At 39.9% G+C, this 1,153,433-nt stretch overlaps 4 protein-coding genes, 1 non-coding gene and 2 pseudogenes across 5 annotated transcripts; 4 read left to right on the forward strand and 3 right to left on the reverse strand.

The window, feature by feature from the left end:
* Nucleotides 1-127,172: 127,172 nt before the first annotated feature.
* On the forward strand, nt 127,173-131,676 carry LOC123457169 (annotated as a pseudogene).
* A 10,661-nt stretch (nt 131,677-142,337) lies between these two features.
* LOC123457170 lies at nt 142,338-171,521 on the forward strand (annotated as a pseudogene).
* Nucleotides 171,522-292,741: 121,220 nt separating this feature from the next.
* Nucleotides 292,742-858,573, reverse strand: LOC101611007 (spartin). The gene is given in 14 exon segments (XM_045141190.1): nt 292,742-292,824; nt 292,827-292,919; nt 292,922-293,001; nt 300,634-300,724; nt 300,858-300,950; nt 300,953-301,026; nt 302,823-302,881; nt 302,883-303,010; nt 308,199-308,315; nt 312,370-312,538; nt 315,051-315,248; nt 857,775-857,857; nt 857,860-858,207; nt 858,210-858,573. Coding segments are annotated over 14 exon segments (1,980 nt in total).
* On the forward strand, nt 532,648-532,753 carry LOC123457204. Its single transcript, XR_006634940.1, has one exon. It is a non-coding gene; the product is annotated as a U6 spliceosomal RNA (small nuclear RNA).
* On the forward strand, nt 569,245-582,394 carry LOC123457188 (gametocyte-specific factor 1-like). Its single transcript, XM_045141192.1, has 8 exons — nt 569,245-569,274; nt 572,148-572,248; nt 574,572-574,698; nt 575,388-575,471; nt 575,931-575,997; nt 579,246-579,328; nt 580,409-580,442; nt 582,347-582,394. Coding segments are annotated over exons 1-7 (480 nt in total). The 5' UTR covers nt 569,245-569,273; the 3' UTR covers nt 580,426-580,442; nt 582,347-582,394.
* LOC123457187 (gametocyte-specific factor 1-like) lies at nt 646,155-664,198 on the reverse strand. The gene is made up of 9 exons (XM_045141191.1): nt 664,124-664,198; nt 659,298-659,341; nt 656,326-656,426; nt 653,871-653,997; nt 653,098-653,181; nt 652,572-652,638; nt 649,221-649,303; nt 648,107-648,140; nt 646,155-646,202 (listed from the first exon to the last, which is right to left on the reverse strand). Coding segments are annotated over exons 2-8 (480 nt in total). The 5' UTR covers nt 659,299-659,341; nt 664,124-664,198; the 3' UTR covers nt 646,155-646,202; nt 648,107-648,123.
* Nucleotides 713,167-737,571, reverse strand: LOC123457189 (gametocyte-specific factor 1-like). Its single transcript, XM_045141193.1, has 9 exons — nt 737,523-737,571; nt 735,748-735,791; nt 731,767-731,867; nt 722,139-722,265; nt 721,440-721,523; nt 720,925-720,991; nt 716,838-716,920; nt 715,148-715,181; nt 713,167-713,203 (listed from the first exon to the last, which is right to left on the reverse strand). Coding segments are annotated over exons 2-8 (480 nt in total). The 5' UTR covers nt 735,749-735,791; nt 737,523-737,571; the 3' UTR covers nt 713,167-713,203; nt 715,148-715,164.
* Nucleotides 858,574-1,153,433: the final 294,860 nt, after the last annotated feature.

Here is a 1,153,433-nt window from a genome sequence, read left to right on the forward strand (position 1 = left end):
TATAGCATATGTATTTGTACATGTATGTGTATAGTATTTGTATATAAATTACAATATGTTACTGCATAAGGAAAACAAAATATTTTACTTATGATAGTTTTTGAGGTATATACTATCTTTAGAGTAAATGTCTTTCAATATGACTAAGTTGCAGTTTATATAGTGACAACCAGTAAATAATTTCTGTCAAAATATATATTTTAAAGGTAGAAAAGTTAAGATTTTATAGGAAAAATTGTACAGACTTGATGAATGCTCATCATTTAGAATTTTTTTTTAAGGAAAAAAGACATAAAAAGAGGGCCTTTATTTTACAGTATAGTAAGAGAATTTTTTTTTTTTTTAAGATAGGTAACTTGAAGTTCTAGGCATTTCTTTGTGTATAAGCTAGTAGAGGCAGAGAGATTAAATATATTAAAATTTTTATTTGTTAACATAGTCTTGGTGGGTTTTGTTCTGTTTTCTTTTGCTTTTAGTTTTTCAAGGTAGGGTCTCTCTCTATCCCAGGCTGACCTGAAATTCACTGTATAGTCTCAAGATTGCCTGGAATTCACAAAGATTCTTCTACCTCTGTCTCCCAAGTGCTGGGGTTAAAGAAATGCCACCATCACACCTGGCAATAAAGTCTTGTGTATCATGACATCTAAGTTTGCTCTGTGTTATCCTTTTATTATTTCAAAGAAATTTTCAAACAGATATATTGAATAATCCTAAAGTACTATAACTGAAGTTATAAATTTTAAAAGAAAATGTATAATTTTTTGTTGTAAAATGTCTTCTTGTTGTTTCTCAAGGTAGGATCCTACTCTAGCCTAGGCTGACCTGGAATTCACTCTGTATTCTCAGGCCAGCCTCAAACTCACTACGATTCTCGTACCTCTTCCTCCTAAGTGCTGAGAATAAAGGCATGTACTACCATGCCTGCCTGTAAAATGTTTTGATTGCATAAATGCAACATTCTAGATATAATTAAACACTTTGATTTTCTAGAAATAATTTACAAACTGGAAACAAAAATGTACTCATGGCTAGGTAATTTCCAAGTTTTGAAATTCACTAACAGTAGTGACCAGATATTTTGGAAGGGTTTAGTGAGTAACTTAACAGTGTACTAAATGCTTTATTTGTTTTTTTTTTTAATGCTAATATTCTTATAATCCTATTGAAAGGTAATCCTTTTTTCCAAGAAAAAGTGAAAATTGGCTGGAAAGATTGCTTAGCAGTTAAGGTACTTGCCTCAAAATCAAAAGACCCAGGTTTGATTCCCTATGACCAATGTAAGCCAGATGAAGAAGTTGGCGCATGTGTCTGGAGTTCACTGGCTGGATGCCTTTTTTCTCTCTCTCTCTTTCATTCCCTTTTTCTTTCCTTTCTCTCTCTCCCTCTGCCTCAGCCTCTCTCTGTCTCTTTCTTTAAATATAAATAAAATATTTTTAAAAGATAATATTTTTCTTTGTTTGTTATTTTTATTTATTTATTTGAAAGTGACAAACAGAGGCAGAGAGAGAGAAAGAGTGGGTGTGCCAGGGTCTCCAGTCACTGCAGATGAACTCCAGACATGTGCACCCCCTTGTGCATCTGGCTAGTGTGGGTCCTGGGGAATTCATCCTTGAACCAGGGTCCTTAGGCTTCACAGGCAAGCGCTTAACTGCTAAGCCATCTCTCCAGCCCCCCAGAAGATATGTTTAAGAAATGATTATAGAATACTACACATACATTTTTGTTAACCATTCTGTGTTGCTTTATATGTCAGCTGAATTCTTTAAGCTATGTTTACTGTCAGACCAATACAAATTGAATTTACTGGAGTTATTATTGACTATAAAAATGCCTTTGTTGAGTACATTTTTTTAATATTTGTACCACAACCCATCTTAAATCATTTTAACTATAACAGAGTAGGCCTGGAAAGATGGCTTAGCAGTTAAGCTGTTTGCCTGCAAAGCCAAAGGATCCTGGTTCAACTTTCCAGGACCCACGTAAGCCAGATACACAACTGGGCACATGTATCTGGCGTTCCTTTTCAGTGGCTGGAGGACCTGATGTACCCATTCTTTCTCCCTCTTTTCTCCCTCTCATTCTCTCTCTCCCTCACTCTCTTTCTCTCTATATAATAAATAAATAAATAAATTTATTGTTAAAGGGATTGGTAAACAACAGCAATATATTCAGATAATGGTGGTCCTCTTCTCATACTTCTTACCAATTTTTAATGTTTTATAATGCTTTTTTGCTTCAAAAGATAAATGTTCTTTACTGTTGGAGGCTTAAAGCTGTTATGGAAACTGTTATTCTAATTTCTTTAAAATGATATTAGGCACATTCAGTATGATGTGGCCCAGGAGATTTCATACATAGAGAATACGCATTACCTAATAAGTGTCTTGGAGGAAGATCTTATTCTGGCTTTAGATGAAACTGTAGCAAGAAAAATTTAATAAGTGCATATGAAAATAAATACCTTTGTTGATTAAATGTTTTGTTTATTTGTTTCTAGTGTTGTTTTTTTTTTCATTTATTAAGTATATACTTTGTATGGACACATCATTTCTCTCCTCTCTGCAGCAATTCCACTGAGGGTCCTCTTCGATGTGATTTCTGGTATTCAGCATGGGGCTGTAGGTTATGAGTTATGAGAGCAGCAGTCAGTTATTGTAGAAAGTTGAGGATACATCTCTGGATATTCCCTCCCTTCCTATGGTTCTTAGGATCTTTCTATCTCCTCTTTCACATAATTCCCTGACCATGACTTTTACATTAGTGGTGACCTCTCAGCAGCTTCTGGATTCCTGCTTTGTTATATGTTGAGTTTCTTCAATGTCTGTCTCCTTCACCCTGGCACAGACTGTCAGGCTCACCTTGGAAACAACACTCTTGTTCATCTAGCTACATAAACCAGGCATGGTGATGCACACCTGAAATTTCAGCACTCAGGTGATAAAAAAGAAAGGATGAGTTCAAAGTCATTTTCAGCTACATAGGGTTATTGAGGCCAGCCTGTGCTTCATGAGACCTGGTAAGAAAAAGAGGTGGGGCAAGAGACTTGTATTGTTATACAACTTCTTACTAAGGAGGCATATGAGTCACATTTTCATTATTATGACAGAATATCCTAAAATACGAGTTAAGGAAGGATGAGTTCATATGGGGCCATGGTCTGAAAGGACACACTTTATCACAGTACGGAAAGCACATCAGGAACAATCTGAGACACCTGGTCACATTGCATCCATAGACAGGAAGCAAAGAAAGATGAATGATATTGCTCAACTCACTTTCTCTCCACCACCACACACTAGTTTTTTAAGTCAAGTTACAACCCTAGCTCATGGTATTGTGACAATCATACTCATTTTGTGTCTTTTCTAATTAGTTAAACTTCTCTACAAATCCCTTCAGAGATATGTCCAGAAATATTTCTCTGAGGTGATTGTGTCTCCAGTCTGTTGACAATGGAGATTTACAAAATCATTATAGAGTGCCAGGAACTAGTATTCATATCATTTGAGGTGGTTATCCATAGAATCCAAGCACATGCAATTAGGGAGATAGCCTTGAGAAGTCCAGGAAACAAGGCACTAGAAAGAAAACTTTAAGAGGAAGGCACCTGGACAGAGTTATTACTTCCAGCCATGAAGTTTTAGGAGAATAAGATAATATCTCAGCAAAAGAATCTTCTTGAGCCGGGTGTGGTGGCACATGCCTTTAATCCCAGCACTCGGGAGGCAGAGGTAGGAGGATTGCCATGAGTTCAAGGCCACCCTGAGATGACAGAGTTAATTCCAGGTCAGCCTGGACCAGAGTGAGACCCTACCTCGAAAAACCAAAAAAAATAAATAAATCTTCTCAGCTTGGAGTTAATTTCTTGATATATTAATCTACAGATGTTATTTTATTTTTTATAAATCTACAAATTTTAAATCAAGAGTGTTAGGTCAGTGGAATTGCCAAGGACAGCAGGAGGCCAAAAGGGACATAAGGACATGGGTCATCCACATTCTTAAAGGAACCACCCAGCCATTATCCCTTTGTTGCCTAACAATGCCCCAGGACTAGGTTTCTGCCCCTTAACTCTCATCTGGTCACTTCTGGTATTACACCCTATGGCTAATATAAAGAACAAAGGAGTTCCTTCCCTTCCTCACCTTCCCCCAATTGAAGAACTCTATAGCATACTATCTGTAATCTCAAAGTTGACTGCTGTGCTCTTGAGAGTCAGTACTGGCTCCCCCTGTTTTTCCCAAATAAAAGCTTTCATCTTTGACTCAAAGTGGTCTCCATGGTCTTGGTCAGTTGTGAACCTTTCATCTGATGCCATGTTGGTTGCCCTCTTGGGTGGCTAGACCACCTTTCCCCTGACCAGACCACTGAGCTGCCATTTGACCCTCTGAAGGCTGTAGACCATCTCTGATACAGGAACTCACACCCACTGCAATTCAGCCTCACTGTCCCTGTCTCTCAGGTTGGTCTGCGCTTGGGGTGCAGCCCTCCTAGTGGAAGCCATATTAATGTGCCAGGCTACCTCCCTCAGCCTCTAGGTCCAAATCCCAGCTCTTGAGAAAGATACACTCTCAAAACCTCAGGGCTATTGCTGTCTGGTCTAAGGGGTGCCTTCTGGTTCAGCTACATCATCTCAGGACACCCCCTCTCCCTTCCTCCTCTTGCTCCTGAGCTTTTATCTTCTACAGCCAGCCACTTTTTCCAATTGCAAGCACAGTCTCTCAACTCACCCACTAACAGGCTAAGAAGCCAACAGATGTGACCTGTACAACCTCTCCCCATGTGAGAGGTGCAGGCTCCACTCACCCTAACAGCTTGTTTACAAAAATAGATGCTAAGTGTTTATATTGTCTTTTTCCTGGCATACAATTTCTCGATTGAATCAATTGCCTTAATCTTACTGGTAAAATGATTGATTAAAATACTGTTTTCAGGTCTACTGAAATATTCTGTCTACACTTATAACTGACAAGTACCTGAAAGATAGAATGTGTATGCTTTCTATGTTAAACTATTATGCTATTCTCTTACCATCTCTGCTTTGCTAACCAATTATTTTCTGCACCCGTTTTAACTAATCTGTTTTGCTAATCAGATATGTACAATCTCTCTGTGTGATTAATAACATATGTAGAAGCCAAAATCAATTGGAAACAATGGAGTTAAAAAGGATAACCAATACTTTGGTTCCTGCTCCAGGGTCAAAAGGCCAAAGGAGATGATGGGATACTTGAACTTCTAGTCACTGGTAAGTTACTGATCAGAGAGGATGTAGAGATCCAGAAACAAGTTCCAAGTCAGCATATATGCAAGAGGAGAGTCACACTGGAGGAAATTCTCTCTTACAGTGCCATTATTGACCTCCAAAGTATGCAGCTAATTCTGGCAGCCTATATGGGCTTAATCATCCAGTAAGAAAAATATAACTACAATATAAACAGTATGATGCTGATTTACAATGTTAGACGCTAATCTTAACTCAAGTCTTCTGCTTCTGCCTGTCCCTGATTAACTTCAGTCCTGACCGCAGCTCCTCCCACTTATCCAGAATCAGAGCTATTCCTTGGGCCCCTCCTTCCTTACCCCTTACCCTATCTCATCCAGGGATAAATACACCACCACCGCAATGGACATTCTCAAACTTAAACTCTCTTTTATTCCTACTCTTCCCCTGATCCCCAAATGCCCGCCTGCCTCTTGTCCCAAACCATCTATCTCTTGCCTCTGAATGCTCATCCTCCCTTTACACCTGCCATTTTGACAAGAGTAACAAGCTTCTTTATTCTCCCTTCTGTCTAATCATGGAGTGCACAGAGCCCATCTCCCTCACCTCCTCTATAGCAGGTGTCTGCCAGCAACCCCCTGAAGCCAGCCCAATACAGCAATGGTACAAGACAAGTCTCTGTTTCATTCAGGACCAAGTCATAACAACATGCTACATTGGAACTGTCTATCTCATCATTATGCCACTTCTAGCCACCATGAAACTGCCTCCTCATCACCTGCCCTGAACAGATACCCATTGACCACATTATAGAACCCTCCCCCCCATAAGAACTCATCGCCCTTATGATGGATGGTCAGCATGAAAAAAAATAACCTTCATCTCTTATAATTAACCAAAGGCTGGAATGTTAGGTCAGGACAAAATGGAGTCACCAAGGACAGCAGGAGGGCAAAAAGAGACATAAGGAAGTGGGTCATCCACATTCTTCAAGGAATGGCCCAGCCATTATCCCTTCCATTCCTAACAATGTCCCAGGTCTAGGTTCCCTATCCCTTATTCCCCACCTGGTCACCTATGGCTAATGTAAAGACCAAAGATGTTCCTTCTCTTCCTCACCTTCTGTAATCTCAACGTTGAGTGCTCTGGTCTTGAGAGTCCGTCCTGGCACCTCATGCTTTTCCCAAATAAAAGCTTCCTTCTTTGTCTCAGAGTGGTCCCCATAGTCATGGTTACTCCTGAACCTTACAAAAAGTACTTAATCCAAGTGATTAGACTTTTAGTTTCACAATTAGACTTGGAAAATCAATTGGTAAGCAGCAGTTTTTCTGTGTCTAGTAGTCATATAATATTTACCAAGAAGTTCATTGTTGGGTATATAACAAGTAAAACCAACTTGTTAAACTACAGGATAGTTTTCATGCACTAAATCAGAAATTGCCTGTAACTGGATCAGATTCAGTGGAATCATCTGCAATTTTACACTGCATGAATGTGGTGGGCCTATAAAGGAACACATGCAACCAGTCAGCAAAGGGAGTATGATGGAAATAAGTGCAAAGCTCTCAGAATCATTAAGTGACATGATGTTTGTTTCTTTGTTAATGATTTACTTATTTGGAACAAGAAAGAAAAAATGGAAACAAAGTATGCTAGGGGTTCTTGCCACAGCAAATGAACTCTAGGCACATGTGCCACTTTGTAGATGGCTTTATTTGAGTACTGGGAAATTGAATCCAGGCCATCATGCTTTGAAGAAAGCATCTTTAACCACTAAGCCATTCTGTATAGCTCTAGATCTTGAATTCTAAGAAGGAAACTGTATGACTCTTAAAGCATTTTTAACTTTCTATTTTACTTATACATTACCTTAAGTGTTGAGAACATACTTACTAGGAAGTTTTGGTGGTTTTGAATGTCCCCCAATATATTCAGTAGTTTAATAAAAGCTTTTTACATTGAAACAGTGGGCAGAATGCCTGAGGTGATCAATCCCACCCCAGAAAGACTAGAGGTAGGAATGCAAACTTTTGACAGGAGATCTGAAAAAGAAGGAATATGCTCTTCAAGGTCACAATTATTTTGTCCTTGAATTAAGGATGTGGCTGTATTCTGTAGAGAGTAAAATGTCCTATTTCTCTACATTTTTAGCCTAGAGAAATACAAAATGTCAGGAGGCTCTGTTGATAGCAGACAAACAGGAGGCTCTGCTAATAGCAGGTAAACTAGAGGCTCACTGGGATGAGTAGCATTTCTTGGGGCCTGCATTGTTGAACAAATTCCATAAGATAACCAGGACCCCTGGTCACAGGCCTACCTCACATCCCCAGGTGGGACCAACAGACCTTTTTATACTTTTATAACTATAACTGTCAAATGTAAATTGTGATTTATGGCTTAATTCCAACCCTGTTTCTTTTTTGATAAAAACACACTCAAAACAGCTCAGGGCTTCACTCAAAATCTGAAATGGAGCCCTGGTATACCAGACTATCCTTTTTTTGTTTTTTGTTTTTCTTTACTTTTCTATCTTTTTTTTTACCCAATAAAATTTTGCCTCACATTCCATGAGTCAACGGTCTTATTTGTGTGACACCGGCCCCCATAACATCTTGGGAGCTCACCCTGGATCCACATTTTAAGACCTCCCTCCATGATTCTGGGGTGATTGTCCTTTGGAGGGACCCATAGTCTTGGATGGAGAGCCATATCTCCACCCATCTGCATGTTTCTGGTTTTGAAGTTGATAGCAAGCCATTGATTGGGAACTTTTGCCTGGGACGTCTGGCCTTCTGCTTTATTGGGTAAGAAACCTCTGGAGGTGCTTTCCCCACTCTTTTAGTTTTCCTCTTTTTTCTTTTTCTGGTTTTCTTGTTCCAAGAGGCATGCTGGGCACAGCATTAATTCCCCTGGATCAAAGGGCTTCCTTTTAGGACCCCCCCAACCAACCCCTATCCCATCCTCTGGCTCCATTCAGAGATTTTGAATAGAGGTCTGTTTCTGATTCGGTTTTGGATTGGCAGCCATGTGTCAATGTCAGGAGAGCCATTATTGCTAGTGTATTTATATTTAGTGTTGTGGTTTGTCTTTTCCTTGTTTTAAAGATATGGGTCAAAATCATTCTGTTGAAAAATCTCATTTAAAACTGGCTTTAAAGAACTTCTTAAGGGGGAAAAAAAAGAGAGATAAACAATAACATGAAGTAGGCCTATTATTCTAGCTGCTTAGGAAGCTGAGAGAAGAGGTTGCAATGTGATAGCCTGACTCCACATTTTAAACCATGTGACTTTTAAATTGTTTGATATAAATAAGTACAGAATTTTAATTTGAACTGTGCCTGATATTTTCTCTGCTGTTTGGGCTTTAAACATATAAGATGTTATTTATAGATACCTTTAGGTTTCTTAATTAATCCAAATAATCCAAGAGGTCTCTCTTAAAGATTTTATTGGCATTTAATTTACTTCAAGGTGTTTTTGGTTTTTGTCTCTAAAAGTCAGATTTAACTAACGCAATTGGTAAGATGAAATTTTATATAAACAATGCCATACTTTGTCACATGATTCATAAATATAATTACTGAGTTTATTTTCTAGGTCAACTTCAACTTACATAGAGGATTATTAAAAAACAACAAAGTTCTCTCTGACATGGTGACTAGTAATATTCCAGGTATTTTAAAAGATAATAATGTCCTGTTACTTAAAAGGAGGAGTCAACTGACCTGAGTTTTAGGCCAGCCTGTCTGAAAATAGAAACAAAAAATTTGCCTTAGTTACTCTTAAAAGTATTTCCAAATGTGTTAGAGGTATTGATAATTCTTATCTCCCAAGTGGTTGTCATGTTTTGCCTGTATTCATAGGGTTATAACTTAAAAGTGTAGTTCATGGGATCTGGGAAACAAGTCAGAACGCATTATGTTCTTTCTAAAAAATAATGGTTATCATGTTTATTTGGTGCTAACTTTACTCACTGTTGGAGAATCTGCTTCTCTTTTTCAGATAGATGCAGATCCTAAGGAGAGAACCACCCCATCATACCTCAGATACCTCCCAGCTGAAACTAAGAATAATTGGGGAAACATGCAAGGATGCTGTTTACTTGGTGAACTGGGAACCAGCACAACGGTGAAGGATATACAAACAGAGAACAATCAACCCCCACTAAACCAGATATACAGAGACACAGAGGCTTCCAAGATCTCAACACTGAAGCAGACCTAAAATGAACCCAACATGGCTCAGGGAAATTTGCGGAAGAGGGGGCGGAAAGAATGTTAGAGCCACACATTGGGTCATGACACACAGAGATATTTCCTCCTACCTAAAACTAAAGGCTAACCCCACAACTCACAACCCATATACCCCAACAAGAAGGGTCCCTGTGGAGAGTGAAGGATAAGGAGGAGGCTAACAATGGTACCAACCTGACTGTATTCACTGACTGCAAAATAAATAAATAAGTAAATAAATAAATAAATAAATAAATAAATAAATAAATAAATGCTGTATTTCATGGAGTTTATTAATAGAAGATATCTCAAATCAATGGGCTGTGTAACATCTGTAGATATAAAACAAGTCTGGCTGTCAGGTAGAGATTTTTGGTGGCCAAAAAACTAAGGAAGGCTTTTTCTCTACAAATTTCCAATAGCAAAACTGTTAACTCTTTGAGTTCAGACTACTTGCTTCTTTGTCAGTGGGTAATAAGATTAATCAATTTGATAGAGTTTTTCTTCACAGTCTTATAAGAAAGATGGTTAGTTCTGGGATGAGATGAGTTGATTGAAAGAACCAGGAAGGTATTTTTCAATGTTGGACATAGAATGCTTTTTAAAATTGAGGGCTGGAGGGATGGCTTAGTGGTTATGGCATTTGCATGCAAAGCCAAAGGACCCAGGTTCAATTCCCCAGGACCCATGTTAGCCAGATGTACAAGCGGGCACATGCATCTGGAATTCATCAGCAGTGGCTGAAGGCTCTGGTGCACCCATTCTCTCTCTCTCTCCCCCCCTTTGTCAGATAAATAAATAAAAATTTTAAATGCTTTTTGAATGGAATTTAGACTAAAGTGTGTGTTAAAGATGTATGTATGTGTGTGTAGTTTTCTTTTTAAAAGGAACAGAAAGCTAGTTCTTAAGCTAAAATATGTTGGGATAGCTTGCTTAAGCTTTATTAAATTTAAGTAACATGTAATACATAAAATTTCTATGATAGTTAAATCAATAGTTATCTAGATTAAACTAAAATTAGTGGTTGTCAATTTTGTGAGTTTTTTTTCAAACAGATTTTGGGTTGTTTTAGAATTTAGCTAGCTGTTTTGACTCAAAAAAAAGGACCATATTCTGCTTTATTACATGTAAATAATTCTCTTATTTCTAGCATCTTAAGTCCAGTGTTTATAACAACATGAACTCTTTTTTTTTTTTTTTTTGTTTTGGTTTTTCGAGGTAGGGTCTCACTCTGGTCCAGGCTGACCTGGAATTAACTCTGTAGTCTCAGGGTGGCCTTGAACTCATGGCGATCCTCCTACCTCTGCCTCCCGAGTGCTGGGATTAAAGGCGTGCACCACCACGCCCGGCCAACATGAACTCTTAACACATAATCCTTGCTTTAGGGTACAGCCTCATGCTCAGTGATCCTCATCTGAAAAAAAATAATTCCAAGTTCCATTTCCAATGTTCTCTGGGTAATTCGTACCCACAAAGGTATCTAAATTAATAAAGATGTTTTCAAACATGGGTGCTAAGATTTCCTACCGTTTTACTTGCCCTTTCCTGACAATTTTTAGGTTAAATTAATTGGTTCATTTGTTTGTAAATTGATTGCTATTGTTTTCAAGACTGTTAGCAGGTTCTGCCTGTATTTATAGGTAATAGGTATAATAGTTAAAATGTAAGATGTGCCTACCTTCTATGCTTCAGATATGGCTTATACTGCTATAAGACAACAAAATTTTAAATGGTTGGATAAAATGATTTTAAAAGCTCTTGTGCCATTCTTTAACTAAATCTATTTCAATAATCAAATGTGCTCTTTATGCACATACATCCAGGCTTATTTAACTTCCTTTCTAAGTGTGTTGATCACCTATGTAGAAGCCAAAATCTTGGAATCATCAGAGCAAAAAGCCTCAATATTTTGGCTTGTGCTTCCAGTTCATCAGACCACTGGAGATGATGGGACATTTCTACACTGGCACCCTGGTAAGTCACTTGTCTTCCTGAGCAGGGAGGATACAGAGGTCCAAAAAAGTTGGTGTACAATCTGAAACAGGAGAGACACAATCGAGGAGTAATCAATCCTCCTGACTTCCCAAAGAAAGGAAAATTACTTGGCCAGTATGGCCCTTACTCATCCCAATAGACAGGAAACACCAATAAACTATAGAGCTACTTCTGGGTCCCTAAAGTCTGTAATGACACCCAATGGCTCACTATTATCAATAATAAATATTGTGTATATGTTTCTGAAAACTGCTTATATCTCATGTGTTTTACAAGGCATATCAAAGCAGATTCATGTGGAATACTACTGTGCATTTGATAAACAGTTCTAGAAGAAAGTCTTATCCAGCTCATACTCAGGTGGTCCTGAGAAAATCCAAGCCTGTCTACTTGGATTCCCTTGACAATAAGAAGGACCAGTTTGCTGTGTGCTTATTTCTCATTAACTCCTTACTTTTATTCTTTCTCCCCAGTGTTCTCTTCCAAGACTATCTTTCTGCACTCCACTAAAATATTTCCCCTTTCTGGGAGAGACTCTCTAATTGCCACAATTCTCAACTTTGTGTCCTATTCAGCAGGAAATAAGTGGTCTGTTGTCTTTGTTCTTTGTGTTTTAACAGCAATTAGAGTGTCTTCTCATGACAGGGAGAAATAAAGGGGGGTGGTAAAATTAGGTTTACTGGACCCCGGAAAGTTTTATTTTGTCACCAGTTCCAAAGAACTTTTTCTATGTGTGTGCTGCTTTGCTGGTTCTGCAAAGGACAGGCCTCACCCTCATTGATGTGGGTCAAGTTATGTCTCTTTGCCTGTCCAGATCTAATCTAACCAGAGCTGAATGCCTGCTCAATATTTCCATAATTAGGGCCAGTTATGTCAAAATACTGACTCTCCTTTGGTGCAAAAGGAATAACCACCTCATGCATAACTATTTCCTGTCCCACCTTTTGTTCCCTAGTGTTGATCATTTCACAGGTGTATCTCTATAAGAAAAAAGCAGCATACAAATTCCACCTATACCAACTGCCTATGCCAATTGGAATCACTTTACATATTAAAATTAACCATGAAGGATATAATCATAACGGAAAATTATGTGCATATGCACATATCTATCATTTCTCTATATATAATTATCCAAATGTTCTAAACAGACAATACTCTTACATTACACAAAGAAGCAATAATACAATAGTATTTAGGGAAAGGAAAATTGTCAGAATGTTTCTAGTAATTTGTAAGTTCTACTGTAGTTACTACAAAAATCTATTGTACACCTTATGTTGGCCAGATGGTGATTTCCACCCTCTGCTCATTTCCCCCTGCCATCATGGAATTTCCTCTTGAGCTTGTATGCCAAAATAAACCTTTTTTTCCTACAAGCTGTGCTTGATTGTGTGACTTCTACCAGCAATGTGAACCTGACTGCAACATTGAAGTGGTAACAAGGAGTGAGATTGCTGCTAGAATCCTGACTATATTGCTTTGGCCTTTTGGAGCTAATTTTCAAGTGGAATGTAGAAGGATTTGAAACTTTGGCCTAAGAGACATCTTGCAGTGCTTTAAGCACAGCTTCATGGTCAGAGTTGAAAGATCTGAATGCAGGAAGAACTATGGACTATGAGGTTTGGCTTATGAGGATGAGAAAGAGCTTTGCTTGGACTGGCCTACAAGAAAGTTGTGTGAAATGCTTCCTGTTATACCCATGTCCTGAGAAGTTGTGTAGGGTTTCTTTGCATAGAAATGCACTGGTGTGAGCAGAGGGCTGTAGCACAGAAAGAAAAATCTTTGGGTGAACAGCTGCCCTTTCAGCTGCAATTGAGAGATTAGAGATTATAGTCTTTGAGATTGGGCTAGCTAACCTGCACTAAGGCAACAGGAAGAATGTAGACGTTTTTTGGAGGGGCCTGAGTGCTCAAGGAGTGTCCTGTTCTTCAAAGTCTGCTTTATCCCCCCCTGGATCAACAAATTGACACTCTACGTGGTATTGTGGAGTATGAGAAATATAGGAAAGGGAGAGTCATTGGGTTTGCTACATGGTCTTGTGTTTTGGAAATGGTGAAGGGCAGTGTGAAGCAGGATTGCCTGCATGGAAGCCTGATAGAGCCAAGAAGCTGATCCCTGGATTGCAGTGGAGAACCAGTGAAGATGCCAGGACCATGAGATGGCTGCTAAGGGAAGCTGCTGGCCCTGATAAAGCTTTCCAGGACTGTGAGTAGACTAGCTGGAGGGGTGGAAATGGAAGTCCAAAGACTTGTTGTTGGCTAGAATTAGAGACTTGTCACTGGCTAGGGTTGTTGCACTTGGAGCTACAGAATTTGATGTTTGCCCTGGTTGTTTTAAATCTTGTATTGACTGAATATTCGTTGCTATACCCAATGTCATCTTTTGCAGTGTGAATGTTTATTCTGGGCCATTATGGCTATTTGAGGTTATTTTTTGGTGTTAGGTTCAGTTAAAAGATCTTGGACTATGAGGATGTATGCACATCATTCCGATCGATAAAAACTATGGGAACTCTTAAAGTTGGACTGAATGCATTATATTTACCCCATGGATGGTTATCAGTTTATGGGGGCCAGGGGCAGAATGTGGTGGTTTGATATAGGTGTGCCCCATAAGCTTAGGTGTTCTGTATGTTAGGTTCCCTAGCTGATGGCAATTGGAAATTAAAGCCTCCTGGAGGTGGTGTATTGGGGGTGGCCTACAGGTGTTATAGCCAGTTTCCCCATGCCGGTGTTTGACACACTCTTCCTGTTGCTATTGTCCACCTTATGTTGGCCAGGGTGTGATGTCCACCTTCTGCTCATGTCATCATTTTCCTCTGCCATCATGGAGAGTCCCCTCAAGCCTGTAAGCCAAAATAAACCTCTTTTTACCACAAGCTGTTCTTTGTTGGGTAATTTCTACCAGCAATGTGTACCTGCCTGTAACAGTAAAGTGGTACCAGAAGTAACCCAGTTCAGCAGCTTATGATGGGCTCACTGGTTACCCTTGGCAAGTGGTTGCCAGATACTCCTGTGCTCCACTTCTGGGCCTAAGGCAATTCCCCCATGAAGTCCCTAGTGATGTGCAAGGTGGAAGGAAGTGGTAAAGGGTCACTGAGCTTCACAGACCAGGCCAGACCAAAGAGTTGGCTGGTTTGGGTTTTGGTGTGCAGTGGTAGCCAGCAATCAGGAAGTGGGAGAGGGAGAATGTGCAGGCTGCTAAAGGAAACCCAGGGGCAACGGGTGTGGCACTGACTGTGGGGGACTCACAGGAGCTTTAGAGGAACCTATGTGGAATATATGCAACCCAAGGTCCCACTCCAATGGTGGGGTGTGTGGGAGCAGTGCACAAGGTTGGTGTCGTGTGTGTTGAGGTTTCAGGAGGTGTACAGATGGGGGTTGCACTGGGTGTGCATAACCAAAATCATGCATGGGCAAACATGGATTATAGCAGATTCCATAGGCATGCACAAAAGCTGTTGGGAGTCAGGCAGGCAGAGCAGAATGTGGGGAACCTGAGTTGTGGACTTTCAGGGTTATGTGCTACCCAAGTGCAGGAGCCAGGGGTTCAAGATGTGTGGACCATAGACTCCATGTATGCAGACTTGCAGGAACTTATTGATTGCAGGCAACACTGGGGGTGTGACACAAGGATACCTGTAGGAAATTCTGGGTGTGGGGGACTGGCCCACAGGGTGCAAGACAGGTGCAGGGGTTGCTTGGGTGGTGTAGGGTGGGGGTCATCCAAGTGGTCCACACAAGGACAGTACTTGACTCAGAATAGACTCAAAGCTTGGGCTCTGGCTCCCATGCCATCAGTACCCACTCACTGGGCTAGTACCCTAAATGTACTCAGCATGGGAAAAGGTAGATCACTGCATTGCCCTGCCTGCCTGACCTCAGATTGCTTGAGTCAGATTGCCTGCTCCTTGTCCTCTGAGAAGGGCTAGAAGGCTACTTGAGAGCTTAGAAATCAGCTGAATGTGCATGCTTGTGCTGCCTAGTGGATATCTGCTTAGACCTACTTGTATTGGAACCCCACAATTCTTGCCTGATATCAAACCCAGTAACTCTAGTATGGTTACAAATCCATCATCTTGACAGGAAAATGCCTTTGAGTTCTTGAATGATACATATAAACCACAAAGATTGAAGGCAATGTTTATTTTAGGTCTTAGCAGCTACTCTTATCTTATTTTCTGTCTGTGTATTTTTGACATTTGCTAATTTTTCCTCCTTTTTTCACAGGTTTCTTTCATGTACATGTGTTTGAATCATAATCCCCTACCATTAGTTTTTTTTCCCTCGTTCTTATTTTCCTCTCTGCAGAACACTCTCTTCTTTCCATATAATCTCTCTTCTACTTTAATATATCTTCTCCTCTTCCATCGCACGACAGAATGTTAATGGGCCCAATATTGTATTTAATATTTTGTAGGTTAACAACCACTTCCATGAAGCATGAATGTTCACATCTAGAATAGTGTTCTAAAGCATTCCTCCCAATTTTCTGGCCGTGTGTATGTGTGTGTGTGTGCATTTTTATACTTTTATTCACCATTTTTATATGTGTGCATAATGTATTTCAATCATAGTTCACTACCTTTAAGTACTTTTGTATTTTATTTGGATTAATTTGTTTGCGAGAGAGAGAATGAGAATGGGCATGCCCAGGCCTTTAGTCACTGCAAACAAACCCCATATGCATGTGCGTCCTTGTGCATCTGGGTCAAGGGCAATCAAACTTGGGTCCTTCAGCTTTTCAGGCAAGTGTCTTAACCACTAAGCAATCTCTCCAGCCCTCACTACCCCCCTCTTTTTTTTTTCAGCTTACCCTTGTCAGCCTTACACTGTGCTCCTTCTTTTCAACTAGTCACCTTTGTAATCTTCCATTCTAATGACAAAATGATAATGGGCTCAGTGACTTAATATCTGAAAGACACTGTCCCAAAGTAGTCCTCCCTCTTACTATGTTCTGTGAGCCTTGGAAGAAGTGTTAACAGCTGTTAGCACTGAGCACTCCACAGTCACCCTCAGGACTTTGATGAGTTTTGAGTATCCTAGTAGTCACCAACATCTGGAAAAAGAAGCTTCTCTGACTCAAGACAAGAGCTGCTCTAATATGTATGAGTAACCATAAATATGTAGAGGACAATTTTATGGGCATAACATATCCATTTAGCAAACAATAGTAGTAGTGATCCTTTAGGACCTATGAGCTTCCTATACCATAGGATTTTGTCTAGGTCTTCAAAACCATGTATGAATTCCTCCAGACTTCAGAATGAGTCACAGAACAAAAGCATTATTCCACTATTCCTTAACTGAGCACATCTTACCTGGATGATCATTTTGATAGCTTACAAAGTCCTGCTTTGCTTGTTAAGACTTTGGGTGGCTTGTTTCCCAGCAGCCTTGCATAGAAGTTTACAGCACTGACAGCTAACCAGCAGGAAGGATTTTAGATCAATTCCTTCTTGATTTCTCAGGGACCCACAACAGATGCTTAATGTATCTTCAGCAATTGGGTCTTGAACTGGTTATAGTAGGCAACCAAGAGAATTGTCAATAGCCTATTTTATAATTCACTGGAACATGTCCCACAATTGGGATTTTCCTATAACAATATATAGCTTCTAGAAAAACATCATTATCTATCTTTGAAGGATACCCTTGCCCAAATTCTCTTTTGTTTTTTTTTTTTTAGATTATATTTTTAATGAGCTAACAACAACAAAAAGTTAACGTGTGCATGTGTGTGTGTGTTTTTCACAAAGCTGGACTTTTCTTGCAAGATGGGAGCCCTCACAGAGTCTGTGATTGGTCAGGTTAAACAAAGACTAAAGCCATTATTGGCCCATGATGCCTTTAGCACTGCATAGGTCTCAAAAAGCTTGCCAGGCAAGGCCATTTGTGGAAAACTGTCTCTGTGTCCTTTGTTCTTATAGAAGACCAGAAAGTGTGCTATCCTTTCTGTGTGACACTTCAGAATATAGTCACCTACCCAACAGACCTTGTCTATGTCTGTGTAGCCGGTCAAAGGAACTTTATAACTCATACTCTTTCAGTTGCACTAACAAGCCAGCAGGCCACTTTTCCTGACATGTTGGTAATATAGCATGCAGAGTCCATAGCCTAGCAGGGCTGTTGGTGACAATACACCCCTAGTAGCCTGAATAGCACTCTCAAGCACTGTGAAACCTAGCTAGTAGTGGAAGAGTTTGTGGCTCACTTTTAACCACATTATTTCATGTCTTGCAGTCAAAGCATGTATGTGTCTCTAGCAATGGAATATTACAATCTATTTCTGGCATACAACCAACAATAGCAATAGTCTTTGAAATTTGAACATACTCTAGAGTCTGCCTAGCAAACAACTCATAATAGGGAAGCAAACCACCTCTGGGATGGGATTTTCACTTAAAAGCCATATGGCTTCTAGGAGTACTCTTTACTATTCACATAGGATAATTTCCTTCAAAATTTTTATTAACTTATTTATTCATATTTATATACTTTTTTAAAAGTATATAAATATATATATAAATATGTTTATATATAAATATATAAACATAGCCCCTTTCCCCATTCCACTGATGCCCCTCCACAATGGGTTATTGGTATTCATTGTGAGGGCCTGAAGTCCTGTGTATTTCTCTCTGGGTAGGGGGTATGATGCTTGAGAATAATCCCATACACCATGAGACTCTTTATTTTAATTAGATATGAACATATTTGTTTGTAAACATAATATATTGGTAACATCCTTTCCCTCCTTTTGTAAAAAAGCCTTCCTCATTGGGGAAGTAGGTCAACCCCATGGGGGTTGTGGGTCATGTATTATGGAGGCAGCAGTCAGTTATGGGGACGAGGCAACATCTATGTGCAAAAAATTGGAACTTGTGGCTCTAATCTTTCTGCCTCCATTTCTGCAAAATTCCCTGAGCCATACTTGGAGCATTTAAGTCTACTTTAGTGATAGGCATTTAGGAGCATCTAGATTTCTGATTTGGTAGGTTTTGAGTGTCTTCAGTATCTTTCTCCATCACCCTGGTGCTGATATCAGCTTAACTAAGAAAGCAGCATTCTTGTTCATTTCCCTAATTCCTCTGTGGGTTCAGCTGGGGCTGGGATGGACTGTGCTGTGTCATTTATCTCCTCAAGTCCAGTTCCCATCTGAAAAAGAGAAGCAGATTCTCTAATGGACAGTGAAATGAGCACCGGTTTAATGGAATAGCCATTATTTATTTAGAGAGAATTAAAAGGGGTTTAGACAGTTTTATAGTATAAGGTTAGTGTGAGCTTGACAATGGAAAGCAGAACCATTATCTGGATATGTTTCCTACTCTCAGATATGGTTTCCTTTCCACTGCCTCGATTGTACTTGTGTGACCATCACATCAGGTTATTTGCTTCTGAGTTGCTTATACTTTGAGTTGCTTGGACAGATGTTGGCTACTTTTCCCTGGTTGCTCATGTAGTGTCTTCCAGCACTAGATGAGCTAATTATCTGAGGATTGGCTCCTCTCCAGATTCTAACTAGGTGTGTCCATGGTCCATGCCAACAGTGTTTGGTGTCTTAAGCAGTAGGGTCTTACCACTAACCTCCAGTGAGTAACCAAGTGTTCTGACAGAAGTCTGTCTTGTTTCTTTCAAGAGATCTAGTAAGTCTCTCTGATTAACAGCTCATTGTAGATATAGACCACATCTTGGTATAGGGAACTACAGGCCAGCACCAAGAAAAAGAAAAAAAGAGACACAGAAGAAATTTGAGGTTTGGTTTAATCCTACTTATCTCCAAGGACCTTTGATTAAGGTGCTCCCCCTAAGGTCTGCTTAAAGGTTCCACCTTTTAGTCTGATTTCCAGGATATAGTATTCTATGGTACCAGTTCAATTTGGATTCAGATTTTGTATCCCTTCAACATATTTTCCCTTTCCCCAAGCCCTACCCTCTCTATTGTCCAAGCCTCAATATGCTGATCCAGGTTAGGAATTACAGATTAGTGAGATAATGCAGCAATTGTCTTTTTGTGATTGTGTCAGTTCATTTAAATGATCTGTTCCACATTTGACCATTTTTTCTACAAATTTCAATGTGTCATTTTTCTCTTGCTGCTGAGTAAAATTCCATTGTGTAGATATAGCACATCTTGATTATCCATTCATCCAATGATGGACACCTGGGTTGGTTCCAGTTATTACTTATTATGAATTGAACAGCTATAGACATGGTTGAGCAAGTATCTCTGAACTGAGATGTACATTTTGTATGGTAAATGCCCAGTAAGGGAATAACATGGTCTGCTGGTAACTGTATACTCATTCATTTCAGGAATTTCCTAATTGATTTCCACAGTGGTTGTACCAGCTTACATTCCCACCAACAGTGAATGAGGGTTCCTATTTCTCCACAGCCTTGCCAACATTTGTTTTCATTTGATTTTTTTAATATTTGCTGTACTTACTGGAGTAAGGTGGAATCTTATAGTTGCTTCAATTTGCATTTCCTTATTGGTTAGGGATGTTGAACATTTCTTAACTTCTAATTAGGTTTTCAATACCAGGCATGTATTCCTTCCCATAGAGTGGGCCTCAATTCCAATTAGGGAACAGTTAGATTCCCCCAGTGCAGAACTGCCACTATTGCACCTGTTCGGTCATTTGACCTGTCTGGGACAAACTTGATATTTCCAGTGTCCATTGTTTTTACCCTTGATGACTTCTGACTCCCATAGGGCTACATGCAGTAGAGCTTTTCCAGCTTTCACTTGGCTGATCTACAGGGAGAAAGGTTTTCATCTCAGCACCAGCTTGGTTTTCCAGTGATCTTGGCACCCAGGCTTATGAAGTCTTCAGCAATAGGGGGTTACCATCTGTTACTTGTGGTAAAGCAAAGGCATTGGCAATAGCCTGTAATGTTTTGGAGGCAACAGACACCTCCATGGCAACAAACTCTGTGGAAGGTAATGAGGGATACTTTTGTTGGGTACAGTAGCGTGGTTTAGGTGGCACAGTATTTTAGAATTTGAAATGTTACACCCCAGTCCCTTCTGGTTTTCAGGGTCTCCATTGAGAAATATGAGGTAATTCTGATGGAATTTTTTTTTCATAAAAAAACAGTTTCCCCCATGTTACTTATAGCACTCTCTGTTTTCATTGTCAGGAGCGTTTTTTTTTTTTTTTTTTTCTTTTTAATTTTAAAGACAGAGAGAGATAGAGAGAGAGTAAAGATTGGTGTTCCAGGGCCTCAGCCATTGTAATGGAACTTCTGATGCTTGCACCACCTAGTGGGCATGTGCAACCTTGCACTTGCCTTTCCTTTGTGCATCTGGCTTATGTGGTCTCTGGAGAGTCAAACATGGGTCTTTAGGCTTTGTAGGCCAGCACCTTATCCATTAAGCCATCTCTTCAGCCCAGGAGTTTTAAGTATGGTGTGTCTTGGAGAGTTTCTTCTTTGGTCCTCTCTGTTTGGGGTTCTGTGGGCTTCTGGTGTCTGGATAGGCCTCTGTTTTGAGATACTGGGAAAATTTTATTCAAAAACTTTGTTGAATATGTTCTCTAGGCCTCTGGTTTTGATTTTCTCTCCCTCTGATGCATCCATTATCCAAATGTTTGGTCAGTTTAGGGTACCCTACAATTCCTTCATAACCTCTTCATATGATTTTTAAACTTAGCAAAGTTTTGCTCTTTGTGATCTATTTCTTCTGTCTTGTCTTCCAGCTCAGGAGTTCTGTCTTGCACATGAGAAACTGTTAATGTGAGTAGTTTTAGAGAGATATTTATAAGCTCTGTTTAATTTTTGTTTTCCATTGTATTATTTTGCATCATGTGCATCTCCTTTTTGAAGTATAATTTCAGTTCAAGTTCTGATTTTCTTGTTGCTTCCTGGAATTTGTTCCTGCATTTAATCAAGTCTTCATTAGGCTTAATCAATTGGTTACTGAGATCTTCCATTTGTTGACTCAACTCAATTCATTTATATCTCTTTTGAGGCTTCTAATGTTTTCTTTGATTAAGTGAAGCTTACTGTTAAAAGCTGAGTTCCATAATAAATTATTCTGTAAAATTTTATTGATACTATTGTTGGTTTTTTGATGGTTTGCTTCCAGTTTAGCAATTATTTTGATCAGTGTCATCACATTGTCTGTTGTGTTTTCATTTTGCGATTGAATTTCTGTTGACTACCATGATTTCATTGCAGGCTTCCATTGTGGGATAGGCATCTTTGATATAGATATAGAGACATAGTTTTCTAACTTTTCATGAGTTGTGAGGGGGGTGTTGTGCTCTACCCATCTTGGGGAAATGTTTTATTATACTGAGGGGAAGCAAGTATTTGTCCTTGTAGGATCTTCAATGAGTGTTCTTTATTTAAATGTGAAGTACACTGGTATTTCATGGGGTTATAACCACACATATGCAGATTGTAGAGATTGCAAGAATATCAAAGGTACCTGGGAAAGTGGAAGGTGTGAAACTTGGAGTCGTGGTCTACCCACTTGACTTGCATGTACTCTTCAACATGTGGGGAACAGGGGTTGAGAACCAGGAGCCAGAAAGCTGGAGAGCTAGGGTCAAGAGACAAGCTTCTACAGTGGCTCATGCCCCCTTTGGCTCAAGGAAATTAGGATTTGGGTTCCTTGGGGTCAGTAAGGACACCAGAGCAACTCTATGCAGGGACCATAGTACCTCTTAATAGCAGCAGGGATACTGGGGCCAGGGAACTGATAGATAGGGAACAAACCAGGAACTCTTGCCCACTCACTGTGTGCATGCACCCTCTGGAGTTGGGACCCTGGTAGTCAGGGGCCCAGGGACAATTCAGTCAGGAAGGTGAAGCAACCCAGTGCTTCCCAGCTTGTAGTGTCAAGGCACCCTAAAACCAGCTGCAGAGGAGCCAACCATGATCAGGCAATTGGTGTGCACACCTTCTAGAGCAGGGGATCAGGTATTGGGGGCCCAAGGACACTTCAGTTAGGAAGGTGAAGCAAGAAACCTGTTTCAGCAATAAGTTTTCAGGGTCCATGAAGCCCCTAGCCAGCAGCAGGTGAACTGATAGGGACCAGGAAATAGAAGGAAGAATGGAGATCTGGCCTACTCACCATACACATTCACCCTTTAGAGTAGGGGAAATTTCTTGTCTTAATGTTATAATATATCCCTAGAAGTCTTTTAAAAAATGTATTTATTATAGCTGAGAAGATAGTTCAACACTGTAGTGCTTCCCTAGCATGTATGAGACACTGATTTCAATCCCCAGTACAGACAAAAAGATAAAAGTAGTAGTTATTACATCCAAATATTCCTCCAAATCATGAATTATTTTATCTATTAGATGCTTACTTTAAAATTTTCTAGGGATCCTGTGGGTAGGCTGATAGGCAGACCTGGTCTTCTGCCTTCTACGTGAACCTGCCTATCGGTCTCTAAATACCAAATCAGATCCCCAACTCTGGGGAGTATGCACATGCACATGCACAGTAAGTAGGCCAGTGCTCCCAGTTTCTTTCCTACCTCCAAGTTCCTTGATTCTGGTATGCTTGTTATTGTCTTGGGGTTGCTTGGACTCAGCAAGTTTGCTGCTGAAGAATGCCTGTTGCTGTTTTCCTGGCTGATCTGTTCGTGGTCCCAAACTCTCAGCATCCCTGCTTCAGAAGGTGGACAAGTGAAGTGAGTAGACCAATCTCCAAGTTCCTCCCCCACTTCCCAGTTCCTGGTCTCAGTAACCCTGCTGCTGACATAGGGCCCACTAGGTCCTTGCATGTGTACTGTGGAAGCAAGCCTTTTGGTCTGGTTTCCTTATTGACCACAAATTCCCATTCCCCTGAGTCAGAGGGTGCACAGGCCACTCTGGGAGTGAGCCTCTTCTCCCTGGCTTCCCAGCTTCCTAGGTCCTGAATCCCAAACTCTAGTTCCCATGTGCTGATGAGTGTGTGTGCCTGGAGTGGGTATGCTAGAGCTTCCAGTTACCCACTTCCCAGTTCCTCAGATAACTTTGATGTACTTTCTTTCTCCACAAAGTATGCATCTGAGCTTATAGCCCAATCCTACACCAATCCAGTACACATTTAAAACAGAACACTCACTGAAGATTCTACATGGGCAAATACTGCTTCCTCCTCAATAAAATAAGATTTTTACCCAAGATGAGTAGGCCACAACACACACACACACACACACAGAGTCAGAAAATTAAGAGATCTCAGCCAAGGATACCTACTCTTACAATGGAAGCAACCAATTAAATCATACAGAAAACAATAGAAATGAAATTCCAAAATGAAAACACAACAAGCTATGTGACCCTGATCAAAATAATTGCTTATCTGGAAGAAAAGGATTAAAAGACCAACAGTCACATGAATGAAATTAAGCAGAATTGTCTCTTAGAGCACTCAGCTTTTGTCTCTAGGCTTTACTTAATTGAAGAAAACCAGAGAAACATCAGAGGTATAAGTGAACATGAGTCAACAAATAAAGGCTATCAGTAGTCAGCTGATTACATTTAATGAAGAATGATTAAATGCAATAATGAATTCCAGGAAGTATAAACAAAATCTGACCTAACATCTGGTCAAGATGGTGTCCTGTTAGTCATGCTTCAGTGCCTGAGGTGATACCAAGCAAGATATATGAGGCTCTAGTGTGAGTAGGTATGAGCAGACTTTCAGCGGGTAGACATGGAGGGGTATAATAGAGAATCTGATGATTTCCATACTGTCTCTCTTGGATAACCAAATAGACTCTTGGACCCCAACCATATGCCCCACCCACTACCCCTTGACCAAGTTCTCTGCTCTGCTACCTGCATGTTCAGACAAGGACTCTCACAACATCCCTGTGTCTTAAGCCTCCACTAACTTGCCTGCACTGACACCTCTCTCCCAAACCAACTGGGTCATGGTGTCACCTCTTTCAATAGCAGACAAGGTGATATCATCTTCTGCCTCCTGAGGCACCTGGCCTAGGCCATCTCCTCCTTCCATAGCCAACTGGCCCATAATGTCCTCTTTGCCCCAAGCCAACTGGCAAAGCTGTCCTCCCCTGGACAAACAAGCCTGTACCACCATCTTTCTCCCAGAACACGCCCACATGCATCTGTCAGAATCCCTTGCACATTGCATGTGTATGCAGCCTGCTCACTTTCCTGGCTCCCTGAGCTCCCTACTGCCTCTGTGATGATCTGCTTGTACTTAATCTGTTTCCAGAGCCCCTTCCTTCACACATACTGCACCCAGCCCATGCCTGGCTCTTTCAGGCTCCACAGACTGAGCACACAGCCCTCTTGTGCTCCAGTCTCCTGTCATGCTCCATGTCTTGCATCCTTGGTGGGCTGGCCTAGGCTGACACTCCTTGCCTGCAGACCCTTAACACCATGTGCTGCCTACAGACACCTTTGAGTGTGCCATTAGCTACTGCCCCTATCTCCCTCACACCAGCCAACTCCCTGATACTACATGTACTATGGAAGCCAGTGACCTCCACAATCTCTCCAATGCACCACCACAACCCCAGTGACTAATTTGGACATCATTTCAGCCCCAGGAAAAGCAGGCAATCACTAGCCTGGAGGAACCAATTACTCCCCCATAAACTGTCAATCTAAGTTCAATAGGAGATAAAGGGCAAGTACTAGGGTTCTGGAGCCACAGGCAAGATAAGCTAAGATCATAAGCTGGGGTCAAAGGGATCCCACACCTCCAATTTCACTTTTGATAGTAAGCACTAGCCCAGAGTGACTGGTGCACTGAAGTCCTTCACAACCTGCACATCCCAAAATCCAAAGCCTATTCTAGTAAAACAGAAAAGGGAACCCTCACTGAAGACACTACATGAAAAACACTTGCTCCATCCTTAATTAAATAAGATTCCCACAACCTGATGAGCAGACCACACTGAAATAGAAGTAACATGAAACATCAAGTTGAAGAAACCCCAACAATGTTGCCTAGTCCCAGAATGGAAGCCTCCAATAAGCCATAAAAGAGAAAATAGTAAAATAACCCCAAAGTCAAGACAAAAACATGCTACCTTGACCATGCCAATAACAACTGGGAGCAAACCAACAAAAACCCAGCAATCACATATATGAAATCCACATAGCTGTCTTCAATAGGCTAGACCTAATAGACTACACCCAGAAAGACCTCAAAAGTAAGTTCAGGGAGCTGAATATAAGCTTCCTCCCCCCAAAAAAACACAGGATCTCAGTAACCAGTTGGTTAAGTTTAATGAAGACATTAGTAAATGAAAGAATGAATTATAAGAAGCATTTAAAAAATCATAATTGGGGCTGGAGAAATCATTAAGCACTTGCCTATGAAGCCTAAGAACCCCATTTCAAGGCTCCATTCCCCACATTATCCAGATGTACAAGGGGGCACATGTGCCTGGAGTTCATTTGCAGTGGCTGGAGGCCCTGGAACACCCATTCTTTCTCTCTTTTCTTTTCTTTCTTCTTTCTTCCTTCCTTCCTTCCTTCCTTCCTTCCTTCCTTCCTTCCTTCCTTCCTTCCTTCCTTTCTTTCTTTCTTTCCTTATTTTGAGAGTGACAGACACAGAGAGAAAGACAGATAGAGGGAGAGAGAGAGAATGGGCGCACCAGGGCTTCCAGCCACTGCAAACGAACTCCAGATGCGTGCACCCCCTTGTGCATCTGGCTAACATGGGACCTGGGGAACCGAGCCTCGAACCGGGGTCCTTAGTCTTCACAGGCAAGCGCTTAACCACTAAGCCATCTCTCCAGCCCTCTCTCTCCTTTTCTATCTGCCTCTTTCTCTCTTAGCCTGTCACCCTCAAATAAATAAATAAAATTGATAAACAAAATAATTTTTGAAATCATAATGACCTGAAATTGGAATTTGACAAATGGATGGATACTATACTGAAAAAGGCAATAAAAAATACAAACCAAATTAAACTAGTGCAAAAATCTGGAAACCCTGAAGTACAGAGTTAATCATGTGTAGTACAGACCTCAGATCTGGAAGACAAAACAGAAGAAATGGTTCAGGTGTCCAAAAGCTTTAATAAGTTCAAAAATTCGTGTGACCAGAACATGAGGAAAATGACCAATATCCTAAAATGTCTTACCATCAGAAAGGGAACAAATTCAGACCAAAAGCATAGAGAACTTATTCAACAAAATTATTGAAGAAAACTTTCATATCTTCTCAAAAAAGAGACCATCAAGATACAAGACACTAACAGAACTCCAAACAGACTGGACCAAAGAAGAAACTCTCTAAGACACATCATTGTTCAAACTCTAAACAACAAAAACAGAGAATGCTAAAAGCAGCAAGAAAGAAAATTCAGATTACTTACAAAGGCAACACCATCAGAATTACCTCAGACTTCATAATGGAAACCCTGAAAAGCAAAAGGGCCTGGAATGGAGCATTTCAAAATCTAAATTACTATGGTTTCCAACCCAAACTACCACACACAGTCAAAGTATCCTTTATAACAGATGGCAAAAGAAAAAAGCCAGCTTTACAATTATATGAACACAAAGCCAAACTTAATGAGAATACTTCAGGGAATTTTCCACACAGAAGAGTTAAACAGCCACCGTCAAGAGAATACAAGAAGCAGACCAAAATAACCAAAACAAGGGAAGGCTCAAACAAGTACAAAGTCCAAGAAACCCCAATTCCCATAAGGCACCCAACATGTCTGAGATTAAGCCAAACCTCAGTTATTACTTTAAACATTAATGGTCTTAATTCACCTATCAAATTAACAGTGTGGATCAAAGAAATGGACACTTCAATCTTTGTCTTCAAGAAACCCACCTCCACACTAAAGAAAGAAACATCCTCAGGGTAAATGGATGGAAAAGGATATTCCAAGCAAATGGGAATAAGAAATCAGCAAGTGTTGTTATATTAAGATCTGATAAAATAGACTTCAAACCAATTGTAATAAAAAAAGACAAAGAAAGTTACTTCTTACTCACCAAGGGAATGATCCAACAACAGGACATGGACATCATAAATCTATATGAACCAAACACAGGTCTACCACAGTTTATAAAACAACACCTACCTAAACTGAACTCATAGCACATTAATCTCTTAAACAAACCTATCATATTTATTGAGATTGCAAAGGTAAGCAAAAACCTCCCCAACAAGAAAAGTCCAGGATTGAATAATTTCTCAGCCAAATTCTACTAAACCTTCAGGGAAGAACTGAAACCAATTTTCCTCAAGCTGTCCCACATGATCAGAGAACAGGTAAGGACCCCCAACTCCTTTTGTAAACCTAGCATCACCCTAATACTAAAACTAGACAGAGATACAAGGAAAGAAAACTATAGGCCAGTATTCCTGATGAGCTTAGATGAAATGATTCTGAACAAAATCCTCACAAACTGAATTCAATAACACGTCAAAAGCATTTTCCACCCTGATCAATTAAGCATCATCCCAGGAATGTGGGGATGCTTCTTGGGGAGGAGGAGGAAGAAAGTTTTGTCTTTGCAGGATCTTCAGAGGGTGTTCTGTTTTTAACATGAACAGGATTGGTGACCTAGTGTACAATAGGGTTACCACAGATGCACAAGTTGTGGAGATAGCAGGTATGTCTAAAGTACCTGGGAACTGTGAGCTCGGGTTGACTCATTCCACTTGCACATACTCTTAAGCACACAGGAACCATATGTTGGGGGAACCAGGAGCAAAGAAGCTGGAGAGCTGGAGGCAAAAGTCCAATTCCTACATTAGCCCTTGCACCCTCTGACTCTGGTGAATAGAGATGTTGATAGTCAGGGGCCAATCAGGATACCAGATCTAAATGCCTGCTTCCATGGCCCCTGCACAGGGACCAGACCTCCCCAAACCAGGCTCAGGAGCACATACAGGGAACTGCAAGGGGACTGGAAGGAGCCAGAGAGCAGGTAATCTGACCTACATACTCTGTAGCACTTGGACCTTCCAGTGCAGGGAATGCAGAAGTTGGGGATGCAGCAGCACTTTGTTCACGAAGGCAGAGCAAAGGCCCTGTTGACATACAGGGGCCTGCTTCTGCAGCAAGCTCTCAGGATCCATGCAGCCCCAAACCAGCTGCAGTGGGACCTACCAGGATCAGTGAACTGGAAGGAGCTGGGGAACAGGGATCTGGCCTACTCACTCTGCTTCCTGTTCAGAGTATCCAGAAATTGGCATTTTCTTTATCTTTGATAATTGACATGCCTCCCAAGTTCAAGTGCCATTAGTAGTTCTATACAAAATGAAAGGAGAGGGCTGGCGAGATAGCTTAGTGGGTAAGGTACTTGCCTCCAAAGCCTAAGAACTCATGTTCAGTGAGCAATGGAGGAGCAGACCACGAGGTAGGAGAACACGTGGAACAGCGAGAGAACCAGAGCAGCTGCAGCTCCCTCCCCTCCCCCACTGCCAGAGCCCAGCTCCAGTGAACAGAGCAGCAGTCCTGGGACCGGCTACACCAACTTGGGCCAACAGCGGGACACAAGCAAAAGCACAGTCCAGCAGCAACATCAGTGGCTCTGGCACCAGTAGCAGCGGCCCCAGCAGCAGCAGAACCACTAGTGGCAGCAGCGGCAGACCCAGCAGTAGCAGACCCAGGAGTGGTAGCAGCAGCAGCTTCAGTGGCAGCAGCAGCAGTGGACCCAGCAGCAGCAGGTTTGCCAGCAACAGTGGCTCCAGAAGTGGCAGCTATAGCACTAGCAGCAGCAGAGGCAGCAGCAGTGGTAGGCCCAGCAGCAGCAGCTTCAGTTGCTGACAGACCCAGCAGAGGCAGCTTTAGCAGCAGCAGTTCCAGCAGCAGTGGCACTGATCTGCAGGGCCACAGTTGCCAGGCTCGGTTTGCCCCACAGGAAAAGCCAGTGACCAGTTCCAGAAATCAGAACAGCAGCCCAGGGACCAGGCAGCAACTTGACTGAGACAAACTCATCCAAGGTAAGTGGGATTGCACCAGGGAAGGATCTCACTTGGTCGCAAGCTGACTTGGATCCCTCAACACACCAGAAACCTTAACCACTATGTTGATAGAGGATCTGGTTGCTATAACAACTACTCTGGCATACATACTTGGGGCTGTTTTTGATTGAATGGGTACAGTGTTTAGTTAACTTTTAGAATTTACCTGTATTTTATTCCACTCAGCCTACTTGAATACTCCCATAGCAGTGAAATTCAATCCCTAGGAGCACCTTTGTAGATACTCTCAGAGTCGTAAGAGCCACACCTAACACCTTAAGCTCCTACTCTGAAAATATATAACATCAAATCAATTGATACAGCTAAGAATACCCAGCTAGCTAGAAAATCCAAGCATTAACGTAATCCAAGATGCAAAAATATATACATTATAACACAAGAAACACTAAAAAGCTAGACGATATAAATCCACCTAAAAGTATTAATGCATCAGAAATGACCTCCAATGAGAATGAGTTAGACGAAAAGCCTGAAAAGATTTAAAAGAATGATTGTAAATATGTTCAAAGAAGTCAGGGAACAAATCAAAGGAGTTAAAGAGGAACTTAAAAAGGAAATCAAAGGAAACAAAGAAGATGCAATTTTAAGAAATAAAGAAGGCAATACAAGACATAAATAAGGAAATAGAAATAATAAAGAAAAACCAGTCAGAATTACTCGCAATGAAGAACACAGTTAATGAAACAAAAAGCTCTGTAGAAAATCTCACCAGTAGAATGGATGAAGGAGAGGACAGAATATCTAAGCTAAAAGACCAGGTGGCAGATCTAATACAGTCCAACAAAGAGAAAGACAAACTTATAGCAAAGTATGAGTGGGAATTTCAAGATATTAGGGACACTATGAAAAGATCAAATATTAGAATTCAGGGCATAGTAGAAAGAGAAGAATTCCACTCCAAAGGCATAGTAGGCATCTTCAACAAAACCATAGAAGAAAATTTTCCCCAAATTGGGAAAGAGGTGCCAATGCAGATACAAGAAGCCTTTAGAACCCCAGCCAGACAATACCTGGAAAGACCCTCTCGTCACCATATTATAATCAAACTTCCAAACACACACCAAAGAAAAAATATTGAAAGCAGTTAGAGAGAAATATCAAGTTACCTACAAAAGTAAGCCCATCAGGATTACAGCAGATTATTCAACACAAATTTTTAAAGCCAGAAGGGCTTGGAGTGATATATTCCAAGTTCTGAAAGATAACAACTGTCAACCAAGGTTACTTTATCCTGCAAAGTTATCCATTCAAATAGACAGAGAAATAAGGACATTCCATGACAAAAGTAGGTTAAAGGAGGATTTGAAGACAAAACCAGCTCTACAGAAAATACTTGATAGAATCCTCCATGCTGAAGAAAAGGAAAAGCACACATTTAAGGAACCTAGAAAAAACAAGCAATACTCAAATACTAGTTAAGAGAGTACAGATAGAACTGGAACCACAAAAAAAAAAAAAAAAAAAGGCAAACATACATACACACCTTGCAATAATATCTCTTAGTATCAATGGCCTCGATGCTCCAACGAAAAGACATAGGTTTGCAGACTGGGTTAAAAATCAGGATCCTACATTTTGTTGTCTCCAAGGAACTCACCTTTCTACAAAGGATAGACATTATCTTAGGGTGAAAGGTTGGAAAATGGTGTTTCAAGAAAATGGGCCTAGAAAACAAGCAGGGGTTGCTATCCTAATATCTGACAAGGTAGACTTCAGTCCAACGTTAATCAAGAAAGATAAGGAAGGTCACTTTATATTGATTAAGGGCACACTCCAAGAGGAGGACATTACAATCCTAAACATATATGCACCTAACTTGGGGGCTCCCAAATTCATCAAACAAACACTATTAGAACTAAGGTCAGAGATAACACCAAACACAGTGGTAGTGGGTGACTTTAACACCCCACTCTCATCAATTGACAGGTCATCCCAGGAAAAGCTAAACAGAGAGGCATCTGGAGTAAATGAGGTCATAGAGGGAATGGACCTAACATATATATACAGGACATTTCATCCAAAGGCAGCAGAATAAACATTCTTTTCAGCAGCACATGGAACATTCTCTAAAATAGACCATAAATTAGGACACAAAGCAAATCTTAACAAGTTCAGGAAAATTGAAATAATTCCTTGCCTTCTATCTAACCACAATGGAATTAAGCTACAAATCAGTAGCAAGAAATGCTATAGAGCATACACAAAATCATGGAAACTAAACAATACACTACTACATGATGAATGGGTCAATGAAGAAATCAAGAAGGAAATAAAAAAATTTATAGAGTCAAATGATAATGACAACACAACATACCAAAATCTCTGGGACACAATGAAGGCAGTTCTAAGAGGTAAATTTATAGCCTTAAGTGCCTATATTAAGAAATTAGAAAGGTCACAAGTAAACGACCTAATGCTTCACGTTAAAGCCTTGGAAAAAGACAAACAAGGCAAACCAAAAATCAGTAGACAGGAAGAAATAATAAAGATTAGGGCAGAAATTAATGAAATAGAAACAAAAAGAACAATCCAAAGAATTAATGAAACAAAGAGTTGGTTCATTGAAAGGATAAACAAGATTGATAAACCCTTAGCAAATCTGACCAAAAGAAAGAGAGAAGAGACACAAATTAATAAAATCAGAGATGAATAAGGTAACATCACAACAGATTCCAGAGACATTCAAAAAATCATAGGCACATACTATAAAAGCATACACTCCACAAAGTATGAAAATCTGAAAGAAATGGATGCTTTCCTTGATTTATATGACCTCCCTAAATTAAATCAAAATGAGATTAATCACTTAAATAGACCTATAACCATCATGGAGATCGGAACAGTTATCAATAGAATATCAATATCAATATCAATAAAAAAAGCCTGGGCCCAGAAGGATTCACTGCTGAATTTTACCAGACCTTTAAGGAAGAGCTAACACCATTGCTTCTTAAGCTATTTCAGGAAATAGAAAAAGAAGGAATTCTACCAAACTCCTTCTATGAGTCCAGCATCACCCTGATACCAAAACCAGGCAAAGAGAGAACAAAAAAAGAAAAATTACAGACCAATCTCCCTCATGAACATAGATGCAAAAATTCTCAACAAAATATTGGCAAACACAATACAAGAGTATATCAAAAAGATCATTCACCCTGACCAAGTAGGCTTTATCCCAGAGATGCAGGGATGGTTCAATATATGCAAATCAATAAATGTAATACATTACATAAATGGACTGAAGGACAAAAATCACATGATCATCTCATTAGAAGCAGAGAAAACATTTGGTAAAATCCAACATCGCTTCATGATAAAAGTCCTACAGAGACTGGGAATAGAAGGAACATATCTCAATAAAACAAAGGCTTTTTATAACAAGCCTATAGCCAACATATTACTAAATGGGGAAAAACTGGAAGCTTTTCCACTAAAATCAGGAACAAGACAAGGGTGTCCACTGTCCCCACTTTTATTTAATATTGTTTTGGAAGTCTTAGCCATAGCAATAAGGCAAGAGACACAAATAAAAGGGATACAAATTGGAAAGGAAGGCATCAAGTTATCATTATTTGCAGATGACATCATTCTATACATAAAGGACCCTAAAAACTCTACTAGCAAACTATTAGAGCTGATCAAAACCAACAGCCATGTATCAGGATACAAAATAAATACACAGAAATCAGTAGCCTTCATATATGCTAACAACAAACACACAGAGGATGAAATCAGAGAATCACTGCAATTAACAAATGCATCAAAAAAAAAATAATAAAGTACCTTGGAATAAACCTAACCAAGGAAGTAAAGAATCTCTACAATGAGAACTTTAAAACACTCAAGCAAGAAATTGCAGAAGACACTAGAAAGTGGAGAAACATCCTCTGTTCCTGGATTGGAAGAATCAATATTGTGAAAATGGCAATCTTACCAAAAGCAATCTACACATTTGTCCCGTCAGCCTCGACCAGCAAGGAAGACACAACCACCAGTTCTTCTTACAGCAGTTTATTCAGGCAACTTCAAGCTTCATCTACCCCGAGCCTTGGGTGAGGCTTCCTTATAAGCGCTCTCACTCCGCCCAATCACCCCAGGCAACGCAACCTGTCCAGTAAACAAGCATCAGAAGCCAATGAGCAGCGGTGAGGGCGAGCTCCTCCAAATATGGAAGCATCAGAAGCCAGTGAGCAGCAGTGAGGGCTAGCTCCTCCAAATATGGACTTGTTTGTCCCAAGCATAGAACTTTCGGTCAGGCACCATCTTTAGGGCTTGGCCCGAGGGGCTCTCCACACACATTTAATGCAATCCCTATCAAAATTCCAAAAGCATTCTTCATGGAAATAGAAAAAGCAGTCCAAAAATTCATTGGAATCACAACAATCCTCGAATATCTAAAATAATACTGAGCAACAAAAATAAGGCTGGTGGCATCATCATGCCTGATTTTAACCTGTAGTACAGAGCCATAGTAACCAAAACAGTGTGGTACTGGCACAAAAACAGACATGTAGATCAGTGGAACAGAATAGAGGACCCAGATGTAAGTCCAAGTAGCTATAGCCACCTGATAGTCAGTCGATAAAAATGCCAAAAATACTCACTGGAGAAAAGACAGCCTCTTCAGCAAATGGTGTTGGGAAAACTGGATATATATGTGCAGTAGGAAGAATATAGATTCTTCCCTCTTGCCATGCATAAGAATTAAGTCCAAATGGATTAAAGACCTAACATCAGACCTGAAACTCTGAAACTGCTAGAAGAAAAAGTAGGGGAAACCCTTTAATATATTGGTCTTGGCAAAGACTTCCTGAATACAACTCCAATTGCTCAGGCAGTAAAACCACAGATTAATCACTGGGACCTCATGAAATTAAAAAGATTTTGCACTGCAAAGGACACAGTGAAAAAAGATTTTGCCATTTCAAGACAGCCATTTCAGATTCAGAAAGTTTATTACTTACATCCTTAAGTAAAAAGGTTACCAACTCCCAGAACCACTGTCTAATATACCAAAATATGATATTAAAAGGGGACGGGCAGGAAATGTAATAAAAGTTATGTAATACTTTGTTACATGGAGCTATTTTAGACTGCAACCAAGTGTTCTTAATTGCCTGAAAAATAACTTGCAGAAACTTACACCTCAGCAGTACCTTGGAGCTTATCACCTGTTTAATGACAATTCTCCTACAAGGCACATGGGTTTGAATGAAGCTGTCATGCCACTCATTCTCTTAAGGATCTAGGGGGATTCAGGAGGCATTCTATGAAGTTGCAGTTCAAGCCTTAAAATTTGACAATGGGTAACAGCTTGGCCCTCACATTGACTTTTGTCTCTATCCACATAGCTTTTTTTTTCTCTTATGAGTAAACTTATCATTGGAATACTAATAACTAACTAATTAGTAATAACATACTTATTTCTTTCCTACCAGTATGCTTTGCTTTAGATCTGAGGTCCTACAATGAACTTGGTTGAGAAGTATGGTTCTTGAGTTTACTGTGTATAATTTTCCAGATGAACCACAGTTAATTGTATACTCATTCCACACTATGTATCTATGTTATTGTCAGTCACACAAACATATGTACATATTTACTGCAAACACCTTTAACTACTTCAGAACATTACAATAAAGGTACTATTGAGTTCTTTCTCTTTAGCCAGAAGCTGTAAGGTATACTTAGAAAAACATTATCAATAGTACAAATTTATAGAGATTTATAGCCCAACTTCACAAAGGCTAATATCCAATCAATATAACTCATTGAGATGTACAAGATGACAGTACAGTTTCCCATAGCACTTGAGGAAAACCCTCTGGAATTATTAGTTTAGTATTCAAATTCTTTTTAGTTCTCTTTATGTAAATACAAACAAATAATAAATTCTCTCTTAGATGTATTATAATCACCTAATTAGTCACATTTTAGTACTATTTGCTTTTATACTAAAAATATTACTGCTTTTATTTAATTTGGCCATTGGTTATGGAAACTTATAAACATTAATACTACAAAAAAATCCCTGTACATGCTTTTTAGAAGTTACTTAAATTTTTTAAATATTTATTTATTTGAGAGAGTGAGAAGGAGAAAGAGGCAGAGAAAAAGAGGGAGAGAGATAGAGGGAGAGAGAGAAGAAAGATAAAGGGCACACTAGGTCCTCTAGCCACTGCAAATGAACTCCAGATGCATGTGTCTCCTGGTGCTCCTAGGTTTACATGGGTATTGAGGAATTGAACCTGGATCTTTGGTTTTGCAGGCAAGTGCTAAATGATCTTCGTAGCCCATTAGTAGACATTTTTTGAGGGGTACCTTTTAACTATTCTAAGTAAAGTGTTGTGGAGAGCCCCCTCAGGGCCAAGCCCTAAAGATGGCGCCTGATGGAAATTCTATGCTTGGGACAAACAAGTCCATATTTGGAGGAGATCGCCCTCATCGCTGCTCATTGGCTTCTGATGCTTCCATATTTGGAGGAGCTCGCCTTCACCGCTGCTCATTGGCTTCTGATGCTTGCCTGGAGAGGTTGCATAGCCTGGGGTGATTGGGCGGAGTGAGTGCGCTTATAAGGAAGCCCCGCCAGAGGCTCGGGGGAGATGAAGCTTGAAGTTGCCTGAATAAACTGCCTTAAGAAGAACTGGTGGTTGTGTCTTCCTTGTTGGTCCAGGGACAAAGTGTGACTTCAATGAAATGCTTCCTTTGGTTTTAAGGTACATGGTATTATGTTAAATGTCACTTTGGTAACTTGAATTCTGTCCTGTGTAGTGGGTTGTCTTTTGAGTTGATCCAATTAGTTTAACATTTATAAGACTTTCCCCCCTCCCCAACTCAGGAATTTTCCATCATGTGGCAGCAACATTTGTTTAGCTACAATATAACTTATTTGGTTAACTGTTCTTTAAAAAGCCATGAAATGAGGCTGAAGAGTTGGCTTCCTTGGTAACAGCACTTGCTTATAAACTCTATTGGACAGGTTTAATTCTCTGGTACTCACATAAAACAAGTTGCACAAAGTGGCACATATATCTGGAGTTCATTTGCAGTGGCAGGAGATGGTAGTGTCCCACATACATATATATTCTCTCTGTCTGTCTCTCAAATAAATAAATAAATAATATTTTAAGAGCCATATAATGAGATGTTCACCATCAAAATAAATTTTTTTTTCTTTATAAAACATAGAATTAAATGCTAGAAGAATGAGGAATGTCATTTACCTGAGCCATGTCAGACAAGACCAAGATAAATATATGGAAATCCAGCATACTCAAGCCTATGGTCCTTACAAAGGTGATTACTACCTAAGATTTGCATTATGATCAGTCAGTAACTTAACAGTATGGTAATTAAAGGCAGTAGCTTTTGAAATGTGGGCCACGTTTCCCAATATCAGCAGAAACTGGAAACTTGCTAGGAATATTTAAGTCTATTAAATAAGACATGCACAATATGGCCTGCCCAGAAATCTGGTTGTTTGCATTATCATATGGTGATAAAAGAAAAAAAGAAACATAATGTAATTTAGGGGCTGGACAGATGGCTTAGCAGTTAAGGTACTTCCCTGCATAGGCTAACAACCCAAGTTGGATTCCCCAGTACCAATGTAAAATCAGATGCATAAAGTGACACATACTTGTGGTGTTTGTGTAGAAGCTGGAGGCTGTAGTACAAATATTTTCCCTGTCTCTTTTATCTCTTTGTCTCTCTCTGCTTGCAAATAAATAAATAAAATGTATTTTAAATGTAATTTAGGGGCCTCGAGAAATGAAGTAATGGTTAAGGTGCTTGCCTGCCTAGCCTAAGGACCAAGGTTCCCATATCTACATATGCCAGATGCACAAGGTGACACATGCTTCTAGAGTTTGTTTTCAGTTGTTAGTGGCCTTGGAACACCTGTACTTTCTCTCTCTGTGTGTATCTGCCTCTTTTTGTCTCAGTCTTTCTCTCAAATAAATAAAATATTTAAAGTTACTTTTAAATGTGATAAACTCATGTTAATTGTATTCACATTTTAAAATCCTTGGGGTGTTTCTCTTTTTCTTACACCCTGAGACAGAGTCTCTTATGTTTGCTGCTTCAGAGCTTTTGTATTATCCTGGCTCCTGTGGGCCACTTGGCATCTGGCTTTCCATGGATATGGAGGAAAACAAAACTGGTATTGACAGGTTTGCAAGCAAGGCCCTGCAGTTGTTGAGCCACCTACACCCTCTAATTCACATATTTTGTAAAAAAGTCACCTAGCAAATCAATCTTCCCTCAATTCTTAACAACCATTCTTGTTCTGCTGCTACAGTATGACCACTTCACATAAATGTCTCTTTTTTTATCATTTGTATATGTCACCTACCATCTTTGAGTTGTGCCTAATCTTACTGGGAAGCTTCCAGCCTGTCAAAATTGAATACAATGTTTTGTTTGGAGTTTATTTTTTTTAAAAAAAGAACATAAACCTTGTTATCTTTAAAAAATTTTATTATTTATTTATTTGAGAGACAGAGAAAGAGAGAAAGACAGATAGAATGGGTGCTCAGGGTCTCCAGGCAGTGCAAACAAAATCCACACATGTGCCACGTTGTACATCCAGTTTACTTGGGTCCTGGGGAAGCAAACAGTACTCCTTAGGCTTCATAGGCATATTCCTTAACCACTAAGCTATTTTCCCATCCCAACCTTGTTATCTTGTTTTTTTTTTTTTTTTTCTTTTTTTTTTTTGAGGTAGGGTCTCCCTCTAGCCCAGGCTGACCTGGAATTCACTATGGTGTCTCAGGGTGGCCTTGAACTCACGGCGATCCTCCTACCTCAGCCTCCCAAGTGCTGGGATTAAAGGCGTGCGCCACCACACCCGGCTCTTGTTATATTGTCCTTTTTATTCTATTTTCTCAAGAAAAGTTGCTGAATTTTGTTGTTTTCTCTGCATGAACTAAAATGATCATACCTTCAATTATTAATTACTTATTTTCTTTTGTTTTTTGAGGTAGGGTCCTTCTCTAATAATTCACTATGTATTCACAGGCTGGCCTTGAATTCATGGTGATTCTCCCATCTCTGCCTCCCAAGTGCTGAGAGTAAAGGTATGCATCACCACACCCAGCTTGATTGATTATTTTTTTTTTAACATAAGGGTGTTTCTACTCTCCTCCATGGTTCTGACAGTATACCTGCTCCCTCTTCCACAGTCTTGGTGGGTGTTTCATCAGTTAATGTTGACTTCTCTGTAGTTTCTCTATGTCTGTTAAGGTTAGTTTCAGTTCTCAACAGTGAATGTTGCTATTTTTCTGGATGTGGATATGGGCTAGCTCTGGTAGCCCATATCTTACTACTGTTTCCTCGGCAATTTCTTCTGGTCCCTGGGAAATTTACTAGAGATGGCAGATCTCTTTGCCAGTGGTCATGTCTTTTCTTGTTTTGATGGATTTTGGATCTCTCCCATTTATCCATGGTCTGTAAAATAAAGCAGATTCTCTGACCAAGGTTGAGAGCAGTTTTGATTAAAGGGGATATGCCTTGGAGCTTATGAGACATTTTTATGTGGTTACCCATAGTAATTATACAGGTACCACTGAGGGCTTCTTTCTGGATAATGTGATATTCCTAACCAGAACATGCTGCCTTGGTTCCTAGCACCAGTTATGAGTACTTATCCACAGAGCTGGCTTCATGTCCATTGAGAGGGCAGTTGGTTGCCTGCATATGCTGTGTGCACAAGTGTGTATTGTCTGCTTGGTGCATTGCATGGATTGTACATTCTTCTGCTTATTCATGCTGTCAGTGACCACTGTCATCCAGTAGCTCTCAAAGCTCTTTTCAATGCCATGAGAGTTTTTCTCTCATTGCCCAAGTTGCGTCCCAGTATTCTGGAATCATCAACTGAGGTGTCTTCAGCAATAGGGTCTTAACTTTTAGCTTTGTCAGATAATCAAGTTCTTGGCAAAGTCCTGCATTCTTTTTCCAAAAACATGGATCATCCTGCCCATCTGCTTGCTTTTGGTTTTAACCTAGATCTAGACAAGGAATACACAAAGCAAAACCCATAGATTAAGGATTAAGGTTTCTACACATACTACTGACCATTTCAGTTTGGATTATTCACCACTGTTATTTGTGGTGCAGGGTCTATCTTGTATAGTAATTTCCAGGAGGAAGTTTCCTACTGTACACATTGATTTAGAGGTTGCTTTTGTGTAGTTGCCTCTGCACCCTTCCTTTCCCTGAACCCTCCCCTTACCATTCCACCCAATATTTTTTTTCCTCTATTGATTTGTCTGCTATCCACTACTCTCCTCCATCCTGGTTCCTCTTTGTCTAGGTTTCATTTTAATTACACACTGATAGTTCTAATGCTCATTCATCTTTTTACTCTTCTTCCACTGGTCCAGTTTAAGATCACATATGAAAGAAGGCATCTGACATTTATCATACTTATTCTGTGTGAGCTCAATAATCTTAAATGAAAGCAAAATAAGCTAATTTTTTCTGGCCAATAAAATTGCCTAACCGGAGGCAAATCATCAAAAACCCATCAATCACAAAATAAAATTAAGCCCTGGCACTTACATTTTCTCAATCTGCCCTTTTCTTCTCTTTCCCATTCTCTCTCTCTCTTGTACTCTCTCTTTCCCTCTCTAGTAAATAAATTAATAATAAATAAATTATATCAATATTGAGCAGAATTTTCACTTAACCACATGCGGCTTTCATCACTAGGCTTAACTTAATGGAGAAAATCCAGACAGACCTCAAAAGAGAGACAAATGAATGGAAGGTGAGTCAGCAAATAGAGGATCTTAATAACCAGCAGATTAAGCTTAATGAAGACAGGATTAAATGCAAGAATTGATTCCAAGAAGCATCAAGAAAATCAAGCCATGACCTGAAATTGGATCCCAAGAAAAGGATGTATATGATACAGAAAAATATAGAAGAAAACAAAAATCAAATAGAGCTTGAAAAAAACCTCTCTAGAAAAACCTCACTAACAAAGTTAATCATGTGGAGGCAAGAGCAGAGGGTGGAAATTACCTCCTGGCCAATGTCAGATGGACAAAAGCAACAGGAGAGTGTAACAAACAGTGGCAAGAAGAAGCTGGCTATAATACCCATAAGCTACTCTCAACAATACACTGCCTCTAGTAGCCTTTAATTCCCAAATTTCCATCAGCTGGAGACCTAGCACTCAAGTACATAAGTTTATGGAGGACACCTGAATCAAGCCACCACATTTCACCCCAGCCTCCATTAATTGATTCTATACATGATATAAAGTACAATGCTTTCAGGTGAACTGTAAAATTCCCCATTTTAATCAATACCAAAGATGTTTGAACATACCCATAATCCAAGATCTGTTAATGAGCCACAAGTAATAGTAATAATAATGGCACAGAATAAACATTCACAGTACAAAAGATAACATTGAGCATAGCAAAGAAATATTCAAGGGCTGGAGAGAAGAGTTAAGGTGCTTGTCTGTAAAGCAAAGGACCCAGGTTTGATTCCCTAGGATCCATGTAAGCCAGATGCACAATGTGGCGCATGTGTCTAGAGTTCATTTGCAGTGGGTGGAGGTCCTGGTATACCCATTCTCTCTTGTATCTTATCTTTCTCCTTCTCTCTATGCTTCTTTCTCTCTTAAATAAATAAATGAAGTATTTAGGGCTGGAGAGATGGTTTAGTGGTAAGGGGTTTGCCTGTGAAGCCAAAGAACCCAGGTTTGATTCCCCAGGACCCATGTAAGCCAGATACACAAGGGACACATGCATCTGGAGTTTGTTTGCAGTGTCTACAAGCCCTAGCATGCCAATTCTGTCTCCATCTGTCTCTCTGTATCACTTGCTTTTTGTTTGCAAATAAATAAATAGATAGAATATTAATAAAAACAGAAATATTCAACCATTGCAAGATTTAAACAGAGCAAACATCAAACTCTGTAGCTCTAGTGAGTGACAACTCTAGTGAGTGACAAGACATAAAGTTTGATAATTCTAACCAGTGACAAGTCTCTGGAGTTCCAATTTCACCCCTCCATCTAGGCTACTCAAGGTCTGAGAAAACTTCATCTGGTAAGCAGCTCTTCTTAACAGCCATCCCATAGTCATGGCATCTCCACTTGGTCTCCATTGTAACCCATAGATCATCCTCATGGCTCCACTCAGGTAATTCAAAATCTTGCTGCACACTGCCCATAGCCATTTCAAAAATACAAATACAGTGTTTCAAACTCAATGATCTTTTCCTTCCTGCATTTGTTATACTTCATAATATAAGGTGGGATATCATCTTATTAATACAGGAGGAATAAAGCTGACTTCATTGAAGAACAGGACATTCCTTCAGCCTTCAAGCCCTTCAAAAGAATCTACATTATTCCTGTTGTCCCAGTGCAGGTTAGCTGGCCTAATCTCAAAGGTTGTGATCTCTCTAATAATTGTAGCTGAACGGACAGAATGGACCAAAGATTTCATCCCTGTGCCCTGTCCCTCTGCTCACAATAGCCCATTTCTATGCAATGTAGTCCTGCACAAGTTCTCAGGCCATGGGTGTAACAGCAAGCCTCTCACACAAACTATTCCAGAAAAACTGTTTCTCACCATCATAAACTAATCCTCATAGACCATAGTTCTTACTGTGCTCAGGTATTTCAACTCTGACCAGGATGGTCCATCAAGCTGTACTTACAGCACTGCAAAGTATATCTTAGGCCAAGATTTCAAATTCATCCATGTCCTCCTGCAAAGCTATTTCAAAAGGCTAAAGCCACAGAATAAGATTTCTACTTCTCAGTACCAATTTTACTGTTTCAGTCAGATTCACTTTGCTGGAAGAAAACACAAAACCAGGAGCAGCTTGTGGGAAAAATAGGTTTATTTTGGCTTACAGACTTAAGCAGAAGCTCCTTGGTGGCAGAGAAAGCAATGATAATAACAGAGGATGGACATTACCTCTTGGCCAACATCAGATGAACAACAGCAACAGGAGAGTGTGACTGTGAATCTTTTTTTCTTTTTTAGAAAGCAGCAAAAACCAAGTACAATCAAAATATACCAACAAGACAAGGGTAGGTAGCTGTCTCCCTGACAGGTGGTGAAACACACCTAACAGCAGCTAAGGCCCAGGTGAAACCACAGATAAACTGACTAAATGAGCAAGAGTGCTACTTCCACAATAAGCCTGACAATCTGGGCTTTGCTGATGGAGACAGACACTCAAGATATGCCAAACCTTAGAGCTCAATGCTAAAATAGATCTAAAGTAATTCTACCAAGTCTCAGGGAATTTTGTGGAACAGGGGATAGAATGAATGTAAGAGTTACAGGTGGGAGCAAATGTTCAGAGGCATTCTTCTCCCCCCAGCAACTCACTGCTGCTTTCACAACTCATATCCCATAACCCATGGTGAATACCAGCAATCCCACTAAGGAGGGCCCTCAGTGGAATGGGGGCAGGATGGAAGAAAATGATGGTACCAACATATGATGTATCCATACAAAGTTTTTTTTAATAATAAAAATTTTAAAACCAAGCTAAATGTCCTTGGACTTCTCAGCCCCTAGAAAAACACATTTATTAAATAGTTACATTTCTTTGAGAAGCTTTTCCAATCACTCATGCTAGTTAAGTGATTGCATTGTTCATTTTCTTGACAGTTGTTTAAGCTCTCTCTCTTTCTGCATATATATGTACAATTAAATATATAATATGTAATATTAAAGTAATTTTATATATAATATACATATATTATATATGTGTACAAATATACATGTATAATCTCTTATTTATTTATTTGAGAGGGATAAGGAGAGAAAAAGGTACACAGAAAGAGTGGGTACGGGCACACCAGGACCTGTTGTCACTACAAATGAATTACAGACACATGTATTACTTAGTGCATCTAGCTCCAGGTGGGTACAGGGGAATGGAAACTGGGCCATCAGGCTTTGGAAAGAAACACTAATAACTGTTGAGCTATTTCTCTAACCTTCATTGGATATTCTTGATATTAATCCTCTGTCAAGTATTTCTCTCCCATTCTTACGCTGCTTCTTTACCTAAAAGACAGTTTCTTTTGCTGTAGGGAACCTTTTAGTTTTACTATTCCCCATTTGCTGATTTTTGACCTTATTTCCTGAGTGACCAAAGTACTATTTGGAAGATCCTTATGTATATCTTGAAGTATACTCTGTAGATTTACCACTAGTTACTAGAATTTCAAGTCTTATGTTGATGTCCTTGATCTATTTGAAGTTAAATGTGCATTGTAAGAGGTGAAGCTCTTCTTTAATTCTTTTATATATAGATTCCCAGTTTCCCCACAAATATTTGTTGAAGATTCTGTTTTTTTTTTTCTCCAAAGTTTATTTCTGGCAGCTTTGTGAAAAACAAACTGCTATAGTTGCAAGGGTTCTCTTTTCTATTCCACTGTTGTACTTTTCTGGTTGTGTACCAATAACATTTTTCTGTATTTTGTTAGTTTTTAATTTTATTTCTGACTGAGTATAGGTGCCCATGTCACAGCATATGTGCAGGCATCAAAGGAAAATTTTGAGTTGTTGGTGCTATACTTTATTTGAGACAGGGTCTCTTGCTGCTGCAAATTGCCAGATTGCAAAAAGATTTCAGACCAGCTGGTCCATTTGTTTTTGGATTCTTCTGGCTCTGCCTTCCATTGTTGTAGGTCAATTGGGATCACTGTGTTACTTTGCATCTGGCTTTAGGTTGGTGCTGGGGAATTGAACCCATCTGGAAAGGCTTTGTAAGTATACAACTGTTGAGCCATTTTATCAGCCCCCTGTATTTTATCACTATGTTTCTGCAGTATTACTGGAAGTGGTAATACTTCCAGCATTCATTCACTGAGGATTGCTGTAATTGGGAAACTTTATATTTTCTTATGAATGTTATTTCTTTTTCCCTATTTCTGTGAGGAATGCGCTCCTGTGAATTTTGGTTAGGATCGCACTGATTCTTGTGTAGCAAGCACTTCTGAATTGAAACACATCCTCTTCTAAAGGGCGCAGGGTGGTTCATGAAACTCAGGAAGCTTAAAAACTTAGGAGCATCAGAAAACTTCACAAACTTACAAAGTATATAAGATCCCTTCCCAGGATTATACAAGTAAACCATTGCTGAAGAGAATCTCTAAACAGCAAAACTTCATAAAAGGCATTCAGTAATTCAGCTTTTATGAGTGTCCCTCCAAGATGAAATTGTCTTCCTGGTGATGCCACTGCCTTGAGTTATGTATCTATTTCTGTAAATTATCCCCAATAAACTTACTCATTTAGCAAGTTGGACTTTGGTGACCTTATTTAAGTGACCTTCTGTGTGTTGTTCTGTATTTGTGGTAAATAGATACAAGTTAAAGAAACAAATCTGTAGATTGCTTTTGGTAGGATGGCCATTTTCACAATATTTACTCCTCTAAGTCATAGCATGGCAGGATCTTGTACCTTCTAGTGATGTCCTCAATTTATTTCTTCTTTGTTAGGCTTTTTCAATGTTTTAGGATATTGTGAAAGATTCTCATTTCTTTTTACTTATGCTTGTCATTGGCATATGATTTTGTATCCTTCCACACTGTATAAATGGTTTATTAACTGTCTTCAAGTGAAATCTTTAATACTTTGTACGGGCATATCATATGTTGGTACCATCATTTCCCTCTTCCCTTCCACCACTCCACTGAGGGCCCTCTTCAGTGGGATTTCTGGTATTCATCATGGGGTTGTGGGGTATGAGCTGTGAGAGCAGCAGTCAGTCATTGCAGAGGTTAAGACAATGCCTCTGGATATTACCTCCCAAAATTTGGCTCTTACAATCTACTACCCCATCTTCCTGAAAATTCCCTGAGCCTTGGCAGGTGTGTTTTAAGTCTGCTTTAGTATTGAGGTCTCAAGAGCTTCTGGATATCTGCATTGGTACATGATATGTATTCTCATGTTTGACATCATTTTTTAATGCTCACAGTGTGCTGGCCACTGTGGTGAACATTCAAGATTTTATTCTCTCAGTCAACTTTGAGAGAGTCTGTAAGATTTAAAGAGTGGAGCCAGTTATCTAGGTTATGTGACTAATATGTGGTAGGACTGAAATTCAACTTAGTCCAGTTTCAAGCTCTTAATGCTTTTAGAGTGGACTCATGGGAAGTTGTAGAGAGTGATCTACCAAATGATTAGCACTCTACTCAGTGGTCATATTTGGGGAGTGGAGTGCAAGCAAATGCCACTTTCACATTTAACATTCAGCTAATAGCAAGAAGTGAAACAGAAAACCAGTGGAAGGTGCTTAATTTAATTTATTTTGTAATTTGTTTACTAATTATATATTTGTTATTGGCAACTTCTAAACTTAGAGAAACCAGACCATACTATTTCCTTCCCTCTCCGATTTCCCCTTCATAACTCTTCTGTCCATCATATACCCTCCTTCTCTCCATTAGTCTCTCTTTTAATTGGATGTCATTATCTTTCTCTCCTATTATGAGGGTCTTATTTGTAGTTATTTCTAGGTATTGCGAGGTCCTGGATATTGAGGCCAATTTCTGTCCAGACAGTTGTATATAAGGAGTGGTACCCTTCCTTTGGCTTTTACATTCTTCTTCTACCTCTTCCACAATAGACCCTGAGCCTGGAGGGTGTGAGATGTTTCAGTCCTGGACACTCCTCTATGGATACTCCTCCATCCCTTATCAGCACTGTGTTGCCTTTTGTGTCATCCCAGTCTTTTGTCATCATCATCTGAAAAGAAAAGCTTCTCTAACTAGAAGTGAGATTAGCATTATGGCCTGTTTATAGTCCTAAGACACTCCAGAAGGCTTTGTTAAAGACAGACTACATATAAGAGATAAAATTGGTTTTCCAGCCACTTAACTCCACAATTGTTATGGCTTCCTGGACTCAGATTCCTGTCACAATTATTGCAGCAGGTGGGATTGAAACAGCACCGGTGATGCCTGTGTTCCTCTGGGGACTTTCAGAATAAAAATAAAATAAAAATAAAAATTTTATTTAGCAGGGTTTTCAGTGGTCAGTCATATTTGGAGAGTGGAGCAAAAGTAATAATAACATTGCAATAAATAAATAAATTATTATTTAATAAATAAAATAAATAAAAACTGCAAAATAAAAGCAAATATTTTCCTTAATTCCTCAAGGTAAAGTATTAATCATATACAGCCTATCCCCACCCACAGAACTTGATGAATTTCCTGTCAGATCTGATCATTATTCTTAAATTATAGTTCTTGAAAAAAGTCCTCCATAAATAGTGAAACATGATAAGGATTTGAGTTTTAAATCAGCTGTACTTCAGATAAAAATTCAGGGCTGGAGAGATGTCTTAGCATTTAAGGTGCTTCCCTGTAAAGCCGAAGGATCTATGTTTGATTATCGAGATTACATGTAAGTCAGATGTACAAAGGTGAGGCAAGCACATGCCCACTAGGTGGTGGAAGAGTCCGGAGTTTAACTGCAGTGGCTGAGGCCCTAATGATCCAATTCTCTTTCTTTCTCTTTCACACTCCCCTCTTAAAAAAAAAAGAGAAAACAACAATGGCAGTAAAAAGGGCATTCAAAGAAGAGCTTTGAAATACTGCTTGACAATGCATCGGTAAATGGGACAGGCTTGAGAATATCCATTCTTCTCGTTTATCATAGCATATTAGCTTGACACTCTCCAGAGTGGCACTGACTGTTTCCTGTTACTGTTCTATGGTGTCATTTAAATAGCCCAGCTTTGCCTTTCAACCACTTGTTCAGAGCATAAGAAGGGTTGGAGAGATGGCTTAGTGACTAAGGCACTTGCCTGTGAAGCCTAAGAACCCACGTTTTTCTCTCTAGGTCCCATATAAGCCAGATACACAAGGTGGTGAAAGCACACAAGGTCACACATGCACACAAGATGGTGCACACGTCTGCAACTTTATTGCAGTTACTTCCTGTAGGCCCTGGCACACCAATTCTTTCCCTCTCTCTCTTTCTCTCTGTCTTGCTTTGTCTCTCATAAAACAATGAAAAACACAAAGAGATTGCAGAAATTATGTGGCATCTTTAGGACACCGATCTCCAGTTATACTACCTGCTGACACCCATAGCAAGGATTTTGATAGTACACAAAACCACAAAAAAGAATGCGGTCTTTTTAACTGAACTTAAGTGCAACCCTCACTGCTACTGATCTATTTTTGTATTTTTAACTTTCAGCAATTAAAAAGTGTATCTATTCAGAGAAAAACTCACTAAGTAGTGTTTATTTATTAATGTATAATGTTTTATTGACAACTTCTATAATTACAGACAATAACCCATGATAATTTCTTCTCCTTCCCCACTTTCCCCTTCACAATTCCACTCCCCAGCAAACCCCCTTTCTCTGTCCATTAGTATCTCTTTTTCTTCTATTATGAGGGTCTTATAAAGGTATTACTAGACACTTCAAGGTTGTGGATACCAAGGCTAATTTCTGTGTGGACAGTTGCATTGTCAAAAGTTGTACCCTTCCTTTGGCTCTTAAATTCTTTCTGCCACCTCTTCTGCAATGGACCCTGAGCCTTGCAGGGTGTGATAGAAATGTTTCAGTGCTGGGCACTCCTCTGACCCTTCTTCTTAGCACCATGCTGCTGTTTTGGACATCCCAGTGGTCATCACCATCTGAAGAGAGAAACTTTTCTAGCCAAAAGTGAGAGCAGCATTAATATATATGATTAATATATGCTTATTAACATTAAGTGTAGTGCTTTCAGGGTGGTTTGGTGACAATAGTATATGCACTTAGCCAGATAAGAGCAGACTTTATACTCCTCATGTTCATGGCTTCCCCTGACATAGGCTTTTGTTTAGGTTTGCAGTACCAGACATGTATTCCCATAAGGCCAACTAAAGAGCAGTTGGTTTCCCTTAGAGAAGACATGCCACTATTGCACCCATTCAGTCAGCCTGTCTGGCCAAACTTGAGGCTTCGAGTTTCCACCACTGATGACTTCTGTCTCCTATAAGACTGCATAGAGTGCAGCTTTTCCCAGCTTTCAGATGGATGGTCTACAGGGAAGTTTTCAGCTCAGCCTCAGTTTGATTTCTCAGTGACCTTGCCACCCAGTCATATGAAGTCTTCATCTGTTACTCACGGGAAACCAAGGGCCTATATTGTTTTGAAGGCAAATGTTGAGGGGTTTCCCAAATTTTCCTTCTAGCAGTTTCAGAGTTTTAGGTCTGATATTAAGGTCCCTGATCCATTTGGACTTAATTCTTTTGCATGAAGAAAGACAAGGAGCTATTTTTATCCTTCTACATATAGATATCCAATTTTCCCAGTACAACTTGTTGAAGAGACTATTTTCTCCAATTAATATTTTGGCTTTTTCATCAAAAATCAGATAGCTATAATATCTAGGTCCTCAATTCTGTTTCATTGATCTACATATCTGTCTTTGTGACAGAATAATAGTGTTTTTATTACTATGACTTTGTGGTGATTCCACTAGTCTTGCTTTTGTTGCTCAAAATTATTTGGGCTATGCTAGGTTTTTAATGCTTCAAAATGAATTTTAGGATTTTTTTCTTTCCGTGAAGAATGACATTAAATTTTTTTTTAAATTTCTCGTTCAGTTTATTTTATTTATTTATATTATTATTATTCTATTACTCAATGAATACAGTCAAATTGATACCATTGTTAGCTTCCTCCCTATCCTCACCCTCCACCTGGCCCCTCTTAGTTGGGGTATATGGGTCATGCATTGTGGGGTTAGCCATCACCTATGGGTAGGAGAAAATGTCTCTGTATATCATGACCCAATATGTGGCTCTGACATTCTTTCCACCCCCTCTTGCACAAATTTCCCTGACCCATGTTGGGTTCATTTTAGGCCTGCTTCAATGATGAGGTCTTGGGAGCCTCTGTGTCTCTGGATAACTAATTTGGCAGGAGTTGATTGTTCTCTGTGTCAATTGCCTTCACCCTTGTGCTGGTACCAGGTTCACCAAGAAAACAGCACCCTTGCTTGTTTTGCCAACTATTCTTAATTTCAGCTGGGGCCCCTTTGAGGTATTATGGGGTGGTTCTGTCCTTGTGATCTGCATCTATCTGAAAAAGAGAAGCAGATTCTCCAATGGGGAGTAAAATTAGCAAAAATAAATGGGATAGCCATTATTGTTTAAAGAGAATTTAATAGGTGTAGGCCCTCTTGTAGCCCATGATTAGTAGTAGCTTGATAATAGAGAGTGGGCTTATTTTTTTGGACATGGTTCTGACTTGTTTTCCAGATACAACTATGGGTTCTGTTCCACTGAGTGGATCAGTTAGCCAAATCATGAGCAGCTGGTTTCTCTCCATGTCTGTGTGCCACAATTGACTTGTGTGAGCATCATGACAGGTTATTTGCTACTAAGTAGGTTAGACCATGAGTTTCTTGACAGATATTGGTCATTTTCTTCCATTCACCCATGTAGCACCTTCTGGCACTTGTGATGACTGTGGGGACTGACTCTCTTTCAGCTTCCAGCCATGTACTGAATACACAGCATATGGTGTATTCAGTAGTAAGGTCTTACCACTAACCTTTAGTGGGTCATCAGGTACTCTTGACAGAAATCTGTCATTTCTTTAGGAAACGTTATAGGTGTCTCTGATCAAAAGCTCATTGTGCTGGTACTGGCAGCTGCAGGACAGTGCCCATGAAGAGATGAAAGAAAAAGATAACAAATATAAAGAAGTTAGAGAGAAGAAGGAGAGAAAGAGAGTGGGGGAGAGAGGAAAAGAGAGAAGCAGTAGAAGATTAAGGTCAGTCTTCATTGTACCCTCTCCAGGACCTTGTGACTGAAGTGTTCTCTCTAAGGACCTAGCAAAGGTTCAATCATTTAGTCTGTCTTTTATGATGTAGAATTTTATGACAGCATTGCTGTTTGAGTCCAGATTTGTGTCCGCCCTCCCTCCTTTGCCTTACCTTCCCTCCCTCCCACCCTATTGTCCAGTCCTTGAGATGCTTCCTAGGTATGTGGGCATCTTGGGGTAGATACAGGTTAGGTGCTGTAAAAGAGTGAGACTATGTAGCAATTGTCTTTCTGTGATTGGATGAGTTCACTGAGAATGATCTGTTTCAGTTTCAACTATTTTTTTTTCAAATTTCATTGTGTTGTTTTTTTTCTTACTGCTGTATAGAATTCCATCATGTAGATATACCACATCTTAGTTATCCATTCATCTAGTGAGGAACATCTGGGTTGATTCCAGCTCTTAGCTATTATGAATTGAGCAGCTATAAATATGTTTGAGAAAATCTCTCTGGATGCTTGGAGGTTTTAGAGTACATGCACAGAAAGGGAATAAAAGGGTTTGTTGGTAACTCTATAGTCAGCTTTCTTGGGAGTCTCCATATTGCTTTCCAAAGTGCTTGTACCATCTTACATCCCCCCCAACAGTGGATGAGGGTTCCTATTTCTCCACATCCTTGACAGTATATATTTTCATTTGATTTTTTAAATGTTTGCTATCCTTACTGGGGAAGGTGGAATCTCATGGTAGTTTTAATTTGCATTTCCGTGATGCTTAGGGATGATGAACATTTTCTTAAGTATGTATTTGCCATTTGTATTTCTTCCTATGTGAACTGCCTGTCCAGTTCTTTGCCCCATTTTGTGAGTGGGTTGGTTTTTATTGTTTAGGTTTTTGTGGATTCCAGAGATTAGGCCTCTGTTAGTTGGGTTTCAGCAAATATTTTCTCCCATTCTGTGGGTAATCTATTGGATTTGCTTATTGTATGTTTGTCTGTGAAGAAACTCTTCAGCTTCATGTGATCCCATTGGTGGAGTGATTGTTTAAGATCCTGTGCTACTGGGTTTTTTTTTCAAGAAGTCCTTCTCCATTTCTATATCATGGAAAGTTCTTCTTATATTTTCTTCTAGTTGTAGCTGAGTTTCTGGTCCATTGAGGTAGTTCATTCATGTGGACTTGAGTGTTGTGCATGGCCAGATATGTGGATCAAGTTTCAATTTCCTGCATAAGATTATCCAGTTTGATGAGCACCATTTGTTAATTATGCTGTCTTTTTTCCAGCCTGTATTGTTAGGACCTTTGCCAAATGTCAAGTAGCTGTAGTTGACTGACCTAAAGTCCAGGTACTTGATTCTATTCCATTCATCTATACCCCTGTTTTTATGCCAGTACCATGCTGTTTTTATTACTAGGACTTTATAATACAGCTTTAGATCAGGTATGGTGATGCCTCCAGAGGTATTTGTTTTTCTCAAGATATGCTTGGATATCCAAAGCCGCCTGCCTTTCCATATTAATTTTGAGATAATTTTTTCTACCTCTGTGAAGAACAGTGTTGGGATTTTAATGGAATTGCATTGTCTGTATATTGCCTTTGGTAGGATTGCCATTTTCACAATGTTAATTCTGCCTGGAGCATGCGGGGGGTGAAGGAATGGGGGAGGGTCTTTCCATTTTCTCAAGTCTTTCTCAATTTATTTTTTCAGTGTTTTCATGGTATAGATCTTTCACTTCCTTGGTTAACATTATTCCAAGGTATTTTATTTTTTGTTGCTATTGAAAATGGGACAATATCCCTCATTACTTTCTCTGTATCTTTGTCATTTGCATATAGAAAGCTGATGATCTTTGTGCATTGATTTTGCATCCTGCTACTTTGCTAAAGAATTTAATCACCTTCAGGAGTTTTAGGATGCAGTCTCTTGGGTCTCTTATGTACACAATCATGTTGTCGGTGAATAGAGCTAAGATAACTTGTTCCTTTCAAATTGTATCCCTTTTATTTCTTTCTCCTATCTTAATGCTTGACTTAATGCTATGACTTCCAGTACTATACTGAAGAGCAGATGTGAATGTCTTGTTCCTGGTATCAGTGGGAATTCCCTCAGTCTCTCTTCATTAAGTATTATTTGGGCTTTAGGAGCTTTATGTATAGCCTTTATTAAGATATGAACTGACCATGTCAACTCTCTCCATTGTGTTGATCATGAAGTGATGTTGTCTTTTTTGAAAGGCCCTTTTTGCATCTATCCAAATGATTGTGTGATTTTTGTATTTAACTTTGTTTATATGGTATATTACATTGACAGATTTCCATATGTTAAACCATCCTTGCATGGCCTTCTTTCCTTTTTGGAAAAATTTTGGTTTGAAGTGTGTTTTATCCAATAATAGTATAGCTATGCATGCTTGTTTCTAACTCCCATTTGCTTGGTATTGTTTTCCATCATCCTGAAGAGGTGTCTGTCTTTGAGGGTGAGGTGTGTTTCTTGAAGACAACAGATTGAGGGGTCTAATTTTCTGATCCACCCTGTTAGCTTGTGTCTCTTGATAGATGAATTAAGGCCATTAATAATTTAGGGTAATTACTGTGTGGTGTGGTTTGATCCTTGCCATATTGTGTTGGTTTATGTGGTTTGATGTTTTCATGGACTTTGCAGTTTTTTGTGCTTCTCTGAGTTTGGTTATTGTAATTTGTTTCTTGTAGGCATTTGACATTGATTATTTGATTCTTTTGTGTGGGGAATTTGCTGAAATATTCTCTGTAGGTTTGGTTTTGTGTTCATGTAATTATAAAGCTGAAGTTTGTCATAGAAAGTTTTTCTTTCACCATCTATTATGAGAGATACTTTTTCTGGGTAATGTAGTTTGGGTTGGAATCTATAGGTTCTTAAACTTTGCAGTGTTCCATTCCAGGTCCTTTCAGCTTTCAGGGTTTCCATTGAAAAATCTGGAGTAATTCTGATGGGGTTGCTTTAAATGTGATGTGCTATTTTTCCCTAGCTGCTTTTAGGATTTTCTCTTTGGTGTCAATGTTTAGTGTCTCAATATGTACTGGAGAATTTCTCTTTGGGCCCAATCTATTTGGATTACTGTTAGGTTCTTGCATCTTGATGGGCATTTCTTTTGAAATAGTGGGAACGCTTTCTTCAATTATTTTGTTAAATAAGTTCTCCTTGCCTTTGGTCTGAATTTTCTTCCTGTTCTGGTATTACCATGATCTAGATGTTAGAACATTTAAGGGTATCCCACAATTCCCTCATGTTCTGTTCACAGAAAATTTTGAACTTATTGAAACTTTTTAACTCTCAAACTGTTTTTTCTCTCTTATCTTCCAGATCAGAGTTTCTATTCTCCACATGGACGACTCTATTCTTGAGTGCTTCTAAAGAGTTTTGGGCTTGTTCAGTTAGGTTTGCAATTTCTATATATAGTTTCCTACTACTTTTCTATGTACAGTTTCCTCTGTAGTTCTCTTTTCACATCATTTTCTGATTTTCTTAATGCTTCTTGGAATTCATCCTTGCCTTTTTTATGTCTTTATTTAGTGTCACCAGTTGATTTTTTAAGTCCTCTTTTTGTCACTCTCCTTCATTTCTCTTAACTGTCATTGAACTCCTTCCCTGTTCTTTTGTTAGGTCTAGTCTAGTGGTGGCAGTATCCACACGATTACTGGTCCTTGTGGCTTTTCTGCAAGTTCTACCAGTAGCTTGGTCAGTGTTGCATTGCTCATAGCTTCATTTTGGTGTTCTGATGCTAATGTTCCTTCTATATTTTGATTACAGCATTCATTGTAGGACTGAGTTATCTTACTGGATTTACTTGCTTTGGATTTTTCATGTTATTTCTTTTGCACTGTGGTGGTGTGGCCATCACAGTGTATGGGCAGGGAGAGTAGAACCTTGGTCTTGATGGGTGGGGAAAGTGGTGGCTCCTGGTGAAGTCTACTTGAGATCACATGCAGATATACAGATGGGCAGAATGGTCATGAGCTCACTTGTGGATGGGCAGATCAGCCTGAGCTCACATTCACAGTGGGCAGACAGAGGGATTGGGCCTGAGCTCACACAGGCAGACAGGCGATGCTAGTAATGGGTTGACAGAGTGGGCCTGAACTTGTCTGTGGGCAGGTGGAACACGCTTGAGCTCATGTGTGGGTGGGCACCTGGAGTGGCCTGATCTCTCGTACAGTGAGCCAAATGGCAGGTGGCTGGCAAGGCCTGAGCTTGCCCACATGGCATGCAGATGGGATTGGTATTGATCTGGCATGGGCAGATAGGCAGAGTGAGCCTGAGCTTGTGTGTGGGCAGTTGGAATGGGCCTGTGCTAGTGTGGGGATGAGTGCCCAGCGTGGCAAGTGGGCAGATTGGTGGAGAGCAGTCTGAGCTTGGACAGTTCAATGGGCAACACGTGCCTAAGCTCTCGCACATGTGGTGAGCAGATGGACACATTGAGCCTGAGCTCATGCTGGCCAGTGGGCAGAGCTAGCCTGAGATCACATGTGGGTGGGGGTAGCAGGTCAATCTCCCCTGCACAATGAGGCAAGTGAAACTATGCTGGCCTGGTTTCCCTTTCCTGCAGTAAAGTGTATGGAGTGTGGGAGTATCCTAAGGCTGGGATTATAGCTAAGGCAGCTGCGTGGAGGGTCTGGGGGACTAGTGGGCTACCCGACTGTGAGGGATTCAGCCAATTTCCTGTGTTTTCCACTCTGTGTCCTCCCACTGGTGATCTATTAGAGTTTTCTCTCCTCTAAAAGCTGCAGTGAACCCTTAATGCCTTTCCTTTCCTTTGCAGGGAGGTGTGACACAGTTAAGCAGATGCAAACTTGACCAGAAGTCGCCCCATTTTCTTATCTATTAGGTCTAGTCTAGTGATAACATCATCCACAATTATTGGTCCTTTGTTTCTTTTCTGCAAGTTCTGCTGTTAGGTTTGCATTGCTTATAACTTTATTTGGGGGTTCTTATCATAATGTCTCTTCTGTTTTTATTAGAGACATCCACTGTAGGACTGGGCAATATTACTGGATTTACTTGCATTTACTTTTTGTTGTAGTTGTTCATTTTTATTTACTTATTTGAGAGTGACAGACAGAGAGAGAAAGAGGCAGAGAGAGAATGGGCATGCCAGAGCATCCAGCCACCACAAATGAACTCCAGATGCATGTCCCCCCTGTGCATCTGACTAATATGGGTTTGGAGAATTGAGCCTTGAACTGGGGTCCTTAGGCTTCATAGGCAAACAAACGTTAGCCACTAAGCCATCTCTCCAGCCCTTGCATTTACTTTATTTTGTTATTCCTTTTGTGCTGGGGTCTACCCATCACAGTGTAGGGGCAGGGAGAGTGGGTTGTGAAGGGCACGGGAGTGGGATCGAGGTCACGAGGGATTGAGGGAACTGTGGTGGTAGAGGAGCAGCATGGCTGGGGGAGTTGGGTGCCTTTCTTGAGGGGCAGGGGAAGTGGGGCAGCTTTCACAATGGGTGGGGTGAATGGGGCAGCTTTTGTGTGGTGGTGGTGGGAGTGGGGTTATCACCCTTGCCCAGTGGTGCAGGTGGAATTATGCTGGCCTGTGTCCCCTTGCCTGAGGTTAGTGCAGGAGTAACCTGTGGCTGGGACTATGAATAAGATGGCTACTTGAGAGGATTGGGGGACTGGTGCACTACCTTAGAGCATGGGAATCAGCTGATTTCCTTTTTGCCCCTCCACATCTGTGCACTGGTGGCCAGTTAGAGTATGCTATCCTCTAATTCACCCAATGAACCCTTAATGTCTTGCCTTTCCTTCCCCAGGAGGAGTAGTGTGGTTAGGTAGCCACCATCTTGACAGGCAGTCCCTGCATGGGTGTTCTTAAAAGTTCCTGGAGTTCCTTATTCCTTCAATTAAAGGAAAGAAAGAAAATTTAGCTTGTAAACAATACAATATGTGAGTACCCAACACAAAGAAATCTTACTATGTACAAGTATGCTCTTTAGAGTGCATCCTTGTCCTCTGAAATGAGCATAAATCTATTTGTTTCCAAAATCAAAAGCCATGCTATTATTAAGGCACAGTATTCTCCAAAGAATTACAGTTCTAGTTTGTCTACAGACCTCACTTTAAAAAATATGTTATTTATTTGCAAAGAAGAGAAAGAAATGGCATGCTAGGGCCTTTAGCCAATGGAAACAAACACCAGATGCATGCACCACTCTGTGCATCTGGCTTTATATGGTTACTGGAGAATCAAACTTGAGTCATTAGGCTTTGCAGACAAGCACTTTAGCAGCTGAGCCATCTCTCCAGACTCACAGACATCACTTTAATCTGTTAGCAATATACAAAGCTAACTGTATTTTTTCAATTCCATTTGTTGAGTGTGGTAGAGAAAGTAAGCCAAATGTTTCCTCAGTTCTGTGTCCTCAAGTCTGCATCATGTGTGAAGCTTCCATGCTGTAGGACTCAGCCAACCTTTAAAAAATGCTTATCCCATGTGCCTAATCTCATCATATCAGCCCTAAAGGGTTGAGACATTTATCTTGCTGGTGTAAAAAATGTGACAGATCCTATGAATATGAGCTGGGTACATGGCTCAGTGATAGAGCACTGACAACACTCTAGGTTTGATCCATAGCAAAATACACACACACACACACACACACACACACACACACACACACACACACATGTTCCTGTTGTTGTTGGCTTGAACATGGAGGCGGCCACACAATGGGGAATAAGTGTTGTTCCATGAAACTGAGAGTGAGTGCTGTTTGGCTGAAAGCCATCAAGGAAATGGAGACTTCAATCCCTCAGTTTAAAAAGCTGGGTTCTGCCCACCCTCTATTGACTGTCTAGAGGTGAACTCTCAGCCCAGATGACCTTGGACTTTGAATGTATAGAACTCTACATGGAGAACACAGCCAAGATCCCAGCCTTCTGATTCACAGAGCTAACAAGGTTTGGGAGGAGAGAGGAATGATCTAGAATATTCTGCTGGATTAATATAACAAGTGTTGCAATACTGCAGAGATAAACCAAGACACATGCTGAGTCCTGAAGAAAATGGGGAGCACTGAAGTAGTTAGGCCACTCTGTGCTTATTGGTATCTTTGCCTGGGTTGGCTCATTGTATCTTCTTGTTTTTGCAGCACCTGAGTTAAAAGAGATCTGGGTCCTTATCATGTAATATCTTGGGAAACTTTTTCCCCAGGGAGACACAAATACACATCACCCCAGATAGAGCTCATATGGCAGGCTAAAATATTATTATACCAATCTCAGGCTAGTGAACCTATTAATTTACTGGGGTTATTTCCAGAGCAAGGTGAGGAATTGCTAACAAGAATGTGGAGTTCCCAAAGCAATCCTGCCATTAAAGTCTCATCCCAGTATGGATGACAACTATCCCACAGCTGCTTAAAACCTCCCTATGTTGGAATTATCCAAGTACATGCCCTTTCCTCAGCCTCATGATGAGTGCTTTCTTAGCATACAGCCCCCAAATCAGTCACACCACCAAGAGCCTCATCCCATCCTAGATGACAATCTCATTATGGCTGCTTAGGTGGAACTTACCAAGACAGTATTACCCCTGCAAATGCTCTTCTTTCAGCCATGTAGTGAGAGATTACACCTGGAGACCCCAAAGCATCATTTAAGTAGGGCTTACTGTCCTATGATCCTTTTTCCTTTGTAAAATTTTTATGATGGGTGAGGGGGAAAGGACAGGAGAGAGAGAATATGTGAGAGGGAAATAGAGAAAATTGGTGTTCCAGGGCCTCCAGCCATAGCAACCAAACTCCAGACATGTGTACCACCTTGTGCACATTTTTGACCTTGTGCACTTGCATCACCTTGTGTGTCTGGCTTATGGTGGATCTGGAAAGTCAATTATGAGTCATTAGGTTCACAGAAAAGCATCTTACCTGATAAGCCATTACTCCAATTCTGTCCCATGATCTTTTATCCTCAATATATTCTATCTCCCCCTGAGACCATGAGACCTCATTTATTACTGCATACAATAATGGACAGCAGAGATCTTGGGTGAGGGTCTCATGACCCTCCCCATGTCCAACCTTCTATGAGGGAATGTCAACAGTGATCTTGGGAGTCTTTCATGAGCTCTCCCAGTTGCTTTGAGTAAAGCTGGCCATAGTCATTTACTGCTTTTAATGTGGAAGAATTTGACATTTAACTCACATAACTATGAGGAAAAAAAGGACCTATTATGATCTGGGGACTGGATGGGGCTGTGAGCATCTTGACTAATGCCCAACTGCCTTTTAGTTCATTTGTTCCCTCTGCCTACATTTAAACAGATGGAATTATGTTAACAAAATCACATACTGGGCTGGAGGCTTAGTGGTTAAGGTGCTTGCCTGTGAAGTCAAAGGACCCAGCTTCAATTACACAGGGCCCACATCAGCCAGATGCACAAGGAGCACATGTGTGTGGAGTTCATTTACAGGGCTAGAGGCTCTGACATTCTCTTTCTATCTGTCTCTCTTCTATCTCTTTTTACTTTCAAATAAAATAAAAGGAAGATATATAAAATGTCAGAAGCCTTCTGGCATGGCATGGTGACCCTACATTGAACAACCAAAATATAAATAAATAAATAAATAAACAATTAAAAATAAAATAAATTGAAAAGCAAATAAGACATAAAATCACATCTTAGCAAAAGAGGAGACAAAGATGAATACTTACATTCAGCTGTCTTTCTTCATATTTTTTCTTTTCATTCAGCCTGGAAACCAGGCCTTGGGGTGGTGAGGCCACATTTAGGACAAGTCTTTCTTTCAGTTCTACTTCTTGGAACATGTGCTAGCACACATGCCCAAAGGTGCTTTACTGATATTCTAGTGCTGCCTGTTGTTTTTCTCTCTTTCTTAAGTGAAGTGCTACTTCCTAAAGGTTCCAAAACCTCAAATAGCATTAGCAGCAGGAAACCAAGTATTCAAACTCATGAGCCCATGGTATATTCAACCACGAATGTGTTCAAGTCCTAGCGCCAGCTCATTAACTGACCTAGAAACCAATTTTTTTCCTATTAACCACCGCCCCCTCCTTATATTAGAAAATTCTATAGCTTATAATAATACTTATGAGAATAAAAGCTCTATAGACAGCTTCAAATGCGATCGTGTCTATTGTACTACAATTGAAAACAGAGTTCAGTCCCTTCTAGAATAAACAAATTTCCAACCTCATTTAAAGATAACACAAACATCTGTCCTGTTCTTCTATTGGTTTTTGAAGGAAGAGGTTTCCTCTGTTAATTTCAGGCAAATTCAAACTACACCAGGGACCTCATTTGACAGAATGACCTCAGGAAAGAGAGAGAGAGAAGAGAGAGAGGCTACCTCTCGCAAAACCACCAGCATATTATGATGGGTCCTATGGAGTTTTTGCCACCTCTTTAGCTTGTCCAGCAGGTGGGGTACAAACAGTGATTGGCACCCTGTGTTTTAGTCACTGTGACAGCTGAGCATCATCTGAAGTCAGGTCATACTCCAGTAAGGATACGTTCTCATCTCCTTTTTCTGTCACTCACACCTTCTAAGAAACCCAGGCTTTGAGAGAGTGAGTTCCTTATACCATCCCGCTCCTGAGTGGCAAACAACATGCCCCTCACTGGCTCTCATGCCATGACTGGGTGCTTCCTGGGGAGAAAGCAATTTTGATGAACTTTCGGGTTATAAGCTTTTCTCGATTTTATTTTATTTGACAGGAAGAAGGAAAGAGAGGGAATGAGCACCCCAGAGCCTCTAGCTACTACAAATAAATTTTAGACTCATGCACCACCTTGTGATTCTGATTACATGTTTAAGGGGGAATTGAACCTGGGTCCTTACGCTTCACAGACAAGCACCTTAATGCTAAGCCATCTCTCCAGTCCCTGTGTATATATTTTATAGTCATTCCACACCCCTCTGCCAATCAACAATGCTATTGAAGTATTCTATATAAAGAAGTAACACTATTTAAAGGCATTTGGAAATGCCTGAAGAAACTAGGCTTGCCAATACATCTGCTTTAAAAAAAATTATCTCATTGTCCAGCCACCTCCTCCAGAATTTAAATATGACTATCTAAAGTTTTCTTTTCCCCTCATTCAGAATGTGAAACTCAAACAACAACCTGGGAATTCTTTTTATTGAGGATAAGTATAGAATACTATTTCATTCATATATATATATACACACATATATATACACATACACACACATATACATATATATATGAATGAATATATATTCATATATATATGAATGTATGTGTGTGTATATATATATGTATGTATTTTTTATTGATAATTTCTATACTTACAGACAACAAACCATGGTTTTTCCCTCCCCTCTTCTTCCCCACTTTCCCCTTCATAATTCTGCTATCCATCATATTCCCTTCTTCCCTCCATTAGTCTCTCTTTTAATTTGATGTCATCATCCTTTTCTCCTATTATGAGGGTCTTGTGTGGGTATTGCTAGGCACTATGAAGTCTTGGATATTGAGGCCAAATTCTGCCAGGCAGTTATATGTAAGGAGTGGTACCCTCCCTTTGGCTCTTACATTCTTTCCACCACCTCTTCCACAATGGACCCTGAGCCTTGGAGGGTGTGAGATGTTTCAGTGCTTGGAAATTCCTCTGTCTTTTCTTCTCAGCACTATGTTGTCTTTTGGGTTGTCCCAGTGGTCACTGCCATCTGAAAAGAGAAGCTTCTCTAACCAGAAGTGAGAGTAGCATTAATAGATGAGTATGAATGTTAAGTATAGTGCGTTTAGGGCGATTTCAGTGAGCCAATATATGCATTTGTCCAAACAAGAGCAAGCTTTATTGCCCTAAGGCTCATGACCTCCCCTGCCATAGGCTTTGAATAGGCATGTATTTCCTCCCATAGAGTGGGCCTTCAGTCCAATTAGAGAGCAGTTGGTTTCCCCCAGAGCAGACATGCCACTATTGCACTCGTTCAGTCATTTGGCCTATTGGCCAAACTTGAAGTTTCCAGTGTCCACTGTTTTCATGCCTGATGACTTCTGTCTCTGATAAGACTGCATACAGTGTAGCTTTTTCCAGCTTTCAGTTGGCTGAACTACTGGGAGAAGGTTTTCTGCTTAGCAGAAACTTAGCTTACTTGATTTCTCAATGACTTTGCTGCTCAGGCATGTGAAGTCTTCAGTGAAAGGGTCTTACCATCTCTTTCTCAGGGGGAACCAAGGGCCTTGGCAATAGACTATAATGTTTTGGAGGCATCAGGGATCTTCCTGGCCACCAACTCAGTGGAAGGTAACCCATCCCAGGCACTGAAAAATTTCTAGTAACAATGTATGGCTTCTGGATGTGCCATGATTTAAGAAAGAAGATTTTGTCTTATTAAGAATATCTTGAATTTTGATTGACCCTCCCTCCCACATTTCTTTTATACAATATCTTCCCCTAACTTTGGTTAGGTCTTAACCCTCCCTGAAGTCTGTTCTTCTACACACACACACACACACACACACACACGTGCGTGTATGTATATATGTTTGTGTGTGTGTGTGTATATGTGCATATATATGTGTATGTATATATATGCACACACAAATACATATATACAATACCATCCTCTTAAGACCTTCCCTCTCCTCCCTTTGCTACTATTGTGAATAGAGTAGCAATAAACATGGTTATGCAAGTATCTCTAAGGTAGTGAGAAGAGTCATTAGGATATATGCCTAGGAGTGTTATAGCTGGATCATATGGCAAATCTATTTTTAGCTCTGTAAAGAACATGAACACTGATTTCCACAATGGCTGTACCAGATTACATTGCTACCAACAGTGCAGTAGTGTTCCCCTTTTAACACATCTTCACCGATATTTATTGTCATTTTTTTTTCTTGATGACAGCCATTCTGACAGGAGTTTTAAGGCAGTTTTAATTTGCATTTCCCTGATGGCTAACTATGTAGAACACTTTTTTAGATATTTACATGCTATTTGTATTTCTTCCAGTGAGAACTATTTAGTTCCATAGCCCATTTTTTGATTGGGTTGTTTGATTTCTTATTGTTCTATTTTATGAGTCCTATGCATATTCTGAATATGAATTTTCTGTCAGATGTGTAGCTGGCAAAGACTTTCTCCCATTCTGTAGGTTGTCTCTTTGTTCTGTTCACAGTGTCACTGGATATACAAAAGCTTTGTAATTTCATGAAATCCCAGTAGTTGATTAGTAGTTTTACTTTTTGAGCAATGGGGTTATATTCAGCAAGTCATTACCTATGCCAATATGTTTAAGGATTTCCCTTATCTTTTCTTCTAGCAATTTCAGAGTTTCAAGTCTGATATTAAGGTCCCTGATCCACTTGGATTTCATTCTTCTGCACAGATAAAGACAAGGATCTATTTTCATCTTTCTACATATAGACTAGTTTTTCCACACTACTTGTTGAAGAGGCTGTCTTTTCTGCAATGAATATTTTTGGCATTATTGTCAGAAGTTCAGATAGCTGTAGCTGCCTGGATTAACATCTAGGTCTGGTATTCTGTTATTTTGATCTTCATGTCTGTTTTTGTGCTAATACCAGGCTGGTTTTGTTACTATACCTTTGTAATATAGCTTAAAATTGTTTATGGTGATTCATACCAGTCTTATTTTTGTTGCTCAAAATTGTTTTGGCTATTTGAGGTTTTATTCTGTTTCCAAATACAATTTAGAATTTTTTTTTCTACTCCTGTGAAGAATGCCATTGGAATTTTTATGGGGATTGCATTAAATCTGTAGTTTACTTTTGGTAATACTGACATCTTCACAATATTGATTCTTCCAATCCAAGAACATGGAAGGTCTTTCCATTTCTCTTTGCTGTAACAAAATACATGACAGGGGCAAATTAAGGAAGGAAGGATTTATTGTGACTCACAAATTTTATTTTTGTTTTCAGAAAAGAAAATATCTCTTTATTTATTTGTACACATCCTCATGATATAAGTCTAGTTTGACCTCAAAACTCACACTTTAAGAGACATAGCCTATTATGGTTGGAAAGGGATGTGTTGCAGTAACTTCTATGTTGCTGGGACAAACACCCAATTGGAAGAAGTGAGTGGGATTGAGTGGGACTCAAGTAGCTTTGTTAGGCAGTTAGGCTGGGTCCCTGACAGTGAAAGGGCAGAAATGTCTGCACTTGCTAGAGATCAAAAGATAGCCTGATTTCCTACCCCTTGCCTAGTTCCTGATGCCTGTTTTTCCATACCTGAATCCCTTCCTTGGAGGGAAGTCTTTTATTAGCATCCTGACATTGTGGTTGGCAAAAGTTAGACCCCAGAACTTAAGAGTCATGGCTCTCTCTAGACAGCCTCTAGTGCAGAGCAATCAATGGTCTCTGTCTCTCTGATTCTCAAGAGCCAGAAGGTGAAACCCACCACTACAAGGTTATAAATACATTTGTGGGGAGAGGACAAGCTCTCTCTGTGCTGCCTGACCACTGGTGAACTTCCAGCTTCTAATAAGTTTTTGCTTGTTTTGACCTGTCTGGACCTAGGTTAGGGAAGAATCCCCTACTTTCTTCATGGCCTTTAACCCTGTCTTGCTATGCACATGGCATATGTTCTTTGTACTTTCTTTTCTGTCCCTCCTATAGTTTTTCCAGGCCCACAATGTGGGCTCTAATATCATGTGGGTATATTCATTTTCATTTCCTTGGTTGTGTACATCCTTCAATAAATACGATAATTTAATAACTATTTTTCTCAGTCTTATTTTGTTCAATGCTTTGATTAAAATTAGATAATAGCTGAAGGTTTGGAGTTCAAAGATTTTCCTGAACCACTGTCACCCTGTTTCAGGAGAAAAGGGTCTATTTTAGCTTATTGTTTCATAGCAAATATAGATGCTCATTTTACACACATCTTCAGCAGCAACAAGCACCAACTGGCTCTGAACACAGTAGACTAGATTCATTATCCACCCCCATTTACATACTTCTTCCAGCCAGGCTTTATGTGATGAGGACCAATGGTATGCTTCAATTAAATGCAGTTGTGCTGGGGCTGGAGAGATGATTCAGTGGCTAAAGGTACTTGCTTGAAAAACTTGACATCCTGGGTTTGATTCCTCAGTGCCCACATAAAGCCAGATGTGCAAAATGGTACATATATCTGGAGTTCTTTTGCAGTGGCAGAAGGTTCTGGCACATTCTTTCTCTGTCTTTCTCTCTCTCTTTTTCCTGCTTGCAATTACATAAAAGAGTAAATATAACTGAGGCTATGGGGACCTTTAAAACCCCCAGTATATGGCTTTAGGAACACAAGATGTTCCATGTATGAGGTGTTGTGGAGGGACCACAGGATAATTACTTACATCACTATGACATTCAGGAAGCAGAGAACTTGATAGGAACTGGGTCTCAGATATAATAACTCTTAAAGGCTGTCCCTATGACCTTATGTCTGGCAGATAGGCCCCATGTGCAGAAGGTTCCAAAACCTCCCAAAATAGTGTCAGTAGCAGGAAAGAAAGTGTTCAAAAACATGAGCCTGTGATGAATATTTGAGATTCCAACCAACACAGTTACTAAATGAGTTAATACGTAGAATTAGGTTTGACACAAGTATTAACCATACTTGCAAGAAAGAATGAAACATGAGCAATATTTCCTGAACTCTTAACTTTTTGTCCAAAAGGTGTTTGTTGTTGTTTTTTCATTTTGTTTGTTTTTCAAGGTAGGGTCTTGCTCTAGCTGAGATTGATCTAGAGTTCACTATGTAGTCTTAGGCTGGACTTGAACTTACAGTGATCCTCCTACCTCTGCCTCCCAAGTACTGGATTAAAGGCATGCACCACCACACCAGGCAGGGAGAGACAATGAGCACTGCAGATGAACTCCAGACATATGCACCTCTTTGTGCATTGTCTTTAGGTTGGTACTGGAGAAGGGAACTTGGGTCATTAGGCTTTGTAGGCAAGCACCTTAGCTGCTGAGCCACCTCCAGAGCATTCCTCATTTTTAAAAAGCTGCTGTTTACATGCCCTTTCTTCTCTTGCTTTCATAAACACAAACAGAGATAACTACTTTTTGTATTGTGAATGACTTAGTAATTCTGATGTTTGAATGTATGGTATTTTAGACCATCTTCCTATAAATTGGCAGAAGTTTTTTTTTTAAATCAGTGAGAATTTGGAAATCAAAAGTACCATGTTAAGGCCATTTGGGATCACTGTCCAGCTTTTATTGTGGCCAGGCAGAAGTTTCAGGGAAATATTAGATATTGTCCAAAAATCATGGAGGCTTTAAGTTCTTAAGGAGACAGGGTTGGGTTTACACAGAACACCAGTATGACTGCCTGGCCCATTAGGGTGAATATGGACTGTGCCTCCCACATTGGCAGAAGCTGTACAGGTCACTACTGATAGCTTTTTAGCCTGTTAGTGGGCTGGGTGAGCAACTGTGCTTCAGATGGTGAAAGAAGCTGGCATGGAAAGATGAGACCTCAGAAGGGAGAGGGAGAAGGGAGAAGAGGAAAGTGTCCCAAGGTAGTGAAAATGAACCAAAAGTTACCCCTGGGGTACAGTAGACCACAGAGTGAGAGACCCAAGGTCTTAAGAATGCATCTTTCATAAGACCTGGGGTTGGAGCCCAGAATCGGGCAAGGGTTTAGCCTAGCATGCCAGCATGGCTTCCATGAGAGGGATTAAACCAGAGACCAGGCCAAATTGACAGGGACACTTACCAAGAAGGAGGGAGGAGAACAAGGGAAGAATAGTGAGGCCGAATTGGGGTGGGTGTGAAAGCTGGTATCAGGCAGAGATGATGTGAAACCTTCAGAGGGTCAATGGAAGCTCAGTGATTTGAATAAGAAAGCTTCCCACAAGCTCATGGGTTTAAACAGATGGCCTCCTGCTAATGGCACTGTTTAGAATAATATGGAACCTTCTGGATATAGGGCCTTTCTGGCATAAGGGATATGGGTTACAATCTGCCCCTAGTTCCAACAACAGCCATGTGGTGCTTGGTCAGGATGGGCTTCCCAAATGGAGTTACCAGAGACAGAAGGATGGTCACACACACAAGGAAATGGGTTATCCACTTACCTGAAAAAACTGCCCAGCCATTATGCCTTCCTTGTCTAACAATGTCTCCCCACTCCCACAGGACATGATTGCCTGCCCCCTTTTCTTGTAAGTCACCTGGTCACTGTTCTGTTGTCACACCTAGCTGTCTTAGATCTCTCCTAAAGAAAACCTTTTGTTCAACTTTGCCCTTCCTCACCTTCCCCCAGTTGAGGAGACCTATAAAGCCCACTATTTGGAATCTCAGGTGGCTGTGCTCCACTCTTTAGAGTCAGCACTGGAAGCGTATGCTTTTCCCAAATAAAAGCTTTCATCTTCTGGTCATTCCCAAACTGTACAGTCTGCCAATATGTGAGAAGCCCTAGTCACACACTCCCTTAGCCATGGACTTCGCTATGCCTCACAACCCATGCCTAAGTGCCCTGACCAGCGGGACCTAGTTATTCGTGAGGGCACCAGGAGGACCTTAGCCTGCAAAGAAAATGGGTGAGAGAGGGGAATGGACTCAGGCAAACCAACGCTTGTCGAGAGTCGTTTATTCAGCCAGAAGGCTCATCTTTTAAAGTCAGTTTTAGGTAGGGGAGGGGTAAGGGGAGTAGAGGGTGAGACAGTACAGAGTCTTCTTGCACAAGGCATGGATCATATGGGAGGGGGTCAGGGCGACCTAGGTGGTGGAAGGTTACAAACTCTTCTTGGCCTCAGGCCAGAGACATTGTGGTTGTTCTGAGTAGTCAAAACTCAGGGGCCTTGATACTGCAGGCACAGAGCAGAATGTTTATTCTTTAGCCAGAATGCAGCAGGGGTGGAGGAGGGGGTAAGGGAAAGATGAAGGATTTCTTTAAGGGTGGTCCCCAACATCTCCCCCTCTCTTATGTAAAAAATGAGGTAAGTGAGGCAGTCATTGTGATGCCCTTGGTCACATGTTAACAACATTTAGGTTTCAGTGCCAATTGTTTGTCACGTTCAGTGGGTCCCAGGGTAGCCCTGAGGATGTTAAACAGGGAGGCAAGTGTCCCCCAGGGATCAGGCAAAGCCCTTATATCATTTTGGCAGGATGTTTCTGTGGCCAGAGTGTCTAGAGTGATCCCAACAGTAGGGGCACAAACGGGACCTGAGCCTGTTAGAAAGGCAATGTTAGGCCCTTACCCGTCATTGGGTCGGCCTCCTCTCAGCGAGGTCGCCCTGTCTTAGGTGGGCCAAGACTTAGTCACCTGTTCCGTCACTGACTTACCAGGTCACTCACTTTGTGGCAGCGCAACGCACCTCTCCCTCAGAATAAGCTGATAGGGTCCTCCCGGGATCTCAAAGGACGGACCTTGTATGTTAAAAAGATGACCTTAAGCATTTGAAGTTCTTTTTGTAGCCAATAGTAGGAGGGGGATCGCAGAGACTTGAACCATCATATAGAGGGATGGGACCAGAATTTCCACTGAAAGGAGGGTTTTTGTAGGGTGGTAAAGTCTAAAGGTTGAGGGGGAGGGCCAGCAGGTTCTTTGGCTGCATATGTGGCAGAGACTTCTTCAGTTACCAGGCGATGGTAGTGGACTTCCACCGGCTTGATGGCAGCGTCCACCTGATTCTTAATGAAACTGGTTAGTCGTCTGAAGGCCCAGGGGCCAAAGGAGATAAGCAAAAGGAATCCAAAAAAGGGGCCTAAAAGACTAGGAAGCAAAGTAGTTAGCCAGGGAGAAGTAGAGAACCAACTTTTGTACCATGACTCTTGTTGTTCTCGGGCTCTCTTTCTGTCTTCTAGATTTCGTTTTATTTTGTTAAGACTGTTTTGTACCAAGCCAGTCTTATCAGAGTAGAAACAACATTCCTCCTTTAGAGCCACACAAAGTCCACCCTCCTTTAGGAATACCAAATCTAGCCCCCTCCGGTTTTGGAGTACAACCTCAGAGAGCGAGGCCAAAGAGTCTTTGAGATCTTGTATCCCCTCATGTATGAGGTTAAGATCTCTGTCCACTAAGGCACTGAGTTGTGTAAAGTGCTGTTGGGAGGTTACCAGCGAGGCAATGCCTGTTCCCGCTCCTGCAACACCAAGTCCCAGGAGCACAGTCAGGGTGAGGGCAGTTAAAGGCTCTCTTTTTGGTCTAATGGCAATGCCTTGATCTATAGTAGTTGTAAAACTTTCAGAATCATGAATGAAAAATCGTGGCAAAACTATAACTACAACACAATAGTCCTTAGTCTGTAAAAAGTCCTTGTTGACAATAAAGGGAGTCAGCCCTGTGGAACAAGCAAGATAGGAGTTACTAGGGGCTTTAGTATATATAAAGGAGTCATTGATAATAGCAGTTTGGTTGCATACTGGTTCAAGAGTCAGAGGAGGGAGCATATCAGGGCCTAATAGACACAGTCCGAGGCTGGAAATGGGTGCAAGAGTAATACCCCCCTCTGGGGCAGAGTGCCAGAATAATCCCTCTGTACTGTTAGTATACACAGGAGATGTAAGGATGGCAATTCCCTCATAAAAGGGAGGTATTGGAGAGAAACAAATCCAACATTCCTGGTAGGCAGGATTACTAGTATTATGGATAGCCTCTAAGGAGGCATTGACCAAGGAAACAATAAGATCAGCAGAGCTTGGGGGTCCTTCAGGAATGGTGGGACGAAATAAGGTATGTCCTGAAGGGAATGAGGTCGGAAGTATGGGAGGTGGTATTATGGCAGAAGGTTTGGGTTTAGCTGGTGGGAGTAATTCATGGTTAGGGCCTATAGCTGCAGAATTTTTATTGGGGATAGACTTAAGTAATTTAATTGTAAAAGTAAGGCCAGGGTCTTGGCATCCAGAAGTTATGGCATCACATTTATATCGTCTTAATCCCCATTCAAAACCTCGAATTGTCCAATCTTCTTGTTTTGCATGGCTAGTAAATGAAATAACAAGAGAGACACACCAATTATGTTGGCATGAGGTTTTTGCGGGGAAGGGAGTTGTGATTCCCAATTTTTTTTGTAAATATTCAGGAAGGTTTTTTCTCCTGAGGGTAATAAGATCCCAAGAGGAAGAAGGCTTCCAAAAACCATCTCCTGTGGTTTCACAACCCCATTTGGCACAGTAATAGTCACTTTGATATCCACATTTGTAATTGAGGGATTTATCTCGATGACTGCCAGGGCATACGTATAGCCCATTAGGGTCATCTGCCAAGGAAGCCTGCTTAATATAAGAGTTACAACCAGCAAGGTCTCCCTTATAATTAGGATCATTCGTGTCCACTGGTCTTGATTGTGGGAAATAATGAAAGGGCGTGCCCCAGGCTGTGCTTGCGCCAAGGGCCAGGACACAGAGGTCAACTTCTAAGTCAGGCCAATGGGGCTGAGGCCCGACCGAAGAACTGGAATTAACAGTATCTCCGGCCTGATTGACAATGATCCATGTATAATTATAAACTTGATAAGGGGAAGGAGCACTTACCACCAGCCGGGCCATAAGTAGACATGAGAGAATGGCAGGACTGAGCAGCATCTTTCTGCAATTAAGCACAATTGAAATTCTTCTCAGGGGTTTCCCTGGGGGGCTCAAAATTAATTAATTTTATCAGTCTCTCCGGGAGCCATCTGGCATTTTGCTCTTTAGAATCATATATGCAAGCATGTCCCTTTCCCCAGATTAACACAGGATCTGGGCCAGACCACTTGTGAGTTATTGGATCCTTCCACAGAGCTTGAGCATAATTATTTGATGTGGAGGGGTGCCAGAACCTATCTGCTGCAGCTTTGCCTTCTTTATCTAAGGTTGAGAAATTTAAGACAAACAGGGCATGGTTTAATAATGTTTTTGGGTTTCTTGCCGGGCAGTACAATATTCCCCCAGAATGTTGTAACTTAGAGAGCATGTTTTTAAGAGTTTGATGTGCTCTTTCAACTATGCCCTGTCCCTGAGGATTATAAGGAATACCAGTAAGATGTTTAATTTTTAACTGAGCACAGAATTGTTTAAAGCTGACACTGGTGTAACCAGGGCCATTGTCTGTCTTGATGACTTTTGGCAACGGCATAAAGGCAGAACAGGCAAATATGTGATTAATAACATTCTTAGTAGCTTCTCCCATCTGAAGGGAAGCACAAATAAATCCACTAAAGGTGTCTATAGACACATGAATATATTTTAATTTGCCAAAAGGTGAATAATGGGTGACATCCATCTGCCATAACTCTCCAGGTGTAAGACTGCGAGGATTAACTCCCAAGTGTGGCTCAGGCAAAAGTGTTAAACAGCCCTGACATTGACGGACTATCTGTTGAGCCTGTTCTCGGGTGATAGAGAACATCTGTCGGAGAGTTTGGGCATTAAGATGGTGTAGTCGATGTGTCTCTTGTGCCTGGACCACGGGGTCAGGTGGAGCAGCCAGCCCAATCGGGGCAACAAAACTATTTTGAGTCGCCTGATCCACAAGGTTGTTGCCTTCACTTAAAGGCCCAGGAAGGCCAGAATGTGCTCGAATGTGCCCTATAAAGAAGGGGTGGACCCTAGACAGGATTAGTTGTTGGAGTTTAGCAAAAAGAGGGGAAGCATTGGTAGAGGGACGGATGTAAGGGACCGTCTCAAGCAAAGGGACTGAGCTGGCTACATAAGCACTGTCAGTATAAAGGTTAAATGGGTGATTGGAAAGTATCTCAAAAACCTGTATAACCGCAACCAATTCCACAAGCTGTGCTGAAGAAAGCTTAGTTTGAACTTTGGAGATTTTTCCATCAATATTAAAAGCTGCAATTCCAGATGAAGAACCATCAGTAAAGACTAATACAGCTCCAAGAATGGGAGAACTTTTAGTCTGTTTTGGGAAAACAATAGACTGTCTATAAAGGAACTGGATTAGTTTGTCAGATGGATAGTGGTTATCTATTTTGCCTTGGAAGGAAACACAATCAACAGCCCATTCATCAGAAGACTGTACTAGCCATTGAACCTGGGATGCACTATAAGGCACACTAATGGTGTCTGGGTCTTTTCCAAAGAGTTTAAGGGAGCTTTCTCTCCCAAGCTTTAGAACCTGGGCAACCAGGGAGGGGTAGGTAGGCAGGACTTTAGGGGTGGTAGCAGGTAAATGGATCCAATATAAAGGCTTAGTCTGCTATAAAAGACCAGTGGGTGTAAAAGTTGTAGGGAGAATAAGTAACCATAATGGGGAGGTGGGGGAGAAGTATCCGATCTTTTGTGCCTGAATGGCCTTTTCAACAATTTGTAGAGAGTTTTTAGCCTCGGTAGTAAGTTCTCGGGCGGAGGAAGGGTTAGGATCTCCTCGCAAAATGTCAAACAAGGGTTTAAGTTCCCCAGTAGTAAGTTTTAAATAAGGTCTCAACCAACTAATATCCCCCAATAGGCGCTGATAATCATTAAGCGTCCTTAGAGAATCAGTTCTTAATTGAATTTTTTGAGAGAGAACATTATTGGGATGTAACTCGAACCCAAGAAATAGGTGGGGGGGGGGTGTATTTGGACCTTTTCAGGGGCAATTTGTAGCCCATGCTGTTGTAACTTGTGAATTAGGTTTTGGGATATTTGTAATAATTCATTAGGATCTTGTCCTGCCAATAGGATATCATCCATGTAATGGATAATATATAGATTGGGATACTTAAGACGGAAAGGATCTATTAATTGTGCTACATATTTTTGACAGAGAGTAGGACTGTTTGCCATTCCTTGAGGTAAGACCTTCCACTGAAAACGTGGCGAGGGTCCAACACAGTTAACTATTGGCAGACTGAATGCAAAGCGTTTGCAGTCCTCAGGGTGTAAGGGGATGCAGAAAAAACAATCCTTAAGGTCAATGACTATTTTATTAAATCCTTTAGGTATAGCTACTGATGAGGGGAGGCCAGGCTGAAGGGCTCCCATCGGGACCATGGTCTCATTAATTTCTCTTAAGTCTTGGAATAATCTCCATTTTCCCCCTTTTTTCTGTATAACAAATATAGGTGTATTCCAGGGAGAAGTGGAGGGTTCAATATGACCAGCCACTAATTGTTCCTGCACCAACTGGATGGCTGCTGTTAGTTTATGTTGAGGGAGGGGCCATTGATCTACCCAGACAGGGGAGTCATTTTTCCAGGTTATTTTATCTGCCTGGTGTGCAGGAGGAGCAATGGCCCTTAGGAAAAATGTGAATCATAACCAAGACCTGTTCTGGTGGTTTTGGGAGTGACTGAGAGAGGCTCAGGTATCCCTTGGTTATTTTATCCTAGGCCTTTGCCTGGAATAAAGCCTTGGTTAAGCATTTGTTGGGTGACCGTTTCTGAGGGACTAAACATAAAGACTCCCATCTGGGATAAGATATCTCTCCCCCATAAGTTGACCAGGAGACCAGGAACAATAAACGGTCGAACATGTCCAGTATTTCCCTCTGGGTCCTCCCAAGTTAGCAGCTGGGAGCTTTGGAGGGTGTTGGTAGATTGACCAATGCCTTTAAGGTGGGTCAAAGAGGGCTGAAGGACCCAAGAAGAGGGCCAGGCATTTTGTGAAATTACAGTAGATTCTGCCCCCGAATCTAAAATGCCCTCAAACATTTTACCATTGATTTTAAGTTTAAGACTAGGGCGTTCCTGGGTCATTTTTTGAATCCAATAAATATCTGAAGACCCAGGCCTGGAGGCTCCTCTATGGGGACCTATCGAAGGAGCCATTGAATCCGAAGGCAGAGGGAGGGCTTGTGCTAGGCGTTGTCCTGATATAATAGGAAGAGGCCCTCGTGTGCTGGTGGCCAGAATTTTTATTTCTCCTGTATAGTCATTATCAACTATTGATGGAAAAATAGTAATGCCCTTTAAAGTACTAGATGCCCTTCCCAGAATTAGATAATAAGTTTGTGGCAGGGGTGGGCCAAAAACTCCTGTAGGAATTATTTGGACTCCTTCCTCAGGCGTTAGTATTGAGTTGGTGGAGGCACACAAGTCCAGTCCTGCACTCCCAGGGGTGGCCCTGTGGAGGCAGGTGGTTGGCTGGGAATTTGGCAATTGCCCTGCTGACTGTTCCCCGAGGCCGGCTGGAAAGGTATTGGTTGGGGGGCCCGGGGCTGGCCCCTCATCCCGTTTCCCGACAGGGGAGGAACCGTCGACAACAGGGACAGACAGTTGTAGGCAGGGGGCGGATCCCTCCAGATTGACCAGGAGGTACAGGAAACCCAGTGTTTTGTCCCATAGCTCCCTGAGGACACTGCCGTGCAAAGTGTCCCGTCTGTCCACATTTGAAGCAAGACTGGCGGGAATTACTGGGCTGAACGACCGCTCCAACGGCCAGATTAATCGCTTGAGAAACCTTATGGGTAAATAAGTCCACATCTTGGCACATGCGGATCATATCATGAAGATCCTTATCTCTATATTTGCCGCGCAAGGCGGCCCTACAGGCCGAATTAGCATTTTCATAAGCAAGCTGTTTGAGAAGTTTATTTTCATTTTGGCCAGGACCCAGAGCCCTCTCGGCAGCCTCTAGGAGGCGACTGACAAATTCACTATATTCTTCATGATTCCCTTGGATAGTTTTGGTCAGGGGTGAAAGAACAGACCCCTTAGTGGGAATTGCAGGCCAGGCTGCCATAGTGGCATTGGCGGTTTGAGCCAGAAGACCCAAGGGAAGCTTTTGTTGTTTTTGATCAGAAGATTATTTTCCTTGGCCAGTGAGTTTTTCAAGGGTCCAGCCAGCAGAGGGCACCCCAGGTCTTTTAGCATTAACATTAGCCATGGAGCGGCAGCGATCGATCCAGTCAGCCTGCCATGAGAGGAATTGTCCCCTAGTTAAAACCGATTGAACAACCGTATTCCATTCATTTGGGGTAAGGTGTCCACCTCCATTAAGGGACTCCAGAAAGGAGAGTGTAAAGGGAGCATTAGGACCATAATTTTTAACCGCTGAATTTAACTTTTCTAGGTTTTTAAAACGGAGCCGCTTGTATACGGTTTCATGGGAAACGGCTTCACCAGCAGAATCAGAGTCCCTCTCTATTTCATCTTTACTTTCATTTTCACTAGTTGAAGGGTCTCCCTCAAGGGGAGGCATGTGAATAGAAGCAGAAGGAACAGTGTGAGAGGCCGAGCGGGAGCCAGCTGCAGGGGTAGAGGAAGTGGGAGCATGGGCAGAAGCAGATGAAGGTGCCGGAGGGTCTTCACGCTGTGCACGGGACCGAGTAAGGACGGGACAAGTGAGACCAGAGGAAGGATGAGTTGGGGAGTTAGCAGAGTAGCGAGCAGTGAGACGAGAAAGTTGATGTTGAAGTTGGAGGATTTCAGTCAAATCACAAACTTGTGAAGATAACCGAAGCTTAGTCTCTGAAAGGGAGTCAGGCGTGAGGGCTGGAAAGGAAGGCAGGACGACTGGGGGCCCGGTAGGACAAGTCGGGGAAGGGGGGGCTGGGAAATCAGGGGCGGGAGGCAGCCAATCAGGATCATGGTAGTGGGCAGCCTCATCCTCAAGGGTGGCTACGTCATTGGGGTCGAGAGGGTCCCCAGAGGGAGGGGAAGAAGGAGGAAGGTGGTTGTGTTTTTTAGAGGAAGGCTGTTTCTTCAGGACAGGGTTAATTAAGGCTGATGAAGACTTATATAGGCGAGGCTTAGAAGGATCGAGGGGGGGCAAAGGAGGATATAATTGAGGGAGGTTTGAAGAATCAGGGACATGGGAGTCAGAAACTTCCACAAGGGAAAAGGAGTTGGAAACCCGAGAAGAAGGGCGGGAGTGCTCACGGGAGCCAGGTTGTGAGGAAAGGCAATCTTCAGCCACAGAGAGGAGACGACGTTTATCTGGACCTCCCTCAGCTTCCTCGACAATATCTCTAATAATTCCCCAAAAGGAAAAGACAGTGGGAGATAAAGCATCATTACCCTCAGTAATAAGTTTTTGATTTAATTCTTTACCAACTCTTTGCCATTTCTTAGGATGAATGTTAGGTCCATCAATCATAAACCAAGGGCAAGCTTTATCAATAAAAAGAAAGAAATTAAGAAGGTCCTTTTCCTTTACCTTAATTCCCCTTTCTCTGAGAGAAAACTTTAAGTCCTTAATAAAGGATGCTTCTTTAGACAAAGAATGGCCCATTTTATGGGATGGAATGAGTGAGCTTACCAGATCTAGCCGTCTCCTCAGGCAAAGAAGCGGTGATCACAAGAGAACTCCTCCAGAGGATCTTCAATAAGTGGTCTCCGTCCCACTAGGTCCTGCCTGAGCCCCACATTTGGGCGCCACTTGCCCCGACCAGCGGGACCTAGTTATTCGTGAAGGCACCAGGAGGACCTTAGCCTGCAAAGAAAATGGGTGAGAGAGGGGAATGGACTCAGGCAAACCAACGCTTGTCGAGAGTCGTTTATTCAGCCAGAAGGCTCATCTTTTAAAGTCAGTTTTAGGTAGGGGAGGGATAAGGGGAACAGAGGGTGAGACAGTACAGAATCTTCTTGCACAAGGCATGGATCATATGGGAGGGGGTCAGGGCGACCTAGGTGGTGGAAGGTTACAAACTCTTCTTGGCCTCAGGCCAGAGACATTGTGGTTGTTCTGAGTAGTCAAAACTCAGGGGCCTTGATACTGCAGGCACAGAGCAGAATGTTTATTCTTTAGCCAGAATGCAGCAGGGGTGGAGGAGGGGGTAAGGGAAAGATGAAGGATTTCTTTAAGGGTGGTCCCCAACACCTAAGTGCCAAAATAAACCCTTCCTCCCTTAAGTTGTTGCTAGTGTTTGCCATAGTGAAGAGAAATATAACTAAAATGTATTTATCATTAATATCTTACCATCCCGTGTACTTTTACTTATTTATTTTGGCGTGTGGATACAAATGCATGTGGAAGTTAGAGACAACCTTGGATGCCCCTTTCCTTTCACCTTGTTAGAGGCAGGGTCTCTCATTGCTTATGGTGCCTTTTAGTGGTTCTGGTGTTGCACAAGCAAGACCACTGACTCATAAAGTGCTGAGAGTGAACCAACATGCTGGGGCTGCACATCAGAGCATGGAATCTCTGAGAGCAACCCCGAAACTGGAGTATCAGCTTTTATTGAGGAAAAAACTACAAAACATTTGTCCCAGTAACAGGATGGGAGTGAAATCACAATCCATATGTGACAGTTACAGCCATAAAAGTAATTTTAAACACAGTGAGGAATTAGGTGCACCTTAAAAGAAGACAGGGAAGAAAGAAAAAGAAGGGTCTTGTGAAAGGCAATGTTTGTCAATATCAGAAGGTGCTTGTGAGGTAAAATTATGTTGCAGACTTAAATAAAGCACATATAAAATATTTGATATTTATCATTCTTACATGTCATTATTTTGTACTTTCTAATTAGGTGTTTTTGTATTTTCTCACAAAATCAATATAAGCAAAAATTATATTAAAGTATTTAGACATTTAACAGCTCTTTCACTCTCAAGGTTATTTTTATATTTTATGTAAGTTAATAAGTGGGAATTTTTTTTTTTGAGGTACTGTCACTCTAGACAAGGCTGGCCTGTAATTGACTATGTTTTCTCAGGGTGACCTTGAACTCTAGACACTCTGATTCCCTATGCCTCCCAAGTGCTGATATTAAAGGTATGTGTCAATACACCTGGCTTTCTGGCATTAAATTTCTTAATATGACCTACATTTTCTTTAGCTTTATTTGATGCTCTTGCCAGACTAATGTGTTACTGTTCACTCAACTAGTGAAAGATAATTTGGTTTGACAAGGGCAGCCAGTGATATTTTCAATGACTTCATTAATAGATGATAGTTATTAATATGAAATATAGAGAACACTAGTGAGTAAAGGTATGTCAACTTAAAATTTACATAAAATCAAACTTGCATATATTCAAAAACTGTTGATTTTAATGAGAAATGCTTTCTCAATAGAGCACAAAGGAAAGCACAGAAAATATCACAGCATCTTTTCAATGCAGAAAAAGGAAACATTTAACATAGACATCATTAACATAAACTTTATTGATGAGGGAGTGAAAAAGATACTGTCTCATAACAAAGCCAGTTGCAAATCTGTTGCTGGCTAACCTGGCATGAACATAATGTAATAGGAAGTTCTTCTGGAGGAAGGGAAATGACATCTGAGACAATCTGGGAATTTCAGAAAGGAATAAAAAGGACTCAAAGAAATGATAAAAATATTTTTGTATTATTTCTTTAAAAGACACAATCCTTCAAAATTAAGAGAACTATATGAAGAAAAATAGGTGGAAAATTCTACAAACTGTATGAGCAAGGTGTGTGTAAATTCATTTGCCAAAATTTAAAAGCATAAATTATAATTGATAATTCGGTTTTATTATCACTTATGAAATATACATATATATTATAAAGGAAGGAGGTAAATGTAATTTAACTGGTGGAATTTTACTTCTCATAACATCCTAAGTAGAAGATTCAAATGACAGTGCATAGACAAACATGCAAAGCCATGTACGTATTATTCTGAGTAGTAATGCTACTTAACGAATTATAGAAAACCAGAACAAAGGGAAGAGAATACAGCCAGGGCTTTGCCTGCAAGCACTTCACTGTTCCATCTGTCACAATGCCGTACAGCAGGGTAGACTTCTGCTCAAGCTCTGTCTTTTGGGTACAATTCCATGAAGCCACACATGCTGGCACAAATAAAGCTGCTTACTGGCAGGAAATCCCAGTGACCTTTTTTCTCTATGCAACCATCCTACATTCAGAGACAGTGATTTCACTTACATTTCCTTGGGTGTGATTTCTGGGGTATCTTGAGCAGTAACCTCACCTTGCACACAGGAGTTGATTGAGCCATAGGACACTAAACCTCTTGGTGTGCCAGGACAAGGATGCTGGGAATACATCAGAAGCTGGTAATGTCCAGGGGCAAGCTGTGGAGTGCTGAATATCATTGTGGTAAGAACCCAGATTCATATTGGCAAGTCTGCCTCTTGTAGAAGGGGTAACTAACTGATCAGTTTCCAGAGTTAAACAAAGAATATCACAGTTTAGGAGATAAAACTAACTCCAAGGAATAGGAGGAGAGTTGTACAGTATTATGTGGATGTAAGTAAAAGTATATATAAGCTGAGTTTGGAGATCCCAAACCACAGATCCTTGGTGATCCTTGAAAGGTTTAGGGTAGCCCTCAACATAGTATGTAGATGTTCACATTTATGGCAACCACCAAGACTAAAAGGCACTGGTTATGGGCACATGCACAACAGAAGACTTTCTAAAATATTAAGCAAGGCCTTGCCAACATACCAGGCTTGGGACTCCCAGGTTGAACATACATTTCTTTGTATATACACAAGAAAATACTTTACACAAACACACACACACAAAGCATATAGATATTGTGGTGGGAACTCTCACCCAAATGTTAGGGTCATGACATGTACTAGTGACATTTATCTCCAAATAAATTGAGTCAGTAGTAGTCCAGGGTGGACTGCCTTGTCAGCAGGCATGCACAGCTATGGCCTTTCTAATACTGAAGGCTGATAGATGACTAAGAAGAAAGAGTGGGCAATCCAAGTTTCACATGTAGTCATGACTTTAATGGCATATAAGGGACAATATTTGCTGAATAACCAGAATGAACAAATATCAAGGAATGCTATGTGAGAATCTATGAGTTTACACTGAAGTAGTACAGACTCTATACACTGTGACCCTGTTGCCTGTTAAGCCACATCAGCCAGATCATGGCTGCACTGAAGATCATGGATATGATATTTTCCAATCGGTTAGCCATAAAGACCAGCCTCTCAAGGTCCCTGATTCTGAGTAGCTGATGGTCATAATATACATATGTATACTTGTAAATATGCTAAGGAATCTACTCACTATCTTAGAGATACTCATTCATCCATGTTTATTGTGGCTCAATTCACAATAGCTAGGAATTGGAACCAGCCTAGAAGACCCTGAAATAATGTGTGGATAATGAACATGTGGTACATTTATACAGGAGTTCTGTTCCATATTAAAAAAATAAAGAAATTATAAAATTTGCAGTGAAATAGACAGATCTGGAAAGAATTATACTAAATGAGATAACCCAGGCCAAGAAAGCTAAATGCCCCATGTATCTATCTCATGTGGATCCTAAGTACAAATGTTTTGACTTGTATTGAGTTGGAGTAAAATATCAGAGGCCAGCAAGATAGAAAGAGGCTATAAGACAGGGAGGGAGAGGGGGGATTTAAGAGAGGGTATTGTATTTACATACATACATGTACAGATTACTGGGGGAGCGGTAGCCTAGATGGGGTCAAGAGAACTAATATGATTAATGAGTCAGCCATATGGAAAGCTACTTCTGTAGATAATGGCACACCCAGAAGACATAGATTTTTACTAGAAAAATTTCAGCTCAAGGGATGAAATACCTTTCAGTCAGTTATTGGCCAGGGAGGTAACTGATGACCTTAAAACATTAAAAAGTTATTGCTAAGGCTAGGTTTCACATTTCAACTAGATGGTAAGACCCTTTTGCTGAAGATTCCACATATTTGGGCTTGGGATACAGGTCACTGAGAAATCAAGCTGGAGCTGAGCTGGAACCTTCCCACTATGGCCCAGCTGAAAGAAAGCTAGAAAAACCTATCCAGCCCTGTGTGAGGGAGAGTGAAGTCATCAATGGTGGTAAAGAGTAGTGGACATTGCAAGCATTAAGACTGGCCAGCCAGGCCAAATGTGTGAACTGTTGTAATAGTGTCATGTTGGTTATAGGAAAAACCAGCCACCCTCTAGTTAGACATGAGGCCTGCTCCACTGGAAAGAATTCATGCCTGATACTTAAAGCCTAGTCAAAGGTCTATGGTGGGGAAGTTAATGAACCCTATGAGAGTAAGGACTGCTATTATCTGGCTAGATGAATATATTATGCCCACTAAAATGCCTTGTAATACATGTTCTTACTGTTTATACTCATATATTAGTGCTTATCTAACTTTTGGTTAAAGAAGCTTCTCATTTCAGATGGCAGTAACAGCTAGGAAGACTCAAAAGTTATAGTGCTGAAAAGTGACAGTGGAGTGGTCAGCACTAAGACAGTTCTATCACACCTTCCCAGGCTCAGGGTCAATTGCAAAAGATAAGGTGGTGGAAACAATCTAAGAGCCAAAGAAAGGGTAGGACTGCTTACAATGCAATCTTCCAGACACAAAATGGACTGGATGTCACATTCACAGTGACTGACACTATCTGTACAAGATCTTTATAGTGAAGGGAAATTTAATGACATCAAAAGAAAAGACAGAGAGGTACAGAGGGGTAGGAGCTACGATGGATGGTGGATTTGTAAGGGGGAAAACAGGCTGGGAAGAGAACTATCATGATTTCTTATCTATAATGATAGAAGCTGTTAATTAAAAAAAAAAAAAAGGTTGGAAAGATGGTTAGTGGTTAAGAGACTTACCTATGAAGCCTGAGGACCCATGTTCAACTCTGCAGATTCCACTGAAGCCAGACACAAAAGGTGATGTAAGTGTTCATGGTCACACATGCACACAAGGTGGCACATGCATCTGAGTTCAATTGCAGAGGCTGTATGCCCTGGTATGCCAGTTCTCTCTCTTCTAAAATAAATTACAAAAAAAGTTTTTAAAAATGTTCCTTAAAAAAGTCAAAAAAGTCATGTGTTTAAAATCAACCAAAAGTTTGTTTCTGAGCGTTTAATAGCTATGTATTTTATGACCTGAAAGAAACTCATAGAAATATTCTTTCTCATCTTTTTCATGTTCTGAAAGATATGACAAAATACTGGCATATGCAAGATTAGTGATGTTTAAATACTATTAGTATGGTACCTTGCATTAGAGAATTCAATAACACAAATAAGCCTATTTTTCAGATGTGTAGAAGTTGTAAATTGTAAGAAAATTTTATACCATTGAACAGAGCCCTTAGAATCAACCTCTTTTTCCCCCAATATAGTTAAAGATCTGGTAATCTTCCAGGTTGTTAGTGCATGGATTTTTATCCTAGCACCCAGGAGGCAAAACTGGGAGATCTATGCGATTTAAAGGCCACCCTGAAAAAATCATAGTGAATTCTAAATTCAGCCTGGGCTAGATGGAGATCCTACCACAAAACAATTAAACAAAAATGTTGGGCATTATGGTGCATGGTTTTAAACCCAGCACTAAGATAGGTAGAGGCAAGAGGATTACCATGAGTTTGAGGCCACCCTGAGATTACACAGTGATTTTCAGGTCAGTCTGTGCTAGAGTGAGACTCTGCCTTGATTAGAGGAAGAAGAAGGAGATGGAGGAGAAGGAGAATTGCCCATAGAATAGAAAAAGAAGGAATATAACCAAACTCTTTCTATAAAGCTAGAGTCACCCTGATACCAACACCAGACAAAGATAAAAAAAAAAAAAAAAGAAAATTACAGGTCAATCTACCTCATGAACATAGATGCAAAAATTCCCAAGAAAATATTGGCAAACAGAATACAAGAATATATCAGAAAGATCATTCACCCTGACCAAGTAGGCTTTATCCCACAGATTCAGGGATGGTTCAATTTATGCAAATCGATAAGTGTAACACATTGTATAAATGGACTGAAGGACAAAAATCACATGATCATCTCATTAGATGCAGAGAAAGCATTTGAATCCAACATCCCTTCATGATAAAAGTCCTACAGAGACTAGGAATAGAAGAAACATGTCTCAATATAATAAAGGCTATTTATGACAAGCCTATGCTCAACATCTTACTAAATGGGGAAAAACTGGAAGCTTATCCACTAAAATCAGGAACAAGACAAGTGTGTTCACTGTCCACACTGTAAGTCTTAGCCATAGAAATAAGGCAAGAGACACACATAAAAGGGATACAAATTGTAAAGTAAGAGATCAAGTTATCACTTGCAACTGACATGATTCTATAATAAAGGACCCTAAAAACTCTACCAGCAAGCTGTTAGAGCTGATAAACACCTATAGCCATGTATCATGATACAAAACAAACACTCAGAAATCAGTAGCCTTTCTATATGCTAACAACAAACAAACAGAGAATGATATTACAGACTCACTTCCATTCACAATTGTATTTAAAAAGAATATCTTGAAATAAACCTAACCAAGGAAATGAAGGATCTCCACAATGAAAACTTAAAAACACTCAAGTGAGAAACTGGAGAAGTCACTAGGAAATGGAAAGACATCTCTTGTTCTTGTATTGGAAGAATCAATATTGTGAAAATGGAAGTCTTACTGAAAGCAATCTATACATTTAATGCAATCCCTATCAAAAGTCCAATGGCATTCTTCATGGAAATAAAAAAAAAATCCAAAAATTCATTTGGAATCACACAATACCTCAAATATCTAAAACAATTTTGAACAACAAAAATAAGGTTGGTGATATCACCAAACCTGATTTTAACATATATTACAGAGCCATAGTAACAAAAATAGCATAGAACTACCACAAAAATAGACATGTAGATCAATGGAAAAGAATAGAGGACCCAGATATAAGTCCATGTAGCTATAGCCACCTGATATTTGGCAAAAATACTCATTGGAGAAAAGATAGCCTCTTCAGAAAATTGTGCTGGAAAAACTGGATACATATCTGTAGAAGGATGAAAATGGATCTTTATCTCTCTCCCTGAACAAGAATTAAGTGCAAATGGATTAAAGACATTAATACTAGATCTTAAACTCTGAAACTGCTAGAGGAAAAAGTAGGAGAAACCCTTCATCATATTAGTATTGGCAATGACTTTCTGAATATAACCCCAATTACTCAGGAAATAAAACCACAGATCAATCACTGGGACTTCAAAAAATTACAAAGCTTTTGTATGGTAAAGGACACTGTGAATAGAGTAAAGAGGAAACCTACAGAATGGGGGAAAATCTTTGCCAGCTATACATCTAAGATGGGATTAATATGTAGGATATATAAAGAACTCAAAATTTAAATAATAAGAAATCAAACACTCCAATTAAAAATGGGCTACAGAAGTCAATAGAGAGTTCTTTAAAAAAGAAATACAGATGGCATATAAACATTTAAAAACATGTTCTATATCCCAAGTCATCAAGGAAATGCAGATTAAACCTATGTTGAGATTTCATCTCACTCCTGTCAGATTGGCTATCATCATAAAAACAAAGGGCCATAAATGCTGGCAAGGATGTGAAAAAAGAGGAACACTTTTACACTGTTGGTGGGAATGAAATCTGGTCCAGCCCTTATGTAATCAGTGTGGGGGTTCCTGAGACAACTAAAAATAGCCCTACAATATGACCCACCTATACCACTCCTAGGCATATATCCTAAGGACTCCTCTAATGACCTTAGAGATACTTGCCCAACCATGCTTATTGCTGTTCTATTCATAATATCTAGGAAATGGAACCAACCTAGATGTCCCTCAACTGATGAGTGGATAATGAAGATGTGGAACATTTACACAAAAAGTTCTACTCAGTGGTATAGAAAAATGAAGTTATGAAATTTGCAGGAAAATGGCTGAATTTGGAAAGCATTGCACTTAGGTAACCCAGGCCCAGAAAGCCAAATGTCACATGTTCTGTCTCATATGTGGATCCTAGTTAAAATTGGTTGCACTTCTTTGTGAATATGCAAACAAAATTCAGTAGCAGAGTCCAGTAACCTTAGAAAGGAGATATGAAGGGGATAGAAAGGGGTGGCTTAATAGGATGGTATTGTGTGTATGTTCGTGTGTGTGTGTGTGTGTGTGTGTGTGTGTAGAACAACAGATTAATGCAGGTGAACAGGCCTAAGTGAGGTCAGGGGAAGAGATTGAGTAAAGGAAAGGTGGAATGAGGATTATCAAAACCTAAGAGAATATAAATAAACCATATGAAAACCTACTCTTTTGGACAATGGAATGCTCAGGAGCCATGGTTTATTACTAGAAAATTTTCTGTGCCAGGGATGAGATACCTTCAAGTGAGTTGTTGGCCAGGGCAGTCCCTGATGCCACCAAAACATTACAGACCATTGCCTAGGCCCTTGGTTTCCCACCAGGAATAGATGGTGTTGACCCTCCACACACTGGGGCTACAAGGTCACTGAGAAATGCTGCTGGAGCTGAGCTAATAGCATCCTCCTTGTACTCCAGTTGACAGAAAGCCTGAAAATGACATACTGCATGCAGTTCAGTGGGAGAGAGAGAAATCATCAGTGAAGATACTCAACAGTAGACACTGCAAGCCTTATATTTTACTAGCCAGTCCAAATGAGTCAACAGCTGCAATAGTGGCACATCTATAGTAACAGACAGCTTCAGGTTCACTGAGATGAACTTTGAGACCAGGCACAGTTATGGAGGAAGGGATTTATTGAAGCTTACAGATCCAGGGGAAGTTCCATAATGGCAGAAGAAGCTGGCCTGCCTTCACAGGCCCAAGCAGACAGAGAGAAGCACAAATCTAAAGGCCAAAAGCCAAAAGCCACACAGCACATTTCAGGAACTCCAGCTAGGCACACTTTGCATATCTTTAGATTGAAACTGGAAACCCACCACCACACCTTAAGATCACCCAGTGACATTGCCTCCAGCCAGGTAGCCAGCACATGCAAACTACAAACAACTGAATATATTGGGGGCCATCTATTCTATTCAAAGTACCACATCTATTATGGGGGAAACCAACCACTCTCTAATTTGACTGGAGGCCCACTCCATAGGAGAGAACATATCCCTGATACTGAAAACCTACAACAGGTGTAGGCATGAGCCCTAGGGATGTAACGTCTGCTGGTGTTTGACTAAATGTATATACTATGCCCAGTAAGCACTTCTCTTAATGTTTATTCCCATATATTAGTGCTGCTCTCACTTTTGGTTACAGAAGCTTCTCTTTTCAGATGACAGTGACCTTGGGATAACTAAGAAGGCACTATGGTGCTGAGAAGTGACAGAGAACCTTTGTCAAATATACCCCAATGAGGAGGGTCCCTGCTGAGAGGGAAGTCAGGGAGGAGGCTAATGATGGTATCAATATGACTTTATACACACTGTGTACATAACTAATAAAAAAAGTGACAGAAGAGTACTCATTACTGAAAGATCTCTATCACACGTTCCAAGGCTCAAGGTCAGTTGAGGAAGAAGTGGCAGAAACAATGTAAGAACAAAAGGAAGGGTAGGATTCCTGACAATGTGCTCCTCCAGACACAAAAGGGCCTGGATATCCATGACCTCACAGTGCCTCACACTAGCTACAGAAGACCATCAAAATAGGAGGAAAAGATCATGATATCAAAATAAAAGAGAGACTGATTGAGATGGGGAGGGGATATGATGGAGAATGGAATTTCAAAGGGGAAAGTGGAGGGGGAGAGGAGGGAGGGTATTACCATGAGATATTTTTTATAATCATGGAAAATGTTAATAAAAGTTGATATCAAAGTAAAAGAGAGACTGGTTGAGAGGGGGAGGGGTATGATGAAGAATGGAGTTTCAAAGGGAAAGTGAGGACAGAGAGGGAATTACTATGGTATATTGTTAAAAATCATGAAAATTGTCAAGAAACGTGTTAAAAACTGGAAAAAATAACAAAATGGATAACATGGAAATACTGTATATATCAAAATTTATATCAGAGCACATATACAAACAAGTGAAACATGAATAGTGGTAGTTACACTATTAGTTGTACCCTGACTCATAAATATGTATTTTGTTTATTATTTACAGTACTGGGATTTAAAACCTTCAGGAAAATACTAGCTTGGTATTGTATAATCTTCAGCCTTTATTTTATTTTATTTTATTTATTTACTTATTTGTTTATTTATTATTAATTAGTTTTGTACACAGTAAATACCATCAAGATGATACCATTAGTAGGCTCATCCATATCCTATGCCCTCCCCCAACCCTCTCCTTGTTTAGGTATATGGGTCATGCATTGTGGAGTTGGCCTACAGTTATGGGTAGGACAAATGTCTCTGCATATCATGAGTTAATTATGTGGCTCTGACATTCTTTCTGCCTCCTCTTCTGCAAAATTTCCCTGAGCCATGTTGGGTTCATTTTTAGTCTGCTTCAGTGATGAGGTGTTGGGAGGCAGCGGGGCTCTGGGTCTCTGAATATCTGATTTGGTAGGAGTTGATTGTTCTCTTTGTTGATCTCTTTCACCCTTGTGCTGGTACCTGGTTCACCAAGAAAAAAGCATCCTTGCTTGTTTCACCAATTATTCTTAGTTTCAGCTGGGGCCCTTTTGAGGTATGATGGGGTGGTTCTCTGCTTAGTATCTGCATCTATCTGAAAAAGAGAAGCAGATTCCCCACCAGAGAGTAAAGTTAGCACCAGACAAATGGGATAACACTTATTTTCTTTTTTATAGAGAATTTAATAGGTGTAGGCCATCTTGTAGCCCACGATTGGTGGTACCTTGATAATGAGAGATGGCTCATGTTTGGATATGCTTCTGACTTGTTTCCCAGCTCCAGCTATGGGTCCCATTCCACTGAGGGGATCAGTTAGTCAAATCAAAAGCAGTAGGTTTTCCACCATGGCTGTGCACCACTATTGCACTTGTGTGAGCATCACAACAGGTTATTTGCTGCTAAGTAGGTTAGATCATGAGTTGCTGGGACAGATACTGGTCATTTTTCCCCAGTCATCCATGTAGCACCTTCCAGCACTAGATGTGCTGAGTGTCTGGGGACTGACTCTCCTTCAACTTCCAGCCATGCCATTCCATTTTACGTGTCAAACACATGGTGTCTTCAGCAGTAGAATCTTACCACTAACCTTTGGTGGGTCATCAAGTACTCTGACAAATCTGTCTTTCTTTTAGGAAACCTTGTAGGTCTCTCTGATCAAAAGCTCATTGTAGATGATAGACACATGCTGGTACTGGGAGTTACATGTCAGTGCCCACTAAGAGAAGGAAGAAAAAGATAACTAATATAAAAGAGTTAGAATAAAAGAGAAGAGAAGGGAAGAGAGCGAGAGAGAGAGAGAGAGAGAGAGAGAGAGAGAGAGAGAGAGAGAGAAGCTATAGAAGATTAAGGTCAGTTTTCATCATACCCTCTTCAGTGTCTTGTGGCTCAGGTGTTCCCCTCTAAGAGTCTGGTGAAGGTTCAACCATTTGGTCTGCCTTTTAGTATGTAGAATTAAATGGAAAAATTGCTGTTTGGGGCTAGATTTATGTCTCCCACCCCTTTCCTTACCCTCCCCATCAACCCTATTGCCTAGTTATTGAGATGCTTGCTCGGTATGTTGGCATCTTAGGTAGATTCAGGTTAGGTGCTGTAGATGAGTAAGAGTATGTGGCAATGTTCTTTCTGTGATTGGGTAAGTTCGCTGAGAATGATCTGTTCCAGGTCCAACCATTTTTCCCTCAAATTTCATTGTGTCATTTTTTCTTACTGCTGTGTAGAATTTCATTGTGTAGATATACCACATGTTAGTCATCCATTCTTCTAGTAATGGACAACTGGGTTGATCCCAGCTCTTAGCTATTATGAATTAAGCCACAACATCATTGAGCAAATATGTCTGGACTGTGGTTTAAAGGTTTTAGAGTATATCCCTAGTAAGGGAATAACTGGGTCTATAGTCAACTTTTTCAGGAGTCTTCACATTGCTTTCCAAAGTGGTTGTACCATCTTACATTCCCACCATCAGTGGATGAATGTTCCTAATTCTGCACATCCTTGCCAGCATTTATTTTCATTTAATTTTTTGATGTTTGCTATCCTTACTGGGGCAAGGTGGAATCTCATAGTTGTTTTAATTTTAATTTTCCTGATGATTAGTGATGATGAACATTTTCTTCAGTGTGTGATTGCTGTTAGTATTTCTTCCTATGTGAACTGGCTGTTCAGCTCTCTGCCCCATTTTGTGTGTGGGTTGTTTGACTTTTTATTGTTTAGGTTTTTCAGTTCTTTGGAGATTCTAGAGATTAGGCCTCTGTCAGTTGGATAATCAGCAAGTATTTTCTCCCATTCTACGTGCAATATATTGGCTTTGCTTGTTGTATGCTTGTCTGTAAAGAAAGTCTTCAGCTCTATGTGATCCCATTAGCTGAGTGACTGTTTAAGATTTTGAGATACTGGGGTTGGTATATGGTTTGGTGTTTTTATGGACTTTGAAGTTTTCTGTGCCTTCTCTGAATGTGGTTATTGTGATTTGCTTCTTATAGGCATTTGAGTTTGATTATTTGATTCTTCTCTATGGAAAATTTCCTGAAATACTCTCTGTAGGTTTGCGTTTGTGTTCATATAATTGTAAAGCTGAGTTTTTGTCGTGGAAAGTTTATCTTTCACCATGTATTATAAGGGAAACTTTTGCTGGGTAGAAAGCCATAAGTTCTTAGACATTGCACTGTCTCATTCCAGGCCCTTCTGGCTTTCAGAGTTTGCATTGAGAAGTCTGAAGTAATTTTGATGGTGTTGCCTTTAAAAAGGATGTGCTATTTTTCCCTAGCTGCTTTTAGGATTTTCTCTTTTGTGTCTATGTTTAGCATCTTAATGACAATATGTCTTGGAGAGCTTTTCTTTGGTTCAATCTGTTTGGAGTTCCGTTAGCTTCTTGTACTTGATGGGCCTTTCTTTTCAGAGAGTGGGGAAGTTTTCTTCAATTATTTTGTTAAATAATTTCTGCATGCCTTTGGTCTGAATTTCTTCTCCTTCTGGTATGCCAATGATCTGGATATTAGGAATTTTAAGGGTATCCCACAATTCTCTCATGTTCTGTTCAAAGAAACTTTTGAACTTATTTAAACTTTTGAACTCTTGAACTGTTTCTTCCATCTTGTCTTCCAGATCAGAGTTTCTATCCTCCATACAGCTGACTGTATTCTTGAGAGCTTCTAGAGAGTTTTGGACTTGTTCAATTAAGTTTGCATTTTCTACTACTTTTCTATGTATAGTTTCCATCCCTCTGTCAAGCTCCCTTTTCACATCATTTTCTGACTTTCTTGATGGCTCTTGGAATTCATCCTTGCATTTATTTATGTTTTCATTTAGCATCGCTAGCTGGTTTTTGAGGTCTTGTTTTTTTTTTTTTTTTCCAGTCTCCTTCATATCTCTTAACTGTCCTTAAATGCCTTCCATTTTCTTATGTATTAGGTCTAGTCTACTGATGGGAGTATCCACATGATTATCTGTCCTTTGTTGCTTTACTGTATGTTCTACCAGTAGCTTGCTCAGGGTTGCATTGCTCATAGCTTAATTTTGGTGTTCTGATCCTAACGACTCTTCTATGTTTTCATTAGAGATGTTCATTTAGGTCTAGGTAATCTAACTGGATTTTCTTGCATTTGATTTTTCATGGTATTTCTTTTGCACTGTGGTTTTCCCATCACAGTGTATGGTCAGGGAGAGTACGACTGTGGTCTTGATTGGCGGCGGAAGTGGTGCTTCCTGGGGGAGCTGGCCTGGGCTAGCCATCAGGTAAGCAGATGTGTTTATTGGTCTTGAGCTAACATGTAGGTGGGTGGGTCAGCCTGAGCTGAAGGAAAGTGGGAAGCTGAAGAAGCCTGAGGCAGATACTAAGCAGTTTGAACTTTGACTCTCACTTGCCAAAACTGCCTGAGGTCCTGCCTGGCAGGGGTGCCAAAGTTGCTTAAGCTCTCATGTGGTGATAGGCCAAAGCTGCTTGCACTTGCACTCAGAGGGAAGCTGAAACCCCAAGCCCTGAAGCAGCCTAAACTTGGGTGTTGTGGAACACTTTTGACCTGGAAGGAGTCCTACCTTGCCCAGAACAGGACAATGGTGGTCAGCTGGTGTGGCAGACAAGGAGGGGCTGGCACCTGTACTGACACAGGCGAACAGTCAGAGAGAGCCTGAGCTAACTTGGGCAGGTGGAATGGACTTGGGCTTGCACATGGATGGGTGTTAGCTGGAGAGTAAGTGAGCAAATAGGCAGAGCAGGCTAAGCTTGCACAAGCAGTGATGAGAGGTAGCGCTCATGTGGCAGGCAAATGGACCAAAGGAGCCTGAGCTCCAATGGGCCAGGGGGTGGAGCCTACTCAAGGTCACTTGTGGGCAGCAGTAGCAGGGTGATTACCCCTGTGCAGTGAGATAAGTGGAACTATGTTGACTGGGACCCCTGTTCTACAGTAAGTGCAGGGTATCCTGAAGCTGGGACTATGGGTATGGCGGCTGCTTGCAGGGGTTGGGGAACTGGTAGGCTACTTGCTAGTGAGAGAATCGGTGATTCCCTGTTTTTCTCCTCTGAGCCCTCCCACTGGAAATCTATTGGAGATTGCTTTCCCCTAAAAGACCCAGTGAACCCTTAATGCCTTGCCTTTTTTTCCAGGGAATGTGCGGCACAGTTAGGCAGTCGCCATCTTGGTTGGAAGTCTGCTTTATTTTATTTTATTTTTAATTTGAGGCTGGGATAGACCAGTGGTCTGGACTGTCCATGATCTTTGCACCTCAGGCAGGCCTTTTACTTAAGGTCTTTCTGTTTACCCACCCAAGAAGCTGGGATTTTAAGCCTATCCAACCTAATATACTACTGACGTATATGAATATATATTAATAACATCACTCATAGACTGACATAAAATAAAAATAATAGTCTAACATTTTAAGAAATTCTATATGTTTTTTTGTCACTCTAGTACCATACCAGTATGACTTGGAATTCACTCAGTATGTAGCTCAGAAATCAAGACAATCTTCTTCAAAATGCTAGGATTATATACATGAGACACCATATTTGGCACAAACCTATGTGTTTTACTGAATACTGTATAATGGAATTTATCAATATTTCCAACAATATTTATTTAATTTTGCAATTAATAATATGATTCTTATATTCAATATTGAGGTTTTAATTTCTTGCTATAAGTAAATTTAGATATATTTAAAAGGTATCTAAATTTTTTTCTATATAAACATACACATGCGCACATGAATATGTGCACACATGCACACACACACACACACACACACATTCCTAAAATTTAAATCTAATACTAACATTATGATTGGTGAAGTCCAGTCCACACTTCAATGTCATGACTGTCTTCCTTATGATCCAGCCCCTATCCCAGACCAATCAACCCTTCCCCAGGTTCACTTGAACCACAAGATAAAGCCCACTAAGCTAAGATTAAAAATATGTCTACAAGGGGAACTCTCTTAACTGCTGGTTCATCACTCCTGAACTTCCAGGTTCTATTGAGGCTCCCTCTTAATTACACTGAGATAAGGGCAGAAACTCCCTGACCCCTCTCTACACCTGGCTGTCCTCCATATGCCAGGAAGTCTCTGTACTTTCTCTTTTAATCTCTCAATTTTTTTTTTCATCTTTCTTCAAGCCCACATGAACTCTCAGACCACATGGATGTATTCATTTTCCTTCCCTTTGTTTCATACTTTTCTAAATAAATATAACAATTTAATAATTATCCTTCTCAGTTTGGTTTGCCCAACTCTTTGGTCAAACACCATCACAAATCTAGCATTTGGGACTTGGGACCTATTCCAGAATCCCCAACACCCCATTTCAATATGATTTTATATTTAGGAAACTTGAAAGACTCCACCAGGAAATTACTAGAGCTACTAAAAAACTCTTTTACCAAAGTGGCAAAATATAAAATAAAGACACACACACACACACACACGGGGAGAGAGAGAGAGAGGAGAGGGGGAGAGAGAGACTGAAAAAGGAATTAGGGAACCAGTTCAATTTTCAATAGGTAATAAAAAGACCAAAAAAAAAAAATCTTTGAATTCTTTAACCAAGGTAATATAATAACTCTACAACATTAAAACTCTCAAGAAGTTGAGGAAGATAGAAAGATCTTCCATGCTCATGAACTGGAAATTCTGTAAAAACTAAAATCCCAGAAAAGCTAAGAGCTGAATATATAAGTCAAATAGACCTAACAGACATACACAAAATATTGCATTCAAATATTACAGAATAAACATTCTTCTCGGTTATTCAGAGAACTTTCTCTAAAACAGATCACATATTATGACACAAAACAAAGGTTGACAGATTTAAGGAAATTGATAAAAGTCTGTATATCTGATCTCATTGCAAAAAAGTTAGAAATAAACAAGTAATATCAGAAAAATATACAAAGTCTGAAAGATTAGACAACACATAATTGAACAAATGAAACAGCTTCTCTTTGCCACTAGGATAGAAGAGAGAGGCTAATAGAATATATCTGAAAACAGGAGCCATCCTTGATTGAAGAAATCTAGAAGGAAATATAAAATTCTACAACTGAATGAAAACCAAACACTAAGTAAACCCAAACTAAGGAAACCTAAACTATGAACTAAGGAAGAAAGTACTGAGAGAAATATATGACTACAAATGCCTACATCATAAAAGTAGATAGATGTAAAATAAATAACTTCACATTGCATGAAAAAGGCTAGAGAAAAGAAGAATAAACCAAACCCAAAAATGCCAGCTAGAAAGAAATCATAATATTGTATATTTGTAATTACAATGATTATAATGGGGAGGTAATATGATGGAGAATGGAATTTCAAATGGGAAAGTGTGGGGGTGGGGAGGGAGGGAATTACCATGGGATATATTTTATTATCATGGAAAATGTTAATAAAAAAAAAGAAAGAAATCATCAAGATCAGGGTAGAAATTCAAGAAATCGAAACAAACAAACAAAAAAAGAATCAATAAAACAAACAATTGGTTGTCAGAAGAAAATGTACAATGTTGACAATTCCTTCACCAAATTAACCAACAGAAAAACAAAGAAGACCCTACTCAGAGTACACATGAAAAATGAGACATTGATACAAAAAAATTTAGGGATTAACAGGGACTTTCTAATTATATTCCACCAAATTGGAAAATGTTAAAGAAATGGATGAATGTCTCAACATGTGTGACCTACAAAAGTTAAGCTGAGAGGCAGTAAGTAATTTGAACAAGCAGTAGTATTGAAGCAATGATTTAAAATCTTATAACCAAAAGAAAAAACAAACCTGAATAGTTTAAACTTTTTCACTGTAGAATTCTATCAGACTTACAGAAGAACTGAATGCTTCTCAATTTGATTCATAAAATTGAAAAGGAGAGAATGGTCCCTAATAACTATGAATCCAGCAATACAATATTAGCAAAACCAAACACAGACATACACTCAAAAAGAAAACCACAGAACAATATTCTCAATAAGCATAGAGCAAAAATATACAACAAAATTCTTACAAATCAAATTTAAGAACAAATTAAAAATATAATTCAAAGGCCAGGAATTGCAGAACATGCATTATAGTAGCACTTGAGAGACTAAGGGAGGAGGATTACTGTGAATTTGTGGCCAGCCTGAGACTACATTGTGAATTTCATGTCAGTCTGGTTTAGAGAGAGACCCTATCCTGAAAAACCAAACAATATATGTATATTTGTGGATATATATAAATACGCACATGTTGTGTGTGTATGTATATCATCCACCTCTGTCAATTAGGATACACAGAGAGTTCAATATGTGGAAATCAATGAAAATGATATATCACATATATAAGCTCTAAGACAGAAATCACATGATCATCTCAATAGAGATAGAAAAGGCCTTTCACAAAATCCACATTACTTCATGATAAAGATTTTAGAGAGAGTAGGGATGAAAGAAATATCAACATAAAGAAGATACATATAACAAACCTAATTCCAATATCATACTAAATGGAAAAAAGCATGGAGGAGTTCCACTAAGGTCTGTAACAAGGAAAGAGAGCCCAATCTCTCCAGTGCTAGTTAATATGCTGCTTACATTGTTAGCTAGAGATATAAGAAAAAATAAATTAAAAGGATACAAATAGGAAAAGAAAAGGTCAAAGTTGTCTTACTTGCATATGGTATGGTTCTATATGCAAAGAGTCTAAATTTTCCACCAGAAACTAGAGTTAACTCTCAAAAATTGACAGCTCTTTTTAAAAATAAAAAAAGTTTGTTTTTTTTTTGGTTTTTCGAGGTAGGGTCTCACTCTGGTCCAGGCTGACCTGGAATTAACTCTGTAGTCTCAGGGTGGCCTTGAACTCACAGTGATCCTCCTACCTCTGCCTCCCGAGTGCTGGGATTAAAGGCGTGCGCCACCACGCCCGGCTTAAAAATAAAAAAGTTTTGAGAAATAAATGAGTGAAATAATCCCATCCACATCCACTAAACAAAAAAAAAGTAATACTGTGTCAAAATATTCCCAAAATTTACCAAAAAATTGAAAGATCTCTAGAACAAAACTCTAAACACTGAAGGAAGAAATGGAGAATGGCACCTAAACAAAAGATTTCCCATGCTCATGAAATGGTAGAATGATAGTGAAAATGGTCATTGGATCAAAGGAATATAGAGACTCCATGCAATTCCAACAATTCAAGTTGCATTCTTCACAGAAATAGAAAACATAATCTTAAAATGGTTATAGAAGCATAAAAGACCTCAGCCAGAAATTTCCTCAAGAACCAACAGTGCTGAAGCTATCACCATATCTTATTGCCACCTATACTTACAGAGTCATGGTAAAAGCAAGAGCACAGCTGGCCTACAACCATTCATATAGGTCAGTAGAAAACCTAGGTATAAGTTCCTATAACTTTAGCTAACTAATTTTTTTTTTTTAATGAGGCCAAAGTCACACATTGAAGGAAAAGACTATATTTTCTGCAAACAGTGCTGGGAAACCTAGGTACTTAATTGTAGAAGAATAAATCTAGAAATTATCACTTACAACACAGCAAAATAAACTCAAAATGGATCATGACTTCAATACAAGGCCTTAACCTCTTAAACAGCAAGAGGAAAAATTAGGCTGATAGAATTATAATAGATCCCTGGTTGCACAGAAAAGAAATAAAGAATGAATGGGACTGTTGCAGTCAGGTTCTCATGGCTAGTAGAAATCACCCAATTAGAGCAGCTTATAGGGAAAAAAGAGGTTTAATTTGGCTGACAGGTTTGAGGGGGAAGCTCCCTTATCGGCCAGGAAATGAGGACATAGCAGAGGGTGGACATCACCCTCTAGCTAACTTGAGGTGGACCATAACAACAGTAGAGTGTGCCAAACACTGGCATGGGGAAACTGGCTATAATACCCATAAGCCTGCTCCAATAATACACTGCCCCCAGGAGGCATTAATTCCCAATCTCCATCAGCTGGGAATTTAGCACTTAGAACATGTAAGTTAATGGAGATGCCTGACTCAAACCACAAGGACCTTATGAAATAAGACCCATCAAATTGTGAAATAATCTGTAAGCTTCATCACCAGAATGTAAGAAAATCTCCCAGCTAGGTAACTGACAGAGGATTGGCTTAGTAGTTAGTGCAATTCTTGTGTAAGCAAGAGGCCCTCAGGAGGCCTACAACTACCCAAATATAAACCTCCAGGCTGTGGGTACTACAGCAGGACATAATTACATGCACCTGTAATCCCAGACCCTCAAGGGAAGAAAGCCCCAAGAATAATTTAGGCTGGCATTGTTCAGGAGCAGTAAACTGAGACTCTAGTAGAAAATAAGACCAGGCAGAAGAAACAATGCATTAGGTTACCCATCATTTGACTACAGGTTTTGTCACTACTGACTCTCCCACCAAATAAGTGTATGAGGTGCCAAAAAGGCTCTTACATATGCATACACCAAGGGACACACACAACATAATGTACACTCATATACATAAAGCCCCTGCCAAGAAAGTGATAATAATAATAATAATAATAATAATAATAATAATAATAATAGTAAATGTTAAGTAGGTCATAGTACAAAACACAACTAGAAAACAAGAAACAGAAATGACCAATAAATACCTTTTTAAATGTTCAAAATCTTTTTTCCTTTCTTATTTTTTTAAATATATTTTTATTGACAACTTCTATACTTACAGAAAACAAACTATGGTATTTCCCTCTCCTCCCCCACTTTCTCCTTCGCAACTCAGCTATCCGTTATATCCCCTCCCTCTGCCCATTAGTCTCTTTTAAATTCACGCCATCATCTTTTTCTCCTATTATGAGGGTCTTGTGTGGGTATTGCTAGGCACTGAGAGGTCTTGGATATTGAAGTCAAATTCTGTGTGGACAGATGTATGTAAGGAGTGGCACTCTTCCTTCTTTCACCACCTCTTCCATAATGGACCCTGAGCCTTGGAAGGTGTGAGATATTTCAGTGCTGGACACTCCTCTGTCCCTTCTTCAGCATTATGTTGCCTTTTGGGCCATCCCAGTGGTCATTGCCATCTGCAAAGAAGATCTTCTCTGACTAGAAGTGAGAGAAACAATAATAGATGAGTATGAACATTCAGTGTACTGATTTCAGGGCAATTTGGTGAGAGTCATGTATGCATATATCCAGACAAGAGCAGGCTTTATACCCCTAAGGCTCAGGACCTCTCCTGCCATAGGCTTTTGATTAGGTTTTCAGTACTAGGCATATTTCCTCCCATTGAGTGGGCCTTCAGTCCAATTAGAGAGCATTTGGTTTCCCCTGGAGCAGACATGCCACTATTGCACTCATTCAAAAATTTGGCCTGTCTGGTGAAACTTAAGAAGTTCAGTGTCCACTGTTTTCACACCTGATGACTTCTGTCTCCCATAAGACTGCATACATTGCTAGAGCTTTTGTCAGCTTTCAGTTGGCTGGGCTATAAGGAGAAGGTTTTTTGCTCAGCACCACCTTGATTTCTCAGGGATGTTGCTGCTCAAGCATGTGAAGTCCCCATCAATAGTGTCTTACCATTTCCTTCTCATGGGGAACCAAGGGCCTTGGCATTAGCTTGTAATATTTTGGAGGCAACATGGACCACCCTGGCCAATGACTCACTGAAATGTATCGCAACCAGGCACTGAAAATTTTCTAGTAACAATCTATGGCTTCTGGAAGTGTCATTACTTAAAAAGACAGATTTTCATGTTTATTTAAAATATTTTGAATTTTTATTGACCCTCCTCCACACCTTTCTTTTATACAATTTCTTCCTCTGACCTCACTTAAGCCTTTTCCCTTCCTGTAATCTGTTCTTCTACTTACATATATACAATACCATCCTCTTGAGACCTTCCTTCTCCTCCCTCCCTTATAGCCCTTTTCTAGATTATGGGCCTCTGATACTGATTATTGGTTCCAGATTTGTAGCTAGACTCCACATATAAGAGAGAACATATGATGTTTGGCTTTCTGGGCCTGGGTTACCTCACTTAGTATAGACCTTTTCAGATCCATACATTTACCTGCAAATTTCACAATTTCATTTTTCTTTACTGCTGAATGAACTCCATTGTATAAATGTACCACATCTTTCTTATCCAATCAATTGTGAATGGATATCTATGCTGGTTCCATTTCCTAGCTATTGTGAATCAATAAACATGGTTGAGCAAGTATCTCTAAGGTAGTGAGAAGAGTCATTAGGATATATGCCTAGGAGTGCTATAGCTGGATCATATGTCAGATCTATTTTTAGCTGGCTCAAGAAGCTCCACACAGATTTCCACAATGGCTGTACCAGACTATATTCCCACCAACAGTGCAAAAGGGTTCCCCTTTTACTGCAACCTCACCAACATGTATTGTCATTTGTTTTCTTGATGGTAGCCATTCTGATGGGAGAGAGATGGACTATCAAAGGTAGATTTAATTTGAATTTCCCAGATGGCTAAGGATGTAGAACACTTTTTTAGATAGTTATACACCATCTGCATTACTTCTGGTGAGAACTCTCTATTTAGTTCCATAACCCATTTTTAATTGGGTTGTTTGATTTCTTATTCTGGTTTTCTTTTTGTTTTGTTTTGTTTCTTTTTGCTTTTCAAGGTAGGGTCTCACTCTGGTCCAAGCTGATCTGGAATTAACTATGTAGTCTCAGGGTGGCCTTGAACTCTCAGTGATCCTCCTACCTCTGCCTCCCGAGTGCTGGGATTAAAGGCATGTGCCACCACACCCAGCTATTTTGCTTTCTGAGTTCTTTGTCAATATTCTGGACATTAATTCCCTGTCAGATGTGTAACTGGCAAAGATTTTCTCCCATTCTTTAGGTTGTCTCTTTGCTCCTTTGCTATACAAAAGCTTTGTAATTTCATGAATCCCAGTAGTTGATTAGTGGTTTTATTTTCTGAGCAATTGGGGTTATATTCAGCAAGTTATTACCTGTGTCAATATGATGAAGTGTTTCCCTTACCTTATCCTCAAGCAATTTCAGAGTTTCAGGTCTGATATTAAGGTCCTTGATCCACTTGGATTTGATTCTTCTGCATGGAGAAAGACAAGAATCTACACACCACTTGTTGAAGAGGCTGTCTTTTCTGCAATAAATATTTTTGTCAAAAATCAGATGGCTGTAGCTGCCTGAATTAACATCTGGGTCTTCTATTCTGTTCCATTGATTTATGTGTCTGTCTTTGTGCCAATACCATGTTGATTTTGTTACTATGGCTTTGTAATATAGCTTAAAATTGGGTATGGTGATACCACCCACCTTACCTTTGCTACTCAGAAGTGTTTTGTCTATTCAAGGTTTTTAAGCTTTCAAATGAAATTTCAGATTGTTTTTTCTCTTTCTGTGAAGAATGCCATTAGAATTTAATGGGGATTGGATTAAATGTGTAGATTGCTTTTGATAAGATTGACATTTTCACAATATTGATTCTTCCAGTTAAAGAAAATAGGATATCTTTTCATTTTCTCTGTCTTCTGCAATTTCTTGCTTGAGTGTTTAAAAGTTCTGGTTGTAGAGCTCCTTCACTTACTTAGTTAAATTTATTCCAAGGTACTTTATTTATTTACTTATTTTTGAGGCATTGTGAATGGTAGAGATTCCCTGATTTTATTCTCTGCATATTTGTTGTTAGTATATAGGAAAGCTACTGATTTCTGTGTATTTATTTTATATCCTGCTATGTTACTAAAAGTGTTTGTCAGCTCTAACAGTTTGCTGGTAGAGTTTTTAGGGTATTTTATGTATAGAATCATATCATCTTCAAATAGTGATAAATTGATCTCTTCCTTCACAATCTGTATCCCTTTTGTGAGTGTTTCTTGCCTAACTGCTATAGTTAAGACTTCCAGTACTATATTGAATGAAAGTGGGGACAGTGGAAACCCTTGTTTTGTTCCTGAATTTAGTGCAAAAACTTCAGGTTTTTTACCATTTAGCATTATATTGGCTGTAGGTTTGTCATAAGTAGCTTTTATTATGTTGAGATATGTTACTTCTAGTCTCAGTTTCTGTAATAGTTTTAGTATGAAAGGAGGTTGGATTTTGTAAAATGCATTTTCTGCAACTATTGAGATTATTATGTGATTTTTGTCCTTCAGACCACTTATAGGATGTATTACATTTATTGATTTACATATGTTGAACCATCCCTGTATCACTGGAAAAATGCCAACTTGGTCAGGGTGATTAATCTTTTTGATGTATTCTGTTTGCCAATATTTTGTTCAGAATTTTTAAAGTTATGTTCATGAGGGAGATTGACCTGTAACTTTCCTTTCTTGTTCTGTCTTTCTTGTGGTAAAAATTTGTGTAGGGTTTATTAATCTTGTTTATCCTTTCAAAGAACCAACTCTGTTGCATTGATTTTTTGTTTTTTGGTTTCTATTTTATGAATTTCTGTTTATGATTTCTTCTCATCTACTTATTTTTGGATTATTTGTTCTTCTTTTTTCCAAGGCCTTAAGGTGGAGCATTAAATTGTTTGTTTGTGAGCCCTATAATTTCTTAATATAGGCACCTAGAGGTATAAATTTCCCTCTTAGTATTGCATTCATTGTGTCCCAAGGGTTTTGGCATGTTGTATTATCATCATCCTTTAATTCTATGAATTTATTGATTTCCTTTTTGATTTCTTCAATGATGCACTGATCATTCAATAGTGTACTGTTTAGTGTCCATGAATTTCTGTATGCTCTGTAGCTTTTCTTGTTGCTGATTTGAAGATTAATCCCATTGTGGTCAGATAGAGTACAAGGGATTATTTTAATTTTCCTGTAATTGTGGAGATTTGCCTTGTGTCCTAATATATGTTCTATTTTAGAGAATATTCCATGTGTTGCTGAGAAAAATGTATATTCTGGAGCATTTGGATAGAATGTCTGTAGATATCTGTTAGGTCCATTTGTTCCATGACATCATTTAATTTAGATGTCTCTGTTTACTTTTTGCTGGCATGACCTGTGAGTTGATGAGGGTGAGATATTGAGGTCTCCCTCTATAACTGCATTTGATGTTTTCTGTGATGTTAAGTCTGGTAGTGTTTGTTTGATGAAACTGGGAGCCCCCATATTAGGTGCATATATGTTTAGGATTATTATGTCCTTCTGCAGTAGTGTTCCTTTACTCAGTATAAAATGACCTTCTTTATCTTTCCTCATTAATATTGGTTTGAAGTCTATTTTGTCAGGAATTAAGATAGTAACTCTTGCTTGTTTGCTAGGCCCATTTGCTTGAATTACCATTTTTGATCCTTTCACTCTAAGGCACTGTCTATTTTTTATCAAAAGATGAGTTTCCTGGAGGCAACAAATGTCAAGATCCTGCCTTTTAATCCAGTGTGCAAGCCTGTGTCTTTGGATGGTGCATTGAGGTCATTGATATTAGAAGTTTTGCCAGTCAAGATGGCAGTGTAGGTACCATGCCAAAGCAGCCTGCGGGGGAAAAAGCCAAAAACTCAGCAAAATACACACTTTTACTAAAAAAAGAGGTGTATAGGAAATTGAAGTGGCAGCAGAGAAGTAGAAGAGATCCAGAGCATCCAGAGCCCACACAGGCCAGCAAAAGTGGCCCCAGCAGGTCCGCTGACCCTGGCGGCGGCAGTGCATCAGACAGCCGCCAGGCTTGGCATGAGCAGCAGGAAAAGCCAGGTGAGGGGATCTTCCACTCACACCAGAGCTCTCTACAAATTCTAGAAATGTGAAGGGAGAGTGGCAGTGAACATGGAGGAGCAGATCACAAGGTAGAAGAACATGTGGAACAGCGAGAGAACTAGAGCAACTGTGGCTCCCTTCCTTCTCCCACCACCTGTGCCCAGCTCCAGTGAAAAGAGCAGCAGTCCCAGGGCCCAGCCACACCAACTTGAGCCGACAGTGGGACCCAAGCAGGGGCAGAGTACAGCAGCAACATCAGCGGTTCTGGCACCAGTAACAGCTGCCCCAGCAGCGCTGGATCCAGTAGCAGCAGCCTCAGCAGCAGCAGCAGCAGCAGCAGCAGACCCAGCAGCAGCAGCTTCGGAGGCAGCAGCAGTGGCTCTAGCAGTGGCAGCAGCTTCAGAGGCAGCAGTGGTGGCTCCCGAAGTGGCAGGTACAGCAGCAGCAGAAATGGCAGCAGCAGCAGTGGACCCAAGAGCAGCAGCTTCAGCAGCCGCATTGACAGACCCAGCAGTGGCAGCTTTAACAACAGTGGCAACAGATCCAGCAGTGGAGGCTTCAACAGCAGCAGCAGTGGTTCCAGCAGCAGGGGTGCTGATCTGCAGGGCCACAGTTCCAGGCTCAGGTTGCCGCACAGGAAAAGCCAGGGCCCAGCTCCAGAAATCAGAACTGCAGCCCAATGACCCAGCCAGCAACTTGACTGAGACCAAAATTATCCAAGGTAACTGAGATTGCACCAGGGAAGGGTCTCACTTGGTGACAAGCTGACTTGGATCCCTCAACAGACCAGAAATCTTAACCTATTTGTTGATATAGGATCTGGTTGTTATAATAACTACTCTTGCATAAATATTCAGGGCTGTTTTTGACTGAATGTGTACAGTGTTTAGTTAAATTCTAGAATCTATCTGTATTTTATTCTACTCAGCCTACTTGAATACTCCCATAGCAGGGGAACTCAACACCTAGGAACACCTTTGTAGATACCCTGAGAGTCTTAAGAGCCACACCTAACTGCTTAAGCTCCTACCCTGAAGATATATAACATCAAACCAACTGATACAGCTAAGAATACCCAGCTAGCTAGAAAATGCAAGCATTAACTTAATTAAAGATGCAAAAAAATATACATTATAACACAAGAAACACTAAAAAGCAAGACAATATAAATCCACCTAAAAGTATTAATCTAGTGAGAATGAGTAATAGGAAATTCCTGAGAAAGATTTCAAACGAATGATTGTAAATATGTTCAAAGAGGTCAAAGAACAAGTTGAGAAGATCAAAGAACACATAGGACACCAATTTAATGAAATAAAGAAGGCAATACAAGACATAAATAAGAAAATAGAAATAATAAAGAAAAACCAGTTATAATTACAAGCAATGAAGAACACAGTTAATGATATAAAAAACTCTGTAGAAAATCTCACCAGTAGGATGGATGAGGGAGAGGACAGAATATCTAAGCTAGAAGACCAGATGGCAGACCTAATGCAGTCCAACAAAGAGAAAGACAAACTTATAGCAAAGTATGAATGGGAATTTCAATATTTGAAAAGATCAGACATATGCCACCATGTGCATTTGGCTTATGTGGGACCTGGAGAATTGAATCTGGCTCCTTAGGCTTTGCAGGCACATGCCTTAATCGCTAAGCCACCTCTGCAGCCCTTCCCTGTCTCTTCTACTCCTACCTTCCCTTCCCTCCCTCTCAAACAATAAATTCAAAACTGATTTTAAAATATTTTTTTTATTTGAGAGAGAGAGAGAGAAAGAATGGGTACACCAGGATTTCCAGCTGCTGCAAACAAACTTCAGACACATGAGCCACCTTGTGCATCGGGCTTATGTGGGTCCTGGAGAATCAAACCTGGGTCCCTTGGCTTTCCAGGCAAGGACCACAACTACTGAGCCATTTCTCCAGCCCTCAAAAATACTTTTTAGACTTCTGGTTAAGATGGCGGTGTAGGTACCATGCCAAAGCATCCTGGAGGGAAAAAAGAACAAAGAAACTCAGCAAAATACACATTTTTACTAAAAAGTGAGGTGTATAGGAAATTGAAGCAACAGCAGAGAAGTAGAAGAGATCTAGAGTATCCAGAGCTCACACAGGCCAGCAAAAGCAGCCCCGGCAGTTCTGCCAACCGTGGCAGCAGCAGCACACCAGAAAGCCACCAGACTCGGCTCCAGCCAAAGGAAAAGCCAGGTGTGGGGAGCTTCCACTCACACCGGTGCTATCTGCAACTCAGGAAACCTGAACGGAGAGTGGCAGTGAGCTATGGAGGAGCAGACTATGAGGTAGAAGAACATGTAGAACAGTGAGAGAACCAGAGCAGCTGTGGGTCCCTCCCATCCACAATGGCCTGAGCCCAACTCCAGCAAACAAAGCAGTGGTCCCGGGACCTGGCCATGCCAACTCGGGCCAACAGCGGGACCCAAGCAGGAGCAGAGTCTGGCGGCAACATCAGTGCCTCTGGCACTGGTAACAGCGGCCCAAGAAACAGCAGACCCAGGAGTGGCAGCAGTGGCAGACCCAACAGCAACAGCTTCAGTGGCAGCAGTGGCAGTGGACCCAGTAGCAGCAGCTTTAGCAGCAGCAGTGGCTTCAAAAGTGGCAGTACAGCAGCAGTGGCAGCAGCAGTGGCCCAGCAACAGCAGCTTCAGCTGCTGACAGACCCAGCAGAGGCAGCATTAGCAGCAGCAGTTCCAGCAGCGGGGGTGCTTATCTGCAGGGCCACAGTTGCCAGGCTCAGTTTGCCCTGCAGGAAAATCCAGTGCCCAGCTCCAGAAATCAGAACAGCAGCCCAACAACTAGGCAGCAACTTGACTAAGAACAAACGCATCCAAGGTAACTGGGATTGCACCAGGGAAGGGTCTCACTTGGTCACAGGCTGACTTGGATCCCTCAACACACCAGAAATCTTAACCTCTATGTTGATAGAGGATCTGGTTGCTATAATAACTACTCTAGCATACATATTTGGGGCTGTTTTTGATTGAATGGGAACAGTGTTTACTTAACTTTTAGAATCTATCAGTATTTTATTCCACTCAGTCTACTTGAGTACTCCCATAGCAGGGTAACTCAACCCCTAGGAGCACTTTTGTAGATACTCTGAGAGTCTTAAGAGCCACACCTAACACCTTAAGCTCCTACCCTGAAAATATATAACATCAAATCAATTGATACAGCTAAGAATACCCAGCTAGGTAGAAAATCCAAGCATTAACGTAATCCAAGATGCAAAAATATGTACATTATAACACAAGAAACACTAAAAAGCAAGACGATATAAATCCACCTAAAAGTATTAATGCATCAGAAATGACCTCCACTGAGAACAAGTTAGAGGAAATGCCTGAAAAGATTTCAAAAGAATGATTGTAAATATGTTCAAAGAAGTCAGAGGACAAATCAAAGGAGTCAAAGAGGAAGTTAAAGAGGAAATCAAAGGAATCAAGAAGATGCAAAACACCAATTTAATGAAATAAAGAAGGCAATACAAGACATAAATAAGGAAATAGAAATAATAAAGAAAAACCAGTCAGAATTACTAGCAATGAAGAACACAGTTAATGAAACAAAAGCTCTGTATAAAATCTCACCAGTAGAATGGATGAAGGAGAGGACAGAATATCTAAGCTAGAAGACCAGGTGGCAGATATAATACAGTGCAAAAAAGAGAAAGACAAACTTATAGCAAAGTATGAGTGGGAATTTCAAGATATTTGGGACACTATGAAAAGATCAAACATAAAAATTCAGGGCATAGTAGAAGGAGAAGAATTCCACTCCAAAGGCATAGTAGGCATCTTCAACAAAATCATAGAAGAAAATTTTCCCCAAGTTGGGAAAGAGGTGCCAATGCAGATACGGGAAGCCTTTAAACCCCAGCCAGACAAAACCTGGAAAGAACATCTCCTCACCATATTATAATCAAACTTCCAAAAACACACACCAAAGAAAAAATATTGAAAGCAGGTAGAAAAATTAAGTGACCTACAAAAGCAAAACAATCAGGATTATGGCAGATTATTCAACACAAATTTTAAAGGCAGAAGGGGTTGGAGTGATATATTCCAAGTTCTGAAAGATAACAACTGTCAACCATGGTTACTTTACCCTGCAAGTTATCTATTCAAATAGACAGAGAAATAAGGACATTCCATGACAAATGCAGGTTAAAGGAGTACTTGAAGACAAAACCAGCTCTACAGAAAATACTTGATAGAATCCTCCATGCTGAAGAAAAGGAAAAGCACACATATAAGGAACCTAGAAAAAACAAGCAATATTCAAATACTAGTTAACACAAGAGAGCACAGGTAGAACCAGAACCACAAAAAAAAAAAAAAAAAGGCAAAGATACATACACACCTTTCAATAATATCTGTTAATATCAACGGCCTCAATGCCCCAACAAAAAGATATAGGTTTGCAGAATGGGTTAAAAAGCAGGATCCTACAATTTGTTGTCTCCAAGAAACTCACCTTTCTACAAATGATAGACATTGTCTTCGGGTGAAATGTTGGAAGATGGTGTTTCAAGCAAATGGGCCAAGAAAACAAGCAGGGGTTGCTATCCTAATATCTGACAAGGTGGACTTTAGTCAAATGTTAGTCAAAAATGATAAGGAAGGTCACTTTATATTGATTAAGTGCACAATCCAACAGGAGGACATTACAATCCTAAGCACATATGCAACTAACATGGGGGCTCCCAATTTCATCAAACAAACAGTATTGAACTAAGGTCACAGATAACACCAAACACAGTGGTGGTGGGTGACTTTAACAACACACTCATCAATTGGCAGGTCATCACAGGAAAAAATAAACAGAGAGGCATCTGGACTAAATGAGGTCATAGAAGGAATGGACCTAACAGATATATACAGGACATTTCATCCCAAGGTTGCAGAATATACATTCTTTTCAGCAGCACATTGAACATTCTCTAAAATAGACCATATATTAAGACATAAAGCAAATCTTAAAAAATTCAGGAAAATTAAATAATTCCTTGCCTTCTAACTGACCACAATGGAATTAAACTACAAATCAGTAGCAAGAAAGGCTATAGAGCATACACAAAATGATGGAAACTGAACAATATACTACTACATGATGAATGGGTCAATGAAGAAACCAAGAAGGAAATAAAAAACGTTATAGAGTCAAATGATAATGAGAATACAACATAACAAAATCTCTGGGGCACAATGAAGGAAGTTCTAAGAGGTAAATTTATACCATTAAGTGTCTATATTAAGAAATTAGAAAGGTCACAAGTAAACAACCTAATGCTTTAAGTTAAAGCCTTGGAAAAAGAACAAGGCAAACCAAAAATCAGTAGGCAGGAAGAAATAATAAAGATTAGGGCAGAAATTAATGAAATAGAAACAAAAAAACAATACAAAGAATTATTGAAACAAAGAGTTGGTTCTTTGAAAGTATAAACAAGATTGATAAACCCATAGCAAATCTGACCAAAAGAAAGAGAGAAGAGACACAGATTATTAAATCAGAGATGAACAAGGTAACATCACAACAGATTCCAGAAAATTCAAGAAATCATAGGGACTTACTATAAAAGCATATACTCCACAAAGTATGAAAATCTGAAAGGAATGGATGCTTTCCTTGATTTATATGACCTCCCTAAATTAAATCAAAATGAGATTAATCACATAAATAGAACTATAACAAACACGGAGATCTGAACAGTTATCAATAATCTCCCAACTAAAAAAAGCCCAGGCCCAGATGGATTCACTACTGAATTTTACCAGACCTTCAAGGAAGAGCTAACACCATTGCTTCTTAAGCTTTTTCCAGGAAATAGGAAAAGAAGGAATTCTACCAAACTCCTTCTATGAAGCCAGCATCACCCTGATACCAAAACCAGGCAAAGATAGAACAAAAAATGAAAATTACAAACCAATCTCCCTCATGAACATAGATGCAAAAATACTCAACAAAATATTGGCAAAGAGAATACAAGAGTATATCAAAAAGATCATTCACCCTGACCAAGTAGGCTCTATCCCAGAGATGCAGGGATGGGTCTATATATGCAAATCTATAAATGTAATACATTATATAAAGGGGTTGAAGGACAAAAATCACATGATCATCTTATTGGATGCAGAGAAAGCATCTGACAAAATCCAACATCCCTTCAGGATAAAAGTCCTACAGAGATTGGGATTAGAAGGAACATGTCTCAATATAATAAAGGCTATTTATGACAAGCCTACAGCCAAAATATTACTAAATGGGGAAAAACTGGAAGCTTTTCCACTTAAATCAGGAACAGTACAAGGGTGTCCACTGTCCCCACTTTTATTTAATATAGTTCTGGAAGTCTTAGCCATAGCAATAAGCCAAGAGACACACATAAAAGGGATACAAATTGGAAAGGAAGAGATCAAGTTATCATTATTTGCAGATGACATCTTTCTATACATAAAGGACCCTAAAAACTGTACTAGCAAACTGTTAGAGCTGATCAAAACCTACTTCCATGTATCAGGATACAAAATAAATATACAGAAATCAGTAGCCTTATATATGCCTACAACAAACACACAGAGGATGAAATCAAAGAATCACTGCCATTCACAGTTGCATCAAAAAAAAAAAAAAGTACCTTGGAATAAACCTAACCAAGGAAGTAAAGAATCTCTACAATGAGAACTTTAAAACACTCAAGCAAGAAATTGCAGAAGACACTAGAAAGTGGAGAAACATCCCCTGTTCCTGGATTGAAAGAATCAATATTGTGAAAATGGCAATCTTACTAAAAGCAATCTACACATTTAATGCAATACCTATCAAAATTCCAAAAGCATTCTTCATGGAAATAGAAGAAGCAATCCAAAAATTCATTTGGAATCACAAAAAACCTTGAATATCTAAAATAATACTGAGCAACAAAAATAAGGCTGGTGGTATCACCATACCTGACTTTAACCTATGCTACCGAGCCATAGTAACAAAAACAGCATGGTACTGGCACAAAAACAGTCATGTAGAACAATGGAACAGAATAAAGGACCCAGATGTAAGCCTAAGTAGGTATACCACCTGATATTTGATAAAAGTGCCAGAAATACTCACTGGAGAAAAGACAGCCTGTACAGCAAATGGTGTTGGGAAAACTGGATATATATCTGCAGAAGGATGAAAATAGATTCTTCTCTCCATGCACAAGAATAAGTCCAAATGGATTAAAGACCTTAACATCAGACCTGAATCTCTGAAACTGCTAGAGGAAAAAGTAGGGGAAACTTTTCAACACATTGGTCTTGGCAAAGACTTTCTAAATTCAACCCCAATTGCTCAGGCAATAAAACCACAGATTAATCAATGGGACCTCATGAAATTAAAAAGATTTTGCACTGCAAAGGACACAGTGAAAAAAGCAAAGAGGCAACCTACAAATTGGGCAAAAATCTTTGCCAGCTATATATATCTGATAGAGGATTAATATCTAGGATATACAAAGAACTCAAAAAGTTAAATAAGAAGGAATCAAATAAGCCAATTAAAAAATGGGCTATTGAGCTAAGTAGAGCATTCTCAAAGGAAGAAATATGAATGGCATATAAGCATCTAAAAAAATGTTCTATGTCACTAACCATCAGTGAAATGCAGATTAAAACTATATTGAGATTCCATCTCACTCCTGTCAGATTGGCCACTATGATGAAAAAAAAAATGATCATAAATGTTGGCCGGGATGTGGAAATAGAGGATCCCTTCTACACTGCTGGTGGGAATGCAATCTGGTCCAGCCATTGTGGAAATCAGTGTGGGGGTTCCTAAAACAGTTAAAGATTGATCTACCATATGACCCAGCCATAGCACTCCTAGGCATATATCCTAATGACACAATCTCATTTCCTTAGAAGTTTGTGCTCAACTATGTTTATTGCTGCTCAATTTATAATAGCTGGGAAATGGAACCAGCCTAGATGTCCTTCAACTGATGAGTGGATAATGAAGATGTGGCACATTTATACAATGGATTTCTACTCAGTGGTAGAGAAAAATGAAGTTATGAAATTTGCAGAAAAATGGATGGACCTGGAAAGGATTATACTAATTGAGGTAACCCAGGCCCAGAAAGCCAAGTGGCACATGTTCTCTCTCATATGTGGATCCTAGCTACAGATGATTGGGCTTCTGCATGAGAACGATAATACTTAGTAGCAGAGGCCAGTAAGTTAAAAAAGAGACATAAAGGGAAGAGAAAGGAAGGGAGGAGGATACTTTAGGTTGATATTTGTGTATATATATATATATGTACAATGATTGTGATGGGGAGGTAATATGATGGGAATGGAATTTCAAAGTGTGGGGTGGGGAGGGAAATGGAAAATGCTAATAAAAATTAAAAAATAAAAATCCAGAGGGGAAAAAAAAGATCAAATATAAGAATTCAGGGCATAGTAGGAGAAGAAGAATTCCACTCCAAAGGCACAGTAGGCATCTTCAACAAAATCATAGAAGAAAATTTCCCCCAAATTGGGAAAGAGGTGCCAATGCAGATATAGGAAGTCTTTAGGACCCCAGCCAGACAAAACCTGGAAAGAACCTCTCCTTGCCATATTATAATGACACTTCCAAACACACAAACCAAAGAAAAAATATTGAAAGCAGTTAGAGAGAAAAATCAAGTTACCTACAAAGGCAAACCCATCAGGATTACAGGAGATTATTCAACACCAACTTTAAAAGCCAGAAGGGCTTGGAGCTATATTTTCCAAGTTCTGAAAGATAACAACTGTAAAACAAGGTTACTTTATCCTGCAAAGATATCCATTCAATTAGGTGGAGAAATAAGGGCATTCCATGACAAAAGCAGGTTAAAGGAGTATTTGAAAACCAGCTCTACAGAAAATACTTGATAGAATCCTCCATGCTGAAGAAAAGGAAAAGCACACATATAAGGAACCTGGAAAAAACAAGCAAAACTCAAATACTAGTTAACACAAGACAGCAAAGGTAGAAACGGAACCATCCCCCACCAAAAAAAAAATGCAATATATAAATACACACCTTTCAAAAATATCTCTTAATATCAATGGCCTCAATGCCCCAACAAAAAGACATAGGTTTGCAGACTGGGTTAAAAAGCAGGATCCTACAATTTGTTGTCTCCAAGAAACTCACCTTTCTACAAAGGATAGACATTATCTTAGGGTGAAAGGTTGGAAAATGGTGTTTCAAGCAAATATGCCTAGAAGACAAGCAGGGATTGCTATCCTAATATCTGACAATGTAGAATTCAGTCCAACATTGGTCATGAAAGATAAGGAAGGTCACTTTATATTGATTAAGGGCACACTCCAACAGGAGGACATTACAATCCTAAACATATATGCACCTAACATGGGGGCTCCTAAATTCATCAAACAAACACTACTAGAACTAAGGTCACAAATAACACCAAACACAGTGGTGGTGGGTGACTTTAACAACACACCCTCATCAATTGACAGGTCATCCCAGGAAAAAAAATAAACAGAGAGGCACCTGGACTAAATGAGGTCATAGAAGGAATGGACCTAACAGATATATACAAGACATTTCATCCAAAGGCTGCAGAATATACATTCTTTTTAGCAGCACATGGAACATTTGGTAAAAATAGACCATATATTAGTACACAAAGCAAATCTTAACAAATTCAAGAAAATTAAATAATTCCTTGCATTCCATCTGATTACAATGGAATTAAACTACAAATCAGTACCAAGAAAGGCTACAGAGCATACACAAAATCATAGAAACTAAACAATATACTACTACATGATGAATGGGTCAATGACGAAATCAAAAAGCAAATCAAAAAATTTATAGAGTCAAACAATAATGAGAACACAACATAACAAAATCTCTGGGACAAAATGAAGGCAATTCTAAGAGGTAAATTTATAGCTTTAAATGCCTATGTGAAGAAATTAGAAGCAAGTAAACGACATAATGCTTCACCTTAAAGCCTTGGAAAAAGAAGAACGAGGCATACCAAAAATTAGTAGATGGGAAGAAACAATAAAGATTAGGGAAGAAATTAATGAAATAGAAACAAACAAACAAAAATAATCCAAAGAATTAATGAAACAAAGATTTGGCTCTTTAAATGATTCAACAAGATTGATAAACCCTTAGCAAATCTCACCAAAAGAAAGAGAGAGGAGACACAAAATAATAAAATTTTAAAAATTAAAAAAAATTAGAGACAAAAAAGGTCACATCACAACAGATTCCAGAGAAATTCAAAAATCACAGGAACATACTATAAAAGCATATGCTCGACAAAGTATGAAAATCTGAAAGAAATGGATGATTTCCTTGATTTATATGACCTCCCTAAATTAAATCAAGATGAGATTAATCACAAATAGACCTCTAGCAAGCAAGGAGATCTGAACAGTTATCAATAATCTCCCAACTAAAAAAAGCCCAGGCCCAGATGGATTCACTGCTGAATTTTACCAGACCTTCAAGGAAGAGCTAACACCATTGCTTCTTAAGCTTTTCCAGGAAATAGGAAAAGAAGGAATTCTACCAAACTCCTTCTATGAGGACAGCATCACCCTGATACCAAAACCAGGCAAAGATAGAACAAAAAAGAAAATTACAAACCAGTCTCCCTCATAAACATACATGCAAAAATTCTCAACAAAATATTGGCAAACATAATACAAGAGTATTATCATTCACCCAGACCACGTAGGCTTTTTCCAGAGATGCAGGGATGGTAAAATATATGCAAATCTATAAATGTAATACTTTATATAAATGGGTTGAAGGATAAAAATCGCATGATCATCTTATTGGATGCAGAGAAAGCATTTGACAAAATCCAACATCCCTTCATGATAAAAGTCCTACAGAGACTGGGAATAGAAGGAACATATCTCAATATAATAAAGGCCATTTACGACAAGCCTACAGCCAACATATTACTAAATGGGGAAAAACTGGAAGCTTTTCCACTTAAATCAGGAACAAGACAAGGGTCTCCACTGTCCCCAATTTTATATAGTTTTAATATAGTTTTGAAAGTCTTAGCCATAGCAATAAGGCAAGAAACACACATAAAAGGGATACAAATTGGAAAGGAAGAGATCAAGTTATCATTATTTGCAGATGACATCATTCTAAATATAAAGGACCCTAAAAACTCTACTAGTAAACTGTTAGAGCTGATCAAAACCTACAGCAATGTAGCAGGATACAAAATAAATACACAGAAATCAGTAGCCTTAATATATGCTAACAACAAACACACAGAGGATGAAATCAGAGAATCACTTCTATTCACAATTGCATCAAAATAAATAAATAAATAAAAAATAAAGTACTTTGGAATAAACCTAACCAAGGAAGTAAAGAATTTATAAAATGAGAACTTTATAACACTCAAGCAAGAAGTTGCAGAAGACACTAGAAAGTGGAGAAACATCCCCTGTTCCTGGATTGGAAGAATCAATATTGTGAAAATGGCAATCATACCAAAAGCAATCTACACATTTAATGCAATACCTATCAAAAATCCAAAGGCATTCTTCATGGAAATAGAAAAAACAATCCAAAAGTTCATTTGGAATCACAAAAAAACCTTGAATATCTAAAATATTACTGAGCAACAAAAATAAGGCTGGTGGTATCACCATACCTGATTTTAACCTATGCTACAGAGCCATAGTAACCAAAACAGCCTGGTACTGGCACAAAAACAGACATAGATCAGTGGAGTGGAATAGAGGACCCAGATGTAAGCCCAAGTAGCTATACCACCTGATGTTTGATAAAACTGTCAAAAATACTCATTGGAGAAAAGACAGCTTCTACAGCAAATGGTGTGGGAAAACTGGATATTTATCTGTAGAAGAATGAAAATAGATTCTTCTCTCCATGCACAAGAATTAAGTCCAAGTGGATTAAAGACCTTAACATCAGACCTGAAACTCTGAAAATGCTAGAGGAAAAAGTAGGGGAAACTCTTCAACATATTGGCCTGAGTAAAGACTTTCTGAATTCAACCCCAATTTTTCAGGCAATAAAACCACAGATTAATCAATGGGACCTCATGAAATTAAAAAGATTTTGCACTGCAAAGGACACAGTAAAAAAAGCAAAGTGGCCACCTACAGAATGGGAAAAAAATCTTCGCTAGCTATATATATGATAGAGAATTAATAGCTTGGAAATACAAAGAACTCAAAAAGTTAAATAATAAGGAATCAAACAAGCCAACCAAAAAATGGGCTATGGAGTTAAATAGAGCATTCTCAAAGGATAAATACGATTGGCATATAAACATCTAAATAGTGTTCTACAGCATTAGTCATCAGGGAAATGCAGATTAAAACTACATTGGGATTCCATCTCACTCATGTCAGATTGGCTACCATCATGAAAACAAATGATCATAAATGTTGGCGGGGATGTGGAAAACGAGGATCCCTTCTACACTGCTGGTGGGAATGCAATCTGGTCCAGCCATTGTGGAAATCAGTGTGGAGGTTCCTAAAACAGTTAAAGATTGATCTACCATATGACCCAGCTATAGCACTTCTAGGTATATATTCTAACGACTCTTTTTATTTCCTTAGCAGAACGTGCTCAACTATGTTTATTGCTGCTCAATTTATAATAGCTGGGAAATGGAACCAGCCTAGATGTCCCTCAATTGATGAGTGGATAATGAAGATGTGGCACATTTATACAGTGGAATTCTACTCAGCAGTAAGGACAAATGAAGTTATGAAATTTGCAGAAAAATGGATGGATCTGGAAAGGATTATACTAATTGAGGTAACCCAGGCCCAGAAAGTCAAGTGCCACATGTTTTCCCTCAGATGTGGATCCTAGCCACAGATGACTGGGCTTCTGTGTGAGAAGGAAAATACTTAGTAGCAGAGGCCAGTAAGTTAAAATGGAGATATAAAGGCAAGAGAAAGGAAGCGAGGAGGGTACTTAATAGGTTGGTATTGCATATATGTAATAGAATGATTGAGATGGGGAGGTAATATTATGGAGAATGAAATTTGAAAGGGTAAAGTGTTGGGGGTGGGTATTACTATGGGATATTTTTTATAATCATGGAAAATGTTAATAAAAATTGTGAAAAGAAAAAAAATAACTGTAATTTTTAGATGATTCTTTTCTTGTTCATGCTGGTTTTGCTGGATGATTATCACTGATCTTATAATCTAAGTCTGATAAAAAATGACTTATTGTGAAAATATACTGTATGCAAATATATATTAATATAGTTTTAAAAAAAGTACATTCCTGAGACCCTGGATAGAAGGACCTGGTGAGTAGAGCACATAGAGCAGAGAGAAGGCCATGCACACAGGGTGAAAATATTTGAATATATGGTATTTTACACCACCTGCCTGTATATTGGCAGAAGTTTTTCAAATCAGTAAGAATTTGGAAATCAAAAGTACCATGCTCAGGCCATTGGACCCATTGTCTAGCTTATATTCTGGCCACAATTGTAGAGAAATATTAGATTTCTCCAAGAATCGTGGAGGCTTTAAGTTCTTTAAGTTCTAAGGAGACAGAGAAAGAGTAAAACAAGGGTGAGAGTAAAGGAGCTAGGGCTTAAGCTGGGTTTACACAGAACACCAATATGACCCCTTGGCCCATTAGGGTGAATGTAGACTGTGCCTCCCATGTTGGCAGCACAGAGAGAGCTTGTCCTCTTCCCACAAACCTTGTAGTGGTGGGTTTCACCTTCTGGCTCTTGAGAATGAGAGAGACAGAGATCATTGATTGGTCTGTACTAGAGGCCGTCTGAGGAACAGGCCAGCCATGACTCCAAGTTCTGGGGTCTAGTCTTTACCAACCACAATGTCAGGATGCTAGGAAAAGACCTCCCTCCAAGAAATTGATTCAGGTATGGTAAAACAGGCATCAGGAACTAGGCAAGAGATAAGAAGTCAGGTAATCTTTTGATCTCTGGCAAGTGCAGACCTTCCTACCCTTTTACTCTCAGGGTCCCAGCCTAACTGCCTAACAAAGCTACTTGAGTCCCACTCAATCCTACTTACTGCTTCCAGTTAGGTGTTTGTCCCAGCAACACAAAAGTTACTGCAACACATGCCTTTCCAGCCCTGATTGGCTGTGTCTCTTAAAGTGTGAGTTTTGAGGTCAAACTAGGATTATATCAAGAGGACTATGCAAATGAATAAATACTTTTCTGAAATTTGTGACTCAGAATAACTCTTTGCTCCCTTAATTTGCTTCTGTCAGGTATTTTGTCATGGCAAAGAGAAAAGTAACCTCAGAAATAACATGAGTACTACTATGGTCTCCATGTTTCAGAGGTCTGGTAAGAGGGAGAAAGCCACTGAGAAAGATGATGGGGTTGTAATACATGATAGATCTTTGTTATAACTTAGGCAGTCTCACAGGAAACATAAAATAAAAGTTCTATGCTTAAATCTGTGTGGGAATGAAGGAAATTGGGGTGAGAAGTGTGGGGTGCATACCTGGAACTCTTAATTTGGTTGTATAGGAGGGATGCCATTGTCTTTAAAAGTTCCTGGGGGTGTGGAGGGTTATAGAGATTGCTTGGTGGTTAAAGCCCTTGCCTGCAATGCAAAAAAAAAAAAAAAAAAAAAAAAACAATAAACAAAAAACAAAGCCTAGATTCTATTCTTTTTTTTTTTTAACTTTTATTTAATTTTTTTTGTTGTTCATTTTTTATTTATTTATTTGAGAGCGACAGACATAGAGAGAAAGACAGAGAGGGAGGGAGAGAGAATGGGTGCACCAGGGCTTCCAGCCACTGCAAACTAACTCCAGACGCGTGTGCCCCCTTGTGCATCTGGCTAACGTGGGACCTGGGGAACCGAGCCTCGGACCGGGATTCTTAGGCTTCACAGGCATGCACTTAACCACTAAGGCTTCTCTCCAGCCCCAGATTCTATCCTTAGGACCCACATAAGGCAGATGAATAAGGAGGCACATGTGTCTGTATTTTTGCAGTGGCTAGAGGTTCTGCTGCACCCATTCTCTCTCTCTTTCTGCTCTCTCTCTCTCTCTCTGTGTATCTGAATCTCTCTCTTTCTGTATCTCTCAAATAAAATTTTTAAAAGTTTTAAAACCAGATAAACCACACATTCCATAAAATCCAATAGCCAAAACAATCCAAGGAAATTTAGGAGCATCTCATCCCTACATTGTAGTTAGTCTATGTGAGAAAGAAACATTTTAGATTGCAAGTTTTGTGAAATTCATTGTTTTGACATTCATAGACCCTTAATACTAGGCCAGAATTCATGAAGAAAAGATTGCAGCTCTTGTTAATCTGTTAGAGAAAAAAAATTATATTGAGAAACTGAGAGGCTATTTTTAGAGTTCCTCTGTTATTTTTATCACTCCTGTGCTAAGAAACACATTCCTTGCTACTAAATTAATGAGCTACCCACATATATTCATGCTGGGCTCCTTCCCGGAGAGGTAGTGCCGAGGGAAGAACCAGGTCTGCTGGTTCCTCCTTAGGGGTTGAGGGGATGATGAATGTCGGACGACTCAGAAACTTCTCCTGGCCACCGGAGAAAAACCACACTGAGTCAGGAGTCTTTTCAATGCAGGAACTTGCAGAAACAACTCACTTTATTACTCTGAGCAGTTGCCTATATCATGTTGGGGATGAAGGCAGGGATTTTAGGATGGGGGAAGAGGTAAAGGCCAATAGTAAACTTTTAACTATTGAAATGGTAATTACATTAGGCGTCTTGCTGAGTCCTAGCTGGCCAGAGACAGGTCGCCAAACTTTAGCTAGGTTCAGGAAGTTCCACTAGGTCTCACAATTGGGCCTTTCAGGGGCCAACATCTCCCCCTTTTGTTTTTGTAAGAGCATTAGTTACCATGGCCCCCATCTTAGGTTGTCCCCCTCTAGGGATCTTACCTGTCATTGAGTACAAAGTGTTTAGCTCGCTGAGTACCCACTCCATGGCCTGTCTTAGGTTGTCCCCTCTGGGGGTCTTACCCATCATTGGTCACATGGAGGGCAGGGGAGGTGGCAGTGAGTCATCTGAGGAACGTAATTTCTGAGTTGCCAGCCTGTGATATCTCGACCTGATGAAGCTTTATTGCCTCTAGCCGCTGGTGAATAAATTGTATAATTTTGTTAATTACACAAGGCCTGACAGAGAGGAGAAAGAGAAGGGGAAGGAGGGGGAGAGGTCCAGGTAGAGGGAGGAGGTAGGGTAAGAAGTCATGTAGTCCCGTCCGCAGCAGGTTGTCCTGGGGGTCCCATCACCTCCTCTCCAAGTCCTTCTGGAGCCTCTTAATCTTGTCCTGGATGATTCCTGATTTATTGGCATAAAAGCAGCATTTTTCCTTTAGAAACAAACATATGCCTCCCTTTTTGGATGTTAGTAGGTCTATTTCTCTCCTGTTTTGTAGGACTACTTTAGCCAGGGAATGTAGCTTCCAGAAATGATATCTACATCTGGGATTAAGGTGGCTGGGGCACAAGGCCTGTCCAATTGGTGGGCAGAAAGCCATAGGCCATCCTGCCTCCACAAATATAAGCCATTCCAGAAGGTGGGCAGCATTGAGAACTGGGCTCAGTTGTGTTAAAAGTACAGAAGGAAGGATGAATATATCTCACATCTATACTGGAATTATTAGGGGAAGGTGGGGCCTAAATGCCCAGAGGAAATATTGGGAAAAGCTGGGCAGTGATGGGGAAGGTGGCTGAGCAGATTTTTTAAGGACGTATGGATAACTATACTGTAATTAGCCAAAGAGGCCCAGGTCAGAGGCAAAGCCAGCAGTCCTCCACAAGGTAGGGAGTTATTTAGTTTAGCAGAGTGAAGGACCATTTTAGGAACAGTCCTCAGGGGCAGGACACTCCCTAGAGAAGTGATTGTCAGTGTCTCCTTGTTGGGACAAATATTTTAGGTCTCTTGCAGGTACCCAAATGGGTCTTTTTCTTTTTACAAAGTTTTCCCATGGACCAAAATTTTATGAGCTTTACACAAGTTTCTATTAAAAAACTCCTTTGTGTTACAGAGTTTTTGTATTTTAATTACTTCTCAGTACAAAAGACTATTAAGGCCAGCCAAATGGCTTCCAACATTGAATATACATAATCTTGCTTACATGTAGGTGCTATAGTTTTGCTAAAACCTTGCTATAGTTTTGCTATAAAAAAGCCGGAACGACTTTCTGACAGTGAATATACATAATCTTTCTTACTGTAGGTGCTATAGTTTTGCTAAAGCCTTGATATAGTTTTGCTAAAGTGTTGCTGCTAAAAGCCCAGAGCTATGGATACAAGTCCAGCCAAAATGGCTCCCAATAATTCCCCCTTATTTATTTATTACTTTTTATGAGCCGGGCCTCTCCAGGCCTCAGTGTAGAAAGACTGTGTCTGTCTTAGGTTGTTCTCTACTATATTTATGCCTTACCTGTTATTGGTACATGAATTACATCATTCATGCCCTGTCTTAGGTTGACCTAACTTGAGAGTATGTTACCTGTCTTTGACTACCAGCCTCTGCAGGGGCTTTAAGATAATGTCTCAGCAAGCCGGGTTCAGGTCCGTAGCTGTATCCCATGTATTTCTGTATGGATATCCATAAAGGATCTTAAAAGGCATTTAACGAGTATGGGCAGCAGACACAGTATGAGTAAAAGACAAACACCTGTAGCAGTAAAGCTTCCTATCCAAGAAGTGAGAGGATTCCATCTAGGCAAGGCAGACTTAAAAGCAGATATTAAGTCATCAGCAGCTTTAGCTGTATCAAAAATAAGCTGATTATTTTGTAAAGACAAAATCTCTGAATGTAACTGAATTAGATCTAAGGAAATATTATCGTTGTGCCAAATATCTCTTAAATGTATTTCCCCAATGCTGTTAACTGTTATTATATTTTTTAGAAGTAACACAAATCCAATGAAAATCTACATGACACTCCAAATGAGTTTTAACTTTTAGCTCTAGTATATAGAGTATCCTAACAGGTATCTATGTATGTATCTATGGTAAGGATCAAGCCCAAGATCTTAAAGGGAGGTACAGTTTCAACTTTCTCAGGAACTACTTTAAAGCTGTGAGTATGAAGGATAGTTAGACATTAAAAGTATAAGCCTAAAGCCAAAAGCCACAGCATACTTTAGGAACTCCTGTTAGGCACACTTTGTATATCTTTAGATTAAAATCTGAAACCCACCATCACACTTTAAGAGAAACAATTGAATATATTCGGGGCCATTTGTTTAAATTATCACATTCCTCCCCTGGAGCCCAATAGATTTATAACCATCACACATTATAAATTGTTAGAAAAAATTAAACTATTTAGGGTAAATAAGGCCCTTTTTAGTTGGTCATGTGGGGGTAAGTATTCCCCCTTTTGCTTTTGTAATTGAGACTTGAGAGTTTGATTATATCTTTTTTAAAAAATATTTTTATTTATTTATTTGAGAGCTACAGACAGAGAAAGAGGCAGATAGAGAGAGGGAGAGAGAATGGGCGTGTCAGGGCCTTTAGCCACCGCAAACGAATTCCAGATGCATGCACTCCTTGTGCATCTGGCTAACGTGGGTCCTGGGAAGTTGAGCCTTGAACCTGGGTCCTTAGGCTTCACAGGCAAGCACTTAACCACTAAGCCATCTCTCCAGCCCATGATTATATCTTTTAATAGTAGCCTGGCCCCGGGGGGTTGTATGGGATGTCTGTGGAATGTGAGATTTTCCAGGTCTGGAGAAAATCTACAAAGGCCTTGCTTATGAAGTAGGGACCGTGATTTGTTTTAATTTGATCAGGCAGCCCAAGAGTGGCAAAACATTTAAGTATATAACTAATGGCATGTTTAGATTTTTTTTTTCTGGCATGTGCCAATGCCCAGTAGGTGTGGGAAAAGTTCAGTGAGGCCAGTCACCACGAGATGGCAGACGTCTTCCCTGTCTCCACCTGGGTCAGTCCAAGGGGGCCACGTAGCAGTCTCTCAGAAGGTGGATTGCCTGCCATTTCCCAGTAGGGGAGGGTCGGGCACAAGCTGCCAGAAGGGGGCCCATCTATTTAAATTACTAAATTCTGTCCCTGGCTCCCAATAGATTTATAACTATTATATATTATAAATTGTACTCAGTTTAATTTTAAAGGTCTCCATAGTCTTGACCAATTTAAGATATTAAGATCTATAAAATTAAACAAGTTAAACACTTTTAACATATAAAGGCACAGAGTAAACATTTTTAACTGGTATAAGGTATAGTAAGGAGAGACTAAAACAATGTATATTGAACCATCATAACTTAAAAGGTGTCTCAGTGCCTGTAATTTTAACTTGCTTGTGGTTTTTTAGCTTAAAATCTTTTTTTTTTTTTTTTTTGGTTTTTCGAGGTAGGGTCTCACTCTGGTCCAGGCTGACCTGGAATTAACTCTGTCATCTCAGGGTGGTAGCTTAAAATCTTAAATCTCATCCTTTAATCCCAGCACTTGGGAGGCAGAGGTGGGAGGATTATCATGAGTTTTAGGCCAACCTGAGGATCCATAGGGAATTTCAGGTCAGCCTGGGCTAGAGTGAAAGCCTACCTCAAAAAACCAAAACAAAGAAAAAAGAAATCTTAAATTTTTAAATCCAATATCTCTAGCTAAGCATATCAATCTGTTACAAATTTAACCTTGATTAAACTCTTTTTGGGCCCAGGCAGCAGGATGTAGCCAGCCCTTATGCCAGTAGCCCAGTTCCAATGAAGTTCCCTGTAGTCTTTCTTTCCTCTTAGAAAGCTTATAAGCTAAACCTTGAAAGTTTAATGCTGTCTGTACTTAGAATTTTTAAACTTTCATCTGAATAGTCCATAAAACTTGGCTTACCACTCCAGAAGATACCTTCAGTTATAGGCATCAAGTCCATGTCTATTTCTTTAAAGCAAAGTTTCCAAAAGATTAACATCCACATGGTCAGGTTCATCTCAGCTCATTAGACAGCTTTAAGTTTGCTGAGATAAACTTCCAGACCAGGTACAGTTATGGAGGAAGGAATATTTACTGAAGTTTACAGATCCAGGGGAAGTTCCATAATGGCAGAAAAAGCTGGCCTGCCTTCATAGGCCCAAGCAGAGAGAGAGAGAAGCACCAGCCTTTAGAAATACAAAAGCTGGTGAACCAAAGGTGAAGGGAAAGAGAAAGGGAATGAAGAGATGTCAACAAGTAAGTACAGGTTATAAAAGCAAAATTTGGTGCACTAAATATGAAGACTGCCTCATAGCTCATGAGGGTACGCTCACCCGCACACACTGATTACCTCCTCAATGACTGCCTCTCACGGGGTGCACTAGTCTGTAAGGGTCCCAGAGCTGCACATTAGGCACCAGATGCCGGGCTCCTTTCCAGTCAGGTAGTGCCGAGGGAAGAACCAGGCCTGCTGGTTCCTTCCTAGAGGTTGAAGGGATGATGAAGGAAGGTGCTGGGGACTGATGTTGTTCCTTTCACAGTGTATGTTAAGATCCCTGTGGGATATGGTGGTCATTCCTGTCATCTTGAGAGGGGCACGCCACTGATGAGTGATCACTGGCTCATGCTATTGTCCATCACAGATCACAGAGCTCACTATAAACCATGTGGCAGTTGAAATGACAGAGGTGTGCTACAGCCTGTACCCTGGGCTTGGTGTCTGTAAGGAAAGTGTAAGAGAATAGTAAAAGAGAAAACTGGACTTGGTCTCTACAGACAGACTATTTATTTACAGAAACAACAAGGGGCAGCAGCCTTCCTGTGAGGTGAAGGCTGAAGAATTAGGCCAGGCTGGGGTGCAAGCTTATAAGAAGAAAACTAAGAAAAACAGACTGTACCAGCTGCAGGTCCAAAAGAAGTATATAAGGAACTGTAGTTATTTCTGTCCTTGCTCAGAATAAGCTTTTTTTTCACCAAATTGTCTAAGCCTAATCCACCAGTTGGTTTCTGTTCCCTTAAGTTTTCTGAGCTAAGGAAAGTCCAGTTTAACATTCGGGAGTACACAGGCCTGTCAAGGCCATGCTTCTGAAACATTATTTGTTGGTATTAGGGATAGTTATTAACTCTTTAGTTCATCTAGTTTTCAGGAAAGGCTATTAACTCCTCCGTGTAGAAGATGCAAAAGATTGGGAAAAGTTGGGGAAGTGGGTGCTTCTATGGGAGGACTGTGTAGGTTATATCTCATCTCCAACTATTTCAAGCTGAAGGGGGCAGTAGATCTGTTGGGGTGTCCCATGCAGCCCTATGGAGGTTGGATAATCTAGGGCAGATACTTAGTGTCCATGAGGAATTCAGTGACTCTTCATGAAGTGAAGGTGAGGATTCTGTCTTTGAGAAACTCAGTGAGGCATCTGAATATGCAAAAACCAAAGGAGAGGGTGAACATTATCAAATCAATGGGATAAAGTACATGTCACAGACAGGATTGGTTTAACTTTAATGGAGTAGAGCTGTGAGGTTTCTTAGCTTTTAGAATATATATCTTGGTTCATCTCAGAGAGATGTCAGGTCACATGTAGAGAAATAATATTGTTGGCCACTAAAAAAGCTAAAACAGCCCGAAATATTACCCAAGATGTTATTGGCTCTAGATTGGTAACATTTACTTTCCACAATCATTGTAGTTCATCATTGAAGTATTAGCAGTTTTCCATTGCCAAACTTCATTATGAAGTTTGTGTACATCATAGGCTATTATTCCATGCTGATCTTATGAACAGGCAAGGAGAGTGGTAGTTATTACAGTCATTAGGAAAGAAACACCTAGATCATGTCAGATCAGCTAGCCATTATGATCTGATTATTATCCATGTATGAGTTTTCTTGCATGTGACAAGATATATACAGGTGATATGAACATTATATTTAAGGAAAAAATAATATAGGACATTCCTAATGAGGAAGACCTCTTCAGAAAAGGAGCAGGGAGGAGGGAAAGATGGTACCAACATGTATTGTTTACATACAAAATATGTACATATTTAATAACAAAAAAATGAAAAAAAATCCCAGCAGAGAGTTTTGTGGTTATTAACAAATTGATAATAAAGTCAATGCAATATGAAAAAATAATAATATAATCAATAGATAAGGAAGGATTTGTTAACTTGGATGGGAGTTAAATGGAATTAGTGGACATATAAAAGTTTCGTTTAGGCAAGGTAGGAAGTATAAGAGATTAGTATTGAAGTAATATTTTTAATATCTTAAATTATTTTAAATCTAAATATAGTAGAGATTAAGAAGTTAACTAATTATGAAGTTTAGTTTACAGGGTTTTTTTTGTGTGAGGAATTAATATAGAAGGTTCATGGTCTTTGCTTACTTGGTTCAAAGATCAAAAAGTCTTATCTTTAGAGAACTAATGAAAGTGTGTTAGGCTGAAATGTTATAAGTTTGATTAGTCTTGATAATTTTTTTAAACTTCTGCTTTTACAGCTTTTCTGTTGTGTTTCTATAGTTAATCATAAGTAGACTGTCTGCATTCAGATTGTCTGTCTTCCCATTTCTATGGGTCAGCAGTCCCCCTGTTTTACCCTTTTTTAATATTTAGAAGGTCGGTTATATTCATTTCATATTATCTTTTATATAACATGTAGATAAGGTGTAAATAAACAAAACTCATTAAAAAAGAATTTCGATTTTGTTAAACATTTAATTTTTTTCAGTAGTCAGAATTTAACAGTAGGAAATATAGGTGTAGAACAATTTAACTTTGACTTGAGATATGACAATATAAATAACTTTATCAACTTATTACAAAGAATAATGTCTGAACTATATCAACAATTAAGGTGAGAAAAATATGAAGAATGAAAACTTTTATGTTAACCCTTTTGATCACAGACAACTCAAACCTTCTTCAGTTTAAGTCCCATAACCCTTCCATATCATTTTCATATCCTTTTTATAAATACCTTACAATAATCTTTTACCGTATAAAGTCTTTTCTGATTCAAAAACACATCTCTTTTTGTAGTAGTAGGATTAGAATTTGGTATACAAATGTCTATTGTAGTATGAACAAGAACATTGTCGAAAAGATAGAGGCTAACTATTTTAAATATATTATAAACCAGGTTTTTATAATTTAATGTCATTTTAAAATATGTGACATCAGAACATTTAATAACCATAAGCATTGGAACAATTAATAATCATAAATTTAGTCATACATAAGGACAGATGACATGAAACATAGAATACATGACATGACATGGTTGGCACACATTAGGCATGACAATATGAAACATGGAGGACATCCTTTTAAGGTTTTACTTATGTAAATTGGTGAGGACTTAATTTTAACAAGGCAACAGCTAGTGATTTTTAAAGTTGTCATTCTGTCTTGTAAAGAAAAGAAGAGGGAAATGGAAAACAAAAGGGGAAAAATAAAAAACCCTAGAAGTTGTATAGTGATTTTAACTTTTAACAAGGAGAGAAAAATTAGATATGCATATGTAGAGTAAGTTAAAGAGGTCCAGTAAAGACAGGAGTTTCCTTAAGAGGGCAGAGTTTGTATTTGATTAAGTGAGATGGCTTAAAATTGGTGTGAGAGGGAGCTACCTTGGCAGGTCATAGCCAGATGGCAAAATTGAGTGTATGAGAGAGGGCTTTAGAAGAGGCAGGATTTTAGAGGGATTTTGGTGACAGATGATAGTTTGGTATATAGAATAAGAAGTACAAAGGGAAGGGTAGGAAAGAAGGGCAAAGAAGCCCTGAAAGTAAGGAATCTCAGACCACTTGCCATGTTTTCTGAGGAAGTTATCAAGATCAATAAGAATATGAAAATCAAAAGTACCAAATTCAGGCCAGTGGAGGCCAAATTTGAACTATCTAAGGAATATTGTGGCCAAATTTGAACAGAGAGCCACAGTAATTTGGCAGGCAGGAGCTCAGGAAGTTGGAGCTCTTTTAAATTAGCCTTGAGGGCTGGAGAGATGGCTTAGCAGTTAAGTGCTTGCCCATGAAGCCTAAGGACCCCAGTTCAAGGCTCAATTCTCCAGGACCCACGTTAGCCAGATGCACAAGGGGGCACACGCGTCTGGAGTTCGTTTGCAATGGCTAGTGCGCCCACTCCCCTCTCTCTCTCTCTCTGCCTCTTTCTCTTTCTGTTGCTGTCAAATAAATAAATAAAAAGTAAACAAAAATTTTAAAAAATTAGCCTTGAGACATGCCAATGGAGTATTTTTTGGAACAGATATTTTAGAGCCCATTTTGGAGGACAAAGACTACAGTGGCCAATCCCACCACCAGGGACATCTCCTATGCTTAGGGAGTGTAAACAAAACCCAAGGTTTAGGAGGGAGAATCCTCACACTCATAATGTTTGGAGTGTCCAGTGGAACAATGTGTGGGAGGCTCCTGGAGTCTCTGATCATCTACGGTCTGAAGAGTGAAAATCTCCTGGAGTTTCTAAGGTTGGGATGGAAGGAGTCTGCCAAAGACTGAGAATGAATGCCTTGTCCTGAAGTTGTAATTAAATGAGGTTGTGGATGCAGTGGATCACTTGGTGAGAAGCCTCTATTATGGAGTTCAAAAGTTTGACAAAAGAAGGTGGAAAGATAAGGAAGAAGCCCCTAGGTATCAAGCTGGAAATAGTGGAGGTTTCAGGTCACAGGTGGCTGTTTAGATCAGAGTAGTAAGCACAGTGAGTTTTTGTGCCCCTGAGGGAGGGAGGCAGCGAGGAAAGAGAAAAGGAGGCCATGCCTCATGTTCCGAAAGCCCTGAAGCCTCTGATCTGAGTCACAACAGCAAATATAAGGAAAGAGTAAGAGAAAAGAGAAAGAGAACACCAGACTTGATCTCTAAAGACAGACTATTGAGAGAAAGAACAAGGGGCAGCAACCTTCCCATGGGATGAAGTCTGAAACACTGGGTCAGGCTGGGGTGCAAGCTTCTAAGGAGGATCCTAAGGAAAACAGACTGGACCAGCTGTAGGTCCAAGGAAGTAGATAAGGAAATATAGTTATTTGTGTCTTTACTCAGAATAAGCATTTTCAATGAAAATTGTCTAGGGAGTTTATCCCACAAGATAGTTTATGTTCCCTCAAGGTTTTCTAAGTTTAGGGAAGTTTAGTGTATTATTTGGGAGTAGACAAGCCTGTCAAGGCCATGCTTCTGAAGTTGTTATTTGCTGGTCTCATGGATAGTTATTAACTCTTTAGTTCCCTCTACTTTTCAGGGAAGGCTATTAGCCCTTCAGTGTCCTGTTGAAAGGGGCTGCAGATGCCACAGTCAAAGATGGTCAGTGGGCTCCAAGATGCAGAGGAAGGGTGAGAGACTGGCCAGGGCCTTGGCAGTGCATTGCAGGCTCTGAGCTCATCTGGAAACTTATCTATCCTCCCTTCCCTGGGGCAACACAGGGCATCTGGAAGTTGGGGACTTGGGGCATCATGCTGCCTGACTCCAGCCTGAAGAGAGTACTTTCCTTCCCCTACTCCCACCTATGCCCAAGAATGCACCTGAGGAAATGAGGTAGGCATTGGGTCCTTGGCGGACCACAGAGATACCACATGGAAATTCACAGCAAGTCTAAGGAGAAAAAAAGCTCCTTAACAAGAGGGACTAATTAGAAGATGAGGAACTCAACCCATCAGTAGTATAAAGGAAGGGAAGTGGGAGACACTATGATATCTCATCTGGAGCCCCTTAGTTGGTATCCCAGCTCTGGGACCTCTTCTCATCCCTAGGGGAGCTCCTCTTCTGGAAATTGTTCTTGGGTGGGGTTAGGGTTGCCTTCCAATTTTTGTTGTTCTTATATAACAAACCTACCCTGCCCTCCAGATAGCAAAGCAACACCTGACACTTCCGTCCATCAGTTACAGTTCCCCTGAAACTAAGGTGGGAGGACTGCAATTTAGGTCAGCATGGGCTTCATAGCTAAACAGCTTCATATCTTCCTCCCCCTAAAATGGAAGAATCTAATGATTGCTGGTGGCAAAGCTTCCAAAATGCGTTTTAGGTCTTAGGGCTAGATGCTTCCTCCCGTCCATGGTGACAGGGAAACCACTTTTCTCAAAAGATGCACTGCACTCATGCACCCGGAAGGAAGACAGAGGAGGGAAAAGCTTGGATTTGGGTGGATGGTGAAAAGAATTGTGTAAGGGCAGCCTGCAAAAGGTGGGCCTCGTCATGTGGTCATCCATGCAGTGCCCAGAGGCACAAGCCAGGGTATGCTTTGTTCCTGACAAGATGTTGAAGCCTCATAGACTGAAGAGCTCAGGCAAGGGCCTCCAGCCTTCCCCTCAAATCCACATCCAATCACAAAATGCCACCAAGCAAAAGCCAATCATGCATGCAGTTCAGATCGTCCAAATGAACGCCCTGGTGAGTGAGGGATAAAACTCATGCAGCAGCTAGAGGCAATTGAGTGCTTCCAAGAAGTTGATGAGTTGCAGTGACTTAGTGGACCACATCAGAATGGTGAGCATGGACCACTGGGCCTTCCAGATGTGGTTGCTGGTGGCTGCAAGTGTAGAGAAGATATGGAGGTACTGCAAGGACCCTTGGATGGTGCCGGCATGTGACTGACTGGTGTGGGTTATGCAAGCCTTCGGCTGGCGTGGGTGTGGTGTGGGTTTCCTGGTGATGCCATGGGTTGCTGATGTGGGTTGGTGTCTCATGCAGTTGTGACTGGTGCGGTAGAGCTCCTGCACAGGTTGACTGGCTTGGGTGGACTGGTTATATGGGTGGCTAGTTTGGGTGTGGGGTAGGCAACTTGCTCAGGTGGGGCTGGTTTTGATGTGGGCTTTCGAGCAAGGTGACTGGTTCCCATGGGGCCTGCTATGTGGAGTGCCTGGTGCAGGGTGCCTAGTGCAGGTGGGGGCTGGTGTTCAGGGTAACTGATGCTCAGGTGACTGGAGTCCACACTGCTGGGAATCAGTTTTTAATAGAGATGAAGGGATTACCTAAGTATAGCTGGAAATAGTTTGAAACACTGTACTAATACAAATGGTTTTGCGTGCTATATGGTTTGTTGCCATGAGGGTGGGTGGGTTCACAACTATCATCTGGTTTCTAGCATGAATGTATCTCTGTCCACCTGAAAAAGGCAGGCACCCAGATCAGTAATGCCAATTGGGAACTGGGCTGTGTTTAACATGGAATTCTGCCTGATGGTCAAATGCCCAGTGACAAAGTCATCTGTGGCAGAGAAGACTGGTTCAACATGGTTTTCAGCGGCACTGGGGCTGGCAAGCATGTGCTCAGAGTTGTGTTAGTGGACCTGGAGCCTTGTGTTCATAGGTGCTGGGGCCCTAATTAAAGGCTTTGGGAAGGGTGGGAGTACTTCAGGAAAGCCCAGGTTGGCTCCTGGAATCCAGGACAGGCTGTATATGTTTGGTTACATTGTGGAGTAAGAAACTGAAAGCCTTGTGAAGGATTTAGGGAATCCTAGACATACGTGGTTTATAGATCACAAGGACATTTTTTAGGAGCCATTGCTGACCTATAGGGGTATGGCATGTGCTTTGTAGAGTTGGCTAGCCAGTTGGTCTGAAAGACATTCATAGTGTCTCTAGATGAAATGAGCCCTGGGAGTTATAGGTAGCTCTTCCACCCAGAGCAACAGATAACAGGGAAGGAACATGCTGTCACTAATTATGCCTCAGGCCATTACACCAGGGGCAAGGAGGTTTGAGACCTGGTCCTGGATGGGATATACAAACAGGTAAGAGGATTGCAGAAGGAATTTAATGGGCCTTGTTTTCCTGGTGGGAAGGGCAGCCTTGGGTTGTGAAGGAGGAGGTAATTTGGGGAAATCTTTGAGTTTATCATACTGTGTCATGAGCAGTGTGTGTATTACCAACATCTGAGTATGTCAGTTTCTGGAGGCAGAGACAAGTCTGGGCTTTGGAGGTTGGTGGTGTAGTCTTGCAGGCATGAGTTCACATGCTCTTCTTTCTCACAGGTACACATGCACATAGGACTGCAAGGTTTCCTTATCTTCCACAACTTTGGAGGCAGCACATGTCTGGTTTCATGTCTCTGCTCATGAATGCCTCTCTGTTGACAATGCAAAAAGTCCAAACTGGAATTCACCATCTACCCTGCTCTTCAGGTGTCCATAGTCATGGACAAGCCTAACAACTCCATCCTGACCATGTATGTGGACCTGGATCACTTGGACTACACCTTCATGGTGGACAATGAGGCCATCTACATCTATCCACACAACCTGGGCATCAAATGTCCCATGTACATCAACCTCAACCACCTGATCAGGCAGATTGTGCCCTCCATTACAGCCTATTGAGGTTTGACAGGGCCCTGAATGTTGAACTAACATAACTGCAGATCAGCCTGATGCCCTACCCATGCATCTTCTTCCTGCTGGTTACCTACACCCTGGTCACCTATGCTGAAAAGGCCTACTTTTGAAAGCAACTCTTTGTGGGCTGAGATCATCAATACCTGCTTGGAGATGGACAATCAGATGGTCAACTGTGACCTTCACCATGGCAAGTACATGGCCTGTTGTATGTTGTACCAGGGTGATGTCCCACAACAGATCAACATGACCATTACCACATCAAGACCAAGGATTCCATGTAGCTTGTGGACTGGTGCCTGACTGCATTTAAGGTACAATTGGGTGCTAGGACACCAATGTACCTGTCAGCCTGCCCTGCACTGCAGCATCCTGCAGTCCCAGGGCCACAGCCTTGGGATAAATCCCCTTTTCATTTTAGGCTGCAAAAAAAGAAGTGTAAAGAATAATTTGCTAAATGTGGGCTGGAGAGATGGCTTAGCAGTTAAGCACTTGCCTGGGAAGCCTAAGGACCCTGTTTTGAGGCTTGGTTTCCCAGGACCAACATTAGCCAGATGCACAAGGGGCGCATGCATCTGGAGTTCCTTTGCAGTGGCTAGAATCCCTGGCATACCCATTCCCCATCTATCTATCTATCTGTCTGTCTGTCTATCTATCTATCTATCTATCTATCTATCTATCTATCTATCTATCATCTATCTATCTATCTATCTATCTATCTATCAATCATCTATATATCTAATCTATCATCTATCATCTGCCTCTTTCTCTCTCTGTATGTCGCTCTCAAATTAAAAAAAAGAAAAATTTGCTAAATGTTTTACACTTTTCCAGATACACTGTATGACCTTTCTCTAACAACAACACTTAGATTTGTTAGGGTTGTATTAACAGTGTCTGATACCTTAGAAAACTGCCACTGAGATGCCTATTTCCAAAAGCTTTGTAGAAGCAAGCCATGAGGAAAGTTCAGAAGTCATCTAACTATAGTCCTGGTCTTGGCTCCTCTTCACACCACTGCTTGCTTCTGAGATTCATTAGATTCTAGAGTACCATTTTGAGTGGTTTCTAGATTCTTTGATTACCTCTTATTACTGAATTTTAGGTTATACTAGAGTTTTTACAGATAGAGTTTTTTTTCGACAGAACTCATGTTATGCAGGTTGGCCTCAAACTCACTATGTCAGAGGCTGATGCTGAACTTGTGATCCTCCTGCTTTCCTCTTCTGAGTGTCTAAATTCCCACACTTGGTTTATGCTGTGTTGGTGATGGAACCCAGAACTGTGTTTGTGCTGTGCCAGCACTCTACTTACTCAGTTACTTGCCCAGCCCTGTAAGTAGTCCTAAGCATGTTTCACAGCCTATAATGTGGGCCTGAGGGAAGGCCTATCATTTCTCCAAACCAGGCTGGGGACCTCCGACTGAGACACAAAAGTAGTCTGTTAATTTGGGGTGTTTAGTATCATAATGAAAGAGGGAAATGCACTGTGTATTTGGGAGCTAAATCAAAGAACTTCAGACTTGTAAGACCATTTGTGATTTCCAAGGTAAATGCATCATCATAACTATGTTCCTCAACTTTATGGCAACTGGTTTATTAACCTCACCCACAATGGATTATCATTTACACTAAGTTATATGACCTTGAATTAATAAGCTGTGACTACTTCCTAGCTGTGCTAGGGGGATTTTAAGTTACAGGATTACTCCTGATTGAAAGTGACATGAGAAAGTCATAGAGAGGTGTCTGCATTTATTTCCCATGTGGAATGATCAATTTGCCTCTTCACCATACACACCTTGAACTCTGTCATCAATACTTTAGAAAGATAACTTCAACAGTCCTACTTTTCCCATGGTGTAGTGGGAGGCAGACTGTTGAATTCCAGTTTTGCCATTAATGACACAACTAAATTCATAAGAAGTTAATATTCATGTTGCACTGTCCTCCTGTGTGGCTGAATTAAAAAACTGAAAATGGGGATGAGGGGAAGGGGAAACTACTGAATGTTTGTAATTACCAAAAGTATAGCAGTGGTTTTTACAGTTTAAAGTAGATCCACTGCTCCCAATTTTTGATCACTCATTCCTTAGGCCAGTGTAAGGTTGACTATATATTGCCCTTCTCTTTCAGGTGGGCATTAACTACCAGTCCCTCATCGTGGTCCCTGGAGGAGACTTAGCTAAGGTACAGAATGTTGAGTGCATGCTTAGTCATACCACTGCCATCTGAGGTCTGGGTCCACCTAGACTACAAGTTCAACCTCATATCTGCAAAGGGAGACTTTGTTCACTGGTACGTGGGGGAAGGCATGGCGGAAGGGGAGTTCTTGGAGGTCCAGGAAGATCTGGCAGCACTGGTAAAGGATTTTGAAGAGGTGAACCTGGATTACTTGGAAGATGCATCTGAAAAGGAGCAATTCTGAGAACCACAGTGTGGCTGGTGGCTGGTGGCTGGTGGTTGGCGGCTGGCGCTACAACACTTCCTCTTTGCTGGTTAATGTTGCAGTGTATATTTACATATTAAAATGTCTGCAGTAGCTGGGTGTGGTGACACATGCCTTTAATCCCAGCACTTGGGAGGCAGAGGTAGGAGGATCACCACCCTGAAAGTACATAATAGATTCCAGGTTAGTCTGGCCATTCACAGCCACAGACAAGACCCAGCCTCAAACAAGGCAGAAGGTAAGGACTGACACTTGAAGTTGTCCTCTGACTTCCACACGTCTGGTGGCACACATACACACACACACACTCATGAATGTATATTTCATATGCATGCATACTCACAAAGCTAAATACATGGACCCTTTGGAAAAACCATAACAAGCCACATGACATTGTTTTTTTCTGAGAGGGCTTGCTGGTTTGGGATCATTCTTGTGTTTTTCATATGCATAATAAATTTAGCTTCACAATTAATTTTATACTAACCAATTCTTTTAGGAGATAGACAGTAAAAGCTTGATTATATGGAAAGAGAGGTAACCTAATTTCTTTTAAAATCACTCATTTGGACTGGAGAAATGGCTTAGTGATTAATGTGCTTCCCTGCAAAGCTAAAGGACCCATGTTTGACTCCCCAGATCCCATGTAAACCAGATGCACATGGTGATGCAAGCATGCAAGGTGGCAAACACACACAAGGTGGTGCACATGTCTGGCATTCGTTTGCAGTGCACCAAATATCTCCCTTCCTCCCTAGTCCCCCCCCCCACTCCCTCTACCTCACTGTCACTCTCCCTCCCTCTCTCATAAAAAAAAGGAATAAAAAATTTTAAATCACTCATTCCAAATACAATTACACTGGAAATCAATACTTGGGCCTATCTTGTTTTAAGGGCGTCTCTTTTTCAGGAGAGTTTTTGTTTCTAAAACCATTCATATATATAATGTATATACACTTTAATAGAGTCAACAGACACTTGTTTTCTTGTGATTTGTTTTGCCTGCTGAGCATCTTGTAAAAAATTACTCTTGAGGGGCTGGAAAGTAAGCTTAATAGATAAAGGCACTTGCTTACAATGTCTTGTGGACAGGATTCAATTCCCCAGTGCTAACATAAAAACAGATGTAAAGGGCTGGAGAGATGGCTTAGTGGTTAAGCGCTTGCCTGTGAAGCCTAAGGACCCCAGTTCGAGGCTCGGTTCCCCTGGTCCCACGTTAGCCAGATGCACAAGGGGGCGCACGCATCTGGAGTTCGTTTGCAGAGGCTGGAAGCCCTGGCGCGCCCATTCTCTCTCTCTCCCTCTATCTGTCTTTCTCTCTGGGTCTGTCGCTCTCAAATAAATAAATAAATAAATAAATAAATAAATAAATAAATAAATAAATAAATAAATAAAATTAGAAAAAAATTAGAAGAAAAAACAGATATAAAGTTGTGCAGGAATATGGAGTTTATAGATAGCAGCAGGGGGCTCTGGTGAGTCCCCAAGCCTCTCTTTCTCTTTGCCACTCTCCATCTCTTCCTTTACCTCTCTTTCTCTCTCTTTCCCTCTCTCTGCTTTCCTGTTTCTAAAAATACAGAAAAATATTTTTAAAATTACTTTTGAGAGGATCATGGATATTCATCTTAAAGTTGATTCATCCTCAGGGCTAAAGAGTTTTAGCAATTTCTTCAATACAGGAATCCTGGCTCAGATTTCACAGATCTTTTCAGACACTGAAACACAGAGAGACCTGAATCCACATGTTTTTCTTCCTTTGATAAGGAGGAACATGTATTGGAGGAGGAACAGGAACTGTCACAAGGAAACCATAGCTCATGTATCCATTTTATCCTTTCATCCTGACTAACCTCACTCCTCACCTGAACAACCTCCAGCTCCCCCCCCCAAAAATTCCAGCACTTGTGTTCTGTCTGGGTAAATGACTGCTTGTTGGTAGGTAACCAACAGGTCAGTTTACTTAACTGCCAAAAATTGATCTGCCTTCCTAACAACCAAATGAACAATCAATTTAGAAGAGGATGAACAAAATAAGCATTAACTTGAAACAGATCTGACATCATAAAGACATCTGGAAAATTTTGTGATGGTGAGCCATTTCAACAAATATTTCAGATTCAATTAACTTTTGGAAGAATTGGACCATTGGGGGACAGTTATGAAAGAAGACAATACAAATATTTCCAAGCGGGCTGGAGAGATGGCTTAGCGGTTAAGCACTTGCCTGTGAAGCCTAAGGACCCCGGTTCGAGGCTCGGTTCCCCAGGTCCCACGTTAGCCAGATGCACAAGGGGGCGCACGCGTCTGGAGTTCATTTGCAGAGGCTGGAAGCCCTGGCGCGCCCATTCTCTCTCTCTCCCTCTATCGGTCTTTCTCTCTGTGTCTGTCGCTCTCAAATAAATAAATAAATAAAATTTTAAAAAAAGATATTTCCAAGCACTTGTCTATTATGGTTGTACCAATAACACTCAATAGGAATGTCTGAATGTCCCCATTGCTCCATGTCCTCACTAAGTTCTGGGTGTCACTGATATTTGTAATTATAGCTGTAATGTAGACACCTCATTCTATTTTGTTTATTTTTATTTATTTATTTGAGAGCGACAGAGAGAGAGAAGGAGAGAAGGAGGGAGAGAGAGAGAGAGGGAATAGGCATGCCAGAGCTTCCAGCCACTGCAAATGAACTCCAGATGTGTGAGCCCCCTTGTGCATTTGGCTAACGTGGGACCTGGGGAACCGAGCCTCGAACCGGGGTCCTTAGGCTTCATAGGCAAGCACTTAACTGCTAAGCCATCTCTCCAGCCCACCTCATTCTATTTTAGTATGTATTTTTCTTGTTATGGAGAAAGAGGGCTGAATGCCTCTATCTGTGATTTTGGGCAATTAGGAGCCCCTGTTTTACAAAGTACCTCTTCAAATCTCAAAAAAATCCAAAACAACAATAACAACAAAAGTGTTTTGGAGTATCGTAAGCAGGTAATATAAAAATTCTTTATTAGAACTAATAGAAAAGTATGAATGGCAATTTCAAGATATTCGGGACACTATGAAAACATCAAACATAAGAATTCAGGGCATAGTAGAAGGACTTCACTCCAAAGGCATACTAGGCATCGTCAACAAAATCATAGAAGAAAACTTCCCCCAAATTGGGAAGGAGGTGCCAATGCAGATACGGGAAGCCTTTAGAACCCCAGCCAGACAAAACCTGGAAAGAACCTCTCCTCACCATATTGTAATCAAACTACCAAACACACAAACCAAAGAAAAGATATTGAAAGCAGTGAGAGAGAACAATCAAGTTACCTACAAAGGCAAGCCCATCAGGATTACAGATTATTCAATACAAACTTTAAAAGCCAGAAGGGCTTGGAGTGATGTATTCCAAGTTTTGAAAGATAACAACTGTCATCCAAGGTTACATTATCCTGCAAAGCTATCCATTCAAATTGATGGAGAATTAAGGACATTACATGACATAAGCAGGTTAAAGGAGTATTTGAAGACAAAACCAGCTCTACAGAAAATATTTGAAAGAATCCTCCAAGCTGAAGAAAAGGAAAAGCACACATATAAGAAACCTGGAAAAAACAAGCAATATTCAAATACTAGTTAACACAAGAGAGCAAAGGTAGAACCAGAATCCCCCCCCCCAAAAAAAGGCAAACATAAATACACACCTTTCAATAATATCTCTTAATGTCAATGGACTCAATGCCCCAACAAAAAGACATAGATTTGCAGTCTGGGTTAAAAAGCAGGATCCTAAAAAAAAAAGCAGGATCCTACAATTTATTCTCTCCAAGAAACACACCTTTCTACAAAGGATAGACATTATCTTAGGGTGAAAGGTTGGAAAACAGTGTTTCAAGCAAATGGGCCTAGGAAACAAGCAGGGGTTGCTATCCTAAGATCTGACAAGGTAGAATTCAGTCCAATAGTCAAAAAGATAAGGAAGGTCACTTTATATTGAGTAAAGGCACAATCCAATAGGAGGACATTACAATCCTAAACATATATGCACCTAACTTGGGGGCACCCAAATTCATCAAACAAACACTATTAGAACTGAGGTCACAAATAACACCCAACACAGTGGTGGTGGGTGGCTTTAATACCACACTGTCATCAATTGACAGGTCATCCCAGGCAAAAAATAAACAGAGAGGCATCTGGATTAAACAAGGTCATAGAAGGAATGGACCTAACAGATATATACAGGACATTTCATCCAAAGGCTGCAGAATATACATTCCTTCAGCAGCACATGGAACATTCTGTAAAAATAGACCATATACTAGGATACAAAGCAAATCTTAAAAAATTCAGGAAAATTGAAATAATTCCTTGCCTTCTATCTGACCACAATGGAATTAAACTACAAATCAGTAGCAACAAAGGCTATAGAGCATACACAAAATCATGGAAACTAAACAATACACTACTAAGTGATGAATGGGTCAGTGAAGAAATCAAGAAGCAAATCAAAAAATTTATAGAGTCAAACAATAATGAGAACACAACATACCAAAATCTCTGGGACACAATGAAGGCAATTTTAAGAGGTAAATTTATAGCTTCAAGTGCCTATAGAAGAAATTAGAAAGGTAGCAAGTAAACGACCTAATGCTTCACCTTAAAGCCTTGGAAAAAGAAGAATGAGGCAAACCAAAAATTAGTAGATGGGAAGAAATAATAAAGATTAGGGAAGAAATTAATGAAATAGTAACAAAAAAATAAAAAAAAACAATCCAAAGAATTAATGAAACAAAGAGTTGGCTCGTTGAAAGGCTAAACAAGATTTATAAACCTTTAGCAAATCTGACCAAAAGAAAGAGAGAGGAGACACAAAATAATAAAATTAGAGATGTTAAAGGTAACATCACAACAGATTCCAGAGACATTCAAAAATCACAGGGACATACAATAAAAGCATATACTCCACAAAGTATGAATATCTGAAAGAAATTCCTTGACTTATATGACCTAACTAAATCATATCAACATGAGATTAATCACTTAAATAAGCCTATAGCAAACATGGAGATCTGAACAGTTATCAATAATCTTCCAACTAAAAAAGCCCAGGCCCAGATGGATTCACTGCTAAATCTTATCAGACCTTCAAGGAAGAGCTAACACCATTGCTTCTTAAGCTTTTCCAGGAAATAGGAAAAGAAGGAATTCTACCAAACTCCTTCTATGAGGACAGCATCACCCTGATACCAAAACCAGGCAAAGAGAGAACAAAAAAAGAAAATTACAGACTAATCTCCATTATGAACATAGATGCAAAAATTCTCAACAAAATATTGGCAAACAGAATACAAGAATATATCAGAAATATCATTCACCTGGACCAAGTAGGCTTTATACCAGAGATGCAGGGATGGTACAAATCTATAAATATAATACATTATATAATACATTATATAAATGGGTTGAAGGACAAAAATCACATGATCATCTTGTTAGACGCAGAGAAAGTGATTGACAAAATCCAACATCCCTTCATGATAAAAGTCCAACAAACACTGGGAATAGAAGGAACATATCTCAACATAATAAAGGCTATTTTGACAAGCCTACAGCCAACATATTACTAAATGAAAGCTTTTCCACTAAAATCAGGAACAAGACAAGGGTGTCCACTGTCCCCACTTTTATTTAATATAGTTTTGGAAGTCTTAGCCATAGCCATAAGGTAAGAGACACACATAAAAGGGAAACAAATTGGAAAGGAAGTGATCAAGTTATCATTATTTGCAGATGACATCATTCTATATATAAAGGACCTTAAAGACTCTACTAGCAAACTGTTAGAACTGATAAAAACCTGCATCCATGTAGCAGGATAAAAAATAAATACGCAGAAATCAGTAGCCTTCCTATATACTAACAACAAACACACAAAGAATGAAATCAGAGAATCACTCCCATTCACAATTACATCAAAAAATAAATAAATAAATAAAGTACCTTGGAATAAACCTAGCCAAGGAAATGAAACACTACAATGAAAACTTTAAAACACTCAATTGAGAAATTGCAGAAGACACTACAAAGTGAAAAAACATCCCTTGTTCCTGGATGGGAAGAATCAATATTGTGAAAATGGCAATCTTACCTAAAGCAACCTACACATTTAATGCAATACCTATCAAAATTCCAAAAGCATTTTCATGGAAATAGAAAAAGCAATCCAAAAATTCATTTGGAATCACAAAGAAACCCGAATATCTAAAATAATACTGAGCAACAAAAATAAGGCTGGTGGTATCACCATACCTAACCTATACTACAGAGCCATAGTAACAAAAAACAGCATGGTACTCGCACAAAAACAATCATGTAGAACAATGGAACAGAATACAGGACCTGGATGTAAGCCTGGTAGCTATAGCCACCTGATAGTCAATAAAAATGCCAAAAATACTCATTGGAGAAAAGACAGCCTCTTCAGTAAATGGTGTTGGGAAAACTGGATATATATCTGTAGAAGGATGAAAATAGATTCTTCTCTCTCGCCATGCACAAGAATTAAGTCCAAATGGATTAAAGACCTTAACATCAGACCTGAATCTCTGAAACTGCTAGAGGAAAAAGTAGGGGAAACCCTTCAATATATTGGTCTTGGCAAAGACTTTCTGAATACAACCCCAATTGCTCAGGCAATAAAATTACAGATTAAGCACTTGGACCTCATGAAATTAGAAAGATTTTGAACTGCAAAGGACACTGTGAATAACCAAAGGTAACCTACAGAATGGGAAAAAAATATTCACCAGCTATCAATCTGATAGAGGATTAATAGCTAGGAAATACAAAGAACTCAAAAAGTTAAATAAGAAGGAATCAAACAAGCCAATCAAAAAATGGGCTATGGAGTTAAATAGAGCATTCTCAAAGGAAGTAATATGAATGGCATATAAGTGTCTAAAAAAGTGTTCTATGTCACTAGTCATCAGGGAAATGCAGATTAAAACTACATTGAGATTCCATCTCACTCCTGTCAGATTGGCTACCATCATGAAAACAAATGATCATAAATGTTGGCGGGGATATGGAAAAAGAGGAACTCTTCTACACTGCTGGTAGGAATGCAATCTGGTCCAGCCATTGTGGAAATCAGTGTGGAGGTACCTAAAACAGTTAAATATTGATCTACCATATGACCCAACCATAGCACTCCTAGGCATATATCCGAAGGACTCATCTCATTTCCTTAGATGTACATGCTCAACTATGTTTATTGCTGCTCAATTTATAATAGCTGAGAAATGGAACCAGCCTAGATGTCCCTCAATGGATAAGTGGATAATGAAGATATGACACATTTATACAATGGAGTTCTACTCAGTGGTAAAGAAAAATGAAGTTATGAAATTTGCAGAAAAATGGATGGATCTGGAAAGGATTATACTAAGTGAGGTAACCCAGGCCCAGAAAGTCAAGTGCCATATGTTCTCCCTCATATGTGGTCCTAGCTACAGATGATTGGTCTTCTGCTTGAGAAGGAAAATACTTAGTAGCAGAGGCTAGTAAGTTAGAAAGGAGATATAAAGGCAAGAGAAAAGAAGGGAGGAAGGTACTTAATAGGTTGGTATTGTATATATGTAAGTAGGATGATTGAGATGGGGAGGTAATTTGATGGAGAATGGAATTTCAAAGGGGAAAGTGCAGTGGGAGGGGAGGGAGAGTATTAACATGGGACATTTTTTATGTGCAAAATGTTAATAAAAATTTTGAAAAGGTAAAAAAAAATCTTTGTTAATGCTACAATCCCATGTTTTAACCTTAGCTTTCATAGTCAGTATACAATAGCTTTCATTTGTGGAAAGACAGTGAATCTTTTCCATTATACCTGAACATGTTACTTATCATGTTGCCTCACACAGAGATCCAAATGATAGATTTCTCCAGAATAAATTGTCATTCCAAAATAACTTGTAGTCTCCCTAATTGCAATTCAATAAATATCATCTAATCTCTTCCCGCTAAAGAAAAGAATACTGGCTGTTAACTCTCCACACTCTTGGACAAGGATCATCTCTTCACTTTTCATCTCTTCACTCTGCACCTTGCTCTGCAGGGATTGTTTTTTTCCTAGCTATCTTCTGTTCTCCAAACTGAAAGTGAGAATGACTCTGCCATTCACCAGTTATGCCTAATATTTAAGGTCTCAAATTTGCCTATGTGTTCCAAATGGAGAGAGAGAGAGGCAGGAACTCCAGTGTAGCTTTTAGAGAGTTCTATGTGAGGGTAGGTTTCTTCCCTGGTTACATGATTTTGTTATCTCTTGCAATGGCATAGCTGGCTTGAACTGGAAGTGTATGGGGGAATATTGCAAATGAGAAATGTGGCCACAGCATGTCCCCTTGCTACTTCTGTGGGGACTGGCCCTGTTGAGATAGGAGCAGCTCATTTTCTGCTGCTCCTGGATCTGGGCTGGGACCAGAGTAAGTTTTATCATCCCCTACTTCAATAAAATGAAATTGTCTACATAGTATGATTCTTGGCACAGTCATCTACCTTATGATATTTATTTTTTTACTTACTTATTTATTATTTATTGTGTGTGAGAGAGAGAGAGAGAGAGAGAAAGAGAGAAAGATATAAAGGCAGGCAGAGAGAGAATGAGAGAATGGCCACTGCAGATGAACTCTAGATTCATGCACCATCTTATGTATCTGCCTTATGTGACTAGCTTACATGAGTACTGGGAATCAAACCTGGGTCCTTTGAGTTTGTAGGCAAGTGTCTTAACTGCTAAAACATCTCCCCAGCCACTTGGCAATTTTTAAAAACTTTTATTTATTTATTTTCAAGAAGAGAAAAATAGAAGAGAAGAGAGAGACACTGAAAAATTGGGCAAAGTAGGGCCTCCAGCCGCTGTAAATAAACCCCAGATACATGCACCACTTTGTGCATCTGGCTTTCGGTGAGTACTGGGGAATTGAACCCTGGTCATTATGCTTTGCAAGCAAACACCCTAACCACTGAGGAATATCTCCAGCCCCCCTTTGTGATTTTTAAAAGTATTTTATATTAAAAAAATATTTATTTAAAGAAATGGCTTTGTGGTTATGGGTGGGTGATAGAGTTAAGTGACTAGACCCCTAAACTGAAAAGTGCAGGCTGACTTATCATTTGCCTAGTTTTCTGGAAACAGGAACAATAAGGAGGGAGATATTTCATAGGATTTAAACATGGTGGTTAGTTAAGTGCAGCCAGAGCTAATCTCTTCCTGAGACAGCACCTAGCACTAACCAACCAGCTGGCCCTCTGGTTCACCTGGGACAAAAGATCACACACCACCCTCAGGATAGCCTTTGCAAGGGGAGTACAGTCTCTCTAGTTCTTTCATCACTTAGAACTTTCAGCTGTGGGATTTGCCCCCAGCTGGGCCTGGTCTGGCTCTGCCCAGGCTCAGACCCAGACCCCCATGTGTAACTCAGGCCCAGTTGAGAGGACCTCCTAGCTCTCACTCTCTGCATGGGTTATTTATCCACTCCAACTCCCCACATGGCAGAAGCTTCTGAACTTTTTTTTTTCTTTCCCCACTTACCCCCCCAGATCTTTATCTGGTCACATGGACTTCTGGGCTACACATGATGTACTTCTTTTCTTCCTCTTTATCTCCCCTTACTTCCCAGCCTTCCCCTTTCCACACTTCTTTGTAAAGTCTATTTGAAAAAATCATTCTCTTCAATCTGGAATTGCCAATTCTTTGTTTAGTTTGCAAATATTAACTCAGGTCTTGGGGTTCCAGAAAGCACCCCAGAAACTCAATTTCCCTTTTACAGTTAACTTACTGTGAAGCCTAAGAACTTATGTTTGAATCTCCAGGTTGCATGTAAGCCAGATGCACAGTGATACAAGTGTGCAATGTCACCCATGTGCTCAAGGAGACACACACGCCTGGATTTTGTTTATAGCAGGTGAAGGCCCCTGGCATGTCCAATCTCTCTCCCTCCATTCCTCTCTAAAAAATAATTAATTAATTAATTAATTTGAGTGGGAGAATTAGACAGGCAGAGAGAGAAAATGTGTGCCATTGCAAATGAACTCCAGATCCATGCTCCACCTTGTGCACATCTGGCTTTATGTGGGTAGTAGCAAAGTGAACCTGGGTCCTTCGGCTTTGCAGGAAAGTGCCTTCCTTAACTGCTAAACCATCTCACCAGCTCTCCTCTGTGATTATAAGTACTAATATTTGCTGTTTGATGAGCATGTATTAAGTGGTGAATGTTCCAAATTAATTATCCAAATTGAATGTTGTTATTAATCCCAGCATAAAGATAGGAAAGCTGCACTTAGGAACTTTACAAAGCTTCATCCAACTGGATAATAGAGAAGGAAGGAGGTATCTGGTACTGAACCTGTCTATATATTTGGCAATTGCAAGTCAGGAATCCTAGATGCCTACACAGGCATCTCTGTTGGTCAGGTTGTAGGTCTGCAGGACAGGAGCACCATGGCAGTGGCCTGTTGCAGAATCAACTAACCTACTTTGAACCCTGACTGAGATACAGCTCATTCATGCCGTTATCAGCAGAACCATAAGCTCTGTCCTTCAACATTAAAGACCTCACAGATTTACATGACAGCAAGAGAGATCCCAGACTCATGACCTCACCATGACGGAAATTGTGAAATGCAAAAAGAGCATTAAATCTCGACGGTGTGTGCGGGGAAAAATGATATCTGTCACTCATGTAAAGCTTCTGCAAATTAGTTAGAAAAAAGAAAGTCAACAAAAGGCTGGTCAGGCTCTTCAAAGGAGGAAGGACACAAAAGGCCAATATAAAGGAATGGATACACAGCCTCATTGGAAACCAGAGAGGTGATAATTGAAATCACAATGAACAGTAATGTTATATAAACCAGACTGGCAAAACACGATAAGCCTTGTGAGAATGTGGGCATTCCCAGTTCTTAACACAGGCTGCTCAGAGGGCATGGAAGCAAAGTTTGGGGAGCAAAGTGGCAATCTAGTATACTCTTGGAACATCAGTTTACTTCTGCATGTGCCTCTCAGGAACTGCTGTGTCCATGTGGATGAGGATACAAGTCATTCATAACTGCTATGCCCAGTTCTCAGTGCCCCCCAGTGCCCACCAAGGAGAACCAAGCATGCATGCAAAGGCAAGGAGCTTTATTTTGGGCTTAAGCTTGGACTCTTGACTTCACCAGTGCAGTGGATCCATACAAGAGCCCTGAACATCATGGGGGCAGGGTTTTTATAGATATTTGAACAAAGAAGTAGGGAGACGTAGGAGAATGGTTACATGATTGGTTGGTTTAAGCAGTAACTGCACTTGTATTTTTTCTGGTAGGGCTAGTATGCTGGTGGGCAAAACTGATGGGATTCCAAGCAGATTAGGCAACCTTTATAGTGATTGGCTATGTGTATCTGAGGACCTTTAAGCAAACTTATCTATCACCACAGGAATGCATGGTGCAGAAAGTCTATCAGGAAACTGACCTTGCTGGAAAACAAAAACTTAGGCCTATTGACGATTCTGAGGCCTATCATGACTTCCTGAGGCCTTCAATAACAACACAATTAAAATGGCAAAAATACAAAAGGAATACACATGGATATGTGTGTGTGTATATATAATAAATATATTACTATATTAATATACATATATATATATATATATATATATATATATATATATTACTGTTATGAGGGTCTTGTGTAGGTATTGCTAGGCACAGTGAGGTCATGGATTTTGAAGCCAATTTCTGTCTGGACAATTACATTGTAAGGAATGGTGTCCTTCATTTGACTCTTGGAATTCTTTCTTCTACATCTTCTGCAATAAACCCTGAGGCTTGGAAGATGTGATAGAGAGGTTTCAGAGCTGGACACTCCTCTGTCACTTCTTTTCAGCACTATGTTGCTTTTTAGGTCATCCCAGTGGTCACCACCATCTGAAAAGAGAAGCTTTTCTGATCAACAGTGAGTGTAGCATTATTATATGAATATGAACGTTAAGTGTGGACCTTTCAGGGCATTTTGGTGGGAATAATAAGTGAATTTATCCAGACAAGAGCAGGCTTTATACACCTAAGGCTCATGACCTCCCTGCCATAGGCTTTTTATTAGGTTTTCTGTACCAGGCATTTATTCCCTCCCATAGAGTGGGCCTTCACACCAATTAGAGGGCAGTTTGTTTCCCACAGAGCAAGCATGCCACTGTTGTACCCATTCAGTCATTTGGCCTGTCTGGCCCAACTTGAGGCTTCCAGTGTCCACTGTTTTCACCAGTGATGACTTCTATCTCCCATAGGGCTTTAAGCAGTGCAACTTTACACAGCTTTCAGTCAGCTGGTCCATACGGAGAAGGTTTTCAGCTCAGCATCAGTTTGATTTCTCAGTGACCTTACTGCCCAGGCATGAGAAGCCTTTAGCAATAGGGTCTTACCATCTGTTAACCAGGTCCTTGTTCTGGAGGCAAGAGGGACTTCCCTGGCCAACAACGCACTGGAAGGTATCCCATCCCTGGCACTGAAAATTTTCTATTAGAAATCTATGGTTTCTGGATGTGCCATTACCCCAAAACAGTAGGTTTTCATATACGTTATTCAGAATATCTTGATTTTTAATTGACTTTCCACACACCCTTCTCTTACTCAATTGCTTCTCATGGCTGCAATTAGGCCTCTCCACATAATCAGTTCTTCTGTTTACATATATACAATACCATCCCCTTAAGTCCTCCCCTCTTCTTCCTTCCTTATAGTCTTTCTCTAACTTACTGGCTTCTGCTACCAATATTTGATTCCTGCTCACACACACATGTATGCATTTGTAGCTAGATTCCACATGTGAAAGAACATGCAGCATTTGGCTTTCTGGTCCTGTGCACCTCATTTCCAGATCCATCTGTTTCCCTGCAAATTTCATTTTTCTTTACCACTGAATAGAACGTCATTGTGTAAAGGTACCACATTTTTATTATCCGTTCACCTGCTGAGGGACACCTAGGCTGGTTCCTATTTCCTAACTACTATGAACAGAACAGAAATAAACATGGTTGTGCACATATCTCTAAGCTACTGAGAACAGTCATTAGGATATATTCCCACAAGTGCTATAGCTGGATCATAAGGTAAGTGTATTTTTAGCTGTTTCAGGAACATCCACACTGATTTCCACAATGGTTATAAGAGATTACATTTCCACTAATAGGGTTAATGGGTTCACCTTTTTTATTGCCTATGCCAAAATGTTGAAGGGTTTCCCCTACTTTTTACACTAGCACTTTCAGAATTTCAGGGCTGATAATATGGCCTTTGATCCAGTTGGAGTTGATTTTTGTGCATGGAGAAAGACAAGGATCTATTTTCATCCTTCTACATATAGATATCTAGTTTTCCCAGCACAACTTGTTGAAGAGGCTATTTTTTTCTCCAGTGAATATTTTTGTCAAAAATAGTATCTGTAGCTGCCTGAATTTACATCTCTGTCCTCTACTGTGTTCCATTGATCTATTTATCTGTCTTTGTGCCAGTACCATGCTACTTTTGTTACTATGGATTTGTAATATAGCTTAAAATCAGGTAGGGTAATACCACCAGCCTTATTTCTGTTGCTCAAAATTTTTTTGGCTATTTGAGTTTTTTTTGGTGCTTCCAGATGAATTTTAGGATTATTGTTTCTATTCTGTGAAGAATGTCATTGACATATAAATGGGGATTGCATTAAATGTATAGATTGCTTTAGGTAAGACTGAGATTTTCACAATATTGATTCTTCCAAATGAAGAACATGGGATGTCTTTCCATTTCCATGTGTCTTCTGCAATTTCTTGCTTGAGCATTTTAAAGTTCTCAATGTAGAGATCCTTCACTTGCTTGATTAGGGTTCTTCCAAGTTACTTTTTCTTTTTATTTATTTTTTAATGGAACTGTGAATGGGAGAGATTCCCTGATTTCATCCTCTGTGTGTTTGTTGGTAGTTTGTAGGAAAGCCACTAATTTTTGTGCATTTATTTTGTATCCTACTATGTTGCTAAAAGTGTTTATCAGCTCTAACAGTTTTCTGCTAGAGTCCATAGGGTCCTTTATGTACAGAATCATATAATGTGCAAATGGTAATAATTTTATCTCTTCCTTTTTAATTTGTATGCCTTTTATGAGTGTTTTTTACCTTATTGCTATAGCTAGGACTTCCAATAGTATATTAATTAAAAGTGGGGACAGTGAACAGCCTTGCCTTCATCCTGAATTTATCAGAACACCTTCAAGTATTTCCCCATTTAGTATTATGTTGGCTGCAGATTTGTCATAAATAGCTTTAATTAGGTTGAGATATGTTTCATCTATTTCTAGTCTTTATAGGACTTTTATCATGAAGGGATACTGAGTGTTGTTGAATGCCCTTTCTGCATGTATTGATATGATCATGTGGCTTTTGTCCTCCAGTCCATTTATATTTAATATATTTAATTTATATGTTTATATATTTATATATTTAATTTGCATATGTTGGACCATCCTTGCCTGTCTGAGATAAAGACTACTTGATTGGGATGAGTAATATTTCTGATTTATTCTTTTTTTAAATTTTTATTAGTTTTCTATTCAGCAAATAAGGCAGTTTGGTACCATTATTAGGCTCATCTGAGACCTACCCCCTCTCCATTGGTTCCTCCTTGTTGAGGTATATGGGTCGGCATTGTGGAGTAAGCCCACAGTTATTGGTACAATAAATGTCTCTGCATATCATGACCCAACATGTGGCTCTGACATTTTTTCTGCCCCCTCTCCCACAAAACTTCCCTGAGCTATGTTGGGTTCATTTTTGGTCTGCTTCAATGATGAGGTGTTGGGGACCTCTGAGACTCTGGCTCTCTGATTGGTAGGAGTTGACTTTTCTCTGTGTTGGTCTCCTTTCCCCTTCTTGTGCTGGTGTCCAGTTCATCAGGAAAACAGCACCCTTGCTTGTTTTTCCAATTTTCCTTAGTTTCAGCCATGGCCTTTTTGAGGTATGATGGGGTGGCTCTCTACTTAGGATCTGCACTTATCTGAATAAGAGAAGCAGATTTTCCAGTGGAGAGTAAGTTAGCACCAGTACAAATGAGATAACACTTTTTTTTTAAAGAGAGTTTAATAGGTGTAGGCCCTCTTGTAGCCCATGATTGATGGTAGCTTGATATTGGAGTGGGCTTATGTTTGGATATGGTTCTGGCTTGTTTCCCAGCTCCAGCTATGGGTCCTGTACCACTGAGGGGATCAGTTAGCCAAATCAAGAGCAATTGGTTACCCACCATGGCTGTGTTCCACTATTGCACTTGTGTGGGCATCACAATAGTTTATTTGTTGCTAAGTAGGTTAGACAATGAGTTGCTTGGGCAGATATTGGTCATTTCCCCCAGTCATCCATGTAGCACCTTCTGGCACTAGATGCACTGACTTTCTGGGGACTGGCTCTCTCCTGGCTTCCAGCCATGCCATTCCATTTTACATGTCAGCTGCATATGGTGTCTTCAGCAGTAGGCTCTTTCCACTAAACTTTGGTGGGTCATCAAGTACTCTGACAGAAATCTGTCATTGTTTTAGGAAACCTTGTAGGTTTCTCTGATGAAAAGCTCATTGTGGATGATAGCCCCATGCTGGTACTGGGAGTTACAGGTCAGTGCGCACTAAGAAAATGAGGAAAAGATAACTAATATACAAGAGTTAGAGAGGAGAGAGAGAGAAAGAAACAGAGAGACAGAGAGAGGGAGAGGGAGAGGGAGGGAAGGAAGATGTAGAAGATTTAGGTTAGACTTGATCCTACCTTCTCCAGTGTCTTGTAGTTCAGGTGTTTCCTGTAAGGGCCTGATTAAGATTCAGCATTTGGACTGCCTTTTAGGAAGTAGAATTTTATGGTACCATTGCTGTATGGGTCTAAATTAGTGTTTTCCACCCCTCAATGCCCTCCCCTCCCTTCTCATCCATCCTAGTGTTTTGTCCATGAGATGCTTGCTGGGTATGTCAGGTATCTTGTGTAGATTCAGGTTAGGTGCTGTAGATGAGTAAGACTATGTGGCAATTTGTTTTCCTGTGATTGGCTAAGTTCACAGACAATGATCTGCTCCAGGTCCAAGCATTTTTTTGTCACATTTATGTGTGTCATTTTTTCTTACTGCTTTATAGATTTCCTTTGTTTAGATATACCACATCTTACTTATCCATTCTTCTAGTGTTGGACATCTGGATTGTTTCCAGCTCTTAGCTATTACGAACAGAGCTGCTACAAACACGGTTGAGCAAATCTCTCTGGCCTGTGGTATGAAAGTTTTAGGGTAGATGCCCAGTAAGGGAATAACTGGGTCTGTTGGTATATGTATAGTCAGCTTTTTCAGGAGTCTCCACATTGCTTTCCAAAGTGGTTGTACCATCCTACATTCCCACCAACAGTGGATGAGTGTTCCTACTTCTCCACATCTTCACCAGCATTTATTTTCACTTGATATTTTAATGTTTGCTATCCTTATTGGGGTAACGTTGAATCTGATAGTTGTTTTAATTTCCATTTGGGTGATGATTAGGGATGATGAACAGTTTATTAAGTGTGTGTTTGCCATTTGTGTTTAGTCCTCTGTGACCCGCCAGTTCATCTCTTTGCCCCATTTTGTGAGTGGGGTGTTGACTTCTTACTGTTTGGATTTTTGAGTTCTTTGTAGATTCTAGAGGTTAGTCCTCTGTTAGTTGGATAACCTGAAAATATTTTCTCCCATTCTGTAGGTAATCTATTGGCTTTGCTCATTATATGCTTGTCTGTAAAGAAACTCTTCACCTTCATATGATCCCATTGGTTGTGTGACTGTGTAAGATCATGATTTACCGGGGTTTTGTTCAGGAAGTCTTTTTTCATTCCTATATCATGGAAAGTATATCCTAAATTTTCATCCAGTAGTATGCAAGTTTCTGGTCTCATATTGAGGTCTTTGATTCTTTGGATTTGAGTGTAGTGCATAGTGAAATGTGTGGATCAAATTTCAGTTTCCTGTATGTGGTTATCCAGTTTGTCCAGCACCATTTGTTGAAGATGCTGTTTTTTTTTTTTTTTTCAACCTATATTGTTTGGGCCTTTCTCAAATATCAAGTAGGTATAGTTGCTTGACCCAAAGTCTGGGTCCTCAAGTCTACTCCATTGGTCTATACTCCTGTTTTTTTTTTTAATTATTATTATTATATTACTTTTCTATTCTGCAAGTACTGCAGTTTGGTACCATCCATGACCTACCCCATCCCCATTGACCCTTCTTGTTGAGGTATATGGCTTGTGCATTGTGGAGTTAGCCCACATTTAATAACAAGAGGTTATTTGCTGCTGAGTAGGTTGTACCATGAGTTGCTTGGACAGATTTTGGTTGTTTCCCCCAGTCGCCCATGTAGCACCTTCTTGCACTAGACACGCTGACTTTCTGGGGACTGACTCTTTCCTGGATTCCAGCCATGCTGTTACATTTTACGTGTCAGCTGCATATGGTGTCGTCATCAATAGGGTCTTACCACTAATCTTTGGTGGGTCATCAAATACTCTGACAGAAATCTGTCATTCTTTTAGAAAACCTTGTAGGTTTCTCTGATCATAGCCCCAAATAGCCCCATGCTGGTACTGGAAGTTACAGGTCAGTGCCCACTAAGAAAATGAGGAGAAAATGTAACTAATATATAGGAGACAGAGTGGGGAGAGAGAGACAGGAAGAGGGAGAGAAAGGGAGGGAAGATGTAGAGGATTTAGGTTAGACTTGATTCTGTGCTCTCCAGTGTCTTGTGGTTCAGGTGTTTCCTGTAAGGGCCTGGTGTAGGTTCAGCATTTGGTCTGCCTTTTAGGAAGTAGAATTTTATGGTACCATTGCTGTTTGGGTCTAGATTAGTGTTTCCCACCCCTTTGATGCCCTTCCCTCCCTCCCCATCCCTTCTAGTGTCTAGTCCATGAGATTCTTGCTGGCTATGTCAGGTATCTTGGGTAGATTCAGGTTAGGTGTTGTAGATGAGTAAGACTGTGTGGCAATTTTTTTCCTGTGATTGGGTAAGTTCACTGAGAATGATCTGTTCCAGGTTCAACCATTTTTCCTCAAATTTCTTTGTGTCACTTATTCTTAAAGCTGTATACAATTCCATTGTATAGATATACCACATCTTAATTATCCATTCTTCTAGTGATGGACATCGGGGTTGATTCCAGCTCTTAGCTATTACGAATTGAGCTGCTACAAACATGGTTGAGCAAATCTCTCTGGCCTGTAGTTTGAAAGTTTTAGGGTAGATGCCCAGTAAGGGAATAATTGGGTCTGTTGGTATGTCTATCATCAGCTTTTTCAGGAGTCTCCATATTGCTTTCCAAAGTGGTTGTACCATCCTACATTCCCAATAACACTGGTTGATGTTCCTGCTTCTCCATATCCTTGCCAGCATTATTTTCATTTGATTTTTTGATTTGTGCTATTCTTAATGGGGTAAGGTGGAATCTCATAATTGTTTAAACTTGCATTTCTCTTATGACTAGGGATGATGAGCATTTTCTTAAGTGTGTGTTTGCCATTTGTATTTCTTCCTCTGTGAACTGCCTGTTCAGCTCTTTGCCCCATTTGGTGAGTGGGGTGTTTGACTTCTTACTGTTTAGATTTTTGAGTTCTTTGTAGATTCTAGAGATTAGGCCTCTTTCATTCTGAGGTAATTTATTGGCTTTGCTTATTGTATGCTTGCCTGTAAAGAAATTCTTCAGCTTCATATGATCCCATTGGTTGAGTGACTGTTTAAGATCATGAACTAATGGGGTTTTGTACAGGAAGTCTTTTCCATTCCTATATCATGGAAAGTACTTCCTAAGTTTTCTTCTAGTAGTATTCGAGTTTCTGGTCTTATATTGAGGATTTTGATCCATTTGGATTTGAGCGTAGTGCATGGTGAAATGTGTGGATCAAGTTTCAGTTTCCTGCATGTGGTTATCCAGTTTGTCCAGCACCATTTGTTGAAGATTCTTTTTTCCTATATTGTTCAGTCCTTTGTCGAATATCAAGTAGCTATAGTTGCTTGACCCAAAGTCTGCTTCCTCATATCTATTCCATTGGTCTATACTCCTGTTTTTATGCTGGTACCATGCTCCTTTATTTATTTATTTATTTCTATTCCACAAGTACAGGCAGTTTGGCACCATGATTTGGCTCATCCATGACCTACACACTCCCCTTTTGCCCCTCCTTGTTTTGGTTTATGGGTCGTGCATTGTGGAGTTAGCCCACAATTATTGGTATGATAAATGTCTCTGTATAGCATGACCCAACATGTGGCTCTGACATTCTTTCCACACCCTCTTCTGCAAAATTTCCCTGATCCATGTTAGGTGCATTTTTGGTCTGCTTCAGTGATGAGGTGTTGGGGGCCTCTGGGGCTCTGGCTCTCTGAATTGGTAGGATTTGATTTTTCTCTGTGTTGAGCTCCTTCATCCTTGTGCTGGTACCCAGTACACCAGGAAAACAGCATCCTTGCTTGTTTCGACAATTTTTCTTAGTTTCAGCTGGGGCCCGTACCACTGAGGGGATCAGTTAGCCAAATCAACAGCAGTTGGTTCCTCACCATGTTTGTGTTCCACTATTGCACTTGTGTGCGCATCACAACAGGTTATTTGCTGCTAAGTAGGTTGGTGTCTAGTGCACCTTCTGGCACTAGATGTGCTGACTTTCTGGGGACTGACTCTCCCCTGGCTTCCAGCGATTCTGTTCCATTTTACTTGTCACCTGTATATGGTGTTGTCAGCAAGAGGGTCTTACCAGTGACATTTGGTGGGCCATCAAGTACTCTGACAGAAATAGTTATTCTTTTAGAAAATCCTGTAGGTTTCTCTGATCAAAAGCTCATTGTGGGTGATATCTCCATGCTGGTACTTGGAGTTACAGGTCCGTGTCCCCTAGATAATGAGGAAAAAAGGTAACTAATATAAAGGAGTCAGAGAAGAGAAAGAGAGACAGGAAGAGGGAGAGAATGGGAGGGAAGATATAGAGGATTTAGGTTAGACTTGATCCTACACTCCACAGTGTCTTGTGGTTCATGTGTTTCCTGTAAGGGCCTGGTGTAGGTTCAGCCACATGGTCTGCCTTTTAGGAAGTAGAATTTTATGGTACCATTGCCGTTTGGGTCCAGATTACTGTTTTCCACCCCTTCAATGTCCCCCTTCACTCCACATCCCTCCTAGTGTCTAGTCAATGAAAAGCTTGCTGGGTGTGTAAGTTATCTTGGGTAGATTCAGGTTAGGTGCTATAGATGAGTGAGACTGTGTGGTATTTTTTTTTTTCTGTGATTGGGTACGTTCACTGAGAATGATCTGTTCCAGGTTCAACCATTTTTCCTCAAATTTCTTTGTGTCATTTTGTGTTACTGCTGTATAGAATTCCATTGTGCAGATATACCACATCGTAATTATCCATTCTTCTAGTGATGGACATCTGGGTTGATTCCAGCACTTAGCTATTACGAATTGAGTGGCTACAAACACGGTTGAACAAATTTCTCTGGCCTGTGGTTTGAAGGTTTTAGGGTAGATGCCCAGTAAGGAAATAATGGGTCTGTTGGTATGTCTATAGTCAGCTTTTTCACATGTCTCCATATTGCTTTCCAAAGTGGTTGTACCATCCTACATTCCCACCAGCAGTTGCTGAGTGTTCCTGCTTCTCCACTGCCTCACCAGCATTTATTTTCATTTGATTATTTGATTTGTGCTATTCTTATTGGGGTAAGGTGGAATCTCATAGTTGTTTTAATTTGCATTTCTCTAATGATTAGGTATCATGAACATTTTCTTAAATATGTGTTTTGCAGTTTTATTTCTTCCTCTGTGCACTGCCTGTTCATCTCTTTGCCCCATTTGGTGAGTGGTGTTTTTGACTTCTTACTGTTTAGATTTTTGAGTTCTTTGTAGATTCTAGAGATTAGGTCTCTATCAGTTGGGTAACCCACAAATATTTTCTCCCATTCTGTGGGTAATTTATTGGCTTTGCTTAGTATATGTTTGTCTGTAAAGAAATTCTTCAGCTTAATATGATTCCATTGGTTGAGTGACTGTTTGAGATCTATGGGGTTTTATTCAGGAAGTTTTTTTCCATTCGTATATCATGGAAAGTACCTACTAAACTTTCTTCCAGTAGTATTCGAGTTTCTGGTCTTATATTTAGTTCTTTGATCCATTTGGATTTGAGAGTAGTGCATGGTGGAATGTGTGGATCAAGTTTCAGTTTCCTGCATGTGGTTATCCAGTTTGTCCAGCACCATTTGTTGAAGATGCTATCTTTTTTCCAGCCTATATTGTTTGGGCCTTTGTTGAATATCAAGTAGCTATAGTTGCTTGACCCAAAGTCTGGTTCCTCAAGTCTATTCCATTGGCCTATACTCCTGTTTTTATGCCAGTACCATGCTGTTTTTATTACTATGGTTTTGTAATATAGCTTTAGGTCAGGTATGGTGATGCCACCAGAGGCATTTCTTTTGCTGAGGATATGTTTGGATATGCGAGGGCTTCTGCCTTTCCATGGGAAATTTGAGATCATTTTTTCTATCTCTGTGAAGAACACTCTAGGGATTTCAATTGGAATTGCATTAAATCTATTTATGCCTTTCTTAGGATTGTCATCTTCACAATGTTAATTCTGCCTATCCAGTAGCATGGGAGGTCGTTCCATTTTCTCAATTCCTACTCAATTTCTTTTTTGAGTGTATTAGTATTTTCTTTGTATAGATCTTTCACTTCCTTTGTTAACGTTATTCGAAGGTATTTTTTGTTGTTGTTGTTGTTGTTATTGAATACGACTATGTCCCTTATTTATTTCTGTCTATCTTTGTCATTTGCATGTAAAAATGCTACTGATTTTTGTGCATTGATTTTGTATTTTGCTACTTTGCTATAAGAATTAATCACCTTCATAGTTTTGTGATGGAGTCTCTCGGATATCTTACGTATAAATCATGTCATCAGCGAGTAGAGCTAACTTAACTTCTTCCATTCCTAATTGTATCCCTTTTATGTCCTTCTCCTGTGTTACTGCTTGAGCTGGGACTTCCAGTACTATATTGAAAATCAGAGGTGAGAGAGGACAATCCTGTCTTGTTCCTGATCTTAATGGGAACTCCAGTCTCTCCGTTAAGTATTACTTGGGCCTTCGGAGCTTTGTATATTGCCTTTATTATGTTAAGATATATACCATCTATGCCAATTCTCCAATGTTTTGATTATGAAGTGATGTTGTATCTTGCCAAAGGCTTTTTCTGCATCTGTTGAAATGATCATGTGGTTTTTATGTTTAACCTTGTTTTTGTGGTGTATTACATTGACAGAATTCTGTATGTATGTATGTATGTATGATCATGTGGTTTTTATGTTTAACCTTGTTTTTGTGGTGTATTACATTGACAGAATTCTGTATGTTGAACAATCCTTGGATGAATCCCACTTTGTCAGGTGGATAATGCTTTTGATGTGTTGTTGGATTCAGTTTGTGAGGATTTTGTTCAGGATCTTTGCATCTAAGTTCATTAGGGAAATAGGCCAGTAGTTTTCTTTTCTTGTGGCATCTCTGCCTGGTTTTAGAATTAGGGTGATACTAGCTTCATAAAAGGAGTTGAGTAGCTTTCTTTGTTCTTAAATTGTGTGGCACAGTTTAAGGAAGATCGGCTGGAGTTCTTCCATGAAGGTGATAGAATTCAGCTGACAAGCCATCTGGTCCTGGACTCTTCTTTTTGGGGATTTTTAAAATCACTTTTTCAATCTCCAGGAGTGTGATGTGTTCATTGAGGTGTTTAATCTGCTTTGACTTTAGCTTTGATACATGGTATGTGTCAAGGAATTTATCCATCTCTTCCACATTATCCAGTTTTGTTGAGTAGAGGTTTTTGAAATAAGTCCTGATGATTCTTCCAATTTCACTTATGTCTGTTGTGATACCTCCTTTTTCATTTTGAATTTTGTTAATTTGAAGTCTCTCCTTTTTTTTTGGCTTGATCAAATTGGCCAGGGGTTTGTCAATCTTGCTTATTTTTTCAAAGAACTAGCTCTTTGTTTTGTCAGTTTTCTTAATTGCTTCCTTGGTTTCCAATTCATTAATTTCTGCTCTGATTTTAATTATTTCCTTCCTTTTGGAGCTCTTTGGGTTGGATTTTTTTTTTGTTTTTCCAGTGCCTTTTGGTGGATGGTTAGGTTGTTGATTTGGGATCTTTCTGTCTTTTTTATGAAGGCATTGAGTGCTCTGAATTTTCCCCTGAGTACTGCCTTCATTGTGTCCCATAAGTTTTGGTATTATGTTCTCATTGTCACTCAATTCCAAGAATTTTGCAATTTCCTTTTTTATTTCATCCACTATCCACTTATTGTTTACAAGTGTACTGTTTAGTTTCCAGGTGTTGTTGGGGTTCTTGGTGGGTCTTTTGTTGTTGATTTCTAGCAGTATTGCATTGTGATCTGATATTATGCAGGGAATTATGTCAATTTTCCTAAGTATGTGGAGGCAGTCTTTGTGGTCCAGTATATGGTCTACTTCAGAGAATGTTCCATGGGCTGCTGAGAAGAATATGTAGTCTGTGCATTTGGGATAGAAAGTTCTGTAGATGTCTGTTAGGTATAAGTGTTCTAAGGTTTTGTTGAACTCTCTTACTTCCATGTTGAGTTTCTGTTTGGATGATCTGTCTATTACTGATAATGGTATATTGAAGTCCCCAGCTATGATGGTGTTGCTGGTTATTTCTGTTTTATTGTCAAGTAGGTTTTGTTTTATGAACTGTGGTGCCCCTGTTTTGGTGCATAAAAATTAATGATTGTAATATACTTCTGATGGATCGTTCCCTTGATGAGTAGGAAATAGCCTTCTTTGTCTGTTTTGATTTTATTTGGTTTGAAGTGTATTTTATCTGATATTAATATAGCTACACCTGCTTGTTTCTTATTCCCATTTGCTTGGAATATTCTTCCACTCCTTTACCCTGAGGAGGTGTCTGTCTTTAGTGATGAGGTGGGTTTCTTAAAGGCAACAGATGGAGGGGTATAATTTTTTGATCCATCCTGTTAGCTTGTGCCTCTTGATGGGTGAATTAAGGCCATTAATATTTAGGGTAATGACTATGAGACTTGATTTGATCCCTGCCATACTGTGGTGGTAGATGTGTGTTGATGTTTTCATGGGTTTTGAAGTTTTTTGTGCCTACTCTGGATTTGGTTGTTGTGATCTGCTTCTTTTAGGCATTTGAGTTTTTTTATTTGTTTCTTCTCTGTGGAGTATTTCCTGAAATACTCTCTGAAGGTTTGGTTTTGTATTCATATATATGTAAAGCTGAGTTTTTTCATGGAAAGGTTTTCTTTCACCATCTATTATGAGGGATACTTTGCTGGGTAGAATAGTTTGGGTTGGAAGACATAGGTTCTTAGACTTTGGAGAGTTTCATCCAGGCCCTTCTAGCTTTCAGGGTTTCCATTGAGAAGTCTGAAGCAATTCTGATGGGGTTACCTTTGAAAGTGGTGTGCTGTTTTTCCTAGCTGCTTTTAGGATTTTCTCTTTGGTGTCAATTTGCTTTTAGGATGTGTCTTTGGTGTTTAGAGTCTTAATGATAATATGTCTTGGAGAGTTTCTCCTTTTGTCCAGTCTGTTTGGAGTTCTGTTGGCTTCTTGAATCTTGATGGGTCTTTCTTTTAAGAGACTTGGGAAGTTTTCTTCAATTATTTTGTTAAATAAGTTCTCCATGCCTTTGGTCTGAAATTCTTCTCCTTCTGGTATTCCAGTGTTCTGATATTAGGACGTTTAAGTGTGTCCCACAATTCCCTCATGTTCTGTTCACAGGAACTTTTGAACCTACTGAAGTTTTTGAACTCTTGAACTGTTTCTTCCATCTTGTCTTCCAGATCAGAGTTTCTATCCTCCACTTTTCTGACTCTGTTCTTGAGGGCCTCTAGAGAGTTTTGGGCTTGTTCAATTAAGTTTGCATTTTCTACTACTTTTCTATGTATCATTTCCATCACTCTGTCAAGCTCCCTTTTCACATCATTTTCTGATTTTCCTGATGATTCTTGGAATTCATCCCTGCATTTTTTTTATGTCTTCATTTAGTATGGCCAGCTGATTTTTAAGGTCCTCTTTTTTTTTTTTTCCAATCTCCCTCAAACCCATTGCCTCTCTTTGAACTCCTTCCAATCTTTTATCAATATGTTCTAGCTTAGTGATGGTAGCATCCACATGATTATTGGTCCTTCGTTGCTTTCCTGCAAGTTCTATCAGTAGGATGGTCAGGTTTGCATTGCTCAGAACTTCAATTTGATGTTCGGATCCTAATAACTCTTCTATGTTTTGGTTAGATGCATTCATTGTATGACTGGGTGGTCTAGCTGGGTTTTATTTCATGTGATTTTTCATGTTATTTTTTTGCTCTGTGGTCTGGCCATGACAGTATATGGGCAGGTAGTTGGGTGTATAAGTCTAGGCTCTAACGCAATGGGAATCAGGTAGCCTGGGGCAGTTGTCAGGCATCCTGAGCTTTGGCTCCCTCTTGCTGAAGCCGCCTATCTACTGCCTAACAGGGCACCAAATTTGCCTGAATTCTGGAGCGGTAATGTGCCAAAGCTACCTGCCTTCAAGCTTGGAGGGGGACTGAATTACAAAGTCCTGAAGCAGCCCAAACTCTGGCTGGGAACCCTGGGTCCCAGAAACAATCTGCACTTCCCAGCCACAGGAGAATGTAGGATGGCAGGCGTGGCAGACAGGTCGGAGAGGGCACCTGAGCTGGTGCAAGTAAGAGACACTCTGGGCTTGTGTGGCAATTGCTGTTGGACTGGGCTCACTGAACAGTAGTGTGGGCAAGTGTGCAGAACGGTTTAAGCTTCTGCACACAGGGATCGATCTGTGCATGTGATCTGGGTGCAGCTGTGGTGGTGGGCAGCAGCGTGTGCAGGGCCACGGAGGGGCATCTGGGGCCACAGTGGCAGGTTGCGGGGTGCGGTGGAGGGGCTTGAAGGCTATCTGGTGTTAGGGGTGGTCTACCCACCCACAAGGGGATCCACTATTCACTGTCCCCCCCCCCCGCCCTGCTAAGTGAAAGGCCAAATATAACCATTTTAAGTAGAAAGGCCCAGGCCTGATTTATATAGAGAACTAGCCAGCTAATGTGCTGAACTTTTGCTTCTGTAAACTTTGCTTGCTTAATTGCCGCCTTTCCCCCTAAAGTTTCTGAGGAATCTCCATTTCAAGGGCATTCCAGGAACACTCCACTGTGGGTGCCTGACCACCTGCTTAGATAAACCAATTTAAAAGTTGTAAAGTACCACTGTTTGCTTAGCCCATCACAATGGAGATTACCTCATCTGCCTAGAGTGCCCTAGCTCCTGCCCCCAACTTTGCCCACCGAAAACCCGAACCAATCAGATCTGTTTAAATCAACCAATCACGTATGTATCCCCTAATTCTTTGTTCAAATTCCTATATGAACCCATTCCCCCCCAAAAAAGGGGCCTTCTCCCACTCCCGCTGTGTAGGCCTGTGTGGATTGAGTCCCTGCCAAGGCTTGACAATAAAGAATCCTGTTGTTATTGCATTCAAGTGTCTCAACTTTCTAGGTTCACTGGGTAATTCCCGAACCCCAACTTCATTTAGGGGTCTTGATATTTCACTAAGAAGAAAACTCTTAATGTCTTGACTTTCTTATCCCTGGATTTGCAGGACAGCTAGGCAGTTGCCATCTTGGCTCGTATTCCCCATCCCCCATGCTGTTTTTATTACTATGGCTTTGTAATATAGCTTTAGATCAGGTATGGTGATGCCACCAGAGGTATTTCTTTTACTGAGGATATGTTTGGATATGTGAGGACTTCTGCCTTTCCATATGAAACTTGAGATCATTTTTTCTATCTCTGTGAAGAACATTGTAGGGATTTTAATTGGAATTGCATTAAATGTATAAATTGCCTTTGGTAGGATTGTCATCTTCACAATGTTAATTCTGCCTATCTAGGAGCATGGGAGGTCTTTCCATTTTCTCAAGTCCTCCTCAATTTCTTTTTTGATAGTTTTTTTGTTGTTGTTGGTGTTATATGGATCATTCACTTCCTTGGTTAATGTTATTCCAAGGTGTTTTTTTTTTTTCTTTCTTGCTATTGAAAATGGGACTATCTCAACTACCACACAACACTTCAAGTGTGCTCATTGTCACTTTAAATTTTAACTACACTCTATTTTTGTCTTTCTAAATATCAGGTGTACTATTGGTATAATTGCACACCAAATATAAGCCAAACTGTGCATTACACTAACTGGATCCCTGCTTTCATGTGAGCCAAGGAAAGACAAGCCAACCCCAGTGACAGCCTGTCTTTCACTCAGGTCTAGCCTGTTTCTACACCTAGCAACCCAGGATTTAAGCATTTAGTATCAAGTAAATTGTACCTCAGATGGACTCCAGGTAGCTAGACATCCTTCCCCAGTGATCCTGTGCACCGCTCTTTCTGCACTTCCTGGACCGCCACAGCGTTTCCCAAGTCTCATAAAGCACAATTGCAGGACATTACAGTCCAGAAGGAAGGTCAGTGGAGTCTATGCATGTTGTAAGATGATGAGTGTTTACAGCCACCTTCTCCTAACAGGAAAACTTATCCAGGTGTGGATAGTGTCCATTGTGTAGACTTCAGACGTTGCTAAGTGCTTTTAGATTGCTTACAATGTTTTAAAGATTTTAAAAGATGTGTAAGGTTAAGTTTGCAGATATAATGGAGATGCTGTGTATCTTTTGAAGTGACAAAACCCACGCTGAAATTTCAAAAGAAATACATTGTAATAATGCTGTTGTAAGTAACATTTTCATGACTGCCTGTTTTCTACTTCAACACAGTCATTGTGGGGAATGTCCATAGCATTATAATTGCTTAGCCATTGAATTAGAACATTGTTAGTGGAAATTGGAAAATTTATTTCTGACCTTCTGCAGAATTCATTTTTCTATTTCCTACATTTGCTGAAGCTAATAAAAGTTTTCAAACAAACAAACAAAAAAAAAAAAAAGAAAGAAAAAAGAAAAAGAAAACGGGACTATGTCCCTTATTTCTTTCTCTGTATCTTTGTCATTTGCATATAGAAAGGCTAGTGATTTTTGTGCATTGATTTTGTATCCTGCTACTTTGCTATAGGAGTTAATCACCTTCAGGAGTTTTGGGATGGAGTCTCTCGGGTCTCTTACATATACAATCATGTCATCAGCGAGTAGAGCTAACTGAACTTTTTCCATTCCAAATTGTATACCTTTTATTTCCTTCTCCTGTCTTATTGCTTGAGCTAGGACTTCCAGTACTGTATTGAAAATCAGAGGTGAGAGAGGACAATCCTGTCTTGTTGCTGATCTTAATGGGAATTCCTCCCGTCTCTCTCCATTAAGTATAATTTGGGCCTTCAGAGCTTTGTATATTGCCTTTATTATGTTAAGATATGAACCAACCATGACAATTCTCTCCAATGTTTTGATCATGAAGTGATGTTGTATTTTGTCAAAGGCCTTTTCTTCATCCATCAAAATGATCATGTGGTTTTTATGTTTAACCTTGTTTATGTGGTGTATTACATTGAAAGATTTCCATATGTTGAACCAACCTTGTGTTCCTGGGATTAATTCCACTTGGTCAAGGTGGATAATGCTTTTGATGTGTTGTTGGATTCAGTTTGCAAGGATTTTCCCTAGGATCTTTGCATCTAAGTTTATTAGGGAAATAGGCCAGTAGTTTCTTTTTTTGTGGCAACTCTGTGTGGTTTTGGAATTAGGGTGATAATAGTTTCATAAAAGGAGTTGGGTAGCATTCCCTGTTCTTGAATTGTGTGGCACATTTTTGGAAGAATGGTTTGAGTTCTTCCATGAAGGTTTGATAGAATTTAGCTGAGAAGCCATCTGGGCCTGGACTCTTCTTTTGGGGCATTTTTTTTTTTTATTACCTTTTCAATCTCTATGAGTGTGATGGGTTCATTGAGGTGATTAGCCTGCTCTGAGTTTTGCTTTGATAAATGGTATGTGTTGAGAAATTTATCCATCTCCTCCACATTTTCCAGTTTTGTGGAGTAGAGATTTTTGAAATAAATCCTGATGATTCTCCCGATTTCACTTATATCTGTTGTGATCTCTCCTTTTTCATTTTGAATTTTGCTGATTTGAAGCTTCTTCTTTTTTTGCTTGATCAAATTGGCCAGTGATTTGTAAATCTTGTTTATTTTTTCAAAGAACCAGCTCTTTGTTTTGTCAATTGTCTTAATTGTTTCCTTGGTTTCCAAATCATTAATTTCTGCACTGGTTTTAATTATTTCTTTCCTTCTTGAGCTCTTTGGGTTGGATTTTTCTTGTTTTTTTCAGTGCCTTTAGGTGGATGATTAGGTTGTTGATTGGGATCTTTCTGTCTTTTTTATGAAGGCATTGAGTGCTCTGAATTTTCCCCTGAGAATCACCTTCATTGTGTCCCATGAGTTTTGGTATGCTGTGTTCTCATTGTCATTCAATTCCAGGGATTTTGCAATTTCCTTTTTTATTTCATCCACTATCCATTTATTGTTTAAAAGTGTGATGTTCAGTTTCAGGTGCCATTGGGATTTGTGGTGGGTCTTTTGTTGTTGATTTTTCGCAATATAGCATTGTGATCCGATATCATACAAGGAATTATTTCAAATTTCCTAAATATGTGGAGGCATTCTTTGTGACCCAGTATATGGTCTATTTTAGAGAATGTTCCATGGGCTGCTGAGAAGAATGTATAGTCTTGGATTTGGAATGGAAAGTTCTGTAGATGCCTGTTAGGTCTAAGTGATCTATGGTTTTGTTGAGCTCTCTTCCCTCTTGAGTTTCTGTTTGGATTATCTGTCTACTACTGATAATGGTGTATTGAAGTCCCCAGCTATGATGGTGTTGGTGGTTATTTCTGTTTTATTATCAAGTAGGTTTATTTTTCTTTTATGAACTGTGGTGCCCCTGTGTTAGGTGCATCCAGATTTATGATTATAATATCCTATTGTTGGATCATTCCCTTGATAAGTAGGAAGTAGCCTTCTTTTCCTTTTTTGATTATTTTTGGTTTGATGTGTATTTTATCCAATATTAATATAGCTATACCTGCTTGTTTCTTATTCCCATTTTCTTGGAATATTATTTTCCACCCTTTCACCCTGAGGAGTTGTCTGTCTTTAGCAGTGAGGTGGGTTTCTTGAAGGCAACAGATTGTGGGGTCTAATTTTTTTTTTTAATTTTTATTAACATTTTCCATGATTATAAAATATATCCCATGGTAATTCCCTCCCTCCCCACCCCCACACTTTCCCGTTTGAAATTCCATTCTCAATCATATTACCTCCCCATTACAATCATTGTAATTACATATATACAATATCAACCTATTAAGTATCCTCCTCCCTTCCTTTCTCCACCCTTTATGTCTCCTTTTCAACTTACTGGCCTCTGCTACTAAGTATTTTCATTCTCACGCAGAAGCCTAGTCATCTGTAGCTAGGATCCCCATATGAGAGAGAACATGTGGCGCTTGGCTTTCTGGGCCTGGGTTACCTGACTTAGTATAATACTTTCCAGGTCCATCCATTTTTCTGCAAATTTCATAACTTCATTTTTCTTTACCGCTGAGTAGAACTCCATTGTATAAATGTACCACATCTTCATTATCCACTCATCTGTTGAGGGACATCTAGGCTGGTTCCATTTCCCAGCTATTATAAATTGAGCAGCAATAAACATGGTTGAGCATGTGCTTCTAAGGAAATGAGATGAGTCCTTTGGATATATACCTAGGAGTGCTATAGCTGGGTCATATGGTAGATCAATCTCTAGCTGCTTTAGGAACCTCCACACTGTTTTCCACAATGGCTGGACCAGATTGCATTCCCACCAGCAGTGCAGAAGGGTTCCTTTTTTTCCACATCCCCGCCAACATTTATGATCATTTGTTTTCATGATGGTGGCCAATCTGACAGGAGTGAGATGGAATCTCAATGTAGTTTTAATCTGCATTTCCCTGATGACTAGTGACGTAGAACATTTTTTTAGGTGCTTATATGCCATTCGTATTTCTTCCTTTGAGAACTCTCTATTTAGCTCCTTAGCCCATTTTTGATTGGCTTGTTTGATTCCTTATTAGTTAACTTTTTGAGTTCTTTGTATATCCTAGATATTAATCCTCTATTAGATATATAGCTGGTGAAGATTTTTTCCCATTCTGTAGGTTGCCTCTTTGCTTTTTTCACTGTGTCCTTTGCGGTGCAAAATCTTTGTAATTTCATTAGGTCCCAGTGGTTAATCTGTGGTTTTATTGCCTGAGCAATTGGGGTTGTATTCAGAAAGTCTTTGCCAAGACCAATATGTTGAAGGGTTTCCCCTACTTTTTCCTCTAGCAGTTTCAAAGTTTCCGGTCTGATGTTAAGGTCTTTAATCCATTTGGACTTAATTCTTGTGCATGGCGAGAGAGAAGAATCTATTTTCATCCTTCTGCAGATATTTATCCAGTTTTCAAAACACCATTTGCTGAAGAGGCTGTCTCTTCTCCAATGAGTATTTTTGGCATTTTTATCGAATATCAGGTGGCTATAGCTACTTGGGCTTACATCTGGGTCCTCTATTCTGTTCCACTGATCTACATGTCTGTTTTTGTGCCAGTACCATGCTGTTTTTGTTACTATGGCTCTGTAGTATAGGTTAAAATCAGGTATGGTGATACCACCAGCCTCTTTTTTGTTGCTCAGTATTATTTTAGATATTCGAGGTTTTTTGTGATTCCAAATGAATTTTTGGATTGTTTTTTCTATTTCCATGAAGAAAGCCTTTGGAATTTTGATAGGGATTGCATTAAATGTGTAGATTGCTTTTGGTAAGATTGCCATTTTCACGATATTGATTCTTCCAAGCCAGGAACAAGGGATGTTTCTCCACTTTCTAGTGTCTTCTGCAATTTCTCGCTTGAGTGTTTTAAAGTTCTCATTGTATAGATTCTTTACTTCCTTGGTTAGGTTTATTCCAAGGTATTTTATTTTTTTTGATGCAATTGTGAATGGGAGTGATTCTCTGATTTCATCCTCTGTGTGTTTGTTGTTAGCATATACGAAGGCTACTGATTTCTGTGTATTTATTTTGTATCCTGCTACATTGCTGTAGGTTTTGATCAGCTCTAACAGCTTGCTAGTAGACTCTTTAGGGTCCTTTATGTATAGAATCATGTCATCTGCAAATAATGATAACTTGATTTCTTCCTTTCCAATTTGTATCCCTTTTATGCGTGTCTCTTGCCTTATTGCTATGGCTAAGACTTCCAAAACTATATTAAATAGAAGTGGAGACAGTGGACACCCTTGTCTTGTTCCTGATTTTAGTGGAAAAGCTTCCAGTTTTTCCCCATTTAGTAATATGTTGGCTGTAGGCTTGTCATAAATAGCCTTTATTATATTGAGATATGTTCCTTCTATTCCCAGTCTCTGTAGGACTTTTATCATGAAGGGATGTTGGATTTTGTCAAATGCTTTCTCTGCATCTAATGAGATGATCATGTGATTTTTGTCCTTCAATCCATTTATGTAATGTATTACATTTATAGATTTGCGTATGTTGAACCATCCCTGCATCTCTGGGATAAAGCCTACTTGGTCCGGGTGAATGATCTTTTTGATATACTCTTGTATTCTGTTTGCCAATATTTTGTTGAGAATTTTTGCATCTATGTTCATGAGGGAGATTGGTCTGTAATTTTCTTTTTTTTTTCTATCTTTGCCTGGTTTTGGTATCAGGGTGATGCTGGCCTCATAGAAGGAGTTTGGTAGAATTCCTTCTTTTTCTATTTCCTGGAAAAGCTTGAGAAGCAATGGTGTTAGCTCTTCCTTAAAAGTCTGGTAAAATTCAGCAGTGAATCCATCTGGGCCTGGGCTTTTTTTAGTTGGGAGATTATTGATAACTGCTCGGATCTCCATGTTTGTTATAGGTCTATTTAAGTGATTAATCTCATTTTGATTTAATTTAGGTAGGTCATATAGATCAAGGAAATCATCCATTTCTTTCAGATTTTCATACTTTGTGGAGTATATGCTTTTATAGTATGTCCCTATAATTTTTTGAATTTCTCTGGAATCTGTTGTGATGTTACCTTGTTCATCTCTGATTTTATTAATTTGTGTCTCTTCTCTCTTTCTTTTGGTCAGATTTGCTAAGGGTTTATCAATCTTGTTTATCCTTTCAAAGAACCAACTCTTTGTTTCATTAATTCTTTGGATTGTTCTTTTTGTTTCTATTTCATTAATTTCTGCCCTAATCTTTATTATTTCTTCCCGTCTACTACTTTTTGGTTTGCCTTGTTCTTCTTTTTCCAAGGCTTTAAGGCGAAGCATTAGGTTGTTTACTTGCGACCTTTCTAATTTCTTCATATAGGCACTTAAGGCTATAAATTTACCTCTTAGAACTGCCTTCATTGTGTCCCAGAGATTTTGGTATGTTGTGTTCTCATTATCATTTGACTCTATAAATTTTTTGATTTTCTTTTTGATTTCTTCATTGACCCACTCATCATTTAGTAGTGTATTGTTTAGTTTCCATGATTTTGTGTATGCTCTATAGCCTTTCTTGCTACTGATTTGTAGTTTAATTCCATTGTGGTCAGATAGAATGCAAGGAATTATTTCAATTTTCTTGAATTTGTTAAGATTTGCTTTGTGTCCTAATATATGGTCTATTTTAGAGAATGTTCCATGTGCTGCTGAAAAGAATGTATATTCTGCAGCATTTGGATGAAATGTCCTGTATATATCTGTTAGGTCCATTCCTTCTATGACCTCATTTAGTCCAGATGCCTCTCTGTTTATTCTTTCCCTGGATGACCTGTCAATTGATGAGAGTGGGGTGTTAAAGTCACCCACCACCACTGTGTTTGGTGTTATCTGTGACCTTAGTTCTAATAGTGTTTGTTTGACGAATTTGGGAGCCCCCATGTTAGGTGCATATATGTTTAGGATTGTAATGTCCTCCTGTTGGATTGTGCCCTTAATCAATATAAAGTGACCTTCCTTATCTTTCTTGACTAACGTTGGACTAAAGTCTACCCTGTCTGATATTAGGATAGCAACCCCTGCTTGTTTTCTAGGCCCATTTGCTTGAAACACCGTCTTCCAACCTTTCACCCTAAGATAATGTCTATCCTTTGTAGAAAGGTGAGTTTCTTGGAGACAACAAATTGTAGGATCCTGCTTTTTAACCCAGTCTGCAAATCTATGTCTTTTCGTTGGGGCATTGAGACCGTTGATATTAAGAGATATTATTGAAAGGTGTGTATTTATGTTTGCCATTTGTGTGTGTGTGTGTGTGTGTTACTTGTTCTACCTGTGCTCTCTTCTGTTAACTGCTATTTGAGTATAGCTTGTTTTTTCTAGGTTCCTTATATGTGTGCTTTTCCTTTTGTTCAGCATGGAGGATTCTATCAAGTATTTTCTGTAGAGCTGGTTTTGTCTTCAAATACTCCTTTAACCTGCTTTTGTCATGGAATGTCTTTATTTCTCCATCTATTTGAATGGATAACTTTGCAGGATAAAGTAACCTTGGTTGACAGTTGTTATCTTTCAGAACTTGGAATATATCACTCCAAGCCTTTCTGGCTTTAAAAGTTTGTGTTGAATAATCTGCTGTAATCCTGATGGGCTTGCTTTTGTAGGTAATTTGATTTTTCTCTCTAACTGCTTTCAATATTTTTTCTTTGGTTTGTGTGTTTGGAAGTTTGAGTATAATGTGGCGAGGAGAGGTTCTTTTTGGGTTTTGTCTGGCTGGGGTTCTAAAGGCTTCCTGTATCTGTATTGGCACCTCTTTCCCAATTTGGGGGAAATTTTCCTCTATGATTTTGTTGAAGATGCCTACTATGCCTCTGGAGTGGAGTTCTTCTCCTTCTACTATGTCCTGAATTCTTATATTGGATCTTTTCATAGTGTCCCGAATATCTTGAAATTCCCACTCATACTTTTCTATAAGTTTGTCTTTCTCTTTGTTGGACTGCATTAGGTCTGCCACCTGATCTTCTAGCTTAGATATTCTGTCCTCTCCCTCATCCATCCTACTGGTGAGATTTTCTACAGAGTTTTTTATTTCATTAACTGTGTTCTTCATTTCTAGTAATTCTGACTGGTTTTTCTTTATTATTTCTATTTCCCTATTTATGTCTTGTATTGCCTTCTTTATTTCATTAAATTGGTGTCCTGCCTCTTCTTTGATTCCTTTGATTTCCTCTTTGATTTCTTCTTTGATTGTTTTCATGTGTTCTTTGACCTCTTTGAACATATTTATAATTATTCTTTTGAACTCTTTCTCAGGCATTTCCTCTAACTCTTTCTCACTGGAGGACATTTCTGATGCATTAATACTTTTAGGTATTTTTTAGGATTTATATTGTCTTGCTTTTTAGTGTTTCTTGTGTTATAATGTATATATTTTTGCATCTTGGATTAAGTTAATGCTTGGATTTTCTAGCTAGCTGTGTATTCTTAGCTGTATCAATTGATTTGATGTAATATATTTTCAGGGTAGGACCTTAAGGTATTAGGTGTGGCTCTTAAGACTCTCAGAGTATCTACAAAGATGTTCTTAGGGGTTGAGTTTCCCTGCTATAGGAGTATTCAAGCAGGCTGAGTGGAATAAAATACAGGTAGATTCTAAAATTTAACTAAACACTGTACACATTCAATCAAAAACAGCCCCGAGTATGTATGCAAGAGTAGTTATTATAATGACCAGATCCTCTATCAACAAAGAGGTTTAGATTTCTGGTCTGTTGAGGTATCCAAGTCAGCTTGTGACCAAGTGAGACCCTTCCCTGGTGCAATCCCAGTTACCTTGGGTGATTGTGGTCTCAGTCAAGTTGCTGCCTGGGTCGTCGGGCTGCTGTTCTGATTTCTGGAGCTGGGCACTTGCTTTTCCTACGGGGCAAACTGAGCTGCTGCTGCTGCCTCTGCTGCTGTTGTAGCTGCCACCACCGGAGCCACCACCGCTGCTGAAGCTGCCGCTGCCGTGTCCACCGCTGCTGCTCACCCCGAAGCCGCTGCTGCGGGATCTGCCGCGCTGCCCCTCCTGGGTCCACTGCTGCTGGGGCCGCTGGTACCGGTGCTGGAGCCGCTGAAGTTGCTGCCGAACTCTGCTCCTGCTTGGGTCCCGCTGTCAGCCCAAGTTGGCGTGGCCAGTCCCGGGCCGCTGCTGTGTTCGCTTGAGCTGGGTTCAGGCGGTGGGGGAGGGGAGGGAGCCGCGGCTGCTCTGGTTGTATCGCTGTTCCACGTGTGCTTCTACCTCGCGGTCTGCTCCTCCCCTGCTCGCTGCCGCTCTCCCCTCACATTTCCCGAGTTGCGGAGAGCGCGGTGTGAGGGGAAAATCCTGCACCTGGCTTGTCCTGCGGCTCGAGCCGAGAGTCTGGCGGCTTTCTGCCGCGCCGCGGCTGTGGCGGTTGGCCGAGCTGCCCCGGAGCCGCTGTTCCCGCCTGTGCAGGCTCTGGATGCTCTATAACTCTTCTACTTCTCCACTGCCGCCTCAATTTCCTATACACCTCACTTTTTAGTAAAAGTGTGTATTTTGCTGAGTTTTTTTGGTCTTTTTCCCCCCAAGCTGCTTTGGCGTGGTACCTACGCCGCCATCTTAACCCGGGGTCTAATTTTTTGATCCATCCTTTTAGCTTGTGTTCTTAGTGGGTGAATTAAGGCCATTAATATTTAGGGTAATGACTGTGAGATTTGATTTGATCCCTGCCTTATTGCGATGGTAGATGTGTGTTGGTGTTTTCATGGGCTTTGAAGTTTTTGTGCCTACTCTGAGTTTGGTTATTGTGATCTGCTTCCTGTAGGCATTTGAGTTTGGTTATTTGTTTCTTTTCTGTGGAGCAGTTCCTGAAATACTCTGTAGGTTTGGTTTTGTGTTCATATAATTGTAAAGCTGAGTTTTGTCATGGAAAGTTTTTCTTTCACCATCTATTATGAGGAATACTTTTGCCGGGTAGAGTAGTTTGGGTTGGAAGCCATAGGTTCTTAGGCTTTGGAGAGTTTCATCCAGGTCTTTCTAGCTTTCAAGGTTTCCATTGAGAAGTCTGAGGTACTTCTGATGGGGTTACGTTTGAAAGTGGTGTGCTGTTTTTCCTTTGCTGCTTTTGGGATTTTCTCTTTGTTGTCAATGTTTATAGTCTTAATGATAATATGTCTTGGAGAGTTTCTCCTTTTGTCCAGTCTGTTTGGAGTTCTGTTGTCTTCTTGTATCTTGATTGGCCTTTCTTTTAAGAGACTTGGGAAGTTTCTTCAATTATTTTGTTAAATAGGTTCTCCAGTCCTTTGGTCTGAAATCCTCTTTCTGGTATTCCAGTGATTCTGATATTTTGATGTTTAAGTGTATCCCATAATTCTCTGTTCAGAAACTTTTGAACTTACTGAAATTTTTGAACTCTTGAACTATTTATTCCATCTTGTCCTCCAGATCAGACTTTCTATCCTCCACTTCGCTGACTCTATTCTTGAGAGTCTGTAGAGAGGTTTGGACTTGTTCAATTAAGTTTGCATTTTCTACTACTTTTCTATGTGTCATTTCCATTGCTCTGCCAAGCTCCTCTTTCACATCATTTTCTGATTTTCTTGATGATTCTTGGAATTCATCCTTGCATTTCTTCATGTCTTCATTTAGTATGGCCAGCTGATTTTTAAGGTCCTCTTTTTTTTCACTCTCCCTCAAAACTCTTAACTTTCTGTGAACTCCTTCCAATCTCTTATCAATTTATTCTAACATAGTGATGGTAGCATCCACCTGATTATCAGTCCTTTGTTGCTTTCCTACAAGTTCTACAAGTAGGTTGGTCAGGGTTTCATTGCTCATAGCTTCAATTTGATGTTCTGATCCTAGTGACTCTTCTTTGTTTTGGTTGGATGTATTCATTGTAGGACTGGGTGATTTAGCTGGATTTTCTTGCATTTGATTTTTCATGTTATTTCTTTTGAGCTGTGTTCTGCCCATGACAGTGTATAGGCTGGTAGGTGGGTGGATTAGCCTGGGCTCTAGTGCAATGGGAATCCGAGGCAGCCTGGGGCAGTTGCCAAGCAGTCTGATACTGCCTGAGAGGGGAGCCAAAGTTGCCTGAACTCTCAAGTGGTAATGTGCCAAAGCTGCCTGCATCCAAGCTTGGAGGGGGGCCTGAGGTACCAAGTCCTGAAGCTGCCCAAACTTTGGCTGGGAACACTGGGACCCTGAAACAGTCTGTGCTCCACTGCCACAGGAGAATGTAGGATGGCTGGCGTGGCAGTCAGGTAGGGGATGGCACCTGAGCTGGCACAAGTGATAGAAACAGTCTGGGCTTGTGTGGCAGTTGCTGTGGGACTGGGCTCACTGAAAGTGCAGGAGCAGGAGCAGTTTGTGGGCAGCTGTGCAGAGTAGCTTAAGCTTCCACACACAAGGATAGATCAGCACTCGATCTGTGCATGCAATTGGCATGCAATTGGAGCACAGGGCTGTGGTGGCAGGGCACTGCAAGGCATGGAGGCAGTGGCGCTGGACATGGTGGCTACTTGGTATTTGGTGGGAAGGGTAGTCTACCTGCCTGTGAGGGGATCCGTGATTCCCTGTTTCCCCCTCTCTGTGCCCTCCCACTGACAAGGAGAACTGACCAGAGAACCCTTAATGTCTTGCTTTTCTTTCCCAGGGATTTGCAGCACAACTAGGTGGTCACCATCTTGGCCAGAAGTCCTGATATATTCTTTTATTCTGTTTGCCAATATTTTGTTGAGAATTTTTGCATCTATGGTTATGAGGGAGATTGGTGTGTAATTTTCTTTGCTTGTTATGTCTTTGTCTGGTTTTAGTATCAGGGTGATCTTGGTCTCTCAGAAGGAATTTGGTTGAATTTATTTCTTTTCTATATTATGGAAAAGTTTTAGAAGCAGCGGTGTTTACAAGATACCAGATCTATAAAACCACATTTATCTCAGGGCAAATCAAGCCCTCACTTATACCCTCTGAGAAAAAGTCTAGCCATGGAGCAAGCAATGTAGATGGCCTCTGCCTACTTACCTGCTCCAGCACCTGTTGTGAGAAGGAGCCCTGTATCCACCAGGCCTTTGCCATTTACCAGCCAGAGAGCAATAAAGAACCAAGAGCACAGGTAAGCTGAAGTACACAAAGTCTCAAAGTCAGAAAACATGAATGATCATCTTAGAAATGATAACAAGAAACAAATAGATCCAGGTGCTCCTTCAGCTCCAACAAGAAGGTGTGGGACTCATCCAGGAGGCAGGGGAAAATTGATATCTGCTGAGATGGTCCAATGAAATTTGAGAAAGACTTGGACTGTGAAAGTGCAAACGCACAATTTCACAAGGAAGAGATTGACAGAGAATTTCATAATCAAATTTAAAGAGCACAAACTTGACAAACAAGAGGAGCCAGCAAATGGAGAAGATAAAGTGGGTACACAAAACAGTGAAGGAAATGCTGATGACGAAGGTCTACTTGTTGATCTAATTGTTATTATGACAAGACTAAATCCTTCTTTGAAAATATTTCTTGTGATGATAACAGATAAAGGATGCCAACCAAGACTGAAGAAAGGTTAAACACTGAAATGTTTGGAATGCTACATTGTCCAAACTGTGGCCATGACAGTTACAGAGGCAGAGGAGGTCTTGGTTCCATGGTGGCAGAAAGCTTGTGGTGGCTGAGGTGGGATCTTCACTGCACCTTGAGAATTTCATGGTGGATTCAGAGGAGGCCATGGGGACAGGGAGTGTGCAGATTTTGAATATAGGAAAACAACAAAATTACTGCATAGTCTACAAAGAAGGCTTTGACAAGAGATCTTCATGGACCTGGAAATTGATCTCAGTCTTTGTGAAGAATGAAAAAATGACTTTGCTGTATATTTTTCTCCAGCACTGGGTTTTGTCTGTTTGTTTTCTGCTTAATATCAAAGATACAATGCAGTTACTTTTGGAGTGAGTGAGGAACTCGCCCGAAAGAAAAATGAGCTCTGACTATATTTACAATAGCAAAATATTAATTTCTTATGTATAGTTATACTTGAGTCGTACTTCAGTGGAACTTGGAAGGATTTTTTTTCATCACTAAATTGTACTTGCTAATTACTGGAGGTTGCCTGCAGATTGGGCAGTGATACTGTGTGAGCCGGAGAAGGCTGTGTGTGTGCATCTGTATCTTTCTCTTTCTATCTGGAAATCCTATAATATGAGGTAGCTGCTTTTGTCAATTAACTAGAGTGCTGGGTGGTAGATAATTTTGTCAATCAACTATGTACACAGGTAAATACTGTTTCTTAGGCAAAGCTAATTTTTTATGTACTTGTAAAATTCTACTATATTCCCCTGCCAAAGAATCATTAAGAACTTTGTATCATTGTATAAAAAGCAATTAAGTTTTTAAAGAAGAAGCATTTTACAGTCAGCAAACATACTGGGTTCTTGCAGAAATTGATGTGCTGAGAAGCAGAGTTATGGGTGTGTCTTTTTCATTTTTTCTTAGCTTTCCAGGCTTAAGAAACTTTTATTTCTTTTTATAATGTTTGGAACAAAAATAAAGATTTGATATATTCTTCCATTATATAAAAAGATAAATTATTCATGCTCAATATGTGAACTTACTTTGTAGCAAATGGTGTATAATAGGATTTGTCCAAATAACAGATTAAAAAAATTATTTTATTTATTTGTTTATTTGAGAGAAAGAGGGAGAGAGAGAGAGAGAGAGGGGGGGGGGGGAATGAGAGAGGGAGGTAGGAGGGAGGAAGGGAGGGAATGGGCATGCCAGGGCCTCCAGCCACTGCATATGGACTCTAGATGCATGCACCCTCTTGTGCATCTGGCTTATGTAGGTCCTGGAGAATCGAACCTGGATTCTTTGGCTTTGCAGGCAAATGCCTTAGGTGCTAAGCCATCTCTCCAGCCCCAAGTAATAGATATTTTAAATATATGAATATACCTAATCATAAATAAGAAATGTACTTTGCTGTATTTTCCAATAAATAACCTTCACCTTTTTTAAAAAAAAATGTTAGTATTTATTTATCTTTTTGAGAGTCACAGATGGAGACAGAAAGAGGCAGAGAGAGAGAGAGACAGAGAGAGAGAGAGAGAGAGAGAGAGAATGAGCATGCCAGGGCCTCCAGCCACTACAAACGAATGCCAGGCATGTTTGCCCCCTTATACATCAGACTAACGTGGGTCCTGGGGAATTGAGCCTCAAACCAGGGTCATTAGGCTTCACAGGGAAGTGCTTAACCACTAAGAAATCTCTCCAGCACCCCTGCCCTTTTAAAAAAAACAACAATAAACTAGGCATCATTTAACCTTGTCTTTTTGATATACCTGAAACTTTGTTGTAATCAACAATGACTCTTTCCATTGTGTTTCAAGAAGATGGAGAGCTAGCACTCATTCAGAACTGTGAACACCACTAATACAGTCTTTGGGCTTGTGACCCACAAGTGACTTTGTATATAGTTCATTGCTAATTATAAAATTATAAACAAATACTTTTGACATTTAAGCTATAGTAGAAAAAAATTGGCCACATTTTGTTTTTATGAAGGACATGGAATGAAGGAATCCAAAGATTTAAATATTTTTATCTATTTTAAATTTTGTTAATTTTCTCCTTAAAACATTCAGTAATAATAAAGATATGGAAAACCACACTGCAGGAGAACTGGACTATTTAAAGATGGTTGCTATTTTTAATTTTATATCTTTTGTATAGATCTACAAGGAAATGTTTTGTAATTTGTTTTTGTTATTAAGGTCCAGTCCTAGGCAGCCATAGTTTAGATAATATTGTTTAGTACTATTTGCTTGCATGTTAATAACAAACCTTTTGGAGTCCCACAAATCATGATATTGAACATATTGCTGAGGCACTCTGAGCATAAAGGCAAGTGCTATGACAATACTTCTGCAGTTGGCGATGTCCCAGGCTGGTTTCAAGAACTACTGTAAATACCAGTTGTCCATTCTCTGACAATATGAGCTCACTTGTTTTCCCAGCCCTCTGGGCTCACTTATGAGGGCATTTGTTCTCCCAATAATAACTGGCAGCATTGCATACCTTCAGTGCACATTACAATATTAAAGCAAGTCTTTTATTCTAAAACAGTATAAAACTGTTCAACTAAAAAAAAATTGATGGTGTTTGTTCTTCCATGAATGTCTGGTAAAATTCACCAGTGAATCCACCTGGGCCTGGACATTTTTTAATTGAGAGATTTGTGATAACTGCTTGCATTTCCATAGTTGTTATAGGTCTATTTAAATGGTTAATCTCATATTGATTTAAATTTAGGTAGGTCACATATATCAAGGATATCATCCATTTCTTTCAGATTTTCAAACTTAGTGGAATATATGTATGTCCTTATGGTTATATGAATTTCTTTGGTATCTATTGTAATGGTGTCTTTGTCATCTCTAATTTTAACAATTTTTGTCTCTTCTCTCTTCTGGTCAGATTTGCTAAAGATTTAACAATCTTATTTATTCTTTCAAAGAACCGACTCCTTGCTTCATCAATTCTTTGGATTGTTTTTCTGGTATTTATTTCATTAATTTTGCTCTAATCTTTAGTATTTATTCCCATCTACTAATTTTTGGTTTGTTTTGTTTATCAAAGGCCTTATGGTGAAACATTAAATTGTTTATTTATGATCGCTCTAATTTCTTAATGTAGGCACTTAGAGCTGTATCTGTGATCTTAAGTCTAATAGTGTTGTCAAAAATCAGATGGCTGTAGCTGCCTGGATTAACATCTGGGCCCTCTGTTCTATTCCCTTGGTGTACATGTCAGTCTTTTTGCCAATACCATGCTGTTTTGTTATTATGGCTTTGTAATATAGCTAAAAATCAGGAATGGTGATACCACCATCCTTATTTTTGTCACTCAAAATCATTTTGACTATTCAAGGTTGTTTTGTGCTTCCAAATAAATTTTAGAATTATTTTCTATTTCTATGAATAATGCCATTAGAATTTTAGTGGAGATTGCATTAAATGTGTACATTGCTTTTGATAAGATTGACATTTTTCCCAATTTTGATTCTTCCAATCCAAGAAAATGGGATGTCTTTCCATTTTCTTGTGTGTTCTGCAGTTTCTCACTTGAGTGTTTTACAGTTCTTATAGTAGAGTTTCTTTACTTACTTGGATAGGTTTATTTCAATGTACTTTATTTTTTTGGGAGGCAATTTAAAGTGGAAGAAATTCCCCGATTTCATCCTCCACATGTTTGTTGTTAGTATATAGGAAAGCTACTGATTTTTGGCTATTTATTTTGTATCTTGCCACATTACTAGTTTATCAGTTGTAACAGTTTGCTGGTAGAGTTTTTAGGGTCTTTATATATAAAATTATATCATCTGCAATTAGTGATAGTTTGATCTCTTCCTTTCTTTGTATCCATTTATGAGTGTCTCTTGTCTTATTGCTATAACTAAGATATTCATTACTATATTAAATAAAAGTGGGACAAATGTGCACTCTTGCTCCTGAATTTTGTGGTAAAATTCCACCAGTGAGTCCTTCTGGGCCTGGGCTTTTTTCAGTTGGGCGACTTTTTTATAACTACTTGGATCTCTATACTTGTTACATGTCTCATTCTCATCTTGATTTAATTTTAGTAGGTCATATGAATCAAAGAAATCATCGCTTTCTTTCATATTTTCAAACTTAGAGGCATATGTATATAGAACTCCCTACTTCCAAAAAAGATCACATTTACAGGTTCTGGGTGGACATACAATTTTGGGATGGCACCATTCAACCCAGTACAGGCACTGTGTGTGTGTGGGGGGGGGATGGGGGACAGATAGATCGGTGCCCACTGTAGGGACTACATTAAAGAAACACACATCCCCCCGCCCTCCCCCGCCCTCCAATTTTATGGCATGTCAAGCCCGGTGGGGGACAGCCGCCCACCCTGGAATATTTCCCGCAGCTGAACGGAACAGGAAGGGTGATGCTCATCTTGAGAGATGAGGAGACACAGGGTCAGAAGGGTGAAGTCCAGGTCTTGCTGATGGCAAGGAAGCTAGAAATCCGAAACATAAAAAAGAGAGAGGCTCCAGCCACACCCAGGTAAACACTGCCTCATGTTTCACTGGCCATTTCCTTTTTGTTACATGAATTAACCCATTTATTGCCAGCTGGGCATGTCTTGAAAGACAGGGCTTCTGCCGCTCTTGCTCCTTGGGTTTCTTTAGTCTTCCCATGGTAGACTTGACTGTGAAGTCACGTTGTAGGCCCAGACCCCGCCAGCCATCGTTTTTAGGCAGGAACTGCAGTGCCAGATGCCCACAGCCGGTCACTTTCATCTTGGTTTTGCCACAGACGGAGCAGTGTACTTGGAGCGCCGGCTAATGCTGATTTTCTTCACCATTTTCTGGAGTGAGGCTGGTTTGTGCTTACCGGCTGTGCTGACCTTCTTGGGGTGCGTTGGCACATACATTCTTAAAGTATGTCCTTATAATTGTCTAAATTTCTTTGCCTTTTTCATCTCTAATTTTATTCATCTTTGTCTTTTATTTCTTTCTTTTGGTCAAATTTGCTAAGGGATTATCTGTCTTGTTTATCCTTTCAAAGAACCAACTCTTGGCTAACTGATTCTCTCAGTGGTAGGGGACCCATAGTGGAGCTGGGAAACAAGTCAGAACCATACCCAAATATAAGCCCACTCTCCATTATCAAGCTACCATCAATCGTGGGCTGCAAAAGGGCCTACACCTATTAAATTCTCTATAAAAAAGTAAAGGTTATCTCATTAGTCCTGGTGCTAACTTACTCTCCATTGGAGAATCTGCTTCTCTTTTTCAGATAGATGTAGATTCTAAGGAGAGAGCCACCCCATCATACCTCAAAATGGCCCCAGCTGAAACTAAGAAAAATTGTCAAAACAAGCAAGGATGGCGTTTTCCTGGTGAATTGGGTGAAGGATGAAGGAACTCAACACAGAGAAAAATCAACTCCTACCAAATCAGAGAGCCAGAGCCCCAGAGGCCCCCAACACCTCATCACTGAAGCAGACAAAAATGAACCCAATATGGCTCAGGGAAATTTTGTGGAAGAGGGGCAGAAAGAGTGTGAGAGCCACATGTTGGGTCATGATTTGCAGAGACATTTATCCTACCCATAACTGAGGGATAACTCCACAATGCATGACCCATATACCTCAAAAAGGAGGGGCCAAGGGGAGGGGGTAGGTCATGGATGAGCCTAATAATGGTACCAAACTGACTGTATTTGCTGAATACAAAACTAATTAATAAAAAATTATGAATTAAAAAAAGAACCAACTCTACTTCATTTATTCTTTGGATTTTTTTTGCTTCTATTTCATTAATTTCTGCCCTAATATTTATTTCTTCCTATCTACTAAATTTTTGGTTTCCTGTTCTTCTTTTTCCAAGACCTTAAGGTGAAGCATTAAATTATTTGTGAACTAATTTCTTAATATAGGCACTTAGAGCTATAAGTTTCCCTCTTAGGAATGCCTTCATTGTGTTCCAAACGTTTTGGTATGTTATATATTTTTTTTTTTGATTGATTCAATGACCCATTGATCATTCAATAGTGTACTATTTCATCTCCATGAATTTCTGTTTTGTCTATAGGTTTTCTTGTTGATTTTAATCCCATTTTGGTTAGATAGAGTTCAAGGGATTATTTCAATTTTTCTGCATTTGTGGAGATTCACATTGTGTCCTAATACATTATCTATTTTAGAGAATGTTCTATGTGCTGCTGAGAAAAATGTATATTCAGCAACACTTGGATAGAATATTCTGTAGCTATCTATTAGGTCCATTCATTCCATGACATCATCTAATTCAGATGTCTCTCTGTTTTTTTTTTTTTTTTCTGCCTGGATGACCTATCAATTGGTGAGAGTAGGGGTACTGAAGTCTTCCACTACAATTGTGTTTGATGTTTTCTGTGACCTTATGTCTAATAGTGTTTATTTGATGAAACTGGTAGTCCCCATTTTACATGCATATATGTTTAAGATTGTAATTTCCTCCTGTTGGAGTGTTCCTTTAATCAGTATAAAATGACCTTTATCTTTCCTCTCTAATGTTGGTTTGAAGTCTATTCTGTAAAATATTAGGATGGCTACCCCAGCTTGTTTCCTAGGCCCGTTTGCTTGAAAAACTGTTTTCCATCCTTCCACTCTAAGGCACTGTCTTTTTTTTTTTTTTTTTTTTTTTTTTTTTTTTTTTTTGAGAGATGAGTTTCCTGTAGTCAATAATGGCAGGATCCTGTCTTTTAATCCATCCTGCAAACCTGTGGTTTTAGATGGTGCAATGAGGCCATTGATATTAAGATTTATTATTAAAAGGTATACATTCATTTTCATCATTCTTCTTATTTTGTAGTCTTTTCTCTTTTCCTTTTACTCATTTGTTTTAACTGTTATTTGAGTGTGGTTTATTTTTTCCTATTTCCTCTTGTGTGTGTTGCTTTCTCTTTTGAACTGAGAATTCCTTCAAGTATTTTCTATAGACTGGGTTTAGTTGTCATAAAATCCTTTAGCCTGTTTTTGTTGTGGGATGCTCTTATTCTCCATCAATTTTGATAGATTACTTTGCAGGATAAAGTAATCTTGGTTGACAGTTGTTATCTTTCAGAACTTGGAATACATCATTCCAAGCCCTTCTGGCTTTTGTTTGTATTGAGTAATCTGCAGCTATTCTGATGGGTTTACCTTTGTAGGTGACTTTCTTTTTCTCTATAACTGCTTCCAATATATTTTCATTGGTTTGTGTGTTTAGTAGTTTAATTATATCATGGCAAGGAGAGGTTCTTTCCAGCTTTTGTCTGTTTGGTGTTCTAAAAGTGTCTTGTATCTGCATTGGCATTTCTTTCCCAATTTGGGGAAATTTTTCTTTTATGATTTTTTTGAGAACACCTGCTAATCCTTTGGGTTGGAATTCTTCTCCTCTTATTATGCTCTGAATTCTTATGTTTGATCTTTTCATAGTGTCCAGGATATCTTGAAATTCAAATTACTACCTTGCTATTAGCTTGTCTTTCTCTTTGTTTGACTGTATTAGGTCTGCCACTTGGTCTTCTAGTTTAGATCTTCTGCTCTCTCCTTCATCCATTCTACTGGTGAGACTTTCCACAGAGGTTTTTTTTTTTCTTTTTCTGATGTAGGGTCTCACTCTGTCCCAGGCTGACCTGGAATTCACTATGTAATCTCAGAGTGGCCTTGAACTCATGGTGATCAACTTACCTCTGTCTCCCAGTGCTAGAATTAAAGTCATGTGCCATCATGCCATGCTCCACAGAGTTTTTTTTATTTCACTGACTGTATTCTTTAGAGCTAGGATTTCAGCCTGATGTTTCTTCAGTATTTCTATTTCCTTACTCATGTCTTGTAATGACCTACTTATTTCATCAAGCCAGTTTCTTATGTTCTTTTTCAGAAGTTTGTTTTCTTCTTCTCTGATTCTCCTCATTGCTTCTCTGATTTCTTTGAGCACAGATACCATCATTTTCTTGAAATCTTTTTCTGGCATTTCATCTAAAACAATCTCATTGGCAACCATTTCTGATGGATTTACAGTTTTTGGTGGGACTGTATTGTCTTGATTCTTTGAATTTCTTTTATTGTATTGTAGCAACTTTTGCATCCTGAATAGATTTGATGCTTGGGCTTCCTACTTATCTGCAGTGTTCCCAGACATGACCATCGACCTCTATATTCCAACAGGATATGAGTTCAAGGTGCCAGTGTAGCTCTTGTCCTCCAATCAAGCCACAAAAGTAATCCTAGGTGTCAACTTTGCTTGCTAAGCAAGTATTGTAGTGGACTGGGTGGAATAATTTACAGGTAAATTCTAAACTTCAACTGAACAACATACACAATCATTAGAAACCTGTAAAAATTTTGCAATTGTGGGGATTAAAACAAACAGATAGTCTTTATAAAGCCAAAATACATAAGGGTGTGTGTTGTTCTACACCCTTCATCTTGTCATCTGGGAGGTAGAGATTTCTGTTCTGACTTGGGTTCCAGGTCAGACTACAGCTGGATCAGACCCTGCCTCCCGTAATGACAGAAGTAAAAGACAAAGGTCCTATAAGCATGAAAGCATCAAAGGCAAAAAAATTAAACCCCCAAATGCAGGTTATTTGTAAAATGCAAATCCAAGAATATATAATCCATCACCTACCCTGACAAGGAAAGACAGATTAGATCTTCCAATACAGGCCTGTTGTAGTACCTGTCTTTTTTTTTTTTTTTTTTGTCAGTCAGCCTAGTTACCTTTTGGAGTGGCTTCCAATTTCACTTATGCTAAGTTCCCACCTCAATCCCTTGGTGTTGTGATATGGAACTCCATTTCTGATCAGTTTTGCTGGATGTACTGCCAACTGGGGCTGAATGTCAGAGGTTCATGGTTCTCATGGTAGGGGAATGGAGAGTTCAGACATCTGGAGTTGCTGGCACATTCAGTAACTCTTTAGTTGATCTCAACTGTCTTTTCTTTGAAGAAGACTGGTGAAGTTGAAAAATCTGTTCTTAAGTCTCTGCTGTAGCCACCTTACATGCCTGGTGGGTGGCACTGGGTTGGTACACAGAGTGTGGATTGTGGCAGAGAACCACCTCAGTGAGACTCTGAGCATTTCCCTCCTTTTTGTGGATCTTGGTTTCTGTGGCTTCTCCATAGTGGCTAGAATAACCCATACTCTTTCACTTTTTAGAATAAGAGTGTATTTTGATGGGGTTTTGCTTAAATTCCTCCCTAGGCTGGTTTGGCATGGCACTTATGCTGCCATCTGGCCCAGAAGTCCAACTTTTTGTTGTTATTTTGTTTTACATGTGTTTTTTATCATTTTACTAACCTTACATTATTTTTTTTCCAAGGTAGGGTCTCACTGTAGCCAAAGCTGGCCTGGAACTCTCTAAGGAGTCTTAGGGTGGCCTCAAACTCATGGCAATCCTCCTACCTCTGCCTCCTGAGTGCTGGGATTAAAGGCATGCATCACCATGCCTGGCACACTATTTCTTTTTTTATTAATTGGTTTTGTACTCAGTAAACACAGTCAAGTTGGTACCATTGTTAGCCTCCTCCATGTCCTATCCCCTCCCCCTGGTCCCCTTGTTGAGGTACATGGATCATGCATTGTGGAGTCAGCCCACCGTTATGGGTAGGAGGAAATGTCTGCATATCATGACCCAACATGTGGCTCTGACATTTTTTCCGCCCACTCATCTGCAAAATTTTCCTGACCCATGATCAGTTCATTTTGGGTCTGCTTCAGTGATGAGGTGTTGGGACTCTCTGTCTCTCCAGATATCTGATTTGGTAGGAGTTGATTGTTCTCTGTGTCCATCTCATTCACCCTTATGCTGGGTCCAGATTCACCACGAGAACAGCACCCTTGCTTGTTTCGCCAATTATCTTTAGTTTCACCTGGGTCCTTTTGAGGTCTGGTGGGGAAGTTCTCTCCTTAGGACCTGTGTCTATCTGAAAAAGAGAAGAAGATTATCCAATGGAGAGTAAAGTTAGCACAGAGTAAAGTTAGCAGATAAAGGAAATAACCCTCACCCCTTTTAAATAGAGAATTTAGTAGGTGTAGGCCATCTAGTAGCCCACGATTGGTGGTAACTTGATAATAGAAAATAGGCTCATATTGGCTAAAGTTCTGACTTATTTCTCAGTCCAGCTATGGGTCCCTTTCCACTGGGTGGATAGTTAGCCAAATCAAGAGCAGTTGGTTTCCCACCATGGCTGTGCACCACTATTGCTCTTGTATGAGCATCACAACAGGTTATTTGCTGTTAAGTAGGTTAGATTATGAGTTGCTTGGACAGATATTGGTCATTTTTCCCCAGTCACCCATGTAGGACCTTCTGGCACTGAACTGTCTGGGGCCTGATTCTCTTCCATCTTCCAGCCATTCCATTCCATTTTATGTGTCAACTGCATATGGTGTCTTCAGCAGTAGGGTCTTACTACTAACCTTTGGTGGGTCATCAAATACCCTAACAGAAATCTATCTTTCTTTTAGGAAACCTACTATGTCTCTCTGATCAAAAGCTCATTGTGGATAATAGCCACCTGCTGGTACTGGGACTTACAGGTCAGTGCTCACTAAGAGAAGGAAGAAAAAGATAACTAATATAAAAGAGTTAGAGAGAAGAGACAGATAGAGAGGGAGAGAGAGGAGCTATAGAAGATTAAGGTCAGTCTTATCATACACTCTCAAGTGCCCTGTGACTTAGGTATTCCCTCTAAGACCATTTGGCCTGCCTTTTAGTATGTAGACTTTCATGGTATAATTGTCATTTGGGTCTAGTTTTGTGTCCCCCTTCCCTCTCTTCATTTACCCTACCTCCCCACCCACCCTATTGTGTAGTCCTTGAGATACTTGCTGGGTATTTGGGCATCTTGGGTAAATTCAGGTTAGGTGCTGTAGATGGATGAGACTATGTGGCAACTATCATTCTGTGATTGGGTAAGTTCACTGAAAATGATCTGTTCCAGGTGTAACCATTTTTCCTTCAAATTTCATTGTATCATTTTTTTTCTTGCTGCTGTGTAGAATTCCACATTTTAGTTTTCCATTCTTCTACTGATGGACATCTGGGTTGATTCCAGCTCTTAGCTATTAGGAATTGAGCTCCTATAAACATGGTTGAGCAAATCTCTCTGGACTGTGGTTTAAATGTTTTAGGGTACATGTCCAGTAAGGGAATAACTGGATCTATTGGTAACTCTATAGTCAGTATTTTCAGCATCTCCATATTGCTTTCTAAAGTGGTTGTACCATCTTATATTCCCACCAATAGTGGATGAGGGTTTGTATTTCTCCACAACCTCACCAGCATTTATTTTCTTTTGATTTTTTGAAGTTTGCTACCCTTACTTGGGTAAGGTGGATTCTCATAGTAGTTTTAATTTGCATTTCCCTGATGATTACGGATGATGAATATTTTCTTAAATGTGTGTTTGCCATTTGTAACACTTCCTCTGTGAACTGCCTGCTCAATTTTTGTCCCATTTTGTGAGTTTGTTGTTTGACTTTTTATTACATAGGCTTTTGAGTTCTTTGTAGATTCTAGAGATTAGGTTCCTGTCAGATGGATATTCAGCAAATATTTTCTCCCATTCTCTGTGTAATATATTGGCTTTGCTCATTGTATGTTTGTCGGTAGCTGTAGTCCAGGTCCTCAGTTGTATTCCATTGGTCTATACTCCTGTTTTATGCCAGTAGCATGCTGTTTTTACTACTATGGCTTTTTAATATAGATTTAGATCAAGTCCAGTGCGGTGACACATGCCTTTAATCCTAAATACTCAAAAGGCAAAGGTGGGAGGATTGCTGTGAGTTGGAGGCCAGTCTGTGACTACATAGTGAATTCCAGGTCAGTTTGGGCTAAGGCCTAATTACTTGGGTTTTGTTTCCCATACCCATGTAAATTCAGATACACAAAGTGGGATGTGGATCTGAAGTTTATTTGCAGGTCAAGAGGTCCTGTTATGCCCCTTTCTTATTCTTTATTCCTTAAAATAAAATTTATTCCTTAAAACTTTTCATGGCTAAATGGGATGATTCATCCTGAAATGCAACAAAGATGGAAAATATCACTACTGCTTCTCAACATTATGCCAAAGGTGTGTGATAAGGCCAGAAATCAAAATAAACTAAATAGGTTCATAAGTTCTGATAGAAAAAAATAGCTCTTATTATTTTGTTTCTTACCCTAACCTATAAATATTTAGAGAATCAATGGCATAACTAATTCAAAGAAACACAACAGCTGGTGAACAGCATACAGGAGTCATTAATATGCATGCATACTATTAGAAAGTATCCAATGTTAGAGAAAACTGTATAATGACACATCCCTGTTAACAAACTAACAAAGCAATGTGCAAAAGCTATAAGGTATACCACTCAGATTACCTTGAAAGAGAGAAAAAGGCAGATTGAAGAAATGAAACACACCTTTGAATAAAATGACTTCAGCAAGGGAAAGTGCCATTACTCAGTAAGGGAATTCATAAAATTAATATAAGTTTCTGGTCAAGATGGCATCCAGGCAATTCCTACCCCCTGAGAATTCAGAACTGCTGTGCTCCTGGCAAGTCTTGAACCTCTCCCCTCTGTCCTGATGTGCCATATCCCTGCACTCCACTCTGCCTGCCTAGTCAGTTTGCGCCACCCTGCTTTGTCACCCCCATAGACTTCCACCCACCTGCTGTGCTCTGCATCTTCCTTACACTTGCTCTACTTGGCCCCACCCCAACCCCCATGAGTCAGATCCTACCACTTTAGCCTTCCTCCAAGCAAACTCTGACCTCCTTCACTCTGCTCTACCCCCAATCTGCTGGACTTCATCACTCAAGAGGCAGAAGTAGGAGGATCGCCACGAGTTCAAGGCCACCCTGAGACTACAGAGTTAATTCCAGGTCAGCCTGGACCAGAGTGAGATCCTACCTCAAAACACCAAAAAAAAAAAAAAAAAAAAAAAAAAAAAAAAAGCTGGGCCCAAAAGGCAATGGTATCATAAAACTAAATCCTAAAAGACAGACCACATGGATGAACCTCCACCAGGCCCTTAAAGGGAAGACCAGATTCACAAGGCCCTGGAAAGGGTATGACAAAAACTGTTCATTATCTCATCCTATTTCTGCATCTCCCCCTCTGTCTCCATCTTCCTCTCCCTCTCCCTATCTCTCCCCACCCCCCATTCCCTGTCATCTGTCTATTTCTTTTATATCACTTATCTGGTTCTTCCTTCTCTTCTTGGCACAATGAGCTTTTGATCACAGAGACCTACAAGGTTTCCCAAAAGAAGACAGATTTATGTCAGAGCGCTTGAGGACCCACCATAGGTTAGTGGTAAGACCCTGCTGCCGAAGACACAATATGGTGTGTAGCATGGAGCAACATGGCTGCAAGATGGAAGAGAGTCAGTCCCCAGACAGTGGTGAGTGTTACAGCTACTGGGCTTGGCAGCTGTGAAAGTTTCACAGTTCTTTGGGAATTTTCCCAGTGAGGAGAGCCTGAAGGGCCCCTTTTCTGGCTCTGCACAGCCTTTTATCCTTCTTTAACCTCTATTCTCAGTCCTCTGTACTTCCACCATCCTCTTCTCCATTCCTCTTCTTACTGCCCTCTTGAAGTGTTCAGATGGTCTTCCCTCAGTTCTCATCTTGCTGCCATCACTGACACTCCATTGTTGAGTTCAGCACACACACACACACACAACCAGCACTTGACAGGGAAAATATATCTCAGTGGTGGAGGTCTGGCCTGGCATGTGTGAACCCATGGTTCAAATCCCAGATTCACCCTACACAAAAAGGAGCTTAAAATAAAAGTAAAAGTAGGAAAGAAACGAGCAAACAAGAGAGAGAGAGGGAACAAGGTAGAAGTGCATCTTCCAGCTCGCTTACTTGGTAAACCTGAGCAGGGAAGGAGGCTTTGGACCAATCACAGCACTTGGTTCCTTAGCACCAACCACGGCATTACCTCATTTATGCCACCAGGGGGCGTAAGCGCTCTCCCTGGCCTAGGTGATGATGGCTCACAGCGTCATCTGGCCTCTACGAAGGCACATTCAGACTGCTTAAAACAGTCCTGGCTAGAGTTCCAAGTGTGGGAACCCAAAGCAATCAGCTGCAGTCACCAAGTCGTGCTCCCAAGGCAACCGTGGAACTTTCGAGTGCTGCTGTCGTCATGAGGGTGGACCTAATGGCTGTTATACTGACAGGCCTGCCACTCAAGGTGGCCGGGCAGTTAAGTTTGATTTCAACCGCTGTCACGTGGGGAACCTCATTGCCCCATCCCATGAGGTCTTTGCTTACTTACAGAAAAAAGAACACTAGAGTGGAAAGAAATGGCTTAGCATTTAAAGGGCTTGCCTGAAGAGCCAAAGGACCCAGGTTTGATTCCCCAGGACCACATATGCCAGATGCACAAGGTAGCCCATGCATATGGGCTTTGTTTTTAGTTACTGGAGGCTCTTGTGTGCCTGTTCACTCTCCCTCTCTTTATCACCTATCTGTCTGTCAGTCTGTCTATGTGTCTATCATCCATATATCATCTCTCTCTATCATCTATCTACCTAGGTATCTATCTATCATCTCTCTATCAATCATCTATCATCCATCTCATCTATCATCTCCCTCCTTCTCTGTCAAAATAAATAAAAATAAAATATTAAAAAAATTAACACCAGAAAGGTACTTACAATTAGAAATTGAAGAACACATCATTGACATTAATTGTGTTTTGTAATGCTTCATTTATTTATTTAAGGAGAGAAAGAGGCAGATCCAGAGAAAGGGGGGGGGGAGGGAAAGAGAGAAAGGGAGGGAGAAAATGAATGAATGGGCATGCCAGGACCTGTTAATCACATTTATTCCCATCCCCTTCTCTTGTTTCCTTTATGTGAACCTAATACTATGTCTCAGTTGTTTTTTAAATAGTAAAAAATATTTTAAATATTAAAAAATATTTTATCTTTGTTTTTTGAGAGAGAGAGAGAGAGGGAGGGAGGGAGAGGAAAGAGTGTACATGCCAGCTTCAGCTTTCTTCTTTTAAAATATTTTTTATTTAATTGGGGAGAAAGAGAGAGGGAGGGAGAGCATGCCAGGATCTCTAGTCACTGCAAAGGAACTCCAGATGCATGCACCACTTTGTGCATCTGGATTCATGTGGATACTGACTGGGGGAATTGCCTCCCAATGGTTAGGATTTACAGGCAAGTGCCTTGATAACTGAGTCATTTCTCCAGCCACTGCAAGCAAACCCCAGAATCATGCACCACCTTATGTATCTGGCTTATGTGGGTACTGGAGAATAGATCCTGGGTCTTCAAGCATCACAGGCAAATACCTTAACTGCTAAGCCATCTCTCCAGCCCCAGCTGACATTAATTATAGAATTATAGTTGCTTGCATGAGGAAGACGGGAACTGAACTTATTCAGGGGAATATGGAAAATTTACCAGTGGTTACAGAACTGAAGATTTAAAATGTCTCCCTTTTCTGCAGGAATTCTCAACTGCCAATAATTCTTCAGGGAGGGATGAGGTGTCATGAGTCCCTCCTAATCATCATTGAATATTAATAGGCCAAATCTTGTGTTGGTAAGGACATCCACGTTGAGTTCATGACCCCAGATCCCACCTCATGACCAGAAGACAGTGTTCCACAGCACTCTTCCCCCACCCTCCACTTCTTACTTCTTTCCACTCGTTCTTCCATAATTTCCCCTGAGCCTTGGTGGTGGTGACACTACCATTCCTTAACAGTCCTCCTTCTCAGTGCCTTGACATGTTTTGAGTCTCCCCAGTAGTAATGGCCCACTGTGAAATGAAGCTTCTCTGAACAAAGTGACAAAGGGAGAGCAGCATTAATCTATAGGCAGAAACACAAATATCCCGAAGGAAATTTGAGCACAACCTATCCATTTAGCCAAACAATAGTCAATAGCTTCCCCAAGAACTGAAAAGGAACTCTAGATGCATACACCACTTTGTGCATCTGGATTCATGTGGGTACTGACTGGGGAATTGTCTCCCAGTGGTTAGGATTTACAGGCAAGTGCCTTGATCACTGAATCATTTCTCCAGTCTTAACCTTTCTGACAAAAATCTTAATCCAGAGACCTGGGCTCTGTTTATGGACCCTGTGTAAATACAATTGAATCCAGAGGGCTCTTTCACAACCATCATTATACCTGTCATACATTATGTTGTATTTTTTTAAATCTTATTTCCCCATCCTTTTGTTCATATTCCATTTTCTTTCTAGTGAATCTGTTGTCTGATAATTATATGTGGTTTTTAGCTTTTTTCTGTACTATATATACAATAGAATTTTTGTCTCCTGCTGCATTATTATTCTTTGACCTGATTCACAAATATTTTAACTAGTGTACATCATGCATTAATTTTTTTTTTGTCTACCATTTTTTGCAATGAGTAAAAACAAAAATTAAAAGGACATGTGGCTCAGACTTTTTCAGAAAGCTCTGGAAAATAGAAAGGGATGTTTCTGGAGGTTTTTGTTTGTTTGTTGGGTGACATTGAAGTATTGTTACTCAATTTTTAAAGTTATTATTATTGCTGTTGTTGTTTTGAAAGGAGGCAGAGAAAGAGAAAAATAAAAATGGACACACCAGGGCTATTCAGCTACTGTGAATGAACTTCAGATGTGTGCACCCCTTGTGTAGATGTGTGACATTATGTGCATGCAGAACTGTGCATCTGGCCATGTGGGACCTGGAGATTCAAACATGCATTCTTAGGCTTCTTGGGTAATAACAACAGAATAATTTATTTTAAAGCTCAGACATAGGGCAGGAGAGATGGCTTAGCAGTTAAGGTGCTTACCTGCAGAGCCTAATGACTGGGGTTCTATTCCCCAGTACCCACGTAAATCCATATGCATAAACTGGTACATGTATTTAGAGTTCCTTTGCAGTGCTGAAGGCCCTGGCATGCCCATGCCCATTCTCATTCTCATTCTCATTCTCATTCTCATTCTCATTCTCATTCTCATTCTCATTCTCATTCTCTCTCCCTCTTCCTCCCTCCCTCCCTCTCTCTCTCTCTCTCTGTGTGTGTGTGTGTGTCTGTGTGTGTGTCTGTGTGTTTCTCTCTTTGCCTCTCTCTCTCTGCTTATAAATAGATAATACTTTATAAAAAGAAAAGAAAGTTATATCTGGTTTGCTCACTGAGTTCAACTATTACTTCAATGGTACAGTGTACATAATATGTTAGATTTATTTAAAGCAGGATTGCTTTGCAAAGAAATTAACTTGTGTGAATAGAGGGATAGGGCACAGAATAAATGAAATTGTTGGGCCTAAACTGCTGCCCATTCACCTGCAAATTGTTTGAGAGATTACAACCTTTGAGATTGGTTCAGCTGACCTGCACTGGGGCAACAAGAAGAATGTAGACTCTTCTCAAGGAGTGTCCTGTTCTTCAAAGTCTGCTTTAGTCCCCCCTGGATTAATAAACTGGCATCCTACCTAGTATTATGGAGTATAAGAAATGCAGGAAAGAGAGGGCCATTGAGGTTTGCAACACAGTCTTGTGTTTTGGAAATGGCCATGGGTGGTGTGAAGCAAGTTTGCTGGTTGCCTGCTTGGAGACCCCATGGGGCCATGAGGATAAACTGTGGATTGCAGTGGGGACTCGTGGAAATGCTGAGACCATGAGATGGATGCCAATGGGAGCTACCAACCCTGATGAAGTTTTCCAGGACTGTAAGTAGCCTCATTCAAGGGGTGGAATTGGAATGCCAAAGACTTGTTGCTGGTTATTGGACTTGGAGATTTGTCACTGGCCAAGTTACTGAACTTGAAGCTACAGAGTTTGATGTTTGCCCTGTTGTTTTAAATCCTGTATTGGTTATTATTATTATTATTATTTTGCTATGCCCAGTGCCATCTTTTGCAGTGTGAGTGTTTATTCTGTGCCATTATAGTTTTTTTTTGAGATTATTTTTTGGTATTATGGTTCAGTTAAGAGATCTGGGATTATGAAGGTGTATGAATATGACTGGAATTGATAAAACTATGGGGATTATTAAAGTTGGATGAATGTATGACATTTTACATCATGTATGATTATCAGTTTATGGGGGCCAGGGGCTGAATGTGGCAGTTTGACTCAGGTGTCCCCCATAAACTTAGGTGTTCTGAATGCTAGGTTCCCAGTTGATGGAGATTTGGAAATTAATGCCTCCTGGAGGGAGTAGGGAGTGTATTGTTGGGGGTGAGCTTATGGGTATTGTAGCCAGTTTCCCCTTGCCAGTATTTGGCACACTCTCCTGTTGCAATTGTCCACCTTATGTGGCCCAGGGAGTGATGTCCACCCTCTGCTCATGCCACCATTTTTCTCTGTCTCGTGGATCTTCCCCTCAAGGCTGTAAACTAAAATAAACCTTTTTTACCCACAAGCTGCTCTTGGTTGGGTGATTTCTACCAGCAATGAGAGCCTGACTGTAACACTGTGGAACCATCTGTTCATACTGTTGATATTATTTTTTGCAGCTTTCCCACACAACTTTTGAGCATCTGTGTGTCCAATGTGTGCATGTGTGTGTGTGTATGTGTACATGTGGTTAAAGGTATTTTTCTATGCAGATATGCCCAAGTCCCATGTGCAGAGGACAGAGGAGGATGTCATATGTCATTGTTGTTCTGCTTTATTTCCCTGAGCTAGAGTCCCTCAGTGAACCTGGAGCTCCCTGGCTTTTGGGTTAGACTGGCTGACCAGCAAGCCCCAGAGATTCTCTCATCTCTATTCTGCTCACCAGTGGGTTTACATGTACAGTCCCTCTCAACTTACTACATGGGTGCTGGTATCAAACTCAGCTCCTTATGCTTGGGTAGCAAGCACTGTTACCCCTGACTCATCTCCACAGGCTTCCACTATGCAATCTTTTTGTTTTGTTTTGTATAAATGAACTTAGCCTGCTTCATATTTCCTGCTGTCTAGAATATCTTACCCTGGGGGCTTCTTGAATTTTGGCTTGCACAAGATCACCTGGGGTGATCTTGTATACCCCACCACCACAAGTCTAAAGTTCTAACATTATGGGCTGTAAGAATTTTCATTCACATACAGTCAGTGATGTTACTGGTGGTGAATTAGTTGTTCATACCATTTTGAGAAACAATGGTATTAATCTCATTGGAATTATTAAACTATTAAGAGTATACTAAATCAGCCATAGACCATCAGCTACCAGTTTTAAAAGTGGTCTGTACAGGTTTATTGAAGTTTGAGCTTGGAGATGACTCAATGCATAAAGACCTTACCATGTGTTACAATTCGAATATGATGTCCCTCATAGGTCCATGTGTTCCATCACTTTGTCCCCAGCTAGTGGCACCAATGGGGAGTATCATGGAACCTTTAAAAGCTGAAGCCTTGCTGAATGAAGTGGGTCAGCGAGGGAGGGCCTTGAGGTTTGAAGACACACCTCCACTTCTCCCTCTGCTTCCTGGCTGTGGATGCCAAATGATTGCATCCATGACTTCCCCACCCATCATGATGGACCTTATGCCCTGGAACTGAAGCAGAGTAAATGTTGTCATTCCCTAAGTTGCTTCTGATAAGGTTTTTGTTCAGGAATAAGTAACTTATATACAACACCAGCATGAGTACATGAGTTCAGATTCCCAGCAGCCTCCTATAACTCAGATACTATGCAGTGTATCTGTAATCCCAATGTACCTATAATAAGAATGAATGTGGATACAGGAAATTTTTCCAAAACCTTTTGGTCCAGTTAGAATGATAAATACTGTGCTGGTGAACAATGAGAAGTTCTGCCTTAACAAGGTGTGAAGTTATCATCTGACCTACACACACACACACACACACACACACACCACACAAAGAAAAATAAAATAAAAGTTGGCTATGGTTTTCAATATCATGAAAGGAAAGGAAGTTGACTTTTTTTCTTAGAAAGTCAGCTTTTTATCAAGAAAGCTGCATGTCTTGCACCTCATATCTCTTAGAATTTTTTTTTTTTTTTTTTTTTTTACCTTTTAAATATCTAGAATCTCTGCTTTTAGCGGCAGTGGCAAAGCTTAACAAACATTTTAAAGAGTCTGTAATAGCTTAGACAGGTTATGTTGCATTTTAGTTAGGGTCCTACTGTTTCTCTTCATCAACAAATAATGAATTCATTTGTTGTTAAGCATGATCCTATTTTATAAAGCCATTTTTTCTGTCCCAAGGATGCTAACATACAATGAATAGATGAATGTAGCATAGCACACACTAAACAAAGTTCTGAATCCCAATCCTAAATATTACCCCAAAACAGCAAGAAATTCTTCAGACCCTATTCTATCCATGTCATCAATGAGTCCCCACTATTATGGGAACTGAAACACTTTTATTTTGAAACTGGCTTGCTAAGTAATAATGATGGTGGGGAAGTTGATCTCAGTGAACCTGGAGCTGTCTGCTACAGAAGTTGGTGCTAAAATGTGGAGTGAGAGGAACATGACCATATGGACGTTGATCTTTTGGCACACTTGTATTGGAGGCATGGGGATGGACTTGGTGTTTGCAACTGAAGATGCCTTCTGGAGTGATAAGCCAAGTTTTATGGACTATCCTGATGAGACTTTGAGAATGCTAAGTGCAGACAGTATTGAACTTTGAGACTTGGCTTATGAATTTTCTAAGGGTAAGGAAAGACTGCAGAGGACTTCGTTGGAACTGGTATACTTGCATAAGGGCTAGCTGCATCCTGCTGCTCAGGCCCAGAGAGTTTGATCAATTTGTAATGGACTGATGAGTTTGGCTAAAGATAATTGTACTGAGATGTTTAAGACTTTTAAGCTGGAAAACCTCAAGCAAGTTAAAACTGAGGGACTGAGACTGGTTTTTGGTCAGTGAGGCTGCTATTGCCAAACACATTAGCAATCTTAAGGAAGATGGCCCAATTGATTTACATTACATTACATTGTTTTAATGTAAATCATGGAAAGACTATCATAGAAATGCAAACTCTTTTGGAAGAGTTGACTGGAGAAGGAAACTGCTTTCCAAGGTTATGATTTATTTTGTCCTCAAATGAAGAATATGGCTGTGTCCTGCACACCTGGTATTGGTTTCAGAAGCATGAAAAATGCAAGAAGTGATTGTGACTTGCACACATTTCCAGGAGCTGCTGCTGAGATGCAGCATGAGGCAGGGCCTGATGCCCTGATAAGTTGAAAAAGCCTTTGGAAGACGCAACATGGCTTGCATGAATACCTAAAGGTATTTTGAATATACTGGGACTGTGACCATAGAGTGCACTGGTGGCTTGGGATGGAAGTGTTTCCTGTTTACTCTGTCCAGCTGGAATTGGAAAATATGGAGATTGTCCATCTCTGGTTATATTGAACTTGAACTGCAGAAGTTTGATGTTTGTTTGATGGTGGTTAAGTTTGCATTGTTTTAGTCTCTCCCTGCTATGCATTTATGCCACTTGAAAATGTTTATCCTGTGCCTTTATATGTTGGGTATTTTAAGTTGTTTGATTTTACCAGGACTTGCTATCTTAAATTGGTCAAGACTATGGGGACCTTTGAAATTTAACTGAGTACAGTTTACAATGTGTGATGGTTATAAATCTATTGGGGGACAGGGCAGAATGTGGTAGATTGAATAGATGCCTCCCACCCAGTATATTCACTGTTTGATTAGTTTGTATTTTGCATGTTCAGCCTCCTAGCTGGAGGGGGTATCATTGGGCAGATCTTAAAATGTGGTGGTTGGTTAAGATTTCAATCTAAAGATATGCTAAGTGTGCCTAGCTGGAATTCCTGAAGTGTGTGGTACTGTGTGGCTTTTGGTTTTTAGGCTGTGCTTTTCTCTGTTTGTTTGGTCCTGTGAAAGCAGGCCAGCTTCTTCTGCCATTATGGAACTTCCCCTGGATCTGTAAGGTTTAATGAATTCCTCCCTCTATAACTGTGCCTAGTCTGGAAGTTCATCTTAGTGAACCTGAAGCTGTCTGCAACACATGTTGGTATCATCTTTCCTTTATATCTGTTACTTTTCCAAAGAGGACTGTTATATTGGGGATGCAGGTCAACCCAATCAGTATTGTCATGCATTGTAGGAGCAGCAGTCAGTTATAGGGGTGAGGCAATGTCTCTATGATAATGTCCCAACTTGAAGCTCTAGCAGTTGTTCCGCCCCCACTTCTGCAAAATTCCCTGAGCCATGTTGGGTGCACTTAAGTCTACATAAGTGATGAACCCTTAGGTGCCTCTGTAGCTCTGTTATGATTGGTGTTGAGTGTCCTCAGTGTCTATATCCTTTACCCTTGTGCCAATAAGTCAGCAATGTTGCTCCTTTCCCCAGTTTCTCTGTGGCTTCAGCTGGGGCCAGTGTGAGGTGTGCTGGGCCATTTATTTCCTCCAGTCCCACTCCATCTGAAAAAAAGAATCAGAATCTGCAAAGGAAAATGAAGTCAACACCATTTAAATGAGATAACCATTATTAATTTAGAGATAGTTTAAAGGGTGTAGACCCTCCTATAGCCCAAGATTAGTGGGAGCTTTTCACTGGAAAGCAAAATCTTTATCTGAATATGATTCTGACTTGTTTCCCACTTCCAGATATGGTTTCCCTTCCATTGAGTGGATCAATAAGCCAATCCAGGGGTAGTTTGTTACCCACCTTGGCCACTATATTGCACTTGTGTGAGCATCATGTCAGGATATTTGCTTCTGAGTAGTGTAGACTTCAATTTCCTTGGACAGATGTTGACCACTTTCTCCTTTTTGCTAATGTGGTGCCTTCCAGCAGTATATGGGCTAACTGTCTGGAGACGGACTCTCTTCCAGATTCCAACCAGGCATCTCCATGTATAGTGTATAGTGCATAGTGTTTTTAGCAGCAGGGTCTTACCATTAATCTCAGGTGTATAATCAAGTGCTTTTACAGAAGTTTGTTGTGGGAGAACATTTAGGTCTCTCTGATTAATATCTCATTAGACTTATTAACAATAACCTGGTATAGGGAATTACAGTCTAGCACCAAGGGAATAGAAAAAAGAAAAAGAAGATGTTTTGTTTTGTTTTTTTTTTTTAATTATAATTAGAGGTTGGAGAGTTGACTTAGTGGCTAAGGCACAAAGCCTAAGAACTCATGTTTGAATATTTGGGTCCCAATTAGCCAGAGGCACAGAGATGCAAACATGTCATGTTGTGCAGGTGCAACAATAGGGGTGGACATATCTGGAGCTCATTTGCAGTGGCTGAAGGCCCTAGCATGCCATTCTCTCTCCCTCTCTCTTTCTCTCACTTATTCATTCTCTCCCCACTCTCTCCTTTAGCTTTCAGTGCTGAGAATGGAAATCAGAGTTCTATAAATTCTCAACAAGCATTCAAGAATGAACTATGACTCAGCACCCCCTCCCATTGAGTCATCAATGCATTTTTGTTAAATATACATATGTCTTTTCTTTAAGACCCTTATTATAGAGACTTCCAGGTAATATGATAGCAAAGGAGTCATGCCAAAGCAATCTATGGAGGAATTTAAGCAAAACAACAGCAAAATACATGCATCTTATGAAAAGTGTATGTGTATAGGTTTTTATCTGCCACAAATGGAAGAAGGAAAGACCAAGATCCATCATAAAGGAGGAAACCAGCCAGAATCCCACTGAGGCACCATGTGTCCATGCAGCCAGCACTCAGTTGCAGGATCAGGGATAAAATGAGTGGATTTTCCAACCTCATAATCTTCTTTTCAAAGTGCAGAAATCTAAATGGGAGACAGCAGAGACCAGTGCCAGTGTCCAGCCCTGGCTTGAAGGAAGTCCCCTAAAGAGAGGTGGAGGTGTGAAAGGGAATGGCACAATAATGACTCAAAGTAAAGTTCTGATACAAGCTGACAGGTCAATGCTGAAGGCAGCTGAGTTTTTCCATCTATTTCTCTCTCTCTGCTTTTCTGTTTCTATTTTTTTTCTTTTTCTCTTTTTTTTTTGTCTTTTTCTCTGTTCTCTGTTTTTTCTTGCTTCTATACTTCTATGCTTCTTTGCTGCCATAGCTCTTAGCCTCAGTCTTTTGTTTTCTGATCACCTCATGCAAGAACAAACTTCAAGAAAGGTACTGTTTCACAGAATTTATAGAAACATTTTGTTATTCCTTTTCATCAAGCAATCCCATAATTATTCACCTCAAGTAAAGTTGTCAGACCCCTATAATGATTAACAGTTTTCACATTTTCTTCACATATGTGTGGTCAAGCACTTGTGATTTCCTGAACTTCTACTTTCAATTACCACATTAAAGGTGAGAAACAAAATAACTACAAATGGGGATTCCCATAATTAATAATTGATCCAATAGATATATTTATTCCTCAATCATTTACTTTGAATTTTCCTTTTCATGTCTCTTCAATACTTATACTTTGGTTCCCCCCATTTGAACTCTTTCTGACTTCAGTTGTTTTTCTTTAAGGATTCTTGGTAAAGAGTCACAGTTTGCTGCAATTGCCACCATTTAGAAAAATTAGTCATAGAACAATTTTTTCATTGTTCCAGGAGGTTCATTGTTGCCTCCTCAGCATACTGTATTCCATGCCTGACTTTCTTTAAGGCCTTTAAGGAAAACAATTATCTCTGATCCATTTTCTTATTTTTGCAATTCTATGCCAGAGCTTCTTTCAGATATGTTGACCAACACTTCATTAACACCAATTTTTACCAGAAAAGTAGACTTAGAGATTAGAACACCAAGTGAAAGACAGAGAAAGACAAACATTGTAAAGAAAACCACAGATATCTGTAGCATAGAGAGCCAAAGATTTTTCTATAAAGAGGCCACATTGGACTTTGAGGAAGAGACAGCTGGGCTGGAACTGTGTCATGCAGCTCTTCAGCACTTGATTCCTCATGACCCTGAAATGGCATGCTTGCTGTCTCTGGCAGACCAGCTGAAGAGCTGCTATATGGGATATAGGTGGGAACTGTTCAGCAATCTCAGTACAACTACAGGCTTCCTGCACTTTCTTATCCCACAGCCATCAAAACTGTAAACCTCCAGAGAAGTCATTCAGCTCCCAGTGGCAGGGCATCCAGCAGATGTGATCAGAATATCAGGTCCACAGCACAACACAGAGGGATCAAGATGGACACTCAGCATTAGTCAGGTTGGAAACCAGCCCAAAATGTAATGAGGCAAACTGACAAAAACACAGGTACATAGGCCTGCACTGGAAGTGCTAATCTCTCTTTCCATGTCAAGGAATGCTATAGGTTACGTATTCTTGGTTGGCTTTACCATTCTCAATGAAACTGTATTTGGGTGATGACTATTGTTGCCTTTGATTCTATTAGATTCAAAGGACCTTTGTATTTTTCTTCTCTCATTATTGGGAACAGAAGTTTATTCAAACCCAGGCTGATGTGGAAACCATTTCAGAAAGAAATCTCAACCACCCAGCTGATAGAATCAAGGGTGTAGAGCAACATACATCTTTAGGATTTTGGCTTTATAAGATCATCTTTTAAATCCCCATGCTTTCATACTCTCTGCTGGTTTTTATTGAATATGTTTATTGCTCAGTTGAGTTTAAGAATTTCCAGGAAATTGTACCACCCAGCCCACTAGGATACTTGAATAGCAGGAAAACTCAATACCTAGGATGACTTCTGTAGTTGCATTGGAGTACAAGAGCTACACCTGACACCTTATACATCTACACTAAGGGTATATAAAGTTGGATTTACATATCTAAGAGCACTGAAGATAATTAGAAAACCCAAGCATCAATTCAAGTCAGGATGCCAAAATCTCTACACTATAATACAAACACAAAGAAACACATAAAAACATAAAGAAACACAAAGATTCAAGACAATGCAATCCCATCAAAAATTATAAATATAGGGACTTCCAGTCAAAGGACTGGCCTGTGACAAAATGTAATAGACTAGAGACTGTCCTGATAATTTTTATCACTGCATTGTACCTATCTCAAAAATAAAAGTAGCTGGGCTTTTGCCACCCTGTTCTTTATACTTGGCTAAGTTTCCCTCATTAAACTGGCTTTAAGCTACCTTGATGACATTATGTGACAATGTAGATGGAGACTTCACCAGATGACTGTCCCCCTACTGGGTCTCAGGAATTTTATGGACACACTTATTGGAACTAAAGGCACATTGGATATGGCAGGGCAGGATTAGTGACCATTAGTCCAAGTGTTGCTGATTTAGTGTAGGAAAATTCCAAGAACTTCCAAACTGGAGAAGAAATCCAATATGCAAAAGTCAATAGTAGGGACTGGAGAGATGTTTCATGGTAAAGGTACTTGCCTGTGAAGACTAATGATTCTCCAGTGCCCATATGAGCAGATGCACAAGGTGGTGCATGAGTGGAGATAATGAAGAAGCAGAGCATGTCTCAGAGTGGTGAGGTGGGAGTTGAGAATGAGATTTATATTGGCCAATACAAGTCTTATAATGTGAACAATGACATAGGAAGTTCATTCACCCTACTGCTCTTGCTCTGGTAAGTACACTAAGATGCATGCTGTTCATGGCTACACAACCTCATTAGAGGCCAAAGTGAGTGTTAGAGACTTGAGAGTTGTCACCAGATACAGAAGTGAGAGTATATGACTGTTGCATTAGTAGGCAGGCCTCACTGGCTCAACACTCACCTGTATCCTCATGGTCCTGGCACCTAGGTTAATCTGGTCTCTCCTGCACATTAAACTTCATAGCTCATAGTACTTGCCTGCTTGTCTCTCAGCTCTGCAGTGTTATTTCAATAACCCCACACATATCCACCATGACCACATGACATGTGATTCCATCCTGGGTACTCACAATCCCACTTTACACCTGCAACTGGCTCCCAGCTTCACTTCAGAAACCTCAACATAATTTTGTGACCCCAACATCCCTACACACAATTACATCCCAATTCACAGCTCTAGTTCACTTTCCAAAGTCCTGTGGTCATACCTCATAGCAATGCCCCAATACTGCTCTGGCCCTATCTACCTAGGTAAAGATTCACAATCCAGTCTTAATTTCTACCTTATACTCACAGCCCTATCCTGTTCCTCTTGTAGCCTGATCCCAGCTTGACCTCAACAATCTCAGTTCTGCTCTTGGGTTCCAAGGTCATACCCAGCACATGCCAAGGCAGCCCCACAACCCCACAACCAACTCCTACCTCATAATTTTCAGTCCTACTTTTCTCCTCCCACTACTTCATCCCTGTTCCAAAATCTAACAAGGAATGTTGTTCCTCCAACAAATGGCTGTGCCCCAAGTCCTCCCACAGATCTACCTCAACAAACTCCCATCTCAGAATTCAAAACCCTCTGCCCTGCTCTTTGAGCTACTCTATCTGGAGTCTAAAACCTCAAGGAGGCCAGACATAACCCTGTCTTCATGTGCCTGTTCATCATCTTTTCTGTGTGTGAGGACTATCCATACTGTCTCTGGTAGCCTGGTCAGGATGCAGGTTCATGGAGGGCTGTGTTACCCTGTGGCTACAGGCTGAGTTTTCCTAGTGCTCCTGTGTCTTAAGTTCATGAGATAGACTGTGGTCAAAGGAGCTGAGAACCTTTGAGGCATAGCCTGTGATCTTGGGCCTCCACACACCATAAACCTCACTGTAGTTTCTCTGACTGTAGATGCATTTTTTTCTAAGAGATACTCAAAGATACAAAGACCAGGTAAGGAGATATGTGAAATCAGGCTGTTCCCATCCCTGATAGGGTGTTGATTCCTCATACATTATTGCATTCTCTTCATCCCTTGAGAAGGCCTAACAGTGGTACGGACCATGATAGGTCATTTAAGAACTATGCTAACCTATAAAAAGATCCAGGCCACCCAAGAATAGCTCCCAAGAAGGCAAACTTATTATAATAATTCCTTAGTATTGAAAGCAGGTATGTTAAGGGACTTGAATGGCAGTTGCACCCAAATGTGTCTGAATTATAGAACAGCCACTGAATGCCAGCCAAGAGGGCTTCTGCCAAGTCTTATAGCTGTGAAAGCTTGGCAGGCCTGAGGCACCATTCAAAAAGAATCCCATTCAGTGTTACACATAAGAGCACATGGCAGGTTTCAATTGGTCATCCAAGAAAAGGCTTGTACAGTGCTCCAGCTCTGTGCCCTTTTCAGGCCTCAGTAGGTGGTCCAAAATGAGTCTTATTCTGTGTTACAACTCTAAACACTTGATGGACTTCATGATGCCAACCAAAACATTTCCACTCACTTCTATATAGCTTTGTGTGCTTGGTTAGCCTCAGAGTGAAGGCCATGAGGAGTTCTGTCCAGTGTTATAGCTCTTGATGGGATATGGAGTGTCACAAAGGGGGATCCTGTCAGAGAAGGAACTAAGTGGTACATCTTTGAGCAGAAGCAGAGGATCTGCCTCAGAAGTAGGAGCAGTTCTTCCAGTCTAACGCTATCTGTGAGTGGGCTTGTGGAATTTTAGGAGGTGCAAGATCTGGTGCACTGTGGGTCTGATGTGTTTAAGAGAGAGATGTGAAATCACTAGATGCTAGAGTCTATGCAGATCCAATAGCTGGCAGCCATGATTGCATCCCTGGCAAGTAGAGGTGGGTGTCATTCAAAACACATGAAATCAAATCTCACAGTTATTACTCTAATTTTTTTTTTTACAGTCAGCTGAGATATTTATTGTCTTATTAGGAAAGTTTCCATTTGTTCAGGGGTTGAAGCCACCAAAGAATAAATATGACATGTAATGTAAACCCTCATTAATTCTGGAAAGAAGTTATTTTAGCATGCCTTTACCTGACAATCTGATTTGAATTTTCCACAAATGAACCAAGACTTTAAAAAACTTTTTAAAAATTTATTTATTTGAGAATGACAGAGAGAGAAAGAGGGAGGGAGGGAGGGGGAGAGAGAGAGAGAGAGAGAGAGATAATATGGGTGCTCCAGGGCCTCCAGCTGCTGCAAATGAACTCCAGACACATGTACCCCCTTGTGCATCTGGCTAACATGGGTCTTGGGGAATCGGACCTTGAACCGGGGTCCTTATGCTTCATAGGCAAGTGCTTAACTGCTAAGCCATCTCACCAGCCCTTTAAAAAATTTTTTTTGTTTATTTTTATTTATTTATTTGAGAGTGACTGAGAGAAAGAGGCGGGGGGGGGGAGATATGGTGGGTAACGGGGGGGGGGGGGAGAGAATGGGTGCGCCAGGAACCAAGACTTTTGTAAGGAACCATTGTCTGAAATAATGTTGATGAAGTGACTGTCTAATGTGCATGTACAACCCATCTATTAATTTTCACTGGTGAAACTAGTTCTTGTCCTAAATTCCTAGACTTTCAAAAGTTGGCGAAAATGACCACATTATTAATTATCCCAAATTCACCACAGTGTAGTTTTGACTTACACAGTGGTAAAACCAAAGTAATCTATTTATTTTTAAATATTTTATTTATTTATTTAAGAGAGAATAAGAGGCAAGGGTATGTGGGGAGAGAATGGGTATACCACGGCCTCTAGCCACTGCAAACAAACTTCAGGCACATGTGTGCCCTTGTGCATCTGGCTTATGTGGGTCCTGGGGAATCGAACCTGGGTCCTTTAGTTTTGTAGGCACACACCTTAATTTCTAAGCCATCTATCCAGCCTAAAGCAGTCTATTTAAATCAATGTATGGCCTATGCCTGTGTATGTTTGCTATGACTTACTCCTAGCTTCAAATTTGATGGAACTGTGTATTTGTCTCTAGATAAGAAGTAAATATTTCTGTTCTACTTTAATTCCCCCCTCCTTTTTTTTTTGTGTTTGCCCTGTTTATTTTATTTTATTTTTTTATTAATTAGTTTTGTATTCATCAAATACAGTCATTTTGGTGCCATTATTAGGCTCATCATGACCTGCCCCCTCCCCACCGCCCCTTCTTGTTGAGGTATATGGGTCATGCATTGTGGAATTAGCTCACAGTTATGGGTAAGATAAATGTCTCTGCATATCATAACCCAACATGTGGCTCTGACACTCTTTCTGTACCCTCTTCCACAAAATTTACCTGAGCCATGTTGGGTTCATTTGTGGTCTGCTTCAGTGATGAGGTGTTGGGGACCTCTGGGACTCTGGTTTCTGATTTGGTAGGAGTTGATTTTTCTCTGTGTTGATCTCTTTCCCCCTTGTGCTGATATGTGGTTCATCAGGAAAACGGCACCCTTGCTTGTTTTGCCAGTTTTCTTAGTTTCAGCTGAGGCCCTTTTGAGGTATGATGGGGTGGCTGTCTCCTTAGGTTCTACATCTATCTGAAAAAGAGGAGCAGATTCTCCAATGGAGAGTAAGTTAGCACCAGAACAAATCAGATAACCTTTACTTTTTTAATAGAGAGTTTAATAGGTGTAGTGCCTCTTGTAGCCCATGATTGATGGTAGCTTGATAATAGAGAGTGGGCTTATGTTTGGATATGGTTCTGACTTGTTTTCCAGCTCCAGCTATGGGTCCTGTACCACTGAGGAGATCAGTTAGCCAAATCAAGAGCAGTTGGCTTCCCACCATGACTGTGTGACACTATTGTACTTGTGTGTTACCCTAAATATTAATGGCCTTAATTCACCCATCAAGATACATAAGATAACATGGTAGATCAGAAAATTAGACCCTGGGGGTTGGGTACCACTTTTTAAACCACTGTGTAGATGTTTTTATAGCCTGAATGTCTTACTATGATTGATTAAATTTCTTAAATGAGTCATATGACTAACAACAACAAAAAGAAAATTAGACCCCTCAATATGCCATCTTTAATAAACCCACCTCACCACTAAAGACAGACACCTCTTCAGTGGGAAGGGTGGAAAATAATATTCCAAACAAACAGAAATAAGAAGCAAGCAGGTGTACCTGTACTTATATCAGATAAAATATATTTTTATTGTTTTGGGTCATCAAGTACTCTAACAGAAGTACTTGATGACCCACCAAAGGCCAATGGTAAGACACTATTGCTGACGACTCCATATGCAGCTGACATGTAAAATGGAATGGCATGGCTGGAAGCCAGGAGTCAGTCCCCAGACAGTCAGCGTGTCTAATGCCAGAAGGTGTTACATGGGCGACTGGGGGAAATGACCAGTATCTGTCCAAGCAACTCATTGTCTAGCCTAATTAGCAACAAATAACCTGATGTGATGCCCACACAAGTGCAATAGTGGCACATAGCCATGGTGGGGGACCAGCTGCTCTTGATTTGGCTAACTGATCCCCTTAGTGGTATTAGACCCATAGCTGGAGCTGGGAAACAAGTCAGAACCATACCCAAACATAAGCCCACTCTCCAATATCAAGCTACCATCAATCATGGGCTACAAGAGGGCCTACACCTATCAAACTCTCTATCAAAAAAGTAATTGTTATCTTAATTTTCTGGGTGCTAACTTACTCTCTGTTGGAGAATCTGCTTCTCTTTTTCAGATAGCTGCAGATCCTAAAGAGAGAGCTGCCCCAACATACCTCAAAAGGGGCCCGACTGAAACTAAGGACAATTGGTGAAACAAGCAAGGGTGATGTTTTCCTGATGAACTGGATACCAGCACAAAGGGGAAGGAGACCAACACAGAGAAAAATCAACTCTTACCAAATCAGAGAGCCAGAGCCTCAGAGGCCCCCAACACCACAGCATTGAAGCAGACCAAAAAGGAACCCAACATCGCTTAGGGAAATTTTGCGGAAGAGGGGGCAGAAAGAATGTCAGAGTCACATGTTGGGTCATGATATGCAGAGACATTTATCATACCAATAACTGGGCTAACTCCACAATGCACAACCCATTTACATCAACAAGGAGAGTCCAATGGGAGGGGTAGATCATGGATGAGCCTAAACAATGGTACCAAACTGCCTGTATTTGCTGAAAAGAATACTAATAAATTAAATTTTAAAAATATATTTTTAAACCAAAAGTAATAAAAAAAGACAAAAAGTCCACTTTTTACTTATCAATGGAATGATCCAATAAGAGGACACCACAATCATTAATCTTGATGCACCAAATACAGGTACACAACAATTCATAAAATGAAACCTACTGGACAATATAACATAAATAACCACCAACATAATCATAGTTGGGGACTCCAATCCTCTACTATCAGCAATAGGTAGATTGCCCAAACAGAAAATCAACAGGAAAGTAAGAGGTCAACAATACCTAATGGACATCTACAGAACATTGTACCCAAATTCCACAGATTACACATTCTTCTCACAATCCCATTGAGCCTTCTCTAAAATAGATCATATTTTGGGCCATAAAGCATGCCTTCATATATTTAGGAGCATTGACTTAATTTCCTGCTTGATATCAGATCACAATGTTGTAATGTTACAAATTAACAGCAAAGGATGCATCAGGAACCCAACCAACTCCTGGAAACTGAACAACACACTCTTAAACAATAAGTGGATAGTAGGTGGAATAAGAAATGAAACTGCAAAACTTCTAGACATGAATGACAATAAGAACACAATGTACCAAATCTTATGGGACACAATGGAGGTGATCCTTGGGGGAAAATTAGGAGTGCCTCCCTGTTTTCACAGAGAGGTTTTCATTCAGCCTCCATATGTTCCAGTTTGGTCTGGTCTCTGGAGCTGTCTCTTTGGCCTAGTTCTCTGTGTCTAAGATGCCAGTTGGAGCATGTTCCTGTGGCTACTTTTGGGTCTCTTATGATTTGGTCACTCTCTTTTGTACTGAAGAGGGTTGGAAGGATTTGGCAGCAGTCATCCCATGTTGGTTGGTGAGTATGTAGGATTGATGCTGCTTCTCAGAATAACTTCGAGTGTGTTATTTCCAGTTCAAGAGATCAGTGGTGCTGAAGGGATGGTAGGACAAGATCAATTTTACAAGCTGAACTGTGCCATCTGGGCCTTCCTGCAGAGATCCCCTGGGGCCTGCAAAAGGGCACCTGAAAGGCAGGCAGACTAGGAAGCAGGGTGTTGGGTTAACAGCAGCTGCCATCCATTTGCTCTGCACTTGGTCCTCTAGTAAGAGAAACTGATGGTAGAGTGAGAGATGCAGCCTTGTGGGGGGGGGGTGCTGAACTGAAAACAGTGAGGCAATGAGTACATATGATGGAGACAGTATGTGTGTGTGTGTGGGGGTTACTTTCTGGATCTACCCAGTGGATGGGCTTTATAATGTGGGCATTGTGGGGGGTTTTGCCCCATAAAGTTCTGGTAGTAAAAGTTTATATTGTCCCTGCCTGTTTGCTCAGAATGAAACCTGGGCATGGGGGGCAGTCTGTAGGCTATCTGTAACCAAGAATCAGTATATAAGAATTGTTCTGGATGCCCTAGGATTCTTGTTACTTCTCAGTAGGAAGCCCTATCTATACCAATCTATGATGTTCCTTCTGAGGGCCATTTGACACAAAAGATGGCCATTTCTGCTTGCACAAGGTGTGGAACCTTTTGTGTAACATCCTTATTTTATAGTCATCTGAAAATCCCTTTTAGTATTCATAGCAGCAGTTTTCTTACTATCCTTACTTTATAGCAGCCAGTGGTGAAGAAAAGTATCAACAAGGCCACAGTCAGGTTTCTAACTTAAAATGTACACTTAAATTTTGATTTTTCCATCAAGAGTCTAGTAAGGATCAGCAGTGAAAGGGTACTCTGCACCCTGAACATGTGCAAACTGTCCATCCTAAAACATGAGACACCCTACTGCAATGCTTGATGCCATATACCCTACTGGCAGCCTGACATCCTTATAATCCTTGACCCATCTTCACCCTGAGACTTATCATTTCTTTCAGTATCTCAAGAGACAGTCCATCCAGGAAGATAGAGTCCAGTGTGGCCTTTATAGCACCACCCAAATCAAAACCTGGGAAAGGCTTTACTCAGTGAGGTGAAAGGGGCAGCCCTTAGCAGTGTACTCCCATTTTCCTCTTCTTTACTCAGATCTCTGAGTCTGCATCACCATGCTTCTTCCTGCCTGGAGCCCCAGAACAAAGTCAATATATCTCTACCTAGCAATCATACATTCCTTAAGGCCAAGGAAGACCTTCACTCTCAAAGTAACAGAGAACCTAGTGTGTATTCAGGAGTCTATGGAGGAGGAGGATTCCTTATTTTCTTTGACCTGCTCCTTCTCTTCATCTTTCTCTTTAAAAACTCTTATTTCAGCATTGCAGAAGGGGAATGTACTGCTAGGACATCAAGCCCTTCTCAGAGTCCTCACAAGTGTTTGCTCCTCCTCCACTTCCATGGGTGCCCCTTCATGCAGCCAATCAGGGCTCCCACACACAAACTAAGAAGGGACCATTTCCCTCACACGACATTCAGTGTGTTGTCCCACAGGCTTACATGTATTGAGCTGAGAGTTGAAGCTGAGTGGAGACTGACATGGGTAGACAAGACCACTGGTCTGGGTTATGATTGGAGATGCATGTTGTTGAGGGTAAGCTTAGATTCCTGGCATGATGTGGAGTAGAGTTACTAGAGGGATAGTAGGTGCAGTTGTTATGGCTTAGTTCAGAGGGAAAATTCATCCCTGATAAGGTGGAATGAGGCTGTAGAAGAAGCAGTGGTTTGGTAATGGCTGGGGGCAAGCCCCATATGACTTCAATGCTTACTAAACGATGAATAATTTCTCTTCTCTACCATTTCCAATACTTTAAATTGCACCAGTAAGTGGCTACATCAGTTGGACAAATCTTTCATCCTGTTACTACTCTATGCCAAACATGGGTATTCCTATTTTGGTACCTGAACACTGAAATCCCCTGATAGTTTGGATATGTTTATTGAGGTTGCCTCCAGGGCTGCATGGTAGGTACTTTCTATGGTAGGCAATGGTTTATTCCCATAACTGTTCAAAATATCCAGAAGAAATAATCTGAGGGTATAGTACAAGTTATATTTGTTAGGGCCATTATCCTCATGTTTATAAAAACTAGAAGCAACCCAAAGAAACCTTGTCTAAAAGGAATAAGTACTATTCCATTTCTATCCAGAAAACTGTCCTGACAAAGAGAAAGGCTATGAATCAAAAGTTTTTCCCCATGAAGCCATCACAGTTACAGGGCAGGCAGTGCTGGAGAGATGGCCTAGCGGTTAATGTGACTGCTGAATGTGCATGCGTAAGGACCCATGTCTGGCTCTCCAGATCCCACTGAAATCAGACACAGAAAAGTGAGACATGTGGAAGTTCACACATGCCCATTAGGTGGTGCAAACATCTAGAGTTTGACTGTAGTGGGTGAGGACCTGGCATGCCAATTCTTACTCTTTCTCTCACTAAAAACAAAATAAATACAGGAATTACAGAGCAAGCACTAACCATCCAAGGACATTTTATTTTTCCAACCTCTCAACCTAATTTCAACCAAAACAACATTTGTAGTGTGGAGCTGAGCGGTGATGAGTAGATCTGTGAGTTGGGTATAAGGTGTCTAGGGGAATTTCAAAGGCAAGCCACTAAAGAAATATATACAGTGAAGAGGATATTGTTCAAGTAGTGATAAGAGTAGAAGACATGCTGAATTGGGTATACTCCATACAGATATCCACAACCTCAGACCTACCATAACCTATCAGTAGTTGTGTTTCCAACCATAAAGATTCCACAGACTTGAGCAATGCCTATCTTCAGGCACAGCACAATCATCCCTGCTTGCTTGACATAAACCTTTTTTCCCCTACAGAGCCCTTTCTGCTCTCAAAAAAGTACCAGGCCAAGGGGTACAAGCTGGTAAAGATGTTGCCGGTCCTCAACCAGAAAATGTCTAGCAGAGCATGATGCAGGCAGACTGTTCTGGATTGGATTCAAGAGAAATGTGGTAATGTTTATAGAAGCTAGAAGAGTATGCCCCTAGTTCTGCAAGGGACAGTGGTTCCTGGAAGATGGAACTTGAGGATTCTCACTCATGTGTTCTCCCAGTTAAGGTGATAAAAAGTGTGCTTAATGGGAAACAGAATTTCATGCTCTGGTAAGGTTTTTGCGGGGTGGTACAAATTTGCTGTGAGGTGAGGTCCTCAAAGCCTGAGCACAGGAATGGTCTATGCTGCATGCCTGGAAAGGTCTTCTTGGCCACAGCTGACAGGAACGAGAGGGTTAAAACTGAAGGACATGGACTACTGGGAGCAGGTAGATAAGGTGATGCCAAAAGACCACAGGAATAAGATTACCCAGAGACTCATAGTGCACATGCTGCACCAAGAGCATCAGGAGTAGGCAGAAGAGGAGACACTTCTTTCAGAATTTGATCATGGCTACCGTGTAGGACAGCTGATGCCAGGACTGGACTCTCACAGGCTGTGAGAGAACCTGTTTAATGTGAATGCTGTCACATTTCAATGCTGTGTCCACTTTGCGCCCCGCCCCCCCCCCTTGTTTTTGCTATTACTCTCTTTTCCATGCTTCTCCTCCCCCTCATGCTCACCTGTCAATTCAGCAGGAACACCAGGAGAAAGAGTTAAGCCAGCATGGAGCTCCAGTAAAAAGCCAACAGCCTGGAGTATTTCCAGGTGCCACGGAGAGGTGATACCACACTACCTCCTCATTTATACAAGGACTCTGTGACATACAGGTCTATCTCATGGGAGTACAGGCACTCAGTGACAGCTAGGACTCAGTATGGAAGCTGAGTGCTACGTCCACGGCGACCTCGCCTGTGTAGCAAGCAGAAATGCTTCTGCACTGGAAGAGAGCTGAGGACAGAGGGCCAGCACTCCTCAGAGGGATGCCCCCGGTGACCCCTTGGCAGTCAGTTACTGTAAAGGTTCCTGCTGCCCATGAAGTCATGACGACCTAATTGCTGGCGCCAATGCTGTTTCTTTCCTGCTTTCTTCTAGCTGTTTGTCTAAGAACAGCTAATTCAACACTTATTAGTAATCATGCACGCAATCAGAGTACAAGAAACAATCTAAGCATTGAATGTGCCCCTCCTATGATTAGGGCAATGGAGAGAATGTATAACTCTACTAGGAATAAAAAATTAACTCTAGAACAGTTTTTAGATGGTGTAAAGTAAAAACAGCTTATGATGTTTAAGAACGATACTGAGCCTGAGAATATGAAAGTAGAAATGTTGATCGGTAGTGTTCATAAGAAACATGACAGTTCTGCAGAAAAGGAGTTATAAAACTTAGGCATTCCCACCAGGAAACTTCCTGGGGGATATGTTCAGTACTTGATCAAGGGCAGATGGTGGACTCCTAGAGCTGGAATCTACTTAGTTCCATTCCCCTATGAGGGAGGATAGGATGAATTCGGTAATAGATGGGTGAATTATGAAGAAAAAAGGAGGCTATGGCATTCTCTTCCATTTATGGAAACGCTTAGCAAGAAAGCGTAAGCCTTGGTGTTTATACAGTCCTTGGGGTATAGGAAATAAGTAACCTGTTATTCACCTTACACCTAGTTTCTGTTTGTATAATGTTGTGGTCAATGATACAAGGCATCCTTCTTAAAAAATGGGTACAGTTCCTGCCTGATCAACATTACATGTATGCTTACAATAGAACAATACTTAAGATTGTTTAGATTAATGATTTCTGAAATCACTTGTTGGCTTGCTAAGTTTCCCTGTGTAATCTGTATAAAATCTTCATGAAACCTTCAGTAAATTGCAGCAGCATATTCAACTTGAGTGTGTCTGTCTGTCATTTCCTCGCCGAATCCCGAGTTCTCCTTGAGCCTTCGCCCTTGTTCTCCCTCGGTCCTGATCTCCCCGAGAGTCAGTCCGCAGCAGCTGAGGTCTACTACAACAGTGAACCAGTTTTATACAAGTTCATCCCTCTCCCATTGTTACTACTCTATAGCCAGAGATTTTGTTATTCAACACACAAATGCTCAGGAAATAGAGAAGCATACCTGCACTATCATTTCAGGCACAGGCCTACTCTGAAGACAACATGACCAATACTCAATAAAATGACTCATTATTTTATCCCTTTGATGGAGAAATAGGAGCAAAGCTGTTCTTTATTTAAGTAGTCAGCTATAGGAGTGCCCAAAGAGAGCTAACCAGGAGATGTCACACTGCCTCCTACAACAGAAGTGGAATGCAGCATGTGATCCAGTCTCTTTCCCTGGTGACAACACCCCTACTAATTCCACAAATCTAATACACTACCTAGGAAGCCTAGCATCCAGGTCAGCCTCTTTGAGTCTAAACCAATAAGCTTCCTCCCAGGCTCACCTGAGCCTGATGGTAAAGCCCATACCAATAAGCTATAAGAAGGACTTGCCAGGTGGGCAAGACTACTTCTTCTTGGCTCTTCTTCTCTCCTAAGGGATGAACCTCCAGGTTGTTGTTCTGATAAACCCTACCCCATCCCAGCCTGTGTAGGCTGGGATGTGAGGACTTCCCTCTAAGAAGGGGGATACTAACCTGTAAGTTGTTTATCTTTCTGTGTTTGGGTGAGTTTGATTTGAGAATGATTTGTTCCATGTGTGAACATTTTTCTTCAAATTTCATCAAGTCATTTTTCCTCACTGCTGTGAAGAATTCCATCATGTAGATATACCACATCTTGGTTATCCATTCATCTATCAAAGATATTTGGGTTGATTCCAGCTCTTAGCTATTATGAATTGAGCAGCTATAAATATGACTGAGCAAATCTCTCTGAACTGAGCCATGGAGCTTTTAGGGTAAATGCCCCTATACTCAAACTTTTTAGAGGTGTCTGTATTGGTTTCCATAGTGGTCATACCATCTTACATTCCCACCAATAGAGAATGAGGGTTCCTATTTCTCACATCCTTGCCAGCATTTGTTTTTATTTGATTTTTTTTAATCTTTGCTACTGTTATTTAGGTAAGATGGAATCTTATAGTTGTTTTAATTTCCATTTCCATGTTGAACAGGGATGAGGAACATTTCTTTCTTTCTTTTTTATTAATTAGTCTTGTATCCAGTGAATACAGTTAAGTTGGTGCCATTGTTAGCCTCCTCCATTTCCTCCCTGGCCCCTCCTTGTTGAGGTTTATGGCTCATGAATTGTGGAGTTAGCCCTCAGTTTTGGGTAGAAAAAAATGTCTCTGACCCAGTGTGTGGCTCTCAAATTCTTTCCACCCACTATCCCACAAAATTTCTGAGCTATGTTGAGGTCATTTTAGGTCTGAGGTGTTGGGAGCCACTGTGTCTCTGGATATCTGATTTGGTAGGAGTTGACTGTTCTCTGTGTTGATCTCCTTCACCCTTGTGCTGGTACCAGTTTCACCAAGAAAACAGCACCCTTGCTTGTTTTGCCAATTCTGAGTTTTCCCTTTTGAGGAATGATGGGGTAATTTTTTCCTTATAATGTGCATCTATCTGAAAAAGAGAAGCAGATTCTCCAACAGAGAGTAAAGTTAGCACCAGAAAAATGGGATAATCCTTAGGGAGAATTTAATAGGTGTAGGTCCTCTTGTATCCCACAATTGGTGGTAGCTTGATCATGGAGAGCAGACTCATTTTTGGATATGGTTCTGACTTGTTTCCCAGCTCCAGCTATGGGTCCCATACCACTGAGGAGATCAGTTAGCCAAATCAAGAGCAGTTGGTTTCCCACCATGGCTGTGCACCACTATTGCACTTGTGTGAGCATCACGACAGGTCATTTGCTGTTAAGTAGGTTAGACCATAAGTTGCTTGGACAGATATTGGTCACTTACCCCAGTCACCCATGTAGCACCTTCTGGCTTGATGTGCTGACTGTCTGGGGACTGACTTTCTTTCAGCTTCCAGCCATGTCACTCCATGTTACGTGTCAACCACATATGGAGTCTTCAGCAATAGGGTCTTACCACTAACCTTTGGTGGGTCATCAAGTACTCTGACAGAAATCTGTCATTCTTTTAGGAAACCTTGTAGGTCTCTCTGATCAAAACCTCATTGTGGATGACAGCCACCTGCTGGTACTGGGAGTTACAGGTCAGTGTCCACGAAAAGAAGGAAGAAAAAGATAACTGATACAAAAGAGTTAGGGAGAAGAGAGAGAAAGAGAGACGGGGGGGAGGGAGGGAGGGACGGAGGGACGGAAGGAGGGAGGGAGGGAGGGAGAGAGAGAGAGAGAGAGAGAGAGAGAGAGAGAGGCTGTAGAAGATTAAGATTCAGTCTTCAGGGCTGGAGAGATGGCTTAGCGGTTAAGCACTTGCCTGTGAAGCCTAAGGACCCCGGTTCGAGGCTCAGTTCCCCAGGTCCCACGTTAGCCAGATGCACAAGGGGGCGCACGCGTCTGGAGTTCGTTTGCAGTGGCTGGAAGCCCTGGCGCGCCCATTCTCTCTCTCCCCCTCTATCTGTCTTTCTCCCTGTGTCTGTCACTCTCAAATAAATAAATAAAATGAACAAAAAAAAAAAAAAAGATTCAGTCTTCAACGTATGCTTTCCAGTGTCTTGTGACTCAGGTGTTCCTTCAAAGGGCCTGGTTCAGGTTCCACCATTTGGTCTGCCTTTTAGGATATAGAATTTTATGATATCATTGGGGTTTGAGTCAAGATTTGTGTCCCCCAACCTCTTTCTTGCACTCCCATCCCTCTGCAGCCATCCTGTTGTCCGGTCCTCAAGATGCTTGCTGGGTGTGTAGGCATCTTGGGAAGATTCAGGTTAGCTGTTGTAGATGAGAGAGACTATGTGGTGATCATCTTTCTGTGATTGGGTAAGTTCTCTGAGAATGACCTGTTCCAGGTTCAACCATTTTTCTTCAAATTTCATTGTGTCATTTTTTTTCTTATTGATGTGTAGAATTCCATTCTGTAGATAATACCACATCTTGGTTACCCATTCTTCTAGTGATGGACATCTGGGTTGGTTTTAGCTCTGAGCTATTATGAATTGAGCCGCTATGAACATTGTTGAGCAAATCTCTCTAGACTGAGGCTTGAAGGTTTTAGGGTACATGCCCAGTAAGAGAATAACTGGGTCTGTTGGTATCTCTATATTTAGCAATTTTAGGAGTCTCCATATTTCTTTCCAGAGTGGTAGTACCATCTTACATTCCCACCAACATGAATGAAAATTCCTTTTTCTCCCCATCCTCACCAGCATTTATTTTCTTTTGTTTTTTTTTTTTAAATTTAATTTATTAGTTTTCATTTCAGTGAATACAGGCAGTTTGGTACCATTATTTAGGCTCATCTGTGATCTACCCCCTCCCATTAGACACTCCTTGTTAATGAAAATGGGTCGTGCATTGTGGAGTTAGCCCCCAGTTATTAGTATGATAAATGTCTCTGCAAATCATGACCCAACATGTAACTCTGACATTCTTTCCGCCCCCTCTTCCGCAAAATTTCCCTGAGCCATGTTGGGTTCATTTTTGGTCTGCTTCAGTGCTGAGGTGTTGGGGGCCTCAGATTTGGTAGGAGTTGATTTTTCTCTGTGTTGATCTCCTTCCCCTTTGTGCTGGTATCTGGTTCACAGGAAAACATCACCCTTGCTTATTTCACCAGTTGTCCTTAGTTTCAGTTGGGCCCCTTTTGAGGTATGTTGGGGCAGCTCTCTTCTTAGGATCTGCATCTATCTGGAAAAGAGAAGCAGATTCTCCAACAGAGAGTAAGTTAGCACCCGGAAAATTGAGATAACACTTACTTTTTTGATAGACAGTTTGATAGGTGTAGGCCCTCTTATACCCCGTGATTGATGGTAGCTTGATATTGTAGAGTGGGCTTGTGTTTGGGTATGGTTCTGACTTATTTCCCAGCTCCAGCTAAGGGTCTAGTACCACTGAGTGGATCAGTTAGCCAAATCAAGAGCAATTGATTCCTCACCATGGCTGTGTACCACTATTGCACTTGTGTGGGCATCACATCCGGTTATTTGTTGCTAATTAGGTTAAACAATGTGTTGCTTGGACAGATCTTGGTCATTTCCCCCAGTCGCCTATGTAGCGCCTTCTGGCACTAGACACGCTGACTGTCTGGGGACTGACTCTACCCTGGCTTCCAGCCATGTCATTCCATTTTACGCGTCAGCTGTGTATGGAGTCTTCAGCAATAGGGTCTTATCACTGGCCTTTGGTGGGTCATCAAGTACTCTGACAGAAGTCTGTCATTGTTTTGGGAAACCTTGTAGATTTCTCCGATCAAAAGCTCATTGTGGATGGTAGGCCCAAGCTGGAAGTGGGGGTTACAGGTCAGTGTCCACTGAGAAATTGAGGAAAAAGATAACTAATATACAAGAGTTAGAGAGGAGAGAGATAGAGGGGAGAGGGGGAGGGGGGGGAGGGAAGATGTAGGAGATTTAGGTCAGTCTTGATCCTACCCTCTCCAGTGTCTTGTGGTTCAGGTGTTTCCTGTAAGGGTCTAGTGAAGGTTCAGCCATTTGGTCTGTCTTTTAGGAAGTAGAATTTTATGGTACCATTGCCGTTTGGATCCAGATTACTGTTTTCCACCCTTCGATGCCCTCCCCGCCCTCCCATACATCTTATTGTCTAGTCCATGAGGTGCTTGGTGGGTATGTAAGGCATCTTGGCAGATTCAGGTTAGGTGTTGCAGATGAGTGAGACTATGTGTCGATCTTTTTTCTGTGATTGGTTAAGTTCTCTGAGAATGATCTGTTCCAGGTTCAACCATTTTTCCTCAAATTTCTTTGTGTCATTTTTTCTTACTGCTGTATAGAATTCCATTGTGTAGATATACCACATCTTTATTATCCATTCTTCTAATGATGGACATCTGTGTTGATTCCAGCTTTTAGCTATTACGAATTGAGCCATTACAAACATGGTTGAGCAAAATCTCTGGCTTTTGGTTTGAAGGTTTTAGGGTACATGCCCAGCAATGGTATAACTGGGTCTGTTGGTATTTCTATAGTCAGCTTTTTCAGGAGTCTCCATATTGCTTCCAAAGTGGTTGTACCATCCTGCATTCCCACCAACAGTGAATGAGTGTCCCTGCTTCTCCACAGATTCGCCAGCATTTATTTTCATTTAACCTTTTGATGTTGGCCATCCTTATTGGGGTAAGGTGGAATCTCATAGTTGTTTTAATTTGCATTTCTCTGATGATTAGCGATGATGAACATTTTCTTAGGTGTGTGTTTGCCATTTGTATCTCTTCCTCTGTGAATTACCTGTTTAACTCTGTGCCCCATTTTGTGAGTGGGGTATTTGTCTTCTTATTGTTTAGACTTTTGAGTTCTTTGTAAATTCTAGAAATAAGGCCTCTATCAGTTGGATAACCGGCAAATATTTTCTCCCATTCTGTGGGTATTCTGTTGGCTTTGCTTATTATATGCTTGTCTGTAAAGAAACTCTTCAGCTTTATGATCCCAATGGTTGAGTGACTGTTTAAGAACTTGAGCCACTGGGGTTTTATTCAGGAAGTCTTTTTCCATTCCTATGTCATGGAAGGTACTTCCTAAATTTTCTTCCAGTAGTTTTCGAGTTTCTGGTCTTATGTTGAGGTCTTTGATCCATTTGGATCTGAGTGTTGTGAATGGTGAAATGTGTGGATCAAGTTTTAGTTTCCTGCATGTGGTTATCCAGTTTGTCCAGCACCATTTGTTGAAGATGCTATCTTTTTTCCAGTCTATATTGTTTGGGCCTTTGTTGAATATCAAGTAGCTATAGTTGTTGGACCCAAAATCCGGGTCCTCAAGTCTATTCCATTGGTCTATACTCCTGTTTTTATGCCAGTACCATGCTGTTTTTATTACTATGGCTTTGTAGTATAACTTTATATCGGGTATGGTGATGCCACCAGAGGTATTTCTTTTGCTGAGGATATGTTTGGATATGCAAGGCCTTCTCCTTTCCATATGAAATTTGAGATCATTTTTTCTATGTCTGTGAAGAACACTGTAGGGATTTTAATTGGAATTGCGTTAAATCTATATATTGCCTTTGGTAGGATTGTTATCTTCACAATGTTAATTCTGCCTATCCAGAAGCATGGGAGCTCTTTCCATCGTTTCAAGTCCTCCTCAATTTCTTTTTTGAGAGTTTTTATATTTTCGTTGTATAGATCTTTTACTTCCTTGGTTAACATTATTCCAAGGTATTTATTTTTTTTGTTGCTATTGAAAATGGGACTATGTCCTTTATTTCTTTGTGTCTTTGTCATTTGCATACAGAAATGCTTCCGATTTTTGTGCATTGATTTTGTATCCTGCTACTTTGCTATAGGAGTTAATCACCTTCAGGAGTTTTGGGATGGAGTCTCTCGGATCTCTTACATATACAATCATGTCATCAGCGAATAGAGCTAACTTAACTTCTTCCTTTCCAAATTGTATCCCTTTTATTTCCTTCTCCTGCCTTATTGCTTGTGCTAGGACTTCCAGAACTATATTGAAAAGCAGAGGTGAGAGAGGACATCCCTGTCTTGTTCCTGATCTCAATGAGAATTCCTCAAGTCTCTCTCCATTATGTATTATTTGGGCCTTTGGAGCTTTGTATATTGCCTTTATTATGTTAAGATGTGAACCGGCCATGCCAATTCTCTCCAATGTTTTGATCATGAAGTGATGTTGTATCTTGTTGAAGGCCTTTCTGCATCTATCGAAATGATCATGTGATTTTTATGTTTAAGCTTATTTTTGTGGTGTATTACATTAACAGATTTTCGTATGTTGAACCACCCTTGTGTTCCTGGGATAAATCCCACTTGGTGAAGGTGGATAATGATTTTGATGTGTTGTTGGGTTCGGTTTGTGAGAATTTTGTTGAGGATCTTTGCGTCTATGTTCATTAGGAAAATAGGCCGATAGTTTTCTTTTCTTGTGGCATCTCTGCCTGGTTTTGGGATTAGGGTGATACTAGCTTCATAGAAGGAGTTGGGTAGTTTTCCCTGTTCTTCAATTGTGTGGCACAGTTTTAGGAAGATTGGTTTGAGTTCTTCCATGAAGGTTTGATAATATTTGGCTGGGAATCCATCTGGACCTGGACTCTTCTTTTTTGGGAGGTTTTTTATTACTTTTTCAGTCTTCATGAGCGTGATGGGTTCATTGAGGTGGTTGATCTGCTCTGAGTTTAGCTTTGGTAGATGATATGCATCCAGGAATTTATCCATCTCCTCCACATTTTCCAGTTTTGTGGAGTAGAGGTTTTTGAAATAAGTCCTGATGATTCTGCTGATTTCACTGATGTCTGGTGTGATCTCTCCTTTTTCATTTTGAATTTTGTTAATTTGGAGTCTCTCTTTTTTTTGCTTGATCAAATTGGCCAGAGGTTTGTCAATCTTGTTTATTTTTTCAAAGAACCAGCTCATTGTTTTGTCAATTGCCTTGTTTCCTTGGTTTCCAATTCATTAATTTCTGCTCTGATTGTAATTATTTCTTTCCTTCTGGAGCTCTTTGGGTTGGATTTTTCTTGTTTTTCCAATGCCTTTAGGTGGATGGTTAGGCTATTGATTTGGGATCTTTCTGTATTTTTTATGAAGGCATTAGGTGCTATGAATTTTCCCCTGAGGACTGCCTTCATTGTGTCCCAATAGGTTCAGTATGATGTGTTCTCATTGTCATTCAATTCCAGGAATTTTGCAATTTCATTTTTTATTTCATCCACTATCCATTTATTGTTTAAGAGTGTGCTATTCAGTTTCCAGTTGCCATTGGGGCTCTTGTTTGTTTTTTTGTTGTTGATTTCTAGGACTATAGCATTATGATCTGATATCATGCAGGGAATTATGTCGATTTTCCTAAATATGTGGAGGCTATCTTTGTGACTCAGTATATGGTCTATTTTAGAGAATGTTCCATGGGCTGCTGAGAAGAATGTGTAGTCTGTGGATTTGGGATGGAAAGTTCTGTAGATGTCTGTTAGGTCTAAGTGCTCTATGGTTTTGTTGAGCTCTCTTACTTCCCTGTTGAGCTTCTGTTTGGATGATCTGTCTATTACTGATAATGGTATGTTAAAGTCCCCAGCTATGATGGTGTTGGTGGTGATTTCTGTTTTATTGTCAAGTAGGTTTTGTTTTATGAACTGTGGTGCCCCTGTGTTTGGTGCATACAGATTTATGATTGTAATATCCTCTTGATGGATTGTTCCCTTTACAAGTAGGAAGTAGCCTTCTTTGTCTTTTTTGATTGTTTTTGGTTTGAAGTCAACTTTATCTGATATTAATATAGCTACACCTGCTTCTTTCTTATTCCCATTTGCTTGGCATATTGTTTTCCACCCTTTCACCCTGAGGAGGTTTCTGTCTTTAGTGGTAAGGTGGGTTTCTTGAAGGCAGGAGATTGAGAGGTCTAATTTTTTGATCCACCCTGTTAGCCTGTGTCTCTTGATGGGTGAATTAAGGCCATTGATGTTTAGGGTGATGACTGTGAGATTTGATTTGATCCCTGTCATGTTGTGGTGGTAGAGGTGTGTTGGCATTTTCATGGAATTTAATTTTTTTTTTTTCTATCTACTCTGGGTTTGGTTGCTGTGATCTTCTTCTTGTAGGCATTTGTATTTGGTTATTTGTTTCTTCTCTGTGGAGAATTTCCTGGGGTACTTTCTGTAGGTTTGGTTTTGTGTTCATATAATTGTAAAGCTGAGTTTTGTCATGGAAAGTTTTCCTTTCACCATCTATTATAAGGGAGACTTTTGCCGGGTAGAGTAGTTTGGGTTGAAAGCCATAGTTTCTTAGAGTTTGAAGAGTTTCATTCCAGGCCCTTCTAGCTGCCAGGTTTTCCATTGAGAAGTCTGAAGTAATTCTGATGGGGTTTCCTTTGAAAGTGGTGTGCTGTTTTTCCCTAGCTGCTTTTAGGATTTTTTTCCTTGGTGTCAATGTTTAGAGTCTTAATGATAATATGCCTTGGGGAGTTTCTCCTTTGGTCTAGTCGGTTAGGAGTTCTGTTTGCTTCTTGAATCTTGATGGGCCTTTCTTTTAAGAGACGGGGGAAGTTTTCTTCAATTATTGTGTTAAATAAGTTCTCCATGCCTTTGGTCTGAAATTCTTCTCTTTCTGGTATTCCAATGATTCTGATATTAGGACGTTTAAGTGTATCCCACAATTCTCTCATGTTCTCTTCACAGGAACTTTTGAACTTACTGAAATTTTTGGACTCTCGAACTGTTTCTTCTATCCTGTCTTCCATATCAGAATTTCTATCTTCCACTTCGCTGACTCTATTCTTGAGAGCCTCTAGTGAGTTTTGGACTTGTTCAAGTAAGTTTGCATTTTCTACTACTTTCTTATGTTATCACTTCCATCACTTTGTCCAGCTCCCTTTTTGTCTCATTTTCTGATTTTCTTGCTGATTCTTGGAAATCATCCTTGCATTTCTTTATGTTTTCATTTAGTGTGGCCAGCTGATTTTTAAGGTCCTCTTTTTTTTCACTCTCCCTCAACTCTCTTAGCTCTCTTTGAATTCCTTCCAGTGTCTTATCATATTGCTCTAGCTTAGTGATGGTAGCATCCATACGATTATCTATCCTTTGTAGCTTTCCTCTCAGTTCTAGCAGTATTTTGGTCAGGGTTGCATTATTCATTGCTTCCATTTGATGTTCCGATCCTAAACATTCTTCTATGTTTTGGTTAGTTGTGATCCTTGTTGGACTGGGTGATCTGTCTGGATTTTTTTCCATTTTACTTTTTGTGTTATTTCTTTTGCGCTGTGGTCTACCCATGTCAGTGTATGGGCAGGTAGGTGGGTGGAGCAGCCTGGGATCTAGCTTAATGCGAATCCAAGGCAGCCTGGGGCAGTTGTAAGCAGCCTGGGTTTTTGCTCAGTCTTGCTAAAGCCGCCTACCTATAGCCTGACAGGGGCACCAATGTTGCCTGAAATCTCACCCAGTAATGCACCTAAGCTGCCTGCCTTTGAGCTTGAAAGGGGACTGAGGTAACAAGCCCTGAACATGCCTAGATTCTGGCTGGGTACACCGGGGTCTGTAAACAGTCTGTGCTCTTCCGCCTCAGGGGAGTGGGGGATGGGTGGTGATGTACAGGTAGGGGATGGCAGCTGCGCTGGCACTAGTGACTCAGTGTGGACTTATATGGCTCTTGCTGTGGGGTGGGCCCACTGCACGTGCAATTGTAGTGCAGAGGCAGATGATGTGGGTATGGAATCAGGACACAGCAGAAGCTGACCAGCGGCAAGTGATGTGAGCACAGCAGCAGGGGATCTGGTAGCCACCTATTCACAGCAGGGGTGGCCCCCACAGGCCTGTGAACCAAGCACCACGTGGCTGGTCTACTCGCAGGATCAGAGAACAAGGGTGAGGTAGGAGGTCTCAGCTTTAGTGCAGCCGGCTGGCAGGCGTGACTGGTGGCTGCCCGATCAGAGCACAGCCATGAGGTATGTGCAGAGGGTGCGTGGGCAGGTGGGTGGAAGGGGGCGCGGGGTGTGATGGTGTGCATGGAGAGAGTGGGGCACGCAGCGGGCGGGGGGTCGGGGTGCACCGGGGTACTGGGCAATCAGGGTGGGGTGTGCCGGTTGTGGCAGGGCTCAGGGGGCACGGGGTGTGGTGCCCTGGAGGGGCGGGGGTCGTGGAGCGCTCTGATCAGTTAGGGGGCGAGGGGCGCGCTGTTGGTGCGGGGGGGGTGCACATGCAGGGGGGATGTGCGGGGCGCAGTGGGGTGCGGGGCACCTGGGGGGCATGGGGGGAGCGCAGGGAGCGCGGGGGGTCACGGGTGTGCAGGGGGGAGTGGAGGAGCTTGCGGGAGGCGCAGGGGGCTAGGGGCACAGGGCACGTGGGGGGTGCACAGGGTGCGCGGGGTGGAGCGCAGGTTGCGTGTGGGGGGAGGGGGCGTGGGACACACCAGGATGCGGGATGCCAAGGGACACCATAGGGTGCTCTGGATGTTTGGGGGGGGTTGGGGCTTGCGGGGGGGGGGATTGAGGGGGTCGCGTATGGGGCGCAGGTGTGGAGGGGCTCGGGGTACACTGAGGCACTCCGGGGCGCAGGACACGTGGGGATGGGGCACAGGGGGCATGGGGCATGCCTGGCCATGCAGGGGCACGCTCGGGATGTGCGGGTCGCCCGGGCCGCGTGCGACGGGGAAAGAGGGGTGTGCAGGGTGTGGGGAGGGAGGCACCGGGGCGGGGCGTGGGGGGGCAGGGAGTGCTTCAGGGCACACGGGGCTCAGGGTGCAGATGCTCCGGGTTATGTGGGTGTGGGGGCGCAGAACGCGTGGGGAGGGTGGACAGCTAGGAGCGCAGGGCGCTTGGGTGGGCGGGGGGGGGGAGGCGCAGGACGCTGCGGGAAGCCGCGGGGTGCTCTGGACTCGTGGGGGGGGGGGCGGGTTGCACGGGGGAGGGGGTCAAGGGGGTCGCAGGTCTTGCAGGTGGTGTGGAGCACACTGAGGTAAGATGGAGCGCGGGACACTGCGGGATGCTGCAGGACACCGCGGGGCACTCTGGACGCACGGTGGGGGTGGGGTGCATGGGGTGTGGGGGGCTCGAGGAACACAGGGGTGGGGCGCAGGGCACACCTGGGCGCTCGGGCGTGGGACGGTCTGGGGGGAGGGTGCCTGCTGCGTGTGGGTAGGGAGCGTTGGGCGTGTGGGGGGAGGCAGGGGCGGGGGCGGGGCGCGCGGGGGGGGCACAAGGCGTGTGGGGGTGGGGCGCGGGGGTCTCGGGGCGCACGGGGGCACAGAGGTGCGGGGCACGCCTGGGTGCCTGGGGCGTGGGGTGCTTGGGGCGTGCCTGCCGAGTGTGGATAGGGAGCGTGGGGCGCGCGGGTATTGGGGTGGGTGGGGGGTCTCGAGGCGCGCGGGGGTGGGGTGCGGGGGTCTGGGGCGCGCGGGGGGCGTGGGGGCACGGGGCAGGCCTGGGCGCCCGGGGCGCGGGAAGCTTCAGTTTGCTGGGGCTGCGCCTGTGTGTGTGGATAGGGAGCGTGGGGCGCACTGGGGGGGAGGGGTGCGCTGGGGGGCCAGGGGGTGCGTGGGGGTGGGGCGCAGGGGTTGTGGGGCGCGCGCGGGCCACCGGGGCGCGTGGGGCCTGGTGCGCACGGGGCGCCGGGCTGCGCCCAATGCGGCGATTCGGGGTGGGCGGGGTGGCGGGGCGTGGTTCGTTGGGGTGTGTGCTTCCCTCTTTTACCCTGATCTGTGCTCTCCCTCTTCAGAAAGTTCCAAATTTCCCTTGAATACTTATCTTTTTTTCCCCTTGTTGTTTGTAGTGCAGCTAGGCGGTCGCCATCTTGACTGGAAGTCTCTTTTGATTTTTTTGATGTTTTCTATCCTTACTGGTGTATGGTAGTATCTCATACTTGTTTTAATTTGCATTTTCCTGGTGATTAAGGATGACAAACATTTTTTTAAGTGTGTGTTTGTCATTTGTATTTCTTCTTCTGTGAAATGCCTTTTCAGCTCTTTGTCCCATTCTGTGAGTGGGTTGTTTGACATTTTATTAAGTTTTTGAGTTTATTGTAGATTCTAGATATCAGGCCTCTGTACTTGGAATGTAGCAAATATTTTCTCCCTTTCTGTGGGGAATCTATTAGCTTTGCTTATTGTATGTTTTTCTGTGAAGAAACTCTTCAGCTTCATGGGATCCCATTGCTTGAGTGACTGTCTGGGGTTTTGTTCAGGAAGTCTTTTTCCATTCCTGTATCATGGAAAGTTCATCCTGTATTTTCTTCCAGTAGTGGCTGAGTTCCCAGTCTCATATTGAGGTCTTTGATGCATTTTTTTCCTCCTGTTTTATTGCTTAAGCTAGGACTTCCAGTGATATATTGAGGAGCCTAGGTGAGAGTGGACACCCCTGTCTTTTTCCTGATTTCAGTGGGAATTATTCCAGTCTCTCTAGTAAGTAATATTTGGGTCATGGGAGCTTTGTTATAGCCTTTATAATGTTAAGATATGAACCAACAACAGCCAATTCTCTCCAATATTTTGATCAAGAAATGATGTTGTGTTTTGTTAAAGGCATTTTTCTGCATCTGTTGAAATGATCATGTTGTTTGGTGTTTAACTTTGTTTATATGGTGTATTACATTGACAGATTTCCATATGTTGAACCACACCTGTGTTCCTGGGATGAATTCAACTTGGTCAAGGTGGATAATGCTTTTGATGCATTGTTGGATTTGGTTTGTGAGGATTTTGTTCAGGATTGGTGTCTATGTTCACCAGGGAAATAGGCCAGTAGTTTTATTTCCTATGGCATCTCTGTCTGGTTTTGGAATTAGGTTGATACCTGCTTCATAGAAAGAGTTGGGGAGCTTTCCCTGTTCTCAAATTGTGTGGCAAAGTAGAGAAAGATTGGTTTGAATTTTTCCATAAAGGTTTGATAGAATTCAGCTGAGAAGCCATCTGGGCTTCCGTTGGGGGAGGTGTTTTGTTTTTTATTACCTTTTCAATCTTGATGTATGTGACATGTTTGTCTAGGAGATTAATCTGCTCTGAGTTTAGCTTTGGTGGTAGCATGGGTCCAGGAATTTATCCATTTCCACTATATTATCCAGTTTTGTGGAGGAGAGGTTTTGAAAATAAGTCCTGATGATTCTCCCAATTTCACTTATATCTGTTGTGATCTTTTCTTTTTCCTTTCTAATTTTGTTAATTTGAAACATCTGTTGTTTTTTTTCTTTATCAAATTGGCCAGGGGTGTGTCAATCTTGTTTATTTATTCAAAGAACCAGCTTTGTCTTATCAATTTTCTTGTTTTCTTAGTTTCCAATTCATTAATTTCTGCTTTGATCTTAATTATTTCTTTCTGTCTGGAGCTTTCTGGGTTGAATTCTTCTCACTTTTCCAGTTCCTTTAAGTTAATAGTTAGGTTATTGAATTGGGATCTCTCAGTCTTTGTTATGAAGGCATTTAGTGCTATGAATTTTCCCCTAAGGACTGCCTTCATGGTGTCCCATAAGTTTTTGTATGATGTGTTCTCATTAGCATTTATTTCTAGATATTTTGAAATTTCATTTTTTATTTCATCTGCCATCCATTTGTTGTTTAAAAGTGTGATGTTTAGTTTCCAGGAGCTGATGAGATTTTTAGTGGGCCTTTCATTGTTAATTTCTAGCAATATAGCACTGTGATCTCATATAATGCAGGGAATTATGTCAATCTTCCTAAATATATGGAGGCAAGATTTGTGATGCAGTCTATAATCTATTTTTGAAAATGTTCCATGGGCTATTGAGAAGAATGTGTAGTCTGTGGATTTGGGGTGGAAAATTCTTTAGATGTCCATTAGGTCTAAGTCATCTATGGTTTGGTTGGGCTCTCTTACTTCCCTGTTTAGTTTCTGTTTGGATGATCTGTCTATTATTGAAACTGGTGTGTTAAAGTCTCCATCTATGATGGTATTGGTGGTTATTTCTGTTTTATTGTCAAGTAGGTTTTGTTTTATGAACTGTGGTGCCCCTGTGTTTGGTGCATAAAGATGTATGATTATAATACCCTCTTGATGGGTCATTCCCTTGATAAGTAGTAAGTGGCCTTTTTTGATTGCTTTTGGTTTGAAGTCTGTTTTATCTGATATTAATACAACTACACCTGCTTATTTCTTATTCCCATTTGCTTGGAATATTGTTTTCCACTCTTTTACCCTGAGGAGGTGTCTGTCTTTACTGGTGAGGTGGGTTTCTTTCTTTCTTTCTTTTAGTGTTGTATTCAGCAAATACAGGCAGTTTGTACCATTATTAGGCTCATTCGTGTCCTACCCTCTCCCCATTGGCCCCTCCTTGTTGAGGTATATGGATCGTGCATTTTGGGGTTAGCCCACAGCTATTGGTACAATAAATGTCTCTGCATATCATGACCCAACATGTGGCTCTGACATTCTCCCGCCCCCCACCCCCATTCTACAAAATTTCCCTGAGCCATGTTGGGTTCATTTTTGGTCTGCTTCAGTGATGAGGTGTTGGGGGCCTCTGGGTCTCTGGTTCTCTGATTTGGTAGGAGTTGATTTTTCTCTGTGTTGGTCTCCTTCCCCCTTGTGCTGGTATCTGGTTCTTCAGGTAAACAGCACTCTTGCTTGTTTCACCAGTTTTCCTTAGTTTCAGCCAGGACCCTTCTGAGGTATGAAGGGGTGGCCCTCTCCTTAGGATCTGCATCTATCTGAATAAGAGAAGCAGATTCTCCTGTGTACAGTAAGTTAGCACCAGGACAAATGAAATAACCCTTACTTTTTTAATACAGAGTTTAATAGGTGTAGGCCCTCTTGTAGCCCATGATTGACGGTAGCTTGATATTAGGGAGTGGGCTTATGTTTGGATATGCTTCTGACTTGTTTCTCAGCTCCAGTTATGGGTCCCATACCACTGAGGGGATCAGTTAGCCATATCAAGAGCACCAGGGCTGTGTGCCACTATTGCACTTGTGTGGGCATCACAACAGGTTAATTGCTGCTAAGTAGGTTCAACCATGAGTTGCTTGAACAGATATTGGTCAGTTCCCCCAGTCATCCATGTAGCACCTTCTGGCACTAGACACTCTAACTGTCTGGGGACTGACTCTCTCCTGGATTCCAGCCATGCTGTTCCATTTTACATGTCAGCTGCATATGGTGTCTTCAGCAATAGAGTCTTGAAGACAACAGAATTTTCTGTTCCATCCTGTAAGCTTATGTCACTTGACAGGTGAGTTAAAGCCACTGATATTTAGGGTAATAATTATGAGGTTTGATTGGATCCCAGCCATACTGTGTTGGCATATGTGGTTTGGTGTTTTCATGGACTTTGAAGGTTTTTGTGCCTTCTCTGAATTTGGTTATTGTGATCTGCTTCTTGTAGGCATTTGATGTCGATTATTTGATTATTCTATGTTGATAATTTCCTCAAATACTCTACATTTTGCTTTGTGTACATGTAATTGTAATGCTGAGTTTTGTCATGGAAAGTTTTCTTTTCACCATTATAAGGGATGCTTTTGTTGGGTAAAGTAGTTTGGGTTGGAAGCCATAGGTTCTTAGACTTTGTGGTGTTACATTCCAGGCCCTTCTGGATTTCAGGGTTTTTGTTGTGAAGACTGATGTAATTCTGATGGGGTTACCTTTAAGAGTGATGTGTATTTTTCCCTAACTGCTTTTAGGATTTTCTCTTTGGTGTCAATGTTGAGATTCCTAATGACAATAGATCTTGGAGAGTTTCTCCTTTGTTCCACCCTGTTTGGAGTTCTGTTAGCTTCTTATATCTTGATGGACATTTCTTTTGAGAGAGTGGGAAAGTTTTCTTTGATTATTTTGTTAAATAAGTTCTCCATGCCTTTTGTCTGAACTTCTTCCCCTTCTTGTATTCCCATGATCCAGATGTTAGGATGTTTAAGGGTATCCCACAATTCTCTCATGTTCTGTTCACAGAAATTTTTGAACTTATTCAAACTTTTGAACTCTCAAACTGTTTCTTCCATCTTGTTTCCAGATCAGAGTTTCTCTTCTCCACATGGCTGACTATTCTTGAGTGCTTCTAAAGAGTTTGGGGCTTGTTCAATTAAGTTTGTACTTTCTACTACTTTTCTATGTATAGTTTTCATCCCTCTGTGAAGCTCTCTTTTCACATCATTCTCTTGATGCTTCTTAGAATTCATCCATGTATTTTTTTATGTCTTCATTTAGCATCAACAGCTGGTTTTTGAGTTCCCCTTCTTTTTCACTTTCCTTCGTATCTCTTAAATGTCTTTGAACTCCTTCCATTTTCTTATCTATTAGGTCTAGCCTAGTGATGGCAGTATCCACAGTTATTGGTCTTTTGTTACTTTTCTGCAAGTTCTACCAGTAGCTTGGTTAGGGTTGCATTGCTCATAGCTTCATTTTGGTATTCTCCTTCTAATGCTTTATTACAGATGTTCATTGTAGGACTGGGTGATCTTACTGGATTTACTTGCATTTGATTTTTAAGGTTTTTTTTTTTTTTCATTGTGGTCTGTCCATCACAGTGTATGGGCAGGGAGAGTAGGTCTGTGGTCATGATGGGTAGGGGAGGTGTCTCTTCATGGAGCTGGCAAGCAGATGGGCAGAGTTGTTCTGAGATAATACATAGGTGGGTGGATCATCCAGAACTCACGTGAGTTGGGAAGCTGAGGCAGCTTGAGGCAGGATGCCAAACCAGCCTGAACTCTCACTTGGAGGGGCAGCAGAACAGCCTGAGCTCATGCATAGCAGGAATGTCAAAGCAGCCTGAGTTCACATATGATGGGACATCAAAGCAGCCTGAGCTCACCTGCAGTGGGATGCTGGCAGAGGGCAGATGGGCTGGTGGCTGCTGCAGCAGATGAGGGATTGGACCAGAGTTCATGTGGGCTGACAGTGTGAGACTGAGGTTTTGTGGGCAGGTCGAATGGGCCTGAGCTCATGTGTGGAAAGGCAGTTGGCTGGAGCAGTAAATCGTCAAATGGTCAGAGCAGCCTAAGCATGCATGGATGGAAGGATAGTGCATGTGTGGCAGGCAGATGGTTGCATCAAGCCTGAGCATGAGCGGGCCAGTGGGTGGGCCTGGGCTGAGCATGCTAAGCTTGAACAAGCAGGGATCAGTGGTGGAGCACATGTTGTGGGCAAATGGAACCAAGGAGCCTGAGCCCCAGTGGGCTAGTGGGCAGAGCCAGCCCAAGGTCACTTGTAGGCTGGGGTAGCAGGAAGCTTGCCTCTGTGCAGTGAGGCAAGTGGAACTATGTTGGCCTGGGACTCTTCCTACAGTCTTCTTTTGGGAGACCTTATAGGTTTCCATGTTCAAAAAAGCTTATTGTGGATGATAACCACCGGCTGGTAGCAGGAGTTACAGGTCAGTGTCCCAGAATAGAAGGAAGAACAGGATAAGTTATATAAAAGAGATAGAGAGATAAAAGAAAACAGGGATAGGGAGGGAAAGAGAGAGAAATAGAGAGAGAGGAGAGAGAGAGAGAGAGAGAGAGAGAGAGAGAGAGAGAGAAAGAGAAAAGCAGAAATAGGAGGAGATAAGGGAGAGTTTTCATCACACCCTCTCCAGGGCCTTATGAATCCAGTGTTCCCTCCTAGAGCCTGGTAGAGGTTCAACCATTTAGTCTGTCTTTTAGGATGAAGAGATTTATGGTACCATTGCCTTTTGGGTCCAGTTTTGTGGCCCCCTACCTCTTTTAACCTTCTCTTCCTTCCCACCCTCCCTATTGTCTGGTCCTCAAGATGTTTGGGAGGTATGTCTGCAACTTGGGTAGATTCATGTTTGGAGATGTAGATGAGTGAAATTATGCAACAATTATCTTTTGTTGATTTGGTGAGGTCACTGAGCATAAGCTCTTCCAGGTTTGACCATTTCTCTTTACATTTCATTGTGTCATTTTTCCTTACTGCTGCATAGCATTCCAATGTGTACATATGCCACAGCTTAGTTACCCATTCCTCTAATGATGGACATCCAGGTTGATTTCAGCCCCTGGCTATTATGAGTTGAGCAGCTATAAACATTGTTGAGAAAAATCTCTCTGAGCTGAGGCATGGAGCTTTGAGGGTACATGCTCAGTAAGGGAATAATTGCTTCTGTTGGTAACTCTATAGTCAATTTTTTTTAGATCCTTCATATTGCTTTCCAAAGTGGTTGTACCTTCTTACATTCCTGCCAACAATGGATGGGGGTTCCTATTTCTCCATAGCCTTGCCAGCACTTGTTTTCATTTGATTTTTGATATTTGCTATATTTACTAGGGTAAAATGGAATCTCATCATAGTTTAAATTTGCATTTCCTTGATGGTTAGGGATGATGAACATGTCCTTAGGTATGTGTTTGCCATTTGTAATTCTTCCCCTATGAATTGCCTGTCCAGTTCTTTGCCCCATTTTGTGAGTGGGTTGTTTGACTTTTTATTGTTTGGTGTTTTGAGCACTTTGTAGATTCCAGAAATTAAGCCTCTGTCAGTTGGATAACAAGCAAATATTTTCTCCCATTCTGTGGGTAATCTATTGGCTCTGCTTATTGTATGTTTGTCTGTGAAGAAACTTTTTAGCTTCATGTGGTCCCATTGGTTGAGTGACAGGGGTTTTGTTCAGGAAGTCTTTTCTTGTTCCTAAATCATGGAATGTTATCCCTAACTTTTGTTCCAGTAGTAGCCAAATTTTTTGGTGTTATATTGAGGTCTTTGATCCATTTGGACTTGATTGTTGTGCATGGGGAGATGTGTGGATCAAGTTTCAATTTCTTGCATATGGTTATCCAGTTTGTCAAGCACCATTTGTTGAAGATGCTGTCTTTCTTCCAGCATACACCATTAGAGCCTTTGTCAAATATCAAGTAGTTGTAGTTTAGTTACTTAACCCAAAGTCCTGGCCTTTGAGTCAATTCCATTGGACTATATTCCTGTTTTTATTGGAGTACCATGTTGTTTTTATAACTAAGGCTTTGTAATATAGCTTTAGTTCAGGTATGTTGATGCCTCCAGAGGTGTTTCTTTTGCTGAGGACATGCTTGGATATCAGAGGCCTTCTGCCTTTCCATATGAAGTTTGAGATCAAATTTTCTATCTCTGTGAAGAATGATGTTTGAATTTTGATGGAATTCCATAAGATATGTATATTGCCTTTGGAAGTTTTACCAATTTCATGTTAATTCTGAATATCCAGGAGCATGGCAAGTCTTTTTATTTTCTTAAATCCTTCTCAATTACTTTTTTGAGTGTTGTTAGGTTTTCATTGTATAGATCTTTTACTTCCTTGGCTAATGTTATTCCAACATATTTTATTTTGCTTTATTTTTTTGCAATTGAAAATGGGATAATGTCACTTATTTCTTTCTCTGTATCTTTGTCATTTGCATATAGAAAGGTTACTGAGTTTTGTGCATTAATTTTGTATCCTGCTCCTTTACTGAAGGAGTTTATCACCTCTAAGGTTTTGGAATGGAGGCTCTTGGGTCTCTTCCATATAGAATATTGTCATCTGTGCATAGTGCTGACTCTATTTCTTCATTTTGTAAATGTATCCTCTTTATTTCTTTCTCCTGTTTTATTGCTTAAGCTAGAACTTCCAGTACTATATTAAAGACAGAGTGCGAGTGGGTACCCCTGTCTTTTCCTGATCTCAATGGGGATACTTTAAGTCTCTCTCCATTAAGTATTATTTGGGCTTTAGGAGCTTTGTATATAGCCTTTATTGTTAAGATAGAAAAGACCATGTCAATTCTCTTCAATGTTTTGGTCATTAAGTGATGTTGTATTTTGTCAAAGGTCTTTTCTGAGTTTTGGTATTTAGTTATGTGGGAATACCAGAAGGGGAAGAAATGCAGACCAAAGGCATGGAGAAAATATTCAACAAAATAACTGAAGAAAACTTTCCCATTCTTACAAAAGAAAAGCCCATGAAGATAAACAAAGATAATAGAACTCCAAACATATTGGACCAAAGAGAAACTCTTCAAGACATAGTGTTATTAAGACTCTAAACATTGACATCAAAGAGATTAAAGGTAAATCCATCAGAATCACTTCAACTTCTCAATGGAAATCCTGAAAGCCAGAAGGACTTGGAATGGAACATTGCAAATTCTAAGAACCTATGGCTTCCTTCCCAAACAACTGTACCCAGCAAAAGTATCCCTCATATTGGATGTGAAAGAAAAACCTTCCATGACAAAACTCAATTTTGCAAATATATGAATACAAAACAAAACAGATAGTATTTCATAAAATTCTCCACACAGAAGAATCAAATAATCAAGCTCAACTACCTATAAGCAGATCATAATAAACAAACTCAGAGAAGGCACAAAAAAACTTCAAAGTCCATGAAAACATCAAACCACATAAACCAACACAATATGATAGGAATCAAATCAAACTTCACAGTCATTACCCTAAATATTAATGGCCTTAATTCACCCATCAAGAGACACAAGCTAACAGGATGGATCAGAAAGTTAGACCCCTCAATCTGTTGTCTTCAAGAAACCCACTTTACCACTAAAGACAGGCACCTGCTGAGGGTGAAAGGGTGGAAAACAATATTCGAAGCAAATGGGAATAAGAAGCAAGCAGGCATACCCATATTAATATTGGATAAAATAGATTTTAAATAAAAGATATTCAAAAAATACAAAGAAGGCCACTTCCTAGTAATTAAGGGAAGAATCCAGCAAGAGGATATTACCATCATCAATCTTTATGCACCAAACAGAGGTGCACCACAATTCATAAAACAAAACCTTTTTGACAATAAAACAGAAATAACCACCAAGACCATCATAGTTGGGGACTTCAATACACCATTATCAGCAATTCATAGATCATCCAAACAGAAACACAATAGGGAAAGGAGAGAGCTCAACAAAACCACAGAAGATTTAGACCTAAAGGACATCTATAGAACATTCCATCCCAAATCCTCAGACCTCACATTCTTCTCAGCAGCACATGGATACTTCTCTAAAATAGATCACAAAGCCTGCCTTCATATATTTCAAAGACTTACATAATCTACTGCATGACATTAGATCACAATGCTATATTGGTAGGAATTAACAAAAAACACACACCAAAAATCCCATCAACCCCTGGAAACTGAAGAGCACACTTTTAAACAATAAATGGGTAGTGGATGAAATAAAAAATAAAATAGAGTGTTGTGCCCCTCCCGCCAGCAGGAAGAACGACAACAACAGGATTCTTCTCAAGCACACTTTATTGGGAGCTCCAAGCTGAAAGAGAGAAGGACCCCGACCCTACGGAGCGCCAAGCTTATATACTTATGGTCATGTGATTGTATAGCGTCGTCTGATTGGCTTAAGTCTCATCAGATGATTTTGTATCACCCAATCGGGATGGGTGAGCAACCACATAAGAATAACATCATGTGCTCGTGTGCAGACAATTAGGATACAAAAGCAGTAAACAAGCTGACATGGCAAAGCCTGATGAAGCCAGCATGGCTTCCCACAGTTCCCCCTTTAAAAAATTGTTTTGATCCTCAGGATACCCGATCAAGGACCAACCCTCATGATGGCCAGTCTGATCGAGGGTAGAGCCTAAGACCAAAAACTTGCTTAAGCACCTTCCCGAGTGCAATGAGAAAAATCCCTTCGGGGTGCAAAGGCTGCTTATGCAGGGATGTAAGCCTTCCAAGGTGCAATGACAACAAGGTCACTTGGTGTGCAAAGGCCTTACAGTAGACAGGGTGGAACTACCCATCTCGCAGGCTTGCCAGCCACACCTGTGGAGACGCTCCTTGATCCAAAGCCATGAATGCCTGAACAATCTTTATGTTATCCTGCAGACGTTGTCGTCTGATTCGACAGATAAGCCAGAGACAGAACACCATACCACACAAAAGGGCTGCTCCAAACATAGCCACCTTCACCCATTCCTTAAAGAAAGAAAATGCAGAAGATAGCCAAGAAGTAAAATCTCCCAAGGAGATTGGCTCCAGATGAGTTCCATTCAGCTGTACAATCTGGAACAATAACTTCCGAGATAGTTGTTTTCCTTCAAGTGTCCAGTTTCCTGCCAAAAATTCAGCTAGCTTGCGACTCTGATTAAACGAAGCAGTAAAGTTAAATTGCAAAGGAGTAATACACAAATGTTGATACTGGGAAACACATCCAAGTTGTATTATTTTATATAATTCCTCTACTTGATTCTGTATCAGATCTACTCTTTGATTAACTAGATGAATACCAGCAAGAAGGTGTGTATTAATTGCTTCTTGTGTTACTAATGCTGTAGAAGTCTTTTCTACTATATTGTTAACAACTTCCACAGTTTGAGCCTGAGATGTCATGGCAATAGCAGCAGTAGTTGCTGCTGCAGCTGAAATGACGATGGCGGAAATGATTGCTGCAGTAATACCAAAATCTCTTTTATGACGAATAAGTCCCACTAAAGGAAAGGTAGTTGGATCCGCCTCTACTGGAATGGGGACAAAAGTAGGTAATTTTACTATTAAAGCCAGATTGATGTTAGCATTCCAGCATTCTGCAAGCCAACATGTGATATTTCTACAATCTATCAAAGAGATATTCGTGCTAACATTTGCTGTCAGAAAAAAGAATGGAGCTTGTACACAAATTGAGGCTGGATTAAAGCTACTATTAATCCATTGATGATTTTTAGTTATATCTTTAATATAAATTTTATCATTCATATTAACTCGAACTGCTGAAACATTCCATAATGCATGTTTAGTTCCCAATAATCCTGCTAAAGCTGACACATCTGCCATAGCATCTGCCTCATTGGACAGAAGCCATTTATACCAAGGCCAACCAGCACTATTACTAAGAGTATCATCTCCTTTACTTTTAAATTGGTAACGCCTTAATGGAGGGGTCATTTGAAATCCCTGTAAGATCTGTTTCTGGATTTTATCTGCACTCTGACAAGGAGTAAAAATCGGAGGAAATGTATAATTAGGTTCACACCAGGGAGCACCTTTTACATTACTAGCATTTATCTTAAGATTTGGCTGTCTAGAAGGGACGGTCACTTCACTCTGCATCAATAAAGTGGTAATATTAACATTTGTAACATTACCTCCCTCTCCTGACCCATTTTGTTTTCCCTTCGTAATCTGAGTTAAAGCTGCAATTATTATACTCATATCAACTTTAGACTTTTCTAATGGGTCTTGCCAAGCACTAAGATTTTGTTTTTGTAATACAATACATGGGGGAGTTAGGTTCTTATTACCTTGGAAAAAACACCAAGTGCCGTTCAGGTGAAAAGAAGTTTGATTATAAATTGTTGGTGTTTGCATAGGATCCCTGATGCAAGGCATTTCCCCTTGGCAGGATGTAGAAAATAGAGTAGGTAAGACACTAGAATATGAATGAACTGGCATAGGGACAGGCCATGTTCTGGCCACAGCCCAAAACTGCATCTTAATTCCCTTTATCATCATCGGCAGAAACAGGCTCAGGATCATCAATAGTAATACGAAGGTTATCATTCCTTGTTGTCTCATGACGCACGATTCGAGTCAACCGCTCTGGCACCCAGATAGGATCAGCTTGGCCCTGTGGAAAAACACAAACAGCTCCCCTGGATCTGGCTATAACTGGATCCGGGCCTTTCCAGACATTTTCAAGTACATCCTTCCATTTTGCATCTTCATAACAAGGAGGGGATTGGGTCATATGACGATCAGCTGCCGTCAGACCCGCAGCATCAATCGTCAAAAAATTCAAAGTAAAAAGTGCTAGAGATAATTTATTCTTTGGGGTGTGGCCTTGGCTTATTCCCCCTTTTTGTTTTTGTAAGCATTCTTTAATAGACCGATGGGCTCGTTCAACAATGCCTTGCCCTTGTGGATTATAAGGAAGGCCAGTAGTATGAACTACTCCCATAGCATCACAAAAGTGGCGAAAACTTTTAGCAGTATAAGCAGGGCCATTATCCGTCTTCAATGCCCGGGGCTTACCCCAAGCTGCCCAGGCCTCCAGACAATGAGTAATAACATGATGAGTACGTTCACCAGCAAGGGGAGAAGCATGAATAATTCCTGAACACGTATCAATAGACACATGTACATATTGCAATTTGCCAAAAGAGGAGATATGAGTAACATCCATTTGCCAAATTTCTCCCGAACGTAGTCCTCGGGGATTAATACCAACATGAGGAGAATGTAAGAAAGGGACGCAAGCAGGACAGTTAACTACAATGTCACGTGCCATGGCCCGAGAGATATGAAATTTTTTGCGTAACACTGCAGAGGAGACATGATACAAATTATGAAAATCACAAGCCTTAGACAATGTATCAGAAGAGAATAGAAAAAAGGCTCTGGTGGCTTTGTCAGCAAGATCATTGCCAACAGCCATGGGACCAGAAAGCATAGAATGAGCTCTAATATGTTGAATAAAAAATGGGTTAGTTCGAGACCAAATTAAACGTTGCAACTTGGATAAATGTACAGCAACAGGACTAGTATCCTTAATAAGACCTGCTACTTTTAGATTTTTAACAGCATTAACTACATATTGAGAATCAGAAATTATATTAAAGGATTCACTGAAAAGTGCAAATACATGACACACAATTTGACATTCTACTAGTTGAGGTGTATTTGGTTCAAATTGTACAGTAACTGGTTGGTTTCCCTGAATGACATAAGCGCCAAGACCTGTCTTAGAACCATCAGTATAGATATCTAAAGCACCAGCAATAGGTGATTGTGAGGTAATCTTTGGGAATATAATAGGATGTAGCGAAACAAAATGCAATAACGGATCTCTGGGCAAATGATTATCTAATTTGCCAGAGAAAGCACACATAAGTATAGCCCAATTATCAGTAGTAGCAGCTAAAATACGTACCTGTTCAGAGTTATAAGGGGTAATTAGAGTATCAGGTGACACACCAAAATGCATTAAAGATGACTTTATACCTTGAAGAGCAAGAGTGGCTACCATAGTAGGATAATGCTCTATGCATTTTTTAGGAGAAGAATGCGAATGTATCCAAAGTAAAGGACCATGTTGTCATAAAACTCCTGTAGGAGTTTCTGGTGTAGCAAGAATGCACAATAGAATAGGTTGTCCAGGGACTATTCTGCATAACTGCGCAGACTGTAAAGCTTGCTCTACTTTAAAAATAGCTACTCGTGCAGCTGGAGTTAAAGCTCTAAATGAAGAAATATGTGAATCACCTTCCAATATTTGAAATAAGGGTCTCAGTTCATGAGTAGGAATCTTCAGATATGGCCTAATCCAATTTATATCTCCTAATAACTTTTGAAAATCATTTAATGTCTGCAATGTATCTGTTCTAATTTGTAATTTTTGAGGTCTAATAATATGAGTGGTAATTGTTGCTCCAAGGAACTTACCTACCTCTCCTTCCTGTACTTTTTTATTAGCTATATGTAAACCATAGGCTTCAAGATCCGTTTTGAGAGATAGATATGCTTTTGACAGAATGTCCTTCACGGGAGCTACCAAGAGAATATCGTCCATATAGTGGCAAATCCTCAATTTTGGGAATCTCTTTCTAGTAGGTGCTATTGCTAGGCTGACATAATGTTGGCAGATAGTAGGACTGTTGGCCATCCCTTGTGGGAGAACTCTCCATTGAAATCGTTGATCAGGTTCCTCATGATTGATAGTTGGTAGAGTAAAGGCAAATCTTTTACAATCTTCCAAAGCCAAAGGAATAGAGAAGAAACAGTCTTTTATGTCAATAATAATAAGAGGCCAGCCATCTGGTAAACTAGATAGCAAAGGAAGACCTCGCTGAATCGGTCCCATGAGGTGCATTTGTGCATTCACAGCTCGGAGATCATGAAGTAGACGCCACTTTCCAGACTTCTTTTTAATAACAAAAATAGGAGTATTCCAAGGAGATTGAGAGGTTTCTAAGTGACCTAATGATAATTGCTCTTGTATTAATTCTTTTGTTGCTAGGAGTTTTTCTAAGGAAAGGGGCCACTGAGGTACCCAAACTGGTTCAGCCGTTTTCCATGGAATGGGAATCGCATCCTCAGTGGCCCCTAGGAAAAACCCAACCCTCGTGTGCCTGGATTACTAGAAGCCACAAGAGGATCCATTTGCCCCTGTAATTTTTTACTTAGTCCTCTACCTGGTATATGACCCATCATTTTTATAATAGATTGACTCTGAGGAGAATACTCATTAGTTAATTTTAGATTCATTTGTGCCAAAACATCTCTGCCCCATAAAGTAATAGGAATATCTACTATATAAGGACTAACTTTACCTTTCTGTCCCTCAGAGGTAGACCATGTAAGTTCCCGAGAACTAATAGCTGGAGTATGAGCATACCCCAAACCTTGTAAAGTTTGTGAAGATGATTGTTTAGGCCAGTTTTTGGGCCAGTACTTACTTGCAATAATACTTCGGTCAGCTCCTGTATCCAGCAATCCCTGAAAATTTATTCCCTCAATAGTAAGCTGTAGAATTGGTCTCTCATCTAATTCCATGGATAAATATGTCAAATCAACTCCTGTAGAGCCAAGTCCTTTGTTCCCTCTAATTCTCTCACCAGAAGGGAATTGTTTATGGAGGCTAGGAATAACCAATAACTGAGCTATCCTATCCCCAGGTGAAATAGCAATAATTCCCTTCTGAGATGAACAAAGCACTTTTACGGTGCCTGTATAATCAGAATCAATGACTCCTGGAGTAATAGTCAATCCTCTCAATGCTGAAGATCTACCAAGCAGTAAACCTACAGTATTAGAGGGTAATGGACCTTGAAAATCTGACTCCACAGGTTGCACTCCCATTTGTGGTGTTAATATGAGTCTGGTGGTGGCACAGACGTCCAATCCTGCGGAACCTGGAGTTGCTCGTCTGATTGTGCTGGAGGGCGGAGAGATGGATTCTGAAGTGCCCCATATATTTGTGGGCCCTGAGGTCGGGGGCCCCTGACCCCGTTTTTTGTATTAGCTGTTGACTGGTTAATTGGTTGTTTATGATTAATTGGTTGTCCATTAATATCTTTAATAGAGCAACACTCATTCGCCCAATGCTTTCCCTTTTTACATTTAGGGCATACGCCAGGCAAACGCACCTGACCCTGTATTCTAGAATTATTTTGAGGACATTGTTTTCTAAAATGTCCAGTCTTTCCACATTTAAAGCATGAAGAAGTTCCTCTGTGCCCCCTAGTGGCAGCCAAGACTGCTGCAGCAAGCCCTGCATTAGAATCCAAGCCTGAAGTCCTTTCCCTTTCCAGGGCGTAATTGCCTGTCTACAATCTTTAGTGCATTGCTCATAAATTAGTTGTTCCACAAGTGGCATGGCTTGATCAGCATCACCAAAAATATGACCAGCGGCTTCCATCATGCAAGCTACAAAATCTGAAAATGGTTCAGTAGCTCCCTGAATAATTTTAGTAAGGTTGCCTGAGACTTCCCCTCTATTTGGCAATGCCCTCCAGGCTCTGAGAGCAATGGCATTTATTTGCTGATAAACTTGAAGAGGATAGGCAATCTGATTATTAGCCCATTGTCCTTGTCCCATGAGCATATCATAATTCCATATTGGCTGATTATTTGCTGCATTTATTCTGGCTTGACTTTGAGCAGCATCAGTATATAAAGATTTCCAGTCTAAATATTGTCCTAAACTTAAACAAGCCTTTGATACGCCAAACCAATCTGCCGGAGTCATACAATTGTTAGCAAGACGTTCCAACAAAGCCATCGTAAAAGAAGCATTTATTCCATAAGTTCTAGTAGCTTCTGCAAGATCCTTGAGCTCCTTATATCCTATAGCGGCATGATATCTATTATTGGTATTAGGGTCCTCAAAGACTGGATAAGCACTAGCCAACTTTCTTCAAGTCTCTGATTTTATCAAACTACATCCGGACGAAGGACACGCCCCGAACGGAAGTCGGCCATCTTGTTGTTTACATTTTTTACTCATAGAAGCATAAGCTGGAGGAGAAGTAAAAACGCCATCTTGTCTGGGTCTAGAACATTCCCGACCACATTCAGTCTCTACTTCCTCAAAATCCTGTTCTTCCTCTGGAATTAATTCTTCACCCTCAGATTCACTAGAACTTTCTATATATAAATTTGCAAGTTCCGTTAAATCTGGATATAGCTTAGGACCTGAATTCGGCCCTTCCTTTTGTGATTCACTTTTATTTTGTGCACTTTTATTCTGTTCTATCTGAAACCTAGGTTCTCTTTTTATTTTAACCTTTTTTTTGTTTTCCCCTTTTACTTTCTTCAGACTCTGACATACTATCTTGATGATGTGCTAATATGCGTTGACCTTCCCTGATCACTTCTTCACAACGTTTGTCCTCCAAGCATGATCGTACCAAGCGCCATAAGGGCTGTGTACCTGCACGCAACTTTCGCGTTTCTGACTCACGGTCGATGTCTCTGCCTAACTTATCCCAGCAGGTCAAATTTAAACCTCCAGTCAGCTCAAACCAAGGCGCTATCATATCCACTTCTTCCAAAAACCCTTTAAGAGTTTTATCTGAAATCTTAAGTTTACGTTGTTTTAATACTTCCTGAAGTGGCTCCAAAAAGGTGGAGTGGTTGTGTCCCATTTTGCAACCTTATGCACGTTACTTAAAAATCAGTTACAGGCCAAAACTTATCATATAGCACCAGGGGAACTTACGGGTACCACCACTCCGTGTGCTGAGTTCTGAATCCTCCCTCAGACGTAGCCTCAGGGGTCCTCTCCACTGGCCGTTTGTTGACAAGTTTCCCGGGTTTCGGCACCACTTGTTGCGCCCCTCCCGCCAGCAGGAAGAACGACAACAACAGGATTCTTCTCAAGCACACTTTATTGGGAGCTCCAAGCTGAAAGAGAGAAGGACCCCGACCCTACGGAGCGCCAAGCTTATATACTTATGGTCATGTGATTGTATAGCGTCGTCTGATTGGCTTAAGTCTCATCAGATGATTTTGTATCACCCAATCGGGATGGGTGAGCAACCACATAAGAATAACATCATGTGCTCATGCGCAGACAATTAGGATACAAAAGCAGTAAACAAGCTGACATGGCAAAGCCTGATGAAGCCAGCATGGCTTCCCACAATAGAGAAATTTCTAAAATTGAATGATAATGAGAACACACTGTACCAAAACTTATGGTACACAAAGAAAGTGGTCATCAGGGGAAAAATAGAAATCCCAAATCAGTAACCTAAACATCCACCTGAAGGCACTAGAAAAGCAAGAAAAATCCAATCCAAAAGGCTCCAGACAGAAATTAATAATTAAGATCAGAGCATAAATGAATTGGAAATTAAGAAAACAAGAAAATTCATGAGGCCACTGAGAAATCTTGCTTGAACTGAGCTGGTAACCTCCTCCATGTAGACCAGCTGACAAAAAGCTGGAAGAAGCCATTCTGCATGCAGTTCAATGGTAGAAAGAGAAATCACCAGTGAAGATACTCATCAGTTGACACTGCAAGCCTTATAATTGGCCAGCTAGGCCAAATGAGCAAATGTGTGCAATAGTGGTGCATCTGTCATGGAGGAAACCAACTGCCCTGTATTTGGACTGGAGGCCCACTCCACGGGAAGGGAATACATCCCTGATACTGAAAACTTAAAACAGGGGTAGTCATAAGCCCTAGGGGTGTAACGTCTGCTGTTGTCTGGCCAAATTATATACTATGCTTATCAAACTGGCCAGTAAGCACTTCTGTTAATGTTCATATCCTTATACTAATGCTACTCACACTTGTGGTTGAGAATCTTTTCTTTTCAGATAGCAGTGACCTTAGGACAACTCAGAAGGTATCATGGTGATGGAAAGAAATGACCACGGTGCTCATTACTATAATATCTGTATTACACCTTCCAAGGCTCAGGGTCTAATATGGAGGAGGTGGCAGAAAGAATGTAAGAGGCAAAGGAAAGGCAGGACTTCATACAACATGCTCCCCCCAGCACAAAATGGCCTGGATATCCATGGCCTCACAGTGTCTGATACTACCTGCTATCATAAGAGGAAGAAAAGATCAAGACATCAAAAGTAAAAGACAGACTGATTGAGATGGGGAGGAGGTATGATGGAGAGTGGAGTTTCAAAGGGGTAAGTGTATTTTTATGGTAATACAAAAATTAAAAATTTAAAGAAAAGAAAATTCATGAAACCAAAAGTTGGTTCTTTCAAAAAAATAAAAAAGATTGACAAATCCCTGGCCAATTTTATCAAGCAGAAAAAAGAGGTGCTTCAAATTAACAATCTTAGAAAGGAAAAAGGAAACATCCCAACAGACATAAGTGAAATTGGGAGAAACATCAGGTCTTACTTCAATAACCTCTAATCTACAAAATTGGAATGTAAAGAGGAGATGGATAAATTCCTAAACACATCCCATCTACTGAAGCTAAACTCAGAGCACCTTAATCTCCTAAACAATCCTGTCACAGCCATTGAAATGGAAAAGGTGATTAAAAAAAAAACTTCCCAAAAAGAAGACTCCAGGAGCCAATGGCTTCTCAGCTGAATTCTATCAAGCCTTCATGGAAGAACTCAAATAAACCTTTCTCAAACTGTGCCACACAATTGGAGATCAGGGAAAGCTCCCCAACTTTTTCTATGAAGCTACTATCACCCTAATACCAAAACCAGTTAGAGATGCCACAAGAAAAGAAAATAACAGGCCTATTTCCTTTATGAACTTAGAGGCAAAGACTCTGAATAAAGCCCTTGAAAACTGAATTCAATAACACATCAAATCCATTATTCACTTTAATCAAGTGGGCTTCATCCCAGGAACCCAGTGGTGGTTCAACATATAGGAATTTGTCAAGGTAATTCACCACATAAACATGGCTAAACACAAAAACCACAAGATTATTTCAATAGATTCAGAAAAGGCCTTTGACAAAATACAACATCATTTCATGGTCAAAACATTAGAGAGAATTGGCATAGTCAGTTTATATCTGAACATAATTTCCTTTTTGACAACAAACACAGGTTTTTTCATAATGCATCTAACCATTGATTAAAAATTTTAAATGTTACTCAAATGCCTAATAATCTTAATATGAGAAGGCTGGAGAAATGGCTCAGCAGTTAAGGTGCTGGCTGAGAAGCCTAAGGTCCCATGTTCAACTCCTCAGAACCCATTTATGCCAGTCTCACAAGGTTACACATCCACTATCAACTTATGATATTTCCAAAGTCCCAAGTCTTATCTGAGATTTAAAACTGTCACTTACCTGTGAGTCCTGTAAATATCAAATGAGTTCTGTACTTGCAACTTAAAAAGATACAGAGCAAACATTCTCAACAGCTACAATGCATATCAAAGAGATACTGTGCCAAGGAAACTCACTAACCATCAAACAAACACTGAACAATTTTCCTTCAACTCTGATATTCATTTTAATTTTCATTTACTTATTTGAGAGAAAGAGGGAGAGAGAATGGGGACATTAGGGCCTCCGGCCACTGAAAACCAACTCTAAACCCATGCACCACCCCTCTAGCCCATGGGTCCTGGAGAATTAGACCTGAGTCTTTTGGCTTTGCAGGCATGATCTTTAATGCTTAGCCATCTTTCTAGCCCTCAAGTCTTCATAACTAGTGAGTGGCAATCTCCAGAACTCCTAATTCTACCCCTCCAGCTGGACTGAATGGGGGGCATATGGCAATCCACATCACTATACTTAAGGTCACTGTGGTCCACAAGGCACTGGGCAAAAGGTACCATGTGCATACTATGTGCCTGGGATGAAGAAGATGCAGTTATCCCATGCTTGTGACTCATCCACACAGTTCTACTTTATTTCATCAGTGTGGTACCTCTGCCTCTCATAAACACTTTCTCTCCTCCAGAGCTCTCTTATGGAGTATGAAAGTAAATACCAGGCAGGATGTGGTAGATATACCTTTGAACCCAGCACTTGAGAGACAGAATTAGGAGGATCATGGCCTTGAGCTCAAGGTCAGCCTGACATGACAGTGAATTCCAGGACAATCATGGCTAGAATGAGACCCTACCTTGAGCCCCCTCTCAAAAAAATATATAATTTGTGTAAGTATATAAAATAAATATAATGAGACCTGGTATGGTAGCCCAAGCCTTTAATCCAAGCAATCAGAAGGCAGAGGTAGGAGAATTGTTGCTGTGAGTTAGAAGGTAGTCTGAGATGGCATAGTAAATTCCAGGTCAGCCTGAGCTAGAGCAAAAACCTACCTTGAAAAACCAAAAAAAGAATAAAAGGTCAATTCACCTAATAAATATCCTTCATATTATTTTCCTCTTTTCCACAACCTATACTTTGTACACTTTGAACATTTTGTAGTCTACATAGACTCTCATTTTTGCTATTCCAACATACAATTGGAAGAACCTACAGACTTGCCTTCCAAGGCTATGTAAAAACCCTTACTAAGTCATGGCTCTGGATACCATCCTTGATTCAGTGTGCACTGTCTATTGAGCTGGGAAGGTCTCCTCAGTGTTTGCAGGTTATGTCATTTTTCATTGACTCTGCAAATACCTTCACCTGTGTGCTCATCTCACCCCATTGCCCTTCTATCCTTTGATGGCTAATTAATTGCAAGGCTGAGCTTCTCCAAGGATACCAGCATGGGCTCCACACTGCAAAGGCCATCTGACAGTCTGTAATACAGAGAATCATATGTGCATGCATGTGTGTTTGTGTCCAGTTGTTTGTGTGGGTGCACATGTGTGTATGGTGAGTATGTGTGTGCATACCTATGGGGACTGGTAGAACTTCAGGTTTTGTCCTCAGGAGTCCTGTACACCTCCTTTAAGAGAGAATCTCTGGGGCTGGAGAGATTGCTTAGTGGTTAAGGTGCTTGCCTGCAAAGCCTAAGGACCCATGTTTGACCCCCTCAGATTCCACATAAGCCAGATGCACAAAGGCAAGTCCAGGACAAGCATCTGGAATTCAATTGCAGTGGCTGAGGCCCTGATATTGCATTTGTCTCTATCTCTCTCTCTCAGTGTCTCTAAAAATAAAATAAATTTCATAATAGAAAGAATCTCTCAGTGGGCTAGAGCTCAGCAGTTGAGCTAGACTGTCTGTCCATTAGCCCTGGAGATCCAAATGTCTCCACTTCCCCTGTTGTGGGGATGATAGATGCATACTCTTTTGCATGGTTCTTACATGTTCTCATAGTGCTTATCTCACTGAGCCATCTTCCCAGTAAAGGTATAGAGGAAATGAAATGTTTTCTTATCACAACAGATTCTGTACCCTTGTCAGAAGGATCCTTCTAGAAACTCCCCAGGTACACTGGCCTACCCAAACATTTACAGTTGAAATATTTTGTTTGTTTGTTTGTTTTTTAGGTAGGTTCTTGCTCTATCACAGGCTGACCTGGAATTCATTATGTTGTCTCAGGCTGGCCTCTAACTCACAATGATCCTCCTGCTACTGCCTCTCAAGTGCTGGGATTAATGTGTACCATCACACCCACCAACTGTTGTAATTTCAAAGAAATTTGGTGTTCGAGTCCATGCCTGTAATCCCAGCACTCAGGAGGCAAGAGAAATAGGAGTTTAAGGTTATCCTTGGCTACCTACTGAGCTTGAAGCTAACCTCAGCAACATGAGACCCTATCAAAAAAAGGGGGGGGGCTGGAGATAAGGGCTCAGTGTTTAGGGTGTCAACACAAAGCCTGATGGACAGAGTTCTATTCCCAGTACCCACGTAAATTGGTACATGCTTATGGAAGTCATTTGCAGCAGCTGGAGGCCGTGGTGTTCCCATTCTTTCTCTGATTGTCTGTCTCTCTTTATGCAAATCAACAAATAAAATAATGAAACAAAGCAGTACAGTAAGTTCTGAATAAAAGTCTTCAGGAATAGTTTTAAACATATTTTATTTTTATTTATTTAACAGAGAAAGAAGGGGAGTGGGGGAGAGAGAGAGACATGGAGGGAAGAAGGAAGAAAGAGGGAGAGTGGGAGGGAGAGACAATGGGTGTGTCATGGCCTCCAGCCACTGACGACAAACCCCAGACGTGTGTGCCCCCTTGTGCATCTGGCTAATATGGGTCCTGGGGAATTGAACCTGGGTCCTTTGACTTTGCAGGTAAACACCTTACCCACTAAGCCATTCCTCTAGCCCTTCAGAAATTTTTTTTAAAAATTTTTATTAACATTTTCCATGACAGAAATATTTTTAACCAGAGATTATATAAGGCTGCTACTCCACTTAGGAAAAGCTACTAAAATGTAAGCATGCATTAGGAATAGAAAGGATTAGTTATATAAAAATAATATTTTAGGCTGAGAAATACAATGTCCACTGACAGTTTTTCTGTAAAATCTTTCTCTATCCATATACATACATACATACAAACAAATTGAATATTCCATCAATTGTACGTACTTATAAAAGGAAGCAAAATGGGTCTGGGGGTGGGGAGGCTGGGAAGATTGCTCAGTGGTTAAGGCCTGTGCCTCCAAAGCCTAAGAACTTGACTTTGATTTCCCCAAGATCCACATAAAGCCAGATTTACTAGGTGGTACAAGTGTCTGGAGTATATTTGCAAGGGAAGGAAAACCTGTTGTGTTCATGTTTTCTCTCTTTATCTTTCTGTTTCTGCCTACCTCCTCTCTTTCTCTCTCTCCCTCTCTCTTTCAAATAAATAAAATTTTAAAAGGGGCTGGAAAGTTTCTGGTGACTGAAAAAAAATGGGCAGATATTAAAAGTAGCTTATGTTGGCCAACAGAATCTCTTTGCAAAAGTCAGTTGTTGGAATTGGATTTCAGTAAAATGTACACACTTGATATTAATAAATTTTTATATTTATAAAGTACATAGATGTCATCTCTGTTCTTTCCAGACATAGATATGGGTTATAAAATAATGAGTGAGCCCTGGGGATAAAAGGTAGCAAATTAAAAAGTTAAAATTGACTGTTCTTGCCAGGCTTGGTGGAGCACACCTTTAATCCCAGCACTTGGAAAGGAGAGGTAAGGAGGATCATGGCTTAATGGAGAGAGACTGGAGGAATTCCCATTGAGATCAGGAACAAGACAGGGATGTGCTCTCAAACCTCTGCTTTTCAATATAGTTCTGGAAGTCCTAGCACAAGCAATAAGAAAGGAGAAGGAAATAGAAGGGATACAATTTGGAAAGGAAGAAGTTAAGTTAGCTCTATTCGCTGATGACATGATTGTATATGTAAGAGACCCAAGAGACTCCATCCCAAAACTCCTGAAGGTGATTAACTCCTACAGCAAAGTAGCAAGATACAAAATCAATGCACAAAAATCGGAAGCATTTCTGTATGCAAATGACAAAGACATAAAAAAAGAAATAAAGGACATAGTCCCATTTTCAATAGCAACAAAAAAAATAAAATACCTTGGAATAATATTAACCAAGGAAGTAAAAGATTTATACAATGAAAATATAAAAACTCTCAAGAAAGAAATTGAGGAGGACTTGAGAAGATGGAAAGACCTCCCATGCTCCTGTATAGGCAGAATTAACATTGTGAAGATGGCAATCCTACCAAAGGCAATATATAGATTTAACGCAATTCCAATTAAAATCCCTATAGTGTTCCTCACAGAGACAGAAAAAATGATCTCAAATTTCATATGGAAAGGCAGAAGGCTTCGCATATCCAAACATATCCTCAGCAAAGAAATACCTCTGGTGGCTTCACCATACCTGACCTAAAGCTATACTACAAAGCCATAGTAATAAAAACAGCATGGTACTGGCATAAAAACAGGAGTATAGACCAATGGAATAGACTTGAGGACCTGGATTTTGGGTCCAACAACTATAGCTACTTGGTATTCGACATAGGCCCAAACAATACAGACTGGAAAAAGATAGCATCTTCACCAAATGGTGCTGGACAAAAACTGGATAACCACATGCAGGAAACTAAAACTTGATCCACACATTTCACCATGCACTACACTCAAATCCAAATGGATCAAAGACCTCGACATAAAACCAGAAACAAGAATACTACTGGAAGAACACTTAGGAGGTACTTTCCATGATATAGGAATGGAAAAAGACTTCCTGAACAGAACCCCAGTGGCTCAAGTACTTAAACAGTCACTCAACCAATGGGATCATATGAAACTGAAGAGTTTCTTTACAGACAAGCATATAATAAGCAAAGCCATAAGAATACCCACAGAATGGAAGAACATATTTGCAGGTTATCCAACTGATAGAGGCCTTATTTCTAGAATTTACAAAGAACTCAAAAGTCTAAACAATAAGAAGACAAATACCCCACTCACAAAATGGGGGGCAGAGTTGAACAGGCAATTCACAGAGGAAGAAATACAAATGGCAAACACACATGTAAGAAAATGTTCATCATCCCTAATCATCAGAGAAATGCAAATTAAAACAACTATGAGATTCCACCTTTCCCCAATAAGGATAGCCAACATCAAAAAGTCAAATGAAAATAAATGCTGGTGAGGATGTGCAGAAGCAGACACACTCATTCACTGTTGGTTGGAATGCAGGATGGTACAACCACTCTGGAAAGCAATATGGAGACTCCTAAAAAAGCTGACTATAGAAATACCAATAGACCCAGTTATACCATTACTGGGCATCTACCCTAAAACCTTCAAACCAAAGGCCAGAGAGATTTGCTCAACCATGTTTGTAGCGGCTCAATTCGTAATAGCTAAAAGCTGGAATCAACCCAGATGTCCATCATTAGAAGAATGGATAACAAAGATCTGGTATATCTACACAATGGAATTCTATACAGCAGTAAGAAAAAACAACACAAAGAAATTTGAGGAAAAATGGTTGAACCTGGAACAGATCATTCTCAGTGAACTTACCCAATCACAGTAAAAAAATCGACACATAGTCTCACTCATCTACAACACCTAACCTGAATCTACCCAAGATACCTTACATACTCAGCAAGCACCTCATGGACTAGACAATAGGATCGATGGGAGGGCGGGGAGGACATCGAAGGGTGGAAAACAGTAATCTGGACCCAAACGGCATTGGTACCATAAAATTCCACTTCCTAAAAGACAGACCAAATGGCTGAACCTTCACTAGACCTTTATAGGAAAAACTTGAACCACAAGACACTGGAGAGGGTAGGATCAAGACTAACCTAAGTCTTCTACATCTTTCCTCCTTCCCTCTCCCTCTCTCCCCTCTATCTCTCTCCTCTCTAACTCTTGTATATTAGTTATGTTTTTCATCAATTTATTAGTGGGCACTGGCCTGTAACCCCCACTTCCCGCTTGGGCCTACCATCCACAATGAGCTTTTGATCAGAGAAACCTACAAGGTTTCCCAAAACAATGACAGACTTCTGTGAGAGTACTTGATGACCCACCAAAGGCCAGTGGTAAGACCCTATTGCTGAAGACTCCATATGCAGCTGATACGCAAAATCGAACAGCATGGCTGGAAGCCAGGAGAGAGTCAGTCCCCAGACAGTCAGCATGTCTAGTGCCAGAAGGCGCTACATGGGCGACTGGGGGAAACGACCAATATCTGTCCAAGCAACTCATTGTCTAATCTAATTAGCAACAAATAACCTGATGTGATGCCCACACAAGTGCAATAGTGGCACACAGCCATGGTGAGGAACCAACTACTCTTGATTTGGCTAACTGATCCCCTCAGTGGTACTAGACCCATAGCTGGAGCTGGGAAACAAGTCAGAATCATACCCAAACACAAGCCCACTCTACAATATCAAGCTATCATCAATCATGGGGAACAAGAGGGCCTACACCTATCAATCTGTCTATCAAAAAAGTAAGTGTTATTTCAATTTTCTGGGTGCTAACTTACTCTCCGTTGGAGAATCTGCTTCTCTTTTTCAGATACATGCATATCCTATGGAGGGAGCTGCCCCAACATACCTCAAAAGGGGCCCAACTGACACTAAGGACAATTGGTGAAACAAGCAAGGGCGATGCTTTCCTGTGAACCAGATACCAGTACAAAGGGGAAGGAGACCAAAGCAGAGAAAAATCAACTCCTACTAAATCAGAGAGCCAGAGCCTCAGATGCCCCCAACACCTCAGCACTGAAGTAGACCAAAAGTGAACCCAACATGGCTCAGGGAAATTTTGCGGAAGAGGGGGCAGAAAGAATGTCAGAGGCACATGTTGGGTCATGATTTGCAGAGACATTTAGCATACCAATAACTGGGGACTAACTCCACAATGCACGACCCATTTACATCAACAAGGAGGGTCTAATTTGAGGGGGTGGATCATAGATGAGCCTAAACAATGGTACCAAACTGCCTGTATTTGATGAAAAGAAAACTAATAAATGAAATTTTTTTAAAAAAAAAAAGAAAGGAACTTGGCAATATCCAAACTTTGAAATAAGAAAGCACTTTAACTTGTCAAATCCATTTATACATATTTGCCTTCAAATAGACTCCACCATAGGCAATACAACATGTATGCCTGAGTAGTTATGACGGCAATGTTTGTAACAGCCACATCTGGAAACAATCTCAAAGAGTATTACTTGGAAGTCCAAAATAAGCCACATCTGTCCATCTAATCTTTGCAGTTGAGAAAGGAAATAAGTGCTGGTATAAAATCAGTTCTGAAGCAAAAAAGAAAAACATAGAATAAAGTGCACAACAAGATAATTTCATTTGTATAAGAAAAATAAGGGCATGTCTACATTGATGTTTGCCTGTCCTATTTCTGCAAGGAAACATAAGAGATTGATAATAGTCATTATTGCCAAGGAGCAAAATTACAGTGGGAGCCTTATATTTTCAGATCATACACATTTGTATATTTTTGTTCATATAGTTTCTCTTAATCAAAAATATGCTAATAAACCAGGCATGGTGGCTCACACCTTCAAAATCCTAGCACTTGGGAGGCTGATCACCATGAGGTCAAGGGCAGCCTGGGCTACAGAATGAGTTTCAAGCTAGCCTGGGCTAGAGTGATAGCCTGAATCAAAAACATTAATAAAATATATCATGTAAATGCTAAATGTTGCAGGAACAAGAAGCTCGCAAAGCGATCTTGGCTGCCCCTTTCTTTCTTTTACATTTAACCAGGATAGTAGATTGTTATCACTAGTGGAGGAAATCTATTTGCTGCTACTTCCCTAAGGAAGTTATTCAATTTTACTGTCACCTGCATGCTCATTCTTGCAAAAGTAATCTTTAACATTTTGAAAAGTGACTTTACCACCTACATGTCCCTTGAGGCCAAACTTCAAAGATAAACAAGAAAAGAGCTTGTTCCTGCTATCTCACCCCTGTTTCCTTTGGGGCTGGGCCCTGGGCTTGTACAAGTGTGCATCACAACTTCTGGATGACACAAGAGGGCTGTACTAGGTGCTTTTCCATCCCTGTGACTTACTTGATATATCTTGGCTCACATTTCATAGGGTTTAACATATGCCCAGCCCCATGTGTTTGGGAAGAATATGACGGCAGTAAGAATATATTATCTAGACTGTTAATCCCACAGTGACAGAAGGAATGAGGCAGTGGCAAGATTTCCCCCAAATCCCACCCCTTCAGCTAGGCTCCACTTCTTCAAGTTCCCAGTACCTTCCAAAATAGTGCTTCCAGCTGGAGACTGAAGCTTTACCACATGTGCTGGTGGGAGAAATTTCCTGTTAAGCCATAACATACGCCCACTGTGGTGACTGTCAGCTCGGCCCAAGGAAGACAAGCCTCTGTACTGAGGCTTGGGCAGCTGTGATGTTTATCCAGCTAAGGGTGGTCTAGACTATGGTGTTTGTCCTTTGCCCTGACAAGGGTGTTCTGTCACATAGCTTGGCTGACCACTTCCCTCTCTGATCTTTATTTAAACTCCTTGAAATTTAGCTTCCCTTAGAGGGTGCTATTTTAATGGATTTCTTGATATATAGGATTGCATATGAAGTGTAGGAGGCAGACTACCAGCTCTCAAGATAATACTGTTATCTTTCTTAAATATGCTGTTGTCTTTATGGTAGAATGAGCTATTCAGCTAGAGTCAGGAACTTGAAATGGGAATGTATTCTTGATATGGGAATGGTATCCTGGGGGCAGGCACAACAAGCACATTAACATTTATCGAGAGAGAATCTTATGCCTAGCTGTGGTCAGTCAGAGGGAGCTGAAAGAATGGAAGGGTAGCCATAGGGAAATGCTTGAGGGGGGAGTGCCACAGCTTAGGAAAATGGGCTGCTGTTACAGCTACCATCTTGTCACTGGCACAAAGCACCAACCAAAATCAGTTGATTGGAAGAAAGTTGTTTATTTTATTTTATAGTCTTGGGGGGATGTTCCATGATGGCAGGGGAAGGTGTGGCATGAGCAGAGGCTGGACAACACCACAACCACAGCAAGTGGACAACAGCAGCAAGTGTGTGAGCCAAACACTAGTGAGGGGAAGCTGGCTACAACGCCCATAAGCCTGCCCTCAACAACACACCTCCTCCAGCAAGGCTCTAATTCCTAAATTGTCACCAGATGAGGACCTCACATTCAGAACACATGAGTTTATGGGGGACACACCCAACTCAAACCACCACAGCTACCTGCCTCTAAAATTTGGAAAGCACAAGGAGAGAGTCTGTCCTATAGCTTCTAGCAGCACTGCTGACCCTTTCATGTTGCTCCCCTAGGAACTGTTCACTCTCTATCCTCCAGATACTAGCTGTTCCAGTTCCTCTCATTCATATCTTGGTTCTTTGTTTATTTAAATCACATTCTTATCAAAGATGTCTTGATTATGTCTTCTTCCTATATACCAATTTTAGCCTCAAGACTACACAAGGAAAGAGCTCCTCCCAAGGCAAGAGAACACTATGATTGTATTTCCCCTGGAAAATACCCATTTCTGTGAAACAACAAGGCAGTCTGGAAGAGGTCCTGGAAACACTGCTAGAAAGGAAAGGATGGGACAGGCCTCTTTTCCCACCACTCCATGACCTGTTGTTACCTTGAGGTGGATCTTTCCCAGTCAGGGACTTTAATGTCTTCAACATATTAGATAAGGCCTACCATATTTGGTGCAAGGGTTATATGCTTTTTTAAGAATGTACTGACTTAAATATTAATTTTATCTAAAACTCCTGTTGCAGAAACATCTCAAATGGAGTTTGGACAAATATCTATATACCATGAGCAAGCCAAGTTGACATCTAAAATTAACCACATGCCACATATACTAGATTTTAAAAAAAATTTTATTTACTTATTTATTTGAGAGAGAGAGAGAGAGAGAGAGAGAGAGAACAAATGGGTGTGCCAGGTCCTCCGGCCACTACAAACAAACTCCAGACATATGCACCACCCTGTGCATCTGGTTTACTGGGGAATTGATCCTGGGTCTTTAGGCTTCACAGGCAATTGCCTTAACCGCTAAGTCATCTCTCCAGCCCTAGATTGTTTTTAAAATATATTTATTTATTTGAGAGAAATGGAGAGTGGGGAGAGAATGGATGTGCTGGGTGCTTTAACCACTGTAAACAAACTTCAGACACATGTGCTACCTTGTGCATTTGGCTTATGTGGCTACTGGGGAATTGAACCTCAGTCCTTAGGCTTCACAGGCAAATGCCTTAGCCACTAAGCCATCTCTCCAAACCCCCTAGACTGATTTTTAAACAATACTGAAATGTAAACCTGATATTACGTCATTTTCCTCAACCTCAAATATTACCGTTTCTTCCTTTTCAATCATCACTTAGTACTATTTTTCTTTAACTTGACTCATGTTTTAATTTAGCTTTTTTTTTTTTTAAATGACATGTTTCCCCACCAAAGACAGACTGAAACCTTATTTACCCACCAGTGAATGCTAATAATCCTGCTGAGGAGAGACCTCATGGAAGTGAAAACAGGGGGAGGAGGTATGAGACTATACCCTTTGTAACAAAAATGAAAATAAATAAATTTAAAATTAAAAAAGAAAAAAAAAAGCTTATGGTGATCTTCAAGAAACTTCTCTTAGAACTTAAAATGGTGGCATTAATGTGGAAATTTATTAAAATTGTCAAAGAGGTGACGTGATGAGCTTCTTTTACTTTGAAAAAGAAAAAGAGGGTCTGTGCAGATCACTCATTAGTTATATGTGCTTGCTTGCAAAGTCTGCTGGCCTGTGTTCAATTCCCATTCTACCTACAAGTGTCTGGTATTTTACTTGCAGTACCTGTAAGATGTGCTGGTGTACACACACACACACACACGCACACACACACACACACACAGATAATTGTATTGAAGAAAAAAATAAAAGGTAGGGCTGAATAGATTTAGCAGTTAAGGTGCTTATCTACAATGCCTAAGGACCCAGGTTTAACTCCCAAGTACCCACATAAGCCAGATACACAGGACTGTGCATACATCTTGAGTTCCTTTGCAGTGGCTGGAGGTCCTGATATGCCTATACTATCTGCCTAATCTCTCTCTCTCTCTCTCAACCTCTCTCTCTCTCTGGCCTCTCTCAATATCTTTCTCTCTGTGTCCTATCTCTCTCTCTCTCTCTGTCTCCTCTTTCTCAATAAGACTGATCATTTTTAAACATTTAAAATTTTCTGCCAATATTGAGAGCAAAAATTAGCCCTCAAACTTGTCTTTTTGAGTGATATTTTTTAAGTAATTTAGCTACCTCTTCATTTTAGAGTAATTTGTATTTCTCTTTATTGCACAATAAATTTAGTATGCATGTCCCTTGTATTATGTACCTTTCTATTTGAGGTTTCTCCTTTTCTTTTTGCACTGCTAGAGGTTGCATAATCTCTTAATGAACTACTCTTTTTCAAGTCTGTCCTTAAGTCTAAGATCTCTTGTCACTCAAAGGTGTTTACTACTTAGTACTAAGTCTATTGTTACTCACAGGGGTTTACCCTTTAAAACTAAGACCTCTTGTCACTCAGGTGTTTACTGTTTAGTACTGAATCTACTGACACTCATAGGTGTTTACTCCTTAGTACAAAGACCTCTTGTTACTCATAGGTGTTTACTAGTTAGTACTAAGTCTATTGTTACTCACAGGGGTTTACCCTTTAAAACTAAGACCTCTTGTCACTCAGGTGTTTGCTATTTAGTACTAAGATTTCTTGTCACTCATAGGTGTTTACTGTTTAGTACTGAATCTACTGACACTCATAGGTGTTTACCCCTTAGTGCAAAGACCTCTTGTTACTCATAGGTGTTTACTACTTAGTACTAAGTCTATTGTTACTCACAGTGGTTTACCCTTTAAAACTAAGACCTCTTGTCACTCAGGTGTTTGCTATTTAGTACTAAGACCTCTTGTTACTCACAGGTGTTTACTATTTAGTAGTAAGCCTATTGCTTTCTTGATGACAGGGGGATTTCATTTTACTTTCAAATCTATCTCTGTTCATACTAAAATATGCTTTGCTAGATTATTCTAGTATTTTTCATGGTTTTCCTTTTTGCAATTATCTTCTCATCCCTTCTAAAATTTGCTGGTGATTAACATGAAGTAGAGGTGTGACTTTGTCATGTGCGTGTGAGTGTGTGTATGTATGTGCATGAAGTGTATGTGTGAGGTGTGGCCTATGTGCTTTGTGTGTGTGATGTATGTACATACATGTGCATATGCACACCTCCATCCATGCACAGCCCAGAAGGGAATGTCAAGGTACTCTTATTGCTCAGCCTCAAAATGACATGGAGTCTCTCCCTCAACTGGGAGAGACCATCCATGGGCCACAGGGATTCTCTGTCCCTTCTCCACACTAACAGCCATTGGACTGGGATTAATGGCCAGACTTAGCTTTTCTATGTGGGCTGGAGACCTGAGTCAACCTGGAGGTCTCCAGCCTCATGTCCCCTAATCTGTAATGGTGTCTGAGTTTTCCCTGACCTTTGAGGAGTGCTGGCCAGGTGTTCTATACAATGTTCCACAAGTTGGGTTTGTATGACATTTCCCTCTGATTAGTCTGGAACTGTGAACTTTTAGGAAGAAAGTCATAGATATAAAGTTTGTAGTTTTCTTCCTTCAGCATTACATATCAGGTGAGATATCACCAGGAATATTCACCTGGGTGCCTTGTGGTATCTTAAAATCATTATTTGTCAATGCTGTTTTTTCAATTATGTTTTCAGAGTCACTAACTCTAGTCACACTCACTGTAAGTGGCCTCAAGCTTCAACTCTTAGAGAGAGGACTACAATGGCTGGTTCTAACAACAGTTGACTGAGGATAAAACCACCACAGTTATTAATAAATACACAGAGGATGAAACTTCAAGGATATGCAAATAATCATTTTATCCTCAAAGTCATTACTACAGATTCACAATTCATTACCTCACAATCAAAATGGACATCTTGGTGGTGACTTTCTATTTTTTCTTTTCTCTTGATGTCATTTTTCCAGACTACTATGTGGGTCTTGTGTAGGTAATGTCAGCCACTGTGAAGTCAAAAATACCAAGACCACTTTGTGTCTGAAAGACAGCATTGTAGGTAGTCCACATTGCTTTGGCTCTTACATTGCTTCCTGAACCTCTTCTGCAGTAGTCCCTGAGCCCGAGAGGGTATGACACAGGTGTTTCACTTAGTGCTTCACACCCCACTGTCAAATCTCAGCATTATGGTGAGTTTTGAGTCACCCTATGTATCAGAATCCCTTTAAAAATATTTTATTTGGGAAAAAAAAGAGAAAGAGGAAGTTTTGCCTCTGCAAATGAGCTCCAGATGCAAGTGCCACATTGTCCATGTGGTTGGCAGGGGTATAGTGGATCAAACTTAGGCCACAAGGCTTTGTAAGCAAAAGTCATTGCCTGCTGAGCCACCTCCCTGGCCCTTGACTCCCCTTTATAAACTATTCAGAGTCATGATGACAGATGAACATTCATTGCTTAATCACCTCTAAATAGTTTTGCATCCTACTATCATGACCTTGTGGATAGGATTTCAACATATTAAATTGAAGGGGACATGGACATTCACGGCATGGTACCTTGAGAATTTGTTTCTGGCATACAAAATTGTAGTCTGTGAATCTGCATCTAGTTCTGCTGACATTTGGAAGTCCTTGGTTACAAATATACATATAGTAGTCAAGAACTGAGTAGCTGTGAGCCATCACGCACCAGCTTCCTATTGGACTCTCACCTGGATTTCAAACAGTTCTGGGCTCTGTTTTGAACTTTGTCAAGGGATGCCAGAGATGGCAAGCATGCCACTTCAGGATCATGAGAAATCGAGCACTGAAGAGCTGCTTGACATAGGTCCAGCCCAGCTGTCTCTTCCTTGAAGTCCTATGTGGGCCCTCTACAGAAAAATCTTTGGCTCTCTATGCTACAGAAATATGTGGTTTTCTATATAATGTTTGTCTTTCTCTGTTTTTCACTTGGTGTCCCAATCTCTAAGTTTACTTTTCTAGTAAAAATTGGTTTTGGTGAAGTGTTGGTCAATGTATCTGAAAGAGGCTCTGGCATAGAATTGGGAAAACAAGAAAATGGGTCAGAGATAATTGACTTCCTTAAAGCCCTTAAAAAAAGTCAGGCATGCAGTAAAGTACACTTACAAGGAAAAAAATGAACCTCCTGGAACAATGTAAAAATTGTTCTATGACTAATTTTTCTAAATGGTGGCAATTGCAATTGACTCTTTACCAAGAATCCTTACAGAAAAACAACCAAAGTCAGAAAGAGTTCAATTGGGGGGACCAAAGTCTAAGTATTGGAGGAACGTGAAAAGGAAAATTCAAATGAACGACTGGAGAATAAATGGATCTACTGGATCAGTGATTAATGATGGGAAGCCCCATTTGTGGTTATTTTGCATCTCAACTTTAACAGAGTAATTGAAAGTAGAAATCCAGGAACTCACAAGTGCTTGACTGCACATACATGGGGAAAATGTGAAAACAGTTAATCATTATAGGGGCCTGACAACTTTACTTGAGGTGAGTAATTATGCGATTATTTGATGAAAAGGAATAACAAAATGTTTCTATGAATTCCCTGAAACTGTACCTTTCTTGGAGTTTGTTCTTGCATGATGTGATCAGAAAATAAAAGACTGAGGCTAAGAGCTGTGGCAGCAGAGAAGCATAGAAGTATAGCAGCATAGAAGCAGGGAAAAACAAAGAACAGAATAAAAGACAAAAAAATAGAAAGAGAAAAATAAAAATAAAATAGAAACAGAGAAGGAGTCAGAGAGAGAAAGATGGAAAAACTCAGCTGCCTTCAGCATTAGCCCGTCAGCTTGCACCAGAACTTGACTTTGAGTTGTTATTTCGCTGCTCCCTTTCACACCTCTCTTTGGGGACCTCCAAGCCAGGGCTGGACCCCAGCAAAGGGGGTTGGTCAACTGGCATTTTTTTTTTTTTTGTATGTTTGTTTGTTACTTTCTGTTTTGGTTTTTCGAGTTAAAGCATCACTCTGTCCTAGGCTGACCCTGAACTCACTATGTAGCCTCAACTTACCTGGAATCCTCCTACCTTGGCACAGCACGCCTTTCCTCTCATTTCAGCTTCGTTCTGAGATAGGGTCTCACCCTGCCACCCACCCAGACCTTGAACTTCAGGCAGCAATGCCCCCACAGCATCCTCCCATGAGCTGGGATTACAAGCTCTAAATCCGTCCTCACGCACCAGCTTTCCCCTTAGATCATGAGGAAGCCCAGTTCCCGCAGTCACATGAGCTCATCAAGGCAAAGATCATCTGGGAGCTTCAGAAGCCTGTCCCTGTCCGCTGTCCCTCCAGGGCCACGGACTGCCCCCACCTGTCGCTGGGTTCCCCACGCAGCCTCGCGGCTTTTGGCCAGCCCAAGGTCACCTTGGGGCTCCATGCCACTTCGTAAAAGGCGAGGGCAGAGACGGGGAAGGGGTGCAGAAAATAAGTGCCTCCAGGACCCTAAAACTTCCAACATACCTCCGGAAAGCAGCGTTGGCACTGCGCAGCCTCAGGCCCATGGGCCCTTCACAGCCTCCCACCTTGGGCCAGTCCTCTTCATTCAAAGACTGTGGGAGCATGGCATCAAGGACCAGATCCCCAAGGGCCTGTCCTCATGGTTAACCCCGCCACAGCCTCGGTGGGTTTCACTTAGATCCCAGGAATCCAAGGCTCTGGTGCACGCCCTCCCTAGTGCCACGTGGAAGAGAGGCTCCAAGAGCGCCAACTGGGCCATGTGATCTCCGACCGCCGCTGGGCAACAGACGCAGCTGTCTCCCCTTCTTTCACCTCCTACCTGTTGAGAGATCTGGCAGAGCTCCAGCCTGCTGATAGAAGCCTCCAGAACACCAACAAAAACTGCAGTCTCCCTGGCGCCAGGCAGGACTACGTGGTGTCCTGTGGCTTTGCACACTGCTCGCAGGGCTAGCTGGGTAAACGAGCTGTTGGGTGCCCTGGTGGCTGTGCCCTACCAACAGGTGCTGTGGACTCCAAGGACAATGCCATTGACAACGGAGCATGCCAGCTGTGCCCTACCTTGGAAATCTCATGGCATTAGCCATTATAGAAAACAGCCCCCTACACTGCTCTGAATCATGCTGCTCTAAAAGGCTTAATTAGAAAATGGGAAACAAACAAAAATAAACAAAAAGGAAATTGGCAAACAGGTTTCTTGTTATGCAAATGCATGTATGATTGTCTAATAAAGCATATTTGCCTAATTTGTATATGCTGGCTCTAATCTCGTGCTTGGTCCTTAGTTGGTGGCAATTTTTTAAAAGAAAATTTTACATACTATTTTAAATTTATTTGAGGGAAACTGATAGAACTACGCAGAAAGAGAGAGAGAGGGAGGGAGGGAGGGAGGAAGGGGAAGAGAGGAGAGAGAGAGAGAGGGAAGGAGGAAGGACAGAGGGAGGGGGAAGGGAGGGAGAGAGGGAGGATGGTACTTCTGCAAAGTGAATCCTTGCTGGAGGATATATGTTGTTAGGAGTGGGCTTATGGGTGTTACAGCCAGCTCCCCCTTGCCAGAGTTTGCTCATATTTCTGCTGCTGTTTTCTATCTGCTGTGTCAGAGGTGATATCCCTACTCTGCCCATGCAGTGCTTTTCCCTGTCATCATCAACTTCCCCTAGAGACTGGAAGCCAGAATGAAGACTTTCCTCTCAACAGCTGCTATAAGTCAGATGCTGTGCCACAGCAACAGGAAGGCCTTACAATAATGTTTCATTTACATGTACATGCATACATACACACACACACACACACACACACACACACACACACACACAAAAGTATGTGTGTCTCTGTGTGTACATATGTTACCAGAAGTATGGTGCTTTCTTTTTGAACTGGAGAAATTCAGAATTTTTTAGAAGCACTTTGCTTTATCCTGCAAGTTATTAAATACTGCTCCCATTTTCTCCTCTAAGGCAATAAATAAGTTATCTGGTAGCACTATTGTGGAAGAACTGGATTTAGCGTTCACTAAACATTCTCTTCAGCTCCTCTGAGTCTAAACTTGCAATTGACTCTTCTCTTGAGTGTTACTACTGAGTGGGATCTTCTTGCTACTAGCAGGCTGGTGCCTAGTTGGATCTTGTGTGACAATAGATTTCACCTGAAGTTTTGACAGAAAAACACTCTAGATGAACTATTACAAGCATTCTGCCTCCCAGCAAACCTGATTTCTGAGCAACTGCACTTGTGTTCTGCTCTTGGGGGTTTATTTCAGTTGCTGGAGTGTGCAAAAGTTTTGTGGCTCTCTGCTGTTTTGATAGAAAAGGTGCAGATAAAATTGGTTTTGGAAGTACAGGCCTACCTACAACTACAAGTCAACCACCTACAACTCAACCGACTTTGGATTGAAAATGCCACACAAAAAGAGGTAAAATTGTACCTGTAAATAATAGTTCCTGTCTTTCCTCAATTATCTTTTTTTAAAAAATTTTTGTGTTTAACATTTATTTATTTGTAAGCAAAGAGAAAGAGAGGGAATATGGGCATTCCTGGGTCTCTTGCCACTCACTCCAGACCTATGCACCATTTTGTGCATCTGGCTCACATGGATATTGGGGAATCAAACTCAGGCCACTTGGCTTTGCATACAAACACGTTTAACCATTGAGCAATCCCTCCAGCCCCTTACTATTTCTTAAACAATATAGGATAACAACTAGTTACAGCTGTATATTAGTTATACAGGTTGAGCATCCCCTAACTAAATGTTTTAGACCTGAAGTATTTCAGATTTCAGACTTTTTAAATTTTGAATTAATTCCCTATACATAATAATACACCATAGGGATGAGGCCCAAATCTAAACATGAAATCCATTCTAAGCAACACATGGCAGAGATGATTCAAACCATGGGATTTGTCCATGCTAGGCAACTACTCTCAAAAAAATTGTAATTTTTATGCCATTGGGGCAGAATTTCCTATTTGTAGCATAATGTCAGAATATAAGAAGTTTCAAGCATTTCATAATTTCAGATCAAGCATGTTCTACCTATGACAATTAACTTGGGGGTGCTGTAAGGGGATCTATGTGGTTTATATGTAAATACATTGCATTTTTAATTTTTTATTAATTAGTGTGGTATTCAGCAAATACAGTCAGTTTGGTACCATTATAAGGCTCATCCATGACCTACCCCCTCCTCATTGGCCCCTCCTTGTTGAGGTCTATGGGTCATTGTGGAATTAGCCCATGGTTATGGGTAAGATAAATGTCTCTGCATATCATGACCCAACATGTGGCTCTGACATTCCTTCCGTCCCCCTTTTCCGCCAAATTTCCCTGAGCCATGTTGGGTTCATTTTTGGCCTTCTTCAGTGATGAGGTGTTGAGGGTCTCTGAGGCTCTGGGTCTCTGATTTGGTAGGAGTTGATTTTTCTCTGTGTTAGTCTTCTTGCCCCTTGTGCTGGCATCCGGTTCTTCAGGAAAACAGCACCCTTGCTTGTTTCACCAATATTTCTTAGTTTCAGCCGGGGCCCTTTTGAGGTATGATGGGGTGGCTCTCTCCTTGGGATCTACATCTACCTGAAAAACAGAAGCAGATTGTCCAATGGAGAGTAAGTTAGCACCAGGACAAATGAGATTACCCTTAATTTTTTTAATAGAGAATTTAATAGGTGTAGGCCCTCTTGTACCCCATGATTGATGATAGCTTGATATTGGAGAGTGGGCTTATGTTTGGATATTGTTCTCACTTGTTTCCCAGCTCCAGCTGTGTGTCCCATACCACTGAGGGGATCAGTTAGCCAAATCAAGAGCAGTTGGTTCCCCACCATGGCTGTGTGCCACTATTGCACTTGTGTGGGCATCAAAACAGGTTATTTGCTGCTAAGTAGGTTAGACCATGAGTTGTTTCAAAACAGGTTATTTGCTGCTAAGTAGGTTAGACCATGAGTTGTTTGGACAGATATTGGTCATTTTCCCCCAGTCGCCCATGTAGCACCTTCTGGCACTAGATGCACTGATTGTCTGGGGAATGACTCTCTTCTAGCTTCCAGCCATTCCATTCCATTTTATGTGTCAACTGCATATGGTGTTTTCAGCAGTAGGGTCTTACCACTAGCCTTTGGTGGGCTATCAAGTACTCTGACAGAAATCTGTCTGTCTTTTAGGAAACCTTGTAGGTCTCTTTGATCAAAACCTCATTATGGATGATAGCCTCCTGCTGGTACTGGGAGTTACAGATAAGTACCCACTATGAAAATGAGGAAACAGATAAGTAATATACGAGAATTAGAGAGAAGAGGGGGGCGAGGGAGGGAGGGAGGGAAGATGTTGAAGATTAAGATTAGCCTTGATACTACCCTCCTATTGTCTTGTGGTTCAGGTGTTCCCTATAAGGGCCTGGTGAAGGTTCAGCCATATGGTCTGCCTTTTAGGATATAGAATTTATGGTACCAATGTTCTTTGGGTCTAGATTTGTGTTTCCTACCCCTTCTATGCCCTTCCCACCCTCCCCATCTATCCTAGTGTCTAGTCCACAAGACACTTGCTGGATATGTAAGGTATCTTGGGTAGATTCAGGTAAGGTGCTATAGATGAGTGAGACTATGTGGCAATATTTATTCTGTGATTGGATAAGTTCACAGAGAATGATCTGTTTCTAGGTTCAACCAGTTTTCCTCAAATTTCATTGTGTCATTTATTCTTACTGCTGTATAGAATTTCATTGTGTAGGTATACCACATCTTAGTTATCCATTCTTCTAGTGATGGACATCTGGGTTGATTCCAGCTCTTAGCTATTATGAATTAAGCCACTACAAACATGGTTGAGCAAATCTCTCTGGCCTGTGATTGGAAGGTTTTAGGGTGGATGCCCACTAAGGGAATAACTGGGTCTGTTGGTATCTCTATAGTCAGCTTTTTCAGGAGTCTCCATATTGCTTTCCAAAGTGGTTGTACCATCTTACATTCCCACCAAAAGTGATGTGCGTTCCTAGTTCTCCACATCCTCACCAGCAGTTATTTTCATTTTTATTTTTTGATGTTTTCTATCCTTATTGGGGTAAGGTGGAATCTCATAGTTGTTATAATTTGCACTTCTCAGATGATTAGGGATGATGAACATTTTCTTAAGTGTGTGTTTGCCATTTGTATTTCTTCCTCTATGAACTGCCTGTTCAGCTCTTTGCCCCATGTTGTGAGTGTTGTGTTTGAGTACTTACTGTTTAGATTTTTGCGGTCTTTGTAGGTTCTAGAGATTAGGCCCCTGTCAGTTGAATAACCTACAAATATTTTCTCCCACTATGTTGGTAATCTATTGGCTTTGCTTATTGTATGCTTGTCTGTAAAGAAACTCTTCAGCTTCATGTGATCCCATTGGTTGAGTGACTATTTAAGATCGTGAACTACTGGGATTTTGTTCAGGAAGACTTTTTCCATTCATATATCATGGAAAGTACTTCCTAAATTTTCTTCCACTAGTATTCAAGTTTCTGGTCTTAACACATCACATTTTTAAAGAAAAGATGAGAGCATGAGCAAACTTGGGCATCCGCATTGGTTACAGAACTAATTCCTGATTATACACAGGATGATTGCACAGGTATACTTTTTAATAAGCCTAAATTTAACACATTTCTGCTTTTCCAACAGATCAAGAGCAGAGAGTATCTAGATGAATGTGAGGAAAGTTATTTGTTTTCCAGTACAGACTAAAGGTGAAGTCTTGCCCAGACATTGCACTGTGGCATGATTTGCAGCTGCTCTGAACATTCTCCTCTTGAACGGTAACCAGGTTTCCATTACTACAGAGGTGGAGAACAGCAGGTGTGACTCTAAGGGTGCCAACAGTATTGCTTAATTTAATACTGACATACTGCTTTTATTTTGTAAAAGCAGTTAATGCCCCTGCAATTATTTGAAAGAAATTCATCACAAGTGTGATTGAAGATGAAAGAAAATAAATTTCTCCAGTGTCTACAATGTAAGATTCATAAGAATCAACTTTAATTTTTAGGCACATTCTTTTTCAAACTCAAACATGAAAAATGAAAGAAAAGTGCTAGAGAGATGGCTTTGTGTTTAAGGCACTTAACCTTGAAGTCTAAGGACCAAGATTTGATCCCCAAGTGCCCACATAAGACAGAAGCACATGTGTCTCGAGTTGGTTTGCAGTAGGTAGAGACCCTGGCATGCCCATCCACCCTCTCTTTTTATGTCTCTCTCTCTCTTTCTCTCCCTCTCCCCCTCCTTCTTTCCCTCTCTTTCTCTCTCTCCTCTCCCTCAAATAAATAAATATAAACCATTATTTTTTAAATTTTATTTCCAAATGACAGACAGAGAGTGAAGAGGTATATAATTAGAGAGAGAGAATTGGTGTGCCAGGGCCTCCAGTCACTGCAAAGGAACTCCAGACGTGTGCTACCCCTTGTTCATCTGGCTAATGTGATTCCTGGGGAATTGAGCCTTGAATGGTGGTCCTTAGACTTCACAGGCAAACACTTAACAACTAAGCTATCTCTCCAGCCCTAAAACACATTTTAAAAAATGGAAAAGCTTAGTTAACAATGGCTTTTCCTGAAGCGAATTTTCTCTCCCTCCCCTGAGATGTGTGGTAATGTTCAGAGACAGAGACAAATATTTTCACCACAACTGAGTTGGGCTGAACTGGTTCCATGTGGGCAGAGTTGAGCAATGCTGCTGAGTATCATCAATGCTTATGAATCCCTCTTCCTAAGAAAATTGGAGAAACCATAAATCCTAGAAATTATAACATAGAATGTAAGTCATTGGCAGTCTTTATCATTTTTAACTATCTTGCATTATTGTCATGTATATTACTGTAAAGAGAATGATGCTCTGTGGGCTTCCCAAGAGCATCAACATATTTCCATGTTTATTTGAATCAAAATTGAATGTGCATTTGAGTTGCAGTTATGGTTGAACTTTGAGTTTAAAACCTGAGTGGAGCAACAAAACCTAAAATTGTGAAAATATTTCTTTTGTAAAACTTTAGCTAACAGTCAAATGGAAACCAAATATAGGAATGCCATCACTATCAGAGCAGATCACAGGTACACTACTGAGTGTAAGTGCAATGAGATCAAAACTCAGGGACTCCATCATAGTTCAAAAAACACAAGCACTTCTACTAGATAGTGTCACTGCAAAACATGACATGCATACAAACGAGTCAACTTCTGTAAGAAGATGTTTGGCAACTCTTTATCTACTTTCCTGTAAAATGTGCTGAATGTTAACTTCATTTGCTGAAGAATATAGATAAGAAAAAAGATGTCAGAATAAACAGAAACCCACCCAGTCCTGGAATTGAGTTTTGGAAAATGGTGTGATCTAGTAACTTTTTGGATGGCTCCTTTTTTGGCATTCACTCTCTTCTGATTACCAGGATTGTATCTTCCACCAAAATAAAATGAGCAATGATCATAACTTTTCTGGAATTCTGTACAACAAAACATCATATTCACATGTGGGGAGCTGTATATTGTACCAGTTCATCTAAACTATAATTATTCACACAGAAATCCTCTGCATATTTTCTGCATATTGCACAATTTCAAGTTAAACCACATCATGTCACTGAAGCTCAAGGGTAGAAAGATACTCTAAAGGGTGGGGAGCAGCCCAAAAGGTGCCCTAATGTCAAAAGCTCTTTGTAAGGCTAGAGAGATGGTGCTCACCTGCAAAGCCTGAAGACCCACTATCCACTTAAAGACAGTTCACAAATGGGGCACATGTATCTGGAGTTTGCATTCAGCAGCTGGAGGCCCTGGTACTCCCATCCCCTGTGCCTGTTTGTCTCTCTTATCTTTCACCTCTCTCTTTGTATCAGCCCCTTTCTCTCTCAAATAAGCATTTTTAAAATAAATCCCTGTTTATAATGAGGTGGAACACATCATTTGATATGTAATCTTAGCCTGAATTAGAATAGGAGGACATTAAGAATAAAAATCCATAATTTTTTTTAATGTACTTTTAAAATTTTTTAAAAAATCTATTTATTTGAGAGCGACAGACACAGAGAGGAAGACAGATAGAGGGCCAGGGCTTCCAGCCACTGCAAACGAACTCCAGAGGCGTGCGCCTCCTCGTGCATCTGGCTAACGTGGGACCTGGGGAACCGAGCCTTGAACCGGGGTCCTTAGGCTTCACAGGCAAGTGCTTAACCGCTAAGCCATCTCTCCAGTCCAAAAATCCTAATTTTTTTCTTAGATTTTCACTGAATCCTTTTGCTCATTGACTTATGTATTTTTTTTAATTTTTATTTATTTATTTATTTGAGAGTGACAGACACAGAGAGAAAGACAGATAGAGGGAGAGAGAGAGAATGGGCGTGCCAGGGCTTCCAGCCTCTGCAAACGAACTCCAGACGCCTGCGCCCCCTTGTGCATCTGGCTAACGTGAGACCTGGGGAACCGAGCCTCGAACCGGGGTCCTCTGGCTTCACAGGCAAGCGCTAAACCACTAAGCCATCTCTCCAGCCCAGACTTATGTATTTTTATGAAGGCAATCATCTTTATTTTCATAATTGAAGTAGAAAGAAGCCACTTCAGTGCCTTGTAATATGCTTTTAAAGAATACTTCAAGGGCCTGGAGAGATGGCATAGTGGTTAAGCACTTGCTTGTGAAGCCTAAGGACCCTGGTTCACGGCTTGATTCCCCAGTACCAATATAAGCCAGAAGCACAAGGTGGCACATGCCTCTGGAGTTTGTTTGCAGTGGTCTGTTTCTCTTAACTAGGTAAAAATTAAAAAAATAATAAAAAAGAATACTTTGAGAGTTATCTAAGGAAAAATGACCAAGTAAATACCTGCTACCTTTTTTCTCCGTAGTGAAGCAGCAAATTCTCTCTGCCATAAAAGCAAAAAGACATTGGGAAATAGTCTAAAGGTGAGTTTTTAGAATTCTAGAAATTAAAATTTTACAGCAATTTTTAAAAATTTATAAAATATACACACAAAGAAAACACTGGTAACTTGCTAGGAAAACTGATTTATTAGAATTTAATTTCCCCAATTCTTACCCACTGTCTTCCTTCCCTTCTTCCACAGCTCTATGGTCACCATGGAAACCAATATAAGCCCATAACTTCAAGGAAAACCAGTAGCCTAGTAGACACTACAGGAGAAGATGGTACTGAAATTCCTTTGAAGCTTCATTCATTCCCAAGGAATTTTCACTACTTAAGCAGTTTGATGATCAGCTGTGAAACTCACTTACAAAAGACTCTTGTATGACCTTCCTTGGAAATGATCCAGTTGAAAGTTTTCCTTGGGACCTTTAATAAAACAATTAGAAGCCAACATTTCACTTCGTAGCTGCCTGAGATCATGAATAACATTTGAGGGAAAAAATATAGATTAAACAGAAAAAGTAAAAGAAAACTACTGAGCTAGAGAGAAGGCTTAGTGGATAGGGCACTTGCCTGCAAATGGCTGTCCTCACTGGAAAACTTCCAAATGCAAGAAAATCTCCTAGAAAGTCTATTGCTTTACCTGGAAGTGGCCATCTAAAATTTATCACTTAGATGTGACTTTGCACTGTGCATGTGGGCACATGCCTATAATCCTAGCATTCAGCAGATGGAGACTGGAGGATGTTGAGTTTGTGGCCAGCCAGAACTACTTAATGAGATATCTCATGAGAAATATTAGGTGACTAAGTGAGACATCTTTATTACACCCTCCAAGGCTCAAAGACCATTGCAGAAGAGGTGGCAAAAAGAATGTAAGAACCAAAGGAAGAGGAGTTCTTAAAATACTGTATTTTAGACACAAAGTGGCTTTGATATTCATGACTCACAGTGGCTTTCCTTATGTACGCAAGACCTGCAAAATAGGAGGGGAAAAAATGATGACATGAAAATAGAAGAGAGACTTGCTGGAAAAAAGAAGGGATTCAGTGGAGTAGGGGTTGGGAGAGGAAAAGGAAAGGGTGGCGTAAGGTGATTATGATCATAGTATTTTGTCTACATTTACAGAAGTTGTCAGTAAATAGCAAAAAAAAAAAAAAAAAAAGAAAGAAAGAAAGAAAGGGTGCTGGAGAGATGGTGCAACAATTAAGATACTTGCCTCCAAATCCTAGCAATTCCTTGTTCAATCCCCAGTACCCACATAAAACCAGATGTACAACGTGGCATATGCATCTGGAGTTTGTTTGCAGTGGCTGGAGGCCCTGGTGCACACATTCTTTTTGTCTCACTTCTGTCCTTGCACATAAAAATACTTAAAGAATTTAAAAAGATCAACAATACGAAAAGATACTAAATGTATTTTTACCATGAAAAAAGTGACTTTAATGACATTTGAGGCTTCTCTGTGGCCTCTGTCCATAGTCATTTGTTATAACAAAATATCTGAGAGTAAGCTGGGTATGGGAACACATACCTTTAATCCCAGTACTCAGCACTTGGGAGAAAATGGTAGGAGGATTGCCATGAGTTTGAGGCCACTCTGAGACTACATAGTAAATTTCAGGTCAGCTTTGGCTACAGTGAGACCCAACCTCAAAAAAGAAAACAAACAAACAAACAACAACAATAACAATGACAAAAACCTGAGACTATATAATTTATAGAATAGTTTTTATTTGGCTCATGTTTCTGGAGGCTGGCAGCTCAAGATTGAGCTGCATCACTACATGATAAAAATACAGAGCTGCAAGTGGGCACTTACTGAAGAGTAAAAGTAAAAGATCTAGTCAAGTTCTCTCAATCATCCTTGTTGATGATCTGGGTCACTAAGCCTATTAAGGAAACATTCAAAGAAAAATGGAAGCAGCTAGGTAAAAATCTACATAAAGCAAAACTATAAAATATATTTAGACCTCATACCTTTCTGAAAAACAGAAAATTCACCAAATGACTTATTCTCTCTCAGATTACTGATGGTAATTGTTTTATAAAAAATAATTGTTAAAATTTTAGTCATATTAAGAATTTATTGGGTCAGCTGAAACATGGCAAATTCTAGTCTCTCAAAATAACAATAGTGATAAATCTCATAGATGTAATAATTCGCTCTATGAATATCTGATTGACATCCTTGTTGTGACAGTTTTCAGGTAGGCATGATTCCCCTTTGAAAGCACTTATGCACTAGCATCTTGCATGTCTTCTAGCTGAACATATGTAACATGAAATTGTATTGTAGAAAATTAAACTCCTGGGCTGGAGGGATGGCTTAGCGATCAAAGGTGTTTGCCTGTAAAGCCAAAGGATCCCAGTTCGACTCTCCAGGACCCATGTAAGCCAAATGCTCAAGGGAACACACACATCTGGAGTTCACTAGCAGTGGCTAGAGACCCTGGCACACCCATTCTCTCCCTCCCTCCCCCCCCCCTCTCTCTCTCCCTCCCTCCCTCCCTCCCTCCCTCTTCCTCTTCCGCTCTCTCAAATAAATAGAGTATGTTAGGAAAATAAAATGAAATCCCTATGAAATAAAATGCCTATGGTGGTTTGATTCCGGTGTCCCCCATAAGCTTAGGTGTTCTGAATGCTAGGTTCCCAGCTGATGGAGATTTGGGAATTAATGTTTCCTGAAGGGAGTGTAGTTTTGGGATTGATCTTATGGGTGTTATAGCTAGTTTTCCCATGCCAGTGTCTGGCATACTCTCCTGTTTCTATTGTCCACCTTATGATGGCCAGGGGGTGATATCCAGACTCTTCACATGCCATCGTTTTCCCCTGCCATCGTGGAGCTTCCCCTCGAGTCTTTAAGCCAAAATAAACCTCTTTCCAACAAGCTTCTCTTGGTTGGGTGATTTCTATCACCCATGTGAACCTGAGTGCAACACTTCCTGATATGAGGAAATGTTGAAAGAATAAATAGGGAGAGATGGAAGTGGTTCAAATATGGCTGAATAAACTCTTGCTCAGCTACATGATCTCTTCAGGACATTTGCAGAAATAAATCTACCCGTTATTTCAACAGAAAAAAATGCATTCTAAGTTCTGAGAGTCCAGTTAAAGATAACCTGATAAAATTGGTGAGAACTCATAGTAAATAAATACAAGCAAAATAACAGTTAAATGTATGGTAAGATACAATTAAATGCCAAATGTTAAGCATAGGTCATAAATGCACCACAAGTTTTGGAAAGAGCCCAATTAATGTGCATGAAGTTTCCTCAAAATATTTGGATGGAAAACAAGAGGGTGAAGAAGGGAGCTCTTTGTTGACTATAAACTTAAATCAGAACTCATTTAAAAATAGAGCTGTTTATACTTCCCAGCAGCTTCTGTCCATGTATATATCTCTCAGTGGTGAATGGATGCTTCTGTTTATCTAGATTTAAGATAGAAGTTTGTAGTTCTCTAATTGGCCCAAGAAAAGCCATTAATTTCTGTCTGTTTACTTTTTCCTGTTGTGCTCTCACATGTTAGGACTTCCAAACTCCTATGTACTTGAACTTAAAATGAAAGTCACAAGCTGGTTTATTATTGTATTGTTTTTATGACACTGGGGATTGAACTCAGGGCTTTAGGCCAACTAGGCAAATACGGTACAGCTGAGATACATTATCCATGGTTTTAATTAATGATTTTTATTTTGAGATAGTCTCACTAATTTCTCAGGTTAGTCTTGAATTCATTGTGTAACACAGGCAGGCAGGCCTTCAACTTGTGGTACCCCTTCCTCAGTCTCCCAAGTGGCGGAGATTATAGGCCTCCATCACCGGGAGTGATTCACAAACTATTTTTATCCTATTTTTTTTTTTAACTGGGATTGATCAAATCAGTTAACTGAGATTCTGTACCTGAAATCTTGATAATCAGCTCCTGCAGTGAGCCCACATCTGGCTGGGCAGCTGACACTTACTGGTTAAGTCTATGGGAATCTAATGCTTTCTCCAAGATGCCTCCTTCTGCGTGGAGCTACAACAGGCACCAGTGTCCTTGAGACTTTTTAATTCCTGTGGCTTTCACCAGGGTAAGAAAGTGTTTCTGACTTCTATTTTGATCTTGGTGGGGGGTGACAGAGACCAGTTTCAGACATTTCCACTTGGTCTTCTCAACCAAGATAGCTTTCAGTTAAGAGCAGAATGGCCTGATCTGTGGGGTTTACTTCACCTTCCAAATATATATGTTTCCATGATGTGCTGGAATTGGGAAGATCATTGTGGTGGTGGTAGGGAGTTTGTAGAACCACTGTGGTTTGGACTTTAGCCATAGATTATCACTCTGGGGATCAATGTCAATGCAGATGTGTGTTTTTACAAGAGCTACTGGATTTGGTAGCTGGGGGTAGTGAAGGAATTTTTACATAGGAAAAGCAGTAGGGGGTTTGTGAGGTAGAAGGGGGGTAAATATGATATAACAAATGAACTCTAGTCATCCATTGAAAATAAACAAAGCATCCTAACAGAGTTCAAGCCTGCGGCACACACTGTGGCCCTTTAGTAAGTCTTGATTAAAATAAGTAAGTCTTGACTAGAATAGGAACTGGTCCTTTTAAGCATAGCATTACATTTCAATGAGATTCTAACCATTTGTACTCAAAGAGTATGAATCTAAAAATAGATCATATGTGAGATTTACAATTGTATGATTTTAGAAGCTATTTCAAATTTTAGAAATTCTCTAGTTGTGTTCTACTTTCACAAGCGTTTGAGATACCAAGTGACCAACCATGTGCTGAACAGCAGCTTCAAATCAGTTCTGGATCCCTCACCTTATCAAGATTTCCTCATAACCACCTCTAGCCACTGCACCTTGATTTTTTTCTTATCTGGCATCTAGTACACTATTTCCAGTGACTCCACCTCCACCCCATACACATATGTAAGTTCTTTGCATCTTGTTGGTTTGTTTGAGGTTCAGAAGAGAGAAACAAAGATTTTTGTGTGTTTTTTTTCTTCTGTCTAGCCACAACACTATACCTACATTATTTTAGCTAGCACACTATGTGGTCTATAACTCTGGGATTCACCGTATTCTCTGTCCTTGTACCTGCTTTCTATAAATTGCATCTGATATGCTATGCTTTGAAATCATGCAATAGGGCTTGAGATCAGCCTAATCAGTAATGTGCCTGCCTTGTAAGCATAAAGATCTGAGTTTGATCCCCAGAGCCCATGGAAAAAATTTAGGTGCATTTGTCACTGGCCAGCCAAGGTAGCCTAACTAATGAGCTCCAGAACAATGAGAACTTTTCCCAAGAAAGGTAGACAGTGTTTGTGAGGAATGACACCCAAGATTGTCCTCTGAACACAGCCTGTGAAAGTTATTCTCTGGCCACTATGACAAGATTTAGAACCATTGTAGAAACAAATCTGTGGTCATATGTATAGGGGATTTTCTAGATTAGATTGACATGGGAGGACCCATCTTAACTGTGGGCAGTACCATCCCATGGGCTGGCTTCCTGGACTGTATTAAAAGGAAGCTGGCTGAGCAGAAACATTCATCTCTCTGCTTCCTCGCTATGCTGAATGTGACCAGCTCCTGCCACCATGCCTTCCCAGTCAGTAAGCTGAGAAACCCTTCTTCCCTTACAGTGATTTTTGTCAGCTATTTTGTTTCAGCAATGAGAAGTTGACTAATACATGCCACCTGACCAACATATGTACCTGTACACACAAGTGAACCCACTCAGACATGAACACACACATACATCTTATTGGACAAAGTATGAACATTATCTGGATTTCCCAAGAAGGCCAACAGTCATCATACTGGCAAGAGGATACTTATGATTATGCACTTGTAAAATTACTGCAAACAGCAAAATCCCTTAAAATAATAAATTATACAGTATTAACTTTAACATTCATTCTAGATTTTGATTCCTTAATTTTACTGAATACAAAGTAGATGATATCTGAAAATGATGTTTATCAGAAGGAACAGATTCTGTTATTATATCCCAACTTACAGGCAGACCAGTGACATAAATTTTCTTATCCTTCCTAAGAGGTGCTTATCTGCACACATAATCAATGGTCACATACTATAAAACTGTTCTGTAAAGATAAAATAAAGGTAAACTAGAGGTTCTACTAGAAATTAAATGTGAAAAAAATCAAATGCAAAAATGAATTCTATGGCAGTAAAAAGGTTGTTTTGACACTGATTATTTCTGTATCATTTTTACCCATGTTCTTGTTTTAATTTACCTCTAGAAAGGTGAATTTTTTGTTTATTTTTATTTATTTATTTGAGAGCAACAGACACAGACAGAAAGAGGCAGAGAGAGAGAGAGAATGGGCATGCCAGGGCCTCCAGCCACTACAAACGAACTCCAGATGTGTGCGCCCTCTTGTGCATCTGGCTAACGTGGGTCCTGGGGAACCAAGCCTTGAACCAGAGTTCTTAGGCTTCACAGGCAAGTGCTTAACCTCTAAGCCATCTCTCCAGCCCTAGAAAGGTGAATTTTTAAGAATTGATTAAAACATGAGATTAGAGTAAGAAGTTGCAGGATAGTATTATTTACATGCCCAAATTAGGATTTAAATAAGAAAATATCACTTTATCTCAAGGAGAAAGTTCTACCTTTTAAAAAGTGCTACACTAAGGAAAGCAACAAAAAAACAAGAAAGGGAGAGTTCCAAGTAAAAAACAATCATTCCACTGAAGGCTTACAGGAGAAAAATGATAATATAATTTAGGTAATCACAGTTCCTGGACAGCACTTTTCAATAAAGGTAAGTCTAATAATGAAAGGCGCATTCTGAGTCCCAAGTGTCCCCTTGTGGATAGCATTGCTCGCTAACCATGTATATCAACTTTTTATTTCTGCAATTTGAAGCCCTGTATCTGCCTTCAAACCAATTGGTTTGACATCTGGGGAACATGGAAACTGTGGGAAAAGTGTGGCAGGATCCCTTTTAGGGGTGATCTTAGATTGCTGTACAGAGGAAACTGAGCTGATGGACAGTAGAAATTCCACTTGCTATGTTCATGTCATCCTTTAGACAGAACCACAATCTCTTCACTAACCCTTTCATGAAAAGGTTGCTATGGCATTCTCATATATTTTACAGAAAATACAAGCTCATGGCAAGGGTGATGTAGGATCACTAATTTTCATTACTGGTTATCCAACTTCTCAAATATTTACATGACTTTAACATCTTTTTCCTAATAATGTTCTGCAGGTGGAATTGACCAAAGTGAGTCCAATGGTACCATGTCCACCTGGATCTGGAGTGAAGTAATGGGAGATAGAATGAATAAAAGAGATAAACATCTCCACAGCAATCCAGTAACAAGGTGAAGAAAAGAAGAATGTGTTGGTGAGTTATAACACATCTTTGAGCCTTGGCCCTTATAGTAATCCCTTCTTAATATGTTACAGTAAATTTCAAGGCTTTTTTTTTTTTTTAATTTCAAAGGCTGTTCCTACATACATTTGATTTTCTCTCCACTTTCTCATACTTTTCCCCTCCACATTTCCTCTTGGAACCTTGCACTCTCATTGGTCAGCCATTTTTCTCATTTTTGCATGAGTTGCCTGAACTCTATGTGCTTTCTCCTCTGTGTTCAAGAACATTCTTTCTTAAAAAATATTTTATTCATTTATTTGAGAGAGAGGCAGATAGTAGATGATAGATAGATAGATAGATAGATAGATAGATAGATAGATAGATAGGTAGGTAGATGATAGATACATGACAGACAGATAGATAATGATGATGATGATAGATAGATAGATAGATAGATAGATAGATAGATAGATAGATAGATAGATAGATACATACATACATACATACATACATACATACATACATACATACATATATGGAGATAAGAGAGAGAGAGAATGGGTGAGCCAGGACCTATAGTGACTGCAAAGGTACTCTACATGTGCCACTTTGTGCATCTGGCTTTATGTGGGTAATGGTGAATTGAACCTGGGTCCTTTTGCTTGGCTGGCAAGTGCTGTAACTGCTAAGTCATCTCTCCAGGCCTGGAGAACATTCTTTTTCTAAATATTCATAAAACTTTTGCAATGCCAGTCTTCCAAATGTCCTTCTCATCCTTTCTCAATACTTTTCCTTTTCACATATTGTAACCACCTTAGCTAATATCTTATCTTAACATCTTAATTGTTATTCCCCAGTATTCCATGCTGTATGCTATTTTTCACACATTTTTTTTACTTGAGTAATATCTTGGGCTTTATGGCTTTACCTGACACCCATGACTCAACATCTATTATCAGAGACATTTTCCATAGTCTAAAACCACTTCCAGTCATTCACTGACCCATGTCATTTATGTAATACAGTGACACAACTACACTTCTTGTTTCCTGATGTGCCTTCTAGCTCTGATCCCAAATTATCCTGTTTAATGTAATCCATGAGGTTATTTAAGCCAGAACTCCAAATTCTTAAGTCCTGATCCTGTTCTGTCAGTGCTCACAAGTTCATGAAATCATCCCTATTTATGTTAATGGTTCCTCTGACACATCCAAATATGATATGGCACAAGCCAAAAATCAATAACAAAGTCTCACCTTCCCTTGTCTAGTCTATGATAAAATAGTGCTAATTGGTTTTTCACTTTCATTTGGGGATTTCTCTTTGGAGTGAAGCTGAGAGGCTTTAAAACTATATAAGGTCTTTTAACAGCTTCCTCTCACAAAGCTCACAAGCGTAGTTTGAGTGCAGACACTTTTCTGTCTAATCCCTGTTGGCATTGTCAACCTCCTCTCTCTCGATTACTCCAGACACACTGAAATATCTATGCAGCTGGGGTATATTTAGGTAAATAAATACAGGAGGATTTTATCAGTACAAGTTGCTATTCCAACTAGCTTAAATGTCCACAAAGAGATGAGTGGAAACTGAAGGTGTGGCACAAATACACAAGAGAATTTACCCATCAATAAAGAAAGTTGAAATTATGAAATACGGAAAAAATGGATGGATAAAAAAGAAATTATGTTACATGATATGACCCAAATTTTAAAAAGCCCCAAATTTGAGGTTCTATCTCATATATGGGTCATAGCTGTAATATTTCTATGTATGCATATGAATGGTAGCAAACTTGTGCATATCTGGAAAGATGACCAAAAAGTGGTAGAGGGAGGTGATAAGGAAGTGGTGGAGGGAGGGCAAAAGGGCACATCTGACATGAAAGCAAAAGGAAAAGGTGGAAGGGTACTAGCTTGGGAACAGAAGGATGGAGAAAATAAGAGGAAGGAAAATCAACTAAAATAAATTATGTTTGAAAATTTCATAATAATACTTAAAAATTTGTATGCTAAACAATTATAGGGCTGAAGAGATGGCTTAATAGTTATAGTACTTGCCTGAGAAGCCTAAGAACAAATGTTCAACTGTCCAGGTCCCACATAAGAAGATACAAAGTGACATAATCATGCAATGTCACACATGCACACAAGAGAACACATGCATCTGGAATTCTGTCACAGCAGTAGAAAGGACCTGGTGTGCTCATTCTCCCCTGCTCCTCTTTCTCCTTCTCCTTTTCTTCTTCTTCTTTGCTCTCTCTGTCTGTCTCTCTCTCTTCACCTCATTCTTTCCTTCTCTATTTCTAGCTCTCAAAAGGAAAATAATAAGAAAATAATTTCAGCCTGGCATGGTAATTTTAATTTTAATTTTAATTCCAAGACTCAGAACGCAGAGGTAGGAGGATCACCATGAGTTAAAGGCCAGCTTGAGATCACATGTTGAATTCTAGGTCAGTCTGGGTTACAGCAACACCCTGCCTCAAAAAAAAAAAAAAAATTTAAAAAGATAAGGCTGACAACTATAAACTTATCTGTATCTAATCAAGATTAAATTTTCATTCTCATTTAAAAGAATAATCTCTCTAAATAGATATTATATACATCTGTGTATGTATGTATGTACATGTGTACACAGATGTGAATGTATGCTTTACTCTGTGTGTACATGCATGTCACAGTGGAATGAGAAGAGACATGTCTATACATGTACAAGATATGTGCTGCTAAACATGCATCACTGTTGCATGTGGCTAAACATGGATCTGGAGGATCAGGACAGGAATTCTTAGGCTTCTCAGGCAAGCACTTTAACCACTAAGCCATATATTCAGCCCTCTTCATGCATCTTTATAATTAATGCTATTAGAGGGAATCAGGAAATGTTTCTTCCCTTGGAATTTAAAGTACTCACATATAGAATTCTAAATAGTACAAATCTCCCATCCAATGTCATGATCATCATTTCTCCTTGAAAGTATTTCTAAGGCAGGTTTGGTAACCTCCACTGTGTGTTTTCCATGTGTGCTTATATATGTTACTAAGTTATCTCTCATATTTGAAAAGTTAGCTACTTACTTTACAAATAATGAAACCATGGCTCAGAGAGGTCAAACTGCATCGTTCAGGTGACAAAGCTAATATTAGGCATGGTGGAGCACACCCACAAACTGAAGTTTAATTCATGGTCAGTCTTATTAATTATGTTGGAAAGGAATATTCAAAATGAGGACTACTCAGTGGTAAGGAGAAGTGAAATAATGACATTTGCAGGAAAATGGATGGATTTGGAAAAAAATCATACTAAGTGAGGTCACACAAAACCAGCAAGACAAATGCTACATGTTCTCTCTCATATGTGGCTCCAAGTCTGGACCAGGTGGAGTTTCCTGTAAGTGACAATAAGCATCGGTGTATGGACATGAAACTAGAATGAAGCTAGGAGAAAGGGGACAAGTGCTATTTGACATGCAAGTTGAGGAACAGAAAAAAAAAAAAAGCAAGTTAAGGGACAGAAAAAGATAAAAGGCCCTAGGTTGAATCACCAATAATATCCATGCTGTGATAATATTAATAATATTCAATAATATTCAATGCTGTGATATATACCCCAGGAGTAGTGTAGTGGAAAAGAAGCTGAAAGCTGGACTGATGTACTAATTCACTGTAAGAATTAACTGCTGAGGAGCTGAACTTACTTATGTCAGTAGCTGAAGGAATTCCAAAGAGAGAGCTGTCTGAGGCAAGCCAGACAGGAAGAAAAAGAAGAAAAAGAAAAGAGGAAAGAACAGTTTAGTCTAAAGTAGAGCTCATGGTTAGGGTGACCAGACTACATGATTCATATGAATGTTAATTTATATGTATGTTTCAAAATTTGTTTTGAGTCATATAATCTGCACAATCTGTCCTGTCTGCTTCTGTAAACCAACTAGCTGCCTGCTTGCTTGCCCTCCCCTTCCCTGGGCTATGAACACTATAAAATGAAAGCCAAAGCTCACCCTAACCTTTGGGGAGTGATCCCAAGATCAATCTCCAGGAAAATCCCCTCTACTTTCACTTGTGCTGACATTGGAGATCTTTCCAGGGAAGGTCCAAAATAGCAGAGCACTTGCCTAGAATGTGTGAGGCCCTAGGTTCAATCAATAGCACCATAAAAATGTCAAAGAACTGCTGAAAGACTTTCAACCAAGAATTTTATATTTAGCAAAAGTATATCTCAGAAATGAGAAATTCAGAGAGTCCCATGTTTAAAAATATAACCTTGGTGTTGGACTTCTAGCCAAGATGGTGATTGCCTAACAGTGCCACACATCCCTGGGAAAGAAAGGCAAGACATTAAGGGTTCACTGGGTCTTTTAGGGGAAAGCAATCTCCAATAGATTGCTGGTGGGAAGGGACAGAGGGGAAAAAAAATAGGGAATCTCTGATCCCCCCACTTGTGGGTAGTCCACCCCTCCCATCAAGCAGCGCCATACCCACAGTCCCAGCTTCAGGAAACTCCTGCACTTACTGTAGGAAAAGAGTCCCAGGCCAATATAGTTCCACTTGACTCACTGCACAGGGGTGATCACCCTGCTACCCATTCCCATGAATGACCTAGTGCAGGCTACGCCTGTTGGCACATTGGAGCTCAGGTTCCTTTGATCAATTTGACCACCAAACAAAATCCTGCTAGTGCTCCACCAATTTGCTCACTTACTGCTCCAGTCACTGAACATTCATGCAGGAGGCAAGGCCTGCTGCAACTCCCAACAAGAGCTCAAACTGTCTCTGTCTTCTGTGCTAGCTCAGGTGCCAGGCCCTCCCTGTCTGCCATGCTGGCTGACCATTATTGTCCTGTTGCTGGTGATCTCAGACTGCTTCCAGGTCCCAGTGTTCTGCCATGCCAGACTTTGGGCTGCTTCAATGCTTGGTGCCTCAGTGCCCATCTTAGCCTGAGCACTGACAGCTTTGGTGCATTATTCCCCCCCCCCCCCCCCCCGAGAGCTCAGGCAACTTTGATGCCCCTGCCAGGCAGGGGCTCAGGCAGCTTTGGCAAGTGAGAGCCAAAACCCAGGCTGCTTGGCAACTGCCTCAGGCTGCTACAGCTTCCCATTGTGCTTGAGCCCAGGCTGATCAACCAACCTAAGTGCCCATACACTGCAATAGGCAAACCACAGTGCAAAAGAAATAACATGAAAAATCAAAGGCAAGAAAACCCAGTTATATCACCCAGACCTCTATGGCTTCCAATCAAAACTACTCTACCTAGAAAAAGCATCCCCCATAATAGATGGTGAAACAAAAACTTTCCATAACAAAACTCAGCTTCACAATTATATGAACACAAAACAAAACCTACATAGAATATTTCAGGAAATTCTCCATAGAGAAGAAACAAATAATCACACTCACATGCCTACAAGAAGCAGATCACACTAACCAAACTCAGAGTAGGTACAAAAAACTTCAAAGTCTGTGAAAATACCAACCAAAATATACCATCACAATATGGCAGGGATCAAATCAAACCTCACAATCATTACCCTAAATATTAATGGCCTTAATTCACCCACCAAGAGACACAAGGTATCAGGATGGATCAAAAGACTAGATCCCTCAATCTGTTATCTTCAAGAAACCCACATAATTACTAAAGACAGACACCTCCTCAGTGTGAAAGGGTGGAAAAAAATATTCCAAGCAAATGGGAATAAGAAACAAGCAGGTGTACCCATATTAATATCAGATAAAATAGACTTCAAACCAAAAATAATCAAAAATACAAAGAAGGCACTTCCTACTTATCAAGGGAAAGATCCTTAAAGAGGATATTACAATCAAAACCTTTATGCACCAAATACAGGGGCACCACAGTTCATAACAGTTCAAAAACCAAAACCTACTTGACAATAAAACAGAAATAAGTACCACCACCATCATAGTTGGGGACTTCAATACACTATTATCTATCATCACTGGATGACAGATCATCCAAAAAGAAACTCAACAGGCAAGTAAGAGAGCTCAACAAATCCAGAGATCACTTAGACCTAATGGACATCTACAGAACTTTCCATCCCAAATCCACAGACTACACATTCTTCTCAGCAACCCATGGAACATTCTCTAAAGTAGACCATATAATGGGTCACAAAGTCTGCCTCCACATATTTAGGAAGATTGACCTAATTCCCTGCATGATATTAGATCACAATGCTATATTGCTAGAAATTAACAAAAGAACCACCAAGAATTCCAATGGCACCTGGAAAATGAACAGCACACTTTTAAACAACAAATGCATAGAGAATGAAATAAAAAGTGAAATTAAAACATTTCTAGAAATGAATGACGATGAGAACACATCGTACCAAAACTTATGGGACACAGTGAAGGCCTCAGGGGAAAATTCATAGCACTCAATGCCTTCATAAAAAAGACAGAGAGATCCAAAATCAGTAACCTAACCATCCACCCAAAGACACCAGGAAATCATGAAAAAATCCAACCCAAAGAGCCCCAAGAAGGAAATATATAATTAAAATGAGAGCTGAAATTAATGAATTGGAAATTAAGAAAACAATTAAGATAATTGACAAAACAAGAGCTGGTTCTTTGAAAAAATAAACAAGACTGACAATTTGATCAAGCAAAAAAAAAAAAAATAGATGCCTCAAATTAACAAAATTCAAATTGAAAAAGGGGAGATCACAACAGACATAAGTAAAATTGGGAGAATCACCAGGACTTATTTCAAAAATCTTTACTCCACAAAAGTAGATAATGTGGAGAAGATGGATAACTTCCTAGATGCACACCATCTATCAAAGCTAAATTAAGAGCAGATTAATCTCCTAAGTGACCCTATCACACTCACTGAGATAGAAAAAGTAATAAAAACTCCTCCCCCAAAATAAGAGCCCAAGATCAGGTGGCTGCACAGCTGAATTTTATCAAACCTTCATGGAAGAACTTAAACCGATCTTCCTCAAACTGTGCGACCCAATTGGAGAACAGGGTAAGCTACCCAACTCCTTTTATGAAGCTAGTATCACCCTGATTTCAAAACCAGGCAGAGATGCCACAAGAAAAGAAAACTACTGGCCTATTTCCCTGATGAATTTAGATCCAAAGATCCTGAATAAAATCCTCACAAACCAAATCCAACAACACATCAAAAGCATTATCCACCTTGACCAAGTGGTATTCACCCCAGGTATACAGGAGTTGTTCAACATATGGAAATCTGTCAATGTAATACACCACATAAATAAGGATAAACACAAAAACCACATGATCATTTCAATAGATACAGAAAAGGCTTTTGACAAGATACATCACTTCATGATCAAAACATTGGAGAGAACAGGCATGGTTGGGTCATATCTTAACATAATAAAGGCAATCTACAAAGTTCCTAAGGCCCAAAAAGTACTTCCTGGAAAGAGAATGGAGGAATTCCTATAAAGATCAGCAACAAGAAAGGGTTGTCCACTCTCACCTCTGCTCTTCATTATAGTACTATAAGTCATAGCTCAAGCAATAAGACAGGAGAAGGAAGTAAAAGGGATACAATTTTGAAAGGAGGAAGTTAAGTTAGCTCTCCTCACTGATGACATGATTGTATATGTAAAATATCAGAAAGACTCATCCCAAAACTCCTGAGGGTGATTAACTCCTATAGCAAAGTCGCAGGATAAAAAAATCAATGCACGAAAATCTGTAGCCTTTCTATATGCAACAGACAAAGATACAGAGAAAAATAAGGGACATGGTCCCATTTTCAATACAACAAAAAAATAAAATACCTTAGAATAACATTAACCAAGGAAGTGAGAGATCTATACAATGAAAACATAAAAACACTCAAAAAAGAAATTGAGGAGGACTTGAGAAAATGGAAGAACTCCCATGCCTCTGAATAGGCAGAATTAACATTGTGAAGATGCCAATCCTACCAAAGGCAATATACAGATTTAATGCAATTCCAAATAGATTGGCAGAATTAATATTGCAAAATAGCTCTATCACCAAAAGCAAACTCTGGTGATACACGCTTTTAATATAAATATCCAGGAACACAGGCCAGAGGATCGCCATGAGTTCAAGGCCAGCCTAAAACTACATAATGAATTCAAGGTAATCCTTGGCTAGAGTGAGATTCTACCTCAAAATTAAAAAAAAAAAAAAAACAACTATGTAGCCCTCATAATCCCCTTTAAAATTCCAATAGCATTCTTCAAGAACAAGAAATAATAGCCTTAGCTGGGCATGGTGGCACATGCCTTTAATCCCAGTACTCAGGAGGCAGAGGTAAGAGGACTGCCAAGAGTTCGAGGCCATCCTGAATTCCAGGTCTGCCTGGGCTAGATTGAGACCCTACAGCAAAAACTTAAAAAAAAAAAAAAAAAGAATAGCCATAAAATTCACATAGAGGGCTGGTGAGAAGGGTTAGTGGTTAAGACACATACCTGTGAAGCCTAAGGACCCAGATTCAATGCCCAAGTACCGACAGGCCAAATGCACAATGTGGTGTATGCATTTGGAGTTCATTTGATAGTGGCTGGAGGCCACTATCTCTTTATCTCACTATTCTCTCTATCTTCCACTTCCTCTCTCCTTCCTTCTCTTCTCTCTTCTCTCAAATAAATGAATAAAATATTTTTTAAAAATTCACATGGGAGGCTCAAAAGTCCCTGAAAAACTAAAGCAGCCCAAAGTAGAAAGAGCAAGTTTTGATGTATCATAATATCTTGCCTTAAATTACATTAAAGAGCCAGGTGTGGTGGTGCACACTTTTGATCCTAGCACTTGGGAGGCAGAGGCAGGAGGATCACTATGAGGCTGAGGCTGCCCTGAGACTACATAGTGAATTCCAGGTCAGCCTGGGCCACAGCAAGACCCTACCTCAAAAAACCAAAAACAAAACAAAAGAAAAAAATTGAGCTATAATAATAAAAACTATATGTACTGGCACAAAAACTGATATCTAGACCAATAGAATAGAGAACCCATAAATAAGTTTATACAAAAATAAATTCAGGGCTGGAGAGATGGCTTAGTGGTTAAGTGCTTGCCTTTGAAGCCTAAGGACCCCAGTTGGAAACTTAACTCCCGAGGACCCATGTTAGCCAGATGCACAAAGGGTGCACATATCAGGAGTTCATTTGTAGTGGCTGGAGGCCCTGGTGCCTGCCCCCACTCTCTCTGCCTCTTTCTCTCTCTGTCTGTCACTGCCAAATAAATAAATTTAAAAAATATTAAAGAAATAAATTCAAAAGGGACCAAATATCTTAATGTATATCTGAAACTTTGAAACTGCTAGAGAAAAAATAAAACCTTTGATAATGTTGTTGTGACCAGGGACTTTGTGAAAAGCCTTCCAATATCACAGGAAATAATCATAAGAATTGAAGTGATCACATGAAATTTAAAAGCTCTTGCACAGCAAAGCAAACAGTGAGCAACATGAAAAAGTAGACTATAGCGAGGTCAGGAGGGATTCGCATGTAGAATCTACAGAGAAATGCAAAAATAGAACACTAGTTTCCCATCCAATTAACAAATAGTGGCTAATGAAATGAATAGACAATTCTCAAAAGGAGAAATACAAATGGCCAATATATATTTGAAAAAAGTGTCCAACATCTGTATTCAGCAGGAAATGTCATTAAAATTACTTTGAGCTCAGTGTGGTGGCACACACCTTTAATCCCAACACTTGGGAGGAAAAGATAGGAAAAGCACCATAAGTTCAAGGCTACACTGAGACTACCAAGTGAACCCCAGGTCAGCCTGGGCTAGAATGAGACCTTACCTCCAAAGAAAACAAAGCAAAACAAAAACTATTTGGAGAATCCATCTCGCCCAGTCAGAAGGGCTGTCATCACAAAAACAAATGGAAAGAGAAACAATAGCTAAGAAATGGGGAAAGGTTATATATCCACCAGCATATAAATGGATAAAGAAAAATCTGTTGCATATGCATAACAAAAGTTTATGAGAGCATTCTATTCATAGGGAAATGGGTAGAACTGGAGATCATTATCCTTACTAAGCAAAATAATTCAGATTTAGACAAACACAACATTTTCCTTCTGCTGTGGATTATAGACTTAAATTTGTGTGTGTGTTTGTGTGTGTGTGTGTGTTTGAGAGTAAAAATAGGACCATGTAGTGTATCGCTTGAGAGTAGAAACAGGGCCATGTGAGTGGAGGAAGAAATCTTCAACAAGAGAGGAGGAAAGGAAAAAGACAGCAAAGGAAAACATGTGACATGAAAGTGTAAGGGAGTGAGGAAGAGTACCAGCAACAGGGATAAAGGCCAGTAGGGACCAGAACAAATAAGAGCAAAGTATACTGGCATGAATGAATGAAAATGCCACAGTGACATGCCTTACTTTGTATGCTAACTTAAAAACAAGCCAGATGTGGTGATGCACACCTTTAATCCCAGCACTCAGGAAGTAGAGGTAGGAGGATCACCATTAGTTGAGGCCACCCTGAGACTACACAGTAAATTCCAGGTCAGCCTGGGCTACAGCAAAACCTACCTCAAAAAACCAAAAATATGAAAAAAAATAACACTGCAATAATTAAAATTTTAAAGTCACCCAAATCAAGGCCATGTTACTTAAGGCATGACAGAGATTTTTAACAACACAGACTTTGTTTCTATCTGTCCTTGGTTAAATCATTCTTCAACACTCCCTTCACTCCCCTATTGTCAAGACCTCCATCCATCAGTCACATGCCCCATCAAATTCATGTATTGAAGTCCTAACTCCCAGAATTCAATCTCAGAACACGGCTGAATTTAGGCACAATGCTTTTAAGGAAGTGATTAAGGTAAGATGAGGAAATACTCTGGATCCCTGATTCAATACAGCCATGTAATTATGAAGCTCATACAGATGCAAAGGTAGAATCTCCACCCTGTACTAGCTGAGGAGGTGGTCTCTGGAGAAATCAGTGGCATCAAAATGCCATCTCAGACTCCTAACCTCCACCACTGTGTGGGATAGAGTTCTTGGTTCAGTCTACCCTATCTGGGGCACTTTGTCATGTGAGCATGGACAGATAAACATTCTGTTTGTTGCATTAATTCACTTTCTGTTTTAATGGTTTTAGCTCCACTTTATCTTGTAGGAATCCCTCTCCTTTGGTTGATTTTCAGTTATCCCTTCTTGCTTCTACCCATCCAGCTAATTTTTTTGTATAAATTATCCAAGCAGAGGTAGAAATTCTAAGTACTGTAATCCCTCATCACTAAGTATAAGGCCAGCCTGAGACTACAGACTAAATTCCAGGTCAACCTTAGATAGAATGACACCATCCCTCAAAAAAAAAAAAAAAAAAAAGCCTTGTTAAAAAATAGACATTTCAGTCTGGATATGGGGCTTAGCAGTTAAGATGCCTGCCTATGAAGGCTAAGGACTCAGTTTCTATTCCCCAGTTCCCACATAAGCTGCATGCACAAGGTGACACATGCATCTGGATTTTGTTTGCAGTAGATAGTAGCCCTGGCATGCCAATTAATTCTCTCTCTTTCTCTCTCTGCCTCTTATTTCTCCCTCTCAAATAAATAAACAAAATATAAACGTTTCTTCCATTATTTTAGATAATCATAATCTTTACTAATAAATTAGTTATACATTGATCCATTGGAAAGTACTGGATATTGAATTATACAAAAATGAAAATTATAATAATTCTCTCTACTTAATTATAACAGTTCTTTCTTTCTCACAGTTTATTATTTTGACTAGAGCTTTCAAAAAATTTTAATGATGGTAGCAGACATACTAGTTTCCTCCCACACTGGAAATGCTTCAGTATATCACCATAATTATGCCAGTATGAGATAAATAGAAGTATTCTTTTTCAAGTTTTGAAGTAAGACAAAATGAATTTATGTTTAAAAAAAAAAAAGCAAATTGTAAAGTAATTTAAAACCTGTTTGCGAGCTGAAAAGATAGCTGAACAGATAAGGTGTTTGCCTACAAAGCCAAAAATCCCAGGTCAAAATTCCCCAGGAGCCATGTAAGCCATGTAAGTACAAGGTGCTGCATGCATCTGGAGTTGTTTACAGTGGCTGGAGACCCTAGTGTGCCCATTCTTTCTCTCTCTCTCTCGCTTTCTTTCTCCCTCCACCTCTCTTTCTCCCTCATTCTCTCTCTCAAATAAATAAATAAACATAAAATACTTTAAGAAATTTTAATACTTGTTTGAGGGGCCTGGAGAGAGCGCACAGTGGTTAAGGTGCTTGCCTGTGAAACCTAAGTACCAGAGACAACTCCCCAGAACCCACATGAGCCAGATGCAGAAAGTAAGTGGCATATATGCAAAATGTGGCACACACATATGGATGTTCATTTGCGGTGGCTAAGGCCTTGAAAGCCAATTTTCTCTCTCATAAAAAAACCTCAGGGTTAGAGGGATTTCACAGTGGTTAAAATGCTTGCCTGGAATGCCTAAGGACCCATGTTTTACTCTCCATATCCCACCTAAGCCAGACACACAAAGATGAGGCAGCATAAGGTTTCACATGCTCACTAGGTGGAGATGGCATCTGGAGTTTGATTGCAGTGGCTGAGACTCTTTCATGCCAATTCTGCTTCTCTATTTCTTTCTCTCTTTCCTTCTCTCTATCTCTATCTCTCTGTGTGTGTGTTGCTTATTTGTGCTCTCTTAAGAAAAATTTAAAAACTCATCCTTTTCACCTAGTAAATGGGATAATACTGTTCATGGAAAGGTAGTTAAAGTTTGTTAAAGCATTGTACAAATATTAGCTGTTCTGATTAAAGTCACCTGAATGTATCTTTTCCTATTGCCTTGTTGGTAACTTGAAGAAGAAATTCAGATTTCATTAAAACATAAAATATTTTCTACAGGTAGCATCCTATGAATCTCAGCGCTTCAAGAGGCCTCCCTGAAAATTGTTCTTTCATCTGAAAATTAATCCAATTGTTAGATTCAGTAAGAGGAAATGGAAAAGAGCAGAAATAGAAAAAGATATTTTCAACAGTTTTGCTATGGGGGTAAGTAGGATGTGAGGAACAGGAAAGATGAACCAAAAGAGGTTTGCGTTTTACATAAAATCAACTCAGCACACTCTAGGAAAGAGGCAGAAAGCAGGAAGAGATGAAAAAGAAGGGGACTATTGGTGTGAACTCCTCAAGTAGTGTCATGGAGGGATGGGACCTGGAAATGGAGAGGCTGAGAACTGGGCCAGGCCATCCACAGGAACAGGTAGAAGAGGAGGTACAAAGATGCAGGTAGGTGCATAGCTCTGCTGATGGAAACGCAAAGCAGACTTCTGATATTTCACTTTGACTTTTAAGGTACAGAGTTGAAAATAAGTATGGGAAGATAGGTAGTGGAGGTTTGCAGAAGGAAAGTGAAAAGGAATTACTTAAATGTGAGTGTACCCATAATTTTTACTAGTTTATATAGCTTTCATAAGACTAGTACAATAGTACTGATTTTAAAATTTAAAGCTATCCTGTTGCCTTTTAGGATTAAATACAAATTATTAGCATCATATTAAATAAGTCTTTATATTAAATAACTCATCACATTAAATAACTACTTAATACACCATAACTTCATCTGCCAGTACAATATATTCATCATTCTTACTTGCTTAGCTTGACCTTAATTGGCTTTGTATTTAAGGAACCTGTAGGAAATTGTATTTTGCAAATACAGCTGAAATAACATATTCTCTCCTTATGTTTTTCTGAAGTGGGACATTGTTTCAGAATTTAAGATCATACCTAGGACCTTGTGAATGTGAGGCAAGTGCTCTTTCACTGAGCTCACCCCAGCCCTGCAACATGGCCTTGACAAGTAGCATCTACTACTATATCCCCTTCTATCTACCTATGATTGTTTCACCAACAGAACACAGTGGTTTAACCATGTACCATTCTGGGAGTAACCTTTTTCTGATCAGGTAATTTTACTTACATCTTTTGAAATATTTGCTTGAATTAACCTCTTAGATCCCAGTACCATGTTGTGAGGAAATAAAATGTACAAGAACATTTTGATAAGACAGCCCTAGAGGGCTGCCAGTATCAACATTTACAGGAGTCATCTTGAAATAAACAGCCCAGAAGAACCTGCAGATGAGTGAATCCTCTGCAGCACTGGACCACAACCACACAGTAGCCCAATCCACAGCCATCCAGGTGAATACAGCCAATCCATAAAACTATAATTTGTTGTTTTAAGCTGCTAAATTATATCTATTTTGCTATGGAGGAAGACATTTACAGCACTGTCTTGAACAGTGATGCAGTAACTATAATATTAGGAATTGTAGTAGTGGGCTGGAGAGATGTCTCAGCTCTTAAGGCACTTGCCTACAAAGCCTAATGACCTGTGTTCTAGTCCTCAGTACCCAAGTAAAGCCAAATACACAAAGTGGATCTGGAGTTGATTTGCATTAGCTAGATGCCCTGGCGTGCCATTCTCTCTCTCTCTCTCTCTCTCTCTCTCTCTCTCTCTCTCTCTCTCTCTCTCTCTCAACCCCCTGGCCCACAACACCCCTTACCCTCTCTATGTCTGTATCTCTGCTGGCAAATAAATAAATGACATGAAATAAAAAGAAATTCTATAATTATTTATTAGTGGTGGAGGGTGTTGCAGTCCGGTTTGCATTGCTGGTAGAAATCACCTAACCAAGAGCAGCTTCTGGGAAAAAGAGTTTTATTTTGGCTTACAGGCTTGAGGGGAAGCTTCACGATGGCAGGGGAAAACGATGGCATGAGCAGAAGGTGGACATCACCCCCTGGCCAACATAAGATGGACCACAGCAACAGGAGGGTGTGCCAAACACTGGCATGGGGAAACTGGCTATAAAGCCCATAAGCCTGCCCCCAACAATACACTCCCTCCAGGAGGCATTAATTCCTAAATATCCATCAGCTGGGAACCTAGCATTCAGAACACCTAAGTTTATGGGGGACACCTGAATCAAACCACCACAGAGGGGTTTTGTTATTCCCTAGCTATATTAACTTAGATGTTATTTAAATTCATAAATTCCACTTTTGCATAAGTGGGAATAATAAAAATCACCTCCCCTGACAGTTCCCATAATGATTGACACCAAAGAAGGTTGAAAAATTCTACTGTCCACCTTAGGCTTCACCACTTAGGAAAGAACTTCCTCTCCAGCCATCCTGAGTTTTGCACTGTATGCTCAAATCCTAAACCCTTCCCAGAAAAACTGTTGATAAAAGGACTTATTGAGCAATACTTTCTAGTGGACATAAATAATTCAATGTCATTCTATATTAAAGTGTTTTCTTTTAAAAATATTTTAATGTTCACTGAATAACATTTTGAACTTATCAGGTAGAAAAATAATTGTATACTTAGTAGCAGAAGCCAATAAGTTAAAACGGAGACATAAAGGGAAGAGAAAGGAAGGGAGGAGGGTACATAATTGGTTGGTATTGTATATATGTAAGTACAATGATTGAGATGGGGAGGTAATATGATGGAGAATGGAATTTCAAAGGGAAAAGTGCAGGGGGTAGGGAGGGTATTACCATGGGATATTTTTTATAATCATGGAAAATGTTAATAAAAATTGTGAAAAGAAAAAAAAATAAGAAAAGGAGCCAATGACATGCTGGTCGTGCATGTGCTAAATCTGAAATAACTTTAAAAAAAGAAAAATAATTGTGTAGTAAGAGGATTGACACCCTTAAATATGGATTATTATTATTAAATTATTATTAATTATTATTATTAATACTACCAAAAGCAAGATGGAAATCTTCATACTGTTATTCAATGCGTGTAATTTAACACAGCCTAGCCATCTTGGTAACACAAACCATAATTTTACAGGATTTGCATGTCTAAATAGGTAGTTTTATACTGTCATGGTCACTGTTGAGGCTGACTTCCAGTTCTGCTATCTCATGTTTTATTTCAAGTATTTAAAGATGCACTACATTCCTGTTATTAAAAATATCTTGTGAATAATAGTTTAATTAAAGATTATATAAGAAAACTAATACAAAGAAACCCACTAATACTTTAGGATCAATTTATCATGAACTATATTTATTGAAAGCATGACAAAAAAAAACAGTTATCAGAAAAATAAAAGCTGCTGTTTGGTTAAGACCTAAAAAGATTAGCTGCATACCAACCTGAAAGTCTCTATGTAACCTGTAGGTGTTGTATATCATTGAGTTAAATGTGGCCCTAGAGAAATTGGCTGTCTGGCTCTCAGAGATCCACAAATTAAGAGCTGCTCATTTCTGATCACTAGAATAAGGAAGAAATTTGTTATCTTAGTTAGGGAAGGGACCTTGACAACTAGCAGTTTTATCTCTTGTCCTTGACAAAAGTAATGGTTAAAGTGAATGTTAGCATTAAAACAATGCACTGGGAAAGAAGAACCAGAGGGCTTAGAGCTGGGTCAGAGACAGCCAAGCTGACCAGGTACCAAGAAGGCACGGTTCTGGGACAAGCAGCCAGCCAGTCTCGGCAGACTACCTGTGGCCCTCATGAAGTCCCCTTGGTTTCTGTCCTTGATTCAGTCATGCTTCTCTCTTGCAAAGCTTGCAGGTGGGCTCTCAACTCTCTCCCGAGCCCAGTCAGGGAGACGGAGCAGAACATGACCAGTTCACTGATTGGAAAGGAGAATAAGGCCCCCCAGGAAGACTGGTGGCTCCTCCATATCTCAGTGTAGTTATTTTATTATTTTAATATTTTATTTATTTATTTGAGTGAGAGAGGGTGGGATAGAGGCAGATAGAATGGGCACACCAGGCTCTCCAGCCATTGCAAACAAACTCCAGAGGCATGGGCCTCCTTGTGTATCTGGCTTATGTGGGTCCTGGGTAATTGAACCAGGGTCCTTAAGGTTCACAGGCAACCGCCTTAATGCCTAAAGCATTTCCCCAGCCCATCCCAGCCCAGTGATTTTAAAAATCAACTTATCTCTCCAGCCAGAAAGCTTTATAAACCCCCAAAGAAATTCATTAAATTTGTTGGTAACTTGCTTTTTGGAACTCCTCTCTGTTGCAGAGAATTTTTGTTTTTGGTCCTTACAATTTAGTTAGCAACTTGGTTTTGGGACCCTTCTGTCATGGAATTTCCCCTACAAAAACATTTTTTTAAACTTCTATTTTTTCCATAAAACAATTATTTGCTTCCTGTCTACACTATACTTTTTTCCTTTCTAGACTTGCTTTCTCTCTGTAGTAGAATTTCTCCTTTGAAACCTATCATTCCTGTCCATGAAGTTCATTCTTTTCTTTTTAAATAAGTTAACCTGTTTTTTTGTTGTTCTTATTTATTTATTTGAGAGCAACAGACAGGGAAAGAGGCAGATAGAAAGAGAGAATGGGTGTGCTAGGGCCTCCAGCCACTGCAAACAAACTCCAGACGCATGCACCCCCTTGCTCATCTGGCTCCCCTTGTGCATCTGGCTAACGTGGGTCCTGGGGAATCAAACCTTGAACTTGTCCTTAGGCTTCACAGGCAAGTGCTTAACCACTGAGCCATCTCTCCAGCCCTATACCTATTAGATTCTCACCTCAAAGGGGCTAAGAGCCTTGTCCTGATGTGTTAACAGTTTCCTGAAGTTTTCATAGTTACAGAACAAAATAAAGTCCTGTGCGGCCATACCACCCTCAATGGACACATCTAGACTGATCTTGGAAGCAAGGTACTGCCTGGTTAGTACTTGGATAGGAGAACAAAAGAAAGTCATAAATCAAGGCCTTTTTTGAACATGTTGACTGACCTTACGTAGGGCAGGTTACAGTAAAGCAGAGAAAACCCCCATAGCTCTCGGATGCTATGTGATGAGGTTCTTAGCCCTTGGGTTGGTGGAAGGTGGTGGTCTGTTCTTACATTCCAACTGATAATCACCAGGATCTTAGGTTTGACACAGAGGTGGGCAAAAGTGGCCACTAGGGGCCTAAAGGTAGCTCAAGGTAATTTGGCTGTGATTTGCACCATTCAATCTCTTTGTGGTCCCAGGACTTCTATCAACAGTGCATTCAGCCTTGCTGGAAGTAAGTGCAGCAGCTGCAGTGCTTTTCTGGGAACTTTAGTTCACACTTACTTGATTGCTGCTTATGAACTTTTTTTTTTTTTTTTGTTCTAGAAAACAATCTCTGGGGAATATATTGACACTGACAAGAAAAATAGGGCACATTGGATCTGTACTTGGGGTTTGCATAACACAAACAATGACTGGTAAGATGACATATACTGGAGCTAGTAGAGTTTCCATTAGAAGCTGGATTTTGATAGAAGGGAAATTTGCAAAGTGGAAAAATTTTCTGCATTGGGGTAGGTTTTAAACAGTGGAACTGAGTTCTATAGGAAAATAAATACCACAAATGTAGTAGCACATTAAACTGATACTGTGTTTAATAGGCAAAAGAACAACTCAGATGTATAGGCAAAAGATAGTGTTCTGAAAAAAACGTTAAACTGATAACATCGAGAGTTGTAAACAAAGTAATGTATAATATGCTAAATGTTCACATTCGTGTAGAAGAAAAGTATGAGAAATGGCATATCAGCTTCCTTTCAAAGATATAGCATCTTTTCTCTGCCTTGGTAACTTCCTTCCCAGTCCTGAGTTTTTCATTTTTCTCTCCTTTCAACTGAGGGGTGGAGGTGAGTTTGGCCTGGGACAAGAAGAGAGCTAGTCAAATGTTGTTTCCTGGTGGGAATGACAGCCACAAGGGCAGGACCAAAGTAATTACTAGACCAGGACAGAGCAGATATAAAGACTAAAGGGAGCACACTGCAGGGTGGACAGAAATTCAACCAAGCAAATTCAGAGAATTGCTCTTCTGAGAGGGAATGGCAGGTCACACACACACACACACACACACACACACACACACACACACACAATCACTTGGAGGGCATTCACTTGGTTTTATGGCCCATGCCATTTGTTTCTGGTTCATGACTGGATGAACAAGCAGGCATCTCAATGTGTTGGTATGCAACACTAGCTATCCAGCTACCTTCCCTGACATTTGTTCTTTGGTCATTAGGAACAATAACTCTAGAGTTCTGTATAAGACATAACAAATCCCTGAGTCAGTCTCCAAATACTCAGGGTCTGATTGTGTGGGGAATGCCTGCTTGTATTTCTTGAACTTTAGTCTCTACATTGTGTATTCTTTCAAATCTTCCTGATGCATGAGAAACCCAAAGATGTTAAAATGTTAAACTAAGAATTGGTGTTTCTACTCTGTTCCTGCTGTAGCACCCCTTTCTTCTGGGCCAAGGTCAGGAATCCTATCTCTAATGTGACCTCTAAGTCGGTGCTCTTCCACACACCATGTAACACTCTGCTCTCTTGGTCCACTGCGCACACTGCTCTTCCTTTATTTCACCCAGCTGAGTATACAGTCACCTCTTGTCTATTTGATTCTTATCACTGAGTCTTACTATGATTCTGAATGGACTTCCAAGTGACTACCCTCGCATTGACAACTCTGCACTTCTCCATAGCCACTCTCAATTCTGCTATCACTCACAGGATCTTTACCTCAGACATCCTAAATTTGAAAACAATTCTCTTCTTTCAGCTTCCAGCAAAGTAACTGCCTTCACAAGTGTTATTTTTAAAATATATTTTATTTATTTATTTGAAAGGAAGGCAGAGAGAAAGAAAGAGAGGGAAAGAATGGGCACACCAGGGCCTCCAGCAACTGCAAATGAACTCCAGATGCATGCACCCCTTGTGCATCTGGCTTATGTGGGACCTGGAGAATAAAACTGGGATCCTTTGGCTTTGCAGTCTAATGCCTTAACAGCTAAGCCATCTCTCCAGCCTCACAACTTTGTTTTTATTCAGTGAAAATGCAGTCTGGAGACACTTAAAAGTACAAACTATAAGACATGTTTCTGTATCTCAGAGACCTTGATTCATCAATAGCACACATTCTTGCAGTTTGGTTTCCAAATATGCCTTCTAGATTTCATCTGCATGTGGTAGGGAAGGGGGAGAGAGAACAGCAGAGAACTTTGTCCTACTAATAATTGTTTTTCATAGTGTCTAAGCTGTCTTTACATAAGACAGCTCAAACTTAGAATATACTTTAGGTATTTCAGCCTATTTTTAATGTCTTATGTTCCTTCCTAGAACACACTGTGAATAGAGTTTTTTTTCATTATTTATTTTTGTGGGTAACATTAGAAATATTTTGGTTTTAATCTTTGGTTTCTTATATAAAGCTCCTAAGATCACTGGAATTTTGAGAAAGGAATACCTATTATTCTTAATTCCTTTTAACGCATGCCTGAGTGAAGAGGTGACTACTGGAAAGTGGGGTCCCTTGTCAGAAGAACTAACCATGAAGTTAAAAAGTTAGAACTTTTGTCTCTCTGATTGAAACCTCTTACCTCCATGGGAATAGAAGCCAAGATTCTTCCTCAATGGCCAGTGGCTGTAGTATGCCATGTGCACTGCACTCCAACTCTATGGAGACAGAGCTCCATTGTCTTTAGCATAAGATTTTCCTGTAAAGGGTCAGATGGTACATATTTTAGGCTTGTTTGGCCCTGTGGTCTCTTACACCTGTAACTGCATGTTTGTAAAAGCCAGTTGCAAGAATACTGATTCTTGTAAGTGGAATACATGACTCCATTTTATAACAGTCAGTTTGTCAGAATGAACTCACTAAAAACAATACTGGAGGTGTCTACATTTGCCTATCTGACACAATTATTCCCTCTGGAAGGTAAGGCTTTGATATCAATATTTACTATATACTCCTATTTATCTTTCTTCTTTGCTCCTTTCTTCTCTTCTTTCTCTGCCTGCTGATCCCTCTCTGTGCTCATACTCACAGCTGAGGGTCCTGACTTTCTCTGTGAGAGTCATCAATGATCTGAGAGTCCTCAAGGATCCTGTGTCCTGCTTGCTTTGCTGTTTTCTTCATCATGACTTTATGCCAATGTTGTAGGTGGTTATGCCCACATTGATGGCAGAGTATATGGCATGGTGGGTTGCTTCTCCCACATTGTGCCCATACCTTACAAAAGAAGAGGTGAGGTATATATGGTTACTGTGTCATGCTTGAAAGTAACACCTAGTTAATGAAAGTTAGTTGAGAAAAAAGTCAGTTACAAAACAGTATTTTGGGCTGAGATGGCTTACTGATTAAGGCACTTGTCTGCAAAGCCCAAGTACCCAGGTTCAATTCCACAGGACCCATGTAAGCCAGATGCATAAGAGGGCACGTGTGTCTGTAGTTCATGACAGGGCTATAGGCCCTGATGTGCTCATCCTCCCCTTGACTTCTTCCTTTCAAGTAAATAAATATATATATATATTTAATAAAACTAAGCTGGGAGTGGTGGCACATGCCACTAATCCCAGCACTTGGGTGGCAGAGCTAAGAGAAACACTGTGAGTTTGAGGCTTCCCTGAGACTATGTGGTGAATTTCAAGTCAACGTGGACTGGAGCAAGACCCAACCTCAAAAACAACAATAACAAAAACACCAATAAAAACTGTATTTTTAAGACTGGCTAAGAATAGTATATTATAATAAAGACTGCTAAGTACAAATGAAATGCTATAATAAAGATTATCCAACTTTGCAGTGTTTTTGTAATCCTCCACTTCTGGAAATGAAAAGAAAGGTTATTTTAGTGAAGCAAGTGTAGGACCCAGATCCACAGTTGTCACAACTTATCTTTTAAACGTGAGAATGATTTGTCTGTAAGCAGAGATTCTGTGATAGTCTCTTAGGCACCCCACACTAGTGCAGGCTCACTGGACTTCTTGCTGTTTTTATAACCCACCAAGCACACAAAGGCCTTAAAATATCTGTCCTGTGTGACCTCTGTCAACACTTAATGATGGCTCTTATCTCACCCTGCTTGAATAGGTCAACTGTTATTGTAAGCTTCACTTGATGCCAACCAATATGCCTTGACTATTCTTCCTTAATCCATAGCTTATACCTTCTACATACTGTAGAGCTTATGAATGATCACTGTTTATATATTGCTTGTTCATCTCTGTAATATGTACTCCCCAGCAAGAGGAATCCTTACTTTATTGTTTAATGTAATATGCACATTTGGAAGCCAGCCTGGCATCTAGTAAATACTTCATGAATGAGTGAACAATTCCTGCTCTAATCACCTGTGTTTTCCCTCCTTCCCCTCTTCTCTCTTTTGGGACAGTCTCCCTATGGACTCCAAACTGGCTCTAAAACTCAACCCTTGGAAACTCCTACTTTTGTGAAGATAAGGAGGTGCCACCTTGACTTTCCCATCTGAGTTTCTTGATCATCAATAGCAGAGCAATCTGGGGCTTTATTCCACTCTGCCTTCTCATGGGCAGGGGCTCTCTGTATCTCTTCTCTTTCGTGCTCTTCAGTTTTACCTACAACTTAATAATTAACACTCTTTAAATAAAACCAGTTACTACTAACTGGTCATGGTGGTGCACACTTTTAAGCACAGCACTTGGGAGGCAGAGGTAGGAGGATTGCTGTGAGTTCAAGGTCACCCTGAGACTCCATAGTGAATTCCAGGTCAGCCTGGGCTAGAGTGAGACTCCACCTTGAAAAACCATAAAAAAAGTAGTTATTACTGGCAAAGATAGCATGTCTATAAAATAAAAACTGGGGGCTGGAGAGATTGCTTGGTGGTTAAGTCACCTAGCTGAAAAGCCTGACAGTGAGGGTTTGATTCCTCAGTACTCACCCACACAAAGCCAGATGTACAAAGTGGCGCATGCATGGGGAGTCTGTTTGTAGTGGCTGGACAATTCCATTCTGCTCTAGACCAGTGGCAGAACTGACAGCCATTTAAGTCTTAGTTTTGTATGACTCTGGACCAGGGACTCTCTTACCAGACACACAGCAGAGAAGTCTCCTAGTCTACTTTCTGCCCTCCTCAGCCCTTGGGATTTGCTTGACATGCAGAAGGCAGGGGCATGACAGTCAAGGAAACTATGAAGATCTGAGTAAATGGCACTGGCTATGACTAAGTGAGAAGAATGGGGCAATGACAGATTTAGCACTAAAAAATAAACTATCACTTTATGGAACAGGACACCTCTGCAAAAGTGACACAATAGCAACATAAATTGGTATCATAGTTTTCAAGAACAGGAAATCCTCCAGGCATATAAACTTCCATTTCTGAATATTTGGAGTGCTCCCATTTTAATGATGTTTTTCAAATATTCATGATTCTCATACGGCTCTAAAAGCTACACTGTCTTTTTAAGGTACTTAAAGTGCATATTTTGGTACCCTGTTGATTTATCTTGTTCTTCTAGGCTATGGCAAAAATTCTTGAATATATAAAAAACAAACACCAAACTAGAAGTCAGAAAATGAGATCATTTTACCAGCTCTGCAAATATCCAGTCATATGACCTTCCCACCTCCCCCCTTAGCATGGCCACTTTTTATCTCATAAAGTATGTGTACCTGAGAGTTCTTTGTGCATCTGGCTGATGTGTATTCTGAGGAATGAAACCTGGATTCTTAGGCTTCACAGATAAGCTCCTTAACTGCTAAGCCATCTCTCTAGCCCTTGTACTTTGAAAAGTCTAAAGTACTAAAACTAAATGTTAGGGCTGGAGAAATGGCTTAGCAGTTAAGGAGCTTATCTGTGAAGCCTAAGAACTCATGTTCAACTCTCCAGGTCCCACCTAAGCCAGACAAAGTAATGTAAACATGCAATGTTGCACATACACATAAGAGGGTGCATGTGTCTGGAGTTTGAAAATAGTAGCTGGAGACCCTGGCATGCCAATTTTCTTTCTTTCTCTCTCACTTAAAAAAAATGGCAAGTCTGTTGGGCTTGCCTCAAATTTATAACATGTATGTATGTATGTATGTATGTATACATATATATATACATATATATGTATGTGTATGTGTATGTATATGTATATGAGTATGTGTATATAGATATATGGTTGCTTTTTATTAGTTTTGTTTAAATATGTCCTCACCTATCAACTTTGCTTCAATATGATCCTTAGAATTAGTTTTCCTAGTAGACATTTATTCTTCTCTTTTCAGCTAATTGCTCTGTTTTTGTTCTTTTGGACATAAGATATTGTTAGGAGCTCCTAGAAAACAAGTATCTAGGCAAGAATATTTAAGTTATTCTTTACTTTTTATTTATTAATCAATTAGAGCTTAAGTTAAATTTTTACATAAAACACTGCAAGTTTAGGTACAATGAAAACAAGTGTATGTCCTAAAATTAATGGACTCTAATTCATTGATTAACTCAGGATTTTCAGACATGCCCATTATATTCACATATGTACACAGGCAGAATATTCCAAGTGATTCTAGATCTTACAATTATATTTTGGCATAACATTTTTCTGTAAATTACCTATAAACCAACTTGCATATGGCCTTTTTAACTATTCTTTGAGATATTATCCTGAAATACCTAAAGTAGAATAGATATTCATTCATCTAATCATCAAAGGTAAACTGGCTGTGAGTAGTTTACAAAGGACTGTGTAGGTGAGTCCAAGGAGATTAATTTTATTTTGAATACAGTGAGAAATTTAAAAAAATAAGCAAATGAATGGCTCAATCAAATTTATGTTTCAGCAAATTCCCTGTAACTCTGTTAGCATCATGATCTGAACAGCATGAGAACAGAGGCACAGGGCACAAATAGGAAACAAGCTTTGAAGAGGAAGAGAAGTGTGGGTCTATGGTACAGTGAGGTTTGACAGCAAGAGATTAATATAAAGTCAAATGGACATGGTTGAAAGTTTATAGTGGTATGTGACTGAGATGTCTGAATCTGAAGAACAAGATGAAAGTTAACAAAAAAATTGACAGTTGTTGGCACAGGTCAAAATTATCTGTGGGATATACATGAGTCTCTGGCAAATTAAAATGGGCCCAGAACATAACTATAGAAGAAAGCAGCCTGTAAGAGCAGGTGTGAAAGAGATCAGTCCTGATATCCAGGTGTACAGACTGAAACACTTAGGTGATTTATAGATGACTAGCCAAGTAATCTTAATAAGTATCCAATACTGAAACTAAGTCAAGAGCAGTGGTAGGCAAGCATGTGATCAGAACTTACATTTCTGGGAAAAAAATTCTTTAAATAAAAAAAGCCATGTTTTCAATTCTAGCGATAACTCAAACTAGATAGGATACTGGCTAATACACAATACACAGCAAAAAACAAAATTAATAAAAGAGAGACTAGTGGAGAGAGGGAGAGGATACCATGGAGAGCACAATTGTGAAGAGGAAAATGGGGGAGGGGAGGGAAATATCACGGTTTTACTGTCGGAAAGTATAGTAGTCAATAAAAAAATTAATAAATAAATCAACAAAATGACCAAAAACCAAGATGAAATGAATGCAGCATAAGGGAACAGTCATAACTGCAATTAAAACTAGCAATTATTCAGTCAAGCTATAACTCAGTGGAAGAACACTGCCTACTATGAAAAGGCCCTCAGTTCTATCCACAACACTGAAAAAAGAAAGAAAAATGTTAAAGATATTAAAAGTATATTTATTTAAGTATTAAATTTGTTTGAGTAAAAAATAATGGCTACCAAAAATATATGCCTTTGGCCCTCTTTGACATATTTGTCAAGTACAATATATAATCAAAACAATAGAGATAGAGCTTAGTCTTTCACTGAAGATCTGGAATATCAACATCAGTACTGAAAAACTTGTCACTAGCACAATAAAAATGAAATATAATGGCAGAGAAGAACTTGGAAGTCAAACTTCAGAAGGAAAAGCAGTGGGAACAGTAATGGCCTTTATGTCTTTCTATCGTTACTGTATGGGAAAGAGAAGACTGATTCTAGCTATTTCCTGAGTAGATGTTACACCGATCTGGTTTCAGAGACAAGGGCAATAACCATTGGACATACTTCCTAGCTTCTAATTTAAAGGCCATTTTAATTAAAATTTATTCTAAACAAACCAATAAAATACTGTGCCATGTATTAATAAATTTCTTACAAGTATTATTAAGACTTATGTTACATAAATATATGTTCAAAGATAAAGTATTACTAGGGGAAAAATAAGTTGCTATAATTTAACTTACTAGAATTATATTATTCTCCTTTAAAATTTAAAGTGGAACAAAAGAACTTAATGGTAAAATCTAGAAGCCAAGTTGAAGAGTGATGAATTATTTAATAAATATCATATTGCAATTAAGTATAGCAAGTTCAATGTTACTCTTGCTTTTCATTGGTTCTATAGATTTTCTGTAATATATGCTTTTTCCAAGATGTAATGTATAGAATTTAGGTAGATTTAAAACAGCTACTTAAGATGGCTGGGGAGATGGCTAAGGCACTTGCCTGTGAAGCCTGAATGACCCTGGTTCAACATTTTAGTATCCACATAGTTTTTCTGCAGTAGCTAGGGGCCCTGCCATGCCCATTCTCTCTCAAATAAAAAAATTAATTAATTAACTAAAAATAAAACCTGCCAGGCATGGTGGTGCACGCACAGGTAGAAGGATCATTGTGAGTTCAAGGCCACCCTGAAAATACATAGTAAATTCCAGGACAGCCTGAGCTAGAGTGAGACCCTATCTCAAAAAACAAGCACAGAAAAAAAAAAAAAACTACTTGAGAGTAGTATTTCATAAGCAATGAAAGTACAAAATTTCCTTATAATTCTAGTATCAACTGGATTAGAGGAAAACATATGTCACTACTTTCATAGTACAATAAATGTAAGTAAAGATGTAAAATTGTAAATTTCATTAATGAAAGTAGATTAAATGAAATAATGAATACCTTTTCCCATTTCTTTAGTTTTGTCACTGAACTGTTACTGACTCAATATTTTTAAAAGCTATATTTATAATTTTATGTAATAATTTTTATATAATAATTTTTTTAACTTGAAAGCAGCAGACAGAGAGGCAGTGAGAGAGAGGGGGAAGAGGGAAGGAGGGAGGGAGAGAATAAGAATGGGTGCACCAGGGCTTCCAACCACTGCAAATGAACTCCAGATGCATGCGACCCCTTGGGAATCTGGCTAATGTGGGTCTTGGGGAATCCAGCCTCACACCAGTGTCCTTAAGCTTCATAGGCAAATGCTTAACTGCTAATCCATCTCTCCAGCCCCTTGTCATTTTTAAGCAAGTAGAAAGAATAAAAATAGGATATAATGTAAATTCTATAAATATACAAAAAACTTACATTGAAACTTTTTTATTTATAGTTAATACACACTAATCAAATTATAATAAGATGAAAAAGAGAAGAAAATAAAAGATAGAACTTAAAATTTTTTTTGATATAACTTGTCATGCCATGGTGTCCATGTCTTAAAAGACCTGGCATAAATGTTTGAAAATCAATGATATCAAACAAGGAGTACATAATACTCCCCCTCCTTGTATAGTTGTGGGATAGCCCACTTGTTCCTCTTTGCATTTTCCCAAAAATCAAACATTCCACAGTACTAACTATAATACAACCTGATGGCCAAGCCCAGTCATGTGAATAAGCTCTCCTTTCCCATTTTTCCCTTAAACAGTTAATCCACAACCACCACTCACTCCCCAAACCCAAAGCAAAGGGAGAACACTCATGAACTGTAGGGAATGCCACAGCTCCTCCTCTTCCCCTCTTTGCTTGTTCTTTTTGCATGCATGCCTATTATGTCTGTCTCTATCCTGTTTCAGTACTGACTGTACTACAGACTTTCTGCCAACCCTGTGGATGGAGTACTTTTCTAATGGAGCTAGGATAAAATCTCATTACTATCTCCTATCATTTGCTGTACTGCCTTTGTTGTGTCTGTCAGCCATCAAAGCTATCTTTCCATGTAGTCAGCATGCATTTAGAGTGACTATCTTAGTAGGAACAGTGGTCTATTAAGGAACTGGATACAGAGCCAGTATAAACAAGTTTCCTTTGACAGGGACACATGCTCATGAGACAGAAACCTTGGCATTACATCATCTGAAGGGATAAAGAACTATATAAGCTGAATTGTCCACACCCAAGACCACCTTCTCTGGAGCTCTGACAGGGCTGGAATATAATTTTTAACTATTCTCCAGAGACCTCAAAGCAAAATGAGAAACAAATCATTCCATCCATTATCAGATTAGCTTGTTCAAATCATTCATTTCTGTTTTGCCCACTAAAAGAAAAACAACCATCTTTCTATTCAGATAGATAGATAGATAGATAGATAGATAGATAGATAGAGGTAGAGGTACAGATAGATACAGATATAGATATAAGTATACATCCAGTGGTAATTAGCATCAAAGTGTGTCCTAATTTTAGTTGTCAAGGTACACAGAATGGGAGGTTAGTAAAGGGAATTATAATTCAAATTGTTTTTTCAGGCAAGCATCATTATCAAAGTCACATTATTAATAATGACTACATTAGTCTAGGTTTCTAAAAATTAATTAAACCTATTATTTTTGTACAAATGAATATTTATAGGTATTAGTATCACAAAGTAAAGACACAGGAATTCTACTGCCACTCTAATAATTCTTCCTATTCAGAAAACTTGAGTGAAAGAGGTATTTTTGGTAGATTCTTGGATTAAAAAAAGAACCTACATAATCACCTTAACCATCACAGATTTTAATAAATGATTCAAGAGATTCAGACTTTAAAATAGAATTTAACTTACTTATATCTGACAGTCTGTACAGTTTCTGCTGATACATTGTTAACAATGCATCTAGCTGCACATTCCAATCCCTGCCAGACAGTTGAAAATCCTGTAGATATAACTTAAAGTAAGTAAATCCAACTCAAAGCAAACAGCTACCTAGCATGCACAAACCCCAGGTTGTATCTCTAACACCAACAGCAACAAAATAAAAACAAAGAAAATCCAGTTCTTTTAATTACCCTGAACAGTACTCACTGCAACAACTGTAGCACCATCCTTGTCTCTCTTCAGAGTGTCTGGAACAAATTTGCTTCTGTGCTTCCTAACATGGGAGCTAATTCTTTGCCAACACAATTTGCTGCACAACAAACTCCATTGACTAATACAATCATAAGGAACACTTAGAATCTATTTGTCTCTTGGTCTTCCCACTAATATTTATCAATGTTCTCAAATCTAAAGTTGCTTCAGCCGGGCATAGTGGTGCACACCTTTCACCCCAGCACTCAGGAGGCAGAGGTAGGAGGATCGCTGTGAGTTCACTCAGGAGGCAGAGGTATAAGGATCACTGTAAATTCAAGGCTGCCCTAAGGCTACATGGTGAATTCCAGGTCAGCCTGAGCCAGAGTGAAATCCTACCTTGAAAAACCTAAAAAACAAAACAAAACAAGAAAAACCCAAACAAACAAACAAAAAACTTTTAAAAGTGTTTTGCTACAAAATGTACCATCTTCACTTAAGAATGGCAGCCTCAGAACTGGAGAGATGGCTTAGAAGGTCTAAGAACCAAGGTTCAATTTTCCCATACACCTGTAAGCCAAATGCACAAGGTGGTGCATGTGTCTGGAGTTCCTTTGCAGTGACCAAAGGCCCTGGTGTGGCCATTCTCTATCTGCCCCCACATCCCCACCCCCGCCTCTCAAATAAGTAAGAAAAAAAAAAATGAACAATGACAGCCTTTGAACAAAGGCTGTAAGTTGTTTTGCAGACTCTACTGACAACCCTGCTCCTTAAATATGCACATGATTCTTGAGACTTCTATTTAAAGAGAAACCATCCTTCTTCATTTCTTCTGATTCAAAGAAGACTAAGTGCCCATACATACGATACATACATACATACATACATACATACGATACATACCATACACACCATCTCACTAAGTTTAAAAGAATTCCAATAAGGACCTACCTGTGCATATTAAAAAATCAGTATTTTAAAGTTCTATTAGAGAGAGAGAATGAATGGGAACACAAGGGCCTTCAGCCACTGCAAATAAACACCAGATGCATGTGCCAGATGCATGTTCCACCTTGTACACATAGCTTACATGGGTGCTGAGAAAATGAACCTGGGTCTTTTGGCTTTGCAAGCAAGCATCTTACCCACTAAGCCACCTTTCTAGCCCATAATAATCAAAAAGAGATGCAGCTTAGGAAGGCTGGCACCAGAACCACTGAGTCAGCTTTAATGCAGGCTTCTTTCTCAACCCTGTAACAACTATAAAAGAGCTGGGGTCCTCTGAAGAATGTACCTCACTTTTAAATGGACTCAACTCTCAACCTTTCCAACACATCATACAACCCTGTAACCATGTTCTCAAACTTGAGTGTACAACAAGGCACTGTGGAGGGTTCTTATAAATTGATCAGATATGCCAGGAACCTGAAATTCTATATTTCTAAGACTCCCAGATAAGCTGATGACACTGGCTCAGAGGTTCCCCCTGGGGAAAGCAAGGTAAAACTGCTTTATCCTGCTTCTTTGTTTGTGATAATAAACCATTTAAATGAATATTAACCACAGATTATTAAATTCCTTTTTAATGTTTGTACATGGTATGTGCATGTTCATATGAGCACACATGTGTGTGTGCAGGTGTATGTGCACGTGTGTGTATGTAGGACATAGGTCAATGTCATGTGTTTTCCTCATTCACTCACCACTTTATGGTATGGCGTATTTTGAGACAGGGTTTCTTGAACCTAGAGCTCACTGATTCAGCTAGACTAGCTAGCCAGTAAACCCTAGGTATCTGGCTGTTTCTGCCTCCTTAGCACTGGAATTACAGGTGCATTCTGCCACATGCAGCATTTGTATATGGTGTAGGGGATCTGAACTCAGCTCCTCATGCTTGCCCACTAACCTAGTCCCCAGTCCTAGTAAACTATATCTGAAAAGAAACAGGTATCTTAGCCAAGAACTGACCAACTTTCACTGTTCATCCTGTAGCCTGCTTTGCAATATAAAGTCCCCTGGTGATAAACTGGGCTGACTTCCACTGGTTTTTCTTCTGGTTGAATCCATTTTTGGAATTTAGAAGTCCCTTTCTGGATAGCTTTGCCAGTGAATTGAACTCCTTTTACTAAACCCCAACCCATCCAGAAAGAACCTTTTTAAAGAAAAATTTAAATTAGAGCCAATTATATCTTTGAATAAAAGCTCAAAAAGATCCCAAGTATGCCATACCATAAGCGTTCAAGCCAACTAATCTTAGTGTCCAATACTTAGATCCTACATCTCTGTGACAAATCTGTGCTGGTTTGTGTGGTCACTACTGCCTGTGGACTCTGTGTATGTTACTGACCATGGGTGCTACAGACAAAGCATGAGTTCTGGTGCCATTTAAAGTCAACACTTGACAGGATGTCTGGACATTTTTTTCCGTTTGTCTTAGTCCAGACACCATTCTTCCATGATATCCTGAAAAAGACACAAACAATACAAACTTGAAACCTGAATATGTGTATTTCAGAGATCATGAGTGAACTTTTTGCTTTAGACTGAAGAATGTATGTAGAGAATCCTAAACCCAAATCCCTAGAACACTGCACCCTTTAGTTTACTCAGCCTGAGGAAGGAAAATATGACAACACTGAGAGGAAGAGATAGGTCTGGACGGCTCAGCCATGTCACCAGCCAAGGTGTGTTGCCTTTGTTTTCTCCTGCTGTGTGCCGCTCAAATGCCAGAAGTCGTTGTCAGAGAGACCAGATGGCAGGGCCTTCTCCAATAGAGACAAGAGGTCCAAAACCAGTAGAAATGAAGACAAAGAAGTTGAAGAAAGAGAGCAAAAAGAGGATACAGAAACACAGTTTCTCCAAAGATGGGAATAAGGGCATTGCCTTCCTCTCTAGAGCCCAGGACTTAAAATGTTTTTCTCTTTGGATAAGCTTGAAACAATAAGTTTTATAAAGTGTTCATATAAAACATTTAAGGATGTTCTCCCAAGACCTGTGGCATTGTTATGTGATTTCTCCAGTCCATAGTTATGAAGTGACCAAATGAAAAGCATACCAATTTATGTAAAAATGTTAACAATGAAAAATAGCATATATGTGGAAAATTTGGTTTATCCCCTTCTTTCAGTCAATAACCCATGAAAATCTCTACTCTTACTTACAGTACTATACAGAAAACAGCAGTGAGAAAATCAGGAGCAAAACATAGGCAAGAGGATTCCCATAAGTACAAAAATCTGCAAAATGCATGAAGATACCCCATCACAAAACTTTCTGAGTTCCTAGCTTATAGGTCAAGAAGCTTTAAAAAAGGAAGTAAAGTTGAGGAAACAAGATTAAGAAATCACAAAGTAAGTGACAATGAAACAGAGAGTACAACTAGGATTATATGATACAGAAAAGAAGGATTCTTTTGATGACTAGAAAAATGTATGGAAATGAAATATAAACAGCTACAGAACTACTAAAGAGAAATATCAGAAGTGGATAATTACTACCATGCCACAGAATAAGAATGTAATACAGGCAAATATAATAAAAACTACAGACACTGGTTAGAGAACAGTATCTCACTGGTTGCTATGTGTGTTATATGATGCATGTTACCAAATATAGGCTGGCTTTATTCATAGTTTCATGTTGTATATGTGTTGACATACGCAGACACGCAGCAAACCAGAAGGTTTGCTGTGTAAATATGTAGTAGATCAGTAACTTAGGTATCTAAGCCAAACCTAGCTACTACAGTTTCTGGAACACTGATTACTTTCAATAAATTAAAGAAACCTTCTATCTGTATTTGTTATTAAAAACAAAAAAATCCAAACCACAGCTTTTTACACTGGGCACAGCTGAATCAAAGATGACACAGACTTTAATGATAAATTTAAATAGTTTTATAATGATAAAGTTAGTTTTAGAATACTGATTGCTCCATATTTGGTTTCTGATATTCTTTATCTGGATAACAGAGTAGGAAATTGGTATACTGGCTATTGCAACATGAGGACTACAGAATTCCCACCTATATGACAGAGATCTTTCCTTATGTTTTACTTAGCTCTGAAAAACCTGTAAGTGACTTGTTTTAGCCTTCAGTTATGTCACCAGATCTACAGTTGTTTGAATATAGCATTGTTGTTTGGGGATGCTCTGTTTATTCTCTATGCTCTATAGTAGAATGGTGACCTCTGTGGGAATGACAGCCTCAAGACTGCACTAGGTAAGTGGTCCTAGAGAGAACTAAATCAAGAATACAAGGGCTTTGTTATGGGTGCTTTTTAAAAATAGATTAGCCCAAGTGGAAAGTTTCTTGCTGTAATCAAATGGCACACAATGATTGCCTAAAATATGTGATTTTGTAGAGATTGGTTGGCCCTTGCTTGCTGTATCAACTCAAGGTGAAATATTGCAGTGTGTGGACAGAAAGTCACCTTGTACTGTATCATTCTTTGTTAGTGTTTTTGCTGCTTAATAAAAACCTTGAGACAAACAACTTTAAGGAAGAGAGCTTATTTTGGTTCAATTTCAGAATAAGTATAAGTCTGTGGTTAGCTGTCACCATGGCTTTGGTGTAAGGTAGGGCAAATATCGTGGTGGAAGGGCATGTTAGAGGGAAGCTGCTCACCTCATGGCATTAACGGAGGCACAGCAAGACAGGAAGAAGCTGGGGCAGGCATACTTCCCAAGCTAACTGTGAGAGACTACACTTAGGCATGGCATGCAATTTAGCACTTCTAGATTTAAGCTCTCCCAACCTAGAAGTCAGAGGGGAGACACAGGATAATGAGCCCCAACTGTCAAGTCACTAGTGAGCCTCTGAGTGTTCCTAACAGGGTCTTAGACATTACAAAGCAGACATAAGCCATCCCTCCTGTCACCATTCTCCACAGAATTCCTAAACAAAACAAACATACTTCTGCTTTTTTGTTTTGTTTTGTCTTGTTTTTTAAGCCTTTGAGTTTGGGTTGGTTGCCCAGCAGTAGTAAATGAACAACTCATGACAGTATAAGCTCAAAAAATCTGGAGAAATAATTTTTGGATCAATTCATTTACATGTGAATGATAGGCTAATTTTCTGAACTTTGACCTAGTAATGCTTGGCCATCTGTAAGGGAAAGGAGAAGAAAACAAGAATAAAAAATTTTGAGTTGGGGATTTAGCTCAGTGGATTAACACTTGCCTAGAAAGCACAAGTCCTGGGTTAAATTCTCAGTCCTAGAGGAAAAACGAAGCCACGAAAACATCAAGAAAAAAAAAATGGTATGTGGGGGAAACAAGAATAGAAAAAAATTCTTTACTTTTTTTCTTTGAAAATCTCTCTAAGGGGCACGTATTGCAAGCATATTAGAAATTTTGTCTTGATCTCTTCCCCCATCTCAAAAGACAATCTCTGTCAGTGAGAAAAATATTTCATTAGCTCTTAGATAATTAACCAACTTTAAATATACTTCTGTGTTTAGGTTTGTGTGAATGTATATACAAAGTTATTTTAAATACATATATATATGTATTTATATATATTTATATATATATATTTTAAGTACATATATATATATATATATGTACTTAAAATACTTTAAAAAATATGTATGTCTATGGGTGGTGTGTGTCTGTATGTAGGCACATGTTTGTGTGGATGTGCATGCACATGTGTGTGCATGTGAAGGCCAGAGAACAACTTTGGGTTGTTGTTCCTCAGGCTCTAACCACTTCTTTTGAGGCAGGGTCTCTCACTGGCTTAGGTCACATCTACCAGGCTACATTGGCTGACAAGGGAACCTCCTATCTTCACCTTCCCAGCACTGTGATTACAGGCATGCATTAGCACTTTTGGCATTTTATGTAGGTACTGTGGATAGAACTCAGGTCCTCATGCTTATGAGGCAAACACTTCATTGACTCTTATCATGTCAGCTCCTAATCAACTATTTTATCTTTAATAAATACTTTAATTAATAGATGGAACTGTAGGTTGAGAGTTTTTTAAATAATAAAGACTTTTTCATTGTGTCATGAGCTTGATTTATTGAAATATTACTGGCACATTTTAAAAATAAAATAAAAGGAATACATCAGCAAGCCTCTATGGACTGTGAGGTTAAATGTTGGATGTTGGTGAGGACAAGCATTCTGGCTTTGTCTAAAGCTGCTAATAGCCAAACTTTTGAGTAGTCTCTTACTGCCCAGACATCTTTTATGGACCCCCACAGCCTCTCATTTTCACAGTGCACTTGTATGTGCTTAAAGGGTGGTTTGCTTCCTGGTGTGCTCTGAATGCAGATTCCCCAAAGATCCCTGTGGAAAAGGCTGAGCATCTTCAGTTGGTCCTTCTGGGAGATGCTAAGGACCTTTAGGAGAGAAGTCCCAACAAGGGGGATATGGAACCCAAGTCGTCTCTTTTCCACTTCCTGGTCATGGTGTAAGCAACCTTCTACCATGTCATGCCTATGCTCCATGTAATTGTTGTAAAAAGTCCAAACCAATGAAGACACTCAATTTCGCTCTGGAACCTCCAAAACTATGAAACAAAGTTTTCAACTTTATAAAGGTAAGTCCCTCCAGTGTTTTGCTGCAGTAACAGCTGACTAATAGAATTTCAAAGACACATAAGCATTTCCTTTTTTTTTTTTTTTTTTTTACGGGGGTAGCCATCTTAAACTGTTTGTATTGCATAACAATGTACTATAAATTTGTGACTTAGAAACAATATAAATTTACTTCTTTGGACTCTGGAGCCTGGGTGGTCCAAGATCAGGGTACTGGCATATGTGGTACTCATGGGGGTCTGCTTCCTAGCTTCCTGCACAGCACCTCTGTTTTTCCCATGGACAGCAGCAGGTGCAGAACAGTGCTCTTGGGTCTCTTTAAAAGCAATCAGTCTTATTCAGGAAGGCTCCTCCCTCATGACCCAAGTGCCAAAGTTCCCATCTTCTAACACTAGCACTTTAGGGAGGGGATAGTGTTTCAAAATTAAGATTTTTGAGAGGACACAAACCTCAGAACACAGCAGCTAGGGAAAGGGGATATGGCAAAAACTTTAAGAGACAGAAAAATCATTTTATATTCTTAGCTACTTGAGAGTTTAAGGATTCCTGAAGATTTTCATTGGTATTTCTAAGAGCAAAATATATGAGACTATGCCAGGAAAAATGTGTACTTATATGCAATAGATGATACCCTAACAACTAGTTCTTTCTATTTCTGAGTATTTATTTCTACATTAATAATTAAAAATGAAAATACAAAATATTTATTTTTCTAGTACTCTCTTGTAAACAATGCTTTTCTTAGGTTCTGAAGCTTAAAGCTGTAGGGGAAATTCAGTATTACTCTAATACCTGACAAAATGGTGTGAGCCACTTTTGCTCTCCATTCAGGTAATTTTTTAGTTTTTTCTTCTGAAATTGGCTTACAGCATACCATATGACTCAGATTAACTTCTTCATCTGAAGCACCTTTTGTCTAAATAGTAAAAATATTTCAAATGTACAAAAGTCAGTATGAAAGAGGAAGTTATAAACATCTTATAAAATATCAAGCCAATAAATACTATTTATAATCCATGAAAACATCAACTTAAGTTAATATATGTCATAAAATGTAATACCACAATTGCCATAATGGTCAGAATTATTCAGGTCTCATATAAGCTTTCAGTGGCAACACTTAAGTACCAATATGAGTCCAAAACAGCACTTGCTAAATAATATCCAAATTGGCTAACTTTCCTCTTTCTTTGACAAGCCTATGAGTTGTATCATATGTAGATCTCTTCCCTACAAGTTTGTATGTATACGTATAGCAATCATGTTCAAGGACTAAATAAAGGAGGATAAATCTTAAAAGACTGGCTCTGTGCAGGATAGATGGCTAAGGCACTTGCCTGTGAAGCCCAAAGACTCAGGTTTGATTTCTTAATACCCACATAAGCTTGATGCATAGGGTGGCTCATGCATCTGGAGTTTGTTTTAGTAGCTGGATGCTCCGGTGTACCCATCTTCTCTCTATATGTGCCTCTTTCTCTCTCTCTCAAATAAATTACACACACACACACACACACACACACACACACTCACACACACACACATATATATTATAAAATACTGGCTCTATTATAAGCCAAGTAAAAGTGCAAATACAAACATGTTCACTGACATTCAAATGCTATTTAAATATCAGCACTGGACATGACATGCCTATTGCACTTATGAATTCACAGCAGCTGTGGTGACTGTACAAGATATAAGACAGGGCCAGTCATTCCCTCATGGGTTCTGAGTTCTTGACACTCCCTGATGTGCTACTGATAATTAATGGTTGCTGAAAGAAGAGTGTCATTCTCTTCAATGATTAATCTACTAGTATGAGGGGAGAAAAATAGGTTCAGCAGCAGTGGGAAGGGTTACTGGAGTGTAATGTGGTTTATATATCAAATTACAATGTTCATGAAACCATCAGAGAATTGTGAATATTTGTTTGACTATGCATGAAATATAGTTGGAAAAATACTATGTTAATAATTACTTAGAAAGAGGATGTAAGCGACTGGCAGGACACAAACATTTTACTACATATCCTTTTGTATTTGGTTTCTTGTAATTAACTTTTAAAAACATCTTCAACAATAAACTTTTTCTTTGAACCAGTTTTGACTGTTAAGTTTTCATAAAACTGTTCTAAGATATTTAACAATATAAATTACATTAAACTTTTCAAATAAATGTAAAATAGTCGTTCATATTCTTTAATTCCAAAGAAAACTAATATAGACTACAGCAATGAATAATGCCAAAATGCCTGTAGCACAATGACTTTGAAATGCTGGCTATGTGACTGCTTCCTTTGCTGTTTGTATGACCAACTCTCACAGATGTTTCAATACCCATCTTGTCATAATGTCCCGAATGTCTCCATACCATTGTGCTAAGCTTACCTATTAGGCCAGACTATATCTCTGGCCCAATCATCAAGAGACAGAAAGTATCTCTGCTAATCTCCTATCTGTTAGGCAGTAAATCTCTTGAGATTAGGAATTTTAAGTTTCCTCAACATGAATACCCATCATTCTGGCCCTCAGTATTTACTGAACTCTCAATCAAATAAGCCATTTAAAGTAGGTGTCTTATTCAGAATTTAAGGAATGAAAGAAAATATAAAATATATTAGAAAACAGATGTTCTGCTACTTATTCATGAAAAGAATAAGGGTTTAAATAAAAATGGCAGTGTAAGAAAACAAGACAGAAGCGTATCTAGATCAAAGAGAATAAAAAACAAGTGAAAAGTATACATTGTTATTATTGTGAAAAAGAAATTCAAGCCAGACTCATGCTTTTAATCCCAGCTATCAGGAGACTTAAGATAGAGAGGACTACCAAGAGATCAAGGCCAGTCTAGACCACAAAGTGAGTTCAAATTCAGCCTGGGCTAGAGTGAGAAACCCACTCCTTAAAAACAGGCTGAACAAAATAAATACACAGAAATCAGTAGCCTTCATATATGCTAACAACAAACACACAGAGGATGAAATCAGAGAATCACTCCCATTCACAATTGCATCAAAAAAAATAAAATACCTTGGAATAAACCTAACCAAGGAAGTAAAGAATCTATACAATGAGAACTTTAAAACACTCAAGCGAGAAATTGCAGAAGACACTAGAAAGTGGAGAACCATCCCTTGTTCCTGGCTTGGAAGAATCAATATCGTGAAAATGGCAATCTTACCTAAAGCAATCTACACATTTAATGCAATCCCTATCAAAATTCCAAAGGCTTTCTTCATGGAAATAGAAAAAACAATCCAAAAATTCATTTGGAATCACAAAAAACCTCGAATATCTAAAATAATACTGAGCAACAAAAAAGAGGCTGGTGGTATCACCATACCTGATTTTAACCTATACTACAGAGCCATAGTAACAAAAACAGCATGGTACTGGCACAAAAACAGACATGTAGATCAGTGGAACAGAATAGAGGACCCAGATGTAAACCCAAGTAGCGATAGCCACCTGATATTAGATAAAAATGCCAAAAATACTCATTGGAGAAGAGACAGCCTCTTCAGCAAATGGTGTTTTGAAAACTGGATAAATATCTGCAGAAGGATGAAAATAGATTCTTCTCTCTCGCCATGCACAAGAATTAAGTCCAAATGGATTAAAGACCTTAACATCAGACCGGAAACTTTGAAACTGCTAGAGGAAAAAGTAGGGGAAACCCTTCAACATATTGGTCTTGGCAAAGACTTTCTGAATACAACCCCAATTGCTCAGGCAATAAAACCACAGATTAACCACTGGGACCTAATGAAATTACAAAGATTTTGCACCGCAAAGGACACAGTGAAAAAAGCAAAGAGGCAACCTACAGAATGGGAAAAAATCTTCGCCAGCTATATATCTGATAGAGGATTAATATCTAGGATATACAAAGAACTCAAAAAGTTAACCAATAAGGAATCAAACAAGCCAATCAAAAAATGGGCTAAGGAGCTAAATAGAGAGTTCTCAAAGGAAGAAATACGAATGGCATATAAGCACCTAAAAAAATGTTCTACGTCACTAGTCATCAGGGAAATGCAGATTAAAACTACATTGAGATTCCATCTCACTCCTGTCAGATTGGCCACCATCATGAAAACAAATGATCATAAATGTTGGCGGGGATGTGGAAAAAAAGGAACCCTTCTGCACTGCTGGTGGGAATGCAATCTGGTCCAGCCATTGTGGAAAACAGTGTGGAGGTTCCTAAAGCAGCTAGAGATTGATCTACCATATGACCCAGCTATAGCACTCCTAGGCATATATCCAAAGGACTCATCTCATTTCCTTAGAAGCACATGCTCAACCATGTTTATTGCTGCTCAATTTATAATAGCTGGGAAATGGAACCAGCCTAGATGTCCCTCAACAGATGAGTGGATAATGAAGATGTGGTACATTTATACAATGGAGTTCTACTCAGCGGTAAAGAAAAATGAAGTTATGAAATTTGCAGAAAAATGGATGGACCTGGAAAGTATTATACTAAGTCAGGTAACCCAGGCCCAGAAAGCCAAGTGCCACATGTTCTCTCTCATATGGGGATCCTAGCTACAGATGACTGGGCTTCTGTGTGAGAATGAAAATACTTAGTAGCAGAGGCCAGTAAGTTGAAAAGGAGACATAAAGGGTGGAGAAAGGAAGGGAGGAGGATACTTAATAAGTTGATATTGTATATATGTAATTACAATGATTGTAATGGGGAGGTAATATGATTGAGAATGGAATTTCAAACGGGAAAGTGTGGGGGTGGGGAGGGAGGGAATTACCATGGGATATATTTTATAATCATGGAAAATGTTAATAAAAATTAAAAAAAAACAGGCTGAATACAAATACATGGAAAGGGAATGTTATAGAGGGCCATGTTACTGCCAGTGACCAATCTGTGACTACACAAGCTGATGTCCTTTGGAGAATATAATCATATACACACCTTAGCCAGATTACACACTCTTATTTACCTTTTCCCCCACATTTTCCTTTATGATGTGCATCCTTGTGCCCTTGGTCTAAAGAAGGACCCAACTGCCTCACATCAGTTCCAGAAGCTTTCTTCAGGGAGCCAGAGGGGTGTTTTGTGCCTCCAGGGATTTGGAACTCATCTTTACCTTCTGTCCTGTTCCAAATGGCCTAAGGAATAAAATTCTAAGCGTAGCTTGAAGTGGACATTTCAGACAACTTTCCTCCAGGGACATCATACCGTGCTCTCATGATATACTTGCTGAAATATCAGTGTCTGACAGTCCACAAACAACTCATTTCTTTTCTCTAAACTTTGTGTATGTGTGCAAGCATATGCATGTGTTAATGTGGGCAAGAAGCATATGCATGTGTTAATGTGGGCATGTGCCTATGTGCCACTGTGAGCATGTGAAATTCAGAGAACAGGCTTGGGGTGTCAGTCCTCGCCTTCCACATGGTTAGAGACAGGGTTTCTCACTGGCCACTGTGAACACACAAACTAGCTGGCCTGCACGCTTTAGGATTCACCTGACTTCTCCTTGCAATGCATGTCTGGCTTTAAGAGGGTGCTGAGATCTGAACTCCAGTCGTCAGTGCAGCACAAGCATTAAACAACTATCCTTTTCCCAGGTCTCTTCTTTAAATGTCTATTTCACATTTTACCAAACCTCAAACCCACTGAGAGATTGTTACACAGCATTCAGCTTCAGATAAATTACAAAAGGGGAAGAATAAAACATAACTAACAGCAGTTGTTGGAATCAGTTATCCTCATACTGTTACTTTGAATTTAATGAATAATAAAATTTAGGAAATATTTAGAACACTAAAATTACTTTAACAGCAAATTTATAACCCTCATGGTAACTACCCTATGTTGGAAGACTTCATTTTGTGCAGTTTTCATTTAATACTATAGGTGTTTATTAGCAAACACTTAGCTGAATGAATGCTTAGAAATAAAAATTATTGCAAATGTAATTTACAGTTGAAGTTCTGAACAACACAGAAAATGAGCATATTGTAACCTCAAAGAAGGTCAGTCTCTTACCTGTAGGCCAGCACTATAAGTCCATTGACTATAGGGGTAAAGGAAACAGCAGTACCGTATAAGGTCTGTGAATACCGACATATTACTTCAGGGAGAAACCATGCCCCAAATTCTTCCCTCTGAACATGTGACCCCACATTATTCTGTGTGGAAATTGTTTTGTTAACATTGCTTAAATAATTGCTGGCTATTCTAATGTGTCATCATATTAATAGTGACTGTTTCACTTATACAGATGTTTATGTATATGTGTATTTATGTACATGTGGGTGTAAATAGATAGATAGATCTCATATATATAACTTTGTATTCTCCTATTCTCACTTGCTACTCTATTGCATAACATAATAATTGGTTAATAACAGTCCAAATACCTGCTGATTATATTGTCATGTTTCTAGCCTCATTAAGTCCCATACTAATTGTCATTATTCATAAAAAAATATCCTTTGCCAAACAAGATGAGCAAGAGCACCTAAGGAAACCTCTGTTTGCTAATCAATCTCAGCTTCCTGGCAGACAAGTGTGTGCACAGAGAAGACAGGCTATTAAATAAGGAATGATCATGGGATGATTACTATGGCTTAGGTATGAAATGTCCCCCAAGGCTCAAGTGCTGAAGGCTGGGTCTCCTGCCAGTTGATCTAGTAACTGACAGCTGACTGGATTATGAGGGCATGAACCTGATGGAATAATGTGGTGATAAGGATTATCAGTGTAGGAACTGCAAGGGGGACCTAATTGGAGAAAGGGGATCTTTATAGGGTGTATACTTGAAGAGTATATCTTGTCCTGAGCTCCTACCCCAACCCTGAATTCTGACTGCCATGATGAGAGCAGCTATCCTCTGCCAGGCTCTCTGCCATGTTTCTACTTGTGGCATGTTAAACTCACAGTCAGCAGACCATGAGGCAAAGTACTTTCTTCTTTTCTCTACAACTAAAAAATAACACACACTACATTTTTGTCTATCCCAGAATGCCAATAGGACACCTAATATTTTCAAACTAATCCATTTGCTAAAGCTAAAATTACCTTCAGTATTTGCAATTTGGTTCAACCAAACAGTAAGCTAGCTGTGGAAATACCTACCACTCACAAAAGCATTACCATGTCCCAGTACAGAATCTCTACCACAGCTCAGTGAGGTGGATACTAGTACTCTTTACCTCATTTTATGATAATGAAAGTAAAGGACAGAGAAGCTCAATAATGGATGCATTAAACATCAACTAACTAGAAGAATCTGAATCCAAACCCAGGAACAATGATTCTGGAGCCAACAATCTTAATACTTGAATCAAATTACTGTCAAGGAGTTATAAAGAAGAAAATTATATACTACCAGTCTCCTAACCTTGATCACATTGAAGGTTACTAAAAGTTTTCTAATAAACATTTATTATTTTTTTTAATTTAAGAAAGGGAAAGGAAAAAATAGGCACATCAGGACCTCCTGCCACTGCAGACTCCAGATGCATGTGCCACTTGTGTATCTGGCTTTAGGTGGGAACTGAGGATCCGAAACCAGGCCATCAGAGCCTTTAACCACCAAGCAACCTCTCCAGCCCTGTTATAGTGTTTTCAAAAGCAGCAGTGCTCACTTTATACCAAAATAACATGAGTTACCTAGAGCTGAAAGTCAGACATTTGTCCTAAAAGATCATCAAAGTGTTCTCTATCATCTTCTGGTAGCTCAGAGAATAAAACCACTCCCACAAAGCAGCCTGCTACTAGTAACATAGTGCCAGGAAACATATAGGTTCCCACAGTGAACTTCAGAACTGGAGATCTGTCTGGAACTAGAGGATACAACCAGTTACACACCTGAAAAAAATTTTTAAATAATATGAATGGAGCACATTTTCCTAAAACGTTTATACTAGAAAGGTCTTATAAAACTACCATCAAATGAATATTAATATTTTGCTGGTCTTATCATCCTGTAATAAAACTATTAAAAATACTGTCCTTCTACGAATGATGGTCTTCATATCACATCAGCATAGATTGTCACTCTTGTGAGCTCTTCTTAGCCCTAATCAATAAGTTACTCTTTTTAATCAAGTTTCTTTCACAAAATAATCTAGGCATTATTCTTGTTCAGTAATAATTCTTTCAACAATGTCCCAAAGTGTCTCTTATACACAGCTCTAATAAGCCTCCAACTATCTTTAAACAAGTTTCAAGTTGACTTCCATGTAAAAGCTGCATAAATATTTACAGCACACCATCCCATAAGGAAGAGTGAGTACAGATAAGCATAGCCATGACTGAACCACCTATCTTAACTTTATTCTTCTGCACAGCTGATGGATTTATCTCTCTCCTTGAGGGATTTCTGTTCCTTGCCTTGTGTGATCTGGAACTGGTCCCACTTCCCTGCACTCTGGTTTGCTTGAATGACGTTTTTGTTCCTGTTTGATATCTAAATATGGATGCTCCTGGGTTCTTCCATTCTCTTCTATAGCAGCCGTCTGCCTTAAGTAACCCCACTTAGATCTATGGCTATAAATATCACTTGGGCAAGCAAACATGAAAAATTATACCTCCATAGGTCCCTACACTCTTGTATTGCACCACCTAGTTGAGGTATCAACATGGATATCCAGTAGACATCACCATCATATGTCATTATGAGGGTCTAGATAGCAACTCCCAAACACATTTGGCCTCCACCTATTCTCATCCAGCTGCTCAAGTCAAAACCTAGGCCCATCTGCAATATAATAGCTTTCCTGTGGATCCCATGGATTCTGTTGCTTCTACTACAAACTATCAGACCTCTCTTCCCACTGTAATTCTCACCCCATGCTAGACCAAGGTGTCATCATTTATTTCCCAGATGTTCTTCACACTGGCATTACTGCACCGGCTCTTGTCTCTTCCGTTACCAAAGTGCCTCCACTGAGGTCTATCACATCAAGTCTCTGTCTCTTTCCTTGCTACAAGCCACCAACTAGCTTTCCATCACATTAAGAGTAACATCAAAACCCTTGCCCTGAGTTCACAGAGCCTTCATGATGTGGCTCCTGGTTGGCACTGACTTCCCAGTAAACCAGTTTCCAGGGGGTCAGAATGGCAGACAATCAACAGCTACTTTACATTTCCATCTATTTCTTGAACTTGACACATTATTTAGTCTTTTCACTAGCCAGGACTCAGAGGAAGTATTAGATTCTTCTAAGGAACTAGGCCCTGAACACCAAGTCCAAATAGTAACTTCAAGCTCTTGTCACACTGCTTTGTATTTCTTTATATAAATTTATAAATTTATACCTTGTAAAAACTTTCTATTTTCCCACTGAAGTATTCACTTCATGAAAGAAGAAACCTTGCCTATCTTATCCACTGCTGTATTCTTTGTACCTCAGATAGGTCTTGTATCAGGTAGACAGATAAGTATATAGGTAGAGATAGAGAGAGAATTATTTCGAGGATGAACTGAATAATGCCTAGAAGATACAGTGAACCTCCAACAAAAGCTACCTCTGAAAAAGTATCAATCTACATATCCACTTGGATAACTATTGGGTTTTTTTTTTTTTTTTTTGAAAAAAAAAGTAACATGAAAGGTTAGAGGGGATGTGAAAGAATTGGAATACCTGTACACTGGTGTTGAGGGATGTAAAATGCTGTGGAAAACACACAAATTTGTGTAAGAGATGGCTCCTCAAAAGTTAAAAACACAGTTACTGTATGATCTACTTCAGAGAATGAAAAGCAAGCATTTATGTACTTGCATAATAATTTCAGAGCAGCATCATTTGCTATGGCCAAAATGTATAAACAACCTAAGTTTATCATGAAAGGCATAAACAAAATGAAGTCTCTACATAAAGTAGATATTAGTCAGCCAAAGTCAGGAATTAAATCATAAAATACATGCCACCACACCACCCCCAAATGTTTATAATGTTGGGCTGGGGAGATGACTCACTAGTCAAAGGTTCTTGTTTACAAATCCTGCCAGCCTGGGTTCACTTACATATCCATTCACATAAAGCTGGAAAGACAGTTGTTTGCAATGACAAGAGACCCTGGAATGCTAACACACACACACACACACACACACACACACGCACTGAGAACAGGGCTTAGCAGTTAAGGTATTAGCCTGTGAAGCCAAAGGACCCAGGTGCAACTCTTCAGGACCCATGTTAGCCAGATGCACAAGGGCACATGCATCTGCACTTCGTTTGCAATGGTTAGAGGTCCTGGCATGCCCATTCTCTCTCTCTCTCTCTCTCTTTCTGTCTGTCTGTCTCTCTTCTTGCTAATAAATAAATTTTAAAAAAAGATAGAGAAGCAGACCCTTTCCTTTCCATGTACCCGTGGGTTCTACAAGACTGTATTAGGTATTGCCCCAGGTACTATGGTGGGTCCTAGTGAAAAATAAATGAGAGTAGATCTTAGGTTCATTATCTTCATCTATTCTTGGAGTTTATATTTGGTTTACATTTTAATATTATTTAATCTCTGGTTTTCCAAAAATTGAATAAAATTCTGAAGTTGTTCAAAAGTAGCCAGCAAGGCCAGACATGTTGAAAATCTATCTCTCATCTTCAGGACCCACAGTTCTGACTTTCCTTCCTCAGTAATTTCTCTCTCTGATTCAATGTCTCACATATACTCCAAGAAAATTTGCATAGGCCAAAGGAAAAACTATCTACCTTCCTCCTTAGAGTACAATAAATTTTTTCTTTCTAAAACAGAATTGACCTCTGTTTTTCTCTTTTTGAAATTATGTCAGGAAACATATAATCATTGGAATTATGATATTTGAGCACACAGTAATAGGACAACATTGGCTTACATGAATCACATGGCATTAGGCAAATTAGTTTAATAATTTTTATTACAGAAAAAATTTCAATTTTATTTGTGTAAACTGTATGGGTTGTAAATTAGCTTTGGGAATTTTGGTAAAGGACAAATATATGAATATCACTTTTGAATATATTGAGGAATGGGTTCAGGTGTGAAAAACACAATGTAGGTCATATAGTCATGGTGAATACTTCAGTTCAGTTGTACAAAATCCTCACATAAAAGATTTTAGAATCAGCATAATTTCAGGACCTATTGAATTTATTACACTTTAAGTCTCTTGCAGATTTTTTTTTTTTTTTTTTTTGAGATAGGTTCTTGCTCTAGCCAAGGCTGACCAGGATTTCACTATGTAGTCTCAGGCTGGTATTGAACTAACTGTGATTATCCTACCTCTGTCTCGAAAGTTCTGGAATTAAATGTGAGTGCCACCATGCCCAGCTTGTACAAATAATTTTAATGAAATTATTGTTTTCCTTCAGAAATAATGTTAATTAATCAGCAAGTAAGGAACAATTTTCTAAGTCCAAGGTAGTTGCAATTTTGGACAGCTAAAAAAATAAGTGGAAATTTTATTTTGTAGCTATGAATTTGGAAAACAATAGTGAAATAATACACTTTTTGAACTGTTTTTGCCTCCTCTAGGAAAAAAAAAAACTAAAACTTGTGGTAAGATCACCTATATGATGGGAACATTTTTTTTTTTTAGCAAAAAAATGACAACTAAGACACTAAATGCTAAGTCCTCTTGCCAATTCAAGATCTTTAACTGAGTTCCATGTCCAAAGTATACAGTTGCTACAGGTTCCAGGAATGGGAGGAATAGGTGTGGGTACCATTACTCAGTTACCATACTTGGCAGACTCTGGCAAATCATTGTCTTCAAACTGCTCCAATGATGAAAACTAAGAAACAGAAAGAAAATATGTAAATGCTATCAGGACTAGACAAACATGAGACCTCATGACCTCAATTTCTTCATTTGTTTTTTATTTTTATTTATTTATTTAGTTGATAGAGAGGGAGAGACAGAAAGAGAGAGAGAGGGAGGAAGAAAGGAAGGGAGGGAATAGGTGTTCCAGGGCTTCCAGCCACTGAAAATGAACTCCAGACTCATGGGCCCCCTTGTGAATCTGGCTAATGTGTGTCCTGGGAATTCAAACCTGGGTCCTTTGGCTTTTCAGACAAACGCCTTAACCACTAAGCCATCCTTGCAACCCTTGACCTCTTCATTATTTAAAGAAAATATCACCAAACAGAAGAGTCTACATCATTCACTATACCAGTCTGGTCCCTCATGCATGTAATGCTATGACAGCATCCACCCTGGGCACATGATGCACAATGGTGATTATTTGTCAAGTGAGTATTATCAGAAAAGGGAATTCTGGTAAATATTGCTGCATACCTGTCTCATTTCATTAATTTCATTGTCAGTAATCTATTTCTGCTCTATTCTTTGGCAAAATGTTCCATCCTAGTTTCCATCATATATAGAGCCATCATATATTTTTTCATCAATGTCCTGGTATCTACCTTTATTCCAAAACCCAGAAACTTTCAGAGATGTTTGCATAGCCTGCTATTGCCATTGAAGCCTTGCTACATGGTTTAGTTCCTGTGGTGGTTTGAGTAGAATAGATGGCCCCCAATATATTCAGTTGTTTGTTTATAGTTTGCATCTGTAGCCACCTGGCTGGAGGCAGTATCACTGGGTGGATCTTAAAGTGTGTTGGTGGGTTTCAGATTTCAATCTAAAGATATGCAAAGTGTGCCTAGCTGGAGTTCCTGAAGTGTGCCATGGCTTTTGGCTTTAGGCTTGTATTTTTCTCTCTCTGCCTGATCCTGTGAAGGCAGGCTAGCTTCTTCTGCCATTTATGGAACTTCCCCTGGATCTGTAGGCTTCACTAAATATCCCTTCCTCCATAACTGTGTCTGGTCTGAAAGTTGATCTCACCAAACCTGAATCTGTCTGCTATAGTTGATGACAACTATTTGAATACCCAGTTGACTCCACAGATAGATGAGACTCTCAGGCTGTCCATCTACCACAAACCTACCTTTGTCCTTGTGTTTTTCAAAATATTTTTATTTATTTTCAAGAAGAAAAATAGAAAAAAAAAAAGAGTGAGAGAAAAAGAGATACAGAGTGAGAATTAATGCACCAGGGCCTCTAGCCATTGCCAATGAACTCCAGATGTATATGTCACTTTGTGCATATGGCTTTACATGGGTACTGGGTAATGGAACATAAATATAACAATTTGTGTTTGACTCTGAATTCTGCATTTGTTGTTTATTCTTCACTGATCTCAACTGGTCTACGGCTGTTTTAAAATTTAAAACAAGCCCTTTATTATGTTGTTTACTCTGCTTGTTTGGGCTTTGGTATGCTTGTCTTTTTCTAGTTTCTTGAAGTAGAAACAAAAGCTATTGATATGAAATCTGCTTTTGTAACCTAAATGCTTAAAGTTATACATACACTTTTGTACATAATCCTAACCACAAAATATTTTTATATTTTTGTTCTAATTCAGTGAAAATAATTTCTAACGCTCTTTGTGAATTCTTTGACTCAAGGATTATTTTAAAACTATGTTGTTGGTTTTTTTGAATAGGGACAAGGTTTATTTATGAAAGAAATCATCTGTAAGTCACCCTGGTTAAATTAGCACACTTGACTTAAAAAGAAAAACTATGATTTTTATTAGAGCATTGATGTGGTCACTATTTAAGAGGACCCTGCTACCAAAAACCAATGCCAAGAAAAAAAAATGGTCCTCTCCCTGTTACCAGGGAAATCTTTAGCCACCTAGGCATGGCGTTGGGTTCTAAAAGCTGGTCTGCAATAGAACAGCTGCACTTCCTTAGACAACTGAATGATTAAAGACCTTCTTTAGATCTGTCTTTCACTGATGCTGTGACCTCTAGGTCTTGACTTAACATGTGTGTGTGTGTTACATCTGTGCAAGGTCTCGTGTGTTAACACCTAGACCTCTCTGAGCTATTCTGAGCATATCTGAAGCCTCATATATTTGTAGGCCCTATAAGATAACCAGGAATATATGAGAAATTCTCAGTCCCTGCTGTGGTCTCTTTCCCTGGATTTCTGCATTACATTTCTCATAAATCCACTGTTTGTCCAACCAGAATGGCAACCTTAGGCCAGGTGTGATTTAGCCCTTCTAAACTTTTCTGGAAAGCTTCCAGCAGTTCCCAGGGACATGATATTCTCTTTGCTTTGCTTCAGATGGAGTCAGCCACCTCTGACAAAGCTTGTCTTCACAGCTCTGTCCACCCTACTGAGGGCATATGGAGCTTCGGGACAGGACAGAGGGACTGGGGACAGTACTACACAGAAATGCTCTACACTCTTACTGGTCAGAAGAATTTATAGAATAAACAATTCTCAAAGTTTATGTAGTTTTAGTTACTTCTAAGTGTTTTGAAATGGCCATCTGAAACTGTTGTCTAGTTTTGCTGATCTTTGGAGAAAAGATTCACTAAAGTCTTTTGGTCAATCTATAATTAGACACCTTCATTATACCTAGTTTGGACTGATAATTCAACCTTAAACATTGACATAGTGATGTGTAATAAATAAGACATTTCTTTCAAAGGTGAAATTAAACTGTTGCCCTCTTTCCCTCAAGCATTACATGTTATTAACTCTGATTTCTTAATTTCTTATCCTACCAGGTGCAAGCAATATTGCTCAGTGGTAGAGTGATTCACTGGCATGTTTGAGCCATGGCATTGCATAAATAAAGGATATTTTACATGGAAATCTCAATCATAATATGTATTTCATTGGAGAAAATCAGCTGACTTAAGCACTGACTTTTCCAGAATATTATTAGCAACTTAATAAAATGGCAAGCTATACATACTCTCAGAGGCTGATAATTAATGGATCCATATAGAACATGTAATATAGCTGAAAATAGTGTGAATTTCCATATGCAATTATATCTGAAGATTGCAGCTTCTTTAGGTTATAAGTAAGGCTGGAGCTGTAGTTTAGTGTAAGAATGCATGAGGTCCACTGAAGCATGCTGGAGAAGCCAGAGAACAAATTTTAAATACTTAGACATATCTTCAATGTTTAATGAATTAAAAAAAATATTTTTATTTGCTTATTTGAGAAAGTAAAGCAAAGGGTGGAGGGGAGGACAGAGGGAGGGAGGGAGGGAGAGAGAGAAAGAGAGGGAGAGAGAGAGAGAGAGAGAGAGAGAGAGAGAGAGAGAGAGAGAGAGAGAGAGAAAGAGAATGGGTGCACCAGGATCTCTAGCCACTGCAGACAAACTCCAGATGCATGCACCACCTTGTGTATCTGGTTTATGTAGGTACTAGGGAATCAAACCTGGATCCCCAAGCTTCACAGGCAACTGACTTAACTGATAAGCCACACTCTAGGCCTCATTTTAAAAATGTTTCATTTATATATTTATTGGAAGACAAAGAGGCAGAAAGAGAGAGAGAGACAAAGACAGAGAGAAAAAAATGTGTGCCCCATGGCCTCCAGCTACTGTAAACAAACTCCAGACACATACATAATCTTGTATATGGCTTATGCGGGTACTGGGGAATTGAACATAGTCCAGTAAGCCAAGTGCTATGTGTCTTTGTGTCTTTGGCCTTGTCTGATGTCACCTTCAGCAGCTGCCCTTCTTCCTCACCATTCTCTGCACACATATACATCTTTCTGCTATGAGTACTCTTAACTAGCCTAGTTGGGTTGGAAATAACTTTCTTTTTCTAGCCCCTGATATCTTTAAGCATTATGTGTTCTGTTTTGTTCTCCAAAGTGTTTGGAATACGTTTACCACAGCAACTCTTGTGCAGTGGTTTTCTGCTGTTTTTATATATGTCTAAGATTATGAGATAGTTTTTATTTTGTACTGAGCTTAGTAGCAGGCACACAGCAAGTCTTCAATGAATGTTTACTGAAATAATAAGAGTCTAAAACATTAAGTCTGCATGTTGTTGCTGAGATGAGAAAAGGGGAGAAAAGAGTGTTTCATATTGGAACAATACTGTGTTCAATAAGGAACATGATTAACAACACTCTTCAAACATATATAGGTGATTTTTGTTTTCATTTTGGTAAATCTGTTCAATTTTTATAAAAGACCATGTGCTATATAAATAAGAATGGTAGTATCATAGGAAGATGCCAATTCATATTTTCTTTTCTGTTGTTCTTTTAAATTTAATTTATTAGTTTTCTTTTCAGCAAATACAGGCAGTTTGGTACCATTGTTTAGGCTCATCTATGATCTACCCCTCCCATTGGACCATCCTTGTTTATATAAATGGGTCATGCATTGTGGAGTTAGCCAGTTATTGGTACGATAAATGTCTCTACAAATCATGACCCAACATGTGACTCTGACATTCTTTCCGCCCCCTCTTCCACAAAATTTCCCTGAGCCATGTTGGGTTCATTGTTGGTCTGCTTCAGTGCTGAGGTGTTGGGGGCCTCTGAGGCTCTGGCTCTCTGATTTGGTAGGAGATGATTTTTCTCTGTGTTGGTCACCTTCTCCTTTGTGCTGGTACCCGGTTCACAAGAAAACATCACCCTTGCTTGTTTCGCCAATTGCCCTGAATTTCAGTTGGGCCCCTTTTGAGGTATGTTAGGGCAGCTCTCTCCTTAGGATGTGCATCTATCTGAAAAAGAGAAGCAGATTCTCCAATGGAGAGTAAGTTAGCACCCAGAAAATTGAGATAACATTTACTTTATTGATAGACAGTTTGATAGGTGTAGGCCCTCTTGTACCCCATGATTGATGGTAGCTTGATATTATAGAGTGGGCTTGTGTTTGGGTATGGTTCTGACTTGATTCCCAGCTCCAGCTATGGGTCTAGTACCACTGAGGGGATCATTTAGCCAAATCAAGAGCAGTTGTTTCCTCACCATGGCTGTGTGCCACTATTGCACTTGTGTGGGCATCACGTCAGGTTATTTGTTGCTAATTATGTTAGAAAATGAGTTGCTTGGACAGATATTGGTCATTTCCCCCAGTCGCCCATGTAGCACCTTCTGGCACTAGACACGTTGACTGTCTGGGGACTGACTCTCTCCTGGTTTCCGGACATGCCATTGCATTTTATGTGTCAGCTGCATATGGAGTCTTCAGCAATAGGGTCTTACCACTGGCCTTTGGTGGGTCATCAAGTACTCTCACAGAAGTCTGTCATTGTTTTGGGAAACCTTGTAGGTTTCTCTGATCAAAAGCTCATTGTGGATTGTAGGCCCAAGCGGGAAGTGGGGGTTACAGGTCTGTGTCCACTAAGAAATTGAGGAAAAAGATAACTAATATACAAGAGTTAGAGAGGAGAGAGATAGAGGGAAGAGGGGGAGAGAGAGGGAGGGAAAATGTAGAAGATTTAGGTTAGTCTTGATCCTACCCTCTCCAGTGTCTTGTGGTTCACGTGTTTCCTGTAAGGGTCTAGTGAAGGTTCAGCCATTTGGTCTGTCTTTTAGGAAGTAGAATAATATGGTACCATTGCCGTTTGGGTCCAGATTACTGTTTTCCACCCTTCAATGCCCTCCCTGCCCTCCCATCCATCCTATTGTCTAGTCCATGAGGTGCTTGCTGGCTATGTAAGGTATATTGGGTAGATTCAGGTTAGGTGTTGTAGATGAGTGAGACTATGTGTCGATTTTTTTTCTGTGATTGGGTAAGTTCGCTGAGAATGATCTGTTCCAGGTTCGACCATGTTTCCTCAAATTTCTTTTTGTCATTTTTTCTTACTGCTGTGTAGAATTTCATTGTGTAGATATACCAGATCTTTGTTATCCATTCTTCTAATGATGGACATCTGGGTTGATTCCAGCTTTTAGCTATTACAAATTGAGCCGCTACAAACATGGTTGAGCAAATCTCTCTGGCCTTTGGTTTGAAGGTTTTAGGGTAGATGCCCAGTAATGGTATAACTGGGTCTGTTGGTATTTCAATAGTCAGCTTTTCCAGGAGTCTCCATATTGCTTTCCAAAGTGGTTGTACCATACTACATTCCCACCAACAGTGAATGAGTGTCCCTGCTTCTGCACATCCTGGCCTGCATTTATTTTCATTTGACTTTTTGATGCTGGCTATCCTTATTGGGGTAAGGTGGAATCTCATAGTTGTTTTAATTTGTATTTCTCTGATGATTAGGAATGATGAACATTTTCTTAAGTGTGTGTTTGCCATTTGTATATCTTCCCCTGTGAATTGCCTATTCAACTCTGTGCCCCATTTTGTGAGTGAGGTTTTGTCTTCTTATTGTTTACACTTTTGAGTTCTTTGTAAATTCTAGAGATTAGGCCTCTATCAGTTGGATAACCTGCAAATATTTTCTCCCATTAGTGGGTATTCTATTGGCTTTGCTTATCTGTAAAGAAACTCTTCAGCTTCATATGATCCCATTGGTTGAGTGACTGTTTAAGAACTTGAGACACTGGGATTTTGTTCATGAAGTCTTTTTCCATTCCTATATCATGGAAAGTACTTCCTACATATTCTTCCAGTAGTATTCGAGTTTCTGGTCCTATGTTGAGGTCTTTGATCCATTTGGATTTGAGTGTAGTGCATGGTGAAATGTGTGGATCAAGTTTTAGTTTCCTGCATGTGGTTATCCAGTTTGTCCAGCACCATTTCTTTCCACCCAGCAGTGTGCTCCCTTTAGTCTTTATATCTGCTCTGTCCTGGTCTAGTAATTACTTTGGTCCTGCCCTTGTGGCTGTCATTCCCACCAGGAAACAACATTTGACTAGCTCTCTTCTTGTCCCAGGCCAAACTCACCTCCACCCCTCAGTTGAAAGGAGAGAAAAATGAAAAACTCAGGACTGGGAAGGAAGTTACCAAGGCAGAGAAAAGATGCTATATCTTTGAAAGGAAGCTGATATGCCATTTCTCATACTTTTCTTCTACACGAATGTGAACATTTAGCATATTATACATTACTTTGTTTACAACTCTCGATGTTATCAGTTTAACGTTTTTTTCAGAACACTATCTTTTGCCTATACATCTGAGTTGTTCTTTTGCCTATTAAACACAGTATCAGTTTAATGTGCTACTACATTTGTGGTATTTATTTTCCTATAGAACTCAGTTCCACTGTTTAAAACCTACCCCAATGCAGAAAATTTTTCCACTTTGCAAATTTCCCTTCTATCAAAATCCAGCTTCTAATGGAAACTCTACTAGCTCCAGTATATGTCATCTTACCAGTCATTGTTTGTGTTATGCAAACCCCAAGTACAGATCCAATGTGCCCTATTTTTCTTGTCAGTGTCAATATATTCCCCAGAGATTGTTTTCTAGAACAAAAAAAAAAAAAAAAGTTCATAAGCAGCAATCAAGTAAGTGTGAACTAAAGTTCCCAGAAAAGCACTGCAGCTGCTGCACTTACTTCCAGCAAGGCTGAATGCACTGTTGATAGAAGTCCTGGGACCACAAAGAGATTGAATGGTGCAAATCACAGCCAAATTACCTTGAGCTACCTTTAGGCCCCTAGTGGCCACTTTTGCCCACCTCTGTGTCAAACCTAAGATCCTGGTGATTATCAGTTGGAATGTAAGAACAGACCACCACCTTCCACCAACCCAAGGGCTAAGAACCTCATCACATAGCATCCGAGAGCTATGGGGGTTTTCTCTGCTTTACTGTAACCTGCCCTACGTAAGGTCAGTCAACATGTTCAAAAAAGGCCTTGATTTATGACTTTCTTTTGTTCTCCTATCCAAGTACTAACCAGGCAGTACCTTGCTTCCAAGATCAGTCTAGATGTGTCCATTGAGGGTGGTATGGCCGCACAGGACTTTATTTTGTTCTGTAACTATGAAAACTTCAGGAAACTGTTAACACATCAGGACAAGGCTCTTAGCCCCTTTGAGGTGAGAATCTAATAGGTATAGGGCTGGAGAGATGGCTCAGTGGTTAAGCACTTGCCTGTGAAGCCTAAGGACAAGTTCAAGGTTTGATTCCCCAGGACCCACGTTAGCCAGATGCACAAGGGGAGCCAGATGAGCAAGGGGGTGCATGCGTCTGGAGTTTGTTTGCAGTGGCTGGAGGCCCTAGCACACCCATTCTCTCTTTCTATCTGCCTCTTTCCCTGTCTGTTGCTCTCAAATAAATAAATAAGAACAACAAAAAAACAGGTTAACTTATTTAAAAAGAAAAGAATGAACTTCATGGACAGGAATGATAGGTTTCAAAGGAGAAATTCTACTACAGAGAGAAAGCAAGTCTAGAAAGGAAAAAAGTATAGTGTAGACAGGAAGCAAATAATTGTTTTATGGAAAAAATAGAAGTTTAAAAAAATGTTTTTGTAGGGGAAATTCCATGACAGAAGGGTCCCAAAACCAAGTTGCTAACTAAATTGTAAGGACCAAAAACAAAAATTCTCTGCAACAGAGAGGAGTTCCAAAAAGCAAGTTACCAACAAATTTAATGAATTTCTTTGGGGGTTTATAAAGCTTTCTGGCTGGAGAGATAAGTTGATTTTTAAAATCACTGGGCTGGGATGGGCTGGGGAAATGCTTTAGGCATTAAGGCGGTTGCCTGTGAACCTTAAGGACCCTGGTTCAATTACCCAGGACCCACATAAGCCAGATACACAAGGAGGCCCATGCCTCTGGAGTTTGTTTGCAATGGCTGGAGAGCCTGGTGTGCCCATTCTATCTGCCTCTATCCCACCCTCTCTCACTCAAATAAATAAATAAAATATTAAAATAATAAAATAACTACACTGAGATATGGAGGAGCCACCAGTCTTCCTGGGGGGCCTTATTCTCCTTTCCAATCAGTGAACTGGTCATGTTCTGCTCCGTCTCCCTGACTGGGCTCGGGAGAGAGTTGAGAGCCCACCTGCAAGCTTTGCAAGAGAGAAGCATGACTGAATCAAGGACAGAAACCAAGGGGACTTCATGAGGGCCACAGGTAGTCTGCCGAGACTGGCTGGCTGCTTGTCCCAGAACCGTGCCTTCTTGGTACCTGGTCAGCTTGGCTGTCTCTGACCCAGCTCTAAGCCCTCTGGTTCTTCTTTCCCAGTGCATTGTTTTAATGCTAACATTCACTTTAACCATTACTTTTGTCAAGGACAAGAGATAAAACTGCTAGTTGTCAAGGTCCCTTCCCTAACTAAGATAACAAATTTCTTCCTTATTCTAGTGATCAGAAATGAGCAGCTCTTAATTTGTGGATCTCTGAGAGCCAGACAGCCAATTTCTCTAGGGCCACATTTAACTCAATGATATACAACACCTACAGGTTACATAGAGACTTTCAGGTTGGTATGCAGCTAATCTTTTTAGGTCTTAACCAAACAGCAGCTTTTATTTTTCTGATAACTGTTTTTTTTTGTCATGCTTTCAATAAATATAGTTCATGATAAATTGATCCTAAAGTATTAGTGGGTTTCTTTGTATTAGTTTTCTTATATAATCTTTAATTAAACTATTATTCACAAGATATTTTTAATAACAGGAATGTAGTGCATCTTTAAATACTTGAAATAAAACATGAGATAGCAGAACTGGAAGTCAGCCTCAACAGTGACCATGACAGTATAAAACTACCTATTTAGACATGCAAATCCTGTAAAATTATGGTTTGTGTTACCAAGATGGCTAGGCTGTGTTAAATTACACGCATTGAATAACAGTATGAAGATTTCCATCTTGCTTTTGGTAGTATTAATAATAATAATTAATAATAATTTAATAATAATAATCCATATTTAAGGGTGTCAATCCTCTTACTACACAATTATTTTTCTTTTTTTAAAGTTATTTCAGATTTAGCACATGCACGACCAGCATGTCATTGGCTCCTTTTCTTATTTTTTTTTCTTTTCACAATTTTTATTAACATTTTCCATGATTATAAAAAATATCCCATGGTAATACCCTCCCTACTCCCTGCACTTTTCCCTTTGAAATTCCATTCTCCATCATATTACCTCCCCATCTCAATCATTGTACTTACATATATACAATACCAACCAATTATGTACCCTCCTCCCTTCCTTTCTCTTCCCTTTATGTCTCCGTTTTAACTTATTGGCTTCTGCTACTAAGTATACAATTATTTTTCTACCTGATAAGTTCAAAATGTTATTCAGTGAACATTAAAATATTTTTAAAAGAAAACACTTTAATATAGAATGACATTGAATTATTTATGTCCACTAGAAAGTATTGCTCAATAAGTCCTTTTATCAACAGTTTTTCTGGGAAGGGTTTAGGATTTGAGCATACAGTGCAAAACTCAGGATGGCTGGAGAGGAAGTTCTTTCCTAAGTGGTGAAGCCTAAGGTGGACAGTAGAATTTTTCAACCTTCTTTGGTGTCAATCATTATGGGAACTGTCAGGGGAGGTGATTTTTATTATTCCCACTTATGCAAAAGTGGAATTTATGAATTTAAATAACATCTAAGTTAATATAGCTAGGGAATAACAAAACCCCTCTGTGGTGGTTTGATTCAGGTGTCCCCCATAAACTTAGGTGTTCTGAATGCTAGGTTCCCAGCTGATGGATATTTAGGAATTAATGCCTCCTGGAGGGAGTGTATTGTTGGGGGCAGGCTTATGGGCTTTATAGCCAGTTTCCCCATGCCAGTGTTTGGCACACCCTCCTGTTGCTGTGGTCCATCTTATGTTGGCCAGGGGGTGATGTCCACCTTCTGCTCATGCCATCGTTTTCCCCTGCCATCGTGAAGCTTCCCCTCAAGCCTGTAAGCCAAAATAAAACTCTTTTTCCCAGAAGCTGCTCTTGGTTAGGTGATTTCTACCAGCAATGCAAACCGGACTGCAACACCCTCCACCACTAATAAATAATTATAGAATTTCTTTTTATTTCATGTCATTTATTTATTTGCCAGCAGAGATACAGACATAGAGAGGGTAAGGGGTGTTGTGGGCCAGGGGGAAGAGAGAGAGAGAGAGAGAGAGAGAGAGAGAGAGAGAGAGAGAGAGAGAGAGAGAATGGCACGCCAGGGCATCTAGCTAATGCAAATCAACTCCAGATCCACTTTGTGTATTTGGCTTTACTTGGGTACTGAGGACTAGAACACAGGTCATTAGGCTTTGTAGGCAAGTGCCTTAAGAGCTGAGACATCTCTCCAGCCCACTACTACAATTCCTAATATTATAGTTACTGCATCACTGTTCAAGACAGTGCTGTAAATGTCTTCCTCCATAGCAAAATAGATATAATTTAGCAGCTTAAAACAACAAATTATAGTTTTATGGATTGGCTGTATTCACCTGGATGGCTGTGGATTGGGCTACTGTGTGGTTGTGGTCCAGTGCTGCAGAGGATTCACTCATCTGCAGGTTCTTCTGGGCTGTTTATTTCAAGATGACTCCTGTAAATGTTGATACTGGCAGCCCTCTAGGGCTGTCTTATCAAAATGTTCTTGTACATTTTATTTCCTCACAACATGGTACTGGGATCTAAGAGGTTAATTCAAGCAAATATTTCAAAAGATGTAAGTAAAATTACCTGATCAGAAAAAGGTTACTCCCAGAATGGTACATGGTTAAACCACTGTGTTCTGTTGGTGAAACAATCATAGGTAGATAGAAGGGGATATAGTAGTAGATGCTACTTGTCAAGGCCATGTTGCAGGGCTGGGGTGAGCTCAGTGAAAGAGCACTTGCCTCACATTCACAAGGTCCTAGGTATGATCTTAAATTCTGAAACAATGTCCCACTTCAGAAAAACATAAGGAGAGAATATGTTATTTCAGCTGTATTTGCAAAATACAATTTCCTACAGGTTCCTTAAATACAAAGCCAATTAAGGTCAAGCTAAGCAAGTAAGAATGATGAATATATTGTACTGGCAGATGAAGTTATGGTGTATTAAGTAGTTATTTAATGTGATGAGTTATTTAATATAAAGACTTATTTAATATGATGCTAATAATTTGTATTTAATCCTAAAAGGCAACAGGATAGCTTTAAATTTTAAAATCAGTACTATTGTACTAGTCTTATGAAAGCTATATAAACTAGTAAAAATTATGGGTACACTCACATTTAAGTAATTCCTTTTCACTTTCCTTCTGCAAACCTCCACTACCTATCTTCCCATACTTATTTTCAACTCTGTACCTTAAAAGTCAAAGTGAAATATCAGAAGTCTGCTTTGCGTTTCCATCAGCAGAGCTATGCACCTACCTGCATCTTTGTACCTCCTCTTCTACCTGTTCCTGTGGATGGCCTGGCCCAGTTCTCAACCTCTCCATTTCCAGGTCCCATCCCTCCATGACACTACTTGAGGAGTTCACACCAATAGTCCCCTTCTTTTTCATCTCTTCCTGCTTTCTGCCTCTTTCCTAGAGTGTGCTGAGTTGATTTTATGTAAAACGCAAACCTCTTTTGGTTCATCTTTCCTGTTCCTCACATCCTACTTACCCCCATAGCAAAACTGTTGAAAATATCTTTTTCTATTTCTGCTCTTTTCCATTTCCTCTTACTGAATCTAACAATTGGATTAATTTTCAGATGAAAGAACAATTTTCAGGGAGGCCTCTTGAAGCGCTGAGATTCATAGGATGCTACCTGTAGAAAATATTTTATGTTTTAATGAAATCTGAATTTCTTCTTCAAGTTACCAACAAGGCAATAGGAAAAGATACATTCAGGTGACTTTAATCAGAACAGCTAATATTTGTACAATGCTTTAACAAACTTTAACTACCTTTCCATGAACAGTATTATCCCATTTACTAGGTGAAAAGGATGAGTTTTTAAATTTTTCTTAAGAGAGCACAAATAAGCAACACACACACAGAGAGATAGAGATAGAGAGAAGGAAAGAGAGAAAGAAATAGAGAAGCAGAATTGGCATGAAAGAGTCTCAGCCACTGCAATCAAACTCCAGATGCCATCTCCACCTAGTGAGCATGTGAAACCTTATGCTGCCTCATCTTTGTGTGTCTGGCTTAGGTGGGATATGGAGAGTAAAACATGGGTCCTTAGGCATTCCAGGCAAGCATTTTAACCACTGTGAAATCCCTCTAACCCTGAGGTTTTTTTATGAGAGAGAAAATTGGCTTTCAAGGCCTTAGCCACCGCAAATGAACATCCATATGTGTGTGCCACATTTTGCATATATGCCACTTACTTTCTGCATCTGGCTCATGTGGGTTCTGGGGAGTTGTCTCTGGTACTTAGGTTTCACAGGCAAGCACCTTAACCACTGTGCGCTCTCTCCAGGCCCCTCAAACAAGTATTAAAATTTCTTAAAGTATTTTATGTTTATTTATTTATTTGAGAGAGAGAATGAGGGAGAAAGAGAGGTGGAGGGAGAAAGAAAGCGAGAGAGAGAGAGAAAGAATGGGCACACTAGGGTCTCCAGCCACTGTAAACAACTCCAGATGCATGCAGCACCTTGTACTTACATGGCTTACATGGCTCCTGGGGAATTTTGACCTGGGATTTTTGGCTTTGTAGGCAAACACCTTATCTGTTCAGCTATCTTTTCAGCTCGCAAACAGGTTTTAAATTACTTTACAATTTGCTTTTTTTTTTTTTAAACATAAATTCATTTTGTCTTACTTCAAAACTTGAAAAAGAATACTTCTATTTATCTCATACTGGCATAATTATGGTGATATACTGAAGCATTTCCAGTGTGGGAGGAAACTAGTATGTCTGCTACCATCATTAAAATTTTTTGAAAGCTCTAGTCAAAATAATAAACTGTGAGAAAGAAAGAACTGTTATAATTAAGTAGAGAGAATTATTATAATTTTCATTTTTGTATAATTCAATATCCAGTACTTTCCAATGGATCAATGTATAACTAATTTATTAGTAAAGATTATGATTATCTAAAATAATGGAAGAAACGTTTATATTTTGTTTATTTATTTGAGAGGGAGAAATAAGAGGCAGAGAGAGAAAGAGAGAGAATTAATTGGCATGCCAGGGCTACTATCTACTGCAAACAAAATCCAGATGCATGTGTCACCTTGTGCATGCAGCTTATGTGGGAACTGGGGAATAGAAACTGAGTCCTTAGCCTTCATAGGCAGGCATCTTAACTGCTAAGCCCCATATCCAGACTGAAATGTCTATTTTTTAACAAGGCTTTTTTTTTTTTTTTTTGAGGGATGGTGTCATTCTATCTAAGGTTGACCTGGAATTTAGTCTGTAGTCTCAGGCTGGCCTTATACTTAGTGATGAGGGATTACAGTACTTAGAATTTCTACCTCTGCTTGGATAATTTATACAAAAAAATTAGCTGGATGGGTAGAAGCAAGAAGGGATAACTGAAAATCAACCAAAGGAGAGGGATTCCTACAAGATAAAGTGGAGCTAAAACCATTAAAACAGAAAGTGAATTAATGCAACAAACAGAATGTTTATCTGTCCATGCTCACATGACAAAGTGCCCCAGATAGGGTAGACTGAACCAAGAACTCTATCCCACACAGTGGTGGAGGTTAGGAGTCTGAGATGGCATTTTGATGCCACTGATTTCTCCAGAGACCACCTCCTCAGCTAGTACAGGGTGGAGATTCTACCTTTGCATCTGTATGAGCTTCATAATTACATGGCTGTATTGAATCAGGGATCCAGAGTATTTCCTCATCTTACCTTAATCACTTCCTTAAAAGCATTGTGCCTAAATTCAGCCGTGTTCTGAGATTGAATTCTGGGAGTTAGGACTTCAATACATGAATTTGATGGGGCATGTGACTGATGGATGGAGGTCTTGACAATAGGGGAGTGAAGGGAGTGTTGAAGAATGATTTAACCAAGGACAGATAGAAACAAAGTCTGTGTTGTTAAAAATCTCTGTCATGCCTTAAGTAACATGGCCTTGATTTGGGTGACTTTAAAATTTTAATTATTGCAGTGTTATTTTTTTTCATATTTTTGGTTTTTTGAGGTAGGTTTTGCTGTAGCCCAGGCTGACCTGGAATTTACTGTGTAGTCTCAGGGTGGCCTCAACTAATGGTGATCCTCCTACCTCTACTTCCTGAGTGCTGGGATTAAAGGTGTGCATCACCACATCTGGCTTGTTTTTAAGTTAGCATACAAAGTAAGGCATGTCACTGTGGCATTTTCATTCATTCATGCCAGTATACTTTGCTCTTATTTGTTCTGGTCCCTACTGGCCTTTATCCCTGTTGCTGGTACTCTTCCTCACTCCCTTACACTTTCATGTCACATGTTTTCCTTTGCTGTCTTTTTCCTTTCCTCCTCTCTTGTTGAAGATTTCTTCCTCCACTCACATGGCCCTGTTTCTACTCTCAAGCGATACACTACATGGTCCTATTTTTACTCTCAAACACACACACACACACAAACACACACACAAATTTAAGTCTATAATCCACAGCAGAAGGAAAATGTTGTGTTTGTCTAAATCTGAATTATTTTGCTTAGTAAGGATAATGATCTCCAGTTCTACCCATTTCCCTATGAATAGAATGCTCTCATAAACTTTTGTTATGCATATGCAACAGATTTTTCTTTATCCATTTATATGCTGGTGGATATATAACCTTTCCCCATTTCTTAGCTATTGTTTCTCTTTCCATTTGTTTTTGTGATGACAGCCCTTCTGACTGGGCGAGATGGATTCTCCAAATAGTTTTTGTTTTGCTTTGTTTTCTTTGGAGGTAAGGTCTCATTCTAGCCCAGGCTGACCTGGGGTTCACTTGGTAGTCTCAGTGTAGCCTTGAACTTATGGTGCTTTTCCTATCTTTTCCTCCCAAGTGTTGGGATTAAAGGTGTGTGCCACCACACTGAGCTCAAAGTAATTTTAATGACATTTCCTGCTGAATACAGATGTTGGACACTTTTTTCAAATATATATTGGCCATTTGTATTTCTCCTTTTGAGAATTGTCTATTCATTTCATTAGCCACTATTTGTTAATTGGATGGGAAACTAGTGTTCTATTTTTGCATTTCTCTGTAGATTCTACATGCGAATCCCTCCTGACCTCGCTATAGTCTACTTTTTCATGTTGCTCACTGTTTGCTTTGCTGTGCAAGAGCTTTTAAATTTCATGTGATCACTTCAATTCTTATGATTATTTCCTGTGATATTGGAAGGCTTTTCACAAAGTCCCTGGTCACAACAACATTATCAAAGGTTTTATTTTTTCTCTAGCAGTTTCAAAGTTTCAGATATACATTAAGATATTTGGTCCCTTTTGAATTTATTTCTTTAATATTTTTTAAATTTATTTATTTGGCAGTGACAGACAGAGAGAGAAAGAGGCAGAGAGAGTGGGGGCAGGCACCAGGGCCTCCAGCCACTACAAATGAACTCCTGATATGTGCACCCTTTGTGCATCTGGCTAACATGGGTCCTCGGGAGTTAAGTTTCCAACTGGGGTCCTTAGGCTTCAAAGGCAAGCACTTAACCACTAAGCCATCTCTCCAGCCCTGAATTTATTTTTGTATAAACTTATTTATGGGTTCTCTATTCTATTGGTCTAGATATCAGTTTTTGTGCCAGTACATATAGTTTTTATTATTATAGCTCAATTTTTTTCTTTTGTTTTGTTTTTGGTTTTTTGAGGTAGGGTCTTGCTGTGGCCCAGGCTGACCTGGAATTCACTATGTAGTCTCAGGGCAGCCTCAGCCTCATAGTGATCCTCCTGCCTCTGCCTCCCAAGTGCTAGGATCAAAAGTGTGCACCACCACACCTGGCTCTTTAATGTAATTTAAGGCAAGATATTATGATACATCAAAACTTGCTCTTTCTACTTTGGGCTGCTTTAGTTTTTCAGGGACTTTTGAGCCTCCCATGTGAATTTTTAAAAAATATTTTATTCATTTATTTGAGAGAAGAGAGAAGAGAAGGAAGGAGAGAGGAAGTGGAAGATAGAGAGAATAGTGAGATAAAGAGATAGTGGCCTCCAGCCACTATCAAATGAACTCCAAATGCATACACCACATTGTGCATTTGGCCTGTCGGTACTTGGGCATTGAATCTGGGTCCTTAGGCTTCACAGGTATGTGTCTTAACCACTAACCCTTCTCACCAGCCCTCTATGTGAATTTTATGGCTATTCTTTTTTTTTTTTTTTTTAAGTTTTTGCTGTAGGGTCTCAATCTAGCCCAGGCAGACCTGGAATTCAGGATGGCCTCGAACTCTTGGCAGTCCTCTTACCTCTGCCTCCTGAGTACTGGGATTAAAGGCATGTGCCACCATGCCCAGCTAAGGCTATTATTTCTTGTTCTTGAAGAATGCTATTGGAATTTTAAAGGGGATTATGAGGGCTACATAGTTGTTTTTTTTTTTTTTTTAATTTTGAGGTAGAATCTCACTCTAGCCAAGGATTACCTTGAATTCATTATGTAGTTTTAGGCTGGCCTTGAACTCATGGCGATCCTCTGGCCTGTGTTCCTGGATATTTATATTAAAAGCGTGTATCACCAGAGTTTGCTTTTGGTGATAGAGCTATTTTGCAATATTAATTCTGCCAATCTATTTGGAATTGCATTAAATCTGTATATTGCCTTTGGTAGGATTGGCATCTTCACAATGTTAATTCTGCCTATTCAGAGGCATGGGAGTTCTTCCATTTTCTCAAGTCCTCCTCAATTTCTTTTTTGAGTGTTTTTATGTTTTCATTGTATAGATCTCTCACTTCCTTGGTTAATGTTATTCTAAGGTATTTTATTTTTTTGTTGTATTGAAAATGGGACCATGTCCCTTATTTTTCTCTGTATCTTTGTCTGTTGCATATAGAAAGGCTACAGATTTTCGTGCATTGATTTTTTTATCCTGCGACTTTGCTATAGGAGTTAATCACCCTCAGGAGTTTTGGGATGAGTCTTTCTGATATTTTACATATACAATCATGTCATCAGTGAGGAGAGCTAACTTAACTTCCTCCTTTCAAAATTGTATCCCTTTTACTTCCTTCTCCTGTCTTATTGCTTGAGCTATGACTTATAGTACTATAATGAAGAGCAGAGGTGAGAGTGGACAACCCTTTCTTGTTGCTGATCTTTATAGGAATTCCTCCATTCTCTTTCCAGGAAGTACTTTTTGGGCCTTAGGAACTTTGTAGATTGCCTTTATTATGTTAAGATATGACCCAACCATGCCTGTTCTCTCCAATGTTTTGATCATGAAGTGATGTATCTTGTCAAAAGCCTTTTCTGTATCTATTGAAATGATCATGTGGTTTTTGTGTTTATCCTTATTTATGTGGTGTATTACATTGACAGATTTCCATATGTTGAACAACTCCTGTATACCTGGGGTGAATACCACTTGGTCAAGGTGGATAATGCTTTTGATGTGTTGTTGGATTTGGTTTGTGAGGATTTTATTCAGGATCTTTGGATCTAAATTCATCAGGGAAATAGGCCAGTAGTTTTCTTTTCTTGTGGCATCTCTGCCTGGTTTTGAAATCAGGGTGATACTAGCTTCATAAAAGGAGTTGGGTAGCTTACCCTGTTCTCCAATTGGGTCGCACAGTTTGAGGAAGATCGGTTTAAGTTCTTCCATGAAGGTTTGATAAAATTCAGCTGTGCAGCCACCTGATCTTGGGCTCTTATTTTGGGGGAGGAGTTTTTATTACTTTTTCTATCTCAGTGAGTGTGATAGGGTCACTTAGGAGATTAATCTGCTCTTAATTTAGCTTTGATAGATGGTGTGCATCTAGGAAGTTATCCATCTTCTCCACATTATCTACTTTTGTGGAGTAAAGATTTTTGAAATAAGTCCTGGTGATTCTCCCAATTTTACTTATGTCTGTTGTGATCTCCCCTTTTTCAATTTGAATTTTGTTAATTTGAGGCATCTATTTTTTTTTTTTTTTGCTTGATCAAATTGTCAGTCTTGTTTATTTTTTCAAAGAACCAGCTCTTGTTTTGTCAATTATCTTAATTGTTTTCTTAATTTCCAATTCATTAATTTCAGCTCTCATTTTAATTATATATTTCCTTCTTGGGGCTCTTTGGGTTGGATTTTTTCATGATTTCCTGGTGTCTTTGGGTGGATGGTTAGGTTACTGATTTTGGATCTCTCTGTCTTTTTTATGAAGGCATTGAGTGCTATGAATTTTCCCCTGAGGCCTTCACTGTGTCCCATAAGTTTTGGTACGATGTGTTCTCATCGTCATTCATTTCTAGAAATGTTTTAATTTCACTTTTTATTTCATTCTCTATGCATTTGTTGTTTAAAAGTGTGCTGTTCATTTTCCAGGTGCCATTGGAATTCTTGGTGGTTCTTTTGTTAATTTCTAGCAATATAGCATTGTGATCTAATATCATGCAGGGAATTAGGTCAATCTTCCTAAATATGTGGAGGCAGACTTTGTGACCCATTATATGGTCTACTTTAGAGAATGTTCCATGGGTTGCTGAGAAGAATGTGTAGTCTGTGGATTTGGGATGGAAAGTTCTGTAGATGTCCATTAGGTCTAAGTGATCTCTGGATTTGTTGAGCTCTCTTACTTGCCTGTTGAGTTTCTTTTTGGATGATCTGTCATCCAGTGATGATAGATAATAGTGTATTGAAGTCCCCAACTATGATGGTGGTGGTACTTATTTCTGTTTTATTGTCAAGTAGGTTTTGGTTTTTGAACTGTTATGAACTGTGGTGCCCCTGTATTTGGTGCATAAAGGTTTTGATTGTAATATCCTCTTTAAGGATCTTTCCCTTGATAAGTAGGAAGTGCCTTCTTTGTATTTTTGATTATTTTTGGTTTGAAGTCTATTTTATCTGATATTAATATGGGTACACCTGCTTGTTTCTTATTCCCATTTGCTTGGAATATTTTTTTCCACCATTTCACACTGAGGAGGTGTCTGTCTTTAGTAATTATGTGGGTTTCTTGAAGATAACAGATTGAGGGATCTAGTCTTTTGATCCATCCTGATACCTTGTGTCTCTTGGTGGGTGAATTAAGGCCATTAATATTTAGGGTAATGATTGTGAGGTTTGATTTGATCCCTGCCATATTGTGATGGTATATTTTGGTTGGTATTTTCACAGACTTTGAAGTTTTTTGTACCTACTCTGAGTTTGGTTAGTGTGATCTGCTTCTTGTAGGCATGTGAGTGTGATTATTTGTTTCTTCTCTATGGAGAATTTCCTGAAATATTCTATGTAGGTTTTGTTTTGTGTTCATATAATTGTGAAGCTGAGTTTTGTTATGGAAAGTTTTTGTTTCACCATCTATTATGGGGGATGCTTTTTCTAGGTAGAGTAGTTTTGATTGGAAGCCATAGAGGTCTGGGTGATATAACTGGGTTTTCTTGCCTTTGATTTTTCATGTTATTTCTTTTGCACTGTGGTTTGCTTATTGCAGTGTATGGGCACTTAGGTTGGTTGATCAGCCTGGGCTCAAGCACAATGGGAAGCTGTAGCAGCCTGAGGCAGTTGCCAAGCAGCCTGGGTTTTGGCTCTCACTTGCCAAAGCTGCCTGAGCCCCTGCCTGGCAGGGGCATCAAAGTTGCCTGAGCTCTCGGGGGGGGGGGGGGGGGGGGAATAATGCACCAAAGCTGTCAGTGCTCAGGCTAAGATGGGCACTGAGGCACCAAGCATTGAAGCAGCCCAAAGTCTGGCATGGCAGAACACTGGGACCTGGAAGCAGTCTGAGATCACCAGCAACAGGACAATAATGGTCAGCCAGCATGGCAGACAGGGAGGGCCTGGCACCTGAGCTAGCACAGAAGACAGAGACAGTTTGAGCTCTTGTTGGGAGTTGCAGCAGGCCTTGCCTCCTGCATGAATGTTCAGTGACTGGAGCAGTAAGTGAGCAAATTGGTGGAGCACTAGCAGGATTTTGTTTGGTGGTCAAATTGATCAAAGGAACCTGAGCTCCAATGTGCCAACAGGCGTAGCCTGCACTAGGTCATTCATGGGAATGGGTAGCAGGGTGATCACCCCTGTGCAGTGAGTCAAGTGGAACTATATTGGCCTGGGACTCTTTTCCTACAGTAAGTGCAGGAGTTTCCTGAAGCTGGGACTGTGGGTATGGCGCTGCTTGATGGGAGGGGTGGACTACCCACAAGTGGGGGGATCAGAGATTCCCTATTTTTTTCCCCTCTGTCCCTTCCCACCAGCAATCTACTGGAGATTGCTTTCCCCTAAAAGACCCAGTGAACCCTTAATGTCTTGCCTTTCTTTCCCAGGGATGTGTGGCACTGTTAGGCAATCACCATCTTGGCTAGAAGTCCAACACCAAGGTTATATTTTTAAACATGGGACTCTCTGAATTTCTCATTTCTGAGATATACTTTTGCTAAATATAAAATTCTTGGTTGAAAGTCTTTCAGCAGTTCTTTGACATTTTTATGGTGCTATTGATTGAACCTAGGGCCTCACACATTCTAGGCAAGTGCTCTGCTATTTTGGACCTTCCCTGGAAAGATCTCCAATGTCAGCACAAGTGAAAGTAGAGGGGATTTTCCTGGAGATTGATCTTGGGATCACTCCCCAAAGGTTAGGGTGAGCTTTGGCTTTCATTTTATAGTGTTCATAGCCCAGGGAAGGGGAGGGCAAGCAAGCAGGCAGCTAGTTGGTTTACAGAAGCAGACAGGACAGATTGTGCAGATTATATGACTCAAAACAAATTTTGAAACATACATATAAATTAACATTCATATGAATCATGTAGTCTGGTCACCCTAACCATGAGCTCTACTTTAGACTAAACTGTTCTTTCCTCTTTTCTTTTTCTTCTTTTTCTTCCTGTCTGGCTTGCCTCAGACAGCTCTCTCTTTGGAATTCCTTCAGCTACTGACATAAGTAAGTTCAGCTCCTCAGCAGTTAATTCTTACAGTGAATTAGTACATCAGTCCAGCTTTCAGCTTCTTTTCCACTACACTACTCCTGGGGTATATATCACAGCATTGAATATTATTGAATATTATTAATATTATCACAGCATGGATATTATTGGTGATTCAACCTAGGGCCTTTTATCTTTTTCTGTCCCTTAACTTGCTTTTTTTTTTTTCTGTTCCTCAACTTGCATGTCAAATAGCACTTGTCCCCTTTCTCCTAGCTTCATTCTAGTTTCATGTCCATACACCGATGCTTATTGTCACTTACAGGAAACTCCACCTGGTCCAGACTTGGAGCCACATATGAGAGAGAACATGTAGCATTTGTCTTGCTGGTTTTGTGTGACCTCACTTAGTATGATTTTTTTCCAAATCCATCCATTTTCCTGCAAATGTCATTATTTCACTTCTCCTTACCACTGAGTAGTCCTCATTTTGAATATTCCTTTCCAACATAATTAATAAGACTGACCATGAATTAAACTTCAGTTTGTGGGTGTGCTCCACCATGCCTAATATTAGCTTTGTCACCTGAACGATGCAGTTTGACCTCTCTGAGCCATGGTTTCATTATTTGTAAAGTAAGTAGCTAACTTTTCAAATATGAGAGATAACTTAGTAACATATATAAGCACACATGGAAAACACACAGTGGAGGTTACCAAACCTGCCTTAGAAATACTTTCAAGGAGAAATGATGATCATGACATTGGATGGGAGATTTGTACTATTTAGAATTCTATATGTGAGTACTTTAAATTCCAAGGGAAGAAACATTTCCTGATTCCCTCTAATAGCATTAATTATAAAGATGCATGAAGAGGGCTGAATATATGGCTTAGTGGTTAAAGTGCTTGCCTGAGAAGCCTAAGAATTCCTGTCCTGATCCTCCAGATCCATGTTTAGCCACATGCAACAGTGATGCATGTTTAGCAGCACATATCTTGTACATGTATAGACATGTCTCTTCTCATTCCACTGTGACATGCATGTACACACAGAGTAAAGCATACATTCACATCTGTGTACACATGTACATACATACATACACAGATGTATATAATATCTATTTAGAGAGATTATTCTTTTAAATGAGAATGAAAATTTAATCTTGATTAGATACAGATAAGTTTATAGTTGTCAGCCTTATCTTTTTAAATTTTTTTTTTTTTTTGAGGCAGGGTGTTGCTGTAACCCAGACTGACCTAGAATTCAACATGTGATCTCAAGCTGGCCTTTAACTCATGGTGATCCTCCTACCTCTGCGTTCTGAGTCTTGGAATTAAAATTAAAATTAAAATTACCATGCCAGGCTGAAATTATTTTCTTATTATTTTCCTTTTGAGAGCTAGAAATAGAGAAGGAAAGAATGAGGTGAAGAGAGAGAGACAGACAGAGAGAGCAAAGAAGAAGAAGAAAAGGAGAAGGAGAAAGAGGAGCAGGGGAGAATGAGCACACCAGGTCCTTTCTACTGCTGTGACAGAATTCCAGATGCATGTGTTCTCTTGTGTGCATGTGTGACATTGCATGATTATGTCACTTTGTATCTTCTTATGTGGGACCTGGACAGTTGAACATTTGTTCTTAGGCTTCTCAGGCAAGTACTATAACTATTAAGCCATCTCTTCAGCCCTATAATTGTTTAGCATACAAATTTTTAAGTATTATTATGAAATTTTCAAACATAATTTATTTTAGTTGATTTTCCTTCCTCTTATTTTCTCCATCCTTCTGTTCCCAAGCTAGTACCCTTCCACCTTTTCCTTTTGCTTTCATGTCAGATGTGCCCTTTTGCCCTCCCTCCACCACTTCCTTATCACCTCCCTCTACCACTTTTTGGTCATCTTTCCAGATATGCACAAGTTTGCTACCATTCATATGCATACATAGAAATATTACAGCTATGACCCATATATGAGATAGAACCTCAAATTTGGGGCTTTTTAAAATTTGGGTCATATCATGTAACATAATTTCTTTTTTATCCATCCATTTTTTCCGTATTTCATAATTTCAACTTTCTTTATTGATGGGTAAATTCTCTTGTGTATTTGTGCCACACCTTCAGTTTCCACTCATCTCTTTGTGGACATTTAAGCTAGTTGGAATAGCAACTTGTACTGATAAAATCCTCCTGTATTTATTTACCTAAATATACCCCAGCTGCATAGATATTTCAGTGTGTCTGGAGTAATCGAGAGAGAGGAGGTTGACAATGCCAACAGGGATTAGACAGAAAAGTGTCTGCACTCAAACTACGCTTGTGAGCTTTGTGAGAGGAAGCTGTTAAAAGACCTTATATAGTTTTAAAGCCTCTCAGCTTCACTCCAAAGAGAAATCCCCAAATGAAAGTGAAAAACCAATTAGCACTATTTTATCATAGACTAGACAAGGGAAGGTGAGACTTTGTTATTGATTTTTGGCTTGTGCCATATCATATTTGGATGTGTCAGAGGAACCATTAACATAAATAGGGATGATTTCATGAACTTGTGAGCACTGACAGAACAGGATCAGGACTTAAGAATTTGGAGTTCTGGCTTAAATAACCTCATGGATTACATTAAACAGGATAATTTGGGATCAGAGCTAGAAGGCACATCAGGAAACAAGAAGTGTAGTTGTGTCACTGTATTACATAAATGACATGGGTCAGTGAATGACTGGAAGTGGTTTTAGACTATGGAAAATGTCTCTGATAATAGATGTTGAGTCATGGGTGTCAGGTAAAGCCATAAAGCCCAAGATATTACTCAAGTAAAAAAAATGTGTGAAAAATAGCATACAGCATGGAATACTGGGGAATAACAATTAAGATGTTAAGATAAGATATTAGCTAAGGTGGTTACAATATGTGAAAAGGAAAAGTATTGAGAAAGGATGAGAAGGACATTTGGAAGACTGGCATTGCAAAAGTTTTATGAATATTTAGAAAAAGAATGTTCTCCAGGCCTGGAGAGATGACTTAGCAGTTACAGCACTTGCCAGCCAAGCAAAAGGACCCAGGTTCAATTCACCATTACCCACATAAAGCCAGATGCACAAAGTGGCACATGTAGAGTACCTTTGCAGTCACTATAGGTCCTGGCTCACCCATTCTCTCTCTCTCTTATCTCCATATATGTATGTATGTATGTATGTATGTATGTATGTATGTATGTATGTATCTATCTATCTATCTATCTATCTATCTATCTATCTATCTATCTATCTATCTATCATCATCATCATTATCTATCTGTCTGTCATGTATCTATCATCTACCTACCTATCTATCTATCTATCTATCTATCTATCTATCTATCTATCTATCATCTACTATCTGCCTCTCTCTCAAATAAATGAATAAAATATTTTTTAAGAAAGAATGTTCTTGAACACAGAGGAGAAAGCACATAGAGTTCAGGCAACTCATGCAAAAATGAGAAAAATGGCTGACCAATGAGAGTGCAAGGTTCCAAGAGGAAATGTGGAGGGGAAAAGTATGAGAAAGTGGAGAGAAAATCAAATGTATGTAGGAACAGCCTTTGAAATTAAAAAAAAAAAAGCCTTGAAATTTACTGTAACATATTAAGAAGGGATTACTATAAGGGCCAAGGCTCAAAGATGTGTTATAACTCACCAACACATTCTTCTTTTCTTCACCTTGTTACTGGATTGCTGTGGAGATGTTTATCTCTTTTATTCATTATATCTCCCATTACTTCACTCCAGATCCAGGTGGACATGGTACCATTGGACTCACTTTGGTCAATTCCACCTGCAGAACATTATTAGGAAAAAGATGTTAAAGTCATGTAAATATTTGAGAAGTTGGATAACCAGTAATGAAAATTAGTGATCCTACATCACCCTTGCCATGAGCTTGTATTTTCTGTAAAATATATGAGAATGCCATAGCAACCTTTTCATGAAAGGGTTAGTGAAGAGATTGTGGTTCTGTCTAAAGGATGACATGAACATAGCAAGTGGAATTTCTACTGTCCATCAGCTCAGTTTCCTCTGTACAGCAATCTAAGATCACCCCTAAAAGGGATCCTGCCACACTTTTCCCACAGTTTCCATGTTCCCCAGATGTCAAACCAATTGGTTTGAAGGCAGATACAGGGCTTCAAATTGCAGAAATAAAAAGTTGATATACATGGTTAGCGAGCAATGCTATCCACAAGGGGACACTTGGGACTCAGAATGCACCTTTCATTATTAGACTTACCTTTATTGAAAAGTGCTGTCCAGGAACTGTGATTACCTAAATTATATTATCATTTTTCTCCTGTAAGCCTTCAGTGGAATGATTGTTTTTTACTTGGAACTCTCCCTTTCTTGTTTTTTTGTTGCTTTCCTTAGTGTAGCACTTTTTAAAAGGTAGAACTTTCTCCTTGAGATAAAGTGATATTTTCTTATTTAAATCCTAATTTGGGCATGTAAATAATACTATCCTGCAACTTCTTACTCTAATCTCATGTTTTAATCAATTCTTAAAAATTCACCTTTCTAGGGCTGGAGAGATGGCTTAGAGGTTAAGCACTTGCCTGTGAAGCCTAAGAACTCTGGTTCAAGGCTTGGTTCCCCAGGACCCACGTTAGCCAGATGCACAAGAGGGCGCACACATCTGGAGTTCGTTTGTAGTGGCTGGAGGCCCTGGCATGCCCATTCTCTCTCTCTCTCTGCCTCTTTCTGTCTGTGTCTGTTGCTCTCAAATAAATAAATAAAAATAAACAAAAAATTCACCTTTCTAGAGGTAAATTAAAACAAGAACATGGGTAAAAATGATACAGAAATAATCAGTGTCAAAACAACCTTTTTACTGCCATAGAATTCATTTTTGCATTTGATTTTTTTTCACATTTAATTTCTAGTAGAACCTCTAGTTTACCTTTATTTTATCTTTACAGAACAGTTTTATAGTATGTGACCATTGATTATGTGTGCAGATAAGCACCTCTTAGGAAGGATAAGAAAATTTATGTCACTGGTCTGCCTGTAAGTTGGGATATAATAACAGAATCTGTTCCTTCTGATAAACATCATTTTCAGATATCATCTACTTTGTATTCAGTAAAATTAAGGAATCAAAATCTAGAATGAATGTTAAAGTTAATACTGTATAATTTATTATTTTAAGGGATTTTGCTGTTTGCAGTAATTTTACAAGTGCATAATCATAAGTATCCTCTTGCCAGTATGATGACTGTTGGCCTTCTTGGGAAATCCAGATAATGTTCATACTTTGTCCAATAAGATGTATGTGTGTGTTCATGTCTGAGTGGGTTCACTTGTGTGTACAGGTACATATGTTGGTCAGGTGGCATGTATTAGTCAACTTCTCATTGCTGAAACAAAATAGCTGACAAAAATCACTGTAAGGGAAGAAGGGTTTCTCAGCTTACTGACTGGGAAGGCATGGTGGCAGGAGCTGGTCACATTCAGCATAGCGAGGAAGCAGAGAGATGAATGTTTCTGCTCAGCCAGCTTCCTTTTAATACAGTCCAGGAAGCCAGCCCATGGGATGGTACTGCCCACAGTTAAGATGGGTCCTCCCATGTCAATCTAATCTAGAAAATCCCCTATACATATGACCACAGATTTGTTTCTACAATGGTTCTAAATCTTGTCATAGTGGCCAGAGAATAACTTTCACAGGCTGTGTTCAGAGGACAATCTTGGGTGTCATTCCTCACAAACACTGTCTACCTTTCTTGGGAAAAGTTCTCATTGTTCTGGAGCTCATTAGTTAGGCTACCTTGGCTGGCCAGTGACAAATGCACCTAAATTTTTTCCATGGGCTCTGGGGATCAAACTCAGATCTTTATGCTTACAAGGCAGGCACATTACTGATTAGGCTGATCTCAAGCCCTATTGCATGATTTCAAAGCATAGCATATCAGATGCAATTTATAGAAAGCAGGTACAAGGACAGAGAATACGGTGAATCCCAGAGTTATAGACCACATAGTGTGCTAGCTAAAATAATGTAGGTATAGTGTTGTGGCTAGACAGAAGAAAAAAAACACACAAAAATCTTTGTTTCTCTCTTCTGAACCTCAAACAAACCAACAAGATGCAAAGAACTTACATATGTGTATGGGGTGGAGGTGGAGTCACTGGAAATAGTGTACTAGATGCCAGATAAGAAAAAAATCAAGGTGCAGTGGCTAGAGGTGGTTATGAGGAAATCTTGATAAGGTGAGGGATCCAGAACTGATTTGAAGCTGCTGTTCAGCACATGGTTGGTCACTTGGTATCTCAAACGCTTGTGAAAGTAGAACACAACTAGAGAATTTCTAAAATTTGAAATAGCTTCTAAAATCATACAATTGTAAATCTCACATATGATCTATTTTTAGATTCATACTCTTTGAGTACAAATGGTTAGAATCTCATTGAAATGTAATGCTATGCTTAAAAGGACCAGTTCCTATTCTAGTCAAGACTTACTTATTTTAATCAAGACTTACTAAAGGGCCACAGTGTGTGCCGCAGGCTTGAACTCTGTTAGGATGCTTTGTTTATTTTCAATGGATGACTAGAGTTCATTTGTTATATCATATTTACCCCCCTTCTACCTCACAAACCCCCTACTGCTTTTCCTATGTAAAAATTCCTTCACTACCCCCAGCTACCAAATCCAGTAGCTCTTGTAAAAACACACATCTGCATTGACATTGATCCCCAGAGTGATAATCTATGGCTAAAGTCCAAACCACAGTGGTTCTACAAACTCCCTACCACCACCACAATGATCTTCCCAATTCCAGCACATCATGGAAACATATATATTTGGAAGGTGAAGTAAACCCCACAGATCAGGCCATTCTGCTCTTAACTGAAAGCTATCTTGGTTGAGAAGACCAAGTGGAAATGTCTGAAACTGGTCTCTGTCACCCCCCACCAAGATCAAAATAGAAGTCAGAAACACTTTCTTACCCTGGTGAAAGCCACAGGAATTAAAAAGTCTCAAGGACACTGGTGCCTGTTGTAGCTCCACGCAGAAGGAGGCATCTTGGAGAAAGCATTAGATTCCCATAGACTTAACCAGTAAGTGTCAGCTGCCCAGCCAGATGTGGGCTCACTGCAGGAGCTGATTATCAAGATTTCAGGTACAGAATCTCAGTTAACTGATTTGATCAATCCCAGTTAAAAAAAAAAATAGGATAAAAATAGTTTGTGAATCACTCCCGGTGATGGAGGCCTATAATCTCCGCCACTTGGGAGACTGAGGAAGGGGTACCACAAGTTGAAGGCCTGCCTGCCTGTGTTACACAATGAATTCAAGACTAACCTGAGAAATTAGTGAGACTATCTCAAAATAAAAATCATTAATTAAAACCATGGATAATGTATCTCAGCTGTACCGTATTTGCCTAGTTGGCCTAAAGCCCTGAGTTCAATCCCCAGTGTCATAAAAACAATACAATAATAAACCAGCTTGTGACTTTCATTTTAAGTTCAAGTACATAGGAGTTTGGAAGTCCTAACATGTGAGAGCACAACAGGAAAAAGTAAACAGACAGAAATTAATGGCTTTTCTTGGGCCAATTAGAGAACTACAAACTTCTATCTTAAATCTAGATAAACAGAAGCATCCATTCACCACTGAGAGATATATACATGGACAGAAGCTGCTGGGAAGTATAAACAGCTCTATTTTTAAATGAGTTCTGATTTAAGTTTATAGTCAACAAAGAGCTCCCTTCTTCACCCTCTTGTTTTCCATCCAAATATTTTGAGGAAACTTCATGCACATTAATTGGGCTCTTTCCAAAACTTGTGGTGCATTTATGACCTATGCTTAACATTTGGCATTTAATTGTATCTTACCATACATTTAACTGTTATTTTGCTTGTATTTATTTACTATGAGTTCTCACCAATTTTATCAGGTTATCTTTAACTGGACTCTCAGAACTTAGAATGCATTTTTTTCTGTTGAAATAACGGGTAGATTTATTTCTGCAAATGTCCTGAAGAGATCATGTAGCTGAGCAAGAGTTTATTCAGCCATATTTGAACCACTTCCATCTCTCCCTATTTATTCTTTCAACATTTCCTCATATCAGGAAGTGTTGCACTCAGGTTCACATGGGTGATAGAAATCACCCAACCAAGAGAAGCTTGTTGGAAAGAGGTTTATTTTGGCTTAAAGACTCGAGGGGAAGCTCCACGATGGCAGGGGAAAACGATGGCATGTGAAGAGTCTGGATATCACCCCCTGGCCATCATAAGGTGGACAATAGAAACAGGAGAGTATGCCAGACACTGGCATGGGAAAACTAGCTATAACACCCATAAGATCAATCCCAAAACTACACTCCCTTCAGGAAACATTAATTCCCAAATCTCCATCAGCTGGGAACCTAGCATTCAGAACACCTAAGCTTATGGGGGACACCGGAATCAAACCACCATAGGCATTTTATTTCATAGGGATTTCATTTTATTTTCCTAACATACTCTATTTATTTGAGAGAGCGGAAGAGGAAGAGGGAGGGAGGGAGGGAGGGAGGGAGAGAGAGAGGGGGGGGGAGGGAGGGAGAGAATGGGTGTGCCAGGGTCTCTAGCCACTGCTAGTGAACTCCAGATGTGTGTGTTCCCTTGAGCATTTGGCTTACATGGGTCCTGGAGAGTCGAACTGGGATCCTTTGGCTTTACAGGCAAACACCTTTGATCGCTAAGCCATCCCTCCAGCCCAGGAGTTTAATTTTCTACAATACAATTTCATGTTACATATGTTCAGCTAGAAGACATGCAAGATGCTAGTGCATAAGTGCTTTCAAAGGGGAATCATGCCTACCTGAAAACTGTCACAACAAGGATGTCAATCAGATATTCATAGAGCGAATTATTACATCTATGAGATTTATCACTATTGTTATTTTGAGAGACTAGAATTTGCCATGTTTCAGCTGACCCAATAAATTCTTAATATGACTAAAATTTTAACAATTATTTTTTATAAAACAATTACCATCAGTAATCTGAGAGAGAATAAGTCATTTGGTGAATTTTCTGTTTTTCAGAAAGGTATGAGGTCTAAATATATTTTATAGTTTTGCTTTATGTAGATTTTTACCTAGCTGCTTCCATTTTTCTTTGAATGTTTCCTTAATAGGCTTAGTGACCCAGATCATCAACAAGGATGATTGAGAGAACTTGACTAGATCTTTTACTTTTACTCTTCAGTAAGTGCCCACTTGCAGCTCTGTATTTTTATCATGTAGTGATGCAGCTCAATCTTGAGCTGCCAGCCTCCAGAAACATGAGCCAAATAAAAACTATTCTATAAATTATATAGTCTCAGGTTTTTGTCATTGTTATTGTTGTTGTTTGTTTGTTTGTTTTCTTTTTTGAGGTTGGGTCTCACTGTAGCCAAAGCTGACCTGAAATTTACTATGTAGTCTCAGAGTGGCCTCAAACTCATGGCAATCCTCCTACCATTTTCTCCCAAGTGCTGAGTACTGGGATTAAAGGTATGTGTTCCCATACCCAGCTTACTCTCAGATATTTTGTTATAACAAATGACTATGGACAGAGGCCACAGAGAAGCCTCAAATGTCATTAAAGTCACTTTTTTCATGGTAAAAATACATTTAGTATCTTTTCGTATTGTTGATCTTTTTAAATTCTTTAAGTATTTTTATGTGCAAGGACAGAAGTGAGACAAAAAGAATGTGTGCACCAGGGCCTCCAGCCACTGCAAACAAACTCCAGATGCATATGCCACGTTGTACATCTGGTTTTATGTGGGTACTGGGGATTGAACAAGGAATTGCTAGGATTTGGAGGCAAGTATCTTAATTGTTGCACCATCTCTCCAGCACCCTTTCTTTCTTTCTTTCTTTTTTTTTTTTTTTTTTTTGCTATTTACTGACAACTTCTGTAAATGTAGACAAAATACTATGATCATAATCACCTTACGCCACCCTTTCCTTTTCCTCTCCCAACCCCTACTCCACTGAATCCCTTCTTTTTTCCAGCAAGTCTCTCTTCTATTTTCATGTCATCATTTTTTCCCCTCCTATTTTGCAGGTCTTGCGTACATAAGGAAAGCCACTGTGAGTCATGAATATCAAAGCCACTTTGTGTCTAAAATACAGTATTTTAAGAACTCCTCTTCCTTTGGTTCTTACATTCTTTTTGCCACCTCTTCTGCAATGGTCTTTGAGCCTTGGAGGGTGTAATAAAGATGTCTCACTTAGTCACCTAATATTTCTCATGAGATATCTCATTAAGTAGTTCTGGCTGGCCACAAACTCAACATCCTCCAGTCTCCATCTGCTGAATGCTAGGATTATAGGCATGTGCCCACATGCACAGTGCAAAGTCACATCTAAGTGATAAATTTTAGATGGCCACTTCCAGGTAAAGCAATAGACTTTCTAGGAGATTTTCTTGCATTTGGAAGTTTTCCAGTGAGGACAGCCATTTGCAGGCAAGTGCCCTATCCACTAAGCCTTCTCTCTAGCTCAGTAGTTTTCTTTTACTTTTTCTGTTTAATCTATATTTTTTCCCTCAAATGTTATTCATGATCTCAGGCAGCTACGAAGTGAAATGTTGGCTTCTAATTGTTTTATTAAAGGTCCCAAGGAAAACTTTCAACTGGATCATTTCCAAGGAAGGTCATACAAGAGTCTTTTGTAAGTGAGTTTCACAGCTGATCATCAAACTGCTTAAGTAGTGAAAATTCCTTGGGAATGAATGAAGCTTCAAAGGAATTTCAGTACCATCTTCTCCTGTAGTGTCTACTAGGCTACTGGTTTTCCTTGAAGTTATGGGCTTATATTGGTTTCCATGGTGACCATAGAGCTGTGGAAGAAGGGAAGGAAGACAGTGGGTAAGAATTGGGGAAATTAAATTCTAATAAATCAGTTTTCCTAGCAAGTTACCAGTGTTTTCTTTGTGTGTATATTTTATAAATTTTTAAAAATTGCTGTAAAATTTTAATTTCTAGAATTCTAAAAACTCACCTTTAGACTATTTCCCAATGTCTTTTTGCTTTTATGGCAGAGAGAATTTGCTGCTTCACTACGGAGAAAAAAGGTAGCAGGTATTTACTTGGTCATTTTTCCTTAGATAACTCTCAAAGTATTCTTTTTTATTATTTTTTTAATTTTTACCTAGTTAAGAGAAACAGACCACTGCAAACAAACTCCAGAGGCATGTGCCACCTTGTGCTTCTGGCTTATATTGGTACTGGGGAATCAAGCCGTGAACCAGGGTCCTTAGGCTTCACAAGCAAGTGCTTAACCACTATGCCATCTCTCCAGGCCCTTGAAGTATTCTTTAAAAGCATATTACAAGGCACTGAAGTGGCTTCTTTCTACTTCAATTATGAAAATAAAGATGATTGCCTTCATAAAAATACATAAGTCTGGGCTGGAGAGATGGCTTAGTGGTTTAGCGCTTGCCTGTGAAGCCAGAGGACCCCGGTTCGAGGCTCGGTTCCCCAGGTCTCACGTTAGCCAGATGCACAAGGGGGCGCAGGCGTCTGGAGTTCGTTTGCAGAGGCTGGAAGCCCTGGCACGCCCATTCTCTCTCTCTCCCTCTATCTGTCTTTCTCTCTGTGTCTGTCACTCTCAAATAAATAAATAAATAAAAATTAAAAAAAATACATAAGTCAATGAGCAAAAGGATTCAGTGAAAATCTAAGAAAAAAATTAGGATTTTTGGACTGGAGAGATGGCTTAGCGGTTAAGCACTTGCCTGTGAAGCCTAAGGACCCCGGTTCAAGGCTCGGTTCCCCAGGTCCCACGTTAGCCAGATGCACGAGGAGGCGCACGCCTCTGGAGTTCGTTTGCAGTGGCTGGAAGCCCTGGCCCTCTATCTGTCTTCCTCTCTGTGTCTGTCGCTCTCAAATAAATAGATTTTTTAAAAAATTTTAAAAGTACATTAAAAAAAATTATGGATTTTTATTCTTAATGTCCTCCTATTCTAATTCAGGCTAAGATTACATATCAAATGATGTGTTCCACCTCATTATAAACAGGGATTTATTTTAAAAATGCTTATTTGAGAGAGAAAGGGGCTGATACAAAGAGAGAGGTGAAAGATAAGAGAGACAAACAGGCACAGGGGATGGGAGTACCAGGGCCTCCAGCTGCTGAATGCAAACTCCAGATACATGTGCCCCATTTGTGAACTGTCTTTAAGTGGATAGTGGGTCTTCAGGCTTTGCAGGTGAGCACCATCTCTCTAGCCTTACAAAGAGCTTTTGACATTAGGGCACCTTTTGGGCTGCTCCCCACCCTTTAGAGTATCTTTCTACCCTTGAGCTTCAGTGACATGATGTGGTTTAACTTGAAATTGTGCAATATGCAGAAAATATGCAGAGGATTTCTGTGTGAATAATTATAGTTTAGATGAACTGGTACAATATACAGCTCCCCACATGTGAATATGATGTTTTGTTGTACAGAATTCCAGAAAAGTTATGATCATTGCTCATTTTATTTTGGTGGAAGATACAATCCTGGTAATCAGAAGAGAGTGAATGCCAAAAAAGGAGCCATCCAAAAAGTTACTAGATCACACCATTTTCCAAAACTCAATTCCAGGACTGGGTGGGTTTCTGTTTATTCTGACATCTTTTTTCTTATCTATATTCTTCAGCAAATGAAGTTAACATTCAGCACATTTTACAGGAAAGTAGATAAAGAGTTGCCAAACATCTTCTTACAGAAGTTGACTCGTTTGTATGCATGTCATGTTTTGCAGTGACACTATCTAGTAGAAGTGCTTGTGTTTTTTGAACTATGATGGAGTCCCTGAGTTTTGATCTCATTGCACTTACACTCAGTAGTGTACCTGTGATCTGCTCTGATAGTGATGGCATTCCTATATTTGGTTTCCATTTGACTGTTAGCTAAAGTTTTACAAAAGAAATATTTTCACAATTTTAGGTTTTGTTGCTCCACTCAGGTTTTAAACTCAAAGTTCAACCATAACTGCAACTCAAATGCACATTCAATTTTGATTCAAATAAACATGGAAATATGTTGATGCTCTTGGGAAGCCCACAGAGCATCATTCTCTTTACAGTAATATACATGACAATAATGCAAGATAGTTAAAAATGATAAAGACTGCCAATGACTTACATTCTATGTTATAATTTCTAGGATTTATGGTTTCTCCAATTTTCTTAGGAAGAGGGATTCATAAGCATTGATGATACTCAGCAGCATTGCTCAACTCTGCCCACATGGAACCAGTTCAGCCCAACTCAGTTGTGGTGAAAATATTTGTCTCTGTCTCTGAACATTACCACACATCTCAGGGGAGGGAGAGAAAATTCGCTTCAGGAAAAGCCATTGTTAACTAAGCTTTTCCATTTTTTAAAATGTGTTTTAGGGCTGGAGAGATAGCTTAGTTGTTAAGTGTTTGCCTGTGAAGTCTAAGGACCACCATTCAAGGCTCAATTCCCCAGGAATCACATTAGCCAGATGAACAAGGGGTAGCACACGTCTGGAGTTCCTTTGCAGTGACTGGAGGCCCTGGCACACCAATTCTCTCTCTCTAATTATATACCTCTTCACTCTCTGTCTGTCATTTGGAAATAAAATTTAAAAAATAATGGTTTATATTTATTTATTTGAGGGAGAGGAGAGAGAGAAAGAGAGGGAAAGAAGGAGGGGGAGAGGGAGAGAAAGAGAGAGAGAGACATAAAAAGAGAGGGTGGATGGGCATGCCAGGGTCTCTACCTACTGCAAACCAACTCGAGACACATGTGCTTCTGTCTTATGTGGGCACTTGGGGATCAAATCTTGGTCCTTAGACTTCAAGGTTAAGTGCCTTAAACACAAAGCCATCTCTCTAGCACTTTTCTTTCATTTTTCATGTTTGAGTTTGAAAAAGAATGTGCCTAAAAATTAAAGTTGATTCTTATGAATCTTACATTGTAGACACTGGAGAAATTTATTTTCTTTCATCTTCAATCACACTTGTGATGAATTTCTTTCAAATAATTGCAGGGGCATTAACTGCTTTTACAAAATAAAAGCAGTATGTCAGTATTAAATTAAGCAATACTGTTGGCACCCTTAGAGTCACACCTGCTGTTCTCCACCTCTGTAGTAATGGAAACCTGGTTACCGTTCAAGAGGAGAATGTTCAGAGCAGCTGCAAATCATGCCACAGTGCAATGTCTGGGCAAGACTTCACCTTTAGTCTGTACTGGAAAACAAATAACTTTCCTCACATTCATCTAGATACTCTCTGCTCTTGATCTGTTGGAAAAGCAGAAATGTGTTAAATTTAGGCTTATTAAAAAGTATACCTGTGCAATCATCCTGTGTATAATCAGGAATTAGTTCTGTAACCAATGCGGATGCCCAAGTTTGCTCATGCTCTCATCTTTTCTTTAAAAATGTGATGTGTTAAGACCAGAAACTTGAATACTAGTGGAAGAAAATTTAGGAAGTACTTTCCATGATATATGAATGGAAAAAGTCTTCCTGAACAAAATCCCAGTAGTTCACGATCTTAAATAGTCACTCAACCAATGGGATCACATGAAGCTGAAGAGTTTCTTTACAGACAAGCATACAATAAGCAAAGCCAATAGATTACCAACATAGTGGGAGAAAATATTTGTAGGTTATTCAACTGACAGGGGCCTAATCTCTAGAACCTACAAAGACCGCAAAAATCTAAACAGTAAGTACTCAAACACAACACTCACAACATGGGGCAAAGAGCTGAACAGGCAGTTCATAGAGGAAGAAATACAAATGGCAAACACACACTTAAGAAAATGTTCATCATCCCTAATCATCTGAGAAGTGCAAATTATAACAACTATGAGATTCCACCTTACCCCAATAAGGATAGAAAACATCAAAAAATAAAAATGAAAATAACTGCTGGTGAGGATGTGGAGAACTAGGAACGCACATCACTTTTGGTGGGAATGTAAGATGGTACAACCACTTTGGAAAGCAATATGGAGACTCCTGAAAAAGCTGACTATAGAGATACCAACAGACCCAGTTATTCCCTTAGTGGGCATCCACCCTAAAACCTTCCAATCACAGGCCAGAGAGATTTGCTCAACCATGTTTGTAGTGGCTTAATTCATAATAGCTAAGAGCTGGAATCAACCCAGATGTCCATCACTAGAAGAATGGATAACTAAGATGTGGTATACCTACACAATGAAATTCTATACAGCAGTAAGAATAAATGACACAATGAAATTTGAGGAAAACTGGTTGAACCTAGAAACAGATCATTCTCTGTGAACTTATCCAATCACAGAATAAATATTGCCACATAGTCTCACTCATCTATAGCACCTTACCTGAATCTACCCAAGATACCTTACATATCCAGCAAGTGTCTTGTGGACTAGACACTAGGATAGATGGGGAGGGTGGGAAGGGCATAGAAGGGGTAGGAAACACAAATCTAGACCCAAAGAACATTGGTACCATAAATTCTATATCCTAAAAGGCAGACCATATGGCTGAACCTTCACCAGGCCCTTATAGGGAACACCTGAACCACAAGACAATAGGAGGGTAGTATCAAGGCTAATCTTAATCTTCAACATCTTCCCTCCCTCCCTCCCTCGCCCCCCTCTTCTCTCTAATTCTCGTATATTACTTATCTGTTTCCTCATTTTCATAGTGGGTACTTATCTGTAACTCCCAGTACCAGCAGGAGGCTATCATCCATAATGAGGTTTTGATCAAAGAGACCTACAAGGTTTCCTAAAAGACAGACAGATTTCTGTCAGAGTACTTGATAGCCCACCAAAGGCTAGTGGTAAGACCCTACTGCTGAAAACACCATATGCAGTTGACACATAAAATGGAATGGAATGGCTGGAAGCTAGAAGAGAGTCATTCCCCAGACAATCAGTGCATCTAGTGCCAGAAGGTGCTACATGGGCGACTGGGGGAAAATGACCAATATCTGTCCAAACAACTCATGGTCTAACCTACTTAGCAGCAAATAACCTGTTTTGAAACAACTCATGGTCTAACCTACTTAGCAGCAAATAACCTGTTTTGATGCCCACACAAGTGCAATAGTGGCACACAGCCATGGTGGGGAACCAACTGCTCTTGATTTGGCTAACTGATCCCCTCAGTGGTATGGGACACACAGCTGGAGCTGGGAAACAAGTGAGAACAATATCCAAACATAAGCCCACTCTCCAATATCAAGCTATCATCAATCATGGGGTACAAGAGGGCCTACACCTATTAAATTCTCTATTAAAAAAATTAAGGGTAATCTCATTTGTCCTGGTGCTAACTTACTCTCCATTGGACAATCTGCTTCTGTTTTTCAGGTAGATGTAGATCCCAAGGAGAGAGCCACCCCATCATACCTCAAAAGGGCCCCGGCTGAAACTAAGAAATATTGGTGAAACAAGCAAGGGTGCTGTTTTCCTGAAGAACCGGATGCCAGCACAAGGGGCAAGAAGACTAACACAGAGAAAAATCAACTCCTACCAAATCAGAGACCCAGAGCCTCAGAGGCCCTCAACACCTCATCACTGAAGAAGGCCAAAAATGAACCCAACATGGCTCAGGGAAATTTGGCGGAAAAGGGGGACGGAAGGAATGTCAGAGCCACATGTTGGGTCATGATATGCAGAGACATTTATCTTACCCATAACCATGGGCTAATTCCACAATGACCCATAGACCTCAACAAGGAGGGGCCAATGAGGAGGGGGTAGGTCATGGATGAGCCTTATAATGGTACCAAACTGACTGTATTTGCTGAATACCACACTAATTAATAAAAAATTAAAAATGCAATGTATTTACATATAAACCACATAGATCCCCTTACAGCACCCCCAAGTTAATTGTCATAGGTAGAACATGCTTGATCTGAAATTATGAAATGCTTGAAACTTCTTATATTCTGACATTATGCTACAAATAGGAAATTCTGCCCCAATGGCATAAAAATTACAATTTTTTTGAGAGTAGTTGCCTAGCATGGACAAATCCCATGGTTTGAATCATCTCTGCCATGTGTTGCTTAGAATGGATTTCATGTTTAGATTTGGGCCTCATCCCTATGGTGTATTATTATGTATAGGGAATTAATTCAAAATTTAAAAAGTCTGAAATCTGAAATACTTCAGGTCTAAAACATTTAGTTAGGGGATGCTCAACCTGTATAACTAATATACAGCTGTAACTAGTTGTTATCCTATATTGTTTAAGAAATAGTAAGGGGCTGGAGGGATTGCTCAATGGTTAAACGTGTTTGTATGCAAAGCCAAGTGGCCTGAGTTTGATTCCCCAATATCCATGTGAGCCAGATGCACAAAATGGTGCATAGGTCTGGAGTGAGTGGCAAGAGACCCAGGAATGCCCATATTCCCTCTCTTTCTCTTTGCTTACAAATAAATAAATGTTAAACACAAAAATTTTTTAAAAAAAGATAATTGAGGAAAGACAGGAACTATTATTTACAGGTACAATTTTACCTCTTTTTGTGTGGCATTTTCAATCCAAAGTCGGTTGAGTTGTAGGTGGTTGACTTGTAGTTGTAGGTAGGCCTGTACTTCCAAAACCAATTTTATCTGCACCTTTTCTATCAAAACAGCAGAGAGCCACAAAACTTTTGCACACTCCAGCAACTGAAATAAACCCCCAAGAGCAGAACACAAGTGCAGTTGCTCAGAAATCAGGTTTGCTGGGAGGCAGAATGCTTGTAATAGTTCATCTAGAGTGTTTTTCTGTCAAAACTTCAGGTGAAATCTATTGTCACACAAGATCCAACTAGGCACCAGCCTGCTAGTAGCAAGAAGATCCCACTCAGTAGTAACACTCAAGAGAAGAGTCAATTGCAAGTTTAGACTCAGAGGAGCTGAAGAGAATGTTTAGTGAACGCTAAATCCAGTTCTTCCACAATAGTGCTACCAGATAACTTATTTATTGCCTTAGAGGAGAAAATGGGAGCAGTATTTAATAACTTGCAGGATAAAGCAAAGTGCTTCTAAAAAATTCTGAATTTCTCCAGTTCAAAAAGAAAGCACCATACTTCTGGTAACATATGTACACACAGAGACACACATACTTGTGTGTGTGTGTGTGTGTGTGTGTGTGTGTGTGTGTATGTATGCATGTACATGTAAATGAAACATTATTGTAAGGCCTTCCTGTTGCTGTGGCACAGCATCTGACTTATAGCAGCTGTTGAGAGGAAAGTCTTCATTCTGGCTTCCAGTCTCTAGGGGAAGTTGATGATGACAGGGAAAAGCACTGCATGGGCAGAGTAGGGATATCACCTCTGACACAGCAGATAGAAAACAGCAGCAGAAATATGAGCAAACTCTGGCAAGGGGGAGCTGGCTGTAACACCCATAAGCCCACTCCTAACAACATATATCCTCCAGCAAGGATTCACTTTGCAGAAGTACCATCCTCCCTCTCTCCCTCCCTTCCCCCTCCCTCTGTCCTTCCTCCTTCCCTCTCTCTCTCTCTCCTCTCTTCCCCTTCCTCCCTCCCTCCCTCCCTCTCTCTCTCTTTCTGCGTAGTTCTATCAGTTTCCCTCAAATAAATTTAAAATAGTATGTAAAATTTTCTTTTAAAAAATTGCCACCAACTAAGGACCAAGCACGAGATTAGAGCCAGCATATACAAATTAGGCAAATATGCTTTATTAGACAATCATACATGCATTTGCATAACAAGAAACCTGTTTGCCAATTTCCTTTTTGTTTATTTTTGTTTGTTTCCCATTTTCTAATTAAGCCTTTTAGAGCAGCATGATTCAGAGCAGTGTAGGGGGCTGTTTTCTATAATGGCTAATGCCATGAGATTTCCAAGGTAGGGCACAGCTGGCATGCTCCGTTGTCAATGGCATTGTCCTTGGAGTCCACAGCACCTGTTGGTAGGGCACAGCCACCAGGGCACCCAACAGCTCGTTTACCCAGCTAGCCCTGCGAGCAGTGTGCAAAGCCACAGGACACCACGTAGTCCTGCCTGGCGCCAGGGAGACTGCAGTTTTTGTTGGTGTTCTGGAGGCTTCTATCAGCAGGCTGGAGCTCTGCCAGATCTCTCAACAGGTAGGAGGTGAAAGAAGGGGAGACAGCTGCGTCTGTTGCCCAGCGGCGGTCGGAGATCACATGGCCCAGTTGGCGCTCTTGGAGCCTCTCTTCCACGTGGCACTAGGGAGGGCGTGCACCAGAGCCTTGGATTCCTGGGATCTAAGTGAAACCCACCGAGGCTGTGGCGGGGTTAACCATGAGGACAGGCCCTTGGGGATCTGGTCCTTGATGCCATGCTCCCACAGTCTTTGAATGAAGAGGACTGGCCCAAGGTGGGAGGCTGTGAAGGGCCCATGGGCCTGAGGCTGCGCAGTGCCAACGCTGCTTTCCGGAGGTATGTTGGAAGTTTTAGGGTCCTGGAGGCACTTATTTTCTGCACCCCTTCCCCGTCTCTGCCCTCGCCTTTTACGAAGTGGCATGGAGCCCCAAGGTGACCTTGGGCTGGCCAAAAGCCGCGAGGCTGCGTGGGGAACCCAGCGACAGGTGGGGGCGGTCCGTGGCCCTGGAGGGACAGCGGACAGGGACAGGCTTCTGAAGCTCCCAGATGATCTTTGCCTTGATGAGCTCATGTGACTGCGGGAACTGGGCTTCCTCATGATCTAAGGGGAAAGCTGGTGCGTGAGGACGGATTTAGAGCTTGTAATCCCAGCTCATGGGAGGATGCTGTGGGGGCATTGCTGCCTGAAGTTCAAGGTCTGGGTGGGTGGCAGGGTGAGACCCTATCTCAGAACGAAGCTGAAATGAGAGGAAAGGCGTGCTGTGCCAAGGTAGGAGGATTCCAGGTAAGTTGAGGCTACATAGTGAGTTCAGGGTCAGCCTAGGACAGAGTGATGCTTTAACTCGAAAAACCAAAACAGAAAGTAACAAACAAACATACAAAAAAAAAAAAATGCCAGTTGACCAACCCCCTTTGCTGGGGTCCAGCCCTGGCTTGGAGGTCCCCAAAGAGAGGTGTGAAAGGGAGCAGCGAAATAACAACTCAAAGTCAAGTTCTGGTGCAAGCTGACGGGCTAATGCTGAAGGCAGCTGAGTTTTTCCATCTTTCTCTCTCTGACTCCTTCTCTGTTTCTATTTTATTTTTATTTTTCTCTTTCTATTTTTTTGTCTTTTATTCTGTTCTTTGTTTTTCCCTGCTTCTATGCTGCTATACTTCTATGCTTCTCTGCTGCCACAGCTCTTAGCCTCAGTCTTTTATTTTCTGATCACATCATGCAAGAACAAACTCCAAGAAAGGTACAGTTTCAGGGAATTCATAGAAACATTTTGTTATTCCTTTTCATCAAATAATCGCATAATTACTCACCTCAAGTAAAGTTGTCAGGCCCCTATAATGATTAACTGTTTTCACATTTTCCCCATGTATGTGCAGTCAAGCACTTGTGAGTTCCTGGATTTCTACTTTCAATTACTCTGTTAAAGTTGAGATGCAAAATAACCACAAATGGGGCTTCCCATCATTAATCACTGATCCAGTAGATCCATTTATTCTCCAGTCGTTCATTTGAATTTTCCTTTTCACGTTCCTCCAATACTTAGACTTTGGTCCCCCCAATTGAACTCTTTCTGACTTTGGTTGTTTTTCTGTAAGGATTCTTGGTAAAGAGTCAATTGCAATTGCCACCATTTAGAAAAATTAGTCATAGAACAATTTTTACATTGTTCCAGGAGGTTCATTTTTTTCCTTGTAAGTGTACTTTACTGCATGCCTGACTTTTTTTAAGGGCTTTAAGGAAGTCAATTATCTCTGACCCATTTTCTTGTTTTCCCAATTCTATGCCAGAGCCTCTTTCAGATACATTGACCAACACTTCACCAAAACCAATTTTTACTAGAAAAGTAAACTTAGAGATTGGGACACCAAGTGAAAAACAGAGAAAGACAAACATTATATAGAAAACCACATATTTCTGTAGCATAGAGAGCCAAAGATTTTTCTGTAGAGGGCCCACATAGGACTTCAAGGAAGAGACAGCTGGGCTGGACCTATGTCAAGCAGCTCTTCAGTGCTCGATTTCTCATGATCCTGAAGTGGCATGCTTGCCATCTCTGGCATCCCTTGACAAAGTTCAAAACAGAGCCCAGAACTGTTTGAAATCCAGGTGAGAGTCCAATAGGAAGCTGGTGCGTGATGGCTCACAGCTACTCAGTTCTTGACTACTATATGTATATTTGTAACCAAGGACTTCCAAATGTCAGCAGAACTAGATGCAGATTCACAGACTACAATTTTGTATGCCAGAAACAAATTCTCAAGGTACCATGCCGTGAATGTCCATGTCCCCTTCAATTTAATATGTTGAAATCCTATCCACAAGGTCATGATAGTAGGATGCAAAACTATTTAGAGGTGATTAAGCAATGAATGTTCATCTGTCATCATGACTCTGAATAGTTTATAAAGGGGAGTCAAGGGCCAGGGAGGTGGCTCAGCAGGCAATGACTTTTGCTTACAAAGCCTTGTGGCCTAAGTTTGATCCACTATACCCCTGCCAACCACATGGACAATGTGGCACTTGCATCTGGAGCTCATTTGCAGAGGCAAAACTTCCTCTTTCTCTTTTTTTTTTCCCAAATAAAATATTTTTAAAGGGATTCTGATACATAGGGTGACTCAAAACTCACCATAATGCTGAGATTTGACAGTGGGGTGTGAAGCACTAAGTGAAACACCTGTGTCATACCCTCTCGGGCTCAGGGACTACTGCAGAAGAGGTTCAGGAAGCAATGTAAGAGCCAAAGCAATGTGGACTACCTACAATGCTGTCTTTCAGACACAAAGTGGTCTTGGTATTTTTGACTTCACAGTGGCTGACATTACCTACACAAGACCCACATAGTAGTCTGGAAAAATGACATCAAGAGAAAAGAAAAAATAGAAAGTCACCACCAAGATGTCCATTTTGATTGTGAGGTAATGAATTGTGAATCTGTAGTAATGACTTTGAGGATAAAATGATTATTTGCATATCCTTGAAGTTTCATCCTCTGTGTATTTATTAATAACTGTGGTGGTTTTATCCTCAGTCAACTGTTGTTAGAACCAGCCATTGTAGTCCTCTCTCTAAGAGTTGAAGCTTGAGGCCACTTACAGTGAGTGTGACTAGAGTTAGTGACTCTGAAAACATAATTGAAAAAACAGCATTGACAAATAATGATTTTAAGATACCACAAGGCACCCAGGTGAATATTCCTGGTGATATCTCACCTGATATGTAATGCTGAAGGAAGAAAACTACAAACTTTATATCTATGACTTTCTTCCTAAAAGTTCACAGTTCCAGACTAATCAGAGGGAAATGTCATACAAACCCAACTTGTGGAACATTGTATAGAACACCTGGCCAGCACTCCTCAAAGGTCAGGGAAAACTCAGACACCATTACAGATTAGGGGACATGAGGCTGGAGACCTCCAGGTTGACTCAGGTCTCCAGCCCACATAGAAAAGCTAAGTCTGGCCATTAATCCCAGTCCAATGGCTGTTAGTGTGGAGAAGGGACAGAGAATCCCTGTGGCCCATGGATGGTCTCTCCCAGTTGAGGGAGAGACTCCATGTCATTTTGAGGCTGAGCAATAAGAGTACCTTGACATTCCCTTCTGGGCTGTGCATGGATGGAGGTGTGCATATGCACATGTATGTACATACATCACACACACAAAGCACATAGGCCACACCTCACACATACACTTCATGCACATACATACACACACTCACACGCACATGACAAAGTCACACCTCTACTTCATGTTAATCACCAGCAAATTTTAGAAGGGATGAGAAGATAATTGCAAAAAGGAAAACCATGAAAAATACTAGAATAATCTAGCAAAGCATATTTTAGTATGAACAGAGATAGATTTGAAAGTAAAATGAAATCCCCCTGTCATCAAGAAAGCAATAGGCTTACTACTAAATAGTAAACACCTGTGAGTAACAAGAGGTCTTAGTACTAAATAGCAAACACCTGAGTGACAAGAGGTCTTAGTTTTAAAGGGTAAACCACTGTGAGTAACAATAGACTTAGTACTAAGTAGTAAACACCTATGAGTAACAAGAGGTCTTTGCACTAAGGGGTAAACACCTATGAGTGTCAGTAGATTCAGTACTAAACAGTAAACACCTATGAGTGACAAGAAATCTTAGTACTAAATAGCAAACACCTGAGTGACAAGAGGTCTTAGTTTTAAAGGGTAAACCCCTGTGAGTAACAATAGACTTAGTACTAACTAGTAAACACCTATGAGTAACAAGAGGTCTTTGTACTAAGGAGTAAACACCTATGAGTGTCAGTAGATTCAGTACTAAACAGTAAACACCTGAGTGACAAGAGGTCTTAGTTTTAAAGGGTAAACCCCTGTGAGTAACAATAGACTTAGTACTAAGTAGTAAACACCTTTGAGTGACAAGAGATCTTAGACTTAAGGACAGACTTGAAAAAGAGTAGTTCATTAAGAGATTATGCAACCTCTAGCAGTGCAAAAAGAAAAGGAGAAACCTCAAATAGAAAGGTACATAATACAAGGGACATGCATACTAAATTTATTGTGCAATAAAGAGAAATACAAATTACTCTAAAATGAAGAGGTAGCTAAATTACTTAAAAAATATCACTCAAAAAGACAAGTTTGAGGGCTAATTTTTGCTCTCAATATTGGCAGAAAATTTTAAATGTTTAAAAATGATCAGTCTTATTGAGAAAGAGGAGACAGAGAGAGAGAGAGAGATAGGACACAGAGAGAAAGATATTGAGAGAGGCCAGAGAGAGAGAGAGGTTGAGAGAGAGAGAGAGAGATTAGGCAGATAGTATAGGCATATCAGGACCTCCAGCCACTGCAAAGGAACTCAAGATGTATGCACAGTCCTGTGTATCTGGCTTATGTGGGTACTTGGGAGTTAAACCTGGGTCCTTAGGCATTGTAGATAAGCACCTTAACTGCTAAATCTATTCAGCCCTACCTTTTATTTTTTTCTTCAATACAATTATCTGTGTGTGTGTGTGTGTGTGCGTGTGTGTGTGTGTGTGTACACCAGCACATCTTACAGGTACTGCAAGTAAAATACCAGACACTTGTAGGTAGAATGGGAATTGAACACAGGCCAGCAGACTTTGCAAGCAAGCACATATAACTAATGAGTGATCTGCACAGACCCTCTTTTTCTTTTTCAAAGTAAAAGAAGCTCATCACGTCACCTCTTTGACAATTTTAATAAATTTCCACATTAATGCCACCATTTTAAATTCTAAGAGAAGTTTCTTGAAGATCACCATAAGCTTTTTTTTTTCTTTTTTAATTTTAAACTTATTTATTTTCATTTTTGTTACAAAGGGTATAGTCTCATACCTCCTCCCCCTGTTTTCACTTCCATGAGGTCTCTCCTCAGCAGGATTATTAGCATTCACTGGTGGGTAAATAAGGTTTCAGTCTGTCTTTGGTGGGGAAACATGTCATTTAAAAAAAAAAAAAGCTAAATTAAAACATGAGTCAAGTTAAAGAAAAATAGTACTAAGTGATGATTGAAAAGGAAGAAACGGTAATATTTGAGGTTGAGGAAAATGACGTAATATCAGGTTTACATTTCAGTATTGTTTAAAAATCAGTCTAGGGGGTTTGGAGAGATGGCTTAGTGGCTAAGGCATTTGCCTGTGAAGCCTAAGGACTGAGGTTCAATTCCCCAGTAGCCACATAAGCCAAATGCACAAGGTAGCACATGTGTCTGAAGTTTGTTTACAGTGGTTAAAGCACCCAGCACATCCATTCTCTCCCCACTCTCCATTTCTCTCAAATAAATAAATATATTTTAAAAACAATCTAGGGCTGGAGAGATGACTTAGCGGTTAAGGCAATTGCCTGTGAAGCCTAAAGACCCAGGATCAATTCCCCAGTAAACCAGATGCACAGGGTGGTGCATATGTCTGGAGTTTGTTTGTAGTGGCCGGAGGACCTGGCACACCCATTTGTTCTCTCTCTCTCTCTCTCTCTCTCTCTCTCTCTCTCAAATAAATAAGTAAATAAAATTTTTTTTAAAATCTAGTATATGTGGCATGTGGTTAATTTTAGATGTCAACTTGGCTTGCTCATGGTATATAGATATTTGTCCAAACTCCATTTGAGATGTTTCTGCAACAGGAGTTTTAGATAAAATTAATATTTAAGTCAGTACATTCTTAAAAAAGCATATAACCCTTGCACCAAATATGGTAGGCCTTATCTAATATGTTGAAGACATTAAAGTCCCTGACTGGGAAAGATCCACCTCAAGGTAACAACAGGTCATGGAGTGGTGGGAAAAGAGGCCTGTCCCATCCTTTCCTTTCTAGCAGTGTTTCCAGGACCTCTTCCAGACTGCCTTGTTGTTTCACAGAAATGGGTATTTTCCAGGGGAAATACAATCATAGTGTTCTCTTGCCTTGGGAGGAGCTCTTTCCTTGTGTAGTCTTGAGGCTAAAATTGGTATATAGGAAGAAGACATAATCAAGACATCTTTGATAAGAATGTGATTTAAATAAACAAAGAACCAAGATATGAATGAGAGGAACTGGAACAGCTAGTATCTGGAGGATAGAGAGTGAACAGTTCCTAGGGGAGCAACATGAAAGGGTCAGCAGTGCTGCTAGAAGCTATAGGACAGACTCTCTCCTTGTGCTTTCCAAATTTTAGAGGCAGGTAGCTGTGGTGGTTTGAGTTGGGTGTGTCCCCCATAAACTCATGTGTTCTGAATGCGAGGTCCTCATCTGGTGACAATTTAGGAATTAGAGCCTTGCTGGAGGAGGTGTGTTGTTGAGGGCAGGCTTATGGGCGTTGTAGCCAGCTTCCCCTCACTAGTGTTTGGCTCACACACTTGCTGCTGTTGTCCACTTGCTGTGGTTGTGGTGTTGTCCAGCCTCTGCTCATGCCACACCTTCCCCTGCCATCATGGAACATCCCCCCAAGACTATAAAATAAAATAAACAACTTTCTTCCAATCAACTGATTTTGGTTGGTGCTTTGTGCCAGTGACAAGATGGTAGCTGTAACAGCAGCCCATTTTCCTAAGCTGTGGCACTCCCCCCTCAAGCATTTCCCTATGGCTACCCTTCCATTCTTTCAGCTCCCTCTGACTGACCACAGCTAGGCATAAGATTCTCTCTCGATAAATGTTAATGTGCTTGTTGTGCCTGCCCCCAGGATACCATTCCCATATCAAGAATACATTCCCATTTCAAGTTCCTGACTCTAGCTGAATAGCTCATTCTACCATAAAGACAACAGATATTTAAGAAAGATAACAGTATTATCTTGAGAGCTGGTAGTCTGCCTCCTACACTTCATATGCAATCCTATATATCAAGAAATCCATTAAAATAGCACCCTCTAAGGGAAGCTAAATTTCAAGGAGTTTAAATAAAGATCAGAGAGGGAAGTGGTCAGCCAAGCTATGTGACAGAACACCCTTGTCAGGGCAAAGGACAAACACCATAGTCTAGACCACCCTTAGCTGGATAAACATCACAGCTGCCCAAGCCTCAGTACAGAGGCTTGTCTTCCTTGGGCCGAGCTGACAGTCACCACAGTGGGCGTATGTTATGGCTTAACAGGAAATTTCTCCCACCAGCACATGTGGTAAAGCTTCAGTCTCCAGCTGGAAGCACTATTTTGGAAGGTACTGGGAACTTGAAGAAGTGGAGCCTAGCTGAAGGGGTGGGATTTGGGGGAAATCTTGCCACTGCCTCATTCCTTCTGTCACTGTGGGATTAACAGTCTAGATAATATATTCTTACTGCCGTCATATTCTTCCCAAACACATGGGGCTGGGCATATGTTAAACCCTATGAAATGTGAACCAAGATATATCAAGTAAGTCACAGGGATGGAAAAGCACCTAGTACAGCCCTCTTGTGTCATCCAGAAGTTGTGATGCACACTTGTACAAGCCCAGGGCCCAGCCCCAAAGGAAACAGGGGTGAGATAGCAGGAACAAGCTCTTTTCTTGTTTATCTTTGAAGTTTGGCCTCAAGGGACATGTAGGTGGTAAAGTCACTTTTCAAAATGTTAAAGATTACTTTTGCAAGAATGAGCATGCAGGTGACAGTAAAATTGAATAACTTCCTTAGGGAAGTAGCAGCAAATAGATTTCCTCCACTAGTGATAACAATCTACTATCCTGGTTAAATGTAAAAGAAAGAAAGGGGCAGCCAAGATCGCTTTGCGAGCTTCTTGTTCCTGCAACATTTAGCATTTACATGATATATTTTATTAATGTTTTTGATTCAGGCTATCACTCTAGCCCAGGCTAGCTTGAAACTCATTCTGTAGCCCAGGCTGCCCTTGACCTCATGGTGATCAGCCTCCCAAGTGCTAGGATTTTGAAGGTGTGAGCCACCATGCCTGGTTTATTAGCATATTTTTGATTAAGAGAAACTATATGAACAAAAATATACAAATGTGTATGATCTGAAAATATAAGGCTCCCACTGTAATTTTGCTCCTTGGCAATAATGACTATTATCAATCTCTTATGTTTCCTTGCAGAAATAGGACAGGCAAACATCAATGTAGACATGCCCTTATTTTTCTTATACAAATGAAATTATCTTGTTGTGCACTTTATTCTATGTTTTTCTTTTTTGCTTCAGAACTGATTTTATACCAGCACTTATTTCCTTTCTCAACTGCAAAGATTAGATGGACAGATGTGGCTTATTTTGGACTTCCAAGTAATACTCTTTGAGATTGTTTCCAGATGTGGCTGTTACAAACATTGCCGTCATAACTACTCAGGCATACATGTTGTATTGCCTATGGTGGAGTCTATTTGAAGGCAAATATGTATAAATGGATTTGACAAGTTAAAGTGCTTTCTTATTTCAAAGTTTGGATATTGCCAAGTTCCTTTCTTTTTTTTTTTTAAAAGAATTTCATTTATTAGTTTTCTTTTCATCAAATACAGGCAGTTTGGTACCATTGTTTAGGCTCATCTATGATCCACCCCCTCAAATTAGACCCTCCTTGTTGATGTAAATGGGTCGTGCATTGTGGAGTTAGTCCCCAGTTATTGGTATGCTAAATGTCTCTGCAAATCATGACCCAACATGTGCCTCTGACATTCTTTCTGCCCCCTCTTCCGCAAAATTTCCCTGAGCCATGTTGGGTTCACTTTTGGTCTACTTCAGTGCTGAGGTGTTGGGGGCATCTGAGGCTCTGGCTCTCTGATTTAGTAGGAGTTGATTTTTCTCTGCTTTGGTCTCCTTCCCCTTTGTACTGGTATCTGGTTCACAGGAAAGCATCGCCCTTGCTTGTTTCACCAATTGTCCTTAGTGTCAGTTGGGCCCCTTTTGAGGTATGTTGGGGCAGCTCCCTCCATAGGATATGCATGTATCTGAAAAAGAGAAGCAGATTCTCCAACGGAGAGTAAGTTAGCACCCAGAAAATTGAAATAACACTTACTTTTTTGATAGACAGATTGATAGGTGTAGGCCCTCTTGTTCCCCATGATTGATGATAGCTTGATATTGTAGAGTGGGCTTGTGTTTGAGTATGATTCTGACTTGTTTCCCAGCTCCAGCTATGGGTCTACTACCACTGAGGGGATCAGTTAGCCAAATCAAGAGTAGTTGGTTCCTCACCATGGCTGTGTGCCACTATTGCACTTGTGTGGGCATCACATCAGGTTATTTGTTGCTAATTAGATTAGACAATGAGTTGCTTGGACAGATATTGGTCGTTTCCCCCAGTCGCCCATGTAGCGCCTTCTGGCACTAGACATGCTGACTGTCTGGGGACTGACTCTCTCCTGGCTTCCAGCCATGCTGTTCGATTTTGCGTATCAGCTGCATATGGAGTCTTCAGCAATAGGGTCTTACCACTGGCCTTTGGTGGGTCATCAAGTACTCTCACAGAAGTCTGTCATTGTTTTGGGAAACCTTGTAGGTTTCTCTGATCAAAAGCTCATTGTGGATGGTAGGCCCAAGCGGGAAGTGGGGGTTACAGGCCAGTGCCCACTAATAAATTGATGAAAAACATAACTAATATACAAGAATTAGAGAGGAGAGAGATAGAGGGGAGAGAGGGAGAGGGAAGGAGGAAAGATGTAGAAGATTTAGGTTAGTCTTGATCCTACCCTCTCCAGTGTCTTGTGGTTCAAGTTTTTCCTATAAAGGTCTAGTGAAGGTTCAGCCATTTGGTCTGTCTTTTAGGAAGTGGAATTTTATGGTACCAATGCCGTTTGGGTCCAGATTACTGTTTTCCACCCTTCGATGTCCTCCCCGCCCTCCCATCGATCCTATTGTCTAGTCCATGAGGTGCTTGCTGAGTATGTAAGGTATCTTGGGTAGATTCAGGTTAGGTGTTGTAGATGAGTGAGACTATGTGTCGATTTTTTTACTGTGATTGGGTAAGTTCACTGAGAATGATCTGTTCCAGGTTCAACCATTTTTCCTCAAATTTCTTTGTGTTGTTTTTTCTTACTGCTGTATAGAATTCCATTGTGTAGATATACCAGATCTTTGTTATCCATTCTTCTAATGATGGACATCTGGGTTGATTCCAGCTTTTAGCTATTACGAATTGAGCTGCTACAAACATGGTTGAGCAAATCTCTCTGGCCTTTGGTTTGAAGGTTTTAGGGTAGATGCCCAGTAATGGTATAACTGGGTCTATTGGTATTTCTATAGTCAGCTTTTTTAGGAGTCTCCATATTGCTTTCCAGAGTGGTTGTACCATCCTGCATTCCAACCAACAGTGAATGAGTGTGTCTGCTTCTCCACATCCTCACCAGCATTTATTTTCATTTGACTTTTTGATGTTGGCTATCCTTATTGGGGAAAGGTGGAATCTCATAGTTGTTTTAATTTGCATTTCTCTGATGATTAGGGATGATGAACATTTTCTTACATGTGTGTTTGCCATTTGTATTTCTTCCTCTGTGAATTGCCTGTTCAACTCTGCCCCCCATTTTGTGAGTGGGGTATTTGTCTTCTTATTGTTTAGACTTTTGAGTTCTTTGTAAATTCTAGAAATAAGGCCTCTATCAGTTGGATAACCTGCAAATATGTTCTTCCATTCTGTGGGTATTCTTATGGCTTTGCTTATTATATGCTTGTCTGTAAAGAAACTCTTCAGTTTCATATGATCCCATTGGTTGAGTGACTGTTTAAGTACTTGAGCCACTGGGGTTCTGTTCAGGAAGTCTTTTTCCATTCCTATATCATGGAAAGTACTTCCTAAGTGTTCTTCCAGTAGTATTCGAGTTTCTGGTTTTATGTTGAGGTCTTTGCTCCATTTGGATTTGAGTGTAGTGCATGGTGAAATGCGTGGATCAAGTTTTAGTTTCCTGCATGTGGTTATCCAGTTTTTGTCCAGCACCATTTGGTGAAGATGCTATCTTTTTTCCAGCCTGTATTGTTTGGGCCTATGTCGAATACCAAGTAGCTATAGTTGTTGGACCCAAATCCAGGTCCTCAAGTCTATTCCATTGGTCTATACTCCTGTTTTTATGCCAGTACCATGCTGTTTTTATTACTATGGCTTTGTAGTATAGCTTTAGGTCAGGTATGGTGAAGCCACCAGAGGTATTTCTTTGCTGAGGATATGTTTGGATATGCGAAGCCTTCTGCCTTTCCAAATGAAATTTGAGATCATTTTTTCTGTCTCTGTGAGGAACACTGTAGGGATTTTAATTGGAATTGCGTTAAATCTATATATTGCCTTTGGTAGGATTGCCATCTTCACAATGTTAATTCTGCCTATACAGGAGCATGGGAGGTCTTTCCATCTTCTCAAGTCCTCCTCAATTTCTTTCTTGAGAGTTTTTATATTTTCATTGTATAGATCTTTTACTTCCTTGGTTAACATTATTCCAAGGTATTTTATTTTTTTTGTTGCTATTGAAAATGGGACTATGTCCTTTATTTCTTTTTTTGTGTCTTTGTCATTTGCATACAGAAATGCTTCCGATTTTTGTGCATTGATTTTGTATCCTGCTACTTTGCTGTAGGAGTTAATCACCTTCAGGAGTTTTGGGATGGAGTCTCTTGGGTCTCTTACATATACAATCATGTCATCAGCGAATAGAGCTAACTTAACTTCTTCCTTTCCAAATTGTATGCTTTCTATTTCCTTCTCCTTTCTTATTGCTTGTGCTAGGACTTCCAGAACTATATTGAAAAGCAGAGGTGAGAGAGGACATCCCTGTCTTGTTCCTGATCTCAATGGGAATTCCTCCAGTCTCTCTCCATTAAGCATTATTTCGGCCTTTGGAGCTTTGTATATTGCCTCTATTATGTTCAGGTGTGAATCGGCCATGCCGATTCTCTCCAATGGTTTGATCAAGAAGTGATGTTGTATCTTGTCAAAGGCCTTTTCTGCATCTGTCGAAATGATCATGTGGTTTTTATGTTTAAGCTTGTTTATGTGGTGAATTACATTGACTGATTTTTGTATGTTGAACCACCCTGTGTTCCTGGGATAAATCCCACTTGGTCAAGGTGGATAATGCTTTTGATGTGTTGTTGGATTTGGTTTGCGCGTATTTCGTTGAGGATCTTTGCATCTATGTTCATTAGGGAAATAGGCCATTAGTTTTCTTTTCTTGTGGCATCTCAGCCTGGTTTTGGGATTAGGGTGATACTAGCTTCATAGAAGGAGTTGGGTAGCTTTCCCTGTTCTTCAATGGTATGGCACAGTTTTAGAAAGATTGGTTTGAGTTCTTCCATGAAGGTTTGATAAAATTCGGCTGGGAATCCATCTGGTCCTGGAGTCTTCTTTTTTGGGAGGTTTTTTATTACTTTTTCAATCTCCATGAGTGTGATGGGTTCATTGAGGTGATTAATCTGCTCTGAGTTTTGCTTTGATAGATGGCATGTGTTGAGAAATTTATCCATCTCCTCCACATTTTCCAGTTTTGTGGAGTAGAGGTTTTTGAAATAAGTCCTGATGATTCTGCCCATTTCACTTATGTCTGTTGTGATCTCTCCCTTTTCCATTTTGAATTTTGTTAATTTGGAGTCTCTCCTTTTTTTGCTTGATCAAATTGGCCGGAGGTTTGTCAATCTTGTTTATTTTTTCAAAGAACCAGCTCTTTGTTTTGTCAATTGTCTTAATTGTTTCCTTGGTTTCCAAATCATTAATTTCTGCTCTGATTTTAATTATTTCTTTCCTTCTGGAGCTCTTTGGGTTGGATTTTTCTTGTTTTTCCAATGCCTTTAGGTGGATGGTTAGGTTATTGATTGGGATCTTTCTGTCTTTTTTATGAAGGCATTGAGCGCTATGAATTTTCCTCTGAGGACTGCCTTCATTGTGTCCCATAAGTTTTGGTATGATGTGTTCTCATTGTCATTCAATTCCAGGAATTTTGCAATTTCATTTTTTATTTCATCCACTATCCATTTATTGTTTAAGAGTGTGCTATTCAGTTTCCAGTTGCTGTTGGGGTTCTTGTTGGTTTTTTTGTTGTTGATTTCTAGGAATATAGCATTATGATCTGATATCATGCAGGGAATTATGTCGATTGTCCTAAATATGTGGAGGCAGTCTTTGTGACCCAGTATATGGTCTATTTTGAGAATGTTCCCTGGGCCACTGAGAAGAATGTGTAGTCTGCGGATTTGGGGTGGAAAGTTCTGTAGATGTCTGTTAGGTCTAAATGCTCTATGGTTTTGTTGAGATCTCTTACTTCCCTGTTGAGCTTCTGTTTGGATGATCTGTCTACTACTGATAATGTTGTGTTAAAGTCCCCAGCTATGATGGTGTTGGTAGTTATTTCTGTTTTATTGTCAAGTAGGTTTTGTTTTATGAACTGTGGTGCCTCTGTGTTTGGTGCATACAGATTTATGATTGTAATATCCTGCTGATGGATTGTTCCCTTTATAAGTAGAAAGTAGCCTTCTTTGTCTTTTTTGATTGTTTTTGGTTTGTAGTCAATTTTATCTGATATTAATATAGCTACACCTGCTTGTTTCTTATTTCCATTTGCTTGGAATATTGTTTTCCACCCTTTCACCCTGAGGAGGTTTCTGTCTTTAGTGGTAAGGTGGGTTTTTTGAAGGCAGCAGATTAGGGTTCTAAATTTTTGATCCATCCTATTAGCTTGTGTCTCTTGATGGGTGAATTAAGGCCAGTAATATTTAGGGTTATGACTGTGAGATTTGATTTGATCCCTGCCATGTTGTGGTGGTAGAGGTTTGTTGGCATTTCCTTGGAATTTGAAATTTTTTCTGTCTACTCTGGGTTTGGTTGCTGTGATCTGCTCTTGTAGGCATTTGTGTTTGGTTATTTGTTTCTTCTCTGTGGAGAATTTCCAGGAATACTTTCTATAGGTTTGGTTTTGTGTTCATATAATTGTAAAGCTGAGTTTTGTCATGGAAAATTTTCTTTTCATCATCTATTATAAGGGAGACTTTTACCAGGTAGAGTAGTTTGGGTTGGAAGCCATAGTTTCTTAGAGTTTTGAGAGTTTCCTCCAGGCCCTTCTAGCTGCCAGGTTTTCCATTGAGAAGTCTGAAGTAATTCTGATGGGGTTTCCTTTGAAAGTGGTGTGCTGTTTTTCCCTAGCTGCTTGTAGGATTTTCTCTTTGGTGTCAATGTTTATAGTCTTAATGAGAATATATCTTGGGGAGTTTCTCCTTTGGGCTAGTCAGTTAGGAATTCTGTTTGCTTTTTGAATCTTGATGGGCCTTTCTTTTAAGAGATGGGGGAAGTTTTCTTCAATTATTGTGTTAAATATGTTTTCCATGCCTTTGGTATGAAATTCTTCTCCTTCTGGTATTCCCATGATTCTGATATTAGGATGTTTCAGTGTATCCCACAATTCTGTCATGTTCTGTTCACAGGAACTTTTGAACTTACTTAAATTTTTGGACTCTCGAACTGTTTCTTCCATCCTGTCTTCCAGATCAGAGTTTCTATCTTAAACTTCGTTGACTCTATTCTTGAGAGCCTCTAGCGAGTTTTGGACTTGTTCAATTAAGTTTGCATTTTCTACTACTTTCCTATGTATCACTTCCATCGCTTTGTCCAGCTCCCTTTTTGCCTCATTTTCTGATTTTCTTGATTCTTGGAAATCATCCTTGCATTTCTTTATGTTTTCATTTAGTGTGACCAGCTGATTTTTAAGGTCCTCTTTTTATTCACTCTCCCTCAACTCTCTTAGCTCTCTTTAAATTCCTTCCAGTGTCTTATCATATTGCTCTAATTTAGTGATGGTAGCATCCAGGCGTGCAAACCGAGCACAGTGTGGCTGGCCAACTTGCAGGATCAGAGCACAAAGGCAGAGGTCACCACATCACTGCAGCAGGCTGGCGGGCATGCAATCGGAGCACAGCCACGTGCAGGGTGTGAGGCGTGGTGGGGCGCGGGGCACGGGGATGTGTGCTTCCTTATTTTTCCCCACTCTATGCCCTCCCACTGGCAAAAAGACCCTGATAGCTCTTAATTTCTTGCCTTTCTTTCCCTGGTATCTGGAGTGCAGCTAGACAGTCGCCATCTTGACCGGAAGTCTCAACAATTCTTATTTTCTATTGAGATCATTATTCTATGACCAAATTGCAAATTGATCATCTTCCCATTGGGTTATACTCTTATATTCCTTCTTCTTCACCCCCATTCCACTGAAGGGACTCCTCAGTGGGTTATAGGTCAGATAAGAAGGCTTCTGAGGTTGGATACTATGATGAACCTAAGCTGTTCTTCTCATATATATGCAAGATTAGGGCCAATCAAAAACTATCTTTGTGGACTGGAGGGATTTCTTAGTAGAGAAATACCAAAGGATCCAGATTTGAGTCCCTATGTCCCTTGTGCCTAGGGTATCAGACATAATCTTTACACAAGAAAAATGCCATGGTAACAAGTGGGGGGCTCCCTTCCTCATCAAGCAGTCAAAATGAGCTACTCGTGACCCCTATGAGGACTAATCAAGAGGGAACTGAATTCCCTCTCAGTGCCAACATGATCACTTGATGTCCTGTGGCTGCACACTCTGTTTTCTTCAGCAACAGAGACTTAACTTTTAGCCCTTGAGGTAACTAAGTTTTTTGTCAATAGCCTAGATTGTTTTGGAACACCTCATATCCCCTAACCAACAGCTCAAAGTTAAGGGAAACCCAATTCTGGCCATGAGAATTACTAGACAGTGCCCAAGGTCTTAATTTTCAATAATAGTTAACTTACTACTTTTTAAATTCCTTAACTCGAAGCAAAAACAAACAAAAAAATTAAAGCAAGATTTTTTTTCCCCTGGTGAGGGGGAACTTGGCTGAAATGCCAAAGCAGTGACTTTCAATGATCTGAGCTCTCTAAGCACTCACAGCAGAAGAGGGCAAGCAGGGTAAGAACCAACTGATGTTATGTCAACTTAAACTTCCTGGCCAGCAGATGGGGAGTCTGCAGTTGTAGCAGGAGGTAGCTCTGTGCTATCTACTATGGGCAGAGGATGGTCCAGACCCACAGCATGGGACAAGGTGCTGACTTGTCTGTCCCTGAGGTATATGACCCTTGGAACACAGTGGCTGCCTCAGATGGCTCCATGGTGACCAGTGCTGGTTAGGCTGCTGTCACAGGTGACTATGTGTTCACAGGATACAAGGGCTCTTCTTCTGGTGGCAGGTCTCCTGTGGGCACACCTAGAGAAGCTGCCTACCTGCAGAGCTTTAGGTATTCCCAGTGTGTTACCCTATGCCTGGAGCTCAGAACTTCCTGTGCTGGAGGAAGCCAAGCCTAAAGAGAGAAAGAGATTTGATAGTGGAGGAGGCAGCTCTAAGACAAGATGGGATGGGAGTGTTGGGTGAGTGCCTTTCCCTAAATCCTTTCCAAAGGCACAAAACATGCCTTTTCTCCTAGGGAATCCTGAGTCCCTGTTCCTTCAACCAGACCCTTTACCAGCCTACAATCCACTCTGAGTCCCAGGTAAACACTAATATCTGGAGCCTACCTGGTAGCACCAATGTTGGGACCACCTCTCACTCCTCATGCACCTAGCACAGGCCTCTTCCTCCTTGCAATGGTCAGTCTTGCATTCATCCACATCCAGTGCTGACAGGAGATGCTGGACATGGTTGGCCAGGGGGAGGAAGACATGTTGAGGCTCATGTAGGAGGCCTTCAGTGGGTTCAGCATGACCAGGGAGTCTGGAGACTCATGAAAATCTTTTGGTAACCTCTCTGTCCACATGCTTAACACTATGGTTATGGCCCTGGGAGAAGGTTGTTGTAGAGCAGAGTCAGAAGGCAGCCCACTCCTTATCCAACAATGCCCACAGTCCTGCACACAGAGGGGCTCCAGCCCATGTGTAGCAGGGCTTGGTGAGCAGAGGTACGAGACCCATGACTACAGGGGATCTGGACAAATCTTTCTGATGGAGGACAGTGCTGGGCAAACAACTCTGGGATAGGCTGTGGTAGGCATGCATGTTTGCAGAGTTCTGCTTTCATTGGCATTCTTCCCTATGCTCCCAGGTCCAATGCCTCCACTTACACATGTTTTCCTCCATCTGCAGGGGAAGCCCAGGTATCAGTCCTCTAGTGGAAATCATCAGAAGAGGGTGATGGCCATTGCTCAGCCCTGCAGCAATAGCTCCCCAGATATTACACACTGCAGAAGGGAACTGAACTCCATCTGCTCCCCAAACCCACTCACATCTAGTTTTTATGGTCCTTCTTACAATCCAGGTGGAAATATGGGTACCTAGAGGAAGTCAGGAGGATGTCAGTACTTGGAAAGGGATGGCTGAGTTTTGGATGAAGATAGCAGCCCATTGGAAGGGATGAGAATTTTGTGCATTGTGTGTTCTGTGAGTTACCTGGTAATTGCCTGGAAAACTTTCTGTAGTCATGGGTACTTTGTGTGTGTTTGTCCAATAGGCAAACCCTAGTGGCACTTTCTCAGAGATTGCCATAGGCATAGAGCTTCTTGGTATGCCCTTGTTGGGACACTGAGCAAGTGCTATTTATGCTAGGTATGCAAGATGTGATCTGGATCCTTTTTACAAATGAAAGAGAGGGGGTTGGGGCTTTGTCCCAGGGTTAAGAAAGGGTGGTGCTAGACACAGAGCTTTTTGAAGGCAGGATAAATGAATGTCACTCACTGGAGTCTCCAAGGCCTTACAGGCTCAAACTCCACATGCCAGGCTGCAAACACATTTTGTCCTGACCACAACCTTACAGAACAAGCAGCTTCAGAGACAGCCATGCAACTTCCAAGACTGAAGCTGAAGGGGTGAGCTCCTCTTAGATTGTATGTGTGCTCACTTTTCCCATCATCAGGCCAAGCACCTCCCTGATGATGGAAAATGTTTTGGTGACCATCACCAAAGATGAAATAAAGTAGTAATCCCCATTTTTCAGTGCAGTTGGGAGGTAGTCCACAATGCTCCTCACAAAGTTCCAACTACAGTGGTTATCCGGGTGGGCAGACACCTTTTCTACATGAAGAGCAACAGGGAAGGCTGGTTCAAATGTAGGACATTAACAGACTGCTAACTTACTTGTGCTCATACATTGAAGAAGAAGGTGTCTGGCAAGATTTTCCTCTATGAACACCCACTACGCATGCACACATTCACGCATGTGAGTGTACACACATACACACACACACACACACACACACACACACACACCTGAGGATCATGGTCTGTGTGGGAATACTATTAAGTGTCACTTGTGTGTCCTGGCAGGAAGGACGGCTGAAGACATATTGGGCACTCCAGCATACCCAGCATCTCCAGAAATGGCAAGGGCCTCAGCATTACTGAGGCCTGAGCCTACAGTACTTGAGGAGAAACAGTGAGAGAACATCCCAATCCATTCAGTGTCCTCAGACAAGTCTGTTGAAGTCTGAGTCTGTTGAAGTTGCCTCTGGACTGTGGTTGTCTGTTCACGAAAGTTTCAAGTTCTGTTGGCCACTATCAAGGAAATGAGGTCACTTCTTGGGGACCTCTTACTAGAGTTTCTTCCTCAGACAAGACCTTCCCATTGGCCCTTCAGCTTACTTACTTTCCCTAGGGACAACAGTGTCAGCAACATGCTCCACCCCATTATGCAGCCTGGAAAGTCTGGCTTCCTCCAGCTCCTCAGCTTCAAAGTCAGAGCTGGTGCCAATCAACACCCTCCTTCATGTCAAAGTGTCACCCCAGACTAGTCCTTGTACCTCTCAGAGATGCTTCCATTGTCCACCTGCTCCCCCAGGGTCATTCTACCTTCTACTTCCTAGCATGTTATCAGCTATATATGACTCTACATACCTGTATGCTACAAGCCCAGAGCTGGTATCACCTGACACCCACAGCACAACATGGACACGTATTTTTATGCACATGCTCACACAGGCACACAGACTACCCATCCACTGGTCCCCATGAGCCAGAAATCATAAGGGTTCTTTCCCATCACAGTTGATTGTGTGTGGTTAAGTGGGGTGTCAGGTGTCAGCACACAGTATGATTCCTTTTCATTTTTCCTTTCCCTTGGAGGAGTGACAGGGCTTTCCTCACTTTATTCTGTGCATTCCAGTGGTTTTTTTTTTTTTTTTTTTTTTTTGTCTTGAACATCATATCCATGGCAGAATGGCTGTCACCTTGTCATGAGAGAAATGCAGGGTGTCTTGACTGAAACATGTGTGTTACAGTGTGGATCACAAATGCTTTTACTACCCTTAGGAAAAGTATTTATTATCTTAGACTCAATTTTAATTCATCAAGAAATTCAGGGTTGGAGAGATTGCTCAGTGGGTAAGGCACTTGCCATCAAAGCCCAATGACCTGGGTTTGATTCCTCAGTCTTCACATAAATCCAGAGGCACAAAATAGCATGTGCATCTGGAGTTCATTTGCAATGGCTACAGGTCATAGCAGGTCCTCTCTCTCTCTTTCTCTGTTTGTGCTTGCAAAGAAATAACATGGTGTGTGTGTGTGTGTGTGTGTGTGTGTGTGTGTGTGTGTGTGTTTAAAAAGAAATTTGTTGAGGGAAAAATCAGACATCACATGAAGAGGGAATGAATGGCAAATGATAAGAATAGACATTTTGGTATGTGAAGCAAATACTGTGAAAACGACATGAAATGGTTATTTGATTTAGGTGTCATCCATCAACTTACGTGCTGTGAATGCTAAGTCCCCAGCTGGTGGCTGTTTGGCAATTGGAGCATTCTGGAGGCAGTGTATTATTGGGGGCCAGCTTAGTGGTGTTATAACCAGGTTCCCCTTGACAGTGTTTGGCACACATTCCTATTCTCCTGACTATTTATGTTGGTCAGGAAGGGATGCCCACAATCTTCTCAGATAATTACTTTCTCCTACCATCATGGAGCTTCTCCTCAAGTCTCTAAGCCAAAACAAATTTAACAGTCTTGGGCATCCCAGGTATTTTCTGCCATTGGTAAAAAGCAGATTCTCTAATCAAGGAGCAGTTTGGATGAAATCAGGTTTGAGGCCCAGGCCTGGAGTCACAGAACTCAGAAGACAGAGGCAGGAGGATCACTGTTTTGAAACAGTAGTGATGCCCAGGCCTGTAGTCACAACACTCAGGAGACAGAGGCAGGAGGATCACAGGTTTGAATCAGGTGTAATGCCCAGGCCTGGTGTGAAAGCACTTAGGAGACAGAGGCAAAAGTATCATGGGTTTAAATCAGGTGTGATGCCCAGTCCAGGAATCATAGAACTCAGCAGAAAGAGTCACGGAGATCATGGGTTCGAATCAGGCATGACGTACAGGCCTGCAGTCTTAACCCTCAGGAGATGGGGCAGGGAGATCACAGATTTGTACTAGGTTTAATGCCTAGGCCTGGAGTCACATCACTCAGGAGACACAGGCAGAGGCACTACAGGTTTGAACAAGTCACCGAAATGACCAATCAGCCTTTGTGTGCCTTCTTTTGCCCTTCTCTGTCTAGAATGTGTCCTCTTCTGCTCAGCCTACTGGATGACTAATTCTGTATCATAAAGAGTTGTCTGGCCACAGAAATGCAAATGGAGGCAGTAAGGGTCCATCTAAACTGGCTGCAGTTTTGTCCTTCCCCAGACACTATCAACTTCTGCATTAGAGAGACAATTACCCAGAGGGGAGCTCACAGCAGAGAGGTGCTGTGCACAGAGGGTGATGGAAATGTGAGCTGAGAGCAGCAGACAAGTTAAAGCTGGAAGGGGAGCCTCAGTGAGATACTGAGGAATGGCGCCAGGCGGGACAACCCAGATTTCAAGGGATCTTAGGAAGAAAGAGCAAGTGGGCTGGCCAGCAGCTGTGGAAGGCCATGCTTGTATTCACAGCATTGGGGAAGCTGAGGCTGGAGGTTCTCAACTTCCAAGCAAGCCTGGGCTCCATACTGAGCCCTTCATGGGAAAGAAACAGAAATAGAAGGGGAGAGAGGTAGGGGCAACATGGAACCCTAGGAGTTCTGTCCCCTCAGTGGATCCTAACTGATGTGTGACCCATCAGGCCACATCCAGCAGATGTTGGAAAGGGAACCATGTTACAAATTTGGACATGGTGGGCATGTCTCTCATTCCAATACATAAGAGGGAAGAACAAGCGGATCCTGAGGGAAAAGACAGCAGGGCTTAAAAGTCAGTCATGTATAAAAATAATAATAATAATAATAAAGGTGTTGGAGTGATGACTTAGCAGTTAAGGTCATTGAACCTGAGTTCAATTACCCAGGACACACATAAAGCCAGAAGCCAAAGGTGCTGCATGTGTCTGGGATCTGTTTGCAGTGACTGGATGTCTTGCTGTGCTTCTTTGCTTGTTCTTTCTCTCAAATAAATAAATAAAAGATTCTTTTTAAAACAGAAGACTAAATCCAGGTGTTGTGGCACTGGCCTTTAATCACTGCACTTGGGAGGCAGAGGTAGAAGGATCGCTATGAGTTCAAGGCTACCCTGAGCTACATAGTCAAATCTAGGTCAGCCTGGACCAGATTGGGACCCTACATTGAAAAACTAAAAAAAAAATCTTTAGCCTGGGCAGTGATGTTTCCAGTGAACAGATTTTCATGAATGTGTTGGGAGGCTCAAGAACTCCTGAGGGTCCTAATAAAGCAGTTCCTGCCAATGAACTCCATGCCAGGCTCTCTGCTTCACATTCTCCTGCCCCACAACAATCTCAAAACTGCTTCTTTTGCTTTATTAAATGAAAATATAGTAAGGAGACATACACAGTTCCACAAGGTACTAGAGGCGTACCCACACAGGCACACATGCCACAGACCCTTTCCTGATGGACCACTGTGGCCAGGCACTCACCTAGCACAGTGACTTGTTTGCTTTAGGCACTAGAGGGAAAGGCACAGTGTGCTGTCACAGCCTGCGTTTCAATACTCTACACCTGTGTCCCTGCCTAGCTCAGAGAACCAACAGAAAGGCTCCAAGTATGAACCCTTCCTCTTAAGGCTACATATACACAGTTGGAAAAGGAATACTCATTTGCCACCAAAATGAATTTCAAGTACAATCCTAGTCAGAGTCCCAGAGCTGCAGGAAGGTGTGGCACTAGGATTGGCAACCAGGATTTAACATAAAAAGCTCCTCCTCTGGGCTGGAGAGATAGCTTCTTGGTTAAGGCATTTTCCTGTGAAGCCAAAGGACCCATGTTTGAATCCCCAGGACCCACATAAGTCAAATGCATAACAGAGCACATGCAATCTGGAATTTGTTTGTAATGGCTGTAGGTCCTGGTACAACTATTCTTTCTCTGTGTTTCTCCTCCACCTCTTTCTCTCTCTCTGCTTTCAAATAAACAAAATAAAATTTTAAAAACCTCTTCAATTTAACCATTCTTTTACTCTTTTGGTGTACACACTGTGCTGTACAAGATGAGGAGCTTGAGTATCCACCTGGCTGTGAAGCATTATCTCCACTGAACACTTCCTGTGACAATAGCACCTTCTTGTTACAGGAGACAAAAGAGAGGTTCCATGCTACCAGAATCTGTCTTCTGACCCCTCAGCTCTCTTATTTCCTACCTTCCCTACTGCCATGTGTCCTGGGCACCTATCTGAAAAGGGCTGAAGCTGATGGGAGGAAACACATCACAGGTCTTCCTTTATGAGAAGCTGGGCAGAAGAGCTCAGACACTGTCTTCCTCATGCCTAGGATGTGGACAGTCCCATGTCTGGCCATGCTGTGGGCTTCCTGTTTCCCTTTGTGAGGATACCAGCTCAGAACAAGAGCTTCTCAGAAAAGATGTGCTCAGGGCAGCACCCAATATCATCCTTATGACAGTTCATATGCAAATGCAGCTAATGGTAGAGAGGCTGGGGAGGCCGCTCCAGGTGATGGCCCTGAGGTGCATGCTGCCAGAGACTGTACTTCACCAGCACTCACTGCACACCACAGTCTGATGATCTCTGGCACAGGAGTCCTGCAGGGTGCCAGGGCCCCAAGAGCAGTTAGTGGGTGAACTAGCCATGGAGCTTATCCTATGCACTACACTAAAACTGGCCCCCAGTTTTATGTTTCTCTCACAGCCTCAGGATTCAGGAAAATCTTTCTGAGCTCACCTTGCCTGAGAGAGGCTGCACTGTCAGCAATGGGAGGAATGCCTCTCCAGAAGCATAAAGGTGGAGACAGTCACAAACAAGATTTTTAGGGCTGGCTCTGTGGTTGAGCTGCTTACAAGTAAAGCCTAATGATGCAGGTTTGATTCCATGGGTAGAGGCCCTGTCACACCCATTCTCTCTGTCTCTTGTCCTTAAAGCTCTCTCTGCTTGCAAATAAGTAAAAAAATTTTAAAATATGGGACTGGAGAGATGGTTAATGCTTAAGGCATTTGCATGCAAAGCCAAAGGATCCAGGTCCCCAGAACCCACATAAAGAAGGATCCACAAGGTGGCACATACTTCTAGATTTTGCTTGCAGTGGCTAGAGGTCCTGTCACAAGTCATTGTCTTTCTCTCTCATAAGTTAAAAAAATAAAATAAAAAAGAAGTTCACAAGCAGGACTCCGCAGAGCTGAGAGCCAAGACCTCCTGACAGACAGGCTCGTTGCTCTGTTTCCAAGGGAGCTACAGGAGAAGCAGGCGACTGAAATCTCAACGCACTTTACTGGGTCTTTGTGTATTCTAGGATGCCCTTAAATGATCTAGCTATAGATAACTATAAATCTCTGATTCCCCTGCATCCACCTCTCAAGTGCTGAGATTATAGGAATGTTTCACTTAGAATTTCTTTCTTCCCTCTATATACCTTTGCTGAGCAAGTTATTACTGCTTCCACTCAACAACCATTATAACAAATTGAAGACACAGCAGTTTTGGGCATAGTGTCTCATACTTGTAAGCCCAGAACTCATGAGTCTGAGGTAGAAGGATTTAGAATTCAAAGCCAGTGCAGGTTTGAAGGTTCTAGTCCAACTTGAGATACACTTTGAAGCTCTGTATCCAAAAACCAACAAATAATACACTAGTCAGGCAACCAACAAAGGAAAAGTCGTCAGGCCCCTGTAATGATTAACTGTTTTTACATTTTCCCCATGTATGTGCGGTCAAGCACTTGTGATTTCCTGGACTTCTACTTTCAATTACTCTATTAAAGGTGAGAAGCAAAACAACCACAAATGGGGCTTCCCGTCATTAATAACTGATCCAGTAGATCCAGTTATCCTTTAATTATTTATTTTGACTTTTCCTTTTCACATCTCTCCAATACTTAGACTTTGGTCCCCCCAATTGAACTATTTCTGACTTTGGTTGTTTTTCTGTAAGGATTCTTGGTAAAGAGTCAATTAGTCATATAACAATTTTTACATTGTCCCAGGAGGTTCATTGTTTCCTCCTAAGTGTACTGTACTCCATGCCTGACTTTCTTTAAGGCCTTTAAGGAAAACAATTATCTCTGACCCATTTTCTTGTTTTTCCAGTTCTATGCCAGAGCCTCTTTCATGTACATTGACCAACACTTCACCAACACCAATTTTTACTGGAAAAGTAAACTTAGAGATTGGGACACCAAGTGAAAGACAGAGAAAGACAAACATTATACAGAAAACCATTTTCTATACAGGGGCCACATTGGACTTCAAGGAAGAGACAGCTTGGCTGGAACTGTGTCAAGCAGCTCTTCAGCACTCGATTCTTTGTGATCCTGAAGTGGCATGCTTGCCGTCTCCGACACCCAATCATCATTAGTTTGTAGAAGAAATTCTAATTGTTGTCTATTATAGGATATTATAATATTATTAATTTCTTTTCCAAATATTTCTCTAGATTTAAGTCTTTCTTTTATAATTAATTGACTGCATAAAAAATATAGAAATAAACCATTCTAATTTGTGTATGAGGCAAATGTAACCTTTCCAAAATTCCTTTCTGCCATAGGCAAGCAGTAGGTGTATACTTCATTTTCAGGATAAGTAAATCCCATTATTTATTATAATTAAGCTGCTTAGCTGTAGCCTCTTGAAGTTTATTTTCTATCAAGTTTATTTTTTGTAAAGCTTCTGGAGTTAATTTTCTTATGGATTTAGGGTTGGAATCTCCTTTTGTAATATCATATAGAGGATGCAATTCTCCTGTAGTAATTTTTAGATAAGGTCTTATCCAATTAATATTTCCTAATAATTTCTGAAAGTCATTCAATGTTCTTAGTTTATCCAACCTAAGACTAACCTTTTGAGAAGCTATGTACTGTTCATGAATTACTTTACCTAAATAATTCAGAGGTCTATTATATTGGATTTTATCTGGGGCAACTATAAGTCCAAATTTTGTTAAGTTCTTTATGATTCTTTTCAGTATTTTTTTCAGTTTGTTGTTTAGATCTATCAGTTATCAAAATATCATCCATATAATGAATAATATAGGCATTTGGATAATTAGTTTTTATCTCTTCTAATACTTAATGTACAAATTTCTGACATAAAGTGGGCTATTTTTCATTGCTTATGGTAACACCTTCAACTGATAACTCTTAAACAGTCTTCTTAAATTATTTTAGGGGACACTAAAGGCAAATCTTTGTGAATCCTCAGGATATAATTTTATTGTAAAAAAGCAATCTTGTACATCTATAATTATTTACAATACCCTTCAAGTACTGTAACAGGTGAGGTGAAGCCTGGTTGTAAGGCCCCCATGTCATGCATGGTGTTGTTGATGGCTCTAAGATCTTGAAATAATCTCCATTTCCCTGATTTTTTCCAAGGGCTATTTGATTCTTCTAAATGACACATTTGTATCTGCGTTTGCACTAGTTGTTCTATTGCCTGTATTTTTTCCTCTGTTAGGGGCCATTGACCTACCCATACAGGCAAATCGGTTTTCCAACATAGTTTATCAGCATATAATTTATCAGTGACTCCTATGAAAAATTTTGTCCATTAAAAGAATCTGAAGTAACAAGCTTCACTTCCATATTTTCCATTATATCTCTGCCTCACAATGAAAAGGGTAGGGAAGGTATTAAACATGGTTGAAATTTTCCTGACTTTTCTTCACATTCTGTGCTGGGCCCACTGGTTCCTCCCAATGGGTTGAAGAGGAGGGTGGGTGTTGATGGCCAGGAACAAAACCACCAAACCAGGAGTCTTGTCAAGGCAGAAACTCATTTTGTTGTTACAGATGGGTGTTTATATAATGTTGAGAATGAAGGCAGGGATGTTAGGATGGGGTGAGAGGTAAGAGCCAATAGCATACCGCAACCTTTGAGATGATTGGTTCTAAGTGCACATGGGTGCAGACTCTAACTTTCTGTGCTGAAGTAGCAGGCCAGAGGTCATTTGGCCCCCTGCCGAGTCGTAGCTGGTCAGAGGCAGTTTGCAAAACTTTAGCTAGGCTCTGGAAGTTCCACTAGGCCTCACGTCTGGGACTCTCAAGGCCTAACATCTCCCCCTTTTGTTTTTGTAAGAGAATTAGACACCATGGACCCTGTCTTAGGTTGTCCCCCTTTGGGGATCTTACCTGTCACTGGGTACCAGGTGTTTAGCTTGCTGAGAAACCACTCCATGGCCTGTCTTAGGTTGTCTCAGTCAGTCTGAGATCTTACCCATCATCGGTCACATGGAGGGCAGAGGAAGTGGCAGTGAGTCATCTGAGGAACTTAATTTTTGAGTTGCCAGCCTTTGATAATGTATCTCAACCTGATGGATTTTTATTGTGTCTAGCCACTGGTGAATGAATTGTGTAATTTTGTTAATTATACAAGGCCCAACAGTGAGAATAAGGGAAATGAGAAGAGGTAGAGGGAGGAGGTAGGGTAAGAAGCCATGAAGGCCAGTCCACAGCGGGTTGTCCTGGAGGTCCCTCCATCTCTTCTCCAGGTCCTCTCAAAGTCTTTTGATCTTGTCCTGAATGATTCCTGATCTATTGGCAGAGAAACAGCATTTTTTTCCTGTAAAAACAAGCATATGCCTCACTTTTCCACTGTTAATAGGTTTAGTCCCTTTCTGTTTTGTAAGACTGCCTCAGCAAGTGAATGTAGCTGTTGTTGGAGATCAAGGATAGTGTTGGACGTGGCTTTTATGTCACTGATATTCCCAACCCAACAAGTAGGGTCATATGGGCAACTGTAGTTGTATCATTGGTAATTAATGTAAGCAGCCAGGTAGGCCCAGATTGGAGGCAAAGCTAGCAATTGTCCACAAGGGAAGGAATTGTTTGGTTTAGCAAAGTAAAGACTATTTTAGGAACAGTCTTCAGGGGTTGGACACTTCCTGGAGGAGTGATTGATTATCAGTGTTCCCTTGAAGGGGTAAATACTTTAGCTCCCTCGCTGGTACCCAAATGAGTCTTTTATCATCTTGAGGGAAGACACATCCAAACCCTTTCCCTGCTGTGCGGAGTGAGTCTGGTCCTCTCCAGGCCCCAGCCAATGGGTCTCTCCATTTGACATTGATTGAGCTGTATGTGACAGAGGATATTTTTGAAATGCAGACATTTTTTTCATTTCTAGAAGATTTTAAAATGTTTAAAGTCAATAATGCTTTCTTTAGCTGATCATGGAGGGTTAGTGATTCCCCCTTTTGTTTCTGTAATTATGACTTAAGTGTTTGGTTATATCTTTCAATGATAGCTTGGCCTTGAGGGTTATATATAATGCCTTTGGTATGTGTAATTTGCCACATCTGGAGGAAACTTGTAAAGTTTTTACTTACAAAGCAGGGGCCATTCTGTTTTTACTTGATTAGGCAGTCCAAGAGTGGCAAAACATTGAAGCATATGACTAATGGCATGTTTAGATTTCTCCCCGGCATGTGCAGATGCCCAACAGGCACAGGAGAAAGTTTCAACTGATAAGGTATATTTAAGTTTTCCAAAGGGGGAATAATGAATAACATCTATTGCAAAGGCCCTGAGGGTTAGTCCTGGAAGTTTGAATGGGGAGAATCTGGAGGAAGGGTTGACAAGACTTGCAGGTTCTAATAATTTTTTTTAAGATTTTTATTTGGTACTTGGGGAAATCTTTGTTTAAAGCCTCTCCAGTTGGTATGGGTTAGGGAATGAAATTGGATAGCCTCTGAGACAGTGTGACAGTGAGGCACATAGGCCAATTGATTAGTTAAGCAGTTTCCTTCAGACAGGAAACCTGGTAAATTTTGATGGCCTTGATGATGTTGTATGAAGATATGGTGGACTCTTTGTATGAGTAGGGCATGAGCCTGTATCATTAAGAGGGATATAGGGTTGGAATCAAATCTAATGTGAGCTTCAATAAGATGGGGCAATAGGTTTACCACATAGAGGCTGTCAGAAAATAAGTTGAATGGCTCCTGAATAGTATGTAGATCCAGAACAACTGCAAGAAGCTCTTTGTACTGTGCTGATCCCTCCTGAGAGATAGACTTGATGGGCTTAGGTTTGACCCCCAATTTGAAGGGGGGATATGCTACCAGGGAAGGCCCCAGTTGTCCCCCATCTGTAAAGGTAATGAAGACGTCAGAGTTGGGTTGAGGTAGGAAAAGCCTGGGGGGTCTCCACTCAAATGTGGAAAAAGAGCTCATCCACTTCTGAGGGCCATACTGGTAGTCGATGTAACCCTTCAAGTGCCATAGCAACCCTTACATTATTTCTGTGGAGCCAAGTGAATCAGTTATTTTATATGGGGTAATAATGGAGTAAGGCTCAAAACCAAAGAGTCTAATGGCAGTTTTGCTTCCTTTAATGATGCATTCAGATACTTGGTTACTTAAAGAATAGAACCTAGGGGTCCCATTGATCAAGAGGTGAATACACTGAACAGGTTTGCCCCTTTTGAGCCAACAGGGAAGTGTTCAGGTTCTCCCCAGGGAAAAGGTAGAGGTAAAGAGAGAGATCAGGGTCAAATCGTTTGAGATTAGAGTTATCTATGGCCTCCTGGACTCTATGGAGGACTTGTTTCTGCCCAGGTGTTAGGGTTATTAGGGGTGCGAGATCAAGAGGTCAAGCAAGGGGGATAATTCCTCAATGGTTATAGGTATCCAGGGCCTCATCCAGTTAATTTCCCCCAAGTTTATGGAGTTGAGACAAGGTGTAAGAATCCTGAATATAAAGTTGTGGTTTTTAACAGGTGTAACTGTTTGAGGGTAAGGATCAAGCCCAAGATCTTAAAGGGAAGCACAGTTTGAACTTTTTCAGTATTTACTTTACAGCTATGACTATGAAGGATAGTTAGACATTGGTGGGTAATGTCCTGGAGTGTGGAGGAGTCTAGGCACCCAAGAATAATATCATAAAAGTAAAGATAAAACAGAGTATTGGGGATATTGATAAGAGAAGAGAAAATGGATGACAGGTAATATTGACAAATGGGTAGGGTATTATCCATGCCCTGAGGTAAGACAGTCCACTCAAATCTCCTATCTGGGTCACAAAAATTAACAGCAGGTACAGAGAATGCAAAGTTTTCCATGTCTCCTGTATGGGATAGAGTAGAAGCAATCTTGAATGTCAATGATAGTAATATATGTTATATATTGGGAATAGCTGTGATCCATGGGAGTCCCTTCTGGGGGGTTCTGAAGGGGATCATGTGTTCATTGATTTTCCTTAAATCATATAAGAATCTCCAGGACCCATTAGACATTTTTATGATGAAGACAGGAGAGTTCCAGGGCCTAGTGGAGGGACGGATATGTCCAGCCTCCAACTATTGATCAATAAGTATGTGGAGTTGGTGTAACTTAGAAGAAGAGAGAGGCCATGCTCAACCCATATAGGATCCCTGGGTCTCCACTGGATTTTAAATGGGGGGGGGGGCAGTGGCCTTAGAATTGGGGGTGTTCATTGTAATACTTTTGTTTGAGTTGTTCAAAGTAAGGGACATCTCTACAATTGAGATGACATTCCCTCCCTTCCTCAAACTGTTGTTGATATTCTTTTTATCTAACAAATCATTATAAAAGGCCTATGGTCAGTACTGATGAAAGCCTCAGCATCTCCAAGGATATCTTGCCCCAGTAAGTTAGCAGTGACCCCAGTCACCATGAGAGGTCAGACTTCTCCCCTTTCCCCTTCTGGGTCAGTCCAAGGGAGCCATGTGGCAGTTTCCCAGGAGGAGAATTGCCCACCACCTCCCAGTAGGGGAGGGCTGGGCACAAGCTGCCAGAAGGGGAACACTTCCTCCTTTTTCAGGATCATTTGATCTGCTCTAGTGTCAATGAGAAGTTTTAATTTTTTATTGCCAATATTTAAAATAATTTTGGTTCTAAGGTTGGGGACCATAGGGACAGTCCAGTGGGCTTTCATAGTCTCTTTCCCCTTATTTAAAGGGGCTGGGGAGAGCCCCAGGAAGTTTAAAGTTTAAAGGTTTTCCTGAATTCAAACTTTGACTGACACTCTCTAGCCCTTTTGCATTTAGGACAGTGGATATGAGGGGCATTGGTCATCCCTACAGAGAGCAGGGGAGGCTTTGTCTTGTTGGGGCACTCCTTTTTAAAGTGTCCCTCTGGCTGTAGTGATTAAGCAATTTCCTTTGAAGCATAAGTTCCCCAGTTTGATGCTTGATTCTCCCAGACCCATGTTAGCCAGATGTACAAGGGGCAGCATGCATCTGGAGTTTGTTTGGAGTGCTTGAGGCCCTGGTGCATGCACTCTCTCTCTATCTGCCTCTTTCTCTCTGTCACTCTCATTCTCAAAAATAAATAAATTAAAAAACAACAACAGCAACAAAATCAATTGGCCCTCATCCCCACACCCAAAACATGTTGAGTTTTTTAGGGTTTAACTGTAATGCACAGATCATAGTGGCCAAATCTCTCTGTTTCCTTTCCTGAATGGTGGAAGCCATGGCCCTAGCCTGATGGGAGCTAGTGCCAACATCCTTGGTGGCTACAATCCATCTACTCATGGAATTGTCCTTGAGACTTGCATAGGCGTGGAATTGATCAGTCATCATCCCTTCCCAGATCAACATTTTAGTAAACTGATCCCATCATGGCCCTGGGGGAAATTTTCCTTGGAGACTTTTTTCCACCCTATATGTAAATGTAGCCAAGTCCTCAGATGGTTTCTGAGTAATACCCATAAGCAGGGGGGAGTTCAAAAGGTCTCTCAATAAGCTTTTTCCATGCTACCAAGCCCAGTGCCCAGAACTGGTCCCTATGCAGATTAGGTATAGCCACCTGTTGAGTGCCTGTAGCATATTGATCGGTAGTACCAGAGAGCATTCCAAAAGTCATCAGCACAGGAGGCTGTTGACTTTGGTTTTGTTCTGCCTGTGTATGGCACTCATCTTTAAAAAGGCACACCACTTAATGTATAGGGGACCTGACAAGACAGCCCTGACTAGATTTTTCCAAACCTGGGTTGTACAAGGTTGATGGGCAAGTCCCTGTAACAGGGTCTCAGCCCAAGGAAAGTTAGGTACATCCTCTGAGACTGCCTTTTTAAGCTCCTTAAGGTCCTTGGCTTCCCATAGATACCAGTCAGCAGGGCGATTGCCCCCAGGATTTAGATTGATGGGAAATAAAAGTAGCTTTATTTTCTGGTGGCTTGGTGACCGAATATGAAGGAGGGGCCGAGGGAGTCCAGAAAGGGTTAGTCGATGGTGGAGGTCCCTGGAAGGCCAGAGAGCACTCTCAAAGGGATCAAGTGATGGGTATAATTATGTACCCTTTTCTGGGGTTTTTAAAGCTGTATTGCCAGGAAGAGTACCTGGATCAGGCTGTATACTATCTTTTTCCTCTTATTTTTTCTGTTTTTCTTTTCTTTTCTTTTTTTTTTTTTTTTTTGGTTTATGTTTGGTTGTCCTTAGAAGGGAGCAGCCCTTGAGGGCTGAGATCATAGGGAGGACCCCTAAGGAGGGTATTTTATCCTTCTCCACATGTGGCTGACAAACAAGGGCCTCTGCTCTATCCCAAGTGTCCCAATCAAAGAGATATCCTTCCAGCAGCCATGGCGGCAGTTTAAGAAGGCAATCCCAGGTCTGTTGAGCCTGATTATAAGTTAAATTAAGCCCTCTCCTCTTTAGTGCCCTGAGAGATTCTAAGGCAGGATTGGATTTAGAGGTAGACTATCCCATATTATAAAGTCGAGAGAGAGATGTTCATAAAATTAGGGCTGTAGCAACCCCTAGACAAAGAAGTGTAACACAAACACAAGGACCCAAAAGATAGGTAAACATGCTGTACAAAAGCCGCAGAAGCAGCTTGCTGGTGAAGTGAAAGTGAAAGTGAAGGAACCCCAGGAGGGGGACCCCACGCTCTGCCCAGATATGGTGACACCCCAAATCACTCACGAGAAGCGGTCTTGATGCAGACTGCAAGAGGATTTTATTCCAAGCGTGCTGGGGCCCACAGTCATACACCGCACAGAGGTAGAGGACTGCAGAGCCCCAAATGCAGGAATGGGACAGTTTTTACAGGGTTTCTAACAAAGCCTGAGCATTAGACCAATCATTTTTTTAATATCAGGAGCCCGCAGGGTGCGAGCCAGTTTGTGCCACCCCATAGTTTCTAAGCCAATTAGTTTAATTTGTTCAAGCCCCTCGTGGACCAATCATTCTCTCATGACCTTGGTGGTCAGCATTTGCACAGGTCCTTGGGTGGGAGTAGCAGAGTGTGGTATCAGTCTCCTATGACCTTGGAGGTCAGCATTTGCACAGTTCCTTAGGTGGGGATAGCAGAGTATGGTATCAGCCTCCTATGACCTTGGTGGTCTGAGGCAGGCTGCTACAGCTTATGGTGCGAGCTACTAAGGCTTACAGTGTGGGCTATTAAGGCTTATGGTGCAGACTGTTTACAGAAACCAAATAAGTGGTTCACTTCATTACTCATTTCCCATCCCTGAGGGCTATCTCATGCCCTTTTTACCTAGTTTTATATTAGGAGCGGGCTCTGATATAATGAGAAGAGGGATTCTTTACTTGCTTCCAACAGAGAGTAAAACCTGGAGCTTGAGGTATGCAGGGGCCCGCTTAAGCTCCCTTTGGAGCGTGATAGTATTTCTGGGCTTCTGAATTCTTGGGCCTTTCAAAAGGAAAGAGAAAGAGAACAAAGAGATGTTGACTAGCAAGTACAGGTTATAGAAACATAGTTTAGCACATGAAATATGAAGACTGCCTCATAATTTATGAGGGTACCCTCACCCACATGCCAATTGACTTCCTCAATGAATGCCTCTCATGGGGCACTAGTCTGCTGGGTTCCCATTGTCCCACATTGGGTGCCAGATGCCAGGCTCCCCCTAGCAGGTAGTGCTGGGGAGCACCAGGCCCACTGGTTCCTCCCAAGAGGTTGAGGTGGAGGGTGGGTGTCAATGCCAGGAACAAAACCACCAAGCCAGGAGTCTCATCAAAGCAGGAACTCACTTTATTATTACAGGCTGGTGTTTATATAATGTTGAGAACAAAGGCTGAGATTTTAGGATGGGGTGAGATGTAAGGGCCAATAGCATACCGCAACCTTTAAGATGATTGGTCCTAAACATTCATGGGCAGGTACTCTAACTTCCTGTGTGGAAGTAGCAGGCCAGAGGCCATTTGGCCTCCTGCTGAGTCATAGCTGGTCAGAGGCAGTTCTCCAAACTTTAGCTAGGCTCAGGAAGTTCCACAAGGCCTCACGTCCAGGCCTCTCGAGGCCCAACAATTCCCAGTTTAGAATTTTTGTATTTTGTGCTACATTATTGGCAAGTCACAGTCCTACCAATGTAGATGAACTATGATTTAGAGGCCAATTACTGGGCCATTCTCTTCCTGCTATACAAGATCTATCAGCTCCTTTGTCTATAAGACCTTTCATATTGTTTCCATCTATCTTAAGTACCTTAAATGGCCTTTCTTTACTTATCTCTTGAGACCAGGTAACACTTCTGTGGAACCAAAGCCTCCTTGACCCCTTTCTGTTTTCACCTGGGGATTGAGGGGATTGATAATATTTAGTGTAAGTATTTGTGCTATCCTTTGATCCTTACATATCTGAATTATTTCCTTGAGAGGTCTGTCCATGACCTTCACTTTTCATAGAAAGTCTGAGTCAACAACCCCCGGTAAAACTTCAAATCTTTTCTTAAAATTTCAGCTCCTGCTTATGATCAAACCAAAAGTCCATTTTGGTAACAGTTCCTTTAAATAAGTATCCACTAGTTGGACTTTTTCCATAAAAGTCATTATATAATCATGTTCAGCTGCTAAATCTAATCCAGCATTTCCAGGAGAGTTTCTCTAGGCAAATCAAAATTAGTAAATTCTGGTGAGTGTCGATTTAATTCTTGGTATTTCTTTTTCTTGCTTCTAGGACCAGAGAATCTGTCTTAGAGGAATTATCAAGAGACCCTTTTTTAAAAATTTTGGGGCTGAGGGCTTGCCCTGCTACTCATTTTTTTATTGTTCTTCCTCAGTTAGAGGGGTTCCATCCTTATGGAACTTGGACTTACATTTATTCTTCCAATGCCTTCCCTTCTTGAAATGGGGATAAAGTCCCAGTGGTGGTCCTTTTTGACCACTATTATTTTATTATTATTAGAATTTCTATAGTCCTTGCTCATGTGGCCTACTTGCCCACATGAGAAAAAGGCACCTTTTTCTGTTTGCAGCTTTTTCAAGTTTTTACATAGGCACTGAAATGTTGACCCTTCATAGCTCTAGTACAAGTTATCCCTTGGACTACTGCTGGTGAGGCATCTAAACAAGCCTTTATAAAGTCTTGTAATGTTCCTGTCTTTCTGAGGGGCCTTATGAGTTCCTTACACAATGAATTTGCATTTCCCCAGACCAATTGTTTTAATAGCACTTTTAATATGAACTCATAAAACACTCCAAGATTTCTTTTGAAAACTTTGTTACCTCTGCCCTCAAACATATGCTCTAACACAGAGATAAATGGATCCTTATTTTTTGAACATGAATGCCCCATGGTTACCTTCATCTTAACCTGATGATCCTTTAACAGGGAGCCTGCAGTGCTCTGATGAGGTCCTATCCTTGCCTGGAGATATTCAAGAAAAGGAGAAAGAAAAAAAAGCTTACTTCTCCAAGGAGTGTTCAGGTCCCTGTTTGGGTCCTACCTGGCACAGACTGGCAAAGCCGGGACCACCATTCTGAGGGAAAACAGGGCTTTGGGAGGTGGGCAAGGAGTTGTCAAAGTGACAAACACACACACACACACACACACACACACACACACAAAGGTTAGTGTATCTACTGAAGTAGAGCATCAGGTTATATACAATTCTTAGCCTTTGTTTATTCATGTGGTACAACTTCTATGAACAGCCTACTTCAAGCATCAAGTATTTTTAACAAACGTTCTAACAGGGTGACTTCATAACTCTAATATATTTTCTTCTTTGAACCATGCCATAAAAATGTAAGTGTATCAAAGCCTGCCTTCTCATAATTGGATCCCAGTTGTTTCCTAATGCTTTCTTTTTGTGCTTTCATAAGCAAGCACCAAGGTGGCCTCAAGTTAACACATCTGTACACAAAAGTTAAGGATTACCAAGAAAAATGCTTCCCACTATTGTTTACTAGTGTATCCCCATTCTTATACACTCCTGTATAAGGTAATGGTTCATTGATTGGTTCGAGTCCTTGGAATTCTGACTATGGCTTGAAACAATAGCAGGGTCTTCAGAGGAGGTGTCACACCATCAGGTAAGTCAATTTTTGAAAACTGTTCCATATCTAATTTTTACTAAGTTGTGAAAGAACACCATGATGCTGACATGTGTCAGGAACAGAACAGTAGTAATGAAGACAACAGCTATTAGAGAGCAGCAAAAGGTACTACAAGCCTGGAAAATACATGTCCTTCTAGGAGGCTCTCTTCCTTGAAGCTTTTGCCTCGGCCTGGTGATCAGGTCATGCAGACTACACTGGAGTTGGTGTGACATTTTCCCCTTTTTTGTTGTTTAAGCAAAGTTCATGAATGTCTTGGTCTCGGCATAGAGTATAAACAGAAGTAAAAAATTATTTTGAAGAGGACTGGAAAAATACAGATAATAAGTAAGATTATTCCCACAATAACAGCAACCATGGTGACAGTATATAACCTATTAAATGGGTCAAGAGAAAGAGAGAAGGGAAGCGGGGGGAGAGAATTGGCTTGCCATGGCTTCCAATTAATCAAACTCCAAACTCCAAACACGTGTTCCACCTAGGGTACATGTACGACTTTAGATCTGCCTTACTTAGGACTTGGAGAATCTAAATATGTCCTGTGGGTTTGCAGGCAAGCACCTTCACTGGCAAGCCATCTCTCCAGCACATGTATTTCATGCTTAATGGATTGCATATTATTGTGACATTCATTAAGTTCCCAATCCATCTATAGATCATTGAGGTTGATGCTTAGGACTGAGTGGCAGCAGATTTGGAGAATACATACACATGGAGAAAAAGACAACTATGGTCTCTTAAGTCATATACTAGGATTACATTTGATTACTAAAAGTTAAATTTATCCCAGTGGATAACTTTGTAAGTAGCTTAGTGAATAATACTAAATGCAGTGGTGACAATTTTATTTAATACATCACAAAACTAGTATCATAGAGGTATCAGTTTCAGCAGATATTTGAGGTGCTTGTTGAGGTGGATAAAATATAGACCTCAGCAAATCTCTAGAACACAAGGCAGGAAGGAGATCAATGTTAAAAGCCAGCCATGTTTAGCAAGTGACAAACACTCCTGAACTAGGTAAACCAATGTCTACTTGTGGGATTCAAGGCAAATATACTTTGTCAGTTCTTGAACATGGACTCTTTTGGGTAAAAGTGATTAACAAATTGGTAAAATGCATTGTTCAGGGGGAAGTGCTTATCAAATTTCTTTGAGATTTTAGAAATTAATACTAAATCTCAGTAAACAGCAGTGGTAATACAGAATTAGCTGTATGTGTTCTGATGTAAATAGCACACTTAAGTAAAATGGAATTTAGATAAGTGATTTTGGGGGAGGCATAATATTAAATGAGTGTCAGAAATATGGAAATATGCTGTATTAGTAATTTTCTGAGTAGGACCTTAATATTGGCAATATGTGGTCTTTAGAAAATAGGGTCTCAGATGAATGCTGACTCTTCAGACTGTTTAAAGTGATTCTGCAGTCCAAATTATGATCCTGTATTCCACCCCACAGCACTCCATTAAATAAGTGGGTAAAGTTCTGTTTCTAAAATATAGTTCTGTGTTTGAACTTCAGCTCTTTCTCCTACATATGAAAAAGTGGTGATTTATCATCCTAAAAATAATCTGAATCCTCTGTACTCCAGTAACAAATACTAGAATATTCTTTAGATACCAAACATCTACCAAAGAAAGTGATTTAATAATTGCTAATATCCATTAAGCAATCTTAGTGCTCATTGTTTCTGTGTGCTCACTGATTATGCATTGCAGCACCTTTAAAGCACTTACTAATTTTAAATATTAACATAATTAATTTTTATGGTTTTCAGAGGTAGGATACTGCTGTAGCTCAGGCTGATCTGGTATTTACTACTTATTCTCAGGGTAACCTTGAATTCATGGCTATCTTTATGCCTCAGCTTCCCAAGTGCTGGGATTAATGGTGTGTTACACAACACTAGGCCTTTTACTTTTTTTCAATTTTTTCTTGTAATTTTATTTTATTTATTTCAGACAGGTTGTGAGTGAGTGAGGGAGGGAGGGAGAGAGATAGAGGTGGTGGGGGGAGAATGGGCATACCAGGCCCTTCTGCCCTGCAAATTAAATCCATATGCTTATGCCATCTTGTACAATATTTGTCTTAGGGTGTACTTTGGCTTTGTAGGCAGTTGCCTTAACCACTAATTGATTTCTCAAGTCACAGCCTCCCCCCCCATTTTCTTTTTTTAGGCAGATCTTCATTCTATAGTCCAAGCATATCTGAAGCTGACTTTGAACTTCAGTATTACCTTAGTCTTTGTGGCCATTCTATTAACTCAGCCTCCCTAGTGGTGGATTTTAGGCATAAGCCACCTCACCAGCCCTGTTAAAATTCATTCTTAACGAATGTATAATCTCAAGCATTGATAAGGGAATATTTACAAATAAAAAAATAAAGTGTGAACTTCTGGGAATGTGGCTTTTGGCAGAAGGCTTGTTCAGTACATGTATGGACACCCTATACTGCAAACCAAACAAAAAAGAGCTAGTTTTCCAGCAGAATAAGGCAGGAATGGATCTTGGGTGCACCTGCTAAGAAATTCTGGGCATCTGAGCAACAAATGAGGGTGAGGATGCAGGGAACACTTCTGGTGGCAATATATGACTATAGTTACTATGGAAATCAGTAATAAGGTTACTTAAAGACCTATAAATACAACTTATGTGTGTGACCATCTGTACCATTCATGTATGTGTGTGCGTATGTTCCTGTCCATACACACACACACACACACACACACACACACACACACACACTCAATACAGAGGTATGTGCTTATGTGTAATTATTGGAACACTACTCACAATATTTAAGCTCTGGAATCAGCTTAAGTGTGCATCAGCATTGGCCATGAGTTTATAAAAATTCCCTCAGTTTGACAGCGATCAGAAGCTTAAGGGATAGCTATAGATCTTAAGGTATTTAGCTTATATATGCCTGGTGGGTCTAATCTTGGAAAATATAATGAACATGTAGATGCTCAACCTCATAGGAAGTTATAACCCTCATAGGCAGAGGATGTTGGTTCTTCTAGCAAGGCTTGCTCTCCGTGTATATAGCAGCTGGTGTTAATAATTTAAGTCCTTTCCAAAATTAAATATCACTTACCTAACCATGTAAGTAAATATGGACTTACTACAGTGAAGACTTCAAGGATGAGTCAAAGAATATCAAGAACATAAAATGGAGTTTTGATTTAATTGAGGAGATAGTGAAGCCTTTCTTTATTAGGTGGCACTTTAAGGACAGGTGTAGTTTAGTAGTGTGACCATAGGTAAAAGTATTCTAAACAGAGGGAACATCATTTATGGGCTCCCAAAGCAGGGAACTGGATACATACCATTGTGCTATGAACAAGAGTTATGATTATGGTGTGAGAGGTAAGAAATCATGGTGACAGGCACTGGACAAAGAAGATTCTGTGTGTGTGTGTGTATGTGTCTTTGTGTCTAAGAGTCATCACTGACTCATTTTAAGGAGTAGTGGATGGTTGTAATAGCCATCCGATTGGCTTTTGAAGATAACTGTGGAATGTAATATCCATTTAGAAGTTTCAAAGGTGACATGAAAGTGATTTTAATGAAGGCCATTGAATTAGTGACTAGAATCAGAAAAGACAAATATGGGAAAATTGACCAGGTTCCAGAGAGGAAGAAATACAAAGAGAAGATTTCATAGTCTCAGGTAATTCTCTTAATGTTATCATACGCAAAAGTTCATGTCTTGGATGTTAGACACTATTAATACCATAGTACCAATGAGTGCAATGAACTTCACTTATTTCATTTAAGAAACTTGGTCATTTTCTCTGTTCTCTAATAATCTCACTGTCTTTATTTTTTTAGGATTATTAAGTTTAATAATATTTCATACATACATCTACAACTCAAATCATACTGCTCAGTAGTTTTTAATAGTATATATCCACCTCACTGTTCAACCTTCAACATGAGTAAGCTAGAGAGTATTTTCTCTATCTTAAGTCACGTGATTAGGTCAGTAGGCAGTATACCATTCTCAGAATATTTTATTTAGTTTTAAAAGAAATGTAAATCTTAGTAATAACTCTTATCTTTATTTTTTTGTATCTTAGATTAAACCTGGTGCTTCAAGCATGCTAGGCAAGTGCTCAACACCTGGGCTACACTCCCAAAGGTTGGCTTCTATTTTTTTCTTGCATCTATTATCTATTTATCTATCCACCTATCTATATAGTCTCTTTATTTGTAGAGAGAAATAGATATAAGACTTGGTGGGAATGGGCATGCCAGGAACTTCAACCACCGTAAGTAAATTAGAGATGCATGCAAATCTTTGTGCCTGTTGCTTTTTATGGGAACTGGTGAATTGGACACATATAACACATTTTGCTTAGTACTGCATCAGTTCAAGTCTTTTGGATAGTTTCTACTTCTGACATGAATTTTGAATGAATTTTATGAGTAACACTCCATTCAGGTACATGATTTTTGTGAATAGTTAACTTTCAGCTTTGGGGGTTAGTTTGTGGATATAGCAAAGAGTAAATTTGGACAGGTAGTATAGTAACTAGCTTAAATTGTTTCTTAAAAATATTTTACATATTGTATTTGGAAAGAGAGAGAGATGGGGGCATGTATTACATGTAGAAAGAATGGATATAATAGGGTCTCCATAACTATAAAAAAATCTCTAAATGCTTGCATAACCTTGTGCACCTAACTTACATGGCTGCTGGGGAATTGAATCTTGGTCCTTAGGCTTTGCAGACAAATGCCTTAAGAGCTAAGCCACCTCACCAGTCCCTCTTTTTACAAAGAAACATCTAAATTGTTGCACATACAGTGACATTAGCAATGCATTAGAATTTCAGTTTTTTCTCATACTTACTAACTCTCCTTACTGTCTTTTTGATTATAAAAAAGCAACTGAAGTGATAGCCCATTATAACATAGCCATTTCCTTATGGCTAATGTTGTGGAGCTTGATTTTTAAAAGAAATATGCTTGTTTTTATTGACAGTATAAAACTGGAAAATTTAGAAATTTTGTATAATTTCTTGTAGGTAATTGCATATAATATATTTAAAATATGTTAATTTTGCATTGGTTAAATTTGAGGAATGACTACAAACCACACATTTCTAAAGTGAAATTGACCCAGATTACAAAGGCATCATCCAGCTATTAAGGTGAGCCATACATTTTACTTTTGTGTGTTCATAAGAAAGTATTGTAATACTTGAAGAGAAAACATTTGCTATATATTTACTCTAGTTTGTGGTATTAATATGTGTTTAGTGTGAAAAATAAGAATAACCTTGTACAAGGAAATGTCCTACATTGAAATAAACATGTTTGGAAAACACAATTCGTATAAATTTTTAAGCTCAAGATTTTTTTCACTTATTTCAGCATTTTTTTTAGAGATGTCAACATCATAGAGTGTTTAACACTGCCATTTATCTTTTATTTCAACTATATTTGAATCTTATTAGAGATACATAGATAGATAGATAGATAGATAGATAGATAGATAGATAGATAGATACTTGTGTGTGTGAGAGACAAAGAGGAATGTACATATGTACATTTAGGGGCTCAGACCTGGACACACGAACTCCAGATATATTTGCCACCTTGTGCACCTGGCTTATGTGGGACCTGACGAATTGAATTTCAGTCATTTAGATTTGCAGGCAAGCACCTTAACTGCTAAACCAGGTCTCTGGCCCCCATCTTATCTTTTCTAAAAAACTACTTTCATTTATATATTTCCAAGTAGAGAGATAGGAGGGGGAAGAGAGAATAAGCGAATGAAAGAGAGAAGAATGAACATGCTAGGGTCTCTTGCCACTGCTAAGGAACTCCAGATGAATGTGCCACTTGGCACCTCTGACTTTACAAGGAATAAAACTTTGGTTGTCAAGGTTTGCAACTGAGAACCTTAACTGCTGTGTCATTTTTCCAGCCGCTGGCAGAATCTTAGATATAAGTTGCTAAAAGGCTTTCACATAAAAAATATGTATTTTTCCTTATCAATTCTATAAAATTTGTACATGAGCCATGGAAAATAGTTGGGCTGATATTGAATTGTGGAAGAGACCATGTGTATTCATTCATTGTTCTAATGAAAAAGATTTAGAACTTTCATTGTTAATTTATTGATATTTCTGGAATATGCAAACACATATTGCACTCTAGAGAAACACATATTCTTTTCTCAGCTACACCATCTTAAAAGCACAGCCACAGAAAACCTCTTTCCTCAAGCCTAATACTCTCTTTTAATCACTTTTTTTTTTACCATTTTCATTTATTTATTCAAGAAAGACAAAAGTATAGATGTAGCAAGCCATTGCAAAATAACTCTAGAAGCATGCATCCCTTTTTGTGTGTGTGTGTAGCTGTGTGTGAGTATGTGGGAATTGAAACCAGGCAATCTAAAGTATAAAGAGAAGAGCAAGTAGAATATGTTGTGCTATAAAATCTCAATATCTTCCCAATTGATCCAGCAACGATCCATCTCCTAACAACCATATGGCCTTCCAAACGCACAAACCCATGAGGACATTGGGCATTCAAACTACATCATGTAGAAATACAGATGATAGCATTATTTATTATTTTCAGGTATCAGAAGTTCTGTGTGATATTAAGAAAATTGTTAGTGCTTGAATCTAGGTGTCTGTTCAGTCAACTTTTATGCAGTACTAAATTAATTTGAGTTATTAATATTGCCTTTAGTGTTTTTAACATTGTAATAAAATCCTAAATTTCTTACATATTCTGATGAGCATCAAATGCTTTCCCTTAGATTCACTGATTAGTAAATTCCTGTCACATTTTGCTTTATTTCTATATACTCATCATCTTCTCAAACTTCTGGATAAAATCAAGGCTATTGATATATACATGCATGTACAGATATGATTCATTTGAACTTCACACTTCACTCTTAATAGCACTTAGTCCCTGTATACATGTTTTTAAATTCCCTAAAAACAAAAATTATTTTCATTTGGATACTGTGATATGCTTACAGCCCACCCATATGTAACATTTTATCAGTATTGGTTTGAATTGTTATGTCTCTTCTAAGATGGCTTTTTCATACAATAGAAAGTAGGACATGGGAATAATTCATATTAATTTTTTAAGATAAATATGCTGCTCCTAACTAACCACAGAGGTAATAATACTTAAACAGATTCTACATATGTTTTATTAAGTTTATTACTTGCATTTTATTTGAGGCTTATGCTGAGTATTGCATGTTAGGAAACCTGAATCTTGCTGATTTTTTAACTCTCATACTTCTCTTCTGCTATCTTATCTTACATGAAGCATTTGCTTGTCATTCACTTGTATGTATTAGATACACTTTTAGTTCATATGTAAAGGGAAGTCTAAGGAAGATATAAAGCATTTCTCTACATATATGGGTTGACAGTTCTTTTTTAATTATTTTCTTTTTATAGTATTCTCCTTGATTTATTTGTTAAAATACCACTTAAAAAAAAAACATTTATTCTTCATAATACTAGAATAAACACATCTGCCTAGGGGCAGGCAATATTCATATGTGTCTTCTTTGATAAAAAAAATAATTAATTTGGGCTGAAAAGATTGCTCAGTGGTTAAGGAGATTGCCTGCAAAGACAATGGACCCAGATTTGATTCTCCAGGACCCATGTAAGCCAGATACAAATGTGGCACATGTGTCTGGAGTTTGTTCACATTAGCTGGAGGCCCTGGCATGCCCATTCTACATATGTCTCTCTTCTCTCTGTCTCTCTCTGCTTACAGAAAAAATTAATTAATTTATAAGTGAAATAAATAATTACAGATGGGAAGAAAATGGACATGCCAGGGCTTCTAACCTCTGCAAATGAACTTTAGATGCATGGGCCACCTTGTGTATCTGGCGTATGTGGGTACTATGGATTCAAAATTAGTTCCTTACACTTTGCAGACCAATGCCTTAACCACTAAGCAATCTCTCCAGCTTCCATATCCATATGTGTTTTCTGTTAATGTTTGTTTTTTTTTTTTAATGTGCCTTTGTATAGTGTAATAGAATTGTTTTTCTTTCCTTTATGTAATCACGGATTGCCTCAGACTTGGTCATTCTACATCAGCTGTTCTATTGCTGGAGTTACAGACAAGCCCCACTCTCTTACATCTATGTTAAAATAACAAACATTCACTATACATATGGACTGCAAAGAATCCTTTTATGATTTAAACCATGTCCAACTGCTTATGTAAATGAGTGTCTCAAGTGTCTGTCACAGTACTTTTGACTACAGTTTATTACTTCAAAAAGTAAGAATGATTTTAAAACCCAAATTTAACAGAATATTCAAATAAAATGATTTTAAAAACATGTTTCCTTTTTCTGTCACAATTCTAAAAACGTGTGTTACAAAGTGTTAAATTCATTCAGAAAGTAAAGTATATACTTTTAATACAAATAAGGTACAATGTAATGTGATTGTGTATTGATGCCTGCTGTCCTCAAATCAATGTGAGTTTTGAGTTTTGATGTACTGTTAAAAAGTAATTCCAGTTATTTGTATCTAAGAAATAAAATGAAAGTGTCTTTTATGTCATCCTAAAAATCACAGCTTTCAGAGATATTTTTGCCAGATTTACATTGCCTAATGGGCATTTTTCCCTTGAAATGTGTCATGTCAATATGACTTAGTTTTGATGAAATGATATATCTCTAGCTGTGTAGAGTTTTTATTTAACTCACACTTCTTAATTCAAGCTGTCAGCTTAGAAAGTAGCTCTGTATTTACATAACATATGGATAAAATATTATCTTACTAGCCATTTCTGTACTAGTGATGCTTTTTGCCTGAGCCATTAAGACATTAAACTTTGCTATATCTTCTATATTTTGACGTATAGATCCAAAGTTTTGTTTTCTAAGGAAAATGGAGAGAATTGAAAATATTTGTCTTGCATATATTTGGTATCTTGCAAGCAGTCCATGATCACTAGGCTGTTGTCTGTACTCTGTGGACAGCACTTCGTGCCAGTTTCTGGCAGGTATAGTGTACTGAAGATACTCCATACGAACTGAACCTTCATTGATTTGTACTTGGCACTGGCACTTGTCACAGTTGCACTGTGTGAGAGAAATGAAACACTGGAAGAAAGGTGCAGGGGTAAACTGGGATAATTTGTCTGTAAACTTGGGACCTCAACTAACTTGCCTGACATGCATTTGATTAAATGTTTTAAGTTTCTTTTTCTTATTTATTTATTTATCTGAGAGTAACAGGCAGAATGTGGCAGATAGAGAGAGAGAATGGACATGATAGGGCCTCCAGTCACTGCAAACAAACTCCAGATGCGTGTGCCCACATGTGCATCTGGCTTATATGGGTCCTGGGGAATCGAGCCTGGAATTGGGGTCCTTAGGCTTCACAGGCAAGCATTTAAACTACTAAGCCATTCCTCTAGGCCAAATATTTAATTTTTTCAGACTTGCAATCTCCATAAATATTGACTAAGCATTTTGGGATTAAGAAATTTAGATAATTTGAATTAAAGACATGAGTAAATGAATATGTTGTTTTAATTGAATCAAACTATTAACTAAAAATATTAGTGATCAAAAATTTCTATGCTCACATTTTTTATATTGTGTGTGTGTTTCTTGTGTGTGTCGCTTGTTTGTGAACATATGTATTGGGTATGAGTGTTTATTCATGTGGATTTCAGAGTTTGACATTGGATGTATTGCTTATCTGCCCTTTACTTTCTCTGTTTAGACAGGGTTTCCCACTTGAACACAGGCCAGCTTACCTTGTTTAGCTAGCCAAACTGCCTCAGGGATCTTCTGACTCCACTTCTCAATCACCAAGTTTAAAGGTGGGTGTCCATGCCCACCTGGCCTTTGTGTGGTGTGGATGGAGTTTGAGGTTCTGAACTCCAGTTTTTACACTTCCACAGATGTTGGCTCATGAACCTCAATTTGAATAGGAGAAGGTTTAAGACTCAGTTTGGTGATACATTGTTTTGACTGACTTCAGTTGCGGTAGAAGTTCTCTCAGGTGGAAATTTAGGGAGGTCTTTAGTAAGGCATTTGCATCATTTATTTACAGAAGCAGATTGGTCTGGAAAGATTTTATTGCTTAATTTAAAAATTGAGCAGTGTACTTGTGTAACAATTAAGTGGTGTGGGCTTATTTTAAGTTAAAAATTTAAAGTGATTATGACTAATTAGATCAATGAGGAATATATCATAACAGATTCCCTGAAAATTTCACTCTTTTCTTTTCTGGAAATAACTCCTACAGACGAAGCATGCCAAACTGGAAGATCAAAACTCCTCCAAAACCTCAGACTCTGAAAATTCCTGTAATACAAGTATAAAATTCAACATCTGACCTTCTGATGGGGCATGATCAAATATTCGGTTGCACAATAGTCACATAAAATTACCTCCAAGCTAGATCAAAAAACCATACATGTATGATAAATTTGATTGCCTTTTTTCACCCCTCCACTGACCCTTACCAAACTTGCTCACTTCTCCACCCTTCACAAAAGCTGCTTGCTCCCCTGACCTACCTCCTCCTCCATCTCCTCCCCCCCCCGCAATGCCAAACAGCTCACCACCACAACACACACCAAAGCCTCTCAGTCTGGTGCCAAAGCCCCTCAATCCCCTGCCCTACACCAAAGCTGCCCACTTCCCTGGCCCCATGTAAAAGCCACACCCCTCTCCTCACCCACTGCAACCTCAATCCTACCTGTACTGTCATGGGCAGACCACAGCACAAAAGAAGGAACATGAAAAATCAAATGCAAGAAAATCCAATAATATCACCCAGTCCTATAATGAATATCTCCAACCAAAATAGAGAAGAGACAATAGAATGAGAGCCACAAAATGAAATTATGAACAATGCAACTCTGACCAAGCTAATAGTAGAATGTGCAGTAAAGCAGCAAAAGACCTATAATCATGTGGATGGTGTCAGCACTAGACTGGACCTAATAGATAATAATATGAAAGGGATGCAAAGACAGTAAAGGATATAAAGGAATGTGAAAAAAAAGTGGTTCTCCAAAATCAGCTGGCTAAGCTAAATGAAGACAAAAGAAATATATGGGTGCATTCCAAGATGCATCAAGAAAACCAGAAAACTATATGCAATGAAAGGGGAACTTGACAGGAGGATGGAAACTATACATTAAAAACTATTAGAAACTGCAAACCTAATTGAACAAGCCCAAAACTCTGTAGAAGCTCTCAGTGATTGAGTCAGCAATGTGGAGGATAGAAACTCAGACCTTGAAGACCAAACAGAAGAAACAGTTAGAGAGTACAAAAGTTTCAATAAGTTCAAAATTTTCTGTGAACAGAACATGAGGGAACCGTTAAACATCCTAATATTCAGATCATGGGAATAACAGAAGGGGAAGAAACTCAGACCAAAAGCATGGAGAAATTATGTAAGAAATATAGAAGTAAACTTTCCCATTCTCTCAACAGAAAGGCCAACTAAGATGACAGCAGTTAACAGTACTCCAAACAGACTGGACAAAGTAGAAGCTCTCAAAACATATTGCCATGAAGACTAAACACTGACAACACAAAGAAAGTTCTAAAAGCAGCTAGGAAAAAAACAGCACATCACATTTCAAAGTAACCCCAGCAGAATTACATCAGACTTCTCACTGGAAAATGTGAAACCCAGAAGGGCCTGAAATGGAACACTGCAAACTCTAAGAACCTATGTGTTCCTACACAAACTTCTCTACCCAACAAAAGTATCACTCATAATAGATGGTGACACAAAAATTTCCAGGAAAAAAACTCAGCTTTACAACTATATAAACAAAAAACCAAAACTATAGAGAGTATTTCAGGATATTTTCCACACAGGAGAATCAAAAAGTCAACCTCAAGTGTTTACAAGAAATAGATCACAATAGCCAAACTCAGAGAAGGCACAATACTTTTCAAAGTCCATGGCAACACCAAACCACATAAACCAACAAAATATGGCAGGGATCAAATCAAACCTCACAGTCATTACCCAAAATAATAATGGCCTTAATACACCCATCAGGAGACATAAGCTAAAGAGAGTGGATCAGAAAATTAGACCCCTCATTCTGTTTTCTTCAAGAACCCACCTCACCACCAAAGACAGATACCTTCTTAGTGTGACAGGGTGGAAAATGATATTCCAAGCAAAAGGGAATAAGAAACAAGCAGGTGTAGATATACTACAATTGGATAAAGTAGATATCAAGCCAAAATAATAAAAAAGACAAAGATGGCCAATTAATACTAATGAAGGGAATGATCCATCAAGGGGGATGTCACAATCATAAATCTCTATGCACCAAACACAGAGGCATTACAATTCATATAAACAAAACCTACTTGACAATAAAACAGAAATAACCTCCAATGCCATCAGAGTTGGGTACTTCAATACCCATTACCTACAATATACAGATCATGCAAACAGAAAATCAACAGAAAAGTGAGAGAGATCAACAAAACCATAGAACAATTAGACCTAACAGACATCTACAGAACATTCATTTCATCCCAAATCCACAGACTAATTCAACTTTTTTACTTTTCCCATTAGAGTGAGAACATTAGGGGTTTCTCTCGCTGTGTGTGTTTGTGTGTGTTTTAAATAATATGAGGGGTTTCTCTCTCTCTCTCTCTCTCTTTCTCTCTCGCTCTCTCTCTTTGTGTGTGTGTGTGTGTGTGTGTGTGTGTGTGTGTGTTTTCAATCTCTCTGTTCCTCACCTATTTCACTTAGCATGGTATTCTCCAGATTCATGTGTGTGCTCCCTTACAGGACAGCTTTGTATCTTGCTGTGACTGATTGATAATAGGGTTTATTTTTTATGACTGTTTTAGTTTTATAAGTATCACATTTTAAGAAAGAAAATTCAGCAATCACAATTGAGAAAATACAGTAAGGTTTTTCTCTCCCATAATATACAACATTTCTTCTCCTGAGCAGTATCATGTTCCTGTAATGAGTTTTCTCTCAGCACATTTCAAACACACATTGGTAGATTCAGAAACAGTCCAGCACAACAACATAATCACATCCCAATTGTCAAGTCTTCCTTCCTTCTGATCAGGATGAAGCATTATTACATTTAGTAAAAATAAGTAATAGAGCAACAAGATTAACTTAGCAAGCCTTTTAGAATGTGGAAAGATAAGGCAAGCCGACTAGGCAGAATGGAACAGTGAAGCAGATGCTACTTGAGGAGCTCAAGACATCTTCTAAAGGTTTATGGAGAGCTGAGTGTTGACTTGCAGAAGCTGTTCACATCCACATCCCCGCAACATCTTAACAACTCTTAGCTTGTATGACATTATGTCATTGTCAGCATTTCATCTCTGTGACAATGTAACTAAGTTTTTCAGCCATGTTGCTTGATCCTATATCTCTGACTGTTCTCCTAACGATGGCTGGCAATGCAAAGGGAGGCAGAAAGTGCTAGAGTCCCAGTCTTGTCTTCCAGAACATGACCCTAGTGACATAACTAACTTCTCTTAGGTCCCACCTTCTAAAGTTTTATCATCTTCCAGTATTTTAAGTTTGGGTGACATTTTATTTCCAATTTCATTGGTAAAAGGGATGAGTGGTGTTTTGTTCCCTTACTTCATGTCTCAAAAGAGTACAGCACAATTCTCTGTGACATTTGGGTGGACAGGAAGGCAATTCAGTAGGATTTAACCAAGTTTTTGAAAGGTTTGGACAAATTGAAAACAATAATGTAAGTATCTCTTTTAAATTGTTGTAGAAGATTGAAAAATTGCTATTTCTACTGTAAGAGTTTCATATAGAAGTGGGAGGCCACCCTCAGATAGATGATGAGATTCTTGTCTGAAAACACCAAAGAAAAGACAAGAGTTGGGCTTGCTGATTCATGCCTTTAATCCCAGCATATTAGATGCAGTGAGTTTGAGGCCACCCTGAGACTATGTAGTGAATTCCATGTCAGCCTGGGCTATAGGCAAATTCTACTGAAAAAAAAAAAGCCATGGAATATCAATCCTAGTAGTAATATCTACCTTTCAGATTGCACATCTTGTTTGCTTTGAAGCTCCTTTTTCTTAATAAATGTTTATTTACTTACTGGATAGACTGCTCCACTCTCCCCAGTACAACCTGACTCTCCCCAACCTGCCCAGCAAGACTTTGGAATCACTTCACTATGCCCAGCCACCGCCTTGTCTTCCATCTGCCCTGCATGACTCACCCCCCTGACACTTGGCTGTCTTTGACCTTCTCTGCCACTCTCTTCTTAACCCCAATCCCACACCATGCAAATCCAGACCTGCTCTCCTCATCCCCACCCCACCACCAGGAGAGTCTTTATCCTCATGACTCTGTGTGGACCCTTCCTGCTCCCATGATATCTCCACCCCCTGTGAAGCTGCACCATCTCCCACTCCCATCATAACCACATCCCCATTGTTCCCGTACCAACACTGTGATGGGCAGGTCACAATGCAAAAGAAATAACATAAAATAAAAACTAATGCATGTAAATCCAGTAAGATCTCCTACCATGTAAGTTTCTAATCAAAATGTACAAGAGAGAATAGAATGAGACACCCAAATGAAGTTATAAGCAATGCATCCCTGACTAAGCTATTAGCAGAAATTTCACTAAAGCAACAAAGAACTAATAATTGTGTGGACTCTGCCATCACTGTACTAGACCAAGTAGATAAGAAAATAGAAGGGGTTCATAAACAGTTAATGGATATAAAACACAGCAAAATATAAAAAAAGAGAGGATCTAAAAAAAACCCAGCTGGGTATGTTAAATGGAGACATAAAGAAAAGCAAGGAGGAATTCCAAGAAACATCAAGAAAATTAGGAAATTATGTGAATAGGGAATTTGACAGATTGAAACCATACATAGAAAAGTAGTAGGAAAAGCAAACCTAATTCAACAAGCCACCAAACCCTTAGAACTCAGCCATGTGGAGGACAGAAATGCAGATTGGGAAGACAAGAGTAAAGAAAGAGTTGGAGAGTGCAAAAGTTTCAATAAGTTAATAAAAATTCTCTGAACAGAAATGTGAAATGTGTTCAAACATTCTAACATTTGGATCATGGGTATACCAGAAGGGGAAGAACTTCAGACAAAAGCCATGGAGACATTTTTCTTTTATGTGACAGTTCTACCAGTTCAAAACATTACAGCCTTTGGAATTGATATAAAACATGAATTATAAGGTGGTTTATATGTAGGAAGAGCCATACCTGCCTGATCCAAACTGTAACTATAGAGAGTATATATTTGGCCAGCTGATTTGTGTTTGTGTTTACCATACTTAAAGGCTGTTTAAGCCAGGCACTGTGGTATAGTCCTGTAATCTCAGCAATGTGGAAGTGGGGCCAGGAGACTTAGGAATTCAGAGTTGTCACATACGACATAACAAGTTTGAGATCATCCTAGACTATGTCATATGCATTCTCAAAAAATCAATACAGTGCTAATGAGTGTGTAAAGCACTTGCTGCACAAGCCTAACAATCAGAGTTCAGATTCCAGAAACCCACAGAAAACTAGATATGTAAGATGAACTTCTATAATGTAGCATGGTTATGGTGAGAAACAAGGCAGAGATAAAAGAATCCTGAAGTTTACAAGCCAGCTAACCTTGCAAGCACATCAACAAACAAGAAAACCTATCTCCAAAGGAGGTGGAAAGTAAGGAACCAATTACACTTGTGCAAAGAATCAATCTGTTTGCTTTGAGAAATTCTTGAAAAATAAGCATTGAGTCAGCTGTGGTGTTTGACACTTTATTTCTGTGGTACATGAGGTAGAGGTAAGAGTATTAGTGTGAGTTAGAGGCCCTCTGAGACTATACAGTGAATTCCAGATCAGGGTGGTGTAGATCAAGACGCTAATTTGAAAAGAAGAAGGAGGAGGAGAGGAGGAAGAAGAAGAAGGAGAAAAGGCAGCACAGATATGATTCCTGCATTGAAGTTCGCCTGTGACATTTCAAGCAATCCTGAAAGAGAAATTAGAAATCATTTAATTCAAAGCTACATCTTTCATGAAAGAAACATACCCTGTTCAAATATGAGGCATGACTTTATAAACGAAATAAGGTAATAAATCCAATTTGTAGATAATGATTATGCCAAAAGATGAATCAGACTTATGGGATGAGGAACAAGCTTGACATGTTAGTAATGGTCTTTATTTGATATGCTAGATGACAAGTTTCATGGAAGGCCAGGCATTGCTGTTTTCAGGGAGCAGGGATTAAACACAGTGCTCTTCAACTTTTATGGTTTAAAGGTAAGCTCTCCCCATACTTTCATCCGTTTGAATCCCCATTTCATGTTGCTGTTTGGAAATGTTGTGTGACACAGTAGCTGAAGAATTACTAGAGAAAGAGAGACAATTGGGCAAGCCCTGAGCTTTTCATGTCATGATTGACAGTTTCCTTCTCACTATGTCCTCACTCTGATGTTATGGCATCAGCCCTTGTTCTTTCTACATTTCGCCACCATAAATTTTACCTCAAAATGGTAAGCCAAAATAAATTCTATTCTTTCCTTCACCTGCTTCTAGTCAAGTTTATGCAGGTTTGGCTCATTATGCTTTTTTTTATTTAATTTTTTTCCAAGTAAAGTCATACTCTAGGCTAGGCTGGCCTGTACCTCACTGTATATCTTAACTGTGGAAGAACTCAGTTGTTCCTCTTACCTCTTCTTTGCAAATGTTGAGAGTAAAGATATGCCCCTAAACACACAGCCAGATATATGATTGATACTTCCAGACATTCATTCCTCTTTAGCTCTTTAAGATTTACTTGATTATGGTTGATACTCTTTCATTATTCTCAGCAAGATGTTGAGACACAAACCTGGGACCCCATCACCCAAGATTTTGAGGAAGGATATCCATGGGTGTTCAAGACCTAGGCTACCAGAGAATAACTCACACTAAAGCAGCGGGGAGTGTAGTGCTATATGGAAGCAGATGCCAGAGAAACACAGAAGATAGAAAGAAAACAATAACAAACTGCAATATCTAGAAACATTGAAACTTTAATTCAAATAATAGGCAGTAGAACAATGGCGCAAGATATATCATTTATGATGGCTGTAGTCAATAGTCTTTCAATAGCCTTTCAATAAAAAAAATAATAAAATAAATAGTCTTTCAGTCCTCTGAAAAATTAACTAACCTGGTTACAATTTTCTGCCATGTGGTTTAGTTTAAGGCAGGACAGTTGCTGGTATAAGTCTTTGCTTTTTCCTTACATGGTACTTTGCACTGCTTCTATAGAGTGTCCTCACACATACCAGTTGACTACTCCTCACTCCAGAGTGCATTGTAATAACAAGGTAAAATGATAGGCACTGTGGCACTTGCCTTTAATGGGTACTTGGAGCTTGTGGCAGGACAGTCATTATGAGTCTGAAGCTAGATTGGAATAAAGAGTGAGATCCCATGATAATATGAGGCCTACTGTGGAGAACCATGGTGATCACTCTTTTCTGCAACCAGGTTTGGCTTAGCCGCACAATACACAAATTCTGCACTTTACCACTTGTGGACCCTGGTGATGGGGTCTGGGTTAGAACATAGAGAAAAATATCTTGAGTTAGTTAGCATGTGTTTTGTATCAAGTTTCCTTCTCTCACAGGGAACTGTACAATGAGAAGTAGTAAACACAATGGTTAATATCTGTGAAGGGGTATCTAGTAAGTGCAAGGTACTAAAAACCTCCAATATTTATGCAACCACTGGGCTATGTTTTGGATATGATTTGAAATCATAGAATGGAAACTTATTTCACAGTGACAAGGGAGGTAATGGAACCTTTATGAAGTGAGGCCTGAAACATAGTAAGTCACACTTACACATGGATGAAAATTAGCTTACACATCACAGTTTGTTAATGCATTCACCTGTTGGAGAGCAGGTGGTTTCCAGTTTCCAACAGATATGGGCAAAGAGGTCACAAATATTTGTTTCAGTTATTATTTCTCACATATTATATGCAAGACTAAACTTACTGTAGTATAGAAGACACTTGTTTGGTTTTACACTGAACTACCAAACTCTTCTGTGGAATATCTTTAGACCTACATTCCCCAGCACTCATGAGAATCCTGTCTGTTTGAGTATCTGCCAGTATTTGATGTTGTCACTGTCTTCCCCCCCTCACACACATGCTGATACACCAGATTTACTATGTATGCAACCTCTTCTGAAACTTACTGGTGATGTTTTTGCCTACAATTGGATTAGCTATTTTTATTTTAAATTTATTGTATATGTTAGATATTCATTTTCTTAATTAAATGTGTGGTTTCACTTTCAGCTATGCTACAGGGTTCTGTTCCTATCCTAACATGTCTTTCCCATAGTAAACATTTAATTTTGATGGAAAAGGATTTATGTCAGCTTCCTTTCACTCTTATTGTGGTACGTTATTCTTTGCCTACCTGGATCACATTAGGATTCTCTCCATTTTCATCTGAAGGTTTTACATAGTTTTTAAATTTTCAAAATTATTTCTAGTTTGTTGTTTATTTTTTGAGAGAGAAAGAGGGAGGGATGTAAGGAAAGGGAGAGAGAGAGAGAGAGAGGGAGAAAATGTCAAGAAGTGGCAGAGAGAGGGGAAAAGATAATGGACAAGTCAGTGCCTGTAGTCACTGCAAGTGAACTCTAGACACATGTGTCCTGGCAATTGAACCAGTGTGCTTTCCTTTGCAGGTAAAGACCTTAACAGCTAAGACATATTCCCAGCCTGGTTTTATGATTTTTAAAAATATTTTTGTTGTTGTTATTTGCATTTATTTATTTGAGAGTGACAGATAGGGAGATAAAGAGGCAAAGAGGGATAGAGAAAGAGAATGGGTGCACCCAAACCTGCAGCCATGCAAACCAACTCCAGATGCACGCACCCCCTTGTGATTCTGGCTAACATGGATTCTGGGGAATCGAGCCTCGAACTGGGGTCCTTAGGCTTCGCAGGCAAGTGCTTAACTGCTAAGCCATCTCTCCAGCCCTAGACTTATGATTTTATATTAATTCTTTCACCCATCTTGAATTGTTTTGCACAAAATGTGAAGTTCTGATTAAGGTTTCTTCTTTTATTTATTTATTTATTTTTAATTAGAGATTTTTTATTAATTAGTTTTGTACTCAGCAAATACAGAAAATTTGGTACCATTATTAAGCTCATCAATGCCCTACCCCCTCCCCTTGGACCCTCCTTATATGGGTCATGCATTCTGGAGTTAGTCCACATTTATGGGTAGGATAAATGTCTCTGCATATCCTGACCCAACATGTGGCTCTGATATTCTTTCTGCCCTCTCTTCTGCAAAATTTCCTTGAGCCACATTGGGTTCACTTTTGGTCTGCTTCAATGATGAGGTGTTGGGGGCTCTGTGTCTCTGATTTGGTAGGAGTTGATTTTTCTCTATGTTTATCTACTTCACCCTTGTGCTGGTCCCCAGTTCACCAAGAAAACAGCATCCTTGCTTGTTTCACCAATTGTTCTTAGTTTCAGCCAGGGCCCTTTTGAGGTAGCATGGCGAGGCTCTCTTGATAGAATCTATGTCTATCTGAAAAAGAGAAGCAGATTATCCAATGGAGAGTAAGTTAGCACCAGAAAAATGAGATAACCCTTACTTCTTTATAGGGAATTTCATAGGAGTAGTCCCTCTTGTAGCCCACACCTGGTGGTAGCTTGATAATGGAGAATGGGCTTATGTTTGGATGTGGTTCTTACTTGTTTCCCAGTTCCAGCTATGGGTCCCATACCACTGAGGGGCTCAGTTAGCCAAATCAAGAGCAGGTGGCTTCCAACCATGGCTGTGCACCACTATTGCACTTGTGTGAGCATTATGACAGGTTAGTTGCTGCAAAGTAGATTTGACCATGAGTTGCTTGGACAGATATTGGTCATTTCCCCCAGTTTCCCATGTAGCACCTTCTGGTACTAGATGCGCTGACTGTCTGGGAACTGACTCTCTTCCAGCTTCCAGCCATGCCATTCCATTTTACATGTCAACCACATATGGTGTCTTCCGCAGTAGGGTCTTACCACTAACCTTTGCTGGATCATCTGGTACAATCTATAGAAAACAGTAAGTCTAAATAAAATTTAAGATTGAAATAAAGCATGATTAAACAATTACAAATGAAAATATTTATAATGGGGGGCATTCTGTTAATTCTAGCACTTTGGAGGCAGAGGGAGGAGAATCATTTGAACTCAAGGCCAGTCTGAGCTAGACGGGGAGTTCCAGGTCATCCTGTGCTGGCATAAGAACTTACTAGGGAAAAATGACAACTGAAGCAAACCAAACATAAATAATGAAAATACAACCAGAAAAATCACAAACTATGTCTCTGAATATCTGATTTGATAGGAGTTGAGGCTCCCAAGACTTCATTACTGAAGCAGATGTAAATTGAATCCAACATGGCTAAGGGAAATTTGCATAAGAGGAGGTTGAAAGAATGTTAGAGCTACATGTTGCATCATTAAGCACAGAGACATTGCCTCTTACCCATAACTGATGGCTAACTTCACAATGCATGACTAATAATCCCCAATGAAGAGAGTACCTGAATAGCAGGAAGGAGTGAGAGTAGGCTAACAATATTGACAATGTGATTGTATACACACTGTGTACATAACTAATTTAAAAATAATCAATTCTAATTTTAAAAAATTCTCTGGGGTATCACTGAAAGGAAACAAGCCCAGACAAATCAGGAGTGGTGTTGGTGAACTTTCAGTTACTGTTTGACTGGATAGTATTTCTGCTGATTACGTTTACTACATGATAAATTTAAATTAAATAACATTCCCTTTTCTTTTCAAAACATGATAATTAGGATCTTTTAAGTTCTCTAGCTACTCCAACTACAACATCCATCCAGCAAGTTAATGTTGGAATGACTACTAGTATGCCACTATGTCCACTTTGGCCCACTGCCCTTGCAAACAGTCCCCAAGCCAACTGTCCCAAAACAAGTTGAGGATAATTAAGCCTTTCTATTTCCAGGAATTTATGACCTGAACAAAAGTTATATGCAAATCACTCTTTCAGTTATGTTCTCTAAAAGTTCAGAATTATTAGTGCATAGACTTTCTGTTTTAATTTACTCCTAATTTTGTTGATTACTCTAGGTAACTCATAAGTGATCCCATTCCTTTTATCAGATAGGTAAATTTGCTTTTCATATTTTGGACTATAGAAGAGACAAAAGGTCTTTAATCACTAGCTAACAGTCTAAAAGAGAAGAAATTATCTGCAGAAATAATGAAAATAAAACCAAACCAAACCAAACAAAAGACAGAACTTCCTGAATATAAAACAATAGCTGTCAGACAGAACTGTTGTGTGAGGAAGAAAAAAATTTTAAAAATGGCACTAACCTATACCATATTATTGAAACGATCATTGATCTAGATCAGCTTACCAGGCTGAAGCCCCATAACTTAACAAGCTTTGTGAAGGGCAGTATATTAAATGGTTAAGCACACTCTCTGTAAGGACAGGTGGAATCCTAGTTAAATGCACCTGCCACCTTTGAAGGTAAGGATAAAAGTAAGAAAATAATTCACGTTTGGTCAGAAATATACCAACCAGAAACCTGAAATGGAGAACAGAGCTCAATGTCAAATGAAAAAGATAGATTTGCTGGGATAGTGGTAAACATGGTATTAATTGGTAACCATGACCCTGATGCAAATAATCATGGAAGTTACTTGAAGACCAGAATGTCTAGGAAGGGGAAAATCCTAGAGGTTTGGCAAGCTCATGATTCTAGCTAAACTCTTATTTTGCTAAATATTTCATTATTTCATTTATTTGAAAGAAACTGAGAGGGGCAGATGAAAGGATATAAATGGTGTACCAGGGTCTTCAGCCACTGCAAGCAAACTCCAGATGTATGTGCACCTTTGTGCATGGGGCCTAAGTGGGACTAGGAGAATTAACCCAGAGTTATTAGGCTTCTCAGGCAAATGCCTTCACTGGTAATCCATTTCAGCAGCTCACCAAACTCTTCTTAACCAGCAATCTTTGCTATTTTTGTAGTATCAGAATACACAGGGAACATTTACTGATCAAATTTTTAAGTTTCCATTCATATAATACCTCCCATCACTACAAAATGTTAGAGCATGCCAGCAGCTCATAGATGGGACAAAACATGTTTTTAATTTTTTTTGTTTATTTTAATTTATTTGAGAGTGACAGAGAAAGGGGAGAGAAAGAGAGAGAGAGAGAGAGAGAGAGAGAGAGAGAGAGAGAGAGAGAGAGAGAGAGAATGGGCACACCAGGGCTACCAGCCACTGCAAAAGAATTCCAGATGCATGCACTCCTTTGTACATCTGGCTAACGTGGTTCCTGGGGAATCGAGCCTTGAACTGAGGCCCTTAGGCTTCATAGGCAAGTGCTTAACCACTAGGCAATCTCTCCAGCCTGGGACAAAATTTTGAGTCACATAATTTATATGTAACTGCCCATATGGGGAATATGTCAGAGAAAGCTTTATTGCTCAGTTATTGGAAATTTAGGTAAGCTCTAATCTGCTTGGCTAGATTAAAAAACATACCACTTATTTAATTGTTAGGAACCAAACCTAGGGCCTCGAGTGTGATAGGCAAACATTCTACTACAAAGTTAAGTTCACGGCCTAATACAAAGTATATTTTGTAAACTGAGAACTACGGTGTATGAACACCTTGCATACTGGACCTCTGTACATACTGGTCCATACTGGTTCAAGAGTATTATGCTCCCTTTCTTCATTCCATTCCACTAGTCCCCTTCTTCAGTGGGGTTACCAGCCTGCACTGTAGGATCATGAATGTACTAGTCCCCCTTCTTCTCTTTCTCTCTCTCTTTGTGTGTGTGTGTTTGTGCTCTGTGTGTGTGTGTGTATAGACAATATCACAAAATATACTTCCTACACTATGGCTATTATATTCTTTCAACTCCTCTTCTAGAATGAATGTTCTCTGAGCCTTGGAAGGCACTTGTTTAGTCTCTTTTGGTGAGCACTTAGCTGTCTACATTACTGGCTTCAAAGGTTTTGTTGTTCTCATTTTACTATTCAAGGTAGAATCAAGCTCTATCCCACATACCTTATATCTGATGAGATAAACCATGAATAAAGGGTGGTGTAATATGCTATAAAACACAATAACATATATTATTTCAAGTTTGATCACTTATATGTATGAACACTATGCAGACCTTATCTTCCAATGCAGTTCAGAGAGACATTTGAACTTTTCACAACAAACAGCAAACAACAACAGACACCAAAGTACATGTGAACAATTTATATGTTGAAAGTCAGCATGTAAATATATACTGTAAGTGTCTTCAATGCTGATAGCAAAATAATCTGAGCAGGCACTAGGGAAGGAAAAAGCATCCTCTGATGGATTTGCAATGAAATGTATCAAAATATAGCCATAACAACTTTAGTAAGTTGTTGGATTAAGACACACAAATTCATTGAAAGAAATGCTTAGTGATCCACCACAAGCATCTTCCGTTTTTATATCATTATTTACACTTTTGAAGCTTCTTATCATCCAATTATTAGTCATACTATTGTAATGAAATCTAGGCCTACCAACAGTTAAGTCATGTACACTGGCTAACATAGATGACAAGCATTTAGTTTTTTAAGAGTTATTTTAAGAGTTATTGTAACAGCCTGTTTTTGACCAAGTTTTAGGATTTGATAATTTTTAACATTACAGGAGACAAGTCAAGCTGCAACAATACTGCTGTTCTCAACTTTTAAATAAACAAAAGATATTAAGGTCCTTTTACAAATTCTTAACACATTACATTAAGAGCAGGCCACTTTTATTTCTTTATGATCTAACATGGCTGGATGCTAATTTAACAACATTTAACCTATTCAAAATGTTCAGATATATTCTATTTTATTTACCAACTCTATGACTTTTAAAAATTCATTTCCAAAGGCTAAAGATATGGCCTAAGAGTTAAGGTGCCTGTTTGCTAAGCATGAAGACTGATAATGGATTCCCTAGTACTCTTGTCACTCAGAAGCATAATGTGGCACATGTATTTAGAGTTTCATTGCTCTCATTACAGGGTTTTGCAGGTCCATTCATCATAAGTCTATATGCCTGCCTCTTTCTCTTGGCCAAATACATAAAATGTTAAAAAATATTTTGAAAATCTTAGCTCACAAAACTACTTTTGAACAGCACTTCGCAGGCAGAGATAGGAGGATCATCAAGAGTTAAAAGCCACCCTAGTGTAAGTTAAAGTTAATCTAAGAACCTAGCTAAAAATAAATAAATAAAAGACTTCCAGTTTTAAGATGGTGGTGTAGGTATCATGCCAAAGCAGCCTAGGGGGGGAAAGCCAAAAAAAAAAAAAAAAAAAACCTTCAAAATACACACTATCACTAAAAAGTGAGGTATATAGGAAACTGAAATGACAGCAGAGAAGTAGTACAAATCCAGAGCATTCAGAGCCAACACAGTCTGGCAGAAGCAGTTCTGGAGAGAATGAAGTAGTGGCATGCCAGCCAGCTGCCAGGCTCAGCTTCAGCTGCAGGAAAAGTGAGGTGAGGGTATTTTCCACTCACACTGCAGCTCTCCCCAAACTCAAGAAACATGAAAGGAGAACAGCAGTAAAAAAACAGCGGAACAGGGCTGGAGAGATGGCTTAGCGGTTAAGCGCTTGCCTGTGAAGCCTAAGGACCCCGGTTCGAGGCTCGGTTCCCCAGGTCCCACGTTAGCCAGATGCACAAGGGGGCGCACGCATCTGGAGTTCGTTTGCAGTGGCTGGAAGCCCTGGCGCACCCATTCTCTCTCTCTCCCTCTATCTGCCTTTCTCTCTGTGTCTGCCGCTCTCAAATAAATAAATAAATAAATAAATAAATAAATAAATAAATAAATAATTTAAAAAACAGAGGAACAGATCACAGGGTAGAAGAATACTGGGAATAGCTAGAGAACTACAGCAGCTGTGGCAGTCTCCCCTCCCCAACTTCCAGTGCCAACCTACAGTGACCCAGAAACTCCTACTTGAACAGTAAGCAGGATTCAAGCTGGAGCAGAGACCACAATCATCTCAAAAGGTAACTGGGATCACACCAGGTCATTACCTGCCTAATAAACCTGGTACATAGGCCTGAACCAGAAGTGCTAATTGCACCTTTCATATAAGGATAAATTATATGTTAAATCTAATGGATGGTCAGATTTGACATTCATACATACATAACTGTATTTTGGGCTTGTTATTTGTTGCTTCTTGATTTATAGTGCCTTTCTTTCCTCTTCTGTTATACATTAGGAAAAGGTCTCTCCTGGTCACAAGCTGACTTGGAACCATCAACAGACCAGAAATCTTAACATGCTTGCTGTCAGGATTAAGGGAGTGGGTGAGGCACCACACAGCCTAAGGGACAGACGCAGGTTCTGGTTGTCATAATACCTAGTCTTGGATAAATACTCTCTCTCTCTCTCTGTCTCTCATACATATAAAATCTTCTTTTTAAATTTTTATTAACATTTTCCATGATTATGAAATATATCCCATGGTAATTCCCTCCCTCCCCACCCCCACACTTTCCCATTTGAAATTCCATTCTCCATCATATTACCTCCCCATTACAACCATTGTAAGTTAAAAAGGAGACATAAAGGGAAGAGAAAGGAAGGGAGGAGGATACTTAATAGGTTGATATTGTATATTTGTGCTGTTTTTCATCAACAGTGTACATTGTTTAGTTAAATTTTAGAAAGTATCTGTATTTGGTTCCCCTCAGTCTACAAGAATACTCTCATAGAAGGCAAACCCAGCACCTACAGTCACTTTTTTTAGATACTCTGAGAGTCTTGAGAGCCACAAGTAGCACCTTAAGTTCCTACCTTGAAGATATATAACATAAAATTGATTGATACATCTAATAATACCCAGTTAACTAGAAAATCCAATCACTAAATAACCCAGGATGCAAAAATATACAAATTATGACACAAGAAACACCAAAAATCAAGACAATATAAATCCACAAAAAGTATTAATGCATCAGAAATGACCTACAGTGAGAGTGACTTAGAGTAAATGCCTGAGAAAGATATAAAAAGATTGTTTATAAATATGTTCGAAGAAATCAAAGGAAGTTAAGAAGAAACAGGACACCAAGCTAATGAAATAACTAGGTCAATACTAGACATATAAAGAAATATAAATAATAAAGAAACTCTGGTTAAAATTACTAGAGATAAAGAACACAGTTAATGAAATTAAAAAAAAAAAAACACTGTAGAAAATCTCATCAGTAGAATGGATGAAGAAGAGGACAGAATATCTAAACTAGAAGACCAGGTGGCATATCTAATACAGTCCAACAAACAGAAAGAAAAGCTAATACAAAAGTATGAGTGGGACTTTCAAGATGTACAGGAAACTATGAAAAGAGCAAAGATAAGAATCCAGGGCATAGTAGAAGGAGAAGAATTTCACCCAAAGGCATAGTAGGCATCTTCAACAAAATCATAGAAGAAAATTTCCCCCAAATTGGGAAAGTGGTGTCAATGCAGTTACAGGAATCCTCTAGCACACCAGCCAGACAAAACATGGAAAGAACCTGTCTTTGACATATTATAATCAAACTACCAAACACACAAACCAAAGAAAAAATATTGTAAGCAGTCAGAGAGAAAAATCAAGTTACCTACAAAGGCAAGCCTATCAGGATTACAGCAGATTACTCAACACAAACTTTAAAAGCCAGAAGGGTGTTGAGTGATATATTCCAAGTTCTGAAAGATAACAACTGTCAACCAAGCTTACTTTATCCTGAAAAACTCTCCACTCAATAGATGGAGAAATAAGGATATTCCATGACAATAGCAATGTAAAGGAGTATTTGAAGATAAGACCTACAGGAAATACTTGAAAGATTCCTCCATGCTGAAGAAAAAGAAAATACATATAAGGAACTGGAAAAAAAAAAACAAATAATACTCAAATACTACTTAACACTAGAGAGCAAAGGTAAAACTGGAGGAACTACAAAGATGGCAAAAATGAATACACACATTTCAATAATATCTCTTAATATCAAGGCCTCAATGCCCCAACCAAAAGACAGAGGTTTGCAGACTGGGTTAAAAAGCAGGATCCTTCAACTTGGTGCCTCCAAGAAACCAACCTTTCTACAAAGGATGGACACAATCTTAGGGTGAAATGTTGGAAAATAGTGTTTCAAGCAAATGAGCCTAGAAAACAAGCAGGTGTTGGTATCCTAATATCTGATAAGGAAGGCCACTTTATATTGATTAAAGGCACCCTCCAACAGGAGGAGTTTACAATCCTAAACATATATACACCTAACATGGGGGCCTCCAAATTCATCAAAAAAATGCTATTATAACTAAAGTCACAGATAACACCAAACACAGTGGTAGTGGGTGACTTCAACACCCCACTTTCATCAATAGACAGATCATCCCAGGAAAAAGTAAACACAGAGAGGCATCAGGACTGAATGAGGTTACAGAAGGAATGGACCTAACAGATATATACAGGAAATTTCAACCAATGCTCCTGAACACACATTATTTTCAGCAGCACATGGAACATTCTCTAAAATAGACCATATATTAGGACACAAAGCAAATCTTAACAAAAACAGGAAACTTGAAATAATTCCTTGCATTCTATTTGACTACAATGGAATCATACTACAAATCAATAGCAAGAAAGGCTACAGAGCATGCACATAATCATGGAAATGAAACAACACACTGCTAAATGATGAATGTGTCAATGAAGAAATCAAGAAGGAAATCAGTGTTTATGGAGTCAACTGACAATAAGAACACAACATACCAAAATCTCTGGGACACAATGAAGGCAGTCCTAAGAGGTAAATTTATAGCTTTAAGTGCCTATATTAGGAAATTAGAAATGTCACAAGTAATTGACTTAAGGCACCACCTTAAAGCCTTAGAAAAGAACAAGGCAAAAAATGTCAGTAGATGGGAAGAAATAATAAAGATTAGAAGAGAATTAATGAAATAAAAACATAAAAAAATCCAAAGAATCGACTTCCAGCCAAGATGGGGACTGCCTAGCTGCGCTGCAAATCCCGGGGAAAGAAAGACAAGACATTAAGGGTTTTCTGGGTCTTCTTGTCAGTGGGAGGGCACAGAGTGGGGGAAAACAAGGAGTCACGGATCCCCTCTTGGGCGGGTAGAACACCCCCTGTCCCCCCAAAGCCACCGCTCAATGTTGCCTCTGCCACTGTGCTCCAATCACGCGCCAGTCACATGCTACACACTGAACGATCCCTGCATGTGGAAGCTTAAACTGCTCTGCACACTTGCCCACATTACTGCTCCTGCCACTGCACATTCAGTGAGCTCAGTCCAAAAGCAACTGCCACATAAGCCCAGACTGAGTCTCTCACCATACCCACCACTGCTGCACTCCAATCGCATGCCCGCCATGCCTGCCACTGCACCACTGCACTCTGATCACATGCCAATCGCTCCATGCACACCTACCGATCCTGAATTCAGAACTTTAAACTGCTATGCACACTTTCCCACATGACTGCTCCTGCTGCTGCTCATTCAGGGGGCCCAGTCTCACAGAACTGGCCACACAGACACATCCTCAGGGTCAAAGGGTGGAAAACAATATTCCAAGCAAATGGGAATAAGAAACAAGCAGGTGGACTATATTAATATGAGATAAAATAGACTTCAAACCAAAAATAATCAAAAAAGACAAAGAAAGCTACTTCCTGTTTATCAAGGGAATGATCCTTCAAGAGGATATTACAATCATACATCTGTATGCACCAAACACAGGGGCACTACACTTCATATAACAAAACTTACTTGACAATAAAACAGAAATAACCACCAACACTATCATAGCTGGTGACTTCAATACACCACTATCAGTAATAGACATCATCCAAACAGAAACTCAACAGGGAAGTAAGAGAGCTCAACAAAACCATAGATCACTTAGGCCTAATGCACATCTACAGAACTTTCCATCCCAAATCCATAGACTACACATTCTTCTCAGCAACCCATGGAACATTCTCTAAAATAGACCATATGCTGGGTTACAAAGACTGCCTCCACATATTTAGGAAAATTGACATAATTCCATGCATGATATCAGATCACAATGCTATATTGTGAGAAATCAACAACAAAAGACCCACCAACAATCCAAATGGCACCTGGAAACTGAACGGCACACTTTTAAACAATAAATGGATAGTGGATGAAATAAAAAAGGAAATTGCAAAATTACTGGAATTGACTGACAATGAGAACACATCATAACAAAACTTATGGGACACAATGAAGGCATTTTTCAGGGGAAAATTCATTGAGAAATTCATTAAAAAGACAGAAAGATCTCAAATCAATAACCTAACCATCCACCTAAAAGCACTGGAAGAACAAGAAAAATCCAACCTTGAGAGTTCCAGAAGGAAAGAAGTAATTAAAATCAGGGCAGAAATTAATGAATTGGAAACCAAGGAAAAATATAAAACAATTGACAAAACAAAGAGCTGGTTCTTTGAAAAACTAAACAAGATTGACAAACACATGACCAATTTGATCAAGCAAAGAAAGGAGAAGCTTCAAATTAACAAAATTCAAAATGAAAAAGGAGAGATCACAACAGACATAAGTGAAATTGGGAGAATAATCAGGACTTATTTCAAAAACCTCTACACCACAAAACTGGAAAATGTGGAGGAGATGGATAAATTCCTCGAAGCATACCATCTACCAAAGCTAAACTCAGGGCAGATTAATCACCACAATGAATCCATCACACTCATGGTGATTGAAAAAGTAATAAAAAAATCTCCTCAAAAAGAAGAGTTCAGGACCAGATGGCTTCTCAGCTGAATTCTATCAAACCTTCATGGAAGAACCCAAACCAATCTTCCTCTAACTGTGCCACACAATTGAAGAAATGGGAAATCTACCTAACTCCTTTTATGAAGCTAGTATCACCCTACTTCCAAAAGCAGACACAGATGCCACAAGAAAAGAAAACTACCACCCTAGTTCCCTAATGAACTTAGATGCAAGGATCCTGAATAATATCCTCACAAACAGAATCCAACAACACATCAAAAGCATTATCTACCTTGACCAAGTGGGATTCGTCCCAAGAACACAGAGGTGGTTCAACATATGGAAATCTGTCAATGTAATACACCATGTAAACAAGTTTACACATAGAAACTACATGATCATTTCGATAGATGCAGAAAAAGCCTTTGATAAGATACATCACTTCATGATCAAAACATTGGGGAGAATTGGCATGGTTGGTTCATATATTAACATAATAAAACAATTTACAAAGCTCCAAAGGCCCAAATAATACTTAATTGAGAGAGATTGGAGGAATTCCCATTGAGATCAGGAATAAGACAGGGATATCCTCTATCACCTCTGCATTTCAATATAGTACTGGAAGTCCTAGCTCAAAAAATAAGACAGAAGAAGGATGTAAAAGGGATACAATTTGAAAAGGAAGAAGTTCAGTTAGCTCTATTCACTGATGACATGATTGTATAAGTAAGAGACATGAGAGACTCCATTCCAAAACCTCCTGAAGGTTATTCACTCCTATAGCAAAGTATCAGGATACAAAAGCAATGCAAAAAAAAAAAAATCAGTAGAATTTCTATATACAAATGACAAAGATACAGAGAAAGAAATAAGGGACATTTTCAATAGTAACAACAAAAATATTCCTTGGAATAACGTTAACCAAGGAAGTGAAAGATCTATACAAAGATCTATACATAAAAACACTCAAAAAAGAAATTGAGAACTTGAGAAAATGGAAAGACCTCCCATGCTCCTTGATAGGCATAATTAGCATTGAGAAGATGACAATCCTACCAAAGGCAATATATAGATTTAATGCAATTCCAATTAAAATCCCTACAGTATTCTTCACAGAAATAGAAAAAATGATCTCAAATTTGGTATGGAAAGGCAGAAGGCCTTGCATATCCAAACATATCCTCAGCAAAAGAAATAATTCTGGTGGCATCAATATACATGATCTAAATCTATCTTACAAAGCCATAGGAATAAAAACAGAATAGGACTGGCATACAAACAGGAGTATATAGACCAATGGAATAGACTTGAGGACCTGGATTTTGGATCAAGCAACTATAACTACTTGATATTCGACAAAGTCCCGAACAATATAGGCTGGAAAAAAGACAGCCTCTTCAAAATATGGTGCTGGACAAACTGGATAACCACATGCAGGAAACTAAAATTGATCCACACATTTCACTATACACTACACTCAAATCCAAATGGATCAAAGACATCAATATAAGACCAAAAACTCAAATAATACCAGAACAAAATTTAGGAAGTACTTTCCATGATATAGGAATGGAAAAAGACTTCCTGAACAAAACCACAGTAGCTCACAATTTGAAAAGTCACTCAACCAATAGGATCACATGAAGATGAAGAGTTTCTTTACAGACAAGCATACAGTAAGAATAGCCAATATATTATCCACAGAATGGGAGAAAATATTTGTGGGCTATCCAACTGATAAAGCCCTAACTCTAGAATCTACAAGAACTCAAAAATCTGAACTTTAAGAAGTCAAACACCCCACTCATAAAATGGGGCAAAGAGCTGAACAAGCAGTTCACAGAGGAAGAAATACAAATGGCAAACACACACTTAAGAAAATGTTCATCATCCCTAATCATCAGAGAAATGCAAATTAAAACACCTATGAGATTCCACCTTACCCCAATAAGGATAGCAAACATCAAAAAATCAAATGAAAATAAATGCTGGTGACAATGTAGAGAAGTAGAAACACTCATCCACTGTTGGTAGGAATGTAGGATGGTACAACCACTTTGGAAAGCAATATGGAGACTCCTGCAAAAGTTGACTATAGTGATACAAACAGACCAAGTTATTCTCTTATTGGGAATCTATACCAAAACCTTCAAAGCACAGGCCAGAGAGATTTGCTCCACCATGTGTGTAGCAACTCAATTCGTAATAGCCAAGAGCTGGAATCAATCCAGATGTCCATCACTAGAAGAGTGGATAACTAAGATGTGGTATATCTACACAATAGAATTCTATATAGTATTAAGAAAAAAATGACACAAAGAAATTTGAGAACTTAGGCAATCCAAGAAAAAGAAATCACCACATAGTCTCACTCATCTACAGCACTTAACCTGAATCTACCCAAGATTCCTTACATACAGTATGTAAGCAAGCATGTCATGGACTAGACACTAAGATGGAGGGGGAGGAAGGGGAGAGCATTTATTGGAAGGGAAAAACTGATCTAGACCCAAACAGCAATGGTGCCATTAAACTCTGCTTCCGAAAATCCAAACCAAATGACTTAACCTTCACGAGGCCCTTACAGGAAACACCTGAACCACAAGACACTGTAGAGTGTAGGATCAAGTCCAACCTAAATCTTCTTCATCTTCCCTCCCTCTCTATCCTCCCCCATTTCTCTCTCTGTCACTCCTCTCTAACACTTGTAAATTAGTTATCTTTCTCCTCATTTTCATAGTGGGCACTGACCTATAACTCCCAGTACCAGCATGGGTCCATCATCCTCAATGAGCTATTGATCAGAGAATCCTACAAGGTTTCCTAAAAGAATGACAAATTTCTGTCTGAGTACTTGATGACCCACCAAAGGGCAGTGGTAGAACCCTATTTCTGAAGACACCATATGCAGGTGACACTTAAAATGGAATGGCATGGCTGGAAGCCAAGAGATATTCAGTCCCCAAACAGTCAGCGTGTCTAGTGCCAGAAGGTGCTACATGAGTGAATGGGGGAAATGACCAATATCTGTTCAAGCAACTCATGGTCTAACATACTTAGCAACAAATAAACTGTTGTGATTCCCACACAACAGCAATAGTGGCACACAGCCTTTGTGGGCAACCACCTGCTCTTGATTTGGCTAACTGATCCCCTCAGTGGTACAGGACCCATAGATGGAGCTGGGAAACAATGCAGAACCATATTCAAACATAAGCCCATTCATCAATATCAAGCTACAATCAATAATGGGCTACAAGAGGACCTACATCTATTAAACTGTCTATAAAAATAGTAAGGGTTATCTCATTTGTCCTGGTGCTAACTTACTCTCCGTTGGAGAATCTGCTTCTCTTTTTCAGAGACATGCAGATCCTAAAGAGAGAGAGCCACCCCATCATACCTAAAAAGGGCCCCAGGTGAAACTAAGGAAAATTTGTGAAACAACAAGGGTGCTGTTTCCTAATGAACTGGATACCAGCACAAGGGAGGAGGAGACCAACACAGAGAAAAATCAACTCCTACCAAATCATAGAGCCAGAGCCTTAGAGGCCCCCAACACCTCATCACTGAAGCAGACCAAAAATGAACTCAACATGGCTCAGGGAAATTTTGCAGAAGAGGGGGTGGAAAGAATGTCATATCCACATGTTGGGTCATGATATGCAGAATTTATCATACCAATAACTGTGGGCTAACTCCACAATGCACGATCCATATACATAAACAAAGTGGGACCAATGGGGAGGGGCAGTTCATGGATGAGCCTAGTAATGATACCAAACTGCCTGTATTTGCTGAATGGAAAACTAATAAAAAAAATTTTTTAATCCAAAGAGTCAACAAAAAGTTGGTTCTTTGAAAGGATAAACAAGATAGATAAATCCTTCACAAATATGACCAAAATGGAAAAAAAGACACAAATTGGTGAAATTAGAGATGAAAAAGGTAACATCACAACAGATGACAGAGAAATTCAAAAAATCATAGGGACATACTATAAAAGCATATAGTCCACCAAGTATGAAAATCTGAAAGAAATGGATGATTTCCTCGAATTATATGACCTACCTAAATGAAATCAAGATGACATTAATCATTTAAACATGAAGATACAAGGAGTTATCAAAAATCTCCCAACTAAAAAAAGCCCAGGCCCAAATGGATTCACTGCTGTATTTTACCAGACTTTCAGGGAAGAGCAAACACCATTGCTTCTTAAGTTTTTCCAAAAAGTATAAAAAAAGAGAATCCTACCAAACTCTTTCTATAAAGCCCACATCACCCTGATAACAAAACCAGGCAAAGATAGAACGACAAAAGGAAGAAAATTACAGTCCAATCTCCCTCATGAACATAGATGCAAAATTATCAACAAAATATTGGCAAACAGAATACACAAATATATAAGAAAGATCATCCAGTATAACCAAGTAGGTTTTATCCCAGAGATTGAGGGATGGTTCAACAAATAGAAATCGAAAATTGTAATACATTACATAAATGGACTGAAAGACAAAAAACACATGATCATTTCATTAGACACAGAGAAAATGTTTGACAAAATCCAACATACCTTCATGATAAAAGTCCTACAGAGATTGGTAATAGAAGGAACGTATTTCAATATAATAAAGGCTATTTATCATGGTACTGGCATAAAAACAGGAATATAGACCAATGGAATAGACTTGAGGACCTGGATTTTGGATCAAGCAACTATAGCTACTTGATATTAGACAAAGGCCCAAACAATATAGGCTGGAAAAAAGATAGCATCTTCAACAAATGGTGCTGGACAAACTGGATAACCACATGCAGGAAACTTAAACTTGATCCACACATTTCACCATGCACTACACTCAAATCCAAATGGATCCAAGACCTCAACATAAGACCAGAAACTTGAATACTACTGGAAGAAAATTAAAGAAGTACTTTCCATGATATAGGAATGGAAAAAGACTTCTTGAACAAAACCCCAGTGGCTCAAGTTCTTAAACAGTCACTCAACCAATGGGATCATATGAAGCTGAAGAGTTCCTTTACAGACAAGCATGTTATAAGCAAAGCCAATAGAATACCCACAGAATGGGAGAAAATATTTGCAGGTTATCCAACTGATAGAGGCCTAATCTCTAGAATTTACAAAGAACTCAAAAGTCTAAACAATAAGAAGACAAATACACCACTCACAAAATGGGGCGCAGAGTTGAACAGGCAATTCACACAGGAAAATATACAAATGGCAAACACACACTTAATAAACTGTTCATCATCCCTAATCATCAGAGAAATGCAAATTTAAACAACCATGAGATTCCACCTTATCCCAATAAGGATAGCCAACATCAAAAAAATCAAATGAAAATAAATGCTGGTGAGGATGTAGAGAAGCAGGAACACTCATTCACTGTTGGGAATGCAGGATGGTACAACCACTTTGGAAAGCAATATGGAGACTCCTGAAAAAGCTGACTATAGAAATACCAACAGACCCAGTTATACCCTTACTGGGCATCTACCCTAAAACCTTCAAACCACAGGCCAGAGAGATTTGCTCAACCATGTTTATAGTGGCTCAATTTGTAATAGCTAAAAACTGTAATCAACCCAGATGTCCATCATTAGAAGAATGGATAACAAAGATGTGATATATCTACACAATGGAATTCTATACAGCAGTAAGAAAAAATGACACAAAGAAATTTGAGGAAAAATGGTTGAACCTGGAACAGATCATTCTCAGTGAACTTACCCAATCACAGAAAATAAATTGACACATAGTCTCACTCATCTACAACACCTAAGCTGAATCTACCCAAGATACCTTACATACGCAGCAAGCAACTCATGGACCTCATAGGATGGATGGGGAGGGCGGGGAGGGAATCGAAGGGTGGAAAACAGTAATCTGGACCCAAATGGCAATGGTACCATAAAATTCTACTTCCTAAAAGACAGACCAAATGGCTGAACCTTCACTAGACCCTTACAGGAAACACATGAACCACAAGACACTGGAGAGGGTAGGATCAAGACTAACCTAAATCTTCTACATCCCCTCCCTCCTTCTCCCCCTCTCTCTCTCCTCTCTCGCTCTTGTATATTACTTATGTTTTTCCTCAATTTCTTAGTGGGCACTGACCTGTAACCCCCACTTCCAACATTGGGCTATCATCCACAATGAACTTTTGATCAGAGAAACCTACAAGGTTTCCCAAAACAATGACAGACTTCTGTCAGAGTACTTGATGACCTACCAAAGGCCAGTGGTAAGACCCTATTGCTGAAGACTCCATACACAGCTGACACGTAAAATGGAATGGCATGGCTGGAAGCCAGGAGTCAGTCCCCAGACAGTCAGTGTGTCTAGTGCCAGAAGGTGCTACATGGGCGACTGGGGGAAATGACCAATATCTGTCCAAGCAACTCATTGTCTAACCTAATTAGCAACAAATAACCTGATGTGATGCCCACACAAGGGCAATAGTGGCACACAGCCATGGTGGGGAACCAACTGCTCTTCATTTGGCTAACTGATCCCCTCAGTGGTACTAGACCCATAGCTGGAGCTGGGAATCAAGTCACCATACCCAAACACAAGCCCACTCTACAATATCAAGTTACCATCAATCATGGGCTACAAGAGGGCCTACACCTATCAAACTCTCTATCAAAAAAGTAAGTGTTATCTCAATTTTATGGGTGCTAACTTACTCTCTGTTGCAAATCATGACCCAACATGTAACTCTGACATTCTTTCCGCCGCCTCTTCCGCAAGATTTCCCTGAGCCATGTTGGGTTCATTTTTGGTCTGCTTCAGTACTGAGGTGTTGGGGGCCTCTGAGGCTTTGGCTCTCTGATTTGCTAGGAGTTGATTTTTTTCTGCATTGATCTCCTTCCCCTTGGTGCTGGTATCCGGTTCACAGGAAAACATCACCCTTGCTTATTTCGCCAGTTGTCCTTAGTTTCAGTTGGGCCCCTTTTGAGGTATGTTGGGGCAGCTCTCTTCTTAGGATCTGCATCTATCTGGAAAAGAGAAGCACAGACATTTATCATACTAATAACTGGGGGCTAACTCCTCAATGCACGACCCATTTTCAACAGGGAGGGTCTAATGGGAGGGGGTAAATCACAGATGAGCCTAAATAATGGTACCAAACTGCCTGTATTTACTGAAAAGAACACTAATAAATTAAATTAAAAAAAATAAATAAATAATAAAATAAATAGATGGGAAAGAAAAAAAAAACTTGGATTCATCATTTCTTTCAATTCATACCTAACTCAATCACAAATATTTGGGTTTCTATTTTGTTGTTGTTGTTGTTGTTTCTATCCTCTATGCCTGTTCCAGTTAAGAAGTTAAGAATTACCAAACTATCTGAAGTATTTAGCAATATTGTAACAACTTCATATGAAATTTATCCACATTTTTTGCCCTTAGTGAAATGTTATAAATCAATACTATGTTTGTAGTTGTGAAAGAATTGTTTAGAATTTCAATAAATGTCATACAGAAAATCAACAAAAAAAAAACCCAAAGGACCCTAAAGACTCCTTGAGCAAACTGTTAGAGCTGATAAACACCTACAGCTATGTATAAGAACACAAAATAAATACACAGAAATCAATAGCATTCCTATATGCTAACAACAAACACACAGAGGATGAAATCAAAGAATCACTCCCATTCACAATTGCATCAGAGAAAATAAAGTACCTTGGAATAAATGTAACCAAGGAAGAAAGGATCTCTACAATGAAAACTATAAAACACTCAAGCGAGAAATTGTAGAAGACACTAGGAAATGAACAAATCTCCCTTGATCCTGGATTGGAAGAATCAATATTGTAAAATGGCAATCTACACATTTAATGCAATCCCCATCAAAATTCCCTCAGTTTCTTCATGGAAATATAAAAAACAATCCAAAAATTAATTTGGAATCACAAAAACCTCAAATATCTAAAATAATACTGAGCAACAAAAATAAGGCTGGTGGTATCACCATACCTGATTTTAACCTATACTACAGAGCCATAGTAACATAAACAGTATGGTACTGGCACAAAAGCAGACATGTAGATCAATGGAACAGAATAGAGGATCCAAATGTAATTCCACGTAGCTATAGCCACTTGATATTCAATAAAAATGCCAAAAATACTCATTGGAGAAAATACAGTCCAAACAGTTAAAGACTTTAACATCCCCAACAGAGGGACCAGGAAGTGTTCATTCAGACACCTCCAACTGATACCACCCCTCAGGTTCTTAGGAGTGGGCACTCCCACAAGACCACTCTTGAAGAGGACACAGGCATCTAGAGGACAAACCCCAAACAGAAGCACAAAAGAGAAGGGTGAATGGGGTTGTGCCCTCCCCGACTAGACTGCAGTGCTGGGGTGCTGACTATGTGGCAGGGAGAATGGGGCTTCTAAAGGAAGAGTGGGGTCTGTATCCCCCTTTAATTTCCTTTTTCCTGTCTTTATCTTCTCCCTTTCTTACACAGAAGATATTTATTTTAGAATCCTCTCTTCCTTTCTCATATACAACCCCACATACAACTATTCTGTTGGTCTCTCTGGGCTCCCTGCCCCCCTCCAACTTTCCCTTCCCCACCCCTCTTATATGCTCTGGAATTGAAAGACGTCAGCCCTGCCCAACCCAGAGATGCCAAAAATGGGGACTCCTGGACAGAGGACATGGGCCACACCCCTGTGCATCCCCACTCCCCGCCCCTCCAGACGGCTTTATTACTTCATATGCAGCTCTTCTTAAACCAATATAATTGCTCGGTGGACGAGAGTGTCTGACTCAGACATAGACTTCGGAAGGAGTTTCTGCTACTTTAGGGAATTGTTGACTGGGTTTTAGGGTTTAACTGTTTTTTTTTTTTTAAAGAACAGAAACCCTGGGACCCATGTGTATTTTTGGGGATTTTGTTGTTGGTTCCCAACTTTTAATTTAGTTTTGGGAAGTAGGTGGGGTTTTTTTTATTTTTTAAGTAAGCATACAGGTTTCTTCTTTTATTTCTTGTGGTCCCATGTTAGAGGTGATGGCCAAAGGGGTCCTGGTAAGAGAATGGGACAAACGAGAATGGGACAAACCAAACAGTGAAGGGCACCTGGCTCTAGGCCTGCCCATTGGGAAGTGAATTTTGCGGGGTGCAGTTTTGCAGAGTTGCTTGGGTTTCTTATCTGTGCAACCAATTGTCTGCTGTATTTGACATGGAGGCCTGAGGGGCTTGCCTTGCTGACCTCATGTCTGATCCCCTCTCCCCTCAACTCTTGAACAATTCACACCACCCTTGATAGTTTTGAGAGAATCAAAGATGCTACCATGTGTGACATGTTAATTTTGATAAGTTTGCAGATTGGAGAAGAATGAATGAGAGGTTCTTGCCAAATATGGGCCAAGGGCTTTGATATGTATCTCCCTAAGTGTCCCCAAAAAGAAGGTATCATTTTTTTCCTCATGCCAAAATCGGGGTGGGGTGAGAAGGGAGATCACAAAAAGCCTTATTTTGCTTCCCTCATAATAAACTCCGACCTTTATTCCTATGAGTCATTTAAATGACTGTGTGCTAGTGGAGGCAGAGTCTTAAGTCATCATCGTAATATACTGTCCAGAGTTGAATACCATTGATACATTGTGGACACTTGCAGCACGAGGACTCCAGAATCACTCCTCTTTAAGAAAAAATGACTTAAGTCTCAACTTGTTCCATTTAGGTATTCTAACCTTTTTCTACTGATGGCCATTAATAACCTCATGCAATGTTCACTTAATTAGCACATGTCTTTAAGGAGTAAAAACATCTCAACTGTATTGCATTTCACAAGGCTGACTCTTTTTTACTTTTTCTGTTTTAAATTCACTGTGTTGAATTTTTTATGATTTTTTAAATCATTTTTCTCCACAGACATTTTTTAGTGACTTTCTCATCATTCTGCCCGACATTCCTGACAAAATTTACAAATGAGGAGAAAGAGTTATTTTGTGTCATGGTTTCAGAAAATCAAGTAACACCACATCAGGAAAGGGTGGCAGAATGGCTGAGTTTTGGTGATTGGGACTGTGAGGTTATCTGTACATCATAATGGAAGCAGAGAGCAGGCACAAGTACAGCCAGGTGAAGACCTTCAAGGACCTATCCCTGTTTACTTACTTCTCCCAGCCTGGCATTATGGCCTAAAGGCTCCATAATCTCAAGGGCAAGGCCACCAGCCATGGAACAAGCACTTCAAACATGAGACTTGTAGGGAAATTTTATATACAAATAATAACATGGAATACTCAATTCCTTAGTTAACTAATATGAATTTTATAGCTTTGGGATGTGCACTGCAGCATTCTGTAAGTGCAAAAATCTCTAACAATGCTAGCATGTTTCATGGAGTGTCAGGGGTTATCGACATAGAATGATTTGGCACTCCTCCAGAAATGTGATGTGTGCCTTCGTTTGTGGAGCAAGGTTCACAGTAACAATGGAAATACATGTACACAACTCTGGAAGTCAGTGACTTGGGCTTTACTGTCACGCCTATAGAAAAGCCTACATGAGGGTGTTTGCTGACATTCCATTTCTAATATTATAAACTTTATTATAAACTTGGTTTGAGGGAGTCACTGAAGCAGAATAGTAGCCTCTGTGTCACATACATGGACATGGGCTTATTCTCAACTGTGAATTTTAGAAAGCACTTAAATGGTGAAAATAAAGATTGGATCTGATAGTGATATGGGAGCTTCTGGGACTCTTCATAGCACAGAAAACTCATCATGGACTCTTGGGATTGGATATTAAAAACTTCACTACTTTATTAGAGAATCTGAAATGTGTAGTCAGAAAAAAGTTATGACATCACAAAATGCAGTTTTATTTAGCACTAAAAAGTTAACTTCTGATGATATACTTATAGAATATAACTTAAGTGCACGTTATGAATGTGTGACGGTGTTTACTCAACTGTTTTTGACGTGCTTTCAATTATTCCATGGAGGTCATATTAATCCAATTTCACCTTGTGTAAGGCATACCATGTTGGATGGAACACAATTTAGTAAACAATATTAATATTTAATATTCACAATAAATGCAGTCAATATATTTACTATTGAAAAAAATCCAAGTGATTTTATTAAAACAGTATTATCTCACACATAGCTCCTGGTGTAAAAACATTGAATCCTAACATTGAGGAGAAGCATTTTTTCATCATGGTAACAAGACACTGTAGTCCAGATTTCCAACAAAAGTGGCAGATTTCTTCTTCTTTGTAAGAATACTTACATAGAAATTAAGTTATAAATTGAGTTTTAAGTAGTTTAGGTCTTATGCTACATCCTGGGTAGTTGTTTACATAGTAAGCACATACATATTTTATTACTAATTCTGTATTTACAATTTTGTTACTATTTTAATTCCCATGATTTTACACATTCCTGTACAAAAGAACATATTTGAAGTGAATTAAAATAGAATCAGTTTGCTAGAAGAAATTGTCACCATCCCACTGAAAAATACTGCAAAACTGCTTAGTATAGCACATTTTTTTTCTGTTATGGAAAATATGAGTAACATGTTGTCAAGTGTAAGTACAGTTTAATCTCAACTCTGTATTTGGACAGATCCATGCCAATTCCATGCATATTTCTACATAAAGGGTTTGGGGAGAGACACAATACAGGCAGGGAAGGAGACTGGTCCCCAGTCTGTACAAGTGGTGCCTGGTGGTGAGGAGTAATGGAGAATAGGGTCTAGAACAAGGGCAAGTGATAAAAGGGGGACAAGGACCATTTGCCAGAATCCACATCTTTCTGATTCCAAATTGAATTAAAAAATAAATAAACAAAACTGGAAAACCTAATCCACAAGTAGGACCCATTCCCTCCCCACACCAGAGCTTTACTGCAAGGGAAGAGGAGGGCAGCTTCCCTAAGGCCATGGCTCCCGGTATCCAGGTCAAGGGAGCTAGTTGATGGGAAGGGGCTCCCTGACAGAGTGGGAGATGAGTATTTTAATCCAAAATTAAACCTCAAATAAATTGTATAGAGTCAAGCCACAGGCCCCTGAGTGCAGAACCACGCTGGGGGAGAGGTCTCTGCGGGGTTGGACCACTGCTTCCTTCTACCCCACCCTGTGGTCCAGTTATTTTGCCATTGCCTGGACGGAACAGCTGCCCCCTCTGTCATGGATTACATCACTGTGTTCAGGATCTCTTCTTCACAGTCATTTCCACCTGAACAAATTTAATTGTGCCTCAGATACAGGACATTCACTGGCAAAGGGAATGCTTGTTTAAATCACCCAATCAGTAATGACTTTTGTGCTCCCACCTTAGGTTTAGTTAGACAATCAGAACAAAGGTCTCATGTGAGTACTCCGTTTTATCTCATTTTACCTATTTTTATATGTGTTTCCAGTGCAACTACACTCAAGCAAGTGGCAACATTGTCAATTTCATTTCCACTTCTATTTATCAGTGTCAAATAGTATCTCCCCTCTAGAGTACTCATGATTGACTGCCCATGGACAGTCCTACTTGATTATTAGTCTACCTTATTTTCTAGTCAATCAATCTTATTATTACAACCTGTTACTAGCAGACAACCCATGGCTTCCACCCCCAACATCCAATGCGACATCCACTGTCTCACATTCAACATCAACTTAATAACTGCCTTCAATATTCCAGTGTCACCCTAAGGACTAACTATCTGTAACAGGACAAAAAAAGTATGGAAAATCATAGTTTAAAATTCATGTTTACAAGAAGTTGAGAAATAATTCTCTTATTTGAAATATAAAACTACATATGGTTCTTATTTCTTAGTTTTGAAGATCAAGGCAAACACGAAATAAGAGGGGACAATGAGGGAAAGAAGAAGTTGAACAGGGAAGGAGCTAGGGCATAAAGGATGAACTTAAGGCAAGTAAATAAAGACATGGTGTACATGAAAGAAATTGTGATGATAAACCCATCACTAATTTGAATAAATACATATAACAATGCAAGAGAATTTCATTATATATCAGTGGCAGGCTATTTTAATATTAATCATTTAGTATATAATATTTGACTGAAATGCTGGTAGGCTTTTTTTCTGTAACATTAAATGCTTTTAAAAGGAATATATAAAAACAGTGGGAAATAGAAAGCACCAAGTTAATGAAATGAAATGTAGTGAGATATGAAATCATTGAAAATGAGTGAAAGCTTTAGATATGAATGAGAAATGTGAAGGTAAATTATAAAATGAATTCCAAGCCTGGTCCACATGCACTACATCTAAAAATAGCTAAGAGTTTTAATAAATTCTATGTTTAGAATGGGATTTCAGAAAGTAAATTTGCATTCATGAAAGGTGTTTTATGTCTAGTAACCATGATCTCTACCATTTCTGCCATCCATTCTCTCCTTATTATGCTATGCTACAGATTCATGATATTAAGGATCCTTTTCCTATACCTACCTTTATGTTTTCTCAAGTAATATGACTGACAAATTCCAGGAAGATATTACAATTCTTTACTTTCCATCTGGTCTTCTTTCCATATTACTGCTCTTCTAGAGCTCATTCATGCAAAATTATCTCAAAATTCTCATTGAAAGATGGGAATAGTGATTCATTGCTGAAATCCCATCAACTGAGAATTATAGGTAAGATAGACCAGAGTATAAAACCATAATCACATAGATTGCAAGTTCAAGTGTTCTGTGGGAAACATAGTTACCTTTTGAACTTGTAAGAAGCCCTGAAAAACTATAAATATGATTATGTAAAAATGCACAAATCAGTGTATCAAATTTTGTGATGATAAAACTTTCAAAAGAAATATGTGGGAAACAGCATGTGTAAATAACAACAACAAAAAAAGAACTATCATGATATAGCAAATTAATGTCAACTTGGCAATGGGAAGCAAAGGGTGTATAAAGGCCACTTCATATCCAGTAAACAGTAAAAAGAAAACAAAATATAGTCTTTCCCTAAATGCGCTAAATGGAATTGGCCTGACTGATGATTTTGCTAATTTAAAAAATTTGAATCAAGAATTTCTTATATAGTTTCAGTCTCTTAAGACTCATCAACACAAATTTCAGTAAAATACATTTTATCTGCATATTTCTTACTGCTCTATGGTACCTGGGGAAATGAAGCATCGTTGGATAACTGAACTTCATATTTGCCTTCCTAAGGCTTGGCCACATGCCAGTGGAGGAATGAACAAAATCAGGCCACAAGGGCAAAAGCAGAACATTACAAGTGTACTGGGTATTGAGCAACCTAGTATTCACTGTGGATTGAAGCTACATTTGTTATCTTTCAGTTCTTCCATGTAAACTGCTCAAACACAGACAAGAGGTAGGAGGTGAAGATGTTAGGGTTTATGCTGTCTAACCTATATATCCTTTCTTTCCTAACCTGTAACAATATAATTTAAACATGAAAATTTATATGGAACACAGTACAGCTACAATTCTTCTGCTAAGTCACAGATGCTTTTTTTTTCTTTAAGTTACTTGGGTCCAGGAAAGTTGATTTTAAAAAGATTGGCTTGATTTCATGCATACTGCATGGAAGACAGTACAATGACCTAAAGAAAACAAAAATAAAAACAAAACAACCAGGAAGCATCAGCAAAAATTGTTAACATGAGCCTACCTGACATTATTCCATGTTTCTTCTATAACCCGTATCCTTTATCTCTGTTTTCTGCCCTATAACTAATATGGTAAAGTCAGACTTTCAGGGCCGGAAACACTGCTGAGCAAGGAAAAGGTAACCAATTAAATCATTGTTATAAACATACATTGTAGACAAAGAAAAAAGAAAACATGTTGTATGTAGGACAAATCTGCACTAGTTTTGGAGCACAGGCTTTGAAATAAGCTCACTGTGTGTCAACACAAACTGCTATTTGGCATATAACACCTTGCCAATCACATTTGTCTTGCACCTGTTACATCCTGGTGCATTGAACAATAAGAGTGATGGTGTTTTCACCCCCATTGCTACTGGGGTGCCAGACCTGTTTGAGCATGACGAGAGGTGAGTTGACTGCAGCCAAGAGATCAGTTAATTGGTCGGAAATTGGCCTCCTGTCACACTGGGACATCAATCATAAAAGTGTTAAGTACCCAGGACAGGAGCATCACAGTGAAATGCACATTGGTGCATTTTGGTTCTGGTCAGTCACCATGAAGGCCGAAGGGAAGCTTGATCTAATTCAGAGCTCAGACTTCCCTGAATGATCTTATGCAAAACAAACAAAGGCCACTTTGTGCTGGTACTTGAGAATTGCCTGATAGGATGGAGCCCTTTTTTTGGATGTTAATGAGTGAGAGATCTTAATTGAGAATCAAAGCAACATTGAGGCCCTTCCTTTAAATTCCCTTCTCATGTGTGATTGTTGTCCTCCAATAGAGGAAATAGTGGTAAACAGAGTAAGCATACAGCTCTATAATGTTTGGATAATTTTTTTTTAAAGGGGATATTGAGGTGATTATGAGAAAGTGTACCTTGCTTTCCTGCATTGGATCCTATTGTTGAAGACCATAAACTCTATCAAGCTGGTGACAGAGGGAAAGAACAGGCATCCATAACCAACCGATCAGTGACCACAGCTACCTACAGTATCATCTTCATGCCAGGACATAGCACCTTGCTTATGGATGAATGCTTAGTACACCAGTGCACAATGTCTGCCTTTAAGGCTTTTTCATAGAAAATAAAACATTAATCCAATAATACAATATTAGACATTTAATGATATGTAACTCCAAAAATATAAGTGTTTGTTCAATACAGATTCAATTATTTTCTAGCTAGTGCAAATAAGAGGGTTTTTAATGTTTACTTAGGTAAAAATTCTGTCATCTTGATGTGTCTCAAGGTCAGTAATACGGATGTCATCCTGTTTATGTTGTGTTACATAACAGAGCTCAAAGCAAAGAAGACACAGATATTTTCTGAGAGCCCCTTTTAGCCTGAGAAAACAAATGACTAACCAGAGACCCAAAACACTGTGACAAGTAATATCTGTCAAAGTTCTAAGATGGTATAGACCTACCCACAGTCACCCTCATGGAATTTCTCTTCATAAGAATCACATTTCCTGACACATCTCAGTGCTGTCTTGCAACATGATGTGTAGTACCAAACATGGGCCCTGACACAGGGCAGACCTGTTTTGAAGGATACAATTTCCTAAACTGTGGTAACTCACATGTCCCAAGTCATAACACATTTCTACTGAGTCACTTCCAACCTATATCTCTAATACCAATCACATGGTCTGAGACCATGTGATTATCTTCACAAATCCTGAGACAGGCCTTTTCTAAGCAACCACAGGAACTGTCCAGTAATGTACCTCACATGCCCTAACAAAATGCAGACTTGTCCTGGACAACATAGCTTTTGCATGTAGTATCACTCATATGCTTAGAAATGGCACAGTTTTGTCCTTACCTCCTCATTATGAGACAAACTGTGTTCTGGTGTGTGAGAACTCACACATAGTGTGACCAAGCAAAAATTCTACAACATCTACAACTGTGACTATGAAAATGTCTCATAGAAGAGCTCATGATATGACTTAAGGTACCAAACACAAAATCTCATAAATTGACTTTATTTTCTGGCAAAAGTGACACTGAGCTGTGACACACAGACCTCTCTAGAAAAACTCATTGCATGGACTCTTGCCTCTTGCCTGGCATCTTTCTCATACCTGGCCTGTCCTTGCTGCTAGCATTTCCTTGCCTGTCCTATTGCCTTACCTTGCCTTGTCTTGCTTTTTCTTGCCTTCCTTTTCACTGGCTTTTCCTGCCACCCTCTTGCCTCTTCATTGCCATCTTGTCTTTCTTGGCTTGTTACTTCTTGCCTCTTGCCTCTTACCTGACCTTCCTATTTCCTGTCCTTGTCTCTTCCCTTGACTTCCCTGTCTTTCCTCACCTGACTGCTTTTTCCCCTTACCTCTTGTTTTTTATAGGTTCTTTCCTTGCTTGTTTCTTGCCTTACCTTTTGTCTTCCCTTGCTTCACTTTGTGCCTTGTCTTGTTTCTTGCTGCTTGCTTGGTCTTTGGCTCTTGTGTCTTCCTTAGCCCTTTTATTTCCTGACCTCTTTTCTTGACTGATCCCTTGTCTTGACTTGTCTCTTGCCTTGCCCCACTTTGCTTTTCCTTGTCTCTTTGCTTGCCTTGCCGTCCTCACTTTTGCTTGCCTCATCTCTTCTTTTGGCAAGCCTCTTGCTTCTTGCCTTGCCTTGCCTTGCAGCTTGCCTTGGATTACCTTCCCTCTTAACATTCCTGGCCTGATATTTTAAGTTACCTAGCTTCTTACCTCTTGACAGGCCTCTTCCCTTGCCTGTTCACTTGCTTTGCCTCAATTTGGGGTAACTTCTTCCTTGCTTTGCCTGCATCTTTCCTCTTTCCTGCCACTTGTCTCTGGCTGGCTAGGTCTCTTTTCTTCTCTGGCTCCTCACCTTGTATTGCCTCTTGTCACTTTCTTCTTGCCTTGCCTTATCTCTTCCCTTGTCTTGCCTCTTGGTTGCTTCACCTGTTGATGCTTTCCTCTTGCCTTCCTTTGGCTTCTGCCTTGCCTGGCCCCTTGCCTGGTGTGCTATAATCAGGTGTTCTGAATGTTAGATTCTGAACTGATGGAGACTGAGATATAACAGCTTCTGGAGGCAGTGTATTCTTGGGGGTGGTCGTTAGGGTATTATGGTCAGTTTCCTCATGCCAGGGTTTGGCACACTCTCTACTTTTCTTTTTGTCCACTTTATGTGGACTAGAGGGTGTTCTTCAACTTCTGCTCACGCCATGATTTTCTGCTGCCATCATGGAGCTTTCCCTCAAGTGTGTAAGACAAATGAAAATTTTATTTATCCCACAAGCTACACTTGCGTGGGTGTTTCTTCTACCAGCAATGCAAACCTGAGTGCAAGAGTAAAGTTGAACTGAGAAATGAGATTGCTGCTAGACACCTGACTGTGTGGCTTTGGCCTTCTGGAGTTGACTTTCAAGAGGAATGTGGAAGGATTTGAAACGTTGGCCAAGAGGATGCCTTGTAGTACTGTAAGAAGAGCCTGATGGACTATTATGCTCAGAGTTGAAAGACAGAAATGTAGTAAAAATTATGGTCTGTGAGTTTTGGATTATGATAGTGAGAAAAAGCTTTCCTTGGGCTGGGATAACAGTTTGTTTGAGAAGCTTTTGTTATTGCCATATCTTGAAGAGGTGTAGGGGGTTGTTTTGCATAGAAATGAACTGGGTTGAGCAGAGGGTTATGGCATATAAAATATAAAAATAAATACAAATATAAATATAAATATACATATAAATATATATTTAGAATCTCCTGAATGGACTGAGTTCTCAAGGAGTGTCCTTTTCTTCAAAGTCTGCTTTATTCCCCCCATGGATTAACAAATTGGCATCTTACCTGGTATTTTGGAGATATTTAATGCAAAAAAGAGAGGGTCATTGAGTTTTCAGCACAGTCTTGTGCTTTGGAAATGGCCATTGGCAGTGTGAACCAGGTTTTCTGTATGCATGCATGTAGGCTAATGGGCTATGAGGCTGAAAAGTTGTATTGCAGAGGAGACCCAGTTGAGATACAAAGACTATAAGATGGCTTCTAAGGAGAGCTGCCAACCCCAGATGAGTTTTCTAGGTTTGCGAATAGCCTAGATAGAGGAGTGAACTTGTAACTCCAGAGAATTGCTACTGGTTGAACTATCAGACTTGGAGACTTGTCACAGGCTAGAGTTGTTGGACTTAGACTTACAGAGTTTGATGTTTGCCCTGTTTTAATCTGGTATTGGTTGAATATTTCTTCACTATGCCCAATGGCATCTTTTACAGTGTGAATGTTTATTCTGTGACATTATAGGGCTTGGGGGAATTTTTTGCTATTATGGCTCACTTAAAATATCTGGGAATGTTTGGGTGTTTGACCAGCTTTGGGACTGATTCCAAACTATGGAGAATTTTAACGTTGGACTGGATGCATTGTACACCATGTATGGACATCATTTTATGGCAGCTAGAGGCAGAATATGGCTGTTTGATTCGTGTGCCCCCATAAACTTAGTTGTTTTGAATGTTTGATTCCCAGTTGATGGAGATTTGATAATCAATGCCTTTTGGAGGCAGTATATTCTTGTGTGCCGGCTTATGGGTGCTGTAGCTTGTTTCCCCACAGCAGTGTTTGGCATATTCCCCTGTTCCTGTTGTCCACCTTGTCGGCCAGGGAATGATGTTTAGCCTCTGCTCCTGTCATCATTTTATCTGCTATATTGGACCTTTTCCTCATTTCTGTAAGCCAAAATAAGTATCTTTTTTTTTTTTTCCCCACAGAAGCTGCTCTTGTTTGGGTCCTTTCTACCACAAATATGATCCTGACTGTAAAACGTGGTCTCTTGCCTCTTTCATAGTCTCTTTATTTCCTTGCCTCTTGTTTTGGCTTTCCTCTGTCCTGCCTTGGCTCTTGAGTTTCCTGTTTGTTTGTTTGTTTGTTTGTTTGTTTGTTTGTTTGTTTATTTATATCTTTCTTTCTTTTTTTTTTTCTTGAAGCAGGATCTCACTCTGGCTCAGGCTGACCTGGAGTTACCTATGTACTCTCAGGGTAGCATAGAACTCATGGTATTCTTCCTACCTTTGCCTCCCAAGGGTTGGGGTTAAAGGCGTGTGCCACCATTCCTGGCCTTTCACTTGCCTCTTTCCTGGCCTTTTCACTTGCCTGGCAGCCTACCTAGCCCTGCCTCTTCCTTTGCCTGGCTAGCCTGTCCTGGGATTATTTTGTGCCTTGCCTGGCCTTTTGCCTTGCTTGCCCACTTGTCTTGCCTAGCTTCAAACCTTGCCTGGCACATTACCTTCTTGGCCCTATTATCAAAATAGCTTATACATACCTATAGATATTTCCAAATCTGGAAATAACAAAAATATGATAACTTCTGACCATAATCATTTGGATACATGTCACTCAAAATTTGTAATAAATATCATTTAATAATGTTTGGATCTCTTATGTGTTTCTCTTTTTTTCTTTCTTTCTTTCTTTCTTTTTTTTTTTTTTTTTTGGACAGGTCTCACTGTAGCTCAGGCTTACCTGAATTTCACTAGGTACTCCCATTCTAGCCTCAAACTACTGGCAATGCTCCTACGTTTGCCTACAAATCCTAGTATTGAAAGCATGCACCACCACACCTGGCCTCCAACTTGTTAACATTTTGCCACATTACTTGCTGCTCTCATTTCCCCAATCCTTTTTGTTTTCTTGAAGACATCATCATGTTTTCATTCCAAAAAAATATGTTTCCCCTTAGTATTTGCTAAGGACAAATGTATTTTCAAAGCATCAAATTCCTTCCTCTGCAGCCCCAGAGTATTCCTTATTGTTTTAAAATTTTATTTGTTTTCAGAGAAAAAGAGACAGGAGTGAGATACATAGGTAGATGATAGATAGATAGATAGATAGATAGATAGATAGATAGATAGATAGATAAAAGAAAGAAAGAAAGAGATAAGGGCTGAATGAATATGTAGGCTCACCAAGGCATTTGCCTGCTGCAAAGAAACAGTGGACTCCAAATGCAGGTGCTGCTTTGTGTATTCAGCTTTACGTGGGAACGAAACCAGAAAATTAAATTTTGGATCTTTCTATTTGCAGGCAATTATCTTAAGTACTGAGATATCCCCCAGGCTAAAGAATAATGTCTTAATAATATGAATGTAGATAGTATGTATGGCAAATATAGTGTTGTTAAAATATTTTTGATTGAATTGTGGTCCACATTCATATGTGACACTTTTTCAAGGCTTAAGTACTGTATTTTATTATGTTCCATTTGTCTTTCATCTGTAATATTTCCTTGTCCTTGTGACACTGACCCTTTGGAAGAGTCCTGGCACTATTTTTTTTAATTTGGAATTGTCTTATTGATAAAAGTTTTTATACCAATACTACTGCAAAAGTAATATTTACTCTGTATTTTGGTGTATTTGTGTAGTATGTGAAGGATATGTGTGAGTGTTGCTTTTGCATGTGTATGTGCAAATGCACCAGCCTTTACACCTGCATGTGTAGATCAGAGGAGTACATTGAGTTTCTTCCTCTACTCCTCTTCTGCTTTATTTCCCTGAGACAGTGGCTCTCATTGAACAAGGAGCTCACTGTTTTCCCAGTTAGACTGGCTGGTCAGCAAGGCCCTGACATTCCGTTTTCTTCTTTCATCATCATTGACAGAGCTATTTACACATGCATACCTTATTGATGTTGGTGATAAAAACTAAACTTAGCCCACTTGCTTCTACCACAAGTGCTCTTAATATTGAACCATATCACAAGCCTTTTTATTTGGATTAAAAAAGTAAATATCTACTGCTTTTGTATAGTAAAATCCTTAAAATTACTAAATAATTACTAATAATTAAAATATTTAAAATTATTTTGAAAATAAAGTGGATGAAATTCTTTTAAAAGTCTCAAAATTTGGGCTGGAAAGATAACTTAGAGGTTAAGTTGATTGGCTGCAAAGCATAATGACCCAAGTTCCATTATCCATTACCCACATCAAGCCACATACACAAGGCGGCACTTATATCTGACTTCATTTGCAATAGATAAAAGGTCTGGTGTGCCCTTATCTCTCCCTCTCTAACTCCAATTTTCTCTTGTCCATTTTGCCTGTCTATCTATCTATCTATCTATCTATCTATCTATCTATCTATCTATCTATTATCTATCATCTATCTATATCATCTCATCATCTATCTCTACCTCCATCTCTATCTCTACTAAAGACATCTTTCTCTATCTCCAATGGAGCTATATGAACTGCAGCTTATTCCAGCATTCTGTTAAGCTGGTCTACACAGTGGAGGTTTTCAGCACAGCTCCAGCCAAATTTCTCAGTGACTTGGCAGCCCAAGTATGTGGAGTCTTCAGCAAGAGCCTAGAAATTACCTGTAAAGTTTTGGGGCCATACCTCTGTGTACAACAACACACTGGAAGGTATTCCATCCATGGCACTGAAAATTTTTATGTAACAATATATGGCTTCTGGGTGTGCCATTGTCCAAAAAAGTATATAAATCTGATAGAAACCTATTATTATTTTTTCAAATGCTGCACACAGATGCTTAGGATTGTTATTACTGGTCTGTTAGTAGACATGGTATTAGATACTGAAATTGGAAGACAGTCCACTTTCTCGTTATCCTTGTAAGGAGAGACAGAGAGAAGCAATCTCAGTGACAAAAAAAAAAAAAATGTAAGAATTCCAGTAAAGACTTAAGAGGATATATGTAAAGTAGGTATAGAAACCAATTATAATATGAGCTTGTTATAAATGTCATTAAGAAGAGTCTGAACACAGTGACTTTGTGAAGTTAATTCCACTCTTGGAAAACACAGGTTATTAATTAAAAATCACACTACTAGAGATATGGTACTTCCCTAAGAATTACTGGTCACTGTAGACTTTACCTTCTTATGTCTGTGATAAAATGCATGACCAGAAGCATGGCTATATTCAGGTATATGATGACAAGAGAAGTTTCATCATTGCAAGAAAAGCATGGAAGAAGAGACAAATGCACATCACATTTTGTGACCCTCATATACTGAAAGGAAGCAGCAAAAATGAGCCAACCGTCAACACCCATTTAGCTGGACATGGATTGTCTTTCTCCCAAGCCCTGAAACACACCAAGCAAAGTGCCACATCTTTCCCAAATAACAAATAACTGGCACCCATTTTTTAAAATACATTAATTATTGGAATATATTTCATTTAACTCACAATGACAGTAGCCTCTGCAGATCTAAAACTATACTGATGATGACCACTCCACTTAGTTTCCTATGAAATTGGATGATAAGGCCCTGCAGTGGTTGTGTTTTGACAGGAAAATATTCCCCACAGGCTCGGGTTCTTTAATTATTTTTAAATATTTTTGAATCTATCTATCTATCTATCTATCTATCTATCTATCTATCTATCTATCTATCTATTTAACTGTCTCTCTATCTACATATCTGTCTCTCAATCATCTAACTAGCTATCTGCTTACCTACATACCTACCCAACTATCTATCATCTATCAATGTACCTTCTACCTACTTACCTATCATGTGTCTATCTGTAGACCTATAATTTATTTATTCAATAGAGAGTGGCTGACAGAGAAAGAGGCAGATGAAAGAAACAAATAAAATCAGAAACCCAAGGCCTCCAAGCAATGTGAATGAATTCTAGATGTATGTGCCACCTTGTGAATCTGGCTTATATGAGTTCTGCAAAATCAAACTTGGGTCCTTTGGCTTTGCAGGTTAATGCTTTATCTGCTAACCCATCATACCAGCCCAGGTTTTTAAACTCTAGAGTGTGGGTTGGAAATATTGTGGAATGATTAGAAGATAGAAACCTTGCTGGAGGAAGTGGTTTGCTGAGGAAGGGTGAGACTTGAAGTTTTATGGTCTGACCACACTTGCTGGTTTTTCTTTGCTTCCTAAAAGTGCTATAATGTAACATCAGCTTCCCTCTGCTCATCCTCCTACACTACACTTCTATGAGGAAGCATCTGTCAATATGAGTTATCTTAGGAGATACTATTGTACTGTCTTGGCACATATGAGCAGGATTAAGTCTAGGCGATAAGGTATCTCAGGTGAGGTCTGTACTCTCTTGGAGCATGTGATTTATACTACACCTCAGGATATGAAGTGCCTCAGTATATGTCTGCCCTGACATGGATTGCTGAGTCCAGGAAATGAGGAATCTAAGGACATGTTAAAGGTGATGTAGGCCAAGTCATGAGGTATCTTAAGAAAAGCCATGTTGTTTTTGGTATGTGAGAGAGTATATGTCATGGTATTATGTGTCTCAGTAGAAGTATGTCCTGTCTCAGGTCATCTGAGTTGAAATATGGACCTTGCCAGGATTTGTTTCTGCTGCTTCAAGGTATTTGAGAAGCATCATGCCAAATCATGTTTTGTCTCCAGTCTACCACGTGAGAATTATAACAAATCATTCTATGAGGGATGTCAGGGCTATCTTATGCTCTATTGGATGATTATAGTGGTAATAGAGTCAGTTTCATTAGGTGTCCCAGTGAAGTCTTCTGCTGTCTTACCACATTTGAAGAATAAAATAGGCCAGTCTATGAAGTTGCTTGGGACATGCCAGAAGATGCTCAGGTGTTAATTTTACTCCTCTTTCAAGTCTGCTATCTCAGAGTATCTGAGGGTGTTTGTATGATATCAGAGAGTAGGAAATATGATCATGAGATCTTGGAAGTCTTAGTGAATTGCAGAAACATAGTGACTATTATAAGGTGAGAATGTACCCAACTGATAAAGAAATAATTCAAATTAGTTAGGCTCAATGCAATTTTAACCACTTAAGGACTGTGATAATATAATGCACAACAATTATTATCTATCCAGAATATTTCAGGTAGCACAAACTTCCTCCAGAAGAATGACATACACTTTCATATATGTGACAGAGATTTCTATGAGAAATTTCATAACTGGGTTTCAAGATTTAATCTAACTCTGAAGTCCAATGTGTCTCATTATAAAGGCAACTCATTACTTTGTTATTTCTTCAACAGTGGATAATACAAATAATTGTTACATAAAGGTATATTAAAGGTTAAAATTTTAGCAACTTTCCTTTTACTAAGTAAGATAATGTTTGAAAGTAGTCTATGACCTGTCAAAAAAATCATACTCTTGTCCTTCATACAGCAAAGGAAGAGAATTACAGATGTGTTAAACAAACATACAAGGGAAGACAAATCTGAAAATATGGAGGAATAACTTATTTCTATATAATGGGAGTTTTGGATGAACTTTTTTTCTATTGCTTCACTTTTTTGTATATCCCAATATTGAAAGTTTAGACCAAATTATATTTAACTGAGAAAAAAATGTATTTTTAGCAAGAAGAAATTTTTCTGGTATCTTGTCCACTACATAAATGTAATGAGGGTGGTTAAAATTTACTGCTATCAAACTTATACTGTTGTTTGCAAAGTGATTTAAATTTTAAAGTTAACTTATGTGAAATATAGGTATAACTGTCCAGAACTTTTATATAGTTTTTCTCATCATTAATTATTACCTGTATTGTTTTTTATAGAGGAGTAAATAAAAACAGAAATATAAAAGGTCTGTAAGTTTGTTATTTTTAAATATTATGCTTCCAAATTTGTAAGTGAAAACATTACCGATATGTCCTTCATGTGAAAAATATCTTCCTGTTTGGACATTTGATTTCCCTCTATTTATGAGATATCTAGGATGCTAGGTGGTTCTCTAACAACCATCAAGTGAAAGAATGGTTTGTTGGCATGTTCTATTTTAAAGAATTTCCCATCAAGATAGTAGAAAATATAAAGGTGCATTACAAACATGTTAAACTCACTAGAATACACTTTACTCTCTTCACATTATTGCACCAACATTCTTTATTTAGAACTGAGATTTTAATTTTAAATCCAAAATTTGCCTGTAAGATGGACAATTTTCACAATTCTCATTATATATCACTTAATTAGCATATGTGTCCACACAGTGCTTTTGATACAAAAGTATGTACAGTTTTATAATTCATGCAAATGTCTGTCTTATGTAGAAATATATCAGGATCTTCGAGTCAGTGCAGTAGCCTATCATATCTATTTCATGTCATGTGTCACACCCTCTGTACAGACAACATGTGACCACTTAGTAAGTTGAGAGTTAAGTTTTGCACTCTGAATTAATGATTTCTCCTATGTTCAATGAAAAGGACTAAGAGGCAAGTCTTTCCATAATGTTAGCAGTTGTATATTCACAGACAAGACCTGAATTGGTCAGCCATCTGTCCACCCCAATAAAAGGGGTATTTTTAAAGTTTTTATTGACAACTTCCACAATTATCAATTATAAAACATGATAATTCCCTTCCCTTCACAGATGCTCTCTAAATCATATCCCCCCCTCAATCAGTTACTATCTTATTTTGATGTAATCATCTTTTCCTCCTAGCAAGATGGCTTTGTTTAGATAATGCCTGGCACTGTGAGGTAATGGATATTGAGGCCATGTTTTCTCTAGAATAGTGCATTGTAAGGTTTCCTAGCCTTCCTTTGACTCTGACATTCTTTCTGTCAACTCTTCTGCAATGGATCATGAACCTTGGAAGTTGTGGTGGAGTTTTTTCATTGCTAAGCACTCCTATGTTATTCCTTCTTAGGATAATGTTGCCTTTTGCCTCTTCCCAGATATCACCACCACCTGAAAAGAGAACCATCTGTAATCAGAAGTGACAGTAGCATGGATAGATGAGTATGAACATTGCATGAAGTGCTTACCAGGCAATTTAATAAAAATAATATGTACATATGTATCAAGGCATTCCACCCCTATGGCTTATGAGTTGCCCCATCACAGGTTTTCAGTATCAGGCGTTTCTTCCATCTTATGGAGTGGGCTTCCAGTCCAACTAGACAGCAGATGATTTCCTCCATAACAGACATGCCATTATTGCACCCACTGGCTGATTTGGCCTGGATGGCCAAACTTAAGCAAGCAGTCTGCTATTTGATGTTGTTATGCTGCTCTTATTCCAACCTACAGTGAAGGAAAGCAAAACAGACAGCATAAGGAGAAGAAAACCATAACATCTGGCACTATAAGACAAGTAAACTAGTTTCCAGTCCCAGGACCAGAGACTGTAACTGCTGCAATTGCAATTGTTAAAAAATTTACATACACTAAGTGTGGACCAGATGTTTTACATTGGGACAAAATTAATATTGTCCTGAAGTGCAATTGCTTGAATTTGAGTTTTACCTAAAATCAGGTATCATGTATTCTTGGTCCCCAGCTACTGGAAATTTGCTGGGTGGACACTTGCTGGGTGATGTTTGTTACTGGGAATGGTCTTTTTGGTGCTTTGTCTTTCTTAAAAAGTTGAAGGAAATGAATACAGAAAAACCATACCATACATGAAGGGTCTTTCCTGTTTGAAAAATGGCTGTGTGGCTTTTGGTCCTCTCTAACTGACTTATGGGATAAACATAGAAGTGTTTAAAAACTTGGAGTAAGAGAAACTTGCAGGGATGGAAGTAAGGACTTTGAACCTTACACATGAGAGTAGAAAGTCCTCGATTTTGTAAGGACAGTACACTCTGAGGCTTGAGCTGCAAAGGGAAAAAGAGTGTCATTTGGGCTGGTTGTGCTCTCCCCATCTCCTGAGAAGTTAAGCACCGCTAAGTTTAATAGTAATGGCAGAACCTAGAGCTAAGGCATATAACGCTGACAGTTTTGTTCAGCAGATGGCTGTCTGCTGCAGCAGGAGTTGTTTCAGAGATTCTTTCTATGAGGATGGGTGCCAGCTGTTCAACATGGCACAGTCCAAAGAATGAGGGACAAATTGACTGGTATTCAAAAATGGCTTTATCACCCCCTGCACATCAGAACAATAGGTTCAGTATCTTAACTGGAAATTTCTTTTTTTCTTTTTTTTTTTTGAGGTAGGGTCTCACTCTGGCCCAGGCTGACCTGGAATACACTATGTAATCTCAGGGTGGCCTCAAACTCATGGTGATCCTCCTACCTCTGCCTCCTAAATGCTGGGATTAAAGGAGTGCGCCACCATGCCCGGCTTAAGTGGAAATTTCTATGACGATATAATAAATGCAGAAAAATGGAAGATCATTTGGTGGTCAAAATACAATGGTGGCATTTTGCAGATGAGTGTGCAAAGTGAGACAGAATGTTTAGAATGTCTGTGGCAAAGGCTCCATGGAGCAGTGGTGTGAACCATGGTTTGCTCTGGAGACTGTACCTTTTTGAGAAGAATGAGTAGAGCACAGGCAGAAAGGAGAGCAGATACTTGGGATAACATTTACTCTAGGCTGTGGGCAACATTGGTGACCTGTAAGTTGGGGAAGTATTACAACCCCAAACATTTTGTCATGGGTCTTACAAGATGGTCTCAAAGAGATAGCATTTAATATTTGCCTTGAAAGCTTACATCTTGGCAAAGAACAATCTTTTCTTACAATGCCAGCATTTGCAGTGTGAATGTTTATCCTGTACCATTTGTGTGTTGAACTTGTGTTTTAGTTCAACAGGTTCACAGTTAAAAATTGTGATCTATGAGGATATGTGAACATTGATGGGACTAATGAAAACTACAGAGAGCTTAAAAGTTGGAAAGGTTGCAATTTTATACCTTGAGATGTTCTGGAGCATCCAGTAGCCATGAGTGAAATGTGATAGTTTGAATCATATTCCTCTCCATAATCTGACTGTTTAGTGGGGAGGTGAGGGATATCCTCTTGTGAGAGAGAATTACGTGCAATTTCGTGGGTGATCTGCCAGCTATAACTTGTTTGTAGGGTTGACTCCTTTAGGAGAGAACCTTGTTCATTTGCCACATAGCAATGTGACCTAGGTTGAACATTTTTTTAGCAGCTATTGGGAATTATTCAGCCATTGTGGTAGTTTGAAAATGTGTGGCACATAGAATGAGGTGTTTAATTAAGCCTATAACTTTGGTCTCCTGCTACCTGGATGGAAGAAGTGTCACTGTGGGTACATCCTGTAGTCTAGTCTAAGGGAGCATGGGTGCAGAGCTGATTCTAGCCAAAAGGTGTGAGTCAGCCAGCCTGTGCTCTGGCAGTTTGTGTTGGTGCTGGAGCTGGTGTTTTGCTTGCTTCTGTTTTTCTTTTTGTTGGGATATATGCAGGTAAGCAGCTCCTTTTGATAGAACGTCTTGATTTGTAAGCTAGAAATAAATTCAGTTTCTCCCATAAACTCTGAATGATTTGGGTGTGTGTTTCAGCAACATGGAACATACTATGACAGCCATTAGCTGTTAGTCCCTTTGCAAAGGTTGGTGTGGGTGAACATGACATCTATTCATGTAACCAAATCATCTGTAAATCACCAATAGTTGTCAGCAAGCTCTCATATGCATTTTTGTAGTCAGGTTCAGATATGTAGGATGAACAACCAAACTGGGAACAGTTTATTGGAGGACAAGGGTATAATTTAAGTGTATAGAAACAGAACAAGTTCCATCAAACATTAGAGGAATTGGATACCATTCATAAACCCCAGCAGCAAGATATCACCAAATAGAACTCATCATAAGCAAGCACATCCATAGGACAACTCCTCTCCTCAGAATTTAGAATTCTGATCTGCCTTCAGTGGCACCTCCCCGGGTAGCAGGAGTCTTCCTCCTGAAGGCTGATGTTGCAAACTCAAATTTAATTATGTATCTGAGTCTATGGGGGACATACTTTCAAATTGTGACATTTTCCTCCTGTCCCACAATGTCCATCTTACCACATAAATTGTGTTCAGGATCTCTTTGAAGACCCCATAATTTTTACCAAATTTTACACTGCCTCCTAAACAAGTAATTGCAGAGAGTAAATGCTATTGTTATAAGACATAACATGGAGAGACTGGAATAACACAAAATACATACCCATGAGGCAAACATTAAACATTTACACAAATATGGCTTTCAGAGTTGCTCCAGGTTTCATAATTTCACCTATCCATCTGAGCTGAATATCCAGGAAACATTTCTGTCCTGAGCCAACAGTACTTAAGGAAAGCCCTTTTGAATTCCAACATAAGTAGATCATCTTCATATTTCCAATGTAAACCACAGTCTGACTACAACTCGACGTTTCACCCTCTAAAACAGGGCTATCTTTTTCTCATGTCTCATTGGAGCAGAGGTTCCTTTTTAACATTAGACAATGCCTTCAGAAGAGGAATGCCATGCTTTGTTTCAGTTGTGGCATCTCAGAAATAGCTTCTGGAATCATGTGCTCTTTATGACCCACTTCCATGTATTTTCAATACCTCCATCATCAATATCAGTTTTTAGTTTAGAGAGAAAGTAAGTCCTAAACTTAGGAGAACAGGTTTCATCCTTTTAAAAATGGTTTTCTTTTACATTTCAGTCATTTGGTCTTTCCTACGTGGAATCACCACAGGAATCTTTTGTATTTTTTAACATTAGGTATTTAAGGTAATCTTAATTTGGTAATCTGTTTAACAATAGTAATTTTAGCAACAAGTCTCTGTGCCAGTAACATTAACCTTTCTGAGATTTTTCCAACTTTAAATCTTACATCTTTTAGTTTCATGTCTTCAGCCAGTCTCTTTCCTTCAAATGCAACCTTTACCAAACTCTCTCTGAGTGGGCAGGAGAACATAGTGTGCCTTTATTGCAGTAGCCCAGTTCCAACAGGGTTCTCAGTGGTTTTCCCTTCCCCTCTAAAAGTTCATAAGCCAACACAGTTCCATCTGCAATTAGCATTGTGAAACTCTGAGCAGTATAGTCCATAAAACTTGCCTTTCCAATTTGTAGCACTTCTGCAGTCAGAAATTGCAACTCTATAGCTATTTCTCATGTTTACAAGTTCTAAAAGACTCAAATCAACATGGTCATTTTCATCTCAGCAAAAATACCTCTCTATTTTGTCCATCTTTCTGTTGTAGTCTGCTTCACATTGCTGGAAAAACATCCAAACCAAATATAGTATGGGAGGAAGGGATATATATTATGATTATAGATCCAGGGGATGTTTCATCAAATGAAGGTGGTTCCCTACCTAAACCTAAGCAGAAAAATACCAGCAGCCATATCACAAGCAAGCACAAACAAAGCTCAAAACCCTTGTGAATCAATTTAGGGTGGAGTTCAGACCCGAACCAAGTGAGGTGTCCACAGCCCCCTTTCAAAAGGGTCTGGTTGCTCATAGCTGAAACTGTGATCTCAGAGCATCAGTCTATGGGGAATAGACATCCAATTTACCACCCCTGGTCATTGTCTCTTCTCCTTCCTCTGTTTCTATCCACTTTTGGTAAACTAGAGCTCGGGTTCTTTCAGGACAAGGTAGCAATGAGAGAAATACATATATTCTCTGTCTATGGTTTCCACCTTGTTGCAAGTTATTCAAAGAACTGGAAAAGTAACAAAACAATAAAGTGATACAGCAAGAGATACAGAAGAAGGCAGTATTTCTATGCCAGGGTATCAGCAATAGATGATTCCAGGTTTATCCTTAAAAACCCTTACTGGACTTACTACAAACCCTCACGGTGTTTCCCACCATGATGACTTCCAGAATTTTAACAGAATGGAAATGACAGATGCTTAAAGAATACACAAAATCTCCCAATATTATACAAATCCAGCTTGCTATGTCTCTCTCCAGGTACATATACCATAATTCCTTCCACCATTCTCTGCATTCTTTGCATGAAGAAGGGGAACAATTTAGAGACACCCACATATGGTACACTGAGGAAGGACAGTGTTAGCAGTGTGGCTGGCACACTCAAAGTATTTGATATCACTCAAGGATTCCCAGATACTTCATTAGAGGACTTCAAGGAACATGGGCTCAGGGATTTCTGGCCCACAGATAGATAACATGATAGATTTTTACAAAGACAGTGGCACAACCTGCTACTTGGTTCCAAGATGGTGGCAAAAAGTGTAAGTGTCCAGGCTCACATACACATGTGTGGGCAAGAGCCCTCCCACACTTTAGGTGCTGACTGGTAAGTTCCACCAAGTCTTGCTGTGTACTTGTATAATTCTGAATCCAAGCTCTACCATACACAGTCACCTGGGAAGCACCATGACTGTGTCCTCCTGTCTCCGACATGATCATTCCTCAGGAATTTTGCAGTGATTCTGCCAGTGGCTTAGGTCAAAATTCATGTTGGGATCACTCTTCTCACTCTCATGTCTCTCTCTCTCTCTCATGTAGGAATTCCTTCTGCCTTTCATCATTTCATTTGCCACTCCTAACTCATGTTTTATTCCATGTGGCAGATGTGTACCACCATCTTCAGTTTTCCTATAGGTTGGGAAATGTCACCCGGTGGACTATTTAGAGGAAGCAAGAGGGTCTTTTTCATTTCCATGACCACACAGGGGTAACTACAGAACAGAAATCTATGGGATGTCAAATTTTACTGCATATGTATGATATGAGTGTATGTGTAGCACAGAATTTGACATGGGTCTCCAAAACTACTAATTATCCACACTGAAACTGTTTAGACATTGTGTCTCCCATTTGCGACTGCTTTGATTCAACTAAAAGCGCTATAGGGAAACACTGATTCCCTTTGTCTTCTAATGTTGGGACATGGACTCTTAGACCCACACACAGCACTTTATATCCAATAAATGAATGAAACTCAGATTCTCATGCTTGCCTTCCACACACTTTACCAAAGGATTCACCACCTCCACACTGTGCACATGTTTTTATCTTCAGTCTCTGTCTCCATGAATTCAGAGAAGAGATTTTTCATTGCAAGTGCACAATCATCCAATTATATTTGCAAATGACCATATCACAGTTACCTGGCGTTCTGAGAAATCACTTCTAAAGGCCAGTCTGTTCATTTAGGATGAAATTGGATGTAATAGAATGTGTGAATATAAGTGCAATTTTTTATTCCAATTATATGTGTAATGAAACAGTAACAGCCATGAAATTCCATGCATGTTTTTATTGATAAAACGTTAATAATGTAGCTACTCACCTCAATTATAAATATCTATTTTTTAAATTTTTTACTAAGAACAATGAAGTTTCTTTTGAATTCTTGTGCTTTATTTATTTATGTCTTACACCACTTTCTCCACCACTTGAGTATGCATAATGTCTGCTGCTGGAGTGTTCTGCCTGACTCCTACCATGTACAACACCTGAGCTACATTCAGCATCACATAGGTTTTTCCCACTATAATCCCATGAGCACCCCTTGCAAGAGGAGTGTCATGGAAGACACCTGCAGTTGGGAAATAATCTAGTTAGGAAGTAGCACACACATTTCTCTTTTTTTTTTTTTTTTTTTTACCAAATAACAATTCATGTAGTTAACATTGAAGAAACCTTCTGCTATTTAGTTTACAACATCTGACAGTTCACATCCATACTGGCCCTCTATTTTACTCTTCTAAACACTGACAACATAGTTAAATGCCCTTGTTGAATTTCATGGGCTAAATGAAACATTTCCTGTTTACTCCAAAATTTATAACTAATGACAAGAGTAATTGAAATAAAGCAAACATCAATAATTTTGCTCTGCTACATTGTAATTTTCTTCCACATATAAGAAAACTAAGAGACCATTAAGAACATTAGGAGTACATTTTGTCAATATAAGTTTAAGTTTTAAATCAAAAGAGGACTCTTAAAATAGCTTATGTAATGTATCTCTGTAGCAAGGGCCTCTCAACAACAAAAGGGATTAAAGGTTTGGTGTTCTATGTTATCTATGTCCAGTAGAGTAGCTTTCATCTCTGGTGATGCATTCTGCTTCCTCCAGGAAGACACGGACACTACTTGTTGTTCCTGTGGCATGGCTGTATGGCTTATTCTCTTTCATGATTCTGGAGTTTCAATTCATGTACATAAGTAAGTCAACATAAGTAGTTCAAGTTTCAAAGAAAGGTAAAATCATAATATTTCTATCTTTACATATATTCCAACACCTAATTCTGACCTACATTTTCTTTTACTCTAAGTAATAATTCTTACTGTTATTTTCTCTTACATTTCCCCTCAAATATATTTTCATACCACATAAATCACATGATTATATTGCACCTCACAAACCTGATTGAAATTCAAACCAGGCAGTAGGCAGTGTAGCCACATATGTAGTTGTATCATCCCTATTTACATAAAATCCCAAATTTAACCTCTGTTGCTTTTTCTCAATATTCCCCCTGCACCATACCCACCTTTCAAATTTTTAAACACTTTATCCTTACGGGTACTTTCCTGATTATTATCATGCACACTAAATACCCATTGATTTTTCCAAACTCAGCATTCAGGAGAAAAATCAACTCCTACCAAATCAGAGAGCCAGAGCCTCAGAGGCCCCCAACACCTCAGCACTGAAGCAGACCAAAAATGAACCCAACATGGCTCAGGGAAATCTTGCGGAAGAGGGGGCGGAAAGAATGTCAGAGTTACATGTTGGGTCATGATTTTCAGAGACATTTATCATACTAATAACTGGGGGCTAACTCCACAATGCACGACCCATTTTCAATAATAAGGAGGGTCTAATGGGAGGGGGTAGATCACAGATGAGCCTAAATAATGGTACCAAACTGCCTGTATTTACTGAAAAGAAAACTAATAAATTAAATTAAAAAAAAAAAAGAAAGAAATTGTTTGGTATATACAGAAAGTAGAAAACTAAGCTAATTAATCACAATTTAGGTATCATTTATTTCAAGTCCAGACTTTCTTTAGACAATTCATGTTTCAATTTCACTGTAATACCTAGCGTCATTCCTTAAATTTCTTTGTACTGTTACTACACAATACTGGTTGAAAATAAATGCAGTTGTATTCCTTGAATAAGGTAGGATTGCAGCCAAATTAGCATCAGACATTGAGTAAGTTGTTAATGGGGTGGAATGTTCACTCATTACATCTCAGGATAGTGTGGTAACACTCAATTAAAGAGCTTCCTTATTTCCTTCTAAAAATACTGTGGCTGACTAGAACCCCATACTGACTGTTGCTTGAAACCACAATGGTGCAGAAACCTATCTAGGTAAAGTTCGTTATCAAAGTACAATCCTTCCTGAGTCAAAAATGTATTGCATCCTCTGCGGAGTAGGGAACAAATTAAGAAATTAATTATAATTAAGTAGAGAAAAATTAATTAATTAAGAAATTAATCATGAATTAATTACAATTAAGAAGAATGTAATTAACTGGGGTAGGGAAATCATTAAGAAATAATTAAGGGCAACACCATCAGTTGTGCTTTAAAATGTTATGCCTTAAAAAATTATCTTATTGCTTACCAATAAATGCAAATTCTTTTTTGCTGTCAACTCAGTATTTTAATTTTATTTAAAAAACTTTACAACCTATATGTTCATAAATTTTCTCTGCTTTGTCATTTTGTCCTACAAAAGTTGTATTTTTCTGGTATTGCATAGTGGCACATGCCTAAATCCCCGCACTTAGGCATCTGAGGTAAGGGAATGCATAAGTACAAGGGCAGACTGTGAAATATATAGTGAATTCCAGGTCAGCCTGGACAAGAGCAAGACAATAACATCATTTAAAAATAAGTAAGTATATAAATAAATAGTTTTTAATTTTATTATATTAAACAAGTTCTTTATTACTGTATTCATTTCAATTCCTTTGTTTACTCACTATTTTCATTCTAACTTTGTACACATATTGCACATGGGATATATACATGCCTCAGCTCAGTTACAATTCTTTAAAGAACCTACATTACCTGGACTTTTCTTAGGTTCATTATTCTTAACAGTATTACAAATACTGGGGTTCTTTTAATACTAATGGGTATCGCAAAACTTTTGAACTAACTCAGTTACTTGTCATCATTTATAGTGAACTCAGACCACTCACCATAACTTTTGTCATTAGAAGCCATATACCTCGACTTCCCATGACAGTTTGCTTCCTCTTGAAGAAGAAGGAGTGGCTCTGTTAGGATAAGGATTTGTTCTCATGGAACTCCTTATAATTAGCAAGATTCTACTAGAAGAACTCACATTGACTGTATGCATATTTCCAATGTCACTTGCGTTACAAAAATAATTAAATTTAGTACCTCTTATTTAGTAGCAGCTCCAGGTCTTTTTGTCAAAGATGTTGGTGTTCTTTATGAATCTTAATGAAACAATATTTACTACTGAAGAACTTATGTTTCTCCAAATTGGAAAATATATTGTTTGCTTTTATCATACAAATGTAACCCTGGTGCCAACTAAAAATCAGTTACCATGATTTGCAGAGACATTTATCATACCAATAACTGGGGGCTAACTCCACAATGCACGACCCATGTTCATTAACAAGGAGGGTCTAATGGGAAGGAGTAGATCACAGATGAGCCTAAATAATGGTACCAAACTGCCTGTATTTACTGAAAAGAAAACTAATAAATTAAATTTTTTTTAAAAAAGGCAGAAGTTAAAATAGAAAGAATGTAAAAGGTTTAAGGGCCAGCAATTTGAGATGTCTTGAATGGAAACTAGTGGGGAGACCTGAGCCCTGACCCTTCATTACCATGACAGGAGCAGGGTACAGGAGACACAGCCCTATAAAAACCAGTCCCAGAGCCCCCCAGCTCTGGGTACCCTCCCTTCCTGAAGGGAGTTTTTTGCTTGCAATAAAAATAAAGTTTTCTATTTATGTTTTCACTGTAAAAAAAAAAAAAAATCAGTTACCAAATGCTTCAAGGTAGCCAGCCAAGTCATGTACTTTTGTGAAGGTTTCTGTAGAAGATTAGAAAAGCTTGAAATAGTGATGCTATTTTATAAGGATTAGGGGTAGCAGGTCATTATGTTTCCTGAAAATGGCTAAAATGTAATAATGTAGAAGCATTTTCCTAATAGTTAGTTAAAATTTTACTGTAACTTGTTCTACACTTGGAAAGGTTAATAAATTGTACAACAGGCAAAAAAGCTAGACCACTTAAACTGTGTAATAGTGGTGTGAATGAAATGATTAGTATATGAGGACAAGGAGATCCTTCTTTTGGGTATGTCTCAAGTCTGGGTAAACTGAAAAGCATTTTTAGTAATCAAATGATTACTCATTTTTGATAAGAATATTTCATGTCAATAAACCTTGATTTGCAATTTTATGGCAAGCCCAGTGGACTGGTATTTTTATGAGGAAGAGTGGGAGTGAGGAGATAGGGAGAATTGGCATGACAGGGGCCCCAGCCACTCAGGTCAAACTCCAGTCACATGCATGTGCCACCTTGAGTGCATGGGCAAAGTTGCGCATGCATAACCTCGCTCATCTGGCTTACTTGGGATCTGGAGAGTCAAACATGGTTCCTTAGGCTTCACAAGCTAGCATCTTAAGCATTTAGGCACCACTATGTCCCAGAAATCTTATTCACAACATTGCTGATGTAACTTAAAATGTCATCCAAACATGAAAGTGATGATCACCCAAATCTCCAATAGGAAATAAAAGAGTGAATCGCAGAACCATGATGACTGTTATAAGATGACATAGTACAAAACTGATAAAAACTGAATCTAATTATTTAGGTTCAATGCAATTTTAACCATTTAAGGATTGTCCTAAAATAATGGAAAACCATTTTTTGTATATCCAGGACATGTTAGGTAGCACAACATTCCTCCAGAAGAAGGACATAACTTTTTGCATATGTGTCAGAGATTACTATGAGAAATTGCGTAATCAGGTTTCTGAGAATTAATCTTATTCTGCAATCCAATGCATCTCATTAGGAAGGCAACTCATGACTCTGTTATTTCTTCAACAGTGGATAATGCATGTAATTGTAACACAAAGGTATATTGATAGTTAAGTTTTGCATTCTGTATTAATGATTTCTCATCTGGTCAATTAAAAGGACTAAGGGGGACGTCTTCCAATAATTTTAGAAGTTGTATGTTCTTTTTCTAAATATTTTAAATGTCTTGCAGTGTATGCTTATTTATTTAACTCATCTGCAATTCTCCTTTGTCCCATGTATCACAAAACATGGATGAGCCTTCTATATTGATATTTATCTTCAGTGAATTACCTAGATTTGAAATAAGTTATGTCACATTTTTTTCCAAACTGAGAGAGACAAACAGAAAGATTGCTTCATGAAAATGTACATCTATTCCTTTGCTGTATGAAGGACAAAAGGATGATTCTTTGTAAAAGGGTATAGACTATTTTCAAACATTACCATTTTAAATGATCCTTTTATTTAGTATCTTCTTCCTTACACATTTATTTTGCTATAGGACTGTCTCAAAGGGCAAAGTTTTAACAAAGTATGTTTCATGATTGTAAGAGGCTTAAATATTGAGTAGAATCCCTCTGACTTTTTACAATTTCTTTTCTGTAGTTTGAAATTTTTCATGGGTGTGTAAGTATACACATATGCAGGTGCATGTACACATAAAGCAGAGGAGTACCTTAGATGTTGTTCTTCATCATCCCATTGAAATCATTTTTAGAAACCAGAGTTAGAACATAAACTGCTGGCAAACACCCATATAACTCTTAATCATTTCTCTCTACTTGTTTGTGTGTGTGTCTTTGTGTGTAAGTGTGTGGATGCACATGCATGCACATTAACACGTATATGTTAGGTTTGGGACTTAAATGTGTGTTACTCGTGGTCACAGGAAAAGCTCCAGGTCCTTAAGCAGTTTTTCCCTTCTGTGGCACCCTGACTGTTGCTACTAGAAGTGAATTCCAGTCTACATGACCCAAGAGCTTCAGATTATTATGGCAATACATACCAGCCTAGAGTCATAATGGTTTTGTAGGAGCACACATCACTTTGTGTTGACACTTATTTGTGGACATTTGTGGGGAACCAATAACTTTAACTGTTGAATCATCTCAACAACCATACCCCCACTAAACTTTACAGTAGCAGTTGTGAGAGATCTCTAATCCTCAGAAAGAATTATGGCTGATATTGATAAACACAAATATCAAAGTTATATATTTTTTATAGACTTCAGTATGGTAATCTTTAGTCACAAATACTTTTTGTCAGATATATTCATTTTTCCATAGAAGCAATGGTGTAAAATTTCTTGATCTCTAAAGATGACTTTGATCACTGCAGTAATTTCAAAAAATAAAATATACCACTTTACTCTCAAATGTTCTTTTTCTAGTCATATACTTTAGATGACAGCATCCAAAAAAAGCAACTCTCATCTGTACTGTCAATCATTTCCCAAGGTACTGGACACTTACTTGCCTTGCAGGAAATAGTTTTAGTGGGTACATTACTTATATTACAACATACAGCAAAAGCTATGTGTTGCCTTGTTAAATTTGTATAAAGATTATAAATTCATATTTCATATTTTTGCAGGATGTGGGGAAGTCATGCAATGCATTCCTGGGATTCTACCTCTGAGCTGTATCCAATATCAAAACAGTAACATATGTCATTCATATCAGCAAAATTAATAGGTACTACAGATATATACAATTTTTAGTACATGAGGTAAAGAGGTAAATATATTGTCTGGTATGAGACCCTAGAAATTTAAATTTGTGTCATATATATGGGTACAAATATTATGCCACTAATAAAGAAATCAAAATTACTGGGGCTAACTAAAAATGAATAAATCATGGCATTGTGATCTTCAAATAGCTATATTGAGGGATGGATAACACATTTGCTAAACAGTTTAGAAATTTCCATTTGTCAAGCACATCATGTGGCAGCTGGCATAGGGAATGTTTATTCTTACAGATAGAAAAGAAATCTTTTAAATATTGACTCACTTACTGGGCAGAAATGAAACTATGTAAGAGGCCCAGAATTAGCAGAGATGATGTCACAAAAAACAAGTGAAGGGCTGGAGAGATGGCTCGGTGGTTATGTGCTTGCCTGTACAGCCCAAGGACCCCAGTTCAAGGCTCGATTCCCTAGGACCCATTTTAGCCAGAAGCACAAGGGGGTACATGCATCTGGAGTTCATTTGCAATAGCTGGAAGACCTGGCATGTCCACTCTCCACTCTCTCTCTCTCCCTCTCCCACTCTGTCTGTTGCTCTCAAATAAATAAGTAAAAATATACAAAAAATTTAAAAAAAAAACAAGTGGAGGTCAAAGGACTTGATAAAGAGAGACACTGCATGCAATGTTAAAAATTAACAAAATTCTAACAACATCAACAAATGTACTATTAATATAAATGGGGACTATCTACAGTTTTTTGATTTAACAGCAGGAAGAAACTATATAAGATTAACACAGTTTCTCAATTCCTACCATAAGTAAAATAATCAAATGGGATTTTTTAAAACAACATTCCAGAAAATGCTCGTTTCCTAAGAGAGAGAGAAGGGAGGGAAGGAGGTAGGGAGGCAGGGGGAGACAGACAGGGAGAGGAAAAGGGAGAGGGAGAGAAGAGCTATACCTATGTTCATTGGCAGGAATACTACCTTTTATTCTGATAATCAGCATTAATTCCAAACACTGCACTTGCTAAAGCCTGAAAACCTACAGATATACCTGAATTAAAACCATTGCTGAACATGCTTGGTGATTAGTAAGACTGCATACTTCTAGCATATGGGCTACAAAGTCTTCATACACCAGAGTTAAGTTACCTGGGAACCTCACAAACACCTCAGGATGGGGACTCACTCCTCAGGAGTATCATAAACACCTCAGAGTGACCACACATCTCTAACATATGTCATCCTGGGAGGTGAAACTTGAGATTCCCTGTGTTTCCTGAAAACCGCATCTTGGTCATCAGAAACCACATCTCAAGAATACACACACAGCAGCAATAGAAGAATAACTGAGGTCATCCTCACTGCTGTTCTATTCTTGATAGACAGATAACCATAGACACACTTACATGTTCCCCCTCTCTTCCTCTCTCCCTCCCTCCTCTCTCCCTGTCTCTCTTGTACACACACACATACAAGCAAACACACACACACACACAACACTGCATCCCACCAAAATGCCCTGCAAACATACACATAACAATAATAGTCCTATTCTAGTACACAGTTCTGAGAACTTTACTGTCAGCCTAAACCATCACAGCTCATGCCAATTATATATACACACCACAAGAAAAAATCATACTCTACCCCATATTTTACTCATTATATTGGAGATGTTTCCATCTAAACAAAAACCTTATAAGTTATAAGAATACATGTGTTTGTTTAGAGAATAAGAATTATAATTGCTCTGACTAGATGCATAAGTTAGTCTGAGAGTTACCTTTGGCTTATTGGTCCAAATTTCTCAAACACTGCTTTTGAAGTCATTTCTTCAGTGTTTATGTTGAGGCCACCTGTGAACCTGGTTCTATAGTGGTGACCTGATGCCATTTTCTACACACAGGCAAGTGGATCAAGTTTAATCAATTTCCACTGAAAATTCAAGGCAAGAGCAACCACAAATGCACATGTGAAAGATTCTCTTTGGCTTGTTTCTATTGACACCTTATTATTAAACAATTACATTTTCCTTGTTATGTACCTGAGGGTATCTTGGAGCCCATGCAGTCTCACTCATCCTGCCATGTACTAGTATAACACCAAGCAGCAGTATCTCCTAAACTGAGCTGCAAGGTTCTGAGGTAGAAATGTTTTAGAGCACAATGGGAAAGACCACTTTTGTGTCTTTGATTTTCATTATTCATGATCATGTAGCAGAAAACAAATTCACACATTTACATACAGCACTAGTATGGTAGGTGAACTGGAAATTCTACAGTATGACTACTCAGCCACTTCATCTGTGTGTTTTCATGTATGGGAATAGCATTGGACACAGACAGAGAAAACCACAAGTTATCAACCACAGTAACAGTACTTTAAAAACTCTGAGGTCTGCTCCTAAAATAAAGCAAGCACAATCCAATTCCATGACATCTAAGAGTACTCTAGGGTGCATATACCCATAGTGGATGAGGAAGGGGCCACACCCAGGTAATCCAAGTACTCAGGGGGATGGGGCAGCAGCCAAGTCCATGTTCATTTGAGGGAAATTGGCCAATCCATTTCAAGCCACAGCTAATAAAAACATTTTTCAAGCAACTGCACAAACAGCACTTTGTGCATGAAGGGCATTCAGAGCTTTCCCCAATGTGCACCTTTTTTATTAGAGGGTCTTTGTAACTAAGAATTCTGGATCCCTGTACTACTCCCCTTATCATGTCTGAGGTGTGCACACACAGCGTGGTTAAGTGCTAAAAGTGGGCTTCCAGCCTGGGTGAGTTTTCAAAGTACAATGGGATGCAGGCCTGGCACACAGTGGGTGCAAACAACTGAGTGGTGCAGCGTGAAGAAGGTTCACTTTTGTCCCTCACAAGAGAGGCCCAAACTTTAAATCATATGTGCCGGAGCCTGCTGGCCAAAAGGGTTCGAGCCTGATGGGGTGTGAGGATTAAGGAAAGACAAAAGAAAGACTGAAAGCTAGGACTCCAGTCCAGGGCTGAAGCAAGGCCTTAAGCCAGGACTGAGGACATGGTTTATTTCATAGCATTCTTTCTTATATCTTTTTACAAACATTTTTTCCATGGACAGAGATTTTATGAGGTTTACAAGTTCCTATCAAAAACCCTTCCTGTTATAGAGTTTTTTGCATTTCAATCACTTCTCAGTACAAAAGACCAGCCAAATGGCTGAATATACATAATCTTGCTTACAACTAGGTACTAAGGTCTTGCTGCCAAATGGCTTCCCTACATGGAATATACATAATCTTGCTTACATGTAGGCTGCTATAGTTTTGCTAATGTCTTGCTGCCAGAAGCCCAGAGCTATGGATACAAGTCTAGCCAAAATGGCTCCCGACACATATGAAATTCCAGACTTTGTGTATCTAAAACATGCCTTCACAAATTCAACACCAGTATCTCTTTCTTTGTGCATATTGGTCAGGCTGACTGCAAAGCCACCTCAAGCTCTTCTCAGGGCAGGTGCACAGTTGTATGGCCACCACAGCACTCAGTGAGTGGCTGCCCAAACCCAGAGCTTCAACCTAGCTAGGGTCTTGCTCATGTGACACCACCTAGTTCCCTGTCCTCCTAAATTGGCTGTGGCAAGGCCTTGCATGTGTGCCCTGAGGCCCAGGCGATATGGTGGCTCTGGCAATTGCACAAGATTTGTGCTTCCTTCCTGGATGCTTTGGCAGTTCTTTGCCATTGGTCAGGCCTTGCGCATGTCCTCAGTAGAAGGCTGAGCCACTTGGCATCCAGGTAAAGGGTCATGGCCCGAGGTAGTGGTTGTAGGTGTGGTGCAGGTTGTCTGTCGCACATGTAGTCCTTCCATGATTGGCATGATGACAATGTTCTCTTCACAGTCGAAAATAACCAGTCAGTATTTCAGCACAGTACTGCGCAGCATGACCATGGATAAACAGTGCTACATGTTGTCTTGATGTCCTCCATGAAATGAGAAATGCAGTACACCTTACAGGCAGGAAATGAGTGAGATCAGCTTAAGAAAACCAGTAGTCAGGTCCTTAGTTTTTCACTTTCTGGTGACAGCTATAGTGACTGTCATTAGTCAGAGTCACTGTTGGGGTTCAATGCCTTTCTGTCCAGATGTGCCCACCATTATAAATTTACCAAGATGAGTGAGTATCAAAGAAAACCACAGGCAAGTTTGCTGTCATCTGAGATGGCATGTGGAAAATGCAACCCCAAAACAAACTGTCAACTAAGTGTGTCTCAGATCACAATGCTTTGTCAGTGACCTATATCTGCAACAATCTGCTTTTATTTACACTTTTTTATTTTGTTTGTTTGTTTCTTTAGGGACTTACTCTAGCCCAGCTTGACATGGAACTCACCCTGTAGTCCTTACATGAACTCAAATTCACAGTGATCCTTCTACCTCTGCCACCTGTGTACTGGAATCAAAGGCATTCATCATCATCTCTTTCTTGCTGTATTTATTAAATATAGTATTGGTAAATATATAACTATTACAATACAAAAACAAGATGTCATTCAGTCCATGGTGGCACTTGCCTTTAATCCCTGCATTCCGGAGGCAAAGGTAGGAGGACTGCCATGAGTTCAATGCAATCCTAAGATTACGTAGTGAATTCCAGATCAGCCTAGGCTAGAGTGAGACCCTACCTCAAAAAACAAAAAACAAAAAAACAAGATGGATTGTAATTAAGGGCATGGTTTAGGTTTTGTTTCTCAACACATGTTTTCCTGTAGTTCCAGAAGACTTTGTACTCCTCATGATATCTATTTTTATTTCCCTCACCTCCCAATACATAGAATTGCAGACAGTACATTTGACATCTATTACACATTTAGTTGGTTTATCAGTTTCTGGGGGGCTGGGGTTTTCCAATACAGTACCTTGATATAAAACCCTTGCCTAAAATTTACAATAATCTTCTTTCCTAAGTCTCTGTAGTGCCACAAATTATTGCTGTTTTAATGATTGTGATTTTGTGGAATATTTTTTTATTATTTAGAGATATGGGTTGATAGATCCATTTATAGATAGATAGATAGATAGATAGATAGATAGATAGATAGGCAGCATGGGGAAGGGAGAGTTAGCATTAGAGAGGGAGAGAATGGGCACAACAGACCCACTAGTTACTTCAAATGATGTCCAGATATATGTGCCACCTTGTGTGGCTTGATGTGGATAATGGAAAATGGAACTCAGGCCATTAGGCTTTGCAACCAATCACCTTAACCACTAAGTTTTCTTTGCAGGCTAAGTTTTGAGATGTTTTAAATCATTTCATCCATTTTATTTTAAAAATAAATTATATATTACTAATTATTAATAATTATTAAATAATATTAACGTTTACTTTACCAAAAAGTAGATACCTTTTTACTTTTTTATTCCAAATAAAAAGTCTGGGGATATGGATTAGTAGCTAAAAACACTTGCTCTATAATCAAGAGAGTGAAGTTTGATTTTTGTCACCAACATCAAAAACCCATGCATGTCTAAACAGTTCTGTACAACTTACGCTGGTGAAAGAAGAATAGAGATTGCCCAGGGCTTGCTGTCCAGCCAGTCTAAGGGGAAAACAGTGAGCTCCTGTTCAATGAGAACCTATGTCTCAGGAAAATAAAGCATAAGAGCAGTACAGGAGGAAACCCAATGTACTCCTCTGACCTACACATGCATGTGCACGATGCTGGTACATTTGCACACACACAAGCATATGAAACACAAACACACAGACACACACACACATAACCTTCAACATACAAGACAAATATACAAAAATGCAAAATAAATATTAATTTTGAGGTAATATTTGTATCAAAACCCTTAGTTATAACACAATCCCAAATGAAGAGTTACTTTAAAAAAATATATTGCCAGGACTCTTCCAAATGTTCAATGTCACAATCAGAAAGATTAGGAAATATAGATGAGAGACAAACAGAACATACCAAAATACACTGCATAAGACTTGAAACACTGTCACATATGAATGTGGGTGATATATTAATGAAAAATATTTTAACAACAAAATATTTCCCTTTCATAGTATCTAAATTAGCATTATTAAGACAGTATTATTGTGGCTGGTTATATATCTCAGAAGTTAAGATAACTGCCTTCAAACACAACGATCCAGGGTTTGATTCCCTAGTGCACACCATAAACCTGGCACCTACATTTGGAGTCCCCTATTCCTTTGCAGTAGCTATAAGAATTGTTGAGCTCATGCATTTATCCTCCCACCCTCCATCCATCTATCTGTTTCGCTCCTCTCTCTTCTCTGAAAGCAAATGAATTTAAAATACATAAAGAATATTTTTGGGCTGGAGAAATTTATCAGTGTTTAAAGGCACTTGAAAACTTTCAAAATATGTTTGTCTTAGCCGATATTAAGGGCAAATGTGTCTTTATGGGAAAGAAAATGTCATAATTGTCTTCATTGAAATAAAATTGTTCGGGGAAATGTAAACGGCAAGTAATGTGGCAAAAGCTAAACAAGTAAGAGGTCAGGTGTGGTGGTGCATGCTTTCAATGCAGCATTTGGAGGCTCAGTTAGGAGGATTTCCAGGAGTTTGAGGGTAGACTCAGACTACCTAATGAGCTAGAGGTAAGCCTGCCCTAGGGAAATAGCCATCCAATAAAAAGAAAAACAGTAACACATAAGTGATCCAAGGATTATTAAATAATATTTATTGTAAATGTTGAGTGCCTTTTATCCAAAAGTCTTGATATTTCCAGGTTTGGAAATATTAACAGGTACATATAAGCTATCTTGAGAATGGACCAAGAAGGCAAGTTGCCAAAGAAGGTTGAAGCTATGTAAGGCAACTGGGCGGTCATGGCAAATGTCAGGCAATGCACGAATAAGCACAGGCAAGGCCAGGCAAGGCAAGGCAGGAGGCCAGGGAAGAGGCAAGTCAAGAACTATGGCAGGACAAAGGGAAAGCCAAGGCAAGAGGCAAGGAATAAAAGAGATCAGGAGGGCTGGAGAGATGGCTTAGCGGTTAAGCGCTTGCCTGTGAAGCCTAAGGACCCCGGTTCGAGGCTCGGTTCCCCAGGTCCCACATTAGCCAGATGCACAAGGGGGCGCACGCGTCTGGAGTTCATTTGCAGAGGCTGGAAGCCCTGGTGCGCCCATTCTCTCTCTCTCCCTCTATCTGTCTTTCTCTCTGTGTCTGTTGCTCTCAAATAAATAAATTTAAAAAAAAGAGAGATCAGGAAAAAGGTAAGATACCAGGTTCTACAGCCAGGACCTTATTACTGGTAGATATCACACAACCAAGAGCAGATTGGGGGGGGGGGAGATGTTTATTTTGGCATGTAGACTTGAGGGGAAGATCCAGCATGGCAGAGAAAATGATGGCATGAGAAGAGGCTGAACATCATCCCTTGGCCTACATAAGGTGGACAACAGGAACAGGAAAGTATGCCAAATACTGCCATAGCCACATATGCCATACCCATAAGCCCTCCCACAAAAATATACTGCATTCAAAATGTATTAAAAATCAAATCTCCGGCCACCCCCATTCTTCCTCCTGGCTGCTGAGGACCTTCCACACTCGGGGTGCCTGTCCCCCAACTTTTCCAACGTGGTGAAACTCCCCCGAACCTGCGAACTAAACCCGGCCACCCACCAACTGCTTCTGACAGGGGCTTGTCCTGCGGTCAGAGTCCTGGAGAGCTGCCTGACTTTAACTCAGGGAGTGGGTACGTCAGGCTGGCATGGTTAATGCATGGAACAGCAGGCTGGTACCAGCCAGACACCCCAGGTTTGGCCCATTTTCCCTGCGCAACCACCATAGCCGCTTCTGCCTTATCAGACCATGACCGGAGCGTCACCACACCCCGGCCTCACTGTCTGGACTCCAGCCAGGGCAACTGCGAGCAAAATGCACCTTTCTTGCTTACAACTTACCTTTTGACATGGAGAGATCCCACTATGTCATGTAAGACCATGGGGAAATCAGATATATGGCTCAATTAGACCTATTAGGATTTGGAGTTTCCTCGCCTGATTGTAACAAATTTTAATTTTGTTGGAGGAACTCACTGCAATTCACCAAACCTCTACCTGAGGTTCTATGAAGGCTGATCATTACAGTTATATTGGGCCTGTATTCAGGACCTTGAGAAGAGAAATAAGAGCCTAAAGAGAGATATGGGACAAGAGAGAATTTAACAGGGTACAAACTGGCAGGAAAAACTGTACTTTATTTATTATTATTATTATTATTATTATTATTATTATTATTTTGTAGTCAGTGAAACAGCATTCTTACATGTTTCCCCAATTATTCTTGGTTTCAGCTTGGGCCCTGTTGAGGTATGATAGGGTGAAAAACTGTACTTTAAATAATAAAATTTCTAAGAAAGAAACAAACATTTGCAGAAGGCTTAGAAAGCTAGCAATAAAGCTAACTAAAGAGGTCAAGAACCTCTATAATGAAAATGTTGAGGCAAGAGGAAGGCAGTAGAAGACCCCAGGAGAAGAAAGAACTTTCATGTGTATGAGCAAAAGAATTAATGTAATTGATGTCCATATTAGCAAAGGTGAGATACAAATTCAGTAATCTATGTTCTAATCTGCGTTCTGACTCCAGTCTTCAGAGAATCAGAAAGCAGTCCTGAAACTCACATGGAACACAAAGCACATCTGAGCAAAAGAGCAATTCTGGAAGCAAAGCAATCCTTGATCAAGTAGAACACAGAGACAGAAATAGAAGCAGCAGGGTGTTGGCAGGACACAGGCATGTAGACCATCGAGTAGGAGTCTCACCAGCACATTCTCAGAGCTGAGGCCACTTGGTTTATGAAAACGGCACCACAAACATATGCACCTAAAGGTGAAAAGTAGACCCCTGTCTCTTATCCTAAACACAAATGTATTAAAATATATGGAAAACGTTTGTATAAGACCTGAACATTTTACAGAGAAAAACATAGGTTAAAAGGTTCAAAATACAGCTGTAGGGCTGGAGAGATGGCTTAGCGGTTAAGCGCTTGCCTGTGAAGCCTAAGGACTACGGTTCAAGGCTCGGTTCCCCAGGTCCCACGTTATCCAGATGCACAAGGGGGCGCACACGTCTGGAGTTCGTTTGCAGAGGCTGGAAGCCCTGGCGCGCCCATTCTCACTCTCTCCCTCTACCTGCCTCTCTCTCTGTGTCTGTCACTCTCAAATAAATAAATAAATAAATTTTAAAAAATAAAAATAAATAAAAAATACAGCTATAGATAACTTCTTCTGAACAAGTCTTCATAATTCAGAGATAATAGCAAGAATTGAAGATGTGAGTACAGGGATGGAGAGATGGCTCAGCAGTTAAGCACTTGCCTGTAAAGCAAGGACTTTGGTTCGAGGCTCGATTCCCCAGGACCTATGTTAGCCAGATGTTCAAGGGGACACACGTATCTGGAGTTTGTTTGCAGTGGCTGGAGGTTCTGGTGCACCCATTCTCTCTCTCTCTCTGCCTCTTTCTCTCTCTGTCTGTCACTCTCAAATAAATAAAAACTAAAATAAAAGAAAAAAAATCAAATCTCCATCCTCTACTAACTTAACACTCAGAACAAGAAAGTTTATGGGGAACACATGAATCAATCTATCACATTCTGCCCCTAGCCACCATAAGGTGATATCCATACATGATGTAAAATACAGTACATTCAGTTCAACTTTAAAATTATCCATAGTTTTTGTAAAACCAATGATGTTCAAACATCCACATAGTCAAAGATCTTTGAACTTAGCCATAATAGCAAAAAATTCTCCAAAACCCCATAATAGCCCAGAATATACATTCACACTGCAAAAGATCTCATTGGGCGTAGTGAAGAAACAGTCAACAAATAACAGATTAAAATAAGGTGTACATCAAACTCTGGAACTCCATGTCCAACAACTGTAGCTTGTGACAATTGTCTAATTCTAATAATTCTAACCAATAACAAGTCTCTGGAGCTCCTTTCTGTGCCTCCATCTGGGCTTCTCGCAGCTTGGAAAACTTCATCTAGGGTCAGCAGCTCTCCTTAGCAGCCATCTCATGGTCTTGGCATCTCCATTGGGTCTCCATTGCAATCCATCATTCAACCTTATAGCCCCATCAGGTCTAAATGCAGGCATCCAAAAAGTCTGCTTCATACTGCTTGTGGCCATTTCCAAGACAAAAGACAATGTTGCAAACTCCATTACCCTCTTTTTTGCATCTATTATAATCCACAATACTGGTCAGGAGGCCACTTTGTTAATCCATGGGTAGAATAAAGCAGACGTTGAAGAAAAGGATACTCTTTGAGTACTCAGTCCTCTTCAAAAGACTCTACATTCTTCCTCTTGTCCCAATGCAGATCAGCTTGCATTCTCAAAGGTTGTAATCTCTCAATTGTAGCTCAGTGGGTAGCAGTACACACAAAGATACCTTTTTCTTTCAATGCCATATCCTTCTGTTCAACCCAGTTCCATTCAATGCAAAACAACCCTGAACACCTTCTCCAGACACTTCTCCTAACAAGCTTCTCACACAAAGTGCAAGCCCAGTCCAAGCAAAGCTCTATCTCACCCTAATAATCCAAAACTCTATGTCCATAGTTGTTACTGAATTAGTCTTTCAACTCTTAGCAGAAAATTATATCATGCTATCCTTATAGCACTGCAAGGCATTGTCATATCCTTAAACAATCCTCTTGGATATCAGCTCTAAAAGGCCAAAGCCACACACTCAAATGTCTAGCATTAATCCCACTGGTGATTACAACTTTACTGTTGCAGTAAGGTTTGCACAGCTGGTAGAAATCACCTAACCAACAGTATCTGGTGGGGAAGAAAAAAGGTTGAATTTGGCTTACAGACTTGGGGGGAAGCTCCCAGATGGCAGGGGAAAATGATGACATGATCAGAATTTGGAGAATACCTCATACACCACATAAGGTGGGACAAGAAGAAAAGGAAACAGTGTGCCAAATCCTGGCATGAGGAAAATGACTATAATACTCAAAAGCCCTACCCCAACAATACATAGTCTCCAGAAGCTCTTAATTGTCAAATTTCCATGAGTTGGGAACCTAACATTCCAAATGCCTAAGTTTACAGAGGACACCTAAATCAAACCAGCACAACAAGTAAGAGTCCAGAAAAGGCAAAAAGCAAAGAAAGGCAAGAGGAAGGCATCAATAGGCAAGGCAACCAAGAGGCAAGGCAAGGCAAGGCAAGAGGTAAGACAAGGCAGGAAGAAAGTGACAAGTGGCAAGGGAAACAGGAGGCAACACATGGAAAGAGACCAAGCAATCAGAGAGATAAGAAGCAGAAAATAGGAAATATGTAGGGAAGAAAGGAAAATAAATAGTTGCTGCAAGGCAAGGTAATGCAAAACAAGATGTAAGGCAAGAGACCAGGCAAGGGAAGTGGTCATGCAAGAAAGAAGCCAATCAAGAGGTAACAGACCATGTTAGGCAAAGGCAAGGCAAGGCCAGGCAAGAGTCGTTTTATGGAAAGGGAAGAGGCAGGTCTATAAAGTGGAAAAGACAAAGAAGTCCATTTGAGAAAGAGGCAAGGCAAGGCAATATCAAAGGGAAGGCAAGAGGCAGGGTGAGCCTAGAGGGCAGACAAGATGCCAGGTAACTTAAGAGATCAGGCAAGGAAACCAATGCAGAAAGTAATCCAAAGCAAGAGGCAAGGTGCCAGGCAAGATGCAAAAGGCCAGGCAAGACAAGAGATCAGGTAAGCAAAGGAAGAGGCAAGGTAAGGCAAGGTAGGGCAAGGCAAGACAAGAGGCAGTTAAGGCAAGGAGTGAGTCAAACAAAGAGGTCAGGAAAGAAAGGGCCTAAGCAAGACACAAGAGGCCACAGGCCAAAGGCCAAGCAAGAAGTAAGGCAAGTCAAGAGGTGACATGAGGCAAGACAAGATATAAGGCAAGAAACAAGGCAAAGAAAGAGGCCATGAATGGCAAGAGGTGAGGCAATGCAAGAAGCCAGGCTAGGCAAATCATGGAAAGTCCAGGCAAGAGGGAAGGACAGGAAATAGGCTAGGTTGGGTTTGATGCAAGAGGCAAGAAGCCAAGCAAAGCAAGAGGCTAGGCATGAAGAAAGGGAAGAGGAAGGCAAGGCAAGAGAAGGGGCAAGGCAAGAAAAGACAAGGTAAGGCAATAGGCCAGGCAAGAAAAGACTACAGGCAAAGGCATGCCAGGTAAGAAAAAGATACCAGGCAAGAGACAAGAGTCCATGCAATGAGTACAAGAGCTCTGTGTATCACAGCTCACTGGCACTTTTGAATGAAAATAAGGAAATGTATGAGATGTTGTGTTTGGCACTTTAGGACATGTCATGAGCTGTTCCATGAGACATTTCACAGTCACAGTTACAGTTTCTGGGTCAGGGTATGTGTTAGTCATCTCAAAGCAGACTACAGTTTGTCACAGAGTGAGGTGGTCAGGACAGACCTATGCCATTTCAGAGCACAGTGAGTGATATTACATGCAAAAGCTGTGTTGTCCCAGAAGAAGTTTGCATTTTGTTAGGGCATGTGAGTTACATTACTGGACAGTTCCTGAGGTTTCTTAGAAAAGGCCTGTCTCAGAATATGTGAAGATTATACTCTGTCAGGCTGTGTCTGAGCAAAAGTCTTCAATGACTTAGACCAGTACTATAGGAAAACAATGTCCCACTGCTCAACTGATCTCCTGGCTGCAGGTAACTCACCTCACATTGTGCACCAAGAGGCCTGGCACCCCAGGAGCAATGAAGGTGAAAACATCATTACTATTTCTGGTCAATGCACCAGGATGTTGCAGGTGTCACAGTAATTGGATTGGCAAGATGTTATATGCCAAATAGCAGTTTGAGTGACGCATAGTGGATTTATTTCAAAGCCTGTTTTCCAAACTGAATGGAAATGAATGCTTTACATACACCATGTTTCTGTGGTTTTTAAAAAGATTTCCTTTGTCTACAAAATATGGTGATACCCATGATTTGATTCATTACCTTTTCCTTCCTAAGCAGACTTTACTACACTGAAAGGATGACATTACCGTTTTTAGTTACAGGTCAGAGGATAGTGGTAAAGAACACAGGTTGTACAAGAAACAAGGTATAATGTCAGGCAGGCTCAGGTTAACAATTTGTGCTCATGCTTCTTGTTTTGTGTTTTCTTAATGTCATTGCCCTGTCCTCTATGCAGTTTGCATTAAGTCAAGCCATTTCTTCTTAAAATCAACTTTCCTGGAATCCTGAAACATACAGAAAGTGTTACTTAGGCTTATCAGAAGAACTGTAGTTGTACATTGTTTCATATAAATTTTCACATTTATCTTGTTATGTACTAGGAAAGAGAGATTATATAGCTCAGAAAGCATAAGGACTAATATCTTCACTTGCTCCCTCTTGTCTGTGTTTCAGCAGAATCACATGGGAGAGCTGAATGAGGACACATGTAGGTTCAATCTACAGTGAATACTATCTTGCTCTATTCCCAATACACTTGTAATGTTCTGGTTTTTCCCTTGTGGCCTGATTCTGTTACTTCTTCCACTGACATGTGGCCAGGCCTTAAGAAGGCAAATACAAAGTTCAGTTACCCACAGATGCCAAATTCCCCCAGGGACCATAGGGCAGCAGGAAATGCACAAATGAAAAGTATCTTACTGAAATTCTGGTTTGAAATTCTTTGAGATTTGTGAAAGAAGTGCAATTGATTGTTACTCTGTGTTGGTGGGATTAAAACTGTATAAAAAAGTCTTGACTCCAATTTTGCAAATCAGCAAAATTTTCTGTCAGGCCAATTCCCATTTAGCACATTTAGGTGAAAGCATATGATGGAAAGGAAATTCACAGTACTGCCACTTGTGTGAGAGTTGCTGTAGTGAGAGCACATATAAAAAGTGGTGAAAAGAGATAAAACAGAGTATTGATGTGGGTACATTTGTTCTGATTGCCTAACTAAACCTGAGGAGGAAGGACAAAAGTCTCTTCTTATTTGATGATTTGTACAATTAATACCTTGCCCAGTGGATGCCTTGTTTATCTGAGGAACAATTAAATTTGCTCAGGTGGAAAATAAACCTTGTTCACAAGCTTCAACAATTAAAACATAGTTGTGATTATCCACATTACTCTCTGTTCTGGGCTCTCCCAGCCTGTTTCTGTTCTGTCTGATCTTGGCTGAAGTCTACACAATTTATTTGACATTTTATACTGGTTGCCCATACATCCCAAACTGTCGAGGAGTGCCTGCCCTTCAACAAGCTTCCTTAGCCAAGACAGAAGGACCCCATGGCCTTGGTGAAGTTTCCCTCCTCTTCTCTTGCACCACAACCCTGCTATGGGAAAGGGAATAGGTTCTGCTTGTGGTTTAGGTTTCTTTTCTTTTTTTTTAAATTCAATTTGGAATCAGAATGCTGTGGATTCTGGAAAATGGTCCTTGTCACCCTTTCCTCACTTCTGCATGGTCTAGTCCCTGCTCTCCATAACTATTCTCCTCCAAGCACCACTTATCCAGACTGGGACAAGTCCCCATTCCTGCCTGTATTGTGTCTCTTCCCAAGCCCCTCCAGTGGTAGAACGAAGAGGATAGTGGAGGGAACCTTCTCTTTCTCAGTCAACTGAGAGTATCTTGGCCCCATGGGGTTTATCATCTCCTGCAGACTCTCTGACACATTTGTTAAATAAAACCTGAAAAAAAACCTCCAATTTATTACCAAAGGAAAGATTCAAATTTATTACCTAAGTTCCTTAAGTTTGTAAAACAGTAACTGATTAGTGCTCAAGAGTTTCTTTTCAATTACAAAGAAAAACATAATAATTTAATATTAAGATTTCATATGCATTTAAACTCAGAGATGTTCTACTTGTTAAAGTATGCTTTTGTTTAAAAACAAATCTAAGCATTTCTACAGAAGTAGTATGAAAAAATTATTACTTTTGTTAATTTAGCTGAGGCTTCTTTTTCTTCTGTCAAGAGGTCAGCTGGAGAAGCATATCTTTGACAATTCTCCTGCACTTTACTAAATCCAAAGATTAAGCTGTCAAACCAAGATTTTCATAATACTGGTTTGAAATATGCAGAAAGGGGCCTTTCTTTCCAAAATTTCTTCTTGAAAGCTCTGCATTAATTGCAATAGAATTTCCCTCTGTGACCCACCAAATAGACTTAAATTTGCCACTCTCTACTATTTTACAAAGTTTCCTGGGAAAAGTCAAAGAAAAAAAATCCTTATCTTCCTGTGGTTCATTGACATGAAGTGGTCAGTATGGGTTGGTTTTCTGGGACTGCTGAAACAAAAGCTGAAAAGCAATTTCTTCAACCTCAGCCCTTAAGCCCGGGTGCTCAACAGGTATGTTACCACATGGTGGAGATGCAACTGAGGCTTCTCAAACTTTTGCATAAATATCTTGAATTTCTGAAGATACTTGGACCATCTTAAATAAATGCTTCTTTAGCTAAACTACTAATGTTAATGTGTGAACTCTGCAGCTTCCTGAAATGAAGCCAACAAAGCCATCACAATAGTTGACAAACACAGTGACTGTGACCTCATATGGTAACTTTGATTAACCAGTAATTACAAGGAAACATTAAACCAAAGTGATTCCATCAAAAGATGGACAGAACCTTAGGGTGAAAGGGTGGGAAATGTTATTTCAAGAAAGTGGACTTAGGAAACAAACAGGTTTCAATATTAATATCTGACAGGATAGGCTTCAACCAACGTTAACAAAGAAAGAAACAAAGTCATTTTATAGTTATTAAAGAAATCGCCACAGTGCTAAAGATACATGCACTTAACACAGGGGTTCTAAGTTTCATCAAACCAACACCTTTTGGCTTAAGGTCATAGATAGTATTAAACACAACTGTAGCTGGAAACATCAGTACCCCACTGTCATCAGCTGATGTGTCATCCTGGAAAAAATAAACAGAGAACCATTGGAACTAAATGATGTCATGGAAAAAAGGAACCTAATATATATATATTTTTTTCTCTGAAACACTTGGAACATTCTCTGAAACAGAACATATATTAGGACACATAGCAAGTCTCCACAATTATAGGAAAATTGAAATAATCCCTTGTACTATCTGATTATAATGTTATTAACTCCAAATCAGTGACAATAAAAGCTACAGAGCCTTGAAAAAATCATGGAGACTAAACAGTACAATACTGAGTGATCAGTGGGTCATTAAGAATTCAAAAAGTAATTCAATAAATTCATGTAATAAAATTATGATATAATACACCATACCAAAACCTTTGGCAAAAATTAGTCAGTCCTAAGAGGGAAATTTATAGCTCTAAGTATCTATATTAAGAAATTAAAGATTTCAGAAATAACAACTTGATGCTTCACCTTAAGGCCTTGGAAAATGAAGAAGGCAAACAAAAATCAGTAGATGGGAAGAAATAATAAAGATTATGATGGAAATTAATGAAATTATTCCAAAAATATCAAAGAAACAAAGAGTTAGTTCTTTTAAAGGATAAACAAGATTGGTACCCCAGAATTTGACCCAAATAAGAGAGAAGAGACAAAACTTAATGAAATTAGAGAAGAAAGAGGCACTATTCCAGCAGAATCCAAATAAATTCAGACAATTAAAAGGATATCCTTGGGCTGGAGAGATGGCTTAGTGGTTAAGCGCTTGCCTATGAAGCCTAAGGACCCTGGTTCAAGGCTTGATTCCCCAGGACCCACTTAAGCCAGATGCACAAGGGGGCACACACATCTGGAGTTCGTTTGCAGTGGCTGGAAGCCTTGGCATGCCCATTCTCTCTCTCTCTCTCTCTCTCTCTCTCTCTCTCACTCTCTCTGTCTCTCTCTCTCTCTCTCTCTCTCTCTCTGTCTGTCTCTCTTTGCCTCTTTCTCTCTCTGCCTATTGCTCGTAAATATATAAATAAATAAAAAACAAAAAGATAGAAAAAATAAAAAGGACATCCTTTAAGATATATGTGTGTGTGTGTGTGTGTATGTGTGTGTGTCCAAATATATATACACACATATATATGAACATATACATATATATGTATGTATGTCTGTATATGTACACGTTTGAAAATCTCAAAGAAATGATTTCCTTGATGCTATGACTTACCAAATTTAAATCAAGATGAGATAATCCATTTATATTGACCCATAACAAGTACAGACATATAAGCATTATATAAGGCTCATAACTAAAAAAAAAAAAACAAACAATAGGCACAGGTGGAACTTTAGGATCATTTTACCAGACAGTCTTGAAGAACTAACACCACTGCTCTTCAAATATTTCCATAATATAGAAAAGGAAGAATACTACTGAAATCCTTCTATGAATCCACAGTCTACCTAATACCAAAACCAGACAAAGACATAACAAAAATAAATAGATAAAATTACAAACCATAGAAACTCTACTAGCAAATTGTTAGAGCTGATATACAGTTTTATCAAGGTAGCACAGTACAAAATCAATACAGACCAGTTAGTAGCTTTCCTATACTCCCAACAAGTAATATATTGACAATGAAATCAGAGAATCTCAAATATTCAAAATTGCCTTAAAAATAAATAAATAAAATACTTTGGAATAAACTTAATCAAGGAGGCAAAGGATATCTACAATGAGAACTTTAAAACACTCAAGGGGAAAAGGCAGAACACACAAGAAAATGAATATATATGCCATAATCTATAAGTGGAAGAATTAATATTTGGAAAGTGTAAATCTTACCAAAAGAAATCTACATGTTTAATGCAATCTCCATTAAAATTCCAATGGCCTTCAGCATATTTGCATATTGGCTTTCTGAATATAACCCATTTGATCCAAAAATAAAACGACTAATCAACTACTGGGATATCAAGAAATTACAAAGCTTTTGTACAGCAAAGGACACCTTGAATACAGCAAAGAGAAAACAAACAGAATGGGAGAAAATCTTTACCAGCTACATATCTGACAGTGGACTAATATCCAGAATGTACAAAGAACTCAAAAACATAACAATAAGGAATCAAACAACCGAATTAAAAATGGGCTATGGAACTAAATAGATAGTTCTCATCAGTAGAAATACAGATGGCATGTAAACACCTAAAAATTGTGCTACATCCTTATCCTTCATGAAAATACAAATTAAATTTACCTTGAGAATACATTTGTTTCCCATCAAAATGGCTACCATCAAGAAAACAAATGACAATAAATGTTAGGGAGGATGTTGTAAAAGGGGAATCATTCTATAGTGTTGGTGGGAATTTACTCTGGTACAGACATTGTGAAAATCAGTTTGGAGGTTCTGGAGACAGCTAAAAATAGATTTTCTATGTGATCTAGCTATAGCCATCCTAGCCATATATCCTCGTGACACTTCTCCTTACCTTAGAGATACTTGCACAACCATGTTTATTGCTGCTCTATTTAAAATAGATAGGAAATGGAACCAGCCTAGACGTCCTTTCTCAGATAAATGAATAATAAAGATGTGGTACATCCACAAATGGAGTTCTATTCAGTGGTAAAGAAAAATGAAATATGCAGGGAAATGGACAGATCTGGAAAGGATTATAATAAGTGAGGTAACCCAGGCCAGAAAGCCAAATATTACATCATCTATGTCATATGTGGATCCTGGGTACAAATGTATAGACTTGCATGTGACCTAAAAAGAAAAAAAAAATCAGTAGTAGAGGATCAATAGCTAGAAAAATGCTATAAGGAAGAGAGGAGATTCAATCAAAATTCAACATATTCTGAATATACATATAATAATATACTTTTTTGAGTAATGTCACAGTCAGAAACCATAGCTTGTTTCTAGAAAATTTTCAGTGCCATGCCTGGGATGACTTCCAGTGAGTTGTTGGCCAGGGAGGACTGTGCTGCCTCCAAAACATTATAGGTTATTGCAAAGGCCCTTGGTTTTCCATGAGAAATAGATGGTAAGACCCTATTGCTGAAGTCTTCACATGCCTGAGAGGCAGCATCACTGTGAAATCAAGCTAGTGCTGAGCAGAAAACCTTCTCCCTTTGATACAGCCAACTGAAAGCTGGAGAAGGTTGTAGTATATGCATCCTGTTGGGAAATTGATGTCATGAGTCATGAAAACAATGGACACTGGAAGCATCATGATTGGGTTGATAGTCCAAATGAATGGATGATTGCAATAGTGGCATATCTGCTCTGGTGGAAACCAACTGCTCTCTAGTTGGACTGAAGGCCCACTATATGGGAGGAAATACATGCCTGGTACTTGTAGTCCCTCCGATGTAGGATAAAGTCTGGTATTGTCAGGATAAATGCATATATTACTCTAACCAAATAGCCCAAAAGCATATACTTAATGTTCATACTCAAAGATTAATGCTACTCTCATTTCTGGTTAGAGAAACATGTCTATTCAGATGGCAACCACCACTGGGATGCCCCAAAAGTCAAGGTACCCCTGAGAAAAAAGGATGGAGGAGTGTCCACCACTGAAACACCTTACACCCTTCAAGGCTCATGGTCAATTTAGGAAGAGGTGGCAAAATAAATGTAAGAGCCAAGTGAAGTTTACAACTCCTTTTGAAACTGTTCAGACAGAATTGGCCTCCATAGCCAAGACTTTGCAGTGTCTAGCAATACCTACACAAGTCCCTCAGAGTAGGAGAAAAAGGTGATGACTTAAAGTTAAAAGAGACTATTGGAGAAAGGCAAGTGATATGGTGGAGAGCAGAGTTATGAATTGAGAAGGGGGGAGAAATACTCTGACTTGTTCTCTGTAAGTGTAAAGTTGACAATAAAAATGTATATTTAAAATAAGGTGAGACTTCATAATTTACCTAGAAGTTTTTATCTTTTCTAGGCTTATTTCTGCTATTTTTGAAACAGTATGTCCTGGATTCTAGGCTGATGATAATCTTTACATTCTCTCTCTCTCTCTAACCCACTCGGTCTCTCTCTCTCTCTCTCTTTTAACGTACTGATTGTTGGGAATGCAAGCACGCACAATTACACTTTGCTTATGCAATGCTAGGTTTCCCACCCATGGCTTGTGGATGCTAGGCAAGCACCGTACCAAGTTATCTACATTTCAGTATGTTCTTTTCATTTTACCATATAGGTCCTTACTCTATAGCCCAGGTTATTCTTGAAAACATACCTGTCCTCATGCCTCAGCCTTCCAACTTCTAGGATTATAAGTGGGAAGCCCTCACATTTCTGTACATTAGTGTTTACAGGAAGTTTTTTTTTTTTTTTAATTCTGCACTATGTCTACTTAGTATATGGATTAAAGATAACATTATTTACTTAGCTTCCATCCTGACAAGACCAACCATTTCACAAAATACTGATGTGATGTAATGCTCTGAAAGATCTCAGAATAATTTGTTAAAACCCTGACAGCCATGGGATTAGAGAACTAATGGGTCCTGAAATTTCAGATAGTCCCTGAGCCTTGAAGAAGCAGAAGGACCATAAGAGGTGGAAAGTGGGGAGGAATGACGTGTAATGCTGTCTGTACTTATTTCCTTACAACAGCAAGTCATGACTTCAGTGACTGAAATATTCTACCCAAACTTTTCCAAATCTTGGGCACATCAGCAAGTAACCAGGGTGATGGAGAAATGCATAGATCCCCCATTACTCTCTGAGGTATGATTGACATTTAATGTAGGGGGAGGTTGAGTAGAGTCGTTGGTAAGTTGGATATACTCTGGACAGTAATAGCCTACCCATGCTCATGCAAGCAACAGTATTTAAGTTCAGTTGGTCTCTCATACACACTCCATAAAAAAGAAGTGATATGAAACCTGAACATGGAATAATTGGAAAGAGGAAGAGGTTCAGAGGGACAAAGAGAAAGGCAAATAAATGATAATATGAGAAGATTATGATTAAAATACATTACTTAGGACTGGAGAGGCCATTTTACAGTTAAGGTGCCTGCCTTCACAGCCTAAGGACCAAAACTCAATTCTACAGAACCTGTGTAAGCCAGATGCACACACACAGTAAAACATGCATCTAGAGTTTCTTTGCAACAGATGAACACCCTGACCTCCAAATTCTCTCTCTCCTTCCCCCACTCTGTCATTCTCTGTTTCAAATAACTAAATAAAAATAAAATATTAAACAACTACTTATTTACACATACAGAAAGTTTTGATTAAAAACAAAAAATAAAGAAGTGGAACTAGGCATGACAGCATACCTTTAAAAAAATCATTATGGAGACAGTGAGGCAGATAGCCATGATGCCAATGCCAGTCTGGACTATAGAGGTTGTCCTGGGACATATGAGGCTACAAACAGACACTATCAGAAAACATACAGGTCTGTATAGATTGTTTAGTAAATAAGGTGCTTATCTGTGAAGTCTAAGAACCAGTGTTTGACAGTCAAGGTCCCAGATAACCAGGAAGCACAATGTGAAGCAAGCATGCAAGGTGACACATGCACACAAAGTGGTACATGCATCTGGAGTTCGATGGTTGGAGATCTGTACATGCCAATTCTCTGTCTCACTGTCTCCTGGTTGTCAAAAAAAAGTAGAGAGGACTTCTGGCCAAGATAATGATCACCTAGCTGTGCTGCTACAAATCCCTAGAAAAGAAAGGCAAGACATTAAGGGTTCACTGGTTTTCTTGGAGGAGAGTAATCTCCAGTAGATTGTCAGTGGAAGGGCAAATGGGCAGGGAACAGGGAATCATGGATCCCCTCATGGGTGGATAGCTCACCCCTTGCCCTCTGAATAGCCAGAGTCCACCGCCCTTGCTGCAGGGCACCGATCAATCCCGATGTGCGGAAGCTTACACTGCTATGCACATTCGCCCACCTACTGCTCCAGCCAATGTGTATTCAGTGACTCCTGGAATTCCTGATTCCCTCAGGAGTGGGTACCCCCTCACTCATATCCATAGTGAAGCAACATGCAGATTGATCCCTGCATGTGGAAGTCTAGCTCTGCCCACTCGCTCACATACTGCTTCTGCTGCTGCACGTTCAGCGAGCCCTGTCCCATAGCAACTGCCACTCAAGCTCAGACTGTGTCTCACACTTGTGCCAGGTCAGATGCCATCAACTACCTGTCTGCTGCATCGGCCATCCATTATTGTCCTGTGGCAGGGGAGCACAGACTGCTTCCATTTCCTAGTGTTCCCAGCCAGATTTTGGGCTGCTTCAGTGCTTAGTACCTCAGTGGCCCTCCCATCTTAAACACAGGCAGGTCTGGCACATTACCACTTGAGAATTCAGGCAATTTTGGTGCCCCTGCCAGACAGTAGATAGGCAGCTTTGGCAAGTAAGCCAAAGCCCAGGCTGCTTGGCAACTGCCACAGGTTCCCATTGTGCTTGAGCCCAGCCTGATCCACCCACCTATGTGCCCATACACTGTCATGGGCAGATCACAACACAAAAGAAATAACATGAGAAATAAAATGCAAGAAAATACAGTTAGATCACCCAGTCCTACAATGAATACATCTAACCAAAACATAGAAGAGTCATTAGGATCAGAACATCAAATTGAAGCTATGAGCAATGCAATCCTGACCAGCCTACTGGTAGAACTTGCAGCAAGGCAACAATGGGCTGATAATCGTGTGGATGCTGCCATCACTAAACTAGACCTAAAGATAAGAAATTGGAAGGAGTTCAAATACAGTTAAAAGATTCGTGGGAGGGTGGAAAAAAAGAAAAATCACCTGGCCATGCCAAATGAAGACATAAGGAAATGTAAGGACAGATTCCAAGAATCATCAAGAAAATCAGAAAATGATGTGAAATGGGAGTTTGACATAGGGATGAAAATTATACATAGAAAAGTAGTAGAAATGCAAACTTAACTGAACAAGTCCTAAACTCTCAAGTGGCTTTCAAGAATAGAGTCAGCCAAATGGAGGAGAGAAACTCTGATCTGGAAGACAAGATGGAAGAAACAGTTCAAGAGCTCAAACATTTCAGTAAGTTCAAAAGCTCCTGTGAACAGAACATGAGGGAATTGTGGGATACACTTAAATGTCCTAATATCAGGATCACTGGAATCAGAAGGAGAAGAAATTCAGACAAAGGCACACAGAACTTATTTAACAAAATAATTGAAGAAAACTTCCCCAATCTCTTAAAAGAAATCCCATCAAGATACAAGAAGCCAACAGAACTCCAAACAGACTGGAGCAAAGGAGAAACTCTCCAAGACATATTGTCATTAAGACTCAAAACATTGACACCAAAGAGAAAATCCAAAAAAGCACACCACTTTCAAAGATCATCCCATTAGAATTACTTCAGACTTCTCAAAGGAAATCCTGAAAGCTAGAAGGGCTGAAAGAAACACTGCTTTTCAACATAGTATTGGAAGTCCTAGCTCAAGCAATAAGACAGGAGAAGGAAATAAAAGGGATACAATTTGGAAAGGAAAAAGTTAAATTTGCTGATGACATGATTGTATATGTAAGAGACCCAAGAGACTCCATCCCAAAACTACTGAAGGTGATTCACTCCTACAGCAAAGTAGCAGGGTATAAAATCAATGCACAAAAATCAGTAGCCTCTCTATATGCAAATGACAAAGATACAGAGAAATAAATAAGGGACATAGTTCCATTTTTAATAGCACCAAAATAAAATAAAATACATTGGAATAACATTAACCAAGGAAGTGAAAGATCTATACAACAAAAGCATACAAACACTCAAAAAAGAAATTGAGGAGGACTTGAGAAAATGGAAAGACCTCCCATGCTCCTGAATAGGCAGAATTAACATTGTGAAGATGACAATCCTACAAAAGGCAATATGCAGATTTAATGCAATTCCAATTAAAATTCTTACAGCCTTCTTCACAGAGATAGAAAATATGATCTCTAATTTCACATAGAAAGGCGGAAGGCCTCACAGATCCAAACATATCCTCATCAATAGAAATAAATCTGGAGGCATCACTATACCTGATCTAAAGCTATATTACAAAGCCATAGTTAAAAACAAAACAAAACAAAACAGCATGGTACTGGCATCAAAACAGGAGTATAGGCCAATGGAATAGAACTGAGGACCTAGACTTTGGGTCCAGCAACTATAGCTACTTGATATTCAACAAAGGCCCAAAAAATACAGGCTGGAAAAAAGACAGCATCTTCAATAAATTTTGCTGGACAAACTGGATAACCATAAGTAGGAAACTGAAACTTGATCCACACATTTCACCATGCACTACACTGAAATCCAAATGAATCAAAGACCTCAATATAAGACCAGAAACTCGAATACCACTGGAAGAAAATTTAGGAAGTACATTCCATAATATAGGAATGGAAAAAGAGTTCCTGAACAAAACCCCAGTAGCTCACGATCTTACACAGTCACTCAACCAACGGCAACTCATGAAGCTGAAGAGTTTCTTTACAGACAAGCATACAATAAGCAAAGCCAACAGATTACCCACAGAATGGAAGAAAACATCTGTGGGTTATCCACCTGATAGGGTCCTAATCTCTAGAATCTACAAAGAACTCAAAAATCTAGCAGTAGGAAGTCAAACGCCCCACTCACAAAATGGGGCAAAGAGCTGAACAAGCAGTTCACAGAGGAAGAAATACAAATGGCAAACACACATGTAAGAAAGTGTTCATCATCCCTAATCATCCGAGAAATGCAAATTTAACAAGTATGAGATTCCACCTTACCCCAATAAGGATAGCAAACATCAAAAAATCAAATGAAAATAATTGTTGGTGAGGTTGTGGTGATGTAGGAACACTCATCCACTGTTGGTGGAAATGTAGGATGGTACAACCACTTTGGAAAGCAATATGGAGACTCCTGAAAAAGCTGACTACAGACAGACACAGTTATTCCCTTACTGGGCATCTACCCTAAAATCCTTCAAACCACAGGCCAGAGAGATTTGCTGAACCATGTTTGTAGTGGCTCGATTTGTAATAGCTAAGAGCTGGAATCAACCCAGATGTCCATCACTAGAAGAATGGATAACTAAAATGTGGTATATCTACACAATGGAATTCTATACAGCAGTAAGAAAAAATGACACAAAGAAATTTGAGGAAAAATGGTTGAACCTGGATCAGATCATTCTCAGTGAACTTACCCAATCACAGAAAAAAAATCACCACATAGTCTCACTCATGTACAGCACCTAACCTGAATCTACCCAAGATACCTTACATACCCAGCAAGCACCTCATGGACTAGACACTAGGATGTAGGTGGAGGTAGCAAAGGACATCAAAGGGGTGGGAAACAGTAATCTGGACCCAAATGGCAATGGTACCATAAAATTCTACTTCCTAAAAGGCAGACCAAATGCTGAACCTACACCAGGCCCTTATAGTGAACAACTGAATCACAAGACACTGAGAGGGTATAATCAAGGCTAACCTTAATCTTCTACATCTTCCCTCCCTACCCCTCTCTCTTCTCTCTAACTCTGGTATATTAGTTATCTTCTTCCTCATTTTCTTAGTGGGCACTGACCTCTAACTCTCACTACCAGCATGTGGGTATCATCCACAATGAGCTTTTGATCAGAGAGACCTATAAAGTTTCCTAAAAGACAGACAGTTTTCTGTCAGAGTTCCTGATGACCCACCAAAGGTTAGTGGTAAGACCCTACTGCTGAGGACACATATGCAGTTGACAAGTAAAATGGAATGGCATGGGTGGAAGCTAGAATAGAGTCAGACCCCAGTCAATCAGCGCATCTAGTGCCAGAATGTGCTACAAGGGCGACTAGGGGTAAATGACCAATATCTGTCCAAGAAACTCATGGTCTAACCTACTTAGCAGTAAATAACCTGTTGTGATGCCCACACAAGTGCAATAGTGGCACACAGCCATGGTGGGTAACCAACTGGTCTTGATTTGTTTAACTGATCCCCTCAGTGTTATGGAACCCATAGCTGGAACTGGGAAAGAAGTCAGAACCATATCCAAACATAAGCCCACTGTCCATTATCAAGCTACCATCAATCAAGAGGGCCTACACCTATTAAATTCTCTATAAAGAAAGTAAAGGTTATCTCATTTGTCCTGGTGCTAACTTACTCTCTGTTGGAGAATCTGCTTTTCTTTTTCACATAGATGTAGATCCTAAGGAGAGAGCCATGCCAACATACCTCAAAAGGGCCCTGGTTGAAACTAAGAAAAACTGTTAAAACAAGCAAGGGTGCTGTTTTCCTGATGAACTGGATACCAGCACAAGGGGGTAGGAGAACAACACAGAGGAAAATCAACTCCTACGAAATCAGAGAGCGAGAGCCTCAGTGGCCCTGTACACCTCATCACTGAAGCAGACCAAAAATGAACCCAACATGGCTCAGGGAAATTATGCAGAAGAGGAGTGGAAAGAATGTCAGAGCCACCAGCTGGGTCATGATGTGCAGAGACATTTATCTTACCGGTAACTGTGGGCTAACTCCACAATGCAGGACCAATATACCTCAACAAGGAGAGTCCAATGGGGAGGGGGTAGGTCACAGATGAGCCTAATAATGGTACCAAACTGACTGTATTTGCTGAATACAAAACTAGTTAATTGAAAAAAGAGTAGAGGATGAGAGAGATGGTTTAAAATTTAAAGTACCTGCCTGCAAAACCAACAACCCCAGGTTTAGTTCTTCAAGATCCATATAGCCAGATGCAAAAGGTGGTGCATGCATCTGAAGTTCCTTTGCAGTGGTGAGAGTCATTGGCAAGCCAACTCTCTCCTCTGTCTCTCTGCCTCTTTCTCTCTCTCAAATAAAGAAATAAAATGTTTTTAAATACATTGTGGGGCTCCTTCCCGCACAGGTAGTGCCGAGGGAAGGACCAGGCCTGCTGGTTCCTCCCCAGGGGTTGAGGGGATGATGAGCATCGGACAACTCAGAAACCTCTCCTGGCCACCGGAGACAAACCACACTGGGTCGGGAGTCTTTGCAATGCAGGAACAACTCGCTTTATTACTCTGAGCAGTTGCTTATATCATGTTGGGGACAAAGGCAGGGATTTTAGGGTGGGAGAAGAGGTAAGGGCCAATAGTAAACTTTAACTATTGAAATGGTAATTACAATTACCACGAGGAAGTAGCAGGCCAGAAGCCCTTAGGCATCCTGCTGAGTCATAGCTGGCCAGAGACAGGTCACCAAACTTTAGCTAGGCTCAGGAAGTTCCACTAGGCCTCATGCCTGGGCCTTTCAGGGCCCAACATCTCCCCCTTTTGTTTTTGTAAGAGCATGAGTCACCATGGCCCCTGTCTTAGGTTGTCCCCCTCTTGGGATCTTACCCATCATTGAGTACCAGGTGTTTAGCTCACTGAGCCACTCCAAGGCCTGTCTTAGGTTGTCCCCTCTGGGGATCTTACCCGTCATTGGTCACATGGAGGGCAGAGGAGGTGGCAGTGGGTCGTCTAAGGAACTTAATTCCTGAGTTGTCAGCCCATGATAATGTATTTTGGCCTGATGAAGTTTTATTGTCTCCAGCCGCTGGTGAATAAATTGTGCAATTTTGTTAATTACACAAGGCCCAACAGTGAGGAGAAGGAGAAGAAGGAGAAGAAGGAGAAGGAGAAGAAGGAGGAGAAGGATGGGGAGGGGTTCAGGTAGAGGGAGGATGTAAGCCCATCTGTAGCAGGTTGTCTTGGGGGTCCCGTCGCCTTCTCTCCATGTCTTCCTGGGGCCTCTTAATCTTGTCCTAGATGCTTCCTGATTTACTGGCATAAAAGCAGCATTTTTCCTGTAAAAGCAAACATATGCCTCCCTTTCAGCTGTTAGTAGGTCTAGTCCTCTCCTGTTTTGTAGGATTACATAGCCAAGGAATCTAGCTTCTAGAAATGATATCTACATCTGTGATTAAGGTGGCTGGGGCACAAAGGCCCATCCAATTGCTGGGCAGAAAGTTACAGGCCATTTTGCCTCTGCAAACATAAGCCATTCCAGAAAGCGGGCAGCGTTGAGCACTGGGCTCAGTTTTGTTAAAATTACAGAAGGAAGGATGAATGTATCTCACATCTATACTGGAATTATTAGGAGAAGGAAGGACCCAAATGCCCAGAGGAAACATTGGTAAAAGCTGGACGGGGATGGGGAAGGTGGCTGAGCAGCTTTTTAAGGTCGTATGGACAACTGTACTGCAAGCAGCCAGAGAGGCCCAGATTGGAGGCAAAGCCAGCAATCCTCCACAAGGGAGGGAGTTATTTAATTTAGCAGGGTAAAGGACCATTTTAGGAACAGTCCTCAGGGGCGGGACACTCCCTAGAGAAGTGATTGTCAGTGTCCCCTTGTTCAGACAAATATTTTAGGTCCCTCACTGGTACCCAAATGCGTCTTTTTCATCTTGAGGGAAGACACATCCAAACCCTCTCCCTGCTGTGAGGAGCAGATCAGGCCCTCTCCAGGCCCCAGTCAATGGGTCCCTCCATCTTACCCAGATAGAACTGTAGGTAACAGATGAGGACCAATATTTTTGAAAAGGGGATAATTGTTTATTTTCTTTAGAAAAGTTTAAAATGTTTAGGGTAAATAATGCCTTTTTTAGTTGGTCATGTGGGGGTAAGGATTCCCCCTTTTGTTTTTGTAATTGAGACTTGAGAGTTTGATTATATCTTTCAACTATAGCTTGGCCCTGGGGGTTGTATGGGATGCCTGTGGAATGTGAAATTTTCCAGGTCTGGAGAAAATCTATAAAGGCCTTGCTTATGAAGCAGGGGTCATTATCTGTTTTTATTTGATCAGGTAGCCCAAGAGTGGCAAAACGTTGAAGCATATGACTAATGGCATGTTTAGATTTTTCCCCGGCATGTGCTGATGCTCAGCAGGCACGGGAGAAGGTATCGACTGAAAGAAAGATATATTTAAGCTTTCCAAATGGAGAATAGTGTGTGACATCAATTTGCCAAAGATGATTAGGGCGGAGCCCTCGAGGATTGCTTCCTGTATTTTGAAGGGGGGTTACTTGGAGGAAAGGCTGACAGGACTTACAAGTCCAGACAATTTTTTTAAGGTTCTTGACTGGTACCTGTGGAAATCTGTGCTTGAGACCTCTCCAGTTGACATGGTCAATAAGTGGAAGTGTGTAGCTTCTGTAATAGTATTACATTGAGGCATAGAAGCCATTTTATCAGCCAAATTGTTTCCTTGAGAGAGAAATCCCGGTAAGTTTTGATGACCCCTGAGATGTTGAAGAAAAATGGGATTGATTCTTTGTTAGAGTAGGGAACGAGCTTGAATCATCAAAGGAGATATAGGGTTGGAGTCCAATCTAATATGGGCCTCAACCAGGTTGGGTAATAAATTAACAACATAAAGGCTGTCAGAAAATAAGTTAAATGGCTCTTGAATAGTGTCTAAAGCTAGAACGACAGCAAATAGTTCTTTGAATTGTGCTGACCCCTCAACCTCATGGGAGAGTGACTTTATGGGGATAGGCTCTTTTTTCTGTTTTAAAGGAGGGCAAATGATTAGGGAAGCCCCCAGGTGCCCTCCATCGGTAAACACGGTAAGAAAGTCAGGGTTAGGTTGAGACAGAAAAAGCCTGAGGGGCTTCCATTCTAACCTGGAGAAAGAACTCATCCATTTGTGGGGGCCATAATGGCAATCAATTTTACCTAGAAACCCCTCAAGAGCCATAGCAACTCTGTTATTATTTCTCTGAAGCCAGGTGAAATCAGTTATCTTAAAGGGAGTGACAATAAGGTGAGGTTCTGTGCCAAACAACCAGACAGAGGTGTCTCTGCCCTTGATAATGTAATCAGCAACCTGGTTGGTTTTAGAATAAACTCTGGGGATCCCACCAATTGAGAGGTGGATCCATTGGATGGGCTCACCTTCCTGGGCCAACAGTGCAGTACATAATGTTTCCCCAGAGAAAATGTAGAGGGAGATGGGCAAATTAGGATTGAACCTCTTTAAGGGTCACAGTATTTATAGCCTGTTGTGCCTTATAAAAAATTTGTTGATGACAAGGGGACAAAATTACCTGAGAGGAGAAGTTAAGATCCTTTAAACAAAGGGAACAGCTCTTCAGTAGTTATGGGTATCCAAGGCCTCATCCAGTTAATTTCTCTCAAGAGCTTCTGGAGTTGAGGCAAGGTGTAAGAATCCTGAATATAAAGTTGTGGTTTAACAGGTGAAACTGTATCTAGGGTAAGTGTCGAGCCCAAGATCTTAAAGGGAGGCACAGTTTGAACTTTTTCAGGAGCTACTTTAAAGCCGTGAGTATGAAGGATAGTTAGACATTGATGGGTAAGGTCCTGGAGTGTGGAGGAATCTAGGCACCCAAGAATAATATCATCCATGTAGATATAAAACAGGGTATTGGGGAGATTGAAAAGAGAAGAGAAAGTGGATGATAGGTAATATTGACAAATGGGTGGGCTGTTAGCCATGCCCTGAGGTAAGACAGTCCATTCAAATCTCCTATCTGGGCCACAAAAGTTAATAGTGGGTACAGAGAATGTAAATTTTTCCATGTCTCCTGGATGGAGAGGGATAGAGAAGAAGCAATCTTTAATGTCAATGATAGTAATATGGTATATATTGGGAATAGCTGAGATCCATGGAAGTCCCCTCTGGGGGGCTCCAAAGGAGATCATGCATTCATTGATCTTTCTTAAATCATGTAAAAATCTCCAGGACCCATTAGGCTTTTTTATGACAAAGACAGGAGAGTTCCAGGGACTAGTGGAGGGACGGATATGTCTAGCCTCCAACTGTTGATCAATAAGTATGTGGAGTTGGTGTAACTTAGAAGAAGGGAGAGGCCACTGCTCAACCCATAGAGGGTCCCCCAGTCTCCACTGGATTTTAAATGGGGGGGGGGCTGGGCAGTGGCCCTTAGAATTGGGGGTATTCATTGGAGTAATTAGGATGACATTCCCTCCCTTTCTTAAACCATTGTTGATATTTTTTTTTATTTAACAAATCATTATAAAAGGCCTTATGGTCAGTAGTGATGAAAGCCTCGGCATCTCCAAGGATGTCTTGCCCTAGTAAGTTAGCAGTGAGCCCAGTCACCATGAGAGGGTGGACTTTTCCCTTGTCTCCACCTGAGTCAGTCCAAGGGAGCCATGTGGCAGTCTCCCAGGAGGTGGATTGTCCACCAACTCCCAGTAGGGGAGGGCCAGGCACAGCTGCCAGGAGGGGGCCATCTATTTAAATTACCAAATTTCACCCCTGGATCCCAATAGATTTATAACTATCATATATTATAAACTGTACTTAGTTTAATTTTAAAGGTCTCTACAGTCTTGACCAATATAAGATATTGAGATTTGTAAAATTAAACAAGTTAAACACTTAACATATAAAGGCACAGAGTAAACATTTTTATCTGGTATAAGGCATAGCAAAGAGAGACTAAAACAATGTAAATTGAACCGTCATAACCTAAAATTTGTCTCAGTGCCTGTAACTTGCTTGAGGTGTTTTAGATTAAAATCTTAAATCTCAGCTGGGCGTGGTGGTGTACGTCTTTAATCCTAGCACTTGGGAGGTAGAGGTAGGAGGATTACCATGAGTTTTAGGCCACCCTGAGGCTTCTTAGGGAATTCCAGGTCAGCCTGGGCTAGAGTGAAATCCTACCTCGAAAAACCAAAACAAAGAAAAAACAAATATTTAATTTTTTAATCCAGTATCTCGAGTAAAGCATATCAGTCTATTACAAATTTAAACTTGATTAAACTCTTTGGGCCTGGGAAGCATGCCATAGCCAGCCCTTATGCCAGTAGCCCAGTTCCAACGAAGTTCCCTGTAGTCTTTCTTTCCTCTTAAAAAGCTTACAAGCTAAGACTCGAAGTTTAATGCTGTCTGTACTTAGAATTTTTAAACTTTCATCTGAATAGTCCATAAAATTTGGCTTATCACTTCAGAAGACACATTTAGTTGTAAGCATTAAGTTTATGTCTATTTCTTTAAAATAAAGGTTCCAAAAGATTAACATCCACATAGTCAGGTTCATCTCAGCTCATTAGACAGCTTTAGGTTTACTGAGATAAACTTCCAGACCAGGTACAGTTATGGAGGAAGGAATATTTACTGAAGCTTATAGATACAGGGGAAGTCCCATAATGGCAGAAAAAGCTGGTCTGCCTTTACAGGCCCAAGCAGAGAGAGAAAGATAGAGAGAGAGAGAGAAGCATGAGCCTTTAGAAATACAAAAGCCACCGGCGAACCGAAGGTGAAGGGAAGAGAAAGGGAACGAAGAGATGTCAACAAGTAAGTACAGGTTGTAGAAGCAAAGTTTAGTACAGTAAATAGGAAGACTACCTCATAACTTATGAGGGTACGCTCACCCGCAAACACCGATTACCTCCTCAACGACTGCCTCTCACGGGGTGCACTAGTCTGTCAGGGTCCCAGAGCCACTCATTAGGCACCAGATGTGGGGCTCCTTCCCGCACAGGTAGTGCCAAGGGAAGGACCAGGCCTTCTGGTTCCTCCCTAGGGATTGAGGGGATGATGAGCGTCAGATGACTCAGAAACCTCTCCTGCCACCGGAGAAAAACCACACTAAGTCGGGAGTCTTTGCAATGCAGGAACAACTCGCTTTATTACTCTGAGCAGTTGCTTATATCATGTTGGGGACGAAGGCGGGGATTTTAGGATGAGAGAAGAGGTAAGGACCAATAGTAAACTTTTAACTATTGAAATGGTAATTACAATTACCACGAGGAAGTAGCAGGCCAGAAGCCCTTAGGCATCCTGCTGAGTCATAGCTGGCCAGAGACAGGTCGCCAAACTTTAGCTAGGCTCAGGAAGTTCCACTAGGCCTCACGCCTGGGCCTTTCAGGGCCCAACAATACATTATATACATATGCATATATTGCCAATTTAAAAATTCACAACAGATATGTGGACAATGACTTTACCTCTGAAGACTGAAGAAGGAGAATGACCACCTGGACTTCAAAGTGTGTTCTTAACCCTGGGCTTCAGTGAGACTGTGTCTCAACAAAACAAAGAAGTAGAGGGTTAGGCAAGTGGATCAGCAATTAAGGCACTTGCCTTCAAAATTAAAAGATACAGGTTCAATTCCCCAGGACCCATGTAAGCCAGATGCACATGGTTACACATGCATCTGAAGTTCATTTGTAGTGGATAAAGGACCTGGTGCACCTGTTGTCCATCTATCATCAATCTATCTTATTCCTTTTCTCTCAAATGAATGATGAATAAATAAATATATTCTGTTAAAAATTAATGAATTGAAGGCAATAAGCTAGGTTAGACTTTAGCACTGAAAACAGTATGTGACCTTTGAGTCCATGATACAAAACAAAAACATCTAGCTCCCTAATCAGTGCTGCTCATGTAGAAAGTAACCAAGAAATCCTCATATTGGCAAAAACAGGGCATGCAAAGTGTATTCTTCTCTATTATCCTATTTAGTTTATTAACTTTTCTCAGTACAGCTACGGACTATGTAACACAAGAGATGTCATAATGGATGGACAGGCTTTAATTTGCTGTTGTATGAGATATCACACACTTTGGCATACAGAACGTTTGTTTGGGTCAGAACATCACCTACAATGGGCCATGTGCAGTAGACAAATTTTTGGTAGCTAAGCCTTAACTTAAAAAAAATATTTATTTATTCATTTCTATTTTTTTGAGAGAGAAACAGAGAAAAGGAGAGGGAGAAAGAGAATATGCCAGGGCCTCCAACTACTGCAAGGAAAATCCAGATGCATGGACCACCCTGTATATCTTATGTCAGTCTTGGTGAATGGAATCTTGGTCCTTATCCTTTGCAGTTACATTCCTTATCCATTAAGCCATCTCTACAGCAACAATAATGCAGTTTTAAGCTAAAAACATACATCTACTCAGATATAATATTCACAATTTAATCCCAACACTCAGGAGACAGATATAGGAGGATCATCATGAGTTTGAGACCAAAAGAAACTGCATAGTGAAAAAAATTATCTATATATAATACTAATATTATATATATACATATATGTGTGTATAAATATATGGAGAGAGACAGACAGACAGAATGCTGTGTCAAGGAATACAAAGCAGTTGGGAAGGGCTGGGGAAATGGCTCAAAGGGAGAAGCATTTGTCACTGAAGCATGAGGACCAAAGTTTGCATCCCCAGCACCCACACCAATGAGAAATGTGGTGATTTACTCCTGTCATCCCGGAACTAGAGAGGTGGAGGTAGGAAGATTCCTGAAGATTGCTGTTTATCCAGTACACTCTAATTATGAGCCCATGTTTTCCTGAGACCCCGTTCCAAAATACAAACTAGAAGCCAGTTGTGATGGAGTATGTATTTAACCCGAACAATTGTTAAGAAGTAGGAGGGCCTCTGTGAGTCAGAGGTTAGCCTGATATTACATAGTGAATTCCAGATCAGCCTGGAATAGAGGAATGACTTATCTCAAAAAAAAAGAAGAACAGGGCTGGAGAGATGGCTTAGCAGTTAAGTGCTTGCCTATGAAGCCTTTGGACTCCAGTTTCAGGCTCGATTCCCCAGGACCCACATTAGCCAGATGAACAAGGGGGCGGGAGGGCCAGGTGTCTGGAGTTCGTTTGCAGTGGCTGGAGGCCCTGGCACACCCATTCTCTCTGTATTTCTATCTGCCTCTTTCTCTCTCCATTACTTTCAAAAAATAAAAAAAAAAAATAAACAAAAAAAATTTTAAAAGAACAACTAAAAAAGGTGGATGGTGATTGGTAACATACCTGATATCTACCTCTAGCCTCTGCATGCACATGCCTTCATGTGCACATACTTATATCCACACATCTGAGTATGCTACACATATGAACACAACACACCCATGAGCAATGTATTAGAGTAAAAAAGAAATAACAAAGCTAGGAAGATAGTATAGATATTCAGGAGCCTGCCTGTGAAACCTACCAACTCATGTTCAACTCCCCAGTACCCATGTAAAGCCTGATGTACATGGAGGCACATGAATAGAGATTTTTGTAATGGCTAGAGTCTCTAGTGAGCCCATTCTCTCTCTTTCTTTCGATGTGGCTCTTTTAGTCTCTCAAATAAATAAACATTTAGACAAAGAAAAATAACACAGCCATGGTCAGCATGAGCCTATTCTCTCTATCTCACTCTGTCTCTGTCTCTTGCGCTCTCACTCTCTCTCTCTCTTTCTCTCTCTCTCTCTCTCTCTCTGCACATTTCTCTATCTCAAATACTTATAAAAAAGAAAGGAAAGGTAACTGAGCCATGGCCACAGCAAAATCTTGCGTAAGATCAAATTATATTTCACAGCACTTGTTTAACAGTGACATAATCTAATAATGTTTATGCAAAATATACAAATATCAGTGAGTTGCTAATTACAAAACATATATTTGCATGTTTTGGTAGTTTGAATGGGTGTCTCCCAACAGATTCAGATGTTTTAGTAAAATTTGTCACTTTCGGTTCCATTCACCAGGCTGGGAAGGTGTCACTGTGGTGGATCCTGGGTCAGCTCTAAGATGTTACTGGGAGTGGATCATAAATTCCAGTCTGAATGTGTGCAGAGTGCTTGAACTCTGCTGGGGGGTGCCAGAGTGTGCTTGCTAGCAGTAGTAGTGGCAGTTTTCTTCTCTGTGGACCTGTCCAAGGGCGTCAGCTTTTCCCTCTACTATGGAACTTCCACCACATATGTAAGCCTGAAATAGAAGTCATTCCTTATATGAACTGCATATGGTCTGGAGGTTCTTCCCAGCTGCACAGTGCTGGCTATGTGGCATGTCAACACCTACATATGCATTGTTTTTCAATCTGTTTGATATAATGAAATTTATTATGGTAGAGGTAACAAATTTATTTCAAATATTAAATACTTCTTTTTTGATCAGCAATGTATAATTTTGCTTGTTCTTTCACTTAGATTTCAGCAATTACAGCAGGTCATGATGGTGCATGCCCTTAACCCCTGAACCCAGAAGGCACAGTCTGGAGGGTCACATTTATTCTTCCTGGATGCTATGGCAATCCTTGACTGTTGATGTGCTCCTCTTCATTCTTTTTCATTATGAGTTCTTATAAGATGCGTCCTCCCCCCTTTTAAAGGCCTTATTTTCTTCTCAGAGGAAGTAAATTAGCATGTTTGTTCAGCATGCTATCTTAAATAGAAAGTACAATGGTTGTATTCATTATAGAAATTTTTGTGAGTCTTTTGAGATTTGGGAGATCCTAATAGTGTTCTCACAGCTTGCAAAGTGCCATTTTGGAGAAAGATGGCTTAGATTAGTTATTCTTAAATTGCTTAAATTCATATGTCCTGTTAGTTCCCTTATCCAAAAATCCAGCACCTTTAAGTCATAGATTAACCCACACTCATGTATATAATAAGCTGTTGCTGGTTCCCAGGAGAATGCCCTGTCATAAGCTCCTTCACCTGCACCTTGTGAGAGTTGCAACATTAATTTAGTGCTGATGATAGAGGCAAGGTTTTGTTAATTTCAATAGCAAGTATGAGGACATTAAAGGGAGGGCAGGAGAATGTTCTCTGAACATACCAAATTACATTGTCAAAAACTAAGTTATGGGATTGAAGGTGGTCAATATCAGAGGTTAGTGCTGTAAAAGTGTTTTTGGTACCATATGGTACCAATTTGTTTGGTCTGGTTTGAAAGCAGATGATCAACATTTTTGCTGCAAAGAAGAGAGCAGAGTGTATATGATAGAAACACAATGGTCAGCACCAGTTATCATTTTGTCATCATAACAAAATGCCACAGGCAGAAAACTTGGGAACGTAAGATATTTCTTCAGCTTACAGTTTTGGAGGTTCTAGTATGGTGCTTGTAGGTCTAAGTTCTAGTGAGGTCCTTCTTATCTTTATAGTGGGTGGCGGCAGTAAGAACACCTGCCCAGCATTTATCATGGAGGGTGAAGACAGACAGCTGAGTGGGGTCATGCTATCTTCTGAGGACTGTGCCTCCTGTGACTCAAGGACCTACTAGTAGGCCCCACCTCTTAACTACTTTTGACTCACTTGGGACTATACTTGTAGTATATGCAACTTTGAGGTCACAATCCATACATAAGCAACTCGCAAACATAAAAAATTTACTATCTGACCTGGTGTGTAAAACATTTGCAGACCCTTGGACTAATTGATAATGGGTTACACTTACTTATTCTTTAGTATGGTGCTTAAAGATTTTTTTTTTTTTTTTGAGGTAATGTCTCTCTCCAGCCCAGGCTGACCTGAAATTCATTCTCTAGTCCCAAGCTGGTCTCCTCATCCAAGTGATCCTCTTATATCTGGAATTACAAGTGTGAGCTACCATGTCTGGCTATTTTTGTTTGTTTGTTGGTTTACTTTTTTAATTTAATTGTTAGAAAGATGGAGAGGATGAGTGCATCTTTGCAGGCTAGTGCCTTAAATGCTATGCCATTTCTCCAGCCCTGTATTCCATTCTTTTTTATCCTATGCTTGGTCTACTTTTTTAAAAAATTAGTTATGTACACAGTATATATTCAGCCATGTTAGTACCATCATTAGCCTCCTCCCTGTTCTCCACCAGCTGCAGGGACCCTTCTCATTGGGGAGTGGGGGTAGTGTATTGTGGGGTTAGTCATCACTTATGGGTAAGAGGCAAATGTCTCTGTGCATATGTCCCAACATAGGGCTCTAAAAATCTTTCTGCTTCCACTCTTTCTTTTTCTTTCCCCCACCCCCATTAATGTAGGGCCAAGACTTATTCTGGCCAAAGCTTTCTTATTGATGCTGGGATTAAAGGCATACTCCAACACACACATCTCCATTCTTTTATTTATTTATTTATTCATTTATTTATATATTTTGAAACAAGTCAAAAAGACTGGCACTTTTTTCTCTATGTGAGACAGCAAGATTGAGTGTGTGTACACCAAAGATTACTAGAGAGGGTGGGCGGGTAGAGAGAAAGATAAACTCCAAAATAAAGACTAGTATTCCATTCTTTAAAAAAAATTGTTTATTTTTATTTATTTGAAAGTGACAGACAGAGAGAGAGAAAAAGGCAGATAGAGAGACAGAATGGGCATGTCAGGGCCTCTGGTCACTGCAAATGAACTCCAGACACGTCCACCCCCTTGTGCATCTGGCTAACGTGGGTCCTGGGGAACTGAGCCTTGAACCGGGTTTCTTAGGCTTTACAGGCAAGTGCTTAACCACTATGCCATCTCTCCAGCCCTATTATTTCTTATTTAAGGCAGATCTTCAGTCTACTATACAGGTTTATCCAGAACTTACTGTGAAGTTCAGGATGGCATTAGTCTTCAGGGCCATTCTATTAACTCTGCTTCCCAAGTGATGGACTGCAAGCATGAGCCACCACAACAGCCTTGTTTTAATTCATTCTCAACAAATGTCTAACCTTGAGAATTAACGAGACAATTTGAGCAAATAAAAAATAAAGTGTGAACTGCTAGGATTGTGCCTTTTGGCAGAGTGCTTGTGCAGCACACATATGGCAATCCCAGTACTGCAAACCAAACAAAGTAGAGCTCACTTTTCAGTAGTGTAGGGCAGAAACTGATTTCAGGTAGGTCTGCTAAGAAATCCTGGGCATTTGAGTAAAAATGAGTGTGAGGATGCAGGGAACACTTCTCATGGCAATATATGAGTGTAGTTACTATGGAAATCGGTAAGAAGTTTACATAAAGATATACAAATACAATTTATGTGTCATCATCTGTATGATCCGTATGTGTGTGTATGTTCTTGTCCATGCATCACACAGAAACAGACACACACACACACAGTCACTATAGAGGCATGTACACATCTGTATTTATTGGAGTACTACTCACAATAATTAAGCTCTGGAATCAGGCTAGGTGTGCATCAATAATGGCCATGACATTATAAAAATTCCTTGTAAGTTTAACAGAGGTCACAAGCTTAAGGTTTAGCTATTATACATCTTAAGGTTTTTAGCTTAAATATGCCTGTTGAGTCTAATCTTGGACAATATGATGAACATGTACATACTCACCCTCATAGAGAGTTACATGGAAAGGATGTTGGATCTTGTAGTGAGTCTTTCTCTCTGTATATAAAGCAGCTGGTATATAGTTAACCTCTTAATAATTTAAGTTGCATTAAAGAATCTTTGGTCTGTTGTCTGTTACTATACAAAGTCCCAAAAGTGGCATGAGGGTGGTTTTGGTGAAGGTCATTGAGTTAGTGACTAGAATCAGAAAAAACAAATATGGGGAAACTGAGCAGATTCCAGAGAGGAACAAATACATAAAGTAGAATTCATAGTTTCAGGTAATTCTCTGAATGTTATCATACCCAAAGTTTCGTGTACTGGCTTTGAGACACTATTTATACCACAGTATCAGTGAGTGCAATGAACTTTAATCAGTTTCATTTAACAAACTTGGTCATTTTTCTGTTGTCTCATAAGTTCACTATCATTATTTTTTATTTCTAAGCATTATTAAGTTTGATAATATTTCTCATATACATCTACAACTCAAATCATACTGCTCAGTAATTTTCAGTATTGTATATCCCCCATACTGTTTATCCTTCAACATCAGTTAGCTATAGAATATTTCCTTTACCTTAAGTCACACGCTTAGTACAAAAGGCTCATATCAGTCTCATAATATTTTCTTTAGCTTGAAAAGAAATGTTAATTTTAATAATAACTCTTATTTTTATGCTGAACCACAGCAGTACACTCCCAAATGTTGATGTCTATTTTTTCTTTCATCTATCTATCTATCTATCTATCTATCTATCTATCTATCTATCTATCTATCTACCTACCTACCTACCTACCTACTTACCATATCTCTACCATCCATCTATCCAGTCTTTTATTTGTGGAGAGAGAAAGAAGAGACAAGGGGAGAGAATGGGCATGCCAGCAGCTGCAGCCACTATAAATAGATTACAGATACTTGCAAAACTTTGTGCATCTGGATTTATATGGGAACTGAAGAATTGGACACATATAACACATTTTGATTAATCCTGCCTCAGTTCAAGTCTTTTGGGTAGTTTGTACTTCTTACATGAATTTTGAATGAATTTTATGATTAATGCTGAATTCAGGTACAAAATTTGATGTGAATAGCTGACTTTCAGCTCTTTTGGTGATAAACCAAAGAGTAAAATTAGGGAAGTAATTGGTAAATAGTTTAAATTTTATTTCTTTAAAACTATTTTGATTATGTTTGTGTGTGTGTGTGTGTGTGTGTGTGTGTGTGTGTGTGTGTGTGAGAGAGAGAGAGAGAGAGAGAGAGAGAGAGAGAGAGAAAGAGACAGAGAGAGAGAGAGAGACAGAGAGGCACATACATATATGTAGAAAGAGTGGACATGACAGGGCCTCCATCACTATTAAAAAAAATCTCTACATTCATGCATCACCTTGTGCACCTGTATTACATGGCTACTTGGAAACTTAATCTTGGTCCTTAGGGTTTGCAGTTAAGTGCCTTAAGAGCTAAGCTACCTCAGCAGCCCCTCTTTTGAAAGACAATTCTAAATTGTTGTACATACATTCACATTAGTGCTGTATTAGAATTTTAGGTTTTAAGCATCCTTACCAACTCTTCTTACTGTCTATTTGATCATAAAAAAGCAACTGAAGTGATAGTTCATTGTAAAATTTATGCTTTTCCTTATAGCTAATGTTGTCAAGCTTGATTTATGAAAGAGGTGTGTTTTATTTCCTTGTCAGTAAAAAACTGGAAAGGTTAGTAATTTTGTATAATTTCTTGTAGATAATTGGTTATGATGTATTTAAAATTGGTTATTTTTTCTATCAGTTGAATTCAAGAAATGACTGTGAACCACCTATTTCTAACGTGATAATGACCCAGATTATAAAGGCAGTCATCCAGCTGTTCAGGTGAGCCACACATGCCTCATAGTTTTTAAAGCAATAAGTCTATAGAGACCAGCTCCGAATGGTTTAGTAACTCAACATAACATAGTTCATAGTTTTACCTCTCTGCCACTCTATGTATGTTGCCTTTTGTTTTTGCTGTTGTTGTTTATGAGGTGGAGTGTCACTGTAGCACAGACTAATGTGGAATTCACTCTCTAGTTTCAAAGTTGCCTCACACAGGAATAACCTTACTTCTGCCTCCTGGGTCCTGGGATTAAAGGCATGGGCCACCAATGCTCTGGTAATGATGCTCTTCTAAGTGGGGAATGGAGGAAAAATGATTCCAGCACTACTATTCCTTCTGTACTGGGTCTTCTATTGCTACAACTAGAAACTGATGGTATCCTGTCAGCCAGAGTTGTGTCCATCAAGAGGGTATTCAGCACTCCTTTTCTCTAAGATAGAATATGGGTCCTTTTGTAGCTGCATGTCTTCCTGCACCAACCTGATGAGCGTGGACCTAAGGACACAGGGTCAAAAGGAATACCCCTTGTACTTCACTGATGAGTTCTGGGCCTCAAACCTTGAGCTGTAATGGACAATGCCTCTGTTTGAGCTGGCCCTGTTTGAGGGTTTCTGTCATTGTGCATGAAATATGCCTGCTGAGGGCCCTTCTTGTGGGTTGGGAGGACAGGCCTGAAAGATTCCTAGGAAACAGGGAAAGAGCTCCTTTTCTCCTTCACTAAAAGTTCTCCACTGTCACACATGGTAATGACCTGTTGTCAGCAGCTGGATCCATGACCATGGGATACCACAAGGTCTATGTCACCTGTGCTTTCAGTCAAAAATCTTGACTCTTGCCCCCCAAAGTCACCATTAGAGATTCTTCCTGTAACCTGGTCACAATTCAAAAACTACATCAAAAAACCATGGGCACCCATGGAGGCCAGTGCACACCTTCCTGTTGCCTCCTGTCATGCAGCAGGGGCAGGACTCACAGGTTAATTTTCTCCAGAGTTAAACTCCTTGCCCATTCACTGTTTGTTGCTATTTGCCTTAGAATACTGGGCCTTCCAAATCACACTTCAATGCTGCTCAACCCACATTAACTGCCATTCATTATTTGTCAGCGACTACCTGATCTTTCTGTGACATTTAGTACCCCTCACTTCTAAACACAGGTTACAGCACCCTTCTCCTACATTGATAGACATTACCCGACCATAATGGCCCCATACCATATTTCCTGCTATCAATCCACTCCAAAATCAAAGCATTCACCTGTAGCATTAAGCACCACCAGTCAACCACACAATCTACAATGACCTCCTCTTGCATTTAATTTAAGACACTTCACTTCTCTATTGGCATTGTTGTTCTCTAACTCTCTGTTTTTCTTCTCTCCATACCAATTACAGAGACCTCCTATAATCCACTAATAGCCAACATGCAGAACTCTGTACAGTGCTACTACACCCTATAGCATGGCTTGCATTTCTCTTTACATTCTCATTCCCCTCTCTAAATCTAAGATGTAGTTCACTAAACAAGCCCTGTTCCTGCCTCATTCACTTTTTTATTCCCATGAATCAGCTATGTGAAGTCTTTACACATCTGCATCCACAGAAGATTACCATCCTTTTTACTACTGTGCCATAATTATTTGTTGGTATGTCATATGGTTTACAGAACTATGTGAAATTTAAAAGGTTTTCGGATCCTAACATTTCTTTGAGTGATCTCATGTGAAGGAGCCGGAAGAAATGCATTTCACTTTAGAATTTTGAGAGCCCAGATAAATCTCAAAATGTGACATTTTCCTTACTGAACATTAGTTATCCCAAACTCTGAAATCATGGATGTCTGCTTACTGGAAATCAGCTCCAAGCCATATGAGAGTAAGAACCCCAGGAGTACTAAATGTGGCATTGGTGCATTTTTGCGGAGTCAGAATGCTTTATACAAAATCTTAGCTCATGCGGTAAAAACAGAGCAACTTCATTAGTCATCAGAAAGAGTTGAACACTGCAAGATAAAAGCTATTGCTTCCAAAAGGGGTTTGCTAGTTCAACTCAATTGGAGCTGTTTTCTTCACATCATGCAAATCTCACTAGAAGCCTCAGACACATGCAAACTGATAAGATTCTGTAATGTGAATCCTTAACCCAAGCCAGTGAGCGTCAGTGAGATAACAGACCCAGGACAGCAAGCAGTCTGTGAATAATGGAGGTGAATCCTCTGGAATACCCTTCTGCCACACTCAGTGAAATTTGGGAACTTCATATAATCCAATGTTTCACTTAGCTGGAGCAGAATCTTGCAGGAATCTCACCACCTCCTTTGCTCTACACCAATGATCCTAGTAATGAAGCCATATTTACATAATACTATGCTGTTTGATTAGAGATGGTTTTAGGACTAAATTCTTCTAGAAGAATTCCTGACAACTCAATTTTCACTATAAAAATAAGTGCAAGTAAATTTACACTCCATGTTCCACCAAGAGCTGTAGATCTGAAACTGATTTTAATGTAAGCTTCACATAGTGAGTGCAAACCATGACATCACATCTCTCCACCTATTTAGGGGAAAGATACATGCCTAGTAGTTTACATTTATTTCATCATCAGTGCATAGTCTTTCTTAACCTATCCCCCTGCCATTAACTAAATATTTGAGTTGAAAGAAAAGAAACATTTTTTAAAAGTTTTTTGTTTATTTTTTATTTATTTGTTTGAGAGCAACAGAGAGCAATAGAAAGAGGCAGATAGAAAGAGACACTTCGGAAGTGCCAGGGCCTCCAGCCGCTGCATAAGAACTCCAGATATGTGCGCCCCCTTGTGTATCTGGCTAACATGGGTACTGGGGAATCTAACCTCCAAATGGGGTCCTAGGCTTCACAGGCAAGCGCTTAACTTCTAAGCCATCTCTTTCCAGCCCAAGAAAATATTTTTTTTCAGTCAGATGGATCAAATGACAGCTCAGCTTTTCTTCCAAGTGTTCACATGATAAACATAGGTTTGCATTGGTTGAAAGAACGTGCATGTTCACCAAACACAACACATCCCAGGTAAATCCTTTAGATGGGGATGAGTGATTTCTGCATCAATAGAAATGTTATGTGTTTACTGTGACCTAATTTATGCTCTTTAAAAGTAACAAAGGAAAGAAAAATAGGAGAAACAGTTGGATAGATGGATGGGGGGACTGAGAGAGGGAGGAAATTATCAGAATAAGGAGTAACACAGCTAAGACAATCAGAAAGAATTATTCAAAATAGCTTCAGAAAATCATCAGAATATTTTCATTCAAGTCAACTGTGTAACAGATTCCTGCAAATTATATAAGGTGAACAACAACAACAAAAACATCATGATCTTTTTCTTGTATCTGAATAAGAGACAAAAGTCTATAATTTAACGCATGAATTAATTGGAATTTATTTGAATATAATAACACCTGTGAGACAAAAATGTATTTATGCTTAAGACTTATGTTCTTAATACTTAGCAGTTTTTTTTTTTTTCTGGGCAACTTATGCATCTGCTTCACATACAAATGTCTTTAACACTGAGCCATATCTCCAGCCCTTTTATTCTGCATTTTACACCATGAAAAACTGTAGGTTTGGGGGATGGAGTGATGGTTCACTCAGGAAAGTCATGCCATGCATGTATGAAGACCTGAGTTTGGATTCCTAAAACCCATTTGTAAACAGCCTTGAACAGCAGTGAGCACCTGCATTCCTAGTACTGAGGAGGTGGATACAGAAGGCTCCTTGGAGCTGGCTGGCTAGCTAGTCTAGCAGAGTTCATGAGCTCAAAGTTCGGTAAGGGATCCTTCATCAAAATTAAAGACAGAACCAGGTGAGATAGCTCCATGTTTAAAGACACAGGCTAAAAACATTTTTGCTGGGGTTCAATCAACCATGATCATATATACAGAGATATGCAATATGGCACATGCACCTGGAGTTGATTTGTAGAATCAAATGGCCCTGGTACACCACATATTTTTTTTTCTATGTCTCTCTAACCAATAATTAAAAAATTAATTATGTATAAAAAACAGCCACATATCTCACAACACTCAAGTGAAAATGGATTAATGAACTCAATATAAGATTGGAAACTAGGTCATTACTGGAAAATAAAAATAGATGAGCTTTCTGTAATTACTTTCTGTAATATAGGAATGGGAAAAGACTTCCTGAACAAAACCCCAGTAGCACAAGATCTTAAAAAAAATCACTCAACCAATGGAATCACATGAAGCCTAAGAGTTTCTTGACAGACAAACATACAATAAGCAATGCCAGTAGATTACCCACAGAATGTGAGAAAATATTTGCTGAATTTACAATTTACATAAGCCTAATCTCTAGACTCTACAGAGAACTCAAAAACCTACACAATAAAAAGTCAAACAACCCATTTAAACAATGGGACGAAGAGCTGGACAGGCTCTTCACAGAGGAAGAAATACAAATTGCAAACATACACTTAAGGAAATGTTCATCAATCCTAATCATCAAGGACATACCAATTAATATAACTGTGAGATCCAGCCTTACCCCAGTAAGAATAGAAAACTTCAAAAAGTCAAATGAAACTAAATGCTGGTAAGGATGTGGAGAAATAGGAACCCTCATCCACTATTGGTGGGAATGTAAGATGGTACAACCACGTTAGAAAGCAATATGGATACTCCTAAAAAAGCTGACTATAGAGTTAACAATGGACCCAGTTATTCTTTTACTGGACATGAACCCTAAACTTCAAGCCTCAGTCCAAAGACATTTGTTCAAGTATGTTTATAGTAGCTTAATTTGTAATTGCTAAGAGCTGGAATCAACCCATGTGTCAATCATTTGATGAATGGATAACTAAGATGTGGTATACCTACCCAGTGGAATTCCACACAGCAATAAGAAAAAAAAAATGACACAATAAAATTTGAAGAAAAATGGTTGAACCTGAAACAGATTATTATCACTGAACTTACCCAATCACAGAAAGATAAATGCTACATAGTCTCATTCATCTATAACACCTAACCTGAATCCACCCAAGATGCCCATATACCCAGCAAGCATCTCAAGGAATGGACAATATGGTGAGTGGGGAGTGAGGGGAGGATAAGGTAGGGGCAGGGGACACACAACTGGACACAAAAGGCAATAGTATCATAAAATCTACATCCTAAAATGCAGACCAAATGGTTGAACCTTCACCAGGACCTTAGAGGGAACACCTGAGTCACAAGGCACTGGAGAGGTAACAAGGAAGACTAACCTTTATATTCTACAGCCTCTTTCTCTCTCTTTTGTCTCTAATTCTTTTATATTACTTATCTTTTTCTTCCTAATCTTCATGGGCATTGACCTGAAACTCCCAGTACCAGCAGATGGCTATCATCAACAATGAGCTTTTGATCAGAAAGACCTACATGGTTTTGTAAAGAATGACAGATTTTGGTTAGAGTACTTGATGATCCATCAAATATTACTGGTAAGACCCTAATGCTAAAGACACAATATTCTGTTGATAGGTAACATGGAATTATATGGCTGGAAGCTGGAAAAGAGTCAGTCATCAGACAATCTGTGTGTCTAATGCCTGAAGGTGCTACATGGGCAACTTGGAAAAACTACCAATATCTATACAAGCAACTCACGGACTAACCTACCCAGCAGCAACTGTCATGATGCTCACACAAGTGCAAAAGAGGTTCACAACAATGATGGGAAACCAATTACTCTTGATTTGGCTAACTGTTCTGATCAGTAGAATGTAACCCATAACTGGAGCTGGGTAACAAGTCAGAACTCTATCCAAAATTAGCCCACTCTCCATTATCAAGCTGCCACCAATCATAGGCTACTAGAGGGCCTACACATATTAAATTCTCTCTAAAAATATAACAGTTATCCCATTTACCTGGTGCTAACTTTACTCTCTGTTGGAGAATCTGCTTCTGTTTATAAGATAGATACAGATCCTAGGAAGAGAACCACCCCATCAAACCTCAAAAGAGCCCCAGATGAAACTAAGAAAAATTGGCAAAACAAGCAAGAATCCTGTTTTCTTGGTGAGTCTGGTACCAGCAAAAGGGGGAAGGGGATTGACACAGACAAGAATCAACTCCTACCAAATCAGATATCCAGAGACACAGAGGCTCCCAAGACCTCATCTCTGAAGCACATCTAAAATGAACCCAACATGGCTCAGGGAAATTTTGCTGAAGAGGGGTCAGAAAGATTGTCAGAGCCACACGCTGGGTCATGACACACAGAGACATTTTATCCTACCCATAACAGAGGGCTAACTCCACAATGCATGACCCATATACCTCAACAAGGAGGGGCCATGGGGAGGAATGAGGACAGGGAAGAGGCTAATAATGGTACCAGCTTGACTGTATTCAATGAGTACAAAACTAATAAAAAAGTGACAAGGACCTTGTAAGCTTTAAAAATGCAGAGCATAGTGTTCTTTCTCCCGACCTTCTCCCCAGTGGCTCGGAGGGTGGCGATGGCAGCAGGGGCATGTCTGAGGCTGGGAAAGTGCCCAGCAGCTGTAAAGTGAAAGGCAAACATGTGAGCAGTGCGGGGATGCAGAGCTCCTGTTCCTGAGACTGAACTGCGGAGCGGCAGGGGTGGCCATGGCAAGAGTGGCAGCACCTGGATGTTGTTCAGCAAAACCTCTGCAGGCATGTGATGCTGGAGAACTACAGCAGCCTGATATTCTTGGGGAACTGTATGACTAAGCCAGATTTGATCTTCAAGTTGGAGCATGGATTTGCACCATGTAGTGTCTTAGAAGTCACAAGTCAAAGGCTTCCAAAAGTAACAAGTCCACAGAAAATGTACTGGACAAAGACTGATGATTTTAAAAAATGCCAGAATACTGTTTACTGGAAGTTACATAAGACATATTATCATGGAACAAATACAGGAGACAAAGTATATGAATGGAAGACAGGCTTTATCTCCAAGTCTCACTTCAATAAGCATCAGAGAACTCAAGCAGGTGAGAAACCTTATGACTGTAATGTATGTGGAAAAGCTTACCTCACCCCGTCACTTTTCACTGTTCATTATCAAACTCACACTGGTTATAACCCCTATGAATGTAGCAAATGTGGAAAATCTTTCATGTCCAAGTCACATCTCAACAAGCCATATGAATGTACTGCATGTGGGAAAGCCTCCGTTCTGAATTCAGATCCTAATAAGTGTCAGAGAACTCATACAGGTGAGAAGCCTTATGAGTGTGACCAAGTCACATCTTACTGTGCATCATCAAACACATACAGGTGAAAAGCCATATGAATGTTCAGAATGTACAAAAGCTTTCATCTCCAAGTATGACTTGTGATGCATCAGAAAATTCACACAGGTGAGAAGCCATATGAATGTACTGAGTGTCAGAAAGCTTCCTCTTTAAATTACATCTCATAAATCATCAGAGAACTCACACAGGTGAGAAGCAATATGGATGTTCTGAGTATGGGAAAGCATTCGTCTCCAATTCAAGCTTTAATAGGCATAAGACAACTCATACAGGTGAAAAGCCATATGAATGTACTGAGTGTCAGAAAGCTTTCTTCACCAAGTCACATCTCACAGATCATCAGAAAACTCACACAGGTGAGAAGCCATATGAATGCTTTAAATGTGGGAAATCCTTCCTCTACAAGCCATACTTAATTACTCACTTTAGAATTCATACAGCGGAGAAGCCATATGAATGTACTGAATGTGGGAAAACCTTGTTCTCCAAGTTATGTCTTATTATGCATCACACAATTCACACAGGTGAAAAGCCATATGAATGTGCTCAATGTGAGAAAACCTTCATCTGTAAGTCACATCTTATTAGTCATCAAAGAACTCACAGAGGTGATAAGCCATATAAATGTACCGAATGTGAGAAAACTTTCATCCACAAGTCATATCTCATTAGGCATCAGAGAACTCACACAGGTGAAAGGCCATATGATTATACTGAATGTAGGAGAGCCTTCACCTCCAAGTCACATCTTAAATGGCATAAGAGAACTCACACAGGTGAGATGACATATGAATATACTGAATGTGGGAAAGCCTTCACCAGCAAGTCATGTCTTAATAGGCATCAGAGATCTCACACAGGTCAAAAGCCATATGAATGTACTGAATGTGGGAAAGCCACCCAGAAGTCACATCTCACTAAGCACAAGAGAACTCACACAGGTGACAGGCCATATGAATGTACCAAACATGGGAAAACTTTCTTCTCCAAGTCATGTCTTATGACGCATCAGAGAACTCACAGGTGAAAAGTCATGAGTGTACTAAATGTGGGAAAGTCTTTATCACCATGTCCTGTCTTAGAAGGCATCAGAGAACTTACAGAGGTGAAAAGCCATAAAAATGTACTGCATGTGGGAAATCCTTCATCCATAATCCAAAGCTCACTAATCATCAGAGAACTCACACATGTGAAAAGCCATTTGAATGTGGTGAAACTTTCATCTCCAAATCAAATCTTAAGAAGCATTAGAGAAATCACACAGTTGAGAAGCCATATGAATGTACTTAATGAGGGAAAACCTTCAACTGCAAGTCACATCTTAATAGGCATTAGAGAATTCACACATGCGAAAAGCCATATAAATGCACTGAGTGTGGGCAAGGTTTCATCACCAAGTCATGTCTTGTTATGCATCAGAGAACTCACACAAATGAAAAGCCATATGAATGTTGTAAATGCAAGAAAGCCTTCATCTGCAAGTCAAATCTTATTAGGCATCAGAGAACTCATACAGGTAAAAAATCATTTGAAGACTGAACGTGGAAAAGCTTTCATATCCAGGTCATGGCTTATTAAGTGACAGAGAACTCACACAGGTGAAAAGCCATATGAATGTACTACATGTTGGAAAGCCTTCATCTCCAAGTCATGTGTTAATGGGCGTAAGAGAACTCACACAGCTAATAAGCCAGATGAATGTAGTGAATGTGGGAAAACTTTCATCTAGAAGTCACGCCTAATGATTCACTGGAGAGAAAGCCTTCATCTGCAAGTCAAATCTTACTAGGCATCAGAGAACTCATACAGGTGAGAAGCCATATGAATATGGTAAGTATGGGAACACCTTCATCTGCAAGTCACATCTTAATAGGCATAGAATAATTCAACACAGGTGAAAAGCCATATCACTATACTGAGTGTCAGAAAGCTTTTCTCTCCAAATCACATCTCCCAGGTCTTAATGATTCATTCATCAATGAATTAATAAATTTGAGAAACTATATCAGTGTAATGAATGAGGGAGAGCTTTCTTTGCAACGTAAGACCTTAGGAAATGTCAAAGAGTCCATATCAATGTATTAAATTAATCTGTAATAGTTTCATCTTCAAGACACATCTCACTCTGCACTAGAGAATTAACACAGGTTTAAAGCCATATAAGTGTACTTAATTTGGGAAAGCTTTTCTTGCCAAGTCATCTTTTTAATCATTAGAGAATTCATAAAGGTGAGAAGCTATATGAATATGATGTATGTGTGAAAGCTTTCATTGCTAAGTCAAATGTTATTAAAATTATAGAACACCAGGTTAGAATCCATATGAATATACTACTATAGGAAAGTTATTAACTTCAAGTCACAGCTCAATATGCATCAGAGAACTCACAATTTAAAGAAACCCTATGAATATAATGAATGTGGAAACACATTAAACTCCCATTAAGTATATGGCAATGAGAAAGCTTTCTGCCAGAAGTCACAACTCAGTGTGTGTCTTTAGACAGGTGAAAAGCTAGTGAATATGATTAACATGACAAATCTTTTTTACTGGAGTCATAAGTCACAAATTAGAACACACACAGATTAAAAGTTATAATAACCTTGAAAAAGATTTCAAACAAAATTTTGTATTTGAGGATTCACATAGGAGAGAAAACATACATGTAAATATCTAAATACATTAATCTCCCCATCACAGTTCACTTTTGGTCAGAGAACTCACACAGATGAAACACCATGTAAGTGTAGTAAATGTGTACAAGACTTTATCTGTCATTCATAGACTGCAGTGTGTGAGGGAATTCATGAAACTTAGAAATCATATGTACATAATGAATGTTGAAAACCTGCAGATAATATTCATGATCTGAACAAAATACTTTGTTCTTTAAGTCATACCTTAGTGCATTTCTGAAAACATTTGGTGGTGGGACATATATGGAGTTGATTTAGGACCTTGCACTTGAAGAGTTTTGCAGTAATGTAAATAAAGCTTAATGGCCTATTGTGATGTGTGAAAGAGCTAAAACCAGAATGAAGTGTGGGTATAAGACATTTTAACAGTATTAGTTTGTGTGGTGATTAATTGCTGTGTTCTGACGTGTTCCTGGGAACAGGCAGAATGTTGACTACAAAAGTAATCATCTGTTTTCTTGCAGAAGAAATTTTTAGAGGTTTTGAACTTCAATACATAGAAACACCATTTGTTTGAACTGCAACCCTTTTAGGAGCTTTTCAACTTTGAGGATCAGAATATTAATAAGTGTAAAAATGCTATGTGTAGTCCTGATCAGTCTGAAAACAGGAGAGGTCTGTAATGACTATGCTAAAAGATATTACTGTTCTGTTTGGTCACTCAAATCATATTGCTTTTTTACGTAGAACAAAGTGAGGTCAGGAAGAACACAAATTCTTCACATTGCCACTCGGCAATGAAAGGAAGTCTTTTAGTTCTTGTGTAGAAATCCTGTGATGTCAAAAATAGAGCTGTGAAGATGAAAAATGTTTCAGTGTAGCTGCGTAGATTTCCAGGCAATTGCTGCTAATGAATGCAGCTCATGCTGGCATAGTTTAATTTCCTGATAAAACTAGCTTTCAGGGCAGGCATGGTAGAATTTTGAGACCAGGTGATTTTTTTTTTCCCTCAGGGTCCTTAGGTAAAGATGTAAGGTTTGATGTTTGTCTTGTTTGTGCTCCCAATTTTATTGCTTCACTATTTCCTTGCTGTATCTTCTTTCTGTAGTGGAACTGTTTACTATGTGTTGGAAATAAGTATGTGTACTTTGAGTTAACAATGTTTAAAATTAATCGACATTCTGTCTTCTCTGTTGAGATATGGGATTTTTAAATCTCATTTATATTTGATTAATATTACAGAAACTTTTACATCAGATTGAATGCATATGTAAACATAAAAATGTCAAGGGTTTACGTGGTCCAAGGGCAAAATTTGGATATGTGAATGCAAAGTTTCTCTTCTAGCCTCATGTTTCCTTTCAATTTATGCTGACCTGCAACTTACTATGTACTCTAATGCTAGCCTTCAACTCACAGAGATCCATCTGTCTCTGCCTTCCAAGTGTGGAATTAAAGCATGTGCCATGGGCTGGAGAGATGGCTTAGCAGTTAAGTGCTTGCCTGTGAAGCATAAGGACCCCAGTTTGAGGCTCGATTAACCAGGACCCACATTAGCTAGATGCACACAGGGACAGACACATCTGGAGTTTGTTTGCAGTGGCCTGAGTCCCCGTCACACCCATTCTCTCTTTCTCTGCCTCTTTCTCTGTTACTCTCAAATAAATAAGTTATAAAAACAAAACAAGAAAAAGCCTGTGCCACTAAAAAAAGTGACAAAATATAAATACATATACATATGTGTGTGTGAAAAATATAAATACTATGTATATATATAATGAAAAAATATAAATACATTGTATTTATATATGTGTGTGCAAAAAATACACACACACACACACACACACACACACACACACACACACACATATATATATATATATATATATATATATATATATATGAATTAAATAAATAAATTGTATGGCAACTCCTCGTCTCCTTTTCCTGCTGTCTCCCCTTCAGATTTCCAGATACCTGCTCTCTCCCATCCCCTGAACTTAGAGAACCATTAACTTCTAGAAAAGGCTTTCAGGTTCTGGTATGCAGAGCATCTAACACAGATGATCAAAGCACAAGATTCACAACATAACACAGAAGGATCAAGGTAGGCACTCAGCATTGATGAAACTGGGAGCCACCTAAAAAGGAAACAAGGAAAAAATGACAAAAAGTAGGTACATAGGACAGAACTGGATGTGCTAAACTCTCTATGTCAAGGCAGGTTATTGGTTACATATTCTTTGTTGGTTTACCTTTCTCAATGAAGCTGAATTTTTGGGTTGACTGTGGTTGCCTTTAATCCTTTCAGACTATAGGCATTTTTTCCCCCTATCATTATTGTAAGTAGGGTCTGATTCAGACCCAGAAATAACTCATTTGAGGAAAGAAATCTCAATCAGGTGACAGGATTAAAGGTATATGGCAACTCACTCCCTTAGAGATTTGGACTTTATAAGGTTCCCTGTTTGTTTCAATCCCCACATTTGTATACACTGGGCTGCCTTTTATGGATTTTGCATATTGCACAGTTCAATTTTAGAAATTTCCAGTAAAATGCTCTACTCCTACAACTAAAGTCTTTGAATGCCAGGCAAATTCAACATCTAGTAATATTTCTGTGGTTGGATTGGAGTGAAAATACTACATTGGAAAGTTAACCCCATACTTTGAAGGTACATAAAGTTGGGCTTCCAAATCTAAAATCACCACAGATTATTAGAAATCCAACACATCAATCAAACTCAAAATGCAAAATCTCAACATCACAATACAAGAAACAAAATATCAAGACAATAAAATCCAACCCAAAATGATAAATCTGTAAGAAACGAGCCTCAGTGGGATTGTTTTAGATTAAATACCTAACAAAGATTTAAAAAAAAAAAAATCTATACTCAAAAAATTCCAAAAGAAATCAAAGGAAGCACAGATGAAAAGGCAGGGATTAAGAAAGAAAACAAACCCCTCAAGGTAGTCAAAGTCAACACAGAAAACCTAATTAATGAAATAAGTAGGCAATTACAAGACATGAGTAAGTAAACAAAAATACTAGAGAAATATAAGGAGGAAATTGCAGCTCTAAAAGCACAGTCAGTTAAGCATAACAAACAAACAAACAAACAAAAAATCTATGCAAAGTCCCATCAGTACAATGGGTGAAGGAGAGAGCATAGAATCTAAGTAGAAGGCCAAGTGGCAGATCTAACACAGTACAACAAAATGAAAAGCAAGCTAGTAGCAAGGAATGAATGGTAAATTGAAGATAGTCTAGACACTATGAAAAGATGAAATATTAGAATTCAGGGTATAGGAGAAGGAGTAAAATTACAATCCAAAAGTTTAGTAGCTGTTTTGAACAAAATCATGTAAGAAATATCCCCAAAACAAAGAAAGAAAAAACAATGCAGATACAGGAAGCTTTGAGAATACCAAACAGACAAAACCCAGAAAGAACCCATTTGCCTTGTTGTGATTAAAAGCTCCAAAAACCCAAATAGTACTTAATGGAGAGAGACTGGAGGAATTCCCATTAAGATCAGGAACAAGACAGGGTTGTCCTCTCTCACCTCTGCTTTTCAATATAGCACTGGACATCCTAGCTCCAGCAATAAGATAGGAAAAGGAAATAAAAGTGATACAATTTGGAAAGGAAGAAGTTAAGTTAGTTCTATTCACTGATGACATGATTGTATATGTAAGAAACCCAAGAGACTCCATCCCAAAACTCCTGAAGGTGATTAACTTCAATCAATAGCCTTCCTATATACAAAGGAAAAAGATAGAGAGAAACAAATCAGGGACATAGTCCCATTTTCAATAGCAACAACAACAAAATACCTTGGAATAATGTTAACCAAGGACATTAAAGATCTATACAATGAAAATATAAAAGCACTCAAAAAAGAAATTGAGGAGGACTTGAGAACATGGAAAGACCCACCATGCTCCTGGATAGGCAGAATTTACATTGTGAAGATGACAATCCTATCAAAGGCAATATATTCCAATATTAAGCTAATATCAATCATGGGGTAAAAGAGGGCCTACACCTATTAAACTATCAAAAAAGTAAGTGCTATCTCAATTTTCCGGGTGCTAACTTACTCTCTGTTGGAGAATCTGCTTCTCTTTTTCAGATAGATGCAGATCCTAAGGAGAGAGCTGCCCCAACATACCTCAAAAGGGGCCCAACTGAAACTAAAGAAAATTGGCGAAACAAGCAAGGGTGCTGTTTTCCTGATCAACTGGATACCAGCACAAAAGAGGAGACCAACACAGAGAAAAATCAACTCCTACCAAATCAGAGAGCCAGAGCCTCAGAGGCCCCCAATACCTCAGCAGTGAAGCAGACCAAAAATGAACCCGACATGGCTCAGGGAAATATTGTGGAAGACATGTTGGGTCATGATATACAGAGACATTTATCGTACCAATAACTGGGCTAACTACACAATGCACGACCCATTTACATCAACAAGGAGGGTACATTGGGAAGGGGTAGATCATGGATGAGCCTAAACAATGGTACCAAACTGCCTGTATCTGCTGAAAACAAAACTAATAAATTAAATTTATAGATAGATAGATAGATAGATAGATAGATAGATAGATAGATAGATAGATAGATTGATTGATTTAATGCAAATCCAATAAAAATTCCTACATTTTTCTTCATAGAGATAGAAAAAATGCTTTCAAATTTCATATGCAAAGGCAAAAGGCCTCAAAGATCCAAATAGATCCTCAGCAAAAGAAATACCTCTGGAGGCATCACCATTCCTGATCTAAAGCTATATTACAAAGCCATAGTAATAAAAACAGTATGGTACTGGCATATAAACAGTGTAGACCAGTGGAATAGACTTGAGGACCCAGACTTTAGGTCAAGCAACTATAGCTACTTGATATTCAATAAAGGCCTTAACAATATACATGGAAAAAAGACAGCATCTTCAACAAATGGTACTGGACAAACTGGATAACCATATGCAGGAAACTGAATTTGATCCACACATTTCACCCTGCAAAATACTCAAGTCCAAATGGATCAAAGACCTCAATATAAGACCAGAAACTCAAATACTACTGGAAGAAAATTTAGGAAGTACCTTTCATGATATAGGAATGGAAAAAGAGTTCCTGAACAAAACCCCAGTAGCTCACAATCTTAAACAGTCACTCAACCAATGGGATCACATGAAGCTAAAGTGTTTCTTTACAGACAAGTATACAATAAGCAAAGCCAATAGATTACCCACAGAATGGGAGAAAATATTTGCTGGTTATACAACTGACAGAAGCTTAATCTCTAGAATCTACATAGAACTCAAAAAGCTGAACAGTAAGAAGTCAAACACTCAACTCACAAAATGGGGCAAAGAGCTGAACAGGCAAAGGAAACAGGAAGAAAAACAAATGGCAAACACACACTTAAGAAAATGTTCATCATTCCTAATCATCAGGGAAATGCAAATTAAAACAACTATGAGATTCCGCCTTACTCCAATAAGGATAGACAACATCAAAAAATCAAATGAAAATAAATGCTGGTGAGGATGTGGAGAAGTAGGAACACTCATGCACTGTTGGTGGGAATGTAAGATGGTACAACCACTTTGGGAAGCAATATGAAGCCTTCTGAAAGCACTATAGATATACCAACAGTCCCAGTATTTGCTTACTGGGCATCTACCCTACAACTTCCAACTGCAGGCCAGAGAGTTTGCGCAACCATGTTTGTAGCTCAATTTGTAACAGCTAAGAGCTGGGATCAACCCAGACGTCCATCACTAGAAGAATGGTAACTAAGATGTGGTATATCTACACAATGGAATTCTGTACAGCAGTAAGAAAAAATGACACAGAGGAATTTGAGGAAAAATGGTTGAACCTGGAACAGAGCATTCTCAGGAAACTTACCCAGTCTCAGAAAAAATATTGCCACCTAGTCTCATTCATCTACAGCACCTAACCTGAATCAACCCAAGATGCCAACATACCCAGCAAGCATCTCATGGACTAGACAGTAGAATGGGTGGGGAGGGAAGGGTGGGCAATGTAGGGTGGGAAACAAAAATCTAGACCCAAACAGCAGTGGTACCATAAAATTCTACTTCCTAAAAGGCAGAACAAATGGCTGAACCTTCACCAGGCCCTTACAGGGAACACCTGAACCACAAGACACTGGAGAAAGGATGATGAAGACCAACCTTAATCTTCAACAGCTTCCCTCTATCCCTTTCCCCCCTCTTTCTTTCTCTCTCTCTAATCTCTCTAATTTTTGTATATTAGGTATCTATTTCTTCCTTTTCTTAGGGGTCACTGACCTGTAACTCCCAGTACCAGCATATGGCTATCATCCACAATGAGTTTTTGGTCACAGAGACCTACAAAGTTTCCTAAAAGAAAGACAGATTTCTGTCAGAGCACTTGGAGACCCACCAAAGGTTACTGGTAAGACCCTACTGCTGATGACATCATATGTAGTCGATATGTAAAATGGAATGCATGACTGGAAGCCAGGAGAGAGTCAGTCCCCAGATAGTCAGCATGTCTAGTGCCAGAAGGTGCTATATGGGCCACGGGGAGAATGACCAGTATCTGTTCAAGCATCTAACCTATGTACAAGTAAGTAACATGTTGTGATGCCCACACAAATACAATAGTGGCACACAGCCACGGTGGGTAACCAACTGGTTTTGATTTGTCTAACTGATCCCCTCAGTGTTATGGGACCCATAGCTGGAGCTGGGAAACAAGTCAGAAGCATATCAAATCATAAGCCCACTGTCTATTATCAATCATGGGCTACCATTAATCATGGGCTACAAGAGGGCCTACACCTATTAAATTCTCTATAAAAAAGTAAGAGTTACCTGATTTGTCCTGGCGCTGACTCACTCTCCTCTTGAGAATCTCCTTCTGTTTTTCAGATAGTTGTAGATTCTAAGGAGAGAGCCACCCCATCATACCTCAAAAGGGCCCCAGCTAAGGATAATTGACGAAACAAGCAAGGGTGCTGTTTTCCTGGTAAACCAGAAACCAGCACAAGGGTGAAGGTGCTCAACACAGAGGAAAATCAACTCCTATCAAATCAGAGAGCCACAGACCCAGAGGTCCGCAACACCTCATCACTGAAGTGGACCAAAAATGAACCCAACATGGCTCAGGGAAATTTTGTGGAAGAGGGGGCAGAAATTATGTCAGAGCCACATGTTGGGTCATGATATGCAGAAACATTTATCCTACCCATAAGTGAGGGCTAACTCCACAATGCATGCATATACCCATATACCTCAACAAGGAGAGGCCAAGGAGAGGGGGTAGGTCATGGATGAGCCTAATAATGGTTCCAAACTGACTATATTTGTTTAATACAAAACTAATTAATAAAAACATAAAAATAAATTTAGGCTGGAGGTATGCCTTAGTGGTTGAAGCATTTGCCTGCCAAGCCAAAGGACCCTGGTTCGATTCCCCATGACCCAGGTTAACCAGATACACAAGTGGGCACAGTAATCTGGAGTTCATTTGCAGTGGGTGGAGGCCCTGGCATGCTCATTCTCTGTTTCTTTTTCTTTGTCAAATAAATAAATAAATAAATAAATAAATAAATAAATAAATAAATAAATAAAATATTTTAAAAAACATATATATAAGAAAATATAGTGAAAGCAGATAGAGAGAAAATGCAAGTTACATATAAAGGCAAACCAATCAGGATCATAGCAGGTTACTGAACATAATCCAAGACCCTTGCATTCCTAGGAGTAAAAAAAGGTACATCCTTGTTTCTAACACGCCACGTGCATGGTCAATAAATTCATTCAATCTCATTATGGTGTGGAGCTAAAAAACCTCCTCTCTATTGACCAGCCTACTGAATGCTGCAAAATGCTGCAGTGTATATTGTCTTATGTGAGACAAGTCATCAGTGGTGCAAAGAGTGGAAAATGGAAGCCTCCTGTTTTGCCAGATAGGGAAAATGATTGTTTGAGAGCAGAGGCATGTCTGCTCTGGGGGAATCCAACTGTTCTTTGACTCTAGTGGAGGTCAACTCTATGAGACCTCCTGTTTGGCCAGATAAGAGTTCAGGTGCCTTAGGGATATTAAAGCCTACAAATTCTGGCTAAATGCATACATTATTCTCATAAAACTGCCCTGAAAGTAATACACAGGATGTTTATATTCATATACTAATGCTACTCTCAAATATTTTTACAGAAGCTTCATTTCTAAGAAGTGAGCCAAAACCAAATCAGTTCTAAGATGTGAAGGAGGAGTGTTCAGCACTGAAACATCTCTATCTCATCTCCTAAGATACAGGGTCCAATGTGCAAGAGTTGGTAAAAGGAATGTAAAAGCCAAAGGAAGGGTACCACTCCTTACAATACAAATGCGCACATAGAAATTGGCTTTGATAGTCATTATTGTGCAGTGCCTAGAAAAACCTACACAAGACCATCATAATACAAGAAAAACTATTTAGTTCCATGGGCCATTTTTTTGATTAGGTTATTTGATTTCTTATTGTTCTGATTTGTGAGTTCATTGCATATGATGGATATTAATCCTCTGTCAGACACTTAACTAGCAAAGATTTTCTGTTATTCTGTTAGTTGTCTCTTTGCTCTACTCACAGTGTACTTTGCTGTACAAAAGCTTTGTGATTTCCTGATATCCCGGTAGTTAATTTGTGCTTTTATTTTCTGAGCAATTGGGGTTATATTCAGAAAGTCATTACCAATGCCAATATGTTAAAGGGTTTCCCCTGCCTTTTCCTGTAGCAATTTCAGACTTTCAGGTCTGATATTACGGTCCTGGATCCACTTGGATTTGATTCTTGTGCATGGAGAAAGACAAGAAAGTATTTTCATCTTTCTACATATAGATATCCAGGTTTTCCAGCACCATTTATTGAAGAGGTTGTCTTTTTCCCAATGAATATTTTTGGCACTTTTATCAAAAATCAGATGGCTGTAGATGCCTGGATTAACAACTGGGTCCTCTATTCTGTTCCACTGACCTACACATCTGTCTTTATGCCAAAACCATGCTGTTTTTGTTACTATATCTTTATATATAGCTTAAATTGGTTATGGTGATACCACCAGCCTTATTTTTGTTGCTCAAAATTGTTTTGGCTCTTCAAGGTTTTTTGTGCTGCAAATGAAAATTTGGATTCTTTTTCTATTCCTGTGAAAAATGCCATTGACCTCTACTGGGGATTGCATTAAATGTGTAGATTGTTTTTGGTAAGATTGATATTTTCACAATATTTATTCTTCCAATCCAAGAACATGCACAGCTCTTTCACTTCCTTGGTTAAGTCTGTTCCAAGGAACTTTATTTATTTACATGTGATGCAATTGTGAATGGGAGAGATTCCCTGATTTCATTCTCCTTACATTTGTAGTTAGTATGTAGAAAAGCTACCAGTTTTTGTGTATTTATTTTGTATCCTGCTACATTGCCAAAAGTGTTTGTCAGCTCTAAGAGTTTGCTAGTAGAGTTTTTAGGGTCTTTTATGTATAGCATTATATCATCTGCAAGTAGTGATAATTTGATCTCTTCCTTTCCAATTTGTATCCCTCTTGTGTGGCCTCTTGCCTTATTGTTATTGCTAAGATTTCCAGTACAATATTAAATAAAAATGGGGACAGTGTACACCCTTGTTTTGTTCTAGAATTTAGTGGAAAAGCTTCAAGTTTTTCAACATTTAGTATTATGTTGGCTGTATCTCTGTCACAACTGGCTTTCATTATGTTGAGATATGTTCCTTCTAGTCCCAGTTTCTGTAATACTTTTACCATGAAAGGATGTTGGATTTTGTCAAATGCCTTTTTGGCATATAATGACATAATCATGTGATATTTCTCCTTCAGGCCATTTTTATATGTTGTATTACATTTATTGATTTGCATATGTTGAACCATTGCTTCATCCCTGGAATAAAGCCAACTTGCTCAGGGTGAATAATCTTTTTGATATATTCTCATATTTTGTTTGCCAATATTTGGTTCAGAATTTTTGCATCTATGTTCATGAGGGAGATTGGTCTGTAATTTTCTTTTTCTTTTGGGACACAAAGCAAATACTAACAAGCACAGGAAAATAGAAACAATTTTCTGTTTACAATGGGATCAAACTATGAATCAATAGGAAGTAAAGCTATGGAGCATACAAAAAATCATGAAAACATAACAATTCACTAATGAATGAAGAATGGGTCAATGAAGAAATCATGAAGGAAATTAATAAATTCATAGAATCAAATGATGATGATAACACAATATACAATAACATTTGTGACACAATGATGTAGCTGTGAATGGTAGTGATTCTCTGATTTCATCCTGTGTGTGTTTGTTGTTAGCATATAGGAAGCTGCTGGTTTGTGTGTGTGTATATGTTTTGTATCCTGCTACATGGATGTAGGTGTTGATCAGCTTTAACAGTTTGCTGGCAGAGTCTTTAGTGTCCTTTACATATAGAATCCTGTTATGTGCAAATAATGATAACTTGTTGTCTTTCTTTCCAATTTGTATCCCTTTTATGTGTATCTCTTGCCTTAATGCCATGGTGAAGACTTCCAGTACTATATTAAATAAAAGTGGGGTCAGAGGCACCCTTGTCTTTTTCCTTATTTTAGTAGAAAAGCTTCAAATTTTTCTTCATGTTGTTTTATGTTGCCTGTAGGTTTGTCATAAATAGCATTAATTTTGTTGAAATATGTTCCTTGTATTTCCAGTCTCTGTAGGACTTTTATGATTAAAAACATTGATTTTTTTCAAATGCTTTTTGTGTATCTAATGAGATGACCCTGTGATTTTTGTTCTCCAGTCCATTTATACAATATATTACTTTACTGATTTGCATATGTTCAATCGTCCCTACATCTCTGGGATTAAGTCTACTTGGTCAGGGTTTGTGATCTTTCTTATATATACTTGTATTCTCTTTGCCAATATTTTGTTGATAACTTGTGCACAATGTTTATGAAGGAGATTGGCATATAATTTAATTTTTGCTCTAACTTTGTCTAGTTTTGGTATCAGGGTGATGCTGGCTTCGTAGAAGGAGTTTGGAAGAATTCCTTCTTTTTCTATTTCATGAAAAATTCTAAGATAGATTGGTGTTAGTTTTTCTAGTGAATCCATCTGGGCCTGCACCTTTTTAGTTGGTGGATTTTTGATAACTGCTTGGATCTCCATACTGGCTATAGGTCACTTTAAGTAGTTAATCTCATCTTGATTTAAGTTTAGGTAGGTCACATAAATCAAAGAAACCATTTCTTTCTGATTTTGCAACTTAGTGGAGTATATGCTCTGATAGTATGTCCCTATGACTTTTTTCTTTAATAATTTCTCTGGTATCTGTTGTGATGGTGCCCTTTTCTTCTCTAATTTTACTAATTTGTGAATCTTCTCTCTTTATTTTGGTCAGATTTGCTAAAGGCTTATCAATCCTTTCAAAGAACTAACCGAATGTCTTTTTATTTCATTTTATTTATTATTTATTCATTTTTTTAGGTACGGTCTCATGATAGCTCTAGGCAGACCTGGAACTTACTCTGCAGTCCCAGTTTTGACTCAATCTCACAGCAATCTTTTCCCCTGATGACTCCCCACCATACATGAGGATTAAAGACCTGTGCAGCCACTTTTGACTTAACTTCAATATTTATACTTAATTTATAATCTAAAGTGTTAATGTTCATACATCATTATTCTCCATATGAAGTGAGAGAGAGAAAGTGAGAGAAAAGCAAAAGGAGGGGGGAAGGGCCTGAGTGGGCAGGGCCTTTCTGCTGCTGTGAAGCAACCACAGATGTATATGCCCCCTTGTTGCACAAGTGCAAAATTGCTTGCATGGGTCTCTGGCTACCCCGGAGACTGGAACATGCATTCTTGCCTTCTCAGGCTAGCGCCTTAACCGTTTAGCTGTCTTCACAGCGCTGTGATGCATCTTCTTTGAAATAGGATCTCTTCCAACTGCAAATGAATTGCCAGGCTGAAAACAAATGTGAGGTCATCAGGTCCCTGATAGCATGAGCTTGGTATTTTCCCAGCCTTGACTGCCACTCTTACAGGTGCACTGAGAAACCAGAGGCATGTGTCAGGTTAGCATCTGGTTTTACTCTAGTGCTTGGCAATTAAAATCTGGCTGGGAAACTTCTCAAGCAAACACTCTCAACTGTGGAGCATCTTGCTAGCACACATTTTCTGAAATACTTCAGGTTTTTAATTCCAAAATCTTGGATTCAGTTCTTTTGGATTGGTGTTAACTTTCTTTTCATTTTGTTGCCTTATTAAAAACCCATCATACCTCAAAAGGGCCCCACTTGAAACTACGAACAATTGGTGAAACAAGCAAGGGTGTTGTTTTCTTGGTGAACTGGGTACCAGCACAAGGGGGAAGGAGATCAACATGGAGAAAAATCAACTCCTACCAAATCAGAGATCCAGAGAACCAGAAGTCCCCCACACCTCATCACTGAAGCAGACCAAAAATGATCCCAACATGGCTCAGGGAAATTTTGCAGAAGAAGGGGTTAAAAAGAATGTCAGAACCATATGTTGGGTCATGATATGCAGAGACGTTTATCCTACCCATAACTGGGGGCTAACTCAACAATGCATGACCCATATACCTCAATAAGGAGGGGTGAGAGGGAGGGGTAGGTCATGGATGAGCCAAACAATGGTACCAAATTGACTGTATTCACTGAGCACAAAACTAATTAATTAAAAAAACATGGCTCATGGTTGATACATCCATGTAATATGGCAGCATAGGAGCCATGCCAATTGAGGCTAGGGAGGGATTTAAGAAAAATCACAGAAATATACCCATTTCTGAAAGGTGAAGGAGTATAGGTTATTCTTAGACACAGTGGAGAATCTGGAGAGAACAAGATCCACCGTAAAGGAGGAAGATGGCCAGAATCCCACTTAGGCACTTGCAGCTCACCAATCTGTGGAATCCACACACACTCATTGTACTGCCCAACCAGACATGCCAAGCAAGCAGTGGAAGCAACAGCAACCAAACAAGGGGATTTTTTAGCATCATCGACTTTCATGTAAAGTTAAATCTGGAAAAAGACAGCTGAGATCATCTAAGTGACACAGGCAGAACTGCTTGAGCAGTTACAGGAGTCTGCACTCTCCCATCCACCAACCATAAGAACTGCAAACTCCATATTCAGCCCCCAGTGGCAGCCCAGACAGCGCAGCTAACCAGAGCTCCAGCTCTACAGCATGACATGGAGGGATTGTGGTGAGAACTAAGCTTTGGTATGATTGGAAGCCACCCCAAAAGGTAATGTATCCGACTGGCGAAAAATAACACAATACAAAAAGGCTTCATACAAGAGCTAGTCTCTCTTTTCATGTCAGGGAAGGTCATGGTTTATATATTCCTGGTTTGCTTTGCCATTTTCTAATAAGCTATATTTGGGGTTTGAATATTGTTGCCTTTGATGCTTTCTTATTTATAGAGCCTTATTTTCTTTTTTCTTCTGTCATTACTGAATGCAGAATCTAATTCAAATCTAGACTGACATGAAACCCAATTCAGAATAGAAAGCTCTACTCTCAGCTGACAAGATTAAGGGTGCATAACAAAACACAACCTTAGGGATTTTTATTTATAAGAGTATATGTTTTAACCCCCACAATGACATATTATGTGGTGGTTTTTATTGAATGTGTATATTGTTCAGGTGAAGTTTAGAATTTGCCAGTAAGTTGTTCCATCCAGTCCACTAGGATACTTCCTTACCAAGAAAACTCAACACTAGGATTACTTCTGCAGCTATATTGGGGTACAAAAGCTACATCTGACACCTTAAACTCATATCCTAAAAGCATAGAACATTGGATTGCCACATCTAAGAACATTGCAAATAAGTAGAAAACCCAAGCATCAAATCAATTCAGGATGCAAAAGTTGCTGTATAATAATACAAGAAACACAAGGAAACAAGACAATACAGTCCTACCAAAAAATATAAATCCATTAGAAGTGATCACCAATGAGACTCTTTTAGATGAAGTGCCTGACAAAGCTTTCAAAAGAATGATTTTATCTATACTCAAAGGAATCAAAGAAAACAACAGAATTAAAGAGGAAAACAAACCCCTGAAAGAGAATACAGGAAAGCAGCTTAATGAGATAAGGAGGTCATTACAAACCTGAGTAAAGAAATAGAAATACTGAAGAAAAACCCCAGCACTTGGGAGGCAGAGATAGAGGATTCTGCTGAGTTTGTGGTCACCCTGAGACTACATATTAAATTCCAGGTCAGCATGAGCTTGAGTAAGACCTGAGGCAAAAAGCCAACAAAAAAACAAACAAACAAAAAACCTTCTGAGTAGGGTTCTTTGACTGGATAAACAAGATTGATAAACACTTAGCAATTCTGACCAGAAGAAATAGAGACAAAATCATGAAAATTAGAAATGAGAAAGGAACCATTACAACAGGTAGCAATACAAATCAGAAAACTGTAAGGATATACTTTAAGAATATATATATGCTTCTAAGTTTAAGTAACTGAAAGGAATGGATGACTTCCTTGGCTCATATGACCTACCAAATTTAAATCAAGATGTGATAAATCATTTAAGTAGGCCTATAACAAGTACAGAGATCCAAGTCTACCAATTAATAGAAATGCTGCCCAAGTGGGTTCACTGGTGAATTTTACCAGTCCTTCATGGAAGAAGTAACATCATGGCTTTGCAAAATTTACAAAAGGAAGGATTTCTACCAAACCCCTTCCAATAAGCCAGGATCACCCTGATACCAAAACCAGAGAAACACAAGACCAAAAAAGAAAATTTCAGAACAATCTCCCTCATGAACATAGATGCAAAAATTCTGATCATAATACAAGAATATATAAGAATGACAATTCACTTTGACAAAGTTGGCTTTATGCTAGACATGCAAGGATGGTTGGACATATGCATGTTGATAAATATAATACATCATGTAAATTGTCTGAAGGGAAAAATCACATTATCATTTCAATAGATACAGAAAAGGCAGTCAACAAAATCTAACATCCCTTCAGGATAAAAGTATTACAGAAACTGGTCTAGAAGGATCATAAAAAATGCTACTTGTGACAAACCTACAGCAAACATAATACTAAATGAGAAAAAAAAAAAAAAAAAAAAACAACTGAAGATCTTCCACTAAATTCAGGAATAAGACAAGACATTCCTCTGTCTCCAGTTTTCTGTAATATAGTACTGGATGTTTTACTATAGCAATAGGGCAAAATACACTCATAAGAGTGATATAAATAAAAAGAAAGATATCAAATTTTCATTATTTATAGATGATATAATTCTATAGATAAGGGACCCTAAAGAATCTACCAGCAAGGGAAGCATCTCTTCTCAGATGGTAGTGATGTTGGAATAATTCAAAAGGCATAAGGATGCTGGGAAGAAATTACAGAGTGGTGCTCAGCACTCTAATATCTCTGTCACACCTTCCAAGGATCAGGGTCTATTGTGGAAGAGTTGGTGGAAAGAATATAAGAGCCAAAGAAAGGGTAGAACTCCTTACAAACTGCTCCTCCAGACACAAATTGCCTGGATATCTATGATCTTATGGTGCCTGACACCATACAAGAACATCATAATAGGAGGTTAAATATCATGACATCAAAACAAAAGAAAGATTAATAGGGAGGGAGAAGGTATGATGGAGAATGAAATTTCAATGGGAAAAGTTGGAGTGGGGAGGGCATTACCATGGGATTTTTTTTTTTTTAACATCAAGGGAGTAGTTAATAAGAAATAAATTGATTTAAAAAAATCTACCATCAAACCCTAAGCACTGATAAGCACTTTGAGAAATGTAGCAGGATAGAAAATAACACACAGAAATCATTAGGTTTCCTTTTTACTAACAACAAATATGAGAATAATGAAATCAGGGAATCTTTCCCCTTCAGAATTACCTCAAAAAATGTACTTTGGAATAAACTTAACCAAGGAAGTGAAGTATATTTACAGTGAGAAATTTGAAATGGTCAAGCAAGAAATTGCAGAAAGCTGGGTGTGGTGCTGCACACATTTAATCCAAGCATTAGGACACAGAGATAGGAAGATTGTCATGAATTTGAGGCCACCTGAGACTCCATAGTTAATTCCAGGTCAGCCTGAGATAGTCTTAGACCTTACACTGATAAACCAAAATTAAAAAAAAGAAACAGAATGAATGAAATTGCAATAGATACAAGAATGTGGAAATATATATTTTTGGATTGGAAGAATCAATATTGTGTAAATATCAATCTTATCAAAAGCGATCTACACATTCAATGCAATTCCCATTAGAATTTGAATGGCATTCTTCACAGAAATAGAAAAAAAAAATCACAAATTTCATTTTGAAGCCCCCCACCCAAAAACAAACAAACTCGAATAGCAAAAACAAATTTGAGCAACAAAAATAAGGCTGGTGGTATCACAATACCAAATTTTAAGCCATATTACAATGCTCTAGTAACAAAAACATTATGGTTTGTCACAAACACAGACATATAGATCAGTGAAACAGAATGGAAGACCCAGGTGTTAATCTGAGCAGCTATAGCCATCTTAGTTTTGACAAAAATATTCACTGGAAAAAAGATAAACTCTTGAACAAATGTTGCTGGGAAAACTTGACATACGTATGTAAAAGGATTAAAATAATCCTTGTCTTTCTGCATGCAAAAGAATAAAATGTAAGAGGATCAGGGACCTTAATATCAGACCTGAAACTCTGAAATTCCTAGAAGAAAAGTGAGTGGGAACTCTTCAACATACTGGCATAGGCAATGGCTTTCTGAATATATCCCAATTGCTGAGGAAATAAAACTACTAATTAACAACTAGCATCTCACTAAAGTATCAAGGTAGTCCTCACTCTGGCAGCACATATACTAAAATTGGAACGATATAAGAAGATTAGCATGGCCCCTGCACAAGGATGACACGCACATTCGTGAAGTGTTCCATTTATTTTTAAGTTTTTCTGTAGAATATTCTTTTATTTCATCCACTTACATCATGTTGTGTGAGACATATTTCTTAAGGGTATTCTCCAGAATTTTGATTGCTATTGTGAATCAGAGATATTTCTTTGTCTAGCTTTATAGTGTTCCTAATTGATTATTGTGGCACCTTTCTCTTTAAATGTGTACTTCTTTGTCTTCTTTGAACTGGTTTTAGCACCTTAGATTTTTCCCACTAGATTTAAATAAAGTCTAACATATGCTCAATTTTAGGTTTGATAGTCAATATTTTACCATTTGTTAATTTTTAATACTTGCAATAAACTGTTACTATCTTTAAAAAAGTACTACAGTATTTTATAGGAAAGGACACTGAATAGAGCACAGATATCACGTATACCGAATGGTAGAAAGTCCTTGTCAGCTACATATCCAACAGAGGATTAATTTCCATAATATAAAAAAACAAAAAGTACAACAATAAGAAATCAAACAACCCAATTAAGAAATGGGCTATGGAACTAAAAAGAGATTTCTCATTGGAAGAAATACAGATAGCATATAAACATCTTTTAAAAGTGTTCTATATCCTGCAAGTTTATTAACTTAACATTTTTTACTATGGAAAATAGCTTCATTTTTTAAATGTGCCACATCTTCATTATCCACTCATCAGTTGAAGGACTACTAGCTAATGTAAACAGAGTAGCAATAAACATAGTTGAGCAAGTTTCTCTAATGTACTGAGATGAGTCCTTAAGATATATCTAACTAGATCTGGTTTTAGCTATCATAGGAACCTCCAAACTGATTTCCACAATGGCTTGACCAGATTGCATTCCCACTAAGAGTGTAGAAGGGCTCCTTTTTCCCACATCCTTGTCAGCATTTATGGTCATTTGATTTCATCACAGTTCCCAATGGGACAGGAGGATAGTATGTGCATGACAGGGCATCCAGCCACTGCAAACGTACTCTAGATGCATGGACCATCTTTTGCACTGGGTTCTCATGGGTATGCGGGAGTTCACCCTGGGTGTTTGATTTTACAGGTAAATGCCCTAACTATAACCCATCTCTCCATCACTACAATCATTATTTTAATACACATCTTCCAGTTTTCACTGGAATAGTCTTCTGCCTCATGTTTCAAGCAAAGTGTAACAGCAGTGCCATTAGGGGTTTGGATATTTTGTTATTAGTTATGTACAAAGTGTATAGAGTCATGTCGGTACCATTGTTAGCTTCCTTTTCTTCTTTTGGTAAACATTGTACTATCTCTGACCAACAGCTCATTGTGGATGTTAGCCACATGATGGTATGGGAGTGACAGGTGAGCACCCAACAAGAAAAGGACAAAAAAGATATGTAATTTGAAAGAAATAGAAGAGGAAGGGAGCAATAGAGAACAAAGCAGAAAAAGATTAAGGTCAGTCTTCACCATACACTCTCCAGGGAGATGTGATTCAGGTGTTTCCTCTAATGGTCTGATGAAGGCTTAAATATTTAGTGTGTCTTTGGGGATGTAGATTTTATGGTACCATTGCCATTTGGGTCAAATTTTGTGTCCCCCACAGGCGGGGGGAGACTTAACTACCCTCCTGCCCTACCCAGCCTCTTGTCTGGTCATTAAGGTGCTTATTAGGTATGTAAGCATCTCAGGTAGATTCATGTTAGGAGTTGTAGATGAGTAAGTTTATATGACAATTATCTTTCTGTGATTGGATGAGCCCATTGAGAATGATCTGTTCCAAGTTCAATCATATTCCTTCGAACTCCATTGTATTGTTTTTCCTTAATGTTGTGCAGAATTCCATCATGTAGATATACTACATCTTGGTAACACATGACATCTGGGTTGATTCCAATTCCTAGCTGTTACAAATTGAGGAACTATAAACACAGCTGAGCAAATCTCTCTGAACTGAGGTGTGGAGTTTTGAGGATAAATACCAAGTAATGAAATAACTGGATGTGCTGGTTATTTTATAGTCAAACATTTTAGGAGTATCCAGATTGCTTTCGATAGTGATTGTACCAGCTTACAATCCCACCAACAGTGGATGAGGGCTCCTAATTCTCTGCTTCCTTACTATCATTTATTTTCATTGGATTTTTTTTTTTTATATTTACTCTCCATAATGGGGTAAGATGGAATCTCACAGTTGTTTTAATTTCATTTCCATAATGATTAGGGATAATGAACATTTTCTTAAATGTATGCTTCCCATTTGTATTTCTTCCTCTGAAAACTGCCTATCCAGTTCCTGACCCACTTTGGGAGAGGGTTGTTTGATGTTTTGTTGTTTAGTTTTTTTAGTTCCTTGCAGGCATCTGTCAGTTGGATAACCTGCAAGTATTTTCTCCTATTATGTGTAATCTATTGGCTATGTTCATTGTATATTTGTCTGTGAAGAATGTTTTCCACTTCATGAGATCTTAATGGCTGAGAGAATATTAAAGATTGTGTGTGGTGGAGTTTTATTCAGGAAGTGTTTTCCCATTCCTATATCATGTAAAGGTCATCCTATTTTTATTTTCCAGTAATGACCAAGTTTCCAGGCTTATATTGAGGTCTTTGAATCATTCTGATTTTATTGTTCTGCATAGTGACTTTGGTGGATCAAATTTGAATTTCCTCCATTCAGATATCTAGTTTGTCCAGCACCAGTTTTTGAAGATGCTGTCTTTTTTTCCCATCATATATTGTTATTGTCTTTACGAAATATCAAGTAGCTGTAGTGAACTGACCCAAAATCTGGGCCCTTGATTCTGATTATAGCATCCTGTGGATGATCCTATGGAAGAAAGAATATAAAAGATAGAAAATTGTCTGTTCTAAAGTAAAAATATTAATAAAGTAAGAAAAATAAGCACATGGCAATTTGTAGATTTTCTTTCTTGGGAAACCTAAGAGCATCACACTTAATGTTGATTAGAAATCTCTAGAAACATTTCTAAAGAGTACCACTATTTTCCTATCTTACCAAAAAACACAGGGTGTTTTATAATTTTGCAAACTGTAAAAGTGATACAATTTTTGTACTTTGCCACTGAGGATAATTAATCTGCACTTTCATTCCCTCATAGAAATATTGAAAATATAAAAGAGATAACATAATTAAATTATAAGAATAATAATTTAGTGTCTACATTTGGGATCTGTTCAAATCACACCATTCCATGCACAGTCCTTTACATCTTGAAAAACATCTTTAACATTATCATTTTACAATTAATAATAGTGCCAAATGAAAGACTATAAAAATGTTTTTAAGCTGTATCCTTAATATTCACAACCTCTTGAAAAGTGCAGAGAATATGTGATAGTGAGTAGTAGGACATCTCTATCTCTCTCTCCAAGGCTCAGAGAAACTTGGAAGAGGAGTATAAAAAATATAGTGACTGTTGGATGAGGACAGGTGCTGGGAAACACGACCCTCTGGTCATGACTGGGTCTTTACCCTCATAAGCCAACAGCACTGTGGTTTCCAGTACAAATTTGGCCATCACCTCTACATCATGGAGTGGGGAGGAGCCCATTAGGACATATTTCACCCTGAAGACTTGTCCAGTGAGTGGTTGCAGGGGAGGGGTGGTAACTACTTCAGTTGTGTAGCTACTGGTTATGGTGTCCAAGTTAATGGAAGGTGAATATGATTAACATGCATTATGTCTGACTCTAAATTTTATAATAAAGTTTCATAATTTTTATCTCATAGAGATAAAGGTGGGAGGAGGCAGAAAGAGAGAATGGGCTTGCCAGGGCTGCTAGGCAATATAGATAAAGTCCAGACTCCTGTGTCAACTTGTACATCTAGCTTTACATGTGTACTGGGGAATAGTATTTGGGTCCTTAGGCTTCACAGATAAGTACCTTAACTGGTAAGTCATCCTTCCTGCCTCTCAATAAAGTTTTAAAAGTCTGAAGGAAAAATAAAAACAAAAACAGAAGATCCTCTCAGATTACTCACACTGCAGATTATGTCCACTTGCCTTTGTTTCATGTTTATAAACAACATGGGAGTGAAACCTCGAAGCAGAATACCTCTTAACATAAATATGGAATGATTCTCCCGAGAAATGGGCCAATTACTTCTCCCTTATGGTTCATCATTAACATATTTGCAGTAGTTTATATTTTTGAAATCTAACTCAAACGTTTATGCCTTGTTCACTTAGAATTCTTTTTTTTCAAAAAAAATACATATATTTACATTGATAGATAGATAGATAGATGATAGATAGATGATAGATAGATAGATGATAGATAGATAGATAGATAGATAGATAGATAGATAGATAGAAAGATAGATAGATAGATAGATAGATAGATAGGGAGCTAGAGAGACAAATAAAGAGAGAGAATGATAACACCAGGGCCTCCAACCACTGTAATCAATCTCCACATACTTGTACCATCTTGTGCAGCTCCATTACATGGGTCCTGAGGAAATCAAAACTTGGTTCTTATCATTCACAGTGAAGCAGCTTAACCCCTAACCTAGCTCTCAAGCTTTAACATTTTGTTTTTCTTCCTTCCTTTCTTCTTTCTTTCTGTCTTTCTTTCTTTCTTTCTTTCTTTCTTTCTTTCTTTCTTTCTTTCTTTCTTTCTTTCTTCCTTTCTTCCTTTCTTCCTTTCTTCCTTTCTTTCTAAAGGAATAACTTTGTGTGGGCACATAATGCATTGTTACCATCATTTCCTTCCTCTTGCCCTCATTCTACTCTGGGCTTTCCTCAGTGGGGTTGCAAGTATTTGCTGTACAAATTTGAATTTGGTTTATTGTTTTTTCTCTGTGGATAATTACCTGAAATACTCTCTGTAGGTTTGGTTTTGTGTCATATAACTGTAAAGCTGAGTTTTGTCATGGAAAGTTTTTCTTTCACCATCTATGATGAGAGATACTTTTGCTGGGTAGAGTAGTTTGGGTTGGAAGCCATAGGTTCTTAGACTTTGCAGTGCTTCATTCCAAGCCCTTCTAGCTTTCAGGGTATCCACTGAGAAGTCTGAAGTAATTCTGATAGGGCTACCTTTGAAAGTGGTATGCTGTTTTTCCCTAACTGCTTTTAGGATTTTCTCTTTGGTATCAATGTTTAGAGTCTTAATAACAATATGTCTTGGGGAGTTTCTCCTTTGGTCTAGTCTGTTTGAAGTTCTATTGGCTTCTTTTATCTTGATGGGCCTTTCTTTCAAGAGACTGCAGAAGTTTTTCTTCAATTATTTTGTTAAATAAGTTCTCCATGCCTTTTGTATGAATTTCTTCTCCTTCTAGTATCCCAGTGATCCTGATATTAGGATGTTTAAGTGTACCGCAAAATTCCCTCATGTTCGGTTCACAGAAACTTTGAACTTACTGAAATTTTCGAACTCTTGAACTGTTTCTTCCATCATGTCTTTCAGATCAGTTTCTATCCTCCACATGGCCGACTCTATTCTTGAGAGCTTCTAGAGAGTTTTTGACTTGTTCAATTAAGTTTTCATTTTCTACTACTTTTCTATGTATAATTTCCATCCCTCTCTGAAGCTCCCTTTTCACATCATTTTCTGATTTTCTTGATGATTCTTGGAATTAATCCTTGCATTTCTTCATGTCTTCATTTAGCATTGCCAGCTGATTTTTGTGGTCTTTTATCTTTTTTTCACTCTACTTAAAATCTATTAACTCTCTTTGAACTCCTTCCATTTTCTTATCTGTCAGGTCTACTTTAGTGATGGCAGCATCCACACAATTTTCTGTCCTTTGTTGCTTTTCTGCAAGTTGTACCAGTAGCTTGGTCAGGGTTGCATTGCTCATAGCTTCATTTTGGTGTTCTAATACTAATGACTCTTCTATGTTTTGATTACAGATATTCATTGTAGGACTGCGTGATCTAACTGGATTTTCTTGCATTTGATTTTTCATTTATTTCTTTTGTGCTGTGGTCTGCCCATGACAGTGTATGGGCATGTAGGTGGGTGGGTCAGCCTGGGCTCAAGCACAACAGAATCTGAGTCAGCATTGGGCAGCTGGCAAGCAGCCTAAGCTTTGGCTCTCACTTGCCAAAGCCTCCTGATCTACTGCCTGGCCTGGGCACCAAAGTTACCGGATCTCTCAAGTAGTAATGCACCAAAGCTGCCTGTGTTTGAGCTAGGAGGGACACTGAGGAACCAAGCCCTGGAGGAGCCCAAACTCTGGTGTGGGAATACTAGGAGCTGGATGCAGTCTGTGCTCCCCTGCCAAGGACAATGGTGGACGGCTAGTGTGACAGACAGGTAGGGGATGGCACCTGAGCTGGCCCAAGGACAAACACACTCTGAGCTTGCATGGCAGTTGCTGTGGGCCTTGTCTCACTGAAGGTGCAGAGGCCAGAGCAGTAAGTGAGAGAGTAGGTGGAGCAGTCTAAGCTTCCACACACAGGAATTGATTGGCATGTATATGGTGGCTACTTGGGGGGAAGGGTAGGCTACCCACCCACAATGGAATCTGCCATTCCCTGTTATTGCCAGGACTCCTTGAACATGCAATGGCTGGAACAGTAAGTGGTCGAGTGGGTGGAACAGTCCAAGGTTCTGCCTGTAAGGACTGATCAGTGCATGGCTGCTTTGTGGGTATTGTGGCTACTTGGGGGAAGGGATGGGCTACCCGCCTCTGAGGGAATCAGGGATTCCCTATTATTGCCAGACTCGCTGAATGTGTGGTGGCTGGAGCAGTAAGTGGGCGAGTGTGAGGAGCAGTCTAAGTTTCCACACGCAGGGATCAATTGGCCCACTACCGCCATGGATAAGGCAGTTACTTGAGGGGAGAGAGGAGGTCAGTGATTCTGTTTTTCCCCCTCTGTGCCCTCCCGCTGGCAATCTCCCCTAAAAGACCCAGTGAACCCTTAATGTCTTGCCTTTCTTTCCGTGGGATTTGCAGCACAGCCAGCTGGTCACCATCTTGGCCCATATGTAGACTTTTGATTGCTAGTACTTCCCCTTGGGCTTCTGGGTTGTGAAAGCTGAAATCAGTCATTGTGAGGGGGACAGTATCTCTATATTTCATCTCACCCTGTTGCTCTTACATTCTTCCTACTCCCTTTTCTGCAAAATTCCCTGAGCCTTCATGAGTGTGCTTTAGTGGTGAGCTCGCATCAACGTCTGTACTCTGCTTTGGTGGATTTTCAGTCTTTTCCCTGTCTGTCTCCATAACCCTGTGCAGGTTGTTAGACTCTGTGGAAGCACTCTTGCTCATCTCACCATTTGCTCTTTGGGGTGTGGCTCATATGTTGATTGAAATCATCTGTCATGTCTTGTCTTCAATATAGATTTTGCTTTTCTTTGGTTCTTATGGCCTACATTAAAAAAAAAAAAAAACAGTCTCCAGCTGAGAGACAGATTAGCATACTTTAAGATGAATAGACATGATTAATTTAGAGGAATATTGTGGGAAATAGCCTCTCCCATGGTGCAGACATTCAAGCCCTGAAGGAAAACTTTGAAATTGTCTTTAAAGATTTGACATTAGGGCTGGGGAGAAGAGTCAGTGGGTAAATACTTTATGCAAAAGGGCTTTCAGATTCTGAACATGTCCCTCACAGTTGGGATAGGTGATGTGCTCCTGCAATCCCAGAAGTGGAGGCAGGAGGATCATAGAGACTTGCTACCTGGATAGCCTAGCCTAATTGATCCAGCTTCAGTAACTATCTCAAAAAATAAGATAGAGAGAAAAACACTTGATTTTGACCTCTGGCCTCCAATTGTATACACGTCTACACACACTTGTGCCCACTTATATATTCATACAGATATGTGCATTCGTATCACATACATATGCTCATGCAAAACAAAAGCTTTTAAAAGTTTTAACCAAGTAAGTTATTGGTGTTTGAATTTAGTATGATGTATTGAAATTATGATGCATGCCGAAAATGCATTCAGGGCTGAAGAGATGGCTTAGCCATTAAGCACTTGTCTGTGAAGCCTAAGGACCCCGGTTCAAGGCTCGATTCCCAGGACCCACGTTAGCCTGATGCACAAGGGGGCATATGCATCGGGAGTTCGTTTGCAGTGGTTGGAGGCCCTGGCATGCCCAATTTCTCTCTCTCTCTCTTTCTCTCTCTCTCTATGTCTGTTAGTCTCCAATAAATAAAACAAAAGTGAAAGAAAATGCATTCATTTCTTATCTTTTAAAGTTAGAAAATACTGTAAAAGTTAGACAGAGTTGTTTATTTTTGAGGCCAAATGCAATGGTTGGTTGTTAGGGTGATAGTGGGAGCAGTAGTCATGTTCCTGCTTCCTGTGTAATATGTCTTGGATAACTGCAGATGTAGTAAAGGTGGCAGGCAGTTGACTACCTTTTCTTTTTGTACTGATGGATCTTGCATTTTGAGTTTTCTCTGCCATCTGTAACATAAAACAGATTCTTATCAAGTGTAAAACAGCTTGTGTGCCACTATTGCACAAATGTTTATTCTTTGATTTCTTGGTTGCATTTGTAGCTTGCAGGGTCCCCTACTCATTGAGTTTGATAGTGACCATGGTTACTCACCAGTCCCCATAGTGTTTTCCATTATTATAAGTGCTTGTTGGAAGAGAACTGGTTTCTATGTCAATTACAGATTGGTGTTTTGATGACATGAGGACCAAGTCTTCATCCCTTGTTGGAAGGCTGCAGAAACTGGATTCTGGTATTCATGAAGGAAGACAGGTATAGTGTAGATATACTCACCAGCATATACCAAGAGCAACCAGAAGAGGGTCAATTGTTATTTGTGCTATGAAAGATCTTTGTACATACCTAGCCCAGGAAGGGCTGCTCACCCTGGAGTTTGGAATATTTCCCTGCTAGTCCTTCACTAAAATACCCTCATGGATCTGCTGAAGAAGCACATTGCTTGTTTGATACCTGATTTGATCAAGTTGACAACAGATGTATTTTTTAAGTTTTATTTCTTTTTAAAGAGGTTGTGGTTTTATAACACCTCTCTCCCAGTTCCATGCCCACCTTCTCTGAGGGTTCTTTTCAATAGAGATATTGGTATTCACTGTTGAGTAAAAAAGCTGTCAATTAGTCTTTGGAGGAGGTGTAGTGGCCACAACTGTGTCTCAGGATTTTTCTACCCACTCAGGCTCTTCAAGTCTTCCCTCCCCATATTCTGTGATAGTCCCTAATTCTTGGCAGGTTTGGTCCTGGGCAGGTTTAATATTCAGTTCTCTCTTGCCACAAGGTATCTGATACAGTGTTTACATTGCCCACTAGGTGGTTGTTAGGCTAATACTGGGAGCAGTCCTCAGGTGGCTACTTCTTTTGCAATTTGTCTTACATTCCTGTAGATGTAGTAAAGATGGCTCATCTTATGACAAGCAGTTGGCTAGCTTTAATTGTTGTACGTATGGGTCTGGGTCTGGAATCTATGAGTTTTCTCTGTCATGTGTAACATAACACAGATTCTCCAACCAAGAGTGAGGTTGAGTTATAGGGTGTTTGCATAGGTATGAGAGTGTTTTTCATGTGTAATCAAACTTCTAATGTTAAGAGAGTCAAAAGTCTTTTCTATAGTGTCTATCAGTTTTCTGGCCCTTGGCTTCTGATTTGGTTTCTAGTACCAGGTATGTTTTCTCCAACTGAGTGGCTTCAAATCCAAGCACAGAACAGTTGGTTACTTGCAAAAGCTGTGTGCTACTATTGCACAAGTGTTTATTTCCTGCTTTCCTGGTTGAACTTATAGCTTGCAGGGTCCCCTGCTTATTTAATATGATGGTGACCATTGTCACTCAGCAGTCCCCATAGTGATTTCCAATAGTATAAAGGCTAGTTTGGATTGAAGTGGTTTTGTTCTCAATTACAGATTGATATTTTGATGACCTATGATTAGCACACTGTGCTGTCTTCGGCAATAGGTATTTCTTACATTTTAGCTCCAGCAGGTAATCAGGTGTTATGGAGAAGGCCTGCATTGTTTAGAGGACCTTGATACCCTGGCCAGCATCTCACTGTGGTGGTTACCTCACTTTCAGTCCTGGGATTACCCACCTGGAGCTGTGGTTTTAGGGTTGGGGTTTTCTCCTTCTATGGGGCACTCTGTTTGGACCAACCTCTCTCCCATTTTATTGGTGGTTTTATCTTGCTGAATTCTATACAGAAGGAGGATATCTGTGGAATTGATTCATGTTGTCTTCAGTTATATGTAGTTGCCTACCCCACCCTTTATATCCATTACTTTTCCATTAACCCTATTATATTCCTTCACTTAGCAAATGGAGAATTTTCTCTTATCCTTCATCTTTCCCCATTTCTTCTTTTCCTGTTTTTTTAAGATTATTATTGTTTTATTTTATTTTTAATATTATAATATTTTGTTGTTGTTATGTTTGTTAGGGCTTTGTGCTGGCCCAGCTTGACCTGGAATTCACTATGTGGTCTTTGGCTGGCTTAAAGTTGACAGAAATAATTCTACCTCTGCCCAGCTTGATTCTAGTTGTATGTCCATATTCCTGATGCTTGTTCCCATTTATATTTATCTCTGGTTAATCTCAGTTAGGTCCCACATGTGAAAAAGAACATCCAGCATGTGTCTTTGCTGCGTGGCCTTGCTTAGTATGATTGTTTTGCAAACACTATCCATTTTACTGAAAATTTCTTTATTTTTCCTTAAAGTTATGGAGGATTCTATTGTGTAACTGTACCTCACCTTTGTTATCAATTTATCAGTTTGTAGCCCAATTACAATTCATAATTATTTCAAATATAACAGCTTCACACATGGCTGAGGAAGTAACTCTATAATAAGAGTGTTATCTTTATAATATTTGCCTTGGAGTGGTACAGATCATTCACATAGTAGGTTGTACCACTTTGAACTGCCACCAGCATTGGGTAATAGTCCTTCTCCCCCCACCCTTGCAAACGCATACACAGGATCACCAGCATATATTGCCTTTTACTTTTTTTGATGAATTACATCACAACTGGTATGAGATGGAACATCAAGGTTGATTTGAATTTCTCTGATGACTAAAGATGCTGAACATCTCTCTTTAATGTGTACTGGCCATTTAAATCTCTTCCTTTGATAATTCTCTGTTCAGTTATCTGCCTCAATTTTATCTGGTTATTATGTTTTTTGTTGTTTATATTTTTTTTAGGACTTTGTAGGTTATACATATTAGGCCTCTGTCAGAAGTATAGTTGGTCAACATTTTCTCCTATTCTTGGGGTTGTCTAGTGATTTTCTTGGTATTGTGTGGGTCTGTATAATCACCATTTAGTTTTATGAGGTTCCAATTGTTGAATTCTTGTCTAGTTTCCTGTGCTACTGGGGCTTTATCTAGAAAGCCTTTCCCTACAATTATATTGTGTATTGTGCAGTGTTGTCCACAGAATCTTGTTTTTATATTGACAAATTCTATACTTACAGACAATAAACCTTAGTATTTCCCTCCCGTCTACCATTCTCCCTTTCACAACTATGTCCTCAATCATATCCACTCCCTCTCTCTATTAGGCACTCTTTTATTTTGATGTCATCATCTTTTTTTTTTTTTCCTATCATGAGGCTCTTGTGTAGGTAGTGCTAGGCACTGAGCAGTTGCTTTGTAAGGTGTGGTACCCTTCCTTTGCTGCTCAATTTCTTTCCACCTCATCTTTCACAATGTATCCTGATCTTGCATGGTGTGATTGACATGGTACAGTCCTCCATCACATCTTCTCACCACTATGTTGCTCTTTGGGTCATCCCACTGATCACTGATATCTGAAAGGATAAGATTATCTAACTAAAATGAGAGTAGCATTAATATATGAATATGAATATGAAGTGTAGTGCTTTCAGGGCAGATTTGGGGGAATAATATATGTATTTAGCCAGGAAAGAGTAGGCTTTAATACCCCTAAGTCACCTGAATTCCCCTATATCAAAAAATTAAAATCTGAAAAAGATGTAGTTTTTAAAAACAGGAAATTAAAGAGGGAAAAAGAGAACCATAATGCCAATAGAAATAAGACAGAGAACACACTCAAAAACATACACATATATATGAGAGAGATAGAGAAAAAGACAGATAGAGGAGAATGGGCATACTAGGGTCTCCAGCTGCTGTAAACAAACACCAGATGCTTCTGCCTCCTTGTGCATCTGCCTTACATGGATCCTGTGGAATCAAGACTGATTGCTCTGGCATTGATGGCAAGCACCTTAATTGCTAAACCATCTTTCTAACCTTATCTACACTTTAATACAAATGATTTTGGTTTATTTAATTATTTATTTTAAAGATATATGTAAATAGGCATATTGGGATAAGACAAACAGAGAGATATATAGAGAGAGATAGAAACAGACAAGGAGAACTGAGAGACTGACATACAGAGAAAGTGAGAATGGCATGCCATTAGATCTTGCTATTGCAAATTAAAATCAGATGCATGTGCCCCTTTTGACATCTGGCTTTCTGTGGATATCAGGCTTCGTTAATAAGTGCCTATAATCACTGAGCCAGCTCTCCAGCCCTTTATTCTGCATTTTGTACCATTAAAAATGTAGATGTTGGGGATGGAGTGCTGGTTCAGTTAGGAAATGGCATGTCATGGAAGTATGATGACCTGAGTTTGGATTCCTAAAACCCATTTTTCAATAAGCCATGAAGAGCAATGAACACCTGTATCCAGAGTACTGAGGAGGTAGAGACGGGAGGCTCCTTGGGCCTGGCTGGCTAGCACAGAGTTCATGAGCTCTAAGTCCAGTGAGAAATCCTGTATCACAAATAAACACAGAGGACCTGTTGAGATAGATCCTTTAAATCCTTTCAGCCCAGATTCGATCACCCAGGACCCATATAGATACAGATACACAAAATGTGACATTAATCTGGAGTTAAATTGCATAGTCAAGTGGCCCTGTTACCCTGTTACACCTGTTATTTATTCTATCATTTGGAGGAAAGGAGAGGACAGGAAGCCTCAAATTGTACTGGAACTGCTCAGCCTCTTGCCCTGCTGTGTGTGTGTGTATTAAAATATATAATATAATTATATATATTATATAATACATAATATTATAATTATATATTATGTATATTTATATTATATAATGTGTATATATAAATATATACATATATATGTGTGTGTATGTATGTATATGTGTGTGTGTGTATATGTGTATGTATATACACATATACACACACACACACATACATACATATCAGCAGTTAGGGTGCTTCTGTGCAAGCCCTTTGGACCCAGATTCCCTTCCCAAGTACACCTATAAAGCTAGTTTGACAAAGGAGCACATGCACCTAGAGTTCATTTTCAGTGGCTCAGGGCACTGGCATGCCCATTCTCTCTCTATTGCTCTCTCTCTCTGTCTCTCTTCTATCTCTTTCGGCTTGCCAATAAACAAATCATTCTTATATTAAAAAAAAAAGTAGAGATCAAGATGAATACCAGCATTCATCTCTATCATCTTCCTGCATATTGAGTATAACAGGGATTCTATTTTAAATAAAATTAGGTGAAAACACAAATGTTGCATAATTTCTCTCAATGAAGATGGTGGACTGTTATTACCTTTAATGCTTCTAGAATCTTGTGGCATTTATCTTTTTTTCCCCTGTCATTACCAGTGACAGAATCTGAATCATTCCCAGGCTAAATTGGAACTCACTTCAGGAGAGTAATCTGAACCTCCTAGCTGACAGGCATTTGGACTTTATAACGGTACATGTTTCATTCAATTCCCACATTTGATTTTGCATATTGCTCAGTTGAACTTCTTTAGAAATTGCCACTAAAATGCTATATGCAGCCCACTAGAATACTTCAATACCAAGCAAGTTCAACATCTATGATTACTTTTGTGGTTGGATTAGAATACAAGAGCTACACTTGGCACCTTAAACAACTAACATAAAGTTGGACTTCCAGACCTAAAATCATTGCAGATTACTAGAAAACCCAAACATCACATAAACTCAAGATTAAAAATCATATAATGCATCTATAATCCTGATTAAGTAATCCTAATACCCAGTATTGCCATAACATGCACTAGATTGTCGTGGACAATATAAAAAAAAAAGAAAATGAAAACCACATTAATTTTCTATAATTTTCTGTTCAGAGTGTAATTAAGAGCACATTCTACTTCTGAAGAATTCTTCCAGTATTTGTTCTGCACTGAATTCTATATAGATTATGTTTAATGTGTAGCAAAAATGAAAGCATGCTTCCCTTCTCCCTTGCTGCCCAACACCTCCCTCTTCTCCATACCATTTAGATAGGAATCTCTCTCTCAAAAAAAAAAAAAAAAAAAGGCTCAGTTGGTTGGCTCTTGGTGCCATCTGAAGAAAGTTTTGATGTGGAGTGTAGACAGAACAAAAATGCAAGTCAGTGAGAACACTGTCCTTGACCCAGGAACACAGCAGAAAAGGCAGCATTCAAATGCAGCTTGACATACAAATCAAATGCAAATTAAAAAGATCCTTTCCAGAGCTAAAAAAGAAGTGCTAAGAAGAAGTGACAGTGGAGTGTTCACACTTCTCTATCTCACCTTCTAAGGCTCAGAGAAACACAGAAGAAGAGTAGAAAGAATGTTAAGAGCTGGAGGATGAGGATGGGTGCTGGGAAACACGCCCCTCTGGTCATGACTGGGTCATTACCCCCATAAACTCAAAGCACTGTGGTTTCCAGTAGAAAAATTGTGTCATCACCTTTCCATCACGGGGTGGGGAGGAGCTCATTGGACCATACCCCACCCTGCAGATTTGTCCAGAGAGTGGTTGCTGGGGAGGGGGAGAAACTACTTCAGTACTGTAGACACTGGTTATGTTGTCCACACTCCAGTAACTTAACCCCCAGGCGTGATCATGCAAACAACCTCTGAGAAAGTCAGTGTGTCACAACTAAAGTAACAGGAGTTGAAGGGGTCTATTTTGGAAGAACAAATAGAGTGGGATTGGGAGGAAAATCAGAGAAGTGAATGGGAGGGAATATGATCAACATTCCTTATGCATATCAATAATCTTTACAATAATTTTTATTGATTTCATATAGATAAATGTGCGAGGGCTTTCCAGGATCTATAGACAATACAGATTAACGCCAAACTCCTGTGTCAACTTGTGCAACTAGCTTTACATGTGTACTGGGGAATAGAACTTGGGTCCTTAGGTTTCATAGGTAAGTACCTTAACTGCTAAGTCATCTGTCCTACCTCTCAGTAAGGTTTTAAAAGTCTGAAAAATAAAATAGAAGGTGCTCTCAGATTACTCACTCTGCAGATGATGTTCACACTTGCCTTTGTTTCATGTTTATAAAAGCCATGGAAGTGAAACCTTCAAGCAGGAAACTTCCTAACATGGATATGGTGTGATTCTACTGAGAAATGATCCCTTTCCTTCTCCAATGTGCATAGTTGTCCATCTCCTTTACATGGGTCCTGAAGAAATCAAACCTTTATTTTTAGCCTTCACAGTAAAGCAGCTTAATCCCTTAGCCTACTCTCCAACTTTAAAATTCTGCTTTCTCATTCATTCATTCTTTTTTTTTAAGTAGTAACTTTGCATGGACATATATTGTGTTTTGCCATCATTTCCTTTCTCCTGCTGTCACTCCACTGTGGGTTCCCCTCAGTAGGGTTTTTAGTATTTTCCCTTGGGCTTGTCTGTTGTGAGAGCAGTTGTCAGTCATTGTGAGGGAGGGGATATCTCTGGATATTTCCTCCCACCCTGCGGTCCTTACATTCTTTCTACCCCCTCTTCTGCAAAATTCCCTAAGCCTTTGTGGGTGTGCTTTAGTGGTGAGCTCTCAGCAGCTTCTGTATTTCTGCTTCAGAGCATTTTCAGTTTCCTCCCTGTCTGTCTCCAAAACCTTGTGCAGGTTATCAGGCTCTCTGTGGAAGTACTCTTGCTCATCTCACCATTTGCTCTTTGGGGTGTGACTCATATCCTGATAAGAATCATCTGTCATGTACTGTCTTGTTGACAGATTTAGCTTGTCCTTGCTTCCTATGGCCCTCTTGAAAAAATAAATAAACAAAAAGGATTTTTCATCTGAGAGACACATTAGTGTAGCTTAAAATGGACAGGCATGGTTAATTTAGAGGAATATTGAGGGACTTAGCCTCTCCAATGGTACAGACATGCAAGCCCTGAAAGTAAACTTTGATATTGTCTTTAAAGATTTCATATTAGGGCTGTGCAGAAGGCTCAGTGGGTAAAATACTTGCTGCATGAGTATAAGGGCTTAGATTTCAGGCTACCAAAATGTCTCTCAAAGCTGGGATACATGATGTGCTCCTGTTATCCCAGATGTGGTGGCAGGAGGGAGGATCATTGGGACTTGCTGCCTGTATAGCATAGCCTAACTAATCTAGGCTCAGTGACTATATCAAAAAAGAATGTAGAACTTGAGAAAGACACCTGATATTGACCTCTGGTCTCCAATTGTATAAACATCTGCACACACTCATGCCAACCTACAAATTACATAGATATATGCATGCATATCACATACATATGCACATGCAAAACAAATTCCTTTTGAAAACAGTCTTATTTCTACCATCATCCTACTACCTAGAGGAGCTGTATTCTACTCAGTTACCTGGAAAATGCATCCATTATAATGAAATTGGGTCATCTCCTTTTTGTGTTAGTCAGGGTTCCATGGGGTAACAGAAATGAGTCAGTGAATATGTGTACAAAAGAGATCCATTGGATTAGTTTAGGAGATACTGGCTGAGAAGTGCACTTATGTTGGTCTGCAACATAGAGAATCAGAGCATCCAGTAACTGCTCGGTCCTTGTGGCTGGATGCCTCAGGAGTCCCAGTTAGGCACTGCAGTTCTGGAGGATTCCTGGAGAATTGGTCCATGTGGGAAGAATGAAGAAGTTGGATTCTGAAGTCCTTGAAGTACTGAATGAACAGTCTAGATGTACCAACAGAAAGTACCAAGGGCAACCAGAAAAGGGGCAATTGTTATTCTTCTCTGGAATCTTTCTAACTTTCCCTCCCTCAACCTTCCTCCCTTCCTCCTCTCCTCTCCTCTTCTCTTCTCTTTCCTTCCCCTTCCCCTCCCCTCCCCTCCCCTTCTCCCCCCCCTCCGACCCTCCCTCCCTCCCTCCCTCCCTCTCTCTCTCTCTCTCTCTCTCTCTCTCTCTCTCTCTCTCTCACACACACACACACACACACACACACACACACACACACACACACAGAAGAAGGTCTGTTTACTCTGAAGCATAGAATTTTTCTTTGCTAGACCTTCCCAGAAATGCCATGATGGATCTGCCCCAGAAGCACATTGTTTATTTGATTTTTGACAGAATCAAATTGGCAACAGATTTTCTTTCTTAAGTTTTATTATATATTTTTAGAGAGGTTGTGATTTTAAAATTCCTCTCACCCAGGTCCACATCCACCTTCCTTGAGGACTCTCTATACTAGAGTTATTGCTGTTCCCAGTTCAGTAAGTAAGATTCCAGTCAGTGTGTGGTGGAGGTGTGGTGGCCATGAGTGTGCCTTAGGATATTTCTACCCACCCTGTTACATTTAAAATCTTCCTTCCCTATCTTCTATTATAGTGAATAACCCTAGGTAGGTCTTTTAGCCAACTGTGTTAATATTCAGTTCTCTGTTGCCTCCAGGTTTCTAATTCAATGTGTTTTTCCCATCCAGTGTGTCTTGCCTGCCAGGTGGTTGTCAGGCTAATAATGTGAGCAATACTCATGTTACTCCTTCCTCTGCAATGTCTCTTGGGTCCCAGCAGAAGGAGTAAAGGTGGCTCGTATTATGGCAGGTAGTTGACTACCTCCACTTTTTGTACTGACAGATCTTGCATTCTGAGTTTTCTCTGCCATCTGTAACATAAAACAGATTCTTCTATCAAGAGCGATAACTGGCTGGGTTAAAGGGTGTGTGCATAGTTATTTGAGTGTTTTTGGTATGTAACCACACTCCTGATGTTCCAAGAGTCATGGTGTCTTCTTGATGGAGTCTATGAGTTTCCTACCCATGGGTTTCTGATCCTAATGATTGTCTTCATCTCCAAGCAGAGACCAGTTTGTTACTTGCAATAGCTGTGTGCCACTATTACAGAAGTGTGTATTTCTTGCTTTGATGGTTGAATTTGTAGCTTGCAGGGACCTCTGCTTATTTACTCCAATAGTGAGCATTGTTAACCATCAGGCCCCCGTAGTTACAGGTTGATGTTTTGATGACCAGCAGTGTCTTCAGCTATAGGGTATTGCGTACCTTTTAGCTCTGCCATGTAATTAGGCATTATGGAGAAGGCCTGCATTGTTTATGGAACCTTATGGATCCCTTTGGACAACATTGCATTGTGGTGGTTAACTCACTGTCTGGACAACCTCTGCCCCACATCCTTAATTTCTCATTGATCTTATTGAACACTATCCAGAAGGAAGGCTTCTGTGGAACTGATTCATTTTGTCTTTAGTTATTTGTAATCCTCTAGCCCACCCTTTTTAGCCACTACATTTCCATTAATCTGGCTATCTATTAAGTTCATTCAGTTAGCCAATAGAGAATTGTCTCCTATCCTTCCTCCCTCTCTATTTCTCCTTTTGTCCTTGTCTTATTCTAGATAGTTATTTAGTATGTTATTTTAAATTTTTTAGGTTGTTTTGTTGTTCTTAGTGCTTTCTACTATCTGTGCCTGATCTGGAATCCACTATATGTTTATTGGCCATTGGAATTTTTTCCTTTGATTATTCAGTGTTCTGTTTTCTGCCTCAGTTTTATTGGTTTATTTTGTTTTTGTTGTTTAGATTGTTTTGAGCTCTTTGTAGTTTATAGATATTAGACCTCTGTCACAGATTTCCTCCCAGTTTTTGGGTTACCTAGGGAGTCTTTTGAAATGTTGTGGGTCTTTACAATCACTATTAAGTTTTCTTTTTTTAATTTTATTTATTTATTTGAGAGCAACAGACACAGAGAGAAAGACAGATAGAGGGAGAGAGAGAATGGGCGCGCCAGGGCTTCCAGCCTCTGCAAACGAACTCTAGATGCGTGCGCCCCCTTGTGCATCTGGCTAATGTGGGACCCGGGGAACTGAGCCTCGAACCGGGGTCCTTAGGCTTCACAGGCAAGCGCTTAACCGCTAAGCCATCTCTCCAACCCCACTATTAAGTTTTATAAGGTCCCAAAAGTTAAATATTTGTCTAGTTTCCTTTGCTACTGCGGATTTCCTTAGGAAGCCTTTCCCAATAACTATGTTTTGTATTGTGTGGAGTTTTCCATAGGCTTTATTGCTTGTTTTTTAAAACTTCTATTCTTAGAGACAATAAGCCATAATGTTTCCCTCCCTTCTCCATTTTCCTCCTCACAATTCTGCTGTCCATTGTATCCCTTCCCTCTTTCCTTTGGGTGCTTTTATTTTGATGTCATCATGTTTTTCTATTATGAGAGTCTTGTATAGGCATTGCTAAGCATTGCAAGGTCATGAATATTAAAGCGAATTTCTGTCTGAGCATTTACATTGTAAGGCGTGGTGCACATCCTTTGGTTTTTATGTTCCTTCACCACCTTTTTCACAATGGGCCCTGTATCTTGGGGGATAAGATGAAGAAGTTTCAGTGCTGAACACTCCTCCTTCATATCTTCTCAGCACTATGTTGGCTTTTAGGTGATCCCAGTGGTCACTGCCATCTGAAAAGAAAAGCTCCTCTAAACAAAAATGAGAATAGCATTAGTATATGAAATTAAGTGTTTTTCTTTTCAGCGGAGTTTTGTGAGAATAATACATGTATTTACAGACAAGAGTAGGCTTTAATACTCCTTTGGCACTTGACCTCCCCTGCCAGTTTTTTTTTTTTTTTTTTTGGTTGTTTGTTTTGTTTTTCAAGGTAGGGTCTCACTCTAGCCCAGGCTGACCTGAAATTTACTGTGGAATCTCAGGGTGGCCTCAAACTCAAAGCAATCCTCCTACCTCTACCTCCCAAGTGCTGGCATTAAAGGTGCAAGCCACCACACCTGGCTTCTGCCATGGTTTTTTGATGGGTTTCTAATAGCAGGGTTTAATTCCCACACTTAGAATTGGCCTTCAGTCAAATCAAAGAACAGCTGGATTCCTCCAGAACACACATACCACTATTGCACTCAACCAGTCATTTGGCCTGTCTGGACCAACATGAGGCTTCTAGTGTCCACTATTTTCACTGCTGTTGAGTTCTGTCTCATAGAAGGCAGCATGCACTGCAGCATTCTGCAAATTTCAATAGTCTGGTCTGTAGAGAGGAGGGTTTCAGCTCAACACTATGGCTTTGCCTTTATATATGACTTGCTTTTATATATATAAAACTGCCTTCATTGTACTTTCTTTGGTTTCCCTCCTTAGTCAATTAATACTACATGGCAAGGAGAGGTTCTTTATGGGTTTTGTCTGTTTGGTATACAAAAGCTTCCTGTATCTCCATTGGCATTTCTTCCTGAATTTGGGGAAAATTTTCTTATATGATTTTGTTGAAAACTCCTACTAAGCTTCTAATTTGTAATTCTTCTCATTATACTATACCCTGAATTCTTATGTCTCATCTTTTCATAGGGTTATGAATATCTTTAAATTGCCATTATTCCAATTGCTTGCCTTTCTAATTATTGGAGAGTATTAGATCTGCCACCTAGCCTTCTATTTAGATACTTTGTTCTCTCCTTCTTCATCCATTCTACTGATGGGACTTTCAATAGACTTTCTTTTTTAAATTACTTTTTATTAGTTAGTTTTGTCCTCAATACATACAGTCAAGTTGGTACCATTGTTAGGCTCATCCTGGCCCCTCCTTGTTGAGGTATATGGGTCATGCACTGTAGAGGACTTTTTTTTTTTTAACTTAACTGGTTGTGCTTCTTAGAGCTATACTTTTCTCCTGGTTTTTCTCCTGTGTTTTTATTTCCTTACTCTTGTCTTATAATTGCCACCTTATTTTTTTGATTTGGTTTTCTGTGTTCACTTTGACTTCCTTTAGGACTTCAATTTATTCTTTAATTCCCTTGTTGTCTTCTTTGATTACTTTGACTTCTTTGAGTATAGATAACTATTTTTGAAATCTTTTCAGGTATTTCATTTTAAACAGTCTCAATGAAGACCACCTCTGATGAATTTATAAATTTTGGTCAGATTGTATTGTATTGTTTATTTGTTTCTTGTATTACAATGTTAATATTTTGCATTTTGAGTTCATTTGATGCTTGGGTTTTCTGATAACTTCTGGCAATATTAGATTTGGAACTCCAAATTTATGTACCTTCATTGTAGGAGTTTAAGGTGTCAATGTAGCTCTTGTACTCCAATCCAACCACAGAAGTAATCCGAGATGTTGAGTTGCCTGCCATTCAAATATTCTAGTGGGCTGAATTGAGCATTTTACTGGTAATTTCTAAAATTCAAGGGTGCAATATGCAAAATCAGTAAAAGGCAGAACAGAGTATACAAATGTTGGGATTGAAATGTGAAGTAATCTTATAAAGTTCAAATATCTAAGGGTATGTGTTGCTCTACACCATTAAGACTGTCAGCTGGGAGGTTGAGATTTTGTTCTCATATGAGTTCCAGTTCAGCCTGGTATTTATGTAGACCCTGCCCCAATAATCATGGAAAAAAATACCCCTAAGAGTCTGAATGCATTAAAAGTGAATATAGTCAACCCCCAAATAAAGCTTAATTGAGAAAGGTATAGCCAACAAAGAACATGCAACCCATAAACTTCCCTTAAAAAGAGATTTTAGCACTTCCAGTGCAGGCCTATGTACCTGATTTTTTGACATTTGGCCTTGTTTCCTTTTTGGTGGCTTCCAATCTCACCACTGCCAAGTGCCACTTTGATCCCTCTATGTTGTGCTATAAATCTTGTGCTCTGAGCAGCTGTACTATTGCTGTGTCTGCCAGTACCTAAATGCCTTTACTGGAGGTTTGTGGTTCTGACATTTTGAGGGGTTTTGAAAGAGTAGGAAGCCTGTAATCATATGGGAACTAACTTCTCAGTCCCTCATACTACTGTCTCACCTTTAGATTTCTTGACTTTGCAAGACGTCTGATGAGGTTGGAAAACTCTATTTTTGGTGTTTGTTCCTGAAGGGAGTGCCAAGCTGGCAAACGGATATATGTGGGTCCAGCTTCTTGGGTGCATAAGCTTCTAGTTGGAATTCTGTCCAGTTTCCTCCCTTCAAGAGACAGAAAGGAGAGAGAGATGAATGCTGGTGTTCAGCTTTCTTTCTCCTTTGGTAAAAAATAAAATGATTTGTTTATTTGCAAGAAGAAAGAGAAGAGAGACAGAGAGGGGGTTAGAGAAGGAAGTCCAGGGCCTCAGTCACTGAATATGACCTATAGATGCATTTGGCCCTTTGTGAAACTGACTTTATATGTGTACTGGGGAAGGAAACCTGGGTCCTTAGGACTTGCAAGCAAGCACCCTAATTGCTGATCCGTTTTTCTATTCTTCACTTTCAGTATTTTCTTTTCTTGTTTTTCAAAGCAGGTTCTCACTCTCTCCAGGCTGACCTGGATTTAACTATGTAGTCTCAGGTTAGCCTTGAACTCACAGCTATCCTCCTACCTCTGCTGGCCAAGTACTGGGATTAAAGTGTGTGCCACCATGCCCAGCTACTTTCTTTTTTTTTTAATCCAATCCACGACTCCAGCCCATAGTATGTTGCTACCCATAGTTAGTTGTCTTCCTACATATTTTAACCTACCAAGACCATTCCCCACATGGGATTCTGTGTTCTTTCAAGTTACGGTCATTATAATTGCTCACAGAATAAATGCACCACGCAAATGGCAGGGAGGAAGGGGTCCAGCAAGGTAGAAGTTTGGGAGACTGGGGTGGACTGAAATGGATGTTTTGCAAATAAAGGAAAATTTAAGGGTTGAAAGATGGCTTAGTGGATAAAGTGTTTGCCTGCAAAGCCTAAGCACCCTGGTTTGATTTCCCAGTACCTATACAAGCCAGATGTACAAGGTGATGCATACATCTGGTATTTATTTGCAGTGGCTGGCATACCCATTCTATCCTTCCCCCTTTCTGTGTTTCTCTCTCTTTAATAAATACTTAATAAAATTTTTAAAATATTCATTAATAGGAATGTATGAAAATCTCCCAGTGAAACCTATTCATTTGAATGCTAACGAAAAAGACTTTTTCTTGCATGAACCACATGTTCCATGCGCAATTCATTTCTTTTCAGTTCTGTTCTACAAGTAGATTTCTCTGTGTCCATTACACCTTCCTATATGTGTGGTGAGGTAGACATGATCACGACAGCAGTTCTTTTCTCTACAAACCAATCTTAGTTCTCCAGAGTCAATGCACAAGGTTCACTGTTCTTCATCTTGCCAGACATCAGATCTATCTTTACAAGAATATATGTCAACTCCACCTCTCTGCTTTCATCACAGATCTAACCTAGAATGCAACATAGTGGCTGAGAATAGTATGGCCTACCTGCTATTTGTCTGCTTGTGGGACTGTACTGTGAAACAAATTCATTTTAGTTTTGTTATTTGTTTACCATTCAGCAAAACATTCACACTCAAACTCAGTCTTGATCTTTAATCCTATCTTCAAATCTCCTTTCATATTTCTTTGGTGTCAGATTGTGTCCTGCCTCATTAATTAAATGATTTAAAAAGTTACATAATACTTCTGGCTACATTAGGGATAACGGGTTTGGATAATATAATTATTTTTTTTCTCTAAGAACTCATCTTTATTCCTATATAACAGTTTCTGATTATTTATGAAAAAATAAGCTTATACCCAACATAACCTCTCCAATCCTTTTTTTTTTTTTTTTAAGTAGGATTTCAGTCTGGCTCAGCCTCTCCTGAAATTCATTATGTAGTCTCAGGGTGGCCTTGAACTCACGACAATCCTCCTCCCTCTGCCTCCCCAGTGCTGGGATTAAAGGAATGTGCCACCATGCCCAGCTAACCTCTCCAATAGTTTTAAAACTTCCTAGACACTTAAATGACTTTTAAAAATGTAAACTCCATTAGTAAGTTATGTGGGTATGGATAAGAATAGAAAGGCTGTAATGTGTATTCCTTATTCATGCAGTACCTTCTTCAGACAAGCATTACTGTACTATAAAATATTATTTTTCATTCAACATCAAAATACAAATTTTATGACCATCATAAAACTTATTTTAATTCAGTTCAGATTGAAGATATCACAGGCTTCATTAAGGGGAGTAATTTGAAGATGACTGAGAATATTTTTAACTACACTATGACACTGTAGTGGATATGTAATGACTTGCAACTGTATGTTACTTGTCATGGTTGGAAACAAAAATCCATGTAAGTCTTATTGTAAGGGGACTGAATAAAAGTCATATGATAGAGTCTTATAAGGACTGATGAAGAAAGAAGTTAAATGACTTGAGATAAATGTTCACATTTATTATTATTCCCACCCCCACCAGCACTGAGATCAGATGCATGCCACTACATCTGGCATTTTATTAAGTATTTTGGGAGCAAATACTTTACAAATGGAGATATTCCACAGAAACATGTATTTTTATTTTTCCCTGCACTGTGTATGATATATGACAAAATGCAGACATTTGCTTATCCTGATGTATGGATTTTAGTTATGGGAACCTCAAATAATGTACATTCAGATAAAGAAACTGTGGGGTTCCAGACTCCAATGCACTTGCTTCTGATTGCTTCCCTTTCAAATCCCAAATTGTACGCACAATCTTGTGTGAATGACCATATATCAGTCCTGGGAGATTGAACCTGGGCTGAGAGGGTTTTTAGGCAAGTGTCATTAACCTTTGAGCTATTTCACCAGGTCCTCTGTCTTTATTTTTGACACAGGATTTCTCACTGACCTTTGAGCTCATGAACTTTATTAGACTAGCTAGCGAGACAGCCCTGTGGCCTCCTGTAATGTTCATGGCTTTTTAAAATATGGGTTTTAGCATCATAAGAGGAGGAAAAGACCATGACATCAAAATAAAAGAGAGACTGATTGAGATGGGGAGAAGTTATGCTGGAGAATGGAATTTCAAAGGGGAAAGTGTGGAGGGAAGGGTATTACCATGGGATACTTTTTATAATCGTGGAAAATGTTTTAAAAAATTGAGAAAAAATTTAAAAATAAAATATAGGTTTTAGTAATCCAAAGTCAACCCATCATTATTTCATGCCATGCACTTCACTTACTTAACCATCACTCTATCCCCTTTATCAAATTTTTTAATGGTATAAAATGCAGAATAAAGGGCCGGAGAGATGGCTCAGTGTTTATATGCACTTGTTTGCAAAGCGTGATATGCTGGGTTCAATTTGCCAGTACCCACATAAAGCCAGATGTGTAAATTGGCACATGCATCTGATTTTAAGTTGCAACCACAAGAGATCATGGCATGGACATTTTCAATTTCTCTGTCTCTCTGTTTGCCTGTCTGTTTCTTTCTCCCTCTCTCTCTCTCTCTCCATTTCTCTCCCGCTCTCTCATCCTGACATGCCATGCCTATACTCACACTTTTTTGCTTGCATTTAAGAGTAGATAGGGCTGGGGAGATGGCTTAGCAGTTAAGGTGCTTGCCATCAATACCAGAAGAATCAGGTTTGTTTCCCAGGACCCATATAAGGCAGATGCACAAGGTGGTGGCACAAGTGTCTGGAGTTTGTTGGCAGCAGCTAGGAGACTGTTGTGTGTCCATTCTTTCTCTATCTGCCTTTACCTCTATCTCTCAAAACTACATATTTTGTAAGGAATAAAAAAAAAATTTGAGTGTGTTCACTTTCTTATTCCAACTGGCATCCAAACCAAACATTGTTAGCTCATTGTCATTCTCATTTTTCTTTTTTTAACTTCCCATTTTTTAAAAAGTACATCTAGCCAGGCGTGGTGGTGAACATCTTTAACTCCAGCACTTGGAAGGCAGTGGTAGGGGAACTGCCATGAGTTTGAGGCCACCCTGAGGCTCCATAACAAATTCCAGGTCATCCAGGGCTAGAGTGAGACCCTATGTCAAAAAGCACCCCCCTCAAAAAAGTACATCTCTTTGAGATTTTAAAATTTAACATAGTATTTTAATTTTTCAGATTAGATTATGTGAAATAATTTAAACATGTAAAAATTCCTTGAATGGCACAAAATTATCACTCTACTACTTCTAGGGAGTCACCAACAGTACCTAAACTAATGGTACTTTTGACAAAAAAAGGAAGAATGGGCTTGAGAGGCTTTTTAAGGCCCTTCTCTGCAAAGCCTAAAAAATGTGGGTACATTTCCCCATTACCCATGTAAAGCCAGATGCACAAGGTGGCACATATGTCTGGAGTTCATTTGCAGTGGTTGAGACCCCAGTGTGTCCATTTTCTGTCACTTTACTCTCTACCTCTATCTCTCTGCTTATAAATAAAATATTTTGAAAAATATCACTAGCAAATGAAATATGCCTTATGTTTACAAAATGCTACGTAAATATATTTTATTTTGTTTTGTTTTATTTTATTTTTTCTTTTAATTTCAGTTTGAGACAGGATAGGCATTCCTAACTCCAGGCATGTGCACCAAGTTGTGCACATGTGCCACATTGTAGTGCTGGCTCCCTGGCTTCCTTGGGTTCTGAACTGTAAAACCTGGGTCCTAAAGCTTTATAGATAAGAATCTAAACCATTAAGCAATCTCTCCAGCCCTTGTTTTTGTTTTTAATTTTTTGAAAAAGGGTGTCTTTTATAGCCTAGCATGGATTTAACATAATATAGATTTGCTAGACTGAAATTCATAATCCTCCTACCTCTGCCTCCTGAGTGCATGGATTATAGGTGTGCACCACCAGGACTGGCTTCTTTTCAAAGAATTTCTCTGAGTAATGGAGAACTGAGAAAAGAAAGATGAGAGAAGATGCATCAGTGGCTTATTTTTAAGAAAATAAAGACTTAAGCATAAAATAATATTTGTCTCACAGTATTTACCATATTCAAATAAATCCCAATTAAATCACTTCTTATATTTTAGACTTTTGTCTCTTACCCAGACACAAGAACAACAGAGATCATGATGTTTTGTTACAGTTGTTCACTGTACATAATTTGCAGGTATCTGGTAAATAGTTGGGCTTGAGTGGAAATATTCTAATGGTTTTCTGGTGCTATTATGGCAAATTCTTTCTGATTGTCTCCTTATTCTGCTAATCTTTACATTCTCTCCATGCATCTATCCACACTTTGCTTTCATTCTTCTTTCTTTTCTTATTTTTAAAAACCCTAAAGTAAAAAGAAGAGTCCAGGAACAGATGGCTTGTCAGCTGAATTCTACCAAACCTTCATGGAAGAACTCAAACCAATCTTCCTCAAACTGGGTCACTCAATTGGAGAATAGGGTAAGCTACACAACTCCTTTTGTGAAGTTAGTATCACCCTAATTCCAAAACCAGGCAGAGATGCCACAAGAAAAGAAAACTACCAGCCTATTTCCTTGATGAATTTAGATGCAAAGGTCCTGGAAAATATCCTCACAAACTGAATCAAACAACACAGCAAAAGCATTCTCCACCTTGACCAAGTGGGGTTCATCCCAGGAACACAGGGTGGTTCAACATGAAGAAATCTGTCAACGTAATGCACCACATAAGCAAGGTTAAACACAAAAACCACATGATCATTTCAATAGATGCAGAAAAGGCCTTTGATAAGATACAACATCACTTCATGGTCAAAACAGTGGAGAGAAATGGCATGGTTGGTTCATATCTTAACATAGTAAAGGGAATATACAAAGCTCATAAGGCCCAAATGACACTTAATGGAGAGAGACTAGAGGAATTCCCATTAAGATCAGGAACAAGACAGGGTTGTCCACTCTTACCTCTGCTCTTCAATATAATACTGGAAGTCCTAGCACAAGCAAGAAGACAGGAGAAAGAAATAAAAGGGATACAATTTGGAAAGGAAGAAGTTAAGTTAGCTCCATTCACTGATGACATGCTTGTATATGTAAGAGACCCCAGAGACACCATCATGAAACTCCTGAAGGTGATTAACTCCTATAGGAAGGTAGCAGAATACAAAATCAATGCACAAAAATCAGCAGCCTTCCTACATGCAAATGATGAAGACAGAGACAAAGAAATAGGAGACATGGTCCCTTTCTCAATAGCAACAAAATAAGTAAATAAATAAATAAAATACCTTGGAATAACATTAACCAAGGAAGTGCAAACTCTACACATTGGAAATATAAAAACACTGAAAAAAGAAATTGAGGAGGGCTTTGCTCCTGGATAGGCAGAATTAACATTGTGAAGATGACAATCCTACCAAAGACAATATACAGATTTAATGCAATTCCAATTAAAATCCCAACAGTGTTCTTCACAGAGACAGAAAAAATAATCTTAAATTTCATATGGAAACGCAGAAGGCCTTGCATATCCAAACTTATCCTCAGCAAAAGAAATACCTCTGGTGGCATCACCATACCTGATCTAAAGCTATATTACAAAGCCACAGTAATAAAAACAATATTGTACTGGCATAAAAACAGGACTATAGATCAATAAAATAGACTTGAGTATCCATTTGGGTCAAACACCTATAGCTACTTGATATTTGACAAAGGCCCTAGCAATATAGGCTGGAAAAAAGATAGCATCTTCAACAAATGGTGCTGGACAAACTGGATAACCATATGCAGGAAACTAAAACTTGATCTGCACATTTTGCCATGCACTACACTCAAGTCCAAATGGAGACCTCAATATAAGAACCTCGACTATTACTGGAAGAAAATATAGGAAGAACTTTTCATCATACAGGAATGGAAAAGACTTCCTGAACAAAACCCCAGTAGCTCATGATCTTAAACAGTCACTCAACCAATGGGATCACATTTATGTGAAGAGTTTCTTTACAGACAAGCACACAATAAGCAAAACCAATAGATTACCCACAGAATGGTAGAAAATATTTGATGATTATCCAACAAACAGAGGCCTAATTTGTAGAATCTACAAAGAACTCAAAAACCTAAACAATAAAAGGTCAAACAACCCACTCACAAAATGGGGCAAAGAACTGAACAGTCAGTTTACCAAGGAAGAAATACAAATGGCAAACACACACTTAAGAAAATGTTCATCATCCCCAACCATCAGGGAAATGCAAATTAAAACAACTATGAGTTTCCACCTTACCCCCATAAGGATAGCAAACATTAAAAATTCAAATGAAAGTAAATGCTGGCGAGGATGTGTAGAATTAGGAATACTCATCCACTGTCGGTGAGAATTTAAGATGGTACTAACACTTTGGAAAGAAATATGGAGAATCCTGAAAAAGCTGATGATAGAGATACCAGCAGACCCAGTTATTTTCTTACTGGGCATCTACCATAAAACTGTTAAACCGTAGGCCAGAGAGATGTGCTCAACCATGTTTGTGGCAGCTCAATTCATAATAGCAAAGAGCTGAAACAACCTGTGTTCATCACTAGAAGAATGGATAACTAATCTACACAGTGGAATTCTATTCAGCAGTAAGAAAAACTGACACAATGAAATTTGAGGGAAAATGGTTGAACCTGGAACAGATCATTCTCAATGAACTTACCCAATCACAGAAATAAAAATCGCCACATAGTCTCAATCATGTGCAGGACCTAACCTCAATCTACACAAGATGCTGACATCAGCAAGCATCTAAAGGACTAGAAAATAGGATGGGAAGGATAGGAAGGAGAGAGTGGGTGGGAAACACAAATCTAGACTCAAAAGGCAATGATATCATAAAATTCTACATCCTAAAATGCAGACCAAATGTCTGAACCTTCACCAGGCCCTTAGAGGGAACACCTGAACCACAAGACATTGGAGAGGGCATGATGAAGAGTGACCTTAATCTTCTACAGCTTCTTTTATTCTCTCTGTCTGTCTGTCTGTCTGTCTCTCTCTCTCTCTCTCTCTTCTCTCTAACTCTTTTTATTAGTTATTTTTTTCTTCATTTTCTTAGTGGGCACTGACCTACATGTAACTCCCAGGACCAGCAAGGGGCTTTAATTCACAATGAGCTTTTGATCAGAGAAACCAATCAGGTTTCCTAAAAGAAAGACAGATTTTTGTCAGAGTACTTGATGACCCACCAAAGGTTAGTGGTAAGAACCTACTGCTGAAGGCACTGTATGTGATCAACACGTAAAATGGAATGGCATGGCTGGAAGCTGGGAGATACTCAGTCTCCAGATAGTCAGCACATCTAGTGCCAGAAGGTGGTGCTACATGGGCGACTGGGGGAAAATGACCAATATCTGTCCAACCAACTCATGGTCTAACCTACTTAGCAGCAAATAAACTGTCATGATGCTCATGCAGCCATGGTGGGAAACCAGCTGGTCTTGATTTGGCTAACTGGTCCCCTATTGTATGGGACCCATAGATGGAAGTGGGAAACACATCAGAACCATATCCAAACACAAGCCTGCTCTCCATTATGAAGCCACCACCAATCGTAGGCTATAAGATGGCCTATACCTATTAAATTCTCTATCAAAAATAAGGACTATCTCATTTGTTAGGTGCTAACTTCACTATCTGTTGGAGAATCTGCTTCTGTTTTTCAGGTAGATATAGATCCTAAGGAGAGAACTACCCCATCATTCCTCCAAAGGGCCCCAGCTGAAACTAAAAACAATTGGCCAATTGGCCAAGGAAGGGTGCTGTTTTCTTGGTGAACTGGGTACCAGCACAAGGGAGAAGGAGATAAACACAGAGAAAAATCAACTCCTACCAAAGCAGAGATCCAGAGACCCAGAGGCCCCCAACACTTCATCACTGAAGCAGGCCAAAAATGAACCCAACATAGCTCAGGAAATTTTGCAGAACTGGGGCAAAAAGAATGTCACAGCCACATGTTGGGCATGATATGAAGAGACATATATCCTACTCATAACACTGGGGTAACTCCAGAATGCATGACCCATCTACCTCAACAAGGAGGGGCCAGGGGTAGGGGATAGGGCATGGATGTGCCTAACAATGGTACCAAATGAACCATATTCGCTGACCACAAAGCTAGTTAATAATTTAAAGAAAGATCTGGAGTGCAAAATCACATTATCATCTCAGTAGATGTGGAACAGGAAGTTTACAAAATTCAACACCTTTTCATGATAAAAGAATTATAGAAGCAGGGAACAGAAGGAACATATCTCAACAAAATAAAAGCTATTTACAACAAAGCTACAGCCAACTTAATACTAAGTGTGGGAAAACTTGCAGCATTTCCACTACATCCAGGAGCAAAACAACTGTGTTCAGAAGCCGGTTCTCAGTAGACCATTTGCACCAATAACTTGGAGCGAGCACCCCAGGCCGACAGCGTCCATTGCTTCCCAGCCAGCTCCCTTTCCTTAGCCGTGCGCGTCAGCACCGCCCGGGAGGGGCGCGGGCCCCACGCACGACCGCTGCGGCTTCACCTCGTAGAGGACCGCGCCCGAAGGCCTCACACGTGACGACGGCCGCACGCGGACCCAGCGAGGAAGGGGGCTGGCGCCGTGGGTGCCCGCCGCGCTGCACGGGGCCCAGCCTGTGGGAGCTGGCACGCGTCACAGGACGAGCCACGGAACGCGCGCGCGCCTTTGTGTCGCCGCCGGAAGTGGGCGTTGCTGACGACGCGCGTGGCCGTGGCCGTTTCCTTGGCGGTGGCCGTGGCCGTGGCGGTGGCGGTGGCTGCGGGCGGAGTCGCCTGTGGTCCGAGCGCCTGCACTGAGGTAAGAAAGGCCCTGGCGTCTTAGCCAGGGCAGCGCCTCCACAGAGCTCACCTTCCGGGGCCCTTCCTCCTCTCGCTCTTCCCTTTTCCCGCCCTGCTCTTCAGGCCGGGCCTGTGAAGGCCGCTCTCTCCGGCGCTCAGACCGTTGGCGGCCAGCGCTCGCCGCTCCGACACCTCTCGCACCTGTTTCCAGTGTGTTCTAGGGAACCCTCTGCCCCGCCTGCCCGTATTGGCTCCCATCGCTGGCCCCTGCCTGCGTTGGAAAAGGGGGTTTCTCTCCTCGGTGTTGGCTGTAGGGAAGGGAATCCTCACCCGAGGGAGGCCTCCAGCCCCCTTAAGAGGTCACAGAGCAGCCTCACGCTCCGCTTCTTCCCGTCATCAGACAGCTTCAGCTTTACCCACGGAAAGTTCATTTAATAACAATGTTTGGTAAAGGACATCTCGAGTCGAAAAGATTGGAATTTTCAAGTCGTCACAACCTTTTTGCTTTTAAAAGTCTTACTCATTTGCATTACAATTCTTTTCTGAGAAGTGTATTATGTACTGCACGCATACATATATTTCAGGTCGGGTCTAAATCTAGCCCACACTGACGACAAACCCGTGGTGTACCCCAGGCTGTCTTGAAACATACAGTTTTCCTCCTACTTCTGTCTGCTAAATGCTGGGTGAAAGGCACAATGATCATTTGCCCATTGTTGCGCACGCTGTTGGCTGTTGATCCCAGCCCTGCAGAGGCACAGGTAGGAGTACTGCTGTGAATTTGAGGCCGGCCCGTGACTACAAACTAACTTCCGGGTCAGACTGGGGACTGTGAGTCCCTATCCCCAAAAGAAAGATTGAAACAAAGAAAGAAAGGCATGAGCTATCTTACTCAAACCAACTCGTAAATCCTCACGTTTATAAATTGCCCTTCAGGGTGGTGAGGGAATGAGTGGCTGGAGGGGCTTAGATCTTAAGTAACTCTTGCCGTCTTAGCATAGGAAACTGGGGAAAGAAAAGGGAATCAACTCCAGAACAGCGGAACATCAGTGTGGCAGCATTGTGTCTTTTATGAGTCACGGAAAAGAGGCAGCAGGAAGGATGATTCCGAAGTCATGTTTACTTGCAAATCCAGAGGTGTGTTTTCAATTCCCAGTACCACACTAAAGCCACAAACATAAAGTGGAGCATGCTTCTGGAGTTCATTGGCAGGGGCAAGAGGCCCTTGTACCCCTATTATCATTCTTTCTCTCGATGCTTAGCAGTGCTTTTTTTTGAGTTAGGATCTTACACTAACCTTAACTGACACTAGGGTGACTTTTAAATCTTGAGGATACTCCTATCTTTGCCTCCCAAGTCAGGGATTAGCAGTGCTTTTTTTTTTTTTTTTTTTTTTTTTTTGTGTGTGTGTGTGTGTGTGTGTGTTAGGATCTTACACTAATCCAGCTGAACTGGATGTTACTATATAGTCTAAGGGTGTCTTTTAACTCATGAATAACCTCCTATCTGCCTCCCAAGGCTGGGATTAAATGCATGTACTCCGAAAGGTGTCCAAAAGCAGATGTTACACCCCTAGGGCTCATGACTACTCCTGTTTTAAGTTTTCAGTATCAAGGATATATACCCTCCCATGGAGCGGGCCTGCAGTCCAGTTGGAGGGCAGATGGTTTCCACCATGATAGATGTGCCCCTATCTTACCCTTTGGCTCAATTGTCCTGGCTGGCCAGTTACAAGACTTGCAGTGTCTACTGTTGAGTATCTTCACTGGTGCTCTCTCTTTCTCCCATTGAACTGCATGTAGAATGGCTTCTTCCAGCTTTCTGTCAGCTTGTCTACATGGTGGAGGTTATTCCAGGAGATTTTCTCAATGGTGTTGCAGCCCACGTATGTGGAGTTTAGCTATTGGGTCTTTCCATTGATTCCTGGTGGGAAACCAAGAGCCTCGACGATGGCCTGTAATGTTTGAGGGCATAGGGGACCTCCCTGGCCAACAACTCACTGGAAGGTATCCCATCCCTGGCACTGAAACTTTTCTAGCAACGATTTACGGCTCCTGAGCATTCCATTGTCCAAAACCAGAGGATTCCATATGATTTATTTATATTCCCTTAATTTTGTTTAGCCCTCCCTCCACCTTTCCTTTACTCAATCTCTTCCCCTGACCTCACTTTGGGTCTTTTCAACCCCCATTAATCTATTCTTCTTCTTACATATAAATGATACTCACTCTTAGCCCTCTTTCCTTTCTCTTCCCTTTATATCTCTTGTTTTTTTTTTAAGCTTACTGGCCTCTGCCACTGAGGTTTTTTACCTTCTCACACAGAAGCCGAATCATCTGTAGCTAGGATCCACGTATGAGGGAGAACATGCTGCGGCATTTGGCTTTCTGGGCCTGGGTTACTTCACTTAGTATAATACAGATCCATCGATTTTCCTGCAAATTTCATAACTTCATTTTTCTTTACCGCTGAGTAGAACTCCATTGTATCAATGTGCCCTATCTTCGTTATCCACTCATTAGTTGAGGGACATCTAGGCTGGTTCCATTTCCCAGCTATTTTGAAATGAGAAACAATAAACATGGTTGAGCACGAACTTCTAAGGAAATGAGATGAGTTCTTAGGATATATGCGTAGGAGTACTATAGTTGGGTCATATGGTATAGCAATTTTTAGCTGTTTTAGGAAACTCCACAACAATTTCCACAATGGCTAGACCAGATTGCATTCCCACCAACAGTGTAGAAGGGTTCCTCTTTTTCCACATCTCTGCCAGCATTTACGGTCATTTATTTTTATGATGGTAGCCAATCTGGCAAGTGTGAGATGGAATCTCAATGTAGTTTTAATCTGCATTTCCCTGATGACTGGGGATGTAGAACATTTTTTTAGAAGCTTATATGCCATCTGTATTTCTTCTTTTGAGAACTCTCTATTTAGCTCCATAGCCCATTTTTTTTAATTGGCTTGTTTGATTTCTTTGTATCTCCTTGATATTAATCCTTCATCAGATATATAGCTGCCTTTCCCATTCTGAAGGTTGCCTCACAACACCAATTGTTGAGGAGGCTGTCTTTTCTCCAGTGAGTATTTTTGGCTTTTTTATTGAGTATCAGGTGGCTATAGTTACCTGGTCTTGCATCTAGGTCCTCTATTCTATTCCATTGATCTATATTTCTGCTGTTGTGCCAGTACCATGCTGTTTTTGTTACTATGGCTCTGTAGTATAGGTTAAAATCAGGTATGATGTTACCACCAGCCTTAGTTTTGTTGCACAGTATTATTTTAGGTATTCCTGGATTTTTATGATTCCAAATGAATTTTTGGATTGTTTTTTCTATTTCCATGAAGAAAGCCAATGGAATTTTGATGGGGATTGCACTCCCTTAATCCTGACAGTAAGGAGGTTAAGATTTCTGGCCTGTAGAGGGTTCTAAGTCAGCTTGTGACCAGGTGAGACCCTTCCCTAATGTATAACAGAAGAGGAAACAAAGGCACTATAAATCAAGAAGCAACAAATAGCAATCCCAAAATACAACTTATTTAAAAATGGTAAATCTGACCATCCATCAGGTTTAACATATAATTTATCCTGATATGGGAGGTGCCATTAGCACTTCTGGTTCAGGCCTACATACCAGGTTTATTAGGCAGGTACTGGCCTTGTGTAATCCCAGTTACATTTTGGGATGATTTGTATTTCACTTATGCTGCTCCTTCTTGGGTCTCAGTGTTGGTTCATGTAGGTTTAGCTAGGCTGCTCTGTTCACTGGAGCTGGGCACTGGCAGTGGGGGAGGGGAGGCTGCCATTGCTGCTCTAGTTCTCTAGCTGTTCCACGTGTTATTCCACATTGTGGTCTGCTCCTCCGTTGTTCACTGCCCTTCTTCCTTCATGTTTCTTGAGTTTGAGGAGAGCTCCGGTGTGAGTGGAAAATCCCCTCACCTGGCTTTTTCTGAGGCTTAAGCCAAGCCTGCAGGTTGGGTGGCGTGCTAACACTGCATTCCTGCAGACCTGCCCGAGCATCTTCTGCCAGCCTGTACAGGCTCTGGATTCTCTGGGTCTCTCCTACTTCTCCACTGCTATTTCAATTCTCTACAAACCTTAATTATTAGTAAAAGTGAGTATTTTGCTGGTTTTTTTTTTTTTTTTGGTTCCTCTCCCTCCTTCCCCCAGGCTTCTTTAGCATGGCAACTACACAACCATCTTAACCAGAAGTCTTTTGGAAATTAAAATTTTTTAAAGTCACAGAATTGTTAAATAAACTAGAACATATCTGAACATTTCGAATAGGTTAAGTGTTGCTATATTAGCATCCAGCACTGTTATATCAGAGAGAGAGAGAGACAAAAGTGGCCTGCCCTTTTGTAATTTTTTAAGAACTGAAAGAAAAGTTTAATTCTTTAGGTTGATCATTCAAAAAATAAAAGAGTAGTATTGCTGTGCTGTTATTTTCCTTATCTACAGTTAAATATTATCAAACACTAATACTAGGACAAAAAAAAGGCTGTTGCAATAACCCTTAAAACAGACTAAAAAGTGGTCACCAAAGCTAGCAAATGTACATGACGTAACTATTGGTAAGCCTAGATTTCATTACAACAGTATGAATTATGAGTGGATGATAAAATGCTTCAAAAGTGCAAATAATAATACAATAAGCGAACATGTTTGTTGCAAATCATTAAGGGTTTCTTGTAATGAACTTGTGTGTCTTAATTCAACAACTTACTAAAGTTCTTATGGCTATTTTTTGATACATTTCATTGCTAATCCATTGAAACATGCTATTTCTTTCCCTAGTGCTTGCTCTGAGTATTTTTCTGTCAGCATTGAAGACACTTACAGTATGTATTGCATGCTGATTTTAAACATATCAATTGTTTTTATGTACTTTGATGTCTGTTTTGTTTGCTGTTTGTTGTGAAAAGTTCAAATGTCACTCTGAACTGCATTGAGACAGAAGGCCTGTATCGTCTTCATGTATATAAGTGGTCAAACTTGAAATAATATATGCTTTGTATATCATAACATATGACACCATCCTTTATTCACGGTTGATCTCATCAGATATAAGGCACGCGAAACTTAAGTTATTAAAGAGGTATGAGGGCCATGTGTGGTATTGTATACATGTGTATCCAACTCTGCGGAGACTGAGGTAAGGGAATTCGAACTTTGAGGGCAGGCTGAGGTACTTATCAAGGTTCTGTCTCAAAGATAACACAAAACAATCTTAAAAAGTCATTATTACAGTTTTAGTGGAAGATTAGATATGATTACCACTCTCACTGCTATCTTGATAATCACCTCCAGGGAGATGGTGGTGGATGTTGAAGTGACTCAAAATTCATCAAATTCAGGGCTGTGGAGATTGCCCAGCAGTACAAATTCTTGATTTCAAACACTAAGGACTCAGGTTCAGTTCCCCAGTACCCACATATGCCAAAGGCACTGGGGCAAATTAATTTATTGCTCATTTTCAGTGGCAAGAATACCTGCCATGCCCATTCTCCCTCTCTCTCTCTGCCTGTTAATCCTTGCATTCAAGAGGCCAAAGTCAGATGACCACTGTGAGTGCTAGGCTATATCATAAATTCCAGGTCCCAGTGGGTTAGAGCTTGATTCTGCCTTGAATAGTATAACTAGAAAAACAAGAAGAAGAAGAAAAAAAACAGCAAAAAAAAAAAAAAAAAAAAAATCGTCGAAGCCTGTAAAGCAGACTGCTAAGTGCTCACCCCATAGAGACTAACCAAGTGCCTTCCAGGTCTCAGGGATCATTCATTCTAGAAGAGGAGTTGAAAGATTATAATAGCCATAATATATAAAATATGCAATATAATATGATTGCCAGAGTATATTTTGTGATTCCATTTCCACACTGAGTTCTGCTCTCCATTTCAGGTACCTGGTTTATATATTTCTAATCAAATGTGAATTATTTATCTTACTTTTATCCCTGTCTTCAAAGTTGGCAGTGGCATTTTCCTAGCATGCCACCTCTCCTCACAGAGGGTGTGCCTAACCATTTAATTTACTGCCTTCACAAAGCTTGTTAAGTTGTGGAGTTCAGCCTGGTAAGCCTATCTTTTCACCAACAGTTTCAATAATATGGCACAGGTTAGTGCCTCTTTTTTCCCCCATACGACAGGTCTGTCTGTCTGCTGTTGTTTTACACTCAGGAGGTTCTATATTTTCCTTTGTTTTATTTTCATTATGTTTGCAGATACTTTTTTCTCCTTTGAAATGTTTGGTAATGATATAGTCCAAAATAGGAAAAGGAAAATTACCTATCTGGTAAAAGGAATGGGATCATTTATTAGTTACCTAGAGTAACCAGCAATACTTACGGAGTAAATTAAAACAGAAATTTTTAAAATTCTATGCATGAATATTTCTGAGCTTTGATAGAATGTAAATGATACCAGAGATTTTTGTATCAATTTTGTTCATGTCATAAATTCCTGGTAGTAGGAAGGATTAAATATTCTCAGCTTGTTCTGGGACCAGTTGGATTGGGGAGTGTTTGCAAGGGCATAGGGCCAAAGTGGACATAGTGGCACACCAGTCGCCATTCCAGTGTTAACTTGCTGGTGTGAAGATGTAGTTGGAGTAGATAGAGAACTTAAGTGACCCTAGTTATCATGTTTTGAAAAGAAAAGGTAATGATGTTTAGTGTAACTTTATCATATACTAAAGGAAATCAGCAGAAAATACTATCCAGTCAAACAGTAACTGAAACTTGACCAGCACCACTGCTGATTATGTTGGGATTATTACCTTTCAATGATGGCCCAGAGAATTTTTTTTTAATTTATTTATTTGAGAGCGACAGACACAGAGAGAAAGACAGGTAGAGGGAGAGAGAGAGAATGGGCGCGCCAGGGCTTCCAGCCTCTGCAAATGAACTCCAGACACGTGCACCCCCTTGTGCATCTGGCTAACGTGGGACCTGGGGAACCGAGCCTCGAACCAGGGTCCTTAGGCTTCACAGGCAAGCGCTTAACCGCTAAGCCATCTCTCCAGCCCGAATTTTTTTAATTTAAAGTTGAGAATGTTTTAAAAATTAGTTATGTACACGGTGTGTATCCAGTCATGTTGTTAATATTGTCAGCCTGACCCCTCTCCATCACACTACGCAGTTACTCTCCTCGTTGGAGAATATGGGTCATGCATTGTCGGGTTAGTCATCAGTTATGGGTAACAGCCAGTGTCTCTGTGCAAAAATGACCAGACGTGTGGCTCTAACATTCTTTCAGCCTCCTCTTACACAAATTTCCCTTAGCCATGATGGGTTCATTTTATGTTTGCTTCAGTATTAAAGCCTTGGGTGCCTGGAATCCTACCAAATCAGATATTTAGAGACACAGTTTATGATTTTTATGGTTGCGTTTTCATTATTTATGTTTGGTTGGTTTTGGCTTTCATTTTTCCCTAGTAAGTTTGTATTCCAGCCCAGGATGACCTGGAATGCCCTGTCTAGCTCAGGCTGGCCTTGAGTTCAAGTGATCCTCCTATCTATGCCTCCTGAGTGCTGGTACTAAATGCATTCCCCACCGCTATAAATATTTTCAATTGTAACTCTTTATTTCAACTTTAAGTTTTATTTAGACTTATTATTTTCTATAGATTTTATGGAAAAATCCAACATGTCCATAAGGGGGTAATTTCATAAGGTCCTATTATGCTTTATATTTCACTGTGCTTCTCTTTCTGTCAGTGGAATCTCCGGACCCAGAAAGACTATTGCAATGCCCTTATGATAAAAATCACCACATCAGGGCCTGCAGGTTTCCTTATCACCTTATCAAGTGCAAAAAGGTAGGATAATTCACCCTCTCATTACATTTGAGTTGCTTTACATGTGTAGATTTAGCTGGTGTGGTGGCATATGCTTTTAATCCAGGCAGTCAGAAGGATCACTGTGTGTACAGGGATAGCATGACCATGGAGGTGACTTATTCTGAATTTTCATAAGGTAAAAGATAAAAAAAAAAAAATTCATTTTTGTAAAGTGCAAGTAATTTTATCTTAAATGATTTATTTTTCCCCTTCCTGCCCTTATTTCTCTTTTACTGCTCCTTTTCTCCCTTCTTCCTTTCTTCCCTCATTTACCTGTGAGTTGGGTTTAGTATATATGCAAGTCAGCACATCTGTCCATTGCAGCAGGTCTTCAGACCCGTATGCTTTGCTTACCATAGGTACTGAAAAATCAAACTGGGCTGTCAGGCTTTTCAAAAAGTATCTTCAACTGTTTGTCCATCTTCCCAGCCCCAAATTGAAATACTTAAATGAATATCACAATGGTTTGGTGAGTCACATCCTGTGTTAAATACCAACAGTGACAGCAAGGGATTATATCAGTTTATTTCTCTTTGGTTTTCTTCCCTCAAGTTGTGGCAATAACATCCTTCCCAAACAGTACCTCTTGAGTAATCTTTTGTAAGTATTTCCTATTTGAGAGTGGGAAAGAATGGCCTTGTCATAGCCTTTTCAACTGCCTGCCAGGCTGGTCTGAAACTCACAGTTTCCTCCAGCTTTGTCCTTCCTTGTGAGTGGTGGAGTGTAAGGCATGCATCACCATACCTGGCAACCTTAGCTTGAAGCAGGATTTCTTACTGATTCTGGAGATCACAGAATGAATTAGACTCAGTAGATAATAAGTCCTGAAATCTCTTCTCTCTACCTCCCCCCCCCCAACCAACTCCAAGCTGTGGGATCATGTGCCACCATTTTCCTCTTACAGGAATGTTGGTAATCCACACTAGGTCCTTATCATTGTGCCTCAAGCACTGTATTAACTCAAGCTCCTCCTCAGCTCTGTCTTTTTATTTAGAATATTGTTTCAGGTACTGAAACCTATGTTACATTCAGTGCCATTGATGACCATGAAGTGATCCACGTGCCTCAAATTCACAGCTGCCCCATATATCCTGTTACAAATTTATGTTCCTTATCTGAGTTTTTATTTCTGAAGGTCTTTTTCTTAATTTTTTTTTTTGATGATTTCCTTTAATTATATAGTATGTTTTCATCAACTCCCTCAACCATTACCCTCTCTTTTCCCTACCCCATTGTCACTTGTCATTCTCCTCCCAATTAAACAAACTTCGGATTCAGGAGAGAGAGAGAGGATATGATGGGCATGCCAGGGCTTCAACAATTGCAAATGGTCTTTGGATACATGGAGAGAAAGAGAGAGAGAGAGAGAGAGAGAGAGAGAGAGAGAGAGAGGCAGACAGATGGACAGACAGACAGAGACAGAGAGAGGGGGAGAGAGAGAGAGAGAGAGAGTGAGTGTGTGTGTATGTTGTGTGTGTGTCAATGAATGTAATTTGTTTTGCTTTCATGATCATGAGTGAGAGGCTATTTTGCAGAGCAGGAACAATGTATATGTGGCCAAGCTCACATCTTTTGTGCATTTTTAACTGGTGATACAATTTCCAATATATTTGGTTGATAATTGTAAATCCTTGGTTTTAGTTCAACACAAGATTTTGGTTTAATACAGGAATGTTTTCCTATGTTTTTCCCTATCATTTGAATTTTCTATTTCCCTGAGTTTGCTTGTGTAAATACCAAATTATAAGAGCCTTTTTGTATTATTTAAAAAATGTGTCCCTGTATAAATCTGTGAAAAGCCACTCATCTGTATCCTCTGCAGCCAGGTACATAAAACAGCTATATTCCCATGCATTGTACTACAGTAGCAGGAAAACCATACATATGGGCTGTGTTCTGGCATTATGGTCCATTCTGAATATCACCTTTTATAGAAATGCACAGAGCTCTGTAATTACAGGATTTACTTTCTGGGACACCCTTGTTATACCAAGAAAAATAAAATGAGAAGATACACTTCAAATTGATTGTTTACTTCTGTAAAATCATAGAAATTTGGTCTCCATCTTCCCAGTCATCATAAAGGAAATTAGATCTTGATAATTTTGAAATAATGACTTCATATGCTTTGTATCAATAAACAGTTCCCTCTTACTTTCCTATTAGGGATATACCAACTATAGCTGAGCTGCACATTTGTTGGGAAACCTGAGAGGAGTCAATAGTAGTAAAAAGCTGATACACTTTCCTTGGCTTTAAGAAATCCAAACAGTTAACCGATCCCTTCATTTTGATTCCACAGAACCATCCTGATGTTGCAAAAAAATTGGCTACATGTCCATTCAATGCTCGTCACCTGGTTCCAAGGACTGAACTGAGTCATCATATCTCAATATGTGATGACAGGTGCTGTATAGAACAGGATGTGGGTAAGGCTGACTAGTTCACAGGTTCCAAACTACAACTGACTCATTCACATGTACTTCTTGCTCCATTGTGTTCAGAATTCTGCCTTCACCTTTAAAAAAAATAATATATTGTCTATCTCCAAGATTTTTGTAAGTTAGGTGATCAGATTATTTTCTCTTCTGAACAGTTTGAATCATATTCTTGGGGCTGGTTATGAGCTAAGTTTATAAAGTGCTTGCCTAATATGCACAAAGTTCTTACTTGATCCCTGGCATAAAATGAATCTTCTGTGAACACATTTTCCTGTAATCTCAGCCATCAGGGTGGAGGCTTGAGGACCAAGGAATTCCATGTCATCCTTGGCTACATAGAGACCTGCACACTAAACAGGATTAAAGGCTGCCATATCTTTCTGTCTGTCTCTCTCTCTATATATATATACATATACATATACATATACATATACATATACATATACATATACATATATATATATGCTTATTTTTATATCTAGATATCTTTATCAATTTCTATGTGTTTCTTTTAGTGATTTGTGTGTGATGTTTGTCTTTGACTCTGTTTCCTTTTTTTTATCTTGGCAACTTTTGTTCTAACCATGTTTTTAACAAAGCAGCCTTTTAAGGCTGTAGTGCCTTTTGCACAGGAACTTGGCAATCTGTCGTTTATATGTAAATTTCATGTCTTATAGTCAACCCAACCAGGAACTCTGGACAGGACACTCTGTCCAAGAACACATTGCAGTACCCTCCTTGTGACGAAGACTGGGATCAAGGTAAATGCCTTTATATCTTTTTCTTCAACATATGTAAATTTCAAGTCATTTGCTTAAGACAGAAGGAAATTTTTCCTTTATTTATTAACTTTTTTACTGCACTATGTTGTTCAAAAGCCTTACTATTTTTCAAGAGACCCCAATTGAGCTCATTTGTGTCACCATGCAAACATGTAGAATAACCTATGCCTCTTTACTGGCAAAAGCACTTCTTGACATCAGCTTTCTATTGTAAATTCTATTGTGATAACTGTGTTTGCAGGATATGAGGCATGGTTAATATTCTGTATTGCTCTGTGTTTATACCCTTTAATTAAATTCCTGCTTATGGCAGATGGGGGGTAATTGGTCAAGTTTTACTTTCATTACAAACTTAGAGGTAGTATTACTCTTCCTAAAATGAACAATAATTTTGTATAATGTTGGTTATAATAAATGAATTTTTGCTTCCTTTGGCAGAATTGGCTGAAGAGAATAACACCACCCCATTTATCTGGGGTAGAACTGGGTTCTGTGACAATAAATGGTAAATGAATTGGTCTTACTCTCCCTCCTACTTCCCAAAATCTATGTGCTCCATTACAAAAACAAAAGAAAGATAGGAAATCAGAAACAAAAAAAGAATGATAGAAAAAGAAGGAAAAGGAAAGGATGGAAGGGCAAGAGGAAATGAAATCAAGATGCAAGTCAAAGCAATAGGCCAGAGTCAAGGCAAGATGCAAGAGGCAAAGCAAAAGTGAAGGCAAAATGCCAGGAGAAGCAAGAGGTCAGGACAGAGAACTCAAGACTAGTGCCCAGGCACAGTAAGGAAAGGCAAGAAGGGAGCAAGGCAAGTCAAGAGCCAAGGCAAGCTGAGGCAAGAGTCAAAGGGATGGAAGAGGCAAGATAATACAAGAGGTCAGGAAAGAGACAAGGCCAGGCAAGGCAAATGACAAGGCAGAGAATGTCAAGGGAAGAAGCAAGGCAAGGCAAGGCAAAGCAAGTGACAAGGCAGGGAATGTCAAGGCAAGAAGCAAGGCAAGACAAGAGGCAAGTCAAGGCACAAGGTAAGGGAAGGGGTATGGCAAGATACGTCATTCAAGGCATGACAAGGGAGAAGGCAATTCAAGACAAGGGGAAGGCAAGGCAAGAGGCAAGGTAATAGGCAAGACATGAGGGAAAGAAAGGGGCAAGTTAATACAAGAGGAAAGGAAATAAAGAGGCAAAGCAACAAAGTGGCAACATAATTCAGGAGGCAAGGAAGGAAAGAGCCAAGGCAGAGCAAGAGACAAGGCAAGGAAAGGGAAAGACCACAATCTTTCCGTGGTGATGATGTTTGATTGGTTATCTACTACAGGTAATTTTAGTGGTATTTTTTCCCTATTTCTTTCTTGATACAAGATCATAGCCTTTGTACTTATCAGTAAAAGCACAAAAATGTCACCTTATTGTGTTAACAAGGAGCAGTACAAGTAGGCACTCTTGGTTGTTTTGTTTTGTAAGTTCTTTAAATTGTTTATTTATTGTCAAAGAGAATATTTGAGAATGGGAGCAGCAGGACTTCTTACCATGCAAAACAATGTCTACATCTATGTGCTACTTTGCACATCTGGATTTATGTTATATGAGTACTGAGGAATTGAAACTGGGAAAGCAAGCTAAGCAAACAAATGCCTATTAACTGTGGAGCCACCTACCCATACCAGTAGCTGGTATTCTTGAGACATGGTTGCCTCTTTCTTTCCTTCCTTCCTTCCTTCCTTCCTTCCTTCCTTCCTTCCTTCCTTCCTTCCTTTCTCGTTCCTTCCTTTCTCCTTCCTTCCTTCCTTCCTTCCTTCCTTCCTTCCTTCCTTCCTTCCTTCCTTCCTTCTTTCTTTCTTTCTTTCTTTCTTTCTTTCTTTTTTTTTGCCACATTTGGATTGTTAACAAAGTCCTATGCAAAATGTGAGAAGAAGATAAGTTGTTACAGCACAGTCATGTGAAGCATACTTGTTATTTCCCGGCACCCATATAAATACCAGTAAATATAGCCACTGGTTTGCAGTCTACGGGCTCAGGAGGAAAAGACAGGGTTCTTAGAGCAAACTGAGGGAGAAGAAATCTGTGGGTTCAAGTGAATGATCCTGGCACAGTAAGTAAAGTGAAAAATCCTCAAGGAAGACACCCATTGCCAACCTCTGATCTCCAAAAATGTAACCATAAGGGTTTGTACATCATGTCTCCAGAAGGAATTTTATAGCAATTCCATTTGAGTCATTTTTATTGCAGACAGATTCTGCTGGAGTGGAGACTTTGAAGTAGTTTGAGATTGGTAAATCCAGTGTATTTATTATTATTTATTGGGTAAGAAAGAAAATCATTAGTCTTCATACTTACTTTTTTTTATAACCAGTTCCTACCTCAGATTTGTCATTTCCCAGCTTTAAACACAAAAGAATAGTTCCAAACAAAGCTCAAACTATATTCGTATTTGAAAACAAATGAATAAAATTGTCCTTTTTTAATCTTATGTTTGTTTGTTTGTTTCCTTTTTCCTGTTTCTCGTTTTCTTTGGTTTTTCTGGGTAGTGTCTCACTCTATTCCAGGCTGAACTTGAAGGAATACTCCCACATTGGTCTTGAGCTCAGAGAAATCCTTTTATCTCTAACCCCTGAGTGCTGGGTTTGAAGACATGTACCACAATTCCTGGAATTAGAGGCCAGATATTTATCAACATATTTCTTTTTTATTTTGTGAGGCACACTCTCAATCTAGCACAGGCTGACCTTGAACTCAGCTGTAGTACTCTGTGGCCTAAAACATGGCAATCAACACAGCACTGCCTTCCCAGTGCTGGGATTTATGTTGTGTGCTACCATGTGTTCTTTGTATTTATGTTCATGAACATGAAATGCTAAATTTTTGTTTCTGGGTTACTGAAGTGAGTTGATAATATTCACTGTATTTCATTTGTTTAGTTAGTTAGTTTTTGTATTTTCTGGTAAGTACTTGTTCTAGTGCAGGCTGACATGGAACTAACTGTGTAGTCTCAGGCCTCAAACTCGCTGATTCTTCTTCTGCCTACCGAGGGCTATGATTAAAGGCACTTGCCACCTTGCTCGGCTCTGTTGATAATTTTTAGGGGCATGCTGTTTTCCATCAGCAATATAGAAAACCTGAAAGATGAATTCTACCAGTTACAAATGTGAATTTGCCTCAGTACTATGATGCTTTTATCACCAGTGTTTAATATTGTCTTTATTCACTGTAGAATGGGGAACATACAGATAAAGGGCACAGGGAGGGGGAGAAAAAGTTAAAATACTTGGGCATGCCAGGGCCTCCATCCACGGAAAATGAACTCCACATGCATACATGATCATGTGCATCTGGTGATAGAGGGTACTGGGGATTCAAATATGAGTCCTTACCGTTCTGAGGCAAGCAGCTTAACTACTAATGCTCCTCTACAGCCCTGACGTTTGGCATTTTCCATGTAATGGTATATTATTTTCACATATATTGAATTAATGATCCTGCCATTCAACAACAAGACAGTGGATGTTGTTATTGTTAACCTAAATTTCTAGCAAATGAAACATTTGGTCCCATCCTAATGATTATGCAGAATGGGGAACGTTCCAGAGAAGTGGAAATAGAATAAAAGTTGCTGGAAATGTATTTGCATTTCAGATAAAGTAGGTGGTTTTTAAGTGAGATTAAATTCACATTCTGAGAACTGAAGTGAGCCTATCAGAAAAATATGGATATGCTGACATAATGGTATTCTTCTTCTTTGCTTGCTTCATTATGTAGTCCTGCAGGCAACATAGCTATGGAACATAAAAGTAATCTGGCTTCAGACAAGCAAGTTCCAAAGACTCTGCCATGGAAAAACAGTAAGTAACATACAGGAAAATGCTTCTACACTGTTTCACTGTGTTGGCCACAGCAGAATGTTGGGTGCCTCGCTCCAGTCAAACATGCTGCATTTCAGCAGCGAGGCCACTTCTTGGTCTCTGCTCCCTTTGCAGTACTGTGGTTACAGGTACACATGACCACACCTAGATGTTTTGTACGGATTCTGGAGACTGTAACTTGGGCAGTTTCAGCCTTCTTGAGACTTTTATGTCTGCACAGAGAGTACTTACAGCAGTCAGCTCTCGAGCCCCTAATACACTTTCTAATGTTACTTTGACATCCAAACTCCCTTTAAGTCTTTATTAGTTGACCTAAATTTTGAGTGAATAAAGGATTGCCTTTAAACATCTCCTTTGTTATGTATTTTTATTTCCCAAAACTATGAAATCACAAAATGAGATTCCAAAAGACTTACAGAGAGAACTATGGGAATGGCTCATTGGGTAAGAACATGTGCACATGAGACCTAAGGGTCTGATTTTCCTTGAGTTCTGTACCCCAGCATCCACACAAACTGTTGGCTATGTCCACGTACAGGTGTGATATCAGTCCTTTTGTGGAGTGGAGACTGAAGAATTGGTCAGTCTCACTTGTTAGCCAGTATGACCAAAAATGGCAGCTTCAGTTTCTATATGACTCCATTTAAAAAGTCATGCAGATGAATAGAAGACACCAAAAATTCTCCATGATCTGCATACATATGCACAAGGCATGACACGTGTACATACACCTCATACACATACCAGAGACCTGTGAAAAAAAGGCTTAGTAGAGCCAGGCATGTTAGCATATACCTGGAATTTTAGCACTTGGGAAGCTGATGCAGAAGGATCAGGAATTCAAGGCCCAACAATGCTTCTGTGTTACTGTCTCAAAAGCTTGATAGGTAAAGAACTATTTTCCTTGTACTTGAAGTGTTATCGTTTCACTAATTTTGATATATTTTAATGTTGTTACGCTGTATAACAAAAAAATGTTAATATGTGTTTTGTACACATTGAGAATGGAGTAAATTTCACTTGGCATGGTATGTTAAGGCGGAAATTTTGTATTCATAGGTGGATATGGACAGTAAGTGAACATCTTTCACAAGTACGTGGATTCCATTTTACTGTGTTTTCGGGTGGGAACTAGACTTAACTGGGCCTAATGAATTTTGGATTGTATTTTCTTTCAGATTATGATGCCAAATTAAAGCTTGGGATACGTACTTTTTAAAGTATATAGCCTAAATTATGGCCTTGATCTGAATGAACTAGCATTTAGTAGTTAAATTATAATTGTAGCCGGATGGAGTGTCTTATGGCTCCAATCCCAGCACTCATTCATTAGGAAGAAGTACGGATAACTCCATGAGTATGTGCCAAACGTACAACCACATAATATATCCTAAGCCAGTTATGATAGAGTAAGATGCTTCTTGCAAAGAACAAACAAGAAGCAGCAGGAGAAGAAAAAGAGAAGGAATAAGGGAGGAGAGAAGAGGAAGAAGAGTTAAGGGAGAAAGAAAAAAATAAGAAGGAACCATATATTGTATAGTGCTGGGTAAAAAGTGAACTATGAATTCCTTTCTGATATGCTTCACTAGTTATTTAGTGATCAGACCATAGAATTCTATTCAGTTTTTGAAAGCACCTCTGACAGTGAAAACCTAGAAGTTTCTCCAGGTAAAGTCAAGTCCAGACATTTGCCCTTTGAATTGAACTCTATGCTCTTCTACTATGAAAAGTTCTTTTTCTATGAAAGTCAAGAATTGACAGGAAATTTGCCATTGTTTGGTAAGAATTTTCTTTTTAATTCAGAGGTAGTATCTTACTGTGCACATTGGCTTTGAACTAAAGATGTTAAAGCTAACATGTCCCTGAATACTGACATTATATGTGGCTCCACTGTATCCAGCAACTTTGCATCATCTTAGTTAAAATAAATGAAGCTTTTTAAAAATAATTTTAACAGAATTCTCTAGCTTTCTGGAAGGATATAATAGAAGTGGAAGTACGATTTACTTTCCAAGGAGCAAGTGTGAAAAACTAGATGTGTTCTGGAGAGGTTGTCCAACAGTTAAAGCCACATCCTCACATAGCTTTATATCTAGGGCTTGATGCCTCAGTATCCACAGAACACTATACATATCTGTGACATGTGAATCTGGATTTCATTGATGTGGCAGCAGTCTGTGGCATGCGTTGATGTGTCTTCCTCTCTCTACATTTACCAAAAAGTAAACAAAAATTAAAAGCTGGATGTGATGACACAAAACTAATCTGAAACTCAGGGATGTACAAGCTGGAGGAAAGGAGGAGTTGCAGATTGTCCTTGGTTTTATAAATTTGAGGACAGCCTAGTCCACAAAAGATCCTCCTGTTATACCCCTTTCAGAAAATTACATGCTGTGTGGGGAGAAAGCTCAGCAGCTAAAGGCTCTAGATGGTAACCTGTTGGGCCAGATTTAGTTCTCCAACAAACCATATAAAGCCAAATGTTAAAGTGGGCACAAGCACATGCTCTTCATTTTCATTAGCAAGAAATCCTGGCATGCACACAATACAAACACATAAGAACACACACATGGGCACACACAGACAAACACAAGCAAACAGACAAACGTAAATAAAGAGTCATCTTTTCCATGGAATATTGACTTTAAAAATTATATCTAAGAAAACACTTATATATGTTATTTTGTTAATGAGCAAATACGGCTACTTGAAAAGTTCCTAGGGTCATATCTCCTCACTTATTGAAATTTGAAAACACACAGTTTCAGATGAAATGTGTAAATTGATGGCTGCGTAGATTTTAATTCAGTTAGCAAGTTCCATGTATACAGTTGTACTAAAGAGGAAAGGTCCAGATGCCTGTTGGTATTTTTCTGTTATCCACAATGGACACCTAACGCAGACATTTAGAAGTAGGTGAGTTGTATGTGTGTCAGATATGGCTGATACTATTCAATTAAAGGACATAAGAACTTTTTTATTCTCATTTCCTTACAGATGCCAGAATCCAGAAGAATCTTGCTTATTCCTGCTGTCCAAGGAGCCTTAATTGTTTTAATCCAAGTGAAGTGATATATAACAGTAAACTATTTGACTTTCAAGGTTAAAAGCACCTGCCTTTTTTTTCCTCTCCAAGTCTGTAATGCCTCAGTTATTTGATCCCAGAACCCTTCTGAACATTGGTGAGGTAGACACGTTTACAGTCTAAATACCTGCTGTGCAAAAATCAAAATGCACACTATTCTAGTTACTGAAGCATAGTGTTGTACTGTTATCATAAAGGATCAGGCTAGAGTACACTGGAAACATAGGTTGAAACAAGTACCTGCATTTCTTTACTCTGAAAAACAAGGACCAAATGGTTTTAAGCAATTACGGCAATGAGATTTTTGTAGTGTGTTGTGTTGGTGCATGCCTTTCACCCAAGCACTAGGGAGGCAATGTTATGAGGATGAACTCCATGAGTTCCAGGCACAGTCCAGGACTACCAAGTGAATCCGAGTCACCCTGGGCTTGAATGACACACTGAATCACCAAAAAGAAAGCAAAAATGAACCTTTTATGGTCAGTGCAGTGATTCATCCAGATACTTTGAGATGGTGATGGCATTTACACAGCAAAGTGCTACATTCTTTTGTGAACATCTTGCTGTCAGCATATTTTCAATATAGGATAATAATTTCGTATTTATCTCTCCATTTTCCAGCTGGAAAATATAGTTGATAGTGGGACTAAGGAGATTGGCCCAAAATATAAGTGCATTTGGTATAAAGCCTAATAACTAAGATGAGGATCCCACCAAACCAAATAAAGTCAGATTTTGTAGAGTGTATGTATAATCCCTGCATGATGACTTAAGACAGGAAGTAGAAGCAAGAATCCCTGGAACTCATGGGTTACTAGCTTCACTAAAGAGGCATAGCACAGTATAAAAAGAAAACCTCCTATAAAATCTAATGTAGAATAATGTGATGGCTTCACACTTGTAATCCCAGAAGTTGGAACCTGAGGCAAGAGGACAGGTATGTTTTCAAGAATAACCCTGGCTATAGAGCAAGACCCAATATGACAAAATAAAAAGAACAGACTGAAATGTAGCTGACATGGTAGGGTGCTTGCCTAGTATACATAAAGCCACCGCTGGGAACCCTGGCGTTCTATAAGTAAAGTGTAATTGGCCATGCTTCTATTCCCAACAATCGGGAGATAAAAAAAAAAAAAAAAAAAGCACGATATTAATCTCAAGATTATCTTCAGCCTAGAATCCAGGACACACTGTTTCAAAAATAACAGAAATGAGCCTAGAAAAGATAAAAAACTTTTAGAAAAATTATGAAATCTTATTTTTAAGATAGACTTTTATTGTCAACTTCTACACTTACAGACAAGAAATCATACTCATACTATTTCTCACCCCACCTCCACTTTTTTTTTCTTAACTCTGCTCTCTGACATGCCACCTGCCATTCTCCATTAGTCTCTTTTGACTTAATGTCATTAACTTTTGCTCTTGCTGTGACAGTCTTGTGTAGTTATTGCTACACACAGCAAAGCATTGGATATGGAAGCCAAATTCTGTCTGGAGGGTTGCATATAAAGAGTGGTACTCTTCCTTTGGCTCTTACATTCATCCTGCCACCTCTTTCCAAACTGACCATGAGCCTTGGAGGGTGTCTGGTGTTTCAATGCTGGACTCTCTTCCATCCTTTTTCTCTCAGGGGTGTATTGCCTTTTGGGTCATCCCGATAATGGTCGCATTCTGAAAAGAGAAGTTTCTGTAACCAGAGTGAGAGTAGCATTAATGTGTGAGTATGAACATTAAGTGTATGCTTTTAGGTTATTTGGTTAGAGTAATATATGCTTTTATCCAGATAACACCCGGATTTATCCTATGTTGGAGGTAATACAAGTACCAGCATGTATTCCCTCCCACATAGTGGGTTTTCAGTGCAGTTGTAGAGCAGATGGTTTTCACCAGAGCAGACATGTTGTTACTGCACTCATTCATTCACTTTGGCTATCCGTCCAATCGGAATGCTTCCAGTGTCCACTGTTTTCACCACTGATGACTTCCCTTTCCCATCAGGCTGCATATACTACATTCTTTTCCAGCTTTCAGTTGGCTGGCCATAAAGGGAGAAGATTTTCTGTTCAACACCTGCTTGACTTCATTTTGACTCTGCCTGTCAGGCATGTGAAGTCTTCACCAATAGGGTCTTACCATCAATTTCGCATTAAAAACTCAAGGGCCTTAGCAATAGCCTATAATGTTTTGGAGGCAACAGCGACCTCCCTGAGCAACAACTCACTGAGAGGCATCCCATGCATTGCACTGAAAATTTTGTAGAAACAAACTATGGTTTCTGACTGTGACGTTATTCAAAACAGCCAATTTTTAAATGTATTCAGAATATATTGGGTTTTGATTAAATCCCCTCCCTCACTTATAGCCTTTTTCTACCTTTTGGGCTTCTACTGATTTTTCTTTCTAGGTCACTCACAAGTCTATACATTTGTAGCTAGGATCCACATATAATATAGAACATAAAGCATTTGGCTTTTTTGCCTGGGTTACCTCACTTAGTATAATCCTTTGCAGGCCCATCCATTTCCCTGCAAATTTCACTTTTCTTTACCACTAAGTAAAACTCCATTTTGTAGATGTGCCACATCTTTATTATTCATTCATCTGTGTGTGTATATCTGGGCTGGTTCCATTTCTTAGCTATTTTGAATAGAGCAGAAATAAACATAGTTATTCAAGTATCTCTAAGGGAATGAGAAGAGTCAGAAGGGTTATATACCTAGGATTGCTATAGCTTGACCATATGAGAAATCTATTTTTAGCTGTCTCAAGAACCTCCTCCAATCTGATTTTCACAATGTCTGTACCAGAATAAATTCCCACCAACCCTACAGAAGATGCTCTTTTACTGCATCCGCACTAACATTTGTTGTCTTTTTTTTTTTTTATGATAGCCATTCTGATGGGAGACAGATGGATTCTCAAGGTGGTTTTAATTTGCATTTTCCTAAAGGCTAAGCATGTAGCACACTTTTTAAGTATTTCTATGCCATCTGCATTTCTACTAATGAGGACTCTATTTAGTTCCATAGCCCATTTTTAATTAGGCTGTTTAATTCCATATTCTTCTGTTTTTGAGCTCTTTGTACATTCTGGATATTATTCCAGTGTCAGATATGTACTTGGAAAAGATTTTCTGCCATTCTGTTGGATTTCTGTTTGCTGTATCCAGGGTGTCCTTTGCTGTACAAATGCTTTTTAATTTCTTGAGATCCCATTAGTTGGTTAGTTGTTTTATTTTTGGATCAAATGGGAATATATTCAGACAGTCAGTATGCAACTATGTTGAAGAGTTTCCCCTACTTTTTCCTCTAGCAGTTTCAGAGTTTCAGGACAGACATTTAGGTCTATGTTACTATGATTTTGTAATGTGCCATATTTTTTTGCTTAAAATTGTTTGGCTGTTTGAGAGTTTTTGTGCTTCCAAATGTCTTTTAGATTTTTGTTTTTATTTTCCTATTTTTGTGAAGAATGCCATTGGAATTTTACTGGGAACTGCATTAAAATGTGTATATTTCTTTTGGTATTTTTAACATTTCCCAATGTTGATTCTTCCATTTCAAGATCATGGGATATATTTTTATTTTCTTGTATCTTATTTTTTTTTTTTGTATTTTCTTCTTTCCTAAAAGTGTTTATCATCTCTAACAGTTTGCTTGTATAGTTCTGTAGTTTTATTTATTTATTTTATTATTTTTATTTTTTGTTATGTCTTTGTCTGGTTTGGTATTAGGCTGACACTGGCTTCATAGAAGGAGTTGAATAGTATACTTCCTTTTCTACATTATGGAAATATTTGAAAAGTAGTTTATTAGTTCTTCATGATTGTCTGGTAAAATTCACCTGTGGATCCATCTGGGCTTTTTGTTTTTATTGGGAATCATATAATGGCTTGCATGTCTGTACTTGTTATTGGTCTATTTAAATGGTTTATCTCATCTTGGTTTAATTTTGGTAAGTCTTATGCATCAAGGAAATCATTTCTTTCAGATTCTCAAACACACACACACACACACACACACACACACACACACATACACATACATACATCAGTACACACGCGCACGCGCGTGCATGTATTTTTAAACAATGTCCCTATACTTGAATATCTTTGGATTCTGTTGGACTATTGCATCTTTCATCTCTAATTTCATTAAGACTTGTCTCTTCTGTCTTTAATGTGGTCAAATTCTGACTTACCAATCTTCTTTATCGTTCAAAGAACCAACTCTTTGTTTCTTTCATCTTTTTGGAATATATTTCATAAGTTCCACTCTAAACTTTATTATTTCTTCCCATCTACTGATCATTGCTTATCTTCTTCTTCATTTTAAAAGGCCTGAACATGAAGCATCAAGTTGTTATTTGTGAACTTCTTAGTTTCTTAATATAGACACTTAGAGCTATAAATTTCCCTCTTAGGACTGACTTCGATTTGGAGCTAATGCCATTGTGATCAGATAAAGTACAAGGGATTTTTTTTTTCCAATTTTCCTGTAAGTGTGAAGACTTTTTATGTGTCCTAATATATGTTCTATTTTAGGGCATGTTCCATGTGCTGCTGATAAAAATGCAGTTTTGGATCATTTCCATGGAATGCTCTTAAGGTATATGTTAGGTTCCTTTTTTCCATGACATCATTTAATTCAGATGATTCTCTGTTATTTTTTCCAGGATGACATGTCAAGTGATGACGGTGGGGTATTGATTTCTCCCACTACAATTTTGTTTGACATTATCTATGACCTTAAGTCTAATGGTGTTTGTTTGATCAAAGTGAGAACCCCCATTTTAAGTGCATGTATGTTTAGGATTGTGGAGTTTTCTTTAATCCATATGAGATGACTTATTTGTTTTAATCCTTCCTGATTAATGTTGGTTTTAAACCTATCCTGTCAGATATTAATACAGCAACCTCTGTTTGTTTCCTAGCCCCATTTTCTTGAAATAACATTTTCCATCCTTTCACCCTAATGTGCTGGCCATTGTTTATTGGGAGATGAGTTTCCTGGAGGCAACAAATGGCAAGACCCTGCCTTTTAATCCACTCTGCAAGTGTTTGTCTTTTATTTGGTACATTGAGGTCATTGATATTTGTAGTTATTATTGAAAGGTATGAATTTATTCTTGTCATTTTTCTGTTGTGAATTATGTCCTATTTTCCCTTTACACAATTGTTTTAGCTGTTCTTTGAATGTAGCTTACTTTATTCTATTTCCTCTGTGTGTTTTGTATTCTGTTAATAATCATAAAGAATTCCTTCAAGTGTTTTCTGTAGAGCTGGTTTAGATGCCATCCATTTTTTTAGCTGCTGTTTGTTCTGGAATGTCCTTATTTCTCCGTCAATTTGGAAAGATAGCTTTGCATGATAAAGTAAACTTGGTTAACAGTTCTTTTCTTTCAGAGGTTGGAATACATAATTCTAATCCCTTCTGGCTTATAAAGTGTGTGTTCAGTAATCTGCAGTTATTGTGATGGCCTTTCCTTTGTGGTAATTTGTTTTTTGTTTGTTTGTTTTGTTATCTCCCTAACTGCTTCCAATAAATTTCCTTTGGATTCTGTGTTAGTAGTTTAATTACAACATGACAAGGAGAGATTCTTTCCAGGTTTTTTCAGTTCAGTGTACTAAAAGCTTCTTGTGTCTGCATTGGAGTTCCTTTCCCAATTTGGGGAAAATTTTCTTCTATGGCCTATTTTTTTTGTTGTTGTTGAAAACACCTATTAAGCCTCTGTATTGAAATTCTTCTCCTTCTGTTATACCCTTATTTATTATGTGTAACCATTCCAAAGATTCCACATGTCTTGAATTTCCCATTTGTAACTTGCTATTATCATGCCTTACTCTTTGTTGAACTATATTAGATTTGTCACCTCATCTTCTAGATTAGATATTCTGTTCTCTCCTTCATCCATTCTACTGGTGAGACTTTCTACAGTGGTTTCTTGTTGTTGCTGCTGTTATTTGTTTGTTTTCCACTGAATGTATTCTTCACAGCTACTTCCTTACTATTGTCTTGAAATGACCTCTTAATGTCATGAACCTGGTTTCCTGTGTTCTCTTTCAGAACTTTGTTTCTTCTTTAATTCTTTCACTTCCCTCTTTGATTCTCTTCAATTCTTCTGATAGACTGGGTGGAATAATTTAATGGCAAATTCTAAGCTTCAACTGCGTACCATACACAGTCAATAAAAACCAGCCCAGCAGAAGTATTCAATCATGGTGACTATGAGAAAAAACTCTTATAAAGCCAAATTCCCTAAGGTGCATGTTGCTATTCACCCTGAGTCTTGTTACATAGAAGGTAGTGATTTATTTTATGAATTGTGTTCCAACCAAATATTTTGGGAAATGAACCATGAACTTAAAATGCCCCAAAGTATATGGTCTTGGCCTCCTATATGTTGCTCACAGTCTGCAAAATACCACCTCCCTCGTATACATGAAAGCAACCAAACTTCAGTTAAACAACACAAACACACTACCACACACTCCCACACACACTGACACCCCCCCTCCACACACACACTCCTGAAATCAGTAGTGTGTTTTTTTGGGAAGAGAATAATGTTGAATGGAAATGGGGTAGGAGCAATTGAGGGTAATGTTTGACTCAATTCGATGAAAATCTACTATATAATTGAATGAAATAGTCAAAACCAATGAGAAAAAAAATGACCTTCACAAATAAAAACTTCCAAATTATAATGTGAAGCATGATAAAAGTTAAGATAAGTAACACAAAGTAACTTGTAGCAGAATATAGTGGGCCAGTTGTGAAGTGGAGGCAGGTGAATCACTTCAAGGTGATCCTTGGCATTGAAAGTGACATATGTCAGAGCTGGTAATGAGAACTACCAGAAAGCTTTATGGTTCAGTGATTGGTAATTTAGGTAAACTATAATCTCCTTTTCCACAAAACATACCACTTATATAGTTGCCAGGAACCAACGCCAGGGCCATGAGCATGCTGTACAAACACACTACAACAGAGTTAAGTCCACTTCCTTACACAAGTATATTTTGTAACCTGAGAACTGTGGTGTATGAACATCTTGCATACTAGTCTTAAGTCCAAAGGGTATATACTATTGTACTGTCTGTACTCAACTCCATTCCACTAATACCCCTCCTCAGTGGGGTTACCAGTCTTCACTGTAGGATCATGAATGTACCAGCCTACCCCCCTCCCTCCCTCCCTCCCTCCCTCCCTCCCTCCTTCCCTCCCTCCCTCTCTCTCTGTGTCTCTCTGCCTCTCTCTCTCTCTCTGTCCCTCTTTGTGCGTGTTTGTGTGTGTATGTCTCTTCTTACACAATGGCTATTACATCCTTTCAACTCCTCTTCTAGAGTGAAAGTTCCCTGAGTCTCAGAAGGTACCTGGTTAGTCGCTTTAGGGTGTGCACTTAGCAGACTGCTTTACTGGCTTCAAATATTTTGTTGTTGTTGTTGTTTTGTGTTTCAAGCTAGAATCATGCTCTAACCCAGGTAGACCTCGAATTTATGATATAGCCTGGAACTCACAGTGATCATCCTGCCTTGGACACCTGAGTGCAGTGATCAAGGGGCAGAGAGATAGAGAACGGGCACGTTATTATAGGCACTGCAAATTAGTACCAGAATAATTTGCCCCAGTACATCTGGCATATGTGGACAATAGGCAAGTAAACATGGGTCCTTAACTCTTTGCAGTCAAGTGCTTGAACTAACTGCTAAGCTTTTTCTCCAGCACTGATTTTGATGACCTCTAAGTCTCTTCAATATCTACCACCATCTCCCTGGAAGAGATTGTCAGGATAGCAGTGAGTATAGCACTCATATTCATGAACACCATGGAGACCTTTTTCTCCCAAGCACTTCAGTGAGACATTTGAACTTTTCACAACAAACAGCAAACAAGTTAGAAATCACACTACATGTAAACCATTTATATGTTTAAAATCAGCAAGTAACTGTCTTTCCTGCTGAAGGCAGAAATACCCAGAGCAAGCACTAGGTGAGGAAAAAGCATGCTTCAATCAAACAGCTCTGAAATGCATCAAAATATAGCCATAATAACTTAGTAACTTGTTGAGTTGAAGACACACAAGTTCATTAAAAAAGTCCTTAGTAATTCCCCTCAAACATTTCCACTTCTAAAATCATTATTTGTGTTTTTGAAGCCTTTCATCATCTATTCTTATTTTATACTTTTGGAATGAAATCTAGACATACCAGTAGTTAATTCAGGTACATTTGCCTGCATCAGTGACAAGCTTTTAGTCTATTTTAAGGGTTATTGCAACAACCTGTTTTTAACCTAGCATTAGGGTGTGATAGTATTTAACATTAATTAGAGGATGCAAGCCAAGCCACAGCAATAATACACTTTAAAATTTTGGATACGAAATATAACGCAATAAGCTTTTCTTTCAGGTTCTTAAAAAAATAATTACAGAAATGGCCGGCCACTTTTGTCTTTCTGATCTAACACTGCTAGGTGCAGGATGCTGATGTCTGACACAACATTTAACCTGTCCAAAAGTTCTTAGAGGTTCTAGTTTATTTTCGAACTCTACGACATTTAAAAATTAATTCCAAAAAGCTAAAGAGATTTCTTAACTGTTATGGTACTTGTGTGTTAAGGTTAAGGACAGAGGATGGATTCACCAGCACTGAAGTCAGTCAGACGCTCAAGGTGGCATATGTATCTGGAATTTGTTTGCCCTAGTGAGAGGTTCTTATGGGCCCATCCATAGTCAATCTACATACCTTCCTCTTTATCTCTGCCAAATACATAAAATGTTAAAAATATTTTAGATAATTTATCTTAAAAATTTGTAAATTACAGCATGCATGCTAATTGGTAATCGTTCACTTAAGTCAGCATGCTTCCCAGCATTCAGATTAAGACCCTACAAGAGCCAGGGGCATTGACACACCCCAGGAGTCCCATTAATCAGGACATTAGAAACAGGATAATTGTCAAGCCATCGATGCCAGACTAGCCTACATAGATTCAGGCCTCTTCAACTGTAGAGTGAGATGCATCTCATGAAACACAACCGAAAGCACAACTGGGCTGGATGAAGAGATGTCTAAGTAGTTAAAAGTGCGAGCTTGCAAAGGCTGAAGAGCTGCCTTTAATTCCCCAGTGCCCTAAGGTAGAAAGCCAAAAATGCAAAGGGGAAGATGTGTCTGGAATTTAGCTGCAGAGACAAGAGGCACTGTTGCACCAACGGATTACTAACTAAAAAACTAGCTAACTGAATAACTACTAACGCTTTTTCTTTCTATCAGGTAAAAATATAAATACAAACATCACATAAAACACAGCTAGGTCCTTCTCCATGCAAAGTAAAGTAGTCAACCTAACACACCTGCTAAAAACTCAGTGAAGAAATAGTTGTGGTTGGGAGATGAGCTGAAGCTCTTCTTGTAGTAGGAGAATGGGTCTTAGTGAGGTCTGCCCATTAGAATCATCTGGGGCATCCCATACAAGGCCATGTGTCCTTCCCAACCCAGTTAATCAGAAAGAACCAACATTATTTTCCTAAAATTACTTAGATAATTGTAAAGCAAAGCCAGCCTAGAACCACTGACCTATGCCCTATTTTTATTGTCCCTGGCTATTCCTTGACCTGGATGGCATACATGAATCTTGCAGGAGAAAGAAGCTGCTAAGTGCTTTTCAATAAATAAATTTAAAAAAAAATGCAAAGGACCGTAGATTCAGTGCATACTTAGCACTTTAAAAGTATTTGTAGATAGAGGTATGTTTTTTGTTAGTCCATTCACAGTATGTGAAATACTTTAAAAAGATTTTATAAGATCCTAACTTCTGAATTTATTTCAACACCATTCATGCAGAATTATTGGGGTCAGCATGATTTATTCAAAATATGATGACCCTTTTGACTTTAATTTGCAGTAATCTCTTGCCATTTTGTTGCTGTTGGCATGACACATGAGGATCCCTTATTCAAATACCTGCAGATTGAACTTTCTGTGAAAGAAGGAGCTAATCAAGGGAATGAGGAAATGAGTGGTGAGATATATGTAAGACAGAATCCAAAATCAAAGTTATCTCTAGTGTGTAAATCCTTGGCAGGATTCTGCACTAATAAAGCTCTTCCACTATGCACCAGTGGGCAAGCCCACTGAGAAATAAAACCCCAAGCTGTGCTGGAGAGAGGGCTTAGGAGTCAAGATGCTTTCCTTCAAAGCCTAAAGATCTATATTCGACTCATCAGATCCCATACTAAGCTGCACATACAGATGAAGCATGAGCAAGTTTACACATTTCATGTAGATGGCAAAAGTGTCTGAAGTTTGATTGCAGTAGCTGAGAACCTGGTGTTTCAATTCTCCCTGTACTGCCCCCCCCCCCCCCCCCCGCTCTCTTATTTACTTATTTGACAAATCTCCAAACTGTCGTTCAGTGGCAAATGGAAAATACAACTGAACAACACACCTTTTATTTGGTGTAGAAGGGCAGGGAACAAGGTAGTGTCTCGGTCTTGCTCACACTGACCTGGAATTCTCTCTGTAGTCTGAGTCACCTTAAACTGATGGAGATTCTCCTACATCTGCTTTACAAGTGCTGGTATTAAAGATATACACCACCATGCCTGGCCCTGTTTTTTCTATCTTTTAAATGCTTTTTCATTCCCTTCCAACATAGAGAACTTTGGCATTATGTGAGCTCCCTTTTGAACTTTGTTCTTTTTTTTCAGGCTTTTGACAACGAGTTCAATAATATTTTAGTAGGGGCAAACAATTATAGTCAGGACATAACACAGGGGTCTACCTAGGAACTCATTGACATTGCTCTATGGTTTTTGCTGTTTTTTTTTTTTTTCCAACAAATGTGCATAAAGACAGGGCAATGACATTAAGAAAACACAAAACAAGAAGCATGAGCACAAAAAAATGAGCCTGCCTGACATTATACCATGTTTCTTGTACAACCTGTGTGCTTTACCTCTATACTCTGCCCTGTAACTAAAAATGTAATGTCAACATTTCAGTGCAGTAAAGTCTGCTTAGGAAGGAAAAGGGAATAAATCAATTCATGGGTATCACCATATTTTGTAGACAAAGGAAATAAAAAAGAAACATTGTGTATGTAAGGCAAAGTTCCACTAGGTTTGGAAAACAGGCTTTGAAATAAATCCACTGTGTGTCCCTCAAATTGCCATTTGGCATATAACAGCTTGCCAATTCCAGAGATCACTTGATCGGTATGACACTGTTCTCCTGTGATATGGGACTTCAATCCTAAAAGTGTAACAGTACCCAGGACAGGAGCATCCGAGTGAAATGCCCCTTGGTTCTGGTCAGTCCACCCTGAAGGCAGAAGGGAACCCGGATATCTGTCCAGTGCCTAGACTTCCTGAATAATCACATACAAAACAGACAAAACACCACTTTGTGCTGGTACTTGAAAATTGCATGATGAGATGGAGCCATATATTTGGATGTGGATGAATGAGACAGCTTGTTGAGCATGAAAGCAACAGTCAGCACCCACCTTTAAGTTTTCATTCCTTGTGTGATTGTTGTCCTCTAATGGAGGAAATTGTGGTAAACAGAGTAAACACAGAGCCCTATAACGTTTGGTTAAAATTTTTAAAAGGAGAAATTCAGGTGATTGTGAGAAAGGGTAATTTGTGATTCTGTATTGGATCCTATTATTGAAGACCATAAACACTACCATGCTGGCAACAGAGGCAAAGACAGGCAGCCACAATCACTAAAGGGAGTGTGAGCATAGCTACTTCCCTTAGCATCTTCAGGCCAAGCCCTAACTCTTTGCTTATGAACCAGTGTTTTAGAATACCAGTGAAAACAGCCTGTCTTTAAGACTTTTTCATAGAAAATATTAACACAACAATGCAACCTTAAACATTTAAAAATATATAAATCCAAAAAGAAAAGTGCTCATGCAGTATAGTTTCAATTACTTTTCTAGAAAGTTAAAAAAAAAAAAAAAGAAAAAAGTTTATTTTTATTCTCGTAAAATCCTGTCATCTTGATGTGACACAAGGTCAGAAATACAGGCATAATCATGTCTCAGTTGTGTTACCCAACAGAATACTCATATATGTAAAGAAGACACATACCTTTTCTGAGACCCTGTTAGGCCTGATTTTAGTACCATTTTCATGTCCTCAGATAGCAAAGGTCTCCCTGGAGACTCAACACACCATGCCCATATGGTTAGACTGTATAGACCTACACAGAGTCACCTCATGGCATTTCCCCTCATAAGACTCACATTTCCTGACACATATCACAGCTGTCCTACAACATGCCATGTAGTATCTCACACTGCCCCTCATAGAGTGGAGACCTGTCCTGTAGTGCACAATTTCCTAACTTGTGGTATTCACATATCCACAGACTCAACACATTTGTGCTGATGCACTTCCAATCTAGATCTCTAATATCAATCACATGGTCTAAATCATTGAAGGCTTTTGCTCAGACACAGCCTCGCAGAGTATAATCTTCACATATCCTGAGACAGGTCTTTTCTAAGCAACCTTGGGAACTGTCCAGTAATGTAACTTACATGTGCTCTGAAATGGTAGAGGCCTGTCCTGACCACCTCATTCTGTGGCAAACTGGTCTGCTATGTGATGAATAACACATACCCTGACCCAGCAAAAATTCTACAACATTTATTACTATTACTGTGAAATGTCTCATGGAACAGCTCATGGCAGGGCCTAAAGTGCCAAACACAACTTCTCATAAATTTCCTGACAATTGTGCCAATGAGCTGTGACACACAGACCTCTCTAGAAATACTCAATGCATGGACTCTTGACTCTGGCCTTACATCTTTCTCTTACCTGGCCTGGCAATGCTTCTACCTTTTCTTGACTGGCCTATTACCTCACCTTGCCTTTTCTTGCCTCTTGCACCTTACCCAACCTAGCCTATTTCCTGTCCTTGCCTCTTGCCTGGACTTCCCCTCTTGCCGATCCTGACCTCTTGCATTGCCTCACCTCTTGCCTTTCATGGCTTCTTTCTTCACCTTCTTTCTTGCCTTACATCTTCTCTTGGCTCATGGCATCTCTTTACTTGCCTTCCTTCTTGTTGCTTGCTTGGCCTCTGGCCTCTGGTTTGGCCTCCTGTGTCTTGCTTGGCATTTTTTTTTCTTTCCTGACTTCTTTTTTTTTTTTTTTTTTGTCTCACCTCTTATCTTAACTGCCTCTTGTCTAGTCTTGCCTTGCCTTGCCTTGCCTCTTCTTTTGCTTGCCTGATATTTTGTCTTGCCTGGCTATGTGCCTCGCACATTACCTGTTGCCTTAGATTACCTTCCCCCGTGAATTTCCTTTCATGAGTTACCTTGCCTCTTGTCCATCCTCTAGGTATACCCTGCCTCTTGCCTTTCCTTAGATGTTGCTCTGCCTTATCTTGCCTCTTACTCACCTAGGCTTCTGTTTGTCTTGCCTCTTCATAGACATGCCTGTTTCCTTTCCATAAAAAGACTCTTGCCTGGCCTTGTCTTGCCTCTTATTTTACCTGGCCTCTTACCACTTGATTGGCCTCTTTCGTGCATGGCCTCTTCCCTTGCCTGGTCTCTTACCTTGCTTCACCTTACATCTTGTTTTCCCTTGCCTTGCCTCCATCAAATTTTTCTTTGCCTTTTCTTTCCTGCATGCTACCTCTTTCCTGCTTCTTATCTCTCTGCTGGTATGGTCTCTTTCCATGTTTTGCCTCTCACCTTCCCTTGCCTTTTGTCCTATTCCTTTGGCCTTGCCTTCCCTTTTGTCTTGCTTTGCCTCTCTTCTCTGGATGCCTCCCTGTTGCCTTTCTTTGCCTTTTGCCTTTTCTGGCCTCTTGCTTGCTGTGCTGGTTTTATTCGGGTGTCCTCCATACACTTAGGTTTCTGGATGTTAAATTCCCATCTGATGGAGATTTGAGAACAGCTTCTAGAGTCTGTGCATCATTGAGGGTAGAATTATGATTATTATAGTCATTTTCCTCATGCAAGTGTTTGGCACTCTGTCTCCTTGTCTTGTTGTCCAACTTATGTGGTGTAGGAAGTATTCTCCAAACTCTGATCATGCCATCAGTTTCCCCTGACATCTTGGAGCTTCTCCTCAAGTCTGTAAGCCAAAATAAACCTCTTTTCTTCCAACCAGATGCTCTTGGTTCAGTTATTTCTACCAGCTCTGGGAACCTTACTACTGCAACAGTAAAGTTGTAATGACCAGAGGGATAGCTGTTTCACACTTGAGTGTGTGGCTTTGGCCTTTTGGAGCTGACTTGCAAGAGGGATTTGGGAGTATATGAGACCTTAGATCAAGAGATGCCTTGCTGTTCTGAAAGGACAGCTTGACATAATATTATGCTAAGAGTTGAAAGACAGTAACTTAGTAATTACTACAGACATTGAGTTTTGGTGAGTTAGGGTGAGAAAGAGCTTTGCTTGGACTGGGCTAGCACTTTGTGTGAGAAGCTTGTTGTTAGTCCCATGTCTGGAGAAGGTGTTCAGGGTTGCTTTGCATAGAAAAGAACTGGGTTGAGCAGAAGGATATGGCATAGAAAGAAAATATATATATCTTTGGGTGTACTGCTACCCACTGAGCTACAATTGAGAGATTACAACCTTTGAGAATGTGCAAGCTGATGTGCACTGGGACAACAGAAAGCATGTAGAGTCTTTTTAAGAGGCCTGAGTGCTCAAAGAGTGTCCTTTTCTTCAACATCTGCTTTATTCTACCCGTGGATTAACAAAGTGGCATCCTGACCAGTATTGTGGATTATAGTAGATGCAAAAAAGAGGGTAATTGAGTTTGCAACATAGTCTTTTGTTTTGGAAATGGCCATGGGCAGTGTGAAGCAGATTTTTGCATGCCTACATTTAGACCTGATTGGTCTATGAGATGAAACATGGATTGCAGTGGAGAACCAGCCAAGATGTCAAGACCATGAGATGGGTGCTAAGGAATGCTGATGGCCCTGGATGAAGTTTGCCAAGCTTGTGAGTAGCCTAGCTGGAGGCACCGAATTGGAACTCCAGGGATTTGTTACTGATTAGAATTATTAGACATGGACAATTTTCACAGGCTACAGTTGTTGGACCTGTAGTTACAGAGTTTGATGTACACCTTATTTTAATCTGGTATTTGTTAAATGTTTCTTCACTATGCCCAGTGAGATCTTTTGCACTATGAGTGTTTATTCTGGGCTGTTATAGGGTTTTGGAGATTTTTTTGGTATTATGGCTAAGGTCAAAGATCTTGGACTATGTGGATGTTTGAACATCATTGGGATTTATAAAATCTATGGATAATTTTAAAGTTGGACTGGATGCATTGTGTTTTACATCATGAATGGATATCACTGTATGATTCTGACTAGGGCCAGAATGTGGTGGCTTGATCCATGTGTTCCCCATACACTTTCTTGTTCTGAGTGCTAAGTTAGTAGAGAGTGGAGATTTGATAATTAATGTATTTTGGATGGCACGTATTCTTGTTTGATGGCTTATGGGTGTTATAGCTAGTTTCCCCATAGCAATATTTGGCATACTATCCTGTTCCTAATGTCCACTTTATGTTGGCCAAGGGATGATCGTCAGCCTCTTCTCATGCAATCACTTTCTCTGCCATCTTGTATCCTCCTCTCAAGCCTATCAGGCAAAATAACATCTCCCCGCCACACACAATTTGCTCTTAGTTGTGTGATATCTACCAGTAATAAGATCCTGGCTGGAGAACCTGGTCTGTTACCTCTTTCCTGGCCAATTTTATTCCTTGCTGCTTGCCTTGGCTTTCCCTTGGTCTTTCCTTAGCACTTAACTTGTGTCTTCCCTGGCTTCTGGACTTGCCTCGCCTCTTCCTTTGCCTTGCCCGGCCTTGCCTGTGCTTATTCGTGCCTTGCCTGTCATTTGCTATGACTGTTCACTTGCCTTATTTAGCCTCAACCTTGTATGGCAACTTGCCTTCTTGGCCTCATTCTCAAGAAAGCTTATGTGTACCTGTGGATACTTGCAAATCTGGAAATATCAAGAATTTTGGATAAAAGGTATTCAGCATTTATAATAAATATTATTTAATAATCCTTGGATTGCTTACATGTCTCTGTTATTTTTATTTATTTATTTTTTGATGGGTCTTTCTCTAGCACAGGCTTACCTCTAGCTCACTAGGTACTCCCAGCCTACCCTCAAACTGCTGGAAATCCTCCTACTTGCACCTCCAAATGCTGCCATTGAGAGCATGCAGCACCACACCTGACTTGTTAACCTTTTGCCACATTACTTGTCGCTCACATTTCCCCAAACAATTTTATTTCAATGAAAACATTATAACATTTTCTTTCCAAAAAGATACATTTGCCCTTAATATCTGCTAAGGGCAAACATATTTTCAGAGTATTCAAGCTCCTTTAAACACTTATAAATCGCTCCAACCCCAAAATATTTTTCATGTATTTTAAATTCATATGCATTTAGAGAATAAAAGAGAGAAGTGAAATACATAGATGCGGGTGGGGATGCATGTAAGGGCTCACCAATTCTTACAGCTGCTGCAAAGGGTTTATCTAGGAACTCATTGACATTGGTCTATGGTTTTTGCTGTTTTTTTCCCTAACATATATATATATATATATATAAAACACATGCATACATGCATACACATGCATGTACAATATCTCATACAATACAGATACACATATATGGCAATCTTTATTATTCATATGTATGTATGTAAATACATACTTATATGTGTGTAGCATATATATATTGAGAGAGAGAGAGAGAGAGAGAGAGAGACAGAGTATGGGGGGTGTTGTTGTTGCCAGGGAAACATTCAGACTTCCTTTGTTTGTTCAAGAATATTATATTATTTCCCAAGGTCTGAAAGATGACTTACCAATAAAACAATGTACAGAATTCTGGCATTATGTGAGATCCCTTTGAGCTTTCATTTTGTGATCTGACACCCAGTTCAATAATATTTTAATAGGGGAATACTATTATAACAGGACATTACACAGGCATCTATCTAGGAACTCACTGACATTGATCTATGGTTCTTGCTGGTTGTTACTATAAACGTGCTACAATTTATCCCTAAATTATATAAATATATATAAATTATATAAATATATATATATATATATATATATATATATATATATATATATATACATATATATGTATTATAAATTCAGGTATATACATTCATAAATACATATGCATATGAAGTATCTCACACAACACACTTACACACATATATGGCAATCTTTATCGTTCATATATATATATGGAGAGAGATGGGGAGACTGTTGTGCCCAGGAAAATATTCAGACTTCCTTTGTTTGGTCAAAAATATTATATTATTTCCCAAGGTCTGAACGATGACTTGCCAATAAAAGTTATTTGCTTACAAGGCTTGTCCACACCATAACTGCCTTGTGTAACCCCACATTACATACCCATATTTTCCAAAAGTTAGAGTTCCCTTCAGAGGGTGATGGGCAGGGATGATACCAACAATGAGGCCAACATCACTCTATGAAATGTGTACATAATTAATAAAAAATATTGGCAAGTTATAAGTTGGCAAGCCCCCACCACAAAAAAAAATGTTACTGTACTTTGCATACTGGGTTCTGTTGCAGGCCTTGCTCTGATTTTTCAGATTCTCATAACAGTAAATTGTGGTAGTGAAAAGGACATTCAATCTGATGGTTTCTGCACCTGGTGTCTGGCTCTTCGGTCCTCTGTTGTTCTCTAAACTCTCTGTTCACAGTCTTGGCACAATATATATATCTATATATAATATATAATGACCATGCCAGTCATTTTTGCTTACCTTTCAGTGTTCTCTTCTCCAACCTCTCCTTTTCCACAACACCTTTCCACCTGTTATGTCCCTTCAAGACACTGCCAGAATGACTAGTCTTGTGCTTTCATTTTTCCTTGTTTTCTGGATTACAGTATTGGTCACAAAAAAAGAAGAAGAAAAAAAGGGTCTCTCAAGATGTTACCTGCATGTAGAACACAAAAATTTGTTTTTGTTTTTGTTGTTTCATAATTTTTGGTTTGTTTCCTTTGTTTTGTTTTCTTGTATATCTTTTTTTCAATAATAGCCCTGGACACTGCCATATCAAATCTGGCAACTGAAGTTAAAATTTCAATAAATACTAGTTTGTACTATGACTACCATAGACACTCTTAGACTTCCAAAATGCCTCCTCATTGTTAACCAGTAACTTGGGTTATCCTCTACCCCAGAGGAAAACTGACAATATGCTTAAGAGTAGTTAGCTATTTATTTCAACAATCTATATGCTTATTTTCCTTTGCCACCCTGTGCCCTCTTTTATGCTTCCATAATCCCATGTTTTACTGCCCTCATAATAATCTTCTACCTTTGTTTCTCTGAGTCATTTAAACTACTGTGTTCTAGTGGAGGAAGAGTCTAAATCACCATTTCCTGTACTGTCCAGAGTTTAATATCATTACTACATTATGAACATGTACAGCATAATGACTCCTGATTCGCTCCTTTTTGTAAAAAAATGAAAAAAAAATATGACAGAGGTTTCAGCTCATTCTATTAATAACAACTAATGGGGAGAAAGAGTTATTTTGTCTATGGTTTCAAATAACCAAATAACATCATACCTGGAAACGAAGGCAGAATGGCTGAGTTATGGGGATTGGGACCTGTGTGGTTATCTATACACATTATAATTGAAGAAGAGAGCAGGAGTAGGGCCAAGTGTAGACCTTCAAGGGCCCACCCTTGTTTACCTATTTCTCTCAGCCTGGCCTCATTGGTTAAAAACTCCATTATCTCAGGGGCAGGGCAACCAGCCATGGAGAAAGCACTTCAAACATGATACCTGGAGGGAAATTTCATATTCAAACCATAAAAGAGAACTCTCCATTCCTTATTTAATTTATTCATATACATTTTATAGTTTTTGAAATTACACTGTGGAATTCTGTAAGTGTAAGAGTCTCTAACAATGCTAGCATGTTCCATGTGTTGTCAGGGATTTTCTACCCAGAATGACTTGGTGCTCCTCTGGAAAGGTGATGTGAGCCCTGCTTTTTAGAGCCTGGCTCACACTAACAATGGAAGTACATGTACACAACTCTAGGAGTCAGAGGAAAGTGACCTGGGTTTTACTGTCAGGTCTATAGAAAAGCCTACATGGGGGTGTATGCTGACATTCCATTCCTAATAGGGAGCCTTATTTCAAACTTAGTTTGAGTAAGTAACTGAAGCAGAAAAACAGACAGATATGCGCTTCTACTCTTCTGGAAAATTTACAAAGCATTTAAATGTTGAAAATGAAGATTTGATCTAGAGTGATATGGGAAGTTTTGGGACTCCTCAATGGCACAGCAAACTCATTATGAACCCCTGAGATTGGATATTAAGAACTTCACTACTTTTATTAGAGAATCTGAAATGTATAGTCAGAAAATACTTATGAAATCACATAATGCAGTTTTATTTAGCACTAAAAATTTAACTTCCCATGATATACTTATAGAATAATTTAAGTGCGGAGTATTAATGCATGACAGTTTTTACTCAACCATATTTGAAGTGCTTTCAATTATTCCATGGAGGTCATGTTAACACAATTTCAACTTGTATAAGGTATACCATGTTAGATGCAAGAGAATTAAGCAAACATTATTAATATGAAATATACACTGTAAATGCAGTTATTGCAGACACTCTTGAAAAATCCAAGTGATTTTATTAAAAGAGTATCATCTCACACATAGTTTATTTTGTGAAAATGTATTGCATCCTAACATTGAGGAGTCACATTTATTTTACTCATAAACAAGACACCGTGGCAGTGACCTTGGGATAACTCTGAAGGTATCATGGGACCAGAGAGCTCAGAATGGCAATATATCTATCACACCTTCCAAGGCTCATGGTCTAATGCAGAAGAGGTGGCACAAATAATGTAAGAGTCAAAGGAAGGGCAGGACTCCTTACAATGTGCTTCCTCCAGACATAAAATGGCCTGGATATCCATGACCTCACAATACCTACTACACAAGATCATCATAAGATTAGGAAAAGATCATGACTTTAAAAATACAGAGAGACTGATAAGGTAAGGGGATATGATGGAGAATGGAGTTTCAAAGCGGAAAGTAGGGAGAGGGAGGGCATTATCATGGGATATTTTGTATAAACATGGAAGTTGTTAATAGAAATTTGAAATAAAATTATAATATATTAAAAATAGGCAAACATACATGCATTATTTGATGATACTAACTGTATGCTGTTCAGTAGTAATTTGTATCCTTATAATGTACTTTTGCTTGTAACCCTTTAAAAAAATTTTTAAATATAATTTTTTTGTTTTTTGTTTATTTTTTATTTTTGATTTTAACACCTTTTGGCATAAGTTGTCATTAAATAACTTTCTCCTTCCATTTTAGTTCCAGTTCTATTGTAATTCAAATTTTATAGGAGGCCATCCCCATCTGTTATTAAGAATGAAAAAAGACTTGCAGTTAAAATAGTTTCTCATGTGACTGCTTCAGTGTTCCCACCATTCACTTTTAAGTTCAAAACAAAGAGCAACATAGATAATCACAACAGTGTTGTAATTGTTGAAGCTAGTGAACAAGGTTTATTTTCCACCTGAGCAAATTTAATTGTGCTTGAGCTAAATAAGGCATTCACTGGCCAAGGGATTACTTTCACAAATCATCCAATCAGTAATGACTTTTGTGCTCCCACATCAGGTTTAGTTAGGCCACCAGAACAAAGGCCCCTACGTCAGTACTCTGTGTTAACTCTTTTCACCAATTCTTATATGTGATCCCAATGCAACTACTCTCAAGCAAGTGGCAATATTGTCAATTTCATTTCCACTTCTATTGCTCAGTTTCAAATAGTATCTCCCCTCTAGAGTACTCATTATTGACTGTCCATGGACTGTCCTACTCAATTACTGGTCTTCCTAGTTTTCCAGTCAACCAATCATTATTACAACCTGTTTCTAGCAGGCAACCCATGGCTCCCACACCCAACATCCAGCCACCATTTCTGCCATCCATTCTCTCCATATTATGCCCTGCTACAGATTCATTACCAAGGATCCCTTTCCTATACACAACTCTGTGATTTCTCAAGTAAAATTCCTAGTTTCCCAGTCAACCAAAATATTATAACAATCTGTTACTATCGGACAACCCGTGTGTGGTGGTTTGATTCAGGTGACTCCATAAACTTAGGTGTTCTGAATGCTAGGTTCCTAGCTGATAGATATTTTGGAATTAATGGCTCCTGGAGGGACTGTATTGTTGGGGACAGGCTTATGGGTGTTATACCCAGTTTCCCCCATGCCAGTGTTTGGCACACTCAGCTGTTGCTATGATGTTGGCCAGAGGTGATGTCCAGCCTCTGCTCATATTGTCAGTTTCCCTGCCATCACTGAGCTTCCCTCTCAAGCCTGCAAGCCAAAATAAACTTCTTTTTCTCAGAAAAAGTTTGGTGATTTCTACCAGCAGTGTGAACCAGACGCAATAGTAAATTGGTACTAAGGAGTGGCATTGATGCTAGATATCTGTCTTTGTGGCTTTGGCTCTTTTTGAGCGAGCTCATTTTCAAGAAGAATGTGGAAGGATTTGAAACCTAGGCCTAAGAGATGACCTATAGTCCTGTACATACAGCTTGATGGGATATTCTGGTCTGAGCTACAAAACCTGAATGCAGTAAGGATTATGTGGTTTGCAGTGGAGACCAATTGAAGATACCAGGACCATGAGATGGCTGCCAAGGGGAGTTTCTGGCCCTGATGAAGTTTCCCAGGACAGTGAGTAGCCTAGCTGGAGGGGTAGAATTGGAATGTCAGAGACTTGCTGCTGGTAAGAATTATCAGACTTGGAGATTTGTCACTGGCTAGAGTTGTTGGATTTGATTCTACAGAGTTTGATGATTGCCATGGTTGTCTTAAATCTTGTATTGGTGGAATGCTTCTTTGCTATGTCCAATGCCATCGTTTGCAGTGTGAATATCTTTCTGTGCCATTAAGGTTTTTTTTTCTTTTTCTTTTTTTGTATATGGCTCAGTTAAAAGACCTTGAACTATGGAGATGTATGCACATCATTGAAATTGATAAAAACCCATGTGACTTTTAAAGTTAGATGAATTGCATTTTACATCATGTATGGTTATCAGCTTATTGGAGCCAGTGTGGAATGTGGTGGTTTGATTCAGGTGTTCCCCATAAAATTAGGTGCTACGTTCCCAGCTGATGGATATTTGGGAATTATTGCTTCCTGGAGGGAGTGTATTGATGGGGACAGGCTAATGGGTGTCATAGCCAGTTTCCTCAAGAAGTGTTTGACACACTCTCCTGTTGCTATGGTACACCTTATGTTGGCCAGAGAGTGATGTCCAAACTCTACACATGTCATTGTTTTCCCTGCCATCATTGAGCTTCCTCCTCAAGCCTGTAAGCCAAAATATACCTCTTTATCCCAGAAGCTCCTCTTAGTGGGAGATTTATATCAGGAATGAGAACAAGACTGCAACACCATCACTCCCACCCCCAATGTCCAATATGACATCCACTGCCTCACATACACCATCAACTTAACAACTGTCTTCAATACTCCAGGGTCATTCAAAGGACAAATGATCTGTCACAGGACAAAAATAATATAGAAAATCATAGTTGAAAATTCATGTTACAAGGAGTGGAGAAATAATTCTCTTATTTGAAATATAAAACCACATATTCACCAGTATCGGTTCTTATTTCTTAGTTTTCAAGATCAAGGCAAACATGAAATAAGAGGGGAAAATGAGGGAATGAAGAAGTGGAACAGAGAAGGAGCTAGGGCATAAAGGATGAACTTAAGGCAGGTAGATAAAGGTATGGTGTACGTGAAAGAAATTGTGATGATAAACCCATCACTAATTTGAATGAATAAGTATAACAATATAAAAGAATTGTATTATATTTCAGTGGCAGACTATTATAGTGTTAACCATTTAGTATATAATACTTGACAGAAATGCTGGTAGGCCTCTTTTCTGTAATATTAAATGCTTTTAAGAGGAGTATATAAAAACAATGGGGAACATAAAGCATCAAGTTAACAAAGTAAAATGTGATATATGAAAACACTGAAAATGACTGAAAGCCTTTAGTATCAATGATAAATGTTACAAAGGTAAAACTTGTACTACTTATAAATATAGTTAAGAGACTTAATTAATTCTATATTTAAAATGGGATTTCAGAATGTAAATTTACATTTTAAAGGTGTTTTATGTCCAGTAATCATGATCACCACCATTTCTGCCATCCATTCTCTCCATGTTATACCCTGCTACAGAGTCACTATTAAGGATCCTTTTTCTATATTATTTCCCTGAGACATAGGCTCTCACTGAATAGGAGCTCACTGTTTTCTCCTTAGACTGGCTGGACAGCAAGCCCAGGCAATCTCTATACTTCTTTCACCAGCACAAGTTATACAGAGCTGTTTAGACATTCATGGGTTTTTGATGTTAGTGAAAAAATCAAACTTCACTCTCTTGCTTATGCAGAAAGTGCTTCTACCTACTGAACCAAATCCCCAGCTTTTTAATTTGAATTGGAAAAATAAAATAACTATATATTTTTTGGTAAAGTAAACATTAACATTAATTAATAATAATTAATAATTAATATTTAAAATTATTTTTAAAATAAATTAGATTTTTTTAAAAAGTCTCAAAGCTTGGTCTGCAGAGATAACTTAGTGGTTAAGGTGATTGGTTGAAAAGCCTAATGACCCACATTCCATTTTCCATTACCCACATTAAGCTAGATTCACAAGGTGGCACATATATCTGGACTTCATTTGCAGTAGCTAAAGGGTGTGGCATGCCCATTCTCTCCCACTGTAATGCTAACTCTCTCTTGCCCATTCTGCCTATCTTTACATCTGTTTCTCTACCTATCTACCTACCTATTTATCTATCTATCATTGATCAATCCACATCTCTAAATAATAAATAAAACATTTCACATAATCGCAATCATAAACACAGCAATAATTTGAGGCAGTCAGGAGACTTAGGAAAAAAAAGATGATTGCCAAGTTTCTGCCAAGGGCTATATAACAAGGTACTATATTGGAAAACCTCAGCCCCCAAAAACTAATAAACCAACTAAATGAGTAATAGATGTTAAATGTGCTGTCTGCAATTCCGTCTATTAGGAGGGTGGGAAATTGAAAAATCATGAGGAGTACAAAGTCTTCTGGAATTACAGGGAAACATGTGTCGATAAACAAAACCTAAACCATGCCCTCAATTATAATCCATCTTTTTTGGTTTTGTTTTTTGAGTTAGGGTCTCATTCTAGCCCAGACTGACCTGCAATTCACTATGGAGTCTTAGGGTTGCATCGAACTCATGGCAATCCTCCTACCTGTGTCCTGAGTGCTAGAATTAAAGAGTGCACAACCACACCCTGAAATCCATTTTTTTTATTGTAATAGTTCTACATTTACAAATACTATACTTAAGAAATTCTACAAGAAAGAGGTGATGGTGCATGCCATTGATTCCAGTACACAGGTGGCAGAGGTAGGAGGTTAACTGTGAATTTGAGTTCATGTAAGGACTACAGGGTGAGTTCCCCATCAAGCTGGCCTAGAGTAAGTCCCTGAAGAAACAAACAAAATTAAATAGTGGAAATAAAGGCAGATTTCCAGGGATATAGGCTACTGGCAAATCAACCATTGCCTCCACACACACAAGGCCACAGTTTCCAGTCTTTATTGAGAAACATGATATGAGGAAGTGAGAAACAAGGCACATTGGGTAATTAGAAGGAAAGTGACATATAAAAGTTTGTAAGCCCCCGAAAAATTGTTGTGTAATTTATGTGTTATATAAACCACATTTCTAACCTGCTCAATGTTTAAGCACATTAATCTTTGGCTGAATTTGCCAAGAATTATAGATCTGAAAAAGAGAGTCAAAAATTGGCTATTTTTTTTCAATCCCATCCTACTCTAGTTTGTTGAAATTCAGACCTTGCCTTTTCTTTAATTCTCTTCTTCAAAAAATAAAACACATCTGTGCTGCAGAGATGGATCAACAAATAAGTGGCCTGTCTTCAAAGCCTAAGGACAGAGGTTTAACTCTGCAGAACTCACATAAACAGATGTACCAGGTGGTGCATTTGACTGAAATGCCCATTCTTACTTTATCTGTATTTCTCTTTCTCTCTCTGTCTTTCATATAAATAAATTAAATAATTTAAGTGTTTTTTTGTAAATCAAAATAGTATTTCAAATGGAGCACATCTTTTTCTGTTTGCCTTTACTGTACCCCATTTCTGGTGTTCTGCTGGGTTTAGTGGTAGTATATTCCCTCCTTCCCCATGCCAGAACATGGGCACTCTCTTGCTGCTCTTTTCTATCTTCTGTGGGGAACTGATGCCCATCTTCTGCTTGTGTGGTGATTTTGCATGCCAACATGAAGCTTACTCATGACTGTAAACCAATATAAAAACTTTACTCCCATGAACTGCTGTCACCATGGATCCCTGTCTTATCCAGTTCCACATAGCTCTAGAAAGGAAGAAAAGAGCAGTTTAAACCATATTTAAGGATACTATGTTACTAATCCCCATAAGTTTCTTTGGACTCCAACATACAAAGATGGTCTGTCCACCTAGAAGCCTATCATGTCAGAAAGAGAACCAAATACATTGTATCCAATGCATCAATTGTGAAATGGAATTTGAGTAAGCATTGTGTCCAGAGACACAGTTAGTTTACAGTGCATTTGGGGGTTGCATTTTTCCACCTGTCATCTCAGATGTAACAAACTTGCCTGTGGTTTTCCTTGATATTCACTCATCTTGGTAAATTTGTATTGGTGGGCACATCTGGACAGAAAGGCATTGAATCCCAACAGTGACACAGACAAATGACAGTCACTACGGCTGTCTCCAGAAAGTGAAGAACTAAGGACATGACTACTGGTTTTGTTAAGCTGATCTCACTCATTTCCTGCCTGTAAGATCCACTGAGTTTCTCATTTCATGGAGGGCATCAAGACAATGTACAGCATGGTTTATCCATGGCCATGCTGTGCAGCTGTATGCTGAAATACTGACTGGTTATTTTCTACTGTGAAGAGAACACACTGTCATCTTATCAATCACAGAAGGACTACGCATGCCATAGACAACCTGCTCCACACCTACAACCACTACACCAGGGCCACAACCCTTCACCTGGATGCCAAGTGGCTCAGCCTTGTTCTGAGGACATGCGAAAGGCCTGTCCAATGGCGAAGAACCGTCAAAGCATCCAGGAAGCAGCACAAATCTCATGCAAATGCCCGAGTCGCCATGTCACCTGGGCTTCAGGGTGCACGTGCAAGGCCTAGCCACAGCCAATCTAGGAGGACAGGGAACTAGGCTGTGTCACATGAACAAGACCCTAGCTAGGTTGAAACCCCGGAGATGGGCAGCCACTCACTGAGTGCTGTGGTGGCCACAGAACTGTGCACCTGCCCTGAGTAGAGCTTGAGGTGGCTTTGCAGCCAGCCTAGCCAGTATGCGTCAAGGAAAAGATGTTGGTGTGGAATTTGTGAAGGCATGCTTTGGAGACACAAAGTCTGGAAGTTGATATGACCTAAAGTTTGGGCCTCTCCTGTGAGGGAAAAAAGTGAACCTTTGCACACTGCACCACTCAGTTGCTGCACCCTCTGTGTGCCAAGCCTGCACCCCACCACTGTACTGTGAAAACTCGCCCAGGCTGGAAGCCCACTTTTAGTGCTTAACCTAGCTATATGTGCACACCACAGCCATGATAAGGGGAGTAGTAAAGGGATCCAGAGTATTTAATTACAAAGACCCTCTAATAATAAAGGAGCACGCTGGGGAAAGCTCAGAATGCCCTTCATGCACAAAGTGCTGTTATTGTGGTTACTTGAGAAATGTTTACATTAGCCGTGGCTGGGAATGGATTGGCCAATTCCCCTCAAATGAACGTGGACATTGATTCATAGGGGCTGCTGCCCATCCCCCTGAGTGCTGGGATTACTTGGACGTGCCCCGTCCTCCATCCACTATGGGTATATCACCCTGGAGTATTCTTGGATGTCAGCGAACCGGATTATGCTTGTTTTGTGTTCGAAGCAGACCTGAGTTTTTAAAGTAATGTGCCTGTGGTTGATAACTTGTGGTTTTCTCTGCCTGTGTCCAATGCTATTCTCATGTATGAAGACACAAAGATGAAGTGGCTGAGTAGTCATACTGTAGAATTTCCAGTTCACCTACCATACTAGTGCTGTACGTAAATGTGTGAATTTGTTTTCTGTTACATGATCATGAATAATGAAAATCAAAGGCGCAAAAGTGGTCTTTCCCTTTTTGCTCTAAAACATTTCTACCTCACAACCTTGCAGCTCAGTTTAGGAGATACCAGTGCTCGGTGTTATACTAGTACATGGGAGGTCAAGTGAGTCTGTAAGGGCTCCAAGACCTCCTCAGCTACATGACAAGGGAAATGTAATTGTTTAATAATAAGGTGTCAACAGAAACAAACCAAAGAGAATCTTTCACATGTGCATTTGTGATTGCTCTTCCATTGAGTTTTCAGTGGAAAGTGATTATTTTGATCCATTTGCCTGAGTGTACAAAATGGCATCAGGTCATCAGTATGGAACCGGGTTCATACATGGCCTCAACATAGACACTGAAAAAAATGACTTTACAAGTACTGTTTGAGAAATTTGGACCTATAAGCCAAGGTAACCCTCAGATTAGCTTATGCATCTTCTCAGAACAATTATAATTCTCATTCTTTAAACAAACCCATGTGTTCTTATAAGGTTTTTGGTTGGAGGGAAACATCTCCAATGTAAAGACTAAAATACAGGATAGAGTATGTTTTCTCCTTGCTGTGTGTGTACATATAATTGGTATGAGCTGTGGTGATTTAGGTTGACAATAAAGTTCTCAAAATTGTGTACTAAAAAAGGACTATTATTGTTATATCTATATTTTCAGGACATTTTGTTGGGTTGCAGTGGTGTGTGTGTGTGTTCGCATGTATATATGCGTGTGCAAGAGAGACAGAGAGAGAGAGAGAGGAGGGAGGGAGAGAGGAAGAGAGGGGGAACATGTAAGTATGTCTATGGTTAGCTGTCTATCAAGAAGAGAACAGCAGTGAGGATGACCTCAGTTATTCTTCTATTGCTGCTGTGTGTATTCTTGAGATGTGGTTTGATGACCAAGCTGTGGTTTTCAGGAGACACAGGGAATCTCAAGTTTCACTTCCCAGGATGACAGATGTTAGAGATGTGTGGTCACACTGAGGTGTTTATGATATTCCTGGGGAGCAGGTCCCCATCCTGAGGTGTTTGTGAGGTTCCCAGGTGAATTAACTCTGGTGTATGAAGACTTTGTAACTCCACATGCTAGAAGCATGCAATCTTACTAATCACTAAGCCATAACATTGTTCTGGAATGGTTTTATTTTGGATATTTTCTAATTCTTGGTATTTTGCTGTGTCCTAGATTATGTCAAATCAGGCAGCCTGATAAAGCCCTGTTTGTATTAGTAATATGAAAGGTTTTTAATGTGAATTTTAAATTTTACATTATTTATTTATGTTACACCAACTGTGGTGAAGGATTGGGACACCAAAATACCTAGAGGTTTTGCTTTCATTACATTTCAACATGCTGAAGATACTAATATCCTCCCTCTACTCTGCATGTTAGCTACAATGGCTATGTTTAAATAACCCTTTATGAGATGAATTTCAGGAGAAGGCATGACCCATGTATTATACACAAGAAACCATAATGTGATAGGTAGGGTGATATATATGAAATCCAAATTATGTTCATGACCCATTGTAAGAGTCAATAAGATATTAGTGTGGAAGGTAACCTTACCTAAATTCTAATTAAAATACTATAGTTTGGAAAGAGGAACCTTTAAAGTCTTGGAAATAACTCATTTCGGATAATGCTGTTTAGTCTTTCTAACTGTCTAAGTTTTCAGGTTTTAGCAAGTGCAGTGTTTGGAATTTATGCTGAATATCAGAATAAAAACTAGAATTCCTGCCACTGAACCTAGTTATTGCATTCTCCCTCTCTCCCTCCCTCCCCCTTACTCTTTCTCTCTTTCGCTCTGTGAGGAAATCACTATTTTCTGGAATGATTTTTTTAAAGTCCCATTATGGAAGGAATTGAGAAACTGTTAATCTTATATAATTTCTTTGTGCTGTTAAATCTATAATCGTAGCTTTTCCCTATTTATAGTAATAGTATAGTTGTAGATGTTAGAATTTTGTTAATTTTTAACATTGCATGTAGTGTCTGTCTTTACTAAGTCCTTTGACCTCCACTTGTTTTGTATGTCATCATCTCTGTCACTTCTAGGCATCTTAAATATTTTCATTTCTTCCCAATAAGTGAGTCTATATTTAAAACATTTGTTTTCTACCTGCAAGGATAAGCAATCCCTATACCAGTTGCAAAATGATGTGCTTGACAAATGGAAAATTTTTAAATGTTTGCGCAAGTGCTTTATCCATCCATTAATATAGCTATTTAAAGATCATCATGTCATGCTTTTGTTCATTTTTAGTTAGCCCCAGTAATTTTCATTTCTTTGTAAGTGGCATAATAATTGCACCTATAGTTAAGACACAAATTTCAATTTTTAGGATCTCATACCAGACGATATTCTTTACCCCTTTACCATCATGTATTAAAAAAACATGGATTTATCTGTAGGACCTATTAATTTTGCTGATGCAATTGACATATGAAATGTTACTGTTTTGCAATTGGATGCAGCTCAGAGGTAGAATCACAGGAAAGCATTGCACATCCTACAACAATATGAAACATGAATTTATAATGTTTACACAAATTTAACAGGGAAATACATAGTTTTTGCTATATGTTATCATGTAAGTAATTAACCACTAGTAGTATTTACTGTGAGGAAATTAACTCCCTTGTAAATGATTGGCAGTACAGATGAGACTTTCTTTTTTTTGGATGCTTTCATTTAAAGAATCCAACTAGAAAAATAACAACAGAGTAAAGTGGTATATTTTATTTTATGAAATTACTGCAGTGATCAAAGTCAACTTTAGAGATCAAAAATTTTACATAATTGAGTCTAAGGAAAAATGTATATATCTGCAAAAAAATTGTGACTATATGGGTTACCATAGAGAAGTCCACCAAAGATGTATGACTTTGATATTTGAGTTTATCAATATCAGCCATAATTCTTTCTAGGGATTAGAGATCTCTAAAAACTAACACTGTAAAGTTCAGTGAGGGTTTGGTTGTTGAGATGACTCAAGAGTTAAAGGTGCTGGTACCCCACAAACATTCCACAAATAAGTGTCAACACAAAGTGACACATGCTCCTACAAAACCATTATGACTCTACAAAGGCAGGTATTGCCATAATAATCTCAAATTCTTGGATGTCCTAGACTGGAATTCACTTCCAGTAACAACAGTCAGGGTGCCACAGAAGGAAAGAAAAGCTCAGGGACCTGGATCTTTTCCTGTGGCCACAAGTAGCACAACTTAAATTCTGAGCCTAACACATACATGGTCGTGTGTACATGTGTGCACACACACACATACACAAACACACACAAAGACACACACGCAAACAGGTAGAGAGAAATGATTAAGAGTTATATGGGTGTTTACCAGCAGTTTATGTTCTAACTCTGGTTTCTAAAAATGATTTTGATGGGATGATGAAGAACAACATCAAAGGTACTCCTCTGCTTCATGTGTACATGCACCTGCATATGTGTATACTTACACACCCATGAAAAATTTCAAACTACAGAAAAGAAATTGTAAAAAGTCACAGGAATACTATTCAATATTTAAGCCTCTAACAATCATGAAACATACTTCATTAAAACTTTGCCCTTAGAGACAGTCCTATTGCAAAATAAATTTGTAAGGAAGAAGATACTAAATAAAAGGATCATTTAAAATATTTAGAAAAAGAATATACAACTTCTAAAATTATTGGAAGTCTTTCCCCTTAGTCCTTTTAGTTGATCAGATGAGAAATCATTAATACAGAATGCAAAACTTAACTATCAAGTTACTAAGTGTTCACATGTCTGTACAGAGTGTGTGACACATTACAGAAACTAGATGTGATATAGGTTACTGCACTATCTCCAAATTCCTGATATATTTTTCCCAGGACAGATATTTGTATGAATTGTAATAGTGTGCCTACTTTTGTATCAAAAGCACCATAAGCACATATGCTAATTAAGTGGTATCTAATGGGCATCTTGTACACTGTCCATTTCAGGAAAATGTTTGATTTATGATGTAAAATCATGGTGCTAAATCAAGAATGTTGGTGCAATAATGTTTAGTCAGTAAAGTATATTCTAGTAAGTTTAGTATGTTGGTACCTGCAACCTTCATCTTTCTGGTCTGTGGATGAGAAAACATTATGGTAAAACATGCGATCCAACTGTCCTTTGAACATGATGGTTGTTGGACACTACTACCGCTTTCAGGAAAAGGGTGTATCCTAGATGTCCCATATATGGAGGGAAAGAAAGTGTCCAAATAGGCAGACTTCTTTTCCAGGAAGAACATATATGTGGGTAATATTTTCACTTAGAAATTTGGAAATATAATGTTGAAAAACAGCAAAATTACAGAACTTTTACATTTCTGTTTGTATTTACATCTCTATGAACAAAATAAATCAGGTAAACTTTAGTGATAAGTAAAAATGTATAAATGTGCTAGGGAATTATACATATATTTAGCATAAGTTTAATTTAATACTTAAGTCACTTTGCAAAGAACAATATAAGTCTGCTAGCAGAAAATTTTAGCCAGTCTTACTACCTTTATGTACTGGAGTAGATACCTAAAAATTTCAATTTATTGATTCTTTAATGTCATTTAAATGTCATCTGGAATGAACTTTCTAATATTGGGATAGACAAAAAAATGAATCAATAGAAAAAAGTTCATTCAAAACACCTTTTCAGAAGTCATTACTCCGTGGTTTCAGATTTGTCTCGAAGTGTATGTTTCTTTAATTCATCTGCAATTCTTGTTTGTCCCATGGATCACAAATGTGAATAAACCTTCTATATGGAAATGTATCTTCAGTGAATTACCTAGGTTAGAAATAAATTTTGTTACATTTTTTTTCCATACTAAGAGAGACAAACAGAAAGGCTGCTTTATGAAAATGTATATCTATTGCTTTTCTGTATGAAGGACAAAAGGATGATTTTTTTAAAGTTATAAGACTACTTTCAAACATTACCTTACTCATTAAAAGGAAAGTAATCAAATTTTTATCCTTTAATATACCTTTATGTTACAATTATATGCTGAAGAAATAACAAAGTCATGAGTTGCCTTCATAATGAGATGCAGAATTAGATAAATTCTCTGAAACCTGATTATGCAATTTCTCATAGAAATCTGTGACACATAAGCAAAAATTTATACCCTTCTTAGGGAGGAATATTGTGCTACCTATCATGTCCTGGATACATAAAAATGGTTTTCCATTATTTTAGCACAATACTTAAGTTGTTAAAATTGCATTGAGCCTAAATAATTACAATTCATTTTTTATCAGTTTTGTACAATCTCACCTTATAACAGTCACCATGGTACTGTGATTTACTCTTTTATTTCCTATTGGAGATTTGGATGATCATCACTTTCATGTTTGGATTATATTTTAGGTTACATCAACAATATTGTGAAAAGATTTCTGGGTTAGAGTGATGGCTAAAAGGCTAAGGTGCTTGCTTGTGAAGACTAAGGGACCCATTTTTGACTCTCCAGATCCCACGTAAGTCAGAGGAGCAAGGTGATGCATACACAACATTCCACATGCACTCAAGGTGGCACATGCATGTGACTGGAATTTGACTACAGTGGCCGGGGCCCCTGACATGCCAATTCTCCATAGCTGTTTACTCTGACTCCTAAATGCTGGGATTATAGGCATGTGCCACCATGCAATACTAGAAAAATACAGCTTTCATAGGACAAAATGACAAAACAGAGACATTTTTATGAAAATACAAGTTGTAAATTTTTTAAACAAAATGAAAATACTGAGTTGAGAACAAAAAAGAATTTCCATTTATTGGTAAGCAATAAAATAATTTTTTCAGCATAACTTTTTAAAGCACAACCAATGGTGTTTCCCTTAATTATTTCCCCACTCCAGGAAGTTATACTCTACTTAATTGTAATTATTTTCTTAACTAAGTACTTTTCTACACTTAATTATAATTAATTTCTTAATTAGGTCCCTATGCCACAGGGGATGCAAAGCATTTGTGACTCAAGAAGGGTTGTACTTTGGTAATGAACTTTACCTACATAGGTTTATGCAGTGCGGTGGATTGAAGTGACGGTCAGTCATGGGGTCCAGTCAGCCACAGTATTTTAGAAGCAAATAAGGAAGCTCTTTAATTGACTGATGACAAGCTATTCTGAGATGTAATGAGTGAACATTCCACCACATTAACAACTTGTTCAATGTCTGATGGCTTATTTGGCTGAAAATCCTACCTTATTCAAGGAATACACCTGAATTTATTTTCAATCAACATTGAATTATATAGTACCTGTTCAAAGAAATAAAAGGAGTGAAGCCAGATATTACAGTCAAATTTAAACATGAGTTGTTTAAAGAAAGTCTGGCCTTGAAATAAATGATACCTTAATTGTGATAAATTAACTTAGTTTTCTACTTTGAGTATATACCAAACAATTTCTTTCTAAAGTGTGGGAAGGCTTCTGTCCATACATGTGTTTGTTACCTTGGGCACTCATCTTTTTTTTTTTGCAGCCAACTTGGATCCAAGTAGCAGGACATGTCACTGTCTTTGTAAATCTATGGTTTCAGCTATCTCTGCACCAGAATTTTCTGAGCCCATGTTCCTTGAGGTCCTCACATGAAGTATGTGTGAATCCTCTGAAAATATCAAATATTCTTAGTGTGACAGCCACACTGCAAACATATTCCTTCTTCAGTGTAACATATGTGGGTGTTTCTAAATTGTTCCCCTCCTTCATGCAGAGAATACAGAGAATGGTGGAAGGAATTATTGTATATGTACCTGGAGAGAGAGATGGCAAACTAGATTCATATCTTGTTGGGAGATTTTGTGTATTCTTTAAGCATCAGTCATTTTCATTCTCTTAAAGATTCTGAAAGTCATCATGGTGGGAAACACCATGAGGGATTATAGTAAATCCAGTGTAGATTTTTAAAGTTAAACCTGGAATCATCTGTATATCCACCATGTGTCATCCTGTAGGTGACATGTATATAGTAACAAAGTGAAGAAAAACTTTCATAATTCAAACCCCTAGTGACCAGCACTCCCATATTTTACAATCTCATAAACTCAGAGCTCCACAACTTCCTGGGACTGTGAGTGCTTTCTCCCTCAACGGCCCTGCTGAACCTGGCATACAACTACTGCCTTGCTCTGTATATTATCTTGCTGTATCACTTTATTTTTTTGTTACTTTTTCAGTTTTTGAATAATTTGCTATAAGCTGGAAACCATAGACAGAGACTATGGATATTTCTCTCATTGCTACCTTGTCCTGAATGAATCTAAGGTCTAATTTACCAAAAGTGGATAGAAACAGAGGCAGGGAGAAGACAGAATGACCAAGTATGGTAAATTGGATGACTATTCCCCATGGACTGATGCTCTGAGATGTCAGTATCAGCTCCTAGAAACCAGACCCCTGTGAAAGGGTGTGTGGTCATATCACTGGGGTTGGGTCTGAACTCTAGCCTAAAGTGATTCAGAGGGGTTTTGCGCTTAGTCTTTGAATACTTGAGGTATGCCTGGTGATATCTTTCTGCTTGGATTTAGGAAGGGAGCCACCTTCATTTGATGGAACATCCACTGAATCTATAACCATCATCCCTTCCTCCCATATTATATTTGGTTTGGATGTTTTTCAGCAATGTGAAGCTGATTACAACAGAAATATGGACTGAGGTGTTGTTGCTGAGATGAACTTGACCATGTGGGTTTGGGTCTTTTAGAACTTGTATACTGGAGAAATAGGTACAGAGTCACAATTTCTGACTGCAGAAGTGATGCAAACTGGAAAGGCAAGTTTTAATCACTATGCTGCTCAGAGTTTCAAATGCTAATTGCAGATGGAATTGTGCTGGCTTATGAACTATTAGTTCATAAGCTGCTTACGTGCATATATCCCAACAAAAAGAAAAACAGAAGCAAGGAACACACCAGCACCAGCACCCACACAACTTGCCAGAGCACAGGCTGGCTGATTCACACCTTTTGGATAGAATCAGCTCTGTACCCATGACCCCTTAGGCAAGAGTACAGGATGTACCCACAGTGACACTTCATCCAGGTAGCTGGAGACCATAGTTACAGGCTTTATAAAACAACTCATTCTATGTGCCATACATTTTCAAACTACCACAGTGGTCGAATAATTCCAAATAAATGCTAAAAGATGTTCAACCGAACAGCCTAGGTCACATTGCCATGTGGAAAATGACCAAGACTCTCTCCTAAAGAAGCCAACTCTAAAACAAGTTACAGCTGACAGATCACCCAGATAATTGCAGTACTTCTCTCTCACAAGAGACTATCGCCCACCTTCCCCCCCCCCAAAAAAAAACAGTCAGATTATGGAGAGGAATATGATTCAAACCATCACACTTCACTCATGGCTACTGGATGCTCCAGATCATCTCAAGGTATAAAACTGAAAACTATCCAATTTTTAAGCTCTCTGTAGTTTTCATCATTCCCATCAATACATGAAGGTAAAGGGATAAAGAATATTGTCTGGTATGAGATCTTAGAAATTTAAATTCATGTCTTAAATGTGGATGCAATTATTATGCCACTGACAAAGAAATAAAAACTACTGGGGTAACTAAACATGAAAAAACATTGTATTATGATCTTTAAATAGCTATTGTAAGGGAAGGCTAAGACACTTGCATAAATATTTTAGAAATGTCCATTTGTCAAGTACATAATGTTGTAGCTAGCATATTGTATGTTTATCCTTACAAGTAAAAAATAAATGTCTTAAATACTTATTGGGCAGAAAGGGAAACATGTGATTGGCATGTTCTAAAAGAGATAGAGATGATGCCAGAACAACAACAACAAAACTGCAAGTTGAAGGACTGAGGGAAGAGAGATTTTTGTTAAAAATTAACAAAATACTAACAATATCAACAAATTTACTCTTACTATGAATGGGGAATATCCACAATTTTTGATTTAACTATACAAATAATCTATATAAGATTAACACGGTTTTAAAATTCCTACCCTAAGTAGAGTAATCAAATGGGATTTTTGTAAAATTATTTTGGAAAGTGAGAGGGCAACAGAAGAGACATAACTCGGTTTAGTGGCAGGAATTTCACTTTTTATTTTTATATTCAATATCAATTCCAAACACTGTACTTGCAAAAGTCTGAAAACCTAGAGTTAAAATACTCTTGGTATTATTATTCTAAATGGGTTATTTCCAGGACATAAAAGTTAACTCTTTCCCAACTATGATCTTTTTCTTAGGATTTTGGTGAGGCTTTCCTCCCATACTAATATCTTATTGACACTTAAAATGGATCATGAACATAATTTAGATTTCAGATATATCATCCTACCTACCTGTCACATTAGGGTTATTTGTGTATAATGGATGGGTAATGCCTTCTCCTGAAATTCACCTCATAAAGGGTTATTTAAATACAGCCATTTAAAATTAATAGTAATTGTATGAATATTGTTGTTGCTAAGATGCAGAGTAGAGGGTGTATATTATAGGATACCTACCTTTCAAAGCATTTCTTTGATAGCAGTCTTAGCATCTGTAGCATGTTGAAATGTAATGAAAGCAAACCTATAGATTTTTTGGTCTCTGTGTCCTTCACCATAATAAGTGTAACACAAGCAAATAATTTCAATTTTAAAATTCACATTAAAAACCCATCATATTACCAACATTAACATTGCTTTACCAGGCTGCCTAATTCGACAGAATCAGGGACACAGCACAATAGCAAACAATACAAGATATCTGAATTAAAACCACTTTAGAACAATGTTATGGCACAGTGCACAGTAAGACAGCACACTTCTAGCATGTGAGATAGAAAGTCTACAGACACCATGGATAAGTTACCCAGGAACCTCACAAACACCTCAAAATTGGAACTCACTCCCCAGGACATCATAAACACCTCAATGTATCCTCACATACATATCATCAGTCATCCTGAGAGCTCAGACCAGAGATTCCCCATAGTTACTGAAAACTGCAGTTCAGTGTTCACAGACAACTCAAGAATACTGACACAATAGCAATAGAAGAATAACAGGTTATCCTTCATGATGTTCTCTTCTTTATAGACATCCAACCATAGATGTACATACATGTTCCCCTCCTCCCTTTTTCTGTGCCTGTCCCCCCCCCACCGCCTCTCTCTCTCTCTCTCTCTCTCTCTCTCTCTCTCTCTCTCTGTCTGTCTAAGAAAGACACCAGAGGCCAGAGGCCAGTGACCAAGTAAGCAGCAAGAAACAAGGCAAGGCACAAAGTGAAGTGAGGTAATACAAGAGGTAAGGCAAGAAGTAGGCAAGGAAAGAGGCTGTACAAAGCATGAGGTGACAGAATAAAGGAGGTCAGGCTAGGCAAGAATGGGGAAGTTAAGGCAAGAGACAAGGACAGGAAATAGAAAGTCCAGGAGTAAGAGACAAGAGGCAAAAAGCCTAGCAAGACAAGGTGGCAATGAAGAGGTAAGAGGGTTAGCATAAAGCAAGGGAAGAGGAAGGCAAGGCAAGGGATGAGGCAAGGCAAGAAAAACGAAGGCAAGGCAAGGTAAGGCAATAGACCAGGCAAGGACATGCTAGTGGCAAGGACAGGCCAGGTAAGAGAAAGATGCCTGGCAAGAGGCAGGAGTCCATGCAATGAGTATTTCTAGAGAGGTCTGTGTGTCACAGCTCAGTGGCACTTTTGCCAGGAAATATAGGAAATTCATGAGATGTTGTGTTTGGTACTTTAGGTCATTTCATGAGCTCTTCCATGAGACATTTTCACACTCACAGTTATAGATGTAGAATTTTTGTTTGGTAAGGGTATATCTGAGTTATCATACCCCAGACCACAGTTTGTCACAGAATGAGGTGGTAAGGATAAAACTGTGCCATTTCAGAGCATCTGAGTGATACTACAGGCAAAAGCTGTTGTCCAGAACAAGTCTGCATTTTGTTAGGGCATGTGAGTTACATTACTGAACAGTTCCCAAGGTGGCTTACAAAAAGTCTGTCTCAGGATATGTGACAATTATAGGCTGCCAGGCTGTGTCTGAACACAAACTTTCAATGTCTCAGACCATGTGATAGATATTAGAGATCTAGGCTGGAAGTAACTCAGTACAAATGTGTTGTGTCTTGGGATGTGTGAGTGGCACCACAGGTTAGGAAATTGTGCGCTACAGGACAGGTCTGCCCTGTGTCAGCCAGTGTTTGGTACTACACACCATGTTGTAAGACAGCTCTGAGCTGTGTCAGGAAATGTTAGTCTTATGAGGAGAAATGCCATGTGGTGACTGTGGGTAGGTCTATACAGTCTTAGGACTTTGGCATGTATTGTTTGTGATGATGTATTGGGTCTCTAGAGAGTTCTTTGCTTTCTCAAGACATGAAAGTGGTACTAAAATCCAGGCCATGAGGGGCTCTCAAGAAAGGTCAGTGTCTTTTTTGCATATGAGTGCATTATTATGTAACATATCATAGACAGGATTAAATCTGTATTCCTGACCTTGTGACATATCAAGATGACAGAGTTTTTACCTAAACATGGAACACCCCTTTCTTGCACAAGCTAGAAAAATAATTTAATCTACACTGAAAGAACACTTATGTTTTTGGTTTGATATACTATTAAATGTCTAAAAGTTGTATTGTTGTGTTAATGTTTTTTTCTATGAAAAAGTCTTAGAGACAGGCAGTGTGCACTGGTGTACTAAGCACTATTCCATAAGCAAAGTCTATATCCTAGGGGAAAAAATTAACTAAACATTATAGGGCTATATGATTACTCTGTTTTCCACTGTTTCCTCCACAAGAAGATAATAATCATACATGAGATGGGAATTTAAAGGTATGGGCTGAATATTGCTTTGATTCTCAATTAAGCTGTCTCATTCTTTAACATTCAAAAAAAATGGCTCCATCCTACCAGGTAATTCTCAACTGCCAGCACAAAGTGGTCTGTTTTTTGTTTGTTTTGCATAAGATTATTCAGGGAAGTCTGAGCTATGGATTGAGATCAAGCTTCCCTTCCACCTACATGGTAGACAGACCAGAACCAAAATGCACCAACATGCATTTTGCTCCCATGCTCCTATCCTGGGTACTGTAACACTTTTAGGATTGATATCCCAGTGTGACAGGAGGCTAATTTCCCAGCAATTAATGGATCTCCTGGCTGCAGGCAACTCACCTCTCATCATGCCCCATAAGGTCTGGCACCCCAATATCAATGGAGGTAAAAACACCATCACTCTTCCTGAACAAGGCACCATGATGTGGCAGGTGCCCGACAAACATGATTGGTAAGGTGTTATATGGCAAATAGCAGTTTGTGTTGACACGCAGTGAATTTATTTCAAAGCCTATGCTCCAAAGCTAGTGCAGATTTGCCTTACATACACCATGTTTTCTTTTGTTGTTGTTGTTGTTGTGTTTTTTTTTTTTTTTTTTTTTTTTTTTTTTTTTTTTTTTAGTTTGTCTACACTACATGGTTATAACCACGATTTAATTGGTTACCTTTTCCTGGCTAAGCAATGTTTAATGCCCTGAAAGTGTGACTTTCCCAGAACTGGTAAAGGATATGGGTTATAAAAGAAACATGGAATAATGGAGGTAGGCTCATGTGAAAACTTTTTGCTCATTTTTCTAGTTTTTTGTTTGTTTTTTTGTTTTCTTTGCAAGTTGAAGAGGTAATTATGTTGCCATGAAAACATATGAACTTGCAATCTGTGTTAATTATTGCCTTGTACTCTGGTCTCTCTTACCTATAATTCACAGTTGATGGTATTTCATCAATGCATCACTATTCCAACCTTTCAACGAGAATTTTGAGAAAAACTGCATGAACAAACTCTAGAGGAGCAATAGTGGGGAAAGAAGAAAATGTGAAAAGTAAAAAATTGTAAGGTCTTCATGGAATTTGTCAGTCATATTACTTGAGGTAGCATAAAGGCGGATATAGAAAAAGGATCCTTAATGATGACTCTGTAGCAGGGTATAACATGGAGAGAATGGATGGCAGAAATGGTGGTGATCATGATTACTGGACATAAAACACCTTTAAAATGTAAATTTACATTCTGAAATCCCATTTTAAATATAGAATTAATTAAGTCTCTTAACTATATTTATAAGTAGTACAAGTTTTACCTTTGTAACATTTATCATTGATACTAAAGGCTTTCAGTCATTTTCAGTGTTTTCATATATCACATTTTACTTTGTTAACTTGATGCTTTATGTTCCCCATTGTTTTTATATACTCCTCTTAAAAGCATTTAATATTACAGAAAAGAGGCCTACCAGCATTTCTGTCAAGTATTATATACTAAATGGTTAACACTATAATAGTCTGCCACTGAAATATAATACAATTCTTTTATATTGTTATACTTATTCATTCAAATTAGTGATGGGTTTATCATCACAATTTCTTTCACGTACACCATACCTTTATCTACCTGCCTTAAGTTCATCCTTTATGCCCTAGCTCCTTCTCTGTTCCACTTCTTCATTCCCTCATTTTCCCCTCTTATTTCATGTTTGCCTTGATCTTGAAAACTAAGAAATAAGAACCGATACTGGTGAATATGTGGTTTTATATTTCAAATAAGAGAATTATTTCTCCACTCCTTGTAACATGAATTTTCAACTATGATTTTCTATATTATTTTTGTCCTGTGACAGATCATTTGTCCTTTGGATGACCCTGGAGTATTGAAGACAGTTGTTAAGTTGATGGTGTATGTGAGGCAGTGGATGTCATATTGGACATTGGGGGTGGGAGTGATGGTGTTGCAGTCTTGTTCTCATTCCTGATATAAATCTCCCACTAAGAGGAGCTTCTGGGATAAAGAGGTATATTTTGGCTTACAGGCTTGAGGAGGAAGCTCAATGATGGCAGGGAAAACAATGACATGTGTAGAGTTTGGACATCACTCTCTGGCCAACATAAGGTGTACCATAGCAACAGGAGAGTGTGTCAAACACTTCTTGAGGAAACTGGCTATGACACCCATTAGCCTGTCCCCATCAATACACTCCCTCCAGGAAGCAATAATTCCCAAATATCCATCAGCTGGGAACGTAGCACCTAATTTTATGGGGAACACCTGAATCAAACCACCACATTCCACACTGGCTCCAATAAGCTGATAACCATACATGATGTAAAATGCAATTCATCTAACTTTAAAAGTCACATGGGTTTTTATCAATTTCAATGATGTGCATACATCTCCATAGTTCAAGGTCTTTTAACTGAGCCATATACAAAAAAAGAAAAAGAAAAAAAAACCTTAATGGCACAGAAAGATATTCACACTGCAAACGATGGCATTGGACATAGCAAAGAAGCATTCCACCAATACAAGATTTAAGACAACCATGGCAATCATCAAACTCTGTAGAATCAAATCCAACAACTCTAGCCAGTGACAAATCTCCAAGTCTGATAATTCTTACCAGCAGCAAGTCTCTGACATTCCAATTCTACCCCTCCAGCTAGGCTACTCACTGTCCTGGGAAACTTCATCAGGGCCAGAAACTCCCCTTGGCAGCCATCTCATGGTCCTGGTATCTTCAATTGGTCTCCACTGCAAACCACATAATCCTTACTGCATTCAGGTTTTGTAGCTCAGACCAGAATATCCCATCAAGCTGTATGTACAGGACTATAGGTCATCTCTTAGGCCTAGGTTTCAAATCCTTCCACATTCTTCTTGAAAATGAGCTCGCTCAAAAAGAGCCAAAGCCACAAAGACAGATATCTAGCATCAATGCCACTCCTTAGTACCAATTTACTATTGCGTCTGGTTCACACTGCTGGTAGAAATCACCAAACTTTTTCTGAGAAAAAGAAGTTTATTTTGGCTTGCAGGCTTGAGAGGGAAGCTCAGTGATGGCAGGGAAACTGACAATATGAGCAGAGGCTGGACATCACCTCTGGCCAACATCATAGCAACAGCTGAGTGTGCCAAACACTGGCATGGGGGAAACTGGGTATAACACCCATAAGCCTGTCCCCAACAATACAGTCCCTCCAGGAGCCATTAATTCCAAAATATCTATCAGCTAGGAACCTAGCATTCAGAACACCTAAGTTTATGGAGTCACCTGAATCAAACCACCACACACGGGTTGTCCGATAGTAACAGATTGTTATAATATTTTGGTTGACTGGGAAACTAGGAATTTTACTTGAGAAATCACAGAGTTGTGTATAGGAAAGGGATCCTTGGTAATGAATCTGTAGCAGGGCATAATATGGAGAGAATGGATGGCAGAAATGGTGGCTGGATGTTGGGTGTGGGAGCCATGGGTTGCCTGCTAGAAACAGGTTGTAATAATGATTGGTTGACTGGAAAACTAGGAAGACCAGTAATTGAGTAGGACAGTCCATGGACAGTCAATAATGAGTACTCTAGAGGGGAGATACTATTTGAAACTGAGCAATAGAAGTGGAAATGAAATTGACAATATTGCCACTTGCTTGAGAGTAGTTGCATTGGGATCACATATAAGAATTGGTGAAAAGAGTTAACACAGAGTACTGACGTAGGGGCCTTTGTTCTGGTGGCCTAACTAAACCTGATGTGGGAGCACAAAAGTCATTACTGATTGGATGATTTGTGAAAGTAATCCCTTGGCCAGTGAATGCCTTATTTAGCTCAAGCACAATTAAATTTGCTCAGGTGGAAAATAAACCTTGTTCACTAGCTTCAACAATTACAACACTGTTGTGATTATCTATGTTGCTCTTTGTTTTGAACTTAAAAGTGAATGGTGGGAACACTGAAGCAGTCACATGAGAAACTATTTTAACTGCAAGTCTTTTTTCATTCTTAATAACAGATGGGGATGGCCTCCTATAAAATTTGAATTACAATAGAACTGGAACTAAAATGGAAGGAGAAAGTTATTTAATGACAACTTATGCCAAAAGGTGTTAAAATCAAAAATAAAAAATAAACAAAAAACAAAAAAATTATATTTAAAAATTTTTTTAAAGGGTTACAAGCAAAAGTACATTATAAGGATACAAATTACTACTGAACAGCATACAGTTAGTATCATCAAATAATGCATGTATGTTTGCCTATTTTTAATATATTATAATTTTATTTCAAATTTCTATTAACAACTTCCATGTTTATACAAAATATCCCATGATAATGCCCTCCCTCTCCCTACTTTCCGCTTTGAAACTCCATTCTCCATCATATCCCCTTACCTTATCAGTCTCTCTGTATTTTTAAAGTCATGATCTTTTCCTAATCTTATGATGATCTTGTGTAGTAGGTATTGTGAGGTCATGGATATCCAGGCCATTTTATGTCTGGAGGAAGCACATTGTAAGGAGTCCTGCCCTTCCTTTGACTCTTACATTATTTGTGCCACCTCTTCTGCATTAGACCATGAGCCTTGGAAGGTGTGATAGATATATTGCCATTCTGAGCTCTCTGGTCCCATGATACCTTCAGAGTTATCCCAAGGTCACTGCCACGGTGTCTTGTTTATGAGTAAAATAAATGTGACTCCTCAATGTTAGGATGCAATACATTTTCACAAAATAAACTATGTGTGAGATGATACTCTTTTAATAAAATCACTTGGATTTTTCAAGAGTGTCTGCAATAACTGCATTTACAGTGTATATTTCATATTAATAATGTTTGCTTAATTCTCTTGCATCTAACATGGTATACCTTATACAAGTTGAAATTGTGTTAACATGACCTCCATGGAATAATTGAAAGCACTTCAAATATGGTTGAGTAAAAACTGTCATGCATTAATACTCCGCACTTAAATTATTCTATAAGTATATCATGGGAAGTTAAATTTTTAGTGCTAAATAAAACTGCATTATGTGATTTCATAAGTATTTTCTGACTATACATTTCAGATTCTCTAATAAAAGTAGTGAAGTTCTTAATATCCAATCTCAGGGGTTCATAATGAGTTTGCTGTGCCATTGAGGAGTCCCAAAACTTCCCATATCACTCTAGATCAAATCTTCATTTTCAACATTTAAATGCTTTGTAAATTTTCCAGAAGAGTAGAAGCGCATATCTGTCTGTTTTTCTGCTTCAGTTACTTACTCAAACTAAGTTTGAAATAAGGCTCCCTATTAGGAATGGAATGTCAGCATACACCCCCATGTAGGCTTTTCTATAGACCTGACAGTAAAACCCAGGTCACTTTCCTCTGACTCCTAGAGTTGTGTACATGTACTTCCATTGTTAGTGTGAGCCAGGCTCTAAAAAGCAGGGCTCACATCACCTTTCCAGAGGAGCACCAAGTCATTCTGGGTAGAAAATCCCTGACAACACATGGAACATGCTAGCATTGTTAGAGACTCTTACACTTACAGAATTCCACAGTGTAATTTCAAAAACTATAAAATGTATATGAATAAATTAAATAAGGAATGGAGAGTTCTCTTTTATGGTTTGAATATGAAATTTCCCTCCAGGTATCATGTTTGAAGTGCTTTCTCCATGGCTGGTTGCCCTGCCCCTGAGATAATGGAGTTTTTAACCAATGAGGCCAGGCTGAGAGAAATAGGTAAACAAGGGTGGGCCCTTGAAGGTCTACACTTGGCCCTACTCCTGCTCTCTTCTTCAATTATAATGTGTATAGATAACCACACAGGTCCCAATCCCCATAACTCAGCCATTCTGCCTTCGTTTCCAGGTATGATGTTATTTGGTTATTTGAAACCATAGACAAAATAACTCTTTCTCCCCATTAGTTGTTATTAATAGAATGAGCTGAAACCTCTGTCATATTTTTTTTTCATTTTTTTACAAAAAGGAGCGAATCAGGAGTCATTATGCTGTACATGTTCATAATGTAGTAATGATATTAAACTCTGGACAGTACAGGAAATGGTGATTTAGACTCTTCCTCCACTAGAACACAGTAGTTTAAATGACTCAGAGAAACAAAGGTAGAAGATTATTATGAGGGCAGTAAAACATGGGATTATGGAAGCATAAAAGAGGGCACAGGGTGGCAAAGGAAAATAAGCATATAGATTGTTGAAATAAATAGCTAACTACTCTTAAGCATATTGTCAGTTTTCCTCTGGGGTAGAGGATAACCCAAGTTACTGGTTAACAATGAGGAGGCATTTTGGAAGTCTAAGAGTGTCTATGGTAGTCATAGTACAAACTAGTATTTATTGAAATTTTAACTTCAGTTGCCAGATTTGATATGGCAGTGTCCAGGGCTATTATTGAAAAAAAGATATACAAGAAAACAAAACAAAGGAAACAAACCAAAAATTATGAAACAACAAAAACAAAAACAAATTTTTGTGTTCTACATGCAGGTAACATCTTGAGAGACCCTTTTTTTCTTCTTCTTTTTTTGTGACCAATACTGTAATCCAGAAAACAAGGAAAAATGAAAGCACAAGACTAGTCATTCTGGCAGTGTCTTGAAGGGACATAACAGGTGGAAAGGTGTTGTGGAAAAGGAGAGGTTGGAGAAGAGAACACTGAAAGGTAAGCAAAAATGACTGGCATGGTCATTATATATTATATATAGATATATATATTGTGCCAAGACTGTGAACAGAGAGTTTAGAGAACAACAGAGGACCGAAGAGCCAGACACCAGGTGCAGAAACCATCAGATTGAATGTCCTTTTCACTACCACAATTTACTGTTATGAGAATCTGAAAAATCAGAGCAAGGCCTGCAACAGAACCCAGTATGCAAAGTACAGTAACATTTTTTTTTGTGGTGGGGGCTTGCCAACTTATAACTTGCCAATATTTTTTATTAATTATGTACACATTTCATAGAGTGATGTTGGCCTCATTGTTGGTATCATCCCTGCCCATCACCCTCTGAAGGGAACTCTAACTTTTGGAAAATATGGGTATGTAATGTGGGGTTACACAAGGCAGTTATGGTGTGGACAAGCCTTGTAAGCAAATAACTTTTATTGGCAAGTCATCGTTCAGACCTTGGGAAATAATATAATATTTTTGACCAAACAAAGGAAGTCTGAATATTTTCCTGGGCACAACAGTCTCCCCATCTCTCTCCATATATATATATGAACGATAAAGATTGCCATATATGTGTGTAAGTGTGTTGTGTGAGATACTTCATATGCATATGTATTTATGAATGTATATACCTGAATTTATAATACATATATATGTATGTATATATATATATATATATATATATATATATATATATATAATTTATATATATTTATATAATTTAGGGATAAATTGTAGCACGTTTATAGTAACAACCAGCAAGAACCATAGATCAATGTCAGTGAGTTCCTAGATAGATGCCTGTGTAATGTCCTGTTATAATAGTATTCCCCTATTAAAATATTATTGAACTGGGTGTCAGATCACAAAATGAAAGCTCAAAGGGATCTCACATAATGCCAGAATTCTGTACATTGTTTTATTGGTAAGTCATCTTTCAGACCTTGGGAAATAATATAATATTCTTGAACAAACAAAGGAAGTCTGAATGTTTCCCTGGCAACAACAACACCCCCCATACTCTGTCTCTCTCTCTCTCTCTCTCTCAATATATATATGCTACACACATATAAGTATGTATTTACATACATACATATGAATAATAAAGATTGCCATATATGTGTATCTGTATTGTATGAGATATTGTACATGCATGTGTATGCATGTATGCATGTGTTTTATATATATATATATATATATGTTAGGGAAAAAAACAGCAAAAACCATAGACCAATGTCAATGAGTTCCTAGATAAACCCTTTGCAGCAGCTGTAAGAATTGGTGAGCCCTTACATGCATCCCCACCCGCATCTATGTATTTCACTTCTCTCTTTTATTCTCTAAATGCATATGAATTTAAAATACATGAAAAATATTTTGGGGTTGGAGCGATTTATAAGTGTTTAAAGGAGCTTGAATACTCTGAAAATATGTTTGCCCTTAGCAGATATTAAGGGCAAATGTATCTTTTTGGAAAGAAAATGTTATAATGTTTTCATTGAAATAAAATTGTTTGGGGAAATGTGAGCGACAAGTAATGTGGCAAAAGGTTAACAAGTCAGGTGTGGTGCTGCATGCTCTCAATGGCAGCATTTGGAGGTGCAAGTAGGAGGATTTCCAGCAGTTTGAGGGTAGGCTGGGAGTACCTAGTGAGCTAGAGGTAAGCCTGTGCTAGAGAAAGACCCATCAAAAAATAAATAAATAAAAATAACAGAGACATGTAAGCAATCCAAGGATTATTAAATAATATTTATTATAAATGCTGAATACCTTTTATCCAAAATTCTTGATATTTCCAGATTTGCAAGTATCCACAGGTACACATAAGCTTTCTTGAGAATGAGGCCAAGAAGGCAAGTTGCCATACAAGGTTGAGGCTAAATAAGGCAAGTGAACAGTCATAGCAAATGACAGGCAAGGCACGAATAAGCACAGGCAAGGCCGGGCAAGGCAAAGGAAGAGGCGAGGCAAGTCCAGAAGCCAGGGAAGACACAAGTTAAGTGCTAAGGAAAGACCAAGGGAAAGCCAAGGCAAGCAGCAAGGAATAAAATTGGCCAGGAAAGAGGTAACAGACCAGGTTCTCCAGCCAGGATCTTATTACTGGTAGATATCACACAACTAAGAGCAAATTGTGTGTGGCGGGGAGATGTTATTTTGCCTGATAGGCTTGAGAGGAGGATACAAGATGGCAGAGAAAGTGATTGCATGAGAAGAGGCTGACGATCATCCCTTGGCCAACATAAAGTGGACATTAGGAACAGGATAGTATGCCAAATATTGCTATGGGGAAACTAGCTATAACACCCATAAGCCATCAAACAAGAATACGTGCCATCCAAAATACATTAATTATCAAATCTCCACTCTCTACTAACTTAGCACTCAGAACAAGAAAGTGTATGGGGAACACATGGATCAAGCCACCACATTCTGGCCCTAGTCAGAATCATACAGTGATATCCATTCATGATGTAAAACACAATGCATCCAGTCCAACTTTAAAATTATCCATAGATTTTATAAATCCCAATGATGTTCAAACATCCACATAGTCCAAGATCTTTGACCTTAGCCATAATACCAAAAAAATCTCCAAAACCCTATAACAGCCCAGAATAAACACTCATAGTGCAAAAGATCTCACTGGGCATAGTGAAGAAACATTTAACAAATACCAGATTAAAATAAGGTGTACATCAAACTCTGTAACTACAGGTCCAACAACTGTAGCCTGTGAAAATTGTCCATGTCTAATAATTCTAATCAGTAACAAATCCCTGGAGTTCCAATTCGGTGCCTCCAGCTAGGCTACTCACAAGCTTGGCAAACTTCATCCAGGGCCATCAGCATTCCTTAGCACCCATCTCATGGTCTTGACATCTTGGCTGGTTCTCCACTGCAATCCATGTTTCATCTCATAGACCAATCAGGTCTAAATGTAGGCATGCAAAAATCTGCTTCACACTGCCCATGGCCATTTCCAAAACAAAAGACTATGTTGCAAACTCAATTACCCTCTTTTTTGCATCTACTATAATCCACAATACTGGTCAGGATGCCACTTTGTTAATCCACGGGTAGAATAAAGCAGATGTTGAAGAAAAGGACACTCTTTGAGCACTCAGGCCTCTTAAAAAGACTCTACATGCTTTCTGTTGTCCCAGTGCACATCAGCTTGCACATTCTCAAAGGTTGTAATCTCTCAATTGTAGCTCAGTGGGTAGCAGTACACCCAAAGATATATATATTTTCTTTCTATGCCATATCCTTCTGCTCAACCCAGTTCTTTTCTATGCAAAGCAACCCTGAACACCTTCTCCAGACATGGGACTAACAACAAGCTTCTCACACAAAGTGCTAGCCCAGTCCAAGCAAAGCTCTTTCTCACCCTAACTCACCAAAACTCAATGTCTGTAGTAATTACTAAGTTACTGTCTTTCAACTCTTAGCATAATATTATGTCAAGCTGTCCTTTCAGAACAGCAAGGCATCTCTTGATCTAAGGTCTCATATACTCCCAAATCCCTCTTGCAAGTCAGCTCCAAAAGGCCAAAGCCACACACTCAAGTGTGAAACAGCTATCCCTCTGGTCATTACAACTTTACTGTTGCAGTAGTAAGGTTCCCAGAGCTGGTAGAAATAACTGAACCAAGAGCATCTGGTTGGAAGAAAAGAGGTTTATTTTGGCTTACAGACTTGAGGAGAAGCTCCAAGATGTCAGGGGAAACTGATGGCATGATCAGAGTTTGGAGAATACTTCCTACACCACATAAGTTGGACAACAAGACAAGGAGACAGAGTGCCAAACACTTGCATGAGGAAAATGACTATAATAATCATAATTCTACCCTCAATGATGCACAGACTCTAGAAGCTGTTCTCAAATCTCCATCAGATGGGAATTTAACATCCAGAAACCTAAGTGTATGGAGGACACCCGAATAAAACCAGCACAGCAAGCAAGAGGCCAGAAAAGGCAAAAGGCAAAGAAAGGCAACAGGGAGGCATCCAGAGAAGAGAGGCAAAGCAAGACAAAAGGGAAGGCAAGGCCAAAGGAATAGGACAAAAGGCAAGGGAAGGTGAGAGGCAAAACATGGAAAGAGACCATACCAGCAGAGAGATAAGAAGCAGGAAAGAGGTAGCATGCAGGAAAGAAAAGGCAAAGAAAAATTTGATGGAGGCAAGGCAAGGGAAAACAAGATGTAAGGTGAAGCAAGGTAAGAGACCAGGCAAGGGAAGAGGCCATGCACGAAAGAGGCCAATCAAGTGGTAAGAGGCCAGGTAAAATAAGAGGCAAGACAAGGCCAGGCAAGAGTCTTTTTATGGAAAGGAAACAGGCATGTCTATGAAGAGGCAAGACAAACAGAAGCCTAGGTGAGTAAGAGGCAAGATAAGGCAGAGCAACATCTAAGGAAAGGCAAGAGGCAGGGTATACCTAGAGGATGGACAAGAGGCAAGGTAACTCATGAAAGGAAATTCACGGGGGAAGGTAATCTAAGGCAACAGGTAATGTGCGAGGCACATAGCCAGGCAAGACAAAATATCAGGCAAGCAAAAGAAGAGGCAAGGCAAGGCAAGGCAAGACTAGACAAGAGGCAGTTAAGATAAGAGGTGAGACAAAAAAAAAAAAAAAAAAGAAGTCAGGAAAGAAAAAAAAATGCCAAGCAAGACACAGGAGGCCAAACCAGAGGCCAGAGGCCAAGCAAGCAACAAGAAGGAAGGCAAGTAAAGAGATGCCATGAGCCAAGAGAAGATGTAAGGCAAGAAAGAAGGTGAAGAAAGAAGCCATGAAAGGCAAGAGGTGAGGCAATGCAAGAGGTCAGGATCGGCAAGAGGGGAAGTCCAGGCAAGAGGCAAGGACAGGAAATAGGCTAGGTTGGGTAAGGTGCAAGAGGCAAGAAAAGGCAAGGTGAGGTAATAGGCCAGTCAAGAAAAGGTAGAAGCATTGCCAGGCCAGGTAAGAGAAAGATGTAAGGCCAGAGTCAAGAGTCCATGCATTGAGTATTTCTAGAGAGGTCTGTGTGTCACAGCTCATTGGCACAATTGTCAGGAAATTTATGAGAAGTTGTGTTTGGCACTTTAGGCCCTGCCATGAGCTGTTCCATGAGACATTTCACAGTAATAGTAATAAATGTTGTAGAATTTTTGCTGGGTCAGGGTATGTGTTATTCATCACATAGCAGACCAGTTTGCCACAGAATGAGGTGGTCAGGACAGGCCTCTACCATTTCAGAGCACATGTAAGTTACATTACTGGACAGTTCCCAAGGTTGCTTAGAAAAGACCTGTCTCAGGATATGTGAAGATTATACTCTGCGAGGCTGTGTCTGAGCAAAAGCCTTCAATGATTTAGACCATGTGATTGATATTAGAGATCTAGATTGGAAGTGCATCAGCACAAATGTGTTGAGTCTGTGGATATGTGAATACCACAAGTTAGGAAATTGTGCACTACAGGACAGGTCTCCACTCTATGAGGGGCAGTGTGAGATACTACATGGCATGTTGTAGGACAGCTGTGATATGTGTCAGGAAATGTGAGTCTTATGAGGGGAAATGCCATGAGGTGACTCTGTGTAGGTCTATACAGTCTAACCATATGGGCATGGTGTGTTGAGTCTCCAGGGAGACCTTTGCTATCTGAGGACATGAAAATGGTACTAAAATCAGGCCTAACAGGGTCTCAGAAAAGGTATGTGTCTTCTTTACATATATGAGTATTCTGTTGGGTAACACAACTGAGACATGATTATGCCTGTATTTCTGACCTTGTGTCACATCAAGATGACAGGATTTTACGAGAATAAAAATAAACTTTTTTCTTTTTTTTTTTTTTTAACTTTCTAGAAAAGTAATTGAAACTATACTGCATGAGCACTTTTCTTTTTGGATTTATATATTTTTAAATGTTTAAGGTTGCATTGTTGTGTTAATATTTTCTATGAAAAAGTCTTAAAGACAGGCTGTTTTCACTGGTATTCTAAAACACTGGTTCATAAGCAAAGAGTTAGGGCTTGGCCTGAAGATGCTAAGGGAAGTAGCTATGCTCACACTCCCTTTAGTGATTGTGGCTGCCTGTCTTTGCCTCTGTTGCCAGCATGGTAGTGTTTATGGTCTTCAATAATAGGATCCAATACAGAATCACAAATTACCCTTTCTCACAATCACCTGAATTTCTCCTTTTAAAAATTTTAACCAAACGTTATAGGGCTCTGTGTTTACTCTGTTTACCACAATTTCCTCCATTAGAGGACAACAATCACACAAGGAATGAAAACTTAAAGGTGGGTGCTGACTGTTGCTTTCATGCTCAACAAGCTGTCTCATTCATCCACATCCAAATATATGGCTCCATCTCATCATGCAATTTTCAAGTACCAGCACAAAGTGGTGTTTTGTCTGTTTTGTATGTGATTATTCAGGAAGTCTAGGCACTGGACAGATATCCGGGTTCCCTTCTGCCTTCAGGGTGGACTGACCAGAACCAAGGGGCATTTCACTCGGATGCTCCTGTCCTGGGTACTGTTACACTTTTAGGATTGAAGTCCCATATCACAGGAAAACAGTGTCATACCGATCAAGTGATCTCTGGAATTGGCAAGCTGTTATATGCCAAATGGCAATTTGAGGGACACACAGTGGATTTATTTCAAAGCCTGTTTTCCAAACCTAGTGGAACTTTGCCTTACATACACAATGTTTCTTTTTTATTTCCTTTGTCTACAAAATATGGTGATACCCATGAATTGATTTATTCCCTTTTCCTTCCTAAGCAGACTTTACTGCACTGAAATGTTGACATTACATTTTTAGTTACAGGGCAGAGTATAGAGGTAAAGCACACAGGTTGTACAAGAAACATGGTATAATGTCAGGCAGGCTCATTTTTTTGTGCTCATGCTTCTTGTTTTGTGTTTTCTTAATGTCATTGCCCTGTCTTTATGCACATTTGTTGGAAAAAAAAAAAAACAGCAAAAACCATAGAGCAATGTCAATGAGTTCCTAGGTAGACCCCTGTGTTATGTCCTGACTATAATTGTTTGCCCCTACTAAAATATTATTGAACTCGTTGTCAAAAGCCTGAAAAAAAAGAACAAAGTTCAAAAGGGAGCTCACATAATGCCAAAGTTCTCTATGTTGGAAGGGAATGAAAAAGCATTTAAAAGATAGAAAAAACAGGGCCAGGCATGGTGGTGTATATCTTTAATACCAGCACTTGTAAAGCAGATGTAGGAGAATCTCCATCAGTTTAAGGTGACTCAGACTACAGAGAGAATTCCAGGTCAGTGTGAGCAAGACCGAGACACTACCTTGTTCCCTGCCCTTCTACACCAAATAAAAGGTGTGTTGTTCAGTTGTATTTTCCATTTGCCACTGAACGACAGTTTGGAGATTTGTCAAATAAGTAAATAAGAGAGCGGGGGGGGGGGGGGGCAGTACAGGGAGAATTGAAACACCAGGTTCTCAGCTACTGCAATCAAACTTCAGACACTTTTGCCATCTACATGAAATGTGTAAACTTGCTCATGCTTCATCTGTATGTGCAGCTTAGTATGGGATCTGATGAGTCGAATATAGATCTTTAGGCTTTGAAGGAAAGCATCTTGACTCCTAAGCCCTCTCTCCAGCACAGCTTGGGGTTTTATTTCTCAGTGGGCTTGCCCACTGGTGCATAGTGGAAGAGCTTTATTAGTGCAGAATCCTGCCAAGGATTTACACACTAGAGATAACTTTGATTTTGGATTCTGTCTTACATATATCTCACCACTCATTTCCTCATTCCCTTGATTAGCTCCTTCTTTCACAGAAAGTTCAATCTGCAGGTATTTGAATAAGGGATCCTCATGTGTCATGCCAACAGCAACAAAATGGCAAGAGATTACTGCAAATTAAAGTCAAAAGGGTCATCATATTTTGAATAAATCATGCTGACCCCAATAATTCTGCATGAATGGTGTTGAAATAAATTCAGAAGTTAGGATCTTATAAAATCTTTTTAAAGTATTTCACATACTGTGAATGGACTAACAAAAAACATACCTCTATCTACAAATACTTTTAAAGTGCTAAGTATGCACTGAATCTACGGTCCTTTGCATTTTTTTTTAAATTTATTTATTGAAAAGCACTTAGCAGCTTCTTTCTCCTGCAAGATTCATGTATGCCATCCAGGTCAAGGAATAGCCAGGGACAATAAAAATAGGGCATAGGTCAGTGGTTCTAGGCTGGCTTTGCTTTACAATTATCTAAGTAATTTTAGGAAAATAATGTTGGTTCTTTCTGATTAACTGGGTTGGGAAGGACACATGGCCTTGTATGGGATGCCCCAGATGATTCTAATGGGCAGACCTCACTAAGACCCATTCTCCTACTACAAGAAGAGCTTCAGCTCATCTCCCAACCACAACTATTTCTTCACTGAGTTTTTAGCAGGTGTGTTAGGTTGACTACTTTACTTTGCATGGAGAAGGACCTAGCTGTGTTTTATGTGATGTTTGTATTTATATTTTTACCTGATAGAAAGAAAAAGCGTTAGTAGTTATTCAGTTAGCTAGTTTTTTAGTTAGTAATCCGTTGGTGCAACAGTGCCTCTTGTCTCTGCAGCTAAATTCCAGACACATCTTCCCCTTTGCATTTTTGGCTTTCTACCTTAGGGCACTGGGGAATTAAAGGCAGCTCTTCAGCCTTTGCAAGCTCGCACTTTTAACTACTTAGACATCTCTTCATCCAGCCCAGTTGTGCTTTCGGTTGTGTTTCATGAGATGCATCTCACTCTACAGTTGAAGAGGCCTGAATCTATGTAGGCTAGTCTGGCATCGATGGCTTGACAATTATCCTGTTTCTAATGTCCTGATTAATGGGACTCCTGGGGTGTGTCAATGCCCCTGGCTCTTGTAGGGTCTTAATCTGAATGCTGGGAAGCATGCTGACTTAAGTGAACGATTACCAATTAGCATGCATGCTGTAATTTACAAATTTTTAAGATAAATTATCTAAAATATTTTTAACATTTTATGTATTTGGCAGAGATAAAGAGGAAGGTATGTAGATTGACTATGGATGGGCCCATAAGAACCTCTCACTAGGGCAAACAAATTCCAGATACATATGCCACCTTGAGCGTCTGACTGACTTCAGTGCTGGTGAATCCATCCTCTGTCCTTAACCTTAACACACAAGTACCATAACAGTTAAGAAATCTCTTTAGCTTTTTGGAATTAATTTTTAAATGTCGTAGAGTTCGAAAATAAACTAGAACCTCTAAGAACTTTTGGACAGGTTAAATGTTGTGTCAGACATCAGCATCCTGCACCTAGCAGTGTTAGATCAGAAAGACAAAAGTGGCCGGCCATTTCTGTAATTATTTTTTTAAGAACCTGAAAGAAAAGCTTATTGCGTTATATTTCGTATCCAAAATTTTAAAGTGTATTATTGCTGTGGCTTGGCTTGCATCCTCTAATTAATGTTAAATACTATCACACCCTAATGCTAGGTTAAAAACAGGTTGTTGCAATAACCCTTAAAATAGACTAAAAGCTTGTCACTGATGCAGGCAAATGTACCTGAATTAACTATTGGTATGTCTAGATTTCATTCCAAAAGTATAAAATAAGAATAGATGATGAAAGGCTTCAAAAACACAAATAATGATTTTAGAAGTGGAAATGTTTGAGGGGAATTACTAAGGACTTTTTTAATGAACTTGTGTGTCTTCAACTCAACAAGTTACTAAGTTATTATGGCTATATTTTGATGCATTTCAGAGCTGTTTGATTGAAGCATGCTTTTTCCTCACCTAGTGCTTGCTCTGGGTATTTCTGCCTTCAGCAGGAAAGACAGTTACTTGCTGATTTTAAACATATAAATGGTTTACATGTAGTGTGATTTCTAACTTGTTTGCTGTTTGTTGTGAAAAGTTCAAATGTCTCACTGAAGTGCTTGGGAGAAAAAGGTCTCCATGGTGTTCATGAATATGAGTGCTATACTCACTGCTATCCTGACAATCTCTTCCAGGGAGATGGTGGTAGATATTGAAGAGACTTAGAGGTCATCAAAATCAGTGCTGGAGAAAAAGCTTAGCAGTTAGTTCAAGCACTTGACTGCAAAGAGTTAAGGACCCATGTTTACTTGCCTATTGTCCACATATGCCAGATGTACTGGGGCAAATTATTCTGGTACTAATTTGCAGTGCCTATAATAACGTGCCCGTTCTCTATCTCTCTGCCCCTTGATCACTGCACTCAGGTGTCCAAGGCAGGATGATCACTGTGAGTTCCAGGCTATATCATAAATTCGAGGTCTACCTGGGTTAGAGCATGATTCTAGCTTGAAACACAAAACAACAACAACAACAAAATATTTGAAGCCAGTAAAGCAGTCTGCTAAGTGCACACCCTAAAGCGACTAACCAGGTACCTTCTGAGACTCAGGGAACTTTCACTCTAGAAGAGGAGTTGAAAGGATGTAATAGCCATTGTGTAAGAAGAGACATACACACACAAACACGCACAAAGAGGGACAGAGAGAGAGAGAGAGGCAGAGAGACACAGAGAGAGAGGGAGGGAGGGAAGGAGGGAGGGAGGGAGGGAGGGAGGGAGGGAGGGGGGTAGGCTGGTACATTCATGATCCTACAGTGAAGACTGGTAACCCCACTGAGGAGGGGTATTAGTGGAATGGAGTTGAGTACAGACAGTACAATAGTATATACCCTTTGGACTTAAGACTAGTATGCAAGATGTTCATACACCACAGTTCTCAGGTTACAAAATATACTTGTGTAAGGAAGTGGACTTAACTCTGTTGTAGTGTGTTTGTACAGCATGCTCATGGCCCTGGCGTTGGTTCCTGGCAACTATATAAGTGGTATGTTTTGTGGAAAAGGAGATTATAGTTTACCTAAATTACCAATCACTGAACCATAAAGCTTTCTGGTAGTTCTCATTACCAGCTCTGACATATGTCACTTTCAATGCCAAGGATCACCTTGAAGTGATTCACCTGCCTCCACTTCACAACTGGCCCACTATATTCTGCTACAAGTTACTTTGTGTTACTTATCTTAACTTTTATCATGCTTCACATTATAATTTGGAAGTTTTTATTTGTGAAGGTCATTTTTTTTCTCATTGGTTTTGACTATTTCATTCAATTATATAGTAGATTTTCATCGAATTGAGTCAAACATTACCCTCAATTGCTCCTACCCCATTTCCATTCAACATTATTCTCTTCCCAAAAAAACACACTACTGATTTCAGGAGTGTGTGTGTGGAGGGGGGGTGTCAGTGTGTGTGGGAGTGTGTGGTAGTGTGTTTGTGTTGTTTAACTGAAGTTTGGTTGCTTTCATGTATACGAGGGAGGTGGTATTTTGCAGACTGTGAGCAACATATAGGAGGCCAAGACCATATACTTTGGGGCATTTTAAGTTCATGGTTCATTTCCCAAAATATTTGGTTGGAACACAATTCATAAAATAAATCACTACCTTCTATGTAACAAGACTCAGGGTGAATAGCAACATGCACCTTAGGGAATTTGGCTTTATAAGAGTTTTTTCTCATAGTCACCATGATTGAATACTTCTGCTGGGCTGGTTTTTATTGACTGTGTATGGTACGCAGTTGAAGCTTAGAATTTGCCATTAAATTATTCCACCCAGTCTATCAGAAGAATTGAAGAGAATCAAAGAGGGAAGTGAAAGAATTAAAGAAGAAACAAAGTTCTGAAAGAGAACACAGGAAACCAGGTTCATGACATTAAGAGGTCATTTCAAGACAATAGTAAGGAAGTAGCTGTGAAGAATACATTCAGTGGAAAACAAACAAATAACAGCAGCAACAACAAGAAACCACTGTAGAAAGTCTCACCAGTAGAATGGATGAAGGAGAGAACAGAATATCTAATCTAGAAGATGAGGTGACAAATCTAATATAGTTCAACAAAGAGTAAGGCATGATAATAGCAAGTTACAAATGGGAAATTCAAGACATGTGGAATCTTTGGAATGGTTACACATAATAAATAAGGGTATAACAGAAGGAGAAGAATTTCAATACAGAGGCTTAATAGGTGTTTTCAACAACAACAAAAAAAATAGGCCATAGAAGAAAATTTTCCCCAAATTGGGAAAGGAACTCCAATGCAGACACAAGAAGCTTTTAGTACACTGAACTGAAAAAACCTGGAAAGAATCTCTCCTTGTCATGTTGTAATTAAACTACTAACACAGAATCCAAAGGAAATTTATTGGAAGCAGTTAGGGAGATAACAAAACAAACAAACAAAAAACAAATTACCACAAAGGAAAGGCCATCACAATAACTGCAGATTACTGAACACACACTTTATAAGCCAGAAGGGATTAGAATTATGTATTCCAACCTCTGAAAGAAAAGAACTGTTAACCAAGTTTACTTTATCATGCAAAGCTATCTTTCCAAATTGACGGAGAAATAAGGACATTCCAGAACAAACAGCAGCTAAAAAAATGGATGGCATCTAAACCAGCTCTACAGAAAACACTTGAAGGAATTCTTTATGATTATTAACAGAATACAAAACACACAGAGGAAATAGAATAAAGTAAGCTACATTCAAAGAACAGCTAAAACAATTGTGTAAAGGGAAAATAGGACATAATTCACAACAGAAAAATGACAAGAATAAATTCATACCTTTCAATAATAACTACAAATATCAATGACCTCAATGTACCAAATAAAAGACAAACACTTGCAGAGTGGATTAAAAGGCAGGGTCTTGCCATTTGTTGCCTCCAGGAAACTCATCTCCCAATAAACAATGGCCAGCACATTAGGGTGAAAGGATGGAAAATGTTATTTCAAGAAAATGGGGCTAGGAAACAAACAGAGGTTGCTGTATTAATATCTGACAGGATAGGTTTAAAACCAACATTAATCAGGAAGGATTAAAACAAATAAGTCATCTCATATGGATTAAAGAAAACTCCACAATCCTAAACATACATGCACTTAAAATGGGGGTTCTCACTTTGATCAAACAAACACCATTAGACTTAAGGTCATAGATAATGTCAAACAAAATTGTAGTGGGAGAAATCAATACCCCACTGTCATCACTTGACATGTCATCCTGGAAAAAATAACAGAGAATCATCTGAATTAAATGATGTCATGGAAAAAAGGAACCTAACATATACCTTAAGAGCATTCCATGGAAATGATCCAAAACTGCATTTTTATCAGCAGCACATGGAACATGCCCTAAAATAGAACATATATTAGGACACATAAAAAGTCTTCACACTTACAGGAAAATTGGAAAAAAAAAATCCCTTGTACTTTATCTGATCACAATGGCATTAGCTCCAAATCGAAGTCAGTCCTAAGAGGGAAATTTATAGCTCTAAGTGTCTATATTAAGAAACTAAGAAGTTCACAAATAACAACTTGATGCTTCATGTTCAGGCCTTTTAAAATGAAGAAGAAGATAAGCAATGATCAGTAGATGGGAAGAAATAATAAAGTTTAGAGTGGAACTTATGAAATATATTCCAAAAAGATGAAAGAAACAAAGAGTTGGTTCTTTGAACGATAAAGAAGATTGGTAAGTCAGAATTTGACCACATTAAAGACAGAAGAGACAAGTCTTAATGAAATTAGAGATGAAAGATGCAATAGTCCAACAGAATCCAAAGATATTCAAGTATAGGGACATTGTTTAAAAATACATGCACGCGCGTGCGCGTGTGTACTGATGTATGTATGTGTATATGTGTGTGTGTGTGTGTGTGTGTGTGTGTGTGTTTGAGAATCTGAAAGAAATGATTTCCTTGATGCATAAGACTTACCAAAATTAAACCAAGATGAGATAAACCATTTAAATAGACCAATAACAAGTACAGACATGCAAGCCATTATATGATTCCCAATAAAAACAAAAAGCCCAGATGGATCCACAGGTGAATTTTACCAGACAATCATGAAGAACTAATAAACTACTTTTCAAATATTTCCATAATGTAGAAAAGGAAGTATACTATTCAACTCCTTCTATGAAGCCAGTGTCAGCCTAATACCAAACCAGACAAAGACATAACAAAAAATAAAAATAATAAAATAAATAAATAAAACTACAGAACTATACAAGCAAACTGTTAGAGATGATAAACACTTTTAGGAAAGAAGAAAATACAAAAAAAAAAAATAAGATACAAGAAAATAAAAATATATCCCATGATCTTGAAATGGAAGAATCAACATTGGGAAATGTTAAAAATACCAAAAGAAATATACACATTTTAATGCAGTTCCCATTAAAATTCCAATGGCATTCTTCACAGAAATAGGAAAATAAAAACAAAAATCTAAAAGACATTTGGAAGCACAAAAACTCTCAAACAGCCAAACAATTTTAAGCAAAAAAATATGGCACATTACAAAATCATAGTAACATAGACCTAAATGTCTGTCCTGAAACTCTGAAACTGCTAGAGGAAAAAGTAGGGGAAACTCTTCAACATAGTTGCATACTGACTGTCTGAATATATTCCCATTTGATCCAAAAATAAAACAACTAACCAACTAATGGGATCTCAAGAAATTAAAAAGCATTTGTACAGCAAAGGACACCCTGGATACAGCAAACAGAAATCCAACAGAATGGCAGAAAATCTTTTCCAAGTACATATCTGACACTGGAATAATATCCAGAATGTACAAAGAGCTCAAAAACAGAAGAATATGGAATTAAACAGCCTAATTAAAAATGGGCTATGGAACTAAATAGAGTCCTCATTAGTAGAAATGCAGATGGCATAGAAATACTTAAAAAGTGTGCTACATGCTTAGCCTTTAGGAAAATGCAAATTAAAACCACCTTGAGAATCCATCTGTCTCCCATCAGAATGGCTATCATAAAAAAAAAAAAAAAAGACAACAAATGTTAGTGCGGATGCAGTAAAAGAGCATCTTCTGTAGGGTTGGTGGGAATTTATTCTGGTACAGACATTGTGAAAATCAGATTGGAGGAGGTTCTTGAGACAGCTAAAAATAGATTTCTCATATGGTCAAGCTATAGCAATCCTAGGTATATAACCCTTCTGACTCTTCTCATTCCCTTAGAGATACTTGAATAACTATGTTTATTTCTGCTCTATTCAAAATAGCTAAGAAATGGAACCAGCCCAGATATACACACACAGATGAATGAATAATAAAGATGTGGCACATCTACAAAATGGAGTTTTACTTAGTGGTAAAGAAAAGTGAAATTTGCAGGGAAATGGATGGGCCTGCAAAGGATTATACTAAGTGAGGTAACCCAGGCAAAAAAGCCAAATGCTTTATGTTCTATATTATATGTGGATCCTAGCTACAAATGTATAGACTTGTGAGTGACCTAGAAAGAAAAATCAGTAGAAGCCCAAAAGGTAGAAAAAGGCTATAAGTGAGGGAGGGGATTTAATCAAAACCCAATATATTCTGAATACATTTAAAAATTGGCTGTTTTGAATAACGTCACAGTCAGAAACCATAGTTTGTTTCTACAAAATTTTCAGTGCAATGCATGGGATGCCTCTCAGTGAGTTGTTGCTCAGGGAGGTCGCTGTTGCCTCCAAAACATTATAGGCTATTGCTAAGGCCCTTGAGTTTTTAATGCGAAATTGATGGTAAGACCCTATTGGTGAAGACTTCACATGCCTGACAGGCAGAGTCAAAATGAAGTCAAGCAGGTGTTGAACAGAAAATCTTCTCCCTTTATGGCCAGCCAACTGAAAGCTGGAAAAGAATGTAGTATATGCAGCCTGATGGGAAAGGGAAGTCATCAGTGGTGAAAACAGTGGACACTGGAAGCATTCCGATTGGACGGATAGCCAAAGTGAATGAATGAGTGCAGTAACAACATGTCTGCTCTGGTGAAAACCATCTGCTCTACAACTGCACTGAAAACCCACTATGTGGGAGGGAATACATGCTGGTACTTGTATTACCTCCAACATAGGATAAATCCGGGTGTTATCTGGATAAAAGCATATATTACTCTAACCAAATAACCTAAAAGCATACACTTAATGTTCATACTCACACATTAATGCTACTCTCACTCTGGTTACAGAAACTTCTCTTTTCAGAATGCGACCATTATCGGGATGACCCAAAAGGCAATACACCCCTGAGAGAAAAAGGATGGAAGAGAGTCCAGCATTGAAACACCAGACACCCTCCAAGGCTCATGGTCAGTTTGGAAAGAGGTGGCAGGATGAATGTAAGAGCCAAAGGAAGAGTACCACTCTTTATATGCAACCCTCCAGACAGAATTTGGCTTCCATATCCAATGCTTTGCTGTGTGTAGCAATAACTACACAAGACTGTCACAGCAAGAGCAAAAGTTAATGACATTAAGTCAAAAGAGACTAATGGAGAATGGCAGGTGGCATGTCAGAGAGCAGAGTTAAGAAAAAAAAAGTGGAGGTGGGGTGAGAAATAGTATGAGTATGATTTCTTGTCTGTAAGTGTAGAAGTTGACAATAAAAGTCTATCTTAAAAATAAGATTTCATAATTTTTCTAAAAGTTTTTTATCTTTTCTAGGCTCATTTCTGTTATTTTTGAAACAGTGTGTCCTGGATTCTAGGCTGAAGATAATCTTGAGATTAATATCGTGCTTTTTTTTTTTTTTTTTTATCTCCCGATTGTTGGGAATAGAAGCATGGCCAATTACACTTTACTTATAGAACGCCAGGGTTCCCAGCGGTGGCTTTATGTATACTAGGCAAGCACCCTACCATGTCAGCTACATTTCAGTCTGTTCTTTTTATTTTGTCATATTGGGTCTTGCTCTATAGCCAGGGTTATTCTTGAAAACATACCTGTCCTCTTGCCTCAGGTTCCAACTTCTGGGATTACAAGTGTGAAGCCATCACATTATTCTACATTAGATTTTATAGGAGGTTTTCTTTTTATACTGTGCTATGCCTCTTTAGTGAAGCTAGTAACCCATGAGTTCCAGGGATTCTTGCTTCTACTTCCTGTCTTAAGTCATCATGCAGGGATTATACATACACTCTACAAAATCTGACTTTATTTGGTTTGGTGGGATCCTCATCTTAGTTATTAGGCTTTATACCAAATGCACTTATATTTTGGGCCAATCTCCTTAGTCCCACTATCAACTATATTTTCCAGCTGGAAAATGGAGAGATAAATACGAAATTATTATCCTATATTGAAAATATGCTGACAGCAAGATGTTCACAAAAGAATGTAGCACTTTGCTGTGTAAATGCCATCACCATCTCAAAGTATCTGGATGAATCACTGCACTGACCATAAAAGGTTCATTTTTGCTTTCTTTTTGGTGATTCAGTGTGTCATTCAAGCCCAGGGTGACTCGGATTCACTTGGTAGTCCTGGACTGTGCCTGGAACTCATGGAGTTCATCCTCATAACATTGCCTCCCTAGTGCTTGGGTGAAAGGCATGCACCAACACAACACACTACAAAAATCTCATTGCCGTAATTGCTTAAAACCATTTGGTCCTTGTTTTTCAGAGTAAAGAAATGCAGGTACTTGTTTCAACCTATGTTTCCAGTGTACTCTAGCCTGATCCTTTATGATAACAGTACAACACTATGCTTCAGTAACTAGAATAGTGTGCATTTTGATTTTTGCACAGCAGGTATTTAGACTGTAAACGTGTCTACCTCACCAATGTTCAGAAGGGTTCTGGGATCAAATAACTGAGGCATTACAGACTTGGAGAGGAAAAAAAAGGCAGGTGCTTTTAACCTTGAAAGTCAAATAGTTTACTGTTATATATCACTTCACTTGGATTAAAACAATTAAGGCTCCTTGGACAGCAGGAATAAGCAAGATTCTTCTGGATTCTGGCATCTGTAAGGAAATGAGAATAAAAAAGTTCTTATGTCCTTTAATTGAATAGTATCAGCCATATCTGACACACATACAACTCACCTACTTCTAAATGTCTGCGTTAGGTGTCCATTGTGGATAACAGAAAAATACCAACAGGCATCTGGACCTTTCCTCTTTAGTACAACTGTATACATGGAACTTGCTAACTGAATTAAAATCTACGCAGCCATCAATTTACACATTTCATCTGAAACTGTGTGTTTTCAAATTTCAATAAGTGAGGAGATATGACCCTAGGAACTTTTCAAGTAGCCGTATTTGCTCATTAACAAAATAACATATATAAGTGTTTTCTTAGATATAATTTTTAAAGTCAATATTCCATGGAAAAGATGACTCTTTATTTACGTTTGTCTGTTTGCTTGTGTTTGTCTGTGTGTGCCCATGTGTGTGTTCTTATGTGTTTGTATTGTGTGCATGCCAGGATTTCTTGCTAATGAAAATGAAGAGCATGTGCTTGTGCCCACTTTAACATTTGGCTTTATATGGTTTGTTGGAGAACTAAATCTGGCCCAACAGGTTACCATCTAGAGCCTTTAGCTGCTGAGCTTTCTCCCCACACAGCATGTAATTTTCTGAAAGGGGTATAACAGGAGGATCTTTTGTGGACTAGGCTGTCCTCAAATTTATAAAACCAAGGACAATCTGCAACTCCTCCTTTCCTCCAGCTTGTACATCCCTGAGTTTCAGATTAGTTTTGTGTCATCACATCCAGCTTTTAATTTTTGTTTACTTTTTGGTAAATGTAGAGAGAGGAAGACACATCAACGCATGCCACAGACTGCTGCCACATCAATGAAATCCAGATTCACATGTCACAGATATGTATAGTGTTCTGTGGATACTGAGGCATCAAGCCCTAGATATAAAGCTATGTGAGGATGTGGCTTTAACTGTTGGACAACCTCTCCAGAACACATCTAGTTTTTCACACTTGCTCCTTGGAAAGTAAATCGTACTTCCACTTCTATTATATCCTTCCAGAAAGCTAGAGAATTCTGTTAAAATTATTTTTAAAAAGCTTCATTTATTTTAACTAAGATGATGCAAAGTTGCTGGATACAGTGGAGCCACATATAATGTCAGTATTCAGGGACATGTTAGCTTTAACATCTTTAGTTCAAAGCCAATGTGCACAGTAAGATACTACCTCTGAATTAAAAAGAAAATTCTTACCAAACAATGGCAAATTTCCTGTCAATTCTTGACTTTCATAGAAAAAGAACTTTTCATAGTAGAAGAGCATAGAGTTCAATTCAAAGGGCAAATGTCTGGACTTGACTTTACCTGGAGAAACTTCTAGGTTTTCACTGTCAGAGGTGCTTTCAAAAACTGAATAGAATTCTATGGTCTGATCACTAAATAACTAGTGAAGCATATCAGAAAGGAATTCATAGTTCACTTTTTACCCAGCACTATACAATATATGGTTCCTTCTTATTTTTTTCTTTCTCCCTTAACTCTTCTTCCTCTTCTCTCCTCCCTTATTCCTTCTCTTTTTCTTCTCCTGCTGCTTCTTGTTTGTTCTTTGCAAGAAGCATCTTACTCTATCATAACTGGCTTAGGATATATTATGTGGTTGTACGTTTGGCACATACTCATGGAGTTATCCGTACTTCTTCCTAATGAATGAGTGCTGGGATTGGAGCCATAAGACACTCCATCCGGCTACAATTATAATTTAACTACTAAATGCTAGTTCATTCAGATCAAGGCCATAATTTAGGCTATATACTTTAAAAAGTACGTATCCCAAGCTTTAATTTGGCATCATAATCTGAAAGAAAATACAATCCAAAATTCATTAGGCCCAGTTAAGTCTAGTTCCCACCCGAAAACACAGTAAAATGGAATCCACGTACTTGTGAAAGATGTTCACTTACTGTCCATATCCACCTATGAATACAAAATTTCCGCCTTAACATACCATGCCAAGTGAAATTTACTCCATTCTCAATGTGTACAAAACACATATTAACATTTTTTTGTTATACAGTGTAACAACATTAAAATATATCAAAATTAGTGAAACGATAACACTTCAAGTACAAGGAAAATAGTTCTTTACCTATCAAGCTTTTGAGACAGTAACACAGAAGCATTGTTGGGCCTTGAATTCCTGATCCTTCTGCATCAGCTTCCCAAGTGCTAAAATTCCAGGTATATGCTAACATGCCTGGCTCTACTAAGCCTTTTTTTCACAGGTCTCTGGTATGTGTATGAGGTGTATGTACACGTGTCATGCCTTGTGCATATGTATGCAGATCATGGAGAATTTTTGGTGTCTTCTATTCATCTGCATGACTTTTTAAATGGAGTCATATAGAAACTGAAGCTGCCATTTTTGGTCATACTGGCTAACAAGTGAGACTGACCAATTCTTCAGTCTCCACTCCACAAAAGGACTGATATCACACCTGTACGTGGACATAGCCAACAGTTTGTGTGGATGCTGGGGTACAGAACTCAAGGAAAATCAGACCCTTAGGTCTCATGTGCACATGTTCTTACCCAATGAGCCATTCCCATAGTTCTCTCTGTAAGTCTTTTGGAATCTCATTTTGTGATTTCATAGTTTTGGGAAATAAAAATACATAACAAAGGAGATGTTTAAAGGCAATCCTTTATTCACTCAAAATTTAGGTCAACTAATAAAGACTTAAAGGGAGTTTGGATGTCAAAGTAACATTAGAAAGTGTATTAGGGGCTCGAGAGCTGACTGCTGTAAGTACTCTCTGTGCAGACATAAAAGTCTCAAGAAGGCTGAAACTGCCCAAGTTACAGTCTCCAGAATACGTACAAAACATCTAGGTGTGGTCATGTGTACCTGTAACCACAGTACTGCAAAGGGAGCAGAGACCAAGAAGTGGCCTCGCTGCTGAAATGCAGCATGTTTGACTGGAGCGAGGCACCCAACATTCTGCTGTGGCCAACACAGTGAAACAGTGTAGAAGCATTTTCCTGTATGTTACTTACTGTTTTTCCATGGCAGAGTCTTTGGAACTTGCTTGTCTGAAGCCAGATTACTTTTATGTTCCATAGCTATGTTGCCTGCAGGACTACATAATGAAGCAAGCAAAGAAGAAGAATACCATTATGTCAGCATATCCATATTTTTCTGATAGGCTCACTTCAGTTCTCAGAATGTGAATTTAATCTCACTTAAAAACCACCTACTTTATCTGAAATGCAAATACATTTCCAGCAACTTTTATTCTATTTCCACTTCTCTGGAACGTTCCCCATTCTGCATAATCATTAGGATGGGACCAAATGTTTCATTTGCTAGAAATTTAGGTTAACAATAACAACATCCACTGTCTTGTTGTTGAATGGCAGGATCATTAATTCAATATATGTGAAAATAATATACCATTACATGGAAAATGCCAAACGTCAGGGCTGTAGAGGAGCATTAGTAGTTAAGCTGCTTGCCTCAGAACGGTAAGGACTCATATTTGAATCCCCAGTACCCTCTATCACCAGATGCACATGATCATGTATGCATGTGGAGTTCATTTTCCGTGGATGGAGGCCCTGGCATGCCCAAGTATTTTAACTTTTTCTCCCCCTCCCTGTGCCCTTTATCTGTATGTTCCCCATTCTACAGTGAATAAAGACAATATTAAACACTGGTGATAAAAGCATCATAGTACTGAGGCAAATTCACATTTGTAACTGGTAGAATTCATCTTTCAGGTTTTCTATATTGCTGATGGAAAACAGCATGCCCCTAAAAATTATCAACAGAGCCGAGCAAGGTGGCAAGTGCCTTTAATCATAGCCCTCGGTAGGCAGAAGAAGAATCAGCGAGTTTGAGGCCTGAGACTACACAGTTAGTTCCATGTCAGCCTGCACTAGAACAAGTACTTACCAGAAAATACAAAAACTAACTAACTAAACAAATGAAATACAGTGAATATTATCAACTCACTTCAGTAACCCAGAAACAAAAATTTAGCATTTCATGTTCATGAACATAAATACAAAGAACACATGGTAGCACACAACATAAATCCCAGCACTGGGAAGGCAGTGCTGTGTTGATTGCCATGTTTTAGGCCACAGAGTACTACAGCTGAGTTCAAGGTCAGCCTGTGCTAGATTGAGAGTGTGCCTCACAAAATAAAAAAGAAATATGTTGATAAATATCTGGCCTCTAATTCCAGGAATTGTGGTACATGTCTTCAAACCCAGCACTCAGGGGTTAGAGATAAAAGGATTTCTCTGAGCTCAAGACCAATGTGGGAGTATTCCTTCAAGTTCAGCCTGGAATAGAGTGAGACACTACCCAGAAAAACCAAAGAAAACGAGAAACAGGAAAAAGGAAACAAACAAACAAACATAAGATTAAAAAAGGACAATTTTATTCATTTGTTTTCAAATACGAATATAGTTTGAGCTTTGTTTGGAACTATTCTTTTGTGTTTAAAGCTGGGAAATGACAAATCTGAGGTAGGAACTGGTTATAAAAAAAAGTAAGTATGAAGACTAATGATTTTCTTTCTTACCCAATAAATAATAATAAATACACTGGATTTACCAATCTCAAACTACTTCAAAGTCTCCACTCCAGCAGAATCTGTCTGCAATAAAAATGACTCAAATGGAATTGCTATAAAATTCCTTCTGGAGACATGATGTACAAACCCTTATGGTTACATTTTTGGAGATCAGAGGTTGGCAATGGGTGTCTTCCTTGAGGATTTTTCACTTTACTTACTGTGCCAGGATCATTCACTTGAACCCACAGATTTCTTCTCCCTCAGTTTGCTCTAAGAACCCTGTCTTTTCCTCCTGAGCCCGTAGACTGCAAACCAGTGGCTATATTTACTGGTATTTATATGGGTGCCGGGAAATAACAAGTATGCTTCACATGACTGTGCTGTAACAACTTATCTTCTTCTCACATTTTGCATAGGACTTTGTTAACAATCCAAATGTGGCAAAAAAAAAGAAAGAAAGAAAGAAAGAAAGAAAGAAAGAAAGAAGGAAGGAAGGAAGGAAGGAAGGAAGGAAGGAAGGAAGGAAGGAAGGAAGGAGAAAGGAAGGAACGAGAAAGGAAGGAAGGAAGGAAGGAAGGAAGGAAGGAAGGAAGGAAGGAAGGAAGGAAGGAAGGAAGGAAGGAAGGAAAGAAAGAGGCAACCATGTCTCAAGAATACCAGCTACTGGTATGGGTAGGTGGCTCCACAGTTAATAGGCATTTGTTTGCTTAGCTTGCTTTCCCAGTTTCAATTCCTCAGTACTCATATAACATAAATCCAGATGTGCAAAGTAGCACATAGATGTAGACATTGTTTTGCATGGTAAGAAGTCCTGCTGCTCCCATTCTCAAATATTCTCTTTGACAATAAATAAACAATTTAAAGAACTTACAAAACAAAACAACCAAGAGTGCCTACTTGTACTGCTCCTTGTTAACACAATAAGGTGACATTTTTGTGCTTTTACTGATAAGTACAAAGGCTATGATCTTGTATCAAGAAAGAAATAGGGAAAAAATACCACTAAAATTACCTGTAGTAGATAACCAATCAAACATCATCACCACGGAAAGATTGTGGTCTTTCCCTTTCCTTGCCTTGTCTCTTGCTCTGCCTTGGCTCTTTCCTTCCTTGCCTCCTGAATTATGTTGCCACTTTGTTGCTTTGCCTCTTTATTTCCTTTCCTCTTGTATTAACTTGCCCCTTTCTTTCCCTCATGTCTTGCCTATTACCTTGCCTCTTGCCTTGCCTTCCCCTTGTCTTGAATTGCCTTCTCCCTTGTCATGCCTTGAATGACGTATCTTGCCATACCCCTTCCCTTACCTTGTGCCTTGACTTGCCTCTTGTCTTGCCTTGCTTCTTGCCTTGACATTCCCTGCCTTGTCACTTGCTTTGCCTTGCCTTGCCTTGCTTCTTCCCTTGACATTCTCTGCCTTGTCATTTGCCTTGCCTGGCCTTGTCTCTTTCCTGACCTCTTGTATTATCTTGCCTCTTCCATCCCTTTGACTCTTGCCTCAGCTTGCCTTGGCTCTTGACTTGCCTTGCTCCCTTCTTGCCTTTCCTTACTGTGCCTGGGCACTAGTCTTGAGTTCTCTGTCCTGACCTCTTGCTTCTCCTGGCATTTTGCCTTCACTTTTGCTTTGCCTCTTGCATCTTGCCTTGACTCTGGCCTATTGCTTTGACTTGCATCTTGATTTCATTTCCTCTTGCCCTTCCATCCTTTCCTTTTCCTTCTTTTTCTATCATTCTTTTTTTGTTTCTGATTTCCTATCTTTCTTTTGTTTTTGTAATGGAGCACATAGATTTTGGGAAGTAGGAGGGAGAGTAAGACCAATTCATTTACCATTTATTGTCACAGAACCCAGTTCTACCCCAGATAAATGGGGTGGTGTTATTCTCTTCAGCCAATTCTGCCAAAGGAAGCAAAAATTCATTTATTATAACCAACATTATACAAAATTATTGTTCATTTTAGGAAGAGTAATACTACCTCTAAGTTTGTAATGAAAGTAAAACTTGACCAATTACCCCCCATCTGCCATAAGCAGGAATTTAATTAAAGGGTATAAACACAGAGCAATACAGAATATTAACCATGCCTCATATCCTGCAAACACAGTTATCACAATAGAATTTACAATAGAAAGCTGATGTCAAGAAGTGCTTTTGCCAGTAAAGAGGCATAGGTTATTCTACATGTTTGCATGGTGACACAAATGAGCTCAATTGGGGTCTCTTGAAAAATAGTAAGGCTTTTGAACAACATAGTGCAGTAAAAAAGTTAATAAATAAAGGAAAAATTTCCTTCTGTCTTAAGCAAATGACTTGAAATTTACATATGTTGAAGAAAAAGATATAAAGGCATTTACCTTGATCCCAGTCTTCGTCACAAGGAGGGTACTGCAATGTGTTCTTGGACAGAGTGTCCTGTCCAGAGTTCCTGGTTGGGTTGACTATAAGACATGAAATTTACATATAAACGACAGATTGCCAAGTTCCTGTGCAAAAGGCACTACAGCCTTAAAAGGCTGCTTTGTTAAAAACATGGTTAGAACAAAAGTTGCCAAGATAAAAAAAAGGAAACAGAGTCAAAGACAAACATCACACACAAATCACTAAAAGAAACACATAGAAATTGATAAAGATATCTAGATATAAAAATAAGCATATATATATATGTATATGTATATGTATATGTATATGTATATGTATATGTATATGTATATATATATAGAGAGAGAGACAGACAGAAAGATATGGCAGCCTTTAATCCTGTTTAGTGTGCAGGTCTCTATGTAGCCAAGGATGACATGGAATTCCTTGGTCCTCAAGCCTCCACCCTGATGGCTGAGATTACAGGAAAATGTGTTCACAGAAGATTCATTTTATGCCAGGGATCAAGTAAGAACTTTGTGCATATTAGGCAAGCACTTTATAAACTTAGCTCATAACCAGCCCCAAGAATATGATTCAAACTGTTCAGAAGAGAAAATAATCTGATCACCTAACTTACAAAAATCTTGGAGATAGACAATATATTATTTTTTTTAAAGGTGAAGGCAGAATTCTGAACACAATGGAGCAAGAAGTACATGTGAATGAGTCAGTTGTAGTTTGGAACCTGTGAACTAGTCAGCCTTACCCACATCCTGTTCTATACAGCACCTGTCATCACATATTGAGATATGATGACTCAGTTCAGTCCTTGGAACCAGGTGACGAGCATTGAATGGACATGTAGCCAATTTTTTTGCAACATCAGGATGGTTCTGTGGAATCAAAATGAAGGGATCGGTTAACTGTTTGGATTTCTTAAAGCCAAGGAAAGTGTATCAGCTTTTTACTACTATTGACTCCTCTCAGGTTTCCCAACAAATGTGCAGCTCAGCTATAGTTGGTATATCCCTAATAGGAAAGTAAGAGGGAACTGTTTATTGATACAAAGCATATGAAGTCATTATTTCAAAATTATCAAGATCTAATTTCCTTTATGATGACTGGGAAGATGGAGACCAAATTTCTATGATTTTACAGAAGTAAACAATCAATTTGAAGTGTATCTTCTCATTTTATTTTTCTTGGTATAACAAGGGTGTCCCAGAAAGTAAATCCTGTAATTACAGAGCTCTGTGCATTTCTATAAAAGGTGATATTCAGAATGGACCATAATGCCAGAACACAGCCCATATGTATGGTTTTCCTGCTACTGTAGTACAATGCATGGGAATATAGCTGTTTTATGTACCTGGCTGCAGAGGATACAGATGAGTGGCTTTTCACAGATTTATACAGGGACACATTTTTTAAATAATACAAAAAGGCTCTTATAATTTGGTATTTACACAAGCAAACTCAGGGAAATAGAAAATTCAAATGATAGGGAAAAACATAGGAAAACATTCCTGTATTAAACCAAAATCTTGTGTTGAACTAAAACCAAGGATTTACAATTATCAACCAAATATATTGGAAATTGTATCACCAGTTAAAAATGCACAAAAGATGTGAGCTTGGCCACATATACATTGTTCCTGCTCTGCAAAATAGCCTCTCACTCATGATCATGAAAGCAAAACAAATTACATTCATTGACACACACACAACATACACACACACTCACTCTCTCTCTCTCTCTCTCTCCCCCTCTCTCTGTCTCTGTCTGTCTGTCCATCTGTCTGCCTCTCTCTCTCTCTCTCTCTCTCTCTCTCTCTCTCTCTCTCTCTTTCTCTCCATGTATCCAAAGACCATTTGCAATTGTTGAAGCCCTGGCATGCCCATCATATCCTCTCTCTCTCTCCTGAATCCGAAGTTTGTTTAATTGGGAGGAGAATGACAAGTGACAATGGGGTAGGGAAAAGAGAGGGTAATGGTTGAGGGAGTTGATGAAAACATACTATATAATTAAAGGAAATCATCAAAAAAAAAAATTAAGAAAAAGACCTTCAGAAATAAAAACTCAGATAAGGAACATAAATTTGTAACAGGATATATGGGGCAGCTGTGAATTTGAGGCACGTGGATCACTTCATGGTCATCAATGGCACTGAATGTAACATAGGTTTCAGTACCTGAAACAATATTCTAAATAAAAAGACAGAGCTGAGGAGGAGCTTGAGTTAATACAGTGCTTGAGGCACAATGATAAGGACCTAGTGTGGATTACCAACATTCCTGTAAGAGGAAAATGGTGGCACATGATCCCACAGCTTGGAGTTGGTTGGGGGGGGGGGAGGTAGAGAGAAGAGATTTCAGGACTTATTATCTACTGAGTCTAATTCATTCTGTGATCTCCAGAATCAGTAAGAAATCCTGCTTCAAGCTAAGGTTGCCAGGTATGGTGATGCATGCCTTACACTCCACCACTCACAAGGAAGGACAAAGCTGGAGGAAACTGTGAGTTTCAGACCAGCCTGGCAGGCAGTTGAAAAGGCTATGACAAGGCCATTCTTTCCCACTCTCAAATAGGAAATACTTACAAAAGATTACTCAAGAGGTACTGTTTGGGAAGGATGTTATTGCCACAACTTGAGGGAAGAAAACCAAAGAGAAATAAACTGATATAATCCCTTGCTGTCACTGTTGGTATTTAACACAGGATGTGACTCACCAAACCATTGTGATATTCATTTAAGTATTTCAATTTGGGGCTGGGAAGATGGACAAACAGTTGAAGATACTTTTTGAAAAGCCTGACAGCCCAGTTTGATTTTTCAGTACCTATGGTAAGCAAAGCATACGGGTCTGAAGACCTGCTGCAATGGACAGATGTGCTGACTTGCATATATACTAAACCCAACTCACAGGTAAATGAGGGAAGAAAGGAAGAAGGGAGAAAAGGAGCAGTAAAAGAGAAATAAGGGCAGGAAGGGGAAAAATAAATCATTTAAGATAAAATTACTTGCACTTTACAAAAATGAATTTTTTTTTTTTTATCTTTTACCTTATGAAAATTCAGAATAAGTCACCTCCATGGTCATGCTATCCCTGTACACACAGTGATCCTTCTGACTGCCTGGATTAAAAGCATATGCCACCACACCAGCTAAATCTACACATGTAAAGCAACTCAAATGTAATGAGAGGGTGAATTATCCTACCTTTTTGCACTTGATAAGGTGATAAGGAAACCTGCAGGCCCTGATGTGGTGATTTTTATCATAAGGGCATTGCAATAGTCTTTCTGGGTCCGGAGATTCCACTGACAGAAAGAGAAGCACAGTGAAATATAAAGCATAATAGGACCTTATGAAATTACCCCCTTATGGACATGTTGGATTTTTCCATAAAATCTATAGAAAATAATAAGTCTAAATAAAACTTAAAGTTGAAATAAAGAGTTACAATTGAAAATATTTATAGCGGTGGGGAATGCATTTAGTACCAGCACTCAGGAGGCATAGATAGGAGGATCACTTGAACTCAAGGCCAGCCTGAGCTAGACAGGGCATTCCAGGTCATCCTGGGCTGGAATACAAACTTACTAGGGAAAAATGAAAGCCAAAACCAACCAAACATAAATAATGAAAATGCAACCATAAAAATCATAAACTGTGTCTCTAAATATCTGATTTGGTAGGATTCCAGGCACCCAAGGCTTTAATACTGAAGCAAACATAAAATGAACCCATCATGGCTAAGGGAAATTTGTGTAAGAGGAGGCTGAAAGAATGTTAGAGCCACACGTCTGGTCATTTTTGCACAGAGACACTGGCTGTTACCCATAACTGATGACTAACCCGACAATGCATGACCCATATTCTCCAACGAGGAGAGTAACTGCGTAGTGTGATGGAGAGGGGTCAGGCTGACAATATTAACAACATGACTGGATACACACCGTGTACATAACTAATTTTTAAAACATTCTCAACTTTAAATTAAAAAAATTCGGGCTGGAGAGATGGCTTAGCGGTTAAGCGCTTGCCTGTGAAGCCTAAGGACCCTGGTTCGAGGCTCGGTTCCCCAGGTCCCACGTTAGCCAGATGCACAAGGGGGTGCACGTGTCTGGAGTTCATTTGCAGAGGCTGGAAGCCCTGGCGCGCCCATTCTCTCTCTCTCCCTCTACCTGTCTTTCTCTCTGTGTCTGTCGCTCTCAAATAAATAAATTAAAAAAAAATTCTCTGGGCCATCATTGAAAGGTAATAATCCCAACATAATCAGCAGTGGTGCTGGTCAAGTTTCAGTTACTGTTTGACTGGATAGTATTTTCTGCTGATTTCCTTTAGTATATGATAAAGTTACACTAAACATCATTACCTTTTCTTTTCAAAACATGATAACTAGGGTCACTTAAGTTCTCTATCTACTCCAACTACATCTTCACACCAGCAAGTTAACACTGGAATGGCGACTGGTGTGCCACTATATCCACTTTGGCCCTCTGCCCTTGCAAACACTCCCCAATCCAACTGGTCCCAGAACAAGCTGAGAATATTTAATCCTTCCTACTACCAGGAATTTATGACATGAACAAAATTGATACAAAAATCTCTGGTATCATTTACATTCTATCAAAGCTCAGAAATATTCATGCATAGAATTTTAAAAATTTCTGTTTTAATTTACTCCGTAAGTATTGCTGGTTACTCTAGGTAACTAATAAATGATCCCATTCCTTTTACCAGATAGGTAATTTTCCTTTTCCTATTTTGGACTATATCATTACCAAACATTTCAAAGGAGAAAAAAGTATCTGCAAACATAATGAAAATAAAACAAAGGAAAATATAGAACCTCCTGAGTGTAAAACAACAGCAGACAGACAGACCTGTCGTATGGGGGAAAAAAGAGGCACTAACCTGTGCCATATTATTGAAACTGTTGGTGAAAAGATAGGCTTACCAGGCTGAACTCCACAACTTAACAAGCTTTGTGAAGGCAGTAAATTAAATGGTTAGGCACACCCTCTGTGAGGAGAGGTGGCATGCTAGGAAAATGCCACTGCCAACTTTGAAGACAGGGATAAAAGTAAGATAAATAATTCACATTTGATTAGAAATATATAAACCAGGTACCTGAAATGGAGAGCAGAACTCAGTGTGGAAATGGAATCACAAAATATACTCTGGCAATCATATTATATTGCATATTTTATATATTATGGCTATTATAATCTTTCAACTCCTCTTCTAGAATGAATGATCCCTGAGACCTGGAAGGCACTTGGTTAGTCTCTATGGGGTGAGCACTTAGCAGTCTGCTTTACAGGCTTCGACGATTTTTTTTTTTTTTTTTTTTGCTGTTTTTTTTCTTCTTCTTCTTGTTTTTCTAGTTATACTATTCAAGGCAGAATCAAGCTCTAACCCACTGGGACCTGGAATTTATGATATAGCCTAGCACTCACAGTGGTCATCTGACTTTGGCCTCTTGAATGCAAGGATTAACAGGCAGAGAGAGAGAGGGAGAATGGGCATGGCAGGTATTCTTGCCACTGAAAATGAGCAATAAATTAATTTGCCCCAGTGCCTTTGGCATATGTGGGTACTGGGGAACTGAACCTGAGTCCTTAGTGTTTGAAATCAAGAATTTGTACTGCTGGGCAATCTCCACAGCCCTGAATTTGATGAATTTTGAGTCACTTCAACATCCACCACCATCTCCCTGGAGGTGATTATCAAGATAGCAGTGAGAGTGGTAATCATATCTAATCTTCCACTAAAACTGTAATAATGACTTTTTAAGATTGTTTTGTGTTATCTTTGAGACAGAACCTTGATAAGTACCTCAGCCTGCCCTCAAAGTTCGAATTCCCTTACCTCAGTCTCCGCAGAGTTGGATACACATGTATACAATACCACACATGGCCCTCATACCTCTTTAATAACTTAAGTTTCGCGTGCCTTATATCTGATGAGATCAACCGTGAATAAAGGATGGTGTCATATGTTATGATATACAAAGCATATATTATTTCAAGTTTGACCACTTATATACATGAAGACGATACAGGCCTTCTGTCTCAATGCAGTTCAGAGTGACATTTGAACTTTTCACAACAAACAGCAAACAAAACAGACATCAAAGTACATAAAAACAATTGATATGTTTAAAATCAGCATGCAATACATACTGTAAGTGTCTTCAATGCTGACAGAAAAATACTCAGAGCAAGCACTAGGGAAAGAAATAGCATGTTTCAATGGATTAGCAATGAAATGTATCAAAAAATAGCCATAAGAACTTTAGTAAGTTGTTGAATTAAGACACACAAGTTCATTACAAGAAACCCTTAATGATTTGCAACAAACATGTTCGCTTATTGTATTATTATTTGCACTTTTGAAGCATTTTATCATCCACTCATAATTCATACTGTTGTAATGAAATCTAGGCTTACCAATAGTTACGTCATGTACATTTGCTAGCTTTGGTAACCACTTTTTAGTCTGTTTTAAGGGTTATTGCAACAGCCTTTTTTTTGTCCTAGTATTAGTGTTTGATAATATTTAACTGTAGATAAGGAAAATAACAGCACAGCAATACTACTCTTTTATTTTTTGAATGATCAATCTAAAGAATTAAACTTTTCTTTCAGTTCTTAAAAAATTACAAAAGGGCAGGCCACTTTTGTCTCTCTCTCTCTCTGATATAACAGTGCTGGATGCTAATATAGCAACACTTAACCTATTCGAAATGTTCAGATATGTTCTAGTTTATTTAACAATTCTGTGACTTTAAAAAATTTTAATTTCCAAAAGACTTCTGGTTAAGATGGTTGTGTAGTTGCCATGCTAAAGAAGCCTGGGGGAAGGAGGGAGAGGAACCAAAAAAAAAAAAAAAACCAGCAAAATACTCACTTTTACTAATAATTAAGGTTTGTAGAGAATTGAAATAGCAGTGGAGAAGTAGGAGAGACCCAGAGAATCCAGAGCCTGTACAGGCTGGCAGAAGATGCTCGGGCAGGTCTGCAGGAATGCAGTGTTAGCACGCCACCCAACCTGCAGGCTTGGCTTAAGCCTCAGAAAAAGCCAGGTGAGGGGATTTTCCACTCACACCGGAGCTCTCCTCAAACTCAAGAAACATGAAGGAAGAAGGGCAGTGAACAACGGAGGAGCAGACCACAATGTGGAATAACACGTGGAACAGCTAGAGAACTAGAGCAGCAATGGCAGCCTCCCCTCCCCCACTGCCAGTGCCCAGCTCCAGTGAACAGAGCAGCCTAGCTAAACCTACATGAACCAACACTGAGACCCAAGAAGGAGCAGCATAAGTGAAATACAAATCATCCCAAAATGTAACTGGGATTACACAAGGCCAGTACCTGCCTAATAAACCTGGTATGTAGGCCTGAACCAGAAGTGCTAATGGCACCTCCCATATCAGGATAAATTATATGTTAAACCTGATGGATGGTCAGATTTACCATTTTTAAATAAGTTGTATTTTGGGATTGCTATTTGTTGCTTCTTGATTTATAGTGCCTTTGTTTCCTCTTCTGTTATACATTAGGGAAGGGTCTCACCTGGTCACAAGCTGACTTAGAACCCTCTACAGGCCAGAAATCTTAACCTCCTTACTGTCAGGATTAAGGGAGTGCAATCCCCATCAAAATTCCATTGGCTTTCTTCATGGAAATAGAAAAAACAATCCAAAAATTCATTTGGAATCATAAAAATCCAGGAATACCTAAAATAATACTGTGCAACAAAACTAAGGCTGGTGGTAACATCATACCTGATTTTAACCTATACTACAGAGCCATAGTAACAAAAACAGCATGGTACTGGCACAACAGCAGAAATATAGATCAATGGAATAGAATAGAGGACCTAGATGCAAGACCAGGTAACTATAGCCACCTGATACTCAATAAAAAAGCCAAAAATACTCACTGGAGAAAAGACAGCCTCCTCAACAATTGGTGTTGTGAGGCAACCTTCAGAATGGGAAAGGCAGCTATATATCTGATGAAGGATTAATATCAAGGAGATACAAAGAAATCAAACAAGCCAATTAAAAAAAATGGGCTATGGAGCTAAATAGAGAGTTCTCAAAAGAAGAAATACAGATGGCATATAAGCTTCTAAAAAAATGTTCTACATCCCCAGTCATCAGGGAAATGCAGATTAAAACTACATTGAGATTCCATCTCACACTTGCCAGATTGGCTACCATCATAAAAATAAATGACCGTAAATGCTGGCAGAGATGTGGAAAAAGAGGAACCCTTCTACACTGTTGGTGGGAATGCAATCTGGTCTAGCCATTGTGGAAATTGTTGTGGAGTTTCCTAAAACAGCTAAAAATTGCTATACCATATGACCCAACTATAGTACTCCTACGCATATATCCTAAGAACTCATCTCATTTCCTTAGAAGTTCGTGCTCAACCATGTTTATTGTTTCTCATTTCAAAATAGCTGGGAAATGGAACCAGCCTAGATGTCCCTCAACTAATGAGTGGATAACGAGGATAGGGCACATTGATACAATGGAGTTCTACTCAGCGGTAAAGAAAAATGAAGTTATGAAATTTGCAGGAAAATCGATGGATCTGTATTATACTAAGTGAAGTAACCCAGGCCCAGAAAGCCAAATGCCGCAGCATGTTCTCCCTCATACGTGGATCCTAGCTACAGATGATTCGGCTTCTGTGTGAGAAGGTAAAAAACCTCAGTGGCAGAGGCCAGTAAGCTTAAAAAAAAAACAAGAGATATAAAGGGAAGAGAAAGGAAAGAGGGCTAAGAGTGAGTATCATTTATATGTAAGAAGAAGAATAGATTAATGGGGGTTGAAAAGACCCAAAGTGAGGTCAGGGGAAGAGATTGAGTAAAGGAAAGGTGGAGGGAGGGCTAAACAAAATTAAGGGAATATAAATAAATCATATGGAATCCTCTGGTTTTGGACAATGGAATGCTCAGGAGCCGTAAATCGTTGCTAGAAAAGTTTCACTGCCAGGGATGGGATACCTTCCAGTGAGTTGTTGGCCAGGGAGGTCCCCTATGCCCTCAAACATTACAGGCCATCGTCGAGGCTCTTGGTTTCCCACCAGGAATCAATGGAAAGACCCAATAGCTAAACTCCACATACGTGGGCTGCAACACCATTGAGAAAATCTCCTGGAATAACCTCCACCATGTAGACAAGCTGACAGAAAGCTGGAAGAAGCCATTCTACATGCAGTTCAATGGGAGAAAGAGAGAGCACCAGTGAAGATACTCAACAGTAGACACTGCAAGTCTTGTAACTGGCCAGCCAGGACAATTGAGCCAAAGGGTAAGATAGGGGCACATCTATCATGGTGGAAACCATCTGCCCTCCAACTGGACTGCAGGCCCGCTCCATGGGAGGGTATATATCCTTGATACTGAAAACTTAAAACAGGAGTAGTCATGAGCCCTAGGGGTGTAACATCTGCTTTTGGACACCTTTCGGAGTACATGCATTTAATCCCAGCCTTGGGAGGCAGATAGGAGGTTATTCATGAGTTAAAAGACACCCTTAGACTATATAGTAACATCCAGTTCAGCTGGATTAGTGTAAGATCCTAACACACACACACACACACACACACACAAAAAAAAAAAAAAAAAAAAAAAAAGCACTGCTAATCCCTGACTTGGGAGGCAAAGATAGGAGTATCCTCAAGATTTAAAAGTCACCCTAGTGTCAGTTAAGGTTAGTGTAAGATCCTAACTCAAAAAAAAGCACTGCTAAGCATCGAGAGAAAGAATGATAATAGGGGTACAAGGGCCTCTTGCCCCTGCCAATGAACTCCAGAAGCATGCTCCACTTTATGTTTGTGGCTTTAGTGTGGTACTGGGAATTGAAAACACACCTCTGGATTTGCAAGTAAACATGACTTCGGAATCATCCTTCCTGCTGCCTCTTTTCCGTGACTCATAAAAGACACAATGCTGCCACACTGATGTTCCGCTGTTCTGGAGTTGATTCCCTTTTCTTTCCCCAGTTTCCTATGCTAAGACGGCAAGAGTTACTTAAGATCTAAGCCCCTCCAGCCACTCATTCCCTCACCACCCTGAAGGGCAATTTATAAACGTGAGGATTTACGAGTTGGTTTGAGTAAGATAGCTCATGCCTTTCTTTCTTTGTTTCAATCTTTCTTTTGGGGATAGGGACTCACAGTCCCCAGTCTGACCCGGAAGTTAGTTTGTAGTCACGGGCCGGCCTCAAATTCACAGCAGTACTCCTACCTGTGCCTCTGCAGGGCTGGGATCAACAGCCAACAGCGTGCGCAACAATGGGCAAATGATCATTGTGCCTTTCACCCAGCATTTAGCAGACAGAAGTAGGAGGAAAACTGTATGTTTCAAGACAGCCTGGGGTACACCACGGGTTTGTCGTCAGCGTGGGCTAGATTTAGACCCGACCTGAAATATATGTATGCGTGCAGTACATAATACACTTCTCAGAAAAGAATTGTAATGCAAATGAGTAAGACTTTTAAAAGCAAAAAGGTTGTGACGACTTGAAAATTCCAATCTTTTCGACTCGAGATGTCCTTTACCAAACATTGTTATTAAATGAACTTTCCGTGGGTAAAGCTGAAGCTGTCTGATGACGGGAAGAAGCGGAGCGTGAGGCTGCTCTGTGACCTCTTAAGGGGGCTGGAGGCCTCCCTCGGGTGAGGATTCCCTTCCCTACAGCCAACACCGAGGAGAGAAACCCCCTTTTCCAACGCAGGCAGGGGCCAGCGATGGGAGCCAATACGGGCAGGCGGGGCAGAGGGTTCCCTAGAACACACTGGAAACAGGTGCGAGAGGTGTCGGAGCGGCGAGCGCTGGCCGCCAACGGTCTGAGCGCCGGAGAGAGCGGCCTTCACAGGCCCGGCCTGAAGAGCAGGGCGGGAAAAGGGAAGAGCGAGAGGAGGAAGGGCCCCGGAAGGTGAGCTCTGTGGAGGCGCTGCCCTGGCTAAGACGCCAGGGCCTTTCTTACCTCAGTGCAGGCGCTCGGACCACAGGCGACTCCGCCCGCAGCCACCGCCACCGCCACGGCCACGGCCACCGCCAAGGAAACGGCCACGGCCACGCGCGTCGTCAGCAACGCCCACTTCCGGCGGCGACACAAAGGCGCGCGCGCGTTCCGTGGCTCGTCCTGTGACGCGTGCCAGCTCCCACAGGCTGGGCCCCGTGCAGCGCGGCGGGCACCCACGGCGCCAGCCCCCTTCCTCGCTGGGTCCGCGTGCGGCCGTCGTCACGTGTGAGGCCTTCGGGCGCGGTCCTCTACGAGGTGAAGCCGCAGCGGTCGTGCGTGGGGCCCGCGCCCCTCCCGGGCGGTGCTGACGCGCACGGCTAAGGAAAGGGAGCTGGCTGGGAAGCAATGGACGCTGTCGGCCTGGGGTGCTCGCTCCAAGTTATTGGTGCAAATGGTCTACTGAGAACGGCTTCAGCGTTTTGAAAGGACCGCGGAGTTGGAGCTCACTGACACCACAGCTGAACAGCTACCGAGCAGGGGTCTCTGTCTGTCTCTCTTTCTGGGTGTTTGTGTGCGTGCGTGCGCACACGCTCCACCAGTTCCTTTGCACTGGCTGGAGGACCTTGCGCGCTGCTTTTCTCTCCCCACCCCCTTTCTCTTTCGCTCCCACCCCCAACTTCCAATGGGACATCCACTGCCTCCTGTTCAACATCAACTTAATAACCGTCTTCCACATTCCAGGGTCGTTCTAAGGACAAGTGATCTGTCACAGGATGAAACACAACTGCACAAAATCTTGAGTGAAAATTTATGTTTACAAGAAGCTGAGAAATAATAATCCCCTGATTTGAAATATAAAACTACATATTCCCCAGTGTGGGTTCTTATTTCCTGGGTTGGAAGATGAAGACAAACATAAAATAACAAGGGACAATGAGGGAAAGAAGTCTAGAGGAACAAGGAAGGACCTGGGCATAAAAGATATGCTTAAGGCAGGTGAAATAAAGGTATGATGTACGTGAAAGAAATGGTGATGATGAACCCGTCACAAGGTAGGATGAATGCATATCACAATGCAATAGAATGATATTATATCTCAGTGGCAGGCAATTATACTGTTAATCGTTTAGTATATAATAGTTGACAGAAATGCTGGCAGGCCTCTTTGCTGTAACTTTAAATGTTTTCAAGATGTGTATACAAAATCTGTGGGGAACAGAGAGCACCAAGTTTAAACAGTAAAATGTAGTGACTTACGAAATCACTGAAAATGAGTGTAAGCATTTTGTTGTGAATAAGAAATGCAGGGAAGGAAAAACATAATATGAAATCAGGGACTTGCCAATTTGCCCCAGTTGTAAATATAGTTAAAAGACTGAATTAATTCTATGGTTAGAAGGGGATTCCAGAAACTAAATTCGCATTCCTTAAAGGTGTTTTATGTCCAGTAATCACAATCACCACCATGGCTGCCATCCATTCTGTCTGTATTATGCCATGCTACAGATTCATGACCTTAAGGATCCTTTTTCTGTACTCACCTTTATGCTTTCTCTTGTACTATGCCTGACAAATTCCATTAAGACACTACCATTCCTTATTTTTCAGCTTGTCTTCTTTCCCTGCTACTGCTTCTCTGGATCTCATTCAGGAAAATTTGTCTCATGATGTTCACTGAAAGGTGGGGGAGTGAGATGTATTCATGAAATCCCATCAATTGGAAATTATAGGTAGGAAACACCAGAGACAAGTCCAGAATCACACATATTGCAAATTCAAGTGCTCCCTGGGCAACTTGCAAGAAACCCTGAAAAAAATATAAAGATGACTATGTAAAAATGCACAAATCAGTGAATCAAATATTGTGATGGTGAAAATTTCAAAAGAAATATGTGGGACACAGCATGTGCAAACCATATGCATGTTAAAAAGAACTATGATGATGTAACAAATAGATGTCAAGATGGCAGTGGAAAGCAAGGATGATTAAAGGCCACTTCATATCCAGTAATGAGTGAAGAGAATACAGAATATACTGTTTGCCTAAATGTGCTAAATGGAAATTGGCCTAACAACTTTGTTACTTTTCAAAATTTGAATCAAGACCTTTTAAATATAGTTTTAATCTTTTTAGATTCATGAGCATGGAGTGACAATCAATTGCACTTTTTTCACATATCTAAGAGAATTTATACTCAGACTTTCTTTAAAAAAATTTTTACTTGCATATTTCTTGCTGCCCTATGGTACCTGGGGGAATGGAGCATCTGTGGGTAACTGAAATGTGTATTTGCATTCCTAAGGTTTGGCCACATGCCAGTGGAGGAAGGAACAGAAGCTGGCCACAAGGGCAAAACCAGAATATTACAAGTGTACTGGGAGTTGAGTAAGCTAGTTTTCACTGCAGATTGAACCAACGTGTGTCCTGTATCAGTCTATCAGTTCTTCCTCGTGATGCTTCGAAAACTGCTACAAGAGGTAGCAGGTGAAGATGTTAGTGCTTATGCTGTATAACCTATGTAATCTTTCTTTCCTAACCCATAGCAAATAATTTCAATATGAAAATTTATATGAAACAAAGTACAACTACAGTACATCTGCTAAGCTACAGATGCTCTTTTTTAAGTTTCTGGAGGCCAGGGAAGTTTATTTTTAAAAGATTGGCCTGACTTCATGCATATTGCATGGAGTATAGTACAATGACCTAAAGAAATGAAGAAGATGAGGAGGAGGAGGAGAAGGAAGGAGAAGAAAAAGAAGTTAACCTGACACTACCTGATATTATACCATGTTTCTTCTATAACCTGTATCTTTTACTTCTGTCCTCTGCCATGTAACTAAATATGGTAAATTCAAACATTCAGGGCAGTAAACTCTGACAAAGAAAAGGTAACCAATCAAATCTTGGGTATAACCATACATTGTAGACAAAGGGAAAAAATGGTGTATGTAAGGCAAATCCCCACTATGTTTGAGACTCAGGCTTGAAAGAAATCCACTGTGTGTCGACACAAAATGCATTTCTCTGGCACCTGCACATCCTGGAGCATTGAACAGGAATATTGATGGTGTTTTCACCTCCATTACTACTAGGGTGCCATATGTCTTGGGGTATGTAAAGAGGTGAGTTGCCAGCAGCCAGCAGATCAGCTAATTGTTAGGACCTTGGCCTCATGTTATACCAGCACATAAATCCTAAAAGCGTATGAGTACCCAGAACAGGAGCATCAAAGTATTTGCAGTCAGTCCACGCTGAAGGCAGAAGTGAAGCTTGATCTCAGTCCAGAGTCCAATTTTTCCTGAATAATCATATGCAAAATGAACAACACACCACTTTGTGCTGGCACATGAGAATTGCCTGATAAGACAGAGCCATTTTTTTGGATGTGGATGAATGACACAACTTAATTCAGAATCACAGCAACAATCAGCACCTTCCTGTAAATTCCCTTCTCATGTGTGATTGTTGTCGTCTAATGAAGGAAATGGTGGTAAACGGAGTAAACACACAGACTTACAATTATTGGTTAAATTTTTTAAAAGGGGATATTCATGGCCTAGTTGCCCCCAGTCTCAAAATAGCTTATATGTACCTATAGATATTTCCAATTTGGATATCTCAAAAAATATGAGACCTTACTGACCACAATCATTTGGATGGAATACACTCAGCATTTATAGTAAACATTATTTAATAATCCCTGGATCTTTTATGTGTTCCTTCTTTTCTTTGGACAAGCCTCACTCTAGCACAGGATTACCTGGATTTCTCTATGTACTCCCATTCTAGCCTCAAAGTCCTGTCAACACTCAACAAAGGTAGGAGGATTGCCGTGAGTTCGATGCAACCCCCCCACGCATATCCTTGCACATAAAACACAAATATATGAAATGCAAAATACATATTAATTGTGTAGTACTATCTGGATCAAAAACCTTTAGCAACAATGCAATCCCAAAGTGAAAGCTACTTTAAAAAAATATATTTCCAGGACACTTCCAAAGGTTCAAGTGACAAACACAAAGGCTATGTAATACAGATGAGAGACAAATGGAACATACCAAAATACACAACATAAGCTTTGAAATACTGTCACATATGAATGTGGGCAATATATTAATGAACAATATTTTAAAGATACAACATTTGCACTGCATACTATCTATATTAGCAATACTAAGACAGTATTATTGGGGCTAGAAGTGAAGATAAATGTCTGCAAACACAGTGATCCAGGGTTGGATTCCCTGGTGCCCACATAGAGCTGGATACACCAAGCAGCACCTACATTTGGAGTCCCCTGTTCCTTTGCAGCAGCTATAAGAATTGGTGAGATCTTACATTCATCCACCCTCCCCAATCTATCCATTTCACTTCTCTCTTTTACTCTCTGAAAACAAATGAATTTAAAATACATAAAGAATATTTGGGGGCTGGAGCAATTTATCAGTGTTTAAAGGCACTTGCATACTTTGAAAATATGTTTTCCCTTAGCAGATATTAAGGGCAAATGTATCTTTTTGGAAAGAAAATGTTATAATGTTTTCATTGAAATAAAATTGTTTGGGGAAACGTGAGCAACAAGTAATGTGGCAAAAGGTTAACAAGTCAGGTGTGGTGCTGCATCCTCTCAATGCCAGCATTTGGAGGTGCAGGTAGGAGGATTTCCAGGAGTTTGAGGGTAGGCTGGGAGTACCTAGTGAGCTAGAGGTAAGCCTGTGCTAGAGAAAGACCCATCAAAAAAATAATAACAGGGACATGTAAGCAATCCAAGGATTATTAAATAGTATTTATTATAAATGCTGAATACCTTTTATCCAAAAATTTCCAGATTTGCAAATATCTTCAGGTACATGTAAGATTTCTTGAGAATGGGGCCAAGATGGCAAGTTGCCATACAAGGTTGAGGCTAAGTGAGGCAAGTGGGCAGTCATGGCAAATGACAGGCAAGGCACGAATACGCACAGGCAAGGCCAGGCAAGGCAAAGGAAGAGGAAAGGCAAGCCAAGAAGCCAGGGAAGACACAAGTCATGTTCTAAGGCAAGACAAAGGGAAAGCCAGGACAAGAAGCAAGGAATAAAATTGACCAGGAAAGAGGTAGCAGACCAGGTTCTCCAGCTAGGATCTTATTGCTGGTAGATATCATACAACCAGGAGCAAATTGTAGGGGAAAAAGATGTTTATTTTGCCTGATAGGCTTGAGAAGAAGATACAAGATGGCAGAGAAAATGATTGTATGAGAAGAGGCTGATGATCATCCCTTGGCCAACATAAAGTGGACAACAGGAACAGGAAAGTATGCCAAATATTGCTATGGGGAAACTGACTATAACACCCAAAAGCCCTCCCACAAGAATACACGCCATCCAAAATACATTAATTACCAAATCTCCACTCTCTACTAACTTAGCACTCAGAACAAGAAAGTGTATGGGAAACACATAGATCAAGCCACCACATTCTTCCCCTAGATCCATACATGATATGAAAACACAGTGCATTCAGTCCAACTTTAAAATTATCCATAGATTTTATAAATCCCAATGATGTTCAAACATCCACATAGTCCAAGATCTTTGACCTTAGCCATAATACCCCCCCACAAAAAATCTCCAAAACCCTATAACAGCCCAGAATAAACATTCACAGTGCAAAAGATCTCACTGGGCATAGTGAAGAAACATTCAACAAATACCAGATTAAAATAAGGTATACATCAAACTCTGTAACTACAGGTCCAACAACTGTAGCCTGTGAAAAGTGTCCATGTCTGATAATTCTAACCAGTAACAAGTCCCTGGAGTTCCAATTCAGTGCCTCAGGCTAGGCTACTCACAAGCTTGGCAAACTTCATCCAGGGCCATCAGCAATCCTTAGCACTCATCTCATGGTCTTGCATCTCCACTGGGTCTCCACTGCAATCCATGTTTCACCTTATAGCCCAATCAGGTCTAAATGCAGGCATCCAAAAATCTGCTTCACACTGCCCATGGCCATTTCCAAAACAAAAGACTATGTTGCAAACTCAATTACCCTCTTTTTTGCATCTACTATAATCCACAATACCGGTCAGGATGCCTCTTGGCTAATCCATGGGTGAAATAAAGCAAATGTTGAGGAAAAGAACACTGCTTGAGCACTCAGTCCTCTTAAAAAGACTCTACATGCTTTCCATTGTGCCAGTGCAGATCAGCTTGCACATTCTCAAAGGTTGTAATCTCTGAACTGTAGCTCAGTGGGTAGCAGTACACCCATAGATAGATAGATAGATGATAGATAGATAGATAGATAGATAGATAGATAGATAGATAGATAGATTATATATATACATTTCTTTGCCATATCCTTCTGCTCAACCCAGTTCTTTTGTATGCAAAGCAACCTTGAACACCTTCTCCAGACATGGGACTAACAAGCTTCTCACACAAAGTGCTAGCCCAGTCCAAGCAAAGCTCTTTCTCACCCTAACTCACCAAAACTCAATGTCCATAGTTCTTACTGAATTAGTCATTCAGAATATAGCTCCAAAAGGCCAAATCCACACACTCTAGTGTCAAACAACAATCCTGCTGCTCATTACAACTTTACTGTTGCAGTAGTAAGGTTCCCAGAGCTGGTAGAAATAACTGAACCAAGAGCATCTGGTTGGAAGAAAAAGGTTTATTTTGGCTTACAGACTTGAGGAGAAGCTATAAGATGGCAGGGGGAAATGATGGCATGATGACAGTTTGGAGACTACTTCCTACACCACATAAGTTGGACAACAAGAAAAGGAGACAGAGTGCCAAACACTAGCATGAGGATAATGACTATAATACTCATAATTCCACCCTCAATGATGCACAGACTCCAGAAGTTGTTCTCAAATCTCCATCAGATGGGAACTTAACATTCCGAAACCTAAGTGTATGGAGGACACCCAAATAAAACCAGCACAGCATGCAAGAGGCCAGAAAAGGCAAAATGCAAAGAAAGGCAAGAGGAAGACCCAGAGACAAGAGGCAAAGCAAGTCAATAGGGAAGGCAAGGTCAGAGGAAAGGGAAAAAAGGCAAGGGAAAGAGAGGCAACACACGGAAAGAGACCATGCCAGCAGAAAGAAAAGAAGCAGGAAAGAGGTAATATGTATGAAAGAAAAGGCAAAGAAAAAATTGATGAAGGCAAGGCAAGGGAAAACAAGATGTAAGGAAAGCAAGGCAAGATACCAGATAAGGGACGAAGCCATACACAAAAGAGGCCAATCAAGAGGTAAGAGGACAGGTGAAGCAGGAGGAAGGCCAGGCAAGTGTCCTTTTATGGAAAGGGAACAGGCATGTCTATGAAGAGGCAAGACAAACAGAAGCCTAGGTGAGTAAGAGGCAAGGCAAGGCAGGGCAACATCTAAAGGAAGGCAAGAGGCAGGGTGAGCCTACAGGACAGACAAGAGGCTAGGAAACTTAAGAGATCATGCAAGGAAATTCAAGGGGGCAGGTAATCTAAGGCAAGAGGCAAGAGGCAAGAGGCCAGGCAAGACAAAAAATCAGGCAAGCAAAAGAGGAGGCCAGGCAAGGCAAGACAAGACAAGAGGCAGTTAAGATAAGGGGTGAGACAAAAAATAAATAAATAAAAAATAAAAAACATGCCAAACAAGACACAAGAGGCCAGACAAAAGGCCAGAGGCCAAGCAAGCAACAAGAAGGAAGGCAAGAGGTGACATGAGCCAAAACAAGATGTAAGGCAAGAAAGAAGGTGAAGAAAGAAGCCATGAAAGGAAAGAGGTAAGGCAATGCAAGAGGTCAGGATAGGCAAGAGGGGAAGTCCAGGCAAGAGGCAAGAACAGGAAATAGGCTAGGTTGGGTAAGATGCAAGAGGCAAGAAGCCAAGCAAGGCAAGAAGCCAGGCAAGAGGCCAGGCATCAAAAAAGGGAAGAGGAAGGCAAGGCAAGGGAAGAGGCAAGGCAAGAAAAGGCAAGGTAAGATAATAGGCCAGTCAAGAAAATGCTAGAGGCATTGCCAGGCCAGGTAAGAGAAAGATGTAAGATGAGAAGTTGTGTTTGGTACTTTAGGTCATGTCATGAGCTGTTCTATGAGACATTTCACAGTCACAGTAATAAATGTTGTAGAATTTTTGCTGTGTCAGGGTATGTGTTAGTCATCACCTAGCAGACCAGTTTGCCACAGAATGAGGTGGTCAGGACAGACCTGTGCCATTTCAGAGCACATGACTGGTATTACATGCAAAAGCTGTGTTGTCCCAGGAGAAGTCTGCATTTTGTTAGGGCATATGAGTTACATTACTGGACAGTTCCTGAAGTTGCTTAGAAAAGACCTGTCTCAGGATATGTGAAGATTATAACCTGCCAGTCTATGTCTTAGCAAAAGCCTTCATTGACTTAGACCATGTGATTGATGTTAGAGATCTAGGTTGGAAGTGCATCAGCACAAATGTGTTGAGTCTTTGGATATGTGAATACCACAAGTTAGGAAATTGTGCACTACAGGACTGGTTTCCACTGTATGAGGGCCAGTTTGAGAAACTACATGGCATGTTGTAGGACAGCTGTGATATGTGTCAGGAAATGTGAATCTTATGAGGGGAAATGCCATGAGGTGACTCTGTGTAGGTCTATACAGTCTAACAATATGGGCATGATGTGTTGGGTCTCAAGAGAGACCTTTGCTAACTGAGGACATAAAAATGAAGTGGTACTAAAATCAGGCGTAATGGGGTGTCTGAAAAGGTCCATGTCTTCTTTACATATATGAGTGTTCTGTTAGGTAATACAACTGAGACATGATTATGCCTGTATTTCTGACCTTGTGGCACATCAAGATGACAGGTTTTTAGGAGAATAAATATAAAAACTTTTTTCTTTTCTTTACTTTTTTACTTCCTAGGAAAATAATTGAAACTATACTGCATGAGCACTTTTCGTTTTGGATTTATATATTTTTAAATGATTAAGGTTGCATTGTTGTGTTAATATTTATTTTCTATGAAAAAGTCTCAAAGACAGGCTGTTTTCACTGGTATATTAAAGCACTGGTCCATAAGCAAAGTGTTAGGGTTTGGCCTGAGATGCCAAGGGAGGTAGCTATGTTCACACTCCCTTTAGTGACTGTGGCTGCCTGTCTTTGCCTCTCTCGCCAGCATGGTAGAGCTTATGGTCTTCAATAATAGGATCCAATACAGAATTGCAAATTACCCTTTCTCACAATCACCTGAATTTCTTTTCAAATCTTTAACCAAACATTATAGGGCTCTGTGTTTATGGTTTACCATGATTTCCCCATTGTAGGACAACAGTCACACCTGAGATGGAAACTTAAAGGTGGGTGCTGACTGTTGCTTTCATTCCCAACTAAGCTGTCTCATTCATCCATGTCCAAATATATGGCTCCATCTCATCATGCAATTTTCAAGTACCAACACAAAGTGGTGTTTTGTCTGTTTTGCATGTGATTATTCAGGGAAGTCTAGGCTCTGTGCAGATATCAGGCTTCCCTTCTGCCTTCAGGGTGAACTGACCAGAACCAAGGGTCATTTCACTCTGATGCTCCTGTCCTGGGTACTATTACACTTTTAGGATTGAAGTCCCATATCACAGGAGAACAGTGTCATACCGATCCACTGATCTCTGGGATTGGCAAGGTGTTATATGCCAAATGGCAATTTGAGATAGTAGATTTATTTCAAAGCCTATTTTCCAAAATGAATGTGGGCAAGCCTTAGGAAGGCAAATACAAAGTTCAGTTACCCACAGATGCCAAATTCCCCCAGGGACCATAGGGCAGCAGGAAATACACAAATGAAAAGTATCTTACTGAAATTCTGGTTATAAGTTCTTTTAGATGTGTGAAAGAAGTGCAATTGATTGTTACTCTGTGTTGACGGATCTTAAGGGATTAAAAGTGTATAAAAAGTATGGACTCAAATTTTGCAAATCAGCAAAATTGTCAGTCAGGCCAATTCCCATTTAGGACATTTAGGCTAACAGTATATTTTGTATTCTTTTTTTTTTTTTAACCCATTACTGAATATGCATTGGCTTTTATTCATCCCTTTCTTTCCATTGCCATACTGAAATCTCTTTGTCATATCATGATAGTTCTTCTTAAACACACATATTATTTGTACATGCTGTTTCCCACATATTTCTTTTGAAATTTTCATCATCACAAAACATGACATATTGATTTGTGCATTTTTGAAAAGTCATCTTTATATTTTCCAGGGCTTTGTGCAAGTTCAAAAGGTGACTACGTTGCCCAGAGAAAACTTGAATTTACACTATATGTGATTCTAGCCTTGAACTCTGGTCAGTCTTACCTGTAATACCCAATTGATGGCATTACATGAAAGCATCAGCATTCCCACCTTGCAGTGAGCATTTTGAGAAAATTTTGCCTGAATGAGCTCCAGAGAAGCAGTGTAGGGAAAAAGACAATCTGGAAAGTAAAGAACGTGAAGGTCTTAAAGGAACTTGTCAATCATAGTACATGACAAAGCATAAAGGTGGACACAGGAAAAGGATCCTTTACATCATGATTCTGTAGCACAGCATAATACAGAGAGAATGGATGGCAGCAATGGTGGTGATCATGACTACTGGACATAAAACAACTTTAACAAATGTAAATTTACTTTTCTAAAATTCCATTCTAAACATGATATTAAACCTTCAAAGTATGTTTAGAAGTAGTGCAAGCTGGCCAGTCTTGGATTTCATTTTGTATTTTACCTTAGCAACATATATTTTATTTATTATTTTTAATTTATTAATTTCTTTTAATAATTACTTTTATACTTAGTGAATACAATCAAGTTGGTACCATTGTTAGGCTATCCACATACTACTCCCTCCTCCTGGACCCTCCTTATTGAGGCACATGGGTCATGCATTCTGGAGTTAGCACACAGTTATGGGTAGGATAAATGTTTCTGCATATCATGACCTAACATGTGATTCTGACATTCCTTCCATCCCCTCTCCACAACATTTCCCTGAGCCATGTTGGATTCAGTTCTGGTCTGCTTCACTGATGAGGTGATGAGGGTCTCTGTGTCGCTGGATATTTGATATGGTAGGAGTTAATTGTTCTCTGTGTCAGCTACCTTCACCCTTGTACTGGTACCTGTTTCACCAAGAGACATTTCTAATTCACATCACCATGTTTTCAGTCATTCGCAGAGATTTCATAAGTCACTACATTTTACTTTATCAACTTGCTGCATTCTATTCCCCATTGTTATTATGTATCCCTTAAAAAAAAAGCTAGAGAAAAGAGACCTACCAACATTTCTATGAAACACTATATACTAAATGATTAATAACATAATAAACAGCAACTGAAATATAATTCTACTGACTTGTGATATGTATTCATTCTGCATAGTGATGGTTTCATCGTCATAATTTTTTCAAGTACATCATACACCAGCCATAAGCACATCATTTTTGCTCCAGCTCCTTCCCCATTCCACTGAACTTCTTCTTTTCCTTATCCCCCCTCTTATTTCATGCTACCCTTGATCTTCAAACCTATGAAATAAAAACCCATTCTGGTGAATATGTAGTTTTATATGACAAACTAAGAGAATTATTTCTCAACTTATTGTAAATATGAAGTTTAACCTATGATTTGCTGTGATGTTTTTAGACCTATGACAGATCTCTAGTCCTTACAATGACAGTGGAATATTGCAGACAGCTGATAAGTTGATGTTGTCTCTAAGGGAGTAGATGTCCCATTGTATGTTGGGGGAAGGAGCCACGGGTATCATGCTAGTAGCAGGTTATGATAATAACACTGGTTACCTGGAAAATTATGATGCCCAGGCATACAAGTAGTATACTTCATGTTTGGTCAAAATGAGTATTTTTGTGAATATAATTTGAAACTGAGAAGTAGAAGTGGAGAGGAAACTCACAATGTTGCCACTTGTGTGAGAGTTGCTGTGGTGGGATCACATATAGTGGTGAAATGAGTTAAAACAGAGTTTTGACATGGGGACGCTTGTTCTGACAAAACATGAGGGACGACAAAAGTCTCTTCTTATTGGGTGATTTGTACAATTAATCCCTTGGCCACTGGATGCTTTGTTTATCTGAGGCACAATTTGCTTAGGTGGAAAATAAACCTTGTTCACTAGCTTCAACAATTATAAGAGTTGTGATTAAAGATGTTTTGAGCTTAGAGTTGAATTCTGGGAGCAATGAAGCAATTGTTTGAGAAGAATTTTATTGTTTTTTTTTCCCCTTTGGTTTTTCAAGGTAGGGTCTCACTCTAGCCCAGGCTGACCTGGAATTCACTATGGAGTCTCAGGGTAGCCTCGAACTAATGGCGATCCTCCTACCTCTGCCTCCTGATTGCTGGGATTAAAGGCATGCACCACCACACACGGCTTGAGAAACATTTTAAACTCCAACTCTTCTTATCATTTTCAATAACATATAGGGATGGCCTCATATAAAATTTTGACTACAGTATTACTGAACCTGAAATGGAAGGAGAAAGTTAATTAAAGAGTGTTTATGGCAAAAGTAGTTATGAGCAAAAAATAGAAACAAAAAGAGTTACAAGCACAGAATTTTTAAGGGTGCACATTTTGACTGAACTGCATGCAGTTTCCACCTGCCTTTGCCTTTTTCCCACTTTTGAAAGGTCTAGTCCCTGATCTCCTTAACTCTTCACCTTGGCACCACTTACAAAGACTGGAACCAGTCTCCTTCCCTGCCTGTATTGTGTCTCTTCCCAAGAGCAAGAAGAGGACCCTGGAGGGAACCTTCTCTTTCTCAGTCTCCTGAGAGGTTCCTGCCTCCATCGGATCATCATCTCCTGCAGGCTCTCCCTGACACATTTATTACATCAAACCTGAAATACAAATACTCTAATTTATTATGAAAAATGAATCAAATTTATTTCCTAATTTCCTTAAGGATGTAAAGCTATAACTAATTAGTGCACATGAGTTTCTTGTCTATTACAAATGGAAACATAATTTAGCATTAAAATTTAACATATGTTCAAACCCAGATATGTTCTACTTGTTAAAATTTTCTTTTGTTTAAAAAATAATCCTAATTCCTATGCATTACTACAGAAGCAGCATGTGAAAAAATTATTACTTTGGTTAATTTAGCTGAGGCTGCTTTTATTCTGCCAAGAAGTCAGCCAGAGAAACATATCTTTGACAATTCTGCACTCTCCTAAATCCATTAAGATTAAGCCATCAAACCAAGCTTTTCAAATTATTGGTTTGAAATATGCCAAAAGGGTTCTTTCTTTCTGAAACTTTTTGAAACTTCTGAATTAGTCACAATAGAAGTTCCCTCTGCAACCCACCAAGCAGACTTAAATTTGTCACTTTCTATTATCTTAAAAAATTTCCTGGGAAAGATCAGAGAAAAACATCCCTATCTCCCTGTGGTTCATTAACATGAAGTGGTCAGTATGGATTGGTTTTCTGGGACTGATGAAACAAAAGCTAAAAAGCAATTTCTTCAACCTCAGCCCATAAGCCTGAGTCTTCAACTGGAGTGTGACCACATGGTGGAGATGTGACTAAGGCTTCTCAACCAATAGATCCCATTTTTGCATAAACATATTGAATTTATGAAGATAACTGGGCCATCTTAAGTGAATGCTTCCTTAGCGAAACTACTAATGTTAATGTGTGAACTCGTCAGTTTCTGTGAAATGAAGGCCATCACAATAGTTGACACGTGCTATGACTGTGACCTCATAAGGTAACTTAGATTAACCAGCAACTACAAGGAAACATTCAACCAAAGTGTTTCCATCAACCTCTGTAATAAACCTAGTTTGAACAAGATGTAAGAGCAATCATATATATATATATATATATATGGGATTTTAAAATTCTTACACCTAGCCTGCCAAGTGAATATCTTGGGGTCTAAATGAAATGAACTCAATATGACCTTCCTTCCACATACACAGACATATAGCACAGAGTAGTGTCCACCATGAATGGTCCACAAAGTGAAAATGGAGTAAATAAGTAATTTGACCCATTTTAGGTTGAAATGTGCATGGAAGTGACAAGGATCTATCAAAATACAGAATTGAGTTGAGATTCAACTATACTTACACTTGATAAGATGTTATTCATGTGTTTTCTATACAAGAAAAAAAAATCTTTGTGTTAAAGTAAGTGGTATTGCAGTATTTTTGAGTGGAATGCTTACGACTACCTTTAGCAAACTGAATATACTTTAATTCAATTCAAATTGGTCCTTTGGCTCAAGATGGTACAAAATCATAAAAATTAAAATAGTAACACAATTGTAAATAAAGCATTAGGAGTGAAAACATGAACGTGTTTATTAGGAAAACAATTACCCAGATTTAGCATAAGACTTTTTAAACCATTTCTAACCTTAATTTAAAACTTAACTTCTATGTAAGTATTCTTCCAAAGAAGGAGAAATCTGCCACTCTTGCTGGAAATCTGGACTGCAGTGACTTGTTTATGGGTTAAATAAATTGACTCCTCAATGTTAGGATTCAATATGTTTTCACACAGTGAACTATGTCTGAGATGATACTGTTTTATTAAAATCACTTGGAATTTTCAAGAGTGTATGCATTAGCTGCATTTATTGTGAAATTTCATGTTAACAATGTTTACTAAGTTTTGTTCCATCTAATATGGTATACCTTACACAAGATGAAATTGGTTAACATGACCTCCATGGAATAATTGAAAGCACATCAAAAATGGTCGAGTAAACACTGACATACATTAATGCTCCTCACTTAAATTATTCTATAAGTACATCATGGGAAGTTAATTTTTTAGTGCTAAATAAAACTGCATTGTGTGATTTCTTAAGTTTTTTTTCGGACTACACAAACGTAGATAAGCATATAGATTGTTCAGAAGAAATAGCTAACTACTCTTAGGTATATTGTAAGTTTTCCTCTGGGGTAGAGGATAACTCAAGTTATACGTTAAAAATGCGGATGCATTTTGGAAGTCAAAAGAGTGCCCATGGTTGTCATAGTACAAACCAATATTCATTCAAATTTTAACTTCAATTGTCAGATTTGATATGGCAGTGTATGGGGCCATTATTGAAAAAGAAATCCAAGGAAACAAAACAAAGAAAACAAACAACAACAACAAAAAAGAAAGAACAAAACCAAAACCAAAACCAGATTTTGTGTAACATCTTCAGAGACTTTTTTTTTTTTTTTTTTTTTTTTTTGTGAGCAATACTGTGATCCAGAAAATAAGGAAAACTCAAAGCCCAAGACTACTCATTCTGGCAGTGTTTTGATAACAGGTGAAAAGGTGTTATGGAAAAGGAGAGGTTGGACAAGAGAACACATAAAGGTAAGCAAAAAGGGACTGGCATGGTCATTGTGAGCCATAGTCCCAAGACTATGAACAGAGAGTTTAGAGAACAGCAAAGGGACTAAGAACCAGACAACAGGTGCAGAGACTATCAGTTTCAAAGACCTTTTCACTACCACAATTTACTGTAATGAGAATCTGAAAGATGAGAGCATGGCCTGAAACAGAGCCCAGTATGCAAAGTACCATATCATTTTTTGTGTGGCTGGGTCTTGCCAACTTATTATAACTTGCCAATACTTTTATTAGTTATGTACACAGTGTAGAGTCATGTTGGTATCATTGTTGGGCCCCTCCCTGAACACCACATTGTGCAGAGCCTCTAACTTTTGGGGAATATGGTTAGTGTTTTGTGGGGTTACCCAAAGCAGCTATTGTGTGGACAAGCCTTGTAAACAAGCAACATGTTTTTGGGGGGGAGTCTATTTTCAGACTTTGGGTAATTATATAATATTCTTGGCAAAACAAAGGAAGTCTGAATGTTACCCTGGCCACAACAATCCTCTCTCTCTGTCTCTCTCTCTCATAGATAGATAGATAGATAGATAGATAGATAGATAGATAGATAGATAGACAGACAGACAGACAGACAGACATACATACATACATACATAGATATATATGTAAATAGTTATATAGATATTTCTGTATATTTATGTATATATCTATGTGTGTGTGTATATAGTGTCCATGGTAGTCATATATATATAAGCATATATATACATATATATGAATATATGGAGATATATGTACATTATCTACATATATACATATACATACATACATACATATATATATATGAATGATAAAGATTGCCATATATGTGTGTATGTGTGTTGTATGAGACTTTGTACATGCATGTGTATGCATGTATGCATGTGTATTTCTATATAATTTAGGGATAATTTTGGCATGTTTGTTGTAAAAAACAGAAAAACCATAGAGCAATGTCAATTAGTTCCTAGATAAACCCCTGTATAATGTACTGGCTATAAATGTTTTCCCCAATAAAAAATTAGTGTACTGGTTGTAAAAAGCCTGAAAAAAGAAATCTCAAAAGGGAACTCACATAATGCCAAAGTTGTCTATGTTGAAAAGGAATGAAAAAGCATTTAAAGGATAGAAGGAACAGGTGGGTATATCTTTAATCCTAGAATTTGTAAAGCAAAGGTAGGAGAATCTCCATGAGTTTAAGGTGACTCTGAGACTACAGAGAGAATTCCAGGCCAGTCTGAGCTAGCCTGAGACACCACCTTGTACCCTGCCCTTCTACTCCAAATAAAAGGATAGAAAGAACAGGTATGCTGTTCAGTTGTCTTTCCCATTTTCTACTGAAAGTCAGCTTGGAGATTTGCAAAGTAATAATAACAACAACAACAACAACAGAGAGAGAGAAAAAAATTGATGCACTAGGGTCTCAGATACTGCAATCAAACTCCAGACACTTTTGCCATCTACATGGAATTTGTAAACTTGCTCATGCTTCACCTATATTTGTGGTTTAGTATGGGATCTGGTAAGTTGAATATGGATCTTTAAGCTTTGAAGGAAAGCATCTTGACTCCTAAGCCATCTCTCCAGCACAGGTTGAGGTTTTATTTCTAAGTTAGTGGGCTTGCCTAGTGGTGCACAGTGGAAGAGCTTTATTAGTCCTGCTAAGGATTTACGCACTGGAAATAACTTTGATTTTGGATTCTGTCTTAGATATATCTCACCACTCTCATCTTCTCATTCCCTTGATTAGCTCCTTCTTTCACAGAAAGTTCAATCTGCAGGTATTTGAACAAAGGATCCTCATTTGTCATGCCAACAATAGCAAAACTGCAAGAGATTACTGCAAATTAAAGCCAAAAGGGTCATCACATTTTGACTCAAATCATGCTGACCCCAATAATTCTGCATGAGTGATGTTGCAATAAATTCAGAAATTGGGATCTTATAAAATCCTTTTAAAGTATTTCTCATAATGTGAATGGACTAACAAAAAACATTACCTCTCTGTACAAACACTTTTAAAGTGCTGAGTATGCAGCGTATCTATAGTCCTTAGCATATATATATATTTTTTTTATGTCTAGGAAAGCATTTAGCATCTTCCTTCTTCTGCAAGATTCAGGTATGCCATCTATGTCAAAGAACAGCCATGGACAATAAAAATAGGGCATAGGTCAGTGATTCTAGGCTGGCTTTGCTTTACAATTATCTAAGTAATTTTAGGAAAATAATGTTGGTTCTTTCTGATTAACTGGGTTGGGAAGGACACATGGCCTTGTATGGGATGCCCCAGATGATTCTAATGGGCAGACCTTGCTAAGACCCATTCTCCTACTTACAAGAAGAGCTTCAGCTCATCTCCCAACCACACCCATTTCTTCACTGAGTTTTTAGCTGGTGTGTTAGGTTGACTACTTTACTTTGCATGGAGAAGGATCTAGCTGTGTTTTATGTGATGTTTGTATTTATATTTTTACCTGATAGAAAGAAAAAGCGTTAGTAGTTATTCAGTTAGCTAGTTATTTAGTTAGTAATCCATTGGTGCAACAGTGCCTCTTGTCTCTGCAGCTAAATTCCAGACACATTTTCCCCTTTGCATTTTTGGCTTTCTACCTTAGGGCACTGGAGAATTAAAGGCAGCCCGTCAGCCTTTGCAAGCTTGCACTTTTAACTACTTAGACATCTCTTCAGCCAGCCCATTTGTGCTTTCGTTTGCCTTTCATGAGATCTATCTCACTCTATACTTCAAGCCGTCCTGAATCTATGTAGGCTACTTTAGCATCAAAGGCTTGACAATTGCCCTGTCTCAATATCCTGATTATAGGGACTCCTGGGATGTGCCAATGGCCCTGGCTCTTATAGGGTCTTAATCTTAATACTGGGAAGCATGGTGACTTAAGCAAACAATTCACAGCGTGCAAACTCGCAATTTACAAATTTTTAAGAAAGTTTCTAAAATATTTTTAACATTTTATGTATTTGGCAGAGATAAATAGGCAGACATGTAGATTGATTATGGATGGGCCCATTAGAATTTCTAATTAGAGCAAACAGACTCCAGATACGTATGCCACCTTGAGAATCTGACTGACTTGAGGCTGGTGGATCCATCCTCAGCCCTTAACCTTAAGAAACAAGGACCATAACAGTTAAGCCATCTCTTTAGCTTTTAGGAATTAATTTTTAAATGTCGTAGAGTTTGCAAATAAAGTAGAACCTCTCTGAACCTTTTGGACAGGTTAAATGTTGTGTCAGACATCAGCATCCTGCACCTAGCAGTGTTAGATCAGAGAGACAAAAGTGGCTGGCCATTTCTGAATTTTTTTTTTTTTTTTTGAGAACTTGAAAGTAAAGCTTATTACCTTATATCTCTTATCCAAAATTTTAAAGTGTATTATTGTTGTGGCTTGGCTTGCGTCCTCTAATGTTAAATATTATCACACCCTAATACTAGGTCAAAAACAGGTTGTTGCAATAACCCTTAAAATAGACTAAATGAATGTCACTGATGCTGGCAAATGTACCTGAATTAACTATTGGTAGGCCTAGATTTCATTCCAAAAGAATGACATAAGAATAGATAATGAGGGCTGGAGAGATGGCTTAGTGGTTAAGCGCTTGCCTGTGAAGCCTAAGGACCCCGGTTCGAGGCTCGGTTCCCCAGGTCCCACGTTAGCCAGATGCACAAGGGGGCGCATGCGTCTGGAGTTCGTTTGCAGAGGCTGGAAGCCCTGGCACGCCCATTCTCTCTCTCTCCCTCTATCTGTCTTTCTCTCTGTGACTGTTGCTCTCAAATAAATAAATAAATAAAATATAAAAAAAAAAGACCAGGAATTTCTTAAAAAAAAAAAAAGAATAGATAATGAAAGGCTTCAAAAACATAATGATTTTAGAATGGAAAAGTTTAAGGGGAATTATTAAGGACTTTTTTTAATGAACTTGTGTGTCTTCAATTCAACAAGTTATTATGACTCCATTTTGATGCACTTCATTGCTGATCGATTGAAGCATGCCTTTTCTTCACTTAGTGCTTGCTCTGGGTATTTTACCTTCAGCAAGAAAGACAATTACTTGCTGATTTTAAACATATAAATGGTTTTCATGCAATGTGATGTCTAACCTGTTTGCTGTGTGTTGTGAAAAGTTCAAATGGCTTACTGAACTGCTTGGAAGAAAAAGGTCTCCATGGTGATAATGTATATGTGTCAAAACATTAAATAATACCATTAATCTATATCATATCATATGACACCAGCCTGTATTCATGTTTGATCTCATCAGATTTAAGACATGTGAAACTTAAGTCATTAAAGAGGTATGAGAGCCAGATGTGGTATTGTACACATGTACACCCAGCAATGAGGGGACTGAGGCAAAAGGATTGCAACTTGCAGGCAGACTTTCTTTCTCAAAAACAAAATAAATAAGGAAATAAATAAATGTCTAAAAAAATCAATATTACATAGGAAGTGAAGACTAAATATGAGTGCTACATTTACTGCTATCCTGACAATCTCTTCCAGGGAGATGGTGATAGATATTGAAGAGACTCAGAGGTCATCAAAATCAGTGCTGGAGAAAAAGCTTAGTAGTTCAAGCACTTGACTGCAAAGAGTAAGGACCCACATTTACCTGCCCATTGCCCACATATGCCAGATGTATTGGAGCAAATTATTCTGGTACTAATTCGCAGTGCCTATAATAATGTGCCCATTCTCTATCTCTCTGCCCCTTAATCACTGCACGCAGGTGTCCAAGGCAGAATGATCACTGTGAGTTCCAGGCTACATCATAAATTCCAGGTCTACCTGGGTTAGAGCATGATTCTACCCTGAAACACAAAATAAGAACAAAAAAATAATATTTGAAGCCAGTAAAGCAGTCTGCTATGTACACACCCTAAAGAGACTAACCAGGTGCCTTCTGAGGCTCAGGGAAATTTCATTCTGGAACAGGAGTTGAAAGTATTTAATAGCCATTGTATAAGAAGATACATACACACACAGAGAGGGGTGGGGGGATGTCAGGGACAGGAAGGGAGGAAAAGACAGGGGGGGTGGGGAGGGAGGGAGGGAGGGAGGGACAGAGAGAGGGAGAGAGAGAGAAGGGGGGGAAACTAGTGTATTCATGATCCTACAGTGAAGACTGGTAACCCCACTGAGGAGGGGTATTAGAGGAATGGAGTGGAGTACAGACAGCACAATAGTATATACCCTTTGGACTTAAGACTAGTCTGCAAGATGTTCATACACCACAGTTCTCAGGTTACAAATATACTTGTGTAAGGTAGTGGACTTAACTCTGTTGTAGTGTTTTTCTACAGCATGTTCAAGGCCCTGGCTTTGGTTGCTAGCAACTGAATAAGTGGTATGATTTTTTTTTTTTTTATTAATGTGGAAAAGATTAGAATTTACCTAAATATCCAGTAACTGAGCAATAAAGCTTTCTGGCAGTTCTCATTACCAGTTCTGACATATGTCACTTTCAATGCCAAGGATGACATTGAACTGATTCACCTGCCTCCACTTTACTGGCCCACTACAAACTGCTATAAATTACTTTGTGTTCCTAATCTTAACTTTTATCATGCTTCACATTATACTTTGTGTGTTTTTCTTTGTGAAGGTCATTTTTCCTCATTGATTTGGACTACTTCATTCAATTATATAGTATATTTTCATCAAATTGAGTCAAACATTACCCTCATTTGCCCCTACCCCATTTCCATTTAACATTTTTCTCTTCCCAAATAAACACACTACTGATTTCAGGAGTGTGTGTGTGTGTGTGTGTGTGTGTGTGTGTGTGTTTGTGTTGTTGAATTGAAGTTTTGTTGCTTTCATGAACAGGAGGGAGGTGGTAGTTTGCAGAGTGTGGGAAACATATAGGAGGCCGAGACCATATATTTTGGGGCATTTTTAATTCATGGTTCATTTGCCAAAATATTTGGTTGGAACACAATTCATAAAAGAAAGCAGTACCTTTTATCTAACATGACTCAGGGTGAATAACAACATACATCTTAGGGAACTTGGCTTTATAAGATTTTTTCTCATAGTCACTATGATTGAATACTTCTGCTGGGCTGGTTTTTATTGACTGTGTACGGTACACAGTTGAAGCTTAGAATTTTCAAATAAATTATTCCACCCAGTCTATTAGAAGAAATGAAGGAATTAAAGAAGAAACAAACTTCTGAAAGAGAACACAGGAAACTAGCTTGATGAAATTAAGAGGTCATTTCAAGACATTAGTAAGGAAATAGCTGTGAAGAGTACATTTACTGGAAACAAACAACAAACAACAACAACAACAACAAAACTGTAGAAAGTCTCACCAGTAGAATGGATGAAGGAGAGAACTGAATATCTAATCTAGAAGATGAGGTGACAAATCTAATATAGTTCAACAAAGAGTAAGACATGCTAATAGCAAGTTACAAATGGGAAATTCAAGATATGTGGAAACTATGAAATGGTTACAAATAAGAATTAAAGGTATAATAGAGAAGAATTTTAATACTGCGGCTTAATATATGTTTTCAAAAAAAAAGCCATAGAAGAAAAATTTCCTCAACTTGGGAAAGGAACTCCAATGCAGATACAAGAAGCTTTTAATATACTGAACTGAAAAAACCTGGAAAGAATATCTCCTTGCCATGTTGTAATTAAACTACTAACACACAAACAAAAGGAAATATATAAACACATATGCACTTAACATGGGGATTCTCACTTTCATCAAACAAACACCTTTAGATTTAATGTCACAGATAACATCAAACACCAGTATAGTGGAAGACATCAATACCACACTGTCATCACTAAACAGGTCATCCTGAAAAAAATAAACAGAGAGACATCTGAATTAAATGATGTCATGGAAAAAAAGGAACCTAACATTTATCTACACAGCATTTCATGAAAATGCTGCAAAAATACACTTTTCTCAGCATGAAACATTGTCTAAAATAGAATATATATTAGGACATATATCAAGTCTCCACAATTACAGAAAATTGAAATAACCCCTTGTAATCTACCTAAACCCAATGGGATTAACTCCAAATCAGCAACAATGAAAGCTACAGAGCTTGCAGAAATTCATGGAGACAAAATAGTACAATATTGAAAGATCAATGTGTCATTCAGAAATCAAAAAATAAATCAATAAATTCATAGAATAAAATTATGATGATAATACAACATTCCAAAACCTTTGGGGAAAAAATAAAATCATTCCTATGAGCGCAATTTATAGCTCTAACTATCTATATTAAAAAAAATTAAAGAGTTAACAAATAACAATTTAATGCTTTCACCTTCAGGCTTCAGACAATGAAGCAGAAGACAAACAAAAAATTAGTAGGTGGGAAGAAATAATAAAGATTATGGTGGAAATTAATGACATATATTCCAAAAGATCAAAGAAACAAAGAATTGGTTCTTTGAAAGGATAAACAAAATTGGTACAGCAGAATTTGACCAAAATAAAGACAGAAGAAATAAAACTTAATGAAAGTAGTGATGAAAGAGGTACCTTTCCAATAGAATCCAAAAAATTCAGACAACTATAAGGACATCCTTTAAGAATATGTACATATATGTATATGTGTGAAAATCTGAAAGAAATGGATGATTTTCTTGATGCATAGGACTTATCAAAATTAAGTCAAGATGTGATAAACCATTTAAATAGACCTATAACAAGTACATACATCAAAGCCCTTATGTCAGTATTCCAAATTTAAAAAAAACAAAAAAAAAAAAACAAAAAAAAAACAGGCCCAGCTGGTCCACAGATGCATTTTACTAGACATTCATGAAGAACTAACACCACTACTTGTCCAACATTTCTATAATATAGAAAAGGAAGGATTTTACTGAACTTCTTGGAAGCCAACATCAACCATATGCCGAAATCAGAAAAAGACAACAAATAAATAAACAAATAAATAAAATTTCAGAACCTAAGTCTCTAAAAGCAAACGATTAGAGATGAAAACACTTCTAGCAAAGAAGCAGGATACAAAATAAATACACAGGAACCAGTAGCTTTCCTATATACTGATAAGAAATATGTTGAGGGGGAAATCAGGGAATCTCTAACAGTCAAAATTGCCTTAAAAATAAACAAATAAGTTACATTGGAATAAATTTAACCAAGGAGGCAAGGGATATCTACAATGAATACTTTAAAACACTCAAGACAGAAGTTTCAGAAGACACAAGAAAATAAAAATATATCCAATGATCTTGAAATGGAAGAATCAATATTGTGAAATGTCAAACTTACCAAAACAAGTCTACACATTTAATGCAATCCCCATTAAAATTCCAATGGCATTCTTCACAGAAACAGAAAAAAAAAAAAAAAAAAAAAACAACCTAAAATTCACTTGGAAGCACAAAAACTCTCAAACAGCCAAATAATTTTAAGCATAAAGTGCCCCATTACAAAGTCATAGTACCCAATAGGCCCAAATGTCAGACCTGAAACTCTGAAACTGCTAGAGGAAAATGTAGGGGAAACTCTTCAACATATTTGCATATTGACTTTCTGAATATATTCCCATTTGATCCAAAAATGAAACGACTGACCAACTAATGGGATCTCAAGAAATTAAAAAGCATTTGTACAGCAAAGGACACCATGGATACAGCAAAGAGAAAACCAATAGAATGGGAGAAAAACTTTTCCAGATATATATCTGACACTGGAATAATATCCAGAATGTACAAAGAATTCGAAAACAGAACAATATGAAATTAAACAACCTAATTAAAAATAGACTATGGAACTAAATAGAGTTCTCATCAATAGAAATACGCATGGCATATAAACACCCAATAAACTGTGCTACATCCTTAGCCTTTAGGAAAATGATAATTAAAACTACCTTGAGAATCCATCTGTCTCCCATCAGAATGGCTATCATAAAGAAATCAAATGACAATATATGTTAGTGAGGATGCAGTAAAAGGGAATCATTCTATAGTGTTGGTAGGAAGTTAACCTGGTACAGACAATGTGAAAATCAGTTGGGAGATTCTTGAGACAGCTAAAAGTAGATTTTCCTTATGATCCAGCTATAGCAAACCTAGGCATTTAACCTGGTGATACTTCACATTATCTTAGATATACTTGCGCAACCATGTTTATTGCTGCTCTATTCAAACTAAATAGCCTAAAAGCAGATACTTACTGTTCATACTCATGAATTAATGCTCCACTCACATCTGATTAGAGAAACATCTCTTTTGAGATGGTGACCACCACAGAGATGACCAAAAAGGCAATATAAACATTATGGATAATGGAAGAATACCAAAAGGCATGTGAAACTTTCTTCTTTACTACCACTGTATACATGGAACTTGCTAACTGAATTAAAAATCTACGCAGCCATCAATGTACACATTTTATCTCAAACTGTGTCTCTTTAAACTTCAATAAGTGAGGAGATATGACCATAGGAACTATGTATTTTGAATAATTGTACATTAATTACAATCAATTTATATTAGTAACACTTTTCTCTTTTTTATTTGCTCATTGACAAAATAATATTTATAGAGTGTTTGCTTATATATAATGTTTAAAGTCAATATTCCATGGAAAAGATGACTCTTTATTTACATTTGTCTGTTTGCTTGTGTTTGTGTGTGCCCATGTGTGTGTTCTTATGTGTTTGTATTGTGTGCATGCCAGGAAGAGCATGTGCTTGTGCCCACTTAAACATTTGGCTATATATGGTTTGTCGAAGTACTAAACCTGGCCCAACAGGTTGCCATCTAGAGCCTTTTACTGCTGAGCTTTCTCCCCACACAGCTGTAATTTTTTGAAAGGGGTATAGGATGATCTTTTGTGGACTAGGCTGTCCTCAAATTTATAAAGTCAAGGACAATCTTCAATTCCTGTTTTCTTCTGGCTTGTACATCCCCATTTTGAGATTGGTTTTGTATCACCACATCTAGCTTTTAATTTTTGTTTATTTATTGGTAAATATAGAGAAAGGAAAAGAGAGCAAAGCATGCCACAGACTGCTGCCACATCAATGAAATCCAAATTCACGTGTCACATGTGTGTCTATTTTTATATGGGTACTGAAGCATCAAGCCCAGGATATCAAGCTTTGTGAGGATATGGCTTAACTGTTGAACAATCTCTCCAAAACACATGTAGTTTTTCACACTTGCTCCTTAGAAAGTAAATCATACTTCTACTTCTATTATATCCTTCCATAAACCTAGAGAATTCTGTTAAAATTATTTTAAATGCTTCATTTATTTTAATTAAGATGATGAAAAGTTGCTGGATACAGTGGAGCAGCATATAATGTCAGTATTCAGGGACATGTTAGCTTTAACATCTTTAGTTCAAAGCCAATGTACACAGTAAGGTACTACCTCTGAATTAAAAAGAAAATTCATGCCAAACAATGGCAAATTTCCTGTCAATTCATGACTTTCATAGAAAAAGAACTTTTCATAGTAGAAGAGCATAGAGTTCAATTCAAAGGGCAAATGTCTAGACTTGACTTTACATGGAGAAACTTTTAGGTTGTCGTTGTAAGAGGTGCTTTCAAAAACTGAATAGAATTCTATGGAGTGTCTGATCACTAAATATCCAGTGAAGCACAGTTCACCTTTAATCCAGCACTATGCAATATATGGTTCCTTCTTCTTTTATTCTCCTTCTTTCTCCCTTAAGTCTTCTTCCTTTTCTCTCCTCCCTTATTCCTTCTCTTTTCTTCTTCTGTTGCTTCTTGTTTGTTCTTTTCAAGAAGCATCTTACTCTATCATAACTGACTTAGGATATATTATGTGGTTGCATGACAGGCACATACTCATGGAATTATCCGTACTTCCTAATGAATGAGTGCTGGGATTGGAGCCATAAGACACCCCATCCAGCTACAATTATAATTTAACTACTAACTGCTAGTTCATTCAGATCAAGGGCATAATTTAGGCTATATACTTTAAAAAGTACATATCCCAAGTTTTAATTTGGCATCATATTCTGAAAGAAAATACGATCCAAAATGCATTAGGCCCAGTTAAGTCTAGTTCCCACCTGAAAACACAGTAAAATGGAATCCAAACACTTACTTGTGAAAGATGTTCACTTACTGTCCATATCCACCTATGAATACAAAATTTCCACATTAACATACCATGCCAAATGAAATTTACTCCATTCTCAATGTGTACTAAACACATATTAACATTTTTTTGTTATACAGTGTAACAACATTTAAAAATGTCAAAATTAGTGAAAAGAGAACATTTAAAATTAAAGGAAAATAGTTCTTTACCTATCAAGCTTTTGAGGCAATAACATAGAAGCATTGTTGGGCCTTGAATTACTTATCCTACTGTATCAGCTTCCCAAGTGCTACAGTTCCAGGTATATGCTAACATGCCTGGCTCTACTAAGCCTTTTTTTCCCACAGGTCTGTAGTATGTGCATGAGGTGTATGTACACATGTCATGCCTTGTGCATATGTATGCAGATCATGGAGAATTAGTAGTGTCTTCTGTTCAACTGCATGTCTCCTTTAAATGGAGTCAAAGAGAAATGAAAGCCACCATTTTTAGTCAAGCTGGCTAACAAATGAGCCTGACCAATTCTTCAGTCTCCACTCCTCAAAAGGACTGGGATTACACCTGTAGGTGGATATACCCAACAGTTTATGTGATGCTAGGGTACAGAACTCAAGGAAAATCAGACCCTCAGGTCTCATGTGCACACATACTTACCCAGTGAGCCATTCCCACAGTTCTCTCTACAAGTCTTTTGGAATCTCATTTTGTGAATTCATTGTTTTGGAAAATAAAAATATTTTAAAAAGGAGATGTTTAAAGGCAATCCTCTATTCACTCAATATTTAGGACAACTAACAAAGACTTAAAGGGAATTTGGATGTTGCAATAACATTAGGAAGTTTGTATTAGGGGCTCAAGAGCTGACTGCTGAAAGTACTCTCTGTGCAGAAATAAAAGTCTCAAGAAGGTTGAAACTGCCCAAGTTACAGTTTCTAGAATCCATACAAAACATCTAGGTGTGGTCATGTGTACCTGTAACCACAGTACTACCAGTGGAGCAGAGGCCAAGAAGTGGCCTCGCTGCTGAAATGCATCATGTTTGATTGGAGCGAGGCACCCAGCATTCTGCTGTGGCCAACACAGTGAAACAGTGTAGAAGCAATCTGTCTCTATGTTACTTACTGTTTTTCCATGGCAGAGTCTTTGGAACTTGCCTGAAACCAGATTACTTTTAGGTTTCATAACTATGTTGCTTGTAGGACTACATAAACAAGCAAGCAAAGAAGAAGAATGCCATTATGTCATCATATTCATATTTTTCTGGTAGGCTCACATCATTTTGCAGAATGTAAATTTAATATCCCTGAAAGACCACCTACTTTTATATGAAATGCAAATACATTTCCAGCAACTTTTATTCTATTTCCACTTCTCTTGAATGTTTCCTATTCTTCATAATCGTTGGGATGGACCAATTGTTTCATTTTCTAGAAACTGAGGTTAACAATAATGACATCCACTGTTTAATTGAATGGCAAGATCATTAATTCAATATATGTGAAAATAATCTGCAATTACATTAAAAATGCCAAACCTCAGGGCTTTAAAGGAGCATTAGTGGTTAAGTTTCTTGCCTCAGAACTATAAGAACTTATATTTGAATCCCCAGTACCCTCTATCACCAGATGCACATGATCATGTACGCATCTGGAGTTCATTTTCCGTGGATTGAGGCTGTGACATGCCCATGTATTTTAACTTTTTCTTCCCTTCCCTGTGCCCTTTATCTATATGTTCCCCATTCTCTGGTGCATAAATACAATATTAAAAACTGGTGATAAAAACATCATAGTACTGAGGCAAATTTACATTTGTAACTGGTAGAACTCACCTTTCAGTTTTTCTATATTGCTGATGGCAAAACAGCATGCCCATAAAAATTATCAACAGAGCCAGGCATGGTGACACATGTCTTTAATCATAGCACTCAGGAGGCAGAAGAAGAATCAGCGAGAGTTTGAGGCCTGAGACTCCATAGTTAATTCCAAGTCAGCCTGTGCAAGAACAAGTACTTACCTGAAAATATAAAAACTAACTAAATAAACAAATGAAATACAGTAAATATTATCTACTGACTTCAGTAACCCAGAAACAAAAATTTAGCATGAACATAAAACACAAAGAACACATGGTAGCACACAATATAAATCCCAGCACTGGGAAGGCAGTGCTGTGCTGATTGCCATGTTTTAGGTCATAGAGTGCTACAGCTAAGTTCAAGGTCAGCCTGTGCTAGATTGAGACTGTGCCTCACAAAATAAAAAAGAAAGAAGTGGATAAAAATCTACCCTCTAATTCCAGGCATTGTGGTACATGTCTTGCGTGATGGCAAGGTTTCCTCTTGCTTTGCCTCTTCCACTTCTTTGCCTTACCCCTCTCTTGCCTTATGTGGGCATGCGTTGCCTGGGCTCTTAGTTTGCTGTTGTCTCTTATTTGCCTTGCCTTATTTTGACTCACCTCTTTTACCTCTCCTTGCCCTACAGCTGTCCTTGCCTTCCTTGCCCCTTGCTTTGCCTCTTTATTTATCTAGACCCTTGCCTAGAATGGACTCTTACCTGGCCTCACTTTGCCTTTAGCTTTGCCTTCTCTCTTTCTTGACCTCTTGTATTATCTTGCCTCTTCCATCACCTTGACTCTTGCTTCAGCTTGCCTTGGCTTTCAACTTGCCTTGCTTCCTTCTTGCCTTTTCTTACTGTGTCTGGGCAGTATTCTTGAATCCCCTGTCCTGGCCTCTTGCTTCTCCTAGCATGTTACCTTCCTCTTTGCCTTGCCTCTTACATCTAGTCTTGCCTCTGGCCTCTTGCTTTGACTTGCATCTTGATTTCATTTCCTCTTGCCCTTTTATCCTTTCCCTTTCCTTCTTTTTCTATCATTCTTTTTATTTCTGATTTCCTATTTTTCTTTTGTTTTTGTAATGGAGCACATAAGATTTTGGGAAGTAGGAGGGAGAGTAAGACCACTTCTTTTACCATTTATTGTCACAGAACCTAGTACTGCTCCAGATAAATGGGGTGGTGTTATTCTCTTCAGCCAATTCTGCCAAAAGAAGTAAAAATTCGTTTATGATAACCAACATTATATAAAATTACAGCTCATTTTAAGATGATCATTGCTACCTCTAAGTTTGAAATGCAAGTAAAACTTGATCATTTAACCCCCATCTGACATGAGCAGGAATTTAATTACAGGATATAAACACAGAAGAATACAGACTATTAACCCTGCCTCATATCAACCAAACATATATATCACAATAAAATTTAAAATAGAAAGCAGATGCCAAGAAGTGCTTTTGCCAGTCAAGAGGCATAGAGTATTCTACATGTTTGCTTGGTGACACAAATGAGCTCAATTGGGGGCCCATGAAAAATAGTAAGGCTTTTTGAACAATATGGTACAGTAAAAGGAAAATTTTCCTTCTGTCTTCAGCAAATGACTTGAGATTTACATATGTTGAAGAAAAGGATGTACAGGCAGTTACCTTGATCCCAGTCTTCATCACAAGGAGGTTACTGCCATTTGTTCTTGGGCCGAGTGTCTTGTCTCAGGTTCCTGCTTGGGTTGACTGCAAGACATGAAATTTACATATAAACAAGAGACTACAAGGTTCCTGGGCAAAAGACATTACAGCCTTAAAAGGCTGTTTTGTTACAAACATGGATAGCACAAAAGTTGGCAAGATAAAAAATGGAAACAGAATCAAAGACAGACATCACATACAAATCAGTAAAAGAAACATGTAGAAATTGATAAAGATATAGATATCTGAAATAAAAATAATCACATGTGTGTGTGTGTGTGTGTGTGTGTGTGTAGAAAGAGAGACAGAGAGACAGACAGAGAGATATGACAGCTTTTAATCCTGTTTAGTGTCAAGGTCACTATGTAGCCAAGGATGACATGGAGCTCCTTGGTCCTCAAGCCTCCACCCTGAGGACTGAAATTACAGGAAAATGTGTTCACAGAAGATTCATTTTATGCCAGTGATCAAGTAAGAACTTTGTGAATATTAGGCAAGCACTTTATAAACTTAGCTCATAACCAGCCCCAAGAATATGATTCATGCTGTTCAGAAGAGGAAACAATCTGATCACCTTACAAAAATCTTGTAAATAGACAATGTATTATTTTTTTTAAAAGGCAAAGGCAAAATTCTGCACACAATAGAGCAAAAAGTACATATGAATGAGTCAATTGTAGTTTGGAACCTATGAACAAGTCAGGCTTGTCCACATCCTATTCTATACAGCACCTGTCATCACATATTGAGATATGATGACTCAGTTCAGTCCTTGGAACCAGGTAACGAACATTCAATGGACATGTAGACAATTCTTTTGCAACATCAGGATGGTTCTATGAAATCAAAATGAAGGGGTTGGTAAACTGTTTGGATTTCTTAAAACCAAGGAGAATATATCAGCTTTCGACTGTTATTGACTCCTCTCAGTATCCGCAACAAATGTACAGCTCAGCTATAGTTGGTACATCCTTAATAGAAAAGTAAGAGGGGACTGTTTATTGATATAATGCATAGAAAGGCACTGCTTCAAAATTATTAAAATGTAATCAGCTTTCTGATGATTACCAAGATGGAGACCAAATTTATATGATTTTACAGAGGTAAACTATCAACTTGAAGTGTACCTTCTTGTTTTTGTTTTCTTTTTTCCACCTCAGTATCACAAGGGTGTCCCAGAAAGTAAATCCTGTAATTATAGAGTACTGTGCATGTATATAAAAGGTGATATTCAGGATGGACCATAATGCCAGAATGCAGCCCATATGCATTGCTGCAGTATTACCATTGTTGTAGTAGAAGGTTTTGGAAAATAGCTGCTTAATGTAGCTGGCTACAGAGGATACAGACAAGTGATTTTTCACAGATTAATGCAGGGACATATTTTTCAAGTAATACAAAATGGCTCTGACAATTTGGTATTTACATAAGCTATTTTAGGAAAACACACAATTCAAATGAAAATATTCCTGTATTAAACAAAAATTCTGTATTAAACTAAAACCAAGGATTTACAATTATCAACCAAACATATTGGCAATTGTATCACCAATTAAAAATGCACAAAAGATGTGAGCTTGGCCATGTATACATTGTCCCTGCTCTGCAAAATAGCCTATCACTCTTGGTCATGAAAGCAACACAAATTAAATTCACGAGCACACACACACACACCACTCACTCTATCTCTCTTTCTTTCTTTTTTCTTTCTTTCTCTCTCTCTCTCTCTCCATGCATCTAAAGACCATTTGCAATTGCTGAAGCCCTGCATACCCATCATATCCTCTTTCTCTCCTGAAATCAGAAGTTTGTTTTTTTGGGAAGAGAAAAATGACAAGTGAAAATGGGGCAGGGAAAAGAGAGGGTAATGGTTTAGGGAATTGATGAAAACATAGTATATAAGTAAAGGAAATCATCAAAAAAAAAATAAGAAAAAGGAACTTCAGAATTGAAAAAGCATATAAGTAACATAAATTTGTAACAGGATATATGGGGCAGTTGTGAAGTTGAGGCAGGTGGATTACTTCAAGGTCATCCATGGCATTGAATATGACATAGGTTACACTACATGATACAATATTCTAAACAAAAAGACAGAGCTGAGGAGGAGATTGAGTTAATAAAGTGCTTGAGGCACAATGATGAGGACCTAGTGTGAATTACCAACATTCCTGTTAAGAGAAAAATGATGGCACATGATCCCACAGCTTGGGGGGGGGGGGGTTAGAGTGGAGAGAAGAGATGCCAGGGCTTACTATCTACTGAGTCTAATTCATTCAGTAATCTCCAGGTTCAGTGAGAAATCCTGTCTCAAACTAAGGGTGCCAGGTATGGTGATGCATGCCTTACACTCCACCACTCTCAAGGCCAAAGCTGGAGGAAACTGTGAGTTTCAGACCAGTCTGAGAGGAACTGAAAAAGGATATGACAAGCTCATTCTTTCCCACTCTCAAATGGAAATACTTACCAAAGAATACTCAAGAAATACTGTTTGGAAAGGATGTTATTGCCACCACTTGAGGGAAGAAAACCAAAGAGAAAATAAAAACTGATATAATTCCTTTTGTCACTGTTGGTATTTAACACAGGAGGTGACTCACCAAACCATTGTGACATTCATTTAAATATTTCAATTTAGGGCTGGGAACATGGAGCAGCAGTTAAAGACACTTTTTGAAAAGCCTGACAGCCCAGCTTGATTCCTCATTACCTATGGTAAGCAAAGCACATGGGTCTGAAGACCTGCTGCAGTGGCCAGATGTGCTGATTTGCATATATACTAAACCAAACTCACTGGTAAATGAAGGAGGAAAGGAAAAAGGGAGGAAAGGACGAGTAAAAGAGAAATAAGGCCAGGAAGGGGGAAAAAGAAACCATTTAAGATAAAATTACTTGCAACTTCCAAAAATCTATCTTTTTTTACCTTTTGAAAATTCAGAATAGGGAACCTCTAGGGTCATGCTGTCCCTATACACACAGTGATCCTTCTGACTGCCTGGATTAAAGGCATATACCACCACATCAGCTAAATCTACACATGTAAAGCAATTCAAATGTAATGAGAGGGTGAATTATCCTACCTTTTTCACTTGATAAGGTGAAAAGGAATCCTGCAGGCCCTGGTGTGATGATTTTTATCAGAAGGGCCTTGTAATAGTCTTTCTGGGTCCAGAGATTCCACTGACACAGAGAGAAGTACAGTTAAATATAAAGCATAATAGTACCTTATGAAATTACCCCCTTATGGACATGTTGGATTTTTCCATAAAATCTATAGACAATAATAAGTCTAAATAAAACTTAAAATTGAAATAAATAATTGAAAATATTTATAGCAATGGGGGATGCATTTAATTCCAGCACTCAGGAGGCGCAAGTAGGAGGATCATTTGAACTCAAGGCTAGCCTGAGCTAGACACAGCGTTCCAGGCCATCCTGGGCTGGAATACGAACTTACTAGGGAAAAATGAAAGCCAAAACCAACCAAACATAAATAATGAAAACGCAACCAGAAAAAATTTAAAACTGTGTCTCTAAATATCTGGTTTGGTAGGATTCAAGGCACCCAAGGATTTAATACTGAAGCAGATGCAAAATGAACCCAACATGGCTAAGTGAAATTTGTGTAAGAGGAGGCTGAAAGAATGTTAGAGCCACACGTCTGTCATTTTGCACAGAGACACTGGCTCTTACCCATAACTGATGACTAACCCGACGATGCATGACCCATATTCTCCAATGAGAAGAGTAACTGCGTAGTGTGATGGAGAAGGGTCAGGCTGACAATATTAACAACATGACTGGATATACACCGTGTACATAACTAACTTTTAAAAAATTCTCAATTCCAAATTTGAAAAAATACTGTGGGCTATCATTGAATGGTAATATCCCAACAAAATCAGCAGTGATGCTGGTCAAGTTTCACTGTTTGACTAGATAATATTTTCTGCTGATTATCTTTACTATATGATAAAGTTAAATAAAACATCATTCCCTTTTCTTTTCAAAACATGATAACTAGGGTCATTTAAGTTCTCTATCTACTCCAACTACAACTTCCTATCAGTAAGTTAACACTGGAATGGCGACTGGTGTGCCACTATGTCCACTTTGGCCCTCTGCCCTTGCAAACACTACCCAATCCAACTGGTCCCAGAACAAGCTGAGAATATTTAATCCTTCCTTTGAACACAAATTTATGACATGAACAAAATTGATACAAACATCTCTGTGTCATTTGCATTCTATAAAAGCTCAGAAATATTCATGCATAGAATTTTTAAAATTTCTGTTTTAATTTACTCCATAAGTATTGCTGGTTACTCTAGGTAACTAATAAATGATCCCATTCCTTTTACTGGACAGGTAATTTTCCTTTTCCTATTTTGGACTATAGAGGAGGAAAAAGTTCTTTTATCACTACCAAACATTTCAAAGGAGAAAAAATATCTGCAAAAATAATGAAAACAAAACAAAAGAACACACAGAACCTCCTGAGTCTAAAACAACAGCAGACAGACAGAACTCTTGTGTGGGGAATAAAAGAGGCACTAGCATATAACATATTATTGAAACTGTTGGTGAAAAGGTAAGCTTACCAGGCTGAACCCCACAATTTAACAACCTTTGTGTAGGGCAGTAAATTAAATGGTTAAGCACTCTCTCTGTGAGGAGAGGTGGCATCCTAGTAAAATGCTACTGCCAACATTGAAGGTAAGGATAAAAGTAAGATAAATAATTCACATTTGATAAGAAGTATATAAACCAGGTACCTGAAATGGAGAGCAGAATTCAGTGTGGAAATGTAAAAGATAGTTTTGCTGGGATAGTGCTAAGCATGGAATTAATTGGTCACCATGATCCTGATGCAAATAATCAAGGAAGTGACTTGAAGACCAGAATGAATAGGAAGGAAAAAGCCCTAGAGGTTTGCCAAGCTTATTATTCTAGCTAAACTCTTCTTTTGCTAAATATTTTATATATTATTTCATTTATTTGAGAGAGAGTGAGAGAGGCAGATAAGAGGATAGAATGGGTGTGCCAGGGCCTTTGGCCGCTGCAAGCAAACTCCACATGCAAGTGCACCATTGTGCATCTGGCCTACATCGATCTAGGAGAATTGGCCCAGGTCATTTGGCTTCTCAGGGAACTGCTTTCATTGGTAATCCATCTCACCAGCCCACCAAACTCTTCATGACAAGCAATCTTTTCTATTTTTTTTTTTTTTTTTTTTTTTTAATTTAATTTATTAGTTTTCTTTTCAGTAAATACAGGCAGTTTGGTACCATTATTTAGGCTCATCTGTGATCTACCCCCTCCCATTAGACCCTCCTTATTATTGAAAATGGGTCGTGCATTGTGGAGTTAGCCCCCAGTTATTAGTATGATAAATGTCTCTGAAAATCATGACCCAACATGTAACTCTGACATTCTTTCCGCCCCCTCTTCCACAAGATTTCCCTGAGCCATGTTGGGTTCATTTTTGGTCTGCTTCAGTGCTGAGGTGTTGGGGGCCTCTGAGGCTCTGGCTCTCTGATTTGGTAGGAGTTGATTTTTCTCTGCATTGATCTCCGTCCCCTTTGTGCTGGTATCCAGTTCACAGGAAAACATCACCCTTGCTTATTTCGCCAGTTGTCCTTAATTTCAGTTGGGCTCCTTTTGAGGTATGTTGGGGCAGCTCTCTTCTTAGGATCTGCATCTATCTGGAAAAGAGAAGCAGATTCTCCAACGGAGAGTAAGTTAGCACCCAGAAAATTGAGATAACACTTACTTTTTTGATAGACAGTTTGATAGGTGTAGGCCCTCTTATACCCCGTGATTGATGGTAGCTTGATATTGTAGAGTGGGCTTGTGTTTAGGTATGGTTCTGACTTGTTTCCCAGCTCCAGCTAAGGGTCTAGTACCACTGAGTGGATCAGTTAGCCAAATCAAGAGCAATTGATTCCTCACCATGGCTGTGTACCACTATTGCACTTGTGTGGGTATCACATCCAGTTAATTGTTGCTACTTAGGTTAAACAATGTGTTGCTTGGACAGATCTTGGTCACTTCCCCCAGTCGCCTATGTAGCGCCTTCTGGCACTAGACACGCTGACTGTCTGGGGACTGACTCTCTCCTGGCTTCCAGCCATGTCATTCCATTTTACGTGTCAGCTGCGTATGGAGTCTTCAGCAATAGGGTCTTACCACTGGCCTTTGGTGGGTCATCAATTACTCTGACAGAAGTCTGTCATTGTTTTGGGAAACCTTGTAGGTTTCTCTAATCAAAAGCTCATTGTGGATTGTAGGCCCAAGCTGGAAGTGGGGGTTACAGGTCAGTGTCCACTAAGAAATTGAGGAAAAAGATAACTAATATACAAGAGTTTGAGAGGAGAGAGATAGAGGGGAGAGGGGGAGAGGGAGGGAAGGAAGATGTAGGAGATTTAGGTCAGTCTTGATCCTACCCTCTCCAGTGTCTTGTGGTTCAGGTGTTTCCTGTAAGGGACTAGTGAAGGTTCATTCATTTGGTCTGTCTTTTAGGAAGTAGAATTTTATGGTACCATTGCCGTTTGGGTCCGGATTACTGTTTTCCACCCTTTGATTCCCTCCCCGCCCTCCCATCCATCTTATTGTCTAGTCCATGAGGTACTTGCTGGGTACGTAAGGCATCTTGGGCAAATTCAGGTTAGGTGTTGCAGATGAGTGAGACTATGTGTCGATTTTTTTTCTGTGATTGGGTAAGTTCGCTGAGAATGATCTGTTCCAGGTTCAACCATTTTTCCTCAAATTTCTTTATGTCGTTTTTTCTTACTGCTGTATAGAATTCCATTGTGTAGATATACCACATCTTTGTTATCCATTCTTCTAATGATGGACATCTGGGTTGATTCCAGCTTTTAGCTATTACGAATTGAGCTGCTACAAACATGGTTGAGCAAATCTCTCTGGCTTTTGGTTTGAAGGTTTTAGGGTACATGCCCAATAATGGTATAACTGGGTCTGTTGGTATTTCTATAGTCAGCTTTTTCAGGAGTCTCCATATTGCTTTCCAAAGTGGTTGTACCATCCTGCATTCCCACCAACAGTGAATGAGTGTCCCTGCTTCTCCACATCCTCGCCAGCATTTATTTTCATTTGACCTTTTGATGTTGGCTATCCTTATTGGGGTAAGGTGGAATCTCATAGTTGTTTTAATTTGCATTTCCCTGATGATTAGGGATGATGAACATTTTCTTAGGTGTGTGTTTGCCATTTGTATCTCTTCCTCTGTGAATTGCCTGTTTAACTCTGTGCCCCATTTTGTGAGTGGGGTATTTGTCTTCTTATTGTTTAGACTTTTGAGTTCTTTGTAAATTCTAGAGATAAGGCCTCTATCAGTTGGATAACCTGCAAATATTTTCTCCCACTCTGTGGGTATTCTATTGGCTTTGTTTATTATATGCTTATCTGTAAAGAAACTCTTCAGCTTCATATGATCCCAATGGTTGAGTGACTGTTTAAGAACTTGAGCCACTGGGGTTTTATTCAGGAAGTCTTTTTCCATTCCTATATCATGGAAAGTACTTCCTAAATTTTCTTCCAGTAGTTTTCGAGTTTCTGGTCTTATGTTGAGGTCTTTGATCCATTTGGATTTGAGTGTTGTGCATGGTGAAATGTGTGGATCAAGTTTTAGTTTCCTGCATGTGGTTATCCAGTTTGTCCAGCACCATTTGTTGAAGATGCTATCTTTTTTCCAGTCTATATTGTTTGGGCCTTTGTCGAATATCAAGTAGCTATAGTTGCTTGGCCCAAAATCCGGGTCCTCAAGTCTATTCCATTGGTCTATACTCCTGTTTTTATGCCAGTACCATGTAGTTTTATTACTATGGCTTTGTAGTATAACTTTATATCGGGTATGGTGATGCCACCAGAGGTATTTCTTTTGCTGAGGATATGTTTGGATATGCGAGGCCTTCTGCCTTTCCATATGAAATTTGAGATCATTTTTTCTATGTCTGTGAAGAACATTGTAGGGATTTTAATTGGAATTGCGTTAAATCTATATATTGCCTTTGGTAGGATTGTCATCTTCACAATGTTAATTCTGCCTATCCAGGAGCATGGGAGGTCTTTCCATCGTTTCAAGTCCTCCTCAATTTCTTTTTTGAGAGTTTTTATATTTTCGTTGTATAGATCTTTTACTTCCTTGGTTAACGTTATTCCAAGGTATTTTATTTTATTTTTTGCTATTGAAAATGGGACTATGTCCTTTATTTCTTTTTCTGTGTCTTTGTCATTTGCATACAGAAATGCTTCCGATTTTTGTGCATTGATTTTGTATCCTGCTACTTTGCTATAGGAGTTAATCACCTTCAGGAGTTTTGGGATGGAGTCTCTCGGGTCTCTTACATATACAATCATGTCATCAGCGAATAGAGCTAACTTAACTTCTTCCTTTCCAAATTGTATCCCTTTTATTTCCTTCTCCTGCCTTATTGCTTGGGCTAGGACTTCCAGAACTATATTGAAAAGCAGAGGTGAGAGAGGACATCCCTGTCTTGTTCCTGATCTCAATGGGAATTCCTCCAGTCTCTCTCCATTAAGAATTATTTGGGCCTTTGGAGCTTTGTATATTGCCTTTATTATATTAAGATGTGAACCGGCCATGCCGATTCTCTCCAATGTTTTGATCATGAAGTGATGTTGTATCTTGTCAAAGGCCTTTTCTGCATCTATTGAAATGATCATGTGATTTTTATGTTTAAGCTGGTTTATGTGGTGTATTACATTGACAGATTTTCGTATGTTGAACCACCCTTGTGTTCCTGGGATAAATCCCACTTGGTCAAGGTGGATAATGCTTTTGATGTGTTGTTGGATTCGGTTTGCGAGAATTTTGTTGAGGATCTTTGCGTCTATGTTCATTAGGGAAATAGGCCGATAGTTTTCTTTTCTTGTGGCGTCTCTGCCTGGTTTTGGGATTAGGGTGATACTAGATTCATAGAAGGAGTTGGGTAGTTTTCCCTGTTCTTCAATTGTGTGGCACAGTTTTAGGAAGATTGGTTTGAGTTCTTCCATGAAGGTTTGATAAAATTCGGCTGGGAATCCATCTGGTCCTGGACTCTTCTTTTTTGGGAGGTTTTTTATTACTTTTTCAATCTCCATGAGCGTGATGGGTTCATTGAGGTGGTTGATCTGCTCTGAGTTTAGCTTTGGTAGATGATATGCATCCAGGAATTTATCCATCTCCTCCACATTTTCCAGTTTTGTGGAGTAGAGGTTTTTGAAATAAGTCCTGATGATTCTGCCGATTTCACTGATGTCTGTTGTAATCTCTCCTTTTTCATTTTGAATTTTGTTAATTTGGAGTCTCTCCTTTTTTTGCTTGATCAAATTGGCCAGAGGTTTGTCAATCTTGTTTATTTTTTCAAAGAACCAGCTCTTTGTTTTGTCAATTGCCTTAATTGTTTCCTTGGTTTCCAATTCATTAATTTCTGCTCTGATTTTAATTATTTCCTTCCTTCTGGAGCTCTTTGGGTTGGATTTTTCTTGTTTTTCCAATGCCTTTAGGTGGATGGTTAAGCTATTGATTTGGGATTTTTCTGTCTTTTTTATGAAGGCATTGAGTGCTATGAATTTTCCCCTGAAGACTGCCTTCATTGTGTCCCACAAGTTTTGGTATGATGTGTTCTCATTGTCATTCAATTCCAGGAATTTTGCAATTTCATTTTTTATTTCATCCACTATCCATTTATTGTTTAAGAGTGTGCTATTCAGTTTCCAGTTGCCGTTGGGGCTCTTGTTGGTTTTTTTGTTGTTGATTTCTAGGACTATAGCATTATGATCTGATATCATGCAGGGAATTATGTCGATTTTCCTAAATATGTGGAGGCTATCTTTGTGACCCAGTATATGGTCTATTTTAGAGAATGTTCCATGGGCTGCTGAGAAGAATGTGTAGTCTGTGGATTTGGGGTGGAAAGTTCTGTAGATGTCTGTTAGGTCTAAGTGCTCTATGGTTTTGTTAAGCTCTCTTACTTCCCTGTTGAGCTTCTGTTTGGATGATCTGTCTATTACTGATAATGGTGTGTTAAAGTCCCCAGCTATGATGGTGTTGGTGGTTATTTCTGTTTTATTGTCACGTAGGTTTTGTTTTATGAACTGCGGTGCACCTGTGTTTGGTGCATACAGATTTATGATTGTAATATCCTCTTGATGGATTGTTCCCTTTACAAGTAGGAAGTAGCCTTCTTTGTCTTTTTTGATTGTTTTTGGTTTGAAGTCAACTTTATCTGATATTAATATAGCTACACCTGCTTGTTTCTTATTCCCATTTGCTTGGAATATTGTTTTCCACCCTTTCACCCTGAGGAGGTTTCTGTCTTTAGTGGTAAGGTGGGTTTCTTGAAGGCAGCAGATTGAGGGGTCTAATTTTTTGATCCACCCTGTTAGCCTGTGTCTCTTGATGGGTGAATTAAGGCCATTAATGTTTAGGGTGATGACTGTGAGATTTGATTTGATCCCTGTCATTTTGTGGTGGTAGAGGTGTGTTGGCATTTCCATGGAATTTTTTTTTTTTTTTTGTATCTACTCTGGGTTTGATTGCTGTGATCTTCTTCTTGTAGGCATTTGTGTTTGGTTATTTGTTTCTTCTCTGTGGAGAATTTCCTGGAGTACTTTCTGTAGGTTTGGTTTTGTGTTCATATAATTGTAAAGCTGAGTTTTATCATGGAAAGTTTTCCTTTCACCATCTATTATAAGGGAGACTTTTGCTGGGTAGAGTAGTTTAGGTTGAAAGCCATAGTTTCTTAGCGTTTGAAGAGTATCATTCCAGGCCCTTCTAGCTTTCAGGGTTTCCATTGAGAAGTCTGAAGTAATTCTGATGGGGTTTCCTTTGAAAGTGGTGTGCTGTTTTTCCCTAGCTGCTTTTAGGATTTTTTCCTTGGTGTCAATGTTTAGAGTCTTAATGATAATATGCCTTGGGGAGTTTCTCCTTTGGTCTAGTCGGTTAGGAGTTCTGTTTGCTTCTTGAATCTTGATGGGCCTTTCTTTTAAGAGACGGGGGAAGTTTTCTTCAATTATTGTGTTAAATAAGTTCTCCATGCCTTTGGTCTGAAATTCTTCTCCTTCTGGTATTCCAATGATTCTGATATTAGGACGTTTAAGTGTATCCCACAATTCTCTCATGTTCTGTTCACAGGAACTTTTGAACTTACTGAAATTTTTGGACTCTCGAACTGTTTCTTCCATCCTGTCTTCCAGATCAGAATTTCTATCTTCCACTTCGCTGACTCTATTCTTGAGAGCCTCTAGTGAGTTTTGGACTTGTTCAATTAAGTTTGCATTTTCTACTACTTTCCTATGTATCACTTCCATCGCTTTGTCCAGCTCCCTTTTTGTCTCATTTTCTGATTTTCTTGATGATTCTTGGAAATCATCCTTGCATTTCTTTATGTTTTCATTTAGTGTGGCCAGCTGATTTTTAAGGTCCTCTTTTTTTTCATTCTCCCTCAACTCTCTTAGCTCTCTTTGAATTCCTTCCAGTGTCTTATCATATTGCTCTAGCTTAGTGATGGTAGCATCCATACGATTATCTATCCTTTGTAGCTTTCCTGTCAGATCTAGCAGTAGTTTGGTTAGGGTTGCATTGTTCATTGCTTCCACTTGATGTTCTGATCCTAAACACTCTTCTATGTTTTGGTTTGTTGTGATCCTTGTTGGACTGGGTGATCTGTCTGGATTTTCTTCCATTTTATTTTTCGTGTTATTTCTTTTGCGCTGTGGTCTACCCATGTCAGTGTATGGGCAGGTAGGTGGGTGGAGCAGCCTGGGATCTAGCTTAATGCAAATCCAAGGCAGCCTGGGGCAGTTGTAAGCAGCCTGGGTTTTTGCTCACTCTTGCCAAAGCCGCCTACCTATAGCCTGACAGGGGCACCAAAGTTGCCTGAATTCTCACCCAGTAATGCACCTAAGCTGCCTGCCTTTGAGCTTGAAAAGGGACTGAGGTAGCAAGCCTTGAAGGTGCCTAGATTCTGGCTGGGTATGCTGGGGTCTATAAACAGTCTGTGCTCTTCTGCCTCAGGGGAGTGGGGGATGGGTGGCGATGTACAGGTAGGGGATGCCACCTGCGCTGGCGCTAGTGACTCAGTGTGGACTTATGTGGCTCTTGCTGTGGGACTGGGCCCACTGCACGTGCAATTGTAGTGCAGAGGCAGATGATGTGGGTACAGAATCAGGACACAGCAGAAACTGACCGGTGGCAAGTGATGTGAGAACAGCAGGGCGTGAGGGGAGGGGGGGCAGCTAGGAGCGTGGGGCGCTGTGGGATACTGTGGGGTGCTCTGGACTCGCAGGGGGGAAGGGGGCGGATCGCGCGGGGGAGGGGGGTGAGGGGGTCCAGGGGGTCGCGGGTAGCGCAGGGGGCGTGGAGCACGCTGAGGTAAGATGGAGTGCTGGATGCTGTGGGACGCTGGGGGGCAGTCTGGATGCGCGGCGGGGGTGGGGTGCACGGGGGGGGGGGCTCGAGGAGCGCGGGGGTGGGGCGCGGGGAGTCTCGGGGCACGCGGGGGGGATCGGGGCACACCTGGGCGCCCGGACGCTGGACGCTGCGGGGCGCTTTGAGTGCCCCGTCGCGTGTGGGTAGGGAGCGTTGGGCGCGCTGGGGGGGGAGGCGGGGGCGGGGCGCGCGGGGGAGGGGTGTGGGGGTCTCAGGGCGCGCCGGGGGCGCGGGGGTGCGGGGCACGCCTGGGCGCCCCGGGTGCGGGGCGCTTGGGGAGTGCCTGCTGTGTGTGGATAGAGAGCACGGAACGCGCGGGGGGGTGGGGCGCGCGGGAGGGTGGGGCGGGCGTGGGGTGGTCTTGAGGCACGCGGGGGTGGGGCGCAGGGGTCTTGGGCGCCTGGGGGCGCGGGGCAGGCCTGGATGCCCGGGGCGCGGGAAGCCTTGGTTCGCTTGGGCCGCGTCCGCCGTGTGTGGATAGGGAGCGTGGGGCGCACTGGGGGGGAGGGGCCTGCTAGGGGGTGCGGGGGGTGCGGCAGGTGTGGGGCACGGGGGTTGTGGGGTGCACTGGGCCGCCGGGGCGCGTGGGGCTTGGTGTGCACGGGGCGCTGGGCCGCTGGGCGCGGGGCCGCGCCCGATGCAGTTATTCGCGGCGGGCGGGTGGCGGGGCGTGGGTCGCGGGGGTGTGTGCTTCCCTCTTTTACCCCGATCTGTGCCCTCCCTCTTCAAAAAGTTCCTAATTTCCCTTGAATACTTGCCTTTTTTTCCCTCGTTGTTTGTAGTGCAGCTAGGCGGTCGCCATCTTGACCAGAAGCTAATCTTTTCTATTTTTGTAGTGTTGGAATACACTAGGAGCATTTAATGATGAAATAATTTTAAGTCTCCATTCATTTAATCCCTCACATCATTAGTAAATGGTAGACCATGTCAGCAGCTTATAGACCAGACAAAACTTACAAGTCACGTAAATTTTTGTAACTGCTCATATAGGGGCATAGTTCAGAGGACTACCATAAAGCTTTATTACTCATTTATTGATAATTTAGATAGACGCAAACCTCCTTTGCTAGATTAAAAAAACATACCACTTTGCTATGATCCAAACCTAGGGCCTTGAGCATGCTAGGCTAACATTCTACTACAAGTTAATTCCACTGTCTTACACAAAGTATATTTTGTAAACTGAGAACTGTGGTGTATGAACATCTTGAATACTGGTCCTAGGTCATAGGGAATATAGTGTTATGCTCCTTCTCTTCCATCTCATGCCACTAATCACCCTCTTCATTGAAGATACCAGCCTTCACTGTAGGGTCATGAATGTACCAGTTTCCCTCTCCTTCTCTTCTCTTCCTTTGTTTGTATGTGTATCAACACCACAAAATATACTCTGGCAATTATATTATATTATATTATATTATATTATATTATATTATATTATATCATATCATATTATATAGTATATCCTATACACTATGACTATTATATTCTTTCAACTCCTCTTCTAGAATGAATGATCCCTGAGCCTTGGAAGATACTTGGTTAGTCTCTTTGGGGTGAGCACTTAGAGGTCTACTTTACTGGTTTCAAAGATTTTTTGTTGTGGTGGTTGTTCTAGTTTTATTATTCAAGGTAGAATCAAGGTCTAACCCACTGGGATCTGGAATTTATGATAATAGCCTAGAACTCACAGTGGTCATCAGACGTGGCCTCCTGCATGCAAGGACTTACAGGCAGAGAGAGAGAGAACAGTCATGGGAGGTATTCTTGCCACTGCAAATGAGCAACAAATTAATTTGCCCCATTGCCTTTGGCATATGTAGGTACTCTGGACTGAACGTGAGTCCTTAGTGTTTGAAATCAAGTGCTTGTACTGCTGAGCAATCTCCCCAGGCCTGAATTGGATGAATGTTGAGTCACCTCACAATCCACCACCACATCCTGGAGGTGATTATCAGGATAGCAGTGAGAGTGGTAATCATATTTAATCTGCCAGCAAAACTGTAATACTGAAAACCTACAGAGCATTCAGAAATTCATGGAGACTAAACAGTACACTATTGAATGATCAATGGGTCACTGAGGAATCAAAGAGCAAATTAATAAATTCACAGAATAAATTAGGATGATAACACAACATATCAAAACCTTTGGAAATAATGAAGTCAGTCCAAAGAGGGAAATGTATAGCTCTAAGTGTGTATATTAAGATATTATGAGAGTTCACAATAAACAGTTTGATGCTTTACCTTCAGGCCTTGGAAAATGAAGAAGGATGGGAAGAAGCAATGAACATAATGCAGGTTTTAATGAAACAATCCAAAAAGATCCAAAAATATCAAAGAAACAAAAGTGGGTTTTTAAAAACAAGATTGGTAAACCAAAATTTGACCACAATAAAGAGAGAAGAGACAAAACTTAATGAAATTACAGATAAAAGAAGCACCATTCCAAGAGAATCCAAAGAAACTCAGGCAATTATATGAACATCCTTTAAGAATATATACATATGTGTATATGTTTGAATATCTTAAAGAAATGGTTGATGGATATGACTTCCCAAAATGAAATCAAGATGAGATACTCTATTTAAATAGTCCTATAACAAGTACAGACATCCAAGTCATCCTTTAAGACTCCCAACTAAAAAAAATCTCAGGTCAAGGAGGACCAATAGGTGAATTTTACCAGACATTCATAAAGAACTAACACCACTCCCCTTGTCAAACATTTCCATAATATAGAAATGGAAAAATTCTACTGAACTCCTTCTATGAAGCCAGCATCAACCTTAAACCAAAAACAGACAAAGATATAACAAAATAAATAAATAAATATAATTACACACCCTAAAAATTCTACCAGCAAAGTGTTAGAGCAGAAAAACACTTTTAGCATAGTACCAGGATACAAAATAAATACACAAAAATCAGTAGCTTTCCTATATACTGATAAGAAATCAGTATATAAAAATCAGGGAATCTCCAACCTTCAAAATTGCCTTAAGATATATAAATAAATTACCTTGGAATAAACTTAACTAAGGGGGCAAAGTTATCTACAATGAGAATGTTAAAACACTTAAGAGAGAAACTGCAGAAGACACAAGAAAATGAAAATATATCTCATGATCTTGAAATGGAAGCATCAATACTGGAAAAATGTCAATATTACCAAAAGAAATATACACATTTAATGCAAGCCCCATTAAAATTCCAATGACATTCTTCACAGGAATAGAAAAAACAAACCTGAAATTCACTTGGAAGAACAAAAAAATTTCAAGTAGCCAAACAATTTTAAGCAACAAAAATGCCACATTACAAAGTCATAGTAACATGGACCTCAATATCAGACCTGAAAGTCTGAAGCTGCTAGAGAAAAAGATAGGGGAAAGCCTTCTACATATTTGTATATTAACTTTCTGAATACAGCCACATTTGACCCAAAAATACAACATCTAATCAACTACTGGGTTCCCAAGAAATTACAAAGCTTTTGTACAGCAAAGGACACCTTGAATACAACAAAGAGAAAACAAACAGAATGGGAGGAAGTATTTTCCAGCTACATGTCTGACAGTGGATTAATATCTAGAATGTACAAATAACTCAAAAACAGAATAATAAGGAATCACAACCTTATTGAAAATGTGCTATGGAACTAAATAGTTCTCATCAAGAGAAATACAGATGGCATATAAATACCTACAAAACTGTGCTACATCCTTAGCCTTCAGGGAAATGCAAATTAAAACTACCCTGAGAATCCATCTGTCTCCCATCAAAATGGCTACCATCAAGAAAACAAACAGCAATAAATGTTTAATGAGGATGCAGTAAAAGGGGAATCATTCTATACTGTTGGTGGGAATTTAATCTGGAACAGATTGTGGAAATCAGTTTGGAGGTTTTTGAGACAGCTAAAAATAGATTTTCTATATGATCCAGCTATGGCAATCCTAGGCATATATCCTAGTGACTCTTCTCATTACCTTAGAGATACTTTCACAATCATGTTTACTGCGGCTGTATTCAAAATAAGTAAGAAATGGAACCGCCTAGATGTCCATACACAGATGAATGGGTAATAAAGATGTGGTACATTTACAACATGAGTTCTACTCAGTGGTTAAAATAAAAATGAAATTTTCAGGGAAATGGGTAGATCTGGAAAGGATTATACTGAGGTAACCCAGGCCAGAAAGCCAAATGTTGCATGTTCTATGTCATATGTGGATACTAGCTACAAATGTTTAGACTTGTGTGTGTCCTAGAAAGAAACAAAACAAAACAAAATAAAACAAAAAACAGTAAGAGGCCCAGAAGGTAGGGTAGAAAAAGGCTAAGAGGGCATGAGGAGATTCAATCAAAATTCAATATTTTCAAATATACATATAAAAATATACTTTTTTGAATAATGTCACAGTCAGAAACCATAGTTAATTTCTAGAAAATTTTCAGAGTTATGCATGGGTTGACTTGCAGTGAGTTGTTGGCCAGGGAGGTCTCTGTTGCCTCCAGAACATGATAGGCTATTGCAAAGGCCCTTGGTTTTCCTTGAGAAATAGATGGCAAGACCCTATTGTTGAAGACTTCACATGCTTGAGAGGCAGATTCATTGTGAAATCAAGCTGGTGCTGAGTACAAAACATTCTCCCTTTAGGCCAGCCAACTAAAGATGGAAAAGGCTATAGTATATTCAGCCTGATGAGAGATAGAAGAAATCAGTAATGAAAACAGTGGACACTGGAAACATCAAGTTCGGCTAGATAGGCCAAATGAATGAATGAGTTCAATAGTTGTATGGCTGCTCTGGTGGAAACCAACTGCTCTCTAATTGGACTGAAGGCCCACTATATGGGAAGGAATATGTGCCTGGTATGTGGAGACCTTCCCTTATAGTATAAAGCCTAGTTTTGTCTGGATAAACACATTTTTTTCTGTAGCCAAATAGCCCCAAAGCATATACTGAATAATACTCACAGATTAATGCTACTCACATTTCTGGTTAGAGAAACATCCGTTTTCAGATGGCAACCACCAATGGGATGACCCAAAAGAGAAGAAAGGATGGAGGAGTGTCCAACACTAAAACACCTCACACCCTCCAAGGCTCTTGGTCAGTTTGGGAAGAGGCAAAGAATGATCGTAAGAGCTAAAGGAAGGGTACCTCTCTTAATATGCAACTGTCTAGACAGAATTGGGCTTCCATATCCAACACTTTGCAATGTCTAGCAATACCTACACAAGAGTCTCAGAGCAGGAGAAAAACATGATGACATTAAGTTAAAAGAGAATAATGGAGAAAGGCAGGCGATATGACAGAGAGCAGAGCTATGAAGGGAAAACTGGAGGAGGGGAAAGAAATACTATAGTTTGTTTTCCTTAAGTGTAGAAGTTGACAATAAAAACATATATTAAAAGATAAGCAGAACCTTCATAATTTCTCTAGAATTTTTATCTTTTCTAGGCTTATTCATGTTAGTTTGGAAACACTGTGTCCTGCATTCTAGGGTGATGATAATCTTGAGATTCTCTTACTTTTTTTTTTTTTTAACCTCCCGATTGCTAGGAATACAAGCATGCACAATTACATTTTGCTTATGAATGCTAGGGATTCCACCCCTGGCTTTGTGGATGCAAGGCAAGCACCCTACAAAGTTAGCTACATTTCAGTCTGTTCTTTTTATTTTGTGATATAAGGCCTTAATCTCTAGCCCAGGTTATTCTTGAAAACACACCTTTCTTCTTGACGCGGCCTTCCAATGAGATCCAAGGATCTTCATTTCTATTTCCTGTCTTGAGTCATCATGCTGGGGTTACACATATGCTCTACAAAATCTGGCTCTATTTGGTTTGGTGTGAATCTCATCCTAGTTATTAGACTTTACATCCAATGCATTTATATTCTGGGCCAATCTCCTTGGTCCCACTAGCAACTATATTTTCCATCTGGAATATGGAGAGATAAATACAAAATTATTATCCTATATTGAAAATACTCTGGCAGGAAGATATCCACATAAGAATGTAGCACTTTGCTGTGTAAATGCTATCACCATCTAAAAGTCTGTACATGAATCCATGCATGGATCATAAAAGGTTCACTTTTGTTTTCTTTTTGGTGATTGAGTGTCTCATTCAAGTCCAGGGTGACTGAGGCTCACTTGGTAGTCCTGAACTGTGCCTGAAACTCATGGAGGTACCTCATAACTTTGTCTCCCTTGTGCTTGGGTGAAAAGCATGCAACAACACACTACAAAAGTCTCATTGTCGTACTTGCTTAAAACATATTGGTCCATGTTTCTCAGAGTAAAGAAATGCAGGTACTTGTTTCAACCTATGTTACCAGTTTACTCTAGCCAGATCCTTTATGATAACAGTACAGCACTATGTGTTCAGTAACTAGAATGGTGTGGCCTTTTATTTTTGCACAGTAGGTATTTAAACTGTTAACGTGTCTAATTCAGCAATGTTCAGGAGGATTTTGGGATCAAACAACTCTGGCATTACAGACATAGAGAGGAAAAAAAAGAGCAGATGCTTTTAAACTTGAAAATCATGCAGTTTACTTTATATATCATTAAACTTGGAATAAAGCAAGTAAGAATCCTTGGATAGGAGGGATAAGGAAGATTCTTCTAGATTCTGGCATCTGTAAGGAAATGAGAAAAAAAGTTCTTACTTCCTTTAACTGAGTATTACCAGCCATATCTGAGACACATATACAACCCAGGTACTTCTAAATGTCTGCGTTGGGTGTCCATTATGGATAATGAAAGAATACCAATAGGCTTCAAAACTTTTCCTCTTTATTACCACTGAATACATGAACCTTGCTAACTGAATTAAAATCTATGCAGCCATCAATGTACACATCTTATGTCAAACTGTGTCTTTTCAAATTTCAACAAGTGAGGAGGTATGACCCTATGAACTGTGTATTTTTAACAATTCTATATTAATTCCAATCAACTTATGTTAGTAACTCTTTTATCGGGTAGCCTTATTTTCTCATTAATGCAATTATATCTATATGTGTTTGCTTATATATAATTTTTAAAGTGACTATTCCATGGAAAAGATGAATCTTTATTTACATTTTTCTGCTTGCTTGTGCTTCCTTGTGCATGGATCTGTGTTCTTTTGTCTTTGTATGTTGCATGCCAGCATTTCTTGCTAATGAAAATGAAAAGCAGTTACTTGTGCCCACTTTTACATTTGAATTTCTGTGTTTTGTTGAAGAACTAAACCTGGATGAGCAGGTTGCCATCAAGAACCTTTAACTGCTGAGCTTTCTCCCCACACAGCATGTAATTTTTTGAAAGCTGTATGGGAGAATCTATTGTGGACTAGGCTGTCCTCAAATGTATAAAGCCAAAGATTATCTTCAAATCCTTTTCCCTCCTGCTTGTACATCCCTGCTTTTGAGATTAGTTTTATATCACCACAACCAGCCTTTTATTTTTGTTTATTTATTTGCAAATACAGAGAGAGAAAGAGAGATCAAGGCATGCAACAGATTACTGCTACCACAATGAAATCCAGATTCACAGGACCCATGTATGTATAAGGTCATATAGGTACTGAGGCATCAAGCCCAGGATATAAAGCTTTGTGAGGATGTGGCTTTAACTGTTGAACATATAGTTTTTCATACTTGCTCCTTAAGGAATAAATCATACTTCTACTTCTATTATATCCTTCCAAACAGCTAGAGAATTCTGTTAAAATTCTTCAAAAAATGCTTCATTTATTTTAATTAAGATGATTTAAAATTGCTGGATATAGTGGAGCCCTATATAATCTCAGTACTCAGGGACATTTTAGCTTTAACATCTTTAGTTCAAAGCCCCTGTACACAGTAAGATACTACCTCTGAAGTAAAAAGAAAATTCATACCAAACAATGGCAAACTTTCTTTCACCTCATGACTTTCATAGAAAAATAACTTTTCATAGTATAAGAGCAAACAGTTCAACTCAAAGCATGAACATCTATACTTGACTTTATATAGAGAAACTTTTAGGATTTTATTGTAAGAGGTGCTTTAAGAAACTAAATAGAATTCTACGGTGTCTGATCACTAATCATCGAGGGAAGCATATCAGAAAGGAATTCACAGTTCACCCTTTTCTAGCAATAATCCATATATTGTTCCTTCTTCTTTCCTTCTTCTTTGTTCTCCCTTCTGTCTTCTCCCTCTCTCTCCTTCCTTCATCTTTCTCTCTTTCATTCTCCTGCCTCTTCCTGTTTGTTCTTTTCTGGGACTGTCTGACTCAACCATAACCTGACTCAGAAGACAGCGTGTGGTTGCATGACACGCGCATACTCATGGAAATATTCGTACCTCTGCCTAATGGAGAAGTGCTAGATTACAGCCATAAGACACCCATCCAGCTACAATTCTAATTTACCTACTAAATGCTACTTCATTACTGTTGAAGGCCATAATTTAAGCTATATACTTAAAAAAGTACATATCCCAAGGTTTAATTTGGCATCATAATCTGAAAGAAAATTGGAATCAAAATGCTTCAGGTCCAGTTAAGTCTAGTTTGCATCTGAAGATGCACCAAAATGTAAGTCAAACACTTACTTGTGAAAGATGTTCATTTACTGTCCATATCCACCTATGAACACAAAAGTTCCACATTAACATACCATGCCAAATGAAAGTTACTCCACTCTCAATGTGTATAAAACACAGATTGCCAATTATTTATTGTATATATTGTAACATTTCAAAAAATTCAAAATTAGTGAAAGGATACCACTTGAAGTTTAAGGAAAATAGTTCTTTACCTATCAAGCGTTTGCGACAGTAACACAGAAGCATTGTTGGGCCTTGAATTCCTGATCCTCCTGCATCAGCTTCCCAAGTGCTAAAATTCCAGGCATATGCTAACATTCCTGGCTCTATTAAGCCAGGTCGGTAGTATGTGTATGAGGTGTATGTACGTACCATGCCTTGTGCACATTCACACAGATCATAGAGAATTTTTGGTGTCTTCCATTCACCTGCTGGTCTACTTTATTATTATTATTATTATTATTATTATTATTATTATTTGTTTTTTGGGATAGATTTTACCCTAGCCCAGGCTGACCTGGAATTCACTATGGAGTCAGAGTGGCCTTGAACTCATGGTAATCCTTCTACCTCTGCCTCCGGAGTGCTGGGATTAAAGGTGTGCACCACCACACCCAGCTCTGCTTGTCTTCTTCAAATGGAGTCTCATAGAAACAGAAACTGCCATATTTAGTCAAGCTGGCTCAAGACCTTAAAAGCCAGCTGGCCATTCTAAATGAAGACATAAAGAAATGCAAGGATGAATTCCAAGAATCATCAAGAAAATCAGAAAATGATGTGAAAAGGGAGCTTCAGAGAGGGATGGAAATTATACATAGAAAAGTAGTAGAAAATGAAAACTTAATTGAACAAGTCCAAAACTCTCTAGAGGCTCTCAAGAACAGAGTCAGCCAAGTGGAGGATAGAAACTCTCATCTGGAAGACAAAATGGAAGAAAAAGATCAAGAGTCCACAAATTTCAGTAAGTTCAAAAGTTCCTGTGAACAGAACATGAGGGAATTAAGGGATACACTTAAACATCCTAATATTAGGACCACTGGAATAACAGAAGGAGAAGAAATACAGACCAAAGGCATGGAGAACTTATTTAACAAAATATTGGAGCCTGACCAATTCTTCAGTCTCCACTCCACAGAAAGACTTGGATTACACCTGCAGGTGGATATACCCAACTATTTATGTGAATGCTGGGATACAGAACTCAAGGAAAATCAGACCTTCAGGTCTTATGTGAAAACATTCTTCCCCAATAAGCCATTCCTCTAGTCCTGTTTTGGAATCTCATTTAGTGAATTCTTTGTTTTGGAAAATAAAAATACATAAAACAGGAGATGTTTAAAGGCAATCTTCTATTCACTCAAAATTTAGCTCAAGTAATACTAAAGATTTAAAGGGAATTTGGATGTCAAAGTAACACTAGAAAGTTTGTATCATGGGCTTGAAAGCTGACTGATGTAGGTACTTTCTCTGTAGACATGGCAGCCAAGACCAGAAGGCTGAAACTCCCAAGTTAAAGTCACCAGAATCCAAAGAAAACATCTAGGTGTGGTCATGTGCACTTGTAACCACAGTAATATTGGGGTGGAGAGACCTGGCTGCGAAATGCAGCATGTTTGACTGGAGCAAGGCACCCTACATTCTGCTGTGGCCAACGCAGTGAAACACTATTGAAGCATTTTGCCTCCATGTTACTTACTGTTTTTCCATGGCTGAGTCTTTGGAACTTGCTTGCCTGATGCCAGATTACTTTTATGTTCCATAGCTGTGTTGCTTGCAGGACTACATAAACAAGCAAAGAAGAATAATACCATTATGTCAGCGTATCAAAATTTTTTCTGGTAGGCCCACATTATCTCGCAGAATGTGACTTTAATCTCAGTGAAAGACCACCTTCTTTAATCTGAAATGAAAATCCATTTCAAGCAACCTGAATTTTATTTCCACTTCCCTGGAATGTTCCCTATTCTGAATACTCATTAGCTTGGGACCAAGAAGTTTCATTTTGTAGAAATTAAGGTTAACAATAATGACATCCACTGCCTTGTTGAGTGGCATGATCATTAACTCACCATTTGTGAAAATAATATACCTTCACATTAAAAATGCCAAATATCAGGCCTCGAGAGAAGCATTAAAATTGTCTAAGGTTCTTTCTTCACTAGTGTAAGGACTCATATTTGAATACCCAGTACCCCGTATCACCAGATGAATGTAATAATGCATGCATTTGGAGTTCATTTTCAGTGGATGGAGGCCCTGGCATGCCCATGTATACTCACTTTCTCTCCCCTCAACCCACCCTACATATACAATACATGGCAAATAAATACAATATAAAATCTGGTGATATAAGCCTCTTAATACTGAGGCAAATTTACATTTGTAACTGTTAGAATTCATCTTTCAGATTTTTTATATTGCTGTTGGCAATATAGCATACCCTTAAAAATTATCAACAGTGGCAGTCATGGTGGCACTTACTTTTAATCATAGCACTGAGGAGGCAGCAGAATAATCAGCAAGAGTTTCAGGCCACACTGAGACTACATAATTAATTCCAAGTCAGCCTATGCTAGAACAAGAACTTACCTCAAAATAAATAAATAAGTAAATAAAAATTATCAACTCACTTCAGTAACCCTGAAACAGAAATTTAGAATTTCATGTTCGGGAACATAAAATACAAAGAGTACATGGTAGCACACACCATAAATCCCAACACTTGGAAGGTGAAGCTGCGTGCATTGCCATGCTTTAGGCCACAGTGTGCTACAGCTGAATTCAAGGACAGCCTATACTAGAGTGAGACCATGCCTCACAAAATATAAAGAAAGTTGATAAAAGCCTAGCTACTATTTCCAGACATTGTGGTACATGTCTTAAATCCCAGTACTCAGGAGTTAGAGGTAGGAGAATCTCTCTGAGTTCAAGAACAATGTGGGACTATTCTTTCATTGTCAGTCTGGGATAGAATGAGACTCTACACAGTAAAACAAAAGGAAACAAGCAAACAAACAGGAAAAAGAAAAAAAAATAAGATTATAAAAAGGCAATTTTATTCTATTCTTTTCAAATCCAGATAAAGTCTTAATTTTTTTTGGAACTATTCTTTTCTGTTTAATGTTGGGAAATGAGAAATCTGAGGTTTGAACTTCTTATAAAAAGTAAGTATAAAGAGTAATGATTCCTTTTGTTACCCAATGAATACACTGGACTTCCCAATCTCAAACTATTGTAAAGACTCCCCTCTAACAGAGTCAGGGTGTCTGGAGTAAAAATGACTTAAGTGGAATGGCTTCAGAATTTTTGTGGAGACACGATGTGCAAACCTTTATGGGTGCATGTGTGGAGACAGGAGGATGGCACTGGTGTCTTCCTTGAGGATTCTTCACTTTACTTACTTTGCCAAGGTACTTCACTTGAAACCACAGAGTTCTTCGCCCTCACTTTGGCCCAGGAAACCTGTCTTTACCTCCTGAGCCCTTAGACTGCAAACCACTGGCTGTATCTATCGGTAATCATATGAGTGCCAGGGAATCACAACTCTGCTTCACTTTTATCTTCTCTTTAGTTTTTGTGTGAGACTTGGTCAACAATGAAAATGTGGTTAAAAAAAAAAAGTCACAAACATACCAGCTACAGTTATGGGCAGGTGGCTGCACATTTAAAGGCATTTGGTTGCTTAGCTGGCTTTCCCAGGTTCAATTCCTCAGCACCCATATAACATAAATCCAGATGTACAAAGTAGCACATGTTTGTAGACATTTTTTGCAGTGGTAAGAAGTCCTGCTGCTCCCATTCTCTCATATTCTATTTGCCAATAAAGAAACAATCTAGGAACTTACAAAAGAAAACAACCAAGAATGACAAGGAGTACTGCTCCTCTGTAACCCAATAAGGTAACATTTTTGTGCTTTCACTGATCAATAACAATACCATGATCGTGTATGAAAGAAGAAATAGGGAAAAATACCACTAAAATTACCTGTTGAATATAACCAATGAAACACCAGCAACAAGGAAAGATTGTGGACTTTGCCTTGCCTTGCCTCCTGAGTTGCATTGCCACTTTGTTGCCTTCCCTCTTTATTTATTTTCCTCTTGTATTAACTTGCTTCTTGCTTTCACTCTTGCCTCACCTGCTACCATGCCTTAACTTGCCTTTTCCATCATGCCCTGAATGTCTTGCCTTGAGTTACATCCTCCCTTACCTTGTTCCTTGACTTGCCTCTTGTCTTGCCTTAACATGCCCTGCCTTATCACTTGCCTTGCATTGCCTCTTTCCTTGCCTTAGCTCTTGCTTTGACATGCTCCTGAATTGCTTTGCCTGCAGCCTTTCCCTAACTTGCATCTTGAATCACTCTGCCTCTTCCCTAACTTTGTGGTGCCCTTCAGTGGGCTAGCCTTGTGCAAACTTGCCTCTTGGTTTGCTTCACCTCTTGCTTTCTCTGGCATGTTGCATATCCTGTTGTCTGGCCTTTCCCTTTGCCTTGTCTGTTGATTGGCATTGCATCCCCTTGCCTTATCTGTTGGGCAGCATTGCCTTTTCTTTGCCTTATTTTCCCTGTACTGTCTCTTACCACGCATGCCTATTCATCTTGCCTCATGCCTAGCATTATTTTCCCTGGTGCCTTACCTTCTCTCTTGCCTTGCTTTCCTCTTTACTTGCCTTACTTGTAGTCTTGCCTGGCCTATTGACTTGCTTTACCATGCCTTGCCTTGACTGCCTTGCCTACCCTCCTTCCTTGTATGATCTCTTGCCTATCTACGCTCTTGCCTTCCTTCAATCTCGCCTTTCCTGACCTGCCTGTCTTGCGTAAACTCCTACACAACCTTCCTTCTTGCTTGGCCTATAGAGGTCCCTGGCCTTTCATGCCTAGGCTCTGGACCTTCCTGGCCTCTTGTCTCTTATATGTCCTCTTGTCACCTGCCTGGCCACTTTCTATGCTGCCTAACAGCCTTGCCTGGCCCCTTGCCTTTTCTGGCTTCTCCTCCTCCCTTGCTTACCTCTTCCCAGGCCATGCCGTTGCCTCTTGACTTGCCTTTCACCTTGTTTGCCAGGACTGTAGCATGCCCTGGCACTTTGCCTATGCTCCTTCTTTCCTGGCCATGATTCATGGCAAGCCTTCCCTTTGCCTTACCTATTCTCTTCCCTTATGTGGCCTCTTCCTTTGCCTTGCCTGTCCTCTTGCCTTAAGTGGACATACTTTGCCTGGGCTCTTGCCTTGCTATTGTTTCTTATTTGCCTTGCCTTATGTTGTCTCACCTCATACCTTGCCTTGCCACACAGCTGTCCTTGCCTCCCTTGCCCCTTGCTTTGTCTCTTCCTTTATCTTCCCCTTTCCTGGAATGGACTCTTGCCTGGCCTCACCTTGACTATAGCCTTGCTTTGTCTCTTTCCTGCCCTCTTGTATTAATTCTCCTCTTCCATCACTTTGACTCTTGCCTCAGCTTGCCTTGGCTCTTGCTTCCCATGCTTCCTTCTTGCCTTTCCTTGCTGTGCCTGTACACTAGTCTTGAGTTCCCTCTCCTTGCCTCTTGTTTCTCCTGGTATTTTGCCTAACCTTTTGCCTTGCCTCTTGCTTCTTTCCTTGACTCTGGTCTCTTGATTTGCCTCACATCTTGACTTTCTTTTCTCTTGCCTTTCCATTCTTTCCCTTTCCTTTTTTTCTATCATTAATTCTTTCTTTGTTTCTGTTTATTTTTCCTTTCTTTCTTTTGTTTTTGTAATGGAACACATAGAGTTTAGGAGGTACCGGAGAGAGGAAAACCAATGCATTTACCATTTATTGTCACAGAACCTGGTTGTGCCCCAGATAAACGGGGTGGTGTTATTCTCTTCAGCCAATTCTGCCAAAGGAAGCAAAAATTCATTTGTGACAACCAACATAAGACAGAGTTATAGTTCATTGTAAGATGATCAGTACAACCTCTAATTTTGTAATACAAGTAAAACTTGATCATTTACCCCCCCATGTGACATATAGGTAGGAATTTAATTATAGGATATAAATGCTGAGAATACATAATATTACCTTTGCCTCATAACATCAAACACATATATCAAATAGAATTTATAAGAGAAAGCATATGTCAAGAAGTGATTTTACCAGTTGAGAGGCACAGGCTATTCTACATGTTTGGTTAGTGACACAAATGAGCTCAACTGAGGGCCCATGAAAATTAGTAAGGCTTTTGAACAATATGGTATGGTAAAAAAAAAGAAAATTTTCCTTCTGTCTTAGGTAAATGGCTTGAGATTTACATATGCTGATGTAAAAGATGTAGAGACATTTACCTTTATCCCAGTCTTCATCACAAGGAGGGTGCAGCAATGTGCTCTCAGGCAGAGTTTCTTCTCCAGGGTTCCTGGTGGGAATGACTGCAAGACAAGAAATTTATACATAAAGGGAGACATGTTATTGTGCAAAAGGTATTACACCTTACAAGGCAGTTTTGTTAAAAACATGGTTAGAACAAAAGTTGGCAAGATAAGAAAAGGAAGCAGAAACAAAGACAAACATCATATACATGGCAATAAAAAAACATATAGACATTGATACAGCTAAGATACCTAGATATAGAAATAAATATATGTATGTATTGAGATGACAGCATTTGGTACTGGCTAGTGTCAAGGTCACTGTGTAGCCAAGGATGACCTCGAGTTCCTTGGTCCTCCTGCTTCCACCCTGAGTGCTGTAATTACAGGAAAATATGTTCCCATCAGATTCATTTAATGCTGAGGATCAAATAGGAACTTTGTGCATATATCAGTCAAGCCTTTTACAAACTTATCTCATAACCAGCCCCAAGAATATGAAGCAGGCTGTTTAAAAGGGAAAACAGTCTGATCACCGAACTTATAAAAATCTTGGAGATAAGACAATATACTGTGTTTTAAAAGATGAAAGCAGAATTCTGCTCACAATATAGCACAATGTACACATGAATGAGTCAGTTGTAGTTGTGGAACCTTTGAACTAGCCAGGCTTACCCACATCCTGCTCTATACAACACCTGTCATCACATATTGAGATATGATGACTGAGTTCAGCCCTTGGAACCAGGTGACGAGCATTGAATGGACATGTAGCCAATTGTTTTGCAACATCAGGATGATTCTGTGGAATCAAAATGAAGGAATCAGTTAACTGTTTAGTTTTCTTGAAGCCAAGAAGAATATATCAGCCTTTTATGGCTACTGACTCCTCTCAGGTTCCCCCAAAAATGTGCACTCAACTATAGTTGGTATATCCCTAATAGAAAATTAAGATGGAACTATTTATTCATACAAAGAATGTAAAAAAAAATATTTCAAAACCATCAAAATGTAAGTATCTTTCTAACGACTGTCAAAATGAACAACAAATCTCTATGATTATACAGAGGTAAGTAATCAATTTGAAGTGTATCTGCTAATATTTTTTCTTAGTATCATAAGGGCCATTGAGAAAGTAAAACATGTAATGGTCAAGTTCTGTGCATGTCTATAAAAGGTGATATTCATGATGAACCATAACTCCAGAAAGCAACACAAATGCATAGCTGCACTATTCTTGTTATTGTAGTATATGTTATAGGAAAATATCTATTTATAATGTAGCCTCTGGACTTCCAGCCAAGATGGTGACCACCTAGCTGTGCTGCAAATCCCAGGTAAAGAAAGGCAAGACATTAAGGCTTTTCTGGGTCTTCTTGTCAGTGGGAGGGCACGGGAAGGGGTGTTGGGGGGGACAGAGAATCGTGGATCCCCTTGTGGCCGGAAAGATCACCCCTACCACCTAATAGCCATCGTGCCCCTCTGCTGAAGCTCCACGCCCCCACAGCCACTGGGCCTTCCTGCACGCTCCAATTGCATACCAATCGATCCCTGCCTGCGGAAGCTTAAACTGCTCTGCACACTTGCCCACATTACTGTTCAGCAAGCCCAGTCCCACAGCAACTGCCACACAAGCCCAGACTGTGTCTCTCGCTTTTACCAGCTAAGGTGCACCCCCCCACACACCTGTCTGCAGGCGGCTGCCATCCTATATTCTCCTGTGGCGGACAAGCACAGACTGTTTCCAGGACCCAGTGTTCTCAGCCACATTTTGGGCTGATTCAGGGCTTGGTACCTTAGTCCCCCTCCAAGCTTGACACATTGCCTCTTGAGAATTCAGGCAACTTTGGCGTCCTTGTCAGGTAGTAGATAGACAGCTTTGGCAAGTGGGAGCCAAAGCCCAGGCTGCTTGGCACCTCCCGCAGTCTGCCTCAGATTCCCATTGCTAGAGCCTAGGCTATTCCACCCACCTACCTGCCATACACTGTCATGGGCAGGCCACAGAGCAAAGGAATAACATGAAAAATCAAATGCAAGAAAACCCAGATAGACCACCCAGTCCTACAATGAATGCATCTAACCAAAACATAGAAGAGTTATTAGTATCCGAACATAAAATTGAAGCTATGGGCAATGCAACCATGACCAACCTACTGATAGAACTTGCAGGAAAGCAACAAAGGACCAATAATTGTGTGGATGCTACCATCACTAAGCTAGAATAAATCTCTTAAGAGTTTAAGGGAGAGTGAAAAAAAAGAGGACCTTAAAAATCAGCTGGCCATAGTAAATAAAGACATACAGAAATGCAAGGATGAATTCCAAGATTCATCAAGAAAATCAGAAAATGAAGTGAAAAGGGAGCTTGACAGAGTGATGGAAATGATACATAGAAAAGTAGTAGAAAATGCAATCTTAATTGAACAAGTCCAAAAGTCCGAAGACTCTGTTGAGGCTCTCAAGAATAGAGTCAGTCAAGTGGAGGAGAGTAACTCTGATCTGGAAGAGAAGATGCAAGAATGGGTTCAAGAGTTCAAAAACTTAAGTGAGTTCAAAAGTTCCTGCGAACAGAACATGACGGAATTGTGGGATATACTTAAGCATCCTAATATCAGAATCATGGGAATACCAGAAGGAGAAGAATTTCAGAAAAGGCATGGAGAACTTATTTAACAAAATAATTGAAGAAAACATCCCCAGTCTCTTAAAAGAAAGGCCCATCAAGATACAAGAATCCAACAGAACTCCATACAGACTGGACCAAAGGAGAAACTCATCACGACATATTATCATTAAGACTCTAAACATTGACACCAAAGAGAAAATCCTAAAAGCAGCTAGGGAAAAACAACACACTAATTTAAAAGGTATCCCCATCAGAATTACTTCAGACTTCTCAATAGAATCCCTGAAAGCTAGAAAGGCCTGGAGTGAAACTCTCCATGTATAAGAACCTATGGATTCCAACCCAAACTACTCTATCAGCAAAAGTATCCCTCATAACAGATGGTGAAAGAAAAACTTTCTGTGACAAAACTCAGCTTTACAATTATATGAACACAAAACTAAACATACAAAGAGTATTTCAGGAAATTCTCCACAAAGAAGAAATGAAAACCAAACTCAAATGCCTACAAGAACCAGATCACAACCACCAAACCCAGAGTAAGCACAAAAAAAAAATTCTAAGGCCATGAAAACACCAACACACATCTACCATCACAATATGGCAGGGATCAAATCAAATCTCACAGTCATCACCCTAAATATTAATGGCCTTAATTCACCCATCAAGAGACACAAGCTGACAGGATGGATCAAAAAATTTGTCCCCTCAATCTGTTGCCTTCAAGAAACCCACCTCACCACTAAAGACAGACATGTCCTCAGGGTAAAGGGGTGGAAGACAATATTCCAAGCAAATGGGAATAAGAAACAAGGAGGTGTTGCTATATTAATATCAGATAAAATAGACTTCAAACCAAAATAATCAAAAAAGACAAAGAAGGCTACTTCCTACTCATCAAGGGAACGATCCCTCAAGAGGATATTAGAATCATAAATATGTATGCACCAAACACCAGGGCACCACAGTTCATAAAACAAAACCTACTTGACAATAAAACAGAAATAACCACCAACACCATCATAGCTGGGGACTTCAACACACCATTATCAGTAATAGACAGATCATCCAAACAGAAACTCAACAGGGATGTAAGAAAGCTCAACAAAACCATAGAGCACTTAGACCTAACGGACATCTACAGAACTTTCCATCCCAAATCCACAGACTACACATTCTTCTTAGCAGCCCATGGAACATTCTTCTTAAATAGACCATATACTGGGTCACAAAGAGGGCCTCCACATATTTAGGAAGATTGACATAATTCCATGCATGATATCAGATCACAATACTATATTGCTAGAAATCAACAACAAAAGACCAATCAAGAATCCCAATGGCACCTGGAAACTTAACAGCATGCTTTTAAACAACAAATCGATGGTGGATGAAATAAAAAATGAAATTGGAAAATTCCTGGAATTGAATGACAATGAGAATACATCATACAAAAACTTATGGGACACAATGAAGAGGGTCCTCAGGGGAAAGTTGATAGCACTCAATGCCTTCATAAAAAAGACAGAAAGATCCCAAATCAATAACCTAACCATCCACATAAAGGCACCAGAAAAACATGCAAAGTCCAATCCATAGAGCTCCACACGGAAAGAAATGATTAAAATTAGAGCAGAAATTAATGAATTGGAAACCAAGGAAAAAATTAAGACAATTGACAAAAAAAAAAAAAAAAAGATCTAGTTCTTTGAAACAATAAGTAAGGTTGACAAACCCCTGGCCAATTTGACCAAGCAAAAAAAGGATAAGCTTCAAATTAACAAAATTCAAAATGAAAAAGGAGAGATCACAACAGACATAAGTGAAATTGGGAGAATCATCAGAACTTATTTCAAAAACATCTACACCGCAAACAAACCCCAGATGTTTGCAGTGGTTGGAAGCCCTAGCGTGCCCATTCTATCTCTTTCTCTCTATCTGCCTCTTTCTCTGTCTGTCTGTTTTTCTCAAATGAATACGTAAAAATAAACAAAAAATTAAAAAAAAAAAAAACTTCTACACCACAAAACTGGGTAATGTGAAGGGCATGGATAAATTTGTGGATACATACAATCTATCAAAGCTAAACTCATAGCGTATTAATCACCACAATGAACCCATCACACTCATGGACATTGAAAAAGTAATTAAAAAAAAAAAACCTCCCCAAAAAGAAGAGTCCAGGACCAGATGGCTTCTCAGCTGAATTCTATCAAACCTTCATGGAAGAACTCAAACCAATCTTCCTAAAACTGTGTCACACAATTGAAGAACAGGTAAAGCACCCAACTCCATTTATGAAGCTGGTATCACCCTAATTCCAAAACGAGGCAGAGATGCCACAAGAAAAGAAAACTAATGGCCTATTTCCCTAATGAACTTAGATACAAAGATACTGAACAAAATCCTTGCAAACCGAATCCAACAATGCATCAAAAGCATTATCCAACTTGACTAAGTGGGATTCATCCCAGGAATACAAGGGTAGTTCAACATACATCTTTCAATGTATTACACCACATAAACAAGATTAAACATTAAAAACCACATGATCATTTTGATAGATGCAGAAAAGGCCTTTGACAAGATACAACATCATTTCATGATCAAAACATTGGAGAGAACTGGCATGGTTGTTTCAGGTCTTAACATAATAAAGGCAATATACAAAGCTCTGAAGGCCCAAATATACATAATGGAGAGAGACTGGAGGAATACCCATTATGATCAGGAAAAAGACAGGGTTGTCCTCTCTCACCCCTGCTTTTCAATATAGTACTGGAAGTCCTAGCTAAAGCAATAACACAGGACAAAGAAAGAGAAGGGATACAATTTGTAAGGAAGATGTTAAGTTAGCTCTATTCGCTGATGACATGGTTGTATATTTAAGAGACCCAAGAGACTCCATCCCAAAACTCCTGAAGGTGATTAACTCCTATAGCAAAGTATCAGGTTACAAAATCAATACACAAAACCAGTGGAATTTCTACATGCAAATGACAGAGATACAGAGAAAGAAATAAGAAATAAGTCCCATTTTCAATAGCAACAAAAAACAAAATAAAATAAATAAAATAACTTGGAATAACATTAATCAAGGAAGTGAAAGATCTATACAATGAAAAACCTCAAAAAAGAAATTGAGGAGGACTTGAGAAAATGGAAAGACTTCCCATGATCCTAGATAGGGAAAATTAACATTGTGCAGATGACAATCCTACCAAGGCAATATATACATTTAATGCAATTCCCACTAAAATCCTTACAGTGTTTTTCACAGAGATAGATGATCTCAATGTTCATATGGAGAGTCAGAAGGCCTCGCATATCCAAACATATCCTCAGCAAAAGAAATGCCTCTGGTGGCATCATCATTCCTAATCTAAAGCTATATTACAAAACCATAGTAATAATAACTTCATGGTACTGGCAAAAAAAAAAAAAAAGACAGGAGTATAGACCAAGGGAATAGACTTCAGGACCTGGGCTTTGGGTCAAACAACTCTAGCTACTTGATATTTGACAAAGGCCCAAACAATATAGGCTGCAAACAAGACACTATCATCAACAAATGGTGCTGCACAAACTGGATAATCATGCAGGAAACTGAAACGTGATCCACACATTTCACCCTGCACTACACTTAAATCCAAATGGATCAAAGACCTCAATATAAGACCAGAAACTCGAATACTACTGGAAGAAAATTTAGAAAGTACTTTCCATGACATAGGAATGGAAAAAGACTTCCTGAACAAAACCCCAATAGCTCATGACCTTAAAAACTCACTCAACCAATGGGATCATATGAAGCTGAAGAGTTTCTTTACAGACAAGCATACAATAAGCAAACCAATAGATTACCCAGAGAATGGGAGAAAATATTTGCGGGTTATTCAACTGATAGAGGCCTAATCTCTAGAATCTCAAAGAACTAAAGAATCTAAACCATAAGAAGTCAAACACCCCACTCACAAAATGGGACACAGAGTTAAACAGGCAATTCACAAAGGAAGATACACAAATGGCAAACACACAGTTAAGAAAATGTTCATCATCCCTAATCCTCCCAGAAATGCAGATTAAAACAACCATGAGATTCCAATTTACCCAAATAAGGATAGTAAACATCAAAAAATCAAACAAAAATAAATTCTGGCAAGGATGTGGAGAAGTAGGAACACTCATACACTGTTGGTGGGAATGTAGGATGGTACAACCACTCTGGAAAGCAATATGGAGACTCCTGAAAAAGTTGACTATAGAGATACCAACAGACCTAGTTATTCCCTTACTGGGCATCTACCCTAAAACCTTCCAACCACAGGCCAGAGAGATTTGCTCAACTATGTTTGTAGTGGTTCAAATTGTAATAGCTAAGAGCTGGGATCAATCCAGATGTCCATACCAGAAGAATGGATAACTAAGATGTGGTATATTACACAATGGAATTCTATATAGCAGTAAGAAAAGAATGACATTAAATTTGAGGAAAATGGTTAAACCTGCACCTGATCATTCTCAGTGAACTTACCCAATCACAGAAAAAAAAAATGGCCACATAGTTTCACTCACCTACAGCACCTAACCTGAATCTACCCAAGATACCTTACATATCCAGCAAGCACCTCATGGACTAGACAATAGGATGGATAGGGAGGATGGGGAGGGTATTAAAGGGTGGAAAACAGTAATCTGGAACCAAACGGCAATGGTACCATAAAATTCTACTTCCAAAAAGTCAGACCAGGCCCTTACAGGAAACACCTGAACCACAAGACACTGGAGAGGGTAGTATCAACTCTAACCTAAACCTTCTACATCTTCCCTCCTTATCTCTCTCTACCCCCACTCCTCTCTAAATCTTGTATATTAGTTATACTTTTCCTTATTTTCTTAGTGGGCACTGAACTGTAACTCCCAGTACCAGCATGGGGCTATCATCCACAATGAGCTTTTGATCAGAGAAACTTACAAGGTTTCCTAAAAGACAGACAGATTCCTGTTGGAGTACTTGATGACCCACCAAAGGTTAGTTGTAAGACCCTATTGTTGAAGACACCATATGTACCTGACACGTAAAATGGAACGGCATGGCTGGAAGCCAGGAGAGAGCCAGTCCCCAGACATCAGCTTATCTTGTGCCAGTAGGTGCTACATGGGCGACTTGGGGAAATGACCAATACCTGTCCAACCAACTCATGGTGCAGCCTACTTAGCAACAAGCAACCTGTCGTGATGTACACACAACTGCAATAGTGGCATACAGCCATGGTGGGGAATCAGCTGTTCTTAATTTGGCTAACTGATCCCCTCAGTGGTATGGGACACATAGCTGGAGCTCGCAAACAAGTCAAAATCATATCCAAACATAAGCCCTCTCTCCAATATCAAGGTACCATCAATCATGGGCTACAAGATTACCTAAACCTATTAAACGATATATTAAAAAAGTAAGGGTTATTCATTTGTCCTGGAGCTAACTTACGTTCCACTGGAGAATCTACTTCTCTTTTTCAGAAAGATGCCGATTCTAAGTACAGAGCCACCCCATCATACCTCAAGAGGGCCCCTGCTGAAATTGGTGAAACTAGCAAGGGTGCTGTTTTCCTGATGAATCAGATACCAGAACAAGGGGGAAAAATCAACTCCTACCAGATCAGAGAGCCAGAGCCCCAGAAGCCCCCAACAGCTCATCACTGAAGCAGACAAAAATGAACCCAACATGGCTCAGGGAAATTTTGCAGAAGAGGGGGCAGAAAGAATGTCAGAGCCACATGTTGGGTCATGATATGCAGACATTTATTGTACCAATAACTATGGGCTAACTCCACAATGCATGACCCATATACCTTAAAAAGAGGGGCCAATGGGGAAGGGGTAGGTCACGGATGAGCCCAGTAATGATACCATACTGCCTGCATTTGCTGAATAAAAAGCTAATAAAAATAAAATAATAAAATAATGTAGCTGGCTACAGAGGATATAGAAGACTGATTATTTTTTAGATTAATGCACGAATACTTTTTTCAGTAATGTAAAGAGACTTTCAACAATTTGATATTTGCATTAGTTATCTAAAGTAAACAGAAAATTCAGATGATAGGAATAGCTTATAGGAAAATATTCCTGTATTAAACTAAAACCAAAAAAATTACTATTATCAACCAAATATTTTGGCAAATGTACCAGCAATTAAAAATGCACTAACAAGCCCAGTATGGTGGCACACACCTTTAACCACAGCACTTGGGAGGCAAAGGTAGGAGGATTGCCATGAGTTTGAGACCACCCTGAGATGCCATAGTGAATTCCAGGTCAGCTTGGGCTAGAGCAAGACCCTACATCGGAAAAAAAAAAAAAAAAAAAAAACCACATGAAAGATGTGGTTTTGGCCACCTACTCATTGACCCTACGCTGCAAAAAAGCTTCTCACTCATGCTCATATCGTGAGTAACACAAATTAAAAGGAACACAAATTAAATTCATCAACACACTCTCTCTCTCCCTCTACCCCTCTCTTCCTCCCTCCCTCCCTCCTCCCCCCCTACAACCTCCCCCCTCCATGCATCTAAAGACAACTGGAAATGGCTGGAGCCCTGGCCTGCCCATCATATCCATTCTCTCTCTTCTGAAAGCAGAAGTCTGTTTATTTGGGAAGAGACCAGGGAAAAGTGAAAATGGGACAGGAAAACAGAGGGTAATGGTTGAGTGGATTTGATGAAAATATATTATCTTGTATGGATGACCAACATTTTAGTAAGAGGAAAATGATGGCACATGATCCCACAGATTGGGAGGTGGAGAGAAGAGATCCTAGGGCATATTATCCACTGAGTTTAATTCACTCTAAGATCTACAGGTTCAGTGAGAAATCCTGGCTCAAACTAAGGTTGCTAGGTGTGGTGACACATGCCTTACATTCCACCACTCACAAGGCCAAAGCTGGAGAAACACTGTGAGTTTTAGACCAACCTGGGAGGCAGGTGACAAAGGCTATGACATGCCCATTCTTTCCCATCTCAAATAGAAATACGTACAAAAGATTACTTGAGAGACACTGTTTTTAAAGGATGTGACTGCCACCAGTTGAGGGAAGAAAACCAAAGAGAAAATACTGATGTATTCCCTTTCTCTAAGTGTTGGTATTTAACAAAAATAGACTCACCGAACCACTTTGACACTCATTTAAACATTTCCGTTTGGGGCTGGGAAGATGGAGCAGCAGTTAAAGATACTTTCTTGCAAACCCTGACAGCCTAGCTTTGATTCCTCAGTACCTATGATAAGCCAGACACATATGTCTGGAGACCTGCTGCAGTGGCCAGATGCTCTGGTTTGCATATAAACTAAACCACACTCATAAGTAAATGAAGGAGGGCAGGGAGAAAGGGAGGAAAGGAGCAGTAAAAGAGAAATAAGGCCAGGAAGTGGGAAGAAAGAAATCATTTAAGTTAAAATTACTTGTACTTTACAGATGTCTCCTTTTTTTGTTTGTGTTTGACCTTTTAACAATTCAGGATAGGGCATCTCCAGGGACGTGCTGTCCCTGTACACACAGTGACACTTCTAAGTGCCCAGATTAAAGACATATGCCTCCATACCATCTAAAATCTAGACATGTGAAGCACTTCAAATGTAATGAGAGGATGAATTACAAACAAAAAGTTAGCCTACCTTTTTGCACTTGATAAGGTGATAGGGAAACCTGCAGGCCCTGATGCGGTGCTTTTTATCATAAGGGCACTGTAATAGTCTCTCGGGGTCTGGAGATTCCACTGACAGAGAGAGGGAAGCACAGTTAAGTATAAAGCAGAGTAGAACCTTATGCGATTACCCCATTATGGGCCTGTTGGAATTTTCAATAAAATCTATACAAAATAATAAGTCTAAATAAAACATAACATTGAAATAAAGGGTGATTTAAAAATTGCAAATGAAAATATTTATAGTGGTGAGGCATGCTGTTAATTGCAGTACTCTGGAAGCCAAGGAAGGAGGATCATTTTAGCTCAAGGGATCCTGAGCTAGATAGGGAGTTCCAGGTCTTCCTGAACTAGAATAACAACTTCCTAGGGAAATAGAAACTGAGAAAAACCAAACATAAATAATGAAAATGTAACAATAAGAATAACATATTGTGTCTCTAGATATCTGGTATGGTAGGAGTTGAGGCTCCCAGGATTTCATCACTGAAGCAGATTTTAGCCAACATGGCTAAAGAAAATGTGCACAAGAGGGGGCTGAAAGAATATTAGAGCCACATGTTGGATCATTATGTACAGAGACCTTGACTCTTACCCATTACTGATGGCTAACCCTACAATGCACGACCCATAACGTGCTAAGAGGAGAGTATCTGTAAATCAGGGAGAAGAGGGAGCAGGCTGACAATATCATCAACATGACTTTATAGACACTGTGTACATAAATAATTTAAAAATAATTCCCAATTCTAATTTTTAAAAAAATCCTCTGGGCTATCATTGAAAGAAAACAAGCTCAGGAGAATCAGGAGTGGTATCAGTGAAGTTTCAGTTACTGTTTCATAGTACTTTCTGCTGACTACCTTTACTTAATGATAAGTGTAAATTAAACATCATTCCTTTATTTTCAAAACATGATAATTAGGATCATTTAAGTTCTATAGCCACTCCAACTACCATTTCCAACCGCCAAGTTAACATTTGAATTGCTACTAGTGTGCCACTCTGTCCACTTTGGCCCACTCCCCTTGCAAACACTCCCCAATCCAACTGGTCCCAGAAAAAGGTGAGGATAATTAAGCATTCCTATTACAAGGAATTTATGACATGAACAAATGCAATACACAACTCTCTGTGTCACCTACATTCTATAAAAGATCAGATGTATTAGTGCATAGACTTTTTAAAATTTCTGTTTTAACTTACTCCTATAAGTATTGCTGGTTACCCTAGGTAACTCATAAATGATCCCATTCCTTTAAACAGATAGGTAAGTTTCCTTTCCACATTTGGACTTCAATGGAGAAAAAAAGTTCTTTAATCCCTACCAAACTGTCTAAAGAAAAAGAAAGTATCTTCAAAAGTGATGAAATTACAATAAAACAAAACAAAAACAATAGGGAGAACCTCCTAAGTCTAAAACAACAGCACACAGAAAGGACTGTTGTGTGTTGGGGGGGCTTGGGGGGGGAAGAGGCACTAACCTATACCATATTATTGAAACTGTCATTAATATACATAAGGTTAACAGGCTGAACCTTACAAGTTAAACTTTGTGAATGGTGGTAAATTAAATGGTTAAGCACACTCTCTGTGAGGACAGGTGGCAAACTAGCAAAATACTCCTACCACCTATGAAGACAAGGAAAAAAGTAAGATAAACAATTCACATTTGGTAAAAAGTATATAAATCAGGAACCTGAAATGGAGAGCAGAACTCAGTGTGGAAATGGAAAAGATACATTTGCTGGAAGAGTAGTAAGCATGGGATTAATTGGTAACCATAATCCTGAGGCAAATTATCAAGGAAATGACTTGAAGACCAGAATGAATAGGAAGGGAAAAAGTCCTAGGGGATTGGAGAGCTTATGATTCAAGAAAAATTCTTCTTTTGCTATATATTTTAATTATTATTTCACTTATTTGAGAGAGAGTGAGAGGAGCAGATAAATGGGTAGAATGGGTGTGCTAGGGACTTCCGGCACTGCATGCAAATTCTAGATGCATGTGCCTCCTTGTGCATCTCACCTACGTGGGTCAGGAAAATTGATCCAAGGTCAATAGGCTACTCAAGTTAATGCCTTCACTGGTAATCCATGTTACCAGTCCAGCATCAGTTTATTTTATAAACTGAGAACACTGGCCCTATGTCCAAGGGTATATACTGTTATACCCCCTCTCTTCTACTTCATTGCACTAATCCCCTTCTTCAGTGGAGTTACCAGCCTTCACTGTAGGATCATGAATGTACAAGTTATCCTTCCCCCACTTCTCTGTCTGTGTGTGTGTGTGTGGGGGGGTGTATAGACAACATCACAAAATATACTTCCTACACTATGACTACTATATAACCAGCAATCATTTCCATTTTTGTAGTGTATTGTAGTGTCAGAATACACAGGGAACATTTACCGATCAAATTATGTTGTTTCCATTCATTTAATCCCTCCCATTACTAGTGAATGTTAGACCATGTCAACAACTGGTACACTGGACAAAACGTATGAGTCACACACTTTATATGTAACTGCCTATATAGGGGCATAGGTCAGAGAACTACCAGAAAGTTTTAGTGTTGGTTCTTGGTAATGTAGTTAAACTCTAATCTCCTTTTCTAGGTGAAAAAACATACCACTTATTTAGTTGCTAGGAATTAAGGCAACATTAAGCCTGCTAGGCAAAAATTGTACAAGAAAGTTATGTCCAGTGCCTTACGCATATTTTATAAGCTGAGAACTGTGGTGTATGAATATCTTGCATACTGGTCCTATGTCCAAGGGTATATACGGATATGCTCCCTCTCTTCCACTTCATTGCACTAATCCCCCACTTCAGAGGAATTACCAGCTTTCACTGTGGGAACATGAATGTACCTGTTTCCTCCCTTTCTTCTCTATCTCTCTGTCTCTCTCTGTCACTCTCTCTCTCTGTGGTGTATGTGTGTGTGTGCATGTGTGTGTGAATGTGTATAGACAATATGACAAAATATACTTCCTACACTATGGCTATGATATTCTTTCAACTCTTCTAGAATGAATGTTTCCTGAGCCTTAGAAAGCACTTGGTTAATCTCTTTGGGGTGAGCACTTAGCAGTCTACTTTCCTGGCTTCAAAGATTTTTTGTTGTTGTTGTTGTTGTTGTTCTTGTTTTACTATTCAAGGTAGAATCAAGCTCTAACACACTTAGACCTAGAATATATGATATAGCCGGGAACTCACAGTCTTCATCCTATATTACCTTCTGAGTACAAGGATTGATTGGGGGTGGGGGTAAGGGGAAAGGAGAGAGAGAGAAAGGGCATGGCAGGTATTCTATCCACTGTAAATGAGCAACAAATTAATTTCCCCTGGTGCCTCTGGCATATGTGGGTACTGAGGAAGTGAACATGGGTCCTTAGTGTTTGAAATCAAGTGCTTGTACCGCTAAGCCATCTCACCAGCCCTGAATTTGTGAATTTTGAGTTATTTCAGTATCTATCAACATCTCCCTGAAGGCGATTATAAGGATAGCAGTGAGAGTTGTACTCATATGTAATCTGCCAGTAAGCTTGTAATATTGACTTTATTTTGTTTTTGTTTTTGAAACAGAATCTTGATATGTTCCTCAGCCTGCCCTCAAATTTCTAATCCTCTTGCCTCAGTCTCCCCAGAGTTTGGTGTGCATGTATATAATAGCACACCTGCCCTTGATACCTCTTTAATGACTTAAATTTCACGTACCTTATCTCTGATGAGATCGACCATGAATAAAGGGTGGTGGTGTCATATGTAATGATACACAATAACATATATTATTTCAAGTTTGATCATATATATACATGAATACCATGCAGACCTTTTCTTCCATTCAAATTCAGAGTGACACTTGAACTTTTTACAACGAAAAGCAAACAAAACAAACATCAAATACATATAAACAATTTATATGTTTAAAATCAGATGTAATACATACTGTAATTGCCTTCAATGCTGACAGCAAAACTCTCACAGCAAATGCTAGGGAAGGAAAAGGCATGTTTTAATGGATTAGCAGTGAAATGTATCAAATGATAGCCAGAACAACTTTAGTACGTTGTTGAACTAAGACACACATGTTACTTGGGCCTTGAAAAGCCCGGGGGTGAGGCCTAGTTGAACTTTCTAAGCCAAGTTAGTTTGGTATCTACCTCTGGCCAGCTATGACTCAGCAGGGTGCCAAATGGCCTCTGGCCTGCTACTTCTGCATAGGGAGTCAAGAGTACCCGCCCCGTGCTCAGAACCAATTATCTCAAAAGTCACAGTATGCTACTGGCCCTTACCTCTCCCCCCCATCCTAGAATCCCCCACACACCTTCTCAACACTATATAGGCAACTGCCTGTAACAGTAAAGTGAGATCCTGCTTGGACAAGACTCCCCAGCCACTCAGTGTGCTTTTTCTCCAGTGACTAGGAGAGGTTCTGAGCCGTCCACACTCAACCTCCTCCTCAACCCCTTGGGAGGAACCAGTGGGCTGTGTCCTTCTTCAGCACTACTTGGTGCAGGAGCCTGGCACATGTTCATCAAAGGAAACCCTTAGTGATGTCCAAACATATTTCCCTTTATTATATCATTATTTGCAGTTTGAAGCATTTTATCACCCACTCCTAATTCATACTAGTGTAACGAAATCTAGGCCTAGTGATAGTTAAGTCATGTACATGTGCTAGCTTCAGTGACAACCTTTCAGTCTATTTTAAGGGTTACTGCAAAAGCCTGTTTTTGACGTAGTGTTAGGTTTTGATAATATTTAACAGTAGAGAAGGCCAGTAAAGATACAATACTATTAATTACATATTTGGATGAAAAATATAAGGTGTTGCGCTCTTCCTCCCAGTTCTTAAAAAAATATTACCGAAAGGGCAGGGCACTTTTGTTCCTCTGATCTAACACTGCTGGGTGCTAAATAAGTTTCAATCTTTTCTACTAGACGTCTCCTTCACCTTAAGTTATTAAATGAACTTGGGGGGGGGGGGGGGCAAAGCTACCGCTGTCTGAAACCAGTCACCTAGGAATCTTCTGGAATGGTGTTTTGTGTTCAGGTCCTGTCTATTAATTTAGGCAAGGTTTCCTTTGGCTCCTCACACAACTGCAAGGCACTTCTCTCCTATTCTATGGCAATAATAACAGGACTTAAAGTTGCTTAGAAATAGAAGTGATAGTTGGAGTCTGGTACCTCGCTGTAGTGACCACTGGATTGGCATAACGATCAGTGAGAGTCATTGTATTCCCAGTGACCACAGCATTGAGAGCCTGGCGTCGTGAGAGCGCAGTGTCCCATGAACAACGTGCCCCGTCCTGAGGGTTAGCAGGAGGTTTCCCTCAGGCGGCCATGACGGGAAGAAGCGGAGCGTGAGGCTGCTCTGTGACCTCTTAAGGGGGCTGGAGGCCTCCCTCGGGTGAGGATTCCCTTCCCTACAGCCAACACCGAGGAGAGAAACCCCCTTTTCCAACGCAGGCAGGGGCCAGCGATGGGAGCCAATACGGGCAGGCGGGGCAGAGGGTTCCCTAGAACACACTGGAAACAGGTGCGAGAGGTGTCGGAGCGGCGAGCGCTGGCCGCCAACGGTCTGAGCGCCGGAGAGAGCGGCCTTCACAGGCCCGGCCTGAAGAGCAGGGCGGGAAAAGGGAAGAGCGAGAGGAGGAAGGGCCCCGGAAGGTGAGCTCTGTGGAGGCGCTGCCCTGGCTAAGACGCCAGGGCCTTTCTTACCTCAGTGCAGGCGCTCGGACCACAGGCGACTCCGCCCGCAGCCACCGCCACCGCCACGGCCACGGCCACCGCCAAGGAAACGGCCACGGCCACGCGCGTCGTCAGCAACGCCCACTTCCGGCGGCGACACAAAGGCGCGCGCGCGTTCCGTGGCTCGTCCTGTGACGCGTGCCAGCTCCCACAGGCTGGGCCCCGTGCAGCGCGGCGGGCACCCACGGCGCCAGCCCCTTCCTCGCTGGGTCCGCGTGCGGCCGTCGTCACGTGTGAGGCCTTCGGGCGCGGTCCTCTACGAGGTGAAGCCGCAGCGGTCGTGCGTGGGGCCCTCAGCAGTAGGGAACTGAACGATGCAAGATCAGAACTTTCAGTTCCATCTGGTTCCACAAAGGCCCTGTATAAGAAAGCATATACTGACAAAAAAGGTGCATTGATGATTAAATGCCAGTCAACTCAGGTATACCCAGGAAGTGCTAGAGAATGTAAATTCCCCCATGGAAGAAAGCAACTGGGTGTCAAATGACCTGCAATGGCATGAGGGAGAGAAGGGAGTTATATCCTTCCAAACTTAAACACGAACAAGAAAAGTATGAGCACACATTATGTTGTGTGGTAATAAAGTCTTTGTAAAGACAGAATGATAAATTTGAACTTCAAAGCAGAATAAGAAGTTTAGATGGTGACTCTAGGTGATTAAATTTTGGAATTTCTAACACTTCACTGGCTAAGACTACTCCTAAAGATGACTTGACAGCACCCATTGTCAAACAAAAATAATACAGCCTTACTGCAAAAAATCTTGGGAGTGGAACAGTTTTGTTTTTTTTTTAAGCATAGTTTGTAAAGTGGCAATCCTTCAAGAAGACAGCGTGCTTCACATTGAGACCCTAAAAAGAGCCAGGGGCATTGGCAACACCATGGAAGTACCTACATTTGGGAAGTTGAGGCAGGATGATTGTGAAGCCTTTGAGGCAAGACTAGAATACATAGATTCAGGACAGCTTGAGCTAAAGAGTGAGACACATCTCAAGAAAGCCACCCACAAGCGCAACTAGGCTGGCTGCAGAGATGATCAAGTAGTTGAAAGTGCTAGATTGCGAAGGCCGAAGGGCTGCCTTTAATTCCCGAGTGCTCTAAAGTAACAAGCCAAAAACACAAAGGGGAGCATTTGTCTGGAGTTGAAGTGCAGAAGTAAGAAGCCCTATTGCACCAACTAAGTAACTAGCTAACTAATACTGTTTCTTTCTATCATATAAATAAGTAAAAACATTTGACAAAACATAGCAAGGTCCTTCTCCATGCAAAGTAAACAAGTCAACCAAACACACCAACTAAAAACTCAGTGAAGAAATGGGTGTGGTTGGGAGATGAGCTGAAGCTATTCTTGTGGTAGGTAGCCCATTAGAATCAACTGGTGCATGCATAAGGCAAACAAGGTCATGTATGCTTTTCAAACCAGTTAATCAGAAAGAACTTTGTTTCTCCAACCTATGTAGATGATGGTATCATGTAACAAGCCAAGAACCACTGACCTAAGCACAATTTTTATTGACCATGGCTGTTCATATAGATGGTCTGGGTGAAACCTGGAGAAGGAAGCTTCTAAATGTTCTTCATTGCATTTCAGTACTTAAAAGCATTTTTACAAAGAGTTAATGATTTTGACTTGTCTTTCACATTATGAGAAATTGTTTAAAACAAGTTTATAAGGTCATATCTTCTGGATTTACTGCAATATCATTCATGCAGAATTTATTGGAGTCCGTATTATTTGAGTCAAAATACAATGACCCTTTGAGGCTTTAATTTAATTAAAGATTAATTTAATTTAACCTGTTGCTATTTTTCTCCTGTTGGCATGATATATGAGGACTCTTTATTCATGTACAAGCAGATTGAACTTTCTGAGGTAAAAGGAGCTAATAAAGGGAATGAGAAGATGAGAGTGGGGAGGTACATCTAAGACAGAACCCAAGATTAACTCCAGTTGGAAAACCCTTGGCAGGATTCTACACTAATAAAGCTATTCAAGTTAGCACCAGTGGACAAGCCCACTGACTTAGTAATAAAACCCCAAGATGCACTGGAGTGTTGGCTTAGCAATAAAGATGCTTTCCTTTGGAGCCTAAGGGTCCATATTGTCTCTCCAGATTCCAGTATAACAAGACACACACTGGTGAAGCATGAGCAAGTTAACACTTTCCCTCTAGGTGTCCAAAGCACCTGAAGTTTGATTGCAGTGCCTGAGACCAATGGAAGATTTCTTCTGCTTTGAAAGAATACTTACATAGAAGTTAAGTTATAAATTCAGGTTTAAGTAGTTTAGGATGTCTTCTGCTACATTCTGGGTAGTTGTTTACCTAATAAACACATACATATTTTACTACTAATGCCTTATTTACAATCTTGTTACTATTTTAATTCCCATGATTTTACACCTCACTGTACGAAAGGACATATTTGAAGTGAATTAAAATAGAATCATTATTTTCATTTTCTTAGTTTTCTCCCACTGGGGCTGCGGAGGGGTGGTGTTTTATAGTCCTGCCCCCCTCGCACTTCACTGTCTCTCTGCCCCAGGGGCAGAGGGGTCTTCCCAACTCTACCCTATTTTTGGTGATTTTTGTGTGAGGATATTAATATTAAAAATGAATCAGAAAAATAAAATAAAATAGAATCAGTGTGCTAGAAGTAGTTGTCACCATTCCACAAAAATACTGCAAAACTGCTTATTTTAGAACAAAGATTTTTTTCTGTTATGCAAAACACATGAATAACATGTGTCAGAAGCCATAGAGCAAAGCCTCTCCATTTTGCCTGGGCCTGCTTGTAAGTTGACCCATTATTTAGAAAGCTGGCCATCCAGCTTTCTCTTAGGTACTTCTGGAATGTCAGTCACCAGAGTGTTTACAGCATCTTATCTTTTGCAAAAGGCCAGTTTATGGTCAGGTTTCTGGGTGCTAGACAACGAAAAGTGCTTCCACCTTGAGTAATGACTCAATTTTGTGATAAGTTGTCTGTTCTGGAAAGTCATAAAACCTGCAGCAGTTTGTTAAAGTGGTTAATCTTGTGGCTTTAGGCTGGGGCCTTATCCTGCTGAACATCTTGTGGCCTTGGGCCTATGACCTTATCCTGTGAAAACAGAACTATAGCAATACCTAAACTACTGACCAGCTCCCCTGTTCTGCTGTATAAAAGGTGCCCTGAGAAAAATAAAATTGCAGCTTGATCAGACTCCTGTCTTGCTGTCAGTTTCTCATGTCTGTTGTCCCTTCCATTTTAGGTTCTCTAGGGTCCGTGCTCCTGTTGAAGCCTCACTGGCTGGGGCAAACATGTTATCAAGTGTAAGTACAGTTTAATCTCAACTCTGTATTTGTACAGATTCTTGCCACTTCCATGCATATTTCTACATAAAGGGTTTGGGGAGAGACACAATACAGACAGGGAAGGAGACTGGTCCCCAGTCTGTACAAGTGGTGCCTGGTGGTGAGGTGTTATGGAGAATAGGTTCTAGAACAAGGGCAAGTAATAAAAGGGGGACAAGGACCATTTGCTAGAATCAACATATTGCAGATTCCAAATTGAATTAAAGAAAAACCCTAAACCACAAGCAGGACCTACTCCCTTCTCCTCATCAGAGCTGTAGTGCAAGGGAAGAGCAGAGCAGCTTCCCTAAGGCCATGGCTCCCTATATCCAGGTCAAGGGAGCTAGTTGATGGGCAGGGGGTATGGGTATTTAAATCCAAAATAAAACCTCAAATAAATTGTATAGGAGTCCAGCCATGGGCCCATGAGTGCAGAACCAGGCTGTGGCAGAGGTCTCTGCTGGGTTGGATCACTACTGCCTCCAACGCCACCCTGAGAGCCAGGTATTTTGCCATTGTCTTGACTGAATAGCTGCCTCCTCTGTCATGGACTACAGCATTATGTTCAGGAACTCTGCTCCACAGCCATGCTTCTGCTCAACCTCCTTGCTGAGGTGTCCTTCAGCCAGACAAAGGTCCTTTTGCACTTCCCCACTGTCCTGAAGCAGTGAGAGATACACATCATGGATGGCAATCAGCTGGAAGTCATTCCTCTTCTTTTTGGGAACATATATATTATGAGTTGATGGGCAGATGTCCTCATATTTCTTCACAATAAATATGTCAATATGAACCAGGTGAACCTTGACATTGCCGTGGCTGCCAGTCTTCAAAGTAGACATTTCAACTATCTTAAATGGCTGGAAATTGAGCACTAATGCCATTCTTCCATAATGCTGAGCACTGCATTGGGAAGGAGGCTGAGGCCCCTGTAAAAAACTCTTGAGCACTAATCCTCTAGTTTTTTTAATTCCCTGAGAAACTTGGGTAATAAATTTGAATTTTAACAACAAAATATGACTAAAAGTTGGAAAGCCACTTAAAGTTAGTATTATTCAGTAATGATATAAAACATACAGCATGTTTTCTTTAAATAAATTAACAGTTAAACGTTTGCTGAATAAAAAAGACATTTTAAAAATAGGCAAACATACATGCATTATTTGATGATACTAGCAGTATGCAGTTCAATAGTAATCTGTATCATTATAATTTACCTTTGTTTGTAACTCTTATTTTCAATTTAAATTTTTTTTTTATTTTTATTTTTATTTCTAGCTTTACCTGTTTGGGGCCTAAATAGTCATTAAATAACTTTCTCCTTCCATTTTAGTTCCAGTTCTACTTAATCCAAGTTATATAGGAGGCCTTCCCCATCTGTTTTTGAGAACGAGTAAACAGTTGGAGTTAACAATGCTTCTCATGTGACTGCTTCATTGCTCCCAGAATTCAACTCTAAGTTCAAGACAGAGAGCAACACAGATAATCACAACAGTGTTGTAGTTGATGAAGCTAGTGAACAAGGTTGATCTTCCATCTGAGCAAATGTAATTGTGCCTCAGATAAATAAGGCGTTCCCTGGCCAAGATATTACTTATACAAATCATCCAATCTGTAATGACTTTTGTCCTACCTCAGACCATCAGAACAAATGCCCACACATCAGTTCTCTTTTTGACTCATTTCACCAATTTTTATATGTGCTCTTACTGCATCTACTCTCAAGCAAGTGGCAACATTGTCAATTTCACTTCTACTTCTATTCCTCAGTTTCAAATTGTATCTCCCCTCTGGAGTACTCATTATTGACTGCCTATGGACAGTCCTACTTGAGTACTGGTCTTCCTAATTTTCCAGCCAACCAACCTGTTACTTTCAGGCAACCCATGGCTCCCACATCCAACATCCAATGTGACATCCACTGCCTCACATTCAACATCAACTTAACAATTATCATCAATATTCCAGTGTCATCCTAAAAACAAATGATCTGTCAAAGGACAAAAAATATAGAAAATCATAACTTAAATTCATGCTTATAAGAAGTTGAAAAATAATTATGTAATTTGAAATATAAAACTACATATTCATCAATATGGGTTCTTATTTCTTAGTTTTGAAGATCAAGGCAAATATAAAATAAGATGGGAGAATGAGGGAAAGAAGTGGAAAAGGGAAGGAGCTAGGGCATAAAGGATGTACATAAGGCAGGTAAATAAAGTATGATGTACATGAAAGCAATTGTGGTGATAAACCCATCACTAATTTGAGTGAATACATATCACAATGTGAGAGAATTGTATTATATTTCAGTGGCAGGCTATTATAGTATTAATCATTTAGTGTGTAATATTTGACAGAAATGCTGGTAGGCCTATTTTCTGTAATGTTAAATGCTTTTAAAAGGAGTATATAAAAACAATGGGGAACAGAAAGCACCAAGTTAAAAATGTAGCAAGATATGAAGTCCCTGAAAATGAGTGAAAGCATTTGATAAGAATGAGAATTGTTGTGAAGGTAAAATATGAAATGAAATCCAGGACTTGCACTACTTTTTAAATACAGTTAAGAGACTTAATTAATTTGATGTTAAGAATGGGAAATTTCAGAAAACAAATTTGCATTTGTTAAAGGTGTTTTATGTCCAGTAATCATGACCACCACCATTTTTGCAGTAATCATGAGCACCACCATTTCTGCCATCCATTCTCTCCATATTATGCCCTACTACAAATTCATGACATTAAAGATCCTTTTCCTATACCCACCTTTACACTTTCCCAAGTAATATGACTGACAAATTCCATAAGAACCTTACAATTCTTTACTTTCCACTTTGTGTTCTTTCCCTACTACTGCTCTTCTATAGTTCATTCATGCAAATTTGTCTCAAAATTCTCATTGAAAGGTGGGAATAGTGATGTATTGATGAAATACCATCAATTGGGAATTATAAGTAAGAGAACAGAGTACAAGGCCACAATCACACAGATTGATAGTTCAAGTGTTTACTGAACAACGTAGTTACCTCTTGAACTTGCAAAAAGCCCTGACAAACTGTGTGTGTGTGTGTGTGTGTGTGTATTTGATAAGATATATATATACACACACACACTCACATATATGTATGTATTTATGTATGTATGTATGTATGTATCTTCATGTATATATATATGAATATGTAAAAATGCACAAACCAAATTTTTTGATGATAAAACTTTCAAAAGAAATATGTGGGAAGCAGTATATGCAAATAATACATACATTTAAAAAGAACTATCATGATATAGCAAATTGATGTCAACATGGCAGTGGAAAGCTAGGGATGTATAAAGTCCACTTCATATCCAATAAACAGTAAAAAGAATACAAAATATACTCTATGCCTAAATGTACTATGGGAATTAGCCTGACTGACAATATTGCTAATTTTAAAAATTTGAATCAAGACTTTCTTATATACTTTTAATCTCTTAAGACTCATCAAGAAAAAATAACAATCAATTGCACTTCTTTCACATATATAAAAGAACCTAAAGCCAGAATTTCAGTAAAATACATTTTATTTGCATATTTCTTACTGCCCTATGGGACCTGGGGTAATGGAACATCTTTGGGTAACTGAATGTCGTATTTGCCTTACTAAGGCTTGGCCACATTTTAGTGGAGGAAGGATCAGAATCAGGCCACAAGGGCAAAACCAGAACATTACAAGTGCACTGGGCATTGAGCAACCTAGTATTCACTGTAAATTGAACCTCCATGTATCCTCTTTCAGTTCTTCCATGTGATGCTGCTCAAACACAGACAAGAGGTATCAAGTGAAGATGTTAGTGTTTATGCTGTCTAACCAACACAATCCTTCTTTCCTATCCCATACCAAGATAATTTAAATATGAGAATTTATATGAAACAAAATACAATTATAATTCTTCACTAAGACACAGATGCTCTTTTTTAAGTTTCTTGGGGACAGGAAAGTTAATTTTAAGAAGATTGGCTTGCCGTCATGCATACTGCATGGAGGACAGTACAATGATCTAAAGAAAAGAAAAACAAAAGAAACAACAACAACAAAAGGAGCATGAGCAAAAATTGTTAACATGCGCCTACTTGACATTATTCCAGGTTTCTTCTATAACCCGTACCCTTTCCCTCTGTTCTCTGTCCTGTAACTAATATGGTAAAGTCAAACTTTCAGGGCAGTAAACACTGCTCAGCAAGGCAAAGGTAACCAATCAAATCATGGGTATAACTATATATTGTACACAAAGAAAAAAAAAGGTGTATGTAAGGCAAATCTCCACTAGCACAGGCTTTGAAATAAACTCACTGTGTGTCAACAAAAACTGCTCTTTGGCATATAAACACCTTGCTAAGCACATTTGTTTGGCACCTGCCACATCCTGGTGCATTGAACAAGAAGAGTGATGGTGTTTTCACCTCCATTGATATTGGGTTGCCAAACATCTTGGGGCATGATGAAAGGTGAGCTGCCTGCAGCCAAGAGATCAGTTAATTGGGAGGAAAATGGCCTCCTGTCATACTGGGACATCAATCCTAAATGTTACATTACCCTGGACAGGAGCATTGGAGTGAAATGCATGTTGGTGCATGTTGCTTCTGGTCAGTCCACAGTGAAGGTAGAAGGTAAACTTGATCTCAATCCAGAGCTCAGACTTCCATGAATAATCTTATGCAAAAAAAAAAGACCACTTTGTGCTGGCACTTGAGAACTGCCTGATAGGATGGAGCGTCTTTTTTTTTTTTTTTTTCTTTTTGGATGTTAACAAATGAGACAGCTTAATTGAGAACCAAAGCAGCATTCAGCTCATGTGTGATTGTTGTCCTCCAACGGAGGAAATAGTGGTAAACAGAGTAAGCATACAGCCCTATAATGTTTGGATAAATTTTTTAAAAGGGGATATTCAGGCGATTATTAGTAAGGGTAACTTGTTTTTCTGTATTGGATCCTATTGTTGAAGACCATAAGCTCTATCAAGCTGGTGACAGAGACCAAGAACTGGTATACATAATCAATCAAGGGAGGGTGACCACAGCTACCTGCCCTAGCATCTTCATGCCAGGACATAGCACCTTGCTTATGGACTAGTGCTTAGTACACCAGTGCACACTGCCTGTCTTTAAGACTTTTCATAGAAAATAAGATGTTAACACAATGATACAAATTTAGGCATTTAAAATATATAAATCCAAAAACATAAGTGTTTGTGCAGTATAGATTCAATTATTTTTTGAGCTAGTGCAAAAAAGCAGGTGTTTCATGTTTACTCAGGTAAAACTCTGTTATCTTGATGTGTCACAAGATCAGTAATACAGATATAATCCTGTCTATGTTGTGTTACATAATAGAGCACGCATATATGCAAAGAAGACATAGACCTTTCCTGAGAGCCCCACATGATCTGGATTTTAATACCACTCTCATGTCCTGAAAGAGCAAAGGACTCTCCAGAGATCTACTACCTCATGACAAGTAATATCTGTCAAAGTCCCAAGACTGTATAGACCTACCCACAGTCATCTCATGACTTTCTCCTCATAAGACTCACATTTCCTGATACATCTCAGAGCTTTCTTACAACACGACATGTAGTACCAAACACTGGCCCTGGTACAGGGTATACCTGTCCTGTAGCGCACAATTTCCTAACATATGGTGCCACTCACAAGTCCCAAAACAAAACATATTTGTACTGAGTCACTTCCAACCTAGATATAACAATCACAGGGTCTGAGACATTGAAGGTTTGTGATCAGACACAGCTTGTCAGACTATAATCTTCACATATCCTGAGACCTCAGGAACTGGCCAGTAATGTAACTCACATGCCGTAACAAAATGCAGATTTGTCCTGAACAACACAGGTTTTGCATGTAGTATCACTCAGATGCTCAGAAATGGCACAGTTTTGTCCTTACCACCTCATTCTGGGACAAACTGTGGTGTGGTGTATGATAACTCACACACTGGCAAATAAAACTTCTACATCATATATAACTGTGACTGCAAAAGTGTCTCATGGAAGAGCTCATGACATGACCTAAAGTACCAAACACAAAATCTCATAAATTTCCTTTGTTTCCTGGCAAAAGTCTCAGTAAGCCACGACACACAGACCTCTCTAGAAAAACTCATTGCATGAACTCTTGCCTCTTGCCTGGCGTTTTTCTCTTACCTGGCCTGACCTTGCTGCTATCACTTCCTTGCCTGTCCTTGCCTTACCTTACCTTGCCTCTTGCCTTGCCTTGTTTTTTTCTTGCCTTGCCTCTTCTCTTGCATTGCCTTCCTCTTCCCTTTCTTCATGCCTAGCCCCTTGCCTCGTCATTGCCATCTTGTTTTGCTTGGCTTTTTTACTCTTACCAGTCCTTCCTATTTCCTGTCCTTGTCACTTGCCTTGACACTTCCCCTGTCTTGCTTTCTATAGCCTCTTTCCTTGCCTGTATCTTGCCTTACCTCTTGTCTTATCTCACTTCACTTTGTGCCTTGCTTTTTTTATTGCTGTGTTCTTGGTCTCGGGCCTCTTGTCTGGCATCTTGTTTCGTATTAGCCTTTCTTTCCTGACCTCTTTTCTTGACTGACCTCTTTTGCCTTCCCTTGCCACACCTTGCTTTTCCTTGTCTCTTTGATTGCCTTGCCTTCCTTTTATTTTGCTTACCAGATCTTTTCTCTTGGCAGGCCTCTTGTCTGGTGCTTTGCCTATTGCCTTGCCTTGCAGCTAGCCTTGATTGCTTTCCCTCATAACTTTCCTGGCCTGATATCTTAAGTTATCTGGCTTCTTACCTCTTGACAGGCCTCGTCCCTTGCCTGTTCTCTTGCCTTGCCTTGACTAGTTATGTCTCTTCTCTCTCTTTCTCTCATTTTCCATAATAGTTTTACAAAACTGCCATTTGATTACTCTACTAGGGTAAGGATTGAGAATCTGTGTTTATCTTATATAGATTCTTTGTACTGTTAAATCAAAACTTGTAGATATTACCCTTTCATAGTAACAGTAGAGTTGTTGATACTGTATTTTATTAATTTTTTTCTTTAAATTTTTTTCTTTATTTTTATTTATTTGAGAGCAACAGAGAAAGAGAGAGAGAGAGAAAGGGAGAGGGAGAGAGGCAGAGAGCTAGAGAGAGAATGGGAGTGCCAGGGCTTCCAGCCACTGCAAGCAAACTCCAGATGCATGCAACCCCTTGTGCATCTGGCTAATGTGGGTTCTGGGGAATCAAGCCTTGAACCGGGGTCCTTAGGCTTCGCAGGCAAGCGCATAACTGCTAAGCCATCTCTCCAGACCTATTTTGTTAATTTTTAACACTGCATGCAGTGTTTCTCTTTCCTCAGTCCTTTGACTTGCAGGTTTTCTTTTTTTCTGACATAATCTTTACTTGTAAGGATAAACTTTCAATATACCAGCTGCAACTGATGTGCTTGACAAATGGAAATTTCTAAAGTATTTATGCAAGTGCCTTATCCCTGCCTTACAAGAGCTACTTAAAGAGCATCATCTCATGTGTTTTTTTTTTTTCATTCTTAGTTACCCCAGTAGTTGTCATTTCTTTGTCAGTGGCATAATAATTGCTCCTATACTTAAGACACAAATTTAAGTTTCTAGGATCTCATACCTAATGATATTCTTTACCCCTTTATCTTCATGTATTAAAGAAAAACATGGACTTGTTTGTAGACCCTATTAATTTGGCTGATGCAATGGACATATGAAATGTTACTGTTTAGGGATTGGATATAGCTGAGTGGCGGAATCCTAGGAAGCACTGCAAAACTTCACCACATCCCACAAAAATGTGAAATATGAATTTATAATCTTTATAAAACTTTTAAAAGGTAAATAAATAGTTTTTGCTGTATGTTAATCTGTAAGTAATGTACCTACTATGAGGCAATTAAGTGTTCAGTACTTTGGGAAATGATTGACAGTACAGATGAGAGTTATTTTTTTGGATGCTCTCATCTAAAGCATACAACTAGAAAAAGAACATCTCAGAGTAAAGTGGTATATTGTATTTTCTAAAAGTGCTGCAGTGATCAAACTTATTTATGGATAAAGGAATTTTTCCCGATTGCTTGTATGGAAAAATGTACATATCTTTCAAAAAAAAGTGCGACTAAGAATTAACTTACTGAAGTACATCAAGGATGTATGATTTTGATATTTGCAGTTTATTAATATCACCTATAATTCCTTCTAGGGATTAGAGATCTTCCAAAACTTACATTGTAACATTCAGTAAAGTATGATTCTTGAGGCTGTTCAACAGTTAAAGGTGCTGGTACCCCAGAAACATCCACAAGTAAGTGTCAATATAAAGTGAAACATGCTCCTCCAAAACCATCATGTCTTTACAATGGTAGGTATTGCCATAGTAATCTGAAGCTCTTGGGTCAGCGAGAATGGCATTCACTTCCAGTAGCAAGATTCACTGTGCCACAGAAGAAAAGAAAAGTTCAGAGACCTAGAGATTTTCCTGTGACCACCGGTAGCACAATGTTGAGTCATAAACCTAATACATACATGTGTGCATGCATGCATGACCTGCTCCTCCCCACACAAACACTCACACACCAACACATGCATAAACATGTAGAGAGTGAATTTACTAAGAGTTATGGATGTTTACCAGCAGTTTATGGTCTGATCTGGGTTTCTAAAAAGGATTGTGATAGCATGTTAGGACCAGTTTCTCTGCTGCTTTTTGACTCTCTGTCCTCCTTGGTCACTTGCATAGCACTGAGAGCGAGAAGTCCATAAGAACAACTTTTAAGGTAGTCTTCTGCTTAATGTGTGCATGCACCTGCACATTATGAACTTATACACCCACATAAAATTTCAAACTACAGAAAATAAGTTGTTAAAAGTGATAGGGATACAACTCCAAATGTAAGCCTCTTAGAAACATGAAGCATAATTTGTTAAAGCTTTGCCCTTTGAGAAAGTTCAATTGCAAAATAAATTTGTGAGGCAAAAGATACTGAATGAAAATAGCATTTAAAAATGTAGGAGTAGAATATACAACTGCTAAAATTATTGGAAAACTTCCCTCTGAGTCTGTGTAATTGAACATATAAGAACTCATTAATACAGAATGCAAATCTTAACTCTCAACTTACTAAGTCATGACATGTTAGCTCGATAGAGTGTGTGACACATGGCATTAGGTAAATATTATGCTAGGCTACTGCACTATCTACAAGTTCCTGTTATATTTTTACAAAAGACAGACATGCGCATGAATTGTAATACTGAAAACTTTTGTATCAAAAGCACTGTAAACACATATGCTAATTAAATGATATATAATGGGAATTGTGAAAACTGTCCATCTTACAGGAAAATGTTGGATTTAAGATTAAAATCTTTGTTCTAAATCAAGAATGTTGGCACAATAAAGTGAAAAGAGTAAAATGTATTCTAGTGAATTTAACATGTTGGAAACTGCCCCCTTATTCTTTTTAGTCTCCAGATGGGAAATGCTTTCAAATAGAACACACCAACAAACCATTCTTTGACATGACAGTTGTTATAGATCCACCATTTTCAAAAAAAAAGCATCCAAGATGTCTCATATATGGAAGGAAGAAAGTTTCCAAACAGGAAGACATCTTTCAAATGAAGGACATACTGGTAATGTTTTCACTTACAAATTTGGCAACATAATTTTCAAAAATAGCAAACTTACTGATCTCTTATATTTCTGTTTTTATTTAATTCCCTAGGAAAAAAAAAAACAATTCAGGTAATATTTAATGATGAAAAAAATATGTACATAAATTCTGGACAATTGTACCTATATTGAACATCAGTTTAATTTAAAATTAAACTCACTTGGCAAACAATATCAGTAGTAATAGCAGTAAATTTTAACCAGTCTCATTACATTTATGTAGTGGACAAGATATCTCAAAGATTTCTTCATGCTAAATATATATATATATACATATATATTTTTTTCTCATTTAAATATCATTTGGTCTGAACTTTCAAATATTGGGATAGACAAAAAAGTGAAGCAATAGAAAAAAATTTCTTAAAAAATTCTAAAAATTCTAAAAAATTTCCAAAACATCCACTATATAGTAAGTATCTGAAGTTATTAAAGTATATTTTCAGATTTGCCTTGCCTAGTATATGTGTTTGTTTAACTTATCTGTAATTCTCCTTTGTCCCATGAATCACAAAATGTGAATGAGCTTGCTGTACTGAAACTTATCTAAGTGAATTGCTAGATTAGAAATAAATCATGTTACATTTTTCCGTACTGAGAAAGACAACAGAAAGTTGACTTCATAAAAATGGATTTCTCTTCCTTTGCTGTATGTAGGACAAGAGTATGATTTTTTGTAAAAGGTCATAGATTACTTTCAAACATTATCTTACTTGGTAAAAGGAAAGTAACCAAAATTTTAACCTTTAATATAGCTTTATGTTACAATTATATGTATTATCCACTGTTGAGGAAATACAAAGTAGTAAGTTGCCTTCATAATGAGATGCATTGGATTGCAGAGATAGATTAATTCTTGAAACCTGATTATACAATTTCTCATAGAAATCACTGTCACATATGTGGAAGGGTATGTCATTCTTCTGGAGGAAGCTTGTGCTACCTGAAAGATTCTGAATAAATAAAAATTGTTGTGCAATTTTTATAACAAATCCTTAAGTGGTTAAAATTGCATTGAGCCTAAATTATTAGAATTAATTCTTTATCAGCTGGGTATATTCTCACCTCATAACTGTCACTATGTTTCTGTAATTCATTCAGACTTCCCAAATCTCATGAGAATATTTTCTACTCTCTGATACCATACAAACACTGTCAGCTACTCTGATATAGCAGGCTAGAAAGAGGAATGAACTGAACACCTGAGCATCTGTTGGCCTGTTCTGAGTCACCTCATAGACTGGCCTATTTTATTCTTTGCTTATGGTAAGACAGCATAAGAATGCACTGGGACACCTCATGGAATTGACTCTATTACCACTATAATCATCTAATATGGAGTAGGATAATCCTGAGACCCCTCATGAAATGATCTGTTAAAGGTCAAATGGTATACTGCAGACAAAACGTGATTTAGCATAATGCTTCTCAAACACCTTGAAGCAGCAGACACATCATGGCAAGGCCCATGTTTCATCTCAGGTGACCTGGGACAGCGAACAATTCTACTGAGACACCTAAGACCATGGCATGTACTATATCTCACATACCAAAAATAATATGGCTTCTCTCAAAATACCTCATGACTTGGCCTACAGCACCATTAACATGTCCTTAGGTGCCTCATTTCCTACACTCAGCAATTCATGTGAGATCACACATATATTGAGGCACTTTATGTCCTGTGCTGTAGTACAAATCACATTCTCAGACAGAAATCAGACCTCACCTGAGACACCTTATGGCCTACAATATAATTCTGTTCATATGTGCTAAGATAGTACAATAGTTTCATAAGATAACTCAATGGCTGGTCTTTCATACTACTTACCTAACCTGAGGTAGTATGAATGATATTATCCTCTGTGACACACCTCATGGGTTGTGCTATTATATCATTTACATGTCATGACATAGCACAGACTTGCACTGAGATAGTGGCAATGCTCACACCTCAGTTCCAGCTTGATTTATCCATATCCAGTAACAAATTTTATGGCCTATTAGTTGATTTCTCACTTCTGTGGAAAAAAACAAAACAAAACAAAAAAAGGCCCAAAAGTAGCATATGAATGGAAAAGGGCTTAGTTGAGCTTACATTTTTGAGGGATATTTCCTCATAGAAGTGTAGATGTAGGAGGCTGAGAAAAGTGAATTTCTTGTCACATACTAGGGTTTTCAAGAAGCAAACAAAAACCAGCAAGTGAGGTCAGACTATGAAAGTTCAAGCCACATCCTTCTTCAGCAAACTGCTTCCTCCAGCACGGTTTCTATCTTCTAATAATTCACAATATTTCCCACTAGGACTCTCAGGTGTACATATAGAGTTCCAAAATCTGGGCTGGTGTGATGGCTTAGCAGATAAAGCTTTAACCTGCAAAGCCAAAGGAACCAGGTTCGATTTTCGAGGAGTCATATAATCCAGATCCACAATGTGGCACATACATCTGGAATTCATTTTCTGATTTTGTTTCTTTCTTTCATTTGCCTCTTTCTCGATCATCCACTCCCTATTAAATAAATAGATTTTAGGTGACATATAGACAGTTGAAAGATAAATAGGTAGATAGATAGAGGATGGATGGATAGATAGATAGATAGATAGATAGATAGATAGATAGATAGATGATAGATAGGTGGGTAGGTAGGAAGGTAAGTAGGTAGGTAGATGAAACATAGGTAGATGATAGATAGATAGATAGACAGATAGATAGATAAAAGGATTTTTAAAAATAATTAAATAACCTGAACCTGTGTATCACATTTTGCTCCTGACCCACAATGTGAACATCTTACCTCATAAATTGTGTTCAGTATAACTTTGAAGACCCCATAAGCCTTACCAAATTTTACAATGTCCACCAAACAAGTAATTGCATAAAGGAAACTCTATTGTCATGACACATAACATGGAGAGACTGGAACAACATAAAATATGTACTCATGAGGCAAACATTGAAAATTTACAGCAAATATCACATTCAGAGTAGCTCAGGTTTCACAATTTCACCCATCCAGCTGAGCTGAATATCCAGGAAAAAATTCTGTCCTGTGCCAACAGTTCTCAAGGGTAGCCCTTTTGAATTCCAACATAAGTAGATCATCTTTGTATTTCATATGAAAACCACAATCTGACCACAACTCGATGTTTCACCGTCTAAAACAGGACTTATTCTCATGTCTCATTGGAGCAGAGGTTCCTTTTTAACATTAGACAATACTTAAATAGAGGAATGTCACACCATGTTTCAGTTGCTGCATCTCAGCACTAGCTTCTGGAATCATGTGCACTTTATGGTGCACTTCCATATACTTTCAATACCTCTATCCTCAATATCAGTTGTTAAATTAGGGAGTTGTTAAATTAGTTAAGAGAACAGGTTTTATCCTTTATCTATTTAATTTTTATTAATTAGGTTTTTTTTTTTCAGTGAATACACTCAGTTTGGTACCATTATTAGGCTCATCCATTACCTACCCCCAACCCTTGGCCCCTCCTTGTTGAGGTATATGGCTCATGCATTGTGGACTTAGTCCACAGTTATGGGTAGGATAAATGTCTCTGCAAATCATGGCCCAACATGTGCCTCTGAGATTCTTCCTGGCCCCCTCTTACACAAAATTTCCCTGAGCCATATTGGGTTCATTTTTGGTCTGCTTCATTGATGAGGTGTTGGGTGTCTCTGGGGCTCTGGATATCTGGATTTGGTAGGAGTTGATTTTTCTCTGTGTTGATCTCCTTCACCCTTGTGCTGGTACCCAGTTCATCAGGAAAATAGCACCCTTGCTTGTTTTGCCAGTTTTTCTTAGTTTCAGCCAGGGTCCTTTTGAGGCATGATGGGGTGGCTCTCTCCTTAGGATCTACATCTATCCGAAAAAGAGAAGCAGATTCTCTAATGGAGAGTAAGTTAGCACCAGGACAAATGAGATAACCCTTCCTCTTTTTTATAGAGATTTTAATAGGTGTAGGCCCTCTTGTAGCCCACGGTGGATGGTAGCTTGATAATGGAGAGTGGGCTTATGTTTGGATATGGTTCTGACTTGTTTCTCAGCTCCAGATATGGGTCCCCTGACATTGAGTGGATCAGTTAGCTGAATCAAGAGCAGTTGGTTCCCCACCATGGCTGTGTGCCACTATTGCACTTGTGTGGACATTACAACAGGTTATTTGGTGCTAAGTAGGTTAGACCATGGGTTGCTTGGACAGATATTGGTCATTTTCCCCCAGTCACCTATGTAGCACCTAATGGCACTAGACGGTGATGCATACTTTTAATCCCAGCACTTGGGAGGCAAAGGTAGGAGGACTACTGTGAGTTCAAATCACCCTGAGACTACATAGTAACTTCCAGGTCATTGTGGGCTAGACTGAGATTCTACCTTGAAATAACATAAAAAAAAATAGTTATTACTGGCAAAGATAGCATGTCTATAAAATACAACCTGGGCACTGGAGAGATTGCTTGGTGGCTAAGGAACCTGGCTGCAAAGACTGACAGTGAGGGTTTGATTCCTCAGTACTCACCCACACAAAGCCAGATTTGCAAAGTGGCGCATGCATGGGGAGTCTGTTTGTAGTGCTGGACAATTCCATTCTGCTCAAGACTAGTGGCAGAACTGACAGCCACTCAAGTCTTAGTTTTGTATGACTCTGGACCAGGGACTCTCTTACCAGACACACAGCAAAGAACTTTCCTAGTCTATTTTCTGCCCTCCTCTACCCTTGGGACTTGCTTGGGATACAGAAGGCAGGAGCATGACAGTCAAGGAAACTATGAAGATCTGAGCAAGTGGCACTGGCTATGATTAAATGAGAAGAATGGGGCAATGACAGATTTACCAATAAAAATAAACCATCACTTTATGGAACAGTTATTGGTATGATAATGTCTCTGCATATCCTGACCAACATGTGTCTGACATTCTTTCCGCCCCTTCTTCCACAAAATTTCCCTGAGCCATATTGGGTTCATTTTTGGTCTGCTTCAGTGATGAGGTGTTGGGGGCCACTGGGGCTCTGGATCTCTCATCTGGTAGGCGTTGATTTTTTTCTGTGTTGGTCTCCTTCCCCCTGTGCTGGTATCCCGGCCATGAGGAAAACAGCACCCTTGCTTGTTTTGCCGATTTTTCTTAGTTTCAGTCAGGGCCCTTTTGAGTTATGATGGGGTGGCTCTCTCCTTACAATCTGCATCTATCTGAAAAAGAGAAGTAGATTCTCCAATGGAGAGTAAATTGGCAGGTCAAATGAGACAACCCTTACTTTTTTATAGAGAGTTTAGTAGGTGTAGGTCCTCTTCTTCCCCATGATTGATAGTAACTTAATATTGGAGAGTGGGATTATGTTTGGATATGGTTCTGACTTGTTTCCCAGTTCCAGCTATGGGTCCTGTGCCACTGAGGGGATCACTTAGCCAAATCAACAGCAGTTGATTCCCCACGATGGCAGTGTGCCACTATTGCACTTGTGTGGGCATCACAACAGGTTATTTGCTGCTAAGTAGGTTAGACCATGAGTTACTTGGACAGATACTGGTCATTTCCCCCAGTAGCCCATGTAGCACCTTCTGGCACTAGACATGCTGACTGTCTGGGGACTGAATCTCTCCTGGCTTTCAGCCATGCCTTTCCATTTTAAGTGTTAGCTGCACATGGTGTCTTCAGTGATAGGGCCGTACCACTAACCTTTGGTGGGTCATCAAGTACTCTGACAGAAATCTGTCATTCTTCTAGAAAACCTTGTAGGTTTCCCTGATCAAAAGCTCATTGTGGGTGATTGGCTCTTATATTTTTTCTGCCACCTCTTCCTCATTAGATCCTGACCCTTGAAAGAAGTGATAGAGATGTTACTCAGTACTCCAGTCAGTTCTTTCCCGCACTATGATACCCTTCTGAGTCATCCCAAGGTCACTGCCATCTGAAAAGAGAAGATTCTCTACTCAAAGTGAGAGTAGCATTAATATAAGGGTATAAATATTGAGAGAAGTGCTTACTAGGCAGTTTGATAAGCATAGTATATACACATATTCAGATATCAGCAGATGTTACAACCCTAGGGCTCATGACTACCCCTGTTTTAAGTTCTCAGTATCAGGGATGTGTTCCCCACCCCACGGAGTGGGTCTCCAGTCCAATTGGAGGGCAGTTGGTTTCCACCATGACAGATGTGCCACTATTGCACATGTTGGCTCATTTGGCCTGGCTGGCCAGTTATAAGGCTTGCAGTGTCCACTGTTGAGTATCTTCACTGGTGATATCTCTTTCTTCCATTGAATTACATGTAGAATAGTTTATTCCAGCTTTCTGTCAAATGGTTTACATGGAAGATATTATCAGTTCAGTTCCAGCAGGATTTCTCAGTGGCCTTCCAGCCCAAGTATATGGAATCTTCAGCCATAGGGTCTTACCATCAGTTCCTGGTTGGAAACCAAGGGCCTTGGCCATGGCCTATAATGACTTGGGGGCATCAGGGACCTCCCTGGCCAACAACTCACTGGAAGGTATCTCATCCCTGGCACTGAAAATTTCCTGCAACAATTTAAGGCTCCTGAGTGTTGCATTGTCCAAAACCAGAGGATTCCATATGATTTATTTATATTCTGTCAGATTTTTATTAGCCCTCCCTCCATCTTTCCTTTACTGAATCTCTTCCCCTGACCACACTTTGAGCCTTTTCACCCCCATTAATCTATTCTGCCTACATATGTACAATGCCGTCCTGTAAAGCAACCCCCCCCCCCCCGCCTTCCTTTCTCTTCCCTTAATATCTCTTTTTTAACTTACTGGCCTTTGCTATTGAGTTTTCTTCCTACTTACACAGAAGCCCGATCATCTGTAGCTAGGATCCACATATGAAGGAGAACATGTGGCACTTGGTTTTCTGGGCCTGGGTTACCTCACTTAGTATAATCCTTTCCAGATCCATCCACTTTCCTGCAAATTTCATAATTTCATTTTTCTTTACTGCTCAGTAGAACTCCATATTATAAATGTGCCACATCTTCATTATCCACTCATCAGTTGAGGGACAACTAGGTTGGTTCGATTGCCCAGCTATTATGAATTGAGCATCAATAAACATGGCTGAGTATGTACTTCTAAGAAAATGGGACGATTCTTAGGATATATGCCTAGAGTGCTATAGCTGGGTCATATGTTAGATCAATTTTTAGCTATCTTAGGAAACTCCACACTGATTTCCACAATGGCTAGACTAGATTGCATTCCCACCAGCAGTGTAGAAGGGTTCCTCTTTTTCCACATCCCTGCCAGGATTTATGATTATTTATTTTCATGATGGTAGCCAATCTGGCAGGACTGAGATAGAATCTCAATGTAGTTTAATTCTGCATTTCCCTGATTAGGGATGTAGAACATTTTTTTAGATGCTTATACGCCATCCGTATTTCTTCTTTTGAGAACTCTATTTAGCCCATAGCCCTTTTTAAATTAGATGTTTGATTTCTTATTATTTAACTTTTTGAGTTCTTTGTATAACTCAGATATTAATCCTCTATCACATATATAGCTGATGAAGATTTTTTCCCATTCTGAGGTTGCCTCTTTGCTTTACTCACAGTGTCCTTTGTAGTCCAAAATCATTGTAATTCCATGAGGTCCAAGTGGTTAATCTGTGGTGTTATTGCCTGAGCACTGGGGGTTATATTCAGAAAGACTTTGCTAAGACCAATATGTTGAAGGGTTTCCCCTACTTTTTCCTCTAGCAATTTCAAAGTTTCTGGTATGATATTAAGGTCTTTAGTATATTAGGATTTAATTCTTGTGCATGGAGAGAGAGAAGAATCTATTTTCATCCTTCTACAGATAAATATCCAGTTTTCCCAGCACCATTTGCTGAAGAGGCTGTCTATTCTCCAATGAGTATTTTTGTTGAATATCAGGTGGCTATAGCTACCTGTACTTATATTGGGGTCTTCCATTCTGTTCCAATGATCTACATGTCTGCTTTTGTGCCAGTACCATGCTGTTTTTGTTATTATGGCTCTTTAGTCTAGGTTAAAATCAGGTATGGTGATACCACCAGCCATATTTTTGTTGCTCAGTGTTATTTTAGATATTTGAGGATTCCAAATGAATTTTTTGATTGTTTTTTCTATTGTCCGTGAAGAAAGCCTTTTGAATTTTGATGGGGATTGCATTAAATGTGTAGATTGCTTTTGGTAGGTTAGCCATTTACACTCTATTGATTCTTCCATTCCAGGAACAAGGGTTTTTTCCACTTCCTAGTGTCTTCTGCAATTTCTCACTTGAGTGTTTTATAGTTTTAATTGTAGAGATCCTTTATTTCCTTGGTTAGATTTATTTCAAGGTACTTTATTTTCTTTGATGCAATTATGAAGGAGAGTGATTCTCTGATTTCATCCTCTGTGTGTTTGTTGTTAGCACACAGAAAGGCTACTTATTTCTCTGTATTTATTTTGTATCCTGCTACATGGCTGTAGGTGTTTATCAGCTCTAACAGTTTGCTGGTAGGGTCTTTTGGGTCCTTTATATATAGAATCATGTCATCTGCAAATAATGATAACTTGATCTCTTCCTTTCCAATTTGTATCCCTTTTATGTGTGTCTCTTGCCTTATTGCTATGGCTAAGACTTCCAGTACTATATTACATAAAACTGGGGATTGTGGAAACTCTTGTCTTATTCCTGATGTTAGTGGAAAAGCTTCCAGTTTTCCCCCATTTAGTAATACATTGGCTGTAGGCTTGTCATAAATAGCCTTTATTATATTGAGATATGTTCCTTCTATTCCCAGTCTCTGTAGGACCTTTTTCATGAAGGGATGTTGGATTTTGTCAAAGCTTTCTCTGCATCTAATGAGATGATAATATGATTTTTGTCCTTCAGTCCATTTACATAATGTATTACATTTAGCAACTTGCATATGGTGAACCAGCCCTGCATCTCAAGGATAAAGCCTACTTGGTCAGGTTGAATGATTTTTCTAATATATTCTTGTACTCTATTTGCCAATATTTTGTTGAGAATTTTCACATCTATGTTCATGAGGGAGATTGGTCTGTAATTTGTTGTTGTTGTTGTTCTGTCTTTGCATGGTTTTGGTATCATAGTGATGCTGTCTTCATAGAAGGAATTTGTAGGATTCCTTCTTTTTCTATTTTATGGGAAAGCTTAAGAAGCAATGGCATTAGTTCTTCCCTGAAGTTCTGGTAAAATTAAGCAGTGAATCGATCTGGGCCTTGGATTTTTTCAGTTGGGAAATTGTTGATAACTGTTCAGATCTCCATGCTTGCCATAAGTCTATTTAAGTGATTAATCTCATCTTGATTTAATTTAGGTTGGTCGTATAAAACAAGGAAATCATCCATTTCTTTCAGATTTTCATACTTTGTGGAGTATGTGTATTTATAGTATAATTTTTTTTCCCTATAATTGTTTGAATTTCTCTGGCATCTGTTGTGATGTGACCTTTTTCATCTCTAGTTGTATAAATTGTGTCTCCTCTCTTTCTTTCAGTCAGATTTCCTAAGGTTTTATCAATGTTTATCCTTCCAAAGAACCAACTATGTTTTTTTAATTTAATTTATTAGTTTTCTTTTCAGCAAATAAAAGACTTTGGTACCATTGTTTAGGCTCATCCATTATCTACCCCCTCCCATTTGACCCTCCTTGTTGATGTAAATGGGTTGTGCATTCTGCAGTTAGCCCACAGTTATTGGTACAATAAATGTTTCTACATATCATGACCCAAGATGAGACTCGGACATTCTTTCCACCCCCTCTTCTGCAATATTTCCCTGAGCCATGTTGGGTTCATTTTTGGTCTGCTTCAGTGCTTAGGTGTTGGAGGCCTCTGAGGCTCTGGCTCACTGGTTTGGTAGGAGTTTTTCTCTGTCTTGATTCTCTATCTTGGTTCATTCTTCTAATGATTGACATTGTCTCTGATTTTTCTCTGTCTTGCTCTCCTTGCCTCTTGTGCTGGTATCTGGTTCATCGGGAAAACATCACCCTTGCTTGTTTCACCAATTGTCCTTAGTTTCAGTTGGGTCCTTTTGAGGTATTTTGGGGCAGCTCTCTCCTTAGGATCTGCATCTATCTGAAAAAGAGAAGCAGATTCTCCAATGGAGAGTAAGTTAGCACCTGGAAAACTGAGATAACAATTACTTTTTTGATAGAGAGTTTGATAGGTGTAGTCCCTCTTGTACCACATGATTGATGGTAGCTTGATATTGGAGAGTGGGCTTGTGTTTGGGTGTGGTTCTGTCTTGTTTCCCAGCTCCAGCTATAGGTCTCATACCACTGAGGGGATCAGTTAGTCAAATCAAGAGCAGCTGGTTCCCCATCATGGCTGTGTGCCACTATTGCACTTGTGTGGGCATCACATCAGGTTATTTGTTGCTAATTACGCTAGACAATGAGTTGATTGGACAGATATTGGTCATTTCCCCCAGTCACCCATGTAGCCCCTTCTGGCACTAGATACGCTGACTGTCTGGGGACTGACTCTCTCCTGGATTCCAGCCATGCCATTCCATTTTATGTGTCAGCTGCGTATGGAGTCTTCAGCAATAGGGTCTTATCACTGGCCTTTGGTGGGTCATCAAGTACTCTGACAGAAGTCTGTCATTGTTTTGGGAAACCTTGTTGGTTTCTTTGATCAAAAGATCATTGTGGATGGTAGCCCCAAGATGGAAGTGGGGGTTACAGGTCAGTGCCCACTAATTAGAGAGGAGAGACAGAGAGAAGAGAAGGGGAGAGGGAGAGAGGGAGAATGTAGAAGATTTAGGTTAGTCTTGATCCTACCCTCTCCAGTGTCTTGTGGTTCAGGTGTTTCCTGTAAGGATCTAGTGAAGGTTCAGCCATTTGGTCTGTCTTTTAGGAAGTAGAATTTTATGGTACCATTGCATTTGGTTCCCGATTACTGTTTTCCACCCTTCGATGCCCTCCCCACACTCCCCATCCATCCTATTGTATAGTGTCGCGCCCACCTCACCAGCAAGGAAGACGCCACAATCAGGATTCTTCTGTACACACTTTATTGGGGACTGCCAAGCTGCTAGATGCGAAGACCTCGAACCAGGAAAGGCCACAGGTTATATAGGGTTCTTGACTGCATGTTCACTAATGATTGGTTACCAAAGGATATGTGACCGCCAGTGATTGGTTACTCCCTGGATACCTCATTAGCATCTGCCCACGCCAGGTCGCTTGCATAAGTGAACATGCGCACTGTGCTTATTTACTTCAACTGTGACCAAGAAGAAACCAGAAACCGGCACCATCTTGTAATGGCGTCTGCACGGCTCCTTACATCTCCCCCTTTTTTATTATCTAGACACCAAGAGACCAAATCACCGATCTAGCCTTTCCCACTTCTGGCAACAGGCGATCAAGGTTATAAGGCCTTGGAAAACTCACAACTCACCTTATCCTGTGCAATGAATTATTCCTCAGGGATGTGCAAAGGCTGAGTGTGAAATAAAACTAGAAGTCTTATGCTTAACCTGGTGCAATGAGAACAAGCTCTCAGGGTGCAAAGGCCACAAGACAGCTTAACAGAGGAGAGAAATGTACAGGTCAAGCAATTGTAAAATTACGCACAGGCACATCAGGCAATTACCAAAGAGGCCCAGGGTAAACACCAATCCTCGGCCTCAGCTCATTATTGTTTCAGAGTTATCAACCAAGCATTAGGTGAATGTCCTGTTTCCAGTGCAGCAAATGCTTGCACTAGCATGGCATTGTCTCTGAGTCTTTGACTTTGCATCTTACAGAAACACCAAAGACATCCGACTGTAGCAGCGATCATCAACAGCATCATGGAACCCATTCCAGCCCATTCCTTCAAATAGAGGGTAGCTTTCTGTATCCAGTCCGATAATCCCATAGCCAAAGACAAGTCCACTCATGTTGAATTCACATGGGTAATAGCAAGTCGAAGTTCTCGTACAGATTGATCAAATTCAGTAGTCCAGTTAGTAAGCAAATAATGTGATAGCTGGCGTGACAGATTTGCAGCATAAGTGAAATTATGATATTGAACAGAAGTTGTACACAATCCAGACATTTTCCATTCACATCCCAATTGTGCCAATTGCCATAAAGTATCAACTTGTTCTTGCACTAAATCAATTCTTTGATTAACAATCATTAACCCTCCTCTTAATTGCGCATTAATAGAAGTCATGCATTATAGGTAGAGCCTGTCTGCTGCTGACCTACCCAACACATCCAAATTTTAAAAATTAAGTGTAAAAAGAGCTAGGGAAATAGTTCCTTTAGGTCCCAACGTTGTCGGACCTATTCCCCCTTTTTGTTTAGATAAATATGTCTTGAGTGTACCATGAGCACGTTCCACAATTCCTTGTGATTGTGGGTTATAAGGTAGTCCTGTCTTGTGTTCTACACCTAAGCGTTGACAAAATTGCTGAAAAGTCTTTGAAGTATAGGCCGGACCATTGTCTGTTTTAAGACTGTAGAGTTTTCCCCAAGCAGCCCAGGCCTCCAAGCAATGAGTGATGACATGGGACACCTTTTCCCCAGCAAGGGCTGTGGCATGTATAATACCAGAGTAAGTATCCACAGAGACATGAACATATTTCATTTTTCCAAAAGCGGGAATATGAGTTACATCCATTTGCCACAAATGTAAGGGGTGCAAGCCTCGAGGATTAATGCCCAGACAAGGAGTATGTCTGAACTCTGCACAATTAGGACAATGGAGTACAATATTTCTGGCTTCAGCTCTAGTTAGCTGAAATTTATATCTTAAGGTTTGAGCAGGAACATGATACAGTTTATGAAAATCTACAGCAGCTTCGTACCTGTTTGCAACCCAAAAATGGTGTTTTGTGGCGACATCAGCCAAATCATTAGCTCTAGCCATAGGGCCAGGCAACAGAGTGTGAGCTCGAATATGTTGTATAAAAAAGGGATGACACCTATTTCTGATAGAATTTTGAATATCATGAAAGATATATGCTACTTTACTTTTAGCATTAATAGGTCCAGCAACTTCTAATTGTTTAACAGCATTTACAACATAATGGGAGTCTGAGATAATATTAATAGGTCTTGAAAAGTGTCGCAACACCAAAGCAACTACTGCACATTCCACCAATTGTGGGGAAGTTAAATTAAATTGTAATTGTACTGGCACTTGGTCAATAACATAGCTCCCCAGACCTGTCTTTGATCCATCAGTATAAATGTCTATAGCTCCTAAAAGAGGTTGAGAACTAGTAATCCTAGGGAAAATTATTTCTTGAGTGAGAGCAAACTGTAATAGTGGATGTTTAGAATAATGGTTATCTATTTCTCCAGAAAAGGTGCATCTTAAAATGGCCCACATATCAATAGTGGCACAGAGAGTTTGAACTTGAAATGTAGTATAGGGAACAATGATTGTTTCAGGAAATTTGGCAAAATGTGTGATGGCTAGTTGAAGTCTTTTTAAAGCAAGCTGTGCAACTAATGTAGGATAATGTCCAATAACTTTTCCTGGAGAGGAATGAGAATGGACCCATAACAGAGGTCCATCCTGCCACAAAACAGCAGTGGGTAACAAGGATAATTGTATTATACACAGCGAAAAAGGTTGATCTTCCGTTATTCTAATTAACTGAGAACTTTGTATAGCCTTTTCTATTTTTTCTAATACCTTAATAGCTTCAGGATTAAGATTACGAGGAGAAGTAATATGAGCTTCTCTTTCAAAAATTTGAAACAAAGGTTTTAACTCAGATGTGGAAATCCTCAAAAAAGGTCTAAGCCAATTAATGTCTCCTAATAATTTTTGAAAATCATTTAAAGTTTTTAAATGATCTCTACGGATTGTGACCTTTTGAGGGGTAATTTTATCAGGATATATTTTTGTACCTAAGAAACTACCTATTACTCCTTCTTGTACCTTTTCAGGAGCAATTATTAAACCTTTTAATTTTAAAGATTCATTTAATCTCAAATAAGCTACTTTTAGGTCCTCTCTAGATTGCCCACATAATAAAATATCATCCATGTAATGGCAAATTTTTATTTTTGGAAATTGTTGTCTTATTGGCTTAATGGCATGAGAAACAAACAATTGACACATAGTTGGGCTATTGGCCATGCCTTGTGGCAGGACCTTCCACTGATATCTAGCATCAGGTTCCTCATGATTGACAGATGGTAAAGTAAAGGCAAATGTTTGTCTATCACTCTGATGCAAAGGGATGGAGAAAAAAACAGTCTTTAATATCCACTATAATAAGTTCCCAATGTTTTGGCAGAACTGACAATAAGGGCAGACCTTTTTGTATAGGTCCCATACGTCCTAACTGACTCTGCAAGATCCTTTAACTGTTTATGTCTTATGGGCTCATGATATCGGCCCTGAGCTGGATCGTCAAACACTGGAAATATTTGTTGAATTTTTATTTCTTTTGGCTTACAGAAAGAAGTTCCCTCCATGTATCTTGGCACTTCCCTATTTGTTAAGGGTGGGGCAGAAGGCACAACAGGCGGGTCAGGGCGATATCTCTCAGCCTGATTCTTGGCAGCTTCCTCCTCTAACACATCCTCATCATACAAGTCCAACTCCCCTTCACTGTCTGAGGATTTAAGAGATCTTACAGAAGCAGTCTCAGAACTTGATGAGCTTGCCACATGTAAATGTTTGAATTCACTTAATAAAGGATATAAATTATTACCTTCTAAATCTTCAAGCTTAGTTTCCTTTTTACCACTAAACTTCATTACATTTTGTTCTTTCCTTTTATTCTGTTTTCCTTTTTGTTCCCTTTTTTCTGTTTCTGACATACTGTCCTGATGTTCCGCTAAAGTCTTCTGGCCCTGTTTCACTTTATTGAGCACACAGGGCAAGAAGAAAATCACAATAGGATCAACCCCTCAGGGCAGCATACCTCTCAGAAAAAAGTCCGGATCTGTCCATCCCATGTGTCAGTTCTGAATCCTCCTAAAAACAGGGATCTTCGCTGGTGGAAGGTGTCTTTGTTCCCAGGTTTCGGCACCACTTGTCGCACCCCTCCCGCCAGCAGGAAGAACGACAACAACAGGATTCTTCTCAAGCACACTTTATTGGGAGCTCCAAACTGAAAGAGAGAAGGACCCCGATCCTACGTAGCGCCAAGCTTATATACTTGTGGTCATGTGGATGTGAAGCGTCGTCTGATTGGCTTAAGTCTCATCAGATGACTTTGCATCACCCAATCAGGATAGGTGAGCAGCCATGTTAGGATAACGTCATATGCTCATGTGCAAACGATTAGGATACAAAAGCAGTAAACAAGCTGACGTAGCAAAGCCTGATGAAGACATTCGGCTTCCCACAGTATAGTCCATGAGGTGCTTGCTGGATATGTAAGGTATCTTGGGTAGATTCAGGTTAGGTGCTGTAGATGAGTGAGACTATGTGTCAATTTTTTTTCTGTGATTGGGTAAGTTCACTGAGAATGATCTGTTCCAGGTTCACCCATCATTTTTCCTCAAATTTCTTTATGTCGCTTTTTCTTACTGCTGTATAGAATTCCATTGTGTAGATATACCACATCTTTGTTATCCATTCTTCTAATGATGGACATCTGGGTTGATTCCAGCCTTTAGATATTACAAATTGAGCAGTTACAAACATGGTTGAGCAAATCTCTCTGGCCTGTGGTTTGAAGGTTTTAGGGTAGATGCCCAGTAAGTGTATAACTGGGTCTGTCAGTATTTCTATAGTCAGCTTTTTCAGGAGTCTCCATATTGCCTTCCAAAGAGGTTGTACCATCCTGCATTCCCACCAACAGTGATTGAGCGTCCCTGCTTCTCCACATCCTCGCCAGCATTTATTTTCATTTGAGTTTTTGATGTTGGCTATCCTTATTGGGCTAAGGTGGAAGCTCATAGTTGTTTTAAGTTGCATTTCTCTGATGATTAGGGATGATGAACATTGTCTTAAGTGTGTGTTTGCCATTTGTATATCTTCCTCTGTGAATTGCCTGTTCAACTCTATGCCCCATTTTCTGAGTGGAGTATTTGTCTCTTTGTTGTTTAGACTTTTGAGTTCTTGTAGATTCTAGAGATTATGCCTTTATCAGTTGGATAACTGGCAAATATTTTCTCCCATTCTGTGGGTTTGCTATTGGCTTTGCTTACTAATATGCTTGTCTGTCAAGAAACTCTTCAGCTTCATATGATCGCATTGGTTGACTGACTGTTTAAGAACTGGAGCCACAGGGGTTTTGTTCAGGAAGTCTTTTTCCATTCCTATATCATGGAAAATACTTACTAAATTTTTTTCCAGTAGTATTTGAGTTTCTGGTCTTATGTTGAGGTCTTTGATCCATTTGGATTTGAGTGTAGTGCATGTTGAAATGTGTGGATCAAGTGTTAGTTTCCTGCATGTGGTTATCCAGTTTGTCCAGCACCATTTGTTGAAGATGCTGTCTTTTTTCCAGCCTATACTGTTTGGGCCTTTGTCAAATATCAAGTAGCTATAGTTGCTTGACCCAAAATCTGGGTCCTCAAGTCTATTCCATTGATCTATACTCCTGGTTTTTTTGTTTGTTTGTTTGTTTATTTCTTTTTTTGTTTTTTTGAGGTAGGGTCTCACTCTGGCTCAGGCTGACCTGGAATTCACTATGTAGTCTCAGGGTGGCCTCAAACCCTCGGTGATCCTACTTACCTCTGCCTCCCGAGTGCTGGGATTAAAGGTGTGCGCCACCAGGTCCGGCTATACTCCTGTTTTTTTGCCAGTATCATGCTGTTTTTATTACTATGGCTTTGTAGTATAGCTTTAGATCAGGTATGGTGATGCCACAAGAGGTATTTCTTTTGCTGAGGATATGATTGGATATGCGAGGCCTTCTGTTTTTCCATATGAAATTTGAGATCATTTTCTCTATCTCTGTGAAGTACACTGTATGGATTTTAATTGGAGTTGTGTTCAATGTATATATTGCCTTTGGTAGGATTGTCAGCTTCACAATGTTAATTCTGCCTATCTAGGATCATGGGAGGTCTTTCCAACTTCTCAAGTCAAAGGCCTTTGCTACATCTGTTGAAATGATCATGTGGTTTTTATGTTTAAGCTTGTTTCTGTGGTGTATTACATTGACAGATTTTCATATGTTGAACCACCCTTGTGTACCTGGGATAAATGCCACTTGGTCAAGGTGGATAATGCTTTTGATGTGTTGTTGGATTCGGTTTGTGAGTATTATGTTCAGGATCTTTGCATCTATGTTCATTAGAGAAGTAGGCTGGTAGTTTTCTTTTCTTGTGGCATCTCTGCCTGGTTTTGGGATTAGGGTGATACTAGCTTCATAGAAAGAGTTGGGTACCTTTCCCTGTTTTTCAATTGTGTGGCATAGTTTTAGAAAGATTGTTTTGAGTTCTTCCATGAAGGTTTGATAAAATTCAGCTGGGAATCCATCTGGTCCTGGGCTCTTCTTTTTGGGGAGGTTTTTTATTACTTTTTCAATCTCCATGAGTGTAATGGGTTCATCAAGGTGATTAATCTGCTCTTACTTTAGCTTTGGTAGGTGATATGTGTCCCGGAATTTATCCATCTCCTCCACATTTTCCAGTGTTGTGGAGTAGAGGTTTTTGAAATAAGTCCTGATGATTCTGCCAATTTCACTTATGTCTGTTGTGATCTCTCCTTTTTCATTTTGAATTTTGTTAATTTGGAGTCTCTCTCTTTTTTTGCTTGATCAAATTGGCCAGAGGTTTGTCAGTCTTGCTTATGTTTTCAAAGAACCAGGTCTTTGTTTTGTCAATTGCCTTAATTGTTTCCTTGGTTTCCAATTCATTAATTTCTGCTCTGATTTTAATTATTTCTTTCCTTCTGGAACTCTTTGGGTTGGATTTTTCCTATTTTTCCAATTCCTTTAGGTTGATGGTTAGGTTATTGATTTGGATCTTTCTGTCTTTTTTATGAAGGCATTGAGTGCTTTGAATTTTCCCCTGAGGACTGCCATCATTGTGTCCCATAAGTTTTTGTATGATGTGTTCTCATTGTCATTCAATTCCAGGAATTTTGCAATTTCACTTTTTATTTCATCCTCTACCCATTTATTGTTTAAGAGTGTGCTATTCAGTTTCCAGTTGCCATTGGGATTTTTGGTGGTTGTTTTGTTGTTGATTTCTAGGAATATAGCATTATGATCTGATATCATGCAGGGAATTATGTTGATATTCCTAAATATGTGGAAGCAGTCTTTGTGACCCAGTATATAGTCTACTTTACAGAGTGTTTCATGGGCTGCTGAGAAAAATGTGTAGTCTGTGGTTTGGTGATGGAAAGTTCTGTAGATGTCCATTAGGTCTAAGTGTTCTATGGTTTTGTTGAGCTCTCTTACATCCCTGTTGAGTTTCTGTTTGGATGATCTGTCTATTACTGATAATGGTGTGTTGAAATCCCCAGCTATGATGGTGTTGGTGGTTATTTCTATTTTATTGTCAAGTAGGTTTTGTTTTATGAACTGTTGTGCCCCTGTGTTTGGTGCATACAGATTTATGACTGTAATATCCTCTTGATGGATTGTTCTCTTTATAACTAGGAAGTAGCCTTCTTTGTCTTTTTTGATTGTTTTTGGTTTGAAGTCAATTTTATCCGATATTAATATAGCTACACCTGCTTGTTTCTTATTCCCGTTTGCTTGGAATATCTTTTCCACCCTTTCACCTTGAGGAGGTTTCTGTATTTAGTGGTAAGGTGGGTTTCTTGAAGGCAGCAGATTGAGGGGTCTAATTTTTTGATCCACCCTGTTAGCTTGTGTCTCTTGATGGGTGAATTAAGGCCATTAATATTTAGGGTGATGACTGTGAGATTTGATTTGATCCCTGTCATGTTGTGGTAGTAGAGGTGTGTTGGTGTTTTCATGGAATTTGAAATTTTTGGGGTCTACTCTGGGTTTGGCTGTTGTGATCTGCTTCTTGTAGGCATTTGTGTTTGGTTATTTGTTTCTTCTCTGTGGAGAATTTCCTGGAATAGTTTCTGTAGTTTTGTTTTTGTGTTCATATAATTGTAAGGCTGAGTTTTGTCATTGAAAGTTTTCCTTTCACCATCCATTATAAGGGAGACTTTTGCCAGGTAGTGTAGGTTGGGTTAGAAGCCATAGTTTCTTAGAGTTTGGAGTTTAATTCTAGGCCCTACTAGCTTTCAGGGTTTCCATTGATAAGTCTGAAGTAATTCTGATGGGGTTTCCTGTGAAAGTGGTGTGCTGTTTTTCCCTAGCTGCTTTTAGGACTTTCTCTTTAGTGTCAATGTTTAGAGTCTTAATGATAATATGTCTTGGGGAGTCTCTTCTTTGGTCTAGTCAGTTAGGAGTTCTGTTTGCTTCTTGTATATTGATGGACCTTTCTTTTAAGATACAGGGGAAGTTTTCTTCAATTATTTTGTTAAATAAGTTCTCCATGCCTTTGGTCTGAAATTCTTCTCCTTATGGTATTCCAATGATTCTGATATTAGGATGTTTCAGTGGATCCCACAATTCCCTCATGTTCTGTTCACAGAAACTTTTGAACTAAATGAAATTTTTGGACTCTCAAACTGTTTCTTCCATCCTGTGTTCCAGATCATTGTTTCTATCCTCCAATTTGCTGACTCTATTCTTGACAGCCTCTAGCAAGTTTTGGACTTGTTCAATTAAGTTTGCATTTTCTACTACTTTCCTATGTATCACTTTCATTGCTCTGTACAGCTCCCTTTTCACCTCATTTTCTGATTTTCTTGATGATTCTTGGAAATCATCCTTGCATTTCTTTATGTTTTCATTTAGTATGGCCAGCTGATTTTTAAGGTCCTCTTTTTATTCACTGTACCTCAACTCTCTTAGCTGTCTTTGAATTTCTTCCAGTATCTTATAATATTGCTCTAGCTTAGTGATGGTAGCATCCACATGGTTATCTGTCCTTTGTAGCTTTCCTGCTAGTTCTAGCAGTAGGTTGGTCAGGGTTGCATTGCTCATAGCTTCCACTTGATATTCTGATACTAAACACTCTTCTATGTTTTGGTTAGATGTAATCCTGGTTGGGCTGGGGGATCTGTCTGGATTTTCTTGCATTTTATTTGTCATGTTATTTCTTTTGCGCTGTGGGCAGGTAGATGGGTGGAGCAGCCTGGGCTTTAGCTCAATGAGAATCCAAAGCAGCCTCGGGCAGTTGCAAGCAGCCTTGGTTTTTGCTCTTTCTTCCAAAAGCCGCCTATCTACTGCCTGACAGGGGCCCCAAAGTTGCCTGAATTCTCACCCAGTAATGCACCAAAGCCACCTTGTACACATGGCTTATATGGGTCCTGAGGAAACTAGCCTGGGTTTTTTGGGCTTTCAAGGAAGCACCTTACCCACTAAGCAACCTCCCAGGCCCATAAAAAAATATCAAATTTTAATGTTGAGAAATTTAAACTGACAAAATGGAGGCATTGTGGGAAGACTGGCATGAGAACCACTGAGTCAGCTTTCATGCAGGCTTCTTTCTCAACCCTGTAACAATTATAAAAAAACTGTGGTCCACTGAAGAACGTATCCCACTTTAAAATGGACTCAACTCTCAACGTTTCCAACACAACAAACAACCCTGTAACCACTTTCTCAAACTTGATTGTACAAAAATGACCTGTGGAGGGGTTTTATAAATTCATCAGATACTGTAGGCACCTGAAGTTCTGTATTTCTAAGACTTCCAAATGAGCTGATGCTAGTGGTCCAGAGTCCCCCTGGGAGTAGCAAGGTAAAACTGCTTTATCCTGCTTCTTCCTTTGTGATAATAAACCAGATAATTATGTCCTTTTGTTTTTGGCATTTGTATGTGGTATGTGCATGTTCATATGCACATGGCACATGTGTGTGAGGTCACATGTGTGCATGCAGGTATATGTGTACATGAGTGTATGTAGGACATAGGTCAATATCATGTGTTTTCCTCATTCACTGTCCTCTTTATGATATGGTATGTTTTGAGACAGGGTTTCTTCTTGAACCTAGAGCTCACTGATTCAGCTAGACTAGTTATCCAGTAAGCCCTAGGTATCTGCCTGTTTCTGCCTTCTTAGCACTGGAATTACAGGTGCATTCTGCCACATGCAGCATTTGTATATGGTGTAGGGGATCTGAACTCAGCTCCTCATGCTTGCCCACTAACCTAGTCCCCAGTCCTAGTAAACTATATCTGAAAAGAAACAGGTACCTTAGCCAAGAACTGACCGACTTTCGCTGTTCATCCTGTAGCCTGCTTTGCAATGTAAAGACCCCTGGTGACAGCTGAACTGACTTCCACTGGTGTTTCTTGTAGTTGAATCCATTCATGGAGTTTAGAAGCCCCTTTCTGGATAGCTTTGCCAGTGAATTCAGCTCCTTTCACTAACCACAACTCATCCAGGAAGCACCTTTTTAAAGAAAAAAATAATTTAAATTACAGCCAATTACATCTTTAAGCCCTTTCATAAGTAACATCACCAAGAAGAATAAAAGGTCAAAGTTTAGATCCCAAATATGCCATACCATAAGCATTCAAACCAACTAATCTAGTGTCCAATACTTAGATCCTACATCTCTGAGACAAATCTGTGCTGGTTTGAGTGGTCACTACTGGCTGTAGACTCTGTGTATGTTACTGACCATGGGTGCTACAGACAAAGCATGAGCTCTGGTGCCATTTAAAGACAACATTTGACAGGATGTCCAGACATTTTTGTCCTTTTGTCTTAGTCCAGGCACCATTTTTCTAAGACATCCTGAAAAAGACACAAACAATACAAACTTGAAACCTGAATATGTGTATTTCAAAGATCATGGGAGAACTATTTGCTTTTGACTGAAGGAGGCAGGGAGAGAATATAGTTCCTTCCTTATCAAAAAAATCCAAGTCCCTGGAACACTGCACCCTTTAGTTTGCTCAGCCTGAGGAAGAAAAATATGACAACACTGAGAGGAAGAGATAGGTCTGGATGACTCAGCCATGTCACCAGCCAAGGTGTGTTGGCCTTTGTTTTCTCCTGCTGTGTGCCGCTCAAATGCCAGAAGTCATTGTCAGAGAGACCAGATGGCAGGGCCTTCTCCAATAGAGACAAGAGGTCCAAAACCAGTAGAAATGAAGACAAAGAAGTTGAAGAATGAGAGCAACAAGAGGATACAGAAACACAGTGTCTCCAAACATGTGGGTAAGGGCTTCCTCTCTAGAGCCCAGGACTTAAAATGTTTTTCTCTTTGGATAAGCTTGAAACAATAAGTTTTATAAAGTGTTCATATAAAATATTTAAGAATGTTCTTCCAAGACCTGTGGCATTGTTTTGTGATTTCTCCAGTCCATAGTTATGAAGTGACCAAATGAAAAGCATACCAATTTATGTGAACATGTTAACAATGAAAAACAGCATATATGTGGAAAATGTGGTTTATCCTCTTGTTTCTGTCAATAACCTATCTTCGTCTTTACTTTTACTCACAGTCCTACACAGAAAACAGCAGTAGGAAAATCAGGGCCAAACACAGATTCCCATAAGTAGAGAAACCTACAAAATTCATGAAGACACCGCATCACAAAACTTTCTGAGTCCCTAGCTTATAGGTTAAGAAGGTTTAACAAAGGAAATAAAGTTGAGGAAAGCAGATTGAGAAATCACAAAATAAGAGACAATGAAACACTGAGAGTACAACGAGGATTTTATGAAGCAGAAAAGGATTTCTTTTTGATGACTGAGAAAAATGTATGAATATAGAATATCAAAAGTCACAGAACTAATAACGATAAATATTAGAAGTGAATAATTATTGCCACATCATAGAATAAGAGTGTAATACTGGCAAATATAATAAAACTGCAGACACTGTTTAGATAATATCATTTACTGGTACCTATGTGTTCTAAATGATGTGTGTTACCAAATATAGGCTAGCTTTATTCTTACATCCATGTTGTGTACTGGGCAGTGCTGACACATGATAACAAAAAGCAAAAATGAATGTTTGCTGAAAAAATATGAGGTAGATCAGTAACTTAGATATCTATGTTGAACCTTACTACAGTTTGTTGCACGCTGGTTACTTTCAACGAATTAAAGAAACCGACTATAAGTATTTGTTCTTAAGAAGAAAATACACAAACCACAGCTTTCTATGCTGGACACAGCTGAAATCCAAGGTAACACAGATCTGACATCAATGACAAATTTCAATAGCTTTATAATGATAAAGTTAGTTTGTGAATACTGATTGCTCCATATTTGGTTTCTGATATTCTTTACATGGCTAACAGAGTAGGAAATTGGTATACTGACTACTGCAACATGAGGACTACTCCTCATATGACAGAGATCTTTCCTTGCATTTTACTTGGCTTGTAAAAACCAGGAAGTGACTTATTTTAGCCTTCAGTTATGTCACCAGATCTGTTGTTGTTTGACTATAGGAGTATTGTCTGTAGATGTTCAGTTTATTCTCTATGCTCTATGGTAGAGTGACAGCCTCAAGACCATACTAGGCAAAGAGGTCCTACAGAGAATTTAATCAAAAGCACAAGGGCTGTCTTCCACTTATATGGCAGCATAGGAACCATGCCAAAGTAACATAGGAGACAAAAAGCCAAAGAAAGAAAGAAGAAAAAAATCACTAGCAAAATAACACTCTTCTACTAAAGAGTGAAATGTGTAAGAACTTACCAGTGGCAGCAGAGGAGAGTTCCAAAGCCTACAAAAATAGACAGAAGTGGCACCAGATCCCTGGGGCCACAGCTTCCAGGCTGGGCTTAAGATGCAAGAAAAGCCAGGTGAGGGGATTTTCCACTCACACCAAAGCTCTTCACAGACTCAAGAAAGGTGAAGGGAGAACAGCAGTGAACACAGAGGAGTAGATCAAGTGTTAGAGCATCACATAGAACAGTAAGAGACCTAGAGCAATCATGACAGCCTCCCCACCCTCACCCCAACCAGCACAAGCACCAGAGACCAGCAGGAGATCACAGTACACAGCATGGGCGGCCACAGCAGTGATCCAAGGACCCAAGCAGCCTTCCTGAGCCTGCAGTGCACCAAAGAGGGACCCAAACAGGAGCGCAGCATAACGGAATGCAAAATCATCCCAAAAGGTAACTGGGATTACATCAGGTCAGTACCCGCCAAGTAAGCCTAGTATATAGGCCTGAACTGGGAGTGCTAATTGTACTTTCCATATCAGGATAAATTATATGTTAAATCTGATGGATGGTCATATTTGCCATTCTTAAATAAGCTATATTATGGGCTTGTTATTTGTTGCTTCATGATTTATAGTTGCTTTGTTTCCACTTCTATGGTACATTAGGGAAGTGTCTCACCTGGTCACAAGCTGATGTAGAACCCTCTACAGAGCAGATATCTTAACCTCTTAGTTGGTATTAAGGGTTTGTGGCACCACATATCCTAAGGATCTGGTTGTCACAACACCCACTCTTCCATAAATATTCTGTGATGTTTTCCATTGAATGTGTACATTGTTTCCGTAAGTTTTAGAATCTGCCTGTATTTTGTTCTACTCAGCCTATTTGAATACTCTCATAGCAGGGAAACCCAACAGGTAGGGTTACTTTTGTAGATATTCTGAGAGTCTTTAGAGCCACACCCAGTGCTTATGCTCCTACCCTGAAGATATACAACCTCAGATTGATTGATACAGCTAAGAATACTGCACCTAACTAGAAAATTCAAGCATTAAATTAATCCCCGATGCAAAAACATATACATGTTAAACAGAAGAACCACAAAAATCAAGACATTATCAATCTACCAAAAAGTATTAATGCATCAGAAATGAGCTCCAGTGAGAATGACTTAGAGGAAATGCCTGAGAAAAATTTCAAATGAATGATTAAATACGTGCTCAAAGAAGTTAAAGAAGAAATCAAAAGAAGACACGAGAGACCAGTTTAATGAAATAAAGTGGTCAATACAAGACATAAATAAGGAAATAGAAATTATAAAGAAAAAACAGTAAGAATTACTAGCAATGAAGAACACAGTTAATGAAATAAAAAAACTGTAGAAAATCTCACCAGTAGAATGGATGAAGGAGAGGACAGAATATATAAGCTAGAAGACAAGATGGCAGATTTAATACAGTACAACAAAGAGAAAGGAAAACTATTAAGAATGTATCAATGGGAATTTCAAGATATCAGGACATTATGAAAAGATGAAACATAACAACTCAGGGTATAGTAGGAGAAGGATTTCATTCCAAAGGCATTGTAGGTTTCTTCAACAAAATGATAGAAGAAAACTTCCCCACAATTGGGAAAGCAATGCTAACACAGTTACAGGAATCCTTTAGAACACCAACCAGACAAAACCTAGAAAGATCCTCTCCTCACCATATTATAATGAAACTGCCAAACACACAAGCCAAGGAAAAAATATTGAAAGCAGTTAGAGAGAAAAATGAAGTTATCTATAAAGGTAAGCCCATTAGGATCACAACCGAATACTCAACACATATAAGCATCTAAAAATAAATGCTCTACATCCCTACTAATCAGGGAAATGCAGATAAAAACTACATTGAGATTCCACTTCACTCCTGTCAGATTGGCTACCATCATGAAAACAAATGACCATCAATGCTGGTGAGGATGTGGCAAAAGATGAACCCTTCCACACTGTTGATGGGAAAGCTGTCAGGTCCAGCCATTGTGGAAATTAGTGTGGAGGTTCCTAAGACAGCTAAAAGTCAACCTAACATATAACCCAGCAATAGTAATCCTAGGCATATATCCTAAGGACACTGTGAATAAAGCAAAGAGGCAACCTACAGAATGGGAAAAATGTTTGCCAGCTATATATCTGAGAGAATGTTAATATCTGAGATACACAAAGAACTCAAAAAGTTAAATAATAATAAATCAAATAGCCAATTAAAAAATGGGCTATGGAACTAAATAGAGAGTTCTCAAAAGAAGAAATACAGATGGCTTATAAGCATCTTAAAAAATGTTCTGCATGCCTAGTCACCAGGGAAATGCAGATTAAAACTACATTGAGATTCCATCTCACTCCTGTCAGATTGGTTACCATCATGAAAACAAATGATCATAAATGCTGGCAGGGATGTGGAAAAAGAGGAACCTTCTACACTGTTGGTGGGAATGCAATCTGATCCAGCCATTGTGGAAATTAGTGTGGAGGTTCCTAAGACATCTAAAAATTGATCTACCATATGACTCAACTATAGCACTCCTAGTTGTATTTCCTAAGGACTCATCTCATTACTTAGAGATACTTGTTTAACCATGATTATTTCTGCTCAATTCACAATATAGGAAATGGAACAAATCTAGATGTCCCTCAAATGATGAGTGGATAATGAAGAAGAAACATTCATATTAAATCATTGATCATATATTAAAACAGCTACTGACCCAAAAATATTATGAAATCCCTAATGCAGATATTATATGCAAAAAAAGGCAATCCTTTGAGAGAAATTCTGAACTTTACAATAACAAATGCACCAAGACTTGCTACGTTTTATTAAACAGCTGAGTTTAAAACCAAATCCCAGCAACTCAGAAATGCCCAAGTCAGATTCTCAACATTACAATTAGAATGAATATTATTTTTGGGTTATCTGTTTTCAAGGTACAGTTTAAAGTCCTGTTCCATTATGTCCAGCATATTTTAGGTACTTTTTGATTAATGACTGGGCAGTTGTTTCCCAATGAGAGCTGGTAGAAAGTGTGTGTAATTCTTAAATGTATTGTTTTTACTAACTAAATTGTATTTGCTAAAAATTGTAGTTTACAAATAGCTCTCCACCTCAAACTGAAATTTATTTTTTTTAGATGCAAACCTTTAAGTCATTTATACTTAAAGGCTTTATTATCATTAACCTATGATGACACACATTTGAGAAGCATAGAGGAAAAAAAATGTCTTCTGAGAAGCACTTTTCTCAGAAACCACCATGTGTAACAAAACCTAATGATTAGACTGTCTACAGAAAACAACATAGTATTTGCACACAACGTATGCAATCTTCTGTAGTCACAATTAACTCTTCCACTTTAACTTAATACAAATAAAGTTACAAATTAAGTTATTGTTACAGGAATGGCAAGAAAAAATCTGCATAGGGTAAAAAGAAAATCTCTTTGTTCTTGGCTGAATATAAGGACTCAGAACCCTTAGATATTGAAGGCAGACTTGTATATAGTAAAGTGTTTCCTTCACTCTGTTGCTTATGAACATGAAGATAAAGGGAAGAAAGAGAAACAGAGCTAATAAAACATGTAATAGATGACAGTACAAATAAATGAGGTATTTTCTTTTCTACACATCTAGTTTAATTGTGCCTCTTTCCTAGGTATTTGATTCACTTGCTGTACCATAATGGGTGACAGCTGGGGCTGAAGAGGTGGCTCAGTGCATAAAAGCGCTTTCCTACAAAACCTGATGGCCCAGGTTCAAATCTCCAGTACCCAGACAAAGCCACATACAAAACGGATACAAATCCCTGGAGTTTGTTTGCAGTGGCTCTGTCATGCCTATTCTCTCTCCCTCTCTCTCTTTCTCTGTTTCTATCACTTTCTCAAATAAAAAATGGGTGACTTCTGTACCATGTAACTTGTGCTAATTCATTTCAGTTCAGTCACAGAAAGTTTTCAAAGGCTCTAATTTGTAGACATCAAGTATGAAACAAGATTTAAAAGGAGCTGGAATTAAAACAAGACTAGGACTTACCATTGAAATAGAATACTCAAGTAGCTTGGACCATGGAAATAGGTGTAGATAAAGACAACTACAGGCTGCCAAACCCTTTTGTTCATACATTTATTTAAAAGAAGAGAGAGAGAGAGAGACAGGTACAGGCAATGTAATGTAACCTGATTTATGTCAGAAAGTGCTAAGACTAAGGTAGCATGAGAACTTCAGTCATTAATAATATAATACTGCCTAACCTACGAAGCTGAATCTAACTTATGTCAAAAACAAGATAGCTAAAATTTAAATTACAGTGTAATATAGAGAAAAATCTTTAATAATCTACTTGTTTCATCAAAATAAAGGTAGGAAATATTGAAATACCAATGAGGAAGGTAAATAAATAAAAATTAACAACTTTTTACAAATATTTTATTATTTACCTGAGAGAGAAAATAGAAGGAGAGAAAGAGAGAGAGGGAGAGGGAGAGGGAGGGGAGGAATGGGTGCACCAGGGTATTTAGCCATTGCTAATGAACTCCAGATGCAAGTACCCCCTCATGCATCTGGCTTACATGGGCCTGGGGAATTGAACCAGGGCCTGTAGGCTTCACAGGCAAATACCTTAAGCTACTAAGCCACTAAGCCATTTCACCAGCCCAAAAGTTAACAAGTTATTATCCATGAAATATATTAACAAAGCAATATATTTTATACCAAGCATTCAAATGCCAGTTGAATACCAGTATATTCTCTGATTGTGAATGATTTCAGTGTTTTAAGTTACTACAGTGAGCATGTTTTACTTACCATTTGAACAAGCCATTACCTATCATTGATTATCCTCACTTCCTTTCCTGAGCCAAATCCAGCAGACACCCCAATATCAGTTTCTTCCATCTACGAAAAAGAAATCATTCAATATTTTCAAATCAACTATAAAGACAGATTAGATGATGTGAAAATTTTCTTCCCTAATTCATCTTCAACTCCAGATGAGTGCACCACTTTGTGAATCTGGCTTCTGTGGGTCACAGGGAACTGAAACTGCATCTATAGGCTTTGTAGACAAGCACATCAACTCCTACGCCATCTTTCCAGGACTTCACAACATATTTTAAAATGTAAATGAAATATGAGTACAATACCCTAACATCAATTCCTCCAACAAAAACAGTGTTTGACATGACTTTTCCACCAGGCAAAACAGTCTTGACTGTTGACAGCTGAAGATGTCTGAGTGCTTGTCTATATGGAGATGGGTGAATTTGCAATCTCAGAAGTTGCAGCAGACTATAATATGAAAAACAAACATGTTAAGATATGCACCCAAAAACGACATGCAACATGAAACATAATTTTTTTTTAAATTTTTGAGTATTTTTTTTTCTTTTCTGTTTATTATTACTATTAACTAGTTTTGTATTCAGTGAATACAGTCAACTTGGTACCATTGTTAGGCTCTTCCATATCATACCCCCTCACCCAGGCCTCTCCTTGTTAAACTATATGGGTCATGCATTCTGGAGTTAGCCAACAGTTATGGGTAGTATATATGTCTCCACATATCATGTGGCTCTGACGTTCTTTCCACCCCTCTTCTGCAAAATTTCCCTGATCCATGCTGGGTTCATTTTTTATATGCTTCAGTGAGGAGGTGTTGGAAATCTCTGGGTCTCTGGATATCTGATTTGGTAGGAGTTGATTTTCCTCTGTGTTGATCACCTTCACCCTTGTGCTGGTACCCAGTTCACAAAGAAAACAATATCCTTGTTAGTTTCGCTACTTATTCTTAGTTTCAGCTGGGCCCTTTTGGGGTATGATGGGGTGGCTCTCTCCTTAAGATCTATGTCTATCTGGAAAAGAGAAACAGATTCTCTAATGGAGGGTAAGTTAGCACCAGACAAATGAGATAACTCTTATTTTTTATAGAGAATTTAATAGGTGTAGGCCCTCTTGTAGCCCACGATTGGTGGTAGCTTCATAATGAAGAGTGAGCTTATGTTTGGGTATGGCTGTGACTTGTTTCCCAGATCCAGCTATGGGTCCTGTACCACTGAGAGGATCAGTTAGACAAATCAAGAGTAATTGGTTTCCTACCATGGCTGTGTGCCAGTATTGTACTTGTGTGAGCATCACGACAGGTTATTTGCTCCTAAGTAGGTTAGACCATGAGTTCTTGGAGAGATATTGGTCATTTTCCCCTAGTTGCCCATGTAGCACCTTCTGCTACTAGATGCACTGACTGTGTGGGGACTGACTCTCTTCCAGCTTCCAGCCATGCCATTCCATTTTATGTGTCAACCACATAAGGTGTCTTCAGCAGTAGGGTCTTATCACTAGCTTTTGGTGGGTCATCAAGTACTCTAACAGAAACTGTCTCTCTTTTAGGAAATGTTGTAGGTCTGTCTGCTCAAAAGCTCACAGTGGATTATAGCCACATGCTGGTGCTGGGAGTTACAGGTAAGTGCCCACTAAGAAAGGAAGAGAAAAGGTAACTAATAAAATAGTTAGAAGAGAGAGAGAGAGAGAGGAAGGGAGGGAGGGAGGAGCAGTAGAAGATTAAGGTCAGTCTTCATCATACCCTTTACAGTGTCTTGTGGCTCAGGTGTTCCCTCTAAGGGCCTGGTGAAGGTTCAGCCATTTGGTCTGCCTTTTAGGATGTAGAATTTTATGGTACCTTTGCCATTTGGGTCTAGATTTGTGTTTCCCACCCCCTACATTGCCCTCCAGTTCCTCCCCACCCATCCTATTGTCTAGTCCATGAGATGCTTGCTGGCTATGTAAGGCATCTTGGGTAGATGCAGGTTAGGTGCTGTAAGATGAGTGAGACAATGTGGCAATTTTCTTTCTGCGACTGGGTAAGTTCACTGATAGTGATCTGTTTTAGGTGCAACAATTTTTCCTCAAATTTCATTGTGTCATTTTTTTCTTACTGCTGTATAGATTTCCATTGTGTAGATATACCACATCTTAGTTATCCATTCTTCTAGTAATGGACATTTGGGTTGATTCCAGCTCTTAGCTATTATGAATTGATCACTACAAACATTGTTGGACAAATCTCTCTGGCCTGTGGTTTAATGGTTTTAGGGTAGATGCTCAGTAAGTGAATAACTGGGTCTGTTGGTATCTCTATAGTCAAGTTCTGCAGGAGTCTCCATATTGGTTTCCAAATGGTTGTACCATCTTATATTCCCACCAACAATGGATGAGTGTTCCTAATTCTCCACATTCTCACAAGCATTTATTTTCATTTGATTTTTTGATGTTTGCTCTCCTTATTGGATTAAGGTGGAATCTCATAGTTTTTAATTTGCATTTCTCTGATGATTATCGATGATGAACATTGTCTTAAGTGTGTGTTTGCCATTTGTATTTCTTCCTCTGTGAACTGCCTGTTCAGCTCTTTGCCACATTTTGTGAGTGTGGTGTTTGACTTTTTACTGTTTAGATTTTTGAGTTCTTTGTGGATTCTAGAGATTAGGCCTCTGCCAGTTGGATAACCACCAAGTATTTTCTCCCATTCTGTGGGTAAGCTATTGGTTTTGCTTATTGTATGCTTGTCTGTAAAGAAACTCTTCAGCTTCATGTGATCCCATTGGTTGAATGACTAAGATCATGAGCTACTGGAGTTTTGTTCAGGAAGTCATTTTCCATTATCATGGAAAGTACTTCATATATTTTCTTCCAGTAGGAGTTGAGTTTCTGGTCTTATATTGAGGTCTTTGATCCACTTACTTCAGTGTAGTGGTTCAAATTTCAATTTCCTGCATATGGTTATTCAGTTTGTTCAGCACTCCTACTGGAAGAAAATATATGAAGGGCATGCCTCCATATTGACATCTCCATGCCAACTATACCATGGCCACCCCTCACTCTACAGGCCAAGATTGCTGCCTTCTCTTCATGCCTCAAGTATGGGGAGCCAGGCCCTGAACCTCCCCTTGCCTCTGCACCCTCCCTCCCACCCTCTAACTCTAGGTTAAGGGGCTGCATTGTGGGATGCACAGCCCATACTTCTCTGGCCATGAATTCACTGATATTGGTGCTGAGAATAAACCTATGTCACAAACACAGTGGGGTGGTAAGTCATCATCAATGTTAATAAGGCGTTATTAATCTTTAACTCCACGCCTAGATGTAGGAAGGCAGGGTGTGTAAGATTGCAATAGTACAAAATGGAACTGAGCACACTGCCCAAAAGCTGAAAATATTCCTGAAAAGTATTGGAGGACAAGACTAGGGGAAAAAGACAAGTCCTGTGGACAGGCAAAGGAGCAGACATATAAAGAATCAAAAGTAAGGGCGTGGTGGCGCACGCCTTTAATCCCAGCACTCGGGAGGCAGAGGTAGGAGGATCGCCGTGAGTTCCAGGCCACCCTGAGACTATATAGTGAATTCCAGGTCAGCCTGGGCTAGAGTGAGACCCTACCTCAAAAAACAAAAACAAAAAAAAAAACAAAAACAAAAACAAAGAATCAAAAGTAAATTAATCCAGATCAAAATGTAAAATTCTAGACCTATGCTTCATGAGTTTTGCATTTAATTTATGTATGTATGTATTATTAAAGAAACTTTAACATATACTATAATTTAAATAAAATTATACATGCATGTATCACTAGAATCTAAAAACAAAGACAATAGTCTTCTTACTTTTTAAAAAAATCTCCTATCCTCCCAAAAGATTCCTCAGACAAGGTGGTTCTGGAATACTTGAGTGAAGCAAACATAAAAGCAATCTGAATGGACACTTGTACAACCTACACTGAAAGGAATACTCATGAGAAAAGAACTCTTCAAAGATAAGTTCCCATTATGTTGGGCCAAGTGGCATAGGCCCATAATTCTAGCTTCTGCATAGTGGAGGATAAGCCAGGAAAATTAGAAAGTTCTAGGCCTGCTCTGGCAATTTGGACCCCATCTCCAAATAAAAATCTGGAAACACCACTCAGAGTGTTTGCATAGCTTGTGTGAGGCCCAGTGTTTAATTCTTCATTAAAACAAACACACACACTTAACAATTTGAAAACACTATTTACCATGAACAAGAATGGCATACAAAGAAAGAAAAAAAGCTAAGCTGAGCTGGGCTGGGCTGGGTTTGCTTGTGCACACCTTGTATTCCAGGACTCAGGAGGCAGAAATAGAAAGAGGATTAGTGAGAGTCTAAGGCCAGCCTGAGACTACATAATTGAATTCCAGGCCAGCTTGTGTTAGAGTCAGACCCTACCCTGAAAAACATGAAAAGAGCAATAAAAAAAAAAAAGAAAGGAGAAATCTCGAAGACTTATAGAGGTCTTTTTGAATGTGTATTGTGGTGGTTTGATTCAGGTGCCCCCATGAACTTAGGTGTTCTGAATGCTAGGTTCCCAGCTGTAGGACACTTGGGAATTAATGTCTCCTGGAGGGAGTGTATTTTGAGGGGCATTTTATGCATGTTATAGCCAGTTTCCCCATGCCAGTGTTTGGCACACCCTCCTGTTGCTATGGCCCACATTATGTTGGCCAGGTGGTAATGTCCACCCTCTGCTCATGCAATCAATTTCCCCTGCCATTGCGGAGCTTCCTCTTGAGTCTGTAAACCAAAATAAATCTCTTTTTCCAGAATCTGCTCTTGGTTGGGTGATTTCTACCAGCAATGAGAACCAGACTGCAACAGTAAAGTGGTACTAAGGAGTGGGATTGCTGCTAGATACCTGACTGTGTGGCTTTGGCCTTTTGGAGCTGATTTTCAAGAGGAATGTGGAAGGAGTTGAAACCTTGGCCTAAGAGATGGCTTGCAGTGCTGTAAGTACAGGTTGATGGACTATTCTGGTCAGAGCTGAAAGTCCTGAAGGCAGTAGAACTATAGACTGTGAGGTTTGGCTTATGAGGATGATAAAGAGCTTTGCCTGGACTGGGCTGGCAGTTTTTGTGAGAAGCTTGCTCTTATGCCCATGTCATGAGAAGTTGTGCAGGGTTACTTTGCATAGAAATGAACTGGTGTGAGCAGAGGGATATGGCACAGAAAGAAAAATCTTTGGGTAAACTATTGCCCATTCAGCTGCAACTGAAAGATTACAACCTTTGAGACTGGGCTAGCTGACCCATGCTGGGGCAATAGGAAGAATGTAGACTCTTTTGAAGGGGCCTGAGTGCTCAAGGAGTGTCCTGTTCTTCAAAGCCTGCTTTATTTCCCCCTGGATTATCAAATTGGCACCCTACCTGGTATCATGGAGTGTAAGAAATGCTGGAAAGAGGGTCATTGAGTTTGCAACATGGTCTTGTGTTTTGGAAATGGCCATGGGCAGTGTGTAGTGGGTTTGCTGGTTGCCTGCATATAGACCCCATGGGCTCATGTGGATGAATGGTGGCTTGCAATGGAGATGCAGTGGAGATGCTGGGATCATGAGATGGCTGCCAAGGAGGTGCTGGCCCCAATGAAGTTTCCCAGGACTGTGAGTAGCCTAGCTGGAGGGGCAGAATTGGAATGCCAGAGACTTGTTGCTGGTTAGAATTATCAATTTGAAGATTTGTCACTGGCTAGAGTTGCTAGACTTGATGCTACATAGTTTGATGGTTGTTCTGGTTGTTTAAATCTTGTATTGTTTGTATTGGTTGAATGCCCAATGCCAACTTTTGCAGTGTGAATATTTATTCTGTGCCATTATGGGTTTTTTGAGGTTATATTTTGGTATTATGGCTCAGTTAAAAGATCTTGGACTATGGGGATATATGAAAACATTGGAATTGATAAAAACTATGGGACTTTTAAAGTTAGATGAATGCATTGCATTTTATATCATGAATGGTTTTCAGTTTATGGGGGCCAGGGGTGGAATGTGGTGGTTTGATTCAAGTGCCCCCATAAACTTAGGTGTTCTGAATGCTAGGTTCCCAGATGATGGACATTTGGGAATTAACGTCTCCTGGAGAGAGTGTATTTTGGGAGGTGGGCTTATGCATGCTATAGCCAGTCTCCCCACGCCAGTGTTTGGCACACCCTCCTGTTGCTATGGTCCACCTTATGTTGGCCAAGGGGTAATAAAAACTCTCTGCTCATGCCATTGATTTCCCCTGCCATTGTGGAGCTTTCCCTGGAGTCCATAAGCCAAAATAAATCTCTTTTTCCCAGAATCTGCTCTTGGTTGGGTGATTTCTACCAGCAATGTGAACTGGACTGCAACATGTATATATCCTGTTTTTATTTTCTTGTATTCCATAACATTCCCATCACAATTTATTTGACATAATACAGTTTGCATTTTTCAAGCAATTATTTTGCTACTTTTACATAAAACAGAAAAGTAATAAATACCTTTATTCCCTTATTACATAATGCATCCACTTTAGGCTGTTTTAACAGTTAAACCCTCCTCCAATTTTTATTGTTCACTATTCCACTTTAAAAATTTTGTTTGTTTTTATTTATTTGCTTATTTGAGAGCAACAGACAGAGAGAGAAAGAGGCTGATTTAAAGAGAGAATGGGTTCTCCAGGGCCTCCAGAATTTGCAAACAAACTCCAGATGTGGCGCTCCCTTGGTTAACGTGGGTTCTGGGAATTTGCACCTTGAACCAGGGTCCTTAGCCTTCACAGGCAGGCACTTAACCTGTAAACCGACTCTCCAGCCCTATTTCACTTTTTATCCTATGTTCCCTCCTGTAAGTTAATTGGCATGATTTTTAGATCCACCCACAAATATAAACTATTATTTACTTATCATTTGTTTGCATTTCTCAGATCTTCTTTCTGGAATCTTTTTCTTAGGCTCATAGCAAATTCTTTAGTTTGCTTAAGTGAAACAGTGTGAGGTGGTAAACTTTTGGTTTCTCTACTGGATAACTTTAGCTTTTGCCCTTGTTTCTTCAAACTAACTCTATTGATACATAATTTTAAATGTAAAAGATTTATTTTCACTACAAACTACCTGGAGTCTGGTACTCTATTTTGTTTTCTGTTGCTACTGAGAAATCTATTGTCAGTCTCATTACTGATAAATATCTATTTTTCTTTGGTGTTCTGAAGTTTTATGACTGGTTATAGAAATATTTTTTTCTTCTACTTAACAATTTTAACACTCTGAATTTGTATATTAACATTTAACAATTTTAAAAAGTCTGGGACTGGATCAATTGCTCAGTGGTTATGGTACTTGCTTGCAAAGCCTAATGACCCAAATTTTATTTCCCTATACTCACCTAAAGCCAGATACACAAGGTGGCACATGTGTCTGGATTTCCTTTACAGTAGCTGGAGGCCCTAGATTGTCTCCCCCGCCAACCTCAGCTGGCAAATAATATTTTAAAAATTTTAAATGCATACTCATTTTGTCAATTCATATTTCAAAGTGAGTCATATTTTCTTTTTATATCATGAATTGATCAAAGTTTGGTGACATTTTCTTAAAACATGTAATTTTCACTTAGAGCAAAATAATTGGCTGGAGAGATGGGTTAGCAGTTAAGGCACTTGCCTGTGAAGCCTAAGGACCCAGATTTAATTGCCTACATACCCACATAAGCCAAGTGCATATGATAGTGCATGAGTTTAGAGCTTATTTGCAGTGGCTAGAGGCCATGGCATGCCTGTCTTCTCCCCTGCTCTGTAAAACATAAAAAAGAAAAAGAATTGTGATGATAAAAATTGATGGTAACCATTTCAGTGTGTTAAGATGAGTATCTTAATTCATAGATAATTCTCCAAGTTGCTTCCATGTCCCACAGAGCGTAAGAGAGGAAGAAAAAACAACCAGAATTCTTAAACACCTCTGTCAATTCTCCTGCATTCCAAAAGCTTAGACTTTGGACAGGAGATTCACATTACTAGTCATGTAAGAACATCATTCATTTGGAGATCACCATGATTTTTGACATATTCATACTCCAGGACCTGTTTCCATTGCAAACAAACTCCAGACACATGCTACACTTGGTCTATCTGGCTTTATATGGGTATTGGGGAAGCAAATCTAGACCATCAAGCTTTGCAAGCAAGTGCTTTTCACCACTGAGCATTCTCCTCAGTGCCTTAAATATATATTTTAAACAACTTTTATTGACAACTTCCACAATTGTAGACAATAATATATGGTATTCCCCTACCGTCTCCCAATCCCCTTCAAAAATCCACTTTCCAGGATATCACCTCCTCCATTAGTCTCTTTTATTTTGATGTCATTATCTCTTACTCCTACTAAGACGGTTTTGTGTAGGTAATAAAGGCACTGTGAGGTCATGGATATCCAGGCCATTTTGTGTCTGGAAGAGTGCATTGTAAGCAGTCCTACTTTTTTTTGGCTCTTAGCCTTCAATATATTTTTAATTAACTTGTAGTCTTAATCAATAATTCCTGTGAAGTCACGTTCGTTGTGTTAGGTTCATTTTCAAGAAATGCATATTAAGATAAATATAGAGCTATTATATTTAAAAAATCAGTTCATTTATTTGAGACAGAGCAATAACAAGATAGAATTGGCTTAACAGGGCATCTAGCCACTGTATAGAAACTCCAGGCACATGTTTCACCTTGTACATTTTGCCTACATGGGTACTGGGAAATAGAACCTGGGTCCATAGGCTTTGCAGGCAAGTGCCTTAATCACTAAATCATTCCTTAATCCATATTAAAAATTTAAAGCAATACACACACACACACGTGTAATTTTTTTTATATAATTCTTTCATGTAACTTTTCTTTTAATTTAATTTATTAGTTTTCTTTCAGTAAATACAGGCAGTTTGGTACCATTATTTAGGCTCATCTGTGATCTACCCCCTCCCATTAGACCCTCCTTGTTAATGAAAATGGGTCGTGCATTGTGGAGTTAGCTCCCAGTTATTGGTATGATAAATGTCTCTGCAAGTCATGACCCAACATATGACTCTGACAAAACAAAATGCATAATTGCATCAAATCACACTTTTTTAAGGGTAACAGGTAAGATTCTTTGTAGACACTGGGTTAGTAAATAGGGTAGGGTTAGTCATAAAGAGGAGGAAGAGAATATATCTGTAATGGGACCATCTGCTATGTCTTCCCCTTGCACAGCTCAAGATGCTCCACGATTGCTATCTTCTGGTGGCACTAAGTGGATGGGAATGTACCTTAATCCAAGATGATAAATCCAATCTTTTCAATTATGATTTTAATATCCTTTGAAAGACTATTCCTTATGGTAGATGAACATTAAACCACCATGTGCTCATACTGTAATTGCAGCACTTGAGAGGTTGAAGTAGAGTGATCACCATGATTTTGAGGTCAGCCTAGGCTACAGAAGGAGTTCCAGGTCAGCTTGAGCTAGAGTTGAGACCCTGCCTAAAAACTACAACAACAATAAATAGGGGCTTAAGAGGTAGCTCATTAGTCTCAGTAACTTATTTGCAAAACCATCTGGTCCAGTTTTTATTCCCCAGCATGTACATCAATCTGAGTGCATACATCTGTTTTCAGTCTGCAGTAGCAAGAGACTCTGGTGCATGAATACATGTGTAGACATCCACATAAGTAAATGAAAATATAAATTTCAAAAAAGAACAAACACTAGTTGAAAAGATGGCCTAGCTGTTAAGGTGCTTGCCTGAGAAGCCCAAAAAAACAAAGGGTACATTTCCCAGAATGCACATAAAGCCAGATGCACATGGTAGAGCATGTGCCTGGAGTTTGTTTGCAATGGCCGGAGGCATATTCTTTCCTTCTTTCTGTATCGGACTCTTTCTTTGTCTCTGAAATAAATAAATAAATAAATAATTTATATTAAAAACAAACAAACAGTGGCTAGAGGAATGGCTTAAACAATTAAAGTGTTTGCTTGCCAAACCCAATGACCCAGGTTTGAGTCACAGGTACCTTCATAAATCCATATACACAAACCAATGCATGAATCTGGAGTTTGTTTTCAGTGACTGAGGCCCTACTGTGACCATCTATCTTTATCTCTCTCTTCTCTCCATTGACAAATACATAAAAATTAATATGAAAATAAAACACCTTACATCTACTGATATACCCCTCCCATCCTTTCTTTGCCTTACTATATCCCAAGCTCACTATTCAGAATGAGCTAAACTCATGATCTTCTTCTTGAGCCAGTCTCCTAAGGGCTGGCTATGTTTTAAGTATAATGTTTGAATTTCCTTGTCATTTCTGCTTGATGCAGATGTTGCAGCTGGATCACAGATGCATTCAAAATAACAAAAAGCAGAATGCATATTTTTTGTTTTGTCCTGATTCCAAAATGAACCAGTTTTACTTAGGAACTCACAGTAGAACACCAAAAATCTTCACTTTTGAATCCAGCAAGTATATATTGTAGCTTTAGCTAAGTGCTCTAAGACATGTAAAAATTATAAAATAAAATTACCACACATTGGTGTAGAGATGGCTCAGTAGGTAAGGTACTTGCTAGATGGACTGGTGCCCATTCTCTCTCTATCTTTGTCTACTTGAAAATAAGTAAAATAAATAAATGTATATACATACACATAACACACACACACACACACACACACACACACACACACACACACACTTTATTCCTATCACTGGATTGGTAGAATACACAGTCAATTGCTTGGAGCTGGAGAAATGGCTTAGTGGTTAAGGGCACTACACAAGCAGAAGGGCCTGCAAGAGCCTGAGACAACCTGAGTTTGATTCCTTAGCACCATGTAAAAAGCAGATCATATGGATGGTGCAATAGATGTCTTTTTTAGTGGTTGAGACACTTGCCAGCAAAGCCAAAGTATCTAGGCTCAATTCCCCAGTGTAAAGCTGGATGCACAAGGTGGCTTATGTATCTGAAGTTTGTGGTGGCTAGAGGCCCTGATGTGCCCATTCTGTCTCAACTCAATGAATAAATGAATAACATATTTGCTGTTTTAAAAAGCTGGACATAGCCATGCATGCCTGTAACCACAGTCCTGAGACAGGCAGAGATAACAAATCACTGTGGCTATGTGTGCAGCCATACTGACTGACGATGGCAGTTCTCTCAAAAATAGTGGCCACTTGGTGGGTATATTTTAATTTACTTCAATATTATTTTCAGATGACATTTGATAAGAAATAATGGTGGTTGGGAAGCCTGCAGTTCCCTACTGGATCCTCACTGGTTGTAGCAGCCTGGTGACCAGCTGAGCCCACATTCTATTCTGTTGGTCTCCATAGCAAAACAGTGCAAGTTTCAAGTGGTGCTTTTCTAAAAAAAAAGAAGTTATGCTTACTTAGGGTCTGTCCCATGATAGAAAAGGAAAGAGGAGAAATAGCAAGACCAGAGGGCAACATTCCCAGCTGGAGAACCGGCACGGGGGGGGGGGGGTTCTCAGGTGGGTCTGACATGAGCCTGACCACAACTTTAAGAACTGGCAGCCACTCTAAGAGCATTTAGTGGCTGTTGCATACCCAGCTTTGTTGATAGGAAGAGAGGCTAGATGGGAGGTCTTTGCCAATGCTTGAACAGGCTGTTGGGATTCGCACAAGGAGCTAGGGGCCTTCAGCCAATGCCAGAGGGTAGCCCTGGCCAAGAGGCTTCAGTTGCCCTGTTTCTATGTTGCAATTTCACAGGATGGCTCCAATTGACAGTAAAAGGAGGAAGACAAGTGCAAACAGGAAGTCATGCAGTTCTTGTGCCTTGAACAAAATGACTCAGTAGTCTTTACCTTAATTGCCTAAAATTCGTCGCTTACCTCAAATGGATCAGTTTCACAGGTGGGCTTTTCTGCATCAATCAAAGTGTGGGTCTGTTTTACAGGTGTATTGCCTGTAGTGACCTCTATGTAGACCTTCACTCACCCCTCCAGTTGGGTGGTGGTCTAATGGCTGGGATGGCCGTCCACTTTGAGTGATGTTCAGGCCTTTCTTCGTACCTCATGCCCCATGTTGGGTTCCACTTGCCCTGGCCAGTAGGGAGTTGAACAAGAAAATGAAGGGAAAATTAACCTGAATAAAAAAAGGCAAACAGACACAAGAAGGAGACCATGCTAGGTGTTTGTCATGGCCTCGAGAGTTTATTCTTACATGTAGGTTTATATAGGGCTGTAGGGGAAGGAGGACATGGTTAGGGCAACAAGTTGTAGGGGGAAGGGGACATGGCCAGGGCAAGGAGTTGTCAGGAATCCTAGAGGGGATGTAATTAGTGTTCATCTAATCTTGCCGCAGTGGCTTAACATCCTGACTGCACCAGGCTTCACATCCTGACCATAAACTGGCCTTTTGCAAAAGATAAGATTCTGTAAGCAGTCTGCTGATCGGTTCCAGAAGTACCTAGCAGAAAGCTGGATGGATATTACTTTCTGAGTAATGAGTCAGCTTATGAGCAGGCCCAGGCAAAATGGAGAGGCTTTTGCTCTATGGCTCCTGACACCATCCATGAGCCATGCTTTGTTCACTGACAGGAATGTGAACATAGGATACCTGATCCTAGAAGTGCAGTAAGTGAAAGGCAGAAAGTTGCAGATGTGGTTCAGTTGGTCCGATGAACCCTCCAGGACAGGGAGGGGTGCAGGCATAAAAGGAGGGTGGGAGGAGGCACTTGAAGGGGGTGTGAAATATAAATGAGAGACCTTAAGTTCTCAAAATCAGCCCAGTGTATCACACAGGAAGCTGCCTCAAGATCAAGTCAAAACTGCCTGTACTTCTGATTATTCAGAAAGATCCTGATGGTCCCTTGCCAGACTGCCTCCCAAAACCACTGATTGGCATCTGTGCTCAGAAGCCTTTCTGAGTCCCAGTGAATGGAGAAACTTCAGGGTGCAGAGGAACCCCACTGGAATGTGAGAAAGGTGGTGGTTTGGGGAGTGAGCTCATACCTAGACAACACAGGGACCAAAATTGATCAAGTAGAAATATCCCATCAAGCCCTTGCTCTCCAGGAGTTCAGGTGGGCTCTGACAAAAATGAAAGACCTCACACACACAACAAATAGGTATTTTTTTTAATGATACTAAATATAATAAAATTCAATATTTATAAGTTAAAGTACTTTTGATGCCTTGTGTTATCCTTGGTAATGTCATTCACTCAATCTACTGATTAATTATCATTTGGGTATTGGGTGTTTTCTAAGAAAAGTGCAGGGACAATTTGCTACGAACGATGAGCTTCAATCTTATTTTGTAATCAGTGTTGTTGAGATACCATGCATATGCCATTTCCCTTTAACTGCAATCTTTGCCCATGCTTCTAGGGCTCCACTTTCTTCTTCTTTCTCCCACTCTCTACCAGTGATCACTGCATACTTTCTGGGTTAAAGAGAAGGCTCAATGGATAAGGTGCTGATGACTCAAGTTTGATTCTCCAGTTCCCATTTAGAACCAGTTGCACAAAGTGGTACATGCAACTGGCATTTGTTTGCAGTTCCAGGACTCCCTGGAGTGTTGTCTCTCTCTCTCTCTTTCTCTGCTTATAAATAACTAAATGTAATTTAAAATTCTTTCCAGAGCTGGAGATAGGGCTTAATAGTTAAGGCACTTGCTTGTGAGGCTGAAGGACCCAGGTTCAATTTTTCTGATCCAAGGCAAGCCAGATGCAAATGATGGCACATGTATCTGGAGTTTGTTTGCAGTGGCTAGAGGTCCTTATGTGCCGATTCTCTCTCCCCCCTTCTTTCTCTGTCTCAATAAATAAACTAAATAACAAACCAAAAAAAAATTTTTTTTAATCCTTTCTTCTCAGTATGAGCCTTTTATTTAAACTCAGAATCTCCATCTTCTATTATAAATTAGGGAAGTGTCTCATCTGTTCACAAGCTGACTTAGAACCATAAACAGACCAGAAATCTTAACCTCCTTGTTGTGAGGATTAAGGGGATGTGTGAGGCACCACACAGCCTAAGGGACAGACAGAGGACCTGGTTGTCATAATACCTTCTTTTGGATAAATACCTGTCCTGTTTTTCATTGAAAGTGTATTTTGTTTACATAAATTTTAGAAACTATCTGTATTTGGTTCCACCCAGCCTACTTCAATACTCTCATAGCAGGAAAACCCAACACCTAGAATTACTTTTGTAGATACACTGAGAGTCTTGAGAGCCACACATAGTGCCTTAAGCTCCTACCCTGAAGATATATAACATCAGATTGATTAATACATCTAATAATACTTAGATAACTAAAAATTCCAATCATTAAATAATCCAGGATGCAACAATATATACATTATAACACAAGAACCACCAAAAATCAAGACAATATAAATCTACCAAAAGAATTAATGGATCATAAATGACCTCCAGTGAGTACAAGTTAGAGGAAATGCCTGAGAAAGATTTCAAAAGAATGACTGAAATTATGTTCAAAGAAGAAATCAAAGGAAGCAAAGACACAGGACATATATTTAATGAAATAAAGAGGTCAATCCTAGACATAAATAAGGAAATGGAAATAATAAATAAAAACCAGTTAGAATTACTAACAATAAAGATCCCAGTTAATGAAATTAAGAAAAAAAAAAACCTCTGTAGAAAAACTCACCAGTAAAATGGATGAAGGAGAGGACAGAACATCTAAGCTGGAATCCAGGTGGCAGATCTAATACAGTCCAACAAAGAGAAAGACCAAGTAATAGAAAAGTATGAGGGGGAATTTCAAGATCTTTGGGACACTATGAAAAGATCAAAAGTAAGAACTCAGGGCACAGAATAATAATAATAATAATAATAATAATAATAATAATAATAATAATAATAATGATAATAATAATAATAATAGAAGAATTTCACTTCAAAGGCATAGTAGTCATCTTCAACAAAATCATAGAAGAAAACTTCCCAACAATTGGGATAGCAGTGCCAATGCAGTTTCAGGAATCCTTTACAATACCAGCCAGACAAAACCTGGAAAGAAACTCTCCTGACCATACAATAATCATACTACAAAACACAAAAATCAAACAAAAATATTGAAAGCAGTCAGAGAGACAAATCAAGTTAGTTACAAATGCAAGCCTATCAGGATTACAGCAGGTTACTCAACACAAACTTTAAAAGCCAGAAGGGCATGGAATGATGTATCCCAAGTTCTGAAAGATAACAACATTCAACCAAGGTTTCTTTATCCTGAAAAGCTATCCATTCAAATAGACAGAAAAATGAGGACATTTCATGACAAAAGCAATCTAAAGGAGTATTTGAAGACAAAACCAGCTCTCCAAAAAATACTTGAAAAAATCTCCATGCTTAATAAAAGGACAAGCACACATAGAAGGAACTGGGAATAAATAAACAATACTGAAATACTAGTTAACTCAAGAGAGCAAAGATAGAGCCGGGCATGGTGGTGCACACCATTAATGAAAGCACTTGGGAGGCAGAGGCAGGAGGATCACCATGAGTTCGAGGCCTCCCTGAGACTACACAGTGAATTCCAGGTCAACCTGGGTTAGAGTGAGACCCTACCTCAAAAAATAAAAAAAATGAAATAAAATAAAAAAATAAAAATAAAAAAAATAAGAGAAAGAGCAAAGGTAAAACTGGAAGGACTTCAAAAAATGGCAAAAATGAATACGCACTTTTCAGTAATATCAGTTAACCTCAATTACCTCAGTGCCCCAATAAAAGACATAGGTTTGCAGACTGGGTTAAAAAGAAGGATCCTTCAATTTGTTGCCTCCATGATACCCTCCTTTCTACAAAGGGTGGACACTGTGTTAGGGTGAAAGGTTTGAAAAAGGTGTTTCAAATAAATTGACCTAGAAAATAGGCAGACATTTCTATCCTAATATCTTACAAGGTAGTCTTCAGTCCAACATTAATTAAGAAAGATAAGAAAGGACACTTTATATTGATTAAAGGTACCCTCCAACAGCAGGACATGACAAACCTAAACATATATGCACCTAACATGGGGGCCCCAAAATTCATCAAACAAATGCTATTAGAACTAAGGCAAACACCAAGCACAGTGGAAGTGAGTGACTTCAACACCCCTCTCTCATCAATTGACAGGTCATACAAGGAAAAAGTAAACAGACAGGCATCAGGACTACATGAAGTCATAGAAGGAATGGACCTAACATATAAAGGACATTTCATCCAAATGCTTTAGAATATACATTCTTTTTAGCAACACATGGAACATTCTCTAAAACAGACCATATATTAGGAAACAAAGCACATCTTAAAATATACAGGGAAATGAAATAATTCCTTGCATTCTCTCTGACCACAATGAAATCAAACTACAAATCAATATCTAGAAAGACTATAGAGCATACACACAATCAGGGAAATAAACAACACACTACTAAATGATGAATGACTCAGTGAAAAAATCAAGAAGGAAATCAAAAAATTATATAGTAAAATGATAAGGAGAACACAGCATACAAAAAATCTCTGGGATACGATGAAGGCAGTTTAAGAGGTAAATTTATAGGTGAAAGTGCATATATTGAGAAATTAGAAAGGTTGCAACTAAACAACCTAATGCTTCATCATAAAGACTTGGAAGAAGAAGAATAAAGCAAACCAAAACATCACTAGATGGGAAGAAATAACAAAGATTAGGGCAGAAATTAATGAAATAAAAATTTTAAAAGTCCAAAGAATCAATGAAAGAAAGAGTTGGTTCTTTGAAAGGATAAACAAGATTGATAAACTCTTACCAAATCTGACCAAAAGAAAAGAAAGAGAGAAGAGGTACAAATTGAGAAAATTAGAGATGCAAAAGGTAACATCACAACAGATGCAAAAGAAATTCAAAAAGTCATAGGGCCATACTATAAAAGCATATGCTCCACAAAGTATGAAAATCTGAAAGAAATGGATGATTTCCTTGATTTATACACCCTACCTAAATTAAATCAAGATGAGATTCATCACTTAAATAGACCTATAACAAGCATGGAGATCTGAACAGTTATCAATAATCTCCCAACTAAAAAGACCACAGGCCCAGATGGATTCACTACTGAATTTTACCAGACCTTCAGGTGAAGAACTGACACCATTGCTTCTTAAGCTTTTCCAAAAAATAGAAAAAAAGGAATCCTACCAACCTCCTTCATGAAGCCAGCATCACCCTGATACCAAAACCAGGCAAAGATAGAACAAAAAAAGAAAATTACAGACCAATCTTCCTCATGAACATAGATCCAAAAATTCTCAACAAAATATTGGCAAACAATACAAGAATGTAAGAGAAAGATCATTTACCCTGAAGAAGTAGGCTTTCTCCCAGAGATGCAGGGATGGTTCAACATATGCAAATCGATAAATGTAATACATTATATAACGGGATTGAAGCACAAAAAAGTCACATGATCATCTCATTAGAAGCAGTGAAAGCATTTCACAAAACCCAACTTCCCTTCATAATAAAAGTCCTGCAGAGCCTGGGAATAGAAGGAACATATCTCAATATAATAAAGGTGTTTATGACAAGTCTATAGCCAATATATTACTAAGTGGGGAAAACTGGAAGATTTTCCACTAAAATCAGGGACAAGACAAGGGTGTTCACTGTCCAAATTTTATTTAATATAGAACTGGAAGTCTTAGCCATAGCAATAAGGCAAGAAATACACAGAAAAGGGATACAAATTAGAAAGGAAGTGATCAAGTTATCATTATTTGCAGATGACATGATTCTATATATAAAGGACCCTAAAGACTCTCTACCAGCAAACTGTTAAAGCTGATAAACACCTACAGCTGTGTAGCAGGATACAAAATAAATACACAGAAATCAGTAGCCTTCCTATATGCTAATAACAAACACAGAGAGCATGAAATGACAGAATCAATCCCATTCACAATTGCATCAAAGAAAATAGAGTATGTTTGAATAAACCTAACCAAGGAAGTAAAATATCTGTACAATGAAAACTATAAAACACTCAAGTGAGAAATTGCAGAAGACACTAGGAAATGGAAAAGCATCCCTTGTTCCTAGATTGGAAGAATCAATATTGTGAACATGGCAATCTTACCAAAAGTAATGAACACATTTAATGCAATTCCAATGGCATTTTTTCATGGAAATAGAAAAAACAATCCAAAAGTTCATTTGGAATCACAAAAAAACCTCGAATATCTAAAATAATACGGAGCAACAAAAAGGCTGGTGGTATCACCATACCTGATTTTAACCTATACTACAGAGCCATAGTAACAAAAACAGCATGGTACTGGCACAAAAACAGACATGTACATCAGGGGAACAGAATAGAGGACCCAGATGCAAGTCCAGGTAGCTATAGCCACCTAATATTCGATAAAAAAATACCAAAAATACTCATTGGAGAAAAGACAGCATCTTCTGCAATGGTGCTGGGAAAACTGGATTTGTATCTGTAGAAGGATGTAAATAGATTATTCTGTCTCTCCATGCACAACAACTAAGTCAAAATGGTTTAAAGGCCTTAACATCAGACCTGAAACTCTGAAACCTCTACAGGAAAAACTAGGAGAAACCCTTCAACATATTGGTTGTGGCAAAGACTTTCTGAACATAACCCCAATTTCTCAAGCAATAAAACACAGATTAACCAGTGGGACCTCATGAAATTACAAAGATTTTGTATTGCAAAGGATGCTGTGAATAAAGCAAGGAGGGAATGTACAGAATGGGAAAAAAATCTTTGCCAGATATATATATGATAGAGGATTAATATCTAGGATATACAAAGAGCTCAAAAAGTTAAATGATAAGAAATCAAACAAGCCAATCAAAATATGGGCTCTGGATCTAAATAGTGGGTTCTCAGAAGAAGTAATATGGATGGCATATAAGCATCTAAAACATGTTCTACATCAACATGTAGACATCAGGGAAATGCAGATGAAAACTACATTGAGATTCCATCTCACTCCTGTCAGATTGGCTACCATCATGAAAACAAATGATCATCAATGCTGGCTGGGATGTGGAAAAAGAGGAACCCTTCTACACTGCTGGTGGGAAAGCAATCTGGTCCAGCCATTATGGAAATCAGTGTTGATGTTCCTAAAGCAGCTAAAGAATGATCTACCATATGACCCAGCTATAGCATTCCTAGCCATATATCCTAAATATTCATCTCATTTCCTTAGAAATACATGCTCAACCCTGTTTATTGCCACCCAATCATAAATGGAACCAGCCTAGATGTCCCTCAACTGATGAGTGGATAATGAAGATGTGGCTCATTTATACAATGGACTTCTACTCAGCAGTAAAGAAAAATGAAGTTATGAAATTTTCAGGAAAATGGATGCTTCTGGAAAGGATTATACTAAGTGAGGTAACCCAGACTTAGAAAGCCAAATGTCACATGTTATTTCTCTTATGTGGATCCTATCTACAGATTATTGGACTTCTGTGTGAGATGGAAAAAATCTCAGTAGCAGAGGCCAGTAAGCTAAAAAACAAAAAAAAGGGGGGGGGGAGAAAAGGAAGGGAGGAGGGTACTTAATAGGATGGTATTGTATATAAGTAAGTAGAAGAATAGATTAATGGGGGTGAAAAGGCCCAAGGTGAGATCAGGGTAAGAGATGGAGCAAAGGGAAGGAGGAGGGAGGTCTAATCAAAATCTAAGAGGATATAAATAAATCAAATGGACTCCTCTGGTGTTTGATAATGGAACACTCAGGAGACGTAGGTCATTGCTAGAAAATTTTCATTCCCTGGGATGGGATACCTTCCAGTGAGTTGTTGGCCAGGGAGGTCCCTGATGCCCCCAAAACATTATAGGCCATTGCCAAGGCCCTTAGTTTTCCACTAGGAATAGATGGCTAGACCTTATTGCTGAAGACTCCACATACTTGGGCTGCAAGGCCACTGAGAAACCATGGTGCAACTGAGCTGATAACCTCCTCCATGTGGACCAGCTGACAGAAAATTGAAAGAAGCCATTGTACAAGCAGTTCAATGGAAGAAAGAGATAACACCAGCGAAGATACTCAACAGTGGACACTGCAAGCCCTAAAATTGGCAAGCCAGACCTAATGAGCCAATGGGTGCAATAGTGGCACATCGATCATGGTGGAAATCAACAGTCCTTCAATCGGACTGGAGGCCCACTCCATGGGAAGGAATACATCCCTGATACTGAAAACTTAAAACAGGGGTATTCATGGGCCCTAATATTACTTCTGCTGATTTTTGGCTAAATGTATATACTATGCTTATCAAACTGCCCAGTAAGCACTTCTCTTAATATCTATACCCTTATATTAATGCTACTCTCATTTTGGGTACAGAATCTTCTCTTTCAGATGGCAGTGACCTTGGTAAGAATAGGAAGGTATCATATTTCTGGAAAGAAGTGACTGGAGTACTGAATAACATCTCAATTACACTTTCCAAGGCTCAGGGTCTAATGCGCAAGAGGTGGTGGAAAGAATGTAAGAGCCAAAGGAAGGGTAGGACTCCTTACAATGTGCACCCTCCAGACATAAACTGTCCTGGATATCCATGACCTCATAGTGCCTGACACTCCCTACACAAGACCATCGTAAGGGGAGAAAAAGATCATGACATCAAAATAAAAGAGAGACTGATTGAGATGGGGAGGGGATATGATGGAGAATGGAATTTCAAAGGGGAAAGTGAGGGGAGGAAGGGTATTACTATGGAATATTTTTATAATCATGGAAAATGTTGATAAAAATTGAGAAGGAAAAAAAAAAAACATTAGACATGTGAATGGCATATTGGCTCATGACTTTAATCCCATCTCTCAGGAGCCTGAGTTAGGAGGATTGCTGTCAGTTCAATGCCAACCTGAGACTACTTAGTGAATTCAGGTCAGCACTGATAAGTGCAAGTCCCTACCTTGAAAAACAAAACAAAACTAAACTAAACAACAACATCAAATGCTCAAATCCAGAGCAGAATGTGAATGATTGGAAGACAAAATGTGACAGGTTTAAATGAATAATGAAAAGATCAGGGCATATTATGGGAGAAAATTGGCTTTATAGAATTACTTAGGCAAATTTGGAGTCATGTTCCAAACTCAGATTATATTTAAACTATCCTTTCAGAATGGAATATATGAATAGAGAATTTCATTGAAGAATATGAATTATGGTCATAGAATAGGTGACTTACTATACCAGCTGAGCAAAAAATGGCAGGAAAATAGGCTGCAGATATGGCTCAATAGGCAACATTGCTTTCTTGCAAAGCTTCCCATCCAGAGTTGAATTCCGCAGTACCCATATAGGACCAGATACATAAAAGAACACATGAATTTCGAGTTAATTTGCAATAGCAAAGGGCCCTTATACCCTTCCTTCCTCCCTTTTGCCCTTCGTTCCTCCCTCCCTCCCTTTCTTCCTCCATTTTTACATTCTTTCTCTTTAAATAAATTAAATAAATAAATAAAATTTTTAAATGAGGGAACATCTTTGTTCCCTATTAGAAGAGAACATCTTAGCCCCCAGGCTGATGGGACTCCTCTTGTAACAATGGAATTAGTCCCAGAAGCTCTGTAGCCATCTGCTTGACAAATGAGAATATGAAAACAAGGAAGAATAAGCAGTACATTTACTAGATCTGCTCATGCCTTTATTCCCATCTCTAATAAGGCTGCAAGTTTGTGGCCAACCTGAGCTGCATAGTGAGTTTCAGGTAAGCTTGGGTAGAGTTAGATTCTGATTCAAAAATGAAATAAGATTTGTCAAATAAAAATATTTTGTTTAAATAAGCAAAAATGTGGTAAGGTGACACTGGAAAAGGTTACCACCTAAGTGAAGATATTACCAAAGTTTAAAATGACATATACTTCTTTTGGCTGGCTTTTATTTTCCTTACAGTTTTTTCCAGTTGGGGTTTTACTGTAGCCCAGGATGACCTGGAATTCAATATGTAGTCTCAGGCTGACCTCATCACAATGTCTTCTTCAATTTTTCTGATTTATAAAGAAAAATAAAAAGATTGACATTCAAAAACTATTATTTATTTGAGAGAGAGATTAAGAAATACTTTCAGTATGGTATCATATTGCTGCTGCACACAAATTCCAGGCACATGCCACTTTGTGGACCTGGCTTCATGGGGTTATTGGGGAATTGAACCTGAACATGTACACTTTGCAATCAAGTAAGTTTAACTGCTGCAGAATCTTCTCATTCTGCCTGGACTAGAAAGAGAATATGCTTCAAAAATAATGACTACTTTTTCACCAGGTCTATAAATGTTAGAGTATTTATCAATCATCCCCTTTTGTAGGTCTTTTGAGTTATGTTAGAGAGGACCGTAAGAAGAAAGTTTGTGGAAGTCAGGAATGGAGAATTATTCTAGATTACCAGCTGAAGGCAGTTAAAATTACTTTAGTAATCAGTTATATTGATAAGTACCAGAGTAGGCATCTTCTGCTCTTTTCTTTAGGTTTCCCCTTCTCCTATGTGGTGGGTGACTGTAGGAGGCTCCTGTGGTACTTAGATGTGCCTGCTCCTCAAGCTTGTTTGGCCAGGGATCCTCAGTTAGATTGTGGACAGGATCCTCCTCTTGAGTTTCCGGAATTAGTTTTTCTTTTTCTTTTTCTTTTTTTTAAAGTGTTTACCATTATTAAGTAGGCTGCTACTTTTTTTTTTTTTTTTTTTTTTGAGAGCGACAGACACAGAGAGAAAGACAGATAGAGGGAGAGAGAGAGAATGGGCGCGCCAGGGCTTCCAGCCTCTGCAAACGAACTCCAGACGCGTGCGCCCCCTTGTGCATCTGGCTAACGTGGGACCTGGGGAACCGAGCCTCCAACCGGTGTTCTTAGGCTTCACAGGCAAGCGCTTAACCGCTAAGCCATCTCTCCAGCCCAGGCTGCTACTTTTGATAGTACTTAATGAAATATTTTCCCAAGTGGAGTCATTGAAAAGGAAATACCAGAGCTTAACAACAGAGATCTTTTAAGTTGGTAGTCAAAATATTCATTTCCTTTTAGAGTCAAGCTTTTGAAGCATCCTAATATCCAGAGTGATGAAAATAATATTGTTTATCTTACCTTTCACAAGTGAGAATTTTGGAACAAAAGACCTAAGAACAAATGAAGGGAAATGAGACATATGACCTAGGCAGTCAGAAAAGAGAAGAAACACACAACCACTCAGCAAGCTTCTGTCCTGGCACAGAAGGCTAGCTGGTACCTGAGGCCAGTTTTCCTTCTGCAGTATGGCAGGGATGTGGCTGCAATGCCAGGGCTACAAATTCACCCTCCTTAACATTTTTATGCCTTGTTTTGCTAGTGCATTAGTAGTCCCAAGTATCTTGTTCTGACAAGACGTGTCTAAAAGGTGCATTTGTACCACTCTTTGTTTTGTGACAGCTTTTGACATTAAATGTATAAGGTGATAAACACAAGACAGTAAGTTTAACCAGGATAATAACACAACTTAAATCTTGTATATTAAAGTAGCTAGCATTATTCTACTGCACAATTCTATTTTTTTAATATTATTTTTATTTAATTTTATATTTTTGAGATAGAGAGCACACAAGAGCACCAAGGCCTCTGGCCTCCGCAAAGCAAGTCCAGACACATGTACTGCCATGGGCATCTCACGTTCTTGGTTCTGTGGAATCAAAACAGTTATATTGATAAACACCATGGTAGGCATCTGGTACGTCCACGGCGACCTCGCCTGTGTAGCAAGCAGAGATGCTTCTGTACTGGATGAGAGCTGAGGACAGAGGGCCAGCACTCCTCGGAGGGATGCCCCCGGTGACCCCTTGGCAGTCGGTTACTGTAAAGGTTCCTGCTGCCCATGAAGTCACGACGACCTAATTGCCGGTGCCAATGAGCTATATTCTGCGCTCTGTTTCTTTCCTGCTCCCTTCTAGTTGTTTGTCAAAGAACAGCTAGTTTCTACGCTACACTTACTATTAATCTTGCACGCAATCAGAGTACAAAAAAACAATTTGAGTATTGAATGTGCCCCTCCTATGATTAGGGCAATGGAGGATATGTATAACTCTACTAGGAATAAATGATTAACTCTAGAACAGTTTTTAGATGGTGTAGAGTAGAAACAGCTTATGATGTGTTAGAACAATACTGATCCTGAGAAAGTGAAAGTAGAAATGTTAATCGGTAATGTTCATTAGAAGTATGACAGTTCTACAGATAGGGAGTTGTAAAACTTAGGTTTTCCCACCAGGAAACTTCCTGGGGGGTATGTTCAGTACTTGATCAAGGGCTGATAGTAGACTCCCAGAGCTGGGAACTACCTAGATCCACTCCCCTATGAGGGAGGATATGATGAATTCGGTAATAGATGAATGAATTATGAAGGAATAAGGAGGCTATGGCATTCTCTTCCATTTATGAAATGCTTAGCAAGGACACGTAAGCCTTGGTACTTATACTCTAGACAAGAAAGAAAAGAATTCCTGGAAAACATTAAACCAGCCTTAAAATATTGGTGGTCTTTTGGATAGAAACATTTTTATAATGAATATGAGGATTATATAAGTAATCTTATAAGTGGAAAGAGATGGCTCTCTGCTCGGTTTATAAAAAATAAATAACCTATTGTTCACCTTACATCCCTTACCCCAAGCTTCTATTCATGTAAAGCTGTGGTCAATGATGCAAGGCGTCCTTCTTAAAAAATGGGTACAGTTCCTGCCTGATCAACATTGCATGTATGCTTACAATAGAACAATACTTAAGATTGTTTAGATTAATGATTTCTGAGATCACTTGTTGGCTTGCTAAGTTTCCCTGTTCAATCTGTATAAAATCTTCATGAAACCTTCAGTAAATTGCAGCAGCATATTCTACCTAGAGTGTGTCTGTCTGTCATTTCCTCGCCGAATCCCGAGTTCTCCTTGAGCCTTCGCCCTTGTTCTCCCTCGGTCCTGATCTCCCCGAGAGTCAGTCCGCGGCAGGCATCTTCTGCTCTTTTCTTTATGCCTCCCCTTCTGTGTGGTGGGTGACTTTAGGAGGCTCTGGTGGTGCTTAGGTGTGCCTGCTCTTCAAGCTTGTTTGGCCAGGGATCCTGAGTTAGTTCATGGACAGGATGTTCCTCTTCAGTTTGAGGAATTAGTTTTTCTTTTTATTTTTTAAAATTGTTTACCATTATTAAGTAGGTTGTGTTTGCTAGTCCTTAATGGAATACTTTCCCAAGTGGAGCCTTCATAGGCAAGCATATTAACTGCTAAGCCATCTCTCCAGCCCCCTTTTCCCCTCTCAAGGTAGTATCTCACTTGGCCATGTGACCTGGATTTCACTCTGTAGTCCCAGGCTGGCCTCACACTCAAGCCAATCTTCCCACTTCTGCCTCCTGAGTGCTGGGATTAAAGGTGTGCACCACCACTCCCAGTCCCGTCTCTCTGTCTCTGTCTCTGTCTCTCTCTCTCTCTCTCTCTTTTAACATATGGGTGAGTGCTTCTGTGTATGTGAACAAGGAAGTCAAAGGATAACCACAACTTTGATGTCAGCCTCAGGACACCATCCATTTGTTCTTTTTTAGGGAAAGGGGGAGGGTCTCCCATAGGTTTGAAGCTCATTTGCTAGGCTAGACTGCCTGGCCAGGGCTCCTCCTCTTTCCATCTCCCCAGCACTGGAATTTCAGGTGCACACCACAATACTCAACATTTTTACTTTGATATCGGGAAGTGAACTTCACTGAATTATTTTCTTAACTTCCCACTTTTTTCACTATATAGGGTTGAGTCCAGAACATTTCACACTCTAGGCAAGTAATGTACTCATAGGACCACTGCCATGTAGTATTTTTGATTCTAAATTCAGGTGTGAGCTACCCTTTAAAATGAGAAAGATGTGTTTGAGAAGTGACTCTCATTAAGATGAGGAAAGGTAACTGAACCTAGATCTGAATGAAAGCAAGTGAGATGGTTACCTACTGCATCTTATAAACAAAGTATATCACTCAAGATAGGGTAAATACCAATGTTTCCTATGGTAACGTTCAGACCATATATTAATGAGTTCTTTATATTTTTTTATGACTTCAAGATAGAGGCTCATTTTGTCCTAACTGTCCTAGTAGGGTTTCACTACAGCCAAGGCTGATGTGGACCTTATTATGTAGTCCAGGCTAAAATTCCAGGTGATCCTTCTACCTGAGACTTTTGAATACTGTGATTAAAGGTGTGACCCGTCATGTACAGTGACTGTCTTCAGTTTATCAAGGAACACATTTTCAATTTTTATTTTGATAACACAGATAATATAAAAATTACTAACTTGAAACCCAAGGAAACTCTTTAGAGCCTCTGGGCACTCTGCTGACGTGGAGCCTAACACTCCTCTGGAACTTGCTATGTAGCCAAAGATGACCTTGAATTTCTGTTTCTCTTGCCTGCATTTCTTTGGTGCTGATTCTACACATTACACTATAGACTTTAGGAGAAGAGTTATATTTACATTTTGTATATTGATTTGAGAGAGAGAGAGGTTTGAGAGAGTGTTGAAAGAATGGGTGTTCCAGGTCGTGCAGCCACAGCAAAGGGACTCCAGACAATGTGCCACCTTGTGCACCTGATTTACCTATGTCCTGGAGAAATAAACCTGAGTCCTCTACCTTTGCATGCAAGTACCTTAATCACTAAGCTCTCTCTCCAGTCCTGGAGGTACATATTTTTAAATAGTTCTATTTTTATTTATTTATTTGAGAGAAAGAGTGGTAGATGACAAAGAGAAAAACTGAAAGAGGAAGAGAAAGAGGGAGAAAGAGAGAGAATATGGGCATGTTAGGGCCTTCATCCAATGTAGTGGGACTCCAGATGCACGCATCACCTTGTGCATTTGGCTTATGTGGGCCCTAGGAAAACATCACCCTTGCTTGTTTCACCAATTGTCCTTAGTTTCAGTTGGGTCCCTTTTGAGGTATGTTGGGGCAGCTCTCTCCTTAGGATCTGCATCTATTCTGAAAAAAGAGAAGCAGATTCTCCAACGGAGAGTAAGTTAGCACCCGGAAAATTGAGATAACACATTTTTGATAGAGAGTTTGATATGTGTAGGCCCTCTTGTACCCCAAGATTGATGGTAGCTTGATATTGGAGAGTGGGATTATATTTGGGTATGGTTCTGACTTGTTTCCCAGCTCCAGCTATGGGTCTGGTACCACTGAGGGGATCCGTTAGCCAAATCAAGAGCAGTTGGTTCCCCACCATGGCTGTGTGCCACTATTGCACTTGTATGGGCATCACATCAGGTTATTTGTTGCTAATTAGGCTAGACAATGAGTTGCTTGGACAGATATTGGTCATTTCCCCCAGTTGCCCATGTAGCACCTTCTGGCACTAGACACGCTGACTGTCTGGGGATTGACTCTCTCCTGGATTCCAGGCATGCCATTCCATTTTATGTGTCAGCTGTGTATGGAGTCTTCAGCAATAGGGTCTTACCACTGGCCTTTGGTTGGTCATCAAGTACTCTGAGAGAAGTCTGTCATTGTTTTGGGAAACCTTGTAGGTTTTTCTGATCAAAAGCTCATTGTGGATGGTAGCCCTAAGCTAGAAGTGGGGGTTACAGGTCAGTGCCCACTAAGAAATTGAGGAAAAACATAACTAATATACAAGAGTTAGAGAGGAGAGAGATAGAGGGGGGAGGGGGGGAGGGAGGGAGGGAAGATGTAGAAGATTTAGGTTAGTCTTGACCCTACCCTCTCCAGTGTCTTGTGGTTCAGGTGTTGTTAGATTCAGTTTGCGAGTATTTTGTTCAGGATCTTTGCATCTATGTTCATTAGGGAAATAGGCTGGTAGTTTTCTTTTCTTGTGGCATCTCTGCCTGGTTTTGGGATTAGGGTGATACTATCTTCATAGAAGGAGTTGGGGACCTTTCCCTGTTCTTCAATTGTGTGGCACAGTTTTGGAAAGATTGTTTTGAGTTCCTCCATGAAGGTTTGATAAAATTCGGCTGGGAATCCATCTGGTCCTGGACTCTTCTTTTTTGGAAGGGTTTTTATTACTTTTTCAATCTCCATGAATGTAATGTGTTCATTGAGGTGATTATTCTGCTCTGAGTTTAGCTTTGGTAGATGATATGTGTCCAGGAATTTATCCATCTCCTCCACATTTTCCAGTTTTGTGGAGTAGAGGTTTTGGAAATAAGTCCTGATGACTCTGCCGATTTCACTTATGTCTGTTGTGATCTCTCCTTTTTCATTTTGAATTTTGTTAATTTGGAGTGTCTCCTTTATTTGCTTGATCAAATAGGCCAGAGGTTTGCCAATCTTGTTTATTTTTTCAAAGAACCAGCTCTTTGTTTTGTCAATTGCCTTAATTGTTTCCTTGGTTTCCAATTCATTAATTTCTGCTCTGATTTTATTTCTTTCTTTCTGGAACCCTTTGGTTTGGATTTTTCTTGTTTTTCCAATGTCTTTAGGTGGATGGTTAGGCTATTGATTTGGGATCATTCTGTATTTTTTTTATGAAGGCATTGAGTGCTATGAATTTTCCCCTGAGGACTGCCTTCATTGTGTCCCACTAGTTTTGGTATGATGTGTTCTCATTGTATTTCAATTCCAGGAATTTTGCAATTTCATCCACCATCCATTTATTGTTTAAGAGTGTGCTATTCAGTTTCCAGATGTTGTTGGGGTTCTTATTGGTTTTTTTGTTCTTGGTTTCTAGCAATATAGCATTATGATCTAATATCATGCAGGGAATTATGTCAATTTTCCTAAATATGTGGAGGCAGTGTTTGTGACCCAGTATATGGTCTATTTTAGTGAATGTTCCATGGACTGCTGAGAAGAATGTGTAGTCTGTGGATTTGGGATGGAAAGTTCTGTAGATGTCTGTTAGGTCTAAGTGCTGTATGGTTTTGTTGAGCTCTCTTACTTCCCTGTTGAGGTTCTGTTTGGATGATCTGTCTATTACTGATAATGGTGTGTCACCTTTTAATGCAGGGTCTCCTTTTAATGCAGACTGACTTGGAATTCATTGTGTAGACCGAGGCTGGACTCTAACTCACCACTATCCTCCTACCTATGACTCTCCAGTGCATGGATTAAAGTCAAGTTGCACCAGGCCAGTCTTTGACTTATTTATTTACTTTTTATGAAGTCTATTCATTTTTAAGTTTCTTCAACATGTATATTGTGACAGCTACAGAGGCTCCCAAGCCTCTCCCAACCCTTTCCATCACCAGCCTCCCTGGCCATTATCAGTTATCCATACTTTTCCATGGACTAGTTATATGAAAAACTCAAGAGATAAACAAGTTATGATTTTTTTGGTTTTATATTGGGCCACATATATTGTAGTCTAGCTTTAAATGTGTTAGTACTAAAGGATGAACTTGAATTTTGTTTTGCTTTCTGAATTTGAATTTCACTTTAACCCAGGTTAATCTAGAACAATTCACTATGTGGTCTCAAGTAACTTCAAACTTATGGCAATACTATTACTTCTGCCTCCTGAGTGCTGGAATTAAAGGTATGCAACAACAAGCCCAGTCCAGTGATATTAAAGTGTTAATCTTCCTGCCTCCACTCCCCTCTTCTGAGATAACAGGTTTGAGCCACCATGTCCATCTTATGCAATGATTAAGATTATGTTTATACATATTTAACAGCTAGTCTACTAACTTATCCAGACCCAAGACCAATTCGTGACCTGTAGCTCACTTTAAAAGAAAAAATTCAAGAGAGAGAGAAAAAGAATATGAAGATGAAGAATATGAAGAAGAAGGAGAAAGGGAGAGAGAATGGGTATTACACGGCCTCTAGTCAGCACAAGTGAATTCAACATGCATGTATCACCTAGTGCATGTGGTATCTGGAGAATTGGACTTGGGCCTTTGGCTTTTTAGGCAAGCACCCTAACTGCTAAGCCACTTTCCAACCCTACAAACCATGTTTATAATAATATATTTTTATACTTCTTCTACTTCCTTTTTGTGACACTTGATAATGATGAGCAATATGGCAGTATCTATAATTGCCATGGACACAAATCTCTGGGCATGTCCATGAGGGCTTTTCTAAATTAGGTTAATGAGGTGCAAAAATATCCTGACTGTGGACATCTCCATCCCATGGGCCAGGGTCCTGGATTAGGGTCCTGGATTAGGGTTAGTCTCACCAGTAGAATGGATGAGAGAAAGAACAGAATATCTAAACTGGAAGACCAGGTTACAGACCTAATACAGTCCAATAAAGAGAAAGACAAGCTAATAGCAAGGTAAGAAAGGGAATTTCAAGATACTTGGGACATTACGAAAAGATCAAAGTATGAATTCACAATATAACAGAAGGAGAATAATTTCAGTCCAGACACTTAGTAGTTGTTTTTAACAAAACCATAGAAGAAAATATTCCCTAACTTGGGAAAGAAATGCCAATAAAGTTCCAAAAAGCATTTAGAACACCAAACAGAAAAAAACGTGAGAAAATTCTCTCCTCACCATGTTATAATTAAACTTCTAAACATGCAAAACAAAGACGATATTTTGAAATTGATTAGAGAGTAAATGCAAGTTACCTACAAAGGAAGGCCCATCAGAATTCCAGCAAATTACTCAATACAAACATTTAAAGGCCAGAAGGTCTTCTAATGATGTGTTCCAGTTCTGAAAGATAAAAACTGTCAACCAAGATAACTTTATCCTGCAAAACTATCTATCCAAATTGATGGACAAATATGAACCTCCAAAACAAAATAAGAACAAAAACCAAAAAAAGAGGCTAAAGGAATTTATGACAACTAAACTAGGTCTACAAAATATACTTGAAGGAATGTTTTATGCTGAAAATAAAGCAAAACAAAACACACAAGGGCGCAGGGAGGCAAAAAGTAAACCATACTCAAAATCAGTTAAAATAATAAGTAAAGGGAAAACAGGAAACATTACAAAACAAGAATGGTGAAAATAAATAGATACCTTCAATAACAACTCTTAATATTATGTGCTGGAGAAATAGCTTAGCAGTTAAGCACTTGCCTGTGAAGCATATATCCCTGGTTCAAGGTTCAATTCCCCATGTTAGGCAGATGCACAATGGGGTTCCTGCATCTGGAGTTCATTAGCAGTGGTGAGAGGCCCTGGTAAACCAATTCTGTACCTATTTGAATCTTTTTCTCTGTCTGACACTATCAAATAAATAAAAATATGCAAGAAAAAAATTGTAAAAGTTCTTAATAGAAAAGGCCCAATGACTCAACCAAAGCCATAGGCTTGCATACCAGATTAAAAAGCAGGATCCTGCTATTTGTTGCCTCAAGGAAACTCATCTCTTTTTTTCTTTTCAATTATTTTAACAACTTCCACGATTACAAAAAGTATCCCATGGTAATGTCCTCTCCCCCCACTTTCCCTTTTGAAACTCCATTCTCCATCTATCACCTACCCCTCAAATCAGTCCTTTGTTTTGATTTCATAATCTTTTCCTCCTATTATGATGATCTTGAGTAGGTAGTGTTAGGAACTGTGAGGTCATAGATATCCAGTCCATTTTGTGTCTGGGGGAAGCAAGTTGCAAGGAGTCCTATACTTCTTCTGGCTCTTACATTCTTTCCACCACCTCTTCCACAATAGACCCTGAGCCTTGGAAATTGTGATAGAAATATTGCAGTACTGAGAACTACTGTCACATCTTTCCAGCATGATGGTGCCTTCTGAGTCATCCAAGGGTCACTGCCACGTGAAAAGAGAAGATTCTCTACCAAAAGTGAGAGTAGCAATAACATAAGGGCAAGAATATTAAGGAAAGTGATTAATGGGAACTTTGATAAGCATGGTCTATACATTTAGCCAAACAGCAGCAGACGTTACATCTCTAGGGCTCATGACTACCCCTGTTTTAAGCTTTCAGTGTCAGGGATGTATTCCCTCCCATGGAATGGACCTCCAGTCCAATTACAGGCCAGTTTGTTCCCACCATGACAGACATGCCACTATTGCACCTGGCTGCCAAATGTAAGGCTTGCAATGTCTGTTATTGAATGTCAAAGGTAGACACTCTCAGAGAAAGGATGGAAAATGGTATTTCAAGAAAATGGGCTTAGGAAACAAACAGGGGTTGTTATCCTAATATCTGACAGGACAGACTTCAAACCAACATTAGTGAGGAAAGATAAAGAAGGTCACTTTGTACTGCTTAACAGGAGGACATTAAAATCCTGAACAAATATGCACCTAACATGGGGGCTTCCAATTTCATCAAAAAACACTATTAGACTTAAGGTCACATATAACATCAAACAAAATCTTAGTGAGGAACTTTCATGCCCTACTCTCATCAATTGACAGGTCATTCCAGCAAAAACTAAACAGAAAGATATCTGGACAAATGCTTTCATGAAACAAACGGACCTAATATATAACTACAGAATATTCCATCCAAATGCTGCAGAATATACATTTTCATCAGAAGTGAATGGAAAATACTATAAAAAGGACATATATTATGGAACAAAGAAAATCTTAACAAATAGAGAAAAATTGAAATAACACATTATACTCTATTTATCCATTGTACACAATGGGATTAAATTGTACATCAGCAACCAAGAAAAGGTACAGAGCATACGCAACTTCATGGAGACTAAACAATACACTGAAGAATGGGTCACTGAAGAAATCAAAAGGAAAATCAATAACATATGAAAACCTTTGGGATACAATGATGGCAGTCCTGTGAGGGAAATTCATAGTTCTGTGTACCTATTAAGAACCTGGAGAGTTCACAAGTAAACAACATAACACTGAACTTCAAGACCTTGCAAAAAAAGATCAAGGCAAATCAATACCAGTAGAAAAGATAATAAAGATTAGGACAGAAACTAATGAATAGAACCCCCACAAATTCAAGAAATCAATGAAACAAAGAGATTGGTCAACTCTTACCAAATCTGACCAAAAGAGAGAAAAAACAAAAATTAATAAAATTAGAGAAGAAAATGGCATCATGACCCACAACACTGGAGAGGGTATGATGAAGACTGACCTTAATCTTCTACAGCTCCTACCTCTCTCGCTCTCTCTTTTTTCCTTTTGAATTCTTCTCTCTCTTTCCTCTCTAACTCTTTTATATTAGTTATCTTTTTCTTCTTTTTTTAGTGCACACTGACCTGTAACTCCCAGTATCAGCATTTGGCTATCATCCACAATGAGCTTTTGATCAGAGAGACCTACAAGGTTTCTTAAAAGAAATACAGATTTCTGTCCAAGTACTTGATGACCCACCAAAGGTTAGTGGTAAGACCCTGCTGAAGACACCTTATGTGGTTGACATGTAAAATGGAATGGCGTGGCTGGAAGCTGGAAGAGTCAATCTAAAGACAGTCAGCAGGTCTAGCACCAGAAGATGATACATGGGCAACTGGGGTAAAATGACCAATATCTGTCCAAGCAACTCACGGACTAACGTACTTATCAGCAAATAACCGGTTGTTGTTGGGGACCACCCTTAAGAAATACTTCGTCTTTCCCTTACCCCCTCCTCCACCCCCGCTGCATTTTGGCTAAAGAACAAACATTCTGCTCTGTGCCTGCAGTATCAAGGCCCCTGAGTTATGACTTCCCAGAACAACCACAATGTCTCTGGCCTGAGGCCAAGAAGAGTTTGTAACCTTCCACCACCTAGGTCACCCTGACCCCCTTCCATATGATCCATGCCTTGTGCAAGAAGATTCTGTACTGTCTCACCCTCTACTCCCCTTACCCCTCCCCTACCTAAAACTGACTTTAAAAGATGAGCCTTTTGGCTGAATAAACGACTCTTGACAAGCATTGGTTTGCCTGATTCCATTCCCCTCTCTCGCCCATTTTCTTCACAGGCTAAGGTCCTCCTGGTGCCCTCACGAATAACTAGGTCCCGCAGGTTGGGGCAGGTTGTGATGCTCACACAAGTGCAATAGTAACACACAGTCATGGTGGGAAACCAAATGTCCTTGATTAGGCTAACTGATCCACTCAATGTCAGGAGACCCATAGCTGGAGCTGAGAAACAAGTCAGAACCATATCCAAACATAAGCCCACTGTCCATTATCAAGCTATCACAACTGTGGGCTACAAGAGAGCCTACACCTATTAAATTCTCTATAAAAATGTAAGGGTTATCTCATTTGTCTGGTGATAACTTACTCTACCTTAGAGAATCTGCATCTCTTTTTCAGATAGATGTAGATCCTAAGGAGAGAGCCACCCCATCATACCTCAAAAGGGCCCTGGGTTAAACTAAGAACAGCTGGTGAAACAAGCAAGGGTTCTGTTTTCTCAGTGAACTTGGTACCAGCACAAGCGTTGAGGAGATCAACACAGAGAAAAATCAACTCCTACCAAATCAGAGATCCAGAGACCCAGAGGTCCCCAACCCTTCATCACTGAAGCAGACCAAAAATGAACTCAGCATGTCTCAGGGAAATTTTATGGAACAGGGGTCAGAAAGAATCTCAGAGTCATATGTTGGGTCATGATATGCAGAGACATTTATCCTACCCATAAGAGTGGGCTAACTCCAGATTGCGTGACCCATATACCTCAACAAGGAGTGGCCAAGGTGAGGGAGGAGGTAATGGATGAGCCTAATAATGCTACCAACTTGATTGTATTCACTGAGTACAAAAATAATTAATTTAAAAAAGTTACTTTCAAATAAAAAAACAGATTCCAAGGAAATTCAGAACATAATAGGGACATACTTTAAGACTACATTTGCCTCTAAGTTTGAAATTCCAAAAGAAATGGATGATATCCTTAATTCATATAACTTAGCAAAAGTAAATAAAGAAGAGGTAAACCATATAACTAGAGCTCTAATATGTATGGAGATTGGAGCAGTTATAAAAAGTCTCCCAACTAAAATAAAAAGTCCAAGCCCACATGGATTCACTGGTGAATTTTACCAGACCTTCATGGAAGAACTAACACCATTACTTCTCAAACTTTTCCATAAAATAGAAAAGGAAGGAATCCTACCAAACTCCTCTATAAAACCAGCATCACCCTGATGCTAAAACCAGACAAAGACAGAACAACAACAAAAAAAGTAAATTACAGACCATTCTCCTTCATGAACATAGATGCAAAAATTCTCAACAAAATATTGTTGTTGTTGAAACAGAATGCAAGTATATATCAGAAAGATTATTCATCTTGATCAAGTAGGCTTTGTCCCAGAGATGCAGTGATTGTTCAATGTACACAAGTCAATAAATGTAATACATCTATAAATTTTCTGAAAGACAAAAATCACATGACAATCTCAATAGATGGAGAAAAGGGATTTGACAAATTCCAACATCCCTTCATGGTAAGACTAGGAATGGAAGGGACAGATGTCAACATAATAAAAGCTATTTATGAAAAATATAAACCCAACATAAAACTACATGGGTAACAACCTGAAGCTTTTTCACTAAATTCAAGAATAAGGCAAGGGTGTTTACTGTCCTCCCTTTAGGAAGTCTTAGCTATAGCAATAAGGCGAAAGACACTCAGAAAGGGATACAAATTGGAAAGAAGAAATCAAATTATCATTATTTTCAGATGAGATGGTCCTATACATAAAGGACCCTAGAGACTCTACCATCCAACTTTTAGAGCTATAAATACTTAGCAGTGTATCAAGATATAAAATAAACATGCAGAAATCAGTAGTTTTCCCATGTACTAACAGCAAACATATGGAGGATGAAATCAGGGAATCTCTCCCTTTCACAAACCCTGGAATAAACTTAACCAAGGACGTGAAGGGTCTCTACAATGAGAACATTGAAATACTCAAGTGAGAAATTTAAGAAGACAAGAGGAAACAAAAAGACACCCCATGTTCTTGGATTCGAAGAATCAACAATTTTAAAATGTCACTCTCACCAAAAACAATGTACACATTTCTATCCCCATTAAAATGCTAATGACAATTTCACAGAAGAAGAAAAAACAATCCTCAAATTCATTTGGAAGCACACAAAAATATGGACTAGCCAAAACAATTTTAAGTAACAAAAATAAGGCTGGTGCATTGTTTCTCAGCCTTTTGGCTAAAATCAAGTGTAAAAATAATGCTGGTGGTATCATCATACTCGATTTTAAGCTATAGTACAAAGCTATAGTACCAAATTCAGCATGATACTGACACAAAGACAGACATGTAGGTCAATGGAACAGAATTCAGGACTCAGATGTTAATTCAGGCAACTAGAGGCCTGTGAGTTTTGACAAAACTGCCAGAAATATTCATTGGACAAAACAGCCTCTTCAACAAGTGGTGCTGAGTCAACTGTATATGTATATGTAGAAGGTTGAGAATAGATTCTTTTTTCTCTCCATTCACAAGAATCGAGTTCAAGTGGGTCATAAACTTTAATATCATACCTGAAACTATGATATTGCTAGAGGAAAAGGTAAGGGAAACCCTTAAACATACTGGCATAGGCAATTACTTTCTGAATATAACCCCTGTTTCTCAGTAAATAAAACCAGTAATCAACCAGTGGGACCTCATGAAATTGCAAAGTTTTTGTACAGCAAAGGACACTGAGTACATCAGTCAACATTCCGAATGGGAGAAAACATTTGGCAGGTACACATTTGACTGAGGATTATTAAGCAGAATATACAAATACTCAAAACAAAAAAAGAAAGAAAGAAAGGAAACTCAGACAACCCAGTTAAAAAATGAGCTATGGAACTAAATAGAAAGTTCTCATCAGAAGAAATATTGATAGGATATAAACATCTAAAAAAATGTTCTACATCCTTAGCCATCAGGAAAATGCAAATTAAAACTACTTTGAGTTTCCTTATCACTACTATTAAAATGGATCTTGTTGTGCATGTGGAAAATTTCAACATTTCTATGTTTGCGGGAATGTAATCTGGTACAGCCATTGTCAGAATCCGTGTGCAGGTTCTTGAGACAGCTGCAAGTAGATTTACCATATGATCCAGCTCTAGAATTCCTAGACATATATCCTAATAATGCTTCTCACTACCATAGAGATACTTGTGCAACTTTATTTATTTATTTATTTTAAAATGTTATTTATTTATTTATTTATTTATTTGAGAGTGACAGACACAGAGAGAAAGAGAGATAGAGGCAGAGAGAGAGAGAATGGGCACACCAGGGCTTCCAGCCTCTGCAAACAAACTCCAGATGCATGCGCCCCCTTGTGCATCTGGCTAACGTGGGACCTGGGGAACCAAGCCTCAAACCGGGGTCCTTAGGCTTCACAGGCAAGTGCTTAACCACTAAGCCATCTCTCCAGCCCATATTTATTGATCCTGTATTCACAACAGCTAGGAAGTGGAACCAGCCAAATGTCCCTCTACATATTAATGGAGAAGAAAGATGTGGTACATTTACACAATGTAGTTCTTCTCAGCCATGAAGAAATGTGAAATTTGTGGGGAAATTGATGGTTTTGGAAAGGATTATAGCAAGTGAGGCAACCCAGGCCCAGAAAGTCAATGCCACATGATGTCTCTCATATGCAGATCCTAGCTACAAATATATAGAACTTTGTATGAGCTGGAACCAAAAATCAGTAGTAGAAGCCAGTAAGCTGGAAAAAGGATATAAGAGAGGGAAAGATTTAAGGCATAGTATTGTATATATGTAAGTAGAAGAACAGATTACAGGGAGGTAAAAGGCCTAATGAGGCCAGGGGAAGAGGTTGTGTAAAAGAAGTCTGGGAGGTTGGGTCAAACAATATTCAAGATATTCTGAATAAGACATATGAAAACTTGTCTTTTTGAATAATGGCACATCCAAAAGCCATAGATTGTTACTAGAAAATTTTCAGTGGCAGTAATGGGTTACCTTCCAGTGAGTTGTTGGCCAGGGAGGTCCCTGTTGTCTCCCTGATTTCTCTCCAGAAACAGGTGGTAAAACCCTATTGCAGAAGACTTAACATGCCTGAGCAGCAAAGTCACTGAGGAACACACCAGTGCTGGGCAGAAAACTTCCTCCCTGCAGAGTAGCCAACTGAAAGCTACAGAAAGCTGTACTTCATGCAGCTCCCATGGAGACAGAAGACATCAGTGGTGAAAACAGTGGATGCTGGAAGCCTCAAGTTTGGCCATGCAGGTCAAATGACCAAATGAGCGCAATAGTGGCATGTCTGCTCTGGAGAAAACCAACTGCTGTCTAATTGGACTGCATCCCCACTATATGGGAGGTAATGATGGCCTGGTCTTGAAAACCTAATTAAAAGCCTGTGGCAGGGGAGGTCATGAGTTTTAGGGCAATGAAGCCTGCTCTTGCCTGGCTAAGTGTATATACTATTCTTATAAAACTGCCCAGAAAGCACTACATCTCATGTTCATATTCATATATTAATTCTATTCTCAATGGCTAGGAAAGCTTCTCTTTTCAGATGGTGATAACAAATGGCATGACCCAAAAGTTAGCACAGTGCTGAGAAGAAGGGTTTCAGGAGTATCCAGCACTGAAACACCTCTATCACACCCTCCAAGGCTCAGGGTCCATTGCAGAAGAGGTGGTGGGAAGAATGTAAGAGTTAAAGAAGGGTACTACACCTTACAATGCAACTGTCCAGGAAGAAATTGGCCTCAGAATCCATGACTTCACAGTGCCTAGCAGTACCCACACAACGTCCTCATAATAGGAGATAAAGATGCTGACATCAAATTAGAAGAGAGACCAATGGAGAGAGGGAGGAAATATGGAGATTAGAATTTTGAAAGAGAAAGTAGCAGAGGGTAGGGAAATATCCTGGTTTATTGTCTGTAAGTATAGAAATTATCAATTTAAAAGAAGAAGCTACTTTTGTGGAAGGGAGATGTTTCCTCCTCTGCACTTTTAAGGCTTACGCTCATGAAGCTAGCTTTTTTCCTTATCTATGTCATGACTATGAGTACACAGACACCATTAGATGGAGAGGATGAGTTTTTGTGGTCATACAGAAGAGTTAAGGTATTGTCTCATGTATTTCAAGTGAGGTACTAGAGAATTGTGAATATCCTTACTCCAAAGAAATGTAAATGTTATGAACAAAATACAAAAGCTAAATAATGCCACTATAATCATGATACACTGCACACATAAATGGAAACAGCACCATGACCCCACAGATATATACACATATCATGTGTCAGCTAAACATCACAATGTCCCCTTAGGTATACACCCTCACTCACAATGTGTCAGCTATACATCACAATGACCACTTACATATATACTTTTACCATGGGTCAGTTAAATATCACCATGTGTCCCTAGGGATATACACTCATCACATGTGAGGTAAACATGACAATTACCTTTAGGTATTTACACTCATGTATAAGTTAAACATGACCATGAACCCTTATGTATATATACTCATCATGTGTCAGTTAAACATCACCATGTCTCAGTAAGGATACACATTACATGTCAGGTAAACATCACAATTATCCCTAAGCATTTATACTCATCATGTGTCAGTAAACATTTCAAACTGTAAGTAGAGGTATAATCTCTCTCTCTCTCTCTCTCTCTCTCTCTCTCTCTCTCTCTCTCTCTCTCTTTCTCTCTCTCTTTCTCTTCTTGGACCATATGCTTTAGAAACATTATGTGTACTTTGAAATGTAAGTCCCTTTGAAATATATATCAGGCATTTTGAAAGCAAAGAAACTTCTTTTTAAACCAGATTGAGGGTAAAAGATGTCTTCCTAAGTCCCAAGACTTTGAAATTTGAACTTCAATTGAGATAGCATACAAAGTGCCTAGACTGTACTGGAGGTTGATATCAGTGGAGAGGGGCTCCATTTTCAGAACTACCTGTGTGATAGAGAACAGAACAGTAGTTTTTCCTATGTATAAAGTGAATTAAGAAACACAGATGATCACTTTCATTGCCATATGAGTTTGAGTGTCTCTCATGAATGAATTGGTTATTGATCACTGTGAGAACATGATTTGAATGACTTGGATGTGCTTTGGTTGTATTACAGTCTTTGCCTTAATGGGCTACTTGCATTGAATATCCAAGTTTCATTAAATGTGTATGCACTCAGGGAATTTATTTTCCCTCCACTTGCTTTGGGAAGCTTTCTGAGGTAGAAGAAAAAAAGATAATTAAATATCCCCCACTCAAATCACTTTTGTTATCCATCCACCTGTATTCATGTGTGTACATGTAGATGCATGGGACAGCCAGAGCATTCAGGTGCTGTTCCACAGAGACACAGTCCACTTCTTTTTGGGCCTCAATGGATCACCCAATAGGTTATACTGGCTGGCTCCTCCTGTCTCCACCTCCCAGGCATGAGGAGTTCAGGTATGTCTTACCATGCCCCACATCTCTACATAGTTACTATTGATCAACCTCAGCTCCATGCTTTCAGAAAGGCACATTATCCACTGAACCATGTGAACTCTCAACAACACCCATGACAAACTGTACCACTCTCCTCTGTGGGGTTTTCTTCAGGGGGTTCATGCTCAACATAGAATGCTCCAAAGACCACATGGTGGATCATCTGTAACTGTAAATATCTACCAATATAATTACAAGAATCAATGGGGATTTTCTTAACAATCACCTGCTCCCCTACTACTTGCCTCTTAATTCTATTTTGGGAAAATCAAAAGAGAAAGAAAATTATGTTACCCCGAACTAATCTCAGATGCTGGCCTGTTTGTTGATAGCAGCTTGCAGCTTTCTGCTTTCCAGGCCCAATCCCTCCACACAGGAGACACTTGAAGCCTTCCCCTTCCTCTGCCTCACTGTGATTCTGCAACATGGAGAATTTACCTAGAACATTCTTTGTTCTAGAACTGGAAGTAATATTTGTATTACCATCCAGCTTGAATTATTTCCACCTCAATTTTCTCTCTAGGAAAAAAAAAATAGGGAATTGTAAGAAATGGTCAAGGTCATTTTTCATATACAACAGTGACATGTTCTCAGATTTGTCTAAGTGTGCATGAATGTCTGTAACAATGTGGTGAATGGAACTCTCTGGGAAAAAAGCTCATCTATGTTCAGCATTCTGTATGCTGATTGACTAACCAGAACCCCTGTGATAATAGTGAAATATTGGATGTCTCAGGCTGTCTCAACTTCATTTTATTTCTAGGTTGGAGTTCATGGTGTATGAATTTACTCTGTAGTTCTAGACTTCCCTTAAACTCACTCTGAGCCTCTTACCTCATCTTCATGACAGCTGGGATTAAAGGCATGAGCCAGCAGGTCCAGTAGCTAAGCCTCTTAAGTAGTCAGTGATTGCCAGCCTCAGAAAATATTAGCTAAATTATCTTGCAATGTATAAATGTACCTCCTAGCTTCCTCAAACCCAGTGGTTAACAATGTCATCATATAGTACTTGAGGTCTACAGCAGAGACTTTCCCACAATGCTGGAACCCCCCAGCTGGTGTTCCTAAAGATGTATTGGAAAACTGCCTTGGTTTATGACTCTCTTTTTATGTTATTAATAAAAACTTTATGAATCTGTTACCCCAAATATTTTATTTTTTTAATTTGATTTATTGAGGAGAGAGAGGTGGAGAGAGAGATGCATCTGGTTTATGTGGGTGCTGGGGATCAGGATCCTTACGCTTTGTAGGCAAGTGTCTCAACCACCAAGCCATCTCAACAACCCTGTTACCACTTTTGAACACTCAATATGGGGTAACCTAATTCCATGTTGCTGAGCTGTGGTCACTCCCAGAGAGAATGGACACACAGAGAAAAATGGGTATGCCAAGTCCTTCAGCCTTTGCCAACAAATTCAAGATGCATGTGCAACTGTGCAGCTGGCTGTATATGGGTACTGGGGAATAAAACCTTGGTTGTTTAGTCTTTGCAAGCAAGTGTCTTACCCGGTGAACCACTTCTCCAGGCCAATATTTATTCTTTTACTGTCCTATCTTTAAAATTGCACACCACTGTATTCCATTACCAATTACCATAATTTGGGACTCCAGGTAGTTTAGTTGAGTTCACTAACTTGCAAGTCTTAGAATTTTGTTTATTTTCATATATACATATATGAAATATGTATGTATATATTTGTGAGTGTGTGTATGTGCAAACATAGACCATGTGTGTGTCTGTAAACATGCAGGCATGCATAGATGTGTTTATGTATATATGTCTGTGGAGGCCAAGGGACATCCTAAGTTGTCATTCATCAGAAAGCCCATCCACTTTCTTTGTAACATTGTCTTTCATTGGCCTGGAGCTCACCTTTAGTCTAGGTTGCCTGGCCAATGCGCCCCAGAAATCCACTTGCTTCTTCCTCCCTAGTGATTGTATTATAGATAGATGCCACCACATCTGTACCCCCACCCCTTTGGATTCTAGGAATTGAAATCAAGTCTTTATGGTCCTAAGGCAAACATTGCATAAGTTAATCCATCTCCATAAGTCCCACAATATTTTAATCATCTTGTTAACCAAGAATGAATCTCAGGTGAAATTATGTGCTTCACCCTTATGTTACTAAATGCCATTCTCTTCTGAATTGTAATATGCATGGAGGAGAAGTCCCCTCAGGGGGACTTCAAGTCAACGATTTGGATTAAGTATGTCCCATTTCTATTCAAAGGATATTAATGTTGAACATCAACAGTCCCCTGACCTTTGCAGCCACACTCAAGTTCACACTGCCTTGGTTGGCTACTCTTCCTCAGTCAGCAGAAATAGTACTTGCTAATCATCCCTGCTGAAAGGCAAAGAAACCCACAAAGCTGAGTGGCACCTATAGTCAAGCTGTCAATGTCAGCTTCAGATTAAGAGCCTAGCTCCATTGCTAGACTTCAGGTGTCTGTACTGAATTCTTGAGTTGTTCTTTCATGCCTTACACAGTCCTGGGATTTGTTAGTTCCAGATTTCACATCACATAGAATTGTTGTAGTCAGGTTCGCATTGCTGTTAGAAATCACCCAACCAAGAAGCTTCTTGGGAAAAAAAGGGGGTTTGTATGCATTTAAAGGCTGGAGGAGAAGCTCCACGAAGGCAGGGGGAAACAATGGCATGAGCATAGGGTGGACATCATCCCCTGGCCAACATAAAGTGGACAATAGCAAAAGGAGAGTGTGCCAAACACTGGCAAGGAGAAACTGGATAGAATACCCATAAACCTGCACCAACAATACACTGCCTCCAGGAGACATTAATTTCAAAATCTCCATTAGCTCAGAATCTGGCAGTCAGAATGAATAAGTTTAAGGGGGTCACCTGAATCAAACCACCACATGAATAAAGGGGAAATTGTGTTCAAAAAAGCACAAGACATTAAAAAGTCTATGTTCCCTGAGTTATACTTATAGGAGGATATATTAGGTGGGATTCTCTAAAGGTACACGTTCAACAGAATACATATATACATTGCAAATTAATATATTAATATAATATATATTACATTATAAAATGCATATTATATGTGCATAGACACATGTATACATATGTACACTTATATGTAATAAAATGGGATTTATTAGATTGATTTATATGATACCATTTAGATAGCTCTATAATTCCTGCCTGGATGGTGGAGAGAAATCCAAGAAGTCATATGTCTGATGTGGTAGCTTTTAGGTTGTAAACTTTAAATGTTTATTTATTTTTTTGCAAGAAGGGAGAGAAAGAGAGAATGGGCATGCTAAGTCCTCCCACCACTGAAAACAAAATTTAGATGCATTTGCCACTTTGTGCATCTGGCTATAAGTGGGTGGTGGGGAATCAAACCTAGGTCATTAGACTTTGTAGGCAAACATCTCAACTGAGGAGCCACCTCTCCAGCCCTTCATGTGGTATGTTTGATGTGAAATATTCCCTATAGCTTCATGTGGTTGTGATAGGTGTCATACTGACCTCTGGATAGTAGAACATTCAGGATATGGAGGCTTGCTCTGGAAGGAATGTCTCTGGGGTGGGCATTGCTAAGTGGACAGTGGCCCAGGTCCGTGCTAGATCTACGATGAGATCAATGTGGAAAGGAAAGGACAACTGAATTCCTGTCACATTGAGTACCCTCAATGCATTGGGAAAGGCAATGACCAGAAAAGTGTTCTGAATAGATTACAGAGAATAATCTGCATCTGAATGGAGTCCTCAGTTTGGACAGTTTAGTGAATAATCACCTAAGATTGTTTCAGAAATACTATGGAAAGCACAGACACTTCTTAGTGTACTAAGAAATAATGCCAGGTTCTAGGGTACCAGAGCCTGACAGATTTTTTTTCAGACACCTGACACCCAATATATTCAATTTTCTTCCATGAAAAACTACTTATTTATTTAGTTTTTAATTTTACATTTAGTTCCATAGAAACATTTTTGTGTAAATTATGTATTTTTTTTTAGTTATGCATTTAGTGTGTATACACCCATGATTGTAACATAATTAGCCTTCTCTATCATCCCCCCATGGCAACTGTGGGTCTTGCATTGTGGCAGTGGCCATCAGTTATGAGGGAGAGGCAAAGTCTATGTGTATAATAACCAAGCTTATGGCTGTAACTATCTTTCTCCCCCTCTTCCATGAATTTTACAAGGTTATGGCTGTAACTATCTTTCTCCCCCTCTTCCATGAATTTTACAAGGTTATGGCTGTAACTATCTTTCTCCCCCTCTTCCATGAATTTTACAAGGTTATGGCTGTAACTATCTTTCTCCCCCTCTTCCATGAATTTTACAAGGTTATGGCTGTAACTATCTTTCTCCCCCTCTTCCATGAATTTTACAAGGTTATGGCTGTAACTATCTTTCTCCCCCTCTTCCATGAATTTTAAAAGGTTATATGATAAAAGCTGAACCTGGTAGTATAAGTCTGTAACCATAGCTACTTAGGAAGCTGGGTGGGGTAGTTTAAATGTGAAATGCCCTCTATAGCCTCATGAGCTGTGCTTACTCCTCCTACTCATCCCCAATTGGTGTCACTTTGGGACACAGAGCCTTGCTGGAGGAGGTGTTTCATTGAGGGTGAGCTTAGAGGATTATTTATTAGCCTAATTTGCTGGTTTTAGTTTGCTCACTCTTGCTGCTACCTCCCAGCAGATATAAAAGATAGGATACCCAGACTCTGCTCCCCTGTGCTTTTAAACCATGATAAAACTTGAATCCTTGCAGGAGGAGGTGGGTCACAGGGAGCCAACTGTGAGGTTTGTCAGCTCAACTGCAAGCCAAATACTCACTATTTCCACCCAGTTATGTGACAGCTTCCTCCTTGTCATATGCTCTCTCCACCATGTTGTAACTTCCTCTTCAAACTGTCAGCCTGAAATCACCCATTACTTCCCACAGGCTACTTTTGGTTTTGTGTTTTGTCCCAGAAATAATAATCCAACTACTGCAAAAGGCAAGATGATCACAGGTTCAAACCCTCTTAGGTTAAAGAGGGAATTCAAAGTCAGCCTGGAAAACTAAGCAAGACTTTATTTCCAAGGTAAAAGGTGAACACAAAGCTGAGGGAATAGTCAGTGCTTGCCTAATATAGATGAGACTCTTGATCCATTTCACAGCATCATAACAAAACAAAACAAAAAGATAATATGGTAAGGGGCTGGGAAGATATGTCAGGGGGAACCTCTTGCCACACAAACACAAGCACCTGGGTCCAGATCCCTAGGACTCATATGCAGGAGCTAGTACCTATAACCTAACAGAGAATGCAGAGACAAAAGAATCCCAAGAATCTCACATGCCAGCTAGTGTGGTGTACACAGTGAAACAGAGACCCTGTTTCAGACAAGAAGGATGATAAGGTCAGACACCTGAGATTGTCCTTAGACCTCCACATGTGTGCTGTCACACACACATGCACACACACACACACACACACACACACACACACACACACACACACAAAGAGAGAGAGAAAGAGCACACATGTAGACCAATACGGGCATGTGTATGTCATACACACAAATACACAAACAGAATCATAAGAATCATAAACACCTTCCATTTATGGCTGTGTGTGATGGTGCATGGCTTCAATCCCAGGAGTCAAGTGGCACAGGTAAGAGGACCTCTGTGAGTTCAAGGCCAGCCTGAGACTACAAAGTGAAACCTAGTTTCAGCCTGGGCTACTGCAAGACTCTACCTCACAAAAAAATAAAGAGAAAGAAAACAAGAAATCTTCACTTCACACCTAACTAAATACATCTTTCCTAAAATTCTATGCAAGTTGCAAGACACAGTAGCACTTATAAACATTTGTCTATCATTCCAAATGCTGGACATCTTCCTTTCAACTGTTTTCATCCTGATCTCTCCTATTTTGTAGCTACTTGCTATGGAGCAGGATCTTTATCCTTGGGCAGGGTTTCTGTATTTCCATGTTCAGAAGGCTGAAAGATGTGAATACCACCATGGGCTTGAATTTAGCGGAAGGATGTTGCTGAGTAATGAGAGAAAATTAAAAATACTTCTCATCTTCAAGGTAGGGTCTCATTCTAGTCCAGGCTTATCTGGATCTGGAACTCACTCTGTAGTTCTAGGCTGGCCCCAAACTCACAGTAATCCTCCTCCCCCTGCCTCCCAAATACTTGGATTAAAGGTGTGCACCACCTTCATTCGCCCCTCTACTTGTAACTTAGGAGGACTAAATCTTGGATCCTTACTAGGGGAGAGGTTGTAAAGGATGGTACTGGGTAACTGGTACCATGAGTTGTACTGCATTAATTCATTCCCTGACAAAAGAGATTTGTCCATTGATTATGCAGAGTCCAAGGGTTAGTAACAACAATAATAGATAGAATCATGGGTCCAGCTAGGGCTGAAAGCAAGGTCATTAGCCATGGGAACCAATCAAACATGGATTCATATCATTTTTGATTCTGCTGTCTAGCTTTAGTCCTTTCCTCTAGTTTCTTGTGAACCATGACTAATATATCTCTAATGATACCCAAATTGTTGACATAAAAGCGAAATTGCTCTCCCAGGGCTTGGCATAGTCCTCCTTGTTGTAGAAAGAGTAGATCTAATCCCCTCTTATTTCTCCCTGTCATGAGAAGACACTCTAACTGCTTTAGGGGACTGGGTCAAAGACATTAGATCACTTACTATTTCCTGCTGAATGGGACTCAAAGTGGGGACTTGTTGCAGTTAGAGAGTCTCTCCCTCAGAAGGGAACTATTTTAATGGACCCAGAGTGTAGGAAGATAGTCTTGAAAGAGAACATTTGGGAAGAAAGAATAAAAATAAGGAGTTAATGAGAAGTGAGCACACAGCAAACTGGTCTTTTTGGAGGTCGAAGGAATCTAGGTAGACAGGCTTGGATTGTCTCAGGACCATCTGAGGATGAGCTGGCTGGGATGTTCTTTCAAAACTGTTCATTAAATGGCATAGTGGTATTCAATATGGCTTGTAAAATAGATGCGATGTTAGCAGAGTTATCAGAAACATATACACAATGCACATTCTTGATAACAAAGAGCTATTGGTGTCATTAAAGGCTGTACAAATATATTTTTTGGTCTCAGAACTTATTTATATATTTTAGATTTGAAAATAACCTTTTGAACATTTATAGTTGTTTTTTTTTATTATAGAATTAGAACTAAAAGATGGCTTAATGTTTGTTTGTTTCCCCTCTTGAAAAGCTCTTGTGTTACTTAATAGGCCATTCATATATTTAAGGTATTTTTTTTTTATCTTTGGTTATACATTTCTCTCTGAGTGTGTAAGACCATTCAGATAGCAACATTTTAATTAAGGATTAATTTTGGAGGTCTATCCAAAGAGACTTTAGGGATACAGGAGTAGCCCAATAGCTTTCTGGTGTCTTTTGCCTGTTAGGAGTCAGGGCCATGATGGCCAAATAGTTTTCCCTTCTTTGGGAATTCAGGAGGACTGATTGCTCCTCAACTGTGACTCTTCTGTTTCACATTGTACACCAATTTTGTTTGGGTCTCCATATCCTCCCTGCTCAGGAAGACAGGCAACTTACTAGGATGCCAGTGTAGAAGTGTCCCATCATCTCTAGTGGCCTCACGACCTGGGAGCACAGGCCAAAATATTGACACTTTTTACTCCGATCATTCCTATTGGCTTTGGCTTATACATAGGTGATTAATACACTTAGAAAGGCAGTTACACCAGCCTGGATGTATGTACATATACAGCACATTTAATTACTGAATAGACATAGTTAAAGAATGGCACAAGCGCTTCTAAAATCATTTTGTTTTATCTTTAAAATGTTTTGTTGTACTGTGGCAGCATAAGCCATGTATCTGAGGTATAGAAAGTAGGCACATTTCACATTTTAAATATCTAACTTTTATAAATATAGGCAGAACCTGTTACCAATCTTGAAAACAGTACCAGTTAATTTACAAACTTACTGAATTTAACTAGAAATTCTCAGAAAAGGACAAGAAAGACAGTATAAGGTCTTAGCACCTGTGTGAAAACATCTTTGATTACTTCAGATACCTGTGTGGGTACAAATTACCCAGAGAACATTGGAAACAGAACCATGGAGCTTGACTGTTTTTTGTTTTTTTGTTTTTTTTTTTTTCTCAGATGATGACCATTGTTTGAGCATGAGGCTGTACCCTAAAGTAGGGAATATGTCTTAAGGGTTAATTTTGTTATAAGCACTGGACTTAAGATGCCAAAATTGAGACAGTTACTTTACATACAATAGAGTATAATCTGGTGTTTTCTGAGCCAAAACAGCTAGCTAAATATTAATATAACACTTGATAAATCTTTTTGAAAGAAAAAAAAAAACATTATTTGACAACCAAAGATTTTGGCTTAAACTTGATAGCTATTGATTACATGTACCACAGACATTTTTAATAACATAAAACAATTTTATGGTTTATCCATGACTTAAATTTGACAAAGCTTAAGCAAGCTGCTATCCCTACATATTTTAGCCTGAAAGTTAGTTTTATTTTTTTCTTAAGAGTTTGTAAACAGTCTTAAAACCTCTAACTTTAGGATGGTGTTTAGGTTTAGCCTGAATTTTTTTTTTTTTTTTTACATCCGCACACCTTTATTTACATGCTTTAACACTCTGATCTGACTACCACTTGAAAGTCATTTTTATCAAGCCCTCTATGTCCCAACATTGAAAAATTCCTTCGCAGTTCCTTCAATCAATTCATTTCACCCCATAATTAAACATCTTCCTTATAAGGCTATTAAAAATTACACCAAATTGATTAATCCTACTACTGAAAAGAAAGTAGTCTTAATACAATTTTATGTTAGTAGTACCAATAACAGACTGGGAAATGATTTTATTAGGAGCAATTAAGGCAAATTGTGTTGTTATCTTGAGGCAGGCTGGCTTAGAAGTCAAGTCAGTTGCCTCATCCTTTTAAGAAACAGGACATCACAATCTTTTAAAAAATATCTGACAAATTATGTTACCTCTTCAGAGGGAGTTCTGTTGTTTGTAATGATCGTCTATGTAAGGTGAAGCTGATGTAGAACAAATATCTGGTGAATTCACTCCTGCAAAAGACATTTAACTTTTCCTTTTACTTTCTATGCTCAGGTCTTTGATTTCCTTGAAATGGTTCTCTAGAAGAGAGAAGGTTGTTACCTGCATCCGTCTCATCTCTTTAGTTATAAACAGTCATAAATGTGACATAACTAGCAAGCACAATGAACACACATACACAGAAAGAACAAATCCTCTGATAAATAAGATTTGCCTAGAGATTTCCAGCCATCTGTTATTAGAATTTTCCCTGTCCTGCTTTATAAACCAAGGGCTCGTTTGATTAACAAAAATCAAAAAATTTGCTTAAAGAATTTGCAATCCCAATTCCTTGTGCTTTTAAAATATCTTTTACTACAGAAATTAGTTCCATTTTACTCTTTGCTTGTCCCATAATTGTGGCAACTTACCTTATTCCAGAAGACTGAGCGGGCAACTACAGTCCTCCTTTTAGTTTCACTTTCTTCCGCAGATCCTGGGTGATGTTGGCATTCCTCACTGAAGCCCCTCATATTCATGGCCCTGTTCGGGCACCACACTGTGCTGACCTGCTGCATGAGAGTCAAGCAGACCCCGAAGGAGGGAGTGGGAATGGATCTGAGACAAGAACACAAGGAATGGAGCCAAGATAAGTTCTGATCAAGGCTCATGTTTATTCAGGCAGATACAAGCATATATATATATATTTATTTATATATAAAACTTTCTCAACAATGCCTCTGTGCCTAAAGTCAACTTCACCAAGGCTGTACAATAATGCCTAGGTGTCAAAAGTCTCAAGAAAAGAGGTCAAGTAACAGCTACAGCTCCCAACAGGCCAGGCAATTGTAGAGATCAAGCAAGAAGCAATGTTATGAAAGAGTTCAGGAAAAGAAGATGAAGGTAAGTAAAGTCAGTATTGCAGGGAAAGCATGAGAGTAGATAGCCAAGAGGTCATGCAAGCAAAGGGGCAAGGCAAGTATCCAGGCCAGGCAAAAGGAGAGACAAGACAAGAGATAATGCAAGGCAAGAGGCAAGGTAAGGCACCAGGGAAAACAAGACTCAGGAAAGGCAAGAGGTCAGTCAAGAGGCAAGATGAAATGGCAGGCATGGCAAGAGATAAGGCAGGGAAATCACAGCAAGGAAAGACAATGCAGTCAATACAAAAGGGAAAGGCAAGGCAAAGGCAATGCAATGCTCCAGGGAAAGCAATGGGTGAAGTAAGACAAAAGGCAAGTAGGGTAAGGCAAGCCATGCCAAGGACACTGCAAGGCTAGTGAAGAGGCAAAGCAAAGCAACATGCAAGGCAGGGAAAGGGTAGAGGTTAAGAAATTCAAAAGCACAGTAAGGCAAGAGACAAGGCAAGGAAAGAGCCTAGGCAAGAAAAGAGGCAATGCCAGGCAAGAGGCAAGTCAAGACACAAGTTAAGGGAAGGGGTAAGGCAAGGCAAGTCAAGGCATTTAGGGCATGATTAGGGAAGAGCAAGGGGCAAGGCAAGGGGAAAGGTAATAAGCAACATCTGAGCAAGATTAAGAGACAATGTAATGCAAGAGGACAGGCAAGAAAGAGGCAAAACAACAAAGTGGCAATCAACTCAAGAGGCAAGACAAAGTCCACCATCTTTCCTTGATTGTGTAGCTTGATTGGTCACCTACTGCAGGCAATTATGGTGGTATTTTCCCTATGTATTCATTGATACAAGATCATGGTCTTGGTACTGATCAATGACAGCACAAAAATGTTGCTTTATTGTCTTACAGGGGAGCAGTACTGTCAGGCATTCTTGGTTGTATTTTTTTTAAATTGTTTACTTAATGGCAAAGAAAATAAGTGAGAATAGGAGCAGCAGGACTTCTTATAACTACAAACAATCTCCACATACATGTGCTACTTTGTACATCTGGATTTAACTTATCCTGGTACAGAGGAATGGAAACTGGGACAGCAGACTAAGCAACCAAAGGCCTTTAACTTGGAGCCAATCCCAAACCTGTACTGGGCATTCTTATGACATGATTGCTTGTCTTTTTTTTTTTTTTTTGCCAGGGCCTCTATCTATTGCTAAAACTCTCCAAATGCATACATCACCTGTACATCTAGCTTATATGGGTACTGAGAAATCAAACCAGAGTCCTTGGGCTTTGACGGCCAACACTTTAAACACTAAAGAAACTCTCTAGGACCTGGATATTTTGTTTTAATATCAAATTGCTTCTTGTAAAGGCCTCCTGGGCAATTGAAAAGGATTTTCACAGGAATCTATATATCCCCTAAAATACACATAGTTCCCAACAATCAATTTTTCATTTCTTCTTTTAACAACCATCATAAAAGCCAATGACTTCATATGCTCCAATCCCCTCCATGTTTTATGAGATATGTACACACTGTATACACTATCATGTTGATATCATTATTACCCTCCTCCCTATCCTCCCCATCCTCAGAGACCCTCCTTGTTGGGCAATATAAGTCATGCATTGTGGGGTTAGCCATCAGTTATGGGTAAGAGGCAATGTCTGTGCATAATGACTCAAGTTGTTTCTCAAACAATCTGCCCCATCTTCCACAAATTGCCCTGAGCCAGGTTGGGTTCAGTTTTGGCCTTTGGGGCCTCTTTGCCTCTGGATATCTGGTTTGGTAGGAGGTAAGGTTCTCTGTGTCTATCTCCTTTAACCTTGTGTTGTTATCAGGTTAATTAAGAAAGCAGTACTCTTCCTCATTTCCCCAATTACAGTTGGTTTCATCCGGAACCCTGTTGATGGGCTTATTCTCTTGTTGGGATCTGTGTCCATCTGAAAAAGAGAAGAAAATTGTCCAGAGGGGAGTGAAGTCAGGCCTCTTATAGCCCACAGTTGGTGGGAACTTGATAGTGGAAAGTGAGCTCTTTTTTTTTTTTTTTTTAATATGATTTTGACTTGTTTCCCAGCTGCAGCTATGGGTTATGTGCCAGTCAGTGGATCACTTCGCCAATTAAAGAGCAGTTGGTTACCCACAATGTATATGTGACACTATATCACCTGGGTGATCATGTCAGGTTGTTTATTGCTGGATAGCTTAGATATTGAGTTGCTTGGACAGATGTTGGTCAGTTTTGTTATTCACTCATATAGCACATTCTGGCACCAGATGAACCAACACTCTGGTCCCTTCCAGATTGTAGCAAGGTCACTTCATGTTCCATGACAATGGCTTATGGTGTCTTCAGACTTAGAGACTTACCACTAACTTTTGGTGGGTCATCAAGTAGTTGGACAGAAATCTGCCTACTTTTGGGAAACCTTGGAAGTCTCTCTGATCAACAGCTCATTGTGGATGTTATCCTCATGCTGGTATAGGGAGCTACCGGCCAGCACCATGGAAAAGAATGAAGGAAAGAACAGGTAATATAAAGGAGATAGAGAGAAGAGGGAGGGAAAGAAAGAGAAATTGAGAAAGAGAGAGAGATGAGATTAATTGAATTCAGGTGATCCCTCTAAGGAGCTATTAAGGTTCAACCATTTACTCTGTCTTCCAGGATGTGAAATTCTATGGTACCATTACCATTTAGTTTCAGTTTTATGTACTCCACTCCCACACTTGCTCTCCCCCTCCCATTGTCAGGTCCTCAAGATGCTCATGAGGTATGTCAACATCTCGGGCTTATTGAGGTTAGGAATTACAGATGAGGGAGACCATGTGGCATTTATCTTTCTGTGATTGGATATGTTCACTGAGAATGATATGTTCTAGATTTAACCATTTTTCTTCAAATTTCATTGTGTCATTTTTTTTCTAACTGTTGTGTAGAATTCCATTGTGTAGACATTCCATTTGTACTTTACTTTTTTCTTTTTTTCATATTTTTATTAACAACTTTTATGATTATAAAAAAAGTACATGGTAATACCCACTCTCCCCCCACTTTCCCCTTTGAAACACCATTCTCTATCATATCCCCTTGCCTTCTCAATCAGTCCCTCTTTTATTTTTATGTCATGATCTTTTCCTACTCTTATGATGGTATTGTGTAGATAGTGCCAGACACTGTGAGTTCATGGATATCCAGGCAATTTGTGTCTGCAGGGAACACGTGGTAAGGAGTCCTACCCTTCCTTTGGCTCTTACGTTCTTTCCACCACCTCTTCCACATTAGGCCCTGAGTCTTGGTAGGTGTGATAGAGATATTGCAGTGATGAGCATTCTGGTCACTTCTTTCCAGCTCCATGATGCCTTCTGAGTCATCCCAGGGTCACTGCCATCTGAAAAGAGAAGATTCTCTACCAAAAGTGAGAGTAGCCATTAATATAAGGGTGTAAATATTAAGAGAAGTGCTTACTGTGTGGTTTGATAACCATAGTATATAAATTTATCCAGACATCAGGAGACATTGCACCCCTAGGGCTCATGACTACCCCTGTTTTAAGTTTTCAGTATCAGGGATGTATTCCCTCCCATGGTGTGGGCCTCCAGTCCAATTAGAGGGCAGTTGGTTTCCACCATGACAGACATGACACTATTGCATGCATTGGCTCATTTGGCCTGGGTGGCCAAATATCAGGCTTGAAATGTCCACTGTTGAGCATCTTCACTGGTGATTTCTCTTTCTCCCATTGATCTGCATGCAGATTGCTTCTTCTACCTTCCTGTCAGCTGCTTTACATAGAAAAGATTATCAGCTCAGTTCTGGCAGGATTGCTCAGTGGTCTTGCAGCCCAAGTATGTGCAGTATTCAGCAATATTGTCTTACAAACTATTCCTGATGGGAAACTAAGGGCTGAGGCAATGACCTATAATGTTGTGGGGCCAGCAGTGACCTCAGTGGCCAACAACGCACTGGAAGGTATCCCATCCCTGGCACTGAAGATTTTCTAGCAACAACCTATGACACCTGAGTGCAGTCACAGACTGCTCACTGACAGTAACCCTCATAACATTCCCTTTCCAAGTTTTTGTGTTCAGCCTGCTTTTAAGGACTGAGTTTCATACCCTAGCCCAGGCTGAACTCAAACTCACTTTGTAGACTAAGCTGGCATTTAACTATTGGCAGTCCTCTTTATCTTAAGTCTCCTGATAGCTGGTATTAAAGGCATGAGCCTGGCTTCAAAGGAACAAAAGGATATGCAGTAAGATGTTTGTGCCCTTTTTCTGTCTGCAGTCACTTACCTTCTCTTTCTAGAGTAGTAATTTTTAACATAGTATTTATCCAAGTATATTTCATGCATAGTCAAAGAAATATTCACAATTTCCTAATGGTTTCATATGAACATTGTAATTTGATACATGGACTACATTAAACTCCTGTAACCCTACCCACTGCTGCTGAACCAATGTTCTCCCCACATACTAGTGCATTAAGCATTGAAGATAATGACACCTCTTCTTTCAGTCACCATTAACTATCAGTAGCACTTCAGGAAGTGGCAAGAACTCAGAAGTCCCTCCTTCAACCATGAAGGAATGATGTCTGGCCCTGTCTTATATTTTGTACAGTCACCACAGCTGCTGTGAATTCATGAGTGCAATGGCCATGTCATTTCCAGTGTTAGTATTTAAATGGAATGTCAGTTCACTGCATGTTTATACATAATCATGTTTGCACTTGGACTTATACTTGGCTTATAATACAGCCAGGATTTATTTATATGTGTGTGTGTGTGTGTGTGTGTGTGTGTATTATGTATATATATGATGCATGCATACATATATGTATATATTATGTATATGTGTGTGTAAATATGTACACATATAAGCATATAATTTATTTGTTTATGAGAGAAAGAGACAGATAGAGAGAATGGGTGCACTGGTGCATCTAGCCACTCCAAATGCATGAGCCACCTTGTGCATCAAGCTTACATGGGTACTAAGGAATCAAACCTGAGTCTTTAGGCTTTATAGGCAAGTGCCTTAGCTATCTCTCCTGCACAGAGCCAGTCTTTTAAGATGTATCCTCTGTTATTTATCCATTTAACATAAGTGCTATACATACACATACAAACTTGTAGGGAAGATATCCACATATGATGCAACTCATAGGCTTGTCAAAGAAAGAGGAACCTTAGACATTTTGGATGTTAATTAGCAAATACTGTTTTGGAGTTATATTGATACTTAAGTCTTGTCACTGGAAGCCTACATGAGACCTGAACAGTTCTGACCATTATGGCAATTTTGGTATTGCATTTTATGACATATGTTAACTTAAGATAAAGTTTTCATTAATTATAGGTAATATTTGTTGGCTTGGTATTTTATATAATTTCCTCTTTCAAACTGACTTTTACACATATTGAAGTAATTTTACTATTTAGATTAAAGATATTTCAAATGAAGAAGTTAATCTGAGTCATATGATACCCTGTGAGCCAATTTCAGAAGAAAAGGCTAAAGAATTACCTGAATGGAGTGCAAAAGTGGCTCACACCATTTTGTCAGGTATCATAGTAATGCTGAGTTTCCCCTACAGCTTTAAACTTCATAACCTAGGAAAAGCATTGTTTACAAGACAGAGCTAGAAAATCAATGCTTTGTATTTTCATTTTTAATTATTAATGTAGAAATAAATACCCAAAAGTAGAAAGAACTAGTTTTTAGAGTATCATCTATTGTCATATAAGTACACATTTTTCCTGGCATAGTCTTATATGTTTTGCTCTTAGGAGAAGCGCCAATGAGAATCTTCAGGAATCCTTACACTACCAATTAGATATGAGTATAAAATGATTTTCTTGTCTTTACAATTTCTGCCTTATCCTCTTCCCCTAGGTGCTGTGTTGTGAGGTTTATGTCCTCTCAAAAATCTGAATTTTGAAGTGCCAACCCATCCCTAAAGTGCTAGTGTTAGAAGATGGGAACTTTGGCAATTGGGTCATGAGGTAGGAGCCTTCCTGAATAAGACTGATTGCTTTTAAAGAGACCCAACAGCAATGTTCTGCATCTGCTGCTGCCCATGGGAAAAACAGAGGTGCTGTACAGTGAGCTAGGAAGCAGACTGGACTGCCCAGGCTCAAGACAGCAAAGAAGTAAATTTATATTGTTTCTAAGCCACAAATTTATAGTATTTTGTTATGTAGTACAAATAGTTTAAGATGCCTACCTCCAAAACAATGGAAATGCTTATCTGTCTTTCAAATTCTATTAGTCAGCTGTTCCTTCAGCAAAACACTGGAGGGCCTTATCTTGATAAAGTTAAAAAGGCTGTTTCATAGTGCTGGAGGCTCCAGTCCAAAATTGAGTGTTCTGTTCAGTTTTGACTTTTTACAACAATTGTGAGGAACATGGAAGCAGACTACTTACACCATGACCAGAAAGTGGAAAAAAGATGACTTGGGTGCCATAATCCCCCTTGATGGGACTTCTCTCCTAATGGTCCTCAGCATCTCCCAGTAGGACCGACTGAAGATGCTCAGCCTTTTCCACAGGGATCTTTAGGGAATCTGCATTCAGAGCACACCAGGAAGCAAACCGCCCTTTAAGCACATACACGTGCACTGTGAAAATGAGAGGCTGTGGGGGTCCATGAAAGATGTCTGGGCAGTAAGAGACTACTCACAGGTTTTGCTGGTAGCAGCTTTAGAAAACACCAGAATGCTTGTCCTCACCAACATCCAACATCCAACATTTAACCTCACAGTCCATAGAGGCTTGCTGATGTATTCCTTTTATCTTATCTTTAAAATGTGCCAGTAATATTTCAATAAATCAAGCTCATGACACAATGAAAAGGTCTTTATTATTTAAAAAACTATGAACTTAGAGCTCCACCCATGCATTAAAGTAATTTATTAAAGAAATAGTTGATCAGGCACTGACATGATAAGATACAATGAAGTGCTTGCTTCATAAGCATGAGGACCTGAGTTCTATCCACAGTACCTACATAAAATGCCAAAAGTGCCAATGCATGCCTGTAATCACAGTGCTGGGAAGGTGAAGATAGGAGGTTCCCTTGTCAGCCAATCTAGCCTGGTAGATGAGATCTAAGCCAGTGAGAGACCCTGCCTCAAATGTTGTTGGAACCTGAGGAACAACAGCCCAAGGTTGTTCTCAGTCCTTCACATGCACACACATGTGCATGCACATCCACACAGATGTGTGCCTACATACAGACACACATACCCCATATATGTATGTATGTATGTGTATGTATGTGTCTGTGTGTGTATATATATATATACAAATATATACATATATATATAGTATCTTAAGTGCATACACACACATACATATATATACATACACACACATATATGTGTGTATGTATGTATGTGTGTATATATATAGATATATATACACATACTTAAAATACTTTTGTATACACATTCACACACAAACACACACAGAAAAGTATTTTTAAAGCTGGTTAATTAGCTAAGAATAATGAAATGTTTTTCCCATTGCCAAAGTTCTGTGCTTGAGATGGGGGAAGAGATCAAGACAAAATTTCTAATATACTTGCAATAGGTGCCACTTCAAGAGATTTTCAAAGAAAATAAAATCCTTTTTTTTTTAAATTATTTTTTCCATATACCTTTTTTTTTCTTGGTGTTTTTGTGATTTTGTTTTTTCTCTCAGGACTGAGAATTTAACCCAGGACCTTATCCTTTCTAGGCAAGTGTTAATCCAGTGAGCTAAATCCCCAATTCAATTTTTTTTTTCCTCTTGTTTTCTTGGCCTTTTCCTTACAGACTGCCAACCATTACTAAGTCAAAGTTTAGAAATCCAGCCTGTCATTCACATGTAAATGAATTGATTCAAAAATCATTTCCCCAGATTTTTTGAGCTTATACTGTCATGAGTTGTTCATTTACTACTGCTGGGCAACCTACCCAATCTCAAAGGCGTATAAACAAGACAAAACAAAACAAAAAAACAGAAGATGGTTTGCTTTGTTTAGAACTTATGATCAGAATGTTAACGGGAGGGATGGCTTATATCTGCTTTGTAATGTCTAAGACCCTGTTAGGAAAACTCAGAGAGTGACTTGACAGTTGGGGCTCATTATCCTGTGCTCTCCCCTCTGGCCTCAGGGTTGGGAGAGCTTAAATCTAGAAGTGCTAAATTGCATGCCATGCCTAAGTGTAGTCTCTCACAGTAGCTTGGAAAGATATGCCTGTCCCAGCTTCTTCCTGTCTTGCTGTGCCTCCTTTAATAGCATGAAGTGAGCAGCTTTCCTCCAACATGACCTTCCACCATGATATTTGCCTACCTCACACCAAAGCCATGGTGACAGCTCACCATGGACTAATACTTATTTTGAAATCGAGCCAAAATAAGCTTTCTTCCTTAAAGTTGTTTTTCTCAGGGATTTTCTTGCAAAAAAATTAACACAGATTGACACAAAGTACAAGGTGACTTTCTGTCCACAAACTGCAATATTTCACCTTCAGCTGATATAGCAAACAAGAGCCAACCAGACTACAAAATCACATATTTTAGGAAATCATTTTGTGCTGTTTGATTATGGCAAAAAATTTCTATTTGGGTTAATCTATGAAAAAGAGTATATATAACAAGGCCCCTGTATTTATTTTCCAGCTCAGTTTCACATTTTTATTTTATTTTATTAAATTTTATTTCAAATTTTTATTAACAAGTTCAATGATTATAAAATCAGTAATTCCCGTCCCTCCCCTACTTTACCCTTGGAAACTCCACTGTTCATCATATACCCTTTTCAACCCAATAAGTCTCTCTTTTATTTTGAAGTCATGAACTTTGCATCATCTTATGGTGGTCTTGTGTAGGTAGTGTCAGGCACTGTGAGGTCATGATATCCAGAGCATTTTGTGTCTGGGGGAGCACATTGTAAGGAGTCCTACCCTTCTTTGGCTCTTACATTCTTTCCACCACCTCCAGCACATTAAACCTTGAGCCTTGGAATGTGTGATAGAGGTGTTACAGTACTGAGCACTACGATCATTTCTTTCTAGCACCATAATGCCTTCTGAGTTATCCCAAGGTCACTGCCATCTGAAAGGAGAAGATTCTCTACCAAAAGTGAGAGTAGCATTAATGAACATCTTATAAGAGAAGTGCTTACTGGGCACTTTGATAAGCATATTATATACATTTAACCAGATATCAGCAGAAATTACACCCCTAAGGGTCATGACTACACCTGTTTTAAGTTTTCAGTATCATGGATGTATTCCCTCCAGTCTAATTAGAGGGCAGTTGGTTTCCACCATGACAGACATGCCACTATTGAGCCTGTTGGCTCATTTGGCATGGCTGGCCAATTATAAGGCTTGCAGGGTCCACTGTTGAGTATCTTTGAAGGAACCCCAGGAGGGGGACCCCACTCTCTTCCCGGATATGGCGACACCCCCAAATCACTCACGAGAAGCGGTCTTGATGCAAACTGCAAGAGGATTTTATTCCAAGCATGCTGGGGCCCACAGTCGTACACCGCACGGGGTAGAGGACTGCAGAGCCCCAAATGCAGGAACGGGACAGTTTTTATAGGGTTTTTAACAAAGCCTGTGCATTAGACCAATCATTTTTTTAATATCAGGAGCCCGCGGGGTGCGAGCCAGTCAGTTTGTGCCACCCCATAGTTTCTAAGCCAATTAGTTTAATTTGTTCAAGCCCCTCGTGGACCAATCATTCTCTTATGACCTTGGTGGTCAGCATTTGCGCAGGTCCTTGGGTGGGAGTAGCAGATTGTGGTATCAGTCTCCTATGACCTTGGAGGTCAGCATTTGTGCAGGTCCTTAGGTGGGGGTAGCAGAATGTGGTATCAGCCTCCTATGACCTTGGTGGTCTGAGGCAGGCTGCTACAGCTTATGGTGCGAGCTAGTAAGGTTTACAGTGTGGGCTATTAAGGCTTATGGTGCAGGCTATTTACAGAAACCAAATAAGTGGTTCACTTCGTTACTCATTTCCCATCCTTGAGGCCTATCTCATGCCCTTTTTACCTAGTTTTATATTAGGAGTGGGCTCTGATATAATGAGAAGAGGGATTCTTTACTTGCTTCCAACAGAGAGTAAAGCCTGGAGTTTGAGGTATGCAGGGGCCCACTTAAGCTCCCTTTGGAGCGTGATAGTATTTCTGGGCTTCTGAATTCTTGGGCCTTTCATCTTCACTCATAATTTCTCTTTCTCCCATTGAACTGCATGCAGATTGCTTCTTTCAACTTTCTGTCAGCTGCTCTATGTGGAGGAACTTATCAGGTGAGTTCCAGCAGGATTTCTCAGTGGCCTTCCAGCCCAAGTAGTGGAATCTTCAGCAATAGGGTCTTACCGTCTATTCCTGGTTGGAAACCAACAGCCTCGGCAATGGCCTATAATGTTTTGGGGGCATCAGTGACCTCCCTGGCCAACAACTCACTGGAAGGTATTCCATTCCTGGCACTGAAAATTTTATAGCAATGATTTCAGGCTCCTGAGTGTTCCATTGTTTGAAACCGGAGGATTCCATATGATTTATTTATATCCTCTCAGATTTTGATTAGCCCTCCCTCCATCTTTCCTTTACTGAATCTCTTCCCCTGACCTCACCTTTTCACCTGCATTAATCTATTCTTCTACTTACATATGTACAATGCCATTCTATAAAACAACCCTCTGCCTTCCTTTCTCTTCCCCTAATATCTCTTTTCTAGCTTACTGACCTATGCTACTGAGTTTCTTCCTACTCACACAGTAGCGCAATAATCTGATTAGGGATGTGTTGGACCTTGGGAGGCCTGGACATGAGGCCTAGTGGAACTTCCGGAGCCTAACTGCCTCTGCTAGGCTATGACTGAGCAGGGGGCCAAATGGCTTCTGGCCTGCTACTTCCACACAAGAAATTAGAATTCCTGCCCATGGGCACTTAGAACTCAGCAGGGGGCCAAATGGCCTCTGGCCTGCCACCTCTGGACAGGAAGTTAGAGTCCCCCACTCATGCGCACTTAGAACCAATCATCTCAAAGGTCATGCACTCTTAGAACCAATCATCTAAAAGGTCGCGGTATGCTATTGGCCCTTACATCTCACCCCACCCTAAAGTCTCCGCCTTCATTCTCAACGTTATATAAACATGCGCCTGTGACAATAAGTGAGTTCCTGCTTCCAAAAGATTCCAGACTTAGTGTGGTTTGTGTGGTTTTTCTCTGGTGGCCAGGAGAGGTTTGTGGTTCAGCAGATAGATGCTCATCAACCTCCGTCAACCCCTAGGGAGGAACCAGCAAGCCTGGTTCTACCCTCAGCACTACCTGTGCTGGAAGGAGCCCAACAGGGATGTAGAACATTTTTTTTTAGATGTTTATATGCTCTCCATATTTCTTCTTTTGTGAACAGTCTATTTAGTCCCTAAGCCCATTTATAATTGGTTTGTTTGATATCTTGTTTTCTGTTTTTTGTATAACTTAAATATTAATCCTCTATTGATGTATAGCTGGCAAAGACCTTTTTCTAAAAATACATATCCAGTTTTCCAAGCACCATTTTCTGAAGAGGCTGTATTTTCTCCAATGAGTATTTTTGGCATTTTTATTGAATATCAGCTGACTTACATCTGGTTCCCCTATTCTGTTCCATTGATGTATCTACATGTTTGCTTTTGTGCCAGTACCAGCCTGTTTTTGTTACTATGGCTCTGTAGTATAGGTTAAAATCAGGTATGGTGATACCACCAGCCTTATTTTGGTTGCTCAGTATTATTTTAGATATTTGAGATTTTGCGTGATTCCAAATGAATTTTTGGATTGTTTTTTCTATTTGCATGAAGAATGCCTTTGGAAGTTTGATGGGGATTGCATTAAATGTGTAGATTGATTTTGGTAGGATTGCCATTTTCACAATATTGATTCTTCCAATCTAGGAACAAGGAATGTTTTTCCACTGTCTAGTGTATTCTGCAATTTCTCACTTGAGTGTTTTATAGTTTTCACTGTAAAGATCCTTTACTTCCTTAGTGAGATTTATTCAAAGGTGTTATATTTTCTTTAATGCCATTGTGAAGGACAGTGATTCTCTGATTTCATCTTCTGTGTGTCTGTTGTTAGCACATAGAAAGGCTACTTATTTCTGTGTATTTATTTTGTATCCTGCTACACGGCTGTAGGTGTTTATCAGCTCTAACAGTTTGCTGATAGTGTCTTTTGGGTCCTTTATATATAGAATCATGTCATCTGCAAATAATGATGACCCATCAGTTGATGAGAGTGGGGTGTTAAAATTACCCACTACAACTGTGCTTGGTGTTATCTGTGACCCTAGTTGTATTAGCATTTGTTTGATGAGTTTGGGAACCCCCCGGTTAGGTGCATATATGTCTAGGATTATAATGTCCTCCTGTTGGACTGTGCCCTTAATCAATATATAGTGACCTTTGTAGAAAAAAAACCCCGCAGGGGGCCCCCACGCTCTGCCAGGATAAGGCGACACCCCAAATCACTCACGAGAAGCGGTCTTGATGCAAACTGTATTTCTGAGCTTCTGAATTCTTGGGCCTTTCACCTTCCTTATATTTCTTGACTAATGTTGGACTGAAGTCTACCTTGCCAGATATTAGGATAGCAAGCCCTGCTTGTTTTCTATGTCCATTTGTTTGAAACATCATTTTCCAACCTTTCACCCTGAGATAGTGTCCCATCCTTTGTGGAAAGGTGAGTTTCTTGGAGGTAACAAATTGAAGGATCCTGCTTTTTAACCCAGTCTGCAAACCTATGTCTTTTGGTTGGGACATTGAGTCCATGGATATTAAAGATATTTAAAGGTGTGTATACATTTTTTTTTTTTTTTTTTAGTTCTTCTGTTTTTAACTTTACTCTCTTGCATTAACCAGTATCTGAGTATTGTTTGTTTTTTCAGGTTCCTTATATGTGTTTTTCTTTCTCTTCAGCATGGAGGATTCTTTCAGGTATTTTCTGTAGACATGGTTTTGTCTTCAAATACTCCTTTAGCCTGCTTTTGTCATTGAATATCCTTATTTCTCCATCTATTTGAATGGATACCTTTGCAGTTTGTTTGACAGTTGTTATCTTTCAGATCTTGAAATACATCACTCCATGCCCTTCTGGCTTTGAAAGTTTCTGTTCAGTAATCTGCTGTGTTCCTGATGGGCTTACATTTGTAGGTAACTTGATTTTTCTGTCTAACTGCTTTCAATATTTTTTCTTTGGTTTGTGTGTTTGATAGTTTTGTTATAATTTGGCAAGAAGAGGTTCTTTCCAGGTTTTATCTGGTTGGTGTTCTGAAGGATTCCTGTAAGTGCATTGGCACCACTTTCCCAATTGTGGGGAAATTTTCTTTTATGATTTTGTTGAAGACACCTACTCTGCCTTTGGAGTGGAATTCTTCTCCTACTATATCATGAATTGTTATGTTTGACCCTTTCATAGTACCCTGAATATCTTGAAATTCCCATTATTACTTTCTTACTAGTTTTCCTTTTTCTTTGTTGGACTGTATTAGATCTGCCACCTTGTCTTCTAGCTTAGATATTCTGTCCTCTCCTTCACCCATTCTACTGGTGAGATTTTTTGCAGAGTTTCTTATTTCTTTAATATTGCTAGTAATTCTGACTGTTTTTTTCTTTATAATTTCTACTTCCTTATTTATGTCTTGTATTAACCTCTTTATTTCATTAAATTGGTCTCCTCCGTCTTCTTTTATTCCTATGATTTCTTCTTTAACTTCTTTGGGCACGTTCATAATCTTTCATTTGAAATTTTTCTCAGGAATTTCCTCTAAGTCATTCTCACTGAAGGTCATTTCTGATCCATTAATACTTTTTGATGGATTTATATTGTCTTGATTTTTCGTGGTTCATGTGTTATAATGTATGTATTTTTGCATCTTGGATTATTTTAATGCTTGAATTTTCTAGTTAGGTGCAGTATTATTAGATATATCAATCAGGCTGCTATTACATACCTTCAGGGTAGGATCTTAAAGCACTAGGTGTGGCTCTCAAGACTCTCAGAATATCTACAAAAGTAACCCTAGCTGTTGGGTTTGCCTGCTATGAGAGTATCCAAGTAGGCTGTGTGGAACAAATTACAGGCAGAGTCTAAAATTTATATAAACAATGTATACATTCAATGGAAAACAACACAGAGTATTTATGGAACAATAGGTCTTTTGACAACCAGGTCCTCTAACAAAGTCACTGCCTCTTAGGATGCATGGTGGCCCACACCCTTAACACCAACTAAGAGGTTAAGATATCTGTTGTGTAGAGGGTTCCAAGTTAGCTTGTGACCAGGTGAGACACTTCCTTAATGAACAACAGAAGTGGAAACAAAGCGACTATAAATCATGAAGCAACAAATAACAAGCCCATAATATAGCTTATTTAAGAATGGTAAATATGACCATCCATCAGATTTAACATATAATTTATCCTGATATGGAAGGTAGAGTTAGCATTTCCACTTCAGGCCTATATACTAGGCTCACTTGGCGGGTACTGACCTGATGTAATCCCAGTTACCTTTTGGGATGATTTTGCATTCCATTATGCTGCGCTCCTGTTTGGGTCCCTCTTTGGTGCACTGCGGGCTCAGGAAGGCTGCTTGGGTCATTGGATCACTGCTGTGGTTGCAGTGCTGTGTTCTGTGATCTCCTGCTGGTCTCTGGTGCTTATGCTGGTGGGGGGGAGGGGAGGCTGTCAATGGTTGCTGTAGGTCTCTCGCTGTTCTATGTGATGCTCTACCTCTTGACCTACTCCTCTGTGTTCACTGCTATCTTCCCTTCATGTTTCTTGAGTCTGTGAAGAGTTGTGGCATGAGTGGAAAATCCTGTCGCCTGGCTTTTCTTGCAGCTCAAGCCAAGCATGGAAGCTGTGGCCCCAGGGACCTGGTGCACTGCTGCTGGAGCCATTTCTGTCTGCAAATGTGGGCTCTGGAACTCTCCTCTGATGCCACTGGTAATTTCTTACACACTTCACTTTTTAGCAGAAGAGTGTATTTTGCTGGTTTTTGTTTGTTTGTTTTGTGTGTTTTGGATTTTTCTCTGCTAAGCTGCTTTGGCATGGTTCCTATGCCACCATATAACTGGAAGTCACCCTTGTATGTTTTATTAAATTCTCTGTAGGAACTCGTTACCTAGTGTGGTCTTTAGGCTCTCCCAAGGAGCACAGAGAATAAACTGAACATCTACAGACAATACTCCTATAAAGCCACAACAGATCTGGTGACATAGCTGAAGGCTAAAATAAGTCACTTCCTGGTTTTTACAAGCCAAGTAAAATGCAAGGAAAGATCTCTGTCATATGAGGAGTAGTCCTCATGTTGCAGTAGTCAGTATACCAATTTTCTACTCTATTAACCAGGTAAAGAATATCAGAAACCAAATATGGAACAATTAGTATTCACAAACTAACTTTATCATTATAAAGCTATTGAAATTTATCATTAATGTCAGATCTGTGTTACCTTGGATTTCAGCTGTGTCCAGCATAGAAAGCTGTGGTTTGTGTATTTTCTTCTTAAGAACAAATACTGATAGTTGGTTTCTTTAATTCGTTGAAAGTAACCAGTGTGCAACAAACTGTAGTAAGGTTCAACATAGATATCTAAGTTACTGATCTACCTCATATTTTTTCAGCAAACATTCATTTTTGCTTTTTGTTATCATGTGTCAGCACTGCCCAGTACACAACATGGATGTAAGAATAAAGCTAGCCTATATTTGGTAACACACATCATTTAGAACACATAGGTACCAGTAAATGATATTATCTAAACAGTGTCTGCAGTTTTAATATATTTGCCAGTGTTACACTCTTATTCTATGATGTGGCAGTAATTATTCACTTCTAATATTTATCGTTATTAGTTCTGTGACTTTTGATATTCTATATTCATACATTTTTCTCAGTCATCAAAAAGAAATCCTTTTCTGCTTCATAAAATCCTCGTTGTACTCTCAGTGTTTCATTGTCTCTTATTTTGTGATTTCTCAATCTTCTTTCCTCAACTTTATTTCCTTTGTTAAACCTTCTTAACCTATAAGCTAGGGACTCAGAAAGTTTTGTGATGCGGTGTCTTCATGAATTTTGTAGGTTTCTCTACTTATGGGAATCTGTGTTTGGCCCTGATTTTCCTACTGCTGTTTTCTGTGTAGGACTGTGAGTAAAAGTAAAGACGAAGATAGGTTATTGACAGAAACAAGAGGATAAACCACATTTTCCACATATATGCTGTTTTTCATTGTTAACTGCCGCGGACTGACTCTCGGGGAGATCAGGACCGAGGGAGAACAAGGGCGAAGGCTCAGGGAGAACTCGGGATTCGGCGAGGAAATGACAGACAGACACACTCAAGTTGAATATGCTGCTGCAATTTACTGAAGGTTTCATGAAGATTTTATACAGATTGAACAGAGAAACTTAGCAAGCCAACAAGTGATCTCAGAAATCATTAATCTAAACAATCTTGAGTATTGTTCTATTGTAAGCATACATGTAATGTTGATCAGGCAGGAACTGTACCCATTTTTTAAGAAGGGCGTCTTGTATCATTGACCACAACATTATACAAACAGAAACTAGGTGTAAGGTGAATAACAGGTTACTTATTTCTTATACCCCAAGGACTGTATAAACACCAAGGCTTACGCTTCCTTGTTAAGCGTTCCCGTAAATGGAAGAGAATGCCATAGCCTCCTTTTTACTTCATAATTCACCCATCTATTACCGAATTCATCATATCCTCCCTCATAGGGAAGTGGAACTAAGTAGATTCCAGCTCTAGGAGTCCACCATCTGCCCTTGATCAAGTACTGAACATATCCCCCAGGAAGTTTCCTGGTGGGAATGTCTAAGTTTTGTAACTCCTTTTCTACAGAACTGTCATGTTTCTTATGAACACTACCGATCAACATTTCTACTTTCATATTCTCAGGCTCAGTATCGTTCTCAAACATCATAAGCTGTTTTTACTTTACACCATCTAAAAACTGTTCTAGAGTTAATTTTTTATTCCTAGTAGAGTTATACATTCTCTCCATTGCCCTAATCATAGGAGGGGCACATTCAATACTTAGATTGTTTCTTGTACTCTGATTGCGTGCATGATTACTAATAAGTGTTGAATTAGCTGTTCTTAGACAAACAGCTAGAAGAAAGCAGGAAAGAAACAGCATTGGCGCCAGCAATTAGGTCGTCGTGACTTCATGGGCAGCAGGAACCTTTACAGTAACTGACTGCCAAGGGGTCACCGGGGGCATCCCTCCGAGGAGTGCTGGCCCTCTGTCCTCAGCTCTCTTCCAGTGCAGAAGCATTTCTGCTTGCTACACAGGCGAGGTCGCCGTGGACGTAGCAGTTAACATGTTCACATAAATTGGTATGCTTTTCATTTGGTCACTTCATAACTATGGACTGGAGAAATCACATCACAATGCCACAGGTCTTGGGAGAACATCCTTAAATGTTTTATATGACCACTTTATAAAACTTATTGTTTCAAGCTTATCCAAAGAGAAAAACATTTTAAGTCCTGGGCTCTAGAGAGGAAGGCAATGCCCTTATTCCCATCTTTGGAGAAACTGTGTTTCTGTATCCTCTTGTTGCTCTCTTTCTTCAACTTCTTTGTCTTCATTTCTACTGGTTTGGACCTCTTGTCTCTATGGGAGAAGGCCCTGCCATCTGGTCTCTCTGACAATGACTTCTGGCATTTGAGCGGCACACAGCAGGAGAAAACAAAGGCCAACACACCTTGGCTGGTGACATGGTTGAGCCATCCAGACCTATCTCTTCCTCTCAGTGTTGTCATATTTTCCTTCCTCAGGCTGAGTAAACTAACGGGTGCAGTGTTCCAAGGACTTGGGTTTTTTGATAAGGAAGGAACTATGTGGGGCTCCTTCCTTGTCAGGTAGTGCTGAGGGAAGGACCAGGCCTGCTGGTTCCTCCATAGGGGTTGTAGGGATTATGAGTGTCAGAAGACTCAGAAACCTCTCCTGGCCACCAGAGAAAAACCACACTGAGTCAGGAATCTTTTCAATGCAGGAACTTGCAGAAACAACTCGCTTTATTACTCTGATCAGTTGCCTATATCATGTTGGGGACAAAGGCGGGGATTTTAGCATGTGTGAAGAAGTAAGGGCTAATAGTAAACTTTAACTATTGAAATGGTAATTACAATTGCCATGTGGAGGTAGCAGGCTAGAAGCCATTAGTTGTCTTGCTGAGTCGTAGCTGGCCAGAGACAGGTCGCCAAACTTTAGCTAGGCTCAGGAAGTTCCACTAGGCCTCACGCCTGGGCCTTTCAGGGCCCAACAAACTAGATTCTCTACCTACCTCCTTCAGTCCAAAGCAAATAGTTCACCCATGATCTTTGAAATACACATATTCAGGTTTCAAGTTTGTATTGTTTGTGTCTCTTTAAGGATATCTTGGAAAAATGGTGTCTGGACTAAGACAAAAGGACAAAAATGACTGGACCTCCTGTGGTGGTTTGATTCAGGTGTCCCCCATAAACTTAGGTGTTCTGAATGCTAGCTCCCCAGCTGATGGATATTTGGGAATTAACGCCTCCTGGAGGGAGTGTATTTTTGGGGGCGGGCTTATGGTCTTTATAGCCAATTTCCCCATGCCAGTGTTTGGCACACCCTCCTGTTGCTGTAGTCCACCTTATGTTGGCCAGGGGGTGATGTCCACCCTCTGCTCATGCCATCATTTTTCCCTGCCATCGTGGAGCTTCCCCTCGAGCCTGTAAGCCAAAATAAATCTCTTTTTCCCAGAAGCAGCTCTTGGTTGGGTGATTTCTACCAGCAATGCGAACCAGACTGCAACAATAAAGTGGTACCGAGGAGTGGGGTTGCTGCTAGACACCTGATTGTGTGGCTTTGGCCTTTTGGAGCTGATTTTCAAGAGGAATGTGGGAGGAGTTGAAACCTTGGCCTAAGAGATGCGTTGCAGTGCTGTAAGTACAGCTTAAAGGACTATTCTGGTCTGAGCTCCAAGACCTGAATGCAGTAAGAACTATGGACTGTGAGGTTTGGCTTATGAGGGTGAGAAAGAGCTGTGCCTGGACTGGGCTAGCAGTTTGTGTGAGAAGCTTGCTCTTGTGCCTGTGTCCTGAGAAGGTGTACAGGGTTGCTTTGCGTAGAAATGAACTGGTGTGTGCAGAGGGATATGGCACAGAAAGAAAAATCTTTGGGTGAACTGTTGCCTGTTCAGCTGCAACTAAGAGATTACAACCTTTGAAACTGGGCTAGCTGACCTGCGCTGGGGCAATAAGAAGAATGTCGACTTTTTTGAAGGGGCCTGAGTGCTCAGGGAATGTCCTGTTCTTCAAAGTCTGCTTTATTCCCCCCTGGATTAACAAATTGGCACCCTACCTGGTATCGTGGAGTATAAGAAATGCTGGAAAGAGGGTCATTGAGTTTGCAACACGGTCTTGTGTTTTGGAAATGGCCATGGGCAGTGTGAAGCAGGTTTGCTGGTTGCCTGCATAGAGACCCCATGGGGCCATGAGGATGAACCGTGGCTTGCAGTGGAGACCCAGTGAAGATGCCGGGACCATGAGATGGCTGCAGAGGAGCTGCCGGCCCCGATGAAGTTTCCCAGGACTGTGAGTAGCCTAGCTGTAGGGGCGGAATTGGAATGCCAGAGACTTGTTGCTGGTTAGAATTATCGGACTTGAAGATTTGTCACTGGTTAGAGTTGCTGGACTTGAAGCTACAGAGTTTGATGTTTGCCCTGGTTGTTTTAAATCTTGTATTGGTTGAATGTTTCTTTGCTATGCCCAATGCCAACTTTTGCAGTGTGAATATTTATTCTGTGTCATTATGGGTTTTTTGAGGTTATATTTTGGTATTATGGCTCAGTTAAAAGATCTTGAACTATGGGGATGTATGATCATCATTGAGATTGATTAAAAACTATGGGGACTTTTAAAGTCAAACTGAATGCATTGTATTTTACACCATGTATGGATATCAGTTTATGGGGGCCAGGGGCGGAATGTGGTGGTTGGATTCTGGTGTCCCCCATAAACTTAGGTGTTCTGAATGCTAGCTCCCCAGCTGATGGATATTTGGGAATTAACGCCTCCTGGAGGGAGTGTATTGTTGGGGGCGGGCTTATGGTCTTTATAGCCAATTTCCCCATGCCAGTGTTTGGCACACCCTCCTGTTGCTGTAGTCCACCTTATGTTGGCCAGGGGGTGATGTCCACCCTCTGCTCATGCCATCATTTTTCCCTGCCATCGTGGAGCTTCCCCTCGAGCCTGTAAGCCAAAATAAATCTCTTTTTCCCAGAAGTAGCTCTTGGTTGGGTGATTTCTACCAGCAATGCGAACCGGACTGCAACACCTCCTGTCAAATGTTGTCTTTAAATGGTGCCAGAACTCATGCTTTGTCTGTAGCACCCATGGTCAGTAACATACACAGAGTCTACAGGCAGTAGTGACCACACAAACCAGCACAGATTTGTCACAGAGATGTAGGATCTAAGTATTAGACACTAAGATTAGTTGGCTTGAATGCTTATGGTATGACATACTTGGGATCTAAATATTGAGCTTTTATCTTCTTCTTGGTGATGTTACTTATTAAAGAGCTTAAAATATAACTGGTTCTAATTTAAATTTTTCTTTAAAAAGGTACTTCCTAGATGAGTTAGGGCTTAGTATAAGGAGCTGAATTCACTGGTAAAGCTATCCAAAAAGGGGCTTCTAAACTCCAAGAAAAGATTCAACCAGAAAAAACACCAGTGGCAATCAGTCTAGCTATCACCAGGGGCCTTTATATTCGAAAGCAGGCTAACTGTACTCTCTGTTGGAGAATCTGCTTCTCTTTTTCAGATAGATGTAGATCCTAAGGAGAGAACCACCCCATCATAGCTCTAAAGGACTCCATCTGAAATTAAGGACAATTGCCAAAACAAGCAAGGGTGCTGTTTTCTTGGTGAACTCAGTACTAGCACAAGGGTGAAGGAGGTTGACCAAGAGAACAACCAACTCCTACCAAATCAGATTCAGAGACCTAGAGGTCCCCAACAACTCACCACTAAAGCAGACCAAAAATGAATCCAACATGGCTCAGAGAAATTTTGCAAAGAGGGGTGGAAAGAATGTCAGAGTAACATGTTGAGTCATGATCTGAAGAGACATTTCTCCTACCCATAACTGTGGGCTAACTCCACATTGCATGACCAATATACCTCAACAATGAGGGACGAAGGGGAGGGGATAGGACTTGGACCAGCCTAACAAGAATACCAGCTTGACTGTATTCACTGTGTACAAATCTAATTAATAAAAAAAAAAATTTAAAGTAAATGGAATTTAAATAAATAAACAGGAGCATAATTAGATCAAAGAGAATAAAAAACAAGTGAAACGTATGCATTGTCATTATTGTAAAAAAAAAAAAAAAAAAAAGAATTCAAGCCAGGCTCATGCCTTTAATCCTTGCTATCAGGAGACCTAAGAGAGAGAGGCCTGCCAAGAGTTCAAAGCCAGCTGAGTCTACAAAGTGAGTTCGAGTTCAGCCTGGGCTAGAGTAAGAAACCCATTCCTTAAAAACAGGCTGAATACAAATATTTGAAAAGGGAATGTTAGAGGGGGCCTTGTGACTGCCAGTGATCAGTCTGTGACTACACAAGCTGATGTTCTTTGGAGAATATAATCATATATACACATTAGCCAGATCACACACCCTCCTTTTTAATATTTACCTTTCCCCCCATGTTTTCCTTTATGATGCACATCCTTGCAGCCTTGGCCTAAAGAAGGACCCAACTGCCTCACATCAGTTCCAGAAGATTCAGTCAGGGAGCCAGGGGGTGTTTTGTGCCTCCGGGGATTTGGAACTCATCTTCACCTTCTGCTCCATTGCAATTGGCCTAAGGAATAAGAAACTAAGCGTACCTCAAAGTGGACTTTTCAGACAACTTTCCTCTAGGGACATCAAACCATGGTCTCCTGACATACTTGCTGAAACATCAGTGTCTAATAGTCCACAAACAACTCACTTCTTTTCTCTAAACTTTGTGTATGTGTGCAAGCATATGCATGTGTTAACGTGGGCATGTGCCTATGTGCCACTGTGAGCATGTGAAAGTCAGAGAACAGGCATGGGATCCTCGCCTTCCACATGGTTAGAGACAGGGTTTCTCACTGGCCACTGTGAACACACAAACTAGCTGGCCTCCATGCTTTAGGATTCACCTGACTTCTCCTTGCAAAGCATGTCTGGCTTTAAGAGGGTGCTGGGATCTGAACTCCAGTCATCAGTGCAGCACAAGCATTAAACAAATATCCTTTCCCCAGGTCTCTTCTTTAAATGTCTATTTCACTTTTTACCAAACCTCAAACACACTGAGAGATTGTTACACAGCATTCAGCTTCAGATAAATTACAAAAGGGGAAGAATAAAGCACAACTAACAGCAGTTGTTGGAATCAGTTACCATCATTCTGTTACTTTTGAATTTAATGAATAATAAAATTAGGAAATATTTAGAATACTAAAATTAATTTAATGGCAAATTCACAACACTCACTTTTACTACCCTATTGTTAGAAGACTTAATTTTCTGCAGTTTTCATTTAATACTGTAGGTGTTTATTAGCAAACACTTAGCTGAATGAGTGCTTAGGAATAAAAATTATTGCAAATGTAATTTACAGTTGAACACAGAAAATATACATACAACACAGAAAATGAGGATATTGTAACCTCAAAGTCAGTCAGTCTCTTACCTGAAGGCCTGCACTAAAGGTCCAATGACTCTAGTGATAAAGGAAATAGCAGTACTGCATTAGGTCTGTGAATACCGACATATTACTTCAGGGAGAAACCATGTCCCAAACTCTTCCCTCTGAACTTGCAAGGCCACATCATTCTGTATGAAAATTGTTTGGTTAACAGTGCTTAAATAACTGCTGGCTATTCTAATGTGTTGTCATATTAATAGTGACTATTTCATTTATACAGGTGTACATGTGTATGTGTATACATGTATGTGTGGGTGTGTAGGTAGATAGATTGACAGACAGATCTCTTATATATGTATTTATCTATCTATAACTTTGTATTCTCCTATTCTTACTTGCTATCCTATGATATAACAATTGGTTAAAAACAGCCCAAATACATGCTAATTATATTATTATCTTTCTAGCCTCATTAAATCCCATATAACTGTCATTATGCATAAAAAGTATCCTTTTGCCAAACAGGACGAGCAAGAACACCTAAGGAAACCTCAATTTACTAATCCATCTTGGCTCCCTGGCAGACAAGTGTGTGCAAAGACAAGACAGGCTATTAAATAAGGAACGTTCATGGGATGATTGCTATGGCTTGGGTATGAAATGTCCCTCAAGGCTCAAGTGCTGAAGGCCGGGTCTTCTGCCACTTGATCCAGTAACTGACAGCTGACTAGATCTAGAGGGCATGAACTTGATGGAATAATGTGGTGATAAGGATTATCAGTGTAGGAACTGCAAGGGGGACCTAATTGGAGAAAGGGGATCTTTATAGGGTGTATATTTGAAGAGTATATCTTGTCCTGAGCTCCTACCCCAGCCCTGAATTCTGACTGCCATGATGAGAGCAGCTATCCTCTGCCAGGCTCTCTGCCATGTTTCTACTTGTGGCATGTTAAACTCACAGTCAGCAGACCATGAGGCAAAGTACTTTCTTCTTTTCTCTACAACTAAAAAATAACACACACTACATTTTTGTCTATCCCAGATGCCAATAGGACACCTAATATTTTCAAACTAATCCATTTGCTAAAATTACCTTCAGTACTTGCAATTTGGTTCAATCAAACAGTAAACTAGCTGTGGAAATACCTACCATTCACAGAGCATTACCCTCTCCCAGTACAGGAGAATCTCCACCACAGCTCAATGAGGATGCTAGTACTATTTCCCTCAGTTTATTATAATGAAAGTAAAGGACAGAGAAGTTCAATGATGGATGCGTTTAACAGCTACTAACTGGAAGAATGTGAATCCAAACCCAGAAATGCTGATTCTGGAGCCAACAATCTCAACCAGTATTTGAATCAAGTTGTTGTCAAGAAGTTATAAAGAAGAAAATTATATACTACCAGTCTCCTAACCTTGGTAACATTGAAGATTATTATAAGGTTTCTAACTTTTTTTTTTAATTTAAGAAAGGGAAGGGAAGAAAGTTAGGCACATCAGGGCCTCCTTTCACTGCAAACTCCAGATGCATATGCCACTTGTGTATCTGGCTTTAGGTGAGAACTGGGAATTGAACACAGACCATCAGACTTTGTAAGCAAGAGCCTTTAACCACTGAGCTGTCTTCAGCCCTCTTATATACAAAAGCAGCAGTGCTCACTTCATTCCAAACAACACAAATTACCTAGAGCTGAAGGTCAAACATTGTCTTAAAAGATCGCCAGAGAGTTCTCTGTCATCTTCTGGTAGCTCAGAGAATAAAACCCCTCCCACAAAGCAGCCTGCTGCTTGTAACTTAGTGCCAGGAAACATATAGGCTCCCACAGTGAACTTCAGAACTGGGGATCTGTCAGGAACTAGATGATACAAGCAGTCACACACCTGAAAAAAAATTTAAATAATATAAATAGAACACATTTTCATAAAAATTTTATACTAGAAAGGTCCACCACCATTAAAATTAATCTTTTGCTAGTCTTATCATCCTGTAATAAGACTACTAAATACTGTAATTCTACTAATAACAGTCTTGAAACTGATGGCCATAAGTAGTCCTGTGTTTAACTAAAGATGATGCTAGATTTAAACAAATTCTGATCAAGCAAATTAAAACTCTCACTTATTCTATTTAGACATCCCTTTTTGTTAATAAGCAAACTCAGCTGACAAGATGGTTCATTGGTTAAGAAGCTTGCCTGCAAAGGCTAACTACCTGGGTTCAATTCCCCAATACCCACATAAAGCAAGATACACGAAGTGGCACACGTATCTAAGTGGAACATGCATCTGGAGTCCATTTGCAGTGGCTGGAGACTCTGTATGTCTCTCTCTTTCCTCTATCTTTCTTTGCTTGAAATAAATAATTAAAATTTGTGACAAGCAAATTTAAACTGTTTTCTAGTGTTACAAACATGTGTACTTATTTAGGGCTAGAGAAATGACTCAGCAGTTAAGGTGCTTGATTCTCCAGTACCCACGAAAGTCAGATGCACGAGATGGTGAATATGTCTAGAGTTCATTTGCAGTAACTAGAGGCCCTGGCACACCTATTCTTTCTATTTGTTTCTTGCCCTTTCCATAAAACTAAAAACAGTATTTTAAATACTTTCTCATCCTCATAACATCCTCTAAAACTGGCTGACATTTTAAATTATTTTAACTAGTACATAAACCATAAAAATTGTTCATATTAATGGTGTGTACCAAAGCTTTGATGAATGTGTACACTTTATAAGTTAAGACAGGTGAACATAATTAACTCTTTGTTCATGATTTCTTTATGTTGAAACCTTTCAAATCTATTCTCTGTGGATATTTGAAGTGTACTGTGCACTGTTATCTGTAATCACCCTATGTAACAGCATGCCTGAACTTGTTCCTACCTAATTGTAATTTAGTATCCACTGATCAGGCTTTTTTATCTGACCCTCTGCCCCACTCCTCTTGGCTAATAACCATATTTCTATTCAACTGTATAAGAAAAGCTTTTAGATTCCACACATGAGTAACAGCATATGGTTCCTGGTCATGCTATGTTGGTTTACTTCACCTAACATCATAATGTCTTGTTCCATCCATAATGTATAGTATTCCACTGGGTATATGTAGCATATTTTCTTTATCTATGCATCATTTGATGGGCATTTAGGTTGTTTCCATTTTAAAGTGGTGACGATTATTATCCTTTGATTACCAGAATTCTGAAGCAAAGGCAGGTCAATTAAGTTGCTCAGGTTGACAACTAAAAAGTGATGTTTGGACCTTCACACATGCAATTGAAAGCAAAGAAGTAGAGAAATTATTGTAAATACAAACACAAAACAGGTGTTTTTTTTTATATAGGGTTTGTATTATTTATTTTGTACTAATCCCAAGAAAACCTGACATCAAAGAGCTGAAACAGACATGTTTGTAAGATCACTATGTACTGTGAAATTAAAACAAAATGACACAAAGCCCTCCTGTGATCCTGCAGTGTCACATGGGGAGGTTGGCTTGCCAAAATGGTCAGGCTTACGCTCTATTTAAATTCAGAAGCTAGTAAGTTAGAATTCTGCAGTGCATTTATTTCTCGTGTGTTATTTTCTCTTAGTAACAAAAATGTAACTGTCAATTCCTAGAACACTGTCTTACTGTCAAGAAACATGGTTTGTCACACTAGTAAAATAACATGTGATGTGATGAACACAAGTTAAGAGTGTGAGATTTTATAAGGACAATGGAAAATTCAGACAGTATCATTAACTCTCACCAGCATGATGTACACCAGCAGTAATGCTAAAGACTTATTCTTGGAATATGCTTAACATGCATTTAAAATTCCTTTTCTTTTATGGATTCATTTTTCTATTCATGTCAAAAGCTATTATCAGTAAATAAAAAGTCAGAAGACATTATCTTTGGATATAGTAAAACATCAGGCAGGTCATAATGAAGCAAATTACTACACTTTCTACAGCATGACAGGTAGATATGCCATGTGAAAGGATGCAAGGTAATTTGGAAACTTTAAGGAAACTGAGTATATACATGATGAAAATAAGAAGTCAGACAATACAATAAACTATTAGCTAATAGTATGGATATAGATTTGAAAAAATGCTAAAATAAATATACTTGGAAAACTTATTATTCTGTGACTTTTGCTCATCTTGATTTCCTGGGAATATTCCTAAATGTGATTGGTGAGCTATTCCATTAGCTGACTTCTCCCAGTCTCACTCTCAGACGGAAATCATACGTGTATGTTCTGTATGAGATAGAATGGGTCTTTCATCACACTAAAACTAAAATTGAAGGAAAAAGAATCTTTGAAGTTCTAAAACTCCAGGGGTGACTTCTTAAAATAATCTTGTTCTCATTTCATAAATAGAATAATGGTGATTTGTTATAGCATAGAATATTTTACCTAATGTCTAACACTTTGAGGGTTTGTTATTGTCTATATTTTAAGGTAAGCACACTGAGTAACATATGTTAACACCTTTTTACAATAGTCTGTTACAAATATCTGTGTACACATAAATAAGAGCTTACTAAAGAGACAGTAACTAAATGCTAGGTGCAAGTTTACTTTTTAGTTCAGACTGAAAATGGGAGCATGAAAAAGATTGAAAATCAAATTGAAAGGCAAGTGTAAAAATCATCTTAATAGTTGAGATCATATATCCAAGTACAAGGTGCCTGGGGTGAGCTTTGTTAATCTCCAGTTGCGAAAGACACAGTCCTTCCTTCCTTTCTTCCTTTTTCTTTCTTTGTTAAGCTTTATGCTACCAGTAGCACTCCTATCACGTCAGAAGAGATTGTCACTCTTATGAAAGCTTCCCTCGCCCTAGTCAATAAGTTTCTCTTGAGCCAGACATGGTGGCACACCCCTTTAATCCCAGCACTCGGGAGGCAGAGGTAGGAGGATTGTCCTGAATTGGACGCCACCCTGAGACTCCATAGTGAATTCCATGTCAGCCTGGGCTAAAATAAGACCCTACCTTGAAAAACAAACAAACAAAAAGTTGCTCTTTATAATCAAGCTTCTTTCACAAAATAATCTAGGCATTATTCTACTTCAGTAATGATACTTTCAACAATGCCCCAAAGTGTCTCTTATACACAACTCTAATAAGCCTCCAACTATCTTTAAACAAGTTTCAAGTTGACTTCCATGTAAAAGCTGCATAAGTACTCAGAGCACACAATTCCATAGGGAAGAGTGAGTATAGATAACCACAGCCATGAGTAAACCACCTCATCTGGACTCAAGACAAAAGCAATGGCCCTGTTTACTTAGTGCACTCCCTTCAAAGAAGCTCCTTTGTTATACTCAGAGTGGTTCCTGTTTCAAGACCCCAAGTTCCCCCTGCCTGCAGACATCCTTTCAGAACCTGGTACCCCTAGATGACCACCTTCATAATACCTCAGGAAAATGCACAGCAATGTCCTGACATTAATCTTACTTAGGGCAAATCTCTCCTCTTGGACTGACTGCATTCTGGTCAAATTTTCTAGTTTGAGCTTCTAGACAGACATTTCTCAACCAATGCCTGACAAGGTTGGGGATGACAATGCATCTGCTCAGTGGCTGTGAGACTGGTGAGAATGAAATACAGAATGAGCTACAAGTAAGAATGAATGAAGAGGAAGCCCTGCAGGAATACCACATTAGAAACGTACACGTGCTTACACCTCACACACACAACCACATAACACATACTACAGACATTAAAACTAATGAAACATAATCTAGCATGTATTTCAATTTATGCTTACCTGAAGCAACCCAGGAGGCTGGTTTAGAGCTGTATCCAGAGAACTATCCAAGAACCTCACAATTTGAAAGTACCCCACATATTAACCTCTCCTGCAGGATTTACAAAACAAACAAACAAACAAAAACCCTGTACTCTACTTGGTATTAAAATCAACTCATCTGCATCTAGCCCTGAGGTTTCAAGAGGGGGTGGAGGTGTGTGGTTCCTACAGAAGTCTTCTCCAAATGATGAAATCTCCCCAGTCTGGTCCATAGCACACAGTGCAGCCTGTGGAGTGTAAGTTGGGGGAGCTTCTGCTGGATGGCTTGGTGATGGTGCTAAAAGAGAAGAGGGTCTTGTGGCAAGTGGCCCTGCACTCAACTGGAGTGTTCCCAGTCACCTCAGCATGCTGACTGGAGAACTGAAGGACTGAGGTTCACCTGACTTTTCACCATGTATTTAGGTGGGAATTCTGGAAGGAACTTGGGCACCTCCTGAAGATCGTGCTGCAGGGAAGTGGCAAGGCCCTTCTCTAGAATCTCTAGTCTGGTGCGCACATGCCCTGGTGTTTCTTTCAGCTTCTGTTGCATCTGTCTAGCTGACTCCCACGCAGGACCTGTGTGCTCACGCTCTGGGGATACAATGCTAATTCCTCTGAGCAAGTGTCCTATTCCATGCTTGTAGTAGTTTTCTGCTTCTTCCTTCTGGCCCAATTCATTGGTGTTCAGTCCTTTATTAACAAACATAAACGCCTTCTTGGATGCTTCCTTGATGATTCTAATTTCAGCAGGCTCTCCATTTTGCAACTCTTGCTCCATCTCTATAAAACAGAAAATATTCCAGATGTAATTATCTCATCTGACTCTGTCTACTTACTGTTTGCCTTTCCTACCTGATCACAATTTAAGGACAGAAGTTTTACTTATCTCAACTCGTTCACTATTGCAAAACCCAAGCCTGCTCTTACCTATGACACAGAGAAAGCCCTAAGGAGCAGATCAGTGAATAAATAAAAGCTCTTGGTTTTAAGAGAATAAATCAAATATATCTTTAAAATTTTTCTCACTTCTTCTAATTTAGTTCCCGACCAAATATTCAAATATGTGAAATGTTAGAGTTGGAACTAGACTCTTATTCTACAAGTCATTCTTCCTTTTTTTTTTTTTTCTGTTTTGTTTTGTTTTATGAGGTAGGGTATCACAGTAGCCCAGGCTGACCTGTAATTCACTCTGTAGTCTCAGGGTGTCCTGGAACTCACTGCTTCAATTAAAGGTGTGAGCCACCACACCCAGCAAGAAACTTATTTTTATAAATCCAGATTTTTGTGTAGCTAATTAAAATTGAGTTGAGTCACAAAATGAGAAGAAGAAATGATGGAAGACTGGTAGAATCATTCATATTACTTCTTACTTAGAAATAGCACCTTACAGAAATAAAGGTTTTATGTCACTGAGTAATGTGATGCAATCTCATTCCATTCCATCTCAAATATGAATCATTTTTGTCCAGTGTGTCCATGCCATATATGCTACTCCTTTGTGTGTGTGTGTGTGTGTGTGTGTGTGTGTGTGTGTGTGTGTGTGTGTGTGCTTACTACACAGTAGGCACTGTCCTTTATCACAACTGCCAGACTCCAGTGTTTGTGTTCAAGCAGCCCTTATTTTACTAACCAGTGGCCTCAGAGCATAAGAAATTTGATGCCAGCAGCCTGAGCAGGGCAAAGAAAAGATGTAATATACTTCCTTATGAAAAAACTAAAACCTCTCAATTTAGGAAATTAAAACTTCAAAGGCTGAAGGTGTTAATTAAGATCTGCTTTAAAAAGGAATTTTCTACTTATGGAATTGTGAAGAACAAAGAAACTCATGCTTGTTTGCTGAGGAGGAAAAGAAGCTGGGTATGCTGGGTGGGTGTAATGGTTCATGCCTGAAATCCAACACTTGAGAGGGACCAATGTGAGGAGATTATGAGTTAGAATCCAACATATGTAGAGTGTTCTAGATTAGCTTGGAATCTTGTGTCAAAATAAAAGAATAAAATAAAATAGAAGAGGGTGGAGGGTAGGAAAGGACAAGGCAAAGGGACAAAAGAGAGGAAAGAGAAAGGGAGAAAAGAAATTAAAGCGTAGGAGAAATGAATAGAAAATGTGTCTAACAAAAGGCAGCGGGAGCCAGGCACATGCCTTTAGTCTCAGCACTCACAGCAGGAGACTGTAAGGAGCCGTGCAGATGCCATTATAAGATGGCACCGGTTTCTGGTTTCTTCTTGGTCACAGTTGAAGTAAATAAGCACAGTGCGCATGTTCACTCATGCAAGCGACCTGGTGTGGGCAGATGCTAATGAGGTATCCAGGGAGTAACCAATCACTGGTGGTCACATATCCTTTGGTAACCAATCATTAGTGGACATGCAGTCAAGAACCCTATATAACCCGTGGCCTTTCCTGGTTCGAGGTCTTCGCATCTAGCAGCTTGGCAGTCCCCAATAAAGTGTGTACAGAAGAATCCTGATTGTGGCGTCCTCCTTGCTGGTGAGGTGGGCGCGACAAGTGGTGCTGAAACCCAGGAAACAAAGACATCTTGCACCAGCAAAGATCCCTGTTTTTAGGAGGATTCAGAACTGACACACAGGACAGAGGGATCCGGACTTTATTCTGAGAGGTATGCTGCCTGGGGGGTTGATCCTATTGTTGTGATTTCTTCTTTCCCTGTGTGCTTAATAAAGTGAAACAGGGCCAGAAGACTTTAGCGGAACATCAGGACAGTATGTCAGAAACAGAAAAAAGGGAACAAAAAGGAAAACAGAATAAAAAGAAAGAACAAAATGTAATGAAGGTTAGTGGTAAAAAGGAAACTAAGCTTAAAGATTTAGAAGGTAATAATTTATGTCCTTTATTAAGTGAATTCAAACATTTACATGTGGCAAGCTCATCAAGTTCTGAGACTGCTTCTGTAAGATCTTTTAAATCCTCAGACAGCGAAGGGGAGTTGGACTTGTATGATGAGGCTGTGTTAGAGGAGGAAGCTGCCAAGTATCAGGCTGAGAGATATCGCCCTGACCTGCCTGTTGTGCCTTCTGCCCCACCCTTAACAAATAGGGAAGTGCCGAGATACATGGAGGGAACTTCTTTCTGTAAGCCAAAAGAAATAAGAAAAATTCAACAAATATTTCCAGTGTTTGACGATCCAGCTCAGGGCCGATATCATGAGCCCATAGGACATAAACAGTTAAAGGACCTTGCAGAGTCAGTTAGGACGTATGGGACCTATACAAAAAGGTCTGCCCTTATTGTCAGTTCTGCCAAAACATTGGGAACTTATTATAGTGGATATTAAAGACTGTTTTTTCTCCATCCCTTTGCATCAGAGTGATAGACAAACATTTGCCTTTACTTTACCATCTGTCAATCATGAGGAACCTGATGCTAGATATCAGTGGAAGGTCCTGCCACAAGGCATGGCCAATAGCCCAACTATGTGTCAATTGTTTGTTTCTCATGCCATTAAGCCAATAAGACAACAATTTCCAAAAATAAAAATTTGCCATTACATGGATGATATTTTATTATGTGGGCAATCTGGAGAGGACCTAAAAGTAGCTTATTAGAGATTAAATGAATCTTTAAAATTAAAAGGTTTAATAATTGCTCCTGAAAAGGTACAAGAAGGAGTAATAGGTAGTTTCTTAGATACAAATATATATCCTGATAACATTACCCCTCAAAAGGTCACAATCCGTAGAGATCATTTAAAAACTTTAAATGATTTTCAAAAATTATTAGGAGACATTAATTGGCTTAGACCTTTTTTGAGGATTTACATCTGAGTTAAAACCTTTGCTTCAAATTTTTGAAGGAGAAGCTCATATTACTTCTCCTCGTAATCTTAATCCTGAAGCTATTAAGGTATTAGAAAAAATAGAAAAGGCTATACAAAGTTCTCAGTTAATTAGAATAACAGAAGATCAGCCTTTTTCGCTGTGTATAATACAATCATCCTTGTTACCCACTGCTGTTTTGTGGCAGGATAGACCTCTGTTATGGGTCCATTCTCATTCCTCTCCAGGAAAAGTTATTGGATATTATCCTATGTTAGTTGCACAGCTTGCTTTAAAAAGACTTCAACTAGCCATCACACATTTTGCCAAATTTCCTGAAACAATCATTGTTCCCTATACTACATTTCAAGTTCAAACTCTCTGTGCCACTATTGATATGTGGGCCATTTTAAGATGCACCTTTTCTGGAGAATTAGATAACCATTATTCTAAACATCCACTATTACAGTTTGCTCTCACTCAAGAAATAATTTTCCCTAGGATTACTAGTTCTCAACCTCTTTTAGGAGCTATAGACATTTATACTGATGGATCAAAGACAGGTCTGGGGAGGTATGTTATTGACCAAGTGCCAGTACAATTACAATTTAATTTAACTTCCCCGCAATTGGTGGAATGTGCAGTAGTTGCTTTGGTGTTGCGACACTTTTCAAGACCTATTAATATTATCTCAGACTCCCATTATGTTGTAAATGCTGTTAAACAATTAGAAGTTGCTGGACCTATTAATGCTAAAAGTAAAGTAGCACATATCTTTCATGATATTCAAAATTCTATCAGAAATAGGTTTCATCCCTTTTTTATACAACATATTCGAGCTCACACTCTGTTGCCTGGCCCTATGGCTAGAGCTAATGATTTGGCTGATGTTGCCACAAAACACCTTTTTTGGGTTGCAAACAGGTACGAAGCTGCTGTAGATTTTCATAAACTGTATCATGTTCCTGCTCAAACCTTAAGATATAAATTTCAGCTAAGTAGAGCTGAAGCTAGAAATATTGTACTCCATTGTCCTAATTGTGCAGAGTTCAGACATACTCCTTGTCTGGGCGTTAATCCTCGAGGCTTGCGCCCCTTACATTTGTGGCAAATGGATGTAACTCATATTCCTGCTTTTGGAAAAATGAAATATGTTCATGTCTCTGTGGATACTTACTCTGGTATTATACATGCCACGGCCCTTGCTGGGGAAAAGGTGTCCCATGTCATCACTCATTGCTTGGAGGCCTGGGCTGCTTGGGGAAAACCCTACAGTCTTAAAACAGACAATGGTCCGGCCTATACTTCAAAGACTTTTAAGCAATTTTGTCAACGCTTAGGTGTAGAACACAAGACAGAACTACCTTATAACCCACAATCACAAGGAATTGTGGAACGTGCTCATGCTACACTCAAGACGTATTTATCTAAACAAAAAGGGGGAATAGGTCCGACAACGTTGGGACCTAAAGGAACTATTTCCCTAGCTCTTTTTATACTTAATTTTTAAAATTTGGACGTGATGGTTAGGTCAGCAGCAGACAGGCATTGTCTGCCACCACCACCAGTTTCAGAAAAAATAAAATGGAAAGATGTTATATCTAATCAATGGAAGGGCCCAGATCCAGTTTTAATAAGATCCAGGGGAGCTGTTTGTGTTTTTCCACAGGATCAAGATAATCCCATTTGGGTTCCTGCCAGACTGAAGTGAGTGGTCAAAGAGAGTCCTGAAAAGGATGAAGATCGTGATTGCTGTGCTGATGATATTACCCCTGTTCAACCTGCCGGTGATATGGACAGAACCCCGTTGGGGAATACTCTCAGTATTACCAAAACCTCTACCTGTAATGCATGACTTCTATTAATGCGCAATTAAGAGGAGGGTTAATGATTGTTAATCAAAGAATTGATTTAGTACAAGAACAAGTTGATACTTTATGGCAATTGGCACAATTGGGATATGAATGGAAAATGTCTGGATTGTGTATAACCTCTGTTCAATATCATAATTTAACTTATACTGCAAATCTGTCACGCCAACTATCACATTATTTGAATTTGATCAATCTGTTCGAGAACTTCGACTTGCTATTACCCATGTGAATTCGACATGAGTGGACTTGTCTTTGGCTATGGGATTATCGGATTGGATACAGAAAGCTACCCTCTATTTGAAGGAATGGGCTGGAATGGGTTCCATGATGCTGTTGATGATCGCTACTACAGTCGGATGTCTTTGGTGTTTCTGTAAGATGCAAAGTCAAAGACTCAGAGACAATGCCATGCTAGTGCAAGCATTTGCTGCACTGGAAATAGGACATTCACCTAATGCTTGGTTGATAACTCTGAAACAATAATGAGCTGAGGCCGAGGATTGGTGTTTACCCTGGGCCTCTTTGATAATTGCCTGATGTGCCTGTGCGTAATTTTACAATTGCTTGACCTGTACATTTCTCTCCTCTGTTAAGCTGTCTTGTGGCCTTTGCACCCTGAGAGCTTGTTCTCATTGCACCAGGTTAAGCATAAGACTTCTAGTTTTATTTCACACTCAGCCTTTGCACATCCCTGAGGAATAACTCATTGCACGGGATAAGGTGAGTTGTGAGTTTTCCAAGGCCTTATAACCTTGATCGCCTGTTGCCAGAAGTGGGAAAGGCTAGATCGGTGATTTGGTCTCTTGGTGTCTAGATAATAAAAAAGGGGGAGATGTAAGGAGCCGTGCAGATGCCATTACAAGATGGCACCGGTTTCTGGTTTCTTCTTGGTCACAGTTGAAGTAAATAAGCACAGTACGCATGTTCACTTACGCAAGCGACCTGGTGTGGGCAGATGCTAATGAGGTATCCAGGGAGTAACCAATCACTGGCGGTCACATATCCTTTGGTAACCAATCATTAGTGGACATGCAGTCAAGAACCCTATATAACCCGTGGCCTTTCCTGGTTCGAGGTCTTCGCATCTAGCAGCTTGGCAATCCCCAATAAAGTGTGTACAGAAGAATCCTGATTGTGGCGTCTACCTTGCTGGCAAGGTGGGCGTGACAGGAGACAGAGGTTGGAGGATCACCTTGAGGTCAAATCCACCCTGAGAATACAGAATGGATTATAGGTCAGGCTGAGCTAGAATGAGACCCTGCCTCAAACAACAACAATAACAACAAAAACCTGAGTCTATATGAAGATTTCAAGTGAGGGATTCACTCAAACAAGTATCACCAACCACTTACTACAAGTAAAGGGATGGTTATACAGATTTATCAGTTTGAGAAACACAAACTACTGGAGATGCATCTGCCAGTGAAGAACCAACTTTCTGTTACATTTCTGCCAGGTGAAGAAATTATGAAAAAAGGATAATTATGATAAACCCAGGTCCTCTGACAGAACCTACATTCACAAACATGCAAAGGAGGCACTTGAGCACAAAACATGGAAGAACAGAAACTTCTGATTTCAATGTCCTTCCAAAAGATCTATGCAAATATCTTTCAATGCAAAGGACTCACAACCATGAAAACAAGCTACTGCTGACATCCAACAATCAACATGTCCATAGTGTATATAATGAGCCTGGATCAACCAAACATCTGACACTACATCAGTTTCCCAGCAGCTTGACGCCTATGTCATGCATTTCACACAGGCTTTGTTCCAGCTTACATCAATACCAGAGGAGCTCAATACAATACGATACATTAGAGGGATACCAGACTTGTTGAACTTTTAGAAAAGTATATTGTGCTTGTCTTATTTATTGCTGGTTTATTGTTAATTTCTTACCATGAGAACTCATCAGAGTTTTAAGTTATCATAGGCATGTATACGAAAATAGTACCTAAGAGTTCAGTATTGTCCATGATTTGAAACATCCAGCAGGGTTTTGGACTGTAATTCCACTGGACTTATAAGAATGTGTGTGTGTGTGTGTGTGTGTGTGTGTGTGTGTGTGTGTACATGTACACATGCATATATGCAGACAATTATGGATCACAAAAAGATAAAGCAATGCAATTTGGTTGAAATGAACAACATGCAGCAAACAGCAAAGCATTTAAAAACCTTAACAATTAAATCAGGAAAAAAAAGGTATAATGGAGTTTGAGAGATGGCTTATTGGTTAAGGCACTCGCCTGCAAAGCCTAAACACACATTTTGTACTCTCCAGATTCCATGTAAGCCAAACACACAAGGTGAGACAAGCGCTAGGTCACACATGCCCACTAGGTGGTGCAAGAATCTGGAATTCAACTTCTGTGGCTCAGGCCCTGGGTGCCAATTTATTACACACATACCTCTCTCTATATAGACCGACAGACAGACTGACAAACAGACAGATACATACCTAAATACACACATACATAAAATAATAAAATAAAAAAGGAATAATGTGCTGGAGAGATGGCTCAGTGGCTAAAGCCTCTTGCTTTGCAAATCCTAGTGGCTGGGGTCAATTCCCCAATACTAATGTAAACGCAAATCCACAAAATAGAGCATGCCCTTGGAGTTCCTTAGCGGCAACCCTGAAGTACCCCTTCTAATTCATTCACTCTCTTTCTTCTTCTTCTCTCTTTTCCCAACATCTCTCTAAAATAAACATTGAAAATACAATTGTCTATAAAGTAACATAAAGAGAACGATTGCATGGACAAAAGATATGCATACACCCCAAAAGGACACGCAAATATTTCAGAAATTAAACACAAAATAGTTGGAAAGACAAGCTCAGTAGAGGGACAAGGTTATTAAAAAAAAAAAAAAAAAAAAAAAAAAAAGCCCAGAAAGCAAAGCATAAAGAAAAGATGGACAAGAAGAAAACAGAAACTAAGGATCTCTTTTATAAGGCCCAACATCCAAACAATAAAACAGAGAAAATGGGGAACACCAGAAACCCCACTGAGGAGGGCCCTAGCGGAATGGGGGCTGGGAGGAGGAAAAAGATAGTACTAACCCATGATGTTCCCATACAAAGCATGTTCTAAAAAAAAAAAAAAAAAAAAAAATTAAGTTGAGCAGTATCGAAATTTTGACAATTATTTAAAACCAGGGGCATTTTAATAATACCTTTATTCACTCATCTATTTGCTGAGATAAATTTGAAAGAAAAGTTGCTAAGCTCAACTATTTGAGGCCATTTTTACCTTGGCGATAAAAAGTTTTGAACACAAAGTCACGGAGCTAAAACAAACCAACCTTGGGGAATCCTTGAAAAACTAGTATCAATTCATGACAATCAGAGAGAGAAAAACCCAGCCAGCAACCAGAGGCGCCTTAATGCCCTGTCACCCAGCAGCCCGCGGAGCAAGGGTAACTTTGTCCCAGATGTGGGCGGCGGGGGTCTCCGGGACCCTGGGGGAGGAGGAGAGGGAAGGAGAGATTAATCTTAAACCAGCAGCAAGGAATGTGCTGAAAGAGGAACTCCTAGCTGCCCGCAGCCCCACCGCTCTGGGCCTCCAGGGACGCTGGAGCCCTAGGCAGGGAGGATGGCGACGGAGGGTGCAAAAGATGCTTGGTCCACAAGGACCACGGCCTGGGCGCTCCATGGCAACTGGATAAGGCAGGGCCCCCCAGGGGTCCAGAAATCCGAGCTGAGACACACCCAAGAACAACTTCCAGAAACTTCCCTCCTGAACATGGGGTGGGAAACAAAGGTTGGAGTCCCCCCACTCTGGAACCTAACCCCTATCTTTCTGTCTACTTTATCCAGAAGAAAGGGGGCAAAATATATTAGAGGAGAAGATGGGGTTCGTTCTTCTAGTCTACCGGCTGAACCTTTGCAAGATCTTCCTTTCTATGAAGAAGTGTTGAGGATTGCCGAAAGGAAGAGTTCTTTAGTTTAGTTTAGTAGAGTTTATTAGAGAGAACCTGATTTGCGAGTTTGAACTCCAACAGATCCTGAGAATTTGAATTAACAATATGATCTGACAGCATTTTAGCAAGATGGAAGAAGGGCTAGGGCAATTAAACTAGCTCCAATCTCGTCAATCAGCCACAGTTACAGATTAGCTCCCTATAGCTTTATTAATTCGTCTCAGAGCCTTCTGACCCTGTGTGCACAACTCATTTACTATGGTTAACCTCTAAGATAGCTGGATCCAATGTAGGTGCAAGATGCAAAATCTATGTCGCCACCCTAAGTTTTGCTTAATAGTATTGAACTAAAAAGGGGGCTGAAAAGAAGTGACAGAGGAGTGTTCGGCACTGAAACATTTCTTATCACACACTCCAGGACTCAGGGTCCATTGTGGAAGACGTGGCAGACAGAATGTAAGAACCAAAGGAAGCATAGGACTTCTTACAGTACAACTCCCCAGACAGAAATTGTCCTCCATATCCAGGACTTCACAGTGCCTAGCAATACCTTCCCAAGACCCCATAATAGGAAAAAAAAGATGATGACATAAAAACAAAAGAGACACTAACAAAAAGAGGGAAGGGATATGATGAAGAGCTGAGTTGGGAAGGGGAAATTGGGGAGGGAGGGCATAATCATGGTTTATTTTAAGTAGAGAAGTTGTCAAGGAAAAATTATACATTATGAAGGTGGTGAGGGGGGGCAAAGGAAAAAGTATTAAGGGTGAATCAATTATCAATCTAATGAAATAATTTTGTTATTTGTCTGGACTTTGCCATATTTATAGTATTTGTTTACTTGTTGACACTTTAAGAAATACTTATTTTAATTATTTGAGTGTGAAAAAGAGGGAGAGAGGTGGGGAGGGAAAAAAAAAAAAACAGGGAGAAAACGGGCTTTCCAGGGCCTTTACCACAGCAATGAACTCTGATGCATGTGCTAGCCTGTGCATTAGGCTTACGTGGGTACTGGAGAATCAAACCTGGATACTTAGGTTTTGCAGGCTAACACATATCCCCAGTCGAAATTTATAATTTTAAGATTTATTTTTTCTATATTTGTGTGTGTTTACAGGGTCACCCAAATTTGAGTTCATCATGCACCAAACACACCACACATTCTTGAGCTGATGGTACTTGAGACTAGCAGAAAATAATCTTTGAAAACATGTGAGGTAACTTTAATATTTAAATGATTAAATATGTAGATGCTTGAATCAGATAAAGAATTCTCATTTTTATCCAGACACACAGAAATACTAGACAGGCTTAAATTGACAACTTATCTCCTCAGACCTTCCTCTGCCTCTTCAGAACACCCTCCGGCCCCAGAACCAGCACATGAGGTCACTCGCTATGGAATGTCAGCCATCACACATGCAGAGCTATTTCAGTCATGGGTTTTCTCCCTCTTGTACCTACCAGAAGTAAATGGCTGATACTGATACTTTCCAGAGTGCTATCCTCTGCAAACCTGTAGAATCCAGCTTCATTTATCGAAAATCGTCTGAACATCTACAAGTGTCTTACTAAAAACGTTCCACAGATGAGAATTCTGTTGTTTTGATCAGCATTTTCCTTGATCTAGTCATTGTGTTTGCAAAGGGATTTGACTTGGTCGTTTCCATCCCGGTATACCTGGATAGCAATATTTGATTACAGATAGATGGTAATACATTGTTTTTCTTCACCAGATTTTTCTAAAAACTAAAGCATTCCCACTAGATGCAGTGACACGCGCCTTCATCCCCAGGTAGTTTCAGCTACTTCGGAGCAGGCTGAGGCAGGAGCAATCACTCCAAGTCAAGCTCAAGGCCAGTTTGGACATCACAGGAAGAACCTATCTCAAGAAGGAAAAATTTCTCTAATAACAATAAAATATCATCAAATGCAGGGAGTTTTTAAATAAAAAATACCATTTTCCTTGCCCTCTCCACATTCCACAATGCATGTGTTTTAGTAACATGTCCACAAAATAGTCCTCTTTTCTATCTCCTGTGCAAATTAAAATGGATGTTTCCTCTAAAGCTTAAACTTTGATCTTTTGAAGATGCCTTGTGAAAAATAAAACTAAGTGAGCCCTTAGCATGATGAATGGTAGAGCTGTCCTAATAAGTTCCTGGGAGTTGGAAACAGGGACAGAGGTGGAAAAGAAAGGTGTTAAGAGTGTCTTTTAGGGTTATGTTATACAAACTGAATATGACACAAGGTTTCCCCTGAGATGGGGAAGAAAATATTTGTGCATGTGGGAAAGGAAAAGAGAGCTAACATTATTTTGTATCTAGGTAATGTGTATATAACCACCTCATTTCAACCTCAGAATGAACCACCCTGTGGATTTTACTCTTTATGATGGTTCACAGGTCACGTGTTTTGTTGTCTGTAACATACATAGCAGTACACTCTCCAAATAAAAGTTTACTAAGTAACAATCATAAGAACATTTTTGTCCTGCCCCCTCATCCCTGCCAAGTTCTGAATCCCCATATCAATAGTTTGACACTATTCGTGTGTTGGAGGAGTCATGACTTTCAATGCAAAGTGACCTTCACCTGTTCTCAGTGTCTTTGGATTCCTCTGTAGACAAACAACCTTTGGAGGAGTCACCAGTGATGCGCAGGGAGTGCTACATTAATTTAGAGATCTCTAATGGCTACACAGCTCTTCCCAGAAATGTCATGGGGGTTGTGGTGTTTCTCTAACATTTAACGCAAGGACGTGTGCAATCATGGAGCTAAACTTCACAATGCAGCCACATTGGACATAGCACCAACAGCACTGTTATCCACCTCAGCATCGACATTCACTAACAAAAATGGCCCTAGTTAGAAGCAAACCAAAGTAGAGCCATTTCCTCTTTTAAAATTTAATTTCATTGTTTTAGTTAGCCTGCAGAAATTTAGGCATCATCTGTCTTGGTTTTTAAATGCAATTTGTTTTAGTTGATTCATGCTCTCCATTCTCCCTTAATGTCCCCCATCCTATTTATGTGTCACAGGTGACCTTTCACCTTTCCATCCCCCCTGGCTCCTATTCACCTCTTTATGCACATTTTTACTTATGTCATTCTATCTTTACAGGTCCTACTTAGATTGGTCTCCCATATAGACACACTTACAGATATTACAAGCGACCACCCTCCTGTCTGAGAGAACACGTGGCTTGCTCTTTCTGAGTTTGGATTACTTCACTTAACGTAACCTATGCCAATCCCGTCCTCTAACTGAACATGCCAGCTGCACTAGCTCACCATTTGTGGCATAAAACATATTTATACAAGCAGAAGAATTTTTGTGTCTTTAACAGTGATTTCTGATCTGTTTACCAAAACATAAATTCTGAATCATCAAACATATAAAATTCTTATAAACACAAAAGAAAACAACAACAGCAACATAAAGCACAGCACAAGAAGAAGTAGCTGTTAATTTTCAGAAGGTACAGCCAGGTAAACACTCTGTGGAGCCACGTGAATGTGCAAGTGTTGAAAGGCCCAAGAATCCAGAAGCCCAGAAATACTATCATGCTCCAAAGGGAGCTTAAGCAGGCCCCTGCATACCTCAAATTCCAGGGTTTACTCTCTGTTGAAGTAAGCAGAGAATCCCTCTTCTCATTATATCAGAGCCTGCTCCTAATATAAAACTAGGTAAAAAGGGTGTGAGATAGCCCCCAAGGATGGGAAATGAGTAATGAAGTAAACCGCTTATTTGGTTTCTGTAAATAGCCTGCACCATAAGCCTTAATAGCCTGTACCATAAGCCTTAATAGCCAACACCGTAAGCAGTAGCAGCCTGCCTTAGACCACAATTTGCTACCCCCACCCAAGGACCCGCGCTAATGCTGACCACCAAGGTCATAGAAAACTGATTGGTCCACGGGGAGCTTGAGCAGTTTAAACTAATTGGCTTAGAAACTATGGAGTGGCACAAACCGACTGTTCGCACCCCACAGGCCCCTCATGTTAAAAAATGATTGGTCTAATGCACAGGCTTTGTTAGAAATCCTATAAAAACTGTCCCGTTTCTGCATTCGGGGCTCTGCAGTCCTCTACCCCTGTGTTGTGTACGACTGTGGGCCCCAGCATGCTTGGAATGAAATCCTCTTGTAGTTTGCATCAAGACCGCTTCTCATGAGTGATTTGGGGTGTTGCCATATGCGGGCAGAGCATGGGGTCCCCATTTTGGGGGTCCTGCAGTGTCAGCATCTTCCCGTGGCTCTGCCTAATACAGTCATAGAATGTAATTCCTAAATCCTGGGGACAATAAACTGGTACCCATCAACAAAACCCTCTTTTCACCTGATGGGAAACTAAAAGCTTTCTAAACTTTGCTGAGAACTGCTATTTGGAGTTGGGTGCGGTGGTGCATGCCTCTAATCCCTGCACTTGGGAAGCAGAGGTAGGAGGATCACTGTGAGTTTCAGGTCAGCATGTGCTAGAGTAAGATGCTACCCCAAAAAGCAAAAGAAAAACAATAAAAAGAATTGCTATGTGGGCTGGAGAGATGCCTCTACATTTAAATGCACATGCTTTCAAAGTCTGACAGCCTGGTCTCAATTCCTCAGTGCCCAAGTAAAACCAGATATATAATGTACAAAGTGGCACATGCATCTGGAGTTTATTTGCAGTGACAAAAGACCCTGATAAGCCCATTCTCCTTCACTTTCTCCCTCCTACTCTCTCTCTCTCCCCCCTCTGTGTTTGCCATCCATCCATACATATGTGTGTGTGTGTGTGTGTGTGTGTGTGTGTGTGTATATGTGTATACACATATATACACATATTTATACATTTTTATATATATACATACATTTATATATATGTATATATAATATAAATATAATATATATATATAAATTATATATGTATATATAACATATATATAATATAGACACACACATACACACATAAGCCTATCTATCTATCTATCTATCACACACACATACATAATATATATGCTATATACATATATAATTAAAAAAGAATTACTACTTACTTTTGTTTGGGTTAGCTCATTATTTTTGTAGACAGTCTTGCTATTTACCCCAGGCTAGCTTGGTACTCACTGTATATAATCCAGACTGACCTTGAACTCACTGTCCTCCTCCACACCTCAAAAGTACTGGGATTACAGGCATTCACCACCCTATTTGGCTATTACAAAATCCTTATAGTAAATCTATTCTTAATAGTCTTTGTAAATCAAAATATTGATTGTAAATGCCAATACTAAAAAAAAAAAAAAAATTATGTCTGTGTTACTCAACGTTAGCAGAACACTGTTCCAAAGTTGCCCTGTGCCATCCACTTTAGACAGGCATTATGATATTCCAGCCAGGCGCAGGACATGTGGCAGACATTACCCCAGTGTTGAACAGGCATTATGATATTCCAGCCAGGCTCTGGACATGTGGCAGATATTACCCCAGTGTTGAAGAACGCTCAGGACTCACATCTGACTGCAAGGTTTTTACTGCATCTCTGCTAGATAAACTTACAATGTAGTAGCTCACTTATTGCAGGAATGTATTCCAACATCACATTCTCAAGTGGGACCTCACTGTCAGATAGGAGCTCCTCTCAGACCCCAACTTGCCCTCCCTGTTTGAGATCTCTGTATGCAACCCGTGAGGAAGTTCAAGGCTTAGCCAGGTAGAGGACACGGGGTGGGTTGGTGTGTAAGAGCACCCACGCCACACTCTGCTGTCTGTCTCCTGGCTGTCAGCTTTGTCAGCAATAAGGAAACCAACAACTTGAGGAGAAAGCCTTTGTGTAGAGTGAGATTTCGTTCCTAGAGAATTGCAAAAAGTTACTTCACTGTTGCATTGCACACTAGCTATGTGACACTGTTTTTGAAGTGATGGCAGTAATTGTCCTCTATATTAAAGTTCTGTTTTTAAGGTGAATAAGAAAGGGGGAAGGCAAACCTCTGTTCTTGAATGTATTTGTACATACATACACACATACACACACACAGACACACACACACACACACATACACACACACACACACAATATTTTATAATTTTCATTTAGATTCACTCAGCAGAGGATGAGCTTGATTAGTTATTTGGGGGATAGCCCCAGGGGCTGGATTTAAGAAGCACAGATCTAAATGACTTCCTGTGGATCTTTTGTTTGCCTGATGATCTGAAAGAATAGGATGATGACAAAATTCCTGTTTATTTTTTCTCTGAATATAAGACTAATTTAAAAGATTCTTAGTTGATCTTATCTCTTTCCCTGCAAGTTTTTTGGTGTGTATCTGAATCCAGTTGAATTGTGTTTGTTAGGGTCTAGGAATCAATTATGTATTAGAGTGAACAGGACTCTCCCTCTGCCTCCTCCACCTCTCCCCCACCCACAATTGCCATGGCCCTTAGTCTCTCCTTCACCTTTTCCCTACAAGTCTTCTCTCCTTCTGCCTGATATGTTAAACACCACCCCTCAAAACATTAGGGCTTTTATTTAACACAGACAAGTTTTAGTATGAATGCACAGTAGTGTTAGCTTGTGCAGTTGGTCAGATCTTTTGAAATTACCCTGAAATTAGATCACTGTTGAAAATTGACCAGCACGCAATAGCTTATTCCTTGTCATCCAGTAGATTTGAGGCTGTCCTGTTCCATCATGTCTGAGTGGACATGTCCCCCAGATCCACAGTCATAGTAACAGAGCCTGATGTTTGATTTTTTAATTTAAATAAAGACTAAAAGATACAAGGAATAGGTTGTGTCTTATTCACATGACTTTCTTCAAAGATAAAATACTACATATCCCTACATAGCCACACGGTGTTCTTAAACCCAGAACATTTGCATTAGGACAGTAGAGGCAGCTAAAATTTGAATTTTACATTTTCAAGTGTAGTGAACTTTTCTGGAGGGGGAGGTTCACCACACTCTGACATTTACAGATCTCAGAATGTGTGTATATGTATACATACATACATACATACATACATACATACATACATACACGCACACAGACACACACACACACACACACACACACACACATATACATACATACTCTGGTTTGTATCCTGAGACATGATCCGTTCTTTTTCTACAAACTTTCCCTGGATTTTTCTTTATCCAAACTGACTTCAACTGCCTTACCTATCTACAGAGGGCTAACACATAAAATTCTAACCTCCCCCTTGGACTCCATGGCTCACTTTTCCAATGCTAACTTCTAGGCTTGTACCTGACAATTTATCTGTAACTTCAATTTTAATATCCAAAATTGAACTTGTATTCTTTGTCTTTAAATAGGCTCTATTTGGTGACAAACACCCTGGGGCCCAGGCCAGAAACTCAAGCACCATACTTGATGAAATTGGATGTTAGTCCACTTCTACATAATGAAAATAGCAGACACAGAGCAGCCAGTATGAGCTGGTGGAAATGTCCTACCCACATCCTCCACTGATCAGCTCACTTCTTCCTGGTAGCCATTGTACACATTGTCAGGAATGAATCCAAGTTTCAGGAGGACTGAAACTTACATGGCTTATAAAGCCACATAAAGAAAAAGAACAACAACAACAAAAAAAATCAGTCATGGTAAAGTATTTGTACTGGGTCTGGAGAGAGGGGTTAGTGATTAAGGCACTGGCCTGTGAAGCCTAAGGACTGAGGTTCAATTCCCCAGTATCCATGTAAGCCAGATGCACAAGGTGGTGCATACATCTGGAGTTTGTTTGCAGTGGCTAGAGGCCATGGTACACCCATTCTCTATGTGTTTTGTGTGTGTGTGCATGCATGTGTCTTTCTGTCTGTCTCTCTCCCTGTCAGATAAATAAATAAGTTTTATTGATTATTTATTTGCAAACATATATAGAGAAGACATTGTATGGGTGTGCCAGGCCCTCCTGCCACTGCAAACAAACTCCAGACATGTACACTATTTTGTGTATCTGGCTTTACATGGGTGCTAGGGAATTGAACCCAAGCCATCAAGTGTATAAGCGCCTTAACTGCTCAGCTATCTCTCCTGCTCAAGGTCACTTGCCTCCTGTTTTTTGTTGTTGTTGTTTTTTCTTTTTCTACCCCAACTGTCAACATCTTGAGTAGTTAATTTTCTTCCTAATATTTTAAATTGCAAGGAGCCCAGGCAGAATAACAGGACTTAGCTTGTCTTAATTCATATAGTCCCATAAAACCCAAAGCAAAAGTTATAGTCAAAAATCAGTAAAATTATCAGTATTATCACAATTAATTTCTATGTGTCCCGAAGGGGGTTATGATTACTATCAGAAAAAACCTTTCTTAGCATTAGCAGGCACTTTTTTTCTGGATGTCATATTAGACTCCAAATCTTGCTGGTATTTCATCAATGCCTTTTGTTAGCTCTGGGTTTTCATTTTTAACTCAAACCATGGTGGCCTTATCCTAGCTGTTACTAATGCCTGGATTCTGGTGGGGAGCATCTTCAGCCCTAAGCACTTCCTTCCAAGAAAATCAGGAAAGATATATTTGCCCAGACATAAAAAGATAAAAATATTAGGCTTGTTATCCTTTGCTTCAGGGTGATTTTACAGAAATATGAGACATTTACCTCTAAAAGTAAAATAAAAACCAATGGGTCAATGTTCAGTTACCATTCCTATGGTCCCCAAAGTGAGAGCAATATCCATGTGTTTGCATTGTCATTGTCCCTCATTACTGTCTCATGTGCACTCTGGAAGCAGTGAAGACATGGATCTGGCCTGATGCTCTAGGCTTTCACCTTCTAATCCCCACTTCTTAAAGGAGATCTGAAAGGAGGAACAAAGAGCGCATATCAAACAGTGGCCGTTAGTAATAACAGTAAGCTGGTCCCATCATTCACTCAAAACAGTCCTTCCTGCTTGAGCTGCTTTTGATGGCCTTCCAGAATTGAGGTCTGTGTAACAGAGGGAAGGTGGAGGCTGGGGTGGTGTAGTGCCTGGCCCTGGGGAGGAAGGAAACACCAGGTGAAAGGCTTTTTACCTTGGCAAATGCTGCCTGGTGTCTGGTCCCTCAGCAGATTGGTGGCTTCCTGAGAGAGCAACATAAATGAGACAGTTCTCAAACTCACGCTGTGGGGGAAGATGGCATCAATGGATCTCACAGCTACATAATACAAGGTGTAAACAAAGATTTTATTCCTGCCTCTTTCCCTAACCCAGTCTAAACTTTTAACCTGAGATTGCACTCCTGAGACACACAATGATGAGCTTGTTTAACCTTGTGAATCAGTAAAATCTTACACCCTTCAGATTCCTCACCTGCAAATTATACCAAGGCAAGATGTGTCTAAGATTGCTTTCAAACATATGTACTTTTTTTTTTTTTTTTTTTTTTTTAAGGTAGGGTCTTGCTCTAGCCCAGGCTGACCTGGAATTCACTATGTAATCTCAATGTTCAGTTACCATTCCTATGGTCCCCAAAGTGAGAGCAATATCCATGTGTTTGCATTGTCAGTGTCTTATATTGTGGCCACATAAGAGCTTAGGGACATTTTCTTGAAGCTACATATGTGGAACTTAAGTTAGGTCCTAACTAACTACTGTAAATCTAGAAATAATGTAAGTCATACTTTACTCTCTTTATTCTCCAGGAACATACAAAAAACATAAAAGCTTGGATGACAAGGAAGAGCTACTACTCGAGGGTCTTTTGTAGAGCACAAGTCCTGCTTTCCTGCAAGTTACTGAGTTCTACAAAGTTCTTTATAGGTTTCTGGAGAAATGGATTTGAACTCTACTTAGACTGCATTTGCTGCACTATGATTCTGAGTCATTTCCAGTTGCAGTGTAGTGATATGCATGGCTATGTTGCAACATGCTATAATGGTTAGAGGAGTAACATGCGTGAATGTCCTTTGCATGTTGTCAGCTACAATGTTCACTGATCCTCTACCCCCAAATTATGCAGGGCTTTTTGCTTTCATTCCATTTTTAGGGTCACATGCAGGGTAGGAATTCTCAGCATTTTGACTCCCTCTCATACCTACATCTGAATCCATAAAATTTATGTCCCGTTTTTCCTTCTGTAACCACCATTTTCATCTTATAGTCTTGCTTTCCACTATAACATCATTCAAACTTTTTTACAACCCATATTCTGGCAATCAAAAATGTCCCTGGTTTAGGAGGTGTACACGTGGAATCCCATCATTTACGAGGCTGAGGAACAGGACTGTGAGTTTGTGGCCATCCATGGCTATGTAAAGAGACCTTGCCTTGAATAAACAAAACAACACTAAAAATGTTAAATTTTCTCATACTTGCCTGTGTTAATTTATAAACCAATGCTTCTACATCTCTAATTGCCCACACAGAGAACCTGCGCCTCCTTCTCCTTGTTTTGACAGTAGTCACCTTTCCAGTATGGAACCCTAGCCATGCCAGGTTTTTGCTTAAGAATCTTCTTGGAAGATTTTCTCTCTGAAGAGCAAGGCCTGCTCTCCTTCATGGAATACAAGAGCATTTCCAACCAAACTATGCTCAGCTGTCTTCATTCACTACATACCTGTAATACATACATGAAACTACATCCATGCCACTCCACAGCTGCTCTCTTTCCACTCTTGCGCCTGCCTCCTCTATTTCCAGTCTAGAATTCCCGTAGGTCTCTTATAGCCCAGATAGGCTCACCTTGCACTTTCCAGAACCAGTTCGAATGATCGCTCTTTCTGTGACATCTTACTGAGTTCTTGCAGACAGGCCACATCCCTTTCTTACCTCACATTCCATGGCTGACATTCATTAAACCCTTGCTGTGGTTCAACGTGCTGAGACTGGCATTACCAGGCCCCTTTGAGAGAACAGCTTGTCATGCTGCAAATGAGCAGCACCAGGACTGCATGCAGCTCTGTCTCAGTCACTGTCATCCTAAGTCCCCTTGAGCCAGCTGTTGTCATAATTTATCATGCTGAATTATAATGCCATTTGTCCTTGTTTTACTTCTCTACTGGGCCCTCTCATCTCACCCTCTTGGGCTGGTCTCTGGCAACTTGTAGACTCAGGAGTTGTTCACTGAAAGAAGGACTTAATGATGTTGGATATAGAATCTTCATACTCATGAGGGCCCTTATCAATGGAATAGAGCCAGTTCTTTACCCTATCTTAACTTTATTCTTCTGCACAGCTAATGGATTTATCTCTCAAGGAGAGAGATTTCTGTTCCTTGACTTGTGAGATGTGAAATTGGCCTGACTTTCCTGCTCTCTCACTGGTCTGTGAGTTTCTTGAGTGGCATTTTGTCTCTGCTTGATCTCTAAATACTGAAGTTCCAGGGATTATCCATTCTCTTCCACAGCAGCCATCTGTCTTAAGTAACCCCACTTAGATCTAAGGCATTAACTATCACTTGGGCAAATAAACACGAAATGTTGTACCTCCACAGGCTCCTGCAGTCTTATATTGCACCACCTAGTTGAGGTGTCAGCATGGATGTCCAGTAGGCAACACCATCCCATGACATTATAGGGATCTAGATAACTACTCCCAAACCCATTTAGCCTCCACCCATTCTCATCATGGTTAATGGCCCCATCCAGCTGCTCAGGTCAAAACCTAGGCCCATCCTCAACATAATGTCTTTCCTGTATGTCCCATGGATTCTGTTGCTTCTGCTACAAACTATCAAACCTCTCTTCCTGCTTTAATTCCCACTACATGCTAGACCAAGGTGTCATCATTTCTTTCCCAGATGCTCTTCACAGTGGCAGTACTGTGCATGCACTTGTCTCTGCCATTAGCAAAGTGCTGAGGTCTATCAGATCAAGCCTCTGTCTCTTTTTCTGCTACAAGCCACCAACTAGCTTCCCATCACATTTAGAGTAACATCGGTACTCTTTCCCCTGAGAGCCTTCATGATGTGGCTTCTGGTGATGGCACTGACTTCCCAGTAAGCCTGTTTCCAGGTGGCTCTGAATGGTAGACAAGCACCAGCTGCTTGTCATTGTCCATCTATTTCTTGAACGTGACACATTATTTAGTCCTTTCACTAGCCAGGACTCAGAAGAAGTATCAGATGCTTCTAAGGACCTGGGTCCTGAGCACCAAGTCCAAATACTAACTTCAAGCTCTCTTGTCACAGTGCTTTGTATTTCTTTATATAAAGTTATCATCTCATTTATTTACCTTTTTAAAAACTGTCTATTTTCCCACTGAAGTATTCACTTTATGAAAGAAGAAACCTTGCCTATCTTATCCCTGCTGTGTTCTTTATACCTCACACAGGTCTCACATCAGATAGACAGGTAGGTAGGTAGATAGAGGTAGAGAAAGAATTATTTCCAGAATGAACTGAATAATGCCTAGAAGGAACACTGAGCCTCTAATAAAAGCTACCTCTGAAAAAATTATAAATATGTTGCATTCTACACTATTTCATACCCACTAGGATAGCTATTTTTAAAAAAGAAAAGGAAAATGATGGGTTATAAAGGATGTGAGGGAATTGAATACCTGTACACTGGTGTTGAGGGATGTAAAATGCTGTGGAAAACACACAACTTTGTGTTTGGGATGGCTCCTCAAAAGGCAAATACACAGTTGCTGTGTGATCAACTAATTTCCTCCTCTGAATTCACTTAAGAGAATGAAAACCAAGATTTTATGTACTTGCACTCTAATTTCAGAGCAGCATAATTCCCTATAGCCAAATATATATAAATAACCTAGGTTTATCATCAAAGGAATAAACAAAAGGCAGTTTCTACATAAAGTAAGATATTATTCAGCCATAATCAGAAATTAAATTATAAAATACACACCATAACACCACCCCCAAATGATAAACAATGCTAGGCTGGGGAGATTGCTCAGTGGTCAAAGGTGAATGTTTACAAATATTGCCAGCCTGGGTTCACTCACCTATCCATTCACATTTGTTTGCAATGACAAGAGACCCTGGAATGCTAACACACACACACACACACACACACACACACACACACACGTGCCAAGAACAGGGCTTAGCAGTTAAGGTATTTGTGAAGCCAAATGACCCAGGTGTGATTTTTCAGGACCCACATAAGTCAGATGCACAGGGCACATGTGTCTGGAGTTCCTTTGCAGTGGCTATAGGCCCTGGTGTTCTCATTCTCTCTCCTTCCCCTTCTCCTTCCCTATCCCCTCCTTGCGAATAAATAAATTTTTAAAAAGATAGAAAAGCAGACCCTTTCCTTTCCATGTACCTGTGTGTTTCACAAACACTGTGTCAGGTTTGCCCCAGGTACGATGGTGCGTCCTAGTGGAAAACAAATGAGGGTAACTCTTAGGTCCATTACCTTCATCTATTCTTGGAATTTATATTTGGTTTATATTTTAAGGCTATTTGACCTCAGGCCCTCCAAAAAGTTGAATAAAATTCTGAAGTTGTTTGAAAGTAGCTCCCAAGTCCAGACCTATTGAAAATATATCTCCCATCCTTGAAGACCCACTGTTCTGCCTTGCCTTTCTCAGCAATTTCTCCCTCTGATACAATGTTTCACATATACTCCAAGAAAATGTGCACAGATCAAAGGAAAAACTACCTACCTTCCTCCTTAAGTACAATACAATTTTTCTTTCCAAAACAGAATTGGCCACTGTTTTTTCTTTTTTTGAAATTATATGAGGAAACATGTAATCATTGGAATTAGGATATCTGAACACATGTGATATGTTAACATTGGCATATATGAATCACACGTCATTAGGAAAATTAGTTTAATAATCTTTCTTATAGAAAACAAAATCAAGTTTCATTGGGTGTGGTGGCGCACGTCTTTAATCCCAGCAATCGGGAGGGAGAGGTAGGAGAATCACCATGAGTTCAAGGTCACCCTGAGACTACATATTGAATTCTAGGTGAGCCAGGACCAGGGTGAGACCCTATCTCAGAAAACCAAAAAAAAAAAAAAAAAAAAAAAAAAAAAATCAATTTTCATTGTGTAAAGTGTATGGATTGTAAATTGGCTTTGGGAATTTTGGTAAAAGGCAAATATATGAATATCACTTTTGAATATATTGGGCAATGGTTGCAGGAGTGAAAAACAAAACATAGGTAATATTTTCATGTGAATACTTCAGTGTAGTTGTACAAAATCCTCACATAAAAGATTTTAGAATGAGCATAATTTCAGGACCTATTGGGTTTATTACACTTTAAGTCCCTTTTAGATTTTTTTTTTTTTTTTGAGGTAGGTTCTTGTTCTAGCCAAGGCTGACCAAGAATCCACTATGCAATCTCAGGCTGGTATTGAACTCACAGTGATTATCCTACCTCTGCCTCTAAACTGCTGGAGTGAAAAGTGAGTGCCACGATGCCCCGCTTGTACAAATAGTTATAATGAAATTCTTGTCTTCCTTCAAAAATAATGGGCTAGAGAGATGGCTTAGTGGTTAAGCGCTTGCCTGTGAAGCCTAAGGACCCCGGTTCGAGGCTCAGTTCCCCAGGTCCCAGGTTAGCCAGATGCACAAGGGGGCGCACGCGCCTGGAGTTCATTTGCAGAGGCTGGTAGCGCTTGCGCACCCATTCTCTCTCTCTTCCTCTATCTGTCTTTCTCTCTGTGTCTGTCGCTCTCAAATAAATAAATAAAAATTCAAAAAAGTAATGTTAATTAATCAGCAAGTAAGGAACAATTTTCCAAGTCCAAGTTAGTTGCAATTTTGCACAGCTTAAAAAAGAAGTAGAAATTTTATTTTGCAGTTATGAATTTGAAAAACAATATAGTGAGGTAATATGGTTTTTGAACTGCTTTTGTCTCCTCTGGAAAAAAAAATATATATATACCTAAAAGTTGTTGTAAGATCACCTATATGATGGGAACATTTTTTGAAATTTTTAGCAAGAAAATGACAGCTAAGACACTAAATGCTAAGTCTCTTGCCAATTCAGGATCTTTAACTGAGTTCCATCTCCAAGCGCACATGTACATTTGCTACAGGCTCCAAGGATGGGAGGGGTAGGTGTGGGTACCATTAGTCAATTACCATACTTGGTAGCCTCTGGCCAATCACTGTCTTCAAACTGCTCCAATGATGAAAACTAAGAAACAGAAAGAAAATTTGTAAACTCTATAAGGACTAGTCAAACATGAGGCTTCATGCACTCAACCATTTCATTTTTTGTTATTATTTATTTATTTATTTGACAGAAAAAGAGGGAGAGACAGAGAGAGAGAGAGAGAGAGATAGGGTGAGAAAGAGAAAGAGAGAAAATGGGTGTGCCAGGGCTTCCAGCCAGTGAAAACGAACTCTAGATGCCTGGGTCCCCTTGTACATCTGGCTAATGTGGGTCCTGGGAAATCAAACCAGGGTCCTTTGGCTTTGCAGGCAAATACCTTAACCACTAAGCCATCCCTCCAGCCCTTGACCTCTTCATTTTTAAGAAAATCTCCCCAAACCAAAGGGGCTACATCATTCACTATACCAGTCTGGTCCCTCGTGGATGTAACGCTAAGGGAGTTCCCACCTTGTGCACATGATGCACACTGTGATTATTTGTCAAATGAGTTTTATCAGAAAATGCAATTTCTGATAAATATTGTTGCATTCCTGTCTCATTTCATAAATTACATTGTCAGTAATCTATTTCTGCTCTATTCTTTGGCAAAATGTTTCATCCTAGGTTCTTCCATATACAGGGCCATTATTTTTATACCAGAGTACTGGCATCTCCCTTTGTCCCAGAAACCAGAAACCCTCCCAGATGTGTGCATAGCCTGCTATTGCCACTGAAGCTTTGCGACGTGGCTTTGTTCCTTGACAACTATTTCAATCCTCAGTTGACTCCACAGGTAGATGAGACTCTCAGCCTGTCCATCCACCACAACCTACCCTTTTAGTTATATATTTTTTTAATATTTTTGTTTTCAAGAAGAAAGATAGAAAGAAAGTGAGTGAGAGTAAAAGAGACACAAAGTGAGAATGGGTGCGCCACAGCCTCTAGCCACTGCCAATAAACTCCAGACGTATGTGTCACTTCGTGCATCTGGATTTACATAGGTACTGTGGAGTGGAACATAAGCATAACAATTTGTGTTTGACTCTGAATTCTTCATTTGTTGTTTAGTCTACACCATGATCTCAACTGGTGTATGACTGTTTTAATTTTAAAACAAGCCTTTTATTATGTTGTTTACTCAGCTTGCTTTGGCTTTGGTATGCTTGTTTTTTTTCTAGTTCCTCAAAGTAGAAACAAAAGCTATAGATATGAAATCTTCTTTTGTAATCTAAGCATTTAAAGCTATACATATACTTGCATATATACCTAACCAACAAATATATTTTTATATTTTTACTTTAATTCAGTTAAAATACTTCGAACTTTCTTTGTGAATTCTTTGACTCAAGGATTATTTTAAAACTATGTTTCTTTTCTTATTTGGAAAAGGGCTTATTTATGAAAGAAGCCATCTGTGAGTTACTCTGGTTAAATTAGCACACTTGACTTAAAAAAAAAAAACTATGATTTTATTAAAGAATAAATGTGGTCACTTTAAGAGGACTCTGATGCCAAAGAACAAAACTGAGAAAGCAAAAAAAAAAAAAAAAAGTGGTTTTCTCCCCATTACCAGGGAAACTTCAAGCCACCTAGGTATGGCCTTGGGTTCTAAGAGCAGGGCTACAGTAGAACAGCCACTCTTCCTTAGACAATTTGAAAGATTAAAGACCTTCTTTAGGTCTCTGTTCCATTGATGCTGTGACCTCTAGATCTTGCCTTACTGCGTGTGTGTGTGTATGTGTGTGTGTGTGTGCGTGCGCGCAAGGTGTCATGTGTTAACATCTAGACCTCTCTGATCTATTCTGAACATATCTTAAGCCTCATGTATTTGTAGGTCCTATAAGATAACCAGGAATATATGAGAAATTCTCAGTCCCTGCTGTGGTTTCTTTCCCTGGATTTCTGCATTACATTTCTCTGTCCTCTGTCCAACCAGAATGGCAACCTCAGCCCAGATGAGACTTAGCCCTTCTGCATTTTTCTGGAACACTTCCAACAAGTCCCAAGGACATGATATTCGCTTTGCTTTGCTTTGATCGAGTCAGCCACCTCTGACAAACTTGTCTTCACAGCTCTGTCCACCCTACTGATGGCATATCAAGGTTCGGGACAAGACAGAGGGATTGGGAACAGTGTGACACAGAAATGCCCTACACTCCCACTGCTCAGCAGAATTTATAGGATAAATATTTTTCAAATTTTATGTAGTTTACTTACTTCTATGTGTTTTTAAATGGCTATTCTGAAACTGTTGTCTAGTTTTGCTGATCTTTAGAAAAAGGATCCACTGAGATCTTTTGGTCAATGTATAAAATGACATCTTAATTATCCCTAGTTTTGCCTGATAACTTAACCTTAACATTGACATACTGATGTGTAATATATAAAACGTTTCTCTCAAAGGTGAAACTATTTCCCTGTTTGCCTAAAGCATTACATGTTATTAACTCTGATTTCTTAAAGGATATATTACCATTTGCTAGCAATATAGCACAGTGGTAGAGTGATTCACTTGCATGTTTAATTCGTGGTATAAACTTAGTCATAACAAGTATTTCACTGGAGAAAAGTAATGCATGGTTGTCTAACTAACACAAGTTGAGGGCTGGTGTAGCAGACAGCTTCAGGTTCGCTGAGATGAACTTTGAGACCAGGCACAGTTATGGAGGAAGGGATTTATTGAAGCTTACAGATCCAGGGGAAGTTCCATAATGGCAGAAGAAGCTGGCCTGCCTTCACAGGACCAAGCAGAGAGAGAGAAGCACAAGCCTATAAACCAAAAGCCACAGCACACTTCAGGAACTCCAGCTAGGCACACTTTGCATATCTTTATAGATTGAAATCAGAAACCCATCACCACAACTTAAGATCCACCCAGTGACATTGCCTCCAGATAGGTAGCCAGCAGATGCAAACTACAAACAAACAACTGAATATATTGAGGGGACATCTATTCTATCCAAACCACCACATTTCTCCACTGGCCCCCAGAACATTTATAATCATCACGCATTGTAAATTGTATGCAGTTCAAATTTTAAAGGTCCCCACAGTCTTGACCAATTTAAGATATTAAGACCTGTAAATAAAAACAGGTTAAACATTTCTAACATATAAAGATATAGAGTAAATATTTTCAACTGGTATAAGGCATAGCAAGGAGACTAAAACAATGCAAACTCAACAACCATGAAATAAATATCAAACTTCTGCAGTTCAAGTTCAACATAACCAGAGACTGACAATATCCAGACTTTCAAATTCTGCCCCTCCAGATGGGCAGAGTAGCCAGGGAACACTTCCATCTCAGGCCAACAGTGCACTCCATGGTAGCCCTTGCACAGTCCTGGTATATCCAAAACTTCTTGAGGTCTTCATGCAAACCATGGTCCATCTTCAAAAGGCTCTTTCAGCCTATGAGGTCATCATGCACTACCTCATGCCACATTTCAGCGGCAGCTCCTGGAAGCATGTGCAATTCATGACCACTCCTCACATTTTTCATGCTTCTGAAGCCAATACCAGGTGTGTAGGACACAGCCATATTCTTAATTCAGGGACAAAACAAATCATAGCCCTGGAAAGCAGGTTCCTTCTCCAATCCACTCTTTCCAAAAATGTTTGCATTTCTATGATAGTCTTTCCTCAGGCATCCTTTCCATGGTCCTTTAAGAGTACTAATGGGTTTGACAATAGCAGCTTTAGTAATCTAAAGCCAGTCTCTATGCCAGTAAATTTAACTTGCTTAAAGTTTTCCAGCTTAAAATCTTAAGTCTCTCAGTCCAATATCTCTAGGCAAGCACAACAGGCCATTACAAATTTAACCTTGATCAAACTCTCTGGGCCTGGGCAGGAGGATGCAGCCAGCCCTTATGCCAGTAGCCCAGTTCCAAAAAAGTCCTCTGCAGTCTTTCCTTTCCCTTAGAAAGCTCATAAGCCAAGCCTTGAAGTTCAATGCTGTCTGCACTTAGTATACTCAGACTCCCAGCAGAATAGTCCATAAAACTTGGCTTACAACTCCAGAAGACATCTTCAGTTGCAAGCACTAAATCCATGCCTATTCCTCCAAAACAAAGGTTCCAAAAGATCAACATCCACATGACCAGGTACATCTCAGCCACTCCTTGATACCAAGTTCTGTAGCAGACAGCTACAGGTTCGCAGAAATGAACTTTCAGACCAGGCACAGTTATGGAGGAAGGGATTTATTGAAGCTTACAGATCCAGGGAGTTCCATAAATGACAGAAGAAGCTGGCCTGCCTTCTCAGGACCAAGCAGAGAGAGAGAGAAGCACAAGTCTAAAAGCCAAAAACCACAGCACACTTCAGGAACTCCAGCTAGGCACACTTTGCATATCTTTAGATTGAAATCGGAAACCCTCACCACAACTTAAGATCCACCCAATGACATTGCCTCTAGTCAGGTAGCCAGCAGATGCAAACTATAAACAAACAACTGAATATATTAGGAGCCATCTATTCTATTCAAACCACCATAGCTGGATAGATGACTTTAGTGGTTAAAGTGCTTACCTGAAAAGCTAAAGAATCACGGCTTGATCCCCTCAAACCTCAAATAACCACATAAACAAGGTGGCACATGTGTTTGGAGTTTGTGTTTAAATGCTGAAGGCCCTGGCATATATACCCATTCTCTCTCTCTCTCTCTTCCTCCCTCCCCCCTCAAACAAATAAAAATAAACATCATTTAAGTAGGCTCCTTTGCTGTAAGAATTAATTATCAAGTCATTCACAAAAGTTGAGCAGGCTTTTTTGTTGTAAGAAATATCAAGTTTATCTATAATTTGAGAATTAAAAAAAAAAAAGAAAACCTTGTACATTCTTGCTATGGACCTACCTTTTCTGATGAGTACTTAAACACATCTGGGCAACAGTGGACAATGAACACATTTTGGACACTAATCTCTGCTGTGCTCATGTGGTAAATTACTCCAGTTTAGACTTTTATTTCTCCATGGGACAGTAATGGCCTCTTTTGTAATTTTCCCTCCCTGTAGCTCCTTCCAATTAACCTTCCCTAAAACCCAGATATGACAGCATTTTTTCACCCCTTAAATGATTTTTATGGTCTCCTAAGAAATAATTCTGGCATTGTTTGCATAGCAATTCCTTCTCAGCTGGAGATTTTCCTTAAATTCTTAATACATGTAACCAAGGAAGCATGTAGTATTTGGCTTTTACAAGACAAGGTAAAGCTGGACAGATAGCTTATCCATTGAGTCACTTTCCTGTGAAGCCTAAGGACTGAGGTCCCCCTCCCCAGAAACAAGTAAGCCAGATGCACAAAGTGATGCATGTGCACAAGATCACACATGCACACAAGATGTAATATGCATCAGGAGTTTGATTGCAGTGGATAGAGACCCTGACATGCCAATTCTGTCTCTCTCTGTCTCCCTTCCTCTCTCATAAATAAAATAAAAGACAGGCTAGCATCTCATTGTCCACACTGCCAGAACAAGCTGCTTAGAGCATAGGGCTCAAGACAGGTTTGGGAAGTGTGTATTGCTCACAGTGATATCTTCTTCTCTATAGCTAAATTGTGCTCCTTGGGAAGGGAGATGAGTCAGGGGGACAAGGAAGAAATAATTGATATTTCAATATGTTATCAGAGCAAGTAAAATATCATCTGGCTTCTATTTAAACCTCAGCATGGTTGAATAGCCCCTCAAGGTATTGTTCTCCTCATTGAAATAAGTTAGCAGCTTATACTCATTGGTGTTTGAAACATTTTGGAAATATCAGCATGGCTGGATCAGCATGGAACACAGAGGCATAGAGGTAAGGGAGTGGGTGTTGAAAATGGTGTGTGGACCTTGGCATGGTAGAGCATGCCCTTAATCCCAGCACTCCAGAGGCAGAGGTAGGAGGCTCACTGTGGTTTCAAGGCCACCTTGAGACTACGCAGTGAATCCCAGGTCATCCTGAGTTAGAATGAGACCCCACCTCAAAAAAAAAAAAAAAAAAGGTGTGTGGCAACCCCTTGGGGAAATATCAACAACCCTAGTAAGGTAGGACCTCAGTGGACAGGGGACAGACAGGAAGGATATGATAGTACCAGCACATGCCCATGATGTGTCCATACAAAGCATATTCTTAATTTGAAAAAAGAAAATTAAATAGTGTGGGTTGGAGGAAGACAGGGAGATAGAGACCAACTCAGCAGATGGTATTCGATAATTAGCAACATAGCTATGAGATAAGAAAGAAAAAAAAATTATTTTAGGAGGTATAACTTGTGAGTATAATTAAATTAGCTGGCTTAAGCACTGACTTTTTCAGAATATTATTAGCAAGGCAATAAAATTGCAAACTATATATACTCTCAGAGGTTGATAATTAATGGGTCCAGATAGATCATGTAATATAACTGAAAATAGTGTGAATGTTCATGTGTAATTATGCCTGAAGATTGCAGCTTCTTTAGGTTGTAAGTAAGGCTGGGGCAGTAGTTCGGAGTAAGAAATACTTGTCTACCAGCATGAGGCCTTCACTGCAGTCATCCTCAGCAGCTTCCCATCTTCACACCCTTCTCTGTACACACATACATCTTTCTGCCTTGAATAACCTCAACTTGCTTAGTTGTGTTGGAAATAATGTTCATTTTCTAGCCCCTAATCTCTGTAAGCACTAATTTCTCTGTTTTGTTTTCCAAAGTGTTTGGAATATACTTACCATAGCAATCTTGTGCTGTTGTTTTCTGGTATATTTATATACGTCTAAGACTGTGAGCTGTTTGTATTTTGTGCTGAGCTTAATACCAGGCATACAGGAAGTCTTCAAAGAATATTTACTGAAATAATGAATACGAGTCCATAACATTAAGTCTGCAAGTGGAAGCTGGAGATGAGAAATGGGGAGAAAAGAGTGCTACATATTGGAACAATACTGTGTTCAATAAGGAACATGATTATCACAGTCTTCAGAACATATATTGGTGATTTTTTTTTTTCATTTTGGTAAGAATTGTTCAATTTTTATAAAAGACCACATTCTATATAGATTTAAATGGTAAGATCATAGGAAGAGAACTGTCAAGCCAACTCCAGTGGAGTCTGCGTGACCTGTTCACCAAGCCAAGGCAAAAGCTTCATGGAAGAAAGCCTCCTGGAAGGACGTGCATTCTCCAGGTTTGTAGGGCCTTTTGCTGCTCTCTAATGCTGTTTTCTTCATCACTACTGTTCTGTTCCTGACACATGACAGCAGCATGATATTCTTTCACAATTTAGTAAAAATTAGATATAGAACAGTTTCCAAAAATTGAGTCACCTGATGGTGTGATGCTTCCTCTGTTCCATTGTTGTTTCAAGCCATAGTCAGAATTCCGAGGACCAGAAACAATCAATGAAACATTACCTTATACAAGAGTGTACAGGAAATGGGGATATGCTTGTAAACAATTGTGGGAAGCATGTTTCTTGGTATTCTTTAACTTTTGTGGACAGACTTGCTAGGTCAAGGCCATGTTGGTGCTTGCTTACTAAAGCACAAAGAGAAAGCATTAGGAAACAGCTGGGATCCAATTATGAAAAGACAGGCTTTGGCACACCTTCATTTTTATGGCATGGTTCAAGGAAGAAAATATATTAGAGTTATGACATCACCTGGTTAAAACTTTTGGTAAAAATACTTGGTGCTTAAAGCAGGCTACTTATAAAAATTGTACCGCATAAATAAATGAAGGCTAAGCCAGAATTGCACATAACCTGATGCTCTACTTCAGTAAAATACACTCAGATACATCAACCTTGTGTGTGTGTCTGTTTGTCACTTTGCTGACTCCTTGCCCACCTCCTAAGGCCCTATTTTCCCTCAGACTAGTGGTCCTGGCTTTGCCATTCTGTGGCAGAGAACAATTCTTATTTTCCACTTAGATCATTTTTATAAGATCAAGTTGCAAATTGATCATATTCCCATTGTGTTATACTATTATATTCCCTCTTCCTCACCCCCATTCCACTGAGGGGCCTCCTTAGTGGGTTATGGGTTCTGAGGTTGGAAACCATTATGAACCTAAGCTGTCCTTCTCATGTATGTGCAAGTTTAGGGCTAATTAAAAACTGTCTCTGTAGGCTGGAGGGATGGATTTGCGGAGAAGGGACTCTCCTGCAAGGCCAAAGGACCCAGGTTCAAGTCCCCAAGACCCTTGTGCCTAGAGCATCCAGGCAGACCTTTCACAAGAAAAATGCCATGGTAACATCAAACAGTCAAAATGAGCTACTCATTACCCTGTGAGGACTAACCGAGAGGGAAGTGGATTCCCTCTCAGTGCCAACATGATCACTTGATGTCCCGTGGCTATAGACTCTTGTCTCTTCCATAATAGAGACTTAACTTTTAACTCTTGCTGATAACTAAGTATTTTGGCAACAGCCTATATTGTTTTGGGCCACCTCTTATCCCCTATACAACAGCTCACAGTTAAGGGAAACCCAATTCTGACCCCAGGCATTACCAGACAGTGCCCAAAGAGCTAATTTTTAATAACTGTTAATTTACTATGTATTAATTCCTTAATTCTAAGCAAAAACAAAAAACTAAAAGCAGTATATTTTTCCCCCTGGGAAGCGGAAGCTTGGCTGAAATGCCAAAGCAGTGACTTTCAATGATCTGAGCTCTCTAAGCACTCACAGCAGAAGAGGGCAAACAGGGTAAGACCCAACTGATGTTATGTCAACTTGAACTTCCTAGCCAGCAGATGGGGAGTCTGCAGTTGTAGCAGGAGGTGGCTCTGTGCTGTCTACTATGGGCAGAGGATGGTCCAGACCCACAGCATGGGACAAAGTGCTGACTTGCCTGTCCCTGAGGTATATGACCCTTAGAACACAGTGGCTGCCTCAGATGGCTCCATGGTGACCAGTGCTGGTTTGGCTGCTGCTGTCACAGGTGACTGTGTGTTCACAGGATGCAAGGGCTCTTCTTCTGGTGGCAGGTCTCCTGTGGGCACACCTAGAGAAGCTGCCTACCTGCAGAGCTTCAGGTGTTTCCAACTTCCTGTGCTGAGAGACGCCACACCTAAAGAGAGAAAGAGATTTGATAGTGGAGGAGGCAGCTCTAAGTCAAGATGGGATGGGAGTGTTGGGATGAGTGCCTTTCCCTAAACCCTTTCCAAAGGCACAAAACATGGCTTTTCTCCTAGAGAATCCCGAGTCCCTGTTCCTTCAACTGGACCCTTCACCAGCCTACAATCCACTCTGAGTCCCAGGTAAACACTAATATCTGGAGCCTACCTGGTGGCTCCAACACTGGGACCACCTCTCACTCCTCATGCACCTAGCACAGGCCTCTTCCTCCTTGCAATGGTCAGTCTTGCATTCATCCACATCCAGTACTGACAGGAGATGCTGGACATGGCCGGCCAGGGGGAGGAAGACATGTTGACGCTCACGTAGGAGACCTTCAGTGGGTTCAGCATGACCAGAGAGTCTGGAGACTCATGAAAATCTTCTGGCAACCTCTCTGTCCACATGCTTAACTCTATAGTTATGGCCCTGTGAGAAAGTTGTTGTAGAGCAGAGTCAGAAGGCAGCCCACTCCTTATCCAACAATGCCCACAGTCCTGCACACAGAGGGGCTCCAGCCCATGTGTAGCAGGGCTTGGTGAGCAGAGGTATGAGACCCATGACTACAGGGGATCTGGACACATCTTTCTGATGGAGGACAGTGCTGGGCAAACAACTCTGGGATAGGCTGTGGTAGGCATGCATGTTTGCAGAGTTCTGCTTTCATTGGCATTCTTCCCTATGCTCCCAGGTCCAATGCCTCCACTTACACTTGTTTTCCTCCATCTGCAGGGGAAGCCCAGGTATCAGTCCTCTAGTGGAAATCATCAGAAGAGGGTGATGGCCATTGCTCAGCCCTGCAGCAATAGCTCCCCAGATATTACACACTGCAGAAGGAAACTGAACTCCATCTGCTCCCCAAACCCACTCACATCTAGTTTTTATGGTCCTTCTTACAATCCAGGTGGAAATATGGGTACCTAGAGGAAGTCAGGAGGATATCAGTACTTGGGAAGTGATGGCTGAGTTTGGGATGGAAATAGCAGCCCACTGGAGGGGATGAGAATTTTGTGCGTTGTCTGTTCTGTGAGTTACCTGGTAATTGCCTGGAAAACTTTCTGTAGTCATGGGTACTTTGTGTGTGTTTGTCCAATAGGCAAACCCTAGTGGCACCTTCTCAGGGATTGCCATAGGCATAGAGCTTCTTGGTATGCCCTTGTTGGGACACTGAGCAAGTGCTATTTATGCTAGGTATGCAAGATGTGATCTGGATCCTTTTTACAAATGAAAGGGAGGGGGTTGGGGCTTTGTCCCAGGGTTAAGAAAGGGTGGTGCTAGACAGAGAGCTTTTTGAAGGCAGGATAAATGAATGTCACTCACTGGAGTCCCCAAGGCCTTCCAGACTCAAACTCCACATGCCAAGCGGCAAACACATTTTGTCCTGACCACAACCTTACAGAACAAGCAGCTTCAGAGACAGCCATGCAACTTCCAAGACTGAAGCTGAAGGGGTGAGCTCCTCTCAGATTGTATGTGTGCTCACTTTTCCCATCATCAGGCCAAGCACCTCCCTGATGATGGAAAATGTTTTGGTGACCATCACCAAAGATGAAATAAAGTAGTAATCCCCATTTTTCAGTGCAGTTGGGAGGTAGTCCACAATGCTCCTCACAAAGTTCCAAGTACAGTGGTTATCCGGGTGGGCAGACACCTTTTCTACATGAAGAGCAACAGGGAAGGCTGGTTCAAATGTAGGACATTAACAGACTGATAACTTACTTGTGCTCATACATTGAAGAAGAAGGTGTCTGGCAAGATTTTCCTCTATGAACACCCACTACGCATGCACACATTCACGCATGTGAGTGTACACACATACATACACACACACACACACACCTGAGGATCATGGTCTGTGTGGGAATACTATTAAGTGTCACTTGTGTGTCCTGGCAGGAAGGACGGCTGAAGACATATTGGGCACTCCAGCATACCCAGCATCTCCAGAAATGGCAAGGGCCTCAGCATTACTGAGGCCTGAGCCTACAGTACTTGAGGAGAAACAGTGAGAGAACATCCCAATCCATTCAGTGTCCTCAGACAAGTCTGTTGAAGTCTGAGTCTGTTGAAGTTGCCTTTGGACTGTGGTTGTCTGTTCACGAAAGTTTCAAGTTCTGTTGGCCACTGTCAAGGAAATGAGGTCACTTCTTGGGGACCTCTTACTAGAGTTTCTTCCTCAGACAAGACCTTCCCATTGGCCCTTCAGCTTACTTATTTTCCTCAGGGACAACAGTGTCAGCAACATGCTCCACCCCATTATACAGCCTGGGAAGTCTGGCTTCCTCCAGCTCCTCACCTTCAAAGTCAGAGCTGGTGCCAATCAACACCCTCCTTCATGTCAAAGTGTCACCCCAGACTAGTCCTTGTACCTCTCAGAGATGCTTCCATTGTCCACCTGCTCCCCCAGGGTCATTCTACCTTCTACTTCCTAGCATGTTATCAGCTATATATGACTCTACATACCTGTATGCTACAAGCCCAGAGCTGGTATCACCTGACACCCACAGCACAACATGGACACGTATTTTTATGCACATGCTCACACAGGCACACAGACTACCCATCCACTGGTCCCCATGAGCCAGAAATCATAAGGGTTCTTTCCCATCACAGTTGATTGTGTGTGGTTAAGTGGGGTGTCAGATGTCAGCACACAGTATGATACCTTTTCATTTTCCCTTTCCCTTGGAGGAGTGACAGGGCTTTCCCCACTCTGTTCTGTGCATTTGAGTGCTTTTCCTCTTGAATTTCACATCCATGGCAGAATGATGGTCACCTCATCATGAAAGAACTGCAGTGTGTGCTTGGTATCACAGTGTGGATCACAAACTCTTTTACTATCCCCAGGAAAAATGTTTATTAGCTCAGACTTTGATAAATTTTAATTCATCAAGAAATTCAGGGCTGTAGGGACGGCACTTGCCTTCAAAGCCTTACAACCCGGGTTTGATTCCTCAGTACCCACTTAAATCCAGAGGCACAAAGTAGCATGTGCATCTGGAGTTCATTTGCAATGGCTAGAGGCCCTAGCAGGTCCATTCTCTCCCTTTCTCTCTCTCTCTCTCTCTCTCTGCCTGTCTCTCTGCTTGCAAAGAAATAATACATACATGTTAAGAAAGAAACTTGTTGAAGTAAAAATCATACAGCACATGAATAGGGAATGAATCACAAACAATAAGAATAGGCATCTTGGTATGTGAAGTGAATACTGTGAGAACTGTTGAAGTGAAATGGTGGTTTGATTCAGGTGTCATCCATAAACTTATGTGCTGTGAATACTAGGTCCCCAGCTGGTGGCAGTTTTGCAATTGGAGCATTCTGGAGACACTGTATTGTTGGGGGCCAGCTTAATGGTGTTATGTCCATGTTCCCCTTGACAGTGTTTGGCACACATTCCTACTGCTCCTGACTGTCTATGTTGGTCAGGAAGTGATGTCCATGATCTGCTCAGGTAATCATTTTCTCTTACCATCATGAAGCTTCTCCTCAGGTCTCTAACCCCAAACAAACAACAGTCCTGTGCCTCCCAGGTATTTTCTGCCTTTGGTAAAAAGCAGATTCTCTAATCAAGGAGCAGTATGGATGAAATTAGGTGAGGCCCAGGACTGGAGTCAAAGAACTCAGGAGACAGAGGCAGGCAGATCACTGGTTGGAAACAGTGGTGGGGCCCAGGCCTGACGTGATAGAAGTCAGGAGACAGAGGGAAAAGAATCATGGGTTGGAATCAGGTGTGATGTCCAGTCCAGGAGTCACAGAACTCAGAAGACAGAGACAGGGAGATCATGGGTTCGAATCAGCCATGATGTCCAGGTCTGGAGTCTTAGCCCTCAAGAGACAAAGGCAGAGAGATCACCAATTTGAAATAGGGGTGATGCCTAGGCCTGGAGTCACATCACCCAGGAGACACAGGCAGAGGCACTACAAGTTTGAACAAGTCACAGAGATGACCAATCAGCCTTTGTGTGCCTTCTTTTGCCCTTCTCTGTCTAGAATGTGGTCCTCTTCTGCTCAGCCTACTGGATGGCTAGTTCTGTATCATAAAGAGTTGTCTGGCCACAGAAATGCAAATAGAGGCAGTAAGGGTCCATGTAAACTGGCCGCAGTTTTGTCCTTCCCCAGACACCATCGACTTCTGCATTAGAGAGACAATTACCCAGAGGAGAGCTCACAGCAGAGAGGTGCTGTGCACAGAGGGTGATGGAAATGTGAGCTGAGAGCAGCAGACAAGTTAAAGCTGGAAGGGGAGCCTCCGTGAGAGACTGAGGAATGGCGCCAGGGGGGACAACCCAGATCTCAAGGGATCTTAGGAAGAAAGAGCGAGTGGGCTGGCTGGCAGCAGTGGAAGGCCATGCTTGTATTTACAGTGTTGGGGAAGCTGAGGCTGGAGGTTCTCAACTTCCAACCAAGCCTGGGCTCCATACTGAGCCCTTCACGAGAAAAAAACAGGAATAGAAGGGGAGAGAGGCCGGGGCAATATGGAACCCTGGGGGTTCTGTTCCCTCAGTGGATCCTAACTCATGTGTGACCCATCAGGCCACATCCAGCAGATGTTGGAAAGGGAAACAAATTTGGACATCGTGTACAAGTCTCTCATTCTAGTACTTGAGAGGCAAGAGCAAGAGGATCCTGAGGGACGAGACAGCCTGGGCTCAAGAGTCAGCCATGTATCAAAAAAAAAAAAAAGTAAATAAATAAAGGTGTCTATAGTGATGACTCAGCGGCTAAGGCACTTGCCTTCAAAGCCTAACAACCCAAGTTCAGTTCCCCAGGATACACATAAACCAGATGCTCAGTGTGGTGCCTGTGTCTGGGATCTGTTTGCGGTGACTGGAGGTTTTGCCACGTTCATTCACTCCCTCTTGCTCTCAAATAAGTAAATAAAAGATTTAAAATAAAAATCAGAAGACAAAATCCCAAGTAAGAATGAGTTCTCTACCTGGAATTATCACAAGGGCAGCGATGTTTCCAGTCAGGTTCCTTGTGAACAGATTTACATGAATGTGTTGGGAGGCTCAAGAACCCCTGAGGGTCCTTAAAAAGCAGTTCCTGCCGAGGAACTCCATGCCCGGCTCTCTGCTTCACATTCTCCTGCCCCACAGCAATCACAAAACTGCTGCTCTCGCTGCATTAAATGAAAATATAGTAAGGAGACATGCACAGTTCTACAAAGTACTAGAGGCGTACCCACACAGGCACACATGCCACAGACCCTTTCCTGATGGACCACTGTGGCCAGGCACTCATCTAGCTCAGTGATGACTTTTTTGCTTCAGGCACTAGAGGGAAAGGCACAGTGTGCTGTCACAGCCTGCATTACAATTCTCTACCTGTGGGTCCACGCCTAGCTCAGAGAACTGACAGGAAGGCTTCAAGTGAGAATGCTTTCCTCTCAAGGCCACATGTACACAACTGAAAAGGAATACTCATCTGCCACGTAAATGAATTCAAAGACAATCCTAGTCAGTGTCTCAGAGCCATAACAGGAAGGTGTGGTGGCACTAGGATTGGCAACCAGGATTTACCATAAAAACTCCTCCTCTGGGATGGAGAGATGTCTTAGTGGTTAAGTGTTTGCCTGTGAAGCCGAAGGACACAGGTTCGATTCCCCAGGACCTACATAAGTCAGATGCACAAGAGAGCGCATGCAATCTGGAGTTTGTTTGCAGTAGCCTGGTACACCCATTCTCTGTGTGTCTGTCTTCTCCCTCTCTCTCTCTCTCTTTTTCTGTCTCTCTCTCTCTTTGCTTGCAAATAAATAAAGTTAGATTTTTAAAAACCTCCTCAATTTAGCCATTCTCTTACTCTTTTGTTGTACACACTGTGCTGTACAAGATGAGGAGCTTGAGTATCCACCTGGCTGTGAAGCATTATCTCCACTGAACACTTCCTGTGACAATGGCACCTTCTTGTTACAGGAGACAAAAGAGAGGTTCCATGCTACCAGAATCTCTCTTCTGACTCCTCAGCTCTCTTACTTCCTACCTTCTCCACTGCTATGTGTCCTGGGCACCTACCTGAAAAGGACTGCAGCTGGTGGGAGGAAAGGCCTCACAGGTATTCTCTTATGAGAAGCCTGGGCAGAAGAGCAGCCACTGACTTCCTTATGCCTAGCATGTGAACAGCCCCATGTGGCCATGCTGCGGGCTTCCTGACTACCTTCCTGAGGAGAACAGCTCAGAACAAGAGGTGCTCAGGGCAGCACCCAATATCATCCTTGACAGTCCATGTGCAAGTGCATGTAATAGTGGAGCAGCTGGGGAGTCTACTCCAGGAGACTGTCTGCACTGAGGGGCATGCTGCCAGAGACTCTATTTCACCAGCACTCAATGCACACCACAGTCTGATGATCTCTGGCAGAGGAATCCTGCAGGGTGTCAGGGCCCTGAGAGCAGCTAGTGGGTGAACTAGCCATGGGCATATCCTTTGTAGTGCACGGAGACTGATCCACAGTCTTATGTTCCTCTCACAACCCCAGGATTCAGGAAATTCTTTCTGGGGATCACCTCGCCTGAGATGGACTGCGCCGCAGGCAATGGAAGGGGGATGCCTCTCCCGCAGCGTAAAGGTGGAGATAGTCACATACAAGATTTTTAGGGCTGGCTCTGTGGTTAAGCTGCTTTCATGTAAAGCCTAATGATGCAGTCCTCTATAAAGCGGGGTGCACAAAGTGGCACATACATCTGGAGATCCTTTCCATGGCTAGAGACCCTGGCACACCATACTCTTTGTCTCTTGTCTTTATAGCTCTCTATGCTTGCAAGTAACCAAATATATATATATATATATTTTAAGTTGGGACTGGAGAGATGGCTTAATGGTTAAGGAATTTGCATGCAAAGCCAAAGGATCCACGTCCCCAGAGCCCACATAAAGGCAGATCCACTAGGTGGTACATGCTTCTAGATTTTGTTTGCAGTGGCTAGATGTCCTGTCACAACTAACTCTCTCTCCCTCTCTCTCTCCCTCTCTCTACCTCTCCTTCTCTCTTTTTCTCCCCCTCTCTCTGTCTCCCTCTCTCTTTCTCATAAATTAAAAAGGGAAATAAATAAAAAGAAATCCACAACAGGGCACTGCAGAGCTGAGTGCTAAGACCTCCAGACTGCCAGCCTCCTTGACACTGTTTCCAAGGAGACCTACTAGAGGAACAAGAGACCGAGCTCCCAAAGCACAGTTACTGGGTCCTCATGTATTCTAGAATGCCCTCAGCTATAGATAACTATAAGTCTCTGATGCCTCTGCCTCCACCTCTCAAGTGCTGAGATTATAGGAATGCTTCACTTTAAATTGCCTTCTCCCCTCCATATACTTTTGCTGAGCAAGTTATTACTGCTTCCACTCTACAACCATTACAACAAACTGAAGACAGAGCAGTGCTGGGCATGGTGACTCATACTTGTAAACCAAACTTGTAAATTCACGAGTCTGAGGTAGAAGGATGTAGAATTCAAAGCCAGTGTTCAGTGTTCAGTGTTCTAGTCCAGCTTGAAATACATTTTGAAGCTCTGTATCCAAAAACCAACAAATAAATACACTAGTCAGCCAACCAACAAAGGAAAAGTCTAAACATTGGTCAATTTTTAGGATACACACAAATAACTTTCGGTTCTGTTAAACACCTTAAATTTGAAACCGTATAAATACCTTTTTATCACATTGTCACAGTGTTATGCTTATGCACCTTCTACTACTACATCCCCTTTATTTTCTGTTCCAAGGAATCTGGAAGATCTTGCTGATCTCTAATGACTACAAAAAACTTGTAAAAGATTCTTCACGTTGATACCTAAAAACACTATGAAGAAGTCAAAATGTTTGTACATTTCTGAAGTTTATCTATGTGAAGTTTGTGGTAAGTACATTTGTAGTATCATTGCAGATTCTTCATCATCATACTATTAAATAGCTGTTACCTTTTACTTGTTTTATACAGGTGTCATTCTCTCTATATATATCAATATTTGTCTTTACCTTGATAAAAAGCATAAAAAGAGATGGATATCCACCTCACTTTCACAGACGGTCAGGAAGGATATAATTTGGTTCCATTTAATATGTGTTGTATGATTTTCTGGTTCCATTCCCCTTTTCTGTTATGTGATTCTTGGACCCAACAACTTTTGTCTGTGGGCACTGAGTACCCATCTCTAAGGAAGGTAGGCACACAGGATGATCCTGGAGCTCAATGGTCAGCCACCACCACCACCACCACCGCCGCCACCACCACCACCACCAGTGAGCTCAAGTTAGTGAAATAGCCTATTTCAAGGAATAGGACAAGTGACCTTCTTAGGCTTTCATACACACACATATACATATATACAAGAATACATGTGACTGAAAATCATTCTAAACAACAGGATGACCTGTAATACACATAACAGCCTAATTTGAAACCCCGTTATATATATCTAATAGGATGTTGAGTTGGTATATTGATTTCTTCTGAAATATTTATTACATTTCCAATTAATTGACATGGACCAAAAGTTTGTCCTAAGTGATTTAGCTTTGGTTTATGTACTCAAGATGCTTATGGTAAAAATGTTCAGTATGTTGTATTATCATTTGCCAAATAAATTCTATCCAATGTTTAAATTGAATATAGTTGGCATGTGAGAATTTCTTCTTTATTGTAGTATTCTAGTGAGAAAGTTCTTCAATCCAACTTAACAAGAGGTACAATTTTCCAAGGAAAACATCAATGTGATATGCATATATTTTTGTTCATTAAAGGTTCTTCTGAACCTGGTTCAAGGCAAGCTCAAAATATATGGTAAGATTTGGGTCAGCCTGGGATACAGCAAAACCTTGTTTCACCTGAAATAATATTAATAGGAACTTTTATCAAAGGCTTATAAATCTTTCTGCACAAAAAACTCTATTGAAATAATTACACAATTAATAATTACAATTTTCTTTAAGAAAGTTTTCTTGTTATCAGAGCATAGTTAAATAGTTCAAAGAGATCATTTGGTCTGTAACTTATAAAACAGAGGACACATTACAAAATACTCTGGGATGTAATTTGGAAGTAAAGGTTGGAACTTCTGAGAAGAAAATATTTGGACTTATCATTAATAATTGCAAAAAAAAATAAAACTCTCTAGCCGTTTCCCCTCAACGAGTGAAACCTCAAGAAGCATAACTCCACCCAGCCAATTAGCCAACCAAAAAGGAGATGAATATTCTCTATATTAAAATCGAGTAAAAGATAATATAGTCAAAGAAGTCTTACTATGCTTTTATAAATCACATTGTACAAAAGTTAAAAGTAATGCTGTATTCAGTGATATTTTGTCTCATTCAAGTGTGGCAAGGGTATTATGGTCATGCTATTTCTTTTGAGGTAGGGTCTCACTATAGCCCAGCCTCACCTGGAATTACCTATGTTGTGTTCAGATGGCCTGAAACTCACAGCAATCCTCCTACCTCTGCCCCTCAAGTATGAGGATTAAAGGGATGAGTCAACATTCCCATTTTCCCATTCCCAGTAATATTTTTTTGAGACATGATCTCTTGCAATATGGACCTCAATATACAGAGGAGGATGATATGGAACTTCATATCCTCCTGCTTTTATTTTATTGGATGAATCCCAAGCTTCTTGCATTATACAGAAACATTTGAAGCAAACTATTCACCACTCCATAGTCATGATTATTAAAGTTATTGTGGTGGCACATGGTGATAATACCAGAGCTTGGAAGGTAACAGTATAAGGAGTTTAAAGGTAAACTCAGCCATAGTGTATTTAAGATCAGCCTCGGTGAGACAAGGTCTGTCAAAAAACTAAACAAAACACCAAAATCAAACCAACAACCAAAATAGCCACCATTATTAAACTCTGACATAGATAAATGATGAAAATGAATTTGATAGTTGCTTAAGCTTAGAATTTGGTGCACCAATGTCATAATACTTCAGAATTTTATTTTTGTATATATTTTTTACAAAAAACACTACAACTTAAGACATTAAAGATATTGTCAACTAATAATGTGACAATTCCTATTCTTAGATAACCAAGCATTATAAAGTAAATACTAAATGTCAAACATGAAATTTAAAATTTTCATTTCTATCTGGCTCATTTATATGTTACTAATATGGTTAGCCACATTTATGTGAATTTAATTCAGTACTCTAGCAATAGCAACGGTTATAAAACTGGCACTTAACTACTGATAGATTTAGCCATATGGTAGTCTAAAGAGTCCATAAAGAGAATTTAAAATGCGAATATATGCAAACACTAATACTTAGAGTAAGGTGAGTTAGTAGAGTTTTGGAAAAGAGAGGTGGGAATATAAGTCAGAAACTCTGATCATTAGAACATGCAATAATAAATAACTTCAACCACCCTGCCCAATTAGCAAACCAAACAAAAATGAGATAACCTATCTATGTTAAAAGAGTGTTAATGATACAATAGTCAACTACAGTCAATGGACTATTATATGAAAGCCTAATTCTTTCTTATTATACAAGAAACAAATTAATGGAAGAAAATATGAATACTAAAAGACTCATTACAACCAAATTACCTTTAACACATCACCCAAAACATGAGTAAATTAACTGTCCATAAGTAAGAGATAATTAAAAAACTTACCAAATTATCAACTTTTGTCTTCAGTTATCATATAATTAAATATTATAATAAGCCAAATGTAGCATTTAAGATAATCTAACAATGTCATCTATGTAGTTCAGGAGACTATGAAAGCACAATATTCTAAGAATGAACAAGAATATCTGGTATCAGAATCTTCAAATAAAAACAAATAATGATTAAAATTTCCCTCACTGTCCACCTTCTCATCCTTGAACATATATTCACCTATATCACTACCTGTATCTTCAATTGTAATAATACCATTTCTGATGGTATGTATAGAAGGAATCATGTATAGATTCTGAATCACAGAGGTCATGTAACAAGTAGCATCAGCATATTTGGGTCCCACAAATATTTTTGCTGGCTGAGGTTCAAAAGGAGTAGACATTATCACTCAGAAAGTGCTTCAGGAGCTTAAATAAAAAAAAAAAGTTTCCTGCAGAAAAATTATTCTGACCACTTATAGCTGTTAGGCTAATAAATTTATCACAAGAACAAATTTGAAAACTAATTATTCTTTTAGCCATATGAGCCACTATATAAATCTGGAGTTCACATTTCCCTTGACATTGTTTCTACAACACTTAGATATGGTAGTATAATATAGCATAATGCTTTCTGTATGGAAACAGTAATATTCTCATCAAAAACTTAAAAACATTTTATCCTTTTCCTTTTGGCATGAGTGCATGTACAATATATTACACAGGTAGTGTGTTTCACAAATGCATGTGCCAAGGATGTACACAAGCTGAGCCCGGAGGAGAACACTGAGTGTCCACGTGGAGTCTCTCAATGAACTTAGACTTGCTGTGTTTTGGTCTGACTGACTGACCAGTGAGTGAGTGAATCCCAGTGATTCTCCATTCTCACCCTTCACTCACACCCCCACACCATAGCTAAGTATTCCATTTACAGAAATTAGTGACCATATCCACTTTTTGTGTGGGTATTGGAAACTGACTTTGGTCTTTTTATATAACTAGCATGCTTATGCATTGAGTAATTCCCTAGACCCATTTTTGAAATTTAAAAATAACTGCATTAAACCGATATTCAGAATTATACATAAATTTTAAAAAAGTACAGCTTTCTCAATTGTGGTCAGATTTAGTTCAAAATCATAGATTTGATTCATAACATCAAAACTCCTCCCTAGAATATTTATTTACTTCTAGAAAATGTTAATAAAGTTACAATTGTTTTATCTATTATGAGGATGGAAGGAGGCTGTATATTGGAAAGTACCATGAGGACTATGTCATTATTTATTTGCCCATACAAAACCAAAAGCAACTAAAACAACATCACTAACTTTTAGGTGGATTATATAAATTAAGAATATATTAATGGGTTGAAGGAATGGGTCATCAGTTAAGGTGCTTGCTTGTAAGCCTAACAACCTGGGTTTGATTTCCTAGTACCTATGCAAGTCACAGTGGTGAATGCATCTAGAGTTCACTTGCAGCAGCTAGTTGCCCTGGTGTGCCCAAACTCTCTCTCTCTCACTCCTCTCCCCTCCTTACTCATGGTACCAGTCTGCTTGCAAATAAATAAATGGTTAAATTTTTAAAATAATATATTAAACTTCAAGTTACATATCTGAGTCCAAATAATGGTAAATTGCTAAGTGAAAAACAAAATAAATTTTAAAAGGTTGTATTAGTATATTTCCATTTGTGTATGGTAAAATCAAGCTAAGCAGACGTCATTTATACATACATACATACATATATACATATTTCTTATAAAAACAGATCTCTGAATCATAGCCCTCTGTTTTCAAGCCTTTGAGGATACATTTAGGAATAAGCAACTTTAGTTACATGTAGCAATTTTATTTATATTGTTGAGCATGTACTAAGGTCTTATTCTTTATTCATTTTGCTTATTCCCATCAATTAATGTTTTTTTCTACTTTCTTAGCAATTTCTCTCAATTCACTCCTTTATTTACTATATATTTTTATTTTTTGATAATAGTCATCCAGATGGATAGAAGTTGTATGTCTCTTGCGGTTTTCATATATATATGTTTTCACTCTTTAATGATACAATGATTTTGAGCATCTTATAAGCTGATTGTTTTTTCTGCCTTTTGGGGAATTACATATTTAAGAATTTTGTCATTTTTAATTTGGTTATTTATTTTCTGATCTTGAATTTGAGGAGTTCGACTATAATTCTGTGTATTATTTCCTTGTGACATATATATTCTCAAGTACATTCTCCTTTCCTAGAAGTTGTATTTCTATCTTTCATGTTGTCATTTAACACAAAAGCTTCTAAATCAAATGAAATCAAATGTCTTATCAAAAAGCATTTAACCAGGGATGGAGAGATGGCTTAGCAGTTAAGCACTTGCCTGTGAAGCCTAAGGACCCCAGTTCGAGGCTCAATTCCCCAGGACCCACGTTAGCCAGATGCACAAGGGGGCGCACGTGTCTGGAGTTCGTTTGCAGTGGCTGGAAGCCCTGGCGCACCTATTCCCTCTCTGTCTCTTTCTCTCCCTCTCTCTTTCACTCTCAAATAAATAAATAAAAATGAACAAATTTTTTTTTTTTAAAAAAGCATTTAACCAAAGCTTTAAAGGCTTCTTTCTAGGCTTGATCTCTATCCTTTGGACTTTATGTCTACAGACAAGTGCCAAATCACTCTTATCCTACTAGCCATGTATTTAGTTATGACACTGAGGAATGAGTATATTTTCTAGACTAAAGATCAAGAACCTCATAGGTGATTAGTAGTGACATAGAAATAGATGCTGGGTGTCCATTCAGAACAGTTGTGGAACCATATATCAAAAAGATTCTGACATTAAGTCCAGTTCAAAGAGTGACCAGGAAACTAAAAATAATGTTGCCAAAATGTTGTCAACTAGAGCACATTTTAGTGTAATAAAGCTTTGTGAAGCTATTTCCAAAGGCTCTTCCTATTTTGACAAACAGAAGCTTAGGAAATTGAACTAAATCTCAGCAAACTTAAAAGTCATTTGTCACCAACTGAATCTTGAAGAACAAAACTGAATTTGGGAAAAGGTCCTTGGGCAGGCATACAACAAAGCCAAAAATATTACAAAATATGGTTTGTAGGGGAATGCAAATGTCAATTCCAAGCAGCTTACTGGACAATAGAAGAACTGGACCAGCAGTAGCAACCACCAGGACAAAGGCCTGCCTAGAAGTGTAGCTACCACCAAAAAGTTCACATGTAGGGCTGGACAGAGGGTTTAGCGGTTAAGGTCCTTGCTTGTGAAACCTAAGGATATGCATTTGATTCCCCAGTACCCAGGTTAGTCAGATGCACATGGTGGCACATGTGTCTGGAGTTTGTTTACAGTGGCCAGAGGCCCAGTTGCAACAACTCTCTTTCCCTCCCTCCCTCCCTCTCTCCCTCCCTCTCTCTCTCTCTCTCTCTCTGTTTCTCTCTTGTGCTCTTGCCCTCCTCTCTCCACTCTCTCTTTCAAATGAATAAATAAAATGTTTTAAAATTTGAATGTCCACATGTGAATACAATTGCAACCACCATCTCTTAAAGGAAGGAATGGAAGTGAAAATACATTTATCCAGCAGCAAGCCAGACATCTGAGGTCAGGCAACAAGCCAGCCTGATTGCTTTTATAATCTATAGCCTATTTCCTCCTCTCCATCCTTTTTCCATATTTCCCTGTTCTTCCTTCTTGCTCCCCTCCCCTTTCTTCCTCTTTCCTTTTTTCTCTCTTTCAAATAACTCAATGGCTAGGTTTGTGGGACCTGGGAATTGCATATAATCGTATAATTGCACATCTTTGCTTTTCTTTGCACTCTATCATCAACTAAGATCACATGACTTTTTTGCTCCAATTAATCTCTCACCTAAATACATATTTTCCTCCATTCTTGCTTTATAACCTAAACCTAACTACTGGATTCATACTGTGTTTTTAATTTTTATTTTTGTTGTTATTGCTTTCTTTCAATTCACGTACAATGTTTATAAGCTTGTTCAAAGAATAAAAAGAAATGAACACTCCTAAACAAACCCAATGACAATACAAACAGATGAGATAAATAAGAAGGGTTTCATAACACATAAAAGATTAAGTCAATACAATAAAATACTAATGGAAAAACAAAGTGACACAGAAGTAAAAAAAAAAAAAAATCAGTGAAACTCACACTAATAGCATAGATTAAGGAAAGGACAAAATAGCTGAGTTTTAAAGACAAAGTGGGAGAACTAGAATAGTCCAACACAGACAAAGGTGAATTCATGACAAAGAATAAGAAGAGCTTTCAAGACAAAAAGAAACTTTAAAAAGACCAACTATGAGATTCATGGGCATAGACGAAAAATGACATTCTAAAAGTGAAGAAGAAATATATATATTTAATCTCATAGCTGAAACATTCCCAAAATTCAGGAAAGAAATGCCAACACAGATTCAGGAATTGTTTCCAATACCAAACAGAAAAGATCAGAATCTCCTATGTCATACATAAACCAATAAATATGCAGAACAAAAAACATACCAAGTCATGTGGTGGCAGGCCCATCAGAATAGCTGCAGATTTCCTGACAAAAATTTTAAAAGCTATGAGGGCTAGAAACCATGCATGGCAAGTAAGTTCTGAAACTGACAATTAGTTTTATATATTCAATGTGCCACTTACTATGTCAGCATTTGGATAAAATACATAACAAAAACAATAAAGGGCTTATTTTAGCTCATAGTTTCAGGATATATCTCATCATTTCACAGTAGGAAAAACATAGCTCCATATGCATATGTATATATATGTGTGTATATATATTTATATATATACACACACACATACACACACACACACACACACACACACACACACATATATATGTATACATATGTGCAGTTATATATGTATGTATGTGTACAGCCCAGGATCCAGCCCCATAGAATTGTACCACCCATATTACATATAAATCTTCTCACCTCAGCATAATCAAGATAATCCCTCATAGTCTTGATCAACAGCAAACCTCACCTAAATACTCCCTTATAGGTGATTCTAGTTCCTGCTAAGTTGACAATCAATAAAAACCATGACATCCATCAACACTGTCCATTCTAAATGAAAGGAAAATTGTTCCTTATTTAATCAAACTATCACTGGGAATCTCATGAAACTGAGAAGTTTTTTTTTTTCCACAAACAAAAATAAGCAGAGCCAATAGACTACCCACAAAATGGGAGAAAATGTTTGCCAGCTGTACAATAAACAAATGCCTCATTTCTAGAATCCACAAAGAACTCAAAACCTAAAACAATAAAAAAATAAATAAAAATCAAACAACCCAATCACAAAATTGGGGAAAGAATTGAACAGGGAGTTTTCAGAGAAAGTAATTAAAATGGCAAACACACACTTAGGAAAATGTTCAACATTCCTAACCATCAGGGATATGAAAATTAAAACAACTATGAGATTATACCTCACCCCAGTAAGGACAGAAAATATTTTTTAAAAAATCAAATGAAAACAAATGTGGGCAAGGACGTGGATAAACTGGAACTCTCATTCACTACTGGTGGGAATGTATGGTGATACAACCATTTTGTAAAGCAATATGGAGGTTCCTAAGAAGGTTGATTAAAGACAACAAACCCAGTTATTCCCTAACTAGGCATTTAAACCACATCTAAGTTCAGAGAAATTTGCTCAACTATGTTTATAGCTGTTTAATTCATAATAGCTAAGAAATGGAATCAACCCAGATATCCATCATTAGATGAACGGATAACCAAGATGTAGTAAGTCTATGTGATGGCTATCTATACAGCAGTAAGGAAAAGTGACACAAATTAAATTTGAAGAAATGTGGCCAATCTTGGAACAGATCATTTTCAGTGAAGTCACACGATCAAACAAAAAGACATTCTGGGTTGGAGAGATGGCTTAGTGGTTAAGTGCTTGCTGTGAAGCATAAGGACTCAGATTTGAGGCTTCATTCACTGTGTAAGGCAGATACACAAGCTGGTGCACCCATTCTCTCCCTCTCTCCCTCTTTTCTCTCTGTCTCTCTGTGTCTGTCTGTCTCTCTCTCTTTCTCTGCCTCTCTCTCTGTCTGCCTGTTGCTCTCAAATAAATAAATAAAAATAAGTAATTTTTTAAAAAGACATTCTTCTTATGGTCTCACTCATCTGTGGCTCCTAACATGGATCTCTATGAGATGCTAACATACTATTTGGCATCTTGAGAACTGGACAACAGGGAGGATGGGGTGGTAGGGGTGGGTTAAGAAGGTGGTAGGGGACATAAAACTGGACCCAAATGGAGGTGGCATGGCAAAATTCTATATTCTGGAAGACAGAATAAAATGTTGAGCCTTCATCATGTCCTTAGAGGGAATATCTAAATCAAAGGGCTGTGGAGAGGGTATGATGAAAAGTTATCTTAATTTTCTCCTGTTTCTCTTTCTCCCTCCCTCTCCCTCTTTCCTAACCATCTCCCTCACTCTCTTTTTCACTTCCATATTACCTTTTTCTTCCTTTTTTTTTCCCTTGGCACTGACCTGTAACTCCCAGTATCAGGATGTACTTAACATCCAAAATGAGCTATTCATCAGACAGACCTAAAAGTTTTACCAAAAGAAGACAGACTACTCTCAGAGCACTTGATTCCTCACTAGAGGAGTTCCATGTTTCAAAAGTTGTGAGGAATGTAATTAATTAGAGACCACCCTAAAAACTTGACTTTTCAATGCCTGATGCTAACCTGATTAGATATTTGTTAACCCAAAGGTGTTGCTACATTTCTAAGCATGTACTCTCATGAAGGATTAGGGGTGATTGAGGGACACTTTGTAGCACCATAGCTTGATCATGAGTAAACTGATTAATCTGAAAATAAGTAAACTCAAAAAAAGTTACTTAGATTTAAATTTCAAAAATTTATATTTTAACAGGAAAATTGAAATAATTCCTTGCATTCTGTCTGACCACAATGGAATCAAACTACAAATCAATAGCAAGAAAGACTATAGAGCATACACAAAATCATGGAAATTAAACAACACACTACTAAATGATGAATGTGTCAATGAAGAAATCAAGAAGGAAACCAAAAAATTTATAGAGTCAAATGATAATGAGAACAAAACATACCAAAATCTTTGGAACACAATGAAGGCAGTCCTAAGAGGTAAATTTATAGCTTTAAGTGCCTATATTAAGAAATTATAAAACTCGCAAGTAAACAACCTAATGCCTAACCTTAAAGCCTTAGTAAAAGAAGAACAAGACAAACCAAAACCTAGTACATGGGAAGAAATAATAAAAATTAGGACCGAAAATAATGAAATAGAAACAAACAAACAAACAAATCCAAAGAATCAATAAAACAAAGAGTTGGTTCTTTTAAAGGATAAACAAAATTGACAAACTCTTAGCAAATCTGACCAAAAGAAAGAGAGAAGAGACACAAATAAATAAAATTAGAGATGAAAAAGGTAATATCACAACAGATGCCAGAGAAATTAAAAAAATCATAGGGACATATTATAAAAGCATATACTCCACAAATGAAAATCTGAAAGAAATGTATGATTTCCTTGATTTATATGACCTACCTAAATTAAATCAAGATGAGATTAATCGCTTAAATAGACCTATAACAAGCATGGAGATCTGAACAGTTATCATAAATCTCCTAACTAAAAAAAGCCCAGACCCAGATGGATTCACTGCTGAATTATACCAGACCTTCAGGGAAGAACTAATGCCACTGCATCTAAAGCTTTTCTATAAAATAGAAAAAGAAGGAATCCCACCAAATTCCTCCTATGAAGCCAGCATCACCCTTATACAAAAAACAGGCAAAGATAAAACAAAAAAAAAAGAAAATTACAGACCAATTTCCCTTATTAACAGATATGCAAAATTCCCAACAAAATATTGGCAAACAGAATACAAAAATATATCAGAAGGATCATTCACCCTGACCAAGTAGGCTTTATCCCAGAGATGCATGGATGGTTCAAGATATGCAAATTGATAAAATGTAATACATTATATAAAAGGAAAGAAGCACAACAATCACATGATCATCTCATTAGACACAGAGAAAGCATTTTACAAAACCCAACATCCCTTCATGATAAAAGTCCTACAGAGACTGGGAATAGAAGGAACATATCTCAACATAATAAAAGCTATTTATGACAAGCCTACAGCCAACATATTACTACTCGGGAAAAACTGGAAGCTTTTCCACTAAAATCAGGAACAAGACAAGGGCGTCCACTGTCCCCACTTTTATTTAATATCGTACTGGAAGTCTTAGCCATAGCAATAAGGCAAGAAATGCACATAAAAGGGATACAAATTGGAAAGGAAGACATCAAGTTATCATTATTTGCAGATGTACCAGAGATGGCAAGAATGCCATTTCAGGATCATGAGGAATTGAGCACTGAAGAACTGATGTGGCCCCTCTATAGAAAAATCTTTGGCTCTCTATGCTACAGAAAGATGTGGTTTTCTGTATAATGTTTGTCTTTCTCTGTCTTTCACTTGGTGTCCCAATCTCTAAGTTTACTTTTCCAGTAAAAATTGGTGTTGGTGAAGTGTTGGTCAATGTATCTGAAAAAGGCTCTGGCATAGAATTGGAAAAACAAGAAAATGGGTCAGAGGTAATTGTTTTCCTTAAAGGCCTTACAGAAAGTCAGGCATGGAGTACAGTACACTTAGGAGGAAACAATGAACCTCCTGGAACAATGTAAAAATTGTTCTATGGCAAATTTTTCTAAATGGTGGCAATTGCAATTGACTCTTTACCAGGAATCCTTACAGAAAAACAACCAAAGTCAGAAATTTTTCAAATGGGTGGACCAAAGTCTAAGTATTGGAGGGATGTGAAAAGGAAAATTAAAATAAATAACTAAAGGATAAATTGATATACTGGCTCAGTGATTAATGATGGGAAGCCCCATTTGTGGTTGTTTTACCTCTCACCTTTAATAGAGTAACTGAAACTAGAAGTACAGGAAATCACAAGTGATTGACCACATATACATGGGGAAAATGTGAAAACAATTTATCATTACAGGGGCCTGATGACTTTACTTGAGGTGAATAATTATGGGATTGTTTGATGATAAGAAATAACAAAAAGTTTCTACAAATTCTGTGAAGTTGTACCTTTCTTGAAGTTTGTTCTTGATCAAAAATAAAAGACTGAGGCTAAGACCTGTGGCAGCAGAGAAGCAGAGAAATATAGAAGCATGGAAGCACAGAAACAAGGAAAAACAGAAAAGAGAAAAAAAGACAAAAAAATAGAAAAAGAAAAAACAAGAAAGAAAAAAATTGAAATACAAAAGGAGGAAGAGAGAAAAAGAAAAACTCAGCTGCCTTCATCATTAGCCTGTCAGCTTGCACCAGAACTTAACTTGGAGTTGTTATTCCGCCACTCCCTTTCACACGTCTCTTCAGGGACCCTTCTTCAAGCCAGGGCTAGACCCTGGCACAGATGACATGATTCTATATATAAAGGACCCTAAAGATTCTACTAGCAAACTGTTAGAGCTGATAAACACCTACAGCCATGTAGCAGGATACAAAACAAATACCATTAATAGCATTCCTACATTCTAACAACAAACACATAGAGGATGAAATCAGAGAATCACTCCCATTCACAATTGCATCAATATATATAAAGTACCTTGGAATAAACCTAACCAAGGAAGTAAAGTATCTCTACAATGAAAACTAAAAAACACTCAAGTGAGAAATTGCAGAAGACACTAGGAAATGGAAAACATCCCTTGTTGCTGGATTGGAAGAATCAATATTGTGAAAATGGCAACCGTTCGAAAAGCAATCTACACATTTAGCGCAATACCCATCAAAATTCCAAAGGCATTCTTCATGGAAATAGAGAAAACAATCCAAATATTCATTGGGAATCACAAAAAACCTCAAATATCTAAAATAATACTGAGCAACAAAAATAAGTTGGGAGGTATCACCATACCTGATTTTAACTTAAAGAGCCATAGTAACAAAAACAGCATGGTACTGGCACAAAAGCAGATATGTAGATCAATGGAACGGAAGGGAGGACCCAGATATAAGTCCAGGTAGATATAGCCACCTGATATTTGATTAAAATGCCAAAAATACTCATTGGAGAAAAGACAGCCTCTTCAGCAAATGGTGCTGGGAAAACTGGATATGTATCTGTAGAAGGATGAACATAGATTCTTCTCTCTCTCCATTCTCACATAAATTAAATCCAGATGGACTAAAGACATTAACATGAGACCTAAAACTCTGAAATTTCCAGAGGAAAAAGTAGGGGAAACCCTTCAACATATTAGTCTTGGCAAAGACTTTCTAATATAACCCCAATTGCTCAGGCAATGAAACCACAGATTAACCACTGAGACCTTATGAAATTACAAAGACTTTTTACTGCAAAGTACATTGTAAATAAAGCAAAGAGGCAACCTAGAGAATGGGAAAAAAATCTTTTCCAGCTATATATCTGATAGAGGATTAATATCTAGGAGATTCAAAGAACTCAACAAGTTAAATAATAAGAAGTCAAACATGCCAACTAAAAAATGGGCTATGGAGATAAATAGAAAGTTCTCTAAAGAAGAAATACGGATGGTGTATAAGCATCTAAAAAAATGTTCTACATCCGTAGTCATCAGAGAAATGCAGATTAAAACTACATTGAGATTCCATCTCACTCCTGTAAGATTGCCTACCATCATGTAAACAAATGATCATAAATACTGGTGGTGATGTAGAAAAAGAGAAACCCTTCTACACTGGTGGTGGGAATGCAGTTTGGTCCACTCATTGTGGAAATCAGTGTGGATGTTCCTAATACAGCTAAAACTTGATCTACCATATGACCCAGCTATAGCACTCCTAGGCTTATATCCTAAGGACTCATCCCATTTCCTTAGAAGTACATGTTCAACCATGTTTATTGCTGCTCAATTCATAACAGCTGGGAAATAGATCCAGCCTAGATGTCCCTCAACTGATGAGTGGATAATGAAGATATGGCACATTTATACAATGGAGTTCTACTCAGCGGTAAAGAAAAACAAAGTTATGAAATTTGTAGGAAAATGGATGGATCTGGAAAGGATTATACTAAGTGAGGTAACCCAGGCCCAGGAAGACAAGTGCTGCACGTTTGCCCTCATATGTGGATCCTAACTACAGATGACTGGACTTCTGTGTGAGAAGGAAAAACTCAGTAGCAGAGGCCAGTAAGTTAAAAAAGAGACATAAAGGGATGAAAAGGAAGGGAGGAGGGTACTTAATAGGTTAGTATTGTATATATGTAAGTAGAAGAATAGATTAACGGCGGTGAAAAGGCCCAAAGTGAGGTCAGGGGAAGAGATCGAGTAAAGAAAAGGTGGAGGGAGGACTAATCATAATCTAAAAGGATATAAATAAATCACATGGAATCCTCCAGTTTCGGACAATGGAACAACTCAGTAGCCATATAGATCATTGTCAGAAAATTTTTAGTGCTAGGGATGGGCTACCTCCAGTGAGTTGTTGGCCAGAGAGGTCCCTGATGCCCCCAAAACATTATAGGCCATTGCTGAGGCCCTCAGTTTCCCACCAGGAATAGATGGTAAGACCCTATTGCTGAAGACTCCACATACTTGGGCTGCAAGGCCACTGAGAAATCCTGCTGGAACTGAGCTGATAACCTCCTCCATGAAGACCAGCTGACAGAAAGCCAGAAGAAGCCATTCTACATGTAGTTCAATGGGAGAAAGAAATACCAACAGTGAAGATACTCAACACTGCAAGCCTTATAATTGGCCAGCCAGCCCAAGTGAGCCAACGGGTGCAATAGTGGAATGTCTGTTATGGTGGAAACCGACTGCCCTCTAATTGGAGTGGAGGCCTGCTCCATGGGGCAAAACACATCTCTGATACTGAAAACTTAAAACAGGCATAGTCATGAACCCTAGAGCTGTAACAACTGCTGATGTCTGGAAAAATGTATATACTATGCTTATCAAACTGCCCTGTAAGCACTTCTCTTAATGTTTATACCCCTTTATTAATGCTGCTCTTACTTTTGGTAGAGAATCTTCTCTTTCCAGATGGCAGTGACTTTGGGATGACTAAGAAGGAATCATAATACTGGAAAGAAGTGACTGGAGTACTAAGTAACATCTCAATCACACCTTCCAAGGCTCAGGGAGCAATGTGGAAGAGGTGGCAGAAAGAATGTAAGAGCCAAAGGAAGGATAGGACTCTGTACAATGTGCTCCCTACATTTGGCCTGGATATCCATGACCTCATAGTGCCTGACACTACCTACACAAGACCATCATAAGAGGAGGAAAAGACTATTACATCAAAATAAAAGAGAGAGTAATTGAGATGGGGAGGGGATATGATGGAGAATGGAATTTCAAAGGGGAAAGTGGGGGGGGGGGAGAAGGTGGGTATTACCATGGGATACTTTTTATAAGCATGGAAAATGTTAATAAAAATTTTAAAAATACATTTGTATTTTAAAAATTTCCAAATCATTTGTTCTACAACTATTACCACTACTTCAGATGTAATCCTTTCTAGAATTTATGGTGGTTTTTAAAAATTGCATCTCAGACTGCCAATATTTAGGATATATTGTTTTAGATATTTTTCACTGTGACAATGATTTCTACAGATCCCACCTTTAGATAATTTTAATGTCATTTTTAGATTTATGCTCACTTTTGCTATTAAGGTTTAAGTTACACAACTCTGAACAAACACTCCTCTGATCTTTCTCTTTATTCCCATTCAGAACAGATTACCATGGTTGCCCTGGTATGATAAAACTGATGGCAATAAAATCTTTGTTTGCTACAATTCATATACCTAGAGATTTTCTTACTTTTCTTCTTGTGTCCTTGTAAATGTTCCTTGCTGTACAGCAGGTTAATCATAATAATAAGCATACGCATCCTAAGCTAAAAAATGCAGAAGTTTCTCACAGAATAACCTGTCCATGTTTTCTATACATATTGCTTTACCTGTAAAATTTTGTTACGAAAGTATGACTGTTGTTTTTGTTTTGTCTACTTGCTTTTGATTTTGAGACAGGATTTCACCACAAATGTGGACAAGCCTGTCTTTGAACTTTGTTTGGCTGCTTTTCAACTTGCAATTGTCCTGCCTAAATTTCCCAACATCATCATACCTGATAAGAAAATGTAAATACCTTAAAATATTCAGGAAATTGTGACATTTTAATTGCATTTGTCACATAGACAAATCAAAAAATTCCTCAAAAGTTCTAATACTTCCAGCTTCTCTCTCCAACCACAGAAACTTAAAAATTCACCTTTAATCCTTTAGTACCATCTTGAAGATGTACTTCACTTTAAAAAAACAAAAGCTGGCATAGGATAAGAATATAATTTCAGTATTAACATGATTCATAGCATTGTAAATCTCTATTCATGGCCAAAACTTGAATCAAATCCCTTAATTAGTTTGTCTTGATTTTCACTAATCAATTTGGAATAGGAACTACTGAATGTGGCTGTCTTAATGTCTAAATGAAATAAATATGGTGATTGACACAAAATTTAATATATTTTGGCTAACATTTCCCAAGACATTGACTTGCATGTAGCTATGAACTGTGTAAGCTTATTTGTAATGCATATTTCATAATACATAGCACAAATATATGTTAAATTTGTTGAATAAAAATTCACATATAGTGTTTTAAACCAATAACTGTTTTTTAATCCACAAATGCAACTAAACTATTGTTTTTACACTAACAAATTTTAAGCCACTTGCTTTTACACTGAAACTGTATTGCTAAAGTCTGCATTAACATTATATTCTCAAATTCAACTCCTGGGACCAGCTGCATTCCCTCCCCTCTCCCCCACCTAAAGGCACCCAGGCAACCATAGTGGCTGAACGCAAGAAACTAAAGTACTTTGGGGAGAATTTTTGGTGAACAGGTCTCTCCATTTATTATTAGTGAAATTGGTTTATAAGACTTTGATGGTGGGAAGAGGGTCCTAAGGGGACTATACTTTCAAGGTTCCTTGGGAACATTCATTCCAGCAAGTATGCAATGGCAAGAGGTTCAGGTGATCTAGGGTCTCAGGGGGATAGGCTGTGTGAAGGCTGATAAGGAGTTTCCTTGGCAACTGGCCAAAGGTTACAGGGCTATGGGCAAAGCCTACTTTCAAAGTAAAAGTAAAAGTAAAGCTAAAAAAGATAAGAAAAGCCTACTTTGTGCTGGGCTTGGAAAGGGAGTGGCCTGCTGCAGTCTGGGGGTCCTTAGCCATGCCCTTAAGCTTAGGACCCTCTCCCAAAAGCTCCATACTGTGCCTGGTAGTATGGACACAGTACCTAGGAAGTAAGAGTAGGAAGACCAAGAGTTCAAGGCCAGCCTCAGCTATATAGAGAGTTGGAGGCCACGGTGGGACTCATAAGTCTCTGTCTACAAGTTAAGTACAAACAAAATAAACAACAATGGGCAGTAATCTAAATTCAAATTTTAAAAAATTCTGAAAAGCAAGAAACCAAACTGACTATGCAGAGCTACTGGCAAAAGAAAACAGAAAATACTAATATAAATATTTCAGCTATCAAGATTCTTCAAAAATAAACCATGTGCTAGGAGAAAATAGTATACACCTTCAACTTGAAATAATCTAAAATAACTTTTTATGTTATTATTAATACCTGCAGCTGAGAATTGTAAATGTAAATAAATAAAGCAAATAACCAGAGATGGTGGGGGCAGCTCAGTCAGTAAAGGGCTTGCCACACAAACATGAGCACCTGAGTTGGAATTCCCACCACCCACATGAAAACCTGAGAGCTGTGCATGTGTGATCCCAGCATCCCAGCTGGGAGGTAGAAAGAGGAAGATCTCTGGACTTGCTGGATGGCTACTGTAGCTGAGTAAGCAAGTGCCAGATTATATGAGAGATCCTTTCTCAAGAAGAAAGAAAGAAAGAAAGAAAGAAAGAAAGAAAGAAAGAAAGAAAGAAAGAAAGAAGGAAGGAAGGAAGGAAGGAAGGAAGGAAGGAAGGAAGGAAGGAAGGAAGGAAAGAAGGAGGGAGGGAGGGAGGGAGGGAGGGAGGAGAAAAGAAAAGAAAAGAAAAGAAAAGAAAAGAAAAGAAAAGAAAAGAAAAGAAAAGAAAGAATACAGAAAGTAAGTGTAAAACACACCCATCCTCTGGCCTCCACATGTACTCACACATAATCACATGCACACACATACAAACACACATGCACATCCTACACATGCGCATGCTAAAGATGAGAAAGACAAGAAGGAAATGACAAAAAAAAAAAGCAATAAACTAAGACTAGGTTCAGAAATAAACTTAAGATTTAACTTTAAGGGACCAAGACAGAATGGAGTTAAAGAGAAATCTGATCATAGGCATTGAGGTTTAAGAAGCAGCAAAGAAATTGAAGATAAGAAAAATAGTACAAAGGGTCAGCAGAAAAAAAAAAATAGTAATGTGACCTATAGACAAAGAAAGGTCATGTAAAAAACACTATAAACATTATAAAAACAGTTTAAAACTGTAATGTAAGAAATACTTCTATGCAAAAGAGAAAAGTCATTTATCCTTACTGAATGCCATGGCTAGGAATTTGGAAAGATTAACTGTGATCCATATCTTAGAAGATACAGAAAACTCCTCAGGATCTCCAGGTCCTTCCCCCACCCTCATCTAAAGAAATGAGCACATTAGTTAGCATCATGTTTCTCAAGAACAGCATGCCAAGAATGCTATAGAGGAGTGACACTTCCAAGAAACTAAAAAATAAAGGATAATCCAAAAACACCAAATAAAGACAATAACCAAATAAACACTACATACAAAAGAAAAGGATTAAAATCAAAGGAATTGGTCATATTAATAAATGTGAGTGGGTTTAACTCATCTATTAAAGAAAAGTTATTATATGTAGTGTGTTTATTTGGTTATTGTCTTTATTTGGTGTATCTTGCTTTTTAAAAATAATATTGGTCAGGTTGGAGAGATGGCTTAGTAGATCTTGCCTGAGAAGCCTAAGGACCCTATTCCAGGCTCCTTTCCCCTGGACCCACCTTAGCCAGATGTACAAGTAGTCACATGAGTCTGGAATTCATTGGCTGTGGCTAGAGACCCTGGCTCACCCATTCTCTTTCACTCTTTCTATTGTCCTCTTTCTCTGTCTTTTGCTGTCAAATAAATAAACAAAAATAAAAACAAAACCAAAAAAATTACAGTGGTGTTAGGAAGGTATGTGCTTTTTTGTTTAGTAGATGTTTCATATGTATGTCATTTATTGCTCCACTAATGTTTACTTCTTATTACTTTCACTCTTATTTAAATTTTTACCATTCTGTATGACAATCATTCCATTCTTTGTTATGGTGAAGTATACATATATACATATATTCATATATACATACATACATACATGCTTCACCATAACAATGAATGGAATTCTATTGTTTATTATTTGTAACAACATATCACCGGTGGACATACTTTTAAGTGATATAAGCCAGAACAAATATACAACACGACATCCCATTTATATATTTTGTGCCAATTAAAACTAAGATAAAAATTAGAGGAAAAAAATGAATTAAAAGTGAGCTCTTATAACACAACCTAGCTCTATGCCGTGCAAAAGGAACATACCTGAGGGATCTTTGTTTCAGTCTAGACTGAACCTTACTGGGCAATGGAGAGCCACTCAGGATGCTTCCCTGTAGAAGCTGAATTTCTATTGGTCAGTGCTGAAAGAGATTTTCAGAGTTCATTGCTGCATCCACTGAGAAGATTTAAGACTTTTGTTTTCCCCACAGATTTCTTACTACAGAACCTCTTGGAAGAAATTTTTGGCTTGCTTTTATTTTAAGAACTATTTTAGGCTTCTAGGGCCATTTGTTCAGTTTTAGCCTATGCTTGAGGAGACTACTGGCTAGTATGGAGAAGCTGGAGGAATATGTTAACCTCATACTAACAACACAGGAAAGAGGATACACTAGTAAACAAGCTAAAAATCATAATGTCAGAGGAGCAGTGATAAGAAAGCTCCAGGGACTAATTTCAGGAAGTAATAAATCCTCTGTGGAATCAAGACCCATGGATGCTGTCATCCCGGTGGAGTGAAGGAGGGTATCTACCTATCTGTCTATCAAATTTATCTATCTATCTATCTATCTATCTATCTATCTATCTATCTATCTATCTATCTATCTATCATCTACCTATCTCTCTATCATCTATCAATGTATTCATCTATGTATCTATTTATCATATGTATCTCAGACAAAGACAAGAAATTCATTTATCTTCTATTTTTGTAAGTGTAAACAATTATTCTTCTATTGAGGTACAATTCTATTAGGAATTGTACATAAGAACATAACTGTCCTTACTTTTAAAAAATATTTTCATTTATTCATGTGCAAGCACAGAGAGACAGACAGAGAGAGAGGGAGAGAGAGAGAATAGGCATATCAGGACCTCTACCTGCTTCAAAGGAATTCTAGTCACATAGTGACACTTTGGTCATCTGGATTTATGTGGACACTGGGGAGTTGAACTTGGGTCAACAGGCTCTGCTCCACAGGCAAGCACCTTAACAGCTAAGCCATCTCTCCAGTCCCAAAACTATCCTTTAAATTGCACAATCAATTAAGTTTTGACAAATTTGAGATGCATGAGATTGTCATCAATATCCAGATAATGAACATTTCCATTACCCACAAATATTGCCTTCTCTTTCCTTGTTTGGGACCCTTATTCAGGGAAGCCTCTCTATTTTCTAGTTTCTTTCAATGCAATCATGAAGTAGTTATTTTATTTCCTACCCAGCCCTTTGGACTGATCATAATTATTCTGATATTTACCAGTGTTTTAAGCACTGTCATTTCATCCTTTTTATTTCTGAATATTAATCCACTGTAATGCCTTATGACAAATAGCAACCTCCCTGGATCAGTGTGACATGAAAGTTGTAAGATTACACAACTTTGTCTTTTTATTGTGTTGGATCAAAGCATTCAATCTTACTATTGATGTCAGTTGTGGCTTTTCTAAGATGCCCTTATTCATATTAAGGACATTTTCATACACTTGATATGAATGCTAAGATACACACTTGGTATGAACATACGTTTTGATTTGTTAAGCCTTTTTCCTGAGTTATTAAGCGATCATATGGATAGAATAAATTACATTGTCTGATATCTAAATGTTAAATTGACCTCATATTTTTGGCATGATTCCACAAGCTATGAGATGTAATCTCTTTTATTGTTATTATCTTTCATAAAAGTATGCTTAAAGATTTTTATCTGTGCCAGGCATGGGCACACACATTTAATTGTAGCAATTGAGAAGCAAAGATAAGATGAATATCTTAAGTTTGAGACCACCCTGAGACTAAGTAGTGGATTCCAGTTCAGTCTGGGATGGAGTGAAAGACTTATCTTTCAAAAACAAACAAAAAAAGTATCTGTGACCATGATTCTTCCCTTCTCCTTATCTTTTCCCTCCCTTCCCTTTCCTTCCTCTCGCATTCTTTTTCTCTCTCTCTGTCATGTTCTCTCTCATTTGTGATACAGAACAATTATTCCTACACTACCCTCCAAGTAATATTTCCTTCTACTTTACTTTTCTGAATGACTTTGTTTTAGTTTTTTTAAATTATTTATATAATTATGCAGTAAAGCAATCCAGATCTAGAGAGTTTTCTCTGTAAGATAGTGTTTTAAAGTAGAAACTCAACGTCCTTAGTAGATATAGGGCCACTTTAATAATTTATTTATTATGGGGTGAGCTTTTTGAAATTTGTTGTTGATATTCTCAAATCATTATTTTACCCATTATAAAGGATATATTGAATCTTTCACAAGCCTGGTAGTCATAATTTGTGCCTTTCATCCTTTTTTGTAATGAGTCCCTGAGATGATGCATTTTATTGATCTCATCAGCACTTATTTCACTAATTTCTCTGTTATTTTTATGTTTTTTAAAAATTTTTTTGTTCCTTTTTATTTATTTATTTAAGAGCGATAGAGAGAGAGAGAAAGAGAGAAAGAGAGAGAGAGAGAGAGAGAGAGAGAGAGAGAGAGAAAGAATGGGCACTCCAGGGCCTCCAGTCACTGCAAACGAACTCCAGACACATGCGGCCCCCTGTGCATCTGGCTAATGTGGGTCCTGGGGAATCGAGCCTCGAACTGGAGTCCTTAGGCTTCACAGGCAAGTGCTTAACCACTAAACCATCTCTCCAGCCCATTTTTATGTTTTTTAATAAATAAATTATACCTTGGTCTTAATTACTTTTCTTTTGCTTATTTTGGGTATTTTATGATGGGGCTGTGGAACTTTTAATAATAATGCATTACATATTCATCTGTAGGTTTAGGAATAGCATTTAGGTTTTGCAATAAATAGTTATTTGCTAGTATATATGTAAAGGTTTTAAGGGAAAAAAATGACAAGAAACAGACAAGGCATTGAAATTTATATAGTTTGTTATAGAGCAAAATGGTATGTAAGGGTGCCTACAAGTTCTACAGATAACATTTTGATTCGCTAGTTCTATTTGCACTGCTGTGATTAATCATGTGATTTGACCAACATCCAACATTAAAAAGAAAGGAATTAAAGAGCAACCTGATTTTTAAATCAAGATGACATTTTTTTACAAATACAAAATTCATTGTGGTACACATTCCTGTTACAGGTTTCCTTAAGTTAGTTCTATTGCAAGTGTAAATTACATTGTGTACTCCTACTCCCCAGAGTAGAGGAGAGAGGATTTTTCCCACCACCTCCTGTCTTTGTATTCACCTTTCCTGAATGGCAGTAAGCCTCACTATATTCTAGAAGGAAGTCTGAGTTCAGAGAAAGATTTGCTTGGGGATCCTTGCTCTGCCATATTGAAATTATGAGACTTTGGGCTGTTATTTTAACTCAGTTTTCTTAGTGAGTGAAAATGGAGCTAAACATCCTGTGTCAAAGTTGTTATAAGGCTTAAATTAAAGAATATCCATATATTGGCTGTCACATAGTGGGCCCTCACAAATTCTTTCATCCCTTTATTTTTTTAAAGTATACCTATGTATTTATTTACTATGTATTTATTTATGAGCGAGTGAGGGACAGAGAGAGAGATAGGGGGGAGAAAGAATGGGCACACAAGGGCCTCTGGCCACTGCAAACTAACTACAGACACATGCATCACCACAGTCATCTGGTTTGCCTGGGTTCTGAGGAATCAAACCAGGTTCCTGAGGCTTTGCAGGAAAGTGCCTTAAGCACTAAGCCATCTTTCCTACCCCTTTTCCTTTTTATTACCTAACAATGTTTGTTACTTCTTTGATAATCAGCCACAAAAATAGTTTGACCCACCCTCTGTGGCTATACCTGATGGCCAGCAGCAGCCTAGGCTTCATAACAAATGGTTTTCTAGTTTACTAGTGTTTTTAAAAATCCTGTGGCTGGAGAGATGGCTTTGCACTTAAAGGCTTGTCAGAGAAGTCTTAGTTCAAGGCTGGATTTTCCAGGACCCACATAAGCACAACAGGGCGCATGTGTCTTGAGTTAGTTTGTAGTGGCTCTAGGGCCTACGTGCCCATTTTCTCTCTATCTGCTTCTTTCTGTCTATGTCTGTTTGTATCAAATAAATAAATAAATACGTAAGTCAATAAATAGGGTGTGGTGTGTGTATAGTGTAGTGTGTGTATGGTGTGGTATGTGTGAAGTGTAGTATGTGTATGTTGTAGACGTGTGTGTATGTTAAAGACGTGTGTGTGGGGGTTGTGTGCAGATACATGTGCCCTGTGTATGTGCATGTGGAGAGCAGAGGACACTTTCTGTATCTCTAGCCTCAGACTTCCTGGAGACTGAATTTCTGAACCTGGAACAGGGGCTTTCCCTCAGACTGGCTGACCAGTCAGCTGTGGCATTTCTCTGACCCCTGCTCCCCACAGTCCTCAGGTTGCAGGCATGCCTGGCCACACCTGGCGCTTTACCAGCTCTTCATGTGGGTCCTAGATAATCAGCCCTGGCCCCATCAGACCCCCTGTGGGGTGCTTCCACTTGCACAGCAAATGCCCTCACCGGCTGAGCCAGGTCCCTAGCTCTCTGCTCTCACATATAAGTGTTTTTAAGAACAAACTTTTATTTGGATGTTTCCCTGATCTGATATTTGCCTATAACATTAAGGTGACATTCCTTTCTTAATGCTGTGTGGCAGAAAACCATAATTGTGTTAAGGTTGAGTATAGATTAGACGAAGCTTCTGCTCAGGGCTATGATTTTCATTTGAGGAATTAGATACTCTTCTCACTTCAGTGTGTTTATTTTTCCCCAGAATTTATCTCTTTATAGTTATAGAGCTGTGGAACTCTTTTAAGTAAAAGCCAGCTGTTGGTTGGAGATAGCTAAATAAATAGTTCTTTTCTGTGTTGCTCTAATAAGCAATCTGTACCATGAGTATTTGCTCTGGTTAGGTCAGAAGAACACTGTGGCCCAATCTGAGTTTCTCAGGCTTCTGTTTCTGACCTAGAAACCCTCTTTGAAAGGACTCATCTAAATAGGTCAGATCCCCTTGTGCTCGGCAGGAGAAAACTGCACTGGTGTGTGTGCACAAGATGTGGAAGTCTGGAGTATTTCTTAGGAGGGCAAGAATATTAGGCAATAAATGTTGAGTATTATTCAGGATAAAAATTGGAAATCTTAAATTTGTCCTTTCATTTTCAGTGTTCTGAGGATCCTACGTAGTGTCTGCACTAGTTTACATTCTCACCAGCAGCATATAAGCTTTTCTCCTCATATGCTTACCAACATTTGTTGTCATTTGTTTTCTTAATATTATTGATTCTAGCAACTGGGACTGGGGAAATTGCTCAGTGGTTAAAGGCACTTGCTTGCAAAGCCTGCTGGTCCAGGTTCAATTTTGCAGGCTCCAAGATAAAACTGCATGGACACTTCTCATTTGTAGTGGGAAGACTCTTCTGTGACTTCTGTCACATATACAAATAAATGAAAACTTATAAAACATATATATCCATTCTCACTGGTGTCATGTAAAATCTCAATGAAGTTTTACTTTGCATTTCCCTGATGGTTAAACCTATTGAACAATTTTACTATAATTATTGCTTTTTTTTTTTTGAGATACGGTCTCATGCTAGCACAGAATGAACTGAATTCACTCTGTCTTCTAAGGTTGGCTTTGAACTCACAGCAAACTTTCTACCTGTGCCTCCCCGAGGGCTTAAATTAAAATGATGTGCCACCACACCCAGCTCTTTCTAGCCATATGCATTTCATTATTTGAGAACCTATCTTTCCAATTAGCTTGCCCACTTATTTATTGCATGCTCTGTTTTATCTCTGTTTAATTTTTTGACCTGTTTTCTTATAAAAAAAAAAAAATTCTACACAATCATTCGCCTCTCAGATACATAGTTGGCAGATTTTGAGACCAATTTCTAAAATTTTCTTTCTTGGATTTTAAAATTTTTGTTTATTTATTTGACAGAGAAAAAGAAGGGCGGGGATGTGTGTGCCAGGGCCTCCAGCCACTCAAATGAACTCCAGACACATGTGCTCCCTGTGCATTTGGCTAACTCGGATCCTGGGTACTCAAACCAGGGTCTTTGGGCTTTGCAGGCAAACACCTTAATAGCTAAGCCACCCCTTTTTGCCCTTTTTGAGAGTTTCTTTTTTCGAGATAGGGTCTCATTGTAGCCCAGGCTGACCTGGAATTCACTATGTAATCTCTGGGTGGCCTCGAAAATATTGTGATGCTCTTACCTATGCCTCCAGAGTCCTAGGATTAAAGGCATGCACCACCACAGCTGCTCCTTTATTAGTTTTTTTTTGATGTAGGGTCTTATTCTAGCCCAGGCTGACCTGGAACTTCCTCTATAGTCCCAGACTGGCCTCTAACTCACAGTGATCCTCCTCCCTCTGTCTCCCAAGTGCTGGGATTAAAGGGAATTACCACACAACATCCATTGAGACTTTTATTTTCTATAGGAATTTTTACTTTCATATGCTTATCGAAACTTGGTGAAGATGACATAGTTTTCCATTCTTATATTTAAATTTTAGATATATCACATTTTAAATATTATTTAAATTATCATATACAATTTCCATTATATAAACTTGTATTTTAAAACAAAGTCTAGCAATTTTTCCTGTTAATTGGATATTTTTGCACAGATGTATTTTGTAATTACTGTGATGCTTGTGGTATTTCTAGAAACTTATTTTGGGATATATGATTATCATACTTCTTTTTTTTATTTGTTTTTTTGAGATAGTGACTCACTCTAAGGTGACCTGGAATTTACTACGTAGAGTTATTGTGGCTCACACTCACGATGATCTTCCTACCAGCCTCCTGAGTGCTAGGAGTTTCACTATGCCTGGCTTTTATAACCAATTATCTATGGACTGTTAATTTCTTTGCACATGTCACTTTATACTAACTTAAAAATAATTCTGTTATTTTTCCTATTAAAATTACAGGTTTAGCCAGGAATTGTGGCACATGCCTTTAACCCCAGCACTCAGGAGGCAGAGGTATGAGTATCACTGTGAGTTCAAGGGCACCCTGAGACTATGTAGTGAATTCCAGGTCAGCCTGGGCTAGAGTGAAACCCTACCTCAAAAAAAAAAAAAAAAAAAAGAAAGAAAGAAAGTTAAGTGTGAATGCTAAATATCTATGGAAATCTTTTCAGGATTAATATGCGTGTGTAATTTGAAAATAATCTAATTCTTCCAAAGTAGAATATTTAAGTTCTAAGCCACATTATTTTTTCATTATTTTTGCACACTTAATTTTATCATGCTTCTTGATTTTCATTTCTTTTGTTATCAACATAAAAATTTAATGGGGTGGAGAGATGCCTCAGAAGTTAAGGCACTTGTATACAAAGCCCAATAACCTAGTTTGGATTCCCCAGTACCCATGTAAAGCCAGACACAAAAAATGGTGCATCCACCTGGGGTTTGTTTGCAGTGGCTGGATTCCCTGACAGCCCCAATTTCTGTTTGTCTCTCTTCTCACTATCTACCTTTCTGCTTGCAATTAAGTAAATAAATATTCAAAAGTTAAATGTACTTATATTAAAGCTGGAGAGATGGATTAGCATAAAATATTTTGCCTGCAAATGCTAGGGACCCAGGCTGAATTTCCCAGTGTGGCACATGCATCTAGAAATTATTTGCTGTGGCTACAGATCCTGGCATTTCAATTCATTCTTTCTCTCTCTCTCTCTCTCTCTCTCTCTCTCTCTCTCTCTGTGTCTCTCTTTCTGTTTCTGCTCTTTTGCTTTGTATATCACACATAACAAAATGAATAAATAACAACAGAAATACAAACAATATAACAGAAAATTAAAACTGAATTCTTAAAAAAATAAATTTACTTATTGTAGAAATGATTTGTATTAGAATTTTCCGTAGTGGAAACTCTCCCTTATTTCTCTAAGAATCTACTTAGATGTATTCTGGAACCTTTTACTTCATCACTTATAACTCTTACTATTATTTAGTGGCCGTCTCTTTGTTTCTCTATTTATATTAGAGTTTAACTCCTGGTATCTGATATCCAGCATGTGGTCTTTAGCTATGTCAAATTTGTTGATGTGGCCATTGTTGTTACTTTAGTTAGCCATTTTGTATGTTTATAAATTCTTGTGGACTTTTTTCAAATATACTAGTCCTTTTAAATAATCTCCTTTTATGAATCCTTTTATAATTTATTTTTCGTATTATCAGTGCTTGTGATAGGAGAGGCAGACGGAGAACGGGCATGCCAGGGCCCCTAGCCACTGAAAGGACTTCCAGATGCATGTGCCACCTTGAGAATCACACCTGCGTCCGTAGGCTTCACAAGCAAGTACTGGGATTACTGGCGCCTGCCGTCACAAGCAGCTGTACCTTTTTATAAAGATTTTATATGGCTCACCATTACGAGCCCGTCTTAACTCTGCCTGAGACTTTGGAGTTTTGGTCAGTGTTAAAATTAGTAAATGGTTTGGGACACGTTAAAGTTGGGCTGAGTGCACAGGACACTGTGTGACGGTCTTGAGACTAGGGGCCAGGGGGCAAATGTGCAGGTCTGACGGTGGTGAAGACCTGGGTTACCATGGCTCAGAAAACTCACCGGCCTTCACTAGGTGGGGTTGTAGGGAAGCCACCTTGACAGTGTGAACTTGCCCTAATGACACTGGGGCGGACTGTGCGCGGGATGCGTGCCGGGTGGGCATCCGAGGTGTCCCCGCGGGTGGCAGGAACCAGGCTCCCGAGCTCCTGTTTCTCGGGGGCCATTGTGCTCACGTGCCACGCACGTTGGAGAAAGGGGCGTGGCCGGAAGCGCGGCCCCATTCCCTCAACGGACGCGGCGGGAGCCGGTTCTTCAGCGAGGCTCCGTGAGGAAGGCCGCAGCAGCCATGCAGGAGCCCCGAGGTGGCCCAGGCGGTGCCGCGGGAGGAGGAGGAGGGGAAGGGGAAGGAGAAGGAGAGCCGAGTGGGCAGAGCGGTCCCCGAGCTGCGGAAGAACGGCGCGGCTCCGGCCCTTCTTCAGCGGGTGAAGGCCGCGGTGAAGGCGCCCGTGAGCCGCGCGGCCCTCAGGGTCCGGGTATGGCGGCAGCTGCGGGCAACCCCGACGAGGGGCGACCTGACCAGCAAGGGCTGGGAGGCGGGCCCGCAGCAGCTGCTGCCCACGCTGGGCAGGCTCCGCCTGTCCCTGCACCGGGGGCGGAAGCTGCTGGAAGTCCTCCCGTGGAGTTGTATCCTTTCTGTGGAGCCCCTTAGCCCATGTAGGGGAGTAGAGGGCGCAGAGGGACTAGAACGTTGGTGAGGGGCTGGGGGCGATTTCAGAGCTGAGGGCAAAAGTGAGGGGCTTGGAAGAGCCACTGTCGGGAGGGATTGGGGTAGGGGAAGATCCAAATTACCACAAGGTGTTTGGGACTCCTCAGTGCCTCAGAGGCTACAGGGCTTGGGGTAGCGAAAGGTCCGAATCATCGCCAAGTGGTCTGAGCTGAGCTATAGTTGGTAGGAGTAGATTCTGACATGTTCCTCGTAGGTGTAGTGGAGCAAATGACAGGGAGAAACTCACTCTGGGTTGTTGCTTTAACCATACCTTTTCTCAGCTCTATAATAGTGTATTTCCACAATCGTCGGGAGGCAGACATAGCGCACAGCTACTTAATTTCACTGGCCCGTAGGCGTCAAGAACCAGCAACTGAGCAGAATTACACAGTGGTTGATAATGCTCTGTCTGCGTAAGTTCTCCACGACTGTGGAGTGGGAGGGGTGGCCCAGGGTCAAGACATAGTCTCCAGGGAGAGTGCTACAAGGCAGGCTGGTTGGTTGACTTTTAGCACTAGGTTTTGTGCATGGACCTTCACAGATCTCTTATCTTTTCTAATGGTACCTATTGCCCCCTTTTAGTACATGGTGACTGAAAACCCTGCTCTGGTGATAAGGCCCATCAACAACTTCCTTGACATGCTGCACGTGGTGATGGGGCTCATTGAGCGCTTGGATTTGGAGGCAGGAGCACAACCAGGATGAGGAGTGGGGAACCTGAATGTAGCAAGACATGATAGAGGCATTTCATGTGTCACTTTATCATCTAAGTTTATTGTTTGCCATGTATCATTCACTCTGTTGGCCAGGAGTCCCTTGTTCATGTCTTGTGTGCTTAATTGTTTGGTGTTTGAGAAAATAAACACTTGTTGTAGTTCCATTTCCTTGTCTGCTGTCACTGAAACACCCAAGTTATTTATCTTAATCTTTACCCTGGAGTAGAATTTTAGGAAATCAGATGGTTGCATAATACAAGTTGCATGAAAGAAACCTTAGGTAATGGTTGAAATGTAAAATAATTCCAGTCTTTCAGCCCTAAGTACAGCCAATAATTTTATATTTTAGAATTTTTATTTTACATATACTTTCATATTATACCATTTGATACCCTGCCCCCATTTCTGCTATTTTCGGGAGGGGCCATGATCCTTAGTCATATTATGGTATTCACTGTGGGGTCATGAGGACCTCAGTCTGGTCAGGTGGGATAGTGGCAGAACTGTGTTTCAGTGTATTCCCACCCTCTATGTGACCTGCAATTCTTTTGTGCTGTTTCCCATAATGTTCCCTTAGGCAATGCAGGCCTGATGCCAGTCTGATTTGGTGTTTAGTACTCTGTCACATCTGGATTTCTGCTTTCATGGATTTTGATTGATCACTGTGTATGTCACCATCACTCTGTACAGAGTTGTTAGGCTGTCAGAAAGAGCAGTATTCATGTAACTGCTTTCTTTGATATTGTTCCTGGTTCGAGGTGGCATGTGGAGATGGAGAGTTGGCTGTCTTCTTGTTTCTCTTTTTTTTTTTCATGCCATTTCTATTAAAAAACATTAAACATTGAAACATTAAAAACATGAAGGCATTATAAAACCTTCACAGGGTGTGTTCAGAGGACAAGCTTGGTTGTCATTCCTCATGAACTCTGTCTACCTTTTTTGGGAAAGGGCTTTCATTGTCCTGGAGCTCATTATTTAGGCTACACTGGCTGGCCAGTGACAAATACACTTAAAATTTTTTCATGGGCTCTGGGGATGAAACTCAGGTCCTCAGGCTTACAAGGCAGGCACCTTACTGATTAGGCTGTATTTCTAGCCCAACTGCACAATTTCAAAGCATAGCATATCAGATGCAAGCTATAGGAAGCAGGTACAAGGACACAGTATAAGGTGAATCCCAGAGTTATAGACCACATAGGGTGCTAGCTAAAATAACATAGGTACACTAGTGTAGACAGAGAAGAAAGAAAAGAAAAGAGAGACTGCAACAACAACAACAAAATACCTTGTTTCTCTCCTCTGAAGCTCAAGCAAACCAATAGAAGCAAGGAACTGACATATGTGTATGTGTGTGGTGGGGCTGGGAATAGTGTGCTAGATGCCAGATAAGAGGAAATCAACATGCAGAGGCTGTAGCTAGTGATGAGGAAATCTGGATAAAGCGAGGGCTCCAGAACTGATTTGAAGCTACTGCTCATCACATGGTTGGTTCCTTGGTATATGAAAAGCTTGTGAAAGTAGTACACAACTAAAGAATATTTTAAACATTGAAATAGCTTCCTTAATCAGACGATAGGGCAGATTGCAGATTGTCTTTCTCACATGTGACTGTTTTTAGATCTGTTTGAGTCTGAATGGTTAGAATCTCATTGAAATGGTAATGCTGCTGTGCTTAAAAGGACCAGTTTCTAGTTTAGTGAAGACTCACTGTGGAACTAAAAAGGGCCACAATGTGTGCCTCAGGCTTGAACTCCCTTAGGATGCTTTGTTTATTTTCAATGGATGACTGGAGTTCATTTATTATATCATGTTTACCCCCTTCTGCCTCACAAATCCCCTACTGCTTTTCCTATGTAAAAATTCTTTCACTACCCCCAGCTAGCAAATCCAGTAGCTCTTGTAAAAAGACATAGATCTACATTGACATTGAATCCACAGAGTGAGAATCTATGGCTGAAGTCCAAACCACAGTGATTCTGCAGACTCCCTTCCACCACTATGACTCTTCCCAATTCCAGCACATCATGGGATTAAATATATTTAGAAACTGAAGTCAATCCCTCAGATCAGGCCATTCACCTCTAAACTGAAAGCCGTCGTGGTTCAGAAGACAAAGTGGAAGTGTCTGAATCAGTTCTCTGCCACCCCCACCAAGTCAAAATAGATGTCAGAAACATTTTTTTACCCTGGAGGAAGCCACAGAAAGAAAGAAAGAGAAAGAAAGAAAGAAAGAAATAAAGAAATAAAGAAACAAAGAAAGAAAGAAAGAAAGAAAGAAATAAAGTAGAAAGAAAGAAAGAAAGAAAGAAGAAAAAATGCAGTGGGCAAAGGAACAGTTGAGCTCAAATATTGACAAAGGTCAGCATGCAATGGAGAGAAGACAGGATCAATCCTTGTACAAAACTTGTCCAGCAATGAACAGTGACGTCTACCTTCATAGACCTGGCCACTGGAGTGGAAGCAAGACACCCCTTGAAGTACAGGTTCCCTGTTGCCCTCCCTCCAACTGTATACTTTGCTACAAGTGTGCTCCTTTCCATAAAAGCCAATTCCACTTCTTCTCGAGGTGTGGTGGCAACACTACCTTCTCTATGAGGACTTGACATGATAAAAAGACCTGACATGGAACCACTCAAAAGTTGTCTTTAAAACCAGATTTGTTTTTTTTTTTTTTTTTTCCTGTGTGAAGTTAATGGACCTTAATTTCTGTCTTCATCAAAAAGAAGGAAGTATCTAATTATAATGCCAATTGCAGTCTTGGCATTCTAAGAGTGTGGTTACAGGCCCACTATACGCAAAGTCCAGACTGCAATGCATGCATGTGGTTCTCAACCATAGTAATTGATGAATGTTATCTTACTGTTTTCCTTTCCTGCTCTCTCAATGATAACTCCCACTCTTTCTTTCTGTCTCTCTCTGTATTCTCTCTGACCTCTGCTTTTCACATGGAATTTCTATGACTTTCTGTTTCCAATAGCTAATGTTGTTGTTGGTTTCATTCAACTCTATGTCATTCCCTCATTCCTCCCTTACATTTACCACTTAGTACAAAATATGTCAAATTGCCAATGTTCAAAACGATTTTGGGGACTGGGAAAATGGCTTAGTGGATCTGGATCAATTTCCCAAGAGGGACAGAAGCCAGATGCACAAGGGGGCACATACATCTGGAGTTCTTTTGCTGAAGCTGGAGGCTCTTGTGCGCCCATACTCTCTATCTCTTTGTCTCTTCCTCTGTCTCTCTTTTTCAAATAAAGGAGTAAAATATCTAAAAAAAAAAAAAAAAGTTTTGAACTGAACAAACATAAAAATAATTATAGGCAATGAGAAGCTCATCAATAGCAAAAATTGTTACAAAACACTGATAAAATTTTTTTAGGGTTAAAAGTAAAGATTTATCCTTGAAACATTATTGACCTTTGTTTTCCAGGGAAAATTATTAAGGTGGGATAATCCTTCACTTCCTTTCCAGGATCATTGAATGTATCATCAAAGCCTATTTTAGCAGCTTTCCAGGAAGATGTTTATCCTATCCCCAGTCTAAACGTTAGTAAGGATTTCTTTCTAGAGTGAATTGCTATTCTCTGAATTCCAAGAGTGTTCCTGCCATGAGGAAACTATGGTGACTGGAAAGGCTAATGAATGATTTGAAGTTCCTTCCATGCCAAATATGCAAATAGATGCCCTTTGGGAGGTCACTATAGCTATTTGCTGAGTCTGGTGTTTACACTTCTACTTTTCTCCTTGGCTTTATCGTAGTCTCCATCTACTGGTTGTATCAGCTGGACCTTCATCTGGAATCCCCTAAACTCCATAATCCTTGTGAAAAACATATGAGTGTCATGCAACAGATAGGCAGAGTGTAATAGTAAAATAAAATACACTCACTAGAGAGGACATTGGGCAGAGACCAGCTGCCTGATCTACATTCAGACAGAGGTTATACAGTTTGTAAATTTTAGAAACAAGCAGCAGCTTTTTCACAGAGACCTTCCCTTTCCAGTTGATTGGCAGGCCTTTCTGGTTGTAGATGACAGGTGTAAGTGTTATGCTTTTTTTTTTTTCTTTATCAAATGCATCCTACTAACCAATAATAAGGTTAAGGACTCCAGTGAAGAGGTTTAGAGACTTATCCATTAATGGTCTTCCAAGCAACTTGAGATTTTGTGTTTTACACACCAAAAGTATGACTCAGGTCCCACTCTCGCAGCCAGAAAATAAAGTCCCATTAGGCTAGTCCTCAGTTTTACAGGCCTTTGTCTATGAAGGAGGAGTCCAGCCCCCTTGTATCCCATGCTTGCTCACATCTAACACTAGGACATGCCCATGACATCTTGTAGGACCCTGGTTTCTCATGTGTGTACAGCTGAGATACTACCTCTGAAGGACTCACAGACATGTTGCATGATTAAGTCAGCTAGAAAAACTGACTAGAGGTTATTCGAATACCTACCAAATTTAAGTTTAATTTCTGTTCACAAAAGCAGAATTTTATCAATGGATCTAAGAGATTCTTGAAAATAAATGCTTTTTGTTTACAGAGAAAGTACCCAAGGTCATTCTGTTGCATTGTAGGCAATTACAGATTCTGATTTCATTTAATTGTATAAGGTGATGTCTGTGTTATCCAATTTGCCTGAAGCTCTTGGACTCAAGTGAAGGTGCTGCCTCAGTCTTCTCTGTAGCTGGAAAAACAGGCAGTGCACCACTGCACAGGGCTTTGTCAGACTGTTCTCCTTGCTAAGATTGGTAATTCATTGATTATTCTCTTTCCTAAAACTTTTTTATTGCTCTGATGAACACAGAAATATTACTACTTCTCCATGGCAGGGTTTGAAAGATCTAGGAAAATATTTCAGTCTTCTCATGCATTTTAGTTGAATTTATTGGTTTTGTAGCTGAGATAAACATTAACCCATTAGTCAACATTCATGACATGGATTCTGGACTGTCCAAACATTTCTGTTACCTCTTCAGAGAATTCTATTCTCTCATTATTTATTTAAACAGTTTCCTTCCCAGTTTTAATCTAGTAGTCAAAACATATTTGTAACATCATATTTAGTAAAATTTTGGCTCCAGTATTTCCACTTTCTTGTAGGTTTTCTTATTTAATCATTGTGAAATTTATATGTCATGGTATACTTTCCTATTTAAAACCAAGAACGTGCATTTTCCAAAAGATCACTGACTAGCACTTTGCTGTGGTCCATGACTGTGTCTGTCTGTGGGGCCTCATGCCTTCCAACATCCTGCAGTGTAGCAGTCCCTTCTTGTTGATAATTTTCATGCATGTACATCCATATATGTTGGTCACAGTACCCTCTGAGTACTTCCTCTTGTTTCTCCTGCTGATTGCCGTCCTATGGACCTTTTCTCCTTCCTAACTAGTCACTCTTTTACATCATTGACTTTATTTTGCGCTCACCCACTGCCCATGATGGAATGTTGAGGGACCTATATTGCATAGGTCTTGCACAGGTACTACCTCCACTGCTGCCCTGTGAGGTCATGAGGTCATGAGTGCAATGGCCACACGTCTGGAAGTCAACATTCCAAAGGGGCCCTTCCTCTTCTCATGCTTTTGTTTTCCTACTCTCCTTGGCTTCGTGTTCCATGAACTTTGGAGGGCACAGCAGAGATGCACAATTGAGCACTAAGCACTCACCAGTAACTTGTTCTCAGCACTTTTAGAAGACTTGAGTCTCCCCAACAATCACCAACTGCAGAAGGAATTTTACTAGCCAGTGGTGAGAGCTGCACTTATTGATAGGCCTAAACATAAAAAATTACAGGACAATTTGATGCATACATCATATCCATTTAGCTAAACAACATTATTCCCTTCCCTCCTAGGGTCTATGCTTTCCTCTGCCATAACATTTTAGTAGCAAACATGGATATGTTCCCATGGAGTTGGCCTTAAATCCAATCAGAGAGCCTTTGATTATCCCCCATAATGGTCATGCTACTATGGCAACAATAAAAGGAGCTTGCTTGGCTAGTTGTACAATGCCCCCATAGACTTGGTGTATTTGAGTACTCAATACTTTTAAAAAAAAATTCTTTTGTTCATTTTTTATTTATTTATTTTTGAGTGACAAACACAGAGAGAAAGACAGGTAGAGGGAGAGAGAGAATGGGCGAGACAGGGCTTTCAGCCTCTGCAAACAAACTCCAGATGTGTGTGCCCCCTTGTGCATCTGGCTAACGTGGGACCTGGGGAACTGAGAGCCTCGATCCGGGGTTCTTAGGCTTCACAGGCAAGCGCTTAACTGTTAAGCCATCTCTCCAGCCCAGGCCTTGAGGTTTTATAGACCAGTCCCACTCCCTGTTCTCTACTACTTCCTGCCTGCCTGTGGCCAGTTTTCCACTCTGGCCTACCGTGCTTTCCTTGTTGAAGATGGAAGTTCCTTTCAAAACCATAAGCTGAATTGAGCACTTTTCCTTCAATAATCTACTTAGTCCCCACAATGAGAAAAGAAAGTACGTGATAATATTTATATGTATGTGTGTATATGTGTGTGTGTTTGTGTGTATATATGTATATACATATATATTTATTTATTATATAGGACTGATCCTGTATTGGCGTGTGTGTGTGTGTCAAGGCAGTCCAAAGCATTCCAGGTGGTATGTGGTGGAGCAAACCTGGCACACATGGGCCAGGGAGAAAAGAATGAAAACCGAAAGACAAGGTGTCACTGTTGCCTTCAAAACTGCACCCCCTGACGCTTAAGAACTTTACAGTAGACCAAGCTCCTGTAGAGTCCGTGACCTCAGGATCTTCAGGTCCAACTTTAACAAATGTCCTTTTGGGTGATAGTTACCAAATTTATAGAAGTGCTAATTTTAAAATTTTGATTTAGGTTGTTTGCCTAAGATTCAGAAGAAATTAGGGCATTAGTGAATCCCAAGTAAGCTCAAATCAGTGATTTTTTTTTTTTGTTCATTTTATTTTATATTTAGTTATTTACTTATGGGTTTTCAAGGTAGGGTCTCACCATAGCTCAGGCTACCTTGGAATTCAATATGTAGTCTCAGGGTGGCCTCAAATTCATGACACTCCTCCCCTGAAAGTCCATACTAAACATCTAGCGGTAATTTTGTTGACCATCAGCTATTGTAGTCCTATTCTGTGATGTCATAGCTATAAATGTATTAGATGCCTATACTTTATTGAACAATTCCTTCTAGAGATTCTCACAAATACTGATGTGAAGAAATAAAGGATTACTAAGATAGTCAGGGGGGAAATTCTCTTTAGAATGAGGTTTGGAAGTTGCCAAAAATAGATAATTTTAGACTGAAATTACAGCATGAACTCATAGTAAAGTTAATTCAGTGTGACCCATGGAGTGCATGGGCCACAAAAGTCATGTTTGTGCAAGTCAGTAACTCCACTCTGAAGGTGGCAGTGGACATCTGTCACTTGTTCTTTCTCTTAGATGGAAAGTTTTAAGTCATACATTCAGTATGATATTGGCATGAATGATTTTGAATCAGATAGTAATATGGAAATTTAGTTAAAATGTATATATTAGAATTTTTATTTTTTTCAGAGCAAACAAAACAAATCTAAGCAAGCAGAAACAAGAACATAAGAGTAATATGTGCTTCAGAATAAATTGTGGAGCATGTCCTTTATTAGTTGTTTTTAAGAGTTGGTGAAGCTGGGTGTGGTGGCACACCTTTAATCCCAGCACTTGGGAGGCAGAGGTAGGAGGATTGCCGTGAGTTCGAGGTGACCCTGAGACTACATAGTGAATTCCAGGTCAGCCTGCGTTAGAGTGAGACCCTACCTCAAAAAACAAAAGAAAAAAAGAGTTGGTGAGAGATTGGTTTTATATATATGTAATAGAATTCACATGTGTTCATATGTGAAAATATCTGGTTGATGACTTGGCATATTCCTTGTTGATTATAATTAACATCTTAATGTAGAACAATCTACTTTCAATTAAATCCAGTTTAATTTTAATAGTTTAACAAAACTTTCCTATTCTCTAGCTCTTCCTTATTATGCTACTATGTTATTGCATAGATTATTTGTATACATTTCATTTTCAGTAATAGACATAATTTCTACTAAATGAAATTATTTTTTGAATATACTTTTTGAGGTAAGCCCAACAGACTGGGCTTTTTTTTATGCAAGAGAGTGAGAACAGAGAGAGGGCAAAAATGAAACAGAGAGATAGAGAGTTGGCATGCCAGGGCCTCAGCAATTGTAATCAAACACCAGACATGTGTGCCACATCGTACACATGTACAACCTTGCATGCCTGTGTCACTTTGTGTGTCTGGCTTACATAGGATCTACAGATTCAAACATGGGTCCTTAGGTTTTGCAGGCAAGCACCTTAACTGCTAAGCCTATAGCTGTAATAGTTGTTTTTAATCACCTGTTTAATCTCTCATTCAATGCTTCTAATGAATGTATTAAAAAATATTTCTATTTGTTTATATGAAAGAGAGAGAGGGGAAAGTGAGACAGAGAGAGAGAGAGCGAGAATGGGTATATTAGGGCCTCCAGCCATTGCATGTTAAGTCTAGATACACGTGGCAACTTATACACCTGGATTACATGGGTTCTAGGAAATTGACCCTGGGTCTTTTGACTTTGCAGAAAAGTTTCTTTAACCACTAAACAATCTATAGTGCTGTTTTAATTAATTTTTTTTTCTCAATGCCAGAATGTCTATTTTATTCTTTAAAAATAATTGCCATCTCCTAACATACATATGCACATAACTACACATGAGCATGGTTTTCAAGAGTCTCAGAAATGTGTTGGGATTGAATAACACATACTTGCTGTATTTTTCTTATGAATGTATGTTGTTTTAATATTTTATTTTTATTTTTTTGAGAGAAAGCGGGAGAGCAAGACAGAGGGGAGAATGGAAATGTCAGGGCTTCCAGCCACTGCAAATGAACTCTAGACTTATGCACCACCTTGTGCATCTGGCATAAGTGGGTTCTGGGAAATCAAACTGAGGCCCTTTGGCTTTGCAGGCAAGTGCCCTAATCACAAAGCCTTCTCTCTGGCTCAGTATTTTTCTTTTACTTTTTCTGCTTAACCTATATTTTTTCCCTGAAATGCTATTTGTGGGCTCAGGCAGCTATGAAATGAAATCTTGACTTCTAATTGTTTTATTAAGGTCCCACGGAATACTTTCCACCGGATCATTTCCAAGGAAGGTCATACAAGAGTACTTTGTAAGTGAGTTTCATAGCTGATCATCAAGCTGCTTAAGTAGTGAAAATTCCATGGGAATGAATGAAGCTTTAAAAGAATTCCAGTACCATCTTCTCCTGTAGTGTCTACTAGGTTACTGCTTTTCCCTGTAGCTATGGGCTATATATTGGTTTCCATGGTGACCACAGAGCTATGGAAGAAGGTAAGGGAAGACTGTAAGAATTGGGCTAATTAAATTCTAATAAATCAGTTTTCCTAGCAAGTCCCAATGTTTTTTTAATCTGTGTGTATTGTATATAATTTTTAAAGATTGCTATAAAATTTAATTTCCAGAATTCCAAAAACTCAGTTTTAGTCTATCTGCCAATGTCTTTTTGCTATTATGGCAGAAAGAATTTTCTGCTTCACAAGGAAAAAAAAGGCCATTTTTACTGAGATAAATCTGAAAGTATTTTTTAAAAGCATATTGCAGGGAACTGAAGTAGCCTCTGGGTACTTAAATTACCCAAATAGAGAAGATTGCCTTCATAAAATACATAAATAGGTGAACAAAAGGATTCCATGAAAATTTAAGAACAAAAATTTATGGAATCTTTTTTTTTAGTTGCTTTAGAAATTTTCAATCATAAAAGCTATGTGGCCCTATATTAGTTTCTACTATTATAGTTCTTTTTTATGTATGTATGCACACACACACACACACACACACACACACACACACACACACATATTTGCTGCTTCTCCAACCTCAGTGCCTATGATCAGATTTGTATTTAACTCCGTTCTCTCTTGATCTCTTCAAGTTATATCTTAAGTTTGTTTTTGAACCTAGTCATAGTATACTATTTTTTTCTCATCTTAAGCATGTGTATGTGTAGGATGCTCATGTGTGTTTCTGTGTGTGCATATAAATATATGTGAGCATATGTGAAGGCCAGAGGTTGGGTGTGTTTAACACTTACTTTCTACATTACCTTTTTATAAAATTTTTCTTTTTTTATTAGTTAGCTTTGTAATGAGTGAATACAATCAATTAGGTACCATGATTACACTCATCATGACATACCCCCTCCACATTGCCCCTCCTTGATGAAGTATGTGGGTCATCCATTCTGGAGTCAGCCCATAGTTATGGGTAGGACAAATTCTCCATATCATGACCCAAGAGGTGGCTCTTACATTCTTTCCACTCCCTCTTCCACAAAATTACCTTGAGCCTTGTTGGGTTCATTATTGGTCTGCTTCAGTGATGAGGTGTTGGGGGCCTGTTGGTCTCTGGATGTCTGATTTTGTAGGAATTGATTTTTCTTTATATTGTTCTCCTTCATCCTTGTGCTGGTAATAGGTTCACCAAGAAAACAGCACCCTTGCTTGTTTTGCCAATTTTTCTTAGTTTCAGCCAGTGCCCTTTTGAGATATGATGGGGTGGCTCTCTCCTTAGGATCTACATCTATCTGAAAAAGAGAAGCAGATTCTCCACTGGAGAGTAAGTTAGCACAAGACAAACAAGATAACCCTTACTTTTTTTTTATAGGGAATTTAATAGGTGTAGGCCGTCTTGTAGCCCACAATTGGAAATTGGAAATTGAAAGTAGGCTTATGTTTGGATATGGTTCTCATTTGTTTCCCAGCTCCAGCTATGGGTCCCTGACAGGATCAGTTAGCTGAATCAAGAGTACTTGGTATCCCACCATTGCTGTGTGCCACTATTGCATTGTGTGAGCATCACAACAGGTTATTTGCTGCTAAGTAGGTTAGACCATGAGTTGCTTGGACAGATATTGGTCATTCTTCTGAAGTCACCCATGTAGCACCTTCTGGCACTAGATGCGCTGACTGTCTGGGAACTGACTCTCTTCCAGCCATGCCATTCCATTTTACGAGTCAACCACATAAGGTGTCTTCAGCAGTAGGGTCTTATGACTAACCTTTTGTGGGTCATCAAGTACTCTGACAGAAATCTGTCATTCTTTTAGGAAACCTTGTAGGTCTCTCTGATCAAAGGCTCATTATAGATGATCGCCACATGCTGGTACTGGGATTTACAGGACAGTGCCCACTAAAAAAAAGGATGAAAAAGATAATAAAAATAAAAGAGTTAGATGGAGGAGAGAGTGAGATGGGGGGGGAGTAAAGAGAGAGAGAGAGAAGCTGTTGAAGATTAAGGTCAGTATTCATCATACACTCTCCAGTGTCTTGTGGCTCAGGTGTTCCCTTTAATGGCCTCGTGAAGGATCAGCCATTTGGCCTGACTGTTAGGATTTAGAATTTTATGGTACCATTGCCATTGCCATTGGGCTCTAGATTTGTGTTTCCCTACCCCTCGGTTGCCATCCCTTTCCTCCCCACCCATCCTGTTATCTAGTTTACAAGATGGTCTTGGGTATGTAAGGCATCTTGGTACATTCAGGGTAGGTGCTGTATTTAAGGTAGTTTATTTGGGGAGTTTTTGCTGTGATTGGGTAAGTTCACAGAGAATGATCTATTCCAGGTTCAACCATTTTTCCTCAAATTTCATTGTGTCATTTTTTATTACTGCTGTATAGAATTCCATTGTGTAGGTATACTACATCTTAGTTATCCATTCTTCTAGTGATGGATATCTGGGTTGATTCCAGCTCTTAACTATTATGAATTGAACCATTAAAAACATGGTTGAACCAATCTCTCTGGCCTGTGGTTTATTATTTGCTGGTTATCCAATTGACAGAGGCCTAATCTCTAGAATCTATAAAGAACTCAAAAATCTGGAAGTCCTAACTCAAGCAATAAGACAGGAGAAGGAAATAAAAGGGATACAATTTGGAAAGGAAGAAGTTAAGTTAGCTTTATTCACTGATGACATGATTGTATATGTAAGAGACCTGAGATACTCCATCCCAAAACTCCCGAAGTGATTAACTCTATAGCAAAGTAGCAGGATACAAAATCAATGCACAAAAATAAGTAGCCTTTCTATATGAAAATGACAAAGGTATAGACAGAATTAAGGGACATGGTCCCATTTTCAATAACAACAACAATGACAACAACAAAAACAAAACACAAACAAAAACAAAAACTTGGAATAATGTTAACAAAGGAATGAAAACATAAAAGCACTCAAAAACGAAATTGAGGAGGCCTTGAGAAAATGGAAAGACCTCCCATGCTCCTGGATAGGCTGAATTAACATTGTGAAAATGGCAATCCTACCAAAGGCAATATATAGTTTTAATGCAATTCCAATTGAAATCCCAATAGTGTTCTTCACAGAAATAGAAAAAATGATCTCAAGTTATTATTTTTTGGGGAAAGAGTCTTTCACTGAATCTGGAACTTGCTGACTCAGCTCAGGGTTCGTCCTATTTCCACCTCTCAACTGGGATCACACATGCACAGCTCTCATAGCTGTTGGTACTGGGAAATCCAACTCAGGTGTTCATGTTCGTGTGGCAAGCACATTACTAACTGAGGTGCCTCCACCATCTCTGGTTATTGGCTTTATTTATTTACATTTACATTTCTCAGCTACAGTTATTAATAATAACTTCAAAGGCTGTTTTAGATAATTTCAAGTTGAAGGTGTAAACTATTTTCTTCTAGCACATTTTTGATTTTTAAAGCATCTTGATAGCTGAAATATTTACATTAGTATTTTCTGTTATCTTTTGCCAGTAGCTCTGCATAGAGTCAGTTTGGTTTCTTGGTTTTAGAAGAATCAGAGAGAAGAGAGAGACTGACAGTAAATGATAATTGGCCCACCAGGGCCTTTAGCCACAGCAAACAATCTCCAGATGTACATGTCAAATTGTGCATCTCGTTAAAGTGGATACCAGGGAATAAAACCTGGATGGTTAGGCTTTGCAGCCCCTGTAAGTTATTTTTTAAGCAACTGTGAACTATTTGAAGAACAATTTAAGTATATGGATTTAGGAGGAAATCTTTCTGTTGCTAAGAAAATGCTTTTCTTAGAAATAACAAGAGGGGCTAATTACTCTGCATCAATACCTATGTTTCTACATTACCACAACATTCTGTTTCCAAAGTGTTTATCAGTTTAAGTTACTGCTTCATAAGATGCATTAAATGCATACATTTAAAAATAGAGTTTGGGATATGTCTCTGTGGCTAAAGACACTAGCTTGCAAATCTTGCCAGCAGTGGTTCAGTTCTCACATAAAATACCCACATGAAGCCAACTACACAAAACAGTTCATTTGCAGTGGCATGAAGCCTTGGAGTACCCATGACTGCTACCACCTCTCTTTTCTGCTTACAAGTAAGTACATATTTTTTTTTACATTTAAAACAAATTTAACTGTACACTTAAGAGATTCTCATCCTTGAGTAGAGAGTGGGCCTTTGTGGGTGAGTCCGTTGCACTCAACGCTGTGTATATTGGTCTAGCTGATGAGGACAAAAGGCCAAAGACCTGCTGTCTGTATGACAGATTATCAAATGTGCTGACAAATTGGAGTTCGTGTGATTGAAAAATGCACAGGGGGAGGGGAGGATGGCTCAGGGGTTACAGTGCTTCCTGTGTAAAAACATGAGGACCCGAGTTCAGATACCCCTCAACCATGTAAAATAATGGGCATGGTAGTGAGTACCTGTAATGCCAGTTATAACAAGACAAAAACGGGCTCTTGGCTTGCTGGCTAGTTCGTCTAGCCCAAGTTTTAATTCTAGGTTTAGTTCAAGACTCTGTCTCAAAACAAGAAAAGAAAAAAAGAGATGAAGAGAGATGGGTGTCAACCTTTGGACTCCAAACACACACACAACTATGTATCCATATACATATATGAACATATATACACATGCATGCAATGATAAACATAAGTAAAAAAACATAGATCATAAGATGTAAATGTATGAAAGTTTAAATCAAGGTGATGGTGTACTACTTTGTCGCCAATATCCCATGGGAACTGCTTTTAGAATGGAAATACTGAAATGAGAACACATGAGTAACATGTGTATGATTGTGACTTAGGTCAGGTTTCCTAACCCACTTACATCTCTACTAGGCAGGCGGTGCAGAGGACCTGAATGTTGCTCAACACTCACCATGTCTGTGTGCTACAAACCCCTATTCCTTTCCAAACCAAATCCTTTGGATGTGTGGTGCTATGCTTCTCCCACAGTCCCCTTCCTGCTCTAAAATCTCCTTTGTCCTGTACATTCTACGTGTGGCAATCTTATTAGAAATACACCAGGGGTATTTTCATTCTTATGAATCTAACAGAGTGTCTCACCAGTTTAAAAGTAATCTAAATCTGCTTTGATTATTAGACAAAGAATTTTGTAATAATTCAGGAAATTTGTGAATATGCTGCCTATAATGTGTTATGTTGGATGGGACTTCACTTGGAAAGGAACAGCTTTTCTCTTTGTCTTATATTGCTGGGACAGTTAAGAGGTAAGAAGGCCATCCCAAAGTGCAAGCAAGGAATTTTATTGAGGCTATAAGGGAGAACCTGTTTTTTCTCCTTTGCACCTATAACCTCACCTGTGGATGTGAATGGGTGCCTCTGGTCTTCTTTCTTTCTTTCTTAGAAGAGAAAGGAATGTAACAGGATTGATCCCTTTCTCAGACAACTTTATCTCCTTCTTGGAAACTTGGTGTCTATGCTGAAGCACTCAGAAAGGTCTCTTAAAAGACCCCAGTCATCAAAATAAAAGACAGACCAGTTGAGAGGGGAGGAAATATGATGGAGATTGGATTGGTGAAGTGGAAAGTTGCAGAGGGGAGAGAATTATCATAGCTTATTTTTTATAATGATGGAATTGATCAATCAAATATAGCTTAAAAGATCCCAGTGTTGGTATGCAGGAGAGGCTTTTCCATTTGAGGAAGCCATTCCTGCTTTATAGGAACTATGTATCATTTTCTTCTCTTATGGTCTGTAAACCTATTTCTCCATATTTCCTATATCAAAACTGGAAGGTCACTAATTCAGGGAAAGTTTTGTGTGACCTTTGGTGTCCTGCACCCTAGCTCCTCAGTTCTTGCCCACACAAGAGCCTAAAAATGCTTTGCTTGACATTTAATTTCCATATTGTAGCCATCTATGAACAGCTGACATATCATCATACTGTCTCGGTACCAAACCTCTGTGTAAGCACTCAGTTACTGAACTGTATTGGATTAATTTACCTAACCAGACTTCTTGTGCCTCAACTCCTTGTCCTGTAGGATAACATGAATCACTGTCTATTCTCCACCAAGGAAAGGATGAATAAGGGCTGGAGAGATGACTCAGCAATGAAGTGTGCTTCCTGTGCAAGCATGAAGGACTAAGTCAGGACTGAGAGTGCTCAGGTTTGGATCTCCTGGACCAAAGTAAACACTGGAGTGTGGCCATATGCACGAAGGCAAATCACACAAGGGGGGGGGGGGGGCGGGGCGGAGAGACCAACAAATCATCTAGGCTTATTACAAACAGCAATCCCCATTATCAGTAACAGACTCAGGCTCAAAATAGGATGGGCAGAACTGATGGAGTGAAGCATTTTTCTCCTGCCATTACCACAACAAGCAGCCCTCTCACTAATCACTGTATTGGATACCTCAATGATTTCACATCTCTATCTATCTCTCTATCTATCTATCTATCTATCTATCTATCTATCTATCTATCTATTGTGTATTTACTTAAAACATTTATGCATATTTTATAATTCTATGTTAATGGTATTTTTCTGCAAATGTAAACAGTAAGAAGTTAATAAATGCTTCTAACAGGAAGAGATATATTGAAGTAGAATATAACCCTAATTATTTTCTATTGAGCACATATCTTCTTGCCATGGGATGACCATAGATTCTGAAGGAATTGGCTTTATGTACACAAAGCAAATAGCCAGTTTTAGGTGTGTACGTAGTCTACTGAGTTGAGAACAGAAACTTCCAAGTATGTGCTTTTTAGACAAAAATTCTGATACATATACAAGCCATGTTTAGGAACACAGATATATGAAAGAGACTAATCAGTATTGACAATGTTTAAAATTGTGTCCTGTCTAAATAGAAGCATATCCACATTCAAAATCATCATGAATTAAAGAATTTAAATTGAGGTGCTGAGACAAAGAAGAAAATATAATCTTCAGAGCATCTAAAACAGTCTCAACCATCCATGGGAGCTTGGCTTATGGTTGAACTGTTACCAGTTATCAGCAAAAGATGATACAATCATCAGAAATTGGACTGGGTGCTGGAGAGATGGCTTAGTTTAACATTTTTGCCTGTGAAGAAATGGTTACTCCCAGCTCCACCCTCAGTCACACAATTTGTGCATTCTCTCATCAAGAGATACAGTCTTTTACCCAGGCTGACATTTCATTTCTGTTGTGCATAAGTACAGCAGGTCTGACATGTCTAAGAGTGTTTGGGCTGTTTCTCTGTCTTGATCCCAGTGGCTGCCTTCAGAAGACTTCTTTTAATTGCAGGAGATCACGAAGAGCAGAGGCCTGCCCAGATCAGCCCAACCCTAGCCAGGTGAGCAGCTGGCTCTGGGTGATATGAGCAAAAGTTACTACAGAAAGTTCTCTAGCACAGAGGCAAATGTTTCTGGTTGAGATCTCATTGACCTCAGAAGGACCACTTGTAGACTCACAGACCATACCATGGCAATATCATCTCCAGCTGCCATCCTTCTCAACTCTCACGGAGTCTGCTGAGCAACCTTGATGAGTATACCTTATTATGAAGCCTTTTGTTATGTTGAGAGGTTCTAAATTAGTTTCATTCATTTAGGTTTTTCTTTCAGTATACATACACTAGGTTCATTATGTGCGCATGAAGAAACAATTCTCATGGAATATCAGTTTAGAGCATTAATTCTTCCATGATTATTCTATGAAATTGATTCTTGGTTCAATTCAAGAATAGTGGCCAGATGGAATAATATCCATGACTGAGATGAGAAATGCTTACTTCAGATATTTGTCCATCTTCAAACTTTTGAAAAGTAAGTATTCTGTATGCTGGAACTAAGATGGACAATATTTTTCTTCACAAAAGTAGAAAATTCCAATGTATACAGCAAATGGAGGGAGATGAAAATTTTCACTCTTCAGAATAATAAGCTGAAGTCTAGTAATGTTTTCTACCAATGGCAAAACTGACCTTCATGCCCAAATTTGGAACCACTATTCATTATCACATCAAGAACTGTCCTAAGTGCTTAACATCTATTATCCCAGGTGATGTTTAGGCAACTGTAAAACACAAATGTTGTTCTTTCCATCTCATACATGATAATGCTGTGCGGGAGCAAAAAAAAAAAAAAAAAAAAATTAAAGTGACTAATCCGTGTTCACAGAGCTTGTAGGTAAAGAAACCTAACCTTAAACAGAAGTATGACTCCCTAAATCACATTACTAACTGTCACACTGCCTTCGAACACACAAACAGTATAGTAAAAGCTAAAGAATTCTTTGACATATCTAACCCTATTCCCATGACACTCCCACAATGTCCACCTATTACAGGAGCACACCAAGGATCTTACCAGGACCATCTGTCCCCACGGGGGCCACCTCTGTGTCTGAAGGAGCTGGCACTCAAAGTCAAGTATGTAGTTCTCCAACTCCATACCTTTTCCATTAGGTCAAGCATTCTTGATGGAGAGTGAAGAGATGCTGTGAGATATGCTAAATTATGAAACAGAGGACTCCCAAGGCCAGACATTGGGTACAGAGATTCTCCCTGGACTCTGGACTCATACACAGTTGCAAGACCCACTTCATTGGAACTGCTAGGAAGGAGCACAGATCACCTGTCTGATGGAAGAGGATGCAGGCTAGGCTCTGGGGTTGCTAAAACTGTAAATGAACTAAAGAGGGAAGTGGAAGAAGTAGTGCAGGCCATGCTAACAAGTAAATGGGAATGTGAACTATTTGACCATGCCTGTAAGCACTCTTCCCTGTGGCTGCTGCTGGGTGACTGTCAAGGTTAGAAAATGTGCCTGTGACAGGAAGTGAGCACAGGAGCCGCTTCCAAGGTGACTGTAGCTTCCTCCTCAGCCCCACCTGGTCTCACATACGGTGCTATAATCCAATACCTAATCAAGATGACAGGAAGGTTAACAGAACCACACGTGGAAATCTGATCAGAATTTATTTTCCCTTACACAAAACAGGCCATGACCATGTGAAAATAGCCAATGGACTTGCTACTAAAAACTAGCATTAATAAGGTACTTAAACTTCTGCAGTCTCATACTTGTTCAGAAGACAACTTACAGGCTTATCTTGGGCTGCAGAGATGGCTCAGTTCTTAAAAGAGTCTTCTTGCAAAAGCTGTTGACCCAGGCCTGGCTCAATTTCCCAGTTTTGAAGAGGTGGTACATTTTGAAGGGTGTGTGTATCACAGATCCCCAAGTTATTAGGTTTATTAGCATTTTTCATACCTCATCAACACAATTTGTTTGGTTGTATGCCTGTGTGGGCAGTTTTCTGTAATGAAGGGTCTCTGGGACTAAGGGCAAACAAGATACAACTGGTGTCAGTGAGCAAAGCAATAGTTACAAAGACAAATGCCAGTGTCAAACAAAGGAATTAAATGCCCAAACTCTGCCAGAGACCAGCTCTTTATAATTAAGAGGGGCTTTAAAGGCAAACCAGCCATGTGCTGAGGAGAGTGAACAACAACAACAAAATCTGACCTTAGCAAATGTCTGAGACAAGCTTTCTCAAAATGTCGCCGTATGGCATTGGAAGTATGTCCACAGGTGTTGACTGCAAGAAGAAGGTACCTATGGTCAAGGTCAAGGTAATGGTACAAAAGGGCAGGTATTTGTGCTCATGACTCCCTTGAGCACCATTCAGAATAAAACTTTAGCCAGGGGCTGGAGAGATGGCTCAGTGATTGATTAAGCACACTTTCTGGTTAAGTAAGTGCCCTCAGCCAACACGAGGGCCTGAGGACCCCTAAGAGACAGAGTTGAAATCCACATAAAGAGATGGCTGTAGTCAGAAGTCTCTACCCAACAACCAGAAGGGTAACCGAGATTAGGGAATTTCTATGATCATGAGAAAGAAATAGGCAACATCTTGAATTAAAATGACCTTTGGCTTAAAAAAAAAAAGGTCAGAAGAATGATGGAGCTGGACAGGCCGATGTTCCACTACAGTTTTAAGGGCCTGAGAATCACTGGAGAAGGACCCCAGACTCAAATGGTATGTAAAAACAAAGAGCATTGACTCTGCAGATCAGCAAGCATGCGAGTTCAACCACTCATGCAAAATGGTGACCTTGGGAGGTGCTGGGAGGCTCCTTTTTAAGCACTGCTAGATCAATGTTGGTGGGCTTAGTCTTTTCTAAAATGATTGGCTAATTTGAACAACACCTGTTCTTGTTTTTTTTTTTTTTTTTGATTAGTCCTGAGGTTTGGGCAGGTAGGTCTAGGGGAACTTCAGGCAGGTTTTTTTGATTGGGTAGGCAAACAGCAGTTAGAGTTGTCATCTCCGATCGGTTAAGGCAGAAGGCACGAAAGGGACATGTCTGGGCATGTCTAAGAACTGACTGAGCCCCTGCGTGGCTGTCTTCCCTGCTACATGTCAAGGCAGGCCCTTTCCAGATGTCCTGCCTGACTCTGAGGAATAGAAACAGTGGCCTACTTAGAGTGGCGCCTTCCTCTAGCCTGTCATGGCATGAGTTTGGTCCCTTCAACTGTCACCATAGACACTCCAGGGCAGATGAGTGTATGGGGCGCCACAAAGGCACACTTATCACAACATGCGCACTCCATATTACACACACAAGCGACTAAAAGAGAAAAGGAGGGGCAGTGTTAAAGCCTAGAAAAGTGCAAATGTAAGTGGCCTTAGTTTGTAAAGCAGCCTTATGGAACACTCAGCATGAGGCAAAGAGTTGCTGGAAATGATATTAGGTAGGCTGCAAGGATCAGGATCATAAAATATCTCGTTTTGGCATTTCATAGTAAACATATTGATTTTCTGGGAAAGAGAGGCCACTACAGGTTTGCAAAGACATGATACAATTAGTTGCTATAAATGCAGCTCAGTTGGAAGAGTGTTTACCTACCAAGTGAAAGGACCTGAGTGCAATCCAAAATCAGAGTCTGGTGGTGCAAGCCCTCATTCCTAGCATTTGAAGGTGGGGATAGCAAGATCAGAAGTTGAAGGTCATTCATAGCCATATGGATGGCTATGTAGCCAGTTACAGGAGAGCTTTAGCTAGAAACTCTGTCACAAGGAAAAAGGAAAAAGAAGTAACATAATCGGACTTAAACATGAAAAGGATCTTCTGGCTAGTGTGAGAACAAAAGCACACTGGGAAAGGAACAGTTGTAGTATCAGGAAAAGTAGTCAAGGAAATTGAAAAATGCGGGTGGCTTGTCCATGGCAAGGTTGGGGCAGGGAACGACTGGGTTTTGAAAACATTTTGTAATGAGAGGGAAGGAGTTGCTGATCAATCACATGGATACTGTGAGAAGAAAAAAATACAGTTAAGCACAATGCAACATATTCTGGTTTGGAAACATGAAACTGCCATCTACTAGGAGGTCTGGAGAGGAATGGTGGAAATAATGAAGAGGTCAGCTCTTGTCTTATTTCATCCCACAGCTTTCCCAAACCCAGTGACTTTCCACTCAGTACTTTAATTGGACCTAAGACTCACGGCCACCTTTCCAAAGCTCCCCTTTCATATTATTCCGTATCTGGTTCATATTCCCATTAAGGAGGGGAAAAATGTCAATCATTAGTTTCAGAATTTGAGATCCTTTTTGTTTCTCCATCTTGTATGCCAAACATTGAGAATGACTGAATTTGCTTGAGTAATTCAGTCTTTAGTTCTATGAGGACGTGGCCTGCCACCGAAAAAGCCTTACAAGTCCCTTTCTGCAAAAACTTTCATTCTTACAAGAGGGTCAAACTAAAAACAGAGGCCCATAATCCCTGCTGAGGAACACAATACACATCCTGACACAGTCCTCCTCTCATATCCTGGCATCACACATCCAGGAATGTACCATGGAAACAATCAGGGTGAATTGGTTCAAGCTAAAATGTGTATTATGAGGCTAGAGATATGGGTCAGTGAAAGACAGCTTGCTTAGCACCTCAAGGTGCCTAGGCCCAGACCCACATATTGACAGACAGAGACAAAAATAGAGGGAGAGAGAAAACAGGAGATATAAATGGGGAGAGAGGATTGAAAAGTTGGCTTACCAGATAAGGCATTTGCCTGTGGAGTCTAAGGACCCAGTTTATATTCCGCACTATACATGCAAGCCAGATGCACAAGGTGTGTAAGATTCCTGGGGGAGGGGGAATCTTCCGTGGTGGGAGATCCATGCCCAAGAACCAAGACCGAGCCACTGGATGCAAAGGCAAGAGGCAGCTTTATTGTTCACGCAGGCACCTGCGGGCACTCCAGTCCTTCGAGAGGCTGAGCATGCCGGGCAAGGGGAAGGGTCTCTTTTTATAGGGTTAGGGAGAGCAGAAGCAGGTTTACAGAAGCATGATTTCAGTCCCAGCACTGGTTACTTATTAATAGACTTGGGGTCGGTGGGGATCCTTTTTTTGTTTTCTTCTCGGAAACATCCTGACAGGGTTATCTATAGTACATTAGGCGGGGTCAATGGTCATGCTATGGTCACAAGGTTGTTTGCCTGTCTGCCTCTGGGGGCTGTTTGTGGCTCTAGGTATTTTTCCATGGGTTTTACATTCCCCCATTTCTCTTGGAACTGAGTAAAATCTTTTACTTATAATCCTATGTCATTTTGGCTTAATGACTGATACTGACTAGTGAGGACGAACGCCTGGATAACTGAGAGCCTGTCTCATATAAACTGTACCAGCCTTTTGAGAATACATGGACCAAAGGTTAATAGGAGCACAGAATGAGCAAAGGACCCAGGAGAGTGGATAGGAGGGTGGTGAACCAAGGGGATTTATGAAACCAACTTTTGAACAAGCCCTGTCGTGACTCTAGCAATCTCTGCCTTTGGGCTAGTCTTTCCCTGAGCATTTCCATAGATTCCCAGACTATGCCCATGTGGTCAGCATAAAAACAGCATTCTTCCTTAAGGGCAGCACAGAGGACCCCTTCTTTTAGAAACAAGTCTAGGCCTCTTCTATTTTGTAATACTACCTCTGAAAGGGAAGTAAAGGAAGTTCCTAGGGCAGAAATAGATTTTTCTATGGACAGTAGGTCTGTGGTTATTGCTTCTTGTAGGGCTCAGGTCTGCTCAGAGTGTACCAGGGCAGTTGTTCCAGTTTCTATTCCCACTAAGATTCCTCCTGCTCCCAAAAGGAGGGCGATTGTAAGGGATATGGGCTCCCGCCTAGGTCTGTTTTCAAATACCTGAAGAATGAATTCTGATCTATGGTAGGTAATGCGTGGCCATAACTGGACTAGGACACAGTAATCAGCAGTAGAATTAAGGACAGTAGCAGAAATGCAAGGAGTCAGTCCTGTATTACAGGTCCAATAGGTTCCATTTGAAGATTCTAAGTAGTAAACTCCAGGGGACACAGGAGTAGTTTTGTTACATAAATGTTGAAGAGTAGTGGGTATGGTGCCGATACAGGAGCCCTGGCCAGTTACTTCTGCAAGAGTTAACTTATGAGACGCAACAGCAAGACATCGAGTAGGAATGTTAGTGGAATTGGTAAAATTTCCTGGTAAGGCTATACCTTCATAGTAAGGAGGGGTAGCAGTTAAACAGAGCCAGCAGTCTTGGGCATAATTACTGTTAGAGGCATTTAGGGAGAGATAAGCCTCCTGTATTAGACTAAAAAGTCGATCACCTGTTCCCTGGAGTGTATAGGGTTGAGTGGTTGGTCTTTTAAGAGGGGGAATTATAACATTGGTAGGTTTAGAAGGCAGGGCCAAGGAAAGTGGGAGTCGGGGGATAGGTTTTTGATCTGGTAGAACTGGGTTGGGGCCTATTGGACTTATGTCAGTCGATAATTGGAGCTTAATGGTAAGGAGGAAACCTGGGTCTGGCCCATCTATGTAAAAACGGACCCCTCGAGTGTGGCCTTTGAGCCATGTCCTATCTACCTTGCCGGGAGAGGTGAAAGTAATGTTTAGAAGCATCTTGTTACCCTGATTTAGGCGAGTTACAGTAATAAAATCCCAGGAGGATTTGGGTTGCCAGTATACATTTCCAGTGGTTTCACATCCCCAGTTTTTACAATAATAGTCCAATCTAGTCCCACAGTCTGATGCCTGGGCATGTTGGGGGCAAACATATAGAGTGGAGTTTAACAACTGCCTGGCAGGTTTGGGGTAACATCCAGGGCTAACAGGAGGGTTGTGTCTCCTCCGATGGGTCCTTTTTAGAGTCTCTTTAAAAGGTTTTCTATGGGCGGTCAAGGCGCAGAGATTGGGGGTTAAGGAGGGCCACCATGTCCATAACGGGGCAGGGGAGGTATTAGACCAAATAATTTGTCCTCCCTCAGAAATGACTAGCCAAGTCAAGGATAAGGGAAGGTGAGGACTAGCAGAGACATTACTCACAAAACTGAAAGTTAAGAAGAGGCATATTAAGATCAAGAGAGTCTTATCTTTAGGGGATTTGGAGTGTGATGTGCTTTCCATGAGGCGGGGTTTGGTGGTGTGCTGTCTGGGTGTTCTGTCAGGGCAGCTTGGACGTGGGAGGTGTGGATCCAAGTGGCGATCCCGTCTACTTTTAAGGTCGTGGGAGTTGTCAGGAGCACGGTGTAAGGTCCTTTCCAGCGAGATTCCAGATTCTTGGTCTGATGTCGACGGACCCAAACCGAGTCCCCTATCTGGAATGAATGGGGGATTAGTGGTTTATTAGTCGCCTCTTTATAGGCAGCTGCTAGAGGTTTACAAACTTCCTGGTGTACCAACTGTAGGGCCTTCAAGTGAGCCTGTAAGGTGGGGGTATCAGTAAAATTAGAAATTTCTGTAAGCATGAAAGTGACAGCTGGTGGGGGGCTGCCATAGAGGATTTCAAAGGGGGTTAGGCCATGAGGGCCTGGGGTGTTTCGGGCCTTGTAGAGGGCCAGGGGTAGGAGTTGTACCCAATCCTTTGAGCCAGTTGCAAGCATTAATTTAGATAAAGCCTCCTTAGCTGTTCTAGTCATCCTTTCTACCTGACCTGAACTTTGGGGTCTGTATGCACAATGTAACTTCCAATTGATCCCCAGTGCCTTGGCCACTGACTGACTTACCTGGGAGACAAAGGCAGGCCCATTGTCTGACCCGAGTGCCTGTGGCATTCCATACTGAGGAAAGATATCATCTAGTAATTTCTTGGTTACCATCCTGGCGGTTTCATGCTTGGTGGGAAATGCTTCTACCCATCCTGAAAAAGTGTCTGCCAAAACTAGGAGATATTTGTAACCATACATACCCGGTTTTACCTCAGTGAAGTCGAGCTCCCAACAAGCCCTGGGTTGGTGTCCCCTCAGGCGGGACCATCTGGGCTCATCCAGCATTTACCTGAGCACTTTGCAAGTGTTTGCAACTTCTTTTAGGATTGAACCTTTGTTTAGAAAAAGATGTCCTGTTTCCTTTTGTTCTAGTAGAGTATTCATCTTCCGAGCACTTATGTGGGTTAGCCTGTGAAGTTGCTTAATGAGGAGGGCTGTAATCTTTTGAGGTACAATAGTCTTTTCTAGGTAAGTCCATTTGCTGTGGGCAGCATCATATGATGCCCCCAGTTTCTGAATTAAGTCCAAGTCCTCATTCGTTTATTCCCATCCCGGAGTTGGAGATGCTGCTTTAGGAGTCCCCTCCTCAGTGGCCATCAAAATCAAGAGTTGGGGTCCCAGAGCTGCCTCACAGGCGGCTTTATCAGTGAACCTGTTCCCTATGGCCTCGGGGCTGTTTCCTTTCTGGTGGCCTGGACAGTGTATAATGCTGAGCTTCTGGGGTAGGTACAGAGCCTTGAGGAGGGCCAATATCTCAGTCTTATTTTTGATTTCTTTTCCCTCTGAAGTCAGCAGGCCCCTTCTTTTGTAAATTTCCCCATGTATGTGGGCGGTGGCAAATGCATACCGGCTATCAGTGTACACATTGAGTCTTTTACCTTTAGCCTGCTGGAGGGCTTGAGTCAAGGCAATGACTTCCACTTTTTGTGCCGAGGTCCCTCCAGGCAGGGTGCTAGCCCAGACTACCTGGTCTCTGGTGGTCACTGCAGCCCCAGCTCGCCTCTCACCATTCAGTAGGAAGCTGCTACCCTCGTGTACCAGGTGAAATCTGCATCCTTCAGTGGCTGGTCAGTGAGATCCTTCCTGGTTCTGTGTACCTCTGCAAGAATCTGCTGGCAGTTATGAGTCTCTGGCCCCTCAGGGAGGGGCAACAGGGTGGCTGGGTTTAGGGCCACTACTGGACCAAATTGCACATGGTCTTTGTCGAGAAGCAAGGATTGATAATGAGTCATACGTGTATTAGCCAGCCAGCGATCTGGGGGCTGTCGCACGATAGACTCAATGGCATGTGGCGTTAGCACAGTCAGAGGTTGCCCCAGGGTTAGTTTACTTGCATCCTTGGTTAAGACTGCAACTGCAGCGATCATTCTTAGGCATGGTGTCCAGCCTGAGGCCACTGGATCTAACTTTTGTGAGAGATATGCAACCGGGCGCCTCCATGGTCCCAGCCTCTGAGTTAGCACTCCCTTCGCAAACCCCTGTCTTTCATCTATGAATAGCTCGAAGGGCTTGGTGATGTCAGGCAAGCCCAAAGCCAGAGGAGAGAGGAAAGAGTGTTTAATTTTGTCAAAAGCCTCTTGTTGTGGCTCAGTCCAATTGAAGGGGGTTCCTTGTTTAGTCAAGGGGTAAAGGGGGGCTGCCATTTCAGCAAACCCTGGTATCCATAGGCGACACAAACCCGGCGGTCCCCAAGAACTCTCTGAGTTGTCTATGGTTCTGGGGGACAGGAATGCAAGCTACAGTGTCTATGCAGGCCATTGTTAACCAGCGTTGGCCATTTCTTAATTTGTACCCCAAGTAGGTGACCTCTTGTTGACAGATTTGGGCCTTCTTAGCAGAAGCTCTATAGCCCAAGCGTCCCAGAGTCTCAAGCAGGGCCCCAGTACCTGTATGACAGTCCTGATGTGAAGAGCAGGAGTTCATCCACATATTGGAGCAGAATTAAACATGGGTGCTGGACTCGAAAGTCAGCCAGGTCCCGGTGTAAGGCTTCATCAAAGAGGGTGGGACTGATTTTAAATCCCTGGGGAAGTCTCGTCCATGTTAATTGCCCTGAGATTCCACAGTCAGGGTCCTTGCATTCGAATGCAAACAGTGGCTGACTCTGGGGAGCCAGTCTCAGGCAGAAAAAGGCATCCTTTAAATCCAAGATTGAATACTACTGATGAGAGGGAGGTAAAGAACTCAGCAGGTTATAAGGATTAGGCACAGTGGGGTGGATATCTTCCACCCTTTTGTTAACTTCCCTAAGGTCTTGGACAGGGCGATAGTCCCTGGTACCAGGCTTCTTGACAGGTAATAGTGGAGTATTCCATGGTGATCAACAGGTGGTCAGAATTCCCTGGTCCAAGAGCCTTCTTATGTGAGGCCTAATTCTCAGGTATGCCTCATTAGACATTGGATATTGTTTAACTGACATTGGGGATGCCGATGTCCTTAAGGTTATAATAAGGGGAGCCTGTTGTCTTGCCACTCCCATCCCTCCAGTTTCTGCCCAGGCCAGCGGGTAGGCCTTTAGCCAATAATCTATATCTTTAGATTCACTTGGGGAGTTGTCATGGATCCGATATTCATCTCCAGATTAAGAGTCAGTACATGTAGGGGTACTCCCTTAGGGCCAGATACTTTGGCCCCAGTTCCTGCAAAATGAATTTGGGCTTTTAATTTTGTTGAAAGATCCCTTCCTAACAATGGGTAGGGGCAATCCAGTACATATAGAAAAGAATGTGTGACCTTACCAGTGGCTAAATGTACCTTCCGTTCGATGGTCCAGTGGTATTGTTTTCCTCCTGTGGCACCTTGTACCCAGGTAGTCCGGCCGCTCAGGGGTCCAGGGCATTGGGTGAGGACTGAATGTTGGGCGCCAGTGTCCACTAGCAATGTGACAGGATGCCCCCGACAGTAAGAGTTAACCTAGGCTCAGTGGGGGGCTCCTGGCCCTGACTGCCCTAGGCTTCATCTAGGGCAAGGTTGGATTTCGGGGTGGAATCCATTGGTTTCCTGGGCCTTTTAGGGCAGTCCTTTACCCAGTGTCCTTTTTCTTTGCAGTATGCACATTGGTCCCAGTCCACTCTGGGTCTGGGTCTCCCTTGGTCTCCCAACCTATTAGTCCTATCATTGTTCTGTACTACAGTGGCCAAGAGGCGGCTCAATTCTTTGCTCCTTTTGCGTTCTCTTGCATTTTCCCTGTCCTCTGCTTCTTTCCTAAGTTTGTCCTCCCTGTCCTCTGCCTCCCTACGTAAGTGGTCTTCTCTCTCTTCTAGTGTCTCTCGCTTATTAAAAATCTTTTCTGCTTCCTTTAATAAATCTTGGAGAGACTGTCCTTGTAAATTGTATAATCTTTGAAGTTTATTTCTAATATCTGGGGCAGACTGCCAGATAAAAGTCATGGACACATTTACCCCCTGATTAGGATCCTCCGGATCATAGGGAGTGTACATGCGATAGGCTTCCTTAATTCTCTCTAGAAAGGCAGCAGGGGATTCATCTGATTTTTGTATTACTTCCTTTGCCTTGGCCAAATTAGTAGGGTGGCGCCCAGCACCACAGAGGCCCGCTATGAGCAACTGGCGATAAAGGCGTAGGTGTCCCCTACCGTCTGCTGAGGTGTGATCCCAGTAGGGGCGGGTCAAAGGAAAAGCATCGTTAATCTCATCTAGTATTTGGTAGGTCTCCCATTATCTCCTGGAACATTTTTTTCAGGCTTCCAGAAAAACTCTCTGCTTTTCTTCTGATTTAAGAAGAGCCTGTAAGAGTTGTTGGCAATCATCCCAAGTGGGTTGATGGGTAACTAAGATAGATTCAATCAGGTTAGTTAAGGCAGTAGGGTCTTTGGAGAAAGGTGGATTGTGGGTCCACCAGTTATATAAGTCTGAGGCAGAGAAGGGCCAATATTGAACCTGTTCCCCTGGCCCCTGCCTCAAAGGAAAGGCTTGTGAAGTCTCCTTCTTAGGTGGCTGCCCTCGGTGGCTCCTCAGACGTCCAGCCACTGGGGAAGGGAGCTTGGGTGGGGCCGAAGGGGCCGGTGGCTGGTGGCTAGGGGTATCTTGGGTCTGAGATCTATAGGGAGGGGGCTCCTCCGAGAGGAGATCTATAAGGGAGGTGTTGGGGTCCGGGGGAAGTACTGGTTTTAGGGGCTTCTTGGTATCAACTGGACAACAAGAGGAGGAGGAGGTAGGGGCAGGGATAGGCAGCAGTGAGGTAGGTTGAGGAGGAATGAAAGGAATGACCCATGGTGGCGGGTCGACTGTCAGACTTTCCCAGGTAACTATATAGGGGACCTGATCTGGATGTCCGTGTGGGCCACGATCAAACACTTTAGTTTTCACCTGTAAAATAGTAGGGAGGTTTAGAGTTCCATCCCTTGGCCAGCTCACATTGAAAGTGGGCCATTCTGCGGAGCAGAAAGTTTGCCATTTTTCCTTTTTGACATCTACTGATTGGTTGGAAGCGATCTTCCAAACGTCTTTCCAATGATCTAGGGTTAAACTCAGGGGGTTTACCATTTTTTGACCCATTTTGTCAAGAGACAACACTAAACAAACACCAAGGAGTAAGACAACAGAGAGACAGCCGGCACAGAGACGTGCAGCGCGGCTTCGGTAACAAACTGAAAATGCAGATTCAGATGGGAAGACTGTTCGTCCACCCAACAGACTAACGTATCCCTCGGATACTTGTTGAGCTCCGAAAAATCGGGCTCCCAAATTCCCTGGAGTATCCTCCAGCGTGGTGGGGGAGAAGTCCATGCCCGTCAGCTCCTTCTCAGGCCGCCCAGATACAAAACGACATCGGATCCTAGCCGATTTTCTAACGCAGCGCAAACAGTCAAAACGAAACCAGACGTAGACAGACAGAATGGTGCACCAAATCAAACGCTTACCTTTCGGTGTGCAGTAGTTGGGTTGGGTGGGGGGTCCCTAAATCCCGGACGAGCCCCCAGCTTTAGGATTCCCAGGGGAGGGGGAATCTTCTGTGGTGGGAGATCCACGCCCAAGAACCAAGACTGAGCCACTGGATGCAAAGGCAAGAGGCAGCTTTATTGTTCACGCAGGCACCTGCGGGCACTCCAGTCCTTCGAGAGGCTGAGCACGCCAGGCAAGGGGAAGGGTCTCTTTTTATAGGGTTAGGGAGAGCAGAAGCAGGTTTACAGAAGCAGAAGCATGATTTCAGTCCCAGCACTGGGTTACTTATTAATAGATTTGGGGTCGGTGGGGATCCTTTTTTTGTTTTCTTCTCGGAAACATCCTGACAGGGTTATCTATAGTACATTAGGCGGGGTCAATGGTCATGCTATGGTCACAAGGTTGTTTGCCTGTCTGCATCTGGGGGCTGTTTTTGGTTCCTGGTATTTTTCCATGTGTTTTACAGGTGGTTCTTATATCTGGAGTTCATTTGCATGAGCTAGAATTTCAGATGTGCACATTTTCTCTCGATTTTATCTGACTCTTTATCTCTCTATCTAACAACTAAAATATGTTTTTAAAAAAAAGTAACATGTAGGGGGGGCTGGATAGATGGCTCAGCAATTAAGACACTTGAGTGTGAAGCCTAAGGACCCGTGTTCTGTTTGCCATATCCCACGTAAACCAGACACACTAAGATGAGGCAAATGCAGGAACACACATGGCCAGTAGTTGGCACAAGCTTTTGGAGTTTTATTCCATTTACTGAGACATTGGGATGTGAATTTTCTCCCTCTCCCTCTGTCTCTTGCTTGCTCAAGCTGTGTAACAAAGAAGAAATGGGGAGAAAGGGAATCATTTGCATTGTTTGTGGAAATAGAAACATGGCTTTCCCAGTCATACAACAAATCTGATGAATGGCACCAGTTTTTTTTGTTTTGTTTTGCTTTTAATGAGCTGATGGAAAAATATTGATGGCTTCTGGCTTAGCTATGTAAATCCTGCAATGCAAGCAGGCTTGGAAGAAATATCTTCCTCTTTGAAAGAAATAGCTTCCTCTTTGGCTTTGCAAAGGTTATAGTCTAGAATTCCAGATGTAAAGAGACAAATGTCATTTTAATATTAGCATTAATACTAGCATTTCCTTCCCCTGACTTGCTGACCGTAAGATTCTGACATTACTTTATTCCTCTGGTAACCCTACTTTCTTTTTGTTCTCATGTTCCTACCTTAACCCACTCCCAAAAGCAATGACTGCCACCAAAATATTAACTTCTGCAGGAAGCAGGCAGGAAGCTAAACAAAGGAAGAAAAGGCTCAGGAAGAGGCCCAGCAGCTCTTCACCCAGGATTCCTGGGGAGGAACCTATTGGTACAAAACTTCTTCACTCACATTAGCATAAGAAGGGAACAACAATGATACTATTATAAGCAATGTTCCTCTTTCCTTATCCCTTATTCCCTAAACGACTTCCCATTTCCCTAGCAGAGATAATCACTCCCTTTACTGGAAATGTAAATGGATTTACTCTCTTTCTTGAAATCCTGATCCTGCCTAGACCCTTGAGACGGGGCTGGACTGACCAATTCAGTTCCTACACAGTAATCCCCCACACAAGACCACAATCACGGTTGCTAAATAGGTTTTCCTATTTCCAGGAACCCCCTCCTGCCTCCTCACTTGTGCACGCTCTTCTTCCCTTCTCTTCAGCTGTACAGGCTCTACCTCTATAAGCTCTATAATAAAATATTTATAAACTTAAGTCCCATGTCTGTGAATATTAGTCAACCTATTTATAAGACCAGATCCCACAGGCCACTGACCTTGTGGAAATTTAGTGAGGCCTTGAGCTTCAGGCACCTTAACCTCTTAGTTATGGCCCACCCAAATCCAGAGAAATGTTCTGTTGCTCTCAGCCCCAATTGAATTCCTGTATCACAAGGCCAACCAAGAACTACAGAGTGAGTCCAAGACAGGACAGCCTCAGATAGGATGACACTCTACATCCAAAAAAAAAAAAATTACAAACAGGTCTGGAGAGATGTCTTAGCAGTTAAGATGCTTGCCATCAAAGCCTAAGGACCCAGTTTCAATTCCTTAGTACCCACATAAGCCAGATGCACAAGGAGACACATGTGTCTGCAGTTCATTTGCAGTGGCCAGAAGCTCTATAATGCCCATTCTATCTTCTCTCTCTCTCCCTCATTCTCTCCTCTCTCTTAAATAAGTAAATAAATAAAATCTTTTTTAGTAAAATATTTTTTTAAAACTACAAAAAACAAGTTTGCTCCAACAGGGAACATTTTTTTCAGAAGTTGTATGAGTTGATGACAAGACACTAAGGTACAGGCATTAGCAACATATCTTTAGGTGACAAGGAAGTGACATCACATTTGAGAGTGTAGTGGATCTCTGTCCTCTGGGGATGACTGACCACTGTCATCTTGAATCAGAGCATCTGTGATCATGTGAGCCAGAATCTTCACGAGAACAGGCCTATCAACATTCCCTCTTAGAGGGGAGGGTGCTCATCAGACCCTCACCTGAGATTCCAGCCTCCCCTCCCATCTGGCCACAGCTTAATGTGGTCCTGAGGGTCATGAAAACTGACAGGAGACAGAAGCTTGACTAGGGCTTGGAACTCCAGATATGCAGCTTCGCAGAGTCATCACCCATGTGGGCCAGAGCTACGCAGTGACAGTGACAGCTGCTTCCAAGTCACATGTGCTTCTTCTCTAAGTAACTTCAGTAAATGCATTAGTTCACAAAGCTGGACATGGATGGAAACATCTTTGCTTTCTCCATTTCCTGTCTGTGGTTGAAAGATATTTCTTATATTGCCCAGACAAAATTAAGTTGATGGATATTAATCTCTATTGTAATGTATTCACTTTCATATTCATTTTATTTTAGACAGAGAGGGAAAGAGAGAGAAAGAGAATGGGTGCACCAGGGCCTTCAGCCACCACTACCAAAGTCCAAATTCATGTACCTCCTTGCATATCTGGCTTACTTGGGCACTGGGGAATTCAACATGTTTCCTTTGGCTTCACAGGCAAATGGCTTAACTGCTAAGCCATTGATCCAGCCCCCAAATACAACTTGTTAAAAAATAAAAAGCAAAACAAAAAATTATTATTGTATCTACTTTATATTTTATTATTCATAATAATTAGAAAGCACACAGAAAGAGAGAGAGAGAACGGGTGTGCTAGGTCCTCTTTCTCTTGCAAACCAATGCCAACTGCTTCTACCACTTTGTGCATCTGGCTTTATGTGGGTACTTGAGAGTCAAAACCAGGCCATGAGTCTTTCAAGTGAGCATTTTTACCTGCAGAGCAGTATCTCTGGTCCTGAAATTAATCTGTTGATACTGACAGCATATGAGAGAGTCAGGCTTCCCCACAAAGACACTATTTGTTCCCACTCTTCTAGACAGGTTACAAATTTGGATTAAACCTGGTCTGGCATTATTTGCCATGCTACTAGGGTTGAAATGTATCAACATATAACCCCATTTGGGATTCCTGGATCCTGTGAAGAAACACTGATTCAAATATATCAATCTAAATAATGATGTTACAACTTCCAGTTTGAAAACAGAATTCTCAGCACAGAGAAAAAATAAATGTGCAGTCCTAATTGAAAAGTAGACTTTGTTTTTTCCAAGACAATAAAACAGTGATTAGTTGCCCCTGCCAGCGGGGAGTAAAACAAGGACCTGAGGGGAAATTAACCTGGATGAGAGACGAGACACAAAGAAGGAGACCAAGTCTATGTTCTGATCAAGGTCTTCAGATTTTTTTTTTTTTTACAATGGTTATATAGGGGAAGAAAGCAGGGATTTAGGCTGGCTGATGTGATTTAGGGGCCAAGGGATTGTTAGGGATCCTAGAGGAGATGTAACAAGGTGTTTATCTAATCTTAGGGAGCCTAGAAGAGATATAACTGAGTGTTTGTGTAACTTTGCCTCAATAGCTTAACAGCCTGACCTCAATGGCTTAAGATCCTGACTGAGTCAGGCTTCACAGCCTGACCATAAATTGGCCTTTTGCAAAAGAAAGGATTCTGCAGTCTGCTGACCAACATTCCTAATTACAAGCTGGATGGGCCAGCTGTCTAATAAACGAGTCAACTTAAGAACAGGCCCAGGCAAAATGGAGAGGCTTTTGCTCTATGGCTCCTGACAATTAGTTAACATGCAAATGTTTATGCAGTGTCAAGTGTTAAGAACAGCAAGGACAGAAGGGCATAGTGAGCATGCCTCTACACCTAGCACTCAGGAGGCAGAGGTGGAAGGATCGTTGTGAATTTAAGGACAAGTTATGACTACAGAGTGAGATTTAAGTCAGCCTGCACTATGTTTGAGACCATACATTGGAAAAAGAAATCGTTCTTTAGCCAGGCAAGATGGTGTCCACCTTTAATCCCACCACTAAGCAGGTAGTGGTAGGAGGATCACCATGAGTTTGAGGCCACTCTGAGACTGCATAGTGAATTCCAGGTCAGCCTGAGCTAGAGTGACACCCTATCCTGTAAAACAAAAATTATAATAATAGTAACAAAAACCAACAAGGACAGATATAAGCCATCATGTGAAGTCTCATAGCAGCATTGCTTTATTGCATTTCCAGTCTTTTATCTTCAAGCCATCGATGGTTCTCAATGTGATTATCTGCTTTGGCCCAGTCATTACTGACCTGTCTGTGCTGTTACAATTGAAATGTTTGTGGACTTCTGGTCTTGACTAGGCTTTCTGTGTTTGATAACGTATTTATTTTAAGATCCATAGTTCCAGAACTATGAACCTTCTAGTTCTTTCCAGCCCTAAATGATCCCATTTAAATTTGAAGGTTTGCAGTTGTCTTCGAAGTCTATTTTTGTTGTGATTATGTTAATTACTTTCTGGGCCTAAATTGTGATAGCTGACCTAATTATTGTAGGTCCAACCCTGAGTTTGGCTTATTTTTGCCACTGAGGGAATGACCTAAAATACCTTTTCTTTTTAAAGCTAGAGAAGTTAATGTTAGGATTGCTCTGCTGCAAAAATTCTCTGGGCTTTCATTTCTACCTTGCCCTCCAACCCCATCTGTTCTCATGGTGGCAACTGGGGAAATGGGTTTCTGGGATGTGAACAGTGTTCCATTTTTCGGTCTGAGTGTTGGTATACAATGTATTCACTTGCTGACAGTTCTGTGGAGTCCTATACATTAGATGTGGGCAATTCCCAGCAGGTTAATTACATTTCAGCACAAATGCTCGGGAAGAATTGGAGATTAGAAAGCAAAGAAAACCAACCTAAAGCAGATTTTTCAAAGTGTCCACATGTTGCTCAAGGAAAGCATAGTACCTGAAAGGAAGCTAGGTAGAATCAAAGGATTTATGTTTCATATTTTTTTCATTTTTCTTTAATTATTTACTTGATACAGAAAGAGTGAAAGAATGAGTGTGCCAAGGCCTCCAGGCATTGCAAATGAACTAAATGTGTGTCCCCTTGCGCATGTGGCTAACATGGGTTCTAGGGAAATGAGCCTGGGTGGTTTGGCCTTGCACGGAAACTCCTTAATCTCTAAGCCATCCCTCCAGACCCAAAGGATTTTTTGTTTGCTTGTTTTTGTTTTTAACTTAATTGGGAGAGTGTAAGCATGTGTATTTATCTAACATTTTTAAATTGCATACTGTAAGCATGATAATAGGTATTGTGGTATGGATTTAATCCTGTATCAAGAAGTACCGCATCCCCAAGAATTGGAAAAGGGGAATTTGCTGGAGGAATGTGCTTGTACTCTAGAGGGAGAGAGGAATGGAGAGTGGGTCTGGAGCAGAGCAAGATATAAGGGGTTTATTTTATAGACACCTGATATACTGAGGATGCCGTTGGATCTGTTGTATCTGGGAAGGTGGAAGACTGCATCCAAATAGGAGATTGCAAGAGCTGTAGTGGTGGGAGAGTGATTTGAAAAACCTTAGCTTCCAGTGAAGAGCAAGTAAACAGGAAGGAGGAGAAAGAGATGCCAGTTCCTCTGGCCTTTGAGGTTATTTCTGTTCGCAGCCCCTTTGGGGATTGCTTTCAGCTGTCACTGATGGGGCAGATTGTATTTTGATAAGCAAAAAAATACACTGGCTACCTTTTGGGTCCTTCTGTCATCTCTGTAGCAAGAGGAGGAAGTTGTGAACTCATAATGAATTTCCCAGATATGAAAATGAAGAATTAAGGGTACATGAATTATTTAAAAGCTTGATGGATATTGCCAGTTATGTGATGCACATTCAAATTCCTATTTACACATAGTAGTCTCTCACCACAAGAACACTGTTAGTTTACCATCTTTGTCAAAGAGGTGAACAATGGCTCATTGTTTTCTTTCATGGAAATATCACTGCTAACGTCTTTTCTTTATAGATTTAATTTTCTTTTGCTGATCCTTCATAACATGATGTTTGCCCATTTTTCTCTCCGATTGCTTCTCCTTTCCTTATGGATTTGAAAAGTTCTTCGCATGTTAAGGAAACAGCTGCTTGCCAGTCATATTTATCGAAAATATCTGTGTACCTGGGAGTGTATTTAATCATATGGACGTATGTTTCATTGTTATCCTTTAAAAGACGCTTCCACTTTTTACTTATGAAATATTCACCTGTTTTAACGACTTCAGTTTTGTTTAGTCTCTAAATCTATGTAGTTGAATTAGGTAAGGTTCAAATGCAACAGTATTGCTGTTGGTTTTTCCAAGTGATTATCCAGTGTCCTTCAGCCATTTCTGGATTGTTCTGCTTTCCCCTGGCAGATGGAATGCTACCTTTATCACCACCAGCTTAAAAAGTGCTTATGATACAACTCAAGAAGAGGGCTCATCTGGATCCAGTCACACTCCATCAACCAAGGGGATGTCCTATTTTCCTTCTCAATGCTTCACGTATTTCACACTTAACCAGAGTTCTGAACTCTGTATGTGAGGCTACATTAATCTAAGTCTCTTTCTATTTTTCTTGGTCTTTAAAACACTAAAAGTCCAACCTGGGCAATTGACTGTAGGCACATCTATTACCAGCAAATAATTAATTAGGGTCCCCTTCTACTTCTGTTGTAAAAATGGAGATGTATTTTGTTGGAAAGATGAAGCAAATGGCTTATTTTGTAAATATTGACTGCTGTTATATCCTTCCTTAAAGTGCTCACACATTCTCTCCCTCTCTTGCATCCTTTCTACCTGTGCACAATTTATACTCCAATCTAATCTCTTTTGGTCATGTGGCTTAGCAAGATGCTTCCAGTTAACTAAGTATTGTAGAGAATTCTATTAAAATCACTAAAATAAAGTCCAGTCCTTGAGTATTTGTCATCTGGAATATTCACATAAGTGGGAATTTCAATTGCCTTGGTCTTCCAGTTTATAAGTTCGCTCCCTAATTTTCCATAAGTACACTTACCTTTCCCACAGGAGCAAGACCACTCCCACAGGCACAGTGATAACAGTAGCCCTGACTCACCCACCATCACAAGTTGGCTTCCCCTTGAAGCACTGCTTCTGCATTTCCCCATCTTGTCCTCCCAGGTCATAAAGCTATCTACTTGATGTCAACCATTTCCAAGCACAAGGGGCAGAGCTCTCCATCGGTTTCATGTCTGCTTTCCAGCTCCATCAACCCTCCTCCTAGGGTTCATCCTGTTTGTGGCTTCCCTCTGCTCTGTGAAGCCTGCTTTCCAGTTCTTTGTGATCATGGTTCTCTTTCCCTTCCCCTTTACTTCCTAGGTGCTGACTGCCCACTCTGTCAAAAGTGCTTGGTGAGGGGGTTTGCACATATGGCTCAGTGATTAAGGTATTTGTCTGCAGAGCCAAAGGAATTCCGTTCCATTCCCCAGGACCCATGTAAGTCAGATAGCACATGCATCTGGAGTTCTTTTTGGAGTGAATGGAGGCCATGGTGTACCCATTTTCTCCTCTCTCTCTCTCTCTCTCTCTTTCTTTCTCTCTCTCTCTTTGTTGTCTGTCTCTTTCCCTATCTCATTCTCTCAAATAAATAAATATGATTAAAAAAAAATACTTGAGAGCTGGAGAGATGGCTTAGCTGTTAAGGTGCTGGCCTGCAAAGCCCAAGGACCCAGGCTTGATTCCCCAGGAACCACATAAGCCAGATACACAAGGGGGCACATTCATCTGGAGTATGTTTTCAGTGGCTAGAGGCCCTGGAGCACCCATTTCCCCTCTCACTCCCTCACACACACATACCCTTCCTACTTCTATATCTTTCTTACAAATAAATAAACATATGTCTCTCTGTATTTTTTTTTCAAAAATGATTTCTGAGTGGCTGGACAGATGACTCAGTTGTTAAGGCACTTGCCTGGAAAGCCTAACAGACCAGGTTACATCCCCCATTATACCTATGTAAAGCCATATTCACAAAGTGGCACAGTTGTCTACTGTTGAAGTCCCTGGAAAGCTCATTCTCTCTGTCTGTCTCACTTTTCTCTTTGTTTCACTGCTTGCAATTAAACAAATAAAAATGTTGGGGGGAAAAAAAACTGTTTGGAGGACTTCTGGCTAAGGTGGTGGCAAAGGAACCATGCCAAAGCAGCCTAGGGGGGAAGAGCCACATATATATATGTATATATATATGTGTGTGTGTGTGTGTGTGTGTGTCTGTGTGTAGAGAAGAGAGAGAGAGAGACGGGAAGAGAAGAGACAAAAATTAATAAAATTAGAGATGAAAAAGGTAGCATCACAGGAAATACCAGAGAAATTTAAAAAATCATAGGGACATACTATAAGAACATAGACTCCACTTAGTTTGAAAAACTGAAAGAAATGGATGGTTTTCTTTGTTTATATGGCTTAGCTAAATCAAATCCAAATGACATTAATCACTTAAATAGACCTGTAACAAGTATGGAGATCCAAGATGTTATCAAAGATTTCCCTACTAAAAAGAGCCAATGCCCAAATGGATTCACTGAGGAATTTTACTAGACCTACAGGGAAGAACTAACACCAATGGTAGTTAAACTTTTCCATAAAGTAGAAAAAGAAGAAATCCTACCAAACTCCTTCTACAACACCACCATTACCATGATACAAAACCCGACAAAGAATGAACAAAGAAGGAAGATTACAGACCAATCTCCTTCATGAACATAGATGCAAAAATTCTCAACCAAACACTGGCAAACAGAATTCAAGAATATATCAGAAAGATCATTCAACCTGACCAAGTAAGCTTTATCTCAGAGATGCAGCAATAGTTCAACATATGCAAATCAATAAATGTAATACAGTATATAAATGGACTGAAGGACAAAAATCACATGATCAACTCATTAGATGCAGAAAAAGCATTTGACAAAATCCAACATCCCTTTATGATAAAAGTCTGACAGAGACTGGCAGTAGAAGGTACATAACTCAATAAAATAAAGGCTATTTATGACAAGCCTACAGCCAACATATTACTAAATGGGAGAAACCCTGATGCTTTTCCACTAAAATCAGGAACAAGACAAGGGTGTCCACTGTCCCCAATTTTATTTAATATAGTATTGGAAGTCTTAGAGCAATAAGGCAAGAGACACACATAAAAGGGACACAAATTGGAAAGGAAGAGGTCAAGTTATCATCATCATTCTATAATAAAGCACCTTAAAGACTCTACCACCAAAGTGTTAGAGATGATAAACACCTATAGCCATGTAGCAGATGCAAAATAAAGTCACAGAAATCAGAAGTCTTCCTATAAGCCAACAACAAACCCATACAGGATGAAGTCAGAGGAGCACTCCCATTCACAATACATCAAAAAAAAAAAAAAAGTACCTTAGAATAAAGCTAACTAAGGCAGTGAAGTATCTCTACAATGAAAAATTTAAAACACTCAAGCAAGAAATTGCAAAAGACACTAGAAAATGGAAAAACATCCCTGTTCTTGGATCAGAAGAATCAATATTGTGGAAATGGCAGTCTTACCAAAAGCAACCTACACATTTAATGCAATCCTCATCAAAATCCCAATGGCATTCTTCATGGAAATAGAAAAAAAAAATCCAAAAATTCATTGGGAAGGGCAAAAAATACTGAATAACTGACACAATACTGAGCAACAACAATAAGGGTGATGGCATCACCATACCTGATTTTAACCTATACTGAAAAGTCATAGTAACAAAAACAGCATGGTACTGGCACAAAAGCAGACATGTACACTAATGGAAGAGAATAGAGTAACCTGATGTAAGTCTGGGTAGCTACAACCACCTGATATTCAACAAAAATACCAAAAATATTGATTGAAGAAAATCCAACATCCCTTCATGATAGAAAAAGTATAAATAAGTGGGTGTGAAAAGGCCTAGGTGAGGTCAGGGGAAGTCATTGAGTAAAGAAAACATGGAGGGAGGACTAATGAAAATGTAAAATGATATAAGTAAATCATATGAAAACTTACTTATTTGGACAATGGAACACTCAGGGGCCATAGATTGTTACTAGAAAATTGTCAATGTCAGGGATGGGATAACTTTCAGTGAGTTCTTGGCCAGGGAGGTCCCACATGCCCCCAAAACATTATGGTCCATTGCCAAGGCCCTTGGTTTCCCACCAGGAATAGATGGTAAGACCATATTGCTGAGGACTCCACATACTTGGGCTGCAAGGGCACTGAGAAATCCTACTGGAACTGAGTGGATAACCTCCTCCATGGAGACCAGCTGACAGAAATCTGAAAGAAGCCATTTCACTTCAATGGGGGAAGAGAGAAATCACCAGTGAAGATATTCAACAGTGGACACTGGAAGCCTTCTGTTTTGCCATCCAGCCCACATGCACCAACTGGTGTGTATCAGACAGATTCAGGTTCACTGAGGTTGACTTTCAGACCAGGCACAGTTATGGAGGAAGGGATTTATTGAAGCTTACAGATCCAGGGGAAGTTCCACAATGGCAGAAGAAGCTGGCCTGCCTTCACAGGCCCAAACAGAAAGAAGCACAAGCCTAAAGGTCAAAAGCCACAGCACACTTCAGGAACTCCAGCTAGGCCCAGTTTGCAGATCTTTAGATTGAAATTGGAAACCCACCACCACACCTTAAGACCCAGTGACATTGCCTCCAGCCAGGTAGCCAGCAGATGCAAACTACAAACAATAAAGAACTGCATATATTAGGGGCCATCTATTCTATCCAAACCAACACAGGGTGCAACAGTGCATGCCTTTCCTGGTGGAAACCATCTGCCCTATAGTGGGACTGGAGGCCTGCTCCATGGGAGGCAATATACCCCTCATGCGGAAAACCTACAACAGGGATAGTCATGAGCCCTAGGGGTTTAACATCTGCTGCTGTCTCGCTAAAAGTACATACTATGCTCATCAAACTGTGCAGTAAGCATGTGTCATAATGTTCATAACCATATATTAATTCTCACTGTTGGTAGAAAACCTCTTTTCAGATGGCAGTGACTTTGTGGTGACTCCGAAGGCATTTTGGTGCTGTGAAGAAGTAACAGAGGTGTGTTCAGCACTGCAGTATCTTGTCATAACTTCCAAGGCTCAGGGCTCATTGTGGAATAGGCGTCAAATATAATGTAAGTGCCAAAGGAATGGTAGGGCTCTTTACAATGTGCTCCTCCAGACACAAAATGGCTGGTATATCCATGACCCCACATTGCCTTACACTATGTACAAAAGACCATCATTATCAAATGGAAAAGAACATGTCATCTAAATAAAAGAGAGACTGATTGAGAGGGGAGGAGAAATGATGGAGAATGGAATTTCAAAGCAGAAAATGGTGGGGAGATAATGCAATGGGGTATTGTTTACAATCATGGAGGTTGTTAATCCTAAAAATAAAGTACTTTAACAAACTAAATTAAAAAAAAAAAAAAAAAAAAAAAAAACAAACCTGCGTGTGGTGGTGCACTCCTTTAATCCCAGCACTTGGGAGGCAAAGGTAGGATGATCGTGAGTTCAAGGCCACCCTGAGACTACATAGTGAATTCCAGGCTAGCTTGAGTTAGAGTGAGACCCTACCTTGGCAGTGGGGCTGTTGGGGGTGGGGGTAACATGGTGGTGAAACCACACTGACATTTATGTCTCACAACTCCATGGGTCAGACAGCCAAATCACTATGGGGAATACACACAAATGCTCTTCTGTTCTCACTTTAGACTCACACCTGGAACTTGGAGAACTCTCATGCTGGTCAGACACAGTATAGTCCCATCATTGATTCACTGTCTTCTGGTCCTAGAAAATAAGTTCTGATATTCTTTTCTCTCCCACAGCCTTTCTCAGCTCCCACCATCCCCTATGTCATAAGTCTTGCATCTGAACCCAAGTTTTCTTGCCCCTTCTTCTATCCCTATGGGGCAGACTCTTGTGGAGCTCAGCTCTCCACAGCCTCTAGCTGAGTGCTAGAATACTACTCCATCAATTAACCCCTACATCCTAGTATTTCCTTTTTCACAAGAAAATTCCCCAACAATTGTCAGGTATGCTGAAATTTCTCATATCTTAAAAAGATCCTATTCAAACTGGGCACAGTGGCATATACCTTTAATCCTAGCACTTGGGAGGAAGACTTAGGACAATGATTGATCACTCTACGTTCAAGGTCAGCCTGAGACAACATGTTGGATTCCAGGTCAGTCTGGACTAGAACAAGACACTACTTCATAAAAAACAAACAAAGTAAACAATAAATCCCATGTTATTCTAAGTTTGCATGCTCTTTCCAGCAAATGTTGCCTTTCTTAACACCCTACCCTCTTTGTAACACACTTCAAATAAAAATTCTCTATTTTGTAATTTCTATATCTTCTCTGCTCATTCTCTCTTCAAGGGCTACAATCAGGCTTATACATTCTCCAGCCCATCACAAACATTGTTTTCACCAACATCTTTTCACTACCCATGACCCAGACACCAAGTAAGTTGTTTTGACTCCCTATGGTCTATATTAGGAAAAAATCAGATCCTTCCAAGATACACATCACATCACATGCTTCCTCTGCTTCACCTTGCACTGGCTTCCACCTGACAGGAAGCCAAAGTTGTGATGAAGGTCTCTAGAGGGGTTGATATCATCTGGCTCCCCATGTCTCTTCCATTGTTCTCCTTGTCCCACAAAGCCCCCCTGTGTCTCCCTAAATACCCAGGGTTACCACCACCCACACAGCCCTTGCAATCCTTGATCCTTTATCTGGAAAGCTCCTTTCCCTGGTCACTGTGTGACTTTATCCTTTTAGTTTATTCCAAAGGTCCACATCTTCAAAACAAAATTCTCTCTCATGACTTCCCTGGATCTTAAATAGTATCAGGGAGGTGGCTCATTCAAGCCTTTAAAACTCCCAGTTGGGTGAGGGGGTAGAATCATATTAGCTTATTAGAACCTGAACACCCACCCTCACTGTTTAGAATCCTGGAGCTGAGAGAGGCATGAAATGATGTCAAGAATCATGATTCTGTCTCCTACTGTGAAGACAGTGTCTCAGTGAGTGGACAGGAAGGGACTGTGGCATGATAATGGGTACTGTATGTTGTTTATCAGCTGGATGCCAGGAACTTTATGAACAGTAGCCTTAACCCTCAGAAACTGAATGAGTAAATGTATATGGTTAGAACCCTTAATAGAAGAGGAAACTGATGAAAAAGGGCAAATATGTTACACAAATATGTGTGTGTGTGTGTGTGTGTGTGTGTGTGTGTGTGTGTAGATAGAGAGTGAGTTAGACCACAGCTATGATGACTCCATTGTGACTCAATCTCATGCTCTTTCCAAGGCACCTAGCTCTTATGCATACTTGTCTACGTGCTAAGGTTCTAGGCCCATAGATGGACAGTGGTCAACTGACACTTGGACAAGCATCAGTTATTAGACATAGAGCAAAAAACTTGCTCAACACAAAGATAAGGCCTTGGGAGGTCAGAAACAAGAGTATTTAGGGACATATTGAGATATTTGGAGCTTCAGTCTAAGGATAAGCAATTGCCAGTGGCTCTGCCTTGCTTTTGTTTAAAGTGAGAGAAAAAAGTACAGACAGCAAGAAAAAATTTTCAGCTGGAAGGCTGCAATGACATTTGCCAATATGATCTGATTAGTTTTCTTTTTTCTTTTTACTTTTGGGTTTTATGTTTTTATTTTATAATTATTATCATTATTATCTTCTTCCAAATTTTTATTAACATCTTCCATAATTATAAAAATACCCCATGGTAATACCCTCCCTCCCCCCACTTTCCCCTTTGAAACTCCATTCTCCATCATACTCCCTCCCCATCTCATTCAGTCTCTCTTTTAATTTTGATTTCATGATCTTTTCCTCCTCTTATGATGGTCTTGTGCAGGTAGTGTCAGGCACTGTGAGGCCATGGATACTCAGGCCATTTTGTGTCTGGAGGGAGCACGTTGTATGGAGTCTTACCCTTCCTTTGGCTCTTACATTCTTTCTGCCACCTCTTCCACATTAGACCTTGAGCCTTGGAAGGTGTGATACAGACATTGCAGTACTTAACACTGCAGTCATTTCTTTCCATCACTGTGATACCTTCTGAGTTGTTTCCAAGTCTCTGACATCTGAAAAGAGAAGATTCTTTACCAAAAGTGAGAGTAGCATTAATATAAGAGTATGAACATTAAGAGAAGTGCTTACTGGGCAGTTTAATAAGCATAGTATATACATTTAGCCAGACAACAGCAGACATTGCACCTTTGGGGCTCATGACTACCCCTGTTTTAAGTGTTCAGTATCAGGGATATATTCCCTCCCATGGAGCAGGCCTCCAGTACAATTAGCAGGCAGTTGGTTTCCCCATAACAGTCATGCCTCTATTGCTCATTACTATAACTCACCTTTGGCTCATTTGGCCTGGCTAGCCAAATATAAGACTTGCAGTGTCCACTGTTGAGTATCTTCACTGGTGATTTCTTTCTCCCACTGAACTGCATGCAGAATGGCTTCTTCCAGCTTTCTGTCAGCTGGTCTCCATGTAGGAGGAAATCAGCTCAGTTCCAACAGGACTTTTTAGTGGCCTTGCAGCCCAAGTATGTGGCGTCTTCAGCAATAGGGTCTTACCATCTATTCCTGGTGGGAAACCAAGCGCCTCAGCAATGGCCTGTAATGTTTTGGGGGCATCAGGGACCTTTCTGACCAACAATTCACTGGCACTGAAAATTTTCTAGCAAGAATCTATGGCTCCTGAGTGTTCCATGTTCAAAAAAGTAGGATTCCATATGATTTCTTTATATCCTCTTAGATTTTGATTAGTCATCCCTCCACCTTTCCTTTACTGATTAGTATGCTTGAGTACTCATTAGTGTTTGTAGGAAATACCCAAATGGCTCAAAGCCAATTCTAGGGGCTGAAATTTAACATTTTAACCCAATTTCTCTAATGTAGATTTACCTGACAAAATGCCATCAAGACATCTGCTTTTCATAATCTACTTTAGTGTTCAACAAGCAAACATTTACACAAGCACCTTAGCATTCACCTCGGCCAAATGAGGCCAGTGGATGGCTGTGCCTCCTTATACCATGAATCATGAGTGGTGGGGGTGGGGTGGGGGGCAGAGGTGATAGAGTTTTCCCAGCCATGGCTGGACTAAAGCCACGCCTGTAAATACAATCTCTTAACATGATCTTCCTCTAACTGACCTTTGCTTACACAATCCCAGCCTGGGGAACATTAGTACACCTTTTGTTGTAGGTTTTCCATATAGGAAGGACTGATAGTAATATTAAGTATAAACACAGTCTCTGCCAGTCAAATTCTGTGGCTGCTTATCTTAAGATGAGCTGGGAGGTCGTGTAGCTGGACATAATATTTATATTGAAACTTAGGACTCTTGCTTCACAGAGGACAGTGGTGGTAAAATCCCTTTTCCATATTTAATTCCTAATACATCTTATGCCAGACAGTATTTTCAGCTCAATCCTGTAGTGGTCTCCCAGTGTCACAAGATGGGATTAACAATCTAAAAGGCCCATTCTTTGCCAAGTCCATCTGTTCATTTATATTTTTTCCTCAATACTAGCATATATATATATATATGTATGTATGTATATATGTATATATATATATATATATATATATATATATATTTTTTTTTTTTTTTTTTTTTTTTTTTTTGCACTTCCCTCCTTTTTCCTTGACTCTATCAAAAGTTTAGGGACACTTTTGTCTAGCTCATGACTCACTGATCCTATGAAAGAATACTTTTTCCAGCACTGAGAAGGCAGCATTCCCAAATCTGTTTTTGCAAGGTATTTAAAACCATTATTTTACTAAATGTTACAAAGGGCAGTTTGGGTATAGTGCTCCATTAGGAGATAAAATCAGTACTTCACATTACACTCTTTGACTGAGCAAATAAAATCTAAATTATAGTTAAAAAATAAACAACCAATCCCTCTAATTTTTCAGAAGATCAAATTTGCTTTAGTTTACAACTAGGCCTAAGTTTCAGTTTCCCTCAGAGACAGGCAAGACTTCTTGGAAAAATACAAAGGACAACTCTGGGGGCTGAGTCTGTTTCTATAGACATGTCCCTTTCTCTATCCTGTGTTACTTCTGCCCCAGCCATTCACAGATGTACAACTGTAATTGCTACTTGCCTAGCCACTTATTTTAAAAGATACCTAACCAGCCTATAATCCCCCAATTTGTGCTTAAAAGTGGACTGCGTGCTCCTCATGGGGTCACTGTTTTGTAAGAATGGTTGCCACCTCATGCTGGCCAATTCTACAGAATAAACGCTCTTTGTTTTAAGTCTGGGGTCTTTCTTCAGTGAGTCTCTGACACATTTGGGGGCTTGTTCTGGATCACTGGGGACCCCCAGATTCAATAGTGGAGCATTTCCAGAGGAGCATTTGGTTCTCCGCCAATCGGTGGTAAGTCAGGGCACCCCTCTGTACTGTGTGTCTTTGGTCGGCTATGTTCTTCATCTCATTTCCCATATATCTGGCATCAGGGTGCAATCTGGAGGCCCATGGTGGAAAAGCTGAGGAGCCAGAAATTACCTAGGGGCTGGGGAGGGGAGGGGAAGGAGATTTGGGGATGCACCAGACTCCTTCTGGTAGAGCTGAAGAGCCACAATTTGGTACAGCCTGAGTGCTTCAGTCTGACTCTGGTCCTGGTAAAAGCTGACAGCTGTGCGCATCTGGTGGATCCCATTTATAGGATAGGCTGCTGTCTGCAGTGTTTTGCTGTTTTTCACTTCCCAGTAAGTTTGTTTTGTGTCTCTATGTTTGTGTCTTGTTCATCCCTTTTTTTTCTTTCTTGTGAGACACCATGAGACAAATAGCAGGTCCCAACACACTGGACCTAGTCCACTCAAACTTCAAGGATTTCCAACACCTGGGGACAATCTGGGTTTAACAGTGCAGCCAGGAAAACCAACCATCTTTTCCAGGAATGAATGGCAAACTTTTAATGTGGGATAGCCAGAAGGAGGCTTCTTCCACCTTCCCACCATTTACCAATTTAAAGCTTTTGCAGGTGTTCTTCACATCTAAGGAAAGAGAACGGATGCTAGCTACAGCCTGAAAGTCGGTTCTTAGGCCAAATGGCCAGCTCACAGTGGTCCAGTCCGACATTGATGTGCCTTTTCCCTTGATTCACCTGAACAGGGACCCTAATATGCTGCAGGTAAGGAGAGAGCTGTTCACCAAGACTCCTCCCTAAATTCTTTTACTTTGGTGTGCTCACCCACCCATCTGCCTGGATATCTTTGGGGAACTGTGGTTGTCCCCAGAGCAAGAACCCAGCAACCCACAGGTGGCACCTGTACGTGGACCTTATGAGATAGACAGGGTAAATGAGTACTCTGCCAGAGGAACTGGGAGATACCAGCTCATGGTGCCTTGCCTCCACGTTACTAAGGGTTGGCAAGTTTCTCTTTTTCCTCTTTTATTTTTGGTTTATGCCATTGCGTGGGACCACACACGACAAGCTGGCAACTGAACTCTCTTGGTCAAGGCCACTTTTCAGCATTCACTGAAGGGCAGCTGTCCTCTGCCTGGACCCTGACAGCTCATTGGGTGTTGGCAAAAACCCTCTATTTTTCTCTGAAACAAAAAAACTGGTAACACATCATTCTCTTAAAAGCCTGTAGGGCAGGTTACCAGCCCCTTAAACTTGTGGATGGGTCACACCATGATCGTTGGAGAATCCCCCTTGTGCTTATCAGCCTTTGGGAATGTTGCCCTGTGGTCTTGGATGTTCTAATGTCACAGGTAACACTGCCTCTCTCCCAAACAAATCTCAGATTCATAGAATAAGAACTCTTCTGAAAGTTAAGGGAATTAAGCTCTTCCAGAGGGAGTAAGGCTGTTTTGGGGAAGAAGTCCTACAGGTCATTCCCTGGATTTCTGGGCATCCATGTGGGCCATACATGTGGACCCATATAGCTTATCTGGCTAAGAAGCTAACAGTTCAGGAAGGAAATTCTCTCTCATTCCCTTTAAGCAATGAAACTGTAAGCTGGCTTTGCAAGCACCACAAGTGGCTAAAGTCAGAGTCAACTGGCAGACTCACATGTGCCTGGAAAATGATGCCTCAGCTCCTGTAGGCACCATGTCTTTGCCCCCTCTTTTCCCAACAGTCCCGGGGGCCCCCTTGCCCTTCTTTCTCCTTTCAGATAGCTGGCCAATCTTGGTCATTATTTTCCACGTGTTCTTGACCCCAGGTGAGTGTCTGGGAGCTGAACAGGGCTGATCTAAGGTGTATGCAAGCTCTGCCCACCTGGCACAGCACCTACATCAGGAAGGGGAAAAAAAATCACATTTAACTATGTGGTGGTGAACTAAAGTTTTATGTAAACAATGTCATTCTTTATTACATGATATCATAAACATAATTACTGAGTTCTGGGTTAACTTAAACTTTTATAGAGGATTATTAAAGAAAATTCTCTCTGAAGTGGTAACTTATAATTTCTCAGGTATTTAAAAATAAAAGACTGAAATGTCCTGTTATTTAAAAGGAGGAGGCAAGTGACCTGACTTCTAAGACAGCCTGCCTCAAGATAGCAACAAAATTAGCCTTAGCAACTCCTAACAAAATCATTTCCAAGTGTGTTATTAGTATTAATGACATAAAATTGTCATTAACCTACTTGCTTGTTAGTGAATAATAGGATTAATCAATTTAGGGTAGCTTTTCTTAATAGCCTTATAAGAAAGATGTTTAATAATGGGGGTGAGATGAGTTGATTGAAGGAACTGGGAAGGAACTTTTCTTTGTTGGGACATGGAATGCTTGTTAAAAATGCTTTTTGAGTGGCACATAGATCAAAATGTTAAAGTATGTATATAAATAAGTGTGTGTGTAGGAAAGTGTTTTCAAGCTAAACCTAAATATCAAGCCTAAAGATAGAGATTTTTCAACTGTTTACAAAATCTTAAGAAATAAAAAACCAATTGTCAGGCTAAAATATGTTGTAATAGCTTGCTTAAGCTTATCAAATTTTAGTCATGAGGGGACTTCTGGTCAAGATGGCGACCGCCTAGCTGCACTCCAAACAAGGGGAAAAAAACGTAAGTATTCAAGGGAAATTAGGAACTTTTTGAAGAGGGAGGGCACAGATCGGGGTAAAAGAGGGAAGCACACACCCCGCGACCCATGCCCCACCATCCCGCCCGCTGCGAATCGCAGCATCCCGGCGCCTCCCGCCCCACACCCCGCACGCCCCTCGTCCCCTCGCAGCACGCAACCCGGGCACCCCTGCGCATCCCGAACACGCCACTGCGTGCCCAGGGGTGCCCTGCGCCCCCTGTGCCCCACCCCCACGCGTCCTGCGCCCGGGCATGCCTCAGAGTACCCCGCCCCCCCTCCACACCCACGCCCACGCCCGCCCCCCTCAACCCCCCCGCAAGACCCACCCCCCCGCGCGTCCAGAGCACCCTGCAGCATCCCTTGGCATCCCGCACCCCGGTGTGCCCCGCGGCCACTCCCCCCCCCGCGCACCCTGTGCCCCCCCGCGCACCCCGTGCACCACCAACGTGCCCTGTGCCCCTAGGCCCCCGCGACTCCCGCACGCTCCCCCACGCCCCCCTGCGCACCCTGGACCCCCGTGCGCAACGCGCTTCTCCCCGCGCCCCCCGGGTGCCCTGCATGTCCCCCACGCCCCGCATGCCCCCCGTGCCCTGCACACCCCCCCCTGCATGCGCAACCCCCCTGCACCAACAGCGCGCCCCTCGCCCCCTAACTGATCAGAGTGCCCCACGCGCCCCTGCCCCTCCAGGGCACCCCACCCTGCGCCCCCTGAGCCCTGCCACCTCCCACACACCACACACTGATTTCCCGGTGCCCCGGAGCACCCCGACCCCCCCCGCTGCATGCCCCACTCGCTCCATACACACCATCGCACCCCGCGCCCCCTTCCGCCCACCTGCACTCGCGCACCCTCTGCACATCCCGCATGGCTGTGCTCTGATCGGGCACCCACCAGTCACGCCTGCCAGCCTGCTGCACTGAAGCTGAGACCTCCTACCTCGCCCTTGTTCTCTGATCCTGCGAGTAGACCAGCCACGTGGTGCTCGGTTCGCAGGCCTGTGGGGGCCATCCCTGCCATGAATAGGTGGCTGCCAGATCCCCTGCTGCTGTGCTCACATCACTTGCCACTGGTCAGCTTCTGCTGTGTCCTAATTCTGTACCCACATCATCTACCTCTGCACTACAATTGCACGTGCAGCGGACCCACCCCACAGCAAGAGCCACATAAGTCCACACTAAGTCACTAGCGCCAGCGCAGCTGTCATCCCCTACCTGTACATTGCCACACATTCCCCACTCACCTGAGGTGGAAGAGCACAGACTGTTTACAGACCCCAGTGTACCCAGCCAGAATCTAGGCACCTTTAGGGCTTGCTACCTCAGTCCCCTTTCAAGCTCAAAGGTAGGCAGCTTAGGTGCATTACTGGGTGAGAATTCAGGCAACTTTGGTGCCCCTGCCAGGCTATAGGTAGGCGGCTTTAGCAAGACTGAGCAAAAACCCAGGCTGCTTACAACTGCCCCAGGCTGCCTTGGATTCGCATTAAGCTAGATCCCAGGCTGCTCCACCCACCTACCTGCCCATACACTGACATGGGTAGACCACAGCGCAAAAGAAATAACACAAAAAATAAAATGGAAGAAAATCCAGACAGATCACCCAGTCCAACAAGGATCACAACTAACCAAAACATAGAAGAGTGTTTAGGATCAGAACATCAAGTGGAAGCAATGAACAATGCAACCCTGACCAAACTACTGCTAGAACTGACAGGAAAGCTACAAAGGATAGATGATCGTATGGATGCTACCATCACTAAGCTAGAGCAATATGATAAGACACTGGAAGGAACTCAAAGAGAGCTAAGAGAGTTGAGGGAGAGTGAAAAAAAAAGAGGACCTTAAAAATCAGCTGCCCACACTAAATGAAAACATAAAGAAATGCAAGGATGATTTACAAGAATCAGCAAGAAAATCAGAAAATGAGACAAAAAGGGAGCTGGACAAAGAGATGGAAGTGATACATAGGAAAGTAGTAGAAAATGCAAACTTAATTGAACAAGTCCAAAACTCACTAGAGGCGCTCAAGAATAGAGTCAGCGAAGTGGAAGATAGAAATTCTGATCTGGAAGACAGGATGGAAGCAACAGTTCGAGAGTCCAAAAATTTCAGTAAGTTCAAAAGTTCCTGTGAACAGATCATGAGAGATTTGTGGGATACACTTAAACGTCCCAATATCAGAATCATTGGAATATCAGAAGGAGAAGAATTTCAGAACACGGCATGGAGAACTTATTTAACACAATAATTGAAGAAAACCTCCCCCGTCTCTTAAAAGAAAGGCCCATCAAGATTCAAGAAGCAAACAGAACTCCTAACCGACTAGACCAAAGGAGAAACTCCCCAAGGCATATTATCATTAAGACTCTAAACATTGACACCAAGGAAAAAATCCTAAAAGCAGCTAGGGAAAAACAGCACACCACTTTCAAAGGAAACCCCATCAGAATTACTTCAGACTTCTCAATGGAAACCCTGAAAGCTAGAAGGGCCTGGAATGAAACTCTCCAAACTCTAATAAACTATGGCTTCCAACCCAAACTACTCTACCCGGCAAAAGTCTCCCTTATAATAGATGGTGAAAGGAAAACTTTCCATGACAAAACTCAGCTTTACAATTATATGAACACAAAACCAAACCTCCAGAAAGTACTCCAGGAAATTCTCCACAGAGAAGAAACAAATAACAAAACACAAATGCCTACAAGAAGCAGATCACAGCAACCAAACCCAGAGTAGATAGAAAAAAAAAATTAAATTCCATGAAAACGCCAACACACCTCTACAACCACAACATGACAGGGATCAAATCAAATCTCGCAGTCATCACCCTAAACACTAATGGCCTTAATTCACCCATCAAGAGACACAGGCTAACAGGGTGGATCAAAAAATTAGACCCCTCAATCTGCTGCCTTCAAGAAACCCACCTTACCACTAAAGACAGAAACCTCCTCAGGGTGAAAGGGTGGAAAACAATGTTCCAAGCAAATGGGAATAAGAAACAAACAGGTGTAGCTATATTAATATCAGATAAAGTTGACTTCAAACCAAAACCAATCAAAAAAGACAAAGAAGGCTACTGCCTACTTGTAAAGGGAACAATCCATTAAGAGGATATTACCATCATAAATCTGTATGCACCAAACACAGGGGCACCGCAGTTCATAAAACAAAACCTACTTGACAATAAAACAGAAATAACCACCAACACCATCATAGCTGGGGACTTTAACACACCATTATCAGTAATAGACAGATCATCCAAACAGAAGCTCAACAGGGAAGTAAGAGAGCTCAACAAAACCATAGAGCACTTAGACCTAACAGACATCTACAGAACTTTCCACCCCAAATCCACAGACTACACATTCTTCTCAGCAGCCCATGGAACATTCTCTAAAATAGACCACATACTGAGTCACAAAGATAGCCTCCACAGATTTAGGAAAATCGACATAATTCCCTGCATGATATCAGATCTTAATGCCATAGTCCTAGAAATCAACAACTAAAAAACCAACAAGACCCCCAAGGCAACTGGAAACTGAATAGCACACTCTTAAACAATAAATGGATAGTGGATGAAATAAAAAATGAAATTGCAAAATTCCTGGAATTGAATGACAATGAGAACACATCATACCAAAACTTGTGGGACACAATGAAGGCAGTCCTCAGGGCAAAATTCATAGCACTCAATGCCTTCATAAAAAAGACAGAAGACCCCAAATCAATAGCCTAACCATCCACCTAAAGGCATTGGAAAAACAAGAAAAATCTAACCCAAAGAGCTCCAGAAGGAAAGAAATAATTAAAATCAGAGCAGAAATTAATGAATTGGAAACCAAGGAAACAATTAAGGCAATTGACAAAACAAAGAGCTGGTTCTTTGAAAAAATAAACAAGATTGGCACACCTCTGGCCAATTTGATCAAGCAAAAAAAGGAGACACTCCAAATTAACAAAATTCAAAATGAAAAAGGAGAGATCACAACAGACATCAGTGAAATCAGCAGAATCATCAGGACTTATTTCAAAAACCTCTACTCCACAAAACTGGAAAATGTGGAGGAGATGGATAAATTCCTGGATGCATCTCATCTACCAAAGCTAAACTCAGAGCAGATCAACCACCTCAATGAACTCATCACGCTCATGAGATTGAAAAAGTAATAAAAAACCTCCCAAAAAAGAAGAGTCCAGGACCAGATGGATTCCCAGCCGAATTTTATCAAACCTTCATGGAAGAAACCAAACCAATCTTCCTAAAACTGTGCCACACAATTGAAGAACAGGGAAAACTACCCAACTCCTTTTATGAAGCTAGTATCACCCTAATCCCAAAACCAGGCAGAGATGCCACAAGAAAAGAAAACTATCGGCCTATTTCCCTAATGAACATAGACACAAAGATCCTCAACAAAATTCTCGCAAACCGAATCCAACAATACATCAAAAGCATTATCCACGGACTTCCGGTCAGGATGGCGACCGCCTAGCTGCACTACATAAAAAAAGGGAAAAAAAAGGTAAGTATTCAAGGGAAATTAGGAACTTTTTGAAGAGGGAGGGCACAGATCTGGGTAAAAGAGGGAAGCACACACCCCAGCAACACACGCCCCGCAACCCCGCCCGCCGCAAATCCCCGCATTGGGCGCGGCCCGGTGCCTCAGCCGCCTGGCGCCCCGTGCGCACTAAGCCCCACGCGGCCGGCGACTTGCTCACGCCCCACAACCCCTGCGCCCCACACCCGCGCCCCCCGCCCCCCAAGCGCGCCCCTCCCCCCCAGCGCGCCCCACACTCCCTATCCACACACAGAGGTGCAGCAGGAGTGAACCTAAGCTTCCCGCGCCCGGTGACCAGGCCTGCCCAGCGCCCCACGCCCCCTCCCCCCCACAAGCCCCAGAACCCCCGCGCCTCACCCCTGCGTGCCTCGAGACACCCCCCGCCCCGCCCACCCCAACCCCCGTGCGCCCCACCCACCCGCGCGCCCCACCCCCCGCGCGACCCACGCTCCCTATCCACACTCAGCAGGTGCGCCCCAAGTGCCCCACGCCCCGGGCGCCCAGGTGTGCCCCGCACACGTGTGCCCCAAGACCCCCGCGCCCCACCCCCACGCACCTCGAGCCGCCCCCTGCGCGCCCCGCCCCCACCTACCTCCGCGCGCCCAACGCTCCCTACCCTCTCACGGCAGGCGCGCTCCAAGCGCCCCTGAGCGTCCCGTGCCCCGGGCGCCCAGGTGTGCCCCGCGTCCCCCGTGTGCCCCGAGACCTCCGCGCCCCACCCCTGTGCTCCTCGAGCCCCCCGGCCCCGTCTGCCCCACCCCCGCCTCACGTCCAGAGTGCCCCGTGGTGTCCTGCAGCGTCCCCCAGCGTCCCACGCTCCATCTTACCTCAGCGTGCTCCACACCCCCTGCAAGACCCGCGACCCCCTTGACCCCCTCCCCCGCACGACCCACCCCTCCCCCCGAGTCCAGAGCACCCCGTGGCTTCAGCCCCCCCCAGCCGTCAACCCTCCCCACGCGCTCTGTGCCCACACCCCCAGGCGCCCTGGACATCTGCGCCCTGAGCCCGGTGTGCCCTGAAGCGCTCCCTGTCCCCCCTGCGCCCCGCCCCGGCACCTCCCGACCCCACCCCCAGGCCCCTCGTTCCCCCACCGCAGGTGGCCCGGGAACCCCTGCATTCCCAGGCGTGCCTCATGCCCCCTGTGTCCCACCCCCACGCGTCCTGCGCCCCAGAGTGCCTCTACCCCGCCCTCCTCCACGTACGCACCCCACCCGCTACCCCCTCAAACCCCTGCAAGCCCCGCCCCCCTGCGTGTCCAGAGCACCCTGCGGTGTCCCTTGGCAACCCGCATTCCGGTTTGCATTATCCACCTTGACCAAGTGGGATTTATCCCAGGAACACAAGGGTGGTTCAACATACGAAAATCTGTCGATGTAATACACCACATAAACAAGTTTAAACATAAAAATCACATGATCATTTCGATAGATGCAGAAAAGGCCTTCGACAAGATAAAACATCACTTCATGATCAAAACATTGGAGAGAATCGGCATGGCTGGTTCACATCTTAATATAATAAAGGCAATATACAAAGCTCCAAAGGCCCAAATAATACTTAATTGAGAGAGACTGGAGGAATTATAATTGAGATCAGGAACAAGACAGAGATGTCCTCTCTCACCTCTGCTTTTCAATATAGTTCTGGAAGTCCTAGCCCAAGCAATAAGGCAGGAGAAGGAAATAAAAGGGATACAATTTGGAAAGGAAGAAGTTAAGTTAGCGCTGTTCGCCGATGACATGATTGTATATGTAAGAGACCCGAGAGACTCTATCCCAAAACTCCTGAAGGTGATTAGCTCCTATAGCAAAGTAGCAGGATACAAAATCAATGCACAAAAATCGGAAGCATTTCTGTATGCAAATGACAAAGACACAGAAAAAGAAATAAAGGACACAGTCCCATTTTCAATAGCAACAAAAAAAATAAAATACCTTGGAATAACGTTAACCAAGGAAGTAAAAGATCTATACAACGAAAATATAAAAACTCTCAAAAAAGAAATTGAGGAGGACTTGCAAAGATGGAAGAACTGCCATGCTCCTGGATAGGCAGAATTAACATTGTGAAGATGACAATCCTATCAAAGGTAATATATAGATTTAACGCAATTCCAATTAAAATCCCTACAGTGTTCTTCACAGACATAGAAAAAATGATCTCAAATTTCATATGGAAAGGCAGAGGGCTCACATATCCAAACATATCCTCAGCAAAAGAAATACCTCTGGTGACATCACCATACCCGATATAAAGTTATACTACAAAGCCATAGTAATAAAAACAGCATGGTACTGGCATAAAAACAGGAGTATAGACCAATGGAATAGACTTGAGGACTCGGATTTTGGGCCAAGCAACTATAGCTACTTGATATTCGACAAACGCCCAAACAATATAGATGGAAAAAAGATAGCATCTTCAACAAATGGTGCTGGACAAACTGGATAACCACATGCAGGAAACTAAAACTTGATCCACACATTTCACCATGCACAACACTCAAATCCAAATGGATCAAAGACCTCAACATAAGACCAGAAACTCAAAAACTACTGGAAGAAAATTTAGGAAGTACCTTCCATGATATAGGAATGGAAAAAGACTTCCTGAATAAAACCCCAGTGGCTCAAGTTCTTAAACAGTCACTCAATCATTGGGATCATATGAAGCTGAAGAGTTTCTTTACAGACAAGCATATAATAAGCAAAGCCAATAGAATACCCACAGAATGGGAGAAAATATTTGTAGGTTATCCAACTGATAGAGGCCTTATCTCTAGAATTTACAAAGAACTCAAAAGTCTAAACAATAAGAAGACAAATACCCCACTCACAAAATGGGGCACAGAGTTAAACAGGCAATTCACAGAGGAAGAGATACAAATGGCAAACACACACCTAAGAAAATGTTCGTCATCCCTAATCATCAGAGAAATGCAAATTAAAACAACGATGAGATTCCACCTTACCCCAATAAGGATGGCCAACATCAAAAGGTCAAATGAAAATAAATGCTGGTGAGGATGTGGAGAAGCAGGGACACTCATTCACTGTTGGTTGGAATGCAGGATGGTACAACCACTTTGGAAAGCAAAATGGAGACTCCTGAAATAGCTGACTATAGAAATACCAACAGACCCAGTTATACCATTACTGGGCATGTACCTTAAAACCTTCAAACCAAAAGCCAGAGAGATTTGCTCAACCATGTTTGTAGCAGCTCAATTCGTAATAGCTAAAAGCTGGAATCAACCCAGATGTCCATCATTAGAAGAATGGATAACAAAGATGTGGTATATCTACACAATGGAATTCTATACAGCAGTAAGAAAAAACGACATAAAGAAATTTGAGGAAAAATGGTTGAACCTGGAACAGATCATTCTCAGCGAACTTACCCAATCACAGAAAAAAATTCGACACATAGTCTCACTCATCTGCCACACCTAAACTGAATCTGCCCAAGATGCCTTACATACCCAGCAAGCACCTCATGGAGTAGACAATAAGATGTATGGGAGGGTGGGGAGGGAATCAAAGAGTGGAAAACAGTAATCTGGACCCAAACGGCAATGGTACCATAAAATTCTACTTCCTAAAAGACAGACCAAATGGCTGAACCTTCACTAGACCCTTACAGGAAACACCTGAACCACAAGACACTGGAGAGGGTAGGATCAAGACTGACCTAAATCTCCTACATCTTCCCTCCCTCCCTCTCCCCCTCTCCCCTCTATCTCTCTCTTCTCTAACTCTTGTATATTAGTTATCTTTTTCCTCAATTTCTTAGTGGACACTGACCTGTAACCCCCACTTCCAGCTTGGGCCTACCATCCACAATGAGCTTTTGATCAGAGAAACCTACAAGGTTTCCCAAAACAATGACAGACTTCTGTCAGAGTACTTGATGACCCACCAAAGGACAGTGATAAGACCCTAATGCTGAAGACTTCATACACAGCTGGCGCGTAAAATGGAATGACATGGCTGGAAGCCAGGAGAGAGTCAGTCCCCAGTCAGCGTGTCTAGTGCCAGAAGGCGCTACATAGGCGACTGGGGGAAATGACCAAGATGTGTCCAAGCAACACATTGTTTAACCTAATTAGCAACAAATAACCAGATGTGATGCCCACACAAGTGCAATAGTGGTACACAGCCATGGTGAGGAATCAATTGCTCTTGATTTGGCTAACTGATCCACTCAGTGGTACTAGACCCTTAGCTGGAGCTGGGAAACAAGTCAGAACCATACCCAAACACAAGCCCACTCTACAATATCAAGCTACCATCAATCACGGGGTATAAGAGGGCCTACACCTATCAAACTGTCTATCAAAAAAGTAAGTGTTATCTCAATTTTCCGGGTGCTAACTTACTCTCCATTGGAGAATCTGCTTCTCTTTTCCAGATAGATGCAGATCCTAAGAAGAGAGCTGCCCTAACATACCTCAAAAGGGGCCCAACTGAAACTAAGGACAACTGGCGCAATAAGCAAGGATGATGTTTTCCTGTGAACCGGATACCAGCACAAAGGGGAAGGAGATCGACGCACAGAAAAATCAACTCCTACCAAATCAGAGAGCCAAAGCCTCTGAGGTCCCCAACACCTCAGCACTGAAGCAGACCAAAAATGAACCCAACATGGCTCAGGGAAATCTTGCAGAAGAGGGGGCAGAAAGAATGTCAGAGTTACTTACATGTTGGGTCATGACTTGCAGAGACATTTATCATACTAATAACTGGGGGCTAACTCCGCAATGCACGACCCATTTTCATTAACATAGAGGGTCTAATGGGAGGGGGTAGATCACAGATGACCCTAAATAATGGTACCAAACTGCCTGTATTCACTGAAAAGAAAACTAATAAATTTAAAAAAAATTTAGTCATGAGTAAAACATAAAATTCTTTCATGTTAATAAATTTCTATGATACATAAAATCAATAGCTATCAAGATTAAGCCAAAATTATTGGTTGTCAAAATGGTATCTTTTCTTTCAAAAAAAATTATCAAAGGTTATACTACAATTTGTCTGCTGTTTTGGCTCAGAAAAGACAAGATTCTGTTCTATTGTATGTAAAGTACCTGTCTCATTTCTGATATTTTAAGTCCAGTGCTTATAACAAAATGAACTCTTAAAAAATATTCCCTACTTTAGGGTACAGCCTTATGCTAACACAGTGGTCCTCTTCTGAGAAAAATGATATTCAATCTCTATGGTTCTGATTCCAATGTTCTCTGGGTAATTGGTTCCAACACAGGTATCTGAACTAATCAAAGATGTTTTCAAACACAGGTACTAAGAGTTTATACTGTATTACATGTCCTTTTCTAACAATTTCTTGGTTAAATGAGTTTGTTTGTAAATTAGTTGGTGCTATTTTCAAGACTGATAATAGATTTATAAGACATGCCTACTTTCTATACCACATATATATGGCTTATGCTGCCACAGTACAACAAAAAAATTTTTAAGATAAGACAAAAAGGTTTTAGAATCCCTTGTACCATTCTTTAACTAAATCTATTTCAGTAATCAAATGTGCTGTATATGTACATACATCCAGGCTGGTGTAACTTCCTTTCTAAGTGTGTTAATTACCTACTTAGAAGCCAAAGCCAATTGAAATCATCAGAGCAAAACACACCAATATTTTGGCTTGTGCTCCCAGGTCATGAGGTCACTAGAGATGATGGGACATTTCTATACTGGCCCACTGGTAAGTCACCTGTCTTCCTGAGCAGGGAGGATACGGAGACCCCAACAAAATTGGTGTACAGTCTACAGCCTGAAACAGGAGAGTCACAACTGAGCAGCAATCAGTTCTCCTGAATTCCCAAAGAAGGGAAAACTACTGGCCAACACAGCTCTGACTCATCCTAATAGACAAAAAACAAAAGTAAGCTATAGGGCTACTCCTGTGTCCCTAAAATCTCTTTGGAGAGCCATTAATGGCCTCCAAAATTAATTCTTAATTAAATTTTGCCTATCTGCATGGACTTAAACACTCAGAGAGAAATTTATAACCAAAGATTTAAAAATACCTTAAATATATGAATTAAGTATTAAGTACTATTAAGTAACACAACAAGAGTTTTCCAAGAGGAAAAACAAACATGAAAAAATCTTTTCCCCATAGTTACAATTTTATAATAATAGAAAAAAATTAAGAAAAGATTATTTTCAAATCTAGAATATATAAATAAATTCTGAGGACAAAAATATGTAAATATGTTCAGCCTTTAATGACACCTAATTGCTCTCTATTTTCAAGCTTAAATATTGTGTTTATGTTTCTGGTAACTCTGTTAATATCTCATCTGTTTTACAAGCCATGTCAAATACTACTGTGCCATTTTATGAACAGTGTGGGAAATAAAAAATATAAGCCAGCTTATCCTCAGATGGTCCTGAGACAATCCAAGCCTTTTTACCTGGATTTCCTCAACCTCAAAAAGGATCAGTTTGCTCTATGCTGTCTTCTCATTAGCTCCTTACTGTTATTCGTTCTCCTCAGTGTTCTCTTCCAAGAGTATCTTCCTAACTCTGGGGTCCATTAGAATATTTTCCCTCTCTAGAGACTCTCTAAGTACAACAAGTTCCCACTTCATGTCCCATTCAGCAGGAAACAGTAAACAATCTATGTCTCCATCCCAGGCCCCTAAAAGTCATTGGATTGTCTTCTCATTAGAGGGATAAATAGAGGCAGATAAAATTAGGGTGACTGGATTCCTGAAGGTAAAAAAAAAAAAGACAATTTTTTTTTTTTAATCTCTTGCCCAGTTCCAAAGAATTGTTTTTCCATGTGAACACTGAGTCCCTGGCTCTGCAAAGGACAGGCCTCATCCTCTTTGATGCAAGTCAAGTTATGTCTCTCTGCCTGTCCTGCTCCAAGCTGACCACAGCTGAATAGCTGGTCTATATTTCCATGATCAGGAAGAGTTGTGTCAAGACACCTGTTCTCCTTTGTACAAAATTATTAATCATCCCATGCATAAGTATTTCCTATCCCACTAATTGTTGCCCAGTCTTCATTGCTTTATAGGTGTATCTCTATAAGAAAAAAAATCTACAAACTGCCTGTACCAACTGATCTCTGTTATGTGTTTGGCCCTTACTGAAACTAACCCTCATGAACACTGCTACAGGGAAGATTGCTATTACCTGTCCCACTCAGTCTCTATTAAAACTGGGAGCAGGGTACTTAATAGGATTGTATTGTATATATGCAAGTAGAAGAATAGATTAATGGGGGTGAAAAGACCAAAAGTGAGGTCATGAGAAGAGATTGAGTAAAGGAAAGATAGAGGGAGGACTAATCAAAATCTAAGAGGACATAAATAAATCATATTGAATCCTACTTTTTTGGAATAGAACTCTCAGGAGCTGTAGATTGTTGCTAGAAAATTTTCAGTCCCAGACATGGGATACCTTCCAGTGAGTTTGTGGCCAGGGAGGTCACTGATGTCACCAAAACATTATAGGACATTGCCAAGACCCTTGGTTTCCCACCAGGAATAGATGGTAAGACCCTATTGCTGAAGATTCCATATACTTGGGCTGCAAGGTCACTGAGAAATCCTGTTGGAACTGAGCTGATAACCTCCTACATGGAGACCAGCTGACAGAAAGCTGGAAGAAGCCATTCTGCATGCAGTTCAGTGGGAGAAAAGAGAAATCACCAGTGAAGATTCTCAACAGTGGACACTGCAAGCCTTGTATTTGGCCAGCCAGGCCAAATGAGCCAATAGGTGCAATAAAGGCATGTCTGTGATGGTGAAAACCAACTGCCCTCTAATTGGACTGTAGGCCCACTGCATGGGAAGGAGTACCTCCGTGATATTGAAAACTTAAAGCAGGGGTAGTCATGAGTCCTAGGGGTGTAACATCTTCTCTTTTCTGGCTAAATGTATATGCTATACTTATCAAATTGCCCAGTAACACTTCTCTTAATGATGATACCCTTATATTAATGCTACTCTCACTTTTGGTACAGAGTCTTCTTTTTTCAGATGGCAGTGACCTTGGGATGACTCAGAAGGTATCATGGTGCTGGAAAGAAGTGACCAGAGCGTTCACTACTGTAATATCTCTATCACACCTTCCAAGGCTTAGAGTCTAATTCAGAAGAGGTGGTGGAAAGAGTGTAAGAGCCAAAAGAAGGGTAGGACTCCTTACAATGGGCTCCCTCCAGACATAAAATGGCTGGATATCCATGACCTCACAGTGCCTGACACTACCTACACAAGACCACCATAAGAAGAGAAAAGGATCATGACATCAAAATAAAAAAGAGGCTGATCGAGATGGGGTGGGGATATGATAGAAAATGGAGTTTCAAAGGGGAAAGTGGAGGAGAAGGGCATTACCATAAGATATTTTTTATAGTCATTGAAGTTACTAAAAATTTGAAAAAAAAAAAAAAACAAAGAAGAAACTTGATTCCCTTTGACTCACTACCTTCCATTCAGCAGTGACAGGGCTCCTGATGCTATTGCTACTCGCCCTCATCCTTATATCCTATATCCTTAACACTCATAATGTTTGTCAAAAAAGCATATATCTCATGATATTAAAGTCCCAGTATCTACCCCTAGACCCCTCCCAAGGATTTGAGATGGAACCTATCTGAAGGGGGAATGAGAGGATCAGATTTGCTCCAGTTTACAGCTAGGCCTAAATTTCAGTTTCCTGGAGACACAGGCAAGACTTCTGGGAAAAACCACAAAGGACATTTCTCGGGACTGAATCAGTTTCTACAGACATGTCCCTTAAGCAACCCTTAGGGTCTTCTGCCTGAACCCATCAGAGATGTACAACTGTAAGTGCTGATTACCTAGCAAAGCATTTTAAAAGATAACCTAACTGGCCTACAATTCCCCTAGTTGTGCTTACAAGGGGCCTGGGTGCTCCTCTCTGGATCACCATTTTGTATGAATGGTTGACCCCACATGCTGGCTGATTCTGCAGAATAAACGCTCTTCATTTTTACATAGCATTTGAGTCTGAACCATAGAGTTTACCCACCTTAGTTGTTATACACAAATAGAATGCCATAGCTTGACTGTGAGTCCCACGCTTTCTCTCAGACAAAGAAATCATCAAGTTTGCTCTTGTTTCTGGGTAACTAACCTAATATACACATGACTATGAGATTTACTACCTGTCAGTAGTTTCTGGTTCAAAATTGGGTTCTATTTTGGGTCTATGGGGAAAATATAAAGTGCATGTTATACTGAATTGTGCTTTGGCATTTACAATGGCACAGTTTCCTGAGTCCTAAGACATAGAATTAATTTTTTTAATTAGCTATTATTTTGAGGGACATGGGAATCATTCTAAATCAGGTGAAAGGGGGCTGGAGAGATGGCTTAGCGGTTAAGCGCTTGCCTGTGAAGCCTAAAGACCCCAGTTTGAGGCTTGGTTCCCCAGGTCCCACGTTAGCCAGATGCACAAGGGGCGCAAGCGTCTGGAATTCGTTTGCAGAGGCTGGAAGCCCTGGCGCGCCCATTCTCTCTCTCTTCCTCTATCTGTCTTTCTGTGTGTCTGTTACTCTCAAATAAATTAAAAAATAAAAAATAAAAATAAATAAATCAGGTGAAAGGAAGAAGTGAATGTTTTATAAAAAGCCACCACTCCCAATCCCCTCACACAGCCTTACAGCTATTTGACAAAGGAATATTTCTTTATAAAGATTCCTTGAAATGAGGAGGTTAGCTGTCTACTTTACAAACAAGTTGATCTATACACCTTACAAATATATTATTCTGAAGTTTTACTCAGTAGCTCTCAAGTAAATCCATTTTATAATTGGATTTCTAGCAAACTCTGTGTTGAGAAAAAATAATTATGTGCTTTACTGGATTCTGAGGAGTGAAATTTGGTTGCATATAAGTCCTATATAATTAAGGTAATCATATATGTGTTTTCCTGTTGCTTTATTTTTTCCCCAAGGAGGAACAATATTCTGAGGGCTGTCATGTTTCCATGGTGACCAGCTCTTGAAACCTGATTCACCAAGGTGATCTAGGGCTTCCTGCTCCCTCACAGGAGGACAAAGGAGAGCCAGTGGTCAGAGGTGGGCTGCCAGAAAGCTGCCAAGAGGCTCAGTGTCTGACTTTGAGATTTTGTCAATGCCATCCGCTCATTATTTTGCCTGAATGTCACTGAACTTTGAACAATACATTTCACATAGTTTAACTGAAGTTTAAAAGTGAGGGAGAAACAGGAGAAAGATAGCTTTTTACAGACAGCAGGGATAATGGCTCAAGGAGAACAGGGACACCACCTGCCTGCCCCGAGAAGTCTAGAGGCTGCATCTGATCCAGATTCCTCCAAGAAGGCTGCAGGCAACACTTCCCAGCAACAGCTTCCTGCTTCTTCCTCAGCTTAGCCCACCTGAGCCTGCATCTTGAACCCACCAACCAATCAGGTCTCTCCCTTACACACCTGAGCCTGATGATGTCTCATCCACAGATGGGTCTGGCACTCTTGACTGTTCATTCTCCTGGTGCCTAACTCTCCCAGTCCCTGCTTTGGTAAGCTCTCAGCCTGGGAAGGGAGGAGAACTGCCTTCAGCTCTGACTCCTTCCCCATCCTAATTCTGTCTTTTCTGGCCCCCCGTGTGAGTGTGAGTACAAGGTCATCTTTTGGCTTGGGCTCTCATGCTTTGCTTCCCACGTGTTACTGAGCCTTCTCCAGAGGCTTTTCCAGGGAGAGCTCTCAGTGAAGGAGATCCTCTCATTCTCCGGGCCCCCTTACCCAGCCCTGTTGAGTCTGTCAACTAGCCTTTCCCTGGATCTTAGTTCTCCCTAAAATAGACCTCAGAGCCCATAGTTTGCTCTTCTTAGAGTCCATGTTTTTCAGTTGCATGCTAATGCAGGTAAGACTCCAAAATCTGGGGTATAAAAGCCTGGAATCCCCTGCATCTTCAAAGAATGTAATCCCTCTCTGGGCCCCAAATCCTGCATTAATGAGACAGTTAGGATGACTAGGCCCCAGAAGTAAAGGCAGGAATGTCTTTGAGCCTTCTGGTGTAATCTCCACTTTGCTAGAGAACAATTATCTTACTTCCTATCTGTTGCCTAACAGGAGTTCCCTAGGCCTGTTTTCCCATAAGCAACCTGAGCCCCTTCCTGGGAAGGAGTAGTCTGGAAGGTTTAAATCTGATCCTGACTCAGTTGTTGGTCCATAGTGGGTATGTCCATTTCCATGCCCTTGCTTTTATATTTCCCTCAGTAAATGTAGCAATAACTATCTTTCTTAGTCTTGTTTTATCCAATTCTTTGGTTAACAACATATGTGATCTTAGTGTCTACAGTTCAAAGACTTCCCCTCAAATCAAAAGCACTTTCCTTCATCCACTTTCCACTCCATCTAGATAAAGGGGGCAGGCCCGGGTGGCACAGCTAAATCACTCCTGGCTCTTGCTCTCCTACACACTTCCTGTGACCACTCCCAACTTTGCATTTCCTTGCAACTATACTTCTGAGGCAGCGACAAACTGGATCAAAGCCATTTCACTTTACTACAGGTGAGTAATGTCACAATGGTGAATCTGGTTGTTTTCTTTTCTCTCCAGAGTAGGTGACCAAATAAGTTGTGCCAATGAAATATACAATGTCATCAAATCACAGGGTTACAATGGTTCTGGACTATTATTTAATGTTGGAATTCTCTTCCCACTACTGCTGATATCACTAACACCCAGGCTTTTGGTCTGTTGTACACACCCAAATGTTTGCTACCTGCACGAGCATATTCTTAACTATAACTTACACACATGCTGTCAGGAAGAACTGTGACCAGGTAGGGCCATTCCTTTAAGTTGTTGCTCAGTGAACTTCAATCCAGCCAATGAATGGTTGCCTTCATCCTTTCCTTTCCTCATACCACACATTGAATGTCTGCCAAGCCTTGACAATTCTGCCACCACCAGTGAGACCTATGAGTCACCCCTTACTCTAGGCAATACTCCAATGTATTTTTCATTATGAAAATAATGGCTGTGTTTCCTAGCCTGCTGCCTTGTTGTTCAAAGAGAATCTTGTCCCATCTACAGGCTGAGACCTGCTTGCTAATCTTTCCTTCTTTGCGGAGAGCTGAGCTTCCTGAGGCAAATATAATTTATGTAAAAGGAAACTGTTATCTTACAAAAGATTTTGGACATTTGCATGAAGTTCAAGATGACCTAACTGGCCTTAAAACAAACAAAAGAGTGTTAGCAGCAGACCTGGCGGATTACTGCTCATTAAAGGAGACTAAGAGAATAGCAAGCAGACACACACACTGTGGGATCACGCCCTATGCCTGGTGTCTACAGCCTCTCTGGTGGTCAGAGGGTGGCTCTAGAGAAACCTCTTCAAAGCAACAGCTCCAGTAGCAACCAATCCCAGCAGGGGGCAGGACCAGTGTTCCCAGGACCCAAGGCACAGCAGGCTGTCTTCTAGAATCAAAGCAATTGTAGAGGAATCAACACCTGCATGAAATAATAAGCACTGAACCTTAGTTGGCAACATCTACATTCTTCACACAATGTCAGAAACCCACATATTCCATCATTTTTGTTATCCTTAAACAAAGGTGCACAATGTAACATGAAAATATACTGAAAGTAATTGTTAAGCTTCTTAAATAAAAATTTCATAAAATCAAGTTTCCCACAAAATACCCTCAAAATAGGAACACATTTATTAAACAAAACAATGGATTTTTAAGGTTAAACTGGGTAATTTATAAAACTAATGCATAAGAATATTTCAGTGAAATATAAAAGAAACATCTTTCTCTTATTTAAAGTGTTTTTCTAATGCTCACTTAAAAGATGTATTTGTTTTAGAAGTGATGATGTGCTAGTCTGTAACTGAAGATTCAGAAAAAAAAAAATCCTCTCAACCTTCCTTTCCCTGAGAGGACTGTTATACGAAACAGCAAACACATCACTTTACTGGTGAAGCGTCTGTCTTTTCACAAAGACTTCTAGGGTGTTTTCCTTTGTGTGATGAATAAAGGTGGAAACCCTTTAAAATACCAAATCTAGAGAAGACATCACATCGGAGTAAGTGGCAGGACACCTAAAGTAAGACAAACAGGCTCATCTCCATCTTCTCCACTCAAGTCCACAGGGGTCTTCTGGCTAGTGCCATTTTTCCTAAAGGAGATGATTTTCTACTAGAAAAGAGAGTACGTCCCCAAGGACACTGGTTCTTGGATCTCTCTCGTGGGGGGCAATGGAGCTTGTATGAGGTGAGTGAGCATAGTTAGCAAGCAAGTTCACTGCTCGGTCTGTAGCAGGGTTAGCATAGTCTTCAGAAGCCAGATAACGTCAGCTCTGTTGACATTAGGACTCTGGATAGAGCTTTCACAATCAGTCCTTCTTCCATCCACTCTTTAAAGTTGTATTTTCCAACTCTGCCCCGCAGGTGGACTAGTGTGAATTTTCCACATGTGCTGTTAATATGCCCAAAATTGGGGCTGCAAAGGAGACAAAACATGTATTAATTGAATGTTTTGTGCTGCCTTGTTGTTACTCATGATTAAGAGCTTTATACACATATGGTTGTGTATTCTATAACTCACTCAACACAGTTCCAGGGAAGCAGCCTACAGAAAATCATAAAACACAAAAAGCTCTGTGTGTGTGTGTCTGTGGGGGGGAGGGGGTGTTATTTCATTTTACATGATACAGAAAACTTCCCAAACTTGAAATACTACACATAGCACCTAGAAGGTGACTGAGGTAATTATTTGGTCATTTGAATAATGAACAATGTAAACCACAAAAATGGTGATGACGGATATGCATCAATGAAATATATATGACACAGAGTTATGTAAAAAAATTCAGGAAACAAAATGGGACATGAGTATGACTGTAGAAAAATAAATCCAGGGAACTGTATAAAAGTAAAATAAACAGTAACAAGCTGTATTAGTTACTTTTTCTTCTCTGTGACCAAATATCTGAGCAGAAGCAAGGGTTAGTACACCCTTAAGGAAGGGTTTATTTTAGCCAGCAGGGAAGGCGTGGCATCGGGAGATTGAATCAGCTGGATATACTGCATCCATGTGAGGAAGCAGGGAGCAAAGAATGTTTAAGCTCAGTCACCATTCTCCTTTCTATACGTCTATAACCCTAGCCATGGAATGGCCTCACCATTAAAGTAGTTCATCCCATTACAATTCATCAAATCTAGAAAATCCCTCACATATATTCCCAGAGATTTCTTTCCGTGGTGACTCTAACTCTTGTAAATTTGACCCTGATTAAGTATCATATGAACTTTACCAATCAGGAAAGGATTCATACTGCTTTTCAGATGAAAGTAAGATTAAATTGGGATTTTGATTATTGATCCTTGAAATCTTTTTAGGATTGAATATTCCATGATCCTATGGTCCTAAGATATTTGTGTGATCCCCCAAATGGTCTCTTTCAATGATATGATACTGTGGGCGGGGGGAGGAAGAGGGCTGTGTACCCAAAAACACGTAAACACATACTGAGGCACAAGTAGGCTTGCACTTACTGCTATGAAAAGTGCTTTTACAGAATAAAAACACTATTATTGTATGTAGAAGACATAGTACTGACAGGCATATGCCTTGGCCTGGTGTCATATTATGATTCAATCAGGAACAATTTCTTCATCCCACATGTGGTGGTTTGATTCAGGTGTCCCCCATAATCTCTAGGTGTTCTGAATGCTAGGTTCCCAGCTGATGGGGATTTGGAAAATAATGCCTCCAGGAGGGAGTGTACTGTTGGGATGGGTGTTAAAGCCAGTTTTCCCTTGCCAATTTTTGGCACACACTCCTGTTGCAATGGTCAGCCTTATGCTGGCCAAGGGTGATGCCCACCCTCTGCTCATGTCATTGTTTTCTCTGCATCCTGGAGCTTCCCCTTCTGCCTGTAAGCCAAAATAAACCTCTTTCTTTCCCCCCACATGTTCTCGGTTGGGGTGATTTCTACCAGCAATGTAGACCTGACTGCAACAATAAAGTAGGACTGAGGAATGGGATGGCTGCTAGACACCTGACTATGTGGCTTTGGCCGTTTGAAGCTCATTTTCAAGAGGAATGTGGAAGAATTTGAAACCTTGGCCTCAGAGACACCTTGCAGTACTGTAAGTACCACTTAATTGACTATAGTGGTCAGAGCTGCAAGACCTGAATACAGTAAGAACTATGGACTATGAGGTTTGGCTTTTGAGGGTGAGAAAGAGCTTTGCTTGGACTGAGCTACAGGCAAATTGTGTTCAAAACATGCTGTTATGCCCATGTCTGGAGAAGCTGTCCAGGGTTGCTTTGAGTAGAAATGAACTGGTGTGAGCAGAGGGATGTGGCACAGATCTTTGGGTGAACTGCTGCCGGCAGAGCTGCAATTGAGGGATTACAACCTTTGAGATTGGGCCAGCTGATTTGTACTGGGGCAAGAAAATAATGTAGACTCTTCTAAAGGGGCCTGAATATTCAAGGAGTGTCCTCTTCTTCAAAGTCTGCTTTATTCCCCCTTCGATTAACAAACTGGTATCCCACCTGGTATTGTGGAGTGTAAAATATGCTGGAAAGAGGGTCATTGAGTTTGCAACATGCTCTGTGTTATGGAAATAGCCATGGGCAGTGTGAAGCAGGCTTGCTGGATGCCTGCATGGAGACTCCATGGGGCCATGAAGATGAACCTTGAATTGCAGTGGAGACCCAGTGGAGGTGCCGAGAACACGAGATGGATGCTAAAGAAATGTGCTGAACCCGATGAAGTTTACCAGGACTGTGAGTAGCCTAGCTAGAGGGGCAGAATTGGATTTCCAGAGACTTAGTGCTAGTTAGAGTTATTGGACTTGGAGATTTGTCACTAAGTAGAGATCTTGGAGCTACACAGTTTTGTATTTGCCCAGCTTAAATATTTCTTTGCTGTGCCTAATGCCATCTTTTGCAGTGTGAATGTTTTGGGGGATTTTTTTTTTTTTTTTTGTATTATGGCTAAGTTAAAAGACCTTGGACTATGGGCATATTTTAACATCACTGGGATTGATACAAACTGTGGGGACTTTTATAGTTAGTCTGAATTTCCTGCATTTTATATCATGGAAGTTTAGAAGTTTATAGGGGCCAGGGGCAGAACGTGGTGGTTTAATTCAGTTGTCACCCAAACACTTAGGTGTTCTGAATGCTAGGCTCCTGCTGATGGAGATTTGGGAATTATCACTTCCTGGAGGGAGTGTATTATTGGGGGCAAGTTTATGGGTATTACAGCCACTTTCCCTTGCCAGTGTTTGGCACACTCTCCTGTTGCAATGGTCCACTTGTGTTGCCCAGAGGTTGATGTCCACCCTCTGCTCATGCCATCCTTTTCCCTGCCATCGTGGAGCTTTCCATTGAGCCAAAATAAACCTCATTTTCCCACAAGCTGCTCTTGGTTGTGTCATTTCTACCAACAATGTGAATCTGACTGCAACACTATGTTATACTGACTCACCAATTATGGCTACTGGCGAAATCTTCCAAGCCTCCCTTCTTTCTGCTAGAGCAGGAGAAAAGTCCAAATGGGAAAAGAAATATTCTCCAAGGTTTACTTCAATGCAGGACTATAAATGACTAGGTTCTCCTCTTGGCCTCTTCTCTTCTGACTTTAGACACCAACTCTAAGAACCTCATATCATCTTCTGCCTTGTTTGCACCCCATAGTTACTGTTGGTACCTCTTTAGTGCCTTTCCCATGCTGGGTGAACCACAGGTTGCTTTGTTGCCCTCTCTGCCCCTGAGCTGAAAACTGTGAGCAGATCAGGAACTGGTGGAGTGGAAGGCAAGGCCAGCCCATGCACTGTATAGGGGATGTGTGGGATAGGAGCCCATTTCCTAGAGGAAGTCAGCAGAAGGGCTACCTGAGAGTGGGATGTGAGGAGAAGGAACTGGTGGGGTGGAGGGCAAGTCCAGCCCATGCACTCTACAGGGAGGTGTGCGGTAGAAGCCCAGTTCCTAGAGGAAGTCAGCAGAAGGAGTACCTGAGAGTGGGATGTGAGGAGAAGGTAGTCCTGCCACCCATTACTTGACACTCAGACTAGAAGATCCACACCCTGCTGGGGCTGCTTTCTCAGTGAAGGGAAACCTGCACCAATACCAAAAGTCACAAGCTGGGGGCTGGTTCTTTTTCTCTGCTCTATTCTTTCCACCTTCGAATTTCTACAAGTATGTGGACATGCCGAACTTAGTCTAATAATATGACAGGTAAGCATGTGCCACAGATGAATGTTTATAAACAAGTGTTCCTTGACCATCTGCTGCATGTCAGCCATTACTACAACAACTAGAAATACGGGCATGGGTAATCCAAGAGGAGAAAAGAAATCCCTACTTTTGTGGAGTGGACGTTAAGGTGGGTGCAGACAGGCAATACACCAAGCATTCTAGCAGAGCGCTGGCTGGGAAGTGCTGTGAAGACAAACCTGGCAGAGGAGGTGAGCTAAGGCTCTCCTGCACTGTGTGGTGGGAGGAAGTGTACAGCTTTAACTGGGTAATGAAGAAGGGCTCTCTGAGAAGGGAACATTTAGACAAGACGTGAAAGAGGGCAATATGCTGAATGCTCAGCACTCAGTAGGGCAAGTACACTCAGCCCTCTGTATCTTTGGGATTCTCATTTGAGTATTCAACCAGCCATGGATGTAAACTATTAAACACCCTTGTTTGACCCAAGCATGCACATGCCGTTTTCCTTGTCATCCCTTAGACAATACAATGTAATAACTCTTTGTATAAATTAAGAGAATTTTTTTTTTAATTTACTTAGATGAGGGAGAAAGAGAAGAGAGGCAGATAGAGAGGGAGAAAATGGGCATGCCACGGCCTCTAGCCACTATAAGCAAACTAATGACACTTGTGCCACCATGTGCATCTGGCTTATGTGGGTACTGGGGAATTAAACCAGGGTCCTTAGGCTTTTCAGGCAAGTGCATTAACTACTAAGGCAATTCTCCAGTGCTCTTTGTATACATTTATATTATACAGGCTATAGAGTTGGCTTAGTAGTTAAGGCATTTGCCTTTGAAGCCTACGGACTCTGGTTTGATCCTTCAGATGTCCCATATAAGCTAGATGCACATGGTGGCACATGAGTCTGGAATTGGTTTGCAGTGGCTGGAGGCCCTGTTGAACCCATTCTTATTCTCTCTCTCCCTCTCTTTGTCTCAAATAAATAAAAAAAATAGATAAATTAGATTTTTTTTTTTTTTTTTTTTGTGGTAGGGTCTCACTCTGGCTCAGGCTGACCTGGAATTCACTATGTAGTAGTCTCAGGGTGGCCTCGACCTCTCAGCGATCCTCCTACCTCTGCCTCCCGAGTGCTGGGATTAAAGGCGTGCGCCACCACGCCCGGCTTGATAAATTAGATTTTTAAAACTATATGTTGAAAAAAATGATGGTTGGAGGATTGGCTTTGCAGTTAGTGCACTTGCCTCCGAATTAAGGGGACTAGGTTTGATTCCCCAGGACTCAAATAGGGCAAGTGCACAAAGTGGCCCATTCATCTATAGGTTGCTTACAGCAGCTGGTAGCCCTGGTGGGACCATTTTCTTCCTCTCTCTGAACCTCTCTTCCTTTTAATAAATAAAATAAATTAAAAAAAAAAAACAAGAAAATTTACATTACACTAGATGTTAAAAGTAATTTGTACATGATTTAAGAACACAGGAGGATGTGCCCACATTATATGTAAATGATATTCCACTTCACTAAGGGACTTGAACATCCACAGATTTAGCTTCTCCAGCAGGGCTGGAGCCAAATCCCTGTGGTGTCACCTCCATGCAGGACGACTGTGCTTCTCTTCTCTTTATTTATATATAAAAACAAACCTACCAGTGTATTTATTGTCTATTAGCAAGATACTCCTTCTGCAGAGTATGGCCTATTTTGAGTTCGTTTCTAAGATAACTGCTGTTTGGGTTCAGTCTGAAATGTCTTTCACTGGCTCACTCTGATCGCTTGTCCCCTGGTTGGTGGCACTACTGTGGGAGGCTGTGGGAACATCAGGGGTTGGAGCACAGCTGGCTGAGGCAGGACACTGTGGCAGGCCTCTGCCCCCTGGTTTGTACCAGGCTTCCATGACTACTAGCCTGCTGCTTCGTGGGAGGTCATGACCACGTGCTGCCAAAACAATTATCTCTTCCCCTCGCTTCGTATGTCCCAGTGACAAGAAAGGATAAAAGAGAACACTGTTCATACACTTGCTGACACCTTATGTACTTCAAGCTGATGACACATGGAAAACTTCCCATGGCCACAGCAGCACAGGGCCCAAGTGGGTCCAGGTCATCCATGCAAGCCTGCGTGCTCATGAAAGGCACAGGTGTTGGATAAGGCTTACCTCTTATAGCTTCTTCTGAGGACTCTTTAGCAACTGGTGTTGGACACACATTAAAGAACTGATTGTCCACGAGCTGTATCCCTATCACTGTTGAGTAAGTGGCTGCTGACACACCATTTTCCCTTGAAAGGAGGAGAAAAGGAAATAAACAAACAAACGAACAAACAAACAAAAAAACCAGCACTAACAACAAAAAACATTTTAAACATCTCACTAAGACAACAGCATGAGCTATGCTCAGTTCCAATCTCTTTGATTATCTAAGATCTGAAAACCCCTAAGAATTCCTCAACTGAATTATTTACTAGAAAAAGAAAACAGTAAATAGGACACTTGATGATTCTTTAAGAATCCTGGCAGCTAGACATGGTGGCACATGCCTTTAATCCTAGTATGTGGAAGGAGACATAGGAGGATCACTGTGAATTCAAGGCTACCCTGAGAATACAGAGTGAATTCCAGGTCAGCCAGGGATAGGAGGAGACTCTACCTCAAAAAACAAAGAAACAAACAAACAAAAAAATTGGTATTTCTTCCGTAAGTTCTCTTTTACATAAGTCTAATAAATCTGAACAAGTAAACAATCATTTGATATTTGTCATACTTTGTATAGCAACTTTCTTCAAGAAATACCACTGAGGAGGAAAAGATCATGACAGCAAAATGAAAAAGAGACTGATTGAGATAGGGAGGGGATATGATGGAGAATGGAATTTCAAAGGGGAAAGGGTGGGTATTACCATGGGATATTTTTTATAATCATGGAAAATGTTAATAAAAATTGAGGAAAAAATATATTTATAGCAAAAAAATAAGAAATACCACTGAAATATGTGTAGATACTCCTGGGCTTCCAGCCTACCCCTGCAGAGCCCCAGAGTTCACCATTCATCTGCTGGATTGCCAGCATCATTGCAGCCAGAACCACAAGGCTGTATTCTAAGATCCCCAGGAGAAACAGTTAAACCATGAGTCAAATGTGAAAGGCACATAAACCTAAGAATGTTACACGTTTGTCTATGAATATCAGCAATGGGAATATCAACAACCTTTAACATACACCTGAGCTTTCAATAGATACAGGGTCAGTATCCATGTTTAGCATAAGCAGGGAAGGGAATTAACATGAGAATTCACACTCACAGAGCCTTGCTTATACCTTTGTGCCATGGCTGTCGCTGGGAAGCCCAGTTCAATGGGTGCCTGTCGCTTACAAAATCTCCTATTGTCCTGAATTTTTCTTACAATCTAAAACATACAAAGATGAATGAGTAAAGACACCTTTACACACCAACAGTTCAAAATGTAAAAGTAAAAAGAGGGCCAGGGATGTAGCTCAGCTGACAGAGTGCCTGCCTAGCATAGCATAAAACTTGGAGTGGTGGCGCAAGCCTATAATCCCAGCACTCACTCACAGGTGGAGGCAGAAGGACCAAAAGTGCAAGCTCATCCTCCGCTCCAGCCTGGGATACAGAAGATCCTGTGTCAAGGTTCAATTGTAGATATGAAAACAAAGTGCAGCATGAATGCACTGTCAATAAGGGAAATCTCAAAGTGTTGGGATTTGAGTACCTGGTCCCAAGTGGATGGAGAGATTTGTTCCCGGACATACTTCACATAATCAACTGTGGCCTCAAGAACTGAGGCCATATCATTCTTCCTCCCCTTCACATTTGGCAAGAGACCACGCAGTTGCTCACAGGAGTACTTGATTCTTTCTCTGATTAAAGAATTGTAACAAATAAGGAACAATTAGTCTCAGTGTTTTCTTTGTGCACAAGTAGGAAAATCCTTCTTCTAGGATTTATGTGTAATGAAGTCTGCCTATCTCAATCCCCATCTACTTCAGAGAAAATTCATGCCTACAGATCAGCAGCCCTTCCAAGTCCCTAGATCATCATCACCAGGCCCAGCCACTATCAAGAAACACTTCTCAAGGAACAGCTGCCAAAGTACAGTGTGTGTGCCCACAATTCACTTGCCCCTGGCCCATCACAGTGGTGGGATACACAGATACTGGAGCAAATGTGCAACATCACTGCCCCTGGAGACCTCTTGCCCTCCCAGGAGAGAATTGCACAGTATATATATAAATCCTGTTACAATTCACATTAGACACCAGGCAAGTGAGAAACTGTCAGGATCTGTGTCTGACAACATTTCCAACAATATACCCTTTAGCATCTTGCAATTCAAGGGCTTTACATAGAATTCTGAGTTCTGAGCAAACAGAAAATGAAAATTTATTGCGTCCTTTCCATGATGTAGATATAAAGTAAACAAAAATACAAACAAGAATAAAACCCATGCTAGCATCCCAAGGAAACCATGGTCAGAAAATAAATATACAGGAAATATAGATCTAACTGATTTAAACTCCTAGAGTCTCCATTCTAAAACATGTTCACTTAAGAAACTGTATGAGAGCTGCAGAGATGGCTTAGCAGTTCAGGTGCTTCATGCAAAGTGAAGGACCCAGGTCTGATTCTCAGGGCCCTCATAAGCCAGATGCACAAGGTGGTGCATGCATCTGGAGTTCATCTGCAGTGGTTAGAGGTTCTGACATGCCCATTCTCTCTCTCTGTCTCTCTCCTACCTCTCCCTCTCTGTCTCACTCTCAAATAAAATAAAATTGTTTAAAAAAACAGTATTAAGTATTTATTTAATACTTAGTTAATGGTTAATATGACCTTGACATATGCAGGTGACTGTGATACTTAGTAGCTTGTGACCTTAGGCAAATTAGTATACCTCTCTGGACCCTGGGATAGGAGAGAAATTAAGATTTTAAAATCTAGTTGTCTATAGAGGTAATGAATAAACATTGTCCTAGTGGTATTTCTATTGAGCTTTGGAGAGTCTCTGTGGTCATCTCAGGATCTATTCTGGCAAGAAAAGGGTCAACACCCTGGCATTGTGTATGACCAGCCTTCAAGCCTTCCCATCTTCCAAAAGGCCCTTCTACTCACAGCATCTACCCCTCGGGAGCTAATGTGAAACACATCTGAAACACGGAGGAAAGTTGTTCTGTACAATGACACCAGTTACTGCATAGTTAGGAAAGTATGAACAATGGTTTAGGCACATAATGCAGGAGGCTGCCTTTAGCAGATTAGGGCATATTAGACCAGCAGAGCATTACCTGGCCAGGGAAATAATGTGCTACAACTATCACAGGTGGAAACAGGATGCAAGACAATATGTAAAATGTCCTATCCACTAAGCAAAGCAAGAATGAAATGAAGAGAAAAACTGGGAGCAAAGATACTAAACAATCATTATCCACGGATAACTACACCATGAGCAACATTTCTCCCTGTTACTTTCTATGCTTTTGCAAGACATGCTACTTTTATAATGAAAAGTGGTTTTAAACATTTTCTAACACACATTAAAGAAATGTTTGAGCACACAGGAAATGCAAGGAATCATATAGTGGACACCTGCATCCCTTCACTTACAAGCTCAGATTAACATTTGCGTGTAAACTTTATCACTTATGCAACACCCACACTCAGTACAGCAATCCATTTTAGAATAAACTAATTCAAAGTCATACAACTTAGTATATTTTGATCTTCATGCAACATCAAGTAAAGCTCAAGTTATATTTAGGTGGAAGTATAGAAGATAAAATAATAAATATTTTTATATTTATTTATTTGAGAGAGAAAGAGGGAGCATACATAGAGGCAGAATAGGCACTCCAGAGCATCCAGCGACTGCAAACCAACTGTGCAACCTTGTGCTTCTGGCTTACATGGCTCTGGGAAATAGACCCTGGGTCCTTAAGCTTTGATGGTAAGCACTTTAACTGCTAAGCCATTACTCCAGCCTTGTTTCTAGTTTTTTTGAGGCAAAGTTGCATCCCTATTACAGGCTATCTGGGAAATAAGAATGGGCATGATACCATTATCTATCTTTCTATCTATCTATCTGTAATCTATCTATTTAATTACTTATTTCTATGTCTCTCATGTGCTTGGGCCTAAAACCATGTTTAATAAATACCTGACCACTGAGATACAACCCATTCCAAGTAGATTTTATGATTTTGCTAATAATATGGCTTTTTTGCATTTGCTATTTTGAATATATGTTGAGTTACACTGGATAATTTTGTAAAATTTTCTTTATACATGGATGTGTGTGTCAGAGACACAGAGAGAGATAAAGAGACTATGAATGGGTGTACCAGAACCTCTTACTACACAGACAGACTCCAGATGCATGTGCTACTTTGTATTTGTACATCTGGTTTACATAGGTGCTGGTGAAATGAACCTAGGCTGGCAGGCCTGGTGAGAAAGTACCTTTAACTGCAGTGCCATGTCCTCAGCCCACTGTTTTTTACATGGTAAATCAGCCTTGCTTTTCTTAGATAAGTCTGGCTATATTAAATCATGTAATTAAATATGCTCAAATGCCAGTCTGTACTTTCACCCTGCTGCACCTTTTGTCTGTAACGTCTTTCATGCTGGCCTCATGAAAGAAGTTCAGGAGTGTGCCCTCTTCCATTGGCTTCATGAACTTGTTCCACATTGGAATCACTTCTTCAAACCCTGGAAGGAATGTACAGCAAGTCCACCTAAGCAGCTTTGTCTTTGGAAACACATTTAAGAGCAACTTCGACTTCTTTTAATATTTAAAGCTGTTCTGATTTTCTATTTCATTTAAATTTGGTATGTTTTTATCAAAACTTTGTCCTAAGCCAGGCATGGTAGTGCATGACTCTAATTCCAGCACTTAGGACACAGCGGTAGGAGGATCGCCACAAGCTCAAGGCCATCCTGAGACTGTAAATTCCAAGTCAGCCTGTGCTAGAGTGAGACCTTAACTTGAAAAACCCAAAATAACAAAAAAATATATCCTTTGAGGAGATGAGACTGGATAGATGACTCTGCAGTTAAGGTGCTTGCCTACCAAGCCGAAGGACGCAGGCTTGAAACCCCAGGACCCACATAACCCAGATGAACAAGGTGGCACATGGTTCTGGAGTTCATTTGTAGTGGTTACAGGCTCTGGTGTGCACATTGTCTCCCTCAAATAAAATAGATAAAGAAAATATTTTTTTTAAGTTGTCATCTTATCATCCAAGTTACTGAGTATACTAGGTATAAGAGTGTTAACATCTACTTTAAAATATTTGTGGGATCTTGTTCATTCTCTCTCCAACCTCCCCATCCCCACTTGAGATTTACTTTATTTTTCACATGTCACTGAATTTCCCACATGCCTGGAAAAGAAGTATTCCACTTCTTCTATCTTCCAATTTGCTGGTGACTGGTTGTGTAAACTTGAGAGGTATTTTAATATCCAGCATTATATGTTTGTCCCTGAATTCTATATTTTGATGACATAGGCATTTTGAAAGTCAATTATAAACATGTAACACCTGATGTTTTAGTTTCATGTTGATAAGCTGACATTTTTACCACTGTAAGAAGCCTGCTTTCCTCAACTGATACTATTTTTCAACAAGTCTAGTGATTTGGTATTAGCAGATCCTCCAGCCTTATACTGTATCCACAGCAGAAATCTTTATCCTAATTTACTCTAATTTGCTTTATATTTGAATCTACTATCTTAGAGATAACTGAAAGATCTTGTGTTTCACTGATTTTTATCTACCACGATATTGCTGTCTGTAAACTGTATACGGTTAAATAACAGTCTTCCATATTATTATTTATTTTCACTGTGCTCTTTTTATATTTTTTTCTTTTTCTTCCCTTTTTGCCTTATGTTCAAATATATTTTTGTATTATTTATTTATTTACTTGTGTGCATGTGTTCCAGGCCCTCTTGCACTGCAAAAGTACTCCAGACAAATGTAGGACTTTTGTGCCAGGATTTATGTGGGTGACAGGGAATTGAAAACTCTGGCTGGAAGTATTTTTAAGCAAGCCCTTAGAAGTACTCAGCCATCTCCTCATTCCTGTTGAAATATTTTTAAACGTGCAGTTTTCATCTGTTTTTGTCCTCCCTGATATGTTTCCTGCATATCTCAACAGAGTTCCACAGTCTATTTTGAGTGTTTTACGGCATAACACAAAATACATGACTATGTAGCCATGGAGGAAATTTTATTTCACTCAGTTTTGATGATATAGTTGTCAGTATACTATATCTATTGATAGTACAAACCCTACAATATAATAGTATCATTTTTGCTTATAGTAGTCTTAAGCATGCGAAAACAATAAGTAGGAAAATGTTGTGTTTAAATTTATTCACATATTTATCATTTCTAGTTATCCTTCCTGAATCTTTGAACTTCAGTTTTGTATTAGTTCCTTTCAAATCACATAATTCCCTTAGCTCTCCTATCCTATAGACCTGCTTGCTTCAAAAAAAATTTTTTTTTGCCTAAAAATATGCTTACTTCACTCTTTGCTATGGAGAAACAATGTGTGATGGGGGTCGCATGTACACAGATAGGCAGTATACAGCATATGATAAATGTAATGGCATACACAGAGGCTAGTTTTATTTATTACCATTTTTAAAACATCATGCATGAACTCCATAGGCTAAGGCAGTTCTATCTGCTGCTGAGACTTCTAGGGCCTTTGGAGCGTCTGTCTCTGAATCCTGGCAGCCCAGATGAAATGTGGGGAAAGATAAGAGAAGTGTAAAATTGTAAAGTCAGCAGTTCCCTTGTCACCAGTGAGGAACATACTTTACTCAAAGCAAACAGACCACTGGAGCCTAATCTTTGAGTTAAAGGATATTAGCTACAGATAAAAATTCTTATAAACTATTTACCATTTCCCCAAAGAAAATCTGAAGTCTATTTTTCCTTATCCTGCTGACACTCTTTTGTGCCGACTTTATCCAAATATGCACAGAGAAGTAATGTAACAATTCAAAGACCGGCATTTCAGAAACTGAGGCCTCCACATTGGCCTCACAGAACCCTGAGCTTTCCATATGAGATCTACCTTGTTGGAGAGCCTACATGGAGACATGCTGCTACCACAGGGAAAGAGGGCCCACCTGAGGCTGGCCAGCAGTGTTAACACCGGTAGAGCATGCATGCAAGGAACTGGGGTCCAATCTCTAGATAGGTTATGGAGTGCCTGCAGTTAATATCATGAGGCAAAGCATCACGGGCCTGGCTCTGCTCCGTCGGAAGTCCCATATATCACGAGACTTGAAAACAACTGGTGTTTTAGGCTGCTAAGTTTTGAGGTAAACTGTTGCACGGGAGTAGAGAACCGGAACAATGACTCACTATTGAAAAGAGAGCTCATAACAACATGGGGCTGACAGTGTATGTAAGGGTCAGGTGTGTGATAGTAGTAACCCAACCGTGACAGCAGCTAGGACACCGGCGCCTCTGAGCTGGACAGTCAGAGGAGGAAGAGGCAAGCAGTGGTTTAAAATGCAGTTTTAGTGTCTTCAGTATGAGGAGGCTGGCAGACAAGATGACTACCCATGAAAGGTGAGTGTATTGAGTGAGTTCTGAAGAGGAAGTGGCTCCCCAGATCACACAGGGCCCAGGTTAGGCCAGGGGGCAGATGTGAGCAGGAGGCTGCATCATGGTTTTCCCTGGAAGGAACAGGCAAGTCACAGCTTGAGCACTTTCAGCAGGATCTGAGTTTCCCAAGCTGATAGAGGCATATTGGCCTAGGATATACAGATCCCAGTTAGGCCCTGGGTTTGCTAATTTGCATATTAAAGACAGGTCTGGGATGGCTTACTCTTTATGGTCAGTAAGGTCCCAGGTGTTTGGTGTCTAATCCTAGCACCATGGGAAAGTAGAGTTAGGAGGGCACATGCACTTGTCCACCTCTGGCAGAGCCTTCTGGATCCCCAAATGGCCTGCCATGCTGTGTGGTGCCACCCCTGCTTGGAAATTGTGCCATGCCATCTGTTCAAAGTTCATCAAACCATACACTTAAAACTTTATTGTATGTTTGGGGTGGAGAGATGGCTTAGCAGTTAAGCGCTTTCCTGTGAAACCTAAGCACACCGGTTCAAGAGTCGATTCCCCAGGACCTATGTTAGCCAGATGAACAAGGAGGCACACATGTCTGGAATTCGTTTGCAGTGGCTGGAAGCCCTGGCGCCCCCATTCTCTATCTCTCTGCCTCTTTCTCTCTCTCGCGCTCTCAAATAAATAAAAACTATCCAAAAAAATTTTTAAAAAGTATTGTATGTTGATGTCACTACCTGTTACAATGTCATATTTTTAAAAGCACAAAAGAAAAGAGAAAAACTGTTATGAAAAGTTTAATGAAATGTATGGAGGGACTTCTTGGCACAAAGAAAAGTATGGTTACATGCTCTAAGAACTCCATGTGTCCTTGTAGTTTACTTCTTCCCTGTTAGTATGCAAGTAGTGATAGCTAATTATGACAAAAAATATGTCTTGTCGTAAAAGGAAACCAACCTATTACCCAATTTACACCATCTGAAATATGGACCAATCTGATTTTATTCTTACCAAGTTAAAGTGCTTCTGAGAGGCGTAAAGTCTTCTGGGGTTGGAGGTCTTACCATTGGGCCTCTTTTCAATACAAAACAAGAGCTCACTGGAAGAAGCCTCTCATCAAAGACCAAGAACTCCCCGTTCCATCTTGTTGGAAATGTGTAAAACCCACCCAATTTCAGAAAATCCTGCCTTTCCCTTAATTTCACGTCAGCACACATTCTGAAAGTCACTAAGCTACAACTCGTCTGGAGCACAGTATTTTCCTTACTGTGACCTGTACCAGATCGCACAGGCCAGTTAATACAGAACATGCTTAACTTCTTGTGTCTGGTCCCATCAAAAAGCTGACCTGAAGGAACACTGATTCTTAACTCCTTTCTCTATGTTCAGTGGGAATGGGTCTAACTGGATTCCATATCCATCTGCCTCATCAGGAATGCTGAATCCATCACTAATGTACCTGCCTCCTTACCTACAATGGAGATTAGGCTTCTTTGATGAATTATTCCTACCACTGGGGAGTGGGATTCATGCCCTCTTCCTGTGGGCTTGAGTGGACTCTGACTATTGGATGCACAACAAATGGCAGAAATAGCATTGGGCCAGCTTATAATCCCAGAGCAGGAGGGAATGGCAACTTCTATTTCCTGTGGCTTGGGACATTCCAAACGTGTGACAACCCAGGAATGAGCATGCGGGGGAGGCTGACGTTTATAAAATGTCTGGGTGAGTTCAACATCCCAAACATCCCTGAAAAGGCTCCAAATGCCAGATCTTGGGCTCCGACCCCATATTCATGAAGGTAATTTCTCCCTACAAAGAGTAATGTAAATACAGAGGGTAGTGTCCGTGTTCACCTTCTAAGTTTTTCTTTGCTCCAATGGCGGTAAGGATTGCAATTCTGCTTCCCATTATCTGCTGATGGCACTTTCAACTGAAGTCCAATGTTATTTCGTAGAGATGCAGAGCTACAAACAAAGGAAAAATTTGCCACACATTAAAGGAGAAAATTATCAGGCAATGTCTAACACTGTGCACCAACTCACCAATCAAAGGAAGCTATTCTAAGACTTTAGCTTCATATAAATGGCCAGTAAGTATCAGGTCACTTTACCTTACACATTGGGTAGAGAATCTTTTCTTTCATATTTCAAAAAAGGTGCTACAATCCTCATAAAGGATGAGAGTGAACAAAATTCTAAAATAACTTCAGTACATACTGTAAAATAGTACAGATATCATTAGGATTAAAACATTCTGAGCTCATTGATTATAACTACAACAAATTCCAGGCAGCCCAATGACAGGAGTCTGACTTGCACTTTTTTGGCTTCATGATCTGGACAAAGCACACCCAAACTGCCACTCTGTTTCCCCCTTTCAGTGCAGCATTTAATAAAACATATGACACATTCAATAATTAGACAACCCACTATAAAGTGGGTTATGTGATAGATGGTTTTTGCCCAATTGTAAGGTAATTAAGTTCTCTGACCATGCTAAAGACAGTCTATTCTAACCTCGGTAGACATGTGGGTTGAATGCAGCTTTCACTTTCACTTTTAAATTTATTGTGGATTTTTTTTTTACCTTTCAATAATAACTTTAAAATTTTTATTTTTTATTAACATCTTTTCTACTTATAGACGATAAGCCATGATTTTCTCTCCCCTTCCCCACTTTCCCATTCACAACTCTGATCTCCATCATATCCCCTCCTTCTCCATTAGTCTGTCTTTTAATTTAATGTCATCTTTTGCTCCTACTATGAGGTTCTTATGAAAGTATTACTAGGCAATGTGAGGTCATGGATATCGAGGCCAATTTCTGTCTGGACATTTGTGTTGTAAGGAATGGTACCCTTCCTTTGGCTCTTACATTCTTTCCACCACCTCTTCCGCAATGGACCCTGAGCCTTGGAGGGTGTGATAGAGATGTTTCAGTGATGGACACTCCTCTGACCCTTCTCAGCACTATGATGCCTTTTGGGTCATCTTAGTGGTCATCACTGTAAATCAAGGAGAAAACCTCTATGTTTCCTACATAAGGAAAGTTATATTACAGGAAAAGCAGCAGAGGGCCTTGACACACCCTATTCTAAGTGGATCGAAAAAGGTGGATTTTCCCCCTTTTACTTGATATGTTAATGGATATTTTCTGGCTCTCCTATTTTTTGTTTTAGAACCCTCTTAGGTTTTGCATTGATTTTTATTTTTAAAAAACATGCAAACATCCTATTTTCTTTATCCCAAAGCACTGTAATTTGAATTGAAACTTTGTTTCTATTTAAAGTGGTAATATTCTGGGGAGAGATTAAAGATAGACACTAAACTATTAGTGGACTGAAAATACTTTCAATACAGGCAAGTCCCTTCCTCCTTCAAAATAGTAGTGGCTGAATTATACAAATTCCACAAGTGACTGACCCAAAATTCTTCCAAACGCCAGCACCCACCGCCACTATGTCCATTCCAGGTAGCCCTACAATGTTTTTAAAGCCTCTTGGAAATTAGCTTAAAATGTGGGCGGAATTCACAAAAGTTCTACAATTATGCAATGCTAGCATTGGAAGGGTCTAAATCCTAGCCATGTTCTTCTGTGAGGTAGGTCTGAATGATAGTTCCCCTGAGGAAGAAAGACATTCACAGTGAAAGATACCCTGTATACCAAGCAGCTTAACTCACTTTTAAAATATATTTCATTTATTTATGAGAGAAAGATAGAAGAGAGAATAGGGCAGACAGAAGGAAAGAGAAAATGGTGGTGCCAGGGCCTCCAGCCTCTGGAAACAAACTCTAAACGCATGTGCTACCTTGTACATTGGTATCATGTGGGTCCCCGTGAATGGAACACAGGTTCTTAGGCTTTTCAGGCAGGCACCTTAACCAGTGAGGTATTGCTCTAGCACTTAACTCATTTTAAAGGGTGGTTTTAGGCTATCAGCAATGAGCTTATGAATCCATAAATGACAACAGGGAAAGAGGTTGGTGGCAGATGTATTATAGCTAAGGTTGGTCTTGTCTATTCAAATACTGGAGTTATTTAGTTTTTGTCTGTGTGTTCCTGTTTTTGTGTTTTTAATACTTGACTACCAAAGCTATTACTGAAATTTTGTTAGTGATAACCCAGCCTATACTAACAAGACTGTTGGATCTGCTTTCCTGCTATCAAGCATAGTTCTTTCTAAGGTGCTCTCTGAATACATCTGTGATGAACATGCATGTTCCAGCTCGGAACTTTGAAACACAGAAAAGGCCATATCCATCTTCCACTACAGTCACTCACTCTGAACTCACTCATAACTAGAGCCAGTATCCTATCATCAGCAAATTCCTTACATGTTGCTAATGAAAAGTGCACATTAAATACTGGTAATACAAAAAGAAGACAAAACACTAATCAAGTCATTAGACCAGTGGAGAAATACCCCGGGTGTTCTCCATGTGGACTCTGCAGGAACAATCCACGTTCTTCATGACACCCTGCATTGAAAGTTATGAAACAGTAAGATCATTCAATAGTTTTTACAAAAGCAGTATTTCATAAATGGAAGCAGCTGATAGGTTTCTTTCTATGAACACAAAACTATCTGATTTAGAAAGCATAATTAAAAGACTACATACCATTTGCCCCAGGATATCCTCTTTTCAATAAGATCTTAGTAACTTAGTGACAGATGTGCTGAAAACACCTTCAACTGAGTTTATTGATTTCTATTTCTAGTTAAGTCTCAAGAGACAGAAAACAGATGTAAGACTTCAATAAGCAGATGCATTGTCCAAATATGGCCTCAGGGAAAAAAATGAAAACCTGCAGCTGCTCATCACTATAGAAAAGATAAGAGAACTGGAGGAGATGTGGTGGTGCTGACCAGCAGAAGGTGCTAGACAATGGGTTACCACCTCCAGATTTCCACTGAGGATCAGATATGAACAGAATTCAAAAGAGGCCTTTGCCCATGCTTGGCCCCATCTACAACAAATTCAAATGGCAAGGACCAGGAGACAGGGTGTGATTATAAGCCGACTCATTCTGAATGCAAATACCACTGGAAAAAGGCAGTTGTACTTAGTTTTATATCATCATAAACAGGGACAGGTATGTGATATACTAACAGCATTAGGCATAATTCAAGAAAAATTTCTTCTCAACGTTAAAAGGAAAGTATGACAGTTGTTGAATGGTGAATGTGATGTACAGTAATCACAGCCAGCCACACTGAGCTCAGCAACAGTGCCTACAGTCCACCCCAAGCTTGGGCCCTGGAAGTCCTCTCCCAGCCAAGTGACTGAGGCCATTAAGGTATTACCACATGGACTGTGCCCAAATGTGCCTGAAGGAGAAGGAAGTTGAAGGTGAGTGACCCTACAGGAGAAACTCAAGGAGGAGGTAGTTAGGTTCCACATCTTCAATGTTGACAACGTATGGGGCATGTTCTGTGACAAAAGCATGGAGAAAGAACCTTCCAGATGCTCAGGAATGCAAAGCTGGACTATGTGGACCTCTGCCTTGGGTCTCAAGCATGGACTATTTCCCATAGGATGTATGTTACAATTTGGTTCCCAGTCACCAGTTTTGTGGACGTGTGAGTGACCACAAAACAGCTGTTGAGTGAAGGTCTGGTGAAGCTGGTGGTTCCAACTCCAGCTCCATCCAGACTAGAGAATCTGCAGCAAAGCTGACTTAAACCTAAGCCAGCAGCTAAGCAGCTGTGTGGTACCTGGACCCAGGAAAAATGGTGCAGTGCTGCAGGCATTGTGGCAACTGGAGGCAAGTACAAAAAAAAAAAAAAAAAAGGAAGAAATAAATGCTGTCCAAATGCTGGCCTACAGTTAAAATAGTACAATTAATAGTTAATGTTTAACTGCTCCAAATTGTGATCCTTTCAAAGACTTCTCTTTGCCTCAGTTAATAAGTTCTCTGTGTAAAAAGAAATGTTTCCAAGTATAACTGATGATTCAAATTATATATACATTGGATATACAACTGAAGTTTATGTACACATGCATTATAAGAACAATTACCACAACCATAATGAGAACACTTAAGATGTGTCTTTTAGGCAAATATATATTATTCTATACAGTATTGCTAGATATACATAAGGTATCCAGACAGTATTCATCCAACACATCTAAATCTCTATACCCTTTAACTATCTGTAGGTCACTAAATAACTAAAACACTGAACAACATTAATCCCAGTAGAATTTAACTTTAAAACTTACAGTATACTGTCTTTTCAGAAGATAAGCTAATTTTTAAGATATTTTACTTATTTGAAAGAAAAAAGGAGAGAAAGAGACTGAGAGAGAGACAGACAGACAGAAAGACACAGAGAAGAGCACACCAGGTCTCCAACCACTGCCAATGAACTCCAGATATGAGCATCACCTTGTGCATCTGGCATACATGGGTCCTGGGGAATAGAACTTCGTCCCTAGCCTTCACAGCGAAATGCCTTAACCATTAAGCAATCTCTCCAGTCCCAAGAGAAGATATTTTAATTATTGCTTAGGTGTTAGTAATAGGAAGAAATCAGAAATATTTGTCTGTATATGTGTGTATATGTGTGTGCGTGTATAAATATATATATAAACATGTATATATACACACACGTATATACATATATTGATGTGTTAACATTAATTACTGCCTCTGAAAATACCCAAGAGCAAACAGAGGCCACATTATAAATCTGATAAGATAAAATATATTCAAATATTTGCAAAGAAGAAGAAAGATCTACACAATGGAAGAAGCGAACCTCCAGATTTTAGGTGTTGATATGGCCACAAAGAGATATATTCCATCTTATTAACTAGCATAGACAGTAGGTAAGCTACCAAGAAAAATTTAATAACTTTGCTACAAAAGAAGCAAGTATAAAAACACCATGTACCATCTACTGTACACCACATCATGCAACATATTTTTAAGTCTTTGAAAATGTCAACTTTCATCCTTGCAAATGAAGAACATACTTTGTCATTACTCACACTTATTTTCTGACAATGATTAAATATATTACATATTTTTTATAATACATAGCAAATACTTAATTCTTAGCAAATAAAAGGAATGTGTTTGTCAATTTAAAAATGGTTTCACTGAATTTTAGTGAGAACTGTATAAAACTTTAGTAATGTACTTTTAGCTCACCAGTATTTGTGAAGTATTTTTTCCAGTGCTCTACCACAATATTCATTTTCCCCACTGTCAGTGGCTCAGTGAAAGCAGCATCAGCTTCATATTCTGAAAGAGAACCTAAAAATCTTGTATTAAATTTTGTTCCATTAAAAAGCAAATAATATACCCAGTAGGCATGTTCATACCTTTAAAATTCTCAGGGGTTATAAAAACAAACAGCAGATGTGAATTTTTCTTCTTGCCAATTCTGAAAAGGAAAAAAAAAAGTTGTCACAATGAACATATCATTATTCAAAAACTTAGGATAAAAGAGCGTATTAGGAACCAAACCATAGTGATCTTTAAGAACCTTCTCTTAGAATTTAAAATGGTGGCATTAATGTGGAAATTTATTAAAAGTGGCAAAGAGGAGTACAGATGGCTTCTTTTACTTTGAAAAAGAAGAATAAGGTCTGGGAAGATAGCTCAGTAGTTCTATGTGCCTGCTTGCAAGTCTGCTGGCCTGTGTTCAATTCCCATTCTACCTCCAAGTGTCTGGTATTTTACTTGCAGCATCTGCAAGATGTCTTGGTGTAAACATTCTCTTCCCCCAACCTCACACACACACACACACAATAATTTTATTGAAGAATCAAATAAAGGGTAGGGCTGAATAGATTTAGCAGTTAGGGCACTCACCTACAAAGCCTAAGGACCCAGGCTTAACTCCCCAGTACCCACATAAGCCAGATATATGGGACAGTGCATGCATCTGGAGTTCATTCACAGTGGCTGGAGGCCCTGGTGTGCCTATACTATCTGCCTCACCACTTCCCTGCCCCCCTCTTTGTCTCCTCTTTCTCTTTTTCCCCTCTCCTGCCTCACTCCCTTCCCCTATCCTAAATATTATTTTAAAAATATTTTTAAAAGAGTAAAAATTAAAACATTTAAAAATGAAGAGGGCTGGGGACTTAGCTCAGCACTTAAGGGTGATTGCTTGTAAAGCCTAACAGACCCAGGCTTCACTGCCCAGTACCTATGTCAAGCCAGATGCATAAACTGGTTCATGTTTCTGGAGTTTGTTTGTATAGTGCACCTATACTCACTCTTTCTATGTCTGCCTCATTCTCTTTGTCTTTATTTTTTTCTCAAAGAAATAAAATATTTTTAAAAGGAAAAGAACCTAAACTTTACCATTTTTGAATTACTTTATAAAAAGTTTGAAAAAAGGAGAAACATTATCAAGAACATCACAGGACTGATATGAGTGAAATCCAGATTGGGGGAGAGTTAGAGGGATGGCTTCATGGTTAAGGCATTTGCATGCAAAGCCAAAGGACCCAGGCTCCATTCCCCTAGACCCACATTAGCCAGATGCCCAAGGAGGTGGATGTGTCTGGAGTTCATTTGCAGTGGCTAGAGGACCTGGTGCATCCATTCTCTTTCTCTCTGTCTCTACCACTCCCCTCTCTCTCTGTTCCTCCCTCCCTCCCTCCCATTCTTCCCTCTCTCTTCCTCTTTCTGTCAAATAAACAAAATATGTATATTTTTTAAATCTAGATTGGGGAGCTTGGCATGGTGATAACACCTTTAATCCGAGCACTTGGGAAGCTGAGACAGGAAGATTGCCATGAGTTTGAGGGCATCTTGACACTACATAGTGAATTCCCAGATCAGCCTGGGCTACAGCAAAGACCCTACCTGGCAAAGAGAAAACCAAAATAAAACAAAACAAAATCCAAATTGGGGAAACTTAAGTAAGATTAATAACCCTTTTATACATATATTTTATATATAAATAAAATCTAATATATACATATATATATATATTAAATATATAACTTTGAAAATATGTAGAGAAAGACAGAAAGAGAAAGAGCATGACAAAAAGAACAAAACATGAAAGGGAAAGTAAATCTTGATTTGTATAAACAGTCTATTAATAAGCAGGAAAAATTGAATACTAATTAATATTTTGTTAACATTCAAGAATTATTAGTTTGCAAATATTGTTGGTATTATGGCTTTTGTTGAGTCCCTATCTTAGAAAATATTACCAAATAAACTACAGAGTAGAAGAAATAAAATAGAGTCAAATTTGAGCTGAACTAAAGCAGTAGGCTCTGCAAGCCATTAACTGCTGGACCATCTCCACAGCCTGTATCTTTACTGTTATGCTAGACATGAAGTGATCGTTCAAAGACATTATTACTGTGATCTAAACTTTAAAGACAATACTCTTATGTGCCTTAAAAACCATACTATTAAGTACTTTAAAAGATGAGTTTAGTGGCAGGAGAGATGGCTTAGTGGTTAAGGCTTTTGCCTGCAAGGCCTAAGGGTCCCAGTTTGACTGTCCAGGTACCACGTAAGCCAGAGGGACTAGATGACACAGGCATCTGGAGTTCATTTGCAGTGGCTGGAGGCCCTGGCACATCCATTCTCTCTCTCGCGCTCAAATAAATAAATAAAATATATTTTAAAACTATCAGTTTAGTATGTAATTATACATGGTTATTATTTATTACATCAAGAACTGGAAGGACTCCCATTGCATGACTTTGTATGTCTATCTAAAACTGAATATGCACATTTTTCTATATTCAAAAATTAATTATATAATTATACCTAAGGACCCATAGGGAGTTGGTTCAAAATATCTCTTGGTGATACCAAAATTAGTAGATCCCCAAGTCCTACACTGCAAATGGTTCTGTATTTGCACAGAACCTACAGCATCCTCTTGTATACTTCAAATCCTTTTTAAGTTGCTTATGAACTTTTTTTTACAACATTACAATGTTAATATGTAAATCATTATTATCCTACATTACTTAAAAATAATTAGAAAAGTCTATACATGTAAAATAAAGACGCAATATGGGGGCTGGAGAGTTGTCTTAGTGGTTAAGATGCTTGCCTATAAAGCAAAAGAACCCAGATTTGATTCCCTAGGACCCACATAAGCCAGACAAATGAGGTGGCGCATGCATCTGGAGTTCATTTGAAGTGGCTAGAGGCCCTGGTGCACCCATTCTCTCTCTTTTTATCCTCCACCCCACTTCTTTCTCTCTCTCTAATAATGAATAATACATTTTTTAAATGATGCAATTTTGTTTAAATATTTTTTCAAATAGTTCAATTTGCAATTGATTGACCCTGGGAAGCAAAACTTGAAGAATGTAGAATTAATGTATATAACTACTATGATAAGAACCTCCCCCAGGCTGGACTTTGGGTTTGATTCTGGGGACAAGCAGATTGACAAGGTCCCCGATCTCATGAAGTTAACAGTTTCTTGGGAGGACAGACATTAAACAGGTCACTGAAGATAATTAAGTGGCTGAAAATGTGTGCAGAGCCATAAGTGAAGGCCATAGGGCGCATGGGAGCACACGCAGGGGCTGACCTTTTCTGCAGCCTCAGCAGAGACTACCCAGCAGACAGGCCTCCCCACCTGGCTGGGACCCAGTCACAGACAAGGTGGTGTAATGGGGAGGGTGGGAGCGGACAAGAATATATTCAGGCGCAAGCAGCAGCTCCTGAAATAGACTTCTACCTGAGCAGCAGATATCAGGGTAACTTGAACACCCAAGACCAGTCCAGGGTGATCTATTTGTAGCAGGTGGCCTCTGAGTCTTTTAGGCCAAAATTTTGTGCTTTAATTGGTATGGGCAAAAGGGGATGAGCATGGTGGCACACATCTGTACTCCCAGATGGGAAACAGGCACAGAAAGTCCAAGATTTCAGGACAGTCTATACTACACCTCAAAAGTGGGTATGTCTGTATTGGGTGGGTGGGGTGGCAAAGGGATGCTATATTAAGTTTGAGAGAGACATGATTCTATTTTCACTTTAGAAAAATAATCCTGCCTCTGCCTCTATTGGGATGGGTTGATAAGCAGGACTTTTCCTAAAAAGTGGCATTCATCCAGTTGAGTTCAATCTTTGAATTCTAAGGGACTGGATTACAAGACAAACAGGAAGGAATATATGGTTTCTACGAAGAAGTATACATGTGTGGGAGAGAGGCACAAATGAACAGCCTGTCTGCATATGGAAATAACAAAGACCCGTCAGTGCATACCACTGCTGTAGTGGGCATGGATACTGGACAAATTGGGGATTCAAGGACCCACTAAGATAGGAGAGAAGGGAAATGGACCAAACAGACAATATCATGAGAAAAAAATTCCTCGGTAGGCTAGGTGAAATAAAAATACTTTAAAGTCATAAAATAAATGTAGAAGTCAAAATGGAATTATAAAAGTTTAACAAAATCTTTATTTTAGAAATTATGTTAAGCTCCTTTTAGAAAAATGATTCAAGTTAATTACACTGATATAGAAATATTATAGATGTGTATATAAATGTATTTGGGGTGGTTTGAATTTATTTCCTCGAGAGACTCAGGTATTTCTTAAATAAAGACTAGGCTTGCTACTTAAGACTCCAGCAGGCAGAACCCTGCTAGAGGAGGTGTGTCACTGGGGGTGGATCTAAACCTACTATATATGCTGTGAGTGAGTATTCCCTGTGGCCCTGAGTGCTTGCTGGTGTTGGCATCTCTGTCTGTCTGTCTCTCTCTCTCTCTCTCTGCTGTGGATGCTGAAGCAAGCTTCACTGGGGGTGGATCTAAACCTACTATATATGCTGTGAGTGAGTATTCCCTGTGGCCCTGAGTGCTTGCTGGTGTTGGCATCTCTGTCTGTCTGTCTCTCTCTCTCTCTCTCTGCTGTGGATGCTGAAGCAAGCTATCTTTTCCCACCGTAACAGTGCTGCCCTGAATTCTGAAAGCCTAAAATAATCCCTTTCCTCCCATAAACTGCTTCTGGTTGGGGGTGTAACCCAGTAAAGAAAAGGTAAAAGGAACAGGACCCATATCCGAATCACTTATAAGCTTAACATTAGAGTTGGAATGCTGGGGTGTTTCCTATTAGCAAAGAATTCATAACCACCCAAACTCCAGGCCTGCTTGAAAGCCTAATTGCAGAGCTGCACAGGAACTTGGTGATCAATTGAGTTCTGTGGATTTGACACTGGCATTACTCTAGACCTCTCATCCACATTCTACCACATCCTTTACAAATCAGTAAGCTTAGGTTGCTTCTCATTTATGGGCCATGAAGAGACTATTTTCTAAAGAATTTTTCTCAAAACAGAACCCCAAAACAAAACAAATAATGCTGATATTCCATAGACTACAGCCAAATCCAAGCTGAGATCTTAAGTATTTCTCAACTTATATCACTTGGTCTTTAAAGTGAGTTTGGGATAATTTATTTCCCCCAGTCGTACCCATACATAAATATGGTTAAAAATAAAATAAATAAATAAATATAAATAGGTAGTATGGTAGCATTCTTCTACTTTCCATTCCTATGCCTGCCTGTAACTTCATGTGACACTGAGGTCAACCATGGGCTCAAACTTATACCACTTCCATCAATAGGCCTTCTACCATCCCTAGGTCTGACCACTGCGCACTGGAACATAAAACGATCATATAAAAGCATTTTGAGAGCTAGGTGCAGTGAGAAAGGGCTTGCTGTGTAAACATGTGGGCCTGCGTCTGACTGCCAGAATCTACATATAAATAAATAAATTCGAACATCAGCTTCTGGTTGTCACAGGCACATGTACACACACTCACTTATACACATGCAAAAAGTGAAAAGGAAAACACTTGGGTTACAGCCTACTTGAGTATAGATGTGGCCAATCTAACAACTATGGAGTATGGGAGAGCACTCTTTAACTTTGAAGGAAAATCAAGCATTTCCAGCAGGAAGGTTGAGACTTCTACCATGCACACTGTAACAGAGCTCACTTGTTCCTAACAGTGCATCTTGACGAAAGATGGTAGCCTTGACAGTTCACTCTGGCCTTTAGTGAGGTTCGTCGGCTCTGTTCCTACTGTGCTACTCTAAAGAAGAGCTCTGTTTACAAAAGGAAGTACTAGAAAGTATAAAAATCTAGAATATTCCTCAGTTCCTAGTTACAAGCACACTAGTATGGGAATGCATTATTAGTAAAACTACAGTCATGTGTTGCTGAAAATCTAGCTCCAGAATTCTAGGAAATTTCACTCCGGATTTGTCAGTTACCAAAATTAAGTCACAATTGAGGTCATTTAGACACATCCTGGCTTGCTCTGTCTTCCAAAGGCATATGGAGAAAATTAAAATATTTTTTAACTTACCAATAATGCATACCATACACTAGGGCTGAGGTTTTTCTTTCCATGAAATTACTGGAATTTTTAAGCATGGTATACAATATCTATGATTATCTTAAAATATGTTACCAATGAGAAGACTCAGAGTTCATATAGTTCAAGAAAAGTACATTTTTTTCAATGCTTTCTTAGATTGAAAAAAAAAAAAAACCAACAGGGAAAGTTAGGAATATTTAACATATTAGTCATAATTCTTTACTGGTCTGGAAGGTAGTAGTATTTTTATGAATGACTAAAATTGGTCACTGATTAACACTGACCTTACAGCAAACTTTCCGTCATTTGAGTCTAAGGTAAACCTAACACAGCCAACTTCATTTTCATTTCCAATAAAACCCCATTAATTGCAGACCCAGACCTGTGATCAAGTTTTCTAACATTTCTCATAACCATGGGCACTAAGTTCTTCACTTCCTGACAAGTGATCTGTTGTCCAAATAAAGAAGAGGAAGAGAATTAGTTGTACAGCTTTCTTACACTAGTCCTAACTTGCATGTAATAAGAAAGAAAAAAATCTACAATGAATATGAGAAAAAATCCAGACTATGTATGTCTAGTCAGTCAGGAAATGTTAGCCAAAGTTGGAATAGTGAACTAATATAGGAAACATGATGTTTTAAAAATCTTATCATGTGTTAGGCAGTACATAGATAGTACTCATTAGCCCAAGACAAACTATAGGTTGAAGACTATGAACATCGTCCACAAGGGTTTAAGTAATTCAGAATCAAAAGGGCATGCCACTGCTATGGCAAGAGAGGAAATTTCAGACTCCAATCCTCAGGGCAGGATCTCTGTAGAAAAGCTTCACAATGAACACTCCCCCTCTGTAGAGAGGAATGCAAAAGCTGGAACTTACCGTTGGCCCCCAGAATTGCATTTCTCCTGCTCACCCACAGGCTCTTTAATACCCGCACAAGCTAGGTAACACTGGCCGTTTGTCACAAAGCACATGGGTACTAGCAAGTGGCAGCAGCATAAGAGATCAAAAAGGAAATCTCCAGGTGTACTCTGCAAAGCGTCCTTTTATTTTTCATTTGAAACAAATACTATTATAACAAACTAACTGGACTACCACATGCACACCTGTGTGCTTAGTACTTTCTTTAGCATTCTAAAGAGATTTCATGCTATGGGGTAGGGGTGTAGCTCCGGAGAGGCACTGGTTTGATTGGAACAGGGCAAGAGACAGCCATTCTGCCTTGTCCAGTGTCCTTCACAACCAAGTGCTTGCTCTGTACTGTGAATCACAGAAGTATAAAAGAGGTCACTTCAATACAAAGTTCAAGTCATTACATATGCTGACAGATAACCTCAAGGAAGAATATGCAGTCCAGCTAAGCTATGAGAATTTCAGCAGAGCTGATCTCTTCTCCCCCTGTGACTACAGTTACAGAAGGGCATGAATTTAAACTTTACCTAATTGAGTTGACGGCCTCCAGCTCCTCCACAGTTAGGGCAGAAGAAACCTTCAGGAAAACCATATCGAATGCATAGCCATTCAGAAGTGCAGCTACCTTCTTCACATCCCTAATGGTGACGTGTGCTATATTTGAGAAGTACTCCTCTACCGCACCAACCGGGAAGCAAACAGTGACATCTCCAATGAACAAGACGTCTAGTTTTCCCTAAATGAGAAGGGAGGAAGAAGAAACAATAACAGTTAATACCTGGGCATAAAGCAAACGCCACATGTGAGAAAATGAGATGGATGGGGCCATCCTTCATCTCAGCAGCTCAAGGGCAAGAGTGAGTAGTTTCATGCCCTCATTTTCTAGGAGAGCGAATGCATCTGGAAGTCAAGCTAGTTTTTCAAAGTTTGGCCCAATACTGCTGTTCTGTTGGGTTTTTCTTACAAATGTCTCTAATTCTCCTTGCTTTTAATAATAGATAAAAATTTTTATGACCCAGTTTCCCAGTGATGCTGTCTGGCTGCAAAATGTTTCCTGTTGAGAAACCAAACTGGTGACTCTGCTTTATTTTTTTTTTTGTTGTTGTTTGTTTTGTTTTGTTTAGTTTCTTTGTTTTGGTTTTTGAATGTAGGTTTCGCTAAGCCCAGGCTGACCTAGAATTTTCTATGTAGTCTCAGGGTGGCCTCAAACTCTCTGTGACCCTCCTACCACTGTCTTGCGAGTGCTGGGGATTAAAACTGTCCAACACTATGCACAGCTTATGTGCATTAGCTTGGTAAAAAGTGACAGCTGAAGTTCTGAATACCTAAATCCTAAGAAAAACTAAAAGTCTTTAGAATGGAACATATGTGTTATTCAACTCCCAATACTAGGAGCCAAAAGGGCTCTTTATTTCATACATTAGGGGGAATTTTCAAGAGTAATTAAGAAACATTCAATTTCCAACTTCACCTTATATTCTCTATTTTAGTCCCTATGGCTAACGGGCAAAGCCTACTAAAAATGCTCAAGGGTGGACACATGTAGTAGACAACTGGAAGGACTAGACCACAGGCAGACACCAGAGAAATGCAGACTCAGAAGGTGATCAGAGTCAAATCCAGAGCAAGGAGTGGAAGTGCTGGAACCACCTGTGTAGAGTAGCCAGGGTGCGAAAGACGCAACTCTGCACGACAGGATGTCCATGTGGGTGTCCCCATGGGCTCCCTGCACCTTCAGTTTGGATACCCAAGTGCTGCAAGAAACAGCAGGTCAGACAAGGGGAAAAATACAGAAGATTTTAAAGGCAGAAGACCTTTCCAATTTCATCTCCTTTTCATACCATTTTTTTTCTTTTTAAAAGTATATCCTCTTTTATCATGTCTTATATCTTAATTCCATACCATCCCTAGAAGTATTCACTGTCAACAGATGCTAGCCTTCCAAACAAATTTTACATCAAGAATATCAGTGTAAGTGGCTGGGAAGACTCAGCAGTTAAAGGCACCTGCTTACAAATCCTGACAGCCTAGGTTCTAGTCCATAGTATCCACATTAGGAAAAAAATAGCCAGATGTACACAGTGGCACATGTGTGTGGAGTTTATTTGCAATGGCAAAAGACACTGTAGTACACATTCATATTCCTTCTCTCTCTTCTTTTTACTCTGTCTTGTTCATGGCAATAAAAATATTTTTAAGAATTTTTTTTAAAGACTATTAGGCTAGGTGTGGTGGTACATGCCTTTAATCCCAGCTCTTGGGAGGCAGAGGTAGGAGTATCACCATGAGTTCAAGCCACCCTGAGAATACATAGTGAATTCCAGGTCAGCCTGGGCTAGATTGAGACCCTACCTCCAAAAACCAAAAAAAAAAAAAAAAAAAAAAAAAAAAAAAAATCAAATAAAAGGAGTATCAGCACAATACACCCACATGTAGCTTTTATTAAGAAATGCAACATTTTTAAGTCATTTTTACATTAATATATAGTTAACTTAATATACAGCTTCCTCCTTATATTAGAATAATTTGCATTTCTCTTTACAGCACATTAGATTTATATGCATGTTCTTTTTATTATACACCTTTCTATTTGAGGTTTCTCCTTTTATTTTTGCATTGCCAGAGGTTGCATAATATCTTAGTCAACTACTCTTTTCCAAGTCTGTTCTTAAGTCTAAGATCTCTTGTCACTCAAAGGTGTTTACTGTTTAGTACTAAGTCTATTGTCACTCACAGGGGTTTACCATTTAGTACTTTTGAAAGAATTTTAGCATAACTTATCAAGAAACTCTATCAAACTTTGAATATGCTTGTATTCATTTTAAAGATTGATTAGTGAATGCCTTGTTTAATTAAATTTCCCTATTTAGATAATATGAACTTCAGGTTCATTTTAAAAAGTTATTTTATTTTATTTATCTGAGAGAAATAGAGAGAGGCAGATAGAGAGAATGGGAGTGGCAGGAGCCTCAGCCACTGCAAGCAAATTCCAGATACATGTGTAACCATGTTGATCTGCTTTACGTGGGTCCTGGGGAATTGACCCTTGATCCTTCGACCACAGGCAAATGCCTTAACCACTAAGTCATCTTTCTACCCCAGGTTTTCACTTTTGCAAGATACTGTCATTTGATATTCCATGTTTCCATGTATTAGTTTTATCACTGATTTGACCAAAAACCTGATAGAAATGAGGAAGCCAAGATTTATTTGGCGCATGGTTTCAGGAGTTTCTGTCCATCACTGTGGGGACGGCCTGGTAGAACAGCTCTCATCATGGTGAAAAGGGAGCCAAGTGGAGTGACAAGCAGCAGGCTGGGTAATATACAGTCCCTGAGTGTACATCCCTGGATAAGATACAGTCCCTGAGTGTACAGCCATGGATAACATACAGTCCCTGAGTGTACATCCCTGGATATGATACAGTCCCTGAGTATACAGCCCTGGATAAGATACAGTACCTGAACGTACAGCCCTGGATAAGATACAGTCCCTGAGTGAACAGTCCTGGATAAGATACAGTCCCTGAGTATACAGCCCTGGATAAGATACAGTCCCTGAGTATACAGTCCTGGATAAGATACATTCCCTGAGTGTACAGCCCTGGATAATATACACTCCCTGAGTATACAGCCCTGGACAAGATACAGTGCCTGAATGTACAGCCCTGGATGAGATACAGTCCCTGAGTATACACCAGTAGGTAACATACTTCCTCCCTCCACATTCCACCCCCTGTTGATAATCTGCTCATGTTCTGAATCCATACATGGGTGAAATCTTCCTCAGAGCACAGCACTCATGATCTTGTAGCCTCTGGGCCCAATTCCAGGATACATGAAGAGGTCTGCTGTACTAGACCTGGGCATTTCCCAATCCAATCAAGTTGACAATTACTCATGATTATTCATGATATTACTCATCCGTTATTTCCTAAAGCTGAACAATTAGAGGTCACTGACATACAGCACTCTCAAGTTTGAAAAGGGCAATGACCAAAGGGACAACACTTCTACACTGTGAAGGTAGACAGTGTCCACAGAGACTATTGTGTAGGAAACACACCCAATGAGTGAGAGTGGTCAATGGCTAAAGGGGACTACAGTCATATAATTGAATTTCTAAGTTTTTAAAAATCTGTACTTTGTTTTTGATATAGGAATATGAGCAATTAATGACATTAAAGTTATTAATATAATTAACTAGCTAATATTAATTGTGAACTGCTTATGAAAAATACTTAACATGTTATCATTTGTGATAATTTTTCATTTCTTTCATGTCTTGTTAGGCTGGTCAAATTTTCCTTTATCCATCCTGCTGCATTTGCAATGCTATTGGAGCTAAATTCCCTATTTTTACTCATTGAGGGTTAGGCTGTCTTAATCTTCCATTTTGAATTAATCTTAGATTTACAGAAGACGTAGTGTGGAGAATTCTCATAAACCGTTCAGCTTTTCTATTAACATCTTGCATATCATAGAGACTATATCAAAACTAAGGAAACTTAGTAACTTTTTACCATTTATTTAAAAGCTGTAAGAAATTACCAGCACAGTATTACTAAATTATATACTTTCCTTGGATTTCACTTACTTTTTTCTACTAATATCATTTTACTGTTCTGAGATCTCACTGAGTACACCACATTAGATTTAATCATCAAGCCCTCTAATCTGTAATGGTTTCTGAGTTTTCCCTGACCTTTGAGGAGTGCTGGCCAGGTATTCTATATAATGTGACATAAATTGGGTTTGTATGACACTGCCTTTGATTTGACTGGGACTGTGAACTTTTAGGAAGATAGCCACAGATATGAAGTTTGAAGTTAACTTCTCACAACATTACATATTAGGTGAGATATCACCAGGAATATTCACCTGGGTACCTTGTGGCATGTGAAAATCATTTGTCAATGCTGTTTGTTTCAATTCTGTTTTCAGAGTCACTAACTCTAGTCACACTCAGTGTAAGAGGCCTCAATCTTCAACTCTTAAGAGAGAGGAATACAATGGGTGGTTCTAACAACAGTGGACCCAGGATAAAATCACTGAAGTTACTAATAAATACACAGAAAAGAAAGTTGAGGGACATGCAAATAATCATTTTATCCTCAAAGTCATGACTACAGAATTACTTCTCAATCATTTCAGTGGAGATTTTCTCCTTTTTCCTTTCTCTTTCATTTATTCCTTGGAATTTTTTGTAAGAAGAATTTGTCCTTTCACAGTCAATTATTTGGCCCATTATTTGTGTATAGTAGCATGGCCTTATGGATATATATTCTTTTGTTATAATCCAGTAATATTATTTATCTTGTTTTTCAAAATACTCTGTAGCTTGTCCACTGTAAACTGGGATTTGCTTAATTTTTCCTACGCACCTTTTACAAGGTGTGCGCCACTATGCCTGGCGTACGTTTTTATTTATTTAGTAAACTGATTTATTTGTTTATTTTATTTATTTATTTGAGAGAAAGGAGAGAGAGAGAGAGAGACAAAAAGACAGACAGAAAGAGAGGTAGGAGGGGGAATGGACATGACAGGGCCTCCAGCAAATGAACTCCGGGTACATGTGCCTCCTTGTGGTTAAGTAGGTCCTGAGGAATCCAACTGACGTCCTTTTGCGTTGCAGGCAAGCACCTTAACCGCTAAGCCATCTCTCCAGCCCATGTATCTTTTTTTTAATGTGTAGCCCAGGCTTGCCTTGGGCTCCTAATAATCCTGACTCAACCTCTTCAGCAATACCCTACCGGCATGCACCAACACAAGAGTAACCTACCCATTTTTAATTTTGATGGGAGATAATTTCTATATCCTGTCACCAAATAAAGTAGCACTCCTAACATTTTTCCTTTCCTCCTCATACCCATGCACCTGTGCTGGGAACATCAGGAAGGTTTGCGCATTTATGATTCACAACACTTACTGATTATGTTTGTTCCCGATTCTTGTAGGTCACACTGGCTTCTTTCTAAAATTCATTTTATTGAATTTCAGCACAAGCAGGCTTAGAAATTCATCTAGATACTAGCTGAAGGGCTGAAAAGGATGTGTAAAGTTCTCCATTATGCTCTCACAATTCAGTTCTAATTTTACCCGTCAAGGTGAAGAATCATTTGCCTCTGCATTATGAGGGTTACAGTCCATATACTACTGACGTCCAGACGTGCTGTTTAGTTTTGCTATGGATGATTTTCTTCTCTTTGTCTTCTGCAAACTGGCCTTTAAGTAGTGTCTGAGTATCTGGGTCCTGACTGTTCTTTAAGATGTGTCTGTCCTGAAGATGCTCTTCTGTTGTATCTTCCATGATGATCATTATCTTTATCTTTTCTCTCTACCCACTCCCCTCCCTCTTTTGTCTCTCCAGGTGAATCTTCTATTAGATGCTGGAAATCCTAAATGGATTCATTTGGCCTCAACTTCTCTGAGAAAGACTAAACTTCTTAACTTTATTTGCGAGATTATTACCTCAGTATTCAATCTTTGAAAGAGTTTGAAGGGCTGGACAGTGGCTCAATGGTTAAAGGCACTTGCTTGCAAAGCCTGACAATGCAGATTCACTTCTGTAGTACCCTTGTGAAGCCCATAAACAAAGAGGCACATGTGTCTAGAGTCTGTGGAGGGAGGAGGACCTGGACCACCCATTGATATTCTCTCTCTCTCTCTCGTTCTCTCTTTATTTTTCCAATAAATATTTTCAAAGAGTTTTACAATGTAAGATAATTTTATATGACTTTCTGCTGCTATTTTTAAGAAGTGAAATCTGGGCTGGAGAGATGGCCTAGTGGTTAAGCGCTTACCTGTGAAGCCTAAGGACCCTGGTTCGAGGCTCGATTCCCAGGACCCAAGTTAGCCAGATGCACAAGGGGGCACACGCATCTGGAGTTTGTCTGCAGTGGCTGGAGGCTCTGGTGTGCCCATTCTCTCTCTCTCTCTCTCTCTCTATCTGCCTCTTTCTCTCTCTGTCTGTCACTCTCAAATAAATAAATAAAAATAATAAACCAAAAAAAATTTAAAAATGTCCCATGGTAATACCTTCCCTACCCCCACTTTGCCCTTTAAAAAAAAGTGAAATCTTCTCTGAGTTCATCAAATATTTTTAAAGGTTTATTTTTATCTATTTATTAGAGAGAGAAGGAGAGAAAGAGAAAGACAGAGAGACAGATGACTGCATTCATCAGGGACTCTAGCCAATCCAAATGAACTCCAGACACATAAGCCATCATGTGCATATGGCTTATGTGGGACATGGAGAATCAAACCTGTGCCTTAGGCTTCACAGGCCTTAATTCACCTTAATTGCTAAGCCATCTTTCCATCCCCATCAAATTAATTTTAACAGTTTACTTATATTTTGTTTTGTCCTAGCACTTTCAGATTTTTGGATTTTGTCTTATATTTTTTGTTTGTTTGTTTTTTGAAGTAGGGTCTCACTCAACACAAGCTGACCGGAAAACCACTATGGAGTCTCAGGGTGGCCTCAGACTCGTGGCAATCCTCCTACATCTGCCTCACAAGTGCTGGGATGAAAGGCGTGCACCACCACACTCAGCACTTTAAGATTTTTAAAAAACACAATAAACTAGGTAGCTTATGTGTACCAAAAGTTTAATTGACACCATTCTGAAGATTGGGAATTCAGAGATCGTGTTGGCAGAGTTAGTGTCAAGTGACATGATTCCTGAGTCCTAACAAGGTAGAAGGGATGTTGGGACTGTCTTTGAGCACCAGTTTGCCTTTTAAACTTTTTATTAACAAGTTCTGCAAGTATAGACAATTAACTGTAATTCTTTCCCACTACCTCCATTTCCTACTTCCAAATCCACACTCGAAGGAATAACTCCTAATTTGTCTAATTAATGCAACTTTCACTGCCCTAAAACAACTAACTACCCTTGTCCAGAGTGTCCTGAACTATGGATCATGTAAACTTTTATTTAAAAGGTTTATGTGTTTTCTTTTCAAGTATTTTGACTTTTGGTGTGCTACTTAAGAAAGCTTGCCAGGTATTGTCCCTGTGGATACCGAGCCCCTCCCACTAGGAAGAGGCTGTCTGGGAGCAGGAGTTGAGGGACACACACACTCCTGCTCTTTGATCGGGCTTACATCTTAGGGGTCTTCTCTGCTATTCCATGCACAGGGTTTACAACCTTTGGAATGCACAGCAACTTTGAGCTGAAATTCTGCCAATACCACTACTGATCCACTTCCAACAACAGCCCGAGGTAGTGGGAAGGACCAAAGCCTTTCAAGGCAACAAACCAGTGCCTGTCATCAAGCTGAGTGGCCTATTTGTGGCTCAGAGTGAGATACTTTTGGGATGGCTTTTTGTAGGATAACACTCGCCATTCAGGAGTCATATAAGGTCAAGTGTGCATGGTGGACATGGCCCTATTTTCTCAATGAATGCCAAACCTGAACACAAAGAACACAGAAAATGTCAACCTGAGAAGGACGAGAAGAGGTCGTGGAATTAAGACAGGTGTGCTCATGCTGGGCAGTGAGGATGACTCTCAATGGTAACTCTTTGGGCAAGTCATAGAGCTCTGGGAAGGATCTTCCCAAAGGAGAATAAACTACCTAATTTCAGCCTTTTCCTAGGAAGTGCCGGCTGCTCTGATTGCAGTGGTCTCCTTGCTGGCTCCCACCATAGTGCCCTAAAATCTCTCAGTCTTGTGAGGAAGAGTCCAGTGCTGTAGAGGGCAGAAGAATGATACTGAGAATTGAGAAGTTTCACGGGAGATAGAAGGTGATCGCTAAGAACCAGCTTCAGGAGCCCACAGCTCTGTGAAGGAGTCTACAGAGTACCTTGGGCCAGGGTAAACTGTACAAAATAAAGGAGTTCTAGAAAGATCTGACTTGCACAGATTTCCAAAGGCTTCTTTTCCTCATGTAAAAAATGACTGCCACAACACACGTAATATTAGTAATTACACAAAGTAGATAACTGCTAATATCCACTATCCACTAACTCGATTTAAGTCAGTATCTTTCAGTCAGCCAATCTGAATATTTACTCAGCTATATTATCTTGCTGCATGTGTAATATATGGACAGAGATGGTCAAAGAAAGTACTGATTAAAAAAAAGAGAGAGAGAGGATGGAATTAAAGACCCTAGAATACCCTGCTTTGCAAATTGTCTTTTAGTACATCTGTGGCTGTTACCTATGAACACCAAAATTGGCCAGACTTCGTGTAATTGTAATATATGGACAGGGATGGTCAAAGAAAGTACTGATTAAAAAAGAGAGAGAGAGAGGATGGAATTAAAGATCCTAGAATACCCTGCTTTGCAAATTGTCTTTTAGTACATCTGTGGCTGTTACCTATGAACACCAAAATTGGCCAGACTTCGTGTAATAGCAATTCAGGGAACTTAGAGGTCTGTGTTGGAAGTATCTAGCAAGCTGCTGTTCTTGCAAAGACACAGAAAAGGCCCACTGTGGACCTCAAAAGTCAGAAGTCAGAAACCACCATTGCTTAGGTATGAGGCAATTAGATATTTTATTCAGACTTCCATTTTGTACAGCTTAGCTTAATCCTGCACCATAAAATACTTTTCATTAGAACCTCAATTAGCTTCCCCTGTTTTGAAATTAGCAAAAAGCCTGTTAAATGGCCCATTTCATAGTAGTAGATAGTTTGAGGACGCTTATTTCGAAGAGACAAGGAGACTTAAGTAGGCAGAGCCTTGTGAGAGGTTACAAAACAGCACTCAGTACAATAGGTGTGTGTCCCTTAAACAGCTGGTCTTGCTTTCAAAAATGGGCTAGTTTTGTCTAGGCTGGGAGTGGTATGGTTTGTAACCAACCTTTTCTTTTTGACCTTTTTTGACACAGGGTCTTGCTCTGTACTCCACACAGGCCTTGAACTGGCTGCAGAGACCCCGCAGCAGCGTTCCAAGAGCTGGAATTACAAGTACGAACCATCACCCACCAGCTCTTTACTGGACAGTTAACTGGATCTAGACTAGTTCCGGGCTCCATTTTTAATTCTAACAAGGGGGGATGGTCAACTGGCATTTTTTATTGTTGTTTTTCTTTTTGTATGTTTGCTTGTTTCTTTTTGCTTTGGTTTTGGGAGTTAAAGCTTCACTGTATACCAGGACGACCTGGAATTCTCTATGTAGCCTCAACTAAACTGAATTCTACCTTGGCACAGCACGTCTTTACTCTTACATCGGTTTTGTTTTGAGACGGTCTCACCCTGCCGCTACCGAGGCCTTGAACGTCAGGCAGCAGTGCCCCGCAGCGGCCTCCCACGTGCTGCGATTACAAGTGCGAATCTTCGTGCACCAGCTTTCCACCAGATCAAGAGCGAGCCCAGTTCCCGCAGTCACATCAAGCCTCATCAGGGAATTATCATGTGGGCGCTTCAGAGGCCTGTCCCTGCAGGGCCATGGGCCCTCTGGGGTGTATTGCCCGCCCACCCCCTGCGGCAGGGTTCCCCACTCGCTTCGCAGCTCGTGGCTTTGCCAAGGTCAGCTTGGTGCCGAGCACAGAGACAGGGAACAGATAAGAAAATAAGTGCGCCGGAACCGCAAAACTTCATACATCCAGAATTGAGCCTTGGCACTGCGCAGCCTCAGGCCCAGGGCCCTTGCCAGCGTCCCTCCTCGGGGCAGCCCTCCACGTGCAAAGAGGGCTGGGAGCTCGGCATCAATGATCAGAGCCCCAAGGTCCTGTCCCCGTGGTTAAGCTTTCTAGGCTGCGGGGCCTCCTGGCGGTCTTCACCGAGAGCCCAGGAAGCCCAGGCCCTGGTGCGCGCCCTCCGCAGCGCCATGACCCGAGGCCGGCCCCACGTGGAAGCCCGGCCCCTCCAAGAGCGCTGCCTGGGCCCGAGGTGATGTCGGACCCCACCTCTCTGCAGCAGACCCGGCTGCCTCCCCTTCCTTCCCCGCCTACCTGGTGGGAGATCTGGCCGAGCTCCCGGCTGCTGACAGAAGCCGCCATGGCACAGACGAAAGCGCAGCCTCCCTGGCGCCAGGCAGGGCCACGTGGTGTCCCGCGGCTCTGCACACCGCGCGCAGGGGCGGCTGGGTAAGCGAGCTGTTGGGTGCCCGGATGGCCGTGCCCTCCCGACACGTGCGATGGGCTCCTAGGACCATGCCACTGACCACGGGGCGCGCCAGCGAGGCCTTCCTGGGAAACCTCATGGCGTTGCACATGATAGAAAGCAGACCCAGCACCGTCCTGAATCATGCTGCTCCAGAAGGATCCATTAGAAAAATATATACATTTAAGTATAAATTTACATATTAGCACTACATTGATTAAAAAGCACTGATGCAAAAATTGATGTCAATATCATACTCAATGTATGACTTAAAGCTTTCCATATAAGAGGAAGAACATGTGACAGATGTCCACTGCCACATTCAGAGTGGAGTTACTGACTTGCACAAACATGACTTTTGTACCCCATGCACTCCATGGGTCACAGTGATGAACTTTACTATGAGCTCATGCTATAATCTCAGTCTAAAGTTACCTGTTTTTGGCAAGTTCCAAACATCATTCTACAGAGAATTTTACTACTTATTATCTTGGTAATCCTTCACTTCTTCAAATCAGTATTGATGAGAATCTTTAGAATGAATCATTCAGTAAGGTATAGGCACCTTTTACATTTATGGCCATGAATTCACAGAGTAGGATTATAATAGCTGACATTTAAAAAAACTACTGTGAGATGTTTAGTATAGAATTTCAGAGGAGGAATGTCATGAATTTGAGGCCACCCTGACACTACATATTGAATACTAAGTTAGCCTAAGCTAGAGTGAGACTCTACCTTGAAAAAGCATAAATAAACAAATACATACATACATACATATAAAATGACTCAATAAAAAACAATTTCACATAATTGAACTTACTTGGGAATCACTAATGCTCTAATTTATTCTAAACATTAGGCAAGCACCCTAAATCAAAATTTTAACATTAGCATTTCTATAAATTGGGTATCTATCATCCAAAAAGACATTTGTTAAACTTGGGCTGAAGGTTCTGAGGTCATGGACTCTGGGGAGCTTGGTCTACTGGAAAGTTCTTAAATCTTAGGGGGTGTAGCTTTGAAGGCAACAGTGGAACCAAGCCCTTCTGTTTTCATTCTTTTCTCCCTGGCCCATGTGTGCCATGTTTGCTCCACCACGTTCCACGTGGTATGCTTATGTACTGCCTTGCCACACACATGCCAATACAGCATCAGTCATAGACTGCACCCTCCCAAACTGAAAGGCAAAGGGAAACTTTTTAAAATAACTTAATTACTTTAGTCATTTTGGTATATAAAATGGGTGCATATAAAAATACCAACCAAAGCCAACATTAAAAGCCACTGGCTCTTATTTTTTAAATATTGCTTAAAGTATATGTACAAAAGTGTGAAAAACACAAACTTAACAATCCCATGAATTATAATAAGTAAATATTCATGTAACCACTCTCCAGGTATGTGTACGTGTATATACATACATACATACATATATATATAATACACACACACACATATATATACACATATATATGTATTCATATACATATATATAATATAGGTATATAATCACAAACTCTTTCACTGTGAGGACTAAATACCCAGCCAGAAGCAGCTTATTGAAGGAAAAGTGCTCAGGTCAGCTTATAGTTTTGAAAGGAACTTCCCATTATGAGCAGGGATAGCATGGTAGGCCAGATAGAAAACAGGCCACAGGCAGGCAGGAAGTAGTAGAGAACAGGGAGAGGGGCTGGTCTATAAAACCTCAAGGCCCAGCCCAGTGACCCACTTCCTCCAACAAGACCCCACCTGCTGAAGGTTCCACAGTTCTCACAAACAGCTCCACCAGCTTGAATTAAAGCATTAAGTACTAAAACATACCACGTACATTGGGTCATTTTACATTCAAACCACAGCATGTCAGTAAATACAATATTGTCATCCATCTAGCAGATGCCTTCATTTACTCCCTAATTATTAGCTCCTTTTTCGTTCCCATGTGTAAATAAAATCTGCTTTATTCTGCATACCTTTTAACTTTATGTGAGTAAAGGGACATTGTACATATCCTTGCATTTATGACTTCTTTTACAGAACTGACAATTATCCAAGTGTAGCCTAAGGAATATTTTTATAGCTATTATTTAGCAGAGCATATATGCATAGACATAAAAATTATCCGTTCCTCTAGTGATGAACTCTTTTGGCTGTTTTCAGTTCTGACTATTGTGAACAAAGCTGCTATGAACGTCCTCGTGCAGGTCTCATGATGATGCCCATTCTGCTCAGCATGCAGCGGGAAGTGGAACTGCTGAGTCACTGAGTAGGTGTGTGATCAGCTCAATACAGAAATTAATGATACACAGTACTTCCAAGACATTGTAAAAATTCATTCTCCTACCAGCATTGCTTGAGAATCCTTCCTCCTACACACTTGACAATAACTATGTGTGTGTGTGTGTACATGCACATATATGTTGTGTATAGGCATGCAGGTGTGGAGGTCAGAGGACAGCCTCAAAGTGTCCATCCTTTTCCCTATCTTCTTTGAGACAGTTTCTCTTCTTTTTGTTATTGCTACTGCAAATCCAACCTAGCTGCGCCATGAAGTTCAGGATTCTCCTGCTTCCACCTCCCATAGCTGTAGGTGTTAGGAATCAAAGACACCTGGGACACTTGGCTTCTGACTCTATGTGTGAACCGGGAGTGATCACACCTGGGTGAGTAGGGTTGGAAACAAGCATCTTAAGCAGGGCCTTCCACTCTTATTCTGCTGGTAATTGTGCTCTCTACCTCTTCAAAAGACCATTACCTAATTGTATATGCTTTTCCTGTGAGGTACTTACCTACAAAATTGGTTTTATGAGGCAACTGTAAGTCATTACTGAAAAAAATAATGTGCCAAAATGTGTTAAGTCAGCAACTCAAAACAATATTTTAAAGTAGTACCACATATATGTATGGATATAATACTTTAAAGTAGCACCAAGCATATATATAATATGGAAGCCTTTGGTTATATAGAAATGTTTCCAGTAGAGGAGTTTGAAGGCATTGCTTACAATTTCTGATTGGAAGCCTTTTACCAAATAAGTTGCATGCATCAACTTATTAATTCATTTAAAATGTATTATACAGCAATTTATGCTGTACAGTGTTTTCAACATTAGGTTCACTCAAGTGGCGAGGTCATGAGCTGATGAATCTCTCCACACTAGCACCTCAAGCTCCAGTCATACTGGTGATTCCAGGGACCCACAGACCCTCTGAGCAGTATGAAGACATGCAGGACAGCAGCTGACACCCCGGGGTGTGAGGAGGTACAAGCAGAGAGGGGCAGGTGTCCTTTAGTTACTTTGATGAAATTCCGCAGTAAGTAGGCAAATACATTGTCATGCTAATTCCTATTACAGAATACACTGGGATATCAAAGAAGTGAGAGTATCCAACAGAAAACTAAACTGCCCTCCTTGTCACATATTCTAGTGATACCTGGGTATGTGGATCAATATGAGTAGGACATAGAAGCTTTATTTCTTTTTCAAAACATCCCTTCCATATTCTAGAAAATGTGCATAAGGGAACTATCTGTTAAAATGAATAGACTTGAATAAAAGTGAAAATGTAAAGAAATAATTCTTTGGGGGGTTGTGTCAGACTTAGTGCAGGCTTGAATTTAGTGTCCCTTGCAGAGCCTGATTGAAAGGCTGTCTTCTGGCTCCTGTTTGGTAGATTAATGGTAAACAATCTCCAACCCTGAGATAAAACCTTCCCAAAACAACAATACTATTTCTATGTACCTATACTATACAAACATGATGGTTTATATCAAACACCTGTTTCCCTTCTAGGAACCTGTAATTTGGTAGGAGTTAGGCAGCCAGTATGTGATTCTCAATTCATAACACTCTTGGGTGCTAAGTATCGAATGAGCTCCCGAGGAAGATGAAACTTCAGTGACGTTTGTCACAACTTTTGTCACCACTCATTTCTGAAGGTGTTAGTTAACTCCTCTGGGGCTCTACTTAGAGTGATCTTCAGAAGTTGGATCCTAGGTTTTTCAGAGGTAGTTCCATGATCCTTGTCTCTTAGTGATTTTGTTTTGGATCTTTTCTATGAATCTGAGTGCAGGTCCAAACAAATTCTGCGTCCTGTGAGCTCTTCTGGTGACTGACATGGAGATGGTCTTGGGGTGGTGGTTTGATACAGGTGTCCCCCATAAATTTTGGTGTTCTGGATGCTAGGTTCCCTAGGTGAAGGCAATTGGAAATTAATGCCTCCTAGAAGCAGTGTATTGTTGGGGGCAGGCTTGTGTATATTATAGCCAGTTTCCCCTTGCCTATGTGTGGCACACTGTCCTGTTGCTGTTGTCCACCTAAGTTGGCTAGTGGTTCATGTCCACCCTATGGTCAGGCCATCATTTTCCCAGCCATCAGAGAGCTTCCCTTGAGCCTGCAGGCAAAAAACAAACAAAAACAAAAAACAAAACAAAAAAAACCTCTTTTTTCCCTCGAACTGCTCTTGGCTGGGTGATTTCTATCAACAATGCAAAACAATGCAATAGTAAAGTGGTACCAAGGAGTGGGATTGCTGTTCAAACACCTGACTGTGTGGCTTTGGTGTGTTGGAGCTGATTTTCAGGAGAAATGTGGAAGGACTTGAAACCTTGGCCTAAGAGACGCCTTGCAGTGCTGTAAGCACAGTTTGGTGGAGTATTCTTGTCAGAGTTGAAAGACCTGAATGCAGTAAGAACTATGGACTGTGAGGTTTGGCTTATGAGGGTGAGAAACAGCTTTGCTTTGACTGGGCTGACTGTGTGAGAAGCTTGCTGTTATGCCTGTGTCCTGACAAGTTGTGCAGAGTTTTGAGTAGAAATGAACTGGTTAGAGCAGAGGTATATGGCACTCAAAAAAAATGAAATCTTTGGGGCTAAACTACTGCCCATTCAAATATTTGCAAATTGTTTGTGAGGTTACAACCTTCAACATTGGGACAACTGATCATCACTGGGACAACAGGAAGGATGTAGAGTCATTTGGAGGGGCATCAGTGCTCAAGGAGTGTCCTGTTCATCAAAATCTGCTTTCCCCCCAACCGGGTTAAAAATTGGCACGCTACCTGTTATTGTGGAATATGAGAAAGGCAGGAAAGAGAGGGTCATTGAATTTGTAACATGTTCATCTGTTTTGGGAATGGCCATGGGCAGTGTGAAGCAGGTTTGCTGGACACCTGCATGGAGTCCCAGTGGAGCCATGAGGATGAACCTTGGATTTCAGAGGAGAACCAGTGGAGATGCTGGGACGATGAGATAGCTGCTAAGGAAAGCTGCCGGCCCTGATCAAGTTTTGCAGACTGTGAGTAGCCCAGCTGTAGGGTCAGAATTGGAATGACAGTGACTTGATCATGGTTACAATTATTGGACTTGGAGATATGTCACTGGCTAGAGTTGTTGGACTTGAAGCTACAGAGTTTGATGTTTCCCCTGGTTGTTTTAACTCTTGTACTGGCTGAATGTGTCTATGCTATGCCCAATGCTAATTTTTGTAATGTGAATGTTTGTTCTGTGCCATTATGGGCTTTTTGAGGTTAATTTTTGGTATTATTGCTCAGTTAAGAGATTTGGATTATGGGGATGTATGGACATCATTGGAATTGATAAAAACTATGGGGTTATGGGAACCTATAAAGTGGGACTGAATGCATTATATTTTCCATCAAGTATGGATGTCAGTTTACGGGGGCCAGGGGCAAATGTGGTGGCTTGAGTCAGGTATCCCCCAGAAACTTAGATGTTCTGGATGCTAGATTCCATAGCTAACTGCAATTAGAAATTAAAGCCTCCTGGAGGCAGTGTATTGTTGGGGGAAGGCTCATGGATGTTATAGACAGATTCTCCATGCCAGTGTGTGGCACACTCTCCTGTTGCTGTTGTCCACCTTATGTTGGCCATGGGGTGATGTCCACTCTCTGCTGATGGCATCGTTTTCTTTGCCACTATAGAGCTTCTCCTTGGGCCTGTAAGCTGAAATATACCTCTTTTTTTTTTCCCCACAAGCTGCTCTTGGTTGGGCAATTTCTACCAGCAATGTGAACCTGACTACAACACTTGGTGTAGTAATTTTTACAAGGAATGTCCTTGTCAGAATTTGCTTTGCTATTTAAACTACATTATTTTTCCATGATGAAAATGTGAAAAGTAAGTTGAACTTAAATAATATCTGACAAGTGAAGAAAGAATTTACTTTGATCTATATAGCTATAAATTAGTGAAAATGTTGTGCATCATTTATCTTTACCAATGAAACTTGTCGAATGCATATCCCTTGAGCACCTCTTGTGCTATAGTTGTACAGGACATGTTAATAACGCATGTTGGTTCAATGTGAATGTGAATATGTTCCCAGACATAAGATACAAGACAAAGATTAATAAATTCTCTGTCCTTATATCACCAGAAAAGTTCACGTGCAGATAAAATTTCCTAACCACATATAGATTTTGTTTTATATATTTATTATTTTTCTTTATTTGTCATAAATGAAATTGGTTTGATGTATATAAGAACATTAGTTTGGTTTTTCTTATTTATTTATGCACTTACTTACTTACAAGATAGAGAAAGGGAGGGGGAGAGAGAATGGGTACACCAGGGCTTCCTACAACCACAAATGAACACCAGATGCATGTACCACTTTGTGTTTAGGCTGTATGTGAGCTCAGGCTATCAGGCTTTATCAGCCATCTCTCTAGCCCCAGGAATAGTAGTTTTAACTACAGTGAGCACATGTCTTCACCAAACAGGTTGAGATTGATGTACTTGTATTTACATTGTGATTGATGGCGCACTTTTAGGCTCTCTTGGGGTCTGTTTTAATTTAAATAATTAGTCATCCCATTAGAAGACTAAAAATATTCCTGGGAGCTAAGAACAGTGTATATAAATCTTGAGTGGAAAGGTGTGGTGGCGCACACCTTTAATCCCAGCACTCAGGAGGCAGAGTTACAAGGATGGACATGAGCTCGAGGCCACGCTGAGACAACAGAGTTAACAGAGTGAGACCCTAACTACAAAAACAAAACAAAACAAAAAAATCTTGAGTGGAGATCACAAGCTCCTCTACATTCTCTCACAATCTTCTATTTTAAATTGTTGCTATAAACTCTAGAAGTTCAACTTCAAAAATATAATGGAAAAGTGTTCTGTCAGTACCATTTAGTGCAAATATAATTAATTAGAAAGAAAAGAAACAACCATACATGCAATTTGAAATAATGCTCTTTCATTCTTGTCAACTGATCCATCTGTTACTTTTTAGAAGCTTGATGTGAACCAGCATCCTGAAATTAAAACAAAAAAAACTTTAAAAATCTCATCTCATGATTGACTTAAGAGGTAAAGGGAATAAACAATTTTCAGTTAGTTCTCCCATGAATAGGTCCTTTGGAAGCATGAATAAGAGAAGCCACAGAACAACAAGAAACCAGATTTTTCTCATATGATCAAGCTAGTGATTTCAGAAGTCCTCTTAGCCCAGCCTCATAGTCAATGTGAATTCTAAGATAAATATGTGGAGAAACTATGAAAACCGTATCATACAAGTTTTGTAGCAGATATTAATCACACATAAAACATGAACTTTGCCTTTAAGACAGACAAGACCACAGAATAGTAGGTATGGTAAGGAAGAAATGGAAGACAAAATAGTATTTTCAATTTATCTATTTTGTAATTATTCCAGGACAGAACAAGATACTTTTCAGGAAATCTATGAACAATTGTAGCTGATCAATACAGAGATTGCCAGTATACAAGAATGGATGAGATCATTCATTATGATCAATACTTTGGGGCTAGAGAGATTGCTTAGTGGTTAAAGTGCTGGCCTGCCAAGCCTAAAGACCCATGTTTGACTCTCCAGGTCCCATGTAAGCCAGACAAAAGGTGATGCAAGTGTGTAAGGTTGCACATATGTACTAGATGGCATACATGTCAAGAGTTCGAGCACACTGGCTAGAAGTTCTGCCAGTATTTTCTTTCTCTCCCTCACCCACTCTCCCTCTTCTACTCTTCCATTATAAAAGTCCAATCTGTTGGGCTTGCCTCAAAAAGATTAAAAATTAAAGAAAAAAATCTCAATCCCTCAGAAATAAGATGGTATAAACCTTGAAGAGCAACTTTTAAGAGGATACCAGAACTATCAAATATATACAGTAATATCATTTAAGCAAAAAGAACCACATCTGGGCTGGAGAGATGGCTTATTGGCTAAGGCCTTTGCCTTCAAAGACTAAGGACCCAGGTTAGATTCACCAGGTTACCAGAGGCACAAGGTGGCACATGTGTCTGGAGTTCACTTGCAATGGCTAGAGGCCCTGGTTTGCCCATTCCTTTTTTCTTTCTCTCTCCCTACCTCTCTCTCTTTCTTCCTGTCTGTCTGTCTCCAATAAAAAAGAGGACTGGAGAGATGGCTTTCTGGTTAAGGTGCTTGCCTGAGAAGCCTAAGGACCCATGTTTGACTTTCCAGAACCCACATAAGCTAGATGCAAGGTTGCACATGCCCACTAGGTGGCACAAGCATGTGGTGTTTGATTGCAGTGGTTAAGGCTGTGGCACACCAATTCCTTCTTTCTTTCTCTCTCTGTCTCACTTGCTCTCTCTAGAAAAGAAGAAAATACCCTCATTGCCCAAATGTTGTCATGAAAGTCCTGTGTGTTGGAGCCAGGAGTAATCAAAGAAGTGAGCCTGAGAGTCAAACTAATAGGCATCATGTACCTACCTTTCATACCATGGCTAAGCACAGGACCTTGCACATACCTCTTAACAGAAGAACTGGCCTTGAGAACAGTGGTGGGGTCAGAGGAGAGAATAACGAGGTTCAGAATCAAATCAAAAAGGCAGTGAGCATACATACTCTGAAAACCTTTGGCTAAGGAAAAGAAACCAAAGGTAGTAGTGCTTATTTTATGAGGATACAATAAACACTCAAAAAGTCTACTTGAGGAAAAGAAATATAAAGTTGTAATTTTATGAGGACAGTCAGGATAAAATAAAAGTCTGTTTTCTGTTATGTTGGTGGAAGAGCTGGGCATGGTGCACATAAAAGATAAGCCACAGACAGTGAGAGAGAGACTGAAGAGGAAAAAAAAGTATTGATAGTTTGACTGGAGGTTCCTCAATAGATCCAGGAGTTCATTAAACTTCTAATTTAGATCTCCAGCTGTCTGGCTGGAGGAGGAGTCACTGTGGGCAGTGGCTCCTGGTGTCCAGCTCTAAGGTGTTACTGGAGGCAGATTTGAATTCCAGCTAAAGGTATGAAGAGTGTTAAAGCTCTGCCTCAGGTTCCTGGAATGTGCTTGCTTTTGGTTGGTGACTGGTTTTCCCTCTGCAAAGATCTGTGTAAAGGGGTGCAGATATAGAACTTACTCAAGTTTTGTAAGTTTCAAATAAATCCCATTCCTCCCATAAACTGTGTGTGATTTAGTTTCATCCCAGTGAAGCTGACTACTACAGAACTGGTACAAGAGTGGGGTAAAGCTGTTCGATGACTCTGACCATGTGGATTTTTGTCTTTTGGAAATGGTACTTGAAAATGAAGATGTCTTCCACAGCAGTAAGCCAAGTTTTATGGACTATGATGGTGAGAGTTTTAAAATGATCAGTACACAGGGAATTGTATTGGGAGGCTTTGCTCTTTAACTATCTAAGATGGAAAAAAGATGGTTGAGCACTCTGTTGGAATCGGGCTACTGGCATAAGAACTTGGCTGCATTTTGCTGCCCATCCCAGAGAGTTTGATCAAAGTTAACTTTATACTGGACTAATATCATTGGCTAAAGATATGGAACTGAGAGATATAAGATTTAAAATTGGAGATATTCAAACACATTTAAAGTTTACTGGCCCAGAGTCTGGTTTTAGATTACTAAAGCTGCTATTGTCAAATACATTAGCATTTGAAAGGAAGATGGCCCATCAATTTTACATTGAAACAATGAAAGGGATGGCTGAGGAAAGACTAAATGGTAGAAATTCAAACTCTCATGAAAGAAGGTCATGATTTATTTTGTTCCTGAATTAACAACCCGACTGTGTCCACCACACCTGGTATTGGTTTCCAAAGCATGAAAAAAATATGTGAAGTGCATATGGTTCCATGAGCAGCTGCTGAGATGCAGCATGGGACAGGGCAAAATGGACCTTGATAAAAAGAGACCAGTGAAAGTCTCTGGAATATAGACATGGAGACCCAAAGATGTTTAGATATACCAGGTCTGCGCAAGTGCTACCATAGAATGCTGTTGGCTCAGGATGGACATTTTCCCTGACTACTCAGCCCAGCTGGAGGTGTGGAATTGAAAAGTACAGAATCACTGTTTATGATTTCAGACTTAAACTGGAGATGTTTGCTTCATGGTTACCGAGTTTACATTGGTCCACTCTCTCCTTGTTATGCCTTATAGCAGTTGCAAATGTTTACTCTGTGCCTTTATATGTTGAAAGTATATAACTTGTTTTGGTTTTACAGGACTCAAAGCTAAGTGACTATCTTTAGGACTTTGAAATCATGCATTGCGCTGGTCACCAGAAAGGGAGGATCCTACTTCTAAAGGGAACAGGCTGACAGAGCGGCACAAGAGGCAGCACTCCAGCTTGCTAGTACCATGGTGGCAACATTGCCTCCAATGGTGGCACCAACCTTGCCAGAGACAACAAACTATACTGACACAGAACAATGCAGGATTAAGATTGTATGGTAGCGTATAAGGAACAAGGATGGTATAAGACCCCCCAGTGGAAGCATCAACCTCCCATTGGAGTTTGCTAGCCACCTCATTAGACAAATACACGAGAATACTTGTCTAGGTCAACAGAAGATTGAGGACTTACTTAGGCAGGCCCACCTTAAAGTGTTTGACTTGAGGCAAAAGGCAGTAGAAAATGTCACCTGATGCCATGCCTGCCATGTGGTAAATGCAAAAGTCGAGTTTCTTGGTTGGGAATCAGGGAAAGAGGAACCCAACCAGGAGTATATTGGAAAATTGACTTCACAGAGTTAAAACCTGGTTTGTATGGATAAAAGTATTTACTGGTATTTATAGACACTTTTATAGGATGGACTGAGGCTTTTCCAACTGAGAATGAGACTGCCACAACTATGGCCAGAAAACTATTGGATGACATCATTCCAAGGTATGGTTTACCTGCTCTTTTGGGCTCAATGAACAGCCTTTATCTCACAGGTAACCAAGGCCATAGTTAAAATTGTGGGGACAAATTGGAAACTCCATTGTGTATATATCCCCAGAGTTCAAGACAGGGAGAAAGAATGACTCAGACCCTAAAGGAGAACCTCCCTAAATTAACCCTTGAAACTGGTGGTGATTGGGTGTCCCTTCTTCCCTTTGCCTTTTCCGAGATGAAAACTCTCCCTATACCATGGTACTGACTCCCTTTGAAATCATGTATGCAAACCCCCACCCTTGATGCCTAATATAAAAGATGAAATTTTACTTAATATGATGTTATGAATGTATTTTGACTACTACATTTAAACAGAGTAGCACTGTATTAAAATAAATAATTACAGAATAGAATTCTCTGAAAAGGCAAGGGAAATGTTTGGAGAACCCAGAATGCATTTCATGAGGGTTGACTAATGTGACAATTTTTATCTCAGTTACAAAACAAATAAAGCCAACTAAAATGCATGAGAAGACTGAAATTTTTTCCTAGATCTTTAAAAAGCTGCCATGTAGAAGGAGGAATTTTTCTGTGCTCTTCAGAGCAATAAGAAAGTTTTAGGAAAGAGAATAATCAATGAATTACCAATCCTAGCAAGGATAACAGTCTGACAAAGCCCTGTGCAGTGGTGCACTGCCTGGTTTTCCAGCTACAGAGAAGACTGAGGCAGCACCATCATTTGAGTCCAAGAGCTTGAGGCACATCGGATAACACAGACATCACCTCATTCAATTAAATTAAATCAGAATCTATAAATGCCTACAATGCAAAAGAATGACCTTGGGTCCTTTCTTTGTAAACAAAAAGTATTTATATTCAACAACCTCTCATATCGATTGCTAAAATTCTGCTTATGTGAACAGAAATTAAAGCTTACATTTAGTAGGTATTAGAACAATCTCTGGTCAGTCTTTCTAGCTACTCTAATAACGAGCCATGCCTGCGAGTCCTTCAGAGGCAGTATCTCTACTGTACACACCTGAGAAGAGTCCTGATATGGAGCAAACCAGGATCCGACAAAATGTCAGGGGCATGTCCTACCTGATAGATGTGAGCAAGCTTGGGAGACATGGGGCTGGACTCCTCCTTCATGGTCGATGGCCTGTAAAACCAAGGACTAACCTAGATGGACTTTAATTTCTCTTTGGGAGAATGGGACCTGAGTCAGATCTTTGGTCCTGTAAAATATAAAGTCTCAAGTTGCTTGGAAGACAATTAATGGATAAGTCTCTACACCTGTTTAGTGGAGTCTTGAAACTTATTGCTTATTAGCAGGATGCATTCTGATAAAAAACAAACAAACAAACAAAACTCTTACACCTCTCAGAGACAACCAGAAAGGTCCATCAATCATCTGGAAAGACAACATCTCTGTGGAAAAGCTGCTTGTTGTTTCCAAAATTTACAAACAGTATGACCTCTGTCTGAATGTAGATCAGGTTGCTGGTCTGTGGCCAATGTCCTCTCTGGTGAGTGTATTTTATTTGACTATTACACTCTGCCTATCAGCTCCACTACCCTCAAACATCCTTCACAAGGACCATGGAGTTTAGGGGATTCCAGATGGAGGTCCAGCTGACACAACCAGTAGATGGAGACTAAGATGAAGCCAAGGAGAGAAGTAGAAGTGTAAACACCAGACTCAGCAAATAGCTATAGTGACCTCCCAAAAGGCACCTATTTATATATTGAGCATGGAAAGAACTTCAAATCATCCATTAGCCTTTCTAGTCACCATAGTTTCCTCATGGCAGGAACACTCTTTGAATTCAGAGAATAGTAATTCACTCTAGTATAAATGTTAGTAAGGATTTCACATTTATACTGGGGATAGGACTAACATCTTTCTGGAAAGTTGTTAAAATAGGCTTTGATTATAGAATCAATGATCCTGGACAGGCAGTGGAGGATTATCCCACCTAAGTAAATTTCCCTGATAAACAAAGGTCACTAAATTTTTCAGGGACAAAAACTTTACTTTTAACTTTAAAAAAAACCCTTCATCAAAGTTTTGTAATAATTTTTGTTGGTGATGGGTTTCTCGTTGCCTACAATTATTTTTCTAGTTGTTCAGTTCATTAAGTAGTTGTGAACATTGGCACAATTTGACATTTTTTTTTTTTTTTGTAGTAAGTGGCAATTGCAAGGGAGGAATAAAGAAATGACCTCGAGTTGAATGAAGCCAACACAAATATTAGTTATTGGGATCAGAAGCAACATAGAAATTCCGTGTGAAAAAAGGACAAAGAAAGAGAGAGAGAGAGAGAAAGAGAGAGAGAAATAAAGGAAGAGAGCATTATATTTAATAGACCAGGAAATAAACACAGTAAGAGAACATTCACCATTTACTAGGGTTGAGAACCACTTGTGTGCATTTCACTCTGGACTCTGCATATTGTGGGCCTGTAACCACACTCTTAGAATGCCAACACTGTGAGTGGCATTATAATTAGATACTTCCTTCTTCCAGATGAAGAAGGAAATTAAGGTCCATTACCTTCACACAGCAAAAAAAAATGCAGATCTGTCTTCAAAGACAACTTTTGAGTGCTTCCCCAGTCTGGTGTCTTTATCATGTCAAGGCCTCATAGAAAAGGTAGCATTGCTGCCACGCCAGGAGAGGAAGTAGAATTGGCTTGTATGGAAAGCAGCATACTTGTAGCAATGTACAGAGTTGGAGGAAGGGCAAGAGGGAACCTGCAATTCTAGAGGAGGCCTTGCTTCCACTCCACTGGCAAGGTCCAGGAAGGTGGACCTGACTGTTCGTTGTAGGACAAGTTTTGTACAAGTATTGATCCTGTCTTGTCTCCATTACATACTGAAGCTCAACTGTTCCTTTGCCCACTGTAGGCCTAAACTAACTTACTTTCTTTCCTCCCTCCTTCTTTCTTTCTTTCTTTCTTTCTTTTGAGGTAAGGACTCATTCTAGCATACACTGACCTGAAACTTATACTCTAGTCTCCAGCTGTTCTTGGACTGACAGCAATCCTCCTACCTCTGCCTCCCAAGTGCTGGGATTAAAGGTGTGTGCCACCAGACGTGGCTATTATCGTAAATTTCCTTCTCAATTTCTTTTCTACACATCTCCTTATCCACAAATACATCTCCTACTCTGAAAATTTTGACTGATCTCTGTAGCTACACTCTATCCTTTCCTCCCTAGTTACACCTGAGGACTCCAATCCTCTCTCTGAATTCTTTTTCTATCACTGATGAGGCTCTTCCTGCATAACATGAATTTATCCATCTGCTAATAATTTCTAAGCCTATCGCTCTGATCTTTTAGCATTTTCTACAGATGCATATATTCAGCTGCCCTTTGAAATTTTTGTTTCAATAACACACATTGAAAACTAAACATCTCCCCTAAGCTTAAAACATACCAAAAATAAGGTCAATACAGGTTTGTTATTTAAACATCAAACAATGCTTATGGCAAATTCATGCTATATAATATGACCAGATATGGTGAATGCTGTGAAATGCTGAGATGAATATGGTGTTTTTAGCTAAGGCATCAGAAACCATAAATAATAGTCCTGACAATATAAAAATTGCTCTGTAGCACCAACAATATTGTAAATAACACTGATAGGCAAATTCATTAAAAATTGTTGAAGATGCATACAGCAGAATATTCTGTAATTATAAACACACAGTCTATCAATAACAATACTGTTCTACTTAGCTCAGACCTTACTCACTATGCATAATTATAAGTATCTAGAACTTTATGACTGTAGAGGAATGGCAGGTTATATGTTTGAATTAGAGCTATTATACATAGATGAATCTGAAAGTATAACTAAGGAATAAACCTTATAAAACATTCTGAATTAGGGATACAATTTTACCTCTCTGTAAAATTTTCATATTTTCCTTCCCACCCTCCATGTCTTAAAAACCCCATGCCTTTTCTTTTATACTCCTAACATCTATTTAAAAACCAATGCCTCCTGGTGGTGGTGGCGCACACCTTTAATCCCAGCACTGAGGAGGCAGAGCTAGGCGGATCACTATGAGTTCAAGGTCTCCCTGAGAATCCATAGTAAATTTCAGGTCAGCCAGGGCTAGAGCGAGATTCTACCTTGAAGAACAAAACAAAAAACACCACCAACAAAAATGCCTTTTCTGTTATACTCATAATAACTGGTTCTCTACATAACAAGCCTAGGAAAGTGAAAATATTATTTATAGTAAAGGAGGCCTTTAGAATTTGGAAGTAAAAGAAGTTAGCTGAGACATTTCTCCTATGTATGTATGGCGTTCATTGTTGGTCGTGAGGTAACCCTAGGTGAAAGATACAAAGGAAGGAATGCAATCTAAGCAAGGTTAGCCATCCTTCCAAGATAACTGATACAGTATGCGTCATGTCTCTTCTGTTATTAACACTGTATGAAACTGTTTTTTTAAGAATTTTGTGAAAAACAGTAGATTTATAGACAGCCCTAGGAATAACTATCAGCTTCAAAAGAATTGGTCAGCATAGAGTAAAAACAAACCTTTGTTTCTTGCTCTAACTGAAGTGCATGGTCTTTTACTTGATTTTCAAGATCCCGTTTTTCTTTTTCTAGCTGTTTAAGTAATATACTCTATGATTCCTGAGGACATAAGAGGTAAATTTTATATGTATTCATATTCTAGGCAATGATAAGAAATTATCATCAAATTCTTCACCCATCCCTAATATTCTGTGGTTTCATTGTTCTGTAGCATATATGTACTTTTTAAGTAGTAGTAATAATGTGCATAATATTTATTCAACTCTATTTCTTCCATGTATTATATCAAAAATTTCCTTATATTATTTGATTTTATTATAATTACAGATCTTAAGATGGCTAAGATTCTTATTTACTGTTGAGAAAATAGTAACCTATAGAGGTTATATAACTGGCTCAAATATTGCAGGTGTTCAATTGTAGCCCTGACATTAGAACCTAGGTAAAATGATTCCAAAAGTCCTACATGCTATATAATTATTAGTTTTAACCATTAATAGCACTCATTAAGACAGCTACTGCCAAATAAAAATAAAATAAAATTAAGGGCTGGAGAGATGGCTTAGTGCTTAAGTGCTTGGCTGTGAAGCCTAAGGACCTGGTTCGAGGCTTGATTCCCCAGGATCCCATGTAAGCCAGATGCACAAGGTGGCACATGCATCTGGAGTTCATTTTCAGTGGCTGGAGGGCCTCATGGGCCCATTCTCTCTCTCTATTTCTGTCTCATTCACTGTTTGTCAATCTCAAATAAATAAATAAGTAAATAAAACTATTTAAAAAGCTACTTCCACAGTAACTAAAGAGGTTTAGGCAAAGACAGTACAACCTATCGCACACCTGTACTCCACAAGTCTATCTCATGTGAAAACTGCTGGAAACACTGGGTATCCACACATGAAGGAAAGTGTATGGCTCCATTTTCAAAAACAAATGAATGGAGTGCATTGCTTTGATTTTGATCTATAATTCTATACATCATTACAGAGTTTAAAAATATGTACAATTAAATCATATAATTTATACTTGCCAGCCCAAGTAACATCAATTTCCCAGTAATTTATGAAATAATGTAAACAAACCCTTTGGTCAAAACTTTGGGTACTGCAATAAGAGAGGTTCTACAGGGACCCACTGAGCTCCCCTCAATGTTCCTCGAACGCCTCATGGAGGCATATCGTAGATATACACCATTCGACCCGATGGCAGAGGAACAGAGGGCATCAGTATTAATGAGTTTTGTGGATCAGTCTGCATCAGACATCAGGAGAAAGTTACAAAGGTTAGATGGCCTAGGGAGGTATACTCTGTCAGACATAGTAAAAGAGGTGGAAAAAATATACAATAAAAGAGAAACTGAGGAAGAGAAATAGCAGAGAAAAGCAAAAGAGCAAGAGGAAAGAGAAACTAGAAGGGATGAGACATGAAAACAATATGACTAGGATTCTGACCGCCCCAGTTAAAAATTATAAGGAAGCCATTAGACAGAAGACAACTAGACAAGGACCATTCCTGGGCAACAAGGGACCTCTAGAAAAGGACCAATGCGCCTATTGTAAGGAAAAAGGGCATTGGGCCAAAGATTGCCCCAAACGAAAGCCCAAAAGAATACTCAATTTGGAGAACGATGACTAGGGGAGACAGGGCTCGGACCCCCTCCCCAAGCCTAGGGTAACTCTCAAGGTGGAGGGGAAACCTATTACCTTTTTAGTGGACACGGGAGCCCAACATTCAGTACTCCTGAAACCAGAAGGACCCATTTCTGACAAAAAGTCCTGGGTCCTTGGGGCCACTGGGGGCCAACAATTTTCGTGGACTACCCAAAGAACGGTGGATCTTGGCGTGGGCCGGGTATCCCACTCGTTCCTCGTAATACCAGGTTGCCCAGCCCCTTTATTAGGACGGGACTTATTGACCAAAATGGGAACCCAAATTACCTTTACTGATAAAGGCCCACTGACGACCCACCGACATGGAGGCTTCACCCAAATATTAACCATGAAATTAGAAGATGAACATAGACTATTTGATAGCCCCCAGATTAATGCAGAACTTGACGTATGGCTAACTAAAATCCCGGAGCTTGGGTTGAAACTGCTGGGATGGGGCTGGCTTCCCACCAACCCCCAATAATGATCAACTTAAAAGCTTCCGCCATGCCCATTTCAATACGCCAGTACCCAATGAGTTCTGAAGCCAGGGAAGGAATTAAACCCCACATAAAGAGACTCTTAAAATTGGGGGTTCTAAAACAATGCCACTCTCCTTGGAACACCCCATTGTTGCCAGTACGGAAGCCAAATACTAATGATTACCGCCCTGTCCAGGACTTAAGGGAAATTAACAGGAGAGTTGAAGACCTCCAACCCACTGTGCCCAACCCCTACAACCTCTTGAGTTCCCTTCCCCCAGATACAGACTGGTATACAGTTATTGACTTAAAAGATGCTTTTTTCTGCTTGCCACTACATGAAAAAAGTCAGCCCATCTTTGCCTTTGAATGGAAAGATCCAGACTCTGGGATCTCTGGACAACTCTTGGACTAGACTGCCACAAGGCTTCAAAAATTCACCTACTCTCTTTGATGAAGCCCTCCACCAAGACTTGGCCCCCTTCCGGGCCTCCAACCCCCAGGTGACTCTTCTCCAATACGTGGATGATCTCCTTCTGGCTGATAATGACCAAGCAGACTGCAAGAAAGGTACAATTGCCCTGCTGGAAGAACTGGCCCACTTGGGGTACCGAGCCTCCCCCAAAAAAGCCCAGATCTGCAAAAGGCAAGTGACTTATTTGGGGTACTCATTAAGAGGGGGACAGAGGCGGCTGACAGAGGCCCGCAAACAGGCTGTAGAGCAGATCCCGACACCTAAGTCAGCCAAACAGGTGAGGGAATTCCTGGGCTCTGCTGGTTTCTGCTGGCTATGGATACCTGTCTTTGCAACTCTGGCTGCCCCCTCTACCCTTTGACCAAAGCCAATGCCCCTTTTCAATGGGGGGGAAGCAACAACAGGCTTTTGATAATATTAAACATGCCCTTCTCAAGGCGCCTCTCTCCCTTCCTGACACCACCAAGCCATTCTACTTGTTTGTGCATGAGCAGAAGGGAATAGCTAAAGGAGTCCTCACTCAGAGACTCGGACCCTGGAGAAGGCCAATTGCATATTTGTCCAAGAAGTTGGACCCAGTAGCAGCCGCATGGCCTCCCTGTCTTAAAATCATTGCTGCAGTGGCATTGCTCTTAAAGGACGCTGACAAATTAACCTTGGGACAGACTGTCACCATAATTGCCTCACATGCTCTGGAAAGTATTGTCCACCAACCGCCTGACAGATGGCTCTCCAATGCCAGGATCGCCCACTATCAGAGTCTCCTCCTCAACTCTGACAGAGTCAGATTGCAGCCCCCACTCAGCCACCCTCTGGCCAGACCCAGAACCCACGATGATCCACAGTTGCGGGGATATTCTGGCCGAAGCCACAGGGGTGTGATCTGACTTGACGGACCAGCTGCTACCGGACACTAAGGTAACCTGGTTCATGGATGGTAGCAGTTACCTCCTTGAAGGTAAGTGGATGGCTGGAGCTGCAGCACTGGATGGAGACAGGGTGATATGGGCCAATAAATTACCCGAGGGAACATTGGCTCAGAAATCAGAACTAATAGCTCTGACTCAAGCTCTAAACCTGGCAGAAGGGGAAAAGGCCACCATTTACACCGATAGTCGTTACGCTTTTGCTATAGCTCATGTCCATGGGGCCATTTACCAGCAGAGGGGACTATTAACCTCCGCAGGAAAGGAAGTTAAAAATAAACAAGACATCCTAGAATTGCTGGATGCCTTACACCGGCCTGCCAAACTAGCCATAGTTCACTGCCCGGGACATCAGAAAGGAAACTCCCCTGTAGCATGGGGAAACAGAATGGAAGATAAGGAAGCTAAAAAGGCAGCCCAGGGAACTTACTTATTTCCCTTGATTGAAAAAGAAATTAACTCTTCAGATTCTCAGCCTTCAGATTATACGGAACAGGATTTTAAGGCCATGGCTAAAAATACAAAAACACTTTAATCCAGACTCCCAAAGATGGGAAAACAAAGAAGGAAAACAGATTCTGCCCAGGAAACAGGCGGAACAAATCCTACAACAGATACATCGGTTAACTCATTTTGGGACTAAAAAATTAATAACCACTCTTGCTAAAACCAATTATCATATTATTGGACTGAGAGAAATGGCAGAAAATCTTACTAAACAATGTGTTCCCTGTCAAACAGTAAATGCACAGACTGCTCAAATGGGTTCAGGGCAACAGCTCCACGGAGACCACCCAGGCCTATTTTGGGAAACTGACTTCACTGAAATGAAGCCTGCCCGCTACGGAAATAAATATCTTTTAGTTTTCATAGATACCTTTTCAGGTTGGGTGGAGGCCTATCCTGCCAAGAAAGAAACTGCTACACTGGTAACCAAGAAGCTTTTAGAAGAAATCATCCCCAGGTATGGGATACCACAGGTGTTGTTGCCCAGGTGAGTCAGGAGGTGGCCAGAATACTGGGGATTAATTGGAAATTACATTGTGCATATAGACCCCAAAGTTCTGGACAAGTAGAAAGAATGAAAAGAACCTTAAGAGAGACCATAACTAAATTGTCCTTGGAGACTGGCCATACTGACTGGATGATGCTCCTACCTTGGGCTCTCTTTAGAGTCCAGAACACCACCTACAAGTTTGACCTTACCCCTTTTGAGATTTTATTTGGGGCCCCCACCCCCTTAAGTCAATTGCTGACACCCAAACATCCAGACACCATTCCTAACTCTGATCTTAAGACCAGGTTGCAGGCCTTACACCTCCTTCAATCTGAATTGTGGCCACAGATAAAGGAGGCCTGTTCTCCAGCCAAGGAACCAACACCTCACTGGTACCAGGTGGGGTACTCTGTTTATGTGAGATGCCACCAGTCTACCAGTTTGGAACCGTGGTGGAAGGGACCCTTCATCATGTTGCTGACAACACCCACTGCCATAAAGGTTGATGGAATCGCAGCTTGGATTCATGCGTCGCACATCAAGCTAGCTCCGCCAGAGACCACAACATGGAGACTGGAAAAGACTGGTAACCCCCTTAAGCTGCGCTTATGCAGCCTGCCTGATAATGATGCGACTATTACCCCCAATTAAAGCTAGCCCCCATAGCCCTCAGAAGTTAACCTGGCAAGTTATCTCCCGAACAGGGGATATAAATTGAAGTACCACCAAAACCGCCCCTCCTCGGACCTGGTGGCCACCCCTCTCCCCGGACCGCTGCGGATTAGCGGTTGGCCTAGAGGAATGGGATATCCCGGGGGTAGACCCCCAAGATAAAAACCCCACATGCCGGTGGGGAGACTGTCATTGTTTAATGCCTGTTGATGGGATAGGAGGGGGAATAGGCTGTAGCCATCCACAATTGAGGGCTGAACTCCATAAACAGGAGATCTATGTCTGCCCTAGAAATGGGAGAGATCAGAAAACAGTTGCTGAATGTGGGGGGGGGGGGCAGGAGTTTACTTCTGCAAAAGCTGGGGATGTGAAACAACTGGTACGGCCTATTGGAAACCACAATCCAATTGGGACACAATTGCCCTCACCCGAGCTTCTCCCCTAGACAAGGAAACCCCAGGCCTTACCAGCCACCGCTGTTCCGGGTCTACCACCTCAAGCCAGATGGGACTCTGCTCGCGACCCATCAGTCCTGGCGGCCACCACTGTCAAATTGGTAGATGGTACGGTGAAGGACTCTGTCAAAATTTTGCATGTAACCCCCTTAACATAACTTTCACGGAAAAAGGAAAACAAGCTTGAGATTGGCTTAAGGGCAGACAATGGGGAATAAGGTTTTATGTCAGTGGTACCGATCCTGGCCTCCTCATGACCATTAGACTAAGGATCGAGAGCCCAGATCCTATGCGGGTGGGACCCAACTCCCTCTTACAGAAAACCCCTGCCGCAGCCCCAAACCTTCATTGCAGAAACCCCCTGCCACAGCCCCCAGACCTCCATTACAGAAACCCCCTGCCACAGACCCCAAACCTCCACCAAGCTCTTCCACTACCTTCCCCACGAACCCTAGACCTACCAACCCCCCAGACCGGACTGAGACCCCTGGGCCTCAACCGGTGCCCCTACTCGCCATGATTCAGAAGGCGTTTGCTCTCTTAAACGCTACTCAGCCTGAAATGACCACCCACTGTGGCTTTGCTATCACGTGGCTCCCCCTTATTATGAAGCCATTGCCTGGGCCCTTCCTTACGGGAACTTAACTGTTACCCCTGAGATAAATCAATATCAACTCGGCCCTAGGCTAACATTAGTGGCAGTATCAGGAAAAGGACTCTGCATAGGCACAGTGCCACCTTCTCAGGCTCATCTCTGTAATTCTACTCATGTTCCTGAATTTCATACAGGGTACCTAAAGCCCCCTCAGGGGACATGGTGGGCCTGCAGTACCAGCTTGACCTCTGTACTATCCCTCGCTGTCCTAAACCAGGCCCAAGACTATTGTATCCTAGTACAGCTCCTCCCTAGACTCATTTATCACCCAGACTCCAACTTCCTAGATTCTATACAGGGGCAGACTCAATTCCGGAGAGAACCAGTTTCCCTCACCCTAGCAGTCTTACTGGGCCTCGGGACCGCCACTGGAATTGGAGCCGGTATTACCGCCCTGGCTACCCAAGATTCAAAATTGGCAGACTTATAAGGTATTATAGCTCAGGATATAAGGGTCCTACAAGATTCTATCTCCAAATTAGAAGAGTCACTAACCTCCTTATCCAAGGTCGTCTTACAAAATAGAAGAGGTCTAGATTTACTGTTCCTTAAGGAAGGGGGACTCTGTGCAGCCTTAAAGGAAGAACGTTGTTTCTATGTAGACCACTTGGGTGTTATCAAAGACTCAATGAGAAAACTCAGAGAGAGACTAGATGCCAGAAATTGGGAAAGAAAACAAAGCCAGGGATGGTTTGAATCATGATTTAATAGGTCCCCCTGGTTGACTACTCTAATATCCACCCCATTAGGACCACTCCTCCTCCTCCTCCTCCTAACGTTTGGGCCCTGCATTTTAAACCATCTGGTAACGTTCATCAGGGAGAGAATTAACACAGTCCAACTACTGGTTCTCCGTCAGCGATACCAGCTTATGGGGGAATCAGAAATCTAAAATTCCATGATTGGAATTATGCCCAAGAAAAAGGTGGGAATGTAAGGTTAAAAAATGCTAACCTGCCTTCTTAGCTTTTGTAACGCCTACTTGCCTCAAATTGAGTAAAGAACAACCATTTTGAGATGATAATCTCTGGTTCGCCCCTGCCCTGAGAATCTAACCGACTTGTTGTTGTCTTGAACCTTGCTCCATTGCCTAGTTCCTGAACCCTGTCTCTGTTTCCTGGAACCCAGGAAACCACCACCCTGCCTGCAGTCACTTTTGGCCTAGCCAAGCAACACCAGGTGGACTCCACCAATCAGAATCCACTGCATATGGAAAGTTCCCTGAGCAAGACCCCCTCCCTAGCTCTGTGGTTTTTCCCTGTATAAACCCTGTAAAGTTGCAATTCAGGGCTCTTCACCCCTCCTGCGTGAGGACTCTGTGTTGAGCCCTGGTGCACTGGTATTTCAATAAACACCTCTTGCTGCATTGCATCGAGAAGCGTCAGTGTCAGTCTTTGGGGTTTCCCTCGATTCCCGAGACTTGGAATCCCTTAGTGAGGAAGGGTCCCAACACTAGACAGAAAAGAAAAACAAAAAACTTGTTTCTCTCTTCTGATCTCAAGCAAACTAACAAAAAGCAAGGAACTTACCTATGTGTATGTGTGTGGTGGGGCTGGAAATAGTATGCTAGATGCCTGATAAGAGGAAATCAAGATGCGGAGGCTGGAGATGGCAATGAGGAAATCTGGATAAGGCGAGGGCTTCAGAACTGATTTGAAGCTGCTGTTCAGCACATGGTTGGTAACTTGGTATCTCAAAAGCTTGTGAAAGTAGTACACAACTAAAGAATTTTTTGAACATTGAAATATCTTCCAAAATCAGACAACAAGGCAGATTGTCATTCTCACATGTGATCTGTTTTTAGATCTGCTTGAGTCTAAATGGTTAGAATCTCATTGAACTGGTAATGGTGCTGTGCTTAAAAGGACCAGTTTCTATTTCAGTCAAGACTCACTGTGGAACCAGTAAGGGCCACAGTGTTTGCCTCAGGCTTGAACCCCTTGAACTCCCTTAAGATGCTTTATTTTCAGTGGATGACTAGAGTTCATTTGTAATATCATGTTTACCCAATTCTGCCTCACAAATCCTCTACTCCTTTTCCTATGTAAAAATTCCTAAACTACCCCAGCTACCAAATCCAGTTGCCCTTGTAAAAGCAAAGATATGCATTGACATTGATCCCCAGAGTGAGAATCTATGGCTAAAGTCCAAACCACAGTGGTTCTGCAGACTCCCTTCCAGCACTATGATAGTCTTCCCAATTCCAGTGCATCATGGGAATAGATATATTTGGAAGTTGACTTGAGCCCCACAGGACAGGCTGTTCTTCTCTGCACTGAAAGCCATCGTGGTTTAGTAGACCAAGTAGAAATTTCTAAAACTGTTCTCTGTCACCCTCACAGAGATCAAAAGAGAAGTAAGAAACACTTTCTTGTCCTGGAGAAATCTGTAGCCATTAAAGGCCTAAAAAGTCTGAAAGACACAGGTGCCTCTGTAACTCTGTGCAGAAACTGGAGGCATATTGAAGAAAGCATTAGATTCCCACAGACTTAATGAGTATCAATTGCCTAGCTGCATGTGGGCTCACTGCTAGAGCTGATTATCAAGATTTCGGCTGCAAAAACCCAGTAAACTGATCTCGGGGGTATATTCACTCCATCCCAGTTAAAAACCAGGATAAAAATAGTTTGTGAATCAGTCCTGGTGACAAAGGCCTGTAATCTCAGCCACTTGGGAGACTGAGGAAGGTGTACCACAGGTTGAAGGCCTGTCTGCCTGTGTTACACAATGAGTTCAAGACTAACCCAAGTTATTAGTGAGACTGTCTCAAAATATAAACAATTAATTAAAAGCATGGGGAATGTAGCTCAGCTGTAACGTATTTGCCTAGTATGCATAAGGCCCTGAGTGCAATCCCCAGTACCATAAAAACAACACAATAATGAAAAACTGTAGGAAAAAACTCCCGCAGGGGGCCCCCATGCTCTGCCTGGATAAGGCGACACCCCACATCACTCACGAGAAGCGCTCTTGATGCAAACTGCAAGAGGATTTTATTCCAAGCACGCTGGGGCCCATAGTCGTACACCTCACAGGGGTAGAGGACTGCAGAGCCCCGAATGCAGGAACAGGACAGTTTTTATAGGGTTTCTAACAAAGCCTGTGCATTAGACCAATCATTTTCTAATATTAGGAGCCCCACAGGGTGTTAGCCAGTCAGTTTGTGCCACCCCATAGTTTCTAAGCCAATTAGTTTATGACCTTGGTGGTCAGCATTTGCACAGGTCCTTGGGTGGGAATAGCAGAGTGTGGTACCAGTCTCCTATGACCTTGGAGGTCAGCCTTTGTGCAATTCCTTAGGTGGGGGTAGCAGAGTATGGTATCAGCCTCCTGTGACCTTGGTGGTCTGAGGCAGGCTGTTATAGCTTATGGTGCGAGCTACTAAGGCTAACAGTGTGGGCTATTAAGGCTTATAGTGTAAGGCTTATAGTGCAGGCTATTTACAGAAACTAAATAAGTGGTTCACTTCATTACTCATTTCCCATCCTCGAGGGCTATCTCATGCCCTTTTACCTAGTTTTATATTAGGAGCGGGCTCTGATATAATGAGAAGAGGGATTCTTTACTTGCTTCCAACAGAGAGTAAAGCCTGGAGTTTGACGTATGCAGGGAGCCCGCTTAAGCTCCCCTTGGAGCGTGATAGTATTTCTGAGCTTCTGAATTCTTGGGCCTTTCAAAACTTTGTGACTTTCACTTTAAGTTCAAGTACATAGGAGTTTGGAAGCCCTTACTCTTGACAGCACAAGAGGAAAAAGTGAACAGACAGAAATTAGTGACTTTTCTTGGGCCATTTGTAGAACTAAGCTTCAAGACAATCTTCCATCTTAAATCTAGACCAATAGAGGCATCTATTCACCACTGAAAACTGTTTGCCTAAAAAAGCAGCTCAATTTTTAAATTAGTTCTGATTTAAGTCTATAGTCAACAAAAAACTCCCTTCCACACCCTCTTTTTGGCCATCCAGACATTTTGAGGAACCGTCATACACATTAACTGAGCTTTTTCCAAAGCGTGTGATGCATTTATGGCCTATGCTTAGCATTTGGCATTTAATTGTATATTACCATACATTTAACTGTTATTTCGCTTGTATATGTTTGTGCACCTACCAGGTCATCTCTAATTTCATTAGGTTATCTTTAACTGAACTCTCAGAACGTAAAATGCATTTCTTTTTTCTGTTGAAATAATGGGTAGATTTACTTTTGCAAGTGTACTGAAGAAATCATGTAACTGAGCAAGAGTTCATTCAGCCATATTTGAACCACTTCCATCTCTCCCTTTTTATTCCTTCAACATTTCCTCATATCAGGAAGTGTTGCACTCAGGTTCACATGGGTGGTACAGATCACTCAACCAAGATCAGCTCATTGGAAAAAGTTTTATTTTGGCTTACAGGCTCAAGGGGAATCTCCACGTTGGAAGGGGAAAATGATGGCATGAGCAGAGGGTGGACATCACCCCCTGGCCAACATAAGGTAGACCATAGCAACAGGAGAGTGTGGCAAACACTGGCATGGGGAAACTGGCCATAACATCCATAAGCCCACCCCCAACAATACACTTCCTCCAGGAAGCATTAATTCCCAAATCTCCATCAGCTGGGAACCTAGCATTCAGAACACCTGTGTTTATGGGGGACACCTGAATCAAATCACCATATTCATGCCTGGCCCCCATAAACTGATAAATATACATCATATAAAATGCAATGCATTAATCCATCTTTAAAATTTCCCATAGTTCTTATCAATTCCAACGATATTCATATATCATCTCAGTCCAAGTCTTAGAACTGAGCCATAATACCAAAATTCCCCCCCCACACAAAAAGCAAAAATGGCACAGAATAAATATTCACACTGCAAAAGATGGAATTGGTAATAGCAAAAATTTACTCAAGCAATACATGATTTAAACAGAGTAAATACCAAACACTATAGCTTTCTGTTCCTCTAGCTAGTCCACTCACAGTCCTGGAAAACTTCATCACTGGGGCCAACAGCTCCTTAGCAGCCATCTTGTGGTTCCAGCATTTCCACTGGGTCTCAACTGGCATGTTGCTCATGGTTCATCCTCACGGCCCCATGGGGTCTCTACGCAGGCAACCAGAAAACCTGCTTCACACTGCCCATGGCCATTTCCAAAACACAAGACCATGTTGCAAACTCAATGACCCTCTTTCTAGCATTTCTTATTTTCCACAATACCAGGTAGGGTTCCAATTTGTTAATCTGGGGGGTTGATGGTGGGGAAGCAGACTTTGAAGACCACGACACTCCTTAAGCACTGAGTCTACTACTTTGTTGCCCCAGCACAGTTCAGCTAGCCCAATATCAAAGGGTATAATCTCTCAATTGCAACTGAATGGGCAACAGTTCACTCTAAGTTTGTTCTTTCTGTGACATATACTCTACCCACACCAGATCATTTCCATGCAAAGCAACCCTGCACAACTTCTCAGGACATGGACATAATAGCAAGCTTTTCATACACACTGCTAGCCCAGTCCAGACAAAGCTCTTTTCACACTCATAAGCCAAACCTCACAGTCCATAGTTCTTACTGCATTCAGACCAGAATTCTGCATTTCTTTTTCTGACCAGAATAGTTCATCAAGCTGTACTTACAGCACTGCAAGGCTTCTCTTAGGCCAAGGTTTCAAATCCTTCCATATTCCTCTTGAAAATCAGCTCCAAAAGGCCAAAGTCACACAGTCAGGTGTCTAGCAGCAACTCCACTCCTCAGTACCACTTTTCTGTTGCAGTCAGGTTCATATTGCTGATAGAAATCAGCCAACCAAGAACAGCTTCTGGGAATAAGAGGTTTACTTTTATATAGGCTCAAGGCAAAGCTCCACAATACCAGGGGGAAATGATGACATGAGCAGAGGGTGGACATCACCCCCTGACCAACATAACGTGGACAATAAAAACAGGAGTGTATGCCAAACACTGGCATCGGGAAACTGGCTATTATACCCATAACCTACCCCCAATAATACACTTCCTCCAGGAAGCATTAATTCCCCAATCTCCATCAGCTGAGAACCTAGCATTCACAACACCTAAGTTAATGGGGCCACCTGAGTCAAACCACCACAGGCAATTTATTTCATAGGCATTTAATCTTTTATTTTTAAATATATTTTATTTATTTGAGAGAGAGAAAGATGAAGAGAGAGGGAGTGAGGGAGAGAGAGAAAGAGAGAGAATGGGCATGCCAGGGCCTATAACCACTGCAAAAGAACTCCAGATGTGTGTGTCCCCTTGTGCATCCAGCTTACATGGATCCTGGAGAGTCGAATTGGGATCCTCTGGCTTTGTAGGCAAACACCTTGACCACTAAGCCACCTCTCCAGCCCATGAGTTTAATTTCTGCAATCTAAATTCATGGTACTCATGTTCAGGTAGAAGACATGCAAGATGCTATTGCGTAAGTGCTTTCAAACAGGAATCATGCCTACCTGAGAACTGTCACCCAGTTATGTTTCAACAAGGATGTCAATCAGACATTCATACAGTAAATCATTACTTCTAAGAGATTTATCACTACAGTTATTGTGAGAGAGTAGAATTTGCCATGTTTCAGCTGAAGCAATACATTCTTAATATGATTAAACTTTTAATAATTAATTAAAATAATTATTGTCAGTAATCTGAGAGAGGATAAGTTAATTGGTGAATTAGCTGTTTTCAGGGAGGTATGAGATCTAAAAAGATTTTACAGTTTTGCCTTATGTAGATTTTTACATAGCTGCTTCCATTTTACTTTGAATGTTTCCTGGCTTAGTGACCCAGCTCATGGGCAGGGAGGATTGAGAGAACTTGACTAGATCTTTTACTTTTACCCTTCAGTAAGTTCCCACTTGCAGCTCTATGTTTTAATTCTCTGATGATGCAGCTCAGTCTTGAGCTGCCAGCCTCCAGAAGCATAAGCCAAATAAAAATTATTTCTTTTATAAATTAATAAATTAAGCAGTCTCAGATTTTGTTTTATTTCTCTTCTTTTTCTAGAAAGGGTCTCACTCTAGCTCAGGCTGATCTGAAATTCACTATGTATACTCAAGGTGACCTCATACTCATGGCAACCTCCTATCTCTGCTTCTCGAGGAGTGCTGGGATTAAAGGTGTGCACCACCACTCAAGGCTTGCTCTCATATGTTGTTACAACAAATGACTATGGACAAAGACCACAGAGAAGCCTAAATGTCATTAAAGTTACTTTTTTTCATGGTAAAAATGGACTTAATATTTTTTGTATTGTTTTGATCCTTTTTTAATTCTGTAAATATTTTTATTTATTCATTTGCAAGGAGAAAGAGAGAGAAGTGAGACACAGAGAATGAGTGTACTAGGGCCTCTAGCCAGTGCAAACAAACTCCAGATGCATGTGCCATGTGGCGCATCTGGTTTTATGTGGGTACTGCGGAATTGAACCTGGACTTGCTAGGCTTTGTAGGCAAGCACCTTAACTGCTGCACCATCTCTGCAGCACCCTTTCAACTTTTTTTTTTTTTTTTAGCATTTATTGACAACTTCCATAAACATAGACAATACACCATGACCATAATCCCCTCACAACACCCTTCCCTTTTCCTCTCCCAACTCCTCTACTGAATTCCTTCTTTTTTCCAGAAAGTCTCTCTTCTGTTTTTTTTTTCCCCTCCTATTTTGCAGGTCTTGTGTACATAGGAACTGCCACTATTAAATCATGACCATTCAAAGTCACTTTCTGTCTAAAACACTGCATTTTAAGCACCACTTCTTTTCCTTTGGGTCTTATATCCTTTCTGCCATCTGTTCTGCAATGGTTCCTGAGCCCTGGAGGGTTAATAAAGATGTCTCACTTACTCACCTAATTTTCCCTTGAGATGTCTCGTTAAATAGCTCTGGCTGGCCACAAACTCAAGATCCTCCAGTCTCCATCTGCTGAGTGCTGAGATTATAGGCATGTGCCAACATGCCCAGCCCAATGTCACTTATAGGTGATAGATTTTCATTGTCCACTTCCAGGGAAGAAAATAGTTGTTCCTTAAAATACACTTTATAGGAAATTTTCTTGCATCTGGAAGTCTTCCAGTGAGGATAGCTATTAATGGTTATTCCAGATTGCAAGGCACAGCAAAAAATAAAAAAATAAAAAAAATAAAATAGACCTTTTGCAAGCTTTTTGCCAATTGGAACCTACAATGAAGTGATGGACTTACTAAAGCCTCAGTGAGAGCATGGAAAATTCCAATAGCAAGCCCCCAGTGCCAGGCTCAAGTGCCCAGTTCTGTAATCATGGAGAAGACTGTGGAGACAAAGTCTAGCCATAACCAACCCAGCTTTCCCACACGCTGGGCACTTGTATTCTAGTGGATTCTAGTGGAGGTGTTGGCTTCTGGTAGCCTAAAGGTTCAGCTGTGCGAATAGACATCCCACATGTAAATCACATTATTGAAACTTCCATTAGGTAAGGTTGCTAGCCTTTGATATCAGCCTACTGAATACTTAGACAATCTCTCCCAAAATATGGAGATAAGTTGGCTCTTTTGCTCATAGGAGATTTGGAAGTAACATATAACCCTTGTCTCTCAGGATTGATACATTAACAAACTATGTGGCTGGCTGGGGCACTGTGGTAAAACTATATCTGGAGCATATATCACGATTAATTGGTCGAAGTCATCTGTGACTAACTTGCCACCAAGTTGCTGGTTGACTCTCTTGAAAGATGGCTTACCAGAGCCTCATGTTCATGTCTGTTCCTGGCAGGTAACATCCTGCAACAACATAACTACCTCAGTCCTGGTGGAAGGACCTCCTGCTATGGAGCCAATCAATGCAAAGTCCTCAGCTCTGCTTCTGTGGTCAGTCACTGCCTAGGTCCCAGCGAACAGAGACAGAACTGAGTATTTTCCTGCTCAAGCCCCTTTGTTTGGTGCCTCTCTGCAGTTGGTACTGTCTGGTGAGAACTACTGTTTGGTGGCATAAGACATATGAAACCTTATCCTTTGCTCTGACTTCAGTACAACCTCCCACAGTCTCCTGCAGATCCCTCTGCCCCCAGTCAATGTATTGTTAACGATTTGTCCTTGTAGTGACATGGTAGTCAGGAAGAGGAGTTACAAGATAAGTGAAAATGTTTCCTGTACTTCTGCATGTGGTACCTGTGTAATTGTTCACATCCAAGTCCTCTCTATTTAGGCTAAACAAATGGGGCAAGAAAGGCTCGGAAAAGAAACTTTCAGAAAATAAAGTTCTAAAATTTGTGAGGGAGCCATTGACAGAGACAGAAGAGAGCGAGAGAGAGAGAGAAAGGGAGAGATATGAGAAAGAGAGGATGGTACAGTGGGCAGTATGGTTAAATTTCAGAGGAGTGCAAAACTACTGAAGGGTAGAACAGTTTTGAAAAATGTTGACTTGGACCGGAGAGGTGACTTAGCGGTTAAGCACTTGCCTGTGAAGCCTAAGGACCCCAGTTCAAGGCTCGATTCCCCAGGACCCACGTAAACCAGATGCACAAGGGGGCACATGCATCTGGATTTCATTTTCAGTGGCTGGAGGTCCTGGTGCGCCCATTCTCTTTCTCTATCTGCCTCTTTCTCTCTTCTGTCGCTCTCAAATAAATAAATAAAAATAAACAAAAAAGAAAAAGAAAATAATAATAGTAGTAATAATAGCAATTTTCAGCTTGAAAGACCAGAGGACACTCTGGTTAAAAAAAAAAAAAGAAAAATGTTGCCTCAATTCTGCCAACTCTTATTGCAGTACCCAAAGTTTTGACCAAAGGGTTTGTTTACATTATTTCATAAATTACTGGGAAACTGATGTTACTTGGGCTGGCAAGTATAAATTATATGATTTAATTGTACATATTTTAAAACTCTGTAATGATGTATAGAATTATTGATCAAAATCAAAGCAATGCACTCACTCCATTCATTTGTTTTTGAAAATGGAGCCATACACTTTCCTTCATGTGTGGATACCCAGTGTTTCCAGCAGTTTGCACATGAGATAGACTTGTGGAGTACAGGTGTGTGAAACCCCAAAGACTGACACTGACGCTTCTCGATGCAATGCAGCAAGAGGTGTTTATTGAAGTACCGGTGCACCGGGGCTCCACACAGAGTCCTCACGCAGGAGGGGTGAAGAACCCCGAATAGCAACTTTACAGGGTTTATATAGGGAAAAACCACAGAGCTAGGGGGTCTTGCTCAAGGGACTTTCCATATAGAGTGGACTCTGGTTGGTGGACTGATATAGGGAAAAACCACAGAGCTAGGGAGGGGGTCTTGCACAGGGGACTTTCCATATGGAGTGGACTCTGATTGGTGGGGTCCACCTGGGGTTGCTTGGCTAGGCAAAAAGTGACTGCAGGCAGGGTGGTGGTTTCCTGGGTTCCAGGAAACAGAGACAGGGTTCGAAAACTAGGCAATGGAGCAGGGTTCAAGAACAACAAGTCGGTTAGGGTCTCAGGGCAGGGGCGAACCAGAGATTATCATCTCAAAATGGTTGTTCTTTAGTCAATTTGAGGCAAGCAGGCAACGTTACAAAAGCTAAGAAGGCAGGTTAACCTTACACTAGCCACAATGTAAGATTCCCGGAGGGGCGGGGGAATCTTCCGTGGTGGGAGACCCACGCCCAAGAACTAAGACTGAGCCACTGGATGCAAAGGCAAGAGGCAGTTTTATTGTTCACGCAGGCGCCTGTGGGCACTCCAGTCCTTCGAGAGACTGAGCGCACCGGGCAAGGGGAAGGGTTTCTTTTTATAGGGTTAGGGAGAGCAGACGCAGGTTTACAGAGCAGAAGCATGGTTATAGTCCCAGCACTGGTTACTTATTAATAGACTTGGGGTCGGTGGGGATCCTTTTTTTGTTTTCTTCTCGGAAACATCCTGTCAGGGTTATCTATAGTACATTAGGCGGGGTCAATGGTCATGCTATGGTCACACGATTGTTTCCTATCTGCATCTGGGGCTGTTTTTGGCTCCTGGTATTTTTCCATGGGTTTTACATTCCTCCATTTCTCTTGGAACTAAGTAAAAGCTTTTACTTATAATCCTATATCATTTTGGCTTAATGACTGATACTGACTAGTGAGGACGAATGCCTAGATAACTGAGAGCCTGTCCCATATAAACTGTACCAGCCTATTAAGAATACATGGACCAAAGGTTAATAGGAGTACAAGAATAAGCAAAGGACCCAGGAGGGGGGATAGGAGGGTGGTGAACCAAGGGAATTTATGAAACCAACCTTCGAACCAGCCTTGTTGTGACTCTAGCAATCTCTACCTTTGGGCTAGTCTTTCTCTGAGCATTTCCATAGATTCCCGGACTATGCCCGTGTGGTTAGCATAAAAACAGCATTCTTCCATAAGGGCAGCACAGAGGCCCCCTTCTTTTAGAAACAACAAGTCTAGGCCTCTTCTATTTTGTAATACTACCTCTGAAAGGGAAGTAAGGGAAGTTTCTAGGGCAGAAATAGATTTTTCTATGGCCTGTAGGTCTGTGGTTATCGCTTCTTGTAGGGCTCGGGTCTGCTCAGAGTGTACCAGGGCAGTTGTTCCAGTTCCTATTCCCGCTAAGATTCCTCCTGCTCCCAAAAGGAGGGCGATGGTAAGGGATATGGGCTCCCGCCTAGGTCTATTTTCAAATACCTGAAGAATGAATTCTGATCTATGGTAGGTAATGCGTGGCCATAACTGGACTAGGACACAGTAATCAGCAGTAGAATTAAGGACAGTAGCAGAAATGCAAGGAGTCAGTCCTGTATTACAGGTCCAATAGGTTCCATTTGGAGATTCTAAGTAGTAAGATCCAGGGGACACAGGAGTAGTTTTGTTACATAAATGTTGAAGAGTAGTGGGTATGGTCCCAATACAGGAGCCCTGGCCAGTTACTTCAGCAAGAGTTAATTTACGGGACACAACAGCAAGACATCGAGTAGGAATGTTAGTGGAATTGGCAAAATATCCTGGTAAGGCTATACCTTCATAGTAAGGAGGGTTAGCAGTTAAATAGAGCCAGCAGTCTTGGGCATAATTACTGTTAGAGGCATTTAGAGAGAGATAAGCCTCCTGTATTAGACTAAAAAGTCGATCACCTGTTCCCTGGGGTTTATAGAGTTGAGTGGTTGGCCTTTTAGAAGGGAGAATTATAACATTGGTAGGTTTAGGAGGCAGAGCCAAGGAAAGTGGGAGTTGGGGGATAGGTTTTTGATCTGGTAGGACTGGGTTGGGGCCTATTGGACTTATCTCAGTCGATAATTGGAGCTTAATGGCAAGGAGGAAACCTGGGTCTGGCCCATCTATGTAAAAACGGACCCCTTGAGTGTGGCCTTTGAGCCATGTCCTATCTGCCTTGCCGGGAGAGGTGAAAGTAATGCTTAGAAGCATCTTGTTACCCTGATTTAGGCGAGTTACAGTAATGAAATCCCAGGAGGATATGGGATGCCAGTATACATTTCCAGTGGTTTCACATCCCCAGTTTTTACAATAATATTCCAATCTAGTGCCACAGTCTGATGCCTGGGCATGTTAGAGTGGAGTTTAACAACTGTTTGGCAGGTTTGGAGTAACATCCTGGGCTAACAGGAGGGTTGTGTCTCCTCCGATGGGCCCTTTTTAGAGTCTCTTCAAAAGGTTTTCTATGGGCGGTCAAGGCACACAGATTGGGGGTTAAGGAGGGCCACCATGTCCATAATGGGGCAGGGGAGGTAGTAGACCAAATAATTTGTCCTTCCTCAGAAATTACTAGCCAGGTCAAGGATAAGGGAAGGTGAGGACTAGCAGAGACATTACTCACAAAATTGAAAGTTAAGAAGAGGCATGTTAAGATTGAGAGAGTCTTATCTTTAGGGGATTTGGAGTGCGATGTGCTTTCCATGATGTGGGGTTTGGTGGTGTGCTGTCTGGGTATTCTGTCAGGGCAGCTTTGATGTGGGAGGCGTGGATCCAAGTGGCGATTCCGTCTACCTTTAAGGCCGTGGGAGTTGTCAGGAGCACGGTGTAAGGTCCTTTCCAGCGAGGTTCCAGATTCTTGGTCTGATGTCGACGGACCCAGAGTCCCCTATCTGGAATGAATGGGGGATTAGTGGTTTATTAGTTGCCTCTTTATAGGCAGCTGCTAGAGGTTTCCAAACTTCCTGGTGTACCAACTGTAGGGCCTTCAAGTGAGCCTGTAAGGTGGGGGTATCAGTAAAATTAGAAATTTCTGTAAGCATGAAAGTGACAGCTGGCAGGGGACTGCCATAGAGGATTTCAAAGGGGGTTAGGCCATGAGAGCCTGGGGTGTTTCGGGCCTTGTATGGGGCCAGGGGTAGGAGTTGTACCCAATCCTTTGAGCCAGTTGCAAGCGTTAATTTAGATAAAGCCTCTTTAATTGTTCTATTCATCCTATCTACCTGACCTGAACTTTGGGGTCTGTATGCACAATGTAACTTCCAATTGATCCCCAGTGCCTTGGCCACTGACTGACTTACCTGGGAGACAAAGGCAGGCCCATTATCTGACCCGAGTGCCTGTGGCATTCCATACCGAGGAAAGATATCATCTAGTTACCATCCTGGCGGTTTCATGCTTGGTGGGAAATGCTTCTACCCATCCTGAAAAAGTGTCTACAAAAACTAGGAGATATTTGTAACCATACATGCCCAGTTTTACCTCAGTGAAGTCGAGCTCCCAGCAAGCCCCGGGTTGGTGTCCCATCAGGCGGGACTCAAGGGCCATCTGGGCTCGTCCAGTATTTACCTGAGCACATACTCTGCAAATGTTTGCAATTTCTTTTAGGATTGAACCTTTGTTTAGAAAAAGATGTCCTGTTTCCTTTTGTTCTAATAGAGTATTCATCTTCTGAGAGCTCATGTGGGTTAGCCTGTGAAGTTGCTTAATGAGGAGGGCTGTAATCTTTTGAGGTACAATAGTCTTTTCTAGGTAAGTCCATTTGCTGTGGGCAGCATCATATGATGCCCCCAGTTTCTGAATTAAGTCCAAGTCCTCATTCGTTTATTCCCATCCCGGAGTTGGAGATGCTGCTTTAGGAGTCCCCTCCTCAGTGGCCATCAAAATCAAGAGTTGGGGTCCCAGAGCTGCCTCACGGGCGGCTTTATCAACGAACCTGTTCCCTATGGCCTCAGGGCTGTTTCCTTTCTGGTGGCCTGGACAGTGTATAATGCTGAGCTTCTGGGTTAAGTACAGAGCCTTGAGGAGGGCCAATATCTCAGTCTTATTTTTGATTTCTTTTCCCTCTGAAGTCAGCAAGCCCCTTCTTTTGTAAATTTCCCCATGTATGTGGGCGGTGGCGAATGCATACCGGCTATCAGTGTACACATTGAGTCTTTTACCTTTAGCCTGCTGGAGGGCTTGAGTCAAGGCAATGAGTTCTGCTTTTTGTGCCAAGGTCCCTCCAGGCAGGGCGCTAGTCCAGAATACTTGGTCTCTAGTGGTCACTGCGGCCCCGGCCCACCTCTCACCATTCAGTAGGAAGCTGCTACCGTCCGTGTACCAGATGAAATCTGCATCCTGCAGTGGCTGGTCAGTGAGATCCTTCCTGGTTCCGTGTACCTCTGCAAGAATCTGCTGGCAATTATGAGTCTCTGGCCCCTCAGGGAGGGGCAACAGGGTGGCCGGGTTTAGGGCCACTATTGGACCAAATTGCACACGGTCTTTGTCAAGAAGCAAGGATTGGTAATGAGTCATACATGTATTAGACAGCCAGTGATGTGGGGTGCTGTCTCATGATAGACTCAATGGCATGTGGCCTTAGCACAGTCAGAAGTTGCCCCAGGGTTAGCTTACTTGCATCCTTGGTTAAGACTGCAACTGCAGTGATCATCCTTAGGCATGTTGGCCAGCCTGAAGCCACTGGGTCTAACTTTTTTAGAGATATGCAACCGGGCGCCTCCATGGTCCAAGTCTCTGAGTTAGCACCCCCTTCGCAAACCCCTGTCTTTCATCTATGAATAGCTCAAAGGGCTTGGTGATGTCAGGCAAGCCCAAAGCCAGAGGAGAGAGGAGAGAGTGTTTAATTTTGTCAAAAGCCTCTTGCTGTGGCTTAGTCCAATTGAAGGGGGTTCCTTGTTTAGTCAAGGGGTAAAGGGGGGCTGCCATTTCAGCAAACCCTGGTATCCATAGGCGACAGAACCCAGCGGTCCCCAAGAACTCTCTGAGTTGCCTATGGTTCTGGGGGACAGAAATGCGAGCTACAGCGTCTATGCAGGCCGGTGTTAACCAGCGTTGGCCATTTCTTAATTTGTACCCCAAGTAGATGACCTCTTGTTGACAGATTTGGGCCTTCTTAGCAGAAGCTCTATAGCCCAAGCGTCCCAGTGTCTCAAGCAGGGCCCCAGTACCTGTATGACAGTCCTGATATGAAGAGGCCGCAAGCAGGAGGTCATCCACATATTGGTGCAGAATTAAAGATGGGTGCTGGACTCGAAAGTCAGTCAGGTCCCGGTGTAAGGCTTCATCAAAGAGGGTGGGACTGTTTTTAAATCCCTGGGGAAGTCTTGTCCATGTTAATTGCCCTGAGATTCCGAAGTCAGGGTCCTTGCATTTGAATGCAAACAGTGGCTGACTCTGGGGAGCCAGTCTCAGGCAGAAAAAGACATCCTTTAAGTCCAAGACTGAATACTACTGATGAGAGGGAGGTAAAGAACTCAGCAGGTTATAAGGATTAGGCACAGTGGGGTGGATATCTTCCACCCTTTTGTTAACTTCCCTAAGGTCTTGGACAGGGCAATAGTCCCTGGTACCAGGCTTCTTGACAGGTAATAGTGGAGTATTCCATGGTGATCTACAGGTGGTCAGAATTCCCTGGTCCAAGAGCCTTCTTATGTGAGGCCTAATTCCCAGGTAGACCTCATTAGACATTGGATATTGTTTAACTGATATTGGGGATGTTGATGTCCTTAAGGTTATAATAAGGGGGGCCGTTGTCTGGCCAATCCCATCCCTCCAGTTTGTGCCCAGGCCAGCGGGTAGGCCTTTTGCCAATAATCTATATCTTTGGTTCACTTGGGGAGTTGTCATGGAGCCGATATTCATCTTCTAGATTAAGAGTCAATACATGTAGGGGAACTCCCTTAGGACCAGCTACTTTGGCCCCAGTTACTTCAAAATGAATTTGGGCTTTTAATTTTGTTAAAAGGTCCCTCCCTAACAATGGGTAGGGGCAATCCAGTACGTGTAGAAAAGAATGTGTGACCTTACAGGCAGCTAAATGTACCTTCCGTTCGGTGGTCTAGTGGTATTGTTTTCCTCCTGTGGCAGCTTGTACCCAAGCAGTCTGGCCGCTCAGGGGTCCAGGGCATTGGGTGAGGAACGAATGTTGGGCACCGGTGTCCACTAGGAACGTGACAGGGTGCCCCCCGACAGTAAGAGTTAACCTAGGCTCAGGGTGGGGCTCCTGGCCCTGACTGCCCTAGTCTTCATTTAGGGCAAACAGGTTGGGTTTCGGGGTGGAATCCGTTGGTTTCCTGGTCTTTTAGAGCAGTCCTTTACCCAGTGTCCTTTTTCTTTGTAGTATGCACATTGGTCCCGGTCCACTCTGGGTCTGGGTCTCCCTTGGTCTCCCAACCTATTAGTCCTATCATTGTTCTGTACTACAGTGGCCAAGAGGCGGCTCAATTCTTTGCTCCTTTTGCGTTCTCTTGCATTTTCCCTGTCCTCTGCTTCTTTCCTAAGTTTGTCCTCCCTGTCCTCTGCCTCCCTACGTTAGCAGTCTTCTCTCTATTCTGGTGTCTCTCGCTTATTAAAAATCTTTTCTGCTTCCTTTAATAAATCTTGGAGAGACTGTCCTTGTAAATTGTCTAATCTTTGAAGTTTATTTCTAATATCTGGGGCAGACTGCCAGATAAAAGTCATGGACACATTTACCCCCTGATTAGGATCCTCTGGATCATAGGGGGTGTACATGTGATAGGCTTCCTTAATTCTCTCTAGAAAGGCAGCAGGGGATTCATCTGGTTTTTGTATTACTTGCTTTACCTTGGCCAAATTAGTAGGGTGGCGCCCAGCACCACAGAGGCCCGCTATGAGCAACTGGCGATAAAGGCGTAGGTGTCCCCTACCGTCTGCTGAGGTGTGATCCCAGTCAGGGCGGGTCAAAGGAAAAGCATCATTAATCTCATCTAGTATCTGGGTAGGTCTCCCGTTATTGCCTGGCACATTTTTTCGGGCTTCCAGAAAGACTCTCTGCTTTTCTTCTGATGTAAGAAGAGCCTGTAAGAGTTGTTGGCAATCATCCCAAGTGGGTAAATGGGTAACTAAGATAGATTCAATCAGGTTAGTCAAGGCAGTAGGGTCTTTGGAGAAAGGCGGGTTGTGGGTCCGCCAATTATATAAGTCTGAGGCAGAGAAGGGCCAATATTGAACCTGTTCCCCTGGCCCCTGCCTCAAGGGAAAGGCTTGTGAAGTCTCCTTCTTAGGTGGCTGCTCTCGGTGGCTCCTCAGACGTCCAGCCACTGGGGACGGGAGCTCGGTTGGGGCCGAAGGGGCCTGTGGCTGGTGACTAGGGGTATCTTGGGTCTGAGATCTATAGGGAGGGGGCTCCTCCAAGAGGAGATATATAAGGGGGGTGTTGGTGTCTGGGGGAAGTACTGGTTTTAGGGGCTTCTTGGTATCAACTGGACAACAAGAGGAGGAGGTAGGGGCAGGGATAGGCAGCGGTGGGGTAGGTTGAGGAGGAATGAAAGGAATAACCCTGGGTGGCATGTCAACTGTCAGACTCTCCCAGGTAACTATATAGGGGACCTGATCTGGGTGTCCATGTGGGCCACGATCAAACACTTTAGCTTTCACTTGTAAAATAGTAGGGAGGTTTAAAGTTCCATTCCTTGGCCAGCCCACATTGAAAGTGGGCCATTCTGTGGAGCAGAAAGTTTGCCATTTTTCCTTTTTGACATCTACTGACTGGTTGGAGGCGATCTTCCGAATGTCTTTCCAATGATCTGGGGTTAAACTCAGGGGGGTCACCACTTTTTGACCCATTTTGTCAAGAGACAACACTAAACAAACACCAACGACTAAGACAACAGAGAGACAGCCGGCACAGAGACGCGCAGCGCGGCTTCGGTAACAAACTGAAAATGCAGATTCAGATGGGAGGACTGTTCATCCACCCAACAGACTAACGTATCCCTCAGATACTTGTTGCGCTCCGAAAAATCGGGCTCCCAGATTCCCTGGAGCATCCTCCAGGGTGGCGGGGGAGAAGTCCGAGCCTGTCAGCTCCTTCTCAGGCCACCCAGATACAAAACGACATCGGATCCAAGTCGATTTTCCAACGCGGCGCGGACAGGCAAAAACGAAACCAGACGTAGACAGACAGAATGGTGCACCAAATCAATTGCTTACCTTCCGGTGGGCAGTAGTTGGGTTGGGCAGGGGTCTCTCAATCTCAGACGAGCCCCCAGTTGTAAGATTCCCGGGGTGGGGGGAATCTTCTGTGGTGGGAGACCCACACCCAAGAACCAAGACCGAGCCACTGGATGCAAAGGCAAGAGGCAGCTTTATTGTTCACGCAGGTGCCTGCGGGCACTCCAGTCCTTTGAGAGACTGAGTGCGGCGGGCAAGGGGAAGGGTCTCTTTTTATAGGGTTAGGGAGAGCAGAAGCAGGTTTACAGAAGCAGAAGCATGGTTACAGTCCCAGCACTGGTTACTTATTAATAGACTTGGGGTCGGTGGGGATTTTTGTTTTGTTTTGTTTTCTTCTCGGAAACATCCTGTCAGGGTTATGTATAGTACATTAGGCGGGGTCAATGGTCATGCTGTGGTCACAAGATTGTTTGCCTATCTGCATCTGGGGGCTGTTTTTGGCTCCTGGTATTTTTCCATGGGTTTTACAACAACACTACACCAACATTGTGGCTAGCCAACTATGTGGTCCAAAGCTCTAGGATGCATCTTATTCTCTGTCCTTGTACCTGCTGTCTATAAGTTGCATCTGATATGCTGTGCTTTGAAATTATGCAATAAGGGCTTGAGATCAGCTTATTAAGTAAGGTGCCTGTCTTTTAAGCATGAAGACCTGAGTTTGATCACCATTTCCCATGGAAAAAAATTAGGTGCATTTGTCACTGGCCAGCCAGTGTAGCCTAAATAATGGGCCCCAGAACAATGAGGCACTTTTCCCAAAAAAGGTAGATAGGGTTCATGACAAATGACACCCAAGGTTGTCCTCTTAACACACCCTGTGAAGACTATTCTCTGGCCACTTGACAAGATTTAGAACCATTGTAGAAACAAATCTGTGGTCATAGGTATGTGTTGTGCCTTGAGAGGCCCTGATGTGAGCCCTAATGGAACTTCCTCAGCCTAACTGCCTCCGCCCAGCTGTGACTCAGCAGGGGGGTTGGCCCCTGGCCTGCTATTTCCACACAGGAAATTAGAATTCCTGCCTGTGGGCACTTAGAACTCAGCAGGGGGCCAAATGGCCTCTGGCCTGCCACTTCCGCACAGGAAGTTAGAGTCTCCTGCCCATGCGTGCTTACAACCAATCATCTCAAAGGTCTCAGTGTGCTATTGGCACTTACATCTCACCCCACCCTAAAGTCTCCACCTTCTTTCTCAACATTATATAAACACCCGCCTGTAACAATAAAGTTGAGCTCCTGCTTCGAAAGGACTCCTGACTCAGTGTGTTTTTTCTCCAGTGGCCAGGAGAGGTTTCTGGGTGGCCCAATGCTCATCATCCCCTCAACCCTTAGGAAAGAACCAGCAGGCCTGGTTCTTCCCTCAGCACTACCTGAGTGGGAAGGAGCCCAACTACTGGCGCCCAACAACTGGCTCCCAACGTGGGGCTCTGGGACCCCGACAGACTAGTGCACCCCGTGAGAGGTAGCCATTGAGGAGGTAATCGGTATGTGTGGGTGAGCGTACCCTCATAAATTATGAGGTAGTCTTCATATTTACTGCACTAAACTTTGCTTCTATGACCTGTACTTACTTGTCGACATCTCTTCATTCTCTTTCTCTTTCCTTTCTCTTTCATTTAGCACACAAGCTGCATCTGTGGCTTTTGTACATGTTTACCTATCTTTTGGATCCTTGCGGTTGTGTTATACTCGTGTGTGTGTGGGTTGCTATTGCCCTAGTTTTATGGATATCTCTCTCTCAACTTTATAATAAGGGACAATCTACCTCTAAATCCAATCCTGCTTAGAATCTCTCAAGGCACTCCTAAAGAGTAGAGGGCTTAATTTGACTGATAATCAGGCTCGACAGACCTGGGATTGCCTTTTCAAGCTGACACCATGGCTGCCAGAAGGAAATCTCTTTGATTGGGACACATGGGATAGGGTAGAGGCCCTTGTTTGTCGGGCATATGTGGAGAATGGTCAAATACTCCCCTCAGGGGTCCTCCCTACAATCTCAGCCCTCAAGGACTGCTTCCCTCCAAGACTAACCAAACATAAACAAAAGACAGAAGAAAAAGATAATATACAGGCTGATCTGGCTACTCCTCCTGGAGATACAGCTATAAAAACCCTGAAAGAGGATACATCTTTATACTCCTCACTCGATCCCTTTGAGAGTGCTCCCTGGCCTTCTGGGGGACCTCCTCCACCTCCTCCATTGACTAACCCTTTCTGGACCCCCTCAGCCCCTACTTCATATTCAACCACCAAGACCCCCTCAGCCCCTCCATATTTGGTTGCCAAGCCACCAGAAGATAAAACTACTTTTTTATTTCCCATCAATCTATATCCTGGGGGCAATCGCCCTGCTGCTTGGTATCCGTGGGATGCTCAGGACCTTAAGGAGCTTAAAAAGGCAGTCTCGGAGGATGGACCCAACTCTCCTTGGGCTGAGAGCCTATTGCAGGGACTTCCCATCAACCCTGTACAACCCAAGATTGGAAAAATCTAGTCAGGGCTGTCTTGTCAGGTCCCCTATACCTTAAGTGGTGTACCTATTTTAAAGATGAGTGCCATGCACAGGCGGAATGAAACCAAAATCAACAGCCCTCTGTGCCAATAACTTTTGGGATGCTCTCTGGTATCTCTGATCAATATGCTACAGGCACTCAACAGGCGGCTATACCTGACCCATATAGGGACCAAGTCAAGGCATTGGGCTTAGTGGCATGGAAAAAGCTTGATGAAGGACCCTCTAACACCCCCCTTATGAGTATTACTCAAAATCCATCTGAGGACTTGGCCACATTTATGGATAGGGTGGAAAAAAGTCTCCAAAGAAAATTTCCCCCAGGGGCATTTCAAGATCAATTTACTAAAATGTTGGTCTGGGAAGGGATGATGGCTGATCACCGCCTTGCCTGTGCGGGTCTCAAGAATAACTCCATGAGTAGATGGATTGTAGCCACCCGGATGTTGGCACTATCTCCCATCAGGCTAGGGCCATGGCTGCTGCCCTTCAGGAAAATAAACAGGGAGATTTAACTGATATGACCTGTGTATTACAATTAAGTCCTAAAAACTCAACATGTTTCGGGTGTGGGGACATGGGTCACTTTAAAAAGGAGTGCCCCAACAAGACAAAGCCTCCCCTGCCCTCTGGGGGCATGACCAATGCCCCTCGCACCCACTGCCCTAAATGCAATAAGGGGTTTCATTGGGCTAGGGACTGCCGATTGAAGTTTAACATACAGGGAAAGCCTTTAAACTCCTCCTGGGGCTACCCCCAACCCCATTAAATAAGGGAAAAGAATCTACCAAAGCCCATTGGACCGTCCCCCTGGTTCCTGGACTTAGACCCAAAATTATTTTAAATATTGGCAATAAAAATTTCAAACTTCTCATCGACACTGGAGCAGACCAAATGGTCCTGAAAAAGGAGGAAGTGCCCCCCTCCTGGCAGCTTGTGCCCGGCCCGCCCCTACTGGGAGTTGGTGGGCAGTCCACCTCCTGGGAGACTGCCACATGACTCCCTTGGACTGACCCAGGTGGAGACAAGGGAAAAGTTCACCCTCTCGTGGTGACTGGGCTCACTGCTAACTTACTAGGACAAGACATCCTTGGAGATGCTGAGGCTTTCATCACTACGGACCATAAGGCCTTTTATAATGATTTGTTACATAAAAATAATATATATATCAACAACAGTTTGAAGAAGGGAGGAAATGTCATCCCGATTACTACAATGAACACCCCCAATTCTAAGGGCCACCATCCAGTCCCCCCCCATTTGAAATCCAGTGGAGACCAGGGGACCCTATATGGGTTGAGCAGTGGCCTCTCCCTTCTTATAAGTTACACCAACTCCACATACTTATTGATCAACAATTGGAGGCCGGACATATCCGTCCCTCCACTAGTTCCTGGAACTCTCCTGTCTTTGTCATAAAAAAGCCTAATGGGTCCTGGAGATTTTTACATGACTTAAGAAAGATCAATAAACACATGATCCCCTTCAGGACCCCCCCAGAGGGACTCCCATGGATCCCAGCTATTCCCAAAATATACCATGTTACTATCATTGACATTAACTATTACTTCTCTATCCCTCTCCATCCAGGAGACATGGAAAAATCTGCATTCTCTGTACACCACACTGTTAACCCAAGAAGGCAAACCTATCCAATAAATCCACCTCTCAATCAGTGGGATCCCCAAAATTTATTCTATAACCAACCAGGTTACTAACTACATTATCAAAGACAAAAACACCTCTGTCCAGTTGTTTGGCTCAGAACCTCACCTTATTGTCACTCCCTTTAAGATAACTGATTTCACCTGGCTTCAGAGAAATAATAACAGAATTACTACCGCTCTTGAGGGATTTCTAGGTAAAATTGATTGCCATTATGGCTCCCACAAATGGATAAGTTCTTTCTCCAGGTTAGAATGTAAGCCCCCCAGGTTTTTGCTGTCTCAACCTAACCCTGACTTTCTTACCATGTTTACCTATGGAGGGCACCTGGGGGCTTCCCTAGTTGTTTACCCTCCCTTAAAACAGAAAAAAGAGCCTATCCCCATAAACTCAGTCTCCCATGAGGTTGAGGGGTCAACACAATTCAAAAAACTATTTGCTGTCGTTCTAGCTTTGGACAGTATTCAAGAGCCATTTAACTTATTTTCTGACAGCCTTTATGTTGTTAATTTATTACCCAACCTGGTTGAGGCCCATATTAGACTGGACTCCAACCCTATATCTCCTTTGATGATTCAAGCTCGTTCCCTACTCAAAGAAAGAATCAATCCCATTTTTCTTCAATATCTCAGGGGTCATCAAAACTTACCGGGATTTCTCTTTCAAGGAAACAATTTGGCTGATAAAATGGCTTCTATGCCTCAATGTAATACTATTACAGAAGCTACATGCTTCCACTTATTGACCCATGTCAACTGGAGAGGTCTCAAGCACAGGTTTCCACAGGTACCAGTCAAGAACCTTAAAAATATTGTCCGGACTTGTAAGTCCTGTCAGCCTTTCCTCCAAGTAACCCCCCCCCCAAACTACAGGAAACAATTCTCAAGGGCTCCTATAAGACCCCCAGAATGAGGACCCCACACTCTGCCCAGAAATGGCGACACCCCAAATCACTCACGAGAAACAGTCTTGATGCAAACAGCAAGAGGATTTTTATTCCAAGCGCGCTGGGGCCCACAGTCGTACACCACGCAGGGTTAGAGGACTGCAGAGCCCCGAATGCAGGAACGAGACAGTTTTTATAGGGTTTCTAACAAAGCCTGTGCATTAGACCAATCATTTTTTTAATATTAGGAGTGTGTGGGGTGTGAGCCAGTCAGTTTGTGCCACTCCATAGTTTCTAAGCCAATTAGTTTAATTTGTTCAAGCCCCTCATGGACTAATCAGTCTCCTATGACCTTGGTGGTCAGCATTTGCGCAGGTCCTTTCGTGGGAGTAGCAGAGTGTGGTATCAGTCTCCTATGACCTTGGTGGTCTGAGGCAGGCTGCTACAGCTTATGGTGTGGGGTACTAAGGCTTATGGTGCAGGCTATTTACAGAAACCAAATAAGTGGTTTACTTTATTACTCATTTCCCATCCTTGAGGGCTATCTCATGCCCTTTTTACCTAGTTTTATATTAGGAGCGGGCTCTGATATAATGAGAAGAGGGATTCTTTACTTGCTTCCAACAGAGAGTAAAGCCTGGAGTTTGAGGTATGCAGGGGCCTGCTTAAGCTCCCGTTGGAGCGTGATAGTATTTCTGGGCTTCTGAATTCTTGGGCCTTTCACTCCGCCCTATTCATCTTTGGTAAATTGATGTCACACACTATTCTCCATTTAGAAAACTTAAGTATATCTTTCTTTCAGTCGATACCTTCTCCCGCACGTACTAGACATCAGCACATGACAGAAAAAAAATCTAAACATGCCATTAGTCATATGCTTCAATGTTTTGCCACTCTTGAGCTGCCTGATCAAATTAAAACAGATAATGGCCCCTGATTCATAAGCAAGGCCTTTATAGACTTTCTCCAGACCTAAAAAAATCTCACATTCCACAGGCATCCCATACAATCCCCGGGGCCAAACTATAATTAAAAAATATAATCAAACTCTCAAGACTCAATTACAAGAACAAAAGGGGGGAACCTTACCCCCACATGACCAACTAAAAAAGGCATTATTTACCCTAAACATTTTAAACTTTTCTAAAGAAAATAAACAGTTATCCCCTTTTCAAAAACATTGATCCTCATCTATGACCTACAGTTCTATCTGGGTAGGATGGAGGGACCCATTGACTGGGTTTGGATGTGTCTTCTCTCAAGATGAAAAAAGACCCATTTGGGTACCAGCGAGAGACCTAAAATATTTGTCCCAACAAGGAGACACTAACAATCATTTCTCTAGGAAGTGTCCCACCCCTGAGGACTGTTCCTAAAATAGTCCTTCACCCTGCTAAATTGAATAACTCCCTCCCTTGTGGAGGATTGCTGGCTTTGCCTCTGATATGGGCCTCTCTGGCTACTTGCAATACAGTTGTCCATATGACCTTAAAAAACTGCTCAGCCACCTTCCCCATCCCTGTCCAGCTTTTCCCAATGTTTCCTCTGGGCATTTGGGCCCCATCTTCCCCTAATAATTCCAGTATAGATGTGAGATGTAAGGTCAAGGATTTAAAAGCCTCGTTGCCATGCTAACCTGCCTTCTTAGCTTTTGTAACATTGCTTGCTTGCCACAAATTGACTAAAGAACAACCATTTTAAGATGATAGTCTCTGAATAGCCCCTGCCCTGAGACCCTAACCGACTTGTTGCTATTCTTAAACCTTGCTCAACTGCCTAGTTCCCGAACCCTGTCTCTGTTTCCTGGAACCCAGGAAGCCACCACCCTGCCGGTGGTCACTTGTGGCCTAGCCAAGCAACACCAGGTGGATTCTACCAATCAGAATCCACCCTATATGGAAAGTCCCCTGAGCAAGACCCCGTCCCTAGCTCTGTGGTTTTTCCCTATATAAACCCTGTAAAGTTGCTATTCGGGGCTCTTCACCCCTCCTGCGTGAGGACCCTGTGTGGAGCCCTGGTGCACCGGTACTTCAATAAACACCTCTTGCTGCATTGCATCGAGAAGTGTCAATGTCAGTCTTTGGGGTTTCGCTTGACTCCCGAGATTAGGAGTCCCTCCGTGAGGAGGGGTCCTAACAAGATACATTCATCCTTCCTTCTGTAATTTTAACACAACTGAGCCCAGTGCTCAATGCTGCCTGCCTTCTGGAATGGCTTAAGTTTGCAGAGGTGGGATGGCCTATGATTTTCTGCCCACCAATTGGGCCTTTGTGCTCCAGCCACCTTAATCCCAGATGTAGATATCATTCCTGAAAGCTAGAATCCCTGGCTAAGGTAGTCCTACAAAACAGTAGAGGACTAGACCTACTAACAGCTGAAAAGGGAGGCGTATTTTTGTTTTTACAGGAAAAATGCCGCTTTAACGCCAATAAATCGGGAATCATCCAGGACAAGATTAAGAAGCTCCAGGAAGACTTGGAGAGGAGGCGACGGGACCCCCAGGACAACCTGCTGCTTATATGACTTCTTACCCTACCTCCTCCCTCTACCTGGACCCCTCCCCATCCTCCTCCTCCTTCTCCTCCTTATCCTCACTGTTGGGCCTTGTGTAATTAAGAAAATTACACAATTTATTCACCAGCGGCTGGAGACAATAAAACTTCATCAGGCCAAAATACATTATCACAGGCTGGCAACTCAGGAATTAAGTTCCTTAGACGACCCACGGCCACCTCCTCTGCCCTCCATGTGACAAATGACGGGTAAGATCCCCAGAGGGGGACATCCTAAGACAGGCCATGGAGTGGCTTCTCAGCGAGCTAAACACATGGTACCCAATGACGGGTAAGATCCCCAGAGAGGGACAACCTAAGACAGGGGCCATGGTGACTAATGCTCTTACCAAAACAAAAGTGGGAGATGTTGGACCTTAAGAGGCCCAGATGTGAGGCCTAGTGGAACTTCCTGAGCCTAACTGCCTCCACCCACCTGTGACTCAGCAGGGGCTTGGCCCCTGGCCTGCTATTTCCACACAGGAAATTAGAATTCCTGCCTGTGGGCACTTAGAACTCAGCAGGGGGCTGAATGGCCTCTGGCCTGCCACTTCCACACAGGAAGTTAGAGTCTCCCACTCATGCGTTCTTACAACCAATCATCTCAAAGGTTACAGTGTGCCCTTACATCTCACCCCACCCTAAAGTCTCCGCCTTCTTTCTCAACATTATATAAACACCCGCCTGTAACAATAAGGTTGAGCTCCTGCTTGGAAAGGACTCCCAAGTCTGTTTTTTCTCTGATGGCCAGGAGAGGTTTCTGGGTCTTCTGATGCTCATCATCCCCTCAACATTTAGGAAAGCCTGAAGAACCAGCAGGCCTGGTTCTTCCCTCCGCACTACCTGAGTGGGAAGGAGCCCAACAGGTATAGGGGATTTTCTAGATTAGATTGACATGGGAGGACCATCTTAACTGTGGGCAGTACCATCCCATGGGCTGGCTTCCTGGACTGTGTTAAAAGGAAGCTGGCTGAGCAGAAACATTCATCTCTCTGCTTCCTCGCTATGCTGAATGTGACCAGCTCCTGCCACCATGCCTTCCCAGTCAGTAAGCTGAGAAACCCTTCTTCTCTTACACTGATTTTTGTCAGCTATTTTGTTTCAGCAATGAGAAGTTGACTAATACATGCCCCTGACCAACACATGTACCTGTACACACAAGTGGACCCACTCAGACATGAACACACACATATATCTTGTTGGACAAAGTATGAACTTTATGTGGATTTCCCAAGAAGGCCAACAGTCATCATACTGGCAACAGGATACTTATGATTATGCACTTGTAAAGATACTGCAAATAGCAAAATCCCTTAAAATATTCAATTGTACAGTATTAACTTTAATATTTATTCTAGATTTTGATTCCTTAATATTACTAAATACAAAGTAGAGGACATCTGAAAAATATGTCTATCAGAGGGAACAGATTCTGATCTAGCTGAACATAAGTAACATGAAATTAGATTGTAGAAATTAAACTCATGGGCTGGAGAGATGGCTTAGTGTTCAAGGTGTTTGCCTGCAAAGCCAAAGGATCCCAGTTCGACTCTCCAGTACCCATGTAGGCTGGATGCACAAGGGAACACACACATCAGAAGTTTGTTTGCAGTACTTAGAGGCCCTGACATACCCATTCTCTGTCCTCTCTGTCTCTCTCTCCCTGCCTCCCTCTCTTTTCCTTTTTCTCTCTCAAATAAATAAAATTATTTTTAAAAAGATTAAACTCCTATGAAATAAATTGCCTGTGGTGGTTTGGTTCAGGTGACCCCCATTAACTTAGGTGTTCTGAATGCTAGGTTCTCGGATGATGGAGATTAGGGAATTATGGAGATTAGGGAATTCATGCTTCCTGGAGGGAGTGCATTACTGGAGGGGCAGGCTTACTTCCTAGGCGGTGCTTATCTGCACACATAGTCAATGGTCACATATTATAAAACTGTTCTGTAAAGACAAAATAAAGCTAAATTAGAGGCTGTACTAGAAATTAACTGTAAAACAATTCAAATGCAATAATGAATTCTATTGCATTAGAAAGGCTGTTTGACAATGATTATTCCTTAGCTTTCTAAATTGTTCTTGTTTTAATTTCCTTATAGCAAGCTGAATTTTTAAAAGTTGATTAAAACATAAGGTTAGAATAAGAAGTTGCAGGATAGTATTATTTATATGCCCAAATATGGATTTATATAAGAAAAACTTGCTCTATCTCAAGCAGAAAGTTCTACCTTTTAAAAAGTGCTACACTAAAGAAAGCAACAAAAATAAAAACAAAAAATGGAGAGTTCCAAGTAAAAAACAGTCACTCCACTGAAGGCTTATAGTAGAAAACTGATAACATAATTTAGGTAACCACAGTTCCTGAACAGATAGCACTTTTCAATAAAGGTAAGTCTAATCATGAAAGGTGCATTCTGAGTCTCAAGTGCCCCTTTGTGAACAGCACTGCTTGCTAACCATGTATATAAAATTCTTATTTCTATGATTTGAAGCCATGTATCTGTCTCCAAACCAACAGGTCTGACCTTTGGGGAGCATGGAAACTGTGGGAAGTGTGGCAGGATCTCTTTCATGGGTGATCTTAGGTTGCTCTACAGACGAAACCAAGCTGATAGTGGGAATTCCACTTGTTATGTTCATGTCATCCTTTAGACAGAACCACAGTCTCTTCACTGACCCTTTCATGAAATGTTGCTATGGCATTCTCATATATTTTTACATACATACATGTTCATGACAAGGGTGCTATAGGATCATTCATTTTCATTACTGGTTATCCAGCTTCTAAAATATTTACATGACTGTAATATTTTTTTCCTAATAATGTTCTGAAGGTGTAAGTGACCAAAGTGAGTCTGATGGGACGATGTCCCCCTGAATCTGGAGTGAAGGAGAGAAATAATGGATAAAGATGGAAAGAGATAAACATCTCCACAGCAAGACAATAACAGGATGAAGAAAAGACAGAATGTGTTGGTAAGTTATAGCACATCTTTGAGCCTCAGCCCTTATTCTAATCCCTTTCTAATGTGTTATAGTTAATTTCACAACAGACTTGTTTTAATGAAATTTTACTTGTCCTTTATCAAGGAATGGGTGGAAAGGGACTAACATAATACCTACTAAATCAGGTAATATATTACTGTCTTATTTGTAATAATCTACAAAACCACCTTGCAAAAAAGCTTAATTAAGTCAACATTACAGATGAGGAAAATTAAGCCTGAGAGAGATTAAATCCTTTCTTTCATAGCCCATGGTTTGAATTTGAACTAGGACAGTCTGACTGCAAAGGCTGTTTCTACCTACATTCAGTTTTCTCTCCACTTTCTCATACTTTTGACCTCCACATTTCCTCTTGGAAGCTTGCACTCTCATTGGTCAGCTGCTTTCCTTGCTTTTGCATGAATTACCTGAACTCTATGTGCTTTCTCCTCCCTGTGCAAGAACTTTCTTTCTTAAAAAAGATTTTTGTTTCATTTATTTGAGAGAGAGAGAGACAGATAGATAGAAAGATAGACAGATGATAGATAGGTAGATAGGTTTGTAGTAGAGACAGACAGACAGAGACAAAGAGAGACAGAAAGAGGAAAGGAGGGAGGAAGGATGAGCCATGGCCTACAGCCATTGCAAAGGAATTCTACATACATGTGCCCCTTTGTGCATTGGGCTTTATGTAGGTGCTGGAGAATGGAACCTGGGTCCTTTGGTTTGGTTGGCAAGCGCCTTAACTGCTAAGTCATCTCTCCAGCCCTGGAGAAAATTCTTTCGCTGAACATTCATAAAACTTTTGCAACCAACCTTCCAAATGTCCCCCTTGTCCTTTCTCAATATTTTTCCTTTTCACATTTTATAACCACCTTAGCTATTATCTTAACATCTTAATTGTTATTCCCCAGTATCCCATTCTCAATATTGTTTTTTGTACATTTTTTTCTTTGAGTAATCTCGGGCTTTATGGCTTTACCTGACACCCATGACTCAACACCTATTATCAGAGACATTTTCCATAGTCTAAAACCACTTCCAGTCATTCACTGACCCGTGTCATTTATGTAATACAGTGACACAGCTATGCTTCTTGTTTCCTGATGTGCCTTCTAGCTCTGATCCCAAATTATCCTGTTTAATGTAATCCATGAGGTTATTTAAGCCAGAACTCCAAATTCTTAAGTCCTGTTCCTATTGTGTCAGTGCTCACAAGTTCATGAAATCATCCCTACTTATGTTAATGGTTCCTCTGACACATCCAAATATGATATGGCACAAGCCAAAAATCAATAACAAAGCCTCACCTTCCTTTGTCTATTCTATGATAAAATAGTGCTAACTGGTTTCTCACTTTCATTTGGGGATTTCTCTTTGGAGGTAAGCTGAGAGGCTTTGAAACTATATAAGCACTTTTAACAGCTTCCTATCACAAAGCTCACTACTGTAGTATGAGTGCAGACACTTTCCTGTCTAATCCCTGTTGGCATTGTCAACCTCCTCTCTCTCGATTACTCCAGACACACGGAAATATCTATGCAGCTGGGGTATATTTGGGTAAATAGATCCAGAAGGATTTTATCAGTAGCAATTGCTATTCCAACTAGCCTAAATGTCCATCAAGAGATGAATGGCAACGGAAGATGTGGTATAAATAATAATAATATTAAATAAATAAATACACAAGAGAAATTACATATCAATAAAGAAAGTTGAAATTATGAAATACGGAAAAAATGGATGGATAAAAAAGAAATTATGTTACATGATATGACCCAAATTTAAAAAGCCCCAAATTTGAGGTTCTATCTCATATATGGGTCATAGCTGTAATATTTCTATGTATGCATATGAATGGTAGCAAACTTGTGCATATCTGGAAAGATGACCAAAAAGTGGTAGAGGGAGGTGATAAGGAAGTGGTGGAGGGAGGGCAAAAGGGCACATCTGACATGAAAGCAAAAGGAAAAGGTGGAAGGGTACTAGCTTGGGAACAGAAGGATGGAGAAAATAAGAGGAAGGAAAATCAACTAAAATTATGTTTGAAAATTTCATGATGATACTTAAAAATTTGTATGCTAAACAATTATAGGGCTGAAGAGATGGCTTAATAGTTATACTACTTGCCTGAGAAGCCTAAGAACAAATGTTCAACTGTCCAGGTCCCAGATAAGAAGATACAAAGTGACATAATCATGCAATGTCACACATGCACACAAGAGAACACATACATCTGGAATTCTGTCACAGCAGTAGAAAGGGTCTGATGTGCTCAATGTCTCTCCTTCTCTCTCTCTCTTCCCCTCCCTCTTTCCTTCTCTCTGTCTCTCAAAAAAAAAAATCAGCCTGGCATGGTCATTTTAATTTTAATCCCAGCATTCAGAAGGCAGAGGTAGGAGGATTACCATGAGTTCGAGGCCAGCCTGAGATTGTGTAGTGAATTCTAAGTCAGTCTGGGCCAGAGCAAGACCTTACCTCAAAACAGATTTTTTTTTTTAAGGCTGACAGCTACAAACTAATATATATTCAATCAGGATTAAAATTTCACTCTTTTTAAAGAATAATATCTCTAAATACTAAAATTGAGAATAATTTCATTAGTTAAGGAACCTAAGTACTTGTGAAAGACCTTGGTCAGGAGCATAGATAGGACCAGTTCCATTGATGCTAAAGTTTCATTCTTTCTGCTAGTTCCAGCCCGAAGCTGATATTTCCATTTTTTTCCCCATCATTTAGTGAAGAGTCATATAATTTTCTGCCACTGGAATTAAACCTTTAGCAAACCACATTATTACTCAAAAGTGACACAAATACAACAAAAATTGTTTTTATGTGTGTAGTTTGTTCATGTGTGTGCTGGTGTGAGTGCATTTGTGTATATTGCATGTGGAGATCAAAGGATATCCTTGGGTGTTATTCTCAGGAACATCATCTACCTCTTTCGAGACAGAATGTCCTCTGGTCTACAGCTCACCACTTAGGCCAGGCTGGCCAGTGAGCCCCAGGGATCCTTCTGTTTTTGCCTCTCCCATGCCTGGCATTTTTTTCATGAAGACTGAGGAATTAACATAGGTCCTCATGTTTGTAAGGCAAGATGTTATTAACTGAGCTATCTCACCAACCCCAAGAAAAATGACTTTTGTCAATTTGAATATGTTACCAACTGAGTCCCAGGTAGCATTTAGTTAACGAACTAAATATTGCTAGTATGAGCTCGAAGCACCTTACCACTGCAGCTTCTTGAGAATTATGACTGAGGCATGAAGAAGCAGGTAGCTTGAATATTTTAACACCTAAAGAAAACAGTTTGTATTTTGCATTCTACAGATAGTATGAAATTCCTACCTGCAATGGGGAAAATACCCTTAAAACAGTTCCAGCAGTATTTTCTCTAGCTGATAACTCCACTACAGAGAAGGGAAGAAAAGCTAGTTTCTCTAATTTCAACAAAAAATATTTTCCTCATCTTCCAAGATGTAGAATCACGAGTAATGCTAGGTTGAATATTACAGAAATGTAGACAAGTATTATTTCTCTTCAAGTCATTATTAACAAAACTGCAAGATTGCTCTGCATCTTTCACTACTAGATTATACTTACTTAAAGAAAAGTGTCCTGAAAGTGCTCTGGTACCCAGAAACAATGGGATTATACGACTGTCAATTTAGGGATCTACCTATCACTATTTAAAAGTTGTTATTGCTTTTCTGGTGAGCAAAACAGCATCATGTAGTGAAATGGCAGAGGGATTAGGAAAGGCAGAGAAGCTGGCTCCAGGCATAAGACAGTGTGAACTCCAGGATGTCCCCTCCTCCCTTTACTCTGAGTATCACATGCATTATCTTATGCAGGTGTAGCAAGTCTGATATGAAAGGAGGAAAATTAGTGGGTATAATTTATATGCTGAATCAAAGACAATTTTTTTTATTATATTTAATCCTAGAAATTCACCTGAGGGCTATATTTTCATTTTTTAAAAGGAATTTTATTTTTTAATAATCACTATTTTTTCTAGCTATTTATCAAGTACAAATTTGGCAGGAGATGTGAGAAAAAATATAGTTGTAAGCATGTCCTTTACCCAGCATAAGTCATGCTTTGAGTAGTTTTGACATTTTATAGGATGAATTCACATGAACCAATGAATATGTCTTATAAAGGACAACATGTATAAATTTAATTTATTAGGAATTAAAATGAACTTTAAAAGAAGGGAAAGAAGGAACTCAGGGCAACAAAAGGACATGGTAGGTGGGTAGGCCTAATAATGTTCTTGTCCATTGTTAAGCAATTGCATGAGGTCTGTGTTGGATTTTATAGATATTTTATACATGTGTGTATGTATGTATGTACATGTGTACACAAATGTGAATGTATGCTTTACTCTGTGTGTACATGCATGTCACGGTGGAATGAGAAAAGACATGTTTACACATGTATAAGATATGTGCTACTAAACATGCTTCACTTTCAGAGGGAAATCATAAATGTATGTTCTGTATGAGATACAATGGGTTTTTAATTGCATTAAAACTAAAACTGAAAGAAAAACAGTCTTGGAAGTCCTAAAACTCCAAGACTGACTTCTTAAAATAATCTTGTTCTCAGCTACCATCAATCACGGGGTATAAGAGGGCCTACACCTATCAAACTGTCTATCAAATAAGTAAGTGTTATCTCAATTTTCCGGGTGCTAACTTACTCTCCATTGGAGAATCTGCTTCTCTTTTCCAGATAGATGCAGATCCTAAGAAGAGAGCTGCCCCAACATACCTCAAAAGGGGCCCAACTGAAACTAAGGACAACTGGTGAAATAAGCAAGGGTGATGTTTTCCTGTGAACTGGATACCAGCACAAAGGGGAAGAAGATCAACGCCGAGAAAAATCAACTCCTACCAAATCAGAGAGCCAAAGCCTCAGAGGTCCCCAACACCTCAGCACTGAAGAAGACCAAAAATGAACCCAACATGGCTCAGGGAAATCTTGCGGAAGAGGGGGCGGAAAGAATGTCAGAGTTACATGTTGGGTCATGATTTGCAGAGACATTTATCATAATAATAACTGGGGGCTATCTCCACAATGCACGACCCATTTTCATTAACAAGGAGGGTCTAATGGGAGGGGATAGATCACAGATGAGCCTAAATAATGGTACCAAACTGCCTGTATTCACTGAAATGAAAACTAATAAATTAAATTAAAAAAAAAATAATCTTGTTCTTATTTCTTAAGTAGAATTATGGTGATTTGTTATAGCATAGAAAATTTTACCTGATGTCTAACACTTTGAGGGTTTGGTACTGTCTATATTTTAAGGTAAACACACTGAGTAACATATGTTAACACATTTTCACAACACTGTTACAAATATCTGTATACATGTCAGTGAGAGCTTATTAAAAAGACACTAAGTAAATGCTAGGTGCAATTTTACTTTTTAGTTCAGACCAAAAATGGCACATGAAAAATATTGAAAATCAAATTGAAAGGCAGGTGGAAATATCTTCTTAATAGTTCAGATCACGTAACCAAGTACAAGGTGTCTGGGGTTAGCTTCCTACATCTCCAGTTGCAAAAGATACAGCTTATTTTTATTTTTATTTTGTTAAGCTTTGTGCTACCAGCAGCACTTATACCACATCAGCAGAGATTGTCACTCTTGTGAGCCCTTCCCAGGCCCTAATCAATAAGCTACTCTTTTTAATCTTCCAGCTTCTTTCACAAAATAATCTAGGTATTATTCTAGTTCAGCAATGATACTTTCAACAATGCCCCAAAGTGTCTCTTATACACAACTCTAATAAGCCTCCAACTATCTTTAAACAAGTTTCAAGTTGACTTCCATGTAAAAGCTGCATAAGTACTCAGAGCACACCATTCCATAGGGAAGAGTGAGTATAGATAACCACAGCCATGAGTAAACCACCTCATCTGGACTCAAGACAAAAGCAATGGCCCTGTTTACTTAGTGCTCTCCCTTCAAAGAAGCTCCTTTGTTATACTCAGAGTGGTTCCTGTTTCAAGACCCCAAGTTCCTCATGCCTGCAGACATCCTTTCAGAACCTGGTACCCCTAGATGACCACCTTCATAATACCTCAGGAAAATGCACAGCAATGTCCTGACATTAATCTTACTTAGGGCAAATCTCTCCTCTTGGACTGACTGCATTCTGGTCAAATTTTCTAGTTTGAGCTTCTAGTCAGACATTTCTCAACCAATGCCTGACAAGGTTGGGGATGACAATGCATCTGCTCAGTGGCTGTGAGACTGGTGAGGATGAAATACAGAATGAGCTACGAGTAAGAATGAATGAAGAGAAAGCCCTGCAGGAATACCACATTAGAAACGTACACGTGCTTACACCTCACACACACAACCACATAACACATACTACAGACATTAAAAATAATGAAACATAATCTAGCATGTATTTCAATTTATGCTTACCTGAAGCAACCCAGGAGGCTGGTTTAGAGCTGTATCCAGAGAACTATCCAAGAACCTCACAATTTGAAAGTACCCCACATATTAACCTCTCCTGCAGGATTTACAAAACAAACAAACAAAAACCCTGTACTCTACATGGTATTAAAATCAACTCATCTGCATCTAGCCCTGAGGTTTCAAGAGGGGGTGGAGGTGTGTGGTTCCTACAGAAGTCTCCTCCAAATGACGAAATCTCCCCAGTCTGGTCCATAGCACACAGTGCAGCCTGTGGAGTGTAAGTGGGGGGAGCTTCTGCTGGATGGCTTGGTGATGGTGCTAAAAGAGAAGAGGGTCTTGTGGCAAGTGGCCCTGCACTCAACTGGAGTGTTCCCAGTCACCTCAGCATGCTGACTGGAGAACTGAAGGACTGAGGTTCACCTGACTTTTCACCATGTATTTAGGTGGGAATTCTGGATGGAACTTGGGCACCTCCTGAAGATCGTGCTGCAGGGAAGTGGCAAGGCCCTTCTCTAGAATCTCTAGCCTGGTGCGCACATGCCCTAGTGTTTCTTTCAGCTTCTGTTGCATCTGTCTAGCTGACTCCCACGCAGGACCTGTGTGCTCACGCTCTGGGGATACAATGCTAATTCCTCTGAGCTGAGCAAGTGTCCTATTCCTTGCTTGTAGTAGTTTTCTGCTTCTTCCTTCTGGCCCAATTCACTGGTGTTCAGTCCTTTATTAACAAACATAAACGCTTTCTTGGATGCTTCCTTGATGATTCTAATTTCAGCAGGTTCTCCATTTTGCAACTCTTGCTCCATCTCTATAAAACAGAAAATATTCCAGATGTAATTATCTCATCTGACTCTGTCTACTTATTGTTTGCCTTTCCTACCTGATCACATTTTAAGGATAGAAGTTTTACTTATCTCAACTCGTTCACTATTGTAAAACCCAAGCCTGCTCTTACCTATGACACAGAGAAAGCCCTAAGGAGCAGATCAGTGAATAAATAAAAGCTCTTGGTTTTAAGAGAATAAATCAAATATATCTTTAAATTTTTTCTAACTTCTTCTAATTTAGTTCCCGACCAAATATTCAAATATGTGAAATGTTGGAGTTGGAACTAGACTCTTATTGTACAATTCATTCTTCCTTTTTTTTTTTTTTTCTGTTTTGTTTTGTTTATGAGGTAGGGTATCACAGTAGCTCAGGCTGACCTGTAATTCACTCTGTAGTCTCAGGGTGTCCTGGAACTCACTGCTTCAATTAAAGGTGTGAGCCACCACACCCAGCAAGAAACTTATTTTTATAAATCCAGATTTTTGTGTAGCTAATTAAAATTGAGTTGAGTCACAAAATGAGAAGAAGAAATGATGGAAGACTGGTAGAATCATTCATATTACCTTTTACTTAGAAATAGCACCTTACAGAAATAAAGGTTTTATGTCACTGAGTAATGTGATGCAATCTCATTCCATTCCATCTCAAATATGAATCATTTTTGTCCAGTGTGTCCATGCCATATATGCTACTCCTTTGTGTGTGTGTGTGTGTGTGTGTGTGTGTGTGTGTGTGCTTACTACACAGTAGGCACTGTCCTTTATCACAACTGCCAGACTCCAGTGTTTGTGTTCAAGCAGCCCTTATTTTACTAACCAGTGGCCTCAGAGCATAAGAACTTTGATGCCAGCAGCCTGAGCTGGGCAAAGAAAAGATGTAATATACTTCCTTATGAAAAAACTAAAACTTCTCAATTTAGTAAATTAAAACTTCAGAAGATGGCGGTGTAGGTACAACACCAAAGCAGCCTAGGGGGGGAAAAGCCCAAAAAAACTCAGCAAAATACACACTTTTACTAAAAAGTGAGGTGTATAGGAAATTGAGGCGGCAGCGGAGAAGTAGAAGAGTTCCAGAGCATCCAGAGCCTGCACAGGCGGGAACAGCAGCTCCGGGGCAGCTCGGCCACCCGCCGCAGCCGCGGAGTGGCAGAAAGCTGCTGGACTCTCGGCTCGAGCCGCAGGACAAGCCAGGTGCGGGATTTTCCCCTCACACCGCGCTCTCCGCAACTCGGGAAACGTAAGGGGAGAGCGGCAGCGAGCAGCGGAGGGAGGAGCAGACCGCGAGGTAGAAGCACACGTGGAACAGTGATACAACCAGAGCAGCCGCGGCTCCCTCCCCTACCCCACCACCTGAACCCAGCTCCAGCGAACACAGCAGCAGCCCGGGACCCGGCCACGCCAACTTGGGCTGACAGCAGGACCCAAGCAGGAGCAGAGTTCGGCAGCAACTTCAGCGGCTCCAGCACCGGTACCAGTGGCCCCAGCAGCAGCGGACCCAGGAGCGGCAGCGGCGGCAGATCCCGCAGCAGCGGCTTCGGGGTGAGCAGCGGGGGTGGACATGGCAGCGGCAGCTTCAGCAGCGGTGGTGGCTCCGGTGGTGGCAGCTACAACAGCAGCAGAGGCAGCAGAAGCGGCTCAGTTTGCCCCGTAGGAAAAGCAAGTGCCCAGCTCCAGAAATCAGAACAGCAGCCCGACGACCCAGGCAGCAACTTGACTGAGACCACAATCACCCAAGGTAACTGGGATTGCACCAGGGAAGGGTCTCACTTGGTCACAAGCTGACTTGGATACCTCAACAGACCAGAAATCTAAACCTCTTTGTTGATAGAGGATCTGGTCATTATAATAACTACTCTTGCATACATACTCGGGGCTGTTTTTGATTGAATGTGTACAGTGTTTAGTTAAATTTTAGAATCTACCTGTATTTTATTCCACTCAGCCTGCTTGAATACTCCTATAGCAGGGAAACTCAACCCCTAAGAACATCTTTGTAGATACTCTGAAAGTCTTAAGAGCCACACCTAATACCTTAAGGTCCTTCCCTGAAAATATATTACATCAAATCAATTGATACAGCTAATAATACACAGCTAGCTAGAAAATCCAAGCATTAACTTAATCCAAGATGCAAAAATATATACACTATAACACAAGAAACACTAAAAAGCAAGACGATATAAATCCACCTAAAAGTATTAATGCATCAGAAATGTCCTCCAGTGAGAAAGAGTTAGAGGAAATGCCTGAGAAAGAGTTCAAAAGAATAATTATAAATATGTTCAAAGAGGTCAAAGAACACATGAAAACAATCAAAGAGGAAATCAAAGGAATCAAAGAAGAGGCAGGACACCAATTTAATGAAATAAAGAAGGCAATACAAGACATAAATAGGGAAATAGAAATAATAAAGAAAAACCAGTCAGAATTACTAGCAATGAAGAACACAGTTAATGAAATAAAAAACTCTGTAGAAAATCTCACCAGTAGGATGGATGAGGGAGAGGACAGAATATCTAAGCTAGAAGATCAGGTGGCAGACCTAATGCAGTCCAACAAAGAGAAAGACAAACTTATAGAAAAGTATGAGTGGGAATTTCAAGATATTCGGGACACTATGAAAAGATCCAATATAAGAATTCAGGGCATAGTAGAAGGAGAAGAACTCCACTCCAGAGGCATAGTAGGCATCTTCATCAAAATCATAGAGGAAAATTTTCCCCAAATTGGGAAAGAGGTGCCAATACAGATACAGGAAGCATTTAGAACCCCAGCCAGACAAAACCCAGAAAGAAATTCTCCTCACCACATTATACTCAAATTTCCAAACACACAAACCAAAGAAAAAATATTGAAAGCAGTTAGAGAGAAAAATCAAGTTACCTACAAAAGCAAGCCCATCAGGATTACAGCAGATTATTCAACACAAACTTTTAAAGCCAGAAGGGCTTGGAGTGATATGTTCCAAGTTCTGAAAGATAACAACTGTCAACCAAGGTTACTTTATCCTGCAAAGTTATCCATCCAAATAGATGGAGAAATAAAGACATTCCATGACAAAAGCAGGTTAAAGGAGTATCTGAAGACAAAACCAGCTCTACAGAAAATACTTGATAGAATCCTCCATGCTGAACAAAAGGAAAAGCACACATGTAAGGAACCTAGAAAAAACCAGCTATACTCAAATACCAGTTAACAGAAGAGAGCACAGGTAGAACAAGTAACACACACACACACACACACAAATGGCAAACATAAATACACACCTTTCAATAATATCTCTTAATATCAACGGTCTCAATGCCCCAACGAAAAGACATAGATTTGCAGACTGGGTTAAAAAGCAGGATCCTACAATTTGTTGTCTCCAAGAAACTCACCTTTCTACAAAGGATAGACATTATCTTAGGGTGAAAGGTTGGAAGACGGTGTTTCAAGCAAATGGGCCTAGAAAACAAGCAGGGGTTGCTATCCTAATATCAGACAGGGTAGACTTTAGTCCGACGTTAGTCAAAAATGATAAGGAAGGTCACTTTATATTGATTAAGGGCACACTCCAACAGGAGGACATTACAATCCTAAACATATATGCACCTAACATGGGGGCTCCCAAATTCGTCAAACAAACACTATTAGAACTAAGGTCACAGATAACACCAAACACAGGGTGGTGGGTGACTTTAACACCCCACTCTCATCAATTGGCAGGTCATCCAGGGAAAGAATAAACAGAGAGGCATCTGGACTAAATGAGGTCATAGAAGGAATGGACCTAACAGATATATACAGGACATTTCATCCAAAGGCTGCAGAATATACATTCTTTTCAGCAGCACATGGAACATTCTCTAAAATAGACCATATATTAGGACACAAAGCAAATCTTAACAAATTCAGGAAAATTGAAATAATTCCTTGCATTCTATCTGACCACAATGGAATTAAACTACAAATCAGTAGCAAGAAAGGCTATAGAGCATACACAAAATCATGGAAACTAAACAATACACTACTAAATGATGAGTGGGTCAATGAAGAAATCAAAAAGGAATTCAAAAAATTTATAGAGTCAAATGATAATGAGAACACAACATACCAAAATCTCTGGGACACAATGAAGGCAGTTCTAAGAGGTAAATTTATAGCCTTAAGTGCCTATATTAAGAAACTAGAAAGGTCGCAAGTAAACAACCTAATGCTTCGCCTTAAAGCCTTGGAAAAAGAAGAACAAGGCAAACCAAAAAGTAGTAGACGGGAAGAAATAATAAAGATTAGGGCAGAAATTAATGAAATAGAAACAAAAAGAACAATCCAAAGAATTAATGAAACAAAGAGTTGGTTCTTTGAAAGGATAAACAAGATTGATAAACCCTTAGCAAATCTGACCAAAAGAAAGAGAAAAGAGACACAAATTAATAAAATCAGAGATGAACAAGGTAACATCACAACAGATTCCAGAGAAAAAAATTCAAAAAATTATAGGGACATACTATAAAAGCATATACTCCACAAAGTATGAAAATCTGAAAGAAATGGATGATTTCCTTGATCTATATGAACTACCTAAATTAAATCAAAATGAGATTAATCACTTAAATAGACCTATAACAAACATGGAGATCCGAGCAGTTATCAATAATCTCCCAACTAAAAAAAGCCCAGGCCCGGATGGATTCACTGCTGAATTTTACCAGACTTTTAAGGAAGAGCTAACACCATTGCTTCTTAAGCTTTTCCAGGAAATAGAAAAAGAAGGAATCCTACCAAACTCCTTCTATGAGGCCAGCATCACCCTGATACCAAAACCAGGCAAAGATAGAACAAAAAAAGAAAATTACAGACCAATCTCCCTCATGAACATAGATGCAAAAATTCTCAACAAAATATTGGCAAACAGAATACAAGAGTATATCAAAAAGATCATTCACCCTGACCAAGTAGGCTTTATCCCAGAGATGCAGGGATGGTTCAACATACGCAAATCTATAAATGTAATACATTACATAAATGGGTTGAAGGACAAAAATCACATGATCATCTCATTAGATGCAGAGAAAGCATTTGACAAAATCCAACATCCCTTCATGATAAAAGTCCTACAGAGACTGGGAATAGAAGGAACATATCTCAATATAATAAAGGCTACTTATGACAAGCCTACAGCCAACATATTACTAAATGGGGAAAAACTGGAAGCTTTTCCATTAAAATCAGGAACAAGACAAGGGTGTCCACTGTCTCCACTTCTATTTAATATAGTTTTGGAAGTCTTAGCCATAGCAATAAGCCAAGAGACACACATAAAAGGGATACAAATTGGAAAGGAAGAAATCAAGTTATCATTATTTGCAGATGACATGATTCTATACATAAAGGACCCTAAAGACTCTACTAGCAAGCTGTTAGAGCTGATCAAAACCTACAGCAATGTAGCAGGATACAAAATAAATACACAGAAATCAGTAGCCTTCGTATATGCTAACAACAAACACACAGAGGATGAAATCAGAGAATCACTCCCATTCACAATTGCATCAAAAAAAATAAAATACCTTAGAATAAACCTAACCAAGGAAGTAAAGAGTCTATACAATGAGAACTTTAAAACACTCAAGCGAGAAATTGCGGAAGACACTAGAAAGTGGAGAAACATCCCTTGTTCCTGGCTTGGAAGAATCAATATCGTGAAAATGGCAATCTTACCTAAAGCAATCTACACATTTAATGCAATCCCTATCAAAATTCCAAAGGCTTTCTTCATGGAAATAGAAAAAACAATCCAAAAATTCATTTCGAATCACAAAAAACCTCGAATATCTAAAATAATACTGAGCAACAAATAAGAGGCTGGTGGTATCACCATACCTGATTTTAACCTATACTACAGAGCCATAGTATCAAAAACAGCATGGTACTGGCACAAAAACAGACATGTAGATCAGTGGAACAGAATAGAGGACCCAGATGTAAGCCCAAGTAGCTATAGCCACCTGATATTCGATAAAAATGCCAAAAATACTCATTGGAGAAGAGACAGCCTCTTCAGCAAATGGTGTTTTGAAAACTGGATAAATATCTGTAGAAGGATGAAAATAGATTCTTCTCTCTTGCCATGCACAAGAATTAAGTCCAAATGGATTAAAGACCTTAACATCAGACCGGAAACTTTGAAACTGCTAGAGGAAAAAGTAGGGGAAACCCTTCAACATATTGGTCTTGGCAAAGACTTTCTGAATACAACCCCAATTGCTCAGGCAATAAAACCACAGATTAACCACTGGGACCTAATGAAATTACAAAGATTTTGCACCGCAAAGGACACAGTGAAAAACGCAAAGAGGCAACCTACAGAATGGGAAAAAATCTTCGCCAGCTATATATCTGATAGAGGATTAATATCTAGGATATACAAAGAACTCAAAAAGTTAACCAATAAGGAATCAAACAAGCCAATCAAAAAATGGGCTAAGGAGCTAAATAGAGAGTTCTCAAAGGAAGAAATACGAATGGCATATAAGCACCTAAAAAAATGTTCTACGTCACTAGTCATCAGGGAAATGCAGATTAAAACTACATTGAGATTCCATCTCACTCCTGTCAGATTGGCCACCATCATGAAAACAAATGATCATAAATGTTGGCGGGGATGTGGAAAAAAAGGAACCCTTCTGCACTGCTGGTGGGAATGCAATCTGGTCCATCCATTGTGGAAAACAGTGTGGAGGTTCCTAAAGCAGCTAGAGATTGATCTACCATATGACCCAGCTATAGCACTCCTAGGCATATATCCAAAGGACTCATCTCATTTCCTTAGAAGTACATGCTCAACCATGTTTATTGCTGCTCAATTTATAATAGCTAGGAAATGGAACCAGCCTAGATGTCCCTCAACAGATGAGTGGATAATGAAGATGTGGTACATTTATACAATGGAGTTCTACTCAGCGGTAAAGAAAAATGAAGTTATGAAATTTGCAGAAAAATGGATGGACCTGGAAAGTATTATACTAAGTCAGGTAACTCAGGCCCAGAAAGCCAAGCGCCACATGTTCTCTCTCATATGGGGATCCTAGCTACAGACTGGGCTTCTGTGTGAGAATGAAAATACTTAGTAACAGAGGCCAGTAAGTTGAAAAGGAGACATAAAGGGTGGAGAAAGGAAGGGAGGAGGATACTTAATAGGTTGATATTGTATATATGTAATTACAATGATTGTAATGGGGAGGTAATATGATTGAGAATGGAATTTCAAACGGGAAAGTGTGGGGGTGGGGAGGGAGGGAATTACCATGGGATATATTTTATAATCATGGAAAATGTTAATAAAAATTAAAAAAAAAAAAAACTTCAAAGGCTGAAGGTGTTAATTAAGATCTGCTTTAAAAAGGAATTTTCTACTTATGGAATTGTGAAGAACAAAGAAACTCATGCTTGTTTGCTGAGGAGGAAAAGAAGCTGGGTATGCTGGGTGGGTGTAATGGTTCATGCCTGAAATCCAACACTTGAGAGGGACCAATGTGAGGAGATTATGAGTTGGAATCCAACGTATGTAGAGTGTTGTAGATTAGCTTGGAATCTTGCATCAAAATAAAAAAAAAGTGAAATAAAATGAAAGAGGGTGGAGGGTAGGAAAGGATAAGGCAAAAGGGACAAAAGAGAGGAAAGAGAAAAGGAGAAAAGAAATTAAAGTGTAGGAGAAATGAATAGAAAATGTGTCTAACAAAAGGCAGCAGGAGCCAGGCACATGCCTTTAGTCTCAGCACTCACAGCAGGAGACAGAGGTTGGAGGATCACCTTGAGGTCAAGGCCACCCTGAGAATACAGAATGGATTACAGGTCAGGCTGAGCTAGAATGAGACCCTGCCTCAAACAACAACAACAATAACAACAAAACCTGAGTCTATATGAAGATTTCAAGTGAGGGATTCACTCAAACAAGTATCACCAACCACTTACTACAAGTAACGGGATGGTTACACAGATTTATCAGTTTGAGAAACACAAACTACTGGAGATGCATCTGCCAGTGAAGAACCAACTTTCTGTTACATTTCTGCCAGGTGAAGAAATTATGAAAAAAGGATAATTATGATAAACCCAGGTCCTCTGACAGAACCTACATTCACAAACATGCAAAGGAGGCACTTGAGCACAAAACATGGAAGAACAGAAACTTCTGATTTCAATGTCCTTCCAAAAGATCTATGCAAATATCTTTCAATGCAAAGGACTCACAACCATGGAAACAAGCTACTGCTGACATCCAACAATCAACATGTCCATAGTGTATATAATGAGCCTGGATCAACCAAACAACTGACACTACATCAGTTTCCCAGCAGCATGACACCTTTGTCATGCATTTCACACAGGCTTTGTTCCAGCTTACATCAATACCAGAGGAGCTCAATACAATAAGATACATTAGAGGGATACCAGACTTGTTGAACTTTTAGAAAAGTATATTGTGCTTGTCTTATTTATTGCTAGTTTATTGTTAATTTCTTACCATGAGAACTCATCAGAGTTTTAAGTTATCATAGGCATGTATACGAAAATAGTACCTAAGAGTTCAGTATTGTCCATGATTTGAAACATCCAGCAGGGTTTTGGACTGTAATTCCACTGGACTTATAAGAATGTGTGTGTGTGTGTGTGTGTGTGTGTGTGTGTGTGTGTGTGTATACATGTACACATGCATATATGCAGACAATTATGGATCACAAAAAGATAAAGCAATGCAATTTGGTTGAAATGAACAACATGCAGCAAACAGCAAAGCATTTAAAAACCTTAACAACTAAATCAGGAAAAAAAAGGTATAATGGAGTTTGAGAGATGGCTTATTGGTTAAGGCACTCGCCTGCAAAGCCTAAACACACATTTTGTACTCTCCAGATTCCATGTAAGCCAAACACACAAGGTGAGACAAGCGCTAGGTCACACATGCCCACTAGGTGGTGCAAGAATCTGGAATTCAACTTCTGTGGCTCAGGCCCTGGGTGCCAATTTATTACACACATACCTCTCTCTATATAGACCGACAGACAGACTGACAAACAGACAGATACATACCTAAATACACACATACATAAAATAATAAAATAAAAAAGGAATAATGTGCTGGAGAGATGGCTCAGTGGCTAAAGCCTCTTGCTTTGCAAATCCTAGTGGCTGGGGTCAATTCCCCAATACTAATGTAAACGCAAATCCACAAAATAGAGCATGCCCTTGGAGTTCCTTAGCGGCAACCCTGAAGTACCCCTTCTAATTCATTCACTCTCTTTCTTCTTCTTCTCTCTTTTCCCAACATCTCTCTAAAATAAACATTGAAAATACAATTGTCTATAAAGTAACATAAACAGAACGATTGCATGGACAAAAGATATGCATACACCCCAAAAGGACACTCAAAGATTAGTTTTCAGAAATTAAACACAAAATAGTTGGAAAGACAAGCTCAGTAGAGGGACAAGGTTATTTAAAAAAAGGGGGGGGGCAGAGAGCAAAGCATAAAGAAAAGATGGACAACAAGAAAACAGAAACTAAGGATCTCTTTTATAAGGCCCAACATCCAAACAATAAAACAGAGGAAATGGGGAACACCAGCAACCCCACTTAGGAGGTCCCTAGCGGAATGGGGGCTAGGAGGAGGAAAAAGATGGTACTAACCCATAATGTTCCCATACAAAGCATGTTCTAAAAAAAAAAAAAATTAAGTCGAGCAGTATCGAAATTTTGACAATTATTTAAAACCAGGGGCATTTTAATAATACCTTTATTTACTCATCTATTTGCTCAGATAAATTTGAAAGAAAAGTTGCTAAGCTCAACTATTTGAGGCCATTTTTACTGTGGCGATAAAAAGTTTTGAACACAAAGTCACGGAGCTAAAACAAACCAACCTTGGGGAATCCTTGAAAAACTAGTATCAATTCATGACAATCAGAGAGAGAAAAACCCAGCCAGCAACCAGAGGCGCCTTAATGCCCTGTCACCCAGCAGCCCGCGGAGCAAGGGTAACTTTGTCCCAGATGTGGGCGGCGGGGGTCTCCGGGACCCTGGGGGAGAAGGAGAGGGAAGGAGAGATTAATCTTAAACCAGCAGCAAGGAATGTGCTGGAAGAGGAACTCCTAGCTGCCCGCAGCCCCACCGCTCTGGGCCTCCCAGGACGCCGGAGCCCTAGGCAGGGAGGATGGCGGCGGAGCGTGCAAAAGATGCTTGGTCCAGAAGGACCACGGCCGGGGCGCTCCATGGCAACTGGATAAGGCAGGGCCCCCCAGGGGTCCAGAAATCCGAGCTGAGACACACCCAAGAACAACTTCCAGAAACTTCCCTCCCGAACGTGGGGTGGGAAACAAAGGTTGGAGTCCCCCCACTCTGGAACCTAACCCCTATCTTTCTGTCTACTTTATCCAGAAGAAGGGGGGCAAATATATTAGAGGAGAAGATGGGGTTCGTTCTTCTAGTCTCCCGGCTGAACCTTTGCAAGATCTTCCTTTCTATGAAGAAGTGTTGAGGATTGCCGAAAGGAAGAGTTCTTTAGTTTAGTTTAGTAGAGTTTATTAGAGAGAACCTGATTTGCGAGTTTGAACTCCAACAGATCCTGAGAATTTGAATTAACAATATGATCTGACAGCATTTTAGCAAGATGGAAGAAGGGCTAGGGCAATTAAACTAGCTCCAATCTCGTCAATCAGCCACAGTTACAGATTAACTAGCTCCCTATAGCTTTATTAATTCGTCTCAGAGCCTTCTGACCCTGTGTGCACAACTCATTTACTATGGTTAACCTCTAAGATAGCTGGATCCAATGTAGGTGCAAGATGCAAAATCTATGTCGCCACCCTAAGTTTTGCTTAATAGTATTGAACTAAAAAGGGGGCTGGTAAAGCTGTAAAGAAGTGACAGAGGAGTGTTCAGCACTGAAACCTTTCTTATCACACACTCCAGGACTCAGGGTCCATTGTGGAAGACGTGGCAGAAAGAATGTAAGAACCCAAAGGAAGCATAGGACTTCTTACAGTACAACTCCCCAGACAGAAATTGTCCTCCATATCCAGGACTTCACAGTGCCTAGCAATACCTTCCCAAGACCCCATAATAGTAAAAAAAAGATGATGACATAAAAACAAAAGAGACACTAACAAAAAGAGGGAAGGGATATGATGAAGAGCGGAGTTGGGAAGGGGAAATTGGGGAGGGAGGGCATAATCATGGTTAATTGTAAGTAGAGAAGTTGTCAAGGAAAAATTATACATTATGAAGGTGGTGAGGGGGGCGAAGGAAAAAGTATTAAGGGTGAATCAATTATCAATCTAATGAAATAATTTTGTTATTTGTCTGGACTTTGCCATATTTATAGTATTTGTTTACTTGTTGACACTTTAAGAAATACTTATTTTAATTATTTGAGTGTGAAAAAGAGGGAGAGAGGTGGGGACGGAAAAAAAAAAACAAAAACAGGGAGAAAACGGGCTTGCCAGGGCCTTTACCACAGCAATGAACTCTGATGCATGTGCTAGCCTGTGCATTAGGCTTACATGGGTACTGGAGAATCAAACCTGGATACTTAGGTTTTGCAGGCTAACACATATCCCCAGTCGAAATTTATAATTTTAAGATTTATTTTTTCTATATTTGTGTGTGTTTACAGGGTCACCCAAATTTGAGTTCATCATGCACCAAACACACCACACATTCTTGAGCTGATGGTACTTGAGACTAGCAGAAAATAATCTTTGAAAACATGTGAGGTAACTTTTAATATTTAAATGATTAAATATGTAGATGCTTGAATCAGATAAAGAATTCTCATTTTTATCCAGACACACAGAAATACTAGACAGGCTTAAATTGACAACTTATCTCCTCAGACCTTCCTCTGCCTCTTCAGAACACCCTCCGGCCCCAGAACCAGCACATGAGGTCACTCGCTATGGAATGTCAGACATCACACATGCAGAGCTATTTCAGTCATGGGTTTTCTCCCTCTTGTACCTACCAGAAGTAAATGGCTGATACTGATACTTTCCAGAGTGCTATCCTCTGCAAACCTGTAGAATCCAGCTTCATTTATCAAAAATCGTCTGGAACATCTACAAGTGTCTTACTAAAAACATTCCACAGATGAGAATTCTGTTGTTTTGACCAGCATTTTCCTTGGTCCAGTCAGTGTGTTTGCAAGGGGATTTGACTTGGTCGTTTCCATCCCGGTTTACCTGGATAGCAATATTTGATTACAGATAGATGGTAATACATCGTTTTTCTTCACCAGATTTTTCTAAAAACTAAAGCATTCCCACTAGATGCAGTGACATGTGCCTTCATCCCCAGGTAGTTTCAGCTACTTCGGAGCAGGCTGAGGCAGGAGCAATCACTCCAAGTCAAGCTCAAGGCCAGTTTGGACATCACAGGAAGAACCTATCTCAAGAAGGAAAAATTTCTCTAATAACAATAAAATATCATAAAATGCAGGGAGTTTTTAAATAAAAAATACCATTATCCTTGCCCTCTCCACATTCCACAATGCATGTGTTTTAGTAACATGTCCACAAAATAGTCCTCTTTTCTATCTCCTGTGCAAATTAAAATGGATGTTTCCTCTAAAGCTTAAACTTTGATCTTTTGAAGATGCCTTGTGAAAAATAAAACTAAGTGAGCCCTTAGCATGATGAATGGTAGAGCTGTCCTAATAAGTTCCTGGGAGTTGGAAACAGGGACAGAGGTGGAAAAGAAAGGTGTTAAGAGTGTCTTTTAGGGTTATGTTATACAAACTGAATATGACACAAGGTTTCCCCTGAGATGGGGAAGAAAATATTTGTGCATGTGGGAAAGGAAAAGAGAGCTAACATTATTTTGTATCTAGGTAATGTGTATATAACCACCTCATTTCAACCTCAGAATGAACCACCCTGTGGATTTTACTCTTTATGATGGTTCACAGGTCACGTGTTTTGTTGTCTGTAACATACATAGCAGTACACTCTCCAAATAAAAGTTTACTAAGTAACAATCATAAGAACATTTTTGTCCTGCCCCCTCATCCCTGCCAAGTTCTGAATCCCCATATCAATAGTTTGACACTATTCGTGTGTTGGAGGAGTCATGACTTTCAATGCAAAGTGACCTTCACCTGTTCTCAGTGTCTTTGGATTCCTCTGTAGACAAACAACCTTTGGAGGAGTCACCAGTGATGCGCAGGGAGTGCTACATTAATTTAGAGATCTCTAATGGCTACACAGATCTTCCCAGAAATGTCATGGGGGTTGTGGTGTTTCTCTAACATTTAATGCAAGGAGGGGTGCAATCATGGAGCTAAACTTCACAATGCAGCCACATTGGACATAGCACCAACAGCACTGTTATCCACCTCAGCATCGACATTCACTAACAAAAATGGACCTAGTTAGAAGCAAACCAAAGTAGAGCCATCTCCTCTTTTAAAATTTAATTTCATTGTTTTAGTTAGCCTGCAGAAATTTAGGCATCATCTGTCTTGGGACTTTTAAATGCAATTTGTTTTAGTTGTTTTAATTTTGTTTAGTTTCATGCTCTCCATTCTCCCTTAATGTCCCCCATCCTATTTATGTGTCACAGGTGACCTTTCACCTTTCCATCCCCCCTGGCTCCTATTCACCTCTTTATGCGCATTTTTAGTTATGTCATTCTATCTTTACAGGTGCTACTCAGATTGGTCTCCCATATAGACACACTTACAGATATTACAAGCGACCACCCTCCTGTCTGAGAGAACACGTGGCTTGCTCTTTCTGAGTTTGGATTACTTCACTTAATGTAACCTATGCCAATCCCGTCCTCTAAATGAACATGCCAGCTGCACTAACTCACTGTTTGGGGCATAAAACATCTTAATACAAGGAGACTTTTTGTGTCTTTAACAGTGATTTCTGATCTGTTTACCAGAACATAAATTCTGAATCATCAGACATATAAAATTCATATAAACACAAAAGAAAACAACAACAGCAACATAAAGCACAGCACAAGAAGAAACAGCTGTTAATTTTCAGAAGGCACAGCCAGGTAAACGCTCTGTGGAGCCAGGTGAATGTGCAAGTGTCAGCATCTTCCTGTGGCTCTGCCTAATACAGTCATAGAATGTAATTCCTAAATCCTGGGGACAATAAACTGATAAATCCCTCTGAGCCCATCAGCAAAACCCTCTTTCCACCTGATGAGAAAATGAAAGCTTTCTAAACTTTGCTGAGAACTGCTATTTGGAGTTGGGTGCAGTGGTGCATGCCTCTAATCCCTGCACTTGGGAAGCAGAGGTAGGAGGATCACTGTGAGTTGCAGGTCAGCATGTGCTAGAGTAAGATGCTACCTCAAACAGCAAAAGAAAAACAAAGAAAAACAACAAAAAGAATTGCTATGTGGGCTGGAGAGATGCCTCTACATTTAAATGCACATGCTTTCAAAGTCTGACAGCCTGGTCTCAATTCCCCAGTGCCCAAGTAAAACCAGATATATAATGTACAAAGTGGCACATGCATCTGGAGTTTATTTGTAGTGACAAAAGACCCTGATATGCCCATTCTCCTTCACTTTCTCCCTCCTACTCTCTCTCTCTCCCCCCTCTGTGTTTGCCATCCATCCATATATATATATATATATATGTATGTATATATATATATATATATATATATATATGTATGTATTTATATATATATATGTGTGTGTGTATGTATATGTGTATACATATATATACACATATTTATACATTTTTATATACATACATACATTTATATATATGTATATATAATATACATATAATATATATAAATTATATATGTATATATAACATATATTTACATATATAATATATATACATATATATAATATAGACACACACATACACACATAAACCTATCTATCTATCTATCACACACACATACATAATATATATGCTATATATATATATATAATTAAAAAAGAATTACTACCTACTTTTGTTTGGGTTAGCTCATTATTTTTGTAGACAGTCTTGCTATTTACCCCAGGCTAGCTTGGTACTCACTGTATATAATCCAGATTGACCTTGAACTCACTGTCTTCCTCCACACCTCAAAAGTACTGGGATTACAGGCATTCACCACCCTATTTGGCTATTACAAAATCCTTATAGTAAATCTATTTTTAATAGTCTTTGTAAATCAAAATATTGATTGTAAATGCCAGTACTAAAAAAAAAAAAAATTATGTCTGTGTTACTCAACGTTAGCAGAACACTGTTCCAAAGTTGCCCTGTGCCATCCCCTTTAGACAGGCATTATGATATTCCAGCCAGGCGCAGGACATGTGGAAGACATTACCCCAGTGTTGAACAGGCATTATGATATTCCAGCCAGGCTCTGGACATGTGGCAGATATTACCCCAGTGTTGAAGAACGCTCAGGACTCACATCTGACTGCAAGGTTTTTACTGCATCTCTGCTAGATAAACTTACAACATAGTAGCTCACTTATTGCAAGAATGTATTCCAACATCACATTCTCAAGTGGGACCTCACTGTCAGATAGGAGCTCCTCTCAGCCCCCAACTTGCCCTCCCTGTTTGAGATCTCTGTATGCAACCAGTGAGGAAGTTCAAGGCTTAGCCAGGTAGAGGACACGGGGTGGGTTGGTGTGTAAGAGCACCCACGCCACACTGCTGTCTGTCTCCTGGCTGTCAGCTTTGTCAGCAATTAGGAAACCAACAACTTGAGGAGAAAGCCTTTGTGTAGAGTGAGATTTCGTTCCTAGAGAATTGCAAAAAGTTACTTCACTGTTGCATTGCACACTAGCTATGTGAGACTGTTTCTGAAGTGATGGCAGTAATTGTCCTCTATATTAAAGTTTTGTTTTTAAGGGTGGACATGAGTGGGAGAAGCAATCCTCTGTTCTTGATTGTATTCATACACACACACACACATACACACACACAGACAAAATTTTAAAAATTTCAGCCAGATTCACTCAAGCAGGGGAGTCTGATTCAGTATTTGGGGGATAGCCCTAGGGGCTGGATTTAAGAAGCACAGATCTAAATGACTTCCTGTGGATCTTTTGTTTGCCTGATGATCTGAAAGAATAGGATGATGACAAAATTCCTGTTTTTTTTTCTCTGAATACAAGACTAATTTAAAAGATTCTTAGTTGATCTTATCTCTTTCCCTGAAAGTTTTTTGGTGTGTATCTGAATCCAGTTGAATTGTGTTTGTTAGGGTCTAGGAATCAATTATGTATTAGAGTGAACAGGACTCTCCCTCTGCCTCCTCCACCTCTCCCCCACCCACAATTGCCATGGCCCTTAGTCTCTCCTTCACCTTTTCCCTACAAGTCTTCTCTCCTTCTGCCTGATATGTCAAACACCACCCCTCAAAACATTAGGGCTTTTATTTAACACAGACAGGTTTTAGTATGAATGCCCAGTAGTGTTAGCTTGTGCAGTTGGTCAGATCTTTTGAAATTACTCTGAAATTAGATCACTGTTGAAAATTGACCAGCACTCAATAGCTTATTCCTTGTCATCCAGTAGATTTGAGGCTGTCCTGTTCCATCGTGTCTGAATAGACATGTCCTCCAGATCCACAGTCATAGTAACAGAGCCTGATGTTTGGTTTTTTAATTTAAATAAAGACTAAAAGATACAAGGAATAGGTTGTGTCTTCTCCACATGACTTTCTTCAAAGATAAAATCCTACATATCCCTACATAGCCACAGGGTGTTCTGAAAGCCAGAACATTTGCATTAGGACAGTAGAAGTAGCTAAAATTTGAATTTTACATTTTCAAGCATAGTGAACTTTTTTGGAAGGGGAGCTACACCACACTGACACTTTACAGATCTCAGAATTTTTGTATATGTATATATACACACACACACATATGACCACGATTCCACTCTGCTTGGTTATTAAAGGTTGGTTTGTATCCTGAGACATGATCTGTTCTTCTTCTACAATCTTTCCCTGGAGTTTTCTTTATCCACACTGACTTCAATTGCCTTACCTATCTACAGAGGGCTAACACATAAAACTCTAACCTCCCCCTTGGACTCCATGGCTCACTTTCCCAATGCTAACTTCTAGGGGCCTACCTGACAATTTATCAGTATATTAAACTTAAATATCAAAAATTGCATTTGTATTCCTTTGTGTTTAAATAGGCTCTATTTGGGGACCAGCACTCTGTGGCCCAGGCCAGAAAGTCAAGGACCATACTTGATGAAACTGGATGTTAGTCTAATTCTACATAATGAAAATAGCAGACACAGACCAGCCAGCATGAGCTGGTAGAAATGCCCTACCCACATCCTCCACTGATCAGCTCATTTCTTCCTGGTAGCCACTGTACACATTGTCAGGAATAAATCCAGCTTCAGGAGGACTGAAACTTACATGGCTTAGAAAGCCACATAAAGAAAAAGAACAAAAACTCAGTCATAGCAAAGCATTTGTGTTGGGGCTGGAGAAATAGCTTAGTGGTTAAGGCACTGGCCTGTGAAGCCTAAGGACCCAGGTTCAATTCCCCAATACCCACATAAGCCAGATGCACAAGGTGGCACATGCATCTGGAGTTTCTTTGCAGTGACACCCATTCTGTGTGTGTGTGTGTGTGTGTGTGTGTGTGTGTGTGTGTGTGTGTGTCTTTCTGTCTGTCTCTGTCTCTCCCTCTCAAGTAAATAAATAAGCAAGGTTTTATTGATTATTTATTTGCAAGCATATATTGAGAACGAAATAGTATGGGAGTGTCAGGGCCGCCTGCCACTGCAAACTCCAGATACATATACCGCTTTGTGCATCTGCCTTTACATGGGTGCTGGGGAATTGAACCCAGCCTGTCAGGCTTTGTAAGCAAGTGCCTTCAACTACTGAGCCATCTCTCCAGCCCATGTCCATGTATTTTTATATGTAGATTTTTGTGTGAGGTACATGTGTGTGTGCATGTATGTGTGTGGGTGCACATGTGCATGTGTGCCTGTGAATGTGGATGCTGAAGAACAAACTTGAATGTCATTCCACAGGAATACTCCCTACTTGTTTGCTTGTTTGTTTGTCTGAGGCAAGGTCTTCCATTGCCCTGCAGTTTACAAAGTAGCTAGACTGACTGGATAGCAAGCCTCAATGGTCCCTCTGTCTCTTCCTCTGGTATTAAAAGCAGGTACCATATGACTGGCATTTTTGTTTGTTTTTTGAGGTAGGGTTTCAGTCTAGCCCAGGCACTACGGAGTCTCAGGGTGGCCTCAAACTCCCAGACATCCTCCTAACTTTGCCTTGTGAATGCTGGGATTATAGGTCCATGCCCAGCCAATGACTGGCATTTTTCTGTGTGTTGTGAGGATCAAAGGCAAACACTTTACTGACCAAGCTATCTCCTGAACCCGAAAGTTAGTAGGTAAAAGTGAACACTTGGGCTGCTACAAGTGAGGCCGCCTGAAAAGTGATCTTTGCTCTTTGTCTTTGTGATCTGCTTTTGAGGGGGAAGAGATTCCTTGTTAAGTATTTAATTTATTTATTTGAGAGAGAGAAAGGAGCAGATAGAATAGAATAAGAGAGGATGAACATGCCAGGGCCTCTAGCCACTGAAGATGAGCTCCAGAGCATAAATATTCATAAACCTTAGCCCACAAGTGATATGATCACTGTGCTCAAACACAGGTTTATAGCACCTCCCTGGAGAAAACTGTCAGATACATTTTTTTATTTATTTTCAGAGATAGCAATAGAGAGAACTGGCATACCATGGTCTCAGCCACTACAATTGAACTCCAGATGCTTGTGCCACCTAGTGGGCATGTGAGACCTTAAGTTTGCCTCACCTCTGTGGTCTGGCTTAGGTGGAATCTGGAGAGTTAAACATGGATCCTTAGTCTTCACAGGGAAGCACCTAAATCGCTAAGCTATCTCTCCAGCCCAGGAATATTTTTACTAATGTCAGCAAAACAGATGCTTAGCTTTGTTCTTTCTTCCATTTTGCATGCATATTAGTGACTGTCTGAGCTGCTGAGGATGGAAGAGTGAACACCAGAGGAAGCACATTCCTACTCTGACCAGGCTGACCAACCTGAATAGATGAATAAAGAACAGCCATTACAGAAAAGATAATCTCCCTCCCTCCCTCTCTAGTAAATATATAAATAAAAATAATAAAAGGGGGAGCTGGAGAGATGGCTTAGCCCTTAAGGTACATGCCTACAAAGCCGAAGGACCCAGGTTCGATTCTCCAAGTCCCACACAAGCCCAGATGCACATGGTTGCACATGCATCTGGAGTTTACTTGCAGGGACTGGAGGCTCTGAAGCATACATTTTCTCTACTTTCTCTCTCTGTCTCTAATAAATAAATATATTTTTTTTTAATGAAAAACAAGAAAACGACAAGAAATGAAGCCTGGCATTGTGTTGCATGCCTGTAATTCCAGCATTCAGGAAGCCGAGGAAGGAGGTTTTTTGTTTGTTTGTTTGTTTTTGTTTTTGAGGTAGGGTCTCACTCAGTCCCCGGCTAACCTGGAATTCATTATGTAGTTTCAGTGTAGCCTCGATCTCTTAGCAATAGTCCTACCTCTGCCTCCTTTGTGCTAGGATTTGAGTCATGTGCCACCATACCTGGCACAAATGTAATTATAAAAATCTTATGTATCCATTTTGAGAGGGAGAGAGGCAGATAGAGAGAATAGGCATGTCGGGACATCCACCCACTGCAAACAAACTCCAATTGCATGTGCATTTTGTCAACTGGCTTATGTAGGCCCTGGAGAATCAAATGTGGTCCTTAGACACTGCAGGCAGACACTTTAACCACTAAGCCATCCCTCCAACTCCAGTTTTGTTTTTTTTTTTTACATTTTTATTAGTCATTAACAAAGCTTCAGTTCAACAATCCTAATATATTGTACCACAATCGCACTTTCTTCCAAGAAAATCAGGAAAGATATCTTTACCCAGAAGTAGGAAGACATAAATATTAGGCTTGTTATCCTTTGCTTCTGGGTGACTTTACTGAACTGTGAGACTCTTCTATTACATTTACCTCTAAAAGAAAAACCAGTGGGTCGATGGTCAGTTACCATTCCTATGGTCCCCAAAGTGGGAGAAGTATCACTGTGTTTGCATTGCCAGTATCCCTCATTACTGTCTCATGTGCACTCTGGAAACAGTGAAGACATGGATCCGGCCTGATGCTCTATGTTTTCACCTTCTAATCCCCACTTCTTAAAAGATATCTGAAAGGACGGACAGAGAGCACAAATCAGTGGGCACTAGAAGTAACAGTAAGCGGGTCCCATCACTCATTCAAAACTGTGCTTCTTGCTTGAGCTGCTTATGACGGCCTTCCAAAATTGAGGTCTGTGTCATAGAGGGAAGGTGGAGGTTAGGGCGGTGTAGTGCCTGGCCCTGGGGAGGAAGGAAACACCAGGTGAAAGGCTTTTTCCCTAAAGGCTGCCCCGTGGCTGGCCCCGTGTTGATCCCTCAGTAGACTGGTGGCTTCCTGAGAGAGCAACAGCAATGAGACAGTTCTCAGGCTCTGGGGGAAGATGGCATCAATGGATGTCACAGCTACATAATACAAGGTGTAAACAAAGATCTTAGTCCTGCCTCTTGCCCTAACCCAGTCTAAACTTTTAATCTGAGATTGCTCTCCCGAGACCCACAATGATGAGCTTGCCTAACCTTGCAAATCAGTAAACTCCTACACCCTTCAGATTCCTCAACTGCAAATTAAACCAAGGGAAGATGTGCCCAAGATTGCTTTCAAATTTTATATGTGTATATATTTGTTTTGTTTTTTAAGGTAGGGTCTTGCTCTAGCCCAGGCTGCCCTGGAATTCACTCTGTAATCTCAAGATGGCCTCCAACTCACAGTGATCCTCCTACCTCTGCCTCCCATGTGCTAGGACTAAAGTAGTGCACCAGCACACCTGGCAAAAATAGAAGTTTTGTAACAACATAACTTGAAAGAACTCAGACTTGACAGTTAAGGGAAAAAATTAAGTGGTATGTTGACTTTCCTGCTAATCATTTCATTTATAACCCTTTTTGTGTTCATTTTTCCTCCCACATACACATGGATGTAGATGAATTATGAAAATGGAAAGTTAGCTGAAACCTAGTTGATTTCAAACTTGAGAAGATATTAGGGCTACCTGGAAGCATGCTGTTTGACCTTACCCCAAACTTCGTAATTTGGTTGTGAAAACAGACCCTAAGAATTAATGTTTCTTTTAAAAAATCTTTTGTTTTTTAAATTTTAGTGAGGGGAGCAGAAAGAGAGAGAGAATGGATGCACCAGGATCTCTAGCCACTGGAATGAATTCCAGACACATGAGGTACCTTTTGCATTTGGCCTTACGTGGGTACTGGGGAATTGAACCTGGGTCCTTTTCTTTTCAGGAAAGTGCCTTAACCACTAAGCCATCTCTCCTGCCCAATAGTTAACATTTGTATGACTGTATAACTGCTACTCTCAATGTTAACCAGAAAGCCATCTCTATGGAAATGGTGGTAGACACAGAAGAGACTCAAAACTCATCAAAGGAGGAACCTAGAGGCTGTCCAGGGATAAAGGAGAATTCTACCATGTCCTCCAGGTGAACACTGGGGAAGAGGGAGCTGAAAGAATGTAAGAGACACAGGGTGCTTAGATGTACTTTGGGACTCTGTCACTCCAACATGAACTGACAGGTGCATTTATGATCCCACAGTGGTTAGATACCCCACAAGACCTGCATGATTCTGAGCCCTTAACGTTTTGACATGGAGGACGGAGGAGGGCAAGAAGAGTAAAACAACAAAACACAGGAAGGACACCTTGAAACAGGAGGGTCTTCAAGGAAGGGAGGGGGGCAAGGCGATAGGAGACCAGAAAGAATGAAAGGATGGGAATGCGATCAATTTACTCCACATGCATATATTAAACCTCTCAGTGAAAAAGAAAAATTGGGTTTGAGAGATGGCTAGAGGTTAAGGTGCTTGCCTGCAAGGCCTAAGGACCCAGGTTCAATTCCCCACATAAAGCCAGAAGCACAAAGTAGGTTATGCCTCTGTAGTATATTTGCAGTGGTTAGAGGCCTGGGCAATCCATTCTCTCTCTCCCTCCCTCCCTCCCTCCCTCCCTTCCTCCCTCCATCCTTTTGTCTCTCAAATAAATAAATAAATAAATAAATTTTTCAAAAAAGGAAAATAGCTGGGCCTTGTGGCAGGCCCCTTTCATCCTAGCACTTGGGAAGGTGCAATAGGAGAAGTACCATGACTTCTAGTCTAGCCTGGAGCTACAGAGTGAATTCCAGTTTAGCCTCCATTAGAATGCGATCCTGCCTTAAAAAGGTCAAAAAAAAAAAAAGGAAGAAAGAAAGAAAGAAAGAGGGAAGTGATATTTTTCCTTTAACTTCTAAGTGATCTCTCCATCCATGAATTCACACTTCTAAGCCATGCAACTGGTACCAATGCTGCAGGTCCGTAATTACACCTGGCTTTTCTTGGGTCTTTCCTGAGGAAATGTGCTCTTCTAAGGCTGCACAGTGAACTATGCCTTAGACAGTAGTTTCTCCCACCTACTGTTGCCTTTTCAGATAGCACTGAGAATGGTCTGAGGTATAGCTAGTGGTAGAATAAGGGCCTGGACTCCATTTGCCAGAGCAATAAAAAAATATTGCAGGAAGTCTTGATGATAATGGTGGGGATGTTGTTTTGCTATTTGACATGTTTTCATGCCAAAATGGTTTGCCTTTCTTGCCTTATTATTTCCTGAGTTCTCTATTTCTGTGACTCTTTCTCAGCAAGGACTTTATGCCTCTGCTAAACTTCACCTTTAATCTCTAGGATATTTTCCTTTTTGTTGGTTTATTTTGGCAGCAAATTATAACGACTCTGGCACACACCAATTTTAATCCTTTGAAAGCCATTATTATCCAGAACTCTTTTTCTTAAAATATATTTTGAGAGAGAGAAAGAGAGTCAATGGGCATGCCAGAGACTTAGCCATTGTGAACAAACTCCAGAGGCATGTGCCTGCTTGTGCATATGTGTGATATTGCACACTTGTGACACTGTGTGTCTGGCTACGTGAAGATTCAAACATGAGTTCTTAGGCTTAACAGGCAAGCACCTTAACCACTAAGCCATTTTTCCACCCTGATCCAGAATTTTAAGCAGAATATCTGCATGGCTCAGAACAAAATCAGAGAGGCCAATCACATGTACATGTTTGCCTATATTTCTCTAGCACATATGAAGTACAGTATATGTTTGTCATACCAAGTTTCCATTTTGGCCTTAGGCAAAATATTTTCCTTAGACTGCTGAAGGAAGATTTAGATTAACATATTAAAAATATTATTTATTTTTGCTTGGCATGGTGATACATGCCTTTATTCCCAGCACTGAGGGGGCAGAGGTGGGAGGATCGCTTTGAGTTCTAGGCCACCATGAAACTACATAGTAAATTCCAGGTGAGCCTGAGAGAGAGTGAAACCCTACGTCGAAAAAAAAATGTAAATCTATTTATTTTATTTATTTTGAAACATAGAGAGAGAAAGAGGGAGAGACAATGGGTGCACAACGGCCTTCTACTATGGCAAACAAATTCCAGATGCATGTGCCATTTTGTGCATTTGGCTTTACATGGGTATTGGGGAATCAAACCTGGGCTGTCAGACTTTGCAAGTCAGTGCCTCTAATCACTGAGTGATCTCTCCAGTCCAACACATTTATTTTTAAATAAAAATCCCTCATACCATAGTAACAACTCCTAATCTTGGGAAATGTTTTTCTGTTTACAGTCAGAATCAACATGTTCTAGGTCTCTGTCTTCTGTGGGGACCTATAGAACAAATTGTCTGTGAGATTTGTGGTACAGCACAGAAATATGAAGGGGAGTGTGTTTATTTTAATGAAGAAAATAAAAGTCAAAGCTGTCTTTTAAAGGCATCGATGGTACTTAACTTCTTGGAAGGTTTAGCATATCTTATTCTCTTTTCATTCCGCTGATGTGAAGAATCAAGTCACAAAATGGAACAGTGGCTCAGTGGTTAAAAGCACATGCTTGAAAGGCTGATGGCCAGGGTTGGATTCTCCAGTATGTATTTAAAGCCAGATGCACAAAGAGGTGTGTGCATACATCTGGAATTTGTTTGCAGTGGCAGGAGGCCCTGGAATGCCCATACATGCTCTCTCTGTGTCTGCCTCCTTCTCTCTGTCTCTGTATCTCTCTCTTTCTCTCTCATTCTCTCAGATAAATAAATAAAGAAATAAAATATTTTTTGAAAAGAATCAAGTCTTGAGTTGGAGAGATGCCTTAGTGTTTAAAGAGATCACTTAACAAAGCTTAAGGACCCAGGTTTGATTCCCCAGTACCCACATAAACTAAATGTGCAAGGCGGCACATGCATCTGGAGTTCATTTGCAATGGCTAGAGGCCCTGGATTGACCCTGTCTGTAACTGCCTCTCTTAAAAAATAAATTAAGTAATCAAGTCTCATGGCCAACATTATGACAAACAAGTGACTCTAGAGGTTTATTAGCAGTCCTTTTTCCAGGCTTTGAAATTAGACCTGCTTTTGCACACTATCATCTATTGTTATCCACCTTCCCCTCTTTCCTTCCTCCCTTCATGCCCACACAGAGTTTTGGATTTGACAGGAGTCTCTAAGAAGAGATCTGCTGCCAAGTGCTTATGTTGGTTGTAATTTCATCTGTCTGCTAAAAGACCCAGGCTTCATTTGTAAACGAGCTGACTGAAAGCTAGCCATTGGCCAAAGTCCTATCAAGTTTAACCTACATTTTATTCTCCAGTGCACTAAGATATTTATTTCCCATTCATAGCTTCCTATGATACCTTAAAACTTGCATATGTTTGTAACATGGGATATGTTTGTGTGCACCCATGTATTTACCTGGTGTGAATGTGACTCTGCCTCAGCCTTCACTACCCAAAATGATTTCCCACCATCTCAAGGTTTCCAAAATGCTTCTGAATTAAAACTTTCTGCTAAATTTAACCTATAAAGCAGAACTTCAAGCCTTCCTCTAGAATGTCACAAACACATCAAATCATTTCACTATTTTTATGAAGTAGTTTAGTAAAGCTATTCACTTTATCCTTGGCACTTTGTAGTTCCAGAAATACCTGTAACACCTTACTAAACAGACTCTAATGATGCACAAAGTGTGTGCATCAATGTGTGGTCTTGACACAGAAGCATGCTATGAGCTACACCAGATGACAGAGCCACTCTAGTTCCTGAGAAGCATGCAGTCGGTTAGTGCCAGATATGGAGTACCACTCCAGGTACTCCCATATGACTTACCACCAGAGGTTCAGTATCATTGTAGTTCCATCCAAATGAGTTAGCACCAAATGTGTAGGGTCATTCTAGTTCCCATCCATAAGACGTAGCACCAGACGTGTAGTGCCACTATAGTTTTCACCCACAAGAGTTAGTGATAATGCAGAAGGACCCTAGTTTCTATCCCTGTGAAAGGGCGGAGACCTGAACATGTTTGCGTTTATATTCGTATGAAGGATGCTGCAAATTAGTAATATTGTGTAAGCTTACATTTAGCCTATGTGCATGCATAGGTGTAAATGGAACAACAATGAGTTTCATGCTTTCCCTTGAGTTCTAGCCTCAGCTATCTCATTAAGTATACACAAACCTAATGAGATCAGAACACAGTTGTTATATTGGATTATTTAGGGGATTAAAATAAGGAAAAAAATCCATGTACCTTCAGTATAAGTGCAATTAGACAATTTCACCTGCTCTGTTGAATCTAGAAAAACAATGTGGAGAGGCAGCCCAGGAGTAAACAGAACGTAACAAAACCACAAAGAACATTTGCTCTCCTGGCCTGCAGGGGCAGAGGAAGCTTGTTTAAACCCAGTGAATGGTAGTCTCCGTGAGCCTCATGCCTCCACTTTCAGACACCTCCCTGCCTTATCCAGTTCAGCATCATGTTCATTGCTTTAATAGTGATACCACAGTCAAAGCCTGTAGTCATTGGAGGCTTTCCACTATAACATCCTTCAAACTTTTCTCCCACCCATATTCTGGCAATCAAAAATGTCCCTGGTTAAGGAAGTGTACACCTGGAATCCCATCATTTACGAGGCTGAGGAACAGGACTGTGAGTTTGTGGCTACGTAAAAAGACCTTGCCTTGAAAAAACAAAACAACACTAAAAATGTTAAATTTTCTCATACTTGCCTGTGTTAATTTATAAACCAATGCTTCTACATCTCTAATTGCCCACACAGAGAACCTGCGCCTCCTTCTCCTTGTTTTGACAGTAGTCACCTTTCCAGTATGGAACCCTAGCCATGCCAGGTTTTTGCTTAAGAATCTTCTTGGAAGATTTTCTCTCTGAAGAGCAAGGCCTGCTCTCCTTCATGGAATACAAGAGCATTTCCAACCAAACTATGCTCAGCTGTCTTCATTCACTACATACCTGTAATACATACATGAAACTACATCCATGCCACTCCACAGCTGCTCTCTTTCCACTCTTGCGCCTGCCTCCTCTATTTCCAGTCTAGAATTCCCGTAGGTCTCTTGTAGCCCAGATAGGCTCACCTTGCACTTTCCAGAACCAGTTCGAATGATCCCTCTTTCTGTGACATCTTACTGAGTTCTTGCAGACAGGCCACATCCCTTTCTTACCTCACATTCCATGGCTGACATTCATTAAACCCTTACTGTGGTTCAACGTGCTGAGACTGGCATTACCAGGCCCCTTTGAGAGAACAGCTTGTCATGCTGCAAATGAGCAGCACCAGGACTGCATGCAGCTCTGTCTCCGTCACTGTCATCCTAAGTCCCCTTGAGCCAGCTGTTGTCATAATTTATCATGCTGAATTATAATGCCATTTGTCCTTGTTTTACTTCTCTACTGGGCCCTCTCATCTCACCTTCTTGGGCTGGTCTCTGGCAACTTGTAGACTCAGGAGTTGTTCACTGAAAGAAGGACTTAATGATGTTGGATATAGAATCTTCATACTCATGAGGGCCCTTATCAAATGGAACAGAGCCAGTTCTTTGCCCTATCTTAACTTTTTTCTTCTGCACAGCTGATGGATTTATCTCACCCCTTGAGCGATTTCTGTTCCTTGATTTGTGTGAACCAAGACTGGTCCCACTTCCCTGCTCTCAGTGGATGCTGGGTTTCTTGAGTGATGTTTTTGTCCCTGCTTGATCTCTAAATACTGAAGCTCCCAGGATCCATTCTCTACTACAGCAGCCATCTGTCTTACCCAAATCCACTTAGACCTAAGGCTTTAACTATCACTTGGGCAAATAAACATGAAAAGTTGTATGTTCACAGGCCCCTGCAATCTTATGTTGCACCACCTAGTTGAAGTGTCAGCATGGATGTCCAGTAGGCAACACCATCCCATGACATTATAGGGGTCTAGATAACTACTCCCAAACCAATTGGCCTCCACCCATTTTCATCATGGTTAATGGCCCCATCCAGCTGCTCAAGTCAAAATGTAGGCCCACCCTCAACATAATGTCTTTCCTGTGCGTCCCATCGGTTCTGTTGTGTCTACTACAAACTACCAGACCTCTCTTCCCACTGTAATTCCCACTGCATGCTAGACCAAGGTGTCATCATTTCTTTCCCAGATGCTCTTCACAGTGGCAGTACTGTGCCCACTCTTGTCTCTGCCGTTAGCAAGGTGCCACTGCTGAGGTCTATCACATCAAGTCTGTCTCTTTTTCTGCTATAAGCTGCCAACTAGCTTCCCATCACATTCAGGGTAACATCAATACACTTTCCCTTGAGTTCACAGAGCCTTCATGAGGTAGCTTCTGGTGATGGCACTGACTTCCCAGTAAGCCTGTTTCCAGGTGGCTCTGAATGGTAGACAAGCACCAGCTGCTTGTCATTGTCCATCTATTTCTTGAACGTGACACATTATTTAGTCCTTTTGCTAATCAGGACTCACAGGAAGTATCAGATGCTTCTAAGGATCTGGGCCCTGAGCACCAAGTCCAAATACTAACCTGTCTTGTCACACTGCTTGGTATTTCTTTATATAAATTTATCATCTCATTTATTTACCTTTTTTAAAACTTTCTATTTTCCCGCTGATGTATTCACTTTATGAAGGAAGAAACCTTATCTACTGCTATATTCTTTGTACCTCAGATAGGTCTCACATCAGATAGACAGATAGGTAGATAGGTAGAGATAGAGACAGAATTATTTTGAGGATAAGTTGAATAATGCCTACAAGGTTCAGTGAACCTCCAATAAAAGCTACTTCTGAAAAATTATAAATCTGTTGTATTATACACTATTTCATATCCCCCAGGACAAATATCTTTAAAAATATAAAAAGGAAAATGATAGGTTAGAGAGGATGTGAAGGAATTGGCATACCTGTACACTGGTGTTGAGGGATGTAAAATGCTGTGGAAAACACACAACTTTGTGTATGGGATGGCTCCTCAAAAGGTAAATACACAGTTGCTGTGTGATCCACTAATTTCATCCTCTGAATTCACTTAAGAGAATGAAAACCAAGAATTTATGTACTTGCACTCTAATTTCAGAGCAGCATAATTCCCTATAGCCAAAATGTATAAACAACCTAGGTTTATCATCAAAGGAATATTCAAAATGCAGTCTCTACATGAAGTAAGATATTATTCAGCCATAATCAGGAATTAAATTATAAAATACACACCAAAACACCACCCCCAAATGATAAACAATGCTGGGCTGGGGATATTGCTCAGTGGTCAAAGGTGGTCAAAATATTTACAAATATTGCCAACCTGGGTCCACTTACCTATCCATTCACATTTGTTTGCAATGACAAAGAGACCCTGGAATGCTAACACACACACACACACACACACACACACACACACACACACACACACACACGTGTGTCAAGAACAGGGCTTAGCAGTTAAGGTATTTGCCTGTGAAGCCACGTGTGATTCTTCTGGACCCACATGAGTCTGATGCACAAGGGCACAATGTGTCTGGAGTTCCTTTGCAGTGGCTATAGGCCCTGGAGTTCCCATTCTCTCTCCTGCTCCCTCCCTCCCTCCGCTCCTTGCGAATAAATAAATTTTTAAAAAGATAGAGAAGCAGACCCTTTCCTTTCCATGTACCTGTGTGTTTCACAAACACTGTGTCAGGTTTGCCCCAGGTGCGATGGTGCGTCCTAGTGGAAAACAAATGAGGGTAACTCTTAGGTCCATTACCTTCATCTATTCTTGGAGTTTATATTTGGTTTATATTTTAAAGCTATTTAATCTCAGGTCTTTCAAAAAGTTGAATAAAATTCTGAAGTTGCTTGAAAGTAGTCAGCATGGCAAGACATGTTGAAAATCCATCTCTCATCTTCAGGACCCACAGTTCTGACTTTCCTTCCTCAGTAATTTCTCCCTCTGATACAATGTCTCACATATATTCCAATGAAATGTGCACAGGCCAAATGAAACACTATCTACCTTCCTCCTTAGAATACAATACAATTTTTCTTTCCAAGACAGAATTGACCACTGATTTTTTTTTTTCTTTTTGAAATTATCAGGAAACACACAATCATTGGAATTATATTTGAACACACAGTGATGTGTTAACATTGGCTTATGTGAATCACAAGGCATTAGGGAAATCAGTTTTATAATCTTCTTACAGAAAAAAAATCAATTTTCTTTCTGTAAGCTGTATGTATTATTAATTGGCTTTGGGAATTTGGTAAAAGACAAATAAATTAATATCACTTTTGAACATATTGGGTGATGGGGCAGGAGTGAAAAACACAATGTGGGTCATATAGTCATGGTGAATACTTCAGTGCAGTTGTAAAAAATCCTCACATAAAAGATTTCAGAATCAGCATAAATGCAGGACCTATTGAGTTTATTACATTTTAAGTCTCTTGTAGAATTTTTTTTTTTTTTTTTTCCCTGAGGTAGGTTCTTGCTCTAGCCAAGGCTGACCAGGAATTCACTATGTAGTTTCAGGCTGGTATTGAACACACAGTGCTTATCCTACCTCTGCCTCCAAAGTTAAATTGAGTGCCACCATGCCCTGCTTGTACAAATAGTTTTTAATGAAATACTTGTATTCCTTCAGAAATAATGTTAATCAGTCAGGAAGTAAGGAACAATATTCCAAGTCCAAGGTAGTTGCAATTTTGCATAGCTTAAAAAAGAAGTAGGAATTTCATTTTGTAGCTATGAATATAGAAAACAATATAGTGAAGTAATACACTTTGTGAACTGTTTTTGTCTCCTCTAGAAAAAAAAAAAAACACCTAAAACTTGTTGTAAGATCACCTACATGATGGGAACATTTTTTAAACATTTTTTAGCAAGAAAATGACAACTAAGACACTAAATGCTAAGTCCTCTTGCCAATTCAAGATCTTTAACTGAGTTCCATCTCCAAAGCATACATTTGCTACAAGTTCCAGGAATGGAAGGGATAGGTGTGGGTACCATTAGTCAGTTACCATACTTCACAGCCTCTGGCCAATCACTGTCTTCAAACTGCTCCAATGATGAAGACTAAGAAACAGAAAGAAAATATGTAAATGCTATAAGGACTAGACAAACATGAGAGTTATGCTCTCAACCTCTTAATTTTTTTAAAAAAAATTACTTTTATTTATTTATTTGACAGAGAAAGATGGAGAGAGGGAAAGATGGATAAAGAGAGAGAGGGAGAGAGGGACGGAGGGAGGGAAGGAGGGAGAGAATGGGTACACCAGGGCTCCCAGCCACTGAAAACGAACTCTAGACATGTAGGCTCCCTGTGTATCTGGCTAATGTGGGTCCTGGGAAATCAAACCAGAGTCCTTTGGCTTTGCAGGAAAATACCTTAACCACTGAGCCATTCCTCCAGCCTTCAACCTCTTCATTTTTAAGAAAATCTCCCCAAACCGAAGAGGCTACAATACCAGTCTGGTCCCTCATGGATGTAACGCTAAGGCAGCTCCCACCCTGTGTACATGATGCACACTGGTGATTATTTGTCAAATGAGTTTTATCAGAAAAGGCAATTTCTGGTAAATAGTGTTGCATTCTTGTCTCATTTCATAAATTACATTGTCAGTAATCTATTTCTCTCTATTCTTTGGCAAAATGTTTCATCCTAGGTTCTTCCATATACATGGCCATCATATACTTTTACAGAGTACTGGCATCTCCCTTTGTTCCAGACACCAGAAACCCTCCCAGATGTGTGCATAGCCTGCTATTGCCACTGAAGCTTTGCTATGTGGCTTTGTTCCTTGATAACTATTTCAATCCTCAGTTGACTCCCCAGGTAGATGAGACTCTCAGCCTGTCCATCCACCACAACCTACCCTTGTACTTATATTTTTAAAAATATTTTTATTTTGTTTTTCAAGAAGAAAGATAGAAAGAAAGTGAGTGATAGCAAAAGAGACACAGAGTGAGAATGGGTGCACCACGGCCTCTTGCCACCATCAATGAACGTATGTGTCACTTTGTGCATCTGGATTTACATAGGTACTGTGGAGTGAAACATAAACATAACAATTTGTGTTTGACTCTGAAGTCTGCATTTGTTGTTTATTCTACACCATGATCTCAACTGGTCTATGACTATTTTAATTTTAAAACAAGCCTTTTATTATGTTGTTTACTCAGCTTGCTTTGGCTTTGGTATGCTTTTCTTTTTCTAGTTCCTCAAAGCAGAAACAAAAGCTAATGATATGAAATCTTCTTTTGTAATCTAAGCATTTAAATCTATACATATACTTGCATGCATAACCCTAACCAACAAATATATTTTTATATTTTTACTTTAATTCAGTTAAAATACTTCTAACTTTCTTTGTGAATTCTTAGACTCAAGGATTATTTTAAAACTATCTTTCTTTTCTTATTAGGAAAAAAGCTTATTTATGAAAGAAGTCATCCAAGAGTCACTCTGGTTAAATTAACACACTTGACTTAAGCAAAACAAACTATGATTTTATGAGAGAATAGACCAAGGCCAAGAAAGCAAAAAAATAATTAAAAAAAAAAAAAAGTCCTCTCCCATTACCAGGGAAAACTCAAGCCATCTAGGTCTGGCCTTGGGTTCTAAAAGAAGGGCTGAAATAGAACAGCCATGCTTCCTTAGACAGTTGGAAAGATCAAAGCCCTTCTTTAGATCTCTTTTCCATTGATGCTGTGACCTCAAGATCTTTCCTTAGCATGTGTGTATGTGTGTGTGTGTGTGTGTGTGTGTGTGTGTGTGTGTGTGTTTGTGTGTGTTACATCTGTGTAAGGTCTCATGTGTTAACCTTTAGACCCCTCTGAGCTATTCTGAGCATATCTGAAGGCTCATGTATTTGTAGGTTCCATCAGATAACCAGGAATATATGAGAAATTCTCAGTTCCTGTTGTGGTCTCTCTCCCTGGATTTCTACATTATATTTCTCATAAATCCACTATTTGTCCAACCACAATGGTAACCTAAAGCCAGGTGTGACTTAGCCCTATTACATTTTTCTGGAAAGCTTCCAACAGTTCACAGGGACATGATATTCTCTTTGCCTTGCTTCAGATTGAGTCAGCCACCTCTGACAAAGCTTGTCTTCACAGCTCTGTCCACCTTACTAAGGGCATATGGAGCTTCAGAACAGGACAGAGGGACTGGGGACAGTGCTACACAGAAATGCTCTACACTCCCACTGCTAAGCAGAATTTATAGAATAAACTATTATCAAATTTTATGTAGTTTTGGTTACTTCCACGTGTTTTGAAATGGCTATTCTGAAACTGTTTTCTAGTTTTGCTGAACTTTGGAGAAAGGATCCACTGAGCTCTTTTGGTCAATCTATAATTCAACATCTTCATTATGCCTAGTTTTGTCTGATAATTCAACCTTAAACATTGACATAGTGATGTGTAATAAATAAAACATTTCTCTCAAAGGTGAAACTGTTTCCCTGTTTGAAAACATTACGTCTTATTGACTCTGATTTCTTAAAGGATATCCTACCATGCGCTCCCAATATAGCTCACTGGTAGAGTGATTCACTGGCATGTTTGATCCATGGTATAAACACATAACAAGTATTTCACTAGACAAAAGTAATACATGGTTGTGTAATTAACACAAATTGAGGGCTGGAGATATGACTTAAGTGGTTAAGGTGCTTACCTGCAAAGCTAAAGAACTAACGTTTGATCTCCCAAAACCTCATATAACCAGATGTATGGTTACACATGTGTTTGGAGTTTGTTTTCAGAAGCTGAAGGCCCTAGCATACCCATTCTCTCTCTCTCTCTCAAACAAATAAAATAAACATCATTTAAGTAGGCTTCTTTGCTGTAAGAATTATCAAGTCATTCGTAAGTTGAGTAGGCTTTTTTGTTATAAGAAATATCAATTTTATCTATAATCTGAGAATTTACCAAAAAAAAAAACAACCCAAAACGTATGGATCCTACCTTTTCTGATGAGTACCTAAATATTGCTGGGAAACAGTGGACATTGAATACATTTTAAACACTAACTCTCTGCTATGCTCATATGGTAAATTACTCCAGTTTAGACCTTTGGTTCTCTAAAGGACTGTAATGGCCTCTTTTCTAATTTTCCCTCCCTGTAGCTCTTTCTAATTCACTTACCTAAAACACAGATATGATAGTATTTCTTGTCCTCTTAAATGACTTTTATGGTCTCATAAGAAACAACTATGATATTGCTTGCATAGCAATTCCTTCTTAGCTGGAGATTTTCCTGAAATTCTTAATACATGTAACCAAAAAAGCAGCTGGTATGTTTTTTACAAGACAGGCTGAAGTTGGACAGATGACTTATCCATTGAGGCACTTTCCTATGAAGCCTAAAGACTGACATTCACATACCCAGAACCAAGTAAGCCAGAAGCACAAGGTGACCATGTGCAAAAGATTATGCATGCACACAAGATGGCATATGTGCCTGGCCAGCAGGGAGTTGAACAAGGACCTGAGGGGAGTTAACCTGAATGGGAAAGGGCAAACAGACACAAGAAGGAGACCATGATAGATGTTTGTCAAGGCCTTAGAGTCTTTGTTTTTTATATAGTGGTTATATAGGGGAAGAAAAAGTGGGAATAACCTGGCTGATGTGATTTAGGGCCTTGGAATTGTCAGGAAACCTAGAGGGGATGTAATCAGGTGGTCATCTAATCTTGCCTCAAAGGCTTAACATCCTGACTGCACCAGACTTCACAGCCTTACCATAAGCTGGCCTTTTGCAAAAGAGAAGTTTCTATAAGCAGTCTGCTGACTGACATTCCAGAAGTACCTAACAGAAAGCTGGATGGAGTCAACTTACAAACAGGCCAGGCAAAATGGAGAGGATTTTGCTCTATGGCTCCCAACATCTCCTCTCTTCTTTTATACAAAAGAGGGGGAGGCCAGCTATTCAGCAGTGGGTTTTTAACCAACTGGGGGAGTATTGAACTGACTCCTCCCATGTGGGCTGTAAATATTTTGTCCCACAATTTTAGCCCTTGGTAACTCTTGGGGAGGGGAGGCAGGGCTTATATGCTCATAATAAGTGTGGTACCAACCTCCATGCAAGTCAGGTTTTTCTCTCAGGGAATTCAGAAGCGGTCAGAAAAGGAAATTCCCTTGCAGTGCTTTCCCTCGCACCCACTTTGGTGACCATATCACACTCACTTTATTGTGAGCCGATATGCATAGGTCTGAATCCTATGCAGCTACTAAAGGAGGGGAGTCACCTGGCACATCGAAGCCCTGATCAATCAAGTCCAATTGATGATAGTGGATTTGGATGGGCTTGGAGATGATACTGTCAATCTGTCGTCAGATGAAGGGGATGAGCTTGTTCATTAAAAATGGTGCTAGTGTGAATATGAGAATGAGGCTAATTAGGGGTCCAACTAGGGGCATGAGAAGGGTGAATAGGGAGGACTTCCACCAATCGTTGACAGCTGATGAAAATTTTTGCTTTTGGAGATCTAGGCTGATCTCATGTGATTTTTTTACTTGGGTTTCTATCAGACCTGACTCATTAATGTAATAGCAACATTTCTCTCCCAGAAAGAGGCAAGTGCCTCCCTTTTCTGTGGTGAGCAGTTCTAGTGCTCTCTGATTTTGTAAGGCTACTTGGGTGACTGATGTTATCTGCCTTTGCAAGGAGGAGAGGGACTCAACAGAAGCTTCTATGTTGGAATTGTTGGGACAATTATGCTTTAGAGACCAGGGAGTGGCCTAGGGCTCCTCCAGCAAGGCCAGCAGCCACTGTGGAGGCTGCCAGGGAGATGCTCACCACAAGGGGGAGGAAGACAGGATAGAAGGCTGGTTCCAGAAGTTCAGCAGGAGTCCAAAGTGTCAATTGTGGCACCAAGGTTACTGGAAGGCAAAGTTGGTCAGAGAGGGATCTGGAGATATTTTTGTAGAGGGTTTCATTACACCAAAAAAAGAAGCCTTCAGGGGCAAAGAGTGTGGAGGAATTAAGGGAAAGAGTCTTATTGCAGAGGGAAGAATTGCCTCCATAGCAAAAGGGGAATTTGTCATGCAGAAAGTCAGAAAATAATGGAACTTCTGGGATAGGGTTAATGGGATGCCCTGGAGTAAAGGAAAGATTAAGGGGGCAGTATAAGGAATAGCCATAAGAGGGGTTTTAATTGAATTTTATCAGGAGCTATCTGAAGACCAGCTCCAGTAAGGGTGTTAGAAAGCTCTTGAGAGCAAATAAGGAGTTCAGTAGGCTCAGGTCTGGCCAGGAGAATGTCATCCATATAATGAATGGTATACAAAGAAGGCCATCTAAGTCTAAATGGGTCTGTAACTTGGGCCACAAATTTTTGACACAGCCTAGGGCTATTGGCCATCCCTTGGGGCAATACTTTCCATGGGAATCTCTGCATAGGGCCTCTAAAATTTACCACAGGTAAACTAAATGCAAAATGCTGATGATCCTCAGGGTGTAAGGGAATTGTAAACAAGCAATCCTTTAGGTCAATAATGATTTTACAATATCCTGCAGGAATTGCCACTGGAGTGGGGAGGCCTGTTTAAGGTACTATGGCCTTATTAATTTCTCTAAGGTCCTGGAGCAATCTCCATTTTCCAGACATTTTCTTTATAATGAAGAGTATTCCAAAGAGAGGTGGTAGGTTCAGTATAGCCTGCAGCAAGTTGTTACTGCACTAACATTGTGGCTGCAGTTAATTTTTCAGAAGCTAAAGGTCATTGGTCAACCCACACAGGTTTTGTTGTTTTCCAGGATATTTTATCTGCATGGGGTACAGGCATGTCAATAGCCTATTCCAGCAGGATTAGTCTTTATAGTAACTGGGATTGGCTCCTTTGTTTCCTGAGAATGTCTGTCCAATTCTTGTCTTAGGTAGAAGCCTTGATTAAGCATTTGGTGAGTTAGCAACTCATTAGGGCTCCACATAATGAGTTTCATTTGAGAGAGGATGTATCAGCTCCAAAGATTAATGGAAAAGCCTGTGACCACATAAGGTTGAACTGTGTCTCGATTGCCTTCCTTGTCCTCCATTGAATAACTGCAGAACTTTGTAAGGGGTTAGAGCCCTGTCCAATTCCTTTGAGATGGGTCATGGAAGTAGTGAGAGGCCAAGATACTGGCCAATTTTTACTGGAAATAAAATGCAGATGGCATTTGCACCAGCGTCTATAAAACCTTTAAAGCTTTTTTCTTTTAATGTTGAGAGGCCAAATATAACTATTTTAAGCAAAAAAGAAAAGCCCAGGCTGACTTAGATAGAGAACTAGCTGGCTAATGTGCTGAACTTTTGCTTTTGTAAACTTTGCTTGCTTAATTGTTGCTTTTCCCCCTAAAGTTTTTGAGGAATCTCCATTTTAAGGCATTCCAGAAACATTCCACTGTGGGGGCCTCCGGCCTCCAACCACCTGTTTAGATAAACCTATCATTTCAAAAGTCATAAAGTACCACTGTTTGCTTAGCCCATCACAATTGAGATTACCTCATCCTCAGTGCTTTCTGACCCAGCAGATTCCTGTGTTTCAGATTCTCCCTCCTCCATCTTACCTGTCTCGGGCTACCAGCTGGACAAATTTCAGGGAGAATTCAGATAAAGTCTGAGGGAGCCAAGGACATGTTCTACAGTGCATAGCTCAGACCTCTTTTTGGAGTTTGGTGGAATCCAGGTACACAGGCTTGGATCGTCTTAGGACCATCTGAGGATGAGCTGGCTGAGATATTTTTTTCTTTCAAAACTGTTCATTAAATGGCACAATAGTATTCAACATCGCTTGTAAGACAGATAAGATGTTAGCAGTTATCAGAAACATACACAACATTTAATTTTGATAGTAAAGAGCTATTGGGTGCCATTAAAGGCTGTACAAATATATTTTTTGGTCTCTGAACTTATTTACATAGTTTAGACTTGAAAACAACCCTTTGAACATCTATAGTTGTTTTTCTTTATTATAGAATTAAACTATGGGGGAAAGTTGTCTTAATGTTTGTTTCCCCTCTTAAAAAGTTCTTGTGTTACTTAATAGGCCATTCATATATTTAAAGTATTTTTTATCTTTGGTTACACATTTCTCACTGAGTGTTTAAGACCATGCAGATAGCCAAAAGTTAATTAAGGATTTATTTTGGAGGTCATTAATGGCTCTCCAAAGAGACATTAGGGACAAAGGAGTATACTCCAATGATTCCAATTGGCTTCGGCTTTTACATAGGTGATTAACACACTAAGAAAGGAAGTTACGCCAGCCTGGATGTATGTACATATATAGAGAGCACATTTAATTACTGATATAGACTTAGTTAAAGAATGGCACACGGGCTTCTAAAATCATTTTGTCCTATCTTTAAAATTTTTGTTGTACTATGGCAGCATAAGCCAAATACCTGAAGTATAGAAAGTAGGCACATCTCACATTTTAAATATCTAACATTTATAAATATAGGCAGAACCTGTTACCAGTCTTGAAAACAGTACCAACTGATTTATAAACTTAACTAATTTAACATAGAAATTAACAGAAAATAACAAGTAAGACAATATAAAGTCTTAGCACCTGTGTGAAAACATTTTTGATTAGTTCAGATACCTGTGTGAGTACAAATTACCCAGAGAATATTGGAAACATAACCATGGACCTTGATTTTTTTTTTTTTTTTTAGATGAGGACCATTGTTTTTGCATGAGGCTGTATCCTAAAGAAGGGAATATGTCTTAAGAGTTAATTTTGTTATAAGCACTGGACTTAAGATGCCAAAACTGAGACAGTTACTTTACATACAATAGAGTAGAATCTGGTCTTTTCTGAGCCAAAACAGCTAGCTAAATATTAATATAACCCTTGATAAAGCTTTTTGAAAGAAAAAGCATTATTTGACAACCAGTAATTTTGGCTTAAACTTGATAGCTATTGATTTTATGTAGCACAGAAATTTTTGTAAGCATAATGAATGAGCACACTAGGACCTCTAGCTCCAGCAAATGAACTCCAAACACCTGGATTACTGTGTATATCTGGCTTATGTGGGTATTGGGCAATCGAGCCTGAGTACTTAGGCTTTGCATGCAAGCACTATAACTGCTAGATGGCCACTCCAGCCCCCAAAATATAACTTTTATTTTAAGTCATCAGACCAAAGCACATAAGTCAAAAATACATGCCTATAAAAACTTTCCAGTGAGTTATAAAGTGTATTCATTGGTTGATTGAGAATAGGCCAACTGACTGTTCAGCCAGGCCAATTTGAGCCAGCACTATTGGAGTAGATGCTCAGAGAAATACCAGATGTTTTTACAACACGGAGCTGAAGATAGCTCAGAGTCTAATGGAGCAGAATGGAGGCTGGTCCCCTCTTAGGACACTGGGATAATAATAAAGATGCCACAGTGAAACTTGTTAACAGATGGCAGAGATTTGAGCTACTGTTTTGTTAGGCTCAGGGCAAAAGTTATTACTAATTATTTTGAATTCCATAAGATCCTGGGGCAGCTTATTTGTTCAAACCAATAGAGACTCTATTTAGTAAAACTGAGAATAGCTGTCAACTGATATGGGCAATAGGAACTGGACCACTCTGGGTGCTCTCTCCTGGAAGCCATCCACAAGACTGTATCTGAGGCTACCTTAAAAGTAGGAACAAGGAGCTAACATTGTTCTACACAACTCTAGAAACACACTGGTCCAAATACAGGCTCATTATTAACCTGTGTTACCTCAGATATACTTTACCAAGGACCTGTACTGGTATCCTTCAAATATATCTATTAAGTCTCTTTATTAAGATAGCTTGCTGATTCCATGTATCTTCCAGGTTAGATGTCCTATTTTCCTTTTTTTTTTTCTTTGAGATGTCCTATTTTCTTAACCCTACATCTTGAGATGTTTTCTTCCACTTTTCAATGTTATTGGCTAGATATTTCAATTTCTAGTCCAATTTTACAGCTCTCTTGCCACATCATTAATACTATGTGACACAAAGAAAACTCAAACCATGTCATTTCCAAGGTTAACGAATGTAAAGATTCCTTGCTGTTTGTGACCTAAAGCCTTCACTTTTTTGTCCAATAAGCCAAGTGCTGTGTTGCTGTGTGCACTTTGCCCTGTTGGCAGTCATCATCAGCAGTTGCCCTTCTCCATGACCATTCTCTGCACACATATACATCTTTCTGCTTTGATATCCCTCAACTTTCCTTGTTGGGTTTGACATAACTCTCTTTTTCTAGCTCCTAATCTCTTTCAGCATTAATTATTCTGTTTTCTTCTCCAAAGTGTTTGGAATATGTCTATCACAGCAACTCTTTTGCTGTTGTTTTCTGTTATATTTATATATGCCTAAGACTGTGAGCTGGTTTGTATTTTGTGCTGAGCTTAATACCAGGCATACAGCAAGTACTCAATGAATGTCTACTGAAAAATTGAAAAAGAGTCCATAACATTAAGTCTGCATGTTGAAGCTAGAGATGAGCAAAGGGGAGAAAAGAGTGCTACATATTGGAACAATACTGTGTTCAATAAGGAACATGACTAGCAACAATCTTCAGAACATATATAGGTGATTTTGGTTTGATTATTATTATATGATCAAAATGCAAATTGGTCATCTTCCCATTGGGTTATACTCTCATATTCCCTCTTCCTTACCCCCATTCCACTGAGGGGGCCTCCTCACTGGGTTATGGGTCAGATAAGAAGGGTTTTGAGGTTGGAAACCATGATGAACCTAAGCTCTCCTTCTCATGTATGTGCAAGTTTAAGGCTAATGAAAAACTGTCTCTGTGGACTAGAGGGATGACTTACCAGAGAAGGGACTCTCCTGCAAGGCCAAAGGACCCAGGTTCGAGTCCCCAGGACCCTTGTGCCTAGGGCAACCAGGCAGACTCTTTACACAAGAAAAATGCCATGGTAACAAGTGGGGGGCTTCCTTCCTCATCAAACAGTCAAAATGAGCTACTTGTCACCCCTATGAGGACTAACCGAGAGGGAACTGGATTCCCTCTCAGTGAGAACATGATCACTTGATGTCATATTTTTGAAGACTCTGATCTCTTCAGCAATAGAGACTTAACTTTTACCTCTTGCTGGTAACTAACTATTTTGGCAACAGCCTATATTGTTTTTGGGCCACCTCATATCCCCTAACTAAAAGCTCACAGTTATGGGAAACCCAATTCTGGCCCTAGGAATTAACAGATAGCGACCAATGCTTTAATTTTACTACATTTTAATTACTTACTTAATTCTAAGCAAAAACAAAAAAATTAAAGCAAGATTTTTTTTCCCCTGGGAAGCGGAAGCTTGGCTGAAATGCCAAAGCAGTGACTTTCAATGATCTGAGCTCTCTAAGCACTCACAGCAGAAGAGGGCAAGCAGGGTAAGAACCAACTGATGTTATGTCAACTTGAACTTCCTGGCCAGCAGATGGGGAGTCTGCAGTTGTAGCAGGAGGTGGCTCTGTGCTGTCTACTATGGGCAGAGGATGGTCCAGACCCACAGCATGAGACAAAGTCTTGACTTGTCTGTCCCTGAGGTATATGACCCTTGGAACACAGTGGCTGCCTCAGATGGCTCCATGGTGACCAGTGCTGGTTCGGCTGCTGCTGTCACAGGTGACTGTGTGTTCACAGGATGCAAGGGCTCTTCTTCTGGTGGCAGGTCTCCTGTGGGCACACCTAGAGAAGCTGCCTACCTGCAGAGTTTCAGGTGTTTCCAACTTCCTGTGCTGGGAGAGGCCAAACCTAAAGAGAGAAAGAGATTTGATAGTGGAGGAGGCAGCTCTAAGTCAAGATGGGATGGGAGTGTTGGGATGAGTGCCTTTCCCTAAACCCTTTCCAAAGGCACAAAACATGGCTTTTCTCCTAGAGAATCCCGAGTCCCTGTTCCTTCAACCGGACCCTTCACCAGCCTACAATCCACTCTGAGTCCCAGGTAAACACTAATATCTGGAGCCTACCTGGTGGCTCCAACACTGGGACCACCTCTCACTCCTCATGCACCTAGCACAGGCCTCTTCCTCCTTGCAATGGTCAGTCTTGCATTCATCCACATCCAGTGCTGACAGGAGATGCTGGACATGGTTGACCAGGGGGAGGAAGACATGTTGACGCTCACGTAGGAGACCTTCAGTGGGTTCAGCATGACCAGAGAGTCTGGAGACTCATGAAAATCTTCTGGCAACCTCTCTGTCCACATGCTTAACACTATAGTTATGGCCCTGTGAGAAAGTTGTTGTAGAGCAGAGTCAGAAGGCTGCCCACTCCTTATCCAACAATGCCCACAGTCCTGCACACAGAGGGGCTCCAGCCCATGTGTAGCAGGACTTGGTGAGCAGAGGTACGAGACCCATGACTACAGGGGATCTGGACACATCTTTCTGATGGAGGACAGTGCTGGCAAACAACTCTGGGATAGGCTGTGGTAGGCATGCATGTTTGCAGAGTTCTGCTTTCATTTGCATTCTTCCCTATGCTTCCAGGTCCAATGCCTCCACTTACACATGTTTTCCTCCATCTGCAGGGGAAGCCCAGGTATCAGTCCTCTAGTGGAAATCATCAGAAGAGGGTGATGGCCATTGCTCAGCCCTGCAGCAATAGCTCCCCAGATATTACACACTGCAGAAGGAAACTGAACTCCATCTGCTCCCCAAACCCACTCACATCTAGTTTTATGGTCCTTCTTACAATCCAGGTGGAAATATGGGTACCTAGAGGAAGTCAGGAGGATATCAGTACTTGGGAAGTGATGGCTGAGTTTGGGATGGAAATAGCAGCCCACTGGAGGGGATGAGAATTTTGTGCGTTGTCTGTTCTGTGAGTTACCTGGTAATTGCCTGGAAAACTTTCTGTAGTCATGGGTACTTTGTGTGTGTTTGTCCAATAGGCAAACCCTAGTGGCACCTTCTCAGGGATTGCCATAGGCATAGAGCTTCTTGGTATGCCCTTGTTGGGACACTGAGCAAGTGCTATTTATGCTAGGTATGCAAGATGTGATCTGGATCCTTTTTACAAATGAAAGGGAGGGGGTTGGGGCTTTGTCCCAGGGTTAAGAAAGGGTGGTGCTAGACAGAGAGCTTTTTGAAGGCAGGATAAATGAATGTCACTCACTGGAGTCCCCAAGGCCTTCCAGACTCAAACTCCACATGCCAAGCGGCAAACACATTTTGTCCTGACCACACCTTACAGAACAAGCAGCTTCAGAGACAGCCATGCAACTGCCAAGACTGAAGCTGAAGGGGTGAGCTCCTCTCAGATTGTATGTGTGCTCACTTTTCCCATCATCAGGCCAAGCACCTCCCTGATGATGGAAAATGTTTTGGTGACCATCACCAAAGATGAAATAAAGTAGTAATCCCCATTTTTCAGTGCAGTTGGGAGGTAGTCCACAATGCTCCTCACAAAGTTCCAACTACAGTGGTTATCCGGGTGGGCAGACACCTTTTCTACATGAAGAGCAACAGGGAAGGCTGGTTCAAATGTAGGACATTAACAGACTGCTAACTTACTTGTGCTCATACATTGAAGAAGAAGGTGTCTGGCAAGATTTTCCTCTATGAACACCCACTACGCATGCACACATTCACGCATGTGAGTGTACACACATACACACACACACACACACACACACACACCTGAGGATCATGGTCTGTGTGGGAATACTATTAAGTGTCACTTGTGTGTCCTGGCAGGAAGGACGGCTGAAGACATATTGGGCACTCCAGCATACCCAGCATCTCCAGAAATGGCAAGGGCCTCAGCATTACTGAGGCCTGAGCCTACAGTACTTGAGGAGAAACAGTGAGAGAACATCCCAATCCATTCAGTGTCCTCAGACAAGTCTGTTGAAGTCTGAGTCTGTTGAAGTTGCCTCTGGACTGTGGTTGTCTGTTCACGAAAGTTTCAAGTTCTGTTGGCCACTGTCAAGGAAATGAGGTCACTTCTTGGGGACCTCTTACTAGAGTTTCTTCCTCAGACAAGACCTTCCCATTGGCCCTTCAGCTTACTTACTTTCCTCAGGGACAACAGTGTCAGCAACATGCTCCACCCCATTATACAGCCTGGGAAGTCTGGCTTCCTCCAGCTCCTCAGCTTCAAAGTCAGAGCTGGTGCCAATCAACACCCTCCTTCATGTCAAAGTGTCACCCCAGACTAGTCCTTGTACCTCTCAGAGATGCTTCCATTGTCCACCTGCTCCCCCAGGGTCATTCTACCTTCTACTTCCTAGCATGTTATCAGCTATATATGACTCTACATACCTGTATGCTACAAGCCCAGAGCTGGTATCACCTGACACCCACAGCACAACATGGACACGTATTTTTATGCACATGCTCACACAGGCACACAGACTACCCATCCACTGGTCCCCATGAGCCAGAAATCATAAGGGTTCTTTCCCATCACAGTTGATTGTGTGTGGTAAAGTGGGGTGTCAGGTGTCAGCACACAGTATGATACCTTTTCATTTTCCCTTTCCCTTGGAGGAGTGACAGGGCTTTCCCCACTCTGTTCTGTGCATTTGAGTGCTTTTCCTCTTGAATTTCACATCCATGGCAGAATGATGGTCACCTCATCATGAAAGAACTGCAGTGTGTGCTTGGTATCACAGTGTGGATCACAAACGCTTTTACTACCCCCAGGAAAAATGTTTATTAGCTCAGACTTTGATAAATTTTAATTCATCAAGAAATTCAGGGCTGTAGGGACGGCACTTGCCTTCAAAGCCTTACAACCTGGGTTTGATTCCTCAGTACCCACTTAAATCCAGAGGCACAAAGTAGCATGTGCATCTGGAGTTCATTTGCAATGGCTAGAGGCCCTAGCAGGTCCATTCTCTCTCTTTCTTTCTCTCTCTCTCTCTCTGCCTCTCTCTCTGCTTGCAAAGAAATAATACATACATGTTAAGAAAGAAACTTGTTGAAGTAAAAATCATACAGCACATGAATAGGGAATGAATCACAAACAATAAGAATAGGCATCTTGGTATGTGAAGCGAATACTGTGAGAACTGTTGAAGTGAAATGGTGGTTTGATTCAGGTGTCATCCATAAACTTATATGCTGTGAATACTAGGTCCCCAGCTGGTGGCAGTTTTGCAATTGGAGCATTCTGGAGACACTGTATTGTTGGGGGCCAGCTTAATGGTGTTATGTCCATGTTCCCCTTGACAGTGTTTGGCACACATTCCTACTGCTCCTGACTGTCTATGTTGGTCAGGAAGTGATGTCCATGATCTGCTCAGGTAATCATTTTCTCTTACCATCATGAAGCTTCTCCTCAGGTCTCTAACCCCAAACAAACAACAGTCCTGTGCCTCCCAGGTATTTTCTGCCATTGGTAAAAAGCAGATTCTCTAATCAAGGAGCAGTATGGATGAAACTAGGTGAGGCCCAGGACTGGAGTCACAGAACTCAGGAGACAGAGGCAGGCAGATCACTGGTTGGAAACAGTGGTGGGGCCCAGGCCTGACGTGATAGAAGTCAGGAGACAGAGAGAAGAGACTCATGGGTTGGAATCAGGTGTGATGTCCAGTCCAGGAGTCACAGAACTCAGAAGACAAAGACAGGGAGATCATGGGTTCGAATTAGCCATGATGTCCAGGTCTGGAGTCTTAGCCCTCAAGAGACAGAGGCAGAGAGATCACCAATTTGAACTAGGGGTGACGCCTAGGCCTGGAGTCACATCACTCAGGAGATACAGGCAGAGGCACTACAAGTTTGAACAAGTCACAGAGATGACCAATCAGCCTTTGTGTGCCTTCTTTTGCCCTTCTCTGTCTAGAATGTGGTCCTCTTCTGCTCAGCCTCATGGATGGCTAATTCTGTATCATAAAGAGTTGTCTGGCCACAGAAATGCAAATAGATGCAGTAACGGTCCATGTTAACTGGCTGCAGTTTTGTCCTTCCCCAGACACCATCGACTTCTGCATTAGAGAGACAATTACCCAGAGGAGAGCTCACAGCAGAGAGGTGCTGTGCACAGAGGGTGATGGAAATGTGAGCTGAGAGCAGCAGACAAGTTAAAGCTGGAAGGGGAGCCTCCGTGAGAGACTGAGGAATGGCACCAGTGGGGACAACCCAGATCTCAAGGGATCTTAGGAAGAAAGAGCGAGTGGGCTGGCTGGCAGCTGTGGAAGGCCATGCTTGTATTTACAGCGTTGGGGAAGCTGAGGCTGGAGGTTCTCAACTTCCAAGCAAGCCTGGGCTCCATACTGAGCCCTTCACGAGAAAAAAACAGGAATAGAAGGGGAGAGAGGCTGGGGCAATATGGAACCCTGGGTGTTCTGTTCCCTCAGTGGATCCTAACTCATGTGTGACCCATCAGGCCACATCCAGCAGATGTTGGAAAGGGAAACAAATTTGGACATCGTGTACAAGTCTCTCATTCTAGTACTTGAGAGGCAAGAGCAAGAGGATCCTGAGGGACGAGACAGCCTGGGCTCAAGAGTCAGCATGTATCAAAAAAAAAAAAGTAAATAAATAAAGGTGTCTATAGTGATGACTCAGTGGCTAAGGCACTTGCCTTCAAGGCCTAACAACCCAAGTTCAGTTCCCCAGGATACACATAAACCAGATACTCAGTGTGGTGCATGTGTCTGGGATCTGTTTGCAGTGACTGGAGGTTTTGCCACGTTTATACACTCCCTCTTGTTCTCAAATAAGTAAATAAAAGATTTAAAATAAAAATCACAGACAAAATCCCAAGTAAGAATGAGCTCTTTACCTGGAATTATCACAAGGGCAGCGATGTTTCCAGTCAGGTTCCTTGTGAACAGATTTACATGAATGTGTTGGGAGGCTCAAGAACCCCTGAGGGTCCTTAAAAAGCAGTTCCTGCCGAGGAACTCCATGCCCGGCTCTCTGCTTCACATTCTCCTGCCCCACAGCAATCACAAAACTGCTGCTCTCGCTGCATTAAATGAAAATATAGTAAGGAGACATGCACAGTTCTACAAAGTACTAGAGGCGTACCCACACAGGCACACATGCTACAGACCCTTTCCTGATGGACCACTGTGGCCAGGCACTCACCTAGCTCAGTGATGACTTTTTTGCTTCAGGCACTAGAGGGAAAGGCACAGTGTGCTGTCACAGCCTGCATTACAATTCTCTACCTGTGGGTCCACGCCTAGCTCAGAGAACTGACAGGAAGGCTTCAAGTGAGAATGCTTTCCTCTCAAGGCCACATGTACACAACTGTAAAGGAATACTCATCTGCCACGAAAATGAATTCAAGGACAATCCTAGTCAGTGTCCCACAGCCGTAACAGGAAGGTGTGGTGGCACTAGGATTGGCAACCAGGATTTACCATAAAAACTCTTCCTCTGGGATGGAGAGATGGCTTAGTGGTTAAGCGTTTGCCTGTGAAGTCGAAGGACACAGGTTCGATTCCCCAGGACGTACATAAGTCAGATGCATAAGAGAGTGCATGCAATCTGGAGTTTGTTTGCAGTAGCTGAAGGCCCTGGTACACCCATTCTCTGTGTGTCTGTCTTCTCCCTCTCTCTCTCTCTCTCTCTCTGTTTCTGTCTCTCTCTATCTCTCTTTGCTTACAAATAAATAAAGTTAGATTTTTAAAAACCTCCAAAATTTAGCCATTCTCTTACTCTTTTGGTGTACACACTGTGCTGTACAAGATGAGGAGCTTGAGTATCCACCTGGCTGTGAAGCATTATCTCCACTGAACACTTCCTGTGACAATGGCACCTTCTTGTTACAGGAGACAAAAGAGAGGTTCCATGCTACCAGAATCTCTCTTCTGACTCCTCAGCTCTCTTACTTCCTACCTTCTCCACTGCTATGTGTCCTGGGCACCTACCTGAAAAGGACTGCAGCTGGTGGGAGGAAAGGCCTCACAGGTATTCTCTTATGAGAAGCCTGGGCAGAAGAGCAGCCACTGACTTCCTTATGCCTAGCATGTGAACAGCCCCATGTGGCCATGCTGCGGGCTTCCTGACTACCTTCCTGAGGAGAACAGCTCAGAACAAGAGGTGCTCAGGGCAGCACCCAATATCATCCTTGACAGTCCATGTGCAAGTGCATGTAATAGTGGAGCAGCTGGGGAGTCTACTCCAGGAGACTGTCTGCACTGAGGGGCATGCTGCCAGAGACTCTATTTCACCAGCACTCAATGCACACCACAGTCTGATGATCTCTGGCAGAGGAATCCTGCAGGGTGTCAGGGCCCTGAGAGCAGCTAGTGGGTGAACTAGCCATGGGCATATCCTTTGTAGTGCACGGAGACTGATCCACAGTCTTATGTTCCTCTCACAACCCCAGGATTCAGGAAATTCTTTCTGGGGATCACCTCGCCTGAGATGGACTGCGCCGCAGGCAATGGAAGGGGGATGCCTCTCCCGCAGCGTAAAGGTGGAGATAGTCACATACAAGATTTTTAGGGCTGGCTCTGTGGTTAAGCTGCTTTCATGTAAAGCCTAATGATGCAGTCCTCTACAAAGCGGGGTGCACAAAGTGGCACATACATCTGGAGTTCCTTTCCATGGCTAGAGACCCTGGCACACCATACTCTTTGTTTCTTGTCTTTATAGCTCTCTATGCTTGCAAGTAACCATATATATATATGTTAAGTTGGGACTGGAGAGATGGCTTAATGGTTAAGGAATTTGCATGCAAAGCCAAAGGATCCACGTCCCCAGATAAAGGCAGATCCACTAGGTGGTACATGCTTCTAGATTTTGTTTGCAGTGGCTAGATGTCCGGTCACAACTAACTCTCTCTCCCTCTCTCTCTCCCTCTCTCTACCTCTCCTTCTCTCTTTTTCTCCCCCTCTCTCTGTCTCCCTCTCTCTTTCTCATAAATTAAAAAAGGAAATAAATAAAAAGAAATTCACAAGCAGGGCACTGCAGAGCTGAGAGCTAAGACCTCCAGACTGCCAGCCTCATTGACGCCAAGGAGACCTACTACAGGAGCAGGAGACTGAGTTCCCAAAGCACAGTTACTGGATCCTCGTGTATTCTAGAATGCCCTCAGCTATAGATAACTATAAGTCTCTGATGCCTCTGCCTCCACCTCTCAAGTGCTGAGATTATAGGAATGCTTCACTTTAAATTGCTTTCTTCCCTCCACATACTTTTGCTGAGCAAGTTATTACTGCTTCCACTCTACAACCATTACAACAAACTGAAGACAGAGCAGTGCTGGGCATGGTGACTCATACTTGTAAACCAAACTTGTAAATTCACGAGTCTGAGGTAGAAGGATGTAGAATTCAAAGCCAGTGTTCAGTGTTCAGTGTTCTAGTCCAGCTTGAAATACATTTTGAAGCTCTGTATCCAAAAACCAACAAATAAATACACTAGTCAGCCAACCAACAAAGGAAAAGTCTAAACATTGGTCAATTTTTAGGATACACACAAATAACTCTTTCGGTTCTGTTTAACACCTTAAGTTTGAAACCGTATAAATACCTTTTTATTACATTTTCACGGTGTTATGCTTATGCACCTTCTACTACTACATTCCCTTTATTTTCTGTTCCAAGGAATCTGGAAGATCTTGCTGATTTCTAATGACTACAAAAAACTTGTAAAAGATTCTTCACATTGATACCTAAAAATCACTATGAAGAAGTCAAAATGTTTGTACATTTCTGAAGTTTATCTATGTGAAGTTTGTGGTAAGTACATTTGTAGTATCATGACAGATTCTTCATCATCATACTATTAAATAGCTGTTACCTTTTACTTGTTTTATACAGGTATCATTCTCTCTATATGTATCAATATTTGTCTTTGCCTTGATAAAAAGCATAAAAAGAGATGGATATCCACCTCACTTTCACAGACGGTCAGGAAGGACATAATTTGGTTCCATTTAATATGTGTTGTATGATTTTCTGGTTCCATTCCCCTTTTCTGTTATGTGATTCTTGGACCCAACAACTTTTGTCTGTGGGCACTGAGTACCCATCTCTAAGGAGGGCAAGCACACAGGATGATCCTGGGGCTCAATGGTCAGCCACCACCACCACCACCACCACCACCGCCACCACCACCACCAATGAGCTCAAGTTAGTGAAACAGCCTATTTCAAGGAATAGGACAAGTGACCTTCTTAGGCTTTCATACACACACATATACATATATACAAGAATACATGTGACTGAAAAACATTCTAAACAACAGGATGACCTGTAATACACATAACAGCCTAATTTGAGACCCTGTTATATGTATCTAATAGGATGTTGAGTTGGTATATTGATTTCTTATGAAATATTTATTACATTTCCAATTAATTGATATGGATCAAAAGTTTGTCCTAAGTGAGTTAGCTTTGATTTATGAACTCAAGATGCTTATGGCAAAAATTTTCAGTATGTAGTATTATCATTTGCCAAATAAATTCTATCCAATGTTTAAATTGAATATAGTTGGCATGTGAGGAATTCTTCTTTATTGTAGTATTCCAGTGAGAAAGTTCTTCAAACAAACTTAACAAGAGGCACAATTTTCCAAGGAAAACATCCATGTGATATGCATACATTTTTGTTCATTAAAGGTTCTTCTGAACTTGGTTCAAGGCAAGCTCCAGATATATCGTAAGATTTGGGTCAGCCTGGGATACAGCAAAACCTTGCTTCACCTGAAACAATATTAATATTAGCTTTTATCAAAGGCTTATAAATCTTTCTGCACCAAAAGCTCTATTGAAGTAATTACACAATTAATAATTACAATTTTCTTTAAGAAAGTTTTTTTGTTATCAGAGCATAGTTAAGTAGTTCAAAGAGATCATTTGGTCTGTAACTTATAAGACATAGGAAACATTACCAAATACACTGGGATGTAATTTGAAGTAAAGGCTGGAAATTCTGAGAACAAATTATTTGGAATTATCATTAATAATTGCAAAAAATAAGACTCTCAAGCCCTCTCCCCTCAATGAGTGAAACGTCAAGAAACATAACTCTACCCAACCAATTAGCCAACCAAAAAGGAGAGGAGGAATGTCTATGTTAAAAAAGAGTAAAAGATATTATAGTCAAAGGAGTCTTACTATGCTTTTATAGATCACATTGTACAAAAGTTAAAAACTTGATAATGCTGTATTAAGTGGTATTTTGTTTTACTCAAGTGTGGCAAGGGTGTTAGGGTCATGCTATTTCTTTTGAGGTAGCATCTTATTATAGTCCAAACTCACCTGGAATTCACTATGTCATCTTAGAGTGGCCTGAAACTCACAGCAATCCCCCTACCTCTTCTTCCCACATGCTGAGATTAAAGGGGTGAGCCACCATTCCCATTTGATATGCTATTTTTGTTTTTGAGACATGATCTTTTGCAATGTGGACCTCAATATGTAGATGAGGATGATATTGAACTTCAGATCCTCCTGGTTTTATTTTATTGGATGAATCCCAAGCTTCCTGCATTATACAGAAACACTAGAAGTGAAGGATTCACCAGCCCACAGTCATGATTATTAAAGTTAATGTAGTGGCACATGGTGATAATAACAGAGCTTGGAAGGTAAGAGAATCATAAGTTAAAAGGTAGACTCAGCCATACTGTCTTTAAGGTTAGCCTGGGCTATGCAAGGTCTCTCAAAAAAAATCTACAAAAGACCAAAATCAAACAAATAACAAAAAAGCCACTACCATTAAACTCTGAGATAGACAAATGAGGAAAATAAATTTGATAGCTGCTTAAGATTAGCATTTGATGCACCAACATAATACTTCAGAATTTTATTTTGTGTGTTTTACAGAAAACTCAGTAACTTAAGCCATTAATGATATTGTCAACTAATCATGTGACAATTCTTTTTTTTTTTAAGTATTCTTTTTTTTAAAATTTTTATTTATTTGAGAGCGACAGACACAGAGAGAAAGACAAATAGAGGGAGAGAGAGAGAATGGGCGCGCCAGGGCTTCCAGCCTCTGCAAACGAACTCCAGACGCGTGGGCCCCCTTGTGCATCTGGCTAACGTGGGACCTGGGGAACCGAGCCTCGAACCGGGGTCCTTAGGCTTCACAGGCAAGCGCTTAACCGCTAAGCCATCTCTCCAGCCCTCATGTGACAATTCTTATTCTCAGATAACCAAGCATAAGAAAGCAAATACCAGATGTCAAACACCAAACTTAAAATTTTGCATTTCTGTCTGGCTCATTTAACTTACTAATATGGTTAACCACCTGTATATGAATTTAATTCAGTAGTCATGCAGTAGCAAGGGTTATAAAACTAGCACTTAAATACCGATAACTGAGTTATAAACTAGCACTTAAACACCGATAGCTTTAGCCATATGTTAGTCTAAATAGTCCATAAAGAGAATCTAAAATGCAAATATATGCAAACACTAATCCTTAGGGAAAGGTGATTTAGTAGATTTTTGGAAAAGAGATGTGGGAATATAAGAAACTTTGATCATTAGAATATGCAAGAATAAATAAATAAACAAACAAACAAACAAATAAAATCTTCAATCACCCTTCCCGATTAACAAACCAATCAAAAATGAGAGAACCAATCTATGTTAAAAGAGAGTCAATGATACAATAAATAGTCAATTATAGTCAATGGACTATTACATGAAAGCCAAACTCTTTCTTACTAAATAAGAAACAGATTAGTGGAAGAAAATATAAATACTCAAAGACTTATTATTTTACAACCAAATTACCTTTAACACATCACACAAAACATGAGTAAATTAATTGTCCATAATTAAGAGACAATTAAAATACTTATCAAATTATCAATTGTTGTCATCAATCTATTATATAATTAAGTATTATAATAATCCAAAGGTATCACTTAAGATAACCCAACAGTCTCATTTTGTAGTTCAGAACACAATGAAAGGACAATATTCTAAGGATGAACAAGAATATCTGGTATCAGAATCTTCAAATAAAAACAAATAATGATTAAAATTTCCCTCAGTGTCCACCTTCTCATCCTTGACCATATATTCATCTATATCACTACCTGTATCTTCAATTGCAAGAATACCATTTCTGAGCTGGAGAGATGGCTTAGCGGTTAAGCACTTGCCTGTGAAGCCTAAGGACCCCGGGTTCGAGGCTCGGTTCCCCAGGTCCCACGGTAGCCAGATGCACAAGGGGGTGCACGCGTCTGGAGTTTGTTTGCAGTGGCTGGAAGCCCTGGCGTGCCCATTCTCTCTCTCTTCCTCTATCTGTCTTTCTCTCTGTGTCTGTCACTCTCAAATAAATAAATTTAAAAAATTAAAAAAAAAGAATACCATTTCTGATGGTATCATGTATAGATGTATAGAAGGAATCATGTATAGATGCTGAATCACAGAGTTCATGTAACAATTAGCAGCAGCATATCTATGTTTCACAAATATTTTTGCTGGCTGATGTCCAAAAGGAGTAGATATTACCACTCAGAAAATGCATCAGGAGCTTATTTCCTGAAGAAAAATGATTCTCACCACTTATAGCTGTTAGGCTAACAAAGTTATCACAATTCATTAACCACATGAATAAATTTGAAAAATGCTCTCTCTCTCTCTCTCTCTACTGCCCTTATCTCTCCTCTCTCTCTTTCAAATAAATAAATGAAATATGTTTTTAAATTACTAAACGATTGTGAAGCACCATTTACTGGAAAGAATACAATTGCAACCACCATCTCTTAAAGGAAGGAAGGGAAGTGAGAATAGATTTGTACAGCAGCAAGTCACACTTCTGAAGTCAGGCAACATGCCAACCTGATTGCTTTTATAATCTATAGCCTATTTCCTCCTCTCCATCCTTTTTCCATATTTTCCCTGTTCTTCCCTGCCCGCTCCCCTCTTCTTTCTTCTTTTTTCCTATTTTATTTTCCCTCTCTCAACTAATTCAATGGCTAGGTTTGTGGGACCTGGGAATTGCATATGTCGTATCATTGCACATCTTCACTTTTCTTTGCACTCAATCATCAACTAAGATCATATGATCTTTGTTGCAGTCCGGGTTGCATTGCTGGAAGAAATCACCCAACAAAGAGCAGTTTCTGGGAAAAAGAGATTTATTTTGGCTTACAGGGTTGAGGGGAAGCTCCACGATGGCAGGGGGAAAGGATGGCATGAGCAGAGGGTGGACATCACCCCCTGGCCAACATAAGGTGGGCAACAGCAACAGGAGGGTGTGCCAAACACTGGCATGGGGAAACTGGCTATAAAGCCCATAAGCCCGCCCCCAACAACACACTCCCTCCAGGAGGCATTAATTCCCAAATATCCATCAGCTGGGGAGCTAGCATACAAAACACCTAAGTTTATGGGGGACACCTGAATCAAACCACCACAACCTTTTTTTTTTTTTTTTTTTTGGCCCCAGTCAATCTCTCAACTACACATATTATTTTCTCCATTCTTGCTTTATAACCTAACCTAACCTTTGGATTCATACTGTGTTTTTAATTTTTATTTTTGTTGTTCTTGTTTTCTTTTAATTCACATCCAATGATTATAAGTATGTTCAAAGAAGAAAAGGAAACAAAAACTCCTAAACAAATCCAGTGACAACAGATACAGCTAAGATAAATAAGAAGGGTTTTATAACACATGAAAGATGAACTCAATACATTAAAATACTAAAGGATAAACAAAGTGACAAGAGAAGTAAAAAAAAATATACAGTGTAACTCACACTAATAGCATAGATTAAGGAAAGAACAAAAAACTGAGTTTTGAAGACAAAGTGGAGGATCTAGAATAGTCTGATAGAGACAAAGGTGAGTTCATGATAAAAAATAAGAAGGGCTTTCAAGACAAAAAGAAACTTTGAAAAGACCAACTATAAGATTCATGGAGGTAGAATGCCATTCTAAAAGTGAAGAAATGCTTATATTTAAACTCATAGCTGAAACATCCCTATCATTTGGGAAAGAAATGCCAATACAGATTCAGGAATTGTTTCCAATACCAAACAGAAAAGATCAGAAAGAATCTCCTATGCCAGACATATAAACCAACAAATAAGCAGATCAAAAAACGTACTAGGTTGCATGGTGGCAGGCCCATCAGAGTAGCAGCAGATTTCCTGACAAAAAATTTAAAAGTGACTTCCGGCCAAAATGGCCACTGCATAGCTGCTCTGAAATCCTGGGGAAGAAAAAGCAAGAAATTAAGGGTTTTCTGGGTCTTCTTGTTATTGGGGGGCTTAGAAGGGGAGAAATCAGGGAATCGTGGATCCCCTTGTGGGCGGGTAGACCACCCATTTCACCAAATAGCTGTTGCGCCCTCCCGCCATCCCACGCCCTATCCCATGCCCCGTCACTGTCCCGCACACCGCACCATCCCATGGAGCCCCATTACCATCCTGTGCCCTGTCCTGTGTCCCACTGCCATCCGGCACCCTGCCACAGTCCCCCACATGGTGCTGCACCCCTTCCTGCATCCCCTGTAGTCCCTCGCACCACCACCATGCCCTATCCTGCACCCCGCTGCTGCTCCCCACTGCTGTGCCTGGCTACGGGTCTGCTGCCACTGTGGAAGCTTAAACTGCTCTGCACACTTGCCCACTTTACTGCTCCTGCTGCTGCACATTCAGTGAATCTAGACCCGCAACTGCCACACAAACCCAGACTCTGTCTCTGGCTTGCACCAGTTCAGGTGCCTTCCTGGCCAGCCCCCATTATCCTCATACATGGGAGCACAGACTGGTTCTGGGTCCCAGTGTTCCCAACCAGAGTTTGGGCTGCTTTAGGCCTTGGTACCTTAGTCCCCCTAAAGCTCAAATGTAGGCAGCTTTGGCATATTACCACTTGAGAATTCAGGCAACTTTGGAGCCCCTGTCAGGCAGTACATAGGCAGTTCTGGCAAGTGGGAGCCAAAGCCCAGGCTGCTTGACAACTGCCCCAGGCTGCCTCAGATTCCCATTGCACTAGAGCACATGCAGATCCACCCACCTACATGCCCATACACTGTCATGGGCAGACCACAGTGCAAAAGAAATAACATGAAAAATCAAATGCAAGAAAATCCAGTTATATCACCTAGTCCTACAATGAATAATACATCTAACCAAAACATAGAAGAACCATTAGGATCATAATATCAAATTGAAGCTATGAGCAATGCAACCCTGACAAACCTACTGATAGAACTTGCAGGAAAGTAACAAAGGATTGACAATCATGTGGATGTTGCCATCACTATCCTAGAACAAATTGATAAGACATTGGAAGGACTTCAAAGAGAATTAAGGGATTTGAGGGAGAGTGAAAAAAAAGAGGACCTTAAAAATCAGCTGGCCATACAAAATGAAGACATAAAGAAATGCAAGGATGAATTCCAAGAATCATCAAGAAAATCAGAAAATGATATGAAAAGGAAGCTTGACAGAGCAATGGAAATGATACATAGAAAAGTACTAGAAAATGCAAACATAATTGAACAAGTCCAAAACTCTGTAGAGGCTCTCAAGAATAGAGTCAGTGAAGTGAAGGATAGAAACTCTGATCTGGAAGACAAGATGGAAGAAACAGTTTGAGAGTTCAAAAACTTCAGTAAGTTCAAAAGTTTCTGTGAACAGAACATGAGGGAATTGTGGGATACACTTAAATGTCCAAATATCAGAATCACTGGAATACCAAAAGGAGAAGAATTTCAGACCAAAGGCATGGAGAACTTATTTAACATAATAATGAAGAAAACTTCCCCAGTCTCTTAAAAGAAAGGCCCATAAAGATACAAGAAGCCAACAGAACTCCAAACAGACTGGACCAAAGGAGAAACTCTCCAAGACATATTATCATTAATACTCTAAACATTGATACCAAAGAGAAAATCCTAAAAGCAGCTGGGGAAAACCAGTGCACCACTTTCAAAGGTAACCCCATCAGAATTACTTTAGACTTCTCAATGGAAACCCTGAAAGCTAGAAGGGCCTGGAGTGAAACTCTCCAAAGTCTAAGAACCTATGGATTCCAACCCAAACTACTCTACCCAGCAAAAGTATCCCTCATACTAGATGGTGAAAGAAAAACCTTCCACGACAAAACTCAGCTTTACAATTATATGAACACAAAACCAAACCTACAGAGAGTATTTCAGGAAATTCTCCACAAAGAAGAAACAAATAAGCAAACTCAAATGCCTACAAGAAGCAGATCACAACAACCAAATCCAGAGTAGGCACAAAAAACCTCAAAGCCCATGAAAACACCAAAACATATCTACCACCACAATATGGCAGGGATCAAATCAAATCTCACAGCTATTGCCCAAAGAGGGGGCAGAAAGAATGTCAGAGCCACATGTTGGGTCATGATATACAGAGACATTTATCATATCAATAACTGTGGGCTAACTCCACAATGCACAACCCATATACCGCAACAAGGAAAAGCCAATGGGGAGGAGGTAGGTCATGGATGAGACTCATAATTTTACCAAACTGCCTGTACTTGCAAAATAGAAAACTAATTTTTTTAAAAAGTGATAAAAAAAAAGTGGAAAAAAAAATTTCACCTAAATCTGGTTTGTTTGCTACCCCATTCTCAAGATGCCAATGTTCATCATAAAGGATAGGTGAATTTTCATGGAAATATTATTTATTGAAAAATATTATTTTTATTTCTTTGGATCAGTTTGGCATTTTTCAATGGATGACTTTTGTCAGTGTTATTAATTAAGTGTGATGGCACCCACTAGAGGTTAGGTCTAATATTAGCTAATTCTTCATTTCCAGTTCCACATTAAATTTAACTTAATAAAAATCATTTTTCTCTTAAAAAAAAATTAAAAGCCATGAGGGTTTGGAACCATGCATGGCAAGTAAGTTCTGAAACTGACAATTAGTGTCATATATTCACTGTGCCAGTTACCATGTCATTATTTGGATAAGATAGATAACAAAAATTACAAAGGGCTTATTTTATTTCATAATTTCAGGCAGCTATCATTACCCATAGTGAGGAATGATGGAGAAGGAAAGCATGGCATTTCAGGATCATGAGGAATCAAGTGGTGAAGAGCTGCTTGACACAGTTCCAGCCCAGCTGTCTATTCCTTGAAGTGCAATGTGGCCCCTCTATAGAAAATTCTTTGTCTCTCTACATTACAGAAATATGTGGTTTTCTGTATAATGTTTGTCTTTCTCTGTCTTTCCCTTGGTGTCCCAATCTCTAAGTTTACTTTTCCAGTAAGAATTGGTGTTGGTGAAGTGTTGGTCAATGTATCTGAAAGAGGCTCTGGCATAGAATTGGAAAAACAAGAAAATGGGTCAAAGATAATTGTGTTCCTTTAAAGGCCTTAAAGAAAGCCAGGCATGGAGTACAGAACACTTAGGAGGAAACAATGAACCTCCTTGAACAGTGTAAAAATTGTTATATGACTAATTTTTCTAAATGGTGGCAATTACAATTGACTTTTTACCAGGAATCCTTACAGACACAATTAAATTTGAAGAATCTTGGAACAGATCATTTTCAGTGAACTCACACGATCAAAAAAGACATTCTGGACTGGAGAGATGGCCTACTGGCTATGCTCATGCCTATGAAGCACAATGACACAGATTTGAGGCTTGATTCACATTTAAGCCATATTCACAAGGTAGTACATGCATCTAGAATTTGTTTGCCATAGCTGGAGGCCCTGGCATGCCCATTCTTTCTCTCTCTCTCTCTCAAATAAATAAATAAATATAAATTAATTAATTAAAATAAAAAGACATTCCTTTCATGGTATCACTCATCTGTGGCTCCTAATCTGGATCTGTCTGAGATGCTAACATACTAAGGGATCTTGAGAACTGGACAATAGGGAGGGTAGGTGGGAGGGGAGGGTAAGGATGGTGGTGGATGACACAAAACTGGACCCAAATGAAGGTGGTATGATAAAATTCTATATCCTTAAAGACAGACTAAAAGGCTGAACCTTCATCAGGTCCTTAGAGGTAATACCTAAATCAAAGGGCTGTGGAGAGGTTATGATGAAGAGTAACTTTAATTTTCTCCTGTTTCTCTCTGTCTCCCTCTCTTTCTCTCCCTCCCTCCCCCTCTCTCTTTTTCTCTTCCAGATTACCTTTTCTTCCTTCTTTTCCCTTGGCACTGGCCTGCAACTCCCCGAATCAGCATGTGCTTAACAGCCACAGTGAGCTGTTGATCAGAGAGACCTATAGGTTTTACCAAAAGAAGGCAGACTTCTATCAGAACACTTGATTATCCACTAGAGGTTAATGGTATAACCCTACTGATGAACACACCACACAGTATCCTTATGGGACATGCAGAGACCTGGTGGGAATCTCCAAGAGACCCATTCCCCACTTAGCTTGTCTACTCTGAGAAGGTGCTATATGAGCTGCTGAGGGGAAATGGCCAGCATCTATCTAAGTAACTTGTGCTCTAAGCGACTCATCAGCCAAGCAACCAGACGTGATACCCAAGTGCAATAGTCATACATAAACATGGTGTGTAACCAACTGCTCTTGGATTGGCTAACAGAACTCAGTGGAATGGAACCCATAGCTGGAACAGGTAAATAAGCCTCAATCAGATCCAAAAAATTAGTTTATTCTCCCAAATCAACTTCCCACCAATTGTGGGCTACAAGAAGACCAACATTTACTAAATTCTCTCTAAACTAATAATGGTTGTCCCATTTATCAGATGCTGAGTTTACTCCTTGTTGGAGAATCTGCTTATTTTTCTCAAATGTATGCCATACATGAGGAGAGAATCAGCCCATTGCACCTTACTTGGGCCCAAGGTGAAACTATAGAGTAACTATGGAAATGAGCAAGAGTGCTGATTTTTTGGTGAACCTGGTACAAGCACAGGAGTGAAGGAGATAGACACAGAGAACACTTAACCCCTACCAAATAATACATCCATAGACACAGTGGCTCCCAAAAATTATCACAGAAGTAAACCTAAAATGAATGCAATGTGGCTCAGGGAAATTTGTGGAAGAGGGGACAGAAAGATTGTTAGAAATATAAGCTGGGACAATACACACAGACCCATTGCCTCTTACCCATAACTGATGGCTACCCCCACAATACAGTACCCATATTTCCCATGGAGATAACTGGCATCCCCAATGAAGAGGATCCCTTCAGAGGTGGGAGGAAAAGGATGAGGGTAAGGATGGTACCAACGTGTGCTCTTTATACAATGAGTATGTACATAACTGATAAGGAAAAATGGAAAAAAAAAAAGAAGAAGGAACCCCAATCCTATCAAAACAAAAGCAGGTTAATGGAATTCATGACCACTAAGCCACTACACCTGAGGATATCTGAAAACTAAAGAGAAAGACAAAGCATCCATGAGTAACAGGAAAGAGTGGAATCTAGATCAAGGAAGAAAGCAATAGTGAACCAGAAAACTACAAAATTAACATAGGGAATATAATGACACCACTTTAAATGATTATTGAATAAATAAATTTCACTGATATAAACATACAGACTAACAGACTAGATTAAAAAGTGAGAGGCTGATGAGACTAAAGAGATGGCTTGGTGTTTAAGGCTCTTGCCAGAGAAGCCTAAGGATCCAGGTTTGATTCCCTAGAAACCATGTAAGCCAGACGTACACGGTGGCTCTTGTTTCTGGAGTTTGCTTGAAGTGGCTAGAGGCCCTGGTCTGTCCCCATCTGTCTCTCATAAATAAGTAGATAGTAAAAGTAGTATTTATTTAGTTTTTAATGGGAGGTTAGGATAGGAGGATAACTGTGAGTGTGAATTCAGGGCCAACATGAGACTACATAGTCAATTCCAGGTCTGCCTGAACTACAGCAAGACCCAACCGTGTAAAGAAAAAAATTTTTTAATGTAATAATTGCATTTGCATCCAAGAATGATGTTACATTACGGTGACAGAGTAAGGAAAAACATTCTAAGCAAATGGTCTTAGGTAATAAGCAGGTGTCATAGTTACATTATGTGGCATAATGTACTTGGAAACAGAACAAGTCTGAAGAGAAAAAGGTCATTTCATGCTGATTAAGGTCGATCCAGAGGACATTACAATACTAATATACTGACATGACCACAGATGCAAATCATTTTATAAAACAAATATTACTAGATGTAAAGCCACTCTAAACCAAGCAAAGTAAGTGTGTCATTTTAATGCTCCTCTTTCACTAACAGATTATCATTGCAAAATAAATAAATAAATAAACTTCTGAATTAAATCATATCACAAATCAAATGGACTTGTAGTAGATTTCTGAGATTGAGGCAACAATACAAAATATGACTAAAACAAGGCCAGGGCAATCAAGTGAGTCTATATGTAAGACTTTAAAAAGACCTAAGTAGAAAACTCTTTGAATAAGTACTCTCTGATGTGTGGCTGCATTTAAACTTGATTATAAAAGAAATTACTAGCAAAGCTAATGAGATAGCTAAGTGGGTAAAGTGCTTGCTAAGAAAACATAATAAGGACCTGAATTCAATTTCCCAGCACCCATATGTGGCATGTGCCTGTAATCCAATGCATACGAAGAGGTATAGATAGACATAAATGTCCTTGAGGCTTGTGAGGTAGCTTGTCTGATCAGTGAGACACTGTCTCAAGAATGTGGAGAGTAACTAGGTAAAACACCAGATGTTGATGACTGCC

Source organism: Jaculus jaculus (assembly GCF_020740685.1).
Source record: "Jaculus jaculus isolate mJacJac1 chromosome Y unlocalized genomic scaffold, mJacJac1.mat.Y.cur SUPER_Y_unloc_2, whole genome shotgun sequence".
Classification (NCBI taxonomy): Eukaryota; Metazoa; Chordata; class Mammalia; order Rodentia; family Dipodidae; genus Jaculus; species Jaculus jaculus.

Coding starts and splice junctions, on each gene's coding strand:
- LOC123457188 (XM_045141192.1), top strand. Junction 574,699..575,387: donor CTGTATAGAACAGGATGTGG/GTAAGGCTGACT, acceptor CATGTCTTATAG/TCAACCCAACCAGGAACTCT. Junction 575,998..579,245: donor GGGTTCTGTGACAATAAATG/GTAAATGAATTG, acceptor TTCATTATGTAG/TCCTGCAGGCAACATAGCTA.
- LOC123457187 (XM_045141191.1), bottom strand. Junction 653,998..656,325: donor ACCTTATCAAGTGCAAAAAG/GTAGGATAATTC, acceptor TTGATTCCACAG/AACCATCCTGATGTTGCAAA. Junction 649,304..652,571: donor GGGTTCTGTGACAATAAATG/GTAAATGAATTG, acceptor TTCATTATGTAG/TCCTGCAGGCAACATAGCTA.
- LOC123457189 (XM_045141193.1), bottom strand. Junction 720,992..721,439: donor TGATGAAGACTGGGATAAAG/GTAAATGTCTCT, acceptor TTCCTTTGGCAG/AATTGGCTGAAGAGAATAAC. Junction 716,921..720,924: donor AGGTTCTGTGACAATAAATG/GTAAATGCATTG, acceptor TTGTTTATGTAG/TCCTGCAAGCAACACAGCTA.